General features: G+C 38.8%; 6 protein-coding genes, 3 long non-coding RNA genes and 4 pseudogenes across 23 annotated transcripts; 6 read left to right on the top strand and 7 right to left on the bottom strand.

Annotated features, from left to right (window-relative positions):
* Nucleotides 1-19,077: 19,077 nt before the first annotated feature.
* ELAVL4 (ELAV like RNA binding protein 4) lies at nucleotides 19,078-162,072 on the top strand. Of its 8 annotated transcripts, none has more exons than XM_058717432.1 (7): nucleotides 19,078-19,206; nucleotides 109,515-109,755; nucleotides 136,309-136,412; nucleotides 151,932-152,085; nucleotides 153,762-153,987; nucleotides 155,608-155,646; nucleotides 159,090-162,072. In XM_058717432.1, exons 1-7 carry the CDS (start codon nucleotides 19,189-19,191, stop codon nucleotides 159,457-159,459), a joined length of 1,152 nt encoding a protein of 383 aa, XP_058573415.1. In that variant the 5' UTR covers nucleotides 19,078-19,188; the 3' UTR covers nucleotides 159,460-162,072. The 8 variants fall into 8 exon arrangements, with proteins under 8 accessions (XP_058573415.1, XP_058573417.1, XP_058573412.1 ...); XM_058717434.1 differs by lacking the exon at nucleotides 19,078-19,206 and adding an exon at nucleotides 49,761-49,823; XM_058717429.1 differs by lacking the exon at nucleotides 19,078-19,206 and adding an exon at nucleotides 68,169-68,287.
* On the top strand, nucleotides 127,148-127,546 carry LOC131504749 (small ribosomal subunit protein eS12-like; annotated as a pseudogene).
* Nucleotides 161,717-295,637, bottom strand: LOC131504750 (uncharacterized). The gene is made up of 6 exons (XR_009258137.1): nucleotides 295,049-295,637; nucleotides 245,060-245,146; nucleotides 237,087-237,180; nucleotides 182,841-182,906; nucleotides 164,464-164,625; nucleotides 161,717-161,868 (listed from the first exon to the last, which is right to left on the bottom strand). It is a non-coding gene; the product is annotated as an uncharacterized LOC131504750 (long non-coding RNA).
* A 23,961-nt stretch (nucleotides 295,638-319,598) lies between these two features.
* Nucleotides 319,599-319,982, bottom strand: LOC131493494 (D-dopachrome decarboxylase-like; annotated as a pseudogene).
* A 50,265-nt stretch (nucleotides 319,983-370,247) lies between these two features.
* Nucleotides 370,248-376,357, bottom strand: DMRTA2 (DMRT like family A2). 2 transcript variants are annotated; one of them, XM_058717426.1, is made up of 3 exons: nucleotides 375,816-376,357; nucleotides 373,657-374,220; nucleotides 370,248-372,410 (listed from the first exon to the last, which is right to left on the bottom strand). In XM_058717426.1, exons 2-3 carry the CDS (start codon nucleotides 374,210-374,212, stop codon nucleotides 371,359-371,361), a joined length of 1,608 nt encoding a protein of 535 aa, XP_058573409.1. In that variant the 5' UTR covers nucleotides 374,213-374,220; nucleotides 375,816-376,357; the 3' UTR covers nucleotides 370,248-371,358. The 2 variants fall into 2 exon arrangements, with proteins under 2 accessions (XP_058573409.1, XP_058573408.1); XM_058717425.1 differs by having other exon boundaries at nucleotides 375,820-376,357.
* A 15-nt stretch (nucleotides 376,358-376,372) lies between these two features.
* On the top strand, nucleotides 376,373-381,569 carry LOC131504746 (uncharacterized). Of its 2 annotated transcripts, none has more exons than XR_009258136.1 (3): nucleotides 376,373-376,599; nucleotides 377,112-377,261; nucleotides 379,834-381,569. It is a non-coding gene; the product is annotated as an uncharacterized LOC131504746 (long non-coding RNA). The 2 variants fall into 2 exon arrangements; XR_009258135.1 differs by having other exon boundaries at nucleotides 376,377-376,599; nucleotides 380,217-381,569.
* Nucleotides 381,570-392,728: 11,159 nt separating this feature from the next.
* FAF1 (Fas associated factor 1) lies at nucleotides 392,729-924,881 on the bottom strand. 3 transcript variants are annotated; one of them, XR_009258134.1, is made up of 20 exons: nucleotides 924,357-924,881; nucleotides 851,424-851,492; nucleotides 766,182-766,228; nucleotides 755,555-755,760; nucleotides 708,918-709,009; nucleotides 695,245-695,336; nucleotides 668,852-668,957; nucleotides 623,772-623,858; nucleotides 569,439-569,534; nucleotides 559,976-560,102; nucleotides 558,950-559,013; nucleotides 557,956-558,037; nucleotides 542,578-542,732; nucleotides 511,414-511,550; nucleotides 505,822-505,910; nucleotides 450,836-450,916; nucleotides 449,767-449,844; nucleotides 434,973-435,188; nucleotides 415,107-416,010; nucleotides 393,284-393,351 (listed from the first exon to the last, which is right to left on the bottom strand). XR_009258134.1 is itself a non-coding variant. In XM_058717421.1 (19 exons), exons 1-19 carry the CDS (start codon nucleotides 924,399-924,401, stop codon nucleotides 393,268-393,270), a joined length of 2,028 nt encoding a protein of 675 aa, XP_058573404.1. In that variant the 5' UTR covers nucleotides 924,402-924,881; the 3' UTR covers nucleotides 392,729-393,267. The 3 variants fall into 3 exon arrangements, 2 of the variants coding, with proteins under 2 accessions (XP_058573404.1, XP_058573405.1); XM_058717421.1 differs by lacking the exon at nucleotides 415,107-416,010 and having other exon boundaries at nucleotides 392,729-393,351; nucleotides 558,950-559,088; XM_058717422.1 differs by lacking the exon at nucleotides 415,107-416,010 and having other exon boundaries at nucleotides 392,729-393,351; nucleotides 924,357-924,879.
* On the bottom strand, nucleotides 569,942-572,020 carry LOC131503644 (serine/arginine-rich splicing factor 7-like; annotated as a pseudogene).
* LOC131504744 (cytochrome b-c1 complex subunit 7-like) lies at nucleotides 715,477-717,052 on the bottom strand. Its single transcript, XM_058717423.1, has one exon. It carries the CDS (start codon nucleotides 715,835-715,837, stop codon nucleotides 715,643-715,645), a length of 195 nt encoding a protein of 64 aa, XP_058573406.1. The 5' UTR covers nucleotides 715,838-717,052; the 3' UTR covers nucleotides 715,477-715,642.
* Nucleotides 924,882-932,676: 7,795 nt separating the features above from the next.
* CDKN2C (cyclin dependent kinase inhibitor 2C) lies at nucleotides 932,677-937,598 on the top strand. 2 transcript variants are annotated; one of them, XM_058717419.1, is made up of 3 exons: nucleotides 932,677-932,809; nucleotides 933,267-933,406; nucleotides 936,844-937,598. In XM_058717419.1, exons 2-3 carry the CDS (start codon nucleotides 933,278-933,280, stop codon nucleotides 937,219-937,221), a joined length of 507 nt encoding a protein of 168 aa, XP_058573402.1. In that variant the 5' UTR covers nucleotides 932,677-932,809; nucleotides 933,267-933,277; the 3' UTR covers nucleotides 937,222-937,598. The 2 variants fall into 2 exon arrangements, with proteins under 2 accessions (XP_058573402.1, XP_058573403.1); XM_058717420.1 differs by having other exon boundaries at nucleotides 932,683-932,813.
* A 31,505-nt stretch (nucleotides 937,599-969,103) lies between these two features.
* Nucleotides 969,104-970,548, bottom strand: LOC131491197 (histone H3.3A-like; annotated as a pseudogene).
* A 108,869-nt stretch (nucleotides 970,549-1,079,417) lies between these two features.
* C2H1orf185 (chromosome 2 C1orf185 homolog) lies at nucleotides 1,079,418-1,115,834 on the top strand. 3 transcript variants are annotated; one of them, XM_058717416.1, is made up of 5 exons: nucleotides 1,079,421-1,079,484; nucleotides 1,088,842-1,088,947; nucleotides 1,101,881-1,102,016; nucleotides 1,112,523-1,112,559; nucleotides 1,115,120-1,115,834. In XM_058717416.1, exons 1-5 carry the CDS (start codon nucleotides 1,079,424-1,079,426, stop codon nucleotides 1,115,512-1,115,514), a joined length of 735 nt encoding a protein of 244 aa, XP_058573399.1. In that variant the 5' UTR covers nucleotides 1,079,421-1,079,423; the 3' UTR covers nucleotides 1,115,515-1,115,834. The 3 variants fall into 3 exon arrangements, with proteins under 3 accessions (XP_058573401.1, XP_058573399.1, XP_058573400.1); XM_058717417.1 differs by having other exon boundaries at nucleotides 1,079,458-1,079,617; XM_058717418.1 differs by lacking the exon at nucleotides 1,112,523-1,112,559 and having other exon boundaries at nucleotides 1,079,418-1,079,484; nucleotides 1,115,120-1,115,337.
* Nucleotides 1,115,835-1,126,189: 10,355 nt separating this feature from the next.
* On the top strand, nucleotides 1,126,190-1,129,138 carry LOC131493491 (uncharacterized). The gene is made up of 3 exons (XR_009252708.1): nucleotides 1,126,190-1,126,334; nucleotides 1,127,853-1,127,911; nucleotides 1,129,022-1,129,138. It is a non-coding gene; the product is annotated as an uncharacterized LOC131493491 (long non-coding RNA).
* The last annotated feature ends 24,295 nt before the right edge of the window (nucleotides 1,129,139-1,153,433 follow it).

The following is a 1,153,433-nucleotide window of genomic DNA, read 5'->3' as shown; positions in this document are numbered from 1 at the left end:
CAGAGAGGAAGTGGGGGACAGGCAGAGAGAAAGGGAAACACATAATCAGATGCAGGCTCCAGGCTCCTTCCAAGCTGTCAGCATGGAGCCCGACGGGAGGCTCAAACTCATGAACTGCGAGATCATGACCTGAGCTGAAGTCAGTTGCCCAACCGACTGAGCCACACAGGTGCCGCAAACTTACTGTTTTAAATTGAGATCTTAAACTTTGTATCATTTATGCCTTAGTTTCATCACTTAAGGTTAATTTATTATTTCTCATGTCAGAAAGTATTCTTTGAAAACATTATTTCTGTTGTTGCAAAATCTCCATCTTAGGGATGCATCATCACTAATTTAACCATCCACTTCTTGGATATTTGGGCCAATCAAGTCCTACTTTTTTTCTGTTATAAATAATGCTGCAGTGAACATCCTTATACATATATCTTTGATCATCAACTCTGATCACTTCCTTGTTTGGATTTTTAGATATCAGGTCACTGGGTCAAAGGGGATGAACTTTTCAAGTCTCTTGAAACAAACTGAAAGCAGTCCTCCCCAAAGACCTCACCCCTTTATGCTTCCAGTGGCAGAGCATGTGAGTACCTGTCACATGATACACTTGCCAACATGCTGGCTGTGATATTTATGGGGAAAAAAATGTTTTACCCAATTAGCCAGGACACATGAACTGATAGAACTTAACCATCTGCCAAGAAGAAATTTGAGAAGTTTGGTTTAAACATGGATAAGCTGATTACACTTGTCACAGATGGGTCCCCTGCAAAAAAGGGGGAAAATTGTTATCAATACTTTATTTGCATCAGGCAAGAAGAGTTGTGCACCCCAGACTCCATGCCTCTTTCAGAGAAAGGGTGCATGGTATGAACTAGTTGTGCTGAGTCCTCTGTAGTTTAAAGAGGTACAGATCAAGACCTCCAACTTTATTCATTCTCATGCCCTTAACTGGTACTTATTTATGGTGTATTTGGAAGATGAAGTAGGGTGTGGAAACCTAGTTTATTTTAATGACATGAGATTACTTGTTTAAATTTATTAAAGAAATAAAAATAAAAGACTCGAAGCTAAATGACTCTAAGCTAAAGGACTCCATTTTGGTAGGTCACCCAGTATCATTAAGATTAGTTTTTCTTACTGATGTGACAAATACCTAAACACATTGAGCCTTAAACTTTAGGAAATGAAACAAAGAAGTTGCTGACTTGTTCAAGGAAGTTAAGACATTTAGATAGAACATGAGTCCTAGAACCTCATTCTCCAGTACTCAGAGGAGTAACAAATTTTAGAATCATAGAGTCACATGGTAGAAATAGAGTGAAAGTTTCAGAAGACATTCACAGATTATACCCATGAACCTAAATATCCAGAATTTTTGTTGGAGTGCAAATTTCAGGATGTGCTCAAATTAATATACATTTCTTCTATTAGTTTTAAGAGGAAGTGATTGATATGCAAGTTACCTATGTCTAGTAAACAGTCACAGTATCCCTAAAATTGTGTATGCAAATATATAAATCTCAGAACTATCTGAAAATTTATGCCTATGTAATGAAACACTAGGCCATGATTCTTTTTAATATAATATGTGAAAAGAAAGCTGAATGTCATAAGTGATACAAGTCTGGAATTAGAATTGAGATGTTCTCTGATTTGTAAACATAACAGTTTTCAAAATAGTTTAGCCAGATAAAAACCTATATCCTCACTTAAATGATCAAAATAGGTCAGTCACTCATAGTAGACCTAAAACTGTATATTTCTTTCCTAATTAATACATATGATTAATTTTTTCCAAAACACTTTTATTACACGTTAATACATCTTTATTAGATATTTTGAACAGCTTAGACATTTCACTTCCCATCACTGTATTATAGAATGTGATATGTATAGGTAATATACTATGATAGGCACAAGCTTTGGAGTGTGACAAGTGTAGTTACAAATCTTGGCTCCATCAACCCATACAGTTCTCTCCTAGGCCTTTAACGTCCAACATGACTTTGCGGGCCAGACTTTCCAAACTCTCCTCCTACCACATTCTTCCTCGTTCACCAATGCTCTAGTCCCACAGGCTCCTTGCTGTTCTTCAAACACCTCAAGCTTGTTCCCCTTTGCATCTTCCACTGCTCCCTGTTCTCTCTGCTTGGACTTCTCTTCCCTATATTTTCACATCATTTGCTCTCTAATCATTCAGGTCTCTTTTCAAATGTCACCTTCTTAGAGAAACCTTCCCTCAGCACTCAATCAAAATAGCTCCCACCTTCAATCATGCATTATTACATTATGCTTTTTTTTCTTCACCATCTGAAATCATTTAATTATTTGCCTAATTTAATTATTTGCCTAATTATTGATTGACTATCTTCCCCACTGTAAGCTCTATGGAAGTAGGAACCTGACCTGCTTTGTGCCCTGCTGTATCTCCAGCAGCTAGAATAGCTTTTGACACAGAGTGGATGTTTAATAAGTAGTTTTGAATGAATGACTTAATAAATGAATAAACAAACAAAAGCTATTATAGGTCTGTGTACAGGTTTTGGGGGTACACAAAGAAGGTGTACCTAATCTACACTTGCAATTTAAATGGAGGAATAATCAAAGGAGATTTCCTAGAGTCAGGTAAAATGTGAACTGAGTTTTGAAGGATAAGTAGGGAAGAGGGAAGAATCCTAGGTAAAGGACCCAGTAAGAGATGTAAAGAGTAGAGGGTAAGAGAGAACACAGCTTGAATACTCAGAAAATGCAGGTAATCCGGGATGACTCCACAATGAGGTGAACAAGAGAAAAAAGGCTTCTGTGTGGTGTCAGGAGTTGAGTATAGTCTCTGATGTCATATAAATGATTTGAAGCCCAAAGGTGCTAAAAAACCTCTGTCTAAATGCCCCCAAATGTGATCAAAATAATCTAGACTTTCTTTCCAGTAGAGTTTCCAGTGATACAATAAGTTAAAAACATTTATTGGGGGAGTTATTTTCCTCAAAATTCTCTGTGTATGCCCTGTCCACCTCCCTCCCATACCCACTCTCCAACTAAGATCTGGTAGAGACCTGGGTCCACTAACCCTCAGGACATCCAACAAGATCCATAATTGTAAGCCAGCTTCTGATAGGATTAGAGACAGATTCTGTACAGTAAGTGCATCTCACATAGCTGTGTTTAAGAATATCCAATAATTACTGTTGTTGCTATACATGTCTCAGCTGACATTTTAAGTAGTAGATCCCTGCCCCCAACACCTTTCCACAATAAACTGATTGCAAAAGACACAATTTCATACATGTATATTTTCACAGCTCCTACAAATGTCAGTTTAGGAGTTACATGTCCTCTGTATTTGGAGGGAAAAAGAGTACACATTGCTTTGCAGCAGGTAAAATGGTCCAAACAAAAAACCACATCCATACCCCAAGGAGTTTGTAATCCAAAAGCAAGAGTGGGCATGCTATGGAACACTGCAGAACAATACCCACACAATACAGGCAGATGGAGTGGCATATGGCCACCACAGCTGGAATGCTTTGTAAATGATTCCCAAACCATTGTTGGTCTTTGAACACTTCCCCAGTTCAAAGTACGAACACCATCTATTAGCAGCAAACTCTGAAAATCCAAATGAGATGTTTAAAAGTAGCCTTGAGTAAAGGTCATATTCCTAAAGCGTGCAGACCTGAAAAAGAAAGCTTTGTGATGAGAAGTAAACTACTGCCCACTCTCAGTGGTAACACATTCCATATCCTTGTTGTGAGAGACAAACACAATTCATTGACTTTTCCTGGTAAGATGCTACTAACCAACACTTAAATAAAGATCTTAGATAAATGTCTTTTAAGGTCAAATAGGAAAGAGTTCAGGAATTATTCACTTGGCTTATGTTCATTAACCATTAAAACCCCAGCTCTGTTCGTGCCTACATTGTGGCTAACATTTGGGAACATTAGATAGATATGTAACTGGGATGTGGCGGAAAGACCATTCAAACTAGAGTCAGATCAGTGTTTGATTCCCAGAAAGTCACCTCATCTTTTTGAGCTCTACTCTTTTTAACTGCAAAATGGAGAAATTATTGTATCTACCTCAATAGATAGTTTAAAAATTAAATGAAATACTATATATCAAGTCATTTCCTAAGCTAGAAAGTAGTGTATAAATGTTAGAGCTTATTATGTAACATTTGTTGTGTTCTCTTCAATCCCCATGGAAGCTTTTTGGATGACCCTATAAGCATTTTTATTTGTCAGGGTTTTTTTAATCAATTTTACTTTTTAGAAGTTTTAGATTTACAGAAAAATTGACAAGATAATATAAAGGTACCATATACCCCACACCCAGTTTCCTTTATTATTGACATCTTATATTAATATGGTATATTTTACAATTAATGAACCAAAATTGATACACTATTCTTAACTAAAGTCCAGAGTTACTCAGATTTCCTTCATTTTTCCTAATGTCCATTTTCTTTTCTAAGGTAGCATGCAAAATGCCACATTACATTTAGTTGACATGTTTCCTTAGGCTACTCATGGTTATGACATGTTCTCAGACTTTCCTTGTGTTTAATGACCTTGACAATTTGGGAGAATGGTGCTCAAGTATTTTGATGGATGCCCCTTTATTGCAAATTATCTGATGTTTTTCTTATGATTAGGCTGCAGTTATGGATTTTGGGGAGGATAACCACAGAGGTAAAGTGCCATCTACATCATATCACATCAAGGGTATATACTATCAATATGATTTATGACATTGATGTTGACTTTGATCATCTGGCTGAAGTAGGGTTTGTCAGGCTTCTCCACCAAAAAGTTACACTTTATCCCTTTTCTGTACTATATTCATTGGAGGAAGTCATGATGTGCAGCTCACACTTAAGGAATGGGAGTCCTCTCTGTTTTGTTTTTACCAAATAAAAGCAGCATTTCCATGGAACAGAGCTTGGCCACTTACAGTAGAGAATGTTGGGGCTAAAATATATTTGCAAAGAGCTGGTATGAGCTCACTGTTTTTTAGAAGAAAAACTACAGTGAGAGTAATTTTCTATTCCTTTCCTTGAAAATCATAGTCAGTTCCCATTTTTCCTTCAAGACAATTTTACCTTAAAGAAAAAATCTTGTCAGATTTGACATTGAAAGCTTGAGGGGGTCTGTACTCTTCATATAGCACTGTTTTTTCCTTCCTTATTCTACTTTCTTATTTGCACCTTCTTTAAAAGGAGAGCTCATGCATTCATTTTTTTCTTTTAGATTTTTCCACTATGGTACTTCAAATATGTTGCCTGTATAATTTTCTGAGATAAAATTTGGAATCCAAGCTTCTCTCTGAGGGAACATAACCTTTGAAGTTCAGGGAAGCATCAGAATCAAAGTGAAATCTACAATTTACTTCCTTACAACAAATTCTAGGAAGATAAAACTAACAAGCTACAAAAGGAAAAATCTGTTTTAAACTGATAATAAAGATGCTGTAATGAGTAGAAATAAAGAAAACATGAGAAAGTCATGAATAAAAGTCACTTGGTTTACAACAATTGCATTTCCCTAAACTCAGCAATGTGGGCCAGCCAAAGTATCTAAATCTCAAACTTCTGATTCATTCTTTCTTGGGCAAACTTCATTTCTCAAATACTAGTCTCTGTGGTAGAATAAAAACACCATACACATACAAATACACAAAGTGAAATCTGACACAAGGAATTTATATGGATAAAACTAAGTCATTAATATTTGTTTTAAAATTTTTAATGTTTATTATTGAGAGAGAGAGACAGTGTGAGCAGGGGAGGGGCAGAGAGAGGGAGACACAGAATCTGAAGCAGGCTTCAGGCTCTGAGCTGTCAGCATAGAGCCCGATGTGGAGCTCAAGAACCATGAGATCATGGCCTGAACCAAAGTCAGATGATGCTCAACCAACTGAGCCACTGAGGCGCCCCCATTAATATCTGTTTTAAAAGCAAGCTGTCTAGAGTTAAGTAACATTTTTCTAATGACAGTCATGTGGATACACAATTCTTGCCATCTTCCCTATTAAAAATATGCACATATCTAGAAAGAAATTTAGCATTTGGCTAACATACCTAGTAAGGCAATTTGTTTTTTAACAAAAAGGTAACCAAGATTAAAGCTTTCCTGAGTTACAGACAATACAGTATAAAGGAAAGAAAACTAGTTTTGGAACTAGAAAGATCTGATATCAAATTCTAACCTCACCACTTGCTAACAATATGACCTCTCATGAATTAACTTCCCTGAATCTCAGTTTCCTCATCTATAAAATACCCACTAGGCCTAAGTTCTTAAGACAATTTCATATAATGTAGGCCTGATGCATAGCAAAAAGCCTAATTAATACATACCAGGCTCTGAATTAGAAAGAAAGAGAGAAAGAAAATACTATTCTGATCCCCACAGAGTTTATAATCTAGTGTAAGACATCGAGATTAGTCAAGGAATAACAACAACAAAAAGTAAAAATTTCAAAATAATACATTCTACAAAGTGGCTTAGAAAAGATAGGCTTCCCTAAGACAGCAATGTTTGAGCTAAAAGAAATCACTGAAAGAGCTGAAGAAACGGTAGGCATTAACTAAACCAAACCCTGAGTAAGAGCAATGGCGACAAAGGAGACAGAATGTGCAAAACTCCTGTGGTGCAGCACACGATGGTGTTTTTCAAGGGAGTGAAAGGGTTTGGGCTCCTGGGACAGTACCTGAGAGAGCAGGCAGGAGCAAGGACAAGCAGGGCCTTGTATTCCATCTTAAGGACTTTGGTCCTTGCCCTACAAATACTGAAAAACCTTTGGAAAGTGTTGAGGAGGGGCGCCAGCAAAGCAGGGACATAATCACATTTTTAGGAAGGCACCAGGCAGCTGTGAGAAGACACTGGAGGGGAAGGAAAAGGGACAAGGAAGAGCTGAGGAGGCCAAGGCAGCAGGCTGAGCAGCAGCTTACTATGTGCCAGGTCCCAGAAGAGTAAATTTAGGCACAGAGTCATTAGCAAGTCATAGAGTCAGAATTGGCAGGTCCATCTTCCTCCAAAGTTTGTGTTTTCTAACCTTCTATGTTATAATAAAATACTAAATACCTGCAATGAATGGGCATAGAAAGCAGGATGCTTGTGGTATAGCCTATTGAGTAAAAGAATCTCCGTAGCATCCAGCATTTAGATTTATTTCTAGCAACATAATTACATGGAGAAAACGGAATGCACAGAAGAGTAGAGTTCACAAGCAACTAAGAAACTAAATACATGAGGGAGAGAGAGGCAGGGTGGTGGAAAGGGCACTTGATGGAGAAACTAGAGTCCCAACTTCTAGTCCCAGCTCTATGACATCTATTTTGTCAAATAAATTACTTTTCCTCTTCAGACCATTCCCTTCTGCAATAGGACCAAATGGAATTAGCTGATCTCTAGGGTCCCTTTCAGAGCAAATGTTTTTTTTTTTTCTTTCTTTCTTTCTTTCTCTCTTTCTTTCTTTTTTTCTTTCTTTCTTTTTCAATGTTTATTTTTTTTGAGAGAGAGAGAGAGACAGCCAGAGTGCAAGCTGGGGATGGGCAGAGAGAGAAGAAGACACAGAATCCAAAGCAGGCTCCAGGCTCTGAGCCACCAGCACAGAGCCCTACGTGGGGCCTGTGTGATCATGACCAAAGCCAAAGTCGGACGAAGGCCCAACCGACTAAGCCACCCAGGCGCCCCAGGGCAAATGTCTTCTTACCATGGAAGAAACATCTATGAACAATAAGGACAGTTTAGTACAGTGGTGTAGTATGCAGGTAAGTGCTTACTATGTGCCAGGCATTCTTCTAAGTATTATATATAAACTGCCTTAATCTTCCCAACAAATCTTGTGGGTAGGAACTATTATTATTACCACCAACTTCATTTGATAGTTGAGAAAACACATGCACAGAGATGTTAAGTTACTTGCTCCAGATCTCACAATTTTTAAGAAGCAGAGACAAGATTTGAATATAGCAGCCTAACTATGACATACACATCTTCTTAAGGATGCCTGGGTTCAAATTCTGGCTCTGCAGTATGAGTCTTTCTGTGACTCAGTTTTCTCAACTATAATAATGGAATAATAATGGTTTTTACCTAAGAGTGCTTTTTTGTGTGCGTGAGGATTGAGGATACACATATAAAGTGATTAAAAGAACATTTCTTAATGCATTATATATTAACTAACTAGAATATAAATATAAAAACTTTAGAAATAAATGTAAGACCTGAAACCATAAAATTCTTACAACAAAACAAAAGCAATAAGCTCCTTGACATTGATCATAATGATATTTTTTGGAATCTGACTCCAATGCAAGGGAAACCAAAGCAAAAATAAACAAATGGGACTAAAAAGAAGAAGAACAAGAAGAAGGGCATTACCTAGGACTTAGTAAGTACTCAGTAAATGTTAGGTGTTGTTATTACTTGGTGTTATTATTACTTGGTGGCCCAAGGAAGAATGGACACATACATTTTGGGAAACACTCAGTGGCAAGAATGATTCATTCTCACCCCAAGCTTTCTTGGTGTTTCCAAGGGCAAGAAGCAAACTTTTTTTTTTCTAAATTTTTTTAATGTTTATTTATTTTTGAGAGAGAGTGACACAGAGTGCTAGCAGGGGAGGGACAGAGAGAGAGGAAGACACAGAATCTGAAACAGGCTCCAGGCTCTGAGCTGCCAACACAGAGCCCGACACAGGGCTCGAACCCGGGAATGGCAAGATCATGACCTGAGCAGAAGTAAGACGCTTAACTGACTGAGCCACCCAGGCGCCCCAAGAAGCAAACTTTAAAAACTATGAGACCCTGCAGAGGAGGCTATTGTCTGTTCTGTGCAAAGAATTTTTCCCCATATGTTTAAATTTATGTCCTCACTTAACACTTGAAATTTTTTTTAATGTGGTGATGGTAAATAAAATAACCTATGTACAAAATAAAACGTAGCTCCTATACCTAATCTGATTCAAATTAGGTCTGGAACTGCTTAGGGTCATAAATCAATGTATTGGGTCATAATAATCATTTAAAAGAAATGAAATAGGATGGTGTAGGATTGGTAGCAAACATCAGAGTGTGTTGCAGTTACTAAAGGGAAGTATTGTTTCATACAATGAGACAGGGTAGAGCATAAATTATATTTACTTTGCCCAGTTAAAAAAGTTTCAATAACACTGAGTTAGATTATTTATTCATTCAACAAACATTCACTATGTGTAATTTGTGCTAAGCATTCTGCTAAGAGCTAAGTTCACAAGATATAATTAACAGAGTTCCAGTTTCAAGAAGTTCAAAGTGAAATGGGAAAAATAGACATTAAGCAAAATCAAACTGAACTTTCTGGGGCCTAGGCCTTCTTCCCTAGGAGAGGAGTGATGTTGTGGAGGGAAGGAATGTTTGAAATTCCTAATGTATCATGGGAACCACATGGCTGGAGAAGGGGTGCTTATTCTGTCAAGGTCAATTGTAGCTTGGTAAATGTTCTTTGATTTTAAACTTACCTTGATTAAAAAATTGCAACATTTACACAGCTAGGGAACAGATAAACTGTTCTTGACATAAATCACAATTTATGTAGCTGATTTAATACATTTTCTTGCTTTTTGACAGGTTCTTTTCTTCTGGAACACTGAGAGGGACATAGGGTGGCACAGAAGACTATTAGATCCCTATCTACTTCTTCTCCTTCAGATCCTACCATTAAAATGGGTTAAAGATAGATGCTGTTGAATTGTTGGAACTGGAGATAGTTAAAACCCCACCATAATTATTGTGGGAGCCCCACGGATTGTTAATGAGGGTGTTTGAATTAGCAACTGCTCCTAGAAGGGTAGAGTGTGAGTCCATTGGCAGCCAGGCCCCCTGAGTCAGTGAGAGGAAAATGAGAATGGAAGAAGGAGTCTATGTACTGCCTTATAGATGTTTTCTGAAAGTCTCTAAATCAGTATTTTATTTTCTATGAATTTGCTGCATTCAATATGTGCAAATGATTAGGCTAGATGGCAAAGGAACATAGCCCTGGCCCACAAAAACTCAGAGGTACAAGACATTTACACAAGGGACAAAAATCCAAAGCATAAGTGGAACAACACAGTTCAGCACAAGAACACTGACCTTGGAGTGAACTGTGATCCCACCACTCTCTAGCTGTGTGACTATGGGAAGAGTCACCTAACCTTTCAGAGTTTCAGTTTCTTATGTGCAAAATCAGGATGACCAGGTATTTATAAGGCATAAAAGATAGCCATGAATGAAATGGGCAGCATATATTGAGTGAATAGTAGGTACTCAATAATTGAATTGACTGCAAAATCAAAGTGCCTGTAAAGAAATAACACGGAAATGCTTTGGAACTTCAAAGGAGGAAAGTGTCCTTTCAGGAAAAACTTCTTAGAGGTGACATCTGAGATAAACCTTATAGGATTTGTCTGATGTTAAAAGCAGGCAATGCAGTAGGGGGTAAATATTCCTAGGGAGGAATGGCATAAGCAAAGGCATGGAGGCAGGAAAAACTGAGAACTTCCAACTAGTAGACATATTTTTGATGGGAATTGTAGTTATATAGATGAATAAGTCAATCTCCAACCTCAAAAAGCTCAAAACGCTCTCCTCAAAAAGTAGGGAGACAGATATAGGAACTGAAATTGACAAAGAAGAGTGATACTAGCTGTGACAGAGGACTGTACAGATGCTTTGGGAAACCAACAGAGGCCCACTTGGAACAGCCTGGGCTAGGAGAGAAAATATGGCAGAATTCTAGAACTTAGAGGTGGAGCCATTTAATGTCATAATGAAGCCTGGGGTCAACAGTGAGGCTGAGTGGCTGAAATGAAGGGAAAATGAGTCATTAGAGATGAGGGATTGAAAGATTAGTGGGATTAAGTGATCAAAAAGATTATTATTGTCTGTTGATGACCCAGAGGGCAGAGATAGAAGGAAGGCTATGTGGAAGAAGTCAGTGAACCAGGTGTAAAAGTCACCTAGAAAGGTAGGATTATGTCCTGGAGGGCAGTAGATAATTTTGGCATTTGAAATTTGCTACCTACTTTCCATGGAGCACTTGCTTTATGCCAGGAGCTTAGATTCATTACAGTATCTCTAATTGTGTTGATTAGAATATTGGTTGGTTTGTTGCAACAGAAAAGTCCAAAATAAGTGGCCTAAAAACAAGGCAAGAGTTTGTTCCTCTGTCATGTAAAAGTCTGGCTATTGTAGTCCACGGCTGCTATGACAACATAAATAATCATCGAGATCCCAGAGTCTTTCTGTTTTGTTGTCCTGCCAACTTGTATCTCAACTCCTATCATGACATCTACATTCCTATCAGCTAGAAAGAAGGGACAATAGATAATGTGACCTAGAGTCACTAAAAGTGACCGAGACTCAAGGGGGAGGAGGATTAGAATCCCCTTTGGTGAGGGAGCAGCAAGGTCACATTGCAGAAGAACAGGTGAGTTGGGAGATACTGTTGTAGATACATTTGGAAAATACAATCTGCCACACATTACAATAAATGACCTTTAACAGAATACTGCTCAGCCTAAAGAATATGAGTAATCTGCAGAACAAATGGACACGAACAAAGTGGATTCCCTTATTTCATTCATTTTAATCCATAGAGTAACCTTTTAAGGTAGATTTAATTCATACCCTCATTTTACAGATAAGGAAAATAGGTAATTTGCCAAGATCCCCAAGACCAAGACGGTTACTTGTGGAGCTGGGATTTGACTCCCAAGCTTGTGATCCTTCCTGGCATGACACAGCCTCTCATGAAGCCTGACATCCAGTGAAAATGCAACAGAAAAGAAAGATTTCCCTGCTGTCACAAAGACTCAATAAATATTTGTCAAACTGAACTGAATTCAAACTCCTAGAGTAGAATCTTAGAAACAAAATTTGAAATATATACATAAAACTAAAGTTAGCTTTGAAAGAAATACATTAACTAGCTAATGAAACAAACTATGTGAACACCATTTCTTTATTCACTGATATCCACATAACAAATATTTACTTAAAAAAAATTTATATATTTTTTAAATTTTAATTTAATTAATTTTTTTTGAGAGAGAGAGAGAGAGAGAGAGAGAGAGAGAGAGAGCATGTACAGAGTGGGGGCAGGGGCAGAGGGAGAGGAAGAGAAAGAATTTTAAGCAGGCTCCACGCCTAGCCCAATGTGGGGCTTGATCCCACAACCCTGGGATTGTGACCTGAGCTGAAATCAAGTGTTGGCCACATAACCAACTGAGCCACTCACAAACATTTACTTTTTAAATGTGAGCCACTCACAAATGGGCACCCACAAACATTTACTTTTTAAAAGTACCTGTTCCAGGGGCATCTGGGTGGCTCAGTCGGTTAAGCACCTGACTACGGCTCAGGTCATGATCTCATGGTTTGTGAGTTCAAGCCCCACATTGGGCTCTGTGCTCAGAGCACAGAGCCTGGAGCCTGTTTCAGATTCTCTCTCTTCCCTCCCTCTCTCTCTCTGCCCTCCCTCCTTTGCTTGCATGCTCCCTCTCTATCTCAAAAATAAATAAACATTAAAATAAATAAATAAATAAATAAATAAATAAATAAATAAATAAATAAATAAAATAATAAAAGTACCTATTCCAATGGGGCACCTGGGAGGCTCAGTCAGTTAAGCCGCCGACTTGATTTCAGCTGGGGTCATGATCTCACCGTTGTGAGATGGAGCCCTGAGTGGGGTTCCGCACTAAGCGTGGAGCCTGCCTGAGATTCTGTCCCTCCCTCTTCCTCTGCTCCTCCTTCGTTTGCCCATGCACTCACGTTTGTGCTCTCTCTCTCTCTCTCTCACTCAAAAAAATAAAATAAATTTAAAAATTAAAAATTAAAAAAAAAGTATTCTTTGCTCCATTCTAAAAGGATTCAAGGCATAGGCATTAGACTAGCAATGTCAATAAATGAAATAATATTTAGAGATTCCAGTTAATCACGTCAGCACACAGTATCCAGTAAATGGTAGCCATTGCCATTGGTGACAGCAATGTGCGGAAAGCCAAGAGAACTGGGATTTGCTTCTCACCAGTTGTGTGAACTTAGGCACATCACTGAACTTCTCTGGACCTGCCTTTCCTGGTCTATGAAATGAGGAGGATGATATCAATGATCTCTAAGGTCCTTTACAACAATAAAACCTATATGAAGACTGAGTACTCTTTTTATCATTTCCTGCATGTCATGAAGGGCCAAGCCATTTTCTACTACTAAGCAATTAATTATCTAATTTATTAAGTGCAAACTGCAACAGTTAAGGAGCAACTAAGAATAGTTAATTAAAACTGTTACATCAAAGGTTCTAATAAAATGTTTCTAAACATATGCTCATGGGCTTATTTGAAAATAAAGCTTATTCATTGTTCCTAGTGAAATCTCATGTGATCAAACATTAGAGAATGCACAAATTCTGTTATATCCATAATAATATTACAATGTAGCCTTAGTCTGACAATGGAATATACAAATTATTTCACAGCTATGTAGAGCAGGTCTTTTTTTTTTTTTTAATTTTTTTTTTTTTTTTTTTTTTTTAGCGTTTATTTATTTTTGAGACAGAGAGAGACAAAGCATGAATGGGGGAGGGTCAGAGAGAGGGAGACACAGAATCTGAAACAGGCTCCAGGCTTTGAGCTGTTAGCACAGAGCCCGACACCGGGCTCGAACTCACGGACCACGAGATCATGACCTGGGCCAAAGTCGGCCGCTTAACCGACTGAGCCACCCAGGCGCCCCAAGCAGGTCTTTTTTTAAAAGGCACCTCACCTCTATCAAGCTTCAGTGTTTAGTCTTTCACCTTCTAAATCCTACCTGTTCTTCAAAACTCAGTTCTAGAATAATTTATTTTCCACGAATCTTCCCAGGTCCCTCTCCCATCTAACCCACTCTCCCCAGGCTGTTTTGGATGCCCCTATGGCACTCTCAAGATCCCTGACCCTTCTGTTTTAGCACTTGTTAACAGTGTTACATTGTATTATCACTGCCCGTCATTTCCTTGTCTACTGTCCCCTCGGGCTGTGATCTTCTGGAGGACAGAAGACAACTCCACTGTCAGTGGTTAGCAGGAGGCCTAGATCTACTGCGTGCCCAGAAGATGTTGATGATGAAAATAATAGATGCATTTTTTATCTTATGTCAAATTTCCAAATCCCTCAAATATTATCCATACCTTCACACATGCCTATTCTTCTATGGATGGGCATAGCTGGAGCCTTTTTGAATGTGTCTCCTGCAGAGGAGAAAGGGGAAAAAGAAGCAACTTGTATTAATGGCTACTGCACACACTTTTTCCATTAACATTAAAAATAATCTTCATAAAACCTATGAGGTAAGTTTATCTCTACTTATTATCTCCATTATACAGAAACTGAGGCTCAAAGGGATAATAGAATTTGCCAAAGATCACAGAGCTCCTGAAGGACAGAGGTGGGATTAGCCTGACTCCATCTAATTTCACACTGCCTCTCCAGGGAGAAGAGTGGGGTGGTGCTGGGGTTGGGTAGATGGGGGTGGAGCCTCATGTTCTGAAACCTCTCCTGTGTCTTAAAAGCAATCTATCCCACAAGTTAGCTCTTACTACCCTGAATTTTAGCCCTTTACCTGAAGGGTAAGCAGCAAATGCTCTCCCACCATAACTAATACCTGTGTTCCTCCCCAGTCATTATTTGAGCCCCGGAGGTTGTACAGATGCTATTGTTAAGTTGTTCTCATTAAGAGAGAAATAGGGCGGGACAGGGGAGGAGTGTGGCAAATCAAATCCTCAGGTCCAACCAACCAGATAAACAAAGAAACACAGGTGCCCTTATAATTAAGGTTCACAATGAGCTTGTGATGCCTTTGTGTGAAGATTCAAGACTTTTAAAGAAAAATAACATTGTCCTTAATACAGGAATTGCCTTTCAGAGGAAGAAAGTAAGTTTCCATGCTCTTACTAATTGCTTGTTACATGAAGTTGACTATCCTAGAGTCACAATATGATGTGTAATTGTAAAATTATAACAGATTCTATTTATGGTTTGTATTGGGAAGGAATGTAAATTAACACTATACTTTGGGGAATTTAAAGTAATTCCAAAACATTTGTTTTAAATAGTTAATACTAGGTTTATAAAATTAAATTTTAATATGTTGCACTTAATGAAGTGTGTGTGTGTGTGTGTGTGTGTATGTGTGTATCAGCCTGAAAGATATTTTCGGTTGATGAAAAATTGTTTTATTTTCCTGTACCATAATCCTTAATGCTATGATGATTTGTTTTTTATGAGATTTTTCATAAGTAGTATTACCTTAACATATCTGAGTATAAAATTGAAGATGTATTATTTTTTATTTATGTGTAGAATTTTTCAGTTGCTTTCAAAAGACCTCATAAATCCAGAGAATAGATCAAATCTTTGAATATAATAAACAAAATGCATGACAAAGTGAAGTTCTAAATATGCCAGATTCTTTTCTTTGAAGAATTCATGGCTGAACTGATTTTGGAAAAGTTAGACTGAAAGAATTGGTAGTTTTTTGTGTATATCGTGTCTGGGTTTGAATTCTGTTTTAGTAAATACAAGCACATGTAATGCTACATGGATTTCTTTTAAATGGGGACAGCTTCCTCCTATGAATCCTGACAGGTTGTGCATTAACCTTTTAAGTTAAATAACAGTATCTTCAGATATCAACATAAGCAATGTACTAAAATCTTTGTATCAATGTATAAAAACAACTTATAATTTATAAAATGTATAATCATTTAAAGAACTCTAAGTATACCAGGCACTGTTCTTACTGCTCTGTTAACTCTTTAATACTGAAAACAACCCCCATGAAGTCAGTCTAATATTATGCCCATTTTACAGCCAAGAAAACTGAGGAACAAAGAGGTTAAGTAACTTACCCAAGGTCACTGAGCTAGTAAGTGGTAGAGCTAGAATCCAAACCAAGGCAGGCTTTTAGAGCCAGCCCATGCTCTTACCCACCCCACTGAACAGACAAATTAGACTCACTAGAGAGGTGATCTGAGTAATAAAATGATTATAAAGAACAGACTTTGCTATAAGGGTTGTGCCTAAATTATTGAAAATGACAGTATATATACATACGCATACATATATGTATATGTATACACACACACACACACACACACACACACACACACACCTGGCAGTGTGTTAGGCTAAGTGCTTTAAGTATATCCTTGCATTTAATCCTCATAACCACACTGTGATGTATTTATCTAATTATGTAAACTAGGGCAAGTTATTTGACTTCCCTTAATTTAAGCCCCAATTTCCTCACCAGCTGATGTGGGGATGAGATTATATACAGAGTGCTTAGCATACTGCCTAGCACAAAGTAAATTATCTTTGAAAGTTAGCTATTATTATCATCACTGGTTTTAGGCTTAGAAAAAACAAGTAACTTGTTCAAGATGACATACCTTGAAGAGGGCAGAGCTATAACTTGGAAGCTAGGTCTAATTAATGACCTAACTACAGTGGCTAAAGAACATAGTCTTAGCCTTAAGTCTTAGCACAGTTTACTGTGCTAAACTGCACTGAATTCTTATCTGCTCACCTTTGCCACAATGCCTTGCTCATTGTAGGTACTTTGATAATAATCAGGGATATGGATTCATTAAAACAAAACTTGTTTTAATTCCAAAATAATAAAAATTTACTACAGAAACTTAAAAAAAAAATAGAGGTAAGCAAAAGAAGGAGAACTAAAAATCACTCAAGATCCCACCTTCCAAAATAATCAGTTACTCTTTCACAAACAGAATCATTCTAAGCATACAATTTTGTGATCTGCTTTTTCTCTCCCTTTGAAATATATTGTGAACATCTTTCCACATTGATAAATATTTACCTACTGTATCATTCTTAATGTCTGCAGACTATTACATTGTATGATCAGTCCCATTTGTTGACCCTTAAAGAGGATTTCCAATCTTTCCACATTCCAAAGAATGCTACAGTAAACAATCATAGAGCTACATATTTGAACACATTAATGATTACTTCCTTAAAATAAATTTATAGAAATGGATATATCAGATCAAAGGATACTAGTTAGCAGAATTTTGAGTTGGTATATCCCATCTTCTCAGGTACAAAACTCTTTTGTATTACATAGTCAAATGAGATTGTAGGAAAACAGCTCTTACAACAAACAGGGATTATTCAGTTTTAAGGAGGCACTAAGAATGAAATCATTTAAAACTTGGATTAAATGATATAATCCATGGAAAGTAAATATAAGTGATCAATCACTAATTGCTATTATTATATTGAAAAAACATCAAATTTGTTTCATTTGTTATTCCAAATCCTTTGTTAAAAAATGTTTATTTTTGAGAGAGAGAAAGAGAGTGCACACGCACGAGAACAAGCTCAAGTAGGGGAGGGGCAAAGAGAGAGGGAGACAGAGGATCTGAAGTGGGTTCTGCACTGACAGCAGTGAGCCCGATGCAGGGCTTGAATTCACAAACTGTGAGATCATGACTTGAACCCAAGTTGGATGCTTAACCGACTGACCCACCCAGGTGTCCCCCAAGTCCTTTTATTACCTAGGCCTCCTCTTTAGTTTATTTGAAGGTCTCAATGAATCAAGCCCTAAAACAAGAAAAAATTTGGGAATCCTGAGCATTACAAAGTAATTACTAAGTAACTTAGCAGTTTACTTAGTAATTCATATTCATACCTGTATTTCTTGTATTTTGAATCAAGGTAGATTTTCTGTAGGCAATAATGGATGTTCTCTACAACCCTATGGTCTTTGAGCTTCTGAATTCAGAACATGGAAGTTTTATAAAGATCAGGAGAGCCAAAGAAGCCACTTGCCCTATTTTTTTTTCACCTACCCATTTTTATTTTTATGTATTTATTTTTTTTAATGTTTATTTATTTATTTTGAGAGAGAGAGAGACTATGCAAGGGATGGGCAGGGAGAGGGAGAGAGAAAATCCCAAGCAGGCTCTGCACTGTTAGTGCAGAGCCCTATGTGGGTGGGGTTCAATCTTGCAATGGGTGAGATCATGACCTAAGCCAAAATCAAGACTCACTCACTTAACCGAATGAGCCCACCCCAGGAGTCCCTGACCTACCTTTTTCTTTTATGTTTAGTTTATTACTTATGTTCGAGAGAGAGACAGAGTGTGAGTGGGGGAGGAGCAGAGGGTGAGGGAGACACAGAATCTGAAGCAGGCTCCAGGCTCTGAGTTGTCAGCACAGAGCCTGAAGAGGGGTTTGAATTCATGAACCATGAGATCATGACCTGAGCCCAAGTCGGAAGCTCAACCGACTAAGCCATCCAGGTGCCCCCCACCCACATTTTTAATTATCATCACATTACCCAGCATGGAACTAACTTTGTATATTATTCAAACCTCTGGCGTGGTTTAGCAGGCCAGGCAGTAAAACTGAAGGGCTCTCCCAAATCAGGCCAACAAACAGTTTAACCTTAAATTATCATTAACACATTTATTTTAAATTATAGAGCACAAAAGTGTTGGCCATTTTGCTTGGGGTTTAGTGATGTCATTCATTGTCTCCATTTCTCACTTCTCTTTGGACATAACTTGGACAGGAGTCAACTAGCTAAACATGGCTTGAGGGACCAACTTAAAGCGCCCACACTGCCTGCCGGAGACAGGCCATTTTCCTAGTGTGTCTTCCCACAAAGGGTAAGATTTATCTTAAGGATTCCAAAGTGGGCAAGTTTGTAAACGCTCAAGGCTCAGCACAGCGTTTTGCCAATAACATTGGCCCAAATGGTGTTGGTAGACATGAACGACAAAGCAGCTACCACGCTTAAAATTTAAGAACAGGCAGCAGTATTGGAGGAAAGGGAGAAGTTTTATTCATTCACCTTTTCCAGCATAGATTCCAGGCCAAGCGCCAGGACCACAAAGGGAGCCTGCCTCACAGGGGCCAGTCCTCCGTCTCTCGCGCGGGGCGCCCCCTGGAGGCGACGGTGGGGGTGGCGGCAGCGACGGCGGCGGGGGTGGCGAAGCGGCCGCGCCGCGCTGGGCGGGCGAGCGAGCGAGCTAGCGAGCGCTGTGCGACTCAGCGGACGTACCCCCGCGCGCCGCGCGCCGCGCCCCGCGCCCAGCTCGCCGTGTCGCGCCCAGCAGCTGCCGCCTCCTGCCGGACCGCACCGCCAGGAAGATGCGCCTCAAGAATCAGGTAGCCGCGCCTCTGATCGGCCCGCGCCCCCGACGCCCCGCCCACCCGCTGTCATGGGAGCTGGCGGCCACGCGGCCACGTGGCCGGGACTCGGCTGCCCCCGGCGCCCAGTCCGGCCACCCCGATTCCCACGGAGGGAGTGGGAGCCCTTGCAGTTGGGAATCGCGCCGCGCGCCTTTGGTCGGAGGACTCCTGGAGACCCCTCCCTCGCCCATCTGGCAGCTCTGTTCCCTCTGGGCTCCGGGTCACTCCCCCGCTGGCCTCCCGAGACTCCCCTGGCCTCTGGGGAGACAACCGAAAGTTGGGTGGGCGCGCGCCTTCTCTCCCGCAACTGCGGGCAGTGCCCTCGCGGAGAAGCCGCCGCCCTGCGCCACTCCCCTCTGCGCCTTTCGAGAGCTGTCCTCGGAGTGGTTTTGCTGAACTAGCTGGTGGCGCCAAAAAGTCCGGGCGGCTTCGAGCGAGCAAGGCCCCAGGGTGCTGGGCGAGCGGGCATGGATCCTCCGGGGGCCTGTCTCTCTGTGTGACTCCCGTTAATTGTTGAGAAGCTGCACTCTCCAATGGTTTCCCCCCATTACTGGCAGCTGTGGACCTGGGTTTGGGATATTTCTGGATGAGATTGAGAGGGCGCTTCTGTTGCACTAAGCACTGCTCTCGTTTAGCGGAGGAAAAAGAAGGCTCAGGTGTTGGCTAGGGGCTATCAGTGTTTTCTGATTGTTGTTTTCTCTTTGGGCTGGGGGTTGTCAAACGTTGGGGATTCAGTAAACACACGTCCTGAAGTCTTTAATTTACGGGAGACGAATTCGTTTCTAAAAGGAAGAGAACCTCCCCTCCCCCAACATATCTTAAGGGATTTAGGTGACTACAGGGAAACCAAGGGTAAGGGCTTCTAGGAAACACCTCCAGGTTTGGGGAAAAGTGAGTCTTACTGATTCCCAAGGTGTTAGCTGGTATCGTTCAACGGTGGTAATTCTCATAAAATCTTCCTCTTGGGGATTCAAATACTGCCTCCATAACGCAGTTTGTCAAGAGCCTTGTGGGATCCTGAAAGCCTATCTGTGCCCCTTACCTAACTGCTTTATTTTATTTTATTTTTTAAAATGTTTATTTATTTTTTGAGAGAGAGAGAGAAGCCCAAGCAGGCTTAGCTCTGTCAGTGCAGAGCCTGGGGCGGGGGGGCGGGGGGGGGGGGGGAGGGGGGCTCTGTCCCCTGAACCTCAAGATCATGACTTCAGCCAAAATCAAGAGTCTCATCAAGATGCTCATTGGACTGAGCCACCCAGGCACCCCTAGCTGCTTTATTTTAGTAGTACCCCTTAAAGAGGCTGCCTCCCTTTCTGTCTTGCATTTGTGTCTAGTTTTTTATATTTTATAACACTTGCAAATTGACACTGAATAAGTTTTAACCTCAGTCATTTCAGAATAAGTTTGATGTTTTAAAGTTTTGAATGGAACTTCATTCATGAGGGAAGTAGTCTGTGTGAAGTGTTTTGTAAATGTGAGTGGGTAGAATTTTAAACTGAATAAAATTAGTGTAATGAAGAATCAAAAGGTTCAATCCAGATGTTTGCCTCCACAAATCCATAAAAAATGACAGTGCAGTGCTGCACACTGCCTTTCCTTGTGGTCCTTGGGTAAAGTGGGCTGTGGCACTGTGGTTGACTAAGAACAAGTGGATGGTTGGGTTCCTTCCATTCATTTTCTAAACCACTAACCATTCTTTGGGACTGATGGAGTTGTGACCCACCCACCTATATAGAGGATTTTCCCCCTCTCCCAACTACTTTAGAAATATGTGAGGGATTTACAAGCAGGTTTTCAGTTAAAGAATTTGCAAGTAATCCTCTTTAGTTATCATTAGTATAAGACACTGAAGCCTTTGCTTGCTTGTTAAGATGAGGTACTTGGATGTGGTGAGGCTGTGATGTAGAGCTGGTGGCCTCACTAATTCCACTATGTAGTGTGCGTTTTGAATTAACAGAGAACACCTTAGCATTTGTGTAGAGGCAATATAGTTTAACATAAGGGATTCTAACTCAGATGTTCTTGGTTCAGGTCTCATCTCACCACTCAGTAGTTATCTGACCTTGCATAATTAATTTATTGGTCCTACCATCCCTCCCTTTTTATTCCCAGTAGATCAAAGGGGATAATACCAACCTTCAACAGGGAATTAAATAGAATACTATATAAGTACTGTGCCTGGCATTAGGCACTCAGCAAATACTCCTATTGTTCACTATCATTAAGCAATAGCTATTACCATCACTATTATTATATCTACTTAAAAATACCTACCTACCTATGGTTGGATAGAGAGGTTGACTGCAAAGGGCAGGAGGGAACTGTCTGGGGTGATTAAAATATCCTATATCTTGATTGGGGTGTTGATTAGAAGGGTGTATCCATTTGTCAAAACTCATCAAAACTGAACCCTTAAGATCTGTGCATTTGGTTGTATGTGCATTACATCTCAATAAAGTTAATTAAGAAAATTAATCTCCCAATATGTTAAGTATATATCTTTATGGAGGTGGTAGCTGACATACCAACCTAATTCTGCTTAATCTAGTGATTCATTTCCAGAGGCCTCTCTGCATATGAGCATATGTTCTTCATAAGTTTATGTTGGGTCATAGAAGGCACTCTCATTTTTCAGGTTGTTGCCAGGACTGATGGTCTATGAAGAAGAATGATTGTGTGGCTTGTGCTGAGATGCTACTTAATTTGAAACTTACATATAGCATTAGTTTTTACTAAATAGCTTTTTAAAATCAGATTAAAATGTTTTATTTGATCCAGTAGTGCTTGTTTACATAATATATCCATCAAGTAGGCACAGTTCCTGAAAGGCCAGAGTCATTTTCTATCCCTTTTCTTGCTTTCAGTAAATTCTTTGTATTGTTCATACTTAAGTGAGATACCTAACATGTTTTTAGCACAGCACCAGGCATGTAGTAAATGCTAATATATGCTAGATGTTATTATTAAAACTGATAGATTCATATTCATCTTTTTTTGGAGGTCAGAAATCAACATTATGTATATTTTAATGTCAATTCACTATAAAGATGTGAAAAACAGGTGTTTTCCTGAAGCCTCTCTCCTTGGCTAGAAGATGGTTGTCTTTTTATCTTAACATGGTCTTTTCTCTGTGTGTGTATGTGCCCTAATCACATTTTCTTATAAAAACACTACTCATATTTGAATTAGGGCTCACTCGTATGACTTCATTTTACCTTAACCACTACCTCTTTAAAGGCTTTATCTCCAAATAATCATATTCTGAGGTGATAGGTGTTTAGGACTTTAACATATTAATTCTGGGAGGTTATAGGTCAGCCCACAACACATGGTATCTAGTAAAAAGCTGTGTTGGTTCTTTCAAAATAGCTCAACAATAGAATATGAAACAAGTCAGATTTTGATTCTTGTTTTAGAACAGTTCAATTTTGATCTAAATGGTGTAGTTCCCTACTGCAGTGAGAAACCCAAACATATCCATCACATACACACACACCTTTTACATGTAAGGCCAATTACAACTGAGGCAGAGTTAGGGTCATTGTCTAAGCTGAGTATTCCATGCATGGGTCCACTAAAAATCATGTCCTTCATTGATTGGGAAAGATAGCTATACAGCAGATTCCTAATCTTTCTGCCTTTTTAGCACTTTGGATAACGGAGGTAGAAGGTTTGGCTCTCTGGAAAGAAACCACTTACTCCTCTGATACCTTTATACTTAGTGCTGTCTTTTGAGCTCTTGTTTGACTTTCCAGGTATCTCTCCAACAAAATAATTATACTAATACCTTTATACATATTTTGTACATATTCAAACCATGAATTTATGGACCCAAATTTACTGCACAAACAACCTTTGTTCCTTAAATCAAAGCCTAGAGATAGTTTACTCAGAGGTACCTAAATTGCCCACTTCATGGTTTATTCCCCTTACCAGTTTGAGGTTCATCTTGGTTCTTCATGTTCACGCATCAGGATATGATATTTTATCTAAAGAAAAAAAACTAAACTTATGTTGTGCAAAAATGGCTCTCAAATGCATTCTGTGTGTTACTATCAGTTTGTGCTAATTTGCACAGCCTCTGAACAAACTGGCAAAGTGGCTAGTGTTGATGTTGCAGCTGCTGCAGTGTTCCCAGTTGCTTTAAGAATTTTTACATTTTATTTGTATAATGATAGAGTTTACAGTTATCCACAGCATGTTAATTACAGGCACTTATTATCTTTTATAGTACCAGCTTTATTCTTTATCTTACATTTCTTTTAATAGAAATGTTGCAGGTTTTATATTTAATTATAATGGGGATTAATCATCACTTATATCAGTTTTTACCTACAAGCAAAAACTTGGAACAAATCATAGTTGAGGTGAGGCTATTAGGTTTAAAATGCAATGCCAACAAAACTTTCTTTTTTTGACTTTAAAATTTTCCATTAAGAAAAAAATTGCTAATATCACTGAGCCTCATTTCACATGACTGATCGGATAATTAACTGACTCATCCATTCGGTGAATGTTTGTTGAGTGTCCAGTATGGGCAAGGCTCAGTTGTAGGTGCTTGGGATAATGCAGTGAACAAAATTCAAATATCCCTGTCAATAAGGGTGCAAGGGGAGATAGACATTAAAAGTAGCCATAATAAGCAAGTACATTATATAGCATGTTAGAAGGTTGTAAGTGCTCTGGGCTTGGAGGAAGTACAATAGGATAAAGGAGATGAGGAGCTTGGGTGGGGGATTGCAGTCTTGAATAGAGCAGGCCTTATTGAGAAGGTATTATCTGAACAAACTTGATGGCAGTAAAGAAGTTAGCCATATGTCTCCCTGGAGAATAAGCAGAGGGAACAGCCAGAGGAGAGGCCCTAAGGCAGGAGTGTACCTAGAAGGCTTCAAGGAACAGCAAGAAAGTCACTCTAGGCTAGAGAGGAGTGAACAAGAAGGAAAAAAAGATTATAAATTGGATTATAATGTTTGTATGCTGAATAAATTTTGTCATGGTTCATCATACACTGCTAAGTAGATAGATGTTTAACCTATATACTACGCACATTGTAGGGGCTCTGCAAATGCTTCCTGAATGTTTCTTTAACAAATGTATTGGTGCTTTTAAGAACTGGTTCTGAACCACAATAAAAAATGGAATCACTTCTAGAATTGTTGCTGATTCTGGCGCCAGCAAAAGTTAGAATTGGAGCTGGGAAAGGGGAAGGGCAGGAAACTAACATGGAGATGCTGATGTGCAGATGACTGAGTCTTGCCTTACTGTTGTCACACTGACCTCACTAGGGAATCAGTTTTTCACTTTGACTTAAACATTTGGTACTGAAAAATTCCTTTTCAATTTGGTTTGTGTCCTCATGACTTAAATTTTTAAGCAGAAAGTAAAAATTCCAGTGTAGGGGATACTTTTGATTGGAAAGCTTGAGATGTGTCAACCTCAGGATTCCCACACCATAGCATTTTCTTGTTTACTTCTTATTGGATGGATCCCATAATTATCATATTTGTTTACTTTATTTACAGTTTATGAAGAATTTTTTTACATATTTGTCCCTCACAACATATCTATGTGAAGGTGGGGAGCCATTATTACATTTTTGGACTGAGTGTCTTCCATTTGCTCTCTAGATCTATTCTCTACCCTTTTCCCCATCCTTTCTCTGGCTTTGGAGGCTGCCTTTCATAGATTGCATCAGTGAGGTCCATTGTCCTTTTGCTTTGGGAAGGATTCAGCCAGTGGTGTACTAGCAGGATATCTGAGGGCAGAAAGAAATTCAGTTCCATGCTAGGCTATTGGTTAATAGTAGTGTGTGAAGGCCACAACCCCTACCATCCTACAACTGTAGCTTTCTCTCTGGATTTTCTAAGGTCTAAGGGATGGCAAAGGGTCTCCACTTCTGCCAGCCTGGGGTGCTTCATCTCCCTTGATGAATTCTCTTCATTAAACCCTGCCTAATTTTACGCTTTGAGTGTGCCCTCCATTTCCTGTCTGGGACCCTGACTGAGGCACAGCTTTAAAGATGACAACCTAGAGAAGTTGGGTGACTTGCCAATGAGAGAAATCTGGTAAATGATGGAATAGGGACTTGAATCCTATTTTTGTGACTCAGAGGCACAATTAATTTTAAATATACCACAGAGGAATATATTCCAGCTGGTGGATACTATTGAAAAGCCTTTCTACTTTGGTCTCCGATTAAAAGTATATTATATGGGATATTATTTATTGGTATTTCCTTAAATGTGGAAAGGCTTTTGTGTAAAGAATAGGGCTCTTTAGAAAGAAATATTATTCACTTTCTTGCCCCCAGACAAAATCCTTAACATATCATATCTTCATAAGAAAAGCATGGAGACAACATCAGGAAGCAATTAGACTGTTTGCTTTTGGTTATTCAGGGTGATGAAAAATAAGGACAATGTGAATAATCTGTGATTTTCCTTTTTCATCTCTCTACTGGTCTACCATGAAGTCCTCTTTACACATTGTCTTACCTTCCTGTCTCTTCCCCTCCAACTGTTCCCCAGCACCATACATTGTCTCTAAGTTGTAGATCTCAACTTAGAGATCATTTCCCTGTCCCCCACTCTCCACAGGATAAAGCCCAAGCTGTTGGTTTGTCATTCTCCATCTATCCTTACCTTTATATTTAACCTCATGCCCCTTCATTTTCTCCAATTCAAATCCTCCACTTGCTACAATATTAAATTATTTGCAGTTGACCAAACATGCTTCATATTTGCTTTTGCTTATTTGCATTTGTTGTTCTCTCTGCCTACAAAATCAACTACCCTTGCCCTGAGCCCCAGTATCTGTCAGGAGAACCACTTACCCATCAGAGTTCTGTTGGAAATCATCACATGAAACGTTGTTGCCCCTGCAGGCAGAATTGCCACACTTGAGGAAAGAAGCCAAACTTCTTGAGGACAGATATGGATTAAAAAAATTTTTTTAATGTTTATTTTTCAAAGAGAGAGAGAGAGAGAGAGAAAGCACAAACTGGGGAGGGGCAGAGAGAGAGGGAGACACAGAGCTCGACACAGGCTTGAACCCACAAACTGTGAGATCATGACCTGAACTGAAGTCAGACGCTTAACTGACTGAGCCACCCAGGCACCCCAAGGACAGAAATGGATTTTATTCATCACTCTATCTCCTGAGTTCTGGGGCCCTCTACTTAGTGGACCCTCTACTGAGTTCTGGGACCCTCTACTTAGTGGACAATCAACAAATATTTATTGAGCAAATGACTTAGTATAAGGCCCTTCAACCAAAACCTTTATAAGAAAAGTTTTGAAGTTGTTTTTACTGATTTGAATTAAAATGTCAGAAAGATGAGGTGAGGGTGGTAGCAAGGAAAAGATAAAAAGCAAAAATTCGGGGTTGTCATCAACTAGAGTTTCGAATTAGGGAGTCCATGCCATAGAGTCATGTTTTTGCTGCTAGAAGCCTGAGTAGGACTCTGTACAACTCTGGCCTCTTACTCAATGTATAGACACCTGTGGTTGACCTGTATTAGCTTGCTCTGCTGCTATTATAGAAGGGATTTTTCTTTTATTTTTTCCCCCTGAAGATGAGTTGGCCATCTTTTCCCTACATCTCTGATATTAAAGATCTTTTAGTTCTCACAGCATGAATTTCTCAACAAAGGGTCATCTGGGAAGCAGCAGTTTTGAGGATCTTACTCAGGTCATTGGAGCTAGTGTTCCTGAAAGTGCCTGGTGCATAACTGTAATAATAGAAGTCAGATCCCAAGTTTGTATTACAAGTGAGTGTTTTGTACTACAAACTCTCCCTGTCCACTCATACTATCACTTGTTGAGGGGAAAATGATACTAACTGCAATACTATACTGTAATTTGAAGTCAAATTACTATGTTGTTTGGAGACATAGGGCAGAAGAAAAAATTTTAGTATACATGGGACACTCTTACTGTGTGTTGAAATAGTATTTCTCTCTCCTCTGAAGATGTGATCTATTCTTCTCAGGTGTATATTATGCAAGGTTATAATATTTTTATAGTAAAATAATTTCAAAATACAAGTGGTATCAAACATTTTTACCAAATTAAAGTAAGTTTGAATTATTTTTTCTGATTTTTGAAATGGGAGAATCACACTCTACAAGGGAGAAGTGATCGAAGTAAACAAAAATTCAGTGATCTGTCCTCTAGTTACAAAATGTTGTCATATGGCATCACAATGGACCTGCTTTTCTGCTTTTCTAGATAAGTTCTAGATCAGTTTTTTGCTTATCTGCTTTTCTAGATAAGTTCTGTTCAGTGGGACATTCTCTGATTCATAAGACAGAAGAGACGTAATAAAGTTGCCAAACGAAATTGGGATAACCTGTACTGTAAAGACTGTCATAATAGTCTTTTTTTTTTCCTATGGAAAATTTGACATATGTGGGATGGAGTGATATTCAGCATGGATGAGGACAGGATAGGACCTATAAGAAGAAAAAGCAAACCACAAAAAATTAAGGTGAGAAATGTTTGTGAGTAGCAGTGTTATTATTACCTTATGTTTGTAGAAAATTCTGTCGCTTTTCTCTTACATTTTCTGCATAAAAAGAGTAGTATAACGGCTCTGGGGTGGCTCAGTTAGTGGAGCATCTGACTCTTGATTTCAGCTCAGGTTATGATCTCTTGGTTCATGAGATGGAGCCCCTCATTGGGTTCTACACTGACAGAGTGGAGCCTGCGTGGGATTCCCTCTCTCCTTCTCCCTCTGCCCCTCCCCTGTGTGTGCACGTGCACACACACACACACACACACACACACACACACTCTCTCTCTCTCTCTCTCTCTCTCTCTCTCTCTCTCTCAAATAAACTTTAAAAAAGAGTGGTATAAAAGGAGCATTAAAACTGAAGAACAAAAGTAAAAATGGAACTCTGAACCAATGGTAAGACTTCTGAGATAATTTCTTTATTATAAGTGTTCTTGTTCTTGTGTTCATTATCCTAGTTTATGGCATCATCATTTACCCAGTGAACCTGAGCAGAAAAATGCTAAGGAGTTACTGTAGATGCATCCTTCTACTTTACTATCTACATTTAGTTACAGTCTCTGAGGCCAGATAGTCAATTTGATTTTTTTAATTAGTTGAGTGCTTAGTATGTACCTTATTCAGAGAGAATGATATAGATAAAAATTACTGCACTTGTGGAACTTACATTTTCTTAGGCATCATATATTTCTGATTTAAAGATAAGATTTCTGAAATGGAAACCCATTTTTACAATCAATGTTTGAAAAGAAAACAACTAAACTAAAACTTAGTGAGTTGTGGTGTGGTTATCATGACCTGTACATGGACGAACTTAGTGAAGCTCACAGTAGGTATCTGTTCAATCATCACCTCAGTTGCATTATTTGCATTTGGGAGTCCCATATGCAATTGAATTATAACTTAAATTTGTATCCCTGATTGTCATGTAAGTTAAAAAATAGCCAAAAAGCACATAAAAAATGTTTAACATTATTAGTCATTAGTGAAATGCAGATCAAAACCATGATGAGATATCACTTCACATCCACTAGCATGGCCATAATAAAAATAAAAATTAATAATAATAATAATGTGTTGGTGAAGAGGTGGAGAAATTAGAACCCTCATATATTGCCAGTGGGATTATAAAGTGATGCAACAACTGTGGAAAAGTTGGTCGGTTCATCAAAATGTTAAATATAGAATTACCATATGACCTCCACAGTTCCACTCCTACATGGGTACCCATAAGAATTGAAAACAGTTATTCAGGTACATGTACACACATGTTTATAGTGCACTCTTCATGATAGCCATCAGGTGGAAACAGTCAAATGTCCATCAACGGATGACTGGATAAACATTATGGTATATACATATAATGAAATATTCTTCAGCTATGAGAAGGAATGAAGTTCTGGTACAGGCTACCACATGGATGAACCTCCAAAATACACTGAAAGAAGTGAAAGAAGCCAGATAAAAAAGGTGACACATGATTGTGCTTATATGAAATATCCAGAATAGAAAAGTCCAAAGAATTTGAAGGGAGATTGGTGGTTGCCAGGGACTAGTTATGGGAGTGGGAATGGAGAGAAACTGCTAAATGAGCAAAGGGGTTTTACTCTGGAGTGATTGAAATGTTTTAGAACTAGATAGAACTAGAGAGAACAACATTGTGAATGTACTAAATGCCACTGATTGTTCACTTTAAAATGGTTAATTTCATAATATGTAAATTTCGCCTTGATAAATTATTTTTAAAAATATTATACTATGATGCAAAATTCAAATAAAGGTTATTTTGTGCCCTCAAGTTTGTCTATCATATACTACCAGTGCAGTTAAAAACAGAATAGATGGTCAAATCTCTTTATATAGATCTTAAGTCAGATGCTTAACCGACTGAGCCACCCAGGTGCCCCAAGCATTTTCCTCTTTTTATGTCTACCTGCTTTTGTAGGGATCCCATGATATTGTGACATGGGCTCCTAGTGGCAGAGTTATTTCATTATCACACACCTTTTCTTGCACTGTTAAATGTGGCTTTCAGTTAGAACCTCCCACTGTACCTGGAACCACTGATCGCATCGAGGTTTTAGGCCTACTGTACCAGCCTGTTTCCTCCTTTATGGTGGTTTTTTCCCCCACAGGATTTGTTTTTCTTCTGTTCAACCTGGAAGGTTTAAACCAAGGATGCATAGGGTGCATAAAGGAGATGAGAGATCCAGTGGAAGGAACGGCTCTATGTAAAGCCCCAGAGACCAGGAACAGCATGGGTGTGTGATAGAGCTAGGTATGCTGAGAAAATGCAAGCATCACAATGTAGCCAGTGCATTGTAGCATGGAAGGGCTTAGATGGCAAGAGGTAATCCTGGGAAGCTAAATTGTGTCAGAACAAGAAGGGCCTCTCCTGGATTCTGAGAACAGAAAAAAATAATCTGGAAATGAAACAGGTTGAGTTTTCTCAAATGCAGGTGTTTTATTGGTAGCTAATTTTTCCCTGACTCTCAAAAGCTGAAACACAAGCTGCTGACATTTTGTATGCATTATGCATGCCTTGCATTTCTTCTTGGTCCTTCTCTCCATCTTTTTTTTTTTTTTTTTTTTTTTTTTTTCAACTTTTTTTTTTTTAATTTATTTTTGGGACAGAGAGAGACAGAGCATGAACGGGGGAGGGGCAGAGAGAGAGGGAGACGCAGAATCGGAAACAGGCTCCAGGCTCCGAGCCATCAGCCCAGAGCCTGACGCGGGGCTCGAACTCACGGACCGCGAGATCGTGACCTGGCTGAAGTCGGACGCTTAACCGACTGCGCCACCCAGGCGCCCCTTTCCATCTTTTTTACTACCTAATGGGACTGGTCTAGACAATGTCTAGACTTATTGTCTGTTTTCTGAATCTGTTGATTGTCATGAGCTGGTAGTTGCTTCAAGCTTCCAGAATCCAGTTATTAACCCTTCCAAGTTTTGGATATGCTAGGACTCTCAGATGAGTATTTTTTTTAAGATTCTATTTTATCTTTAAGTAATCTCTACACCCAATGTGGAGCTTGAACTTACAACCCTAAGATAAAGAATCGCATGCTCTACTGACTAAGCCAGCCAGGCACCTCTCAGATGAGTCTTTTTTGCCCCCCTGCAAGGAATTACTCTTGTCCAAACCAACCAGATTTGAATAGTCACCATGTGGATATCTTGAAGAAGCAATCACCATGACAACCCTACGACAAAATCATATTCCTACAGCAATGGAAGACTGTGCTCCCACAGGAAACTCCCATCCTGTGCATCCGTCATGGTCCCTCCCATGTGAAGCCTTGCCAGTCCATGTTTCTCTCACTTTCCTTTGAACTCTGGAATCTGACTGCTTATTCCATTCATTTGACAGTTACTAATACTTCTTAAATTTCAGTCTTTTTGTGTACTTCAGTCTTGAATCCCCAACTGATTGTGAGTTCCTTGAAGGCAGAGAACATGGAGTTAAATGCTTTGAATCCTCCTCAGGAGCCATTTTTATGGCTGGTGCAGATAGGAAGTATTTGGTATATATTTGCTAAATGAAACAATTGGGCCACAGGGGAATGAACTGCAGGAAAGATTGAACTGCTTGGAGAACCCAGAGGTGGTTCAGAAGAGCAGCCAGGCAGCATGAGCCTGCGCTCTGGAGTTATCAGACTTGGAGTTACAGCCCTATGAGGCTGCTCACAGGCTGTGTGACTTAGGGAGGTGGATTAGTTTATCTGAGCTCCTCCCCCCCTTCGTTTTTTTTCCTCTTCTTTTTAAAACAAAGTTGATGATAGAAACTTCACAGGTTTGTTTAAGGATTAAATGAGATAATATATCAGCAAATTAAATCACTGCTGTTAAGGTTATTCTTCATAGAAATAGCTCTTTGTGTTGGAAAAATCAGAAGGACAGGGAAAGGTTAGGACAGATTATTTGTTGTAGAAAAGACTGGAAGAAAGTTACTTATTTATCTTGGATTAAGTAGAAGATCCTTTTTTGGGGCTTGAGTGCTGCTCTAGAGTTGTACTGTCTGATTTGAATTTTGGCCCCATTTTCTGCTAGCTATACAACATTGGGGAAGTCAACTTAAACTCTCTGGACCACAATTTTGTCATCTGTAAAATGGGGATAGTAATATTTACTGCATAAAGTTACTGTGAGAAAGAAATGAAACAACCCCTGTAAGATGCTTATTAGCATAGTGCTAGGCACATAGTAAGGCTCCTGATAGGTTGTTTTATTTATTGTTACTTGTATCAGTTGCCTATTACTATATAATTAACCACTCTAAAATTTAGTGGTTTAAAACAGTGAGTGTTTATAATTGCACATGGGTATACAGATCAGCTGGACAGTTCTTTTGATGTCAGTTGTGCTCATTCATACATTTGCAGTCAGGTCTAGGGCAGGAAGGTAGCTCTGTGATCTTGGCTGGGCTCTCTCACATGTGTAGGGTCAGTGGGCTACAGGCTGTTCCAGGATGGTCTTCCCAGGGATCACTGGGATGTTTTCCATAGTCTTTCTTTCTCTGGAAGGACAGTCAGGGCTTGTTCACATGACAGGTAGGCATGAATCCAATAAAGAATGAAAGTAAGCAAGAACTGACATACTGGGATTTCTACTGCATCCTGTTGGCCAAAGCACATCACAAGACCAGCCCAGATACAGGCATGGGGAAAAAAGATTACATCTCTTGATAGTAAGATCTACAAAGTCACATTGCAAAGGGCATGGATACAAGGAGGGGTGAAGATGTGGCTAGTTTCACAGTATGTCTTTATGTAGAGACATTGATACTCCAGCCTAAATCTTCTTGAATTTTGTTCTTCTTAGTGCTTGTTAACCAGCGTTTCATAGTTGTCACATGACTGCCTCAAACTCATCTTGTCCAGATGTGTAACCAGATGTGTTATCATTTTAAAATCTAATTAGGCTGATACTTCCCAGAGTGAAAATACTATGAAAATACAAATACATACAGTAATATTTTGGCCTTTCTGTGACTTTTATGTATGACTTTTAACTCCTTAAAGTTTTAGAGACACTGCAAATGGCTTTCTGTAATTAACATTCTTAGGAAAAATATCTCCTGGATAAAGGCATTTCCTATTTGGCCTTAATCTTGGGTTGGAAGGTAGGGTCCTGGATGTACACTGGGTAGTTTTTATTTAGGGTTTTAGTGGTGCTACTAAATATAGCATGTCCCATTTTTCCTTTTCCCTCAAACTGTCTCATTGATGTAACATAAAACCAAATAGAACAGTGTCGAACAGCTTGAAAGAGTGAATATCATGTGTTGAAAAGGAATATCACAGTATCACCTGATAAAAATAGCTATACCCACAGCAAGCAGAGATTGGTGCACTCTGGAAGAGTGCATGCTTTTTAAAGGTTTGATTCACTTTTTACCCCCAAGAAATTGATAGGTGTTTGCAAAAGCTGTACCAGGTAAGGGTTTGCTGGATGGGGAAAAAATAACCTTTAAACTTGGTGGTCAAGTATAGTTCTTAAAAATAAGCAGAAGAAATGTGGTTAAAAGGTCCTTAACTTTTCCATGTTACCACTCAAATTATGTTCATATTTCTGAGGATTGAGGCAGAGGTTTGACAAAGTCAAGATTAAGAAGTCTGAAGAGAAGGGGATCATATTATTTATTTATTCTACAGGTCTTAAGCAAGAGACCACATTATTTATTCAATAGCATTAATCAAGGAAACACTTTATCATGGGTATTAGAGGATACAGAGGTGAAACAGACAAACCCTCAAGGAATTTACTACCATGTAGGGAAGACATATTTATGCATATGAGTACACATATAATATTACCATGCCAAAAGGGACAGATATTGTCAGAAAGGTATCAAGTGATATAGAATTTGTATGTTCTGTGAGTACTAACTGCATCCAGGCACTGTGGTAGGTGCTGGGGACACAGCTTACATTCTAGCAGGACAGGCATATAAATAACAAGCTAATAAACTATTAAATAAAATAATACAGGTTAGGGGGGAGAGACCTAGGGGTGTTGTTTTAGGTGGTCAGGATTATGGAGAGATGAGGGTGGGAAATGGAGGTCTTCCCCCCACCCCCTTTTTTTTAAAGTAGGCTCCATGCCCAGTGCAGAGCCCAATGTGGGGCTTGAGCTTATGACCTAGTGATCAAGACCTGAGCTGAGCTCAAGAGTTGGATGCCTAACTGGCTGAGCCACCCAGGTGACCCTGAAGGTGTTTCTGAGATAAAAAAAGTAGACATGACTAGACATAGAATAAGAAATGTATTTGGGGAAGAGCATTCTAGTTGGACTGGTTTTGGGGTGGAGGAGATGGGGTAATCAGGTTCAGGGGAGTTGGTGAACCTCCATCTTTTATTTTGAAAAGGCTTTTAAGGGGGAGCAGTTAAGACTAACCTGGAACCAATGGCTGGAGGTTTTAGGGGTTAAAGTCTATGCTGTCTAGTAGTAGGTAGTAGAAGGAGTTCTGGCACCATGTTAGAACAGCATGGTTAACTGCCTGTGAACTCTGCAGGGGCACAAGAATGGTGTCTTTTTCATCAAAATATACCTGTTGCCTATCCCAGAATCTAATGCGTAGTAGGTGATCAAGAGTTGAGTTTTGAATTCCGTTTCTGAACATCACACACATGGTTGTATGAAACCCATGGATCTTCTTGCAAGTATTCAGTTGAGATGGCTATGGATTTACATGGAAGTCTACAGATAAGTTTTCCCAAAAAGGATGGCCTATTCTGTTTTGGCTCCCCTGGATGAAATGAATTAAAAGTAATCCCTTTTTCATTTCACAGACATTTTCCCTTCTAGGATCAGAGATTGGTTTTGCTGTCCATAGAGCTGTACCTGATTTAAACAGTGTATAATAATTTAATTTCTATTTACTTTGCTTATTCACAAACATTTATGTATTTCAGAAGGAATAATTTACCCAGGATTTCACAGACAATAATCACCGAGGCCTTGTGGCTCTAAGTCCATGCTCTTTCTACTACATCCTACAGTCTCATATGAAACAGATTTCATTTCATGCAAGTTCTGTTTATGTACCTCTGTGTCATATTTCAATTTCTTTAACAGCAGCATCATTTTACCAGCTAAGAAGACTGCCTGCTCTGGATGGCAACCTAATCACTGTGCTAAGGAAGATACCTCACTCTCTGTCCCCTGTTTAATGAAACCCTCTTGGATCTCTCTGGCCCCCATTATTCTCTCTTGTCTCTGGTTTCTGTAACATTTATACCCTGCCCTCACACCTTCTCATGCTTAGCTTGTTTTCCTACTGTTTCTTCTGGTTGAACCTTATCTCCCTAGATGGGTTGTCTGTTCTAACCCCAGAGCTCAATGTTTATTTATTTTTGGGAGAGAGAGAGCACAAAGGAGCAGGGGAGGGGCAGAGAGAGAGGAGGACAGAGGATCCCAATAGGCTCCGCGCTGACAGCAGAGAGCCTGATGTGGGGCTCAAACTCACGAACTGTGGAGTTCATGACCTGAGCCGAAGTCAGACACTTAACTGACTGAGCCACCCAGCATCCTCCAAAGAGCTATTTTTTAAAAGCAGAAACTCCATTTATGTTTTGTGTGACACTACACATGGATGCTTATGAACTACTTATTTGATTCAGAACCATCCATTAGTGAAAGGAAAGTTGTAGTGAATTTCTCCAGGGCATAAGTCATATTGTCCACTTCATTTATATTCCTAGCCACAAGTATTGAGCCCAGAGTAGGTGCTCAATAAATATGTTTTAGATATGTCAGCTTGGTTCCCCTGTACCCTTGTTCCTGGCATCTCTGTTTAGTAGTATTCTTCTTAGTGATGTTTTTCACCATCCTTCAGGAAGGGTCTGGGGTTTATTTATCTGTGCAATAATGGTAATAAGAATAACAGCTTGGTTTTTAGTTATTCCTATGTGCTGGGCATTACACTAAGTACTTTACATGAATTACATTATTAAACCATTACAACCACCCCCTCAACCCAGGTAGTCTTCAGAGCCCAACCTCCTAACCTTGGTACTATATTTCCTTTGTAGCCCCTCTCTACACTCAGTAACTCACAGGGGATCAGTCATCAGGAATTTCTGGAGAAGGCCGATTGAAGGCATTGCCTAACCAGTTTAAACATTTCTAAGTCCTTTTTATTTTAGTGTCAGGGCTGTTATTAATATTTTCTATGAAATTCTGTAGTTTCTTTTTCCTCTTAGCTGAATTTGGTATAAGTACAGAATTATTACAGGGAATAGCTAGCCTAAGCTGGAATTGATGTATCTGCCGCCCCTGGCTTTGCCAAGCAACAAGATTCCTTGTTTTCTGAAGCTATCTTGGCATTGTTAATGTGGTTGGACATAGAAGTATATCTGTGATATAAATAATGGTCACTAGGATGGAGAGGATAGCAGTTTGGGAATGGTATTTCTAGTTCTGGGGAGTGCAAAAGAACTGCATTGGTCAGAGAGGATTGAACACTGCATTTATTTTCCTGAGTCTTCATTGAGATTTCTACTCATTTAGCACTATTGAAGACTGGTTCCTGGTGGAGGGTGGTGTGGGAGGATTGTGGGCTCTTCTGTGGGCTCTTCTTCCCTATCATTTTCATTTTCCTCTTAACTAACCCGTGTTTTCATTTGATAGCAAGAATATAGAATATGAAACTTCCACAGCTGAATGGTGAGATTTCATAGGGGCAGAGAAGGTTGTATAATCATTTTAGAACTCAGTGTTTTCCTCTGTAAATACCATGTACTCCAAAGAATTGTTGGTAGAATAAATGAAATCCAAATTCCTAACCTTGGCCTGCAACATCCAGTATTGTATGATTTCAGCCTGCCTCTCACAACCTTCTCAGATCACCACTCCAGCCTAACTGACCCTCTTGTCTTGTTCCAGGATGCCCAACTGGCTCCTGCCTCAGTGCCTTCCTGCTCTACCCACACCTCTAGACCCTCAAGCAGCTGGCTGGTTACCTCCTTCGCTTGACCCAGGCCTCTGCTCAAATTACCTCTCCTCAGAGAGCCTTCCTATTCGTAGTCCAGAAGAACTTTCCTTCCTTCCCTGTTTTGTCTATCTCCCTTATCCAGCATTATTTCCCCTATACTGCTCACTGCTATCTTAACCTATTTTATTTTTTATTACTTGTTTGTTCTCCCTTCACTTGAATGGAAGCTCCATGAGGGCAGGGTATTTGTCTGTCTTGTTTCCTTACCTCAGCCCCTCCAGTGGTGCCTGGCACATGGTAAGTATTCAAAAAGTATTTCCTGTCAGGGATAAATATGCCTGATACTATCCATTCCTCGTGGCATGGATAGACTTCTTAATTTCAACTTTGTAGCAACTTTTTTACTGGGTAATGCATTTTCTATTTTTGCTAAGGTAACCAATAAAAGTTTATTGAACAATTTGATTAAAGAGAGTCAAGGTCAAGTTGAGTTCCACTATGGATACAGCTTCCTAAGGATTAGGTGACTAGGAATTGTTAGGTTCAGGGTTATCACTGGCAGATGATTTTTAGAGAGGCAGCTGAGGTAGGTTGGAAAGAACTGGATCCGGGTATATGAAGAGAACACCAAAGAGTTTTGTCTGAACATGATGGGGCTGGAACCAAACTGGACAGGCAAAGATTTCTAAAGGCCTTATATTTACTGATGGTGTGACTTTGTTCAAGTCCTTTGACCTCCTCTGCAGTTCAGATTCCTTGTCTGTAAAATGAGTCTCATAACTGGAGATGGGAGAAGGGAGATGAGGGAGGGACTGCTTACCCCAAAAGGGTTGTTGTAAAACTGTTGAGGGAATGTATGTGGTAATCGTTTATATCAAGTGGCACTCACATAAATTGACATAAATGCATGTAAAGTGCTTGGCACCCAGTAAGTACTCAACAAATGGCACCTATTATTTGTATTAAAATTATTAAAACACTTGGAAATTATTTGAAACACTTGTAATGATTTGGATGTCTTAATGATTAGCTTTTTTTGAATTTCAACAAACTTTAAACAAACTGTTGGATTGTCTCCTACTCCCGGTTTGCATTTAGTGAGCATGAGAGGGCCCTTGAGCATAGCAAGAATGTGGACTTTGGAATCAGACAGAAATTAGTGCAAATCCTGAAATGAATGAATAAATGAATAGGCAAATGGACTAGTGTCCAAGCCTAATCTTACTTAGCCCAGGCAAATTTCAATTTCCTTTCCCCCTCAAATTGCTGTCCATCGTGTGAAGGGAGCACTGTGGGCAAAGTACCAGAATAAAGAGAAATAAACTGTAGCCTAGATAATTCACAGATGCCTTTTGTACCACTGCATGAATGTGAACCACCCTATATTTCTTCCCTCACAGACACTGGGGCATGCTTGTCCACACAGCCCTACTGGTTCTTCCTACTGTTTTATGAGACAGATGCCAAGACTCACTGAGTATCAGCCACTCACTGTCACCATCACTGGTGGATGACAAGAGTCCTGGAAAAAAAGTCATCTTTTCCTTTAACTTACCAAGGCAGGGTACATAGATCCTCCTCTTCCTAGTAATAGGATTCCAACTTAACTTTGAAGGTCCCTCAAATCTGTGGTCTTTGCAACTTCCGGGAATAACATGAGTAATAATCTTGACACAAAGATTGATTACTTACTAATGTCAGACATTGTACTCAATCCTTTATCTGATTCCTTCCACAACTTTAGAAGGTATGGGTACTATTGTCTCATTTTTTTCAGGTGGGGAAACTGAAATTTCAAGATAGGAAATAACGTTTCCAAAGTCCCCCAGCTACAAAGAGGAGGAGTTGGGAGTTCAATCAAAGTTATCTGACTCTGGTGCCTGTGTTGGGTTGTCATTCACTAAAGTGGTCTGTCATCTCTGCCAGACTATGAAGTCTTTGGGAGGAGAGATAGATCTTACTCACCTTAATCCCCATTCATCCCCAATGCCCAGCTCAGTCAATGGTTATTAAGATGAAAATTTAAAATTCCCTCTGTGTGGATGGTGCCCTAGTCTACATACAGCTCAAGCTTCAAGATAGAAAGTGGCTACATCTGTGCATCCTGATGTAGAAATGTTGGCGTTTGGAGCCGAGGGCGAAGAAAGAATTCTTGAGACATCTTTGGTGCAAGAAGGTGGTTTTATTAAAGCACAGGGAAGGACCTGAGGGCAGAAAGAACATCACTCTGCCTATTTTAAGGACATGTCAGTGGGCTGTAAGTTGTAAGGAAATTTACTTTTTTCTTTTGCCTTTGTTTCCCATATCACATTCTACTCAGCTCTTTGCTCAGGCAATCTCCTCAAACCTCATAGCACCTGGGGAAAGGGTGGGGTTATTACTCCATCTTTACACGGGAAGAAGTATTCTCCCAATACTTTTTTGTAGGCACTGAAGTTGGGATATAAACTCAGCGTCCTTAATTTCATATTTAGTCATTCCCCTTCCTCTGTATCTTTAAACTTTTAAGAGACTTAGAAATTTTCTGGGTGGGGGCAAGGACATTTGACACAGTCTCTTATATTGTTTTTTAAAAAAGCCTACCTTAATTGTGTGGTAAAAGCTATTTTAATCTCTAATACAGGCACAAATGCTCTATTGATTTTTTTTAAAGCAAAGTCACAAAAACCCATGTCCCTCTTTTTGTGAAAAATCATTATTACTAGGTGTTGTGGTCTGCAAGATGCTAAATAAGGATTCTAGCTAAAATGCTTTTGCAAAACTATTTCAATGCAAAATCAATAATATACCTGAAAAATTTATGAAAAGATGAATTAAGGATAAAACAACTCCTTACCTTTTAGTGAGTACATACACATGTATGAAACATTAACATGCAATGTTAACTTTTGGTTGTCTTCTGGGGTTTGAGATCTAGTGGCTTTGTAGATGAGGAACATACCAAGAGTCTTGCCTGAAATACAATGGTAGCCATAACTATACTGGGCAGGCCACAAGTACCAAAGGCCTTAAGCACTTAGAAAAGCAGAAATCTAACATGGGGCCAGACTCTGGACTTCCATGTAAGACTCCTGGGCCTCCCATTGGCTTCTGGACATTTTCAGTGGACCATGTGAACAAGACTATGAGTTGGTTTTTGGCTAGTCATGGCTTTAAGGCATGCTATACAGTGTAGAGCCAGGAGGACTAGGAATAGAGAGAGATGGAGTGGACTTGAAAATTATTTAGGGGTACAATGCCTGGCTCATAACAGTTGTTTGATGTTCCCTAAATGAATGAAAGTACCATCAGCAGGACCCAGAGAGTTCCAGTGATGAAGGATAAGGAAATAAGCTATAAACTGTGCAAAGGAATTCAACCTCTAGCTTCATCTGTAAGAGGGGAAAGGTGAGAATACTTCCTATATTGGTTACTTAGTCAAGAGTTTTCCAGAGGATGTATGTACATATAGAGAGATTTATTGGAAGGAGTTGACTCATGTGGTTATGAAGGCTCACAAGTCCCAAGAGCTGCAGTCAGCAAGCCAGAGACCCAGGAGAGTCAACAGTATCATTCCATTCCGGGTCCAGAGGCCTGAGAGCCAGGAGAACTGATGGTGCAGTTCCAGTCTGAATGCTTGCAAACTCAAGACCCAGACAGAGCTGATGTTTCCATTAGAGTTGGGTGGCAGCAAAGAACTGATGCCCCAGCTCAGTGCAGTCAAGCAGGAGAAGTTGCCCTTTACTCATAGGAGGGCCAATCTTTTTGTTCTATTCTGGCCTTCAACTGATTAAATGAACCCACCCTCAGTGGGGAGAGCAATCTGCTTTACTCAGTACATTCATTCAAATGCTAATCTCATCCACAACACCTTCACAAACCCCCAGAATAATATTTGACCAAATAGCTGGGCACCCTGTGGCCCAGTCAAGTTGGCATATAAATTAACCATCCCAATTCCCATGCTTGTTGTAGAAATGTTATGAGAGTTAAAAAAAATACTGTACAAACATGAGAGTGTCACCATTTATTCAAGGGAAAAGGTATTTATTTATTCCTTAATGATAATACCATGCATTTACCTGGTGCTTCCCACATGCCAGTTAGTGCCCTGTTTTACTTGCCTTATCTCATCTAATTCTCACAATGACCTTCTCTCTCTCCTTTTACCCTCAGAGGGGTCCATGTCTATAATTGTTACTGCATACAAACTGTCTGTGACATGGTTCAGAGGACCTCAGGCTCTGGAGCCAGCCTGCCATGGTTTCAATGCCAGCTGTTTCACTGGCTGCACAACCTTAGGGGCAAGTTATTAACTTCTCTATGCCTCAATTTCCTCTTCTATGAAATGAGATAATTGTAAAGTGCTTAGAACAGAGCTTGGCATCTAATATGTAAATATATGCTATGTACGTATATATGTACAGGTAGCATGTATGTGTGTATGTATGTATGTTGCAGTGGTGGGGGTGACAGTGATCACACACAGACAAACTTACTTGCCTTCATTGGCCAGTCAGGTAACATCAGTGTGTAGGAAGCAGCGGAGAATAAGTTAGTAAGGAGTGGTAGGGTGAGTGGAGAACTAGAAAGTGTCCTCTTCACTTAAAGGCATTAAAATTGGGGAATTTACAAATCATGCAAGGAGTTGACCCCCCACACCCCAATGTGCCATATGCCAAGCTGCTGTAATGTGTGTTTTACAAAGAGTTCCCTTAGTGATCCTGCTAGCAGGATGGTCCATTTTATAGATGTCAAAAGCAAAGTTCACTCCCCAGGTAGTAAGTACCAGAGGAAATAGGGACTGAACAAAAGGCGCTCCCTATGCAGATCCCACACCTTGATCACTGTCTCTATGCCATTCTCATGCCTAACACAGGAGCCTCTGTTGGTGGCCTTGGGGGTTATGGCTATGTTTGTTTGTGTTACTCCTTTGTGAGCTTAGAAGGGTTGGGGCCTTATTCATTTTTCTATTTCCTGCCTCCCTACCACACTGGTGTCCATTGAGTAACATCTGATGGGTCTATGTTCTGGTCATTGGTCATCTCTAATCAGGTGGTGAACTTGGGCAATTAGTTTACTGTCTAAGATGTCCAGTTTCTCCATCTTCTAAATTGGGATAATAACTCCCACAGGTTGTATTCCTTGGGAAGCAGACTTTAGAGATGTGGACTAGCCTGCAGGAGATTTATTAGGGGGTACTTTGGGGATCATCACCATTGAAGGAAAGAGAAAGGGAGGGAAAGGGAGTAGAGGAGAGCAGAGGGAAGTTGGGGGGAAGGGAAGAAGTAGGATCAGAGGGACCAGTGGGGCTGGGCTACAGTCTCAATGAAGGCCTCAACCAACCCCATGAAGGAATGGAAAGCTGAGGTAGCCCTTCCAAGTGTACTTAGTCAGAGCAAGGGTTCCAGGTCTTCATACCCTATGTCAGCCAGTCACTAGATGTGGGGTGCCCCAAGAAAGGGGCATGACTTTGGGAGAGACAGCTCTCTCCGGTCAGCTGAGCACTATCTAAGGGACTAAGTTCTTCAGTCGTGAAGGAGGATCTGGGCAGCTCACCCCAGCCTCTACTGGAGAAATCTGATACATGTAAAAGCATGCTGTGAAATGCTAGACAAATATAGCATTTTTGTTGTTAACACTAATAGTAATATATTCGGGGATCAGGAAAAAAATTTAAACCGAGTTGAGTCTATTTTTTTGAATAGGTTCTCAGTAAGAACCATGAAGTTGGTATATACCCTTGTTTTTATTCCTCTCACTTCCCCAAAGACACCCTTTCTCCTCTCTCTTTTGTTATTAATCTCATCTTAAAAGTGCTTATGCCATCCTATTTTAAAACCTCTAGGATTGGTTTGATTTGATTTCCTTTCCACTAAAATGACTGTTCTGAACTCTGACCTTAATCCGGGATGGTTAGAGCAGCTGGAAGCACTTTCTTGACTATCTATCTATCTTCACACTTTATATTCCATATAGGCTCAGAAAAATTCTAAGTCCTAGTGCAGTTTTTAAACATTGCTAACATTAACTATTCCTGTTATCAGTGAGGTTAATTAAACATAATTGAATGCCAGCCCTAGCATTCCCAACTCTGTACTGACCCTGGCGTCAGTTCTGTCATAGTTCTGTCAGTTTGTAGGGCTCAGACATGAGAACAACACAGCAAAAGCCATCAACATGAAAGATGAATGTTCCAGAGATCAAGAATATTGAGCAACTCTGAGTCAATTCCAGGGACCAGCTGCTTATAGAAAGAACTATGTATGTGAGTTCAAAGGTGTAATACATTGTTCATTTCACATACACGCGCACACACACACTCACACGCACACAAACACAGCACTGATGTATTCAGGCAGTTACACTGTGAATTCCATCATATGATTTCTGTCAAACATACGTGTGTATATATTTCTAACTCACACATTTCATCATGTCACTTTTCTGCTGAAATGCAACATCTTCACCATAAAATCTAAAGTTTTAGCAAAGCTCTTTTAGTCCCTGAATATGTCAGAATCTTGTATGCTGCTGTGTCTTTGTGCATGCCCTTCCCTTCTCCCCAGAAAGCCTTCTCATTGCCTATGCATCCTTCAGGTCTCAGTTCAAATGTCGCCCCTACCAGGCAGCCTTCCCTGGCTTCCCCACAATGTCACATTGACACTTGGTGCTCTGTACTGGTTTTCCTCTCACTGAGCCACTGGATGGGAGGGAAATAAATTCATGAACCTGTTGAAGAGGTGATAGGGTCACGGTGGAGAGAGAATGGGAGAAGAAATATGCAAAAACCCTTTTACTTAAAACTTAAGTCCTGTAGAGGGGCACCTGGATGGCTCAGCCAGTTGAGCGTCTGACTCTTGCATAATCTCATGGTTCTTGAGTGCAAGCCCCAGGTTGGGCTCAGTGCAATGCAGAGCCTGCTTGGAATTCTCTGTCTCCCCCCTCTCTGCCTTTCCCTGCCCCTTCTCCAACCCCCTGCTCACACTTTTGCACGCTATCTCTCTCTCTCTCAAAATAAATAAAACATTAAAAAAACTTATGTCCTGTAGAGTCAATATTCAGTTATATCTCTAAAAGTGTAACTTAATGTATCTGATCCTTGATTTTGGTTTTGGTTTTAAGAAGAACCAAGAACCACCTTCTGACCCAAAGATTAGGAGAGCTTCTAAGGAGAGGCTTTCTGACAGAAGTAAAACTTTCCCCTGACTGCCCTCTTGTGGTAAACTTTCCCCTGACTGCCCTCTTGTGGAGGTGCTGAAAGAGCCCAGAGATGATGGATAAAAACATTAACTTTGTTCCTTAGGTTGAGAGAGTATTATATTCTGCATTGTCCATTGTTCTGTTTAATCAAGCTGCCACTTGTAGATAATTACAGATTTTTAAAGAATTAGAGTATAGCAAGTCATACCCCAAAATGAATTCAGTTTGCCTCTAATGAATCAGATGGTCCATCAAGAACATTAGAATATCCAAAAAGAAGGCTATGAACAGCACATAGAGAAAGGCCACGTGTGGTTAAGAGAGGTCTCTGGCAGATGAAGTGCTAGATGCACATGACTTTTCACTTGCATGCCTTCAGAGACTGAAGAAATCACAATTAAGAACACTTTCAGTTCTGTTTCCCTTAGATTAATGGCTCTTGTCATGCCCAAGAATCACCTGATGAGCTCTGTTAAAATACTGATTTTTGAGCCTCTCATCCAGATTCTGGTTCAGTGGGTCTGGGCTGGAGCCTAGGAATATACATTTTAATAAGCACCCTAGGGTTATTTTAATGAATATGACCCACACACATCTTGCAGTGGGGATGGGTTTTATAGAGTCATTTACACACTTTTCCATTACCAGGCAACTTTCTCTAGCAGTCATGATTTTAGATATTCTGAGCCATTGTCCCTTAATAGCACTCTTTTTAGACCTCATGCCCTGATTTTCAGCTTGCAAGACATGGTCTTCATTTCTGTACATGGGATTGCTAGTTAGAATTAGCATTTGATCTCTATGGAACAAAATTTCTCCTTTTCCTCCTCCCTCTCTTTCTTTGTACCCACCCACCTGCCTGTCTGCCTGCCTACCTACATACCTTTGTACCTACCTACTCATATTTATGAAATAGCCTACATTTTATGCTTTGTGCTTGGTAAACCAACATGAACCACAAAAGGAGCCAACCTTTTGAGACAGGGGTTACCCTAGGATTCTGGCATTCTTGATGCAGAAAGGTGAGATGTGCTGGCCAGGAAGTAACCTCCCCTGAGAATAATACCAACTATCATTTCCTGAGTGCCTACAAGGTACCAGGTATTCTGTAAGTCTTTTTAGGTACATCGTTACTAATCCAGAAAAGTAGCTCACAGGTGAGGAAGCCAGAAACTTAAAGAGATTATATAACTACTCATGTCTTCCAGAGTCTTGGAGGTTGAACTATAACTTGAATCCAGGTGTGTCTGACCCCAAAGCTCCCTGCTCCCTTTCTCTGGATGAACATATATTTCTGGCTACCCACAGGTGGGCACAAGAGCTCATCAGACTTTTCTAGAGCCACCAGTTTTGTTCTCATTAAACATAGAATTTTAGGTGAAAAGTCCATTTTCAAGAAAGTTAGCAAATCAAAAATTTTTAGATCAGCTGGATTGAAGCAAAAAGAATGTTTTCTGTGATTTTTTTTAAAGGTTTCTGAAGGTTGTTTTAGGACCAAACTGGGCATCCGTCCATGTATCTTAATTTTGTATTTTGTAGAGAACCTGCAGCATTGTTGATACTCCTAAAAGGTCAATAACAACTTGTTTGATATTTCGAGTTAATTGTGAGTCTCTGCATGTTTGCATAGCTGAACCTTTATTGCTAAAGGTCCCTTATAAATGTTGCATTGCCCTCAATGTTGGGGGCTGCCTTAAATGCCTTGTATGCCAGTGAAAATGCATTTGTTGCAGTGGAAAGGCATTTGATTTAACACAGTGTAGTTCATACACAGTGATAGTTTAGCTATCAGAACCTTTTAAAAAATAAAGTTTGTATTTTTCTGATTATGAAACATGCTTGAATGTTAAAAATTAGGAAAGTCTAAAACAGTGTAAAGAAGATAAATCACCCATAATCTTCTTATCCAAGAGCAGTGGCAGTAATAATAAAAAATGCTCTTTAAGTAAGGTATGCTTACTATGTGTCAGCTCACTGTTGTGAGGAGACCTAATTCTAATTTTATAGATTTGGTAACTAAGGCTTAGAAAGGTTAAATATCTATGCTCCTAAGTGGTAAGTTAGTGAAGCCTGGATATAACATGAATTTTTCTAGTTCCAAAGCCAGTACGCTTTTTGTGCCTCTCCCACATAACCACTGTTAACATTCTAGTATGTTTCTTCCAAGTCTTTTTTTATGCATATTTTTTCATGGCTGAGATCATACTGTGAACATAATTTGCGACCCTCCCGTTTTCACTTAACATAATGGCATAAGCATTTTCCTTATAGGATCTGGCTCTGCCTTTGCATCTGACTCCATCTCATACCACCTTCCACCTTGCATGTCACACTGCAGACACACTGGCCTTCTGTTGGTTCCAGGAACCAGCCAAGAATGCTCTTGCCTTGGGACCTTTGCACTGGCCTGGCTCAACTTCTCTTGTCTTGGTTCTCAAATGATTAGTTTTTTTCTCATCACTCAGGCCCCAGCTTCAATGTGGAGGCTTTCCCTTAATGTCTGTCTCAAGTAGATCCTGTTCTCATTCTTAGCCCCGTGTGGATTTCTTTCGTAGCACTTATTGCATCTTACCATTAGTTTATTTTATTTGCCTTTTTACTGTATCCTCATGTCTCCTTTTTACGTCTAGCCTAGCGTGGGCTTACGCATGATTCTATACTGGACATTTTCATATATAATATGCTTTCTTTATTATTTTGGTAGTTTCATAGTTGTTCACCTATGAGGTCAAACTCTAGGAACATTTTTAAGGCTTTTGCTTCATATTACTGCAAAAATTTCATCCCAGCAGCCCAAAATGTATATAACTACAAGCTCTGTGTGAGGGTGCTTCTTTCACTCTACCTTTGCCAGTGTGATCAGTTTTAAAAGTCTTAGCTAAGTATATATCTGTGAAACCATCACCTCCATAAAGTGGTTTAAAAATAAATAAATGAAGAAAAATAGACCACACACACACACACACACACACACACACACAGCCTTAGCTATTTTAATAGGTGGCTCAAATGATGCCTGCACATTGTAGGTGCCCAGGACATTTTTGTTGAAGGAATAGAGGAATAGAGGAATTTCACTTGATAAGGGGATGATATAAGGTTGCACTGAGCCAGAGTTCCAAGAACACTCAAATCCTTTTCTGGACTCCTTTTCCTGTGAGGTCACACAGAAATGTAAGTGAAGAAAACAAGCAAGAGATGCACAGATGAGCTCTGTCTTCAGTCCTTGTAATCTGGGCCGGACCTTGTGAAAAATTCCTTTTGCTGGGCCTAGACGTGGCCAGAGGCTAAAAATGGGGTTGCCCCTTGTCCCTTTTCCCCATCTGCATTGGATTGGTGAGGAAAGTCTTGTTCAGAGCAAAGGAAGACTATTTGCCCTATCGTTGCTGGTATAGACCTGTCCACATGCCATTTCAATATCATTTCCTTGACAGATGAGATACCATTTTTATTCAAATATACCAGTTCAACAAAGCCTTTAAAAATTGATAATATTTCATGCATGGCATGATTAAAACTATACCCTCTGAGATCGTGATCCAATAAAAAGCTCTTGAACCTGACTGGATTTACTCCTGCAAGCATCTTCCTTAGGTGGTCAGTGAAGGGGGAGATAGATACTGAGATCTCCCCTTATCAGTGTTGTTTTAATGTAAACATTTTTTTTTACAACTAGTTGTGAAGTTAAATATTTTCCATATTTATTAACCAGTTTTAAGTCCTCTTTTAAGTAACTGTTTGTGTGTTTTGTCTGAGTCTATACTGATAACTTTTGTGATTTATGTGAGTGCTTTAAAAAGCAGTAGTCCTTTTTTATACCTGTGGTAAATATTTTTTCAGCTCATCTTCTTTATAGTTTTTATTGTTTTAGACTTATGGACGTTTTAAATTTACATGTAATCAAGCCTATCAATATTTTTCCTTGTTAATTACTTTTAAGCTTAGAAAAGTCTAGGATTTGGATAAAGGGTTATTTTTTCTTATTTTACAGTTTGATAAGCATATCTTGTTTGAAGGTGCTTTTTAATTGTATAAAGGAACACCAAAGCTGTTTGGGTTGTAAATAACTGGTTCTGTAGTACCTTCTCGAAAACTGGCGTGAACTTTTTTCCAATTTGGCTTTGAAAAAATAGATTTCAGAATTAGGTGTAACTATATAAGCTTTAAAGATGTTTCTTTGTTTGCTTCCTTGGAATCATTCAGCTTTTTTTTTTTTTTCATCCTCTCCCTTCTATCTCCTAGAATAGTACGCAGAGGAACTCTTTAGCATACTAATATAATAAGGATGCTTTTTATGGCTTAAGAGATCTTGGGAATCCTTGGGAAATTGTTCAGTGACTCTCTGCAATGGAATTAATGTTTTCAAGCCAGAAGCCTGCATTCTATATAAGATATATTTTCAGAGCTCTTCTTGCAATGAGCTTTCCCAACCCCTCCCTCCTGCTGGCTGTCCTGGGAGTGGTGCATCTCCCCCCATAATTGGATTGTGGCCAGTGTTCCTTTGTTGTGTGCTGCTCAGGGAGGGGAGGTTGTGTATTATATTCCCAAAGGGATGGGGGCTGCTTAAGTGTGAGTGCATTGTCTCTGGGTCTCTGCAGATCCAAGGCCAGTGCTTCATTCTCGGTCCCTCAAGTCACTTCTTGGCCTTGGCTGTTCTTCAGCTAAAGGGAGGCATTCCCAAATGCTACTGATTGTTCTAATCTTTTTTCCAAAGGGAGAATGTTAGTATCAAGGAGGAGGGTGGGTATAAAGGGGCAATCAATTATCTTTTGGGCTTAAAAGTAAACAAAAGGAGAAAACTAAATGGATTAATGATATTTATTTTACCATCCACTATTTTCCTTATGTAGACCCCTTTGGAGCAGGAGATTTTTTTCCTAATCACTATACTGATTTGGATCCTCAAAACAACCACCCAGAAATGGCACTCTGAAACACAGTTTATTTTAAATTAATAATGTTTTCTTATTTATTTAAAAAAAAATTTAATGTTTATTTTTGAGAGACCAAGAGAGACAGAGCATGAGTGGGGGAGGGGCAGAAAAAGAAGGAGACACAGAATCCAAAACAGGCTCCAGGCTCTGAGCTGTCAGCACAGAGCCCGACACGGGTCTCAAACTCATGAACTGTGAGATCATGACCTGAGCTGAAGTCGACGCTTAACTGAGCCACCCAGGTGCCCTAATGTGTTTTATTATTTAAACTAGCTTGGTATAATAAGGAAACAGAAGCACAGAGAGGGCTGGCGACTTAGCCACGGTTGCACAGCTAGTTAGTTACAGGATAAAGATGTTTGATGTTCATGCCTTCCACTCCAGTACTTTCCATTGTTTCTCTTCTTACAATCTCCAGAGAAACATATTTTACAACTTTGATTATGAATAGCAAACAACATACATCTTCTGGATTGTATTTTTTTTTAATCTTAGCTATAATCCATCAAGGGAATATCTAGCTGGCTCAGTTGGTAGAACATGCCACTCTCGATCTCGGGGTTGTGAGTTCAAGCCTCATGTTGGTCATAGAGACTACTTAATTAAAAAAATTTTTTTAAATAACCCATTGAGGATAAATATATTTTTATTTTTCTGAATTTCACCTTAGTGATACGACTTAAACTATAACCACCTGAAATAGACACTGAACTTTGCATGTGAAAGTTGCTATGGCCAGAATTATGTCCCTCTAAGATCTATATGTTAAAGCTCTATCCCTCCAATGTGACACTATTTGGAGATAGAACTTTTAGGAAGCAATTAAGGCTAAATGAGCTCATAAGAAAAAAAAATGAGCTCATAAGAGTGGGGTCCTAATCCAATAGGATTGATGGCCTTATAAGAGAGAGATCTTTCTCTCTGCCATGTGAGCACACAGTCAACACGAGGCAGTCACATCTGCAAGCCAGGAAGAGCATCCTCTTCAGAACCTATGGCACCCTGATCTTGGACTTACAGCCTCCAGAACTGTGAGAAAAAAATTTTCTGTTGTTTAAACCATGCAGTCCATGGTATTTTGTTGTGGCAATACAAGCTGACTAATAGAACGGTTTTATCGCCTTATTAAATTCTGGTTTCTAGACCCAATAGACCCAGGATACCCTGGATACCTTTTGTGTGTTTGGGTTGTAAGTACTTTAGAACACTTGCTTTACTTGTAAGAAATAGCTTTTTGTTGACTGGAAATATCCTCGCTCACAAATTGAACTGGTGGATGGAAGTTGGCCTGTCTTCTGCTGAACCAGGAATAAAGTATGCATTAGCATTGTGATGTCACTGCAGCCAGAGGTCTTTGCTGGGCTGGGAACTCAGTTCTTGGCTCCTGAAATCACTTAATTAAAGGCAAACGCACATAATACCTAAACAGCACTACTGCACTGGTTTTGTTTTCCCTGCCATGCTGAGTTATTCGTTAACATTTGCGTAAAGCATCTGAATCATAGAATCTTTTTAGGAGGTCATCCAGCTCATCCTTTTCTCTGTAGACCAACTCTTCCACAAGCATCTGTAGCAAAATTCTGAGCCTCTCATCGTCCCCACTGCAGAGTTGGTGCCCTTGCCTTGATTCAGCTGATGTAAAAATTGAAAACAAATATTTAACAATGCAACCTTGGCCAAAGTATGACATCTGAAAATGCATGGCCTTATGCCTCATAAAGTTCTTAAAATAAAAGAAAACCACCTGCTGGTCTTTAGGTCTTAGCTGGGTAGTAATGCTACTTACACAATGTTAGCCACTGAATGTCCTCCACCTGTTGGGATGGTCAGGCTCCTTAGATGACTCAGGGCACTAGAAACCAGGAAACAATAAAGGGCACCCACCCACATAGCCAGCCAGTACCTCTTACATCTTCCCACAGACCCTGTTCTCCAAATGTTAGAGGGTAGAATAATCAGTTAAACCTTGGTGAGCATCAGCGATACTTCAGATCCATTCAAATGATTGTGTTTGGTTCCGACTCAGGGTTGGCAGTTACTCTGTAGAGTAGGCTGGGTGCAGGGAGAGCCGCATTTCACAGCTGATGATGCTGATCCAGAGCAAGACTTGAGGGCTCCACAGCAAAGGAATTGAGCGGCACCGCTACTACGAACCACGCTGAAAATTAACCAGCCCCACAAGGATTATCTGGCACACTGCCAGGCACTGGAATAAAGAGGAGTATCAGATATGGTCCCTGCCTGGCCTTGCAAAACTCTTAAATGTAGTGGGAAAGAAAGATCCATAAACTGGTCATGACAGTGGGAAAAGTACTGCAGTGTTGGAAAGGAAGCAGAGGAGGTTATGAGGCAGGGCAGAGGACACCTAATGCAGATTCTTAAAAGGTGGTCAACCTAAGTTAAAAAGATAAGGTATCGTTACTTTGGAAGGTTTTCCTTTTGATTCTAAGATGATCTTCATAGCTTCTAATGCGATTTAAAAAAAATTACGACTTTTGATATCCATTGGCTTTCCAGTATTTTAAGAACTTTGGTAGACATAGGGCCATACATTTTTTAAAATTTTTTTCATGTTTACTTATTTATTTAGAGGGAAAGAGACAGAGCACAAGTAGGGGAGGGGCAGACAGAGAGGGAGAGAGAGAATCCCAAGCAGGCTTTGTCAGCACAGACCCCAACATGGAGCTCAAACCCACAAACTGTGAGATCATGACCTGAGCTGAAATCAAGAGTTGGTTGCTTGACTGACTGAGCCACCCATACATTTTTAGATCTTAGACTTTGTCCAGGGTTGGGCTGTTATATATTTGTTTCCAATTTTGACATCAGCTTCATGTCAGCACAAGGGCACCAGCTCTGCAGTAGGGAAGATGAGAGGCTGAGAATTTCAAACTTTTTGGAACTTTGATTCAATTTCAACATTCCCTCGGGTGTTCGGGTGTTGGCTTTTTTCTTCTTTTTTTTGGGGGGGGGAGCATGAGTGGGGAAGGGTAAAGGGAAGAGAGAGAATCTTAAGCAGGTTCCATGACCAGCGTGGAGGCCGACACGGGGCTCAGTCTCACAACTGTGAGATCATGACCTGAGCCGAAATCAAGAGTCAGATGTTTAACCAACAGAGCCACCCAGGCTCCCCGATGGGTGTCAGCTTTTAAAAAACACCTTTATTTTTCACCCTTCCTGTAGTCAGAATGGGCTGTAGGGGCACATTTTCTCAGCAGATGCCACCAGGTATGGGAAGGATGAGGCCAGGTGCAGGAGAACATAGCAGTTTGCTAAGGCCACCTGCAGAAGAACAGCCAGATGGGGAAACCCAGTGTCCAAAGGACTCAATTGTTTAAGAGTCATGAAAACACCTGGCATTTGGAGTCCTAACATGGCAAGCATAATAACAGGGATTCTGAGGTTGGTGTTTGAGGATCAGAGAGGCAGGTGGAGGTTGTGAGGTCTGTTCACAGAAGCCAGTTGGTAGGTTCAGGTGCTGAAATCAGTGGGAAATGGCTGAGCCCAAGCATACTTGAGTTATATACATCAACTTGTGTGAGTATCTGTTTCTGCCTGTTTAAAATGGTGGTGATTCCATTTCGTAGGGTTATTGTAAGAGATAAATGAAATTTACATGCATAAGGAGACTGGTTCTTGAGAGAATGTGGCCTTCCCCACCTCTCCTTCCTTCCCATATCCTCTTCCCCTGCCTTCCTGCACTACTCCTTTTCACTTTTCAGGAGCTAATAGTACATATGTTCTATACAAAGTATAGATCATACTAATATCACTAAGGCTTCTAAGAGAGATGATGATACAGTAACTACTAAGACACTTACTTAGTCTGGTGTTGCCACTTAAAAAAACCGGATGAAAGGTCACTATGTCAGACTATGAATTATTGTAGCAAACAGCCTTCAAATCTCAGTGGCTTAATGCAGTTAAGGAACTTCTCACTCATATCTCATATCACAGTTCAGATGGGTCTGCAGGAGGCCGTGCTCTACATGGTCATTCATGGCCCTGGGCCCCCTCCATCTAGTGGCTCTGCTCTCCTTTCAGCCTCAGAGTTCAGCATTGTACCCTCTGCATCTACTCTAGTAAAGGGAGGAAACAGAAGAAGCAGCACCATACAGAAGTTGTTGGGGGACCAGGCCTGGGAGGATGCACATCACTTCCACCCACATTCCAATGGTCAGATCTCAGTTACTCAGCCACACTGTAGTCTAGCTGGGTGGCCAGGCGGAAGAGGAAACAGGATGGATACATGGTGGTCCCTGCCCTATAGTCAGAGCTAACCCCAAGTTGGGCAAATGATTATAACAGTAGTGAGCTCCCTTTCACTGAAGCTATGTAAGCAGAGTTTGATGAACCCTTTTTTGGAGTGTCCTGCGGGGTGGGGTGGGACATGTTCAAGCTAGAAGAATACAGAGGACATTTCTCTGTCTGTTCTGAGATCCTGTAATTCAGTAAAGCAGCAGAGAATTCAAGCCGAATTACCCAGCCGAATTTCCGGTGCCTTAAACTGAGTTCTTGGATTAGAAATAGAACATTGAATTTCATTTCATAAATTGTTCTTCCAGCTTGACGTATTGGAGATTTTTAGCACGCACACTCACACCTGGCTACCCGCCACCTTCTGCCATTGCAGATACGCTTACAGGAAACCGTAAGTGGATCTGCTTTTGATGCTGGCAGCATCTTACTAAAATGCTTTTGCTGGCATCATGGAACAGGAGCAGAATTCAGCTGGGACCAATAATGAGGCTATTTAGAAAGTTCTTTCCTCCACCCCCTGACAAGGCAGATGTGGTGGGGATTTTTCCACTCCCATTCTGTCGATGGTGGCCGAAATTAGTTCAAGGCCATCAAAAATGTTTAGACCTGGAGAGTTGAAGCCCCAGACCCACAAAAAGGACAAATTCTTATTCTCCTGTCTAGCAAGAGAATAAGAAACTCATCCCAGAGACTCCTAGCACAGAGGTTTGTCACCTATTTGTTGTGTTAGCAGACCTAGAAAAAGCACAGCCATGTGTCAGATTAGAAGGAAGGACGTATTGGCTTAAATTAAAAATATCTCCAGATAATATGATGTGGCTGATGCTCCCCCCCCACCGCCCACCAAAATTGAAGCAACATTTTATTGTAAGCATTTTCACTTCTTTCATCTCATTTAAAACTCCCAGTCATTTTTGCGTGAGGTAGGGATTTCATGCTTTATCCCAATTTAACAGATAAAACTAATTGAGGTCCAGAGAGATTAAGTGACTTCACTTAAGATTAAGGGACTTCAGGATCAGTACCCAAATCTCTACACTTACAAATTCCTTCACTAGACCACATGAGGTTATATAAGCTGATGCTCTTTTGTGGGGAGGGGGGCAACACACAAACTCATAACTGAGTCCATCTGTATGTTGATCCATTCATCCATCTGTCCATCCACAAACTCCATGCCAGGCATTGTGATGCCTGATACAAAGATACAAAGATGAATGAAGGTCTTTGCTTTCAACAGATTCATAACTTAGTAAGGGAGATGGACCTATAGATAAATAAATGATGGATACAATTAAGTGTATAGACAGAGTACAATGGGTATATATGTGGGGAAGGAGCAGGGTTAGACACACAGTGAAAGCATGGTCAGTTTTTCCTAGGGAGCTCAGGGATGGTATCACAAAGGGGGCCACATTTGAGCTGAATCTTTTTTTTTTTTTTTTTAATTTTTTTTTTTTTTCAACTTTTATTTATTTTTGGGACAGAGAGAGACAGAGCATGAACGGGGGAGGGACAGAGAGAGAGGGAGACACAGAACGGAAACAGGCTCCAGGCTCTGAGCCATCAGCCCAGAGCCTGACGCGGGGCTCGAACTCACGGACCGTGAGATCGTGACCTGGCTGAAGTCGGACGCTTAACCGACTGTGCCACCCAGGCGCCCCATGAATCTTAATGACCATCATATATACGAGGGGTATAGAGGCATCCCAGGTAGGGCACAAGCTTGTCCAAAAGCATAGAAGCTTAAGAGAATGTGTGTGATCCATGTAAGGATATCCTGACATATTTGGGGATGGTTTTGGAAAGTGGTGAACCCCAAGGGGGCAGCCTGGCAACATTGCTGGGCTAAAGTGAAGGTTGATGTTCTCTAATACTTGTGTTCACCCTAGTTTGTGGGGCCCTTGTTGACATGTCAATTCTCAGAACTTAGAGAATGTTTTGAGTCTGATCCACACAATCGAGTCCTTGATTATGTACTGTCTTGTTCTTGATTATGTACCGTCTTGTCTTGTTCTGTCCCTGTTGTCATCAATAAACCTGGCCTCCCAAGTCTGATTATAAATGCTCAAAGATCCTGAACCATATCACATTCTTGCCACATTGCCATCCCAGTGCTAAGAACAGTATTTTGTGGATGCCAAGAGATTGCTTGGTGTTTTTAAAATGTTCAGCAATCAAGCAGTGAGCTCAAGGGAATGTTAGTAGCTATGGCATCGTGAGAAGGAAAGCATGTGGACTTCAGTTCAGTTGGGTAACCCAGCACTGTGTCAGTCTTGGGGCATATAGACAAAGATGGGTTGTTTCTCAAAGAACTCACAGTCTTTTTTTCTTTGATTTTTTTTTAACATTTATGCATTTTTGAGTGAGAGAGAGAGAGAGAGAGCACGAGCAGAAGAGGAGAAGAGAGAGAGAGAGAACCAGGATCTGAAGCAGGCTCCAGGCTCTGAGCTGTCAGCATAGAGCCCAACGTGGGACTCAAACCCACCAACTGCAAGATCATGACCTGAGTTGGACGAAGTCGGTTACAAAATTGGACACTTAGTAACCGACTGAGCTACCTAGACGCCCCAAGAGCTCACAGTCTTGAATGGAAGGCAGCCATTGCAATTCCATGAGGAATGGAGTAATCTGGAGAACAAGTTCTATGAGAAGTCAAAAAAGAAACTACTAATTCTTTCTGAGGAAATTTGGGAAGCTTTATTGTCTGCCCTCAGTTCAGTGTAAACTCTCAAGGCAGGGGGTTTGTGTGCCTTCTTTAATGTTAATTCTTTAGTGTCTGGCACATAGTAGGTGCTTAGTAAATACTTGCTGAATGAATTGGTGGGAATTAATACTTTAACTTTATTTTGCAGGATGAGTAGGGGTTCACTAAGCAGAAGAAGAAGGGAGGTATTGTGTTCCAGACAGAGAATAGCTCATACAAAGATACCTACATAAGTGTGCACCTTTATTTACCTAAGTTATTTCCCTAAATATAATTCCAGAAGGGATTCTTGAAGAGTATGGATATCAATGGGATTTCTTGTCCTTGGACAGTGCTGGTTTATGCTTGTTGTCTTGGTGTAATTATTAATAGAGCCTCCTTGCACTCTCAAAAGTGTCTGAATTTAACCAAAAGAAGGAGAGGTCCTTTGTCTCAAGCATCAGTCAAGAAAAGTAGTTGATGTAGAAGGGCCCACTACTAGATTTCAGAGGCACTAATTCAATTCTTATTCAGCAGATATTTATTGAATGTGATTCTCTTCTGGGTACTCTAGGGACCCCTAAGGATGAACAACGCATGGTTTTGCCTTTATTTTAAAGTGATGATTGTACATATTCTTTCCTGCTAATAGATGATTGTGAAAATAGCACAGTAAACACTCTGAATGTTTGTTTAATGGTTATAATGAGTCAATGTATATTATTTAACCTCTCTCTGTCCTCATTAATTGTCTTTATCTGTCAATGTAGGGTTAACAATCACAGTACCTACTTTATAGGATTATTGTGATATTAAGTGAGTTAATACATGTAAAGAGCTAATACTAATTCCTGACATAGTAAGTGCTCAGTAGATAGTAGTTGTTATGTAAAGCCACTTTGCAAATGGAGGAAAGCTACCTATAGCTCTCTGCAGCTTAAAAAGGAGAAAAGCAACTATTTGGAAGCTTTGTTTAGGGAAAGTTTCATTTGTTAATCTATTCATCCATTATTTATTATGAATCATATATGTTCCCCACCCTTTAAGGAGTTCAAGCTTAGTAGGAGAAACAGGCATGCAAGAGAAGACTTTGAATTTATATACATTTGTGTTATGAAACAATGTCCTATCAACATGTACAGTTAGAGGTCTGCTGACACACCTTCACTGGAAATCTCAGCAGAAGAGGAATGGACTTTGATTAATATTAATCAAGGAAGCAATGTGGTTAAAATGGAATTTTAGAAAGGTCAGTGTGTCTGGCTAATGGGGTTCAGTCAAAATTGGAGGTAAGGATATGTTGATAAAAATCTAGGAGAGAGATACAGAGATTTGAATCAAGCAAATAGCAGTGGGTATAAGAAAAGTTAAAGAGATAGATCTATACAACTAAGTGGTTCTCAGGACTCTTGAGAAGCTTACAGATAACTTTTCTTGACTAGAGAGAGATATCTTGAAGGACAAGAGCAAGACACCAGGTCTATTTTCTAAGCCCGCTCTGGGTACTTGTGAAACCTGTGTTGTTAACCTTGTGTGTCCTCACTGTCACCATTGTTACACCATTGTTGAACTTTGTGTAATTGAAGAATGATTGGGAAACACATTAATTGGGGAGATTTAAGGTAGGTAGAAAGTAGGAGAGGAGTAAACACTTTTATCCTGTGTGCTTGAGAAACCCCAGAAACTGAGGCATTATGCTTGTAATCTTGGATAGCAATTACCAAATGCTTTGAATTAGATGTACTAGAGGAGGAGGCTTGGGCCTAAGGGTGGTCTCATTGGTGCTAGAACCCAGGTCTTTTGACTCCCAATTAACTTTTTTCCTACTGCACTATAGACTGGACAAGACTAGATTTAGACTAGACTATATTGGTTTAGTGGGACCCACTCTTTTCCCAACCAGGAGAGCAGTACTGTTTTATTTGTTTATATATTAGGAATTCTAATAAGCTTTTACTTAGATAAAAAGCACTTACTGGGAAAAAAACCTTGAAAGTAAATCCTCTGGAGTTACAAACCAGCTAAATAGCCTGCTACTCCTATAGTGCAGAAGTGTTGACTCTTGACTCTCCTTTTAAACTAATTATACATATATATTATATATATAAATTATATATATATATACATACATATATATGTATATATACATATATATACAAATGTATATACATACACATATCCATAATGATGTAATTTCATACATGCATACATATACATACACACATTAAATATTAACTGTTATTATTCATATAGGCAGTAACATTAAAGAATATTTAGAATACATTATTAATTCTCTCAAGCACTTGCACATCCTAGAGTTCTTCCAGAGTCCTGATTGTGTAGAGCATGGTAATGTGGGCAAATGATGAATTCACACTCCAGGCTGCAGCAGTATCCTCCTCTTTTCCATGCCTTCCACATCATCCAAGACTTATTGGAGTTCTCTGCAACTGGTACTTCTCCAGCTATGGAAGCACAGATTCAGTGTGCAAACTCTCATATTATAGCCATTAAATGAGGTTGCAGACAGAGCATTGCCATCTCTAGTAGTAAGACAGTGGTCTTTGTTGAAAGCTCATGGCTTCAGCTCGATGGATTTGTCCTGAAGAATAACTTCCGCTTTAGAGTTTCGGATTTTAGTCATTTGAGGATTTCCAGAGGGATAAAGACCTTACTTTGGTAGAGATTTCTCACATAAAAAAAAAAAAACGGTTCTCTGGAGGGGTGGATTCCAAAAGTTAAGGTTTTTTTGGAGTCCTCTTTGGTACTCATCTATTTTTTTTTCATTTTTTAAATTTTATTTAAATCCAGGTTAGTTAACATATAGTGTAACAATGATTTCAGGAATAGAATTTGGTGGTTCATCACTTACGTATAACACCCAGTGCTCATCCCAACAAGTGCCCTCCTTACTGCCCATCGCCCACTCAGCCCTACCCCCCACCCAGCACCCCTTCAGCAACCCTGTTTGTTCTCTGTATTTAAGAGTCTCTTTAATGGTTTGCCTCCCTCTCTGTTTTTATCTTACTTTTCCTTCCCTTCCCCTATGTTCATCTGTTTTGTTTCTTGAATTCAACATACGAGTGAAATCATATGATATTTATCATTCTCTGACTGACTTATTTCTAAGACAAGCCATTTCTTTTTTAATGTTTATTTTTGAGAGAGAGAATGCAAGCAGGGGAGGGGCAGAGAGAGAGGGGGACAGAGGATCTGAAGCAGGCTCTGCTGATAGCAGAAAGTCCTGTGCAAGGCTCAAACTCACGAACTCGAGAGATCATGACCCGAGCCAAAGTCCAACCCTTAACCAACTGAGCCACCCAGGCGCCCCTAAGAGAAACTCTATTTTAACCTGCCATGTGATTATGTTCATTTTACTTTAGCAGATATTTACTGAGCACAAACTACAAGGCAGCCAATGCGCTCAACTGGAGGGAAACAAAGACACATAAGAACAGCCCTTGCCCTGGAGTATCTTTTTGTTTCTTTTTTTAGTTTATTTATTTTGAGAGAGTGTGCATGTACCTGTGTGTGAGCAGGAGAGGGGCAGAGAGAAAGGGAGAGAGAATCCCAAACAGGCTCCACATTAACAGCACAGAGCCCTATGCAGGGCTCAATTCCAGGAACTGTGAGGCCATGACCTGAGCTGAAATCAAGAGTCAGAACCTTAGCTAACTGAGCCACCCAGGTGCCCCACCCTGGAGTATCTTGAAAGCAGCTCAGGGAAACAGACCCGTAAACAACTGTGATGGTGGAGGCAGGAAGAATAAGCTGCTATAAAAGCTCAAATAATGAATCAGCTCATTTTGCTTTGTGAGGTTGAAGCCTTGAAGGATGAATGTGATTTTCCAGGGAGAGAATGCATTTCACATGGAAGAAATAGGAACAAAGGCATGAGGTAGAAGGGCCAAGCAACATGGGAGAATAGACTGGCATGTCTAGAGCTGTATATATGGGAGGGAATGTCCCAAAGGACTCAGGAAACTTAAATGAAGACCAGATTGCAAAGAGCCTTGAATTCCATACTGAATAATTGGACTTGATATAAGCAGTGAGGATCATGGAAGGTGTTTTAGGCAGGAGAAGAAAATCATAGCTTGAGCGAAATAGAAGTGACAGTATTTATTCTGTTTAATCTGTGAAAACAATTTCATGTGTTTCTACCTAATACTAAAAATATTTAGCATCTTTGAGTATGTAACAGCATTTCCTATACCCTATAATAATACATGCTTTATATGTATTTTTTCACTTAAGCCTCACACCTTAGGCATTATTATTGTCCCATTTTGAACATGATGACACTAAAACTCAAAGAGAATCTTTAAACTTGATCAAGGTCCTGGTCAAAGCTTGCAAGTTGAATGATTTTAACCAACTGTCTCTAGTTCTGTATTTTATTAAAATAACTTTGGTCACCAGACTGGATATCGGAGGAACATAATACCAACCTGGCTCTTCATTTGAGACAGATTTTAAAATCCTCAAAAGCTTCACTTCCCTTTAGCCAGCATTCTTACACTTTAATGTCAGTTGAAAATCTGAGTTAACCTTACCAAAAATTTTGTTTGCTAATTAAAAACTATTTATTTATAGACTCTGACATATTAGAGCTGGCAGGGACTTCAGAAATCGCCTAGTTGCAGTTCTTATTTAATCGAGAAGATTCTGGTCCAAAGAGGAGAGTGATTTGCCCAAGGTCATAGAATTATTAGTGGTAGAGATGGAACTGGCCTTGAGGTCTTCTGGCTCCTTCTTGTATATTCCCTAGTGATTTAAAATGGATCTTACTTTCAGGAACACACGTCAAGCACCTACTGTGTATAAAGGTCATTGCTCTAGGCACGTCCTTCAGTAACACCCTGACACGTGGAAACATATAAAACTTCATGTCAGGTGAATGGTACGGTTTTGTTATCTACTGATACCAAGTAAAAATACATCTTTTCTCTGTCCACATCATGGAATTGGCACACATAGATCAATAGTGAAGATGTTCATTGTTCTAAGCCCTTGTGCATTTTGTGCCCGAGGGACCCATGTGCTAATAGACAATAAACAAATTTCAAGCAGAAGTTTATATATTATTTGAATTATGAAAACTTTAAAATTTTTTTTTAATGTTTATTTATTTTTGAGACAGAGAGAGACAGAGCATGAACAGGGGAGGGTCAGAGAGAGAGGGAGACACAGAATCCGAAACAGGCTCCGGGCTCTAAGCTGTCAGCACAGAGCCTGATGCGGGGCTCGAACCCACGGACCGCGAGATCATGACCTGGACTGAAGTCGGACGCTCAACCGCCACCCAGGCGCCCCTGAATTATGAAAACTTTAAGATGACAAAAGAGCTTCGAAATTTTTGAACAAGATAAAAGTTTTAATGATAGGCATAACATATATGACATGAACATTTTATATCCCTAAGGGTTCTTGATGGTTAGCAAAACCTTTTGCAAGCCTTCTCATTTCACTGACAATGTAAAAACAATTAAATGTGATGATTATTCGATATCCCATCATCCAGTTTATAGACAATGAAGTAAACAAAGTAAGTATTGAATAATAAAATCAGTAAGTAGCTGTTTGGGGTAAAGTTGAAATTTTCTTTTTATATTTTTCTTTAAACTGTCCATAGAATCTTAGGTTACATATAATAAATATAGTTTGTAAAACCGTGATGTAGGTTTTAAAAACTGTGATTTAAGTTGTTCACTCTTCTCAGTAGGGAGCAAACTGAATAGTGAGGTCAATATCAGTAACCCTTTTTAAAGAACTTAAGTATAATTTCTGTAATAACCTAGGATTAATGGTGACTTGATAAAATAAAAGTTATGTATTTGTGAATAATTTCAGAGTAAGACCAGGGCTTTTCCAGAGACTGAAATTTCGCAGGAGCCCAGCATCATTATGGTTACCACATAATATCATAAAGAAAAGTTAGCATGAAATAGATATTTGTAGCCTACAAGGCTTTGGGGGCTGTAATGTTAAAACATCTGTTCAAAAACCTTACATTAAAAAAAATACTCATCTTCATTAAAGATGTGATCCTTTTCAAGGAGGTATTTTGAACTTGAAGCTGCTGTTGCTAAGGGGTTGCTAAGGGAAATGAGCTACTCAGCACTAATGTGCAACTTTACTCTTCTGCTTAAAAGTAGTTAAATCATTCCCCCAGCTTCAGAGTCAGAGAAGAGAACTAAAAAGGGTCAAGTGGAGAGTTGCCTCTTTCTGACAGGTATATAGCATGCCTCTCTTGTTTTTCATGGTTTTTCTTCGTCTCCCACAGAGAATGGAAGCAACTTTCTTGGGCATAAAAAGGGTGAAAAGGTAAATAAGACTGCTGTGCAGGGCAGGGCTTATAATGAATGTAGACTGTTCCTAAGGCAGAAGGAAGTACCTGACCACTGAGAGAAATGCAGCTGCTGATGAGCAACCTCAGGAAAGGGCTTTTTATAATAACCCTGCATTAAGGGTGACTTGAAAGAGAAAGTTGTTTATTAATGAATAAAGTACCAAACAATTGTGTCCTAAGCATTTGGTTTTAAAGTTTTTCTAAAATATTTGGAACCAATTATTTCTGTTCTTTTACCGAGTGCCCACTATGTTCTAGGTACTGACGTTCTTCGTGCTGGGATGATAAGGCAAACAACATGCAATTTCTACCCTGCAAGCTCACAGTAGAGTGTGAAAATAAAAAAGAACTATAATTCATTGAATACAATCTGTAATAAAATTGTTTGAAAATTGTTGACATTTAGAATTATGCTCAGAGTTGAATTTTTGATAAAATTTGGAAAATATTTGGAGAGATTAATGTCTTGGGGCTTTAGTAGACAAGTCCATCTGAGGATCAGGCACTCTTTCCTCCACTACCAGAGATGGAGGAAGGAATAGCACACACACAAAATTATAGCAGGCAAAAACATGACCTTGGTAATTCTCATAGGACCAGGATTCTGTCATCACCTGGTGGCAGAATACTGAAATTGCCAGCATAGGTTACGTTTTTTGTTCTTGGGTTTGGTTTGGTTTTTTACTGTTATTGTTATACTGTCAGCAGATATCAATGACATTACTTTGAATGTTAGTTTCTGAATATATAATAACATAGAGAATAAGACTTAAATTTCTCTAGATCTACACTCTTCTATATAAGGTAGTATTTATAGTGAAGAGTGTGGATTGAGATTGGATATGTATAAATATGCCTCTTACTAGCTGTGTGATCTTGAGCAAATCATTTAAATTCCCTAATGTTTTGTTTCCCTATTGGAAATCTCAGAGTTATGAGATTAAATGAGATTTATAGGCAGAGTGTCTAGTGCAATGTTGGACACAGAGTAGATGTGCCGTAACTATTAATTCCTATTCTTTTTATGAAAGTACTTACTGAATAAAAGGCCTGCTCTCCCACAGTCATATCATAATATTCCTCTTTTTATAACTTTAAAAATATGGAAGAGATTGGAATAGATTTAGAGGAAATCTCAGAGGGGGTCTAGCTACAATGAGCTGGCTGCCAATATCCCCTTCCTTCCATACTCCCCCACCTTTGTTATTATATAAAATATCTGGAATTTTCCTAGACAAATCCTATCATTCTTTAAGCCTAGTATTAGTTCCAGCTTCTCCCCTGAAGGCTTTCCTCATCAGTGCAGAAGGCATCCTCACCATCAACTATTCTTCAGTATTTTATTTTGATACTATTCTTTTTATATTCCTTACACTATCAAGATTCATGTGTAAATATGAATGTTTCTTTCCCAGCCAAACTGTAAGCTTCTTGAAGGTGGGAATTATGACTTGTATTTCTTTTTATTCTTCACACTCAGAATTTAGCACTGAACTTTACCTATTGGACTAAGTTCTAATCTGCAGCAGACATTTTGGTTAGAACTGGAACAGACTATTCAGCCTTTCTTAGTTATTGTTGTCTTATTATTCTCTAAATGTTTTTGAGAGTCTTTGAATTGTATCTTCCTCAGCAAGATTGAATTATCTTATAGCGAGGTACTAATTCATACAGTTTTCCCTATTTTCCATATTAATAACAGGTACCATATAGAGTGCTGCCTCTACAAAGCCTATCTGTTTTAGTCTTGGCAACAAACCTTAAGGGAAGTATTACTGTGTTGCCATTTTACAGGTGAGGAAACTGAGACTTAGGGAGCCTAGCATATCTTTTTCCCTAAGATGGTGTTTAGTGCCTCCTAGTTGAATCACATGAAATAGGCCTTGGAATAGTTTTTGAGATGATGTTGAATGGAATCGTTGATCTTTATTCCTTCCTCATAATTGAGTGTTGCCTGGAGCCTGGCTCTGTCCTGTAAGGGGCTCAGGACATCAGAGTTCATCCAACCGATGTTTGCTGAGCAGCTACTGTATGTAAGGAATTTTGCCAAATTTGGAAGAAGTAAAGAATTAGGTCTGAATCAGGTACTCATCCTACCTGCTAAAATTTTTTGCTTTCCAGCTTTAGCTATGTCCTGTAAGGGGCTCAGGACATCAGAGTTCATCCAGCCGATGTTTGCTGAGCAGCTACTGTATGTAAGGAATTTTGCCAGATTTGGAAGAAGTAGAGAATTAGGTCTGAATCAGGTACTCATCCTACCTGCTAAAATTTTTTGCTTTCCAGCTTTAATCCTTTGTCTCACTCACTTCAGATTTATAGCCTGGTCATAATGACAGGCTAAATGAGATACATTTTGAGGACATGTTTAGTTAGAAGCACTTCACAAAGAAATCTCTTGGTCACTTTTAGATGAGAAAAAATTACATCCTTTTTCTTTCTCTTCTAGTCTGTATCCATCTTCCTCATTCATTCAACAGATATTTATTAAGCATATTCTTCTATGAAGTGATGGAGAGGAAGTCTTACTTTTAGATAAGGAAAACACCTTTCTAGAAGAATGCTTAGATATAACCGTTGTGATTCCTATGATGTTGTGTGAAATTGTGCATATCAAGTGCCTAGTGTAGTGTTCAGTATACAATAGACTGCTGGTAAAAAACAGTTTTTATTTGTACTTTATAAGTCCTATTATTTTATTTCTTCTTCTCCTCCCTCTCCTCCTCTCATCTTCGCTTCCTTCTCCTTCTCCTCCTCCTTCTTCTACAATACTTTTTTACGATACTATACATTTTTTCTTTATTTGTAGTTGCAGAATTATGAGTCCAGAATTTTTTTTGAAAAAACTCTTGTGTTGAATTATTTTCTAAACTGTATTAATCTGGTTAAACACTGAATCCTTTGATGGTATGGCTATTCCATATTTATCTGTTCAGTGGCCTTTGATTTGTAAAGATTTATATTTACATGAGGGTATTTTGTTTGTTTCTTTTTTTATTATTTTTAGTGAAGCTCATCTGAGCTGAAATGGAAAGGCCCCAAATCCTTTAATGCAGGGATCTTCAGAAATCTCTGTGTGTTTGCACATTGACCCTGTTGAGTTTTCTTAGGCTGTGATGAAGAATATAACAGTGAAAAGTCCAGACAGGGACTCCACCTAAATTAGATTTTTTTTTGATAAATGTGTATTTACCTTTTTCAGAATTTTGTAAGTAAGGCAGTTTTCCTGTCCTTTAAATTTTCTTTCCCAGAAAGACATCCTAGTGCTTTAAGGGAATGGTCAAAGGCACTTTTGAAAAAGCTTACCTTAATTCTGAAAAGAAATCTTCTGCTTTCAGCTGCTATTCTAGCATAAGGCATAGGAATGGAAAGAAAATGGGAAGATCAAGTGTGAATCAACCCAGAGGTTGGTTTACCTGCACAGGTGAACTCTAGGCAATTTAAGTGGACTAGACATCCATTTGTCACATTTTCCTACACAGGAGCATTCTTGTAGCTCTTTCCTGCAATCCATAGTAGACAAAACTACTTAGGAAAGAGAAAAGCATCATACGGTCAGGTCATATATCTCTAAGAGAACATCGACAGTGAATTCCAAGACTCCATGTCAGTCTGGTGCATTTTTCTCGCCTCTATGGTATGTTTCCATTTTCCTATAAAATTTGATTTAATGTTTTTAACAGGAAAAAGAAAGACAAAACCAGTGCCACAATTCATCAAAGGAAAATTAAGCTTTAAATTTTATCCAAAGCCCTTAAATAGAGTATACCATTGTCTGGGCATACTGATTGTATTTTCTCTAAAGGAAGAAATGCCAACAGTTTTGTGTCTATTTTTCAAGAGAAGAGGGAGAAGATAACAAGAAATAGCAAGCACTACAGGAAAATGTCAGGTCATAGTCACTGATGATGCTATTTAAATGGTGTGCCATAATCATATTAGGACAGAGCACGTGGAATTCCTGATTTCTGCATGACAGTGAAGAAGGGCCAGCAATTATCTGTGTGTGTGTGTGTGTGTGTGTGTGTGTGTGTGTGTGTGTGTGTCTGTTTGTTCTACCTTCCCACCCTATTTTGCTAATTCAATTGAGGTGCAAGAAGAGATAATCCAGATACCCAGAACAGGAGGAAAAAAGTCTGCAGCTGTGCTGGGAGGGACTGGTGTGAAGAGAGAGGCTCAGTCAGACTTGGAGTTTTGTGCTATTGCACGTGAATGCTCTGGAACTGCCCTAATCGACTGAAAATGAGCCGGCTACGGTCATATGGAACAGGTCTGTTTAGCCACATCGCTGGGTAGCATGGCAGATGGTAGACCGTCAATGGGTGGTATTGATTGGCTGGATTTGCCTTAGGGTAACAAGACTATGGTCCTTAAAACCCCGCTTCATCTTATTTTCCTTTGTGTAACTACGTACAGTTGTGGTTTACTCTTCTCACTCCCCAAGCCCCCAATATCTCCCTTTTTCTTTTTTCAAATCAAAAGCCTTTCTTGGTAATCAAAATAGAGAGGTTACCTTGAGATAAACACTCTTTAAATTATCACCAAGGCAAGAAAACTCGGGAATATTTTATTTACTAGGCTGATTACATTTTAATGTTTGAAGAAAGTGACATTTTTTAATTAGTGTTTAAGACATATGGTGAGTGTACAAATTAGCTTATTTCATACAACCAGAATTTGATGAGAGCAACTCCTTCTCATTCCCCAGTTAAAAATTGTCACTTGAAACTTAATATATGCGAGGAGGTTAAATGGTATTAAGCGAGGCAGCCTAGACTTAAACATGAAGGAGACAGTCACTATTGTATGTGGCTAAATATTGCCTGGATGGGCTGGAAAAATACTAGTATCGACATTTGTGTTTGCAAGAGGATGTGTAAGTTCTAGGGCATTAATTTTGTCCAGCCAATAAAACAAAATTCCAGGTATCTGTGTGTGTTGGTTTCTCTTTTAGATACGAGAGAACGTAAAATAGTGCATGCATGCTCTTTAATAATATCCTCCTTTAAATCAGGCCATATAACAATATAAGGGATGAGATTTATTTATGTCCAGGTGATTCTTTATCTTTGAACATCCACCCTCCATCACTTGGGGCTTTCAGCTTGGGACATTCTATTTATTCCTGGCAGAGGAGCAAATTAATTGGAATAGAATTGTACAAAGGAGACACCACGTTAGCTATACATCCAAAATAACACAGGACAGAAATGTTCCACGTTGAGGTGGATCTTAGGAAAAAAGAATAGGACTGAGGAGAGATATGATTCATTTGCTCTTGTGGTCATTTATAGCTATTGGTATGATTGTATTTTTAAAAGAGATGCTTAAGATTTTGTTTCTGTTTTTTTCCCAGTGTCTTTATGTTTAAGCTTTTGGTTATTTCCTATCATAAAAGACCCTATCAAATAACCTCATGCTTTACTCAGAAGAAAAGTTGTACCCTTAAACTCTTTCCTCTATCTTGTATGTGATTCATCCATATGCTCACTTTTGATGGGTTTTTATCACGTGAGTCAATATTTTTCTCTTTTTGCTAAAGGAAAATATTTCCAGGGAGTTTTTGGTCCCTCCCCCACGGCCCTACTCTGTGTTGATTGCATTTTCCTTGTTCATCCTTTGCTGAATGAAACAAAGCGTGTTTGTGTTTCATTCTTCACAGTTCTTATTAGAATTGGTGATGGTGTTTTGTTTCCTCCCTATAAGTCAGGAGAAGGAATTTTATTTGTTTATTTTGACAAGATACAGAGAGATACAAGACACGATGCCTATCATGTCACACTGTACACCTAAAAGGCGGGGGCGGGGGTGGGGGGGGAACACCACGATCCTTTAAGATGGTTCATTTGAATCTGTGCACTCTACCCACCTGGTGGTTATATAGTGAACTGTTACTTTAAAGAGTAGTTTAAACACCAGCCATGTTTGGGGCAGGCTGCTCTTGCAAAGAGAGCAGTACATATAACAGGAGTCTACTGTGTGTGAGATAAGGGGAAAATTCAGCTCACTGACTAGAGGTTTTAATGTGCGAACTCTAGGGAAATAATATATTGACTGTTCCGTGGCGCGCAAGAAAATTGAAGAACCCTTTGCAGACGGAGTGCTTTGCAAAGGATTCTATCTGTTTCTCTTAAAACAAAATCTGTGGCAAGATGTTTGAAATCAGCAGGACGCTTAATGCTGCTTTGTTAAATAATGAGGTAATATTTTGTCACTTTTTTTCTGGGCAGCATCTGTTTCCCTTCCCCCCCTTCATTTTCCCCCCTATGTTTATGAAGGATTCTTTTTTCTTTTTCTTTTTTTCCTCTCTTTTCTTTTTCTCTTTTTTTTTTCTTCTCATGGAAGTCAAGGAATACAATTCACGCTTCCCTTTCTGTTCCTTCCTTTTGGTGCTTTTGGAGAATTTGGTTTGTCTTTTTTATTTGCAGTTTCAGCCGGCTGCTGTTTCCTAGCCCATTGTGCCACGTAAGGCTTCTCCACTGCGCGGAGTAGGTAGTTATTAACGCTGAATTGGCTTCTGGTACAGTCCATCTGGACTCTGTGTGGGAAAGCTGGCTGCCGGCGACTGATGCTGACATATCTGCAACCTTTGGGATGTGTGCATGGTGGCAAGGGGCTGACTGATATGAGATTACTTCTTTTAAGGGAAATTGTTATTAATGAGTCAAGAAACTGCTCATTTATGGTAAGAGGGATACAGCGGCACTGGCAGCCCCACAGCTCTGGGATATCATTTTTAGGTTGCCTTAGCTGCCTGAGTGAGACAAGTTTCTTTCTGTGGTGGTGGAGGATTGTGGCAGAAAAAAAAATCATGCATGACTGGGAGACTCGCCTGCCTGATTCTTGAGATAATATATTGAGAATCTGTTGCTTTACAAATGTCACACCACTGATGGAGCGGTCAGCCCCTCACTCTGAAAGATGAATGGTACTATTGGAAATGCAATAATAAGGTTGACTTTTTCCAACAATAGGATTCTGCCTTTGTCTTTAGAGAAAAGGCCTCTGAGGACATTTGTGCATTTGTTTGAGGATTCCGTTGAAAGACTTTAGAGTGGAGGTTTTTTGGAGAAGTAATCAATATACAAAGTGCATGGATTTTTTTTAGCCTAGCACAACCAGCTAATTATTTATACTGTAATATACAGTTCCTGTTTCGGAAAAGTGGCCAGAACATCTTCTGATATACCTACTGTTGATTGATACCTAAGTGTGCTGAGATTAGTAAGGAAGGGAGAGAATGCTTTTAAGACATTCTGACTCTTATAACCTCCAGAGAGATACAAAGTAAGGATTTTGGTCTGGAGCGGAGCTCTTTTCATTTGTGTTTTTCAGCATTGTGTTCATGGTTTTCTTTTCACAATATTTTGATATTGATAGGATTGCATTCAGAGTTTCTGTTGTTGATTTGGGGCACCTGTACCTTCCCTGTGTCTGTATGTTGAGCTCTTTAGAACACTTAACCTATGAATTCGTCCCTAGAACACAGTTCAACAGATACTATAGTACTGTTGTGACTTGTAGGACTCTGTATATTTGCTGGAGAAATTATTTTAAAAGTTTACTTAGACCAGTATTGTTTCACCATAACTATTGTTACCATTTTAACATTTCTACTTTTCTCTTTCATGTATTTTTATTTCGAACAGCTGAATGTATCATAGAGTGTACCCAGCACATACCGTTTTGTGGTGTATCTGTATTTTAAAAGTGTGAATATGTACATTTGTGTGTGTGTGTGTGTGTTCATGAAATAGTAGCTGGGAAAAAAACAGTTTTAATTTTTTTTAATATAAAGGTCATTTTCTTTTCTAACAATTTTTCATGGGCCCGTCTTTTCTTGGACTTTGAAGCCCAGAGTGTAGCATGATTTTCGGCCCCTATTTCTATTCTGCCCAGTCCCGTCTTGCTGTCAACTACAGCCAAAGATTTAAAATAATGTTGAATTATTTCCTTAGTAATACTTGTTACCTCTGTGTATTCATTGAGGAACAAATTGACTAAATTGTGAATTAAATAAATAGCAGTAATTTAGCCTTTTGGATAGAAGTAAAGCAGAAACTCTTCAGGTAAGCCACTTCAAAACCCAAACCAGAACAGATTACTATCCTATTGGAAGACTGGTGTCGCAGAGGTTATGACATGTGTAACATGGGCAGACAAACTGTATACATCACCACACACTTGCTAAATAGCTCTTTGCAAGTCTTCCAAGGGGCCAAAGATAAAAGACATCTTTTGAAGGAGAGAAGCAAAATCACGTGTTCAGTTAAGCAAGATGAGCCCTCTGCACCGGTTATGAAATGATGCTGTTGTCAAAAGCATGCTTTGCCATTCTCTATAGCAGTAGTGAAAGCAGAGAAGATGTGTTTTAGTGGATTTTTAAAAATTCAGATCATGCCTCTATCCAAGTTGAGAAATATATTCATTTAAATAAATCATTCATCATTCTCTGTTTTGAAAAGCTCAGACAGAAGGCAGAAAGGTAGAGGCTGACAGCTTTCCCCCTCCCCCCCTCAGCTTTTTTTCTTTTTTTTTATTAGGAAGTAGTTTTCTGAAGCAAACTTGTATGAACCCAGTTCACAGAACAAGCACAGTCTCAAACTTGCCTTCTCTTGAAACCCTGGCCATGTTAGCTGCACAAGGAGCATTACTTACTGAAAATCAGCAATATTAGGAAATAATAAAGTTAAAACGTGGATGTATTACCACATTAAAGTGCTTTTGTTGTATCTTTAAGCCTAGAGGCAGATCATTAAATATGCATTTCGCTAGAAAGCAACTGTCCAGAAAGATAAGGTGGTTGAAAATATTCCATACTGGAAAAGCCCTCTGTCAAAGGGGTTTGATGGTGCAGCCCTCAGGACAGGGGAAAGGGAGGACACTCCCACTATTAAGGTTTGCAAGCGGCGGGTGACCTGCAGTTGTTACAGTACTTTTGAGCTGGGAGGAGAGAAAAGGTAAAAATACAAGTATGGCTGTTGTTGCTTCTGCCTGGCCTTAATTACCAGACACAAGAAGCAGTTCAGAAATCTGGTCTCTGTTGTTGTAGAGGTCACCAAATCATTAACATCGTCAATCTGGCAGTAGCTAATTTAAATAGCACCTGATGTTGCAACGCCTCCCTTCCTTTCCCCAGCCAATCAGATCCTGGCTTCGGCTGACAGATGGTCCCATAAATGGATGTAAAAAGGGGAAGCTTCGAGCCAATTTCAGCAAGGCTCTGTTCAGTTGTTCTTATCTACATCCTAGAATCGGGGGTTTCAGCTCACTGCTCCTTTTCTTTCTTTTTTTTTTTCTTTCTCTCCCCCCATCCCCTCCCCCCAAATAATTGATTTACTTTACAATCATCCACACTGTGTTTTGTGGATCTTTAAATATATATAACAATAGTAGTCATTTAAAAAATACATTCTGAAACCTTTGCAAATTTTAAGAGAAGAGTCGAAGCTCTGCGAGACCCAATATTTGCCAATAAGAATGGTTATGGTAGGTATGACTAGATTTATAATCTGTTGTTTGTGTTGCTGGAGGGAAGAAAAACATCTACACCTTGACCAGTCTTATGCTTGCACAAGAGTTTAGTTCTCTGCTGCTGTTTGGTTCCTACATTTACTATCTCTTTTGTGTAGAGAGTGCCGGTAGGTCCTTTTATTGAAAAGCAGTGGGGAAATAGATTGTCATTTTTAACAGGTCATTGTCAATTTTCCCTTCAACATAAAGGAGGGGGGTGATGTAGAGGGGAGGTGGGCCGAAATAATTGCTGATTTTTTGAAAGAGATTATATTACATGAGACCATGTTGGCAAAAAAAAAAAAAAAAAAAAGGGTTTTGTTCTGTGTTTTTTTGTGAGGGAGAGGGGGTTTGTCTATGTGCCTGGGTTTTGTGGGGCTGGAGGGGATGTAGTGGGGTTAGGAATCTCCATTTCCGTGCTGGAAATTTAAAGCTCCAGAGGCAGTTCCTGGATACTGAACGTTGAGATGGGCAGTTGTGTTTCGGGGGACTGCGCAGTCAAAACGGCAAAGAGAGTGATTTATTTGGGCGTCAGTAAATGCTGCATCTTGTATTTCAAAGAGTTTCCTGTCATGACCTCATAAAAAAGAGGAGGCGGCTTGTATGTGTAGCGGTGCCTGGCGTGTTGAGTTGTTGCTTCCTTCTCTGGGCAGCAGCTCTGTAAGAAGGAATGTCAGCTTTTACATAACGTTCCTTTCCGCTTTTGACACACTGTGTGAGGGTCCATCTTCTTCTGATCACAGATGGAGTGGAATGGCTTGAAGATGGTAAGTGAAAATTCAGAGGAAGGCAGCTTGGAGATTCCAGCCTTGTGTGTGTGTGTGCGTGTGTGTGTGTGTGTGTGTGTAAGGATGATGGACTGTGCATCGTAAATCACTGTGCAGATCGTGTCTGTGTCTGTGTGTGTGTTTATTAGTATTTCTCTTTTCTGAAACCCAGCATCCATCTCCAAGTGTAATGGCACTGCATGCACACAAGGCACACACACTGCCTCTTCCATCGAACACACATTTAGCCAAGCGAGGCTGGTGTCTTTTTTGACAATCACAATGTCACCGTAGCTGTTGGCTGGCGTGTCCACCGCCTCTGTGAGCTTTCAACAGAATTACATGACTGTTAAAGTTAAAGGCACATTTCTTTTTCAGTCTCCTGCTAGGAGTGATGGGGAAGGCTGGGTATGAGGGTATGGGAGGAGGTGAGGTTCAGTACCAGCAGATGCAATTGTGAAGCAGGACTTTTGGATGTGGAAAGGGAAGTGGAAAACCATTCTGCCAAAGTAGTAAATCTATTTTTAGCATCATCTTTTTCGGGAAAAAAAGAAGCAGGGAAACTCCTTGAGTGCCGCTCCTGTCGCCTGATGTTGACCCTGAAGATATGGCACAAAATGGCACAATCAAATGCCACGAGTGCCCACTTTGACTTTGAATTTCACCAGCAATAGCTTTCACAGGGTTTCAAAGCCGGGTATGTGGGGAAGCTGTAAATTCATATCTATCTCACTTATTTTTTGCTAGCAAAACCTGGGGAGGACTTTTCGCTCTGCATAGATGTTATAACAAAGCTGTGGTCTTTTTCCCATTCTTAGAGGATTGCCTTTGTCTGGCTGCTTGTTTTGATGGGTGTAAAACAAATAAGATTAGACCGAGCAGCCCAACTGAAAGCGATAGCTGGGAGGAAAACCCAATGAAAGGTTGCCGGGGAAACGAACAGAGGAAAAGCCGAGTAGGGAGCAGGTGGCTATCATGAGAACACACTGCAAACAGTGTAAAAAAGGGGGGGAGGACAGGACCTCGATTATCTTTGCTGTTCTTTGTGGCCGGCCCAACTTTAATTATTCTTTATAAATAGGTGTTAATTACATTTCTAACTCTGGTTTACAGTGATTTTTAGAAATCTATTTTTAAGCATCTGTTCTGTCTCTCCTGTTTTTTTTTTTTGTTTTGTTTTTTTTTTTGGTTTAAAAAATAGAGAGGGAGAGAGAAGAAGAAGAAGAGGGGGGAAGGGAGGGAAGGGAATCTTGCTTTTTTTTTTTTCCTCTCTCTCTCTTTACCCCTTTCCCCTGCTGTGAAATTGTACGTGCGAAAAATCGCAAGGAATCCTGTGAGGCCATTTGAAAAAAATGTAAATTATATTGAATGAAGTTGACAGAAGCATAATAGTGAACTCCCACAGCTGATAGGTTCTGCAAATGATTTCTTAGAAATTTCCAGCAAATATCCATTGGAGAAATATAGGTAGTATAGATCTACCCTAAAGCAATGATTTTGTGCTAGCTGATATTGGTGTTTTTACTAAATCAGATGTTGATACTACAATTCCAGGGAGTTCATTGTATCTTTCATTTTATATCCCGAGTAGAAATTACTTTTAAAAATAATCAATGAAAAGCTGCATTCTAGCCTCTTGCTTCGTTTACCTCTCCATACTTCCAACCACAAGGTCCATCAGGTGTACCCTTGCAACCACTGCAGTGCATTTGGTCCTGGGTCTAGTCTTGGCATAAACTGAGCGAAAAGCTGATTTTTTTTTTTTTAGAGTCTCTGAACGTCTAGGACCCGTGCGTGCCCTGGGTGACAGGCATCTCTCCCTTTTCCTCTGAGTGTGCTTTACTAGTAGTCTCTTTTTCTCATGATGGTGGGTACCAGAAGGACTGAAAGGTATAGTGCTTAGGCAAACAGGAGGTTGCATAAAAACCATGATCTGTTCTGGTTTCTTCCAAATTAGATACACGATCAGGTAGCTAATATTAAGCCCAAAAATGAGAGATTAAAAAATACTGAAATATGTTAAAAGGTTCGGAAATGTAATTGGCTTTACTGAAAGTGCTCTTAATTTTCTCTCTCCATTGCAAATCTCTGCACTCACCCCCACCCCCACCCCCCACCCATTCTTTTTACCTTGCAAGACGCTTCTTTTTGTTTTGTCTTCTTATTGGGGGATTTTTTTTATTTGTTTTGACTCTTGAAGTAAAAATAAATAAACTTATTTTTGTCATATGTCATATACTTGAACCTTTGCTCTCTGTCTTGAGCATATCTCTCTTAAAAATTAGAATAGGTTTTTTTTTTTATTATCTCTAACATATTTTTTTCTGAGGAATTTCTAGCATATTTTCCTTAGGGCAAAACCATTTCCATAGAACTAGCACTTTGTCTTGGGTTGTAAAAAAGACACGTGGTTCCACTGCTGACCTTTCTTGCTTCTTTGTCTTAAAAACATTAATGCCTACTACCTGCACGAGGAGGTGTGCCTTTATGGAAGCACTAGGCTAAGAGTGCATTTATTGAGAAATGAAAATCTGATCGGATATATTTCTGCAAAAAATACCTGACTACATCCCAGGCTTAATGGTCAGAATTTCTGTATACCTCATTGTAACATATTGGCTAAATCGTTTAATATTCAAATTTTTAAAAGGATAGAATGAACATAGATAGGGAAGTAGCTGAGAAACTGCTTTGAGAATCATTGACTTATAAGATAATTTTAATATCTCAGAAAAAAAGCCTAACAGACAACTTGAGCACTCATTTTTGTAATCTCAGTTCCGCTCATTTCTAACTGCCATTCACTCAGTCGTCCTCCTGGCCAGATATAGATGAGCTTGCTTCTGTTTGATAGTTTTCCAAAGCCTTCAAACTTTTTTCTCTCCCGATAGCTCTTCCTTGGTCCTTTGAACACTCAAGGATTTTGTTGTGAGGGGAAGCCCAGATTGTTATAAGCTAATAACGATCGAATATTTTTTAAAGAAAGAGAAAGAAAATGAGCTACGTGTTTGCATTTTAGTTCTTAACTCAGTCTTGAAAAAGGGTCTGAGACGTGATAGACTTCAGGTATTCTAAACTTAGCATTTCTGTTGGGGATAATCTATTTGACATTTCAAATCTAGAAATCATTGCCTGAATAGTGCTTTGTGTGTGTATTCAGGGTCTCTAGAAGAATTTGTGGGTAAATCAAGGTGTTTTTCTCAAGAATTACCATGAACAATGAAAGGGTTTCCCTCAGGGCAAGTCCTTTCTTTGGTTTGATTTCTTCCCTTTGCACTTATTTCCTTATTGTGGGTGGAATCTTTTCCTATATGTAGACCAAATACTATTTCTTCCATGAGGATATACGCTGCTTCAATTAGCCCTTGGCATCTTAATGCCTTATTTTAATTTAAAAAAGAAAAAAGAAAATTGAAACAAATTGTGTGTACCACAAATAAGGAATGGCGGTCTTGATAGAGGTCATTGTATGTGAACAGAAGTACTTTGGCCTTGACAAATTTCTTCATCAGTTCCAATGATCTGTGGCCACCAGGCACTTAATTTATATGTCTGGACACTTAATATGTACATTTGTTGGTGAGCTGGCCAGCGGATGCTAGACACATGAGTGTGCGCTGGCAAATGCTGCAATGCAGTATTTTTTCCCAATGTCATTGGGAATTTGGGGGGTATGAAGGGACATAAACATTCTCAAGCTTTTATCTTACCATCTTCCAGTAGATGGACCATGTTGCACAGAATTGGCCAATTCTCCTTTTGAAAGTGAAGTCAACCTTTTATTGCCCACTGTTCGTTCTTCCATGCGTTTGATAGATATGTGGAAATTATGTGTATGTGACAGAGGGAGACTCTGTGTGTGTGTGTGTGTGTGTGTGTGTGTGTGTGTGTGTATCTGTGTAAGCATGTGTGTGTGTTTCTGGAATCCTGCACCTGTCTTAGGTTTTCCTTATTTGGTATTACCAAATGTGTATACATACTTGCAAGTATATGTGCATCTAAAAATGGAAAGAAAACCAAACTGGGCTGGCTTCCCATAGGAAGTGGCTTCTCCTCCTCACAGACTCCAAGAGTTTTCTTATTAGAAGAAATATAAAACTCAATCAAAAAAGATATATCCGGACCCTGCAGACTTCCATTCGTAACCAAACACCTTTCTTTAGTTGCCACTTGAGAAACTATAAATGTGCAAATCCCTAACAGTGTTTGTGAGCTAGAAGCTGCTCTTTCAATCAAGGGGTTGGGTTCAAATTAAAATGTATATGTTTGTGGAAGGAGAGTTGTTTTTTCTTTAGGAACATTTGAACCTAATCTTTAACCATTGGTAAAAACAAGTAGGAGGTAGGGTGGCTGTGTTAGCAGTTTGTGCATTATTTTGTGAGTTTGTGTGTGTATGTGTGTGCTTTAGAAACATCCTTTTATTTTTAAAATCTCAGTGTATTTTAAGGATAGAGGGCCATTATAGGTCAGTGGCTTTTTAAAGGTAAAAGGAAAGGTGATCTGGGGGTGGGTGGGAATTGTCACAAGCAGTAATTGTCATAAATTACTCATCTAGAAATGGAAAGGAAAAAAAAAGGCTGGAGGACAAGAGTGGAGAGAGGTACCAACATGTGGATCCGCACTTGCCGATATAAGAGATAATGAGTGATAAATTTGAACTGGTGCAGTGCAGGATGCCCGATAATTTCTCAGAACCTTGACTTTGCAGGTTCATTACTTCCTTGCTTGCTTGTTCACACCTTTAATTATATCCAGTTTGGGATGCTAGCTAGGGGCACCAAAGATGAGCCATTTTGTTTGTTGTTTACTTCATTAAGTATTCAGGCAGTGTGCTCACAATAGCTATGGAGCATCAGTGTTAGGAATCAAGCACTTTGGAAATGGAATTGTTACAAGAGAATAAAAAATAAGAAAGCAATCAGCCAGCTAGCTTGCTTTGGCTGTTCACTGCGCTTAATGGTAATATTTATGCTGTTCCTTGTACATTCATTAAGAAATAAATTATGCAGTGTTAGAGTCCTAATTTGCTGGTGGCTCCCCTAAACCCTGTCACTCTCTCTACCTCTTTTCTGTCTCTCCCCACGCTCCACCGCCAAGCTTTTGCCTTTTACTTGACCATTTTAGGACTGACCATTTTGCTTTGGGGAAGATCGTTATTCAGTTCCTCATTGTATTTAATACCAGAGATATTTTCCCCTCAATATGGATCTTTCTGTATAAGGATCATGAAATGCTGAACACCATAAAGGAATCTTTAAATAATTTTTGTTGAGGAAGCAGTGAAAATGTTGAAGAAATAAGGTCAATGTAATTGTTGTGCTTGGGTTTTGTTTTTTGTTTTGTTTTGTTTTTGGAAAGCCTTATTTTTAACCAAAAAAAGTAAAGTGCAAAACTAGCATATGTGATTTTTTTAAAATGGAAAAAGATTACAAGTCATAGGTATCTCTTAAATAACTTACCTTGGACTCTGGTTTGAAAAATAACATTTAAACTCGAGTTTAATTTTTAAATTGTTCATGTTAAAGCTATAAAATGCTATTCATAAACATTTTTTCTATAAGAAGTTTAGTTCTATTTTCAGGATACGAGGAAGCAGAGAAACCATCCTAGCCAAGATGGCAAATTCTGAAAAACACACTACAGGGTGGAGGTTTCCCCCTCTCTGCACTTTGTGGCATTGAATCCACTCCTGCTTGTTGTATGAATCAGTTACCTGCTGTCATCTACTGTCTTGTAGCAACTAGCCCTTGAAGTTGTTTTCCCAACTGTGTTCATAGTAGAGGTTAGCTATCATTTGTTGTTGGATGAAGATGTGTTTGTTGAGGACTTGCTATGTGTATTTCTTTGGAAGGTGGAATTCAGCTTCACCGTTTTCTTTTTCTTCTGACACTGATCAAAAAACTTATAAGAGGCTAAGTCCCTGTGATTGGGGCTAACGTTGTGGTGAGGGATTTTAGAGTTGGATGTTACATAATGAGGTTTGTGTCAAGTTATGAGAAGAGATCTGTTTGAACATTCAAGTACACAAATGTTTTTCTTTTTGTATTTGTAAGAGCCTAGGCGTGACTCCAAAAGATAGATATAAAAAGGGGGGGGCGCCTGGGTGGCTCAGTTGCTTGAGTGGCCGACTTCTGCTCAGGTCATGATCTCACGGTCCGTGAGTTCAAGCCCCGTGTCAGGCTCTGTGCTGGCAGCTCGGAGCCTGGAGTCTGCTTTGGATTCTTTGTCTCCCCCTCTCTCTGCTCCTCCCCTGCTTGTGCTGTGTCTCTCTCTGTCTCTCAAAAATAAATAAATGTTAAAAAAATTTTAAAAAGAAATAAAAGGTCTTCTGGACATTTTTGTCTATAAGGTTCCATATATGCAGATGTTTGCTTTCAGGAAAAGTAAAGTTTAGGCATTTGGGAGGAACTCGTCTCTCTGTCAGCTACTGTGGAGCTTGGCTAGAGCCTGTTAATTTTACAGAAATACGAATGCCTTTCTTCCAACAGAGATGACTCTTTGAGTACCTTTCCCCATGTCACCCTCCGGGGAGGACCTGAGAAGATAGTGGCCCTCTTGGCATGTACCTGTGCAAACTGTAAGTCTGCACATAGAGCAGAAATCATAGAGTAACTTTGTGACACACACTAAATACTGCATGGTGTGTGTGTGTGTGTGTGTGTGTGTGTGTGTGTGTGTGTGGCGGGGTATGTATAGATAGACAGCCATGACCCCCAGTGTGCTCTGGATGTGCCAATAATGGCTTCTGAAGTAGCCTATGTTTTCCTAAGCTGCCAGTCTAAACCTTCAGTTTTCCTTTCTAATTTGTACATGAAAAATAATAGGCTGAATTGAACTTTTTTTTCAAGTGCCCCCTTTGAAGATGCAGCAGTAGTAAATACAGCTTTAATGATAAACTTTAGCTCTAAGTGCTATTTAAAAGTCTGTCATGGAAAGCCTGAGAACTTGCAATCTTTACTAATGAAACTTTTATTAGGAGAGTGCTCACTTAAAATGGAGTAAACGACTAAGTCCCTGTAATGTGTGATTTTGACCAGATTTGACTCATCCTTTCTTATGTTACTTTTTGTAATGCAGCCAACCACATATCTAAAATTCTGGATATTGTACTTGTCTTCAATATTAATTATCTCTGTTGATGCACTGGGTACAGACAGTACAATTCCCACAAGTCCAGATTCTTACTGTAACACCAAAACAAAAGTGATATTTATGAATAATATTGGGAAAGTTGTCCTCATAGTAACCATTCCCCAAAGGAAGCTTTACATAAATGTGCATTTATTATTCAGGATATTAAAAGGGAATCCTTAGCTTTTACATTTTAATTTGGGCTAAAATATGTAAATTGGTTTTATTTTGGAGTTGTTCTGTTTTAGGTGGCTTTGGGGGAGGATAACTTTCTAGCTTGATTATATTTTAATCGCCTCTGTAGTAGAAAAGGTTCCAATCCTGAAATCAACCTGGTTATTGTGATTAAGACCCAGAGGGCCAGTGTGCAGATGAGGCTAAATACATATCACATCGATTTGTACACATGTAGAAAAATTAGATTTGTTTCTACTAGATACCACTGTCTCCATGTCTTTATTGGCAGGGCCAGCTCAGAAGCCACGGAGCCACAAGTCTGCCTGTGGATTTACAGGACTTTCATGGTGTGCCTGTACAAGCAACCATCTGGAAATATTGCCCTTTGTCTTAAGAAACCGGGAAGGGCAAAGGACTTTAAAGTCAGGTGGATTTGGATTAGAATCCTGACTTTCCCTATTAGTAAAAGGGTGATCTTGGATGAAGTCCTTCAGCCTCTGAGCTTCAGTTTCCTCATCTTTAAGATGCAGATGATAATGCCTGACTCACAGGGTTTTTGTGAGGATCAAATGAGAAACGGTATGTGAAGGCATCAGTCATACACCTGAATATTAAAGGTGCTTAGAGGATGTTAGGTCTCCTTCAGTCTGCCCGTGCCAGATGTCCTGGGGAGAAGTGACATTGAATGATGCCCTCATAGTCTCCATCCTCTCCCCAGAACTCAAGGAAGGGGGCAGGGGTGGTGGCACAGTAATTTTTAAACACAGATAGTCCCTCAGTTCTTCCCTGGAATTGTGTGGCTTTATTAAGTTTCTCCTAGGGTTTTGTAAGGTACATTCACGATCTCCTTTGGAATTAGAATTAACTTGGGATTTAGTTGTTAAAAGAGAAAAAAGGTGAACATAAAATTAATTTTAGTTGGTGCTGTTCTTTTTATTATTATTATTTCATGATCTGTTAGGAAATTCAGAAGTCAACTGATAAAAACCAAAAAAAAAAAGAGTGAAGCTCATTAATGCAATATCATCTCTGCTGTCTAAAATATGTTATTATAACCTGTGACTTATTTGAATTTGGCCCAAACCAACTTATTTTGGAGCTATGTTTTCCCTCTTCACCACATCACCTTTTTCTTTCTGTCCTTTTTGTTTCCCCAAAAGACTGAATTTTGAAGTTCTGATTTTCAAGGAGTGGTGAAGAGGTTGAGGCAAAAAGTGGCTTAATGAGATTTTTCTAACTCGCCATCAGTTTTCTTTCTCCTGCTTGGTGAGGCAGGATGATGGATGGCTTTGGCAGTGCAAACAGTTCTAGAAGCGATTGCATTGACTGAAGAGGTGTGGGAGATGTGAGCAGAATGCTGGCCCTCAATATATTACCTTCCCATTTGTAGGAAAGAAAGAGAAAAGAGGAAGGCCTTGATGTAACTGTTGGTCACACACACTTGGGAAAGGTAGTGGTGTCAGGACTTGTGTTAAGCTGAGCCTAACTTTGTGCCTTTTTCCCAAGGCTCTGAAAGGGGGAATAAACAGGCACATTTAATAAAATTGACAACTTGCTTTAAATTGGGACCTGTTGCTGTCACAAGTGAGGACAAAGAAATAATACAAGTAGTACCTGAAGGTGCTTGAGACTTAAACTGAAAACATAACCTTTAGAACACTATTTTAATGTCATGGATTTTGGATTCCACTTTATATGGTCATGGGAAGGATGTGAAAGGGAGTAATTTTCTTTCCTTCAATTTAATCCTTAAAATCAGGGGAAGGATTATAAATTGATCTGATCCCCCAAGCACTATTTTCCAGGACTTATGCTTTTATAAAAAAAGACCCTTTACTGTGAAATAGACAATAGAATTTTTCTCTTTCCATGTGTATCTATTTCAAGGCTTCACCAAGTTCTTCTAAGGATTTTGTAAGCAGCCTCATATATGGTATGCAAGCTCTCTGGAAGAATTTAGTGGATTTTTACATTGTGTGTGTTCGGGCAGAAATACGCCAGTGGAAGAAAGGGGCTTGAATATGGAGAAGGGTAGAAGATGTTTCTGTATAGTTTAGCCTTGAAAAATCTCACACCTATTAACGAAGGACCAAAAAGAGATGATCGGGTGAATGATTTGAGCAGGTGACTAGACAGGGGAGGGGCAGGTGGATATTCTTAGGATCTCTTGGCTAGCTAAATGTTTGTATTATTTAAAAATTGACCCCTATTTAAGCCAGTACTTGAGTCTCAATTCCTTCTTGCTTTACACCACTGGCTTAAGGTTATCTGCAAGAAGAAAAGACTTTTAGCTTAGAGGAGCTTTAATAAAAACTCTTAAACAGGTCTCTAGTTGGTGTATTTTGGAGACAGGGCTTGCAGTTGCTATAATCATAACAGCACTCTTCCCGAACTACCGTTGTGTCAATTTTCTAAGAACAGCGGAGCAAGTTTGTATTTCTAGAACTTGAGCTATTCCCAGCACAGTTCTGCTGTAATGGATCTGTGACTAGGGAGATCATTTCTCATATTCACTTAACATTGTATAATTTTTGCTCTATGGTGTCAGGTTGATCTCCTTAATGTAGTTGGGGCATGTGTTATTAACCCCTTTTTATAGAAAATAAAGCTTAGCTGCCTGCCTTAGGATACATGCTTAAGAATATCAGAAGTCTTAGCTCCAAAGTATTTAGGAATACATCCAGCTTAGCCAAAGTTTACTTCTCTAGGGGAAATCAAAAACAAAAACAAAACAAGTGAAGCAATTCCTTTTCTAGATCAAGTTTTTCAGTGTGGAATTAGCAAATACAATGGCATGTCTGTGCATATAAATCACATTCTAGGTGCCTTCTGGAATGTCATAGTATTTAAAACGTATTCTAATCTAGTGGGTAAGGACAGTGACAGGCAGAATGTGAAGAATGTCTCAGCAGAGAAGGTAAAATATACAGAAGAGGAGACATTCATTGTTGTTGGAGGAAGGAGGCAGGCTTCACGGAGGAAATGTCATTTGGGTGGAACCAGGAAAGATGGATAGGCAGAGAAATTAGGGAAAGGGAGAATTCTGTGCGTAAAGAAGAATATAAGTAAAGGCACGGAGATGGACACTTGCTTAAGGAATAAGTAGTCTGGTGTAAATGCAGCATAGGATGTGTAAAGTTAAAGAACTAGTTAAAAGCTATCATTTAGGAAGGTTAAGGTGTTTTGACTTGGTTTTAACTTTATTTGAATCAGTAGCTCTGGAATGTGTTAGTTCAAAGGATTATTAGTTTCCTGATTGTTTTGCAGGGAAGTCTTGCCTTTATTGGGTCATGATTTCTCAGAAGTTGAAGTCACCCTAAAGATGCTTCTTAATTAGATATTGGTCGTTCAGAGAGAATTGACATTAAAGCACTCTTCTGGTCAGAGTGTGATGTGATGATGATGATGAGGAGGAGGAGGATGCTCACTGGTGAAGTCACGTTGAGGCTTGCTTTTAGGCTTACAGTGCCAAAAAGCACTAGGAGGAAAAATACCAACTTTATTTCAGATTGTAAAGAAATGTGCCGTTAGAGGAGCACGCTGCATTCTCTCACCAGCAGGTACCAGTGCTCATGTCATGGGAAAATGTGTGGCCAGAGATAGGATAGTGGTAGTTTGGGAAACAAACTTATTTCCCCCAGAATAGAATATACCCGCTTCAGACTTCCAAGTGCATGTACCAAGGCATGCTTGTCTTCCCTGGTAGTCTGTGAGCCCTAGAGGGCAGAGATCATGTCAAATGCTCTCTTATTTCGATGTTGGGCACACATAACTACTCAATTTAAATGTTTACTGAATTGAGTTATCCTTTTTTAAAGAGCCTGAACTACAGAGTTGGAAGACTTGTGAGTCTTGGGTCTGCCATTTAGTCTACCTTAGTCTAAGTCACCTCATCTTGCTGAGAGCTTCAGTTTCTTAATATGTAAAATAGAATCCATATCTTGATGGGAGGATCAGTTAAACCATATCCTTGATACACCCTCACAGACAGAATAGCAGTATTAGTAAATTACTAGGTTTAGTTTTGCCTCCAGTTATTTTACTGGGTCTTTTGACCAGAATTTTTTTAAGTAAAATAATAAATGAAATAGAAAAGAAAACATCAGTAGCTAGTGCTTAGGAAGGGTAAGTATTATTTCATGAATCTTTTGTTTCAGTTGCCTATGTTTTGAGTTGTGATGTGAAGTTGATGTGTGTTCAGTATGTTACTTACTTTTTTTGCTTTGTTGGATTCTGGTTGGTAAATTTTGAAAAACACTGTTCTGTTGTTTTTTTTTTTTTTTACTTTTTTTAATGTTTATTTATTTTTAAGAGAGACAGAGACAGAGACAGAGCATGAGTAGGGGAGGGGCAGAGAGAGAGGGAGACACAGAATTCAAAGCAGGCTCCAGGCTCTGAGCTGTCATTACAGAGCCTGACGCAGAGCTCTAATTCATGGACCGCCAGATCGTGACCTGAGCCAAAGTCAGATGCTTAACTGACTGAACCACCCAGGCCCTTGAAAAACACTGTTCTAGATGATCATGAGCTCCGCATTCTCCAAACAAACAAAATCCATCGTTTTTTTTTTTTCAGAGCTATGCAATGCAAGATCTCTAGTATCTTCCAAATTATTAAAGGAAGGATGGCATCTGATTATTTTACATTTAATGTGAAACTGTATCTTTAGTCTTCGAAAATTCATGCTATCTGCATGGTATATGCTACGGCTCTCTATTAGTCAAAGTATTTATTAACTAGCAAATCTTATTCCTTGGTCATGCCACCTAGCTGAACCTTCAAAGTAATAATACTAATGATAGTAGTAAGTAGTGGAGGTGATCTAAAGGTGAGACTAGAAATAATGAGATTAGCTTTCATTTCTTGAGCTCTTACTATGAGTCAGGCACTGTGCCTTACACACCATCCCTTTTAATCCTTAGAACAACCTTAAAAGGTAAATGTTAATTTTCCTATTTTATGGATGAACTAACGGAGATTTTGAAAGGTAAATTAAGGTTACACAGGCAGTAACTGATTGGGCCAGATTTGATTTGAACTCAGGTGTGTCTGATTCTAGAGTGAAATTTAAACGTTTTATTCAGTTCCATGAAAATGTATTAAGATGCCTACTCTGTGGTAGCACTGTACTTCTTTACAAATATTGGTGGGTCAGTTGGTCCCCGCTCTTTTTTTTATGTTTATTTATTTTTGAGAAAGAGAGAGAGAGAGAGAGAGAGAGAAACAGAGAGCAAGCGGGGGAGGGGCAGAGAGACAGGAAGACATGGAATCTGAAGCAGGCTCCAGGCACCAAACTCCTAGCTGTCAGCACAGAGTCCTAAGCAGGGCTCAAACCCACAAACCACCAGATTGTGACCTGAGCCAAAGTCGGATGCGTAACTGACTGAGCCAGCCAGGAGCCCGAGTTGTTCTCTGCTCTTCAGGCTTTACTGTGCGTGAAAGTGGGTGAGATGTGATTTAATCACAGGAGGGCAGCCACAGAAACTTCTGTACCAAATATTTAATTTTGGAAAGGTGCCTGCCACATAGTAATTATTCCAGATTTATTGAATTGAATTGAAATTGGATTAATAGCTGGTGATTGGGAAGGGAGTGGGAGAGTATTGGAGAACCTTTGTACTCAAGAATGTCCTTGCCTGGAAAGTGGCAGATCCATCTGCCCTAAAACCAACCTATGCCCTTTGAAACTCCTAAAACTTGCAACAGGGAAAAGCCAACTGGAGTTCAAGAATTCAAATTGTGGGGGCAGCTGGGTGGCTCAGGCAGTTAAGCATCCGACTATTGATTTTAGCTCAGGTCACGATCTCATGGTTGTGGGACTGAGCCCCGTGTCAAGCTCTATGTGGACAATGCTGAGCCTGCTTGGGATTCTCTCTCTCTCTCTCTCTCTCTCTCTCTCTCTCTCTCTCTCTCTGTCCCTTTCTCTCTCTCAAAAAGTAAATAAACGTTTTTAGAAAAAATTCAAATTATGAACTTCAAGTTTCATTCAGGCAGAGAGAACCTTCTCTATCTTAGTATGAAAAGAGAAACCATTGGCAGAAACATTTAGAGAATGAAAATAGAAGGCGGGCTTCCTTAGAATGAAAAACAATAATTATTATTGTCGTTATTGTTATTCTTTCTATACTAACCTTATACCTTGAGCAAGTCACGTTACCTCTGTGAGCCTCAGTTTCCACATTTGTAAAATAATCTATACTTCTTGGGGTTGTTGTGAGGATTAAATAGATCCATTTAATAAAACTTTGCTAAGTACTTACTGTTTAGTGGTCTCTGAGGATTTAGCATAGAGACATAGCCCCTGAGTATCTGGCAAAAGTGCAATGAGAGTGGGATTCAGCCCCACCACCTGCAAAGCCCACTGCTGAAAGAATGCACCCTTGCATTCTGCTTTGGGGTGTGTATATTATTGTCATATGTGCCTCTTTTGCATCATTGGAGGTTCACGTTCATTGAGGGTAAGGTTGTCATGATATTCATCTTTTTATCTTCTACTACCCATGGGCCCCTGCTTACCCATTGGTGCAAGGTTACCTTACACAGTTGTCACTCAATGAATCTAACCCAGTTCAGCAAATATTTACCAAGTTGCTCAAGGTGCTGTGCTGGGAAAGGAGAGTAACATTTGCTGAACAGAGTTGAGTTTAAAGTGACTTTAACATATAAAAGGGGAACAGTATCATGAGGTGGTGATAAATTCCCCTACTGCTAAAAATGCCCATGGTCTATTCAGGAAGAAAATATGGCAGTGAACCTAAAAAAAATAGTGTTTTCTTTCTTTTTCTTAGTGCTGTTTTGTTTGTATTTTTAAAATTTTTTTAACATTTTTATTTATTTTTGAGAGACAGACAGAAACAGAACATGAGCAGGGGAGGGGCAGAGAGAGAGGGAGACACAGAATCCTAAGCAGGTTCCAGGCTCCGTACTGTCAGCACAGAGCCGATGCAGGGTTCAAACCCAACAACTGTGAGATCATGATCTGAGCCGAAGTCGCATGCTCAACCGACTGAGCTGCCCAGGTGCCCCTGTTTTGTTTGTATTTTGTGGGGAACCAGTGTATTTGCTACAGGCACACAGTTGAGATGTGATCTCAAAGATGGCTACATTAGAGATTTGTGGCTCAGGATCAAGCCCAGCTGCCTTCACAACACCCAGGGGACCCTCTGTGGCCTGTCCCCACCCTCCTTTCCAGACTCCCATCCTGCAGCTCTCAGCCTTCCATTCATTCTCCACTGTGGAACTTCACCATGCTCTTCTGTACCTATGCTCAAACAGATCCCTTGGTGTCAAACATCCTTCTACTCTTCTTCACCTGGCTTCAAGAGACAAATAGGTGACTTCTCACCTAGGAAAGGTGACTCATGCTGGGACTCATGAGCACTGCCAGCATCCTTCTGTCATTGGTCTTCCCCCGTGCATTATCAGTTGTTGACTTTCCTGTTTCACTGCCACCTCAACAATCAGGACTGAGTTTATCTCTGTGCCTGTTTCCTAGTAAGTGCTCGGTAATGAATTGTTAACTGAATGATAGAGTTGGATGTTGGTTATATGTTCGTAAAGGGGTTGCCATCAGGTGCGCCATTATCCTCTAGCCTGTGAGAGGGAAGTTGGACCCAAAGCCCTCTGCCATGAAGACTGATTCTGACACTGCTGTTGCTCACCAACCGTAGTTGTGTAACTTTGGGTTGAAGATCTTGAGGATGTCTTATTTACGTGAAACTCCCTGACTACCATGACTCACCTTGTACTTCCTCATTAATTCTTCTTTCTTTCAGACTTCTTTATGTCCCTTGGTCTCTTACCACATGGTTAACAATGATACATCACAATAATAGTGACCTTTTATAGTGTATGTGTCAGGCTTTACAAACAGAACAAACTTAGGTTATGTCATTGAACCTTATAACTCTAGGAAGCAGGTATTTTTTTCTTTTAAAAAATTTTTTATTATTTCATTTTAGAGAGAGAGAGCATGTATGCTGGAGAGAGGGGCAGAGAGAGAGAGAGAGAGAGAGAGAGAGAGAGAGAAAATCTCAAACAGGGCTCATCCCACAAGCCTGGGATCATGACCTGAGCTGAAATCAAGAGTCCGTCACTTAACTGACTAAGCCATCCAGGTGCTCCTGAAGCAGGTTTGTTTTTTTTTTGTTTTGTTTTTTTTTTGGGACAGAGATAGACAGAGCATGAACGGGGGAGGGGCAGAGAGAGAGGGAGACACAGAATCGGAAACAGGCTCCAGGCTCCGAGCCACCAGCCCAGAGCCCGACGCGGGGCTCGAACTCACGGACCGCGAGATCGTGACCTGGCTGAAGTCGGACGCTTAACCGACTGCACCACCCAGGCGCCCCCTGAAGCAGGTATTTTTATTCCCATTTTTAAGAAAGAGCACCACATAGTTTATATAACTTCTACAAGGTTACATGTCTAAGAAGTATCAGACTGGGAATTACAAGCCTAGTCTGTTTGATTCCAGAGCCCATGTTCTATCTCCTATTTTATATTATTCACTTCTTAAAAGGAAGTGACTGATGATAGACATTTAGCCTAGTGGTTATTAATAAAGACTTTCAATGAAGATTGCCAGAGTTCATATCCTGGCTTTACCAATTATGACTTTGAGCAAATCACTAATCCCGCCCCCCTCCCCAATGCTTTAGTTTCTTCATCTGTAAACTAGGGTTATTTTGAGGATTTGATGGACCAATGTACTTTAAGAACTTAAAACAATAAAAATAAAGAATGTAAAACAGTGCTTAGCATATAGAGTGTTAATGATAAGCATCATTATTATTGTCATGTGAAATTAATTTGGGTCCTATTCTTCAAATATTTGTTGGATGCCTGCTATATGCCAGACACTGTTCAAGGTACTAGAGATACGGCAGTAACTAAGACAAGTCCTTGCCCTCATGGGGCTTTCATTTTAGAGGGGGAAGACAGGCAACAGAATAAGTAAGTAAGTAGAATTAGTAGATAGATTGTGTGATGTTTTATAATTCCATGTGATGAAATGCTATTTAAAACATAAAATGAGGGGCACCTGGGTGACTCAGTCTTGAGCATCTGACTCTTGAATTCGGCTCAGGTCATGATCCCAGGGCCATGGGATTGAGCCCCACATCAGGCTCTGTCGTAAGCATAGAGTCTGCTTAAAATTTTCTCTCTCTCTCTCTCACTCTCTTTCTCACGCTCTGCCCCTCTCCTCTGTGTGCACGCATGTTCTCTCTAATATAATAAGTTAAAAAATACAGTCAGATAATGGGTTGGAGAGTGGCACTAATAAGTATTTGTTTGTGAACATGTAATGAGGCCACAACAGTTCAGCCAGTGTCTTCCTTCTGCTTGGTAAGCTGGAGCAGTCATTGTCCTGTTCTGACTAGCTGCTGACTCTTGGGGTGACAGGCATACCCTACCTGCATTCAGTTTGGGGTGGTCATCCCTGGAATAGCAGGAAATTAAAAGACTGGTTTGAGGTGTCTGGGCCTCAGGAAAACCCAACATAGAGAACTCATAAAAAGACCAGAGGTCTTCAGTCTGTGAGGGAGAAGCTCCACTCTATTTCCCTATAGTTGAGACTATGAAATGGGATAAAAATCCCAAGAAGGTCAGAAAGGTTAGGCCAATCATTCAAAAAGTTCAATAGTCATTGTCATTATCGTAAGATTCTTCATTTCCATAAAAGTAATCTAGTGGTTAAGAGGATAGGCTTTGGAGTCAGAGAAATTGAGGATTTTTTTTTCCTTTCCCACTTAACTGTGGGGGGGGGGGTGGTGGTAAGGCCACTAATTTGTTCTAGCCTCAGTTTCATTGTCTATAAAATACAGTTAATAATACCTACTTCAAAGACTGGTTTATTTTTTTATTTTTAAAGTTTAATTACTTATTTTGAGAGAGAGAGAGAGAGAGAGAGAGAGAGAGAGTGCATGCAAGTGGACAAGGAGCAGAGAGAGAGGAAGAGAGAAAATCCCAGGCAGACTCTGCCCTGTTAGTGCAGAACCTGATTTGGAGCTCGATCTCACAATCTGTGAGATTATGACCTGAGCCGAAATCAAGATTCAGACACTCAACCAACTGAGCCACCCAGGCACCCCTCAAAGACTTGTTCAAAGGATTATTAGCATATGTAAAGAGCCTGGTTCAGGTCCTGGCACACAGTAGGCATTTAATAAAGGAACATTTTAAAAAATAGTTCAATCCACCTAGGGTGCTATGGTGTGTATTTTAGATATTAGTCATTTTTTGCAGGGCTCATAGGGAGAGATTTAGACTAAAATATGCAAGCTACTTCCCATTGCATAACCTTCAAAGAGGAGAACAGATAACCTCAAAATTGAGGATATATCATCCAAGAAAGGCTCGTGGATGCCAGCAGAAGATAAAAAGAGCTTGGTTAAAGAGCTCTGGAGCGTGAGATCCTGAGTTCAGTTCTTGAGTCTGCTGTCAAGTTTTTAAGTTGAAATGCTTACTTTTGAATATGTATTTTCGTAGGTCAAAAGTATTCAGGCCAATACTGCTGCATTAACTGGAATTGTAAATAAACCTACATGATGAAAGCAACCAGAAAGCATTAGTTTTAAAATATAGATATGTATATTTTATGTATTTTTATCTCCTCTCTCCATTGTGTATACTATTGCATAAAATTAGATTAAAATCTTAAGATGAAAAAAGGAGAGATACCGTTTATTCTGTTGCCAGAGCTCTTTTGTTTTCATTTGCAATGTGTAGATTTAAATTACTTAAAAAAAAAAAAAGCAAAATTCTGCATCAAACACTCTTAAGAGTAGAAGAATAACTGAACATTTGGCAGTGCACCTTTTGTGCAGAGCTCCGGGTGAAGCCCTAAATATTTTCCTCTTCTTGTGTTTAGTGGCATGTTACGATTGTGAGTCTCCCAAAATTTATTTGCCCCCCCTTAGCCACTGGTTCACATTTGTTTTGATCTTCATGCCTGTACTCATCTAAAATAAACAGCGCAGGAAGAGTGAAGAAAAGGCTTAAGGAAAGGATTTAAAAACATAGAACCACAAGTTTCTCTTATGGTTTTCTCAGCACACTGCAGAGCCTGGTGGGTTGGGAAAAAAGGAAGTCTCGTGCAATGTTCCCGTGTTCTCTCCCTCTAAACCCTCCTGGCACCCTGCACCTGCCACTGATCACTGATTCATTCAGCAGGCTTTGGTCAGATTCTTCCTGTGTACTCCATGCCTGGAGCAAGAACTCAACTAAAATTCAGGCCCTGTTCTCCAGGAGCTCCCAGTCAGTGGGGAGACAGGCAGGTAGACTGTGACCGGATGTGGAGTGTGAATGCCACAACAGCAAAGCAAAGAGAGGAGGTGCCAAGGCCATCTGGATCAGGCAGTCAGACTTCAGCTGAACTTTGCAACATGGCCCAGTTATTTAGATGGTGGTGGGAGAAGCATTTTAGTGGGAGGAGAGGAAGCACACATGTAAAGACATCGAAAAGACATACATACCACAGAAGGCAGACTATGGTACCTGCTTTGTTGCATTTTGGAATTTTGTCTATTCACAGATCTGTCCATTAACCACTGCCATCCCCCACCCCTTACAAGACTAAATTCCTCAATGGCAGGGATCTACCTGCTTTATTGCATTTTGGAATTTTGTCTATTCACAGATCTGTCCATTAACCACTGCCATCCCCCACCCCTTACAAGACTAAATTCCTCAATGGCAGGGATCAAATGCCATGGAACTCAGTCATCTAATCATAAAATACATTTAATCTTTGCCACATTCCTATAAACACTGTCAACACTGAGAAAACTTAAGACACAGAATTGTTAAGTAACATGCCCAAAATCACACAGCTGAACTTAGGCATTCAGGCTCTGGTGCCTGTGTTCCTAACCATTAGATAGATAGATATTGGATAAGTGTTTAAATTGATTTGAATTGAATGGAAGTAGAAGTAATTATATGATAGTTTATTCAATCATTTTTTTTTTAATAACACGCAAGTCATTAGCTTTGATAGATGTTACAGCAAAGTATTGAGTCTCCATTGGCTTTGGCTTCTGCCTGTGTGACTTGTAGCAACTCCTAGTTGCAAGTGTTCTGTGGGACTCTTAACCTGTAGCCCTTAGCCAGATTTAGACCCAAAGTGAAAATAAAATATGAGTTTAGGCCTGAAACAGAGGCAGTCTGAGTTGGAATGAATGAATGGTAAAGGAAAAGAGGCTATGAAGATGGCCTTCCCCAGAAAATGGCCTTAAAAATACAGTCTTTGGGGACAGTTTGAAAGAAGTTGAGGAAGACAAGCGTGATAAGTGCAATATAGCTTTAAAAGATAAAGGTGCTCTTATTTTTTTTAATGTTTTTATTTATTTTTTCGAGTTAGCACAAGAGAGGGAGGGGCAGAGAGAGGGGGACAGAGGATCTGAAGTGGGCTGTGGGCTGACAGCAGCGAGCCCGATGTGGGGCTTGAACTCACGAACCATGAGATCATGACCTGAGCCAAAGTCAGATGCTCAACCCACTAAGCCACTCAGGTGCCCCAAAAGTGCTGTTATTTTTAAATTGATTTTGAAGAGCTGAGAAAGATACAAGAGAAGTTTATGATGAGAGAGGAATGGTGGGGAACAGAGCAAGGAAAGCAGATTTTGCTATGGAGAGCAGGTGAGCACCTGGAGAGCCACCTGTTTATTCATTTATTCTGCCAACAAAACCTGGAGCTCTGCACTGGTCCCTGGGGTTACAAATGAATCAAACACAGCCCCTGTCCTCAAGGAGCTCACAGTCCAGCGATAAAGACAGGAAGATGGAGAGTCTCGAGGCTGTGTGGTAAATGTCCATGAGGGAAGCATGTGCCAAGGATAGAGGTGGGAGCTGGGGAAAGATGGGGTGTTGGGGAAGGTCTGTTAGGCCTGGTGGTGGGAGAGGACAGCTTTCCAACAGGAGTGCCTGCACAGAGTGTGGCACGGGAGAGACCACAGCATGTTCTAGTTTGTCCTTGCAGGCTGGAGAAAATGTTGCTGGGAGGGTGATTTCCAGCGTTTATGGAGGTTGTGGTGGGTAAAGGAGGAAGATGAGAGTCAGTGACAGGAAGACCCGGGGTCAGATCCCAGCTCTGTACCTTGGGAACCAGGGCTAGTCACTCTGCTTTCTGTTTGCTGCTTAGCCCCTGGTTTGCTCACCTGTAAAATACAAATGATAGGGGAGGGGGGCAAAGCCCACTCATCTCTCAGGGTCTTCATGAAGATGAAATGGGGTGCTGGGTGTGAATCTGCTTATAAAATCCCCTGAGTCTAACATGTGATTTAAAGAATTCTTTCCAGTGACTTTGTAAAGCTTCATTCCATTTTTGCAGGAAGATAACACTTTCTGTGTTATCTCTGCACTTCCCACCACACCTTTCCAACAGTGCCCTGTAAAATTCTCCTGAAGTGCATGTGGTCAACATAGCTGCTCCTTGGGGTCCACAGGAAGGAAGGAGCAGTCCAAGTGGAGGGTACACCAGGACAGACAACCTCTATGCTTCCACCCTGAGCAGGTCCATGTGGAAAGTCGGAAATGCCCTCTGCTATCCTTCCACAGAGAGCACTGTGGCAATTTCCTGAAATTTCCCATGAAAACAAGAGGGTTTTCCTCTTGGGAAATCAGAAACCTGAGTGACTGCACTTATTACATTTGAAGTATCTAACTTTAAGCCACTCACAGTAGAGGGTGTTTTAAAAAGGCAAAGTGTACCAGAAATTATGTTTGTAAGTGTTAAAAATGGTGATTTCATTACTCACTTTTTAAAGTTCACTTAATCTTTTTCCCTTTGCTCTGTATGTTCCTGACTGGTATTATTGCGAGAATTTATTAGTTAATGTTTGTGAAACATTTTGAAGATGAAGGAAATAGCTGTTGACATAGGTGATGAGTACTAACATTTTTAAGTATTTTTTTCCATTTCAGAAATTAAATTCCAAGGATAAATGTTACCAGCTCTAGTCAACTTTGCTGCCTCATTTTAATGGGAATATGTTTTTAGAATGTTATAATTTTGACAAGGGGAATGAACATGTATTGTGTCCTTACTGTGTGCCAAGTTCTGAGCCAGATGCCTTAAATTTGTTATTTTTCATCTTCACAACCACCCTGCAAGGCAGATAGAATTATGTGTATTTTTCAGATGAGTAAATTTAAATTGCAATTCAGAGTCTTAAGTGTCTAAACCACGGTCAAGGCTGGAGCCAGTTTTCAAATATAAACTCCAAACTTCATGCTCTTGCTTGTACACCGTGTGGAATTTTGAACTAAGATTTTCCTCTAGCATCCATTTATTTGACAGTTTTAATGACTTATGGTAGATATGTAGCCCAGTAGGGTTTTAATTGGATTCGATCATTTACTTTCTCCCAAGACCATTGGGGTTGCATTTTATGGTGATAGGAGCTCTTTCCTCTGACTTGGAGGTTTCAGAAGGGGCAGAGTTTGGTTTCACACTTGAGTTCAAGTTGTGGTTCTGGCCTAGTGAGAGCAGATACTGCCTCAGGCCTCACTTCTCCTTCATCCTATGTAGAGTGACTTCGCTTCTTCAAGCCTTGGTTTCCCCAACTGTAAGTAGGGGGAACGATAGTTACCTACTTTGCACAGTTGTGGGAGAATTAAGTGAAGTAACCTACCTGACTATATCTATCACTGTTTATTGTGCGCTGTTGGTAGTATTAGAAGTTCATGGTAATTGCTTGCCTAAACATTTTCCTGTGTAACCCAAAGCACTTTTTAATCAGTGTTATCACAGGATCTCCATTTATTGGGCCTTTGCTATATTCCAGGCAGGGACTTTGCTGGGCACTTTGTATATACTTCTCCATTACCACATTTATGACATTATAGAGTAATTACTTATTTACTGATTTATTTATTTCCTTGCAGGCAGGAAACCCCTTTCTCTCCTCTATCTCAGGCATTTATCATAATGGCTTCTGGCCCATTGAAGGAACTCATTGACGTTAAGGAAGTTAGCTTGACTTTTGTTCCTTTGTACTGCCTTTCCTCTTCTTTTAAGAACTAACTTCAGTTGTGGGGAAGAGCTGTTCAAATGAAGTGCAATATTGTCATTATTAAATTGTGACTTGCTGGGGCGCCTGGGTGGCTCAGTTGGTTAAGCGTCCCAACTTCGGCTAAGGTCATCTCACTGTTCATGAGTTCCAGCCGCACATCGGGCTCTGTGCTGACAACTCAGAACCTGGAGCCTGCTTCGGATTCTGTGTCCATCTCTCTCTGCCCTCCTCGACTTGCACTCTGTCTCTCTCTCTCTTTCTCAAAAATAAGTAAACATTAAAAAACTTTTTTAAAACTTTTGACTTGCTTTAAAGTATGCCTATAATTTAAAAAAATTTAGTTTGCCCTAAAATTTGTTAATTTGACAACAGCTGACTCTGAATATTGTTAGCCTTTCATTGTTTTGTTTTTTTTAAGATAAATTTCTGGGATAAAAAGAATATATCAAGAATTGGAGCAGTTTGCCAAGCAAATTTACTTTGTGATTTCAAAGGACATGGTTACCTGACTCAAAGATGTAAACTCTTCAATACCTTAGTGTGTATACATGTATCCAAATTATTCTTAGGGACTTATTAAATTAGTTCTACAAGGGTCTTATCTGAGAATTATATATAATGCAGTTTAAATTTTAGTATAAAGGTAACAATTTTGAAACTTTATCCTGTGTTTTAAAAAGTCTTACCATTTCTGAATTTTTAAAATGCCAGTTTGACTTTTGTCCAATTATATGAATTAGTGAGATTTCAGAAGCATATTTTGAAAGACAAAAGATGATTTGTGAAGACAAAAATATTAACTTGTTCTTTATTCTAATCCAAAATTCTCTGTTGTTACAAGGCAACATCATAAAAATATGTAAAAATACATCTATTTTTTTTAAAAAAAATAGAACAATGAGGAAATTGAGGTGAAGGAAAATTAAGAGAATAAAAAAAAAACAAGATAAATTCAGAGGTTAAGTTTGTGTTGAAAAAGAATCAAGGGGCCCTTGAGTGGCTCAGTCAGTTAAGCAGCCGACTTCAGCTCAGGTCATGATCTCATGGTTCATGAGTTCAAGCCCCGCATCAGGGTCTCTGCTGTCAGCACGGAGCCCGCTTTAGATCCTCTGTCTCTCTCTCTTTCTGCCCCTTGCTCTCTCTCTCAAAAATAAAACAAACATTAAAAACAAGAATCAAAAGTTTGCAGGGAGATTCTGTGCTCTTTCCTTAAACACAGAGGGCTACAAATTTGCCCCTCATTTTTCTAGCAGTATTACAAAGAGGAGACACAATGAATTACAAGATGTGTCCATAAAACTACAAGAGTCCATAAAACTAAAGGAAACCAATCATACAGAGGACAAAGAGTGTTAGTGGTTCATTGTCATAATAAAGTATTTGTCTTAAAGTAGACAAACATTCTGATACGTGGTATTTGTGATTTTTTTTTCCTCTCCACTTTGCTTTTTGTTCGTGAGATTTTTAATACATATGTATTAGGAAGATCTCTGTATGCAGGAAAGAGAGAGAGAGAAGCTTAAAAAGCATGGCATGGAATGCTGCTTGACAGTGTCATACATTCACAAGATGTCCTTGAAGATGGAGCACAGAACAGAGATCAGGGAAATTTTGGCAGCTGTGGTTGGGAAAATAAATGGCTGTTGTGTGATTGGGCAGATCCTAAAAGCAGGCTCCTGCTCAGACCATGTAATTAAGAAAAGTGGGAGCTTTTTGTCCAAGTGCAGAATGTTCATAATATCAGAGTTTGTCAGCAGGAGCTTTTAGAACGGATCAGTACTTTTCACTCCCCGATCCAGGGAATGGTTTTCTTATAAAGCATCTTCTCTCCTTGCTGTCCTCCTGAAGGTTGCTGCCAGGCGATAAGGCAGACTTAGATTGTAACCTTGCTAATACACAGTGATTTAGGTGAAGGAGAGACTGAATCACAGGCCATTTCAAGAAATGTGATTTTTATTCATTTGGGCTTCTATGTGTCCTCTAATGTAGGAGCAGAGTGTGGCCAAGGAGAGATCCCGCAGGACAGCTCTGGGAAGGAGATGGAATAATTTTTAATACTGTGACTCCAAACTGGTTTGAAGGATTTGACATTTTCTTTCATTTTTAAAAATAACTTCCTTTCAGATTATAAAAGTGCTGTATTTTCATTGTAAGACAAAAACTTGGAAAATAAAGATAGAGACGAGTGTAACAGTCACCTATAATCCCACCCTTTATTGTTAGTATTTTTACTTTTCCCTCCTACATTGTACATGTTTATGTAATCAAGATAATTTTTATTTCACTTTTTTCTACATTTATCATACATGTTTTCTTCTGTTATAAAACCCATTATAAACATAATTTTAACAGCTGCAGAATACTGTGTCATAAAACTATACAGTAACTTACTTAGTCATCCCCTCTTGTTGGGCCCTTAGGTTGTTTCTATTTTTTCACTCTTCTAAGATACACTTTTCATAATATACTTTATCATGCATACTTTTGATCTTTAGAATTTTACAATGCTTTTCTGAGCTTCAGAATGGGTCTTTGGGTCCAAGAATATGAACATAAGGTTCAGAAAGATTGTGCCAGTTTACATTTCCACCAATGTGAATGATACTATTTCACTGCACCTTAAAGCTTGACAGTTGCAGACCTTGAATTTCTATGTTCTATGTGAACAAGCTGTCCACAAATAATTCAGAGATACACTTCTCCCAGCCTAGGTCTGCATTCTTAGGAACGCTGTTAGGCTAGAGTCCCATTTTACTCACACCCATCTGCCTTCCCAGGGTGTGTCCAGGATGAATGGTAGTCCCAAATAACTCTCTGAGGTAGTGTGAGGAAAAAAGTTCCCCTATCAGGTCAAAAAGTCTTTTTTTCTAATGAATCCTTCTTATTAAAAAAAGAAAAAAAGGAGAGAGAAGGAAGGGAAGAAAGAAAGAAATTCAGAAGAGGAAGAAATTAAAAATAAAATTTCAAATGTGATAAAGTAATTTTCAAATTTAAAACTGCCCTATCAGAATGACGTTCAAGATTTTTTTCAGTAATGAACATGTAGATATAACATGAGGCTGTGTGAATTGTCCACAGGTCTAATTTACCATGGCCACTTACACATACACTGAGGTGCTGAGAACTGTCTATTTCATTTAGTATCTTTAGCTTCAGTATGCCCCCAAATAATCTTTTCTCCTTTGAATTGCACAATTGGAAGAACCATTGGCATTATACAATTCTTAACAAAAGGTTGCCCTGTATAGAATTTTCTAGATACTGACTCCCTCTACTTCCCTTCACTATCCTCCCCATTCCCACCCAGGTTTGTTAAGAAAACAAATACAAATTTTCACAATAAAAAAAAAAACATTTTATTGGTATTTCTGAAGAATTTAATCTGAGTGTGCATTAACACAAATGCAGAGGAGTGACCCCATGCTGCAGATCATGATACAGATGCAGAATAACACATTGCTTCGTTCAGCTGAATCCCGGTGAGTTTGCTTACACTCTGAGCCACCAGCCAGGCACTTTATAAGTATACAATATTTATGCCACTGGCTATTGATTATGCATTTAATCAGAAGATAAGCTTAACTTGGGGTGCCTGGGTGGTCCAGTCAGTTAAGAGTCTGACTCTTGGTGGGCTCAAGTCATGAACTCATGGTTGGTTTATGAGTTCAAGCCCCAAATAGGGCTCCAGTGGACAGTGTGGAGCCTGCTTGGGATTCTGCCTCTCTTCCTCCCTGCCCCTCCCCCACTCACGCAGGCACATGAGCGCGTGCACAGTCAGTCTCTCTTTGTTTCTCTCAAAATAAATAAATAAACTTAAAAAAAAGAAGCTCAACTTGATAATTCTGGAAGCAATTTTACAAATTATCCATTGATGTTCTTTGTATGAAGATGACGTGTCTACCATCACAACTGGTTCCTGCCCCAGAAGGTACCCATAGCTAATTATGAGGCATTTTGGTTATTTTGTCCACATTAAATATTCAGAGTTTAGAAGCTTAAGGGGTAGAATGGGAAAGGAATTGTTTTCCAATTGATTTTTTTAAGTTTTTTTTGAAGTTTTTTTTAGTGTTTGTTTATTTTTAAGAGAGGGAGAGAGAGAAAATGAGAAGGGGGGAGGGGCAGAGAGAGAAGGAGACACAGAATCTGAAGCAGGCTCCAGGCTCTGAGCTGTCAGCACAGAGCCTGACCCGGGGCTTGAGCTCACAAACTGTGAGATCATAACCTGAGCTGACATCAGACGCTTAACCGACTGAGCCACCCAGGTGCCCCTCCTGTTGATTTTTTTATTAGATCTAATATTTTTGCAGAAAGCCTGAGAGCTTGGCCATGAAATTGTATTTATATTGAAATGAAAACATTTGCGCTTTTCAAATATGTCTTTAACAAAGAAGGCTTATTGAAAGTTTGAGATGATCTTTATTTTGGAAAAGAGCACTGAATTGGGGGTTCAAGGGGTGGTGACAGAAAGGTTTCCTCATCTTTATAATGAACTGGATGGCCGGGTCATCCCTTGGCTCTGGAAGGTTTGCTGTAAAAGTCTGCTAAAACCAAGTACCCAGGGGTTTTACTAGGACTGCCCCAGGACAGGCATACCAGGAAATCATTTTAGGCCCAAACTAAAGCCCTAAAGAAACACTGTAAAATATAAAGGAGGCCAGTATTTATTTAGGAGGAGAAATGTGTGTGCTGTATCTGGGGAGGAAGATTAAAAACTTGGATTTCTGTGAATTTGAGAATAATGCCTAAGAGAAATTAAATTTTGATTATGCTTTTCATATCCACGCTGGCCCTGCTATTTTAAGTATTAATGCCTCTTGTTCTCTCCAGCGACTGCTGAGTTTTTAAAAACCCTGACTACCCCCACTGAGAATACTTTTGGCATGCCTAGTATTCCTCTCCAGTGAAGAAGATGCTGTTTCAAAGGAGTAATGCCTTAAGCTTACCTCCTTGTTACAAATAGTCATTTGTTTAGGACGTAAGCATTTAGACTGGAAACAGGACTGTCAGTACAGTATCAGAACTTGTCCATGTATATCTCATGTATGTGCTTTTTTGGGAAGGAGGGAGAGTCATTAGAGAAACTCTGGAGGCAATTGCTTAAAGAAAGGGGTATATACAACTGGTTTTAGTTAATTATTTGTTTATCTGCCCTCCCTTTCCATCCTCCTAACTTGAACACTCTAAAGGCAGGGACCAAATTAGTTTTGTTTTCTGTATTCCTAGAACAATGCCTTGGTCTATAATAGCATTCAATAAACTTGTGTTGACTTGAACACACTTGTTTTAAGGATATGCTGAGAATTTATTACCACATAACTTCCTAGAGTAAATAGGTCTTTCAGGTTATTTGTGCATCTACCCAAAGGTACTATTAAACTGTCAGCATGTTTTCCCCAGTTGGAATTAAATATTTTTTCTAGAGTTTTCTAGTTACCTTCCAGCAGAATTAGGGAAACTTGGTACAAATGTTTTTGAGGGACATGAGTGCAGTCTTCAGCCAGATTCTTCTGCTCCAGGGGTCTTTTGTGAGTCATCACTTGTAATTTGGTGGGGGGCATGGGGGTGCGGGGTGAGTATATTCCCAAGTTCCCTTTTCTTAGAGTGATCAGATCATCAATCTCAGCCCCTGCTCTTGGAACCCATTAATAACATGTATCTCCCTCCCAGTTGAATCATAACCAGGAAAGCATTGCATTTAGAAAAAAATATTAATCTGAAGGGACTTGAGTGAATTAAAGCCTCTTGAAGAGAAGGAGGGGAGAGTGTGGATTTTATGAGCGGATGGATAAAACTTTTAAAAAATATGAAATTGGGGGTTGTAAGGACATTTTTAGTATCTTTAAAGGAGCAAGAAGAGAAGTGAGGAATTATTCCTAAAAATAATATCTGTCTTCAGGAACACAGAGCCTGCTGTGTAATTTTCTAACTTTGGGGATTTGTTTTTCAGGCTTTTGAAAGGCGGGTGAGATGCAGTAGTCTGGGCTGCACCACCAGAGTCTAACATACTGCGTGTCAGGATTTTATAAGGGTTAAGTGGGAAATGCCTACAAAGAGAATTAGGACTTTTATTTTTGTTCTCATGAATAATTTAAATCTATTTCTTTAATGGTTCGATTCAGTGACTGCCCTTGGTAAACATTATTCTTCATGCTCTCGGGAGCGCTTGTTCTATTACATAAGGGTTAGCCTTTATACATAAATTTTCAAAAGTCCTTCCAACATGGTAAAAGAAAACACCTTTCAATACTCATTAAAATATTGAATAAAATACGTGTGTGCGTGTGTCTCAGATGTACACACCTGAGACATGTTTGCAATCAGTACACTCCATCTTTCTAGTTTCTGGGAATGCTGACATTTAGAGGGCATTAAAAGTAAAGGGGAGAGTATTTGGAAAAGAAGCACCGTATTCCTGTGACCTTCTTAGTTTCTTTTCTCTTGGTCTTTTTGCCCAGATTGAGCCTTGAGGCCACCCCTCCTCCGGAAAACCAGAAGTTGAGAACTGCCGTGATAGGAGTACAATGGCCCTGCACTGGGCTCTTGGATGACGAATGTCAGTCTTGCGTTTTACCATAGCACAGGTTCCTGTAACATAAAGTCATAATCCTTTATGTGTCTCATGAAGTAAATCCTGAGAGTGTAAAGTGGGTTAAGATATGTAAATGCAAGACCAAGCAGTTTATTGTGGGACTGCATTTTTATGGAAAATATTGGAGTAAGGCCACAGTATGGCAGACAGGATTGGTGAGGGGGCTGCGGTAGGGCCTCCAAGGTGGCTCTCTGGTGCCCGGGACAATAACTGTCCTTAGTTGTGAAGAGGAGGACCAGCCCTATAACTCTAGTCTTTCCCCAGATTTGAGCAGATGAAAGCCTTGTGAAGAGTGAAGGACAGAAGGAACTGTGAGGAGTCCATGAGCTGATGGAAGAAATATTAAAGGAGACTTTAAGTACATTTTTAGAATTCTACAATAGTCTGGTTTAATATACTTAAAGGACCTTCTGGCCATAAGACATGCTTGCTCTCTCCTCTGACATGTAGACCCTTTGGCAATAAATATTTGTTTGGTTAATGAATTCATGAATTCTGAGAACGATAAATTACATGAAAAGAAAGATTTGGGAAGGAAGGGAAGTTTTTGCACTTTGATTGTATTGCTATTCTTAGAATCAGCTGGAGGATTTCAATCTGGAGACAAAGGATTGCCTTTAGTGTTCGTAAAATGGTGTGTGTGTGTGTGTGTGTGTGTGTGTGTGTGTGTGTACATTTTTCTGGGGAGAATGGAAAAAGGCATTCAACAGGTTCTCAAGGGGGCTCATGTCAGCCAAAGATTCAGCCCTCCTGCTTGAACAAATGCCTCTTACAATTTGTATATGAAATAATATCTAAATGTATGCCTGGCATATAGTGGGTACTCAGTAAGTGTTCTGCCCTCTTTTGTTATATTTAAGAATGGGATGACATTAATACCTTTTTGGCTTGTACTTTACAGGGTTGTTTGAGGGATCTAGTGAACTACTGAACGTGCAAGGACTTTCATTCATTCAATAGTCCTTTATCCAGAACTTAGAATCATCAGGCGCTGTTCTACATGCAGGAGATGCTATAATAAACAAAACAGATGTGGTCTCTGAGCTATGGAGCTCAGGTCACCATTCTTTGTAAACTGTAAAGTGCTATACTCAATAAAGTATGGAGGTAGACATGTCTCCACACCTCTGTTCAAGAGCATTTTTATGATATGGCCACCTTACTCCCTCTTCCCAGAAAAGGAGAAATAAACCCTCATCTAAATGTCCATGTCTGCATTGTCACAAGAGTACACAAGTGAGGGAGTCTGTAGACCTGGGCTTAAGTCCCATTTCCTGCTCTAACTAGCAGTATCACCCAGGGCAAGTAATTTCCCCTTTCTGGTCCTAGGTTTCCTCATTGTTAACATTATGGGGTTGGGCTTTGTGGTCCTTCGTGTTCTCTGGTGTCTGTCATGCATCTCCATCAGGAACTCAATGAGGGCTATCTCTTTGTCTTTGTTGTCTCTGTATCCTCAGGGCCCAGCACAGTGCCTGGCACTCCGGGGCTCCATCTCTGTTCATCTAGCATTCTAAGATCTAGCCATAATGGAAATAAACCCCATTTTTTATGTGCATCTGACCTGACAAGTCCAGGAAACAGTGAAGCAGATACCTTTGGGGGGACAAAATAAAAGATGGGATTGAGCAGGTAATTAAGGCTATGGGGCCTAAGGACCCAGGATTGTGGCGATGGAGACACTACGATGGGCTGTTTTTTTCAGGAGCACCTTAAGAATGAGGCTGAGCCTGGCCTCTGCTTCTTACCTCCCTCCACAGAGATAAATGTCCCTGAGTGCTGATCCAGCAGCTGCATGTCTGAGGCCTTCCCTCTTGCTTTTGTTGTATATTTTTCTGAAAAAAAAAATGGTGGGAGGGGTGAGGTTAATGCGTTGAGTGTGAATAATTAGTCATTCAAATCATTGACATTTACAATGACAGGATTTGAGTGCCTGTGTTATTGTGCACTGCTCTAATAGTTTATCCCTGAAATTTTCTGCCTGTATAATGTTTCTTAAAATATATCACAGGAACATAAAAGATTTAATGCAGTGCTTTGTACAACCATTAGAGTTGAAGTCAACTGAACCTCCTCAATGCTCTATCCTGGATGCTCACTGTAATTCTGTTCTTAATTGCCATTTGTAAGAGGGAAGGAGGGCAAAAACGGTTTGGAACCTGGTCAGCTGCAAAGTTGGCCATGAGACCCACACAGACTGTTTCATGAAAATACATAGTCACACTTGAGTAACTGATATATTTATTTGCAATGAAAATTGTGCTGTTAGAATATCAAAGGCTTTAGCCTGGGGAAGGAAGTCTTCTGATCTTGTGAAGCCAGCCTCTGCACTTATTGGAGGATATACTTCCTGCTAACATACGTTTACCTCTGGTCTGTTCCCCAAGTTGAGATTACAGGTGTCCTCTCGTTAAAGACGTCATATAACCTTAAAATATTACAGTTTAATATTCTTGGGTTCCATATCTTTAGACCTTGGCAATTTCTCTTATTTTCCAAGTAATGTTTTAAAATCCTCTTGGTTCACTTGTGTGTTGGATTTGATTCTGACATTTTACATTTGTGATTCCTTTTTTTAAGCCTGTCTTGTATCCTGGGATGCATCATTAAGATGAGTGAGGGGCTTACTATGTGATGTGTGTTAAACATTTGCAAGTGTTTCTCAGCTTTAGCATTGTACTTTTTTATTGAGCAAACTCTATGTGATTGTGTGTATTTTCATCAGTTCTTTCTGAATACACAAAAGGATAATTGTAGTGTGTGTGCAGAGCAAAGAGAGCTCCATCTCCATAAGCCAAGAATGACTTGACCTAATTTATAGGTTTGGTCGGTTGAAGTAGCTCAGTACCAAATATTGCATCTCATCGATCCTTTTCAAAAGTTTGAGCCCAGTTAAGGTTGTCTGATCTACAGATGGGGCTCCAGTCCAGGAGTCAGCATAATTTAGGAAATGCACATAAGATGTAGGGGAAGATGGTTGGGGAACTGAAATGACTTTACTGCAGACTTGATGCTTCCTAGGCTTCTCTGGAGCAAGGAAACCTGTGAGATGTTTACATGGACAAGTGCTGGCTTTCACCACACATGTCTGTGAGGCGAGCATCCAGTGAACAAAAGATGAACCTGGCTGTCAGGTGACCTTTAACAGTCTTGATCCCATAGAATCTCAGCATGCTTAGGTATGATTTACATTCTTCTTCATACTCCATCATTCATGCCGAAAAGGCTGCCTCGATGCAGGATATTTTCTAGGCGTTTGTGGGAGAGCCATAAGAAGAGTAACCTGACAGGGGCACCTGGGTGGCTCAGTCAGTTAAGCGTCTGACGTCGGCTCAGTTCATGATCTCACAGTTCTTGAATTCGAACCCCGTGTCGGGGCTCTGTGCTGACAGCTCGGAGCCTGGAGCCTGCTTCAGATTCTGTCTCCCTCTCTTTCTGCCCCTCCCCCAATCTCACTCTGTCTCTCTCTGTCTCAAAAATAAATATACATTAAAAAAAATAAAAAATAAAAAGAAGGGTAACTTGACAAATATGGAGAGCAGGAAAGGTGTTCTATAGATTGTGGGACTAGCACTTTTGCCATTAAGTCAAAATGTAGCAGCTGGGTAGCTCTGTGGTTCTGCCAGCCCAGCCTTCTGAACCAGATAAATTCTGCTTTTAAGTTCCTTATCAAGTTGGCAGTGCTCCTTGTATCTGTTGCCTGGACACTTAGTGAGGCAGTGAGACGACACAGCAAATGGAGACACGGCTCAGGCCCAGGAGGCCCAACAGTTTGGCAGAGCAGAAACCTGCCTCCCAGCTAGGAGTTGTGATGATGCTCTACGACATCATCTCCATTAGCATGTACATCCCTTGGGCGCATCTCCCTCATTGTTTCCTGGACAGAGCAGCTGACTAGGCTGTGTTGGTACAGTTTCTATCAGTGCTGAGAAGAGTTTGATTTAAGATTCTTCAGATGGGGCGCCTGGGTGGCTTGGTGGATTAAGTATTCCAACTCTTGATTGCGACTCAGGTCATGATCTCGTGGTTTGTGAGTTCAAGCCCTGCATCAGGCTCTCTGCTGCTTGGAGCCTGCTTTGGGTCCTCTATGCCCCCCTCTGTCTGCCCCTCCTCCATTCTTTCTCTTTCTCTCTCAAATAAATAAATATTTAAAATAATAAGATTCTTCTCAGAAACTCTTTGTTTTCTCCTTGCTGTCTCAACCAGCCTTCCAGAATCCCACAGTTGACCTGAATCCAAGAAAAAAGTTCTGATGATGTGATAAGGGGAGCCACTTAAGTTACTTATAATGATAAAGAATCTTAGAAGCTCCTCACCTTCCTCCATCTGCCTTATTTCTCTGACTCCTCTTGAGACTTTTTTTTTCTTTTGGTTTCATTTCCCATTTATGATCATTCAGAAGAGGAAAGAATTAAAGTAACACCTATATAGGGCATGATGCAGAATATTAGTCATTATGCCTCCAGGCATTCCTTCTGAAGATAAACCTACACGAGAGGCTTTATTCCAATTTACAAAGAGGAAACTGAGGCTCAGAGTATTGATGTAACCTGCCTGAGAGCACATAGCTAACAGGTGGTGGAACTACAATTTAAATCAGCTGTTGCCTTGACTAAAAATATATTCCTTTTTTACTTTATCACTCTGCTTCAATGAGAAAATAAGCAAAAATAAAACCAAACTAAGAAAGTCTCAACGAGTATTGATAAGGGTGAGCAGCAACTGGAACTTTCATACTCTGCTGGTGGGAGTGTAAATTGGTGCAGCCATTTAAAAAAGATACTGACAGGGGCGCCTGGGTGGCGCAGTCGGTTAAGCGTCCAACTTCAACCAGGTCACGATCTCGCGGTCCGTGAGTTCGAGCCCCGCGTCGGGCTCTGGGCTGATGGCTCAGAGCCTGGAGCCTGTTTCCGATTCTGTGTCTCCCTCTCTCTCTGCCCCTCCCCCGTTCATGCTCTGTCTCTCTCTGTCCCAAAAATAAATAAAAAACGTTGAAAAAAAAATTTTTTTTTAAAATAAATAAAAAATAAAAAAGATACTGACAGTGGCTACTACAGCAGAACATAAGTATACTCTATGACCCAAAAATAGACTCCCAGGAATATTCCCAACAGAAATGTGTGTGTGTGTAAACCACAAGACAAGTACATAATGCTCATAACAGCGTTATCAAAATAGTTAAAAACTAGAAACAACCCAAATGTTTATCAACAGTAGAAGAGATAAATAAAATATGATTTAAAAAAAAAATTTTTTAATGTTTATTTATTTTTGAGACAGACAGAGTGTGAGTGGGGGAGGGGCAGAGAGAGAAGGAGACACAGTATCCAAAGCAGGCTCCAGGCTCTGAGCTGTCAGCACAGAGCCCCATACGGAGCTCAAAACTACAAACTATGAGGTCATGACCTGAGACAAAACCTGACACTTAACCAGCTAAGCCACCAAGGCACCCCAAAATGTGATCTAAAAAAATTTTTTAATGTTTATTTTTGAGGGGGGGAGGGGCAGAGAGAGACAGACACAGAATCTGAAGTAGGTTCCAGGCTCTGAGCTGTCATCACAGAGCCTGACGTGGGGCTCAAACTCACAAACTGTGAGATCATGACCTGAGCCAAAGTCAGACGCTTAACTGACTGAGCCACCCAGGTGCCCCTAATTTTTTAAATGTTTATTTATTTGAGAGAGAGAGAGAGGCAGAGAGAGAGGGAGACAGTGGATCCCAAGCAGGCTCTGCACTGACAGAGCCTATGTAGGGCTCGAACCCACAAACCGTGAGATCATGACCTGAACCAGAGTGGGATGTTTAACTGACTGAGCCACCCAGTTGCCCCCAATATTTTTATACAGTGGAATTCTCTACAGCAGTGGAGAAGAAGAACCTACCACTATATCTAACGACATGGATGACACCTAGACATAATGTGTGAAAAGACATGAAAGGGTACATATTGTGTGATTCCATGTATTTAAAGTTCAAAAACAGATAAAACAAATCTCTGGATTAGAAGTCAGTTACCTTCGGGAGGTGTGAATGATGGAGGTGGGGACACAAGAAAGACTTTTGGAATGCTAGTCATGTTCTATATCATGATCTGAAAGGTGACTACTCAGGTATGAATTGTGTTCTCTTTGTAAACATTCTTTGAGTTGTACCCTTAAGGTTTGCACACTTTACTACATGTGTATGATATAAAAGTGCTTATCCCCCAGAAATTCTCTCAATAGACAAATGGTGATGATAATGGAAGCTGCTAGTTATCAGATATCTGCTAAGCCTTGCTTTCCTTGTCTACAAGATGTGGAGAATATGAGAATATGCCTCATTGCCTTCTTGTGAGAAGTGAGACAAGTGATGTCAGACAATTGGTAGAGTGACTTTAATAAATATCAATGATGGGAGCATCTGGCTAGCTCAGTCAGTAGAGCATGCAACTCTTGATTTCGGGGTTGTAAGTTCGAGCCCAATATTGGGTATGAAGATTACTTAACAATATAATCCTTTTAAAAAATAAAAACAAATAAATATCAATGAATGTGAATTACATTCCCACTACTATTCAAGTGGTTTCTGTACATCATGTCACCACCTCGCAAGGCAGGTGTTCCCATTTTCAAATGAGGAAAACTAGGGGTGCCTGGATGGCTCAGTCACTTGGGCATCTGACTTCAGCTCAGGTCATGATCTCACGGTTTGTGGGTTTGAGCCCCGCATCGGATTCTGTGTCTCCTTCTCTCTCTGCCCCTCCCCCACTTGTGCTCTGTCTCTCTCTGTCTCTCAAAAAGAAATAAATGTAAAAAAAATTTTTTTAATTAAAACAAAAACAACAACAACAAAAAAACAAATGAGGAAAACTAAGGCTCCTAGAATTGAAGTCCCTTACTCAAAGTCACACAGCTAGTGAATGGCAGAGCATGATTCCATTTCCAGAGAATTGATCAATTTCGGAGGCAATGGAAGTCTTATCATGAAGGACTAGTAAGGGATGGTGATAGGATAGAATGGAAAAGGGGGACTGCTGGGCTGCATTCGGGGCCAGGAAAACTGTAGGCCCATTCTCTGACCCAGTTTGCAATGACACAGTTCACTGGATGTCTCTGGAATTCATCTCAAACATGAGAGTTTTGAACTAGATTTTACTAGATTTTATTTTCTTAAGTGACTTCTGGCTCTGCAGTTTTATGATTCTCCATGTTTGTCATGCCATACAGGGCCTCTTTACAACCAGGCTCCATGAGCTTAAATTCATTTTTCCCGTAGAACTTTATTCCTGCTTCATCTTCTCAGTACTTTTCCTCAATCACATCCTATAAAGCAGGGCTAATTGTTCCCCTACTACATGCCCATTGTCCTACTGTGAGCCATTTGCCGGTGTGTGTCCTCCATAGACTGTAATCTCCTTGAGGCTAGAGACTAAGATTTATTTGTCTTTTTTCCCATACATGCTGCCTGGAACAGTTCACACATTTGTGGAAATTTTTGTTTAATTAAGTATTTAAATCCACAGAAAGTCCTTTTTGAATAAAGTGTGAGAGGATAGCCTCAGGCTGTGCTGGACCTAAGGTGGATACCCAGAGAGACCTTTTCCTTTATGTTCTTTATTTTATTAAAGGTCCAGGAGAAACAGTAATGGAGTGGCTAGGGAGAAGAATCATCAGATGACTTAGCAGCTCCTTGGTGTGTGTTGATGAAATCTGAAGTTTGATCAGTGCTTAAACATCAGTGACAATCCAAACCCTTCCGATACGGAACGGCCCCCACTTAATTTAATGTCATTTTACTTTATAAGATAGTTAATAAACAGGTACTGTATTTGATCTTGTGAGCATAGACCTCTATATTTAGTTTTTCAGCTTTAATGGAACTATAATTTTAATCATGATTATTACTTTACATTTTAATTATAATTTGGTGTGGCTTAAGTATACATTTCTGAGAGTGATTGTGTAATGAAAACAGGAATTAGCTTTTCATTAACAAAATAATGGGAGCGTTCCCATTGCATTCTAGTCTGTGTTCAAAATCTATGGGCTGGCCTAAAAATAGCAAAGGGAGTTTAACATTTTGGTTAAAAACATGCTTCTAAATTGGATGTGTTCACAACCCAGTCTCTTTTGCTCCATCTTGCTTTATCTTGTTCCCTTTTCAAAGTACAAAATAAAATAAAATAAAATCTTGAAAGAGACTTTGTGTCTTTGAGATTTCAGGAGGTTTATTTTTATTATTTTTATTTTTATTTAGATAATTAGCACCATGGAGCCACAGGTGTCAAATGGCCCGACATCCAATACAAGCAATGGACCCTCCAGCAACAATAGAAACTGTCCTTCTCCCATGCAGACAGGGGCAGCCACAGATGACAGCAAAACCAACCTCATAGTCAACTATTTACCCCAGAACATGACCCAGGAGGAATTCAGGAGTCTCTTTGGGAGCATTGGTGAAATAGAATCCTGCAAACTCGTGAGAGACAAAATTACAGGTATGGTCTTCTTCAATATTCTAAGCTTAGGATCAGCAGCTATCTGTTCCGTTGAATGTGCAGACCTTAGCAGGAATGCGCGCACACACACACACACACACACACGCGCGCGCACGCACGGCGAATGGTTAATGCATCTGAGTGTCTGCATCGTGTATCCTGCCTTCAGGAATGGCGTAGGAACACAGTCGTAAGCTCCTGCAAGTGTGTACACTACATAAAACCATTCTGCAGATTGGTAGGACTTGGAAGCAGATGAGATTTTGGAGCTTCCTCAAGCTTTACTTTCTGTGAAATAACCCTTTGGTTTGATCCCCTTTTATTCTCAATCAGCCACCCTTTCCCTTTGTTCTATAGTTCTCAGTTCTGCCCTCCACCCTCCCTGTACTCCATGCTAGTTTTTATCTATTCCTTTCCTCTCAAGCATTTGGCTTGTGTGTGTCCAGTGTCTGAGACAGTGTTTTAATGGGGTGGGGGAGCCATTGTGGACGGAGATCACAACTGCCCATTGTCTCTGGGAGAAGTAGGCTGTAAGGATAGCAGATTATTCTGGAATAAAACTACTCTGCAGTAGGAGGGAGAAGCTTAATGAAGATCTGTATTTGAGGTATTTTGTTTTGTTTTGTTTTGTTTTGAGGATACTCTTTGAGAAGTCAGAGACTTTTTACTTAATAGTAACACAATACCCTTACAATTTCAATACTTGAACATTTTAGCTTCCGATGTTTTTCTAATCAACAGCCATTTGCTGAAGACCTAATGTTTGCCAGACACTGATACTGTAATTCTTTGGAGTGAAGTGTCCCCGTAATCTTTTTGGAAGTGAGAATATTTTCTTAGAAATCTACTGGGCTACGTCATGACAGAGTGCAGCTGCTCATCTCTGATGCTCCATTCCTAAAATCATTCCGCCCACCTGAGCATTTGTCATTTTTGAGTGTTGACTTTTGTTTCCTTTTCTCTGGACAGTTTAATTGACAAGCAACTGACCTATTAAGAAAAAGGAAAGTCTGTCATTAAAATAGGAAGATACATCATCTTGGTTTTAAGTCTGAGAATCCAGTGTATACGTGTGCACATAGCTGTATGTGTTCTCCAATTCTTCTAATTCACTTGTAAATTTGTCTTCTATATAAATTAAGTACCTTGCAAGATCATAAAACTAAAATAACTGTTGAAAATAAAAGTCACATAACCCTCCAAAATTAATTTCCTCATCTATAAAATTGGAAAATAATATTTATCTCAAAGGGCTTATTTTGAGAATTAAGTGAGAGACTGGATAGTGTAACGCCTATTGCATAGTGGTATCTTAGTAAATGGGAGATGTTGTTATTACAGAGGCATGTAGTATGTTACAAGGAAAGTGGCTGAACAGAGAAATTTTATCAAGGTCTCCAAATAGGACCGGAGCTTTGATGATCTTATCTGAGAGCACCATATCATCCATCCTTAACAGAATTGCCTGTCCTCTCAGACAGCCAATGTTTAGATTCCTGAATAATCTTTATATAATAGGATGATAATTCACACAAAATTAAAACCAGTTAAGCATATGATTCTTCCTCCCACTCCTGTATAGAAAATGTATTTTTGGTGTAGCCTTACCTTCTAAATAGGGACTCTGCCAGCTATATTAGTGAATATTATTAATCACCTTTTCAAAAGATTTCCCTTAGAACTGTAGTGAGATTTTTTAAAAGTACTGATTCATGGTGTTGTTCCTTGTTTTCTAAAGACACATGTTTAAACAAGCAGATTCCTTTACTGAAAGAATGCTAATTTGGTAGTTCACCGAGTAGATTTGAATAGGAGTGACAGCTTCGAAGACAGCCTTTAATTTGGTATACAAAACCAAAATTGTCAACTTTGGTTTGTTTAGCACCCTCTCCAGCACAAGCAGAGACAGTAGCATCTGAGCTTAAAGAAGAAGCTTATGGGTTGAAAGCAGAAATATAATTCAGGCATAAATTTATAATTATGCACTTTTTAAATTTCAGGCAAAAAAAATTTTTTTTTATTTGCAGGGAACTTCTGGGAATGAGGCAAGGAAATATATAAGAGAACTGAGATATTTGCCCTCATTTGGTAGCAGTGTTTAATAAAAGTAGAACTTGTGGTTGTAAAGAGTGCTTATTAAATTCTTCATTTACACTACCTAATTAATTCTAGCATTTTAAATTAACAGTGAAACTGGTCCCTGCTGTACCATTCCATAGATGCAGCATATTTCCTCCATCCACCAGTTGTTCAGGTTTAATTGACTACGCTAAAAGTCAGAGAAGGAGGGAGAGAGGGCTGTGGGGAGTTGGGGAAGGAGTGAGAATCGCTCTAATGGAAGACCCTCTGAGGCCTACATTTGGTGGGAGGTGATAACACAGGCTGGGAGAGGCGAGGTGGAACATCAGGCAAGTTGAAAGGCTGCTGCCGGTGGTTCAGAAGTCAGGGTAAATGACATCATAAGTATTTTTGTTGCCCTGATTTTTAACATCCCAGTCCCCCCTTTTCCTCCAACACCTCCTACAGATCTCAATACATCTCGATCCTGTGAAGTTTACAAGGAGTTTAAATATCTAGTGGGAGGATTGGGGGGTGGGAAGTGGCGAAGAGATAAGAATTCAAGATTAAGATTTTCCAGCCCAAACCACTCCCTAAGCGAATGGATTCCTTTAGAAGGTTCCCGCTTACCAAATTAAGAGAAAGAGAGGGGCGCCTGGGTGGCTCAGTCGGTTAAGCGGCCGACTTCGGCTCAGGTCATGATCTCATGGTCCGTGAGTTCGAGCCCCGTGTCGGGCTCTATGCTGACAGCTTGGAGCCTGGAGCCTGTTTAGGATTCTGTGTCTCCCTCTCTGTGACCCTCCCCTGTTCATGCTCTGTCTCTTCCTGTCTCAAAAATAAATAAAACGTTAAAAAAAATTAAAAAAAAAAAAAAGAGAAAGAGAGACACTCAGAGGAAGAGAAAGAGAGTGAGACTTGTTGTTGAAAGCATTGTAGGTAGGCTGGGTTGGCTCCTGGCTGTGGGTTGTGAATGAATTCTCCATTTGAAAACACATAGAGGAAATTTGGGCATGGGCTTAAGTGTTTGGTGCTGAGGACATAATTGCTATCATTTATCAGATACTTTATGCTAGGTACTTGCTAAGCACTAGACATACCGTATTTGATTTAACCCTGAGAATAACATCCATTTTCTTAGATGAGGACACTGAAACCTTGTGAGGTCAAGTAATTTCCCCCTGCAAAACAATTATTGCCAGGTGGTGGAGCTGGGGTTCACCCCCAGATTCCAAAAGCATGATTTTATGGGGAAGTATGTGCAGGATGCCCCTGCCTGTGTTAAGCGAAGATCCCCGCCTAACCCTGGCCCCATAACCCAATGAAACATTTTGATCCTCTGAGCAGTAGTTGCTGGCCACCCTCTGGAGATTCTACCTAATGCACCATGGCTTTAAACTAGACTCCTGTGTATAACAGGAGGCAAAGATAACAATATTTATCATCCTCTGGGGATACAACTCAGCCTTCAGAGTAGAACCAAATTTACTGAAAGTGCCAGGTTTAAGATTCTGTTATAGTGCTTTTGGACATCTCTGTTACTTATCTTCTCAGTGATATTAGATTTTCTTTTTCCAATTTTAAAAGGACGCTTATCAGGATAATCTAGGTACCAGAGAGAGAAAACATGTCTCCCAACTTGCTTTTGTGTGCAGCCGTGGACACGTGATGGCACAGGAAGCCATGTTCTTCATTTTTCTCTTTCATCCATCTGCAGACTCTGCTGCTGGAGAGAAAGGGACATGGTGTGTGGCCCACAAGCTTTTGTGCAACCTCAAAACTCAGGCAAAAAAACATCAAACTCCTGGTAGAAATTATATTATTCCCATGAACTGCAAAGAATTGAATTAGTTTCTCATTTTTAATTTTGTTGCCCTTTTGTTTTTTCAAGCTTTGAGACTGCATTAGAGATGCTCAGTATTTTAGGGGAGGAAACATGGCTTAGGCAGGATGCAGTTAGATGGCTCAGGGTATGTCTTAAAGCCAGCGGAACTGGGATGCTAAATTACATTTTAATAGTTGTCTACCTCGTTATCACTGCTCTCCAAAAGGAAGACAGAAAGGAGAAAAAAAGTAACAAAGAAAAATCCCCAGAAATGAATCCATGTAAAACAAACAGTTTTGATCTACTTGTCTAGCTCGTGTGATTTTTTGCATTCTAGCGATCAAAAAGAATTTTTACTTGATATTACTCTTCATGTGCCCATGCAGTGTAGTTTGTTTTTTTGTTTTTTTTTTAAATCCCAGTTCAGGCAGTTAAGAGCTCTGAAGGGAGGGTTTTGAGGACGGAGTGGTCCAAACTGAACATTATCTGTTATAAAGCTGAATATATAGAGTGTCCAGGGCATGGAACAGACTGTAAGGACTATAGATGGTTGAGAAAGGGTGAGGTTTGTGTTAGCTGGAGCTGCTGGGAGAGGTTTGAAAGATGAGGTTAGGATTTAGGTAGAGGGAAGAAAAGCAAAGGTATAGAGCTAAAATTCCAATCTAAGAACAAAAGCCTTTTTTATTCCTTTGTGTTTTGGACACACGAAGTAGAGCTAGAGTATGCCTCTTAGGACACAGTAATCTATTATGAAGCAGCATCACCAGATGAAGTTAAGCATACCAAAAAACGAAGCTGGTTAGAGTTGCACCCTGACAAAGACAGCATTTCCTAAACCTCACCTCTAGCCCATTTTTTTTTTCATTTTTTTCTTTATAACACTTGGCTTTGGCGTAATTAATGTTATTCAGTGGAAAAGGCAGAACAAGGCAAAAAAGACCCTTCACTGCTGTGGACATCAGGATGAATGCTTTGCCACCACCTTTGTATCTGGAATCACATCTCCAGTTAAAGGAACCAACTCAGTTTTGATTTCGTGCCACTGGTTAACTTCTATTCTTTCTCAGATTTGTGAAAATGCTATTAATCCTGTGTGTCCCTCTCAGTAGGTGACATGTGGGTACAGCAGCGGGGGTGGGGGGATTGTTAGGGCCCTCTAAGGTCAGGAGGCATTGCATGGAGTATGGTCTCTTGGGTTAAAAAGAGAAAGGACAGTGAGGACTGTGGACTGCTTTATGTTACCTCATATACTTTCAAGAAACTGTACTTCTAGGGCAGTATGGAAATTTGAGTGAGTTTTACTTCTGAGATAACTTTATAAACAATAAAAGGCCCTGAAAAATCCTAAAATATGAAAGTGCTTTTAATTCATTCCTAAAATGTGAATTCAGCCCTAAGGTGAGTTTATTGGCATACTTTCTTACAACACCCAGCCAAATAAATATAATAGCAGAAGTTTTTGTATGTTTCTGTGTGCCTTCTGTGTGTTTTGGGCATGGTATTCAGTGCTTTAAATAGAGTAGCTCATTTAAATAGTAAATTTGGATTTCTTGGAGACTCACAATAATAGCCAGTGTTTATTGTGCACTATGTGCTAAGCATTGTGCTGAGATGAATTGATGGAATTTCATGTAATCCTCAAGATAGTTATTTTACAGATGAAGAAACTTGGACTTAGGAACAACTGAGTAATTAGCCCAAGGTGTCTTGGCTTCCAAGTGGAGGAGCTGGGACTTGAACCCAGGACTGTCTGACTAATTGTGAGTTGTCCAATTTATAGTTTATCTTTGGCAGTTTCTCTAAAAATACTCAACTGACTTCTCCCCTTAACAAATGAACTCAGCTTATATTACCCAGGGAATGAAAACTTTCAGTTCAGGGAAAACACAATTAGAGTTCAAAATCTTTTGTTTTGGAAAAGAACATACTACACATTAAAAAAATAACAATAAGGACCAGTGGTTTTTTAATTAAGCAGGTCACCAGTTACCTGAACAAGGAAGAACAGAGTGGTTTTTTAACTTCAGGTTTTGTCTCTTCACAAAATACTCTTCACTGTGTTTTCTTTTTCTTGATTTTGCAAGCACTGTATTAAAATGGATGCTGCCTTAAATGTAAGCATAGTTAAAACCCAGTCTCAATTATGTATAATCCAAGAAAATCCCAAGATATTGATTAGCTAAATGAACTTTTCTACATGCACATCAGAGGGCTAGTGATGAGAAAGGTACAGGAAATAGTAGCATTTATCAGCACATTTTGCTGCTGACTTTGAAAATGTGTTTGGTACAGTGCAATGTGTTTCTTGAATTCAAAGGAAAATCAGGCAGATTTGCATCTGTCATTTTATTTCTCATCCCCCTGCAGTCATCTTACTTGTATTCCACAAAGAAGAACGAAAGAATTTTGACTTGTGGACTTGGGGAGGGAAAGTGATTATTGTTGGGGGTGAATGGAAAATATTCAGTTATGGAGAAGATTTGGCAGCCTAGTAGGGTTACAAAATGGAAGAATAGGGGTCTCCCTTATTAAGGGGAACTGGAAGATGTCAGAATGTTAAGTGTAAACAGTAAACCATGTAATTATTGTGCCTCTTACACACCCATGGGGCAGAGAGCTTCCATACTTTCTAATTAGGATAGGTTGGCAACTGAATGGATCAGTGAGGATTAGAACTTATACAGGTACATTCTGCTCCTTTGGATATAATTCTTTTCCCAGGGTGGCAGGAGTCAGGATTATAGAGCAGGTATGGTTTCCTTTTGCCCCCTGGCTATCTTCCCCTTCATCTTCCCTTCCATACTAGATGGTTCTGCCCCGCTTCCAAACTCAGATAACCGTAGGAAAGTATTCTCATGTCCCAAGAGAAATGTCTCAAAGGATTTTTACCTGGGATGTGAATCAGGCCTGGGTATTTTAAGGATTTTCTATTTCTGTGCTTTAGCTGACTGTTTGGTTCGTAGGACCAATTCCCTGTTCACCCAGCCTCCCCTCCTTCCCCCAGTACATACACACACACCCCCACACACACTCCTTCCCTCACTCCCTCCCCCTTCTCTGTAGAATGACCTGGTTGATTGAGACTAGGAACTAAGCAGGAAGGTAATGTCAAACTGAAATTTCCACACATTATCTAAAAATGTAATTCATCAGCTTCAGGGTAGGAGGAAAGTGCTTTCTGAAATGTGTTAATGGGAAATTCATTTTTTTTCTTGTCTTCTGGGAGGTGTGGCAGGGTGATTTCTCCTTTCAGTCTGCCTCCCCCACCCCACAACAGCCCCATTCCACATCTCCCTTATTGCTCTTAACTGATGAACTCTGTATCTGTCTTCATTCCTTGTAAGAACTAAAGATCTTTAAGTTGCCTTTTTATTTTTTCTACAGTCCCCAAATTGAGCTTTGATGGGAGAAGATATTTCTAGTTTGGAGAGAAGATAAAATTCAGATAGAGACCATATATTTGGATAAAGCTTTTACATTTGTAAAACATTTTCATTCAGCCAACAGTATTTATTTAGTGTCTGCTCTCTCAGACCAAATAAATGTTATTCCCTTTCCTTCTCTTCTCTTAAATTCTGTATCAGGGTCTGTGAAGAAGCCAGAGAGGATAAGACATAGTTCGTGCCCACACGTTGCTGCCAGCAGGGCAGTGATGGGGGAAGCCAGGACAAAGTATGGGGTCCTACGGCAGCCTGCAGGTCTGGAAGGGTCTGGAACGCATGTCTGTCCGCCTTTACTGTTTTGCGTGTGATGGTAGTGGGGGTGGGGGTGGGGGTGTTTGTTTCGTTTTTCACCAAGGTCCAAACTGACCCTTCCTGACCCTGGCTAGTAGTTTCATTAGCACAGAGGGACGCATCACAGAAGGACGGAGTTTTGATGGAATGCCTGCTATGTGTCAGCTACGTATTATATATATTATCTCATTGAAGCTTTATGTCAGTTATGTATGATCAGTGGTATTATCCCCATTTTATAGATAAGGAAGCCAAGACTTAGAACAGTTAGCTGGAGAGTGGGGTTAGATCTGTCTGACTGCAAAGTCTGTGATCTGTTACCTTGTCACTCTGGCTGTGCTAAATGAATATGAACACATCAGCTATGGGTGTTCAAAAGAGAGAAAGACGACAGTAGGCTGGGGTTCTCAGAACAAGTGTCAAATGAGCCTTGATCTTGGTAGAGAGCAGGTTGTGGGAGACCAGTCCATGAAGAGGGAAGCAGTTGAGCAAGGCTTCAGAGACATCTTCAAGGGATAGTGAATGGAACAGTCAGGACTATTCCGTGAGAAAGTGTTATTAGTGGCCCCTTTGTGTTGATGAAATAACTGAAGCTCAGAAAGGTTAAGTAATTTATCCAAGGTCATAGCTAATAAGTGGTAGGGCTAAGATTTGAACCCAAGTTTGTCAGACTCTAAAGTCTGTATTTTTTTCTACTTTCCTAATAAATAACCCAACTTAACACAGAAGGAGGTGGACAATTTGCAGACTCCCCATGGCGTCTGTGATTTGAGGATCATTGTTTATCTTGCTGAGGTCAGGCACAAGTTCTCTCCGTGACTCTCCTTGCACCTACTTCAGTTTCTTGCTGACTTACAAATTTGGTTTTCTGCTTGGCCCTTGTTTTGCAGTTGGATGTCTGGTGATATGTGAGGTCCCATTACCATTAAGTGGATACAGATAGTTCGGGTAATTACTCTAATTCCTATGGCTGATAATGGAACTTCTCACCACAAACATCTTGACTCAGATTTAATCATTTTATTGGTGGTATGAGCATAAAACGTATACTTAATAATCCCCCAAATTTCCCTTTGTGTCTGTTTTCAAAGGCTTTGACATTCAGTACTTCCTCTGACCCTATCAAAATAGCCAACATATTGAAGCCAGAGCCCCCCAAAGAAGACTTGAGTCAAGAGCACTTGGCTTCTTGTTTTCCTTGCTCTTTCTTCTTTTTTTTTCTTTTCTTTGCTTGCTGCCTGTCCTGCCTCCTCTTTTTGCCTTTTTATGTACTCACGTGCCATTTGATTAAAAGAGGATTTGAATTGGCTTTGTAAGATAATATGAAAGAGAGCTAGAATTAAAATAGCTATGGGTTTTTTAAAAAGCAAGGTAGAGCAAAATGGGCATAGAATGAATGGTAAAAGGAGAACCAGAAGGAAAATTAAATTACATGTGGCTAGGTGACTTGTCTGAGAAGTAACCAACCACTTAGCCTAAGTTTTCTTTACATGAAGGAAAAATGGGTGGTGACAACCTTGATCCCATTCTCAAGTGGTAAGCAGGATCCCAGCCCCCCCCCCACCTTCCCCCCGACACTCCCATTAGCCCACAGACCTCTGTGGAGACACTTGCCAGCTATAATACAGGATGGGATATGAAGCCTGAACTCACATACATAGAGTTTTTCTTTCTTCATCTTTCTTGCTTGAGCCCATGTTGGATTGATTGACATGTTTTTTTCTGGCCAAGGAAGTCTGTGACAGACAGAGGCTGCCTGACTGGAGTCCCTGTTTTCACTGTTTTTGTAAACAATGTGCCAAAGGAAGTGTTCTGAAGTGAGCTTCCTTGCCTGCTGCCATGAACTGAGGTATTAACTGGTCTCCAGATCTCTTCAGTCTTCCCCTCTCCCCTCAAACCCTGAGGCTGGGCACACAGGCACTTCAGTACTCTGCTACCATCTTCCTGGTAAGGGTCCCTGCAGTGAGTTCTGGCAGGTTCTGCATTGCCCAGGACTCTGAGCTGGACAGCAAGCAGGAAAATCAAATGTTACTCTCACCTTCTGGCCCTGACCCTGGAAACTGGAACTAGTTCTCAGCCACCTTTTCTCTTCCCCAGTGCCCCTTGCCAGTAAGTGGAGCTTTTTCAATGAGACAGACCACTGTCTAAGTACAAAAGAAATACAGCACTACCCCAGAGTGTTCTACCCTCCCCAACATACACACACATACCGAATGCTTCCTTCTCAGAAATACCAGACACAGTGCAGTGAACTCTAACCAGAAGTGAGACAGATATCAATAATATCTTGCATTACTCCCCAGCCCCTCTCACACACACACATAATAGGTATGTGCCTGGCCTTGCATAAGTCACTTTTTCCTTGTGGACCTCCCATTTTCTCGGCATACAATACGAAGATAGATCCTTACCCTACCTTCTTTGCATGGGACTTGGAATTCAAACAGCTGACACATGTGGAGGCACTTGTAAACTAAAGCAGCCTATAAATGGGAGGGGCCCCTTCTGTCTCTTGACTGCTTCCCTCTTCTCACCAAGTGTCCTACCCCTGGGCCAATAGATGGATAAAGACAGAGGAAAGGAAAAGTAGGTATCTATTTGTTCTTGGTTCAGTCCTCAGTTATATAATTCCAAATAGGAAATAGGAAATGCCGTATGAGAAGGCAGGAGAGTGGAATGGGACCTTACATTTATTAAGAACTGCTGGATGCCAGTTGCTTTATATTTGTTATCTCATTTAATCCTGACCACAACCCCAAGAGGTAATAGCAGCCCCATTCTTTAGATGAGGAAACCAAAGCTCACGTTGTTTGAAGTGACTGACCGAGCTGTCTGTGTACCCATGTCTGTCTGACCACATGCTGTTGCCAGTTGGAACAAGAGACTTTCACAGAGAAGGTCCCTCGCATTCTTGCTGTTTCATCCTGAGTCTTGCATGTGGCTGTGTAGGATGTATTCCAGTAAACCTCAGAAATAGCTACGGTAATAATGAATAGCAGTTTTAGTAGTTCTGGAAGATTGTAAATGAAAGCCTTCAGTTCAGTATTTGAAAATGCCAGGATGATTTCTGAGATTGTTTTTAAAACCAGGCCACCTCTATGAGTGGCAACATGATAAAATGGAAGGTTCCACCAAGTTCTCATTATAGCTATGGGACTTTCAGTGGATCAAACTGTTCTGTGCCTCAGATTGTTGTACATAAAATGGGAAAAACGACACTGGTTCTTTCCACCTTACTGTGTGTTGATGGGAGATGGGCTACTAATGTGTTGGTAAGTCGTTAAAGTGCTATACCAATTCAGGATATTACTGTGGTCACCTAGAAGATAGAACATTGTGACGAGGGGATTTGTAAGGATAAAGCAAATACTAAACCCCTTGTGATAAGCTAGTTTTACTTTCTAGTCTGTCTTCCAGATGTTTTGTTCAGTTATCTATGTACATCTCAACAAAAGCTGATTAACTGCCTCAGACATCAGTGTCTAACTGTTATTAATGCTCAAGCTGATCAAATTACAATGCCACAGATCCTACTTGTGCTGTTAATATTAGATTTCGGATTCCGGTCTATAATGAATGATTTTTCCTCCATGCATTGGAAAAATTGGTTAGCAAGGTTCATAAGAAAGTTTAATTAGCAGGCTGTTTGTGAAAATAGTGGTCGTGAGTCATCATTTATAATGTTGAATTGTTCTTCTGTTCCTTGAAGAGCCACGTAGGATCCTTGTGTTTGGGAAGCTGGTGTCTGCATGCTGCCCTCTTGAACTGCCCGTGTAACAAACTAATGACAAAAACAGCACATTTTAAATCCAAGAGAGGAAGAGGAGGTGTAGGGTATTTGTATATTTGTGTATGTGTGTCTGTGTCTTCCCGGGGAATATCATAGACCTACTATAATCTGGAACTGTGCTAGGCAGGATAGCTTTGTGATTAAGACATAGACTGCTTGTGTTAGCATCCCAGCCTCATTAGTTACTAGCTGTGTAACAGGCAAGTTTTTCCCCTCTCTGTGCCTCGGTTTTCTCATTTGTAACATAGGGATATTGATAGGATTATTGTGAGCATCAACATATAAAACACGCAGAACAGCATCTGGTAAATAGTATATAATTCTTACAGCAGTTCTGTGAGGTGTAGGTATTATTAGCCCTATTTTACAGGTAAGGAAACTGGCTCAGAAAAGTTAACTAACTTGTTCAAGGTCACACAACTTCTAAGTGTCAGAACAAAATTGAACCCATGTTTGTTTGACTCTATTTTTTAAAAATTTACTTTAGAGAGAGAGTGCGCGAGCGGGGGAGAGGGAGAGGGGGAGAGAGAGAGAGAGAGAGAGAGAGAGAGAGAGTCGGTCCCAAGCAGGGGCCACATCCAGCGTGGAGCCCGACATGGGGCTCAATCCCACAACCCAAGGATCATGACCTGAGCGGAAATCAGGAGTCAGACCTCAACCGACTGAGCCGCCCAGGCATCCTGTTTGACTCTGTTTTTATCTGCAATACTAAAGTGGCTCCCAGGGTATTGTGCCTAGTTAGTTAAGTATAGATAATGTGCAAGTGTATGGCTGTATCTGTGCACCTCTATATGTGTACTTCTGCTTTGGTGTCCATACAGCCACACACAATTATGTTTTGTCTCTCCCCTGGGTCTTTGGTTCTCTGAGTGAAACTCCTTGAGCTATTGTATGCTGATACATAGTGAGCTAGACCCAGATTTGTACAAGATGAAAATATGTCTTCAGACATCTGACCCCCTCCCCACTATGCATCTCTGTCCTGTGTCTAGATTATCCCAGAGCAAGTCTATGTGGTGTCCTCTGAGAAACAGAATCATAGACTGTTACAGTAAAAAGAGACCTTAGAACTGTTCTCTGGCTTCATTTCCTTTTTCCTGTGGGCCCCTCTGGTATCTCAGGAACTATACCTCAGAGCTGGGGCCCACACCCCCAGGCTAGGGTAATTATATCCTGAGGCAGTGTTCTGTCCTGTTTCAAAGAGTAGTGCTCATTTGGGAATCTCATCTAAAAGTCTTTCCCAAAGGTGTTTAATAGGTTATATGTTTTTTTAAAAGAGGTTCTGTGACCAAATGAGTTTGGGAAACTGAAGTGAACCAAATTAAAAAGGGTTGTTTTTTTTTAATCGCTGCTTCTTTGAGTCTGTGCTAATGCGTGTTACAAATCTTAAAAGGAATGTATAATACATCACATTGCCCTAGGAACTTTTTTTCCTCCAGCATTTTATGGACTGTCATTCTAAGCCAGGAGGAGCTCTATTAGGGATAAGTTTGTAGTAGAAGGGAAGGAGGCAGTTTGGGATAGTACCTACCTGATGACCTCCTGTTTTCTGTTAAGAAAGAGGTGGGGTTCTCTACTACACATGAGTGGGCAAGCAGAGGCCTTGGTGTCCTAGGAAAGTCTTAATGGCTCTCAGGAGAAACCGAATATGGTGCCAGATGGATCCATCCCTTCTGCACCAACACAGCCCCATCAAACATTAGGCATTTTTGTTAAAAATTACTGAGTACTAAGCATGTTCTGGGCATGATTTAAATCATGAGTTCCTTTGGTTTTCTGATTGTCAGGGTAACATTTCATTTTCCATTGCCCAAAAGAGGTGAGCCATAGAAGGTATTTATGTTTTGCAATTCTCACACACATTCCTGGGCATTCTTTCATTTTCACCTCTCCCAGGTACTTGACTCAGTGTAATGATGCTGGTCACACTTGCACAGAATAGCCATTCCCCAAGAAGCCCTTAGCTTTAAAAAAAAAAAAAAAAAATCAAAGAAGATGGCTTCCCTCCTTGCTTCTTACACTACAGACCCATTTCTGCATGAGTCCTTTTGTTCTTGGGTTTTTGTTTCTTGATGTTGTCTTATTTCTTATCTGCAAGCTGACTGGTGATGAAAAGGGAAAATGTGCTTTGATTCTTGTTTCTTTTTTTTTTTTTTTTCATGGATCTGGGAAATATCTATTTTAGCATTTGTCAGATCCTAACATGATCATGAGATTCCTGTCTGGTACTTCACTATCAGTGAACTCCTTGATGATGGGGATGGGGTACTCATCTCTGCATTTCACACCGCTGTTAGTGGTGAATCCAAGGCCAGAGATCCCCAAGCCCTGATTTCAGAAATGACACACTGACAAAGATTCTCCGACAAAGTCCTCCTCTAGCTCTGCACAGACAAGTTATTTTTCTCACCTCCTTCATCGAGAGCCATGAATTTTCTTTTACTTTGGATAAAGACAGTTTTAATAGATTTATACTCAGTTAATATTTATAAAGCATCTACCTTGTGCCAGGCCCTCTCACATAAGTTATCTCATTTAATCTAAATCCCAACATGATATCGGAAGCCTCCACACACGCCTTCTCCACAGTGTCTGATGGGAGTTTTGGAAGCCGTTGTCTTAGTGTTACACACAGCACTTCCTTTCACCCACAGACATTTCACCCACAGAATCTCATTTTGCCCAAAGGCTAATTACAGTGTATACAATTACTACTAACCTGATGACTTTTTCTACCCCTTCCTCCTTTGTTGTTGTTAGAACATCGTTTAACATCAGCTGCGTTTCTGGAATCACCTGTTGGTTTTGCATCCATTCTGGGTGGAAAGTCTTGTCTGTCTGACATCCAGACCTTTTGTTGTATGTGAGAGTAAGCCAACCAAGAATTAAGAATTCTGGTTCATTTCTCTGACTAGCTGGGAGTTTGCCAAAATCCTCCTCTTTTTGTTTCAACCCTTGTTAAAAATATGTTTAAATGTTTGACTATTCTTTCCTGTCTGTAAGAATATTCTGAACATAATTTAATTGAGTGTTGTTTCGATTAAGAATCTTTCATTGCCCCAGGGTCATCAGTCTGAACACTTGTTTTTGTGTGATAAATGCTGAAGGGTGAGGTGGTTGTCACTGAGGTTTCTATTATCCCTTGTACATTACCTATTTTTTCTCTTTCAGCTTTTTTTTTTAAACTAGCTTTTTATCTCATGAATCGCCTTTCTTCCCTGAACAGACAGAAGAAAAATAGGGTTCAGATTAGTTTCATTTTGTCATTTGTTGAGGTATATTATTGAAATACATATTTGAAGATCTGTCGTTGGAGCAACTTATTTTATAGGACAAACCAAAAGAGGTTAAAAAAAAAAAAACCTCCTTTGGGAATTTGTCGGTTGGCTTTCTTTGTGGAATATTGTAGTTTTGTAACCAGTCCTTCCTGCTCTGGGGACTGCTGGAAATCATTTTGTATACTCTGCATTTCCATGAACCTTACCCCAGTAACACAGGCTTTGTTTCACATTTACTTGAACAGTTTGGGTGATACTGCCTCTGAAATCAGGAAACTCTGTTAAAAGCCTGTTTGGACTTTGGAGCCAGATGGACTTAGGTCTTGGGATCTGAGGTCTCTGGACATCAGTCTTCTTGGTTGTAAATGGCAGTGATAATGCCTACCTTGTAGGATTGTTTCAGAGAGCAGATGAGATGAGAGAAATAACGTACTCAGCTAGAACTTAAATGTTCTCACCAAAAATATGAGTAAGTAAATAAATAAATGTTTTATCATTGCACATCATATCAAATCGTATCATATCATCATGATGTACACTTTAAATATCTTACAGTCATATTTGTTGACTATATCTCAGTAAAGCTAGAAAAAAAAAATAAAGCACTCAGTACAATAACTGGCACATGGTAAGCACTCAAAAAATAACTATTTTTGTTCCTATTTATTCATTGAGTTCATTCACTTATTGAGTTCATTCACTCATTCATTCATTAAACATAGATTTATTGGAAGCCTACTATGTGCCAGACATTGGTCATACCAAGATTAATAAGATCTATGTCCCTGCCCTTAAGGGATTTAGGGTCCATTAAGAAATACATTTAGTTCAGCAAGCTCATACTGAATGCCCACTGTGGGACAAGTGTTTTGCTCATTGCCATCTTGATGCTACATGATGAGTTCTCAGCTTCTAAGGAAACTACGTCTACTTAGGAAGCCAGAATGTAGCCTCTGGAAATAACCTAGTACTGGTTCAATGTAATTTTAAATACTTCAAGAATTTGAAATAAGGGAGACCAGGTCCTGTCTTTTTCAGTAGTGTTTGTTGTTGGCAGAAAGCAGACACACTCAGAATTTCAGATGCCTAAATGATTCTTGAATCTGTGCCAGAGGTATGGGGAGATGTCACATATACATCTGAGCCCAGATTCAACTTGGAAACAGTATTGACATTTCAGGTTGATACCAACAATCAGCGGCCTCCTGGAAGTAGTGGCTGTGAACAGAATGGCAGGTCTGTCTCCTCAAGGGATAGATGCTCATGCTTCCTCCTCCTGCTGGAATGCCCTTTTCCGTCTATTGTGTGGCTGTCTCCTATCAATCTTTTTGAATTAATCTCAGAAATCCCTCTCTCCTACTGTCATAACACTGAACCATACTCTACTATCATTATTATTCATAAGTCTGACTTTCTAGTAGACCATGAACTCCTTGCTTCTTCCTCAGTCCTCAGTTTCAGAATCTGGAGAACAGACTTGAAGATGATTGATACTAAAGTCCTTTCCAAGACTGTCATTCTGTGATATACTAGATCCAGTTTGGCAGGCACAACCAAGTTAGAAAGTGGGAATGGGATACTTGGGTGGTATATATTGAAATTAAATGAGAAGAATGAGGACTTAGAGATAGTACTAGAAAACTCAGGCTCTGTCAAAGTCTCAGACACACTGTGCCATGTCCAGCAGGTGTTTAGCATACAAATGAGCACATATTCAAGAAACCAGGGCACAGCAAAAAAAAAAATGCACAGGCTCTGGAATCAGAGGAGTCTGGCTACTATTCTGCAACCAAATAACCTTGGATATGTTACATCTACTTCCTGGGCCTCAGATTCCCCTATTGTAAGACGGGGATAGAAATGCCTGCCTCAAAGTGGTGAATCACTGGACTCTACTCCTGAAACCAGTACTACACTATATGTTAACTAACTTGAATTTAAGGGGCACCTGGGCGGCTCAGTTGGTTAAGCCTCTAACTTTAGCTCAGGTCATGATCTCACAGTTGGTGAGTTTAAGCCCCACGTTGGGCTCGCTGCTGTCAGCACAGAGACTGCTTCAGATCCTCTGTTCCCCCCTTCTGTCTGCCCCTCCCCTACTCTCCGATCCTCTGTCCCCTTCTCTCTCTGCCCCTCCCCCACTAGCGCCCTGTCAGAGTCTCTCTCTCTCTCTCTCTCTCTCTCTCTCAAAGATAAATAAACATTTAAAAAAACTAACTTGGGGCACTTGGGTGGCTCAGTCGGTTTAGGGACCAACTCTTGGTTTCGGCTCAGGTCATGATCTCATGGGTTCATGGATTTGAGCCTCATATAGGGCTCTGCATTAACAGCGCAGGGCCTACTTAGGATTCTCTCTCTCCCTCTCTCTGCACCCACCCCCTACCAATCACACTCGCTCTCAAACTTAACAAAAATTTTTTTAAGCTAACTTGAATTTAAATTAAAAAAAATAGTAGTTACATAAAAAAATGTCTGCTTTAGAAGTTGTGAAGATTTAAATAATGATATATGTAACGTGTTTTGCTTGTAGGTGCTTAGTAATTATTCTCTATCCTTTTTATTTCCTCAGTTAGAAATCAGGATAAACTGAAACACGTTGGGAGTGTTGGGTCTAAAATAAATACGATTTAGCTCTTTCCCTGCTGCCGCCCAGGAGTGCAGAGGGGGAGGCTAGGGTACGCTCAAGATTTGGCTCCACCCATAACCCACCACCATGGCCAGGGAAGGCATTGTAGCTGGAGGTATAATGGACATTAATACTGCTTTACAAGAAGTGTTGAAAGACTCATTCCACGATGACCTAGCACATGGAATTCACGAAGCTGCCAAAGCCTTAGACAAGCAAGCACCAAGCCCATCTTTGTGTGCTTGCGTCCAACTGGATGAACCTATGTATGTCAAGCTGGCAGAGGCCCTTTGTGCTGAACACCAAATCAACCAAATTAAGGTTAATGACAACAAGAAACTAGGGGAATGGGTAGGCCTCTGTAAAACTGACAGAGAAGGAAAATCCCTTGAAGTGGTTGGTTGCAGTTGTGTGGTGGTACAGGACTGTGGCAAAGAGCCTCAGGCCACGGATGTCACCAAGGAATACTGGAAATGCAAGAAATGAACAATAAAAAACTTAGCCCTTGTTCCTCAAATTAATAAATAAAATATAATTTAGAACCTTTCATCTTAGCGTTACAAGGGATCAGTCCGTCTTGCTGACTGCTGCCCCCTTCCCTGATAACAAACATTGGTCTCTGCATACTTCTAGTCATGGCACCCTTACCACCTCACAAGGCAGCCACACTCTCATCAATCATTATTAGAAAGTTCTTCCTTTTATCAAGGCAGAAATCTGCTCCCTAACTTTCTTCTCCCAGATCTTTATTCTCTCCCTTATGACAAGCCTACCCCTGCTTTCCCATGACAGCCTTTCAAATATTAGAATTGGCTCTGAGCACCTCTAGAGTCGTTTCTCCTTCGGACTGAAGACTACAGGTCTTTCAGATGTGTCTCATGGTACTGATTCTTCTGGACATGGGTAAGGCCCCGGTAAAAAAGTTTGCACCTCTTCCTGGTCCCTTTCTGTTTGGTATATGGGAAATTGAGTGGGTTAAGAGGATGTAAGTATGTATGTGAATAGATCATATTCATCTGTTCACCCAACAGGTATTTACTGACTATCCAACAATGTTATGGATCTTTTGGTAAGTCCTGGGGATACAGAGATGAGTAAAATAGCATCTTGGCCCCAAGTTGCTCCTCACCTAGTGAGGAACAGGGATACATTAAGAGATGGTTTTGAAAGGATATGTCAGTGAGATCGTTCCCCTGATCTGCAGGGCTGAGGGGAGTGGGCTGGCATGGTTTTCATATATGTCTTATTCCGCAGCATTATAGAGTCAGTTTGAAGAAACCAGGGGTGCCCCTTTCCCCTGTTTAGTCACTTAGCAAGTGCAGTGGGGGGCTGCCCTCACGTTCACTTGTGTCATTGCTCTGACATTCCAGGCATGCTCCTGCCTCAGGAGCATGTTATGGTTTGTGGGATTAAGCCCCACATCAGGCTCTGTGCTGACAGTACAGAGCCTGCTTGGGATTCTTTGTCTCCCTCTCTCTGCCCCTCTTGCTTACTCCCTCTCTTTCTCTGTCTTTCTCTCTCAAAATAAATAAATAAACCTTTAAAAAAAAAAAAAAAAAAGATTTCTTCAGTTTGGGATGCCCTGCCCTCAGAGAGAAGGGACTGACTGCCTCCTTTCCCTCAGGTCTCTGCTCTCACGTCACCTTAGCAGCGAGGCCTCACTTGACCATTCTATTAAAATATTGCAACCCCATCCCCTATACTTTTCCCTCCTCTATTTCCTCCCCAGTACTCACCATCATCTGACAACTTTTATATTTTATTTATGTTTCTTGTCTTGCTCCATCACCCTCAATCAGAATATAGATTCAGTGATGGCAGAAACCAAGTATTTTTGTTCTCTTCTAGTCTCAGTAAATGGAACTATGTCTCGCACATGACAAGTGTTCAGTAAATACCTGTGGGGTAAATTCATGCAGTGCTTGGATTCAGCCCTCAGGTTGGAAGGTCATCCCTTGGTAGGAAAATCCTATCAAAATTTTACTGTTTCTTCAAAGCTGAGCTCATGTGCCTCTACCTCCAGGAAGCCTTCTGTACTCTGCTCAGAATCAGTCTTCATCTCCTCTGTTATGTGTATACTTTTGTTATTGTTCTTGTTCTTATATATGGTTTTAAAATAAATATCTCTGGTATATTTATTATTTTTGCTGAGCTATAATTAATTCTTATATCTATTTTTCCCTTCTACATATTAAGTCTCCTGAAGTCAGGAACAATATCTTGGTCATTTTGGGGCCCACTCATGGTATCTGGCATGTTGTAGATGCCTGTTATACATGGAGTCTGTGTGCCTATAGCATATTATGTGCTCCAATATAAAAGAAAAGCATCAAAAACATTCTCTCCCTTTAAGAAGGTTGGGACCTCAATGAGAAGATAACAGTCTCATAGACAATAGTAGAAAGCAATATTTAATGGGGCATGAGAGAAGAAAGACAAGGAACCAGCATCCACTGAGCATCCGTTATATGCCAGGCACTTTGCATGCATTATCACTTTTAATCTCCCTAATAATTCCATGAAAAAGTAATCTTAAGTTCATTTTACAGGTACAGTTACTGCATCAGAAAGGAACAAAGTGGGAATGCAGAATTGGGGGATGAAAAGAAATAATGTATACAAAGAAATTCTGAGGACTTTCGCATCTGTGCTTCCCTTCCTGCTACTAAGGATTAGATGTATGGTTTTCTCAGAAACCAATGTGTAGGGACATTACTTGAACTTGGTTAGCTAAGGCCACACAGCAATAAGCTGAAGCTGCATTTCTTACATCATTACATTTCTGTATCAAGTCTCCAGATGATGCCAACAATACTGGTACAGGGACCACACTTAGAGTACAAAAACTTTAAACCATACTTAGTTTGAAGCAACTGTGTGAACTACCAAAAGAAAAGAAATTCTCTGACTAGTTGGTTCTATTAACCCTGAGCCTGCAGAAGAAAAGTGAAGACCCAGAATGCCCAACACCATGTAAAACCCACAGAGGTGGGGTGGGTGGGAACAGAGCCATGGATGCTCCAGAATCTCAAAGCATCCCCAGTCAGTGTGAAGAAGGGGAAGAGACCCCAGCGCAGAGTGTGTGCATGTCCTTGAGTGCTTACTTGATGCTGGACACTCTGCTGTGCCTTTTCACAGAAGCCATGCCCTGTGGAGAGAAAAGCTTGAGCCCAAAAGTCACACAGATCTGGGCTTATTCAGATCCTAACCATGGACCCTACTTACCGGTTACCTTTGGGCAGGTTACTTAACATGTCTTAGTCTATTGTTCTTATCAGCACAATGGGCCTGATGGTACCCATTTCACACAGGATTAAATTGGGTAACAGTAGGCCACTTAGCACAGTGCCAGGTACAAGGCAGACCCTGAATAAATGGTAGCTGCTGTTAGTCTATGTGTTAACATAGTTAACCCTCACAGTGATTCTCTGATTGTGAGGATAAGGGATTATCCCTGTTTTCCCAGATAAAGGAATATGCTGCTGAAGCTTAAATGGCTTAACCAAAGTTATACAGCAAATGAGTTTTGAAACACACACACACACACACACAGTGTGTGTGTGTGTGTGTGTGTGTGTGTGTGTGTGTGTGTGTAATAACAGCTTCAGGTCTCTCTGACCCTCCTTAGGGTGTGTTCAGGTGGATTTTGAGCCATCTGACCTCTCAGGACTGGCAGGGAGAGAGTCTTGGGATTCAGAGTTGGCTGCAGTTAACGCAGCATGCGGATTACTGCCATGCAGGTGATCTTAAGGTGACTGGGGATTTTATCATGTGCTTGGAGAACAGAATTTCATCCTGAGCTCGGGGTTCTAACATTCACAAGAATCCTTACTCAACTCAGAAGTTTTTATCAACAGCAGCTACCCATCTGGCTGCCCCCTCAGGGACTTTGCAGATGAGGGGAGTAGCAGTTAGGTTTCTGGAGAATGACGATTTTTGAAGAAAGAAAGAGCAAAGTGTGCAGGTTGGCAGTGCAAAATGCTGAGGCCCTTTCCAGCCAGCCTTGCAAAGGGATGGCTTCTCTGTTGCTGCCGTCAGCCATGAGGATGTCACATTTGGGGTCCTGCTGTCATAACCCCCAGGACCCCAAAGGCAAGGGAAAACAACTTCTATCCAGAATGACCAAGAAAATGGTACTATAATCAGCTATAAGGGTGATTCCTGGAGTCTGAATGCAATAAAAATGCTTAGCACAACTATTGAAGATAATTTTGTTTTTCTTAGATGATTCAAAAAAGCCTCAGAGGTATTTCAGGGCTTTGGAATAGTTGTCAAGGACATTTTAGTTCAAATGGAGTTAACTGTGAGTATGGCAAAGGGTACTGGATTTGGAGTCAAAAGATCTAAACCAGGGGTCAGCAAACTATGGCCAAAAGGCCAAATTGAGCCCACTGCCTGTTTTCCTAAATGTGTTTTATTGGAACACGTATTGTCTATGGCTGCTTTAATGCCACAATGGCAAGGTTGTCATGACAGAGACCAGAGGACCCACCAATCCTAAGCTACTATCTCACCTTGTATAACAAAAGTTTGCTGATCCCTGATCTAGACTAAGATCCAGCACTATTTTCTCTGATCTTCAGTTTCCACATCTATAAAATGATGATTATCTCTCCCATGGGGTTGTTGTGAGAGTCAAATGTGACAGAATGGGTGGCAAAGCTCTTTGGAAATGCAGAAGACAGGCAGCACCTGATCTGTGCTGGAGGAGAGCTTACCCAGACATCCTTTGTGCTTTCTTTTCCAATCTTTGGTGTCCACTTGTCATGTTCCCCCTTTCTCACAAATGGAAAAAGAATTCCCTAGGTATCCCACCTTCCCCCCAAACATAAAACATTCTTCTAGAAATGGAGGATTGGTACAAACATATGTATCCACTCTTTCGTCCCTCAAATATTTGTTGGGCACCTACTGTGTTCAAGGAAGCAAACTTTTATAAGCTAGTTCTTGTAGGGAGAAATGTTTGGTTTCCAAGGGGAGAAGTTGGTATACAAATTATTACAACAGAATAGAGATGTTGCCATGTCAGAGTAGGAGGACCCATCATGTGTTTGTGTGTGTGCATGTACATATGTGCAGTTTATAAAAACAGAAATATTCAGGTTCAGATTTAAGAAAAGCCTGTGAACCTCTTTAATCTAAAATACACTGAAGTGCCTTAAAGTGTAGCCATTATGTATAACTGTTTCCCTTTGGAAACTACATTCTAATTTTAAGTTTCCATCCCAAACTACCAAGAAAGCATTTCCTGCCCATGCATGGTCACTGGGGATCCCTCATCTATGCCTGCTGGACAGGACTATTAAGGAGTGGTAACACATGTCAGGGTGGTTGATCACCTGAGCATTAAGGAGTCAGGTGCTCACTGCAGTTTACAAATTTTGGAGGCAGTCTTCATTTTATAATATCATCTGTTCTTTATTGATTTTTTTATTGATGATTCAATAAACATAACTTCAATGATTTAATTGTTTTATTTGACCAACTTGCTATCAAAATAAACTCCTAAAGTGAGAACAAAAGTAAAGTTAAAAAACTTAATGTTCTAAAAATACTGTTGCTATACCTATCTGGTGAAATCTTATTATTGCTGATAAAGAAAAATATAGTTATTTGGGAAAAAATAATAAGAGGACCTTATCTATTTCTGGGAGGCAGACACGCACACACTTGGCTCTAGGCTCCAGACTGGGTCCCCTGGGCATTCCCAGCATGATGGCTCTCTTAGTCCCCATGGAAATAGTGTTGGTATTTTTTGTGAATGTGTTTCATCTACATTTTTTCATGTGCATTTAAATATAGGACTGCAAACCCAAAACTCATCAAACAATGTATGTCCATCATACATACAAGTTAAAACATAGAATTCTTCCTCATTTTACTCTCCCCCCTACTAATAATTTTTTAAAGAAATGAGGCTTGGGTTTTTATATTTTCTACCTTGGGATTTAATCCTCTCTAGAGTGTTTTATTTTTTTTTTCAACGTTTTTTTTTTTTTATTTATTTATTTTTTTTATTTTTGGGACAGAGAGAGACAGAGCATGAACGGGGGAGGGGCAGAGAGAGAGGGAGACACAGAATCGGAAACAGGCTCCAGGCTCCGAGCCATCAGCCCAGAGCCTGACGCGGGGCTCGAACTCACGGACCGCGAGATCGTGACCTGGCTGAAGTCGGACGCTTAACCGACTGCGCCACCCAGGCGCCCCTAGAGTGTTTTAAAAGAGACTGCTTAGTCTGCTTAGGGGGTGCCTGAGTGGCTCAGTCAGTTAAGAGTCCAACTCTTGATTTCGGCTCAGGTCATGATCTCACGGCTTGGATCTCAGGGTTCGTGAGATCAAGCCCCATTTCAGGCTCTGTGCTGTTAGCGGGGAACCTGCTTGGGATTCTGTCTCTTCTCTCCCTCTGCCCCTCCCCCCCATTTGCGCTTGCTTGTGCTCTCTCTCTCTCTCTCTCAAAATAAATAAATAAGCATTTTTAAAAAGAGACTGCTTAGTTCCATCGAGTATTTTTTATTAGACTTAGCTGGACTCCTCCTACGTTGGCAAGAAGCACGTGAGGAAGCCATTTGTGAACAACGTAGCACAGGTAGTTTCATTGTGATGCCAGTTTATCTCATGTCTTTCATTTCCCAGGCAATGTTCTTCACCTCCATTCCCCTCTGCTTGAATGCAGTGTTCTGTTTCAGAGTTTGTACCTCGTTATTTCATATCAAGGAGAATCTCTAGTCTTTCCCCCTCTTCCTTTCTGAAACGATGTTCATCTGGTTTTTAGTTTTTCCCAGAAGCACCTTCATTCCTGATGTTAAGTGCAGTTTCTCTCTAAACCTAGAGCAGGTGATGACAGCACAGTTGTGCTAATTGCAGTCAACCTGAGGTGATGGTGGGTTTGGGACTGATACAGGCAGGTGGGGAGGTATGACACAGCTTGCTGGACAGGAGTCCTTTCCTTCACTTGACCTTCAGAACCTTCCTAGGACCTGAAGCAAGGGTCTAAACCAAAGATAAAATATAGAATGTAAAAACATAGCTGCTGTATTTATTTTAGATTACCATAACTATATGATAATTAGAAAGAAAGATCTAGTGTATCAGGGAATGTGCATCACTGGTAGGCATGATGAATTTCTCCACATACATTCCATCAGCATGACGAATCATGAACTATTTGGGTTTAGGTTCAGTGTTTGCAGCTAAGTGGTGAGTGTTTTGTCTGTATTTTTTCATATTTCATTTTAATTTTATAAAAATTCAATTTAGCTGGATAGATTGACTGTCTGACTTGTTTCCTAGAACTAGCTAAGGTTTATCATTGAGATTATTGCTTTAAAAATGCCCTTCAAAGCATCTCAACTTGGTGCACAACTGTTTAAAATAAATAATTGTAAGAATATTTTAGTGCTGCAATTTTTAAGGCTTCTCTTATTTACAAGGAAAATAGAACTGATAAATTTGAATGATGAAAATGGATTTAATTAGGTGAATTTAGTTGGGCTTGATGAGGTGGAGCCAAATTTAGGATAATGATATTTTTAAACTAATGCCTCTTGTATTTTAGGATTTGCAAAAGTTTCTCAGAACATGTGGCAGGGTCGTGTAATTCACACACACCTCTCTCTCACACACACTTTTACTCTTCTGCACACACACATACACACACATGTAGAAGGGCCCCAGCAGCTAGAGTGTGTTTAGCATTCGCTCTTCCTCCTTCAGTTACTAATTCTGCCTATAAAGGGTATATCTGGCCAAGTTTGCTCCTGTCTTTCCTCCTGTTATTCCAAAACACAGAGGAGTTTTCTAATGGAAAGTATTGTCATTTTGGGTTTTCCATTTTGGGGACAAAAGTGGGCACTGAGCCATTACTCATGATCCTCTTTGCTTGCGTCCTATAAAGGATAACAAAGTCACCCGTTTTCTGATCCAGAACCCAACTTGTTTTCCCAGGTTCCCTCCTACAACCAACACAAACACAGACATTTACCAGCAAAACAGAAGCTGTTGGAAAGATTTTTTGGCTGCTGAAATGGGCTCCTGTCACCAGGACATGGCAGGCTTTTTGCTGTATTGTCTCCCAGCCCTGGCCCGGGTACTCCAGAAAGAGCTTTATGTAATCAGTCTTCCCTGACATGTGACGTCCTGTCATTTTCCTCCCTTTCGGCTCCACTGCCGCCTACAAATCAATAACATTGCTTGGGAAGTTCAAGCTGGTTTTTCAGCCACCCTAAGCTCTGTATTTCTTAAAGGGTATGTCAAAAAATGTAAAGTTTCCTAATGATATTTCTGGCTGATGACACATGGCAGAGCTGATGGACTATTTATAATCAGTGGCACGATCGCAAGCACATTATTTTTATTTCACTTGGGGGGAGCCCTGTCACTTGCTACCTCTCTTTGCAGACAAGTTGATGCCATCTCCACCTAAAGGAGCTAAATCCTCTTTGCAGAATGTGTTTGCACTCTCCCCTTTGTGTTAGGACCTCCCCAGTTCTTTCTAATAGAACCTCCTCTTTTTTTTAAATTGTTCTCGGGCTGGGAGGGGAGGATGATGAGGGCAACCAATGATTTGTAGCAACTGCTTTAAATTCTGGTCATGCCTTCACTATAAATGTCTCAGTCTTTGCTGCTCAGATCCTGCTACATTCCTCTGAGTGTGGGCGTGGCTGGCATGACTGAGGCAGCAGACACAGCTACCGCATTCAGCGCTCGCCCCAGTTTTACAGGACTGAGCATAGCATAGCTGTCTTTCGTTGAGCAGCTACTATATTCTAGGCAATGTACCTGGTAGGCATTTTATACACTGTGTCTCATTAACCCTTTCAAACTTGTCTCTGGCAAGTGCTGTTATTTCCAGAGAAGACATATGGGGGAAAAAAATTGGAACATCCAGTGACTTCTCTCCACAGTCACACTGCCCATAGGAAAAGCCCCATGACTCCAGTTCAGATCTAACAAAGCACACCTGCTCTCGTTCAACTACCTTCTCACCTCTGTCCAATTAAGTGGACACTTGTGTATGTATGTGGATGTGCAGGGGCACTTACCCATTCCCAACGTGGGCAGCTGCTGGGAGTTCATAGGCTGACCAAAGTGAGAGATGGAAGAATTGGAAACTTCACCTGGGGGTAAACCCTGGTGTAAAAGAAACCATATACTAGAGGAGGGTTTTGACTCACTGCAATGGGAAGTATTACTGCTATAAAGATACTGAGCTCTCTTTCTCTCTTTCTCTTTTTAAAATGTTTCCACAGGACAGAGTTTAGGGTATGGATTCGTTAACTATATTGATCCAAAGGATGCAGAGAAAGCCATCAATACTTTAAATGGACTCAGACTCCAGACCAAAACCATAAAGGTAAGAAGTGATATGCTGTCCTGATTGGGAGGCACTGGTTAAATTTTGTTCCTTTGATCTCATAAATCCAGGCTATCAGGGAGCTGGAAGTGGTGTTCTTTATTTATGCAAAGGACATTTATCATCCACAGTGCTAAGTGGAGGACACAGATCATTACAAAGAATGAGATGTAGGCTGAGTAGAGGGAAGGGACTGGAGGGCAGATGGGGTGTCAGGGCCCACCAAGAAGGCCTGTGAGCCCAAGCCTGCAAAGATGGCCAGAACTAAGCCATGGGAAGAAGCTGAGCCAGAGAAGCTGTTCCACACAGAGGGAACAGCACATGGGAAGCTGTGAAAATGAACGTAAACATTATGAGTGGGGAACAGCATATAGGATAGCATGGTCTGATTTGGGATGGGAGGTGGGCAGGAGCCTCCCTCCTGTGGCAGACTGAAACAGTTTGGCTTTACCTAAAGGGGACAAGGACCCCCCTAACTGTGCCTAGAAAAGAAAAAAAAATCTGCTATAAATAAACACTAATATAATAGGGATGGGGACTATCAAATTGTTAGGAACACAGTAAAGGAATGACAGAAAAAGTAACATTCGAGCAACTGGAAAATAATTAGAGCTGTAGATAATATCTCAGGTGGGGTTGTTTTAAGTCGAAAAAGAGAAACAGTTACCCAGAGCCTGTTTCTCCAGAGGTTTCTATGACTATGCCGTCACTCTCTCGGTTCAGATTTCCCCTTGTGGAGATCCTTCAGGAGGTGGTGCTGTTTGCTTTGAGGGCCCCCTCTGATAGCTAGTGGTGGTCTCCTGGATGGAGCCTTCTCCTCCTCCTCAGTCTCCCTTCCCCTTTTTCCCCCACCTCCAGGCAGCATCCTGCTTGGGGGCAGCTGCCAGCCCATTAATGAGTCCCATCCTTCATAGCCTATTAAACCACAGGGAGGTGTCTCCTGGGCGCTCTTATCCTCACGACAGCAGGTCTGACGCAAAGTAGGACAAAAGAGAACCTCTCCCAGAATGGAAATCTATAGATGGCACCAGCTCTCAGCGTATGAAAACACAAAAGCAGAACTTTTTAGTTCAACAGAGCCACTTTTCCAACATCAGGACTGACAGAGAGAGACTGTTGGTGTAAGATAATTTCAGCTAGGAGGTAATCAAAGCAAAACCAAAACAAAAATCTTCTTTTTTTGGAATATTATTATCCGATTGTCTTCCTTCCTTCCTTCCTTCCTTCCTTCCTTCCTTCCTTCCTTCCTTCCTTTATTTTAAGCAGCTTTACTTTTGCAATTGAGTTTAGCTTATTTCCAAAAGTGCTTGCTTTCATGATCTCATACAGTCTGTAGTACACAAAGACCCCCAAATCAGCCTGATTCAGGCTGCCTCAGTCTCATCTTACAATCAATCCCTTTGAGCTATCTAATGGAGAAATAATTAAGAGTTGTTTAATTATGGGGTAGTCCTCTGAGAGGCAGGAGGATTAATTTCTTTCAAAGGAAAAACATACCTATTTTTACACTTTACGTGAAGATGGGATGCTCACGTCCCTGATTGATGAGGCCACACCAGGTTGAGAGCTGTATTTGTGGGTTTGATTGATTTTTCTGTGCTATCCAGTTCAGCATTAGAATGTCAGACATTTACTCTTCCCTTGATGGACACCCTGACCTTGAACTGAGAAAGGTACTTATTTTTTTCCTCTACAGTTTTCTTGAAACCCAAACCTTCCCAAGAGTTTAGGATCAAATCATCAGCCATCCATTTTACTTTTTTTTTTTTTTTTTAATATTCCATGAAGCTGTTGAGTTTCCTGAAAGACTGATTGGACCTGGCTTTTCTGCTCTCAGAATGCACCCCCTGATCCATCAAGCCATCAGAAGTAGTGCTTTGTCTAAGTAGATCTTACAGACAAGGAACGTCGATTATTTTCTTTCTGCGGGAAGGCTGTCTGCCTTCTCTTCTCTACATCCGTTGCCCCACCCCCTCACCCACCCTGTGCTCACCCTGCATCAAAACGCTGCCAACACATTTGCACCCAGCAGTAACATAGGCTTCCGAGGCATTGTAGGATTCAAAATGCATGATGCCATGGCTGAATCAATAATTTCCATCCTCTACTACGAATGAAAATTTAATGTGCAAACCTGGGGATTTCAGCCCTTTCATTAAAGCAGTTTATTTGCCATACTAAAAATTAAGTTTGAGTGATAGGTTCTTTTATTAACTTTTCTTCCCTTTCCTAAAGGGACACAATGTTTAAGGTAAAAATCATATTAAAGGGGAGGAAAAAAGCAAACCCTTTTCATGTGCTGTTAATAGTCTCATCATTTATTAATTTTTTAAAATTGCTTTTCTGCCTTTCAGGCCACTGTTTACTTCTGCTTCAGTCTGCTTTGATAAGTGACATGAGATTTATCTCTTTGCTCTGACTCCCAAGAAGGAATAGATAACTTTCATATCTGAAAAAAACAAATATCTTCCTGGAAGCATGCTTTACAGAGATCTGCCCAGAACTATCTAGTACATGTTTGCAAGATATGGTCAAGTTTGTCCCTCCTTCTCACATTTCTGGAGCATTTTTGAAGTGCTTTGTGCAAAACACAATACTTTTTAAAAATTTTTTGTTTTAGTTTATTTATTTTGAGAGAGAGAGAGAGAGAGAGCAGGGGAGAGGCAGAAAGAGAAGGAGAGAAAGAACCCCAAGCGGGCTCTGCTGTGTCAGCACAGAGCCTGATGCAGGGCTCGAACTCACAAACTGAGATCATGACCTGCGCCAAAACCAAGAGTCAGATGCTTAACTGACTGAGCCACCCAGGTGCCCCAAAACACCCTATTTCAAATGTAATGTACAACATAGCTGCAGGAAAACCAAGAGTTAATTGTTGTTGTTATATTTTAATTCCTAGGTTTTAATGATTAACTGCTAGATTCAGGGATAGTTCTAGAAAGCCCTAAGGGAAGGGTGTAGACTATAGTGAGGTGGAGAGCAATAAAAATGGCAGGTACTCGTCAGCTACTACAGATTGTTTAAACCCAGATTGTTGCCAGGTCTTCCAATTATTCAATAAAAACGGAAATCTAGATATTTTTAATGCCAAATCTGTCAATTTCTAAAGGTTGGAAACCAACTTAAAATTTTTAAAGCATAGGTAGTCAGGTCAAACAAAACTTAATAGTTGACCTGTGGGCAAGCAGTGTGTGGCCTCTGAAGTCAAATTTAAGTACAAAAACACTGTTTTGCTTATTGGACGTGAATGATTCATTCACCTCCTAGTGGAAGGTGCCCCCAAATGATGGTTCCCTGTTAACAACTATTCATTGTCGCTTTAGTAAGGTGGATGTAATGTGACTATGTGCCAATATCAAAGGCATATAGAGGGCAAGGCCAGGCCTCTGTCCTCAAAGAGAATACAGTCTTGGCATAGACACAACATCAAAGCAGAGAAAGAACGTGATTCATTAATTAAGCCCCTATGAGTAGTGTGGATGACTGCAGATAACGTGCCTATCTGGATCAAACAAATATATTTTTTGGAAACATGTGTTACAGTGATCTCCTAGGAACATCTAGTACATGTTTGCAGACGTGACTACAGAGGAATTATTCTTTGAATTATAACTTGTTTAGTGGGAGAAAGTGGTCAGGCTCAGAGATGAAATGACCTGTCCAATGGCACACCAGTGACCAGCAGCTGAGCTGAGCTAGCATCTGAAGGGCCTGTGAAGGACTCTGCCACAAGAGGAGATGCTTAATATATGAGCATATGCTTGAAATAATAATAATAATTTATTATAATTATACTACTAATAATAGTAATGCTACCTTATATTGAATATTTACTGTGTACCAACAGTATTCTAACCCCTTTACATGCTTGAGAGGATTGAATTCTTGAAACATCCCTAGGGCTAGATGCTTTACACACATGAACTCTACTTCTTAAGATAGCCCTGTAAGAAGGTGCTATTCTCTCCTTTGTACAGTTGAGGAAACTGAGGCCCAAAGAGGGTAGGAGATTTACCCAGGATCACATGGTTGGTATGTGAGATTTGGAGTAAAGAAAGGTGTTTTAAAAATAACTCTAGCAGTAGGCTGTAAGTGTTGGAAGGTCACACTGTGTGTTTGCTCAGCAGCACGTGCATTCTATGAGATTGTTTGGGTCTGTATTTGGCTCTGCACACACAGATAATACTCCCTGGCATGGGAAGGAGATATAAAAAGCAAACAAATTGTGTGGTTCTTCCAGGTTCTTCATTAAGCAGGCTTGTGGTTTGGGACTTCTGCCATCAACCTGAGTACAGACCTAAGTTCAGGTCTTTTCTTCTTGAACCCCTGCTTTCCAGGCTCTGTGCTAGGTCCTGGGATTTAGGTGACCCAGAGATGGCAGTGCCCTAGACTTTCTCCCATCTACATGTGTTAGAGAGGCACAGAGCATGGACCGTGGGCTTACATGTCTAGCCTGACAGACCAGCCTGGCACTCCACTTGGGAAAGTGGGTCTTTTCTTAGGATTTCAACTCTGAACACAGTGGAGATGATTTGCTCCATTTAGAGTTTTGAGAGTGCTCTTTGTTGAGCTTTTCCTCACTTGTCTCCAACAGAGATCACGTTAGACTTTGGGATGTATTGGGTGAAATGACACTGGGTTCTGGAAAATGATTCCCGGTACTCCTTGACCCCACAGTGGATGCCTGTCCCAGTCCTGGGCCCTCTCCTTTCTCCATGGGTTCTAAAACAGCAGCTTCTGAATTCACACTGTAATTTCAGCTGCTTACTAGGAAGCACTTCATTGAATCCAGCTGTAGTGGTCCAGCTCTTTGTCGCATTAATTAGTAACAAAGAAAATTAGATGTCTGTAGTACCTTCAAAAGAGATATCTTTACAAAAAGTTTGGATTGATATTCAAGTTACACTGAGAACCTTCAGTAAAAAGTGATCCAGAGTGTAATTTGAGGGTTTGGAATCATGCCCAGTAAATCTTTCAGAATAGTGGGACACCAGTTTGGATTTTTAACCTGAGTTCGAGGAGCAGAGGAGTAAAGAAGTGTTCACTACTCTGCCTCCAGAAGCTCCTGTCTCATGGGGGGCACAAACATACAGAGAATCTTCTCTAATGCAGTGGGATGGGGCACGGATGGGGCGCTTATGGGCTGCAGGGCTGCCCGTTGGTTTGGGGTGGAGGAGTGGGGACCCGGAAGCTGTGCAAGGTTTGAGCAGGAAAGTGACTTGGTCAAAGCAAAGTTCCAAGAAGGCTCATCTGGCGAGGGTGTGTCACCTGGGGTGTTGGACGGATGAAACCAGTGGCTTGCAAGCTGTAGTGGCAGGTTTTTGTCAGCCTGGACACTGGTTTTCATTAGCTCTTTAGGAGCTGTTTTTACTCATTTTAAAAGCAAGGCATGCTTATTTATAAATAATTTGGAAAACACATTATCATATAATGTGGCAGTATCAGCCATTCCCAACTCAATACTGTTAACGTTTTTATATATTTCCTTCCTTTTCTCATTGCATTACAGGTTTACAAATGATTTTGTGTCTTGTCTTTTTCAAATAATTACATTAAGCTATTACTCATATTAAAAAAATACGACTTTAAAGAAAACATTCCCAGAGCACAGCTCTTGTGCAAACAGGAGGTGTGAGTGCTTTCAGGACTGGAGCAGGAAGGAGGGGACAAAAGGCTGCTTCTGCCACTCGGAGTGAACCCAGGAGGGTTGGCACTCAGTCAGGAGAGGGGCTGTGAGAGTTAAGAAGGAAGCTTTATCACAATGCAGCAGCCCAGCTCCAGAGGGAGCAGGACTGAGAAGGAGAAGGTGCATTGAGTAAGGACTTTTCAGAAGGAAGAAACTTCCCATCACTGGGAAGGAAAACAAACTGAGCTCCTGTCTTCAGGCCTCTCTGTACCATGATGCTGCTTAGCCATTTCTCTGTTCTCGCTTTATTCTTCTAATAGCACTAACGGTGCCTCCAGGGGATCTTTCCACACTTGAGTTTTGCAGGTTCCAGTATGCCCCTCCCACTTCTTCCTCTTGCCAGGGGTCATTGGGGCGCGAGGCCTCCCTCCCTCCCTCGCCCTGCAATCCACCTGCCTTGCTAGAGGCCTCCGTTCCGCTGAAGCATCTTTTCTTTGCACTCGGCATAAGCAATTATTTCTCCTATCACTGCTCTTAATGCTTCCCAGAGAGTTGGCAGATCATTTTTTGCTGACGGGTATCACCCCACCCAGAAATGATAGACTGCCTCCCTCAGTCTTATTAATAATAAAAAAGGCATTTTTCTCTCCTCCCCCATTACAGCTATAGTCAGAGCAGTGTGGGAGCACTTCCCCCACCAAGGTCAGCAGGGGAGGCTGGATCACTGAATCCCCAAGGACCCAAGAGAGGGCACATAGCCACAGCAGTGGAAACTGGAGACTCGTTTACCCCAGTTGTACCAGGCTGCTCTTTCTCTCCGGTGAGAGCTTCCGTTTGCCTGCTCTGCTTCCCGGTGCCCTGCTAACTTCTTCTGAATGAATGATTTCAGATACAGGTGTAGGAGTTTGAGAGAGAGAACTAGAGCTTCCCTGCTCTCTCTGCCCAGTGAGGCTGTTACAATTCCAGTATCTCTTGAAGGTTGTCCACAGTGTCCTGGGTCTGGATTACAAAAGAAAATCAGACAGGTACAGGTTAAGATGACACCTTATATTGCTACCTTATATTGGTTTCAGAAGTGTGTGGAATGGGACTTGGGGGCTTTAGTTGTCTACAAGTGTGAAAGAAGCCAACAGTAGGATGTGAGCTGCTTTAAAAAAAGCCAGTGCACCTTGGCTGTGTTAGGAGAATTGTAGATTCCAGGTCACAGGAGGTAATGCTGCTTTCTTGTGCACTCTGGTCAACTTGTCCTTGGTGTCTATGTCCCATTCTCAGCCCCACATTTTAAAGAGACCTGACATTCTAAGGGTTGTCCAGAGGCAAATGAGGAAGATGGCAAAGATGATGCCATACTCAGATTCACCCACAGTGGTTGGTTTTTGTTCTCTAAGGGAAAAGAAGTCTGCAGTGATTCTGAAACTCAATCCTATATTTCAAGAATCTAGGAAGAGACCCTGTGCAGCTATCAGGGTAGAACATTTGTCTTGGATAGTAGTGACTCTCTGTTAGAGACATTCAAATGGAGTAATCAGGGATGATGCAGAAGAGATTCCTATACCAAACTAGAGTCTGATGTAAAGGTCCCTTTGAGCTCTGAGATTCTGAATTTTTGTGTGGTTCCTGGACTTCAGCTCTTCTATCAGTATAGTAGCCACACATGGCTATTTAAATTTGAGTTTAAATTAATTAAAATTAAGTCAAGTGAAAAGTTCAGTTCCTCAGTCATACCAGGTACATTTGAAGTGCTCTGTAGTCACATGTAGTTAGTGGCCACCATATCAAGCAACACATTTTCATGATCCTAGGTTTGATTAGACAGCGCTGGCCTAGAACATCAGTGGCCGTGGGGAATAAGGAATCTCTTCTCTATGGCTATCATGAAGCCCCAGAGAAAATCAGCTCGTCTGTCAAAGATCATAGAGCCAATCCCTCTTCCCTTCCCCTTTGTTGTCCATTCAAAAGAGCTCTGAGTTAAGATGAAGAGTCAGTCAAGTCCCAGCTCTGTCAAAAACTCCCAGAATGACCTTGGGCAACTTACTTTACTTCTCTGGATGCATTTCCTCATCTGCAGAATGGTTCCTTCCAGCTGCAACAGTCTAATAAAATATTATAGTGTGATCTTGTCAGCTTGATAACTTTCCAGAGAAAGCAGCAGTTTGTGCCAAGCACACAGCTTTTATTTCACTGTCCACATTAGCCTGGTATAGCGGAAAGATCCCAGAACTTGGAGTCATATCCAGCTTTGTCTTAGTTTGGCTATGTGACCTTGGACAAGTACTTGATCTCACTGAACCAGAGTTAGTCATCTAGAAAATGGAACGAATAATATCTCATGGGTAATCATGGCTTATAGTGGGGTACTCAAGTAATGCTTCCCAGAATGATGACAAAAGTGAATAGGGTTATCCCTAAGGTGAAAATTACATGACAGGAGAAGACTTTTTCCCATCTGCATGTTTCAGAGATGTACATGCTTCAAAGATGCATAAAAAAATAAAGAAAGAGTCTGAGCCTTACTAAGCCTCAGGCAGCACATATAGAGGCTTTGTATGGTAGGAAGTATTATGGAGCTCCCAGGTGGCTACAGTAATCTTATCAATCTTTCATATAGCAAGAATCAGGATTTGCAGTTTAGTGAGAAGACTGAGTGTCTTCAGCTCTGGGTCTGAGACCAGCTCTTCCACTAACCAGGCCATGAAACCTTTAGCATATCTCTACCTTCTGGAGGCCACTAGATGGACAGAAATATCCTTGTACTAAGTAAGCTTCTTTGGAATTTAATGGACTTTGTTAAAGTTGTAGGCATATGAATATATCACCACACCATAGAAATATTTATCCTGCCTACTGTATGCCAGACAGTCTCTTGATATTCTTGGATACTCTTAAACTCCACAATGGGAGACACAGTGATAGCTGCTGCTGTTGAAATATATATCATCTATAGAGTTTAAGGAGATAGCAGTCATTTGTGCCTGGGCCTCAGAGAAGAGATAGCATTCAGACCAGGTCTGTAGGGATGAGCAGGAGTTCATTTTGACATCATGATGAACAGATAGCAAGAACAAAGATAAGGAAGTGGAAACTTTAAGTGCATATTCTGAAAACTGACCTTTTTTAAATTTGAACTGAGACATAGAGTACATGGAGAGTTAACAGGAATTGAGAAGTCGGTCCAGATCTCAGAGGGCATTGAATGCTCAAATGAGGGATTTGAACATCCATCACAAGGTGTTGGAGAACCATTGAAGGCTTTGGGCAGGGAGAAGTGGCACAATCAGAGCTCATTAGAAACATTACCATCAGGTCTTGCCCCTGATAAAAGAATATCATGTATCAGGTGACAGGTGGGGGAAGTATGAGGAGTGGGGCCACATAAGCAGACACCTGTTCTGCCTGTGGGCAGGGCTGCAGCCACAGATACAGGGAAAGCCGATCCTCACAATCAAAGCTGTTGTTTCTAGGAGCCAGCTGGCTTCTTTCTTCTCTCCCTGCTCCTGGAGGTGGGAATCAGAGGTACCTGCAAGGGTTTGCTCCTAGAAGGCCCTGGCAGCACCAGAGACTGTTCTCAGCTGCCATTCTCCTGGTCTCTTTGGAATGAATATCCCCCAGGGATCTATGTGCTCTGGGGAGTTTATGCTCACTCAGAGAGTAGGGTGTTACAACAGATTGGGGAAAATCTGCAGCTTGATCTTTTGAAATGACTGGTCTCTGTGTGTGTCTCCTCTGCTAGACTAATAGTCCTACATGTCAAGGATGGCTGTTTTCATCTCTGTACCAACCAGTGTTTCACATAAGGCCATAGCAATTATATCAGAGCTGTTTATTGAGCAGTTCCTATGTGCCAGGCATAGTGCCTAGAAATCTTATATGTATTAGCTTGTTTAATGCTCCAAGAACTCTGTTAGAAAGCTTCTAAGCTATGTTATTCAAGTGATATAACTCAGAAAGTTAAGTGACTTGCCCCAAGCTTACACAACTAGGAAGTGGTCAGGATTTAAATTCATATCTTTCTAGCCCCAAAGCCCCTTGCTCTTAACCATTTTCTCTTTTCCATTCCAGAATAGATGCTCAGTGTCAGTTAAAGTAACATAAACAAGAACTTCCTTGGAACAAAGGCCTGTCTCAAAATAAAGTTTCTTGATGCTCTAACTTGCACCTATCAGTGAGAGAAACCCACAGGATAAGAGGCAATGAGAACAGGAAGGATGTTCCTAGTGTGTGGAGCTAGAATAGAAATAGGAGGAGGATGGAAACTATAGAAGAGACAGGTTTGAACACAGTTGAAGGATGAACTTACCAATAGTCAGTGATGGCCAGTGATGGGGCAGAGCACCTCATGAAATAGTGAGCTTCCTATGTAATGTATAAGGTGGGTGGCCAGCTGTCTGAGATCTCAGCCAGAACTTTTCAGGCCACGTCCAGCACCAAGTTTCTGTGAAGCAGATTTCAAGGATAGTGCTTGCTGCTGGTATCACCAATGGCACCTGTCACCTTTATTTCCACTTACCATGAACCACAGTTGTAGAGATTAGCAGTTTTGTGAATAGAATGCCTAGCTCATGGAGACATCCAGTCAATGATAGAGATCCTTATTATGATTTGAAGGGACCTAACAAGTGATGCTCTTGTTTTCCGTATCCTGTAAAACCACTGTAAATCAGGTGAGAGATAACACAAAAGAGAAAAGCATATTGAATCCTAAGGTCATCTTTAATACAGATTATGTCCCGGATGGATTTCCTGAACACAGTGGACTTCCTAACACATAACCCCACACTTTGACAGACTGACATACCATGTTACAGGGGCTTTGGACCCCACAGGCCTCCTGCTCTCATCGAACAGATCCTGGAACAGAAAGTGTGCTTCCAGCTGGTATCTGGCTGCCAGAAGGGAAGAAGTACACAGTGGCTGAGGCTCCTGTGCCTATTGCCAGTATTGAAGCTTGTTCAGAATGGTCACTGTACTTCCCCTGGAGAAGAGAGGTGAGGGGGTACCAAGAAGCCTAGACTGCTACCCCAGGGGGCTCCCTCCACATGGAAGCTAACACTGGAAGTGGGAGATGAGTAACCCCTTGCCAGGAACAGCCCTCTGAACTGCACTCTTCATTTATCTGCTCCCTTCCTCACTGGACCTCAGAGTGCTTGAAGCACCAGGCACCCAGCACAGCTTGGCAGACAGGAAGTGTTCAGAAATGAGAGGAACGAATGAACTCACATCTTCTAATGCCAGTATTTATTAAAGGAGCACCTTTCGAAAGCAGAGAAGGATGCCTTTTCTTACCTTACCAGACTCCCAGCACCCTAAACCAAGCCTTTATCACGTTTTCCAAGTCCTCTCCCTTTTCTGTACCATGGCAGGTTAGACAAGGGGCAAGGTATTGCCAGAGGATTCAGGAAACGTTTTACCCAAGGCCATGCTGTTCCCCCATCCCTGCCCAGGCCAACCCCCATGGCTGTGAACAGGTGAAGGAACCTGCAAGGAGAGTGCTGTGTGGGAGGGGCAGCCCCCAGCCGGGGTCCTGCTGCCCCATCTGTGATGAATGATAATGCTGCTGCACCACCTTGATGAGAATCACTGACAGCAGACTTGTGAAGTCACACTGGAAATTAGGAAGTACTTTACTTTGTGGATATGGAAAGTACAGTGGAATCTGTAGAAATGTGCTAGAGGAAATTCATGGCAGTGAAGTGGTAACAGATCACCCAGACCCCACCAGGCTGACAGGAGGAAAGTGGTGCCTCTATAGGTGCTCACTGGTGGTATCCCAGATATTTGCTTGTGTGGTAAAATTGAAAGGTGTGTCCCAGTGGGTGCTAGAGTCCCACACTGCCCACAAAAGCCTGTAGTACTCACCTGTAGTAAATATAATAACATTTACTAAATATCTACTAAATTCTAGGAATGTGCTACCCCTGTTAAATCTATTATCTTAATTCTTTATAATAACCCATCAAAGGAAAATTGTCCCCCTTTATACCAGTAGAGAAACTGAGATTTATCAATATCAAATTACTTGCCCAAGGTCACATAGCTAGTGAGTTTGGGAGCCAGCTCACAGTCAGGGCTGTAAACTCCACACTGTACTGTTACTCTTGCAGTGGGTCAGGGTTACTGTAAGCCTGCAGGGATGGGGAGTTTGGAGGCACTGCAAATCTTTTATCAAGGTCATTTGTAAAGTCACCTGCCTCTGGGCCATCCTAACCCAGAGCTAGAGGAGTGGCCTCTGTATTCCCAGCTCTTTCTGAGCTCCAGAGCAAGATCAGTGCCAGCCTAGAAATGCCAGTCTTGTCTTCAAAGGTTCTGGATGAATGGAGTGATCAGGATCCTGAGGGACTGAGGCATGGGATTCTCTAGGGCACTGCCTTTAGCATTGGAAGCCCTGGGCTCTAGGCCACTAGTTTAGTGGGGTTAACACACCAGCAATGGCTGGCTGTCTGCAGGGGCTAGAAATAGATAATTTTTGAGAAATGTTTCAGCCTACAAAGGACCTGACCCCTATAGTCACTCAGTTAGGATTTCATAAATGTATGAGGACACTTGAAAAGTACAAATACCAGGAATCAGCATTTGGATATTAAATGTAGGGAGATCCTTTTTCTGTCATTTTTGCCCATACCTACTTCTACAGATTTCCTGGACGGAAGACTAAGATAACAAGAGACTTAAGTTTTTCAAATAGAGGAGAAAAAGTAAGCAAGAGTTGGGTTTGGTGAATTATCAAGGTGCTGCTGTTCACCTTTGGCACTTGTTACTGCTCTGTGGCAGAAATTCTGCCTGGGTAAGATTCTGCCTCCATCAGAATCATCCTTTGAGGAAATGGTTTTGGTTCTGTCATTTACTTTCCAATGTCCACCCCTTTTCCCCAGCAGGTATGTCCTAAGCCTGCTCCCCTCTCTACCCCAGCTCTGGCTGCCCAGACCATTGGGTATCAAGGTCATTATTATCCATTGTGCATTTATTGAGTGCCAAACAGGCATTGCACTAAGCCATTGACCTTCATCGTCTTATTTGTCCTCACACCAGAGGAGGGCTATCATTAGGCCGCCATGCCCTGACCCCACCACACACCCATCTCAGCTCTGTCTTCTTTCTGGCCCTTATAACCCTTAACTAAACCCTCCGCTTCACTGTGTTCTAGTCCCAGCTATACAACCCTAGAATAGCACACATCTTACAGCATTGTGATAATTGGTCCATATTGTGTACCCATTCTTCCATTCAACTCATGTTTATTGGGTACCTTCTGTATGTTGTATATTGTCCCCATTGGACTTGGAAATCCTTTAGGGCAAGAGACCACTCTGTGTTCTTTCTTGTTGTGCATCCCCAGCACACAGCACTGTGTCTGGTTCTTAGTAGGTCCTCGGGAAGTGTTTGCTAAGAGAAAGCCTCTACGTGGCGTCTACTTCTAGAACAGTCTTCTTTCAGTCCTTCCAACCTCAGACACTGGGAAATGGGAAACCTTCCCCTTAGCTCTTAGCTTAGTAGGGAAACACAGCTATGCTTCTGGACGCTTAACTCTTGGTGATCCCCCTAAGTAGACGAATCCAAGCTGCAGTTAACTCCAGAGTCATTAATTCCTACATCATTCATTTTGTTCTGTGGATATATTCATTTATTCTTTCACTAGATGCTTAGCATTCTGCAGGTATAAGGCTCTGTGCTGGGAGCTAGAGCCACTAAGGTGAATAAGATACACCACCCCTACACACACACACACACACACACACACACACACACACACAACCATGACCTCAAGGAGATCAGCAGTCTAGACAGAGGGATGGTAAATCAAGGTCAGAATGGGTTAAGTATCATGGGTATGGTTCACTGAAGAACACTGCTAGGGGGCTTTTTAGGAGGAGGTAAGATCAGGGAAAGCTGTCTAGAGAAGATGGCATTGGATCTGGGCCTTAAAGAAAAATAGGATCAGGGCCTGAAAAAGTAGGTGGGAAATTTTTCCTTGTAAGACATAGAAGTAGGAGGGTATGTTTTGGGGGAGCACAAATGTCATACAGGTTATTAATTTGTCAATAATTGGCAGGGATTAGACAGGGGTAACTCTCATTACCATGAACATATCACTACTTATTTTTCTTTCCTTGTCCCTACCACTCCCTCCTCATGTCTAAAACATACTTCTGCTAGATTATAATCTGGAGGACTTTGTTCTGTAAAGAATGGGGGTAGGAGAGCCTTGTGTGGAGTGATGCTCTGTCCAGTCACATGAGATTCTTGGTCCTTCAGCTCCCACTCCCCAGGGACTCCATGTAAAGGTCCCTTTGCCTGTCAGCCCTGTGCTGGAAAAGAGCCTACAGAGGCCACCCCCTGAGTTTCTAGAAGAGGTAGATACTGCAGACAGTCTGCCTTGCTCCATCAGCAGGAGGAGACCAATGAGGCAGATTAGTCACTCACATCATTTTATCTGTTGAGTCAACATCTATTTTTAGGTGTGGAACCCATAAAGGGACTCGGCATCTCTGTCATGGAAAGGGAGAGAGTGCCAAGGGCTAGGGGGTCTGCTCATCCTTCATTCCTCTTTGCTAGGTACACTGCCAGACCCTTTCTCAGAAGCAAGGTCTCCTCCACTGCTGGAGCTTTAGTTCTTGATGCCAAGGGTCCAGTTTAACATGTACAATTTCTTTTGTACGCATGCTTTTGTGTGTGTACCACACACACGCACACATGCATGCACATGCACACTCACCCCCAGAGTCTTAGCAGATCTTGTAAATTGGATATATGGATTAAATAAGACTCCCAACTGAAAAATGCTAAGGCATATAGGTCCCTTCCTGTCCAACATTGTCAGATGTGCTCTGAAATGACTGTTTTCATCATCTATTCTGAGCCATAACTGCCCCAGAAATAGCTTTAGCAGGAAAGTGCTTTTGTTAGACTAGCTGTAAATTATATTTCAAATGTCTGATGTTGTTTTCTTAAAAAATAAATAAATAAGTAAATGAAAGTCTAAAATTAATGACTGCTGGGGTTTGCTTTGCTTATGTGTACTGCTACAGATTTGGCTTCTTGCAGATGGAATTTCAGATCTGTTTACACTTCTGTGTTAGCTTTTTGGGGGAAAAAAAGCAGTTGAGAGATCTGGGAGGACAAATTTACAAAGTCGAACTTATTATAACCATCCGTGAGGCTCGCTTCCTTCTTCCACTGCCCTCTCCCTCCCTCCTTTCCCCTCTGCTCTCCTTTCCTTGATTGTAGTTTTGTCCGCTCTTCCTCCACGTTAGAAGGTACCCGGTTCTTGCAGATGTTATGACAAGGTCATGTATCCAGTTTCACAAGCAGATGTTCATGAAGCCCCATTTCATTGCACTTTGTCATTCAGCGAGAGCAGACCTTGTGGGAGCAGATTGGAACAACACAGAGGATGGGACATAAAAAATCTTGCAGAGAACCTGATCGCTTTAATGTGTTGAAGACGAAGGGCTTGGGGGTGGGGAGGGTGGCAAGGAGAGAAATCTGCAGAGCAGAATTTCATGGAGGTTTTTTTTTTTTGGTTTATTCAAAGATTATTATGTGTTAGATACAGTAAATCATCTATACACCCACATCCAGGAGGTAAATCTTCAGAGCTCCATGCGTGGGTCGTTCTGCATTTAACAGCTGCCATACAGTAGCTATTTTGTTCTGCACTTAGAGACCCTTATCTGTGCATTTGTTTTAAGTTATCGTCACCTCTCCTTTTGTTCCTCTGTTGCCATTCTCAGGATTCGTATTACGATTACAAGAGTAGCTAAGAATCTGAACTACTGAGATATTTAAACGACACCATGAGTTCGAATGATAGACAAGGGGCTGTCATCTCAGTTGTTGACTCAGTCTCTACTCAGAGGGTGTTGCCTGTAATGGATTTAGCTCCTCTTGCCTTTTCCTAGGTCTCATATGCCCGTCCGAGCTCTGCCTCAATCAGGGATGCTAACCTCTACGTTAGCGGCCTTCCCAAAACCATGACTCAGAAGGAACTGGAGCAGCTTTTCTCGCAATATGGCCGTATCATCACCTCTCGAATCCTGGTTGATCAAGTCACAGGTTAAGTGTTTCTTTGTCATTTCTTTCCTTGTGTCTCAATGCCACAGCCAGTGCCCTGTGACCCATAGGAGCAGAGAGATAATGGTTACTTAGGGTAAAGGGTATGGATCATGTGCAGACAGATTTTTGACATAAGAGAAAGATTTCTTATCAATCAAATGCCCACATTTAAAATGGGCCATCTTAGGAGGTAGATCTCCCATCATGGGAACTGTTCCAGCAGCAGCTAAACTACTTGGCAGGGCTATAAAGAGGATTCGGGCATCAGGTTGTGAGTGGGACTGAATGACCTTCAAAGTCTCTTTCAACCCTTAACCAAGTAACATTACTTTTGTATGTGAAAAGAACCTGTGTTAGAGCTCCGGCTCCAATGATATCATTATAGAGCTAGAGGGAACCGCATGCTGCCTCATTTCACACGTGAAAAAAGAGAGGTCTTAAGTGGGGGATCTGACTTCTGCCCAGCTAGTTAGTGGCAGTGCAGGGACATGAACCCAGGACCTGGTACTGTGGTACTTTGTCCATAATAAAGAAAGGCATCCACCACCTCTCAGTAAGAAATGTAAGGTACCCTGGGTTGCATTTTTATTGACAAAATGTTTTTACCTACTCTCCATTTGATCCCATTTTAAAACACCCCCTGAGAGCAGTTCAGCGTGTGTTGCTCATTCGACTCCTGCAATAGACCCTTACTGAAGCCAGCTCTGCCCCAGACACTACAGAGGGACACTGGGGGCCTGAGATGAAGGAGGCACACTTCTGTCCTTGCAGGACTCCATTATGATGAGCACTTGCTGGGGGCTGTCCAGTGTACTACGGGGGCTCAGGAGAAGGTGTGCTGTGCCTGGGCGGGGGGAGGTTGCTGTGAAGGCTACATCAAGGAGGTGACATTTGAGCAGGGTTTTGGAGGATGGATTGAGGTTATTTGGCACAAAGAGGGACAGAAAATTCTAGGTGGACATGATGTGTCCTGTAGAATAGGTGGATAGGACATGTCATAAGGCATGGAGTCAAGGAAGAACACAGCCTGTTCAAGGAATATGTGGTGGTTCAGTATGGCTGGCATGAGACTCAACAGGGGATTTGGGACCACATCATCAGGAGCACTAAATGCCATGCTAAGAAAGTCTAACTTCATCTGTATGCAACATAGAGCCATGGGAGGATTTTTTGTGGGTTTTGTTTGTTATTCCGTATGTGGAGTGGGAGGCAGTGAGGAACAGGTACCACGCACAAAGTAAAGAATTGAAAAGTTACAAAAAATGTGTAAAAGATGCTTTGAAGGGGTGTAATGTGGTCAGAGTTTGCTTGTCAAATAGATTACATGGTTGCTAGGTGCAGAGGGCACATTGCAGGACTAGAAACTGGACAGTGGGTGATGGGTTAGAGCAACTAGAAGGAGACGAGAACTGAGCAATCTGGTGTAGAGGCTGGAATGGACAGATGTGAGAGGTGCCTGTGTTCTGTGGGTGGGAAGCACCTGCCCAGAGCCATGATGGCAGAAATGCAGGCAGATGCATTTTGATGGGTGAGAGAGATTCTGGGATACTCAGCCCTGGCCCCACAAGTGGGGCCACTCCCCACTGGAGGTCCATGGGGCCCAGCCCATCTCTTCTCAGAGATATTTACCAGTGTGATTTGTTCACTCTTTATGAAGGCTCTTTCTCTTTCCCTAGGAGTGTCCAGAGGGGTGGGATTCATTCGGTTTGATAAGAGAATCGAGGCAGAAGAAGCCATCAAAGGGCTGAATGGCCAGAAGCCCAGCGGTGCTACAGAACCGATTACTGTGAAGTTTGCCAACAACCCCAGCCAGAAGTCCAGCCAGGCCCTGCTCTCCCAGCTCTACCAGTCTCCCAATCGGCGCTACCCTGGCCCGCTTCACCACCAGGCCCAGAGATTCAGGTAGGCACACCCATGGGGGAAAGAACGCTGCTCCACATGTACAGAGCTGAGTGGGGGCCAGGGAAACCCACATCCCAGAAAGATGGGACAAGCATAAGAACCTCTGTCCCCAGGAATCACTGTGTGAAGCTCCCTACTGAACCTCAGTTTCCACTACTGTTAAATGGGATGGTCCGACCAGATGCTCTTCCAAGCCCCCTTTCAACTTACGACTGTGGCTGTGGTTAAACTTCAGATTCTTGGATTAAAACAAAATGTCTACATTTCATCAAACAAGAAGGTGTTCTGTTTCAACAAGTTAAATCACAAATAAGTGACCACATTCAGTAGCTTAGACTTAAGGCAGAGGGAGTAGCTTTTAACAAAGTCAAAGAAAAGTGTAGGCCAGGAGACAGATGATGGGTTGTTTGGCCTGTCCTCCTCTTTCTTCTACAGGTAACTCTGTTGGGTTGGGGAAGGGACAGGTACTCTCTTTTGTGTTAACTGCACTCTGACTGTTAAGTCAGTAGGTTCTGGGACAAGAAGGAAGATTTTGTCTAAGACTTATTAGTGTTTCCTTGAGGTACCAAACCCTCCCAGTGCAATGGGGGCACTTCCCTTCTCCTGGGACATTTCTGAAAGGCAGGTTTCACTCCATGAAGGCAGTCTTACCTTGACTGCCTTTATTGTGCAAGAGTTAAGAATATTCTTGACCTACTCGTAATAATTCTAAATAATGATTTTATTCCACCCATGCCCCAACTTCCTTTTAATGAAAGGGTTTTTCTCCTTTTCACACATCACATGGGAAGGTAGTAGGCCCTTCCATCTGGCCATGATGAGGAGAAAATCAGCCTTAGCAGTGTCCTCCCATGCCCTGGGAATTTGAAATGGTTAATGATTTCATGAGGAGTCCAAGTCATCTAATTTTTATTTTGTGTGAGAGCACATGCAGTATTTATGTAAAAAGCCTTTCCAGCAGGCTTCTAATGGTGGAAACTATGGTTACTACTGCCCCATGGTGTGAATAGCTTGTCCCCAAGTAAAATACTGACCATGACGGAGATTGTAACATAATGGCAGTTTGCTGGGAGGAGCTTTCAGGTTGCAAACAGCTCATTGTAAAAAATCTTAACCCCAAGCTCCTCCTTCCCCCTCAAAAAAATGTGTGTGGTAAGAAGATTTAGTTAATGTAGCTAGATTAAGAGAAAAGATCTATTCTGATAATGCCTTGTGCATGCACGTGTATTCCTTTTATTCACAAGTTTAATTGCAGTAAAAGGTGAATTGTAATAAAAGGTGAACAACTTAAGAAGCTGCCCCCTTTTAACGGTCTCACACACAATATAAAATGAAATCCACACAAATGTTCTGAGAGGAGGGGTGAGTGGGATTAATTCAGACCTTGAAAGAAAGGGAGCTTCATTAGACACTTGCTTTAAACTCCAGCATTGACCTGAACGTGGATTACTCATAGTTGGAGGCAGAAAAGGGGGAAACGACCAGTGGATAGACTTCTAAGCATTGGGGAAAGTTGTCAAGCTTTTCTTCTTTGAAAATGGAGCATTCTTATTAATAGTTCCATTGAGCGATCTTGCCATCTGTGAGGCATTAACCCAGAGACCCTCCTTCTCTTTGCAGGCTGGACAATTTGCTTAATATGGCCTATGGCGTAAAGAGGTAATTAAAACTCCACAGATTGCCAGATGTCCGTGTTGGCACAGACTGGGGCTAGAAATTTTTTTTTTAATTCACTAACTTTACTTTTTTTTTTTTTTAATTCTTCCTTTTTCCTCCACCAGCATGTCAAATTCTTAATTTTAATTTCAGACTTCAGTTGGTTTTGTTTCTTTTAGGGCACACAAAGCGTGTTTGTGTGTTTCACTTTTTCTTTTATTTGCAGGTGGGCTTCTCCTATGGTTCAGGTGCCACAGCTACCAAGCCCTTGATAATCTGGTTCTCTAGACGGCTCCCCCAAGGGAGAAGGCTCCTAGTCTTTGCCAGCTGACTTTGCAAACTTGCAGAGCAACTGTTTTGCATTAGCAATGCCAAGATTCAGTTAAGAGGGCAGATTCCAGCAAATCAAAATTAGAACACTTTGCTAATCACGGTTGACAATCTTATGATTGTCAGTGGAAAAATTAGATTTTGGACTACCAGCCCTGGCCAAAGCATGAATAAACTTGTGGAGGACCTGCTGACTCCCACCCCCAGCTCAGTGTGCATTTCAGGGTACAGCCTGAGAATGAAGTGTATCTGTGTGCACCTCAACCAGGAGTTTCTTTTGTTACAGGTTTTAACAGTTATTATAAATCCTCCCTTGGTTTTATACATGTATATATGTTTTACACTTGCAGTTTCTTTCATTTAAAGCCTTTCTGTGGGGTTGGGGGTTCAAATAGAATCGAGGTTTGTGGGGGCTCTCTGAATGCAGTCACAAGAGTGATCCAGACCTAGTCTGAAAGCTGAATCTCAGGAAGTTGAGTGCGTTATGTCACTGTGTCCATGAGATTCCCATATGTGCTTTTGATAAGCTCCACTGAGCTGCTAGGGACATAGCATCTTCATCATCCTGCTCAGTAGAGCTGCACACTTTAATTCCCCTTCCCACAGTCAGGGAAAGCAATGTGGTCTTTAGTAGTCCCAGTCACATCCCCCATATGAGGCAGCTCTTTCACCACTTGGCCATGCGTGGTAAGTACCCTGACTCTGGAAACTGCACACAGTAAAGGGAATAACTTGACTGCAGACTTCACTTCGAGAGCGCCAGCCTCTTGAATCTCAGTCCTGGCACCAGTGAGGATAACTGAATTACTTCCACGTGTCTAGCACACTGCTTGCCTGTTCCCACTCTCACTTTTGCATTTTTCCCACTCTGCCCTTTGCTCCCCTCTGACTTGAGTGAGGCGGCACCAGTTACAAAAAGAGGAATGCTCGTGCACGGACGAGGCCAGGGAAGGCACACAGTTGCAGCGTGCATGCCGCCACCCCCTCTGCTTCCCCACTCAGAGCACACGTCACTAGTGGATAAGAGCACTCTCCTTTCCTATTAAGCCCAGGCTTGGATCCAGGCTCCTCCCTACCAAAGTGCTCCAGGTAGCCATTCCCAACTAGAATTGAGACTCTCCTTGAAACCCCTTTGCTGGCTCCTGACTTTGGCCTTAAAACAATCACTTATAGCTGTTCTCTACCTTTAAACTGAGAGGAGTCAATTCACTCAGTTGGAGGAGAGAAGGTTGAGAAGACAGTCTTCAGAAATAATGCAAATAATAGACATGCATTTGCCCTTCTAAGAATTCTTACCGGATGATTTTTGGTTTTGTCTTGTTACTTGTTTTTTTTTAATGTGTATTTATTTATTTTGAGAGAGAGAGCAGGGGAGGGGAAGAGAGAGAGGGAGACAGAGAATCCCAAGCAGGCTGCACACTGCCAGCACAGCACCTATGTAGGGCTCAAACTCACAAACCATGAGATCATGACCTGAACCAAATCAAGAGTCAGAGTCTTAACTGACTGAGCCACCCAGGTGCCCCTTGTTATTTGTTTTTTAGCAAGAGGGAAGATTGACTTAGTGAATAATGCCAAAATTAATACCTATTGAGTTATGTTTAGCATATCTACAGCAGCCACTTGATTACCTAAATTCTAGTTACGTGCAGAACTATTCTTCCATAGGACTTTCCAATCTCCAAGAACATTTGCTTATTTTTTTTTTTTAATTTTTTTTTTAACGTTTATTTATTTTTGAGACAGAGAGAGACAGAACATGAACGGGGGAGGGTCAGAGAAAGAGGGAGACACAGAATCCGAAACGGGCTCCAGGCTCTGAGCTGTTAGCACAGAGCCCGACGCGGGGCTCGAACTCACGGACCGCAAGATCGTGACCTGAGCCGAAGTCGGCCGCTCAACCGACTGAGCCACCCAGGCGCCCCAACATTTGCTTATTTTTAAAACATCCTAAGTAACACTTTACCCCATTCTTGTCCCCAGTTTTTGCTTCCTTTCCTCCTCCTATCCTCCTTTTCAGAAAACAAAAACAAAACCAAAAAAACCCAACCACATGAAAACGAAGACACTAGTCAGTGGATATGGACAAAATCCCTGTATATGTTTGGTATAAAACAAAAAGTTAGCAAATATTTTTCTGCTGTAGGCACTGGTAACATAATCTGATGCATCCATTATGAATCACACGGGATATATTTTATCAGACGGTGAATAAAATCTGAAGGGTTGTTTTTCTTTTCATGATAGCATGAAAACTATCTTTTCATGATAGCCTATTTCAAAGGCTAATACAAAAGAAGTTATAATAGGCAAGTAACAGTTTCCTGCTTTTCTAATTCAAGTTATATAAATGCACAAACCACTTGAAATCTTACTCCTGTGATGCTTAGAAATTAATTCCAGATAATACAGCATCAAGGAGTGATCTGTCATTAATATTATTGGTTGGGCTTTTTTTTTTTTGAACTCTTTTAAATAAATGCTAAATGAAACATGAGCCACCCATGTGGTTAATAACAAGGCATGTCTGTTCATTGTCACATATCTCTGTCCTCAAAATATCAGGAGATCTTTGACAACCATAAGTCAGGGGACTGCAAAGATGGTAGACTTGAAAACTCCTCGGGCCATCCCCTAATCTGCCTTAAAAATTAAAAAAAAAATTTCCCAAGCTTTGATATCCACCAGTGTTATTCACTTATGCAGTCAATAAGTATTGATTATTTTCTATGTGTCACTATGTCTGTGATAGTCCCACATGTGCCTCAGTGAATAAGTAGAGCAACAGAATGAATGAAATAGAGCCCCTCCCTCAAGAGCTGTCTACTGTGGGGAGGGAGGATAAGGGTCAGAGTGGGATACCCTATGACCATATACTGTGGTAGAAGTACGGTAGAGCCTTGCTCTAGGAGTTTCTTATGGTTATTAGGAATTGACCTAGCTTTTCTCTTGGCATTTATGTCCCTTAGCCAGTTTAGCCATTCCATTCAGAAGAAATGCCACAGACATTAGTTGTTGCATTTTGGTTTTTAAACCTTGAAGACTCTCCTGCAAACACTCACTCAGCCCTCTGCCCCATGTCTGTGTCTGTGCATCTGTGTGTTATCCATGGTCAGACTGATGTCTGGACCAGTCCCCCCTTCTGCCTGTCCCCCCAGGTTCTCCCCAATCACCATTGACGGAATGACAAGCCTTGTGGGAATGAACATCCCTGGTCACACAGGAACAGGCTGGTGCATCTTTGTCTACAACCTGTCCCCTGATTCCGACGAGAGTGTCCTCTGGCAGCTCTTCGGCCCCTTTGGCGCAGTGAACAACGTTAAGGTCATCCGCGACTTCAACACCAATAAGTGCAAGGGATTCGGCTTTGTCACCATGACCAACTATGATGAGGCAGCCATGGCCATTGCCAGCCTCAACGGGTACCGCCTAGGAGACCGAGTGTTGCAAGTTTCCTTTAAAACCAACAAAGCCCACAAGTCCTGAATTTCCCATCCTTATTAAAATATATATATAAATATATACGAACAACACACACACACATACACACACACACACACACACACACACACAAAAGAGAGAGAAACAAACTTTTCGAGGCTTATATTCAACCATGGACTTTATAAGCCAGTGTTGCCTAAGTATTAAAACATTGGATTATCCTGAGGTGTACCAGGAAAGGATTTTATAATGCTTAGAAAAAAAAAGAAAAAAAAAACAAAAAAATACCTTTGATGCATTGAATGTTCTTTCATAGCTGTCGTTGTTGAATATAATATACATAGATAGCGATGTGCAGGGATTTTAACCCAGCCAGCTAACTTTACTACCTTCCTTGAAGGTGGGTCTTTTTAAGATGACCATTCGCTCATTTGAAGAAGAAAAACAAAAAACAAAAAAAAAAAATAAAAATAAAACAATTTTTACAAAGTAATGGGATTCAAAGAAAGAAAAAAAAGATTTTTTTTTTTGTCAAAAAGTTGATCCAATCAGATTGGTAAAAACCCCCCACACAAATTAAAGAGGAATAATAAAAATTGCAAAAATGAAAAAAAAACTTTTGCAAATTTTTTTATTTTTCCTTTTTTCTTTTATATCATGTGAACTAAAAACAGTCTTCTGTTAGGGGATGGGGGCAAGGGGGATACCTGATGACATTAACAATTTAATAACATTAACATTGTTGCCAAAGAGGTGGTCTCTTTGCTGAAAATGGGTTTCAAGAAAAATCTATTTTTATAAAATATAAAGAATTTTTACAAGAGAATCTGGATTTGAGAAAAAAATATTTTGACTGGCTAATTTAGGGGAAATTGACAACTTTGTCGCGTTCATACTGCACTGGTAACTTTTTAGAGATCAAGATGTGTGTTTTAAACTGGATTCGTAGACTGTTTTTTGAAGGATGGGCTATAAACAGATGATCTTCATATCTTTTCATAGCATGTAATAATAATAAAAAAACAATTATTAATTACTAGGGGAAAGGAGTGTTCGTTCTACCCAGGGTACCACAGTTCCCCACAGTCAAAACCCAAAAGCAAGGAGATGAGTTGAAAGACAGTTTTTCTTTAAGTCATCAGTATGGGATGTCAGCAGAACAAAAATTAAAAAGATTAATTTTCCTTTTGATCTAAAACTTCCTTAGTTTGAGCAGTAGGTGCTACGAAATTATTTACATATCTTAGTATCATAGTTAAATGTAATGTGTTTAGGAGAGGAAAACAAAAGATACATTTGCTTTAAATTCATTAAGGAATTTTCAAATTCACTTTGTAGCCCATGCTGGTAGAATTGGGCTGTGTTGGTACATTTGAAACACTGTTTATGTTGCTTGAAACACTTATTTATTTAATCGCCGATGTGATGATGCCTATGGCCGAGATCAAATATAGCTAGATTGGCTAGACTACTTATTTGTTTACTTAAACTATGGGAAGAAGCATATTATTGTGTCATTCTGTTGTGTGTGTATGTGTATATACAATATAAATATATATATATAAAGTTATTTTTTCTTTGGGTTAATTTATTATAAGTTGTAACACTTGGCTAGTTTTGTTTGTATATGTCTTAAAATGTTTTCTTATGATATTTAAGTGACAGTTAAAGAGGTATCAAGGTAAATTGTGTAGAACTATTGTTTGATATATTGTCATGTTTGTTGTGAATATTTTTTCTTACTGCACAGTAGAAAAATAAAAACAACTGGGTCTTTATTTTAATGTAATTCAGATTGGGGAAAAAAAAACAGAGCTAAGGGAACAAAATGACTGAGGGAGCATTCTCCCACGTCCAGTGCACTGATCATTTTAGTATGTTTGTGCTTTGTACGGTTATATATTTAAAACAAAAACAAAACAAAAAAATACAAGGGTTCATGCTCTTCCCTGGGTAATAGAAACAGTTACTCGCTATGCATAATCTAGTTGATAGTTAAATTTGCTATTGCTTTTCTTGTCTTGTTATATAAAATCTTTTCAATACAAGTTTAGTCTTAATGGTAATAAAACGTTATGGTTATTTATAACTTGTGCTTATTTTGTGCGTTTTTTCCCATGCTGAACCCACTAAGTGCATGTAGACAGAACTGTTGTTTTCACACTGAAGAGGCAAACTGTAGTAGTAGTCGTAGTGGTAGACAGATAACGAAAACCAAGGCTGCATCATAGACTCCTCCTTTAAATTTTTTTTCTGTTTTTTTTCCTCTTTTCGGTTTTGAAAAAAAAAAAAAAACACCAGATTTCAGTTCAGAGAACACTCGTTCAACATTCAGGGAAAACTTTTTACATCACCTGCTATGAATGAACGCAGTTTGCTGGCAAAGTTTTGATGCATTTGCTAAGCATTAGTGGGAAAGGCGTGCCAAAATCTCTTCTCTATAATGTGTTCACTCTTGGGGGAAAAAAAAAGGAAAAAAAATCTTAGGACCAGGCAGTTGTATACTTTAGTTATAATGAATGACTTCATGTTAATCTTGCTAGTTTAGATGATTTCTGAGGGAAAGTATTGTAAATGTTTTTTTTTTCATAATCTTGTTGTGTTTGAATTATTTGTACTTTATCTGTCCAGACAATAAATGAAAGTGTGTAGAATGGATTTGAGCTTCCCAGATTTTTAAATGTGTTCATTCAAACTTTTTTTGTAGCATCTTCAAATTTCCCCAGTAATTTTATCATTAAACACACACACAAAAAAAAAAAAAAGGTAGAGTAAAATTGTGTTTTGCAACTTAGCCGAGTCTCTCAAAGTCAATTCGGTATTCAAAAGTCATTGCCCTAGTTCCATATGAGTAAAAGTGTGGGCTCCTGCCGGCAGTATCCACATCATCTGGGAGCTTGTTAAAATGCAGAATCTCGGGCTGAATGCAAATCTATATTTAACCAGATCCCCAGGTGAATCACTGGTACTTTAAAGTGAGGAACACTGCACTGATTGATAACAAGCTGGTACATTTGGCATTATGTTTGGCATTGTGATACATTTAGTGTCGGTTATTCATTTATAAGCATATTTGTGACTTGTTCAGAAGAAAGGAAGTCACTGCTTGCAGAGCATCTCCTGTCAGGCTGTGTGCTGTCCTCTACATTCTCTCACTTTGTCCTCCAGCAATCTGGGAGAGGCGGATAGCACTGTCCTCATTTCACTGATGGTAAGACTGAGGCTCAATGACATTAAGTAACTTTAAACAGCTGGCAAGTCTCCAGCTGGGGCTTGACTCCAAGTCTGAGTCGACTGCACAGCCCCTCAGCTTTGAGACTGCAGAGCTGGAGCAGTCTTTAGGAAACAGACCATTTACATTGGAAGTGGTAGCAAAACAAGAAAGGTTACCTTGTTATGTTAGCATTCATTTTTGCTTAGAAGTAGCAAATATTTGACTTTCTTACTTCCAGTAGAAACCTAAACAAGGACTTAACTTATACAGTGTATAAAAAACATGGTTTTTAAGCTCAACCTCAAGGGGGGTACTAAATGTCTAAGGTATCATGAAGTCATATTAAAATGTTCCCTTAAATTTACAGATGAGCTTTTTAGTGATTTCCCGATACGACCACTCATTGACGATCTACTGTCTTTCGTTTTCATTTTCTCACTAATTGAAAATTCATAATACCTCATAAAACATCACCATCCATAAACTGACACTAGCAGAAGAAATGCCTCTAAGTGAGCCAGATGAAGAAATAGTCAGATTCTCTTCCATTTCTCATTACCCTTCCCCTTTTTTATTATTATATTAAATTACCACAGTAGTTGGGATAATTAAATTCAGGGCAAAGAATGGGATTTAATTAACCAAGCTAAATATTAAAACGAAGTCAGCCTGAACTTTACATAGATGAACTTGAGGGTTCTTATTTCAGTTTTATTTAAAGACAAGTCCCTAAGTTTCTTTTCTGAAGAAAAATGCACAAATAGCTGCCCCCAGGGAAAACGGCTTCACAAACGCGTGTATAGGGTCTAAAAATGTTACTGCTAAACCTAAGATAGTTACTACCAATCATTACCATCTCTGATCCTTAAAAGTGTCATTTTAGTGTACTTTAAATGAATAGATACATTATTTTGGAATATTGGAAGTTGGTGGAATCTTACCAGTTCATGTAGTTCACTCCCCAGCCTGCAACAGACCTATCTTGACAGTTTCACAAAGATCTGTACGTGTTTAAATAGGTCTTTAAAATATCCATGGAAGGCCATTCTATATACACTCTCTTGGTAGCACTTCCCAACATCAGCGTAACATGTCTGCCTAACAACTAATAAAAAATTCATTTTGCTGTGAGTGTAAGCCTGTACCTTAAATCTCCAGACAAACGTTACATAGTTTCTTGTAGGTGTTTGTGGGAAAGTTTTAGCAAATCACAAGAAAGCAGAGGTTATTACATTTTTTTTTAGGTCCTAGGTACGTTATGTTTTACTTGGATGAAAAATTGCATGTCAGGGAAGGCTGAAGGCATTTACTTAGTGTTATTTTTCTCAGACTGATAGGAAGAGTGCAAAAAACATGTGCTTGTGTCTGTAACCATCCTACATCATCACCACCAGCATCAAAACTACTTACATCTGACCAAAAGGATCAAAGAGTGACCAAATGTTAGTTACAGTCAGAACAGTTTATCAACTTGGGTCCTGTTTAAATTTCGTTCATCAAGATCAGTCATTATTTGTTCACTTATAAATGAAACATTTAAATCCCAAAGAACAACACTTAAAAGTACATTTGAAACTCACAAAGTCTCATAGGGCTCCTGTGCAGTCAGTATTTGTGTCTGACTACCTTAACCTTGTCAAAATTTGGCACTTAATCACCTTTCACCATAGGCAATTCAGGAAACTCAGTTCCAATTGTTTTGCCCTTACTTTCTGTAAGCACTATGCATTTGTTCTTCAACAGACATATACATGCAAATACACAGAGGCAAGCATTTGTACAACTGAATAGGAAATGGGGTGTTTTACTTTCACTTGCAAATTCAAAAATCATACCTGACAAGGCAGCATTAATGGAAAGAGTGTGTCTTCTAAATGGAAGAGTCATTAAAATCTTAATTTGAGGTCATCCTGCCAGGATCCATTCCACAGCCTTAACACATGCTCATGGAGCACAGCTGTGTAATATCCCTACACCCTTCACTGCCTTTGTTCTACCTGGAAAAGAGAATAATAAAAGGAAATTACATTTTATTTCCATGAGCTACAATCAAGTTTTAATATTGTCCAAAAATGACTCGTAGCATTCCTTTATCTTATTAGCTTTTTGGCATATTAAGTAATAAGATAATTTCTCATGGTACAGTATTTATGTAAGAATCATATTTCTCTCTGTGCAGATCACTTACAGAAGTGTCTGTTAACAGGAGAGAATGATGCGTAATCGGCACTTAAGATTAAAATAGACCTGAGAACATAAAAGTGTTCCTTCAATTAAAGGAATAGCATTTCTTCAGTCTCTTTTTTTTTTTTTTTTTTTTTTTTTTTGTTTCTGCAGCAGAATGAAAACTGGCTTAAAATCACCCAACCCCAGGTTAATTACAGGAAGGTTTCCCTATGCAAGTCCAGCTTAATCTACTAGTGGTTCAAATGCAAAGTAGACTCACATGCCACTCCAGGATACCATGTAATTATTTTAAACAGTTTCCACCAAAGTCCTTGAGGTTTAAGAGATTATTTCTAGAAAGAGCACAAGCGTTTATTATCTTTCCAATATGCCAGGCACTATACATTTAGCATTTGGTCCTTCTGCCAATTCAGGAGTATCATCCTGCTTTTACATAGAGCAAAAAGAGATTCGGAAGAGATTTGTTATCTCTGCCTGACCTCAAAGCCCCCAGTTATACCACCCTGGCTATGAGCCAATTCTGTCATAATCAGAGCCAAAACAATTACCAAATGGTCCTTACTTCAATTAAAGGTGGAGATGAGTCCTGTTATGTAAGGAACAAGGGAAATAACATTAATACATTGTGCCTGGGGTAATCCCCAACTCTTTAATGGAAAAACAGATCCAATAACGTTGATTTACAAGCAAATTGACAAGGAAAAACTAAAAATGAGAGTTTTTAAATACTGATGAGCAACAGTGTTTAAAAATGAAAATTTCGTTGACAAGTCTATTTAAACCACCAAAAGTCAATGAGGTGGAAAGGGGTTGAGGATAGGACCGACCATAGGATAAAAAATGTTTACAAGCTAACTCAGCCACACTTGGAGCTGACCCTTCAAGTCTCCCTCAGAGAGAAAGTCATCATGTGAACAATATCACCATGATGAGAGCTCCTTTTGCTATCTGCATTGCCTCCAAATCCTCAGAACATTCGTAGGAGGCACTATAATCCTTATTTTACACCTGACAAAAGAGGCTCAGAGATGTTGTGCAGCTTGCCCAACGTTTTACAGCATGTCGCAGAATTGGAATTTACACCCGTTGTCTGGCTCCAAGGCAAGGTCTTTCCACTAAACCACACTGAGGGCCTTTCAGTGTGATACCACACTTGTTGCACCCCCACCTACCGTGATGTAAGGTAGGCTGGGGGTGGGAGAATCAACCTAAGCCTTGTCTACATTAGAACCTCTGCTCTGGACATCTGCCACAGGCCAGGCACTGAGGTAGGGCACACAGCAATAAACAAACATATTCAGCACTTTTTTTCTCCCACCTATTTTGTACATGGCACTGTGCAATGGGTTATGGCAGGAAACAAGAAAAGAAAGGAAATTTAGAGTTTTGTTATAAAGAAAAGCCATATGAAACAATTATTTAGCCATGCCAGGTAGCTTCTGTGCTGGAAGGAGAATTACAAGAAATTCTGAAAATCTGTGGGGAGTGAAACAGTATTTTGGTACCCAGAGAGGAAAGAGAGTATGGCCTGGTAGAAGGAGGACAAGCACTATTGAAAGAAAGTTCTAAGTTTGGATCCCAGGGCAAGTTGTTTAATGTCTCTGAGAGTCCTGATCAGAGACGGCCAGATTAGAAATAAAATATGTCAAGTTCCTGGCACTCGATGAAGAGTACAGTTGACTATTAAACAACACTGGACCTAGGGACATTGACCTCCACATAGTCAAGAATCCATATATAACTTTGACTCCCCCAAAACTTAAGTACTAATAGCCTGCTGTTGACCAGAAGCTCTACCAATAACACACAGTTGATTAACACATATTTTGTATGTTACATGTGTTATATATGCTATTCTTACAATAAAATAAGCTTGAGAAAAGAAAATATTATTCTTTTAATTTTTTAATGTTTATTTTTGAGAGAGAGAGAGACAGAATATGAGTGGAGGAGGGGCAGAAAGAGGAAGACACAGAATCTGAAGCAGGCTCCAGGCTCTGAGCTGTCAGCCCAGAGCCCAACACGAGGCTTAAACTCACAAACCATGAGATCATGACCTGGACCAAAGTCAGATGCTTAACTGACTGAGCTACCCAGGTGCCCTGAGAAAAGAAAATATTATTAACAAAAACATAAGGAAGAGAAAATACATCTACAGTGCCGTAAAAATAAATCCATACGTAAGTGGATTCTCACAGTTCAAACTTGTGTTGTTCAAGGGTCAACAGTGGTAGGGATTAAGCAGTAGCCAGAAAGATCCCCAGAGGCAAGGAGCTTGGGCCGGACCATTTGGCAGGGGAAGGGGGTTTGGTGGGTGCCTGTGGATGTAAAGAACAAGGAAAAAGCCTCAAGGAGGGAGGAAATAGTAGGATGCATATGAAAACAAGCACTTGGAAATTTCACTCAGCCTTGTAGAATTTGAGCTGCTTTTGAAATACAACAATACAACAGGGACCACAGACCCTGTCAGTCCCTCCTCTGGTGCCTGGCCACTACAGTGATTCTGCCATTCCACCTCCTCCCTGGGACTCTTCAGTGATGCTCCCTTTACCAGCAGTCCAATTCTCTCTAAATAAACTGTTCAAATTCTAGAGAGAGGAACCTGAATGCCTTGGTTCATTGGCATTCACAGGCTGCTGGCACAATTAATTCCCTTTCTCATAGACCAAACTGGTCCTGAAGCCAGAGCTGAAGTCACATGCTACACAACATGGCCTGCTGGCAAAGAATGGCTTGGGGGAGTTGCCCTGAGCAGGGGCTTGTGGCAGGACAGGCAGCTTGGACAGCCTGTGCAGTACAGTGGGAAGCGGCTGGGCAAGATGGAGTGGAGACAGGCCTTCCAGGGATTGGTGAGGGGATGGCGACAGGTGCTAAGGAACATAGGTAGACAGCAGTGGGAGGATAGCAGAGGAATACTGATATCCCCAAGCCCTGCTTGTCTTTGCTTTAGGCACAAGAAAGACTCATATGTTCTGTCTCAAGATGACAAACAGATCCAATTAGACTATTTGTAAAGGGCAGCCCTCCCCCACTTGTCACACAGTCAGCCTGGTCTTTGCCTGCTTAGTTAGCTATGGAAAGCCCTTGGAAGTCAGTTCAATCTCCTCATTTGAATCCTTGGGAGAAAAAAGGGCTTTGGGTTGCCCAATCCTACCCTAGGTGACTAGCTCCTTATCCCATCCTACAAACATTAGGATTCCTCTCCTTAGAATGCCCTTTCTGAACCACTGCTCCACCCCCAACCAGGCTCCATTTCACTCAACACACACACACACACACACACACACACACACACACACACACACATCATCATCCACATGACTGATCCTACATGTTCAGCTCACAATTCAGTCCCTCCTGAGAACCTTTCATACCCCTCAGGCTGGGTTAGGGATTCCTGGACAATCCCATATCCCTCTCCTTTCCTGTCTCACAGCACACTTTGACACCCCACATTTGTACCACTGTATGCATGCCTCCTTGGGGATGGAGGAATCAAATGCAGTGCCTACCTTGGAAGAGCTCAAACGCAGGCAGAGCACTGAAGAACGAGAACAAAACCAGAGGTTGTTTGGGGAGCACAGAGAAAAAAAACAGTCAAGTATAACTTTGGTAGGGAAGGGTGAGACTGAAGTGTAATAAGAAAGGCATCCTTAGACATGTGTAGGAATCAGCTTTACCTTGAAGGATGAATCAGACTTGGACAGGCAGGCATTGGGGCAAGGTCAGGAGCATCACAATGGGAACCATGCAAGTGACCCAGGACCAGGAGTCAGAATCCTCAGCCCCCTGACTTACTGTGTGATATCACTGTACCTCACTGGGCCTCAGTTTCCCAGAAGTTAAGGGAAGGTGTTAGGGACTAGATGGTCTCTGATGGTCTTGCTCCTACTTTCTCCTAGATTTTCATTTTCCCTTATGTTTTTCATTGATTCAGCAAATATTTATTAATTACTTACTGTATGGTACTGAGGATACAATGAGGGGACAAAAGAGATGTTTGTATACAGTTGGGGACGAATGCTGTTAAAGTCAAGTACAGGCTGCTCTGAAAGTAACAAGGACACCTGCCCATCAGAGGACAAGGAATGCCCTGCTACTGTGGCATTTGAACTGAGGTCTGAAGGACGAGATGGGCATCCCTCATCCTAGGCAGAGGGGAAGAGCATGGACAAAGAGCCAGAGGTGGAGAGGAGGCTCAGCGGGAAGGAGCATAGTGACTCAGCAGTGGAGGTGGGACTGGGGCTGGGCTGGGAGTGGTAGCAGGACCTGATAACCCCTGCAAGCCACAGAGAGGACTTTGACCTTTACCTTAAAAGTAGTGGGAAGGACCTACATTCCAGCCAAAGGATCATCTTCTCTCAGCCTCAATTAACTCATATATAAAATAGGGATGATAAAGCACCCACTTTATATGGTACTGGAAGAATCAAATGAATTAATATGTGTTAAGTGCTTAAAACACAACCTGGAAAATAGCAATAACAATAAAAATGTTTGCTATCACCATCATCATCATTAGCAACATCATCACCATCATCTCATCATTATTCATCTGGCTAATTCTCACACATTCCTCAAAATTCAGCATGGATGCATCTCTTCTGGAGCTCCTTCCCTGACTTCCCAGTCAGATTATGTACCACTCCCCTGGGCTCCCAAAGTCCCTGTGCTTCCATCTCTCAGCCTGCAGAGTAATTTGCTGTTTACATCTCTGCCTTCACCACTAAACTGTAAGCTCATCAAGGGGAAAGGTCGGTGACCTACTTGTCAGCACAAGATTGGGCACAAAAAGAATGTCAGTGAAGGTGCTCAATTGTGGTAGGCTTTATAACGCCCCCCAAGATGTTCACACCCTAACCCTTGAACCTTGAGAATATGTTACCTTATGTGATAAATGTGACTTTGCAAATGTGTGCAAAAGTTAAGGATCCTGAGATGGGGAGATTATCCTGAATTATCTAGGTGAGCCCAATATGATCATAAGGGCAGCAAGAAGGCAGCAGGGAGATCAATCAGTAGTAGGAGATGTGATGACAGAAGGAAAAGATTGGGCCCATGAGCCAAGGAATGCAGGTGGTTCTTACAAGCTGAAAAAGGTAAGGACCTCCAGAACTGTAAGAGAATAAACTGACGTTTTAAGGTTACTCCGTTTGTGGTAATTTATTACAGCAGCAAAAGGAAATTAATGTGCCAGCCAAACATGAAGCAGGGATTAGAGAAAGAATAATTGTGGGAGAAGCGAATGCTCAGACCAAGCACTCTCTGACCCCATCACATCAGTGAAAGCTGGGGTGATGTTTATGGTGGCCCCTCTGCCCACTCTGTCAGAATACCCTCATCAAACTGGGCCCCCCAGAAGCAGATGCCACTGCCATTTTAACTTCATCCCTGGTCTTTCAACTTGGTAGACCGAGAAAGGGGGGAAAGAATCAGTGTGTCCAAGGAGATGAGTGCACTGTTTCTCCAGGCTCCAGAGGATAGAGGCTAGAGTATCAAGTGCAGTAATGGAAGGAACACTGGCTCAGGAGACCTGGGTTCAATTTCCAGCCCTACCACCAATTTCTTGTGTGATTTTGAACAAATATTACATTCCAGACAAGCTCTTTCTCTTCTGTTCCACATCCCAATCAATGGTGGGAAACCCGGGAATATTTTTAAACTCTACCCCTTTCCCTCAACCATCCAATCAATTACCAAATCCTGTGAATTTTACCTCCTGAAAATTTCCCAAATTCGTCCCCTCCTCCCCCTCTTCATGGCTGCTATCCTAGTTTAAGTCTCATCTGCTCATCAGAGACAACTGGACATCTTCTATGTACATGGATTCTGGCACTGACCTCACAGGAGACCTCCCTTCCTTAACATCTGTACCCCTCCTATCCCCTCAGTCAGAATGAGCTGCCTAAAATATCCACCTGACCAAATGCCTTCCCTGCCTAAATCCCCTGAGGAGAGTCCCGAACAGGTGACAGTCCAGATGTCTGAGCATGACTTCAAGGCCCTGCATTATCTAGGCTCTGACTGCTTAACTAGCCTCATCCTCTCCCCTTCCTGCCTCATGATTTATATTAAACCATGCAAAACTACCTATATTAATTCTCTTCTTCCTTTCTAACAGAACCTAATTTTATTAAGGCAACAAAGCGCCTAGCTTCAAAACATTTTTCAGTTTTTCTTACAGTTAGAGGTGGCCACATCACACAGCTATGGCCAATGAGATGTAACAAGTCCCTGGTGAGGTTTCCAGGAAAGATCTAAAAGAGAGCAAACTCAGCTGACATTCTACTTTCCCTTTGTCATTGTCCTCCCCACCTCTTCTTTCTTCCCCCCTGGAATGCTGATGTGATATCTGGAGCTGCAGGTGCCATGTTGCAACTATGAAGGCAACAGCCAATAACCATGAATGACAGAATTGAAACACATGAGGCACCATGGTCCTCAGTAGCATCTCTCAGCTGCTACAGCAGCCTGGATTGTCTTCCCTGTCCTTCTCATTACATGAGAAAAAAATACATTCCTTACTGCAGAGTTTCCCAGCCAGTGAACACATTCTTATTGATGTTCTCATTCTATTTCCTTGACATTCTGAGCAGCTGGGTGATGCTCTGGGCTGTCAGAGTCCCCAAGCCATTTATTTCTGACCCCAAACAGCCTGTCCCTCTACCCTTTTGGGACAAAAAAATATTATTGTATGTATGACACTATGTGAAAAAGGTTAGACAACTTTGCCTCACTGATTTAAGTTTGATTATTACCCTGTCCCACTTGGCCATTACCTATGCCTCCCAGTCTGACCACATTGAAGAGACTCACATTGGTCTTCAGACCCACCCAGATGTCCAATGCCCCTACAAATGCCTGCTATCCCCACCTCTAGGAGTTCCATCCCCACCTGCCTCCATATCTCCATTGCCTTATTGCTGCCTGCATCAGTCTTCCATGCATCTAAGGACTCCCCATTCAGCAGCACTGACCTATTTCTGACCTCTGATGCTCCTTGGGGATTCAATTCCTGCCATCCCACTGACTGGAAGATCTCAGTGTCTTTGCTTACCTCCAGATCTACAGGGCTCATTTTTCTCTCTCTTGCTCATTCTCTCACTCTTGCTCATCATTAGGGATGTACCCTCCCTTTCTCTTATCCCACTTGGCTAGGGAAGGAACAGTCCTACCATTGAGTTGCTTAGACCCCTGGTGACTTAGTAAAATCATTTTTTGGATATGCAGGGGTGGAGGTAGGTCAGAGTGCGCTAAGAAGTGCCTTTCGTCTAGTCCCTTTCATCCTCGAGCCTGTTTGCTAGTCTGGACCTCTGTGCCAGATGCTTTCCTCACTTACAGTGATGTTTTCTCTTGGGACCCTGTTGTTCTTATTGTAATCTGGCTGCTAACGCCCCTATCCCCATGACCTCAGTGCCCATCAGTTACGCTTATATATGTCTGAGCCTTAAATACGAACCATCCAAGTTCTCATTCATGAAGTCTATGTCAACCCGGGGATGTAGCTAGACACTGGAAGGGCATGGAATATATGTAGAGTCCTGAGCCTCCTGCTACAGAATAAATGATTAAATTCTCTAGGCCTCAGTGTCCCTATCTGTAAATGCAGAACCAGGTCTATGTGAATTCAGCTACACCATGCTGACACTAGAAGGAACCCCAGGGGAAGGCTCGAGGCCCAAGAATACATAGAACCAGTCTAGGAAGAAGGGGAGGGGGAGAAATGAGGGGGAGAGGAAGTTTTCATCAGGTGCTGAGCTTTCACTGCCAAAAAATTTCTCACAAACAAACCCACCCCAGCAAAGGAAGCTACTGTCGGCTGGCACACTGCAGAAAAGAAGGCGGGCACGAGGCCTCATTAATCCAGCAACTGTGGGATCAGTTGCAGATACCCCCAGCCCACCCACTTCTCACCATCTGCTGCTGCTGCCGCGGAGCCGGAGGCGTGCAGCTCTGGTGGGCGTCCAGCCGGCAGCCGGCAGAGGGCCTGGACCCTAAACTGTGGGGCAGCCTCAGCACGGGGACCCGCGCATTCCCTTGAGCCAGCTTGGGCCCCAAGGGTGTCTCCCACCCTCCGTTGCCACCCACCAAGCCACGCCACGACCCTCCATGAAGTTCTGCTTTGAAAGCAGCTGAGGGAGAAGCCTCAGTGCCCCGAACAAATACTAAGCAAATAAAAGACTAAATGACATTGATTGAGAACCCACTGTGTGCTGGGCACATACCTCATCTCCCACACTCCCCCCAAACCACACTAAGACTCCGAAACTAGTTCATCATAAGCCTTAATGATTTCAATACGCATATGGATGATGCCTCCAATATCCTGGCTTCTCAATTCCTCAGCCTTTGCTTCTCCTTCCACCTCATTACTCCCTTCCTGCTCAGACCTCAGATCTGAACACCCTAATGTTAGTTTCAAGTGTCTCTGTCAGTGCCTATGTCCTCTCCCACTTCCTCTGGGAAACTGACTCAATCCCACTGGGACTTTCAATTTGCCTTGTACTGTCCCTTTCCCCCTCCCCCACCCCCACTGTCCTCATTCCCTTCCTAGCCAGTGTAAATTCCAAGATCAAACATCTAACCCTGCCTTGCATGCATTCTCGATATCCTGGCCAGCCCTCATTCCACTGCACCTGCTAGCTCTCCAGCTACTCTTCTCCTGCACCTTCACAGCTGCACATGACAAGAGGAAAATACATGCTAATGCCCCTCAGTCTCCCTTTAAATTAGGGACCACTAGCCTCACAGGGCCCCAAGACTACTTGCAGTAGCACTGTTTCTCTAATTCATTTTCTCTCCCTCCCTCTTGGATGGTGCTTTCCTGCTTTCTCCTCACTTTTCAAATTTCCAATTCCCCCTCCCCCATCTTCATTCTCAAGCAAAGACCCTGCTTCCTACCCTACTTTTCTGGCCATCTCTCAGTTTCTTCTTCATTTCTTTGACCTCTAAATGTTGAAGGCTGGTTTCTTGGGCCTTTTCTCTAACTACATTCACTCCCCAGGATCACTCATCCAGGGTCATGGCTTTTAGTATAATTAATGTTCAGATGATTCTCATGTGCATTTCCAGCCCAGATCTCTGCCCTGAACTCTGGAGCCAAATACACAATTGCCAAGTTGACATCTCCACCTGACTGTCTTAAGGACATCTTATACTTAACGAAAAAAGAATAGCTTTTTACCCTCCTGTCCACCCAACCTGCTCTCTTCACCGTTTCAGCAAATGGCAGCACCATCCTACCAGTCGCTCAAGCCAAAACACTTGGGGTGACACTAACTCCATTTGCTTTTCTTCTATCCTTTAGAAAATTTCCCCTTCATGTAGAGATTGGTACCTATTTTGTTCACTATTATGACCTCAGCTCCTGAAAGAATGGCACTTAGTAGGTGCTTAATAAATATTTGCTAAATAAATGAATAATTAAATTAATAGCGATGAATGTCTTGGGCACCAAGTTATTCATCCATATGCTCATTAATAAATAATTACAGATTGGATAAAGGCTGAGAAGGAAGGTGCTGTGGGAGAAAATAACAGAGGGGTTCTACTTAGGGTAGAGGTCTTCTCCCTCAGAAAACGACTTTGAAATGGAACCTGAAGGATGAGAAGGAGTCATTGTGGAAGAGCCAAGCAAAGAACATCAGTGCAAAGGCCTGGAGGTGGGGAGAGTTTGAGGGGATCTGGGAAAGAAACGAATGGACAAAAGGGGCAGAAGAACAGTGAGGGAAGAAACAGAGGTGCCAGCAGACTCTGGACTGCTAAGCAGGGCCAGATCATGCAGGCTTTTGCAGACCTTAGTTAGGAATGTGGATTTTACTCTTATGTGGATCCTGAGACACTTAACAGAAGACCATGGGGGAGGGGAAGGGGAAAAAAAAGTTAGAGAGGGAGGGAGCCAAACCATAAGAGACTCTTAAAAACTAAGAATAAACTGAGGGTTGATGGGGGGTGGGAAGGTGGGGAGGGTGGGTGATGGGCATTGAGGAGGGCACCTGTTGGGATGAGCACTGGGTGTTGTATGGAAACCAATTTGACAATAAATTTCATATTAAATAAATAAAGTCCTCAAAAAAAAATGTGGATTTTATTCCAAGGTCACTGAGTTCATTTGTCTTGTCAACTTTCAAAATAAAAAATGTGGAGTAATGTTAAGACCTGAGGAGCTGGCTCCCTGTTCTGCTAGGCTTACACTATGTGACCTCTAGCAAGTATCTCTCCCTCTCTGAACTCCACATCTATAATCTAGGGATAACCACTTCTGATCTGTTTACCTTGTACCATTGTCTTTAGATTCACATGAGGTTAGCCAGGGACCTTCAGAGGTGTCACTGCCAGAGCTTAGGGGGCATTTTAACCAGATTGTTAAAGACTTGGACTAAGCAAAAGGGAAAGCTAGGAATGGTTTGCACTTAAAGAGGATAAATATGGTTAAAATCAGCACAGGCTGTTTTGCTATGGTATAAATTAAAAAGTATTTCCTAGCGTTGCCTGAGGCTTTCCAGCCAAGATTCCAGCCAAGTTCCTGGCATTCGAGAAGACCCGTTGAGAAGTGACCTGCTGACAGAAGAGTACCTGGAGATGGAAATTCTGTCCTGTCAGGGCCCTCAAGTGAGGGCTCACTTTGCGTATCCCCACTCCTGCCCTGGCCATTAACTCTCCCCCTCCTTCTCCCTCTGCTAAGGCTTGCCACACCCCATCTCTCTGCTCAGGGAGAGCTAAATATAAAATGAAAGCAACTGTAGCCACTGCTGTCTTGAGGTCAGGACACCCCCGAGAAGAATTACAAAAGGAGTAAGACATCTGAATCAGGCTGACCGGTCCCATGTGCCTTGGTGACTTAAGAGAGCCAGGCTGGCGTTCCAGGTCATCACCAGCTGGGCAGGGTGGTGGCTACAGGCAGCACCTCCTCCTCTACTTTCAGACAGTTGCCTAGGGCTGCTCAAGGGAAGCTGAAGCAGGTCAGGGAAAAGAATAGACTCCACATGCTAATATGGCCAGGCCTGGCCCAGGGATGCGGTCTGGGAGCTCAGAGCAGAGATAATAAAAATGGCTGCTTTTTTGTGAGTACAGACCAGGAGCCAGAGGCTTGAATACATTCTCTGTAATCCTCCTAACACCTCTTTGAAGCACACAGTATTTTCCCATTTTACAGGTAACAAATCAGAGGTGCGGAGTTGTCAGATGCAATTTTCCAGCATCGTCAGCTTGGCCGCAGGGAAGGTGGGATTCTAGTCCAGTCTGTCTGACTCCAAAACTTATAAACTCTTTCTGCTAAGTCTCACTACCTCCTCCAGGGATATTTGCCTCATCTGACACAGCTAGAGGGAGGGGACCTCTAAGGCACATTTGCCCCTACAGGTAGAAATTTAAGAATAGTTACCTTATCAGACTGTTGAAAGGATTCAATGATTTAGCACTTGGGGGAGCACATAGTGAGTGTCTAGTGCATGTTGGTCCTGGTCACGATTATGGAATTTGAGCCAGCTTCCATTTGTACCTTCATCATTCCTAATGATTTCTGATGTGCCGTGTGACTGCCCTTCTCCTGCTCTACTCCCTATACGCACACCAGATCTCTAAAGCAAGACACAGCCACTGTGGAAAGAGCATGGATTTGGGGTCAGACCAAAGTTCAAATTCCCACTGTACCACTTACTGATCTAACAACAGTTAGTTTCCTTTTCTAATAAAATGTAAATAAAAGTATCAACTTCAATGGGTTTCTGTGAGGGCTAAATGAAAAAATATACGTAAATCACACCTGATAAATAAAGAAAGCTCTTTGTGATGATCGTAAGGCCTGTGTCAAATCTTCCCTACTAGATGAAAAGGTCCTTGTGGCAAAGATTTGGCTTCTTATGAACACAGATTCCCTGGTCCCAGCATCTAGGACAATGTCTGGAACTTAGTAAATGCTTAAGAAATGTTTGTCAATGAATATAGAGTTTTGTCAATAATAATTTTTTTTAAGACCCTGAGATACAAGGCAGGTAGCACAGACATACCAAAGCAGATTTGACCCTTCCTCTCTGAAGCTGACATCCAGTTGTCATCATCCTCATACACATTAAGAATTGGACACATTATTAAAATCTCTCAAAGTGACTTCCCTCTCAACTATCCTTCAGGCTGCAATGAGATAACAGAGATCTGACATCTTCATCACACAATTACTAAAACACCCTTTTTTGAGTTACCATTTTAAAATATTTGCCTAGGGACGCCTGGGTGGCTCAGTCGGTTAGGCATCCGACTTCAGCTCAGGTCATGATCTCGCAGTTTGTGAGTTTGAGTCCCCGTCGGGCTCTGTGCTGACAGCTTGGAGCCTGGAGCCTGCTTTGGATTCTGTGTCTCCCTGTCTCTCTGCCCCTCCCATGCTCATGCTCTATCTCTGTCTCTCAATAACAAATAAACATTAAAAAAATTTTTTTTTAATAAATAAATAAAAATAAAATAAAATATTTGCCTAATTTAGCTGGAGTTTGGGTTTAATTACAGGAAGAATGTGGGCTTGGGTTAGGTTGAGTTGAATTTAGGGAAGGGGGAGCAGATAACTGGATTTCTTTCACGTGCTGAAGGACTTCTGCTGGTTACAGAACTCCCAAATAACTCTGGGCCAATCCAAATAAAGCAAGCAACACCAAAGAAACTTGGAAAGCTCTTTGGAAAGAAAGAGAAGGTCATGGAGCAGGAGACTGAGAAGGCCTCAATCCAGTTAAAAATATTTCTGTGTCTCTCTAGGGCCTTAGAACACAGGTCAAGATGCTTGGCCTGACTGGCATTCAAGACTTCTATGATCTGGCCACACCTCTGATCTCTGCAACCTTGTCCCATACGCACAGCTCTCAATGACCATGGACCCCATTGACTTTAAGGACCTCAGGGCTCTTTCAACTTCTTTCCCTTGACCAAGGCCCAGTTTTATATCTTTTTCCTATACAGTGGCCTAAACTGGGCTGGTCTAGTTTATCAACCAATAAATACACATCAGGGTCTTATTATGCACCTAAATTGGCTCTAGAAGCTGGGGAGAAAGCAGTTAACAGAACAAGTAAAATTCCCTGCCTTCAAGGATGGAACAGACAATAAATGACCACATAAATAAACAATATAGTCTTTTAAATGCTATGATAATTGCTTACCATATTAGTTCCTTTTCTCTTTTTGCTAGAACTGGTAAGGGAAGGGACAAAACAAAATCTGTGCTTGATTCAAGGTGTAGTTTTTGGGGGTGCCTGGGTGGCTCAGTCGGTTAAGTGTCCGGCTGGGTTTTGACTCAGGTCATGATCTCTAGGGTCATGGTATCGAGACCTGTGTCAGGCTCCACACCGACAGTGCAGAGCCTGCTTAAGATTCTCTCTCTCCCCCTCTCTCTGCCCCTCATCTCTCTCTCTCTCTGTCAAAAAAAAAAATAAAAATGTAGTTTTGGAAACACCTTTGATGTTCTTTTTTTTTTTTTAATTTTTTAAAAAGTTATTTTAGTTTTGAGACACCGAGAGAGAAACAGAGCACGACGGGCAGAGGGGAGGGGCAGAGAGAGAGGGAGACACAGAATCCCAAGCAGGCTCCAGGCTCTGAGCTGTCAGCACAGAGCCTGATGCAGGGCTTGAACCCACGAGCTATGAGATCATGACCTGAGCTGAAGTTGGACACTTAACTGACTGAGCCACCCAGGTACCCTAACACCTTTGATGTTCTAAATACTCATGGAAACACCCTGTACCTTCCCCTACCATTGCACTGAGACCTATTAACTGATGTTAACAGCGCATTATATTGTCCTTTGGACTAGATGAGGAGCTGCTTGAGGGCAGGGATGGAATTCTGTTCTCACAAAGGCACTAGAGACTATCTGCTGAATGAATGAGAGGAAGATTGTGCCAACACTGAACTGTCTGTCCTCTGACCCCTAGTCATAAACCTTCAATTCATTTATACAGACATTCTGCCACTCTTGCAGTGAATTGCCCTAAGCTCTAAAGTGGTCTACTGAGGACCTTTGAGCTGGGATCCCTGATGACATTAAAGCATCCAGGAAATAAGCATTTTCCAGCCCAACTCCATGAAAATAATGATTGAAAACATCATTATCTAGTGAGCACCTTCTATTGCCAGGTGCCATGCTAGTTCCTTGACATAGAACATCTTTTTAATAACTAAAAAGTTCTCCTTGATAATCCTCCCAGTGCCAATAACTGTGAGAAATACATGGAAATTACTAGCTGCTATCAATATTACTGTGTCTAAAACTACCGTTTTCCCCTGCATTAGAACAATCTGAACATTGTTAGGCAAAGACATCTAAGCAATTTTAAAATTATTTGAGTCATGACAGAGAGACTCACAACTGAAATATTTACCTTTCAATTTCAGGTGAGGATGTTCCCAGAGATGGAAGATGTGACAAGTTCCCACATCATGTGAGTATCAGAGAAAAGTTCCCCTGACAAGTCACGTGCAGAGGTGGGAACCGCTGATTAAGGAGAGGATTAATTTTATCTTCCAAGTATTTCTGCCAGGGAAATACTCTTAAATTTGTAGAATGGTGAGGCCGGAAGGGTCCTTTGAGGTCTCCTGCTCTAACCCAGTGTCTTATGAATGGGGAAACAGAAGTGCATCCTAATTGTTCAGACTGCTTCCTTACATTTCCTGCTTCAATCCCTCCACTGCATGAGAATTTATTGAATGAACAAATGAATACAAATGAGGGAGTATTTGGATCTTGTTTCATCCATTCATTTACTCAACAAATACTGAGTATTTACCGTTTTCCAGACACTGTTCTAGGGACTGGGGATACAGCAGTAGACAAAGCAGAAAAAAAATCTCTGCCCTCATGGAGTTTACATTCTAGAGACAGGAGGTGAACACTAAAACTATATGCATACATACATGTTAAATGGTCATAAAAGCTAGAGAGAAGAATACAGCAACAAAGAGATAAGGAGTGGGGGAGGAGAGTGGAAACTTAATTAGGATGGTCAGAGAAGGCCCCTCTTAGAAAGAGATAGAAGCAAGGAAGGGAGCCATGTGGATATCTAGTGGTTAAAATCCAGATGGAAGGAATAGCAAATGTAGAGGGCTGGAGTATCCAAAGAATCCTGAGGAGGCCAATGTGGCTGGAGTAGAGTGAGCAAAGTGTGAGATTTCCAACATGATTCCAGAGACCAGAGACATGATAGGAGACTGAGGAGGGGTGCACCATATTGTAAAGGTCCTGTGCCATCAATGGCTGGTTTCCTCTCATATCATTCTTCTCTGTACTTTTCCCTTGCCCTCTGGCTTCTGGTTACATTTGGCCAATGGGAGGCACTAGCAGATTAGAGAGGGAGGGAATAAAAGCTAAGTATATCTCTCACTCTCTCTATTTCAAGTGGTATATCTAGCAGGGGCTACTGCCCCCCCATGGCTCCAGCTCCCACCAGACAAGCCTACCAAGGTTCAGGCTCTGGTGGAACAGCTCCAGTCCTTGGGCCCCTCCCTTTATTCCTGCATCCCTAGGGAAAGTAGCAGCCCCTTCATTTGCTAATCTCACAGTTGCCTCACCTCCTTGGTTGCTCTTTTAGCTCTTCTAATACCTCTGTAACTAACTCCCTGCATTAAGTGATCTCTACTAGATTACCTGGTGTGAGTTGTGTTTTGCCAGCTGGACCCTGACTAATCCAGGCTCCATACAACCTTGTTAAGACTTGAGCTTTTACTCTAAGTGAAATGGGAAGCCATTGGAGGGCTCAAGCAGAGGTAGATGAAGGACCTTGAAAGCCTGAATGAGGCATTTATTTTTCCATAAGCACTTCTTGAATTGAAAACACTTAACCAAAGTCACACAAAATATGTGATGAACAGACTTCTGGTGCCTGCTCTTCTGCTCTCCACTCAGTGCTCAATAAATGGCATTGAGAATCCAGAAATTTCAAAGACAAGAAAAATAATTTGCATATTCTTAAGCAGTTTTGCTCAGGACTCTAACTCTTTGAAGACCTTTGCGGGTCAGGAGGGGAGATGACACTGTCCAGAGGAAGACTTTTATCTGTTTGATTTCCCAGGAGTGCCAGCAGAGATGGAGAAGAAAGGCTAACCCTTAGGAAGCCCTTGCAACATCCTAGGCACCCTGCCAGGCAATTTCATATCTAATGGCTCATTTAATCCTACAAGGACACTACTCAGTGGATATTATTATCTTTATTTTGCAAACAGAGCTTCTGAGTTTCAGAGTGGTTAGGTAACTAGTCTAAGGTGACACATCCTCCTTTTCCATTGACAAGTGGACAAAGGGTCAGTACAACCCTCCAAGGTGGCCATCAAAGCAGTTGAATGAGGAGTCTTTGGACAAAGTCATTGGACAAGAGACCAGGTCTTCGAACTAAAATTCATTTTCCCTCTCTGAATCTCAATTTCCTCATCTATAAAGTAGCAATAGTATCAATGAAATCCATTTCAAAGGATGGCTTTGAGGGTTAAAAGAAGCTACTGCATGATAAGAGCACATTTTAAAGCTCTATATCAAAAGTTCTTAACTTGAGGTTCATGCCTGAGCTTTGAGGTCCATGAACCCCTTAAAGATGATGCTAAAATTTGTATGTAAAGGCACAAATATGCTGGTCCTGCAAAAAATGTGACTTTCTTCATGCCTCTTTTATAGGTAAACATCTTGCTGTGTGGATGGTGATTCCATTTTATAAAGAAAAGCTTTTCTATACTACATGGCTTCCAAATGTAAACCAACTAACTGCTGTGGAGACTATGTGCTCCGGACTTTAGGGGAAATTCAAAGGATTTTCAAGAATAATTTCCATTACATGTGATTTTTGCCTCACAGACCATCTTTAGAATTTAACCTCTGCATAAGATGTGACTCCTCTGTGCTTTTGTGGCAGGAGGGTCTGTGACTCCCAGCAACAGATTCTCAAAGGAGGTGACCCAAAGTTGGTCGGAAGCACCATTCTAGACAAATTTTGCAAGTGTTACCATGTTTTTTTTTTAATTTTTTAAAAATGTTTATTTACTTCTGAGACAGAGAGAGACAGAGCATGAATGGGGGAGGGTCAGAGAGAGGGAGACACAGAATCTGAAGCAGACTCTAGGTAGGCTCTGAGCTGTCAGCACAGAGCCCGATGCGGGGCTTGAACTCACAAACCATGAGATCATGACCTGAGCCGAAGTCGGTCGCTCAACCAACTGAGCCACCCAGGAGCCCAAGTGTTACCATGTTAATAGTGAACATACTACGGTTATTGTCATTACATATACATTTATTGAGCACTTATTATGTGTTAGATATAGTTCAAGAAATCCACGTCCACAAGGCTCATAGTGCTGTGGGGATAACAAACCATATGCAGCTGGCAGGTTTTTTGGAGGAGATGAGATATGAGCTGGATCCTAAAGGATGCTAGGAACCTTAACAGGTGAAGATGATAGAAGAGTTTGCCAAGTGGGAGGGACATCTTGAGCAAAGACATGGGGTGGAGAAGGTGGCAGGGTCAGCTTAGAGAACTCCTAGTTGTGACTGGAGTACAGGTCAAGATGTGGGATGTGCAGGGAGGAGGCAGAAGTACTTTTGGAGACAGAAGTAGGGCTTGGCTATGGAGACCTTCAGTTTCAGCCAGGCTACAAATTCTCTTATCTGTCCCAATATCCACAACTAACTCAGCCCTTTAACTCCCCCAGCACCCATTCCAGGGCTCAATACCTATGGATGCTATGGGAGAAGGAGACCCTTAACCTAGGTAAGAGCAAGACAGACCTGGAGTCTAGTCCTGATTCATCCACCATCCAGTTGTGTGACCTTAGACAAGACTCTTCCCTTCTTTGAACCTCAGCCTCTTCATCTATAAAATAGGATGTGTACTATCTCTCCTGCCAATAGTACCCAGTAGGGTATTTGGCACTTTGTGGGAGCTCACCTCATGTTAGTTGAACTGGGCTCTTGGAGGCCATCTAATGAGACAGTGAATAGTCAAGTGATTAGGAAGAAAGACCAAAGACAGCCTTAAAGTCCTGTGTTATTGTGGTCACTGACCTTGAGAAGCTCTCACTCCATCCAGAGGCAGCAGACTCAGCCCTCTCCCCTCACGCCAAGCTCCCTCTACAACAAAGGAGACAGGAGGGAAAGTCATCCGTTGCCTAGGCTGACCCAGACGTTGGAAATCTCCCAATGCATGCTAATGCCATCGACCCTCACCGAGCTGTGCTACGTTTTCAAACAAGCTTATTTGACTCTGATTCACCTCTGGAGAAAAGAAAGGTTACATTATTGATATGAAAAAATACCAGGAACAAAGTCACCCAAACAACAATTCTCCCCAGCCTTCAACTTTCACAACTTCTACTTAAGTTTAGGTGACAGGCCCTTCTCAGAGAGGCCATCATGCCATCATCTCCTCACTTGATTACCTAACAGATACTCACTTTGAGCAGAACTTGAGCCAGACCCTGGGAGCACCAAGAGAACACAAAGCAGACCCTGTGTTAAAGAAGCTCTCGATCCAGGGGCAAGAAAGGAGCAAAACTATGGACCCAGAAAGCTGCAAACATTAAGATGTGATTGATCACAGGGCAGGATAGTCCAGAGTTCTGTGGGAGCCAGAGTAGGGAGCACTCACTAGCTTGGGATAGGCAAGGCCATAGAGATTTTGAAGACACCCAGCCCTATACAGGCTAGGGCCAGCTGCAACCCCAGCACTCCCTTTCACCACACCTGCTCGCACCAACTGCACCACCATGCCAATAACTCGCAGCTTTTCGTATGTACCAGGCCATTTCATGCATTCACACCAGTGATAAGGTACATAAAAATAAGACTTGGGAAGCAATAATAAGGCCCCTTCATGGAAGACAGTTCAGACAAGATCTCACAGGGAGATGCTAGAATGAGTAGGAATTCACTCGAGATGTCCAGAGACATTGTGTGCCATGTGGGTAGAAAGGAAAGCATATGCAAGGGATGGTATGGAGTGACTATAGCATAAAGTGAGTGTGGGGGAATTTGTGAGTTGATGCTGGGGGCAGGGGCAAGTAGCCAAGGGCCTAGGATGCCAGTCTAAGGAGTTGATGGGGAGCCCTTCACGGGTTGTAAGCAGGGCAGTGACTTGGTCAACCACCATGACTCTGGGGTGCTTGAAGTAAGTTCAGAGGAGGCTGGGCTTCTATAAATTGGTGGAAAGAAAGCTGAAATCTAACCCAAAAGCAAGAAAGTGCATCCCAGGTCCCAACAGACCCTCAGCCAATGAGCAATCCCTCCCCCTCCTAACGCACAAGGACCCAAGGACTTCCCAAGGTCACCCTAATGGCCTTTGATGTCTAGCATTTCTCTACCACCATCCTAAACCATCTTCTTCCGGCAGGTTCTGCACCAAGGACAGATTTGATGGTGAGCAAATGGCTCACTGGAGAAATAAAATGTTTGTGTTTCTTCAGCAGGGAAAGCTGTTGGGGTTTTTTGTTATCATTATTATTATTTTTCTCTGAGCCAAACAAGTGACAGAACATAATAATATCATTTATTCTAACTTGCTCTTGCAAATCAGAACTTTTTAATATTTTCCTTTCAAATGAAAATGCCATTTATCATTATCAAATGAAGTGCTAATGAAAACAACATGTCTAAGAAACACATTCACACAGCAGAGCATGATGGAGCACCTTGTCAGCGGTCCATAGTCTCGCCGTTAATTTGATTTCTGCCAAAAATCACTTAAGTGAGACTTGGGTTTTTTTTTCCCCTCAATGCTCCAGGCCCTTCTACCGAGGCCTGTTTATTCCCCTCTCCTGAGAAGGCTCTGAAATCTCAAGCCAGTTTTAATCTGCCTTTTAATGGAATTCCCGTTGATTGCATGAGGGATGTGTGTGCACGTCAGGGAGCATGGGGGGCTATGCTTGCCTGCCTGCGTGTTACTGCTCATTTCTTCCACCCAAAACATATGTGGCTGCGATGTGTCCTTGTTTAGGTATGTGTGTGTGTGTATGTACTTCAGTTTGGGTGTGCCTCTGTAGATGATTATGTGTTCGTGTCCTTAAGCCATGGGGACAGTAATTATGTCTATTTGTTCCCCACTGTAGGCCCAGCATCTGGCCTATTGCCTGACACGTGGTAAGCACTCAATAAATATTTGCTAAGTGAATGTTAAGTGAATATGTCTGTATGTCTTCATGAGGCATGTATTTTTGTCTGCATGGGTTCATATCTGTGTTTCTATTTACATGTATGGGTCCTTCAGGGCAGGAATTATCCCTGAATCTCTAGTGCTTTGTACAGTGCCTGGCACATGGGAGGCATTCAGTAAATGTTTGTGGAATGAATATGTCTATGGGCTTCCATACATTTTTTAAAAATTGAGGTAAAATTGACATAACATAAAATTAACCATTTTAACTGTACAGTTCAGTGGCACTTAGTATATTCACAGTGTTGTGCAACTATCACATCCATCTAGTTCCAAAACATCTTCATCACCCCAAAGGGAAACCTTGTACCCATTAAGCAGTCACTCCACACTCCCTCTCCCTCCAGTCCCTGGCAACCACTAATCTACTTTCTGTTTCTATGGATTTACCTCTTTTGGATATTTCATGTAAATGGGAATCATACAATGTGTGACCTTGTGTGTCTTGCTCCTTTCACTTAGGATAATATTTTTAAGGCTTTCAATATATGTTTTGACATTTGTGTGTATTTAAGTCTATAGGTGTGTATTTATGTGTGGGGTAGTTGGCACCAGTGCTGTGTCCTTAGGACATGGGAAAAGGCCTGACAGCTGAGCAATGAGGAAAACTTCTTTTGCTGTGCTTCCACCCCCCTTCCCTGCCTGCCACCTCTGAGCCTCTGCGTAGGCTGTTCCTCAGCCCAGATCACCTTTCCTCATCCTGACCTTTGCCCTTGCTGGGAGAGCTCTGAATGATTCGTTGGTGATTTTTCCAAGGGCTACCTATTCCAGCCTTTGCCTACCCCATTCTGGGTTATGAAACCCTTCTCTGAACTCCCACTGCCCTGTGCTTTCTTTTGTCACTGCCTTGCTCCACTATGTGGTCAGTGTTTGTCAACTTATCTCTCTCCCTATGATCATGGGCTCCTAAGGGCAGGGGCTGTATTGTCTTCACCTTTGCAGTGCCAGTGCTTAGCATGATATTTAGCTTATAGTGAATGTCCCAGAAGTATTGCTTCAAAGAATGAATGAATGTCTAATAAAACACATTCCATGTAGAGAGAACAAAGTGTGCAAAAGCCCTGAGGCATGAAAGAGTACATTCATTTTTAAAAACTATACCAATTTGGTATGAAGTGGAGCCTAATGTGTGTGAATGAGTAGGAAAGTGAGAGTTTAAATAGAAAGCAAGAAGTAGAAATGGGCCCATCACAAACCACCCCAAAGAAAATGGGAAGCCCCAGCAGGGTTTACAAGGGTGTGTCATGGCCCAATTTATGGGCTGCAATGCTTCCTCTAGCTACTTGGTGCAGAATGATTGGAGACAACCAGGATGTGATAAGGGTGAACCATCTAGAAGACTACTGCAGAAGTCTAGGCAAGTGGTAAGTGGCTTAGTCTAGAGTGGTGGCAGTGGAATTGGAGTCAGAGACTTGAGCAGTGCTCAACAAAGCATGGGTTGTGAACTGGGGCTAATCCATGAACTATTACCAGTCCACAATGAGAGAAGTACATCAAGAAAAGGTGAGAGCAAGGACTTAGAAACCTTTAGAGCAATTTGACATTGCTGAGACATTTTTATTGTATTTTACAAAAGTATTGGTCCAGAACATATTGGAAATGGAAAAATAAAAGGTCCTTCACAAGGTAGTTTAGAGGACATACTAATGAATGGGGTATGCTGGGGACAGGGAGAGATTGGAAGCAGGAGTGCTCCCGGCAAGACTGTCAATGACAGGGACCATGTCTGAAGTATCTCTGTGTCCTCAGGAACCCTTTAGGAGAAAAGGCTTAGAAATCCCAGGGTTCATCAGGAGCTGAGGGTCCTGAACGATGTCAAGACTCCCACAGGATTCCAGGAAGGGTATCTTAGTCCACTCAGGCTGCTATAACAAAGTACCATCCACTGCATGGCTTAAACAACTGAACAAAAGTTATTTCTCATAGTTCTGGAGGCTGTAAGCCCAAGATCCAGGCACCAGCAGATTTGGTGTCTGGCAAAGACCTGCTTCCTGGTGCATAGACAGCCATCTCTTTGCTGTGTCCTCACATGGAGGAAAGGGATGGAGACATCTCTGTGCTCTCTTTAAAAAGGGCACTAATCCGGGGTGCCTGGGTGGCTCAGTCGGTTAAGCGGCCGACTTCGGCTCAGGTCATGATCTCACCGTCTGTGAGTTCGAGCCCCGTGTCAGGCTCTGTGCTGACAGCTCAGAGCCTGGAGCCTGTTTCCGATTCTGTGTCTCCCTCTCCCTGACCCTCCCCCGTTCATGCTTTGTCTCTCTCTGTCTCAAAAATAAATAAACGTTAAAAAAAAAATTTTTTTTTAAAAAAGGGCACTAATCCCCATCATGAGGGCAGAACCCTCCCAAAGGCCCCACCACCAAATATCATCACATTGTCGTTAGTTTTTAACATATGAGGATATAAACATTCAATCTATAGTAAAAAGTGAGGACAAAAAGCTGGGTCCAAAAAGAAGGGATCTGGTCACGAGCCACAGGATTCAGGCTATGCTTTCTGTGCTTTCCTCCAGCTCTGCCTTGCTCTGCTGAGTGTGAGCTTCTGTGAAAACTGAGAGTCTTCCCTGCCCTTCACACCCTATGCTTAATCAGCCACTGAGCACAGGAACCTCAAGAGCAGTATAATGTGGGATTGAGAGCTTGAACTCTGGAGCCAGACTGCCCAAGACTGAATCCTGACTCCACTACTTACTAGGTATATAATCTCTAATCCTTAAATATGATACATACCCTTTCAGTTATGTTTCTTTGGGTTGTTGTGAAAACTAAATCAGTTACATGTCAAGCATTTAGACTGGTGCTTGGCACATGGCGACAGTTCTATATGTTTGCTTATTATGATTACTGTTATTATGTTGGTTGTTTCTGTTTCCTAAGTATCTCCTGAACAAATCTGCCCCTCTCTCCATTCCTTGTACCACTGCCCAGTCTAGGCCACAGACACAGCAACAACCTCCTCCTCAGTGGCCTGTCTTGCTTTGGGTCATTCCTCACTGCACTCTGGCCACAGAATGCTATTTCTGAACCATGAATCTGGCCATGTCACTTCCTGCTTAAAACCCAGCAGTGGCTGTCCATTGTCCCCAGGATGAGGTTCATGCTCACAGACATAATTCACAAGGCCCTCCGTGATTCAACTCTTTCTGGCCTCTCATAGACTCAGCCTTTGCCACCAGGGCCTTCGCCCTCCATGTGTCAGCCACATGAGCCTCTCTCAGCTCCCCAGATGGCCTTTGCATTTTCTGCTCCCTCTGCCTGGGTCAGCACCCCCAACTCCTTCATCAAACCAGCTCCTCTGCCTCCTTCAAGGCTCAGCTCAATAGCCATTCTTTCTGAGATGCCATCCCTTATTCCCCAGGCAGAACTAGGAACCCATGTTCTCTGTTCCCATAGGCTCTGTGCTTCATTGACATAGCACTGACCACACAGTGTTGCCTTTACTGTTACATATCTACCTCCCCCAACCGTAAGCTTCCCTAGGTCAGACCCTGGGCGTGACCCATCTGTGTAGATGCTCAATAAACCCATATGAGATGGGATTGAGTTGGAACCAGCCCAATATTGCATTTTAAGTGCCAGAAAGCAGAATAAAGTGGCTGGATCCAACTTCTCTAGGAGAGGCTCATGCGTGGGCAAAGGGAGCATGAGATGTTCTTTTCTCACACCGTCCTCTTCCTGCTGCCAACCCCCTCCTAGCCGCGTGAGTCTCGTGAGTTGACTCCAGATGGGATGGGCTTGGCAGTGGCTGCCTGGCTGTGTGCCCACCACTCGTGGGCGCCCAGGAAACACTTGCTCAAAGGAGCTGAGCATCACCAAGCAGTCCAGCCCTGCAATTCCTACGTGGGGCCTCGGAGAGAAGAGTAGGTGGGAAGCAGGAGGTGTAGTACCTGAATCTATAATATCTCTGGGCCTCAGTCTTCCCCTCTGTGAAATAGAGTCAAAAATCCCTATCTTAATGGTTGTCATGGGAATCAAGGAGATCAAAGATGCAGGCATATAGTGAGACTTTCTACTCCTGCTTGATTCCTGTTAAGTTTCTTGACATTACCAGGGAAATTGGGGTGAAGAGAGTGAGGAAAAGCACAGTTTTGGGTAGGGTACCACTTTTGTACAGCATAGACAGGAAGGTTCTCTGCAAATGTACAATATCTTCCAAGGACCTGGCTCATTTTTAAAAGCACTCATGGGGCGCCTGGGTGGCTCAGTCGGTTAAGCATCCGACTTCGGCTCAGGTCATGATCTCGCGGTCCGTGAGTTCAAGTCAGGCTCTGTGCTGACAACTCAGAGCCTGGAGCCTGTTTCAAATTCTGTGTCTACCTCTCTCTCTGACCCTCCCCCATTCATGCTGTCTCTCCCTGTCTCAAAAATAAATAAACATTAAAAAAAAATTAAAAAAAAATAAAAGCACTCATGGATGGTGAACGTGGATACTGATTTGTAATGGTAAGGAAGTAGAGATAAGAAGGAGTTCAAGAAACACAGGATTGTGTGTATATGAAAGAGAAGTAAACTGAAATACCCTACTGCCAACAACAACTAACATTTATAGAGAGTACTTAGTATGGACAGAGACTGTATTAAGTGCTGTATATGTGTAAATCTTATTTAAGCCTCACAATAACCCTATGAGGAAGGTATAATTACTATTATTCCCACTTTACAGATGAGGAAACTAAGTCAGGGGAAGTTAGGTAAATTGCCCAAGAACCCATTAACACAGAGCCAGGATATGAACCCAAAACCATCTGATTCCCAAACCCTTGCTCTTTCCATCCTGTCCTGGATATTGTCATTGGTCTTCAGCTCTATACCTGCTGTTCTAAACTCTTCTGGGCACCTGTAGAGCGGGAAACCTATAACTACACTTCTAAGATTCCTGTGCCCGCTGGGATCCAGTCTGATTCTACAACTGGAAGGCACACGTGTGTGATAAGAAGGCCAGAAGAAATTGATGTCATTTTCGGCTTCTGTTATCCACAGGAGTGTGAACTCTTGGGTTGTAGGAGCTGTGCCGATACCAGTTCCAGGAATGTCATGGGGGTGAAGCCTCCACTCCTCCCCCTTTTCCTTTTCTAGACCAAGAGCAGTGATGGCTTCCTTTTGGTACTGATTTCTGGGGAGTGCCCCCTTTATTTCCTCTTTTGTTTTCCAACCCCTCCAATAGCTTTATAACAAAGTCTCTTTCTTTGAAATACCTAGAGGGGTTTACTTCTCAACCAGACACTGGCTGACACAGTATTGCTTTCTACTCCTTCAATCAAAGGGAATAGCCAGTTATAGGATCCGTGTGTCTGCCAAACAGACTGAGGGCAAGGCTGAGGACTCTGTTGGATAGTGGAGGTCTATCAGGGAAACTGAGGCAAGCATCCACTGGGCCAACACCAACAAAGGAAGATGTGGGAGAGTGTTGCCAGCTGGTATCCAACATACCAGGCTTGGGCCTTGGGCCTAATTCCAGAATCCACCCACTCTTGAGGTTGAGCCCCAAAGTCATCCCACCAACATCAAGATTGCTCAGGACTTGGGTAATGCAAGAGAACCTTGGGGCTGGCAGGTGAACAGGCCAGGAGATGCAAGGGTAACAGGATATCTTCTGCCTGCTTCCACTACCCCTAGTAACCTATCTACTTTGTATTGTCTGTTCTCTTCATTTGGGAGCCTGACTGAGAATAAACTTTGGAAATTTGACAAACCTGGGTCCCCATTCTTTACCAGGTAGTTCTGTTAGTCACTTAGCCCCTCCACCCAACCCGTGATCTCCTTGTTTATAAAAGGGAGGGGGGCTGTCATGCCCACTGAACAAGTGTGAGGATTGAGTGAAATAATGTGTGTAAAGTACCTAGCCCAGCTCCTGGCCCATTGCAGATGCTTATGTGCATCCCTGCTCTTGTCCCCCTTCTGAATCATAAGCTCCCTTATTTAGTTATTTAACAGATCCTGTATGTGTGTCTCTCAAGCTCCATTATAAGGTCTGGGATAGTAAAGATCATGTCATAGCTTTCTTTGCCTTACTCAGAGCACCTAGTTCATTTAAAAATAATAATATGCTTTTAATAATAAATAAACCTTCACATTCATAAAAAATAAAAAGAAGAAGATGGGAAAATAGAAATGAGGCTTCTCCATTCGGCATGAATATGGGGCATTGAGACAGGCTGCAACTTTAGAATCTGCATAATTTATTTTAGTATAATTCATTCTCCCTACCTTTCTCCTTCCTTCCCTCCCTTCCCTTTTTTCCCTTAAAGATTTATTTTCCAACCCTGGAAATGAATATAAATAGGTATAGCCCTTACCCTAAGAAGTCCAGATTCTAAGGTGGGAAACATCATGTAAACAGGTGCATATATGGGGCATCAACACATCCGCACAGCAGAGAACAGTGCCATGATGAAGGGAAGCACATTGGTGTAGAGACCACAGTGGATGCTCCCTGGAAGAATACTGTTCTGTGCTAGTCATAATGGCAAAGTGGAAAGTATGACATGCAAGGGAAGGATGGGAAGACACAACAAAGGAGTCAGGCCAACTGCAGTTGAGAGCCCTCTCAGCTGTGTGGCCCAGGATAGCTCGTGCTTCCTGTATGAAGCTCAGTTTCCTCTTCTGTAAGAGGAATAATAATATTTGCTGGGCAAGGTTGTCATGGGTTTGATGGTGATACAGAAAGGATTTGGCATGAATTACGTGTCGGTGGATAGCAGGTCCCTTCCACCATTACTGCGACAATGGCTTTTCCTGAAGGAGAAAGGAGACTAAAGTTGGAAGTGTGTGGGGCCAAGATACCTCTTAAAGACACTTTGCTGGCTTCTGCATGTGGAATGCTTCCCCACATTCCCCAGTGGGTCTCCTTCTGAGGAGTGCTTATTGTTAATTATAAAACATAAGACCCTGGGCTGGGGTGCCTGAGTGGCTCAGTCAGTTAAGCATCTGACTCTTGACTTTGGCTCAGGTCATGATCTCATGGTTTGTGAGTTCGAGCCCTGCATTAGGCTCTGTGCTGACAGTGTCGAGCCTGCTTGGGTTCTCTCTCTCTCTCTCTCTCTCTCTCTCTCTCTCTCTCTCTCTCTCTCCCTCTCTCTCCCTTTCTCTCTCTGCCCCTCCCCTGCCGTCTCTCTCTCTCTCTCTCTCTCTCTCTCTCTCTCTCCCTTTCTCTCTCTGCCCCTCCCCTGCCGCCTCTCTCTCTCTCTCTCTCTCTCAAAATAAATAAATAAACTTAAAAAAGTAAAACATAAAACACTGAATAATGAAGAATCCAATCCCTGCCCCCACTCCAACACACACATCCCTAAGGTTACAACCATCCAGAACATAGTCAGGCCAAGCGACTTACTGGATTTCAGCAAGCCCCTCTCAGCTCATACCTCCACTGCTTTTTAAGATTTTGGACATCACAACACAAGAAGAAACCAACCCTGACTTTTTCTCTCCCTTTTCAAACTAAACAAGTTCCTGAACTTGTCAAACATAAATGCAAAATTATGAAAAACAATCATAAGTGAAAATTCCAGTTATTAAAATGTATGGGGACTAATTATTGATCTGATGATATTCTGAATAAAAAGAAAAAGACACGCTTGGATAAACGGAAATCTTTTAAAGTCATTAATATACATGTGTTTATTTTTCCTCGTCCACACTGGAAGCTGTAGCAGGGCTGTATTGTCTAACAAATTAGAGGGGGTGACAATGCCATGTTCAGCCTGATGTGTGATGTCTCTCCACTCAGACTTATTAGTTTCTGCCAAATTAAAACAAGGGATCCCTCCCCACCGCAGGCCACAGGAATGTGTAATGCAAATATGAATGCTATTAGGAAGACTTTAACCAGGGAACCTGCACAATGTTGTTTTTGTACCAACAGAACACTGCCGGCCTGAAACTGGGCCCTGTCAGCAGGGAAGCTCTGCCAGGAGGGGGGCACTTGGTTCTGTTCCTGGAAGGCTGCCCCCCCTTGCTTTCCCCAGCACCTGTCCTTGCATCCTCCACATGGCACCACTGCCCTGCAACTCCCTTCCAAAATGATCGCTGCTCCTCTGATCCTTGGTTTTCCCATCTGCAAACTGGATCTCCTGGTGCCAGAGAGCAGAATGATGATGAAGAGCTGACAATCCAAAGTCAGGCAGATGCAATGTTCTAACTGTGATCCCGAGTTGTGTAACTTCTCTGAGCCTCTGTTTTGTCAGTTAAACAAGGAAACAACTCTCATATAAACCCCAGTGGACTGTCTGAGGATCAAATCAGATAATACATGAAAAGCACTTAGTCAGAGCTTGGCTACTGACTAAGTGATAGTAGTAGTAGTAGATCTATCAGTAGTAGACTGATAGTAGATCGTCAATAATTTGTCAGCTATTGTTATTACTGTCTTTCTCACAGTTAAATAAAATCACATAAAGTATGCAAAAACAATAGACACAATGTCTCCTCAAAATATTTTCTCAACTAAAAAGAAACTGGCTCTGAAGTCACTCCCAGCATTTTTGGCTGAGCCAGGTGCCCTCTGACGGTTCTCTCTTTCTCTCTGTCTGTCTGTCTCTCCCTCTTCAGACTCCTGCAGGAAACTTGGGTTCAGGGCCTTCACATCAGGGTGTGTTTGCAACAGGCTTAAGTATCTCTGTTCATGTATGCAGTTCTCACCATGTGAGGCCACATGGCAAATCCTGCCCGTCTCCAGGTGTGGATCTCTCTAGGAAGCCTTTGGAGAGGCCCCTACAGTATCCCCTCTGGTACCTTGAGTTTTGGCTGTTCCTGCAGGTGTCCATCTCCCCCACTGGAAAGTGAAGGCCTGAAGGGCAGCTCCTGAGTCTTTCCCAGCTCTGGGCTCCAGGGACGGCCAAGCACAAGGGCTAGTCTGGGAAAATGAACAGAGTAACTAACATCTATCAGGCATTTGCTCTGAGCCTGGCTCTGGGCTAACCAATTCACAAACACAATCTCACTGAACAGCACAGTACTTTATAAAGTAAGAAGAAGCATCACACAATTTTACATAGGCTCAAGGAAGTCAAGTCCCTTGCCCAAAGTCACACCTCCTGTGAGTAGTGCATCCCGATCACACTGTGCATCTGTCTCCTCCAGGGCTTTAACCACTCCAGAGCCACTCTGCTGAGAGGGGAGGCAGGAGGAAAGAGGAGGAATTGCTTCACCTCCCTCTCTCAGCTTTAACTGGGGTAGGGACATTGGTTGGGAAGCCAGTCATAGCATATGCAAATGAAAGGTGACAAGAGTCTCAACAGGGTGTGCTGAGAATGGAGAGGTGCTTAGGGAAGGGCAGGTCAGGATCCCTTCACTTGCTGAGTGAGAGAGTGCTGAGGGAGATAGCGATGGGTAGATAGTGGTGCTGTGGTCAGAAACGTGGACTGTGAGCCATCACGTTCATCATCGGCATCGCCATAGGTGGATGTAATTTCATGCCAGGCATTGTACTAAGAGCTCCACATATGTGATCCCACTCAGGCCTCACAGAAACCTTGTGAGAAGGTATTATTGTCCCCATTTTATAGATGAGAATATGGAGGCTTTCAAGCAATAACTTATCGGGACAATTTACATTGAAAATGACTCAAATCTCATAAAATAAACATTTTATGATCCATTTAAGCTATGAAGTATGTGCCCTGGCTACTCGGTCCTTCCCCCTGACATATAGAGGTTGGGGTGTCTTGTGTCCCCACTTTTGCCTCTAAGTCACAATCTCAGCATCCTGCGACTCTCAGTCTAAAGCATTCCCCCAGCACCTCTCCCAGCAAGTTTACCAACTAGAAGTTGAAGGCATCCAAAAATTCTCAAAGGGGGCAGGCAAATCAGCACCCCCCTCACTCGTGTACCCAAATTTCTGATGTCCTCCTGAGGTCCACAGTCCAGTGCTCCTGAATACCTGGCTTTTCTGCTGCACCGGCTGCAGGACTCACTCTGGCAGCCCGGGTGTCAGGCTCACCCGGTGCCCCAGCCCCTGGAGTGCTATCAGAATTGGGTAAATGCAGCTGTTCTTTTGAAGGAGTAAGTTGAGGGTACTTATCAAATCAACTTCCTAATGAATCTTTTCAGGTCTGGATGGAAGCTGTTCTGTTACTATGGAACTTGGCTTGATTTGGAAATTAATGTGGTAATTTACAGCCACTCTGCCAGGCAAGAAAATTAAAAGAGAGTGAGAGAGAGAGAGTGAGGGGAGGGAGACCTGCAGGGGCAGAGCCTTAAGCACCAGCCTGGGGTGTGTCTAGAGAGCTGGACCACATGTACTGGTAGAGCGGGCATTTGGGACTCAGGTAGAGAAAGGCACTCCTCAAAGCAGACCTAAAAGTCAACACTCCACACCCTCTTCTCTTTAGGGATGGTAGAAAGATGATAGATTAGATAGATAAATGATGATGATGATGATGATGGGAGATATATATCAGAGAGAGAGAGAGATCATAGACAGACATTTACTGCTTCTAAGATTTTCTTAGTATTCCAGGATTTACTTCCCATTATTATTACTTTTGTCATGTCCACATGTCACCAATACCATTATTCATTTTCTATTTTTCTTTAGATTTATTCACTTTTATCTTAAATAAGTTTTATACCACTATCATAAGTGGAAAACCAATATTACATACCAGGAAGGGAAAATAAATGTAAAATTAATTACATTGAAAACAAAAGTTTAAGTATTAAATTCTGGAGAGGTCTTTGCCTGCCCAAGGTTCTCAGTCTGAAGCCTCACCCCATTTGGGAAAAAGCAAGTTTTAGAAAGATGCTCAAGACATATTAGTACAAAGTCAAGGTGTACACACCTCTTGGAATCCACTTTCTCACTGTATGAACCAGTGCTATTTAATGCGATGACCTTTGCAGTTTATTTAACAAACATTTACATAGCATATCTTATGAGTCAGAGCCCATTCTAAAAGTTCTTTTAAAAATTAACTCCTGGGGGCCTGGGTGGCTCAGTCAGTTAAGCATCTGACTTCTGCTCAGGTCGTGATTTCACAGTTTGTGGGTTTGAGCCCCATGTCAGGCTCTGTGCTGACAGCTCAGAGCCTGGAGCCCACTTTGAATTCTGTGTCTCCCTTTCTCTCTGTTCCTCCCCTGCTCACACTCTGTCTCTTTCTCTCCTTCAAAAATAATAAACATTCCAAAAAAAATTAAAAATTAACTCCTTCTCTATTTAATTTGTATAATAACCTTGTGTGGTACAGCACTATTCCCATTTTAGAGAGAGGAAACTGAGGCACAGAAGAGGTTCAGTAACTTGCTAATGGTCACCTCAAAACATCTTACTATTGGGGCGCCTGGGTGGCTCAGTCGGTTAAGCGCCCGACTTTGGCTCAGGTCATGATCTCGCGGTCCGTGAGTTCGAGCCCCGCGTCGGGCTCTGTGCTGACAGCTCAGAGCCTGGAACCTGTTTCAGATTCTGTGTCTCCCTCTCTCTGACCGTCCCCTGTTCATGCTCTGTCTCTCCCTGTCTCAAAAATAAATAAACGTTAAAAAAAAAACAACCTCTTACTATCATCTGAAGTCATGTGCACTTTGGTGAGTCAGAGCATCGCAGAGCTTCTCCAGCCACTGTCCTGGCCAGAGCTGCAGGAATGCGGCAAGAGATGCTGTTCAAACACAAGTTTCAGGTAGCTGCAGACCGATTCCTCACAGCTCAGCCCCACCAGTGGTGACATCTGTAAGTGGCCCCCATCGGGCCTCCGTGCCCTCCATCTGACTTTGAGTCTGGGTTCTATGGCTGGTGGGTGACAGAGAGTTGGATGTTGATCCAGAGAAGGTTCTCCAGAAGGAAAGAAGAGAGTGGGGTATTTTTTATTTTTATTTTTATTTTTTGTATTTAACAAAGAATTTTTTTTCCAGCACCACTGGAGCTGCTGCTTTTCTTTTGAAAGAAATCTCTGAACAGAACAATGCTCTGAGAACCAGACCAGGGCTGCCGTTGGAGATCAGGTGGCTGGATCTGAGCGGGCAGCAGGTTCCCTTGGCACAGGGAGCAGCGATGGGTGCAGATGGGGCCTGTGTAGAGATGAGGGGCCGTCTGGTGAGGGCTTCTGTGACCAGCTGCTTCTGCAACTGCAGCCAGGTGCCCTCAAGGGGCCCACTGCAGTCGTTCCACCCTGGACAGCCCATACCTTGTTTGGCCTGGGGGTGTAAGATCGGCTGCAATCCTAACCACAGCCTGGAGTGGATGACAGGAGCCCTACATCATTCATATAATAATAAAAGGGTAGCAGAGGCAATATTTTGGAAATTGTTAATGCATTATACACTTTTGCTTCTCCAAGTACATGAGCCTTGCCCAGTCTGACTAATGTGAAGTTGAGAATCTTCCAGAAGGAATTCCAAGAGAAAGATGAGGTAATATGTAGACACTGACACTTAAAAAAAAAAAAAACACAGAATTTTATCCTGGCTGGAACTAAAAACTATATTTTCCCCCTTAGCAGTGGGGAGAGAGATGGGAGGCTCAAAAGTGAGGTTAGATCATCAATTGAAAACATAACGCAATCTTACTACAGATTTGAGTTAGACTATGAGTTAAATCGGAGACCCTACTATGATAATTAACATTGGCTGAGCATTTCCTTTGTGTCAGTTCATTCGTTTGCCAAGTGTTATACATGCACAGCCTCATGTAATCTTCTGAATAATCACGAGGTTGATGCTGTTATTAACCCTATTTTATGGAGGAGGAAAAGGAGGAAAGTTAAATAACTTGGCAAAGCTCAGATATCCAGGAGACAGAGTAGAGATTTGAAGCCTTGGTGCATTTCTCTAGACTGCAACATTTGTCCCTAAGGAGCTACCAGTCCTTTTAGCCACCACTACTCACCGCCCCCGCCCCCCCCCCCCCCAGGAGCAAGCAGAACACGCCATAAGAGAGTCTATCACCAAGACCAACATTCTTGGGCTCATCTCGGTCAAGGACTCACCATGGGACACTCCAGGTAAGAATCTCTGTCCAGCTCCTCACAGATACCAGAGCCTATAAAGATTGTAAAGGCAATTGAAAATGCATAGCCCCCACACAGGGGATTGTGGATTTAGAAGCATCTGCCTCCTCTGGTAACTCCTCAGATCTTTAACAGACCAGGTGCCTGCTCCCACATCCAGATTCCAGATCTGTAAGTAATACAGATCACACATCCTCATGAGGAGCCAATGCTTGGCTCATTTACTTGTCAGTTCAGTGAGCCCCTCAACTGTCAGAGGCTCCAAGCCCATGAGAGCCACCACTTCCCTCTCCCCACGGTGCAGCTCAAAGGTCAAGCAGGACCTGGCTTTCCCTCTAACTCCTTAGATATTGGAGAAGGCCCACTTCACCTCTTCACTTTTACCCTGCCTTGTGCCCTCCAGAAACAGCCCCAGCATAGAGGGCTGAGGCCATTTTCTTCGGCAGGCCCTATGCCTGGCATACCTAGAGCTTTCCCTGCCCCTCAGCTTTGGGCCTGGAGGCCAGCCACACTCTGCTACTGCTTGCTACATAGCCCTCAACAGAGAAGTTACTCTCTTTGCAGCTCCGTGTCTTCATCTGCTAAACAGAGAGCTAGATAAAGCCTCTGTGGTTTACCACCTACTCTTCCCTCTGTCTGAAAATCCTTCCTCTTCTTGATCTTACTCCTAGACTTGATCTAACTTTCTAGACTCAACTCATGTTATTAGATCCCTCTGGAGGTCTTCCCCCACCTTCCATCTTCTGACTCTTTTCCCAAGCTGGATTGCCTTCCTTCATAATAATAATAATAATAATAATAATAATAACAATAATATATTATATATTTATAATAATATAAATATAAGAATTATGTTATATATTTATAATAATTATAATAATTATTATTATTATTATCATTATTTTATCAAGCACTTACCACATGCCAGGTACTGTGTTAAGCATGTCACATATATTTATTTAGTCCTTCACAACAATTCCATTAGGTGGATGCTATTATTGTCCTTATTTTACAGAGAAGAAAACTGAGAAATAGAGACAAAATGAATTATCCCAGGTCACTTGGCAAATAAGTGTCAGAGCTGGGATTTGAACCCCTGCCTGGTTCTCATGAGTGATGAAAAAGTGTGATGAGGCATGAGAAGACCTGCCTTGCCCAGCTTCCATTTTGATACATGATCCCGTTCAGGGAGGCCCATGCAAAGTTTTTAGCCAAATTACATCTTTTTTTCCAAGCGGTTTTATTCCTCAGTGATGACCCCAAATCCATCCTTCTGGACTGAATTCCTGACATTGTAATTCTATCTGTTGCCATTGTTGCAATTACCCACAATTCACCCCAGAGCAAAAGTCCTATGTGTGGAGGCCCGAGGGCATGGTGGAGCTGTCAGAAAACTTGGGGTCAACATCTGACACTATGTATGACTTTGGACAAGTTCCTGCTACAATCTGAGCAAATTCCTCACCTGAAAAATAGAGATACAATACCTATATCAGAGATTTAGGGAGGGTCAGATAAAATAGTGGGCTTTAAAGCCCTGGACAAGCAAGAAGAACTCGTCAACAATTGCTCAGCAAGTACTTACCTGTGCCTGGCACTGTTACTGTCAAGCAGGACAAAAAAAAGGACCTGTCCTCTCAGAGTTTATATTTGGAGGTGACAGGTGACATTTTTGCCCTGGAGTTATTTTCCAGACCAGCTCTTCCTGAAGGAGTCTCCTGTTTATGAAACCACCACATTCCCTATCATGTCAGAACCTCCAGATCCTCACTGACAGGTACCCACCTACTCACTGCTGTCCCGTCTCCTCTCTCCTCTGCCCCACCTAGGTCAAGGGTGTCCCCTGTCATTTCACTCTTTCTTTGGCCCTGACTCCTCCTCTCTAATTTAAGGAGCTGAGGTCACATGGATTTCCAGTCCCTTGCAGGTGGCCATCAATGATTGTACGGTCTGTTACTCCTTCATTGAGTGGAACTCTCCCCTGTATGGTGAAGTCAGAGGTGGGCAGGAAGATGAGCCCACAAGTCCAGTATGACCTTTGGAGTTTACCAGGCATGTCTTCACTGGGACTGAAACACCAAGTTTCACTCCCTGGCCACATCAAACACCTCCAAGTTCCCTTCACCTCCAGCTGAAATTACACCTTCCTTTGGCTGGGAGCTCCCCTCCATTCCTTGCTTTCCGGCCAGTCCCTATATTACCTTTAAAACTCAGAGTAGAAGCCGCCTCCTCCCTAACGCTGTCTATTTTTGCAGTCAATGCACTAGGATATAATTTATTGATTTGAACATCTGTTCTCTCGCCACACTGAGAGCTCCTCAAGGGCAGGGACTTTATTTTATAATACTGTTTCTCTAGGCCTTAGGTCAGCATGAGGTTCATAGCAAGTGCTCAGTTGCTGTTGGATAGATTGAATTGAGTATGATTTAAAGTCACCTGCTGAGGTTTCCAGTATCAGGAAATAACAGGGCTAGGACTGGAACCCAGACCTGAGTATGCAGAGTCCAGCACACCCCACCTCCCTGCAGTGACCAGAAGTGGCACAGAGGAGAGCTGCTGAGAGAAGAGGGGTGTCCAGATAGCTGTTTTCGCCATCCTTCCACCTGAGCAGGGGAAGGCCTGGAGCAGAGATGGTCTCCAGGAGCCTGACTGTCTGAAAAGGATCCACAGGATGTCCTGAGCCTCTATAGCTACCCATCTTTTTTCCCTCCCTTTTCCCCTCTCAGCCCCCACCTGCCCAGCCCCTGGTTTTCTGGGAGCTGAAGTCAAGCCACCTTTTTCCCCTTACACTCCCTTTCCCCAGACCTCTGTAAATATGTTGGGAACCTGGCTTTTTAAATGAGGTGGGAGGAGACAGAGAGAGCCACCCACCCCCCAATGCCTGTCGAGTGCCCAGTTCATATTCCTGCTGTGACTGTATCTAAATTTGCAAATCGTCACCCCGCGCCCCACCATCATGTGTCATCTTTTATGCATGGCCACCTCTGCCGTACTGCTCGGCCAGTTGCTACGCAACCGACAACGGCGCCGCAGGGGCCTGACATTAGTGAAAGCAAATTGACCAGAGGAGCCCTCATCCTGCATGCAAAGCAGCCAGAGCCTTCCCAAGCCACCCTTTTTCTATCTGGGGCCAGACCCTTGGACCACAGCCCCCCTCAGCCTAAGCTGCAGACACTGGCACTCCTACTCCTCCAGAAAAAGCTGAACCCTGGCCAGTGACAAGAGCCACCTCCAAAGGGAAAGCAGGGGCCAATGAACCTCCAGTGGAATGGTCATTTGTTGCTGCAGGAAGGGAAAAGAGGATTCCTACTCATTGAGCACTTACTATTTGGTAGGCACTGTGAAAACAGTACAATACAAAAAGCTCTAACTTCCTAGATTCCAGCCCAGCTCCACCATTTCTCATCTGTGTGTTGTGCATATAAATCACTTATTAGGACTGAGACCCAACCACTGAAGGAGGCTATCTTCAGACATCTTAGAGGACAATAAAAGGCTAGATAACTGGCTGGAGCAGGAAGGCCAGTAGAACATCAGGTGTGAGTAGATGAAGGAAAGGAAGGAGAATAGCAGACTGCCTTGCACACCTAGTATGGAAGGCCTCTGAGCCTCCTGTTGGGAGGAACAGAGGAAATTAGAAGCTGGATGTTGTGGTCTCCCCTTCTGCTCAGTCTCTCATGGCTCCCACCCCCAGGAACTTGACCTCACAATTTGCCATTTAAATATATATATATATATATATATATATAATTTTGCACTGGCAGGGGTGGGAGGGGTGCAGCAAGTTGTGCTGGAAAGAGTAAGGGTGTTAGAATTGATTAGAACTGACCTTAAATTCTCAAATCTCGGCTCTCACCTTTCCAAACTATGCAACTGCAGCAAGTGACTTCTGATGTTTAATTTTTTAATCTATAAAATGCACATGATGATACCTACCTCACAAGGTTAAATGGCTGACATATGTACAGCTCCTAACAGAAAATCAATAAATGCCACTCTTCTCCCCCAAACTCTTCTATGGCTCTGAATTGTCAGAGGAGTTGGCTTCCTTAGGACCACCTGGCCCCCACCCCCCTCCCTGGTTGTCACCTCCCTGCACCTCTGCACATTTGCTCAGAATGCTGATTCTTCCTAGCAAACCCTTCCTTTGGCTGTTTTCTTTTGGAAATCTGGTCTACCTCTCAAGACCCAGAAAAAAATACAATAAAATTCCAATTTTAAAGGCTCCAACAGGCAAGGCTGCCCCATCAGACCATCCCCAAATCCATTGAAATTTCCTAGTGGAAGAAAGAGCAGGAAACCAAGGAGTGATCTTCCCTTCTTCAGTGCAGTATCTGAGAAGCTTTCTCAAACTTTATGACAAGATGTCTCAAAGCTCACTTATCTGTTGAGGAATGCTGTTCTGTGGCTCCTGAAAGCTCACTGCTACATTTCACCCCGAGAATGGGCATGGGAACACCTCAGAAGGCATAGCTCAGCGACTTACAGGGTGCCAAGAATGGTTCTAGATGTTGTAACAACATCTTGGTCTTGACCAGTGTTTAAAACTTCACAGTCATTAATTAAAATAATTCACAACTTCTTATTAACATACTAATATACTAACAACATCCTTCATTTTCATACAAATCAGTGAGGTAGATATTACCCCCACTTGCTGAAGAGGAAACAGAGTCTCAGAAAAGACGAGTGACAAGCACAAGATCACACAGTGGATTGACGATGGTAAAACTGGAGCAGGTATGCAATTCTACATGAAAATGGGCTATGAGGCTGTAATGTAGACTTTGTCTATATCATCAATCAACTTAATACTTCAGAGTGATTTTCCCATTTAAAAAAAAAACCTCACAAGTTACTGGGGAAAGCCATTTATCTGTTCCTTGTAAGGGCAGAGCCTTTACCACATTCAGAAAGAGGCAGCATGGAGGTTGCAGAGAGCACAAGCTCAGCTATGTGGCCCTGGGCAAATTAGTTCATTCCTTCAAGCCTGAATTTCCTCTCTCTGAAATGGAAGGTGAGGTTACCTATCCCTCTCCTGCTTCTATTCCAAAGGGTAAAATGATACAGACACCAAAGTGCTAAACTAAGAGGTCTTGGTAGGTGTTAGTATCCCCCTTAGGAGTGGCATTTCTCAGAACCAGGGGTATACAACCTATGTCTGATGTATGCATTTCTCTAATTATTCAATGTTGAGAACTTTGTTGTCATTGTTGTTTAAAAGGAGACGTGTCAATTGTATTGCCTTTGTGTTGTACTGAAAAGCATTTCTTCATCATTTGGACTAATTTCCAAACAAATTAAAAACTGTTGTAGCAGTCAAGCTCCGACTGCTTCATCTATTAGATTCAGAAGATGGCAAATTTCTTAAAACACAGATATAAACAATTCTGGTAACACGATCTGATTTATAATTAATTTTCTGCCTGGGAAGGCAAAAGTTCTCCTTCTCACTTCCTTTGCCCTCAAGTTCCTGACTGTTCTCCCACTTCTGGCAGACTCTTGATTAAGGAAAAGCAGATTCTGTTACCTGGGACTGTGCTGCATATAAAAAAAGATACCTTTTCTCAAATGTCCTTTGATCACAGAGATGGCCAGGGTACAAGAAGTAGAGTTCCTTTATGATCTGACTATATTGGTTCCTGTTCCTCCCATGGTGCAGTCACAGTGCATCTTTATCAAGGCATGGTCACTCAGTGAACCCATTCTCATTAGCAGCCTTTAGAGGCCTCCCCTGTGCCAGCCTGTGGGATAGACATGCCCTAGGGGTGCTCAAGATCTAATAGCGTTACAAGGCTGAGATATAGGTGAAATAGGATGGACAAACATGTATGCAAGGAGGTTTTTTTAAGTTTCTATTTATTTGAGAGAGAGAGAGAGAGAGACAGAGAGACAGAGAGAGAGAGAGAGAGAGAGAGAGAGAAAGAAAATCCCAAGCAGGCTCCACACTGACAGCATGGAGTCTGATGTGGGGCTTAAACTCACAAACCACAAGATCATAACCTGAGCTGAAATCCAAAGTGAGATGTTTAACCAACTAAGCCACCCAGGTAGCCTGCAAGGAGTCATTTAAACAGCAAGAGGGTTGGCTGGGCTGAGCCCCTTGTGAAATGACAGGTATATTAGATGGAGCCAGGGTCTAGTTGAGGACCAAGATCATGACTCAGTCTGGAGCCAGGTTTATGGTTCAATATATGGCCAAGATCCAAACTCAGGCTGGAACCAACATCAGGGCTCAGGTTGTGACCAAGATCAAGGTTCAGACTATAACTAGGATTAGGGCTCAGTCTGTGGCCAAGATTAGGGCTCAATTGGGACCTGAGTTCCATGACTAGTCTCTGCCCAGGGCCAGGCTAAATTGTGGTCAGGATCATGGCTTAGTGTGTAACATGGCAATGGGATTCATAAGTGATTAGGCCCAGTTTCTGCTCATGGATTTCATAGTCTAGTTTGGGAGACAAGTAAACTGAAATTCCTCTACCAACTATTAAAAGTTGTAACAGAGGGTAACATGAAACAATAAGAACACAAGAAAGGACCAGATTGTCCCATCTGGGTCCCAGGGAACACCTTCTAGAGAAGGTGATGCTTGAACTGTGTCCAGGAGAACCTGAGCAGCTTCATTTCTTTTTTTTTTTTTTAATTTTTTTTTTCAACGCTTTTTATTTATTTTTGGGACAGAGAGAGACAGAGCATGAACGGGGGAGGGGCAGAGAGAGAGGGAGACACAGAATCGGAAACAGGCTCCAGGCTCCGAGCCATCAGCCCAGAGCCTGACGCGGGGCTCGAACTCACGGACCGCGAGATCGTGACCTGGCTGAAGTCGGACGCTTAACCGACTGCGCCACCCAGGCGCCCCGGAGCAGCTTCATTTCAATGTATTTTTTTAATATTGTTTTCAACATGTGGCCTCATTTGCTTTGCCATTCCCCAATTTCCCCCAGCATTCTGTGCTGTATGCAATGTTTGTTTTGAGGGATACTTTTACTCTTCCTTTGGCCATCAAGGTCCTGAAGAACACATAGTTTTCTTCAACTTCAGTACTTTCCATTATTTCCTGTTCACCATTCAGGTGCTCTATCTGACCCTGACACTAACTCCCAGACACCTTTGCTTCTCTGGTTTGGTTTGATGCACTGGATTACTGTGTAGGAATCCATTTACTCCCTTGTACTATGCATCTCCATCTTGTAGCACAAAGGTGTGAAACTTTTCCCTAGGTCTAGATCCAGTAGCCCCAGAGGAACAGAATGAAGACAGGCAATGAAATCTAGGAAACCAGATGAGCTCGGTGGCCTCAGGCAAATCACCCAGTCACTCTGAGCTTCCTTGTCTGTTAAATGAGGCTGAAGCATGCTTTGCCCATATTGCAAGACATTTTGGATGCCCAGTAAAATAACAGCTCTAAAAATATTCTGGAAATGGTAAATATTACAATAAATCTCTCATGAATGAAGGAAACAGAAGTTCATTTCAGCTTCATGGGATTGGTTGATCCTCACTAGGGTCCTAAAAGGTAGGATCCGTGGTTTCTTGTATCTGTTCATCACCCAGGTATGTGGGGAGGGGATAATATGTGTTTCTGAGCTATTGCTTTGGGGTATGAGCACAATTTGTATGCCCATTTTATATTAATGTATGTACCCATGTATGTGTCTTAGATTGGCTTCTTCAGAGCAGATTCTGTGATGGACATTTATGTACAAGTGATTAAGGAAATGCTTCCTGAAGAAACCAGTAATGGAGTAGGAAAAGCAGGAGGATAAGGAAAGGAGATAAACAAGGTAAAAGTCCTGCAGAGAGTAGATTTTAGCCGGATTCTGCAGGGGAACTCCTAAGTGTAAGTCGTCCCAACTCAAGAGTGGGGCTGGGCTTTCATTCTCTCCCTGCCAATAACCCAACAGTCATTGGTCAACTCCCAGACACATCTAGCTGTCTGTGATAGTAGGCTAGTTCTAGTCTAATAGCCTGAGGGCAGTCCCACTGAAGAAAAGCTACAGGTGCTATTAAAAGCACATGAAGTGAGGGGTGAGGATCGAAGGAGACTGGGGTAGAATACTATTATATACTAGAAGGTTTCCATTTGTGTTGGTTTCCCCAGTCCTGTGTATTGGTTTCCCAGCCTCTCTGGCTATCTCTTCTCATTTTCCTATAAGAGCTCCACTTTCTTTATTCCTTAAGTGATAACATTTCATTTGCTTAACCCATCCCTGGCTCTTGACTGCTTGCAGGATAAAGTCCAAGTCTCCAAATGACTAAGAAGCTCCTTCATGATCTGTCCTCTGCTGACCATCCCTAAGGCTTATTACTCACATGGCCTCGTTACTCTACCCCACCCAAGAACTTTCTGGGTATGGGGATCATAATGGGGTTCTGGGAAGCCCTTACTCTCCTTGTAGCCCGAAGGGAAGACAGTAATATGACAAGAAAATTAAGGAGTTTGTGGAACAGAAATAAATACATAACTCAGCCTGTGTTCAATGAAGACTTCCCGGGGGGATGAATGTGAAGGATATAGGTGGGAAAGTGGAGAAAAGTGAGCTTGATAGGAATTGCAGCATAAGTAGAAGGTGGGAAGATGTGCAGGAGATTTGGCAGAGAGTGATCACAAATTAAATATTTGTGGAATAAATAAATGATTAAATGATAATACAGGCATTACACAGCCTGGGCTTTAGAATTCAACAGCCTCTCCTCTGCTTACTCACTGAGAAATCTCCAACAAGTCATTTAACTACACTAAGCCTCAGTTTCTTCATTTAGAAAATGGGGCTCTGGCGCCTAGGTGGCTCAGTTGGTTAAGCACCTGACTCTTGATTTCGTCTCAGATCATGATCTCATGGTTCCTGGGACCAACCCTGCATCAGCCTCTGTGCTGGCAGAGCTGAGCCTGCTTGGGATTCTCTCTCTGCCCCTCCCCCATTCATGTACATACACATGCACATGCACTCACACTCTCTCACACACAATAAATAAATAAACTTTAAAAGAAAAAGAAAATGGGGCTAATGAGAGTATCTGGGACAATGGTTTCTCTGCAAGCTGGAAAACCCTGTTCAAATATTAGTGTTCATTCATTCAAAGAATATTTTTTAGTTGCTACACTAGAAATCAACCTACACAAATAGGAATTAGATGGAGACTCTACTTGGCAGGTAAGGAGGAGACAAGTTTAGGGGAAGAGATGAGGAGACAAAGAAAGAAAAGTTTAGCTCATAATGAGACAAGGTGCTATAATTAAGATCTGGGGGCTCAGAGACAGCTTGACCAATTGTCATCTAATGAGGAAGTTTTCCCCCAAAAGGTAAATTTGTATAATTTTTCCCTGAAGGATAAGTGGGGTTCTGCCAGATGAAGAAGAGGTCATGGTAGAGGGAACATATATGAAGACATAAGCATGAAAGAGAAGTGTGTTTAGACCATCAGGGCTGGTCTGGATGGCATAGTGTATGTGGTATGGTGTTGAGACATGAAAGGGAAAGGGGACATCCTTAAAGGTCAAGTAATATAGGGAGAATTTGAATACTTCCCTGACAAGAGAGTTGTGGCGGCATTAAGATGAGAGGAATAAGTGAGCAAAGCCTATCTAGGTCCCAGGAAGAATAATTGTGGGAACCCATAACTTAAGAAATTGAGAAACTTCTGGATTTTTATAATCATTACCACCAACTCCCAACCACTCCACCACCACCACCACCACCACCACCACCACCACCACCACCACCACCACCAAGCTCCAGCAATCTCTCCTTAGACAGGTATCCATTACAGAAATATCTGCTTAGTATGGTTCTTCTTGAAAATGTTGCTCCTGGGGCGCCTGTATGGCTCAGTCAGTTAAGCGTCCAACTTCAGCTCAGGTCATGATCTCACGGTTTGTGAGTTTGAGCCCCACATCGGGCTCTGTGCTGACAGCTCGGAACCTGGAGCCTGCTTCAGATTCCGTGTCTCCTTCTATCTCTGCCCCTCCCCAACTTGTGCTCTGTCTCTGTCTCTCAAAAATAAATAAATGTAAAAAAAAAATTAAAAAAAATGTTGCTCCTACATCATGAGAGTAATTACATACTATCTATCTCCTGATGAGATTTGTTTGGTTATTTTAATTGTGTTTCTATTGGCAGGGTATAGGATGAAACACCTTCTAATTAGTCTTCAATATCCCCCTGAAGAGGTCTTTACCGGTTATCTATTGCTACATAACAAACCATCCAAAACCTAGTGTCTTAACACAACCATTTATTTAGTTCATGATCCTGTAGGTTGGCAATTTAGGCTATCCTCAGGTGGGCGATTCTCCTGCTGGTCTTGACTGGGCTCATTCATTTTTCTGTGTATAGCTGTGGAAGAGCTAGGAAGGTCTGTTTCTGGGGGTTAGATGGCTGTCAGCTGAGGGTTAATGGGGTCAATTGAACCACATGTTTTTCATCATCTAGCAGGCTTGCCTGGGTTTGGTCACATTGGTGGTAGTCTCAGTGTTTTAAGAATACCAAGAGAGGGAGAGTTCCGGAAGATGGCGGCGTAGGAGGACGCTGGGCTCACCGCGCGTCCTGCTGATCACTTAGATTCCACCTACACCTGCCTAAAGAACCCAGAAAACCGCCAGAGGATTAGCAGAACGGAGTCTCCGGAGCCAAGCGCAGACGAGAGGCCCACGGAAGAGGGTAGGAAGGGCGGCGAGGCGGTGTGCGCTCCACGGACTGGCGGGAGGGAGCCGGGGCGGAGGGGCGGCTCGCCGGCCAAGCAGAGCCCCCGAGTCGGGCTGGCAAAAGCGGAGGGGCCGGACGGACTGTGTTCCGACAGCAAGCGCGACTTAGCGTCTGGGAGGTCAGAAGTTAACAGCTCTGCTCAGAAAGCGGGAAGGCTGGAGGACAAAGGGAGGGAGAGCTGCTGAGCCCCCGGACGGCAGAGCTCAGCTTGGCGGGGAACAAAGGCGCTCGCCAGCGCCATCTCCCCCACCCATCCCCCAGCCAAAATCCCAAAGAGAACCAGTTCCTGCCAGGGAACTTGCTCGCTCCGCGCAAACACCCAACTCTGTGCTTCTGCGGAGCCAAACCTCCGGCAGCGGATCTGACTCCCTCCCGCTGCCACAGGGCCCCTCCTGAAGTGGATCACCTAAGGAGAAGCGAGCTAAGCCTGCCCCTCCTGCCCCCGTGCACCTTGCCTACCCACCCCAGCTAATACGCCAGCTCCCCAGCACCACAAGCCTGGCAGTGTGCAAGTAGACCAGACGGGCCCCACCACCCCACAGTGAATCCCGCCCCTAGGAGAGGGGAAGAGAAGGCACACACCAGTCTGACTGTGGCCCCAGCGGTGGGCTGGGGGCAGACATCAGGTCGGACTGCGGCCCCGCCCACCAACTCCAGTTATACACCACAGCACGGGGGAAGTGCCCTGCGGGTCCTCACCACTCCAGGGACTGTCCAAAATGACCAAACGGAAGAATTCCCCTCAGAAGAATCTCCAGGAAATAACAACAGCTAATGAACTGATCAAAAAGGATTTAAATAATATAACAGAAAGTGAATTTAGAATAATAGTCATAAAATTAATCGCTGGGCTTGAAAACAGTATACAGGACAGCAGAGAATCTCTTGCCACAGAGATCAAGGGACTAAGGAACAGTCACGAGGAGCTGAAAAACGCTTTAAATGAAATGCAAAACAAAATGGAAACCACGACGGCTCGGATCGAAGAGGCAGAGGAGAGAATAGGTGAACTAGAAGATAAAGTTATGGAGAAAGAGGAAGCTGAAAGAAAGAGAGATAAAAAAATCCAGGAGTATGAGGGGAAAATTAGAGAACTAAGTGATACACTAAAAAGAAATAATATACGCATAATTGGTATTCCAGAGGAGGAAGAGAGAGGGAAAGGTGCTGAAGGGGTACTTGAAGAAATTATAGCTGAGAACTTCCCTGAACTGGGGAAGGAAAAAGGCATTGAAATCCAAGAGGCACAGAGAACTCCCTTCAGACGTAACTTGAATCGATCTTCTGCACGACATATCATAGTGAAACTGGCAAAATACAAGGATAAAGAGAAAATTCTGAAAGCAGCAAGGGATAAACATGCCCTCACATATAAAGGGAGACCTATAAGACTCGTGACTGATCTCTCCTTTGAAACTTGGCAGGCCAGAAAGGCTTGGCACGATATCTTCAGTGTGCTAAACAGAAAAAATATGCAGCCGAGAATCCTTTATCCAGCAAGTCTGTCATTTAGAATAGAAGGAGAGATAAAGGTCTTCCCAAACAAACAAAAACTGAAGGAATTTGTCACCACGAAACCAGCCCTACAAGAGATCCTAAGGGGGATCCTGTGAGACAAAGTACCAGAGACATCGCTACAAGCATAAAACATACAGACATCACAATGACTCTAAACCCGTATCTTTCTATAATAACACTGAATGTAAATGGATTAAATGCGCCAACCAAAAGACATAGGGTATCAGAATGGATAAAAAAACAAGACCCATCTATTTGCTGTCTACAAGAGACTCATTTTAGGTCTGAGGACACCTTTAGATTGAGAGTGAGGGGATGGAGAACTATTTATCATGCTACTGGAAGCCAAAAGAAAGCTGGAGTAGCCATACTTATATCAGACAAACTAGACTTTAAATTAAAGGCTGTAACAAGAGATGAAGAAGGGCATTATATAATAATTACAGGGTCTATCCATCAGGAAGAGCTAACAATTATAAATGTCTATGCGCCAAATACCGGAGCCCCCAGATATATAAAACAGTTACTCATAAACATAAGCAACCTTATTGATAAGAATGTGGTCATTGCAGGGGACTTTAACACACCACTTACAGAAATGGATAGATCATCTAGACACACAGTCAATAAAGAAACAAGGGCCCTGAATGATACATTGGATCAGATGGACTTGACAGATATATTTAGAACTCTGCATCCCAAAGCAACAGAATATACTTTCTTCTCGAGTGCACATGGAACATTCTCCAAGATAGATCATATACTGGGTCACAAAACAGCCCTTCATAAGTTTACAAGAATTGAAATTATACCATGCATACTTTCAGACCACAATGCTATGAAGCTTGAAATCAACCACAGGAAAAAGTCTGGAAAACCTCCAAAAGCATGGAGGTTAAAGAACACCCTACTAACGAATGAGTGGGTCAACCAGGCAATTAGAGAAGAAATTAAAAAATATATGGAAACAAACGAAAATGAAAATACAACAATCCAAATGCTTTGGGACGCAGCGAAGGCAGTCCTGAGAGGAAAATACATTGCAATCCAGGCCTATCTCAAGAAACAAGAAAAATCCCAAATACAAAATCTAACAGCACACCTAAAGGAAATAGAGGCAGAACAGCAAAGGCAGCCTAAACCCAGCAGAAGAAGAGAAATCATAAAGATCAGAGCAGAAATAAACAATATAGAATCTAAAAAAACTGTAGAGCAGATCAACGAAACCAAGAGTTGGTTTTTTGAAAAAATAAACAAAATTGACAAACCTCTAGCCAGGCTTCTCAAAAAGAAAAGGGAGATGACCCAAATAGATAAAATCATGAATGAAAATGGAATTATTACAACCAATCCCTCAGAGATACAAACAATTATCAGGGAATACTATGAAAAATTATATGCCAACAAATTGGACAACCTGGAAGAAATGGACAAATTCCTAAACACCCACACTCTTCCAAAACTCAATCAGGAGGAAATAGAAAGCTTGAACAGACCTATAACCAGCGAAGAAATTGAATCGGTTATCAAAAATCTCCCAACAAATAAGAGTCCAGGACCAGATGGCTTCCCAGGGGAGTTCTACCAGACGTTTAAAGCAGAGATAATACCTATCCTTCTCAAGCTATTCCAAGAAATAGAGAGGGAAGGAAAACTTCCAGACTCATTCTATGAAGCCAGTATTACTTTGATTCCTAAACCAGACAGAGACCCAGTAAAAAAAGAGAACTACAGGCCAATATCCCTGATGAATATGGATGCAAAAATTCTCAATAAGATACTAGCAAATCGAATTCAACAGCATATAAAAAGAATTATTCACCATGATCAAGTGGGATTCATTCCTGGGATGCAGGGCTGGTTCAACATTCGCAAATCGATCAACGTGATACATCACATTAACAAAAAAAAAGAAAAGAACCATATGATCCTGTCAATCGATGCAGAAAAGGCCTTTGACAAAATCCAGCACCCTTTCTTAATAAAAACCCTTGAGAAAGTCGGGATAGAAGGAACATACTTAAAGATCATAAAAGCCATTTATGAAAAGCCCACAGCTAACATCATCCTCAATGGGGAAAAACTGAGAGCTTTTTCCCTGAGATCAGGAACACGACAGGGATGCCCACTCTCACCGCTGCTGTTTAATATAGTGCTGGAAGTTCTAGCATCAGCAATCAGACAACAAAAGGAAATCAAAGGCATCCAAATTGGCAAAGATGAAGTCAAGCTTTCGCTTTTTGCAGATGACATGATATTATACATGGAAAACCCGATAGACTCCACCAAAAGTCTGCTAGAACTGATACATGAATTCAGCAAAGTTGCCGGATACAAAATCAATGTACAGAAATCAGTTGCATTCTTATACACTAACAATGAAGCAACAGAAAGACAAATAAAGAAACTGATCCCATTCACAATTGCACCAAGAAGCATAAAATACCTAGGAATAAATCTAACCAAAGATGTAAAAGATCTGTATGCTGAAAACTATAGAAAGCTTATGCAGGTAATTGAAGAAGATATAAAGAAATGGAAAGACATTCCCTGCTCATGGATTGGAAGAATAAATATTGTCAAAATGTCAATACTACCCAAAGCTATCTACACATTCAATGCAATCCCAATCAAAATTGCACCAGCATTCTTCTCGAAACTAGAACAAGCAATCCTAAAATTCATATGGAACCACAAAAGGCCCCGAATAGCCAAAGTAATTTTGAAGAAGAAGACCAAAGCAGGAGGCATCACAATCCCAGACTTTAGCCTCTACTACAAAGCTGTCATCATCAAGACAGCATGGTATTGGCATAAAAACAGACACATAGACCAATGGAATCGAATAGAAACCCCAGAACTAGACCCACAAACGTATGGCCAACTCATTTTTGACAAAGCAGGAAAGAACATCCAATGGAAAAAAGACAGTCTCTTTAACAAATGGTGCTGGGAGAACTGGACAGCAACATGCAGAAGGTTGAAACTAGACCACTTTCTCACACCATTCACAAAAATAAACTCAAAATGGATAAAGGACCTGAATGTGAGACAGGAAACCATCAAAACCTTAGAGGAGAAAGCAGGAAAAGACCTCTCTGACCTCAGCCGTAGCAATCTCTTACTCGGCACATCCCCAAAGGCAAGGGAATTAAAAGCAAAAGTGAATTACTGGGACCTTATGAAGATAAAAAGCTTCTGCACAGCAAAGGAAACAACCAACAAAACTAAAAGGCAACCAACGGAATGGGAAAAGATATTTGCAAATGACACATCGGACAAAGGGCTAGTATCCAAAATCTATAAAGAGCTCATCAAACTCCACACCCGAAAAACAAATAACCCAGTGAAGAAATGGGCAGAAAACATGAATAGACACTTCTCTAAAGAAGACATCCGGATGGCCAACAGGCACATGAAAAGATGTTCAACGTCGCTCCTCATCAGGGAAATACAAATCAAAACCACACTCAGATACCACCTCACGCCAGTCAGAGTGGCCAAAATGAAGAAATCAGGAGACTATAGATGCTGGAGAGGATGTGGAGAGACGGGAACCCTCTTGCACTGTTGGTGGGAATGCAAATTGGTGCAGCCGCTCTGGAAAGCAGTGTGGAGGTTCCTCAAAAAATTAAAAATAGACCTACCCTATGACCCAGCAATAGCACTGCTAGGAATTTATCCAAGGGATACAGGAGTACTGATGCATAGGGGCACTTGTACCCCAATGTTTATAGCAGCACTCTCAACAATCGCCAAATTATGGAAAGAGCCTAAATGTCCATCAACTGATGAATGGATAAAGAAATTGTGGTTTATATACACAATGGAATACTACGTGGCAATGAGAAAGAATGAAATATGGCCTTTTGTAGCAACGTGGATGGAACTGGAGAGTGTGATGCTAAGTGAAATAAGCCATACAGAGAAAGACAGATACCATATGGTTTCACTCTTATGTGGATCCTGAGAAACGTAACAGAAACCCATGGGGGAGGGGAAGGGAAAAAAAAAAAAAAAAGAGGTTAGAGTGGGAGAGAGCCAAAGCATAAGAGACTGTTAAAAACTGAGAACAAACTGAGGGTTGATGGGGGGTGGGAGGGAGGGCAGGGTGGGTGATGGGTATTGAGGAGGGCACCTTTTGGGATGAGCACTGGGTGTTGTATGGAAACCAATTTGACAGTAAATTTCATATATTAAAAAATAAAAAAAAAATAAAAAAAAAATAAAAAAAGAAAAAAAAAAATAAAAAAAAATAAAAAAAATAAAAAAGAAAAAAAAAAAAAAAAAAAAAAAGAATACCAAGAGAGGAAGCTGCCAAGGCCTCCTGAAGCCTAGACTTATAACTTACCCAATATTACTTATTCTACTGACCAAAGCAAGATGCAAGCCAGCCTGAAATGCTCTCCACGTCTGGATGGGAGAATTTACAAAGAATTGTGGCTATTTTTGCAATCTTCCCTAAGGTTTATGAACTTACTTTGTTTCTATAATCCTGGCATATGCAAGAAAGAAAGAATGAGCATTCTAAGGTTTTTGGGGTTTTTTGTTAATTAAATTATTCCCTGTAACCATAATATATACTAAACACATGGTGAACTCCCAGTTATTTATTATTATGTATTATTATTATAGATCTCCCCCACATCCGAAAGTAGATCTGTCCTATGAAAACTTTTATAAGCCAAAATGATACAAGGTGAAACAGCAATTACCATTAATTTATATGGAAAAATTTTATCATTCTCAGACCCCCCAAAAAATAACCTCTCTTTGGCCTGACACCTTAATATATCTTGCTCAAGGATGCAGAAAATAAATTGAGATACAGCACAGATGCTCACAAAGTTCAAAGCTATGGCAGCGAGTTGCTGAGTATAGTCCCCAGGAAGGAACTGACTGCATTGCCACTCTGACTGCTCCATGCATACTGCCTCTATAATGGCTCACTGCAAAACAAGTGCTGAAAACTATTTTCGCTTTTATTTATGAAAGCAAAAATCCTCTCCAGATATTTTTTGGTTACCCAAAACAGGTACTAATGTAAGTCTTTCATAAAAGCAAAGTGGCCTAATGCAAACTCTTGAAAAGTTGGGGGATACCTGCATTATTTGAGTACCTGCTATGCACCAGAGACTAGTCAAAAAAACAGTGGAAAAGGTATACACAGCACTTGATCCCATGGAGTTCACAGTCCATTATGGAAAATACCTTAAGCAAGTAATTATAATAGTTACATAATATTATGTCTAAAAGTTTTATAGCTTTATTAATCTTTTTCTTTATGATTTTTGTTCTTGGAGTCTTGACTTTTAAAGCCTTCCATGATCCACAAATTAACATTCACCTGTCCAAATGGGTTTTTGAAAGAAGGAAGTTGTACCCCTGCCTGGAGGCCCTCTTAACTTGGGTCTCCAATGAGCAAACCTGGGCCCAGCCAAAAGGCTAAGACCAAAATGGGGAGAAACCCCCGTTCATCTCCAGACCCAGGCCTTGGCCCATCCTGGAAGAGGCTGGTGCTATCCTCCCTTAGCATTGTGTTACCTCCCCAGGTGGAAACCATTAGAGGGAGATTAGAGGCCCTACTTCAGTCAGCCTAGAGTTGATGTCCACTGAGCTCCCTATTACCAGATCGCCTGTTGGGCCCCTCTCAGAGGTGTTTTAATGCACACTCTGACTGATAACTGGATCCCTCGGAAGCATTTTACTGGATTTCATTCAAGTGTATATATACACACCTACATACCTACACTAACTACAGATGATAGTTTCATATCTCTTTTCCTTTTGTTTTTCACTTAACAATGTTTCAAGTTTTCATTTAAAAAATTTTTAGTTAAGATATAGCATAATATTGGTTTCAGGAGTAGAATTTAGAAATCCATCACTTACATATATCACCCAGTGCTTATCACAAGTGCCCTCCTTAATACTCATAACCCATTTAGCCCATCCCCCACCCACCCCCTCTCCAAAAATGCTCAGTTTATTCTCTATAGTTAATAATTTCTTATGATTTGCTCCCCTCTCTTCTTTTTTCCCCCTTCCCCCATGTTCATCTGTTTTGTTTCTTCCACATATGAATGAAATCATATGGTATTTGTCTTTCCCTGACTTGTTTCACTTAGCATAATACATTCTAGCTCCATTCGTGTCATTGCAAATGGCAAGATTTCATCATTTTTATGGCTGAATAATATTCCTTTGTATACAGAAAACACATCTTCTTTATCGATTTATCAGTCGAGGGACATGTGGGCTCTTTCCATAATTCGGCTATTGTTGATAGTGCTGCTATAAACATCAGGGTGCAGGTGCCCCATTGAATCAGTATTTTTGTATCCTTTGGGTAAACACCTAGTAGTGCAATTGTTGGATCATAGGATAGTCCTGTTTTTAACTTTTTGAGGAAACTCCATACAGTTTTCCAGAGTGACTGCATCAGTTTGCATTCCCACCAATAGTGCAAGAGGGTTCCCCTTTCTCCTCATCCTTGTCAACATCTGTTGTTTCCTGTGTTGTTAATTTTAGCCATTCTGACAGGTGTGAGGTGGTAGCTCATCGTGGTTTTCATTTGTATTTCCCAGATGATGAGTGATGTTGAGGAATTTTTCATGTGTCTATTAGCCATCTGGATGTCTTCTTTAGCAAAATATCTACTCAGGTCTTCTGCCCATTTCTTCACTGGATTATTTGTTTTTTGGAGTTCAATAAGTTCTTCATAGATTTTGGATACTAACCCAAAATCTAACCCATAGATTTTGGATACATACCCTATTAGATATGTCATTTGCAAATATTTTCTCCCATTCTGTTGGTTGCCTTTTAGTTTTGCTGATTGTTTCCTTTGCTGTGCAGAAGCTTTTATCTTGATGAAGCCCCAATAGTTCATGTTTGCTTTTGTTTCCCTTGTCTCCGGAAATGTGTCTAGTAAGAAGCTGCTACAGCTGATGTCAAAGAGGTTGCTGCCTGTTTTCTCCTATAGGATTTTGATGGTTTTGTGTCTCACATTTAGGTCTTTCATCCATTTTGAATTTATTTTTGTGTATGGTATAAGAAAGTGGTCCAGTCTGATTCTTCTGAATGTTGCTGTCCAGTTTCCCCAACACCATTTGTTGAAGAGACTGTCTTTTTTCTGTTGCATATTCTTTCCTGTTTTTTGAAGATTAGTCAACCATATAGTTACTTTTCTATTTAATTTTTTTTAATCTTTATTTTTGAGAGAGAGAGAGACAGAGTGTGAGTGGGGGAGGGGCAGAGAGAGAGGAAGACACAGAATCAGAAGCAGGCTCCAGGCTCCAAGCTGTCTGCACAGAGTCTGACGCGGGGCTCGAACTCACAAACTGCGAGATCATGACCTGAGCCAAAGTCAGACGCTTAACCAACTGAGCCACCCAGGCACCTCGTTACTTTTCCATTAAATAATGTATTAAGAAAACTGTCTTACACTGTTAAAAAAAAAAACTCTACCCTGAGAGATATAGAATGAATAAATAAATATGTTCATGAAACTTCATAGCATTTCATGGAATGCTATAAGGAGGCCCACTTCATCCATGTATCTGTTCAATAAATATTGTCTCCTATGTGCTAGGCCCTCTTCTAGATGACCATTTCTGTATCCTAGGGTATGTGTCCATCTGGCCACCTTACAATGGACTTTCTTTTCTTTACAGATTAAGGATTTGTTGATGTTTTTTCCATTATTTCCCACCTACAAAATCTTTTTAAACATTTTTTTCTCTTAATTACCACCCCCATAAATTTTAATACCAGTTATATTATGTATTTGCTTTTATACTGTTTATTTCTGTGTTTTATATGTTTTTTAAAAAGTAAGCTTTTTTCCAACCCCCAAGAACCACTTTTCACCCTCTTGTGGGCGATATCACCCTCTTTGAGAAACCTTTTCATTTCACAGTTGAAGAAACTGATGCCAGAGAAGGGAAAGGATTGCCTCAAGGTCATTTAGTTCAGACCCCTGGAGTCCAAAGCAGATCTCAGGGCTGCTGGTCCTTCACTCTACACTGCCTCAAACATATCCATGGAGGCCACTGTTACCCCTCCCTCACCATCACTCCTGCCTTTGCTTCCCCAACTCAGGGCTCCCTCCAAACTCAGGCCCTCAACTTTCTAAGAGTGAGATTATCTATACCTAAGTATCCAGGTGCCTCCTAGACTCAGCCATGGACCAGTCCATTAGGAAACCCAAAGGCCCAGTTGGGGCTTCCCTCACAGAGGCCAGCATTAAGGGACAAGCACTGCTCAGCTCAGGTCTTCGCTATGGGCCAGCAGATCACACCGCAGCTTCCTGGGAGGTTCAGCTCCATCACCTTTTCCAAATGCAAGACAAGCATAAAACTACTGCAGCAATGAACAACAAAAAAAATCAACTTGGAAATAATTAAACAGTGAGGCAGCCACCCATAATGATATTCTGCAGCACACTTTGGGGACAGTTTGCTGCAAAAGCGCCCGAGCACTCCGGTTGTTTAATTAACATTGAAACGGCAGTTCCACAAGAACTAAAAACCCTGTTAATTTATGTGTCTCTTAATGATGCTCATTTAAATACTGTCAACTTTCCCTCGGTTTAATATTCATGATTTTGAGTCATTAAAACACCATGATCAGCTGGGGAGGGGGGATGTCTCTCTCATATACCCAGAAACACAAACTGTCTGAAGACAACAATTTCCAAATTCCTACCTTTTTACCCCTCCCCCCAAATGTTCAGCCTCTAGGAGAAGCTACAAACCAGTTGGAGCATTTTCAGAACTGCAGGCAGTACAGGGGGCTGAGTGTAGTTTATCATTTACTGCCCATTTCCCTTCAGAACCAACAGGCCCTCTCACATTTTCAGCAGTCACATAGCTGGGGAGCTCAGCTGGCAAATACAGGCTCTTGATATGCACCAAGAGGCCAGTCTCCAAACCCCACAGTGCTGAACTATTTCAAACAAGACTAGGAGACACGAGTTACCCTGAAATGTATTTCTAGAAGAAAGGGACATTTGGGTCAGAATACGATGCTGATGAGGTGAGAAGGCATACATAGGGTTTAGAAGGGGCTGTGGACACCCTTGTAGGAAACACACAGAGTCAATGCAAGGCCCCACTTGGGAGCTACACACACATAATGGAAGCTATGGGTTAGCCATTACAAAAACCCAGGCTCAACATGCACAAATACTCACTGAGACACATGCAAATTCTATGAAAGCATGTGGAAATCAATAAGGAAAATTCAAATCAATCCAATTCAGGATTACCAAACTCTGATAATAGCCCACATGCTATACCTAATTTTCTAAACTGATTGAGTAAGGAAGACAGAGATAGAAAAATGAATGCGTAGTGACCAAGAGTCATTCACCATGATAAGAAGAGCCAATGTAGATGTGGATGGGAGGGTTTTAGGAGCCCAGAGAAAGGGGCACATGGGTAGAAAGTGGGTCTGGCACCAGAACACTAGGCTGACACTCAGGAGGTACTTCCTAAATGCTAGTTCCCATCTTTTCACAAGATTTCTCTCTGTAAGACCCCTTCACAACACTGGATTCTACTTTCAATAAACTAAAAACAAGGTATGGGAGTAAGTCAAATCTACCAGCATTTCTTTTTTTTATATATCCTCAAGACAGATAAGTGGTAAGTGTCATGGGAGCTGACTGGAGCAGGAGACAAAACACTGACTTCAATGCTACCCAGAACAGGTTTCCTTTTAGGAACCTGGGTAAAGTCAGTTAATAAATAAATATAAATCTAGTTCCTCATCTGCAAAGCAAAGACAATAGTCCCCAATATCATTTTTTTAAGTATCTGTTAATAGGTGTGTCTTCCCACTAGAATGTGAGCTATCTGAAGGCAGGAACAATGTCTGATTTCTCTCTGTATTTTTAGAGTATGGCACATAGTAAGGACTAGATAGCTGTTGAACTGAACTGAACTATTAACTTCACAGGGATGTTGTAATGAATAAATGAAATAAATATGTAAAGAGAAATCAGTCATGCTCAATAAATTACTTGGGACCAACCATAGGATCAAGGAAGACTTCAAGAGTTTGAATTTAAAATGGACCTCAAAGGGTGGTGTAAAGTGGACCAAAAAGAAAAGTGTCTTCAGTTGAAAGAGCAGAATGCATAAAGAGCCAGGCCACAAAAGCCCAGCCCTGCCTGTCTCCTTCTCCCCTAGTTCCACCCACAGACCTCCCTGCACATATCATGCTCTTTCACAACCCCCTTTCCATCCTCATAATAATCTGTTCTCCTTCAATCAGCCAGCTAACTCCTACCTAGGCTTCAAGAACTGGTTCTGCAGTCTCCTTTTCCAGAAAGCCTCCCCTGATTGCCAACTTCCTTCTGGTGCCCTCTCTGGAGTCCTGCAACCCCTCTAATCCAGCTGCATTACACCATATGGTCATCACTATTTATATGCCTGTCTTCTCACTTGGAGGGAAAGGACTGCTTCTGAGTGGTCACTACATACCCAGTGCCCAGCCCCAAGGCTGACACAGAAAAGTTTTTGCCTAGTGGATGGGATGGCAAGCAGCCTGAGTAGGAATGGTGATTAGAGAATAAGGCCCTCAAATCCACTGTGCACAGACAAGTGTCAATAGTGGCCACCAGGGCCAAGCCACCAAGCCCTGGGCCAAGCCAGCTTTTTCCTCTCCCTCCCTCCACCCACCATCCAATAATCATCCATAAAGGAGCCCTTTTGTCTAATAGGAAGGGTTATGTTCCATCCCTCTACCCTCTCTGCCACCTCTATCCCCATCCCACTGCCCTGCCTCAGGCCCCACCACCTCTCCCTGCCTCAGGCTGCTGCTCCCAGCAATCCTTGTAAGTCTATTCTCTATGCATAGCCAGAGAAAGTGAGCTAACAACCAGACTTCTGCAAAAGGAAATCTGACTGTTCTGCCTGACCCAAAGACCCTGTGGGATATGAGCACTGCCAGCCCCTGCTCTTCCCCTCATCATTTCTCAAATCTGCTGGCTCCACCCATTCTCTCCCTCCCCTCCAGGCCTTTCACCCACTGCTTTCTCTGCCCAGAAAATGCCTTCTCCTCCTCACCTCCTCTTTTCCCAGATAACATCTCTTCACCTGTCAATTCTCAGCTTCCATGTCACCTCCTCTAGGAAGCCTTTTCTGGTCCCCCTCAGGCTGGGCCAGGCCTTCTCCTGTCTTCCCTGGATGTCTCTCCTAGGACTCTCAGTGTGTGTCAGTTGAAAGGGAAGGTACTCAGGTGGTCACATTATGGGAATGGAAAGAGTCCTCTGTGGATCCTGCTCTTTTTCAGTTTATTTCACTCCCAGGGCCACCTCTGAGTAGACCCCCACCCCAGTACTGAGTGGGCTTTGCCAGGGGGAGGGGAGCTGCCCGAGCAACAACGCCTTCCTCCTGACCTTCTGCCTCTGCAGGTTCCCGTGACTCACTGATGGAAAACATCCACCCCTTCTGGGCCTCTTCCTTATTTCATCACTTTAATAAATTAAGAACAGATTGAAAAGCAGGAAACATTGTCTCCTGGGCCCCAGCACCCACATTCCAACTCAATTACAGGATTTGTTTTTCGGGTCTGGCCAGAGGCAGCTGGGATGTGGCAGAAAGAGGGAGAGAAAGAGTTTGAACCAAGAGGCCAGAGATGGCAATTCAGATCCCATCTCAGTTGCTGACCAAGGGCCTCAGGCCCATCCATTCACCCCTCTGAGGTTCCTCATTCATGTCTGGAAAATGGGAGATAACAATGACACATCCCTCACAGGGTGGGGGCAGCATGTCAAATGAGACTGGGAGCGTAAAAATGCTTTGTAAACAGTCAAGTCCTAGACCATGTGAGAAATAGATTACTGCCAATTCTCTTGGTTAAAGCTAATGTGGCATCAGACCCCCTCCTGCCTAATAACTTGGCTCTAGGACTTTGAACTGAAACTCCTGAATTCCTTGAGCAAGGGTCCCCTTCATTCTCCCACTCCTTGAAATCAGCACCAGGAAGAGGGACTCAGTGGATCTTTAGTCATATATTCAACTGTTCTTGCTGTTTTCAGTTGACATCCAGAGTGCTGTGTTGGAAAATAAAATGGGAGTGGGGAGGGGGTCCTCAGTGGAAACTAGCAGACATAGCTTTTCTCCTGACTGCACTACTTGATTTCTTGCCAATTGTGTCAGTTTTGTGGTTTGCAGTTTCGGTTTCTCCATGTATAAAATGAGGGCGAGGGGGAATGAGTTAATAATCCTTGTCTTGATAACCTCACAGGGTGGCGATTAAGATCAAATTAGACCTTTTACAATCTGTAAAGCTCTATACAAATGTAAACTGCTGTTAAAAGGATATTAATAATTCAATTATTATAATAGTGACTAAGTAGTGATGAAGAAGGAGAATATTCCAGCTAGATGATAATATCTCTTTCAGCAAAGAGAATTGCATGGCTTTTCTTGATCACCTCTCCTGAGTTTCTTACAGGAAACTCTCTTGAGTTTCTATGATAGTGAAGTTCTTCCTTCTCTAATCCAATTATCTCATGCTTTAGGTTAAGCCATTCTCATTTTCTTCTCTCACTTGGAAAGGAGAATAAGGTCACCACATCCTTTCCAAAAACTTCTACCTGAGGGGCGCCTGGGTGGCGCAGTCGGTTAAGCGTCCGACTTCAGCCAGGTCACGATCTCGCGCTCCGTGAGTTCGAGCCCCGCGTCAGGCTCTGGGCTGATGGCTCGGAGCCTGGAGCCTGTTTCCGATTCTGTGTCTCCCTCTCTCTCTGCCCCTCCCCCGTTCATGCTCTGTCTCTCTCTGTCCCAAAAATAAATAAAAAACGTTGAAAAAAAATTTTAAAAAAAACAAAAACTTCTACCCAGTTTAAGACCATTCATAAGACACACTTCTTCCTTCTAACATGTCATCTGAAAAGAGCACATTGGAGGAAAGTGGTAAATTCTGTTTTGGAAAGGTGGGTCAGAGGTGCATGTAGATCTTTCAACTGAGATGCACAATAGGCTAGCTGGAAATAAAGTCTGGAGGTTCAACAGAGTGCTCTGTGCTGAAAATAGTGGTTTAGGAGACCTCAGGATAAAAGTGGCAGCTGTATAGCTTCAATCTTATTAAACTACTCTCAATTTTACTGGGCCAGCCATCCACTCTCATGCCTCTCTACCTTTGCTCTTGCTGTTTTTTCTGTCTAAAATGACATATTCCCTTTATCTGCCTGTGAGATACTATGCCTCACCTCCAGAGAAGCCCTAACATTGCTAGAGATTTCACTTACCCTTCAACAAAGTGTTGCAATCTAGCTTTTTATGTTGCAGGCACTGCACAAGATGCTTTGCTAACTCCATCCTATTTAGTTCTCACAACATCGCTGTAAGTTCATTATCTTCACTTTACATATGAAAAACTAACCTGTCCAAACCTGTGCAGATGGCTTCTGGTATAACTATGATTCAAACCCAGATCTTTGGATAACAGTTCTAGAGATATTGCCACCAGATTCTGCCAACAACTACGATAGCAAGAGATGTAAGGCAGGGGTGCACTAGCTTCCAATTCTGAGACTGACACTCAGATTCAGACAGCAGCCTGGCCTGAATTTAACAGTTACTCTGTTTGGGGGTTGAATAGGCCAGGCAAAATCAGCTGGTCATATGCCAGGGCTCTCTTATGCTTCAAGAGGTCTTTCCAGAAGTTGGCCTCCCTTGTAGCTCTCCATGGTACTGACATGACTTACATCTGCCAGCCCTAAAAGCATGACACATTCTCCCCATAGGCACTATTTCCCCAAGTGTGTCCCCCATCTCCAACTTCGAATTTTGTTTTTCCCTATGCCAGATACTCCTCTCTCACATACCTAGTGAGTTTCTCATCATTCTTCAATACTTGGCTCCCATTGGCTTTCCAAGGTGAAGATGCCACATTAGCTTTTTAGAAAGAGTTCTTGGATACCTTCTATGTATCAGGCACTGTGGTGATGACTTTCAGAGGCAATACCTCTTATTACATACTAACATATTCTATGGCTTACTTACACATTATACTTATTATTTATTGTCTGTCTTCCACCACAAGGCCCACAAGGGCAAGGATTATTGTCTGTCCGCTGATTTATTCTTAGTAACTAGAAAAGTGCCTGGCATATGGTAGTTGGGCAATCAATAACTGCTGAATGATTAAATAATTACTAAGGTATAGACAAACAACAAAAAATATTTAAAAAGCATTATGATTGCATTTCATGTATAAGGGCTTGGGCAAAATGTCTTCTCCTTGGTGTTTCTTGTCCCCTTCCAGGTCCAAACTCACAGTGGGCACTGAGAGAACTGAAATGTCAGAGCCAACCTGGATAGAGATCAGAGCTTTTTACAAGGGATTGGTAGAATGAGGAGCCATTGTTCACCTACACAAGTAAATCTCAGAAGAATATATAGTCTTCAGTTGAGGCCATTGAGATGCTCAACTTCTATTTATTTTTTAAATGTGTATTTATTTTTGAGAAAGAGAGAGACAGAGTGCAAGCAGGGGGGTAGAGGTAGGGCAAAGAGAGAGGGAGACACAGAATCGGAGGCAGGTTCCAGGCTCCAAGCTATCAGCACAGAGTCCAATGCAGGGCCCACACCATGAACCACAAGACCATGACCTGAGCAGAAGTTGGTCATGAGCCACCCAGATGCCCCAAGACTCTCAGCTTTTAAAAAGGAGAACTGAGACCAAGAGAAAGTTGTTAGTCACAAAATCTTTAAAGGAGTTTACTATGGTGGAAATAGGATGTATTGAATGAGCTCTACTCTTATTTATGTGACTCAGTGCATCCTGGCCTCAGAGTTTAACCTGAAATCACAGTTAGAGCTCAGTGTCTGCACAGAGACATCTCAGTCTGATAACAGGGTTCAGGTTTGTGTATGGGATCAGAGTTTAGTGAGTGGGTCCAAATCAATTAAGCCATTAAATCAAATAATATACACAAAATACTTGTACCAAAACTCGATCCCATTTGGTGAAATCCTTAATAAATCAGTCCCTCTTCCCCCAAATTAAATGGAATTCTACACAATTTTAAATGTTCCCTTATTAACCTTCTTCTTTCCTGGGCTCCTTTCTCTTCTTTAAGGAGCCCTTCTGGAGGTGCCTACATTAGGAAGGATCTGGAACATTATGATAGTAATTTTGGATTTCGTTTTAAAGATTATGAGAGTTAAAAGAGCCAGGGATAGATTCCAGGAATCCTGACCTCTTCATCACTGTCCTCCACTCTGTCTACCAACCCTGCAAATTCCATAGCCCAAGGCCTGGAGCTAGACACACATTTTCTTAAAAATGTCCCTATTTACTGCCTCCCTGGGAACTTCCACTTGTAGGCAAGGTGGAGTAAGATAAGGGTTAAGTAAGATAGGGTTTATCTTATTACCTGAAACAACAACAACAACAACAACAACAACAACAACAACATCCAGACAAAGATATGAAACAATGGTTTTCAAGACAGTTAATGACAAGCAACAAAAGACAAAGACCCCCTGAGAATAAGACACAAGCAAGGCAGACCTTACAACTTCCCCAGCTTACTGCACTGAGAGAGATTCTAGGCTTCAGAACAGGGAGGGAGAACCCAAGGAGAATCTGATGGACTCCCTGATTTGGGAAGTCAGAGCTGACAGTCCAAGGATAGCAAGACAGTGAGAGTTCATAAGACAGAGCACTCGAGAGAGAGAGCACTGCACAGAGAGAAATACAGAGATCTATAGAGGTTTCACCTCAAGTATTGAGTGCATATGTGTGAGGAAACTACACGAGGCACAGGAAAGATCCATTAGTTCCCACCATTCACACAGCATCAGAAATAATACCTGTTCTCCCCAAGAAACTTGAAGAAAAAAACAATTATAATTCACAGAGCATGGGTAGAACATTCAGAAGGGTCTTACCTCAATAATGGGTATTAATTAGCTCTAGACTAGAAGATGCTCTGGACCTGCCTTAAAAACCTTCAAATCAAAACCCAAAAGGATCAACTGTTTACAAGTATCTTAACTGCATCCCAGAACAAAGTTCAAGAATATTTTACAAAACGCAAAAAATATCCAGCCCCCAACAAGGTAAAATTCAGTGTCTAGAACCCAAAGATCACCAGGCATGCAAAGAAGCAAGAGAATATGACCCACACTGAGGAGAAACATCAATCAGAACTGACACAGATATTAGAATTAGGAAACAAAGACATAAAACAGACACACAATTATATTCCTTATGTTTAAAAAGTTTAAATAAAGTCATGGAAGATACAAACAAAAGGCTCAAATTTTAAACTTCTAAAGGTGAAAACTGTGAGGTCTGAGATAAAAAATACATTGGATTGAAGGCAGATTAAACCCTACAGAAAAATCTGTTAGTGAACTTGAAGAACTAGAAATAGAAGCTATTTAAGGTGAAACACAGAAAAAATAACAGGCAATTTTAAAATGAGAAGATCATCAATAACCTGCGGGACAACTTCGTTCAACCTAATATATGTACAATTAAAGCCCATAAAGGAGGGGAGAAGACAGAAAAATTATTTGAAGAAACAATGCCTGAAACTTTTTCCAAATTTGATGAAGACTGTAAACTCACAGATCTACGAAGCCCAATGAACCCCAAACACAAGAAAAATGAAGAAAACTATATCAAGACACACCATAATCAAATTTTTCAAAACTAGTAATAAAAGAAAATATTAAAAGCAATCGTAGGCAAAGGAAACATCATATACAGAGGAATAAAGATGAAGTGAAAACAGATTTCTCATCAGAAACGATGCAAACCAAAAGACACTGAAGTATCATCTTTAAAGTATAGAAAGCAAGCTGTCAACCTATAAGAATACGTAGTGAAAATATCTTTCAAAGGAGAAAGTAAAAGAAAATTTTTTTCAGACACACAGAATCTGAAAGAATTCATCACCAACAAAACAGCACTATAAGAAATGTTGTAGGAAATACTTTAGTTGGAAAGAAAATGAAACCAGATAGAAATAGAAATCTCCAAAATGGAATGAAAAATATGAGAAATGGCCACTACATGGGTAAATGTACAAGATTTCTAAATTATTGTTTAAATCCCTTTAAAAAAATAATTGACTTTAGGGGGTATAGAGTTTTAGCTTTATAAGATGAAATGAGTTATGGAGAAGGATGGTGATGGTTGCACAGCATTATGAATGTGTTTAATGCCACTGAACTATACACTTATAATTGTTAAGATGGCTAATTTTAGGTTATGTGTATTTTAACTACAATAAGAACTAAATTTTACTACAATAAGAATTAAAAAATCATTGTTTAAACAAAAATAATAACAATGTATTGTGGGATTTATAAGTAAAATGTATGACAAAGTCAGCCTAAATGTCAGGAGAAATGGAAGAAGGAGAAGAAATGGAACTATATGCTATTTTAAGAGTCCCAGACTCTATCTAAAGTGCTACAATCTCACTTGAAGGTAATGCAATGTTGAAGATATATACTATAAACCCTAAAGCAGCCACTACAATACATACCAAAGAGTTAATAAGCCAACAAAAGAGAAGAAATGGAGCCATGAAAAAATGCTGTCCATCCAAAAGATGATAGGTGTAAACCTACCCCACTCTGCATCAATAATTACATGAAATGTAAATGGCTCCCTGCCTCCCTGGGCCTGTTGAAATGACCATATGAAGAGCACTCATCTCTCATAGCTGGATTCAATCCTCAAAGCCATCTCTGAAATAGATCACAGTTATTGTCTCCTACCACAGATTAGGAAACTGAGACCTCCTCTGGGAAAGTAACTTGCTCAGGTCAACAGCAAGTTAGCAAATGAATCACCACCCTCCTTCTTCCCAAATCAAAGCTGCTTCAACCCAACCCTAAAACAGACTCCTCCCTTCAGAAACTCATTTATTCCTGTCTACCCCCACCTCTTCTCTCTCTCTCTCTCTCCCTCAAAAGAAGAAATACAATTTGACATGAATTAATGATGAGCCTGCCTGGCCAATTACCAGGGCTAAGTGCCCTCCTGCTGGGAGCGGCTCCCACAAAGCACTAAGTGATGTGGGCCAAGCTGAGCCCCCCCTCCTCCAGCCAGTCCCAGCGCCCTCCTGGGTCCAGGCTTAGAGGAAGCAGCTTTCCAATTAGCTCTTGCCAGACAGACTGGCTTCTCTACGCAGCAAATTGGGTTACAGAGCTCTCCTCCAGCTGGCCTCGTTGTCTGGTCCCACTCGCCCCAGCAGAGAGGAAGCTAATCAACTGTGAGGCCAAGCCTGCAGGTTTCGGGCATCCATGAAGGGAGGTCCATGCAGACCTCAGCCCTGTCCCACTAAGGTGGCATTCCATAGCCGAGTAGATTTCCCCTATAATGGACAGATAATGGCCTCAGAGCCCTGGAATCCAGGCTTCTGAGCTAAACAGAGCAAACAGTGCTCAAGGGAAAGAACCCCGGTGTCCTATACTTTCACCCATCTCATAGCCACTTCCAGGAATAATGTAGGAGGTTGCTGGGCTTTTTTCTTTCTTACTTTTCTAGCACGTCAACGATAGCCCAGATGTCACTTGAATTTGAAGGGAAACGTGAGGAAAGGGGAGCCTGGGACCTCATGGCGATGTCTTAGACTCCGTGTTCCCTCTTTCTGGACCAGCCACGGAGCTCTGAGGAGGGCCTGTCCTGCTGCTCAGCTGCTCCCTCTAGTGGGCATTGCCACATCACAGTGCTGAGCACCACTTCCCTCCACCGACCCCCCCCACCCCCCCCACCCCCCCACCCCCCCCACCCCCCCACCCCCCCCCCACCCCCGAGCGAAAATACAGGCTCAGCACTTAACAGTTTAAGCAGTAATTTCAGAGACACTGTCACACAAGTCCTCACAATCACTCTGTAAAGTAGCTGAGCAAGGGTTGTGGTTCCCATTTTAGAGATCAGGAAGCACGTTTGGACAGATAGGAGAAAGCTCAGAGTCAGTGTGAAGCAGGGCTGGTCCTAAAGCCCAGGTCTCTCTCCAAACCAGGGCTGTACTGGGAATGCTCTCAGCCGCCTTTCACTGACAGTGTGTTTTACTTACCCTGCAGGCCTGAGGGTTGGGTGTGCCCTCTTATAGACTGTAACCCTCACCCTTACACAATATGCACATTGCAGTTAGACTGAGCAACAGGGAAGGGTCCTAGCACCACATACCCCCTAACCATCATACCAGTTAGCCAGCCAACACATACTTGTGAGCATCTAGCATGATCCAGGTGCTAGGGACTCCAAAGTGAATTAGACCAACTCCCTGTCCTCAGGGACCCCACAGGCCTATTGAGAAAATAAACAGGTAATGGCAATGTTGTATGAACAGTGCAACAATGGGGGTGACACAGAGCCTGGGAGGTATACAGGACAGGTTCTTGGCCCAGAGGAGAGGTGACACCTGACCTAACCAGAAGAGCCAGTAGGAATCCACTGGCAAAGATGGAGGGCTGAGCAGGTAGAGAATATTCCAGGCAGAAGAAATCGTTTTTAAAAAGAGAAGTCACAGGATGTCTTCAGAAAACTTTTCAGTCTGGCTGTAGCCTAGAGCATGAGGGTACAGAGAGGCATGGCATGGGACTGAGATGCAGCAGGGTCAGACCATGAGACTCCCTGCATGTCCAGCTGCACAGGTCAAGGCTTTGTCAGAGTCAGCTCCCTATGAAGTGGTGGCTGCAATCCCATAGCTAGGTAGGTTTATGGCCAAATGTTATTATACCCATCAGGGAGCTGAGCAGAGACAGGGCCTCTGGGGAGTGAGCAGCTGGTGATGCTGAAAAGCGTCTGCCAGGAGAATTCAGCTGCGAACACTTCCCATTCCCAAGAGGTCAAGAGGCCCTGTTGTTCCTCCCTAGTGGAGGCCCTGAGATCACACTGTCATCCATAATTCAGTCAACAAACACTCACTGGGCCTCCTGTCTGTGCCAGGCTCTGAGCTAAGCTCCAGAGGCACAGAAATAAAAAGACATGGTTCTTGCCCTTGAGAGAGATGTACAGTCCTGGGGGAAAGGGAGCCAGAGGGGAACAGACTGGGAATTTATCACAGTGTAGTGGGATGGAAGATGGATACAGAGGAGGAACAGCAAATCTTATATGGGAGCCAAAGGTGTGAGGGGATTTGAGCTAGGCTTTAGAGTACAGGTAGCATTTGCCATGCAGGAAAAGGAATTGTAGGAACCAGGAATGGTACATAAAGCATAAAGTCATGAAGGGACATTGAGGAACAGGGAGAAGCAGACAGTGGCTGTGTGATGAGCTGCCTGGTCAGACCATGGGAAACTAGACTTGCCAAGCCAAAAAGCTGGGATGCTCGCCTAGTCAGGTTTCAGTTTTATAAAGGTGACTCTGGCAGAGACCAAGTGGCTGAAGCAGAGGGCTAGAGTGGAAGGATTGGATCCAAAAGGCAGTACCAAGGCAGAATTGACAGGGCCAGGGGCCAGACGGACTGACTGTCTATAGGAGGAAACATTCATTTGTATTTTGCTCTTTTAATTGCCAAGCTCTGCTAAGCAAGGCTCTTCTGCAGCGCACATGTGAATATTCGATAAGCTAGGGTAAGTGAAAATCCCTAGTACGCACACCCCCACCCCCACCCCCAGTAAACATGAAGTCAACACTCAGTGAGGATCTACTGTAGCTGACTCCCTCTACATGATTCAAGGAGTGAGTAGATGAATGAGTAATAAGCAAACAAATGGATGAAGGAATTGGTGACCTGTGGACCCCCAGCAGGCAGCATCAGAGCCACACAAGTCTCTATGCCAAAAGTCCTGGGGAGATGCTATACAGGAAACTAGCTTGGTAGTATGTGTTGCTTAGGGAGGCTGGGGGTGGGGGTGGGGGGGTGTGGGGGTGGTGGAAGCACGGGGAGTAAATTTCAGAGTTTGCCTTGGGGCTTGGGGTCTGGTTGACCCTCTCTAGCCTTCATTCTTTTGGCTTGTATCAGGCAATGGAGGGTTGACATGTCTACACCTGACCTAAGGAGACTCCATCTCTGGAATACAGGTTTGGATGTGGCTGTCCCACCCTCACTGTGGCAAACCTCAATAAGTCAGAAGATAACCTGTGAGAAATGGAAGAAACCTCAGGGGAGTAATTGACATCACTTAGTCCTATGATGCATAGGCACTGTGCAAGGTACATTATACCTACTATCTCATTAAATATAGCAGTCCTGAAAAGAAGGGAGTCTTATTGACATTTTACTGATTAGGAAACTGAGGCATGGAAAGGCCTAACCTTTCTTAGGCCATCAAATAATATCCTGGACCAAGTCCACCAACTTATCCATAATTAAAGCATTAGGGCATCTGGGTGGCTCAGTCTGTTAAGAGTCCAACTTTGGCTCAGGTCATGATCTCACAGTTCATGGGTTTGAGCCCCGCATCGGGCCCTCTGCTTATGGCACAGAGCCCGCTTTGGATCCTCTGTCCCCCTCCCCCACTCGTGTGCATGCTCTCTCTCTCAAAAATAAACATTTAAAAAAACAATATAAGATTAAATAGCATTATAGAAAGTTGGAAAAACAGAGAAAAAGTGCTTACAATTTTATCATCCTAACATAGCAGCTGTTCTTTCACATAGCTCCGACATACTTGGTACATACTTGAGGTTTTATTATTCGTGAAATTTTGTCTTACTTTTTTCCTTATTTAACACTGTAACATAAGTATTTTTCCAGACTACTATGTCACCTTCAGAACCACTATTTTTGATGGCTTCAGACTGTCAAATCAGGTGTAAACACCAGATTTTATTTAACCATTTCCCATAGTTGGGTACTTAAATTGCTTCCAATCATTTGATATTATAATCAATCTTTTCTTTTATTAGAATTGCCTTTTTGTAGCAGTATTATTTCCTTAGGGCAGATTCCCAGAAACAGAAATACCAAGTCAGAGGGTTTGAACATTTTTAAGGCTTTTGATACCTGCTGCAGATAACTTTCTCATGGGATCTTTCTACTTCATTCCCCATATCTGGATGCCTTCTTTAACTCTCTTTCAAGCCCCCTTTCCCTAACACAGCACCTCTGTCACCCTCAGTCCCTCCTTATCCGTGAGGTGGAGCTAATGACCCTCCCCTACTAACCTCATGAGCTGTAGATAAAATGATTTGGAGACCCTCGTAAAGAATAGCAGGTTATACAGCATAGTGATTATATAGCACAACTTTTGGCACCAGACTACACAGCTCTGAAGCCCGTATCTGCCACTCCGAAGCTGTGTGACCTTGGGCAAGTTAATTAACCTCTCTGTACTTCAGTGTCCTCATCTGCAAAGCAAGAGTGATGAAAATAATAGCAACCCCTTTGGGTTGTAGATGAAGCTTTAAGGAGTTATTTTGTGCAGAAAGCACAGTGAAAGCCATGGTTGTAATAAGGTGATGTATGATGTGGGAGGCAGCCATAGCAGAAAAGGCTTCAGCATTCCTTGCTATAGGGGCTGCCCAGAGGGCAGGGGCCAGTAGCCAGGTGTCTGACAAAAGTACTTTCTGTGGTAACAACTCATCTAGCTCCATGGCAGTGACCATTACTCCCTCCCTGAAGCCTGCATAGTGCAAGTCTGGGTCTCTCTTACTCCCCCCTCCACTCCACCCTCTGGCTGCTGTGGCCTGATCTTATCCCTTTTTCATCAGGCTGCCTAACTGACCGGAAAATGCAAATGCATCCCTAAATGCGTGCAACTGCCCCCTCCCTCAGCCCTCTCCCCCTTCCGGGAAACCAGCCCCAGCGCCAGCCTGACGAGCAGCACTTAATTCTTTATTGAAAACCATTAACTGGAGTTCAGTTCTCTGAGACCCAGTTTCAAATTACCCACAGGAAACGCCAGGCCGAGAGAGTGGCTTTCAAGGGCAGAGCCATCTCCTCTAAGAGACTGGCTCCAAGACCCTGACTGTGGGGACTCTTTTGAGAGACAATGACAACAACCACAACAGCAACAACAGCCATCAGTTTAATTCCTAGAAGCACAAGAACTGATGAAGCACCCTGCTCTTCTTCCTCTTCCTCTCCCTCTTCAGTAATAGCCCAGCGCAGTAGGCCTGGAAAGAAATATTATTGCCCCATAATGGATGAGAAAGCTGACAGCCATGGGATCGCAGGCAAGCAGGGTTGAACTGAGAACTTCAGATCTCCCCAACTGAGCCCTATCACCCTCCAGTCAACACCTCATGGGCTACCCACAGTAGGGAGACAGATGAAGAAGATGGGACTGAGCCCTTGATGAGCTAAAGTCCTGATTGGGAGGGGAGACATGAAAAATGCCTAAACTAGAGCCTCAGAGACCCTAGTGCTACCTCTGGGCCTGCCACTAACTACCTGGCACATTGTGCGGTTAGTTATTATTCTGGGAATATGGACAGGAGTGGGGAAACTGAAGATTTGAAAATGTGTCCTCAGTCTTCTTTATCAAGATTTCTAACCAACCAGAAACTTCATTCATTCATTCATTCATTCATTCATTCATTCTGAATTGTTTACTGTCATCTATGTGCCTAGGCACTGAGCAAAGTAATTTGCAAATAGTACTCCTTGACTCCTCCAAACAGTCTTTGGAGGTAGGTAATATCACCATCCTCACTGCCCAATGAGGAAAGTGAGGCTCGTGGAGGAAAATGAGACTCATTCATGATTGTACATCAGTGGTAAGATCTGAACCCAAGTCAACCTGACTCCCTGATTCTTGCTGCTTTTTGTTACTATTACAGTTACAGTTCTACAAAAAGTACACTATGTCCCCACAAGAGCACAGAGAGAATAAAGACCTGTGTGGGTCTCCAGGAAGGTTTTCCAGAAGTGGTGGCATCTGAGTTGAAGGATCAGTAAGACTTGGCCAAATGGGAAAGGCAGGGAAGAAGGTTCTGCAAAGGCACAAGAGCACAGGCCAGGGCTAGTAACCATCCAAGGATATGGCACATTAAGACAAGTCAGGAATTGCTAAGCCATTGGAACTGAGCACAGAGGGTACAAAGGAACAATGCCCTCTGGGAATGCACAGTCCACGAGAGAGACAGAAATGTATAAAATGACTTGGTATTTGAGGCAAACTGGGTAATTTTTATCTAAGAACAAAGAGCTATCTGCTTCTGTGTCTCACCTCCTGCTCACAGTAGCCCAAGAAGCCACTGAACAAGAGGGCCTGGGGCTGGGGGGCAGGTAAGAAGTTTTGACTTCAGAGACCAGGAGCCTGCTTCCCAGAGGTTGTGCAACTTACCACCTCTCTGAACCTCAGAAGGGGAACTTCTCTACAAAGCAGTCACCAATACCTGCTTCCCAGCACTGCACGTTACTATACCTGATCCTAGTTAGAAAATAATAAAAAGATTGGATTTTATTCTAACTTACCTAATTATACAAATGTAGATGCTGAGGCTCAGAGGCATTAATAACTTGCCTATGGACACACCAGAAAATGCTTGATCTGAAATTTGATCTCATATCTGGTAGATTCCTCTGCCTACTGTCACTTCCACCCACAGATCCTAGTTTAGCCCTCTGGTGCCCAATGTAATAAGCCTGCTCCTCTGCCCACAATGCCCCTTTGGATGGATGAAGACAACAGCTGTGTCCCAAAATCTCTACTTCCAAGCCAAAAACTCCCAGATTTTCACAATATGATTTCAGCCCTCAACAGGGTTTAGCTGCCCTTGAGAAAGAAGCAGGGAAGAATAAACAACAGAAGGAGCTCCTTAGTGCCCTGACCAGATGTGAAATATCCCCTGCCTCAGGACCAGCAGCCAGAATCACACAAACTCCTCATGGAAAACAATAGTAACAGCCTGTTTGCTTTCCCCAGTCCATAAACTGTCACAGCCAAGCTGGACACCAGCTTTGAAACCCAAGGGACCTGTCTCCACCTAAACCTTGTCTCTTCTCTGCCCCAGATGGTCCTTATTTGAGCTGGATCCATTTTCTTGGCCACCTTGCTGAATGCGGTATACACTCATTCTAGAAAATGCTGACCTCTGCTCCAGGCCGCCTTGTCGGCAGTTTCCCAGACATGGCTCGACTGTTTATTTATTTATTTTTGTGTTAGCAAAGAGGAGAAAATCACATCGGCCTAAAATGAATACTAATGAAATGCCTTCGTTAGCTTCCTTTGTGATGAGAATGAAAAATCGGATTTCCGCGGAATTGCAAGCCATATATTTCTTTCCCCCAACCTTTTTTTTTTTTTGCCCTTTCCTCTGATAGGAAGATTACGGACAGCCAAGAAGGAGAGTAAAGTCATTTCATAAAAAATATCTGCATTTTTAAGGGCGCCTTTGTTGCAGAGGGACGTGGCAGTGCAATTTCTCCAAACCCACTTTTCCCAGCCTGTAAAGCAAATGTACCTATTTGTCCTCTGCTGCAACAATGCCAGCTGCATTCAATCAACTGAGAAGCTGCAAGCCATAAACCTTCTTCCCCAGCTAGGGGGGTGAGGTGGGGGGAGGGAGCAAGCAAGAGAGGAGGCATGCCATAAAAATTCATCAGAATAATGTAGGGATGAGACGCGCTCCGATCGCCGGCAAGCAATCAACCAATCACTCATTCTGTGGCATTTACAGCACGTCTCATTCCCCTGTTCCTTAAGGACAATTGATTTTTCCTGATTCCATTAGCATAACGGCGTGGAAAATGTCTGCAGTGCAATATTTCTGGAAAGTTCCAACAAGTAGGCTGGGCACTGGAGTGTGACCATCTCCATAAAGCTTCCTCAGGCTCTGCAGCAGACATCACCACAGCCGCAGCAAAGTGCCCAGAGAGAATGATACAGCCTCCAAAACTTGGGGGCCAAGGGCACCTGAGGGGTGTCAGAGCAGGTAATTGGCACCAATATGAAACCCCTCAATTTCTCATTCCTGGACACAGAAGCACTCTTTTCTGCAAGACGGGGTACTATGGGATGGTAAGGAACAAGCAAAATGCACCCAGCCCAGGAGGGGCTGAGTCACAGATCCTATGTCTACTTGCAGCCTTCCAAGTCTTCTGGGTTTAGGAACTGAGAAAACAATACTTAATATGATTATTCCTTTGTGTGTGAACAGGAGGCTGCAGTAGTGGGTGCCCAGAAGCCGTTATTCTGCTCCTCTGTCAGCTGGGTCCCCACCAAAACAGCATGTGCATGAAGAGGGAATGTGAGGAGTTTGGGGACATGCAGATCTGAATTCAAATTCTGGCTCTCCCTTTTATTTTGTGTGTGGCCATAGGCCACAGTTAATTGGCATCTCTGATCCTCTTCCATAAAGTTTCTTTTTATGGAAACTGGGGACCTCATTACTTCACAAGTTGTTGGGAGAATTAAATGAGAATATGTGAAAAGCACCTAGCATGGTGCTGATGCATAGTGACTGTTCAGCAAATCAAATTCTCCTTCCTCTCTCTATCCCCAAATTTCAATTCCCTCCTTTCCACCAGCAACACAGTTCTCTCACAGTGTCAGCTTCAGCTGGCAAGGTGGTAAATCTTTCAGTGCCAAAAGGAAACATGTAAAACCCAGGATATTTCCATCTACTGTTGCAAGTGAGATGAAAACCTGGCTGTGCCTTTTAGAATGAGCTTGGGGGGACTCCTTCCTCTTGCTCAGTCTCCTGAGTCAGCCCCTGCCTCTCTCTCACCCCCTCCTTTATTCTCACAATGCACCAGAGGGACCTTTCTAAAACACACATGTGATGTTTTCAAGCCCCTGCTTAAAACTACCCAGTAACTCCTCACTGCCATCTGGTCTCTCCAAGATTCAGCTCAGGCTGGGCCTCCTCCAGGAACCCTTCTTTGATCCCACAACCTTTGTGCATATCTCACACTCTGTTGTGATTATCTGTGTCCACGTTTTCTCCATCCTAGATGGTAGGTTCCCTAAGGTCAGTTTTCCAGTTCTGAGTCTCTGGCACCTCTCACAGCACCTGATACTTAATAGATGTTTGGTTTATGTTTGTTGAGAAAACCAACTTACAAAGGCAGTGCTGATCTCTTTGGCTAAGACTCTAAGCTTATTTCAGAATTTGTAGGCTGCTTCGGTGCTGGCCATGGTCCTGAATCCTTCAGTACTGAGGAGAGAAGGAAGAAGTAATAAAGAAACCCTGAGTATGGTGAAAACAATACACATTCATTCAGATAACCTCTAAACAAACAGTGTTTGCAGAGCATAAGGAGGGCGGGGATTCTGGGGGAATTAAGTTCCAGTCCTGGGTGTGCTGTGAATACTCTGCTCAAGACACACAACCTTGCTGGGTCTCCATTTTTCTCATCTGTCAAATGTGAATTTGACCTTCCCGTGTCACAAGATTGTTCTAAGGATTACAAAGATGATGTCTGTGAATCTATTTGTAACCTTTCTCTTGTTAAAAAATGTTTATTTATTTTTATTTTGAGATAAAGAGAGACAGAAAGAGTATGAGTGAGGGAGGAGCAGAGAGAGAGGGGAGAGAGAGAATCCCAAGCAGGCTCCATGCTGTCAGCACAGAGTCCAATGCAGGGCTTGATCTCACAAACCTGAGATGACGACCTGAGCTGAAATCAAGAGTCAGATGCTCAATGGACTGAGCAACTCAGGAGCCTCACTTTGTGACCTTTCTTAAAGTGCTTTCCATGAAAGACCTCTGAAGTTCCTTCCAGCTCATTCAGTGCTCACTGATTGAGAGTTACCTACATTGACCATCTCCACTTCTTTACCTCCAATTTAAATTTAGCCCACTCCTGTGTGGCTTTTGGACCTATGACTCTAACAAAACAGCCCTCAGTAATGACCTTATGCTGCTAAATCTATTGATATTTTTCAGTCCTTACTATACCTGCTCTCCTAGAACCATGCCTCTTGTTTTTGAGCACTTATCTTAGGCTGTAATTATACATTCATTTGTTGACCATTTTATTAAGGCTCACTCCCCAACTAGACTGTAAACTCCATGAGGATAGAAACTGCATCTATTTTTGCTTAACACTGCATCCCCGGGTCCTGACATGATGTTTACAGGGAGCACCCTCCCCAGTGAAATAGGAGGAAGGCAGGCAATGCTCAGAGCAGACATGGCCATTCCAGCACTGACAGACACCAATAGATGACCTGAAACCTCTCTGTAAGTCCTGAGTCAACAACCTAATACCAGAGCTTCTCTGCCTGATGAGACCTGGAGCTCTGAGGAGGCCCCTCTTGAGAAATATTGAGGGTATTATGATGACTGGCATTGTGCCCAGCAGCATGAGTACAGAGGCATCAATACTTACTTACAGAGTTAAATATTGTGGGATAAGATCTGGGGGGATCATTGACCCCAGATACCTTGCTGTACAGAGAATGAAAATCAAGGTCAGAGAATAAATGTGATATGTCTAAGATCTCACAATGAGTCAATGTACTCCACAGTCCAGAAAGAGCAAGAGGCAGAAAGTGTGATCTCTCAGATCCCCTGGGCCCTCTGCTCTGGGCCACCACAACACCTAGGCTTTCCTCTACCATAACATATATCTCCATAGGCTTTCATTATCTGTTCACATATCTGCCTCCCCCTAGAGGATAAAGATGGTGTCTGGTTAATCTTTGTATTTTCAGGACCTAGTTCAATGCAAGATATATAGGAGTCACTGGATGGTGAAAAGATTGGAAGAGTGGATGTTGAGGTATAAGAAGGGTGACTGGGAACCTGTACAGATCCCCACACAGCCTCAGAATCCCACCCAGCTGAAGATCCCAGGAACAAGGGATGGTCAGTCTCAGGCCTGGATGTCCCCCAAATCCAGACTTGGGTTCCATGGTGAAATCTCTGACATAGATCTGCAACTGAGTTCCTGCTGAATTTCCCACCTGGCCATCCAAGAAAGCCAGAGTCATCCCATAATCTCCTGAGAATGACAGAACTTCAGAGTTTACGATTCATCTTTACAGGTAACACAAAGTACAAAATAACTATCAGCATTTGAAATTGAAGTTATTTTATCCATTCCATAGGATATAGAAGCAGGGGCTTTGCAGTCAGAACCCCCAAGTATAAATTCCAACTTCTCCACTTACATCTGTACACCCAGGTCTATAATGTGGATTTATAAGTATATAGAAAATATGCACTTTGCCTTCAAGGAGCTTATAATCTAGTAATAGGAAAAAGACATGTCTACAAGAATTCTAATGCCAGGTAGGATGTGACTAAAATCTCTCAAAGAGATGATAGGGGAGGCTCACAGCCAGCTGAGAAGAAAGCTTTATGGAGAAAATAGCCTCTCATCCGAGTCTTGAAAGATACATGGGATTTTTTTTTAATTTTTAAAGTTTATTTATTTTGAGAGAGAGAGAGCACAAGCTGGAGAGGGGCAGAGAGAAGGAGAGACAGAGCCCCAAGCAGTCTCCACACCATTAGCACAAAGTCAGATGCAGTGCTCAAATTCACATACTATGAGATCATGACCTGAACTGAGATCAAGAGTCAGATGCTTAACCAACTGCACCATGCAGATGCCCCATTTTGCATGGGATTTTAAGGCAAAGAAAGAGCATTCCTAGTGAAGGAGGAAGGAGGAAAGAATGGAGCATGTTCCTGGAATGGGAAGTAAGCATGTTTGACTGAAGGGTTTAGGTAATCTATGGAATATAAGCAGAAGCTGGAGCTATAAAAGGAAGTTAAGCCAAAGTAGAGACTTGAATGACATTCAAGAAGTTTAAAAAATTTGTGCAAGGACACATAAAGTCAGTGGGGGAATCTATGATTGGACTTCAATTCTCTCCTCCTTAACCACTTTGCCTTCATCTTCAACATGAGTAATGGCACAGCAATTGGCATGGGAAGAGGACTGTCCCATTATAAAAGTACATGAAAAATAAATAATCAGAATTAGTGTGACTGGCTGTGGGGCAGAGGCTCAGAGTCTCTGACAAATAAAAGTGTGAATTACAGGATGAAAGCAAGGAAATATGTTCTTCCCCCACATCTCTACAAGTGGCATATTCTACTGCCCATCAAAACCATGCTTAGAATAGCTAACTCTTATGAATGAATATAAATCTTTGCCATGGGCACATAATGTTGATACATGTAGTGTCAATTAAACATCCAAATAGCAGGGCTTTTTTCTTCAAAAATATGTACCTCTGCTGAGACTTTTCATGGCAAAGGCAAAGGTAAATTTCAGGCCAGCTCACAAATTCTGAATTATCACAAATTGAAAATTTGTTAGTAGAAAGAAGGTAAGATTGAAGCCAGGTTGATTGTTGAGATATTCAGCAACTTTAGAATCTTCTATCCAAATGTTCTAGCATCTCCAAGGCTTTAACAAATTGATTTATTAGAATGGTACCATGGGCTCAGCCAGTCCCAGGTCCAAGGATCTGCTCAAACATTACCTGACTGTGTGACCCTGAGAACTTTGCTCCACCTATCCAATATTGTGGGCCTATCTAATATTGTGAGGACAAAATAAATCAGATAATAAAATACAAGAGTTTCACTGGGAGAAACTAAAGAATACCCAGAGTTCATATAGTTGGGACAGGAGCTCCAGCTCAGGAATTCAAAAGCAAAGTGGGGATGGGGGTGGGGCAGTGCTGGTCCCAGGCTCTCAGCTACTTTCTCTTCCCACCAGAATGGGGTGAGACTCAAGGTGTGGCTGAGGATGGGGATAGAGGCTGAGCATATCTAGCTTTGGAGGAGTCTGAGTTAGGGGAAGAAGTTGAAAGTGTGGCAGAGTCTGATGCTCATTCTCTATGAAGGCACACACCTAGTCAAGGAAGAGCAGTACCCAACTTTTCTGCATCCTTCAAAACCCTGTTTAGATTACATTGGCTCTGAGATGCTTTCCATGACCTGTTCCCTAGATTTGATTAATCCCTCCCTCTGCCTTTCTGTTGTGACATCTTCCTCACCATATAAATCACTGTCAGTTTACATGCCCATCTCTTCTTCAAGAGTGAGAGTTTTCCCTGGAGGCACAGACTCACATCTGAGGCATCCTTGGGTCTCCAGGGCCTGCTCAAGAGTTCCACTCAAGTACAACTCAAGAACTGTTTGCTGAACTGAAAGAGAGTACACATCCAAAAGGAACTTCAGGGACTTGAGAAGAGCAGTGATTTATATCTAGAAGAGATGATTCTTGGAGGAGGAACATGAGGAAAAGAAAGCCTTGTTCAGGGGTTCAGAGAGAGGAAGAGGACAGACCCTGTCCCTGCTCTTTGAGGGAGGCAGAGGTCATTTCTAGGACTGAGCTGAGCCTCTTGCCTGTACCAAAGAATGTTCAAAGAATGTTCAGATGCCTTCACAGTCTCTAGGCTAAGCCTTTCATAATGAGGTCCATCAGCAATTATAGTGTTTTTCTAATGAAATTCAACTATTTAAAACCAACCTTAAGCTGATGAACACCTTTGGAACCTTACAGGAAAAATGCAGATGAACACCCCACTTTTTGCAGACGGTCCTCAAATATTAAATTGAGACTACTGTCTGGGCAGAGTGTTCCTTATGGCCATCTGAGGGATCTTTCCTAAACCTGTCCATATCACAGCCAAAGTAAAAGTCAAACTAGCCCAGCAATACTCCTCTCCTCACACTTCACCAAACACAATTCATATCTCTGTGCCTTTGCAGATGCTGTTCCCTCTGCCAGGAATTCTCTCCTCATTTTCCCAACTCTACTTCACCTGTCTACTCAGCCCCAAACATAAGATCTGATACACATTAGAAACTACCTTTGGGTAGTTTGGGTTTCCTCAGAAACAGATTCTAAAACAAGGATTAAACTGCAGGTAGTGTATTTGGAAAGTGGTTTCAGGAAACTCTAGAATGATTATTGGGAAGTGAGCTAAGGAAAGGAAGGCACCAATAGAGGGTGTATTTTTAAGCAAGTTACCTCTACGAGTTGGTGGAACGTAACTGCAGGAACCAGTGTAGAATTTCTGTCTCGGAATATCCCACCTGAGGGGTGAGAGAGCTGGGGTATGTATCCACCAGCTGCCATTACTTATTGGCTGAAAGCTGCTCTGTATGCTAACACCCTGGTACTTCTGGCCTGCCCATTATGCTCAGAAATGGTAAATTCTGGGGGCATATGTGTGGGTACTGACAGCATCTGCTTCAGACACCTATAAATTTTGCTGAATGAATGACACACAAACAACTCAATAATGATAATAATAATTAATATTTGTAATAAATAATAATTACTAATATTTTTGCTATATGTCAGACAGAGTATAAGTACTTTATACATACTTTTTCAATCTCCCAACAACCCTGCTAGGTAAGTTATTAGTATGTCTATTTTACAGATAAGAAAATAGAGGCACAAAGAGCTAAGTAACTTGCCCAAGGTCATGCAGCTAATAAATGACAGAACCAGGAGTGGATCTTGACAGCCTGGCATGTAGGTGACCCATTCACTCTACCTACACACTCTGGAGATGCTCCACTTTGGAACCCTGGGGCTGCCATTTCATGGCAATGTAACCTTGGACAAGTTGCTTGTCTCCTAAGTCTTAATTTCCTGATCTGTGAAGTGGGGATCATGTCACATGATTCCTGCACACACAGCAGAAGCTAACATATCAGGGCTGGGCTAGACCTTGGTCTCCATTTGTATAAGGAACTATAAAGCCTCTCCCAGCTCTAATGCTCTGTAGTTTTAAAACTCAAACAACATCTGCCATCCTCCTGTGACAACCTCATTCAGGCACACAGTCCTTTAAGAACCTCATTTGTCTGTTCCATGAAAGTAGAAGTGAGCCCAGAGTAATAAGGTGGAGAGGAGCCCGTCTTTGTGCCTACCACTCCTCCCACTGAGCTAAGGATCTTGACATACTGGCTACAGGAAATTCCAACCCAGAGCCTGGGCTAGGGATCAGGTTCAAATCTCAGCCTTCACTATGTGGCCTTTAGCAAGTCACTTCACTCATTCAAGTGTCAATTTCCTCATCTGGAATGTGGTGATCACAATTCCTACCCCAGAGGATTGTGATGAGTGTGATGGAAAGCCCCAGAACACAGTAGGTGCTCAAGGACAGGCAGCTACACATTCTTTGTTATGAAGAAGTATGCTATATATTTCCATTAGGGTAGAAAAAAAATCTCAATGTGCACTTTAATTCTAAGCCCCGGAGGCCTTTAGCAGGGCTGACAACTTCGTCTGGAGGATGGTAAATATTTGTCTATTTCAGAGGCAGCATTTATCTTCTAAGGCGCTCGTGCCAGTCCCTGTGCTGACAAGCAACTTGTTTATTTATTACCCTAATAACAAATAGATTGTCAGGCCTGGAGGCTCCACATGCACATGGAGTTCAGGCCTGCTTCAAGCCCCAGCCGCCCAGGCCCTGGTCAGCTCTGCAGGGTCTGGGGAGCTGGGGCGGTGGGGGGGCACCAGAGACCTGGCTCCTTCCATGTCCTGCCTTTTGTTTTTCTATTTGTTCTATCCAAAAACTCCCTTATAGAGCCTACACTGTGAAGCCTTGCCCTGGGCTGGCTCTGGGCTGCAGGGAAGAACCACACACAGCCATTGTCCTCAAAGGGCTTGAAGTCTAGAGAGAGGGAGATGATGATTATAAAAGTAATAATAGTGATACTAGTAGTAGCAGCAAATACTCTGTACCAGGTGCTATGCAAAGTACTTTACATATACTAACTCATCTGATCTAACCAACAAGTGGATACTATTATTATCCCCATTTTACTGATGAGGAAACTGAGGTACAGAGAGGTTAAGGGACTTGCCCAAGATCACCTCTACAAAAATCATTGCAGTACAGAGCAGAGGTAGATACTAAAAATTTATATAATAACTATATAACAATAATACTTATACAATATTGGTGATAACTGCATGGCCTCCCAGCTATTCCTCCCATGTGCCATGCACAGCCTACTTTAGGGCCGCTTGCTGTTTCCTCTTCCTAGAACAGTCTTCCCCCAGATATCCACCTCACTCACCTCCTTCAAATCTTTGTTCAAATATAACCTCAATGAGGCCCCCACATTTACAATTGCAGCTCTCCACTTCAACCCTCCCTAGCCACCCCCCATCCTTTGCTTAATTAGCCTCCAGAACACTTAACCACCACCTGTCCTGCTACATATTTTACTTTGGTTTATGTCCACCTCTCTCCACTAGAATGTACCTCCATGGTCAGAGGTTTTCTATCTCACTTCCTACTGCATTCATAGCATAAAGAACAGAGCCTGGCAGATAGGAAGTGATCAGTCTGTTGAATGAATGACTTATACCTGACAGTTTGAAGATATCATCCATGTGGCCTGCCCCTGAACTGCTAGCCTCCCTCAGGGTCCACTCTCTGGTTCTCCTTCATGGTGTCATTGGCACCTTCTCTTTAGGGAATTTTACCCCCTCCCATGGCTTCACATTCTTCCCTCCTCTGAGGACTCTTGGATCTTTATTTCTAGACCAAAGCCCACTCTTGAGCTCACCTGTGTAGGTAACAATCCAGGGCACATTGGCACCTGAGCCCCACCTGAGTCACCGTCCAAAATAGATAGATCTCACTACTTTATAAAGTACCCAAATGTATCCCTTCTCCTGGCACCAGCCCCAAGTCATCCAAGCCAGGAGCCTGAGCCAGGGGCCAACTCCTCCTGCCTTTACCCCACAATCAGCAGTCTCAAGTCCTTAGAAGCATTTCTTGGCTGCCCCCTTCTCTTTCACCATGTTAATTTAAGCTATCATTGTATAAGAACTATGGCACAGCCTCCCTCCTGGCTGCCCCACCGCCAGTCCATTCCTAGGAAACCATGCTCTATGGTATGTCTAAAACACCAATACGTCCATGCAATTCCACTATGCCATATTCTTCAGTGACTCCCTATTGCCCAATGACTGAAGGCAAAGGTCATATCCTCTATTTACCTTCCCAGCCTCATCATTGACCCTGACTCTCCTCATTCCCCAAACACATCATACTATTTCACACTCCCATGTCTGTGCTTGGGAAGCTCTCTCTACCTGAAAGGTTTGTGCTCCTCTCCTCTGCATGAAAAACTCCTCACCCTTCACAATCCAACTTAGATGTCACCTCCTCCATGCAGGTTCCTGTGAGAGAAGAGGAGGGAGCATTGTGAGGACACGGATGCAAGAAAGGGTGAGGCCAGCTTGGGCAACAATGACTCTTGCAGGTTTGGGAATCCTCTGTTAGACCTGGGCTCCTGGAGCTCTTGTAGGTTGTGATGTTATGCTGGCTTCAAGGGTGGGAGTGGGGGGGGGGATGCGATTGCCCATGGCTAAACCCTCATTGTGAGCTCCAACAGATACATGTAGCACCTGGGATCTCAAGGAGCTTGTGTCAAAACGTGCCTGAGACTGTGGGGACTACAAACCACATGATACATTCCAGAAGAAAAGACCACCTCGTGTTCTCACCACAGAGATGAGGACCCCAGCTGTGATATTTGGAGATGGTTTGAGGTAGAGTGGTATGGTGGCTAAAATACCTCTATGCTAGAACTAGGCTGCCTAGCTGCTCTGCCACATTCTCCCTCCACAACTTCGGACAAATTACAAAAATATTCTTTGCCTCAGTTTCCCCATCTATAAAACAGGAACATTTATTGCAGCTGCTTCATAGGATCACTGTGAGGATTAAATGGGTTATTATATATAAAGCACTTATACATGGTAAGCACAATTTAAGTTTTTTTAATGTTTATTTATTTTGAGAGAGAGAAGAAGAGAGGAACAGGGAGGGAGAGAGGAGAGAGAGAATGCTAAGCAGTCTCTGCACTGTCAGCACAGAGCCCAATGCAGGGCTCCATGTCACAACCATGAGATCATGACCTGAGCTGAGATCAAGAGTCAGACACTTAACCAACTGAGCCACTCAGGCACCCCTAAGTTTTGATTATTGTTGTTGTCACACTGTGGTTTGGCAGGAGAAGACCAGCAATGACAGAGACAGAGCAATGACTGGGCATTGCTGCTCTAGGAGGGTAGTGGTCCGGAAGGGGTGACCCTGGGCTCAGAGAAAGACTCCTCTGTGCAGTCCTTCAGAACTCAGGTCCAGCTGGCCTTCTCTATTCTCCAAGTGGCCCTCCCTGACTCTGGACCTCTCAAGGCCCCATCGCACACCCACCTCTATCATGACCCCATGCTGTCATTGTTTGTTTACATGCCTGTCTCCCCATACAGGCTGTGAACTCCAAAAGGTCTACCCTGATGTAGCTCTAGAGGCCCAGTGCCTCACTTGGTGCCAGGCATGCAGTATGGGTTCTATAACTGAGCGGAACTATCAAGCCCTCCACAACCTTTGGTCCTGAAATCTCAAGCTGTTAATACCTGCCTCCATGTTAGGCCACCAGAGAAGGGCCACACTTTCCCATGCTCTCAGACCTGGGCATCTTGAAGGGAAGGCTTCTGTTACTTTCCAGTGAGCAGGGGCTCCCAAGCCACTGCTCGAGACTCTTCATAAAGCCAAGACCTTGGAGGAACCTGGGGTGTTCATCTGGTAGAGAAGAACGAAATGGGTCCCATTCCTTGTGAAAGGTTTTTCGTGGTGAAATTAGAAATGTAACAGCCAGCTTGACCAAGTGGGAGCCCTCAGCTATGCCCAGTATTAAGTCTTTACTTGCTGGACCACAGGAAGGCTAAGGGTCCTGGGGGAAAGGCCCGGATAGCTATTGCCAAATAGTACAAAAATATTTCCATATTTTGGCAATCAGCTGGGCTCAGTTTGACAAACAACCCAGCCATTACACCTAGACACACCATGCCTTGTCTTCCAGGAATCTAGTGCCCAGTGGGGAACTAAGAAGCCAAGCAAAGAGGTCAACATCAGTTACCACCCAATGAGACAAGAGCAAAGCATGCTAGGAGTCCCATGCAGAAGGACCTGAGCAGTTAAGGGAAGGGAAAGTATTTTTGTTAGGGCTTGGAGTTTGGACCAGGCAGCTGAAGGGAGCCAGTAGTGCAGGCAGTGAGAACAAGGACCTGAAAATGTGTGGGGCCTGTTGAGGGATTGGGGCCAGCACGAATGTGGGAAATGATGCAGGAGGGACCAGGAGGCTTCTTTTTATTAATGTTTATTTATTTTGAGAGAGAGAGAGAGAGCATGAGCATGGGAGGGGTAGAGAAAGAGGGGCACAGAGGATCCAAAGTGGGCTCTGACAGCAGCTAGCCCAATACAGGGCTCAGACTCATGAACCATGAGATCATGACCTGGGTTGAAGTTGGATGATCAACCAACTGAGCCACCCAGGAAGTCCCTTAAAGTGTTTCTTAAACAGGCAAGTGATGGCAAGAAATCTAATTCTGGCTTCAGTGTAGATAGTGGGCTAAAGAGCCAATGGGGGAGGCAGTGAGGCCAAGTAGAGGCTGTAGCAGGCTTCAGGTCAGGGAAGATGATGGCTGGTCAGGGAGGTGAATGACCAGTGAGATGGAGTATGGAAGCCGGGGGATGTGAGTGGGCAGCACTATCTCAGAAGAACATCAGCCACGTAAGACCAGACTTGGCCAACAGGAATATTTCAGCTTCTAGAACAAGGCAACCTTTAACCTTGAAGACATCTAAGAGTCAAGGGGAATGTGATAGGTGAGGAGTTTTATCTTCATGCATTTAGCCAACAAATGAGAAAATTACTGATGGGTCCTCACAGTACAGCTCCCAGACCGTTGCTATTTATTGGAGTCACCCATTGTGACCCCCCAGACCTTGACAAACAAAGGGAGAAGTAGTTCCAACTCACTGCAGAAGGTTCACTCACTATTTATCTTTCAACAAAGGATGTGGGCCAGAGTAATTCTTAGGGGCCCCTGGATCATCATTCAACCCATCAGAGAAGAGCTGAAAAGTATAGAATCCAAAGGCTGTTATTTGAGGCTGAGCTGTGGAAAGATCTCTGGGCCAGGAGTCCTGCTGCCACCACTAACTGGCCGTGTGACCTTGGGAAAGTAAATCGCCTGCCCCCTAGACTGTTTCCTCACCTTTAAAGGAGGACTGTGCTGCACCTCACCTGAGGATAGCTCTTCTGTTCTCAACCCACCTTCTGTTCTGTGGTATTAAGCCAGCTATCCAACCCCTCAGCTGTCACACAAGAGCAACCATTTATTACGTACCTACTGTGTTCCAGACTCTCTAAAGGACAACACACACACACGCGTGCGCGCGCGTGCATACACACGCGCGCACACACACACACCTACCTAAAATGCAGACAGACTGTAGTATCACCACTTTAGAAATAAGAAAATAAGACTCAGTCTCATTCAAGATCAAGGGCAAATCTGGGATTTACACATGAGTATTTCAAATGCTAACATGCACAAGTTTTCTGCAAGGTGATATAGGCTCCTGAGTGCAAGAATGCAAGTGGGACTCAGAAGGATTCAATATTCCTTGTCACAGTCAGCAAAGTGGAGGGCCTTCCATTTCCTCAGTGCTTGCTCTCCCTCTCTAAAATATACACAAACCACCTGAAATGACATACTAACCATATGCCTTCCCATTCTTTAAAATGAGTCCTTCCTTCATCACATCAATAAAAGAAAGGACGGGGCGCCTGGGTGGCGCAGTCGGTTAAGCGTCCGACTTCAGCCAGGTCACGGTCTCGCGGTCCGTGGGTTCGAGCCCCGCGTCAGGCTCTGGGCTGATGGCTCGGAGCCTGGAGCCTGTTTCCGATTCTGTGTCTCCCTCTCTCTCTGCCCCTCCCCCGTTCATGCTCTGTCTCTCTCTGTCCCAAAAATAAATAAAAAACGTTGGAAAAAGATTTAAAAAAAAAAAAAAATAAAATAAAATAAAAGAAAAGAAAGGACAAGAACCATATGATCCTCTCAATAGTTGCAGAGAAAGCATTTGACAAAATACAGCATCCTTTCTTGATAAAAAAAAAAAAAAACCCTCGAGAAAGTAGGGATAGAAGGAGCATACCTCGAGATCATAAAAGCCATATGTGAATGAGCCAACACTAATATCATCCTCAATGGGGAAAAACTGAGAGCGTTCCCCCTAAGGTTAGGAAGAAGACAAGGATGTCCACTCCCACCACTGTTATTCAACATAATATTGGAGGGCTTAGCCTCTGCAATCAGACAACATGAAGAAATAAAAAGCATCCCAATCAGCCAGGAGGAGGTCAACCTTTAACTCTTCCCAGATATGATCCTCTATATAGAAAACCCAAAGATTCCACAAAAAAAAACTGCTAGAACTGATCCATGAATTCAGCAAAGTTTCAGGATATAAAATCAATGCACAGAAATTGGTTGCATTCCTATACACCAACAATGAAGCAACAGAAAGAGAAATCAAGGAATCGATCCCATTTATAATTGCACCAAAACCCATAAAATACCTAGGAATAAATCTAACCAAAGAGGTGAAAAATCTATACACTGAAAACTATAGGAATCTTATGAAAGAAATTAAAGATGACACAAAAAAATGGAAGAATATTTTATGTTCCTGGATAGGAAGAACAAGTATTGTTAAAATGTTGATACTACCCAAAGCAATCTACATATTCAATGCAATCCCTATCAAAATAACACCAGCATTCTTCACAGAGCTAGAACAAATAATCCTAAAGTTTGTATGGAACCAGAAAAGACCCCGAATAGCCAAAGCAATCTTGAAAAAGAAAACCAAAGCAGGAGGCATCACAATCCCAGGCTTCAAGCTATACTACAAAGCTGTAATCATCAAGACAGTATGGTACTGGCACAAGAACAGACACTCAGATCAATGGAACAGATAGAGAACCCAGAAATGGACCCACAAACGTATGGCCAACTAATCTTTGACAAAGCAGGAAAGAATACCCAATGGAATAAAGACAGTTTCTTCAGCAAGTGGTGCTGGGAAAACTAGACAGCAACATGCAGAAAAATGAACCTGGACCACTTTCTTATACTATACACAAAAATAAACTCAAAATGGATGAAAGACCTAAATGTAAGACAGGAAGCCATTAAAATCCTCGAGGAGAAAGCAGGCAAAAACCTCTTTGATCTTGCCCACAGCAACTTCTTACTCAACACATCTCTGGAGGCAAGGGAAACAAAAGCAAAAATGAACTACTGGGACCTCTAAAAAGCTTCTGCACAGCGAAGGAAACAATCAGCAAAACTAAAAGGCAACTGACAGAAAGGGAGAAGATATTTGTAAACAACATATCAGGTAAAGGGTTAGTATCCAAAATCTATAAAGAACTTATCAAACTCAACACCCAAAAAACAAATAATTCAGTGAAGAAATGGGCAAAAGACATGAATAGACACTTCTCCAAGGAAGGACATACAGATGGCCAACTGACACATGAAAAAATGCTCAACATCACTCATCATCAGGGAAATATACATCAAAACCACAATGAGATACCACCTTCACCTGTCAGAATGGCTAAGATTAACAATTCAGGCAACAACAGATGTTGGCGATGATGTGGAGAAAGAGGATCTCTTTTGCATTGTTGGTGACAATGCAAGCTGGTGCAGCCACTTTGGGAAAAAGTATGGAGGTTCCTCGAAAAACTAAAAATAGAACTACCCTATGACCCAGCAATTGCACTACTAGGCATTTATCCATGGGATACAGATGTGCTGTTTTGAAGGGACACATGCACCCCCATGTTTATAGCAGCACTGTCAACAATAGCCAAAGTATGGAAAGAGCCAAAATGTCCTTCGATGGATGAATGGATAAAGAAGATGTGGTATATATATACAATGGAGTATTATTTGGCAATCAAAAAGAATGAAATCTTGCTGTTTGCAACTACGTGGATGGAACTAGAGGGTATTATGCTAAGTGAAATTAGTCAGAGAAAGACGAAAATCATATGACTTCACTCATATGAGGACTTTATGAGACAAAACAGATGAAATAACAGAAGGGAAACAAAAATAATATAAAAACAGGGAGGGGGACAAAACAGAAGAGACTCATAAATATGGAGAACAAACTGAGGGTTACTGGAGGGGTTGTGGGAGGCAGGATGAGCTAAATGGGTAAGGGCCACTAAGGAATCTACCCCTGAAATCATTGTTGCACTATATACTAATTTGGATGTAAATTTTAAAAAATTAAAAAAATAAATTAAAAGAAAACATTTAAAAAAATAAATAAATAATAAAAAAATAAAATGAATCCTTCTTCTTCCCTGTGGAAATGAAAATACAATCTCACTGTTCTTAGAGTTTAGACTTTGGTCTCATTCAGACCTGTCACTTAATAGCTGTGTGACCTTGGACAGGTTGTTTAACACCTCTGAGCCTGGAGCACCTTATATGTAAAGTAAGGACAATGACAATTATCTACTCCTCATAGATTTGTAGTTAATCCATATGGAGCATTTAGCTCTGAGTCCGACCCACAATACTACTCAATAATAATATAGTCCACAGCAGAGATTTCTGGAGCCAGACTGGCTGGATTCCAGTTCTGGCTACACCATTGAGTGGCCTTGGACAAGTTACTTAACCTTTCTGTAGTTCAGTTTTCTCATCTGTAAAATCGGATTCTTACAGAACTTACCTCATAAATGGTTGTGAAGATTAAATGAGTTAATATGTATAAAATGTTTGGAAAAACACATTATCAGCACTCAGTAAGTTTTGCCTATTGTTATAGATAACTCTCACCATCTATTGTAAGATAAAGAACAGAAAACCCTTTATAAGATACACTGAATATTATACAAATATCTGGCACCCTATAGGAAATAATTAGAACAAGGGAAATTGGTGGGGAAAGGAAAGAAGAAAAGGGGTTCCACTGAGATCATCAGGGTTAAAGGGCCAGGCAGATATTGGAAGATTGAAAAGGAATTCATGGCAAAGTGCTGGCTAAGACAGAAGGAGCAATCTCTCTTTTCTCTCTCTCTCTCTCTCTCTCTCTCTCTCTCTCTCTCTCTCTCTCCCTCCCTCCCTCCCTCCCTCCCTCCCTCCCTCCCTCCCTCAATTGTTGTAAGAATAAAACAGAATGATGACACATGACAGAGACTTCCTAGCTCTTTACCAAACCCATGTCTTCTTCTCCTGGGCACATCACTAGACTAAACTTCCCAGTCTCCTGTCATTAGGAGAAACCACATGACTGAATTCCAGCAAATGGAACATGAGTAGAAGTGATGTGTGCCACTTCCTGACCTGGTACACAAAAACCTCAATCCTCTGTGCTCTTTCCTCCTTCTGCCACTGGGCGTAGATGAGATGAACCTGACAGACCCACAATATGTAAGCAGCCGGGGTCTCTGACTCACCAGCTGGAGGAGAGCTTCCTATCAATCAGGAACACCCATCCTGGACTTGACCTGAGAATGAAATAAATTTTCATAGTGTTTGAACCATATGCTTTCATGGGTTTTTTGTTACAGCAGCTAGTGCTAACGTTTGAGAAGAGTTTAATGCAGTACCTGGAACATAGCGAGCACTCAGTTTATGGTAGCCAAGAATGCAGGAGATCAGAAAGCCCGACAGTGTTGCAGAACATAAAATATCAAGGCTTATATGGGTTCCAGAAAGCAAGTCTTTTGTTCTCTGTCGTTTCTAAATCAAAGGCACAGAGGGGCACATTTCTGGATCCCTGTAAAATAAGATAGATAATCCTCATCTGCCATGGTGACCCTGAAGAATAAAGGAAATAATTATAACTACCATTTTGTCAAGATACTGTGCATCAGCCTTTTGGGATGAGCACTGGGTGTTGTATGGAAACCAATTTGACAGTAAAGTTCATATATTAAAAAATAAAAAAAATAATAATAATAAAAAAAGATACTGTGCATCAGGCATTTAACTAATGGCTTTATTTACCTACATGATCTTATTTTTTTCTCTCAAGTATACTAAGAATTCTTATTTTACAGATGAAGAAACTGAGGCTAGGAAGTTAATAGCATGTCTGAGCCACACAGATAGTAAAATAGGCAACCAAGCCAGGTCTGACTGACTGCAGAGAATCCTTAACCACTGGCCTTCCCTAAGTGAAGTGATGCCCTTCAGGGCTCATCTCAGGCCAATTGGCTCCACACAAGGAATTCAGCCAACAAGGGAGGACAGTTAGGTCTGAGGTCACAAGGGCTGATAAATTGAGTCTCAGTGTAGGATGTGTAGGATTTGGGGTCTTGCTGGCTCAATCCATCTCTCCAGGTCAGCCCCATCCTCAGCCTGGGACCATCCTCAGCCAGCTGATGCCAGACCAGCATTGGTGCAACATGTAAAATGCTGAAAAGAAAATGGAGGAAAATAGTTCAGCAGTAGGGAGGAGGGAACTTGTCACCCCATCTCCGTCCATCCCATGCCCAGGCTCCCAGGAGGCAGCTAGAGGTTGGACCCTGGCTCTCTCCCAAGGTCACCTTCACAACAGTTCCACCAGGGCTCCGGCTGGCAGCACCCGCCAACGCCAGGCCGTGATGGATTACTGCTCGCTCTGGCTACTGTTCACTGCACAATCCAATCTAGGAGACACACATATTTCTCAATTCAGGGACTTCTTTTATTTTATGAAAAATCAGCCAGCTGCTCAGGCATGAGTGGCCGGGTTTGGCAAGCGCTTGGATTTTGTTAGACTTCTCCAGCCCTGTTGCCTTCCTAAATTCTCTTCCCTCTACCCTAGTCTACCCATTACCCACTCTTGGCCCTATGGAGGGTGGAAGAAAGAGCACAGATTTGGGAGTCAGACAGCCCTGGGTTAATGCCCCACTTCTGCCACTTGTTCTTTGTGAACCTCAGCTTCCTTGTGCATAAGGTGATGATGATACAACCCACACTTCAGAGTTATTATGCAGAATAAATTAGTCATCAGTTTGGAGTTCCTGGCACAATAAATACCTCACCTGTACCTCCTATGCACAGGAACTTATTCAGTTTCCTCTTCTCCATCTCCATTCTTACTCACTTGCTTCTCATTCTCTCTGTCCTTTGCTGTCTGTCCCTCCTTCTCCCTTCTTCTCTCTTCTCTGTTCAGGTCAACCTTTATACTTTCAGAGGATGTCCCAGACTGCTGTTTTAAAAGGCAGAGCAGCGGCGCCTGGGTGGCGCAGTCGGTTAAGCGTCCGACTTCAGCCAGGTCGCGATCTCGCGGTCCGTGAGTTCGAGCCCCGCGTCAGGCTCTGGGCTGATGGCTCGGAGCCTGGAGCCTGTTTCCGATTCTGTGTCTCCCTCTCTCTCTGCCCCTCCCCCGTTCATGCTCTGTCTCTCTCTGTCCCAAAAATAAATAAAAAACGTTGAAAAAAAAAATTTAAAAAAAATAAAATAAAATAAAAAATAAAAGGCAGAGCAATTACTACCACAGGTCTCACTGAACTATACTTGTTCTTTATTTTCTACCTTTACCTGGACAACCATGGTCTGTCTTGTGTTGTCATTAGGACATAATTCTTATGACTCAGACAACAGTGATTCTGAGTCCGACTTCTGAAGAGGCTGATTCCAATGCACGCTTAAGATCCCTTGTCATTATCCTGGGGTGGCTGGGTGGTTCAGTGAGTTAACTGTCTGACTCTTGGTTTCAGCTTAGGTCATGACCTTGCAGCTTTGTGAATTTGAGCCCTGCATTGGGCTCTGCTCTGGTAGTGTGGAGTCTGCTTGGGATTCTCTCTCTTTGCCCCTACCCCACTCACACTGTCTGTCTCTCTCAAAATAAATAAGCTTAAAAAAATATCCTTTGTCATTATCCTTTTAAATTCTAGTGAATCATTTTTTCCCAGTTCTTTACCTCCTCTTTATACTTAACCTTTCTGATTTGAATAGGATACCCCCACTGGCTCAAAGAGGGGGGAAAGTATTCTCTTGTTGGAAGTGACCAGAAGATTACATTCATGGAACTGGGTAAAAGAAAATAGCAGCCCAATCTATGCCATGAGTTCAAGTTCCTCACCACTTCATGCATCATTTGAGTCATCTCAATGATAACCTTCTAAATGGGCAGAAAATCAAGAAGGGTTACATTTAAAAATCAAAGCTGAATTGGTGCTCCAAGAGAAGATAAAAATTGAGCACATCCTTATAAGAAACCCCTTATAAGGGTCTCCTTGTGACGATGCCGGCTTAAAGGTTGGAAGACATTGGTCTTTCAACCTAAGGGAGACCAGAGACCCTGGTCCAGAGCAGTCACATTCCAAGCACTGGCACCAGCAGCTAGAATGGAGTCAGTGGATTTGGGTGCCTGACTCGTCTGTCATACTTGTCAACACCAGAACACAGCATCTTCCCAAACATCCTTGACTTCTCTAGTGGACCTTCCTCACTCAGAAACCCAGCTATTCTTCAAGCACTACTGAATCCATGTTCCTTTCTTCATCCACAATGCTTCTGCCTTAATCCAGGGCATAATCTTTCACCTGAGTCCTGCACAAGCCTTCTTCCTGCACCTTCAGACACCTCCCAACCCCCATCCTCACTACACAGCAATGGTGATCTTTTCAAAATGCAAATCTGACCCATGTCCCTCTACTCCTTGAAATTCTCCAATGCCTGCCACTGTTCTCAGGCTGGTATTACTAGTTAGAACAGCAAACATTTTCTATAAAGGGCCAGGTAGTAAATATTTTAGGCTTTGTGGGATATCTATACTCTGTTGCGACCACTCAGCTGGGCCATTGTAGCAAAAGCAACCATTGACAATAAGTAAGCAAATGGGTGTGGAATGTTTCAATAAAATTCTGTTTATAAAAATAGGCAGGGAGCCAGATTTGGCCAGCAAGCCATAGGGTGCCAACCCCTGAGATTTAGACCAATACCTGAGTGACTTGGCCACTGCCTCAGAGAGGTTAGCCCCATCACTCACCATGCAATTTTTGCTTTATAGTTCAGCCACACAGTACAATTCATTTTCTCCAAGCAGGCTGTGTTCTATCAAGCCATCATGCCTCTACTCATGCTGCTCATTATGCTCAGGCCTTAACCTTACTAGTTCCTACTTATATTAGAAGGCTTAGCTCAGTCTTTGAAGGGAAATTTGGTCATGTGCATCAAACTTTGAAACACATGTTTCTGTTTGACTCACCAATTCAGCTTCTGGGAATTTATCCCACAGACAACTAACTCACCAAAAGCTTTCAAATATATACCTATAAAGGTGTTTGTGGCAGTACTGTTTAGAGTGTTAAGATAAATTGGAAACAACCTAAATGTTCATCAATGGGGGAGTAATTAAATTATGGTACACACATATAATATGAATAGTGTGCTAGTATTGAAAATAATGAAGTAGATCCCCAGATGTTCTGATATAAAGTTATTTTCAAGATATACTAAGAAAACAAGATGCAAAAGATTGTGTATAACATAATCCGATGTGTGTAAAGAAAGGATACACACTCACAAATGCTTGGTATGTGTAAAGCATCTAAAATGATACACAAGAAATGTAACAGTGCTACCTCTGGGGAATGGAACTTCAGCTTAGGGATTGGAGCAGGGCTGCCAGATATGGTTGTAAAGCCTGTGCACTATACAAGCCCAGGTGGAGCCACGTGTCTAGACCACAGTGGCAATGGCCTGCCTGGAGTTGTGCAGTATAGCAGCAGCTCTGGTTTTGGAGAAGATAAACCTTTTGTTAGCTACCCTTTTATACTATTTGAATTTTTATGACACCAAAGCCTGAAGCTTGAGAGTCAACCCTGGATTTGAAGACTGTGCTGTAGCTGTTTGCTTGCTTGCTAAGCTGTAAGTCTTTTGAGAGGAAAATGCCTGCCTTATTCACAGCACAGTGTGAATGATAACATCAAAGACAGGAGCTCAAGATACAGAGAGAGCACAGATTAACCTAATGTGGAGCTGGATCTTGCCAGAGAAAAAAGCAAGGAAGGGTACTTAAGCCAAGGGAAGAGCAAATGCAAAAGCATCAATGGCTGAAAAAAGTTGCTCATTCATGTGTTCAGAGTGATATAGAGAAATAGACTGCATGTGTATAGATGGGTATTAGATTTAACACAGTTCCTCAGACCTACTGTGTGCTAGAAAGTCAAGGCCAGCTGTCCAGAACTGGACATGTCATGGTCTTCTGTGATTCCAGTGCTCTTGAACAGGAAAAGGAGAACAAGTTCAAATTCCCTTAATATAAGGTAAGATGTTGTTGGCATCCTGTAGGTCAGAGGCAAAAGACAACTGCTGATAGAGACTATAAGAAAAACTTCATGAAGAAGCTAGTATATGACATGAGGAGGATTTTAACAGGCAGAGATGGAACATAGTAGGGCAGAAGGGAGCAGCATTTTAAGCAAAGGAAAGGAAATAAGAGAGCCCAGGACATGCTCAGGTTGCTGGAGCATAGAGCCACATGAGAGAAGGTTATAGATGAAGCGAGTAGGATTGGTTGGCTAAATGGAGAGGGCTTTGAACATGAGGCCAAGGATGCTGGCCTGTTTCCACACTGTTGGTAGAGTCTGGATTTCCAGCTGACATTCTCAGAAGCCGAGGGTTATTATCCAGGACATTAAGTGGCTAATGGGCCCATCCCAGTGCCCTGCGCAGCCTGGAGCACAAATGTTTTCCAAATGCTGTTTTTATCTCTTGGCAACAGTGAGGCCAAGCCCTCTGAGCTAAAAGCCCTGTATTTGCTGTGGTCCATTCTCCTTTCTACTGCCCATGGCCTAAAGCCGTGAGAATTGTCTCTTCATCATCACCACCCCACCCCAGCGACAGCCCAACCTAGCCCTTCCCCGGAAACAAAGCCAAGCCCACACCTGCTCTCTCTGACCTCATTTCTTCCCCACTAATTGATCAGAGCACAATAATAGCAGGCAGCAGGAGGACTAGTCCCTGATGGACGCAAAGCTCAGGAGAGAGCCTCAATTATTAATCCTGCACCAGCTGCTGGAGGCAACAGGCCTCCTGAGTACCCAGAAGAGTAGCCTGGTCCCAGGTGGGGACGGGGTCAGAGGTGGGGAGGGTGGCTGAGTAATACCCGGCAGCTTCTAGGCCACATCTGGAGCCCCTGGGGCAACAGGATCCGATGCCTGGCCTGAATGGATAGATCTGCTAGCCATCTTGGCGACGCTTAGGGGTGGGCCATTTGGAAGGTCCTGAAGACAGGGTCACTTCCCTTCTGCTCATCTGTGGATAATGCCCTTCCTGCTGCCTCCCCTTCCCAAAGAGTTCCTCTGGACAGAATCAGAGGGAGAACAGCAGCGAGTTCTTCCAGCCATCCTAGCCAGGTCCAAGCCTAATGTCTCACAAGTGTTCTCTCCATGGTTCAAGTCTTCTTCCCATAGTTCAGATCATAGTCTTCCTAGGGAGCTGGGAGTGGAGACACAAATATAACTCCCCCACCTCTGCCTATCCCAACTGTACCCAACTTCTGTGTCTAACCTACCCAGCCTCACCTCCTCCAGGAAATCTTTCCTGACTGCTTCTGCCATTCCTGGCTCAGTTCTCCTCTGAATTCCTTTTATTCTGAGCCACCTCTTGGAGTCTACATGACTATAAGCTGTTTTTCAGTGTTCTTTTTTTTTAAGTTTATTTATTTATTTTGAGAGAGAGAGAGAAAGAGACAGAGAGAGAGAGAGAGAGAGAGAGAGAACGATTGGGGAAGGGGCAGAGAGGAGAGACAATTCCAAGCAGGGTCCTCGCTATCAGCCCAGAGCCCAACGTAGGGCTCAAACTCACAAACCATGAGATCATGACCTGAGCCGAGATCAAGAGTTGGACACCTAACTGACTACACCACCCAAGCACCCCTTCAGTGCTCTTTAAAGGCTATGAGCCATTTGCTGTATCCCTGTAAACTTTTCAAGGGTGGGACTCTGTCCTCTCTTTGCTTGTGGGAAAAAGGAAAAGACATGGCATTGAGAGCCAGAAGAACAGAGTTCAAGCTTGATCTCTACCCACTAACAAGCTGTGTGCCCTCAAGGAGGCTGCCCAACCCCTATAAACCTCAGGTTCTCAATCTGCAAAATGGAGAAGATAATAATCCCAGCCTCCCAGGTAAATTGTGACAGGCCATTGGGGTTGTTCTTTCCATATCTCAATACAGAGCCTGCTTTGGATCTTCTCTCTCTCTCTCTCTCTCTCTCTCTCTCTCTCTCTCTCTCTCCCCTCCCCCACTCATGCTTGCTCGCTTTCACTAAGCTACAAGCAAGGACTGAGGGATTTGAGAATCAATGCAGTCATCCAGAAGTAGCCCAAGTCCTGGAGTCATCAGACATGGATTCAAATCCTACCTCTTATTTGAAAGCTGTCATTTCCTCTCTGAATTTAGCCTTCCCCATGTGGGGATAATTCTAACTTGAAGGAGTAGTAAAAAGAAGGGGCGCAATCTCTGTAAAATGCCTGGCAAATTGTGAAGACTCAATGAACAGTATCTATGGGGTTTGGTTTTTGAGAGGTTCCTTTGGTCAGCTTTCTTGAGGTATAATTTACACAGCATAAATGTCACCAATTTTACATGTATAATTCAATGATTTTTTGACAAATGTATCCACTCACATATCACCACCACAATCATGGCACAGATAATTTCCATCACCCTTTCCATAATACTTTGCTCAAGCCCCCTTTCAATAAATACCCCCTCCCACTCATAGCCCCTAGCAACCACCGATCTGATTTCTGTCCTTATAGTTTTTCTTTTCTATAATTTCATGTCAATAGCATAACATATTATGCCATCTTTTGTGTCTTTTTTCATTTAGCATAATACATTTGAGATTCATCAAATGTATTTGATAAATTTATCAAATATATCAATAGTTCAGTCCTTTTTATTAATGAGTAGTTTTCCATGATATGAGTATACCACAATTTGCTCATCCTTTCACTAGTTTGATGGATGTTTGGGTTGTCTCCATACTTTGGCTATTAAGGATAAAGGTGGAGAGTGCCTGGGTGGTTCAGTCAGTTAAGCATCTGACTCTTGGATTCGGCTCAGGTCATGATCTCACGGTTTGTGAGTTCAAACCCCGCATCAGGCTCTGTGCTAACACCATGGAGCCTGCTTGGGATTCTCTCTCCCTCCTTCTCTCTCTGCCCCTCCCCTGCTTGCTCTCTCTTAAAATAAATAAATAAACTTTTTTTAAAAAAGAATGAATATGCTATAAACATCAGCTACAAAAGCCATCATTATCATTTATTCTGGAATCACAGAAAATCAGAGCTGGACAGGTCCTCAGAGGTCACCAAATCTAGCATCTTCATCCTGAAGATCAAGAAGATGAGTCGCAGAGGGGAAGTTTATAGTTTAGCTCCTTGCTGCTCCAAGTGTGGTCAATGAGTCAACAGCATTACTGTCACCTGAGAGCTCATTCAAAATGCAGAATCCCAGGCCCCACCCCAGGCTTTTTTTTTTTTAATGTTTATTTATTTTTGAGAGAGAGAAAGCATGCGCACAAGCAGGGGAGGGGCAGAGAGAGAGGGAAACAGAGAATCTGAAGCAAGCTCCAGGCTCTGAGCTCTCAGCACAGAGCCCAATGTGGGTCTCAAACCTATGAACCATGAGATCATGACCTGAGCCAAAGCCGGACACTTAACTAACTGAGCCACCCAGGCACCCCACCCCCACCCCAGACTTTATGAGACAGAATCTGCTTATTAGCAACACCCCCAAGTGCTTCATAGGCACATTCAGGTTTGAGGAGCACTGTTCTAATAGGCAAGAGATGAATATGGAACTACTACCAAGACATCTGACTCCCAGGCCAGAGGGACATTCTCCAAGTCACACTGATTGGCAGTGGAGGTGGTGGGCAATAAGGGTCCAAGGCTTCAGTCTCTGGAGAGCCCTTTGACACTGGGATGGGTCTGGCTGGTCTAGCTAAGGACAGACTGCAGCTGCCTCTGTAGCCTTTTGCGGCTGTGGGGCCTCTTGGTATCTGGGTCAGCTTGGACCAATTGCATAAGGTCCTGGGCTCCTTAATTGAAAAGCATAATAATATATTTAGGTAACAAAGCTGTTAGCATGCAGAATTAATGACAGCTATATGGCTTAGGTTGGGGGAGGCAGAAGAAGAGGGCAAAGGAGTCCTGGGTGATTTCAGAGCCCAGAAGTACTCAATAGACTCATCTCCTGCAGACACACCTTAATAGTGTAATTATGTCTATTAAACAGATACGCATGAGCATAATAAGCACACTTTCCCTTAAATAGCTAAGGGAAATAATAATCACTATAATTATTGAATTATATAATAATATTTTATAATATTATTAAATAACAACTAAAAATTGTTTATAGTTTTAACAAATTTTAAAAGTCTTTTGTTCTCATTAATGGGTGATAATTTCAGGATAGGTTTAGAAGTGAAAATAATATTGCTAGTCATGAAATTTTCTTTTATTTTGTAATTGGCTATTACATTGTATTTTCCAGCTAGGACAGAAACAATAAACTTGATTCCCCCCAAGATGGACAACCAATTAGCAAGTCTAGGACCCAATACTCTAAAGGAAGTGTGATCATATCAGATCATATCTTCAGATATTTTTTGAATGTCTACGGTGTTCTGCTAACTGAAAGCAGGGGGTGGGCAAACTTGAATGAATCATTTCCTTCCAGGAACATATAGTCTAATGGGGGGAGCAGGATAAAGCTAAGACACAAATAAATAACCATACCTGGCAGTCTGTCCATGATGAGTGAGTGGTACCAAGTGTCAGTGCTTCTGTAGCTCAGAGGAAAACAGAATCTCTGGCTGGAGTAATTATGCAATACTTCCAGGAAGAAGTAAGACTGAGAAAGAGAATAATGGAAAGAAAAGGGGAGAAAGTTCTCCATCAGGAAAGGAGGACGGCTGCAATAGAAGAGTGGAGGTTGGGGGTGCCTGGGTGGCTCTGTTGGTTGAACATCCAGCTTCAGCTCAGGTCATGATCTCATGGTTTGTGAGTTCGAGCCCCACATCAGGCTCTGTGCTGACAGCTAAGAGCCTGGAGCCTGCTTCAGACTCTGTGTCTTCTTCTCTCTCTCTGTCCCTCCCCTGCCTCTCTCTCTCAAAAATAAATAACATTTAAAAAAATTAAAAAGAAAAAGAGTGGAGGTGGGAAAGATATGCTGCAAACAGTTCTTGTATGACTGGAGAATGTAGTGGAAGAGAACAATGGTGTGAGATGAGTGCAGTGCGAAGTTAGGGCCAGCACTCAAGCCAGGCTGGGAAAGCAAGACTTAATCCTAAAAACAACAGGAGTCAGTGAAGAGTTTTAAACAAGGGCCTGATATGGTCAGATTTGTAACTTAACCTTGAGAAAATTACAGGCCCATAACATATTAAATCCAGGAAGACTTTGTTCACATGGTCACAATCACATGGTTGTTTTGGAAGCACAGGTGCCTAGGCCCCATTCCTGGCCCAAGTAATTAAAGTCTCTGAAGTGGAAATCTGCTTTAGTTTAAGAATGCTGATTTTAGTTTTATTTAAGAACATTGATTTTAAGCCTCTCACTTTTCCAGAAGAGGAAGCTGAGGTTTTAATAGCAAATGAATTTCCCAAAGATCATAGAACCAGTAACTGGCAGAGCCAAGACTTCCAGACTCTAAAGTCTGTTCTAGGACTCCTCCATTGGAGATGTATTGTATTGTGTTGTGTTGTGTTGTATTATTTTACTCTATTTTACAAAGACCTATGTAGTTCCAGATTCTCTTTTAGACATATACAGTAGGACTGTCTTACCCAAAGCCTCCCCAAGAGGAAGCATTCTTATACTTTCTGCTTCCCTTCTCCACTGGCTGCCCTCCAACCTCCCCTCCCACCCAGGTCACCCAACACAGACCAGCAAAGGCCAGTTTGGATCAGTCTTCAGAAGGCCTTCCTGTTGCTATATAGAACACTAATGATTTTCAGCATCTTCTGGACCCAAGTGATGGGTATCATTGAGCAGATTAAGTGTAAAGAAAGGAGGAGTCAGTTTAATTGCATTTCATGTCACAGAAGACAGGGGCTTCATTAGGGGTCAAATTTTGCAAAAACAGCAATAACTTCTCTTGTGCAATCTTCCTCAGCCTACCCTGCCTTCCAGCCCCAGTCACTTGGAACTCACTCCCACAGCTAAACTGGTGGCAAGGAGGGTGTGGGTGGGGGACAGGGCATGGAATCATACTTCCTAATAAGAAGAGATCCAAAATGCAGAATCAAGATTTAAGTAATAATATCCAACTCTTATACAGTACTTACTCTATGCTAGACACTATTTAAAATGCTTTATATTTTTGACCCTTATAACAACTCTCTGAGGTATTTACCATTATTATTCCCACTTCATAGTTGAGGAAATAAAGACCCAAAGAACTTAAATGACTGGCCCTGGGTCTTCACGCTAATGAGGGGTCAAGCTGGGAATGAAATACAGGCAGTCTGGCTCCAGAGCCCATGCTTCTAACTATAATGCTAAACCCACTGTGTGCCTAGCCTTGTGTTAGGAACTGAATACAAAGATGAGTTACAGCCAGCATTAGGGAAGCTCCCAATCTAGTGGTGGGAGGTAATTACTAACACAGACAATAATAGCACAGTGTGATAAAGGCTGAGACAGAGAGAAGCCCAGGGATCTGGAAGCCCAGAGAAGAGCCCTTCCCTCCCACCCCCGCAACCCAGCCTGGAGATCAGGGAAGCATCCTGAATAAGGGGTGCCTGAGCTGCCCAAGGAAGATAATCATCTGCCAATAATTGTTCCCCAGGAGGCTGGCATTAGCATGTCCTGTGCCTGGACCAACTCTGGTCCTGATAATCCCTTCCCCTCCTAATTGGATCTGTATGCTTCACACCCAGATTCTGCCCCAGATGAGAGAAGATTCAGCCAAGCCCCACTTCCTGGATTCTGTATATTCAGCTCCCACTGGAAGGCTCCAGTTTAACAGTCTCCCAAACTTCCATGGCCACAGTGTGGAAGAGATTCTTTGCAGTAAATTTTCTAAAAACCGCAATTCAATTATGTCCTCAAACCCCAAAATAGAGTGATTTTCTTATTCTCTCTTCTTTAGTATCTTTATGGGGAAGGGAACATGCATGGGGACTGGTGTAATCCAGCCACTGGAGGGTTTCAGCAAAGGAGGGACATGAGCAGAGTAGACAATAACTCCTAAGGTCCTGCCTGCATAATGGGGAAGACAGTCCTCAACTGAGATCAGGAACAAAGGAGAGCATGTCTTGGCTGAGACAGCTCGAGCAACTGAAGGCATCCTAAGGAGTGTTCCAGCTGTTCCGGTGTTGCATCTGGCATCCTTTGAACAAAGAAAAATTTACAGATGGCTCTGTTTATTAGTTTGCAGGGGCATCCCATGCAGGTGAGGCCTCCAACACATTTCCGGGAAAAAGATGTTATCAAGCACTCCCAGGGATAAGTACTGAATGAACAGGGGGAAAAGACCAGTACTGCTCCTCAAGGCAAGAGGGAAGTCCAAGAGAGCATGACTTTGGCCTGTCTTCCAAACTGACTTGCATGAAGACAGAGTTCTGAGCACTAGGAAACTAGGCGATGGCTGGAAAGGAAGAAGGGGAGATGACCCTGAGGCCATACTGAAATTTAGCCTCTGAGCTCATCACTTTCTGGAGTCTCAGTTTTCTCATCTGTGAGATGTGGCTAATCATCTGTGATAGGCTCATCCCTATAGGCTCATCTCACAGAGCTGTTGAGGGAATTGGATGGGATAATAGCTGTGAATGTGCTTTGTAAATGGATTCAAGGTACAAATGTGAGTTTACAGTAACAATACCCAGTTTGCCTTCTACTCAATCACTGATTCCCCTCCAGGAATACAGTCACACTTTTTGTTTGTTTATACCTATCATTTTATTATTATGGGTATTATTCACTTTATACCATTTCCATTTTTTAAATTTATTTATTTAAATTCAAGCTAGTTAATATACAGTCGTGTATTTGTTTCAGGAGAAGAATCCAAGGATTCATTGCTTACATATAACACCCAGTGCTCATCCCAAGTGCCCTTCTTAATGCCCATCACCCATTTAGCCCATCCCCCCACCCAACACCCCTCCAGCAATCCTCAATTTGTTTTCGGTATTTAAGAGTCTCTTATTGTTTGCCTTCCTCTCTGTTTTTATCTTATTTTTCCTTCCCTTCCCCTATGTTCATCTGTTGTTGTGTTTCTTAAATTCCACATATGAGTGGAATTATACATTTGTCTTTCTCTGATGGACTTATTTCACTTAGCATAACATACTCTAGTTCCATCCATGTTGTTGCAAGTGGCAAGAATTCATTCTTTTTGATCACCAAGTAGTATTCCACTGTGTGTGTGTGTGTGTGTGTGTGTGTGTGTGTGTGTGTACTGCATCTTCTTTATCCATTCATCATTTGATGGACATGTGGACTATTTCCACAAATGGGCTTGTTGATATGCTACTACAAACATTGAGGTGCATGTTTATATAATTTTTGTATCCTTTGGATAAATACCTAGTAGTGCAATTGCTGGGTCGTAGGGTAGTTCTATTTTTAACTTTTTAAAGAACTTGTATACCATTTTCCAGAGTGACTACACCAGTTTGCATTCCCACCAACAGTGCAAAAGAGTTCCCCTTTCTCCACATCATCACCAATATCTATTGTTTCCTGAGTTGTTAATTTTAGCCATTCTGACAGGCATGAGGTGGTATCTCTGTGGTTTTGATTTGTATTTCTCTGATGATGAGTGATGTTTGAGCATCACTGATGATTGAGCATCTTTTCATGTGTCTGCTAACCATCTGGATGTCTTCTTTGGAAAAATGTCCATTCATGTCTTCTGCCCATTTCTTCACTGGATTATTTCATTTTTGGGTGTTGAATTTGATAAGTTCTTTATAGGTTTTGGATACCAACCCTTTATCTGATATGTCATTTGCAAATATCTTCTCCCATTCCAAAGGCTGCCTTTTAGTTTTGTTGATTGTTTTCTTCACTGTGCAGAAACTTTTTACCTTGATGAGGTCCCAATTGTTCATTTTTGCTTTTATTTCCCTTGCCTCTGAAGTTGTCTAGTAAGACATTGCTGTGGCAAAGGTCAAAGAGGTTGCTGCCTCTTTTCTCCTGTAGGATTTTGATGGTTTCCTGTCTCACATTAGGTCTTTCATCCATTTTGAATTTATTTTTAATGGTGTAAGAAAGTGGTCCAGTTTCATTCTTCTGCATGTCGCTGTCCAGTTTTCCCAGAACCATTTGCTAAAGAAACTGTCTTTTTTCCATTGGATACTCTTTCCTGCTTTGTCAAAGATTAGATGGACACACATCTGTGGGTCCATTTCTAGGTTCTCTATTCTGTTCCATTGATTTATGTGTATGTTTTGTTACTTTAAACCATTTCTGTAAGACAGATGAGACTAGTATCATCTCATTCCATAAACAAGAAAGCAGGGTCCCAGAGAGGTGACTCAGCTATAATCCCAGACTTTTTCTTCTATACTAGAGGAATAATAACAATTAAAATATATACTGCTTTATCACTTTATAATTAACTAAGCATTTATACTTAGATGTTTCTTCTAATCACCCCCACAACCTTAAAAAAGGGCAAAGTAGCCCCTCCCTCCTTTTTATAATGAAACTGATACTCCTTGCACTGAGAATAGCAGGTCAATGCCACATAGCCAGAAAGAGACAGAACTAGAGCTGGAACCCAGCCTTCCAGATTCCAGAGTCCATGCCTGCTTCTCTCTATTGTTACAGCTCCTTCCTTCTAGTCATTGGTTTCAGAGTTAGAGAAAAGAATTTTGACATATGGTGCCTGACCTTGATTGATCTTGACCACTTCAAATACAGTCTTTTGAACTTTGAATCTGTTACTGTATAAAATGAGTGCACCTCCTTTGCAACTACATGAGGCCCCACATAAATTCTATCACTATGACACTTGAATGCACCTACTCATTTCCATGTTCCTCCTTCTACTAGCTTGGGAAATTTCTGAGGGCAGGGACCCTGTCCTACCTGCCCTGTGTCCCCAGTGACTACATATAAAAGTCTGCCACAAGTGGCTTTATAATATTGAACAAATCCCTCACTTCTCTTCATTTCAGTTTTACTATCCATAAAATGAAGGAGTGGGCCACCTGGGTGGCTCAGTCAGTTAAGCGTCTGACTGCAGCTCATGTCATGATTTCATGGCTGGTGAGTTTAAGCCCAGTGTCAGGCTCTGTGCTGACAGCTCAGAGCCTGAAGCCTGCTTCAGATTCTGTGTCTCCATCTCTCTCTGCCCCTCCCCTGCTCATACTCTCTCTCAAAAATAAATACATATTTTAAAAAATTTATAAAATGGAGGAGATGTTCACTTCTAAGTTTCTTCCAGCATTAAAATGCTTTGATTTCATAAGAATGCTGTTTTCTCTACCTATAAAAATCACACCTTCCAGTGCCAGTTTGGCTACCAGGACTTCTCTAATCTCCCACAAGCCTCTGGGACTCCTTTCTCTCCTGAAATGCTAGAGTAGTCACTATCTGTGCCACCCACCTGTCCTTAATCCATGCTATCTCATCCATTACATGTTTCTAAGTACCTGTACCTTGTTTCCACACATTAGGATTGCAGTTTGTGAGCAAGGGTAACTTAATACCCTTGTGTTTTTGTCCCCTCATGTGCTAAGTGCAGCCATGGGTTCATGGCTAGGCATCAGGAGAGCTGGATCTTATTCCCAGCTTCTTCACTGACTCTCCTTGTGACCTTGGACAAACCACTAGACCCCTGAGCCTCAGTTTCCTATGACAGAATATGGTACTAACATTAAAGCTTCCAGAACTATTTTGATACTCAAGTTAGATAACAGACAAAAAGCACTCTGTTAACTATAAAATCCTATAAATGCAAAAGATTACATTAGTGCAATTGGCATTATGATATGATTACTATTGAATATATTTGACTATGGAGGAATATAAAGATTATGCATGTATTCATTTGTTCAAAAATTTTTCCAGACAATAAGATGGATTCCAGAAGAAAATGAAGGTAAACAAGACCAGTCCCTGCCCTCAAAGGCTTCTCTGACTACAAGAACATCTTAGCAAAAAGAGCACTGAATTTAGAGTCAGAGACTTGGGCTTGAAAAGTCTGATTTATGTTCTTGTGTAGCCTTGGGCCAAGCCATTTGAATACTTTGAAGATCAATTTCCTTTATTTATAATGAAGAAGCCATATCAGGCCATGCTTCCCAGCCATGAGAGTTTAGGATTCCATAAATATAAGAAAATTCATGGCATCTTTTCAAACTCTAGTGGATCTGTGGGGATGGGGAGAATACATGGTTAACTTCTAAGGGGCTGCTGTCAAGCATAGGAATAGAAAAGTGCACCCTGCCTAGAACGGAAGATGCTGTCCTCAAATAGCGTATTTCCTAAGCACCACTGGGCCCTGGCCTGCCTGTGTCCTTTATTGCGGCCGTGAGGCAGAGGCTGTTTCAGCACCATGGATAGCTCCACCGTGGTGCTGCCTCCATGGCCTGGAGCCTAAACAGGCCTTTCCACCACCAACCAGATGTTCCTGCTTTCTCAGCCAGCTTAAGGCTAAAACAAACCTTTTCAACCAGGGTTTATCAGAGTTTCTAAATTACATACTGGGAAGAAATTTAATTGGTTTAATTAAGAAAGTTTATTTCATGGTAATTCAGTTTTGTTATGCTGCAAGACTTAATGTGTCCTCTGGTGGGAGCGTCTGTTATAAATATTCATTGCCTCACTCAAATACCCTCTCCTGGCCCTAATCTCCCTCCCTTACCCCATAGAGTTTGAAAATGTGTCTGAAGAATATTGAGGAAAGTGAGGCCTTCCTGAGCAAGGACACCAGGCCAGGACAAGGTCAACTGAATTTAGAGAGGAAGGCACAGAAGATCAGAACTAAAAGAGACCTTTATAAATATAGTGTGCCACTCCTCCTGCGTTTTACAAATAGGGAAGATTGAGGTCTGGAGGAGAAAGGGCAGGTCATACACCTAGCTAGTGGTAGAGATGGAACTAGGGACCAAGTCTCCTGATTTCCAATCCACTGCTCTTATCTCCCAAATTCTAAATTCAGGCTATCTCCAAGCTAACTCTGGACATCATCTGGTCAACTTTCTTACTACAGAGGAGGAAACTAAGGCCCAGACAGGGGCCTATTGCCCTAAGCCATATACTGACCCATCTGCCTCCCTCCCACTTCAGGATTCCCCAAGAGAATCATGCAACTTCTGCTGGATCCTCTCTAGTTAAAAGCAGCTCAGTATTATATTTTTACAACTATGCTAGTTGTAGGGAGGGGATAAAATGGATATTTGACATTGCCCTTCCTTGAAGAAGCGTGCCGTCCAGTTGGGCAAAGGAGATAAAATGAAAGCAGGAGAGAAAATGGCAGTAACGAGTACCCCTCATGCATTGTTCAAACACACTCCTCACAATTACCCTAATGTGTCCCAGTATTTCATGCTTTTGTGCCTTTGTAGTTAGATATCCTTCACCAATGCAACTACCTAGTCAACTCCCACTCATTCTTCAAGACCCCCCAAATCATTCCAATCCACCCCCTGACACACAGAACCATAACTGAGTTCCTCTCTCCTCCATACCCCAATGTACTCTACCATCTTATCACATAAATCCTATCTCACAGCATTTACTTGTCTGTTTCCTCACCAGGGTAAACTCCTTGGACTCACTAGTGCCAAGAACATTGTCTGGCAAAGACTAGAAGCTCAGAAAATAGTAGCTAAATGGATGAATATGAAACTGATTTACTGTGGGGTTTCAGTTCATTGGGGTATAAACCTGAAATAGTTTTATTTTTCCAATAACTGCTACCAACTGTGCTCTGTTGAACCCTCTCTTTTCCTGCTGGGTAGCAGGCTGCCCTACAAACTCTCAGTCTGAAGCCATAACTTTTGAGTCACTTTTAGTTATTAGAACAGTCTCACTTGAGTTCTTTAGGATTCAATCCTATTTACTTATTTTTTCCTTATTCTTATATTTTATTCAAATCTCTTGCTACCCCACCACTGTCATTCCCTGCCTTATACCCCACCACCTCTAACCCAGTTAAAGCATCTGGCTCTTGTTATGAGAGGCGGAGTATGCTCTCACCACATCCTCCTCCCTCTTCCACTGCTCTGGTATGGGGGTGCAAGGAGGGAAGCAGGAGGTAGTGGATTCCTAATGTGACAGCTCATGGTGAGGTAGTCCTCTCCTAATTGTGCCTTAGCTGTAGCCACTGACCTGGTTTATTGTCTGTGCAATCCTTATGGTGATGCGGAGTCTCCCCTAAACTCTGCAGAGGAAGGCCCTCCCCAAGAAGCTCTTCTATGCACTGTTCCCCCCTGAGATTTGCCTCATCATTGGCTGACACACCCTATCATGGTCTCACAACTCAATCCCCTGATGCCTCTCAATGATGAGGTCCCTAATCTCATCTAATCTCTGTGGACCTCCACTCAGAGGCCTGTGAACACATTCGAGAACTGAAAGGTGTAGGGGGCTTGTCCTTGCATTTTATGCCCGGCCAAACGACCACCTAGCTCTTCTCTGCTCTTCTACTGCCAGGCCAGTTAGTTAAGTGGAGAAGCAAAATGGCAGTCTATTCTTTCCTTGGGGTCTTGTCTCAGGGAGGGGAAATCCTTTGTCTCTTCCAGGGCAATGGGGTGGGAGGTAACAGCTTTTCCCTTTCCCATTCCTCCTTTTCTAGTGAGGAAGAGGTCAGAGTGGGGCTTGTTTTCTAAACCAGGAGTCTCAGCCAGCAGTGGCCCTGATACCCCATCAGTCTCTGTAAAACGTGGGGACTTAGGGGCACTTGGGTGGCTAAGTCAATTAAGTGTCTGACTCTTGATTTCAGCTCAGGTCATGATCTCACGGTTTGTGGGATCAAGCCCCTCATCAGGTGCAGAACCTGCTTGGGATTCTCTCTCTCTCTCTCTCTCTCTCTCTCTCTCTCTCTCTCTCTGCCCCTCCCCTACTCATTCATTCTCTCTCTCTCTCTCTCTCTCTCTCAAAATAAATAAATAAACATTTAAAAATAAAATAGGGGCACCTGGATGGCTCAGTCAGTTAAGCAGCCAGCTTCAGCTCAGGTCATGATCCTGTGGTTCACGAGTTTGAGCCTCACATCAGGCTCTGTGCTGACAGCTTAGAGCCTGGAGACCGCTTCAGATTCTGTGTCTCCCTCCCTCTCGCCCCCCCCCCACCACTTACATTCTGTCTTTCTCTCTCTCTCTCAAAAAAAGTAAACATTAAAAAATGTTTAATAAAATAAAATGCGGGGACTTGGTATTTTTTTTCTAAGTCATGAATTTCAGTTGTCAATTCCTGGACCAAAAAAAGGATCCACTCTGCACCTTACTCTCTCCTGCACATAATTTCCTGGAATTGAAGCTAGTGCAAGAGAGGTTCAGAAAAGAGTGACTTCCAGGGGTAATCAGGGGAAACTTCCTGAAGGGAACAGTCTGAAGCTGAACTTTAAGGACCAGACAGAATTAGAATTTCTGTGGAAATAAAGGTAGTCTAGGCATGCAGAAGAGGAAAAGGAATGGTTATGACATTTTACAGGAGATAGTACAGTGCTCAGCATTTAATGGACCCTTAATAAATAATATGAGTTAAACTGATCCATTCATAGCTAGGAGTTTTCTCTGGAAAAAAAATTAAATTTCAGGAACTTTGCAGCTATACTGACTGAATTCAGATCACTACCCTCCCTTTAATCTGGCATCTTTATTTTGTAAGTCCTCCGACCTCTCTGAGTCTCTATTTCTTCATCTAGAAAAAAAGTGGGGGATGATAAAACAATTTAGAGGACTGTTATGAGGATTAACAAGGTGCATGGTACCCTGTAGCTGAGAAAATGCCATGTATCCACCAAATAGGTTTATTTCCTCCTGTGCTCAGAGCTTGACTTCATTTCCCAGTTCCCATGAGGAACCATGAGACCGAACTCTGACCAATGGAATGTGGATAAAAGAGAAGAATATACCTTCAACCTTGGCCCTAAATCCACCATGCATCTTCCAGGTTTCTCTCACCCCTATCAGTGAGGCCCAAAGGGAACACTCCAAGAAAATAAATTTAGGAAAGAGCTCCTCTTGAGAGCCACCTGGCCAACCTCTGATTATGGCAGGTAAGAATAAACTTTTGTTGCTTAATCCACTGAGATTTGAAGGTCGTGTGTTTCAGCAGCAAGCATTAATACCTCAACTAGCACACACATAGAAAGTGCTTGATAAATGCTGGCCATTATTACTAATAATATGTTTATATCACTCTTCAGATTACAAGCACTTTTTATTTCTTCATGTAATTTGTCCACAGTGCCTTTGTGAATGGGGTATGGAGAAAAAAAAGTATTGCTCCATTTTATAAGTGAGGAATCAAACCAAGACCTACTGGTGAATGGAGGTCACATGACCAAGACCAAAACAATTATACTTGACTCAAGCCCCTCTTAACCTGCTTGACCCTGAACACTTGCTCTGCTGGGTCCCATAACCAGCATCAGCCCCCCTGGGATCTGTCCAGACCAGAGGGTAACAGTAATCTTAGAGTCACTAGTAGGACACAAAAAGTTAATAATTCCTGACAAGACTTGTGCATGGGCAGGCAGGCCAGATACCAGATACTAAAGTGAGATGTGGTGACATCATCATTGGCTCAGAAAACCACATGCCACCATGGAAAGAACTAGAAGATGTAGATTCTAGCTCTGGCTCTGCCACCATCTTGCTGAGTGACTTTGGGCAAGTCACTGTGCATCTCAGGACCATAGTTGTGCATCAAAATCTACAAGGTAGCATCAGAACTTAGGGGTTAGCCTTATCCGAGAGGTCAAGGACCCCATGATTGCAGGGTAGGCTGAGTGTCCCCCACCTCCAGGAGACTTTGGGAATCTCCTCAGAGGCCAGCTGAGAATGGGCCAGCTCCATCTCCCACCTCCACCCCAAGCAGCTGCACATGCTTCAAAACCCCAGTCAAAAGGCATCTGTCACCAAAACAAGTGGGCCACCATTCCAGCAGGGAGCAAAAGCTGGGAACAAATGGTGTTTTGTCTAAACAATTGTTTCCAATAGCAATTCCCTTTCCAGAGTGGCTTTATTATTATTATTATGTTTGTTCACTAATTAGGTTGAGACACATAAATATTTCCAATGTACAGATAACAAATACCTATATGAGGGAATCAACTGCCCTCAGACTGCCATCCCCGGTGAATCACCATCTGCCAGGGCTGGGGGGACCTTAGAACCAGAAACTGCAACATGAAATCCCAAGAGGGGAGGCACTTGAAAAAGATCACATGTAGATCAGAGGCAGCGCCAAGATGATTCAAGTTATCTTGTTCCTGAGAGCAGTGTCTAACTAGTTACTAATATGAATATTGTCATATTGTCATTACCATTGTTATTTTAGAATATATCTAGGTTTGAACCCTGACTCTCCATTCATTAGCTGTGTACTCCTCTTCAAGTCTCAATTTTCTTTGCAAAATGGGTAAATAATTGCCATCATCTCAGGAAGATCAAATGAAAAAATATATATGTTAAGTGCCTGGCATTTAGTAAGCAACTGATCCTTCTTAATCAACATTTAAAAATAAGTGGGGATGGGGTGCCTGGGGGGCACAGTTGGTTAAGCGTCTAACTCTTGATCTCAGCTCAGGTCATCATCTCACAGTTTGTGAGTTCGAGCCCCGCATTCAGCTCTGCACTGATGGTGCAGAACCTGTTTGGGATTCTGTCTTTCCTTCTCTCTGCCCTTCTCTTGCTTGTTCTCTCTCTCTCTCTCAAAAACAAATAAAGAAAATTTTACAAAAATAAGTGGGAAACGCCCCAGAAGAAAAAACAGCCGTGTAGTTAAGAGAACAGATATACAGGGGAATTGTGAGGGTTTGAACTTGGCTCTACTATTTATTAGCTGCATGCCCTTAGGCAAGCTTCTAAGTGCTAGCGACTCTTCTTTCCAATTTTGCCTCACTCCTGTTCAGCTTTTAAAGAATTTTCACATCAACTCTCATTGTGGACTGGACGGTGTTTGGGGGTTGGGAGCAAAACTTATTTTACCCATTTCACAGAGGAGACAGAGAGGCCTAGATGCTTGCTCAGGTCACCCAGTCAGGAGGCGGCAGAGCTAGGATTTGAACTCAGGGTTCAGCTATGAGTCCTAAGCCCTTCCCTGTCTTCTAACAACAGCTGGCCCAAGCCATAGAACAGAGCAAAGACTGAGGCTCAGCCCCATCCCAGTTCTGTAATTCTGTGCCAATCACCCCCATCGGTGACAGTGGGTTGAGGGGAGCATGATCCGAGGAGGTGAATGAGAACAGATAATGCCGCACCGCTAGCTTCTAAAGTGAGCAGGTGAAGGAGAGGGCAGTAATTTTAACTGGATTGATTTCACCTGTAGGGCCATTAACTTAATGTCTCCCACTTGGTTAGGAGCAAAGCCAAGACTGGTTTCGGGTTCTTGCAGCCTGCTGCCTCTGCTGCTGGGGAGGGTAAAGAGAAGAGAGGAGTCACCCTCAGATGTGGCCAGACTGGCTGGGGCAAGGGTGAGACAAGAAAGGAGGCACTCATGCTCAGGATTGTGAGCATGACTCTCTCAACTTTGTACTCTAGGCACCTCACTGCTGAGAAAAGTCCACAGACTGAGGATCAGGAGCCTTGAGTTCAAGTCCTGACTCTGCCACTTACCAGACAATTAAATTAAGCAAATGGTTTTACCACTCCCCAGAACTAGGGGTGTGCATCCCTATGTTGAAGGGTTGAAGGGTGACCGAAAGGTGCTGAGCTGAGTGGATGGCAGCCCTTAGTGACCACCTACTCTGCAAACAGGGAGACCTGCTCTCCACTCCAAGGTCAAGGCAGGCTGAGCTCACCATCCTCCCCTTTACCCACCCCCTTCCATAGCCCAGCCTGTGTTTTACACTTAGTGCAGCCTCCGAACAAAAAGGGAGGCTCCACCCGCCTAGCCTTCACTGTAGGTCACTAAAACCCTCCCCTTCTCACCCTTGACTATTCCCATCTTCTGCCTCTACTTCTCTAACCACCAAGCTCCTCCTTGCACCTCCACAGGACACACATGGCACCATCTTGCCACTAAACAATTTTCTGCCTGTTAGCCTTGGATCTCCAGCAATAAGAGTATTATAGACTGAATTATGTTCCTCTACAATGTATATGCTGAAGCCCCAGGCCCCAGTGTGACTGTATTTGGAGACAGGACCTTTGAGGAGGTAATTGGGTTAAATGAGATCCTAAGGGTGGGACCTTAATCTAAAAGGACAGGTGTCCTTACAGAAGAAGAGATACCAGGAGTGTTCAAGCACACAGAAAAGGTCACATGAGGACACAGCAAGAAGCAGGCCATCTGCAAGCCAGGAAACGAGGCCTCACCAGAAACCAACACTGCTGGCACCTTGGCCTTGGACTTGCAGCCTCCAGAACTGTGAGAAAATAAATGTCTGTTGTTTAAGTCATCCACTCTTTGTATTTTGTGGCAGCTCCTACAGACTAATATAGAGGGTCTGTGTCACATTTCATTTGTGACCTTGGGTGGTCACTTCCTTTCTCCAAGACTATTTCTACAGCTGATAAAAGGAGTCAGGTCTACTGAGAGAATCTCAGGAATGTCCTTGTAGAGACGGTGATGGCCAAAATTGAGTAGATGCTGGCAGGAGACACGAAATCCAGCATAGGGAGGGTGCCCAGCAATGTCAAAGAGGCTTGAAACAGCCCATCCTGAACTTCCAGGATCTGAAGGAGTCATGTGTGATCAAGCTGAAGTGGGCAGAGCAGGACATGGAGTCTCTGCTAAGCCACACAAAGGGCTGTGTCCTTTCTGCTGAGGGCAGAAGGAAGCCACTGAAGAGTCTTGAGCAGGACAGTGGCATGAGTTGCATCTTAGAAGGATTGCTCAGATGGTATGTGGAACCTGCTTTGGAAATGTCGGAAGGAGACTGATGTCAACTCCCTGACATAGGGTGATGGTCTCAAACAGTACAGCAGGAGAAGGGTCAGTGTGGGTGATAGCAGAAGAACAGATGGACCAGATGTGGTGCTTGTCTGGATGCAGGGGGAGGGAGAAGAATGCTGCACCCATTCTCCACTTGGCAGCTACTGCACGGGTCTGGCCAAGGGTGGAGAGGAGCCTGTGGATATGGAGGTGCTTTTCCACATTGTAGGAGGGGCTGTTGTCCACCCCAGTAACCAGCAAAATGCTAGGTACATGACGTGTGTTCAGTAAATACTAACTCAATAAATAAATGTAAAGAAACAAAATGGTTATCATTTTGGCCACACCCTTGGTCTAAAATGGCAATCATAACTCCCCGTCGTGAAACTGGCAATCCCCCAAATTACCTCTTTGACCCCCCTGGACAGCCACATCCTATTAGGACCAGAACCAGAACTCAGATTTTCCTAGTTAGGGATCATGAACTATGAGACAGCTATGCTGTCACACTCCAAATTTCACTTAATCCCTGCAATGACCATTGTAGGTGGAAAGATCAGCCCCATTTTAGAGATGAAGAAACTGGGACTCAGTGGGATTCAGCAAATGGCCCAAAACCACCTGAGCCAGACTCCCTCAGTCCATCCTACAGCTTCTTGTTTCCCTGAAGGCTCTGAACTCTTCACCTTTGATCGAGAACAAGAACAAATTCCTGGAAATCATCTGCTACATCGTTTGGCTGGAAAATATTTCTTTGAAAAAATATCCTGTCATCTTCTCCTTTTTTCTTCATATTTCAGAGTCTTGGGCCACAGCTTTTAACTTAATCTGCTGGAAAATATGGCCTGGCCATGTACCCTGTCACTCTGATCTGAGGTACAGATCCCAACCACAAATGATTTCCGCTTCTCGTTAAGAACATTCATTCATCACATCCCATCCAGGGCCTAGTTGCTCCTCCCTGAGACATGTAATTAGAATAAAATTAGAAATTCAGAGTATCAGAATTTCCCATGGACTGCTTCCAAAGCCAAGGCCCAGAGAGGGGAAAGGACTGGCCCAGAATCACACAGCCACATAGTGGCAGAGCTGGATCTCAAACCTCTGTCTCCCAGCTCTGCATTCAGTTTTCTTCCCTCAGCTCTTGCACATGCTAAATGAAGTCAGAAACCAGCAGGTCCCTGTGGGTCAATTAGCTGTCTCCTTTGAGATGAATTTTTGTGGTGTGATTACTGAGGTTCTGAGCTGCCCACTGAATTCCCCTTCTACTCACTTGCTTTTGAAAACAAGAACTATGTAGCAGAGCCACATGCTGATACCATCATATAAAAAGCTTGAAGAACAAGAAAAGGTGAGCTTAAAGGGAGTTGGGACAGTTGAAAAAAAAAGAGAAGAGACAAAGATTAAAGAAGCAAATGAACCCACATTTTGAAACATCTATCCTTGCCGGGCACTGTGCTAGATGAGGTGCATTCATTTCCTCACTTAATCCCCACATCAACCCTAACGGGGTAGAGACAATTAATATTCCCATTTTTTAAATAAGCAAATTGAGGCTGAGGGAGGCTAAAGTAACTTGTCCAAGGTCATGGTGCTGCCAATGGTAGAAGGGATCACAGTCTGACCTCAAGTACAGCACTAGATCTATTATGCCTGGCTCTCCTCATGCACAGGCTGTGTGCCCTTGAGTGGGTCTTATCTCTCTGTGGGCCTCAGTGGCCCCCTGTGTAAAATGAAACAAGTGTAGCTCCACCATTGGAGAGATCTATGGAAAAATAGGACAATAAGAGGAACAACCAGAAGAAGGCAAGGGAGCACAGAGCCACTCTGCCCACTGAGGCCATCAACAGAAAACTCTGTTAATCAGAGCAGAGGCAGGATTTGCACATTGTCATTACCATTCCCCATTCCACCTTCCACTTTAATCTGACTCAGATCTTCGTATATCGCTCTTTGGCTCCTTGGAATGTCCCCCCCACTGTGGGTGGGGCTTCTGATGGGCTTTGGAGGCCCTCACTGCCAGCCCAACAATGGATTCACACCCTCCTTTTCTGCCAGGGAGGCCAGGAAAGAGAAGGGAAGGGGCTGGGAAGCCTGAGTCTCTCCCACATGCCCTGTGAACAGGGCCAAGTCACCACCATGCCACGTAATACAATTTTAGTCATTCAAGTGTCTGTCCTGTGCGAGGCCCTGTACAGGGACAGAGAAATACAAAGGTACAAAGAACATTAACCTAATTGAGCCTCAGTTTCCTCATCTGGAAAGTAGGGACAAACCTCTTCATTTAATCCACATACAACCCTATGAAATAAATATAATTGTTTATCCTATGGAAGTTCTGCTCAGTTCATAAAAAATACTCAGTAGACATAACTATTATATTACACAAAAACATAGTCCTGCCCTCAGAGATCTCCCAGCACAGTGAGGAAGGCAGGTCTACATACCCAAGTAATAATATGTGCTACCATTCATTGAACAACTTCTCTTTTCCAAGCATTGCATCTATAGTATTTCTAACTTTCACAAAATCCTACAAGTCCTAGAATCCTTGCTTTTGGCACCCAAGGAGACCGAGGCTCCCAAAAAGGATAGGCAATTTGCTTCAAACCACCCCCTTAGGAATTTTACCCCAAGATTCCAACTGTCTCTTCTTGGCTCACTCTGTTTCAAAGCAGGCTTCAGTAAGCTCTGGAGTTGAGGTCTAGGCCAGGATCTGTATCATCCAGCACTAGCCCTTTTGGAGTACAGATATTAACAGCTGGAAGAAACCAAGCCAGAAGAAATCCCCAGGCCGCCCATTGGCAACTGACCCAGAATGCCTGGGCAACAGAGTACAAAGGTACAACATGCCAGGTACAAAGAGGGGGTGGGGGCGCCCAGAGAGAGTGCCCATGGAACCTTGTGGAGTTTTGAGAAGGAGCCATTTTAAGGGCCAGTCTTCCTCCCTGCATGACCTATGAGAGGAACTGGCAAGACCCAGAAGGAGGCTGGGGCTACAGCCCAGGTGGCAGAGGATGAAGCCTCACCTGATGGCTGTGGAGATGGAGAGGAGGGGATGCCCCATCAGCAGGCATCCACAGGACACCATCTGCATCCCCAACCCTGTGGGGAATACAAAAAATCCCTGCCCTCCTGGGGGCTTCACTTCCTCCGCAGGAGGAAGCCTAACCATGGGAGACAAAATTGAATTCTTCGTAACAACTCCATGAGGCAGAAGTTATCATCAACCCTGACTGTCAGATGAGGAAACAAGGCTCAGAGAGGGGATGCAATTTTCCCAGGTCAGTCTGTCCCTGCCCTGAGGCCTTCTAGTTCTTACTACTCTGAGTCATGTCCCTTGGCCCCTCCTTGTCCAGCTCCTCTAGCTTTCAGAGGAGGAGAGGGACACAGGGGCCTCCCTCACAGAGGCCTAGAGACAGGCTGTATGACATACACTTCTGAAGCTTTTTAAAAATTCTGATCCCCAGGGGCGCCTGGGTGGCTCAGTCGGTTACGCGTCCGACTTCAGCTCAGGTCATGATCTCGCAGTCCGTGAGTTCGAGCCCCGCGTCGGGCTCTGTGCTGACAGCTCAGAGCCTGGAGCCTGTTTCAGATTCTGTGTCTCCCTCTCTCTGACCCTCCCCTGTTCATGCTCTGTCTCTCTCTGTCTCAAAAATAAATAAACGTTAAAAAATTAAAAAAAAAAAATTCTGATCCCCAGATCCTGTCCCTAAAGATTCTGATTTGGATGGTTTGGGCAGGGCCCAGGAATCTGAGTTTTAAAATAAATGCCAACTGCTTCCAATTTGCAGTGGTGGCTAAAAATGAGAGGACTTCCTTGAAATGTTCTTTGATCTCTATCCCAAGGCCCAGTGAGGAGTGTAGAAAAGTCACCACCACAGTATGAGCTGAGAGGGCTTCATATCTGTCACACAGGGTTTTTGCTAAAGTTGGTGAGAATTCAGATTTAATCATCATCTGGGTCACTAACTCCAAGAGATCGAGATTCTATTATACTGAGATTTTGCCCTGAGGTCCGGCAAAGCAAGGGATAGTGGTGGACTCTGCAGTTTCCTGCTAAGGAGTGAAGACGAGGCAGGCAGAACAGGCCTGGGGTAGTGAAAACAGCCTTTGTAATCTGTTACAACATTTGGCTAGCATCTAGCTCAGTGGCTAGCACAGCATAGATGTTCAATAAATACTTGTTAAGTGATAATGTATTTGTCAAGGTTACAGGTGTAAGAAACCCAATTGAAACTTGCCCAGGTAAGGACACTAGAGTATCTCTCATTTCTGAGGCACAACTGGGCCTTGGGAACCACAGGAGCCATGGGCTCAAATGCCACTGACCTCTCTCTGCATATCAGCATCATCCCATCCAACAAAGACCTGGCTTTCCCCCATATGGCATGAAATGTGATGACCTCCTCCTCCCAAACCTCACATCCCATAACTCCCAGTATCAGACAGGATCTAGGATTTTCCTTTGAAAAATCCTCAGGAAGCCCTCTGACTGGCCCAGCTGAGTTAGGGGTGCACCTCTTGTCAGGCGGGTGGAGTGACATAGCACTGACACTATTCCTTGAGCAGAAGGAATTGTTATGAGTCTGGTACTTACTCCTACTGGTGTCTATTGCCAAAAAAATTATATGAGTGCTTTCCACTGTACAGCATAGTCAATTGTTCATCTTCACGTTATGTTGTTTGGTCCTCAGAATAACCATGATTGGGGGCAATAGGAGAGAGACCTTCTCAAACAGGTTAAGAGGGGGCCCAAGGACACACAGCTAGGTTCCAGGGTGAGGGACTAGACCCCATGTATTCTGACTCCTATGTCACATATTTTTTAAAATAAAATAACAACCAAGGCGCCTGAGTGGCTCAGTAAGTTAAGCGTCAGACTCTTGAATTCAGCTCAGGTCATGATCTCATAGTTTGTGAGCTTGAGCCCCACATTGGGCTCTGCACTGACAATGTAGAGCCTTTTTGGGATTCTCTCTACCACCCCCTCTTCCCCTCACCTGCTCACACACTCCCTCTCTCTCTCAAAATAAATGAATTAACATTTAAAAAACAATAACAGGGGTGCGTGGGTGGCTCAGTCAATTAAGGGTCCAACTTTGGCTCAGGTCATGATCTCACAGTTACTGAGTTTGAGCCCTGCATCGGGCTCTGTGCTGACAGCTCGGAGCCTGGAGCCTGCTTCAGATTCTGTGTCTCCCTCTCTCTCTGTCCCTCCCCTGTTTTTTCTCTCTCTCAAAAATAAATAAACATTTAAAAAAATTTTTTTAAAATGCCACCACCACCAATAATAGCTGTCATATATTAAGTGCCAGTTCCTTTACATAAATTATTACATTTAACTCCAACTACCCTGCAGGTATTATTTTCACTCCCATTTTATGGATGAGGAACTTGAAACCCAGAGTTCTTATGTGGTTTGCTCAAAATTGGCTTAGAAAGGACAAAGCCAGGATTGGATTCATGATGTCTCCAATTGGAAAATCTAAGCCCTTCTTCTTCCACATGCTGCTGAAAAGCCATAATACCAGCACCATGTAATTTGGGAAATGCCAAAAAGTTCCTCAGCTCTACTCCTCCCCCACTTGCCAGTTATAAGTGAATGGCATTCCTTTCAATTGACACTATAATTCTTGGAGCACTATAATTCTTGGATGTTCAAGTGCATCCATACCAGGGATAGAGATAACCACTCTAAGCCAGTGGTTTTCTAAGTGTGGTTGGTCCCTGAACAAGCATCACCTGGGAACTTATTAAAAATGCACATTCTAAGGCTCCACCCCAGACCTACAGTTATGGGTTGAATTGTGTCCCCCTCAAATTCGTATGTTGAAGTCCTAACTCCCAGTACTCAAAATGTGACTATATTCAGAAACAGGGTCTTTAAAGAGGTAATTAAGCTTAACTGAGGTCATTGAAGTAGGCCCTAATCTAATATGACTAGTGTCCTTAGAAGAAGAAAAGATTAGGATACAGACACACACAGAGCAAAGACCATGTTAAGCCACCAGAAGATAGTCATCTATAATCCAAGGAGAGAGGCCCTTAGAAGAAACCTACCAACCCTACAAATACCTTGATCTCAGACTTCTGGTCTCTAGGAGTGTAAGAAAATAAATTTCTGTGTCTAAGCCACCCCAGTCTGTAGTACTTTGTTATGCAGCCCTTGCAAGCTAATACACCTACTAAATCAGAAAGTTGGGGACCCAGCAGTCGTGTTCTAACAAGCCCACAAGGTGATTCTGAGTACACTAAAGTGTGACAACCACTGCTCTAAGCCATTGTCAGACATTGATACCTCTTTGTTGCTGGAATGTGTGAATATAAGCCTGACCTGGCTTCAGCTATAATTCTAGCCTAGTGGGACCAACCTGCTTGAGAGACTGCAGTCAAATACAGTGGGAAGCAAAGATGAAACATGGCGTGAAAGAACAGACTGAGAGTGACAGCAAGCAGAGATGGGATGACATAGATGACAGTGTTCAAGTCCATAGAAGGCTACTCTAGGATAACCCAGGCCAGCTTACTCCCAAGTTTTGACAATTGAAAGTTACCTTTGTCAGTCTCGTGTCTGTAAATACAGTGTATACTCCCAACAGATTAGACATGGTTCGTTGCCTGTACGTGCTCCAGGGCACTGGGCACCAGGATCATGGAATACAGGTGTCTTCTCATGGGGAAGCCACCCCTCCTCCCCATCCTCATGACCGTGGCTAAGTGCTGGCCTCATCAACTCTTGTCTAGATCCCTGCAACAGCCCTAACTGGTCTTTTACACCTAACCTCTCCTCCTCTCCCTCCTACATCCCTCCACCTGACTTGTTTGGGGGCCTCAAAAGAGCCTTTGACTCATCCTCCTGTCCAATCCCATTCACCCTTCAGTCCAGCTCCAGTTTCCCCTCTTTCCCAGTGACTTTCTTTGTTCCCTGTGTCCCACACCCCAGACTCAGTGGACCTCTCCTCCCTCTGCACTGTTAGAGAGGTAACAATACTGAGTATTCACTATGTGCCAGGCTCTGTGTAAGACTGTACAATCACTACCTCTTTGAAACTTACAACCATGGATGCTACCATGGATGAAACACAGAAGGCTAAGTGACTTGCCCAAGGCCACACAAAGTGGCAAAGTTAGAATTTCAACCCACAAAGACTGGCTCCAGAGTCGTCACTCTTAATTGTGCCACAACACTGCCTCCACATGCTCTCATTTCTGTCTTTATACCAGGTAAGAATTTCTCCTATGGTAAGCTTTTTAAGTGTAAATTCAATATGATGTGATCTTTTAATTAGAGAGTGCAACTTGCACTGGGCAGATCAGATTGGAGAGAAAGAGTCTGCTACAGGGGAACTAGTGAAGGGGATGGTGGGGACTGGAGTTGGCAGTGTCCAATGTCTTTAGGATGCTTTAGCAGGGCTTGGCCCTTGGTTCTCCAGCAGTGTATGGTCAAGATGAATGGAAGGTGAGAGAAGTCTGCCCTAGTGACAGTGCTAGGGGGACAGAAAAAGAAAAGATGTTCCTCTTGAGCAAAAGCGTGCGGATGTCTAAGGCTGGATTTGCTCTCTGATGTTCAGGTTTTACAGCCATACACTTAGAGCTATAAAAGCACCTTTATTATTGCCATTCCTGAAGGAAAAATAACTTTGTTATGGCTAGCCTGAAACTATCCAGCCCTTAACCTCTTTTGCCCCATTGAAGCAATTGTCTCCATAATTCCATTTCTTATAACACAAGATTTTTTTAGGAATGCAACTTCTGCATCCTAATAGAACATAGCACACGACTGGTGTCTGGTAGGATGTCTGTGCCCCTTGACTGAGCACCCTGAGGGTGAGATCAGGTCAGCTCCATTGCCAGACTTCAGAGCACAGAGCAGGTGCCCAATAGCTGTCTGCTGTGTGCTGCCTCTGCCAATACCCACCATCCCACCACCCTGTATTTCTCTTCTCTGTCACTTCTTTTGGCAAATGTAATATCACCAGCTGGTCTGACCCACCCTGCCCTGTCTCCTTGCAAATGGCTTAGCTCATTTGCAAACCAGCATTGCCCAGAGCCCATATTCACATGAAACCACAACACACACACTCACACGCTGCCATCATTACCATTACAAAATTCTTAGCAGCCCAAAAAGACCTGGGTTCAAACTCCAGCTCTACTACTCCCCAGCTCAGAGATCTTGGGCAAGTTACACAGCTTCTCCAAGCCTCAGTTTTCTCATCTGCAAAATGGAGATAATAAAATACCTCATGCACATGGTTGTCATGAAGATTAAATGAGATAAGGTATAAAGACTGGCATAGGACCTGACATATAGGCATTAAATGGATGAAGGTTGTTGTTTAGCACTGTTTCTTCCTCACAGAAGTTCTGGGAAAGCAGCAGAGATGGTCCTGGTATTAGTTTACAGAAGAAGAAATTGAGGCATAGGAAGCCTAGGTGTCACCTAAGCCTGTGAACTCTGGACCACACAGACCCCTCTAGCTCCCTTCCTGCTTCCATACCCAGTGGGCTCCAAAAGCCTACTAGAGGAAGCAAACAGTTCCCTGAGGGGAGGGCAAGTGGCTTTTGTGGTGGCCTAGAGTTTAGATGAGCCAGCTAAGTCTGAAGACTTTGGCCCTGGGAACTGAATCTACACTTGACCTCAACTTCTCTCACAAAGCCCAAGACCACATTAGCCATGGGATGCTGACCCCCTGCTCTGGCTACTCACGGTCCTGCACCAAGATGTGTGAGCACTGGGCTCTCTCTTCCACTCTACAGATCAGCAGGTATGTGACTTTGGGAAAGTCACTTTCCCTCTCTGAGCCTCCATTTCCTCACTCGTCTGTCTCCACAGATAATAACACCTGATCTGTAAAGTCATTCAAGGATCCAATAAACTATTGCATATGAAGTACCTAACCCAGGACACAAGACCTGGTCCACATGGTATGCTCAGTAAACAGAAGCTGTTTGACGATGATGATAATGGTGATGCTGGTGGTGATGATATAAAATCTCTCCTCAGCAGAATGGGACCAAGAACCCAGTGAGATTAAAGGCCCACTTGGATAAGCACTGGGCATGTTTATCCTGATGGGTCAGGGGACACTACTGATATTAGGGTGAATCCAAGCGCCACTGAATATTATTGTGCCCAAACCCTGTCCTGCCCTTACCTCTCTTCTTCAAGTCCCTGAGAGGAGAAAGAATGCAAACAATAATTAAAAAGAATGACTCAGTGGGGTGCCTGGGTGGCTCAGTCGGTTAAGCATCTGACTTCGGCTCAGGTCATGATCTCACAGTTTGTGGGTTCAAGCCCTGTGTCGGGCTCTGTGCTGACAGCTCAGAGCCTGGAGCCTGCTTCAGATTCTGTGTCTCCTTCTCTCTGTCCCTCCCCTACTTGTGCTCTCTCTCTGTCTTTCAAAAATAAATAAAATAGGGGCGCCTGGGTGGCGCAGTCGGTTGGGCGTCCGACTTCAGCCAGGGCACGATCTCACGGTCCGTGAGTTCGAGCCCCGCGTCAGGCTCTGGGCTGATGGCTCAGAGCCTGGAGCCTGTTTCCGATTCTGTGTCTCCCTCTCTCTCTGCCCCTCCCCCATTCATGCTCTGTCTCTCTCTGTCCCAAAAATAAATAAATGTTGAAAAAAAAATTAAAAAAAATAAAATAAAATAAAAAAGAATGACTCAGTTACACTGATTTTTAAATGCGGCTAAGGCCCCAAACCCAATGCTGAGAACTAGGCTGGGCCATGGGGAGCGGTCCTTCAGCTGCATGAGCTGGAACCCCCTAGTCAGAACTGAAGCAGGCCACTGATTATTTCAGACTATGACCAAACCCAAGTCTCAGTGTGTAGTCCAGGGACCCTGAGACTTTCACGGAATCCATGAGGTCAAAACTATTTTTGTAATATATTTGAAAGGCTTTATATGATTTTTTCACTCTCATCTCACAAGTACACAGTGGAGTTTTTCAGAGCACATGATGTGAGATATCATAACAGACTGAACCCAGAAGCAGGTATGAGAACTTAGCTGCCTTCTTTGAGGCCAGACATTAAAGAGATTTGCAAAAATGTAAACCATATCATTCTGGGGCACCTGAGGGGCTCAGTAGTTGAGTATCCGACTTTGGCTCAGGTCAGGATCTCACAGTTCGTGGGTTTAAGCCCTGCATCAGGCTCTGTGCTAACAGCTCAGAGCCTGGAGCCTGCTTCAGATTCTGTGGCTCCCTCTCGCTCTGCCCCTCCCCTGTTTCCTCTTTGTCTATCTCTGTCTCTGTCTCTCTCTCAAAAATAAATTGACATTTAAAAAAAAGTTTTTAAAATTAACCATATCATTCTTCTCACTTAATTTGTCCCAGAAATTACAGTTATTTTTCATTTAAACGATATGATTTATGTGAAGATATAATGAGTTTGTTATGGCATTTGAAAATGAATTAATATATAAAATGGTTATTTAAAAACATTTTAATATAGTAAATATCTATAGCTATAACTCACATAAACAAAAGTTCCTTGGAATCTTGAAACTAAAATGTTTGATAACCACTGCCCTAGACAAACTTTTGCACACATGCACCAGGGACGTGATTATCTTTAGCAGAATATCTGTAATAGCAAAAACTGGAGGAACTCAAATGTCCACAAACAGGAGAATGGATACAATAAATTATGATATAGTCACACAATGCAATATTACATATCATTGGAAATAAATGAATTATAACCTTAAAAAACAGAGGATAAAGGGACGCCTGAGTGGCTTAGTCGGTTAAATATCCAGCTTCGGCTCAGGTCACGATCTGACGGTTTGTGAGTTCGAGCCCCACGTCAGGCTAACAGCTCAGAGCCTGGAGCCTGCTTTGGATTCTGTGTCTCCCTTTCTCTCTGCCCCTCCCCTGCTCATGCTCTGTCTCTCTTTCTCTCTCAAAAATAAATAAACATTTTAAAAAAATTTTAAAAAGGATATTTCTAAGATTTATTTTTATTTATATTTAGTAAAATCAAGGCAAGTCACAGAACAACATACTTTATGACATCACTCTTATAAAGCTCAAAAACAAACTATAAACACATATTTAAGGACACATGCATATGTGATAAAACTTCTTTTTAAGCAAGAGAATGATAAATACACAATCCACCCCCTTAGACAGAGGCTGAGGGCTGAGATAAAGGAGGGACACGTACAAGATGAACTGTTGTTGATTATATTCTAATTCTTAAGATGGGTGGTGGCTGATGGGTAGCCATTTTGTATAATACTTCATAAATATATATATGGTACACACTCTTTATATGTATCAAATGTAACATTAAAGACAGTGTAACCCCTAGTACTCACACTGTCCCTCCAAATACCATTTCCCATTAGAAAGAAAAGGAGGCAATAGACAAGTTGCATTTTAAACTAGGAACCTACTGAAACCCCCTTTCACTCCAAGCTCTTGAAGAAATGGCTGATTGTAGGTCTGGGACAGGAAACGTAAGAAATGGAACACCTTGTTATCTGAGAAAGCAAGGAAGCTAGCAGAAACTACTGAGGTCACAATCAAAAGGACTCAGGAGCCAAGTTGAAGAGGTTCCCACTAACCAAAGATGGGATGGGATCATTTGAGCATCAGTAAAGATAAAAACTGAAATGGGTTGAAACAGGTCACACTGATTTAGACTCATGAGTTCATAATGATACAAAATCATCTCACTGGTCACCTTTGGGTAATGCTGAGGAACTAACTCATTATTTAAAAAGCTAAATATAAACAGAAAGAATCAAGTTCTTAGCCTGCTTTTGCTGTATGAATTGTATCTTGGCATATCCAAAGAGTTAATGAGAGGATGTTACACTATATAGAAGTTCAGCTAAAGAGCAAATAAAACGTGATGGAACTAGAATACCACTATTGTGCAAACTCTGAAGAAGTAGTTGATCTAGGCAATGATGCTGAATGGCTGCTAACAACAAAAAGAGACACGATGATTAGACACTTTTGTGCCTCATGGTAAAAGTTCATCCCACCACCTCTGAGGTGTCTCGCTCACAAATAAAAGCTGATGAGGGCTCTAGATTTAACTACTGATATCCAGGAAACACAAGAGCCAGACGAACATATCAAATATCACTAGGATGCAAGTAGCAAAGTCCAGATGTGGGTTATAGGATGAACAACCACTTTCTTCAACAAATATACAGCTGGGGAAAAATAAGAGGAGGGGCTATCCTACAGATCAAAAGAGATTTAAAAGACACTATCAGATGATTGCAGCATATGGAATTTGTTTAGATTTGGAGTCAAAGTGTAAAAGAAATTACATTATGAATAACCTAGGAAATTTAAACACTAAGTATTTGCTGATATTAAGGAATTTTTGTTGTGTTTTTAGGTATGGTAATGACATTGTAGTTACGATCTTTTCCCAATTTTTTATCGTTGTGATATACACATAACATAAAATTTACCATCGTAACCTTTTTTTTTTTTAATGTTAGAGCATGAGCAGGGGAGAGGGGCAGAAGGGAAAAGAGACAGAATCTTAAGTAGGCTCCACACTCAGCACAGAGCCCAACGTGGGGCTTGATCCCACGACCCTGGGATCATGACCTGAGCTGAAATCAAGAGTCAGATGCTCAACTGACTGAATCACCCAGGTGCCCCCTATCTTAACTATTTTTAACATAGTGGTATTAAATACATTCATAATGGGGTGCCTGGGTGGCTCTGTTGGTTGGCCATCTGACTCTTGATTTTGGCTCAGGTCATGATCTCATAGTTTCATGAGTTCAAGCCCCCAACTGGGCTCTGCACTTGCAGCACAGAGTCTGCTTAAGATTTTGCCTTTCTCTCAGTCCCTACCCTACTCATGTGCAGTCTCTCTCAAAATAAATAAACAAATTTTAAATAAATAAATAATGTTGAGCGACCATCACCACCATCCATCTCCATAACTCCTTCTATCTTGTAATACTGAAACTCCCTACCTATTAAACAATTAATTCCCCATTCTCCTCTCCCTCCAGCCCCTGGAAACCCACCATTCTACTTTCTGTCTCTATGATTTTGACTAAGTATTTCATAGCAATGGAATCACACAGTAGTTTTTGTGACTGGCTTATTTCTATAATTATGTATTTTAATGCATCCTTAAATTTATACACATGGTGACATGCTGTCTAGACTTTGCTTTAAAACAATACGGGGGCATGATAGGGTGGAGAGAGTGGGCAGGAGTAGATGAAACAAGATAGGCCATGGGTTGACAACCTTTGAAGCTGGGTGATAGGTACATGGGAGTTCATTATTCTCACATATATTATTCTACTTTTGTGTGAGTTTGAATTTACTATAATAAAACTTCTTGCAAAGAGCAAAGGCAAAATAAAGATCTTTCCAAGCAGCAGCAACAAGAGAAAGATAATGAAGAAGCAGGAGGTGGTCACGATCATTCAGGTGCAGGATAGGGATACCATTAAGAGAATATGAGAAACAGTTTGGGAGGAACAGTGCTGAGTCAAATTTTGCACACTTGACTTTGAGATGCCGTACTTCCTCATTTAAACATCCATCCAAAATCAGTGCATCTTGGAAAAAACATCACTGGATCACTTCGGAAAAACTTCAAAACTAAGCAAACAATTTCCAGCACTGCCATGGAGAGCTCCATCCTTTGTTCTTCCTATCCAGGAAAGCATGTTTTCCCTGTGCTTCCTGGCTGTAAGTCAGTTCCATATCTGTGACAGCTTCCCTAGTCTCATCGCGACTCAAACGTGACACAGCATTTGGTAACTCGAACACCATCAGAGAAGGGAGGAGACCTTGGCAGGGGGACCAGGAGGGCTTCTCAGAGTACACAATTCCCCTCACCTGACAGAGGGAAAACTGAGCTCAGAGAGCCGACGTAGCCCATCATGCACAGAGCTGATTCACGGTACAGCCACCAGCAGAACTCAGGGCTGAAGGTTCTCAGCTGAGAGGGACTGGGCCAAGGAATCAAAAGATAAGTAGCATTTTAAACTAGGAACCCACTGAAGCCCTTTTTCACCACAAACCCTCTGGTCACTCTATGGAAAATCTGTAGCTCCTAGCAATACTGAATAATACAAGTCTATGGGGATTCAGACCTGCTGGAGATCAGCATTTGCAACTCTCTCTACCTTCCATCCCTTCCCCTCAGCACCTACAAAATGGAGCCCCTCCTCCTGACCTCATATCAGGAAGCCCCTACCATCTCTCCAGGCACCTAACCTGATGCCATGTCCCAATCCTCTACACCTCAAAAGGATCCATCCATTATTTACTGAGCACCTGCCATGTGCCAGGCACTCTTCTATTGTTGAAAACATGTCGGTGAACAAAACAGACGAAAACCCCTGCCCCCTTGTGGAGCTTACATTGTAGTGGAGGGAGACCAACAATAACCATCACAAGTAAGTTAATGATGTGGCACATTAGGAAGTACAGAGAAAGAGCAGGTAGTAGGATTTGGGGTGCTGGGTGGGAAGCGGTCAGTCACTAAGTACCATCTCTGCATCCTCACTGTCCTGGTCCAGGCCTTTATCTTCTCTCTCCTGGATCACTATAGCAGCCTCCTCACTGCCCTCTGTGCTCTCACACCGCCCCCTCCTATCCATCCTGGAGTCGAGTTCATCTTACTCAGTCCCAGATCTGGCCATCACTCCTTGTGTAAAACCCTCTTATGACTCCCCACTGACTGCAAATCCCTCCAGGACCTGCTCAGTCTCCTCACCCACCACACACCCCTCTGCCCTCCAACCACACCAGGGAATGCACCATTCCTGCCCTTCCTGTAGAAACATCAGCCCCCCTGGTTCCTGAGTTCTACAACAACCATCCTCAGCCCTGTTTTCCATGTGCTGATGAATCATGCCCCAAGATAGCCTGGGAGCTCTGGGTCTCCCACTACCTAGAAGATCAAGAACCACAGCATCTGCCTTACATCGGGCTTCCAGAAATAGGCTCTGAAGTGAGAAGTTGTGTGCAGAAGGCTTACTGGGGAGTGCTCCCTGGTGCCACACCTGTAACAGGGCAGAGGGACAAGCTGACCCACAATGAATTGCAACTGATCCCACAGACAGCTTTGAAGCTGGGATGGCCCCTCAGAATTTTCCAAACTGAGGAAAGCAGGTTGAACTTTTATATCCCTCCATCAGCCAGTCATTGGCCAGAGCAATCACCAAGATGAAGCATGCACTAGGATGAGGCAGTTTCTACAGCCAAGGGCAATTTCTAGTGAGCCACTAGCAACCAATATTCCCAGCAGCAAGGGGATTGTGTGTCAGCCAAAGAGATGGGATCTGTGCATAGCACCACAGTATCCACTACAGCCTCTAACAGACCTGAGTTTGAAACTTGCTTCTGTCAGTTGCTTCTGTCAGTTGTAACCTTTGTGGAGATAATAATAGGCTCTGCTGCTCCCTGGAGGTTGAGATTCTTAAATAAGAGAACTGTCTGGATAAAAATGGCAGTTTGAACTTTAATGCTTATCTTTTCTCCCTCTCTATACCTTCTCCCCTGAAAATGACAGTAAGGAAAAGAGAAGATATAAACACAGAGAACAGGAAGAAAGGAAGAAGAGTCATTAATGGATGCGAAGTTTCAACAAATCTCTTTAAGATGGAAAGGGGAAGGAGGAGTGAGTGGTACTTATTTGGAAGAATGATGGAGCCCACAACACAACCTAAGCTCTTGTGCTCCACCACCACCCAGTGAGGACACTCAGGACAGCCACACTCAGGGCACCTGGGTGGCTCAGTCGGTTAAGCGTCCAACTTCGGCTCAGGTCATGATCTCGCGGTCCGTGGGTTTAAGCCCCGCATCGGGCCCTGTGCTGACAGCTCAGAACCTGGAGCCTGTTTCAGATTCTGTGTCTCCCTCTTTCTCTGACCCTCCCCTGTTCATGCTCTCTGTCTCAAAAATAAATAAATGTTTAAAAAATTAAAAAAAAAAAAATAGAACAGCCACACTCACCATTCTCTGTACAAGCTTTATGGGCTGGATACCCTTGTCTGGTAGGATGTTCCTGCAAATGCTCATGTATATCCCCTCTAGTTAATCTGTCTGCTTTCCCAGAAACAATTGCTTACTCCCAAACCTGTTTATGCCAGTTATACTTGCTTTTATAATTATGTGATTCAATTTAATATTAATAAACCAATAAAATATGATTGCAAAAAGGGAGTTGTTTTATGAAAACTAAGTTGAATGCCTTCAAATACTCAGTGAAGGCAGACTGCTATTAAAAAAATGTTCAGATGAGTTACAGACAAGCAGTTGTAACAGATTGGGAGGAAATGATATAAATCTAGAAGGAATTTGTATTCAGATCATTCCATAAGTTCCTTTAAGTGCTAGCTGCATTATAAAGAAGCTGAACCAGGAAACGATAGACAATGCTTTATGCACTGAGGTTTATTCAACAAAAACCTTACAGAATTCCAGTTAACAGACCCACACTCAAAGAAAAGGGAGTAGGCATCTATAGATTTTAAGTTAAAATAAAATGTTTACAACAGGTTTCATTTTTAAATTATTTCTGGCTTGAAATAATTTTTTCAACAAACTAAAGTTGCACTATTTTCTACTGACCTAGATAAGACCTGCAGAAGGTGTACCAATGACATGGGAAGATGGGGTAGGGGTCGTAGGAGGTGAGATTTTGAGGCTGGAAAAGGCTGAAAATCTGCCCTCACTAATCTGCCCTGAAAATCTGCCTAGGGAACAGGTAGACTCCACAAATCTCTTCCCTACTCCATAGAGAATGTGGCTATAGATAGTGACCCCAGACCCATCACTATGTTCCAGGCTAAGAGCTTTAGGTATATGAACTCAACAACACATAGGGTAATATTCTTATAGGTCTAATTTACATATAGGAAACTGAGGCACAGAGAGATTAAGTGACTTGTCCAAGATCATACAGTTACTAAGGGCAGAGCTAGGATTCAAACCCAGGTAGTATTCAAATCCAGGTAGGATTCAAAGCCAGGTAGTATGGCTCCAAAATCCACCCTCTTAACCATATCCACCCTCCTAACCACATCCTTCCTATCTTACTGCAGAAACAGGGCAGTGCCAGAGAACTCCCCTTGTTAATAATTATGTGTCCCCCAACCAAAAGACCAGGCCCTGCCTAGCCCACCTAAAAAGAAACTGGCCCACCTGCCTCCACAGCACACCCAATGCCAGTCAACTTCTTGGATCCTTGTTCTTAACTATGGACAAAGCCTAGGACCTCAACATCAGAGAAACCTTGGCAGTGAGAAAGGATACAGAGCCAAAGACAGACCACAAAAAACTAGCCAAACAGAGAAACTGGAGGAGACAGAGATAAGTGAGGGCACAGGAGGGAAAAATCACTAAGTAATATCCTCAGAGAGATAAATAAAGAGGCTGTATCTATGTTGGGGTGGGGTGAGGGGGAGACAGAGAACAAATAAGAACTCTTAGAAATTAAAAAATATGATATCTGAAATAAAAAATTTCATAGGAGAATTGAGACATAAATTCAAGGAAATAATCTAGAGAGTAGAATAGAAAGATAAAGAACAAGGGAAAAAGAGAAAAGAGATCTGGAAGATCAATCCTGGAGGTTGGGGATCCAAATCATAGGAGTTCCAGAGAGGACACAGAGAGAAGCAGATTATTAAAGAAAAAAATTTTTAATTTCATGGCACTGAAGGACACAAGTCTCCACTTTGAAGGGCCCAGCACAATGAATGACAAAAGTCACCAACATGTCACATGGATTGTGAAATTCCCGAATTCCAAGGATAAAGAGAAAATCCTAAAATACCGAAAAAGAGAGAGAGAGAGCAGTTACATATAAACAGAAATCACAAGGCATGAAGCTTCTGAACAGTAACTGTAGTTGGGCAGAGCATGGACATTCTAAAGGAAAATGATTTCCAACCCATAACTCTATGCCTAGCTGAATTATTGACCAAATACAAGGGTAGAATATAGATTAAGTCCACATATATGAAAATTTCTCACCTCTGCCCAATTTCTTAGGAAGCAACTGGAGTTTCCAAAGGCAGAGAGTAAGCTAACAAAGACAGAGGACCAAAAAACAGGGACATGGGAGAAAACCCTGGAGAAGAGTTCCTGCAAACAACTGAGCAATACAGTATGGGAGGGGACACCCCTGGGAAAAGGAAGCCCAAAACAGAACACAGAAGGTGACAGAACTTTAGTGGGGAAGAGAGGTGGATGGCAGTTCTGATAGAGCTTTTGGGGAAATAAAGAGTCACATTTTCTTAATAGGAATGCTGATTACTGAGTTACCTAAAAATAGTGCTCCAGATATGCTGGGCAGGAGGATGGGACCAGAACACAGCTAATTCCTTTATTCCAACAGGAAGACAATAGATGTCTGAAGTTGGTAAATTAAGAAATAGCAGTATAAGCATATTACTTTTAATTATGCAGATAAACAGCAGAAAACACAAGTTAAAAAAGCTAAACTGGTTGCTACCAGGGTGCAGAGCTGGGAGATGAATTAAGTAAGCACGGTATGGCTATTTTTCAATAAAAGCTTTCAATTTGAGGGTAGCCTGGGCTTCAGATTTTATAAAGCATTTTCGGCTTCTTCGAGAAACTCCCTTGCAGAGACAGGAAACCGAGGCCCAGACAGGGACAGTGACCTCTCAAGGTCGCACAGCGAGGCCTGACCTCCCAACGCTCCTCACTGAAACGCCCCCCAGCCCAGTCCCCATTCACACACGGTGCACCAGAAACTCGCTAAAGGCCAGCAGGGTGCCAGTGACTCGCACCCACCCCCGCAGCCGAAGATCGTGTCTCTGAACACGGCCACGCAACGGTAATGTGGGCGCTGGCGGACTCAGCCAGCCACAGCCTCTGTACCACCCGTTGCCGTGTCCACACTGTCCTTGGGAGGACACGCGCGGAAACCGCGCGCGGTGCAGCAGCGCCCCCTGCTGGCCACTGGGTGCTATGCTTCGGCCTGCCCCCCACCCCCACGCCGTCCTCTGGGAAGGGTTGGGACCTCGCCCGCGTGGCTCTCAGGACTTACTCTGACCCCGGGGCTGGCCGACTCTGTACAGCCTATGGCCGGGCAGCACTGTAATAACAGAGGGACCCTCTCTAAAATCACAGGACGCGCCGGTCTCCCGGGCCTCCTCCTTGGACGGACGTTAGGGCTAGAGAAGGTGACGACTTACCCAAGGTCACACAGCACGTCTGGTACAACCGGGACAGGCACCCAGACCTCCTGTGGAACCTTCTAGGGCCCAAACCTGGTTTTTAGAGCCCCTCAAACTGGCCTCTTGGACTTTGGGAAAGAGCCAGGGACAAAGAGAATTCGGGTCCCGCCCCGCTAGCACGGACCCCTGGGCAACCTTGGGCGGGACCTCCTCCCCACCCCGGGGCCTGGGTCGGGCCTCAGGGCGTATGACCTCCAAGGGTCCTTCGGGCGCCAAATCTGGGGCTGCGTTCCGCGCTTCTCAGCGGCTCACTGGAGGCGCCAACAGCGGCTGCGGCTGACCCCTGCTGGCCGAAGGAAGAGTCGCTGCGCCGGGACCGACCGAGACCCCACACTGGCCGCGCCCGTTGGGCCTGGGTGAGCCCCTCCCGCCCAGCGTGCAGTATCAGCCCCAAGGAGCGCCTTGCGCCGCGCTCACACCTCACACCGTGAAAACAGGCTCAGACGGGGGCCGGATCCGCATAAGAGGCCTAAATACCCTTCGCAGTTTCGGGTTTCAGATGAGGAGAGACCTCTACTGTGCTTCCAGAGGGAGCCAGGACTCCAGAGTTTGGTTTAAGTCATACCTTTGTCTCTTCTCAGCTGTGTGACCTTGGATATGTTACCAAAACTCTCTGTGTTTCAATTTTTGCCACCAAAATGGGGATCATACCTAATATATAGACACTTTATGTATGTGAACTCATATTGGAACCCTATTATGAGATAGGTACAGTTATCCCCATTTCACAATGAAGCACAGAAAGGTTAAGTAACTTAACCAAGATCATACAGAAAATAAGTGATGGAGTTAGGACAAAAATCCAGGTAATCTAGCTTTAGAATCATTGCTCTTAATTGCCATACTACACTGGGATGATAACAGTACCCACATTATAGTATCATTGTGAGTATTTTATGAGCTGATATATGTAAAGTGCTCAGAATGGTGCCTGGCACATAGTAAGCCCAGGTCATTGTTAACATGATTGTTCACTGAGCACCTACTATGTGCCAGGCACAGTACTAGATATGTTGGCTACAGCAGTGAGTAGGCTGACCCAGCCACTGCCCTCGTAAAGCTGCCAGAATGGGGGCAAAGACATTGAACAAGCCTGTTCAATGGAACAGGAGGGTACTGAGAGTCAGGTTCCCAGGCCAGAGGGTGGCCCAAACCCAAACAGCCACTCACCTGGAGCTGACAGAGAAAAGTGCTAAACGGCAGGCAAGAGTCCAGTACACAGAGATCCCAGACAGGAAACAAATACCTCAAGCTGAGGAAGGCAGTTGGGCTGAGCCTGAGAGGTGAGTTATTTGCCAGGCACAGGTGAGATGGGGTAAGGGTTCCCCTATGGCAGCTGGGGCCTGCATACCTGCCTGCAAGTCCTCAAGTCTCCCATCTAAGTCCAGGAATCACCTGAAGGTTGGTTTTGATTCACAAGACAAGTCATCTTGGTTTAAAGTACACTCCCACAGCCCAGAGGAAATATTTGCTCTGTGAGAACCGGGGTTCTGGTGTGAGGCCTCAGGGAGGTGAATTCTAAGTGGGCTACCTCAGGAGGCAGAGGACTGAACTGCTTCAGAGGTTGCAGGGAGCTCGGCCAGCGTTCCCCGTGCAGGGAGAGTGGTGGGACAGGCCATCTTTTCTGCTTCCTCCCACTGAGCAGATTGCTCTTTCAGAATGTCCTTGTTGATGCCTCGTGGAGAGCTAAATGGATACCACTTTCCCCTGTTGCCAACCAGTTTAGTCAGAATGCTTTCTTACTGGCTCCTGATTGCAGCCAGAGCTTGTGGAAGCGGAATTTTAATCAGGTTAGGAGTGATTCTAGGACTTCGGGGCCCTTTTAGGGAGAACAGGCGGGAGAACTTTCAAGAGAAGGAAAAGGAGCAACATTTGTTGAGCCCCTCGTTTGTGTCAGACCTTAGCAGGTGCTTTACCTCTAGGGTTGTTCTACTTTTAATCCTCAGAGCAGCTTTGCCAGGTAAAGGTAGTATTTGTTATTCCCCATTTCATATGTGATGGAACCAAGACTCCAGGCATAACATACCCACGGTCACAGGGCTGACCAACAGCAGAGGTGAGTTTTGAAGCTAAGTCAGGGTGACATTGGAAGGGGAATCTTGCCCACCACACTCCAGTGCTTCCTTAGAGAGACCCAAGTGGGAGGGAGGGTGTGGCAATAAGGATGGCAGGGCACTGGAAGGGAAGAAAGGCTGGAGGAAGGATTTTTGCCAGGCCAGAAAAGGCAGAGAAATGCAGGTGAGCAGTCAATGTCTTCACCAAGGTCTTCGTTTTCTCCACAGGCCACACAAAATCAGCATGGCTGGAGCATCCCGCCTCTGCAGGGTATTTTTAAAACCACCCACCTCTAAACTCCTCTGTTCCTGTGCTTTAAAGTTCTTCTGAAAAGTTAGAATAAATTTGCCTGTCTTTTCTCCGAGACAAATGCAGAGGAGGAAAACAAAAAGAACACGTATTTTATGAGCACAAATTTGGGACAGTGACACCTCCAATCATCATTTTATGGCACGATGATATACAGTAATTAGGTGTCAGGAGTAATCTATGGCCATGAGAATAGAGTCATCTCTGGGGGGAAAAAAATAAACGCTTTCTTCCCAGAAGGAAATCTGAGTAACTGGGAGAGAGAGGAGCAGGAACCTTGGCCTGCAGAAAGCACTGCCTACGAGGCCCTGGGCTGAGTCAGGCCAGGGCACCCCGGGTGTCCATAAGGGAGAGACCAGAGGGTAACAAGGAAGACTGGATTGGAATCTCTACCTAGCACTTTTCTCTGTCAGCCCCAGGTTAATGGCAGCATTTGGGTCTGGGCCACTCTCTGGCCTGGGATCCTGATGTCAGAGCACACTGCATGCTCCTCAGGCTTGTTCACTGTCTGTCCTTCTGGTTCTGACACTCCTTAGTGGCTGAGTGACCTGGACAAAGCTCTTTCACTCTCTGGAAGGCATGTCCTGGCTATGCCAGGGCTTGGAGTCCTCCTGGCAGGTTTCATGAGGAGTGGAGCTGGACCTAGGCCCTGAGGGATGGGAGGGTATGGATGGGCACAGAGAAGCAGGAAAGACATTCCAGACTGAGAAGCTGGCCCAGGCAAAAGTGTAGAAGGGGGAAATCTGCCTTAAAGACCTTCTTAGGGGAGAATTGTTTTTGAGGCTGCATCATTCAGAAGCATTGCCAGTTGAATCCTTTATTTCTATAAGCTAAAATGTCAGGCTTTTACTTTTATTTTCCTCATGAAAACACTACCCAGAGGGCACTTTGTGTCTGATGACCAGGGTTCAATTTGTCTCTACTACTTACTCAAGCAAGTGACCTCTTAGTGTCAACTATGCTCATCTACGGAAGGGGATAATTATATCTGAGGCTATTGTGAGGATTACATGAAATAATATAACCAAGTCCTAAGCCAAGGGCCTGGAATTATCTTCCCCCAGACCTTCACAGGGCTGTCTTCTCCTTATTACCCTTCATATCTCAGATGCAACCTCCTCAGGGTGGCCTTCCCTGACCACCCAACCTAGGGATGGTGTTCCAGTCCCTTCCAAGGTGAAACCACAGTCTGAAATCACCCTACTTATCTCTTCACTTGCCTGTTGTCTGTCTTTCCCATAAGAATGTAAACTCCTAAGGACCCTCTTCTGTCTTATTTGCAATTAGACTGCCTCCTAGCACATGATAGGTACTCAGTTAAATTCCTGTTGAGTAAATGAATGAATACTAAACACAGCAGATCTTAATAAATGTTAGCTTTTTCCTTCCCCTCTTCACCCTGCTTTTCTTGCCTCTCTCCTTTGGCCAGTAATGACACAAATAGTGAAGCAGAGAAGCCCAGTCCACAGGGGATAGCTTGCACATCCTAAGGCTTGACCTCCCCAGCCATTTCAGGTTAACCTGAGGCATCCAGAGAGAGTCAGTATCTTGCCCAATGTTACAGTTATAAATGACAAAGCCAGGACTGACCCCAGGAACTCCAGCTATGGACATTAAGCTTTCAACCACTACACGGTATGCCTCTTTTAACTAATGTTTTTGAGCCAAGAACAGTTCTGGGTAATTCACATGTACTATATATTTTTTCTCAATCTTTTGAAGGTTTTTTTTTTAGCGTTATTAAGGTATAGTTGAAAAATAAAATTGTAATATATTTAATGTGTACAATGTGATGATTTGATATGCATGTACATTATGAAAGGATTAACTCTAAGTTAATTAACTCATACTCATATGTTTACCTTTTGGTGGTGGGATGGTAGTGAAAACACACAATGAGATATCACTTTACACCCATCAGGATGGTTATCATCAAAAAGACAAGAGATGGGGGCACCTGGGTGCCTCAGTCAGTTGAGTCTCTGACTCCTAATTTTGGCTCAGGTCATGACCCCACCATTTAGGGGTTCAAACCCCAGGGGCTCTGTGCTGACAGCAAGAAGCCTGCTTGGGATTCTCTCTCTCCCTCTCTCTGTCCTTCCCCTGATTGTGCTCTCACTCTCTCTCTCTCTCTCTCTCTCTCTCTCAAAAATAAATAAATATATTTTTTTTAAAAAGACAAGAGATAAATGCTGGTGAAGATGAGAAAAGGGAACACTTGTACACTCTTGGTGGGAATATAAACTGGTACAGCCACTATGGAAAACAAGAAAACAAGATTCCTCAAGGAATTAATAACAGAACTTCCATATGATCCAGCAATTCTACTTCTGGGTATATATCCATAAAGGATGAAAGTTCATTATCTCTAAGAGATATTCTGTTCCATTGATTTATGTGTCTGTTTCCATGCTGATACCATATTGTTTTGATTACTATAGCCTTGTAATTTAGTTTGAAATCAGGAAGTGGGATGCCTTCAGCTTTGTTCTTTCTCAAGATGGCTTTGGCTATTTAGGGGTTTTTTTTTTTGTGGTTGCATATGAATTTTAGCATTATTTTCTATTTCTGGGGAAAAATGGCATTGGAATTTTGATAGGGATTGCATTAAATCTATAGATCACTTTGAGTAGTGTGGACATTTTAAAAATATTAATTCTTCCTATCCATTAACACAAAATATCTTTCCCTTTATTGTGTCTTCTTCAATTTCTTTGATCAATGTTTTATATTTTTCAGTATATACATCTTTCACTTCCTTGTTTAAATTTATTCCTAAGTTTTTCAATCTTTTTGATGCTATTGTAAATTGGATTGTTTTCTTAATTGCTCTTTCTGAAGGTTCATTTTTAGTGTATAGAAACACAACCAATTTTTTGATATTAGTTTTGTATCCTGGGACTTTACTGAATTTATTAGTTTTAACAGTTTTTTGGTGCAGTTTCGGTATATAGTGTCATGTCATCTGTAAACAGAGATAATGTTTCTTTCTTTCTGATTTGGGTGACTTTTTTTTTTTTTCCTAACTAAATGTTCTGGCCAGGACTTCTAGTATTATGTTGAATAAAAGTGTCAAGGGAGCACATCCTTGTCTTGTTCCTGATCTTAGAGAAAAAGCCTTCAGCTTTTCACCATTGAGTATGTTGTTAGCTGTGGGCTTGCCAAATATGGTTTTTATTATGTTAAGGTACATTCCACCTATATCTAATTTGTTGAGAGTTTTTATCAGATGATCATATGATTTTATCTTTCATTTTGTTAATGTGGTATATCACATTTATTGATTTCCATATGTCAACCCATCCTTGAATCCCTGGAATATATCCCACTTGATTATGGTGTATGATCCTTTTAACGTACTGTCAAATTCAGTTCATTAACATTTCATTGGAGATTTTTGCCTCTGTGTTAATCAAAGATACTGGCCTATAATTTTCTTTTCTGGTAGTGTCCTCTCTTTGGAATCAGGGTAATTCTGGTCTCATAAAATGAGTTTGGACATGTTCTCTCCTATTCTTTCTTTTGGAAAATTTGAAAAGGATTGGTACATATTCTTCTTTCTTGCTAGATATTGCCAGTGAAGCTATCCAGTTCTGAATTTTTCTTTGTTGGGCTATTTTTGATTACTCATTCAGTCTTCTTACTAGTAATTGATCTGTTCAGATTTTCCATTTATTCATAACTGAGTCTTGGTAGGTTGAATGTTTCTAGGAATTTATCCACTTCTCCTAGGTGATCTAATTTGTTAGTGTATAGTTTCTTGTAATCTTTAGTATTTCTGTGTTATCAGTTGTATTATAATTTGTGATTCTCTAATAATATATGAGATTTAGCATCTTTTCATATATTTATTTGGCCTCTGTATATCTTCTTCGGTGAGGTACTTGTTCAGGTCTTTTGCCCATTTTTAAATTGGGTTGTTCATTTTTCCTATTGTTAAGAGTCCTTTGTATATTTTGGGTAACAGTCCTTTATCAGCTGTGACTTTTGCAAATATTTTCTCTCAGTCTGTGACTTGTCTTCTCATTCTCTTGAAGGTGCCATTACTGACAGAAGCTTTTAATTTTAACGAAGTCCAGTTTATCAATTATTTATTTCATGGATTGTGCCTTTGGGGTTTTATCTAAAAAGTCATCACCATACCCAAAATCATCTAGATTTTCTCCTTGGTTCCTTCTAAGGGTTTTATAGCTTTGTATTTCACATTTAGGTCTATTATCCATTTTGAGTTAATTTTTGTGAAAGACTTAAGGTCTGTGTCTAGATCATTTTTTTAATGTGGATATCAAGTTGTTCCAGCACCATTTATTGAAGAGATGATCTTTTCTCCACTATACTGCCTTTGCTGTTTTGTGAAAGACCAATTGACCATATTTAAGTGGATCTATTTCTTGGCTTTATATTCTGTTCCATTGATCTATTCATTTGTCAGTACATCATTAGATACTGTAGCTTTATAGTAAGTGTTGAATTTGGGTAGTGTCAGTCACCCGACTTGGTACTTCTCCTTCAATATTTTGTTGGATATTCTGAATCTTCTGCCTTTCCATATAAAAGTTACAATCAGTTTGTTGACATATGCAAAATAACTTGTATTTTGGGGGGGATTGTGTTGAATCTATAGATCAAGTTAGGAATAATTGAAATATTGAGCCTTCCTATTCATAACCATGGAATATCTCTCCATTTATTTAGTTCTTCTTTGATCTCTTTCATCAGAGGTTTAGAGTTTTCCTCATCTAGATCTTATACATATTTTTAGATGTATATGTAAGTATTTCATGAGGGGGTTGCTAATGTAAATGATAATGTGTTTTTTATTTTAAACATCACTTGTTGGCTACTGGTATATAGGAAAGTGATTGACTTTTGTATATTTAACCTTATATCCTGCAACCTTGCTATAATTTCTTATTAGTTCCAGGAGCTTTTTGTAGATTCTTTCAGATTTTCTACATAGATGATCATGTCATCTGTTTTTATGTCTTCCTTGTAGGTATGTATACTTTTATTTCCTTTCTTGTCTTACTGCATTAGCTAAGACTTCCACTGTGATGTTGAAAAGGAGTGGTAAGGGGCGCCTGGGTGGCGCAGTCGGCTGAGCGTCCGACTTCAGCCAGGTCACGATCTCGCGGTCCGTGAGTTCGAGCCCCGCGTCGGGCTCTGGGCTGATGGCTCGGAGCCTGGAGCCTGCTTCCGATTCTGTGTCTCCCTCTCTCTCTGCCCCTCCTCCGTTCATGCTCTGTCTCTCTCTGTCCCAAAATAAATAAAAAACGTTGAAAAAAAAATTAAAAGAAAAAAAAGAAAAGGAGTGGTAAGAGGGGATATCGTTGCCTTTTTCCTGATCTTACCAGAAAAGTTTCTAGTCTCACCATTAAGTGTGATGTTAGCTGTAGGCTTTTGTAGATATCCTTTACTGAGTTGAAGAAGTTTCCATCTAGTCCTAGTTTGCTGAGAGTTTTTGTCATGAATGAGTGTTGAATCTTGTCACATTCTTTTTCTACATCTGTTGATATGATCATTTGATTTTTATACTTTGATGTGTTATTATGGATTCGTTAATTGATTTTTTGAATGTTGAACCAGCCTTGCATACCTAGAATAAATCCCACCTGGTCATGGTGTATACAAAATTCTCAGTATATTTAAAACATTTTTATTATGAAAAAAATGTAAATATACAAAAGTAAGGAGTATAGTGAAACTGCATGTACCTGTCTCCCAGCTTCATCAGTTATTAACCTCTGGCCAGTCTAGATTCATCTACATTCCTACCCATTCACCTCTCCCCAAACCTTGGTGTTTTTTAATAAAATTCTTTTCATTTCATCCCTAAATATTTCAACATGTAGCTAAAAAATAAGAATTCTTTCTTTATTTTAAACAAATAACCTTAACATATCTTACAGTTTTAACAATTTATTAGTATCATTAAAAATGTAATCAGTGCACACAAATATTTTTAACTAAACTTTTTTACTGATGTATAACAGACATATAGAAAGTGCACTAATCGTAAGCATACATGAATTTTCACAAATTTTCACAAAGCCTCTGTGTAACCAGCTCTGAGATCAAAATGTAGAACATGAAAACACCCAAAAGTCTCCCTTACCACAGAGAAATTCCCCTGTTCTTCAAATACTTAGGTTTTCAGGGACACAGTCAAGCAAGAGTAGATGATTCTATGATTCTATAACCTGAGCACTCAAAACAATGATTTCAGATGGAAGCAACACAACTAATACCTCAACTACTTCTCCCATTAGTTCAGTTCTTTAAGTAGTCCTTGTGTCATTTAGTCCTCACCTTGACCTTGTGAGGTAGGCACAAGAGGCAGTTCTCCCATTTTATTGAGAAACTGAAGTTTGGAGAAATGGTATGGTATGGCCAGAGTCACACAAGTAGTTAATACTCAGTAGAGAAAAAGAAAGGAACTTGTACTTTGCCAGGTACTTTGTACAATTTATATCATGCAAACCTCACAACAGCGCTTCTAAGGGAAGCTGAGGCCTGGAGATACTGTCCTGGAGATAATTTGTCCAGGTAACACCGCTAATGAGTGGCAGAAGCTGGGATCTGAATACAGGTCAGCTGGAGTCTAAAATCAGGCACCACCCATCCCTCCCTGGAGCCATGCCTTCTCTAGAGTCTTGGGGCTGAGCCTCACCCACAGTCACTGACCACACCCCAGCCCCTTCCAATGAGTGTCCATTCAGTTCACTTCAATGCAGTGACAACTGCATTGTTGTTACTGCTCAGACCCACATGAGTTGATTCCTAGTGTCCATCCCCAGGCCTTTTCCTGGCACTTTTGTGGACCTGAAGGAAAATCCCTATCTACTAAACCCCCAGAGGCATACAGAGAGGCATGCAGAAGATTCTCCAGAGCACCATCCATCTGACACCCTCATTCCACCTCCAAGTTCCTCCTCCTCCTTTCCCCTCCCTTCTTCTTCCCCTCTCCCCCCTCACATTCCATCCTTACTTCTCCCCTCCCTTCCATCCCACAGCCACCCCAACCCACCACCTCTATTGACAAACTTCCTGATCTGCAGTGTCTTCAACAAGTTGGGGTGGGGGGAGGAATGTAATTTTTTTTTCTTGAAGAGATATCTATTTTTTTAATTTTTTTTCAATATATGAAGTTTATTGTCAAATTGGTTTCCATACAACACCCAGTGCTCATCCCAAAAGGTGCCCTCCTCAATACCCATCACCCACCCTCCCCTCCCTCCCACCCCCCATCAACCGGGAGGGATGTAATTTAAAGTTGAGGCTCAGAAGAGAAAAACAAAGGAGGAAGGCAGAAATTAAAGTAACTCCTACACCAGGGAGTTGGTGCTGTCTTCCAGATCAGTGCCGGTAGGCAAGCCACTCTGGATACTGTCATTCCCTTATCACCAGCGACCTGTGATGAGCCCTAAAAACCAGCAGGGAGGAAAAAGGAAGAAACAGGAAGAAAAACAGGTGTGGGAGTGGGCCCGAGTGTGTGAGTAACAGTACTTAGTAACAGTACTTAGTTTTAGCCACCTCTAATTTTTCATCTTGTCATCACATGCAATTTCTTCTTCCCTCCCCTCCTCATCCCCAGCTGAACAATGATTTCCACACTAGTGGCTCATTCTGGCCTTTTCATGTAATAGATCTGTGGTCTGTACACTTCTCTCATGGGAGACCTCAAATAAGGCAGTGCACTGAAATGAAGCAAAGGGAAATACAGGGTACTTGTTCTAAAGTTGTTAGCTATGTGACCCTCAGTAAGTTATTAAGCCTCTGTGGGCATCAGTTTCCTCATCTCTAAAGTGGAGTTAGATAGATAGCTGCTACCTCATAAGCTTGACAGAGATTAAAGAAGTTAATATGTGTAGAACACCTATAGTGCCAGGCAAACATGAAGTGCTTAATAAATGCTAATATTACGATGAGCACCATCCCCCACTGCCACTTGGTGGCAGCAGGACTCTGTCTTACCTGGAGCATCAGCTGCCCCTGGGATTGCAGAGCTGCTGGGTTTCACTTGGGTTATAATTGCAACTCACCTTGCACACCTCTGGGCTTTACAGGTGCTACTTTCCCACCTCACTCTTTTCTTTCTCCTTTGGGAGAACTCTTTTTTTTTTTTTTTTTCAACGTTTTTAATTTATTTTTGGGACAGAGAGAGACAGAGCATGAACGGGGGAGGGGCAGAGAGAGAGGGAGACACAGAATCGGAAACAGGCTCCAGGCTCCGAGCCATCAGCCCAGAGCCTGACGCGGGGCTCGAACTCACGGACCGCGAGATCGTGACCTGGCTGAAGTCGGACGCTTAACCGACTGCGCCACCCAGGCGCCCCTGGGAGAACTCTTTTGCATCTTCAAGACCAGTTCAAATGTCACTTCCTCTGTAAAGGTTTCCTGACTTCTCAGACCATTCGGCCCTCTTGGCTCAGTGTAGCCCCAGCATGTGGTGCTTGAAGAAACGGAAGGACTGAGTCCAACAGGTTTTCAATACCTGCTCATCCCCTTTCAGGGGCAGGTGGTCCCTACGTGTTTCCTGTGTGGAGCTTAAATAGGAGGCCTCTGGAGGACAGGCACTGGTTGATGATTCATCAGCTAACATTCCAGCACAGATGATTACTAAGAGCCTACTGTGAGCCAAGGATAAAGGACTGAGTCTTTTACATCTTAATCTATAGCTGAAGTATTACTTATGTCAGGGAACAGTCTGTACCACAACATTCCAAACCTAAAGTCAGATGTTCAGTAGGAAACAGGACTCACAATATCCTTGCCCCCAGAGTCTTTGTTCTACTTAGCCCAACTTCTAAGTCAGTGGGCACAGAGAGACAGAAAGAAAATACAGAAATACGGTACACCTAAGATTAAACCCAGCTGTCACCAGAGGGGGTAAAACCAGCATTTATGGAGCACTCATTGCTTGTTGGAACTTTACATTCCTTATTTCATATCATTCCTTTAAGGCAGGGACTATTATTTACCCCCAATAAAAAACCTGATGCTCAGAGCAGTGAAATGACTTTCCCAGTCTCACAGTCACCAGTGGCAAATCTGACATGGAAGCCCAGTTGTGTCTCAGGGAACAACGTGTGCCTTTCTCTCCACAGGGATGCCTCCAATCAGGTGACCAGAGGCCATCCCATAATCTCCCATCACTTGGGTTGACTCAGAGGCTCCCTGACTTTCCTTCCCTGTTCTCAGGACACATTCCTGTCCCAAGCTTATTCATGAGCTCACCATTAATCAGAGATCAGCTGCCCACATATCTTCTGACTTTGCAGCATCCACAAGAAAAGAAAAAAACAAAAGCTCTATTCAAAGCTTTGTGTCACTTAGACTGCCTCTAATACACAGGTGTTGGAGCAAATTGCCACAGACAGGCTCATCAGGGACCAGTGAGACTCCAGGTACAGCCATAAGGTTGACAACATATAGTGGAAGATAGATGCTAAATTTCATCCTTATAAAATTCAGGTTAAAAAGGTGACATCAATATATAAGCTTTTTATCTCGGGCTCTGCCATTAAAGAATCACCCTCTTTCAACCTCTTTCCATTTTTTGAGATTGTATCAACCTAAAAAAAACCTCTCTATAACATCCACATCCACTCAGATCTCTAAGGCCTTCCTTCATGTTCTAAAAATAACGGCACATAAAGCTCCCCCTCCGCCCAGCTCGCAGCACCTCCCGGGCCACCCACCTGAAACAGGAAAGATTTTATGCAGCTGCAAAGATGTTTGCTGTTTAGATGACAACTCAGGTAGAATCCATTAGTACCTAAACATCTTTCAGTGGGAAGCCTCCTGCTCCAAAGGACAGCAGAACTGCATGGTGGCAGAGCTTGCCTTTTTATTTTGTTATTTACATAAAGCAAATGTGCAGCGTACATGGCCCTTGCAAACAAGCACTTATCCGCAGGGAGCAGGTATCCGTGTGATGTTGCTGGCTTCCCTTTCATGCCAGCTGGAGGAGAAGGCTGTCCCAGGGACAGGGAATGATGAATCCAAAAGACCCCAGCCTCTTCTCTTGGCCCCTAGGGAGGCTCATGATTTCTGTTCAGTGGCATCCAGAGCTTTCCAGCTGCCCACACCAGCTGTGCTAACTGCGAGGCTGCTCTGGGGCCCTCCATCCATACAGCTGCTGCCCTCACTCATGTGGGCCCTGGACCAGACCAAGGAAAAGACCTGGAGACTGCAATTCCAATCCTGGCTCTGCCAGTTGATGGCTGTGTGACCTTGGAGAAGTAACTTACACTCCCTGAACTTGAATTTCTTTAGGTGTAAACTGTCTGGCCTCCAAATTGCCCTAGTTCTCATTTATGGGTTTCTACCAAGCACAAGTGCCATTCTCTTTAGGAACCCAGGATGAGTGTTTGCTGGAGGGCTAGTTCAGAAGACTAGAAGACTATTTCAGGTCCCTGCTCAGAAGTACTTCCCTCCACTGAAGACAGATGACTGAGCCCAGGTACTGCCCCTCATGGACACCCTTCCCAGAGTCCAGCTGCAGCATTTGTCCCCCCTTTTTCAAGTCCTAATATTGGTCTCCTGAAGCTAGTTTTCTTCACTGGTCTTTTTCCCAGCATGTCAGTGCATCGCCATGAAGACTGGAATCTCAGTGAGGCATCCTAACACCAACACCTACACCCACCCCAACATTACACCCAGCTAATAGAACTGGGTGCTCACTAGGACCAGGCCCCGGTCTGCTCATGTTATATGTAGCATCTCATTCAAACTTTAGTGTACCCCAAGAAAAGGCATCTGCCTTTTACACATAAGAAAATGGGCCTAGAGGAAGGACCAGCTAACTCTGTATGGGAGAATGAAGGCAGGCAGCCTGGAGGAGATGGCTTGGGAGCTCCAGCTTTCCAGATAGAGAAGCAGTGGGTCTTCCATGTGCCCCTCTCCCCTGACTGCCACTACCTTTGTAGCCTAGCAGCTGAAGTTAGGAGGTTGTTTTTAAAATTCAGATCCCAGATTGTGAGCCAAACCTTGGCAGAAGCAAAGGCTCTTATTTTTTTTTTAATGTTTATTTATTTTTGCAGAGAAAGGGGGAGACACAGAACTCAAAACAGGCTCCAGGCTCTGCGCTGTCAGCACAGAGCCTGATGCAAGGCTCGAACTCACAGACTCACAGACCATGAGATCATGACCTGAGCCGAAGTCAGCCACCCAACCAACTGAGCCACCCAGGCACCCCACAAGCAAAGGCTCTTAACTATGTGCCCATGTATTTATCAAGCTAGCACAAGCTGAACATACAATCTCTCACAGTGAAATGTAAGCATAAATTACAGAAAGTTGCCTTTGACAAGGAACAGACTATGCTCCTAATTCTACTGAAGCAAAATCTGCCCTCTCCTGAGGGTGCCCGGGGTCAACAGGCCACATTCTGGCTGAGCTGGGGGCCATGTTATTGGACAGGGAGAGGCAGCCTGCCCCACCAGGGAGCACACTGAGAGGAAAGGGAGAGGGTGGCATAGGTGTAGACAAGTGAGGACAGAGGTGAGAGCATAAGCAAAGACCCACTTCCTGCCCGCCCAGGGAAAGAGCTGGGCCCTGCTCATTGCAACAGAAAAAGGAGGTGGGGCTGGCCCGAGAGGCCTGGGCCTGCCCATAGGATGGGTTCCTCAGCCCCATTCAGAGCAATGACACCAGCCCCAGCCGGGATTCCCATGCTTGCTGCAGGGCAAGGAGGGGCCGGGACAACAGGGGTGTGATCACCACAGCATACAGTCTTGTGCCCTTCCTGCTAACATCTGAATTGGGGCTGCTGATGGGCAGTCTTGGACCTGCATGCTGTGGACACTGTGACCCAGGGGTAGGGCTGGAGAAGGCGGTGAAAAAGAACTGATGCGGACAGCAGATAAGAAGGAAAGGATGGGAAGAAGGTTCCATCAGGAAGGTTCTCACCTGCCTCCTCATCTGCCCCAAACTGCCAGCTGCCAAGTTAGATAAAAGCCGATTAGCTCAGTGGCTTACACGATAGGAGATGTGTTCCTGCTCATACTCCTGATTGGACCACCTTTCACGTGCTCATTCAGGGACTTGGGCTCCTTCCACATGGTGGCTCTGCCCACGGTTGGCAGTAGGCCGTGGCATTGTGTCCATTGGGTCAGGACTGGGAGAAAGAAGACGTGGGGTATTCCGTGGGAGGTTTCACAGCCAGACCTGGCAGGGCCCACGTCACTTCCACCCACCTCCCTCAGCCGGAACTTGGCCCCGTGGCCACACCTAACAACAGGCAGGCTGCAAAAACAGTCTGTGTGCCCAGGAGGAGAGGAAAACAGGACTGGTGAACAAGTCAGTTTGTCACCTCAGATCACCTCTCTGCACTTAGCGTCGCAGAACCTTACAATCATTAAAACCCCCGTTGGATGTTAGGACCATGAATTCAGAGAATCTTATAAGTATGAAGTCATAGAACTTGCAAGATCCACAATCATGGAAGCTTTGAAATAATCATGGAAGCTCCTAGATCTGAGGAATTGGTTGTAGATATGTCCATTTCCCCTATCAGATTATAAGTTACCAGAGGGACAAAGTACTTCCTCAGCACCCACAACACTGGCTGTGATGATCGTAGTGCTAGCAGTGGTGGAAGAAAGGGACGTGGTGCCTGTGATGTGCCAGGTGCTGTTCTAAGCACTCTGGATATTTAAATTCATTTGCCTCTCACAACACCCTTGAGGTAAGACTATTATTATCCCCAATTAACAGATGAGAAAACCAAGGCAGAGAGGTAAAGGAATACCCCTGGGGCCAGGCAGCTAGTGCGCATTCAATAAGTATCTGTTGATCTGGAAGTACTGAACTAGTGTGAACCACTGTCCACCACAAACTGTCTTCATTTTCTCTCTCACTTATAAAGGAAGAAGATGGAAAGCTTTCGGGACATAATTGAAATATTAAAGAGACCCACAGATAGAGGACAACTCACTTTGTTGTTTGCCCCCCAAACTTCTGAAATGAATTCCCCATTACAATGGGAAAATTGGTGGCCTCATTAATTTCTGGGAGGGGGTTTGAAGTCAGTCTGAAGCAGGTGTGGGGGAAGGGCTTATCCCCATGCTCACTTAGGAGGCCTTGCCTGTTCCATCTAATTAACAATAAACTAGACACCCCAACACAATCTGCTTCTACATCTATAACACGCTGACAATCTAAAAATGCCAGCCTCCTCCTTGTGTGTCAACGAAATGTCACTGGCGACATTTGATGCAATTCAGAGATGAAAGCAAATCCAATATTATTGCTGACTAAATAACAACAGGCCCAATCAGGGGCCCCCAAGCCCCAGAGCAGGATAGGGCAAGGAGGCAGTGCAGCATGAAGACAGAGGAAACAGCTCCTTCCGAGATGAGCCAACCCCTAGCTGCCCATGGATTGGAAACTCCAACTTGCTGGCCCACTCTGCTGGGGAGAGGCAGGACTTACAACCCCCAAAGCCAGCTGGGTGGGCCAGAGGAAGCTGTCTTCCCTCTCTGAGCCACAATTTCTTCTCCTGTGAGCAGCTCTGTGTGACAGGCAAGGGTCTAGACACTGAGGACACAGCAATCTTTTCTTTTCTATTTATTTGTTTATTTATTTTTACAGTGTCCATCCTCTCCACTAGACTGTGAGCCACATGAAGGTAAACACCAGCTCTCTCTTGCTCACCCTTGTATCCTAGCCCCACCCACATAGGTGCTCAATCAATACTTGTGAAATGCATGCATGCATGAGTGAGTCACCTTGTTTGGCTTCCCACTAGCCTGGGAGCTTCCTGGGAGGCTATGTGGGCTGCATACCACGTATGAGGTATCACTTATCTCCTGGTGCCCAGTTCCCAACAGAGCAATGACAACCTTGATGCAAACTACACCAGTTCTCACCACACGGAACCCTTCTTGGTGGCACCCAGTATCAAAAACACCTCGACTGGGGGATCAAAATGAACATCACCAGTGACAGGTAGACAGACATCAAATGCTTCCTGATGTGTCCCTGAGAAGGACACAACATCATTTATGCAGTGTTATAGCCACTGGTGCAGCAGCTGAATCTAATTACAAAGGAACATCAGACAAACCCAAAATGAGAAGCATTCTACTAAAGAAGGAGCAGGGAGCAGGGGACAGGGACAGACTGTGTCTTCAAAAATGCCATTTTCATAAAAGATAAAGAAACTCTGAGAAACTATTCCAAGTTATAGAAGACCAAAGAGATGGGGCATTTGGGTGGTAGGTTGAGTGCTCAACTCTTGATTTCAGCTCAGGTCAAGATCTCATGGTTCATGGGATCAAGCCCTGCATCAGGCTCTGTACTGACAGTGAGTAGCCTGCTTGGGATTCTCAGTCTCCATCTCTCTCTGCCCCTTCCTCACCCCTCTCTGTCTCAAAATATATAAATAAACATTAAAAAAAGAAGACTAAAGAGATATGACAATTAAATAGAATGCGTGATCATCTACTGGAGAGACAAAATGCCATAAAGAATATTACTGGTCGGGGGGAAAAGCCAAAATGGCAGAACAGCATGGTAGGTTTTTTTGCATCTTGCATCCAGGAAATACAGCTAGACCAACACTAACCATTCTACACACCTAGAAAACTGATTTGAGGACTAACACAACAATCTGCACAACCTGAACCACAGAATTCAGCAGGTACGGAGTGCAGAGAGGTGAGCTGGGGGAGAAAGAAGCCACAGAGAGCAGGGAGCTGTTTTTGCTTGAGGAGAGAGGACAGAACGGGGTGGTGGGGAGGGGAGTATGGGAAAAGCACCCCCCCAAAAGCAGCTGGAGAGAAAGTGGAAAAGTGGAAATAGCCACAGGGACTGAACTAAAAAGGGAGAAAGGAGAGGGTTTAAATTCCATTAAGACTGTAAACAAGAGGAGTGCAGAGTCTGCAACTCCACAGCTCGATACCTGGTGGTGCTCTGGTGGGAAGGGCGAATCCCCAGGAGCAGAGTGAAGTCCAGGGAGTCTTTGGGCTACATGGAGAGAGGCGGTTCCCCTGCTGGAAGGACACTGGGTTCAGGCTGTGCGGCCACCTGGTCCAAGCAGACTTCAGAGAACAATCACATTCACGGGTGCTGGAACAAGGTCGTTAAGGGCTAAGCCTTGTGCCAGAGGTATGTTGTGATTTTCCATGATCCCTGAAACGCTCTGGCTACATGATTGCGTGAACTTTTTCTGGAGCGGGCTAGCACGCAGCCGCAGTCTCGGGCATCGGCAGCAGCAGGGTCCCACAAACGTTCCTGGGTGCAGCCGGCCCCGGCCATTGTTCGGTGAGACCCTCCCAAAGAGCGGCAGAACGAGTCAAAGCCGCAGTCCCTCAGAAGCGAGGGGTCGGTAAACACAGCCGATCCGCCATAAAGCTCAGAAGGGAGGTGGAACCTGGCAACCTGACAGCTTGGTCACAGACAGCGTAAAAGCAGGGAGTGGACAGAAGCTGGAGACAAAGGATAGGCACGCAGTTGCCGATCAGAACAGCGCCCCAATACTAGAGTCTGGGTAGATCCGTGACGCCATTTTCACCCTCCGCCCCACCCCGCACATGCGCATATACATACACACCTGCAAGCTCCACAACAATCTACCCCAGTAGGCTAAGCAGCGCCATTTAGTGGGGAACGGAGCCATTACACTAAGCCCCGCCCAACTGGGCCAACTTTGCTCTTTAGGAACACAAGTCTCTGCCTGCTTAGTTTACTGACTATAAAGAGCTTCATACATTGACTTCTAGGAGAAAACGATGTAATTTCAATCATATTTCAGTCTGTTCACTGGTCCATCTATTCAATTTATTTTCTTCTTTTTTGTTTCTTTTTCTTGAATACAGAAAGAGAAAAAAATTATTATTTTCAATTTTTATTAAAAATATTTTTCTTTGGGGCGCCTGGGTGGCGCAGTCGGTTAAGCGTCCGACTTCAGCCAGGTCACGATCTCGCGGTCCGTGAGTTCGAGCCCCGCATCAGGCTCTGGGCTGATGGCTCAGAGCCTGGAGCCTGTTTCCGATTCTGTGTCTCCCTCTCTCTCTGCCCCTCCCCCGTTCATGCTCTGTCTCTCTCTGTCCCAAAAATAAAAATAAAAAACGTTGAAAAAAAAAATTAAAAAAATATTTTTCTTTAATTTTTTATACTATATTTTTTATTTTTTGTAAATTTTTAAAATTCCATTTTACTTCCATCATTTCATTTTATTCCACTTCAGTGTATTCATTTTTTCAAATTTTCAAACATTTTCCTTTTTCCCCCCTTGTTTCTTTAATCTATCAAGCTCCTTTCAACAACCAGATCAAAACACACCTAGGATCTAACATCATTTATTTGATTTGTGTGTGTGTGTGTGTGTGTGTGTGTGTGTGTGTTGTTTTTAATTTTTTAATTTTAATTTTTTTACCTTATTAATTCCTTTTCTTCCTTCAAAATGACTAAATGAAGGAATTCACCCCAAAAGAAAGAGCAGGAAGAAACAATAGCCAGGGACTTAACACAGATACAAGCAAGATGTCAGTATTTAGAATCACAATAATAAGAATACTAGCTGGAGTCAAAAATACATTAGAATCCCTTTCTGCAGAGATAAAAGAAGTAAAAAATAGCCAGAATGTAATTAAAAATGCTATAACTGAGCTGCAATCATGGATGGATGTAGCAGCGGCAAGGATGGACGAAGCAGAACAGAGAATCAGCGATATAGAGGACAAACTTGTAGAGAATAATGAAGCAGAAAAAAAGAGGGAGATTAAGGCAAAAGAGCACAATTTAAGAATTAGAGAAATCAGTGACTCATTAAAAAGGAACAACATCACAATCATAGGGGTCCCAGAAGAGGAAGAGAGAGAAATAGGGGTAGAAGGGTTATGTGAGCAAATCATAGTGGAAAACTTTCTTAACCTGGGGAAAAACAGAGACATCAAAATCCAGGAAGCACAGAGGACCCCCATTAGATTCAACAAAAACTGACCACCAACAAGGCATATCATAGTCAAATTCACAAAATACTCAGGCAAGAAGAGAATCATGAAAGCAGCAAGGGAAAAAAAGTCCTTAACCTACAAGGGAAGACAGATCAGGTTTGCAGCAGACCTATCCACAGAAACTTGACAGGCCAGAAAGGAGTGGTGGGATATATTCAGTGTGCTGAATCAGAAAAATATGTAGCCAAGAATTCTTTATCCAGCAAGGCTGTCGTTCAAAATAGAAGGAGAGATAAGAAATTTCCCAGACAAACAAAAAATAAAGGAGTTTGTGACCACTAAACCAGCCCTGCAAGAAATTTTAAGGGGGACTTTCTCAGGGGAGAAAAGATGAAAAAAAAAAAAAAATATATATATATATATATATATATATATGTAAATAAATACCAAAAGCAACAAAAGATTAGAAAGGCCCAGAGAACACCACCAGAAACTCCAACTCGACAGCATCATAATGGCAATCAATTCATATCTTTCAGTACTCACTCTAAACATCAATGGACTAAACACTCCAATCAAAAGACATAGGGTAACAGAATGGATAAGAAAACAAGATCCATCTATATGCTGTTTACAAGAGACCCACTTTAGACCTAAAGACACCTTCAGTTTGAAAGTAAGGGGATGGAGAACCATCTATCATGCTAATGGTCAACAAAAGAAAGCCAGAGTAGCCATACTTATATCAGACAATTTAGACTTTAAAATAAAGACTGTAGGGGCGCCTGGGTGGCGCAGTCGGTTAAGCGTCCGACTTCAGCCAGGTCACGATCTCGCGGTCCGTGAGTTCGAGCCCCGCGTCAGGCTCTGGGCTGATGGCTCGGAGCCTGGAGCCTGTTTCCGATTCTGTGTCTCCCTCTCTCTCTGCCCCTGCCCCGTTCATGCTTTGTCTCTCTCTGTCCCAAAAATAAATAAAAAACGTTGAAAAAAAAATTTTTTTAAATAAAAAATAAAAAATAAAGACTGTATCAAGAGATGCAGAAGGGCATTATAACATAATTAAGGGGTCTATCCACCAAGAAGACCTAACAATTGTAAACATTTATGCGGCAAATGTGTGAGCACCCAAATATATAAATCAATTAATCACGAACATAAAGAAACTCATCGATAGTAATACCATAATGATAGGAGACTTCAACACCCCACTCACAGCAATGGACAGATCATCTAATCAAAAAATCAACAAGGAAGCAATGGCTTTGAAAGACACACTGGACCAGATGGACTTAACAGATATTTTCAGAACATTTCAGCCTAAAGCAGCAGAATATACATTCTTCTCCAGTGCACATGGAACGTTCTCCAGAATAGACCATATACTGGGACACAAATCAGCCCTAAGTAAGTACAAAAAGATCGAGATCATACCGTGCATATTTTCAGACCACAATGCTATAAAACTCGAAATCAACCACAAGAAAAAATTTGGAAAGGTAACAAATACTTGGAGACTGAAGAACATCCTACTAAAGAATGAATGGGCTAACCAAGCAGTTAGAGGACATTAAAAAGTATATGGAAGCCAATGAAAATGATAACACCACAACCCAAAACCTCTGGGATGCAGCAAAGGCGGTCATAAGAGGAAAGTATATAGCAATCCAGGCCTTCCTAAAGAAGGAAGAAAGATCTCAGATACACAACCTAACCTTATGCCTTAAGGAGCTGGAAAAAGAACAGCAAATGAAACCCAAAACTAGCAGAAGAGAGGAAATAATAAAGATTAGAGCAGAAATTAATGCTATCGAAACCAAAAACACAGAACAGATCAATGAAACCAGAAGCTGGTTCTTTGAAAGAATTAACAAAATTGATAAACCCCTAGCCAGTTTGATCAAAAAGAAAAAGGAAAGGACCCAAATAAATAAAATCAAGAATCAAAGAGGAGAGATCACAGCCAACACAACAGAAATAAAAACAATAATAAGAGAATACTCTCAGCATTTATATGCCAATAAATGGGTAATCTGAAAGAAATGGAAAAATTCCTAGAAATATATACACTACCAAAACTGAAACAGAAAGAAATAGAAAATTTGAACAGACCCATAGCCAGTAAGGAAATCGAATTACCAATCAAAAATCTGCCAAAAACAAGAGTCCAGGGCCAGATGGCTTTCCAGGGGGAATTCTACCAAACATTTAAGGAAAAGGTAACACCTATTCTCTTGAAACAGTTCCAAAAAATAGAAATGGAAGGAAAGCTTCCAAACTCTTTCTGTGAAGCCAGCATTACCTTGATTCCAAAACCAGACAGAGACCCCACTAAAAGGGGAACTATAGACCAATTTCCCTGGTGAACAGGGATGCAAAAATCCTCAACAAGATATTAGCCAACTGAATCCAACAATACATTAAAAAAATTACTCAGCACGTCCAAGTGGGATTTATACCTGGGATGTAGGGCTGGTTCAATATCTGCAAAACAATTAACGTGATTCATCATGTCAATAAAAGAAAGGACAAGAACCACATGATCCTCTCAATAGTTGCAGAGAAAGCATTTGACAAAATACAGCATCCTTTCTTGATAAAAACCCTCGAGAAAGTAGGGATAGAAGGAGCATACCTCGAGATCATAAAAGCCATATATGAATGAGCCAACACTAATATCATCCTCAATGGGGAAAAACTGAGAGCATTCCCCCTAAGGTCAGGAAGAAAACAAGGATGTCCACTCTCACCACTGTTATTCAACATAATATTGGAGGGCTTAACCTCTGCAATCAGACAACACAAACAAATAAAAGGCATCCCAATCGGCCAGGAGGAGGTCAACCTTTCACTCTTCCCAGATATGATCCTCTATATGGAAAACCCAAAGATTCCACAAAAAAAAACTGCTAGAACTGATCCATGAATTCAGCAAAGTTGCAGGATATAAAATCAATGCACAGAAATTGGTTGCATTCCTATACACCAACAATGAAGCAACAGAAAGAGAAATCAAGGAATCAATTCCATTTATAATTGCACCAAAACCCATAAAATACCTAGGAATAAATCTAACCAAAGAGGTGAAAAATCTATACACTGAAAACTATAGAAAGCTTATGAAAGAAATTGAAGAAGACACAAAAAAATGGAAGAATATTCTATGTTCCTGGATAGGAAGAACAAATATTGTTAAAATGTCGATACTACCCAAAGCAACCTACATATTCAATGCAATTCCTGTCAAAGTAACACCAAGGTTCTTCACAGAGCTAGAACAAATAATCCTAAAATTTGTATGGAAACAAAAAAGATCCCAAATAGCCAGAGCAATCTCGAAAAAGAAAACCAAAGCAGGAGGCATCACAATCCCAGACTTCAAGCTATACTACAAAGCTAATCATCAAGACAATATGGTACTGGCACAAGAACAGACACTCAGATCAATGGAACAGATAGAGAACCCAGAAATGGACCCACAAATGTATGGCCAACTAATCTTTGACAAAGCAGGAAAGAATATCCAATGGAATAAAGACAGTCTCTTCAGCAAGTGGTGCTGGGAAAACTGGACCACCACATGCAGAAGAATGAATCTGGACCTATCTTACACCATATACAGAAATAAACTCAAAATGGATGAAAGACCTAAATGTAAGACAGGAAGCCATCAAAATCCTCGAGGAGAAAGCAGGCAAAAATCTCTTTGACCTCAGCCACAGCAACTTCTTACTCAACACGTCCCCGGAGGCAAGGGAAACAAAAGCAAAAATGAACTACTGGGACCTCCTCAACATAAAAAGCTTCTGCACAGAGAAGGAAACAATCAGCAAAACTAAAAGGCAACTGACAGAATGGGAGAAGATATTTACAAATGGCATATCAGATAAAGGGTTAGTATCCAAAATCTATAAAGAACTTATCAAACTCAACACTCAAAAAACAAATAATCCAGTGAAGAAATGGGCAAAAGACATGAATAGACACTTCTCCAAAGAAGACATCCAGATGGCCAACCAACACATGAAAAAATGCTCAACATCACTCATCATCAGGGAAATACAAATCAGAACCACAATGAGATACCACCTTACACCTGTCAGAATGGCTAACATGAACAACTCAGGCAACAACAGATGTTGGCGAGGATGTGGAGAAAGAGGATATCTTTTGCACTGCTGGTGGGAATGCAAACTGGTGCAGCCACTCTGGAAAACAGTATGAAGGTTCCTCAAAAAATTAAAAATAGAACTACCCTACAACCCAGTAATTGCACTACTAGGTATTTATCCAAGGGATACAGGTGTGCTGTTTCGAAGGGACACATGCACCCAATGTTTATAGCAGCACTATCAACAATAGCCAATGTATGGAAAGAGCCCATTGTCCATCGATGAATGTGTGGATAAAGATGTGGTATATATATACAATGGAGTGTTACTCGGCAATCCAAAAGAATGAAATCTTGCCATTTGCAACTACGTGGATGGAACTAGAGGGTATTATGCTAAGCAAAATTAGTCAGTCAGAGAAAGATAAATATCATACAACTTCACTTATATGAGGACTTTAAGATACAAAACAGATGAACATAAGGGAAGGGAAGCAAAAATAATATAAAAACATGGAGGGAGACAAAAACATAAGAGAATCTTAAATAAAGAGAACAGAAGGTTGCTGGAGGGATTGTGGGAGGGAGGATGGGCTAAATGGGTAAGGGGGTAAGGAATCTACTCCTGAAATCATTGTTTCACTATATGCTAACTAACTTGGATGTAAATTTTAAAAAGTAAATTAAAAAAAAAGAGTATTACTGGGTCAATTGACAAAATGGGAATACAGTCAGAACTGATGAAACTATTAGTGTTAATTTTCTATTGCTGCTGTAACAAATAATCACAAATTTAATGGCTTAAAACAACCCAAATTTATTTAGGATGTGGACATCTTTGGGGGGCCATTATTCCTGCTGACATAGTCATAATTGATACAAGCATCTTACCAATGACAAAATTACTAAAGTTGTTAACTGTCCTGTGCTTATGTAAGAAAATATTCTTACCCTTCAAAAGTATACACTGAAGTATTTATTTGTTTATGGAAAACAAAGCTTTCTTCATTTATTTGACATGCAGGTGAGAAGAGGACTGTAATGTCACTGGCACATCTGCATGAAGGGTTTCAGAAGCTGGTATCCACCAGGCCCTTCCTCTACCAGGAGGACCCTCTGCAAGGGGCAGGCAGCTCACAGATGCCCTCCGTGCCAATCATAGAAAAGTCATGACTGTCCCTTTCTTGCCAATCTGCCAGGGTTCCAGGGGGGAAAAGCAGATAATTATCAGATCCTGGCCCAGGTCCAGCTCCTTGGTGAGGGACTTGAAAAATTGGGCTTTGTGACCACAGTTCTCCCCTGCAGTGTCCTCCACACGTGATGGAAGAGATGAGCAGTTGCACGCAGGGCTCAGTGGAGCTGTTCACCACCAAGGCCAGACCTGGTCACACCATCATGCTCACATAGTCTTCAGGTTGGCCCAGGATGGCTGCACTGGCCGTGCCGAGTCGCTCTACCAGTCCTGTGGGCACGCCGCTGTTTCGGGTAAGTTCATGTCCAGCTCAACAACTGGCATGTCTGGCAAGAAGGAACTGGAGTGGCCACAGCAGCGGAGAAAGAACAAGCAGAGTCTACACTCAAGTATTTAGAGGCAAAGGGTCACGGTGTATGCAACCTACTCTCATATGGAACGGAAATAACAATATACAAAGAGAGAATGGGAGGGGGGAAATGATAAAGCAAACTGACAATTTACAATAGGCACTTCTGGATAAGAAGTATATATAGTAGCCTTCCTACTATATTTGCAACTCTTCCATAATTTGAAGTAATTTCCAAATGAAGTACGTGTGTATGGCTGTGTGTGTGTGTGTGCACATGCGTGTGTGTGTGTGTGTATTTGCAATAAGTAAGAGTGCCAAGGAGCTGAGACAAGAGGTTTGCTGTGTCTTAGTTTCATCTCACCAAGTAGATTGAAGAACACCTCAGGCGCTCTCCGTTGTCGACAGAACACCCTATGTCCTCAACATGACATTCAGGCTTTTTCATGACCTTCAGCCTCCTCTGGCAATCACATCTTCCATCTCCCATCTATTCTTTTATCCACATCTGATTACTTACCATTCCTCAAAACTACATCATAAAAGTTTCTCCACTTATTAAGCATCTAGTGTATACTGGCTCTACCCCCTTGTCATTTCATTCAATCCTCGCAACAGAACTTCAAGTTAGATACCAGTGTTCCCTCTTACAAATAGTGAATCAAAGGCTCAGAGAGGTTACTTGATTTGCTTAAGGTCACACAGCTAGAGCTAGACTTTAAATCATGTCTAAAACCAGGTTCTTTTCCATATACTGCATTGCCCCACCCTCTAAGTACTGATTCAATAAACATTTCCTAAGCACTCACTCAGTGCTGGGCTCTATGCCAGGCACTGGGAGTACAAACGTAATCAATCCCACTTCAACCTCCCAGAGTGTATGATTTAGCCACAGAGATAGGGACAGGGCTGAGGAGAGCAAGGGGTTAAGGGTCAGGGTCAGCCGGGTTTCCAGAGTCTGGCTCCATGATCCTAGAAGCTGAGCCAGGAACCTAGGTGGTGGTGCAAGTAAAGAGGGAAACCTCCCCGCCCTCAGATGGTGGGGAGTCCTGGGTGAAGGTTCCGGGAACATTTTTCTTTTTAGTCAGGTCTCTGCTGCCCTCTAGTGGGAGATGCAGAGATAACAGGAGGAGAAGTTTCACCCAGAAGTGGCGCGTGGGGGTGGGGAGCCACATTAACTCTGAGCCTCTTCTTAGCCTTGGGATCTGTGACATGGTTCCCTGACTTGTAAATGTAGAGGTCTGGATTTGAAACTGCAGTTTTGCAGGGGTCAGTCTGCTTCACCAGGAGAGATACTCAACTTTTCTCAGGTCATATACTGAGCCCCAAAATTAACCCCAGACAGAGCCCTTCAAAGACTGAGCTATGATGAAGGTCACAGACTGAATTCTGACCTTGATTAGAGACTAAACCCACCCTAACACCCTACCAGACTTCTGCCACCCCCTCGCCTGCTCCCCAGTTGCTAAACACCACCATTACTAGAAATTAAATTATATCCATTCACAATTAAATAAGCTGTAAAGAAAAACAAAGATGATACATACTCAACATGTATTACTTCCTAATTATTTTATTACATTCTGCTGCTGGCTATACTCTTGAGGTGATTTAAATCTACAGTGTCTGCATGGCACAAATGCTATATAATGGCATGCAAATTCACATCACTCCCCAAGTCCCCAGCATATTCAGGGATAGCTTGAAATTAGCCATGCTGAGAGTATTTACACCACAGAAATTGGCAAACATTACAGCATCAGGCTTGAATTATTGTTTTGTTAATTGTCTAGACCAGGAATCACCAAACCACAGCCAACATGCTGTTTTTGTATGGTGACTTAAGAATGATTTTTACATTTTAAAAATGTTGAAAAAGATATAACAAAGGAGAATATGCAACAGAGACCATATGAGTCTCACAAAGCCTAAAACATTTACTATCTGGCCCTTTCCAGAAGGAGTTGGCTGATCTCTGGTCTAGACATAAGAACGTGTGGGGAAAATGTTAATAATGCAGATTATAAACATGTCAGATCTATAGCTGCTACCACATTATAAATCACACAGATTATTGAGGGAATATTTTTCCAGCATTTGAAAACTATTATCTAATGCAGTAAAAAAAGTCATTCACATCATTGACAAAGAGGTGAAATTCCATGCAAGCTGGTGCAGCCACTCTGGAAAACAGTATGGAGTTTCCTCCAAAAGTTAAAAATAGAACTACCCTACAACCCAGCAATTGGACTACTAGGTATTTATCCAAAAGATACAAAAATACAGATTCAGAGGGGCACATGCACCCCAATGTCTATAGCAGCACTATCAACAATAGCCAAATTATGGAAGGAGCTCAAATGTACATCAATTGATGAATGGATAAAGAAGATATGGTACAGGGGAGTTCCGGAAGATGGCGGCGTAGGAGGACGCTGGGCTCACCGCGCGTCCTGCTGATCACTTAGATTCCACCTATACCTGCCTAAATAACCCAGAAAACCGCCAGAGGATTAGCAGAACGGAGTCTCCGGAGCCAAGCGCAGACGAGAGGCCCACGGAAGAGGGTAGGAAGGGCGGCGAGGCGGTGCGCGCTCCACGGACTGGCGGGAGGGAGCCGGGGCGGAGGGGCGGCTCGCCAGCCAAGCAGAGCCCCCGAGTCGGGCTGGCAAAAGCGGAGGGGCCGGACGGACTGTGTTCCGACAGCAAGCTCGACTTAGCGTCTGGGAGGTCAGAAGTTAACAGCTCTGCTCAGAAAGCAGGAAGGCTGGAGGACAAAGGGAGGGAGAGCTGCTGAGCCCCCGGACGGCAGAGCTCAGCTTGGCGGGGAACAAAGGCGCTCGCCAGCACCATCTCCCCCGCCCATCCCCCAGCCAAAATCCCAAAGAGAACCAGTTCCTGCCAGGGAACTTGCTCGCTCCGCGCAAACACCCAACTCTGTGCTTCTGCGGAGCCAAACCTCCGGCAGTGGATCTGACTCCCTCCCGCTGCCACAGGGCGCCTCCTGAAGTGGATCACCTAAGGAGAAGTGAGCTAAGCCTGCCCCTCCCGCCCCCGTGCACCTTGCCTAACCACCCCAGCTAATACGCCAGCTCCCCAGCACCACAAGCCTGGCAGTGTGCAAGTAGACCAAACGGGCCACACCACCCCACAGTGAATCCCGCCCCTAGGAGAGGGGAAGAGAAGGCACACACCAGTCTGACTGTGGCCCCAGCGGTGGGCTGGGGGCAGACATCAGGTCGGACTGCGGCCCCGCCCACCAACTCCAGTTATACACCACAGCACGGGGGAAGTGCCCTGCAGGTCCTCACCGCTCCAGGGACTATCCAAAATGACCAAACGGAAGAATTCCCCTCAGAAGAATCTCCAGGAAATAACAACAGCTAATGAACTGATCAAAAAGGATTTAAATAATATAACAGAAAGTGAATTTAGAATAATAGTCATAAAATTAATCGCTGGGCTTGAAAACAGTATACAGGACAGCAGAGAATCTCTTGCTACAGAGATCAAGGGACTAAGGCACAGTCACGAGGAGCTGAAAAACGCTTTAAACGAAATGCAAAACAAAATGGAAACCACGACGGCTCGGATTGAAGAGGCAGAGGAGAGAATAGGTGAACTAGAAGATAAAGTTATGGAGAAAGAGGAAGCTGAAAGAAAGAGAGATAAAAAAATCCAGGAGTATGAGGGGAAAATTAGAGAACTAAGTGATACACTAAAAAGAAATAATATACGCATAATTGGTATCCCAGAGGAGGAAGAGAGAGGGAAAGGTGCTGAAGGGGTACTTGAAGAAATTATAGCTGAGAACTTCCCTGAACTGGGGAAGGAAAAAGGCATTGAAATCCAAGAGGCACAGAGAACTCCCTTCAGACGTAACTTGAATCGATCTTCTGCACGACATATCATAGTGAAACTGGCAAAATACAAGGATAAAGAGAAAATTCTGAAAGCAGCAAGGGATAAACGTGCCCTCACATATAAAGGGAGACCTATAAGACTCGTGACTGATCTCTCCTTTGAAACTTGGCAGGCCAGAAAGGCTTGGCACGATATCTTCACTATGCTAAACAGAAAAAATATGCAGCCGAGAATCCTTTATCCAGCAAGTCTGTCATTTAGAATAGAAGGAGAGATAAAGGTCTTCCCAAACAAACAAAAACTGAAGGAATTTGTCACCACGAAACCAGCCCTACAAGAGATCCTAAGGGGGATCCTGTGAGACAAAGTACCAGAGACATCACTACAAGCATAAAACATACAGACATCACAATGACTCTAAACCCGTATCTTTCTATAATAACACTGAATGTAAATGGATTAAATGCACCAACCAAAAGACATAGGGTATCAGAATGGATAAAAAAACAAGACCCATCTATTTGCTGTCTACAAGAGACTCATTTGAGATCTGAGGACACCTTTAGATTGAGAGTGAGGGGATGGAGAACTATTTATCATGCTACTGGAAGCCAAAAGAAAGCTGGAGTAGCCATACTTATATCAGACAAACTAGACTTTAAATTAAAGGCTGTAACAAGAGATGAAGAAGGGCATTATATAATAATTACAGGGTCTATCCATCAGGAAGAGCTAACAATTATAAATGTCTATGCGCCAAATACCGGAGCCCCCAGATATATAAAACAGTTACTCATAAACATAAGCAACCTTATTGATAAGAATGTGGTCATTGCAGGGGACTTTAACACCCCACTTACAGAAATGGATAGATCATCTAGACACACAGTCAATAAAGAAACAAGGGCCCTGAATGATACATTGGATCAGATGGACTTGACAGATATATTTAGAACTCTGCATCCCAAAGCAACAGAATATACTTTCTTCTCGAGTGCACATGGAACATTCTCCAAGATAGATCATATACTGGGTCACAAAACAGCCCTTCATAAGTTTACAAGAATTGAAATTATACCATGCATACTTTCAGACCACAATGCTATGAAGCTTGAAATCAACCACAGGAAAAAGTCTGGAAAACCTCCAAAAGCATGGAGGTTAAAGAACACCCTACTAACGAATGAGTGGGTCAACCAGGCAATTAGAGAAGAAATTAAAAAATATATGGAAACAAACGAAAATGAAAATACAACAATCCAAACGCTTTGGGATGCAGCGAAGGCAGTCCTGAGAGGAAAATACATTGCAATCCAGGCCTATCTCAAGAAACAAGAAAAATCCCAAATACAAAATCTAACAGCACACCTAAAGGAAATAGAAGCAGAACAGCAAAGGCAGCCTAAACCCAGCAGAAGAAGAGAAATCATAAAGATCAGAGCAGAAATAAATAATATAGAATCTAAAAAAACTGTAGAGCAGATCAACGAAACCAAGAGTTGGTTTTTTGAAAAAATAAACAAAATTGACAAACCTCTAGCCAGGCTTCTCAAAAAGAAAAGGGAGATGACCCAAATAGATAAAATCATGAATGAAAATGGAAATATTACAACCAATCCCTCAGAGATACAAACAATTATCAGGGAATACTATGAAAAATTATATGCCAACAAATTGGACAACCTTGAAGAAATGGACAAATTCCTAAACACCCACACTCTTCCAAAACTCAATCAGGAGGAAATAGAAAGCTTGAACAGACCCATAACCAGCGAAGAAATTGAATCGGTTATCAAAAATCTCCCAACAAATAAGAGTCCAGGACCAGATGGCTTCCCAGGGGAGTTCTACCAGACATTTAAAGCAGAGATAATACCTATCCTTCTCAAGCTATTCCAAGAAATAGAAAGGGAAGGAAAACTTCCAGACTCATTCTATGAAGCCAGTATTACTTTGATTCCTAAACCAGACAGAGACCCAGTAAAAAAAGAGAACTACAGGCCAATATCCCTGATGAATATGGATGCAAAAATTCTCAATAAGATACTAGCAAATCGAATTCAACAGCATATAAAAAGGATTATTCACCATGATCAAGTGGGATTCATTCCTGGGATGCAGGGCTGGTTCAACATTCGCAAATCGATCAACGTGATACATCACATTAACAAAAAAAAAGAGAAGAACCATATGATCCTGTCAATCGATGCAGAAAAGGCCTTTGACAAAATCCAGCACCCTTTCTTAATAAAAACCCTTGAGAAAGTCGGGATAGAAGGAACATACTTAAAGATCATAAAAGCCATTTATGAAAAGCCCACAGCTAACATCATCCTCAATGGGGAAAAACTGAGAGCTTTTTCCCTGAGATCAGGAACACGACAGGGATGCCCACTCTCACCGCTGTTGTTTAATATAGTGCTGGAAGTTCTAGCATCAGCAATCAGACAACAAAAGGAAATCAAAGGCATCCAAATTGGCAAAGATGAAGTCAAGCTTTCGCTTTTTGCAGATGACATGATATTATACATGGAAAATCCGATAGACTCCACCAAAAGTCTGCTAGAACTGATACATGAATTCAGCAAAGTTGCAGGATACAAAATCAATGTACAGAAATCAGTTGCATTCTTATACACTAACAATGAAGCCACAGAAAGACAAATAAAGAAACTAATCCCATTCACAATTGCACAAAGAAGCATAAAATACCTAGGAATAAATCTAACCAAAGATGTAAAAGATCTGTATGCTGAAAACTATAGAAAGCTTATGCAGGTAATTGAAGAAGATATAAAGAAATGGAAAGACATTCCCTGCTCATGGATTGGAAGAATAAATATTGTCAAAATGTCAATACTACCCAAAGCTATCTACACATTCAATGCAATCCCAATCAAAATTGCACCAGCATTCTTCTTGAAACTAGAACAAGCCATCCTAAAATTCATATGGAACCACAAAAGGCCCCGAATAGCCAAAGTAATTTTGAAGAAGAAGACCAAAGCAGGAGGCATCACAATCCCAGACTTTAGCCTCTACTACAAAGCTGTCATCATCAAGACAGCATGGTATTGGCATAAAAACAGACACATAGACCAATGGAATCAAATAGAAACCCCAGAACTAGACCCACAAACGTATGGCCAACTCATTTTTGACAAAGCAGGAAAGAACATCCAATGGAAAAAAGACAGTCTCTTTAACAAATGGTGCTGGGAGAACTGGACAGCAACATGCAGAAGGTTGAAACTAGACCACTTTCTCACACCATTCACAAAAATAAACTCAAAATGGATAAAGGACCTGAATGTGAGACAGGAAACCATCAAAACCTTAGAGGAGAAAGCAGGAAAAGACCTCTCTGACCTCAGCCGTAGCAATCTCTTACTCGGCACATCCCCAAAGGCAAGGGAATTAAAAGCAAAAGTGAATTACTGGGACCTTATGAAGATAAAAAGCTTCTGCACAGCAAAGGAAACAACCAACAAAACTAAAAGGCAACCAACGGAATGGGAAAAGATATTTGCAAATGACACATCGGACAAAGGGCTAGTATCCAAAATCTATAAAGAGCTCATCAAACTCCACACCCGAAAAACAAATAACCCAGTGAAGAAATGGGCAGAAAACATGAATAGACACTTCTCTAAAGAAGACATCCGGATGGCCAACAGGCACATGAAAAGATGTTCAACGTCGCTCCTCATCAGGGAAATACAAATCAAAACCACACTCAGATACCACCTCACGCCAGTCAGAGTGGCCAAAATGAAGAAATCAGGAGACTATAGATGCTGGAGAGGATGTGGAGAAATGGGAACCCTCTTGCACTGTTGGTGGGAATGCAAATTGGTGCAGCCGCTCTGGAAAGCAGTGTGGAGGTTCCTCAGAAAATTAAAAATAGACCTACCCTATGACCCAGCAATAGCACTGCTAGGAATTTATCCAAGGGATACAGGAGTACTGATGCATAGGGGCACTTGTACCCCAATGTTTATAGCAGCACTCTCAACAATAGCCAAATTATGGAAAGAGCCTAAATGTCCATCAACTGATGAATGGATAAAGAAATTGTGGTTTATATACACAATGGAATACTACGTGGCAATGAGAAAAAATGAAATATGGCCTTTTGTAGCAACGTGGATGGAACTGGAGAGTGTGATGCTAAGTGAAATAAGCCATACAGAGAAAGACAGATACCATATGGTTTCACTCTTATGTGGATCCTGAGAAACGTAACAGAAACCCATGGGGGAGGGGAAGGGAAAAAAAAAAAAAAGAGGTTAGAGTGGGAGAGAGCCAAAGCATAAGAGACTGTTAAAAACTGAGAACAAACTGAGGGTTGATGGGGGGTGGGAGGGAGGGCAGGGTGGGTGATGGGTATTGAGGAGGGCACCTTTTGGGATGAGCACTGGGTGTTGTATGGAAACCAATTTGACAGTAAATTTCATATATTAAAAAAAATAAATAAATAAATAAATAAAAAAGACAAAAAAAAATGGCATCAAAAAAAAAAATAAAAAAAAAAAAAAGAAGATATGGTACACACACACACACACACACACACACACACTGGAATATTACTCAGCCATCAAAAAGAATGAAATCTTGCCATTTGCAGTGACATGGATGGAACTAGAGTGTATTATGCTAAGTGAAACAAGTCAGTCAGATAAAGACAAATACTATATGATTTCACTCATATGTGGAATTTAAGAAACAAAACAGATGAACATAGGGGGAAAGAGAGAGGGGCAAATCATGAAATAGACTCTTAACAATAGAGAACAAACTGAAGGTTACTGGAGGAGAGGTGGGCAGGAATGGGTTAAATAGGTAACGGTATTAAGAAGGGCACATGTTGGGGGGCCTGGGTGGCTCAGTCGGTTAAGCGGTTAAGCGTCCCACTTCGGCTCAGGTCATGATCTCACGGCTCGTGAGTTTGAGCCCCGCGTTGGGCTCTGTGCTGACAGCTCAGAGCCTGGAGCCTGTTTCAGATTCTGTGTCTCCCTCTCTCTCTCTCTGACCCTCCCCCGTTCATCCTCTGTCTCTCTCTGTCTCAAAAGTAAATAAACATTAAAAAAAAAATTTAAAAAGAAGGGCACATGTTGTGATGAGCAGTGGGTGTTGTATGTAAGTGATTAATCACTAAATTCTACTCCTGAAACTAATATTACACCACATGTTTAACTAAATAGAATTTAAATAAAAATTTGAAATTAAAAAAAAAAGAGGTGAAATTTCAAAATATGTAGTGGTGAAGCTGAAGAGGTTTAAATTTAATGACTATAATTTATATGAGTTTTGAGAAACAGTTTTACAGAAGAACATGTATCAGATCTAATGACAATAAATTTATATGAAAAAAAAGCACATTGGAATGCAACTCCATTTGTCAAATTATGGTTGAATCTCAACTATCAGTTACAGATATAAGAGTTTGGCAAAAGTCAGTGGAAGTACTCTACGAGAATCAATTAGCTAGATAGAATTTATGATAAAGAATATTGTAGAAACTTAACAGAAACCCATGGGGGAGGGGAAGGAAAAAAAAAAAAAAAAAGAGGTTAGAGTGGGAGAGAGCCAAAACATAAGAGACTCTTAAAAACTGAGAACAAACTGAGGGTTGATGGGGGGTGGGAGGGAGAGGAGGGTGGGTGATGGGTATTGAAGAGGGCATCTTTTGGGATGAGCACTGGGTGTTGTATGGAAACCAATTTGACAATAAATTTCATATATTAAAAAAATAATAAATACATAAATGAATAACTTAAAAAAAGAATATTGTATATGTCATCACCATAAATTTTGTTACTCATATTAGTAAAATGTATAATGAACTTATGGATGCAGGCATATGCACACATTTTTGGAGAGCTGGTTGTTAAAAATTTGCCAGCATACTGCTGCTCAACAGCCTTCACATACCCAAAGCAACAGCTATATCCCTAGTTCTAAAAAGGCAGAGATTGCCAACATCTACCAACAGCCACCCACTCTTACCATGGACCTTTTTCTAAGACTCCCACCTTTCAGAGTTTGGACCCTGGTATATATTTGCTCTTGTTTTCCATCTCTGTCTTTTTGCCTCACCTTTCAAAGTATCTCTTCAGATTTGTCTCATACCTCCTCAACTGATTTTTTCATTTATGCTCTCTGATATTTAACATCCAAGACTTTTTCTTCCTGATCATTCTTTTCATGGCATTCTCTTCTCTAGTGGATTCAATAACTTCTCTTGATTCTCTGAAAATATTCATGATAGAGTGCTGGATTTTTTTTTTAGAGTGTTTACCTCCCCATCTAGTCTCTTTCTGCCACATAGCTTTTATCTTTTTGTTTGTTCATTTGTTTTATTTTGTTTTGTCTCTGTCTTTTCTAGTAGATGCTCTCCTTGGCTCTCTGAGGGTCTTTGCTGTCTCTACGTGAGGCATTAGGAAAAGAACAAGCCTCCTTGATGAAATGGCTGATTCCCAAACTAGGGCAGAGAAAGTAGTAGATGAGTCCAGAATATCCCCTTATGCAAGAAAGTGCCAGAAAGTCCATCTTACAATGGACGTAAGGGGCAGCAGAAAGGGGCTCCCTGTGGATAAATCTAGAATGAACTGAGCATAATATGCACATACAGCATAATATATTGAGCATAATATTTCATAATATACATATATATAGTAAGACTATATAACTCATTGATCGAAATAAAATCCATGAGATGACATTAATACAACTTCATAAATAAATACATAAATAAATAGCAAGAGGGGGAAAGCTCTTCATTGTACCAGGAAAATAACTAATAAATATAAAAGGCAATGGTGGCATTAGAAAATTATCTCCAGATAACATCCGTATAATAATTGATTCAGGCAAGAATAATCGATGATTTGAAAACTGGTGGATAATGAATATTTATTAATTACAAAGGAAAAAACAATAACTTTACACTGAAGATATTTGGCAGACACCTCGTTTAAGCAGGTGATTAAAGTTAACATCACTGGCAAAGGGATAAATGAGCGTCATGTGCCTCCTGACATGTGAACTAACACAACATCATTTGTGTGATATTGCTGTCAACGGTTCCCTCAGGAGGAAACATCAGACAAACTGAAACTAAAGGACATTCTGCAAAATACCTGTCCTGTACTCTTGAAAAAATGTCAATGTGGCAAAGAAAGACTGAGGAATTGCTTCAGATTAAAGGAGCCTAAAGAGACATGACAACTAAATGCAGCACATGATCTGGGATTTTCTGCTCTAAAGGACATTATTGGCACAGTTGGCTAAATCTGAATAAGGTCTGTAGATATAATAGCCCTGAATCAATGTTAATTTCAATGTTAAAAAGAATGTCCTCAGTTTTGAGAAACACACTGAATTATTCAGGGGCAAAGGGGCATCATGTTCAGTGAAAAAATAATATGTTGATATTAGGGGAATTTGGTGAAGAGTAGACAGGAATTCTTGCAATTTTTCTCTAAGTCTGAAATTAGGCCAAAAAAAAAAAAAAAAACCACTCCACACAGTTAAGAAAAATTCTAAAGCTGACTGGGAGCTGTGTGCGTATAGGTCGGGGGTGTGGACAATGGACCTGGGGGAGGGGGCCTGCTGGGGCCACTTCATTAGGCGCCACCCCTCTTCCCAGTTTCATCTTCCATTCTCCTGCCTAGAGGTGTCTGCCTGGTTGCCAGGTGCCAGGAGTTGAATGGGGCAGGGAAAGTGGTGTTGTGCTGGGGACTCAACATTCACTTAATCTCCTGTTTTCCCACCCTCAAGTCCCCTCCTCCCAGGCCAGAGACCCTCTCCAAAGAATAAACCTCCAGTCCTCTGCCCAGGTTGGAGGAGGGGGTAATCTGGGCTCAGGGAGAAGAAACCAGGGGGTCTAACTGCTCTCGGCTTTCAGCCCCACCGACTTCTGGAAGTGCCTGAGCCTTTTCGGAGTTCCCAAGGTAAAATCTGGCTGCTTGTAAATCTAGCAAACCCACTGCGGTTTAAGATGCACCTTTCCAAGTCTGTCGAGCTAAATGTCTGAGCTCCACTCCCAGCTTCCAAAAGCTGCTGTCATCTTGTCTCCTGTTCCCTTTGTCCTTGTGGCTTTAAATATTTTAATAAAACCATCCGCTGTCATTTTCCTGGAGTTTCAGGAAAGAGCATGTGTATCCAACCTGTCATCTTTAATTGGAAGTCCTTTGTTATGTTCTCTAATCTTTCTACAATGGCCATATATTTCTTGTGCAATTTTAAAATATATTTAAGCACATGAAAGAGTTAAATGTTGTGAAACCATGTAAAACAATTTAAGAATGGGATATTTATCAGGTTTCTGACGGGAAGATAACTAAGCTCTGAGAAGGAGCTGGGCGGTGTAAGAAAAGTAATAGGAGATGCTGCTCATTGGCAATGTGCCATGAACGCGAAAGCATTCCTCTCCGAACACGTTTTTAACCTTCCAACAGCGACTATTAAAGATGGAGAGCACCTGGTGTGTATTGGAAGGGTCCGCAGGGCGAAAAAAGCTAGCAAAAGACTATGACAGTTCTGGAGCTCAAATTTCACCAAATCCTAGAGGCGGCAGGTACGCGCACAGCACGAAGGCCAAGGCCCTCCTTGGGGCTGAAGATTTGAAAGAGGCTACTCCTGGGGCGCCTGGGTGGCGCAGTCGGTTAAGCGTCCGACTTCAGCCAGGTCACGATCTCGCGGTCCGTGAGTTCGAGCCCCGCGTCAGGCTCTGGGCTGATGGCTCGGAGCCTGGAGCCTGTTTCCGATTCTGTGTCTCCCTCTCTCTCTGCCCCTCCCCCGTTCATGCTCTGTCTCTCTCTGTCCCAAAAATAAAATCAAAAACGTTGAAAAAAAAAATTAAAAAAAAAAAAAAGAAAGAAAGAAAGAGGCTACTCCCGGAGGGGCTCGCTCAGATCCCAGGTTAGAAGCAGGCATCTGTCCCCCGCACCAACACGAGGTCAGGATAGATCCAGGGGTGAGTCAAGTCTAAGGCTCGGTGCCAAACCCAGACCCTCTGCCAGTCGGATGCAGAGAGCGAGTCCCCAGCGCGAGCACCGCATCTGGATGCACCCGCGCTCACCTCCAGCTGCGTCCTCAGCTGCGCCGCGACCCGGAAGGGGTGGCGCCGCGAGGAGCGGCCTTTCCAGCTCTAGCCACACAGGGGCAGCAGAGGACAGGCGGAGAAAACCTAGAGGGACTTGGGGATGGGGGTGGGAGAGGGTAGGAGACTGGGAGAAAGACCTAGAGAGGGATACAAAGTACACAAAAAAGAGGTGGCAGAAAAATGGAGAGAGGGGCGAGGAAACTGACAGCCTGGCACTCAGGGAGAGCCTGGAGGCCCCAGAACTATAAAGGAAGGAAGCACTACTCACAGTGAGAGAATTCCTCACTTGTGCAGCGTGCCGCTGGCTCACCTTGTGATGTAAGTATAATGAACCCATTTCAGAGATGAAGAAACTCAGGATGACAAATTACACGGTCAGCGAAGTCACAGAATTGGCCCTAGATCGTTTACTGGCTGGGGAATTTAACTTCTCTGTGCCTTGTTTTCCTTCCCTGCCTCACAGGGTTGTTGTAAGGGTTAAATGAGATGACAGGCAAAGTGCTAGACTAGCTCAAGGCACATAGTAAACACTCAACAAATGCCAAGGGTTATTATTTATCTTTGTTGTTGAATCCTCACAACATGGAGAGGCGCCCTTGGATTCCAGGTTTGCGGAGTGCTTCTGAGAACTACTCCCCCCATGTTAGAGTTGGGGAAACAGGCTGGGAAAGATTGCATGACTTAGCATCCAGGTCTACAGCCAGGGTATAGCAGAGCCAAAATTCAAAATCAGGTGGCTTGTCTCTTTCTTCTACCATGCCAGCTGCCTCAGCAGGGGGCAGAAAGTGCGTGCTCAGCCCAAGTTGCTAAAGTTTGGTTCGGCCCTTTCCCACTGAGCACAGCCTGCTGCCAGGCCCTGGGCTGGAGAGGCAGCCCGGGGGAGTCAGCAGCATGTTTTCATGGCCAAGCAGCTCACTGAGGGAATGACTGACCAGAGCTGGACAGGGGTGGGAGTTCTGTTGGGCATGCTCTCTGTTCCTGTCAGGGACAAAGAGAAGAGATCCTGGTTCCGCTCACATACCCACAGTTTCCAGCCTTCAGTGACAAACATCTGGACAATGAGCACACCAAACGGATGGCATGGGAGAGGCACACATTGGCATGGGAAAGGGGCTGTACCTAGTCTTTGAAAGCCTAGTCTCTGATTACTCCTGGGTCCCCCTGGATGAGATACGTAACCTCCCTCTCCTTCCTACCCTCTTCATCTGCAAAATGAGGGTAACAGCAATCCTTTCTTCCTCAATGAGGTGGGGAGGAGCAGGTAGGAGGATGAAATGAGGTGACCAGTGCACAGGACCAGCCCGGCACACAGGATGTTCCAAGCAAGGAGCTCTGTTATTATTTTAAAAGAGGAATGATAATGCTCTCACAGAATTACTTCGAAGAGTAAAAGAAATAAGGCATGTTCCAGTGCCTCCAACACAGCTGATACTCAGGAAATGAGACTTAAATCAAATCTACTGCCAGGCTTTGTAGAGTTGAAGGGGGACACACACACCCTGATACAGCTGGTCTTTCAGGCAACAATAACTTGGGGACAAAGCCCCTCCCACCCCCAACCACGCACCTCAAGAAGAATGTGTTCATGGGACGGTGACGCCTTTGTAGGAAAGTGAGCTTTGGGGCCTCCTGGTCAGCCCCTGCTGTGCCCACTGATAGTGAATGTGCACCACCTGTGTACCACCCTCACCCCTTTGCCTCACTCTCAGCAGGTGGCCCCAGACTCTGCATCAGTCCGCTGTGACCCCCAGCTTCCCCTTTTACCAGTTGCCAACATCCTCCACCATCCTTGCCCTTGCCCTTCTGTCCCTCTAAAAAGCAGGATCCATCCTCCTGCCCAAAACCACCTCCACCCCCTCAGCCATGCACCTCCTCATCTGTCAGCTCCTCTCCTTCCTGGCCCCTTCCCACCAGCACGTGAACTTGCCCCTCACACCAGCAGGCTGCCCTCCCACAGTCTTCCTTCCTCCCATATTTCCAAATAAGGTCACATTTTGAGGTTCCTGATGAACATGAATTTGGGGAGGATAATATGCAACCCAGTACATTTAAACTCAGGAGATTTCACATAAATATCTAAATCACCACTTCTCTTTTCTTTTTTTCTTTAAGTTTATTTATTTATTTTGAGAGGGGGGAGGGGCAGAGAGAGGGAGAGAGGGAATCCCATGCAGGCTCCATGCTGTCAACTGTGGTGGCACACAGCACGAGGTAGGGCTCGGTCTCATTAACTGTGAGTTGGGCGCTTAACTAACTGAACCACCCAGGCACCTCACCACTTCTCTTTTAAGAAAACCAGATGTGACCCCACATCACCCTGCACCCCAGATCCCTGCATGGTGATGAGTGGCTGGAGCTGAGAGGTGGGGAGCACTACCGCAGTCTCTTCTGAAGGCGTCAGACGACTGCAGGAGCACGCCAAGATTAAAGACAGCCAGCACACTCATCTTCCTTAAAACTAGTGGCAACCTTCTGTCAGAGGAAGAGAGGAAGCAGCAAAGTGGTGTGCGTGCAACTTTTAAAGAGGCAACTGCTCTCAACCCAAGTATTTCTGTCAGTCACATTGCCTACCTGGTCCTGGTCAGGATTTTCATCTGGAGGCTGGCTAGATAGTAATGCCATGCTTATGTGACTGTCACTCACTGGGTGCAGCAGTCACTCTCCATACCCACAGCCCTCGTTCTTACCATTCCTGCCCACCTTCCAACTGCCAGCACATGCACTGCTTTACCTAAGGGCCTCCTCTGGCTACTGGAGCCCATTTCTCACCTCCGCAGCGCCCCCTCCCCAGACACACGTGCCAGCCTTCAAACACTGGCCAACAGAAGTGGGGGTGTGAACACCCCAGCTCCCTCACCCTGTGGGCAGGATGACTCTAAAGCTCATGTTCCCCACTGAAGTTCCCAGATGGCTGTACAACGAAGCTCCAGCCGCTCACTGTAGTAACATGTTCAGTGACACTCCCTCAGGTGGCCCACTGCCTGCCTGTCTCACTTCCCATCTCTCCTGGGAAGTGCTTTATGGGGTCACCTGTCAGATAAAGTGTTTGCACAAGAGCACTTATGTTAGGGCGGGCTCCTGGAGGAACCTAGGTTTGAGAACAGAGACATGGTCTGCTTGCCTTGTTTGTCTTTCCATCCACAGCACAGAGCACAGTGGATGAGTACATCATAAAGAGTACTTATTATTCATTCATTTATTCTGCAGTATGTAATCTAGCTCCACTCTAGGCCTGGCCTGGGTTAGGTGCTGGGATACAATGATGAGAGGATCCACTGTGTTTCCTGCCCTCCTAAAGCTTCCAATCCAGGGAAGACTGACTTTTTGTTTTTAATGTTTATTTACTTTTTTTTTTTTTTAATTTTTTTTTTCAACATTTTTAATTTATTTTTGGGACAGAGAGAGACAGAGCATGAACGGGGGAGGGGCAGAGAGAGAGGGAGACACAGAATCGGAAACAGGCTCCAGGCTCCGAGCCATCAGCCCAGAGCCTGACGCGGGGCTCGAACTCACGGACCGCGAGATCGTGACCTGGCTGAAGTCGGACGCTTAACCGACTGCGCCACCCAGGCGCCCCAATGTTTATTTACTTTTGAGAGGGAGAGAGAGAGAGCACATGCAAGCTGGGGTGGGGCAGAGAGCAAGGGAGACAGAGAACCCAAGCAGGCTCTGTTCAGTCAGTACAGAGCCTGATGTAGGGATCAAACTCACGAACCATGAGATCGGTACCTGAGCTGAAGTCAGACATTTAACCATCTGAGCCACCCAGGTGGCTCCAGGGAAGACTGACCTTTAAGGAAACAGAGATTTCTGCCCTCCTAGAAGCCTACAGCTTGGCCCTTGAAAACTTAAGATCATAAAAAAGTGGAAACAGCACAAGCTGGCAAAGAGTGAGAACAGCACAAGCTGGCAAAATGAGTGGGGTGATCTTTCATTCACTAGGCAAATATCCACTGAGCATTTCTTCAGGCTCTCCTGAAGGCAGGGGTACAAACATGTCAACAGCCAGAAAGAACACCAAGAGGTCAAACAGAGACTATGGCAGCACCAAGGAAGGACTAACTCAGCCTAGCAGGTCCAGGAGGACTCCCTGGAGGAGGTGTCACTTGAGCTGAATTTTGAAGTATAGGAAGGCTTTTGCAAAATCTGGAAAGGAAAGAGCATTCTACACAAAGAAACTGCATGTAGAAAGGTAGGGAGGTGTGATGATGGGGAACGAGTGGCTTGATGTGGGTGGGACAAAGGAGAGGGCTCAGAAAGGAGGAGCAGGCAGGGGCAGGAATATGAAGTTGCTCCTGTGCTAGTCTCAGGCATTCACACCTCATTAGGACTCAGTTTTCTCCTCAGTAGGATGAAAATGTTGAGGCTCTTGTAAAGATAAAATCTATTAATGCAAGAGAAGATCTGGCATTTATACAACACCTGGCATTTCACTGGCCCTCAGGGAACAGTAGCTACTTTATCCTGAGAATGAATCCCAGGAAGTCACTGCAGGATTTAAAACCACACAGTGGCATGGTCAGCCTGGAGCTTTGGGAGATGCCAGTGAGGAGGTTGCTGTGGTCAGAAGAGGTCACCTGCATGGTTTCCAGGCATACCGATAGTTTCCTATGTCTTTCTGCCAGAGAGCTTTCTCTAGTATTGGAGAGAATCACGTGCAGGGCAGGCCAGAAATGCAAAGGAGTTAATACTCCAGGGGCAACCCTCTCCCAAGAAGGGTTGGGAATCAGTGGATAAGACCTTCCACTTCCTGTGGTAACATGTTCAGTGACACTGCCCACTGTGGGACAGTTCACTGCCTCTCAGACGGTCCCCAGTTGGATTGAGCTCCAGGTGATGCCAGAGGTAACCCACTCATTAGTATATCTTTTATTAGCTTCTCTCCATTTCCTATCTCACTACTGTACTCTCTCACTATGCCTCATAGGACCACCTCCAAAATAAACTACTTATACCCAAATTCATGTCTCAAGATCTACTTTTGGGGAAACCCAAACCAAACAGGTGACAACAGAAATGATCCTAGAAAGCAGGCGTCAGGAGGAGATTCTAGAATTAGATTACTAGGCAGCTAGATGGCCAAAAAAAAGAAAAAAAATCCTGTTTCTGCTGGGAAGTGAGATGCTTTTGTAGCAGCACAGTTACTGACTGACTCTAGCCTGTGATAGACTGGGCAGATATAGAAGTGGAAAGAAAACCAACCACCATGCCATAGCTCCAGCCCTTGAAAGCAACGGAAGTAATGGTAATTATAAGGATTGTGGAGTTGATTAGGTTGTGTTACCTTGAAGAAAGATGATCTGTCAGGCTGTTAAGTCCACCATCGACTCAGGGCACATTTGAAAACTAAAAGGTCTCCATGGCACAATTTAAAGAGACATTCATCTCCTGCAGCAGGAGAGCAGACTGTGCTGAAAATCAGCCCAAGACTTGATTGGAACCATGACTAAGTTACAAAAGAGACCGAATCCACAGCTCCAGTAAGTCCTGAAACAAAGTCTAAGTCCCAGTAGAGCGGCAGAAGTAGGACGCTAAGACTTGGTATTTGGACTTGAGAACCTTAGGCCCCACATCTTCCTGAGCCCTGTAGGTTGGCACAAATACTTCCTCTCCCCGCATAGAGGGGGGTAGCCTCTCATTGCCAGGAGACCATGCGAAGTCCTCCTAAAGGCAATTGTCTTCCAAGGTAATAATTGTTTTCCTGCCTCCTTCCACCCCACCCCACCACCCATGACATGTAGGCCAAAATCTAGGTCTGATCTCAGCATGGTTTGATGGAGAAGTACTGTCCCTTACATGGCAGGTAATAGATTATTCACCATCAGAGCTGCAGGAACTAACTAATATATACCAGGAGGAACTAGAAGATTATATATGAAAGCATATCTTGAGGGTGCTGGGCCATGGTAGAGGAAGAATATTAAGCTGGATAGGAAGTAGTTTATCGAAGTAGGTGCTCCTCTCACTCAGGACTTCACATCCTGGCAAAGATGTTCAAAGCCAGTCATAACACATTGCTAGGGTGGTTTCTTGAAGCTTGGAGATGGAATTGGCTTACAGTAAATGAAGCAGAAATACCATAACTGCCTTGGCAGAGTATTATGGAAGAAGTCAGAAAGTTCAGAGAAGTGGGCACGCTCAAATGGATTTATGATGCAAGACCAGACAGCCACCGACGAAGTTCTGTAAGAGGGCTAGAGAACACTCCCTTTACTATGCACTATGGAACAACAGGGAATGCACTATTAAAAACTCAGTGTTGGCTTTCCTCTATAAGCCAGGTTGATGGTAAAGATGCGGCTATGGAACGGGGCTACCTGGTGTCAATTGGAAGAAGGAATTCTAGACTATCAAAAGTCAGATAGTGGCACTTAAACATCAGAAACAAGGTGGGTGTTAAATGGGCAACAAAACTGGAATGGTAACCAAAGACCCTGACCCACAGGGTTATGTGGTGAAGGCTAATAGTGTTTCCAGAGGAGACATATGGGCAGCCATCTAGAGTGTTGACTTACTTATAAACCAAAAAAATATAAAGAGCATGGAAGCAGAAAACTGATAATCAGTTGCCACAATGGAAAATCATGATCCTTTGCCTAGTTTCTAGAGTTGAACCAATTCTCAGATCCAGAGTCCATTAATTGAAGGAGAAGCCAGGTCCCCTTGAGGAAAGACCAAGAAATCCCATAGCAAACATATACAATACATATTACCCCTGTCCCCAAAAGCCCTATAACCAGTTACCAGACAATCCATACTGAAGAAAGGGGAACACCCACGGCTATTGAATAAAACTTCTAAACTTCTAGCCAGGAAACTCAACATGCCATCATAGCTCCCTTGTTGGATTGTGGTTATATAAAGGGCAGAAGATATATGGAGTCTTGGCCCAAGTGCATCTCACATGGAATCCATCCTGTGAGGAAAGGTCTTAGTGAGAGCTCCTAAAACTGCCCCCTGCACAGGACAAGAATTGGAATCAGAAGCAGTGCTACAGCATGAGTAGAATGGCAGAAATTAGCGCCAGCATCAATGAATTAAAGAATGCAGGGTTGGTGATTTTTAGCATATCCCTCTCTAGTTTACCATTATATTCCCTGAAAAAAAAAAAAAGATCATTGTGGACAATAGTGACTACCAGAAACTTAACCAAGTGACAGATCCAGTCACAGCTGTTATGCCAGAAATGTATCTCCACTAGAATCAGTCAACACTTGGCATAGAGCTATTGGTGCAGCAAACATATTTTCAATCCCCATCAAAAAAGAAGATCAAAAGCAATTTAGAGTTCTCATTTCACATTCCCCTAGGATGAGTAGCAAACACGTTGACCTTGTTGCCCCAGGGCTATGATTATCCTTCTTGCTGTCTCCATGTAACCAAAGGAACATTGGTCATTTTGACATTTCCACAGAACATCATCATACTGGTCCAATATACTAAAGACATCATATTAATCAGATCTCATGAGCAGAAGTACTCTGTATACCTTGGAAAGAAACATGTGTACTAGAAAGTAGGAGATTAATCCTACAAATATTAAGGGGTCTGCCACATCAATAACAACTTCTGGTGCTCTAATGGCATAGGGCATCCTAGGACATCCCACTGCCCCAAAGTAAAGGCTAAGTTATTGCACCTTTTATTTACTATAACTAAGAAAAAGTCACAGCCCTTGATAGGCCCTTTGGGTTTTAAATACAGCCCACATTTACTTATACTGTTATAATCCAATTTTGGGGTGACTGAGAAGTTTACCTATTTTGAGAGGGCTCTACAGCTGGTTTAGGTTGCTGTAGAAGCTGACCAATAAATTCAGTGGTGTTAGAGGTATCCATGGTAGATAGGAGGCTGTGAGGAATCTCTGACAAGCACCCAAATCAGAGTTTCAGTATAGACTTCTAGGATTCTGGACGAATGCTATTCATATTTCTGCAGCAGAGAAGCTTTTGCCATTCAAAGACAGGCTGCTGGCATGCTATTGGGCCTTAGGAGAGATTGTGAACCTGACCTAAAACATTAAATGACTATGAAACCAGAGATGCTTATCAAGAGCTGGATATTATCACAACCACAAAACAATTCTATCATACAATATAAATGGTACATTTGGTACTAGGGTTGAGAAGGTCCGGAAGGTCCAAATAGGGAACCCAAATTCAGTGTCTCCTACCTCCATTGCATTGTAGTCTCTCCATAAGTTTCACCTAGGACTTCGTGGTTTTTTTTTTAAGTTTATTTTTTAATTTTGTGAGAGAGAGAGACCATGAGTGAAGGAGGGGCAGAGAGAGAATCCCAAGCAGACTTCATGCTGTCAGAGCAGAGCCCAATGGAGGGATTGATCTTACAAACTGTGAGATCATGACCTGAACTGAAATCAAGAGTTGGACCCTTAACCTACTGAGCCACCCAGGCACCACATTTTCACTTATGGCTTCTTAGGAGATTTGCAACAAGTGGCTGATAAGAAGGAGAAAAACCTGGGACTAGTTCATGGATGAGTAGACTCAATATGTTCGCACAAGTAGAAAATGGACTTCTACACTACAACTTGTTTGTGGGTGACTCCAAGACATGGGATCTCCTCCACCATCAGGGAGAACTTCAAGCAGTACATGTAGTCATCGATTTTGTGTGGTAAGGACAAAGGTAAAGATGTATATAGATTCCTGGGAAGTGGTAAAATGTTTGTATGCATAGTCAGGGTCCTGGAGGAAAGAAAATTGGAAGGTCAGAAACAAAGAGGCTTGACAAAGAGTCATTTAGATCAACCCACAGGAGTGAGCATGAAGTGTAAAGGTATTTGTGTCACATGCAATGCTCCTCAGAGATCCACCAGAGGAGGCATTGAATAACTAGGTCAATAGAATGACTCACTTAATGGATGTTAGTCAAACTCTATCTTTGGCCAACCCAGTGATCATACAATAGGCCCATTAACAATCTTGTCAGAGTGGCAAAGATGGATACTATATATGGCTCAATGTCATGGGCTCTATCTTACCAAGGCTGCTCTAGCTGTGACCACTCTTGAATAGAAATTTTGAATTTCTACAGGTACTGTATCCCACAAGTCACAATACATTGGCCCAGGAGCCAAGTGCTGAAAGTAAAATTGGTTCCTTTACCACCAATGTTAGGACTCACTTGAGAATTCTGTACTTCTGCCCTCAGAACTTTAGTGTCTTTATGGTTAGAAGTTCTGAGGTTCAGGGATGAAATGTTTTTACTAAGGGACACCATAAAGTGTTCCAGTGAACCTAAAGCTAGGACTGTCTTTTGGTCATTTTGGATCCTTCATTCTGGTAAACCTCCAAGCAAAGAAAGGAATCATATTGGCAGGAGTAACTAACCCTGATTATCATAAGGAAATGGAAGTGCTGCTGTATAATGGGGTCAGGAAGGAGTTTGTCTGGAATTTGGTGCTTCCATGATAGATGATAATAACAACAACAACAAAAATGGCAATTGCAGCAATCATGGACTTACAAGAACAAGGTAACTAGGAGCTTAGATCCTTGAAAGTCTGGGTCATCCCCCTGGGCAAGCAATCTAGACTGGCAGAAGTTCTAGATGAGGCTGAGCATAAGGGAAATCCTGAATGGATGAAAGACAATAAATTATAATTACAGCTTCAGATTCACCTACAGTAGTGAGCACTGTAGTTTGTCCCACTGATCCTCCTATTGTAAATCTTTTTTTTAGGTATCATGAATGACTGTACGTTGGGGAATCAAAGTGGACTTAATGTGGTGACAGGCCAGGTCTTAGCAGTGCAAAGGGAAATTGTAGCAAATTCTGTACATGCCTCACCTGGTAGTACCCTTCTACCTGGTCAGCCTGGTTCCATTCTTGCATTCTGCATCCATTTGCAATTCAAGTAATAAGAACTTTCTTTGAATATACAACTCCTAATATCTCTTTCTAGTGCTTAAAATCTTCCAGTTTCTGAATGTACTTTAAATCCTCAACATGGTGGGGGCGCCTGGGTAGTTCAGTTGGTTAAGCATCTGACTTTGGCTCAGATCGTGATCTCACGGTTTGTGAGCTTGAGCCCTGCATCAAGATCTGTACTTTCAGCCTAGAGCCTGCTTCAGGTCCTCTGTCTCCCTCTCTCCGCCCCTTCCTTGCTTGCTGTCTCTCAAAAAAAATAAATAAGCTTAAAAAAAAAACTTTAAAAGCATCCCTTCTAAAGAGCATATGACCATAGTCTTTCAATCCAATCTGATAATTTCTACCTTTAACTAATGGGTTTAGTCCATTACATTTTTGTGATTTCTGGTATGTTTGAATTTATTTTTAACATCTTAATTTAGAACTTCCTATATTTATTGCTTTACTAATGCTTCTGTTTTCTCTGTTGCCTTCTAACAGATTGACTAGTTTTTTATTCCTTCTTCTCTAATTGTTTCAAATCATACAATTTATTTCCATACTTAGAGTTACTTTCAAAATTTTAATACATATATTTGACCTAATAAGGTCTAAAGTTAAAGAATACTTTTTTTTAAGTTAAAGAATATCTTTACCCGTGCTTATATAAAACAATGACTTAGAACTTTATCTCTAATCACTCCCTATGTTATCATTTTATAGTATTTTGTTCCACCTTCTATTAGACTGCTGAAAATTAGCTTTTATTATCACTTCATATAATCAAATGTTATTCAGCAAATCCACATATTTATATTTTTATTATTATTGTGTTGTACATTCACTCCTGAGTTAGATTTCCTTCTTCTAGAAGTACATCCTCTAGTTGTTCTTTCAACAAAGGTCAGTTACTGGTAAGTATTTCAGTTTTTTTCTGAAAATATCTTATCTTGCCCTTACTCTTGAATGCTGGCTTACCTGTGGATAAAATTTCAGTAGATACTTATTTTCTCTAGGCACTTTGACAGCATAACACCACTGTCCACCGTCTTCTCTTGTTGCTGTTGATAAGTCTAAAATTATTCTAATTGTCACCCTCTGTGGTTAATCTCTTTATTGTGTTATTTTTAAGATGTTATCTTTGATTTTAGGGTTCCTCAGTTTCATTTCAATGTTTATGCACAGATTTATTTTCATTTATCCTGCTTGAGATATTTAGGTTTCCTATACCTGAAGACTTCTGTCTTTGATAAATTCTGGAAAATTCTTATTCAAAATTGCTTTACAGATTATCTCTGTCTTCATTCTCTCTATTTTCATCTTCTGAAACTTTTATTAGATGAATGTTGAACTCTTTTATCCTCCATGTTTCTTAACCTGTCTTTCATATTTTCCATTTCTGTGTCTATGTTTGTATCCAATTTACTTGCATCTATCTACCAGTTCACCAATTCTCTCTTCAACTGTGTCTAATCTGATATTTGGTCTGCTCATTGAGATTTTAATTTCAATGATATGTTTTTCATTTCTCTAAATTCTATCTGGCTCTTTTTCAAGACTGCTTCTTTCTATTTCATAGTATCTTGTTCTTTTCTTTATAATGCTAAGCCAATGTGGGGGTATTACCAAGTTATATCTGGGCCTAGTCTGCCTAATTCAGTATGCCTATTTGCATGGTTATTGTATTTCTCCCTACCAGATAATATGCACCATGAGGGCAGAGCCATATCTGTGCTTTAATTAATTATAGTCAATATTAATTTTTATGCACACATTATTTCTTTTCTTGGCCAGGAGAAGCCCCTGCCAACTTTTGTTTTTTTGACATAGCCTCGCTTACTTTAGATGGCCTACTTTACAGTACAAGAAAGTGTCCCAGGCTCAACTACATTCCCAGCCTATGATCTGGAACTGGCCATTTTCCTGAAGAGCCATAGTTCTCCACAGTACCATGAAGTGAAGAAATAATATTTAGAGACCAAATTTTGGATGATAGGAGTGCTCTTTGCTCCAGATGGTCATTCATTGGCTCCAGGTCTTTTCATTGGACAGAATGAATAAATTTGAATTTTTTAAAAAATTCATGAGTTTATACTAACATTTCGAATTTAAATTACCATTGGAGTTTTACTTAACTCATTTGATTTCTTAATTATGGATGCATAATTTACATACAATAAAATTAACTCATTTGGGGACACAATTGTGTAACATCCAGCACCCATATTCCCTCATGCCCCTTTACAGTTGATCCCCTCTCCTGACCTTCAACCCCCAACAACTACTAACCTGCTTTCTGTTACTTCAGTTTTGCTTTTTCTAGAATTTTATATATCATATGACATATAGTTTTTTGTGTTTGACCTCTTAGCATATTTTTGAGATACATCCATATTTTTGCAATATTAGTATGACATTCATTTTTGTTACTGAATTAGTATTACAACATATGGATATACCACTATCTGTTTATCCCTTCACCAGTTGATGGACATTTGTTTTGTTTTTGTTTTTTTCAACTTTTGGCTATTATGAATGAAGCTGCTATAAACATTTCAGTAGAAGTCTTTTTAAAAATTTTTTAACGTCTATTTTTGAGAGAGAAAGAGACAGAATGCAAGCAAGGGAGGGGCAGAGAGAGAGAGAGAGAGGGAGGGAGACACAGAATCCGAAACAGGCTCTGGGCTCTTAGATGTTAGCACAGAGCCCGACGCGGAGCAAGCTCGGGCTTGCAGAGCAAGCTCGGGCTCACGAACCGAGATCATGACCTGAGCTGAAGTCAGATGCTTAACCAACTGAGCCACCCAGGCACCCCTTCAGAAGAAGTCTTTATGTGGACATATGCTTTTATTTCTCTTGAATAAATACCTAAGAGTAGGATTCAGGGAAATATGATGCATGTGTGTTTGACTTTATTAGATACTGCCAAACTGTATCTAAGAAGTAGTTGAACTATTTTCATTACCACCAGCAATGAAAACTCTAATTACTCCACAAGTTTGCCAGTACTTAATGTTATCACTCTGTTTTGCTTTAGTCATTCTAGTGGTGGATATTGGCATCCCATTGTAGATTTCATTTGCATTTCCCTAATGATAGTACTATTGAGCATCTTTTCATGTACAGATCTTCTGATTTTATAATTTTCTCTTGCACTGAAATCTTGGCTGTTAACAACTATTTGTATTGATGGATTTGTTTCTATCTTTTCTATCATTATAAGTTGCTGGCGGTTAAATTCAGTAATTCATGGGAAGAAGAAAAGTGGGAAACTGAGGGTTTTGGAGTTTGGCAGCCAAATGGAGACCCTGAACCATTACTTTCATAATGAATAGTCTTGGGCAAGCCCATTAGAGTCCCCAAGCCTCAGTCTCCAATTTTTTAAATGGGGATTGCCATCATCAACAAACAGTAATTATTATTATTAGCTATGACTTATTAAGCACTTTCTATGTGCCAGGCTTTATGCTAAGTGTCTTATTATATACTAAGTGTGTTTATATCATGAAAGTTCTTAGAACAATGCCTAGAACACAATAAGTCTATATTAGTATTAGTATAGTTTTTATTACAGTAAGGTATACATAAATTTTACTATTTTGATTATTTCAAGTGGCATTAAGTTCATTAAGTGGATACTAAGTTCAGTGGCATTAAGTACATTCACATTGTTGTGCAAATATCACCACTATCCATCTCCAGAAATTTTTCATCATCCCATACTGAAATTCTGTACCCATTAAACACTAACTCCCTAACTCCCCATTCCTCACTCCCCTGAGCTCCTGGAAACCACTGTTCTACTTTATGTCTCTATGAATTTGACCATTCTAGGTACCTCATATCAGTGGAATCATATGTTTCGTGAGCCCGAGTGGAATGTTTATCCTTTTGTATCTGACTTATTTCACTTAGTATAATGTTTCTAAGATTCATCCATGTTGTAGCATATATCAGAACTTCATTTCTACTTAAGACTTTCTTATTTTCTATCTAGTTGTTCTATCTATCATTGAAAGTTAAGTATTATAGTTTCCAGTTACTACTGCAGAACTGTTTCACTCTAATATCCTGTCAATTTTGCTACGTATATTTTGAGGATGTGTTATTAGGTACATAAATATATTTATCATCATTTAATCCTCACAGCACACTATGAGGTAAGACCATTATTATTCGCTTTGCTCAGATGAGGAAAATAAGGCTTAGAGAAATTATGTATCTTGACTGAGATCAACACATATAATAATATTTTGTAACAATTCATTTATCACTATTAGAGATAACATTGTACCAATCCCTAACTGTGAGTATTGACAATTAACGAAAATAATTAAGCATTTTCCCTGCCTTTCCTATTCAAACTGTATGGCAAATTGCATGTAACCAAACAACCTTGGTTGATAAGGAAGAGGGTTTTGGTTTTGTCTTTGTTTTGTGTGTGTGTGTGTGTGTGTGTGTGTGTGTGTTTTACGAAAGAATTTCAACTAGAAAATGTTGATGGAATAATGAAACTAGAATAAAACACTTTTTTGCAGCCCCTCATGGAATAATGTTCTAACTGATGAACAATGGATGCAAATCACATTTGATAAAAGTTTAATATGTATATTCATTTTCTATAGCTACTGTAACAAATTACTACAAATATAGTGACTTGAAACAACATAAATTTATTACCTTACAGTTCTAGAGGTCAGAAGTCCAAAATGAATACCAATGGGCTAAAAACAGGGATGTCATGAGGACTGTGTTCCTGTGTTCCTTGTTCACCAGGAAAGAATCCAGTTCCTAGCTATCCTGGGTTCTAGAGGCTGCCTGCGTTCCTTGGCTAGTTGTCTCTTTCTCACTTTTCAAAGCCAGCAGGGTAACATCTCCAAATCTCTTTCTGACTCTGAACTCTCCTACGCCTCCTTCTTCTACTTTAAACGATCCTTGTGATTACATTGGGCCCACCTGGATAATCCAAGATTATCTCTTTATTTTAAGGTCATCTGATTACCCTAATTCCATCTACAACCTTTATTCCCTCTTGCCGTGTAATATAACATATTCACAATTTCTAGAGTTTAGGACACAGACATCTTTAGGGGAAGAGCACTAACTTGCCCACTACAATGGAGAACTAGATATTTGCCAGGTATCAAATTATCAACACACAGGTTATTTAGAGGTCATAAGGGGGAAAATACACCTCAACAATAAAGGAGTCAGATTGTCACCACCTGAACCCACTGATCAATTTTAACATCATTATTGGTGGATGGTCTACATTCTTGTGTTATGTAATATGAAATAAACAGAATTACCAACGAAAAATTCTTAACAAGAATGTTTTACATGACTTTAAGCAACCTTTTGGGTCTAACTTCCAGTTTACCAGAAATACAGGGGGTAGAGGAAAAAAGTTAAATGACACCTTGAAGAAGCAATCAGATTCTTAAGATAGGTAATTCTAGAGGACAATTGCCTTGGTTTCTTTAGTAAACCACTGGCATTAAAAAAAAAAAAAAGATGAAGGGCTGTTCTATGTCAAATGATAAGGTTTCCCCAGAAACAGACTCTGAAACATGGATTTGAGTTTCTGTGGGAAGCCCTGAAGAACCCATAGGGCAGCAATGAAACAATACAGGGAAGGAAAGGAGCTAATGCAGGGTGTTTTGTTACACCAGGACTGCAGTGGGTAACTGGACCTCAGTCTCATGAGGAAACTCTGGGAAATGGCATAAAACACAAGACTCAGAATTATCACACCTGAAGAGCAAAAGAGCTGGAATGGTTATACACCAATTCTCAAAATCATTTGTAGAGGACTGGTCCCTGGGAGTGTTAATTCCCTGGCATGTGGCCAGCAGGTAAAGCAGACTTTTACCCATGGTATACCTAATATATTTGACACTGCAATGGATCACAGTTTAACAGCCCCTTTCTCTATATGAAAAAAAATATTCATTTTTTAAAGTTTATCTATTTTTATTATTTTGAGAGAGAGAGAGCACAAGTGGGGGGAGGGGCAGAGAGCTGGAGAGAGCATCCCAAGCAGGTTCTGCACTGTCAGCACAGCTCCCAACGTGGGGCTCAAACTCACAAACTGCAAGATCATGACCTGAGCCAAAGCTGGAGGCTTAACTGACTGCGCCACCCAGGCGCTCCCCAAAAAATATTTTCAATAATTAGTATGAAATAAAATGGAAAATAATCATGAACAGAAAAGAAATACAATGAGAATTTTCTTTTGTTGAAATTTATATGTATAATCATGCCATTAAGTTTTTTAATTTTAAATTAAAAAAATATTTTTAATGCTTATTTATTTTTGAAAGAGAGATAGAGCACAAGTGGGGGAAGGGGTAGAGAGAGACAGACACAGACTCTGAAGCAGGCTCCAGGCTCTGAGCTGTCAGCACAAAGCCCAACCTGGGGCTCAAAACCACAAACTGTGAGATCAGGACCTGAGCTGAAGTCGAATGCTTAACCAACCAAGCCACCCAGGCGCCCCTAAATTAAAAAAAATTTTTTTTTAATGTTTATTTATTTTTGAGAAAGAGAAGCAGAGAGTGAACAGGAGAGGGCAGAGATCGAGGGAGACACAGAATCCGAAGCAGGCTCTAGGCTCTGAGCTGTCAGCACAGGGCCCTATGTGGGGCTCAAACTCACAAACCACAAGATCATGACCTAAGCTGGAGTCAGATGCTTAACCGACTAAGCTATCCAGGTGCCCCACCAATTTTTAACGTTAAATAAACAAGGGACACCTGGGTGGCTCAGTTGGTTGGGTGTCTGCCTCTTGATTTCAGCTGGGGTCATGATCTCACAGTAGTGGGATTGAGCCCCACATGGGGATTATATATCTGATTTTTTACTTGAACTCGCCATGCTTACCAAACAAAAATATTTTGCCTCAAATTTCACACTTTGTTTTACTGTTTAAAATTTTTTTATTTTTTTTAACGTTTATTTATTTTTGAGACAGAGAGAGACAGAGCATGAACAGGGGAGAGGCAGAGAGAGAGGGAGACACAGAATCTGAAACAGGCTCCAGGCTCTGAGCTGTCAGCACAGAGCCCGATGCGGGGCTTGAACTTATGGACTGTGAGATCATGACCTGAGCCGAAGTCGGATGCTTAACCGACTGAGCCACCCAGGCGCCCTGTTTTAAATTTTATTTTATTTTTTTTAATATGAAATTTATTGTCAAATTGGTTTCCATACAACACCCAGTGCTCATCCCAACAGGTGCCTTCCTCAATGCCTATCACCCACTTTCCCCTCCCTCCCACCCCCCATCAACCCTCAGTTTATTCTCAGTCTTTAAGAGTCTCTTATGGTTTGCCTCCCTCCCCACCATGTACCCTCTCACTCTGATTCACTGGCTGGGCAGTAGAAGTTTCCATGGGTCTACTCAGTGGGTTGTGGCTCTTCTGGTCCCATGATCAGTGCTGGGGTGATACAGTGAGCAAAAGCGTGCTTAGAGGGACTCTGGACATCACCTCCTTTGACATTCATATCACAGCCTTTTCTTCTTGGTCAACATTACTTGGCATAGTTGGCAGGATCCAAAGCTCCTAACCTTTGTCCTGAGCATCACCATAGATTCAAGCAAGGTACCTACAAGGGCCTGTTATGCTCTGACATCACCCTGGTGGTTTCAGGTCCCAGTGGAAACCAAATGGGAATCAGTGGTTGAGTGAATGGCCCCAGAACAAAACATAGAGGACATGGAAAAATCTTGAGCTTTTCATGCAAGATCTCACAAGTCCTTTTTGATCAGCAAGTACAAAATTCACTTTCAAGTATGAAAATTTCTGCTGAGGAAAATACTCACTAGCATACAGTTTGTAACTGCTATTGTCATTTTTAAAATACCCTTTTATATGTATCAGTTGGTGATACACTGTTACTTGAAACTGCACTGAGATAATTGTATATATCATCTGGGATGTCCGTGTTCAGAATTTCATACCGTAAGTCTATTGAAAAAGAAAAAACTTGGTTCTGTCTTAGACAAACATGTTTACCTTGGAGAGGTTTGGGGCTCCTTCCTCTGCCTTCAAACTGGGAAGATCTTCCAACAGACCCTCAGTGGGAACTAGGAAGATACATAGCAACTCTCAGGGTGCACGTGGGGTTGCTCAGCAACTTGTCAGTGAGCTTTGCTAGATGTGGACACGATGTGGGAGTGTGCATGTGGGTGGTTAGTAAGTATGGACTGAGCTGCTGCTGGGCCATCCTCCTTGGTGGACAAAGGAAGGCAGAGTAGAGGAGTAGGAAAGAAATGAGAAACAAAGCCTTTGGCCTTCTAGCTAAGGGGAACATATTCAATGTGAAAGAGTCGACCTAAAAAAGGGTAAACCCTAAAGTGCGTGGTATGTTGTAATGATAGAGTCCCATGACCTCTCCTGCTTGTTTGAGATTCAGCCAAATTGCTACTATCATCTTAGAAAACCAGCTCTTCCCCAGGATGCCCATAGGCTGCTACTGCAGTGATTGCATCTTCTACAAGATTTTGTACTTTATTGGAAGACTGAAATCAATCTTAGGCAACTATCCTATTGTATTTATTCACTAATCAATCATTATACAGAAAATTAAATATAGAAGATTTAAAATACTGACATCCTACCATTTAGAAACTGTCCATCATGTGGTACTTTCTTTCCAGTCTTCCTTTCCTATGTAGTGTGAGTGTGTCCGAATCAGTGGCTGCTTATACTGGCACAGGCCATCCAAAAAGTGGGAAGTTCATTATGGAGAGGAGGCATGGAGTGAGCGCTGACACTCTCTAACCCGCCATACAAGATATTTGCAACAAGGGTGTTGGGCACCAAGCTAACAACTAAGTTTTACATTGAGTTTCTGTTTTTCACTGTCCCTTGGGTGTGTGCTTACAGAATTTGAGCACTTCTAAGGCTTATGATAATATTTTCAAATACACTAAAATATATTGCTGATTCTTACCTGCTTTAGTCATTTACAAGCAATGACCCCAGCACTGACATATGTTACCTGTACTGTCTTACATGGGGCCCCACACCTCTCAGAATCTGTGGGCTGACCAGGAGCATGTGGGCTTTCTAGGCACATTTCACACCAATGATATGCCCAAATTGGCTCTTTTTTTTTAACGTTTATTTATTTTTGAGACAGAGAGAGACAGAGCATGAACAGGGGAGGGGCAGAGAGAGAGGGAGACACAGAATTTGAAACAGGCTCCGGGCTCTGAGCTGTCAGCACAGAGCCCGACGCGGGGCTCAAACTCATGGACTGTGAGATCATGACCTGAGCCGAAGTCGGACGCTTAACCGACTGAGCCTCCCAGGCACCCCCCAAATTGGCTCTTAAATGCACCTATAGCTGCTGCTTTACATGACCACTGAGGCCACCTTATAATGTTGGGCAGTGTGTAGGACCTCTGTAACTCTGGTACTTCCAGTCATGCAAATTGATGTTGGTAACTCCCTTGTTCTCTAATGATCCTGTGGCTGAGTGGTAAGTCAGGTCAGTAGCCCAGAACATTATCAGGACCCAGGCCTGGGTTCACACTGTGACTTTTCCACATAGGAGGTCAAGAGCTTGGGCCATTCATCTCTGCTCCATCTCTGTTGAGGAAAGGGAATATTGAAGAATTCTCCAGATACAACTGTAGTGAAGGAGGAATGAGTTAATGTAGGCAAAGTGTGCAGTGTGTGTCTTTTTTTTTTTTTTTAAGAACTCTGACACTTGCATTGGGCTGTTTATCTTTTTAATGTTTATTTATTTTTGAGAGAGGGAGACAGAGTATGAGCCAATGAGGGGCAGAGAGAGAGGGAGACACAGAAACCAAAGCAGTCCCCAGGCTCTGAGCTGTCAGCACAGAGACTGATGCGGGCCTTTAACTAGTGAGCTGTGAGATCATGACCTGAGCCGAAGTCTGACGCTTAACTGACTGGGCCACCCAGCTGTGCCACATTCTGCTATTTAAATGGGAAATAGCTCCTGAAGAAATACATAAACCCACACATATTCACATTCACAATCACAACACATAGACTCACACATAGACACCCTCCAATTCTTTCACACACAAACTACACCACCTAAATGCCCTACTTGCTTCCAGAGTCTGTAAAACATGGTCATAGTTCCTCAAAGGACAATTTCTGACACTATACCCCTAACCCCCATTCCCAGCAGGAACCTGGAATAAGAGTGACTCTCCAAAGCAGTCAAGGAAGGCCCACCTTCTTAATCACTTAGATTTTGCCTCAAAAAAGGACTGAATCTAGAATACGTACAGTTTTCATTTCCTCCAGCATCCACTTATGATTAGAGAAAATAAAACACTATGAGGATCACACCATCCTATACATTGTTTTCTTGATGACTTCAGAAAGCCAGATGGATACAGTGGTTGAGTCAAATTAAAGAGGACATCTATGAAAAAGGCTTAGGCTTTGCATGGAAGATTTCTTAAGTCCATTCTGATCAGCAAATACAAAATTCTTCCTCACAGAGGAAAATTTTCTATTAATGAAAATGCTCACTACCATACATGTTGTAGCTGATGCTATATATATATATATATATATATATATATATATATTAGAAAGAGAGCATGCAAGTAGGTGAGGGGCAGAGGGAAAGAGAGAGAGAGAAAGAGAGAGAGAGAATTTTAAGCAGGCTGCACGCTCAGTGTTGAACACAAAGTGGGGCTTGATCTCATGACCATAAGATCATGACCTGAGCTAAAATCAAGAGTAGCACACTTAACCAACTGAGCCACCCAGACACCCCCTATGTTTTCATTTTTATTACCCATTTGCATCAGCTGTCAGCTGGTAATGTACTTAACATTCCCCTAATCAAGGAAATGGCATATACCATCACTATTATACATTGTCAGATTTTCCTATCTACATAAGATTGAAAACAAAAGAAAGAAAGCAAGCAACATTTCTACCTCAAAGAAAGAAAGGTGAGCTTAGCTTGGGGAGAGATGGGGCTCCTTTCTTTGTCCTGTCACTGGAAAGGTCCTCAAACAGGCCCTCTGGGGGAGGTGGGGGACACAGAGTAACTGTCAGGAATTCCTCAGAGAGCTTTGCTTAATGTGGACATGGAAATACAATGCATGGGTGTGATTGGTTAACAAGCAAGAACTGAGCCACTGCTGGGCCAACCTCCTTAAGGCATGGATGAAGGAAGGCAAAGGAGAGAAGCAGGAAGGAAATGAGCAAAAGCCTTTGGCTTTTTAGCTAAGAGGATCAAATCAGTGTGAAATAATCAATCTAAAGAAAGGAAAACATTAAATGCATGTCATGTTTCAATGACAGAGTCTCATAATGGGTCTTGCCCAGTGTAAATGCCCACTTCTTCACATATTAAAGGACCATTTCAGCTTTCATGTCTTCATATATGTGGCTTCTGTATTCATCATGTAGTCTAGTGGATTTTTTCACTTTTTATTTGTGATGAAATATACATAACATTTAAAATATTTATGGATAAAATATTTAAAGAATAAAATATTTATCCTAATAATTTGTAAGCATAACTCAGTGGCATTAATTACAGTCACAATTCTTTGTACCCATTGCTATGATTTACACCCCAAACTCACTAGATTGAAAATAACCTCTGTACCCATGAAGAAATAACTCCACCTTCCCCTCTGCCTTTAACCCTTGGTAATCTCTCCTTTCTGTCTCTATGAATTTGCATATTCTAGATATGTCCTATAAATGGTATCATATGATATATGTCTTTCTCTGCCCACCTAATTTCATGGGTTGCCTGAGTAACTCAGTCCATTAAGCATCTACTCTTGATTTTAGCTCAGATCATGATCTCATGGTTTGTGCAGAGCCCCGTGTCAGGCTCTGCACTGCCCATCTCCTGCTCTCTCTTTCTCTCTCTCTCTAAATAAATAAATAAATAAATAAACTTAAAAAAAAGATGCCTTGTCTTGCCATTCCATTCAACATTTTGTTGGAGATTCTAGCCATGGAAATGAAGCAAAAAAGTGAAATAAAAGGCATCCAGATTAGAAATGAAGAAATATTGGGACCTCATCAAGATAAAAAGCTTCTGCACAGCGAAGGAAACAATCAGCAAAACTAAAAGGCAACCGATGGAATGGGAGAAGATATTTGCAAATGACATATCAGATAAAGGGTTACTATCCAAAATCTACAAAGAACTTATCAAACTCAACACCCAAAAAACAAATAATCCAGTGAAGAAATGGGCAAAAGACATGAATAGACACTTCTCCAAAGAAGACATCTGGATGGCTAAACAACACATGAAAAAATGTTCAACATCACTCATCATCAGGGAAATACAAATAAGAACCACAATGAGATACTGCCTCACACCTGTCAGAATGGCTAACATTAACAACTCAGGCAACAACAGATGTTGGTGAGGATGTGGAGAAAGAGGATCTTTTTCGCATTGCTGGTGGGAATGCAAACTGGTGCAGCCACTCTGGAAAACAGTATGGAGTTTCCTCAAAAAATTAAAAATAGAACTACCCTACAACCCAGCAATTGCACTACTAGGTATTTATCCAAAGGATACATACAGGTATGCTGTTTCGAAGGGGCACATGCACCCCCATGTTTATAGCAGCACTATCAACAATAGCCAAAGTATGGAAAGAGCTCGGAGCTCAAATGTCTACGATGGATGAATGGATAAAGAAGATGTGGTATATATACATGTATATATATAATAGAATATTACTCGGCAATCAAAAAGAATGGAATCTTGCCATTTGCAACTACGTGGATGGAACTAGAGGGTATTATGCTAAGCGAAATTAATCAGTCAGAGAAAGACAAATATCATATGATTTCACTCATATAAGGACTTTAAGACACAGAACAGATGAACACAAGGGAAGGGAAGCAAAAACACTATAAAAACAGGGAGGGGGACAAAACATAAGAGACTCTTAAATATGGAGAACAAACAGAGGGTTAATGGAGGGGTTGTGGGAGGCAGGATGGACTAAATAGGTAAGGGGCATTAAGGAATCTACTTTTGAAATCATTGTTGCACTATATGCTAACTAACTTGGGTGTAAATTTTAAAAAAAGAAAAAGAAAAAAAAGAAATGAAGAAGTAAAACTATCTCTGTTTACAGATGACAAAGTCTTGTACAACATACACTAAGAGACCCAGTAAGAAAACTACTAAAACTAATACATGAGTTCAGCAAGGGTGCAAGATATAAAATCAATACACAAAAATTAACTATGTTTCTATATACTTACAAAGAACAATTCAAAATGAAATTTTTAAAAATTCCATTTACAATAACATCAATAAGAATAAAATACTTGGTAATGAATTTATCAAGTACAAAATTTATACTTAGGAAACTACAAAACATTGCTGAAAGAAATTAAAGAAGACCCAAAGCAATAGAAAGACATCCCTTGTTCATGGATCAGAAGATTTAATATTGTTATGATGGGAATACTTTGCAAATTAATCTATGGATTCAACACAAGCCTGCATCAATTTTCTAACTGACATCGCTACAGAAATTGACAAGATAATCCTAAAATTCATATGGAAATTCAAGGAGCACAGTCAAAACAATCTTGAAAAAGATAAACCAAGTTGAAAGACTCACACTTTGCTATTTCAAAACTTACTACAGGGACTTTGGCTCAGGTCATGATCTTGCGGTTTGTGAGTTCCAGCCCTGTGTCGGTCTCTGTGCTGACAGCTCAGAGCCTGGAGCCTGCTTCAGATTCTGTGTCTCGCGCTCTCTCTGCCTCTCCCATGCTCATGCTCTGTCTCTCTCTGTCTCAAACATAAATTTTAAGGGGCACCTGGGTGGCTCAGTCGGTTGAGCGGCTGACTTCAGCTCAGGTCATGATCTCGCGGTCAGTGAGTTCAAGCCCCGCGTCGGGCTCTGTGCTGACAGCTCAGAGCCTGGAGCCTGTTTCAGATTCTGTGTCTCCCTCTCTCTGACCCTCCCCCGTTCATGCTCTGTCTCTCTCTGTCTCAAAAATAAACATTAAAAAAAATTTTTTTAAATAAAAATAATAAATTTTAAAAAACATTAAAAAATATTTTTTATAAAAAACTTACTACAAAGCTACACTAATCAAGACAGAGTGATACTAGCATGGATCAATAAAATAGAACTGAGAGTCCAGAAATAAGCCTTCACATTTATGGTTGAGTTTTGACAAGGATGCTAAGACAATTCAATGAGAAAGAATAGTCTTTTCAACAAATCATTCTGGGACAATTGGATATCCACATGCAAAAGAATGAATTAGGACCATTACTTCACACATATACAAAAATTAATTCAAAATGGATCAAACACTCAATATAAGAGCTAAAACTATAAAACTCTTTGAAAAAGGGCTCCTGGGTGGCACAGTCGGTTAAGCATCTGATTTCAGATCAGATCATAATCTCATGGTTTGTGAGTTCAAGTCCCTCATCCAATGAGCTCAAGTCCCACATTGAGTGAGCATAAGCCCCACTTTGGGTGAGCATGAGCCCTGCTTTTCTCTCTCTCTCTCTCTCTGCCTCTCACTCACTTGTACCCTCTCTCTCTTTCTCTCTTTCTCAAAAAAAAAAAAATCTCTTTGAAGAAAATATAAGTGGAAATCTTCATGACCTTAGTTTAGGCAGTGGTTCTTAACTGTAATATTAAAGATACAAACATCAAAGGAAAAAACAGATAAATTATATTTCATTAAAACTAAAAACTTGTGCAGCAAAAGACACCACCAAGAAATGGACAAGACAACCATAGAATGGGAAAAAATACTTGCAAATCATCAAGCTAACAAGGAGCTTGTATCAAGAATATAGAAAGAATTTTACAACTGAATAGCAAGGGGTGCCTGGTTGGTTCAGTCAGAGGAGGGTGCAATTCTTGATCTTAGGGTTGTGAGTTTGAGCCCCATTTTGGGTGCAGAGATTACTTAAATGAATAAAAACTTAAAAAAAAACCTCAATAGCAAAAAGACAATCTAGTTTTTTCAGTGGGCAAGGGACTTGAATAAACATTTGTACAAAGAAGACCTACAAATGAGCAAAAAGCACATGAAACAATGCTCAATATCATTAACTATCAGGGATATGCAAATCAAATCCACATTGATATACCACTTTACAACCACTAGGATGGCTGGAATCAAAAAGACAGATAACAACAAGTGTTGGCAAGCCTGTTACACGGTTGGTAGGATTGTAAAATGGTGCAGCTGCTGTGGAAAAGAGTTTGGCAGTTCCTCAAAAGGTTAAACATAGAGATGTAATGTGATCCAGCAATGTCACTGCTAGGTGTATACTCAAAGGAAATGTATATGCACACAAAAACTTATACACAGATATTCATAGCAACATTTTTCACAATAGTTACAAAATGGAAATAATTCAAATGTTTGCCAACAGATGAGTGGATAAAGAAAATGTGGTGTAGGGGGCGCCTGGGTGGCGCAGTCGGTTAAGCCTCCGACTTCAGCCAGGTCACGATCTCACGGTCTGTGAGTTCGAGCCCCGCGTCAGGCTCTGGGCTGATGGCTCAGAGCCTGGAGCCTATTTCCGATTCTGTGTCTCCCTCTCTCTCTGCCCCTCCCCCGTTCATGCTCTGTCTCTCTCTGTCCCCCAAAAAAAAAAAAAAAAAAAAAACGTTGAAAAAAAAATTAAGAAAATGTGGTGTATCTATTCAGTGGAATATTATTTAGCAATAAAAAAGAATGAAGCACTGATCCATGCTACAACATGGATGAACCTTGAAAATAGCATGCTAAGTGAAAAAAGCCAGACACAAAAAAACACATGTTATATGATTTTGTTTATATGAATTTTGCAAGACAGACAAATTTAGAGACAGAGAAAATAAATCAGTGGCTATGTCAGGTTGGGGAGTTTAGGGCAAATGAGTAGTGACTGCTAATGGGCACAGAATTTCTTTTGGAGGTGATGAAAATGTTCTAAAATTGATTATGGTGATGGTTATGCAACTGTGGGAATACACTAAAATTCACAGAATTGTACAATTGAGATATGTGAATTATATGGTATATGAATTATATCTCAGTAAAGCTATTATTTGAAAATCCTCAACTGTAGGAAAACAAACAACCCAATTTTTCAAAATATTTGAACCAACACTTCAGCAAAGATATATGGATGGAAAACAGATACATGAAAAGATGCTTAAGATCATTAGTCATTAGAGAAATGCAAATCAAAACCACAACAAGACACCACACCATTAGTATTAAAATGACTTTTAAAAAGAAAGAGCTAGACAACCAGTGTGCTGATGTGGCAACTCTCATATGTGGCTGGTGACAATGAAAAATGGTATAGACCCCCTGGAAAACAGATAGGCAATGTCTTCTCTTTTTTTTAATGTTTATTTTATTTTTGAGAGAGAGTGGCTGGGGAAGGGGCCGAAAGGGACAGAGGATCCAAAGCAAGCTCCCCCCCTGACAGCAGTGAGGCCAAAGCAGGGCTTGAACTTAGAAACTGCAAGATCATGACCTCAGCAGAAGTCGGCCACTCAACCCACTGAGCCACCCAGGTATCCCAATAAGCAATACCTTCTAAAATTGAACATACAATTACCATATGACCTGGCAATCATACCCCTGTGTATTTTACCCTGGATAAATGAAAACTTATGATCACACAAAAGCCTATTCATGGATGTTGATAGCAGCCCCATTCATAATCACCCAAAGCCAAAACAACCCAATGTCTTTCAATAGTGAATGAATTAACAAACTGTGGTGCCTCTGTACAGTTGAATACTATGCAGCAATAAATAAGAATGAACTATTGACACATGCAACAGCTTGAATGAATCTCAAAGGCATGCTGAGGAAAGAAGCCAGTTGTAAAAGGCTACATACTATAGGATTCCATTTATGTAGCCTTCTGGAAAAGAAGAAATTAAAGACAGAGAGCAGATCAGTGGTTGCCAGGGGTTAAGAGTTGGGAAGAAAACTGATTATAAAAGAGCAACACAAGGAAGTTTTCTGGGGTGATAGAAATGTTCTGAATCTTGATTGTGATGGCAATTAACAAATCTATACATGTATTCCAACTTTTAGAGATCTACTATGGAAAAGTCAATTTTACTATATATAAACAAAAAATTATAAAGTAAACATCTGTGATATATATCTAAATACATTTTATATATGTGTGTGCATATCTGCACACACACTGCACATGCACACATAATGTAAACTCAACAATCACTGTGGATTGTTCAGAACTTTGACCACCAATGAAAGTTTTTGAGGTGAGTAATATTTTATCTCTGAGATTATTTAGAATTGCTAGGCTATGGTGATCATTTAAAAATCCAACCAGCTTGTAGTCAGTATTATTATTGTTTTAAATTCTCTGCCAACAATGCATCCTCTCATTGCTTCCTCAGAAAAGGGTGGCTTCCACCACCCCAACTCTGGTATTCCTCTCTCTTCTGTGGTTCTGGTATAAAAACCCTTAGACATAGAGAAATGGATCCTGAAATTAGGAAATTAGGAACTCTGCCAGTGTCTGCTAGAGATGACCAAATTCTGGTATGAACAAATCAACTGTGTGTGTGTGTGTGTGTGTGTGTGTGTAAATAAGTAAGTCAGTCCCCAAATGGGGGCAACTGGGTAAATCTTAATATGTATTGGGTATTAGATGATATAAAGGAATTATTTTTAATTTTTAATGTTTATTTATTTGAGAGAGAGAAAGAGAGAGAGGGAGGGGCAGAGAGAGAGGGAGACACAGAATCCAAAGCAGGTTCCAGGCCCTGGGCTGTCAGCACAGAGCTGACACGGGGCTCAAACCCATGAACCATGAGATCATGACCTAAGCCAAAGTTGGATGTTTAACCAACTAAGCCACCCAGGTGCCTCTAAAGGAATTATTTTTAATATTGAGAGTATATGTGGAGGTTTTGTAAAAACATGTCTCATATTTTAGAGATGCATACTGAAGTATTTCACAATGTCTGTAATTTACTTTTAATTCTTCAAAGAAAAATGTGAATTATTAAAGTTATGTGATAAATATGAGAATATATTATACTCATCTCTCTACTTATATGCTTGAAATTGTTCATAATAAATCGTCTTCAAAATTTTTAAAATTCATAAAAAAAATCCCAGATATATTGAATTTTTAGTGCTAGAGCCAGTGAACCCTTAATCCAGTAAGATCCCACAGCCCTATCCTGTACCTCCTGAGAAGATTTTAAATCAAAAAAAGCTTGGTGCATCTCAGTGTCCCTAGGAAAAGAAAACGGAAAAGCAAGTAAAATGATTTATAAATAAAGCTTCTACCTTAAAATGCCAAAACAAAGACTATTTAGGGCTGCAATGGGCAAACATTCAGCTATGCTGAAAGTTTGGTTTTCCAGCAGGCAGGCCTTATTCTCTACAAAAGTCTCTGCAGAGAGACTTCCCTCTTTTTAAATCAAAGTGACTTCAGTGTCAGTCACTTGCAAATAGAAGAATCTTGTCACAGTCTTGACCTATGGGGCAAGGTCATAAAAGGCCATGTAACCTTTCACTTTGTTCACTGGAACATCTGCTCTTGGAGTCTTGAGTTAACATGCAAGAGTCTGCTACCCTTAGGCCACCATGACTGAAGGACTACAGATAGGTCTCCAGTCAGTGGTCCTGTTAAGCCTAACTTTCCAGCCATCTAGATAGAACAAGGTAATGTCTTTTTTCCATTAGATACTTTTTCCATTGGATACTCTTTCCTTTTAGTTGGGTAATATCGACATTTTAACGATATTTGTTCTTCCAATCCATGCGCATGGAATGTTTTTCCATTTCTTTGTGTCTTCAATTTATTTCATATGCTCTCTATAGGTTTCAGCATACAGATCTTTTACCTCTTTAGTTCAGTTTATTCCTAGGTATTTTATCATTTTTGGTGCAATTGTAAATGGAATCAATTCCTTGATTTCTCTTTCTGTTGCTTCATTATTGGTGTATAGAAATGCAACTGATTTTTGTACATTGGTTTTACATCCTGCGACTTTGCCTAATTCCTGTATCAGCTCTAGCAGTTTTTTGGTGGAGTCTTTCAGGTTTTCCATGTAGAGTATCATGTCATCTGCGAAGAGTGAAAGTTTGACTTCTTTTTGCCAATTTAGATGCCTTTTATTTTTTTTCTTGTTGTTGTTGTTGTTGTTGTTGTTGTCTTATTGCTGATGTTAGGACTTCCAGTACTATGTTGAACAACAATGGTGAGAGTGGATGTATCTGTCATGTTCTTGACCTCGGGGGGAAAGCTCTCAGTTTTTCCCCATTGAGGATGATATTAGCTGTGGACCTTTCATATATGGCTTTTATGACATTAAGATATGTTCTTTCTATCTCAACTTTCTTGAGGGTTTTTATTAAGAAACGATGCCTTATTTTGCAAATGCTTTTTCAGCATCTATTGAAAGGATCATATGATTCTTATCCTTTCTTTTATTAATGTAGTGTATCACATTGATTTATTTGTGAATATTGAACCAGCCCTGCAGCCCAGGAATAAATCCCATTTGATCATGGTGAATAATTCTTTTAATATACTGTTGAATTTGATTTGCTAGTATCTTGCTGAAAATTTTTGCATCCAGGTTCATCAGGGATACTGTGTCTATTGAAATAATCATATGGTTCTTAGCCTTTCTCTTACTGATGTGGTGTATCACGTTGATTGATTTGCAAATATGGAACCACCCTTGTATCCCAGAAATAAATCCCACTTGATTGTCGTGAGTTTTTAATGTATTGTTTGATTTGGTGTGCTAATATTCTGTTGAGGACTCCTGCATTTATCTTCATTGGAAATATTGGCCTATAGTTCGCTTTTTTAATGGTGTCTTTAACTGCTTTTGGTATCAAGGTAATGCTAGCCTCATGGAATTAATTTGGAAGTTTTCCTTCCTTTTCTATTTTTTTTTTTTAAATGTTTTTTTTTTCAACGTTTTTTATTTATTTTTGGGACAGAGAGAGACAGAGCATGAACGGGGGAGGGGCAGAGAGAGAGGGAGACGCAGAATCGGAAACAGGCTCCAGGCTCCGAGCCATCAGCCCAGAGCCTGACGCGGGACTCGAACTCACGGACCGCGAGATCGTGACCTGGCTGAAGTCGGAGGCTTAACCGACTGCGCCACCCAGGCGCCCTCTATTTTTTTTAATAATTTAAGGAGAATAGGTATTAACTCTTTTTAGGTGTTTCGCGAAATTTGTCTGGGAAGCCATCTGTCCTGGACTTTTGTTTGTTAGGAGATTTTTGATTATTGATTCAATTTCTTTGCTGATAATCAGTCTGTTCATTTTCTATTTCTTCCTGTTTTAGTTTTGGTGGTTTACATGTTTCTAGGAATTTATCCATTTTTTCTAGGTTGTCCAATTTGTTGGCATATAGTTTTTAAAAATCTTTTATTATTTATATTTCTGTGGTATTTCATTATTTCTCCACTCTCATTTGTGATTTTATTTATTGGGTATTTCTCTTTTTTTCTTGATGAATCTGGCTAAAGGTCTAACAATTTTATCAAATTTTTCTAAGAATCAGCTCCTAGATTCATTGATCTCTTCTGTTGTTTTTTTAGTTTTGATATCATTCATTTCTGCTTTAATCTTCATTATTTCCTTCCTTCTGCTGTTTTAGGCTTTGTTTGTTGTTCTTTTTTAGCTCCTTCAGGTGTAAGATTAGGTTGTTTATTTGATATTTTTCTTGCTTCTTGAGATAGGCCTGTATTGATGAACCACTTTTGCTGCATCCTAAAGGTTTTGAACCATTATGTTTTCACGTACTTTTTTACGTCTCCTTTTATTTCCTGGTTGACCCTTTCATTGTTTAGTAGCATGTTATTTAACCTCCATGTATTCGTGGTCTTCCCTGATTTTTTCTTGTGGTTGATTCCTAGTTTCATAGTGTTGTGGTCAGGAAAGATGTATGGTATAACTTCAATCTTTCTCCATTTTTTGAAGCCTGTTTCATGGCCTAATATATAACCTATGCTGGAGAATATTCCATGTGCACTTGAAAAGAATGTATCTGCTATTTTAGGATGAAATGTTCTGAATATATCTGTTAAATCCCTCTGGTCCAATATGTCATTCAAAGCCATTGTTTCCTTGTTGATATTCTGTTTAGATGATCCATCCACTGATGTAAGTGGGGTGTTAAAGTCCCCTACTATTATTGCATTTTTATCAATTAGTTCCTTTATGTTTGCTATTAACTGTTTTATGTATTTGAGTACATAAATATTTATAGTTGTTATATTTTTTTTCATATTGTCTCCCTTATTATTATATAGTGTCCTCCTTTATCTCCTGTTACAGTGTTTGTTTTTAAGGTTATTTTGTCTGATATATGTATTACTATTCCAGCTTTCTTTTGACATCCATTTGCATGATAAGTGTTTCTCATTCCCTCCCATACAATCTGCTGGTGTCTTTAGGTCTAAAATGAGTTTCTTATAAGCAGCATATAGATGGGTCTTTTTTTTTACCCATTCTGTCACCCTGTCTTTTGATTGGAGTGTTTAGTCCATTTACATTCAAAGTAATTATTGATAGATATTTATTTATTGTCACTTTGTTACTTGTTTAGTGGTTATTTTTGAAGATTTTCTCTGATCCTTTTATTTTGTGAGTTCTTTGAATTTTTCAGAAATATTCATTTTTACTGCTTTTGTGTTTCTTACTTTCATACTGTCATTTTTGGTCTCTTCTTTCCACTCAAAGAGTCCTCTTAAATATTTCTTGTAGGGCTGGTTTAGTGCTCAGGAACTCCTTTAGTTTTAGTTTGTCTGGGAAACTCTTTGTCCTACTCTGAATGATAGTATTGCTGGATAGAATGTTCTTAGCTGCAGGTTTTTCTCATTCAACACTTCAAATATATTATGCCTCTCCTTACTGGTTTGGAAAGTTTCTGATGAAAAATCTGCTGATAACTTTATGGGGTTTCCTTTGTATGCAACTGTCTTCTTTTGTTTTGGTGCGTTTAATATTTTTTCTGTGTCACTATATTTTCTATTTTAATTACAATATGTCCTGGCATGGATCTGTTTTTGTTGATTTTGTTGGTAGTTCTCCATGCCTCCTGGATCTGGATATCTGTTTCCTTCCTCAGGCTAGGGAAGTTTTCAGCTATTATTTCTTCAAATAAATTCTCTACCCCCCCCCCCTTTCTCTCATCTTCTTCTTCTGGAACTCCTATAATACAAATATTATTATGTTTGATGGAGTCACTGGGTTTCCTAAGTCTACTCTCAGTTTGCATGATTTTTTTCTCTCTTTTCTTCAACTTGATTACTTTACATTACTCTGTCTTCTAGGTCATTAATTCAGTCCTCTGCTTCTTTCAGGCTGCTATTTCATCAAGGGTGTTTCTCATTTTGTTTACTGAGCCTTTATCTCTGCTATGTTATCCCTTATTTCTGTGTTGTGATGTTCTCCACTCTTTTCTCAAGTCCAGTGAGTATCCTTACAACCATTGCTTTAAATTCTCCATCAGGAGAGCACCTGGTTGACTCAGGCAATGGAGCATGTGACTCTTGATCTCAGGGTTGTAAATTCAAGCCCCTGTTGGGCTAGAGATTATTTAAAAATAAAACCTAAAAAAATTAAATAAAAAAAAAAAGAAATCCTCGTCAGGTATGTTACTTATATTTGTTTTGCCTAGTTCTCCAGGTGTGGCCTTGTCCTATTCTTTCATTTGGGGCAAATTCCTCTGTCTTCTCATTTTGTCTAAGTCTCTGTACTTGCTTCTCTGTGTTAGGAAAGTCAGCTACATCTCTTGTTCTTGAGGTTAGTGGCCTTATGGGAAGAAGAGGTCCTGTAGTGCTCTGCAGTGTAGTGTCCCCCTGTTCCATAGGGCCTCCAATATGTGTTGTGTGCTGCACTCTGCTCTTGTGTCCTAGCCACTTTATACTTCAGGCCAGTGGTGTGCCGAGGCTTTCTTTGCCTGTTGTGCACAATGTTTGGTTGCTGGCCTGGATGTGGCACATTTTCACTAGTGTGTTCTGGTCTGCTTGTGAAATGAGACCTGTTGCCACCACCACCAGAATGGAGGCCTCACAAAACTCTGAGGTCAAGAGACCTGGTGTTGGTAGGGGTTTAGGACAGTCTTCTGGGTGAGGGGGGCCTGCCATGCTAGGACTGAGGCAAGTGTGACTGGGAAAGGTGGTTCTTCTGGAGCACAGAGTGTGGAGCTTGGTGTAAGCAAGTTAGGTAGGGAGTGTTGGCACTGCTCTGTGTTTATGCTGATGGGCAGAGGAAAGAAATGGCACCAGTTAGTTCATTGTTCCCAGAAGGGTCTCTCTGTGAATGCTGCCTCTTTGGGACATGCTCTGAGATGAGAAACTCACCTCCCCACTGTGTGCCCCAAGCACTCTTGAGATCACTATTTCCAAGCTGTATGTCCAAGGGCTGTTTGCCCTGCCTTTTCTCCAAGAGCAGCCCCAATGTCCTCCAAGCTTTCCCAGAGCCAAGCACACTGACCTTTAAAACTCCAGGCTTTAAGCCCTGCTGGTTGCAGGAACTCATGAAATTCAGGCCCTGTTACTTTCCAAGCCAATTGCTATGGGGATTTGTTTTCTCCCTGTGCTCCCCTGTGTGCTAACTTGTCTCTCACTCTTCCTTGTGACCACAGCTCCCTCCTCATGGAAGCGGCCATGATCCCTTTCTCTCCCCAGCTGTGTCTCCTCATTTCCTACCTTATTTGATGTGGGCTCTTCTCCACCTTTAGTTGTGGAGTTTGTTCTGCCAGTCTTCAGGAAGATTTCTGGGTATGTAGGATAGTTATCTTGTTGTATTCATGGGATGAGATGAGCCTAGGGTCCTCCTCCTCCACCACCATCTTCTCCTCCAAGTGAGGATCTTGAACTTTAAATTCCAACGGTGTCACTGGGACTTGGCGAAAGTGAGGACAATCCTCAAAGTAGGAGAATAAGAAAGGCTTTCCAGGCAGAGGGACTTGCATGGGCAAAGATTCAGGAAAGTTCATGGTCTGTTAGGTGACTCTGAGGAGCTCAGTGTGGCCAGAGTGCAAGATATAGGGAGGTGGGGATGGACATGTGGGGAAAGGGCAAAAACCCACTAAAGCTAAAGTCTCAGGGAGTAGAGAGCAGGGAAAGTTTGAAAAGGATCTGTATAGGTGGGGACACCTGACATTTAAGCTTCATTGGTGTCACAACAAAACCAGGCATAGGCTCCCCAGGGTCCTGCTCTGGGACAATAAACTTCACAGGGTACAAAATTTTAAGAGAATGATTTTCAGAGGCCATCATTTTTGGAATGAACAGAAAAGATGAAAGACAGAATTTCAATGCCTGGGTTCTCAACATCCTCCACCCAGGCCCATGGTTTCCGCTAAGGGAGTCCTTTGTCCAATGGGATAAAGGGCTGGGCCACTTCATCCTTCCCAAGGCCCTGCTACCACCCACATGCTGACTCTTGACCATTTGGTGTCCACACCTAGAGGCCCCATAAGTTCTGCAAATTCTGTATGTTGAATATTGAAATATTTTCTTCATCTTCCAATCTTGTCTCTGCTCCAGGGGCCCACCACCCTGCAAAGGGTCAAGTGGTCCAGACACCTGGGAATTATCTGTGAACTCTCCTCTTGGCTTACTCCCCTCACTCCCACCCCCACTGGATCATGAGTGGTGAGTCTGGTTCCTGATAGTTCTTTAAAAATTTTTTTTTGTGTTTATTTATTTTTGACAGAGAGAGAGAGAGAGAGAGAGAGAGAGCGTGAGAGGGGGAGGGGCAGAGAAAGAGGGAGACACAGAATCTGAAACAGGCTCCAGGCTCTGAGCTGTCAGCACAGAACCCGATGTGGGGCTCCAACTCACAGACCACGAGATCATGACCTGAGCTGAAGCTGGACACTCAACTGACTGAGCCACCCAGGCGCCCCTGGTTCCTGATAGTTCTTGAAGTCAACCTTTTCTCTCCCTGTCCCTGCTTCCCCTGGCCATTTTTTGGTGCTATCATCCTACACGACTTCTACTCAGGAGACCTGGTACACAGTAGACACTCAATAGTGTGTAGCTAGCTGCTGTTGTTATGAAGAAGAGAAGCCGGGGCAGGGGGCGAGGGAGATAATGTTGAAATGACCACTACAACAATCTGAGCTCTCCCATGGTAATCCAGACCCAGATCCTCGGTCCTCCCATGCCAGGGGTAGCTGCAGCAGACTTAGGGGAAAGTTTGGGAATAATATGGATGGTAGAGGTCAAGATGGAAACTCCCATGCCACCTTCCTCTCCCCACAAAGAAAAGGTGATTCTAAAGCCTTCCACAAGATCTCCCAGGAGATCTCAGCAGCGCTCAGGCCCCAGCTCCCTCCCACCTGCTGCAGAAGATCCTCCAAACCAAGGCAGGTACTGCCTCAGTCCCCACTCCCACCACTGCCACTTAACAAACTGGCTTGAGCATCCTGGTTTCTGATTCTGACTCCCTAGAACCTGAATGTGCAGCCCTGGGCGGGTCACTGTCAGTCTCTGAGCCTCAGTGCTCCTGACTCTGCAGTTGGAATTCGCCGAAGTGTCAAAGCTGTGACTGCCTACCCCGGGTTTCCATCACTGCATCTGGGCCACCAAGACTCAAGGCCAGGGAGGAAAGGAGCCTGGGAACCTCACTACCCCGCCCTCTCAAAGTTTCACCGCTCATGAATCATTCTAAGATCAACCCAAACTGCTGGCAGCCGGGAGCTGAGGCAAACTGTTTCCCTTCTCCGAGCAGCAGGGGTACACATGAGGGGCAGTTCCTCAGAGCCCCCACCATTGGCCAGGAGAGACTGCTTCAGGAGAGGAGAAGAAGGAGAAGGTCCACTGTGGCAGTGCAGAGGAAAGGAGGTCCAGAGTCCTGGGATGGTGGACAAGTCTACAAACCACTCCGGACCTCAGTTTCTTTCTTCCCTTGTAAAACGAAGCCAATAATAAACAACTCACTGAATTATTCCGAGTTTGCTGTGAGGATGAACTAAAATCCTAATCTTGAAATCGACGAAACTCCAATCCGGTTGTTCCTCAGAGTGGGAATGCTGGTTGCCAGGCCAACCCTTGGGGTCTGGCTTGAGCACCCGCAGGAACCAAGGAGCTCCTGGAGACTCCATGTAGGTCTCTCCTGAAACTAAGAGACCCAGAGTGATCTTAAGTTCACCTTGGATGGGGATGAAGGCAGAGGCCAGGAAGGGGGCAGCTGGAATCTATGCTGGAAGAGGACCAGAGGCCTCCAAAAAACTGGAAAAGGAGGGTGAGAAGGCTTGAGGGAGCAGCATGAAGGGCAAGAAAGTTCACCCTTCTAAAAGTGCGTGCTTTCTCTAGCTTTCCTCTCTTTTTCTAGTAACTCTTCCCTCCTCTTTCTCCTCTCTCCCTCTTCTTTCCTTCCTATCTTCCTTCCCTTTCTCGTTCTGTTGCCCCCATCTTTCTTCTCTCGCTCCTTCTTGCACCACTTTCAGCTCATCGTCACCCTCGCACTTTATAACCAAACAGCCAAACCCCTTTCCAATTAAAGTGGAATTAGGCAACTCAATCAAATTAGTTCCCTATTAAAGCCCTTCTTTATTAAACCGTTTTTCTTGTCCTGCTATTAAGTTTCACCGCCTGGCGGAACTCGAGCCGGCCCCAGAAGTTTACCTTGGGATGACGCCGGGCCCAGACTAGGGGAGGGAGCACCCTGTTTCCCGGAGAGAGGGAGTCATCCTGCAGGGAGCCGAGCAGGTGGGAGGAGGGGGTCGGCGGGGGAGCCACTATTGTGCTCAGCCCCGCTGCAGGAGGGAAAGCCACTGGGGTGCTAAGAGAGATCTGGCCGGACGGCTCGTCCTCAAAGTCCCTTTCGGATTACACTGCCGCGGACGAGGGCAGCGCCCCCTCCCCCCCTCCGACCTCCATCACCCCAGAATAACTCCCGGGCCACGAGCCTCTGTGGAAGAATGGTCGCAGCCTTCCTTCCCCAGCCGCCTCCGTTGCTTTGGTTCCAAACCTCTTTGAGAAGGGAAGCACGCGGTGTGCGACCGGTGCTGTGCCCAAATCTGCGGCCCGGGAGAACCGGAACCCGGCCTCCAGCCTCTCAGAATTCCGTAGGAGGCTTTGCCAGCGATCCGAGGATCCAGGGCACTGGCAAGACGACCCGCCGCTCCCGCGCGCCCAAAACAGGAGTGGGAAGGACGCAGGGTCCCCGACGCGTAGCGGGCGCCGCTCCTCGCGGGGTTCTGAGTCGCGCGTCACTCCCATCGGCGGGGCCTTTCCCTGCGCCACGGAAAGTTTTCCGGCTCCGCACCCCCCGGGGGCGGACACCAGCCAGCCTTAAGTCTTGCTGGCACTGCGGGGCCCGAGCGGGAAATCAAGACCTTTTCAATGTGGCCGCCCGAGGAGCGGGACGGGATTCGGTGCTGTTTTCTTAGAAAATAACATTTATTTCTAGCTCATGTCTATGCAAAGCACAAAGTGAGCCATTCTCTGCAGCAGCGTTTCCCGCTGCTGTCCCTTCGGTCGGGCTTTTGGCGAGTCCCGGGAGGCGGGGATGCGCCCTCGGGCGGGCGGTTCTGGCTCAGTCACTAGTCGCTCTGTTCCTGCTTCAGTGCGCACCTTGACCACTCCTTAGGGAGAGATCGGCCGCAAGCAAGAGGGGCGGGTGGGCAGGATTTGTCCCGAGTTCACAATATATTTAATCTATAAAACCTGATAAGTACAATGCGCGCATAGTCTACTTCTTTCCATTTTGTCCTTTTTTTGCTTGTTTCTGAATATTTTTCACGTTAATACCGAGGTCACCTACAGATTACAATTAATAACTTAGAATTCCATTTTATAACATTATACACTGGCTTGTATATATATATGTATAGATTATATATAGATTTATACATATATAAAAACTCACACTGCACCAAGGAAACCCATGCTTATCGGCATAAGCAACAAAGAGAGCGACAAATACCGCAACGAGGAAAGTGCACCTTAGAACTTGTTTCCTTTTTTTTTTTTTACAATTGATATCGATATATATGTGTGTGTCCCAAAGACTCGACTCAGTGCCAAGAGATTTATACATCCTAAATTTATATTTGTTAGAGCGAATATTTTTTTAAAAATTTAATAAGGAGAGGGAGACACAGAAGACAGACTCTCGGACTATCCTGCCATCCACTGGAGAGCGGGCGGGCGGGACGAGCACAGCAAAAAGGAGAGGCAGGAGCGTGTGTGGCGGCCTCAGCCTCTGAACTCTCAAGAATTCCCCGCCTTTCTTAGAGCTGATAGAGCCTTGAGGAGGGGTTTAGAGGACGAGGGTCAGGGCCACGCACCCCCTCGGAGAACACCTGTATCTGTAGTTGCTCCCTATTGCTCAGCTCTCCACCCTTCCAAAACAAAACTGAAAATCACCTTTGAGCGAGAGGACCCGAGCCGGGGCGCAGAAGGCGCAACGGGTGAAGAGGGACCCGCGGCCCGCGGGATCAAGGCTGGGGTCCCCGTTTGGGGGCCGCCCGGATGCCGGACCCCCGGCCTACTGCTTCTCTGGGGCGCCGTTGACCATAGGCCCGTACAGGCCGCCGCCGTAGGTGGGTTCCTTGTGCACCGCAGCGGCGGCGGCCGAGCGGTCGCGCATGAGGTCGCTGAAGGCGTAGTCCATGGGCGGGCGGAAGCCGAGTGTGGGTACTAGACCCGCGGTCGAGTAGGGAGCCATGAAGGCCAGGCCACGGCTGTGCGCCGCTGCCGCCGAATAGGCCAGGCGCAGGGGGCTGAGGCCGAGCGGCGCGCCCAGTGGGTAGGCGCCGGCGTCGGCGCCGAAGTGACTAGCGTTGGGCTGCAGTGGCGAGAAGGCCGAGCGGCTGCTCAGCGAGCCCAGCGCCCCAGGCGCCATGGCGCCGGCCAGCAAAGGTCTATGGTGCGGAGGGGCAGCGGGGCCGGCCTGCAGCGGCGCGGGCAGCCCCGGCCCCCCGGCAGCGGCGGCATCAACGCGGCCCGGCCACGCGTCTTCCGCAGCTGCTACCGCACCCACCGCGGCCTTATCAGGCGGCGCGGCGGGGCCAAGGCCGGCCGCCAGACCCCCGCGGTGGTGGTTCAGCACCTGCTCGATGGCCTGCACCACGTCGCCGCCGCAACCCTGCAACACCAGCTCCAGGACACCTCGCCGGTGGCCCGGGAAGACGCGCGTCAAGATGTCCAGCGGCGTCCGCTGCCGTGGACCCGGGCCCCCGCCCAGCCCTGGGGCGGGAGCGGCCTCTGCCTCTTCTTTGTCGGCCTCGGAACCAGATTCGGAGCCCAAAGGGCTGGCGGAGCCCGGGCTGTCCTCCTCGCCACCGCCTCCCGGGCCTGCGCTGCCCGGGCAGCTCCCACCTGCCTCCTTGGAGGCCCGGGCCAGGGGTGACCCGGAAAAGGACTCCCCGTCGCCGTTCTCAGAGCCCGAGCCCGGCCGCACCTCCGGAGAAGATGTCCCGGGACCCGAGTCTGCGCCGTCGGGTGATAAGGGCTTCCCCGGTGGCGGCTGCGGGCTGCCTGGGCGGCCGGTCTGAAGTAGCGTCTTGGGGAACAGGTCAAACTTCTGCAACTTGGCCTCTAGGAAGGGAGAAAAGGGTATATGAGGAGTGATTAGGAGCCGGGAGGCAACGGCACCCTCAGTACATTATCCCTTTGGACCCAGTTTCCTCTCTCTCTGAACCCGACGACCTTCATTCACTGGGCTCCAGTGCCTCTTTCTTTTTTCTCCAGTATTCCTTAATCTCTGAGCCCCTACAGTTTTGTCTCACTTCCCCTACCCCTAGGGTGCACTCTTTTGTATGTACCCAGGACCCTAACCACTTGGGCCCTGTAAATTCAATGTTCAGTTCCCCTTTCCACATCTGTGCCCCAACACTTCCACCTTTATTCTCCTTCCTATCTTTGCCTTGACCTGGAGAAGTGGCCTGGCCCAGGAGACAATATAACTTCCACCTATATAATCTACTGTATAGAGACCCCACTCCACATCCATCGTTCCAAGAGCAAACTCTGCCCTGGGTGCCCTCTGGCCTTGGGCAACATAGCTTGTAATGGAAGGCACCTTGGGTATCTAAGAGATCTCAAGCCTTTCTACAGGTAAAAATAGAGCCCCTATTTCTAATCCACCCTTTCCAAAATTAAAACCTAAGAACTTCTTCACTGCCAAGCTGGGGTCTCAGAAGGCCCCCAATGGCCCCAGACTTAATTCCTCCCTCCCTAGAAAAAGGCGAGATGTTCTTGAAGAAGAGGGTGGGGCCAGAGTAGTGGGGGGGGGGGGGAAGAGTGGGGATCCAGGGAAGCGAGAGAGTTCCTGCTCGAAGGAAACCAGGACAGGTGGGGAAAGAAGCTAGAAAGAAGGAGCAGGCGCAGGATGCGGTTGTCCGGGGAGCATTAGGAACTTGAGAAAAGGAATCAGAGGGGGAAAAGGAAGGGGGTGTCTTCAATACCTAGAGAAAGCCGTTCGGGAAGAAGGAGGAAGACTGGGAGAGGGCCAGATTTCTGAAGAAAGTTGGGAAGGAGCAGAGGAACCACGGCGCGTGAAGAGCAGAACCAAGGTTAAATATGAGACGCGCGGATTTCCGCGCGGATTTCCGAGCAAAGTGAGCAAGGAAACTGGGACCTGGCTGCATTTGGGTAGAGAAGATAAGATCACAGGGTCTACATTTGGCCCCGCAGTGGAAAAAAAGAGCCTGGGTGCGCGGTGAACTCTAGCAGTCGGGCATTTAGAAAAGGGGATTCCATACCAAGACAAGTAAGTCTCTGGGCCACGTCCCCTGGGGCCCCGTCCCTGCTTCCCTTCCTCCCCACCCTGCCGCGCGCTCACCTGAGCTCCCCGAGCCCGCAGTGCCGCCTCCGGTCCCTGCGGGCGCTCCTGCTCCCGGCCCCCCGCCGTCGGCAGCGCACACGGAGCCGAAGACCTCGTAGGCAGGTCGCGGCGGGATAATGCCGTTGGCGGCGGCGAGCGCTAGGCCCTCGGCAGTGCCGTAGAGCAGCTGTAGCTCGCGCGCCTCGTTCTCTTCCTGCGCCTGTTGCCTGCGCAGCGCCACCTGCGCCGCCATGACGCGCTGGCGCTCCGCGATGAGCGTGCACTTGGCGCACAGGCAGTCCTTCCAGCGGCAGTAGCGCTTGTGGCCCTTGAGCGCCGACACCACGCCGTGGTTGCGGCAGCGCGCGCACTTGGGGGTCCGCGGGTACTTCTCCGCCGCCCGCAACAACAGCGGCGGCGCTCGTAGCAAGCCGCCCGCCACGCTCACCGGTAGCGACGCGGCCGCAGCCGCCGCCGCTGCCACCGACGCCACAGACGCCACGGGCGGCCCCGTCGCTGTCGCCGCCGCCGTCGCTGCGCCGGGCACGCTAGGCAGCTCAGAGCGCAGCTCCATGGCAGGACCTGGCGTAGAAGACCGTGGGAAGAAGGAAGAGACTTGTGGTGAGGAGCGCACGATGTGCTAAGGTACAGCGTACCCACGAAGAAATCAGGCTTAGGGAGGAAAATTTCGGTCGCGGAAGTTTGGCTAGTAGTGCCAAATTGCCGGGAGGAGGTGCCTTCTGATCCCCCTTGTAAGGCTGAGTTCCCCCACCCCACCCCCACCAAGGCTCTTCTTATATCTGATTTATGCGCTGGGTCTAAGATTTCGTTTGACTCAGTGATTCCGCTGGAAAATAAAAATAAAAAGACACAAAGTTTGAAAAGTTATTGGTTCAGGTGCATATAACGAGGGTATGAAAAGTAAAATATTATTTCCCAAAGTTTAGCTTAATTGGAGTGAGACAGGTAGAGAGAAATATTTGATGGGACTCGGACTAGAGAGAAAATTTTTGATCCAACAGTTAGACCGATACCAAGAGCAAAACAGGAAAACCGAGGCGAAATGCACAGTTTTGTGGAAAGGTGAAAAAGAGACAGCTATCAGAGCATACAAAACATGGAGTTCAGCTGGCTGGGTCTGAAGGTTTTGGTGAGAGCAGGAGAGTTAGAAAAATCAGGAACAGAAAGAACGGCTCGAGGAAATAGAGTGAAGGCTAGCAAAACAAATATTTTAAAAGCAAAGTTAGGCGCGGGGGGAGGGGCAGGGACCCGTGGAAATGTGGGGGCTACAAGTTTCATGAAGCGGGGCCTCCAGGGAGTGGGAGAGAAAAATGAGTGTGGAAATGAATTTGGGAGGCGTGGGGGGGGGGTGGCTAAAGAGAAAATTAAGACGAAGAAACTTAAACTTTGGAAAAGCAAACCCAGCATCAAGGTTAGCTTGAGGGGTGAGGAAAACAACACCAAAACAACAGCTGATACGGGTGTCTGGGTCCCAGGGTTCACTCAGGAGAGAAAGATGTGCATGAGAGGGAAAAACAAACAAACCCTTCAGGTAAAAGTTGTGGGTGGGGGTGGAGTAAAACCTGTGGCACAATTTTTAGTCTTGTAGCCTGGGAGAGTAGTCGAGAAGAAAAAAGTATCTTGCGAAAAGTTAGGTATTACAGGAGGGTGATCTTTTCTCTGACCATCTCACACTGCCTTCAAGATCCTCTCCTCCAGTTTAGGGACAGAATCGTCAGACACATACTCCCCATCCTGGGATCTCTGCGGGACCCTACTCGAGTGCAGATTCTCGAGAGCTCTGGTCTCAGAATTGGGATCCTGGGACTTGGATAGCCCAGGAGACAGCACCGAGGCAGAGGAGTCGCCTCTGGAACTGGCTATAGGCTAACAACGGAGTCTCACCTGAGCTTCGGACCTAGAAGGCCTAAGCAGGCCCAGCCCCGAGCTTCTTCCCTGTCTCTTCTGGGTCCCCGTATTCCCGGGTCCCCGCCAAAGCCCGGAACCGAATCCTCCTGTTCCCGCCCCAGTATCCTAGATCCCTTCCCTATCTGAGCGGCCTCTTCCCTCAGGCCCCTGGGGCCGCTAAGTCCCTAAGGCCGGCGTGGCCCGGGCCTTGTCAACAAGGCCGGTAGACCAGGCCGCCTCCCCCTGCCCTCCCTGAGCCCCTCAACTACCTGCCTTGGGCTCGGGGATCCTCCTCCTCCGCTGGCGCTTCTCACACCTCGCAGCTCCGCTCGCGATGCAGGCGCTCTTGGCCTCTTCCCCTTGCCCCCTGGTCCCTTATCTGACCACGTCACCCTCCTTCGGTCACCATGTCCGAACTTCCGGACCCCCTCGAAACGCTGCGCAGTCCAACGCTTCCGTCGGAAATCCGAGCCGGGGGACTGGTTAGGGACCGGCTGGCTGGAACCCGCGACCCGGCCTTCGCCGCGCGGCGTCCCCTCGCGGAGCGCGCGGGACGCTGCGCACAGCCGCGCCCCAGTTGCCCGGCGCTGCCAGACTCTCAATGAGCCGCTCGCCCGCTCTATTGTTGCTCCTTAGGGCTCCATTAGACAGAATTGGACAACAATGTGGCGCCTGCCATTGGCCAGGGGAGGCAGACAGCGCTCTGATTGGCCGGGCCCGCGCCCGGGGAGCCCCGCATTCTACAGTGTCCGAAAGATTCGAAACTCCAAAAGCTCCACAGAGTGCCTCCGGGAGGGGAGGGGCGCGCCGGGGAAGGAGTGGAAAAAAGTAGGCTAGGAGGAGCGTTGAAAATATCGTGACAAGTAGTTTCCGTGCGCCCGAGAGCGTGTGAATTGCGCCTAATTGCCGTGTCCGGTGCGCCTCTACGTAGCCGTGTGTAACCCCTCGGCTTCTAGGACGCGGGCTCCGCTGCGCGGCTCTCAGAGGCCCCGGGCGCTTGGCAAGGCCGAGTTTCCCAAGTGGCCCTGGTGGCCGGGGGCGGGATAGGGGCAGGTGACAATTCAATTACCGCGGTCGGGGTGGGGTGGAACGGGGACGCAGGGGTGGGGAAGGGAGAGGGCATATAGCATAAATGCCAAGACGATTTTTCCTGCCTCCTTCCGGCTCTGTTCTACCAAGTCCAATGCGTTTGGGGTAGTTGGGAGCTGTTTTGTATTTTTCTCTTGCCGCCTTTAAAACACAGATCCGTTATTTTAAAATTCCTGATACGATAGGCATCAAAAAAGGGTAAGTATGGTTTATGAGGATTTCTGTTGTTAAAGAGGAGACGGGAGAGAATTGAGATGACGCTTCCCGTCGGAGCCTTCCAGTTCCCTTGCGCTTCCTTTCCCAACCCTTAATTCCATTCCTCTTCCTCCTCTTGTTCTTTCCTTTCCTCACTTCTGCAGCATCTTGATTTCCTTTAGGTGGTGGTGGGATTCTTTTTGTCACTTTTGTTTCAAATTAACAAAAAGTTTAATTTCTTTTTTAAACGAAAGTAAAACGTGCCCTCTCTGTCTCCCTAGATCCTCTTGAACGCAGGACGCGCATCGGTCAGTCCGTCCTTCCCGGCCTGAGACAAGGTCGCCACGGACCCCCATGAGTAGTTTTAACTTTCACCTTCCACTCCCGTACTGACGTCATGGCCCTGAGGAACAGCTCGATCTGCAGAGGAGGTAACAGGTTTTGGATTTTGTTTCCCTTTTGAATGGCAACATCTGGAATTAATACCGCGGTTTTCGGGCAGGATCACCTTGGGTTTCTCTGTGATTCTCTGTGCCCTTTCTTTCTGTCTTTTCCTCGGTCCAGTGTTCTCTCTCATTTTTACTCTCCACTTTTCTCTTTCCTTCAGAGTAAAGAAAATTTGTTTAATTAATAGAAAAAAACGAGCTTTCACGTTGTTCTCCCTCCACTCCTGATCATGCGTTTCTGTGATGCTCTTTAGAACTTCCAGGGCCACGGGGTTCTGGCCCGCGCAGCCTGGGTCGGGGAGGTCCTGGGCGCGCGTAGACTCAGTGTCCCACCCCCGGCCTAGGAACACACCCCTTTCCACCTGGCACAACTCGTGGGTGGCGACCCGCCAGCCCAACCTCTCTGATGCTAGGGGCATGCGACTGGGGGAGGAAGGCAAGAAAAGTGGGGCCCCACCCCAGTTCACCGAGCCTCGCAGGGAGGTTCCTAGGATGCTGTCCGGGATGGCCAGGCTGAGGGAGGAAGAGGGAGAGGGAAGAAGGTGGTGTGTGGAAGAGCCAGGCAGAGAGCTTCCAGAAAGCTGACCAGGCCCTCGGGCAAGTGCCCTCCCACCCTGACAGAGTCTGTGATGGTAACATAAACCAGACCCTTTGCTCCTAACAAATTCCACTAGCTGGAGCCTGAGAATATGTTTGGGAGAGAGCAAGGGGTCAGCTCCACCTCGTGTCCTGCATGGAGTCAGGTAAGGGAATGAATCTGGGATACTATATCCTGGCAGGAGTGGAAGACCCAGACCCCACCTTAGAACACCTTGACATTACAAGGTTAAGGAAATCTCTCTGTTAGCTGCACTCTGGCAGGAGGACATGTGGGAGAGGGGGAGGACTGCGACTGAATCCCGCACCAGGGTGTCTGGTGTCTTCTCCCAGAGCTACCTTGGACAAAGTTTTTCAGAAATTATTTTAAACCCTAAATGAATTGAACTATAGGAATAAGCCTAGCTTTTGGAGAGCGGTGGCCCAGATACTCCTCTTTTCGCTTGAGGCCAGGCCACTGTGTCCTCAACTTCAGTTCAGTGAACCTGGGGGCGCCAAGGGTCCAGCCACAAGGACTTGGGAACCCCACATTCTTCCACTAGAGTGTGAGGAACCTCATTTCCTTAGGAGGCAGAGTCCACATCCTGGAACCCCGCCCAGAGGGGGAATCTGCTCACCCCTAGAGCAGGCTCCTCTTTCCTTGCCTTCATCACTCAACAGGTCTGGGACCTACAGCCTTTCTTCTGATACACCTGAGATTGGGGTGCTCATGGGAGTGAATGTGTCATGAATGGAGGGAGGCAGAGTCACCCTAGGCAGAGGTCATTGCACTCATACCTCTACAGGCCATCCTGGGGTTAGTCCTGATTTGGACTGATCCCCAAGGGAGCAGCCCTGAGGGCTGTGGCTGTGCTAGCTACCAGTGGTGCCCAAATTGAGGCAGCAGGGACTACCTTCTACACACACCAGAGGGTGGCTTCACACCTGGACATACATCCTGCACGTGGAACCTCATTCTGTGAAAGTCTTGGATACACCCTCACATCTGCTTGCAGTGACCACCCACAGGGTGCACTCATCTCTGAAGCTGCCTTCTCACCCAGAGGACCCCTTCAGAAAGTCTGATTGAATTCACAGCGATCATAATCATGCCCTCATCCTAGGATATCCATTTTGTACTTGACCTCATACCCAGATGCCCACAGACTCCCTGGTCAGTGACTGAACACCTAGATAGAAGCATATGCTCACAGACATGTGCCCTCGCTAGTCCATGGACCCAACCCTGTTCCAGGGCCCTGAAGTTGGACCCTGCACGGAGAAAGCCAGACCACTGGGACGAATGAGGCGGCTCAGGGCAGAAAGCTCATCCTCACACAATCAGGCACAAACACACTCCCTCAAGCACCTCCTCTTAGTTCAGAATCATTTGCTGCGCCGGCGTCTGGGGTTCCCGGGTGAGTTCTCCCAGCCAGGAAAATCCACCTCCACCCGTGTTCGCTGCTGGCCCCATCCCCCAGGACCCCGCCCGCAAAGGGGTGGGGTTCAAAGGGATGGCCCTAGTGGCGACCCAGGGTGAGGCTGGAGTTGGGGTTGAGGGTGTGGAGGGGGCTGGAGGTGCGGCGTGGTGGCGCTGAGTAGGAGCAGGGCCGGGGGCGCTGATGGGGGACCCGGGAGGCATTGACTTTTGCGCTGTTTGCCCGCGGCCTCGGAGCAAGCAGACGCCATCTGTTTGCCGGCTGCGGCACGTCCCTTTTAATTACCCTCCCGGCAGCCTAATAGAGATGATATTAAACTAAATCTTTCTGACATTAAAAGTAATTATCCCCAAACCGGTGGCTCCGGGACGGAATCGCCCCTCCCGTCCCCAGCCCTCCCCTGGCCGCTCCAGATTCCGTTAGTTTGGCTGAAACTCTTTACCGGGAAAGGGGCGCGGAGAAAAGGGGGGAAGGAAGGTACCTTTGGGAGAAGGAATCTACGCGGGCTGCCCCATACACGCTATTTTCCCGCACAACCACAGACGCACGAACACGCGTGTGGATACACTCACATCTGTACACACACAGACCACGACAACATTTTCCTCCGGATCAACTCTCGCCGTGTTAATTAAGAGTCTCAGCCGCGTGCACCCCTGCGTGGACAGAGAAGTGCAGCCTGGTTTGCTGTCCCCGCCCCCGAGCCCGCTACAATGGCCCTTTTACGGGGTCAAAGCCACGGATCCGGCCTAAACCGGGGCCAGGGACCCAGGCACAGTTCTGCAACCAGAAAGAACCTCTTTCATCGTGGCCCTTGACTTCTCGGGCGCTCTTCCTGTGAGGGGCCCTGCGCCTCGCGATTCCCCTCCAGGCCCTTAAGTCCCGCCAGAGTCTGCGAGGCAAGTTCTATTATTCCACTTGACAGGTGAGAGCACAGACCCAGGGAGGTGAGGTGACGGGTCCCCCATCTCAGAAGCAGTACGGGACAGAAAAGAATTCGAACTCAGGAGACCAGAGGAGACCCCTACCCAAGGCCCAAGTTGTGCACGGTTCCAGGCACGGCGTCAGGCTGGGCGCGGCAGATGGAATTCAGGCCCGAGGCCCTTCTCAGCACCTCGCCCTCTGGGGTCCGCGGGACCCTCTGGTGCTCCGCCTCTCCCCGGGCCTTCGACCCCCTTCAGCAGAGGAGCGGTCCAGGGAGCCACCTGAGGGCGAAGCAGCGGTGGCACCGAGTTGAGAGCGCGGCGAGAATCCCCAGCGCAGAGCCCCTGAGCCCAGCCGGCCGCAGCCCTTCTTTGGATCAAGCCCGGGCGTCTGCAGGGTGCGTGCGGAAGCGGCGGCCGCCCAGTGTCGCCAGGCTTCCTGTCTCCACAGCTTTCTGGCTGGGCGCAGCTGAGCCTGGGACAAACGCGCGGAGAGTACTGTTCATTGCCCAACTATTTGCTTGTATTTTTGAGCGCCTAATGTGTACCGCTACCCTGATAAACTCTTGATGTTGCGCTGTGCTGCTTGGTACCCAGTCCTTGGGGGGAGGTGTGACGTTCCACGTTTTAGAGACAAGACCGCCGATGTTCAGCAAGGCCCGGAATTCAACTTGCCCGGGGTTACAGTGCGGCTGAGCGTCGAGGAAGATGGGAACCTAGATCCCATTCCCACTCAGGTTCTTTTCTTCTTACCTTCAGTTCCAGTTGGACAGGGTCAGACCTAGGGGCTTTCGTTCGGTTCGATTCCATTCAGTTGAGAGATGATTCACAGAAACTCGAGAGAACGGGTCTTTAATTTCATTCATTTTGAGCACCTAGTAAATGCCTTGGGGCTCGAGGATAAATCAGTTGTGATGGACCCTTAAAGTGTTCATGGACCAACTAGGGACACAGTCACCCATCAGTGACCTCACGATGAGAAACAGGGTTGAGGTGGGAGTGAGGAAAGGAGGGTTAAGGGAGACTTCCTGAAGAAAGGGATCCCTGAAGTGAAACGTTCAATTTCCCAAATCGAAACATTATTATTGTTTGTTCTGATAAAACATTACAAAACATTTTAGACAATATAGTAAATTTGGAATTCCTTGTCTGTCTATTTACCGTTACAAAAATATACTTTTTGTTACTTGTTTTATTTACAAATGTGATAAACATTTTTTCATATTAATATATCTACATAACCTTAAAAATTGCTTAATATTTCAGTGTGTGGATGTACTTTAATTTAGCCAATTTCCTCTTGAGGTATTTTGTTTGTTTCCAATTTTTGCTACAATAAACATTACTACAATGAACATTCTTTGTGAATTTGCCTAATTATTTCCTTAGGATAAATTCTTAGAAATAAGATTGATTGGCCAGAGGCTTTTTTTTTTTTTTTTTTTAAGGCTTTTGATAGCTACTTGTCAAATAGCCCCCAGGAAAGGTTGTGTCAAAGAACACACTCAACAGTAATGTATCTTGCTGATCTTTTAAATCTTTGCCAATTCAGGCAGGAAAAAAAGAATCTTTTGTCATTGTAATTTGCATTTCCTTAGTTATTTCTTAGTTTTTCTTTACGTGTTAGTCACTCGTGTTTTTTTTTTTTTAACTGTGTATATTCTTTGCTTATTTTTCTCTCATTGAGTTTCTCCTTTCCTTAATTTGTAATGGCTGTTTATATATTAAAGACAGTAGCATCCACTTATCTGTAACATATGCTGCATTTCTCCCTTTTTGCTGTTTTATCCAGTTTTGCTGTTACACTGAAGTTTAATTTTATGTAGCCAAATCTGTCATTTTTTCTTTATAGATGCTTCTTTCTTTATAGATGCTTAAACAAGGATTTTTCAAATCCAACTTTCTGAAAGCATTCACCTATATTTTGTTTTAGCCCCTTTTCATATAAATGATTTACATTTATATCTTTAGTTCATTTGAAATTAAATTTGGTGGAAGCTGTGAAGTAGGTTTGTAACTTAATTCCCCCCCTCCAATGTTAGCCAGTTATCACAGCTTGTATCTAATGGTCCACCCTTTCCCCCTCTGCACTGATCATATATTATATACTGAATTCTCAGATGGCCTTAGGTCATTTCAGCACTTTTCTCTCTATGGAGCTATTTACTTTTGCACCAGCCTCACTAAAAAATTATTGTAGTTCTGTAAAGTTTGGGAGGGCAAGCATCTTTCTGATTCCTGATTCTTCTTTTTCAAATACTCTTGCCAATTTTGGAAAGATAGTCACCTGAATAAATATTTTAGAATTTTTAAAGCTGGCTCCAAAGTGAAAGTAAAATTTTAAAAACCTTTGGAAATTTTATTTAACTGCCTTTAGAAATTAATTTGAGGGAGATTTATCCTATACATCTTCACAATATGGGATATTTCCATCTCGGACACAGTGTGACTTTCTTATTCACAACTTTTATGTCCCCTTGTAAATTTTGTCGTTTTGTTCCTTGAGTTGTTTTTTAAGCACATTCTTTAGTATTTTATGTATCTATCGTGAACACATTGTTTCACCTATTGATTGCAATGTCTAACTGGTTATGACAGGAGCATAAGAGAGTTACCGATCATAGTATATTTAGAGACCGGCCTCCTTGCTGACGCACTTTAAATGAGTTCTCACAGTTTCCCGGCGCTGAGTTTGGAAGGACCTGGAACTAAGCTGAGGGAGGGAAGGGCGATTCTACACAGAGGAAATGGTGCGAAGGGCCAGGGATTTGTGCACGGAGTGCACCCACAGGGTGGTCTTTTTTGGACCTTCCTTCTCGTGGTCTCCTTCTTGCAAGAGGGCCTTTGGAAACAGCGATTCCAGGAATCAGCCCTGTGTGACCGTGGGCAAGTCGCCTCCCTGTTGGAATCGGATTGTTTGGAGAACAGCAGCCTCCAGGCCATCGCATGTGGGGAGAGAAGAATGCGAAGATGAAGGGCATCAGGGCTCTAGGCTCTTGGGCTGGATCAGCCGGGGTTTGAGTGCTGATTGCTCCTCGGAAGTGCGTGGGGTGTCCGCAGCCGCATACTCGCAGCCTGTAACCCTCAGGTCACCGACCAAAATGAACATATGGGGGAGGGGGAGGGGGCTAGAAGGGAGAGACCTAATCCATCTGCCCGGGCCACACACTCACACATACACTAACCCACGCACCTTTGGCATCTTTCCCTCAAAGAGTTCTACTCAGACTTCCACCCTCCCCTCGCCCTCCTACCCCCACCCCCCACCCCGTCCCATTTCCTGCTGGGACTGCGCAGTCTCGTGTATGGTGGGTGAGTTCCAAGCTGCATGACTGGCTCAGGGCCCGATACTGGTTGGGCCAGAGCCCAACATGTTAACTCTCTTTCCTGGCGGGGCCCTGTGTCAGGGTGGGGAAGTTGGCTGACAAGTAGGTGGCTTCCTGCCCCCCCTCTCCCCCAGCAATGGGTTGAGACTCCAGGCTTGCAGTGACACGGATGCACAGATGCCTTCTCCAGGTGCTCAGGCCCAGGCCACACAGTTACCTGGAACACTTTTGTTCACTGTTTAGGACCCAGCACTCAGGTTGCCCCACTGTCTCTTGTTAGAGGCACAGTAGACACAGACCAACCCTGCAAGCTTAGTGCCTCTGCATTTTGCCCTCTCTGAAGCCTCACAGCTACCCATCTTCATCCCCAATTCATGTCAGAGGAAACTGAGGCATGAAGAGGAAGTAACTTCCCAGAGTGATACAGCTCGGTGGGGGAGGGATGAGAACTGTTCTTTGCATCTGTGGAAGAGACAGGTGAGTCTAGGAGGTAGAGTTGAGGCCACTTCCCCTCAACCCCCACCCTGTTCAGTTCTCAGAACTGACCCCCTAGGAATAGGTGTAGGAGGGGTGGATGAAGGCACCCTTTCCTTTGGTGTTGGGAGCCTCTTTTCTTGGGGTTTTCTTCACTCCCTTTGGAGCATGTACACCCCCTCTCACCCCTCAGGACTGACCACACTCTGCTTTCACTTCTGGTGAAGAGTCTGGCAGCACCTTAACACCTTTGGGCATAGCCTGGCTGAACATGGGTGCTAGTATGGCACATTCCCTCCTGTGTAAGATGGAAGCTTTCATGGGTCACTGTGAGGATTCAATGACACAATTCATGGAAATTCCTTCTCGGTGTCTGACATGTAGAAAACACTCGGGGTATATTGGGTATTGTTATTTGTTAGTTGCTGAATGAACGATTCTTCTCTTTGCCTTCCCTCCAGAGGGGAAAACTGTTCCCTTCTCAGTACCCTTTTGCTTCCATTAGAAAAAGGACTGGGGAGCTGGGAGCTGATGACAGGTGACTTCTGCTCTTGAACAATAATCTGAAAACTCCCTCCAGAATCAGAATTCTGATGGGGTGTCATGGATTAGAGACGTTCTGGCAGGCCTGGGGTGCTCAAGGTCCCAGAGGGACTCTGGGCCATCTCCTTCCCTATGTCACCTCATCTCCCCTACCCACCACTCTCTCCAGGGGCTCCATTAACCAGAACATGTTTGCTATAAAGCACAAAGTGATACTGCACCAGTAAGAAAGGAGCAGCACAGCCCAGAGCCCACCCCCAGCCTCTGGAAGCGGCCCCGTTTGTCTCTTCTCAGGGCCTCCACTATTTTGGGCACAACATAGCCCTGCTGGTTCCTTGTGGGGCTCTGCAAAGGCAGGGGCTGGGTTCTTTTCCCCATGGCACAGTACCACTTTTATGCCAGAGAACATGGTCTTTCCCTTTGTGTCCATGACCTCCCATAGCATGTAAAAAATTCATAAAATGCACCTTGGTTTTTATATCAAGAACCTGAGGCATGTAGGTGATACTGCACAAGCTAGTTCCTCACTGATGCTTGATGTAGTTGAAGGCATGCCAGAATGGAGTCTTGCTCATTTCACTATTCTGGGCCTTAGTTTCTCCATCTGCAGAATAAGGAAAGGTAGACCTGCTGTATATGGAAATGCTCTGAAATGAGAAAAGGACTATGCAGACCCAGGTAGGAAGATGATGATTGCTATGTGGGATGCTCCATCCAGCTGAGACCTTGGCACTCTCCTTTAGAAATATAGTGAAGTTCCTGGCCTCCACACCTGATTTTCTTAACTTGTGTTTCCACTAGACTCCTCAAAACACAGAGAAAAGTTTCAGTAAGACTCTCCTTGTTGCCAACTCTTCAGAAAAATATCATGCAAATGTTACCAATGTGTGCCCAAGTAAGGCAGGGGACATTTCCAGGGGCCTGGACTCCTGAGCCCAGAGGAGCAGTCTCCATTTTGATCCTGTAGGATGCCTACATTTTGTAACTCTGGGATCTCAGATTGTCAGGCTAGGGCAGTGCCATTTATTACAGAATGGACTGGCCACAGCTCCTAGGTGGGGTTCATCTCTCCCAGAAGCCTATCCAACTATCCAATCAGGGAGCCTCCTCTGGGTTCCAATGGTTCCTGGAACTTCTCTAGCATTGGCCACACTGCCCTGAAATTTGTGGCCTCATCCCAGCCTGGAAATTCTGAGCTGAGGGTAGAGGCTGAGAATCCAGTGTTTACCAAAAAACCTAAATGATGAATAGATGAGTGAAAACTGACCCCATCTCCATAAGGCAAAGAGCACTTAAGTAATACTTCAATTAAATGCAGGTCTAATGAAAATGCATGATGGAAAAAAAAAAAAGATTTGCTTTGGTGATAGACAGGGTTATGTTATATAGTAGTTATGAGACTTTGGGCAAATGATTTAACCTAAGCTTCAGTTTATCAATGTTTGAAACAGGGATAGTATGATCCATCTCACAGGGTAGTTTTGTAGTTCATTCATTCATATAACATTTACTGTCTGTGCCCTGTGCCAGGTCCAGTGGGGCAGACCAGTCATGGTCTATAAGGGAGACTTCTGTGCAAATAATCATAATAATATGATAAGTGCTCTGCTAGGGGCAAACACAGGGATTAGAGAGGCTCCTAACTTGTCCTGGTGATTCCATGAGGCTTTCTGGAGGAAAAGGAGTAGAATGGAGTAATAGCCTCAACTCTGGAGCCAAACCACCTGTGTTTGAATCCTGGCTCCTTGGTTTACTAGCTGTATGACCTTGAACAAATTACCTAATCTTTTGTTCCTCAGTTTGCTCACCAATAAAGTGGGGATATTAATAGCTCCTACTTCATAGGGTTGTTGTGAGTGAAGCATTTAGTGCCTGACATTCAATAAACATATCAATGTTCAATATATTATCAACAGCTATTTACCAAGCATCTATACAGTGCCAGCTCTGTGTGGAGTGATAAAACAACAGATCAGACTGACACAGACCTTACCCTTGTGGAATTTATACCTTAGGCAAAATCTGAGCTGAGTTTCAAAGTACAAATTGCCTCCTATCTAAGGAGAGTTTGCAAAGAGCAAAGGGCAGAGGAAGGAATTCAGGGGCTGCTGACATTTCACAGGCAAGCAGAGCAGAAAAACTCTGCACAGGAGACAGAGGGGTTGGAGGAAACTAGTGGCAGGCAGTATCCTAGAAGGCAAGGGGGAAAGTGTGTGTGGGAATTTTTATATTCTATCACCTGTGGCTTAGAAGTTACAGCTACTAAAGCAGCTCAAGGATGGGGTGGGGGGCTTACTGATGAGGGGAAACAGAGCAGGTATGGGCTTTGGGCTCAGATCCAGAGTGGAATTTCAGCTCCTCTCTACTAGCTGTATGCCTCTGGACAGTGACATAATTTCTCTGAGCCTCAGTTCCCCTAACTGTAAAATAAGGATACTAGTAGAGTGACTTGGCAGATACTTCTGAAGATGGCATGGGGTGACACTGTGCAGGGCTTACCTGGGTATTCAACACCAACTCCTTTACCCTTTGTTTCTTCTCAGCAGCTCCTGTTGGTTTTGTTCCAGCTCCAATTAATTAACTGCTTCAGTAACCACTGGGTGCATGACTGCTATGTGCCAGACCCTGGGCTGGCTCTGGAAATAGATGATTATGACCTGTTCTCTGCCCTTACAATGTTCCCAGATGAGCAAGGTGTTAGAGATGCAAGTGACCACCTGTACACAGACGTCATTTCTTTGTTGAAACTCAGTTACTGAGTCAAAATTTACCGTGTGCTTACTATGTACTAGTCATTTTGCCAGGCCTTGAGGATAAGAAGTGACTCAGACCTTTTGAAGGGTTCAGGAGTCTGAGGTGGGGGCAGGAAGGACATGTGAGCTGAGAGTAACCATTCAGAGTGATCCACGCTACGAGAAGGGTAGCACAGAGCCGAAGATTCACAGCACAGGCACCTAACTTGGAGGGTGTGCAGAAGGTGTAGCAATGGTCAGTGAAACCATTTTGGAGGAAATGAAGTCTAAACTGAAAGCGAAGGATAGAGGGGTGGTAGGAGTCTGGTGGTGATGGGAGAGCACTCAGGACAGAGGGGACAGTGTCCAAGGCCAGAGGTGATATGGAGCTGATGCTTTCAGGAAACTGCAGGTGACTCAGGAAGTGTGAGAGGGCATGGCTGGAGGTAGATGGGAAGGGAGGTGGGGGCCAGATGAGAGGAGTTTTAAATCCAAGCCAAGAGTTTGGATTTTATCTGGAGGGCAATGGGAAGCCTCTGAGGGTATGAAAACAGGAGTGTGGCATGGTGAGGCAGGTGTTTTAGAAAGCTCTTTCTGGCAGCTGTGTGGTGACTGGTCTAGAAGAGAGGGACTGGAGAAAGGGAGCTCAACTAGGATGTGGTTTTATGATGCAGGTGGGAGACAACAAAGGTCTAGGGAAGAAATGCCCATGGGAGAACAGACAAAGGAGCAGGGGATGGACTTCGGAGATGTCAAAGATGTAGAAGCTACAGGATGCTTCTTAAATCACTGCATGTACTTAAAAACAAAGGCATTGCTTAAAACTTGGCCCCTGACACATTGGGGAAGGAGTCATTTTGGAGAGTTAAATTTTCTATAGAAGTAAGGCTTTACCCATTTTTGTATCCATCAACATTTAAAAAATGTTATGATTGTGACTATGTGAAACGCTTGGTAATATGTCATATTTTCCTTGAACGTGGCACTGCATTGCCATAAACACAGTGGGAGCTTTGGAGTCAAAGGTCTGGGTCCCAAACTCTGTTCTGCTCTTTTATAAGCTGTGGAACTCAGGCTAGTTAGACTTTACCTCTTAGAGCTTGTTTCTTCTTCAAAATAAGGTCAAGATCACCCAGTCGACAGGGTTGTTGTGGGGTTACATGAGGTAATGTATGTACTGCTCTGAGCACATTACTGAGTACATCCTAAATGCTCAGCACGTTAGTCTCCTCTTCCCTCCTTCCCATGATGCCCCAGGATTAGCCTCTGGACACCAGTAACAGTGACACTTTGTGCAGGGGTCTTTACTCTTCCCTGTAGGGTCACAGAGCAGTTCTCTTGGAATTCTTCTGCTTCTCATATTTTCTGTGTCCTCCCCCATAAATGGCCACTTGTCACTGCTATCATCATTCCCACTCTTTTCCTTAATCCCCCCCCCCCCCCACCATGTGAGTCTGTAGACCAGGTAATCGCTAACTGCTCTACATGTTAACTAATTGCTAAATGTTAGTTCATTTAATCTTCAGAATCTTATCAACTAGGTACTGTTGTTACCTCCTTTTTTTTTAAGCTAAAAAGTGAGGCACAAGAAGGTGAAGTGACTTCCAAAGGGCACACTTCTAGTAAGTGCAGGAGTGGCTTGGATCCAGGCAATATGGCTCTAGAGGCTATGCTCTTAGCCACACATTGTATCACCTCTCACAACTGAGAACAACTAATAATGTGCAAATTGAGAGTTAACAGAATGAAGACTGGAGAGCAAGTCTCTTTTATTGGTATTTCCTTTCAGACCACACTTTCAAAATACAGCAGGGAGGAGCTATAAGGCCAGTTGGGGTTGTTAGAGGTCACCTTCCAAAGCAGATTATTTGAGACAAGAGAGAAGCACTAAATGCAGAGGGAGGTTCAAGTCAAGAAAGCCCAACTGTTGTATCTCACCCCCTTTGGGGGGTGTAGCTTTCTTTTAGATGAAAATGTGGCTTGATGAAAAGAAATGAACTTCCCAAATAGTCTGATGGTATCTGCATAAATGGTGGTTCTGAATTTTCTGGCATCAATATTACCCAGTGAGAATCTGATGAATACAGATTTCCTCTTCCAGAAAACTACACATTTAACTTTTTATACACAATTTAGGGGATGCCAAGCTCCATTCTTGGACATAAAATTTAGAGATTTGTTATAAAGAGCTGTGAAACTGAAAATCAGAACCTCAGGCTCGAGTGTGGACTCTTCTATTGACATCCTGTGTGACTTCAGGCAAGCACTGCCCTTTGAGCCCCACATGCAAAAATGGAATAATCATCTCTGCCCTGCTTCTCTCACTGCAGTGGGCCATGGTGATGTGTGTGGAAGGGGTGGGAAACTGCAAAATGCTATCTGAATGCATCAGGACATGGAGGTTCAGAGATGTTACTCACCTTAAGGTCACACAGTTATTAAGTGGCAAGACTAAGGTTCAAACTGGAAGACCCTAAAATCTCATATGTGTGTGTGTGTGAAAGAGACAGAGACAGAGACAGAGACAGAGAGACAGAGAGTGAGGAGAGAGGGAGAGGAGGTGGGAGAGCAAAAGACAGAGAGAGAGAGAGAGAGAGAGAGAGAGATAGCTCCCTCTAAGAATTTTTAAAAGGATCAAATGAGATAATGCATATGAAAGGGTCACATACGTTGTGAAGTGTGATGTTTAAGTGATTACTCGTGGACTGAATTTAGGATTCCATGTTCCAGCCACCTATGGGATCTGGGACTGGGACTGGATGGATGAGGGGCTGAGAGGGATGGTAGAAATGTGCCAGTGATCCTGCTCATGGGGACAATTAAGACGCTCTCCCCCTATCCAAATGAACAACTTGTGTGCTTTTGGGAAAATCTGCCAGAGCTGTGCAACATCTTTAAACCCACTGACCAGCATACTCAGGTCAGCATGTGTAGCTTTGGGAGTAGCGATTTTAATACAACCACAAACTTATTTTATGTTTATAATGTCACCAAATAAAACTTATAAAAGCCCAAATCCTATTCTCCTACATTAAAAAAGAAAGATTCCATAAAAGTCTCATCCAACTCAAGACTTTGGATGCTTACAATTCAGAGATGAACACCTGTGTGTCCCATAAAACTAGTGGTGCCAGAGCATGGCAACATTGCAAGCCAGAAACCTCCCCAAACGGCACCTTCTTAGAGACTGTGGAATATTGTCAATACTTGCTTAAAACTTCAAACTAATGCTGCAAACATACAGCTGATAATCTGAGAAACACTAAGGAATGAACTGGAGCAGGAGTGAGGATGACAAGGAGCCCTGGAACTTCACTATTTTTTTTTTTTTTTAAATTTTTTTTTTTTTCAACATTTTTTATTTATTTTTGGGACAGAGAGAGACAGAGCATGAACGGGGGAGGGGCAGAGAGAGAGGGAGACACAGAATCGGAAACAGGCTCCAGGCTCCGAGCCATCGGCCCAGAGCCCGACGCGGGGCTCGAACTCACGGACCGCGAGATCGTGACCTGGCTGAAGTCGGACACTTAACCGACTGCGCCACCCAGGCGCCCCATGGAACTTCACTATTAACAGCTGGGCATAAGAACACTGAGCACTTGTTCTGACTGACTCACTGCATCTGGAGGCTGGGATGCAAAGCGCAAGGGAGTTTAAAGGTATGAGGAAGAATTGCCAAAAGACAGCTCCTCTTGTGATAGCAAGTTGCTTAATGTTTTTCTTAGAACCTAACTTTATGCAAATTGTTTTAATGTTGTACTCGTTGGAAAAAGCCTAAAACTGCTTTGGTCTCCTGTTCTGGAGTTCGACAGAACAGAATGGCATCAGTCAACAGTGACAATTAGCTGAGGCCTTTCGGGGCAATGAGGGCCTATAGGATAGGATTTCATGAGACCTGAGTAAGGAGAATCTCTCAAGTCAGGGTCGAAAAAGGAAGCACTTAATAACTTCTATGAAATCAGTTTCAGAATAAAGTCTGTACCACTGGAATACAGAAGTGAAGATGACAGGGCAGAACAATATGATGAAGTCAAACCTAAATCCGACAGAACAGGTTAAACATGAAAGTGAATTCAGAGTCCTGTCTCTCCACCCCCACCCACACTCTTGCTGCTGTTCCTAAGTATGGTCTGCATTCAGGGCTATAGCTTCTGCATGGCAGCTACAGAACAAGGTCTCCCTGGAAAAAGAAGACCTGGTACCCTAGTGCATCTGTAGCATTGGAGATGACTATCTTGTGGGACCACCAGGTAGGAAGGTAGGTGTGGACCGCCCCCACCCCCCCAAAAAAGGGAGGTAGGAGTGGAGCCGGAGAGGAAGTGCTCCCCCCACAATGGGTCTCTTTTCCTTTCAGTCTCCCTGGGAGACCTCTGGGGCCAGAGAAGGCCTGCACCTAAGTAGATGGAGCACTGGTCTGTTAGGAACACATCTCTTTCTTGTAAGAAAGTGTTCAGGGGAGGTCCCTGTTTGGAGCATCAGAGAAAAGACACAAGGTGGAATTTTCCTGGCCAATATCCACTTCCAGGCAAAGGGAAAATGACTAAACATATCTTAGGCTTCAGTTGGAGTGTTCTAAGGAAACCTTGACTTGGGCCAGGGGAAAAAACCAGCACTTAGACTATACTTTGGACAAATAGAGAATGTCAGAATCAGAATCCTAACCCCTGGGATAGAGACCACAGGTGACATAAAAACAGATGTGGAGAAACATTCCAAGACCAAAAAGAAATCACTGGCTGTGAAGGCATAAATAGTGCTTCCGTGAACTAAACTTCAAACCCCAAATCCACAGATTAACAAAAACCCACAGTTACTAAACTGTCCCCAAATTATTATATGTAGATTCAGGCAACACAGGTCTTCTGAGCTGAGCCCCCAAGTTTGCTCTCTTAAATACATGTAGTCAGAATTTTCAGCCATAGGATGGCATCCCTTTCATTTGAGAAGGGGACCCAATATCTAATACTAAAACATTAAAAGAGTGAAATAGTGGAGCAAGGTTTTATAGAGGCTCAGAGTCCATGGGGTGACTGATCAGAGTTTGGTGATAGACAAGGTGCTTAAAATACGAAATAACAAGGTCCAAACGTATGGTGGAGTGGAGGGAGGGAAAAGCAGGAGAGAACTGTGTTCAGTGTACACTGAAGGATCAGCAACATGGGAGCTGGTATCTGCCCAAATGCAAACCTAACAGCAGTTCCCTGCAGCTGGGCGAGATACCAAAGTCCTGGTACTGGTCCTCTTCACACTATCTCTATATTCACATAATGTGCTTAAACAGTTTCCCCTGTTGCATGGGAACAGCAAATACCTCCTAGGTGGAACCCAGAGACCCGAGGGAGCAGCAGTAAATAAGTATCTTGCATATATGTCGAATGCAGTCCTCAAACACATCTTACATCTTAGTAAAGAAGTCAGAAAGTACCAACAAAGATGATATGCTTTTTATCCTACAACAATGTTTAATCTCCATGCTGAGAAGTCCCATTTAACTTATTTCCCCCATGCCTTTTAAAATTAGGTGACAGAGTAGAAATCCAGTCATGAAAATAAAAAGGCAGAGGTGGATGAGCCCTGGCTCAATGAGACATATCAAATACATAGCATCCTGGTGTCACAGGGCAGACAGAACTGTCCTAGACAGTGTGGGGAAAAGATGGGCACTCGAGAGGTAAAAATTCTACTTCGTGATCACTCACACTTGAACGGTGCATTAGTTATTGAACAAGGGCGAGGTGAAGGGGATAAGGGAGGGTGGTAGAGTTGTAATTCTCTATGAGGGGTGGGAACATATACTCATGGATGGGAACTTTTAAGTAGCTATGTTTATTATTACTTTTTTCCAGCAATCTTGCAAGAGGCAGAGTGTGACACTGAATTGAGTGAGACGAGCGTGTAGGTGGGTTGGCGAGGAGCCCTTCTCTTGACGCAGGCCTCTGGCTTGTCAAGGAATGGCTGGTTCCACTGCTGGGCTGTGTTTACTCTTTTGCTTCAAGGAAAAGGGTTTCTTGAGGGAACAACTTTACCTCCAATAGTGATTTATTTGGGTCCAGCTGGGTTACCTAAAAAGAAAGAAAATATATTCAAAAGACTGGCACAAGCACTGTTTTCTCCACATGGCATTCAGATCTTGTCTGTGCAACCTGACTCTCAGTCTGCTAAGCAGCGGCATGAACATTTCCAAACCTGTTCTCTTATTTGATCCTCACAATAAACCTATGACGTAGGTAGAGTTATTACCATCTTATAACAGAGGAAACCAGGCTCATAGAGGTCGAATCTCATAGTTGAGTGGACAAACTAGCATTTGACCACAGGGCAGGCATAGCTTCTGGAGACTGGACCTCTTCCTGGGCAAGTGGAAGGTCCTTGCCTCCTACATAGCTCAGCTTGGCTGACAGGAGCCCCTAAGGAAAGGGTGTTGGCTGAACAGCTGGTTGGCACTCCTGGGAACTTTTGCTTGATTAACTCCCCACAGCATGGAAGGACTTTTCTGCTTGGTGGGAAAAGAGCTAAGCCTTTGGGGCTGATATGGCTAAACCTCCCTGTAGTAAACTGGACAATGTGTATTCTGCCATGCCCAAAGATCAATATCCTCCACTGAGGACACTCTCCCTAGGAAGGGATATCAACAATCTCCTTGGTGGGGTGGGAGGATTTTTAGTTTGAAAAAATGAGTCAATGCCACAATAAGACTTTATATTTTAGAAATAAAAAAAATCATTATTTTATAATATGAACTGTTGGGAGTAAAGCTAGACAAAATCTTGGCTCAGTTGGGATAGGCTAATCATACAGGAACCCTATATTAGGTTTATGACCCCTTAGGCCAGGGCAGGGGTGGAGGATTTATGAATCTGAGAGTGAGAGAAAGAAACAAAGTTTTCTTATTTATCAGAAGGGAATATAAATTTTAAAAAGTTAAGAAATAGTAGTGTAGTGGAAGGGACAGTGGGACTCTGGAACCAGAAAGATTCTGGTTTCAATCACAGCTGTGTTGGCTATTAGCTTTGTGGCTTTGAAGTTAATATGAACCTTGCATGACTGATGTGTGGATTAAATGAGAAAAAAAATATATAATTAGCACAGTGTGTGGCACAGAGTAGGTGTTCAGTGAAGGCTCCTGTGTATGTGAGTAACCGTAAGAATGGACAGACAGATCAATGGATAGTTCTGAGTGTGTGTGATGGGAGGCCAGGTAGTCTGCTATGTGAGAGACAGGGGCTCTGGGCCAGCAGTCTGCAGAGTGTACAGCATTTGAAGCCAGCAATCTTGTCCTCTGCTCAACTCAAGCCACACCTAATGAGATGGCTCTGCTTGTTTTCTCCTAGCCGAGGGGGATGGGGTCCCTGAGAGGCTTGGTGTCACAAGCAGGCTGGCGAGCTGAAGGAGGAACACGATCTTTGACTGTATCCAGATGGAAACCTGGTATGCCCAGGAGGGTCATTAAGGAGACACAACCACCTCCAGAATCCTCTCTGCTTATACAGACCCCAGAGCAAAGGGGCTCTACTGGTATCTCTTGGGTTCTGGGCAGATGGGCAGGCAAGACGGTGGGGAGGGCCCAGCCTGCTGTCTGTCTTCCAATGCACGGGGGGCAAGCTGCTGGCAAATGTTTACCCACTTCCCCAATTAACATACAATATTGTGCTGTCTTTTGTCAACAGAGCCTCTGCTTCAGACTCGTTGGTATTTTTTGCCCAGCTGCTTTGTCTATTGTTCTTAATTAACATGCCAGAGCTCTTCCGGCATCTTCTACTTTGTTATTTGTAGTTTGTAAATATGATGTTTGTTGGGAGAAACCATAATCATAATAGTGCCAGAACTATGCAGACTGGCAGAAAAATTATGCTATAAAGCAAAACAGGCTGGGAGGCTGCCTGTTCCCTGCTCCCTCCTTGCACCCTGCTTAAGTTGTCAACATGCAAGGTCAGAGGTTCAGAAAACATACCCAGTTTTCTTAGACTCAGTGTCCAAGAAAAGTTAAGGGATTTTCTCTGTTTTTTGGGGTGAGATGGTTGAGGCTCAAAAAGGAGGAAAATAAAGTTTCTCAAATCCTGTTACATGCCAGGGACTTTATATTATCTCATTTAATTCCTGTAACAACCATGCAAGGTGGGTGGAGATAACAAAACTGAGACTCAAAGTTGTAGCCACTTGTTTAAGGCCACATGGTAAGGGTCTATACAGCATAATGGTTAAAAAGGCTGAAGCAAACTTAGATTCAAATCCTTGCTGTCACTTTACTAGCTATGGGCCTTGAAGAAATTATAGAACCAGAGAGCCTAGGTTTTCCCATCTTTAAGATGAGAATAATCAGTTTCGCATTCATAGGTTGGTGTGATGGTTAAATGGAATATTAGTAAAGTGTCTGGTACACTGCCCAAGCCAGTACTTGCTCAGTTGGTGGTAGCCATTACTGGCTGGAATGTTGCCTTGGGGAGGGGTCCTGGTCTAACCTCAGAGCTGGAGCTTTCCCCTGAGGCCTCTTGGGGCCCAGTCTGCACCAGGCTGCCTTCTTATTTCTGCCCTGCTGCCCTTGGGTAATGCCTCAGTATCTGGAGACCCCCTTTGATAGCCTCAGTGGGGCTGTGCTGAATGAACTACTTCACAGCAAACATGGCTATTTGGGGGCTGCTCCTTCTGGTACCCCAGATCAGAAGCACTATTTTTTTCTTTGAAGATCATTTTAGACAGGAATTTTCAAAATGAACAAGGACAACCTCTGCTTCCATTTTTATTTGACTGTCTTGGACAAAAAGACTGTGGGGAACCTAGGGGGATGAGGTGTTCCCCTGCAAGATAGATGGCCCAGTGTTCTGGGTCCCACTTAAGAAGGATGTGGGGGCACCTGGCTGGGTCAGTTGTTGAGTGTCCCCGACTTCGGCTCAGGTCATGATCTCATGATTCTTGAGTTCGAGCCCCACATCGGGCTCACTGCTGTCAGTGCAGACCCTGCTTCAGATCCTTTGTCTCCCACTCTCTGCCCCTCCCCCCTCTTGCACTCTCTCTCAAAAAAAAAAAGAAAACATTAAAAGAAGAAGGAGAAGGAGGAGGAGGAGGAGGAGGAGGAGGAGGAGGAGGAGGAGGAGGAGGGGAAGGGGAAGGGGAAGGGGAAGGGGAAGGGGAAGGGGAAGGGGAAGGGGAAGGGGAAGGGGAAGGGGAAGGGGAAGGGGAAGGGGAAGGGGAAGGGGAAGGGGAAGGGGAAGGGGAAGGGGAAGGGGAAGGGGAAGGGGAAGGGGAAGGGGAAGGGGAAGGGGAAGGGGAAGGGGAAGGGGAAGGAGAAGGGGAAGAAGAAGAAGAAGAAGAAGAAGAAGAAGAAGAATGTAGAGCATGCCAGAAGGGACCTCCAGGCAGGGAAGAGCCTAAAAACCACATTCTCTGAGAAATGGCTGAAGAGTGGGAGAGAGAGGAACTGAGACGTGGTGGTGGTGGTTGCTGCTACAGGGGAAGGGCTACCCGAAGGACTACCAAGTAGATCAGATGTGTTATTCATGTTATTCACTGTGCCAATGGGCAGAGCTTGGACTGGTGGGCTAAAATCGCAGGGGAAGCAGGATTCAGGTGGTCAGAAAGAACTTTTTAACAGAGCAGCAGCTGCTGGTGTGCTACTGTGCTACTTTCTTCTTCCTCCTTCTGTTGTTTTCTTCTTGTTCTTCATAACCATCTTCATAGCAGCAACTAGCATTTACTGAGTACCTACAATGTAGCTAGAACCGTGCTAAGTGCTTTATATAGAGTACCTTAACCATTCCTCAAAAAGTCAAATGAAGTAGGTATTATTATTCCCATTTTATAGTTGAAGATACCATGGGTTATCCTGCTCAAGGTACAGATAGAATAAGATCTCACACTCAAGTCTGTCTGACTCCAAAGCTCATAACCAGAATGCTTCTGACTAACATGTCAATAGGCTGCCTTGTGGAAGTGGAGAAGTAGGGAGGGGAGGGGAGAATGAGTACATTCTCTGTTGACCCTCAAAGCACTCAAATAAGGGTATATTTGAGAAGATCATGAAGATAATAATGGCTAACATTTATTTTTTTTAAAGTTTTTTTTTTTTCAACGTTTATTTTATTTTTTGGGACAGAGAGAGACAGAGCATGAACGGGGGAGGGACAGAGAGAGAGGGAGACACAGAATCAGAAACAGGCTCCAGGCTCTGAGCCATCAGCCCAGAGCCTGACGGGGGGCTCGAACTCACGGACCGTGAGATCGTGACCTGGCTGAAGTCGGACGCTTAACCGACTGCGCCACCCAGGCGCCCCAATGGCTAACATTTATTAAGCATTCATTTTGTAACGGGCATATTCCAAGCATTTTACACTTATAAGATAACTTAATTCTCATACTAATCTTCTGAAGTAGGTATAATTATTATTCCCATTATACAGATGAGAAAACTGATCCATGGAACACATTAAGTAACTCACCCAAAGTCTCAACGCTATTCAGGAAAGAGCCAGAATGTGAATCTAGCTTTGGAATCCATATGTAGAACCACTAGAATATTCAGCCCGAGGTGTGGCTACGAGTAGGATCCACCCAGACAAAAAAGTTGGATGAGATGGCCCTGAGGTTGTTTCTAACCAAGCTTCCAAGAGAGAAGATCTTCACTTTAAGAATGGCAAAAGATCAAGGGTCAGGAAAAAAAAAACCCTGAAATGTTTATAAAATACGAATACAAAAACCCAAACTGAGCTTGTGTTCTGCCATTTACTTGGGACTTTACTGAATTATTGACTCTCTAAATCAACAGAGAAACCCACCCTTTGGGACTCCTTGGGAGAAGAGGCGCATTCTCAGATAAGAGATATGGCCTGACTTTGTCTGTTAGAAAAGGAAAGTCAGTCATTTTGACATTTTATTCATTATACTTAGGAAAAGGGAATAATATATATTCTTATTAAATTAATATTTTAGCAATTCATCTTTGTGAAACTTATGTTAGCAAAAATGGAACAAAGCTATTCTTTCCTAGATCAATTTTCTCAGCAGTTTGAACTTTCATATACATCTTATTTCTATTACTTCCCTGGGCCTCAGTTCCTTTTTAAAAAAAGTCTAACATTGCTATTGAGAAAAATGTGAATCAATGTGACAGAATCTCATCCAGGCCACACCAAGTGAGTCCCAGAATGTAAGGGGGAGAAAGTTCCTTAAGTGCCAAAAGTCCAACCCCTTCATTTTCCACAGGTTGCCCACCTGAAGCTCAGAGAGGTCAAGTGACTTGGCCCAGGTCACACAGTTGATAAGAAGCAGAAGTAGTATTCTACCCTAGAATTTCTGACTTCTATTTTGGGGTTCTTTCTAGCCACAACATTCTGCCTCTCACTTAAAAAAAAAACGAGCATAAATATACTACTACTACTACATTGGGGGCTACCTCAGAGCAGGAGCTGAGTGATAATAAAATAATAATAGTGGCAATATATGCATAGTACTTTATAGTTTACAACATATTTACACAAACATTGACTCACAATCATATAAGATAGATATTATTATCAGTTCTTGTTATTTTACTTAGTTTTGTTAACAAAATTAATGCTTTTATTTTGAAACTGAATGAAGATAAATTTGAATCTAATATTTTCACATTTAGGAAAAAACGCTAGCTTCAACAAATGTTGCTGGAACAACTGAACACTGACAGGCAAAAAGACTGGATCTAGATGCAGACCTTACATCTTTCCCAAAAAATTAACTCAAAATGGATTATAGACTTAAAGGTAAAACACAACACTAGAAGATATTCCTAGAAGATAACATAGGACAAAACCTAGATGACCTTGGCAATGGCTTTGATTTTTGAGATACATCACCAAAGGCACAATCCACAAAAGAAATAATTGATAAGCTGGACTTCATTAAAATTAAAAACTTCCGTGAAACACACTGTCAAGAGAATAAGAAGACAAACCATAGACTGAGGAAAAATATTTGCAAAAGACACATCTGATAAAGAATGATTATCCAAAATATACAAAGAATTTTTAAAACTCAACAATAAGATGAACCACCCAATTAAAAAATGGGCCAAAGAGCTTAAAGACACCTCATCAAAGAAGATCTACTACAGATGGCAAATATGAAAACATGCTCCACCACATCATATGCTATCAGAGAAATTCAAATTAAGATAAAAAGGAGATACCACGACATGCCTATTAGAATCGCCAAAATCCAGAATATTGACAACACTAAATGCTGGTGAGGATGTGGAGCAACAGGAACTCTCATTCATTGCTGGTGGGAATGGAAAATGGCATAGCACTTTGGGAGACATGTGGTTTCTTACAAAACTGACCATATTCTTACTATATAATCCAGTAATTGTACTCCTTGGTATTTACCCAAAAGGAGCTGAAAACATGTCCACACGACAATCTACAAAAGTCTGTACACAGATGTTTATAGCACCTTTATTCACAATTGCCAAAACCTTGGAAGCATCTAAGATATCCTTCAGTAGGTGAACAGATAAATAAATTGTGATACATCCAGACAATGGAATATTATTCAACACTAGAAAAATGAGCTATTAAGCCATGAATAGACATGGAGGAAATCTTAAATGCTAAATCAAAGAAGCCAATCAAAAAGGCTACATAGTATATGATTCCAACTATATGACATTCTGGAAGAAGCAAAACTATGGAGACAGTAGAAAGATCACTAGTTGCCAGAGGTTGGGATGGGTAGAGGGGATGAATAGGCAGACCACAGAGGATTTTTAGGACAGTAAAAATACTCTGTATGATGCTATAATGATGGTTATAGGTCATTATACATTTGTCCAAACCAATAGAATGTATAACACCAAGAGTAAACTCTATATAAACTATATACCTCTGAGTGATAATGATGTGTTAATGTAGGCTCATCAGTTGTAACAAATGTACTACTCTGGTAGGGGATGTTGATAACAGAGAATGTTGATAATGGATAATGGGGGAGGATATACATGTAAGGGAGTATATGGGAACTCTCTGTACTTTCTGCTCAGTTTTGTTGTGAACATAAAACTGCTCTAAAATATAAAGTCTTAAAAAAACATGCTAGGTTGCATTTTGTTGAAAGCTCCCAATGTATTTTAATAGCTCATGAGGGAAATGCACTGCAGTAGTACTTGAAAACCATGCATTGGGAATTAGCCACATTCTGTAGATTAGGAAATGAGATCCAGACATTGTGTTTGCCTATGATCGCACAGCATAAATGGTAGAGGCAGAACCAGAACCCAAGCCTTCTGACCTGTTTGTTTCCTTATAATTTCCATTATAACTATTCCCCCACCTCCTTCATGTGGTATAACTGTGTTCTCACTCTGTGAGTTACAGGCTTAAGGTTCAGTGTGTGGAATGGGGAAACAATAAACCACCAGTGGTTTCTATAATTTATTCTTGCTTTTAGAGTAAAATTTGCATTTCTGAAACTTCCGGCATCTTCAAGGGGAGAAAAGCTCTGTTCTCATATTTTCTGTAGTATTTGGCTGCTCTCCTCTGGGAGACCAATACCACCACTTTCTAGACTGTGTGCTGGCAGCACTGTGTGCAGAGGAGCCTTGCGCAGCCTGATCCCCAGGAGCAGTCCCTTTGCTACACTGGCAGAAAGTTCACAGTCTTTCTGTAGCCCACACAGACAGCAAACAGTAGAATCTCATCCATACCCCTTCTTCCTTCTCCTCCCTCCCACAGATGTGAAAGACAACCAAGTACCATCCTCTACGTCTCTGCAAGCACTCATCACACAGTCTCTGCAAGCACTCACTCACCTTTCAGCCCTCAGCAAGCTCTCTCTCCTCCACATTCCTCTGTACTGACCGCCATGGCTGTATATTTATAATGGTGTCAGGATGTAATGGGCCAGGATGTATAGGTTCCAGTTCTGGCTCTAGTGGTGGGACTTTGGACAAATCACTTTTCTTCTCTAAGTTTTAATTTTTGCATCTAAAAAAAAATGTGGGGGGGCAGTGTAATGATTCACTGAGGTCAACTGGGCTGCAGTTGAGCTTTGGAAACAAACACATGGGTTCAAATTCCAGCTCTTGGCCATGCTCTAAGATGCTTAGAGATCCAGTTTTCTTCTCTATTGGGTGAAAGCATTGTTGTAGGGATTAAAATAACTATCATAGAGCCTCACACATGGAAGCAACTATAATTCAATGTCTTCTTTATATCTTAGTAGATGTCATTTGTGTGGTGCGAGCTCCCCAATGATCTAGGGAGGGAGACTTGGGTTGGATTCCTTTGCTAAAACCTCCTAACTCTCTGATGACCATCGATAAGTTACTTAATTTTCTGGTTCATTGTTTATTTATAATAGTGAGACATTTTTGCCACCCAGCATTGTTGTGAAGATTATAAGATGAAGCTTACAATCATGAAGAATTTATTTCATACTCCTGCTTCCACACAGAGGGACTCTGGGATGCTCTCCCCATTTCTCACACAGGGTGAGAGGAGATCTACCTGTTTGGTGAATATGGTAGAAGAATCTAAACTCAGCCCCTTCCTTTCCCTTTTCTGGAGCCAAACCTGCTCTTCTGTTACAAGGGGCCCGCACTGACCAGTTGTATACCCAGGACTGTGTGGGCAAGTCTGTCTCATTTAGGGACAAAGAATGTATCAGTAAGACCCCTGGCTGCAGATCCCAAGCCACAATCTCTGATCAACATGTTCAGTAACAAAGGTGATATTTGTATTCCCCCCGAGTCCTACTCTTTCTGTTGGTCTTATGTCTTTCAATTAGTCTTGGACAAGTGAAGTGAAGGGATATTATTTAAATGTCACTTAAAACCCCAAATGCCCCCACAACACTGAACAGGGGCTTAACAGTTATGATTGATGTAACTTGATGTAAGGGTCATAACTCTTTTTTTCTCAAAGTCTATTCTGCTTTGGTTAGAAGATGAGAGCAACCTAGTCAGGGCATTAATCAATTCTAAATTGCCACAAAAAAAGCCTATTCTTAAAGACATGCTTTTTTTTTTTAATTAAAAGTTTATTTATTATTTTGAGAGAGAGAGCACCCCCACAAGTTGGGGAGGGGCAGAGAGAGAATCCAAGCAGACTTTGACCTCTCAGCAAGGAGTCTGACACGGGGTTTGGGGCTCTATCTCATGAACTATGAAATCATGACCTGAGCTGAAATCAAGAGTTGGACGCTTAATTGACTGAGCCACCCAGGTGCCCCAAAGACATGCTTCTTAAAACAAGTTATCTGAGGGGCGCTTGGGTGGCTCAGTTGGTTAAGTGTCTGACTTCAGCTCAGGTCATGATCTCGCGGTCTGTGAGTTCGAGCCCCGTGTCAGGCTCTGTGCTCACAGCTCAGCTCAGAGTCTGGAGCCTGCTTCAGATTCTGTGTCTCCCTCTTTCTGCTCCTTACCTGCTCTCTCTCTCTCTCTCTCTCTCTCTCTCTCTCTCTCAAAAATAAATAAACATTAAAGAAAATTAAAAAAAACCAAACAAGTTATCTGACAACACAAAATGAATGTGCTGACAAACTTCCTTCTGAAGAATGTGTACATAACACACTTCAAATCCTGAGCTCTTTCTGCTCTAGGAGGCAGCACAAAGACTGCTTACGTAAGTTTCCAAATTAAAGTGAAGCTGAATATATATATATGCTTTTGGTTCTGTTCAAAATTAGCATTTACTTTGAACATGAGAGAACAACTAATCTTTTGGTATAAGTAATCTATTCTGTTAGTTACTCCATTAAAAAATGCACATTAAATACTACAAGTTTAAAAAATAATTACTAACATCATCAATAGTTACCATTTATTTGGCATTTTATAAGTGCCACATGCTATACTAGTTGCTCTATATATTATCTAATTAAATTGTCATAATAATCCTAAGAGGTAAGTACTCCTATTATTCCCATTTTATAGATGAATTCTTTGAGGTCAAAAATGGTTAGGGGATTTGCCAAGGATTACACAGGTAGAAAAGATAAGGCTAGAATTTGCACCCAGTTTTGTGAACTTCCAGCTTATATCAGATGCATCCCCCTTCATCATGTCTGATCCTACTTCTAAACAGGGAACAGGTAATGTGACTAACTGGCTTTCCTTTGAGCATAAAGAAAGCAGGCACTCTGCAACTTCATCACAGCCCATTTTTCCTGTTGTGGTATGAGCTTTGTTCTTCCCCACAGGAACACAGGCTGTTTTTTGTTACTGTCAATGTGGTCTTAATAGCTAATTGTCCATTTTCTTTAACTACCTTCTGATGAGTTGGGAATCCCTAAAAAGAAAGGCTAGTTGGGGCGCCTGGGTGGCGCAGTCGGTTAAGCGGCCGACTTCAGCCAGGTCACGATCTCGCGGTCCGTGAGTTCGAGCCCCGCGTCGGGCTCTGTGCTGACAGCTCGGAGCCTGGAGCCTGTTTCCGATTCTGTGTCTCCCTCTCTCTCTACCCCTCCCCCGTTCATGCTCTGTCTCTCTCTGTCCCAAAAATAAATAAAAAACGTTGAAAAAAAATTAAAAAAAAAAAAAAAAAAAAAGGCTAGTTATACCCACAAAGTATCAGAGGGAGAACTTAAGACCTGATCTACTGGTCATATGCTGATCAGGGTGTGAAAAGACTTTGGTAACTGTAAAGTCTTTTGCAAACATAAGGGATTACCCATCATCATCATCATCATCACCAAGCAGGACAATGCCAGTTTTCACTCATAGCAACTTCTCTTCTATATTTGCTGAAGGTGGTAATGCAACCCTAAAAGGAAAATTCAGTCTGGAAGGGTGCCACTATGGGACTACTCTATAGCTTATTTCCATCTCAGCTTCCTGTGTAGTTTCTAGACCAACATGTCATCTTCTTGCATCACAGGTAAGAAGTAGCACTGGAACAAGACTTTCCAGAAAACAATGACAGATCTCCTCTTTCCATTATTAAACTGTGGTAGAATAACTGGTGTGCTACAGAGTGAGGTTGGGTGGGCTTCTGCAGCTGCAAAGAATAGGGTCCTACAAGACATTTTATTTCCTTGACTTTTTTTTTTTAAGATGGGAAGAAGGGAGAATGAAAGAAAAGGTAAAGGAACAACAAAGGGAGAGAAGACTAAAGTGGCAAAGGGATAAAAATTGTATCTTATAGGCTGCCCTATCTGTTCTTTGTTTTATCACATTATAATAATGGTAACAGTTAACCATTTATTGGGAGCTCACTAGGTGCTAACTGTTCTAAATGGTTTACACTATACAACCCTGTGAGGGAGGTGCTATTACTTCCACTTTAAAAATGAGAAATAGAAGCTCAGACAATTATATAACCTGCCTAAGACTGAACAGGCAGGAAGAGGCAGAATAAGGATCTAAAACTAGGTCTGGCTCCAAAGTCTGTGTTCTTAACCATCACACCAGATAGTATTAGTATTGCAGTCATACACTAGACTATTTATTTCTAAGTCTCGTACTTAGAAGGACCATCCTTTTCATGTAACTGAAGCACGTATCTCCCCAAAACAGAGTGTACTACTATGTCAGGCAATGGGAAAATATCACTATCAAGCTCCTCAATTATCACAAACCCAGTGATTGTTAGATCTGGAAGGGATTCTTAAGTTTATTTATTTACTGAGAGAGAGAAAGAGAGAGAGACAGACAGACAGACAGACAGAGAATCCTAAGTAGGTTCTATGCTGTCAGTGCAAAGACCGATGTGGGGTTCAATCTCATGAACTGTGAGATCATGACCTAAGCTGAAATCAGGAGTCGGACACTTAACTGACTGAGCCACCCAGGTGCCCCTGGAAGTTTAAAAAAACATTTTTTTAAAATGTTTATTTATTTTTGAGAAAGACAGAGACAGAATGCAAGTGGGTAGGAACAGAGAGAGAGGGAGACACAGAAGCAGAAGCAGGCTCCAGGCTCTGAGCTGTCAGCACAGAGCCTGACATGGGGCTCGAACTCACAAGCTGTGAGGTCATGACCTTAGCCAAAGTCAGATGCTCCACCGACTGAGCCACCCAGGCGCCCCTGGAGGGGGTTTTTATCTCTGTAACAGATGAGGACAGACAAGTCCAGTGAGGGAAAAGAATTTACCCTAGATTACTTAGCATTCATGGCAGATGTGGGACCAAATCTAGATTCTTCATTCCCACTCTGTGCTTTCAGACAGGCTGTTAATGAGGACACGGCTCTAAAGTGTTGCTAATGTCAAAATGGCCTCAAACTTGGCGCATTGTCAGGGAGACCCTGAACACCAAATGAAAGATGTGACCCTCTCCTTGCACTGGTATCCCTGGTGGTGGCTCTCGTCACTATACTATTAAACAACGATGTTAGTTTAATATCATCTAGTGGGGAAAACCCAGAGGGAATAGAGGGGCTTCTATCAAGATGGGTAGGGTGGGGGTGGGAAGGAAAGCCTCTTTAGTCTAGAAACAGAAGATCCTAGTGTACAGAGTGAACATAAAAAGCAAAACAATAATAAAATAGTAGAGAACATAAAGAGAATGAGAACAGGCATGTGTCCTCATTCTGGGAAGACAGTTCCCAAGATTAGTCCCTCTTGGGCTCCAGAAGACATGATTTCAAGTAAATAAAAGAAGACCTACTTTATAGAATGGTTTGCAAGCTCACTGTCCCTGAAAGCCTAATAAATAGGGCATAGGCAAATTCACAAATGAGGATTCTATAGTGTGGCAAGAGAAATAAAGTGCAGATCAGCCCCAGTGCTGTGGCAGGTTATAGGTGTGCCAGGATACTAGCCTTCTCATCCCTTAGGGCAACCAGAATCCTCAGGGCTGGGTTGCCTTCTAACCCTGAGCAACTTAGTGTGGTTACCCTAAAGAGGCATACAAACGTTTTCAATGTGTGCAATGATTTGTAAAAGGCTAGAAGCACTGGTCTAGGGGACATGCCTCACTTTCAGAGGCTGATATCATGGAAGGCAGCCAGGTCCTTATATAAAAGGTTCCTAGGAGGCCTCTGATAAAAGATTGGTCTACAAAGCAACCACTATGCTTGTAGAGAAACCTGTTCAGAACTGTTCAGAACCAGGTTCAGAACTGTTACCTCAGCTTAAAAACCTGAGAAACCCTGATTATTATCTGCCCTATAGTTTCACCACTAGGCATGGACTAAGTGCTAATTAGGGAGGCAGTAAGAATTCTAGTTCTGCATGTATGCTCTTGACCAAGTCATTGAACCTCCAGAAGACCCAAATTTCTCATCTGTGAGCTGGTGACAACATCACTCAACACCTAATAGGTTCTAACAGACCATTTCCCTCCGCGTCTTTATTTCACACTGTCACTTGAGAGAGTTGAACAAAATGTCTGATCCTGCCTCTCTTAAATTTCTTACATGATTCCTTACTACAACAGGATAGTCCCCTTTTGCTTTGGCCACATTTTCCCAATTTCCCAATGGGTGGTGTTTCTGGCAAGGCTCATAGCATATCCATAATGGAAGAGATATGATTGGAAAGACAGTTTGGAGATAGATCATGAAGGGTTTGAATGTCTTATTAGGTTTAAACTTTTGAAAAAAAACTTTTCTCCCTGGCTTCAGAGGGATCTGGAGGGGCATGCTCGATGTGCTCTTCAGGCAGAGTGGCTAGGGAGAAAGTGAACATTTTGAATGCATTTTAGTACTCAAGCAGGGCCATGCGAGCTGGTGTGTGCGTAAGTCTGCACGCAAACACCGCTCAAGAGCTGGAGCTTTGAACAGGAGTTAAAAGAGTTGAGTCCCTAACGACATACAAAAGACTTGCCGGTGTGATTTATTCTGATGTATTTACTTATCCAATTACCAAAACAGCAGGAGATCATTAAATTTTCTAGTTACCAGATGCAGCACGTTCAATATCTTAAATGTTACCAAGGCTCTCTCTGAGCTATTTTGATATTACATTTCATCTGCCCAAAAGCTTATGAAACTGGAAGGCAAGAATCATGAACAGAACAGGTGTTTTCTTTGAAGGTTGGTCCAGCAGGCACCTGTACAATACCAAACTTATACCAGAAACTCCCAAACTCTCTCCTGGACTTAAGGAAAAGTACCATGATGGGAAACAAAAGTATTTAGGAAAGAAGATGCTAAGGAAATAGTACTTGAAGGTGGCTGCAGATATGCATTTTACCTACTCTGGTTTTCTTCATGCTCATTACCTGTCAGTTCAGTCCTTATGTCCACAGAAGGTCAGGGTTCAGAGTAGAGGAGAACAGAAGGTACCAAGCATGCTTTGAGAGACTGCAAACCTGGCTCCTAACTCTAGCACACTGCTTCTAACTACCTGTGTGATCTTGGGCAAGTCACTGTTCCTCCTCTGAGTTTCCTTCTGTTAAATAAGGATGTTGCATCTGATGCACCACTTCTACACCTGCTGTGAGCATCTACACAGCTTGTTTTCCACTGTACTTTACACAAATGTCTCCTGGATAAGATTGAGCAACTTAAAGACAGGAACTGTGTGTTTCCATTTTCTGTATTTCCAGCTTCCTGCAAAGAACCTGGTATATTATATGTTCTCAATAAATGATCAAACCAAAGAGGTACATCATGGAACACTGAAAAACACAGATAGCAAGCCTTTATTAACAACATTTGTAAAGTTAAGTGGCAAAATAGATGTTTATTCTATTTTATTTTGAAAAAAAATGCATCAAATAAGTGGTATCTGGGCTTAAATGTTATGAAAGGGTGGTGGTGGCTTGGCCTTAACATTCTTTCTCTAAATACTGTCCTCTCACAGACCTTATGCTTTAGCCAATTAGAGCAGTTTGTTATTCCCTAAATATATCTGGTGCTAAATATATCTGGTTCTCCTCTCTGAACCTTTGCTTGTGTTGTTTCCTCTATGTTATTTCCTATACTGGAATGTCCTTCCTCCCCAGTTCCATCTGTTGAAAACTTATATACATCCTTCAAGGTTCATCTTAAATGCTACTTTATCTATAAAACCAGGCCCTAGTGACAGAGCCTAAATTAATCTCATTCTCTAGTTCCTTGTAACAGAGTTAATCATAAGTGGCATCTTCTCCCATTCACTAGGCCATGGCTTCTGGAACACAGGGACCACATATGTTCATTGTGGTCTCTCCCTCAAGTACCTATTCTGCACATGTAGCCCACGTTTGCTACACTAATACCTCTGTTTCAGCTCATGCTCCTCAGACAAGGTGGTTGCCAATGTCTGTTGGCAGACTTAAGGGGAGTGTTTAAACTGAAATGTAGACACTGGCAATGCCAACCTTGTCCTTTGCTAAACCAGCCTTTGACCAGGCAAAGCTACCCATTTATGGAGGCTCTAGCTCAAAGGATCAGCTACAGTCTCACACTGAGTTATCTGTCTTTTGTGCCTCTCAGGTTTGTCTAGGAGTCTATGTCTCCAGTTGGGTTGAATTCTGAGGGCTTAAATGAGGTCTCACTGGCTGTCTATCCTCAGGGCCTAGTGTATTGCTGGAAACAGTGTGAGTTCAATAAATGTTTGTTGAAAGACTGACCTATTGAATGACTGAATAGAGGCTCCCCACTCTTCCCTGGAGTCTCCACCAATCCAAAGAAAGGGAGTCAAGAGGAGCTGTATTCCCAGGTCCCTTCTGTACCTTCCTAGCCTCACTCTGACAGCAGGCAGAGCTTGTCAGTAATACCATTAACAGATCATCCTAGCAGGCCCCCTGGCTGTGGACTCTCTCTGGCCCTTGCTTCAGTCCTGCTGCACAGACATAGAGACTGACAGTAAGTTTGCATCAGTTGCCCTTTCGGAAGGGATAGATTTTTCCTTGTCTATTTAAAATGCTGTTGGAATTGGCTAATTAGAAGGATTTAAAAAATCTTAATACTCTAAACAGAGAAAACTCGTTCTGAATTATTAAGCAACATTTTCAGTGCATCTGAATAACCTTAAGTGACTTAGCTGCCACCTGATCCTAAGCTCTGGCTCAGATAAATAAATGTGAAATATTGTCAAAGCTCCAGCTTATAGAACCCTCCAGCTACAGTAAATAAAAGCTTAAGTCCCCATAAACTGCCTGGGACAGAGACATTCTCATATAAAAGGAGAGAAGATGATCTTAAATAAAGCTAAAACGATCAGAAAGCCAATGGTTTTGTTCTAGTTTTTAGAATAGAGTTGTCAACAGGGCAGGTATTATCTATATCTGGGTCATTTAATCAGAGAATCACACAGTATCAGAGCTGAAAGATTAAGAAAGCACTTACTTTAATCTCTTCATATTTCAGATGAAGAAAGTAAGACCCAGAGAAGTACATACCTTGCTTGAAATCACAACAAATGGCTGAAAGAACTAAAATTCTGTCCCGGACATCTGGCTCCCAGCTTAGTTCCCCTTCCTAGTCTATCATACTCTTCTGAGAACATACTGTCAAAATGAGAGGCTGACAACTGGCTGTTAAAAAAACACCTGAAAATTTTAACCAGAGGGGTGACTTCTAGAGCTTAAATTCTAGAGTCTCCATGGTTTCCCCCTAAAGACTTTGGAGTTCTCTTCCATGACTATGCAGGGGGAGGGGGGAGAGACATGGAATGAGGAAGGGAAGGAGGGAAACCCTAATTAAGTGAGGGTGAATGTGACTATATTGTGGTCCTCTCTTGCTTATCCTCAAGCTGTGAGGATATCCTGAGTTTCTGCCTGGTGAAGATGGAAAATACTAAAGCAAAAACCAAATAAAAACAGTGGATGCGTGAATGGGCAGGAATACTTTATTTCTTTTCATTTATTTACTAAACAAATATTTCCTGAATGTTTACTACAATGTCAGAATCCACGCTAGGCACTGGGATACAACAGTGAACAAGACACTATTTCTGTCCTCAGGGAATGTAGAATCTAGGACAGGATGCAGACAAGAAATTAGCCCACTACAATTCAGAACAGTAAAGGGCTATGACAGGGAAGAGGCTCAGCAGGGGAGCACGAGGAAGGTAAACCTCAGTCCTAGGGTGTCAGTTTATTTCTCTTTCCTCCTTGATGCATTCTAATATGCACACCTGTTTCCTCCAAGCGAATGAACCATTTTTCTGACTTATACTTTCATATACAATGAATCAGTATTAACTACTATGTGCCAAGCACAGTACTAGGGAATATTCAGATAAATTAGACATAATCCCAAATAACTTGATGTGTATAATTCTTTTTTTGTTTAAAAAACATACATCTTAACCTTCATTTTGTGACTGTGTAAACCAGGGCCAAGCATTTCTGCTTTTGGTATCTTTTGGTTTTCCTAGGCCTTGATCAAGTTACTTTCCTTCTCTGTATCTTGGTTGTTTCATCTATAAAATAGGGGTCTTTTCTAGTTCTCAAGGTCTAAAATACATGCATGAGGAAGGCCTGTTCACACAAGGCTCTTACATGAAAGCCAACTAGAGGAAGGAAAGTGAAATAAATTTGGAAATGCCAAAAGAATCTTCAGGTTTGGGATTCAGCCATAGACATTAAACCTGAAGCCTTGAGGTCCTGTTTCCAGGTAAGGAGCAGGGTGTGGTCAGGGTGCAGTAGGCTGGGGCTGGGCTGGGTCTGGGTCTGGGTGTGAGCCTGGGCCTGGGCCTGGGGCTGGGGCTGGGGCTGGAGCTGGAGCTGGAGCTGGAGCTGGAGCTGGCAATGCAGTGAGGCCCCGGGGGGGATTTGGCATGTTGATGCAAGTGCTAATGCACTCTGGAACTCCAGCACTGGCTTTGAAAATTACAAGGAGTGTCTAGAAAAGGTTAATCTGCGCATATACACGTTTGCAGTTGTTTGTATTTACAATGGGGTTATTATACAGACTTTAAGTGAGTAAAGCATGTCTGCAGAAGCACCTGGAATATTGAGCACAGAACTAATGATTTTTTATTTATGGCCAGAAGGAGTCAGATTGGATTGTATGTAAAGCCTTTAAAAGTTTATTTGATTTCTGATATAGCAATTTTGAATGGTATAATGCTTTATAAACCCCTTATAAAATTAACTTCTGGGACAAAGTAAATAATTTTGTAAAGGTTTAAATACATCAACATACCTATACATAATCAGTAACAGTCACTCCATTTCATGTTTGCATGGTATTGGGAAGGGGCCTGAATTTTGGAAATTTAATACTGGTATTGACATTTATTGTGCAACCTTAAAAAATTTAAGAACTCTAAGCTTCCATGTCCTCATCTGTAAAATGGGAATAATATCTATCTTTCACAGAACTAATATACTTGATTATGCATATAATGGCACAAAAATAAATGGCTTTCATTCATTGTCCTCATTCCCTACCATTCCAAGTCCTTTGTAAATGAGTAGAAAGGGCAGAGACAGTTTGTGAAGGCTCTGAATTCCATTCAGCTTCCATGAAATGGCTATAATTGCCTCAAACATTATTTAAAACTCCTCTGTGTTTTCCTTTAATCTGGTCAGGAACATAAGTGATGGGTTTTCTTATAAATATCACTGGTCCTCTCAATACCTCTGTGGGTTAGCAAAATCCTTGCCTTTTCTTGCCATCAGCTTCATCATAATAGCTTAGATATAGACTTACTACATGCTGGTGCTTTAGAAGTATCAGTTCATTTCATTTTTACAACAAACCTGTGAGGTAGGTACTATCATCCTTATTGTATAGGTGAGGAAACTGAGCTATATAGAGGTTAAGTAATTTGCCCAAGATCAAAGAGCTAGGAAATGGCAGAGTTGAGATTCACCCTGGGATGTTAGACTCTGATCTTTTAACCACCACCCTGTACTGTCTCTCCATCATTCATCTCCTTCAAATCCACTCTAGTCACTGCCAGGGGCATTTTCTGGTTTAGAGCCAGTGTCATAGTTTAAATCCTCTGATAGAAAGCACCACCTAGATTTTCTCCTGGTACCCCAGACTCAACAAATCTGTCTCAAGTGAAATTTGCCTCCTTAGCAGTCTTCTTTGATTTCTGTACATGGTAGAAACCATCTTTCTCATCATTCACAACTCCTTTCTACCCACCCCCCACCACTGACTAGTTTGACAATCACCAAATCCCACTGATTATTCCTTTCTCCTGATTCTGCCATTTCTTCATCTCTATTTTTTTTTAAAGTAGACTTCATGCCCAGCATGGAGCCCAATGCAGAGCTTGAACTCATGACTCTGAGAACAAGACATCAGCTGAGATCAAGAGTTGGTTGCTTAACTGAGCCACACAGGTGCCCCATTCTTCATCCCTGTTGATGCCCTCTTAGTTCATACTTCCACAGCTTACTGTCTTGTCTACTGCAATAGTTCTATCTGGTCTCATTTTTCCAGGTTCTCCCTACTCTAATTCCTCTTAATAAACACCCACAAGCTTTAGACGATAAGAAAAAGGCAAAAATATGGAATCAAAAGACCTAAGTGGAGCCACTGCTCTGCAACTTACTAGCTATGTCAATTTGTGTTAGCCACATGGCAGCTGTAAGCCTAAATATTTCATCTTTATTACAAGGGTTAACACCTACCTTAACTAGTTCAAATTTCCAGTGGGGTTGTTTTTTGTGAGGGCAAGAACATTGTCTAGCCTATTCACTATCATATCTCTAATGTCTTGTGCATAAGAGGTGCTCAAATAATATTTGCTAGATTAATACATAGAAGACTCTTCAGTATTTTTCCATCTCTTATCTCAATTCTTTCTGTGCCCAACTTCATATCCTAAATTCTATCACAGAAAACTGTGTGCAGTTCCCCAACATATACTGGCTTATATTCCTATGGTTTTGTTCATGCTTCTGCTTGGCAAATGTCCATTTATTTTTTTAACTTTTTATTTTGAAAAACTTATAAACTCACAGGATGTCAAAAAAATAGTAGAGTCCTTTGTACCCTTGACTCAGCCTTCACCCAATGGTACCATATTATATAACTATAGTGTGATAAAAAACAGGAAACTGACACTGGTATCATGCTATTAACTAGACTACAGGCCTTATTCACATTTTATCAGTTCTTTTTTTTTTTTTTTTAATGTTTTTATTTATTTTTGAGACAGAGAGAGACAGAGCATGAGCAGGGGAGGGGCAGAGAGAGGGGGAGATACAGAATCTGAAGCAGGCTCCAGGCTCTGAGCTGTCAGCACAGAGCCTGATGCGGGGCTCAAACTCACAGAGTATGAGATCATGACCTGAGCTGAAGTCGGAGGCTCAACCGACTGAGCCACCCAGGTGCCCCCACATTTTATCAGTTCTTATGTGTATTCATCTGAGGGTGTGTATGTGAATGGTTATGTACAATTTCATCTCATGTGCAGATCCGGGTAACCACCACTATGATTAAGATACAGAATTAAACTATGAAATTTATAGTCACACCTATCCCCTACAACCACACCCTCTATCCTTATTCCCTGGCAATCACTAATTTGTTTCCCATCCTTATAATTTTGTCAATTCGAGAATGTTATATAAATGGAGTCATACAGTATGTACACCCTTTTGAGATTACCTTTTTCTACTCAGCATAATGCCCTTGAGATCCATCCAAGTTGTTTCACGTATCAAGAGTATACTCTTTTTATTGCTGTTCCTTTTTAAAAACACTTGTTCAAATCCTGTTTCTTCTGTGAAGCTCTACTGACCTTCAAGTAGAACTAAACCCTCTACTGTTCCTTGGGTTCCCACTATAGCCAGTATAGACTATCACAACATTTTTGACCTTTGAATATCTTTATTTGGTCATTCATCTATAAGGTCTTTTGGTCACATCTTTGTATCTTTAGTACCTAGCAAGTACTTGGTAAAACTAGGCATATGTTAAATGTTTATCAAATTAATGAATGTAGACTAACTTTAAGTTATGGGTAGAAGTATTTTTTTTTTAATTTTTTTTTTTTTTACACTTATTTATTTTTGAGAAACAGAGGGAGACAAAGCATGAGCAGGGAAGGGGCAGAGAGAGAAGAAGACACAGAATCGGAAGCAGGCTCCAGGCTCTGAGCAAGTGGTCAGCACAGAGCCTGAGGCAGGGCTTGAACCCACAAACTGTGAGATCATGACCTGAGCTGAAGTTGGACTGAGCCACCCAGGCGCCCCTGAGTAGAAGTATTTTTGAAAATAGTATGCAAGTGTTCCTAAAAGGCTACACAGCTCATATTATAGTTGGTCTTCATTATTCCAGATCCTACAATTTGTAAATTAATCTACTTGTTAACATTTATTTGTAACTCCAAAATCAACATGTGCAGTACTTTCATAGTCATTTGAGAACACATGCAGAGTGGTGAACATTTTGAGTTGCCTGATACACATGTTCCCAACCAAGGTCAAACAAGGCAATATTCTGTTTTATTGTTTCAGCTCTGATAGTGTAAACAAATGTCCTTCTTGTGGTAGATTTAGTCACATGTTTTTTTTTTTAATTTTTGTGCTTTTTGGGGGTGATTTTGCAGTTTCAAATGGCCCCCAAGCATATTGCTGAAGTGCAGTCTAGTATTCCTAAGTTTAAGAAGACTGTGATATGCTTTATGGAGAAAATGTGTGTGCCAGATAAACTTCAGGCATGGGCTATGGTATTGCTGGCCATGATTCATTGTTAAAAACACTATATATTAAATAAGATGTCTTTGAACAGAAACACACATAAAACAAAGTTACATACTGATTGGTTGATGAAAACTTATAACCAGAGGCTCATAGGAACTTAACCCTGTATTTACCTTAGGAACAATGTTGAGTATTTGGTAACTCAGTGTTTGTGGCAACTTTATACAACATAACTACTGTGAAAAATGAAAACTGTACTTCTCAGTTCTAAAACCAACAGCTCCCTATAGCCCACAGAATGAAATAAGAATACAGTAATTTCTTAACCTCAGATACATTGCTCACCACAATCTGTACTACTGACAAAGACCTTTCTGTTCAGCCAAAGCAATGTATTCTTCTTCATGTTGTGCCTAGCTTGGCAAGATGTGTCCCATGCCTGCTATGGTGATTTCCCGCCTTATGTCCTCTACCAGACTTGGCCTTATAGGTCAAGACCATGTCATAATCATCATCACACCCACCATAGTGTGCCATCCATACATCCTTCTGTCTATCCTATAGTCAGATCTTGGTGGGTCCTTACTCTGTGGTAGGCCTGTGCAAGCTCAGTGCCAGAAAATGGAGGTGCAAAGGCAAATAAGATGCAGTACAGATACTGCCCAAGTGAACTTACACAGAGCAGACCCTGGAGAACTCTGACATAAATTAGGTAAAAATCTCAAGGAGGAAATAAGCCTGTCTCTTACCCTAGGAAAAACACCATAAACTAATTTAGAAATGTTTCCAACTATGAAAGAAATCTGCTGGTTTGGTAAAACAGAAGGCAGATATTAAACTCTAGATACTCCTAGTTGAACACCACTCTTAAACTTTTATTATTAGGCCTGTAAGGCACACTGTTTGATATCTTTACTTGAAAGCTGGTAGTTTCCAAACAGTTAATATTGGACCGAGATCCTGTCCCCTTGAAACCAAAACATAAAAGAAAAAATAAGGATAGGAAAGAAGAGGTGGGCAGAGAAATAATAACCATTAGCACCATACCAGTTACTATTATTAGAGTCTAACTATATGCTATATGTATTAAATATTTTACATTTGTCTTCCTTTTAATGCTCACAAAAATCCTTTAAAGTAGGTATTGACACTCCCATTTTTACTAAGAGACTAAGTAACCTAAGATCACTCAATGGAAAGCTGATCCAGAATTCAAGGCCAGGTCCATTTGACTCCACAGCCTGTGTATGCTCTTGTTTCAGGATACAATGCTTCTGAAATGTGATTGAAAAGAAGAGGTAGTGTTGAATAAATCATCTTTACAGTGTTGATTTATATTTGCTTATAAAACAAGCAAGGAAAAATAAATACCAACAACTTCTCCTTTATTTTAAGTAGCCAGTTTGAAGAAAGTATTCTCTCTGGGAGGGAAAGTGGCTGAACCCTGAAAGACAACTGCAGAGGCTCTTAGCAGACTACTGCAGATTTTGGGGCAAGTTTATATTGAGTATGTTGGCACTCTAGAATTAGGAGATGCCAATCTCCAGGGATTGTGCTTTTCTCAGGTTCTGTTGAAAATCTCCTTTGACAATACAGGGTTAACTGGTGCTTATTAGTACAGTTGATCCTTGAACAAAATGGTTTGAACTGAGCAGGTTCACTTACATGTAGATTTTTTTTGGATAAATATAGCACTGTACTATTAGTGTATTTTCTCCTTAATAACCTTTTCTTTTCTCTAGCTTACTTAAATTGCAAGAATACAACATATATTACATATAACATACAAAATATGTGTTAAATTACTGTTGATGTTATTGGTAAGGCTTCCTGTCAACAGTAGGCTATTAGTACATAAGTTTTTGGGGAGTCAAAAGTTATACGTGGATTTCTGACTGCACAGGGGGTTGGCACCCCTAACACACCTATGGTGTTCAAGGATCAACTGTATTCTTTGGAGGCTACTTTGACCCTTCACTACAGGACTAAGTTCTGTTACAAGTGAAGGTAAGAGGCAAAGTCAAATGCTTAGAAGTTTCCCAGTTTACAGAGTTCCACCTACATATCCACTAGTAATCCCCAGAAATGAATCTGAGATGTGAATATATTAAAAAAATAAAATTATAAAAAAATTTATAAAATTATGTTCAGAGAAGGGTTAACATAGCAGACCTGACAGTTATTCTTTCGGAAGTCTTGCTTACAATGTTGGCCGTTGGCTGGCATTTAGGAACTTGGGTTTGGAGAAGCTTCCCACTATTCCCAGAACTGGTAAGAGTGTCTCACTATGCCCAAACTGTTTGTGGAAACAATATAATCTTTGCTGAACACCTGCTTTCCTTCTGGGATTCTGGAATTTTGGGACATGCCACTGCAGAGGGTACATACATGATCAGTCCTCAACTAAAAATCCTGGGTACTGAGTCCCTAATAAGCTTCCTTGCTTCGGAAATTAAATATGTCCTATGTGACTCTACTGCAGGTGGACCCTTGGAAGCTTGTGCCTGGTTTCTGTTGGACTTTGCCCCGTGTGCCTTTTCTCTTTGCTGATTTTGCTTTGTATCTTTTTGCTGCCATAAATCATAGCCATAAATATGACTGGATGCTCAGTCCTATGAGTTCTGCTAAGGAATTATCAAACCTTGGAATAGTCACAGTGTCAGCTGCTGTCAGAAGTGGGATTTTGGTGAAATATGGTGAAAGCATTGTTTGGATAAAGAAAGTTGGAAGGGATAAGGAATGGTCAACCTTTGGTGCCTGAGTGGATATGAAGTCATTCATCCATGGTATGAAACATGTGCTATCTGTTGTGAGAGGTAAAAGTTACCTATGGTATTTTAAAATGATAGATCTAATCTAGGAGAGTTGGCTTCATGGTTCCCTTAACAAGTTTTGGTTATGCTAACTAAAGTGAAGGAAAAAGGTGCAACCTTGTAAGGCCTTTGGCTTTGCTCTCTCTTTTAGGTGACGAGAGAAAGAATAACAAAATTTCCAAAAGTGAGCCTTGCATAGGCCAGAAATGCAAAGTTTTTATTGTTCTCTCCTTCAGGTGGGAGGAAGAAAAGAGTTAAATTGGTTCTCGGGGCTGGAGCATAATTTTAGATAAACCAGAGGGGGAAAAGGGAGAAAAACACTCCAGCCATTTCTGCAGCTTAGCTGTTGTTAGGTCTGTTGCTGCAACAGCCAAGAACTGCTCTCTTCCCCACTTCCCTTGCATTCCAGCAGGGGTCTTCCCCAGCAGCTTAATATTAACCCTGTAAATGCTAAATATACTGCTAGGTGAATAAATTTTCTATGAGAAAGAGGTGGGGGGGGGGAGGGGGGAAGAGGAGGATTAAAAAAATGGTTTTGTGGCTACTGTATTTGGATATATGGTAAAAAATGGATATAAAACATTATATGCTTCTAACTTCATAAATGCTAGAGGTATCATCCCAATGAAAGCTGCAAATTGTTAGTAGAACACTACTTCCTTGATTTTGCCACTGGCGAGTGGGTTAGCATTTAAACTCTGAGTACTGGAAACAGAACAAATCTCCAGAACTAAGGATTTTTGCTAATTGAAGCCTCTAGAAAAAGGAAGATAACATTGGAAAGAAAAGCAATTTCCAGATAGAGATACACCTTGGGAATTAAAAAAAAAAAATATTTTTGGGGCCCCTGGGTGCCCAGTTGGTTAAGTGCCAGACTTCAGCTCAGGTCATGATCTCACAGTCTGTGGGTTTGAGCCCCAAATCAGGCTCTGTGCTGACAGCTCAGAGCCTGGAGCCTGCTTCAGTTTCTGTGTCTCCCTTTCTGCCCCTCCCCTGCTCACACGCTGTCTCTCTCAAAAATAAATATTGAAAAGAATTTAAAAAAACCCCACTTTTAGTTTGCTAATGAGCTTGTATACAATTAGGTCTCTGATCTTTGGAGGCTGGTGATTTTCTAGTGTGGTGTGCATATTTTTGAGTACGTAAATTTGGACAATACCAAAAGGGCTTAGGAAAGCCTTGCTTGTTACTTGAACTTAGAACACTGCTGCCTGGTCCTGCATCATCTTGTCTTTGCTGCTGCTGAAGAAAAGTTGCTGGCTTCTTTTGGGACTCCTAAGTCCACAGATTCTAATTGTCTAGACTTGACTTTAAATAAAAACCTGACACTGTCTGTTGTGAGCTGTTTTGGCATCAGAATGTGCAGTGGTGAAATGAAAGCAAGCAGAGGCTCAATGAACAGGACTTTGACTCTGTGACTGTTGTAAATTTAGGATACCCCTTTTAGGGACCTGAAATTTTGAAAATATCATGAGTATTATCTGTATCATCTGGGTCACATACAAATGCCCATAGGAAAGGGTTTGTTTTTTGATAGGACCATCTAAAATCAAGCTGCTGATTGGCTTATATTTGGTATAGAGAATGACTGCATTCCTAATTTGTGATTCCTGACAAAAGCTGCAAATTGGGGTAGGGCACACCATGAGGGGTGTGACTCCTCTGCCCATTACTGACAGATCAGACTCGACTTCCTTTGGGGGATGTCTTACTATGGTTGACTTGTGTTCAACTTCCCAGATTAGTTGCAGTTTGCAACAACAGACTAATAAATAGCTTGACTCTATTTTTTAACCTTTCCTCTGGTGCATACCTTAGAAAGACAATCTGGATTTTTAAATGCTGCTGTGCTCAAAAAGGGATTGATTTTTTCTAGGCTGCTCACCAGATAAATGAACAGGACAAAAGGGGTGGGAGGTTATGTAAACTCATTTAGAAAATTTTTTGTAATTCAGGATTTTGACCTGACCAATTCCTAAACATGATGGGTCTTTCTGGTGAAGTTGTATAAACATGATTTTCTATAGGGGTGCCTGGGTGGCTCAGGTGGTTAAGTGTCCTACTTCGGCTCAAGTCATGATCTTGTGGCTTGTGAGTTTGAGCCCGATATCAGGCTCTGTGCTGACAGCTCAGAGCCTGGAGCCTGCTTCAGATTCTGTGTCTCCCTTTCTCTGCCCTTCCCATGCTTGCACTCTGTCTCTCTCAAAAATAAATAAACATTAAAAATAAAAAATAAATAAAATTATGATCGCTAAATATAGGATATACTGATTTTGTAACAAAGGAGAAAACACAAAACAAAACCCTGGCACCTGGGGAGGTGTAGGGGAGGGAGGAAGGCATTAAAATGTTTGCTTTTCAAAACTATTCCTGGAAACTTTCCTCTCTTCCTGAAGGAAAACTCTCCATGCTGGCTTTCCAGGCTGTTGCAAGTGCTTTTAATTCAAACTCAATGTTGAGTCTACAATCACAAATGACAGTGGTGACTAAGAGACAGAAGGCAGTAGCCCCACCACCATCACTTTCACACAAAACACCTTCAGAAGTCATGTACACTCATGAGGCAGATAAACTGGTATCATGGACAAGCAAATTTATTTGAGACTGCCTGCTTTAGGCAGTCCCTCTGAAACCAAGGACCGAACTAAATTGTTTGGACTGACTGAGAACCCAAGTGGGGGGCAGGTACCACACTGGGCCTAATGCATGTCCTGCTCGGGGTGCTCTAACAATTAATTATAGATTTTGTTTCCAGGGGTATCATGTATGCTCTCTGGGATTGTACTTCTTGGGTGTACCCTGATATTAAGACACTGCTTCAACCCTGGAAGGTGTTCAGGTCAGCTTCAACTTAGAATTGTGCTATCCCTGAATTGATGCCTTGGGCCAGGTTTTAAAAAAAAAGGTTAATATAGAAACTTAAGGAGGAAGCCACCTTACTTTCTAAGATGGACTTTAATGATTAATAGGATTTGTTTTTTTAATTCAATGTTATTTTTTTAAACATTTATTTATTTTTGAGAGACAGAGACAGAGTGTGAGTGGGTGAGGGGCAGAGAGAGAGAGGGAGACACAGAATCCAAAGAAGGCTCCAGGCTCTGAGCTGTTGGCACAGAGCCCCATGCGGTGCTCAAACTCATGAACTGTGAGATCATGACCTGAGCCGAAGTAAGACGCTTAACTGACTGAGCCCCCCAGGTGCCCCGGATTTGTTTTAACTGGTGGAGTCCAGGACCTCTAAAAAGCATAACTGGGACCCATACTGCAAGTTGCTCTTACTTTTCTGTAAAAATGTCTTGGTCAAGAGTAAAGGGGGTGATATATGTAGAAAAGACTGATATTCTTTGAAAGCCTTGCTTTTAAGGTTGGCCTTTGGCTGGTGTCCAGGAACTTGGTTTTCAGGAGGGTTCCCAACATTCCCAGAACTGGTGTGGTTCAATAAGTCTACACTGTGCAAACTACATAGCTTGTGTTGAATACCTACTTTTCTTCTGGAATTCTCGTACCTCAGTGGAGGGTACCTGCCTTTGTGATCAGGTCTCAGTTGAAAACCTTGGGTACAAAGTCCCTAATAAGCTTCTTTGCCTGACAACACTTCACATGTGTTGTCTCAAATCACTGCTGGAGGAAATAAGCTCATTCTGTATGACTGTCCTGGGAAAGGACCCTTGGAAACTTGTGCCTGGTTTCCCCTGGACTTCTCCCCATGTGCCTTTCCTCTTTGTTGATTTTGGTTTGTATCACAGCCATGAGTATGACTACATGCTTAGTCTTGTGAGTCCTCTTAGGAAATCATCAGACCTAGAGGTGGTCTTGGGAACCCCTGACACATTGTATGAAAAAGCATACACTTTGGATGTTTCATTCGCAATTATGTCAGTTATTATGTATGTGATCTTGGAAATATTGCTTAACATCTCTTAGCCACAGCTGTTCTATTTGTAAAATGGGGCTACTATCTATGCCTTAGGGTTTGTATAAAGATTAAATGAGAGAATACTTTCTGAAGTGTCTGGCACAGGTTCTGGCACAGAGTAGGATATTAATAATTATTTATTCCCCTGTCTGACTGAGAGGTAGAAAAGGCTGTAAGAACTGAAGAGGTCACCAAATCAGCCACAAAAATTTCAAAGAAAACTTTCACATCAGAGATTCACCCACTTTTGGAAGGCTCAGACCCAATTCCTCTTGAAGGTAAGCAGGAAATTGTGCCAGTACATTTCACTGCAAACCTCTTTGGTGTTTAGTTATGTTTCCATGTAATCTCAGGACGATTCTGCTTTCTGGCAACAGTAACATGAAGGAAGGAAGAGAGAATATGCTCACTTAAAGGAAAGTATGCTGAAAGCGAGATGGTGTGGTTTCATCCTGCACACAGTGCCTTGCCAAGGTCATGTCCAGCTGGTGAGTGGTGTTATTTGTTGCGATCACAAGGTCTATACATCTTAAAGGATCATATGTCCTGAGTACCTACCATGTGTTATGTCCTTGCCTTCAAATCACCTCTCTTAATTCTACATCACCTCATATGTGGCTATCATTGTCTGTCTTTTACAGGTGAAGAAACAAGTTTAGAGAGGCTATGTGCCTCGCCCAAGGTCTACCTAATAACTGGTTCTTTATATCATCATGCTGTCTCCCTGTCATGATTGTCAATACTCAGAACACATTTTTTCCTGCACTAGAGGGGCTGTAATAAATAATGGACTTCCTTCCAAGGAAGAGACAAGTCACAAGATGCAGGTCACCCTCATATTAGGAATGAGGAATGTGTGTAAAAACTTATTTTTTAAAGGTTAGAGACAGGGCAAAAGCAGTGACTTGCTGGAAATGGATAAAAGGAACTCAGCATTACCAAATCAAGCAGCATGGACCTCTGCCCTTTACCAGGTGTTTTCATTATCACTTTTGATCTTATTATCACAATATATTAGTGAGGACACATGACATTATCCTCACTTGAAAGATGAAGTAACTGAAATATAGCAAAGAGAAATAATGTACTTAATGTACCTCAGCAAATAGATGCAAGCGCCAGCATTAGAACCAACATCTCTCTGACCCCAAGTAAAGATGACATAGGAGAAACTATCAAACCATTTATCAAAATACTTAGTCCAGGTGTTAGGAGACTATGTTTAAGCATCTCTCTAATCTCCCCCTGCTTGGCTGCATTTTTATCAATCTCATTTTAAGTACTGCAGCATCCCTTGACTATTCTTCTGGCTTTAGTCTTTCTTTATGTCAATTCATTTTTCCAGGCTTCCAGTGAGATAGAATGGAAAGAATCAGTACCTTGATATTTAATTTCTACTTCCTGGCTATGTGATCTTGGTCGAAACACTTAACTTACAAGTTTCAGTTCCTGTATCTGTAAATGGGAATATTTGCTTGGTATAATAGATTTCGGACATGGGTTTGAAATCTGCTTTTTGTGCCTTTAATTTTTTCAACTATAAAGTTAATACCAATTTCATAAGCTGGTTGTAAGGATTCAATTAGAGGATACCTGTAAAGTGCATAGCATAGTTACTGATAGACAGTGGGAACTCAATAACTGGTAGATAGCCTAACGGTTGTCATTTAGAAAGAGAGGGGTTGCTGGGGCGCCTGGGTGGTGCAGTCGGTTTAGCGTCCGACTTCAGCCAGGTCACGATCTCGTGGTCCGTGAGTTCGAGCCCCGCGTCAGGCTCTGGGCTGATGGCTCGGAGCCTGGAGCCTGTTTCCGATTCTGCGTCTCCCTCTCTCTCTGCCCCTCCCCCGTTCATGCTCTGTCTCTCTCTGTCCCAAAAATAAATTAAAAACGTTGAAAAAAAAAATTAAAAAAAAAAAAAAAGAAAGAGAGGGGTTGCTGAAAGGAGGGAAGGAAAGCTGTTGTTTTATATGGGTTGGTCAGAAAGGGCCTCAATGAAAAGGCATCATTTGAGTAGGGACTTGAAGGACATAAGGGCATGAGCAATATATATTTCTAGAGGAAGAAAGTGTAAGTGCAAGGCCCTGAAGTGAGAAAATGTTTTGTTGTGTTTCACAAATAGTAAGGATGCCAAGACGACTTGAAAAAATTGAGTGGGGTCAGAGAAATATACCAGGGAGTCACATCAGGGAGGGCCTTTCAAAAATTCAGAACTAGATGGGGAACTATTACAGGGTTGGAGAAAAGAAGTGATGTGGTTTGCCTTATATATTTTTTAAAAAGTCTCTTGGTTTTTCAGAAAAAGAAAATGAAGGGGTAGGGTGGGTGGTGCATGGGTTGAGGCAGAGCAGCCAGTTAAGACATTACTGCAATAATATGGACAAGGGATTATAGTGGCTTGGCCTAGGGTTAGTTGTAGAGTCAATGAGAAGTAGATTCTGATATATTTTGAAGATAAAACCAACAGAATTTGCTTGTGAGTTGGATGGAGGAATGAGAGAAAGAAGAGTCAAGCAGGACTCCAAGATTTCTGGCCTGAAAAAAAAAGGGGGGAATGAAGTTGCCATTTAATGAGACGAGGAAGACTATGACAGGAGCAGATTTGGGTGAGGGGAGGGATCAGGAGTTTAGTTTTGACTATGTTTAATTTGAAATGTCAACCAGACATGAAGTGGAGGTGCTGAGTAGGCAGTTGTATGTATAAATATCTGGAGTTCAGGAGAGAGCCTGGGCTGGAGATATACACCTTTGGAGTTGTAACTGTATATATGACATTTAAAGCTACAAGACTGAGATCACCTAGATAATGAGGGCAGATAGAGAAGAGATTAGAGGACTGACATTTATTGAGCACCTACAATGTGCCAGGCAATGTGAATTTACAAATTATGGAGTAATGTACAGGTAATTATTCTTACTTTGATGATACCATGATGACCATGTCACTACCTTGCTCAGCAAATTTACATGAAATAAAGCCAAGTTCTCTTGCCTGGTATTCTGGGTTTAATACAATTCCCCTTTAGCCTTTTCCTAGAACTTGACTATATACAAACCCCATTTTTCAACTAATCTAGTTTGCACGCCACTATCTAGCCATGCCTTGTGCTTTCCAACATTAGCTTCTTTCTTCAAGCTGTCCTGGCTGCTGGAGAATGTTCTCCTCTTACCAGTCCACCAAAAACCCTATCCATCTCAAAAGTTTTGTTTATCTGCTATACAAAGCCTTTCCTGATCACCCAGGTCAGCATGCATCTCGGTCAACTTTGACTTCTGTTGCCCTTTTTGTCTAACTACTCTTAGAATGAACTCACTGCATGAACTGCATTATGGGGATTATTTTTGTATGAGAAACCCAGGTATTCTCAAAGGCAAGGACCATGCCTTATTCCTTGGCACTTAACAGTGTCTAGAAAAATAAAAGTTTTCTGGTAAACAGAGTGTGAAATACAACTAAGTATATACTTTACCTACATCTGGCTGTGACTTTGGAATAGGAATTACAAAGACAATATGAAAAATCAGAGATGATGAAATCTTTTCAAATGTGTAAAACTGAGTTTCATTTACACATTTAAAGTATTTTTTTAGATGACAAACTACTTCCTTGGAATAAATCAGGAGGCATGATAGCATAGGGATTAGGAGCAGACTCTAGAGTCACACACTTAGGTTTGTTTCTGGTTCTGATATTTACTATGACATTGGGCAAGTTACTTAACCTCTTTTGTGCCTGAATTTCCCCATCTCAGTGAGGACAGGATGAATGTTTACCTTCAGAATAGTTTTTAGGATTAAATGAGATAATGCATATAGGGTACTTAGATTAGTGCCTAGTATAGTAAAACCTCAATAAATACTATTATTTAAAAAAAATTATGCTGAACATTTGGCTATTGGATAATCATCATGATCATTATCACTTTTAATATTTCATATCTCACAGTTTATAAAACACTTTTATATACATTGCCTTATTTGAGCCATGATATGGTCCTGGGAGAAGCAGAATTTATTGCTTCTGTTTCAAGACAACTGAGCTTTAGAAAGGGGGTGTGCCTTGTTCAAGGTTGTACAGCTAATAAATGATCTTTTGATTCCAAGCCCAATGTTCCTTCCTCTATATCATTGCCTTTCTCTATTCCATCTCCTTAATTATTCCAACAATCAAGCACAGACACCTAAGAACTATGAGTTTTCAGACAGAGTCAGTGTGTAAGGCATTGTTAAGGCATAGGATGCTTCATCTCATTACTTAAAAACAAAACTTATAATTTAGAAAATAATACATTTCAAAAAAAAAGAAAATAATACATTTCTTAAACAAAATGACTAACCTGAAGAAATATAAACCACTCTTGCTAGAAATAGTATTTTCTCCCTTTAATTAGACTGCTAATATACCAGATTAGTTTCACATATAGACCTATTTAGAAGTAACTATATTATTCTTTTAAATATTTTGTTATTTAGTTTTTTTTCTGTAAATATTATATGAACAGTTTAGCAGATGACTTCAACCTATAAATTCAAGCGTCCTGTGGTCAAAATATGCCACAAGCATCTTTCCTTACAACATCACTTTTGGAAATAAAGCAACTGAGAGGCCTTGTCTCTAGTCCTCAGTGGTCATGAACTGGATGTATGCTCTCAAGCAAGCCATTGTACCTGAGGCCCCCACTTTCTCTAACTGGCACTAACAATGACTGCCTTGCTGCCTCCCAAAGCTGACGAGAAAAGGGATAAGGTAGCTCTGTGAGTGCATTTTGCACCTGAGTGACACCTGTTGGTTTCTCTCAGGCAAGCAGTTTTTTGTGGCTTAAGGATGAGATGAATGTGGTAGGGAAGTAACTGTACGGGAGGTGGGGAGCAGGGGAGGAGAGCTGAGCAGGAAGAGGAGATGGTGTGAGATTGTGTATGCTTCGGTAAGGAGTTTGGACTTTCTCTGCTAGGCCATTAAAACCACTGGAGGGTTAAAAAAAATTTTTTTAATGTTTATTTATTTTTGAGAGAGAGGGATAGACAGATAAGGCTCAAAAAGGGGAGGGGTAGTGCACAAAAAAACATAAAATACCTACGAATAAATCTAATCAAAGAGGTGAAAAATCTATACACTGAAAACTATAGAAAGCATATGAAAGAAACTGAAGAAGAAACAAAAAAATGGAAAAAGATTCCATGCTCCTGGATAGGAAGAACAAATAGTTAAAATGTCGATACTACCCAAAGCAATCTACATATTCAATGCAATCCCTATCAAAATAACACCAGCATTCTTCACAGAGCTAGAACAAATAATCCTAAAATTTGTATGGAAACAGAAAAGACCCCAAATAGCCAAAGCGGTTTTGAAAAAGAAAACCAAAGCAGGAGGCATCACAATCCTGGACCTCAAGCTGTACTACAAAGCTGTAATCATCAAGACAGTATGGTACTGGCACAAGAACAGACACTCAGATCAATGGAACAGATAGAGAACCCAGAAATGGACCCACAAACGTATGGCTAACTAATCTTTGACAAAGCAGGAAAGAATATCCAATGGAATAAAGACAGTCTCTTCAGCAAGTGGTGCTGGGAAAACTGGACAGCGACATGCAGAAGAATGAACCTGGACCACTTTCTTACACCATACACACAAAAAAACCTCAAAATGGATGAAAGACCTAAATGTAAGACAGGAAGCCATCAAAATCCTTGAGGAGAAAGCAGGCAAAAACCTCTTTGACCTTGGCTGCAGCAACTTCTTACTCAACATGTCTCCGGAGGCAAGGGCAACAAAAGCAAAAATGAACTATTGGGATCTCATCAAAATAAAAAGCTTCTGCACAGAGAAGGAAACAATCAGCAAAACTAAAAGGCAACTGACAGAATGGGAGAAGATATTTGCAAATGACATATCAGATAAAGGGTTAGTATCCAAAATCTATAAAGAACTTATCAAACTCAACACCCAAAAAACAAATAATCCAGTGAAGAAATGGGCAAAAGACATGAATAGACACTTCTCCAAAGAAGACATCCAGATGGCCAACCGACACATGAAAAAATGCTCAACGTCACTCATCATCAGGGAAATACACATTAAAACCACAATGAGATACCACCTTACACCTGTCAGAATGGCTAACATTAACAACTCAGGCAACAACAGATGTTGGCGAGGATGCGGAGAAAGAGGATCTCTTTTGCATTGTTGGTGGCAATGCAAGCTGGTACAACCACTCTGGAAAACAGTATGGAGGTTCCTCAAAAAACTCAAAATAGAACTACCCTATGACCCAGCAATTGCACTACTAGGCATTTATCCACGGGATACAGGTGTGCTGTTTCGAAGGGACACATGCACCCCCATGTTTATAGCAGCACTATCAACAATAGCCAAAGTATGGAAAGAGCCCAAATGTCCACTGATGGATGAATGGATAAAGAAGATGTGGTATATATATACAATGGAGTGTTACTCGGCAATCAAAAAGAATGAAATCTTGCCATTTGCAACTATGTGGATGGAACTGGAGGGTATTATGCTAAGTGAAATTAGAGAAAGACAAAAATCTATGACTTCACTCATATGAGAACTTTAAGTGACAAAACAGATGAACATAAGGGAAAGGAAACAAAAATAATATAAAAACAGGGAGGGGGACAAAACAGAAGACTCATAAATATGGAGAACAAACTGAGGGTTACGGGAGGGGTTGTGGGAGGAGCGATGGGATAAATGGGTAAGGGGCACTAAGGAATCTACTCCTGAAATCATTGTTGCACTATATGCTAACTAATTTGGATGTAAACTTAAAAAAATAAAAAATAAAATTAAAAAAAAAAGAAGGGGAGGGGCAGAGAGAGAGGGAGACACAGAATCTGAAGCAGGCTGCAGGCTCTGAGCTGTCAGCACAGAGCCTGATGTGGGGCTTGAACTCATGTACCATAAGATCATGACCTGAGCCGAAGGTGGAAGCTCAACTACCTGAGCCACCCAGGTGCTCCAAGAAGCCAGTGATCTTAAAAAGCAATGGCCATAAGAAAACTTGGGTTTTAGTGTTGGCTCTGCTTTTATAATTGATCATGTGACATAAGTAAAGTGCATCATTTTATTATGCTTTGATTCTTCCATCTGTAACATGACAGCATTGCTTTGATATCTCTGAGATCCTTTTCAAATATAGTAATGATTCCAATGTAATGTAATGATACATTATTTTGTCTGGTTTAGAGCATTTGGGTATTTTTAACATAAGTATCCATCATTGCTCTAAAGAAAGAATTCATTGCTACCATGCTTTCTTTAGCTGTAAGCCTTTCCTACCTCTTCTGCTTCTCTCCACTTAAGGTAATTACAGCAGATACTATTTACTATGTGGTAGGGACAGTTTACATTCTTGTATTTAATTCTTTCCACAACTCTCTGAGATAGATGTTATTATTTTTCTTTCAAAGAAAGAAAGGTGAAGAAATAAACATTCAGCATGGTCAAGTAAGTTGCTCAGTGTCACACAGCAGGTATCTGATGGAGTGGGATTCAGATACAGGTCGAACTGCAACCAAAACTTTTATTTTTAACTATGCTCTGTTTCTACTCAGCCAACATATCTCTCTGCAAGACTCAGTTCAAATTTATTTCCTTTCTAATGCCTTCCCTTACCACTGCAGGGTGAAATTACCTGTCTTTCCAACTGTAGGTATAATTTGTAATGCAATTTGCTTTATGTGTGTTTTCACTAGAATATGAACTCTTCAAGGTCAGTAACAATTTTTTATTTCTGTATCATTAGCATCTGGTATGGAGGTTGGCAGAGTAGCTGCTCAGCAAATGTTTTGTCATATGGAAGAACAAATACATGAACGAAATACAAATTAAACTACTTCTATTTCCTTATGTTGGCAAAAAGGATATCCTTGTGTTATCGATAAAGTCAAACATCATCCAGCAGTAGTTTGTGGATACAGACTGTAAGTTCTACAAGGGCAAGAATTATGTCATTATTTTCCTCCTGTGTTTCCAGCACTGAGCTTAATGCTTAATGTAATAAAGGTGGATGGGTAACAGAGGAAGGAATCTGCATACCCTAAATTTGTAAGGTGTTCCCCCCACAAAGTTAATTTAAACAAACCTTTACTAACTAAGGGCCTACTCCACTAGAAGCTTGTTTATATTCACTGTCTTGTTCCTTTAAACATTAGAAAGAGAAAGAAAAAAAATTATAAGTTATACTTATGGATGGGGAAAAACTAGAAAGCAGGAGAAAAATACAAATACATTCATTACTTTGTTTTAGAATATAAAATGTCTGATACTATATTTCTGAATGTATCCATGTTTGTCTGTTTGGGGAGTTCATATCTATAGGTCTGGAGGAAGAAATGCTCTCAGAGCAAGAATGAGGGCTGTGTGATTACATAGGTGACAAGGAACACAGGGCACCAGTCCTGAAGCCAATCTGCCATTACCATCCTCCTTTCCTAGTATTCTCCAGTCATATTATAAACAGAAAGACCACACTTTCCAGTTGCAGCTGGAGCTTCTCTGAGTTGGCAAAAGAAGGAAAACAGAGGAGACAGTAATGGGAAAGAGTTATGGTATAAAAAGAAAAGGAGGCGGGAAGAGTGGAAAGAAGGGAGGAGAATAAAAAGAGTAAAATGGGATTAGAAAGAGCAGGAGGGGTGGGAAAGAAGGAGAGAAAAGGAAAGAGGAAGGTTGGGGGATATTGACAACCTCACACTGAGTGGCACTGGGCCAGTACCCAGTAGGTCCAGAGGGGAACTGAGAAGATGGCAGGGGCCCCTTACTGACTCTGAGGCAGGGGGAGTAGTAAGTAGTAGGGGTTAGATCATTCCTTAACTTTAGGACTCAACTATGTCACTACCAACTAGCTTGCAATGCCCAAGTAAGCAAATGGGCCACTGATGTTCACATGGCTCTAACACATCCAAGAGGTATGGCTTAATGACCAAAGCTCTGGTAGTGAATACTTCTTCTCTTGGTAACTGTTATGAGCAAAACAGAAAGCAAAACAACAACAAAAATCAAATAACTCAATGTTCCCAGCACCTTGACAATCAGCTTTGCTGGGAAAGGCCTGTGTCTGCTGCTATTTTGCTTGTCCCACAGTGCTTAATTCAGTGGCATACCCACCAGACATTTAGTAAATAGTTGGACAGCTGGGAAATCTTAACATGAAGTATTGTTTTGATTGGAGGGTGGGGGCACAGAAGAACGTTTACCATCCTATGGTGAGAAATCAGTCTCTGCTTTGTGGAGAAAAGGTTGAAGACACAATAAGACTCCTGGAGTTAAGTCTTATGTTATTTGTTATTAAAGAGGTGAGGTCTTAAGATGTGCTTTTTAACAGTCTTTAGTTTGGTTGTAATTTAAGATGACTTTTACAAATTAGATCCTAATCCTTGCAGACACAGATGGCTGTTACAGAATAGCCTTGCAAAAACACTAGTCATTTGACTTGAAAGAGCATTTAGAAAAGGATGAAGGGCTATTAACTCTCACCCTACCCCTGGCTCTAGGAGGTCTAGTGAGTCCTGGGTGGGCTTTCTGGGTTTAGGTCTGGGTCTGGAATCTGGGTGGGCCTATGGCATCTGTTCTTATTTGGAACAGCTTCTCTAGTTCACTCTGGAATCAGAGATTTAGGAACAGACCGAGATCATTAACATTTCACAACAGCAAGTAAATGGTTATGTGTGAGGTACCATTCTGGGAACTTCAGGGGAGACAGACATGAACATGATATGGACAGCCTTTGTAAGAAATCATAGAACAACAGGAAAAGTGATATGAGAGAGGGATGTACAAACTGCAATGGGTACAGAGCTGAGGAGCCTGGGAGAAGGGGAGGGCTTCTGAGAGAGCATCGATGACATTTGAGCTGGGCATTAAAAGATGACCTCAAACAAGCCAGGAAAAGTGGGGAGAGTGGATATTCAAAGAAAAGAGAACAGAGTATACAGAAGCAGAGAAACAAGAGAGTCTCGTGTCTTTTGTGAATAGTGAGCATCTCATTATCTCCTGGTGATGGAAATAAGTAATGAAAGGCAAAGCTTAAGGTGGGAATGGTAGGTATGGGTCAGATTGTGGAGAGTTTTTGAAAACATTCTAATGGGTCTATCCTTATCCTAGGTCCATAAGGAGCTATTAATGAGGTTTTCTGTTTGTTTGTTTGTTTGTTTGTTTGTTTGTTTTAAACAAGAAAGGGAATGATCAGAATAGGGTTTTAAAAATCCTCTTACAGAAGCAAGCCTCTGGTTAAACTTTTCCTCTGGGGAGCTGGGCCCAACTTGATCTAAACTGGCCTTGGGATAGGGTTTGAGATAGAAATGGGGTTAGGTATGAAAGGAACATTAGAAGAGCCTGTTAACGAGATTGAATAGCATTCTTCAGCAGTGTAAAGAGTGAATGCTTGAGATCTAAATGAAGAGCAAATTTTCTTGGGGAGCTTGGGTGGCTCAGTCAGTTGAGCATCTGACTCTTAATTTTGGCTCAGGTCATGATCTCACAGTTGTGAGATCGAGCCCTGTGTTGGGTCGAGCTCTGCACTGGGCATAGAACCTGCTTGGGATTCTCTCTCTCCCTCTCTCTCTGTCCCTACCCTTTGCACTCTCCCCCCCCCCTCAAAATAAATAAATAAACATTAAAAAAAGAGTAAATTTTCTCTAAAACTAGGTGACCAACCCTCGATTTAGGGCAAATCCATAGTTAACATAGTCTGTACTGAAAAGGCTGAGTGTTCAGTCAGTAGAGCTCAAGGTGGGCAGATAGCAGGCCCAAAAACCTCTGCATTTCACTTCACAGTTCCCTTGCTTATTTACAACAGCAACTTTGTACATTTCTACCATATAGTCATTAATACTAACCATAAAACTCAGCCTTTTTAGAAATTGTTCCTCTCTCTCTTTCTCAAAAATAACTAAAAAAAACCATTAAAATAAAAAGGGGTGCCTGGGTGGCTCAGTTGGTTAAGCGTCCAACTTCGGCTCAGGTCATGATCTCATGGTTTGTGGGTTTGAGCCTCGCGTTGGGCTCTGTGGTGACAGCTCAGAGCCTGGAGCCTGCTTCGGATTCTGTGTCTCCCTCTCTCTCTGCCCCTCCCCTGCTCCTATGTCTGTCTGTCTCTCTCAAAAATAAATTAAAAAATTAAAAAAAATTTTTTTAGAGATTGTTCCCCCCACGCTACTCCCAGTAATTGGGTTTAAAAATTAATTTGGAAAAAAAAAAAAAGTTTAATTTTAAAAGCCAGCAGCTCCTTAGACTTTCTCTCCTTTAGTACTTTCACTTTCAGATGAAAGGCCCAGAAGAGGAGTGCCTTAAAACCAAGGGTTGGGATTTTAGAAGTCCTCATCACAAGGGAAAAAAAAATTGTAACTATGTGTGATGATGGATATTAGCTAAACCTACTGTGGCTATCATTTCGCAATGTTCACAAATATTGAATCATTATATTGTACACTTGAAACTGATATAAGGTTATATGTTAATTATACTTAAATTTAAACAAGCAAACAAACAAACAAGAGCTGGGAGGGACTAAGTTAGTTCCTAAGTTTTATAAGTTCTTTAAGAGAGATGTTCATCACAGAACATAAGTATGAGAACCAGGCTGATCTTGAACCCCTTGATAGGGGTTCTTTCCTAAGTGTTCACACACTTAGAATTTAACTTCAGTGTCAGAATTAAAGTAGTTTTTTACTTGGCCATGCAGTCTACAGAGCACGTACATGCATGTGTTCCCTGGGACATGTTTGTGTGTGTTATATATAACAAAGAGGAAGAGATTGGAGCAGTAGGTGGGGCTAGTGAGAGAGGAACCAATGGCTAGCACCTGGAGTCCATTCCAGTGTCCTTGGCTGAGATATAAGTAGTAGGATCCTCATCCCACCTAGGGATTTTGTGGCTGAGTGGTAGAGCTAAACATATACCACTGGTTTCTGTCTCTACTCTGCAAATCTGACAGCCACTGTGAGGGACTAAGATGAACCTTAATTAAATTCTTGCTTTTGTGTTTTAGATGAAGTCTAAGTTATTAGAGTTTACATTATTGGATCAAAATGGAATCAAAGAATATTAAGATTTACTATGTATCCTAGAGGTAAGCTAGTCTAAGCCCTATCCCAGTTAAAGTAGGAACATCAGGAATGAATCCTTCCCCATGTATGTCCAGTAATGCTGGAAAGGGATCATTCAGTAATGCATGGTTATCTCCAATGACAGGAAAATCACTACTTCATGACCCAAGATATTCCCTTCTTAGAAAATACTTCCCTATATGGGGCCAAATTCATCTCCTGTAACTTTGAAATCACTGGTCCCAGTAACGTCTTTGGAGCCTTACAAAGTAAGATCTCTCTTTTTCATGGCAGCCCTTCAAGTAACTGAAGACAACAATCATGTCTCCCATAGCCTTTCCATCTCCAGAGGAAATGTTCCTCAAATGACAGGATTTCCAGTTCCCTCATCTTCCGATCAGCTCTGCTCTAGACATGCTCTTTTTTCTTCAGGCTTCAGCATGGAGTCTAAGGACTGTTTTAGGGGGAGTTTATTTTGTACACAGCTGAACAGGACCATTAAATTATCTTCTTGTTGGGATTATACCTCTAAAAATGCATCTAGCATTTTGTTAGCAGCCACAACACATTAATGCTTATTCAGCTCAATTCAACAATAACTTCTGCTAAGGCATGGTCTTTCCAGCCCAAACATGAGTAATTAATTTTCTAAATCTAATGTGGGAATCTATCTCTAAATATTTCTGTAAAATTTCTATAGGTTTATTTTTGTCTATTGTTTTAGTATTTTAAGGTTTTTTTTAAATCTTGTTTTTCATAATCTATAAATCTGATAAAGTCTTAAAAGCATGGTGAGTAATAAAGGATTGAATATAGAACTTCCTGGTCTACTCTAGGTGTCACTTTCTGGACACCACCATTTAGTCAGCAATGAGACTACCTAAGTATAGAGTTACATCTCTCTATTTTGCCCCAGAATACATTAGAGACTATCAAATACTTTGCTGAAATACAGATACATAATGAGTATAAGTCATTCTCTGTGACTTTCCAGGATAGCAAAAACTGTCAAATCACAAAAAACTCTTGGTTTAGCATGACTTGTTCTAGTGAACCTATAATCGTTGACCCTGATCAAACTGTTAAGCTGATAAGCACACAATTCTCAGATCTACTCTGAGGTATATAGAGATGAGATCTTGGGAAAGATCTTGAGTCTGCATACAGATGCTTGAATAGGGGAAATAGCTTGGAAGGAAGAAAGATTTAGTACCTAATTTCTCACATAGGCTCCTGGGACATGTCTGTTGGCTTGGGAAGACATACCTCCTCCAAAGGCTGAGAAGAGAATGGTGTGTGCAACAAAGTACTCCTAGGCATGTGGTCTTGTAGTAGGCTGTACCATTGGACTTTTCTTGGACTACTTTGTCCAACCCTAATGATGGGATATCTCCCACTGGACATATTTCCTAAAATAGGCATGTGAACTTACGTCTCTCCTTGGAAAGGTACTCAGTAACTTGAACTCGCCCCATGGAAATCCTTTGGAAGCTACAAAATCAAAGACAATCTGGAGCTTATTGCTGGCCAGGAACCGCCGCTCAAGGAACTCGCCACTGGGGGTCCGGATCCGCAGTTTGCTCACAGGTTCAGCATTTTCTTCCTTTGGCTCTGGAGGCAGGGCCTGCTCTAAGGAGAGTCGAATGGCCTAAAGAGGGAAAAAATCAGGTGTCAAAGTGTGTAACAGAAAGGACTGTGGAGAGTGGGGCAGGGAGAGACTAGAAAGAAGCTGCTGCTTTCTAGAAACTCATCAAAAAGTTATTGCCCTTTATTAACCAAGCCTGATGCTTGAACAATAGAATCACATATTTTTCATTTTCTTAATATTAGCCCAATAAGCAATTAATTAAAAGAAATCCCACCTTAATGACATATTAGTAAATTGATAGGTAACCACATAGAAAAGAAATGTAATTTGTTTTTTACTGAAGGGCTCATGGGTATCAAATACCCAAATTGCCTCCTTTGTAGGTTATGAATTAAGGCTATTAGAAGCATTTACAAAAGACATACAAGTAAATAATATATTTGAAAAGCATACATTTTCCAAGTCAAAATGACTGAAGAGTTTGTAGAATACTAGATATTATATGAACATGAAAATGGACTGGAAAGATTCGCTTGAGGTGATGAACAACTTTGGAAATAGTGGTGATGGCTGCACAACATTGTGAATATAATTAATGCCACTGAATTGTACACTTAGAAATGGTTACAAAGGCAAATTTCTGTTGTATATATTTTACTACAATAAAAACAAAGTGGAATGGAATGAAAAGAAATTCAAATGTTAGCTTTATTGGAGGCAGAAGACCGTAGACCTATTTTCAGCCTTGTCACTAACTTGCTGTGGGACTTGGCCAAGTTCCAATTTCTGGACCTAGAGATGGCCAAAATTCTTTACTTCACAGGTAAAAATACAGACTTAAACAGATGGAGTAAACTGTTGAGATCTGATGGCTAGAGTTGGGCTGAACCTAGGTTTCCAGGTTCACAACCTACAGTATTGCATTGTTTCATATTCATGATACTCCATTGGAAGGAAATTAGAAGGTCTCTGATATAGGAATCTATGGCAGAAATTCACTAAAACCTTTTTGTCTCTGGTACTCGGGAGGCATCTTATAAGTAAGCCTGCCATTAGTATGCTCAGCCTTATATTTATATTCTTGCCTGGTTACTTTGACATTTCCATGTTCCCAATTTGTCATCAATAGAAAAACAAAATATTCCTTCAATTTATCTGTGACTATTATAACCAAGTAACATGAATGAGAGAAATTGAAATTTATATTCTCTAAATCCTCAACAGCAATTTTCATTTTTTAATAAAAATTTATTTGATAGAGGGAAAGAGAGAGAGTGAGCACAAGCTGGGGAGGGGCAGAGAGAGAGGGGGAGAGAGACAGAATCCTAAGCAGGCTCCACATTGTCAGCACAGAACTGAACTATAAATAATAAAGGGGAACTATAAATAAAAGATACAGAATATCTAGAAAACAATGATTGTTGAAATCCATCATGTTGGAATTAATGGGACTCATCCAAGGCAGTGCTCAGAGGAAATTCATAGCCTTAAAATTCTTCTATTATCAGAAAAGAAAGAACAAAAATAAGCTCCGTTGGTAGGGCATGCAATCCTTGATCTTGGGGTTTGTAAGTTCAAGCCCCATGTTGGGTGTAGAGCTTACTTTAAAAAAAAAAAAAAAGACTAGGGGGAAACACTAGGGGGAAAAAGCCAATAAAGTAAGTGGGAAAAAAGCTTAGAAGAAAATAATAATAAAGCTAAAGCATACAGGAATGCATTAGAAAAAAATATATAGTTAACCAATAAATAAGCTGGTTCTTTGGAGAAAATCAATAAGCTTCTACAAATAAAAAGAAACGCATAAAAATGTTAACCTATAGAGGGTGGGGAAAACAGGGTGGAAGAAAAAATGTGTTTAAAATAACCAGCAAAGAAACAAAGTTTGTTCAGACACCAATATAGATAAGAAACTAATTTTGTGTCATTCAGGATAATTTGGTTGGTTCTAATACTGGTTTTCAAAAAAACATTAAGAATTTCTGTAGCGTAGGGGCGCCTGGGTGGCTCAGTCGGTTGAGCGTCTGACTTCGGCTTAGGTCATGATCTCGCAGTCTGTGAGTTCAGGCCCTGAGTCGGGCTCTATGCTGACAGCTCAGAGCCTGGAGTATGCTTTGAATTCTGGGTCTCCCTCTCTCTCTTCCCCTCCCCCACTCATGCTCTGTCTCTCTCTCTGTCAAAAATAAATAAACATTAAAAAAAAAAAAAGAATTTCTGTAGTGTATAGTGAAAGCTATTTTTCTCTATGACTCTGAAGTCATTTTCTTTCTTGAGGCATTGGATAATACCATCTACCTTAAAGGGGATAATAAAAGATGGGAATTACAAACACGATATATGTGAAGTTCCTAGTGTGGTGTTGGATACATAGTAGGCTTTAGTGAATGGTTGCTTGGGTTGCACTGGTTAAATAGTCCTATATTCTTGTTTTTTATATGGGGGAACTGATAACCCAGAAATGGAGACATAAGAAATATAATTCAAAAATCAGAATAATAGGAAGTTAAACCAGTTACTCTTGCCTTTTCTCCTTTCCTTTCTTTCCTTCTTTGGCTAGCATGAGGGAATTTACTTAATATTGGTGTTCTGATCAGCAACCAGTTTCAGCTGAACATTTTCAAATATTAAGTTATTTTAGTAATATTGTCATATATTAATAACCCAATGAATAGATAAACCTGTGTATATCAAAATTAAATTCCAGTTGTACTATGTCTATTACAGCATTCCCCATACTGTACCATAGTTATTTGTTTAATGTCTGGTTTCTCACTAGCTTACAAGTTCCTTAAGAGTATGGAAAATGTCTTACTGCTTATTGCAAGAGTAGCATATAGCACAAAATATATGCTCAATATGTATTTGATAAGAGAAGGAATAAACTAACATGTTAACTGAAATGATACATGCGAAAGTACTTAGTATGGTGATAAGTACACAGCATGTGCTAAATAAATGCTAAAAGAATCTGAATCTCAGGGGCTCTACTCCTAGTAACCAAGAACTCATCACTCCTTTCTCTGAGGTATGACTCCCTCCGGCATCAACTTCCAGACTAATTTTCAACATACATGTTCCTTAAGGGCTACCCAAAAGTTGCTTGTAGGAATAAACCACCTCTGTGGATTAGAGTTATATATATTTTCTAAACTGTTAAATGGGATCATTTGACTATTTCTAACACTGTGATTCTTTAAAACTATGTCTTTGATGGCCGATGTTCATCACCACTTGCCATCAGGGAAATGCAAATCAAAACTACAATGAGATATCACCGCACACTGGTCAAGAATGGCTAAAATCAACAGTACAAGAAACAACAGGTGTTGGCGAGGATGTGGAAAAAAAGGAACCCTCTTTCACTGTTAGTGGGAATGCAAACTGGTGTGGCCACCTGCAAAACAATATGGAGGTTCCTAAAAAGTTAAAAATAGCACTACCCTATAATCCAGCAATTGCACTGTTGGGTATTTACCCAAAGAATACAAAAACACTAATTCAAAGGGATACATGCACCCCTATGTTTATACAGGAGCATTATTTACAATAGCCAAGATATGGAAGCAGCATACATGTCCATCAACTGATGAATGGATAAAGAAGATCTGGTGTATATATACAATGGAATATTATTCAGCCATAAAAAGAATGAAATCCTGCCATTTGCAATGACATGGATGGAGCTAGATGGCATAATGCTAAGTGGAATAAGTCAGTCAGAGAAAGACAAGTACCATATGATTTCACATATATGTGGAATTTAAGAAACAAATGAGTGAATGGAAAAAAATGAGAGGGAGAAAGAGGCACACCAAGAAACAGACTCTTAATTACAGAGAACAAACTGATGGTTACCAGAGGGGAGGTAGGTGGGGCGACGGGCTGAACAGGTGATGGGGATTAAGGAGTACACTTGTGATGAGCACCAGGTGATGCATGGAATTGCTGAATGACTATATTGTATATCTGAAAATAATATAACACTGTGTGTTAAGTAATTGGAATTAAAATAAAAACTTAAAACTATGTCTTTGAGTTAAAAAAATATTTTTCCTGATTATAAAAGTAATATGTAACCTTTGGAAAAAGAAAAATATTACAATTAATTTCCAGATTCACCATCCAGAGATAGCCACTGCTACCATTTGATTTTTTAAACCATTAATTTTTTAAACCATTTTTTAAGTGTATAATTTAGTGGCATTAAGTATATTTACGTGTTGTATTACCATCACCACCATTTATTTCTAAAACTTTTTCATCATCCCACTCTCCATCAATTTTCCATGCATAGTTTTATATAAATATATATTTAAATCTTTTTTAAACAAAATTTTAATCAGTGATATACTGTATAAAACTTTGTTTTGTTCAAAGCCATATGTTCTGTCATTTTAAAGTTTTTTATTGAAATATGCTATGAAAAGGTACAATGTATATAGATAGTGTGCAACAGTATACAACTTGATAAATTTTCAAAAAGTGAACATACCCATATAACTGGCCATCAAAAGTCCTTTTGCCCCTTCCTGAAAATTATCTTTCTCAAAGTTAATCACTATCCTGACTGCTAACACTGCAGTTTAAAAAACTTTAACAATTAAATGCTATGTATGGTTAGGAAACAGGCTTTGGGTATGACAGACAGAGGTTCAAATCTTGACTCATAGGCATATAACAGTCTTTATGAACTTCAGTTACCCCATATAATAAATAGGGCCAATAATACCTTCCTCACAATTTTTTTTTGTATAACATGTAGTAATGTTTGTAAAACATCTAGCAAGTGCTGACACATGGCCAGCACTCAATAAGTGCCTAGCATTGAACCTCCCGCTGTAATACGGTGCTCAACAGATGACAGTTGTTGTTGTTGTTATCATTATCGTTATTATAATCCCTCTGCACCTACTTTAAATCAGAACTTAATGTGATATTTCCTGGTTTCTCCTCCTGTTCTTCCCTTTAATCCACCTGTATGCTTGCCTTCTATTTTGACATTTCCCTGCACACTATAACAACAGATGCTACATTATTGTCTGAACTCAACCAATTATACTACAGAAGAATAAACAACAGTAGCTCATTACCCCACTCATTGTGCAGACAATATCTGCTTCCTCAATGCACCTAGTCTCCAGGGCTTTTCCCCAGAATGAAAACAGACCTCAGATATCCCACACCAGTGGTCCCAATGTGGAAAACAATGAAGAGATATTAGGTAAGTTGGCAACCTTGGGATGTGAATACCCAAGTTTTACTGGCAAAAAAGAACAAACATACATCAGTAGCTAAGTTTCAAATATACTGGCTAAAAACAAAGGCCTCATATAAGTAAACACTGTTGTAAAACAATGACATAAAGGACACCTACACTTGAATAGCAGTCATAAACACCATTGTTAAACTTCAATTTGATTTGCTCAACAAATATAATTTTTTATTTGTATTATTTTAGGTTTGTAACAAAACAAGGAAACCTAGTATAAGTTGGAAATATAAATTGATCTTGGACTTTTTGTTTGACTAAAAAATATGAATACTCAAAGCATTCACATTTGAAGGATGAGAAATGGGGACTTCTTTGAAGTGAAATTAGGAACTATAGATAGATACCCAGAAAAGACAGTTTCTATGCACTTACATTTTTTTTTTTTTAATTTTTTTTTCAACTCTTTTTTATTTATTTTTGGGACAGAGAGAGACAGAGCATGAACGGGGGAGGGGCAGAGAGAGAGGGAGACACAGAATCGGAAACAGGCTCCAGGCTCCGAGCCATCAGCCCAGAGCCTGACGCGGGGCTCGAACTCACGGACCGCGAGATCGTGACCTGGCTGAAGTCGGACGCTTAACCGACTGCGCCACCCAGGCGCCCCTGCACTTACATTTTTTAAACAGGAAAAATAATATATTCTTATACCAATCTCTTACAGTAGGAATCAAAGACTGACTTAATTTACATACACAACATGCATACATAAATACATGCATATGCACATTATTTTCTGGGCTTCTGAGTACCCGTCATACTCACATATACAACAGTTTATAGCTAGTTGAAACAGAGTTTGAAATAGGCTAAAGCGAACAGTCATTAATTCCGTAAATTCTTACTGAGCACCTTCTATATGCCAGGCATTGTTCTAAATGATAGGAAAATAGCAGTGAACAAAATAGATGAAAAAAATTCTGCTTATGTGGAAACTATATTTTAGTAGGGTGGAAGAAAGACAACAAATACACACATAAGAAAATGTATAGTTTGTCACAAAGTGATGAATGCTATGGAGAGAGTACAGGGAGGCTGGTAGGAGGGAGGGGTACAACTGTAAACTCTGTAAGCCTCAATAAGTAAAAACTGTAGGCCAGTAAGCAAAGGCCTAAAAGAGAGAGGGAGTCACATGGACATTTAGGTCAGAGAGAAGCATCGCAGGCAGTAATCACAGTAACTGTCAAGCCCTGGCGCCTGGCCTGACTGCAGAATAGCAAGGCAGCCAATGTGGCAGGAGCAGAAAGATCAGGGGGAGAAGGGGATGGAGTTGATTAGAGAGGAATCAAAGGAGAAGGGTGAGTAAGTCATACATGGCTTTGAGTAGCCCATGTAATAATTTTTTTCCTAATTTTAAAATTGGGGTATAATTGATATACAGTAAAAACCTGTCCCTCTAAGTGTATAATTTTGTGAGTTTTGGTAAATGCATATATTTATATAACCATCATCATCAATCAAGATAAAGAACAGTTCTATCACCCCAACCCCCCCCCCCCAACACAGTTCCCCCATTCCTAGTCCCTGGCAACTTCTATTTTGTCTCCAGTTTTGTCTTTTCTAGAATGTTACATAAATATAGTCATAAATATCATATAAATGGCTTTCTTCATTCAGTGTAATGCATTTGAAATTCATTCATGTTGTTGACTATATTGTAGTTCATTCTTTTATTGCTGAGTGGTATTCCATCAAATATACCAGTGTGATTACTCCTTCTTCAGTTGGTTGACACTTAGCTAACTTCCAGTTTTTGGTGACTAAAATACAGCTACTATAAACATTAACTACAGATTTTTCTGTGAACATAAATTTTACTGTTACTTGTATTTCACCTGTGTAAATACCTAGGCGTCTGACTGTTGGGTCATATGGTATGTGTATCTTTAACTTTATTTTATTTTAGTGTTTATTTACTTTTGAGACAGAGACGAAGCATAAGCGGGGGAGGGGCAGAGAGAGAGAGAGGAAGACACAGAATCAGAAGCAGGCTCCAGGCTCTGAGCTGTCAGCACAGGGCCCGACACGGGGCTCGAACTCATGGACCATGAGATCATGACCTGAGCTGAAGTCGGAGGCTCAACCGACTGAGCCACCCAGGCACCAGGTTAAGTATCTCTTTAAATATTTTGTCCATTTTATTATTGAATGTTGAGAATTCATTATGCATTCTGGACAGTAGATATATGATTTTCTTTTAGTCTGTGGCTTGTCTTTTCAACAGTGTCTTTTGAACGGTGTAAGTTTTTTTTTTTTTTAAATTAATGTTTGCTTATTTATTTTGAGGGAGAGAGCAAGAGAGTGAGTGCAGGGTGGTGGCGGTGGGGGGGGGCGGGGCAGAGAGAGAGAGAATCCCAAGCAGGCTCCACATTGTCAGCACTAACTCCAATGAGAGGCTGGATACCATGCACCAGGAGACCACAACCTGAGCCGCAATCAAGAGTCACATGCTTAACCAAGTGGGCCACCAAGGTGCCCTGTGATCAGCAGAGGTTCTTAATTTTGATTTGGTATAATTTAGATACTTGTTATTTTACGGATTGTGCCTTTGGTGTCAGATCTAAGAAATCTTGGCTTAACTCAAGATCATGAGATTTTTCTCCAATGTTTTCTTTGAGGACTTTAACAGTGTTAGGTCTATGACTTGTTTTTTGTGTATGATGCAAGAAATGGACTGGGAGGGTTTTTTTTTTTTTATTGTTTGGTGTTTTTACATTTTTTTGCATATGCATACTCAACTGTCACAGCATTATTTGTTGAAAAGATTATTATTTTTTTCATTGAATTGTCTTTGCACCTTTGTCAAAATCAATTGATCATATGTGTGAATCTATTTCTGGACTATTCTGTTTCACTGAACTGTGGGTCTATCCTTCTGCCAGTTCCCACAATGTCTTGAATATGCTGTCTTGAACTCTGGTAGAGTCAATCTTCCAACTTTGTTTGTTCTTCTTTTTCAAAATTGTTTTGGCTTTTCCAGTTCGATTGCCTTTTCATAGAAATTTTAGAATCACTTTATCAATTTCTTTTTTAAAAATCCTGCATACGCTTAGAATCACTGTAAAGATTGAACTTGTATTTTGAGATATGAAGCCATCTGGGTCTTGAAGTGACATGATGTACCAATTGTGTTTAAAAGTACTTATTAAAAGACATATAGGGAAGGCAAAAATGGAGGCATCAAGTCAGGTTGGAAGGTTACTAAAGTAACCCAGGTAACAGATAATGGTGGCTTGCATGAGAATGGTAGTGGTGGTATAGGTACGTAGCATTGGAGTTGTGCATATATTTTGAAGGTAAAGCCAAAAGGATTTGCTCATTAAATACGGCATGAAAGAGACACGTCAAGGATAATTCTAAGGTTTTTGGTTCAAACAACTAGCAGATTTTCCACTTATTAAGATAGGGAAGACTGCAGGAGGAGTAAGTTTGGGTGGGGAGGATAAGATCAGTTGTTCCACTTAAGATATATTGTTTGTGATGTTATTAGACATCTTTGTGGAGATGATGGGCTAGTAATTAGATATTCAAGTCTGGAGTTCAGGGAAAGGGAGGACCTGGAGTTTAAATTTGGATGCCAAGTGTACAGACAGTATTTAAAGTCATGATACTGATGTGATCAAAGGAACAGAACGGATCCTGTATGAGAACAATTGGTCTGACCCAATTCTGCAACCATTCTCTGTTCTGGCAACCAATCATCCATCTAGAGAGTATCGATTGCTTATAACAAATATAGTCTTACTGCTGGATAAAGTAAATCGAGGCAAACAGTCATGACCAAAATTGAGATATATGAATTTTGGGCTGCTTTTGGGATATGAGGAACAGTCTGTAGGTTGGTAATTGGATACTGTGAAACTAGAATTTCTAGTCTATTTTAATGGTTCATGAAGACAATGGCAGAATACTTCAAATTGAAACTAATAAATTGTGGTCTCTATAGTTATAATAAGGTGAATTCATGTATTGGCACCTACCTTATTAAGTTGTTAACAGAGATTCAATAAGATCATGTCTGTAAAGTGCTAAGCACAGGGTTTAGCACTTATTAATTGCTTAATAGCTACTGATGATGATGATAGTAGGGATGATTACCTTTGTGGCTCATGTAGTGGTATTACTTTTGTGGGACAAGAAGCAACTTACATAAGATAAAAATACAAATTATAAGGAACAGTTTGACTTTAATAGTCTACTCATGTTCCCACTTTCATTCTTCCAATGTAGTATAACAGGTAGCAAGTATACCAGTAGGAGCTCTGGTTCTGCTTTTACCAGGCAAATGTTTGCTAAGAATTTTAAAATAGGCTTTTTAGGGGTGTCTGGGTGGCTCAGTTGGTTGAGCATCTGACTCTTGATCAGCTCAGGTCATGATCTCATGGTTCATGGGATCGAGCCCTGTGTTGGGATCTGTGCTGAGTGTGCAGCCTGCCTAAGATTCTCATTCTCTCTTCCCCCCCACCCTGCCCCTCTCCCCTGCTCATGCTCTCTTTCTGAAATACAAATAAATAAGTAAATAAAATGGGCTTTTTAATCCTGCTATGATCTGATTTCTTCATCTGTAAGATGGTAATGATACTCAAGTGAGTTTTGTAGGATGGTTATAAAGAGCAGATCAGAAAACTAAAGGGAAGTACCAAGGCTTCTAATTCCATGTTCTTCTGTTCTCTCATTTAATGGTCTTTTAAGATTAGAGTAGGCACCAAGATGTAAAAGAAAACAACTTTGGGGGCGCCTGGCTGACTCAGTCAGTAGAGCATGAAACTCCTGATCTTAGAGTTGTGAGTTCAAACTCCACGTTGGGTACAGAGATTACTTAAATAAACTCAAAAACAAAACAAAACAAAAAACCCCACCAAAACCAGAAAACAGCTTTGGGCAGATAGGCAAAACTTAACCAGCAGCAAAAGGGAATAGCTTTGTGCCTATTCTCTCTCACCCATGATTCTCCAAAACTTGGCTCTTTTAACCTTATCTAATTATTAGACAGTGTTCTGAATTTGTTCATTTACTGTTCTCTGAAGACGCCCTGTGTCTTTCTCTCTTTATTCATATTACCTAGCCCATGCCCTACCCTTTCCCATACATTCACCATCCACCTATTCATGACTCCATCCAAAATGCTCCTCCACTTCATCTTTAACCATAAAGCCATGTTCCCTCTGTGAAATCTTTTTTATTGCTTTCCTAGTCAGAAATCATCCTCTTCTAAATATTTTTAATACTCTGTGCTATTTTAATGATTTTTATAATGTATAGTATCTTTTCCTATAATTATTTTGTATTCATCTACCCTCCTGTATTAGTGAGCTCCCTGAGGGCAGGGGCTAGGTCTCATACATGCCGCAGCACCCGATTTAGTGATTTGCACAAAGGAGATTAACAAATATTTGCTGAATACTGACTGACTAAAAGACCTGAGAGTCAAAAATCTTAGCTGAAACCTTTTCTACTAACCAAAAACTTGGTGGCAAAATTCAATATTTAGGAAAGATTTCTTAAAGAATATGTAGCTCATACATTTCTCTAGTAACTATAAAATCTGTCCTTTAAGCTGGACCACCAAAAAATATATTATTTGGGCCCTGCAGAGATGCTTTTAGTAAACTGTGCTTTGGCCTTATGCTTTCAAATTATATAAAGCTGTAAGAAGCTGTTATATAGGACTTGCTTTTGCTATTATAGCTGTAGCTACAGTATTCACCATATTGCAGTTCCCCCCTTCCCCCCTTTTTTTCTTTTTTGAGAGAGAGAGACAGGGTACAAGCAAGTGAGTGGCAGAGGGGGAGAGAGGGACAGAAAGAGAGAGGGAGAGAAAAGCAGAGCTTATCCGAAGTGGGGCTCGTGCTCACCTGATGCAGGACTTGAGCTTACCCAATGCAGGGCTTGAGCTCACCCAAAGTGGGGCTTGAGCTCACCCAAAGTGAGGTTGGAGCTCACCTGAAGCAGGACTGGAGCTCACCCGATGTGGGACTTGAACCATGAATGGTGAGATCGTGACCTGAGCCGGTCAGATGCTTAATGACTGAACCACCCAGGTGCCCCTCTTCTTTTTTTTAAAAACATTTTTTTAAGTTTATTTATTTTTGAGGTGGGGGGAGGGGCAGGGAGAGATGGGGAGAGAATCCGAAGCAGGCTCTGTGCTATCAGCACACAGCCAAATGTGGGGCTCAATCCCACGAACCGTGAGACCATGACCTGAGCCAAAATCAAGAGTTGGATGCTTAACTGACAGAGCCACCCAGGTGTCCCTGCACAGTTTCCTCTTGAAGGAAATCATAAGAAGCATTGCTCTAAGGTCTTAGTGCTTGAAAAATCTGGGCATCTTTTGATAAACTGGTCTTTACCTGATGTAATAGATTAAGTGAAACTTGTAAACAATCATTTTAGCCCAAGAAAAGCACCGAATAAATTTTGTGGTTCATCCTGAGCAGGTGGGTATGCTGGATTGTCTGTTGTCAAAATGTTAATCTTACTTTTGGCTTTATTTTCCTTTGTCCTGATTATTGTATCTTTTCTTTCTTCCTTAATCCATTTGAATTGCACATATTTATGTAAAATACTTGAAACTCATTTTGGAAGGAACACGTAAAATATATAAATTGGTAAAATATGGGAGTTTTTTTTTTGTCCTTTGAGAATAGCTTTAGAGCCTTTCTCCTTATCATGGTCAAAGGCCAGATAAGAATGTCTTCCTAGATTTTGCTGATTTCACTACAACAGGTACCACACAGCAAAATGAGACCAACTACTAAGGAATTTCACTGTAACCAAGGTGATTTGACTATTTAATACTTCATCTTTCCAAAAGATTTTGAAATACTAGAGATAATTAAAATAATAAAACCATTCTTGTTTCTCAATACAATTATACAGGTTAGGATTTCTGGTTAGAAGGAGAGGCAGTATTACTGTAAAAAGTCAGGTGACTGGGCTTCTAGTCCAGATTATGTGTCCAACCAGTTTGGTGACCATAGGGAAACTGTATAATCTTCCTGGGTCTCAGTTTCTTTAGAGGTTGCACAATAAAACCACCTTTCCCAAGGAGTTGTTTGCTGTACATGAGTGTGCTGAAATATGTTAATTGGTGCTCCATGAAAAAAAAGGGTCAAATAAATTTGGATAAGACTTAAGTAAATTAAGATACACAGAAGATAAAGAGTTCTTTAATGGTGGGGTTTATAAGAGCCTTTAACTGTGACTCTCTGGGGAGGGTGGGTAAAGTATGGAGTATTACCCGAACTTGGTTTTTTGGGAGTACACTCATGGATAAGTGCAATAATGACTAGTTGCAAAATAGAGTGTTCCATCCTCTCACATACTTGTAGCCAGAACATAGATATTGAAGTATGTAAAGGATGTTTATGGGGTCTTCTGTGAGAGGACAGGCTTTATCTACATTGGGAGAGAGAACAGATTTTAGCGTGGGGTAAATAAAATAAATCATCAGAAGAAAGTAAATGTACTACTAAGCTCTAGATCCAGAACATGTGTACACCTGACCTTTAGCAAGTATATGGTTTTAAGATATACTATTGTGAGAGTGTGTGCACTGTGAAAGAGCATCAAAAATGAGAGTACTAAATTTTCAAACTATGTTTCTTGAAATAGCCTAAAAGCATAGTGACAAATCTGTTTCTTAACTTCTGTGAAACATTGCAAACATGATTCCTATAGACACATGCAATGATGTATGACTTTGTATTGGAATGAAGTAAGTGAAACAGCATGAGCTTTGGAGTCATAAAGACTTGGTGAGAATCTCAGCTATATTTCAATTTCTTTTTTTTTTTAATGCACGAACAGGAAAGGGGCAGAGAGAGAGGGAGAGAGAGAATCCCAAGCAGGCTTTGCTCTGTCAGCACAGAGCCTGGTGCAGGGCTTGAACTTCTGAACCGTGAGATCATGACCTAAGCTGAAATCAAGAGTCAGACGCTTAACTGACTGAGCCACCCAGGCATTGCAGCTTTTCCATTTCTTTGTGTGACTTCTCAAAGAGCTTTAGTTTTCTCATTTGTAAAGAAAAATCTCTAAGCTTGCAGCTTATTTTAATGGTCAATGAGTAAGCATATGTAAGGCTGCTAGAAAAGTATTTGATACACAGAAGATGCTCAATAAATCTACCTTCCATTATTGAGAGTTTTCAGTGTACACAGACTAGGGTTTGGCAGACATCGTATTTTGCATGTATGTGATAGGCACTCAATAATGTGTTTGAATATGAATAAACTTTGATTTCCAAACAGTGAAAGATTACACATCTTTTAAGACGTGGCTTGAATATCACTTCTTCTATAGTGTAGTCTGATTCTCAAAGCTGTGAAAGATTTTACTTTGCTAATGAACTCTCTAAGTATACTTCTATGTTATTTAGCATGGTTTTCCCTTGATTTGCTGTTCCTTGTAGACATGTCGTATCTTCCCTACCAGATGCAATTTCTTGTAGAAACTGTTTTATTATCTTTTGTTTCTCTTTCAGTGCTTAGCATAATTCTTGTTCAAAAAACATTTATTGAATAAGTATGAAATGACATCCTCTGACCAGGAATGATGACTAATGGAGTTTTCCTTAGCCCAAGTTAGAGCCTTCCAGCCCTTTCCATCACTTGTTAGATGACTTCTTTTTATAAGTAAATCTTGTTGTTAATCCCATGTCTAGAAAAAGTTTCAAAAGTCCTTCTTTGTGAACCCATCCTAGGAAATCATTTGATATCCCTTCCCTCTCTTTGTTCCCACTGCACTCTAGGCACATCTCTATTATAGCTTTTACACATAGTTTTGTAATTCTATTTTTACAAGACTATGAGCTCCTGGTGGGGATGACCCATGTCTCTATCCCTAGTCCTGATCAGATTTTTGGCATGTACTAAGTATTCAAAAAATATTTGCAAGATGAGTAAGTGAAAAATTCTCTATATTGTTATGCATATGACAGGAACTTGGGGAGAGGGGAATAAGCCATGCTAAATGGATTTCCCATATTTAGGGGCCCAATGAAGATATCACAGAAGTAACTCACAGTGTCTTTTGGTGGGGAAAGTGAAGACTGGGAAGGGGGCCGAAAATACAGTTTTGTATTCTTGGGGTGAGACAATATCCAGGAAGGATGGGAGCATTTGTCATGTAAAAAAAGGAAAAGGAATTTCTTGAAAAGAACAGAAAAGCATGAAACTAGTATAAGGTCAAGTTTTCTAAGAGTTCCATACAATAGAGTAGGAATGATTCTTTCAAGGAAAGGTTAGGTCTTCCATACTGAAATGGGTCTGGGGAAAGTGGAAAGACGTTATAAGAAATATTAATAGCTTCAATATCAAATGCAGTGAAAATAAACCTAGCTTTTGAATAACTTTACTTGAAATTATCCCCTACCTCACGTTCCTCTTCTTGTTCTTTGCGAATCTGCTCCAAACGAAACTGTTCTGCCATCTCTCTCTCATGAGCTTCCCTCTGTCAATAAAAGAGAAAGGGAGCCAGCACTCAATAAACACTAGTTTACTTAAAAAGGCGGGGGATGGAGGGGGAAGAGAGCTCACGCCCAGCACCGTCATAATAGAAGTGTTTCTCTCTGGAACAAGAGTGGAAATGGAAGGAACAATAAAGTATAGCTCTCTGATCATGTTGAGTACCCATATAAACACCTGTTCATCTCTGGGAGTGTGGCATTCAAGATTCTTCGGAAGACCTTTCTCTGGTCTTCTTTTCTGGTCTTTTCTGCTATCTCTCCTATACCCAAATATCAGGCTCTATCTGCATTAGCTTCTATCACGCACCCATGCTTTCTGGCTCCTTGCTGCTAGCATATACCACCTCTTGTCTCCTACCCTTTTTCTCTATTCAGTTCACATTTTTAACCTCTTCCATGAAACTCTCCCTAAGCAGATTTCTACTTATTAGCTCTCCAAAAAAAGCTAGAAAAAAACTTTCCACTGAAACTCTTGTTCCCTAATCTCTCACAGAACTCAGTGCTTCCTTTATGACTTTTATGATCCTTGCCTAAGTATTATAGCTAACTATGTTCTTGAGTTAATCTATTCTACACCACATTGTGAGTCTTTTGAGGGTAGAAATTGTGGCTTATTTTCTTTTCCCTCCTTCAATAGTCAGTACAGAAGCAGGTACTCAAGAAGTATTAAATAAATCAGTGGTTTAAACATTGCTGAGTTTTTACTACAGACTGGTTAAAAAACAAGTAAAATAAATATTAGGCCTATTTTTGTTTTCATTTTTCATGAGTGTTAAAAAACTTTGTGTTGTCAAAATGAATCATGCTTCAAAAGCCACGGGTAGAATTATATTCTGTTAACTGAATCTAGCTTTCTCCATTGCAAATCTAACATTCTTATGTATTAAGATGATAAAAGGGCTGGCACTTAAATAAATAATAAAAGACTATTTAGGATTGAATTCTTTGTCTCAGAAGCCCCTTGACCAAACCTACCTTGGCTCTGTCAGCCTCAAGTGAAAGGCGATAGGCTTCATCTTGCTCTCTTTTCACATTTTCTCTGGCTTCACGTTCATCCTTAAAAGAAAGGAAAAGACTTAAATGTCTTTTACCATATTCCTTTTTTTTTTATAGAAGAAAACAATGATGATCATCTTGTCTTAGTCCTGTGTAAATTTATTAGAATTAAATAAGGCACTTTAAAGTGTATAGGATAGAAATAAGCAAACAAGAAGAATAGCACAGTAGATGGTGAAATAAGAATGTTTGAAGCCTAGCTCTACCACTTATAAACTGTGTGACCTTGAGCAAGTTATTTAACCTCTCTGGATCTCAGTTTCTTCAATTATAAAATAGAAAGAGCATTTGTTTCATAGGGTTGTTGTGAGACTCAAATATAATAACATATAAACGGTCTTGCAAAGCACTTGACATTTCATTTTCACAATGATTAGTTCCCTTCCCCTTTTCTCCTGATTTTTTAAAGATAAACTTGGAGTTGTCACCACTGAGGCTAAGGACTGGGAGAGAGTAAAGGACTAGAAAGTAATCCTCTGGTCAGCATGAGAAGAAGCTGAAAGCAAAATACCCTGGTTAACTACAGTCCACACTACACCACTAAAGCTTGGTTATCGAACTCAGTGCTTCCAACAACATTCACACTCATCAAGTGTGGATGACTTAAGCAGTTATCCAAGTTGAAGATCCTTTAAAACATTTTTAGCTTCTGAAGTGATTGTGCATCTGCCTACATTTAAATTACTTCATATGAAATTAAAAGTTAATTCAACTACCAGAATTTCTACATGTACTTAAATTTAATAAATACCCACACCTGTTGACATTAGAATATAGGTTCCCTTTTTGGCCATTTTGTGTCATAGCTGAATGAATCATATAAAGTCACCAATATCTGAATGTTTTTGACCTCTGAAAATGGAAATCTCATATGGTTGAACTTAATACTTTCTAATGTTTTGTCTTCCCAATTCAATATATACTTAGGTGCTCTCACTGATACCCATTTAAGACTGGCCTTCTCTCTGAAGCCTCAATCTCCTTTTAGTTTCAATGATTCAGCTAATTCCAAAATCTCTGATATAAATAGTAACATTTCACTGATTCCCAATCTTTTAAATAAAAAATTTGAAATAATTGTAAGTTGCTGGCTAAAGCTAATTGCTATACTATCTATGATGAAAGGGTATGCTAGGTGATTTATATCAGGAACAATATTTAACCTGAGAGATCACTCAGGCTGTGAAGCATTCAGGGATAATTTACATGTCATATAATATTACACATGAATAAAAATGGGTTTTAAACACTTCCACTTGGAGACTTGTACTAAGCAATTAGTATTCATACTTTAGAGAAACAGCATACATCTTTAAATATATTTTCACTAATTCCAGCTGGGTATTTCCCACTTTGGTATATATACTAGGTTTTACTACGACCAGATACAATCAGCCTGATAATTATATTTTGCGCATTTCTGTTTATATTAGCATTTCCCTAATTCATTACTCTGTGAACTCCTCCTCCACTCCATATCCAAGTTTGTACACAGTGGCCACTTAATAGTTCATTTAGCCAAGATCTATATTTGATATATAATGTCTTTATTTTATAAGTCACTGAGGAGAGGTAATGGGAAGATTAGCAGATCTGTATTCAAATCCAATCCTGGCCAGTAGCAAGCTATGTGTTTTTGCTTCTGTCTCCCTTTCCCGTTATTTATTATATTAAAAGACTGAATTTCTAAGGCTTTTATGCCTCTGTGGACAAGTCTACCTTTCAGAAATCCCCAATATACTTAATATAACCTATGGGAGTAACTTATCTTTCTATATTTCAAATAGGGAAATACTTAAGATGTTTAAATTTTTAATTTTACATTACTTTCTTGATCCCACTCCTCTAGTTTAGGTTTCTCTTGTAACATTCTGTACTGTCCCTTTAAAACCTTTATCACAATGACAATTAATTATCATATAATCATTTTCTTAATGTGAGATCCCCCCCATGGCACTGTAAGCATCATAAAGGCAGGGTCCTTATTTATATTACACAACTCTATATTCCAAGTGTTTCACACATTGTGTAGTTTTTGGGAGGTGTTTAATAAGCATCTGTTGAATAAAAAAACTATCTTTCCAGGCACAAAATATTTATTGTCTGCAGTAAAAATTAAGGAGGAAGAGAATAGCTTAACAAAAATGCAACCCTACCTGACTCAATGAAATCAACTGGCTGGGCAGAAATGACCTATTATGACACTATGTACAGACAACAAAGGGACCTTCTAAAAGCTACCACAGCTGGAAGCCCTTTGAGCACAAATATAGTTGGTAATAAAAGCATTCTAAGTAAACAGCTCTGTTTTAAAACAGACTGTTGCAGATATGAAAGGCCATTAAATATAGGGATCTCTGCCACAAAATGTGGCACCTGTTATGAGAGGACTTCCTGCACCAGCTAACTTGCTTCCTTCTCTTCCCTGTACCCTCCTTTTCGTATTAGGCATCACATCAGCACTGAGGATGCAGACGCAGGCCATAGTTTAATAGGGGAAGACACAGATAATCTTGCTTGCTTGGATCACCTTCATCATTTTTTTGTGAAGAGTTCGGTGTTCAAGTTTTGCATTATTTTACTTTTATTCCTTAAATAATGTCACTCTCTTTCTACCTGGAATAGTTCTGCTCCATTAGCTCTATCATTAAAAATCCTACCAGCTTTTTATAGAAATATAAGAGGGCGCCTGGGTGGCTCAGTTGGTTAAGTGTCTGACTTCAGCTCAGATCATGATCTTACGGTTTGTGAGTTTGAGCCCAGCATCAGGCTTTGTGCTGACAGCTCAGAGCCTGCAACCTGCTTTGGATCCTGTGTTTCCCTTTCTCTCTGTGCCCCCTCCCCTGCTTGTGCTCTGTCTCTCTCTGTTTCTTTAAAATGAATAAACATTAAAAAAATTACAAAAAAAAAAAAGAAATATAAGAGAACAACATGTACAAAAGAGCCACTATATAGATGGAGAAACTAAAATCACATGAGGATAGAGGATTCATACAAGACTACCCATTAAGTCAGTGGCAGAACTTAGACTTGAATCCAGGTCTCCTGACAGCTTTTTCTCTCCTGTCTGCTACAAACCAATGCTCTTTTCCTTGCTCACAGCCCTCCTGGACTATCAGACAGAAAGGCCAGATCAGGCATGTGGCTCAGCATGAATTTTTCTAAACTTATCATGGTCAGAACTTCTTACGTGTTTGGTAGTTGCTTGTGAATGGCTATCATTTCTTCTTTTCTGTCTTATGGATTTTATACTTGCTTCTCTAACTGCCCTGTTCACTATCATCTCCAATTTGGAGGTTTAAAGAACACTGCTTAGGCATCTCCCCCATATTATTCTATATGATTAGATTTTTTTAAAGGAAAATTCCAGGTGTGATTAACATTTCATGCACTAATTTGTTCTCATATCTATACATGCGCCTCCTGGAACTTCTCCTCTACCCTACAAATATAGTCCTTGCGGAGACTCCCTGTGCTAAATCTGAGTGGGCACATTGCACAAAGTGACGAGAAATACATGTATATTGTGTGGAAGTAGAACAGCTGGTTCAGGAACTGGTTTCAGGTGCTGCTTGGGCTAGAGCTTGGGCTACTGGGTATTAAAATACTCTTTATCACACCAAAATGTGAAGTGGAATTGCTCAGAACTAAGTGATAGCCTCCACTGAAGCCTTTCATCTACAGCATACTTGTCAGTGCTCTCATACTGCTTTGTGCTACACTCATTTGTATGTTTTTTTACTGTTTCCTACCTCAGCTGTTAAGCTCCCAGAGGGAAAAGACTCCATTTGATATGTCTTTGTATTTCCTATGGCATCTAGCGTACTATCTTACATACGGCAAGCATTAAATACACATTTGTTAGATGAATGAATGGAATTACCAGTGCTCAAACAGTTCTACACCTCAAGTTCTGGAGTCTCTAAGTATTCTTCAAACTAGTAATTTTTATTTACATGTATTTTTTTTATTCTGAGTAATAGGGTGACTTGTTAAGAAGTACAAGAGTTAGAATTTAAACCTATGTTTAAAAGATTTAGAAACCTTTCTCACCCCAAAGCCTATGTTTTTTTCTCACTGTGTCAGACTAGGTGGCTTGGTATAGTTCTCTGAGACAGTAGCCATTGAGTCAGACTTCCCTATAAACCATTAAAAATAATGAAAACATTCCGAGCTGTCAAATGGTTCCTAAATGAGCTACTTAACCCGAAATGGAATTTAGATGTAACTTGTTACTCCTCTGTAGTGTTTAAAATTGGTAATCATCAAAAAAAAAAAAAAAAAAAAAAAAAAAAAAGAGGTTAGAGTGGGAGAGAGCCAAAGCATAAGAGACTGTTAAAAACTGAGAACAAACTGAGGGTTGAGGGGGGTGGGAGGGAGGGCAGGGTGGGTGATGGGTATTGAGGAGGGCACCTTTTGGGATGAGCACTGGGTGTTGTATGGAAACCAATTTGACAGTAAATTTCATATATTAAAAAAATAAATAAATAAATTAAAAAAAAAAAATAAAATAAAATAAAATTGGTAATCATCAGTTAATCCCCAAAGGCTAATGCAAAGTTCTGAATTATCAAATTGAAGTAGGCTATAGTGGTTAGGCTTGTTTCAAATACTTACCAAATACATACACAAATATGTACATACATATATTATTTATCTCTTCTTCTGAATGCCCAGGTCAGAACATATACCTTGCTCTTTGCTCTGTTGAGTAAAACCTTGTAAACAGGGAGATGGCTCTGGTATGTATCCCTGAAGAGATATGGACCAAGATACCTTGAAATTCTCTCAATATAAATACTTAAAGACGATAGAGAAAATGTAACAAAATTTTTAAAAAGTATTACTCAGCATGTGAGAAAGAAAGAAACAAAGAAAGAGAAATACCTGGGTACCAGAAATAAAAAACTGAAAAATTAGAGCTGTAAATGATGAGGTAGCATGGAACCTGACAAGTTAGATTATCCATTTTGGTAACCTAGAGTCCCAGAAGATTTTATTTTGGACCCAAGTGAGGTAGGGAAATGGAAAGTCATCTATGGGATAACTTTTGGCAGTATGGTGTAAGTATAATTTGAGTCTGGGAGTAGGGTGCAGGGGTGGGGGGAGAAAGCTTATTTTAGGAAATGATGGCCAAAAGTTTTCTGAATTTGATAAAGACTATAAAGCCACAGATCTAAGAATCTACATGAATACCAGGTGAAAAAAAAAACACAAAGGAAGCTACACCCAGGGACATCATAACCAAATTGCACAAAATTAACAATAAAAAGAAAAATCTTAAAAGAAATCAAAGACATAATATGTACTGGGGAACAAATTAAGAATGAAAGCAGTTGTCTCAGAAACAGTGCAAGTGATAAGATAGTGAAGCAACATCTTTTAAAGCACTGAAAAAAAAACAACATGTCAACCAAAAGTTTTATCAAAGGTAAAATTACCTTTCAATTGGAGATGAAATAAAGACTTTTTCAGATATACAAAGGGTGAAAGAATTAATCACCAGCATGTGTATCAAGGAAAAGCTAAAGGAAGTCCTTTAGGGAGAAGTACCTACAGTACCAACCAGATGGAAATCTGGATCTACACAAAGGAGAACTGGAAATGGGAGCTCCGTGGGTAAATTAACAGACATTTTTTTCTTATTATTTAAATCTCTTTAAGAAACAACTGAGTGCATACCAATGACATTTTTTAAAGAAACAATCCATTCTAAACAATTAGAACAATCCATTCTAAAATTCATATGGAAACTCAAAGGACCCCAAATAGCCAAAACAGCAGCCAAAGCAATCTTGAAAAATAACAAAGTCAGAGGACTGACATTTCCTGATTTCCAAACTTACTACAAAGCTATAGTAATCAAAACACTGTAGTACTTTACCTCTTCTTATAAACAATGGAATATTACTCAGCCATACAAAAGAATGTTACCTTGCCATCTACATCAATATGGATGGACCTAGATGGTATAATGCTAAGTGAAATAAGTTAGAGAAAGGACAAATACCATATGGTTTCATTCATATGTGGAATCTAAGGAACAAAACAAACCAACAAAGGAAAGACCAAAAAACAGATTTATTTACAGAGAACAAATTGGTGGTTGCTAGGGGAGATGGCTGAAATAGATAAAGGGGATTAAGAGTAATACTTACTGTGATGAACACTGAGTAATGTATAGAATTACTGAATCATTATATTGTATACCTGAAACTAATATAACACTGCATGCTAATTATACTTCAAATGATGATGATGATGATGATGATGATGATGATGATGATAAAATAAAAACCATTGTAGTACTAGCAGAGGATACTTATCTGGACCCATGCAACAGAGTAGAGAGCTCAGAAATAAACTCTCACATATAAGATAAATTGATTTTTGACAAGAGTGTCAAGATCATCCAAAGGAGAAAGGACAGTCTTTTCAATGAATGGTGCTGGGAAAGCTACAAAAGAATGAAGTTGGGCTCTCACTTTATACTATATAAAAAATCAAGTCAAAATGGATCAAAGACCTAAAACTAAAGAATTAAAGCTATGAAATTTTATAAGAAAATATAGGTGAGCAATCCCTATCAAAACAACACCAGCATTCTTCACAGAGCTAGAACAAACAATCCTAAAATTTGTATGGAACCAGATGAGACACTGAATAGCCAAAGTAACCTTGAAAAAGAAAACGAAAGCCGAAGGCATCACAATCCTGGAATTCAAGCTGTACTACAAAGCTGTAATCATCAAGACAGTATGGTACTGGCACAAAAACAGATATTCAGATCAATGGAACAGAACAGAGAACCCAGAAATGGACCCACAAAAGTTTGGCCAACTAATCTTTGACAATGCAGGAAAGAATATCCAGTGGAATAAAGACAGTCTCTTCAGCAAGTGGTGCTGGGAAAACTGGACAGAGACATGCAGAAGAATGAACTTGGACCACTTTCTTATACCATACACAAAAATAAACTCAAAATGGATGAAAGACCTAGATGTAAGAAAGGAAGCCATCAAAATCCTCAGGGAGAAAGCAGGCAAAAATCTCTTTGACCTCGGCCACAGCAACTTCTTACTCAACACGTCTCCAGAGTCAAGGGGAAACAAAAGCAAAAACGTACTATTGGGACCTCATCAAAATAAAACCTTCTGCACAGCAAAGGAAACAATCAGCAAAACTAAAAGGCAACCAACAGAATGGGATAAGATATGTGCAAACGACATATTAGATAAAGGGTTAGGGTACAATATCTATAAAGAACTTATCAAACTCAACACCCAAAAAACAAATAATCCAGTGAAGAAATGGGTAAAAGAAATGAATACACACTTCTCCAGAGAAGACATCCAGATGGCCAACCAACACATGAAAAAATGCTCAACATCACTCATCACCAGGGAAATACAAATCAAAACCACAATGAGATACCACCTCACACCTGTCAGAATGGCTAACATTAACAACTCAGGCAACAATAGATGTTGGCAAGGATGTGGAGAAAGAGGATCTCTTTTGCACTGCTGGTGGGAATGCAAGCTGGTGCAGCCACTCTGGAAAACAGTGTGGAGGTTTCTCAAAAAGTTGAAAATAGAACTACCCTAGGAACCAGCAATTGCACTACTAGGTATTTATTCAAGGGATACAGGTGCTGTTTCCAAGGGGCACATGCACCCCAATGTTTATAAGCAGTGCTATCAACAATAGCCAAAGTATGGAAAGAGCCCATCGATGGATGAATGGATAAAGAAGATGCGGTATATACCATGGAGTATTACTCAGCAATCAAAAAGAATGAAATGTTGGGGCGCCTGGGTGGCTCAGTCAGTTAACTGAACAACTTCAGCTCAGGTCATGATCTCGCAGTCCATGAGTTTGAGCCCCACGTTGGGCTCTGTGCTGACAGCTCAGAGCCTGGAGCCTGCTTCAGATTCTGTGTCTCCCTCTCTCTCTGCCCCTCCCCTGCTCATGCTCTGTCTCAAAAATTAAAAAAAAAATTTAAAAAAATTAAAAAAATAAAACAATGAAATATTGCCATTTGCAACTGCATGGATGGAACTAGAGGGTATTATGGTAAGCAAAATTAGTCAGAAAAAGACAAGTATCATATGACTTCACTCATATGAGGAATTTAAGATACAAAACAGATGAACATAAGGGAAAGGAAGCAAAAACAATATAAAAACAGGGAGGGGGACAAAACATAAGAGATTCTTAAATATAGAGAACAAACAGAGGGTTGCTGGAGGGGTTGTGGGTGGGGGGGATGGGCTAAATGGGTAAGGGGCATTAAGGAATCTACTCCTGAAATTATTGTTGCACTATATGCTAACTTGGATATAAATTTAAAAACATATATAAAATAAATAAATTAATTAATTAAAAAATACATGAGTGAAAATTTTCATGACCTTGGATTAGGCAGTGATTTCTTCAGTATGACAAAGCATAGGCATTAAAAAGAAAAAAAAATAGATAAGTTAGGCACCAGCAAAATTAAAAACTTTTGTGCATCAAAAGACACTATTATTTTTATTTATTTATTTTTTTAAACTTTTTTTTTTTTAATTTTTTTTTTCAACATTTTTTATTTATTTTTGGGACAGAGAGAGACAGAGCATGAACGGGGTAGGGGCAGAGAGAGAGGGAGACACAGAATCGGAAACAGGCTCCAGGCTCCGAGCCATCAGCCCAGAGCCTGACGCAGGGCTCGAACCCACCGACCGCGAGATCGTGACCTGGCTGAAGTCGGACGCTTAACCGACTGCGCCACCCAGGCGCCCAAAAGACACTATTTAGAGTGAAAAGACAATTCACAGAATGGAAGAAAAATATTTGCAAAGATATATCTGGTAACAATTTAATATCCAGAACTACTATAAGTCAACAACAATAAAAATGAACAATCCAATTAAAACATGGGCAAAGGACTTGAAAATACAATTCTCTAAAGATATATAAATGGTCAATAAGTACATGTTCATAGCAGCACTATTCACAATAGCCATAAGGTGGAAACAATGCAAATGTTTATCAACAGATGAATGGATACACAAAATGTGGTATACAGATACAACAGAATATTATTCAGCCATAAAAGGAAGGAAGCTCTGATACATACTACAACATGGATAAACCTTAAAGACACTATACTAAGTAAAAGAAGCCTGAAAGAAAAGGACAGATATTGTATATTTCCACTTACATGAGGTACCTAGAGTAGGTAGAGTCATAGAACTAGAAAATAAATCAGAGATAACCAGGGACTGAGGGAAGGAAGAATGGAGAGTTACTGCTTATTAGTCTGGCTAGATCTCTAATTCAATGGTTAACAAAGTGATATGAACAGACATCCCAGCCTTTTTCCTGATAAAAAAAACAAAAACAAAAACAAAAACATTCAATCTTTCACCACTCAGTAAAATGTTAGCTCATAGGTTTTTTTTTAAATAGATGTCTTTTCAGGTTCTACTCTGTTCCTACTTTACTGCAAGTTTCTATCAGGAATGCATTAGCTTTTGCCTAATGCATTTTCTACATCCATTGAGATAATCATATGGTGAATCACACGGATTGATTTTCAAATTTAAGGCAAGAAAAGGAAATAAAAGACATCTAGAGTGAAAAGGTAGGTACAACTCTTTATCACACATAAAATTATCAGAGATATGGAAAATTATATGGATTCTGCCAAAAAGCTATTTGAACTAATAAGGGATTTTGTAAGGTTGTGAGATATAAAATTGATATACAACTAGCAACTGCATTTCTATTCACTAGCAACAAACAATTAGAACCTATAATTTAAAAAATACCACTTTGGGGGGCGCCTGGGTGGCGCAGTCGGTTAAGCGTCCGACTTCAGCCAGGTCACGATCTCGCGGTCCGTGAGTTCGAGCCCCGCGTCAGGCTCTGGGCTGATGGCTTGGAGCCTGGAGCCTGTTTCCGATTCTGTGTCTCCCTCTCTCTCTGCCCCTCCCCCGTTCATGCTCTGTCTCTCTCTGTCCCAAAAATAAAAATAAAAAACGTTGAAAAAAAAAATTAAAAAAAAATACCACTTATAATAGCATAAAATATGTGAAATACTTAGGGATAAATCTGACAGAAAGATGTACACTGAAAACTACAAAATACTGCTGAAATTAAAGACCTAAATAAATGGAGAAATACAACATTTTCATGGGTTAGAAGAGGCAATATTTTTATATGACAATTCTCTTCAAATGATGTACATATTCAATGCAATTCTAATAAAAATATTGGCCGTATTTCGTTTTCTTGTACAAATTGACAAACCTATTATAAAATTCATACAGCAATGCAAAGGACCTAGAGTAAGCTAACACAATTATGAAGAGAGAAGACTTACACTACTTGATTTCTTTTTTTTTAATATGAAATTTATTGTCAAATTGGTTTCCATACAACACCCAGTGCTCATCCCAACAGGTGCCCTCCTCAATACCCATTACCCACCCTCCCCTCCCTCCCACTCCCCATCAACCCTCAGTTTGTTCTCAGATTTTAACAATCTCATAGTTTGGCTCCCTCCCTCTCTAACTTTTTCCTTTTTCCTTCCCCTCCCCCATGGTCTTCTGTTAAGTTTCTCAAGATCCACATAAGAGTGAAAACATATGGTATCTGTCTTTCTCTGTAGGACTTATTTCACTCAGCATAACAACTCTCCAGTTGCATCCACCTTGCTACAAAAGGCCATATTTCATTCCTTCTCATTGCCATGTAGTATTCCATTGTGTATATAAACCACAATTTCTTTATCCATTCATCAGTTGATGGACATTTAGGCTCTTTCCATCATTTGGCTATTGTTGAAAGTGCTGCTATAAACATTGAGGTACAAGTGCCCCTATGCATCAGTACTCCTGTATCCCTTAGGTAAATTCCTAGCAGTGCTATTGGCTGGGTCATGGGGTAGATCTATTTTTAATTTTTTGAGGAACCTCCACACTGTTTTCCAGAGCGGCTGCACCAGTTTACATTCCCACCAACAGTGCAAGAGGGTTCCTGTTTCTCCACATCCTCGCCAGTATCTAGAGCCTCCTGATTTGTTCATTTTAGTCACTTTGACCGGCATGAGGTGGTGTCTCAGTCTGGTTTTGATTTGTATTTCCCTGATGAGGAGTGACGTTGAACATCTTTTCATGTGCCTCTTGGCCATCTGGATGTCTTCTTTAGAGAAGTGTCTATTCAAGTTTTCTGCCCATTTCTTCACTGGATTCTTTGTTTTTCGGGTGTGGAGTTTGGTGAGTTCTTTATAGGTTTTGGATACTTGCCCTTTGTCCGATATGTCATTTGCAGATATCTTTTCCCATTCCCTTGGTTGCCTTTTAGTTTTGATTTTTTTCCTTTGCAGTGCAGAAACTTTTTATCTTCATGAGGTCCCAATAGTTCATTTTTGCTTTTAACTCCCTTGCCTTTGGGGATGTGTCAAGAAAGAAACTGCTGCGGCTGAGGTCAGAGAGGTTTTTTCCTGCTTTCTCCTCTAGGGTTTTGATGGTTTCCTGTCTCATATTCAGGTCCTTTATCCATTTTGAGGTGGGTTTTTTTTTTTTTTTGAATGGTGTAAGAAAGTGGTCTAGTTTCATTCTTCTGCATGTTGCTGTCCAGTTCTCCCAGCACCATTTGTTAAAGAGACTGTCTTTTTTCCATTGGATATTCTTTCCTGCTTTGTCAAAGATTAGTTGGCCATCCTTTTGTGGGTCTAGTTCTGGGGTTTCTATTCTATTCCATTGGCCTATGTGTCTGTTCTTGTGCCAATACCATGCTGTCTTTTTTTTTTTTTCAACGTTTTTTAATTTATTTTTGGGACAGAGAGAGACAGAGCATGAACGGGGGAGGGGCAGAGAGAGAGGGAGACACAGAATCGGAAACAGGCTCCAGGCTCTGAGCCATCAGCCCAGAGCCTGACGCGGGGCTCGAACTCACGGACCGCGAGATCGTGACCTGGCTGAAGTCGGACGCTTAACCGACTGCGCCACTCAGGCGCCCCAATACCATGCTGTCTTAATGATTACAACTTTGTAGTATAGCTTGAAGTCTGGGATTGTGATGCCTCCCGCTTTGGTCTTCTTCTTCAAAATTACTTTGGCTATTTGGAGTCTTTTGTGGTTCCATACAAATTTTAGGATTGCTTGTTCTAGCTTCAAGAAGAATGCTGGTGCAATTTTGATTGGGATTGCATTGAATGTGTAGATAGCTTTGGGTAGTATTGACATTTTAGCAAAATTTATTCTTCCCATCCATGAACACAGAATGTTTTTCCATTTCTTTATACCTTCTTCAATTTCCTTCATAAGCTTTCTATAGTTTTCAGCATACAGACCTTTTACATCTTTGGTTAGGTTTATTCCTAGGTATTTTATGATTCTTGGTGCAATTGTGAATGGGATCAGTTTCTTTATTTGTCTTTCTGTTGCTTCATTATTAGTGTATAAGAATGCAACTGGGGCGCCTGGGTGGCTCAGTCGCTTGAGTGGCCGACTTTGGCTCAGGTCATGATCTCACAGTCTGTGGGTTTGAGCCCCACATCAGGCTCTGTGCTGACAGCTCAGAGCCTGGACCTGTTTCGGATTCTGTGTCTCCCTCTCTCTCTGCCCCTCCCCTGTTCACACTCTGTCTCTCTCTGTCTCAAAAATAAGTAAATGTTAAAAAAAAATTTAAAAAAAACGCAACCAATTTCTGTACATTGATTTTGTATCCTGCGACTTTGCTGAATTCATGTATCAGTTCTAGCAGACTTTTGGTGGAGTCTATCGGGTTTTCCATGTGTAATATCATGTCATCTGCAAAAAGTGAAAGCTTGACTTCATCTTTGCCAATTTTGATGCCTCTGATTTCCTTTTGTTGTCTGATTGCTGATGCTAGAGCCTCCAACACTATGTTAAACAACAGCCGTGAGAGTGGACATCCCTGTCGTGTTCCTGGTCTCAGGGGGAAAGCTCTCAGTTTTTCCCCATTGAGGATGATGTTAGCTGTGGGCTTTTCATAAATGGCTTTTATGATCTTTAAGTATGTTCCTTCTATCCCAACTTTCTCGAGGGTTTTTATTAAGAAAGGATGCTGAATTTTGTCAAATGCTTTTTCTGCATCGATTGACAGGATCATATGGTTCTTTTCTTTTCTTTTATTAATGTGATGTATCACATTGATTGATTTGTGAATGTTGAACCAGCCTTGCAGCCCAGGAATGAATCCCACTTGATCATGGTGAATAATTCTTTTTATATGCTGTTGAATTCGATTGGCTAGTATCTTATTGGGAATTTTTGCATCCCTATTTCTCAGGGAAATTGGCCTGTAGTTCTCTTTTTTTACTGGGTCTCTGTCTGATTTAGGAATCAAAGTAATGCTAGCTTCATTACTTTGAAGGTTTTCCTTCCCTTTCAATTTTTTGGAAAAGCATGAGAAGGGTAGGTATTATCTCTGCTCTAAATGTCTGGCAGAATTCCCCAGGGAGGCCATCTGGTACTGGACTCTTATTTTTTGGGAGATTTTTGATAACTGATTCAATTTCTTTGCTGGTTATGGGTCTGTTCAAGTTTTCTATTTCTTCCTGTTTGAGTTTTGGAAGTGTGTGGGTGCTTAGGAATTTGCCCATTTCTTCCAGGTTGTCCAGTTTGGTGGCATATAATTTTTTATAGTATTCCCTGATAACTACTTGTATTTCTGAGGCATTGGTTGTAATAATTCCATTTTCATTCATGATTTTATCTATTTGGGTCCTCTCCCTTTTCTTTTTGAGAAGCCTGGTAGAGGTTTACCAATTTTGTTTATTTTTTCAAAAAACGAACTCTTGGTTTCATTGATCTGGTTTACTGTTTTTGTTTTTTTGTTTTGTTTTTGTTTTTGTTTTTTTTAGATTCTATATTGTTTATTTCTGCTCTGATCTTTATTATTTCTCCTCTTCTGCTGGGCTTGGGGTGTCTTTGCTGTTCTGCTTCTATTTCCCTTAGGTATGCTGTTAGATTTTGTATTTGGGATTTTTCTTGTTTCTTGAGATAGGCCCGGATTGCAATGTATTTTCCTCTCAGGAATGCCTTGGCTGCATCCCAAAGCATTTGGATTGTTGTATTTTCATTTTCATTTGTTTCTATATATTTTTTAATTTCTTCTCGAATTGCCTGGTTGACCCTTTCATTCTTTAGTAGGGTCTTCTTTAACCTCCATACTTTTGGAGGTTTTCCAGACTTTTTCCTGTGGTTGATTTCAAGTTTCATAGCATTGTGGTCTGAAAGTGTGCATGGTATGATCTCAATTCTTTTATACTTATGAAGGGCTGTTTTATGACCCAGTATATGATCTATTTTGGAGAATGTTCCATGTGCACTCGAGAAGAAAGTATATTCTGTTGCTTTGGGATGCAGAGTTCTAAATATATCTGTCAAGTCCATCTGATCCAATGTATCATTCAGGGCCCTTGTTTATTGATTCTGTGTCTAGATGATCTATCCATTGTTGTAAGTGGAGTATTAAAGCCCCCTGCAATTACCACATTCTTATCAATAAGGTTGCTTATGCTTGTGATTAATTGTTTTATATATTTGGGGGCCCCTGTATTTGGCGCATAGACATTTATAATTGCTAGCTCTTTCTCATGGATAGACCCTGTAATTATTATATAATGCCCTTCTTCATCTCTTGTTACAGCCTTTAAAGTCTAGTTTGTCTGATATAAGTATGGCTACTCCAACTTTCTTTTGGCTTCCAATAGCATGAGAGATAGTTCTCTATCCCCTCACTTTCAATCAGAAGGTGTCCCCAGGTCTAAAATGAGTCTCTTGTAGACAGCAAATAGATGGGTCTTGTTTTTTTTATCCATCCTGATACCCTATGTCTTTTGGTTGGAGCATTTAGTCCATTTACATTCAGTGTTATTATAGAAAGATATGGGTTTACAGTCATTGTGAGGTCTGTAGGTTTCATGCTTGTAGTGATGTCTCTGGTACTTTGTGGTCCTTGCAACACTTCACTCACAGAATCCCCCTTAGGATCTCCTTAGGGCTTGTTTAGTGGTGATGAATTCCTTCAGTTTTTGTTTGTTTGGGAAGACCTTTATATCTCCTTCTATTCTGTTTTTTTTTTAATATATGAAATTTATTGTCAAATTGGTTTCCATACAACACCCAGTGCTCATCCCAAAAGGTGCCCTCCTCAATACCCATCACCCACCCTCCCCTCCCTCCCACCCCCCATCAACCCTCAGTTTCTTCTCAGTTTTTAACAGTCTCTTATGCTTTGGCTCTCTCCCACTCTAACCTCTTTTTTTTTCTTTTTTTCCTTCCCCTCCCCCATAGGTTTCTGTTAAGTTTCTCAGGATCCACATAAGAGTGAATCCATATGGTATCTGTCTTTCTCTGTATGGCTTATTTCACTTAGCATCACATTCTCCAGTTCCATCCACATTGCTACAAAAGGCCATATTTCATTCTTTCTCATTGCCACGTAGCATTCCATTGTGTATATAAACCACAATTTCTTTATCCATTCATCAGTTGATGGACATTTAGGCTCTTTCCATCATTTGGCTATTGTTGAGAGTGCTGCTATAAACATTGGGGTACAAGTGCCCCTATGCATCAGTACTCCTGTATCCCTTGGGTAAATTCCTAGCAGTGCTATTGCTGGGTCATAGGGTAGATCTATTTTTAATTTTTTGAGGAACCTCCACACTGCTTTCCAGAGTGGCTGCACCAATTTGCATTCCCACCAACAGTGCAAGAGGGTTCCCATTTCTCCACATCCTCTCCAGCATCTATAGTCTCCTGATTTGTTCATTTTGGCCACTCTGACTGGCGTGAGGTGATATCTGAGTGTGGTTTTGATTTGTATTTCCCTGATGAGGAGCGACGTTGAACATCTTTTCACGTGCCTGTTGGCCATCTGGATGTCTTCTTTAGAGAAGTGTTTATTCATGTTTTCTGCCCATTTCTTCACTGGGTTATTTGTTTTTCGGGTGTGGAGTTTGGTGAGCTCTTTATAGATTTTGGATACTAGCCCTTTGTCCGATATGTCATTTGCAAATATCTTTTCCCATTCTGTTGGTTGCCTTTTAGTTTTGTTGGTTGTTTCCTTTGCTGTGCAGAAGCTTTTTATCTTCATAAGGTCCCAGTAATTCATTTTTGCTTTTAATTCCCTTGCCTTTGGGGATGTGTCGAGTAAGAGATTGCTACGGCTGAGGTCAGAGAGGTCTTTTCCTGCTTTTCTTCTAGGGTTTTGATGGTTTCCTGTCTCACATTCAGGTCCTTTATCCATTTTGAGTTTATTTTTGTGAATGGTGTGAGAAAGTGGTCTAGTTTCAACCTTCTGCATGTTGCTGTCCAGTTCTCCCAGCACCATTTGTTAAAGAGACTGTCTTTGGGGCGCCTGGGTGGCGCAGTCGGTTAAGCATCCGACTTCAGCCAGGTCACGATCTCGCGGTCCGTGAGTTCGAGCCCCGCGTCAGGCTCTGGGCTGATGGCTCGGAGCCTGGAGCCTGTTTCTGATTCTGTGTCTCCCTCTCTCTCTGCCCCTCCCCCGTTCATGCTCTGTCTCTCTCTGTCCCAAAAATAAATAAAAAATGTTGAAAAAAAAAATTAAAAAAAAAAAAAATTAAAAAAAAAAATAAATAAATAAAATAAAATAAAGAGACTGTCTTTTTCCCATTGGATGTTCTTTCCTGCTTTGTCAAAGATGAGTTGGCCATACGTTAGTGGGTCTAGTTCTGGGGTTTCTATTCTATTCCATTGGTCTATGTGTCTGTTTTTGTGCCAATACCATGCTGTCTTGATGATTACAGCTTTGTAGTAGAGGCTAAAGTCTGGGATTGTGATGCCTCCTGCTTTGGTCTTCTTCTTCAAAATTACTTTGGCTATTTGGGGCCTTTTGTGGTTCCATATGAATTTAGGATTGCTTGTTCTAGTTTGGAGAAGAATGCTGGTGCAATTTTGATTGGGATTGCATTGAATGTGTAGATAGCTTTGGGTCGTATTGACATTTTGACAATATATATTCTTCCAATCCATGAGCAGGGAATGTCTTTCCATTTCTTTAAATCTTCTTCAATTACCTTCATAAGCTTTCTATAGTTTTCAGCATACAGATCTTTTACATCTTTGGTTAGGTTTATTCCTAGGTATTTTATGATTCTTGGTGCAATGGTGAATGGGATCAGTTTCTTTATTTATCTTTCTGTTGCTTCATTGTTAGTGTATAAGAATGCAACTGATTTCTGTACATTGATTTTGTATCCTGCAACTTTGCTGAATTCATGTATCAGTTCTAGCAGACTTTTGGTGGAGTCTGTCGGATTTTCCATGTATAATATCATGTCATCTGCAAAAAGCGAAAGCTTGACTTCATCTTTGCCAATTTTGATGCCTTTGATTTCCTTTTGTTGTCTGATTGCTGATGCTAGAACTTCCAGCACTATGTTAAACAACAGCGGTGAGAGTGGGCATCCCTGTCGTGTTCCTGATCTCAGGGAAAAAGCTCTCAGTTTTTCCCCGTTGAGGATGATGTTAGCTGTGGGCTTTTCATAAATGGCTTTTATGATCTTTAAGTATGTTCCTTCTATCCCGACTTTCTCAAGGGTTTTTATTAAGAACGGGTGCTGGATTTTGTCAAAGGCCTTTTCTGCATCGATTGACAGGATCATATGGTTCTTCTCTTTTTTTTTTGTTAATGTGATGTATCACGTTGATTGATTTGCGAATGTTGAACCAGCCCTGCATCCCAGGAATGAATCCCACTTGATCATGGTGAATAATTCTTTTTATATGCCGTTGAATTCGATTTGCTAGTATCTTATTGAGAATTTTTGCATCCATATTCATCAGGGATATTGGCCTGTAGTTCCCTTTTTTTACTGGGTCTCTGTTGGTTTAGGAATCAAAGTAATACTGGCTTCATAGAATGAGTCTGGAAGTGTTCCTTCCCTTTCTATTTCTTGAAATAGCTTGAGAAGGATAGGTATTATCTCTGCTTTAAACGTCTGGTAGAACTCCCCTGGGAAGCCATCTGGTCCTGGACTCTTATTTGTTGGGAGATTTTTGATAACCGATTCAATTTCTTCGCTGGTTATGGGTCTGTTCAAGCTTTCTATTTCCTCCTGGTTGAGTTTTGGAAGAGTGTGGGTGTTTAGGAATTTGTCCATTTCTTCCAGGTTGTCCAATTTGTTGGCATATAATTTTTCATAGTATTCCCTGATAATTGTTTGTATCTCTGAGGGATTGGTTGTAATAATTCCATTTTCATTCATGATTTTATCTATTTGGGTCATCTCCCTTTTCTTTTTGAGAAGCCTGGCTAGAGGTTTGTCAATTCTGTTTATTTTTTCAAAAACCAACTCTTGGTTTCGTTGATCTGCTCTACAGTTTTTTTAGATTCTATATTGTTTATTTCTGCTCTGATCTTTATGATTTCTCTTCTTCTGCTGGGTTTAGGCTGCCTTTGCTGTTCTGCTTCTAGTTCCTTTAGGTGTGCTGTTAGATTTTGTATTTGGGATTTTTCTTGTTTCTTGAGATAGGCCTGGATTGCAATGTATTTTCCTCTCAGGACTGCCTTCACTGCGTCCCAAAGCGTTTGGATTGTTGTATTTTCATTTTCATTTGTTTCCATATATTTTTAAATTTCTTCTCTAATTGCCTGGTTGACCCACTCATTCGTTAGTAGGGTGTTCTTTAACCTCCATGCTTTTGGAGGTTTTCCAGACTTTTTCCTGTGGTTGATTTCAAGCTTCATAGCATTGTGGTCTGAAAGTATGCATGGTATAATTTCAATTCTTGTAAACTTATGAAGGGCTGTTTTGTGACCCAGTATATGATCTATTTTGGAGAATGTTCCATGTGCACTCGAGAAGAAAGTATATTCTGTTGCTTTGGGATGCAGAGTTCTAAATATATCTGTCAAGTCCATCTGATCCAATGTATCATTCAGGGCCCTTGTTTCTTTATTGACCGTGTGTCTAGATGATCTATCCATTTTTGTAAGTGGGGTGTGAAAGTTCCCTGCAATTACCACATTCTTATCAATAAGGTTGCTTATGTTTATGAGTAATTGTTTTATATATTTGGGGGCTCCGGTATTCGGCGCATAGACATTTATAATTGTTAGCTCTTCCTGACAGATAGACCCTGTAATTATTATATAATGCCCTTCTTCATCTCTTGTTACAGCCTTTAATTTAAAGTCTAGTTTGTCTGATATAAGTATGGCTACTCCAGCTTTCTTTTGGCTTCCAGTAGCATGATAAATAGTTCTCCATCCCCTCACTCTCAATCTAAAGGTGTCCTCAGATCTAAAATGAGTCTCTTGTAGACAGCAAATAGATGGGTCTTGTTTTTTTATCCATTCTGATAGCCTATGTCTTTTGGTTGGCGCATTTAATCCATTTACATTCAGTGTTATTATAGAAAGATACGGGTTTAGAGTCATTGTGATGTCTGTATGTTTTATGCTTGTAGTGATGTCTCTGGTACTTTGTCTCACAGGATCCCCCTTAGGATCTCTTGTAGGGCTGGTTTAGTGGTGACAAATTCCTTCAGTTTTTGTTTGTTTGGGAAGACCTTTATCTCTCCTTCTATTCTAAATGACAGACTTGCTGGATAAAGGATTCTCGGCTGCATATTTTTTCTGTTTAGCACACTGAAGATATCGTGCCAATCCTTTCTGGCCTGCCAAGTTTCAAAAGAGAGATCAATCACGAGTCTTATAGGTCTCCCTTTATATGTGAGGGCACGTTTATCCCTTGCTGCTTTCAGAATTTTCTCTTTATCCTTGTATTTTGCCAGTTTCACTATGATATGTCGTGCAGAAGATCGATTCAAGTTACGTCTGAAGGGAGTTCTCTGTGCCTCTTGGATTTCAATGCCTTTTTCCTTCCCCAGTTCAGGGAAGTTCTCAGCTATAATTTCTTCAAGTACCCCTTCAGCACCTTTCCCTCTCTCTTCCTCCTCTGGGATACCAATTATGCGTATATTATTTCTTTTTAGTGTATTACTTAGTTCTCTAATTTTCCCCTCATACTCCTGGATTTTTTTATCTCTCTTTCTTTCAGCTTCCTCTTTCTCCATAACTTTATCTTCTAGTTCACCTATTCTCTCCTCTGCCTCTTCAATCCGAGCCGTCGTGGTTTCCATTTTGTTTTGCATTTCGTTTAAAGCGTTTTTCAGCTCCTCGTGACTGTTCCTTAGTCCCTTGATCTCTGTCGCAAGAGATTCTCTGCTGTCCTGTATACTGTTTTCAAGCCCAGCGATTAATTTTATGACTATTATTCTAAATTCACTTTCTGTTATATTATTTAAATCCTTTTTGATCAGTTCATTAGCTGTTGTTATTTCCTGGAGATTCTTCTGAGGGGAATTCTTCCGTTTGGTCATTTTGGATAGTCCCTGGAGCGGTGAGGACCTGCAGGGCACTTCCCCCGTGCTGTGGTGTATAACTGGAGTTGGTGGGCGGGGCCGCAGTCCGACCTGATGTCTGCCCCCAGCCCACCGCTGGGGCCACAGTCAGACTGGTGTGTGCCTTCTCTTCCCCTCTCCTAGGGGCGGGATTCACTGTGGGGTGGTGTGGCCCGTCTGGTCTACTTGCACACTGCCAGGCTTGTGGTGCTGGGGATCTGGCGTATTAGCTGGGGTGGGTAGGCAAGGTGCACGGGGGCGGGAGGGGCAGGCTTAGCTCGCTTCTCCTTAGGTGATCCACTTCAGGAGGGGCCCTGTGGCAGCGGGAGGGAGTCAGATCCGCTGCGGGAGGTTTGGCTCCGCAGAAGCACAGAGTTGGGTGTTTGCGCGGAGCGAGCAAGTTCCCTGGCAGGAACTGGTTCTCTTTGGGATTTTGGCTGGGGGATGGGCGAGGGAGATGGCGCTGGCGAGCGCCTTTGTTCCCCGCCAAGCTGAGCTCTGCCGTCCGGGGGCTCAGCAGCTCTCCCTCCCTTTGTCCTCCAGCCTTCCCGCTTTCTGAGCAGAGCTGTTAACTTATGACCTCCCAGACGCTAAGTCGCGCTTGCTGTGGGAACACAGTCCGTCCGGCCCCTCCGCTTTTGCCAGCCAGACTCGGGGGCTCAGCTTGGCCGGCGAGCCGCCCTTCCGCCCCGGCTCCCTCCCGCCAGTCCGTGGAGCGCGCACCGCCTCGCCGCCCTTCCTACCCTCTTCCGTGGGCCTCTCGTCTGCGCTTGGCTCCGGAGACTCCGTTCTGCTAATCCTCTGGCGGTTTTCTGGGTTATTTAGGCAGGTGTAGGTGGGATCTAAGTGATCAGCAGGACGCACGGTGAGCCCAGCGTCCTCCTACGCCACCATCTTTCCTCTCTCTCCTTCTATTCTGAATGACAGACTTGATGGATAAAGTATTCTCTGCTGCATATTTTTTATGTTCATCACATTGAAGATTTCCTGCTATTCCTTTCTGGCCTGCCAAGTTTCAGTAGATAGGTCTGCCACTAGTCTTATGGATCTTCCTTTATAAGTTAGAGCCTGTTTATCCCTAGCTGCTTTCAGAATTTTCTCTTTATCCTTGTATTTTGCCAGTTTTACTATGATATGTCGTGCAGAAGATCAATTCAAGTTACGTCTGAAGGGAGTTCTCTGTGCCTCTTGGATTTCAATGCCTTTTTCCTTCCCCAGATCAGGGAAGTTCTCAGCTATGATTTGTTCAAGTACACCTTAGCCCCTTTCTCTCTCTCTTCCTCTTCTGGAATTCCTGTTATACGGATATTGTTTCATTTGATTGCATCACTTAGTTCTCTAATTCTCCCCTCATACTCCTGGATTTTTTAATCTCTCTTTTTCTCAGCTTCCTTTTTTTCCATTCTCTCCTCTGCCTCTTCAATCCATGCTATGGCCGCCTCCATTTTATTTTGCACCTCATTTATAGCATTTTTTAGCTCCTCATGCCTATTTCTTAGTCCCTTGATCTCTGTAGCAATAGATTCTCTGCTGTCCTGTATGCTTTTTTCAAGCCCAGTGACTAATTTTATGACTACTATTCTAAATTCATGGTCCGTTATATTGCTTAAATCGTTTTTGATCAATTCGTTAGCTGTCACTACTTCCTGGAGTTTCTTCTGTGGAGAGTTCTTCCATTTTGCCATTTTGGGTAGTCCCTGGGGTGGCTCCAAACTGCAGGGCACTTCCCCTGTGCTGTATGGAGTAACTTGTGTTGGTTGGCAGTGCCACAGTCAGACCAGATATCTGTCCCCAGCCCACCGCTGGGGCCACAGTCAGACTGGTGTGTACCTTATCTTCCCTTCTCCCAGGGGCAGGACTCACTGTGGAGTGGTGTGGCCCCTCTCTGGGCTACATGCACACTGCCAGGCTTGCGGTGCTGCTTCAATGGGATCTGGCGTATTAGCCAGGGTGGATCCACAGGTGCACAGGGGCGGGAGGGGCACGCTTAGCTAGCTTTGCAGTCGGTGGTTGCTTGTGGGAGGGGTCCTGCAGCACTGGGAGGGAGGCAGATCCGTGGGAGGAATGGATCCATAGAAGCACATTGTTGGGTGTTTGCACAGTGCAATCAAGTTTGGTGACAGGAACTGGTCCCCTTTGGGATTTCGGCTGGGGGATGGGCGAGGGAGAGGGCACTGGCCAGAGCCTTTGTTCCCCACCGAGCTGAGCTCTGTCTTCTGAGGCTCAACACCTCTCCCTCCTGGTGTCCTCTCACCCTCCCGCTCTTCCAGCAGAGCTGTTGACTTATAACATTCCAGATGTTAAGTCCTGCTGGCTGTCAGAACCTACGCAGTCCGGCCCCTCTGCTTTTGCAACTCAGACTTGGGGGATCTGCCTTGCTGGGTGGCTGCCGCTCCACCTCCCCGGCTCCCTCCCGCCAGTTCGTGTAGTGCACACTGCCTCTCTGCCCTTCCTACCCTCTTCCATGGGCCTCTTGTCTACGCTTGCCTCTGGAGAATCTGTTCTGCTAGTCTTCTGGTGGTTTTCTACGTTATTTAGGCAGATGTGGGTGGAATCTAAGTGATCAGCAGGACGAGGTGAGCCCAATGTCCTCCTATGCTGCCATCTTCCGTATCTCCTCCACACTACTTGATTTCAAGACTTATTATAAAGCTTAAGTAATTGTGTGTGATATTTGTATTAAGATGGGCAAAAAACCACTGGAACAGAATGGAGTTCAGATAGAGATCTGCACATATATATCAACAAAGATGCAAAGTTCAATGCAAAGGACAGTGTTTGGAACAAACAGTGCAGGAACTACTGGGTATCCATGTCTCCCTCTCTACTCTCCCTCCCCCAAAAGAACTTCAATCCATACTTCATACTACATATAAGACTTAACTCAAATGGATCATGGACCTCAGTATAAAACCTAGTTATAGTTATAATACTTTCAGAAGAAATATAGGAAAAAATAGTGACCTGGAGTTAGGCAAATATTTCTTAGATATGACCCAAAAGCATGACACATAAAAGAAAATATAAATTGGACTTCATCAAAATTAAAAACTTCTTCTGTTCTCCTAAAGAGAATTGAAAATGATATTAGGCCACAAACTAGGAGAAAAATCTTTGCAAATTACTTATCAAATAAAGAACGTGTATCTGGAACATATAAAGAACTCAAAATGCAAAAATAAAAAAGAATCCAATTTAAAAAGTGGGCAAAAATTTGTAGACTATCAAAAGACGTATGGACATCAAGAAAGCACATGAAAAGAAGCTCAATCTCATTAGTCGTTAGGAAAATTAAAGCCACTATGAGACACCACTATATACTTGTTAGTATGTCTGTAATTTAAAAAGATTAACCTCACCTAGGGTTAACAAGGAGGTAGAGCCACTAGAACTCTCATACACTCCTGATTGGAATAGAAAATGGTGCAACTACTCTGGAAAACATTTCGGCACTTTCTTAAAAAACTGAGCACATATATACCTACTATATAATCTAGTCATTCTAGACCTAGGTAGTTACCTAAGACCAATGAGAAAATATAAAAAACTTGTATACAACTGTTCATAGTAGCTTTATTTGTAATAGTCCCAAACTAGGAAATAATCCAAATGTATGTCAACAGGTCAATGGACAAAAAATATGAGAAAATACAGTTTTGAAAGCAGCAGTAGGTGCTTTCCTCAAACCATTGCTTGTTCAGGGCAGACAGGTATTGGAACCTCTGTCATACTGTAACAATTCCCCTTCATAGGATTTCAGAGTGAGAGTGGTAAGCCAATTATCAGTGGCTTTTCTGCCAATTTTAAGCCAATCATGACTAGTCTGGAGAAATGAGTTCTGTAATAGAGACCAAATCTCAGAAACTCAAAAGAAGAGGTACGCTTAGAACTGAGTGACTTAAGGTTAGTTTACTGAGGGCAGCCAGCACAAAGTGGATTCCTCTCAGGAATACAGCACTGAAATGCAAGGTTAAATGAGACTGCTCAGCTTTCTTCTCAAAACAGTAAAAACAGAGGAAACAGATTCAGTGAGCACTGAAATACCCATTCTCAGCTTTGTCTACCTAATTTTACTAAATGAAAATGATGACGATGGTATAGTGGTCATGTAGAAGGTTGAATCAAAGTGGAGGCTGACAGTCTTTCCACTGGGGACTAGGGGCACATTAGTGTTTAGAGTAAATCAAGTAAAATTTGCAGTGTTTGTTTCAGATACTGACAGGAACTAAACTCAGTCAGTTACCATATAAGTACAAATAGCCATCATATTGTTCAGTGGCTACTGGAGGGAAGACTTATCCTATATATTAGTAGCCTATTTTAGGATCCAGAATAGCTAACAATGAATGAAGCATTTGGATCTGCTGGAATACTGTGTGTGTGTGTGTGTGTGTGTGTGTGTGTGTGTGTGTGAGAGAGAGAGAGAGAGAGAGAGAGAGAGAGAGAGAGAGAGAAGCTAATCAGAAAGAAAAATACAGTGTAATGTGAGCTATTTTGCTATTTAAAAGCTTCCCTTAAAAAAGGCATTTATGCAAAATTTTAGATGCAACTGTTAAATTATTCTTAAAGGTATCATTAATATTGTTAGATGGTGGTTGTACAACATTGTGAATATACAGAATGCCACTGAGTGACACATGTTACAGTGATTACCTGAATGTTATGTTAATTCCACCTCTATTAAAAAATTATTAGAACTAAAAAAATAGTAAAATTTCTGTATATAGTGGAACACTACTAAATAATTAAATGGAATGAATTATTGACACAGGCAACAACATAGATGAATCTCAAATAATTATGCTGAGTGAAAGAAGCCACACTAAAGAATATATACTGTATGATGTAATTTTTTAAAATAAAACTTGAGGGGCGCCTGGGTGGCGCAGTCGGTTAAGCGTCCGACTTCGGCCAGGTCACGATCTCGCGGTCCGTGAGTTCGAGCCCCGCGTCAGGCTCTGGGCTGGGCTGATGGCCCAGAGCCTGGAGCTCGTTTCCGATTCTGTGTCTCCCTCTCTGACCCTTCCCCGTTCATGCTATGTCTCTCTCTGTCCCAAAAATAAATTAAAAAGTTGAAAAAAAAAATTAAAAAAAAAAAATAAATAAAATAAAACTTGAGAAGATGAAAGATCATTTGGGGCATGGGACCTGGAAGGTTGGCATGCAGATGCAGGAGGAAGGAATTATAAAGGTCTATGAAGAAACGTTTGAGAGTGATGGACATGAATATGCTCACTATTTTGATTGTAGTCAGAGTTTCATGACATATATGTATGTCAGAAATTTTCAAATTGCGCAGTGCCTGGGTGGTTCAGTTGGTTAAGCCTCTGACTTCTGCTCAGGTCATGATCTCATGGTTCATGAGTTCAAGCCCTGCACAGGCTACTTCAGATCCTCTGTTTCCCTTCTCTCTCTGCGCCCCACAGCTCACATTCTCTCTCTCAAAAAGCAATAAACATTAAAAAAAAAATTTCAAGTTGTATACTTTTTATAGGTTAGGTTTATTGTGGATCAATTATACTTCAATATAGCTTTAGAAAATAAATGATTAAAGCATAAAAGACTCTTAAAAACTGAGAACAAACTGAGGGTTGATGGGGGGTGGGTGGGAGGGGAGGGTGGGTGATGCGTATTGAGAAGGGCACCTTTTGGGATGAGCACTGGGTGTTGTATGATAACCAATCTGACAATAAATTTCATATATTGAAAAAAAAATAAAAATAAAATAAAATAAATTAAAAAATAAATGATTAATAGTACTAAAAAATTAATGGATGGATTAAGCAGCAGCTTGGACACAGGTGAAAAGAGAATTAATGAAAAAAAAAGAGAATTAATGAAGTAGAAGTAATGTGAGAAAATCACCTAAACTGTAACACAGAGAGATATAGAGAAATAAAATATGATAGAGGAGTTAAGAGACATGGAGGATATAATCAAGAGTATTTAATATATATCTTCTAGGAATTCTAGAAAAGAACAATACTCAAAGAGATAATTGTTTTGAATTTTCTAGTATGAGATAATATTAAGTGAGTAAGGACCATTTCAAATGATAACCTCTAGTTCTATAGAAACTACTGAACTGCATAAACGTTATCAATTGGTTGAAGTCACCATAGTCAAGGAGTAGAGCTTTGAATGCCACCTCACATGAAGAACACCAGTTCTGATTCTCAATTCTGCTAATCTAATGATAAGACCTTGAATGACTGGGCTGTAGTAATAAAAGTAGTAGTTAAAACCTTGGCAATCAAAGTAATTCAACAAGCAACACTGAAAACAATTGGAAGCTCATCAGAAATGCAGAATCTTGGGCCCCATCCCAGATTGGATGAAAGCAGAACATAAATTTTAATAAGATTTCCAGGTGATTCCTATGCACATTTAATTTTGAAAAGCACTATTTAAGAAGACTGTATAAGTCTGAGCAGAGAATCTTACGGAAAGCTAGAATCTCTTTGCTTAGAAGTAATATATCTATATTGCTTAATTACAAGTGCTTGGGATGGTTTTTGCTTGCAGTAAAATTATAAATGGGGGAAATTCATACACACTGGTACACACTGGTACAGAAGAATGGTTCAGTACTATTGGATGAGGACTTAATCTGTTAGTGTAGAGGCAGCAGTTTGGGAGACAAGACCTGTGCTATTGTGTGTGTGTGTGTGTGTGTGTGTGTGTGTGTGTGTGTGTGTGTTTAATGTTTATTCATGTTTGAGACAGAGAGAGAGAGAGAGAGAGAGAGAGCGAGGGAGCGAGTGCATGAATAGGGGAGGTGTAGAAAGAGAGGGAGACACAGAATCCAAAGCAGCAGTCACTCAGACTGCTCATATAGGAACATGTCCATTGAGAGCATACACTCTGAGAAAGTTAAGAGAAAGACAGTTATATTTCCTCTCCCATATGGCAGCCCTATTACATGGAAAGTCCAGTTAAATGCTCTGGAGATTTTGGGGTGTGTGTGTGTGTGTGTGTGTGTGTGTGTGTGTGTAACAGAAATGATGTAATGGTCTCTGATAACATCTACATTTGGTTGCCACTTCTCTAGTTGGGATTCCTTCCTGAAAGTAAATAAATAAGACAGGAAGAGAAAGCTTGTTTTCTATCATAGGTGAGCAAACTATGGTTTTAGGGCCAAGGCTGGCCTGTGGCCTGGTTTTCAAAACAAGTTTTACTGGAGTATAGTCATGATCCTTTGTTCACATATTATGTATGACTCCTTTTGTGCTACAACAGCACAGCTGAGTAGCTGTAACAGAGAGAATATGGCCCCCAAAGTTAAAAATATTTACTACCTGACCCATCACAGAGAAAGTTTGCTGACCCTTTTAAATCATTATAAATGCTGATTACAGCCTTTTTAACTTTTAGTAAGCAGGGAATAAAACTCTAATGAGTTCATGGGAATCTAGGGAGTACTTCAGGAAAAGGAAAGGTCAGATGGAAAGAGTAACTAATTTGTTCAGTACAAAAAACCAGAAGCCATAACCTAGCTCTGACATTAGTGTTAAAGATTTAAAATCAGGGGCGCCTGGGTGGCGCAGTCGGTTGGGCGTCCGACTTCAGCCAGGTCACGATCTCGCGGTCCGTGAGTTCGAGCCCCGCGTCAGGCTCTGGGCTGATGGCTCGGAGCCTGGAGCCTGTTTCCGATTCTGTGTCTCCCTCTCTCTCTGCCCCTCCCCCGTTCATGCTCTGTCTTTCTCTGTCCCAAAAATAAATTAAAAACGTTGAAAAAAAAAAAAAAGATTTAAAATCAAGGGGCGCCTGGGTAGCTCAGTCAGTTAAGCATCCAACTCTTGGTTTTGGCTCAGGTCATGCATGATCTCAGGTCCATGAGTTCGAACCCTACATCGGGCTCTCTGCTGTCAGCACAGAGCCCACTTCAGATCCTCTGTCTCCCTCTCTCTCTGCTCCTCCCCTGCTTATGTATGCGCGTGCTCTCTCTCTCTCTCAAAAATAAACATTAAAAAATATTTAAACTCAAAGGTCTCGTAGCCACATATTTCAAAATTTTCATAGGCTAATAATAGAAGGTCTTGAAAGTGATTTCGAACTACAGATAAAAATAATTCGATTAGGCATAAGCATGCAAGAGAATTATATACTTAGGTTACTAGAAGACGTGGAGGAATACTTTTTTTAAAAAATTTTATTTATATTGAGAGAGAGTGAGCAGGGGAGAGGCAGAGAGAGAGAGAGAGAGAGGGAGAGAAAGAGAGAATCTCTCCATGATGTCAGGCTCCGTGATGTCAGCACAAAGCCTGACATGGGGCTTGATCCCATGAACTGTGAGATCATGAGGAGAGCCGAAATCAAGAGTTGGACATTTAACCGACTGAGTCACCCAGGAACCCCCGAAGAATACTTTCTAACTCTAGACACATTTGAACAAATCACCTGTCTTGGAGGCTTAGGTATAGAATTTTTTTTTGTTTTTCACTTGGTATCTTGGCTTAGTTTCAGGCAATGGCTCTGTTGAATACCTACTGTAAATAATACACTGAGCCAGGTACTGTGGGAAAGAGAAAGAACCAGGTACACTAGTCCTTATGTTAAAGAGTGTTTTTAATTTCATCTAGGAGAAAGGGACAAAGGATTTTTGCTTTTATTTTTATGGAGATTTTGTAGTTATATATTGCTGTTATCAAATTTCTATTGTTGAAAATATAGTGTCAGTAAAAGCATTACCTTTCTACAATAAAAATCACATTACAACACTCTTCTGCCAGTGATTTCCCCACACCTTCAGGATAAAGTCTAAATCTTAACACAGCTGCCCTCACATCCTTAATCAGCTTCATTGGCCACTTCCCCCGTCCACATATCCTATGTAGGCATATAGAGCCCTGGACAGACCAAGCTTTTGCAAGCCTCCCTGCCTTTATACATCCTTTATCCTTGGCCTGGAATACTCTTCTCCTTTGGGCAAAATCACACTTGTCTTTTAGGCCCACCTTAAGTGTACATGTATTCACAAGTACTCTTCTGGTAGAATGGCTTCACTTCTATGTTCTATTCACATTGTAGTGTTATAGTTATGAATTTACTTATTTGTCTCTCCTACTAGACTATGCATTTAGAGGGCAAGGATACTGTTTTATTAATCTCTGAATTTCCAGCATACCTTAACATCACTAAGTGCCAACTTAACATAACAGTAGTTAATGTTTAGTGAATGCTTACTATATGCCAGGCACTTTTCTGATTAGTTTGTGTATTATGATTTGATTTAATCTTCATGTATATTGAGGGAAGGAGGAAAGAAAAGAGGTGATTATGTATATAAGAAAGAAAGGGAAAGGGCGCTAAGGTACCTGCTCTAGAAACTATTATGGATCCCAGAAGTGTGAACAGCCTTTCCAAGCGAAATGCTCTTCTTTTACTTTCCTCTTTTTACCATTACTGCTATTACTTCTATCTTGGGTTCTGAGACTTAAAAGATGGCTAGAAGCCTTCGGAGAAATGATAATAGGTAGGGATGGGTGTTAAGAAAACAGCTCTACTGAGGAAATAATCCTTTTGTGTAGATTGCTAGATTATTCCAGGACTACTCTCTGTGACATATTCTGCATGAACGACAAGTTTCTTTTCAGGGGACTCTTCATGCTGATTACTGGGCACAATGTTTGGCACAGAGGAGTTATTCAACAAGTGTGGACTGAATTGAACTGGATAGACAATTAACTGACTCCTTCTGAGTCACTAAAATAGACAAGCCAGTCCCTGGCAATTTTGTAGAGTCAGTGATCTCAAAAAGAAAAAAGTAAGATAATTCAAGTATATAATAATTTAAAGCCAAGTTTTAAAGCCATAACCTGCCTCCAAAGCCAGTGATCATTTTATTTTCTAAGTAAGTACCTGGTTGGTATGAGAACAAAGGAAGCAGAATTTAGTAATTAAATTATTTGTAAGGGGACTAATTGATTAGGCACCAGAAAAAATGTAAGAATGTGCCTTAATTTCTTCTTCAATGTTTGGGAGATGAAAGCCTTGTTTTTGTTTTTGTTTTTAAATTTCCATTTTATGATCTAATTGGAATAGAGCTGGAGCTTAGATATTTAAGATCTTATTTCTGAAAATTTCTTAGGCCATAGGATATTCTAATAATTTTGTTTACAAAACAAGATATTAAAACAGTATTTATTTTTAAAGTATCAGAATTAGACATTTCTCCGAAGAATATATACAAGTGGCCAGAAACATATGAAAAGATGCTCAACTTCATTAGTCATTAGGGAAATGTAAATCAAACCACAGTGAGATACCACCTCATATCCACTAGGATGGCTAATATTTAAAATATGGGGTGGGGGGACAACAAGTGTTGGCAATTAGAAACCCTTGCACATTGCTGGTTGGAATGTAAATAATGCAGACAACTGTGGAAACAGCTTGGTGGTTCCTTGAAAAACTAAATGGAATTACCACAAGATTCAGCAATTCACTTCTAAGTATATATTCCCAAAACTGGAAACAAGGACTCATACAGATACTTGCACACTATTATTATTCACAACAGCCAAAAGGTGGAAAAAAATCCAAATGTTCATCAACAGATGAATGGATAAATAAAATGTGGTATGTCCCTACAATGAAACATTATTCAGCTATTAAAAAAACCTGAAGTACTGACATATGCTACAGTGTGGAGGAACCTAAGGGAAAGAAGCCAGACAAAAAAAATCACATACTATATAATTCCACTTGTATAAAGAATCTAGAATAGGCAAATCATAGAGACAGAAAGTAAAATGGTGGTTGCCAGGGGCTTTTGGAGGAAGGGCAAAGGGGTTGTAGGAGTGACTGCTTAATGGATATGGGAGTAATGAAAATGTTTTGGACCTAGATAGAGGTAATAGTTGCACAACATTGTGAATGTAAAAAATGCCACTGAATTGTACACTTTGAAATGTTAATTTTATGTTATGTGAATTTTGCCTAACCACTCACCCAGTATCAAAATTACAGAGGTAAGTAATATGAGCTGCTGTCTTGATAGCTACAGAGCCAAGAACTAAATAACAACAAAGCTCTCTTAACAACAAAGCTCTCTAACAACAAAGTTCCTCTAAAGAGAGAGGAATATATTTTTTCTGCACTTGCAGTATAAATTATGAAAGCACTGCTTGAAAAGATGCGTTAAATTGGCATTCCAAAGAAGCGCTGCCAGGTAGCATTGGCTTCATGGTGTACTGCAGCCAAAACATTCACTTTCCAACCAAATAACTTGGATTATAGTCCTCATTCCATTCTGATGTCAGAACAGTACAAGGAAAATGTCATAGGCTTAATACACAGACTTGGTTTGAATTCTAGGTTTTGGTGTCCTTGGGTGAGTTCCTTGATCTCCTTCAACACTGATCAATTATACCTCCAAAATGGGAGAAATACCTCCTGGCTAGATTACTGAAAGGATGAAATGAAATGATGAATACATATCACCCAGTATAGTATCTGGAACTACAATAGGCATTTGATAAATGTTATCTTAATCATCATCATCACCATCATCTCCCTAATAATATCAATCCCTTTCCTTCTAATAACTAGGTGTGTTATCTCAGCCCAAACAGTTGAATTTCTCCACTTTCTTTTAAGGACTGCCTGGGGAGGGCCTGGGGCAAATCACCATTCATTAACAGCATCATTTTTTATGGGTAGATTGGCAATGGTAGAGGAGGGAAAGCAGGGAAAGCTTCATGAACAATGATATGAACACAATCCTCGGGTCTCTGAAGCATTTTTCCATTCTTCCCTGGCTGACTGCTATACCTCATCCAAGTCACTGCCTAGGTACCAGGGCTGTGATAAGTATCCCAGTGCCAAAAATATGAACATTAGTGGTCCTAAGCATAACTGATACACCATATGTAATTTAGGAAACAAGCTTATACTAAACTGTAAAATAAGTTTAACAAATTTGACAAAATTCTGATTTTTCTGAAATGCCAAATTTCAAAAAGGTAGCTCTCTCTCTGTTTTTTTTCTGTTTATTTGGTGAACCTTCTCTGCTTATTCCGTAAGTGCTTAGTCTGCCTTTAGGTATTGACATTCTAAGTTAAAGGTTGTAGGGGCTGATAGTGGAGGGAGGCTCTTTAACCTAAGGGCCCATGGTAAGCCCCTAAATTTGCTGTTTTTGGGTGACCCAGGTTTTGAGTATTAAACAGAGGAACACATGGTGAGGCATCGTTCTGAAATGTACAAAGATTCCAGACTGAAAGGGATTATCATTTTGTTAATGGAATCAGAATGACTTAAGAAGGCCTGATCCACTCCATGATAAGAATGAATTCCTTAAAAAAAAAAAAAAAAAAAAAAGAAGGAAAGAAGGAAAGAAAGAACAAACGAATTAATTAATTCCTTGGTCCTAGGCCTAATCTATCACTGTGGTTTCCATTCTGTAAAAACCTCTCATTTCCTTGTTCAAATCAAAGCTACCCTTAATTATTTGCAAAGGAAAATGTAGTATTAATGAATATCTCCCACCAATATTTTTACCTACGACTTTTAATCCTTTAAAGTCTTATATTCCAAAGTTTAAAAAGCACTTTCACATGTGATACTCCCAATAATTAGGTTATCCAGGAAGGAGCTTTTATATATATTCCCATTTAGAGATGAGGAAACAGAGACTAAGAAAGTTTAAGTGATTTTCCCAGGGTCACACAGCTTATTAGAATGCAGGCCACCTGGTACCTCATCTTTAGCTCTTTCTGCCATTTCATTTCTCTTCAACCTATATGCTTAATGTGTTTCTCCTCTCTAAATTTTCTTCCTTCCAAATATTGTAAATATAGTCCTTCAATCAGTGTAAGAGATAGTCATGGAATGATTTTCCTGGGAATAAACTGTTTACCCTTGCTGAATGAACTGAATAATAGGAAAAACAAATACAGGTTTAATTTATTGTATTATCAATGGATTCTACAGAGACGAGCAAGAGAGTAAGAAATGGATATGTACCTCCAGCCTTATGCTGCAGAGTTGTCATCATCTACTCACATGTCTATTTTTCTCTTCAGATCCTAAGCAAATTGAAGAGACTTTTCCTTGTTTATTTCTGTATCCCTAGTCACAAACAGTGCCTGGGACTTCATAGATTCTTAAAAGTTGAACAATGAAATGAACATTTGGCTCTACAGACATCTGTATTATAAGTTGGTTTGTTAAACTGATTTGCCTGTAAAATCATTAATGAACTGCTAGTGCTCAAAAACAGTGAAATAAGGATTATGGCAAACCTGATACTCAACATTCTTTCAGCTTACATACTTGAAAGAATAAGTTTGGTACCTATTATATAAAAGACTGAGTCTAAATGTTAGACTAACAAGTTATTTTTTAAACTTTAATTCTCCAAAGTTTTAAACAGAGAAATCTTAAGATAGTCCATTGTAAGACCATGAAAACAGAGAGATGAATTCATAAGTAGCAAGTAACTTCCAAGCCCTAACTGAGACAGTCTTGCTTTGGTAGAATATAAGTCTCTGGAATTTCCGGTGGAGATGTTTAGAAAAGATTCTTTTTCATCTGGATAGAAGTGGTATGTGGGAGTGAGTTGAAAAGCTGGATTTAAGACTGGTTTGCTAATTTCTTTAGTGGCAGGATTTCAAACGATGGACTGCCTTGACTGCCGTCTCAATGTCTGTTTTGGAGGAAGTGGGCTAACTTGTGAGAGTTTATATGTTAAGGCTAAACCAGTCCAGAGAGAATCTACATATCTGCTTGGTAATCTAGGATGAAATCTGCACATTTTTCAAGCATGATGTCTCAGTTCAGAACCCTGTCATCTCTTGCTTACACTATGGCATTGGTCTCTTTATAGGTCTCCCAACTTCTAGTTTCTCCCTATAAAATTCATCACTCATTCATCCACTTACACATTTATAAAACATTTATGCATACCTTCTATATGCCGGGTTTTGTGTTAGGAACTGGAAACAAGCAGATGAGTAAGACAGTTTTTTTTTTTCTCTTACTAGATGTAGGAGATAGAAGTATAAGCTTGGAAAGGAAGGCAGTATACATGGGGGCCTATTGTGAGTTAGTCATTTTACATATGCTGTTTCTTTTCACCCCAACAATGGGGTATTATTATTTACACTTAGCATATGGGGAAACTGAGACTCAAACTGGCTACATAATCTGCCAATGGTATAGAGTTTGTAAGAGATTCAATCAGGCTTTATACTTAGGTCTATCTGTTCTAAAGGCTGTGTTCTTTTCACTAAACCAAGGGTTCTCAAATTTTAAGATATACAAAAGTCACTTGCCATTTTAGGAAACTTGTGAAAACACAGATTCTCTGGCCCATCTGCAGAGATTCTGATTCAGTAGGTATAGCATAGATGCTCAAAAATCTAGTTGTAACAAATATCTACTCAATAGACCACACTTTGAAAAGCACTATACCTCAAAAAGAAGGTTTTCTTTCAAAAAGAAAACAAAATAACAGATAAATTATAAAATCAAGATAAGTACTATCATAAAGATACCAACAAAGTGATGAGCAAATAGCACAGTCATCAGAATTAGTTTCCTAAATTACAAATCTAATTATGTCAACTTCCTGCTTAAAAGAAATGACAAATACTCCACTGCCCAGTTTAAGATCCAAATTCTATAGCAGAGTGCCTTCAACATGTGGCCCTAATGGCCATTTTCAGACTCTTATCTCCTCCCTTCCGTCTACCAACCCCTCCTTCTTGCTTTATTAAATTACTTCTCATTTTCCACATGTCCTGTATATCACACCTACAAGTTGTATCACATTTCCACATTTTTAAATGTACTTCCTTAGTCCAAATGATTACTTCCTACTCATTATTCCAAACTCAGTTTATATTATACAGAAAGTATTTCATAAGTACTTAGTAGATGCCAGGTACTAATCTAAGCACTTTACAGATATCAATGGGTTTAATCCTATCAAATAACTACTAACTGAGGAAACTGAGGCACAGAGAGATTAAGAGATTATTCTCAAGGTTATGTAGCTGCTAAGTGGCAGAATTAGGATTTGAATTCAGGCACTATGGCACCATAAACTCTTCATGACTAATTTATAGTTGCCTCTCATGAGACAGTGAGCTATTCTCAGGCAAGGACTTTCTTCTAGTTACCGAGGGCCTAATTCAAACCACATCTCTCTTCAGATTCCTTTAATTTATTCTTTTCTCTTAATCTTCCAAACAACTTCTTTCCATTCCACTTGTGTGTCTCCCTGTTTTGAACCTAATTATTCTCTAATTGCTTCATGTACTGAGGTTTCCTTTTTAGAGATAAGTGGCAAGCTCTCTGAGGGTAGAAACTGTGTCTCCCAGTGCATCTTGGTACATGGCAGGTACTGAAAGAATTTTTGTTGTACTAAAATGCAGAGCAAGTATTTTACCAGCTAACCTATGTTCAGTGATTAAAGAGAAAGTATATGAATAGGGAATGGGTAGTTCCTCCAGCTTGGAATGAGGGAGCAAGGGGGTAGGTATGTGTTAGTTACTTTTTTGACAGAAGGCTGTCATTTTGAGGAGCAAATATGAAAGGGCTCTTAGGCATATAAAGACTGTTCTCCATGGTTGACTGGTTCTGACTTTCAAAGAGAAATCCTGTAGTTCAGTCTCCTAGTAAATAGTAATTAGATAGCTATAGCTATATATTTAAATTGATATTTGGATTAAAAAGTTGTATAGAAACTTTCACCCCTTTCCCAGATAAGAGATGTTCACAAACACTTTAGGTTACTTGCAAAGCTGACTTTTTCTATTGCTTTGCATGAATAAACTAGTTTAGGACTACAAAGTACATGTTCTTTGTCTCAGTTACATCTGGAATATACACAGTGAATAGATTCCATGGGCTCTATTCTTTGCATTTTACATAGTTATTCTAGTTCATATTTTCCTAAGGATAAACCTTTTTACAACTGTTAAGGTAGTATAATCAAATATATACAAATGTTTATAAGAGCTTTATGAAAAAGAATTTAAGGAATTATTTTTTCTAGGATAAATCTATTTAAAAAGGCAAATGTGTAAATTGGTGCAGCTACTATGGAAAACAGTATGGAGGTTCCCCCAAAAAATTAAAGTAGAACTACCATATGATCCAGCAATTCCACTTATGGGTATTCATCTGAAGAAAACAAAAATACTAACTCAAAAACACGTATGTACCCTCATGTTCACTGCAGCATTATTTACAATAGCCAAGATATAGAAACAACCCAAATATCCACCAATGGATGAATAGATAAAGAAAGTGGAGTATAAATATGCAACGGAACACTACTCAGCCATAAAAAAGAACGAAATCTTGCCATTTGTGACAACATGGATGGACCTTGAGGGCAATATGCTAAGTGAAATAAGTCAGACAGAAAAAGACAAATACTGTGTGATCTCACTTATATGTGGAATCCAAACAAGCAAACCAAAAAACCAAGCTCATACATAACAAAGAAAAGACTGGTGGTTGCCAGAGGTGGGGTTGGCCGAAATGGATAAAGGTGGTCAAAAGACACAAATTTCCAGTTATAAGATAGATAAGCCATGGAGATGTACCATACAGAACAGCTACTATAGTTAATAATACTGTACTGCATTTTTGAAACTTACAAAAATCCATGGGGTGCCTGGGTGGCTCAGTCGGTTAAGCGTCCGACTTCAGCTCAGGTCACGATCTCACAGTCCGTGAGTTCGAGCCCCATGTCAGGCTCTGGGCTGATGGCTCAGAGCCTGGAGCCTGCTTCCGATTCTGTGTCTCCCTCTCTCTCTGCCCCTCCCCCATTCATGCTCTGTCTCTCTCTGTCTCAAAAATAAATAAACGTTAAAAAAAAAATTTAAAAAAAAAAGAAACTTACAAAAATCCTAAAAGTTATCATTACTCACAAAAAATTCTATTACCATGTATGGTAAAGGATGTTAAGAAGACTTATTGTGCTGATCATTTGACAACATATACATATATTGAATCGTTATGTTCTACAACTAAAAGTAATATAATGTTGTATGTCAATTATACCTCAACTAAAAAAAAGGAGAATGTTACTTAAAAACAAAAGGCTGTAATTTGAAAGCATCTGAAAATCTTTCTCCCAACTCCTATACACCTACTGGATTTCCTATTATAAGAGAAATATTTAATTTCAATTAAGAGAAAATAACATTAAAAGGAGAAAAAATAACAACAAAAGGCCTGATTCTGTAAGTGATTTTGGGCAAACAACTTATATAACTCTCAATTTCCTCAACTGTAGTATTAAATTAAGATTAAATGATATCTAAAGTTCCTTTCAGCTCAGCCTAGAATAAAAATAACAGCAATAGATAATATTTATTTATATACCTTTTAGTAAATACTAGGTACTAGTACCTATTTTACACATATTATCTTATTTAATCTTCCAAACATGCCCATCAGGGTAAGTATAATTATCATCCCATTTTATACAAGAAGAGACTGAAAACCAGAAACATGCATTTTAAGAGACTCCTCCGGTAATAGTGATGTTAGCAGCCACTGTACCATACTTTTTGAGAACTGCCACTCCAATAGATGCAGTCTATACTGGTAAAGTTAGTGCAATCCCAACTGCTATGTATAAAATAAGATTCCCCCGACCCCCAATTTGTATCTGGCTTGGGAAAGTCATTTAATGCTGTGTGCCAGTTTCCTTTTCTGTACAATGGGTATAATAATACCTATCTTAAAGAATTTATACGAGGAATGCAAATGGCCTGGTCCCTAAGAGTAGGGACTCAATAAATGTTGTTATTATCACAGGCAACAAATAACATTAGTAATACAATAAAAAAGAACAATAAAAGAACTGTAAATTTTTGCTGAAGCCCATTTTATAGTTACTTCTATGGGCTGTTAATTTTCTTTGCTTTTGATCTTATTTTTTAAGCAAACATACTACAACATGGATTATTTTTGGTATATAGTTCTATAAGTTTCAACACACGTATAGATTCATGTAACCATCACCAAAATATGATACAGAAAACTTCCGTTGTCCCCCCCAAAAATCCCTGGTGCTATTCCTTTGTAGTCATATTCTCTCCTGAGTCCTAACTCCTCTAACAACCACTGATTGGTTCCCCATGCCTATAGTTTTATCTTTTCAAAACTATCATATAATGGAACTATATAGTATGTAACCTTTAAAGACTGACTTCTTCTACTAAGCAAATGCCTTTTTAATATATCCAAGTTGTTGTAAATATCAATAGTTTGTTCCTTTTTATTGCAGAGTAGTATTCCATTGTATGGATAGAACATGGTATAATTTATCCATTTATCCACTGAAGGTGAACTGAAAGATAATGAAGGACATTTGAATTGTTTCCAGCTTTGGAAATTATGAACAGAGCTTTTATGAACATTCATGTACAGGTTTTGGTGTGAACATTAGTTTTCACATTTTTAGAGTTAATATCTAGGCTGTGCGTTAAGCGTATGGTCAAACTTTCTGAGGAAAGGTCAAGCTTTTTCTGAGTGGCTGAAACATTGTGTATTCCCATGAGCAAATGAGTAAGAGTTCAAGTTGTTCTCCACTAGGCATATTAGTGTTCTCTCTTCTAATTCAAGGGTAATAAACATTCCTAGTCCAAGACTCCAAAGGTGTGCAAAGCTGTGATGAATATTTTAGTATATAAGCAGTGAATTACTTCAATAAAACAATGCCGTGCAGCCAAGAATTCCAAAAGCAAATCCTCTATTAAAATAGTTTTCTATAGTCTGCCAAAATTTTCTCTAGGATATTTTCCTATATATGTCCAGACATTAAAACACACAAACATAAACACACATACATACACCTCTAACAGTAACAAAACTTTAGAAGTGTGGAGTGTAGGGAATCTTTTTTTTTTTTTTTTGCTTTGACTAACTTTGGTATGCTTTATGGTAAAAATGGTCTGCAAAGATAAGTATTAATAGGAAATGGGGTGTATATATACTTATTGTTGAACTGAAATATCTAATCTGAAATTAGAATCTTTCTGCTAATTAATCAGGTAGTCCCCACTTAATTATAAAATGGGTCTTTCAGTCTTCCAATCTAGCTATCTATTAGAAAAGTATCTTTGTTTTTTCTAGAAGACACTTCTTCACAAGTCTACCTACTACAATGTTGCCTTTTTTTTTTTTTTTTTTTAAGCTTAATAGAATTCTCCCTGGTGAGGTCTTTCTAACTCTGATAGGCAGATTTAACACCCTACATATGTCTCTATCATGGGAATTATATCATTATACTGGAATCCTTTGTTTGCATGTCACTTAACATCTAAGGACTGTATCATCTTGTACATTAGTGCTTAGCACAATGTGGGCATATAGCAAGTCCTTAATAAAAATGTGTTGGTTTAGGGGTCAAAGAAATGAATTAATGGTGGTTTACCTGGTAAACATCTATATATCATCCTTTAAGACTTAAATGTTTCCTCCTCTAAGAAGTCTTCTTTGGGTCATCTCTGTTCCTTGTATTTATTGCCATTGCTCTGTTTTCATACTATAGTGCAACTACCTGTTTGCTGGCATGATAGCTAATTAGATATACTGCCTAGTGGGAGAGAAATATTCACAAAGAATATTTGTTTCTAAAGATAAGGATTTAGGTAGTGTCATATTTAAGACACGAAAAGTTTCTTCTGCCTCTTTTTAAAGGATTTGCCTTAAGAGAGTTTCAGTTAACATTTTTTTTGGATGCCTGTCAGGTTTATTACATTGGGAAGGTCTCAACAGCCACTTGAGAACACTTTAGAAGAAGTAGGTTTTAATTTTTATTTGGAGCTACTTTTAAAACAATGGTACACAAAATAAAATATAATAACTAGATATATTACCCCCCCAAGCTAGGTAATATAGCATAATTAAGATAATAAACATATTTTGTTAGACTGTACTTTTACTAAAACCAAAAAGTGGACAGGTTGGGCAAGTTGTTTAACAATGATTGCTTCTACAGTAATACATGTTGACAGCCCAAATCAAAAAAGAATGCATTACTGAGATATCATCAATTGTGTTCTGTCATTACAAGGCAGCTCCACCCAGTCTAAGCTTGTCAAAAAGTGTTACTGTAATCCATGAAGAAGCCTCTACACCTCAGGCAAAGGAAGGAAAAAATGTGAAGGGCTGGCTCAACAGGCGTGTTGAATTGTAATGCCAATATTGAGTCATAAATCCCTTTACATTAGTTTCATATATAACAAATATTAACTTCACTCTGAAGTGTCAAGCATGGCTGGACGGATCCATCAGCAGGCACTTTAAGAGCAACAAATGTAAATAAACAGGGCGTGGATATAACTTTTTAACAGTGAGCATTATTCCATGCATAAGAGTAGACAGTATGACAAATTTTCTTATTCTACTCAAGTGAATATGGTATTTGGGAATCTAGGAATGTCTGACCTACCTTTCAGGTCAGCCCACTCTGATTCTACCTAATCTTGATAAGAACATTGCTTTCAGTTCATGCTTCAAATCTTTAATGTAAATGTAACTCAGCTTTACAGGGGATCATGATATACAAAAAGGACAGAAGTATGTATTCTGGTTTTGACACAGTTGTGTGACTTTGGGCAAACTTTTATAAGTATTATATGTGTCTGCTTTCTCTTCAATAAAATGGGGATAATAACTATTTCACAAGGTTATGATGAAAACTAGAAGTGATTATTTTCAGGAAGAGTCTAACAGTGCTCAGCACTAGCAGATATTCAACACATTTACTTTCTTTTTTAAGGTACTTCAACTGACACCCTTGCTTCCCTAAGGTATGAAAGTTTGGAATTTAATACAGACTAATAAACTGCTCAGGATTAAAGCCCATGAAAGCAGGGCTGGAATCTTTTCCATTCTATGTCAGTTCCCAGTAGTTTCCAGCAAGTACTGACCTCAACAATCAAGAACTTCTCATGTTGCCAGTCCACAGCAATCTCTCACTTCTCAGCACTCAAAACCACTGAACATGGATTTTGTTAGTGGGTTATTTTTTTATTATGCTAAAATACACATAATATAAAATTTACTATTTTAAGTGGCATTAACTACATTCACAGTGTTGTGCAAACCATTACACTATTTCCATAACATTTTCATCACATCAAACAGAAACTCTATACCCATTAAGCAGTAACTCCCCAACCTGCCTCATACCTCCAGTCTGGAGTAAGCTCTACTCTACTTGCTGTTCTTATAAATTTGTCTGTTCAAGATATACAAGTAGAATGATACAATATTTGGCCTTTTGCATCTGGCATCTTTCATTTCAGGGTCTTCAAGACTCATCCATGTTGCAGCATGTATCAGTACCTCAACCTGTATTATAGTTGAATAACATTCTTGGTATGGATATAACAGTTTTTAATCCATTCATATGCCGATGGACATTTGGACTGTTTCCACTTTTTGGTTATTGTAAATAATGCTGCAATGAAAATTTATGAACAAGTATCTGAGTTCTCGTTTTTAATTCTTTTGGGTATTCATACCTGAAAGTGGATTATCAAGTAATGCAGTAATTCTATATTTAACTTTTTGAGGAACTTCCAAACTGTTTTCCACAGCACATGCACCACTTTACATTCCAATCAGCAATGTACAAGGCTTTTACTTTCTCCAAATTCTTGTGTTAATTTCTATTCTTTTTGATTTTAGCCATTCTACTGGATATGAAGTGGCATCTCCTTGTGGTTTTGATTTGTATTTCCTTAATGACTGATGATGTTGAGCACCTTTTCTTGTGCTTGTTAGCCATTTGAGAATCTTCTTCAGAGAAATGTCTATTCAATCTTTGCCCAATTTTGAATTGTGCTGCTTGGCTTCTGTTGTTCAGTTGTGGGTGTTCATTATATATTCTGGATATTAAACCCTTTTTATATATGATTTGCAAGTATTTTCTTCCATTCCGTGGGTTATCTTTTCACTCTCAATAGTGTCCTTTGAAGCATAAAAGTTTTTAATTTTTTCCTAAAAGTGTTTATTTAAATTCCAGCCAGTTAACAAACAGTGCAATATTAGTTTCAGGTGTAGAATTTAGTGATTCATCACTTACAACACTTGGTGCTCATCCCAAGTGCCCACCTTAAGACCCATCATCTATTTAACCCATCTCCCCTCCAGTAACCCATCAGTTTGTTCTCTTTAAGAGTCTCTTAAGAGTCTGTTTCATGGTCTGCCTCTCTCCCTCCCTTTCTCTCTTTTTTTTTTTTTTTTTTGCCCCTATGTTCACTTGTTTTGTAAAACGTATGGTTAAATTATATGGTATTTGTCTTTCTCTGACTTACTTACCTTAGCATAATACTCTCTAGCTCCACCCATGTTACCGCAACTATTAAGATTTCATTCATTTTTATGACTGAGTAATATTCCATTGTATCTATATACCACATCTTTAGCCATTCATCAGTCAATGGACATTTGGGATCTTTCCATAATTTGGCTATTATTGAAAATAACAGAAGAGAAATAACAACCAACACCACAGACACAATTAAAAGACAATATTATGAAAAATTATATGGCAAGAAATTGGATAACCTAGAAAAAAATGGATAAATTCTTAGAAACATAAACTACCAAAACTGAAATCAGAAGAAATAGAAAGTTTGATAGACTGATAACCAGCAAAGAAGTTAAATCTGTAATAAAAAATCTCCCAACAAAGTCCAGGGCCAGATGGCTTCACAGGGGAATTCTACCAAACATTTAAAGAAGAGTTAATACCTACACTTCTCAAACTATTCCAAAATACAGAAATGGAAGGAAAACTTCCAAATTCATTTTATGAGGTCAGCATTACTGTGATACCAAAAGTCTTTGGAGACAAAGACTCCACTACAAAAGACAACTACAGGCCAATAGTCTCAATGAACATGGATGCAAAAATTCTCAATAAAATACTAGCAAACTGAATCCACAGTACATTAAAATAATCCCACCATGATCAAGTGGGATTTATTCCTGGGCTTCAAGAGTGGTGGTTCACTATTCACAAATTAATCAACAAGATATACCACACTAACAAAAGAAAGGATAAGAATCATATGATCCTCTCAAAAGATGCAAAAAAAACCCCCCACATTTGACAAAGTACAACATCCATTCATGATAAAAACCTTCAACAAAGTACGGTTAGAGGGAACATACCTCAACATAATAAAGGGCATATAGGAAAAACCCATAGCTAGTATCATCCTCAATTGAGAGCTTTACCTCTATGATCAGGAACAAGACAGGGATGTCCACTCTCACCACTTCTGTTTAGCATAGTGCTGGAAGTCCTAGCCACAGCAATCAGACAACAAAAAGTATCCAAATTGGCAAGGAATAAGTGAAACTTACACTATTTGCTGATGACATGATACTCTACACAGAAAACCTGAAGGACTCCACCAAAAAGCTGCTAGGACTGACACACATGTTCAGTAAAGTCACAGAATACAAAATCAGTGTACAGAAACGTTTGTTGCATTTCTATACAGCAGTAAGTTTTTAATTTTTATGAAGCCCAACTTACCTGTTTTTTCCTTATGTTATCTGTGCTTTTGGTGTCATATTTAAGACAAAATCATGAAGATTTTTATCTGTATTATGTTCTAAGAGTTTTATAGTTTTAGGTCTTCGATCCATTTTGAGTTAATGTTTGTATATGGTGCTAGATTTGGGTTCAACTTCACTCTTTCCTATCTGGGTATCTAGTTTTCCCAAACCATTTATTGAAGAGACTGTTCCTTCCTCATGAATAGTCTTGGGGCCTTTGTTGAAAACCAACCGACCATACCTATGAGTACATTTCTGGGCTCTCTTTTCTATTCCATCAGTCTTTATGTCTATCTTTTATGCTAGTACCACACTGTTTTGAAACTATAGGTTTTTGATAAGTTTTGAAATTGTGAAATGTGATTCCTCCAACTTTGTTCTTCTTTTTCAAGATTGTTTTGGCTATTCGGGGTTCCACATGAATTTTAAGATGGGTTTTTCTATTTCTGCAAAAAAATGTCTCTGGGATTTTGACTAAGACTGCATTGCATTATGGATAGCTTTAGATAATGTTGTCATCTAAACATTATTAAGTCTTCCAATCCTGTGAACAGGGGAGGTATTTCCATTTATTCGGGTCTTCCTAATTTCTTTCAGCAGTATTTTGTAGTTTTCAGTATATAAGGCTTGGGTCTCCTTGGTTAATTTATTTCTAAGTATTTTATTATTCTTGATGCAGTTGTAAATGAAATTTGTTTTCTAAATTTCCTTTCCAAATTCTTCACAGCTAGTGTATATAAATACAACTGATTTTTAAATTTGGTATCCTGTAACTTTGCCAAATATACTCTAACAGTCTATTTGTGTAGAATCTTTAGGGTTTTCAAAATATAAGATCATATTATTTTTGAATAGAGATAATTTTACTTCTTCCTTTCCAATGTGGATGCCTTTTATTTTGCTTGCCCAATTGTGTGTTTTTTTTTTTTTTTTGGTGACTTATTTCACTTGGCATAATGTTTTTCTTTTTTTTTAATATGAAATTTATTGTCAAATTGGTTTCCATACAATACTCAGTGCTCATCCCAACAGGTGCCCTCCTCAATACCCATCACCACCCACCTCTCCCTCCCACCCCCCATCAACCCTCAGATTGTTCTCAGTTTTTAAGAGTCTCTTATGGTTTGGCTCCCTCCCTCTCCAACCTCTTTTTTTTTTTCCTTCCCCTCCCCCATGGTATTCTGTTAAGTTTCTCAAGATCCACATAAGAGTGAAAACATATGGTATCTGTCTTTCTCTGTATGACTTATTTCACTTAGCATCACACTCTCCAGTTCCATCCACGTTGCTACAAAAGGCCATATTTCATTCTTTCTCATTGCCACGTAGCATTCCATTGTGTATATAAACCACAATTTCTTTATCCATTCATCAGTTGATGGACATTTAGGCTCTTTCCATCATTTGGCTATTGTTGAGAGTGCTGCTATAAACATTGGGGTACAAGTGCCCCTATGCATCAGCACTCCTGTATCCCTTGGGTAAATTCCTAGCAGTGCTATTGCTGGGTCATAGGATAGGTCTATTTTTAATTTTTTGAGGAACCTCCACACTGTTTTCCAGAGTAGCTGCACCAGTTTGCATTCCCACCAACAGTGCAAGAGGGTTCCCGTTTCTCCACATCCTCACCAGCATCTATAGTCTCCTGATTTGTTCATTTTAGCCACTCTGACTGGTGTGAGGTGGTATCTGAGTGTGGGTTTGATCTGTATTTCCCTGATGAGGAGTGATGTGAGCATCTTTTCATGTGCCTGTTGGCCATCCGGATGTCTTCTTTAGAGAAGTGTCTATTCATGTTTTCTGCCCATTTCTTCACTGGATTCTTTGTTTTTTGGGTGTGGAGTTTGGTGAGTTCTTTATAGGTTTTGAATACTAGCCCTTTGTCCGATATGTCATTTGCAAATATCTTTTCCCATTCCCTTGGTTGCCTTTTAGTTTTGTTGATTGTTTTCTTTGCAGTACAGAAGCTTTTTATCTTCATGCAGTCCCAATAGTTCATTTTTGCTTTTAATTCCCTTGCTTTTGGGGATGTGTCAAGTAAGAAATTGCTGCGGCTGACGTCAGAGAGGTTTTTTCCTTTCTCCTCTAGGGTTTTGATGGTTTCCTGTCTCACATTCAGGTCCTTTATCCATTTTGAGGTGGGTTTTTTTTTGAATGGTGTAAGAAAGTGGTCTAGTTTCATTCTTCTGCATGTTGCTGTCCAGTTCTCCCAGCACCATTTGTTAAAGAGACTGTCTTTTCCATTGGATGTTCTTTCCTGCTTTGTCAAAGATGAGTTGGCTATCCTTTTGTGGGTCTAATTCTGGAGTCTCTATTCTATTCCATTGGTCTATGTGTTTGTCTTGTGCCAATACCATGCTGTCTTGATGATTACAGCTTTGTAGTATAGCTTGAAGTCTGGGATTGTGATGCCTCCCGCTTTGGTCTTCTTCAAAATTACTTTGGCTATTTGGAGTCTTTTGAGGTTCCGTACAAGTTTTAGGATTGCTTGTTCTAGCTTCGAGAAGAATGCTGGTGCAATTTTGATTGGGATTGCATTGAATGTGTAGATAGCTTTGGGCAGTATTGACATTTCAACAATATTTATTCTTCCAATCCATGAGCATGGAATGTTTTTCCATTTCTTTATACCTTCTTCAATTTCCTTCATAAGCTTTCTATAGTTTTCAGCATACAGATCTTTTACATCTTTGGTTAGGTTTATTCCTAGGTATTTTATGATTCTTGGTGCAATGGTGAATGGGATCAGTTTCTTTATTTGTCTTTCTGTTGCTTCATTGTTAGTGTATAAGAATGCAACCAATTTCTGTACATTGATTTTGTATCCTGCAACTTTGCTGAATTCATGTATCAGTTCTAGCAGACTTTTGGTGGAGTCTATCGGGTTTTCCATGTGTAATATCATGTCATCTGCAAAAAGTGAAAGCTTGACTTCATCTTTGCCAATTTTGATGCCTCTGATTTCCTTTTGTTGTCTGATTGCTGATGATAGAGCCTCCAACACTATGTCAAACAATAGTGGTGAGAGTGGACATCCCTGTCATGTTCCTGGTCTCAGGGGGAAAGCTCTCAGTTTTTCCCCATTGAGGATGATGTCAGCTGTGGGCTTTTCATAAATGGCTTTTATGATGTTTAAGTATGTTCCTTCTATCCCGACTTTCTCGAGGGTTTTTATTAAGAAAGGATGCTGAATTTTGTCAAATGCTTTTTCTGCATCGATTGACAGGATCATATGGTTCTTTTCTTTTCTTAATGTGATGTATCACAGTGATTGATTTGTGAATGTTGAACCAGCCCTGCAGCCCAGGAATGAATCCCACTTGATCATGGTGAATAATTCTTTTTATATGCTGTTGAATTCGATTGGCTAGTATCTTGAGATACTAGTATATTGAGAATTTTTGCATCCATATTTCTCAGGGAAATTGGCCTGTAGTTCTCTTTTTTTGCTGGGTCTCTGTCTGGTTTAGGAATCAAAGTAATGCTGGCTTCATTACTTTGAAAGTTTTCCTTCCCTTTCAATTTTTTGGAAAAGCTTGAGAAGGTTAGGTATTATCTCTGCTCTAAATTTCTGGTAGAATTCCCCAGGGAAGCCATCTGGTCCTGGACTCTTATTTTTTGGGAGATTTTTGATAACTGATTCAATTTCTTTGCTGGTTATGGGTCTGTTCAAGTTTTCTATTTCTTCCTGTTTGAGTTTGGAAGTGTGTGGGTGCTTAGGAATTTGTCCATTTCTTCCAGGTTGTCCAGTTTGGTGGCATATAATTTTGTATAGTATTCCCTGATAACTGCTTGTATATCTGAGGGATTGGTTGTAATAATTCCATTTTCATTCATGATTTTATCTAGTGGGTCATCTCCCTTTTCTTTTTGAGAATTGGCATAATGTTTTCAAGATTTATCTGATATTGTAGCCTCTACCAGAATTCATTTTTAAGGCTGAATAGTATTCCATTGTATGCATATGCCACTTTTTTTGTTGTTGTTATTTTTTACCCTTGTCCCTTTATGGACACTCGTGTTGTTTCTACCTCTTGGCTATTACGAATAATGTTGCTATAAACCATGCACAGATTTTTAAAAAGAGTTTTCATTTAAATTCCACTTAGTTAACTTATAGTGTAATATTAGTTTCAGGTGTACAATATGGTGATTCAACGCTTTCATATAATACCTGGTGCTCATCACAACACATGTACTCCTTAATATCCATCACCCATCACCTATTTAACCCATATCCCTGCCTACCTCCCCTCGGGTAACCATCAGTTTGTTCTCTATAGTTTAGAGTCTGTTTCTTGGTCTGCCTCTCTTTTTTTACCCCTTTGCTCCTTTGTTTCATTTCTTAAATTCCACATGAGTGAAATCCTATGGTATTTGTTTTTCTGTGAGTTATTTTGCTTAGCATAATATTCTCTAGCTCCATCCACATTTTGCAAATGACAAGATTTCATTTTTTTTGATGGCTGAGGAATATTTTGTTGTACGTGTGTGTGTGTGTGTGTGTGTGTGTGCATATATACACATCACATCTTCTTTACCCATTCATCAATCGATGGACATGTGGGCTGTTTCCATAGTTTGGCGGTTGTAGGTACTGCTGTTATAAACATCGGGGGGCACATATCCTTTTGAATTTTTGTATCCTTTGGGTAAATATCTCATAGTACAATTACTGCATTGTAGGGTAGTTCAGCCACGGTCAATTTTGGGGAATTAAGAAGATAATATAACTGATTTAAGCAAGGAAAAATGAATATAAGTTTAACAATAACATGTGAATGACATAATAGTTCAGAAGCCAAAGTAAACTGCCCCAGTTAAATGAATTTGTCTCAATAAAACAACCAATGCAATCCTTGTTGTATATGAGCAGCCTATAAAACAGATATGATGAATGAAATGCGATTTATTTTACATTTCAAAATGTGAAATACATGTTAACAAAATTGATTACATTGCTTATTCATACCAAACTGCCTGGAGTCCTTGGTGGATAGCTAAGTATTCTGGTAGTCTAGGAATTACACTGAGAAATACCTATAGTTGGCATGTGGCAGGAACCTGAAGAGTAGCTATTATTATTATCTTCATTCTCACCTGTTATACCTGCCTCATAGCTTACAATGGAGAATGCAAGAGCCCTTCTCTGTCCTCCATGTCAAGTTGCCTACACAGCATGTCTAGCTCACTCTGGCTAGGTGCTCCCAGGGCTCTATCTTCCTGATTACTTCCTGAGTTGTAAGTCCAGTGGCCCTATCTTGCTCACAGCTGTGGTACTGGTGCTTTACATAGTGTCTAGTACATAGGAAAAGATCAATAAATATTTATGAAATGAATATACAAATCAAGATGAAAGAAATTATTATCTTCTGTGATCTGGGATTAACTATGGAGAAAAAACATTGGATAAAGAATCCTTTTTAAAATATTTATGCACCCAACATAGAAGTACCTAAATATAGAAAACAAATATTAACAGACCTAAAAGGGAGAAAGAGGCAGCAATACAATAATAGTAGGGGACTTTAATACCCCAATTTCATCAATGGATATATCATCCAGACAGAAAGTCAATAAGGAAATACTGGAATAAAATGATAGGTTAGATAAGATGGACTTAAGAAATATATACAGAACATTTTATCCCAAAGGGATCAGAATACACATTCGTCTCAAGCACACATGGAATGCTGTCCAGGATAAATCATATGTTAGGGACACAAAAAATCTTGATAAAAACTGAAATCATATCAAGCATGTTTTCCAACTGAAATGGTATGAAACTAGAAATCAATTACAAGAAGAAAACTGGAATATTCACAAATATGTGGAGCTTAAACAACATGCTGAACAACCAGTGGGTCAATGAAGAAATCAAAGAAAAAATAAAAAAATACCTTGAGACAAATGAAGATGGAAATACAACCTATCAAAACTTATGGGACACTGCAAATGCAGTTATAAGAGATAAGCTCATGGTAATAAATGCCTATATCAAAAAACAAGAAAAATCTCAAATAAACAATCTAACTTTACTCTCAAGGAACTAGAAAAAGAAGGACAAAGTCCAAAGTTCGCAGAGGGGAAAAAATGGTAAGGATCAGAGGAGAAAGAAATGGAGACTAAAAGACAATAGAAAAGATCAGTGTAACTATATTTATCATGGTGAGCACTGAATAATGTATAGAAGTATTGAATTAATATGTTGTATACCTGAAACCATTTTATATCAATTAAATTTCAATAAATAAAATATACCGTTTTATGTCAATTAAATTTCAATAATAAATAAGAGTTCAGTGAAACTAAGAGCTGAGTTTTTGAAAAGATAAACAAAATTGACAAGCCTTTAGACAGACTCACCAAGAAAAACAGAGGGCTCAAATAAATAAAATCAGAAATGAAAGAGGAGATGTTACAATTGATAGCACAATATTACAAAAAGGATCATAAGAGACTACTACGAACAATTACATTCCAGTATACAAATAAATTAGATCATTTAGAAGAAATGGATAAATTCCTTGCAGGGTACCTGGGTGGTTCCATCAGGTAAGTGTCGTCCAACTCTTGGTTTCAGCTCAGGTCATGATCTCACAGTTTGCAGGATCGAGCCCTGCACTGGGCTCTGTGCCGATAGCACAGAGCCTGCTTGGGATTCTCTCTCCCTTTCTTTCTGTCCCTCCCCCTCCTCTCTTTCTCTCTCTCTCTCTCAAAATAAATAAACTAAAAAAAATATTCCTTTCAACATACAACCTACCAACACTGAATCAGGAAGAAATAGAAAAATCTGGAAAGAAGTAATCCCTGCACCTATGACACTGAGGATTCCAAATACATTGTTGAATGGATGAACAAAGAAATGAATGAAATAATAAACAGACCAGGAACTAAGTATCATAAACTCTTTATAATCAGAGGTTTCTGGATTACTACTGGCTAAAGAAAATAGGGCATATGAAAATAATTGAATCTATTTACATGTTAGAAAGTATCTATTGTTTGGAACCAGGCTGTAAGTAAAAACAGATTTTAGATGTGGCTACTATCATGTAGTGATATTTACTCTCCTCCTCATCCCTTCATTGTCAATAAGCCTACATTGCAGCAAAGTACCTCTCTGTCCCCAGGACTGACCCCGGAGCTATATACTTGATAGATGCTCAGTAAACACTTAAAAAACCAAACTAAACCATTACTGAAAGTGTCTGTGAATAAAACTATAGGCCGTTCTACCAAAACAAGAGGCTTATATAATGTATGCTTCTTGATTATATACAATGGAATATTCCTCAGCCATCAAAAAGAACAAAATCTTGCCATTTGTGACAACGTGGGTGGAGCTAGAGTATCTTCTGGTATCTAAGTCAGAGATACTCTGATAAAATAAGATACTTAGATAAAATAAGATACTTAGATAAAATAAGTCAGTCAGAGAAAGACAATATCATATGATTTCACTCATATATGGAATTTAAGAAAGAAAACATATGAATATAGGAGAAGGGAAGAAAAAATAAAATATAAACAGAGAGGGAGGCAAACCATAAAAGACTCTTAAATATAGAGAATAGACTGAGGGTTGCTGGAAGGGAGGTCAGTGGGGGGATGGGCTAAATGGGTAATGGGCATTAGGAGGTCACTTGTTGTGGTGAGTACTGGGTGTTGTATGTAAGTGATGAATCACTAAATTCTACTCTTGAAACCAATACTACACTATATATTAATAACTAACTTAAATTTAAATAAAATCTTGGAAGAAAAAGAAAAGAAAATAGAACAATTAGTGATACAAAGGTTAGTGCATTCTGGGCCATTAAAGAATAATTCAGAGAATGAATATGTTTGGGCTTGGTTTTATTTAATAAAAGCTTTGTATAGTATAGGCATCTCTGGTTGCAAGAATACAATGGAATCAGGGAAGTAATGGATACAACTGAACCAAAGTTAAGTTTACATAAATTCAGGCCTAGGAAGCTGTGCCCCAACCCTGTCTATGAATTTGATTATAATTGCAAGCTTAAGATAAAACCTTACTTGAAATTTTTTGAAGAGTAAAAGCAAATTCGCCATTATAAGGGACAGTGTTTCTTGTCACGTACACAGCAGATACCAAATCATTTATGATCTATGCATAGTCCAAAACAAGTCGTTGAACCTAGAAAAGCTTGTCTTAGGAACTCTACTTATGAACTGAATAATAACTTCCATGAAGACACTAAAAACAAAGAGAAATCCTTACCTCTTACAGTTAAATTTCAATAAAAATTTCAATTATATGGAGCCTTGGATTTTTCCTGTAACCCTGATATTAAAATTTGTGCTCAGTATTAAAGGAATTAAAGTCAATTTCTTTACCAATGAATTATGAGGAACACAAATTAAGACGAAAGAATGAACTGGGAATATGCATGCAAATATAGTGCATTCATATTATTATACAGCATAATCTGTAAATCTAGGACTAATGAGACTCAAGATTTAAATGGCTGAAGAATGTGTTTAGTGAATTATTGTCAATCAATGCCTCTATTCCAGGATAAATGTAATCATGAACAGCAACACACCTATTATTACAAATTCCTAAGTAAGTACAGTACTTCATTATTTCAAAATGTCATTGTCAATTTATAGAGTAACAGATAAACATCTTTCCACCATATACCTGATTACCTTTTCTTTAGAGTAAATGAAACATTGGCTATTAAGGAAATTACAAACATCATTTTTCCAGCAATGAAAGAAACCTAATGTGTATTAAAACTCTAAACTAGTTACAGCACTCCCAAGTTTCGTATTTGTTAATTAGTGCTAACTTGTTAATCAGATTTTATACCACTATAATGAAGAATTCTTTTTTTCAACTAACATTCTTTCTTTTATTTTTAATGTTTAGTTTTGAGAGAGAGAGAGAGAGAGAGCGAGCGAGCAGGGGAGGGACACAGAGAGAGGGAGAGAGAGTCAGAAGCAGGCTCCAGGCTCCAAGTTGTCAGCACAGAGCCCGATGTGGGGCTTGAACTCATGAACTGTGAGATCATGACCTGAGCTGAAGTTGAATACTTAATCAACTGAGCCACCCAGGTGCCCCATCAACTAACATTATTTCATATGAATTCTGCCAAGTATTCATTTAGTCAATCATTTAGCAAACATTTGTTGAGTGCTTACTTCATCCTAGGTATACTGTTAGGGGATACAGTTATAAATGTGAATATGACCCAACTCTTGTTCTTTTTTTTTTTTTTTTTTTTTAAATTTTTTTTTTTTCAACGTTTTTTATTTATTTTTGGGACAGAGAGAGACAGAGCATGAACGGGGGAGGGGCAGAGAGAGGGAGACACAGAATTGGAAACAGGCTCCAGGCTCCGAGCTGTCAGCACAGAGCCCGACGCGGGGCTCGAACTCACGGACCGCGAGATCGTGACCTGGCTGAAGTCGGCCGCTTAACCGACTGCGCCACCCAGGCGCCCCAGACCCAACTCTTGTTCTTAAACTCAGTCTAATAGAAGAGACAAGCAAATAAAGTAAAAAATACATGTTTTCCATTTGTAATAGCTAATGGGTATTGTATTGAAAGTACTCCCTATAGCTGGAAACTTTTCATCATTACTCAGAAATCAAACTTTCTCTATTTGTCTATGAGAAAAATTTTTTCAATTAAAAATATTAGGAGGGATAATTTAATAAGTACCTGTGAAATAAGCATCTCAAACGAACAAATGCTAGCATGTGTTTCATAATTTTTAGGCTGCTTTCCAAACCCAGAAATTTTTTGACTGATATAGCAGTAATGATTACTTGAGATTATTATAGGTCCTACTAGCCATGTGATCTTGGGCAAATGAACTTAACCCTTTCGATCTTCAGCATTCTCATCTGAAAAGTGAAGATAATAGTACCAATCTGTATTAGATTATCTCTCATTTGGTCCTCAGTATCCACACTTCACCTAGCTTTTTGCCCAGGGTGGTTCTCTTGATTTTCAGCTTCTGGTTGGGTTAGGTCAGTAGGAGGTACTAGTAGGAGATCAGAGCTTGGAAGTAAAGTAAAGCTATTTCCGGGTTTCCTCTCTACCAGGACACCAATGGCTATATCCCTCTACTAGATACAGTCCTCTCCATATACCACCTTCTCTAACGCATTTAGGCCTAGGGGTAGTTAACGGCTCCTCTTTGCCCTAGAGTTTGTACTAACTATTGCTGATTTCCATAAACCCTGACCTTACCTTTATAAACAGTTCTTTTATTAAACTGTTCTCAAATAACCAAGTTTGAAAGTGCCATGTGTTTTCTGCCAGAACTCTGTGGCAGAGTTTCTGTGACTCATATACAACCTCATGGGGTTGTTTTGAGATCACTTCTTAGCTCAGTGCTTAGCACATTATAAATATTCAGTAAATGTTGACTACTACTGTCATTATCAATATTGCTGTTATTATTATTTTATTTGAGGTTCCATGCTCATGCCATCTATACCAACTGAATATACTAAAGAGACTGAGAAATTCAGAATTCTGGAGATCTTTTACTAAGCCTCCCAGTATTTCAAAAATATGTTCAAATGTAAAATCTGTTCACTCCTAATCAATCTCAATATTTAAAAAGAGTAAGAGGATCTTGAAAGTGAGTGAAAAAACCACATAGTACACAGGATTTCCTGGACTCTTGTTTCTTTTGTAAATATGCTTCGGAATTCATTTCTTGCAAATTGACCTCCTGTCACCACTCCAAATCTAGCAAAGTATAAATGTCCATAAATTTAAACAAATTGTTGGGTCTTAGGGTCATGAAAAGAAAGGACTGAAAGGTAAACTCAATGGTATAAAAGTCCTTGGTTCATCTGGAAATGCATCTTCATTATCCTTATTCATCATCATGACATAGGCAAGCATCTCCATTTGACAAATTATCCCATCAAAATCCTATTAAAAGTCTACTTAACCTTTCATCTTACCTCATCCTTTATATCTTCCTGTTGTTGGGCTGTGAAGATCTCCATTGCAGCCATGAGTCTCATCATTAGCTCATCCACTGTTGTGTTACCTAGCAACACACGGAGATTGCCAAATTTCACATTATTAAAGTTATAATAAAATGGAAAGCCATTCTAGAATTAATCAGTAAGGAGTAACTAAAGTCTAATAAAAATCGCAGACTACTATGCTAATATCTAGTTAAAACACTTTCACATTTTCATTGAAAAGTTTCATATGTTCAATGTGAAAGAGTAAAGCAGTATACAGGCAGTTGAAATTTCAAATACAGTAGATTTGAGGGAACCATCTCTCAAGGAGAAAGATTTTTCAGCACTATGAAGAAGAATGGTTAAGTCATGAGGATCAGAAGTTCTTTCAAGGTAGAAAAATGCATGTACTTAAAGATACTATCAACAACTACCATTTGTTTATATGCCAATAATTAGGCTAAATACTATATATAGATATATATATATATCTCTCTCTCTATATATCTATATATATATCTATCTATCTCAGTTGGGCAAAAAATATAAGTATATATATAGTATTTAGATTATATATTTATTTAGAGTATATGTTACATATTTATTATATTTTATATTATATATTTATATATAAATAATATATTTACATTTTATATATTATTATAATATATATTTATATATTATATACAGTATAGTACATATTATATATTTATTATTATATACAAATATAGATATATTACTTATATATATTATATAGTATAGTATATAGTATATATTTATTTATATCTATAGAATTTAGATTTAGATTATATATATAATCTCGGGGCGCCTGGGTGGCGCAGTCGGTTAAGCGTCCGACTTCAGCCAGGTCACGATCTCGCGGTCCGTGAGTTCGAGCCCCGCGTCAGGCTCTGGGCTGATGGCTCGGAGCCTGGAGCCTGTTTCCGATTCTGTGTCTCCCTCTCTCTCTGCCCCTCCCCCGTTCATGCTCTGTCTCTCTCTGTCCCAAAAATAAATAAAAAACGTTGAAAAAAAAATTTATAATCTCATTTAACCTGTACAACAATGCTTTGAAAGTATCATTATGATTTTGACTTTGAGAGCTCAAGTAACCTGTGCAATCAAGATCAAGCTGATTAAGTGGTGGGGCCAGGGTTTGAAATCAAATGAGTCTGACTCAAAAAGCCTGTTCTCTTTGCCATCTCAGTACACTATTTATTTAGAATTATCTCTTATCACTAAAAACTCTGGTGACGCAAACAGCAATTCATTTTCTGAAAAAAAAAAAAAAAAAAAAAAAAAAGAGTTCTTTTTTTGCCCAACTGATATTTTTCCCTTTCAGCTGCTTTTAAATGACTATACTATAAACTTTATGAGAGTACTTATTTATTTTATTTTATTTTATTTTATTTTATTTTATTTTAATCTTTTAAAGTTTTAATTTTAATTCCAGTTAGTTAATATACAATGTTATATTAGTTTTGTAAGAGAGTATTTAAATATTTGATTTCCTTTTGGGGTGCTTGGGTTGCTCAGTCAGTTGAGCGTCAGACTTTGGCTAAGGTCAGGATCTCACGGTTCATGGGTTTGAGCCCCATGTCAGGCTTTGTGCTGATAGCACACAGCCTGCTTCAGATTCTCTGTCTCCCTCTCTGCCCCAACTCTGCTTGCGCACTCTCTCTCTCAAAAATAAATAGTAAAAAAATAAAAAATCAAAACAAATAAATGCTTGATTTTCCTTAATGCTATTTTATTCTCTGCCCAATGCCATGACAAAAGTATAGCACATAAAGCACATATACACCATTTCTTGAATGCATTGTCCTGTTACTTGCTTTGGATACATCTACAAGAGAGAAATCCATAAGGATACATAAAGATTTGGCAATTCTTCTTTTCTTTCAAAACTACATGCAAAAGTGCCCATCTTTCTCCACGGCCTGAGAGGAGGTCTTCTTGTCCCATTGATGAAACGGGACAACAAATAGCAAGCATCCTTGCTGGTGTTATTCTAGAGTAGGGCTGGACTAACATGACCTTTCAACGGTCCTTTTCTCTATTTTCCTTATGACCACTGGCAGCAGGTTAGGGAGCATCTGTGGTCCTTAGTAAAAGAAACAATCTAAATAAATCAGTCACATCAGCACTAGTCTCTGAACAAATGAGCTAGAGAACAAATATTATCTTGGTGTGATACCATGGTAGTGAGAAAGCAGAGTTGGTTTTATAGCCACAGTTCTAACCTAACTCCACAACTTAAAAACTATATGTTCTAGTGCCTAGAAACTGCCTAGCACATGACAAGAGCTTAATTAACTTTTCACTTAGTAAGCGAATAACTAAGTGAATGAGTGACTGACTATAGCTCTCTAAGGATCAATTTCCTTATCACAGAATACACAATCACTGGTAGTTATTAATTGGTATGACAAATGGAAAGAGTTTTGGAGAAACTTCAATGCAGATTTTGATACTGGGCAAATCTTTGAGTTTCCCTTTCTTATTTGCAAACTGTAGTGACTAAGACTCAATGCATGGGATATGAATTCTTATGTTGTTTATTTATTTTGAATGAGAGAGGGAGAGAGAATACCCCAAGCAGGTTTCTGTGATGTCAGTGCAAAGCGTGATGCAGGCTCAATCCCACAAACTGTGTGTGACCTGAGTTGAAATCAAGAATCAGACGCTTAACTGACTAAGCCACCCAAGTGCCTAGGAATAGGACTTCTTTATGGAGGGTACTGGCCATTCACTTTCAGGCTTAAGCCTGCTTATCAACTGTGCTTCAAACCTAACTGTAAGGATTCACTGCCAAACTGGACAAGACAGAGAAAAGGGACCAATTAATGCAGTTCTGGACAAGTTTTTTCTTTATAGCCTCTTGCGGTAGTTTTAAAACTTTTGTTTTCAGAACTCATTTACACCCTTAACAACTTTTGAGATCCCCAAATAATTTTTATGTGGGTTATTGTTATCAACATTTATTGTGTTAGAAATTAAAGTTGAAATACTTAAAGCATATTTATCAATTCGTTTAAAAGTAACAATAATAAACCCATTACATGTTAGTATAAATACCACATTTTTATGAAAAATGGCTCTATGTTCCAAATGAAAAAGTTTAGCAAGAAGAATGGTATTGTTTTAACATTTTGCAAATGTCGTTAATGTCCGGCTTAATAGACCATAACTGGATTCTCATATTTACTTGTATATTAAACCAGTTACAATATGTTGTTTTATGTCTTAGTTAATATTTATGAAGCAAATCTGGTCTCACATAGATATGTAGGTGAAAAAGAGAGGAGTATTTTAATAGATAATTGTAAATATTCTTTGATACACCTAAGCTGACAAGTAGAAGTTTCTTCAAGTATGTGAAGAACTTGAAACCATTGATGAACTGTTTGTATTTTGTAATATTAAGATCCACTGACCTATCTTGCTCTTTGAATGGATCTTTAACCTATGCATGATTTTATAACATCATGCATTGGTCATGCTGAAAATATTGGTTCACTGACTTATGCATTTCTCCTCAATATTGACATACCTAATTATATGATATCAAAAAATCACATTTGTTAATCTTACAACTGATGTCATCAGAAAATTATTTAAGCTGTCAATTTTATGGTGGATGACAATGTTTTGCTTAAAAGCTCAAGTTTTATCAGTGGCAACAAGTACTATCAGTAATACCTAGGCTATTTAAGCATAGTTTGTCTCTCAGTATTTTCAAGTAAAAATGATGTTCTGTAAGAAAAAAATGACTAGTTCAGCTCAAGCAACCATACAAGTGTTTTTCTTTGAGACTACCTTTGTACTCTGAAATGCAGCAGAAATGTGTTATCCATACCTCTCGTGTGTCACACAAACTATAAAAAGGGTGAAATTTAATAAAATAATTTTAAAATTGCACATAATAGAGGTAAAGAATATGCTACTGGTATAGTTTTGGTCATGACCTTGATTTGTGTGAAGGTGCCAGTAGTTTTACACAAATTTGATTTTGTGCCACCAATGCAAATGTTAGCACAGTAATAAAAAAAAAAAAAAAGAGGCAAAAAAGAAAAGTCTTATCACTATCATGAAAACAATTTGATGTCACGGATCCAATGAAAGGGTCCAGAGGACCTCCAGGATCCATGGAATACATTTTAAGAACCACTGACTATTATAATACTGCCTTTGACAGGGAAAACAGGAATGAAATATCCTTCATTATCCATTTACCCTATGTAATTCATTCCCCTAGAAGATCTTCTTTAGCATTGTTTATGAAACTCAATGCTTTAGTTACAGAGCAAACATAAAATACCAGAGGTTTTATTTTGAATTTTAAAGGCACTAGAATTCACACCATGCCCCGACATCACATTATCCACTATAGAAATTTTAACTGAAATACAGGTAGAAATAAAGTATCTCAGGGCCACCTGGGTGGCTCAGTCAGTTAAGTGACCGACTCTTGGTTTCAGCTCAGGTCATAACCTCATGGTTAGTGAGTTCAAGCCCTACATTGGACTCTGCACTGACAGCCCAGAGCCTGCCTGAGATTCTCTCTCTCCCACTCTCTCTGTCTCTCCTCCACTAGTGCTCTCTCCCTCTCAAAATAAACTTAAAAAAAAAAAAGAAAGAAAGTATCTCAGACACAAGCTTTAGCTTGGGGCATGCGAAACATCTTTTCACTATGGCATAGGAAAGATATACTGTTTTCAATTTAAGCTATGTTCTAAATAATAATTTTATAATAATCCTTGGGGTATATCAGTAACGGTTTTATAAAAAATCAGTCACTGTTTTTGTTTGTAAAGAGTATGCTATGTGATTAAACTTACAGGCATCCTATAGCTTCATGCCTTAGCACTGTATCCTAACACGGATTCACACAAATAAGGGGTACCAGCAACCACTGTGTGAATAATTGATTTATAATACCCAGTCACTGGCTTTTCTAGATAACTAAAGATCAGCATTTCTTTCAATTAATCAACATTACAGCAAGAAATCAATATATGTATAAAAAATGTCATGTTTGACAAGTGATTATGACTTAATTGTTGGAGAATTTAGCAGTTCTGAACAATTAACATGATTATGCTATGTCCCAAGGGTTGTGCAATTTTATTAAGAAATTTCTGTTGGTGGGGCGCCTGGGTGGCTCAGTTGGTTCAGTGTCTGACTTCAGCTCAGGTCATGATCTCACAGTTCATGAGTTTGAGCCCCACATCGGGCTCTGTGCTGACAGCTCGGAGCCTGGAGCCTGCTTCAGATTCTGTGTCTCCCTCTCTCTCTCCCCCTCCCCTGCTGGCACTCTGTCTCTCTCAAAAATAAATAAACATTAAAAAAATGTTTTTAAATAAAAAAAAAAAAGAAATTTCTGTTGGAATTTAATGCAGCGTATTTCATTTTTCATAGAACCTGTACTTTTTGAAGATGTTCTTTTTTAGGATATTCTATGTTTTAAAATACAAAGATGTTCACCAATATAGAGAATTACTTTCAACTTTGATGGTAAATATTATAAGGTTATCTCATACACAAGAAGACACTCTACTCCCTTTGTGACAGGTACTTTACCTTGTATCACATTTAACACTTCATTAGATGAACGCTTTCCCATAATAATCAGAAAAAGTGGAAACTGATCTGTTTTTTGAGTCCGAATGGTTTGTGCCACAACACTGCCAAAATGTCTATTGCACATTGTCAGAAATCTAAAATGAGACAAAAGTCAAAGTCAATTTCATTTCGGAGTTTAATAAACTTACTAGTTCCCCAACAAAAAACTCACTGTTTTACTAATTATGTTACAAATAGCCTGTCTGTTATCAGTACATACAGTCCTGCTATACAGAGTTTTCAACAATACCTTAAATGATACAGAAATAATTATCATACAGGAAAGCAGGCAGCAAGCCCTAAATGCTGGCTGGAGGCTGAGAGAATAGGATTCTTAGTCTTAAACATTGCAAGCTATACTGCCCCAAACAATGAGAAAAACAAACAAAATGAATTTTAAGAGGAAAGAATTTCTTAAATAGGACAAATACCGTGTGGTACAAAGTTAAATTGACTGGCAGCATCCTAGACTAAACAGGATTTAGCAACATTTTCACAAGTCTTTAGAATCAAGAATTGTACTTTAGAATTGTGTTTTTTCCAGTAGTAGTGGGCCTTCTAGTTTCATACTTACCATGAGATAAAAATAATAATTCTAAGCTTTTGACCAAAAAAGCTCAGAGATATTAGCATACTGAAGTCTAGCATTAGTATTCTTAACACGATCTGGAATAAATGAAAAAACTGATAAAGCTTTTCTCTTCTATTAGAGGACTGTTTGAAATTAGCATTTCTTTCAAGAGAAAAGGGTAGCTTATGATATGTTTTCAGATCTGATGGTAAAAAGTAAATGTCATAATAATAATGAATTATGAAAGACCAAATGCAAATATAGAATGCTTTAATAAGATCCAATTTAATAAAGTCTGTAAAAATAATGGACTTTTAATAACACAGGTCACAAAAGGCAAAACAGTGGAAATTCTGGGGACTAGCCACTGGTACTGGCTTATTAATTCTTAATTATGTTCATGAAAGGCAACTTAAATCGTGTGTTTTCTTATGCCTTATGATAATATTTTAGGTAACAACTCCTCTGAAATGTATGTTCTAGCTGATGAGCAAAATCCTGTTGTCACATGCATTAGAAGGTAAATCTATTTGAAAAGACAAATGGCATTAAAATGTCATGTGCTCAGATTCATTTGATATCCAAATTCAAAACAGAATCAAACCTCTTAATTTTTAAAGCCCATATATCTCTTGTCTATAGAAATTCATTCCAGAAATTTAGGCTGAATCCTCCACAAAACCTGTGCTGTGACTACAGGAAGTAGACCATGTTAAGGGCCACGAGAGCTGTCAGCAAGAGTGTCAAGGCAAGTTAGCACCACAGCAATAAGTTCACTGGGAGGCAGTTTCATATATATATATATTTAGAGCAGCAATAACCAGATCTCATGGCAATTTGAAATGACAAGGCCCTAAGAAATCAATTGTTGGCCATGAAATATCAGTGCTCCCATGAAAATTCAGATCTTCACATTCCAGAACTATTATACAATAAAAGGTGCTCAAGCAGCCTAAGCCTCCAGTACAAAATTTCACACTCATATAGTTTTAATTCATCAATGGAGATGTGTAGATCAAGACACTAGAACGTTAGGATGTCATTTTTCTTTCTGTTGTTACTAAAATATTTGAGGTCAATCTTGACCCTGATTTGATCGTTGGCAACCTCTGAATTTAAAAATGTCAAAAAACAGCTGGAATGTCATTCCTTACAAAAGGGAGAAAATAAGTCCTTGTTGCTTTCACACCAATGGATTAAGTGGATATCACAGTAGATGCCCATCATAGCACTAGCCTCACAAGTGTATTAAATACTACCTAAACAGGATACCCCCAAAAAAGGAAGGGAAGAAAGAAGCCAGGAAGGAAGGAAGGAGAAAAGAGAGAAAGCAGGCAGACACGCTGGTTAGCTTAGTGGTTTAAAGTATTCAATTTCAAGACAATTTGCCTGGAAATTGTGTACTTCCCAAATTGTCTTTTTATGAAAACGAGCTAGAAGGGAAAATAATTATGAAAATAGAGGTAACTTCTTGAGTTTAAATTAATACACAACACACATTTCAAAACTTCACAAAGTGTATTCAAGAGAAATACAGCCTTCAAAGGCACATTAGCTGTTCAATTAACTATAAAAAACAACAAAGTGATCAGTTTTCTAGCAGGTATTGGCAAATCATTCTAATGTTTTGGAAGTCGTGGAGAAATACACAGGAATCCTGCAGCCAGTTGATGCTTTCTAGTGGCCTTAACTAACAATTTGTTCTAATCAAAGAGAGACTTTGTTAAATTTTTAATTAATCTAATTAATCTTCCTAAGATCTGAATCATGTTTACTTTGAGATTTTCAAATTACAATCAATGAGAGCATATAGGGCCAATGGACAGCCAAGTCCCAAATTACAAAATTCCTGCTTGTCAGTTCCTTCTATTACAATTTACAAGAACTTTGCCACACAGATATCACATCCTTCTCATGGCTAGGAGACTCCATTTCTTCCTCTCAACATCTATTCACAGCACAAAGTTACCATTCATAGCATACTACCAACAGCAAAAATCCATTTCAGAACATTAGCACAAAAACAGACAAGGGAAAAACAAATTGTTTCAAGAAAAAAAATGTGGTTTTCAGAATTGTGTGGCATTTTCTTCCCTTTTAAAGAGCTAAAAGTGTGCCAGTGCATCTAATGGCAGCACCAAACTTGTCAGCCTAACTGCATACGGTGTTCAAGAGAGTCAGGTGTCACAAAGGGATAAATGGTTTCCACAACAATTGGATTCCTACAATCTCAAACCCAGAAGGGGAAGCAATGGCAACTGTTCCCTGGCAAGGAGAAATGGCTTTGTTTTTTAATTATAAAAGCTTTAAATAAATGAAACAATTTACTCCTCATATATCTAATTAAGAGGAATCAACCCCCCAAAACAAAAAGCTAAAGTGACAAATTTAAAAGACAAAGAATGAAGGTGGGAGGAAGGGAGGTAAGGAGGAAGGGGAAAAAGAAGGAAAGGTTGAGAAAATGAATGAAGAGAAAACAGTTAATCACAAATCAAGTATAATAAAGCAATTCATTGGTGGGGGCTGGGTGATGGTAGTGGTGGGGGAAGTGAGTGGGAAGTCTCAAACTTTGGCCTTGCTGATGAAACAAAATATAATTAGTAGCTCATATTCACCAGTTCTTGCTCTTAGAAATCTAAAATTAGATACAATCTTATCTTTTAATCTAAAGTTTGGGAAGAAAAAAAGCAGAACATCTAATGGCTAGCATATATTAATCATTAGTAAAATTTTCAGTCTCTGAAGCATAGTACTTTTCTATGTTGCTAATGGAAACCAGGATTACTAATAAATCAGATATGGGAAAAAGTAATCTCATTTTAATTCAAAACAGGATATAGTTTAGTTTCTCTCAATCAAATTCATAATTAAATGACTCACTGACTTTTACTAAGTTGTACTCCAGTATAAGATACATAATAGAAGAAACACAGCAATTTAGGAATGGTGAGATTCCACAAACATTTACTATCTACTGTATACCAGATAATACGAAAGGATGCACATCTGATAAAAAATGGAGGCTAAAAACTGCTAATGACTCTGTGAGGCTTCCTGATTATTACATTTCAATATGTAATATTGAGGTTCCCAAGGAACCTCAGATGTAAAATGGGAGTAATACTTACATTTAAAACATTTATATTATTGTAAGATACAAAAAGCATCAGAATTATGTTCAATATATGGTATCCCTTCAAATTGGTAGCTATTTTATTACTAATTGCATAATGATATTTAACATTTTTATCATAACTATACTTTCAGGATTAAAATAAAAGCTTTTGGGGTGCCTAGGTGGCTCAGTTGGCTAAGCATCTGACTTTAGTTCAGGTCATGGTCTCATGGTTTGTGAGTTTGAGCCCTGTGTTGGGCTCTGTGCTGACAGCTTGGAGCCTGGAGCCTGCTTCAGATTTGGTGTCATCCTCTCTTTCTCTTTCCTTCCCCCGCTTGTGCTCTGTCTCTGTCTGTCTCTTTCTGTCGTTCAAAATAAGTAAACATTTAAAAATTTAAAAAAGAATCAAAAAACAAAAAAAAAATCAAATGATAGCTTATACCTAGGGGCTAACACTGAAAGATTTAAAAAAAAATATATATATATTTTTTAACGTTTATTTATTTTTGAGACAGAGAGAGACAGAGCATGAATGGGGGAGGGTCAGAGAGAGAGGGAGACACAGAATCGGAAACAGGCTCCAGGCTCCGAGCTGTCAGCACAGAGCCCAACGCGGGGCTTGAACTCACGGACCGCGAGATCATGACCTGAGCTGAAGTCAGACGTTCAACCGACTGAGCCACCCAGGCGCCCCAGAAAGATTTTTTGCATAGTAAGAATTGTTGACTAAAACCCAAAATAGTCACTGGTTTTATTTTCATTTAGAGAATGAAAGGGGAAGTATTAATATTTGGAAAATAAGAAAAGACATGATGCTACAGCTGTGTAATACTACAAAACCTTACACATTTAAAAGTGGATATGATAGGCACAACACAATTATGTAGCTAAATGCAATCAGAGTCTGTTTTCCCAAACTTACTCATCTCTAATAAAAAAAAAATGAAGTAAAACAAAAAGGAAACAGAACTATAATCATTATTAAAAAATGTATTTACTGGGGCGCGTGGGTGGCTCAGTCAGTTAAGCATCCGATTTTGGCTCAGGTCGTGATCTCACATTCGTGAGTTCGAGCCCTGTGTCAGGCTCTGTGCTGACAGCTCAGGGCCTGAAGCCTGCTTCTGATTCTGTGTCTCCCATCCCTCAGCTCCTCCCATGCTCACACTGTCTCTCTCTCAAAATAAAGATTAAAAAAAATTTTTTTTAAATGTATTTATGTTTAGCAGTGTTAACTGATTTAAAACCAAGAATCAGTATTAAAATTTCTGGCCGCTTACCCTTGAGCCATTAAACTAACATTAATTGTCTTTCTGATAAAGTGTGAACCATTTCTTCAAAATGAGAGGTTACTAAGCAGAAGATATTCATGTTCAACAGTGCTATGGGACTTCTCCAATATTACCAAATAGTTTAAGGCAGAATCTATGTATACATTTTCTTAGCTATAGCTGCTAATTTTATACTACTTCTTAAGTTACTTTGGTTTAAGGTTCTTCTCTTTATTTATAAAAAAAATTTTAATGCTTATTTATTTTTGAGAGAGAGAGAGAGAGGCAGAGAAAGAGGGGAACAGAGGACCTGAAGCAGGCTCCATGCTGATAGCAGAGAGCCCAATGTGGGGCTCAAACTCACAAACCATGAGATCATGACCTGAGCTGAAATCATGAGTTGGACACTTAACAAACTGACTCACCCAGGCACTCCAAAGTCTCTTCCCTTTAAAACAGACCAAACAAGCTGTTTTTGCTAGAGTAATAATCCTCATTACTCACACATGTGCATACATGTGGGTTTGTTTAACCACATTTATGCATATCAGTAGAAAAACCAGAACATAAAGGAAAGAACCCTTGAGATCATCTGCCTATCTAGCCATTCTTTCTTCTGCTTTTCCCTTTAATAAGAAAATTAAAGCCAAGGTCCTTTAATGTGTGAAGTGAGACTTATCAAGTTACTAGCACTGCCAAGCATACCAAAATCAGGCCAAAGAGTTTTGTTTCCTACTGTAACACCATTTCCACGTCTGCATTCCTATCCCATTGTTTAGCTCAGTTCTGGAGTTTGTATTGGGAATGATCTTCAGCACCTCTGGTACACCCTTTGTCCTTTGAGGGTAGTTTTGATTTTTGGAAATAGTCAAGTATGATTCAAACTGAGTGAGGAAAAGGTATGTGACTAAGCTGGGGGACACTGACTATACAGGCCGTGATCTTTAAGCTTTAATGGCTTAGGAATCACCTAGGGAGTTTGTTTATTTTGGAGAGAGAGTGAGAGGGAGCGAGAGAATCTTAAGTCCTGACATGGGGCTTGATCCCACAACCTTAGGATCATGACCTGGGCCGAAATCGAGCCGGATGCTCAACTGACTGAGCCCCATTTTAAAAGGCAGGTTCCTCAGCCCCATTCCCCAGAGATTCTGATTCAGTAGATCTGGGGAAAGGCCCAGGAAACTGCCCATTTTAATAAGCTGCCAACCCACATCAGGTGATTTTTATATTAGGGGTTAATGGACTACACTGAGAAACACATTTTCAGGGCACAGGACTGCTTTCCTTGTAAAGCTTTAAGCTGTCTCTGAATGAAGTTCTTAAGGAAGTTGTCCCCAAAATGTTTTGGACAATGGCAGCTTCAGTGGACCATGTGTCTAGTCTCCTGAGGTGATGACCATGCTGAAGATGTTAATTCTCACTTGTTTGTGTGAGCTGCAATGTCTCTATGAGACAACTAAAAATACTCTTAAAGCCTGTGAGCTACAGGTGATAAAGGAAAAACAAAGCAGGGAAAGGGAGCCTGCAATACAAAATAGTCTCACTGAAAAGTTGGTATTTGGTCAAAGACTCAAAAGAGGTGAAGGAGGAAGTGAAACACGTATCTCTGGGAAGAGAATTTCAGGCAGAAAGAACAGCAAATACCAACACCTCGATAGCATATTTTAAAGGTAAAAATAAGGTTAGTATAGCTGGAGCAGAGTGAAGCATAAAAAACAAAACTGATAGTTTTGACTATTTCTATATGGTAAAAAATAGCTTAACAAGGCCAAAAGATAAATGATGAACAGGGGAAAAAATTCTGAATTTCAAACCACAGAAAAAGGGCAAAGTTCCCTAATATACAGAACTCTTATAAAACAATAAGGAAAAGATCAACAAACAATATATAAAGACAGCTCCCAGAAATGGAAATAGCAGTGGCTCATAAACATGTGAAAAGACACTCAAAATAACTCAAAATGAGTTAACTTCTAATTAAAGCTACACTAAGAGGGGTGCCTGGCTGGCTCAGTGGGTGGAGCATGTGACTCTTGATCTAGGGATCATGAGTTTGAGCCCCATGTTGGTTGTGGAGATTACTTAAATAAATAAATAAACTTAAAAAAATAAAGCTACACTAAGAAACTATTTTTCATCTGTCAGCTTAATAAAGCAAGTATTGTACACTGTTAGACGGAGTGAAATTTGTGCCAACTCCCTTGTGGGCAATTTGCCAGTATCTATGAAAATTAAAAATACACACATACTCTTTTTTTTCTTCCAAGTTTTAATTTAAATTCCAGTTAGTTAACATACAGTGTAATATTATTTTCAGGTGTAGGATTTAGTGAGTCATCACTTACATACAACACCCAGTGCTCATCACATGTGCTCTGCTTAATCCCCATCACCTATTTAACCCATCTCCCCCGCCCACCTCCCCTGCAGCAACCCTCAGTGTTCTCTATAGTTAAAAGTCTGTTTTATGGTTTGCCTCTCTCTTTTCCCCTATGTTCATCTGTTAAAAAATACACACATACTCTTAACCTAGCACTCCTACATTTGGGAATTTAGTTTAGATATGTTTTTATGTAGGAAATCACCTATGTGTACTCTTACTACAGAACTGTAATACTGGATGCCCTTCAGTAGGATCTCATTAAATAAATTATAGTATCTTTGGAAATTTAAAGGGATATTTACCCATAAAGCAGAAAGAGTTCTTTACGAACTGATATGGAATATCTTTAACATATAATGTTAGAGAGGATCCTGGGAAGATGGCGGCATAGGAGGACACTGGGCTCACCGTGCGTCCTGCTGATCACTTAGATTCCACCTACACCTGCCTAAATAACCCAGAAAACCGCCAGAACACTAGCAGAATGGAGTCTCCGGAGCCAAGTGCAGACGAGAGGCCCAGGGAAGAGGGTAGGAAGGGTAGAGAGGCAGTGTGCGCTCTACGGACTGGTGGGAGGGAGCCGGGGTGGAGGGGCGGCCCGCCGGCCAAGCAGAGCCCCTGAGTCTGGCTTGCAAAAGCGGAGGGGCCAGACGGAGTGTGTTCCGACAGCAAGTGGGACTTGACATCTGGAAGGTTATAAGCTAACAGCTCTGCTTGGAGAACGGGAGGGCTGGAGGACAACGGGAGGGAGAGTTGTTGAGCCCTGGATGACAGAGCTCAGCTTGGTGGGGAACAAAGGCCCTCGCCAGCGCCATCTCCCTCGCCCATCCCCCAGCCAAAATCCCAAAGGGAACTGGTTCCTGCCAGGGAACTTGCTTGCACCACGCAAACACCCAACGCTGTGCTTCTGCGGATCCATCCCTCTGGCGGGTCTGACTCCCTCCTGGTGCCGCAGGGCCCCTCCCGAAGCGGATCTCCGAAGGAAAAGCAAGCTGAGCCTGCCCCTCCTGCCCCTGTGCACCTTGCCGATCCACCCCAGCTAATACGCCAGATCCCCAGCACCACAAGCCTGGCAGTGTGCAAGTAGCCCAGACGGGCCATGCCACCCCACAGTGAATCCCGCCCCTAGGAGAGGGGAAGAGAAGGCACACACCAGTCTGACTGTGGCCCCAGCGGTGGGCTGGGGGCAGACATCAGGTCTGACTGCGGCCCCGTCCACCAACGCAATTTATTCAAGACAGCACAGGGGAACTGCCCTGCAGTCCTGCACCACTCCAGGGACTATCCAAAATGACGAAACGGAAGAATTCCCTTCAGAAAAATGTCCAGGAAATAACAACAGCTAACGAACTGATCAAAAATGATTTAAACAATATAACAGAAAGTAAATTTAGAATAATAGTCATAAAATTAATTGCTGGGCTTGAAAACAGTATAAAGGACAGCAGAGAATCTATTGCTACAGAGATCAAGGGACTAAGGAACAGCCAGGAGGAGCTAAAAAATGCTATCAACGAGCTGAAAAATAAAATGGAGACAACTACGGCTCGGATTGAAGAGGCAGAGGAGAGAATAGGTGAACTAGAAGATAAAATTACGGAAAAAGAAGAAGCTGAGAAAAAGATAAGAAAATCCAGGAGTATGAGGGGAAAATTAGAGAACTAAGTGATGCACTAAAGAGAAATAATCTATGCATAATTGGGATTCCAGAGGAGGAAGAGAGAGGGAAAGGTGCTGAAGGGGTACTTGAAGAAATTATAGCTGAGAACTTCCCTAAACTGGGGAAGGAAAAAGGCATTGAAATCCAAGAGGCACAGAGAACTCCCTTCAGACGTAACTTGAATCAATCTTCTGCACGACATATCATAGTGAAACTGGCAAAATACAAGGATAAAGAGAAAATTCTGAAAGCAGCTAGGGATAAACGTACTCTAACATATAAAGGGAGACCAATAAGACTCGTGACAGATCTCTCTACTGAAACTTGGCAGGCCAGAAAGGAATGGCAGGAGATCTTCAATGTGATGAACAGAAAAAATATGCAGCCGAGAATCCTTTATCCAGCAAGTCTGTCATTTAGAATAGAAGGAGAGATAAAGGTCTTCCCAAACGAACAAAAACTGAAGGAATTCGTCACCACTGAACCAGCCCTACAAGAGATCCTAAGGGGAAGCCTGTGAGATAAAGTACCAGAGACATCGCTACAAGCATGAAACCTACGGACATCACAATGACTCTAAACCCATATCTTTCTATAATAACACTGAATGTAAATGGACTAAATGCTCCAACCAAAAGACATAGGGTATCAGAATGGATAAAAAAACAAGACCCATCATTTGCTGTCTACAAGAGACTCATTTTAGACCTGAGGACACCTTCAGATTGAGAGTGAGGGGATGGAGAACTATTTATCATGCCACTGGAAGTCAAAAGAAAGCTGGAGTAGCCATACTTATATCAGACAAACTAGACTTTAAATTAAAGGCTGTAACAAGAGATGAAGAAGGGCATTATATAATAATCACAGGGTCTATCCATCAGGAAGAGCTAACAATTATAAATGTATATGCGCCGAATACGGGAGCTCCCAAATATATAAAACAATTACTCACAAACATAAGCAACCTTATTGATAAGAATGTGGTATTTGCAGGGGACTTTAACACTCCACTTACAGAAATGGAGAGATCATCTAGACACATGGTCAATAAAGAAACAAGGGCCCTGAATGATACATTGGATCAGATGGACTTGACAGATATATTTAGAACTCTGCATCCCAAAGCAACAGAATATACTTTCTTCTCGAGTGCACATGGAACATTCTCCAAGATAGATCAAATATTGGGTCACAAAACAGCGCTTCATAAGTACACAAGAATTGAAATCATACCATGCATACTTTCAGACAACAATACTATGAAGCTTGAAATCAACCACAGGAAAAAGTCTGGAAAACCTGCAAAAGCATGGAGGTTAAAGAACACCCTACTAAAGAATGAATGGGTCAACCAGGCAATTAGAGAAGAAATTAAAAAATAGATGGAAACAAATGAAAATGAAAATACAACAATCCAAACACTTTGGGATGCAGCGAAGGCAGTCCTCAGAGGAAAATACATTGCAATCCAGGCCTATGTCAAGAAACAAGAAAAGTCCCAAATACAAAATCTAATAGCACACCTAAAGGAAATAGAAGCAGAACAGCAAAGACAGCCTAAATCCAGCAGCAGAAGAGAAATAAAATAAACAATATAGAATCTAAAAAAACTGTAGAGCAGATCAACGAAACCAAGAGTTGGTTTTTTGAAAAAATGAACAAAATTGATAAACCTCTAGGCAGGTTTCTCAAAAAGAAAAGGGAGATGACCCAAATAGATAAAATCATGAATGAAAATGGAATTATTACAACCAATCCCTCAGAGATACAAGCAAGTATCAGGGAATACTATGAAAAATTATATGCCAACAAACTGGACAACCTGGAAGAAATGGACAAATTCCTAAACACCCACACACTTCCAAAACTCAAACAGGAGGAAATAGAAAGCTTGAACAGACCCATAACCAGCGAAGAAATTGAATCAGTCATCAAAAATCTCCCAACAAATAAGAGTCCAGGACCAGATGGCTTCCTAGGGGAGTTCTACCAGACATTTAAAGCAGAGATAATACCTATTCTTCTCAAGCTATTCCAAAAAATAGAAAGGGAAGGAACACTTCCAGACTCATTCTATGAAGCCACTATTACTTTGATTCCTAAACCAGACAGAGACCCAGTAAAAAAAGAGAACTACAGGCCAATATCCCTGATGAATATGGATGCAAAAATTCTCAATAATAATACTAGAAAATTGAATTCAACAGCATATAAAAAGAATTATTCACCATGATCAAGTGGGATTCACTTGATGAACCAGGGCTGGTTCAACATTCGCAAATCAATGTGACACATCACATTAAGAAAAGAAAAGAACCATATGATCCTGTCAAGTGATGCAGAAAAGGCCTTTGACAAAATTCAGCACCCTTTCTTAATAAAAACCCTTGAGAAAGTCGGGATAGAAGGAACATACTTAAAGATCATAAAAGCCATTTATGAAAAGCCCACAGCTAATATCATCCTCAATGATGGGGAGGATCAATGGGGAAAACTGAGAGCTTTTTCCCTGAGATCAGGAACACGACAGGGATGTCCACTCTCACCGCTGTTGTTTAACATAGTGTTGGAAGTGCTAGCATCAGCAATCAGACAACAAAAGGAAATCAAAGGCATCAAAATTGGCAAAGATGAAGTCAAGCTTTCGCTTTTTGCAGATGACATGATATTATACATGGAAAATCCGATAGATTCTACCAGAAGTCTGCTAGAACTGATACATGAATTTTGCAAAGTTGCAGGATACAAAATCAACGTACAGAAATCAGTTGCTTTCTTATACACTAATAATGAAGCAACAGAAAGATAAATAAAGAAACTGATCCCATTCACAATTGCACCAAGAAGCATAAAATACCTAGGAATAAATCTAACCAAAGATGTACAAGATCTGTATGCTGAAAACTATAGAAAGCTTATGAAGGAAATTGAAGAAGATATAAAGAAATGGAAAAACATTCCATGCTCATGGATTGGAAGAATAAATATTATCAAAATGTCAATACTACCCAAAGCTATCTACACATTCAATGCAATCCCAATCAAAATTGCACCAGCATTCTTCTCCAAACTAGAACAAGCAATCCTAAAATTCATATGGAACCACAAAAGGCCCCAAATAGCCAAAGCAATTTTGAGAAAGACCAAAGCAGGAGGCATCACAATCCCATACTTTAGCCTCTACTACAAAGCTGTAATCATCAAGACACCATGGTTTTGGCACAAAAACAGACACATAGACCAATGGAATAGAATAGAAACCCCAGAACTAGACCCACAAAAGGATGGCCAACTAATCTTTGACAAAGCAGGAAAGAATATCCAATGGAAAAAAGACAGTCTCTTTAACAAATGGTGCTGGGAGAACTGGACAGCAACATGCAGAAGGTTGAAACTAGACCACTTTCTCACACCATTCACAAAAATAAACTCAAAATGGATAAAGAGCCTGAATGTGAGACAGGAAACCATCAAAACCCTAGAGGAGAAAGCAGGAAAAGACCTCTCTGACCTCAGCTGCAGCAATTTCTTACTTGACACATCCCCAAAGGCAAGGGAATGAAAAGCAAAAATGAACTATTGGGACCTTATGAAGATAAAAAGCTTCTGCACAGCAAAGGAAACAACCAACAAAACTAAAAGGCAACCAATGGAATGGGAAAAGATATCTGCAAATGACATATCAGACAAAGGGCTAGTATCCAAAATCTATAAAGAGCTCACCAAACTCCACACCCGAAAAACAAATAACCCAGTGAAGAAATGGGCAGAAAACATGAATAGACACTTCTCTAAAGAAGACATCCGGATGGCCAACAGGCACATGAAAAGATGCTCAACATCACTCCTCATCAGGGAAATACAAATCAAAACCACGCTCAGATACCACCTCACACCAGTCAGAGTGGCTAAAATGAACAAATCAGGAGACTATAGATGCTGGAGAGGATGTGGAGAAACGGGAACCCTCTTGCACTGTTGGTGGGAATGCAAACTGGTGCAGCCGCTCTGGAAAACAGTGTGGAGGTTCCTCAAAAAATTAAAAATAGACCTATCCTATGACCCAGCAATAGCACGGCTAGGAATTTACCCAAGGGATACAGGAGTACTGATGCATAGGGGCACTTGTACCCCATGTTTATAGCAGCACTCTCAACAATAGCCAAATGATGGAAAGAGCCTAAATGTCCATCAACTGATGAATGGATAAAGAAATTGTGGTTTATATACACAATGGAGTACTACGTGGCAATGAGAAAGAATGAAATATGGCCCTTTGTAGCAACGTGGATGGAACTGGAGAGTGTTATGCTGAGTGAAATAAGTCCTACAGAGAAAGACAGATACCATATGTTTTCACTCTTATGTGGATCCTGAGAAACTTAACAGAAACCCATGGGGGAGGGGAAGGAAAAAAAAAAAGAGGTTAGAGTGGAAGAGAGCCAAAGCATAAGAGACTGTTAAAAACTGAGAACAAACTGAGGGTTGATGGGGGGTGAGAGGGAGGGGAGGGTGGGTGATGGGTATTGAGGAGGGCACCTTTTGGGATGAGCACTGGGTGTTGTATGGAAACCAATTTGACAATGAACTTCATATACTGAAAAAAAAAACATATAATGTTAGTGGAAAAAGCAAGGTGTTGAATGGTGTTTACCAGTTCTACCATGGTATAAAACAGGTGAAAAGTAAGTACATATTAGCTTTGGCTTGTTTATATATAAAATAGTCTCTGGATGGATAAATGAGAAACTTACAACAGTGCTTCTAGGAGGGTAACTAACAGGGGTAAGTATGAGACTTTTCATTTCATACCTTTTTATGCCTTTTGAGTTTTGCTTAATGTCAATATATTAGCTAATCATGAAATAAATATCAAATTTGAAAGACAGTAAGTCCATTACAAAAATAAAGAAAAATTACATGTAATATAAATTCCATAAACTTTTAACACAATGCTAATAACATCTGTCTACTTCTTATCAGTGTTTCATTCAAATATACCTTTTCCTTTTTGTGGTAATCACTATATGAGTGAATACCATTTTTAAGCCTTTTACGCCATAGTAATGAACTGGCATGTTACTTAAGTGTTTGAATAATATTCCATTGATTAGATGTATATATTGTCACATTCACAAATGTTCACCTATAGCTAGATTTTTCTTTCTAGTTTTTATTATTATGAATAATACTGGGATAATTTAACATGAAGTATTTCCTATGAAGTGAAGTGAAAGTCTGTGAAGTGAAAACATAGGGTAAAAGGATAGAATCATTTAATGACTACTGATCCACATTAGTAATATGGATCAGTCACTTTTTAAAAATTATTTTGAGAGAGAGAGCAAGAAAGAGCATGGGGGAAGGGCAGAGAGAGAGAGAGAATCCCAAGCAGGCTCTGTGCTGTCAGTGTGAAGCTCTACATGAGGCTTGATTTCATAAATTGAGATCATGACCTGAGCTGAAATCAGGAGTTGACAGTTAACCAACTGAGCCATCCAGGAGTCCCTATACCAATTGTTTTGTAAAAGTATGGTATAATGTTTCTCCATGAAAATGCAATACTATACGCATGTTAGAACACAGCCAAACTAAAGGCAAATTAAAAAAAAAACCACAGGTGAGATTTTGGGAAGATTTAATCTAAAAAACATCCCTGGTCTTTTTGAAGCTTATTAGACTTCTTAGTAACAGTAAACTGTTAAATGTCTCAATAGATAAGGAGTCAGAATTTATTCTATTTTTGAGACAGAGAGAGAGAGTGAGCTGGGCAGGGACAGAAAGAGAGGGAGACACAGAATCGGAAGCAGGTTGCAGGCTCCAAGTTCCAAGCTGTCAGCATAGAGCCTGACTCAGGGCTTAAACCCACGAACTGTAAAATCATGACCTGAGCCAAAGTTGGCTGCTTAACCGACTGAGCCACCCAGGTGCCCCAGGAGTCAGAGTTTAAAAAAACGAAATAACTTTTTTTAAAAGTTTATTTATTTATTTGAGAGCTAGAGAGAGAGAGAGAGAGTGAGTACAAGTGGGGGGTGGGGAGGAGCATAGAGAAAGGGGCGAGAGAGAATCCCAAGCACTGAGCTATCAGTGCAGAGCCTGATGCAGGGCCCAAACTCATGAAGTGTGAGATCATGACCTGAGCTGAAATCAAGAGTCTGATTCTTAACCGACTGAGCTACCCAGGTACCCCAAAACCAAGTAACTTAATTTATCTCCTTATTGTTACCCATAAATCACTCAAGTGAAAAGGCATTGAGGCACTGACAGTTCACACATTTTTTTGGGATGGGCAATAATCATAAATAGATAATTGGCTGTCTTATTCTCACCACTAGTAAGAAATAAACAGTTATTTTAAGTACCTCATACAAATCTTAGTTGGGAGGAATAACAGAGAATATCTAATCCAATTTCTTATAAAATGGAAAAATTCCTTCTCTAGAAATGTAAAGAGAAGATTCATTTTCAGGGGCCATATAAGAGAGCAAATTATGTTAAATCAAAAAAAATATTTCTTCTGTGTTCTGCCTTTTATCAATCAGTCAATATTTAGAAGGACCTACTAAACATATGACAAGGTAAGACATGGTTTGTGTCCTTAATAAGGATATTTGGCTTTGATAAATCAAGGCCCCTAAACAGGAAACATAATCTGGCATCTAACTGGGGCCTGAATTTTAGTGGTTCAGATTAAGTACTGGAGAGAATGAGAGAAGGGAAAGGGGGCCCAGAAGTCAGGGAGAACTTTGTGTTCCATAATGGTACTCTTGGACAGCCAATAGGAGAGAAATCATCTCTTATTCACCTCTGCATTCCTAGCACCTACTGACTAATTATATTTGTTGCATGAATAAGCCAATTTATGCTTCAGTAACCTTTATCTCCACTACGATAATGTTGACCATACAACTTTTCTTTTCCTCTCCCAACTACTTCTGAAATCAGTTTAATTAAGACAGTTGGGGGGCGCCTGGGTGGTTCAGTCGGTTAAGCCTCTGACTTGGGCTCAGGTCATGATCTCACAGTTAGTGAGTTTAAGTCCCGCATCAGGCTCTGTGCTGACAGCGCGGAGCCTGGAGCCTGCTTTGGATTCTGTCTTCCTCTCTCTCTGCCCCTCCCCTGCTCATGCTCTGTTTCTCCCTCTCTCTCAAAAATAAATAAACTAAAAAAAAAGACAGTTGAATTATAATGGTCTCCAAGGCCTCTTTCAATGTGCTTCTACCATCATAAGTCATTTGGACCCTCAAAATAAGCAGGTATTGGTCCACAAGTTCATGATTCTAAGCTTCCCTCATCATTTTTAGCATACTGCAGTTTTTACATAATTTCATCCTGTCACCACCCACTGACTGAAAATGTGATTTAGAAGAGGTGTAAAATACTCAAATATTAACATATTAAAGAAAGTAGGAATTATTGCAAGCAGCATAATACTGTAGGGAAGAACACGCTTAGGAGTCAAATGAACCTGATTTTGTCACTTACTAGTTGTTTCTTTAGATAACTTAATTGTTCTGAGCGTTAGTTAGCTTTCTCACATATAAAATGAAGATAATGATACCTTTTGAACTGGTCAGCAGATTAATTAATATTACTTTATTTTCTCCCTTTTATGTGCTTCAGAGTCAAAATTAGTTTTTCCTTTATCCACCCCGCCCCCCATTAAGGATAAGGCAAAATGTTTCCTAAAATAAATTATAACAGCAATATCAGACTCACATCAGTCACATAACAAGGTGTTACGATTAGCACCATGCTTGGCACTGTATTATACTGCTGTATAACTTCTACAGTGTACCTCATTATCATTGTAGCATAAGATCATGTACTATTCTAAGGTACAGATTTGAAGTAAAGATATATATTCTTTCATACTGTCATGTTCCCTGATTTTTTCCTATCTGCAAAATTTGGAGATGTGATTTTATTATTATATTAAAAATTTTCAGCATCATTTATTTCAGAGTTGGTTGGCTTCTGTTGGAATGCTGACATTTATATGTAATTTATTTACATATTTGACTTTTTAAAAAGTTTTTATTTAAATTCCAGTTATTTAACATACAGTGTAATATGAGTTTCAGGTGTACAATGTAGTGATTCAGCACTTCCATACAACACCTGTTGCTCATCACAAATGCACTCCTTTTTATTTTCATTTTACTTTATTTTATTTTAAGAGAGAGTACTAATGGGGGAGAAGGGTAGGTGGGGGGAGAGAGAAAAAGAGAGAGAGAGAGAGAGAGAGAGAGAGAGAGAGAGAGAGAGAGAGAGAGAATCCCAAATAGGCTCCACGTTCAGTGCGAAGCCTGATGTGGGCTCAATCCCATGACCCTAGGATCATAGCTGAGCTGACATCAAGAGTTGGATGCTCAACCAACTGAGCCACTCAGGCACCCCACCAAGTCACTCCTTAATCCCCATTACCTATTTAATCCATCTCCCCACCTACCTCCATTCTAATGGATAAGAAAATGTGGGAGAGCATCAGCAGAAATCTCATACATAGGAGGAAAATCTTCAAAAGATAAAAGCAACAGTTCAGTATATTAGCATCTTAGTCGCTCATTAAAGCTTTCATGTAAAGCACTTGACAAATGCTCACTTGAGACAGTTGCTGTTTGATAAAGAGCACTGAATGGACAGGTTGACTCTATAGGCTTTTCCTTTATGCTCTATACCAGTTATGAATTAGATCATCAAAAAGGAATACTTAAGGACCATATCACCTAAGATCCCTAAAAAAATTACCATTACTACAAAATATTTAATACAAAGGCCTCTTCTTTTACAGAAGGTTGATATAAGAAACATCTATTTTAATTTAAAATCTGTCATATGCAAAACAGTAGAAAATAACTGTCTACTTTATTTCTTAATGACTCTTGAATAGATAATCATGCAAAAAAAATTCTCTCTTGAATTCAGTGCCAGAAAATCTTGAGATGAGCTGTTAAAAAATTTTATGGGGCGCTTGGGTGGCGCAGTCGGTTAAGCGTCCGACTTCAGCCAGGTCACGATCTCGCGGTCCGTGAGTTCGAGCCCCGCGTCAGGCTCTGGGCTGATGGCTCGGAGCCTGGAGCCTGTTTCTGATTCTGTGTCTCCCTCTCTCTGACCCTCCCCCGTTCATGCTCTGTCTCTCTCTGTCCCAAAAATAAATAAAAAAACGTTGAAAAAAAAAAAATTTAAAATTTTTTTTATCAGTCAATGAGATCTATAAATGATAAACTGTAAACTCTAGGGCATAGTACCTGACACATACTAGAAACTCAAAAAATATATATTAGATGGATAGATGAATAAATGAGAAACATTTTCTGTTTCTCCTAAGCTGCCAGAATTACAGAGCTAAATTCAGTGTTTATGTACAAAACTTGAGTCAACCCAAGTGTTTATAAATGTTTAATGGATACTTTACTGGACAAAGAAATGCCTCGATAGTAGAATGGGACAGTAAAAAGCTAGAATAAATGATGATAAAAATGACTACCATCTGAATCTCTAAAAACAAGTTAATACTGTGAGTTTCAAAAAGTACAGATCAGTAAACTGGATCTCAGTCCTCTACAAAAGCTAGAAAAGTCACTTAGACAAATGGCTTCTGAACACTTAGAATACAATAGTGATGACTAGGAGACAACATGGGTTATTAAGAATACAATAAGCCTAACTAGGCTGAATTACTAGGCTGAGAACTCATGAGCATTCCATGAGCTTTGAGTATCTGGAGTTCAGTAAGAAGTGATGAGGTATCTTGAAATATCCTTCAGGATAAGATTCAGAAATGCAGGCTAAGTTGGATAAATTCCTTGTCACTGAGAAATTGAACCTGTAGAGTGTTACCAAACTGAAAGTGGTCTCAAATAGCTTACCACTTGGTTTTGTTCTGTCAACATTTTTATAAATGTCTGACATAAACCAAAAATACCTTACAGATACAATGCACTGAGCATTTACTCTGTGCCAGACTTTTTCAAAAATCAATTATCCCAGTTAAGTCCAATAACAACTCTAAGGGATGTGGTTTTTAATCTCCATTTTTCAATACAGAAACTGCAACTTAGAGGGGTCAAGCAACTTGCTCAAGGTCCCTATGGTGACCTACAGGCACAGATAGAATTCCAATCCTAGTGTGATTAAATCTAAATTAATTTATACTCAACCATTATGCTGTTCTGCATTTTTATATCATCCAACAAGTAATTATTAGTATTCAAGTAAGAAACACAAGTGAAGAAGATTGATGTAATCCTTGCCCTTAGGAATCTTACATTCTAGTGGAAGAATTAGAAAACAAAATTTTAGTAAACAAAAGCAATGGCTTATTATGAAAAGTTTTAAGAGAGTACTATGAAAAAGAATGATGGTGAAGAAGCTTTCTCTAAAAAGGTTCAACAGGTCTTTTTCAAGAGGAGACATTTACAGTGAGACCTGAAGAAAGAAAATTAAAAGTCATTTCTATCTGATGACTTCTGTTTTCTCAGTCCACTTGTGAGGGCAGCTGGGAAAGGGAGCAGAGAGGGAGGGACAGGAGATGTTTAATGAATGAGGAGTAGTATGAAACAGACATCTTACCAAGGGAACAAAAGCTAACTAGAGAATCATAGTAGGCTTGGTCAGCATTATTGTGTACTTGCTTGAAGTTTGTGTTTGTTTAGAAAAAAAATTAGTGTGACTATCTCCAGCAGTGTTTAAGTGCAAGGGCACAGATATAAAGAAGGAGAATAGCTGGGTTCAGCAAATTGAGTGCAATGGATGGAGACACTGGTAAGGGAATTTAAGATATTACAAGGAAGTCATAATGATGGGCCTTGATATCTAAATAGGACAAAAAGGGATATGAAGATTAGAGACACAAAAGGGCAGATGAAGTAAAGTGGTGGGCTCAATAGATTGCAGGGCATAATGAGATAAAAAAACTTTAGCACTTGAGCAAGTTAAGATAGGGATAGGAAGTGTTGGTCAGAGCCAGCGCTTGAAATAAAAATATATGAGGTGATAAAGCTTTTCTTGATGGCTACGTCTAAGTGTGGTAAATAAGGAGAAGAAAAAAAAATTCTGGAGTTAGGTATAGCTAGGAATGGAAAGGATTATCAAGAATGACAGCAAGAGAAATGATAGGAGTTACAATATCATTTATGAATGATAACTCTTGGGAGAGTTAACAGAATCTGAACTTCAAAAGATCTTGTCAGTCAACTGCATTAGTAGAGAATGGCAAAGATCTAGTTTAATGACAACCCAGACCCCCAAAATTATTTAAACAAATAATAACAACCCAGGCCCAGCCCATCAGGGTAGCACCATATTTGAAAAACTGGTAGGGGGATTTAGTTGACTACCTCAGTTCAACAGGAGCCAACAATATAATTCCAGAATAGAACTGAGCACAGCGTGAGATAAACCTGCTCTAGAGCACTATGCTTGATTTGGGGCACCTTTAGAATGGGCTGGATCTAGACACCCTAGCATATAAGGAGCAATGGAAATAAACATACTTTGTAAAAAAAAAAAAAAGGCAAGAAAATTAGGGCAAACAAGATAGCTCTGGTTAAACTGACTGTAAGGCAGAACTAAAGTCAGGCTTATTAATCCCCAAGTTAGGCTTATTAATTCAAAACTAGAACCAAAAGGGAGAAAGTTGCAGAAGCCCTCTCTATGAAGAAGTACTGTAGCAAACACCTTTTCTAGCTTTTAGAGTAGCTCAAAAATGTACTACCTTCTGAAGCTTTAATTTCTCTGTCCCTAGAAGTATCCAGGTAGCAACTGTAGTAATAACAGTTAAGCACATTATGGGGAAACATACCTGCATGGCTGTAAATTAGATGTTGAGAACACCTCTAATCTCCAACTCTAAGATTTGGTGAATCCCATGTTTATTTGTTCCTTGAGCAAAAGGTCTAGGTCTTATATTCCCCTTACAACCTTCATAAGGCTTTGCATAGTTATTCAGTACATTTTTGTTGTTGAATAATCCAGCCTGACAAGGTCATGGGACAAGAAACATTATGAAGCAGAAAAGCACAGGTTGATTTGGAATTTATATCTGGTACAACCATTTGCATGACCTTGGGTAAATTATAGAACCTCTCTGAGCCAAAAATAATTTCCACATATGTGACATTGGACCTTGGCTATTTACCTTGCAGAATTGTAGTCAAATGACCTAATATATACACAGTGAGGATTAAATAAACTCATACATCTATTTATATCTATATCTGTATCTACAATTAGTATGGCACATAGTAGGTGCTTTAATGGTTGCAGTTATTATGTGTTTTGGTTTTTTTTTTAAAGCAGTAACGATAGTCTTATTCTTAGCTATTGAAACTCTCAGTAGAAGCCCCTCTCATAAATGGCATGAGCTTGGAGAACAATTCTAAGGGTAAAGAAGCTGTCTTTATTGGTGAAAGAGGCAGAAAATGATTGTGGCGTCCTTAGCTACACTCCACTAAGGTCACTCTAAGTTATCACAAACTGGTAAGGGCAGTAATCTACTTAAAAACTTTACTAACATTTATTTTGAAAATGAAATCTTGCTTACTTCTCATTTTTCTATTGAAAATAGTTGTGTCCAAGTCATCAGAAAGAGAATTTTAGAGATAAAGGTCAAAGGTCTCAGGTCAAGTAGGTCAGCTGTCAGCATCCTCTTCCCCAATTTTCATAGTTAAAAAAAAAAAAAAGATCTGGAAATGTTATACCATTTGCCTAATATTTCCTTGTTCTTCATATTCCCAGACCAACTGAGTCCAACTTCCTAACTGCTCTACATTTTATGAATGATATCTGCATAAACAGTGGGAAAATAGTTTATCATAGTCTTTTAAGAACAGCAACTGACATATTTAAATGTGCATAGATTTTGCTTTAAGAACTAATAAAAAGTTAATACTTACATAGCTTTCATAATGACCAAATAAATTTTTGTTGCTGTGGTACTGAGTAACTTATTTGGGAGCTACTCAGAGCCTCCAATACCTTATTTGATACTGGGTTGGCAACATAATTTTTCAGATTGAGATATAGCAATCAAAGCTTCTTTATTGTTCATGTTAACTTGCTTCATTCTTTCCTTAGTTGAGATGTGTAGAAAGGTATGTTAAAGAGGACTTTCTTGGTGCTGATCATGCATTGAGGAAAAGAAAGATACATACATACAGAAAGATACATACATATCTTAAATTGTTGCTGTGCCTACAGACTGAGTCAGCCAACAGCAGATAAACTATAAAAATCCCTACATTTAACTTTTAATTCATTAATAATATAAAAATATTTTGTCACTTTTCTCTATTACTGTAATGCAGTCAAGTTCAAAGACACAAACATGCTTGAGGAAAGGACACAAAATCTACTTCCTAATGAATTACCCAAATACGTTAGGAAACAGGATTCCACCTGACTCTATAATTCCAGACTGACAGTTTTTGGTGGTATATTTAGCAGATGAGATCACTAAGGTAATTGGGCACTAAAACCTCTTTGAGTATCTATCTAGATTGAGAGGCAAATACTAGAAAAATGTCAGAGGAACCAGTTTCCAATAGGTGGTGACTGAACGAACACATTCCCTTTATAAGTTTTCTGAGTGTTTTACTATCAGTATTTATGGAAGAGGAGAACTGTGCTACTGATTTAAGTGGCATAGTTGATACATGATCAGTAAAAGTTCTTCAGAAACAATCATGAATATAAAAATTATTAACACTAACAAAGCAGTTCATAAAGTAAATAAATCTCTTGAGATCTTTCCAATTTCAGGCAAGGAGAAAAGCAAAAGACATGATGGGGTATATTACTTTAACAAAGATATTTCATTTTGGAGATGTCTAATTTTTAGAATTTGTTTCATTAGATAACTCATGTTTTGTATTTTATATAAACACTGGAGCAAGTACCTCTGGCAGTCATATTTATCTGAATTTGTATATTCTAAAATTCTAGGTAACTAGCTATTGGGAGGGAATATTTGCATACAACTGCACACAAATTTAGAAAGTCACAAAACAGGAAAGAATCTGGCTACAGAGCACAGAAGGGCAAAAGCTTGGCATTTAGCTGAAGCTCTGTGTATCTTCAAAAGATATAATGATTCTTTTTATTCTGTAACTCTTACAAATCAAGTACTTAGAATATTCAAAATACAAAGGGTTTAGCAGAAAGACCAAGGAGAACACCAACAGAGTAACAAGAAAGGTCTAGTGCATGAGAAAAATAAGATTTGCTAAAAACATATAATGTTCTCTTGGACTGTATTGTCAACAGTTCTCACCTTTGATTGTTCTTTTCTAAAATAGTCTTCATATAGACTGTGAAAACACATAGAAAACTGTATCTGAGTTAAATGCCTGTTTTCTAAATAGCATTAATTAGATTAATATCAAGGGAAAAATATATAGCTTGATTCAGATATAATGCATGCACCAGCAGGCAGTTATGATTGCAGTACTAGGTAGTAGTGTAGGAAGTATCCAAATCACAGTAAAAAGGCTTGTAAACCAGTAATTTAAAATTACCTAAAAGAACATTTTTTAAAGGATAATCTTCTATTTTAAAAAGAGTAAAGAATTATAAACAGTTTAGCCATCATCTATATACAGACTGGCTTGTTCTCAATCATAAGAGGCCATCATCTTTTATCCTGTCCCTCTTTTCCTTCCTTTCAGTACTATTAGTAAACTATTCACAACTGCACCCTTGGACAATGCTGAGCAGTAATTATGACTTGCTGACAAAGAGATATGAACAATTACTGAGCCCATTTTGAAACCCTACACTAATAAAGTCATTAGATGCTGCCCTTGCCATGATCCTTCTAAAAGCTTCTGAAGTTACAAGAACACACGGCATTGTTTGCAGGGACAATTGCTGCTGGCAGAACGCAAACCTTGAGTTAAACCATGCTGCAAATTGATCTTGACATTCTGTTAAGACCGCCACTAAAAATCAAAAGCAGAGGAGAAAAGGAGAAAATGAGTGGGTAGGATGTAATCATGGAACAGGAGGGGTTCCTCCTCACCTTCTCTCCTCCCTCTTCACAAAACAAACCAGGGAGAAAATGACAAACTCTCCTGGTGTTTTGGAACCTTTATTTTAAAGCATTAATTAAGCCCTTGACCTGGGATGTTTAGGATGGCAATACATTTCCTTTAAAAGTACTGGAAGGAAAACGTAGCACAAAGGAAATAAAGAAGTTTGGGGAAAATTATATGGAAATCTGGCATGAAGGCTCTCTGGAAGTCTTGGTTCCCTGACCACAACATGTCCATCTGTTTTATCAGCTACTTCTGCAGAATCCATATCTCCTTCTAGGGTAGCAGCTGGGAATTAACACTCCTTGTGTCTCCCATGCAGACCTCACACCTGGGCAATATTTGCTGGATCAAATGGAGGTGGAGGGTTAGAGTAACATGGTCATCTAGGCTTCAGCCAGGCATGAAGCATGGACTAATTTGGAATTAAGGGTATGCCACTGTGAATATTGCTAATTGCTCAAATGGAAAGTGCAGGTGAAGACAGCCTACTGATAATAAGAGCTTTAAGTCAATTAACTCTTGCCAAAGATTAAGTAATGTGGAAAACTATCACTTGAATATTAAGGCTAAAAAGTACCTGTCAGCATAGCAGCAGAAGTTTCCAGTGATCTGAAATACTGCACTCAAGGACATTAAGTTCAAAAGCTAATATTAACAGGCAACAGAATTCTGTGAATACTGGTACTGTGTAGGCAAAATTTAATGCAACATTATGTATATATATTTCATGCAACCTGTGTAATTCAGGCACTGTCAGCAATTCCTAGGTAACTATTTGCAGCTACTATGAACACCGCTTAGAAATAGTGCACAATGGCTGATTTAACACTTCGTAGCATGTACACTGATGTGCTAAATATTTCCACCTCAGGAACTTACATATAAACACCTCATAGCTGGCTGATTACCCAGTTGGCATTATCCTAGTCAAATTCAAGTTTTCTAGAATTAAATAATCTAAACCAGTACTTATACTAGATAGACTGAGACATTTGCCTTGTGGGCCCTCATGGTCAGAACAAGAGATACCCATTAATCCATTTACTACTGGTTAATATTGGTGGTTTACTGTGCCACATAGGTTATGTAACTTTCCTTGATGAAGCAACTACAGCCAAAAACTCATAGCTTAACATCAAGGGCGTTCCTGTGCCAATGTTCCCATGCAACTAATAGATGTCCAAATAACTCTAATAGAGGGAAGCAAATTAATGCTTATTGTGCTAGTGCTTTATATACTACTATCTATATTTAATTCAAATGATGCCCAAATGGAATTTGCTTGACTCCTTGGCATACCTCATCGTGTAGCCAGTTTAGCACTCTGGTCCTATGAACATGTTTACTTTAATCAATGCCATCACCATTGCAGAAGGCTCAGAGTACCATCCCCGAATAGCCCGATCTGAGGGGGCCAGTTGTTTCAGGGCTATCAGACTTGGTGAGTCTGGGGAAGAAACTCTGGAACCACAGGATGAACTCATCTGGGCTGGAATTCAAGTCTCTTTCCAGAGGGTGTGCGGGTGCCTGGTGCACAGAAGACAGACAACAATATTCTAAAGTGCTACAGGGCCAGCAGAAGACAAGGTACCTGGTCTGGACATTTGTAATTAATTCAGCAAGGAAAATGAAGGTTTTTGCTTTATTAGACCTACTAATGGCTATGGAAGAAGATCACACAATTAAAGTAGTATAACAGCATTTCCAATACTCTTTCCACTGACATTTATTATTCAATAAGACTATTAGAGATTATTTATCAATATAACACTGACTTTTTCAAAGGCACTGTGTAACACATTGAGACTATAGATATAGCTCTCTTGGGGGGGGTGACAACATAATAGGGAGACAGACAATAACCATACAATGTTAATGAATTCCATCATTACAGGTTAGTATATGGATATTATGGGAACATAAAGAATGTGTATTTTAGACTGAGAGGCAAGAGAGGATGGACAATGGCAAGGCTTCCTAAAGGTGATAACTGTCCTGAATTTTAAGAAATTATTCTTTTACAGCACAAGAATTTGTTCACTAACAATATATTGTCCTTAAATATATTTTATTGTAGTAGTTAAATCCATGATGATTTTCTACATGTTTCCACATCCAAAAGAGTATCTGATCTCTGCCCCACTGTCTGCCTGTAAGCATATGCCAATATTGGGGTGAATCATTAATAAAACAACTTCTTGGGATCTGTCCATCCCTGCTAGTTGACCTTAAACCTTAATCTCGTTCAGACCATATATGATTACACTAGCTGGGCAGGTCCTTCTATTTTTTCTCTCCTCCACAATTATATAAACCACTGATTCTTCGTTTCTGATACTTAATTATGAGGTTTAAAATACTAATATTCCTTTATAAAAATAGCAGATATCTCCAACCTAATAAACTAGGAATGCTGCTAATATAAAAAGAGTAAAATCCTAATTTCATTTTTCCATGTGTCATTTCTTTGAAGTTCTTCCTTGGCCCACTCAGGTAGAGTACCTCTCTATGAAGTTCATCTATACTCCCAAAGCACCGTGGGCATACTTCATACTACATATTAGCTCTCTGTCTGTCTTCCTACTAAAGAGTAGGAATTTTGAGCATTATACACTGTATCTTTTTCACCTTCTCATCCTCAGTGCAAAGTACCATTCCTGGTTCCTATTAAATATGCAGTAATGTTTACTCAATGAATAAACATGAAGAAAATATACCTTTCTTAAGATATTTTTTAGCTACTTTCAGAAATGATCTGCAGGATCTCCTTATTTACTGTTACCTGTTTCTTCAGCTCTTTCAGTTACAGGTATATCCTACTCTTTCTTTCAGGATTATTGTTCAGATGGATACTTAGGAAATTATACTCTCCAGGACTTCTTAAGACTAACAAGGGCGGGTGGGAGGGAGGGCAGGGTGGGTGATGGGTATTGAGGAGGGCACCTTTTGGGATGAGCACTGGGTGTTGTATGGAAACCAATTTGACAGTAAATTTCATATATTTAAAAAAAAAAAAAAGACTAACAAGGGCTTATTGCCTACTGCTTTAAGAAAGAATGGCCCTGAATTGCAACTAGACATGACAGCCAAGACTGTACAGAGTTTTCCAGGAAAGAAACCTCCATTTAGATATATAATACTGAAATTATAAGCACATTCTTAGGTGGAAATGGATGCATACATTCATTGGCCAAATGCTTACTGAATTTCTTTCTCCTACAGTTTTGTAAATTTAAAGTACCTTGTTTACAGGGCACCTGGGTTGCTTGGTTAAATGACTGACTCTTGGTTTCAGCTCAGGTCATGACCTCACTGTTTCAGGAGTTTGAGCCTCGCATTGGGCTTTGCACTGACAGTGTGCAGCCTGCTTGGTATTCTCTGTCTTCCTCTCTCTGCCCCTTCCCATGCTTGCTCTCTCTCTCTCTCTCTCTCTCTCTCTCTCTCAATAAATAAATAAATAAATAAATAAATAAATAAATGTGCCTTGTTTAATTAGACAAATAAAATGAATAAGACTTTCTGGGAGATCACAATCTAGTGAGGGAGAAGATAGTTATATTACCATTACTGCTAAACTCTGATGTCTCAATTCATATTTGGAACGTTCCAAGATCAATCCAGAAATTATTCTAATCTATTTCATACAGGTTTAGGTTGGTCAAATTAAGTATTCAACTTAGAAAGAAAGTTATTAGAATCATTTTGGAGGTGGGAAATCCAAATCATCAACATCACAGGGGTGTATAATAGTGACATTCTATAGATATCTGTTTCTTTTTTACTCTAATTTGTTAGTGAAATTAAGAAATTTAACTTATAACCTCAAGTGACATTCATATTCTGGTAACTTTACCAAATCATTCACTTAGTACAGTATTCTTCTCTTATCTTCTACACATGAGAGATTCACAGTAAACTGACTAATGTTTCTGTAGGTTTAGCAGAGTATTTCTTCCATTATTTTTTTTTAAAGATTTAATTTTTTTTAAGTAATCTCCACACCCAACATGGGGCTTGAACTCACAACCCCGAGATCAAGAGTCGCATGCTCTACTGACTAGGCCAGCCAGGTGCCCCTTAGCAGAGTATTTCTTTTCTTTTTCTTTTTAATGTTTGTTTATGGGGGGGGGGGGGAGGGGGGAAAGAGGGCAACAGAATCTGAAGCAGGCTCCAGGCTTTGAGCTGTCAGCACAGAGCCCCACATGGGGCTCGAACTCACAAACTGCGAGATCATGACCTGAGCCAAGGTCAGATGCTTAACGGACTGAGCCACCCAGGCGCCCCATTATTTCTTAAGCAAAAGTAAATTTGCTTGGCAAGTCCAACCCCATCTTAGGCACCAATGTCCCCAGTTATCACGTCAGGGGGCAGTCCCAGAAAACTACTAAGGAGTCACCCAGACTAAATAGCATATAGGCTCAGGATTTAAAAAAATTTGTGTGATCAGTTTGAACTAGGAAAGCCAGATAATGGGATGAAACAAGCCATCCACCAGGAATTTATTTCCACACTTTTTACATTTGTCATACGAAAATCACAGCAATCTTGTTTGTGATGTGTAGAAATCTCTTCTACATTTTCACATATTAATCTGTCATATTTTAGCTTTCTGGTAATATGCAAATGATGGCACAGCAACTTTTGAAATACAGCTCACTGATCAATAAATATTAGTTCAGTGGTCTTCTACTGAACTGGGTGTGAAACTTTGAGGTTTTGTTATTCAGTGTTAATAGTGTCAAATGGATAATTCAATAAATGTTTATGACAAACACCTCTGGACAAAATGTGGTACTAAAAATACAAGTAAGATCATAGAGATGGAAATGCAACTAGACAATTTTATTTAGATGATGGCTGGTAAGAAAATTGTTGCTAAGCTAATCTTTTCCTGTGATAATAAATAATTCTAATTAATTAAAATATTTTTGCAGTTCAATATATCAAGGGAAATCTACTTTTACTCCATTTTAGGAATATGTCATTCCAATGAAATTTCGTCCTGGGTATGTAAAATATGTATTTTCCATTTGCCTTGACAATAATAATATGGAGATGTACATGAAAAGCATCTACATGATTCTGTTGCTTTATAGAGAGAAATATAATACCTTAACTTAAAATACTTTTTAATTTGTAATATGGATAGAATTTAATTTTGAGTAAGGATGCCGAGTAACTTAAATCCCAGAAATGGTTAATTCTCTTTTGTCCCATTGGCCCTGTTTCTTGTTTGTATAAATATTTACTAAAGCAAATTCCTAGATGTTTCTATTTTCAGTCTTTAATATTACTTCTTTTCATTTTCATGAATGTAATAATAATAATGAGATGCCATATTTTTAAAAATGTAGATTGAAATATCTTATCATACCTCACAGTTGGTCCTGCAATTCATTGAGAAATAACTCTAAAGCCTTAAACAAGGCCTTTATTTTGTGTTTTAAAAAAAGTGTCATAAGGAGTTAATAGGACACAGCTGTACTGGCTCTTTCTAATAAGCAGCTTCTGTCGCTTTGGTCACCACAGGTGTCTCTGTAACCTGCAAACTCTTATTACTAGTGTATCAAAGTTGTGCTACTTAACAGACTTCTTTGGTAAAACATAACAAAGCAATTACATGGCTGTTGATTGCCAGTCATAAAAAAAAAACCCTCAAACACTGTTTTTCAAAAGAAACTACACTGCAATTTTTTGTCATTGTAAAATAAAAGGAACTAAGGAATTAAATGGAGGATAGAACAAAATAACAGCAGGTAGCCTGCTGAACTTAGCCATTACAGATGGTTTAGAAATAGTGTTTCCTTCTCCATCAAGTTGTGGATAAAAGGAAAGGAGGAGATTCCTTACTGCCAGTGAATGGCAAAAGATTTAGCCAAGTCTCCAGTCTATGTATTTTGCCTCATGAAAGACCTTCGATGCTGCATTTTTATCTGTTTTTGGCACTGCTTTTCATCACCTTTAACTGAGTGTGAATAATAACCTGATTTAATTTAAACAAATACAGGTGCTAAAGGTTCTTTATTTATGTATAACAGGGAACATTTCCAATGCAGACCGAAGTCATCCTGTGAAATTTCCTAACCATTTGCTTAAAGAAATGAAGTACTAGATGAAGAAATTGCTTCAACATTCTTTTGCTTCACATTTCAGGGAAGAATCATTCTTCTTTTCAGGTTTAGATTACATAAAACAAAGTCTAAATGATGAGCAAAAACTCAGTGAGCTATAAAATAATAAAAAAACAAATCAGATGATTTCTAATTGTTCTATAATCATTTAAATTAGGTAACTACAGTAGGCTTGCCTTGAAATGAACTTAATCTCCCTGTTCATAAACCAATACCCTGTGATTATGATTGTGTTAAACACACCCAAAGTAGCATCACTGACTGTTATGGCCACATGTGTAATTAAACATGATGAAATATATTTCAGATGGGAAACTCAAACAGGCAAAATATGAAGACTTATTCATCATTTATAGATATTATGATTAACAAATTAAGTAAATTTATCCTGACAGCTAGGAAAGGGATTTTTTTCCTACTGAGAATATGGATGTGTGCAAAAGAATGTGTGCAATAAAGCGATTACATCAATTAGTATATGCTAGAGTTAAGCTATTACCAACTCCATGGACTAGCCCAGAATGTCTTGCCTTCTTCACTGGAATTATTAAAAAATAAACTTACTACTAAGATTTTATGTTAGACTTGCTCTGCTTTTTCTCAACATTATTAAAAATAGATTTTCTCTCAATATTCAACAACATATGAGAACCTAAGAATATCCAGTAGGTGGAAATGTACTGTACCAGTTTTACTGCAAAACGATGAAAAACAATTTGGTATTTTGGTTTTGGTTTTCAGGTTGCTCTTGTATTTAAAAACCTTTTATAAATTGAGGTATATTTTCACAATTGTAAATAACTGCATACATTAGCTACAACAAATACCTTTTATCTAATTAAATGTAATGGTAGAGGATTTAATGCTGAGGATGAAAATGTTTATGATGATAAGAAACCAAATACAGTAACTTTTTTAAAAAATAGAAGCCCCACTTGTAACAACAGTATTACCTTGCTCTGTTGGCGTCCTTTGTCAGATCCCAAGCCCAGGTTATAAAGTTTTGACTCAGATAAGAGACAATAGATTCAGCACAAAGCATTTGTGAGCAGAACACGTTGGTTAATACACTTTCATCATGGTGGAGGTAGATAGCAAGAAGCTTTCTCTGAAAAGAGGAGAAAAGACAGATGAATTAAAATATTCACTAACATAAGATTTCTTGAATTTTGGAAAGGCATAATCTGTCAATATAAACAGCAAAGACAAAAATTAAATGCTACTACCTAAAAGAGCACCTGACACTTAAGAGTTCCTAAAGCATTCACTAATATGAATAAATTTTGCTTCCTTATACTCCAAAGAGGCTAGGATGATTATATTGTTTTATAGACTGTCACAGACCCCTGTTAACATGTGCAAGCCTATCTGTAGCAGAATATGCAACAGAATTGCATTTTCTTTAAATAAAACGGATTTACAATTCTTCATATTAAAACATGCTTTATAAAAGGAAAATTAATTTTGAACTATCCAACTATGTACAGAGAAAAAATATGGATTAAGATTGATTCCCAAAGTCTCTTACGTATTTTTTTGTTTTTAATCTTAACTCTGAGAAGTCTCTTCTACTTGAAGGGAAAAGGTCTGAAATGAAGTTATGTTTTACTTCCACAAGTAATTTCAAAGCCCTTAATGTGTTCTCATATTAAAGTCTTTATGTAAGAGCATGTAACATCTAATTGTCCCTGGAAAGATGGTAGAAAGTAGTTCACATGAATTCTCTCTAGTCTATATTTCAGAAAATGTCCGCTGTGGTTTCTCATATGGTGAATTATTCTTTCCCCTTTGCTTGATAAAACTTGCTATCAAGAAATGACATTTGTTCTCTTAAAAGCGTCCTCTGTCATAGATGGATAGTTAATAAAATAACTGAAACTAAAAACTGAAATTGAGCAACATAATTTGCAACATGTCAGCTTTAACAACATCCCCCTGCGATGATGATTAAAGAGCCTAAATTGTTATTGACTAATTCTTGGTGCTACATTGTAGAAGAGCTGAGTTTAAAAACAGTCACTTGCCATGATATGGAAAAAAAAAATTGTGGTAAACACAATGTGCAAACCAATCTGTGAAATTCTGGCAAAGGAAAATTTTAAGGAAGCTTAGGGTCTTCTCCCTTCATATTAAATAAGGATGTGATGATAAAAAAGAAAAACTTGCTGTGTGGGATAGGACATTTACAGAGAAATGTAAGGCTCATATTGATGAAAGGATATTGATATTTGAAGCTTGGAATTATCCTATTCAATAATCCAAATGATGATAATAACAATAACAATAATAATAATAATAATAATAATAATAATGTAATTATTAAAATATTTCCTCCAAAGCTAAATTTTGTACTAGATGAGGGTAACCAGAGGTACATAGATAGATTAAGGTTCCAAAAGCATCTACTATGAATAGGAGGCACTATTAGTTACACACCCTTTACCTACTTTAATCCCCAGAATATACCTGTAAAATAGTATTAAGTTTATTAGCAGATAAGAAAACTGAGGTTTAGAAAGAAGACTTGTCCTAAATTCTACCACAACTAGTAAGTAAGTAGTACATCTGGGACTGGAAGCCAAATTGATGGGACTCTAAGCCTAGTATTCTTTCTTTGGCACTACAGCAGTAGCAGGAAAATCAACCACACTGTAGTCAAGGCTTGGAGTGCTCATAGAATATGAAGATGCCAGATTGGCCCTTGCTCATACCTCAGTGCTTCCTGGGCCTCAGAGACAATGTGTAATGGGAATAAGGACAGAATTCCTGAGTATAAGTAGCTCAGTTACTCCAATAGTAGCTGTTTCCATGGGTCAACTCATTTAATCATTCACTCAACAAGCATTTGTTGAAATACTGTGTCAGGACTAGTAGGAAGCAGTGGTGATAAAATGGTCAACAAGACAGACTCTGGGTTTCTTCATCCATGTTGGTGTCTGCAGGTAACAGTAGCTGGTTTCTAGGAAGTTTGTAATCAGATTCACAGTTGGGAGAGATACTTATCTGGTAAATTCCTACTCATCCTTTAAGGCTCAAAGCAAATGCCTCTATGAAACCTTCCCTGATTCCCTCAGGCAGAGCTAACAGCTTCCTTTTCTGGGCCTCTATCTCTTCCCATTAGTATTATCATTGTTTACCAGTTTCCCCTCTAGACAAAGTCTCTCAAGGGTGAGGACTGGGTCTCTTTCAGTCTTTGCATCCCTACAGCTAGCATGGGTCTCAGCATGTTTGATGAAAGAAACTTGAATGCTGATTATCAAACCCCTGGCAAAAAAAGATACCAAATGGCAGCAGCAATGCCAAACCACTTTCAGCAAAAGAATCTAGAAATCTGCTTTAGGAAAAGGAACATGAACCTGGCAGCACTAACAAATTCAGAACTCCTCTTCTTAGGAGCTCTCTAGCTGAATAGACAGAGGGATGTCAACCTCTAATTCTGCTTGATCGTATCTCAGCAACTACATTTAATGAGACACTGGGAACAAGAGAGCTGTCCACTTTTAAATCAGCATATTTCTAACCAAACAATGGCAATGGCTAAATCTTTAAAACGCCCATTTCTCTCAAGAATGCTGCAATGGAACATTTAGACTTTGAGAAAGAGATTAGCGATTTACATTGCTATCTCACTGATTTAATTTAAATGCTCTTCCAAACCAAACACACATGTGCCGAAGAGGCTACTAAGAAACCCAACATGCAGAGTTCCCTATAAGTGCAGCCGACAGTGTTTACTGAAACTAAACTTGGAAATCCAGGGCACTAATGCACAATATCAAGCAATAAAACAGCATCTCTTTGGCAATATTTAATTTAAAAAAGAAGAAAGAGGCAGGCGAAGATCAGGCACTGTCTGTTTTGGAGGACCAACCACTCTGCATTTCAAAGCATTGGTCCCTGCAATATCCAGGTTACTGTGCTAGAATCTCGACTATTATATCGCAGTTGTGAGAGGGAGGGCAAAGATGTGTTTACTCAGTGATTAGGCCCTTAGAATAAGCCTCTAGCTCCTAGAGAGACAGCTCACTACTTATTCATTTGGGCCAATTCACAAAGCCTAGGAAGATTAAACATCCATGCTGAGAAGACAAGCGAATGCAGACGGTGAAAAAGAAATAAAAATTCTTTAAAAACTCTGAGATGACTTCATTATTTTTCCACAAGGAAACTTTAGGAAAGTGTTTAGTTAGAGAAAAACCCACATTGACCTCTCTCTAAACCCTTAATCTTTCCTTTGTGGTGGCATTGCTTTGTGGTAAGCGACTGGCTCGCCTCGCCCCTCTTTTCACTGGAAGCTGAGAGAAAAAAGGCTCTGGAGAAACAGTTTTCGTTCCAGGGACACAAACCCCTGACACTGTTAAACATGAGATGCCAGGAAAACACACTTAAAAAAAAATTCTCACTTTAAGCTCTAAACTGTGAGAAAGGAGATGATAAAAAGAGTAATCAGAAGAGAATCTTCAGGCTGGGGGTGGGGGGGGGAGTGGAACGCCTATAGTAGCTTTGAAAAGGGAAACTGAATAATCTTAAAATGATCTTTCTAACATAATATGCTTTCAACAAAAATTTTTTCTTCTGCTATTTTGACAGAAATACTTAGTAAAATAGAAAACTCTTAATAATATGCAAATGCTACTGAATATGGACTACATAAATCTTTGATTAAACTATAGGCACAGCTAAATAAGCCCCAGACACAGATTTCTGATTATTTTATTGAGCTCAATTAAACACAGGTCCAAACAGTGAGAACTGGGTTCAGCATATCAGAAAACTGCTTTTGTGAAGAAAGGGCATCTAGTACATTGAAAAAGCATGAGAAAATGTTTTGTTTTCCATAACTATAACCATTTTTCCCTTTGGTCCATTAATAATTCAGTTCAATAACATTTACGGAGTGCCTATGTGTTAGGCATTGAGAATATAAAGATGAATAAAACAAAGTTCCCTTGTCTTCAAAGAGTTGGGGGGGGGTGGTTGTCAGTGTATAGGGAAGCAAAAATTTAATTGCAGTACCATAAGATAAGTGATAAGAATGGGACATTAAAGAAACTACATTTTATTTGTATTTCTAATTTGGCACAGAGGGTGTAAGTCTGGGCGACAAAGGCAAGCAGACCAGCTACACTCTCCTCAGACTCCCTCTTTGTGATCTAGGTTTTGGTAACATAGTGTAAAGGTAAAAAAGCTCTGTGCTAAATCCAATTTTGCACTTACCATCTGTGTGACCATGGAGCAAGATGGGTGTTTATTCCAAGGACTGTGGATAAAGTGGGTATAGTACCTATTCACAACATCTGGCCCAAAGTAAGTGCTGAATGAAATGTAGGTGTTAAGATGAAGATTCCAGAATTATCCAAGTAAAATAAAGGATTTGAAAGCAATTTCAAAAGAAATGATAGCCAAGAAAATGTATTAAAGATTATGAAGCTCCTCTATTTCTCCTACTAGCAATAGTGTTTATATGCTAAATTGTGTCCCTGCCTTCAGGGCCTCACTAATCTTCACATTAAAATCCAAGAGCTGGGGTGCCTGGGTGGCTCAGTCAGTTAAGCGGCCGACTTCAGCTCAGATCATGATCTCGCAGTCTGTGGGTTCGAGCCCCACATCAGGCTCTGTGCTGACAGCTCAGAGCCTGGGGCTGTTTCAGATTCTGTGTGTGTGTCTCTCTCTCTGCTCCTCCCCCACTTGCTCTCTGTCTCTCAAAAATGAATAAACGTTTAAAAAAATAAAATAAAGTAAAATCCAAGAGCTAAGGTACTAAGTTGATGCTTAGGAAAATGCCAGGCTGACAGCAACCAATGTGATGTGGCCTTGAGTTACAGGAACTATTGTATTTAGACACTTAGCATTACAGAACCATAGAACATTAGACCTGGAAGAAATGAGCTGGCTATGTCTCAAAATAAGCCAGGCATAGAGCAGACACTCAGAAAATATTTGCTGATGGACTCAAAGGGAAGTTTTCTAGTTTCTTTTTGAGTACCAGAAAGTCCAGTCTGTGTATTTAGTAATTTTAAAGTTGCTATCATTTTTATAAATGGTAGTTCATAGATTTTTCAGTGTAAGAATTAAAACACATTAAAAATAAAATAATTTCCTTTATGTATATTGGGACCTGACTTTGTTTCCTTCTTTTCTATCATGATTTTCATCACCATTAAGAATCACCATCACTGTTACTTTTTTTGGTTTTAAGTCTGGGAATGGTTTATTGATACAAAGACCTGACACAACAATAAACACTAATCCTTCACTTAGATTTATCAATTATTAACATTTTGCCATATTTGCTCTATCATTCATTGTATGCTTCCTTCCCTGAAACATTCAAAGTTGCTGTTTAGTAAACTATACTGTTTAGCTACACACATCTTGACACATCCACCCTAAATACTTCAGTGTCTGTCTCCTGAGAAACAAGGTCACTCCCTTACATGACCATATTTTTATCACACTCTAGACATTTAATATTGTTACAATTTCATCGAGTATATAGTGTCCATATTCAAATTTCCCCGACAACCTCAAAATGTCCTTTGTAGCTGTTTTATTTACTGTTTTAAATCTAGGCTCCAATTAGGATTGTTCCAGTCACTGCCTACTTCTATAATCCTATCCCTGTATATGAATGTTCGTAGATCCAGCCCAGCATCCAACTGAAACTCAAGATAAGTACAGGTGAGAACAGAGGCCAGACAGCATGAAGTCATGCCATTTGGTTCAAATTCCTGCTTTGTCACCTCCCGGTTATGTGACCTTGGGAAAGCTACTTCACTTTTTTGTGCTTTGGGTGCCATATAGCTCTGGAGGTCAGAAGTTCAACACTCTGTCTAGATGGGAGTGGTACTATGAGTCCTATAACAGAGGCAGTCCTAGGGTTTAAGCATAAACTTTGATTGGCTACTTCGTTATAAAGGGAATACCTGAGCTAAATTTGAAATTTGGGTGGTAATAAGGAAAATAAGAATAAAAAGAAGAAAAAGCAAAGAGAAAAGTTTGGTAAAAGGCCCAGTAATGTTAGTAGCCTGATATGTTCAAAGAACTCCAAGCTAATAACTTTTAAAGAGTGAAGAATCAGTGTAGATTGATTTGTGGAAAAAGTCATGACACTTTGTATTTTTGTTTTCCAAAGCTGAGTTCGGGGACCAACAATCAGCAACCAATTGGAGAGGTTCCAAAAGGAAACAGCCAGATATTGAAGGTGAGGTGATGCCAAGATGGTGTCTTTTTACTCTCACTTCCTGAAGCAGATGTTGGGATAGCACTCTGAAATCTTGAGAACATAAATGTATTTGAGCTTCATGCAGGGAGAATTCTCATATGAAAGTCACAGTTAAACCAAGAAAAAAGCCTAAAGTAAAATCAAACTCTCTTCATAAAAAAGCTGACCAGCGTTAACTGGGACAAAGCTTTATCAGTTTTCATTGTTCAGAGTGTAATATTCAAGTCATAAAGTATTTTTGAGGAAGGCCACCATGTGACTAAAGTTTTTACAAATAAGGAAATTAGAAGCTCAAGTGATTGGCTATTATCACAAACTGTAGAGAGGCAGGTGAGTTCTTTCGGGAGGTTGTGAGAGGGAGCATGGAGGCAAGAAAAGTAGGCAGTTGCAGGCCAGAGCAAAGATCTCATCTCACTGGTTTTCCAGGTGAACACCTAGGAGCAGTACCAACGACTGGAAAAGCACCCTCATAAAAGTGCAGGCAGGATTTTATCATCTTCTCTTCTGAGAGGAATAACACTACCCCTAGTTAACCTGTGGTCTGTTAAGCAGGCAGAATAATACGAATGTGAATGAATGTGAAGTACACAGTTTGAAAGGCAATGGTACACAAATACTTCTTTTCCCACTTTTAGACCACTGAGAAGAAGAACCCATAGCTTATCCATCACATCATTTCCACATTCCAGGGGGTGGGGGAACCACAGCATAAAGAATTAAAGATAAATTAACAGTACTTTTTAAAGTATATTGATAATAATGCATTCTTGCTGAAAAATCACAGGAATTCTAATGATTTGTGAGTAAACATGTTCAGTAACTTTTTACTACTGTCAAGTACTATCTGGCAGATTTCACAGTAGAACAATGTAAATTATAAAAATAAGCTAAGGCTAAGCATATGGTAATTCTTTTTTTTAAATTTGATTTATTTTGTGAGAGAGAGAGAGAGAGAGAGCCAGAGAGTGAACGTGTGAGTGGGGGGAGGGGCAGAGAGGGTGACAGAAAATCCCAAGCAGGCTCCACACTGATCTAAAGACAAGATATCCATTTATGGATTAGTTTGTGGCCCATCAGAAAGACTCTCATAGACTCCAGTGGGCCCTGAATTATACTTTAAGGGACTGTAACTAACACTGGCCTAATGTGAATGACCTAACTGGTCCTTTAGAAAGCTCCATCTTGTACACCTGGTTAGTGAGAAGAGAGGAGAGGACCCTGTTTTCAGAAGGCCAAGTAGGCATGAAGGCAAAAGAAGACATGGAGGTTGTTAGTCTAGCCTTCATGCAAAGGTCAGGGAGAGCCTTCACTATTAGCTTGTAGTCCAGTCTATTTAACCCAGAGAGGATAGCCTACTGGGATTTGTAGTACTGAAATGTACATCTATCTGAAATGCCAGGTGTGCCATATTACATATATTTGAGACCCAGGATGGTTAAAGTCATAGTAGGGGGTTGGTGTGTATGTGTGTGTGTTTTAATAGTCTATCTATGTACACACATAATCTTTATAGCACAAAAGGAGATATACTACACAGTTATGCATCTCACTTTTTCCCCTTTACAAAGTATCTTGAACATCATTCCACATCAATATATATAAAGTGACTTCACTGTTTTTAATGGTCACATAGTATTCCACTGTATGAATGAAATTTAAGATATTTCGAATTATTTGCTATTATAAACAATGCTGTAATAAATATCCTTGTATTTATCTTATTTCTCTATGCTTAGGTATATATGCAGAAAAAATTTTGCTATTATGATATGTGAAAATGATGTATTAGTGTAGTTTTAATCTGTATTTCTTATATTATGGAAGATATTTAGTGGAAACATCTAATTACAGAACAGCGTATTTAGTATGGTTTCATTTATGTAAAACATATCAACATGTTTTCTGATATACATATTTGGAGATTTAAAAAAAATCACATTTAAGGGGCGCCAGGGTGGCTGAATTGGTTGAACATCTGACTCTTGGTTTCAGCTCAGGTAATGATCCCAAGGTTGTGGGATCAAGCCCTGACTCAGGCTACTCACTAAGCGTGGAGACTGCTTAAGATCTCTCCCTCTCCCTCTGTCCCTCTCTCCAGCTTTTGTTCTCTCTTTCAAAAAAAAAACAAACAAACCCAACAACCACACATTTAATAGTAAAATAACATTTAATAGTAATTATTTTCAGGTTTGGAATTATGTGGTTACTTGTTTTCTACTTTAAATGTACCTGTATTATTTTCTTTCTTTTTTTTCTTTACAACAATGAAAACATACGTAGCAAAGTTATATTAGCATCATAGTTTTTATCTCACACATGTGCAGGATGCTGTCATAGCTGTCATAGAAAATTACTCTAAAGATAATGCCTGACTTTAAGGAATTTAAATTGAAATGAAAACAAAGACAAAATGAAGAGACTGAGCATATTTTCTAAACCACAAATAAGTTTGTTTGCCTATTTTTTCTGGATAATGGAGGGATAGAAACTCACCAACTACGGCTGTAGCTTCAGATTTGTGAAGAAGTTATTTTTCAAGAAAAATATTGATCAGTGATGGTATTTACATTTTTAAACATGAAGTGGAAACAGTATTACTTTAAAATAGGCTGATTTTTTTTAAAGTAAAGTAATAAATCTTGATAACAAACATTGTTAAAGCAAAGCAGTTATTTTAGTGCTGTAAACACTTATATAGGGGTTCTCAAAATTCCTTTCTGGAATTATTCTTAGAATTAGTTCATAAATTGTATGAATAAATCAGTTTTGTTATTTTACAAACATTTCAAATTTGTCCCAAATTGCTTCACACCACTTTAGCCATAGTGCTGGGTGCATTTAAGGATAGCATCCTATTTAATCCTCAAAAAAACTGTATCATCATCTCCCTTTTGGTTTTCTTCCCCAGATAAGAAACAAGCTGATTACTTGTTTAGGGCCACAGAATTACTAAGTGGGAAATTAAGAATTGAGCATTGGTTTCCTTAAATTATGTGTAATATTTGGAAACAGCACTGGGTCTGAAGTCAAGATCTAAGGAGGTGTAACAGGATTACTGATATCAAAGCCCAGTCTCCCAAGGGGATGCTAGGAAATGAACAACGCTTCATGTGGGAAATAAACCGTGGCACTGAGATTTTTAGTGCTGTTGGTTTTTAGTTATTACAAATGTTTAATCACTCTCTAGGGCACTTTTTTTTTTGTACAGAATTCAGAGGTAGCAGGAATAAGAGGTAGGGAGGCAATAAGGAGAAAAAGAACCATCTTTAGGAAACTCCTAGGGAGGGGCGCTTGGGTGGCTCAGTCAGTTAAGCATCTGACTCTTGATTTTGGATCAGGGTATGATCTCCTGGTTCAAGAGTTCGAGCCCTTTGTTGTGCTCTGTGCTGATAGCTCAGAGCCTGGAGCCTGCTTCGGATTCTGTGTCTCCCTCTCTTTCTGCCCCTTCCCTGCTTGCACTCTGTCTCTCTGTCTCTCTCTCTCAAAAAAAGATAAACATTGTGTATATAAACCACAGTTTCTCCATTCATCAGTTGATGGACATTTAGGCTCTTTCCATAATTTGGGTATTGTTGAAAGTGGCCTTTTGTAGCAACGTGGATGGAACTGGAGAGTGTTATGCTAAGTGAACTAAGTCATACAGAGAAAGACAGATACCATATGTTTTCACTCTTACGTGGATCCTGAGAAACTTAATAGAAGACCATTAGGGAGGGGAAGAAAAAAAAAAGGTTAGAGAGGGAGGGAGGCAAAACATAAGAGACCCTTAAAAACTGAAAACAAACTGAGGGTTGATGGGGGGTGGGAGGGAGGGGAGGGTGGGTGATGGGTATTGAGGAGGGCACTTGTTGGGATGAGCACTGGGTGTTGTAGGGAAACCAATTTGACAATAAATTTCGTATTAAAAAAAATCTTCATTAAATAGAAAAAAAAATCTTAAGCAGCTGACACACAACTGGTGCTGCTATTACAATTCTTGATACGACAGCTTTTGTGAAGGCTTTGTAAAAATTAAAAAAAGATAAATATTAAAAAAAAGAAAAAAACTCCTAGGAAATTGTGGTGTGGCCAGTGGTAACTCTTCTGCAACCTTAATTAAGGTGATTAACCATTGGCTCTCACTTATCTAAAGATAATATAAGCTTTATTCAATAAATATCTTTTAAATGCCAGGTAATAACAAGGAATCACAGCCCCTTCCATGCCATGGCCCCTGCTGATCTTCCCAGCCCTGTAATCCAACTGTCTTGCATTTTTTTCTCCTGGTCTTAATTTTTTGGTTGTAATTCTCTAATTTTAATCTTCTTGCCTTTGCTTTTGACCTTTTATTCTGTTTAGAATTTTGTTATTTGGCTAAGTATTGCTTATCTTATAAGATTCAGGTCAGATGTACCTCAAGAAATCTCCCTAAACTTTCTAAGGTAGATGAAATACCTCTCCTCTTTGCTTCTATAGCATATTATACTATATGGATGTTTATATTATCCTCCCCATTAAACTGTGAGCATCTCAAGGGCAGGAAAGCTCTATAGTCCAGGTCCTTAGTAGGCATGTGATAAATATTTATGGCCCTCAAGTGCATGAACATCTCTAACAGTTAAGGGCATAGGAGGAGGTCATAAAACTGATGAACCTGTTGCCAGAAGTCTGTCTCTGTCACAACATACTTAAACACAAGAACTTACAATACCTATTTTACTAAAGTTGGAGCTCTGCTTTGGACGGTGTTTTAAATTTCTCATGAAAAAGGCAGAAAGAACCATGGGCACTCTCTTCATCAAGTACTCTCAAATGAAATCAGTTTGAGCAGTTTTCATTAAGATGGATTGAATGTGGCATCGTGAGAAACACTTTATCAAATGTAGTGTTTTACTTAGTGATTAACTATATACCAGTTGATGAAGCTCCCCAAATCCTTTGTAATCCCACCACTCCAATAAACATTTAATGAGTATATAAGTTCAAAAAGCCTAGCAGAGGATTTAAACCTTCAATCTTGTTTTTATTTACTCTTGGAACTCAATTTCTCACTTCAAGTAAAGAATGCTGGTGCTTGAGGCTCATCTGTTGCCCTGGTAAAATTAATGTGCCTCCCACAGTTTAAATTAAACATGTGATATTTAAGATGAAAGAAATTTAGTAAGAATGCCACAGTATCTGTCACACTTGCTTTTAAAATATGTGAACATCGGCCAACTGTTTTCTTAAAAATGTTTCATTCACAAGTTTTATAAAATAATATTGAAAAAGATGTGTTTTAAGTCTCAAATGTGAAATCTGAAAAGGAGAGATGAACTTTGAAATACAGTGGTATGGTGTAAATCACACTTACCTGTGTTGGAACCTGAGCTCTTATTTGGCCTCCAGTACCTACTACTGATGGGCTTTGGTTAAACTGTATTGTGTTTCTGAGCCTGCTCATCTTTACAATGGGAATGTTGACATTATATGCCCCTATCTCACTGGTTTGTTGTGGGGTTCAAATGAGATATGTATAGGAAAGATGTTCTATAAATCATACAGCACCATATAAATCTATAGTAACAGTATTATTTCTATGTGGACCCTGTTCTCTTTAATTAAAAGTAGATATATATAACTTGGCTGATGACTATAATAAATGTATCTGCTTAGATTTAATTCTGAATAAATTATCCATTATGTGGATAAATTTTACGTAAGTTTATAGTAATGTAGTAACAATGTGTAAACAGTTGTTCTTTAACTTGTAAAAGAGAAATGAGGACAGAAAATGTTGGATGAGGGGGAAAAGATAAAGACAGTTTAGGAGTCCAAAGAGGTCAGTGGATTTTGGTATGAATCTAATATGAGGCAAAACATTTAATTTCACGAATGTGAAATTTGCTTTAACAAATGAAAATCATCCCAATGATTTTCATTTGTTAAAACACCGACACTAGTCAAAAGCAAACAATCAATAGTTTCACTAGATATATCCAGAAGTTAATAAGCAAGAGTTGTGTTCCCCTGGATAATCAGTCTGAATAAATCCAAATGCCAGTTTATTATATAAGACATTTAGAACAAGTTCTTTTGTCTATTTTGTACTGTATATTTATGGCTATTTGGGGAGCTATAGTTTAAGTTACAAAAGGCCCTAACATTTTCCAGTTACTTCAACTACTTTCAACCATATTTAGGTCCAATAATAAGTGATTGTTTAAATACAATAACATGGCTATACAACGAGAGACTCTATAACCTATTAGATTCCTGTTTTAATAAAGTATTCAGCATTACTTACAAAGCATTCTTGCAAGAAAAGTTTGATCTGAATCTGACAAAGCTTTTAGACCTGATATCCATTTCTCAGGAAATACAGGGATAGAGGAACAAGTTAAATAATATCACAAGGAAGCAATTATACAAATCCAGAATTTGGAACAGTCTGTAAGTCATCTAGCATGATTTCTTCACAAAGCAAATGTTATTGAGGGGAGGGAGGGGGAGGAAACAGGACTGGGGAGGAGAGGGTGCTTGTTTAAAAGGAATTTAAGAAATCCAACAACAAAATATATTTTGTGATCCTTGAGTAGATTGTGATTAAAAAAAAAAAAGTTAAAAAGACATTTTGGGAACAGCTAGTGAAGTCCGAATGTTCACTGGATATTAGATGATATTAGGAAATTACTGTTAATTGTTATATGTGATAATGGTATTGTGATTATATAGGAGAATATAATTATTTTTTGGAAAATATATATAGATTTTTTAGGCATAAGATATGATATCTGTAATGTACTTTAAAATGGTTTAACCAAAATAATGAATATACAAGGGTATCACGCAGTTTAAGTTTTAATTATTTCAAAAATGTAACTGCCACAAACTTAAAAAAAAATCATATGAAAGTTCAAATTCTTTATATTTGTTTGTTTTTGTATATTTTGAATAATAAATTTTACATTTATTTTCTGTTCTAATCAATGCTTGCCATTTTCAGAGAAGAACTGAAACAAAAATTTATCATAAAAATTTATCAAAATCACAAAACTAAACAAGTATAAAAATGTGAATGATTACATTTCAAATGCTGCTCTTTTATAAATGTTTGGCAGTTAAACTTTTGAAGTTATTAAGGCTGGGGCGCCTGGGTGGCTCAGTTGGTTGAGCATCCAACTTTGGCTCAGGTCATGATCTCACTGTTTGTGGGTCTGAGCCCTGAGTCAGGCTCTGTGCTGACAGCTTAGAGCCTGGAGCCTGCTTCAGATTCTGTGTCTCCCTCTCTCTCTGCCCCTCCCCTGCTCGCACTCTGTCTCTCTTTGTCTCTCTGTCTCTCTCAAAGATAAACATTAAAAAAAGAATGAAGTTTACTAAGGCTTATATCTGCATTGAAACTTTGGGATGTCTATATATGGAAGAAGCAAATATGGCAACATTTGTTAATTATTAAATCTAAGTATAAGAGATTTGGATGTTTATTGTACTATTCTTTTTACTTTTTCTGTATTAAGAATTATTTTAGTAACGAGTTAAAATACTATAAAATAATTAAGCAAATGATCATGTTGTTAAAAGGTGAAAATAAGCTATTTTAACAGGATTATAACACGACACAATAATATTAAATACACGCAAAATGACTCATTAAAATATATTAAAAAATGGAAAGAATATGAATCGTAAAACTGTTAATCTATGTTAGAATATTTCCTTTTTGCTTTTCAGTATTTTCCATAAATCTGTATTTATGGAAACAATAAACACGTAAATATTACAAATATATTAATACTACTGTAATTATTATTACAAATATATTTTATTGTAAATATTTATTTCTTCAAAATAACATCCATTTAATATAAATGTAATGGTTAAAAAACAGATGTTTAAAAAAGCCTTTATAATGGGCTAGTCCACTATTCTTAGTTTAGGTAAAGAACAGTTTCTGTTTCTTAATCCACTTCATTCAACTATCATTGATTGCTCTAAGTTTGATCACTAATTATTGTCCATTTAAAAAATTTGTTTAAGATGAAATTTTCCTTAGGTCAGAACAGGAATTTCAGGAATTTCGGAGGAATTCTTACACTTTAGTCTCAACACTTCTTGCCCTCTTTAATTCTAGTAACTTTTCTTCCACTCTACACTATTTCTTCCTTCCATTCTCTTTTTTTCCTTCATTCAGTAAATATATAAAGTATTTACTATGTATAGGGATGTAGGTACACAGTCACTGCCAAAGAAAATCAAGTCTTTTGAGAAGACATATACAGAGAATACTTGTAAGCAATGTGTTAAATGTAACAATAAAAAGAGCAGAGGGTTTCCTTACAAAGTACTAAAGGAGGAGGTGGAATAATGACAACAGTGGAAGAGTCAGGAACAACTAAGTCTTAGAGGAAGAGTAGGAGTCAACCAGGTAAAGGCAGAATGAAGGCATTCCTTACAGCAGAGAAGCATGAACAAAGAGCAAGATTATGGGGAAACACAAATGGAACATTATTACTAAATTTATTAATTGTAAGGCAGGGAACAGGAAGAGTTGAAGCCGTGCAGATAGGTAGGAGCCAGATTACTGAGGTCTTCACTGCTGTATCAACATATAGAGTGTATAGAATATTCTTGTTGCACTGTACTTTCTGAATTCTTGTCATAAGTGTCAGTCTACCTGATTTCAACATCACAAAGCCCATTTCTATATTTTTGTGTCTAAAGTGACTTTTGAGAAAAAAATATTGCAGTTATTAGATATGTTTTATTAGATGGTCATTTTGGGAAATGACTGAAAGAAACCTCTTTTAGCAAGAACCTGTCAATCATGTAACTGAAAAGAACATACACAGGTAGCCTGGTCCCTTCTAAGCATGTCCACCGCCCCCTGACCCTCCCCCACCCTCCCCCCCTAAAAAACCTCCTGTTTCAGAGCTTGACAAAGCCATCTACATGAGGCAGCAATACCCTATTATACTATTGCCCCTCTGAAATGGGCATCTTGGTGATGACTAGGATGGTAGATGAACCACAAACAAAATCAAGTCTTCAATCTGAAAAACACAGAAAACATTAAGCATTGCCTGAGGCCTGGTGGTAAACCTATAGGAGATGCACTTTTTAATCAGAAAACGTTTAAGATTGCACTTACATCTCGGGCTTTCACATAGAAGGCCTCTTGAAAAGCAGCTTCTAATGAGCCAATAAAAAATACAGGATGGCAGTCACCATATCTATAGGAAAAATTATGTCTATTAATGAAAATACATTTCAAATTTACCTCAAAGTTTCACAAGTCTAATCAGCATCTTCTAAGTAAATGTTGGGACTAGTATCTCTTAAGTACAGATCAAACATTAAAACATTTCTTTAAAGGCTTCACTAGTTCTTAGAAATTTTTTGGCCTATACTGATTATATCAGAATACTGGAATTTTAACTACATCTAGCAAATGGATTTAATAAATGCTACAAAACCATGGTATTTATAAGTAGTGATTCTTGGTTATCCACTTTCATAAGATTTCCCTTACAGAAGCCTTAACTTTCCATTTTAGTTAACTTATTCCGGAAGTCCAACAGAGAGGGAAAAAAATTGTATCTTGCAAATTTTCCAAATTATATTACATTGGAAAACAGAACTAGAGAGAAACATCATTTAAACAAAAGTTAGGGTTAAATATTCAAATCTTCTTTACTTAAACACCTTACAAGAATCTCAAATGCATATAAAACATTTTATAGTAGACTCTTAAAAGAAGAAATGTTAAACAGTCCCAAAACAAAATTAAAAGAAAAATTCACTTATATTTAAAATTTTAAAATTATTTTTAAATTTAATACTATTTTAAAGGATATTTTTATTTATCCTATGATATACTAAAAATTAGTATTCTATAACATAGTCCTTTTGGGAATATAGTCAATATATTAATTTGATCCACATTTTGTAATCCACTTATTTTGCTTCTATATAGAGATAACATGAATGCATCTCTGAAGTGGCATAAGTGGCTTACTAGTGAAACACATACTTTGAATACTTCACAGAAAAATTAAAGACAATCTGTGATTAAAATTGCTCCAGAAAAATCACAGTAGCATTAAAAAAACATCAATTTTATATATTTAATGTCCTAACCCTACCTTGAAGAAAACTCTGCTGTAAATTGTAATAAGGCATCTCCTTCATTTTCTGCGTTTTCTGGCACTAAAAAACAAACAAAAGAAAAAACAAAAACCAAAAAACAAAACAAATAGACACAAAAAACAAACCACATAACATCTAATCCCACATATAAGAAATATATTTAATCAATAAAGAGGAAATAAAATTAAATTTTAGCTTTTGTGATATATCTGAGGAGACATTTTAACTGGACACACATTAGAAGATTTCATCAAACCTTAAAAAAATTCCAAGCTCATAAATTTTGGAAAACCAACTGACACGATCTTAAGTATTTCAAATATGTGCCAGCCATCATTAGGATTTTAATGTTGTCTTAAAATGGTATCTTGTAATTAAATGATATAAAAAGGATCTCGAGTTTCTTAAAAATCTTATTTATAAGGAAGACGGTCAATTTTAAGTAAATATCACATCTATTTCTGCTCAAGGGAGTTACCTAATTTCACTGAGTAAATGAGCCATTTAAGGATTTATTTTAATGGTAATTTTGCATATAGTATCACTTGTGATTCTATAGTATATATTTTGCGGAGTGAAAGAAAAGGAGATGTCCCATTTAGTTTACTTTTCTTTCCTTCGAAAGGTGATACCGGTGAATGGAAAAGCAATACTACTCTTAAAACTGATACCTCCAATAAGATGCGGGGAAACAAGTCAAGTCACAGAAGTATAGCTATTTGTTTATCAGGCTCTAGATTTAAAGTGAAGAGACAGACTCATAACTAATTATACACATGAAACAAATCTATACATTCCTTCACATTTTTAATGAATTTTACTGAAGCATTGGGAAATGTTGAGGTTAATAAAATAAAAATTCAAGAGGCTCTGGTTCTAATGAATAATGTGCCTACTTGCTAAATTTTCTCCCTGTAAACCTGGAAAGTCAGTAAGAGATTTTTAAGTTCATTGTTCTTCCTAAGTTTCTGCAGTAGAGAGTAGAATTATAACGTTGGACCCAAAGAGCTATTAATACTCACTCATTGGAGATTTTCTCAGGGCAGATGATGCCATGCCGAATACTTCTCCATCATCCACCCCAAATTCGGAAGCATCTTCAAAGTCATCTCCATCACTATCACTAACCATATGAACATCGGTGCTTTGCTATTTGAGAAAAGTCCTGATTAGCTTTAAATTGACTTTAGGAAATAAAATTCCAAAACATAAGTTATATAACTACAATAGAACATTAGTATTATAATAGTTTTATTAAATAAGAAGCCATTTGCTAGAGGAAATCTTAATATTTTTCATTTTAAGGCTTACATATTTCTAAACTTGCTGTGATACCCCTATACTAAAGGTTGGAACCTGAGGGAAAATGAAGGATGCTTACAAACTGAATGAAGACAGGGATTTTTGTCTGTTTTATCCCCAGCACATAGTACACAAGTAAGTGCTCAATAAATATTTGCTCAATAAATGAGGAGATGGGTACAGAGAGGTCAGACACAAAGCAAGCTATATGAGTCTTTTAAAAAGCTCACAGTAATCTCTATTTCAAACTGCCACTTCCTTACTGCAGTGGTTCTCAAATTTCTCATTAGTGAAAAATGGCACACTTTCCTCAGTGTTATTAGAGATAACATGAAATAACACTATATATGAAAGCTTTTTGTAAAGTATAGGCTATTAAATATGAGATGTATGATTCAGTAAATGTTCATTTACTACATGTTGGGCACCAATAAATATGCTGTTTATTTTGTTTTCAGCAACATCCGTTGAGATTTAAAGTATTACAGTTAAAAACATCAGGTTCAAAAAAATGCACTAGGCTGCTAATCTCTAGGTAAGAACAGAATTTCAAAAATACTGAGATCTAAAACACCCAAACTGTGAATACTGACAAATATTTATGCCTTGAATGAGAAGAGGGTCTCAGCAAGGTATCTGGCTAAATGCCTGTGTATACTAGGTTCAGTAAATAGAATCTATAAAGACTATTTAATAAATGAAATTTCTATCTTTTTAAAATACGGTACTATGCACTTAAACTATGAAAATGGGGAAACTAGTTGATTCTGGTCTATGCAGAAGAGCCTAACTTAGAAATAAATATTTGCCAGGAAAACATCAAGGGAAACTAAGAATCAAAGACTCATAAAACTTGTCTAGAGGGATGTTAGAGTTTAGACAGTTATAAAATCATAGATTTTAAAGCTAGAAGAGATTTTAAAGATCTTTCTTATCAATGTTTTACCTCTTTCCCCTGGCCCCATGGCAAAATATTATGTAAAATTACAATGCATACCATATACAAAAGTAAGGCCACTCTGGCTGATGCAGGGGAGAAGGCAATGGGGGAGCCTAAGGCTCCTGGCTTTGGCCTTTTCTTTCTCATATCCCTTTGATAGCTGGGGTACCTCCAAAGGATCTCAGAACACTATGAAACAATTTTTTAAAATAACTGATCCAGCAAGTCTAACAGCTCCAAATAAGAAAGCCAAGATATTTACATTTGACTCAGCTTAGCATTTCCTTCTTGGGCATAACCAAGCATTGATGCCCAGAATTGTAACATTTTTCCCTCTTATCTGAACGACAGACTTCCCAATGGCCTGAATAGAGAAGATAATGAACAAATACTTACTGCATGAGTAAAAATGAATGGTCCTTATCCTAAGCAGTCTATCTGCTATTTTGACCAAATTACTATTTCTCACAGACACCTTGGTTCTACTTAGGATTCTAATCCTACTTGAGTGTTTTGCTTTGTAGGGCCAAGATCTCCTCCGGATTTCAGCAATTCAATAGCCTCAAAATTCAAAAACCCCTTCTCATTTCAAAGTGGTGAGAGAGCATCCTTTACAAAACAACACATTTACTAGGACCATTACTGTGTCTGAATTCCCCCGCTATGTTTCAGTCTGGCAAATATCTGGAGCACGAAGTTCCCTGAACTTTGAGGCTCAGTCTTAAACAAGTAAAGGCTCAGGATCTAAAAGGTACACTACAGTTCCATCAGGATAGACTAGTGGAAAGAAACAAACATCTAGTATGACAAACCACACATTCTCTATCAGCTAAGCTCTCACCTTAGCTGTCACTTAGTCTTGCCTAACATTCATCTTTCCTTTTAAGAGGCATCAGGTTAAGAAGAAGTGTTGCAGGACACAGAGAGTAAAGAGAAAAGGATTGTTCTACATACCATTTTTTTCCTTACTCCTTTTACCTTACTCACTCTCCTACATCTAAACTTCTTCTCCTAATCCAGTTTTCAAATAATAGCCCCTTTCCCTAACAACAGGACTTTACATCATACTAAGATAGTGATTTTAATTTTGTGCCTATGTAACTAACCCATTATTCATTTTGTCTTCATAAAGTGTAGAATTCCCAAATCTCTTAAGACCCAGAAAGCAGAATCCTACAACGACAACATCTTCAAAGGGAGTTATCTAAAAAGCCAATTTTGTTGAAAAAAGTATATTTCAAATATGAATTATTGAAGTATGTGCAAGAATGAGCTACTTAATTATGTATAAGGAACTCCCAATCTCTTCACATTTTCTTATCAGTCATCTAACAGGTTAGGAAAAGCTTTTTCTAAAAATGAGATAAACAATCTTTTTTTCATTAATGTTTGCTGATGAGAATACATAATCTCTTGGTTTAGTCATGGCAGACTTAAAATTCTTTGAATCCAGAGAAGTTATTTATTCAGAATTTGAAAAGCAGCTAAAAAAAATTTGTGATTCTATTTTGCCTGTTTATTGGCATTCATTTATTCCCATTATTATTTAAAAACATTTACAAAGCCCTAGTAAATGCCACACTGCCTGAACCTGTATGGAAGGTAGTCTATATTCTCTTATGGAACACTATATAATATATACAGATAATTATAATATCTAATGATAAGCGTTATGACAGGTAAAGTTCAGAGGAGAGCATTTAATACACTGGTAATGAGAAAAATCAGAGCAAACTTCCTAGAGGAGAAAGAACCAAACTTTGAGACAAAATTTAGACTTATATATACTTGGCACTAAGGCAAGCTTATAACTGAAGCAGATGTTCCTTTCAGCAACTACTTGTACAAAGGTATAATTTAGTTGCAGATGTGTCCTTTTCAGTGTGATAAGAGATATAATAAAAGTACAAGCAAAGGCTGTGGCTAATAAAAGAGTTACTCTAGCACCAGTGAAGAAGACTGTGCAAGGCTTCACACAAGTGGTAATTTTAACCCATACTTTTATTTTTTTTTTCAACATATGAAGTTTATTGTCAAATTGGTTTCCATACAACACCCAGTGCTCATCCCAAAAGGTGCCCTCCTCAATACCCATCACCCACCCTCCCCTCCCTCCCACCCCCCATCAACCCTCAGTTTGTTCTCAGTTTTTAAGAGTCTCTTATGCTTTGGCTCTCTTCCACTCTAACCTCTTTTTTTTTTTTTCCCCTTCCCCTCCCCCATGGGTTTCTGTTAAGTTTCTCAGGATTAACCCATACTTTTAAAAGAGGTATCAATGTTGTACACAGTATGTGATGGAAGACTGGTAGGGAGGAAGTTGTACTCTAGGCAGAGAAAAAATTCAAGCAAGGAATTGGATATTTAGAAAATCAATAAAGAATTCAGGAAAGCAAACTGAATCATCAACCCCACATATGGGAGAAGAATATGAACTAGCACTAAGGCCAAAAATTTTCAGTGGAACTACGTTGCAGCAGTCCTTAAACTGGCATTGGTATTTAGACTTACTTTGTTGGCAACAGAAGAACTACAAAAGGTTTTTAGGCAGAGGACTGCTCAAGGGAACACCTCTGATGGCTCTGTGTGTGTGTGCACGTGTGTTTAGGGCAGTATGTTGGCATATGGCAGCTTTGATTTGGAGATGTGAGAAGAAAAACTTATTTCAAAGTTCCAAGTGAGAGGACCTGAGAGCTTATACTTGAGCAGTAGCAGTGGGAACTGTGCTGACAGCTCGAGCTTGGAACCTGCTTCAGATTCTGAGTCTCCCTCTTTCTCTGCCCCTCCCCTACTTGCACTCTGTCTCCCTCTCTCTCAAAAATAAATAAAACATTAAAAAATTAAATATATATGTATATTTATAGATATATATAAAATTATGATATATAAATATGTAAACATATATATACATATTTCAATTGGTGAAGAAGGAAAAACAGTACAAGAGATGAAGAGATTAGCTGTCAAAAATTAGAAAGTTAGATAATAGCCAAATTATGGAAAGAGCCTAAATGTCCAACAACTGATGAATGGATAAAGAAATTGTGGTTTATATACACAATGGAATACTATGTGGCAATGAGAAAGAATGAAATATGGCCTTTTGTAGCAACGTGGATGGAACTGGAGAGTGTTATGCTAAGCGAAATAAGTCATACAGAGAGAGACAGATATCCTATGTTTTCACTCTTATGTGGATCCTGAGAAACTTAACAGAAGACCATGGGGGAGGGGAAGAAAAAAAAAAAAAGGTTAGAGAGGGAGGGAGCCAAAACATAAGAGACCTAAAAACTGAGACCAAACTGAAGGTTGATGGGGGGTGGGAGGGAGGGGAGTGTGGGTGATGGGTACTGAGGAGGGCACCTGTTGGGATGAGCACTGGGTGTTGTATGGAAACCAATTTGACAATAAATTTTATATTAAAAAATATAGAAAGTGAGAGAGAAATCTTAGAAGCAAGGTCTGAGAAAATTTCAATGCAGACAAGAACTATAAACAGGTTCAGTAGGATGAAAATCAAGGAAGAGAGAGTTATTAGGTAGTTATTAGTTAGGTATTATGACAAAAAACCACATGAAAGAAACCTGAATTTATAACTGAAAGACCTAGCTCTACTATTTTCTGTATGACACTGGGCAAGTGTCTTTGCACCCCCACTATAGAATGTGACTAATACTGACCCAGAAAGGCTGCTCTGAAAATGAAAAGAGATGGCATAGCATCTTATAAAAATGAGTATCTGACTCATAAATTCAATTTAAATCACCTGGTAGAAAAAAGCCCAAACTGTAGTCAGTTAAGTGAATAGAAGGTGAAGAAATAGTCGTCCAGTGTAGATTAAAGCCCGAAGGAATATTTTTTTTTAGGGAAGACCTGAACATGTTTTTAGGATAAAAAGAAGGAACCAATAGAGGGAGAGGATAAAAATGAAATAGAGACCCCTTGCTCCTCCCTTGTTGTGGGAAAGGGTAGTAAGGGTAAAATCAAGATAATGGGTAGAACATAAACTCTGATAGCAAGAAATTTCTCAACTAATAAATTACGGTAATAAATTTGATGCTGACATAAAAATATCCCTATTTGAATAGTCAAAAGGAAAGGGTCATAAAAATCATGAGGTATCAGTTCATTTGGTGCAGTTTCAAAGAATAGCAGGTCTCTCAGTGACTGGAATGAACAGTTTTTGGCTGGGGTTGACAATGATTATTATTAATATGGGTGAGGAGATAGGTTTCTGGGGAGATATGGTAAGTTCAATTTCGTACAGAGTGAATCTGCAGTGGGCACTCAGATGGAAATGTTCAGAAGGAACCAGACTACTATTTAGCTTGTCTGCCTGTGGTGCAATGCCACATACTATTGACTCCTCCAGCAATACATGGCACTGACCCTAGCAGTATGTGGCATTGCACCACAGGCAGACAAGCTAAATACTTGTCTCACCAAGTTTTAAAAACTGAAATACAGATTTTTGGCAATTATCTGTGTTCAATTTCATTTTGTTAGGTATAAGCTCCTTAATGGAAAGACTGTGCTTTGTTCAATGCTATATTCCTGGCACTTAGACCAGTACCAGGCATAAAGAGGCATGTAACCAGAATTTATTGGATGAATACTGAATGAATCTTTTCCATCACTTAAACCAAAAAACCTAGGTATCATTCTTATCTCTTCCTTTTCTCTTCTCCCACAGATCCTATCAGTCACCGGTCCTACTGATTTTCCCTCCACAACACTTCCTGAATCCATATCCTTCTCTATTTTTACCAATGATATTCTAGTTTGGGATCTCATTATCCTTTAACTGTGCTGGTAAAATAGATTCATACTTATTTCTCTGCCTCCAGTCCTGCTTCCCTTACATCTAGCTTCTGCACAGCAGCCAAAGTGCTCTTCTCTAAAATGTGTATGTTAAAAAATACTTAAAAGTCTTCTGTGGCTGCCTAGATTTCAAGTTCCCAACTTGACCTATAAGTCCTATTCACCTTCACCTCATCTCTTATCTTTGTCTTCCACTTTATTTTGCACAGACACCAAACTGCACTCATCTCTGTGCATATACTGCATCAGACCATGTTGTTTCCTTTGAATGAAATTCTATTTCTATGTTTCTTCATTTGGGTGACTGTTCTTTATTCTTTATAATTTGATTTGGATATAAATTCTTCTAGTCTTTCTTCCTCCTCCTCCTCCCCTCCCAACTTGTTCCTTTTCCTCTTCCTCCTACCCCTCCCTCTCTCCTTCTTTTAAAAAAAATATTCACTCACCAATATTTATTTTGTGGCTGGTACAGGCCAGGTACTACACTAGGTGTTAGGGCTACAGAGGTGAATAAAGCAGACACAGCTTTTGCTTGAAAATATTCTTGAACATTGTGCCTCCCACCCCCATATTTGTGCTCCCCTAGTATCTTGTGCTTGCCTCAATTTTCTCGTTAATTATATAACATGAAATTACCAGGTTATATTCATCTGACTAGCTCATAGTGAGCATTCAATAGATGTTTCCCTAACTGAAGTTATTAACTAATTAACTAGTCAACTACATTTGAAGTTTATTTTTTTATTCTTGGGGTACCCCTCCCTCTCTATCAACTGAGAATTGGGTAATTCTCCAGAAGACTGGGTCCATGGGTCTCTACCCTGTCTCACCTAAGCACCTGGGAAAAGGAGAGGGAGATATTTAGCTAGGTACCCAGAGGTATGGAAAGATCATTAAAAGGTGGTCAGGGGCAGGGAAGGCTGGGAAGGAAATTAAAATGGTGAATAATCATAAAAAAATATAGGTATAGGACCAGAAGGAGGATATGAGAAACAAAATTCCCCCAGCTAGAGGACAAATAACTATAATCCATAATATTCAAAACTTAAATTTAACTACTGATCTCAAGTATCTGCTTCCTAACTCCAGGCTTAAGACAGTCAATAGAAAAATGGTAATTGTCCTGAAACATGAAATCATTTAGGAAAAGGGTTAAAACCATAAAAAAAGCAGAACCACTGGATGGAGGCTGCAGGGACACAGGTTCCAGTTTAATATAAGGAAGATTTCAACAGACAGAGTTGCTCAACAATGGAACTGGTTTGCCTCATGAAACAGAATTTTGTTACTGGAGATAAAACACAGGTATATTTTGAAGGTATATTCTGAGTGAACTCTTTCAGCATACAGACTATGGTCCTAATGTTTAGCACCTAGAAAACATTAAATAAATGTTTAGATGAATGAGGGATGAATGGAGAGAAGACTGGAAATCAAATTTAAAAATCCCTTTCAGTTGTATAATTCTAGGACAGCATAAAAGCCCAAGTCACATTTGTCCGTCCATTTCTCACCAGCCACCTGAAAGGGTGATATTTACAATTAGCCAGAGAAGGAAAAGTAATAGTTTCATCCCAAATAATCACATTTTTAGATACTCCCAAGACTGTGACTCTTTAGTTTAGCAAAGCCTCCTAACTCCACTCTACTTCTTCTCTAACCTAGAGTGTGCCAGCCTCATCAACACTCCTTTTACTATATGGCACTGACTTCTTTTTTGCTGAAGGGTCTGGCCAAATAACACATATTTGTGAGAGTGAGAGAAGGAAATAAAATGAAGTGAAACAGGCTATCTGTCACCTTCCAGAGCACAGAATAATGGGGTGGAGCTAAATGGCCACATTTTAATGTAGTGGATTTACCCATTAAAGAGTTGGAGCATAACCTGCTTTAGCACTAAAAACATACTCAAGCACTAGAAAGAAATATTTCTTTTTTAAAAATGTTTATTTATTTATTTTTGAAAGAGAGACAGAAAGCACAAGAGGGAGAGGGGCAGACAGAGAATCCCAAGCAGGCTACACACTGTCAGCACAGAGCCTGATGTGGGGCTTGAATGCACAAACTGAGCTGAAATCAAGAGTTGGACGCTTAACTGACTGAATCACCCAGGCGCCTCAAGAAAGAAATATTTCAATAAATTATTTCTGGCAATTTCTGCCAAACAGTGAAACTCAATATTATGTTTTCTTTCATGAGGATTAGGGAGATAAAATGCTGAATAAAATAGTGTGGCCTCTTTAAAGGAAATTAACATTTTTAGAGGCCCAAGAAAACAGTGCAGTAGTATTTGTAGCAGAGGAAAACCCTTTCTTTCTTGTGGATTTCTAAAAAATGTTAAAAACCGGAGCCGCAAATTATCATTTTCACAGGATGAGCAGGGACTACAATATAATTTCTCCTTCACATATTTAAGTGATATAAATACATATTCAGAAGATGGCTGGAAAGGTCCTGTGGCAGCTTCCACAATAAGTATTCAAAATATATAGTCAGTTTAAATAAAAATTTGCAACTATATTTTGTATAGAATGTAAATGGAAAAAGGTTTGACTGGACTAGTCCATCTGTTGAATACTTGGATCATATGTTAGCCTGAAACACTGAAATAAGTAACATTTTTTTTGTATTATTAGCTATGACCTCTATCACATACACTTTTTTAAGTCATGGTGATGATTTTTCTTAGCACATAGTGGGAGCTCAATAAAAAAAGCTCAATAAAAACTTTTTAAAAAGCTAAACTGTAATGTACAATCTATCTTTCCCCATTCCCTTGTATCCAAAGTCATAGCTGGACACAGAGTGCTATTTGTAACCATGGAAAAGATATTGTCTTTTAACACTGTTCAGACCCATAAAGACACACATCCCATACACAAACACGCTGAATCTTATCTGCCCCTCTTCTCTTTTTATAACTCCCTATATGCTATCACTGCTTTTATTACATTATGCCATTATTATTAATTTGCTAATTTACCATGTTTGACTCTGAGCACCTTGGTATAGAAACAGTGTTATTCATTTTTGTTACCTAGTATTGAGCACAACATCTGGCTCATAGAAAGTGCTCTAACTCCAGGAGTTAAAGGACCTTCAGGATCAGTCCTAATAACTGTATTCTACTATATAGTTAGCAGCAAAGAAAACCCTTTAGTCAACCTGTCAATTCTAAGTAAAATTCATTTCAACCAATTCACCTGAATTCTGTCTGTTGAAACATGAAACTTATACACCAAGAAGGAGCACATTAGCAATAAACTCGCATGAAAAGTTTCTGTCTTCAAGAATTTACTGAGACTTTATTCACGCTACATTAACTTTATCTATTCATTTGTGTGGCAGATAAAAAAGAATAGGAAGTGGGCAGGTAGGTGAAAGACAGGCCTCCTATTCACCGAAAAGCTGGCAAACAGGCTTACCTCTTCGGACTGCTCCCGGGTCTGCGCAGGTGAAGATCTCCTCCCCACTGTAAGTCGATGGCAGGGATAAGATAGCCCTGATTCAGCAAGACACATCTGTAAAAAGAAGAATCCATCATTTGCAAACAAAATGAGGCCATGTTTCATGAAAGGACTTTACTTTTGATGTTTTCTATTATTTTTGAAGTTAGACTAGAAAGCTCACTCTAGTAGTCCATGCATTATATTACCAGGAAGGCTTTGAAAATTTGAAATTTTTCCATATATGGGATGTTACAATAGTCAAGGCCTCTTTTTTGTTGGCTTAAACAACATAAATCTATTTTCTCACAGTCCTGGAGGTTGAAAGTCTGAGAAGAAGATGTTGGTTGGCAGGGTTGGTTTCTTTTTTTTCCTTTACTCTATTTATTTTTTTTTCTTTTATTATATTTTCTTTTTATTTTTTCTAGTTAGAAACATTTTATTAAAATGTACCAGATTAAAACCCACATTTTCAGACCACAGGATGTTAATACATTCAACAAAAATTTGTATTATCCTACTGCTGTGAATTTATAGAGTAATAACCCAAATCCATTTTATTCAGATAACTGAAATACCCTTCCTAGGTTACACTTTATAGACATCACAAATCCCTTATAATAATGTAAACAAAATGACCCTTCCCTAAAAGGTGAACTTGAGAACTTCAGTCCACTCTTTCAGGACTTGCACTTCTTTGTGTACTTCCTGATGGGGAGTGGCTTCTTTTGGAAATGGAGATCTGGACTTTGGCTGATTCTTTTTTTTTTTTTTTAACGTTTATTTTTTTATTTTTGAGACAGAGAGAGACAGAGCATGAACGGGGGAGGGTCAGAGAGAGGGAGACACAGAATCTGAAACAGGCTCCAGGCTCTGAGCGGTCAGCACATAGCCCGACGCGGGGCTCGAACTCACGGACCGCGAGATCATGACCTGAGCCGAAGTCGGCCGCTTAACCGACTGAGCCACGCAGGCGCCCCATGGCTGATTCTTGATAGTGAAACAGAACTGATTCTTATCTTGACCTTGATGGGGATCTTGATGTTTTTATGGAACCAGACGTAGACCTCTGTGTGAAGCTGATCTCGATCTACAGAGAAACACAGATCTTGATCGCTGAGGAGATGGTGATCTTGACCTCCTTTCCCTGCTCCTGCTATGTGAACAAGAGTATCATCTACCTCTGGATCTTAAATGTGATCTAGACTGTGACCTGCTTCTCCTCCACCAGCTGTCAAGATGACATTCATAAACATAATGTCCCTTTTTGCCACATTCATAGCATTTATCATTGGGATCAAAGGAATGTTGGGCAGGTGGTTGGTCTATCAAAATCAGAGCTCCGAGGCATATTTGTTGATAATTCAACTCTCACTTGGGAACCACAAATCACCTCCCTGCCCAGGCCTCGCATTGCATCTTCTGCATATCTAGGATCTTCAAATTCCACAAAGGTAAATCTTGGAGGATTTCTCATAATCCACACAGTTCTTAAGATACTGTAATAACCAAAAGCCCTTTCTAACTCTCCTCTGCTGACACTGGTTCCCAGACTACCAACATATACTTTGGTTTTCTCCTCCACACCACCCACAAGGTGACATGATGCCTGGCTGTTCTCAATGCCCAGGGAGCAATCAGTACAAAAGATGCAGCACTGACTCAGTTGCCAATGGTATTGGCAGCCTTAAGTTTTTATTTTAATTCCAGCAGAGTTAACATATACAGTGTTACATTAGTTTCAGGTATAAATATATTGATTCAACAATTCCACACATCACCCAGTGCTCATCACAGTAAGTGCACTCTTTAATCCTCATCATGTATTTCACCCATTTGCCCATATACCTTCCCTTTGGTAACCATCAGTTTGTTCTCTATAGTTAGGAGTATGTTTCTTGGTTTGTTGCTCTCTTTTTTCCCTTTGCTCATTTGTTTTGTTTAAATTCCACATATGAGTGAATCATATGGTATTTGTCTTTCTGACTATTTTGCTTAGCATTATACTCTGTAGATCCATTCACATTGCTGCAAATGTTAATAGGTTTCATTCTTTTATAGGGCTGAATAATATTTATATATATGTCTATATACACACATATATATGTGAGTGTGTATATATATATAATCTATATACAATGTGTATATATGATCTATATACAATGTGTATATAATCTATATACAATGTATATAATATATATACACAGTGTATGCATAATATATATATATACTATATATATGTACATGTGTATATATAATATGTACATTATATATACATAAAATATATCTCACCTCTTCTTTATCCATTCATTGACAGATGGACACAGGCTGCTTCCATAACTTGGCTATTGTAAATAATACTCCTGTAAACATTGGGGGTGCATGTATCCATTTGTATTAGTACTTTTGTATTCTTTGGGTAAATACCCAGTAGTGGGATTGCCGGATCATAGGGTAGTTCTATTTTTAACTTTTTGAGAAATCTCTATACTGTTTTCCACAGTGGCTGTACCAGTTTGCATGTCCACGAACAATGCAAGGGAGTTCCCTTTTCTCCACATCGTTGCCAACACTTGTTGTTTCTTGTGTTTTTGATTTTAGCCATTCTGACAGGTGTGAGGTGGTATCTCATTGTGGTTTCCATTTGTATGTCTGATGATGAGTGATCTTTTGAGCATCTTTTCATGTGTCTGTTGGCCATCTGTATGTCTTCTTTGGAGAAATGTCTGTTCATGTCTTCTGCCCATTTTTTTATTGGATTATTTGTTTTGGGGGTGTGAGTTGTATTAAGTTCTTTATATATTTTGTATAGTAATGCTTTATCAGATATGTCATTTGCAAATATCTTCTCCCAGTCAGTATGTTGCCTCTTAATTTTGTGGATTATTTCCTTTGCTGTGCAGAAGCTTTTTATTTTGATGCAGTACCAATAGTTTATTTTTAGTCAAGGCTATTTTTCATAAGACAATAGACTGGTGCTCCAGGAAACTGTAATAAGTCTAAAATAAAGCTAATCATATATAACCTCCACATCACCACCCACTACTAGTATGTCTGTTACTTTTCCAAATAGAATAATACTTCAGTTTACTAATTCCCAGGGCTGTGCTCTATAAATCTTTTTTGGAAGGTGCTTGGAATAGTGTTTGTTGAAGGCACTAAAAAGAAAAATTTCCACAGATATTAACAATGTCATTTATTATTTAATCATATTAATCCACAATATCAAATTATTATAGCTTATGAATCTATAATATATGTAAAGCACCTAGCACAGTACCTGGCACACAAACATTCAGTTAATTTTTATTACCATTATGATCCAAGATGTTACCCAAAGAATCTGCCTAGTTTAGCCAACATAATTAAAGCCACATATATTTACTTCTATTGAAGTTTTTAGTGGGTCAGATATTAAATAATTAATTTGAGGTTTAAATTAAATTTGGGAAAATGTGAGCACATATGAGTACATGTCATTTTTGTCTACATAGAATTAAAACAATATTAAGTAGCCAAAAGAGGGTGTTTTCTCTAATGTTCATGAAATGACACATTGGTGTATTTAATATAATGATGATAAAAAGTTTCTTTTATTATTATTAGAAATAAGATAGGGTCTCCATTAGCACACTGAAAACATCCATTGGTAACTTTTTGGGTGTGAATTAAACTGATATCTAAGGAAACCTAAATATCTGCAAATTCATAAAAACCAACCAAAGACACAATAGTGGGTTGGTCATGAGTACAATTCAAACGTGTTACAAATAAGCTAATTATCTGAAGACAAGTACTGGAATGAAAACTACAAATGTCACATAACTATACAGGTATTTTCAATCATGTGAGGTATGTGCTGTCATATATATTATACTGATAAAAATCATTTGTATTTGATTCTTATTTTTCCTTTAGTCTGGTTAGAGGTTTTTTTAAATTATTATTATTTTTTTTTTTTAATTTTTTTTTTCAACGTTTTTTATTTATTTTTGGGACAGAGAGAGACAGAGCATGAACGGGGGAGGGGCAGAGAGAGAGGGAGACACAGAATCGGAAACAGGCTCCAGGCTCCGAGCCATCAGCCCAGAGCCCGACGCGGGGCTCGAACTCACGGACCGCGAGATCGTGACCTGGCTGAAGTCGGATGCTTAACCGACTGCGCCACCCAGGCGCCCCTAAATTATTTTTTTTTTATTGGAGTAAAGTACACCTAACCTTTGCCATTTTAACCATTTCATTTTACTTATTTTTAAAGTAACTCTATGGCCAACGTGGGGCTCAAACTCACGACTTTCCAATCAAGAATCCCATGCTCTCCCAACTGAGGCAGCCAGGTGCCCCATGGTTAGAGATTTTTGTTAGTTTGTTTTGGCATTTATATATTCTGGCCCTGTACCTTACAAATGCTAGAAAACCTGATTAATAATAATTACAGAAAGCAAACTGCATCCTTCCTGTCATTCTATTCATCATTTATCATAATTAGCTCAATTTATTTTATTTCAGTACCAAGAAAAGCAAAGCTAATTTGGATAAGAAGCACAGGCTAAATTTAAGTCACGTTAACTTTCACAATAGTTTTCATTTAAAAAAAGTTCTCCTCCCCCATCCTGAAATCCTCTGGTAATGAAACAATAATGATGGTAAATGTCACTGACAATTAGAAGCAGTGTAGCATAATGGAAAGAAATTTGGACCAGGAGCCAGAAAAATCTTGAGTCAAGTACTTCCCAGCCTCCGGAACTTGTGAAAGTCTCTATGCTAAGCCAGAGTTTTCCATTTATTGAGGTAAGTAATCCCTGACTTAACTACGTCAATGGACTTTTGAAAGGGTTAAATTAAGGTAAGTAAAAGCTGATTTTGAAAGTATACGGACTAGGCAGAAGACCTATTATCAGTCCAATGATCATTATTTTTAGGACCTGGAGAGAGAAATGGTGATTAGATACTACTGTGACTACCTTTGCATAGCAGCCTAATCATGTGTAAGTTATAAGAGGACATATTTTAGAAGTTGGAGGAAAGTACTCGTTAAAAGTACATAGTACTACAAATGGGCTGGTTCCTCAATGTGCTGGTGTCTATAGTTATTAACATTAACCTTTCCCATAGCTACTAGTAATTCCTGAAGAGGAGTGGCCAGCACTTTCTCCTTAGCCTACAGCTGACCAAGTGGGCCTCTGCATCACTCTATTTCAGACACCAATCACAATCCACTGAGGAAACTACAGGGTCAGGAATTTCTGAGTTACTATGTGCCCAGTGTAAGTCTGTCCTAAGGGAACATATATACCAGGTGGAGAGACAAAAGATGCATATAAGAATAGGCACAAAAAAAAGGAATAAAAGTGAGTAAAGATGGGGCTATATCTCCTCCAGGCAGTTTCTATAGGGCTAGCAACCCCTTGGAAGGGACAATGGTTACTCAGAGAGTGATTTCAAGAATTTAGGGCTAAAGTAAATGTTTGCTGGGACTCATAACCTAAATTTATATAAAAGATGTGTAGTCAGAAGGCTGAGATTCTCGACTGGCTAAATCATTCAACTGCCCAATGACTATGGGAAAATCATTTAGAATTTCTGTATTTCAGTTTTCTTAGAAAGAGAATAGATTAATAAACCTGTCCTTAAATATAAAAATAGGGTAATACAATCTGTTCTCCCTCACAGAGTTGATATGAAGATCCAATGAGATAATGTATGTGAAACCAAATGGTTATATAATTATAAAGGATCGATACTATTATCGTTGGGGCATTTATTTTGCAAGAAATTGGAAAAAAGGATTAGGGCTGCAGGTTTGCTTGATTTTATAGTTGAAGAGGGTTGCCTTAAAAAATTTAGATTTGCATACATTATATTAGTTAATTAACCTATAAAAAAATGGTAATCTCAATCACAAGACTGCTTTACCCTAATATAATGAAGGACTGTGACTCATTTGCAAAATCTATTTCAAGGCTTTATTCAGGTTTTTTTTTTTTTCTGGCCATGTTAGACTATAATTCTCTGACTTTCCATCATCACAGATTCAGAGATTCAAAATAGGCTCACAAATTCAAAAAGAAATCAAAAGAAATCAAGTCAAAATCCCTTTATTATTTAATTCTATACCTTTAAATAAATACAACACATCTGAGGGTATAATCTTCTGAATGCTTAGGGATAGGTTGGGGTAAAAGAATTTCATGCCTAAAAATCTCACTGGCTATTATATACATTAAATGGGTCATGGATTTAATTAAATCAAACTATTATATACATAAAATGGGTTATTTGTTGAATGGCATGAGAGTTATATGTATATTTACATATAAAGACTTTATTTTCTTTAAAGAGTAATTGTAGGTTTACAATAAAATTGAGAAGAAAGTACAGAGGTTTCTCCAATACCCCCTGCCATATGCCCCCAATAGGCATAGTCTCTCCCATCATCAACATCATTTACCAGAATGGGTTTTTTTTTTAACCAACGATAAACCTATACTGACACATCGTAATTACTCTGCATTAGGGTTCACTCTTTGTGTTGTACACTTTATATGTTTGGAAAAAGGTATAATGGTATTTATGCACCATTATAATATCATACACAGTATTTTCACTGCCTTAAAAATCCTCTGTGCTCTGACTATTCATCTCTATTTCCCCTCACCACACCTGGAAACCACCAATCTTTTTCCTGTCACCATAGTTTTGCCTTTTCCAGAATGTCATTCCAAATTGGTCTCTTTCAATTAGTAATATGCATTTTAAAGTTCATCCATGTCTTTTCATGGTTTAAAATCTCATTTCCTTTTAGTATTGAATGATATTCTATTGTCTGGGTGAACCAGTTTGTTTAGCCATTCACCTACTAAAAGATGTCTTGGCTGCTTCCAGATTATGGCAATTATGAATAAAGCTGCTATCAACATCTGTGAGTAGGTTTTTGTGTGAAGCTGTTTTCAACGCCTCTAGGTAAATGCCAAGAAACTCAGTTGCTAGATCATATGGTAAGAGTATGTTTAGTTTTCTAAGAAACTGCTAAACCATATTCCAAAGTGGCTGTAACATTTTACATCCCTACCAACAGTGAATGAGAGTTCCTATTGCTTCACATCCTCACCAGCATTTGCTGTTGTCAGTGGTCTGGATTTTGGTCATTTAATAGGTGTTTTTTAATTTGCATTTCTCTGATGACATATGATGTGGAGCATCTTTTCATATGCTTATTTGCCATCTGTATATCTTCTTTGGTAAGATGTCTATTAAGGTCTTTGGCTCATTTTTTAATTGGGTTGTTCATTTTCTGGTTGAGTTTTAAGAGTTTCTTGTATTTTAGATAAAAACCCTTTATTAGACGTAACTTTTGTAGATACCTTCTACCAGTTTTTGGCTTATTTTCTGATTTTCTTGAAAGCAAGACTTCTAAAGTCTGAGTGTCTTGAGTTCAAATTCACTTCTGGTAGTTATTATTCTATTATTTACTCCAATCAATATTTCATATCTTAAACCTCAGTTTCTTCTACAACAATGGATAATATTACCTTTCCTAACAGGCTTTCTGTAAGATGGCTTAAAGGAAAATAGATTTGCCACATACTAGGTATTCCATCAGTTAGTGAATACTCTTAAGATTTAGTATTTTCTTAGGAACATATTAACTATGCCAATGATTCTCAAAATGCAGTTTATAGACAGGGTTCTTGAGATCCTTTTAGGGGGTCCACAACATCAAAATAATTTTCATAATAACACTTAGATGGTATTTGACTTTTTCAATGTGTTTTTACACTGACAATGAAAAAACAATGGTGGGCAAAACTGCTGGTACCTTAGCACAAATCAAGGGAGTGACACCAAACTGTGTGAAAGTCTCCAGTGCCATGTACTCACTATAAAAATGTCCAGTAAAGAATGTCCCTGCTGAATCAGTAAAAAATACTACTTTTAATTAAACATGACTCTTGAGTACATACACCTCTTTTATTTATTTATTTAAAAAAGAATTTTTTTAACGTTTATTTATTTTTGAGACAGAGAGAGACAGAGCATGAACAGGGGAGGGGCAGAGAGAGAGGGAGACACAGAATCCGAAACAGGCTCCAGGCTCTGAGCTGTCAGCACAGAGCCCGACGCGGGGCTCGAACTCACAGACCACGAGATCATGACCTGAGCCGAAGTCGGACGCTTAACCGACTGAGCCACCCAGGCGTCCCATGTACACCTCTTTTAAAACTCTCTGTGTGAGCAAATGGGAAGTCTGCAAAAAGCACTCCTGCTGCATATGGCAAAGTATGATGGTTTTGCTGAGGAAAAAGCACTTGCGTAATTGTTTGCCTTGTGTGCTGAACCAACAATTTTTTCAATGGAACACTGTTATTACTTAAATGACTGGCACACAAATAATGGCTATTTTGGATTTAGGCGTCTGACAGAATTTTCTTCAAAAACGAATGAAGCAAGCCTGTTACTTCAAGGAACAGGTCTGAGTGTTATCAGTTACCCATGAAAAAATTTGAGTTTTCAAATAAAAATTAAAATTTTGAAAAACGTATTAGCCACCATGAGTTCAACAGCTTCCTAAAGCTTAAAAACTTTCTTTTCTTTCTTTCTTTTTTTAAAATAAGATTTTATTTTTAAGTAATCTCGACACCCACAGTGGGGCTCAAACTCACAACCTTGAGATTAAGAGTCGCATGATCCACCGACCGGGCCAGCCATGTGCTCCCTTAAAGACTTTTCCAATGAGATTGGTAGTGATATTAACAGGTGATCATTTTTTTTTTACATCAAATAATGGAATATGTCAACATTAGAAAATCTGCGATACTCTCTGGATGAACAATGAATGCATGATATTATAAAATTATGCACTGGAAAAGGATCTATTTAAAGTGCAAGACAGATCAATGGATCTTACTGTAACAAAGTTACAAAATGTATATTTAAATGGCTGTAGATTCCATATCAAAACTAACATTTAGAGGGGCACCTGGGTGTCTCAGTCGGTTAAGTGTCTGACTTCAGCTCAGGTCATGATCTCTCAGTTTGTGAGTTTGAACCCCATATCAAGCTCTCTGCTGTCAGTGCAGAGCCTGCTTCTGATCATCTGTCTCCCTTTCTCTCTGCCCCCTCTCCTGCTCATGCTCTCGCCTTCTCTGTCAAAAATAAACATTAAAAATAATCTTTTAAAACTAACATTTAGCTATCACTTATTGAGTTCCGATCTAGTATCAGAGAAGAATATTCACAATTATCTGAAAAGACTATTAAAATACTCCTTCTTTCTCCAGGAGAAGCCAGGATGTAGGCTTGGATTTTCTTCCTATACTTCCACCAAAATGATATATTCACAACAGGTGAATGCAGAAGATATGAGAAACTACTTGTCTTCTATTAAGCCAGACATTAAGGAGATTTGTAAAAGCGTAACACATCACTCACTAATTTTATTTTTTGTAAAATACAATTACTTTTAATTAAAAGGTGTTATTGATATCAACGTGTAATGGACTTATTATTATCTTAAGTAAACATTTAATTTTTTCTTGGGACACTTGGGTGGCTCAGTTGGTTAAGTGTCTGACTCTTGGTTTCAGCTCAGGTCATGATCTCGTGATTCTTGAGTTCAGGCCCCACCTCGGGCTCTGTGCTGACAGCACAGAGGGAGCCTCCTTGGGATTCTCTCTCCCCTTCTCTCTGCCCCTCCCCACCTCTCTCTCTCAAAATAAACTTATAAATAAGCAAAAAATAAAAAAACTTAATTTTTCTCAATATTAATTTTGAATATGGCAAATGTTATTAGATATAATCCTTGTAGACAAAAGCTCTTTGGGGTCTTTGATGATTTTTAAAGAGTACAGAAGGATCCTGAGACTAAAAGGTTGTAAATTATGCAAAGTATACAGATAAAACTAATTTTCATAAATAATGGCAATTATTTGAAACAACTGAGAAACTCTCAAAGTGCTTTCTTTTGTGAAGTTTTAGAATCTTCTCAATGTTTCCCCTTACATAATTAAGAAAGCATATAGTGTTTCCTCATAAACAAATTAAAATGAAATATTACAGCAATGTGCAAATGACAACTCCTATAAACCATCATAATTGATCACAGGCCACCTCTAACAAGCCATTGACACAGTACTATTATTTTAAGCTTAGTTGTTAGAATGTTTATAGGGCCCTTCTTAAATAACACTTTCTTTAAAAATATGAATTAGTTCTTCAAAGTATTTTTTGTTCTGTAGCTAACTTTTAGCCCTTTCCCCCACATTGCAGCTTGTCTTTTTTCCTCACTGTTAAATCACTGAGACTAAGACATTTTAAGAGTTCTGAATTGGAGACCAAGTTATGGGACTTAGGGCTAGTCATCAGGAGCCTTAATAGTCTCTTTTGTAAAATATGAGAGCAACCCACATGAAAGACCTCTCAGACCCTTTCCAGCTCTTATGAACTGTCATCTTAATACATCACTAAGAACATTCAGTTCAGTCACCTGAAGGATCCTTGTCCTGAATGTGACACACTTAATAATAAAACCTAAGTATTATAAAACTATAGCTTTACTATTTGTATCTTTTAAAAATTAGTTTGTAAAATACAATGCTCTTGTATTTAAAAAATATTAATAAAAGAAAAAAATTTTAAACACAAGAGCATTGTATTTTACAAACTAATTTTTAAAAGATACAAATAGTAAAGCTATAGTTTTACAATACTTAGGTTTTATTATTAAATGTTTATTTATTTTGAGAGAGCGAGCGAGCATGTGCATACAAGCAGGTGAGGGGCAGAGAAAGGGAGAGAGAAGAACCCCAAGCAGGTTCCACGCTGTCAGCATAGAGCCCAACTTGGGGCTTGATCTCATGAACCCATGAGATCATGACCTGAGCCGAAATCAAGAGTTGGATGCTTAACTGACTGAGCCACCCAGGTACCCCAATATAAGAAAAGAAAAAAAAAAACATTCAAAGCTTGTCACCATCCTGACAAGGCAGCAGCATAGAATACAATCATTGTAGTACAAAGAAGATATACACACACATCATTGAGTATTGCTTTATCGAGGTATAAGTGACCTACAATAAACCATACAGGTTTTAAAATATATAATTTGATAAGGTTTGAAATATATATACAAATACCCATGAAATTACTCAGTAGTTTTAAAAATATTTTAGTAATAATTGCTATTATTGAGAGCTTGACATATTATGTGTGTGCTTTATATGCATTACTCCACTTAACTGTCACAATAACTCTGCTTGGTAAGTATTACTGTAATCCCCATTTTAAAGAGAAGGATACTGAACCTTACATAGACTAAGGAGCTTGCCCAAGGTCACAGAGCTACTAAGTAGTGAGCCAAAACTCAAACTCAGGAAGTTTTATCTCAGAAGCATTTAGAAATAATTCAATCCTCTCTCTCTCTCCCTCTGCCCCTCTCCCCTGCTTCCTTTCTCTCTCTCTCTCTCTCTCTCTCTCAAAAAACAAAGACAAAAACAAAAACAAAAATGGTGGGTAGGGGGGTATGCTTGGGTGGCTCAGTCAGTTAAGCAACTGATTCTCGATTTCAGCTCAGGTCATGATCTCACAGTTGTGAGATCCAACCCCGAGCTGGGATCCTCTCTGGGCTCCTTGCTGGGTATGGGGCCTGCTTAAGTTTCTCTCTCCCTCTCCATCTGTCCCTCCTGCAAAAGCATGCGCATGCGCATGCTTGCTCCCTCCCTCAAATAAAATAAAATAAAATAAAATAAAATAAAATAAAATAAAATAAAATAAAACAATTAAGGCCCTACCATATGTTGTCTGATGGACTGATAAACAATAATTACTTTCTTTGACTTAAGCAAACAGCTGCTCCTGGATATCATCAATTTGTCAGGTACAATATTTTAAATGCTTAACATAATATATGTCTACTATATATGACAATCCTGCAAATTAAAAATAAACATGATTGCACAGATCACAAAATGGCCTCAGAGGGGTAGAATAACTTGTCTAAGATCACTGAACTACTAAGTGGCAAACCAGATTTTATTCCAAAAGCCATGGAGTTTTCAACTACATCACCTATCTGACCAATCCAAAGCTTTTTATGAATAAGAATCCCTGAAGATGACTGCTGGATCACCCCTTTAAAACTTTCAGATGCTCACTGTTCAGCTAGACAGATTAAGACAGTTATAAGCCAAACTGAATCATGAGGCTGAAGTTTCATTTACTGCCAACCAGAGTACAAATCAAAAAGCTTATTTATTCACAATCTGAGCTTTTTTTTTTTTTTTTAAATCACTTATGTGCTAGAAAAGTCACAGAGCTTTAATTTGTGGCAGGTTGAAGCAAGCTTATTAAGAATGTTAGTTACCAAGTGCACATCCACTTGTCTGGACTAGCCCATTGCCACATTCTTGTAGCAGGGTTAAATAGCAGTTTAGTCACCTCATAAAAAAAAAAAAAAAGCACACTGTTAAAAAGGAAGTGACTAATAACAATCTGGAACCAATGGAATCTTATAAGAGATGTGCAGGTCAAGATCAATTACCTACAAAACTCCTGTGTAAAGAGCTCAAAAACTGTGTTCTCTTCCTGGCCTTGCTCTATTATATAGTCCTCAATTGATTTGGCAAGGTTGGTAAGGTTTCATGAAATAAACACCAACAGTAACAAATTCTGAGGCTTTCTGTCATGTACAAAAACACGAATGTTATCTTGCAAGCAAGTAGAGTTGGAAGAAACAAGGATGGCTGTTATAGATATGGCTTCATTTTAGACTCAGAAGATATTCAAGTTGGAAGGGTCTTTGAATTCATCAACTGCTGATATCCCAACAAGGAGACCACAGATCTTTAAGTCTCAGCTGAGTTCAGTGCTGCTGCCATACTATCCCCATCAAGCATCCCTTGCTCCATTCAAAGCTAGTAATGTGACTCTCCTGAGAGTTTATCAGCAGCCACTCTTAAGCATGTTCTATCAGTAGCCCCATCATCCCCAGTAGACTCCAAATGAAAAGTAGTTCCTTCTTACAAGAGGATCTAGTCAAATAGTACTATTTAAGGGGAGAAACTGAGATGTAGAGAGGTAATGTTTTACCAAGTCAAACAGCTGCTTAATGATAGCACAAGCATGTTCTCTTGACTCTTAACCTGTTCTTCAAAGATGTTATAGCCAGTTGCCAAATACTATGTTTTGGTTTAATTATCCCAAATTTCTAAAAAAAGACAAAAACTTAGGAAATATATATAAATAAACTGTTCCTGACTTGTTTTTCTGTTTATTTTAATCTACCAGACACTGAAAAGATGTTTAACATGATTAATCATCAGAGAAATGCAAATCAAAACCATAATGAGATGTCATCTCACACCAGTCAGGTTAGTATCAAAAAGACAAAAAAACAAACAAACAAAAAACAAGTATTGACAAGGAAGTGGAGAAAAGGGCACTGTTGGTGGGAATGTAAATTGGTATAGTTACTGTGGAAAACAATGCAGTTTCCTCAAAAACAAAAGCAACAAAAGAAATACCATATGATTCAGTGATTCCACTTCTGGGTATTTACTTGAAAAAAATGAAAACACTAATTTGAAAAGATATATGTACCCAATGTTTACTGCAGCAATATTTACAATAGCCAAGATATAGAAACAACCCAAGTGTCCATAGATAGATGAATGGATAAAGGAGGTGCAGTAAATATACATACAATGGAATATTAGTCATAAAATAGAATGAAACTTTGCCATTCGTGACAACATGAATGGACCTAGAGGGTATTATACTAAGTGAAATAAATCAGAGAAAGATAAATACCATCAAATACCATATGATTTCACTTATATGTGGAAATCTAAAAAACAAAAAAACCAACAACAAAGAATAACTGACTCACAGAGAACAAACTAGTGGTTGTCAGCGGGGAAGGGAATAGGGAGATGGCTAAAATAGGTGAAGGGGATTAAACAGTACAAACCTACAGTTATGAAATAAGTAAATCATAGGGATGAAAAGTACAGCATAGGGAATATAGTCAATACTGTAATAACTTTGTATGGTGACAGTAACTATACTTATCATGGTGGGCATTTTGTAATGTATATAATTGTCAAATCACTATGTTTTACACCTGAAACTAATATAATATTAAATGTCAACTATATTTCAATTAAAAATTAAAAAAAAAACAAAAAAGAGAAAGAAGGGATTTCAAATCAATAATGACTTGAGACTGATCTTTGAGGAAATGACTGTCAAAATAAATAGCATTTCCTAATGCATTTATGCATTTCCTAATGCATTAGTATGCAGAAATGCCTTAGTGAAGCTACTAATTTGTGGCATTCTTCGATAACCACACTCTAAACTATAAGCTGTATAAGCTGGCCATCTTCTTGGGTCCTCAGTGAACATCTGCAGAGGACAAATTTCAATTAAAATTGCATTACAATATTTTTTTATTTTGGTTCTATTTAACCCATAGTTAGTGTCATAAATTACATGTAAATATTCCCAAGATGTGAACTGTAGATTTGACAAGTTGTAAATTCCACATGACACACTTAATTTAAACTGTCTTTTTAATAAAGAATAAATTTATTAAAATTTTTGAAAATATTTAAAAAAACATGTTGGGATTCTTGAAAACAGAATCAACTGATGCTACTTTTTCACATTATAATTGTCCACCTTCACGCTTCCCTGAACTGGCTCCACATTATCCAGAGTTCTATCAAAGAGAGGTTGCTCGACACAAAAGCTTTAGTTTTTAAGTCTTCTATTGCATCCTATCTCCTAAAACCAGACTGCACCATAAGGAGATAAAGATTTGACCATTGTAATAGAATTAGCAAAATTTCCAAAAAGATGTACTTTTATAAACTAAATAACAACATTCTTGCATTTTATTATTTGATTCTAGTGAGTACATTAGAAGAGCTTCTGAAGTACTTCAGAATACTAGAGTACTTATGAAAAGCATTAGATTGTATAAGAATGTAGCCTATTAGACCAGCCTAATGTAGCCTAGTACATAATTTCTCTCATACCTATTTAGTTAAGAATGGTCAGGTTTACGTCTATAAAGATACTAGCTCACACAGACAGACAAGTTACTATTTGCAAGGCAACTTTAAGCAAAAGAAGCTATTTCAGTTGAATCAAGACTTCTGTTTTAAGAAAGTCACCTATTTTGCACAGGGGCAATAATCCATGCTGTGAATGAAAATGGCACTAGTTTCTTAGTTCCTATTTCTACGCTTGGTCATTTAATTGCTTATGAGCACCCTCTGGTGGAGGGCAGAAGAGAGAAAAGAACCTATTAAAAAACATTGCTTCTAACCCACGGGATGGTGGCGGGGGCGAATAATCTGAAACGTGCAGAATTCTCTTGAACTTGCCCTTCTTCCCCATAATTATTTCAAAATTTAGAACTAGTTATTGAGTAAGTTATATGAACCATATAGTTACCCAGAGTCTATAACTTAATTATTCGATAAACATTTATGAAGTTCCCATTATGTCAGGTACTCAGATACAGATAACCTGGCCTTGGATCCTGACTTTGATATTTTATACCATTTCCCAGGAAAGTTGCTTGATCTCATAAAAACCCACTTTTCTAATCTGAGTAATGGGAATAATATCTTTGTTGACAACATTAAAAAGATGATAAGTGAAAAAGTGCCAAGCCTAGTAGACTTAATTTTGCAACTAAAACAAAAACAAAAAGCACACACATTTGATATTTGGCTCTTTGTCAGAAAAAAGGATTATCTAATAGGTGTTTTCAGATGCAACGCCCAATTATTTCTGTCTTTAAAAATTTAAGACTAGATGACAGTATTGGTATCAGATAGTTTAATAACACCTTATGTCACCTACATTTAACTTAATTGATATGTGTTCTGAACATACACAGAACAACCCAATGTATTAAACTTTTCCATACCAAAGGTATTCAGAAGATGTTGACTAATATTTAATAAAATAAAATACTTTCTTCCTAGGTAAACCAAGCTTATTTAGGGGTTTCTTATCTATTCTCAACAGCTAGTATGTCATTCTTCTAAGTATCGCCCAGTGAAGAGTATGTTTGTTTAGATATATTTTAGCTCTGAGTACATCTAAGAGCCCATCTCTGACATTCACTACCTGCTTATGATGGAAATTTTTATGAGGATATTTTACAAGTGATGTCCAAAAGTGGAAACTCACTTCAGGTTTCCCATTTAATTCCTGTAAGATGAACTGAACCAAGACTGAAGGAGAGGAAAACAGCCTGCGGGAGGATGGCGGAGGGGGAGAGGAAAGAAGTGTTGCTATCTGCTGCAGTGACTTTGGGAGACTAAGCCTACTAAGGACTCAGCTTAAATACATTTAACCAGCCTGTAAGCTACTTCTCTTCTATCACCACCATTAAAGCAAATCAAGTACTATTGTTCTTTTATGTCTTAAGGCTGCATGGTGCTCTTTTATGACTTTCTCCCATCAATGCTGCCTATGATAGGATTCCACGTGTATAAAAATATTGGAGGGCTAATACATTGAAAGAACACTGTATATAGATAAAAGGATGTGGATTAAAATCCCAACTCTGCGACTTTATTGTGACTTTGATCAACTCTCTTCTCTCGGTTTTATCACCTGTAAAACGAAAAAACATGGACTAGGTGATTTCTAAGTTCCTTTAGCTCACTCTGAACAAAATTTTCAAGGCCATTTCTGGCCCATTTTTCACGCTATTATCTCCATTCTTTTTTTATACTGTATACATATTTGCTCACTGAACCAAAAATATGCCTTGCACTTGGCTACTCCTAGATTTTGCTCATGCCATGACTTTTGCCTGGGTTTCCATCCCCATTCTCTTCTACCTGTCTCATAGGTATGCTTGGATCATAAGAGAAAAAGTAAGTGAAAGCACTTTGTCAACTCTCAGTTCAATCTCCTCCTGAAAGCCCTTACTATAACCTCCTAATTTCAAAATTTTCTGTTCTCTAAAACACCTGGTATCTCTAAAAAAAAAATTTTTTTTTAAGTAAGCTCTACGCCCAACATGGGACTTGAACCCAAGATGTCAAGATTAAAAGGCATACACTCCACTGAATGAGCCAGCCAGGTGCCCCATAAAACACCTGGTATCTTTTGTAATCAATCATACCTAGTAAAACTTTGACAACTCTTCCAGAAATAAACATTTTTAGTCAGCTAGTTCCTGAGGGGAGGAGTACAATCCCAGGTGAGAGCTGAGTAGGAGGAGGCAGTGGGGATTTTAGCAACAGAGGTCTCACATGGGTAGGTCAGGGTCTGGGTTAAAGAGGTGAAAGCTTGGCCCAGGAATTGGACCTGACTGAAGGAAGGGCCAAATATCTAGAAATCAAAACTCTGTTATCCTACATTTATGGAAGTTTGTCCAGGCCTTAGCCCTGTATGACATTTCTGTATTGGGGAAGAGGTAGCCCTAAGAAAGTTATCAACGCCACTTCAATGGATGCAATGGATTGGTGAGCCTGCTGTTCTAGGAGGCAAAAGGGAGAGGAAGTGTCTCAATGAATTAAAAAGGAATTCCGCCCCCCTCCCCCCAAATGTATTCCCAAGTCTCCTAAATCATTTACACCTGTGACAGGGAAGTTTCTGAGGAAACCTGTATCACTGTAAGATCATTTCTTTGGTAGTCATTGTTATTATGCTTCCTTGGAGAAGTATAAAAGCAGAGTATGAACTTGGACTCCAAAGTCACACTGCCAGTGTTTGAAATCCTATGTCTGCTGGCTAATAGCTGTATGACTTTAGACAACTCCCCCATCTTCTCAGTTCCTCAATTCCCTCCTCTGTAAAGTTTCTAACTTATAAGGTTGTTGTGAGGATTAAAGAGTGGGGTGTGTGTGTGTGTGTGTGTCCATATATACATATGGTAGGGATTTTGCTATATACCTCTGGGGAGTAGCAAACAGATAATACTAAATTTGTCTTAAGTAGAGTGCACAATATGACATTATTCATTCACTTAACTAATAGTGAGCATCCATGAGGAAATCAGCTGAGTGCTAGGGATACAGCCAATGGTGAACAGTTTCCGTTTTGATGAAGTTAATAACCACTGGTTTGTGAATAAAGTATGCACCATGTTAGCTGTATTTTATCCTGCTATATCTAATCTTTGTTACTGCCTTAGTGAATGTACCTGGCATAGTTTACCAAGTCCTATTCAGAAAAAAAAAGGTTCTTATTTTTCACTCAAGTTCACAAACCTAATAAATAACAGCAGAGTCAGGACTAAGATGTTCATTCTTAGCTTTTTTTTAAAATGACATCACCTCCACTGTAAATGTGAACTAACCTGGCTAGCTTGTTAAACTTCTAATTTATTGGGTGTGGGAACATGGTAAAGTTAAATTATGAAAAAATTTCCAAAGTCTCTAGATGTCATTAGATTACCTGAAATCATAACTATATTTAATATATTTCAAGGTGTAGAAAGGCAATGAAAGAAATAAAGAGAGCAGTATATATTGTAATATTTCATCTGTTTTTTGCATGGCTAGTTTCTATAGCCTGGACATTTGTAGAGAAAAATTACACTTGAAATCCTCTATACTTCCCAGGTTAGGCAAACATAATCATTAGGTCATTTGAATTATTTTGTAAGTAAGTTAAAGTATACTTAAAAAAAAATACTACTGTTAAAGAAAACGGTTGGTGCTTGGAGAAAAGACTGGAAAATGCTTATCAAATCTCTCACTCAAGAAATACAGGACTTTTGCACCTCTCCAAGGACATGCATATAGCACTGTGGCTATGGTGACCTGCAGTTCACTCAGGTCCTTCACATGTTGTCTTGCTTCATACGGGCCAGTCCAATACTCTGAACATTTTTTAAAGTAACTGAAAACCAAACTTTCAAACATTTTTCTAACTGTCAAAGTATCTTTTCCCAGAAGATAATGTAATTCTCTATACAATATTTGAGATTTCACACTATAATGGCTTTACTGAAACAAAAAGCATGAAAAAAACTTTTGTTACCAAAACTACTTAAATACCAAAAAGAAACCACATGTTAAAATAAAAACAAATGCATGTCTTCCAACAATTTATATTTTGTGATAATTGTTGTTATTGAGTAATTAGGCTTATGAAAAGATCTCTTGAAAGGTATTTAACAGTTTATGTTAAATGGGTAAAAAAAAAAAATCTATCTTGGGTGCAGTGTGTTCAGGTTATAAAAGCACAAGTGCTTATTTTATCTCCCCACAAAGTGTTGCTGAGATAATTACTGCTGACAGCTTTATTCAAGGTTCATTTCACTTCTTCTGCTATTTTTCTCTGGTTAGAAGTTCAACAGAGCCCATGGGAAGCCACACCCCTCACACCTGTTAGGCTTCTTCATGTTACGGAGGGCCAGTATGGACATGTCACTTCAAATTAGCATTGTACCAGGGCACTAACTGTGACAATTACTTATCACAGGTTTAACTAAAAAAAAAAAAAAAAAGTTTCTAATTCAACCACAAAAACAGTGTCACAGAATGTAATCTAAACCTGTAAAAGCAGGTTGCATAAAGAACATTCAGAAAGCTGAAGAAAAGGTTCCCAGGGTCGAGCTTTGTGCTATATCTGAATTATTCAGGAATGCTCTGCAACTGAACATTTCCCTTTAAAACAAAACAAAACCAAAAAAGGTAAACAAGGAAGAGCCAGCAATTATACTTTAACAGTAGGCCTCTCTAAATTTTCTTCATAGTCCTCTCCCAAGCTTGAATATGTGATTCATTTTGTTAATTGTTTTGTCATATAACAAATTCGATAATGAAATTTCCAGCTAAAGCAAAGCAGCTACTTCCAGATTTACCAAAGACAAAGCTTTATAACCAGGTAGGAAGGAGGTATTCTTCTCTCCTAATATTTGTTTTTTTTCCCCCATTTTTAAAGCAGAAAATTCTAACTAGAGAGGGCAGACATTAACAAAAAACGAAAAAAGAAAAAGGAAAAACCTCATTCTTAAGTGTGTTTTAGGCTAGTTATTATAAGCCTCTCTGTTTCAAGTGCAAAATAATCTCAGAATTATGCCACCTCTGAAAGACCTGGGATGGTTGGCGGTGGTTTATATGGACTGCTGTGAGGCTAATTGTGGATCTTGAGTTAATTACTCTCTCTTAATAGGGGATTTAAAAAATAAATAAAATGAGCTTTTCCTCCATTTTTACTTCAGTTTGTATTCAAGGAAACACTGAATGATGATGGCTAAACTCTGAATACTTCATTATTTGCTGCTGTTATTTTGATAAAGATCTACAAAGTCCAGGAAATAAATATGTCCACACCATAATCAATGCTGATATACACTAACAAAACAAAAATGAATGGATCTATATTTGCCACAACATGCTCAACTTGCCCAGTGTCCATTACCTGGTCAAAGTTAAAAGTTCAATGTTGTTTCACAAACACAAACACACATACACACCAACAACCTGGCTGAAAGATATAAGCCAGAGCCTGTGGAAACTAGCTTTGAAACAGAATCTAGAAGTATTAAACACTCATGAAAAGCAAAGGACAAAATAATGACTCTGAGCAGGAATTCAGCAGGAGAAAGTTAATTGCTTGTTTATTGGAAATCACATCCATTGAAGAATCCTTTGGAATTTTGGCATGGCAACACAATTTCAGTATCTTAATAGTTCCACAAAAATTTAAAACCATCATACACATGGATAGTGCATTAGAAATGCAAAATTTTTCTCAAGCCAAAATACAGAAGGGGTAACTTATGAAAAAACAAAAACCCTCAAGATACTTTTATTCATCTTCTCTAACATTTAGAAAGTTATTTATTAACAAAGGCATATAAAGTCAACACGAAATATTGATGATAATCCTTTGCTTTATAATCACAACATATTCACAGAGAATCAAGATAAAATCTTTGGTTAGAAGGAGTTTTTACTTCAAGCTGGCTCCTCATTTTAAATTTGATAAAGAGGTTCTGCTGGTGGAAAAACCTCATTATTTTCGAGAGCTACAGTATTAATCAGTGGTGACTTCAGCTCATTATAATGACAGAATCTTCAGATATGCAGGGATACATCTCAGGCCTGCTTTGTATGCATAAAGAGTACCAAGAAGCCATTTGGCACATGTCTAGTCAATAGTGGGATGCCATTTACTCCACAACACTGTGGAACTCTTTGGATAGCAAACATAGGAGCTGTGGATATTTTTCCAGCAGCATCTAATTCCTTGGCAAAACTCAGGCAGTTATGCTAACAGCTTTGGAAATAGTGCTGCTGTGCATCTTGTCGTGGCTTTTCCTCCTGGGAAAAATAGTGTCTAAATTAACTATATGAAGTTAGGCAGAGCACCATAAATGCTACCTAGAAACCAGAAAAAAAAAAAAAAAAAAAAGAGAGAGAGGGAGAGAATTTTACCTTGCTGGTTAATCCATGCTTGGCCTTTTCCAGCCATGTGATTCTTCTTCTGCTCAACTCCCATGCCCTTATTTTGAACTTGGAGAATTCTTGGTTTGTGTTTCTTTCAACTTTACCTATGTCTCTGTTTAGGTATTTGATCCTAAGGCCCTTAAGGATTCAGCCTGAATCTTATATTCTCAGTTTTAGCCTCCATAGGGCTTAGAAGGTTTCTTTGATAGGTCAGTCATGTAATAAATGTCTATTACTTTAATTTAAATGAGTACTTTGCCTACTTTCCTTGCCAAGGTAAAATATGAAAGATTGTTGTAATTTTTAGAGAAATACAAAATCTGCCTAGGGGAAAAAAATGCCTGGGAACCACTCCAAAGTGAGATAAGAAATACTAAACACTATCATCAGAGTGCCGATTGACCTCTGGGTCTGAGTGAAAAGTATAAGGCCCAAAAGGATTCTGACCTAAGATAGCAGGTTAAATTTGATTCAGTAGTAACTGATAACCTAAAACCACCAGTCAAAATAAGCAAAATATAAACCACTCAAATTCAACATCAACATAATTTGAACTTAAACATTTTTATTTTTTGATAAAATATACTAGTTTCTTTCATATTTAATGTTTCTGTGTAATTATTTTTGCATTTTAATACATTTCATCTCTGTGGATTTCATGGGAATTAGAGTATTCAAATGTCATTTGCACTCCCAATTTGTAAAATATGATGACTCAAATTTATGAGGATGCATAATGTAGCTAGTAAGAATGTTTTCAGATTGGTATAAAACCTATCTAGTAATGTATACCACATATAAAGATACTCTATTACACTGTAAATTACATCTCACATAGGAATAAAAATAAATCAGCATTATTTTACTATCATAGTTTTTAAAAAGGACTCACACTCTGATAAACACAAGAACTGGTAAGTTCTCTAGATCTCTCTAGATACATGTGCATATATTTAGTTACTGGTTCACTGGGTTCTTGTATACACCAAAGAATAATCTTTTGAAAAAAAAAAAAAAAAAGAATAATCTTTTGTATTAAACGGGAAAATCCTCAAATCCAATAATCTTTCGAAAACATTTTGACACATGATAAAATAATGCCTTATTCCTAAGTCAAGCATGTTTTTGTGGCCAAATAAATAAGTGGGCAGCACTTATTTATGTTAATGCCAAAAACCAGCATAAAATGAAAGCTATGCTAAAGTGTTAACTCTGTAAGAAGTAATCATTTTTGTGTGCTAATATTAAGTCTTATTTTCCAAAAATTAATCAACCTGTAACTTTGAGCTGAATAAATTTACTGAAAAGTAGTCCATTAAAGAAAAAACAAAAGAAAGAAAGAACCATTAATGTCAGCATAGCAAAACTTTTTAGTGAATTTTTTTTCCAGAAGCTAGGAATAGATCATTTTATACATTATTTTAATCAACATATAGTAATGTCAAAAATATTCCTTCAAAGCAAAACAAATTTTCTAGAGATCTCTCAGCAAAGCGGAAGCAAGAAATAAGGAAAGCTTTATTTTTTGAAGGACACTAGTAAGGTTGACATTCATAAGTTGTATATTATTTGAAATTTACTTATTTTCAGTTGATCCATTTCATTTGCTAAAGACTTACGCATCAGAATTGTATAGAATCAAATAATTTGAGAGTTGGGGGTGGGAAAGATGATGGAGAGAAAGGGAGAGGATTCCAATATTTGTAAGGCATCTACTGTGCATCACTTTAAATTCTTCCCCCCAACTTTCCATTAACATAGGGTTCTTTTTAAAAAATTCTTTATTTAGAGAGAGAGAGAGAAGCCAAGTGGGGGAGAGGAGCAGAGGGATAGAAAGAGAGAGAGAATCTTAAGCGGGTTCCACACTCAGCATGGAGCCAGACATGGGGCTCGACGCCACGACCCTGGGATCATGACCTGAGCTGAAAAATCAAGAGTCAGATGCTCAATGGACTAAGCCACACAGGCGCCACTAACATAGGGTTCTATGAGGTAGGTACTATTACCCTGTTTCAGGAAACAGAAGTCCTGACAGACTATTTGCTCTTGGTGGGGTTGAGATTTCATTCTAATTCAAGTTGTTCTGATTCTAGAACATATATCTGTTCACCCATATGAAAAAACTAACTTTTATTTAGCCAGACAACCCATATTCACTAACTCATTCTATCCTAAAGCTGCTAATATTCCCACATAGCAGATGAGGAAACACAGACTTCGTAAAATTAGTAAATCTGTCGAAAGCTACTTCAAAATCTAATTACATGGTCATATGTATATTTTCTAATATAATTCATTTGTCTGCTAAGTAAACCAAAGTCCAGAGGACTTATGTGACTTGCCCAAGGTTAAACTGGTGGCAAGTTCAGAGCAGAGACTATGAGCTGGGCCCGTGCCCTTCAATATATCATATTCTTCTTTTCATACTTTGTCATTCAAGACACTCCCACATCTCATCACCACCTAATCCAAGAGCTTCCTAAATGATGTCATATGAAACGTTCCCCAGCTAAAATGATATTGAAACTTATTTGACAGAATAAAAATAACATCATTCAAACTTAACTTTTTACAATTTCCTAACACTAAAACTTTTACTTACTTATGCCTTGGGAGAAAGGCTATAGGCTTTGGCTATAGCCAGTCCTGGGTAAAGTCCACTTAGGAAAGGAGGATAATGAAAGCATCCTCTTGTTTTGCTAACCTGGGAAGCATTGACTAAGGTTGGTTCTTAGGGGCTTGAGAACCAGTAGGCTGCCATTTAGGACACATAAAGACAGCTAAGGAGTAAGTGACAGTGATTAATTCTCTACCAGGGTGGGATGCCCTTGGGGATACTGTAAGAAGAGAATATGGCTCCTCTGGGCAACCTTTGATAGTGTAGCTACGTGTATCTGGAAGGAGTGGTAGTCACATTTGGGCCCAAATGGGAGACAGCCTCAATTTTCTTGTAGACTCTATCCTTTCCCCCCAAATCCTCTTCTAGGACCTCATCATCTTAGACTCAGTAACTCCATATTGTACCCTACTCTACACCTTAGGCTTATTAATATCATCTTCTCCCACATCATGACCGTACTGCTCTTACCACCTCCCAACTACACTGAGTCTATATTGTGTTAATTCCCTCAGAGCCTAAAGCCTCAACTAGCTCAATAGATATACGAAGTCTGAACCAACCCCTACGAAGTAAAGAGCAGTTGAAGACTCTGCTAAATTATATTCTTTTATTTTTATTGTAGTATTTGAGGGAAAATGTTCCTTTTTGACTGTATTTGGGAAATTTTCAGAAATTTTGGCCCAGGTTGAAAAACTTCTCACAGATAGGAAGATAAATGGCCAAACAGAAAGGCCATGTGGTTCCATGGGAGGCATTCTGGTAGACAAGTCAGCAGAATGGGATTCTAGTCCAAACTCTACAACTTTATCACTTTCAAGTGTTCTTGACAAAGTCATTTACCTCTCTGAATCTCAGTTTCTTTATTTGTAAGAGAAAAACAGTAACTCTTGCCTGATTAAAAGATTATGAAAGAAAAATGAGTTAGTCTATGTGAAATGAGTTTAAAACCAAAAAACAGATGAATGGTTTATTCCTTTGACATTTACTAGGCTCATTCTATGCACCATCTGACTCAGCGTTATTTCAACTTTAACTTTTCATATGTATTCACCTTGATTCCCTTATAGGATCTCAAAGTAAAACTCAAGTGCCATACAGTAAGCAGATATGTAATAAAAAATCTGACTATTAAGCTGATGTTGATGATACAAAAAGAACCCTAATTAGTCAAAGTCAAATGCATTGTAACTCATCCCTGTACATAGCACCAAGATCCTAGAGCTGGCCTTAGTCTTAACAACAATAATAGAAGGAATCCACTACAATGCATGAATTTGACCCCACACATCTTTTTACTTTAAAGTCTGACCATTCCTCATTTCTCCTAGTCACTCTTCTTTAGTTACCTTGTCACTAAATATCAAGTATGTATCTATAGACAGATAAAGAGAAGAGTATTGCTGCTTTTGAGGGATCCACAAACAAGTAGTTAAATGCATTTACACCTAAGTGTAAGTAACTAATTTTATTACCAAAATGGTTAAGTCCCTTCATAGGAGAATAAGAGGAGGAAATGCCTAACTTTGTCTGAAGACTTCAAGGGAAAATGTCAGAAAGAAGTGCCGTTGAATCTTAAAAGGATAATTTGATTACGGACTAGGCCACAAGGAATGCAAGCACCTTAGAAGAAGAAAGGAAATGATATAAACAATGGCAAAATGGCAAGAAAGAAGGCAACACATTTAAGAAACAAGTAACTTAATGTTATTGGAGGACAGGTAAGGTACAAAATAGTCAGAAATACAGGTAGAAGGGGGAATGAATAAGTCAGATCATGAAGGGTTATATATGCCCCATATAAGCTCCCATTAGACATTATCCTATAGGCAATGGGAAACCACAGAGAGATTTGAAGCAAGGGAATAATATGATGCAAATGCATTTAACAAAAAAAATTATACTACAGAAGGAAAGACAGACTAGGGGATGCAAGAAAAGGAGAACTGAAATAGAGAAACCAGGAAAAAAAATGATAAGAGCCTTAAATAAACTATGGCAGGAATGTTAGAATGACAGGGGGGACAGATCAACAGAACAAAAGAATGAAAACTAAAACCACAATAATTCTTGCCATTTGTTTACATAATTCCAGTAACCCAGCAAAATTTAATAATTATTAAATTATTGATCACTGTCACTTGCCCCTTGGCCGTCTTTATGTGTCCTAAATGGCAGCCTACTGGTTCTCAAGCCAGCCGCTAGGAACCAACTTTAGTGAATGCCTCCTGGGTTGGCAAAACAAGAGGATGCTTTCATTATCCTCCTTTCCTAAGCAGACTTCACCCAAAGGCTCAAAGATGATACATTAGAAGAACTCAAAGAAGACCAATGTAGCTAAAAAACAAGAGGTATTATAATGTAACACAACACTAAAGTAGTAAGCAGATATCAGAATATGCAGGGCCTGGTGGGTTATGTAATGATTATGGTCTTTATTTGGGAAGATTAAACAGAGAGATAATTTTGAGCAGACATATATACTTTTTAAAAAGAAATTATCCTGATGTAGTATGAAGTGCAGACTGAAGGGAAGTGAGAGTAGATATGAAGGCCCAGTCTGTAGCCTTTTGCAATAGTCCAGATTCAAGAAGTTGGTATCTTGTAACAGGGTGGTGGCAGTGGAAATGGATAGAAGTGAATGAGTAAGAGATATATAGGTGCTAAAATTAACAGGAATTGAATATATGGATAAAGTCAGCAAGGGAGACAGAGGTATCAAGAATAACTTCTATCTGATTTGTGAAACTGGATAGACAGTGATGCCATTTATGGAATCAGGGAACTTTAGAGGGGGACCAAGTATGGTCAGGAAAAAATAAAAATTCAATTTTGGATACAATGAATTTAAGGTATATGGGACCTCTAAATGGAGATGTTAAGAAGGCTTTTCTGGAACTGACATGGGAGGACTGGGCTAGAAATATAAATTTGTTGACCATCATCACATGAATGACAATTTAATTTACAGGTATGATAAGAATGCCTAGGGAGAACTTATGAGACAGAATGAGTACACAGAACTATGCCCTAATGACCTCAAATATTTAGTAATTGGGTAGAGAGGATGAACATCCAAAGGCGACATTAAATGAAGGAGCAGAGACAAGGAAAAGCCAGGAGAGTATGGTATCCTGGGAGGCAGAGGAAGAGTATTACAGGAAGGAGGAGTTTTCAGTAGAATCTAATGCTGCTGAGAAGTAGCATTGAAAATAGCTCAGCAGTGGAAATTACCCAAATGCTTGTTCCATCAATATTAAAACAGATGAATAATGTGGAACATCCACATAATGGGATATTATAAACCAATGAAAATGAATCAAGTATAGCTACATATAAGAATACAGATCAGGCAACCGACAGAATGGGAGAAGATATTTGCAAATGATGTATCAGATAAAGGGTTAGTATCCAAAATCTATAAAGAACTTACTAAACTCAATACCCAAAAAACAAATAATCCAGTGAAGAAATGGGCAAAAGACATGAATAGACACTTCTCCAAAGAAGACATCCAGATGGCCAATTGTCACATGAAAAAAATGCTCAACATCACTCATCATCAGGGAAATACAAATCAAAACCACAATGAGATACCACCTTACACCTGTCAGAATGGCTAACATTAACAACTCAGGCAACAACAGATGTTGGCAAGGATGCAGAGAAAGAGGATCTCTTTTGCATTGTTGGTGGCAATGCAAGCTGGTGCAGCCACTCTGGAAAGTAGCATGGAGGTTCCTCAAAAAACTCAAAATAGAACTACCGTACGACCCAGCAATTGCACTACTAGGCATTTATCCACGGGATACAGGTGTGCTGTTTCGAAGGGACACATGCACCCCCATGTTTATAGCAGCACTATCAACAACAGCCAAAGTATGAAAGAGCTCAAATGTCCATCGATGGATGAATGGATAAAGAAAATGTGGTATACATATATACAATGGAGTATTACTCGACCATCAAAAAGAATGAGATCTTGCCATTTGCAACTACATGGATAGAACTGGAGGGTATTATGCTAAGTGAAATCAGTCAGAGAAAGACAAATATCATATGACTTCACTCATATGAGGACTTTAAGAGACAAAACCGATGAACATAAGGGAAGGGAAATAAAAATAATATAAAAACAGGGAGGGGTAGCAAAAAGAAGAGACTCATAAATATGGTGAACAAACTGAGGGTTACTAGAGGGGTTGTGGGAGGGGGGATGGGCTAAATGGATAAGGGGCATTAAGGAATCTACTCCTGAAATCATTGTTGCACTATATGCTAACTAATTTGGAGGTAAATTAAAAAAAAAAAAAAAAAAGAATATGGATCAATCTCATAAACATATGGTTGAAAAAAAAGAAAGGGGAAAGCAAGGAATGAATAAAGGAGACAAACAGTATATACTATATGATTCCATTTATATATGTTGAAAACCAGACAAAACTGATTTAGGGTCTTATTTTTGGATGAAGGGGACCTGAGAGGGCCTTCTGGAATACTGCAAATGTTCTCTTCCTGCTTATGTGAAGGTACTTTATGAAAATTCATCAAGCTGTACATTTATCATTATACACCTTTCTGAATGAATGTATTTCAATTCAAAGGTTTTTTTCTCCAATACTCTTAAGAAGTCAAGTATAGCTACAATGAGAATTTGGAGGCCTACTTGGTTTGACAATATGGCAGTCAATGGTACCTTGAGGAAAGCTATTCCAGGGGAGAAATGGGTTGAAAGCCAGAGTAGAGTGAGGTGAGAAATCAGTGGAAGAGAAAAAAATATAGATGATAATTACAGATAACTCTTTGAATTTTGGCCACAAAGACTAGGAAAGTAGTAAAGTCTGAGAGAATTTGTTTTTGTATGTTTACATAGATTTGTTTTATGGTGTGTATATGTGTGTTTGATGAGAGGCTTTTTGTGTTTAAACATGGATAGAATATCCAGCACAATGTGATTCATTAAAATACTAAAGAAGAGATCATTGATAATGTATAGTTGTGAGAAGACAGATGGGAATGGGGAACAGAGCACAGGTAAAGAGATGATCTTATACTCAGCTTGGACTAGAAACAAGGTTTTCTGACTTCCAAACCCAGTGCTCTTTTTCTATACAGTTACCAGATTTGAAAGTGTGGGATTAGGCTAGTGGCAATATTCTAATGTTCAGTTGTAAAGGAGCTTCCAGGTTTTAATCCTGTCTCTGTAGACTTGGACAAGTTTTTAAATAACTACCCATAGTATCTTTCATGTTAAAAATGAGAATGTGAACATTTAATATCACTTCTGGAGTTTTAGGGATGAATTGGTAAATCCTCAGCTAGTAGCATTAAAAGATGCAAAAGGCTAGAATGAGGATACCTTCTCCTTGAATGTTAAAAGCTTGTGAGTAAAGTTGCTAATTATCTATAAATCAACGAATCTAAATGAAAAAGAATTGGCAGATATGATACACATGGTGGTCACGTTTCACAGTAAATTATAGAAAGACCTAGTTTCCATTCCACCTCATATTCCATAGAAGTATAATTATTGCCACAATGAATGTAGCATGCTCATCCATAAGCTGCTACACAGTGAACATTGTATCATGGTGAAGAACATAAATGACAGATAGGCTTTTACAGATGTCCTGTATTTCATCCACCTGTGCTATTATGAGAGGTATACAATGTGATAAGGCCATGAACTCTATTCTATTCTACTTGGGCTCAAATACCACTGCCACTGACTACTTATGAGATCAAATGAGTATGTCTCAGTTTGCTCATGTTTACAATGGGGTAAACAATAATTACACCATTGGATTGTTAGAAAGATTGAACTATATTTTTATATATATTACTAACACTAATATCTTGTGTATAGTACTTTTAAAGTACTATCTAATGTTATCATTATTCCCAGAAAGAGGTCTAAGATGAGCTGAAGGCAAAGGGACTAATCTTATGGGGACAAAACAGATTCTTTAAGGAAAATATCTGAATGCTTATAACAGGTGAGGTTGGAGAACTACTATGTAGGGAAGGAAAAATAAGAACTTGAGATTTAGGGAATCCCTTATGGTACAGTGGAAAGAGGTTGTAGTGTCAAACCTGGACCAGGATCCCCTTTCTACCAGTTCTTCTGTGTGTTGTTGCACAAGTTCCTAAACCACTCTGAGCCTCAGTTCCTTCATGGAAAGAGCTGTGTAAATAAAGGAATAATAACATCTACCTTTAAGAATTGATTAATGGGCATTTTAGGGATAAAACATATAAAGCCCCAGCAAAATGCTTAGAAGAAAGTAGGATAGATGAATATTGTTCCAGTTGTTACTATTTTTATTAATAACAACAAGAATAATAATTAGAGAGGTGAAGAGAAATGGTTATTTTCATCTAGACTTTTCTTTCTTTCTTTTTTTTACTTCCTGGGGTCATGTCATAAATGTATTCTACTTTTAGCTATAACTTTTTTTTTTTTTTTTTTAATTAAGTAACCCCCCACAGGGCACCTGGATGGCTCAGTTGGTTGAACGGCCGACTTTGGCTCAGGTCAGCCCCACGTCAGGCTCTGTGCGGACAGCTTGGAGCCTGAAGCCTGCTTCGCATTCTGTGCCTCCCTCTCTCTCTCTCTCTGCTCCAACCCACTCACATTCTGTCTCTGTCTCTCTCAAAAATAAATAAACATTAAATTAAGTAACCCCTATGCCCAACGTGGGGCTCGAACTCAAAACTCCGAGATCATGAGTCACATGCTCTACCAACCGAGCCAGCCAGGTGCCTCAATTGTAACATATCTTGTATCAAAATAACTAAACATCAATTTTTGAAAGTTAATTTAGTTCTCACTGAAAAACTGATGTCACACTGCAAAAGGCTAATTTTCATTAAATTATTTTTGAGTTTATAATCATCAGAAAATATATAAACATCATAATGAAATTTTTGTTTCTGAATTCAGGGAACAAGTGATCCTGTTAGTAAAAAGAAACAATTCCCTGAATAATCATTTTTAAACATGGAATCTTTACATTTTTCAAGAGACTGTTATACCCTTTCCCCCTATCCTAAAGGTTTCATTTTTCTGGTTTGTTTTGGTTTTTCTTTTAGTAACAATTATCAGCTGATATTTATCAGTTCTAAAACAGTGGATAACTAAATTTTGAGAGAGATTCCTAAATGGATAACCACAGAACAGAAAAGTTTATGATAGCACTGGGGTGGCTCAGTTGGTTGAGTGTCCGTCTCTTGGTTTCAACCTAGGTCATGGTCTCATAGTTTGTGGATTCAAGCCCTACGTGGGGCTCCATGCTGACAGAGTGGAGCCTGCTTGCGATTCTTTCTCTCTCCCTTTCTCTGTCCTTCCCCTGCTTGCACGTGTGCTTTCTCTCTCTCTCTCTCAAAATAAGTAAACTTAAAAAAAAGAAAAGTGTATCATAAATAATACAACTCTTACAAATCTCTCTTCTTTTACTTAATTTACTGAAGCAGATGATTAAGATAACTGTAGAAGAAATGCAATGAACACCATGGGGTAACACACTGTTAATAAAGGTCTATTAAATATCATTTGAAAATGTCATATTTATTTGTCACTAGTCTGAAGGTTACCCTTTTTTGTCTGAATTACAAATATTTGAATTTTATGACAGATGAGTTTACATCTGCTCTAAATGAGACTGAAAGGTTAGAAACAAGTAACACAAATCAGATCTGCAGCTTTTCAATTGCACAACTAATCCAAGATAACCAATGAGATGATTTAGGTCAAATTTCTCTTCTGAGTCCTCATTCATGTGTTATCCATATGCTTGTTCACCTAGAATGATTCACTAGCATTTTACAAATCAGGGAATACATCTGTTCTTTTTCATCTCTTCAGATTCTCCAGTTACCTCTCTATTCAGCTCATTCTGCTTGCTTCCTGTTTAACTGTGAAATTACATTTAAATTTTAGGGGTAAGATATTTAAGTACTTCATACTTTCCTTCAGATTTGCATGGTTTAATTTGGGTTACTGTTCTTCCTTCTTCTTGGTGTTTTTTGTTTGTTTGTTTTTGCCTCTTTTCAGTAGTATCAACTACACAGATGGTGGTTTCCAGCTCTCACGGTTCTTCATACTTACCCACTGTTACAGGAGTTCTTCCAGAATTAAGACTACTAACTCTCCTAGCTTCTGGAGTCTAGGGGAAAAAGATGGCTTCTTAGGATGCCTATGCTTTCTCCAGATAAGATTCTATTTTCTCCAGTTATTTCTTGAAATGCCCATCCTTCTCCCATACCACAATGCTCTACTATCAGTGTTTTCTTATGAATTTGAAGCACTTTATATAAGCTGGTATTTATAAAACATTCATTTTTAATTATTCCACTGCTGAGAATACTGAAAAGAAATTAAAATGACCCTAAGAAAGTGTTCAAATACAGCTATTTGCCTTTAAACAGCAAGATGTTGAAGTAATGGTTTCAAATGAGAAAATGATACACAAATAAAAGATAACTTCTGAATTTTGAGATGGAACAGCTAGCATGGTTCACCAGCAATTTACAAGTCAGGTGCATTTACTTATTAAGCAAATGTCTAACTATATAATCAAAATAGCTTAAAATATCCAAATTAATTTGTTACATAAACTTGGAGAACATGTATTGGTTTTTTTAAGTTTTATTTGTAGTATCAGTCCTGTATTTTCTAACCTGTCATAATTAATTCAGTCCTCTTGCACTTTGAAATCTCCACAATAATAAGAACTTTATCAGGCTGGTGTTGGTATGAAGTGGCACAGCAAACTGAAATCCCACCGGGAGCAGTCCACAGACTTCTCTTCTAAGCAGCAGAAAGCTGTTATCATTTTCTGAATTACAGGAACTATAAAAGGACACTCTACTCAAGCTGCCGCTGAATGTCACCTGAAAAGCAATCACAAAAGGGCTCTGTCTTGGCTTATCTCTGAGCTCTGTCACTACGGCAACCAGCAGGGAATAAGTATCTGTGGGTCTATGAATTTCAGAATCCCATAAAAGCCAGGGCTAAAAAGGCATGTGCAGCCTCTCAGAGATTGACTGCATTAATACATTAGCAAATACTGTGAAACACTGGATAAATGTCAGCAATTATGGAAAAAGCGTCTAATAACGATATTCGTTGCCTGTCAAACCCCCGTGAGGTTTGATATGTAACTGCCACTCAAAGCTGTCTGTAATTTTATCTCTTTTATACATCTGAATCCACAGCATTCAAATTTGTACTTTGAAAGTAATAAACTGTAAAGCAGTTCATTCCGTGTTGATCACAGCTGTCAACAAACATACAACAAAAGAACAAAAAGACTTTCATTGGCTGTGGGAACAATCACTACCAACAATCTCTTGTAGATGATTACCAAAAAAACCCTTACATACTATACATGTAGAATAGTAAACAATGTCATGATGTGGAATAGCAATTGATAGGACTATTGATTAAGTCACCTTGAGCTCAAAAAGCTACTTACCATGCAGAAATTTTCATTTTAAGCCTTCTCTTTCCGTTGGAAAATTTATAAGAATGTAGCCAATTGAACACAGTTGCAAACATCCCTTTTCTTTACACATCAAAAAATGACATGGAATCTCTGTTAGCTCCAAAACAGGTTACAACGCTATCCTCACCACTTTTCTCAGAGAATTATAGGCAATTGATTACATCTAAAACCCAAGAGTCTAAAGGCACAACTTAACAAACTGGGAACACTATTCTTCAGATTCATATTTCTATTGCTCAAGAAAATGACTTATTAAGAAATCTTATCACATATGTTACAGCTGTTCAAATACAATAGACAGCATGTTAACTTGCAAACACAAATGCCGGAGATTAAGTAGTGCACATATGTATTCTAAACAACCTTCATTTCTCAGTTATAGAATAGGGTCAGGTACAAGAGTTCTAATAAGACCTTTCTCAGTTACAGAGGAAAAGAGGTTGGTTTCTTGAAAAAGAGCAGCGGAGCCTCTGAAGAAAGCAGTAATATGTACTGGAGTACTTGGCTATCAGTTATTTATTGCAATTTAGAGCCAATCACTTGACTTTTCAGAGTTACATTTAATATAAATACAAGAAACATTTACTGTTTATTTTGTGCTAGGGACTCTACTAGGTACTTAAGACACAGAGATGAGTAAGATCTGCCTCTTGTCCTCAAAGAGTTCATAGTCTTATAGAGAGAAAAGTATATGTAAACAAATAAGTTATTACAACTACTCTTTATAAGAGCCAGTTAGAAGAAAGAAGTGGTTTGAAATAGCACTGAGGAAAATTTACAATAATATCAACTGTATTCCACTGTGTACTATTTTTATCAAAAATTATTTACTTATAATCTGCTACTTGGCTCAAATGAGATCATATATATGAAATGTTTGTAAACTAAAAATCACTATATGAATGTCTCTTAATGTCCTCAACTACCAGCATATGGCTACTATTCAAGAACACACATATATGCAAACCAAAGTGCTACAATGAAAATCTAAAATTCACTTACTTTCAAAAACACATAAATGCTACCCAAATAAAGGAAAATGAAGACAAATTTTCTCTGTTTCTGCTTTTTATGGAATAAGTGTTAAGCTTCAAACCAGTATGAGTACAATTCTGGAAAAAATCTGACTGGATATTTAAAAATTGAAATTATCTGGAGAAACATGGAACACGGAAGAAATAGCATGGTACAAAAGAAGGTACATGGCATCAGGGAGGGAGCAGATTTGGAGTTGAATACTGATTCTGCATTTTGCCTTCTCATCTATCAATTATGGTTTTAAATCAACATATTCATCATCATCTATTTCTTTAAGTTTTTTAATGTTTTATTTATTTTTGAGACAAAGAGAGGCAGAGCATGTGCGGGGGAGGCGCAGAGAGAGAGGGAGACACAGAATCCAAAGCAGGCTCCAGGCTCTGAGCTGTCAGCACAGAGCCCAACGTGGGCTCGAACTCACAAACTGTGAGATCATGACCTAAGCCAAAGTCAGACGCTTAACCAACTGAGCCACCCAGGCACCCCTCATCATAATCTACTATTAAAAATAAAACTTAATGAGGCCCAGTCACCTATAATAAAATGCACCCGTTTTTTAAAGTATTTTTTAAAGTTTATTTTGAGAGAGAGTGTAAGTGTGAGTGGGGGAGGGGCAGAGAGAGAATTCTGCACTGACAGCATGGAGCCCCACTTGGGGCTCGAACCCACAAACCACGAGATCATGACCCCAAAACAAAGAATCAGACACTCAACCGACTGAGCCACCCAGGCACCCCAAAATGCACCCATTTTAAAGTGTACAGTTTAAGGAGTTTTGATACATATATATTTGTAACCACCACCGCCATAATCAAAATATCAAAAATTTCTATCACCCCCCCCCAATTTCCTAGTATTATTTAGTTAAGACTTTTTTTTTTTTAATGTTTATGCATTTTTGAGAGAGAAAGACAGCATGAGCGGGGAGGGGCAGAGAGAGAGGGAGACGCAGAATCTGAAGCAGGCTCCAGGCTCTGAGCTGTCAGCACAGAGCCTGATGCGGGACTCGAACCCACAAACCACGAGATCATGACCTCAGCTGAAGTCAGACACTTAACCGACTGAACCACCCAGGCACCCCAAGACTTCTTTATATAATCTGGATATAAGGTCTCTGCCAAATATATGTTTTCCACATATTTCATCCAAGTCTGTGGTTGCCCTTCCTTTTTTCCCTGAATGGTGTCTACTGAAGAGCAAAAGTTACAATCTATGATGAAGCCAAATGTACTTTTTTTTTTTCTTTTATGGTGAGGGCTTTTAGTGTCCTAAGAAATTTTTTTCTACTCTCAAGTCTTAGAAGATTTTCTCCTATATTTTCTTCTACCAGTTTTACAGCTGTAGCTTTTGCATTTAGGTCTATGATCCATTTCAAGATAATTCTTGTGTATGACATAAAGGTTCAAGTTGTCCTTACTGACAACACTATTTGTTAAAAAAAAAAAAAAAAGGACCATCCTTTCTCCATTGAACTATTTTGATATCTTTGTACAAAACCAATTGACATATATATATATATTTATATATATATATATATATATAGAGAGAGAGAGAGAGAGAGAGAGAGAGAGTTAATGTATGTTTATATGTGTATACACACACACACAATCTATTTCTGAATGCTGTATTTTATCCATTGATCTATATGCCTGTCTTTACACATATCACATTGGCTTGAATACTGTATTCTTTTTTGAAATCAGGCAGTATAGTCCACCAACTTTGTTCTTTTTCAAAACTGCTTTGGGAATTCTACATCCTTTATATTTCTATATAAATTTTAGAAGTAACTTATCAATTTCTACCCCAAATAATCTATTGAGATTTCGATTGGGAATGCAGTAAATCCACAGATTAGTGTGGGGAGAAATAAAACCTTGAAAATATTGAAGTTCCAATCCATGACCATGATATACCTCTCCATTAAAAAAGTTTTTTTTAATGTTTATATTTGAAAGAGAGATAGAGAGATATGTACACAGTGTGAGTTGGGGAGGGGCAGAGAGAGACAGAAGCAGCCTCCAGGCTCTGAGCTATCAACACAGAGCCTGACTCAGGGCTTGAATCATGAGCTGAGAGATCATGACCTGAGGTGAAGCCAGATGCTTAACCAACTGAGCCACCCAGATGCCCCTATACCTCTCCACTTTTAAGGACTTTATAGGTACACCTCATTTTATCGTGCTTCACTTTGTTGCACTTAACAGATACTGTGTGGTTTTTTTATTTTGTTTTGTTTTGTTTTACGAATTGAAGGTTTATGGTAATTCTTTATGGAACAAGTCTATCAGTGCCAATTTTTCCAACAGTATTTTTTCACTTTTTGTCTTTGTGCTGCATTTGGGTAATTCTTATAGTATTTCCAACTTTTCCATTATTATTATATTTGTTACAGTTACATGCGATCACTGTCTTTGAAGTTACTATTGTAATTGTTTTAGGAGACCATGAACCACACCCATATAAGGCAGCAAACTTAATCAATAAATGTTATGTATGTTCTGATTGCTCTAAAACCAGCTTTTCCCCATCACTCTCTCTCTCCTCAGGCCTCCCTATTCTCTGAGACACAACATTATTGAAATTACACCAGTTAATAATCCTACAATGGCCCCTGAGTGTTTAAGTGAAATGAAGAGTCGCAGGTGTCGGGTGCCTGGGTGGCTCAGTCGGTTGAGCATCTGACTTCGGCTCAGGTCATGATCTCATGGTTTGTGGGTTCGAGCCCCACACTGGGCTCTGTGCTGACAGCTCAGAGCCTGGAGCCCTACTTCGGTTTCTGTGTCTCCCTCTCTCTCTGCCCCTCCTCTGCTCATGCTCTGTCTCTCTCAGTCTCTCAAAAATCAATAAACATTAAAAAAAAAAAGAGTTGCAGGTCTCTCACTTTATATTAAAAGCTACAAATGATCAAGCTTACTGAGGAAGACATGTAGAAAGACTGAGAGCTAGGCCTCTTGCACTAGTTAGCCAAGTCATGAAGGCAAAGGGACAGTTCTTGAAGGAAACTAAAAGTGCTACTCCAGTGAATATATGAATAAGAAAGCGAAATAGCTTTACTGCTGATATGGATAAAGTCTGAGTGGTCTGGATGGAAGATCAAACTAGCCACAACATTCACTTAAGCCAAAACCTAACCCAGAGCAAGGCCCTAACGCTCTTCAATTCTGTGATGGCTGAGAGAGGGGAGGAAGCTGCAGAAGAAAAGTACGAAGCTAGCAGGGGTGTGTTCACAGGATTTAAGGAAAGAAGCCATCTCTATAAGATGAAACTACAAGGTGAAGCAGCAGGTGCTGATGTAGAAGCTGCAGCAGGTTATCTGGAAGCTCCAGCTAAGATAATTAATGAAGGTGGCTACACTAAACAACAGAATCTCAATGTGGACAGAACAGCCTTATATGGAAAAGGATGCCATTTAAGACTTTCATTGCTAGAGAGAAGTTAATGCCTGGCTTTAAAGCTTCAAAGGACAGGCTGACTCTTGTAAGGGACTAATGCAGCTGGTGGCTTTAAGTTGAAGCCCATGCTTCTTTACCATTCTGAAAATCCTAGGGCCCTTAGGAATTACACTAAATCTACTCTGCCTGTGTTATTCATTCACTCATTCATTCATTTAGACAGCAAGTGGGGGAGAAGGGCAGAAGAAGAGAGAATCTCAAGCTCAACATGGGGCTCAATCTCACAACTCTGGGATCATGACCTGAGCTGAAATCAGGTCATGACTCCCCATGTGCCCCAACTCTTCCTGTGCTCTTTAAATCAAACAAAGCTTAGATGACAGCAAATCTGTTTACAGCATGGTTTACCAAATATTTTAAGTCCACTGTTGAGACCTGCTCAGAAAAAAAGATTCCTTTCAAAATACTACTGCTTATTGACAATATTCCTGGCCACCCAAGAGCTCTGATGGAAACATACAAAGAGATGAATGTTGTTTTCATGCCTGCTAACACAGCATCCATTCTGCAGCCCATGGATCAAGAAGTCATTTTGACTTTCAAGTCTGATCATTTAAGAAATCCATTTTGTAAGGCTATTGCTGTCATAGATAGTGATTCATCTGATGGATCTAGACCAAACGGATTGAAACGTTCCGGAAAGGATTCACCCTTCTAGATGCCATTAAGAACATTTCTTGATTCATGGGAAGAAGCCAAAATATCAGCATGAACAGCAGTTTGGGAAAAGTTGATTCCAACTCTCATGGATGACTTTGAGGAGTTCAACACTTCAGTTAAGGAAGTAACTGCAGATGGGGTAGAAAGAGCAGGAGAACTAGAATTAAAAGTGGAGTTTGAAGATGTGAATGAATGACTGCAATCTCATGATAAAATGTGAACAGATGATGAGCTTTTTACAGATGAACAAAGAAAATGGCATCTTTAGATGGAATCAACTCCTGGTGAAGATACTATGAAGACTGTTGAAATGACAACAGAAGATTTAGAATACTACATAAACTTAGTGGATAAAGCAGCAGCAAGATTTGAGAGGAGTGACTCCAGTTTTGAAAGAAGTTCTACTGTGGGTAAAATGCTATCAAACAACATCACGTGCTACAGAGAAATTGTGCATGAAAGGAAGAGTCAATCAGTACAGCAGATTTTATTTTTGTCCTATTTTAAGAAATTGCCACAGCTACCCCAAACTTGTGCAGCCACCATCCTGATTAGTCAGCTGTCATCAACATCAAGATAAGACCCTCCACCAGCAAAAAGATTACAAGTCACTAAAAGCTTAGATGACAGTTTGCATATTGAGCAATAAAGTGTTTTTAAATTAAGGTATGTATATTGTTCTTTTTAGACATAATGCTGTTGCACACTTCACAGACTACAGTATAATGTAAACATAACTTTCATACGCACTAGGAGAAAAATATTTGTTTGACTCGCTTTATTGTGGTATTTGCTTTATAGCTGTGGTCTGGAAGCAAATCTTTGATATCTCCAAGGTATGCCCATATTTCTTTATGCAATAAATTGTAGTTTTCAGTGTACAGATCTTACACATATTTTGTTAGATTTATCCTTAAATATTTCATGTTTTGGGGTGAATCGTGAATAGTATACTATTTCAAAAACTCCATTTTCTGGAATTATTACAACCAATCCCTCAGAAATACAAGCAATTATCAGGGAATACTATGAAAAATTATATGCCAACAAACTGGACAACCTGGAAGAAATGGACAAATTCCTAAACACCTGCACACTTCTAAAACTCAAACAGGAGGAAATAGAAAGCTTGAACAGACCCATAACCAGCAAAGAAACTGAATCAGTTATCAAAAATCTCCCAACAAATAAGAGTACAGGACCAGATGGCTTCCCTGGGGAATTCTACCAGACATTTAAAGCAGAGATAATACCTATCCTTCTCAAGCTATTCCAAAAAATTGAAAGGGAAGGAACACTTCCAGATTCATTACTTTGATTCCTAAACCAGACAGAGACCCAGTAAAAAAAGAGAACTACAGGCCAATATCCCTGATGAACATGGATGCAAAAATTCTCAATAAGACGCTAGCAAATCGAATTCAACAGCATATAAAAAGAATTATTCACCATGATCAAAGTGGGATTCATTCCTGCGATGCAGGGCTGGTTCAACATTCGCAAATCAATCAACGTGATACACCACATTAATAAAAGAAAAGATAAGAACCATATGATCCTGTCAATTAATGCAGAAAAAGCATTTGACAAAATTCAGCATCCTTTCTTAATAAAAACTCTTGAGAAAGTCGGGATACAAGAAACATACTTAAACATCATAAAAGCCATTTATGAAAAGCCCACAGCTAATATCATTCTCAATGAGGAAAAACTGAGAGCTTTCCTCCTGAGATGAGGGAGACGACAGGGATGTCCACTCTCACCGCTGTTGTTTAACATAGTGTTGGAAGTGCTAGCATCAGCAATCAGACAACAAAAGGAAATCAGAGGTATCAAAATTGGCAAAGATGAAGTCAAGCTTTCACTTTTTGCAGATGACATGATACTATACATGGAAAATCCGACAGAGTCCACCAAAAGTCTGCTAGAACTGATACATGAATTCAGCAAAGTCGCAGGATACAAAATCAATGTACAGTTGCATTCTTATACACTAATAATGAAGCAACAGAAAGACAAATAAAGAAACTAATCCCATTCACAACTGCACCAAGAAGCATAAATACCTAGGAATAAATCTAAAGATGTACAAGATCTGTCTGCTGAAAACTATAGAAAGCTTACGAAGGAAATTGAAGAAGGTATAAAGAAATGGAAAAACATTTCATGCTCATGGGTTGGAAGAATAAATATTGTCAAAATATCAATACTACCCAAAGCTATCTACACATTCAATGCAATCCCAATCAAAATTGCACCAGCATTCTTCTCGAAGCTAGACAAGCAATCCTAAAATTCATATTGAACCACAAAAGGCCCCGAATAGCCAAAGTAATTTTGAAGAAGACCAAAGCAGGAGGCATCACAATCCCAGACTTTAGCCTCTACTACAAAGCTGTAATCATCAAGACAGCATGATATTGGCACAAACACAGACACATAGACCAATGGAATAGAATAGAAACCCCAGAACTAGACCCACAAAAGTATGGCCAACTAATCTTTGACAAAGCAGGAAAGAATATCCAATGGAAAAAAGACAGTCCCTTTAACAAATGGTGCTGGGAGAACTGGACAGCAACATGCAGAAGAATGAAACTAGACCACTTTCTTACACCATTCACAAAAATAAACTCAAAATGGATAAAGGACCTGATCGTGAGACAGGAAACCATCAAAACCCTAGAGGAGAAAGCAGGAAAAGACCTCTCTGACCTCAGTCACAGCAATTTCTTACTTGACACATCCCCAAAGGCAAGGGAATTAAAAGCAAAAATGAACTATTGGGACCTCATGAAGATAAAAAGCTTCTGCACAGCAAAGGAAACAACCAACCAAACTAAAAGGCAACCAACGGAATGGGAAAAGATATCTGCAAATGACATATCGGACAAAGGGCTAGTATCCAAAATCTATGAAGAGCTCACCAAACTCCACACCCGAAAAACAAATAATCCAGTGAAGAAATGGGCAGAAAACATGAATAGACACTTCTCTAAAGAAGACATCCAGATGGCCAACAGGCACATGAAAAGATGCTCAACCTCACTCCTCATCAGGGAAATACAAATCAAAACCACACTCAGATATCACCTCACGTCAGTCAGGGTGGCCAAAATGAACAAATCAGGAGACTATAGATGCTGGAGAGGATGTGGAGAAACGGGAACCCTCTTGCACTGTTGGGAATGCAAACTGGTGCAGCCACTCTGGAAAACAGTGTGGAGGTTCCTCAAAAAATTAAAAATAGACCTACCCAGGGGCGCCTGGGTGGCGCAGTCGGTTAAGCGTCCGACTTCAGCCAGGTCACGATCTCGCGGTCCGTGAGTTCGAGCCCCGCGTCAGGCTCTGGGCTGATGGCTCGGAGCCTGGAGCCTGTTTCCGATTCTGTGTCTCCCTCTCTCTCTGCCCCTCCCCCATTCATGCTCTGTCTCTCTGTCCCAAAAATAAATAAAAAATGTTGAAAAAAATTAAAAAAAAAAAAAAATAGACCTACCCTATGACCCAGCAGTAGCACTGCTAGGAATTTATCCAAGGGATACAGGAGTACTGATGCATAGGGGCACTTGTACCCCAATGTTTATAGCAGCACTCTCAACAACAGACAAATTGTGGAAAGAGCCTAAATGTTCATCAACTGATGAATGGATAAAAAAATTGTGGTTTATATACACAATAGAGTACTATGTGGCAACGAGAAAGAATGAAATATGGCCCTTCGTAGCAACGTGGATGGAACTGGAGAGTGTGATGCTAAGTGAAATAAGCCATACAGAGAAAGACAGATACCGTGTTTTCACTCTTATGTGGATCCTGAGAAACTTAACAGGAACCCATGGGGGAGGGGAAGGAAAAAAAAAAGAGAGAGAGAGGTTAGAGAGGGAGAGAGCCAAAGCATACGAGACTCTTAAAAACTGAGAACAAACTGAAGGCTGATGGGGGGGTAGAAGGGAGGGGAGGTTGGGTGATGGGTACTGAAGAGGGCATCTTTTGGGATGAGCACTGGGTGTTGTATGGAAACCAATTTGACAATAAATTTCCTATATGGAAAAAAAACTCCATTTTCAAAATTTTCTTTGGTGCTATATAGTAACTTTTATTTTTTTGCTGTATTAATCTTGCAGCTTGTGCCTGTGTTAATTTCACTTGTCACTTTTAGTAGTTTTTCCTTTGATTATATTGGACATGCAAACTACTAAACAAAGTGTATAAGAATAAAGATAACATGTAAATTACAAATTACATAAATTACAAAAATTTGTAATTTAATTTTGTTTTGGTCAGATATTGACTTTTTTGCAGTCCTCTAAAATGTACCAAAACTTTATTTATGGTCCAGGCTGTGGTCTATTTTGGTGAATGAACCATTGTTACACTCGAAAAGAAAGTGTACTCTGCTATTGCTGAGTAATGTGTCTATAAATTTCAATTAGGTCAAGTTAGTTAAGAGTGTTGCTCAAGTCTTCTATATCCTTATCTGTTATTTTCTGGCAACTGCTGATACAGGAATGAAATCAGTAGTTATAATTGTAAACTTGTCTATTCTTTTGGTCTTGTCAGGTTTTATTTTATGTATTTTGAAACTGCTTTTAGGTGCATATATATTTAAGACTGTTATGTCTTCTTTATGAACTGTCCTTTCAATCATATGAAATGTCTCCTTTTAATATTCTTTGTTTTGTACTTTGATGTTAACATAGTCATTATAGCTTTCTTATAGGCATTATACTTAAAGTAAGTTTCTGATAGGCAGCATATAGCTGAGTCTTGTTTTTTAAAATTCATTTTGACAATCTTTGCCCTTTAATAGACCATTTACATTTACTGTAATTATAATGCAGTTGGATTTAAATCTTTCATCTTGCTATTTGTTTTGTACATATCCCAATTTTTCTTTTTTCCTGCCTTATTCTGGATAATTTTTAAAATAATTCCATTTTATCCTTCTTAACAGCTTATTAGCTATGTTTTTTGTCTTTTTTATTTTAGTGGTTGCTCTAAGGTTTACAATATGCATCTTTAATATAACAGACTATCTTCAATTAATATTATACTACTTCATGTAGTGTTATTTTCCTTTGGCTTAAAGAAATTTCTTTATCATTTCTTGCACTGCAGGTTTGCTGACACCAAATTCAATTTTTGTTTAGAGAAGTATTTTTCATTCAGTTTTGAAAGAACATTTTCATCTGATATAGAATTCTAGGTTGTCATTTTTTTTTAACTTTTAGTACTTTAAAAATGGCATTCTACTGCTTTTTAGCTGCATTGTTTCTGATGAGAAATCTAAAGAATCTACATTTGTTCCCCTATGTAATCAATGTTGTTGTTTTTTAACTCTTTCTGCTTTGAAATTTCTTCTCTTTATCACTTGTTTTCACCTTTGATAATGATACTCCTCAGTGTAGAAATCTTTGTGTTTACCTTTCATGGAGTTTATTGAGTTTCTTGGATCTGTAAGTGTTATGGTTTTTATCAAATATGTAAAAATTTCAGAGATTATCTCTTCAAATATTTTTTGTCTTGACCTCCTTCCCCTACCTTTTCTCTCCCTTTAGGATCCAATTACATGTATGTTAGACTGCTTGATTTTGTCCTAGGGGTCATTGACACTTTGTTCATTTATTCTTGTCTTTTCTTCTCTCTGTGCTTCAATTTAGATAGTTTCTATTGCTACATATTAAAGTTCACTGGTCTTTTCTTTGGCACTTTCTAATCTGCTATTAAGCCATCCAGTAAAATAGTCATTTCAGATATAATATTGTTTATCTCTAGAATGATACATTATTCCATTTTATATATTCTAGTCTCCCCTCATTAACTACATGTTTTTAAATACTTGAACATGTTCATAATATTTATAAAGCTCAAATCCCTATGTGCTAATTTAATTATCTAAGTCACTTTAAAAAAAAAATTTTTTTTTTTTTTTTTTTTTTGAAAGAGACACAGAGCGTGAGCAGGGTAGGCACAGAGAGAGAGGAACACAAAGAATCTGAAACAGGCTCCGGGCTCTGAGCTGTCAGCAGAACCCTCTGCAGGGCCCAAACTCAAGAACTGCGAGGTCATGACCTTAGCTGGAGTCAGATGCTTAACCGACTGAGCCAACTAGGCACCCCAATCTAAGTAATTTCTATGTATATTTCTTTTGACTAATTTCTCTCCTGATTGTGAGTTAGGTTTCTCTGCTGTTCGTTATGTATAGTAATTTTTGACTGGATGCTGGACTCTGTTTTCTAGAGGCAGTTATTTGTTAATCAGCTTGTTCCTTTTGAAGATTGTTTTTAAGCATGTAAAAAGGCAGTCCTAGAGTAGGTTCACCCTAAGCCTTGCTTATTCTCTCCATTAAGATGTGACTCTTCTGGTGGATATCCTTTGAATGCCCCATGTAGTCACTGAGGTGTCTCCACAATGGCCAGTGGGAACTCAAACTATTCCCAGTTCTATGAGCTCTGAGAATTGTTTGCCTTACAGATCCTAGTTAATTGTTCTTTCTCCTGGCAGTTGTTCTTTACCCAGCCTCCTGGAATTTCACCATCTGCATGCACAGATTGGTATTCAACTAAACACCAGGGGAACACTATGTAGATTTCTAGAGGTTTTTCCTCTGCTAGTACTTTGCCTTCCAAAGTCTAGCTGCCTTGACTTCCCTAAACACTTTCTTTTCAAACTCAATAAAATAACCAGTTCCTGCTTTGTTTTCCTCTCTGTACTCTGGAATCCAGAAATTCCTCCAGGCAGAATGTAAGACTACCATAGGGCTCGTATGTCTCCTTCAGAGTCCTACATTATCTGTTGTCTAATATCTGAAAATAGTTATTTCACATATTTTATCCAGTCTTCCACTAGTTTATAGAGGGAAGAAAATTTCCATAGCAGTTAACTATTCATGGACAGAAACAGTAGTCTACAGGCTTAGGATTTTAATAAACCCCTTGTAAAATCAAGATTCACAGCATTAGGTCAAAATGCTTGTAAATATCGTGTTGGGGGCTGCCTTGCTTCCATGTGTTTGCCCTCATATTTACTGAGTAAATACGTCCCTTGAATGCTTCATCCACCCTCCCAAATTTCTCTCTCTGTTCAGGGTATAGTCCATTTCACAACTTTTCATTCCTTTAAAAATAAAACTTCCCTCTGCTTTCAAAGCTGTTCTTTCTGTTTAGTCTTTGCCTGTGTTATTTGTAAAAGACTCTATATGTTGACAAGGGCAACGGACGCTCTGAAGCAATGGAGTCTCACTACCATCAGAAGCAACATTATCTATAACCTTGCCAAACAAAGAGCCAGTGAAGACATCCAAAGATTGCCTAAATTTGTCTGACCTAGGATGGGCCAACAAAGTAATTTAAATAGCATAGGATGACCCTGAAGTTACTCAAAGAATGCTTCTGATTCTGCATGTGTATGTGATATACAGAAGGTGCTCACTCAAGGGAAAAGGAGCTAATGTTTGTTGAATGGCCTACTAAATGCCAGATGTTAGTTACACCAGGGGTTGGCAAACTTTTTTTTGTAAAGGTTCAAACAGCAGATATTTTAGGCTTTGTGGGCATGTCGTTTGTTGCAACCACACATCCCTGTTGTTAGTTATACTGTAAAAGAAGCTGTTTACAATACATATACAAATGGGTGTGACTGTGTTCCAATAAAACATTATTTACAAAAATAAATGTTGAGTGGGATTTGGGCTGACAGTTATAATTGCCAAACCCTACATTATATTATGTGTATTATCTACTTGGTAAAACCATATGAAGTTGTTAATATTCAACCATTGTGTCCATAAAAAGTGGTAATTTCATGTTTCAACCTATTATGTTAATCCATTTAATCTTCACAATAGACTTTCAAAGGTGTCATCCTCACTTTGCAGATGAGGAAACTGAAATTCATATCATAACTAACTTACCCAAATAATAGCAATATTGGGATTCAATGAACTTGGATTGCCCTGCTCTCTCACAAACACACATACACACGTACAAATCAGCGTGGTGTTGCCCTGCTCCCCCACAACTATGTTGTTCTACTTGCCACTAAAGAAATACTGAGTTTTGATAATTTAATTTTTATTGGAAAGAAATTTGTATTAGAAAGATAATTTAATTTTTATTAGAAACTTGAATCTCAGTTTATCAAGTTACTAAAATCATACAAATTCATTGTTTAGTTGTTTATTATCATAGATGTCAATTTAGCAAAACTTTGAACAATTCAAATGAGTGAATGTATAAAACACTATGTTTGATCCTTACGGAGCATACGAAGATGAGAAGACAGTGCTTACTCCTAATTTTTAGAATTTACAAAAGAGAGGAACACAAAAATATGAATTAAAATGTAATCAAATGTCGCTTTCTTGGGAAGTCATTTTCTTACCACTCCCATCTGTCAGCAAAATTGGTTGCTCCCTCTTCTGTGATCTCTCTGCATTTACGTAGACTGCAATTATCCTTGTTTATGTATCTGTCTCACACTATACTTTGCAATCCCTAAGGAATTGGACCTGAAGAACAAACCTTATCCTTGCAACTTTAAGGGCAAGCATGGTTACTGGCCTATAAGAGTTGTTCTACAGATGTCTAGTGAATGAACAGATAGATGGATTAAAAACAGTAATAGCCAAAGGTTAACTACATTAGACACTATCTAGCACTACTTTAGTCTTTGAAATAAACTCAGGGGTAACTGTATTTATAAATACTGACTCTTTCAGTCTTCATAATACCTCTAGGAGTGATTATCTCTGTTCTATAGTTATAGAGACTGACACCCAGAAAGGTTCATTGTTTGTGGTTATTGAGATGGTAAGTAATGGAGCCAGGTGAGAGGAACTAAGGAAGGAAAGAACAAAATAAATAATTTTAAAAGTTTAAATGGAACAGAAATATAAACTAATTTCTAAGAGAGCTGGTAAAGGTGGCATGGGAAGAGGGATAAAGGTAAAGTTTCTTAAAGAAGGGTCTTGAGGAAGGAAATAATTGCTGTAGGTATTCCAGGCAGAAGGAATAGTATGATTAACTGACACAGAGCAGAAGGGAGCACCAGGTATATTTAAGGAATGGTAAAATGAGTAGTTACCTAAGCTGAGATATATATGTTATCATATTCAACCATTTATTCAAGAAACATTTATTGATGATTTATTCTGGGCCTATGGGAAAATAAACCTACAAGAGACATTTCAGACCAAAGAATGAAGGGTTTTGAGTGCCAGCATAAAGATCTGTACATAAATCAGCAAGTGCTGGGTTGCCATTGAAGATAAGTAAGCAAGGATGAATGTAATTCATTCTGCACCTCAGAAATATTAACCTTGCCACAATGGATGGAATGACTACAGTAGAGGCTTATGAGTTTACTTAATAGAGAACTACTGTTTTCTAAGTATGTGGTAATTGTGACAGTCTCTTCAGACAGCAGCTCCTATAAAGTGGTGGGCAGGGAACCAGTGGCAAGGGAATGTCCATAATTTGACACCTGACAAACACATGCATCAGAGAGAAGTTACAGAAGAAAATGGTCCCCATTAGAAGGATCAAAGTAGATAACATTCCTATGTTCACAAATTCTTTTTATTTAAAAATACAAAAAGGCAGGAGGGATGTGTGTGGTTTTTGTTTTATTTTTATTTTATAGAAAAGTCACTGTGTAATGATTCTACTTGTAAATGATCTCATTTTCAATGTGAAATATATAAGCAGCTTTCTAATTCCTAACACATGCCAAAAGACCTGAATCAAAAATTCCTATTTTCTCAAATTCTGAGTTCACATTCCTCTAGCCAATGATGGAACCCTGGCAGACCATTAGTAATCTCAAAAGAAAAAAAAAAGGCACACAATATAAAAGTACTAAAAAAAGAAGAATTAAATTGTGCTTGCAGCGCTGCTGCACCGCCTCTAACTTGCCCAGCTCCAGCCAAAGGAGAAGGGGGGTAAGTAAGAGTTCTCTACACCATGGTTCCTAAAAAGCAGACTGCCAGCAAATCCAACACTTCTAAAGCACAGAGGAAGCAACCTGATACAAAAGCTGCTGACAAGAGTGCACCCCCTACTGGAAGGGTGAAGAAACCTCATTGTTATAGGCCTGGTACTGTGGCACTCTGAAATTAGATGTCATCAGAAGTCCACTGACCTTCTGATTCTCACTTCTTTCCAGTGGCTGGTGCAAGAAATTGCTCAGGATATAAAAATATATTTGTGCTTCCAGAGTGCAGCTATTGGTGCTTTGCAGGAGGCAAGCGAGGCTTATCTGGTAGGCCTTTTTGAAGAACCAGTGTGTGTGCTATCCATGCCAAACGTGTAACATTTATGCCAAAAGACATCCAGCTAGCATGCCTCATACATGGAGGACATACTTAAGAATCCACTATGGAGGCGCCTGGGTGGCTCAGTCGGTTAAGCGTCCGACTTCGGCTCAGGTCATGATCTCACAGTTTGTGAGTTTGAGCCCCGCATCGGGCTCTGTGCTGACAGCTCAGAGCCTGGAGCCTGCTTCACATTCTGTGTCTCCCTCTCTCTTTGCCCCTTCCCTGCTCATGCTCTGTCTCTCTCTGTCTCAAAAATAAATAAACATTAAAAAAAATTAAAAAAAAAGAATCCACTATGATGGAAAACATTTCATTCTTTAAAAAGAAATTCTCCTCTACAAGTTATTTGTAGTTCTGAACTTTTTTTTTCCCAGAGGGTCAAAATACATATAAGTATATGATTATAAGTGAAAAAATAGGGGACAGAAATTAGGTACTGACAGTTTTTCCACTTTCATTTGTGTGTCAATTTTTAATATAAATATGGGGACATAAGGCATTAATGCGAGTCAAAATGTTTCAGTGGACAAGTTTTGCAGTTCAACTTTATAACAATAGTAAATAAACCTGTTAAATTTTTCGGGACAATGCCAGCATTTGGATTTTTAAAAAACAAGTAAATTTCTTGGGGCACCTGGGTGGCTCAGTCAGCTGAGCATCTGACTTCGGCTCAGGTCATGATCTCACAGCTCATGAGTTCGAGCCCCACACTGGGCTCTGTGCTGATGGCTCAGAGCCTGGAGTCTGCTTCGGATTCTGTGTCTCCCTCTCTCTCTGCCCCTAAACCACTCGCATTCTGTCTCTGTCTCTCTCAAAAATAAATAAACATTCAAAAAATTTTTTAAAAACAAGTAAATTTCTTACTGACGGCAACTAAATGGTGTTTGTAGCATTTTTATCATACAGTAGATTCTAACCATTCACTATACTTTTCTGAGTTGTCCTACATGCAAGTACATGTTTTTAATGTTGTCTGTCTTCTGTGCTGTTCTTGTAAGTTTCCTATTAAAATACATTAAACTATAAAATATTGTTTTTAATAAAATAATCCTGAAGGATTTTTCTTTCTTTGTACAAGCATTATTAAAACTTGGAATTTTTAAAACTATGTATATTCAAATTATCTGCATTATAATAAATAAGGTGTCTAGACATAATTCAGAGTGTTAAAATTATTTCTACTCTCTGGAATCCAAGAGCGTCCTTGTTAAAGTGTAAAATGAGATTTCGCCTACTTGCAACTCCTTGTTCTCACAGCTGAACTGTCACAGCATGAAAACATTCCCCTACTGGTGCAGCTTTAGATACCTATTTCCCTGGTGAAAGAGTGCAAAAGGAACTGAAAGAGTTATTGACAATTCATACAGTATCCCATACCCCATTAGAGTACAACTACAAGCAAAGAAAATATTTTAACTCTGAAGGGAGATGGAACAACAATGTTTTAAATGATTGTTGACTTCACTGAGTAGCACTGAAAATGTCAAAAAAGTGTAGTCTATCAGATTGGTAAGAGACTTAAGATTATACAAGAATCTAATTATAAGGAGTCTATTTCTTTGTCCTGTTTGCTAAGTCAAAGGTTAATGAGAAGTACGCTAAAGAAAACATCTTCTGTGTTATTGCAAAAAATTTCTCATACAACATAAAAATGTAAATGAAAAAAGTATTTTAATCTAGTTCTCCATTAACTTTTATAAAAAATAGCTTGTGAGGTATAATTTACATGCTATAAAATTTACTCATTTTTAAATGTTCAATTAAATGATTTTTAGTAAATTTATAGATTTGTGCAACCTGGCCATGATCTAATTTTAGAACATTTGCATCATCTCAAACCCATTCACTTCTTGATCTAAGATGTTTCCATAAATTCATGGAAGCCACTGTTTATCTAAAGCTACTATATATTCAAAGCCACACAAATATCTGCAATTGAGCAGGAAAAGCGCAAACTAACCTCACTTTTAATGACCTTTATAATCAATCCTCTACTCTGGCACTGGGAAGAAAATGTTCAGGTGCTTTCTCTGAAAGTTAAACCATTCTAAGTATTAAGTTATGGCACACTGTGTTGGAAAGAAATTAATTATATTTTTGTTGGTAACACATTTCAGGCTGTTTACACAGCTGACATTTCTCAGCTGTACCCAATTCATGCCCTAAGCTGTGAGGACGATCTTGTTTTGTAGCAGATGCCTCCACTTGAGTGATTTAAATAAGTATAAAAACACCATCACCTGCAACAATATAGATTACAAGCACCAGCTTTATGAGTTTTCATAATCCTAATGAAAGAAAGGTTTCACAACATTTATTTGCCTGGAATCTCCTTAGAAGACTACAGTTATAAGCTATTTTTGCCAAAATTTAAGTACTGGAGCTAGTGGATCTGCTATGGCACCAGTTAAAAGCAGCCTGGCCCTGAACATCTTTGTTGTATCAAATCATACAGCTCAAGGCAACATCCTGCCAATGTGGCAACATTTGCTCTGGGGAGGTGTGGGCAGGCATCACTTCACAGGTTCTGGGACAAGGTGCAAATATGAATAATGAGGCAAAAAAAAAAAATCAAGTCTCTTAATGGAGATTCCCTCTTGTGTTAGCTGTGACTTAGATACAGCATGAGGTAGTATTATAGTCTTGAACGATGAGTTTAAGCTGCTTTCTATATTCTCCTATAGGAATGAAATTGTATTAGAACTCTTTGGTAAAAAATTAAATGTTATAACAATCATTAAAACATGGGCCTCATAAAAGACTGTGTCAATTTTCTTCAATTATTTAACACCTAAGATGTATAAGGCATGATGCTATAGAGCAATTCACTACTATAATACTAACAATTTTTCACTAAATTTTCCACTAAATTTGCCTATCACTCTTAGAACTTGCATCTGAAAAGTCTATTTCAGTCTGGTTTCCACAAAAATGGCACCTCAGGGCATTTGGCTTTTCAAATCCTATGAAGTCCCACATTTCTGGACTTTATTACTTTGTGTTCCTGCTCTTCAATCAGACAATTATTTTTACTTTAAATTTTATATTACAGAAATTTCCAAATGTATATAAAAGTTGAGAAAACAGTATGAAAAACTGAATGTACACATCATCCAGCTTCAACAATGATCTATAGGTAGCTAATTTAGATTTACCTATATCTCCACTTACTCTCCCAACCCCACAAGTTATTTTGAAGCAAATCTCAAATACCATTTCATTTATATAACCCAGCAAATTCTTACATGTGATACTTTTCTGAGTTAATATTAATTGTAATAGTGACTCATTTATTGAGTGTCTACTTTGAGCCAGGTACTGTATATATATTATCACTAATCCTTCTTATAATAAAACTGCAAATTAGTGAGGCAACTAAAGCTCAAAGAATTTAAGTGACATACTCAGATCTTAATTATTTTCTTTTATTAATGTTATGATTTCTTGTGGTTATAAAACAATGCTGAGAACATTTCTGGTTTCTCCATGTCTCCTCAGGTGAACAGAAGGCTATCTTTTATGAACATTACTCTCTTATTTTTGTTAAAAATAAACATGGCACATTTTCTGTCAGATGTGTCAAATTTTCACCAACAGGGAAAAAAACAATCCAAACTAAAACCAGCAACCACATCCCTACCCCTTAGCCATGGAAAACCAGCCAATAATTCTAATGATTTACTATATCAACATTAAAATCAGTTGCTTAGAAATAAATGTGCCTAGGGGCGCCTGGGTGGCTTAGTCAGTTAAGCAGCGGACTTTGGCTCAGGTCATGATCTCACGTTTTGTGAGTTCAAGTCCTGCGTCGGGCTCTGTGCTGACAGCTGAGAGTCTGGAGCCTGCTTTAGATTCTGTGTCTCCCTCTCTCTGCCTCTCCCCTACTCACACTTTGTCTCGCTCATTCTCTCAAAACTAAATAAACATTAAAAAATTCTTTAAAAAAAAAAGGAAAGAAATGTGCCTATATGTAAACAATTTTTTTCTGGAAGGATTCACTTAAAAATTTTTTTCTCTATTTTCCGATTACTTAAAATATTTTTTTAATACTTATTTTTGAGAGAGACACACACTGTGAGAGGGAGAGGGGCAGAGAGAGAGGGAGACACAGAATCTGAAGCAGGCTCCAGGCTCTGAGCTGTCAGCACAGAGCCCGATGTGAGGCTCAAACCCACAAACTGTGAGATCATGACCTGAGCTGAACTCGGATGCCTAACCAACTGAGCCACCCAGGCGCCCCTATTTTCTGATTATTTTTAAAGTTTCATAATCTATAAAGCATTTTCCAAAGGCACAGTGTTTAAACTATGGAATAATTTAGACTCAAGTGGCATCTACATAAATTATTTAAAAATATTTCTATCTTCCACAAAATGTATGATGTTGGTGCTGAGAGAGAAGGAGTAATTATTATCCAGATGGAAATGTAATATTTACTAGATAATACAATATTATTATTTGGGTATTTATTATTGTAAGATGTTTACAAGGTCTCAATTTCTTTGCAGTCTGATTTATTATACACGTTAGAGTTAACGTCAAAATTCTTGAAACATTCTCATTTTTCACTTTTTTTTTTTTTAAAGGGTGTCTGGTTAGAACAGCCAAGAACATGGGAAAGAGTGGCCAAAATGTAATTACAATTGGCCTCCTTAGACAATAAAATTTACTCTCTTGGAAAAGAATGATCACTGCAAACAGTATAGATAAGAAAGGTTTCAAAATTAACAATAGGATAATCATTGTAAATAGATATAATAATAGGTAAAAATAATAAACTAAATCTTTTCCTCCGGCTTGTTATGCTGGTGAAAATTATGGGTATGTTTAAGAATAGAGTGCCATCAATATTACTATACAAATTAACTTTTTTAAAAAGTATCAATCTACTATGGGAAATGTACTTTTAAAACTAAATATGATTAGGTTGATTTTGAGACATCTGTAATTTAGGAAAAACTATTTTGTGTTTGGGATATTTCATTAGGAATGTCTAAATACATTCTTTTTATCAAGGAAAAAATTAAGTCAAATCAAGCAGCATCAAATTCCTGATACTGATACTGTAACATTACCAAAAGAATGTTGACGTTACTTGGTTTATGATATGTGTTCTGCAAGTGACCTCAAATTATTAGAACTCATTTTCACATTATTTGATTTCTAAAGTTCTTTCAGTGGAATATTCAAAGCATTTGATTCTGCTTTGTGATAATCACAGCCAATTAGACTGAAAATGGCAAAAGAGAGAAGAGAATAAAAAAATGACAACTCAATGGTCACTTACTGAGTCATCTGTGGCAGAAGCTGGCCAGCCCTCCCATAACTGATGGCGAACGGGGATACTTGTAAGGTCATACACATTTCTCTTTACCTATACAAAGAAAGAGACATCACAATTAAAATAAGGTTTCCATATGACTTATGATTGTTGCCACTTACATGATATACATTGTATTTCCTTTTTCTTCTGGATTTGAAACAGAATTTGAAACTAGGAAAACAAGAGTCAGAAAAATTTTGTAAAAATAATCTAAACCAAATTTAAAAGTAGATCCTCAATGAAAGCTAGATGAAATAGTAGTTCAAGAAACATCTCCCTCTGCAGTTGTTTTTATATTCCTGAATGGCTTCAAGTTTCTATTCAGTCAAGAAGCTTCAGGTACACAGTTTTCACCTCTCATGGACCATAATTATAAATGTTAATAATATATTAAATTTTTAAATGACTCATGATGTGTAATAAAAAAAAGATATACTTTAAGTTTCTATGTGGGAGAAAGAAGAGAGTAGTTTTTGTTTGTTTTGTTTTTTGGAGAGGCCAGGAAGAAAAACCTGAAGGTTTTGACTGTTTGATAGAAGTTTCACAGATATAAAACCACAGTGGGGTGGGGAGTGGGGGTGCCTAGGTGGCTCAGTAGATTAAATGTCTGACTTCGGCTCAGTGTTACGACTTCGTCATGCTCTCACAGTTTGTGGGTTCAAGTCCTATGTTGGGCTCTGTGCTGACAGCTCAGAGCCTAGAGCCCGCTTCAAATTCTATGTCTCTCTCTCTCTCTGCCCCTCCCCCGCTTGTGCTTTTGGTCTCTGTCTCAAAAACAAACATTAAATTTTTTTTAAAAGATATGAAAAGACAGATTATTTCTTTGATCTCACCCCAAATTAAAAACTACTTCAACAGCATATTTATTAACTGAGAGCCATCCATTAACATACTATTTAGGGTCTTCCTGAAAATTGCCTCTCAATGATTCTTTTTAAATACTGTTAAAGATGAAAAACTATTTTTCTCAACATGCAACATTATGCCTTTTCATTTTAAAAGGACAGGAGGTAAGTAACTTATCAGAATAAAGTGTTGGAAGGTTAAACTCTATGTTACCCAGTAATTAAGACTTGTCATACTGGTCTTCAGCTTTTCTTCTAAACCGGTTACAGAAATTCTGTTTTATTCTCAATGTACAAATTTAAAAAAATGACAAATCCTAAGAATGGAGAGATCATCCATCTTCATTAACTCTTCAAAGTTAGTTATGGGATTACCCGACTGTAACAAATGAAGCTAGTATTGAACATAATCTGTTCAATAATACCACTTCAATATAGAAAACAAGCAGCATTCGTTCATGTTTTAAAAATGCAGAAACCTAAAGTATCATGTTGTCTAATTACAGCATCTTGTATCACATTACTGTTTATTATACACAAACACATCTAAGTTATCCTTCCAGTGAAACAGAGATATATATTCACCAAGGAAAAGAAAAAAACAAAACAAAAAACATGGAACTCAATCTATTTTTATCTCTAATGTACACCTGTGAAAAAGACTATGTAAGTGAGAACTGAGGAGCTTGGGGGCATGGTTTGGTCCCCACTCAATTCAAACAAACAGCTTTTTTCAGAGGTTCTTAGCAATGGCCTTTCTACCATGCAGTATTTTGTTTATGGTCAGTCACATTAAGTTTGGAAATTTTTGTTAGTTATTATCAACCCAACAATACAACCAAATGCAACTGGATAAACTTCTGACCACTTCCACTAGCTAAGATTATTTTGTCATGCTTAAGGAGAAAGGTGTTCCATAAATACCTATCTATTATTATATTATCTATTATATTAATAAAAGAGAGGGAAAGGACAGAAGAGGTAGTATGAAACTTTATGCCTTAACACAAAATTCCTTTCTTAAAGTTGTTTTTGAATTATGTTGTCTAGATACACTAAGTTTCATCAGCTATTTTTGGGGGGGAAAGGCAAGACAAGTATTTACATCTGTTGGAAAGGTGGCAAGTCTATCCCAGCTTTGGAGAGTATACACAAATACTACGGAATGAGTATATAAACAAATAACTCTGGAGTGGGATTCTTTAAATTCCACCTTAATTCCAAATCACAACAATATGGTATTATGAAATAAACAGTATTTTTCTTCTTCTATTAACTCATCTGTAGCTGCACTGAAATGAATAACATTCCTTTGCTATTCTAAGCCTGAAAAGCATGTTCTGGCTATAGTGTTATGTTGGTATAAAGCACAACGCCAGACTGATGTGCTGAACAAAAGTGATCAAAGTTAGAGTAATGTTAGACATTGCACAAGTATTTGGCTTCATTGTTCTTCCCAGAATGACATCTGTTAAGCAACTTGTCATAGAATAAACTGGTTAATGCAGACAGACCTTGGCTGAGATGGTACAACATAAAGCATATTAGGCTAATGTTTGACTGTTCCAATAAAAAAGCTAAATTGACAGTTTCTGAGATTTAGTGAAAAGAATCATGTACTAAACCACAACCACTAAGCAACAATTTAAGAGAAAACAAACTAATTTTCCAAAAATAATTCTGTATTTTATCAAAGCTGTAACTATAGACAAATTTTACCATTATATGAAAGAAAGATAAGTGATATGATAGCAAAAGTACAAAATGAGTGATGCTTTTACTAATGTAGATACTGAAATTCTAGTATCTTCATTGATAGTTTTATGGAATTAAAATTTTACACCACAATCTTGCAGAGAAGGAAAAAATCCCAAACGTACACAAAAGTTAAAAATTATTCTTTTAAGAGATTAGTATTCTAGGAAACCTGAATAACAAAATATAGCTGTGTATAAAATGATGCAGATGAATTTAAGGTCATCACAAATCAAATGAAGAACACAGAGTTCTCTCAGAGAGGGAAGGAGGACAGAAAAACAGAGGAAGGAGAGCAAGAGATTGTGGGGACAAAGGCAGGACTACAGGGAAGGTGGAAAAGGGACAGGGAGGAACAGAGAAATTGAGAGTGACTAATTTGAGAGATTGGACAGCACTCAAGAGAGGCAGTAAGAGCACACACAGGTTAGGCTGCTGTAGCTGGCATCCCCAGCTGCCATTATTGTGCTACTTCTGATGGAGTTTCATCTTTAGAGATTTGTGTTAAATTCCAGTTAAGGACAAGTGGCACTTCACAGGGTAACATTTCCTAAGGGCCTTTTTGTCTTACACATTTTCTTTGATCAGCATTGGCTCAATATTTTGCTGAACCTTCATAATCTTTTCAATTCTGGTTCTACATTAAGCTCTAAATCTATGAGATTTCAGGCTGCTAAACTATGCAAATGTTTCAATTAGTTCTGAAGAAATTTAATAATTGCTTTGATTACCAGACGAATATTAAAGCTATGTTGCAAACTATACTGTATATGGATCAAGTATTCTAGATTGACAATAGACTTTCCAGAGTTTGGAGATTTCTAGATTTCCTAAAAGGATAGTTTCATTTCTTCCCATTGCTTCAGATAAAATAGTTGTGACTAAGAAAAAAGATCAGATAAATTTGAAATAGTACAGAATATACTACTGATTTGTTTACTTGCTTTTCATTATTAATATCTGTTTATTATACTATAATTAATGTAAAAAGCTAAGCAGTGATCTTGACTTCAAACTTCACTATTTCCTCAATGTGGAAATTTCAGTGATAAACACAGCACTGGGGAAAGATCACTTTATTATGAACGCATTTAATATAAAATTAAACATGATAATCATCTCCCACAAAGTTTTCTTTTGAGTTCCAAAAATTTTCAAACAATTTTATTTTTTAGTTAAATTTTATCAGAATTTCTTAGAAAAGAATTCTTAGGAAATTATTCTGCTTAAAGGCTAAATTGTGAGTCTCTAAGATTAGCCTCAAATGAGCTGTTTGTAGGTATTCAAATTGAAATATAAAAAACTTAGTAGATAACTTGTCAGCCTTAATAAAATCATTCTTTGTGTGTTAAATGTTGATCAAACTACTGAAAAACATTTCAGAGAATTTTAAATGTCATTCCGGTATTATCCAAGTGAAAGAAGATTCTGATAGAAAAGTCACAAGGTTTGAGGTATTATGGCATAATGAGAAGAGAGAACTAGATTTCTAGTCCTAATGTCGCTCAGCTGTTATTGTGGGCAAGTTGGTGAAATCTTTCTGAGACTTAGTTTATTCAATATCAGAAGAGAATAAAACAAGATCACTTCTAATTTTCAAAGTTCTAAAATCCTCTGATTTTGTGACAGTATTGGAGTTAATCCTAGGAACAGGAAGAGCTAAACATATGTAAGACAAGCAAGTAATGAGGGAAAGTTTAAAATCATTCAATGCTAGAATACGGAAGAAAAATAGTAAAAAGTCAATAGATCAAAAAGGAAAACTGTAGATAACTTCAGGTAAAAAACACAAATATTATATATAATAAGCATATTAGGTGAATTTTTTCCTTAGATGAGAAAAGTCTGAGCTTTTGCTTTTATCACACTAAAAAGTCTACATTTTTTTAAAAGGCCACATAACATTTTCCTCTCGTGAGATTCATTTAAAAATTAAGCCTGTCATGTTGGTTTCCCATATAACTACTCCATGAACCAAATGTTATCATTCAGGCTATGGATTTGCCAGACTACTACTAACTAAAACAGTTGTAAAGTGCTATTAACTTATGTCAACATCTTTAAAATTTTGAAATCTGGCCCAAGATTCTTAACATATCAAACATTTTAATAAAAATAGAAACAAAATAATTGCCATGGGATTAGAACAGCTACCAATTTATGAGCATTCTACTTCTCACATTTTTTGAATTAAGAATACTATGGCAGATTACAACTCTTACCAAAAGGCACCCTGAAACTACAATCATTCTCTTACCAATATTAGAAAGCCTTTGGTCATATTAGAATGTGAATTTATCCAAATTTTAAATATATCAAACTTTGAACTCCAAGTATTTCACACTATCAAATGATGCTCTGGTTAAGAGTTTGCTAAATAATAACTGCACTGAACAAATAAGAATTTGTGTGTGGGTGTTTAAATCAAAATAAAGCATACAGACTAGGCTTACTTCCAGTTTCCTAGCAATCTTTGGTGCTCTGAAAGGCTTATACTTAAAAAACCAAATCATTCCTGATCCAGACTGGGTTTTGTACACATACTTCATATCTAAGGACTTTTCTTTTTCTTCTTCTTTTCTTAACATATTATATACTCATCCCAGTTGCAGATGGATTTGTTTTACTAAGATGCAAGTTAAAACCCTCCTAAAAACCCTTCCTGAACAAAAACACTTGAAACCGGATGGTGCAAGGGGAATGAGAAGGTGGCATCAGTAATCAAATGTTAATTAGCAAGCTTTTTCCCCCCTTCCCTCAGGGCTGGCCTGTGTTGGAGAATTCAAATCAGAAATCAATGCTCCAAGTGTTTAACTATTACTTCTTCTCATTAACCATTTAAAAGACTCAGCAATTCTCTCCTCATAAAAACAGTAACTGGAGACATTTCTTTTTCTCAAATACCATCTTTCCAGAAAACAATGAAGATGTTGTTTGAAGAAAACTATAAAATTGAAGTTGCTTTCAATTAGGCTTTGAACTAACTGTATTCCGCTCTTTAAAACATCTTTTGGCTCTAACTGAATTCTTCGTTCTAACAACTGTAACTAAGTTTTGCTTTGTATACCATACTTAAAAACTTATTCCACTTCTTACCTGTCAGTAAGGAAGTTTGACAACTGGCATTTTAAAAGATTACTGGGAATGATGACAATCAAACCAATCAAATATGGAAATGCATTTGAATGCATTTACTCGGAAATGGATTTTAGCCATCCTGCAAAATTACCAAGGATAAGATTTAACACTTACATTAGAAAAATGGTTATATTCATAATTCCCTTTCCTAAAATTTTGGTGTGGGTGAAAATGATGTAATAATTGCAAAGTTAGGCCATATTTTTTTTTCAATATATGAAATTTATTGTCAAATTGGTTTCCATACAACACCCAGTGCTCATCCCCAAAGATGCCCTCCTCAATACCCATCACCCACCCTTCCCTCCCTCCCACCCCCCATCAACCCTCAGTTTGTTCTGTTTTTAAGAGTCTCTTATGCTTTGGCTCTCTTCCACTCTAACCTCTTTTTTTTTTTTTTCCCTTCCCCTCCCCCATGGGTTTCTGTTAAGTTTCTCAAGATCCACATAAGAGTGAACACATATGGTATCTGTCTTTCTCTGTATGGCTTATTTCACTTAGCATCACACTCTCCAGTTCCACCCACGTTGCTACAAAGGCCATATTTCATTCTTTCTCATTGCCACATAGTATTCCATTGTGTATATGAACCACAATTTCTTTATCCATTCATCAGTTGATGGACATTTAGGCTTTTTCCATCATTTGGCTATTGTTGACAGTGCTGCTATAAACATTGGGGTACAAGTGCCCCTATGCATCAGCACTCCTGTATCCCTTGGGTAAATTCCTAGCAGTGCTACTGCTGGGTCATAGGGTAGGTCTATTTTTAATTTTTTTGAGGAACCTCCACACTGTTTTCCAGAGTGGCTGCACCAGTTTGCATTCCCACCAACAGTGCAAGAGGGTTCCCGTTTCTCCACATCCTCACCAGCATCTATAGTCTCCTGATTTGTTCATTTTAGCCACTCTGACGGGCGTGAGGTGATATCTGAGTGTGGTTTCGATTTGTATTTCGTTAGGCCATATTTAAAGTGACTGAACTAGCCTGCTTGGGATTCTCTCTCCCTCTCTCTCTGTCCCTCCCTACTCACTCTCTCTCAAAATAAATAAACTTAATTTAAAAAAATAATAAAAATAAAGTGACTGGACTAATGATAATAAGTTTATTAAAATAAATTTGTGGGGCACCTGGGTGGCTCAGTCAGTTAAGCGTCTGGCTCTCCATCTCAGCTCAGGTCATGATCTCACAGTTTGTGAGTTTGAGCCCCTGCAAAAAGCAGGCAAAAAGCCTGCTTGAGATTCTCTTTTTCCCTCTCTCTCTGCCCCTCCCCTGCTTGCTGGCACGCAGGTGCTCTCTCTCTCTCTAAATAAATACATTAAAAAAAATAGTTTGAAATAAGTTCGTATCTTAAGCTAAAGGTTAAACCTGAATTTTAAAAGAGAATTCCTAAGGTACTAAGATGAGCAAGGCTGAGAATGTTTCTCAAATAGGAAAGATGCTAACTTTTAAGAGCTTTCTGGAAAAACAAAAACGAGAAATTGTGAAGTTGCAGAAGTTGAAATCATAAACAATAAATACAATAAATACAACTCTGTATAAATTAAAACTCTGTGTTTTAATGAGCCCTCAAGGTAATTCTTACTAAGCCAAGTTTAAGAAGCACTGTTTTAAGATGTATGAGTTATAGGCTTTCCCAGATAACCATACCTCTCTAGTATACTCATTCTAAAGTCTCTCTGAATTTGTGCCTAATGTAGCCAGTCCTTTTTGAGAACAATTATGGTTAACAATGATTTGTTGCAAAAATTCTAGACAGGCTATAATTTTATTTGAATGATAAAGCGATCATTGTTAGTCTAAGAAACTAATGACACCCTACTACCTCTTTACCACAGACTTTATAGCACTGAAATAATTGATAATGTCTTCACCATTGAGAATCTGTGCTTTTCTTCAGTTTTTCTACCTTAAACTAAGTGATTGCTTTCTGGCTATAATATGTTTTTGGACATTGTAGTAAAACTGCAAATCCACAATAAATGATCTACTGGTCACACTAAATAAACTTGGAAGACACCTATATACATCAGCTGAATTAAGAAATGTTCTTAAACATCAGAAAACTATATTTGGGGGCACCTGGATGGCTCAGTCGGTTGAACATCTGACTTTGGTTCAGGTCATGATCTCACAGTTGAGATCGATGCCCACATCGGACTCACTGCTGTCAGCCTGGAATCCACTTTGGATCCTCTATCCCCCTCTCCCTGCTGCTCCCCTGCTTGTGCTCTCTCTCTTAAAAATACATAAACATTTGGGATGCCTGGGTGGTTCAGTCAGTTAGGCAACTGACTTTGGCTCAGGTCATGATGTCACAGTTCCTGAGTTTGAGCCCCATGTCAGGCTTTGTGCTGACAGCTCAGAGCCTGGAGCCTGCTTCAGATTCTGTTTCCCTTTCTCTCTGCCCCTCCCCTACTTGTACTCTGTCTCTCTCTCTCTCTCAAAAGTAAATAAACATTAAAAAAATTTTTAATACATAAACATTAAAAAAAAATAAAGGAAACTATGTTAGAAGCAAATGAAAAGTTTGTTTGTTTTTTGTCTCCCTCATAGGCTAGCTGAAACAAGACCCAAAGGAAAAATAACAGAAGGTTAACCTCCTATGAGTCAGTCAAGACCTTGTCTTACAGGGCAATATCTCCTCTCTATACTTTATGGAAACAGTAAGAGAGTGCAGTTTTTCCAACTATTTAATGGCCCAATAGAAACAAATACTTTTTTAATGCCTGCAATGAATGTATCAGTCATTCAATAAATGCTCTTAAAATTTCCCTTTATTATTTTTTTTGAAAGAATTTATAAAAAGTTTATTTTTGTATTAGCCAGCACACATCAAACATTTTTTTAAATTTTATTTTTAAGTAAACTCTACACCCAACATGGGGCTTGAACTCATGACCCCGAGATCAAGAGTAATATGCTCTACTGACTGAGTTGGCCAGGCACCCCAAACTATCATAACTTTTAAAGCTAACTTTGTTGGTGCCTCTGGCAAACTCAGTCAGTAGAGAATCGACTCTTGATCTCCCCCTTTTAAAATCAGGTAAATTAAGGCACCTGGGTGGCTCAGTCAGTTAAGCAACCAACGCCTGGTTTTGGCTCAGGTCATGATCTCACGGTTTGTGAGTTCGAGCCCTGTGTTAGGCTCCACAGGTGACAGTGTAGAGTCTGCTTGGGATTCTCTCTCTCTGCCCCTCCCCTGACTGCACAGTCTCTTTCTCTCTCAAAATTAATAAATAAATTAAAAAAAAAACAAATCAAGTAAATGAGTCAATCAATTTATAACTCCTTCCACAATGGAAAACACCAATTAAGTCAAAAGTCAATCCTAGAAATAACTAGAGCAATTATAAGAACATTTTTAGAAGTTTTACTTTAACTTAAAACCATTTTATAAAGTTCAATTTTATGTACTACTTCAAAGATTGATTATGTAAACCAAGAAATACTTGTATATCCAAAATGTTTTGATTTTTAAGTCTGAATTTTAGCAGACAATTTGATATAATGTCAGATGCAGTGTACATGTTAATCTTAAGGATATAATTATGTATAAAACCAAATTTATAAACCAATTTATCCCTATAGCTATAGGGATATTCAATGCACCTAGTATATCATCAGACACATGCAAAACTGGCACCATTCTTAATATCCAAAAATAGGATAATTAAATAAATAAGTAAAATATCATGCATCCACTAAAATGGTGATGTAGAACCAGGGTCAGTCAAGTACAGCCCAGAGGCCAAATTTGGTCTGCTATATTTGTAAATAAAGTTGTACTGGAATACCACCACTTCCATTTTTATATATTGTCTGCGGCTGCTTCTGAATTACCATGATGGCAGAGCTGAGTAGATGTAACAGAGGCTATATGGCCTGCAAAGCCTAAAATATTTACTATTTAGCCCTTTACAGAAGAAGTTTGCTGACCCTGATGTAGAAGAATATTTACTAACATTAAAAGTTGTTACATATTAGAAAAACAAGGCTATAAAATTATGTACATTTCTGCTTATTATATATATATATATGCATACTATATGTACAGAAAATAAGATACATAATAAATGCACAGAAAAAAAGATACATAATAAAGGTAAAATTTGTTCTCTCAGTATCATGGGATTATGAGTTAATTTTATTTCATTTTTATCTTTTTGAAGTTTCTATTACTTCTGTAACAAGAATTTTGTTTTGTTTGTTTTTATTCAGAGTAAAGACATGCCCTTGGAGACAGACAACCTGGTTTTCATTTCAGCTATGCTACTAATTATAAGTAACCCTGAACAAAGGAAAGGGGAAGGAAAGAGACACAAATGAACATTTGTTCAGTATCTTCTACAAACCAGGAACTTGGTTTTAACATATCATTTTCACAATAACCTTTACATATACTACTATCTTCATTTTACAAATGAGCAAACTGAAGCTCAGAGACAACAAATAAGTTATTCCAGTTAATAAATGGTGAGATTAGGGTTTAATTTAGTTTTCTGAGATTCTGAAGTCTAGATTCTTTCACCACTATAGCATATCTTCTCTTAGCCTAAATTTCCTCTTCTGTAAAATAAAGGGTTATAATAAATTATTTTTAAAATTCTTTTCTACCTGACACTTTTATAATTGTAGTGTGTAAGAATTTTCTATGAGACCTTTTACACTTACTCTAAATGATGGGCATTAAGTGGTAACAAGTAAGAGTGACCAACTATGAATAAAACCTCTGTCATGAGACCAAGAGAGCCTTTTCAGACCTGTTGTGCTGTAATAGGCAATAAAGAGCAAGTTACAGGCTACAGATTTTTGTACTTTTAAGTGCTATAGAGGAATGACAACTGCCAGATCAAATAGAAACTTGTTATTGTTTCAACAATTGAATGCGGCCTTCACAGTAAGAGGGCAGTTCCTGGTGTCACACACAGCTGGGAAAGAAATAGCAAGATAAAAAATTTTCAAGGAAAATAAATCAAGGCAAGAGAAGAACAGTTAAAACAGTAAACTTCATAAAGTGAGGGGTAGCAAAAACTCTTTCTCATATAAGCTTTTGCCCAAAGCCTTGAGTTTCCAGCCCATGCTAATGTAAGAGTTTTGTCTGGAATAAAAGAATATGAAGACATTTACACTTTGGGCCTGCTGATATTCTACTTTGCCAAAATACAGTAAATCAATTATGCCCTACCTCATTATTCTAGTTTTCCTTCTCTCAGCAGTTGGGCACTCTTAACCAATCCCTCTTCTATGCTTTTGATTTGGACAAGTGAAACTCTGGTCAAGTATTTGTTTTATTTGCAACCTCTACATGTTCTAATGTAAAATTGTGGGGCAATGGCATTGATCTACCCTACCAATTTGTTTTCTTATAGAATTGCATTTCCTTTTAAATTTTTTATACACACAAATACAGAAATTAAACTACTTGCCCAAATGTCATTCAGTTAGTTAACATCTAGGTCTGGATGATAATGCAGATTTTTAAAATTCTTAATCCATTTCTTCTTTCCTGTTAATTTTTTTTTTTTTTTTAAATAAGAAAAGACCATTGCTTCTCTAGCAACTTCAAGTTTTTAAAAGTGCTGCCAATCCTACTGTTTGGGGCAAAGATCGTCTTTATATTTTGATGAAAACTGCGTACCCTTTCCCATTCTGGTAGCACTACACTGATGCTCAGACATGATGTTTATGTTTGCTTTGCTGCTTTCTGTTGCCCATCCAGGCCTTTGCCTTTCTCTGAGATGCTGAAAAAAGTGGTGGGAACCATCAGCAATGGAAGCTCAGTCTATAATCAGGTCTCTTATAATTTTATCTTTTCTTGTTAACAAAAAAATGCAAAAAACAAAGACAACAAAGGGACTTAGTGTTGGGGTCTGAATACTAAAGTGGCCTGGGGGTGTGGCTCATCAAGTGAAAATAAACCATTCAAGTCATCCACATCAAGGAGAAAGTTTGGGAACAACTAGGCCAGTGTTTGCATTTGGGGCCCTGGAGTCAGGAGAGTTACACTTCCCTTCACTCTGCTTAACCAAGGCACCAGAGACAACCTATTTAACCTCTCCTTTCGGACATATTAAGTAATCTCTTCCAAAGAACAACGCTGAGAGATATTGAAGTATACCTGGTTAGGTTTTCTGATTTTAACTTGCTAGTTTCCAAGATCAGCTTTCAGTATTACTCTCTCCAAGAGATATGTGGGTGGGAAGGCAGGGAGGATATATTAAGGAAAGTAGCTGCCATGGCTAAGAGCAAGGTTGTAATAAGACAATAGGCACCAAAATCACATACCTAGTTAATTTTAGGTGAATGAGATAGAGTTGGATGCTGGTTCCAAGGGACAATTTAATTAAAGCTTATCAAAGTGAATTGACACTATGAACTAAAGTCTAATACTGCACACCAAATCCAAACTAAGGACTGATACTGCCAATGCTCAGAAGCTCCATACAACTGGCTTTTAATTAAGGCAGTTACAATCCGATCCCAAGGATTTCGGTCTTAGGGCTGGCTCTGAAATGTAAATATAGCTATTTTAGAAAGAAAATAACAGGAATACCCTAGCATTCCACTTAATGTATAACTAAGATCAGAGAATTTCTTTTTTAAATCACGATTCATTAAATAAGCAGTCCTTCTAAATAAACTGTCTGAAGTCTCCTGTTAAAAAAAAATTACTCCTATTTATTCATTAACAAAGCTATTCCTTAGCTCATCCCTGCCATAACCTACTCTATTCAAAACCATATGGGAAAGGACATTAAAAAACCGCCACAAACCATGGACTTCTGGTATTAGTGCTACACACTGCATACCCCTATTCATTATTCTACCTCCCTTGTTTAATCTATCATTAAGATTCAGTGACCCTACACTAAATTTAAAGCAGATCCTTCCTTCCTCCCATGCCTAAATTCACATACTTTTCTAGTTGGGGATGCCCTCATGTATTAACAACTCTACGGGGTTTCTCTAATCTCAGCTCTGAACTATGTCATGCTATAGAACCAAGAAATTGCTGTTTTACATCTCTAACTATGGAGGCTTCCATATAAAAGGACCATATAATTTACTTAATAAGATAAAGGGGGAAAAATCACCATTTAATAAGTATTTTTTTCATTGTATATGGTAAAAGAGGCGCATGGAGACACTGTCATATGCTATGTTGTTTTACAAGTTAATATTACCTACAGGCATTACTTCAACTGTATTTATCACAGAACTCAGAGTTTTAAGTAATGGTGAAAATGTCAGGTGTTGACTATCTTAATAAATGGATAAACAAATGAAAAAAGAACATGCTGATTTAAATATATAGTTGATAAAACAATCATTTTGGGGAAAAGAGATTTCAAGAAATTAGCAACGTAATGTTTCTAGAAAATATTAAACTTCATTTTCAAATTAGAAACAAAAAAATCTAATGTACAATGTGGCAAAATAAAGAGTAAGGAGTCACGTGTATGACGGTCTATCAGTGCTAACAGTGATACAGTGATGTCAGATATGTTCTATATCTGTGTTGTCCAATAAGGTGGCCACTAGTCCCAATGCGACTGCTAAGCATTAAAACCTAGCTAGCTAGTGTAGTTGAGTAAGGAATATAATTTAAACTTAAATTGCCACATGCGAATAGTACCTATCCTACTGAACAGTCTATTAAGATTACTTAAGAAAGTGAAGAATACAGAGCAACATAAAAACATACCACTGATAAAACTATATACTTACATACTTCATCTCATTCTTATTTCTTTATAGTCAATACACAAAGGTAGAAATATTGTGCTAAATTAATTTTTCACATGTATACTTTTGTTGTTCTTAATGATGTTATTTTAAAGTAGCCTAATAAGTATAAATAAGAATTATATGCTTTAGTATTCTGAAATTGAAGGAACTGTGATAGCATACACATAAATGAAACCTTACTTGAAAAAAAAGAGCAATAATGGGCTATAATATAATCATTAAATATCCAAGAGAGTCAAATATTCTTTATTTTAAAATGTTACGTTTGATTTACATAGCTGCCACATTATGTAGGTCTAATTATTCATCACTTCATTCATTCACAAAATGGTTACCTGGGAACAATTACAATGATTCAGATGCTACTACAACAAATCATGTTAACTGTACACCTGGCAGCAGCATCTGATTTAAGAGAGTGATGATTCAAAATTAATTCCTTCTTTTTGGGCCAAGATTCCTAAAGCATTCATAGAAGCAAAGCTGGGAAGGGGCATCTGGGTGGCTCAGTTGGTTAGGCATCCGATTCTTGATTTCAGCTCAGGTCATGATCTTGAGGTTTGTGAGACAGAGCCCTGCTTTTGACAGTGCGGAGCCTGCTTGGCATTCTCTGTCTGCCCCCTCCCTCTGTGCACACATGCTTTTTCTCTCTCAAAATAAACTGAAGAATTTTTTTTTTTAAAAAAACAGAGCTGGAAAGAGACAGATATAATGGATGCTATAACTACTACCAGCCTTAAACCCAGTTCCTTATTGATTCAGTAAGTTCTTACGTCAGTGATTACAATACAGCAAAGAAAGTGCTGGGTGAACATGTCTATACTCCCTTAAGGAACTACATCTAGTTGGTAAGAAAATATGTGAGAATAGCTTATTTACAGTACAAATATACTTGTTACAGGTTTTTTTTTTTTTAAGGTAAATAAAATGACTGAATAAATAGAAAAAAATGCAGATGGGACCAGAGAAAAGAGTTAAGAATTAAATATAAAACATTTCTCCTCCTTTAAAAAGTAGATCATTTTTTATTAATGCTAAAAATTAGGGTGACATTATAAAAATACTTTTAAGGAAAGTACATAATTCACTACTAATAAAGTACTAGGAGAATTTCTCACTGGATTTCATAAGCAACAGATAAACCTGTTCTAAGTTTAACAAGTACATTCATTGAGTGCTAATAACTCATGAGCATTCATATGGTCGTCCAGCCAGTCAAAAAATATCTGAGTGGCTACAATGAGGATGCTACTATTTTGTAGTAGTTACTAAGAGACAAAGTCTCTGCCTTCATGGAATTTAAATTCATTCTAAAGTATGTGTATGGCAGGTGGGGGTGGGCAGTAAGGAAGGAGACAGAAAATAAGTAAATACATAACAAGATAATTTCAGATTAGGTAAATTCTATGAAGGGTGATATTAGATTCCTACCAGTCATTCTCTACTTTAGGTGAGTTGAATCCTGAATGAGAAGGTACTTATCCCAGAAAGAGTGTTCCAGACAGAGAAACATGAAATGCAAAGGTACTGACAGGTGCTTTATATACATGTATATACTCTCTAATTCTTGCTATCAAGTTTCACCTAGCTTTTATTTACTTATTTTAACAGAAAAAGCATCTGAGGACTTAAACTCTCCAAGTAAGCAGAAACAGGATTCAAAAAGGAATCTATGGGACTCTGAAGCACTTTTTCTTTTTCACCTCACTATGATACTTCCTCCAAAACTCAAACTACAAAAGTCTGTTCTTCGAGAGCCTGAGTGGCTCAGTCGGTTATGCATCTGACTTTGGCTCAGGTCATGGTCTTGCGGTTTGTGGGTTCAAGCCCCACTTCAGGCTTTGTGCTGACAGGTCAGAGCCTGGAGCCTGCTTCAGATTCTGTGTCTCCCTCTTCTCTCTGTCCCTCCCCCACTTACAATTTGTTTCTCTCTCTCTCTCAAAAATAAATAAACATTTAAAAAAACTTCAAAAAAGAAAAGTCTGTGTGTTTTCAGATTATTACTGCCCCCTCTATATTGCCAAAAAATGTTACCCATACTGATCACTTACTTGCCTAACTCTTCCTTCATAGATTGGGTCATGCATTAGTTCAACTAAATAATCATAAATCCCAAATTACTGTCAGCTACAAATTAATAAAGTTTATTATACTAATAGCTAACTCAAAGGGATATTTCAGAGATTCTGATCAAAGATACCCTGTCTTCAAACACAGCTGGGTGTTGTTTGTATGTTTTAGCTCAAGTGAATAGATATTGTCATGTATTCCAAAATAAATGGCAAGTGCATTTGATCATATTTTATCTTTTGTCATGTTTCACTGCATTATGCTGGTACTGAATAAATTTGAGGGTATCTACTCTTGAAAATTGTGGCAGCCTGGCAATCACATCCAAGGAAAGCCAGTTATTTGAGAGCAACATTCTCTGACACCCCAATATTACCACACCTTCTTCATGCTCTAAATCAAAAAAGAGGACAGGAATAGCTATTGCTAAAGCACAGCTAGACCCCTATTACCTTGTACATTTAAAAGTAAATCTGGTAAACTTTCTATACTTGTATATGTTTATGGCTCTTTAATTCATCTATTCAACGAACATTTGTTGGGCACTTCTGAAGTTCTGTCTCTGACAGGCATTAGAGTAGCCTTCTCAAATGCAAGTGTACAGAGCAGCTAGAGACGTAACATAAATGGGTGAAATGTGATGGGAAAATGGCATTTAGTTTTAGTTTTGAGGAAGCAAAATTGGGGTGCTGGGGACTACAGTAAACTGGAGAGCATGCCTCATCTACTGAGGCACCTACTACTCTATTAACAGCTGATTGCTATGGAAAATCTGGGATTTGATGTTGCCAGAATTTTCTCATTCGTTGAGAGAGGCCAGAAGCCAGAAATTCTGTTTTATTTTGTTGTTGTTGTTGTTGTTTTACATGAGATGTGTCCAAACTTTTAAGTGTTGGCAACCAGTTCAAATATAAAACACTCTTGAACCAAAACTCGTAGCCAAACAAAACAGTCATTGCAGTTGCCAGTTTGCAACCTCTGCAAGAGAGATACAGGGTAGATAAAGACACAATATTCTTGCCTTAAGGGAAGTCACAGCCCTGTGAGGGTTACATTCAGAAACAAACATTCATGGTACAATATGATAACTATTATGATAAAGATATCAATAAAGCATTAGGAGTGCATAAAGAAGACTTAGCATAATGTCTTCTAGCTTTATCCATGTTGTTGCAAATGGCAAGATTTCCGTTTTTTAAGGCTGAACAATATTCCATTGTGTGTATAAATCATATTATCTTTATCCATTCATCTGGAGATGAGGCATCTGAGGCACAGAGAAGATATGTAACTTAACCAAGTTCATATAATGATAGTAAATGCCTCCATTTCATTCCAATTGTAACATACATGATAAGACAATAAATTATACACTACAATATATACTTTTTCTATAGTAAAACTAACAATGTGAATCAAGTGTTTCAGCGTTGTTAAAGTTCAACCATTACTATATGCACATTAATCACTCTGTAATTCAATAAATACCAAAGTAACTTGGTTTGGAAACTGTAGGGGCGCCTGGGTGGCTCAGTCAGTTGAGCGTCCAACTTTGGCTCAGGTCGTGATCTCACAGTCCGTGAGTTCGAGCCCCGCGTCAGGCTCTGTGCTGACAGCTCAGAGCCTGGAGCCTGCTTCGGATTCTGTGTCTCCCTCTCTCTCTGACCCTCCCCCCATTCATGCTCTGTCTCTTTCTGTCTCAAAAATAAATAAACGTTGAAAAAAAATTTTTTAATTAAAAAAAAGAAAAAAAAGAAACTAATATCACCAAGATAAACTAATACATACAGAAAAATGCTTAATTTCACTAGTAATTAAGAAAATGCAAATTAAGAAATACCATTCACACCTTTCAAATGGGTAACAACTAAAAATATTGACATAATCCATTGTTGATGTAACATGCATGCTCACATAGCTGGTAGGTAAAGAAGAAAGCAAAGCTTTTTTTGAGTAGGGACAATTTGGCAACATCTATCAAAATAAAATGAATGTAACCTTCAACCCAGCCATTCCATTTCTAAGCTGCTATCTTAGAGAAATCCATACAACTCATGAAGAGGAAGTTATCAAATTTTTTTTAGGCTTCTGAGTCATTTACAATGAAAATATTATTTATGTACTTTCTGAGTAATTAAAAAGACAATGACTAACACTATGATGGAAAAATTGTTATGCTTTTCAATGTCAACCTGAATGTGCACAATAATTTCATTTTATTTCATATTACAAAGTTTAGAAAATTTTGAACTATGAAGCACATCTAGGCCATGTATGTAAACTACAAAAGTAAAATAATTTGGTTTTGGGGATGATTTAAGACTATTTGAGATAGCCACTACCCATTCAAAATTAACGCTTGATGTCAGGCCCTTTCCCTGCTCCAGGCAGCTTTAACCAACCCTACCGATCTCACCCTTAAGATACCCCACAGTACAAAATCTAAAAACTGCATCAGGAATTTCCCCTATCTCTCATAAATACAAATAGCATTAGCCTCATAGGCAAGTGAGCATCTAGGCAACTATACACTATTGAAACCACAGTGTCATTTTTTTATCTAACTCATGGGTTAGGCAGGCAATGTCAAGCATATATCTGAGGGCAAGTTCGTTAGTGTTTGACTAGGATACTTCAGGGAATCCTTTTTTCCTCTGTCTTACACATTTCACAAAACACTATTTTTATGAGTAAAAACACAAGGAAGAAGGCAAGAACTGGATAATCTGATAAAGTTAAATTAGTTGCTTTCTAAAAAATATATTTTCCTATGCCAGATTCTTCATCTACCAAACATGATAATCAACACACAGTACATTGTTCTATAACTGCTAAATAAGACAACAAAATTACTGAGGGAAAGAAAGCCAGTTTCTTAAAAAAAAGTGTAGTTTTGAATTTCAACTTCATTCATTTTGAATTTTGAAATCATTCACCTGAATTCATTCATTTTGAATTTCAACTTCATTCACTCCTTCATTCAACTATTAAGTGCCGCATGCTTTATACCTGAACATATCCCTCAGTATCCCTACTAAATAGATGGCATTATTTCCACTTTACAGAGACAAATGACACCTAACAATTTGCCCAACTGATATACTTGCTTCTCTATGCAGATGTTTAACAATGAGAATGTAACATAGCCAAAACTAAATTATCCTCATATCTAGTCCTATTTTAATAAATGGCACTACCATTCAGTTACTCAACTCAAAAATTTAGGAATCATCTTTCATTTTCCCCTTATTCTCACCATTCATTCCTTTTAATCCATAACCAAAACAAGACTGCCACTGTCTCTCAGCTAGACTAGTACAAGAACTACCTCAAAATTCTAAGTGTTTTCACTTTTGCCTTCTGCAATCCATTCTACACAAAGCAGCAAAAACAGTATTTTAAAAAACATAACTAGATCATGTAATTTTTCTCTTTAAAACTTCTAAAAGCATCCAATTGCACTTAGAATGACTTGGTCTCACTTACTTTTCCTAATTAAGAACTAACTATTAACCTCTCAGCTAACAAGTTATTTGTTTAAATAATGTGACCCAAGCTGAGTATCAGGAATTCTGCTGTTAACTATGAGAGAGGCAAATTTCATTAAAGTCACAAAACTGGCAGAATAAACTCAGGGCTTTATATAGTAGCCCTGGTATCAGCACTTGGGAAGATACTGACTGAAAATAAAGATAGTTCAAAAGAAAGTGGAAGCAAAAGATGGATACAGAGAATAGTTTATGCTGGCTTGTGCTAGACACAACACTTGTGCTTATTCATTATTCAAACATTAAAAACTTACTATATGTCAAGTACTATACTGGATAGACCTTGACAGGACTTGAAAATACAAGAAACTTTTTTTCTAGATGTATCAGAAAAATGATGTTTCTTAAAACTCAGTTACTTTCATGCTTCCGTGCTTTTCCTCTTGTCCACTTGGAAATTTCTTACCCATTTTTACACAGCCACCTCAAATATTACCTCCTGAGAAGGCCTTCTTCAGCCCCCATAAGTAAAGTTAATCCCAATACCTTCTGTTACAGCACTTACTAAATCATCTTTAATAGGTATGGGTTTATCTCCTTAGAAGTCCACAAACAAATTATCCTTGTGCAGTAGGCTATTAGCATGGTGCTTTGCAAATGGTAACAGCATCACAAATATTTGTTATGTGTAGAAGTCCACATTTCTTTTACATAGGCAGATCTTATACAAATGACTCAAATGTAAGATATTACATTACAAGGTATCTGAAAAGTCATAAAGAACTCAGCAAAAAAAGTCATTTTATCTCCATGAAAGATTAAAGAAATCTTTACAAAGGTGGCATCTTTGAGCACAGAACTTAAAAACTTTCTGGATATGGACATGGAAGGTAAAAGTGGTCAGAGGAGAAGAGAAAATGAACAAGGAAAAGTACAAAAAGCTAAGGGGTGTGTGTCTAAGAATTCAGAGCAGCTCTGAGTGGTTGGAGCTTCTGGTAACCAGGGGGAATAAAATGAGGTTATTTGTTTTTAGTTCATAGCAACACTCAGACATGAAGAGAGCAATTTTTATTATTCTGTAGATACTTAGGATATAGAATTAAATATCTAATGAGTGTTAAAATAGACCTGAATTTGCTACAGAACACTGTATGATATACATTAATATGGACAAATAAGTAAAACATACACCTACTACTCTCCTCCTGAAGCTTACAACAAAAAAGAGAGCAATGGACACAATGATAAACTATTTTCATGCAATCTAGACCATAATAAATATTAAAAAATATTAAAAACCTATATTCAATGCTTATTAAGTATTAAACATTGTGTTAAGAGCTTTAAATGCAGTAATAAAGTTAATCTTCATAACAAAACCCTAAGGGATGTCATCTTCACAGAGACGAAGGAATTAAGGCATAGAGAAGCTAAATAACTTGCCGAGGTCAGATTTAGTAAGTGGTGGATCTAGCATAAAGTGCCTCTTCAAAAGATGAAGAGAGTGAGTTTGAATAGATAAGTTTCTTAGAGGCAGCAAAAATTTTTTGTAGTTGTTGAACTAGGTGCTTGGGTTATGCCAGGGAATAAGACAGACATGGTTTACTTCCATAAAACATATAGTCTAATGGGAAAGACAAGTAACCAAACACATAATTACAACTTGTGATCAGTCCACGAAGCAAATAAACGGAGTTTAATGATGGAAACTCACAAAGTAGTGAAGACCTAGTTATATAGGAAGATGGTGGCAGAGAAGGTCTTTCTAGGATGATATTTAAACTGAGACCTGAATGGGGCGCCTGGGTGGCTCAGTCGGTTAAGCGTCCGACTTCAGCTCAGGTCACGATCTCGCTGTCCATGAGTTCGAGCCCCGCGTCGGGCTCTGGGCTGATGGCTCGGAGCCTGGAGCCTGCTTCCAATTCTGTGTCTCCCTCTCTCTCTGCCCCTCCCCTGTTCATGCTCTGTCTCTCTCTCTCTCTCTCTCAAAAATAAATAAACATTAAAAAAACAAATAAATAAACTGAGACCTGAAGAATGAGGAGCCAATCATGCAAAAGATGTTCCAGATAGAAGGCTAAGTAAGAGGTAGGCAAGACCCTTATACATATATGTAAAGGAGGCAGTAATTCTCAATTCTTAGTGAATACTTTCTCAGTAAATTCTTTCTTATTTCTATCAGTTGCATTTCAATTTAGTATTATTAAAAACACATTTTTACTGATTAATAAAATCATAACACTGTGTAGTTAAAATGTTAAGCACATAGTAGGTAAACAAAAATAAAATATTGGTAAGTGCTATGTATTTCCACATGTATTTGTATGTCACAGATATTCTAAATGCAAACACTAAAAAATAAAAGTTTCTATACATGTATTTTTGTAGAGTCTGAATCACACATCTTGGCCATTAACACATCTAATAACAACACCATACAGATTGACAATATATTCCATTTCTGGATAATGACCTAACCATGAATAAATCCCGGAGCCTAAAATTTATACCTTTGCTTCACAATAAGTAGTATTTTGCCTTGAGATAAAATCCAGCTTTTTAGCAAAACCACTTTCACTATGCTATATCTAGTAGATATAGTAGGTGTTCACCAAAATAAGTCATTTTTGTTTCATATTTTAATTATGATTCAGAATTAGGTGATCTTAATTAAAAGATTAAAATAATGTTTTCCAAGCTGAATAAATGTTAAGCTCTGATAGTGTGTAGCAGACTGATAACAGCAACATCTAATTAATGTTTTGTAAAACTAGCGTTCGAGTGTCACTGACAATTAGTTTTATCACTAAATATTAATTATAATTTTTTAAAGTTTGTTTCTTCTTATTCTTTAGATAAAATTCATTTTATAAAAGGATATCTTCATACAGAAGTTATAATGCTCTATCATATTATTAAGGAAACACTTTGAAAATCTATCACAGATTCTAAAACTTTAGAGGCAAAAGTAACCTATGGGATCATCTGATCAAGACAACTACTCAATGCAGTATTCTCCATAACAAGAATCAGAATTTTGAGAGAATTTCTATCACTCTCCAAGATGCTCAGATCAACTTAAAAAGTACTTGTGATTTGACCATTCTTATAGTTAGAACACTTAAGCACAGAATTTATATGAACCAATTATCTGCAGAGTCCACTGAAAGCTATTCTGTATTGTAACCTGAACAGTTGCTTCTACAAATATAAACAGTTTATTATAATATAGATCACAGACACTATATTCAGAATTCTAATCATTTTTATAAAATACCAGAAAGAAGAAAACTTAGTTGCATGCTTCATTTCTACCATAATTTGTGATGACCTTAACGTCTGAAAAATAAAAGTAGTTATTTATTTTATGTTGTGATTTACTGTAAATTTCAAAACCCTATTAGTCCCTGTAAATGATCCATTAGTATTCTCGAACACACACACACACACACACACACACACACACACACACACACTGGAAAACAAATACTAGCATTCTACAAATCTTTAACCCAAACAGGAATCTCCCATTTTTCTGAATTGCTTCTATCTCTTAACTTTTCCACAGAATAAGCAAGGTTGTATTAAAATGTCACCACTCCATTATCATTATTCTTGAATCAAACATCTTCAGTATCTGCAGTGCACTAATTCCATACAGGATGGAATTCCAACATGCAACTGAGTAGCTGATCCTGAAAGATGTACCTCTAGAGACAGAGTGCACTTGCACCTAATTAAAACTGTCTGAAATTTTTCGCACTTCCAATAGAACCAACAAATATGCATGTTGTGTAATGTCATTTTCTGTCTGTCTTGATTTTACCAACAAAATTAACCTATTGTGTAAAGTGAGAACAGAACTTCAAAAATGAAAAATTTATGTTGGTGATTTATTTACCTCCTTGGTTACAAAAAAGAACATGCTACTTATTCAATACATACTGGTACATCTCACCCTTCTTTTTTTATTTTTTAAAGTAAACTCTGTGTCCAATGTGAGGCCTGAACTCACGACTCCAAGATCAAGAGTCGCATACTCTACTGACTGAGACAGCCAGGTGCCCTCATTTCAGCCTTTTTGAAAGGGATTTAAAGTATTGTAAGTAACATAAATATTATTGATAGAACATAAACTGACAACTTCAGAAAGATGCTATTTCTATTCTTTTAATACTTAAGGTTGAGATCTGAATATAGTGTTTACTTCAAAATTTTAAAGAAATTAAAAATGGTTTTGAGCTTAGATGGCAATAGATGGCATATGGAATGGTCAGAAAGCACAGCATTTTTTTTTTTTTTTGGAAACTTACATGTATCATGGTTATGGAAAATGTTTTAGAAAAAATAAAAAAATCCAAATGACTCTTAACATCTTTAAATACCATTTTATATAAATGTCATTTTTTATAAAACTGACAATTTTAATAGAAAAATAATAGAAAAAATAATGTAAGTTGTTTAAATATAGCAATTTTAGTAATATTTTAAGTCTAAGACATTATATTTTAATTTGTCGGTATTTGTATCATCTATGACTAGAGAGAATTAATCAGTTAGTTACCTCTTATAATGTGAAAGGAAATCTTTCAGCTAATTTGAGGTGGTTCACACTATTGGCTTCCAACTTGGAAATTGAAAGGTGAGTCAGTCAGTTAAGCAAGGATGCCAAAAACTTAGTAGGCAGCAAAGTCATAGCAGGAGTAGTTTAACAAGGTGATAATGGACAGAAATGCCATCCTTACTGTGCTATTGAAACATCTGTGTTTAATAGTCTTGATTTCCAATAGACTTTTTTTTTTAGGTCAAACTCTGAAGGAGAAAGAAAACTGCAGCCCATGACAATGGGCCATTTTTCATCTTGGTCTCAAAAAATACACTTGACTCTGAAATTCAGTCTCTGCCAGCAGGAAATTAGACAGTAGGGGAATAAGGCAGCTGATAAAGTCAGTCACTTATTTATGCATGAATTCTACAAAGAGTATTCCTATCATAGGCTAGGCACTGAAGCAGAAATCAAACTGAAGGAATTCAGAATCTATTCTGGGCTAGAGACACACAACTAGCAATGGCTGGTAAAATGGTTCTCCCAAACAAACCGAACAAAAAGCCACAATTTGTAGAGTTAGCCAATTTACATGGTATAAATACTCTCAAGTCTGGCCAATTTCAAACTATCAACAGTTTACCAGGTTCACAAAATTCCAGGGTATCTAGCAATCAGCTTTTTTGCACTGACGGGAGTTAGCTACAGAATTATACAACTAATGACTTCAATCATATTTTTGCAAGGTAACACCAGTTAAGTGCTAAAACAGATACATATGTTAAGTGTGATTAGAACAGTGGAATGGAATTCCATTTCAACATATGCTTTTTCTTCTTCTATATTCTCTACCCCCCCCAACTAATCTTAAAGCATTCTATTCAGTTCTGTAGAGAACATAAAGATCAGTAGGACATAGCTCCCCTCTCCTCAAAGACCTGAACAATGATCAATGACAAGAATATAAATTGTGCATGAAGCACAATATTACGTTGTGGCATATAAGGGCAAAATCAAGAAGTAAGGAGAGCCTACATTTATAACTGGACAGAAGATTACAGAAGACTTCCTAAAAGATGTATCACCTGAGGATGGTCTTCCTGAAATATTTACTGGGGAGGGATCTTTGAACAGTGTAAGGAGAAGGGGTCAAGCAGAAGGAGAAGAGTTAAAGAAACTCTTTTAAAAACAGTGAGGCATGTTTAGAGACAAGTAATATCATTTAGTAAAATCTGAGATACATGGAAAAAAGAGTAACTCCTATAAAAAGTATTTTAGAGTTAATAAAGTTATATTCACCTATACCATCTCACTTTTATTCTCATAATTAAATAATACCTGTGGCAAGTAATATTACCACTGCTAATTTTACAGATGAGCAAAGAGTCTATATAGTGAGATAGGAGGAGGATGAGGTAGGCGAGGCTTCTCAGTATAGACCATGTTAATGGATTAAAGGTTTAGTAAATGATATAAATGAAGGCACTACAAATCATACAATGGGAAAAAACAATGTCTTCATTGGGGACTCTTATACCACTTACCTATAATCTTCATCAGTACATCTATCTATCTATCTATCTATCCATCCATCTACCTATTTTTAAAAGATTTTATTTTTTTAAGTAATCTTTACACCCAATGGGGGCTCGAACCCATAACCCCAAGGTCAAGAGTGACATGTTCCATCAACTAAGCCAGCCAGGGGCCCCAATATCTCTATTTGTATAGCAGTAAAGGTGACTACATTCATTGAGTCTTACATTCACAACCTCATCAAGACCACTGTATTTCAGAATTTCAGAAGGTGCCATTTTCGACTTGCACAGCAATATGCAGCAAGTCTGACACCAGCAGATGCTATAAGAATCAAATGCATTAAGGTAAGGGAGAGGAAGTTGTAAAGTATAAAACACCAACATAATGTGAGGCTTCCTCCTCATTTCCCCTCAATGTAGTTATCAACAACTAGAATATTACTGACTGGAAGAATCTCCATAGAAATTCATTCAAATTTCTGAAATAAAAATCACTCCTTCTTTTAGTGGATCTCCACTAAATTATAAGTACATGATAATTTCCTCACAGAGAACATGTTTTCCTAACACACTAATATCTTTATTCTCCATACAAAATATTTATTCCATGCTCAAATATTCTTCTACTACATTCACATTAACAGAACAAACTAATGGAAGCACTCTGCAAAAAAGCACTAGTCAAAGAAACTCTGTATGATATAATCAGTACCCTTTAACAGTACTTGTGTCCATGTTATCACTGTGCAGAAAAGTTGGTATTAATCCATTTGGGATGTTATGCTACTTGTGCAATACACTTATAATCAATTAGTCAAAAGCAAAGTAAGGATCTGTCCCCTTTTAAATATTTAACAGAGGGGTGCCTGCGTGGTTCAAGTCAGTTAAGTGTCTGACTTTGGCTCAGGTCATAATCTCAGGGTTGATGAGTTCAAGCCCCGCACTGGAGTCTCTGCTGTCAGCACAGAGCCCACTTGGGATCCTCTATCTCCCTCTCTCTTTGCCCCTCTTGTGTTTGCACTCTCTCTTTCTCAAAAATAATAAACAAACACTTAAAAATAACTAAATATTGGCACAAAAACAGACACTCAGATTAATGGAACAGAATTGTGAACCCAGAAATGGACCCACAAACATATGGCCAACTAATCTTTGACAATGCAGGAAAGAATAACCAATGGAATAAAGACAGTCTCTTCAGCAAACGTACAGCAACATGCAGAAAAATGAACCTGGACCACTTTCTTATACCATACACAAAAATAAGCTCAAAATGGATGAAAGACCTAAATGTAAGACAGGAAGCATCAAAATCCTCGAGGAGAAAGCAGGTAAAAACCTCTTGGATCTTGCCCGCAGCAACTTCTTACTCAACACATCTTCGGAAGCAAGGGAAACCAAAGCAAAAATTAACTATTGGGACCTCATCAAAATAAAAAGCTTCTGCAGAGTGAAGCTGTGAAAGAATCAGCAAAACTAAAAGGCAACTGACAGAATGGGAGAAGGTATTTGTAAACAACATATCAGATAAAGTGTTAGTATCCCAAATCTATAAAGAACTTATCACACTCAACACCCAAAAAACAAATAATCCAGTGAAGAAATGGGCAAAAGGCATGAATAGGCACTTCTCCAAAGAAGACAGCCAGATGGCCAACCATCACATGAAAATATGCTCAACATCACCCATCATCATGGAAATACAAATCAAAACCACACTGACATACCACCTTACACCTGTCAGAATGGTTAACATTAACAACTCAAGCAACAACAGATGTTGGCGAGGATGTGGAGAAAGAGGATTTCTTTTGCACTGCTGGTGGGAATGCAAACTGGTGCAGTCACTCTGGAAGACAGTATGGAGGTTCCTCAAGAAATTAAAAATAGAACTACCCTAGGAACCAGCAATTGCACTACTAGGTATTTATCCAAGGGATACAGCTGTGCTGTTTTGAAGGGACACATGTAGCCCAATGTTTATAGCAGCACTATCAACAGTAGCCAAAGTATGGAAAGAGCCCAAATGTCCATCGATGGATGGATGGATAAAGAAGACTCAGCAATCAAAAAGAATTAAATCTTGCCATTTGCAACTATGTGGATGGAACTAGAGGGTATTATGCTAAGTGAAATTAGGCAGAGAAAGACAAATATCATATGACTTCACTCATACAAGGACTTCAAGATAAAAAACAGATGAACATAAGGGAAGGGAAGCAAAAATAATATAAAAACAGGGAGAGGGACAAAACATAAGACACTCTTAAATATAGAGAGCAGGCAGAGGGTTGCTGGAGGGATTGTGGAGGGGGGTAGGCTAAATGGGTAAGGGGCTTAAGGAATCTACTCTTGAAATCATTGTTGCACCATGTGCTAACTAACTTAGATGTAAATTATAAAAAATAAATGAATTCTAGGAAAAAAAAGAGTACAAGTAGACACATACAAAAAAAATAAATATTTAACAGAAATGCTTATAAAATTTGACTTCATAAAACTCTCCAAAGCTTAATAACATCAAACCCAAAAAAAATACCTCCAACATTACAAGGTCCATTTTCTCTTGGCTTAACTTAAATAGAGAGAGATTTAGTTACTATCTCAAAAAGAGTTCTTTAAATTCTTGGTAAACATTGGTAAATTGAAACTGGGTGTTTTTATATAATTTATCCTTGTAGCACCATCCCTGATTCTTTAATTTTCCTTTTTGGTACAATTATTCAACTTGTAGTTGTAGTTCTCTTATAAGCTCTCAGTTCTCCATATCCACTTTTGGTTTTGTTTATTTTTTATTCCTTTTAAGTGTATGATTCAGTGGTTTTTAGCACATTTACAAACTTGTGCAACCATCATAACAAATTCCAGAATGTTTTCATCACTCCATAAAGAATATCCTCCTAAATGGGCACAGGACTTGAGTGGATATTTCTATAAAGATATACAATGACCAATAAGCACATGAAATGATGCTTCCTCAACAAACAATACTAGCAATTAGGAAAATGCAAACTAAAACCACAATGAAATACCATTTCACATCCAAATGGATATTATCAAAATGACAGAAAAAAACAAATGTTAGTGAGGATGTGGAGAAATTGAAATCCTTATACACTGCTGGTGGGAAAGTGAAATGTTGCAGCCACTGTGGAAACCAGTATGATGGTTCCTCAAAAACTTAAACACAGGATTACCATATGATCCAGCTTTACTTGTGGGTATAATTTGAAAAGAATTGAAAGCATGGGCTTGATAAGGTGATTGTACACTTCTGTTCAATATTCAAAATAGCCAAAAGGTGTAACCAACCCAAATGTCCCATCATGAATGGATAAACAAAATATGGCATATACATACAATGAAATATTATTCAGCCTTAAAAAGTAAATTCTGAAAAATGTTATGACATGAGTGAACCTTGAAAACATTATGCTAAGTGAAATAGGCCAGTTACAAAAGGACAAATACTAATCCACTTATATGACTAGTCAAATTCATAGAGACAGAAAGTAAAATGGTAGTTGCCAGGGCTAGAGGGGAAAGAGGAATTGGGGAGTTACTGTCTAATGGGTATGGAGTCACAATTTGGGAAGATGAAAAAAATTCTGGGAATGAATAGTGGTGATGGTTGTACAACACTGTGAATATATCTGATTCCACTAAACTGTACACTCAAAAATGGTCACAAGGGTCAATTTTATGTTATGTAAAGTTTACAATGAAAAACACAGAAAAATCATACCTATGGCAAATTCAGATATTTATTGCAAAGCCAAGTATGCTCTTAGTTATATTATCTTAGAATTCTGAAAATGAGGGGCGCCTGGGTGGGTCAGTCAGTTGTGTTGGACTTGGTTTCAGCTCAGGTCATGATCTCACAGTTCGTAAGTGGTGTTACCTTGCAAAATTATGATTGAATTAGTTGTATTAGTTGTATAGTTAGGATTCTCTCTCTTCCCCTCCCGCCTGCCCCTCCCTTCCTCCCTCTCTCTCTGTCTCTCAAAATAAACAAATAAACTTTAAAAAAATTTAAAAAAAGAATTCTGAAAATGAGTTTAAGTAGGGAGAGATGTGCACAAAAACAAATTTGTACACACATAAACATGAAGATTTAAATTGACTTTCCTAATTATTAAACTCTGAATCCACATGTGAAGATCACTGTGTTTAAATTACATTATATTTCTCATTAGGTACAACTTTATTTATAAAATATGTAAATAAACAATTATTTAAAGATATTTAATATTTTAAATGCATTTGTGTTGTGTAACTGGTGGGTTATTATTAATGAAATGTAAAAAAACAAAACAAAAAAACAAAGCAAAACAACAAATATAACCCTGTACTCATCAGCAGCTACTACTCATTCCCCTTTCTGTCTCAGCCATGTGTTCCTGGCAAACACTAACCTACTTCTTAATTTTTTAAAGAGACTTTTTTTTTTTTAGAGTAGTTTTAGGTTCATAGTAAAATTCAGCAGAAGGTTCAGAGATTTCTCACATATCCTCTGCCCCAACAAATGCATGCCTTCCCCATCAGCAACGTCCCCCACCAAAGTAGTATATTTATTACCAATGATGGATCTACATTGACTGACACACCATTATCACCCAAAGTCCATACTTTACATTAGGGTTCACTCTCGGTGTTGTACATTCTGTATGTTTGGATAAATTTATAAAGACATGTATCCACCATTATGGTGCAGAGTAGTTTCACTGCCCTACTAATCTACCTTTTGCCTATATAAATTGCCCATTCTAGGCATTTCATATAAACGGAATCATATAATGTGTGGCCTTTCGTGTCAGGCTTCTTTCACTTAGCATAATTTTTTTTTTTTTTTAAAGATTCACCTGTGTTGCAGCATATCAGTACTGCATTCCTTTCATATGACTGAATAATATTCCACTTATGGACATACCATATTTTATTTATTCATACATCAAATATGTTGATGGACATTTGGACTGTTTCTATGTTTTGGCTATTAAGAATAATGCTGCAGTCAATATTCATGCACACGTTTTTGTGTGAACATGTTTTCAATACTTTTGGTATATGTCTAGGAGTGGAATTACTGGGTCATATGGTAACTCTTCATTTAACTTTTTGAGGAACTGCCAAACTGTCTTCCAAAGCTACTGCATCAGCAATATCTGATTTCTCAACATCTTATCAACACTTGTTATTGTCATCTTTTTTATCCTAGCCATTCCTAGTGGTATGAAATGGTATCTCATTCTGGTTTTGGTTTACAATTCCCTAATGACTAAAGACGTTGAACAACTTTTCATGTACATACTGACTGTGTATCTTCTCTTGAGAAATATCCATTCAAATCTTTTATCCATTTTTAAATTAGGTTGTCTTTTTATTGTTGAATTATAAGAGTTCTTTATACAGGTTTCTTATCAATACATGATTTGAAAATATGTTCCTCCACTGTGTGAGTATTCTTTTAACTTCACTGATCGTGCTCTTTGAGAGACAGAAGAGTTTTTAATTTTGATTAAGTCCAATAATCTATTTTTCCTTTTGTTCCTTGTCTTTTTGATGTCATATCTAGAGAAACCATCATCTAACCCAAGGTCACAAAGACTTATTCCTATATTTTCTTCTAAAAGTTTTATAGTTTTAGCTTTTATATTTAGGTCTTCGATTCAAATGATTTTTACATATGATGTGAAAGAGTAGTCCAATTTAATTTGTTTGCATGTAGATATCCAGTTGTCCCAGTACATGTTGAAAACACTATTCTTTCCATGTTTGTCATGGCAAACTTGCTGAAAATTAATTGACCTTGAGTGTTAAGGGATTTATTTCTTGACTTCTAATTCTATTCTACTGATCTATAGGTGTATCCTTATGTTGGTATCCTTAGAGTCTGGATATTCTCACAGAATTTTAATTCACTTACCACAAGTGAAACTAAAGATGTTAAATTAAAATACCATTTACTTTTATGCATCTCAATTATTAAAAATTCTTCTTATATATTAGAAAAACTTGTTATGTTTATGCAATTCACCTTTAAAGTCTCATCACATCATATGTATTCAAGGATAGGGGCACCTGGGTGGCTCAGTTGGTTAAGCGTCCACCTCTTGATTTGGGGTCGGGTCATGATCTCATGGTTCTTGAGATCAAGCCCCGCATCGCGTTCTGCACTGACAGCACAGAGACTACTTAGGATTCTCTGTCTTCTTCTCTCTCTGTTCCTCCCCCACTCTCTCTCTCTGTCTCTCTGTCTCTCAAAATAAACATTAAAAAAAAAAAGGTTAAACTGTACTTTAAGATAAAAATACAATTCTTTATTATTCAGAAAGAATTCTCAATTATAGAACTTCAAACACCATGGCAACAGAGGCCTCTATTTCAACCTTGAATCTCTTAAATAACACCTTAAGGATTAAAGGGATATTTACATTCCACAGTGACAAATATGCATGTTTATACACACAGTGACTACCTATTGACCAGTTTTCTCTCTCCTCCATCCCCACCTCACACACAAGGTTCAGTTGAAGCATATATGAAGTCGCTAAATTCACACATCATGACCAAATTTTAGAAGCAGGAAACTCCTTTGAAACCATTTCCTAATTTTCATAAATGACTCAGATTCACAGCAGTAGTTAAATGGCTTGCCTAAATTCATACATCTATAATGCAAAATATCAGATATTAGAATCCAGGTTTCCCAATTTCTTTTCAACCACTGAATGGTGACTCATGTAAATGTGTGCTCATTCAATAATCATTTATAAGGTGCTAGATACTACACTTAGTACTATAAATATGAAGATTAAATGACTGAGATCCTACCTTCAAGAAGCCTACCATGAGAAGGAAAAACACAAAACAAAAGGATAGAAGTGCTGCAATACAAGTATACACCAGGTTCAATGGGACAAAGGGACTTTATGCCTAAAGTTCCAAGACATTTTATATTTTCACTAGCAAAAACTTTGAGTTTCTGCTGCTCTATATTATGAAAAAGTCAAACAAAGGAAAAATAAATACCAAGCTACTCAGGGCTAGATGAGCACGCAGCTGGTTAGTAGCAGGAAGATTAGAACTCAGATTTCCCCATACCCTAGTGTAATGATCTTTCCACTTATCACAAACTACTTAACTGTCAATTGAGAAATACTGTTAGTTTTATTAAAATCTGTTTCACTGCATTCCCTAGACTCAGAAAAGTTTTTTTTTTTTTTTTAATTTTTTTTTCAACGTTTTTTATTTATTTTTGGGACAGAGAGAGACAGAGCATGAACGGGGGAGGGGCAGAGAGAGAGGGAGACACAGAATCGGAAACAGGCTCCAGGCTCCGAGCCATCAGCCCAGAGCCTGACGCGGGGCTCGAACTCACGGACCGCGAGATCGTGACCTGGCTGAAGTCGGACGCTTAACCGACTGCGCCACCCAGGCGCCCCCAGAAAAGTTTTTAAAAACCAGCTATAACCTCATTTACAAAGAAAGCACCAAGAAGTGACCTGGCAGGTATTACAAATTAAGGATGATATAAATCTATGTTATTGTTAGAATTTTATTTTGCACTTTTTGTGCAAACTATCTATTCTCGGTCTCATTTTTAACAAGTAAGTGAGAACTTATATAGCCAAATCAGAGATCCTCTCATAATAACCCTCTTAAGGAAGCACCTATTTATATCAAGATTAATTCTTGAAATGCTTGAGGGGTGCCTGGGTGGCTCGGTAGGTTGAGTCTGACTTCGGCTCAGGTCATGATCTCACAGTCCGTGAATTCGAGCCCCACGTCGGGCTCTATGCTGACAGCTGAGCCTGGAGCCTGTTTCAGATTCTGTGTCTCCCTCTCTCTCTGCCCCTCCCCTGTTCATGCTCTGTCTCTCTCTGTCTCAAAAATAAATAAACGTTTAAAAAAATTTAAAGAAAAAAAAAGAAATGCTTGAAATACCAGAAACATTACTTGAATGACTTCACTTTTGCAAATGCCTTCAGGTGCAAACAAGCTCACTGAGTTACAGATTGCTCTCTTTAAATTCAGTCATTCATTAAGCATACAGACTCTGTAACAAATTCAGTGGAAGGTCCACAAATAAAGAGATGAATTTGATAGTTTTCCTGGTCTTAGTCTAACGGGGAAAAAATAATAGATAACTGCAAACGAGTGTGATAAATGCTAAAACAGAATATATATTCACAAGGAGACAAGAAGCTCGGGAAAGAGAGAATAACCAAAAATTTGACCACCCAGATTGAATACCACCTGCCTCACAACATTTTGTTTCCAATAACTTTTGGCAGTTGCAACAAATCAATTTCTCCCCATCATAGAAGAAAGACTGGCCATAAGTGAGCCCATTCAAAAAGAAAAGTTAAAAAAAAAAAAAAATCATAGTCTCTTAAACTAGTTCCTGGAAATCTAAAAACACTTTTGAGCAACAGAGGATATGTATATCAATAACACAGATGTTTAATTTGAAGGCATCAACATTCATTTAAATTGATGAAATGTATGCATGTTAATGTATCAATCACTTTTAGAGTCATACTTTACATGTTGCTCCAGTCATTATATACAAAAACTAGCTACAATTGTTTGAAATTCCAATTACCAATAGAAATTACAACTTGTAAGACATTTTATTATATTTCTGAAATTTCCAATTCCAAGCAAAGTGATCCATGTACATACCTGTTATCAGCAACAAAAATTTTATCCATAAAAAAACAGCAGCCTTGCTTTAAAAATACCTTATTAAAATTCCCTTCTTTACAATGAGAAGGGTAGGGGAAGTATTTCCCAATTCAACAGAAATGAACTAATATTCTTTTGTTTTTTAATTTATTAATTTGGGAGAGAGAACGTGTGCACAGGGCACAGGGAAGGGGCAAAGAGAGAGGTAAAGAATCTCAAGCAGGCTCCACACTATCAGCACAGAGTCTGATATGGGCTCAAACCCAGAAACTGTGAGACCATGACCTGAGCTGAAATCAAGAATCGGATGCTTAATCGACTGAGCTACCCAGGCACCCTAAACTGATATTCTATTATAATAATTATTATTAGACATTACAAATATACCTCTTAGCAGGAAATACTTCACATTTTCATCAGGCAAAGGCAGGCATGTAAATAAATGTATACTGCTTTTGATAACAGAATACCAAAAGCACTAGAAACAAATGGCAACAGCATATTTTGAACTTAACATATATAATCTATAACTTAAATGTTTTTGAAATGTAATTTTTATAAAATTATTAACAAGAGAATCAGGAATGTCACTATCTCACTTGTAACTGAGTTTATTTAAATATGATTTGTTTTTTTTCCTTTGTAATGATTATAGGATCTCTTCAACATTAACGTCACTACCATAACATGGTAACAATATACTTACAAAAGAATTATGACAAGTATTAAATCAATGAAATAGGAAAAAATGGGAAAACAGAAGGAAAGAGGCTGAGAAAGTCAACTGATTTCAATTACTCTGAAATAAAGCTGTAGCTTGATATATAAATCTTTAACTTTCCTATATACATTAGGAATTTCCACTTTGGATAGATCTTCACTGTACTAACATTTAGAACAGGTTTAGCTCTGGGGCGCCTGGGTGGCGCAGTCGGTTAAGCGTCCGACTTCAGCCAGGTCACGATCTCGCGGTCCGTGAGTTCGAGCCCCGCGTCAGGCTCTGGGCCGATGGCTCGGAGCCTGGAGCCTGTTTCCGATTCTGTGTCTCCCTCTCTCTCTGCCCCTCCCCCGTTCATGCTCTGTCTCTCTCTGTCCCAAAAATAAATAAAAAATGTTAAAAAAAAAAAAAATTTAAGAACAGGTTTAGCTCTATCAGAGAAAAGAGGATTACATAAATGGGTAGAAATTAATGCTCCAGAAAGATGACATATTCGAGAGAGGTCCAGCAGGTATGTAAAAACTCTAGAGCTGCTTATCTTTAAAATCTGTAAAATGGAAGGTTCAGTCTCTTACAATATGGTTTCTCTCTTTCTAGCTATCTGCTTTTTAAATTTTAACTACCTACTTGCAAAGCAAGGAAAACTTTATCAATATTATTAAATTTTGTCTTCATGGACAACTTGAAAACAATTCAGTCTGTATCAATCAAATAAGTCATGGCACCTTGATCTCTAACAATGAAAGAGAAATCACATATACATGATAGAGTCTTATTTAGAACCTTTTCTTGTTCTCTCCCTCCATTGGCTAATCCTGGACTCTCTCTGGAGTGTATTTTATGATGCTCTCCAAAAATACATCAATAAGACTTATACTTTTCCAAATGGGGGTTATTTAATCCTAAGTATGTGCCCCCACACAAATATGAGCATCACTGTCTTTTGTACAGTCTTTGTTTTAGAGGGAAAAAATATTTTCTTGGATGCCCATTGTCATTTCTAAAGCTTAACCTGGGAGGTTCCTCTCTCACCTTCTGGAATTGGCCAAATCACATTTATTTCTTCACTGTTTGTTTTGTTTTGTTTTGTTTTTTTAAGTCTCTAAATCAACCCCAACAAACCTCTGGCTTTTATTCTTATGCCTTCAATTACACTCAATTTGTGGGGATTTGGCTTTTCTAACATAAAGATTTTAAGAAATTATCCATAATCAATGTATGGAATAGCTATAGCCAAAAAGGAAAAGATTCCTTCCTTGACTTCATCTGCATGGATACCATACCTCTGGAGACCACAGGCTGAAACTGGTGGCATTTTAAAAATCCTATTTTGTACTCTTAAGTGCAAATCCAGTTTGTTTTCCACTGTTACGCATAGGACTTTCCCAGCATTACTGTTTTCCAAAGTACCTTCTTCCCTTATTTCCTTCATCCCTTTCCATTAAGTATTCATGTTCAGTATTATTTCTCCCCCTGCTCTCCCTCCACCCCCCATGCATAAGCTGTAAAATAGATGTAAAGCTTGGTGTAAGTCCAAAAATTTTATGATCAAAATACATACTTAGCAAATTGTTTGGCTAAATCTTTCATGTATGATGAAAGATTATTACCACAATTCATTAGCAAATTATAGACTTTGAAATGTAGGCAGACAAATATTTGGCCCTGTATCAATCAATTTGGACCAGCTGGGTAGAAATTCACACAATCCCAGGAAACCCGGGAAGTGAGGTGCTCTTTCATTTTTCATTCACTTGAAACATTAAAGAAAAATTATCATTCTATAAAAATGTCCACTTCTCAAGATTTTAGCAGAGCCATTTTAGATTGAGTTTTATTTTCAGTCAATTACTACCTTAGTGACCAATAAACTGATCATTTTTCTTGCAATCCATTGTGGAAGAATAATGCCTGGTGTTATATAGGCACCTTAATATTGGACCATTATAGCCCACCTTAAGATCTAAATATTTAATAATGGTCCTATTGCCCTAAAATGGGGAAGGGTATACTTCTACATACACTAAATCAGCTTGGAAACTAATTTTGCAGTTCTTCACAATAAATATCATTAACATTCTTTCTCTGAGCCTCTCTAGCCTAGTAAGGTGACCCTGTACAAAGATTCTGATTGATCCTATGTCTGTCTGTTTTGGTTAAGCTACTAGGCCATATATGGGGACAGCTGCACTTTGGGAGCAACTTAAAACAAATTTCATCTTAGTGGCATCTAATCCAGTGCTTGGTAAGGACGCATGGAGAAGTCAGTGTCAAAATTAAACAATGCCGGCTTTGCAATGAGCAGATGCTTTTGCCTTGCAGCTGTAAAAACCTTAAAACAATCCAGTACTCTACTGTCTGGTCACGCAATGACCACAAAGCAAGGAATACATTTTGTCATTTATAAAAAATGTTTGCTACAAGCTTTTAAAGTCTTTTTTCTTTTAAAAATATGTTTAAAAAAAGGAACATATTGAGGGTTATAATAAGGTTAATATAGCTCTAAACTGAGCTATAGGATTTTTGTTTAAGTTTTATTTTCCATACTAAATATGTCTGAAGAAGAACTCCTTGACTAGGTAGCATTAAGTCATACACAAGACACATCAGACAAAAGAAAAATGATCATGAACAGATGTTGTAAGGGGTTTATGGCCAAATAATCTTTGGTATATAAGGATAAACATGTAAATAATTTTCAACATGTAGGCCTTAATATACCTTGACTTGATCTAGGTTATGTTTATGAGCACTTTACATTCACTTACCCAACCTCTGATTTACTTCTGTCTCTCTCTCTCTCTCTCTCTTTTTTTTTTTTTTTTTTTGCTGGTGTTGGGTAGGGAGAAGAATGAGGAAGTTATTATTCTTATTTAATGGCTGGAGAATACTTAAATGTTAAAATATTTCTCAGCTTAAGTAACCCAGTACCTACCAAGGTCTGTTAAAAATTTCAGCCTCTTCCAGACCTTAGAAAAAGGTTTCTTTCTCTTTTTCCCTTCCCTTAGAGGACAGAAGCTTGTCTCTGGCATCAGGAATCTAGGGGTTAATATTTTAATGCTGAAATAAACTCTTCTTCATGAAGAGAAAGGCTCAAACTACTATGCGTATGAAACCAAAGAATCAGCCCCACCTAAAGTAAGTGATTGCATGGTCAATCCACGTCTGCTAACTGAAGTCCTAGATTTAAAGATAGCTTTGTATGGTACCTACAAGAAAGAGAATCTAGTAGTCTTACCTTCGATTTAAACTGAAAAGAAAAAAAAAAAAAAAATTTTTTTTTTTCAGTAAGCATTTCCTAGTCATTCATATTTTTTCTAGAAATCCTTATCTCCCTAAGGATATCAATTTATTTACACCTCATTGCTTATAAATTTCATTATGTTTTGTTGGTTGAAGGTTTGAGGACTCCCCTTATATTCTTCCCCATCTCAAAACTTATATTTCAATGAACAAAGTCCCAAAGTAATGACATTAATAGGAAATAAATCAAATTTTATTTTAAATATCAAAGAAAGCATGTTACCCTCTATTAAAAGTCTTTGAAAAATAAAAATTAAAATGTTTTTGTGGTTGTTTTTACATTTCTACATTTTATTTCCTAAGACTGTAATTAAGACATATTAATATATAAAGCGTTATTGGTGTCTTATGCCTTTTAAAGTATAAATGCTAAACATTCATTTAAAGAGACAGGCCAAACTTAAGAAATAATCTTCTCTATGAATTATTTACAATTATCATTAACTTACATATTACTGGCATGATTTTGTTGTATTCTTTGCTAATAACTATAATTAAAATGAACTTGAATTATGTCAGTATGCCATCAAATAAAAGTATAACATGTGACAATATATCACAAGAGAATTAAACTTAAAAGTATAAAAACATACAAAATAATTGACATGTCCTAGATGTGATCTCCTGTATCTTCACACACATAACTTAGAAGAATTCATTATTTTACAGTGTCAGTATTCCAAATTACAAGTATTGTACACAAATAGCTTTAAGGATAAGAATAACTATAAATTTGCACAAACTGGGCTTGCTATATCTTCTTGTTATGTCATAATAACTTTGGCTAATTATTAGTATTATGCTAAGAAGAACCACGTGAAAATATGTTTGGAACTGCATTCCAATTTATGATAATTAATTCTACAATTCCAATTCACATTTAATGGACTTTAATATACTACATATTTTTACAGGACCACGTAAAAATTTGCAAAAACAGTTGGCTCAAATAAACGTTCTCTATTAAGTGCAATTTATCGCTTTGGGTTCACTCAATAACCGCAATATATTTTTGAAGTATATATTTTACTCAAAAAATACATAAGTAAGTCACAAACCAAAAGCTAACAGATGTGTGACTTCTAATTAGTTATAATAATCTCTGCTTCAATGCCATTAGAATGAGCCTTTCTTTTCTTTTGAAAACTAAAAAAGCTTTCCTTTGAATTTTAAACTGTCAGGGTGCTTCAAAGTCAATGTACGAAATCTGCTTTGATTAAAATTTTAGACATCTACAGTGATAACTTTATGAAAGGAAAATATTAAATTATAATTATCCTAAACAGACACAGTCTTGTGAAACTAACCCTACATTCATGTTAAAACACAAAGAGTTGAATATAATGAATTTGATTCATCCTTGGACACAAAGCTTCACCACAGTAAACTCAGTCAACTGTTGCTCTTGCGCCTATATTCATGGTGCTTAAATAGCGCACTTTAAAACAAAAAAAACTCCAATTGGCTTTTCATATATCCACCCTCCCCAAAAATAACGCACTTGAAAAACTCAAATGATATGAAAGGCTTCAAGGCCTCTTTTCTCCCTTTCATAGCCCTTTTTTTTATTTCTGTTTGCAGTAATCTGCCTTTCTCTTTCTCTTTCTCATTGCTACAGAGCAAGCGAGGAGGCTCAGAGCTTTGAAAAGGGGGCTCAGTGTGTAATGGGTCCACTAGAATTAATTTACTTGCACCAAATCCATTGAGCACAGAGGGTTTTTTTTTCCCCCTCTCTCTCTCTCTCTCTCCGTCTCTCTCTCTCTTCTCAAATCATTTGGAGTCGAACGCAGCCCCCAGCCTTTGTAATTCTAGTAAAGCACTTAAAGTGCACAGTAGGTGTTCATGAGGACCATCTGGTCAAAAGCAAAACAAGCTGCTGATTTTGCCTTTGAATAGAATGAAGCAAGTGTGAATTAGTCTCTTCAATTAGCACTATTACAACCTGTCAAGTGCATATTGTAAAACAGGATTATTACAGTATTGGTCACCAGTGCAATTATTTACTCTCTGCCTTTTCTTGCATATAAAAATGTCTTATGTTTATTAGTTTCTGATAACTGAACATAATTTCTCCCAACCCAGACATTTCGAAACTACCTACACACAAATCAGAGATTATGAAACATGGTCAGCTAAGAAGATGTTAGGATACACATATTTTAAGTAACAAAGGACTAAAGCATTGTCCTTAAATCTTAACAAAATTTCATTGTTCCTATCCTCTTGAAAGTAGGTGAAGGAATACTTAAATACTTAATTTCCCATAGAGATTATTCTAAAATGTTTTTGGAGAGAGAAGAGAGAAAAAGACTTGTCAGTTTCAAATGGCCACATTGTAAATTTTACTTAAACTTATTTCCTACGGGGATGATTCATTAAGAATCACAGGTAACCTCAATATTTATAAAATGATTATTAGCAATTTGTTCGCTTTAAGTGGTATGACTTCAACAGATTATAACATGTAACTTGAAACTAATAATATACATGCATATTTAAAAGAAACTCATAATCTCCTTTTCTGAAAGCTGAATAAAGGCTTGAATTCATTGCCCAGTTGCTTAAGAAATTATGTCTTTCATTCTTGCTAAGATGTCACCTTGTGATTTCAAATTTTAAAAAATCAAACTATGATATATGCTAATTAAAATGGGTTCATTCTAATTGAGTTTATATATGCCATTTATTTTGAAGTAAATTTATAAATCACTTAAACTTTTAATTAAACAAGCACACAATTTAATTTACTGTCTTGCATATGCACATTCTCAGCTACTCTATTCTTCAGTTCTGTGCCAGCACCCCCGCCCTCTCCACACTAGAAAACAAACAAACAAAAAAACAAACAAACAAAAACACCTATACTTAAAACATTTAGAGAAAGGGCATGTTAGTTAAACAGTTATAGTCAACCCAATACCAGAAAATTGCTTATTAGTACAATCTGTAAAAAACTACATGTTTAATTGTTGTTAATGATCTCCAGCATCAGAGGAGACTAGTTTGAAATATACGTTAGTCAAGCAAGTTGAGAAAGTAGCAAGTAGGAAAATAGACATAAAACCCAACACGTTTCAAATTTGCAGAATCAGACTAGCCTCATGATTTCACAATTATTTAGTCAAGATTATTTTTAAGGACTGGTATGATTTATGTATTTAGTTCACTTCTCATTGCTAATTCAAACCACTGGCTTCATTTGACAATCACTAGTATTAGTAGTGAAATGTTTTACTCTTCTAAGCAAGATATATCTTTATAGGTTGTCAATTTTTCCATTTCATTTCCCTTAAGAACTAAATCAACATTAATAAGAACAGTGAGAATTCTAGGGTAAAGTGAAACTTGGAAGAGGATTTAAATAATTCTAAAAGCTATTCATCATGCTTCTTGCTGTAACAGATAATACTCCATGATTCCATACCAAAAATACTTAGGTTTCTTATCACTGTTATTCTGGGTCATGTGTGTATTCCTTAAGTTTGTATGACATCTGCAAAGAAAAGTGGATATTTTGCCTAATAGAAGCTTTTGCAATAGTAATATGGACAACAAAGAATTAGTTTCCAAGAAAAGTTGGCTTGATTTCAGGGACTTCATATCCTTTTCCACACCTGGGTTTAGGATTTGCAGTAGGCAAATTGATCTTTTTCCTTTAATTTAACCAATCCCAAGTGCATTTGTAATCACAGATTTTAACAGTATTAGAAAGTAGTATTACTACAATCAATATAATGAACTGTTTAAAAATCTGAATTCTCAGTGAAGAAAATGCATTAAAATTAGGTAAGCTCGTTTGAATCTTCAAAGAAATTCACTGTTTTAAAGTGTGACAAGTAGCCACTTCAGGACCCAAAAAGGTGGAAAGAAAGACTGTCACAAAGTTACTGTCATATTATCTGATAATTTGTTAAATAGAAAAAAGAGAAAGGATTTTTAGGCTTACAACTACTTCCAACTTTCCAGTCTGACCGTTTTATGCTATCAATGTCTTTTCCTCAAGTAGAAGGATAATGTAAATGGAATGATTTGTAAAGAGATTAAAAAAAAAAAAACCCAATATCTAACTAGCCTAAATTAAAATCTAGAGCACCCGAAGGACATAAGTCATGCATTGTGAAGCAAGAGAACACAGAGCCAGAATGAACAAACACTTGCACAACTATCGGTTTATCACCACTAAGTTGCATGAACATATGGTCACTGAAGAGTTTATTTGAAATTCAAACTACATCTAAGTTCTATTTTCTAATTCAGTATTTTAAAAAATGTATTTTGTCTAATTAAAAGTTGAATTCATAGGACCTTTTCAACCCTATTTCATTTAATAGAAATTTCTCTCTGGGACAAAAATATTACAAAAGCTTTCTCTTGTATATGCAAGGTTTTCAAAATTTAAAAATATCAAAAAAAATGGGCTTTTTTCCCCCCACCTATAGCAAAAATAAAATACTCCTACACTGGAAAAAAAATCAGGTGGTTTTTCTTCCTTTCCCTCACATATTGGTCAAAATTCATTCTAGGAAATATTAAACAACACTGAAAAGAAACTGATGACAGAAATTAATTTATAATTTAGGATGTATGGCATCACTAAGCTTCTACATTCATAGCAAAAATTCTAACATTTCTAGTACTACAAAAATTCTAACATTTCTAGTATGACAAAATCATACTGACATTATATTTTTATTGTGTTGCAAACTGACTTTTAATCATACAACAAAAAAAGCCACATACTTAAGTGTCACTCTGGGTTGCATGGCTGTAGCATAAAAGCATCTATTCTTTCCCAACTACCTCCCTGCCCCCCAAGTATTCCACAAGTTGAAGAAGAAAAGTCTTAGGACTAGACCTACAGAGTGTAATCCCAGGCCTAGAGAGTGTTATCCATATTCATTTTCTAAGTTGTACAGAATAAAAGAGCCTACATGTACCTGTCTACTCATAAAAAGCAACTGATATTAGAAACTTCATTTATTTTGTCCTGGCACCTAGCATTTCAAAATCTTATTTTAAATAAACTTAAAAAAAGAAAAAAGAAAAAGAGGAAACCAAACTCTTACAAAGAAATACGTTAAGAATATCTGTCTTTGCAAAAATATTTCTAGGACATTTTTCATTTAGAAAATGGTATGAAAAGGTTTACTGTTTTCAAGTCCTTGAGGCTTAAAATATATTTGACAATCTAAATTGCAGGCAATGGAGAACAGTTTCAGCCAACTGTGGCGCACAATGGCACATTTACAGAATTTTAAATATTTCTTTTAATAATTGATGTAGTCATTTTGAATCATTCTGCATAGGATATCAGGTGTGAGCAGATTGCATTAACGCTGCTTAAACATTTCAACTTGTCAGTATGGCCAACTCGATTTCGGAAATATTTGCAGTATTTTCCCATCGAAACAGTAATAAAGGCAAAATAAATATATGCCACTACTTTATAATCACCGAACATTAATGAATATTTTATGTCTTTTTAAATCTCCCTGTTTAATTTAAAAGGGTGAAATTAAGTCTCCTCCTTGCAATATGCCAATTATCTGTAAATCAAACAATAACTTGGCCATTATGCTCCTTTTTGTTAATATAAGAGAAGCTAATTTGAAAACACTGAATGGCATTTTTAGACTATCAGTTTAATAGTCCTTTCTGCCCTCTTGTGGGAGAAAATTGAAACACACTCAAACTATAGAAACTGGAAATGTTTAAAAAAAAAAGTTAAAATTTTGGCTATAAAAATTTCAGTCAGAAAGGAAAATAAAGAAGTGTATATTTATCCATCATGCATTATACTAGTCTTCAATTTAAAAAAGTAAATCAGAATGAAATTTACTTCATATTATTTTTGCTTTTCTTGATTAAAATGGAGTTACTTGTTAGAAACTAAATTTCCTTATTTAATTACATCCAATATATAACTTAAATTTTACCACCATAAAGTTACCAGAATAAATTCTGCAATATAGCCATAGTTAAACATTATTTTTAATGTAAAAGCAACAATGATTCTCCAAGGAATTAAAACTTTCAATTTAGAAACTAGAACACCCATTGTAGAGGTTAAGAATGAAATGGCAATTAATATTTTTAAACCCTGGGGAAAAAATCAAATTCAAGCTTATGATTCAAAGTATGGGCTGAGAAAAATTTACTAGTCAACCAACTATTCAAGTGATAAACAAAGAAAATAAACTTCAAACAGTGATTTATTTACGGCAAATTCAGAAGTTGAAATTCATTGACAAAACATCAAAAAAGGAAACCATTAATAGTCTAACCACTGCTAAAACAATTCATATATGTCTGAAAAATGACTAGGTGAAAACAACTCATTCTTTCATTATGACATTAGTAATTATTTTAACCAATGTAGTCCAAGAAAAAAATTATGAAATAATCCAAGATTAAACATAATTCTCTTTATAAAAATATTAGTAGACAAATGATTGTTGTCTTAACAACTAACAAGAGGTAATGTGTTATAACTGTCATTTCAATGTTTCTAAACACAAGTCCTGTCAAACCCTTGAATATTTTCCCCCCATGGAGATAAATTACTGGGTTTTAAGTGGGTGGGGCCACAGGCAAGAAGGTACCTTTTCTCTCTTGGGGGCGGTTCTTTTTTGAAACAGTGGCCCTGGTTGGCCACATTGAAGAAAATATTAACACTATAAATAGACTCTTCTCAGATATTCTGAGCTAAATGACTGACAGTCTCCAACGGCATTTCACGAATACTGTCCAACGTTGGGATTGAGCTACTTAAGCAAAGCTTTCTCAAATTCCTTTTGGAAAAAGCCATGTTGTAAATAATGTATTTGAAAGCAACCTTTCAAATAAAGTACAAGCATGTTCAAAAATGCATGTTGTCCACAATTTCCAAATTAATATTTTAAATCATTACTATAAAACCATAAAATGCATTATGTAATAACAATGAGTTATTTCTAAGCAAGGTTTTAAGTTGACTATTTTAAGAGTTATCAAGAGCTCTCATTTATAACATCTATCTTTCTAGGTCAAGTCATTTAATATATCTACAGTAATCATTGATGCTCCAGTTAATTAAAATTAAGAACCCAATAATGAAACATAAAGAGAGTTTCCAACTAGAACAGATAAGCCCTCTTTAACAGGGTCAACATTAGCTATAATGAGCTACCTTTATTCCTTAGCTGTGAGACATAACTCACCTCTTGAATAGTACTGCTTCCTGAGAAGTTCAGGTTGTACTCCCGCTGGACTTCTCGGTGGGTGATGATCAGCATGAAGTTTTGATTTAATGACTCCTGCAGGGCACTGAAAGGGTTGAAAGAAAAACAAGGAACTCTGAGATGAACATGTTCTAGCTTGCTTTACAGCTAGCTGCAAAAACCCCAGGAGTACCATAACCTCCACACAGGCATGTCCGGGCCCAATGTTATCATCTCTTCAGCTCCTAAAGGCAAGAGAGCATGCTGAGAACAACCAAGGGGAGCTAACCTGTTAACTCCTTCTCTACCAAGGTGTTTTTAAACTTCAATTCTAAACACTTTGCATACATAAGAATTTTCTAGAAGTCATAGGCTATTGTCTACATATGTATTTCCTCCAAGAGAACCAAATTTTTCAATTATATCAAATTCCAAATATAATACTAAAATGTATACTCAAATGCTCTGGTTCAAATCCAAGTGAAACAGCTGTTTTAGAAGAACAGAAATATAAAATACTATTTATACTCATGAATGTTGTGTAAGAATAGAAATATGGTTTCAGTCAAAATTCAGAAGATACTGACTGAAAACTACAGAATTTTAATTGTTATCCCCAGATTCCTTCAAAATATCTGTGATTTCACTCAGGACTCAGAAATATACAGAATTTAGACACTGGGAGAATTCAGAGCAACATTAACCAAAATGTTAGAAATGTATCAGAACTATGAAGAGTAAATGAAATTAACCACCTAAGACAAGAAATATAAGTCATAGTTCTATTTGTTTATGACAATTTTAAGAAGCACTGTTAACACTCCAGAAAATAAAAATCTGTCACCATTATGTATGAATAATCTATACTGGCAGCCTCAGGTATAACTGTGCCAGACTGGTGGAGGTGGGAAGACAATTTGGGTGTGCTACACAGTTCTGGCCTTTATTATTCTTTCTTTGCTAATCTGTAACTATATGATAAACATACATTCAACAGAAGATTAGGGTTAGGCAGTTAATCTCTGTCCCACTGTCTCCCATAGAGTTCCCAGGTTAATTATAGACTAAAAATACCTAGGAAACACCAATATATAGCATAAAATATTACTGATGAAAATCAAAGGAAATAATACCTAACTAAAATAGAGTTTCTTTAGGCAGGAACCTTTGTCACTGTATCCTTAGCACTTAAGCATAATGCCTGTCACACTATAAATATGTAGTAAATAATGAATAAATGGTGAATTTCCAGAAGGCAAGAGTCTTATTCATCTTTGTATCTCACAAAGCAATGTTACTTTCTTGAAAACTACTATAGATATTAAGATTTTGATTAATTTATTTATCAACATTAACTCAATGTCTTACATTATTCCATGTGCTAAGAATATCAACCCAAATAATACATAGGTCCTGTCCATAAAAGACTTCACAATCTAAGAAGGCAGACAAATATATAAACAGCCAGAGTATAATGCAATAGGTACAACTGAGAAATTGAAAAAAGTATAATGAAAACATGGAAGGAAGTGCTCAATTCTGTCTCTGAAAGAGGGAAATGGTTAAGGAAAGCTTTAGAGGAGAAGAAAAATATAAGTTGAAATATGCTGGATAAGTAGGACCTTTGTGTTTATCATTTGGAAGACAAGAAATTTTTGCTTCATCTGGGAAAGACAGAAGGGTGGCATTTTTTAGACAAGGAAATAACAAGTGGCAGAACGTAGTAAGTTCATTCACTCAGTTAACAAATATTTATTGAGTACCTACCTATGTTTATGACATTGTTCTAGATGCTAGGGGTTCAGCAGTGAACAACAACAACAAAAAAAACAAACATGATCCCTGCTTTCATGAGACTTACATTCCAGTAAAGGATACAAACAATAAATAAATGAGTAAGCAATTTTAGAGAATACTAAGTGCCATGAAGTAATAAAATAGGATTACAATTAAAAAGGTAACAAAGGAACAGCGTGAAGGGAATTATTTTCAACAGAACAGTTGGGGAAGGCATCTCTGAGGAAGTGCCATTTAAGTTGAAGCTGTTATGATAAGAAAGAGATAGCAGTAGTCTGATCATGTAGGTCCTTGCAGACCATAGTAAAGAACTTGATATTTATAGTAATTGCACGGGAAAACCACTGGAGGTTTTAAACAGGGAAATAGTTAAGAGCTGACTTACATTTACATGTATACAATATTATTCTGGCTGTTCAGGCTACAGTGAGGAAACAGTAAGGCAGGGAGAGCTAGAAGAGTTAGGAGGCTAGCCCTGGTAAGAAGTGGTGGTGACTTGGACTAGGGCAGTAGAGGCAAAGATGGTAAAGAGTTGTCAGGTTCAGATATCTTTCAGAGGTAGAAGCCAGACAAATTACTGATGGAATGAGAGAAAAACATAACCTCAAATTTCTGGCCTAAGCAAATGGAAGGACAGAATTGGATTTAACAAGGAAAACTGGGGTGGGAACATATTGGTTGGGGAAATTGAGAATGAAGTTTTGGACATGTTAAGATGCCTATTAGACATCCAAAAAGAGATATCATGTACAGCTATACAGAGGTGAAGGTCAAGGAAGACAGCTCAGAGCAGGACAGTTGACAGCGTACAGACAGTATTTAGATTTTGTGGGCAAAAGAAATAATCTAGAGAAATAGTTTGCTTAGAAAAGGAGAGAGGCCAGGATGGAGCACCAGGCATCCCAATCATTTGAAATCAAGCATAGGAGGAGGAGTCAGAGTAAAGGAGATTGATAAGTGGTCAGTGAGATAAGAGAAAGACCAAGAAAGTCTAGCATAAGGGAGTCAAAAAAAGTGTTTCAGTTAGGAAGGGCATGAGCAATTACACCAACTGATGCTGAGATGTTAAGTACAATAAGGTCAGAAAAAGGACAACATTCAGGAAAAAGCTCATTATGACCACAGCGAACGGTGTGTGAAAGGCATGCAATGTGGCTCAAACAGAGGCTGGGTTAATTGTTCAATTATCTGCATGCTAAATGAATTTGGGGTCAAAAGTGGCAAGTAATGAAAAGCCTATTTGGAGTTCAAGGCCTTTCATAGGTAGACTGACTTCACAACTATTCTTCAAAATTTGGCTTTTGCTCTAGAGATTAGCTAACTTCTCATGTCAGAAACATCACACCATACTCAATTCAATCTCTGTTCATGTTATTCTCATCCTCCTTCACAACCACCCTACCAATACTGCAGCTTTCAGACCACCTTATGACATACCATTTTTATTTATTATTGACCTCCTTTTCTCCCAATTCCTTTATCATATACTGTATTTAATAATTATAGCATATTTTGTACAGTTTGATTTGTTTCATGTGTGGAAGTCCTCAATTCAAAACTACAAGTCTTTTAAAGATAGATATCTTATTACTCATCAGTATTTCCCTTGGCAACTAGCATAATAAAAAGTGATTCAACTGAATCCTATAAACATTTAAGGAGTAGCTCGTGCTGCATATTCTGAACTGCATATAAAGAACTACTAACTGTCATTTTTTTTTTTTTGAGACATTCACTCAGATAGTCATTCACAGATTGCCATTCACTATCTATGAAGTGCCATTTTATTCACAAAATTGTGGTTCAAAAAGGTCAAGTAATTGCCCAAGGTCATGCAGATACAAAAAGATGAAACCCAGTTTCTAAATTATATTTAATTCTATGTCCTTTACACATCAGTATCCTATCTCCCAAATGGCTAGGCTGCTTTGGGGATACAAAGATGATTAAGACTCCTGCCTGCTAGGAGTTCACAATTCATTCATTCCTTCTATAATTATTTGATTCCTATTATTTTCATTTATTCATTCAGAGAGAGTGTGAGTGAGGAGGGAGGGAGGGTAGGGGAAAAAGAGAGAGAGAGAGAGAGAGAGAGAGAGAGAGAGAGAGAGAGAGAGAGAATCTTAAGTGGGCTCCACACTAAGCATGGAGCCTGATATGGAGTTCAATCTCACCACTGTGAGACCATATCCTGAGTGGAAATCAAGAGCTGGAAGCTCAACTGACTGAGCCACCCACTTGTCCCCTTATTATTGGTTATAGTCAAGATAGACTACTCATAGAATTTAAAACAGATGCGAGGATTGTGAAGAAAGGAAACGGTACTTTGAAGTAACACAAAGAAGAATGGATAGTAATTGGACACGTAGATATGGAGGGTGACTATAGGCTAGTTTGAGCAGAGATGGAGATTGGAGAATATAGGGAAAAGTGCAGAAAGCAATAAGGAAGAAGTATAAGGAGATGTGATGAAGGGTTTGTGAAAAAGAAAACTTCAAAAAATTAAACACGACCATTATGGAGGTTTCAAATGCCAGGCTAAGGAGCTCAGAATTCCAGAAGTCTTGATTATTGTATAGATCCTCCTTTATCTTTACATATGGATCTACACATGTCTAATACTTTTAGTGCTTGCCTTTATGCAATTCTTTAGATGTCTCTTGATCTTGACTGGCAGACCTGTGCAGTAATTTTGCAAAAGGTTTGTTAGGACCAGCACTGACTCAGACTACTTTAGAAGAACATCACTTTAGTGTAGTTCTACAATTCCTGGATAGTCCCGGGGCAAGGTAACTAGGCAAGAAAAAATATTTATAGGTTTAAACTGCTCAAGAGTCACAGAGATAGATTTGAATCCTTGGCTCCACTACTTGCTAGTTGTTTGACTTTGAAATGTCAATCATACATTCTTTCAATGTATTTGCTGAATGTCCACCACATACAAGGCCCTATTTTAGACACCTAATTACTCTGTAAATTCTGTTTCCTCTTCAGGAAAAGGAGAATAATCCTTCATAGAACTGTGAATATTAAATTTTAGAAAGCCAAGTGGAAATTTTTATGGCATATAAGCTTTAAGGTGCCCTGTTATATAACTTAGTGGAATCAGACCACTTTTTTTTTTTAGCTGTTTTATTTTTATTTTGAGAGAGTAAGCAGATTCATGGGAGGGAAGTAGCAGGGGAGGGACAGAGAAAGAGGGAGAGAGAGAAGCCCAAGCAGGCTCCAAGCTGTCAGCACAGAACCCAATGCGGGGCTTCATCTCAGGAACTGTGAGATCATGACCTGAGGCAAAACTAACAGTTGGCCCCTTAACCAACTGAGCCACCCAGGCATCCTGAAAACGGAACACTTTTGAGGGGTATTCATACTCTGAAATCTTACAATGACAGTGAAACATTAATAAAAGGATCTATGGTGTTTTTTAGTAGCATGTTTTAGTTCCATTCCTCTGCAGGAGCTCATGGAGGATAAAACTTTTTTTGATGCATTGAATGTAATTTTATACTAGGCCTAATGTTATCTAGACTCCCTCACAGTGTTCTTTTTTTACACAGGTCTTATTTGGTGTTGATATACCACATTCATATTCCTTGTGAGAATGGTTTGTCTGGAGGAGTAAGCTAAAGATATTATTTGTGACCTCAGACTCCAGCCTCACTCATTCACTTAGCCATTAACAATGATAGCTAGCCTTTAATGAGTGCTACTAGGCATCAGGCATTAAGAAATTCATGTCAACTTTATGACGTTATGATTATCATTTTCCATTTCACAGATGGCAAAACTGATGTTAAGTTACTTGCTTAAAGACACACACAAAATAAGAAGCAGCCACCCAGGTCTAACCCTTAGGATTTGTTTTCCAGGTACTGAGAAAGGGAACCCAGTAAGATCACAGGTCTACCTTCACTGAGTTTATTGAGAGATGGGAAGATAAGTAAACTTACAATTCCATATGGTACTGTTTGCTAAGAATGCTAATACCACTTCTCCTAAGGTGCTATGGAAATAAGGAGGAAGAATACCTAAATTTAACCACAGAGGCTTTCCACAGAATCTGGCATGTGAACTGAGTAAATTTTGTTTCTTGGTTTTCTGAGGTTTTTTTTTTTTTGGGGGGGGGGGCGGGGGTGAATTGAAATGGGGGTGAAAGCTGTAAAGAATTTACTGTGGTGACTGGTATAATTGGCAAAGACTTTATTGCTACAATATTATCTAGACACAGATTCTAGCTGCTACTTAGCAGAATGATATGAGTCCTCATAGCTATTGCATCTAGGAGCAATTTTTTAACAGTGCCTTCTAATGGTTGATTAGGATAGCTAGCCTCAGTTAATCTACCTTCAGGCAGTCTTTTACCTTCAAAATGCAGTCATTCATGCTATGTAACTTTTAACCTTTATAATAACTCTAAGGACTACTGCCAACCAAAGTGGGTGGGTGAGAAATAACATGAAATGATTTTTTTAATGGCATGTTTTCACTTCAATTAGAGGGAGAAGGAAAGGTATAAGCAAATGTACAACCTTCAATTTTAACCCAAAGCAAGAAATGGTTTCGATAGAATATATATTCTATTCTCACTGTAAGGTATTTAATTTTTGATTCTTCATCATGATTTTCCTTTCAGTTAGAATATTTGCATTTACCAACAAAAAGATTTTTTTTCTACAAAAGATAAGAGCTGTTAAAACTTGCCACTGCTCTACCCTCAGAGAGTGAAATTAATGTTTAAATTGTAATAAGAATCACATACATTATTCCCAAGCTTTAAGCTAGTGACTATTTGTAAAAAATACACTACAATATAATACAATGAACATTCACATTTTTAGGCAATTAATAGACCAAGTGCTACATATTTTCATATATACCATCTCATAATTCTCCTAGCTAGTTTCTTCATTTTAAAATTGGGGCAACAGGGGGTGGCACCTGGGTGGCTCAGTTGGTTAAGCAGCCAACTTCAGCTCAGGTCATGATCTCATAGTTCATGGAGCCCCATGTCAGGTTCTGTGCTGACAGCTCAGGGCCTGGAGCCTGCTTCGGATTCTGTACATGTCTCTCTCTGTGTCCCTTCCCTACTTGCCACTCCCTCTCTCTCTCTCTCTCTCTCTCAAAAATAAATAAACATTAAAAAAAATAAAATAAAATAAAATAAAATAAAATAAAATAAAATAAAATAAAATAAAATTGAGGGGGGAATGATACAAGAGAGGGAATGGAAGGAAGGAAGGAAGGAAGGGAACAAACTACTCCCTTAAAATTCTCAATGTTATAGCTAAGCATCAATATTGAAGCCATCAACACAATTCCAGCAATAGTTCCAGTAGAACATCCCACTCTGCTTTCTTTTTTGTCCACAAGTTTTACACTTATAGTGCCATTTCATTAGTAGAATGTCCACCTCTGCCTGGGGAGATCCTATTCCAATTTAACTATGAACATTTATCAGAAATCAAGAGGCCATCTATAAAATATCTGCCTTCTAGTAGGTACCAATTTCCCTTTAATTCACTGGCTTAATTTAATACATTTTATATTGCCCTCCAGTTTTAAGTTTGTTTATTTTTTGAGAGAGAGAGGGTGCACGTGCGAGCGGGGGAAAGGGCAGAGAGGAGAGAGAATAATCCCAAGCAGGCTCCATGCTTTCAGTGCAGACCCCAAGCCAGGGGCTCAAACCACAAACCATGAGATCATGACCTGAGCTGAAATCAAGAGTCAGACACTTAACTGACTGAGCCACCCGGGCACCCTCTCCAGTTTTTTAATAAGGAGAAAATAATGTATAGCAAATCTTAACACAAAAGCCCCAGTAAGTAAATTTGAAACTACATACATTTTTATACATGTGGGCATAAAAAACCATCAATTATTAGCCTCTATGGATCAAGTACTGATAAAAGCAACAGCATTAAGAAATAAATGTAACGGGTGCCTAGGTGGCTCAGTTGGTTATGCGTCTGACTTCGGCTCGGGTCATGATCTCATGGCTCATGAGTTTGAGCCCCACGTCGGGCTCTGTGCTCACAGCACAGAGCCTGGAGCCTGCTTCGGATTCTGTGTCTCCCTCTCTCTCTACCCCTCCCTCACTCACTGTCTCTCTCTCTCTCTCTCTCTCTCTCTCTCTCAAAAATAAACATTAAAAGAAATTTTTTTAAAAAAGAAATAAATGTTAACAGTCTACTGTCTTGACTGAGTTCATTTCACACTGAAAGAGCACTTTAGAGATCCTCTTTCTGCAGAAAGCACATGGCTATTTAATATGTATAATGCAGTGATTTTTCAAGGTTAGCTTAACACTGCATTATGGTAGTGAAACAATCATTTGATCATCATGTAGCTATATACCTGTTGTTAATTCCTGATTAATAAGAAGAGGAATGGCTGGGGTGCCTGGGTAGCTCAGTAGGTCAAGCGTCAACTCTTGATTTCTGCTCGGGTCATGATCTCATGGTTCTTGTGGGTTTGAGAACTGCATGGGAGATCTGCACTGTCAGTGCCTGGGATTCTCTGTCTCCCTCTCTCTCTCTCTGCCCTCCCCGGCTTGTGCACACACTCTCTCTCACAAAATAAATAAACATTTAAATAGAAGAAGAGGTATGGCTTTCTTCCTGCCAAATAGCAGCAGGCCTATTTTATAGGGTAGCGCAGTAGCAGGCAGGGTATCTTGCATCCAGAATATGACAGTAATTTAAGAATTTCCTTTCCAGCAATTTCTTAAATCAAGAATTCCCTCTTAAAGTCTTCAGTGGGCAGATTTGGGCAGCCTATACCCTAGCCTTCCTATTAAAATAGTTAACAGTTCTAAGAGAAACATTGTTATAAAGTATACATCCATCAAGATTAAACAAGCAAACTAGGAAACACAACAAATTCAGATTTAGGTTTCAGGGCTCTTATGGGCTGAATGTTTGCGTCCCTTTGGAATTCACAAGCTGAACGACTAATCCCCAATGTGCTGGTATTTGGAGGTAGGGCCTTTAGAAGGTTAAATTTAGCTAAATCATGAAGGCGGCGCCCATTATGGGATTAGTGTCCTTAACAGAAGAGGAAGAGAGACCAGAGCTTTTTCTCTCTCTGCCATGTGAGGACACAGCAAGAAGGCAACCATTTGGAAGCCAAGAAGAGGGCTTTCACCAGGAACCAAATCTACCAGTACCTTCCTTGATCTTGAACTTCCCAGCCTTCAGAACTGTGAGAAATAAATGTCTGTTGTGTAAGCCACCCACTCTATGGTATTTTATTATAGCATCCTAATCCTAATACTAATACTAATACTTATTACATTAACTAATGTAATAAAGGTTTTTAGAACTTTTGTATTCACCGCACCATGTAAACAGCTGCTATCAGTTGAACACAAGCTTCTAAATGTATAAATATATAAATATATACACCTCCAAATTAAAACCTCACTCATTGAAATCCATGGTAGAAAACAATATGCTTTAGTCAAAACTCCTATAACTGGGAGAAACTTAAGAATTGTACATTTTTGGCTGAGGTATGGGCAAAATGGGTGAAAGGGAGTAGGAGATAAAGGCTTCCAGGTATGGAATGAATAAGTCACAGAAATAAAAAGCACAATATAAGGAATATAGTCAATGATATTGTAATAGCATTGTACGGTGACAGATCATAGCTACACTTGTGGTGAATACAGCATAACGTATAAACTTGTGGAATCACTATGTTGTACACTTGAAACTAATGTAACATTGTGTGTCAACTACACTCAAAAAAATTTAATTGTAAATAAATAAATTTGCAAAAAACAATTGTATGTTATTGTATATAAATTTGATCTCTATAGAAAAATGTAAACCATATAAATAAACTCTTGAACAATCTGATAGCTACCATTTTGCAATTGGATGGGCCCCTTATTTTTATCTTCACAAATACAACAGACCTTTTAATCAATGTAAATGGAAACCATGGATTTGTTGACACATCATGTTCACTGACACATATAGCTTGTTGACAGTGAAATCATACTTCTCAAAATAATGCTGTATATGTAGTTACAATAAGTAAAGTATTAACACCAATATAAAGATTAAAATATTTCCTGTTTCATTCCTGCTGTGTATATATGCTGTTTATTTTCTTGTAGTGGTTTTTTAAACAAAACTATCAGTATAAAGTACAGACTTAGAGGGCTCATTTCCAGCAGATTTTACTTTTTAAATATGACCTGAATCTGAAGCAAAAACAGTAATTTTTTTCAAATTACTTTATTAGAAAAAATGTAGATAATATACTTCAAATGTGCTACTGAATTTTTCATTAATACTTCATAATTTATATCTCCCCAAAAGGCCCTACAAAATGTTCTCTTTTTTGTTTCTGGGAATATTTTATGATCTACAGCGATCTTTTTATCCTTTCAGATACATCAAGATTTTAAATTAAAAAGCATCACACATGGCAATTTAAATTTCCATTCTAAACTTACAGAGTCATATGAGCTCTTGTCAACAAAAGACCAAATTTACTATAATTATGGATTATTTACACTAAAACAAAATAAGAAATCAATATGTAAATGTAATGTTTGTTGTAGCTAATGCAGCCAGCAATGACAGATTAGGTTCAAATAGCAATCAGTTTGAAAATCTGGCACATATGTAAATGAGCTAGGGACTTGATGTTTACATTTGACTGTATTTTATTCAGGATTTTTAAATTGTCTCAGGAAGAGCATAAAAATAAAATGTTAATCTTTCCACTATAAATACAACTTGAGCCCTTATCATAACTGAAACTAGGTTTTGCTCCTGTCCAGCTAAACTAACATATGATACTAATAATTCTGAGCTGCAGATTACATCATTCTTAATTAACACTCTGCTACAGTTGTTAACATCCTCCAAGACACCATGTTATCATCACCACAAGTTCTGTAACAATCTTAAAACCACGTTTAACGAAGGTTGGCCTCTTACCCTGCAGCTACTTTTAATTGCTTTCTTTGCTGGCAATTAAATATGTCTAGATAAACAAACATTTGGTTTCACATAATTCTTAATAACATTTTTCATGATAATTTCAAGTTCAGGTGTCTTTATAATTACTGTTTATCAATATAGTGATATATTGGATTCAGCAAAATGTATTAACCAAAGTACGTAAGATGAATCAAAATGTGGTAATTAGTGGTGATAGTGATATACTGTGATCCATCAAGTAGTTTATAGCAAAACTGTCAAAAAATAATTCCATCCATGTAGACAAAATGTGAAGAAAACAAAAAAAAATTACATTTACAGACATATTGATTTTTGTTTCATGAATTATGACCAAGTTTCTGACTGTTCATTAAATCAACTATAGAGAATACCTGCAATTCTTTTTCAAAGTGTGATGTTAACAAGCTAATATCTGTGGTCACTGACCTATCAATAGGCAGTAAACTGAATAAATGGGTTTGGTACATCAATCCAATTAGATGTGTTGTGAACTCCATCAATGCTTTAATTGGAGAAAAGTTTCTTCTTTCATCCAGAATGCATAACTTCAGGGAAATGTCCTTTTATTAAAATAAGCTACTTTTTAGTAACCCCCTTATTAAATTTTGAAACATTTACTAACCCAATACTTTCTAATGTCACTTTTACAAATTCTAATACTCACTAGAATTAAATTTAAGTTGAACAGCAGTCACAATAATGTACCTGAAGCACCGCTTATATCCACTAATTCTTGAGAAATAATGACCTACTTTAAAAATGATATATCAAAGTGTTATCAAATATCATAATGATTATGACACTGGTAAAGTATTCCCAAAGGTGACTATCCTTTGTAAAAACAACAAAAAGTTATTTTGTAAAGCATTTTGGAAAAAAAGTTACTTGATCCATTCAGAGTATTTACTTCCATATACAAAGTTTTCACAAAATTGTCATGTATAGGCCAGTTAAGATCTCTCTTCTACGCTGCTAACATCTCACAAATATTGATCAATAAAAAGTCACCATGAAGAAGACACACTCATAGAACAACCATTTCAAATAACATGTCAGAAAATTATTTAGACATTAAAACCTACTGTGTGGGGTTTTTTTTTCGGGTTTGAAAATAAAAATACTTAGACAAAAAAAGCCCCCCATTGGAAGTTGTTCACCTCTTCCTAAAGGAGCTGCATCACTTTGTCCATCTTCATTTAAAGGATATTATGAGCATCTACTTTACACATGAACCAGGCTGAAGTGAGACGTTATATTGAGGACCATATTCACTCTGACCTTTTGAGCATGCTCAGAGGCACTATAATGAGTGGTTTAGAGTTAGTTAAGAGTTCCCTGACAGCCAAGTCCTCACTCATCCATTAACTAGCTCTGTGACCTGCACAGTGCTCACATGAGCTATCTTATTTAATCACAATGCCCCTCCCCAAAGTCCCAGGAGGCAGAAATTATCAACCTGATCACTCTCGATGAAAAAGCTAAGGCCTAACAGACTAACTTCTCCTTTCTGTACCTTAGTTCTTCCAGTCATAAAATAGGACTAGATTAGATGGTTGCTTTAAGTCCTTCCAAAGACGATACCCTTAGAATGAGAGCTTTCTTCTCATTCTAAGTCAGAACCCTGTGGGTGTGACTCTTCTTGCATAAGGAAGTATACCTTAGCAGGAAACACACAAAAGAGTGAAAAATATTACAAGAATTAACATTTGTGCAGAGATTGTGAGGTTTTGGGGAAATAGAAGAAGGATAGAGTCTGGAGGCATCTTCAGAATGTCCTTCAAATAACTGAATCCCACAAAATTACATGGTGCTTCTCAGTTATCTTTCTTCGTTGGGGTTAGGGGGAAAGATGAGAGTCAAGTAGAGTTTCAGTACAGGGTGGAAGAGACAAGAATGAGAAAGAAAAAGAAAAAGGCATACTACGTTTATATGAATATCAATACACCTCAGCTAGAACCAAGGCTAGGAGCACAGGTGGATACTTACTACCACAACTGCTGGATAGTTATAAGAAGCTAAGGACAGAGGAGGAATACTTCAGTCTTTCCCTTTTTATATATACCATGCTTAATGGGTATAGTGAAACACATATGAAATGTGGAGAGTTAGAGACCTCAAGGATCCTGAGAAGAATGGTGTTTCATCTGCTTTTCTTCACTTCTGCCTCTGCTCATAGGGAGTATACTATTTCTGCCCAAGCTGCTTCTCCCCACAAAGGAAGTTTTAATGAGAACACTTAGAGTATTTTTCCCCACTCTAGACCTGTTTCTCCCAGAGGAAGAAAAGAAGAGACTATTGCAATTATTCACAAGGTCACATTGTACTAGGTTAGGAGTCACAGAAGGCAAGGACTAAACCAGCAGCTTCCTCTTTCACTTCCTATGCCCTAGTGCAATGAATTCTCTCCCACTTCTTACCCTCTGTGGTAGATACACCTGGACAAAGCTTGCCATGAACTCCCTAAGCTGTCTTTCCTACTGTGACTAGGTTGGTGAAGCAGGCCTATTGCACCAGCCCATCAGGCTCTAAAGACCCAGTCATAACTCTTTCTATTAGGCTATCTGAGTATGTGGGTCTTAAGATTTAGATCTGGAATAAGAGGTAAAAGACTCCACTTAGGATTCAAGTCTAAACCACATACTCCATTGGGTGCTTGTTTAGCCATTAAAATAGTTTTGTCACACAATAATTCTGTGGCAGAGCTGGGGTTACAACTAAGATACCTTTGACTCATTACTCCTCGATTCCTTCCACAGCACCCATTGGAAAATATAACACCCTACTCTTGCTTAATTCAAGACTACTGTCACCTGCTTTCCCACACCAATGGTTTTCCAAGGACCAAAAAAAAAGTCATATATTTTAACACTAGTGGTTTACTCAACTATCACAAGAGTCCCAATTAGCACCCTGAATTTAACCCTGCTTATACAATAGCAATGAACTCAAAGTCATAGTTAACAGCAACTTCACAATTCAGAGGCCACACGAGGACCATATGCTTGACTGCGTGACAGAGCTCAAAAACAAACTCATGGAAGTCATTAAAATATTAACTGGAACCATCCTCTGAGTATAAAAAGGTCAAAGTTCAAAGACTCAGTTACTACTTATAAAAGGGACAACTACACAGGGATACCTTATTTTCTGTCACCTTTCCATAAAATGAAAAAAACCTATATAACTAAAATGGAACTGGACATTTTTATCACCTATTAAAACAAGGCCAAAGCAAGGTGAAAAGACTGCCCAAGACTCTACCGAGACATCCTCTCAGTCCTTTTCTAGCAAGTTATCATTAGTAATACCCAATCCAAAATGTTCAACCTCCAACTAATATTTACATATGACTTGAAAGCTTCAGCACTATTCCCCACACCTAAAATACTTTTTCTTCTGCTCTTCACTTTAATGGCTCCTCCACCATTCATGTCTCAACTTAAACAGTGTATCTTTGGAGAGGCCTTTCCTGAGCATACAACCTATAGTAGCCACCCAATTCTTATCATATCACTCTATTTTGGTTTTCTAGAAAGCACTTACTATCATCTATTTTTTTTTATAGTTTCTTGCCTGTCCCCCCACCTCTACACATACTATACTGTAAACTGCATGAAAGCAAGCACCTTGTCAGCTTGTTTCTCATTATATCTCTAGCACCTAGAACAATAACTTAACATAAGATGGCACTCAATCTATATCTGGTAAATGAGTGAAAAATTGACATCCTGCATAAATAACATGATAGATAGGACTCTCAACTTATCTGAAAAACACCTTATGATGAATTTGACAACTAGCAAAACAGCCAATGGAGAGAGTACGGATGCAAGAACCAAAAGTGACATTCTTCAATTAGTCATGAAACTTCTCACATTCATTACAACAAATGTTTGTTATTAAGGGCCTTTTACATACATGACACTTTCATAAGTTGAGGAAGATGCTCATTAAGAATGTTCTTGCTTTTCTTTTTTAAAAAAAAGTTTTTTTTAACATTTATTCATTTTTTGAGAGACAGAGAGAGAGTGCACAAGCAGGGGAGGGACAGAGAGAGGGGGAGACAGAATCGGAAGCAGGCTTCAGGCTCTGAGCTGTCAGCACAGAGCCTGACACAGGGCTCAAACTCATGGACTGAGAGATCATGACCTAAGCTGAAGTTGGATGCTCAACTGACTGAGCCACCCAGGTGCCCCTTGCTTTTCAAAGCTCAGGATCTGATTGGAGAAGATAGCCGTACATGAAATAATACTAAGGAAACTAAGACTTATAGAGGAAAAATGTTGCCTTAGGCCAAAAGGCCAGTGTCAGGCAAATACAGGACTGAACAGTCTATGTGTTCTATGAAGCCAGAGCTCCTTCCATTACTACATATTTTGATGGGGAAAACCTTAAGGAACAGTAGACAAAAATAAAGGTTAACCTCATGCCAAGAAGTGAAGGCTGCCTAGCTCATTACATTTATGGGACACTTTTAAGATCTTCTGTTATTATTTACGTATAATTTTGTTTTAAAATTTACTAATTTCTTACTTGCTTTAGTATTATTTAATAGTTACCTTATTATGAAAACTTTTATGAATCTGTAGTTAAGTTCCCTTTTTCATTTCTGATATTTTTATTTGTGCTTGCCTCTTACTTTTTCCTGTCTTGACTTTCCAAACAGAGTTAATTTGATGTTGATTACCTCTATCAATAACTTCTGCTTTTTAATCTTTCTTTCCTTCTATTTACTTTTGGTTAACTCTGTTGTTATTTCTCTATTTTTTTAAGTTGAACATACAATGCAAGTGTTTTCTATCTTTCTTGTCTTTTAATTAGTGGACTTAAGATTACGTATGTCCCTCTAAGTACCACTTTGGTTATATTCTAAGTTTTAGTATCTAGCACTCTCAGTTATGTTCATTTCTAAATATCCAGTGATTGCTACTATGATTTCATTTTAACCTATAATTTTGAAATAAATTATCTGTAGTATCCAAAAGTATGGAGGATCTCAGAAATATCTTTTATTATAACTTCACTTGTAATTTTGTTGCATGATGGCCAGAGAAAGAAGTCAGTATGATAGCAATTTTTTGATACTAGCTTTGTGTTCTAGTACATGGCCAATTTTCATTAGTATTGCACTTGTGTTTAATTCAGCTATTCAAATCTTCTACAGCTGGCAAGAATACAATTGTTTAATTCATTAGTTTTTGAAAGATGTTTGTATATGATTGTGGTTAATCTATTTCTTCCGGTGATTTTGTCAATTTTGCTGATTTGTACACACAAGTTCACAACTTGTGTTGTGAAAAGAATGCTATACATTCTTTTAATTAATATTGGCTAGAATATCATTTTCTGTCCCTTTATTTTCCCTTTTCTATGCCATTTCTTCAAAAAATGTTTCTCTGGTAAAGAACATATAGTGGACTATTTTTAAAACTCCTATATGAGAGCTTTTAATAGCAGAGTTTAATATTTTACTGAGATTTCAATATACCTGATTTCTTTCTTTTTTTGCTACCATATTTTGTTTTTCTTCTACTTTCCTTGTTTCCTGTGCTCCTTTTTTCATATTATTGTTTGCTGATGCACTAAGTTTTACCATTCTCTTTCTTATTCTAGAAGTATGCAGGTTATTCTTTAACATTATCCCATTTAGTTATAACATTTATACCTATGTGTATGTTTTTTCTAATACAGACTAAAGTTAATTAGGCTATCTAGCCTTCTTCAAACAAGAACCTAAATGAACTCCCAATTCTCACCACCTCACCACTACCCCTAACTCAGTTTCCCCATCTACAAAATTTGGTTAATAATATTTCTGATTTATTGTGAAGATTTAATATCATATATATATATATATATATATATATATATATATATATATATATGACTTGGCAAAAAAACCTGTCTTTATAAATGGTAAATGTTGTGTCACTGTCACCTACCAAGCACTTTAACTTCATACTTAACATTTTTATTCTTGTAACTATTACTTATCTTCTATCTCAGTCATTATCTATAATTTGTACTTTGTCACTAACTTTTACTACAATAGCTCTAAAAATCCAGAACCCAGAAACATTCTCCATTTGCTTCAATCTATTATTCTCCTATCTTTCCTACTGTCACTAAACCTGCTAGCTAACTTCATTTCCATACTTAAACGCTGTACTCCACTCTGCATCCCTGCTGTGGACTAAAATGCATTTCCCCTCTCCCCAACCAGAATTCTTATGTTGAATCCCTAACCCCCAATATGACTATTTGGAGACAGTCTTTAAGCGGTAATCAAGATTAAATGAGGTCTTAAGAGTGGGGCCCTAATCCGATAGAATTGGTGTCTTTATAAGAAGAGGAAGAGAGACCAAAATATCCTTGCTCAGTCACACATACCTGCTATCTGTGTTTTCTCTCTCTCGATCATGGGAGCTTAGCTCATGGGAGCTAAGCCACTCCCATGCCCTCTTTGGCAACAGCCCTATTTTTGGTTTTATATTTTCAAATTTTTCTTATCTGCTGTGTCTTTCTCCTCTTCTAATTCTCTAGTCTCTTGATGCTACTCATCCTTCAACTTCTCTGCATAGTTGACTTTTCTGAAATAACAGTAACTCCAATTCCTCACTTCTCTCTTATCTCTTAAAATCTACTATAATCTGGTTCTCATTTTTTCTATCAGAAATAATCTCAAAAAAGTCATCAATTACTTATATGCCAAACTCAATGACCTGTTAAATAATTATCATCCTAATAGAACTACACTGCAGTATTTTGAACCATTGTACTTTAAGATAAAAAAAATATATAGTAGTACACATTTCTCAGTTCTAAACATGACTTTGAATTGCATATGGACACACACCAGTGAAAAGCTCCATTGGCAACTAGGACATGTGGGTTTATAAATAGGTATTTGTGTCATCTATACATATTTGGAAAGTGAAGGACTGAGAGTAGGTATCAGGGAGACGTTACAGTAGGAGGAACTGCTGAGAAAAGAACTCCCAGGAACACCAACCTTTAGAGTAGATGGAAAGAGGAGCTTACTGAATGAATCAACCTGAGTGGCAGAACACTAAGAGTGAGTTATATCTAAGCAAAGTTTCTGTAAAGAGATGAATTAAAAAACAAGCCTAATACTTTTAATGAAGAGTATATAAGCTCATTGAAAACAGAACTTATTTTTAAAAAAGAGGTTAGAGTGGGAGACAGCCAAAGCATGAGACTCTTAAAAACTGAGAACAAACTGAGGGTTGATGGGGGGTGGGAGGGAGGGGAGGGTAGGTGATTGGCATTGAAGAGGGCATCTTTTGGGATGAGCACTGGGTGTTGTATGGAAACCAATTTGACAATAAATTTCATATATTAAAAAAAATTAAAAGGAAAACAGAACTTATTTTTATTCACTATGTAACCAATAAATCTTGGATAGACTAAAATTTTTCCTATAATATGAAACCTGTATAATTAACCGGTTTTTTTCCCCCTTGCTAATTTTACTATCACTGATAGTATAGTCTGAAGTTTTGCCATTGAGGTACTATTTCACCTATTAATTAGTGAAATCTGACTTATTAAAAAGTGTTTTTAAATGATTTTCAACTGTTATAAAGGTTATGATTAAAGAGTTTGCTCTTAAATTTTCAGAAAGCTTGATATTCTATTTTCTGAAAAATATAATTTACATTCAAATATAATTCTAAATGTAATTATAGATCTATATATAATTTTCTGCTCTTAATGTTTTCTTTTTTCAGAAATTGTAAATACGTAAAAGACTCAATTACCAGGCACCCCCTAGTGGTAGTAAAATCAAGAAAAAAATTCTTATAGGACATGGTTTAGAATGTACTGTTCTCTATATGTACAGTTCTTGGGGTGCCTGGATGGCTCAGTTGGTTGAGCATCCGATTTCGGTTCAGGTCACAATCTTGCCATTCAAGCCCCACGTTGGGCTCTGTGCTGGCCAGGCAGAGCCTGGAGCCCACTTCAAGTTCTGTGTCTTTCTCTCTGTCTCTTCCCCACTCATCATCTGTCTCTGTCTCTGTCTCTCTCTCAAAAATAAACAAACATTAAAACAATTTTTATCTACAGTTCTCATCAAACCTTGAAAATAAAATGGTTTATAAGTAAATAATTTAAGAGCATGTTATTTTATATCTACATTTTAATAAATGATTAAGGATACATTGGAAAAAAAAAAAGGGAATCACACACTGAAATTTCATGAATATTCCTGAGAAGAACTACAATGAGTGAACTAATGTAATGCCCTTCAAAGAGTATATAACAATTACAAGGGAAAAAAAATCTCAATCTAAACAACTGCCTCCAAAAGAAAAGGCATATTTACCTTTTTAATGTTTATTTATTTATTTTGAGAGAGAGTGCAAGCACAAGTGAGGGACAGGGAGAAAAAGAGGGGGAGAGAGAGAATCCCAAGCAGGCCCCACACTCAGCACAGAGTCCGACGCAGGGCTCAATCTCACGACCATGAGATCATGACCTGAGTCAAACTTCAGAGTTGGATGTTTAACTGACTGAGCCATCCAGGCGCCCCAAGAGAAGACATCTTTAAAGTCTTATACATTTGTGTCAAGAATCCGAAAGCCATATTAGATGCAGAGTCACAGAGACTTCAGAGTGAGAAGTATTTACTATTCACCTTGAACAATCCAAAAGTCTTCTAAATACCTCAATTTCCTCATTTATAAAATAGATGAATCAAAATCACGCTGCATACTAGCAGGGTTATTTTAATATTTAATAAATTACTAATGGTAATTACTAATTACTAATGGTATTTATCAGCATAAATAAATCATTTTATTTATTGTGCTTTGTAATTTATGCATTTACATATAATGTACCACTGCTGCTTAATGAATTTTTACAACCACACTGATAACTAAAAACAATGCTTCCCATTTTATAAATGAAAAATCTGGGGCCGCAGCTAAACTGGGAGAGTAATCTAGGATTTTTCTCATTATACCTTAGTGTCCTTTGTCTGGAGAAATAGATTACAATCATAATACTTTCCTGACTTGGTTATAATAAACTTTGTCTAGGAGTGACACTATAATACCATATTGCCTGGTCCGATTATAGAAGACTGATACTTTATAAAGAATGAACCTAAAGTTTGCCATTTCACTGGAACTGCAATGGTAAAATCTAGCAGCAGGACCTCATCATAGTCCTCCACTGCAATTAACAAGCAGGTTATTATCCATCTCTTCTCCATCTTCTAATATACATTGACTCATCTCAGAGAAAAAAATAATAATAAAACCAATTAAACATCAAATGAACCACCTAAATAAAATAAACTATTTTTTTTCAAAATTCCCAAATTTGAGATGAAGAAAGGAATGGGGACATTATATATATAAATTCTCCTATTTACAACAACCAATTCCAGAGTTCCTCTATTCACTTGCCAATTCTCAAATAACATTAAGAATCAGAATTACCCCTTATTTTATCCTGTTTAGATTATAAATTAGGTAACAAATTACAAACTTCATCTACCAGATTAGATAATATATGTTATATAACTCAATAGGAAATTTGTTTTTAGAGTCTACTATATAGTTACAATGTTGAAAACATATTTTTAATGTTTTATTTATTTTTGAGACAGAGAGAAAGCATGAGCAGGAGAGGGGCAGAGAGAGAGGGAAACAAAAGATTGGAAGCAGGCTCCATGCTGACAGCAGTGAGCTCCATGTGAGACTCAAACTCATGAACCATGAGATCTTCAACAGAGCCAAAGCTGGACACTCAACCAACTGGGCCACCCAGGTGCCCCTGAAAACTTATTTTTATTTGGTAGAATAAAAAATTAAAATCACAAGTTAAAAATAATTATAACCATGGGGCGCCTGGGTGGCGCAGTCGGTTAAGCGTCCGACTTCAGCCAGGTCACGATCTCGCGGTCCGTGAGTTCGAGCCCCGCGTCAGGCTCTGGGCTGACGGCTCAGAGCCTGGAGCCTGTTTCCGATTCTGTGTCTCCCTCTCTCTCTCTGCCCCTCCCCCGTTCATGCTCTGTCTCTCTCTGTCCCAAAAATAAAAAACGTTGAAAAAAAAAAAAATAATTATAACCATTAGCTTTTAAGGTTCTAAATGAATTTTTTTAATGGTCTCCCATGAAATCAAAATTCAGATATATATCACCAAAAAAAGGGAAAATAATCTCTAGTTTTACTGAAAGATACATTAGATTAACACACTAAGAGAAAAACAACTTGGATTTTAGTTAGACTTGAATAAAATATGCATTGATATGATTTTTCATTACAAGGAGCCTCTACATGTCCTTCCTCCCCCCAGATAGTTTGTGCTTCTGTATCTTCTGTTTGGCTTTGAATTCTTCTGTCTTACTGTTCCAACAAAGGAAACAGCATCAGTATAACTTGGTAAAAATCCATAAAGCCAAGCTGGAAGATGGCAGCAGAGTATGAGAACCTGAAGTTTGCCTTGTCCCAGAAATACAGCTAGATAATTATCAAATCATCCTAAATACCCTAGAAATCCACCTAAAGACTGGCAGAACAGACTCCACAATGAAAGGCAGAGAAGAGGCCAATCAAAGAAGGTAAGACATGTGGAGACATGGTTTGGGAGAAAACTGGATTTGTGGCTGCCATGGTGAGAAGGGATCCCTGGTCTCGAATAAAGGTGAGAGACAGACCAGCACAGAGGGGAGCACATAGGGAAAACGAATTCCCATAGCAATTGGCTAGGAAAGCAAAAAGGGCCAAATTTCCTACAATTAGTAGATCTTAAGGCCTGGAAGTTTTGTTTGTTTGTTTGTTTGTTTGTTTGTTTGTTTGTTTGTTTAAGTAGGCTTCATGCCCAGCATGAAGCCCAACATGGGGCTTGAACTCACAACCGTGAGATCAAGACATGAGCTAAGATTGAGTTGGATGCTTAACTGACTGAGCCACCCAGGCAACCCAAGCCTGAAGTTTTAAAGGTCATCCAGCTTGGGGGAATAGAGCCCAAAGGGCACTGCAATGCTCTTGGAGAGAAGGCAGTCAAATAATCCAGGGACACATAGAATGGAAACAGTGATCTGAAAACCACCTGGGGCACACAGTAGGCAGGCTATTTGCTCATTTCAGAGCACATCCCAGAGAGGCAGCATTCACAAAGACACCACTATAGGAACAAAGGAACAGACCAACACCATTTCACTCACTTCCCCTCAGCATGAGCAGGGTCACGGACCACCTACAGGGACCAGTGCAGCACGGACACTCATGACCTAACTTGCTTACACCAAGCCCCACCCCCATGCTCCAAAAGAACCACCCTTCCCAGTCATGCTTGTATAAGAGTTCAGTGTGACAGCCTCTGGCTCCAAAAGATCAGCCCAAACCTGTGCTCACACCTTATCTCCAAACACGGGAGTTTTGTGGAGCTTCAAGTTCCACAGTGGTAGCAACAGGTCTCATTTCACAGATACACCAGAGCACACCTAGTTAAAAGGTGTCACATTCAGGCAAAAGGCCAAACACTGCCCACAACAGGCAAAGAGAACCTCTACAGATGACTGACCTGGGGATAAAGCAGCCAGAACAAAACAACAGAGTGCACATAAAACACACTGTAGACACTCCTGGAATCACCAGACCCTGGGGGAGAGGGAATAATACACAACAGGGCACTACAGGATCTCTTCTTCAGAATGCTATTATACTCAAGAACAGCATACATAGCTGACCTACCACACAGAAATAGGGATAGAAATTAAGACAGAATGAAAAGATAGAAAAACGTATCAAAAATCAAAGAACAGGACAAGGCCATAACCAGAATTCTAGGTGAAACAGATATAAGTAACATGCCTGATAGAGAATTTAAAGTAATGATCATGAGAATTACTCACTGCACTTGAGAAAAGAGTAGAAGGCATGAATGAGACCCTTAACACAGAGGTAAGGAATAACAGCAAAGATAAAGAGCTTGATAAATGAAATAAACATACTTGATGGAATGAACAGCAGGCTGGAAGAAGCAAAGGAATGAATTAATGACCTAGAAGACAGAGTAATGGAAAATAATCAAGCTGAACAAAAGAGAGAAAAAAGAATTATTCAAAATGAGAAGACTGATGGAATTCAGTGACTCCATCAAACATAGTAACATTAGCATTATAGGAGTCCCAGAAGAAAAAGAAGGAAAGGGGGTAAGAGAATTTATTTGAAGAAATAATAGCTGAAAACTTCCCAAATCTGAGGAAGGAAACAGATATTCGGAGCCAGGATAGGCACAAAGAACCCCATCAAAATCAACAAAAGCAGATTCACAACAACACATATTATAATTAAAATGCCAAATACAACGATAAAGAAAAAAAATTAAAAGCAGCAAGAAAAAGAAGACAGTCATTTATATGGGAAAACCAAAAGGGCTGGCAGGGGATACTTCCTTCAGCTGAAACTTTCTAAACCAGAAAGGAATGGCATGATAAGTTCTAATGCTAAATGGGGAAAATGTGCAGCCAAGGAGACTTTATCCAGGAAGGCTATCATTCAAAATAAAAGGACAGATAAAGAGTTTCCCAAACAAACAAAAACTAAAGAAGTTCATGACCACTAAACCAGCCCTGCAAGAAATATTGAGAGACTCTTTGAGTGGAGAGGCAAAAGTGACATTATAAAGGTAGGAAACACAAAAATAGCAAAAATAAATATATCTGTAACAACCAGCCAAGGAAGTCACAATATAAAAAGATGTAACATATGACATCATATTTCTCAAACCTGGGAGAAGAGGAATAAAGAATTGGTTCAAACTTGAAAGGCCATCAACTTAATATAGACTGCTATATGCAGAAGGTGTCATATACAAACCTAATGGTAACCACAAATCAAAAACTACTAATACATATGCAAAGAATAAAGAGAAAGAAATACAAATATATCACTAAAGAAAACCAGCAAACCATGAAAGATAGAAAGACAGGAAAGGATCAGAGAAAATCTTCAGAAACAAACACAAAACAAGTAATAAAATGACAATACATAGATGGACAAAATAATCCAACCTAAAGACACCAGCACATTGAAAGTGAGGTGATAGAGAAATATTTATCATGCAAATTGTCAAAAGAAAGCCATATTAGTAATACTTTTATCAGACAAAATAAAGTTTAAAACAAAGACTATAACAAAAGACAAAGGAAGAGACTATATATATAATAATAAAAAGGACAATCCAACAAAATATAACAATTATAAATTTTATACACCTATAATGGATAGACCCAAATAGTTACTAGATAGACCTAAAATAGTTACTAACAAACATAAAGGAACTAATCAAGGAAAATACAATACTAGGAAGAGACTTTAACACCCCCCTTACATCAATGGATAGATAATCTAAACAGAATATCAACAAAGAAACAATGGCTTTGACTGACACAATAGACCAGAGAGATTTACCAGATATATTCAGAACATCTTATCCTAAAATAGCAGAATACATATTCTTCTCAAGTTCCCATGGAACATTCTCCAGAAGAGATCCACAAAACAGGTCTTGACAAATTTAAAATGATCAAAGTCATACCATGCATGTTTTCTGACCAGAAAGCTATGAAACTAGAAACCAATCACATGAAAAAAAAGTCTGGGAAGCACAGAAATACATAGAGATTACATAACATGCTATGAAACAATGAATGAATCAACAAAGAAATAAAAGAAGACATTAAAAGGTACATGGAAACAAATGAAAATGAAAATACAATGGTTCAAAACACTTGGGATGCAGCAAAAATGGTTCTAAGAGGGAAGTTTACAGCAAAACAGGCTTACCTCAAAAGCAAGAAAATGTCAAATAAACAACCTAACCTTATACCTAAAGCTACAAAAAGAACAAACAAAACCTAAAACCAGTCAAAGGAAGGGAATAATAAAGATTAGAGAATAAATAAATGATAAAGAAACTTAAAAAAACAACAGAACACATCAATGAAACCAGGATCTGGTTCTTCGGGAAAAAAAAAAAAAAATCAGTAAAATTGATAATCCTCTAGCCAGATTTATCAAGAAAAAAAAAAAGGGACCCAAATAAAATCACAAAGGAAAGAGGAGAAGTAACAACAAACACCACAGGAGCACAATTATAAGAGAATGTTATGAAAGACTCTGTGCCAACAAATTGGACAACCCAGAAGAAATAGGTAAGTTTCTAAAAACATAACCTACCCAAACTGAAACATGAATAGAATGTTTGAACAGACCACTTACCAGCAAAGAAATTGAATCAGTAATCAAAACACTCCCAAAAACAAAAGCCCAGGACCTGATGGCTTCATAGGTGAAGCCTACCAAATATTTAAAGAAGAACTATTACCTATTCTTCTCAAACTATTCCAAAAAATAGAAAAGGAAGGAATATTTCCAAATATTGAACTTGTGTCTAATGTGGGGACAATTTTAGAGGACTAAGCCCCGAACCTATGGGATTTTATGCTGTCTTCAGGTAGATAATATCAGAATTAAATTAAAATTGTAGAACTGGCATTGAAAAATTGCCTGGTGTGGGAGGGAAAGAACACCACACATTTCATAGCCAGAAGTATTCTGTGAATAGTGTATGAGAGAAAAAGAGTAATTTTTTCCTTCTAATACATAATAATAAAGATATTTCATAGGTGGGAGGGGAAAAGGTTGACAATATTCATAGTTTAAGCACACAGGTCTGTACCACACAAAATCACCAAATTGTATTAAGAAAGAAAGAAACATGTATAAAAATTGTGAAAATCTAAAAACAAATGTAGTTCTGGAGTGATACTGTACTCACAAACATTATTACTCTATTACTGGCATAATCATTTACTTTGGATCAGTTTGCTTTAGCTAGCATTAACAATGTAATATATAATTTAATATTAAAATACTTTAATCATTCTATAAATGTCTTGAGTTTCAAGAATAATGAAAAAAGGATAAGATTCTTTATTTCAAATAGAAAAGCTTAACAAAAATGTATCAGTGCTTTTCAAACCCTATTCTGCAGGACCTGATGAACTTCCCTCAAAAGTATGCCTTCTTTAGCCACGGGGAAAGCTAGAGTTCCATTTACTCAATCTCTTCCTTCTAATACTAGTCCCTCCCCTTCAAACAGAGCAGCACTTTTTTTTTTTTTTTTTTTTTTTTTTTTTTTTTTTTTTATTTTAGAGAGGGAGATGGAACAAGCTGGGGAGGGGCAGAGAATGAAAATGTTAATGAGGTTCAGTGCTCAGCACAGAGCCTGACATGGGGCTCAATCTCAGGACTCTGAGATCATGACCTCAGCCAAATTGAGTCAGACGTTTAACCAAGTGAGCCACCCAGACACCCCAGAGCAGTACCATTTTTGACTATTTTTTCCATAATGGAGTTTTGCTAAAGATTTTCTTTGGAAAAAAATTCCACCACTAAAATCAAACAAACCATCCAGACCAAAATAGTTTGAAATTTTATATAGTTAATAGTTGGTGCTAAGTTTATGCTTCAACAAGATTTTGATTTGATTTCATTTTGATATTTACATACAGCTTAAAGCAATGTAACAATCAAGCTTTCCATTTCAGACTCCCAGGAAAAGTAAACACCTTACCCAGCATGACTAGATGATGAAGGTGGTGGCAAGTCTGGTGTAAGGACATAAAGACTGTTGTTTTTTGGCAAATGTAGCGATTTTAAGACCGTCTGGAAAAGAAAAATTAAAAACAAAACAAAAAAAATGACTGTTGATTGTACATTATTCATTTTTTCCCTAAAGTTCTTGAAAATTTTTCAATATTATAGCTTACCTTTTCATCTTTTGATAATTTCCTAAATATGATAAAGCAGAATGACTGAATCCAAATAATTTGTTTCTCCCATATACAAGTGAGCATATAAGTATGAACATTAAAGATAAAACGCAAATTCTTTAGCTCATAATGAAATACAACTAGATAAGAACACAGCTAAGAGTCATTAATTTCTTCATTAAAGAAGTATATCCTTGAAACTAATACGCACTTCTTCCAGGATCATTAACAAAAATTAGCATAATGTAGGTTTTCAGAGATCACAAGACCTAGAAAAGATTATAAGCAAGCACCTCAACCCAAAGACTTTAAAGATAAGGAACTGCAGCCCGAGAAGTAAACTGACTTGGGTAAGAGATCTAGTAAGTGTTACCTGGGTACCTTAACTCTTACTCCAGAGAATTTTTTTGTTAAAATATTCCATCTAGGGTGAATAAACTACTCTTGTGATACATCTGAACTATATCTTGAAAGCCACACAAAACTTTAGTACAATTTTTTGCCATAAAAACCCTACATACCTTTTGCACTCCTAACTTGATGGTAAAAACTTACTAACATACTTCAAACTTTTTTTTTTTGACAGAAAAACATACTAAGAAACACATTTTACATCTTTACATCGTAACCCAGGGCATACATATTTATTAAACAGATACTTACTGAGCTACCTACTCTGTGACAGGAAAATTGTAAACACTGAGGGTATAGTGGTGAACAGAACAGTCTAAATCCCCTGATGGTATAGAGTTTTACAGTTTAGTAGGAACAAATAAAGTTAGCAACCTATATAGTTGAATATTAAAACTTGATAATTCTTTGGAATAAACATAAATCAGGAAAGGGAGGGTGAAGAATATGGGGGTGTGAGTTATGTAATTTTACACTGGGTGGTGAGGGTGGTTCTCACGTGGGGAATATGGCTTTTGAGCAAAGACTTAAAGAGGTGAGGAAGTAAACCATGAGAATATACAGAAAAAGAATATTTCAGGCGAAGAAAACAACCAGCACAAAATACTTAATGAACAACAAGGAGTCTAATGTAACTGAAGTCAAATGAGCACTGACTGAGATGGGTCACAGAAAGAACAGTGATGGTAAGGACAGGAAATATGTTGAGGTATTTAGGCTAATGTAAGGGCTTTGACTTTTACTCTGAATGAAATGGGAAACTACTGAAGTGACAGGATACTTAAATGATTCACGTTAAAATGAATCATTTAAATAATACATACACACATAAATTTGTTAGCTGTGTTGAAAACACTTGGGAAGGGGTTGGCAGAGAAGGACAGAAGCACAGAAGAGACTAATGGAATATACTAAGATAAGGATGATAATGGTTTATGCCAGTGTGATAGAAGTGATGTAAAATAGCTGGATTCTGGATATATTTTGAAAATAGTATCAAAGAGATTTCCCGACACATTGGATACAGTTTCTAACAGAAAGGAGTCAGTAATGATCCTAAAGATTTTAGACTGAGTAACTGGAAAGATGAAGTTGGTATCAATTCAAAGGCAAGACTGAAGATGAGGACTTCCATTTTGGGCAGGTAAGTTTGAAATGTGTATCAAGCATTTAAATGGAGAAGATAAGCAAGTGGATATATCAATCTGGAAAGCCGGGAACAGGTCTGGAGTGGAAATATAAACTAAAGATATAAAACTGTGCATATAGATGCACTTAAAAGTCATTACACTGGACAAGATTACCACTGAATTTAGTCACGTGGTCACTTCACTGGTGACTTTGACAGAAGCACTAGCAATTCTTTGCTTAGATTGGGCTAAGGAGAAATGGGGATAAATAAATTAGAGACAAGAAATATAAACAACTCTCTGGGGAAAGTTTTGTTATCAAGGGGACTAGAGGAATGCAGTGATTATTAGAAGGGGAAGAAAAATAGAAGACATAACATTATGTTTGTGGTTATGCTCTACTAGAGGTAATGGTCTATTAGAGAAAAATACCAATGATGCAGGAAACACAGGGAAGAATTAGGTCAAATCCTTGAATAGGCCAGAGGGGATAAAGAATGCAATCCAAAGCAAACATGGAGGCCTGGTCTTCAATAGGAGACTGGACAAGCCATCTAGAGTAACAAAAGGAGAATACTTTTGTAAAATGCAGGTAAGTAAACAGAGACCAAGCTGGGAATTTGTAGAATTTTGCTTATATTGCCTTTATTTTGTCAGTGAAACAAAACAGGAAAGAAAGGCATCAGTTGAGAGTGAGAATAAGGGAAAGGTGCTTTAAAGGCCTGAGGAGAGGACAAATACAAAATAACCATTTAGGAGTGTAGATAAACCAGGTAAATATACTGTGACTGCCTAGCAACATTAAGGGGCTCTCTAAAGACCATGGTCATGAATTTAAAGGTACACCAACACCATGATTTTATTTGTCTGCAGCCACTTTTAGCTGTAAGGCACAGAATAGATGGAGTTGGATTTATCAAAAGTAAGGATTTTTGTCATGCAGGATCTTTAAAGAAAGAGTTGGGATTATACACAAGAAAGTGATTATAATGATTAACCGTGGGATTTAACCCACTGTAAGGAAGGAAGAAAAAACACGAAAGAGGTAATCATCTTGAGCAGATGGTAGAAACAATGGATTAGAGGCCTAAGTAGTGTTGAAGAACTGCTGGAGTTAGGACACCAAAGGAAATGAGCTAGAAAGATGAGATATGGTAAGCAGAAAATCAAAGCCTCAAATTAAGATTTGAGAATTATAATTAAATGATAGGAGAATGGGAGATATAGCTGATACAGGTTGGAGAAAAAAAGACCTCTGTAGGAAAGAAATTCAAGAAACTAAGAGTCCGAGGTACTGGAAGAACCATTTACAAAGATATTTAAATTACCAAGAATTAGGATAGAGAAAGGTGAATCCCCTGGAACACGAGGTCTGAGAGGTCTGAGGGCCATAGGAGGAGAAGTGGTTCTCCTCCTACGAGAGCATTTGGTAGAGGCTGTACAGTCTCCCCACAAGCAAAGGTCCCAACAGACCCTGGAGAACAGCCACATTCACTCATATTGGAACAAAGACACCATGGTGTGATGAAACCTGGCACTGGCTGTATGTTGTGTTCTGCCATAAGCCCTGAACCTCTGCTGCTATGCAATTACCCAAACTTTTTCTGCGGCAGGCAGGCACCTGTCTACAATCTCTGAACTTCTGCAACAGCATAGCCACATGCATGTTCCCAAGGGGCAAGCGGGCACCTGGCCATTGCCCAGCGAGACCCTCCCCCATAGGGTCAGAGGGGGTCCAAGCCACAGGTTTCTCAAAAGTGAGGGATTTGGAAACACAGCCCCATATGAGATATAATTCAGGAGGGAGCTTCCGCCTGACAGGCTGACAGCATGGACACAGACAGTGTAGAAGTAGGGAGTGAATGGAAGCCAAAGACAAAGGTGGGGTGCTTGACTGCTGGTCTGTGAGAGCACAGAGTTCCAGAGCCAGAGACTGGGAAGATGGGTGACCCCATTTTCACCTCTCCCATTCATTCGCATAGACATGCATGCCTGCCAACCAATCCACCCCAGTAAGCTAAACAGTGCCAATTAGTGGAGAAGAGAGCCCTTGCACCAGGCTCCAACCAACTGCGCCAACCAAGCTCAGGCCCTAGGAGACCAACACAAGTCTCTCTCTCTGCTTAGTGTAAGGACTATAAAGTGCTTCACATTTAGACTTCTAGGGGAAACCGGATGTAATTTCATTCAGATTTTCTTCTGTTTCCTCATCCATCTATTTGGTGTTTTTCCCCCCCTTTTCTTTTTCTCTTATTCTTGGATACAGAAAGAATTTATTTTTATTTCCCATTTTTACAAAAATTTTTTACTATATTCTCTTGTAAATTTTTTTATTCTATTTTACTTTCTTCAATTCATTCTATTCTATTTTATTGTATAATTTTTTATTTTAAATGTTTTACCTTTTTTTTCTTTTCTTCCCCTTTTTTCTCTATTCTATAAGCTTCTTTCAAAAACCAGACCAGAGCACACCTAGCATCTAGCTCCCTTTATTTGATTTTTTCTGTTGGTTTTAATTTTGAAACTTTTATTTTTTTATTTCACTAATACTTTTCCTTCCTCCAAAATGACAAAATGAAGGAATTCACCTCAAAAGAAAGTACAGGAAGAAAGGACAGCCAGGGACTTAATCAACACAGATATAAGCAAGATGTCTGAACTAAAATTTAGAATCATAATAATAAGAATATTAGCTGGAGTTGAAAAAAGCATAGAATCCTTTTCTGCAGAGATAAAAGAAGTAAAATCTAGTCAGGACAAAATTAAAAATGCTATATGTGACATGCAATCTCGAATGGATGCCACAGCAGTAAGGGTGGATGAATCAGAGCAGCGAATCAGTGATATAGAAGACAAAATTATGGAGAATAATGATGCAGGAAAAAAAGAGGGAAAGTAAGGCAAAAAAGCACGATACAAGACATAGAGAACTCAGTGACTCATTAAAAAAGAAAGGCATCTGAAACAAAGGAGTCCCAGAAGATGAAGAGAAAGACAGAAGGGGTGGGAGGTTTATGTGAGCAAATCATAGCAGAAAACTTTCCTAAACTGCGGAAAGACACAGACATGAAAATCCAACAAGTACAGAGAACTCCCATTAGAGTCAACAAAAAACGACCATCAACAAGGCATATCATAGTCAAATGCACAAAATACACAGACAAGGAAAGAACTATGAAAGTAGCAAGGGAAAAAAAATCCTTAACCTATAAGGGAAGAGAGATCAGGTTCACAGCAGACCTATACACAGAAACTTGGCAGGCCAGAAAGGAGTGGCAGGATATATTCAATGTGATGAACCATAAAAACATGCAGCCAAAGTTGCACTTTTTTTATCCTATCCTCCCTCTCCCTAACCGAAAACACTGTAACTTGCACAATTATATGTATAAAAATATGGCCTGTTGCTAAATGTTATCCTCTTTATTTTACAGATTCACACTTATAAGAATATTTAGTGTGAATCTATACCTTAGAAAGCCTATGCAGCTTAGCTAGTGTTCAATTACTTTATCAAAGAGTGAGTGACTTAAACTTAGTATGGTGCCTTAGGTATAAATAATCCGATTTTTGGAAGACAAAATGGAGATTGTTATATAAATAAATAAATGATCTTTTATGTAAAAAAAAAAAAAAAAAATGCAGCCAAGAATTCGTTACCCAGCAAGGCTGCCATTCAAAATAAAAGGAGAGATAAAGAGTTTCCCAAACAAAAACTAAAGGAATTCATGACCACTAAACCAGTCCTGCAAGAAATTTTAAGGGGGACTCTTTGAGGGGAGAAAAGATGAAAAAACAAAACAAAACAAAAAACAAAACCAAAAATAGACCAAAGGCGACAAAGACAACAAAGGACCAGAGAACACCATCAGAAACTTCAATTCTACAGGCAACAAAATGGCAATAAATTCATATCTTTCAGTACTCACTCTAATGTCAATGGGCTAAAGGCTCCAATCAAAAGACACAGGGTATCGCATGGATAAGAAAAAAAAGATCCTTCTATATGCTGTTTACAAGACCCATTTTATCTCTAAGGACATCTTCATATTGAAAGTAAGGGTATGGAGAACCATCTATCATGCTAATGGTTGCCAAAAGAAAGCCAGAGTAGCCACACTTATATCAGACAATGTAGATTTTAAAATAAAGACTATAGGGGCACCTGGGTAGCTCAGTCAGTTAAGTGTCCAACTTTGGCTCAGGTCATGATCTCACAGCTTGTGGGTTCAAGCCCCAGTTGGGCTCTGTACTGACAGCTCAGAGCCTGGAGGTGCTTCAGATTCTGCGTCTCCATCTTTCTCTGGCCCTCTCCTGCTCGTGTTCGTTCGTCCTTTCCTCCTTTCTTTCTTCCTTCCTTTCTTTCTTTCTCTCCCTCTCTCTCAAAAATAAATAAACGTTAAAAAAAAATTTTTAAAGAATGTAACAAGAGATGAAGAAGGGCATTATATCATAATTAAGGGGTCTATCCATCAAGACCTAACAATTGTAAACAGTTATGCCCCAACGTGAAACACCCAAATATATAAACCAATTAATCACAAACATGAAGAAACTCATTGATAATAATGCTATTATAGTAGGGGAATTCAACACCCCACTTACAACAATGGACAGATCATCTAGGCAGAAAATCAACAAGGAAACAATGGCTTTGAATGACATCTTGGACCAGACGGACTTAACAGATATTCAGAATATTTCATTCTAAAGCAGTGGAATATGCATTCTTCTCAAGTACACATGGAACATTCTCCAGAATAGATCATATACTGGGACACAAATCAGCCCTCAACAAGTACAAAAAAATCAAGATCATACCATGCATATTTTCAGACCACAACACTATGAAACTTGAAATCAACTACAGGAAAAAATTTGGAAAGACCATGAATACTTGGAGATTAAAGAACATTCTATTAAATAATGAACAGGTTAACCAAGAAGTTAAAGGGGAGTTTAAAAAGTACATTGAAGCAAATGAAAATGATAACAAGATTGATCAAAACCACTGGCATGTAGCAAAGGTGGTCACAACAGGGAAGTATATAGTAATCCAGGCCTTCCTAAAGAAGGAAAAAAGATCTCAGATATACAACCTAACCTTAAACCTTAAAGAGCTGAAAAAAAGAACAGCAAAAAGAACTCAAAACCAGCAGAAGATGGGAAATAATAAAGATTAGAGCAGAAATCAATGCTATCTGAAAAAAATAAATAAATTGTAAAAAAATAAAAAATAAATAAATAAATAAAGTAGAAAAGATCAATGAAACAAGGAGTTGGTTCTTTGAAAGAATTAACAAAATTATAAATCCCTAGCCAGTTTGATCAAAAAGAAAAAGGACCCAAGTAAATCAAATCAAGAATGAAAGAGGAGAAATCATAACTAACACAGCAGAAATACAAACAATAATAAGAGAATATTATGATCAATTATATACCAATAAATTGGGCAATCTGTAAGTAATGGACAAATTCCTAGAAACATATAAATTATCTAAACTGAAACAGGAAGAAATAGAAAGTTTGAACAGATCCATAACCAGTAAAGAAATTTAAATAGTAATAAAAAACCTCCCCCAAAACAAGAGTCCAGGGCCAGATGGCTTTGCAGGTGAATTCCACCAAACATTTAAAGAAGAGTTAACACTTATTCTTTTGAAGCTGTTCCAAAAACAGAAATGGAAGGAAAACTTCCAAACTCATGCTACAAGGCCAGCATCACCTTGATTCAGAAACCAAAGACCCCATTAAAAAGGAGAACTATGGACTAATTTCCTTGATGAACATAGATGCAAAAATCCTCAACAAGATACTAGCCAACTGGAGTCAACAATACATTAAAAGGATTATTCATTGTGATCAAGTGGCATTTATACCTGGGAGGCAGGGCTGGTTCAATATCTGCAAATCAATCAATGTGACACATCACCTTAACAAAAGAAAGAATAAGAACCACATGATCCTTTCATTAGATGCAGAGAAAGCATTTGACAAAATACAGCATCCTTTCTTGATAAAAACCCTCAAGAAAGTAGGGATACAAGGATCATACCTCAAGATCATAAAAGCCATATTTGAACGACCCAACGCTAATCTCATCCTCAATGGGGAAAAAACTGAGCGCTTTCTCTCTAAGGTCAGGAACATGACAGGGAAGTACACTCTCACCACTGTTATTCAACACACTATTGGAAGTCTTAGCCTCAGCATCAGACAACAAAAGGAAATAAAAGGCATCCAGATTGGCAAGGAGAGTGTCAAACTTTCACTCTTCACAGACCATATGATATTCTATGTGGAAAACCCAAAAGATTCCACCAAAAACTTGCCAGAACTGACCCATGAAATCAGCAAAGTTGCAAGATATAAAATCAATGCAAAGAAATCGGTTGCATTTCTATCCACCAATAATGAAACAACAGAAAGAGAAATTAAGGGAAAAATCCCATTTACAATTGCACCCAAAACCATAAAACATTTGGGAATAAACCTAACCAAAGAAGTGAAAAATCTATACACTGAAAACTGTAGAACGCTTATGAGAGAAATTGAAGAAGACACAAAAAAATGGAAAAATATTCCATGCTTATGGATTGGAAGAACAAATATTGTTAAAATGTTGATACTACCTAAAGCAATATACATATTCAATAAAATCCCTATCAAAAAAAACACCAGCATTCTTCAGAGCTGGAACAAACAATCCTAAAATGTGTATGGAACCAGAAAAGACCCCGAGGAGCCAAAACAATCCTGAAAAAGAAAACCAAAGCTGGAGGCATCACAATTCCGGATGTATTACAAAGCTGTAGTCATCAAGACAGTATAGTACTGGCTCAAAAACAGACACTTAGACCAGTCAAACAGAATAGAGAACCCAGAAATGGACCCACAAATGTATGACCAACTAATCTTTGACAAGCAGGAACAAATATCCAATGGAATAAAGACAGTCTCTTCAGCAAATGATGCTGGGAAGACTGGACAGCAACGTGAAGAATGAACCTGGACCACTTTCTTACACCACACACAAAAACAAACTCAAAATGGATGAAAGACCTAAACATAAGACAGGAAGCCATCAAAATCCTCAAGGAGAAAGCAGGCAAAAACCTCTTTGACCTTGGCTGCAGCAACTTCTTAACACATCTCCAGAAGCAAGGGAAATAAAAGCAAAAATAAACTATTGGGAACTCATAAAAATAAAAAGCTTCTGCATGATGAAGGAAACAATCAGCAAAACTAAAAGGCAACCAAAGGAATGGGAGAAGATATTTGCAAATGACAGATAAAGGGTTGGTATCCAAAATCTATAAAGAATTTATCAAACTCAATACTCAAAAAACAAATAATCTAGTGAAGAAATGGGCAAAAGACATGAATAGGCACTTTTCCAAAGAAGACATCCAGATGGCTATCAGACACATGAAAAAATGCCGAACACCACTCATCATCAAGGAAATGTAATTAAAAAAAAAGGGGGGGAAATACAAATCAAAACCACAATAAGATACCACCTCACACCTGTCAGAATGACTAAAATTAACAATGCAGGCAATGACAGATGTTGGCAAGGATGTAGAGAAAGATCTCTTTTGCACTGATAGTGGGAATGCGAACTGGTGTAGCCACTGTGGAAAACGGTATGAAGTTCCTCAAAAAATTAATAATAGAACTACCCTACATCCCAACAATTGCACTACTAAGTATTTATTCAAAGGATACAGGTGTGCTGTTTCGAAGGGTCACATCCACCCCAATGTTTATAGCAGTGCTATCAATAATGGCCATTGTTGGCTAAGAGAACAAGTGGGAAAGAGCCCACTGTGTGTTGTGTGTGTGTGTGTGTGTATACACAAAATGGAGTATTACTTGACAATCAAAAAAGAATGAAATCCTGCCATGTGCATCAACGTGGATGGAAGCAAAGTGCATTATGCTAAGCAAAATTAGTCAGAGAAAGACAAATATCATATAATTTCACTCGTGTGGAATTTAAGATACAAAACAGATGAACATAAGGGAAGGGAAGAAAAATAATATAAAAACAAGGAGGGGGACAAAACATAAGAGACTCAAATATAGAGAAAGAACTGAGGGTTGCTGGAGGGGTTGTGGGTGGGGGGAAGGGCTAAGTGGGCAAGGGGCATTAAGGAAGATACTTGTTGGGATGAGCACTAGGTGTTATATGTAGGGGATAAATCACAGGATTCTACTCTTATAATCATTATTGCACTACATGCTAACTAACTTGGATGTAAATTTAAAAAAATACATACATACTGCATGACATTAAAAAAAAAGAAGACAGAGAGCAATTCTAGACCAATCAGGAAATGAGGGGAAACACCTCAATAAGTAGGTGATGATCTTTTGACATCAAATTCAAAGCTGAAGATTTTTAGAGAAGGACTGATAAAGGTCCAGAAGTGGAAATGAGGAGCAATAAGGACACATATTTTACCAGTTAGTCCACTGTTATGATGGCTGCTAAGGAAAAGCAATGAACACGGAGAAGGCTACAAAGAAACAATGTCCTCAGGAAGGCAGATTTCAGTCAGAGGAAGATGGTGGAGGGAATGTGCAGGGAAGAGGTTGACAACAGAAGGAATTTTGCTAATAATAAAATTAGTTCCACAGGGAATAACACAGGGTCCCAGGCATTGTAGAGGAAAAGGCTAGAGACAGATGTGAGCTATGGAAATTTTAGTGAGGGATGATATGAGAATCTTAAACTCCTTGTAGTGACCAGCATAAACAGCAGGAAGAGATGTAATGAAATTAGTTGTGGTACAATCAAATAATAATGTCCAGGCTGAAAGTGTTGGAAAGCAAGGTGGGGTGCGATGTCTGGGAATCTCTCTTAACCCTACAGATGAAAGTAGAGACACATAGGGAGGCTGATCTTACCCAAGTATAGAATTCATTCTTGATCCCACTCCAAGAAGGTCCATCTTACTATAAGTATACAAGGACACTGGGATTTACTGTTGACTCATATTAGCTATCTGTTAAATAAATAAAAATACTTACCCTTACTGTTTGCAAAATACTCTGACATCTTCTATTCTATTTGGTTTTTTAATGTGGGCTATAACCCACTCATGTCACTTTACAACCCATTAATGGTTTGTAATGCATGGTCTGCAAAAATATTATGTTAGGCAATTACTCATAAGTTTACAATCTGTACAGAAACCTTTATGTTCTGAATCTTTAAAATATGTGTAAGCCCTTTTGAAATTGATGTGTGACCTTTACAGAGCTAACATGCAAGCAAAACACATGCATACACAGGAAAGTTATTTTTACCTTTTCATCTTTCATTTTTTTACTTGGTGGATTACTGTAAATACTCTTATCATTTGGATGGTAACTACTACCTTTTGCTATGCTATCATCCATAGATTTTCCACTGAATCTTCCCTCTCAAACCACACATGGCATAATTAAATAAATGGATACTTTTATTCATTCATTCCTTCATTCATTCCACAAACATTTGCTCAAGGTACTATGATGGAGAATGCTGGGATGGGAACCTAGTTTTATACAGAGGCCTGTTAGAGAAACTAATGTTTAAACTGAGACTTGAAGGATGAAATAGAGGTACTCATATGAAGAATTGGGGATAAAGCATTCCAAGCAGTTAAAGGGACAGGTAAAGACATAAAGGGCTTGGGCCTATTAGAAGAATTAAAAGGAGGTTTCTATGGCTGCATCATGTAAAGTGAGGGTAAAAGGAAGGCTAAAGGTTGTAGAGGTGAACAGTGGGTAAATAATACAATGCCTTTTGAACCACGGCGAGTTTTATTTAAAGTGCAATGAAAAACTATGTTTTAACAGCAGAGTTATATAATTCAATTTATGTTTTTAAAAGATCACTCTGGCTGCTATGTGGAGAATGTAAGGAAGAACTCAAGAAAAATGCTGGGAAAACAATGATGAAGCTATTGCATTGATCCAGGCATGAGATGCTAATGGCTTGGATTAGGCAGTGGAATAAAAATACTGAAATGTGACCACAGTTGAGGTATATTTTGGAGACAGATGTTATAGCACTTACCAAAGGATTAGGTGTTATTTGAAATGGGAAAAGACTGGATGCCCATATTTTTGTATTCATTAGTGGCTATACAGTGCTGCCATTTATTGGAGGGAAACTGATAGAGAAATGGCATGGGAAGAAAAACCAAGAGCCCCATTTTAAACATGTTAACTTAAAGATGTTAATAAGGTATGCAAGTACAAAAGTGAATTACCAATTTGGATAAATGAATTCACAACAGTATAACCTGGAAATATACATTCGGGAGCAATCAGAAAATTAATGGCATAGGAATATCAGAAATCATCTTGGGAAAAGAGTATACAGAAACTGAAAATATTGTTGGTAACAAAAGACTATGTTCAAATATTAGAACAGATAGCTTTAAGAACATTTTCAAAATAATTGTCTTTCTCTTTACAAACTACTGAAAACGCCATGTACAACTGATTCATATCCATAGGCTTCTCAGTAAATGAACAGATAAATGATACAGCTATATAAACTAATGCATTTTCGTGTTTTATTTCTGCCAAGGTTGTTGATTTACTCAGGCAGCACTTCTTTTTATTTTTTTAACCTATGTTTCAATTACAACAGCCATATAGCACCCACCAGGGGTCAGCAAACTATGCCTATGGGACAAATCTAGGTCATTGCCTCTTTATATATGGCCTGTAAGTTAAGAATAATTTTTACATTTTTAAATGGTTGAAAATTTTAAAAAAGCATTTCGTAGTATGTGAAATTATATAAAATTAAAATTTCTGCATCCATAAAGATTTATTGGAACACAGTAGCGTTTCACATTTTCACATATGGCCTGTGGCTCCTTTCACACTATGACACAGAATTGAGTAGCTGCAAGGGAGACTATATTGCCCACAAAGCCTAAAAGATTTACAACCTGTTTCTGTATAGAAAAAGGTTGCTGACCCCTAGAACAGTACATCACTAACTTAAACCTAAACCTATAAATACCTTGCTAATGTGAAATTCATGTAAATATCTTATTTAAATACTCAGAACATCTCCATATACCAAATGAACTCACATATAGATATTTACAAGCACAATGTCTACCAGAAGTCACTGACAAAGAACTGAACCAAAAATTGAAGATTCTATGTTTATGCCTAGATACTGAAATATCAAGTTAATAACTAGTATGAAAAGATTTGATAATTATTTCTACCTCAAACATCTAAAACTTTAGAGTTAATTCATTTCCTTTCCATCTGTCCCCACTTTCTCTGTCAAAGAAAAAGTGTATGAAATTTAATACCTGAGGCTGCTGCTGGGTCCTTAAGAATAGTAACTACTGCCTTATAATGGCAACACTTTATGAAAATTCTTAAAATACAATTCATTCCATGCACTTCCCACTATCCAAGTAAACAATGATTCTCACCATTTAAATTTTCCAAATTTAAAAAATTTGCTATTATTATCTCTGTTCTATTATCAATATTTGGCATATATATATATACATTGTATGTGACTTCCTTCAGGTCAATAAGTAATTGTTTAGTACATTATTGTTCCAGGGTACTTAATGACACCCTATGAGGTTTGAGAAAAAAGTAAAGGCTCTCAAAAAGAATGCCAAACTAACTCCTATATAACAGTTAGAAATATGAAAAATATGCTATATACCGTTTTCAATTACATACCTAACTCATTCAAAACTACTGCTAGTTTATCATGAAAATGTTTTCACTTGAAAAACACTGTTTGCTGATTCTTTAAACTAAGTTACTATTTTACCAAAATCTACTTCTGTCATATGTAATAAAAACTAATAAAAACCATTTTTTTAATACATCATTTAGTCAATTGTATAACTTCATATTCTTTTATTTTAGGCAATTAAGAAACTCACACTGTCTTCCACATCTCCGGTCTTCCAGCCTTTTAACAGCATTTTAGACACAGGTATCTGAAGTTCATTTTCTAGAATCTGTTTAATCTCTCCTGTATAAATAAGAAAAGACTGAATATTACTAACAAAATAATGCGATCATCACTTGTCTATATCCAGGGCTAGCTTTAATAGTAAGCATATGGTGCACAGTCAGTGACATTTCTCTGATGAATAAATAAGAAAAATTTCCATAGTCCAAACTTCAAATCTTGATCAAATAAAATGTCCCTTTGAGAACTTAGGCTTCAAGATTAATTCTGATAAAAGACTCTACAATTAATTAACTAGTTAATTAACTGCATATCTTTTTAAAAGAAATAGTTATCAGTGATTGGGGGTAAATAATCTGTTTTAAACCAATCAACTGACAATACCACTAAATGCTCAGCATGTGGTAGGAATAGCAGGTAAAGTATAAAACTTGAGGTATTATAGAAGGAAAGCAGATTTTGGAATGAAGATTTGGATTAAAGTCTTATCTTGAAAAAAATAAAATATCCATTCTTAGGTTTTGCATCATAAAATGGGGAATAATATTGCTATTCTTAACTATTTCCAGGGCCCAAAGATAAAAAGAGATAACATCCACAAAAGCAACTGAAAAAATAAAGCTAATGTACATAATCTAGAAGAAAACTTACATTGTTTTAAAGAGAAAGGCAACAGAATTTCAAAAAAGAAAAAAAAATATGTTGGATAAATAGAGAAGGCTTTAATGAGAGAGAGAAAACTTAAACTCAGCCTGAAGGAGAGTTGGTTTATGAAAGAGAGCCAAACCAAAGGTTACTCTATTCAGTGAAGACAAAAGACTTAAAGATAAAAAGCAAAAATGAACATGATGCTAATGAAAAACAGTGAGGAATCAAAGTTTTCCCAGTGCCCCACAAATCATTTTTCAGGAATCAAGTCTACATGTAAATCAATCAGCTAATTTCTGGAACTATAGATTGTTGAATCAGAATGTACAAAGATTACAAGTATTTAACTTTTATTATGTTGGTGCTAGTCTATACTTTTAGGTTCAATCCCATTTGTAATAAGTGAATGAATACTGAAAGAACTGATTATGTCATATATTAAAAGAGGAAAAATAATTCCATGCTGATAAAGGAAAAAATGGTGGCCGGTGGGGGGTGGGGAGAGGAAGCTTATGCTACCCAAGTACTATAGAAACACAGTTGCCAAAGTAAGCAATGCTACAATCAAAAACTTCATGGCCTTCGTGACATGGTTTTACTTCCCCAAAGAAAATTCCTATCTGGGCACTTTTGATTAGTGATTAAACATCACAATATATTTTACAAGCACAAACTTTATCAACCTTGGCCTTCGAAAACGTCACTGCTGATAAAATATTGTTCCGTTTATGGAAATAGTAGAAAAATGAGCCATACTTTTTATATCAAATACATATAAACATTGTATTTTCGCTTGTGGTTAAGGTTGGTATTTCTAGAACAGTACTTGTCTGGAACTGGGCTTATGCTCTTATAAGTCTGCCCAGTGCTTTCCTCTTAGAAACCGATCTTCACCTGACACCTTCCACTTAGACTCTTGGAGACACTCAGCATTCATAACCTAAAAGAAGTTTCTTAAAGGAAAAACAAAAAGAGATTTTAAGTTGAAGACCCAGTTACTCTTTGCAGCAAGCTTAGGTAACACATAAATAATTCCTGGTAGAAAGGAACAGAAAACAAAACCAGAATCTTGACAACAAACTGAGTTCCTCATATTTTAAAAATTTATTCTCTGTTGGTCTCAATTTCTTCTGTGACATGGGGATAATTATACTATCAACCCTTCATTGGGGTCAAATCACGTAAAGGCATGGGAAATGTTTTGTATCAGTATGTACCCAATATACACAAGGGACTATAAAAATGTTAGTTATTTTGATTGTATTAACTAAGGTAATACACACATAAATGTTTAGCATAGTGCCTGGCCAGTATAGGTTGCCAATAGACAGTAGTTATTGTTTCAGGGATATCTGAAATAATTCAGGTCAATGAAGCACTAGAATGCAGCAAGTTTCAGAGGCAGTATTCATATCTGGGTCTACCTGATACCAAAGATCTTAACACAACATAGCACTGACACTATAGCACCCTGGTATGTTACCTGAAAAATGTGAAGATAATATAGATGTCATCAAGAACAGTCCACTGAATTTGCAAACTGATAGGAGTTACTACCCAAAATATATAAAGAGCTCACAATACAACAGCAACACACACAATTAAAAATGGGCCAAGGTCCTGAATAGATATTTTTCTAAAAAAGATATACAAATGGTCTATAGGTACACAAAAAAGTGCCCAACATCACAAATTATTAGGGAAACACAAGTCAAAACCACAGTGAGATATCACCTCATGTCTATTAGAATGGCTGTTATCAAATGCCAGCAAAAATGTGGAGAAAAGGACACCGTTGGTAGGACTATAAATTAGTACAACCACTATAGAAAACAGCATGGAGGGTCCTCAAAAAATTAAAAATAGAACTATCATATGATCCAACAATATATCCAAAGGAAATAAAAACACTATGTCAAAGAGATATCTGCACCCTTATGTTCATAGCAGCATTATCTACAATGCTTCCAAAATATGGAATATCTTCCATATGGAATATCCAATATCTTCCAAAATATGGAAGCAACCTAAGTGTCCACTGACGGATCAATGGATAAAGAGGTTGTTATGCATATATACATTTCAATATTATTCAATCATTAAAAAAAGGAAGGAAATTCTGCCATTTTTGACAACATGGGACCTTGAAGGCATTATGCTAAGTCAAAGAAGTCAGACATAGAAAGACTAATAATACTGTATAACTCAACTACATGGGGAATCCAAAAAAAAAAGAAAAAGAAAAGAAAAGAAACTCAAAGGAAAAAGACCAGATTATAGTAACCAGAAGTAGGGAGTTGGGGAATGGGACAAAAGTGGTCAATGGTAGAACTTCCAGTTATTATACAAATAAGCACTAGGGATGTAATATATAACATGATGACTATAGTTAACATTACTGTATGCTACATTCTGAAGTTGTTAAGAGAGTAAATCCTAAGAATTCCTATCACAAAGAGAAAAAGCTTTTTTTTTTTTGTATTTACATGAGATGATGGATGTTAACTAAGCTCATAATGGTAATCATTTTGCAATATATGTAAGTCATTATGATGTACACCTTAAACTTATACAGTGTTGCTTATCAATTATATCTCAATAAAACTAGAAAAAGTTTTTTTTTAAAAAAGCCGTTGAATTCAATAGCATACTTTTCAAAATCCCAACTTAGATTATGATTTACATATAATAAAACTCACTCATGAGTTTTGATAAATATATACACCAGTGCAACCACTGCCACAATTAAGATAAAGAACATTTCCTATGTCACAAAAAGGTACTCATACCTCTTTGAAACAAAAACCTAACCCTACCCAACCATGGATCTTCTTCCTTCTTACTCTAAAGATGAGTTTTGTCTGTTATCTTTTATGTCTGGGTTCTTTTGCTCTGCATAATGTTTTTGATCTTCACCTATATTTCTGTGTGTACCAATAAAGTTCTTTTTCATTGTTTAGTAGTATTCTATTATATTGTAAGATAGGCAGCTTCTGAAATGGCTTTCAATGCTCTCCACCTCATGGTATTCATGTCCTTTGTAATTCCCTGCCTGTGAGCATGGGCTGTACCAAGTTACTTCTAATGAAGACAATATAATAATGGTGATGGGATGTGGACTTCTGAGATAGGTTACAAAACTACAGTTTCCATCTTCTTAGCACACTCTCTCTTGCCCTTTACTTGTTCACTCTGATGAAACCAACTGTCTTGTTTTGAATTGGTATATGGAGAGACAAACATAATAAGGAAGGGAGAGAAGCCTCCAACCAAGAGTGAGTGAAGAGCTGAGTCTCTCAGTTCAACAGCCCACATGGAAATAAATCCTGTCAGCAACCACATTAGTAATCGCAAAAGTGTATACACTTCCCTAATTGAGCCTTGAGGTAACATACTAATTGCAGCCTTTGTTACACAGCAGCAAAGAAAATACATATGGACAGAGCACAATGTTTATACATTCACCAGCTGATGACCATCTGGGTTGTTTCTGTTTTTTTTCCTTACTGCAAAAAAAAGCTACTATGAACTTATTGTGAAAACTCTTTTGTAAATATGTGTTGATTTTTCTTGAATAAATACCTAAGAATGGAATGTTAGATTGTATGATCAACTTTATAAAAAACTGCCAAACTTTTCCAAAGTGATTATACCATCATGCACTCCACCAAAGTTCCCGTTGCCACATATTACTATGAATAAGAACTTTCTTTTTGTATTTTAGCCTTTCCAGTGGGCGTGGTTTTGAACTGTGGCTTTAATTTATATTCCCTGAAGATTAATAATAACTAACACTGGACACCTTTTTGTGTGCTTACTGGCTATTTGCATGTCTTCTACAAAGCGCTGAATAGATGTTTTAGAGTGGACCTTGCATTGTTCTTGATCTTAGGAGTCAAGAATTTAGCCTTTAATTATGAAGTATTACATTAGTTATATGTTCTTCATCAATGTGCTTTATGAGGTTGACAAAGTTTCTTTCTATTCTTACTAGTTGTGAGTTTAGTTGTTTTGTTTTTTTAACAACATGAATGGGTATTAAATGCTTTCTCCTCCACCTACTGTAATGATCAGATAAATTTTCTCATTTATTATTCTAATATGGTGGATTACAAGAATAAATTATAAGCTGTTAAATAAGATTTGCTTTCCTGGCTAAACTTACTTGACCATGAGGTATATTATATACGTATGTGTATATTTTATTACATTTTACTGAATTCAACTTGCAAATACTTTGTAAAGGATTTCTCCCTCTATAATTGTGAGAAATATTGGTCTGTAGCTTTCTTTTACAATAATGCCTTTGTCTGGTTTTGGTATTAGAATAATGCTGATTTCACAAAATGAATTAGACAATATTTCATCCTTGATTTATGAATGATTGCTAGTATTTCTTCCTTAAATATTAGATAGACTTTACCAGTGAAGCCATCTAATACCAGATTTTCTTTGTGGGAAGACTTTGATTGTCAATTCAATTTAAATAACTGATGTACATCTATTCAGATTTTATAATATTCTTCTGTCAACTATAATTTGTACCTTTAATATAATTTTTATAGCTTCTTAAAGTCTGCCAAACATTAATTTACTGGCATAAATTTGTTCTTCATGTTGCCTTACAACCTATTTAATGTCTACAGGTTCCTTTCATTTCCAATATGAATAAGTTTGTGGGTCTTTTGTTCTTATTCGCAGTATCAAGTAAATTATCAATTTTATTCATCGCTCAAAAAAAAAACAGCTTGAAGTTTTATTTTTTGTTCATTCTTCTTCTATTTTCTGCTTTGTTAATTTCTGTGTGTGTGTATACACATATATAATTTGTTTCCTTCTATACTTACTTTGGATTTTATTTGCTCTTTAAAAAAAAACTTTAACAGCTTTATTATGATTGACATAAAATAAACTGCATATATTTAAAATCTACAATCTCACAAGTTTTGACAAATATATTCAAAAAGTAAAACTACCATCATAATCAAGATTGTAAATTTATCCATGACCCCTGCAAAGTTTTCTTATGCCACTTGGTAACTCATCTACACTATCCTAACTTCATCCCCAGAGAATTGAGGATTTTGATTTCTGTAACAATGGTTTATTGAGAATTATCTAGAATTTTACATAAATGAAATTGCAGAATATATAATTTTGAAATCTGGCTTCTTTCAAAGTAGTCTGAGCTTCTCTCACATTGTTGTGTGTAACAATAGTGCATTTCTTTTATTACTAAGCATAGGTATACCACAGTGTTTACCCATCCACTGGCTTACGAGCATATGAGGTTTTCTACAGTTTGGTGCTTTTAGAAATAAATTGCCATGAACAATAATGTACATGTCTTGAAGGACATATGCTTTTTTTTCTCTTGGGTAAATACCTAAATGAAGAATGGTCAGTATATTTTTAAGTTTGTAGGAAACTGCCAAACTCCTTTCCAAATTGGTTTGTAATATGATGCCCTCAAATTTATTAATCTTTTCTTCTTGAATGTCTAATCTGTTAATGCCATCTGGTAAATTTTTCATCTCAGACATCATGGTCTTCATCTCCAGATACTCAATTTGGATCATTTTTAACATTTCCAATGACTTATGATTTGAAATCTTTCGTATCTTTTTATTTTTATAATTACAATAGACATTTAAAGTAATACATTTGTAGCTCAAATGGTTCTAATTGTATGCTTCATGTTTATCCAACTTCTTAAAAAATATTTGTAAGACAGAGGCACCTGGGTGGCTTAGTCGGGTGAGCGTGTGACTTTGGTTCAGGTCATGATCTCATGGTTCACGGGTTCGAGCCCTGTGTCAGTGTCTGTGCTGACGACTCAGAGCCTGGAGCCTGCATTGGATTCTGTGTCTTCATCTCTCTCTGCCCCCACTCCTCCCCGTCCCCGCCCCCAACTAATGCTCTGTATCTCTCTCAAGAATAAACAAACATTAAAAAATTATATTTGGAAGACAGTTACAACCACAGATATCAACTCCATGATTATTTCCTTGCCCATTCTTCTCTCTCTTTTCTTTCCCAAATAACTCATTTCAGATACGGTTCAAGGTAGAATTTATACTCTTCACATTTTGTCCAATGCTCTTTAGGCACAATCTGCTGCTTCATGGTCAGGTCCAATGCTCTCTTAATGTGAAACATCCTGTTGTTGTAAAAGTTCTCAGGAAGCCGTCTTATGGTCTCTTTCATATCATCATTCCCATATATTATGCCATCTTGCATTAGCCCCAGTTTATTGAACGCTGCCACAGGCTTGATGCTGCAATCACAGGCCTGCTGACAATTTTGAATTTTGTGGATTTTACCTTAATGGGTGCTGAATATTTTTGTTCCTATAAATATTCTTAGGCTTTGTCTAGGATGCAGATAAGTTACTTAGAAACAGCTCTTGGGTCTTGATATTAAGATGTCAGTAGGTTTCATGTGAACAGTATATAATCTAAAGCTAATTATTCCCCATTACTGATGCAAAAACCTTGAAGCCTTGAATACTCTATCCAAGCCTCGTAAATTATGAGATTTTCCAATATAGCTTGTGAGCAGACACTATTCCTGATAGTACTCCTTCTAAGCCTTTTGGGTGGTTTATTTAGCTGTTTTAGGAGTGAATGTAAATTCTATTCCTGTAAGTAGAAGGAGGGGAGAGAACACTTCTTGGTGCAAATGGAACTAGTGGAACACTATTTCTTAGTTGAAATAGGTCATTGTTTTTAGAACTCTTTTGTAATTAAGCAATTGAACCATGAATTTCCCTCTCAATACCACTTTGTCAGCATCTAACAATTGTTGACATGCCATTTTCCATATTAATTTAGTTCAAAATATTTTCTAATTTCCTTTGTGATTCTTTCTTTGACCCATGATTTAAAAATATGTTGTTTAACTTCCAAATATATCAGGATTTTCTAGACTTTTGATTTCTATTTTCATTCCACTGTTTTCGGAGAACACAGTTCACATGGTCTTTAAACTTTCAGTGATTTGTTTTATGGCTAAGTATATTTTCTGCCTTAATGAATGTACCAACTGCACATGAAAGAATATGTATTCTGCTATAATTATGAGGAATTTACACACTTCAAATAGGTCAAACTGGTTGATATGTTGTTCATATTTGCCATCTGTTGTTCTGAACATTAGTATGAGAAAGGACTGCTATCATCTCCAACTATGAATGTGGATTTGTCCATTTCTCATTTCAGTTCTATCAGGTTTTGTTTCATATGCTTTCAAACTCTGTTATTAGACATGTCCACATTTATGATACTTTGGTCTTTGTGATGAGTTCCCATTTTCATCATGAAATGTCTCCATTTGGCCCTCATATTTCTTGCCCAGAAGTCTACTTCATTTAATATTAATTTAGTAACAATGTTATTAATAACATAATACTGATTACTGTTTTTACATATATATATTGTTTTCATATATATACTGTTTTCATATATTTATATTTCATGTTTATATTTATATTCATATTCATATTTATACTGTTTTCATATATATATTTCAATATTATGCTTTATATTTAAAGTGGGTTTTGGGGTGCGTGGGTGACTCAATCAGTTAAGCATCTGACTTTTGATTTCAGCTCAAGTACTGATTTTGCAGTCATGAGACAGAGCCCTGCATCAGGCTCCAAGCTGAGCCTGGAGCATGCTTGGGATTCTCTATCTCTCCTTTTCAAAATAAATGAATAAAAACTTTAAAAAATATATTAAGTGGTTTACTTGTACATATATCATTGGTTTTCCTTTTTTATCCAGTCTCACAATCTCTACCTTCTAATAAGAATGTAAGCTAATTTATATTAATTGTAATTACTATACAGTCTTGTTTTCTATTCATCCTATTTTTTATCATCTATTTCTATCTTCATTTGAATTTATTCAGTATTTTTAGATATTCCATTCTATTTTAACCCTTGGCTTGATAACTATTATCTGTATTTCATTGTTTTAGTGAATGATCTAGGGTTTATAATATGCATTTTTAATTTAATACAGTCTGCCTTCAAATAATATAGGACTTGTCTTACAACAGTATACTTATATTTCCACACACCTTTACTTCTACATAATTCATAAACCCCACAATATATTTTTAATCATTTAAAAAAATTAAAAATTAAAAAATTTTCATATGTACCCACATATTTACAATTTCTGGTGTTCTTCATTTATTTGTATTAATCTAATTTTCTGTTATAATTTTCTTTCAGCCTAAGGAACTTCCATTAACATTTCTTGCAGCTTTTGTTTGTGAAAAATATATTTATTTTGTCTTCATTTTAGAAAGATATTTTTGTTGGATGTAGTATTCTAAGTTAACATTTTATTCCTTCAACACTTAAAAATATCACTGATTGTCTCCTGGCTTGCATTGCTTCTGATAATAAGTCTGTAGTCATTATTTTTAAATCTCTTTCCTATATACAATGTGTCTTTTTTTCCTCACCTCTGATTAATATTTTTTGCAGTTTTATGCTTTTATTAACACAAATATGATGTGCACAAAAGCCGCTTATTCATTTTCTTCACTGTGCAGCCTGGCATTGGGATTGGTGACTCTGATAGACAGCTGGGCTACTCTTCCCAAAATGGCTTTGCAGTTCTTGGAGGAGACATTATGAGCAATCTCTGCACAGTAAGATTTGTTGCACATCAGCAGCACTTCAAGCTCCTTGACGTTGTGGATTAGGAATTTCCAGAAGCTGCTGGGCAGCATGTGCTTTGTTTTCTTGTTGCTCTCGTAACCATTGCAGGGCATCAAGACTAGCCCTTGAATCTTGTGCACCCCTATTGTCAATGCTTCTAGGTTTCCACCAGTTGCACTTAATTTTGACAGACCAGTCTGACTGTTGCTGGATGAACTTCTTGTACTACTGATTTTCAGCAATTTTATTATGATCTGTCTTGATATGGCTTCCTGTGAGTTACTCCTACTTGGAGTTACTAAGTTTCTTACACTTGTCTGTGAGTTTACATTTTTCATGAAATTTGGGTAGTTTTGTGTTACTATTCTTTTAACATTTTTCCCTTTCTACTAGTCCCTCTAGTTCAGGAACTCTAATCATACATACATTAGAGCACTCAATTTGTCCCCACTCAGGCTGCATTCTACCACCTCACTCCTGTAGTTTTGCTGTGTGTACTTCATTTTGCATTGCTTTTATTGTTATGTCTTCAAATTAATCGATCTTTTCTTCAACAGCATCTACCTCTTAATTCTTTTGAGTAAATTCTTTCTTAGTAGATCTTATCCTTTAGAATCTCCATTTAGTCAATTTTCAGTATTTTTCATTTCTTTCCTCATTGCATTCTCGATTTCCTTTAAACTCTTAAGAATAGTTAAAACAGCTGTTTTTAAAATCTTCATCTGTTAATTCTATTATTTTTGCCATTTAAGGATTTTTATTTTCAAATTTTTCTCCAAGTTATGAGTCAAACGTGGATACTTCTCATGTCTACTATTTTTGACTAAATGCCGTTCATTATGAAAATTACATTAATGAGTATCTACATTTACTGGTTTGCCTTTAAAGAGCGTGGAAGTTTATTCTGACAGGCCCTTAATTTTCATGCATATCAGACTGATCCTCTTTAGACTCCTTCACAACACTTTTTAGGGTGGATCTAAAGCAGCGATTCTCAAAAGTATAGTTCACAGATGCCTAGGACTGCTTGAGACTGATTGTACAAAAGTAATGCTAAGTAATATTCCTGCTACTTTATCACAAATCGAAGTAGTGTTAAGCTAAACTACTAGTCCTTATATCCTTTTTTAAATTTAATTTTTTTTAATGTTTATTTATTTTTGAGACAGAGAGAGACAGAGCATGAACGGGGGAGGGTCAGAGAGAGGGAGACACAGAATCCGAAACAGGCTCCAGGCTCTGAGCTGTCAGCACAGAGCCCGACACGGGGCTCGTACTCACAGACCGTGAGATCATGACCTGAGCCGAAGTCGGCCGCTTAACTGACTGAGCCACCCAGGCGCCCCTAGTCCTTATATCCTTAACCACCAAATACTTGCATTTAAAAAAAAAGCCATGAAGTAACAAAAATGGTTACCTTTATTAAATCTCAGTGCATTTAATATTATGTGTGATGAAACCGGAAGTACCCATAAAGCACTTCTGTTACATATTAAAGTATAATCATTGTTCTGAGGAAAAGGACTTGTTTATAATGTGAGATGAACTGTGTTTCTCACAGAACACTATTTTTACTTGAATAAATGATATTACATTATGTTATTCAGACTTGACATTTTCTTAAAAAGGAACAAAGTAAGCCTGTCAACCCAAGGGAAAAATCTGACATTTTTTGGTCAATGATAAAATTTGAGGCTTCAAACTAAATCCCAAATTTTTAAAAACTTTGTATATGTTATTATGAGCTTGATAACTTCCCCATACTTAAAATACTTTTCTGTGAGATTAGTGATGGTATTAACAAATTATTGGGGCACCTGGGTTGCTCAGTGGTTAAGCAACCAACTCTTACTCATCTCAGGTCATAATCTCAGTTTGTGAGTTCTAACCCTGCACCAGGCTCCATGCTGACAGTGTGGATGGAGCCTGCTTGAGATTCTCTCCCTCTCTCTCTCTCTGTGCCCCTCTTGTGCATACTCACTTTCTCTCCCAAAATAAATAAACTTTAAAAAAAAAGTGATTTACTGATATCATATAATGCAATTTGTCAATATTTCATTTATTTATATAACTAAGTGAACCAATATTTTCCAAATGACTATTTCATGGTATTAGAAAATCATGCAGTGAAAGTTAAGATATTCCAGTGAATTTTCATATAACAGAATACCACAATTTCGCTGATGTGGTTTCAGATTTTACATTGCAACTAGCCTTTAAGAAATGATCATTTACCAGTTTTGGTTGTAGTATCAAATGAGAATATCAAATAAAACTATAAGAATATAGGGAAGAGTTAAGATGGCAGCGTAGTAAGGGGATCCTAGGTTTGTCTTGTACCTGGAACACAGCTAGATCAACATCAAACCATTTTGAACAACTAGGAAATTGATCTGAGGATTAACAGAACAATCTGCATAATTTAAGGGAGAGAATGCGGCAGGTACACCTGTCTGCAGAGGTGAACTGGGGGAGAGAAGAGCCACAGAATGAAAGAGAGAAGGGATCCATTTTTTCAAAGAAGAGAAAGAGGGGGAGACTGAGCAGAGCCTCCATTCGCACAACAAAAACACTCCCCCTCAAAGTACCTAGAGAAAAAGAGTGCAAACATGTGCAGGGGACTGCACAATAAAACTGTTCCCCAAAACAACTGATGGAGGTGGGGAGAAGCAGAGGGTTTCAATACTGCCAGTTTTTTATAAACAGCAGAACAAAGAGTCTGGTTTCCGAGGCTAGCGCCTAGTAGCACTCTGGCAAGAAAGCAGGGAGGAGGCCCGGGAGTGGGCAGCACAGACTAAGGATCCCCTGGGTCTGGCAGGGAGAAGTGGTTACCCTGCTTGGAGCACATATTGTAGAGGCAATACAGATCTCCACAGGCAAGACCCGGTAGGTGCCATAGAGCTACCCACTCACCTATAATAGAAACAAAGGCGCTGGCTGTGTGTTGGGATTTACCTTAAACTCTGAGCCACTGCTGCTACATGGTCATGCAAACATTTTCTGGGACAAGCCAGTACCAGCCACAGCAAAGCGAGACCCTTCCCCAGAGGATCACCACAGGCTGAGCTATAGGGGTCTCTGAAGTGTTGGGTTGTGAAACACAGTTGCCTCTGGAGATAAAACTCTGGAGAGAGGTGCTGCCTGGCAGGCAGACAGCTCGAGCATGGATGGGGGAAGGCAGGGAGCTGATGGAACTAGAGACACAGGAGGGGTGAATGATCACTAGACTATGAGTCCAGAAACTTCCCTATCGGGGAGACTAAGAGAACAGGGTGAAGCCACTTTCACCATTAGCATAACACTGATCAACCCCAGTGAGCTAACCAGAGCCACCAAGTGGAGAATGGAGCAGTTACCCTGCTCCTAGCACTCCACTAGGGCAAGTAAACCTGAGAATCAGAGCAAAAGACCTCCCCCAGAAGACCAGCACAAATCCCTTCCAGGCACTTAGTCTACTGATCATAAAGTGCTACAAGTTTCAGCTCTAGGGAAAACCTGATTCATTTAGGGTTTTTGTTTTTTTTTTTGTATGTTCATTCGTTCTTTGGGGTTTTTTTTTTTTCTTCTATTTTGCTTGTTGTTTTTTTCTTGGATACAGAAAGAGAACTTATTTACTTATTTATTTACTTAAATTTTTTTTTCTTTTCTCTTGTCTGTTTTATCTATCAAGCTACCCTTAACAAGCAGACCAAAACACACCTAGGATCTAGCTTCCTTTATTTGATTTTTTCTAATTTTTTAAACTTTTATTTCATTTTATTACATTTTTTCCTTCCTCCAAAATGACACGATGGATGAATTCACCTCAAGAAAGAAAGAAAGAAAGAAAGAAAGAAAGAAAGAAAGAAAGAAAGAAAGAAAGAAAGAAAGAAAGAAAGAAAGAAAGAAAGAAAGAAATTAGGAAGAAATGATGGCTAGGGATTTAATCAATACATATATAACTAAGAGTCTGAACTAGAATTTAAAACAATGATTATAAGGATACTAACTGGGCTTTAAAAAAAGCATAGAAGACACCAGAGAATTCTTTTCTGCAAAGATAAAAGAACCAAAATCTAGTCAGGCCAAAATTAAAAAAAGCTGTAAGTGAGATGCAAACCCAAATGGAGGTCACAAAAACCTCCAATGGATGAGGAAAAACCTCATCCAATATGGATGAGGCAGAGGAGCAAATTAGGGACATAAAAGATAAAATTATAGAAAGTAATGAAGCTGAAAAGAAGAGGGAAATAAAATAGATCACAAAGGTAAACTCAGGGACCTCAGCAACTTACTAAAATGTTATAACATTTGTATGATAGGAATCCCCAGAAGATGAAGAAACAGAAAAGGGGGCAGAAAGCTTATGTGAACAAATTATAGCTGAAAACTTCCCTAATCTGAGGAAAGACACAGAGATCAAAATCCAAAAAGCAGAGAGAATTCTCATTAAATTCAACAAAAGCTGGCCATTGCCAAGACATATCATTGTCAAATTCACAAAATACACCAACAAGGAAAGAATCTTGAAAGCACCAAGGAAAAAAACTCCTTACTATAAGGGAAGACAAATCAGGTTTGCAGCAGATCTGTCCATAGAAAATTGGCAGGCCAGAAATGAGTGGCAGGATATATTCACCATGTTAAATTGGAAAAGTATGCAGCCAAGAATAGTCTATCCAGCAACACTGTCATTCAGAATAGAAGGACAAAGAGTTTCACAGAAAAACAAAAACTACAGCAGTCTGTGACTACTAACCCAGCCCTGCAAGAAATTTTAAGGGGGACACTTTGAGTGGAAAAAAAACAAAAAACAAAAAACAAAAAAACAAGAAAACAAAAATCATGACCAAAAGCAGAAAAACTAGAAAGGACCAGAGAGCATCACCAGAAACACCAACTCTATAGGTAACACAATGGCACTAAATTCATAACTTTCAATAATCACTCTGAATATAAATGAACTAAGTGCTCCAATCAAAAGATGTAGGGTATAAGAATGGATTTTTAAAAAAATAACAAGAGGGGCGCCTGGGTGGCTCAGTTGGTTAAGCGTCCGACTTCAGCTCAGGTCACAATTTCGCGGTCCGTGGGTTCGAGCCCCGCGTCGGGCTCTGGGCTGATGGCTCGGAGCCTGGAGCCTGCTTCCGATTCTGTGTCTCCCTCTCTCTCTGCCCCTCCCCCGTTCATGCTCTGTCTCTCTCTGTCTCAAAAATAAATAAACGTTAAAAAAATTAAAAAAAAAAAATAACAAGATCCATCTATAAGCTGCCTAGGAGAGACTCATTTTAGACCTAAAGACAGCTGCAGATTGAATGGACATCAAAAGAAAACCAGAGTAGCCATACTTAGACAAACTAGATTTTAAAACAAAGACTGTAACAAAAGATGCATACAGACATTATATCACAATTAAGGTGTTAGAATCAAGACGATTCTAACAATTATGAATATTTATGGCCCCAACTTGGCAGAACCCAAATGTATAAATGAATTAATAACAAACATAAAGAAACTCATTGATAATAATATCATAATAGTAGGGGACTTTAACACCCCACTTACAACAATGGACAGATCATCTAAGCAGAAAACCCTCAACAAGGAAACAATGGTGTTGAATGACACACTGGACTGGATAGATTTAACATATATTCAGAACATTCAATTCTAAAGCAGCAGAATACATTCTTTTCAAGAGCACATAGAACATTCTCCAGAATAGATCATCTACTGGGTCACAAATCAGTCCTCAGCTAGTACTAAAAGATCAATTATCATACCATGCATGTTTTCAGATCACAATGCTATAAAACTTCAAGTCAACCACAAGAAAAAATTTAGAAAGCCCTCAAATACATGGAGGTTAAAGAATAGCCTACTAAAGAATGAATGGATTAAGCAGGAAATTAAAGAAGAAATTAAAAAATAAATGGAAGCAAATGAAAATGAAAACACAATAGTCCAGACCTTTGGGGTGCAGCAAAGGCAGTGCTGAGAAGGAAGTATATTGCAATTCAGGCCTATTTCAAAAAGCAAGAAAGGTCCCAAATACTCAATCTAACCTTATACTAAACGAGCTAATAAAGTAACAGCAAATAAACCCTAAAGCCAGCAGAAAAAGGGAAATTATAGAGCAGATATAAACAATTTAGAAACAAAACTAATAGCTGGTTCTTTCAAAGAATTAACAAACCCCTAGTCAGCCTTATCATAAAGAGATCACAACCAATACCAGAGAAATACAATTGTAAGACAATACTATGAAAAATTATATGCCAACAAACTGGGCAATTTGGAAGAAATGGACAAATTCCTAGAAACTCACACACTACCAAAACTGAAACAGGAAGAAATAGAAAATTTAAACAGGTCCATAACCAGCAAAGAAATTGAATCAGTAATCAAAAATCACCCAGCAAACAAGAGTCCTGGGCCAGACGGTTTCTACCAGGGGAATTCTACCAGACATTTAAAGAGTTAATACCTATTCTTCCCAAACTGTTCCAAAAAATAGAAACAGAAGGAAAACTTCAAAACTCATTCTACAAAGCCAGCATTACCCTGATTCCAATATCAGGCAAAGACCCCACTAAAAAGGAGAATTACAAACCAACATCCCTAATGAACATGGATGCAAATATTCTCAATAAAATACTAGCAAATTGAATTCAACAAAATACTAGCAAACTGAATTCAACAGTACATTAAAAGAACTATCCATCATGATCAAATGGGATTTATTCCTGGGATGTAGAGCTGGTTCAATATTCACAAATCATTCAATGTGATACACATTAATAAAAGAAAGGATAAGAACCATATGATCCTGTCCACAGATGCAGAAAAAGCATTTGACAAAACACAGCATCCATTTTTGATAAAAACCCTCAACAAAGTAGGGATAGATGGAATATACTTCAACATCACAAAGGCAATATATGAAAGACCCATAGCTAATTATCATCCCCAATGGGGAAAAACTGAGAACATTTCCCCTACAGTCAGGAACAAGACAAGGATGTCCGCTCTCACCCCTGGTGTTCAACACAATCTGAAAGTCCTAGACTCAGCAATCAGACAACAAAATAAATAAAGGGTATATAAATTAGCAAGGAAGAAGTCAAACTTTATATGCAAATGGCATGATACCATGTGTAGAAAACCTGAAAGACTCCACAAAAAAATTGCCAGAACTAATACAGGAGTTCAAAGTCATAGGATATAAAATCATTGTGCAGAAATCTGTTTTATTTCTATACACCCATAACGAAGTAGCAGAGAAAGAAATTACCCCATTTGCAATTGCACCAAAAACAGTAAGATACCTAGAAATAAATGTAACTGAAGAGATAAAAGATCTGTACTCTGAAAAGTATAGAACACTTATGAAAGAAATTGAAGAGGACACAAAGAAATGGAAAAGCATTCCATTCTCATGGATTGGAAGAACAAACATTGTTAAAATGTCTATACTAATATAGAAAATATTCCTCTGGAGACTCTACTAACTGTATGTTCAACAGAGTCTCTTTCCTCTGGCAGGAAGGAATTTAATAGTCTCCTAACCCCAGGAATTGTTCAACTCAGCCTGTGATATTCAGATTACTATTAAGCCAAATGATAGCCTATCTCAGTAGAAACAATAAGGAAATCAAACCTATAATCTAGAAGAAACAAAATGTATAATAAGTATCGCATGGATTTTTCCCCCAAGTACAATCCTCAAAACTGAATTTTCCCCCCTTTGTCCCATTAACATTTTTGCAAGTCAGAAATACTTTAGTGCTCCCAATCATTTCCTTATTTCGAATATTATAGCCTACCAGTCCCTACAAATACTTGTTTTAACTATGACAGCTATTCTTTTGAGAAAAACCAGATTAAGATTCTGTATCAGAAGAAGTATATTAGACTTTTAAGGTTGGAAAGAACCCATCTCAGAGGCTGTGTAAAACCACTCTGAAGTATGACTTTATCCAAGAACAAGTAAGACTTTAACAGCAAAGACTACAAGGCAATGCTGCATTGTTTCTCCCTCTACACCACAGATTCTGACCTCACAGGTTCAAAGGTGCAGCTCTTGCATAACCTGCTGCTCAAACATATAAATTTAAACAAAAAGATCACTAACATAACACCTATAGTTATCAAAAGAATCATAAATATATGGATATTTAGAGGTTCTGAGACAAAAGGATTCCAGAAAATACTACTCATTTTTACATGGTTATTTACAGTGTGTCACTGGGTCCTACAAGAACTTGAGATTACACCCAACAATGCATACATACACTCTATCAGACTACTCTAAAAGCTAATATTTGTGTCTGTGAAATTAAAAGTCTTAAGTCATTTTTTTCCCCAAACATCAATGTTCCCCTGAAAGTTGAAAGAAACCTAAAGATTATAATTAATAGGTAAGAAAGTATTGAAAATAACTTTTTAGGGGGGAGCGCCTGGGTGGCTCAGTTGGTGGAACATCCAACTTGAGTTCAGGTCACAATCTCATGGTTCATGAGTTCGAGCCCTGCATCAACTCGCTGCTGTCAGCGCAGAGCCCACTTCAGATCCTCTATCCCCATCTCTCTCTGCCCCTCCCCTGCTCATGCTCTCTCTCTCTCTCTCTCTCTCTCTCTCTCTCTCTCAAAAATGAGTAACATTTAAAAAAATAAACAAAATAACTTTTTAGGGAGCAAAGGTTCGGGTCATTTATGAAGCATACTGGTCAATAAAGATTATCAAATAATTTTCATTAGTGGCTATTTTCTATTTACCTCTTTGCTTCTTGCATTGTAGGTCCTTGGCCCAAATAAAAACACTCTGTGCTTGCCATTCATATAACAAAATTGTTTTAAGATCTAAAATCTCATATCAATGTCACATCTACTCTGTGTAAAGCATTAAGTTTAGCACTCTGAAGAATACAAAAACTGAATATTAAGTCAGGATGGAAAGGGCTTCCCAATTACAAACATAAAGGGAAAAACTATGAAAAAAAAGTCCAATACATATTGTCAAAATAAAAATCTTCCTTATCCCCAAAAGCACAATAAAATAAAAATGTAAATTGGGAAACTATCTTCAAAACAGATAATGAATAAAAGGAAAATCTCATTTATATAAAAAGTTCTTATAAATTAAAGTTTTTAAGTAAATAGAAACATAATCTCACATATAAGAGAACCACTAAACCTAGTGAAGTATTAACTCATTAGTTAGAGTGAAAGAAAAGTGAATTGAAAACAAAAGATATCATTTATTGCCAAACTGGCAAAGCACTTTCTTTTTTTTACTGTGGAAATATATTCATACCATAAAATGCACCACTCTAACCATTTTAAGGTGTGCAGTTCAATGGCATTAAGTACTTTCACATTGTGTAACCATCATTCCTATCCATCTCCAGAACTTACTCATCACCCCACACTGTAACTCTGTACCCATTAAACAATACCTCCTTATTCCCACCTCCCCCAGCTCCTGGTAACCACTAATCTACATGCTACAATTTGACTATCATCAGTACCTTCTATAAGGGGAATCATACATATTTGTCCTTTTGTGTCTGGCTTATTTCATTTAGCATAATGTCTTCAACTGTCATCCATGTTGTAGCATACTGCAGAATTTCATTCCTTTTTCAGGCTGAATAATATTCTATTGTGTGTATATATACATGTGTGTGTGTGTGTGTGTGTGTGTGTGTGTGTGTGTGTGTGTGTATACACCACATTTTGCTTATCCATTTTCAGCTGATAGCTTCTTGGAATGTTTCTACTTTTTGTTCTATTTTTCTGTAAATGTACTTACTTTCAATACTTTTGGGTATATACTCAAGAAGTGGGATTGGTGGATTACATGATAATTCTAGGTTTAATTTTTCAAGGAGCGCCACATTGTTTCCCCAGTAGCTGCACAATTTTATACCCCTACCAGCAATGAACAAGTGTTCCAATTTCTCCAGATCCTCACCAAATCTTAACACTTCCTGTTGTTTAGATGATAGTAATCTTGATGGGTGCAAAGTGGTATCTCATTTTGGTTTTGATTTGCATTTTCCTCATAATTCATGATGTTCATATTTTCATGTGCTTGGCCATCTATGTATTTTTTTGGGAGAAATATCTACTCAAGTCCTCTGCCCAATTTTTAAACAACTTATTTTTTATTGAGATATAATTGATATATAACATTGTATAATTTTAAGGTGTATGTATATATGTTGATTTGACACACTTATATATTGCAATTTGATTACCGTTGTAACAACTCTATCACGTCACAATTATTTCTTTTTTGTGGCGGGAACAATTTTAATTGGATTCTTTGGATTTTTTTTTGTGGGGAAGTTGCAGGAGTTTTTTATATATTCTGGATACTAATCCCTTATCAGATATATGATTTGCAGGTATTTTCTACCAGTCTGTAGGTTGCCTTTTTATTCTGTGAATAGAATCTTTGATGCACAAAAGTTTTTAATTTTGATGAAGTCCAGTTCACTTACTTTTTTTCTTTTGTTCCTATGCTTTTGGTACCATATACAAGAAATCATTGCCAAACCCAATGACATGAAGCTTTTCCCTTATATTTTGTTATAAGATTTTTCAAGTTTGAGCTCTTATGTTTAGGTCTTTGAGGTTTTTCTGGTTTTTGTTTTTTTAAATATCACAAACTGTTGGCAAGAGTATAAATTAGTATACTATTAATGGCAATTTAAACTAATAAGACTTCACTGAAGAGTAATTTGGTAGAATATGCCAAAAACTAAAAAAATGGGTGTGCCCTCTCATGCAGAATTACACCACTAGGCATCTATATTAAGAAAAATAATCATTGAGGTTCAACAAAGTTCACTGCAGAATATTATAGTGAAAGATCAAGAAGGGAGGGGAGCTCAAAATAACCAGCAAAAGGGAAATGATCCACTAAATCATAGTATGGATTTTAAAAACTATGTATTTCAAGAGTATTTTCTTTTTGAGAGAGTGAATGTGCACAATCAGGGGAGAGGGAGAGAGGAAGAGAGGGAGAGAATCTTAAGCAGGCTCCATGCCCAGCATAGAGCCTGACATGGGGGCTCAATCCCAGGACCATGAGATCATAACCTGAGTCAAAATCAAGAGTCAGATGCTTAACTGACTGAGTCACCTAGGTGCCCCAAATATTTTAAAATACAGAAAATGATCATGATATAATACAAGTGAAAAAAACAGATTATGGGGTGCCTGAGTGGCATGGTTGGTTGAGGTCCAACTTCAGCTCAGGTCATGATCTCGAGCCCCACATCCGGCTCGCTGCTGTCACCCTGTCAGCACACAGCCCGCTTTGGATCCTCTGCCCCCATCTCTCTGCCCCTCCCCTGCTTGTGCTCTCACAGAAAATATTTTTTTAAGTAAAAAAGCAAATTATAAAGCATTAAATAGAGTCTATCTCAAGTCTGCAAAATATAAATTTATACAACAGACGTAGAATGAAAATGGAAATAAATGCAGCAAAATGTTAACTGCAGTTAAAAGTAGAACAGCTGACCATTTTACTTTTTTCATATTTTGTCTACTTCATATATTTTCTACAGTGAATACTGGAACAGGAATGGACTGGACATGAGATATTTATAAACAGAGGGAGGCAATTTCTATGCCAGGGCTCAAGAAAGAAAGTGTGGAGGCACCTGGAGGGCTGAGTTGGTTAAGTTCAGTAACTGAACCTTCAGTTCAGGGCATGATCTGACAGTTCGTGAGTTTGAGCCCTGTATTAGGCTCTCTGCTGACAACACAGAACTTACTTCAGATACACTGTCTCTCTTTCTCTTTCTCTTTCTCTTTCTCTTTCTCTTTCTCCTCTTTCTCTTTCTCTTTCTCTCTCTCTCTCTCTCCCTCCCTCCCTCTCCATTTCCCTCTCCCTCTCCCCCTCTTGGCCTCTTCCCTACTCTCTCCTAAAAATAAATAATCAGTAAATTTAAAAAAGAAAGAAAGGGTAAACAAAGCAATTAATATCTATTGAAAGGCTTTCTTCTAAGTACCAAGATGGTAACCATGTATATTGAGTACCAAGGGGAACTTGTTACAGATTTTAAGCAAGAAAATCTAGCAAAGAATTGAATGGCAAACAGAAAAGATGAAAACCTATTGGCACAGGATATTAAAATAACAAGAAATAGTAAAATGAAAGTATACACTGCCTATGCTGAAAATGGAAAAGGTGATGCATAAAACAGTAATCTGTGAAATAGACTCTGTTTTTCAAGATGTAGTTCTTGAATCAATTTCATCAGAATCACCTATGTTGTTTGTTTTTTTAAAATGCAGATTTGCGGTCTCTACTCCATTACAGAATTAGAATCTAAATCTATGGGATTCAGCCCAGGACTTAAATTTAATTAGCCCCCCAACTCACTCTGTAGGTGACTTTTATGCACACAAAATTAGAAAGACTCCTTTGAAGTTCAGCAACTTGTAGAGTCTGAGAATGAGAGGGATGGAGGAATAGAAGAAATGGCTTAGTTTTCAAGCATGTTGGTAACCAGTTCCATGTTGCTATGGGCTCTCCATGTTTTGTGGCAAACAACATGGATACTTCATTCTAGTTTAACTTAAAGACTTTTGCCTAAAGGTACCTTTCTGTCATACTACCCAACTGCTTAATTTGTCCTCTTGAGACTGTATTTTATTAATCTCTGAAGCTGCTTACATTAAGAGCTTAAAACATTTTAATTCCACACCTATCCTTAAGAGACTAGAAGAGCATACATAGTAGGCAACCAATGAAATGAGAAATGGGTGCTTCTAAGGGAAAGAAAGCTGTAGGGCTAGAGAGGTAGGATAAGATCAGAGAGAAAAGGGTGTACATATATGCTAAACCAACGAGCTTGAACTTATCCTAAAAGGGTGCAGTTTGAGGAAATGAGATTTGGCAAATGTATACTCTTGTGAAACAACCACTTCAATCAAAATAAAGAACTTTTCCATGACCATGAAAGTTCACCCATATTTCCCCCATTTGTGGTCATTGCCTCCCCTATCCCTAACTCCTGGCAACCCCTGATCTGATTTCATTCACTAGTTTTGCCTTTCCAGGACATTATATAAATGAAATTATATAGATTCCTTTTGGCCTGGTTCCTTTCACTTAGCATAATATTTTGAAATTCATTCACTGTTCCCTGCATTGGTAGTTTGTCACTAGTTATTGCTAGGAAGTATTTTTTTTTTAATATAATTTATTGTCAAATTGGCTAACATACAGTGTGTACAGTGTGCTCTTGGTTTTGGGGGTAGATTCCTGTGATTCATTACTTACATACAACAGCCAGTGCTCATCCCAATAAGTGTCCTCCTTAATGCCATTACCCATTTTCCCCCTCTCTCCCGCCCTCCCCCAATCAACCCTCAGTTTGTTCTCTGTATTTTAGAGTCTTTCATGGTTTGCCTCCCTCCCTCTCTTTTGTAACTATTTTTTTCTGCTTCCTTCCCCCATGGTCTTCTGTTAAGTTTCTCAACTTCAACATATGAGTGAAAACATGATACCTGTCTTTCTCTGACTTATTTCACTTAGCTTAATACCTTCCAGTTCCATCCACATTGCTGCCAATGGCAGGATTTCATTTTTTCTCATTGCCAAGTAGTATTCCATTGTATATATAAATCGTATCTTCTTTATCCATTCATCAGTTGATGGACATTTAGGCTCTTTCCATCATTTGGCTACTGTTGAAAGTGCTGCTATAAACATTGGGGTGCAAGTGCCCCTATGAATCAGCACTCCTGTATCCTTTGGATAAATTCCTAGTAGTGTTATTGCTGGGTCCTAGGATAGTTCCATTTTTAGTTCTTTGATGAACCTCCACAGTTTTCCAAAGTGGCTGTACCAGTTTGCATTCCCACCAACAGTGCAAAGGGGTTCCTGTTTCTCCACATCCTTGCCAGCATCTGTTGTGTCCTAATTTGTTTCTTTTTAGCCCCTCTGACTGGTGTGAGGTGGTATCTGTGTGGATTTTGATTTGTATTTCTCTGATGATGATGTTGAGCATCTTTTCATGTCTGTTGGCCATCTGGATGTCTTCTTTGGAAAAATGTCTATTCATGTCTTCTGCCCATTTCTTCACTGGATTATTTGTTTCTTGGGTGTTGAGTTTGGTAAGTTCATTACAGATTTTGGATACTAACCCTTTATCAGATATGTCATTTGCAAATATCTTTTCCCATCCTGTCAGTTGCCTTTCAGTTTTGTTGACTGTTTCCTTTGCAGTGGAGAAGCTTCTTATCTTGACGAGGTCCCAATAGTTCATTTTTGCTTTTAATTCCCTTGTCTTTGGGGATGTGTCGAGCAAGAAATTGCTGCAGCTGAGGTCAAAGAGGCTGTTGCCTGCTTTCTCCTCTAGGGTTTTGATGGTTTCCTGTCTCACATTAAGCTTTCATCCATTTTGAGTTTATTTTTGTGTATGGTATAGGAAAGTGGTCTAGTTTCATCCTTCTGCATGTTGCTGTCCAGTTCTCCCAGCACCATTTGCAAAGAGACGGTCTTTTTTTCCATTGGATATTCTTTCCTGCTTTGTCAAAGATTAGTTGGCCATACATTTGTGGGTCCAATTCTGTGTTCTCTATTCTATTCCATTGGTCTATGTGTCTGTTGTTGTGCCAGTACCATACTGTCTTGATGATTACAGCTTTGTAGTAGAGGCTAAAGTCTGGGATTGTGAGGCCTCCCACTTTTGTTTTCTTTTTCAATATTACTTTGGCTATTCAGGGTCTTTTGTAGTTCCATACAAATTTTAGGATTGTTTGTTCTAGCTTTGAGAAGAATGCCAGTGCAATTTTGATTGGGACTGCACTGAATGTGTAGATTGCTTTGGGTAGTATTGACATTTTAACAATATTTATTCTTTCAACCCACAAGCATGTAATGTTTTTCCATTTCTTTGTGTCTTATTCAATTTCCTTCATAAGTTTTCTATAGTTTCAGCATACAGATCTTTTACATCTTTGGTTGGGTTTATTCCTAGGTATTTTATGGTTCTTGGTGGCTAAGAAGTATTTCATTACATGGTTGTACCACAGTTGTTTATCCACTCATATTTCAATTTTTCTTTTATAGTTTTAAAGTCACTTTTTGTTTCCTATTTGGGGAAGAAATGGACAAACTCTGCCTAACCCAAACTCAAAATTTTCTTTTTCAAATTCTATAGTTTCAGCTCTTACACTTAGCTTTGTGAATTATTTGGGGCTAATTTTAGTAGATGGTGTAAGGGCTACGTTGCTGCTGTTTTACTGTTGCTTCCTCCTCCTCCTGTTGTTGTTGTTGTTGTTTTTGTTGTTTTGGCATTTTGGATATCCAACAGTGCCAACTGCATTTGTTGAGAAGATTTACAGAGTTGAATTAACTTGGCAAGTTGTAAAATACTGAGCAGGTAAACGTGAGGTCTATTTCTGGACTCTCTATTCTATCCCGATGACCTATTTGTCTTTCTTTGCTGATACTACTTTGTCACATTTACTATCTTAAAATCAGTCTTAAAATGATGTGGCATGGAGCCATCCAAGTTTCTTCTTTTTCAAAATTCTTTTAACCATTTACACCATTTGCATTTTAATATAAATATTAGAATTAACTCATCAATATCTTTTTTATAAAAAAAACTGGAATTTTTATTGTAATTACACAGATTTTACAGATCAATGTGAGGAAAATGACATTTTAACAATTTGAGTCTTATAATTCATGAATATGATATTTATAATTCGTGAACATGATATATCTCTCCATTTATTTAGTTCTTTTTCTCAGCAATATTTTATGCTTTTCAGTGTAAGGCCTTGAGTATATTTTGCTAAATTTATCCCTTTTTAAAAATGGTATTGTAAAAAGTACTTTTAAAAATTTTACTTTCCAAATTCTTCACTGCAGTGTAAAGAAATATAATTGATTTTTGTATATGTGTATCAACACATATGTATCATGTATCTGTGTCATGTGACTATGCTAAATTCAATTATTATTTCTAGTAGCTTTTTTTTTTTTTTTTTTTCAACGTTCTTTATTTATTTTTGGGACAGAGAGAGACAGAGCATGAATGGGGGAAGGGCAGAGAGAGAGGGAGACACAGAATCGGAAACAGGCTCCAGGCTCCGAGCCATCAGCCCAGAGCCCGACGCGGGGCTCGAACTCACAGACCGCAAGATCGTGACCTGGCTGAAGTCGGACGCTTAACCGACTGCGCCACCCAGGCGCCCCATCTAGTAGCTTTTTTTGTAGATTCTTGGGGGCTACTTGATTATCATGTCATTTTTGAATGACAACGAGGCTTTGAATGACAATGTTGAACAGAAGTGGTACGAGTGAACATCCCTGCCTTATTTTCAACTTTAGGGTGAAAAGATTCAATCTGTCATCATTAAGTATGTTAGGTGTAGGATTTAAATAAATGTCCTTTAACAGGTTGAGGAATCTACTTTTATTTCTAATTTTGGAGTTTTTTTTTTTAAATGGACATTGAATTTTGTTAAATGTTTTTTCTGTATCTGTTGATATGATCATATGGATTTTTATGAAATTTTTTCTTTTTTTTATACTTATTTATTTTTGAGAGAGAGAGAAAGAGAGAGAGCACGAGGGAGGGAGGGGCAGAGAGAGAAGGAGACACAGAATCTAAAGCAGGCTCCAGGCTCTGAGCTGTCTGCACACAGCCCAATGTGGGGCTTGAACTCACAAAGATCATGACCTAAGCCAAAGCTGGATGCTTAACCAACTTAGCCACCCAGGCACCCCGAAATTTTTTTCCATCACAGGAGTGGCATGATTGTATTTATACATTTTTTGAGAGATCACTCATCATTAAGTTGCAAATTATTCCTTATAAATTAGTTACATCTATATAGATTACTAGACTATAAGTGCTTTTGTTGTTGTTGAGAGAGAGAAAGAGAGAGAGAGAGATAGCAAGTACAAGTAGGAGAGGAGCAGAGGAAGACAGAGAGAGAATTCTGTGTTGTTAGCACAGAACCTGACGTGGTGCTCAATCCCACAACTGTGAGATCATGACCCAATCTGAGGGTCAGCCAGGCACCCCTAGACTGTAAGTTCTATGAAGACAAATACCATGCCTGTTTTCTTCTCCATTCTATATCTAGGCTTGAATACAGTGCCTGAATTAGAGTAGAAAATATTTACTGAGGGAATAAACAAATGCAAATAGAACAAGAAGAACTATGAAGAATCAGCTAAAATTGAAAAAGACTAGAGGAAGAGAAAATAATTATTAGGAGGCTATCTGATTGAGGGTTGGTATTCCACAACAGAACACTTAAGGGGCAAAAGATTAGGAATTTTCCAATTAGGAAAAACAAACAGACAAAACTTTCAAGTTTTCTACATGCCTAAGAATCCTGGAGAATTTCTTGTTGATGCTAGTCTATATAGGGTTTGAATTATTGTAATGACCAAGCCAAGAAATGAAAGCTATGCAATTTGCTCTGTTTTTCTAGGGTTATCACATATCCTTGGATTAACCTAAATCTTTGTATTTGTGGACAAAGAGTTAAATAAACTATGGCTGTCTCTTTGGACCTCACCAAACTAGAACCTATTTACCAAGTGTATAAAGGACTTTCCAAACCAAACCTGTTAATAGGATAGTCTAATATCCTCTAATGGCATAGATGACTAAAGGGGAGGGAGGGTTGGGAGAGCAGTAGAGGGAAGAGGATGAGCTCAAAAGTACAAAAATCCTAAAATACCAAAATGCACTAAGTTTTTACAAGAGATTAGTTGGTTGACAGAGAGGTAATAACTAGCAATGCTATAAATCTTCCTATTGCTTTCTCTTCTCTAAACTTCAGACTACTAAGATGGCAAACAAGTTGGTCTTAGAAATGGTCTGAACTAATCAGAAAGTCAAGCTGTATAGGAACTGGGACTGTAGAAAAGGAAGTTTTTTGCAAGAAAATACTGCAACTAAAAGAAAAGAAGAGGGACAGGGCAAGATATTTTTAACCTAAAAGTTTTAGTATTAGGCCAGTGCTCATCCCCTTATTCCACATTCAACAAATATTTAATTAATGCTTACTATTGCCAAACAGCAAGTACAATATAAAAACAAGAAGAAATCATGCCTGTCTTTAAAGAACTCACAGTTTAACAGAAAGACAGACCTGTTGAGAAACTGTGAAATAAATGGTTTACAAAAATAGAGAGAATAAGCAGAGGGTAGGAAGTAATACCAATCAACACCTCACTGTGAGACTCTGATGAAACATCATTAAAAAGTGGTTCCAGAAATTAATACAGATTACACTAACAGGAATGACATGGCTCAATCAAGGAAGAGGAAAGATCAACTGTGATCTCTCAACCCAAAGTGGACACTAATTTGAGTGTCACATTGTACAAGCAAAATGACCTCCTAAAACTAACCATGCTTCTAAAATGGAAAAGTATCTGAAAGTGAGGCCTCAGAAAATATGACTAACAACAACTATCATCTATAGTATGCATTTTTCAGTTTTATTATGATATAATTGATATATTAGCTGAAGGTATGTAACATAGTGATTTGTTATTATGTATACTGCAAAATGATTAGCACAATAAGTTTAATTAACATCACTTACCTCACATAGTCTTTTTCTTGTGATGACAACTTTTTAAGAGCTACTCTCTTGGCAAATTTCAAATATAAATACAGCATTGTTAACTATAGTCCCCATACTTTATACATTATCCCCATACAGTATGTATTTTAATTTCCATACAACTTTGTGCAATGGTTAAATGAACTAAAGATGTTTAGCCTGAAAAAATGGAGTAAAAACAGTACTGTTTTTAATAGCTGAAGAATTATTAAGGGAGAAAATACATTTACCTTGTAAGCTCCGTCTGTAAAAGGAAAGTGAGGTCAAAGGAATGCTTCTGAAAGCAATACTACATTATATGTTAACTAACTTAAATTTAAATAAAATCTTGTAGTGGGGGTGCACCTGGGTGGCTCAGTTGGTTAAGGGTGTGATGCTTGATTTTGGCTCAGGTCATGATCTCACAGTTGGTAAATTCAAGTACCGCATCAGCATCTTTGCTAATACAGCAGAGCCAGCTTGGGAGTCTCCCTTTCTCTCTGCCCCTCCCCTGCTCATGATCTCTCTCTCTGTCTCTCTCTCAAGAATAAATAAATATTAAAAATAATTAAATTTTGAAAAGATAAGTAAATAGAAAAAAGAAAAAAGGAATGCAGCTTATAGGTGGCAACTCAAAATAAGGAAAAAGAAACACATGCAACTGATACCTCTTTTTTTGCATGTGGTTGGTATATAAAATGTTTATATTTATAAAACTTTAGACAGAGTTACTGAACAAATGAATTAATGCCTTAAAATTAACAAGCATTTCCATTGCTAAAAGTATTTAAACACACAGTAGGTGACCCTAAGACAAAAATGTGGAAAAGACTGCTTAATTTGTGGCCATACAGACTAGACAATTTTTACAGATCCCTCCACACTCATTAATCTCCATAAACCAGTAAGTTGCTTTTTCTCTTTTCTCAGTTCTCACATCTATAAAATGGGGATACAGGTTCTGGCTGTCTCAAGGTAATGTGAAAATAAGTAAGTCAAGGAGTATAAAAGGACAGAGGCAGGGACTAAGGTAGGATCAGGGGAGGGAAGGGCAGCATAAATTTGTCACTGGTGGAAAGGGAGCGAGGTTCTCCTGAAGTGAACTGTTCAACTAACTGAAGACCACAACCCCAACTCTATGCTAAAGACCGCATATTCCTCATTATTCCTCCAGACACATTATCATTCCTGCTTCTGTACTTTCCTTGCCTAGAATAAACTTACTTCCCCCGCCTAATGTGTCCACATAACAAATTTTGATTCATATTTCTTAATTCAGTCCTTCTCTGAAATCTTTCCTGACCACCCTCACAACCCTATCTATTCTCTTCCCATACCTCCAAGACACCAGCTAAAACTGAATCTTCCTTTTCAATATCCTCATAGCACAATCTACATTCATAATAGAAATTACTTTATTGGGAAGATCATGAGTTCTAGATTCAGTCTAAGATTGAATTCATGACTTAGGAATTCTCTGATCTTCAGTTTATTCATCTTTGAAACAGGGATAACAATGACTGCTTCACAGTACTGTTCAACTGTTGTATAGGAACCAAGTACACTAAGCATAGTGGCTGTTGTACAATAGGTAATGTGAGCATATGTACATGTGTGTGTGTGTGAATAAATGAATGAGTGAATGAATGGATAGATGCCCTTTATTTCCATGTCTACTTCACCCTCTTTATAGATATATAACATGGAGTCCTCTGGGATAATGACTCCCTTATTTTATGCACAGTCTGAAAACAGCATAACATTAAGTAAGCCCAAAGTAATCAACAAAAATTTATAATAAAATGATCCATTCTGATTAAACAAAAATCTTTTGGAATTTATGTCCTAATATTCAGCACTAATTGTTAAATATGAGACCTTAAGAAAGTAAAGTGCTATTTACTATTACAGCCATTACTGTGTGTTTTATTCCTTTAAACAGGAAAAAAAGTCATCTTAGAGTCTTTCAAAGGAAGATGATACAGAATTATCAGAGGGAGAAGAGACTGAAAGATAAATGGCACAAAATAAGATGCTAGAAAACATAAGTCTATGCTTCTTATCTTCATTGCTTTGCTTTGAACAAAATATGACATGAGTGATAAAAGTAGTTGAAGGAAAAATAATTTTAAATAAAGCTTAAAGACGCTTTATAAAATGGCAACTTTAAACTCTATACCAAACTGCTAACAGCAGGGACATAAGAATGAGAGAGAGGAAAAATATTCATTTCTTTTTTATATACTTCTCTATTAAAATATTTTTTTTACTGAATAGAAGTTTTAGAAATGTGAAACTAGGTAAAAGAAACATTTCTAATGCATAAATGAAAATAACCCATGTACACGATGGCCCAGTCTGAGATGCTGCTTATTTATATATTAAAATAATTTTATAATTTGGGGAGTGTACAATTGTTGGCATAGAGGCAATAAATATCAGTTTGAAGACAGACCAAAGAACAGTGAGATTAATGTACGAAATTTGCAGACACCTCCCTCCCCCAAAGTACAAACTATGATTAGTCCTCATCATTTCATGCTCACAACATTTGTGTAAGACAAATATGATTGCTACTTTCTTTCCACATGCATTAATAACAATAAAAAATAACCACTTATACAGTGTTTATTATTCATAAAGAGTGTCTGAGCATACAAGGTAAAGGCATATGCCAAAAATTACATGGTTAATCTGAGTTACAGAGTCAAGACTGGAAACTAAATTCACAGATTCAAGAAAAAAACTGGTTTGAAATATCCTAAACTACTTTTTCAAGCTCAAAATGCACTTGCTAAACGTTTTAACTCTTTACATACTCAATCTTATTCATTTCAACTCAAATGTTATCCAACATAATAAAAGTAGTTTCAGGAAAGTAGATTAAAAACAGAAAAGAAAATGAGGCAAATGGTTAAACTAATTACAGACCTATTTTTCTATTTTCCATTCCAGAAATGAAACTAAGGCTCTGCTGAATAGGCCCAGCAAAAGTAAATTTTCTGGGAGCACTGATTCAACAAACTTTACTGAACAAATACCTGTATGTTAGGTTAAATCCTGTACTAATCTTCTATACATAAAACGAGACAATAATTCCCACCCTCAAGATCACACCATTTCACACTAAATAGTATTTTATAGAAGAACCAATGCTTTAAAATAATTCTTTAAATTTATTCAAAATAAGAAAACCCAGAAAGATTTTGTAACAAAACAAAACTGTAGAAACAAATAAATAAATAACACACTAAAAAATATTAACAAACTGATACAATTACCACTAGGTGTCACTCTGATATAAAGTTGTCAGCTGCCTTTAGGCTTGCTTTTATACATTGTTGAGTCTTCCTGGTAATAACCTGGAAAACTGCATCTTATTTACCATTTCTTTGCATTTTAACATTTATGCATACACAGAAAATTAGGATTTATACAATTGCTTAATAACAGTAAGTTGGTCCATATTTTTAAGTTTTCCTGTGGTATTTTAATATACATACAAATACATACATATGCTCATATATTGAGCCATTTATTTTCTCAACAGACTACCCTGTGCTAACCATTGTGCTTGGAGAATTTAGAGAAGAATAAGACCTAGTCTCTGAATAGTTTGAGAAGTTAATAGTCACAAGGGAAACTTGAAAAGAATAAGATATTTTAAAATCCATTTTGCAAGTACATATATTTTATGGGATCATACAAGAGGAATCAACTACTATGTCCACGCAAATTAGGAAAGGCTTCATAAAGAAGAGATATTTACATGGAATATTAAAAGATGAGTATGAGTTTCCTGGAAAAACTAAAACAAGGAAGGGCAAATGAAACAGAATATAGGAAATAAGAAACCACTGAAAGATGTATAAGAAGATTTATATTCTAGAAAAATCATTATAGGGCAACTATGTAAAATATAGACTAGAGGAATAAAGATAACAGAGATGATAAAAATAAAGGAAGGATTCAAGTGATATCACTGTAAAACTAATACAACTTAATCAGTCAAATGCAATGAAAGAAGAAAAAAATCTTCCATCAAGTTCCAAACATCCCTGCATACAACTTCCACAGTGATGCACATCAACAAACTTAATGAACATAGAGAAGATGTGCGACATGATTCTTTGACTGGCATGCAATTCATAATAAAAGAATAACCATAATCCAAAACAAATTTTAAAAACTGGAATAGTTAGGAGAAGCAGGAGGTGTGTATTGCACAATAACAACATGTGATATATAATTTATTTTGAGTCATATTTTATTTACAATATATTTGTAACTATCTTAATTTTATTTCTGTTTAAACAGAATGATTATTTGACTGTTTCCACTCTACCATACTTGGTCACAAGTCCGTTTTTTTTTTTTTCAACGTTGTTTTTTTTTTTTTTTTTTTTTTAATTTATTTTGGGGACAGAGAGAGACAGAGCATGAACGGGGGAGGGGCAGAGAGAGAGGGAGACACAGAATCGGAAACAGGCTCCAGGCTCCGAGCCATGACCCCAGAGCCTGACGCGGGGCTCGAACTCACGGACCGCGAGATCGTGACCTGGCTGAAGTCGGATGCTTAACCGACTGCGCCACCCAGGCGCCCCTACAAGTCCGTTTTTAAAAGTGAATTATAGGGGCGCCTACAAGTCCGTTTTTAAAAGTGAATTATAGGGGCGCCTGGGTGGCGCAGTCGGTTAAGCGTCCAACTTCAGCCAGGTCACGATCTCACGGTCCGTGAGTTCGAGCCCCGCGTCAGGCTCTGGGCTGATGGCTCAGAGCCTGGAGCCTGTTTCCGACTCTGTGTCTCCCTCTCTCTCTGCCCCTCCCCCGTTCATGCTCTGTCTCTCTCTGTCCCAAAAATAAACGTTAAAAAAAAATTTAAAAAAAAAAAAAAAGTGAATTATAAAGCCAACAGTTTTAACAAATGTGATCTCTGGAAATTCTATCATATGTTTTTGTAACAAAACTTTAACACAGTTTCATAGATTATTCTCCAAATTAAGATAGAATTAAAGTGTAACATTAACATATCCAGACAAGATCCAGACAAGCCAGCATTTCTGATCACCATCTTTGAAATAAGTAGGGATGTCACTCCCACTGAGAGAACCAATGAAAAGGGTGGTTCAAGTGATCAAAATATCCTTTTACTTCCAACATATACCAAATATTCCATCAACCAAACAAAATCAGGTCATTTTCAAATGAAGAGTGTTAACTACTCAGCCACATGCTACATAATAGCGGTTAAAATTTATTTAATAAAGGACTTCTTTATAGTTTTTTTTAACAGATAAAACACAGATAATTTTAAGTAAAAGTGTGATATGGTACTGAGTTCTTTCCCCTATAATAAATACATTTATCACTAAACTAAGTAAAAGCCTAGTAAAAAACCCTACATAAGGAGTTTCCTACTAATACACCATGGATACCTTACCAATATTACTGAAAATCTATAGGAACAATAAGGAGGGTCAATTCTGACAAATTTCTATGTAAAAATAAATAAAACTATTTTGCAAATATCAATAAATGGGCCTTTGGCATTTTAAAACTACAAATTCATTTTAAATATCAAAAACCTAGAAGCTTACTCCAAAAAAAAAAAAAAAAAGAACCAAACAGACACCTGGGTAGCTCTGTAATTGAACATCTGACTCTTAGTTTCAGTTCAGGTCATGATCTCACAGTCGTGAGATCAAGTCCCATGTCAGATTCTCTTTCTTCCTCTCTCTCTGTCCCACTCCCTGCTCGTGCATGCATATGTGCACAAACTCTCTCAAAATAAATAAATAAGCTTTTTAAAAAACATATTTTGGAGCTGAAGAATATCATAACTGAATTGAAAAAGTCATTAAAAGGGCACAATAGACATGATCAACCAGAAAAAAAAAAAATATGTGAACTTGAAGACAAGTCATTTGAAATTATTCAGTCAGAAGAGAAACAAGAAAAATTAAAAGAGAAAGAATGAAAAAAGCCTAGACAACTTATGGGAAACCATTAAAGGAGCAACACAGGCATTTATGGGAGTTGTAGAAAATAAGACAAAGGGTCAGAAGGCTTATTTGAAGAAATAATGGCTGAACAATTCCCAAATCTGGGGAAGGAAACAGACTTGCAGATTCATGAAGCACAAAGGATCCAAAAAATAATAAATCCTAAAAAGTCCATACCAAAAAACATTAAAATCAAATTGTCAAATTAAAGGACAAAAAAATCTGAAGGCAGCAAGTGAAAAAAGCTCATCACATAAAGGGAGCTGCCCCCAGTATCAACAGATTTCTCAACTGAAACTTTGCAGGACAGACAGAAGGGAAGAGAATAATATATTAAAAGTGTTGAAAGAAAAAAACTGCCAAAAAAGAATACTGTATTTCCAGTAAAACTGTTCTTCATATATTAAAGAGAAATAATGACTTTTCCCAGCTAAAAGCTGAGAAAGTTCAACAGTAGACCTGCCTTATAAGAAATGCTAAAGAGAGTACTCCAGTTGTAACAAAAGTATACCAGATAGCAACACAGGAGTATAAAGCTCACTGTTAATGGTAAATATATAGACACTACAAAACACTCTACACAAGTACAGAATATTGTAATAATGGTGATTAATAACTTATTCTGGTATAGAAGTTAAAAGAAAAAAGTATACAAAATATAACTATAAAATGTTAATGGTACTTAACATGCAAAGATATAATTTGTGACATCGATAACAAAGGGAGGGAATAAAGAATAGGTTTATGTATGACTTAAATTACCAGGTTAAAATAGATAATCAAAAATAGAAGATGTCTTATGTAAGCTCCATGATAACCACAAAGAAAACAACTACAGAAGATGCAAAGAAAACAGCTACAGAAGATACACAAAAGAAAATGGGGACAGGATCAAAGCATGATACTACAAAAAAAAAATCGGGGCGCCTGGGTGGCTCAGTCGGTTAAGCGTCCGACTTCGGCTCAGGTCATGATCTCGCGGTCTGTGAGTTCGAGCCCCGCGTCGGGCTCTGTGCTGACAGCTCAGAGCCTGGAGCCTGTTTCAGATTCTGTGTCTCCCTCTCTCTCTGGTCCTCCCCCGTTCATGCTCAGTCTCTCTCTGTCTCAAAAATAAATAAACGTTAAAAAAAAAATCAACAAACAAAAAGGAAGACAGCAAGAGAGGGAAAGACAGAACAAAAGCTACAAGACAGAAACGATATAATCAACAAAATGGCAACAGTTAAGTCCTCCCCTATCAGTAATTAGTTTAAATGTAAACAACCAAAAGACATAGGCTAGTTGGATTAAAAAAACAAAATTCAACTACATGGTATCTATAAGAGACTCACTTGAGATTCATGGACACAGAGAATGAGCGTGAAAGGATGGAAAAAAATTCTATGCAAATGGTAACCAAAAAGGAGCATTGTGACCACACTTACATCAGACTAAATAGACTTTAAGTCAAAAACTGTCACAAGAGAGAGATAAGACATTATATAATGATAAAAGAGTCAATTCACATACAGTAAGATGTAACAATTATACACATATGCTCTCAACATCAAAGCACCCGAAATATACGAAACAAACAATGACAGAGCTGAGGGGAGAAATACACAACCACAATAATAGTAGGGGATTTCAATAATGGATAAAATTTCTACACACAAGGTCAATAAGGAAACACAGGGCTTCAACGCTAGACCAAATGGACCTAACAGACGTATACAAAACATTACACTGAACAGCAGCAAAATTCCAAACACACGTGGAGCATTCTTCAGGGTAGGTGACATGTCAGGTTATAAACGAATCTTAATAAATGTAAGAAGAAAGAAGCAGAAGGAAAACTGCTATTGATTTTTAGTTTCATTATACTGTGATAGGAAAACATTCTTGGTATGATTTCAATCTTCTTATATCTGTTAAGACTTGTTTGTGACCTAACAGCCTATCTATCCTGGAAAATTCACAGATGTATAGAAATAACTTAGGCCTGAACAACCAAAAGAGCAAAGAAAAAAATCATAAGAGAAATTAGAAAATATCTTGAGACAAATGAAAACAAAAACACGACATACCAAAACTTTAGGGATGCAGGAAATGCCTACATTAAAAAAGAACAAAGATCTAATACACAACTTAATTTTACACCTCAAGTAACTATAAAAACAGAAACAAGCTAAGCCCAAAGTTAGAAGAAGGGAGGAAATAATAAAGATTAGAGCAAAAATGAAAAGAGAATAGAAAAACAATTTTAAAAAATCAGCAAAACTAAGAGTTGAGGCTTGAAAAGATCAAGAAAAAAATGGACAAACTTTTACCCTAAACTAAGAAAAAAAAGAAAGACTCAAGTAAAACCAGAAAGGAAAAAGTAGACATTACAACTGATGCTGCAGAGATAAATACAGAGACTACTATAAATAATTATAGGCCAACAAATGGGATAGCCTAGTAAAATGGGTAAATTCATAGAAACATATAAACTACAAAGACTAAATCACAAAGAAATAGAAAATGCAAACAAATCTATAACTAGTAAAGAGTAATCAGTAATTTAAAAAATCAGTAACTAGTAAAGAGTAATCAAAAAAAAAAAAAAATCAAAATCAGGGCACCTGGGTGGTTCAGTCAGTTAAGCGTCCTACTTCAGCTCAGGTCATGATCCACAGCTTGGGGGTTGAAGCTCCACGTTGGACTCTGTGCTGACAGCTCAGAGCCTGGACCCTGCTTCAGATTCTGTGTCTCCGTCTGTCTCTGCCCCTCCCCTAATTTCTCTTTCTCTCTCTCTCTTTCTCTTTCTCTCTCTCTCTCTCTCCCCCTCTCTCCCTTCCTCCCTCCCTCCCTCTCTTTGCCCCTCTCCTGCTTGCTCTCTCTCTCTCTCTCTCTCAAAAATAAACATTAAGGCGGAGGCAGGAGACGGGGGCCACACAGGACACAGAAAGAACACTCAAGAAATCCCGGGACAGAGAAAAACCGCCAGAGGATTAGCAGAACGGAGTCTCCGGAGCCAAGCGCAGACGAGAGGCCCACGGAAGAGGGTAGGAAGGGCGGCGAGGCGGTGCGCGCTCCACGGACTGGCGGGAGGGAGCCGGGGTGGAGGGGCGGCTCGCCAGCCAAGCAGAGCCCCCGAGTCGGGCTGGCAAAAGCGGAGGGGCCGGACGGACTGTGTTCCGACAGCAAGCGCGACTTAGCGTCTGGGAGGTCAGAAGTTAACAGCTCTGCTCAGAAAGCGGGAAGGCTGGAGGATAAAGGGAGGGAGAGCTGCTGAGCCCCCGGACGGCAGAGCTCAGCTTGGCAGGGAACAAAGGCGCTCGCCAGCGCCATCTCCCCCGCCCATCCCCCCGCCAAAATCCCAAAGAGAACCAGTTCCTGCCGGGGAACTTGCTCGCTCCGCGCAAACACCCAACTCTGTGCTTCTGCGGAGCCAAACCTCCGGCAGTGGATCTGACTCCCTCCCACTGCCACAGGGCCCCTCCTGAAGTGGATCACCTAAGGAGAAGCGAGCTAAGCCTGCCCCTCCTGCCCCCAGGCACCTTGCCTACCCACCCCAGCTAATACGCCAGCTCCCCAGCACCACAAGCCTGGCAGTGTGCAAGTAGCCCAGACGGGCCACGCCACCCCACAGTGAATCCCGCCCCTAGGAGAGGGGAAGAGAAGGCACACACCAGTCTGACTGTGGCCCCAGCGGTGGGCTGGGGGCAGACATCAGGTCGGACTGCGGCCCCGCCCACCAACTCCAGTTATACACCACAGCACGGGGGAAGTGCCCTGCAGGTCCTCACCGCTCCAGGGACTATCCAAAATGACCAAACGGAAGAATTCCCCTCAGAAGAATCTCCAGGAAATAACAACAGCTAATGAACTGATCAAAAAGGATTTAAATAATATAACAGAAAGTGAATTTAGAATAATAGTCATAAAATTAATCGCTGGGCTTGAAAACAGTATACAGGACAGCAGAGAATCTCTTGCTACAGAGATCAAGGGACTAAGGAACAGTCACGAGGAGCTGAAAAACACTTTAAACGAAATGCAAAACAAAATGGAAACCACGACGGCTCGGATTGAAGAGGCAGAGGAGAGAATAGGTGAACTAGAAGATAAAGTTATGGAGAAAGAGGAAGCTGAAAGAAAGAGAGATAAAAAAATCCAGGAGTATGAGGGGAAAATTAGAGAACTAAATGATACACTAAAAAGAAATAATATACGCATAATTGGTATCCCAGAGGAGGAAGAGAGAGGGAAAGGTGCTGAAGGGGTACTTGAAGAAATTATAGCTGAGAACTTCCCTGAACTGGGGAAGGAAAAAGGCATTGAAATCCAAGAGGCACAGAGAACTCCCTTCAGACGTAACTTGAATCGATCTTCTGCACGACATATCATAGTGAAACTGGCAAAATACAAGGAGAAAGAGAAAATTCTGAAAGCAGCAAGGGATAAACGTGCCCTCACATATAAAGGGAGACCTATAAGACTCGTGACTGATCTCTCCTTTGAAACTTGGCAGGCCAGAAAGGCTTGGCACGATATCTTCAGTGTGCTAAACAGAAAAAATATGCAGCCGAGAATCCTTTATCCAGCAAGTCTGTCATTTAGAATAGAAGGAGAGATAAAGGTCTTCCCAAACGAACAAAAACTGAAGGAATTCGTCACCACTGAACCAGCCCTACAAGAGATCCTAAGGGGAAGCCTGTGAGATAAAGTACCAGAGACATCGCTACAAGCATGAAACCTACGGACATCACAATGACTCTAAACCCATATCTTTCTATAATAACACTGAATGTAAATGGACTAAATGCTCCAACCAAAAGACATAGGGTATCAGAATGGATAAAAAAACAAGACCCATCATTTGCTGTCTACAAGAGACTCATTTTAGACCTGAGGACACCTTCAGATTGAGAGTGAGGGGATGGAGAACTATTTATCATGCCACTGGAAGTCAAAAGAAAGCTGGAGTAGCCATACTTATATCAGACAAACTAGACTTTAAATTAAAGGCTGTAACAAGAGATGAAGAAGGGCATTATATAATAATTACAGGGTCTATCCATCAGGAAGAGCTAACAATTATAAATGTCTATGCGCCAAATACCGGAGCCCCCAGATATATAAAACAGTTACTCATAAACATAAGCAACCTTATTGATAAGAATGTGGTCATTGCAGGGGACTTTAACACCCCACTTACAGAAATGGATAGATCATCTAGACACACAGTCAATAAAGAAACAAGGGCCCTGATTGATACATTGGATCAGATGGACTTGACAGATATATTTAGAACTCTGCATCCCAAAGCAACAGAATATACTTTCTTCTCGAGTGCACATGGAACATTCTCCAAGATAGATCATATACTGGGTCACAAAACAGCCCTTCATAAGTTTACAAGAATTGAGATCATACCATGCATACTTTCAGACCACAATGCTATGAAGCTTGAAATCAACCACAGGAAAAAGTCTGGAAAACCTCCAAAAGCATGGAGGTTAAAGAACACCCTACTAACGAATGAGTGGGTCAACCAGGCAATTAGAGAAGAAATTAAAAAATATATGGAAACAAACGAAAATGAAAATACAACAATCCAAACGCTTTGGGACACAGCGAAGGCAGTCCTGAGAGGAAAATACATCGCAATCCAGGCCTATCTCAAGAAACAAGAAAAATCCCAAATACAAAATCTAACAGCACACCTAAAGGAACTAGAAGCAGAACCGCAAAGGCAGCCTAAACCCAGCAGAAGAAGAGAAATCATAAAGATCAGAGCAGAAATAAACAATATAGAATCTAAAAAAACTGTAGAGCAGATCAACGAAACCAAGAGTTGGTTTTTTGAAAAAATAAACAAAATTGACAAACCTCTAGCCAGGCTTCTCAAAAAGAAAAGGGAGATGACCCAAATAGATAAAATCATGAATGAAAATGGAATTATTACAACCAATCCCTCAGAGATACAAACAATTATCAGGGAATACTATGAAAAATTATATGCCAACAAATTGGACAACCTGGAAGAAATGGACAAATTCCTAAACACCCACACTCTTCCAAAACTCAATCAGGAGGAAATAGAAAGCTTGAACAGACCCATAACCAGCGAAGAAATTGAATCGGTTATCAAAAATCTCCCAACAAATAAGAGTCCAGGACCAGATGGCTTCCCAGGGGAGTTCTACCAGACGTTTAAAGCAGAGATAATACCTATCCTTCTCAAGCTATTCCAAGAAATAGAAAGGGAAGGAAAACTTCCAGACTCATTCTATGAAGCCAGTATTACTTTGATTCCTAAACCAGACAGAGACCCAGTAAAAAAAGAGAACTACAGGCCAATATCCCTGATGAATATGGATGCAAAAATTCTCAATAAGATACTAGCAAATCGAATTCAACAGCATATAAAAAGAATTATTCACCATGATCAAGTGGGATTCATTCCTGGGATGCAGGGCTGGTTCAACATTCGCAAATCGATCAACGTGATACATCACATTAACAAAAAAAAAGAGAAGAACCATATGATCCTGTCAATCGATGCAGAAAAGGCCTTTGACAAAATCCAGCACCCTTTCTTAATAAAAACCCTTGAGAAAGTCGGGATAGAAGGAACATACTTAAAGATCATAAAAGCCATTTATGAAAAGCCCACAGCTAACATCATCCTCAATGGGGAAAAACTGAGAGCTTTTTCCCTGAGATCAGGAACACGACAGGGATGCCCACTCTCACCGCTGTTGTTTAATATAGTGCTGGAAGTTCTAGCATCAGCAATCAGACAACAAAAGGAAATCAAAGGCATCCAAATTGGCAAAGATGAAGTCAAGCTTTCGCTTTTTGCAGATGACATGATATTATACATGGAAAATCCGATAGACTCCACCAAAAGTCTGCTAGAACTGATACATGAATTCAGCAAAGTTGCAGGATACAAAATCAATGTACAGAAATCAGTTGCATTCTTATACACTAACAATGAAGCAACAGAAAGACAAATAAAGAAACTGATCCCATTCACAATTGCACCAAGAAGCATAAAATACCTAGGAATAAATCTAACCAAAGATGTAAAAGATCTGTATGCTGAAAACTATAGAAAGCTTATGCAGGTAATTGAAGAAGATATAAAGAAATGGAAAGACATTCCCTGCTCATGGATTGGAAGAATAAATATTGTCAAAATGTCAATACTACCCAAAGCTATCTACACATTCAATGCAATCCCAATCAAAATTGCACCAGCATTCTTCTTGAAACTAGAACAAGCAATCCTAAAATTCATATGGAACCACAAAAGGCCCCAAATAGCCAAAGTAATTTTGAAGAAGAAGACCAAAGCAGGAGGCATCACAATCCCAGACTTTAGCCTCTACTACAAAGCTGTCATCATCAAGACAGCATGGTATTGGCATAAAAACAGACACATAGACCAATGGAATCGAATAGAAACCCCAGAACTAGACCCACAAACGTATGGCCAACTCATTTTTGACAAAGCAGGAAAGAACATCCAATGGAAAAAAGACAGTCTCTTTAACAAATGGTGCTGGGAGAACTGGACAGCAACATGCAGAAGGTTGAAACTAGACCACTTTCTCACACCATTCACAAAAATAAACTCAAAATGGATAAAGGACCTGAATGTGAGACAGGAAACCATCAAAACCTTAGAGGAGAAAGCAGGAAAAGACCTCTCTGACCTCAGCCGTAGCAATCTCTTACTCGGCACATCCCCAAAGGCAAGGGAATTAAAAGCAAAAGTGAATTACTGGGACCTTATGAAGATAAAAAGCTTCTGCACAGCAAAGGAAACAACCAACAAAACTAAAAGGCAACCAACAGAATGGGAAAAGATATTTGCAAATGTCACATCGGACAAAGGGCTAGTATCCAAAATCTATAAAGAGCTCATCAAACTCCACACCCGAAAAACAAATAACGCAGTGAAGAAATGGGCAGAAAACATGAATAGACACTTCTCTAAAGAAGACATCCGGATGGCCAACAGGCACATGAAAAGATGTTCAACGTCGCTCCTCATCAGGGAAATACAAATCAAAACCACACTCAGATACCACCTCACGCCAGTCAGAGTGGCCAAAATGAAGAAATCAGGAGACTATAGATGCTGGAGAGGATGTGGAGAGACGGGAACCCTCTTGCACTGTTGGTGGGAATGCAAATTGGTGCAGCCGCTCTGGAAAGCAGTGTGGAGGTTCCTCAGAAAATTAAAAATAGACCTACCCTATGACCCAGCAATAGCACTGCTAGGAATTTATCCAAGGGATACAGGAGTACTGATGCATAGGGGCACTTGTACCCCAATGTTTATAGCAGCACTCTCAACAATAGCCAAATTATGGAAAGAGCCTAAATGTCCATCAACTGATGAATGGATAAAGAAATTGTGGTTTATATACACAATGGAATACTACGTGGCAATGAGAAAAAATGAAATATGGCCTTTTGTAGCAACGTGGATGGAACTGGAGAGTGTGATGCTAAGTGAAATAAGCCATACAGAGAAAGACAGATACCATATGGTTTCACTCTTATGTGGATCCTGAGAAACGTAACAGAAACCCATGGGGGAGGGGAAGGGAAAAAAAAAAAAAAAAAAGAGGTTAGAGTGGGAGAGAGCCAAAGATAAGAGACTGTTAAAAACTGAGAACAAACTGAGGGTTGATGGGGGGTGGGAGGGAGGGCAGGGTGGGTGATGGGTATTGAGGAGGGCACCTTTTGGGATGAGCACTGGGTGTTGTATGGAAACCAATTTGACAGTAAATTTCATATATTAAAAAATAAATAAAATAAATAAATAAATAAAAAATAAAATAAACAAAAAAAAAATAAATAAATAAACATTAAAAGAAAAAAAATTAATCAAAATCAGTAATCAAAAACCAACAAAGAAAAATTCAGCACCAGATGGTTTCATTGGAGAATTCTACCAAACATCTGAAGAAAAATTAACCTCACTCTTTTCAAACTGATCCCAAAAATTAAGGCAGAGAGAACGCTTCTGAATTCATTTTATGAAGCCAACATTACCCTGATGCCAAAGCCAGACAAAGACACTACAAAAACAAGAACAAAAACTATTACCCAATATCCCTGATGAATATAGATGCAAAAATCCTCTACAAAATATTAGAAAACCAAATTCAACAGCACATTAGAAAGATCATACACCATAACCAAATGAAATTTATGCATGTGATACAAGGATGGTTCGACATATGGAAATCAATGTGATATATACCATATTAATGAAATGAAGAGAAAAATATTACACAATCATCTTAAAATATGCAGAAAAAGCATTTGACAAAATTCTCCAACATTTCATGATAAAAATACTCAAACTAGAAACAGAAGAAAATTATTGCAACATAATAAAGGCCATATATGAAACATCCACAGCTAATATCATACTGAATGGTGAAAACTAAAAACTTTTCCTCTAAAGATCAGGAACAATTCAAGAATGCCTACTGTTGCCACTTCTATACCACACAGGATCTGAAGTCCTAGCCAGAATGATTAGACAATAAAAAGAAATAAAAGGGATCCAAATCAGAAAGCAAGAAATAGAATTATCTATGTTTCCAGATGATATTATATGTAGAACACCCTAAAGATCCTATTAAAAAAAAAAAAAAAAACCTGCTAGACCTAATAAACAAATTTGGCAATGTTGCAGGTATACAAAATTTACATACAAAAACTAGTTATATTTCATACACTAACAACAAATAATCTAATAAGGAAACTAATAAAACTATCTCATTTACAGTAGCATGAAAAAGAATAACATACACAGGAATAAATTTAGCCAAAGAGACAAAAAAGACTTGCACAATGAAAACTACAAAACAATGCTAAAAGAAAGTAAAGATGAAACAAATGAAAAGACATCACATGTTCATGGATTGAAAGACTTATTAATATTGTTAAAATAACCGTACTACTCATAGCAACCTACAGATTCAATGTGATCCCTAACAAAATCCCAATGGCATTTTTAGACATTTTTGCAGAAAACAATGTTAAAATTCATATGGAACCACAAAGGACCCTATGTAGCCAAAACAATCTTGAGAAAGAAGAATAAAGCTGGGGGCCTTACATTTCCTGACTTCAAAACATTTTACAAAGTAATCAAGACAGTGTGGTACTGGCCTAGAGAAAAACATATTGACCAATGGAACAGGTAGCAACCCCAGAAATTAATCTATACATATATGTCAAATGATTTGACAAGAGTGCCAAGTCTACACAATCGGGAAAGGATAGTCTCTTTAACAAACAGTGTAGGGAAAACTGGATATCCATGTGTGAAAGAGTGAAATTGGACCTTTATCTTATTCCATGCACAAAAACTAACTCAAAATGGGGAGGTAGGCAGGCATGGGCTAATGGGTGATGAGTATTAAGGAGGGCACACGTTGTGTTGAGCATTCGCTATTATATGTAAATGATGAACCACTAAATTCTACTCCTGAAACCAATATTACACTAGATGTTAACTAACTAGAATTTAAATAAAATTTTGAAAAAAAAAAAAAAACATAGACTTAAACATAAGATCTGAAACTATAAGACTCATAGAAGAAAATATAAAGCAAAAGCTTCATTAACATTGGTCTTGGCAATGATTTCATGGATATAACACAGAAGCATAGACAACAAAAGTAAAAATAGACAAGTGGGACTAGATTAAACAAAAAACTGTGCAGCAAAGGAAACAATGGGTATAAAGGCAACCTACAAAATTGGAGAAAATATTTCTAAAGCATATATCTGATAAGGGGTTAATATTCAAAATATATAAAGAAATCCTACAATCCAACAGCAAAAAAGTAATAACCTGATTTAAAGATGGGCAAAGGCCTTGAATAGGTATTTCTCCAAAGAAAACATACAAATTAGCAACAGGTATATGAGAAGATGTTCAACATCACTAATCACCATGGAAATCCAAACCCAAACCACAATGAGATATCACTTCATAACTGTTAAGATGGCCATTATAAAACAAAAACAAAGCAGAAAATAGCAAGTGTTGACAAGGACATGGAGAAATTGGAACCCTTGTTCATTATGGGAGTGTAAAATGGTGTGGCCATTATGAAAAAAGTAACAATGGTGGAGCCATTATGATAAAAGTATGAACATTCCTCAGAAAATTAAAAATAGAACCACACATCATCCAGCAATCCCACTTTTGGGTATTTACCCAAAAGAATTAAAAGCAAAATCTTGAGAGATATTTGCAATCTCTTGTAGCATTATTCACAATATCCAAGAGGCGAAAACAACCTAAATGTCCACAGATGGGCAAATGGATAAAGAAAATGTGGAATATACATACAATGGAATATTCTTCATCATTAAAAAAAGAAGAAAATCCTGTAATTTGCTACAATATAGACGAAACTTGAGGATATCATACTAAGTGAAATGAGCCAGACACAGAAAGACAAATACTGTATGATTCCACTTCTAGAATAGATTTAAAGTATTCAAAGTAATCTAAGCAGAAAGTTGAATGATGGTTACCAGGAGCTGGTAGAAGGGGGAAATGGGGAGTTGCTAGTCAATGGATACAAAGTTTCAATTATACAAGATGAAAAAGTTCTGCTTTCTCAAGATATGCTGTACAACAATGTACATATAGTTAACAAAACTATATTGTACATTTAAAAATTTAAGAGGATAGATATATTATGCACTTTCCTTTACCACAATTTGGGAGCAGGGGAAGGAATCTATAGGAGAATATTGGGGGCATGGGAATGAGTATGGGAAGAAATAGATGGACTAGGAAAGAAATCTGGGCAGAAGAAGGTATGTGTACAAAGGATCTAATAACCTATTCAAGGAACTGAAACAAGTCCATAAGAACTTAGGCATGGTGAGCAAGGACAAAAGTGGTAACAGATGAAAACTAGAAATGGAACAGGGGCCTGATCAAGCAGAGACTTAACAGGCCATGGTAAAAAGACTTTAATTTTATCCTAAACCAATGGGAAGTCTCTAAATGGCTTTAAGTAAGGGAATAACAATCTGATTAGTGTTTGAGAATGATCAATCTTTTAACAGTTTAGCTTTTTCTCTGTAGTGTACTTCAATTAATAAAATTAAATACAATTAGGAAAGATCTCCCTAAAAAAGAACAAAGGCAAAATTTCAGAAAGATTTGGAATTTAGATTTTAGGCAAAACTACAGTAATGGGTCAAATAATCTGAATCAAACGTGAATTCAACACAGTTTCTCTGTAGAAATTTGGCAAAATCTGTCCAACAATGGCACACATACACTTTAAGTTTCCTTTGAAAAGCTGGCAGGGAGAAGGGTATTATGTCTTATTTCTGATTTCTCATTAACCATAACATGAAAAATGAATGGATTTCAGCTATAAAGTCCAATACACAATATACTTAAAGTTTGATTTGCATCTGCCCTAAAAGAACATCTTACACTATTTCATATAAGTGGAACAAAAAAATTATTCTCAAACTTGCCTCAATATCAACACAGTGTTTTAAAAATGCAGCATAATTATCTGTATGGAAAATATCAGTTTCAGTTTGCTCTCTCCCCCTTCTTATTGGCAGTCAACTCAAAAGAAAAGGATATAAAATGAAATATTTACCTAAGAAATTATTTATGAAGGCTTTATGTTAGGAAAAACCTTACCAACAGTACAGCTGTCTTCAAGTACCACATCAACATTTCTGTCTCTGTACTCAACCCTGAAGTCCAGCATCCGAGGTTGCCTTTCTACAATTTGCCTAGATGGCATTACAGGTCGAAATGCTGAAGACGAAGAGGGAGTGGGAGCTGAAGCTGGGTGACTTGTTGGATCAAATGCAGGTCCTGGTATGGTCTCACCTCCATAGTCACTGAAATATTGACATAAAAAGGATTATCATCAACCAAATCATTACAAATTACCACTAAGGATCCATTTCCATTCCTGGCTAGTGTTGATCTTCCTATCTTATGTTGTACTTCCTCCATAAAATCTTTCCTAGCGACTGAAGGCCACATTATTCTCCCTCCCATCCTTGCCTTTCTATGTCTATTAACAGTATCATACATATCATTTAGCATTTAATCAGGTTTTTGCCTCGTTGTTAATGTTAGTAAAACATTATTTTAGTTTCTATGAATTAAGAACACTGTCTTCATTCACTTTCATTTACTCACTGAAGCACATTATTTAATTCATTAACTCTACTTTCCACAAAACTATTTCATAACTTTACCATCCTTAAACTTCCATTCTCCCTATCACACTCCTCAGTCTTTTTAAACTTTTTTTTAAGTTTATTTATTTATTTTGAGAGAGAGACAGCACGAGTTGGGAAGGCAGTGACAGAGAAGGAGAAAGAGAAACCCAGGCAGGCTCTGTGCTGCCAGAGCAGAGACCAACGCAGGGCTCAAACTCACAAAACCGTGAGATCAGGACCTAAGCCAAAACCAAGAGACAGACATTTAACGAACTGAGGCACCCAGGTGCCCTGCACTCCTCACTCTTAAAAGATGGTTTTTTTCCTACTGTGCAGAGAAAACGGATGCATGCCATCAAGAGGAAATTCCTTTACCTTTCTGATATCAAATCCACAAACTACCCATCATATGTACTCTTTTTTTTCTATAAAACAGAGGAGACATCATTCTATCTATACAAAATCTAAAACCATCTTCTAATAGCTTTGCATTATGGATTATGCTTTTCCTTTCTAGTATCTTCAACATCTCCTTCTCTTCTGGATTCTTCTCAATAACATTTAAACACGTTCAAGTCTTAAAAATAAAATCTTTGCTCTGCCTACTTAATAGTTATCTCATTTGTAAAATGGGAAAATTAATTATATTTGCAGGGATTAAATCAGATAAACATATGAAAAGCTTAGCACAATGCCTGGTGTCTAGTAAGATCTCAAACCTCAAACTCCATATATCCAAAGTTTAACTCTTTAATGTCTCCCCAAGCCTGATCCTCCTTCCATTATTCCTCACATTAGCCACCCAACCAGAAACTCCTGGCATTATCCTTGACACCATCTTAAGTCATAAGTCATCCACCTTTCCCCTCTGAAGCTGACACCCCAGGGCAAGTTACAAGCACCTCATGTATGGTTTGATGCAAAAGCCTAATGTCTATGTACCCCTTGCTCCCCTGCATGTCATTCCAGATCACCACTAAAATGAAATTAAAGACAGAAATGTCTTAATATCATTTTTCTTCGATACTCCCCTCTGGTCTTTATACAGAGCTAAAGAGGCATATAAGTCCCTGTATGATCCATATCCTATCTACCTTCCCATCCTTAGCTTGCTATGCTATCTCCATCTCTCTATGCTAATAGCCACAACAGCCTTTCATTTCTTCCATCTTACCTTGATCCTTCCCATTTCATGGGGGAACACAGACTATTCCTTCTAAGAATGTTCTTCCCATCTCATCCTATATTCCATCTTTCTTCTAGTTAATTATATTCATACATATCTCAGATTGAACATTTTTCAACTCAGAGCATGTTTCACTACCTTAGACTGGTTCTAATTCCTCACCACCAACAATTATAATTGGTATTAATCATTTGACATTTAAGACCCCCGTAGAATATAAGTTCCACAAGGGCAAAGTTCTCATTTGTGTTTTTAATGGCCATATTTTCTGCCTAGAGCTCAAGAATTCACAGAGAAGGTACTTAAATATTTAACAAATAAGAAATAATTATTAAATAATTTGGTTTTTCTCTCACTTAATTTATCATATATAGCCCCTTTTTCCCCCATTGCTGGGAGGAATAGGAAAGAAGGGAATATAAGGAATGCTTCCATTGATACATTATTGTATATATGTTCCACCACTAAAACTACAAGCTCACAAGCTCTATTCTAAAACATCTTTTTTCTCACCCTAAATTTGAGGAAAAACAATGGACTGGCAACCTGAACAGGACCAAGAATGACTAAAAACACACAAATAAGCAGTATTCATTCAAGTCAGGAAAAAAAAAATTACATTTACTTCACACTATTGCTTTGATTAGTGTTAACCAAATTTATATTACAAAATTGATTTAGTGAGTTGTGTGATCAGTCTTTTAAAGAACAGGATAGGAAACAAATTATCAGCATGTGGCACTTAACAGTTAGGACCAAGTATTGGTTCCTAAACTTTTTGATTCTGATACATATTTGCATATGTGTGTTTTGGATTCCAAGCATTCCTCATTGTAGGTCCTGGCCAAAAAAGTGTGAAAATGACTAGCTTAGATCTCAGAGTTAAGATACTCTAGTAATCACTGATGCAAATACAAAACCCAAAACTCCCAGCTGTTAAGCTCAAGGAAAGTAATCTTAGAAGGAAGACATGGAAAAGAAAATGACCAAAGCAGGAAAGACTATAACTGTTGGAATTCAAATTGAGCTCCTAAATATCTATGAACAGAATGTTGTGTAAGGTTACTTAGTATCTCTAAATTTTGTCACAACTTCTCAGAACCTCGGAAAAATAGCTGAAGTTAATAGGCTGGTCACTGACTTACTGTTTGCTTAACTCCAAATTCATTCTTCTTTTAAATATTTTTTTTAATGTTTATTTTTGACAGAGAAAGAGAGTGCGAGCAGGGGAGGGACAGAGACAGAGGGAGACAAAGAATTCAAAGCAGGCTCCAACATGGGGCTCAAACCCCAACATGGAGCTCAAACCCACAAACCATGAGATCACTATCTGAGCTGAAACCAAGAGTTGGGAAGCTGATTGAGCTACCCAGGCACCCCCAAATTCATTCTTCTATAGCCTATACTGTGATGCTGGTGCTAGCATTCTCCAAAATTCTATTTATTTCGGCATATGTTTCCCTAATAGATTCTGCATATAGGGGATACTAGCTAGGGATTATTTGTGAGGAGAGGAGGAAAGACTTCCTTCTTCCTGTTTGCATATATTTCTATCAGTACCATCCTGTAGCTTTCAGTCTCCTGCTTTTTTCAGCATTCATATAACCAGTTTCTTGACATCTCCTCAGATACCAGTAGCAGCTAAACAGTATGCATTCCACAGTGGCCTAATCCTCACTCAGGTCCAAGGGGCTCCTCGGGGCTTCAAAGTTCTGTTAATCCCTTTGACCTAGACCTAAGAGTGCTGACTTCCTGAAGCAGTTATTATATCAAAGTTTTTTCAGTTTACTTTTTTACTGTTCCACACCTGTGTAACCAATCCTACATTAAATTCCCTTTGTTGAAATACCCATTTCTTTTTTGATAATGGAGGCATCACAGGAAACAAAATTCAGGAATTGGCTTGATTATGTCCTTGACCTCCAATACACTGCTGAGCTCCTTGCCAATGGAAAATGAGATGCTAGTGATCCAAGTCATGCACTGGCATAATGATTAATTACATTATCACTTACAGTTCATTATGATCACATGCCTATTAAAACAAGTGCCTAAGGGGACCAAATGGCTATTGCACTTGGCCATTATGATAGTAATGACAATAAAGACTAGGAGCTGGCTGCTTCTGAATCTAATGGAAAGCTTAACAGAAGAAAATGACACACTTAGGGTTATTAACTTTCAGTTCAAGCCATGAGAAGAAAGCTATAGAACTTCTGAAGTAGCACTTTATTTCCTATAACCACAGGTATGATCCTGCTGAGAATCACACACAAAATTTAATTTTGCAGCTTGCATAATTATAGTGAAAGTTGAATATATATACTTCCTAAATCTCTTCTGTGAAAATTACAGCACAGTTTTCAAAGGAGTGGGATCCTAAAATATGGAATGGGGATACCCAAATGGGTTCAGATGAAGGTTACAATCTTGAATCCATGGTGTCCTTCTGAACCTCTTCTGTAAGCAGAAACATGACTAAAGTTAGCCTCCTCTTGTTGAAAACTAGTAATGATCTTACTTGAGACCATTGCCTTGAAAAGGGATGCCTATTCTCAAAACCTACCCCCACCATTCCTTCTTGCCTCTAAAATCAAATTGAGGTAGGCTCCAAGAAAGTAAGTACAATGTTTTAACTGAGCAAGGGCTTAAATCCAAAAATAATTATAAAATTTTGATAAATTGTATCAGTAAAAACCTAGGGAACAGGCAAGGAAATCAATTGGAAGCGAATTTGACCAAAAGAGTTTGGGTAGGGCCAAATATAACATGTTTGCTTAAGCAGCTCTAAGTACCTCTAATAGTTTGCTTGTTGACTGAAACTTAAGTCCCAAAGGAGTCTACATTTAATAAGGATGAAATGCCCAAACTTTCCTGGCAAAATGTAGAAGAAATTCAGATGCTTAGAAAAATAAAGCTTAAGTGGATTACCATGTACAATCTGAACATACATATATCTTCCTAGTACATCACCCATGAGGTCCCAGAGGACATTGCACTAAAGCATTCAGAAATACATTTATTTGTAAAAGCGTCTGCCTTCTTAAAAAAAACTGTAGAAGCTGTCTTCTGTGGATTGGGAATGACATGGGGAGATGAAACCACTGAATAAGCCTCCCTAATGGGCATGATGAGATGCCAGAGTGTTGAGGTCAAATGGCAGAATTTAGTAAGAAGAAGGTGGGAACAATTATGTTAACAGACAACAGAGACAAAATGCAGCAATCAGAAGATTTCAACATCCAGAGATCTTTAGAAGTATTTAACTGAACATGATTATATCTAAGGAACAAAATTAAAAGTCAGCCAACTAAAATATTACTTGATCTAAAAACATGAGAAATCCTAGACCTGGTAGCCTAAAACCTGAGGTCCATAACCACAAAGGAGAGTCATAGTCACTCTCAGTTTCCAAACACAAGTTGTTTCACAAAGCCCCTGATCCCCACAAAGACAATGCAACAGGACCACACATATATATTGTAAATTTTCCTCTAAGACTTCACCTAAGAGACCTGCAGCCTTTAACTAGAGTGCCTGTGTACCAATAAAAGGAAAATATCTAAATCTTTAGGGGATTACTAGATGCTAACTCTAAACTGATACTAATTCCTAGGGATATAAAAGTGGAAGATTATGATGGTAAATCAAGTTTTGGCCCATGTCCACTCATACTATATTCAAACAATCTGTCAACCTACCATGCAATTTCTTCTCCAGATTCTGAATGTATAATTCAAAGAGACACCTTCAGTAACTGGCAGACATCCCATATTGGCTTCCTGATCCATGGAGTTAGGGTTACTACATAGGAAGGGATAACAGGAGGAAACTGATCTTTTTCTCTATATTAATTTGCAATTACCAAGACAAGCATTTTATTTTTACCCAGAAGGGTAAACAATATACCTTCACTGCCTTTTCTAAAAGATTATGTAAACTCTCTCTAGCATAATAATCTAGTCTAGGGAGATCTTGATCACCAAGCATTCCACAAAACAACATTACTTTGATAACAATGTGAAGAACAATAGTAGCAAGCACTGAGATGCTTTATCTTATCAAATTAGAAGATACATGCCTCAAAAATGCAGGATCTCACCACCTTGGTGAAGTTTCTGGGGTTCAGTGGTCATAAACAAGTCAGGGTAAAAGGCAGTTGCTGTACCTTGCACTTCCCATCAATAATAAGAGATAACTACGTTAACAGAGGAAGGAAAGATTTAGACTGGGAAAAGAAAAGATGGTTGTGTATACATGCTCACACCAACCAAAAACAAACTGCTGAAGCGTAACAGCCTCCAAACAAAGATATCCCAAAAAGATAGCAGTAAAAGAAAAGCCTCCCTGTGGGGAGAACTTGATATTGTACCACAGGTTGACCTTTTCATTTAGAAAGAGAGATTGCCTGAGGTACAAATCTATACTGAATCACAAGCAATAGCTTATAGGTTGGCCAGCTGATCAGGACTTGGAAAGAATAAAAGAAAATTAGGTGACAAGGAAGTCTGGGGGAAATTTATGAAAATGGATCTTTTAGAATGGACAGAATGTGAATATATGTTTTAGGGGAATGCTGCCTATAGGCTATCCGCTGGGGAAAAAAGGCTCTCAGTGTGGCATAAGATAACAATGTTCTATTGTTGTGAGTCAGCTTTTTTCCCTTACTACCCTAGGACTGTTCAATACATTAATGTATAATGTAGTCATGCCAAAAGGAGGGAGGTTAGGTAGAGCACAATATCAACTTCCCCTTACCAAGTCTGAATCTGGCTACGGAAACTACTGAGTGTCTAAACTGCTACCAACAGAGACTAATACTGAGCCCCTAATATGGCATCATTCCTTAGGGATCTGGTAATGCATCATTTCTATCATGGAGGAGGAAACAATCTGTTCTCACTTAAAAAGACACTTTTCTGGATATGAAATTGACTTCCCTGATGTAATGATTCTGCCAGTAGCAACATTCATGTATTGAGGAAATGCTTATTGATATATGGCTTCCCCTTGTTCTAAACAAGGAACTCATTTCACAGCAAAAGAGGTATAGTGCTGGTATCATTCATATATCCTGTTACCCTGAAGCACCTAGCTTGTCAAAACAGTGGAATGTCCTGCTGAAGACAGTTATGGCACAGGTTGGGAGACAACATACTCAAAGCTTGAGGCTCCACATTAAAGGATGTGGTGTATGCTTTATATCAGTGACCAAAACTATGATGTTTCTCATACTACCAGAAAACATGGGTATGAGAATTAAGCAGTGGTAGTGGTTCCTTTTATTATGCCTAACAACTTAACAGAATTTTTGTTTCCTGCTACTTTAGGCTCTGGTGGTTCAGAGATCACAGTTCCCAAAAAATGTAATGTTTCCACAATACTTTCGCAGAATTAGAACCTGAGAATGCCACTTGGCAGTTCTGTACTCCTCAGACTATTGAATCAACTAGCAAATGAAGGGATACTAAGTGAGATGAAAGGTCCTGATTACCAAACTGGATTGCTGCTCTACAATGGACTATTTTCTGGTCTTCTCTAGGTTCCCTCAATGAGTTAAATAATAGACAAAGAAACATACAATATATCTGCCTGGGTCAAAAAATAAATATGAGTTGATAAACACCATCCTTAGTCAATGAGGAAAATTACACTACTGGTTCATAAAATTTTTAGGAAACAGGGGCGCCTGGGTGGCTCAGTTGGTTAAGCATCCGACTTCAGCTCAGGTTATGATCTTGCAGTCTGTGAGTTTGAGCCCATGTCCACCTCTGTGTTGACAGCTCAGAGCCTGAGGACTGCTTCAGATTCTGTTTCTCCCTCTCTCTCTGCCCGTCCCCTGGTCACACTCTGTCTCCCTCTCTCTCAAAAATAAATAAACATTAAAAAAAACTTTTTTTTAATTTTTAGAAGACATATTATGTGCTGTCTACTAACATGAGTAATTCATTAGCTCTTCCTTCTAACAATAACTGCCTGCAAAAATAATGTTTAAAAAGGTTCTGGACAATATGCTAAATAAATATTATACCAAGATGTAGTAAATAAACATGCACACATTTGATGTTTTATGATTAAATTGTTTACGTTTATGACAGCATAAGTTACACAGTTTATAAACATATGGTATTAGTAGTATACTGTCTAGTGAAATAAGCCTTGGAGGATGAGGCAGAAGACTTGCTTATATTCCTGACTCTATCAACATCATGCAATATCATCTGGGCCAAGTCATTTCATGCCTTAACCTACCTATAAAATGAGGGATAGTAACATCTTTGCTTTGCTTACGACTAAAATAGTCGTAATTGCCTTTGCTTGCTTACAACTAAAATAGTAACTGTAAAAACAAAGCTGTGGGATAAAGACCTTACACACGTGTATAAATTCCAACTTTTTTACCCAAAGGAAAAAATCTTAAAACAAAAGTGTGACATTGTCTAGTTTACTGAGTAAATTTACTTGAGTAAATTTATGTCAACTCTCTACCCTTTAGTTTCCTCATCTATGAAATATGAACACTTACCTCTTGAGGGTTATAATAAGTATTAAATGATGAAATATATGTCAATTACCTGACACAGTGCCTTAAGCATTAGGAAAATGTTAATTTCTTTGCTTTGAACTTTATGGGTACATTAAAAACCATATTCCCACTTTTGAATTCATACAAATATCTGATTTCAAGAAAAGCTATAAAGCACAGGGATTGGGCTGTTCTCCTTCCAAAAGTAATTCATATTAAAAAAATATTTTTGGTAGCTCTTTCCTCTGTTGAGGTATGAACTGACAAGTTAAGAGTCAGCTGTATTCACAGACTATATTCAATTTTACTACAAAAGTCAAATAAACAAAAATCCTTTTAACTACCTGCATATACCATTCCTACTACTGTGTCTTTCACTTTCGGTGTTAAGTAAATGAGAAATTAACATTTTCTTTTCCTTTGGTCAGTAGATCTACAAAAGGAATTTTCAGTTATGTCAAGTCCACACTGATTTCAAAGCTGAAGAAAAAGGTTAGGAAGGGAAAGAGTTGAAGACTATTACTAGATACAACTGATTTTCTTCTGTGCACATAAGTCATTGCTTTAACAAGCAAACAAAACAAACAAAACCCACTCTGATGAAAGTTAAACCTCAAATATTATAGTAACCTCATTAGAAGTCAATTTAGTGCTGTATCTCTACTTATATTAAGCAAAAACTATCATCTTTGACAGGAGAGGTGGAATGTTTCCAGGGATGAAGGAATTTCTACAGTTCACCCATAGCATAATACTGTTAATGTTAAGATATATCCAATATGTACTCAGAACCCAGCAGCTGAATCCACAAGGGATTAGCAAGAAAATTTTGGCACAAAAAGTGGAATAACATTTACTCAAGAATAAAACTGGAGCCATATTTAGCAGTCTAAACCTTTTTAAACCAAGGCGGGGGAAAAAAAAAGATCATGAAGGAAGTTCCTGTAATCACCTGGTTTGCTTTCTAGACAAGAGTTTCAATAAAACTAAATGCTTTTGAACCAAAAAAGAAAAAAGGAAAAAAGAAAAAAAAAAAGAAGAAAAGAGTAAACAAAAAAATTTTGGTACAGACTCTGGAAATCAGCCACATTTACTCTGGATGGAAAGTCTTTCTCACAGTTTTTTTGTTTTTTTGTTTTTGTTTTTGTTTCTTTTAGGGAACAGGTCTGTTAATCACTAAGGGTAGTATTGGTACCAAACAAAATTTGCTTCCTTTCTAAATATAGACAATTTCCTATAAAGTACAGCACATTTTGCAATTCATGGTGAATTTTTTGACAGTTTTGCAACAGCACTTTTCTTTCTCTTCAAAACAACCTCATTCCTAGTCTGCTGTTTCTGTTTGCCTCATCTGCACTTAGCAGATCATGCTTCAGTGACTTAGAAATCCCAGCCACCAAAATTCAAGCCAAAGTTTGAATGGGGGATGGGGGGAATCAAGTAATTAAACTACACTTGGAAGGGAGAATGGTTTTACCTCCTATGACTTTATAAGTGTCCTCTTTTAATCCAAACCAGAGTCTCCAATTTTAAGGAAAGAAAACTTAAGAAAAGTTACTTCTAATTTAAGGAATTATTATTTTGTAACTTAGAGTTCTCTTGGCATCATCTTCCAATTTTACCTTCCGGCAATGACACAAAACCATGAAGACCATTCCATATGTTAACAATGGATTCTTCAGATGAAATAGTTCAATGCTCTAGGAAGTTTCATCAATTAAGAACTTACTGAAATTGTTGCAAGTTATCATATACTTAATTTAGAAAACAAAAGTGAGTGGGAAAAAGAATGTAGTAAACTGGTTGGAGACAAGGCTGAATTGGTAGGTGATAACCATGTTTTAGAGCTGCTGAGATTCAGTTCTTTCCACTTTATGAATTAGAATATGACCTTGAAAAGCCGCCTTTCTTCCTTTCTTTTTTATTTTAGAGACAGAAAAAGACAGTGTGCAGGCAAGCATGGGAGAGGTGCAGAGGGAAAGAGTGAGAGGATCTCAAGCAGGCTCCACACTCAGTGCAGAACTTGACACGTGGCTCAATCCCACAACCTTGGGATCATGACCTGAGCTGAAATCAATAGTCAGACACTCAACCGAATGAGCCACCCAGGCACCCGAAAAGCTTTCCTAAAAATAAAATAAAACCAGCTTTAAAAATAGTACTACCCATTCTGAAATAACATAATACAGTTAAAAGCTAGAGACTTTAGGAAATTGATATAATAAAAATGTATGTAAGAACAGTAACAATATTAATGAGCTTCTACACCAAAGAATGCTGTATCAAATGCTCTATCAAAAAGCGAAACAAAAAGATTAACAATTGTCTCTTTTTGCTTTGCTAAATTCTCAACCTATCATTAAGCACCTTATAACATACCTTTGTAGAATGCCATTTTCCTGGGGTATTACACCATTGATAGCTGCCTGCAAACAAAAAACAGAGAAGCCCATTTAACAAAAAAAAAAAAAAAAAAACAAAAAAAAAAAAACAAAAAAAAAAAAACCAAACCAAACAAAAAAAAGAACAAAAACAAAAAAACAGAAAAACAAAAAACAAAAACAAAAACAGAAAAATGCTCAGAGATGGGGTGGGGTGGAGAAGACTATACAGGAAAATAAGTGTAATTTTGGAAAATAAACTGTAAACAAATACTAAATGTTTCCCTAGTAATACAAAATATTCTCTAAAATGTTTCTCTACTTGCTATAATAAAACCGTATTTTAAGAAAAAAATGCATTTGGCATATAATATACCCAAATCTTGAGTCATAAAAAGCTTAGTTCCAGTCTTCATTCAAGCAAAACACCCACAAAAACCAATGTTTAAGAATGTCAGAACAAGTAAAATCAATACCATAAAGTAGTATTTTTAACATTATATCCTTCTTCAGATTAAGATATAAAATCACAAATGAAAAATTCCAATAAGAATTTTAGAATTAGCTCAGAAATTAAATTCACTCTTTCATGTTATAATTATAAATCTTCATAAAAAGACCATCTAGAAGGAAAAAACGTAGAGGCATAAATTCTTTGATAAACACAATACCACAATTGTACCAGGTTACAAAAGGAGGCAGGAGCATCACTGGGAAGTTTCCATAAAACATTCCTGAAGTTGGTCTCTATGCTAACAAGTCACCAATTACTCAGAACATAGCACAGAGGTGACATGATATGGACGTTTTTGCAGACTACTAAGCAAACAGGCTGCTACATCCTGGATTGTCACTACAGGTAATAGAGAAGATTCACTGGAGGAAAAACTTTGCATTTTCAACGCTGCCTCTGCATCATAACAACTTCTTCCCTCTCCATGCCCATCCAACTCCACATCAAAATGAAAAAACAAACAAACAAAAAACCTAACACTTCAATGCTTTATCAGCTGCCTGAAAATCATCTCCCAAAAGGAGTTTGTGTATTTGGTGAAACATTAATCTAAATATTTGCCAGAAGTGGGTCAAGTTTAAAATGTTATTCTGTAGAATGGAAACAGAGTAGAGTGTAAGGTACTTCCTATAAATTTTGAGAGTTGTAATGCTCCACTGGCAAGAAAGAAAAAGAAAGAAAGAAAGAAAGAAAGAAAGAAAGAAAGAAAGAAAGAAAGAAAGAAAGAAAGAAAGAAAGAAGGAAGGAAGGAAGGAAGGAAGGAAGGAAGGAAGGAAGGAAGGAAGGAAAGAAAGAAAGAAAGAAAGAAAGAAAGAAAGAAAGAAAGAAAGAGAAAGAAAAATTCACAGATTAATACAGAGAGTGGATTCCATAGAACCCTGACAACTCTGGAGGCTCATAAATCCTTTGAGCCAAACATGCTAACATGGGTTTTCAAAGCCACAAATGCAATGGAAGCATCTCTGTCTACAGCCAGGTCAATTATCTCTTTTCTCTTGACAGCAATGGTTCCACATACAAATATCTTCTTTGCTAAAAATTAGGAAAACAGTAAGAGAATTTTCTGTGCTGTTGGAAAAGAAACAAAATACCAGAGTTTGGAAAGACTGTGTTCAAATTTTCACTCAGGAATGCCAAGGTGTAATGGAAAGAATATTAAGGATTTATAAAGTCCAAAATTTGAATCTAGACTTTCCCACTTATTAATTTTATGATATTAATATGTTCTATAATCACTGAATCTCTTTCAGCCTGTTTCCTCATCTCTATAATGAACTATACCCTCAGCCAAACTGGGCCTTTTTGTTCCTCAACAGCATCAAGTTCCTCTTGTTCTTATGTCTTTTGAAGATATTATGTCTGTTTGAAATGCCCTTTCCTCATTTCTTGTCTGGCTAAATCTTAATGATAACCAAAATTTCTGTCAGATACACTTTTTCAAATAATACTTCTTTGGTCAACCCCCATCTATATATGTTTATGCTCACATAGAACCCTGTGCTTTTCCTTCATAGTAATTAATAATTACTTATTTGGTGGTTGTTATTTATGTCTGTCTTTCTCAATAGGGTGTAAGCTCTGTGACAGACAAGACAATAACAATTTTGTTCACTACTTTATCCCCATTGCCTAGCACAGTGCAGGAACTAAACAGCACTCAATACTTATTTGTTAAATTAAGGATGATAGGGAGTACAAAAATGAAAAACAAAACAAAACAAAACAAGTCACACAGCCAAGTGACCAAAGGTCAAAAAGCTTCCTAGATGAAATAATGTCTCAACCAAGACTGAAGGATAAGTGAAAACTAGCAAGAAGGGGTAGGACACAACACTGTTCAGGAACAGTAACATACCTCCACTTTCTTTTTCTAAGATCTTGGATGTTTTAAATAATGTATTTCATTTTGGATAGGAAGTTAAGTTTCTGACCTCAACCTTATGTACATAATAAATTCTGTACATAAATATGTAAAATGCAATCCAGAATGAAGGTACAATAAAAGTATAATTTGCTAAAGGAATATAGAATAGGGAAAGAGATTTTTATGAGGATTAAGAAAAGTTTCAGAAAAGAGATGGCATTCAATCTGGACACTGAATAATGAGTGGATACAGAAGCAAAGGAAAATTTCAGAAGAGTTCAATTTTGAACATGTTAACTTTGAAGTGACAGTAGGATATCATTTGTTTAGTTAACAAGTATGTTATTAATTGCCAACTACATACCAAGCTCTGTGCTAGGCAATGGAGATATACTAATAAATATAACATAGCTTGCATTCTAGCAGGGACAAAAATATATTCAATAATTAATTTTACTATAAGCAGTTCAGGTAATATCCAAATGGAGACAAAAGTAATTTAAAAATTCAGAGGTAGATTAATTAAAGCTATATATGTTTAAAGGCAAATAAAAGAAGCCCTAAAAATATTTTAATTCTCCCTCCCTATAGCTTTCTTCTTTGGTGAAAAGAAGAGAGACAGAGTATTGGGGAATTCATACATGTAAGAAAAAGACAAGAGAAATCTAATGACAAAAATTAATATAGAAGGGTTAGATATAAGGGCAAAAACCATGAATATGTCACAGAGGGAGCAAAGAAGGTACTGTAGGGAAGGATTAGACAAAACTGAAAAATGTGAAAATAGTCTAATATTATGAGGCCTAAGAAGAGATTATTAAACATATTTTTTAAGTTTTATTAAAAATTAGATTATAAAAGGCTAAAAAAATACATGGGAAATAAAGTATAACTCTTGAAACAGTGTTTAAAGTATAAAAATAGGATTATCAGTATAATACTCATTATTCTCAGTATATACACATTAGTTACTAACAAACCACCATTTTTCCAGGCTTCAATGATTACATCATCATAGCATTATCATCAGCTCTATTCTTTTAAATTTTTTTTTTTAACATTGTTACTTATTTTTGAGACAGAGCATGAATGGGGGGAGGGCCAGAGAGAGAGGGAGACACAGAATCGGAAGCAGGCTCCAGGCTCTGAGCTGTCAGCACAGAGCCTGATGCGGGGCTCAAACTCACGGACTGTGAGATCGTGACCCGAGCGAAGTCGGACGCTCAACCGACTGAGCCACCCAGGTGCCCCTCATCAGCTCTATTCTTATCAGCAGCCTCCTCAGCTGGTTAATCTCCAAATTACTGATTGCAGATAAGTAAAAATAAATATTTAATACATTTAAGTTACAAGAATTTATAAATAGAAAAAAACATTTAAAAGTTTATGATAATAGAATAAACACATTTTCATTATACATATACATATATATAATCGTATATATTATTAGTTGACAGAATTAAGAATATAGGCAACTCTACATATTCCACATGTTTGGAAAGCCTGTGAACTAGAATAATAATTATTGTTGTTAACACTGGCTTTGTTGTGTCCATTATCCATTTTTCCATCTCCTGAACATACTTAATATATAGAAAAATACTTTCTAAAATTAGTATACTTTTGTTAAATTTGAAATTACTACTCTATGGTATGTCAGATTCAAAATATTTTCAAAATAACTAAAAAATAAACATTGGGTCCACAAAGTACAGTACTAGTATTTTAGCATTCACAACTCTGATCTTGCCATCAAGTGAATTCTTCAAACAAATACAGACTTTCTCTCCTCCAATCATACTGATCCTTTACAGAATATCCTCTTTTCCACCAGTTCAAATTCCTTCATTCTTTTATTCACTGAGCACAGTGCTGGAGAAAATATAAAAATGATGAGACACGTTCCTCCCAGGACAGGCAGTTATAGAAACAACTAATTGTAAAGCAATGTGAAAGGCAATATGGGATCATGAAGGAAGGAATGCCTATTGTTGCCTAATGGAGTTGAAGACCCAGATGTGAACCATTTTCTTCAAGAAAATTTAACTGACTCACACTACCTTTTTCTCAATGATTTTTCTTCCTTTATTTATTTATTTTTTTTAAGTTTTTACTTAAATTCTAGCTAACATACAGGGTCATATTAGCTTTAGGTGTACAATTAAGTGATTCAACACCGGTGCTCATCACAAGGGCACTCCTTAATCCCCATCACCTATTTAACCCATCCTCCCACCCACCTCTCCTCTGGTAACCATCAGTTTGTTCTCTATAGTTGAAGTCTGTTTCTTGGTTTGCCTTAAAAGTCTCAATGATTCTTCCACTGTGTTGTACTTACATAGCACTCATGAATCTTATTCATTCATTTGATATTTCATTCACTCATTCCAACATTAACCCATCCCACAAATATTTAATTAATCATCTGGAACTATTCTGAGTATTGAGAAAACAAAAGAAGATATAAATGTCCACACTAAATTGATAAAATCATCCTCCTCTCATGATTTCACCCTGAGTAGAGCCAATCAGAAGAATTGTAAGAGCCCATCATTCTACAGCTATGAATTGTGGAATTTTCACCTTTAATCTTGTATTGGGGGGAGATGGAGGGACACTGTGTGTCTCCTCTACTCTCAATACTCCACTACAAACAATACTACTTCACCTGACACCAGATGTGTGGGTTTTCTATACATCAAGCAATTCTGCAACACCAGCTAAGTGTTCTACAATTTAACTCAATTCTGACACTATCTACCTGGAGATAGCAGCATCAGATCCCACCAGTTAAGGGCTCAGGACCATAAAACTACTCCCCACCTCCCCCTCTTCAGATGCTCATCACAAAGTCCAGACTATTACCTGTGCTTCTGACCCACCTGCCATACATCAGAGATTCCCACAACCCTCTCTTCAATTAATTTGCTAGAGCGGCTCAAAGAATTCAGGAAAACATTTTACTTCTTAATTTACTGACTTATTATAAAAGGATACAATTCAGGAAAAACCAGGTGGAAGAGATGCCTACAGAAAGGTATGTGGGAAGGCATGCGGAGTTTCCATGCTTTCTCTAGGCACACTCTCCCTCCACATATACTACTCCCCAACCTGGAAGCTTCCCAACCTGCATTATTGGGATTTTTATGGAAGCTTCAATTACGTAAGCATGATCAATCACTAATTCAATTTCCAGTCCTTCTCCCCTTCCTGGAGGATGGAGCAGGACTGATAGTTTGAAGCTTCTAATCATGGTTTGGTCTTTCTGGTGACCAGCCCCCATCCTGAAACTATCCAGGAACCCAAAAGTCTCCTCGTTAGAACAAAAGACACTTGTATCACCCAGGAAATTCCAAGGGATTTAGGAGCTCTATGGTCAAGAACTAGGATCAAAGGGGCGTCTGGGTGGCTCAGTTGGTTAAGCGTCCGACTTCAGCTCAGGTCATGATGTCACGGTTCATGAGCTCGAGCCCCGCGTCGGGCTCCATGCTGACAGCTCAGAGCCTGGAGCCTGCTTCGGGTTATGTGTCTCCCTCTCTCTCTCTGCCCCTACCCCTGCTCATGCTCTGTCTCTTTCTCAAAAATAAATAAATGTTAAAAAAAAAAAACAAAAAACAAACCTAGGGTCAAAAATGAAATAGTAGAACAAAAGATGCCACTAGTATTATTCTTATCACTTAAGAAATTATAAGGGTTGTAGAAGCTCTGTGTCAGAAACTGAGGGACAGAGACCAATATATTTTTTTCTATTATTTCACAAACCTTATTAGTATTCTGTTAATCAAAGGAGCTATAAGAAAAGGATCCATTTTGGGATGAAAACTTTCCCAGCTACAAAAGCGACAGGCCAAAGAAACAAAAGTAGATATAAATGTCCACACTAAATTGTAGAGTTCTAGAGAAAGAATATGAGATAATGGTGGGAAACCAATGAGGCCTCAAAAAAGATGCTCTACACCATTTTCTCCCTCTTTCTTTCTGGGCAGAAAGGAAAGTTTTTTCCACAAATGATTATTTAATTTTCTGTAAATATCTGTAACAGACTGTTTCCAACAATCTACTATATTTATCCTCTTCTAAATGTTCTTTCAAATTCCTACTTTCCAAACATGTTCATCACTATGATAACCCTTCTTCAAGTACTCTATTGATAACTCTTCCTTCCACTGATCATAAACTTCAATAGAGGAATATATAAGATACTAAATGAAGGCAAAGGCAAAACAGTGGAAGTAATTTGAATGCCAGGAAAAAGCTGGGAAGAAGGGGTGATGTTTGAACCAAATGTTAAAGCAGAGCTCTTCTAGGGGGGAAAAGCTGAGTAAGAGCATTCAGGGGAAAAAAATCTTTTTTTTTCTGTAAGTCCATTCAAGAAGTGGAAACTAGTTTTGTGTGGCTTCAGCAAAGGTTTGGGTGAGGAAGCAGTGAGGAGCCAGTTGGAAAGGTAAGCAAGAGGTAGATTATGAGAAGCAGTACAAATACAAGCATTAAAAGTTTTACTTAACCTGAAGATAATGGGCAGGCAACTGCTGCAACTGAAATTTGCCCTTCAGGAACATCATTTGGTCAGCACTGTGAAACACGAATTGAAAAGAGAAAATTGTTGAGAATGATGCCCAGGCTTCTGGCTTGGGTAACTGAGTAGACTATTCCTGCTCCAGTCCTCCCAATCATCACAACTGGCAAGCAATTCTAAAGATTCCGTCACTCAAGTCAAAAATATATAGTCATCCTCAATTCCTTTCTCTCACATTCCACATCTGACCTATGAAAAATTCTACTTGCAAAATGTAGAATCTCCTCGATTACCACCCTATCTAAACCATCACCTTTCCTCTGGATTTCAGCAGTTTCCAAACTGGTCTCCCTGCTACTGTCTTTGCCTCACTTGCTTACTGCTTGTTCACACAGAAGCCACCATGATGCTTATAATTGTCAAGTCAAATAAAACCCTTTCCATACTCTAATGCCTTCCCATACCAGCAGAGTAAAACTCAATGACTGTATTCTGACATTGTAAGAAGACTGTATTAGCTGGCTCCAGCTCCTTCACTGACATCATCTTCTTACAATATCCCTGAGGTTCACTTCCTCTAGTTGCTCTGATTTCCTTGCAATTTCTTGAACAAGTGAAATATGCTCCCACATCAAACCCCTTATATTTATTTTTCCTTCTGCCTACAATGCTCTTTAGATATCCACATATCTCACTCCCTCACTTCAGTAAGGTTTCTACTCAAAGGTCATCTCAGAGAGACTTTCCCTAACCATTCTATCTAAAAGAGAACCTCTTAGCCATAACACTCTACCTAACAAATTGTTTGTCTTTTTGTGTTATCTAACCTCATCCTTATTGTGAGATCCAAATGACCTTATTTTGTTCACTGATGTGTCCTCAACACCAAAAACAATGCCTGGTCCCTAGGTGTTGTGAGTTAACATATACTGAATACATGAATGAATATGTATTCATGAACCCAAGAACATGAGCAAAGTGACAGGCTGGTGAGGATAGGGAGATTTGAGGCTTTCGGTTATAGGCATGTTGATTTTGAAGTACACTTGGAACATTCATATAGAAATGTCTTGGGGCGCCTGGGTGGCTCAGTTGGTTGAGTGCCCAACTTCGGCTCAGGTCATGATCTCACAGTTTGTGAGGTTGAGCCCCGTATTGGGCTCTGTGCTGACAGCTCAGAGCCTGGAGCCTGCTTCAGGTCTGTGACTCCCTCTCTCTCTGCTCCTCCCCTGCTCACACCCTGTCTGTCTGTCTCTCTCTCAAAAATAAACATTAAAAAAAATTTTTTTTAAAAAGACATGTCCAAGAGATCAAGAATGTAAAATGTGTGAGTTCAATATTCTGACTTTGGAGTCATGGGTCATCTACTTGAAAAGTATTTGGAAAAAATAGAACTACCAAATGATCCAGCAATCTCACTTCTGGGGATATATCTGAATTATTTGGAAGCAGGGTCTCAAAGAGATACTTGTATACTGATGTTCACAGCAGCACTATTCACAATAGCCAAGAGGTGGAAGCAACCCAAATGCCCATCAATAGTAATGAATAAAGAAAACAGGGACACCTGGGTAACTCAGTCAGTTAAGCATCTGACTCTTGATCTCAGTTCAGGTCTTAACCTCAAGGTCAAGATTATTATTTATATATATATAATTATATATATATAATAATTATGTATATAATGTATACATAATTAAAAATTATATATAAATAAATAAATATATATTATATATAAGAGAAAATGTGGTATACTCATACAATGGAATACTATTCAGCTTTAAAAAAAGGAAATACTGTCACAGACAATAACATGGATAAACCTTGAGTGCATTATGTTAAGTGAAATAAGCCAAAAAATGTCAAATGTCAAAAAAATGACAACTACTGTATGATTCTATTCATATGAAATACTTAGAACAGTGAAATTCATAGAAACAGAAAGTAGAATGGGAGGAGGGAAAAAGGTAAAGTTGTAGATTAATAGGTACAGAGTTTCAGTTTAGCAAGATGAAAACATTCTGGAGATCTGTTTCACAACAATGTGAATATACTTAACACTATTAATTTACTCAAAAAAGAATAAGATGGTACACTTTATGTTTTATGTTATAAAACCAACTTTTTAAAAAGTCTTTGCAAAAGTCTTATGAATGTATTAAGTTTATCCAAAATGAAGGGTAATGTGAACAAAGAAATGGCTCATGATGGAATCTATGGAATGTCAGTATTTAAGGAGTATGTACGAAAAACAAAATCAGAGAATATATTAAAAAGAAGTTATCAGAGAAGTAGGAGGAGATACATATGTGCTCATCTGAGCCTCAACATAAATCTGTTACAGTTACATATATGCATTAACCAAATTTTTAATGGTGCAATTGGCCCCAGGGAATTTACCAAATATGATGACCTACTGTCATTAATAGAAAATGGATAAAAAAGAGACGGCATACAAACAGTAATTTTTATACTTTCTTTTTATATTTTCTTTTTTAAACAAACAAAAAAAACTACAGTAATAATTCGTATTCAATATTTCTCTGGTCTATAATCCACTATTATAGGATGGAATCAATTGTAGGATGTTCTATGTTCTGTAGTCTGACAGATCTGTTTTCAAATCCTTGTTCTATCATGTGTTTATTACCTGTTTGACTTTGGCCATGTTAAATTGGCCAAAAGATTTAGTTTCCTTATCTACAAAATGGAGTAATACCAACTTAATTCACAAGGTTGTTATAAGAATTAAATGAGATAATACAAGAAAGTACTCTATAAATGTTAGCCACTGTAATTATTCATCCTTATATGTTTTTTGTTTTAGTCTATTTTGCTATATGCTATGTACCACTGGTGCATAAATGTCTGCCTCATGCTGGGCTAAAAATACAGATATACTGAAGTCCTGAACCCCGTGATTCAAATTCAGGTAGTATGGAATGGGGCCCAGAAATTTGTTTTTTCCCCTCACAAACTCCTCCAGAGATTCTTAGCACGGCCAAGTTTGGGAACAAGTACAGATTGTCTACAGCATAAATTTTAGAGACCTATATAAAATCCTTTATTCTGACATTACATATACAATCTATTAATTCCCCCTAAACCATTTATTATTTTCGAATTTACTTAATGTCTAAAAGCATAGATCCTTCAGAAGCTCATATGTAGAATGAGTATATTATTAAATATGCTCAAAGTGAGGAGTGAAGGCTCTTACAACAGAATGCCAGTTTTTCCTAGCTCCATCATTTACTAGTTATGTAATTTTAAGAAAGTTACTTACATTGTCTCAGTTCTCTCATCAGTAAAATGAGAGTGATAACAGTACTTGTTCATTGGGATTTGATGAAACTTATTAACACATACTAAATGCTTGAATGGTATTTGATAAATAGTAAAATACTCAGTAAAGATGAGCTGCTTTTATTGTAACATTTGACATACCAAGATTTTTTTCCTTTGTTTTAAATTCCAGTATAATTAATGCACAGTGTTATATTCATTCCAAGTGTACAATATGGTGATTCAACAATTCTATACATTATTCAGTGCTCATCACAGTAAGTGTAATCTTAATCCCCCTACCCCTCCCTCTGGTACTACCAGTTTATTTCTCTATATTTAAGAGTATGCTTTTTTGTCTTTTTCTTTCTTTTTGTTTCTTAAATTCCATAATAAGTGAAATCATATGGGTGTTTATCTTTCTTTGACTGACTGATTTCACTTAGCATTATATCCTCTAGATCCATCCATGTGTGCCATACCAAGATTTATTCCTGTTTAAAATCACAAATAGTTATTCATCACAAAATGTTGAAAGCAAGGAATGGACACTATTTTAAAAAAAGAAGATTTTCAACATTTACCTATTGCAGACAACTTACTTCTGGAGATTTTTCTTTTCTTCACTACTTAAATAATGGTTACATCATCTAAATACTCTATCACTTACAAATAAGATGATGAAACCATAGTTGAAGAATAGTGAATAGTTTAACAGCCCCACAAGTCTAAATTTAAATTTATTTAATGTGTTGGTTTTTTAAATTTTTTTACCAATCTATTGCTGTTTACCTTTGTACTAAAAAAGAATTACAATTGGCAACCCTAAAACAGCTCCTAACAGCCAAATATTTCATTTTAATAAGGTCTAATTTGATTTTTTTTTCCTTTAGGGAAAGAAACCAGAAAGCAGAACAATTTAGGAAATGTAACCATTCCACAATCTGTTTTTAGTCAAATGCAAAAAATGTTCACTGAATCCTTCCAAGTAGGTATCACTATCAAAATAGCTCAACATGCAGCATCAGCAATGGTGTAGACCAAATTAAAGTCAAAGAAATAGAAGACAGATCCTAAGATTAATAATGGTACCTGAGAGACTCACCCTTGTCAAATAAATATCTAAGGATGAAAAACCAAATAGCAAATTGGGAAAACCATATAGCTGGGATCAAAAGGAACTGGCAACCAAGATCTCATTTACTAAAAGCAAAAATTAGAAAAGGTGGTTTCAGTGACAGTCACTTCCCTTCCCCAGGTTCTTTGCCTCTCCTGAGGAAACTTCATGGTACTTAGACTTTGGTCAGCATCACATAAAGACCTAGTCACCCCTCTCTCTTCTGCTTAGTATAAAATAACTGCCTTCTACATCCGGATGGCCAACAGGCACATGAAAAGATGCTCAACATCGCTCCTCATCAGGGAAATACAAATCAAAACCACATGCAGATATCACCTCACACCAGTCAGAGTGGCTAAAATGAACAAATCAGGAGACTATAGATGCTGGAGAGGATGTGGAGAAACGGGAACCCTCTTGCATTGTTGGTGGGAATGCAAATTGGTGCAGCCACTCTGGAAAACAGTGTGGAGGTTCCTCAGAAAATTAAAAATAGACCTACCCTATGACCCAGCAGTAGTACTGCTAGGAATTTACCCAAGGGATACAGGAGTACTGATGCATAGGGGCACTTGTACCCCAATGTTTATAGCAGCACTCTCAACAATAGCCAAATGATGGAAAGAACCTAAATGTCCATCAACTGACGAATGGATAAAGAAATTGTGGTTTATATACACAATGGAGTACTACGTGGCAATGAGAAAGAATGAAATATGGCCCTTTGTAGCAACGTGGATGGAACTGGAGAGTGTGATGCTAAGTGAAATAAGCCATACAGAGAAAGACAGATACCATATGGTTTCACTCTTATGTGGATCCTGAGAAACTTAACAGAAACCCATGCGGGAGGGGAAGGAAAAAAAAAAAAAAAAAGAGGTTAGAGTGGAAGAGAGCCAAAGCATAAGAGACTCTTAAAAACTGAGAACAAACTGAGGGTTGATGGGGGGTGGGTGATGGGTATTGAGGAGGGTACCTTTTGGGATGAGCACTGGGTGTTGTATGGAAACCAATTTGACAATTAACTTCATATATTGAAAAAAAAGAAAAAAAATAAAATAACTGCCTTCTATTTAAAAAAAAAAAAAGTTTTTAATGTTTACTTACTTTTGAGAAAGAGAGAGACAGTGCAAGCAGGGGAGGGGCAGAGAGAGAGGGAGACAAGAATCCAAAGCAGGCTCCAGGCTCTGAGCTGTCAGCACAGAGCCTGATGAGGGGCTCGAACCCACAGACCATGAGATCATGACGTGAGCAAAAGTCAAACACTTAAACGACTGAGCCACCCAGACACCGCAACTTCCTTCTGCTTTATTCAATGAATGTAAAAAGAGAAAGGGGAGAATGTCAACTAATCTGCCTTTTCTAAGATTCAGATTTTAAGCTAAAACATGGAAAAGAGAAATGTCAGAAGATTAGCAGTTTAAAGAATTTATGAAGGCAGACATCCTACAGGATTAAAGGGAAGGCTTTGGATGGTTGAGCAAAGCCAACAAGCCAGATGTACTTTATGTTATAAGCAACAACATAAGGAAAACACTCTTCCTTGGTATTTAGCAGCCCTAAATATAGTTGTCTCCATTTTGAGGTTGATGAACATCCAAAATAAATTTAATTTAGGAAAGTAGGTTGCAATTACTCTGCACTAGGTTAAAACAACCAAACAAAAAGAACTGTGCTAGGTATTATGGATAACACATGGACAAGACAGCCCGAAACCTTGGGAAGCCAGGAGGAAAAATAAGAATACATAAAGCAGAATATAAAAGTGTCTCTATCTCAATAAGTGACAGTTGGTCCACTCAAAAACCTTGGTGTACCCTTGACTCCCTCATTCCCATTCACTGGCAAATTCTGATAGCTGAAATGTTAAAACACATTCAGAATTTGATCACATTGCACTGCTACCACTCTAAGCCTCCATATTCTCCCTCCTCTATTATTGCAACAGCATCCTAACTGATTTCCTTGCTTTCCCCTGGCTCATCTACAGTGTATTATCAGAGTGGCCACAGTGAAGCTATTAAAATGTATGTCAGACCATGTCAACCCTCTACTCAAAATCTTCCACTGACTTTTACTCAGAGATAAAAACATCCTTAATATGGCTTATTTCTCCCTCACTCCTGTAATCTCTTCAGATGTAATCACTTCACCTCCTCCTCCTTTCCTGAGCCACATTATCTTCTTGATGTTCCTAGAAAATGGAGGCCTGATTTTCCACTTAAGGGTATTTGTGGTTACTACTCCCCCTTCCTGAGATGTTCTTGCCCCCAGATACATGGCTCATTCACTAATTCCATTCCTCCAGGTCTTTATTCAATTGTCACCTGCCCACTTTTTTCAGAAAACTGCAGACCCCCCCCCACCTACTTTATTTATATCTTTCTTCCCTGTTTTATTTTTTTGCTTAGAAATGATCACTTTCTGACACATTATATAACTTACTTGTATCACTTATTGTCTGTCTCCTCCTATGACAATGTAAGTGCCACGATGACAGTCTTACTTGTTTTGGTTCACTGCTATATATCCACCACTGAGAAGAAAGCTTTGCATATAGTAAATGCTGAATAAATGCCCTCTGACAAATTTATGAATGGAAGTGTTAAGTGAATTAATCTTCATTAGATGTCTTTTTGGACTTAGAGGAATAAAGGGAGAAGGAACATCTGTCATGTGCAAGACACTATGTAAAGTAATTACACATTATTACATGTCTCATTTAATCCTCACTCTACAAAGCAAGCATGTTATAGATGAGGAAAATAACATTCTGAGAGATTAAATGGTTTATCCAAGATCATACAGAATATGCCACTCAAATTCAGGCCCCTCTGATTCCCAGAAATCCTGATCTTTTCACCACAAAGCAATTTGAGAGGTCTGTTCCTTGACAACAACAAAGAGGAAAGAGTGCACTTTGTGTTTCAAATGAACACAGTATAAATCTCTGAACTATACCAACAATACTAATATTTACTAAAATCCTCATATTCTTGGATCACTAACTCTATTTTAGAAACTGAGAAATCAATGCATCTCTGATCTGTGACTGTATGGGTGAAGGAAATGTGTTGGCTCAGGTGAGGGGTTGTGGCTGAGGGGAGAGGTTTGACTACTACCATAAATATGATCATTCCTAGAAATGAACTACATTAAATTCCTGAGGCTACAGAACATCTTCCAGCCTTCCAGACTACAACTACCCAACAGAACTTTCTGCAATGATGGAAACGTTTTATATCTGCACTGTATAATACCCTAGCCACCAGCCCCACTGATCATTTAAGATATAGCCAGAGTAACCAACAAATTGAATTATAATTATTAACAATTATTAAATTAATCATTTAATTTAAATTCAAATACCTACATAAGAGTAGTTGCATCTATATTGGATGGCACTGTTCTGAACTCTCCATTCTACTTCAGCTTTCTTCTTCACATCACTCACTAGTTCACTTATAACACTTTGATTCATTTTAGATGATGACACTGCATACAGGGCAAAGTTCTTCTCTCAAAATCATCCCAAAGGAAAAAGGAAATTACTCTATAGTTGAGTCCTTACAAATATTTTATTTTTGAAGAAAAAATATTTAAAAAAGACATAGGGTCTAAAACAACTTCAGGCAATACTAGTTTTGGATACTAAACACAGGTTCCCTGATGGAATCAGTTTAAAGAGATGGCAAAGAACTGGGTGGCTCAGTCAGTTGAGCATCTGACTCTTGATATTGGCTCAGGTCATGATCCCAGGGTCATGGGATCGAGCCTTGCATAGGGCTCCACACTGAGCATGAAGTCTGCTTAAGATTCTCTCTCTCTCCCTTTGCCCCTCTCCACACACACACACACACACACACACACACACACACACACACCAAATAAAAAATTTAAAAAAGAAAAAAGAAGAGAAAGAAGTTCAACACAGATTTCCTAGTTGGGAGGGGGGAGTAATAATTTCACAATTAAAACTTTAGATGCCATTATAAATAAGCCTGTTAGAGGCGCCTGGGTAGCTCAGTCAGTTAAGCATCTGACTCTTGATCTCTTGGCTCAGGTCATGATCTCATGGTTTGTGAGATGGAGCCCTGTGTCAAGTTCCGAGATAGCACAGAGCCTGCTTGGGATTCTCTTTCTCTCTCCCTTTCTCTCTCTCTCTCTCTCTCTCTCTCTCTCTCTCTCTCTCTCTCTCTGCACCTCTCCCCCGTCCTTCTCTCACGTGTAAGTTCTCTCCCACTCTCTCAAAATAAATAAATATATAAACTTAAAAAAAAATAAAATAAAATACACCTGTTAAAGATTGGGTTTGAAAAGGTTTCATTGTAAAGCTCACGAATAGCAAATGAGTTCTTGTGACTTGAGATTAAAATTCCCAGGAAAGTACCATATCCAATTTTTTAAAAATAACTCTATCTCAAGCCACTTAAACAAAAATTAAGATTATGTGCTCTGAAAAACTGAGAAACTAACTCTGGTAATGAGGAAGAAACTAACGTTTAAAATGCATGTGAAGGGTTTGAATAATGTTCTTCATGAAACAAATATAAAAAAGGTAATAAGGCAGTATTTTATATTATATAATTTTAAATCTGTATGCATAACTTATTAAGCTGAACTTAAAGGCTATTTCTTCTACAAGCTTAAAAAAGTTTATATATTCAGGCTGACCAAAATATTTTCATTATCTTGTCATTGTGAAAATAAGAATCACCTTATATTCAGACATGTACAATAAATTCTTACATTTATTTTAAAAGCAGCTAGACTCATCTACTACAGCCAGTAGTCACAAGGCCCAATTAAAGTCTCTCCTCCATCCCCTGAGCATTTTCAATCATTCTCACACTCTCTCAATTTTTACTGCTTAACCCTATTTGAAGACATTTAAATTTACACATATTATGTCCTATGTTTATGCTTCTTTTCCCACCTATGTGTTTTTTGTCTTCAAATAGAGTCTAAGCTCATGAAGGCAAGAACCATACTTCTTTGCATTCACCATAGCACTCAGAGCTAAGTGCTTTCTAGAAGACAGAAGGAAAGCTATGGATCTGATACTCCAAATATACTAAGGAGCAACAAAACAAATGCCTTCAATCTACTATACAATACATTTGCAGGACAATTACCTCAGGCTCAGTAAATCCGAGCAATTTGTACAAGGTTAGCACTACTATAATCCAGGTTCTTTCCAATTCTGAATTGTTAATGCTCTACTGACTGATTACCATCTGATTTGCACACTGTTTAAAAACTCTTAACACTTTCCCCATACCACTACCAACACCCTCCCCCGCTCCTCCCACAGCTACCACAGGAAGGTATGAAAAGCAGCAGAGAGGAAGATAAAGGAAAGACAGTAATAGTAATTGGAAGCAGAGGATATACATGTGTCCAGGGCACACAATTTCATGGTAAATTAATCAGTGTCCACTTTGGAAATGTCTTGGGTACTAATAATCTGGTAATAGCACTGACCTTTCCACTCAGAAAAGAATCACAAATAACAGAAGATAAGGAATCACAAATAATTAAGACCTAAAAGTAAGCAGTATGAATCATTTATCATCCTGCCAAACCAATGAAGGGAAAAGACTCTCGGCTGATGAGAGTCAAAAGTTGGAAGGGGCGCCTGGGTGGCTCAGTTGGTTGAGCGCCGACTTCGGCTCAGGTCACGATCTCGCAGTCCGTGAGTTCGAGCCCCGCATCGGGCCCCTGTGCTGACAGCTCAGAGCCCGGAGCCTGTTTCAGATTCTGTGTCTCCCTCTCTCTGACCCTCCCCCATTCATGCTCTGTCTCTCTCTGTCTCAAAAATAAATAAAAACGTTAAAAAAAAAAAAAAAAGTTGGGTAAACACGGGGCACCTGGGAAGATCAGTCAGTTAAGCGTCTGACTGGGGTTCAGGTCATGATCTCAGAGTTCGTGGGTTCGAGGCTGAGTCGAGGAGTGAGGCTCAGCTCAGAGCCTGGAGCCTGCTTCAGGTTCTGTGTCTCCTTTTCTCTCTTTGCCCCTCCCTTGCTTGTGCATGCTCACTTGCTTGGTCGCGCGAGTGCTCTCTCTCACTCCAAAATAAATAAATATTTTGAGCACTCTCACTTGGTGCTCTCTCTCACTCCAAAATAAATAAATAAATAAATAAATAAACATTAAAATAAAGAGAAGCTGGGTAAACAAATCTTTTCTTTAGTGCTTAGTATCATCAGGGGACAGGAATAAAAGAAATATATACAGAGAATGCAGTATTGTAATCGATAATTCCAGTTCTAGAGTTAGACATCTAAGTTCAGACAAGGTCTATCATTGATAAAATGTGTCATTTTAGGCAAGTCCATATAAAAGTGGAATGTGATAGGGGCACCTGGGTGGCTCAGGCAATTAAGTGTCCAACTGTTGGTTTCAGCTCAGGTCATGATCTCATGTTTCGTGGGTTAGAGCCCCACATCCAGCTCTGCACTGACAGCGCGAAGCCTGCTTGGGATTCTCTCTCTCCCTCTCTCTCTGCCCCTCCCCCACTCACATTCTCTCTCAAAATAAGTAAACATTAAAAAAATTTTTTAGAAGTGGAAAGTGATAATAATACTTATTTCCTAGGGCAGCTGTGAGAATTAATAAGAAAAATGGATACAAACTACTCAGGATAAGATCTAATATATGGAAAGTAGCCAATATGCTTATTTCTTCTTTGAAGTAGGAGAGGGTGAGCTTCTCCATTTGGTTTTGATGTTTTGGGCAAAGCAATTTCAGGTAATAAGAGTGTTAGATTGGAAGTGAGGCGACTTGGGTTCATGCCCTGACTTTCTCAGTAACTTGTTCTTTGACCTTGGCCAGTTCTTCTTCTCTTTGAGCCTTTATGCTACCAAATCTGTAAAAATAAAGGCACTGGGTTAAATAATTTTGCATTATTCAACATTCTTCAGAGGAACAGAACAGGATATGTATATGTGTAACTGGAGAGGGAGAGGGTCAGGGACAAGGAGAGGGAGTAAGGGATTTATTTTAAGGAATTGGCTCATCTAATTATGGAGGCAGGTTAAATCCAAAATCTACACGGTGGGCAAGCAGGCTGAAAACCTAGGGAAAAGCCAATGTTGCAGTTCAGATATGAAGGCCATCTACTACAGAATTCCCCCTTGCTCAGGAAAGGTCAATCTTTTGTTCTATTAGGCCTTCAACTTATTGGCCTTCAACTCCACCCACATTTGGAGGGCAATTTGCTTTACTCAAAATTCATTGTATCAGGGAATGGGTCAGGGTATTAGAAATGAAAGAATGAACAAAAAAGAGGCATGGTCACCAGAACTATAAACCTCCTATGGAGGGGAGCCTGGGTGGCTCAGCCAAATTCGGCTCAGGTCATGATCTCACGGTTCATAAGTTCAAGCCCCGCACTGGGCTTGCTGCTGTCAGTCTGTCAGCACGGAGCTTGCTTCAGATCCTCTGTCTTCCTCTCTCTCTCTCTCTCTCTCTCTCTCTCTCTGTCCTTCCCCACTCACACATTCTCTCTCTCAAAAAATAAATATAAAACCTTTAACATTTTTTTAAAATTCCTTAAAAATTAAAACTTCTAGGGGTGTCTGGGTGGCTCAGTTGATTGAGAGACTGACTTTGGCTCAGGTCATGATCTCACGGTTTGTGAGTTCCAGCCCCACATTGGGCTCTGTGCTGACAGCTCAGAGCCTGGAGCCTGCTTCTGGTTCTGTGTCTCCCTCTCTCTCTGCCCCTCCCTCACTCATGCTCTGTCTCTCTCTCTCTCAGAAATAAATAAACATTAAAAAAAAAATTTTTTTTACTTAAAACTTCTAGGGGAAAACACAGAGAAAAAGCTTCAGGAAATTGGATCTAGCAATGACTTTTTAGCTATCATACCAAAAACATGGGCAACAATGTTGGGGGGAAGATACATGAAACTAAAATTTCTGTGTATCAAAGTACCACAATCAACAGAGTAAAAAGACAATCGATAAAATGGGAGAAAACATTTTCAAATCATACTTCTGATGCTACAACTCAGTAAAAATGATCAGATAAATCAATTTAAAAATGGGCAACGGGGGCGCCTGGGTGGCTCAGTCGGTTGAGCGTCCGACTTCAGCTCAGGTCACGATCTTGCGGTCCATGAGTTTGAGCCCCGCGTCGGGCTCTGGGCTGATGGCTCAGAGCCTGGAGCCTGCTTCCGATTCTGTGTCTCCCTCTCTCTCTGCCCCTCCCCCGTTCATGCTCTGTCTCTCTCTGTCTCAAAAATAAATAAATGTTAAAAAAAAAAAATTAAAAAAAATAAAAATGGGCAATGGACTTGAACAGACACTCAACATCACTAATCATCAGAGAAATGCAAATCAAAACTGTCATTAGGATGGCTACCTCAAAAATTTAACCCTTAAAAAGTGTTTGCAAGGATTTGGAGTTTGGAGCCCTTATGCCCCTTATGCACTGTTGATGGGATTATAAAATGATATAACCACTATGAGAAACAATAAGGAGGGTCCTCAAAAATTCAAAATTTGATCCAGTAATTCCAATTCTGGGTATATATCCAAAAGGGTTTAAAGCAGGGTCCCAAAAAAATATTTGCACACTCATGTCCAAGAGATGGAGTCAACCCAAACGACCACAGATGAAATGAATGAATAAATAGAATATTATTCAGTCTCAGAAAGGAAAAAAAAAATACTGTTACAGGCTACAACATGAATATAACCTGGAGAATATTATCCTAAGTGACATAAATAAATCACACACACAAAAAAACAAATACCATATGATTCCACTTATATGAGGTATCTAAAGTAGTCAAATTCATAGAAACAGAAAGAATGGTGGTTACCAGGCAGGGTCAGGGTGGTAGAGGTGGTGGAGGGTGACGTAATTGTTGTTTAATCAGTACAAAGTTCCACTTTTGCAAGATGAAAAATTGCTGGAGATGTGTTTCACAACAATGTGAATATATTTAACACTGTTGAACTATACACTGAAAAATGGGTTAAGATGATAAATCTTATGTCACATGTGTTTTACCACAATAAAACAAAATGCATTAAAAAAAAAAAAGATTTCTGGGTGCCTGGGTGACTCAGTCCTTAAGCATCTAACTTCAGCCCAGGTCATGATCTCACAGTTCTTGAGTTCAAGTCCCACATCGGGTGAGCCTGAGTACCACACCACACTGGGTGAGCTCAACCCCCGCTTCAGATGAGCACAAGTCAGGCTTCAGGTGAGCTCGAACCCCACCCTGGATGAGCTCAAGCTTCGGGTAAAACATGAGCCCCGCTTCTCTCTCGCTACCCTTCTTCCCACCCCCCCCCCATCTCCTGAGATTCTCTCTCTCTGCCCCTCGTTCACTTGAGCCTTTCTCTCTCTCCAAAAAAAAAAAAAAGTAAAAAGTAAAAAAACCAATTTCTGCCAAGAAAGAAAAAAAGTGAAGGAGGATTAAAATAAATATTCTCTGAGAGTAGCTTCCTCCCTGAAATGTCAACAATATATAAATTTTAAAAACACTTATATTAGCAGATTCTTATATTAATTAATTGACAGTCTACATTTGTTACCACAGGGTTGTTGTCAAAAGCAGGTAAAAACAATTAGTAATGTATACATGATAGATCAATTTACTATAAAGGTTTAATCAATCTTCAATTTGAATAAAGTCTAATAATCCTTCTGTGATCTCTAATATTCCTCAGTACTCTATTAAAATTTCTCTCATACCAAACAAACATCAGACCTGGTTTCTGTCCTCATGAAGCTTAGAATATATGAAATGTTATAGGTAATAAATAAGCAATAAACATATAAGTAAATATTTCATTAGTTTCCAACAAGGAAAAGGAACCTACACCAGATAGATCAATACAGGGACCTCAATAAGGAAAACTACTTTTAAGATTAATGGAAGAATTAAGAGGGTTGAAAACTCATTATGCTAAGTGAAAGAAGACTGACACAAAAAGTTACATATTATGTAATTCCTTTTATATAATATATCCACAACAGGAAAATCCAGAGAGACTGAAAATATATTAAAGGTTACCAGTGAGTAGGGAAAGGGGGTAAAAGGGAATGAGGAAGAATTACTTCATGAGTCTGGGTATTTTTATGGGATGATGAAAAAGTTTTGAAACTAGAGCAAGCTGGTGGTTGTACCACACTGGGAATACATTAAAGGCCACTGAATTGTACGCTTTTTTTTTTTTAACGTTTTATTTATTTTTGAGACAGGGAGAGACAGAGCATGAACAGGGGAGGGTCAGAGAGAGAGAGACACAGAATCTGAAACAGGCTCCAGGCTCTGAGCTGTCAGCACAGAGCCTGACGCGGGGCTCGAACTCATGGACTGTGAGATCATGACCTGAGCCGAAGTTGGCCGCTTAACCAACTGAGCCACCCAGGCACCCCTGAATTGTACGCTTTTATATGGTTCAACATATATTATGTGAATTTCACTTCAATTAAAAAAAAAAAAAGGTCTATGTGAGTCAACCTAGCAATAAGCAACAACAGGAAATCCCTACTACCCCAACAAGGGTGTGGATACAAAGGAAGAAAGTGTATTAATAGAGTCCATAAACCAAGACTACCCAGTAGTAATGGGAGTCATGGAGGAGAGGCTGTCCAGAGAGAGATGGAACTCTGGAAGGAACTAGAGACATACAAGAAATGGGATCACTACAGGACACTCCACAGAAGCAGGAAGAGAAGAGTAGCAATGGCCTAGTATCTCCCTCTGCAATGTCTTCACACTGCCTGTAATAAGATGATGGCTAAAAGCCAGATGGCAAGGGAGCTTGGGTAATGTAGCTTAAGTGGATCAGCCCTATAACTCAGAACATAGCAGGAGACAGTTGGGAAATTGGCAAATGATGAGCATGAAAGTACACCAAACTAAGCAATACAGAGGAAAAGAACATAGTGCTATGACAGAAATACCTGTGATCAAGAAAAACCCTCTGAAGAGGTAAAATATTTGTTAAGATCTAACAAGATGAGCAGAAGTCAGTTATTTTAAAAACTGGGGAAGGAACACTTGAGGTAGAGGAAACTACATGTGCAAATGTTGTAAAGGTAGGAAAAAATTAGTGCATTTGAGAAACTAAAGAGAGAAAAACAGTGACAGGAGAAAAACTTCCTTCCAACCAAAGTTAAAAGTGAAATGGTCAATGTCTAAAGATATTAGCTAGATTTATGACCAGTATTTGAGTTTCTGTAAATCCTTAGACATACTGGGCCAAGACCACTTGAAGATTAGTATGACTCAAACACCTAGAGTTTGTCATTGAAATGTCCCCCATTTAGAAAAAGCCATCAATAAAACATGATATCCATGCATCACAGTTAGTTGAACTGAACTCTTGAAGTGTGCATATCACTGTATGTAAATTACTATATTCAAAAATTTTTAATTATAAACATTTAAAAAAATTTTTAATTATAAAACAAGCCAGAGAAAAGGGCAGATTATAATCACAGAAATGACAGTGAGAATGGCAAGTAACTTCCCATCAGGAACAAAAAAGTCCAGAAGATAATGGAAAGATAATGGAATGATATCTTCAACTGACGTAATGAAAGAAAATAACAATCAACCTATAATTCTATATCCAGGGAAAATATTTGTCAAGAATAAAGGAAAAGGGAAAAATAGATGTGTCAGACAAACTAAACCTGGAAGAGTTTGCCCCCATCAGATCTGCACTAATGCAAACTCTATATAATACAGCAGAAGGAAAATGATCCCAAACTGAAGGCAAAGATGCAAAAAAGAGCAAAGAAAATGGGGGTAACTGCAGGTAAATCTAAATGAACACCAACTGTGTAATTTGTGAGGTTTAAAAATTTTCCACAAAACTAAAGTACCTAGTGAAATAATAGTGTATAAGTTGAGAGGAATGGAAATGGAAAATAAACAGTTCTAAGATCCTTACAATGTATTTACATTAGAATTTGAGAAGTCAAATATCCATTGTCTGGTTTCCAAGGAAATTTGCCAGAAGATTTTTAAAGAGTATATAATTAACAAATGGGAAGAGGAAGGGGACATGACAGAGTAACAAAATAATCAATGTTTGCTCAACATCACTGATGATCAGGAACTACAAATAAAAACCACGATGAGATTCCACTTCATACCTGTCAGAATAGCTAAAATTATCAACACAGGAAACAAAAGATGTTGGTGAGGACGAAGAGAAAGGGGAATCCTCTTATACTCTCGGTGAGAATGCAAACTGGTGCAACCACTCTGGAAAATAGTACGGAGGTTCCTCAAAAAGGTAAAAATTAAACAATTGCACTATTAGGTATTTACCCAAAAGATACAAAAATACTGATTTGAAGAGGCACATGCACCCCAATATTTATACCAGCATTATCAACAACAACCAAACTATGGAAAGAGCCCAAATGTCCATCGACTGATGAATGGCTACAAGAGAATATTATTCAGCCATCAAAAAGAATGAAACCTTGCCATTTGCAACGATGTGGATGGCGCTACAGTGTATTATGCTAAGTAAAGTAAGTCAAAGACAACGTATGCTTTCACTCATAAGTAAATTTAAAAAGCAAAACAGATGAACATAGGGGAAGGGAAAGAAAGAGAGAGAGAGGGGAGCAAACCATAAGAGACTCTTACCTCTAGAGAACAAACTGAAGGGTTGAAGGAGGGAGATGGGCAGGGAATGGGCTAAATGGGTAATGGGTGCTAGGGAAGGCACTTGTTGTGATGAGCACTGGGTATTATATGTAAGTGATGAATCACTAAATTCTACACTTGAAACAATTTTTACCACATTTTAACTAACCAAAATTTAAATAAAAACTTGAAATAAAAAATAATAATGTAACAGAAGAGGGAAAACAGAACAGTTAACAGGTGGAATGACTACAACACACATAGTATCATAGATTTCACCCCAAATATATGAGTAATTACATTAAATCTGGATGTTGAATGTCCCTCATCATCAGGGAAATACAAATAAAAGCCACAATGAGATACCACCTCACACCGGTCAGAGTGGCTAAAATGAACAAATCAGGAAACAACAAATGCTGGCGAGGCTATAGAGAAACAGGAACCTTCTTGCACTGTTGGTGAGACTGCAAACTGATCCAGCTGCTCTGGAAAACAGTGTGGAGGCTCCTCAAAAAATTCAAAGTAGAACTACCCTATGACCCAGCAATAGAACTACTAGGAATTTACCCAAGGGATACAGGAGTGCTGATGCATAGGGGCACATGTACCCCAATGTTTATAGCAGCACTCTCAACAATAGCCAAATTATGGAAAGAGCCTAAATGTCCATCAACTGATGAATGGATAAAGAAGATATAGTTTATATATACAATGGAATACTACCTGGCAATGAGAAAGAATGAAATACCATTGGCAGCAACATGGATGGAAGTGGAAGGTGTTATGCTGAGTGAAATAAATCAGAGAAGGACAAGTATCATATGTTTTCATTCATATGTGGATCTTGAGAAACTTAACAGAAGTTCATGGGGGGAGGGAATGGGAAAAAATAATTACAGAGAGGGAGGGAAGCAAACCACAAGAGATTCTTAAATACAGAGAGCAAACTGAGGGTGGGGGCGGGTAGTGGGACAGAGGGGAAAATGGGTGATGGGCATTGAGGAGGGCACTTGTTGGGATGAGCACTGGGTGTTGTATGTAAGCCAATCTGACAATAAATTAAATAAATGTCTGTATGTCTGTATGTCTGTATGTCTGTATATATGTATGTATGTAATAAAGGGGTGCCTGGGTGGCTCAGTCGGTTAAGCCTCCAACTTCAGCTCAGGTCATGATCTCACAGTTCATGAGTTCAAGCCCCACATCAGGCTCTGTGCCAACAGCTCAGAGGTTGGAGCCTGCTTCAGTTTCTGTGTCTCCCCCTCTCTCTCTGCCTCTCCCCAACTCACGCGCGCACATGCTCTCTCTCTCAAAAATAAACATTAAAAAATTTTTAAAAGTAAATAATAAAGATTGGGGGAAAAATTAAAAAATAAATCTGGATGTAGCAAATGATAAAATTGAAAAGCAAAGATTAAATGGGTTAAAGATGACTCATCAACCAGCTGTATGTTATCATGGACACATTAACAATATAATGACACAGAAAGGTGAACAATAAAGAGTAAAAAGAGATATACCAAGAAAACACTACCCAGAAGAAAACTGGTGTACCTGTATTAATATTAAAGAAACAGAATGCAAAGCCAAAAGTGTTCCTAAAGAGAATAACTTAATAAGACAAAATTTCAGCCTGCTAAGAAGTTATAATGATTCTGTATGTGTGGGGTGCCTGGATGGCTCAATCAGTTGAGCATCTGACTCTTGATTTCAGCTAAGGTCATGGTCTCATGATTTGTGAGATTGAGCCTCATGTTGGACTCCGTGCTGGCAGCACAGAGCCTGTTTGGATTCTCTCTCCCCCTCTCTCTCTGCGCCACTCCTGCTTGCATGTGTGCTCTATCTCCCTCTCTCTTAAAATAAATAAATAAACTTTTAAAAAATAATAATTCTATATTTGCATGTATCTAATAATATAGCCTCGAATGAACAGCATTACCCATAAAAATCAACAAATCCACAATCACTGCAGGAGATTTTAATATACCATGTTTAGTAATTTATAGAACAAGCAAACAAAATTAAGATTTAGAAGACCTAAACTTAAAATATTTGATCCAATCGACATATATAAAAAATATTATTCCCAGCAACTGCAAACATATTTCTAAAAACATAGAAAACAGTAAACAAACTGGATCATAAATTGGGTCATTAAGTATTAGTTATCTACTGTGTAACAAATTACCATAAACTAAGCAGTTTAAAACAATAAATACTGATTATCTCAGGTTAGCACCCTAGGTATGTGTGCATGGCTTAGCTGGAATCTCTGCTTCAGGGTCTCTCACAGGGCTGCAACTGGTGTGTCTGCCTGCCAGAGTTAGGATCTCATGTATAGGCTCAACGGGGTAAGGATTTCCCCATTTCCAAGCTCATTTATATGGTTTGGGGGCATGTTTCCATTCCTTTTGGGCTATTGGGAGTTCCTTGCCACTATTCCTCACCAACATGGTAACTTGCTTCATCAAAGCCAACAGGAGAGAATCTCTAGCAAGACAGAAGTTAAATCCTATGTAACTTAATCACAGAAATGATATCACTTTGTTATACGGACAGTCCCCAACTTAAGATGATTCAACTTAAGTTGCTTTGATTTCATGATGATGCAGAAACAATACACATTCAGTAAAAATCATATGTCAAATTTTGAATGTTGATCTTTTTCTGAGTTAGTGATATGCAGTAAAACACTAGTGTGAAGCTAGGCAGCAGCAACAACCACAGTTCTCAGTCATCTACACAACCACAATATTGTGATTACACTTACAACCACTCTGTACACATACAACCATTCTGGGTTTTTGTAATGTTTATTTTTGAAAGAGGGAGAGACAAAGCGTGAATAGGGGAGGGGCAGAGAGAGAGAGGGAGACACAGAATCTGAAGCGGGCTCCAGGCTCTGAGCTGTCAGCACAGAGCCCGACGCGGGGCTTTAACTCCAGAACGGTGAGATCATGACCTGGGCTAAATCAGATGTTTAACGGACTGAGCCACCCAGGTGCCCCCATTCTGTTTTTCTACAGCACGGTATTCAATAAATTACATGAGATGTTCAACATTTTAGTATAAAACAGGCTTGTGTTAGATGATTTTGCCCAACTGAAGGCTAATGTAAGTTTCTGAGAGTGTTCAAGGTAGACTAGGCTAAGCTAAGCTGTTTGGCAGATTAGGTGTATTAAATGCATTTTCAACTTATGGTGAGTTTTTGGGGACATAACTCCATCTTAAGTCAAGGAAGATCTGTATGAGCCATCTTAGAGTCAGTCTGTCACAGAAAATACCAATAAACTGCAAAGGACTGAAATGATACAAAGTGTACTCCGCCAAATTAACATAACACTGCATGTTACCTACACTGAATTAAACAAATTTTTTTAAGCGTACCCTCACATACTGCTGTAATTATGGCAATAAAAAACATTAACAATGACTACTTTTTAAACAATCACATTTGAAATTTTATACATATACTTCTAAATATATCCTTTTGAATTCTAAACAAATATATCCACACAAATTCAAAATCAATCCACTTGAATTTGATTGCTTCCATTCCTCTGATTACACTCTCCATTGTGGCATATAACAACATATTTCTAAAAACTTCTTGACTGATAACTGAAATATCTGATCTCCTATGGATCTGTTTCTATTGTCTGTTTCTCTAGGTTTTCAGTAAAATTTTTACTTAAGGTAAGCCTTAATTTTCATTGAGTAGATCAGGTAAAATACACTGAGAGATCTATTTAAAGTTCAACTGGGTTTTGTCCCTGGAAGACATCTAGGCAAAAAGATGAATCATCTTATTGTAGTCAAGGATGGAGATGATTCAAAATTGAGCCTCATTTATTCTGAGGACTGGTCTATATTTTCAGTTTACCCTCATTCCTTAGTATTCCTTCAAGGTCCCAAATGAAATTATCTGATAGAGTGTTCACCAGGGCTCTCTGACAGGACCTAATCTACACTCTCTCTCATCTCTCTTACCTCCTACCCTGTGAAATTATGAAAAAAAAAAAAAAAAAAGAGGATAAGTGAAATCAGGAGCTTTGTAGATGGATTTAACATCAGATTAGACTTAAAGGAATAATAAATGAATAGAAGATAAATCAGAGGAAAATTATCCAAGTGAAACATGGAGAGACAGAAGAATGGAATTAAATAATGATTAAAATACATATGAGGTACACAGTGAAAGATATTACACATACGTAATTAAATTCTAGACTTAGAGAGATAAAACAGAAGCTTTGTAAAAGAGACAGTACTAATATTTCCTAAAATTGTTGGACATCAAGAGGCATAGTAAAGAAATCCTAAGAACTCCAGGAAAGATAAATAAAAAGAAAGCCACACCTTGATACATATTAAATTGCTGAAAAAAATATGTATGGGGAGAGAGAGAGAAAGAGAGAGAGAAGGAGAGAGCAACCAAAGAGGAAAAGGTTTACTGTCTAGAAGCCTAGGAGCAAAATTAAATTCAATAGCTGCTTTCTTCCCAGAAACAATGGAAGTCAAAAGAAAATAAAATGATTTCAAAGTAATGAAAATAATAAACTTTCTTCATTTAAAATTCTATTTCCAGGGGCACCTGGGTGGCTCAGTCATTTAAGCATCCGACTTCGGCTCAGGTCATGATCTCATGGTTCGTGAGTTCAAGCCCTACGTCGGGCTCTGTGCAGACAGCTCAGAGCCTGGAGCCTACTTCAGATTCTGTGTCTCCTTCTCTCTCTGCCCTCCCCCACTCATACTCTGTCTCTCCCTCTCTCTCAAAAATAAACATTAAAAAAATTTTTAATAAATAAAATTCTATTTCCAGTAAAAAAAAAAATACTCTTCAAAAATGAAGTTAGAAAAAAAAATAAGGTGAGATTTTTTGTTAATACACTCACAATAAAGCAAAAACCAGAATATGTTCTTCAAGGAGAAGAAAAACGGCATGAGAAGGAAGGAAATGCAGAAAGGAATAAAAAGCAACAGAGTAAACAGAATTAAATCTAAATGCATATTGACAGTATAAAACAATAATGATGTCTTATAGGACTTAAAATGTATGCAGAATTAAAACAGAACAAAATACCTGAAACAAAAAATACATGGAGGTTCAGTGTTCTTTGAATGTCCTTGCTTTGTCTGAAAAGTAGTAAAACCCTTCGTTTATATTAGGCTTTAAAAAATCAAGGGTACGTGTTTAACCTCTATCATAATCACATTAAGAATGATAGAATATATAATAAACAAAGATTATATATCCTTGTAGGATAAAATGTTAAGACATTAAAGTTACTCACTTTCGTATATACCAGCAATGAACAATTTGAATTTGAAAAAAAAACACAGTAACATTTACATGAGAACCCCCAAAATTAAATATTTAGGTCTAAATCTAAAAAATTCCAGGTACAGACAGCTTCATTGATGAATTCTACCAAATATTTAAGGAAGAAAACACAAATCTTACATAAACTCTTCCAGAAAAAAACAGATATAACATTTCTGAACTTGACCTATTAGTGACATTGCCAGATAAAATACAGGATGCTGAAATAAACAAACAAACAAACATTTTTAGTATAAGCCTGCATGAGATTTTTATATGCTAAACTTAGCAACACTTTATGAAGCCAGTACTAAAATACATTAACATTATGGGAAAAAAATATCCTATGCCAGTTTCTCTCACAAACACAAAGGCAAAGTTCCTAAATAAAAAATTACTAAAAGTACATCCAGAATTAAATGAAAAATAATAATGCAAAACATTCAAATATCAACCAGTGCTAAGAAGAAATTTTCTGTGGCCATTTCAAAGTATGCAAGGAAAATACTTACTAAACCTCAGTATCAATTATAATTGCTAAAAGATAATAAGAAAAAAATAGTAGGAAAACATCTCCTTAACTTGATAAAGGGTTGCTACAAAAAACCTACAAGTAACATCACTTTTAGCTTCAACATTGAAATCTCTGTCTGGAATAATTCAAGGATGCCCACTAGTACCACTCCTTTGAATGCTGTACACAAGATATGAACCAGGAAATAAGCCAGAAAAAGAAATTCAAAATATTTTTAAAAATTAATGAAAACTTAAAAGCACACCATTTATAACAGTTCACAAATTTTAAGTACCTAGAGAATATCCAATGAAAAAAGTACAAGACTACAACAAAGACAACTAGAAAAGAGTACTAAGAGACAATAAAGACAAGTTAAAAAAAAAAAAATGGAGTGATACTCTATGTTCAAGGATTTGAAGACTTTATGCTATAAATATGTTCATTCTCTTTCAAATTCATCCTCAAACTCAGTATAATCTCAATTACAATTCTGGCAGATTATAGGAAGTGATAACTGGATTATAAATATATATGAATATGCAAAGATCAAGAATCATCAAGACAATCTTGGAAAAAACAAAGCTTAAAAATCTACACCCCATCTCGGGGCGCCTGGATGGCTCAATCAGTTAAGCGTTTGAATCTTGGTTTGGGCTCAGGTCATAAGCTCACGGTTTGTGGGTTCAAGCCCCGCGTGGGGCTCTGAACTGTTACACAGAGCCTGCTTGGGATTCTCTCTCTCTCCTTGTGTCTCTCTCTGTGTCTCTCTGCCCCTCCCCTGCTCATGCTGTCTCTGCTGCTCTCAAAATAATAAACTTAAAAAAAAAAAAAATCCTCAGCCCACCAGATTATCAAGATTTTTAAAAAATCTGACAGTCAATAAAACAGGGTAGTACCAAAGCAAGGAAAGACAAATAGAGCAATAGAACTTTAATAACTGAGAAATGGATCCACACATATATGAATATTTGATTTATGATAAGTATGGCACTGTAGAGAAATAGGGAAAGAATGGTCTTTTCAGTAAATGATAGTAAGTCAAATAGATATCTGTGAGAAAAACAAAAAACAAAAAAACTTGACCTATTCTCATACACGTAAAAACAAAAATCAACTCCAAATAAATTACAACTCTAAACGTAAAAGGCAAAAACAGTAAAGCTTCTAAGGAAAAGATCTAAAAGAACAACATCTTCATGATCTTGGAGCAGGCAGAGATTTCTTTAAACACAGGAACCATAAAAACAAATTCAATAAAGGAAAAGGTTAATAAATGAAGCTACATTAAAATTAGTCTTTCCTGCTTGATTCTAGAAGATGGCAGCTAAGAAGGACGCTGGGCTCACCACGTCCTGCTGATCGCTTAGATTCCACCCACATCTGCCTAATTTACCCCAATAACCACCAGAAGACTAGCAGGATGGACTCTCTGGAGCCAAGCATAGACGAGAGGCCCTCCGTAGGAAGGGCGGAGAGGTGGTGCCCGCTACACGGACTGGCGGGAGGGAGCCGGGGCGGTGGAGGGGCAGCCAGCCAACCCGGCAAGACAGAGTCCCCGAGTCTGGCTTGCAAAAGCGGAGGGGCCAGACACAGCATGTTCTGACAGCCAGTGGGACTTAACATCTGGAATGTTTTATGTCAACAGCTCTATTCGGAGAGGGGGAGGGAGAGTTGTTGAGCCCCAGAGGACAGAGCTCAGCTTGGTGGGAAACAAAGGCGATGGGAAGCGCCATCTCCCTCACCCATCCCCCAGCCAAAATCCCAAAGAGAGTCACTTCCCCTCACGGAACTTGTTTGCACCGAGCAAACACAAAACGCTGTGCTTCTGCGGATCCATGCCTCCAACGGGTCAGCCTCCATCCCAGTGCCGCAGGGCCCCTCCCGAAGTGGACCACCGAAGGCAAAGCCAACTTAGCCTGGCCCTCCGGCCCCTGTGCACCTTGCAGATCCACCCCGCCTAATACGCCAGATCCCATCGAAGCAGCACCACAAGCCTGGCAGTGTGCAAGCAGCCCAGACAGAGGCCACACCACTCCACAGTGAGTCCTGCCCTTGGGAGAGGGGAAGATAAGGTACACACCAGTCTGACTGTGGCCCCAGCAGCGGGCTGGGGGCAGACATCAGGTCTGACTGCGGCCCCGCCCACCAACGCAAGTTACTCCAGACAGCACAGAGGAAGAGCCCTGCAGTTCCCCGCCACGCCAGGAACTATCCAAAATGACGAAATGGAGGAATTCTCCTCAAAAGAAACTCCAGGAAGTAGCGACAGCTAACGATCTGATCAAAAACGATTTAAGCAATATAGCAGAAAATGAATTTAAACTAATAGTCAGAAAATTAATCGCTGGGCTTGAAAAAAGTACAGAGGACAGCAGAGAATCTATTACTACAGAGATCAAGGGACTAAGAAACAGTCAGGAGGAGCTAAAAAATGCTATAAATGAGCTGCAAAATAAAATGGAGGTGACCACAGCTCGGATTGAAGAGGCAGAGGAGAGAATAGGTGAATTAGAAGATAAAATTATGGAAAAAGAAGAAGCTGAGAAAAAGAGATATAAAAAAATCCAGGAGGATGAGGGGAGACTTAGACAACTAAGTGACATAATTAAACGAAATAATGTACATAATTGGATAATTGTACATAATTGGGATTCCAGAGGAGGAGGAGAGAGGGAAAGCTGCTGAAGGTGTACTGGAAGAAATCATAGCTGAGAACTTCCCTAAACTGGGGAAGGAAAAAGGCACTGAAATCCAAGAGGCACAGAGAACTCCCTTCAGACGTAACTTGAATCGATCTTCTGCACGACATATCATAGTAAAACTGGCAAAATACAAGGATAAAGAGAGAATTCTAAAGCAGCTAGGGATAAACATGCTCTAACATATAAAGGGAGACTGATAAGACTAGTGACGGATCTGTCTACTGAAACTTGGCAGGCTAGAAAGGAATGGCAGGAAATCTTCAATGTGATGAACAGAAAAATATGCAGCCGAGAATCCTTTATCCAGCAAGTCTGTCATTTAGAATAGAAGGAGAGTAAAGGTCTCCCCAAACAAAGATAATACCTATCCTTCTCAAGCTTTTCCAAAAAATTGAAAGGGAAGGAAAACTTCCAGACTCATTCTATGAAGCCAGCATTGCTTTGATTCCTAAACCAGACAGAGACCCAGTAAAAAAAGAGAACTGCAGGCCAATATCCCGGATGAATATGAATGCAAAAATTCTCAATAAGATACTAGCAAATCGAATTCAACAGCATATAAAAAGAATTATTCACCATGATCAAGTGGGATTCATTCCTGGGATGCAGGGCTGGTTCAACATTCGCAAATCAATCAATGTGATACATCACATTAATAAAAGAAAAGGTAAGAACCATATGATCCTGTCAAGCGATGCAGAAAAAGCATTTGACAAAATTCAGCATCCTTTCTTAATAAAAACCCTCGAGAAAGTCGGGATAGAAGGAACATACTTAAACATCATAAAAGCCATTTATGAAAAGCCCACAGTTAACATCATCCTCAATGATGGGGAGGATCAATGGGGAAAAACTGAGAGCTTTTTCCCTGAGATCAGGAACACGACAGGGATGTCCACTCTCACCGCTCTTGTTTAACATAGTGTTGGAGGTTCTAGCATCAGCAATGAGACAACAAAAGGAAATCAAAGGCACTGATATTGGCAAAGATGAAGTTAAGCTTTCACTTTTTACAGATGACATGATATTATACATGGAACACCTGACAGACTCCACCAAAAGTCTGCTAGAACTGATACATGAATTCAGCAAAGTCGCAGGATACAAAATCAATGTACAGAAATCAGTTGCATTCTTATACACTAATAGTGAAGCAACAGAAAGGCATATAAAGAAACTGATCCCATTCACAATTGTACCAAGAATCATAAAATTCCTAGGAATAAACCTGACCAAAGATGTAAAAGATCTGTATGCTGAAAACTATAGAAAGCTTATGAAGGAAATTGAAGAAGATATAAAGAAATGGAAAAACATTCCATGCTCATGGATTGGAAGAATAAATATTGTCAAAATGTCAATACTACCCAAAGCTATCTACACATTCAATGCAATCCCAGTCAAAATTGCACCAGCATTCTTCTCGAAGCTAGAACAATCAATCCTAAAATTTGTATGGAACCACAAAAGGCCCTGAATAGCCAAAGTAATTTTGAAGAAGAAGACCAACGCAGGAGGCATCACAATCCCAGACTTTAGCCTCTACTACAAAGCTGTAATCATCAAGACAGCATGGTATTGGCACAAACACAGACACATAGACCAGTGGAATAGAATAGAAATCCCAGAACTAGACCCACAAACGTATGGCCAACTAATCTTTGACAAAGCAGGAAAGAATACACAATGGAAAAAAGTCTCTTTAACAAATGGTGCTGGGAGAACTGGACAGCAACATGCAGAAGGATGAAACTCGACCACTTTCTTACACCATTCACAAAAATAAACTCAAAATGGATAAAGGACCTGAATGTGAGACAGGAAACCATCAAAATCCTAGAGGAGAGAGAAGGGAAAAACCTCTCTGACCTCAGCCGCAGCAATTTCTTACTTGACACATCCCTAAAGGCAAGGGAATGAAAGCAAAAATGAACTATTGGGACCTCATGAAGATAAAAAGCTTCTGCACAGCCAAGGAAACAATCAACAAAACTAAAAGGCAACCAACGGAATGGGAAACGGTATTTGCAAATGACATATCGGACAAAGGGCTAGTATCCAAAATCCATAACGAGCTCACCAAACTCCACACCCGAAAAACAAATAACCCAGTGAAGAAATGGGCAGAAAACATGAATAGACACTTCTCTAAAGAAGACATCCGGATGGCCAACAGGCACATGAAAAGATGCTCAATGTCGCTCCTCATCAGGGAAATACAAATCAAAACCACACTCAGATATCACCTCACGCCAATCAGAGTGGCTAAAATGAACAAAACAGGAGACTATAGATGCTGGAGAGGATGTGGAGAAACAGGAACCCTCTTGCACTGTTGGTGGGAATGCAAACTGGTGCAGCCACTCTGGAAAACAGTGTGGAGGTTCCTCAAAAAATTAAAAATAGACCTACCCTATGACCCAGCAGTAGCACTGCTAGGAATTTACCCAAGGGATACAGGAGTACTGGTGCATAGGGGCACTTGTACCCCAATGTTTATAGCAGCACTCTCAACAATAGCCAAATGATAGAAAGAGCCTAAATGTCCATCAACTGACGAATGGATAAAGACATTGTGTTTTATATACACAATGGAATACTACGTGGCAATGAGAAAGAATGAAAGATGGCCTTTTGTAGTAACATGGATGGAACTGGAGAGTGTTATGCTAAGTGAAATAAGTCATACAGAGAAGGACAGATTCCATATGTTTTCATTCCTATTTGGATCCTGAGAAACTTAACAGAAGACAATGGGGGAGGGGAAGAAAAAAAATGGTTAGAGAGGGAGGGAGCCAAAGCATAAGAGACTCTTAAAAACTGAGAACAAACTGATGGTTTATGGGGGCTGGGAGGGAGGAGTGGGTGGGTGATGGGTATTGAGGGCACCTGTTGGGATGAGCACTGGGTGTTGTATGGAAACCAATTTGACAATAAATTTTATAATAAAAAAAATTAGTCTTTCCTCCTCATTAAGGACCCCATTAAAAGAACACAAGGCAAGCAACAGAACAGAAGATCTTTACAACACATATAACAAAGAGCTCCCAGTCAGAAAACATCTAGAACTCCTACAAACCAACAGGGAAAAAAAACCATATTCCAATAGAAAAATAAACAAGAGATTTAAATGGATACTCAGAAGGGAGCATACCCAAATAACCATTAGCAATCAGGGAAGTACAAATTAAAACCACAATGAAATGCCTCTACCTGTTTAAGAGAAAGGATAAAATAAAAAGTTGACAATACCAAGTACTGGCAAGGATGTAGAGCAACTGGAACTCTTATACTCTGCCCACAGTAATATAAATTGTGTAATCACTTCTGTGAAAGAGGTAGTGTGATACAGGCAGTCATAATGTGGAAGAGCGGTGGAGTAGCGAGGTGCATTATTGCATGGAGCTGTACTCTAACATGAAGGCGAAAAGTGGAACCAGACCAGTCAGAAAGGTCTGTTGTTTAGTGGGACAGAGTACACAAAAAGGTACTATCCTTTAACTACTTATTCAGTAAAGTCTCACAATTTGGCTTTCACAGTGTAACCCACTGTGAAATACTAACATTGTTTGCTGTAAACTATAAACTGATTCACCCTCAAATAAGTGACCTCTCATTGCAGCCTAACCTCAACAGTGCTGACACCCACTTGACGTGTTCCCCAACACATTCCATAAGAGGAAAACAGGCATATGTGCCAGGGTCAGTAGGAAACTGAGACTGCTGCTCAGGATTAAGGGCAGTTAAAGGTAACACCCCTTCCCAAAAGTCCATTCCTCTTTCAGAGTATTTTGTACTACTGAGTGGAAACATCAGGAAACCAAGGAACTACCCACACACCCTTCTCTTTTTCCTATTCCACTTGTTTCTTCTAAATCTGGGCAGCTACACTGCATCCCATAACTGAGCTGCCAATTATTGACAAACCAAAGCCCAGCATTTCAGTTGTTTAAACCTCATGACCCAAACTGCTCTTTCAAGTGAGTAAAATTTAAAAATATTTCATTTTAAATAAAAAAGCATTATTAGTAGCTTGAAAAGAATTGCGAGGTTATATAAGTAACAATAGTTTGGTCATTAGAATTTGGCATGCATGCACTACCAAAACCTTGGCACCTTACTATGTCCCTTTTAAGGTCAGGTAGGCTGATGGAAGGTATCTGCATCCACAGCACAGAAATTTAGACTAAACACAGACTGTTTAACTCTCTCCTCATGATCCTGAAGGTGTCATTTAAGACACAGAGACATCTGGTTGTTCTTATAAATTTTCTGTGGTAATCATTAGATCAATTCAGACTGACCACTAGATCAATTCAGATTTAACACTTCAGCAACCAGTACATCTTGTATAAAACATTTCCAAGTTTTACCAACCTACATTTTATAATCTGAACAAAATTTGTTACTAGTTTATCACATAGATAAGCTATTCTGTACTGTAGCTTCCTCTCAGGCTCAGTCTTATTTATCAACTCCAGTGGCTTCTCATCTCACTTTTAAAAAAAAAGCATCTAAATCTTTACTAAAGAAAATTAAAAGAAAATATGAAGAAATGGTAAGTCATCCCTGAATGGAAAGATTATTGGAATGATGCCAATTCCTCCTACATTACCTTATAAGAATAAAGAAATTATAACAGTAATATCAACATTTTGTTTTTGTAACCTAAACAAAATAATTTTAAAATCCACCTAGAAGAAAGACAGTTGAAACAAGGCAAAACATTTTTGTAAAAGAAGTGTAATGAAAAAATACTTGTCTGTCATATGCAATAAGTATGTATTATAAAGTTACCTTAAGGAAAACCACTTGAAGCTAGTTCAAGAAAAGACTTCAAAAATCAAATGGACCAAAAGAAACCTAGTATACAGAAAAATTCAACATAAGCTAAAAAAGAAATTTCAAGTCAAAGAAAACACAGTTGTAAATATATATATGTATAATACTCATTAACTGAAATTAATAAATGATTAGCTGAAAAAAGATTGCTATTTACACAATAACAGATCCTATGTGAATTAAAGAGTTAAAAGTTAAAAAAATGAAAAAAAACAAACAGTGCTAGGAGAAATATATGTGTATGTTTAATCTGATCTTGTAGTAAACAAGTCCTACATAAGCATACAAACGAAGGAAAAAAAAGAAGTTGACGGATTTGGCCATATGAAAATAAAAATTGTGACATTCAAGAATGCACATGTAAATTTAAATGACAAATGACAAAATAGGGGGGAAAAAAACCCACCATGGGTGCATGTATATGATCATTTATCAAAAAACAAAAACCCTACATATTTTGAACAGACAGAATTATAGAACTAAAAAAAAGTTTTAGTACTTGAAAAAATGGACAATGGATACACAGGAAATAATACAAATGACCAACGCAACATATGGGGGGACAAAATATCAACCAAAGAAATAAAAATTAGAACAAAATAACACACTTATCAGGCTGCCAAATGCTCACATACATGTACAGAAAAATATCTAGTGTTGCTAAGAATCAATGAAAATGCTTTCTCATATTTGCAAGCAGATAACAGCCTTTCTGGAGGTTAATTTGATGTCAAAAACATTAAAAAAGGGGGGCACCTAAGTAGCTCAGTCGGTAAGCAACCGACTTCGGCTCAAGTCATGATCTCACGGTTTGTGGGTTCGAGCCCCGCGTCAGGCTCTGTGCTGACAACTCAGAGCCTGGAGCCTGCTTCTGATTCTGTGTCTTCCTCTCTCTGCCCCTCCCTCTGTTTGCAGTCTGCCTCTCTCTCTCAAAAATAAATAAACATTAAAAAAATTTTTTTAAAGTCAAGAAGAGAGATTGCTTTAAACCAACAACTCTATCCTTAGGTATGTGGTCTACGGAAATAATAAAGGGATTTTTTTACATGATTTTTCTACAAGGATTTCTCTGTGGTGTTTATATCATAAAAAATTAGAGCCAAATGAATAACTGGAGGCTGGTTAAGTACTACAGTCCATAATACGATATGGTGAGGCCATTCAAACTCATGCTTTGTAAAAATATTTAATGACATTTAAAAAGCAACAATAATTTATAAAAGAATAATTTGGGGGAGAGTCTTTTTAAGCCAAGTTATTAACAGTATTTATTTACAACCAGATGGAGAGATGGCTGCTCTATACTATTATAATTTTTATAAAATGAATTCATAGGACTAATATCATTGTAAAAAATGGGGAGGTTAAGTTTGAAATATTAATTACATCTGAAATATATTTTCAATTTAAAATGTAAATTTTTATTTATTTTTTAATTTTTTTAATCTTTACTTATTTTTGAGAGAGAGACAGAGTGTGAGCAGGGGAGGCACAGAGAGAAAGGGAGACACAGAATCTGAAGCAGGCTCCAGGCCCCGAGCTGTCAGCACAGAGCCCAATGCGGGGCTCAAACCTACGAATCGTGAGATCATGACCTGAGCCGAAGTCGGACACTCAACTGACTGAGCCACCCAGGTGCCCCTGTAAATTTTTATTTTTAATTTAGAGGGATATTTAAAAGGAGTTTTAAAAAACTATATGTCTGGATAGGATAAGCTATGCTGCAGTAACAACTAATCCCCAATTCTGGTGGTTTAACAAATCAGAAAGTTTATTTCTCACTCATGCAAAACCTGCTGAACATACGGGCAACTCTCCAGGAGAGCTGTCTTTCATGTGGCCACTCCAATAGTATAACTCTACCTTAAGAACACAGTTTCCATCATTGTCCACAGCATAGGAGGAAGGGAGGAGGGAAGGAGGTAGGGAAGGAGGGAAAAAAGGAAGGAAGGAAGAAGGAATGTCCCCATCTAACTTCAGAAGGGCTAGAAAAATCAACTTTTCTGTTTGCCCAGGAAGGAATAATATGAAAGGGATTTAGAAATTTATTATAGTATTGTCTTTGCCACAGTGTTCATAAGATTACTGAAATCCAGGTTCAGGATGTCAATGTTGTAAGATAACAGAAGCTTGTTATTCATTCTCATTCCTCCAAATACATTCTATGATGCAGTAGCACTTTAGAACCTGCAGTTTCCTAAGCCACTCTTTTTCAATCCATAGTACCTTTACACCTGATACTCCCTTTGTCTTAGAATCTTCCTTCAGAATTCAAATGTCAACTCTTTTGTTAAGTCTTTCCTGACTCTTTTCTTATCCCTCCTGGGTCCCTCCACAACAAATACAAGATGAGTATATAGGCGTATTCAGCACTGAATGTAAGTCTCTATTACCCTGCTTATCATACTATATTGTAGACACCAAGGTTTGTATCTGCCTTCCAACTACATTGGGGTCTCCTCTTAAGAGTAAATAATCTGATCCATCTTTCTTTAAACTTATCCCTGGTATTACATGGGCTTACTAAATGTTTATTGAGCAAATGAATGAGTATGATCAGAAGAAAACAAGGTCTCCACCGGTAAGAGTTATCTCAAATTGTCAGCACTTTTCTGCAGTGGGTTGAATAGCATGCCAATAAAATTCATGTCAACCTATAACTTTAAAATGTAACTTATTTGGAAATAGAGTCCTCGTAGATATAAGGTAAGGACTGATATAATACTGGAAAAAGGTGAGCCGTAAATTCAATGAGTGTATCCTTATCAGAGACAAAAAGTATACACAGAAAAGAAGGCCATGTGAAACTGAAGGCAGAGATTGAAGTTATGCTTACACAAACCAAAGACCACAAGAAGCCATCAGAAGCTACAATAGCCAAGAAAAAAAGGATTCTTCCCTAGATCCTTCAGAGGGAATGTGGCCCTGCCAACACCTTAATTTTGGATTTCTGGCCTCGTGAATTGTAAGAGAATAAACTTCTGTTTTAAAACACCAAGTTTGTGGTAAATTTTTACAACAGCCCTAGGAAGCTAAAACACTTGCTTTTAGAAAGATGAATGTGCAGTGTGGCTGGGAAAATACGAAGGGCAAAATGGGGAAAACCAACATTTCCTCACAACATAGTTGCAAATCCAGTGGAAGCATTATTTAAAGCTTTTAGAGTGGTAGTGGCATTACCAACAGCTGCCTCAACAGTTGTTTTATTGTCCTATACTAGCAGAGAATACAGTTGTAGTGACAGGAACAAAAGTGATCATCCATGGCACTTCTCAGACTAGTATCAATTTTGATACCAGAGTTTTCTGTATTTCTTGACTATCTGGGGTAATAAGCATCCATAGCATCCTTACAGTAAAGTAGAGATATTTTCTATTTTTTTTTTTTAATTTTTTTTTCAACGTTTTTTATTTATTTTTGGACAGAGAGAGACAGAGCATGAACAGGGGAGGGGCAGAGAGAGAGGGAGACACAGAATCGGAAACAGGCTCCAGGCTCCGAGCCATCAGCCCAGAGCCTGACGCGGGGCTCGAACTCACGGACCGCGAGATCGTGACCTGGCTGAAGTCGGACGCTTAACCGACTGCGCCACCCAGGCGCCCCAAGTAGAGATATTTTCTAAAACTTCCTGCTGAACAAGTTCGAAAGCTTAACAAATTTAACAATGCTAAATTTAAGTGTGCAACTGCAATAATACTAATAAGGAGACCTTCTCCACAGTGGATGTTCCAGGGAGGAAAATCTCAAAACCAAAACTTCACAGCCTATGAACTTGATGAGCATGTTTAGATATCTGAGGGTTTTTTTTTTCCCCTGGTTGTTTTTTTCAAACCATGGTTTTCCAACCTCTTTTTCCTGACTTCATGCTTCTTCTGAATGATAACCTTCTTTCTATGTTTTTTGTGAGTGGTTTCCTCAAATGGAAAAATAACACATTTTCTATGTAAATCTGGAAATAGCTATGTCTCTGGTTATGTGGTTCCATCTTTCATTCTCTTTTGAAGTTAAGGTAGGAATTAGTGAGAAATTTAAGCTATTTACTCCTATAGTTTCATTTCTCTCAAAATAGAAAATCTAGTTCCTTATAGAAGCCAATACAAGCTTTGAATCTTGGAATCCATTTGAGGGGAAGGACTGAGCAGAAGACAACCCACTCTTCCCTCACCATTTCAAATTGTAAAGCTTCCCTCATAATTATTTCTCCTTTCCCAAATAGTGATCCTGTATGAAATGCTCATCAAACCACATCAATCTTTTAACTGGTTTTTCTGTACCCATCCAGTCTATACCCTTCCAATCCAACCTACACATTCTGTCAAAGTGGAACTCTTGTAACATTGCTGTCAATGTGTCACATCTTTGCTCAAAAACTTCTCAGATGAAATCATAAAATCAAAGTCATTAGGAAAGATGGGTGGGTGTCAGAAAACACTTTATTCAACTTGTCATTAACTGGATAAAATAACTGAGCCTAGAAAGTTACACTGAATTGACTGAGAGTATACCAAATAAGGGGCAGAGCCAAAACTAGGAATCAGGTTCCCCAATTACCATTCCAATACTGGGGATGAAATAAATAAATAAATAAATAAATAAATAAATAAGTAAGTAAGTAAGTAAGTAAGTAAGTAAGTAAATAAATAAAGTCGCAAAAACTCTATGCCAGCTTTCCTAAGGAAAAGTATTTTCATAGTGTTGGGATTAGATGAAAGTTCATTAACATTCACTGACCATCTAATATGTGTGACCTATGACCCTCAAGGAGTTCACAATTTTATAGTAAAAGGCATGAAAACAATTAAAATGTAGATTTATAACATAAATATGTATAGGGCAAAGAAAAAACACCTAATTCAGCCAGTAAAGGTGTTAAGAAGACTTCCAGCAGGAACTTATACTTTCAAATCTTGAATAACAAGTATAACAGACAATGTGGCAAAGGGTGAAAGAGCTAGAGTAATAACAAATATGAGCGCATGCAACCATGACAGACTATAGCAACTGCAATTCAGTTTTTCAGTGGCATTGGACAGTAGGATAGACGTGAAGAGACACGTAAAGATGAGGAAAGAGAAAAAGGTAGGGTCTAGATCATACAAAATGCTTTACTGTTTTCATCCTAACCAATGAAAAGAAATATGGTTAGATTTGCTTTTTAGAAAATTCACTCTGTCAACAGCATGGAGGTTCTAAAGGAAATGAAGTAGAGAGCAGAAAGACAGATTAACTAGACTCTTGCAATAATCCAAGCTGAGATTTAAGCAATGGGAGTGTCATAAACCACAAGAAAAAGATTTAAGAGAAATTTCTTTAGGATCACTGGAAAGAATGCAAACTTTAGAAACCAGAAAACCTAAATTCACTCCTTACAAGCTCTATAACTTAGGTCAAATCATTTAACTTCTTTGAACCTATTTCCCAGTCTCTACTATTAAACTGAAACTCTGAAAATGAAGACACCATCTAAACACAGTGGTTGTTCAAAGAATATTAGCAAACATATACAAGGTATTGAATAAGTACATGAAAAATATTAGTTCTCTTTCCCCATTTCTTTGCCTCCTTGAGCTAATTAGATAGGAGGATAGGAATTGTAGGATGAAGAAAAAAATAAATAAATAAAGGAACTGTAGGACAATAACTCAGTGCTTGACTGGTCTATCTACTGAGGCATCATTAACCACAGAATATAAAAATTGCAGTTAAGATACCTGTGGGACATCTGGATGGAAGTGTGTAATAAATGATTAGATAGAGGACTGCAACATTTAGGAGAAAAGTCTGGGCACAATGGTAGTTGGCTATGACCTTGTGTGTGTTTCTCAAAACCCCACATTGTTCATTTCTAAAATTAAAAAAACGCCACCGATCTCATCTATTTTACAAAATGGGAACAGAATGTATATAATACTCTTTATGTGTTCTTTAAACCATAAAACAGTCTAAAATCATGGTATGGCATTATTAAAATGAAAAACCCAATTAATAAATAATTACTGAGCATATAACATATTCAGAAACCTCTTGCAAAAGACAGAATTAGAGATAAAAATCAAACCAAAATAAAGTAAATGCCATCCTAATGTTAAAGTTTACTCTGTGTGGAGATTTTGTCCCCAACATTTTTGTTTTGAAAGTTTTCAAAGTAGGGAAAAGCTGAAAGAAAACACAATGAACACCAATACACCTTTCGCATAGATTCAATAATTTTTAACACTTACCAAATTAATTTCATTCTCTCTGGCCATACGCACATACCTTTTCTTTTTGAAACATCTGAAAGTAAACTATAGGCATTATGAAACTCTACCACAGCATTTAATCTGAAGAACAAGTACATTCTCTTACGCAACCATAATATTATTATGACATTAAAAATTTTTAATACTGACATTAGGGGCATCTGAGTGGCTCAGTCAGTTAAGCGTCCAATTTCGTTCAGCTCAGGTCATATCTCACGGTTTGTGAGTTCAAGCCCCGCACAGGGCTCTGTGCTGACAGCTCAGAGCCTGGAGCCTGCCTCTGATTCTGTGTCTCCCTCTCTCTCTCTGCCCCTCCCCTGCTTGAGCTCTCTCTCTCAAAAATAAATAAACATTAAAAAAAAATTTTAACTGACATTATATTGCATCTAGGATATAGTGCATATTTTAATTTCTCCAACTATCTAAACTATTCCTTTATAATTGTGTGTTGTTCTGGTTGTTTTGTTGTTTTTGTTTTGGATCAAGACCCTGATAAGAGTCATACACTGCATTTAACTATCTGTTGCTTGGTCTCCTTTAATCTACAACAGGTTCCCTAACTTTTTTCCTTTTCTCCTTCATGTGTGTGTATGTGAGTGTGTGTGTGTGTGTGTGTGTGTGTGTGTGTGTGTGTTGTTTTATATGTCATTAAAAATGCTAAACCAGGTATTTTATACAATAACACACCGTTGTATTTGTCTGATTATTTCCTCATGATTAGGCTCATTTAAATATTTTGGCAAGAATACTACAAAGGTGATGTTTTTCTTTATGAAATTTATAACATATTACATGTACTGATTTTAATGTGGAACCTATGTGTTCTAAAAAACTACTCAAATAACTTCCATTATGTAAGTTCAAAGACAACATCTGAAGCATAATTCTATGATCCAACACTTATCAATAACAATTCGTCTCTAATACATACCCAATCCATAAACTCAATTCAACCATCATCTTTATGAAAATAGTAGAAAACACAGTTTTCTTTATACTAAGTGCCCTTTAAAACCATGAAGGCTCAGTCGCTTAAGCAACCGACTCTTGGTTTTGGGTCAGGTCATCATCTCACGGCTTCGTGGGTTTGAGCCCCACAATGGGGCTCTGCGCTTGGGATTCTCTCTCTTCTCTCAATCAACTCGCACTGTCTCTCTCTCAAAATAAATAAATAAACTTAAAAAAAGATTTTTTTATGGGCCCCTGGGTGGCTCAGTTAAGTGTCTGACTCTCGGTTTCGGCTCAGTATATGATCTCATGGTTTTGTGGGTTTAGCCCCACATCAAGCTCTGTGCTGACAGTGCAGAGCCTATTTGGGATTCTCTCTCTTCTCCCTGTCTCTCTGCCCCTCCCCTGTTCATATTGTCTATGTCTCTAAGAAAATAAATAACATTTAAAAAAAATTTTATAATAAATAAAACCATAAAGTACCTCCCACCACCACACCCAAAAAATCAAATTATAACATGCTCAACTCTGCAAACATTCTTTTTTTTTTCCTCCTGCAAACATTCTTTGGTGTAGTACAACAGGATGATTTTACAGACTGAACCACAGGGCTAAACCATGCAAACAGCATCAGATGGGAGATGTTTCCTTTTTTTTTTTTGTTTCCCAAAAAAAGGGAAAAATCTGTAACTAACATTCAACAACTGATATCTTTCAAAGCTCTCAATTGGTAAGAAAATTTTATGCTGAAAAGCCCATGTAACCACAGAAAGCTATAGTATAAACGTGTAAATTGGCATGTGTAGGGTGGTAACTAGAAATAAAAATTATTTTGGAATGTCTCCAAAAAATATATGTGACAATCAATTGCTACCATAAATGCTACCGGTTTTGCAAATATAAACATTCTGAAAATCATAATTTTTTCTCAGAGTGATATATACAAAGGATTTCATTTCATTTTGAAAATTCCTTAAATGTGATAACTATAAATAATATATCACTATTACTATTAATTAATAATAATTTTCAAAGTCATAACAATAAAAGTACCTAAATCAAACTTAAAACACAAACCAATCTTTCAGATAGTAAAGTTGGAAGCTGAAGATAAGTTCTCAGTATTCACCATTAAGGTATAAACCACTGAAATAAATGTTCATTATTAAAATACTAGGGGGAATATATTTAACTAACTTAGCTCTACTAATAGGTACTCCTAAGACCTCAGTTCCTTTCTTGATGTGCTCAGAGCACAAAGAACTCTCTATAGCAAGGAGCTGAAAGGTTTGTTTGTTTGTTCACAAAATGGAATATACATTTATTAGCCTGTTCCTTGCTCACTGACTGCACAATTTTTGTTGGCACTATGCAAGAAAAACAGGAAGAAGGGAGTTCATTTCTGTGGTACCTAAATTTCTATTATTATTTTATAAACAAAAACAATAAAAATCAAGTGGCTGTGTATTTATAAAACACATTTGCTTACATAAGTTTATATTGGTGAAACCAACACCAAGCAAATGGCCACTACAGGACAGCCAGCCACATACTCCAAGTTCACATACTCGCAAACATTCAATATACACAAAACTTTCTGGTATACAGGAAGTCTGGTATTTATAGACTTGAGTCTTGTTTCATATTTATACAAATTACTTTATCTCTAGGTGTTTTATTCAACCAGAATTTTATAAGGCCTTTATCACTAAAAGAGGTCAGCAAATACGTATAAGCAATGGAGAAATGGCCTAAATATCGTTGATCTGATTTTGATAATCCCAGCATCTTATGCTTTCACAGAAAGGAAGAGTGGGGTGTCCTAAGGATGCTAATTACCTGTCAAGTCCTTCTGACAACTACTTCCAGATGGCTACTAACCTGTTTATTCCTCAATACCAGTAGATAATTTGACAAAACCAGCAGTTTTAAAAAGAGGGTGCGGGGGGGTATCCGAACATGTTCTGCTGAAAACAAGTACATTACAAATCAGATTCTATGACAGCCATCCCAACATATTGAAAACAGGCAAAAAAAAAAAAAAAAAAAAACCCAAAAAAAACAAAAAAACCACGTAATTTTTAAATGAAAGCTTATCATGTCAAAATTAATCTACCTGAAGACATAAAAAGCCTAGATCCTGATTCCCTATACTTCAGCACTATGAACCCATTCCTCAAAGCCAGAATAGAACACTTCTGTAAGTTTAATTCATTTTCAATAAGAGTGATAAGGTAATTTAATGAGGAAGGAATAATCTTTTCAAAAATGATAATGGAAGAACTGGATATCCACTTGGCAAAAAAAAATAAAAAGAATTTCAAATCTAAACTCACACCATACACCAAAATTTCCTCAAAATGTTAACATAAAAGCTAAAACACAGAAGAAAAATCTATGTGATCTGTGTAAGGCAAGAATTTCCTAGACAGGACATAAGAGCATGAACAACAGGGGCGCCTGGGTGGCGCAGTCGGTTAAGCGTCCGACTTCAGCCAGGTCACGATCTCGCGGTCTGTGAGTTCGAGCCCCGCGTCAGGCTCTGGGCTGATGGCTCGGAGCCTGGAGCCTGTTTCCGATTCTGTGTCTCCCTCTCTCTCTGCCCCTCCCCCATTCATGCTCTGTCTCTCTCTGTCCCAAAAATAAATAAAAAACGTTGAAAAAAAATTTAAAAAAAAAAAAAAAAGAGCATGAACAATAGTTCATAAACTGAACATCAAAATTAAAGTCCTCTGTTTTTCAAAAGACCATTAAGAATATGAAGTGGTGAGCAATATACTGGAAGAAAATATCTACGGTAAATGTATCTGACAAAGGACTAGTATATTTATACATGTAATGAATACATAAAGAACTCATAATTCAGTAAAATAATCAATCCAAATATAACACAAAAGACCTGAATAGATATATCATTGAAGAATATAAATAAATGGCCTATAAACACATAAAGAAGATTAAAAAGGAATCTTTTTGTGATAATGGGAATATTCTATATACTGAGGCAGGTATTAGTTATATAGGTGTATAGAATTGCCAAAATTCTTCAGACTATATGTTTAAGATCTGTACATTTCACTTTATAAAAAGTATAGCTAATAAAGATATTCCATAATACCTAGTGTTAGCAAAGATAAACTTTGTTATCTCTAAATTGATACATTTCTCAAGTGCAACCAGGCAATTCATATCAAATTTGAGCAATTTTACTTATAGGAATATTTTCCAAGCAAACTGTCAGACAGTAAATAGAAAGGTATTTACTGCATCGCTATTTTGTTTACAACAAAGAAAAATTAAGAAAGGCCTAAATGTATTCCAATAGAGAATTAATCAAATTATGGTACATCCTATAATGTAATACTACTCAGTCAATAAGAAATTATAACAGGGGTGCCTGGGTGGCTCAGTCAGTTAAGCATCCAGCTTTGGCTCGGGTCATGATCTCGAGGTTCATGAGTTCGAGCCCCACGTTGGGCTCTGTGCTGACAACTCAGAACCTGGAGCCTGCTACGGATTCTGTCTCCCTTTCTCTCTGCCCATCCCCCCACCCTCGCACTCTGTCTCTGTCTCTCAAAAATGAATAAATGTTTTTAAAAAAAATTTTTTAAGAAATTATAACATGGGCTATTGATGTAAATTGGTACTGATACTATGTATTACTGAAACTAAAAATCCCTCCAGACCCAGCCCCTTGGTGCATGGGATGTCATACTTTGACAAAAATAATTGTGAACATGAACTATGAGAGTGATAACTATAACCTTACATCTAAACTACAACAGTAGCATAGCCCAAAGATCTGAGGCAGCAATGGCTCCACTGCAGATCTAAAAGAATAAGCCTCAAAACAACACATGATAATAAATGACAAAGACCTGTGATAATAGACTGAATCCAGAATCCCCCTGAAAATATATGTAAAATATTATCTTTAACTTTTATGCATTTTTCTCTCATCTATAGATTTCAAAAGATTTGAAGGCATTTGTGATGCAAAATAGCTTTAAAAAATTATATATATGCACACGTGCTTATACATAAGCATAGAAGAAAGGAAAAAAAAAGACTACACAAAAATATACGAAAATATCAACAAAAGTTGTAGTGTAAGATTATAAGTGACCTTGTAACATGCTTTTATGTAGTTTTCTCCCTTGTAACATGCTTTTATGTAGTTTCTCCCTTGTAACATGCTTTTATGTAGTTTTCAATTTTTTCAATAATATCAATGTACTGTTCATGAATCAAAACATAATTATATTTTTAAAATAAAATTAATCACAAGAAACAGGCTAAACCTAGCTATGTTTTATATTTGTTTGTCTTTAAAGTTTTATTAAAATGTAAGATAATAAGTACTCTAGGTCTTTGACTAACAAAGAAAGAGAAAAAGATATGAAGTTAATGGAAAAGCAGCATTTTGAATTAGCCAATCAATATGATAAGAGACAGAAATAGTTGGAGAGAATGTCAGATAGTAAAATATTTTTTAAAAAGAAGTTATTAAGGTCAAAAGAAAAACCCAGCTATACAACATAACATTTTAAGGAGATCAATCAAAAGTGTGGGTTGAGGGGCGCCTGGGTGTCTCAGTCGGTTTGCTCCGGCATGTTTCTTGAGTTCGAGCCCCACATCGGGCTCTGTGCTGACAGCTCGGAGCCTGGAGCCTGCTTTGGATTCTGTGTCTCCCTCTCTCTCTGCCCCTCCTATGCTCATGCTCTGTCTCTGTCTCTCAAAAATAAATAAAAAGATTTAAAAAAAAATTTTTTTAAGTGTGGGTTGAATGAATTAATGATTTCAAAACATTTTGGCCATTAGTTTGTTTCCTGCATTCCATCAAACTTTCATACCAATTGTTAAGCAATATCTAAGTTATGGACTACTATACATTCTGACTAACTAGAATGCTGGATCATTACATTTCCAGACTAAGTAAGAGATTTGGACTCTGTTTTACTTCCTGACTGACTGGGAATGCAAAGGCCTCATTATACTTTCTAACTTACTTGGAATTTTGGACTTAATTTTATTTATAGACCAAAAGATCCTGTTATACTTGATGTAAGTGTATCAAGTCTTGTCCTGTCCACTAGATAGTAGTACTGAGTCCAGATACACTAACTGCAAAAATCTCATTATACGCATTCAGAGTATTTAATTCCTTCCCACTGACCAGAACCAATAATTTCATTCTGATGTAAAACTCTAGATTTTGAGCTCCTAGATCAAGACAGTCCAAATGGTGAAAGACACAAAAAGAACTGAAGGTCTGGGTAATGATTTCTTCAGAACAGCAATGAGCTTTTACAGAGCTTGTCATTAGAGGTCTACTGTAAGAGAACACTACTTTGTAACCCAAACCAATATAATTTTACATCACTCTTAAGCATGTATTTAAATGTTTCATACACTGAGAAAATCATTTTTGGATTTTGAGTTACCAAAGTGAAATGTTCTTAATACACCCAAAATACTCACCCACGGGGTCCTATAAAATCAGGTCCTTATCTCTTGATCTGACTTATAGCATTCTCTCTCTTTTGCTCACGGTACTCTGACCACATCAGACTTTGTTTCTCTCTTCAAACACATGATGACCCTCACCTCAGGGCCTTCACACTTGCTCTCTTCTCTGTCTGTATGCTTTTTCCTCAAATCTTTCCTGGTTGGCTCCTCATTCGAATTAAGAAGTGAAGGAGATACATTCATTTTGGAATTATATATTAGCATTATAGAATACTATGGCAAGTGCTGGAAACAGAGATGTTACCACTGCCCGTGATCTCTGTCTAAAACCAAAAATCTATATTTGCTACTTAAACATACTAGTGATCACAACTCATTTTACTTTTTTATACAAATTATACTTTATTTTTTCAATATATGAAATTTATTGTCAAATTGATTTCCATACAACACCCAGTGCCATCCCAAAAGATACCCTCCTCAATACCCATCACCCATCACCCACCCTCCCCTCCCTCCCAACCCCCATCAACCCTCAGTTTGTTCTCAGTTTTTATGAGTCTCTTATGCTTTGGCTCTCTCCCACTCTAACCTCTTTTTTGTTGTTGTTTTTTCCTTCCCCTCCCCATGGGTTTCTGTTAAGTTTCTCAGGATCCACATAAGAGTGAAACCATATGGTATCTGTCTTTCTCTGTATGGCTTATTTCACTTAGCATCACACTATCCAGCTCCATCCATGTTGCTACAAAAGGCCATCTTTCATTCTTTCTCATTGCCACGTAGTATTCCATTGTGTATATAAAACACAATGTCTTTATCCATTCGTCAGTTGATGGACATTTAGGCTCTTTCCATCATTTGCCTATTGTTGAGAGTGCTGCTATAAACATTGGGGTACAAGTGCCCCTATGCATCAGCACTCCTGTCTCCCTTGGGTAAATTCCTAGCAGTACTACTGCTGGGTCATAGGGTAGGTCTATTTTTAATTTTTTGAGGAACCTCCACACTGTTTTCCAGAGCGGCTGCACCAGTTTGCATTCCCACCAACAGTGCAAGAGGGTTCCCGTTTCTCCACATCTTCTCCAGCATCTATAGTCTCCTGATTTGTTCATTTTGGCCACTCTGACTGGCGTCAGGTGATATCTGAGTGTGGCTTTGATTTGTATTTCCCTGATGAGGAGCAACGTTGAGCATCTTTTCATGTGCCTGTTGGCCATCCGGATGTCTTCTTTAGAGAAGTGTCTGTTCATGTTTTCTGCCCATTTCTTCACTAGGTTATTTGTTTTTCGGGTGTGGAGTTTGGTGAGCTCGTTATGGATTTTGGATACTAGCCCTCTGTCCGATATGTCATCTGCAAATACCGTTTCCCATTCCGTTGGTTGCCTTTTAGTTTTGTTGATTGTTTCCTTTGCTGTGCAGAAGCTTTTTATCTTTATAAGGTCCCAGTAGTTCATTTTTGCTTTCATTCCCTTGCCTTTAGGGATGTGTCAAATAAGAAATTGCTACGGCTTAGGTCAGAGAGGTCTTTTCCTGCTTTCTCCTCTAGGGTTTTGATGGTTTCCTATCTCGCATTCAGGTCCTTTATCCATTTTGAGTTTATTTTTGTGAATGGTGTGAGAAAATGGTCTAGTTTCAATCTTCTGCATGTTGCTGTCCAGTTCTCCCAGCACCATTTGTTAAAGAGACTGTCTTTTTTCCATTGGATGTTCTTTCCTGCTTTGTCAAAGATTAGTTGGCCATAAGTTTGTGGGTCTAGTTCTGGGGTTTCTATTCTATTCCATTGGTCTATGTGTCTGTTTTTGTGCCAATACCATGCTGTCTTGATGATTACAGCTTTGTAGTAGAGGCTAAAGTATGGGATTGTGATGCCTCCTGCGTTGGTCTTCTTCTTCAAAATTACTTTGGCTATTCGGGGCCTTTTGTGGTTCCATATGAATTTTAGGGTTGATTGTTCTAGCTTCGAGAAGAATGCTGGTGCAATTTTGATTGGGATTGCATTGAATGTGTAGATAGCTTTGGGTCGTATTGACATTTTGACAATATTTATTCTTCCAATCCATGAGCATAGAATGTTTTTCCATTTCTTTATATCTTCTTCAATTTCCTGCATAAGCTTTCTATAGTTTTCAGCATACAGATCTTTTACATCTTTGGTTAGATTTATCCCTATGTATTTTATGCTTCTTGGTGCAATTGTGAATGGAATGAGTTTCTTTGTCTTTCTGTTGCTTCATTATTAGTGTATAAGAATGCAACTGATTTCTGTACATTGATTTTGTATCCTGCGACTTTGTTGAATTCATGTACCAGTTCTAGCAGACTTTTGGTGGAGTCTACCGGATTTTCCATGTATAATATCATATCATCTGCAAAAACTGAAAGCTTAACTTCATCTTTGCCAATTTTGATGCCTTTGATTTCCTTTTGTTTTCTGATTCCTGATGCTAGAACTTCCAACACTATGTTAAACAACAGCGGTGAGAGTGGACATCCCTGTTGTGTTCCTGATCTCAGGGAAAAAGCTCTCAGTTTTTCCCCATTGAGGATGATGTTATCAAAACCCTAGAGGAGAAAGCAGGGAAAGACCTCTCTGACCTAAGCCGTAGCAATTTCTTACTTGACACATCCCCAAAGGCAAAGGAATTAAAAGCAAAAATGAACTACTGGGACCTTATAAAGATAAAAAGCTTCTGCACAGCAAAGGAAACAATCAACAAAACTAAAAGGCAACCAACGGAATGGGAAACGATATTTGCAGATGACATATCAGACAAAGGGCTAGTATCCAAAATCCATAACGAGCTCACCAAACTCCACACGTGAAAAACAAATAACCCAGTGAAGAAATGGGCAGAAAACATGAACAGACACTTCTCTAAAGAAGACATCCGGATGGCCAACAGGCACATGAAAAGATGCTCAACGTTGCTCCTCATCAGGGAAATACAAATCAAAGCCACACTCAGACATCACCTGACGCCAGTCAGAGTGGCCAAAATGAACAAATCAGGAGACTATAGATGCTGGAGAAGATGTGGAGAAACGGGAACCCTCTTGCACTGTTGGTGGGAATGCAAACTGGTGCAGCCACTCTGGAAAACAGTGTGGAGGTTCCTCAAAAAATTAAAAATAGACCTACCCTATGACCCAGAAGTAGTACTGCTAGGAATTTACCCAAGGGAGACAGGAGTACTGATTCATAGGGGCACTTGTACCCCAATGTTTATAGCAGCAATCTCAACAATAGCCAAATGATGGAAAGAGCCTAAATGTCCATCAACTGACGAATGGATAAAGAAATTGTGGTTTATATACACAATGGAATACTACATGGCAATGAGAAAGAATGAAAAATGGCCCTTTGTAGCAACGTGGATGGAACTGGAGAGTGTGATGCTAAGTGAAATAAGCCATACAGAGAAAGACAGATACCATATGGTTTCACTCTTATGTGGATCCTGAGAAACTTAACAGAAACCCATGGGGGAGGGGAAGGAAAAAACTACAACAAAAAAGAGGTTAGAGTGGGAGAGAGCCAAAGCATAAGAGACTCTTAAAAACTGAGAACAAACTGAGGGTTGATGGGGGTTGGGAGGGAGGGGAGGGTGGGTGATGGGTATTGAGGAGGGCACCTTTTGGGATGAGCACTGGGTGTTGTATGGAAACCAATATGACAATAAACTTCATATATTGAAAAAAATAAAATAAATAAAAAATAAAAAAAATTTTTAAAAAAGAGGATGATGTTAGCTCACAACTCATTTTAAAGACACACTGAAATAAATTTGGCTACAATGAGACATATATGTCTATTGTAGATATTCAGAAGCAATTATATCACTTTTTTCTGCTAAATCTAAACATGATCCTATCAACATTAACACACTTTTTGAGGTATACATTATCAATTGCCTTTGCACACAGTGAAAAAAAAAAGTTGGCTTACATCTTAAAATAGTTTGCCATCTTTAATATAGTGGAATATGAATCTAGAGTCAGGAAGTCTGGACTTCAAGTTTTGGCCCCGCAGTATTGTCAATGTAATGATGGAAAAACAACAACAACAACAACAACAACAACAACAACAACAAAGAAATTAGGAAAAGTGGATACAAAGGATCTGAAAGCCAGAGTAAAGGTGGCAGGACCCATGAATTTATAGATCCTATGTGCTTGAAGGATTGTGCAAGTCAGGTTGTTAAAGGATAGGAAGAGGAATACTTGAAATTAAGATTATGAGAGAGGTGGCAGTGACTGGTAATGAAAAGGCTAAGGTCACGCACCTGGGTGGCTCAGTTGGTTGAGTACCTGACTCTTGATTTTGGCTCAAGCCATGATGAGCATGGAGCCTGCTTAAGATTCTCATTCTCTCTCTCTCCCTCTCTCCCTCTCCCCTCCCTTCCCCTCTCCCCAGCTCTCTCACTCTCTAAAAGAGAAAGAAAGAAAGAAAGAAAGAAAGAAAGAAAGAAAGAAAGAAAGAAAGAAAGAAAGAAAGAAAGAAAGAGAGAAAGAGAGAGAGAAAGAGAAGAAGAAAAGAAAAAAGGCTAAGATTAAGATTTTAACAGAGGGTGCCTGAGGCAGATAAATGTTTAACAGGCTGAAAGATTTGAAATGCCAAGGGATGGCATTCCAAATGAAGAATTTAATAAGAAAAAAAGATACAGTTATATAAAATTTGATGGAATTCTGGACTTCATTTTATTTACTGACCAAAAGATCCTGTTATACTTTGTGTAAGTGTATCAAGTCTTGTCCCCCAAATAGGAGTACTGGGTCCAGTCAACAGTGGGTGCCTAACTATCTGCCATCCAATATTTCCATCTGTGTTATTTATCAATTTATTGACTCTCAGGTCTGAATGCACACTTTAATTATGACAAAAGAAAAAAAAAAAAAAGAATTCCTTAACGTCTCTCTTTAAAGTGAGCACAATGTCTTCTCAGTAGAGAGGATACTGGAAGGACACTGCAGAGGAAAAAGTCTCTCTCCTGTAGGTTCCAGCTGCAGCACAGATGCTGGCAATGTGGGTGGGAAGTGAGGATACTCAATGGAGTTCTACCTCAGTCATGGGCCCAGAACATAGTCCATCTACAACTATGCGGTCTTGGGTTAGTGATAATCTTTTCATGGTCTTCTCCATGGGAAAACTCTCCAAAGGTTTTCTGCCCTCTAACTAGTGCCCTGACTCCTTCTTGCAAGCCGCTCTGCACAGCCACCTGTGGCCAGAGGGTTCACACCACGTTGCTGCTCCTTCTACAAGTCCCCCATCCTCTATACTCAGCTTGCCTGTGCCCAGAGGATTCCCAACTCTGAGCAAGCACACTGCACACCCACACTACTGATTGTTGATTTACTCCCCCATCTGCCACCAGAGGGTGCCAATTACTTACCCAATGACTACAAACCAGTTCAGGTCTAGCCAGTGAACTTCTCTCCAGTTCAATGAGCTGAACTGCTTCTCCAAAAAGGTATGAATACGTCCTAAGTTTGTCCTTTCTTAGGTACTCTCTATTAGCCCTAGGGTACAGTATAGATTTTTCTCATATTTTATACTTACTCCTTTATCATAGTTAATAATTCACTGCATTAAATGTCACTTCTTTAACCCACTGTGGGGTTTTCTGTATCCTGATTGAAGCTAAACTGTTGCACCATCCAAAACAATACTAAACAACAAAGGGGATCTAAAGCAAAACAAAAATCATGACTTCATCATGACTTCCAGAAAGAGAATACTGAAACCTCAAGATAATTGAATAAAAAGAGGAAAATTACCAATTCCCAGAGCATGGTCTCTCATATTCCTGGTCCCGCTGCTCCCCCACAACACAGTCTCACAAAACTGAGGGGAATACAGAAGAGGGAAGCTAGAGAAGTAGACTACAAACTGCTCTTAAACTACTGCCTAAGACCATAAGTTCTGTCTGAAAACATTAAAAAGGTACAAACAGATAAGCACAAAGATTACAGGAAAGGAACTTATAAAGGTACAATTTATAAGGGCAGGCATGATTACAAGGCAGTCTAAGAAACACATAGCTACTGTGGAGAAAAAGCGAAAGGAAAGTGAAAGGCTCCCTTTGACAGTCAAGTGGTAAAGGTGAAAAGAAGCAAAATGGGAAAAGTTTGTGTTTTACAAGACAAAAGAGAGCCATGAAATCAAAGCACTCATTACTATTTACTACCCTTCAACTCCCCCCACACACTGAAACAGACCAACCAAAAAAAAAAAAAAAAAAAAAAAACTGGCTTAAGGTATCTGAATTTTGCTAAATTGACAGAAGAGGGCGCCATTAAATAAAAATATTGTGATCCACACCATTACCATGAAAATGAACATGAATATACACAGACAAATCAACAAATATTTAAGAGCTATTGCAAAAAACATCAGGAAATGAAATTCCATACATATCTACTGAGGGAACTCCCTTACAAAAAACAACCATTAAGCAGGAAAAAGCTATAAATCAATACTCCAAACAATATATTTAAATGTACTTAAATAAGCATTTGGGGAAAAACCACCTTGAATCAGAAAAATTGAAAAACTATGAACAACAACCACAAGATCAGGGAGAAAGGAAAGTTGATGGTACTCAGGAAAAGGAAAAGAAAAAAAAAAAAAACACAAGATATTCTCACAAATAAAGAATAAGTCACAAGGTACCCAGAGGAAAACAGATTCTAACAAAATTTAATGACGGGCATTGAAGAAAGGCAGGAAAACAACCAAGAGAATGAAAATAACATAATGAAAAAAAAAAAGAGATCAGAGAGAAAATAGTGAAAGTAGAAGAGAGATAAAGTAATAACAGTCATATTGCCTAGTTCCTATAACAGAAAACAATGGAACAGAACTAAAATTTAAAACTATATCATATTGCCTTGTTCCTGTAACAGAAAACAATGGAACAGAACTAAAATTTAAAACTATAATCTAAGAAAGTTTTCTAGAAATACAAAAAGACATGACTGTGTATATGCTGAATAAGTTCACTGGAGACCTGGGGAACACTAACTCAGAATGACCAACTCGGAGACATATCTTACTAAAACTACTAAATTTCAAATATAAAGAAAAATCCTCACAGCCTCCAGGCAAATATCAATAACTTACAAAGGCAAAAGAGTAAGACTACCATCAGTTTCAAAACCAATATATAAAGCAAGACAGTGAAGCAGCAGGTTTTTATAAATGCAAAGAACATATGAACCAAAGATTTTATACGCAGCCAAACTTCAAATATAGGATAACAGAAAAAACAAAAAATTCAACATATAAGAACTTAGGGAATTCTGCAGTATTTAGCCCTTCTTGAGAAATATACTAGACAAAGATCTTCATCCAACCAACTGATGACTAAGAAAAATTTAGTGCAAGGATCAATGATAAATATTTTAAGAATATATAAATATAATAGGGAACCTGGGTGGCTCAGTTGGTTAAGTGTCGGATTTCGGCTCCAGTCATGATTTTGTGGTTTCTGAGTTCAAGTCCCACATCAGGCTCTCTGCTATCAGTGCGGAGCCTGCTTCAGATCCTCTGTCTCTTTTTCTTCTCCTCCCTGCTTGTGCTCTCTCTCTCAAAAATAAACATTTTTTTAAAAGAATATATAAATATACACCACTACACACTGTATCGGAAATGAAATCGGGAAGATGGCAGCATAGGAGGACGCTGGGCTTTACCACATCCTGCTGATCCTTAGATTCCACCCACATCTGCCTAATTTACCCTGACAACCACCAGAAATCTAGCAGAACGGACTCTCTGGAGCCAAGCTTGGAGGAGAAACCCATGGAGGAGGGTAGGAAGGGCGGAGAGGTGGTGCCCGCTACACGGACTGGCGGGAGGGAGCCGGGGCGGTGGAGGGGCAGCCAGCCAACCCGGCAAGACAGAGTCCCCGAGTCTGGCTTGCAAAAGCGGAGGGGCCAGACACAGCATGTTCTGACAGCCAGTGGGACTTAACATCTGGAATGTTTTATGTCAACAGCTCTATTCGGAGAGCGGGAGGGAGAGTTGTTGAGCCCCAGAGGACAGAGCTCAGCTTGGTGGGAAACAAAGGCGATGGGAAGCGCCATCTCCCTCACCATCCCCCAGCCAAAATCCCAAAGAGAGTCACTTCCCCTCACGGAACTTGTTTGCACCGAGCAAACACAAAACGCTGTGCTTCTGCGGATCCATGCCTCCAACGGGTCAGCCTCCATCCCAGTGCCGCAGGGCCCCTCCCGAAGTGGACCACCGAAGGCAAAGCCAACTTAGCCTGGCCCTCCGGCCCCTGTGCACCTTGCAGATCCACCCCGCCTAATACGCCAGATCCCATCGAAGCAGCACCACAAGCCTGGCAGTGTGCAAGCAGCCCAGACAGAGGCCACACCACTCCACAGTGAGTCCTGCCCTTGGGAGAGGGGAAGATAAGGTACACACCAGTCTGACTGTGGCCCCAGCAGCGGGCTGGGGGCAGACATCAGGTCTGACTGCGGCCCCGCCCACCAACGCAAGTTACTCCAGACAGCACAGAGGAAGAGCCCTGCAGTTCCCCGCCACGCCAGGGACTATCCAAAATGACGAAATGGAGGAATTCTCCTCAAAAGAAACTCCAGGAAGTAGCGACAGCTAACGATCTGATCAAAAACGATTTAAGCAATATAGCAGAAAATGAATTTAAACTAATAGTCAGAAAATTAATCACTGGGCTTGAAAAAAGTATAGAGGACAGCAGAGAATCTATTACTACAGAGATCAAGGGACTAAGAAACAGTCAGGAGGAGCTAAAAAATGCTATAAATGAGCTGCAAAATAAAATGGAGGTGACCACAGCTCGGATTGAAGAGGCAGAGGAGAGAATAGGTGAATTAGAAGATAAAATTATGGAAAAAGAAGAAGCTGAGAAAAAGAGATATAAAAAAATCCAGGAGGATGAGGGGAGACTTAGACAACTAAGTGACATAATTAAACGAAATAATGTACATAATTGGATAATTGTACATAACTGGGATTCCAGAGGAGGAGGAGAGAGGGAAAGCTGCTGAAGGTGTACTGGAAGAAATCATAGCTGAGAACTTCCCTAAACTGGGGAAGGAAAAAGGCACTGAAATCCAAGAGGCACAGAGAACTCCCTTCAGACGTAACTTGAATCGATCTTCTGCACGACATATCATAGTAAAACTGGCAAAATACAAGGATAAAGAGAGAATTCTAAAGCAGCTAGGGATAAACATGCTCTAACATATAAAGGGAGACTGATAAGACTAGTGACGGATCTGTCTACTGAAACTTGGCAGGCTAGAAAGGAATGGCAGGAAATCTTCAATGTGATGAACAGAAAAAATATGCAGCCGAGAATCCTTTATCCAGCAAGTCTGTCACTTAGAATAGAAGGAGAGATAAAGGTCTTCCCAAACAAAACAAAAACTAAAGGAATTCATCATCACTAAACCAGCCCTACAAGAGATCCTAAGGGGGATCCTGTGAGACAAAGGACCAGAGATATCACTGCAAGCATGAAACCTACACACATCACAATGACTGTAAACCCCTATCTTTCTATGATAACACTGAATGTAAATGGACTAAATGCGCCAACCAAAAGACATAGGGTATCAGAATGAATAAAAAAACAAGACCCATCTATTTGCGGTCTACAAGAGACTCATTTTAGACCTGAGGACACCTTCAGATTGAAAGTGAGGGGATGGAGAACTATTTATCATGCTACTCGAAGTCAAAAGAAAGCTGGAATAGCCATACTTATATCAGACAAACTAGACTTCAAATTAAAATCTGTAACAAGTGATGAAGAGGGGCATTATATAATCATTACAGGGTCTATCCATCAGGAAGAGCTAACAGTTATAAATGTCTATGCACCAAATACGGGAGTCCCCAAATATATAAAACAATTACAAACATAAGCAACCTTATTGATAAGAATGTGGTAATTGCGGGGGACTTTAATACTCCACTTTCAACATTGGACAGATCTTCCAGACATAGGATCAATAAAGAAACAAGGGCCCTGAATGATACACTGGATCAGATGGACTCGATAGATATATTTAGAACTCTGCATCCCAAAGCAACAGAATATACTTTCTTCTCGAGTGCACATGGAACATTCTCCAAGACAGATCACATACTGGGTCACAAAACAGCCCTTCATAAGTATACAAGAATTGAGATCATACCATGCATACTTTCAGACCACAATCTGATGAAACTTCAAATCAACCACAAGAAAAAGTCTGGAAAACCTCCAAAAGCATGGAGGTTAAAGAACACCCTACTAAAGAATGAATGGGCCAACCAGGCAATTAGAGAAGAAATTTAAAAATATACGGAAATAAATGAAAATGAAAATACAACAATCCAAACGCTTTGGGATGCAGCAAAGGCAGTCCTGAGAGGAAAATACATTGCAATCCAGGCTTATCTCAAGAAACAAGACAAATCCCAAATACAAAATCTAACAGCACACCCAAAGGAAATAGAAGCAGAACAGCAGAGACACCCCATATCCAGCAGAAGAAGAGAAACAAAGATCAGAGCAGAAATAAACAACATAGAATCTAAAAAAACTGCAGAGCAGATCAATGAAACAAAGAGTTCGTTTTCTAAAAAAATAAACAAAATTGATAAACCTCTAGCCAGGCTTCTCAAAAAGAAAAGGGAGATGACCCAAATAGATAAAATCATGAATGAAAATGGAATTATTACAACCAATCCCTCAGAGATACAAACAATTATCAGGGAATACTATGAAAAATTATATGCCAACGAACTGGACAACCTGGAAGAAAGGGACAAATTCCTAAGCACTCATACACTTCCAAAACTCAAACAGGAAGAAATAAAAAGCTTGAACAGACCCATAACCAGCGAAGAAACTGAATCAGTTATTAAAAATCTCCCAACATATAAGAGTCCAGGACCATATGGCTTCCCAGGGAAATTCTACCAGACATTTAAAGCAGAGATAATACCTATCCTTCTCAAGCTATTCCAAAAAAATGAAAGGGAAGGAACACTTCCAGACTCATTCTATGAAGCCAGTATTACTTTGATTCCTAAACCAGACAGAGACCCAGTAAAAAAAGAGAACTGCAGGCCAATATCCCTGATGAACATGGATGCAAAAATTCTCAGTAAGATACTAGAGAATCGAATTCAGCAGCATATAAAAAGAATTATTCACCATGATCAAGTGGGATTCATTCCTGGGCTGCAGGGCTGGTTCAACATTCGCAAATCAATCAACGTGATACATCACAATAAAAGAAAAGATAAGAAGCATATGATCCTGTCAAGCAATGCAGAAAAAGCACTTGACAAAATTCAGCAAACTTTCTTAATAAAAACCCTCGAGAAAGTCGGGATAGAAGGAACATACTTAAACATCATAAAAGCCACTTATGAAAAGCCCACAGCTAATATCATCCTCAATGGGGAAAAACTGACAGCTTTCCCTGAGATCAGGAACACAACAGGGATGTCCACTCTCACCGCTGTTGTTTAACATAGCGTTGGAGGTTCTAGCATCAGCAATCAGACAACAAAAGGAAATCAAAGGCATCAAAATGGCAAAGATGAAGTTAAGCTTTCACTTTTCACAGGTGACATATTATACATGGAAAACCCGACAGACTCCACCAAAAGTCTGCTAGAACTGATACATGAATTCAGCAAAGTTGCAGGATACAAAATCAATGTACAGAAATCAGTTGCATTCTTATACACTAATAGTAAAGCAACAGAAAGGCAAATAAAGAAACTGATCCCATTCCCAATTGTACCAAGAATCATAAAATTCCTAGTAATAAACCTGACCGAAGATGTAAAAGATCTGTATGCTGAAAACTATAGAAAGCTTATGCAGGTAATTGAAGAAGATATAAAGAAATGGAAAGACATTCCCTGCTCATGGATTGGAAGAATAAATATTGTCAAAATGTCAATACTACCCAAAGCTATCTACACATTCAATGCAATCCCAATCAAAATTGCACCAGCATTCTTCTTGAAGCTAGAACAATCAATCCTAAAATTTGTATAGAACCACTAAAGGCCCCGAATCGCCAAAGTAATTTTGAAGAAGAAGACCAACGCAGGAGGCATCACAATCCCATACTTTAGCCTCTACTACAAAGCTGTAATCATCAAGACAGCATGGTATTGGCACAAAAACAGACACATAGACCAATGGAATAGAATAGAAACCCCAGAACTAGACCTACCAACGTATGGCCAACTAATCTTTGACAAAGCAGGAAAGAATATCCAATGGAAAAAGGACAGTCTCTTTAACAAATGGTGCTGGGAGAACTGGACAGCAACATGCAGAAGGATGAAACTAGACCACTTTCTTACACCATTCACAAAAACAAACTCAAAATGGATAAAGGACCTGAATGTGAGACAGGAAACCATCAAAATCCTAGAGAAGAAAGCAGGGAAAAACCTCTCTGACCTCAGCCGCAGCAATTTCTTACTTGACACATCCCTAAAGGCAAGGGAATGAAAAGCAAAAATGAACTACTGGGACCTCATGAAGATAAAAAGCTTCTGCACAGCAAAGGAAACAATCAACAAAACTAAAACGCAACCAACGGAATGGGAAAAGATATCTGCAAATGACATATCGGACAAAGGGCTAGTATCCAAAATCCATAACGAGCTCACCAAACTCCACACCCGAAAAACAAATAACCTAGTGAAGAAATGGGCAGAAAACATGAATAGACACTTCTCTAAAGAAGACATCCGGATGGCCAACAGGCACATGCAAAGATGCTCAATGTCGCTCCTCATCAGGGAAATACAAATCAAAACCACACTCAGATATCACCTCACGCCAATCAGAGTGGCTAAAATGAACAAAACAGGAGACTATAGATGCTGGAGAAGATGTGGAGAAACGGGAACCCTCTTGCACTGTTGGTGGGAATGCAAACTGGTGCAGCCACTCTGGAAAACAGTGTGGAGGTTCCTCAAAAAATTAAAAATAGACCTACCCTATGACCCAGCAGTAGTACTGCTAGGAATTTACCCAAAGGATACAGGAGTGCTGATGCATAGGGGCACTTGTACCCCAATGCTTATAGCAGCACCTCAACAAGAGCCAATGATGGAAAGAGTCTCAATGTCCATCAACTGACAAATGGATAAAGAAATTGTGGTTTATATACACAATGGAATACTACTTGACAATGAGAAAGAATGAAATATGGCCTTTTGTAGCAACGTGGATGGAACGGGAGAGTATTATGCTAAGTGAAATAAGTCATACAGAGAAGGACAGATTCCATATGTTTTCACTCCTATGTGGATCCTGAGAAACTTAACAGAAGACCATGGGGGAGGGGAAGAAAAAATAATGGTTAGAGAGGCAGGGAGCCAAAACATAAAGAGATTCTTAAAAACTAAGAACAAACTGAGGGTTTATGGGGGGTGGGCAGGAGGTGTGGTTGGGTGATGGGTGTTGAGCAGGGAACCTGTTGGGATGAGCACTGGGTGTTGTAAGGAAACCCATTTGACAATAAATTTCATAATAAAAATATAAATAAATAAATAAATAAACAAACAAACAAACAAACACCACTAAAACAAAGATGGGACACAAAGTAAAAGACAAATGGACAAATGTAAGTGTTCTGAAAAAGTACAAATAACATAATTTTTTAAATACAAGAAGGAAAAGAGGAAAATAGAATAAGCCTATAGCAAAAGGTAAACTTAAGTAATACTTAAAAATTGATAAATCACATAGTAACAGACTGAAGAGAAAACATGAGACTAAAAGCATTAAAAAAAGTTCAAGTATTGGGCTGCCTGGTTGCCTCAGTCAGTTAAACATCCTACTTCAGCTCAGGTCATGATGTTGCAGTTCTGACTTCGAGCACCGCATTGGGCTTTCTGCTGTCAGCACAAAGCCTGCTTTGGATCCTCTGTCCCCCTCGCTTTCTGCCTCTCCCCTGCTTGCACACATAGTCTTTATCTCTCAAAATAAACAAACATTAAAAAAAAAAGTTCAAGTAAAAAAGTAAACACAAGAACAAACAAATAAGCCTTCTTAAATACCAATAATTTAAGAAAAATAGCTGTAAATAAAAGGAATGAAAATACACCTCACAGAAAGCAAAGCAAGTACAACAAAGTATGCATAATTATAAAATATACGACATTACTGAGATGAAACACATCAATCATATTAGTGAATATGAACTGACATAACTGTTTAAAAAAACATTTTCTTTTTTTTTTTTTTTTTAATTTTTTTTTAACGTTTATTTACTTTTGAGACAGAGAGAGACAGAGGATGAACGGGGGAGGGTCAGAGAGAGAGAGGGAGACACAGAATCTGAAACAGGCTCCAGGCTCTGGGCTGTCAGCACAGAGCCCGACGCGGGGCTCGAACTCACAAGCCGTGAGATCATGACCTGAGCCGAAGTCAGACGCTTAACCGACTGAGCCACCCAGACGCCCCTAAAAAAACATTTTCAATTTGGCCCATGAAAGAGGTCTCAACTGTATGTTATACATAAGACATTCATCCAAGATACAGTAACTCAAAATGACTAAAAATAAAATTTAAAAATCAAGCTAATGAAGACAAAAAGAGTAGTATATATATAGTAAATATGACAAGGTCACTTTTCTTTACAAAGGTCACTTTATAATGCTAAAAGCCACAATTCACAATGAAGATATTACTCTTAGGAATATGCATGTGTGAAATAACATAGCAGCCAACTTCATGAAAGAAAAACTAAAAGATATTTAAAAAGACAGAAATACACTAATAGGAGACTAAATATAGCACTCTCAATACAAGACAGATCAAGTGGACAAAACATAAGAAAGGAGGTAGAAGATTTTATGGATATATATTAAATTCTACATTCTGATAGTAAAGAACACACCTTCTCTCAAGAGCCATGACAAACACAGAAATCAATCATAGGTTATAAAGACACATAATTTTCATGAAGTAGAAATGTTTAAGAACAACACTCTCTAAATCCAATACAATGGAATTAGAACTAACAAAAACAAAAAAACCAGGAAGGACCTTACATCCAGAAATTTAAAAACCACCTACCAAACATTTATTAGAGAAAGAAAAACTCAAAACAGTGGTTTTTCAAAATAACGGCATTCGATCATTAGAGAACTAGAAAAGAGTATTACTTCCAACCTTATAATGGAAGGAGAGAGCCCCCAAGTTCATAACTTTTCTGGAACTCCTTCACAGGGCAAACAACTGGCCTAAAATCTAAGAAAGGAACATGCAGAGAGAGACAAGGTGTCAGCACTGGCTTACTAGGTAGGGTAAGAGTTACTCAAGAATGACCGACAAATTGGTAAAGACTAACAGTGTACTGGTGAGAGAAGTTAAGGCCAATACAGGGGGTTTGCAAGTTCTTACAGGCTGTTTTCTCCATGACCACCACCCACCAAGTGCTCACAGGAAAAAAAAAAAGGCAGAATCCTGAGAATCAAGAGTCTACTAAGGTACAAAACAAAGAGAATAGCAGCAGACACTGTGTGAGGGGCACAAAATTCTTTCAGGACCCTTCCATCTCCTTTGTAAAACAAAAGCCTTAGTTTGAGAGGACAGGGCAACAAACGTTGTCACCTTAGGGCACAGCTCATGTCCATGGTGACCAGAAGAGAAAACAAGAGGAAAACCCTCTACCTCAAGAAGAGGGACAGGAAAACATGCTGGGCTCAGAATTATAGCTGGAAAGAGACAGAAGCTTGGAGAAGGCCACAAACCCAAGACACAGGGATTTAATGCCTACAGAAGACTGAAGTATTGTCAGAACAACAGAGAATGACATCCGGTCTCCATGACCAGTCTAGCTAGCAGACTGTTACTACAGACTGTAGATTGTTACTATAAGTAACTTGCAAGAGACACCCTCTCTGAAGCACAGCTCAAAGGAAAAACCAAAAGCTGAGGGTGCAGTGAACATTAAAACAACAAAAAAACAAAGAAACTCCAGCAAACCAGTCAATACCCTAAACACAAGGTATCACAAAAGGAATTTGAAGGCTTTGATGTACTGAGCAAAGCCAAAGGAGAAATAAATCTCAAATCCAACACAACACAAAATGAGACCAACTCAAACACCTGCACATTAATATGGTCAAACTATATGTAATATTTATTTAGTCTCAATAAAAAAAGAAAAAGGACATTTAAAACAACAGATCCAAGTACACCAACCATAACTACAGAAGCTACACGCACGCACACACACACACACACACACACACACACAGCCTCAGACAGATAATATTCAAAAAAAAGAAAATCTTGAGTACAGCCAGAGGGGAGGAAAAAGATATTATAGAGGAACAAATATAAGAAAATCAACAGACTTCTCTCCAGAAACCATGCCAGCTAGAAGCTAATAGAGTGACACAGAACTTTTAAGTGCTAAAGGGAAAAGAAAAAAACCTTTCAGCCCAGAATTCCATACCCATTGAAAGCATCTTTCAAAAATGAAGAATAAAACTTTCTCAGAAAAACAAAAAACTGTGACAATTTATTGCCACCAAATCTACTCTACAAGAAATATTAAAGGAAGGGGGCACCTGGGTGGCTCAGTTGGTTAGGCATCTAACTTTTAATTTCAGCTCAGGTCATGATCTTGTGGTTCGTGGGTTCAAGCTCCATGTTGGGCTCTGCACTGACAATGTAGAATCTGTTTGGGAGTCTCTCTCTCTCCCTCTTTCTCCACCCTTCCTCTGCTCTTGCACTCTCTCAAAATAAACATACATACATAAATACATACATGAAGGAAGGAAGGAAGGAAGGAAGGAAGGAAGGAAGGAAGGAAGGAAGGAAGGAAGGAAGGAAGGAAGGAATTAATTCAGGCAGAAGGAATATACCAGACAAAAGCTTAAATCTACACAAAGAAAGGACACAAATGTTAAGTAAAATAAAATTATTTTCTCCATACATTTTATTGTTCTAAAAGAAAACTGTTTGAAGCAAAACCTGTCACAACATATTGTATTTATAGCACATGCAAAACTAAAACAACATGAGAACAAAAATACAAAAGATGGGAGAGAAGAATTAGAAACAAAGTGTTATATGGCCATCACACCACACATTAAGCAGTATATTACTATTTAAATGTAGATTCTGATTGTTTAAAGATTATTTTGCAAAACTAGGAAAACTACTAAAAATAGTTTTTAAGAATAATGTTTATAAGAATAATGACAAATCAATAGAAGACAGAAAATCAGTGGGCAAAATTTTAACAGGATATTTATATAGTCTCAGAATATCTGCACATAAGACATTTACAAATTACCAAGAGGAAAACAGTAACTTTACAGTGAAGAAACCTGGGAGACATCATCTTAACCAAGTGTCAAAGTTAACATCACCAGTAATAAGACATACTGACATTAGACATCTCCTGGTACAATGAGAAAGGCACAAAATCACATCTGTGATATTCTTACCAAGAACGCATATGTTCAGTCTATTATGAGAAAACACCAGACAGCTCCAAACTCAGGAATATGCTATGAAATACCTGATCAATACTCTCCAAAGGTGTCATGGACATGAAACAAAGAACTAAGGAATTATCACAGATTACAGAAGGCTACAAAAACACGAAAACTAAATGCACTGTGGATTCTAGCTTGAATCTTGAACCAAAATAAGTACACTAGTAAAATATCTAGTGATATTCAAATAAGGTCTATAGTTCAGTTAATAATATTGTACCAACAGTAAAATAGTACTATTGTGATAGTATGGTACTAAAATTACCAATAGTACTGTACCAGTTGTATTAATTGTTACCACACCAACTATACTGTGCTGTGTTACCAACTATACTGTAAGATGTCAATGTGAACAGAAGTTGGATACAGGATATCAAGAACCCTGAAGTATTCTGCAACTCTTCTATAATTTCTTAACATTTTAAAATATCCTCATATTCTACACATACTGTTATCAGTCATTATATGTTTTAAAAATATTCATCCTCTATGCATTAGATCAACCACTAAGAAAAAAAATAATAAATCACAAATTCAAGCCAGGTACTTATGAGAGTGCTATTAGACTTGCCATATCCCTAAAATACAGACCTCTGCCTATAGAGACTACTGACCTGACCTTTAGAAATATACCTCAATTTTGACATTCAGAAAAAGATAATAAACTTCCTGGTTAAAAAAAAAAAAAAGCCAACATGTTAGCAATAATGTGGTAATACATTAGGACTACTCAACTATCTTCAAAGATTTCTTCTACATAGCTGTTAGCCATAGATTAAAGGTATAGCATAATGATTTTCCAAGCCATATCCATGAATCAACATGTACACTTAGCCATAAAGTACATCCTTGCACACTCTAGGTGAAAGTCATCCTAATTCTTTCAACAATATTACCCATTCTCTTTAAACCTGTACATGTATATGCACACTGTTTGGGTAAAGGGAAGAGGAACAATGTAGCAAAAGCACAATAACGGATACAAAGCTTCAGAGACAAGTGTCCTAAGAGAAGAGGCTTCTAGATAATAGAAAGGATCAGACCTCAAGTGAGCCTCAAAGGAAGGATAAGGGGTATGCCTGGGTGGCTCAGTCGGTTAAGTATTCAACTCTTGGTTTCAGCTCAAGTCACAATCTCATGGTTCATGAGTTTGAGACCCACATCATGTTCTGTGCTGACAGTGCAGAGCTTGCTTGGAATTCTCTCTCTCCCTCTTTCTGCCCCTCCCCTGCTCACTCTGTGTGTGTCCCTCTCTCAAATAAATAAATAAATAAATAAATAAATAAATTTCTTTTAAGAAAAAGGGAAGAGAAAATCTGAATGATCAATAAGGAAAAGGAAAAGCATAAGCTTAGCAAAAGGAATGCTTAAGGCATGTTGGAGATTATAGGCTAATTTGGCTGTATGAAGTCATACATGCTCTAGACTTATGGAAGCTCATCATAATGAATAGGGAGGGTTAAATGGGAGAGGGCTCTCAAGATTAAGCTACAAAAGATCACCCAAATTCTGTGACAGAGGTATTCAAAGAACAACTCCACTGTTCAGTTTCCTGTAACTAAACTAGATATAGACAAAACATAGTTTACCTTAGAATACCTTGGTATCTGAAGAACTATGGAACTATGTTTTTAAGACATAGAGCAAGTATGTTTTGTACAGAAACCCATGCATAAGAGAGAAAGAAGTATTAGATGATTACATCAAAATTACCAAAACATCAAGCTAAACAAAATACAAACCAAACAAAAAAATCCAACAATGGATTATTAAAAGAAAATTAAGTTGCTGAAAGTAGGTCTTAAGCATTCTTATTGCAAAAAAAAATTTTTAATAAATTAATGAGAATGAAGAAAATGAGAAGCTACGGGGCTATAAAAGGAAATATAAATTTTTGTGTGAACATATTATTTTAACTGCCTCTTCCTTAAATACAGAAGTATAACTAAAATTTTTAAGAAGTTATATTATTGCCAAGTAGCAAAATTTTTAAAAACTGTCAGTATAAATATGAAAACAGGAATTCTAAGTGCCATATTTTTCTTTCCTAAGCACACACTGATTTATGTCAGCTGATCCTAGAAACCAGCAAGAGGAACTGCAAGTCATCACACTTACAGGTGTGCTAACCAAGGACACTGCTGCAATAATATTTTGTTTAAAACAATTCAAGTAACAGAAATAAATTAGTTAAGTACCATATAAGAAGGTAACTTGTGGAAAATATACCCATTTTTTAAAATCAAGCTAACCTGTAGGTTAGCAAGCTTTATAAAATATCAAGATCAGGGGCACCTGGGCAGCTCAGTCAAGTTAAGCATCTGACTTCGGCTCAGGTCATGACCTCACAGTTCATGGGTTCGAGCCCCGGGGCAGGCTCTGTGCTGACATCTTGGAGCCTGGAGCGTGTTTCAGCTTCTGTGACTCCCCCTCTATCTGCCCCTCCCCTACTCACATTCTGTCTGTCTCTTTCTCTCTCTCTCTCTCTCTCTCTCTCTCTCTCTCTCAAAAGTAAATAAAAAATTTTTTTAAAAACCATCAAAATCAAAATGCATCTGAGAGAACTGAACAATTTTAAAAACAAAACCATTTAAATTTTTATTTTCTTTTAAATGTTCAAGCCTTAATTAAGTAGCATATACTACTTCTTTCATAACTAGCATAAAGCTTTTAGCTTAGTTTCACAGCAGTGAGCTGACTCCTCATGATTTCAATTAGTTTAACTGCATGTTCTAAAACATAGGTTAAACGAGTATACTAGAAATCAAAAAACAATAAATATTAGCCAGAGTTTCAAATTTCATTCAACAAAACATTCACACAACAAAATGTGGGCACATTATTAATTAACCATAAATTAACACACCACTTTTTTACTAGGTCTTAAAGTCTCTAAACTTTTACCTAACATAGGTTTTACAAAAGAGATGTTTGGGTCATGCAAGGAAGTAACTCTAGAATAAGATTATATTTAAAACAAAAGTAGTACAACATGGAGCAAAATCTAATGAAAAGATAAGTAGAAAGTCAAGTTGCAGTCAGGGGTAAAAATGTAGACCTCAAACAGTTATGTTTTGATAATGTGAACCACTGCTGAGGTTAGTAAACTGACAATTTCATGTTTGTAAAAATTTAAGTATTCTTCTAAAAGGTAGAATTCTTTCACATCCACTTAATCACACTTTAAATAGCAGTAGTCCTTCACTGTACTTAAGCTGTCTCCTGAGATGGAGAACTGGTGAAAAACTTCAGACAGGCTGGGTCATGTGAAGAGCTTTCTTTATGGTAGCACAACCAGATTAGCACAACCAGAAATAAACAGAAGGAGAAAAAGACAGAAAGGATTTGTTTTCAGACATATTACTTAAAAAGCTGCAACAGAAGACCATCTAAATGTTATTAGAGAGATAATTAAATCAGCCCAATCATATTCCTTGGTATCTGAGTTATCCTCCCTCTTTCCTCAAACTTTATATTTGCCAGGTAAGGAAGAGTACTAGCAATAAGTCTTTTAACAGCAAGTACTTGTCAAATATGCAAAAGATGGGGATAGAAAATAGACTTAAAAATTAAAGTGTGGGGGCACCTGGGTGGCTCATTCGGTTTAGCATTCAACTTTGGCTCAGGTCATGATCTCATGGTTCGTGAGTTCAAGCCCCACATCAGGCTCTGACAGCTTGGAGTCTCTAGCCTGCTTCAGATTCTGTGTCCCCCTCTTTCTCGGCCCTTCCCCTGCTCACACTCTGCCTCACTCTCTCTCTCTCTCTCTCTCAAAAATAAATAAACATTAAAAAAATTTAAAAAAAAATTAAAGTGTGCTAGTAAGAAAAGCAGTCAAATAAGCATTTATTAAACAAATATCATGTGCCAAGACAAAATTAATAAGAAACACAATCCTGGGGCACCTGGTGGCTCTTGGTTAAGTGTCCAAATTCAGCTCAGGTCATGATCTCATGGTTCTTAAGTTTGAGCTCCACATCAGCCTCTCTGCTGTCAGTGCAGAGCCTATTTCAGATCCTCTGTACCTTCTCTCTCTGCCCCTCCCCCCACCTCTGCCCATTCCCCACTCACATGCATGTGCTTTCCCTCTCTCTCTCTCAAAAATAAACATTAAAAAAAAAAATGCAAGCACTTTCTTCCAGAATCTTAGAATCTATTTGAAAAAAATGCATAAATATATTTAAAGTACCACTAGGTAACCAAAGCAAAAGTTCTTTCACTTGACAATATGAAATTAGTTGTGAATGCCGGAAAGGAAAATATAGCAGTAAAGAGGAGATAGATACACACACGCTGCTATGGAAAATTTAATACCATGACTTTAAAGGCACGAACATTTTTATGGATTGACAGACAAGAGTTCAGAATCACAGCTTTACTTCTTATCAGATGCACAAGCATGTTCAGTTTACTTTATTGGGCCTCAGTTTCTCATCTATTAAAAAAACCTAATACCTACCTGTCCACCTTTTGGAACTGCTCTGAAGATTAAATGAAATAATGTAGGTAAACCACTTGACATAATACCTAGCACAAAGTAAACCCTCAATAAAAGGGCAGATGGTAGAGATGGAATGATGGTCAAATTACAAACTGAAAAAGTGAAAACTTCTGTAGAACAATGGGCTTATGGTCCCTCAAAAAGAAGGAAAACAAAGAAGGCTATAGCAGAGGAGAAATTAATATGAGATATTCCTTCACAATAACTTCTCTTTTGTCATAGCAAGGATCTGTGCAAGTATAAGCCAGTGTCTAATGGCCATTGATGAAGGGCAGCACTCAATGCTTGGCTGCTTTCTGATGACAACAGAGACTCATTATATCACTGGCTAAACTAGTTCATTCATAAAACTGCAGGTGTTCAAAACACTGTATAAAGTAGAAAAGCAGTACACACTCAAGGAACTCTACAGCCACATCCTGAGTAGGGTAGCAAAAGAAATTTTCCTAAGGAATTTTAGGGTAATCATTAAGATACATTTCTTCAAAAGTGAAAACTGGTGTAATAGAAAGATCTCAAAGCACCTCAATGAATCTGAAAATGAGACAAATTATGTGCATGATAATTTTCCTTACGTTTGACTCTTCAGTGTTTACCACTACATACAAGCTTCTATTAATACAAATCTACCAATGAAGACTAGTAATTTAATAATGATCCAAAAATAAATAGGAAGATTTGTTTCATTTTTGCATTAATTTGAAACATGTAAAGATAAATACAAGCACTCTGAATAGAGTCTTTCTTCAGCAAAACAGCTATGTCAGCACAGGCAGAAAACTAGAGCAGAATTATGGTGCAAAGTTCAAAAATCATTCCCTAAGAGCATAGAGTACTTAATATGTAGTATGGCCAGGTTTACTTTTACTTTTTTTTTACTTTTACTTTTCATGTGGCACTGGGTTATTAAGTATATGTCAAATATCTTTCCCTAGATCTCCTTGAGCTTATTAGAAATTTTACTTTAGGGGCGCCTGGGTGGCGCAGTCGGTTAAGCGTCCGACTTCAGCCAGGTCACGATCTCGCGGTCTGTGAGTTCGAGCCCCGCGTCAGGCTCTGGGCTGATGGCTCGGAGCCTGGAGCCTGTTTCCGATTCTGTGTCTCCCTCTCTCTCTGCCCCTCCCCCGTTCATGCTCTGTCTCTCTCTGTCCCAAAAATAAATTAAAAACGTTGAAAAAAAAAATTTAAAAAAAAAAGAAATTTTACTTTATTGAAGGAGTTTCATATATAAAGACCTGTGAAACAACTGGCATAGCATCTTGTCCTGCCATTATCTACATTACAAAGTTGTTAAAAAGATTAAACAAAATGGTATGTATACAAGTATTCCAAACACTGATGAAGTTCTACTAAAATTTTTGCTTATATTACTATTCATATTTGATTTTTACAGAATCTTAATAGGAATTAGAACATAAATCAATTTTTCATAAACATTTCATGTATCAAGGGATCTTGAATGTAATTTAATCCAAACCCCTTATTAGATGTAAAAAAAAGTTCAGAAAGAAGTAACTCAGCTTAGACCATACTCAATAAAAGAATGACAAGAGATTTGAAAAGCCAGCCTCCTGATTCAAGATGAATACAATGGGTTTTCACTATAGTTAACTGTCTCACATTTTGGTTACTCACAATTAACACAAACTATATAGATTTCTATTCTCCACTGGCACAAATTCTTCTGTACTGAAAACAAAAAAATGAACACTGGGTCAAATCTGGAGCCTACATTAAAATTTATAGTGATTACATAGCATGCTTCCATGCAATCTTTGTAAGAGATTCTAATTCATTGGCAGTAATTCTTCCTTATGTGCTCATCTTTCTGGATATAAACTGAAAATACTCATCTGCAAGGAAGGAAATTAACCATAACAACGTTAATCTCTTAAATGTAAGTGAAAACACGGTGAAAACTCAGTCTGAGGTAGATGGAGGCAGGCAGAGTAAAACTACAGTCTTCGTTTCAAGTAAAACAGTAGCTCGAGATACTGCCCAACAGAATTAAAGTTCATGTGGGGTGCCTGGGTGGCTCAGTTGGTTAAATGTCTGACTTTGGCTCAGGTCATAATCTCATGGTTTGTGGAATCGAGCCCCTTGTCGGATTCTGTGCTAACAGCTCAGAGCCTGGAGCCTGCTTCAGATTCTGTGTCTGCTCCTCTCTCTGCCCCTCCCATGCTCATGCTCTGTCTCTCAATAATAAATAAAGGTTAAAAAAAGAAGAATTAAACTTCATGTTATTTTGTTTTCAGAATTTTTGCATATATAACCTACAGTTACCCCAAAATAGAGTCAACTGGGGAGTACTTAGAAAAGGGTTTGGAAGCACTAGTTTGTGAATAGCAATATAATGAAAATAATGTACAAGATCGGGGTAAGTGACTAATAACTAAAATTCCTGGGACTCAGTGATATTTTCATACAGAATATGTAATTTGTGTCTACATCTATAAAATACCAAAAATACTTGCAATCATTATTTTTCAAGAAGTTATTCCCATTTGAGTATAATATACATGTATAAGAAACCAGATGTCTTACCAAATTTTCAGTACACTTATCAAAGTCAGCTACCATATATTGTTACTTTATTTAAGATCCTACTCTATCTAGCATAAATCTGGATAAACTGTAAACACTAAGTACTGATGTAATGGGCTTTCTTAAAATCATCACAATCCCAAACTGTGGTACCTAACTCACATTTCTCTACCCTTCTCTAGCAAAATGGGCACAAAAACACGGGAGAAGTTGAACTGATGTATACAGGAAATCTTAAATATAGATATGTCCAAGGTTTAAAACTCAAATTATGCAAACTGTTCCATAAGGCCCATAAAATATACAGCAGTGATAATCATAATTTAGAAAGATAAAATACACTGCACAGGCAAAATACATAAAACACCATATAAAAAGTGCCATGATACCAATGAAAAGTTTGAACTAGTAGTAAGTTATTCAAAATGTTCAAGTTTCATTTTTTAAAAGCATAAACCTTGTATAAAAATAGGACAATGAGAGAATGTATAGAATATAGTTACACAGCACAGCAAATTTTTACTGTGGATACAAGTGGATTATTTGCAGAGAAAAGCCAGTTAGGACATATATTTCAAAAGAAACCCAAAGATTAAGGTTGTGAGAGAGATCCTGATGCTTTTGTGTGGGCCCGAACAAGCGTGAAATTACATTTCTCCAGAAATTTAACACCAGTGTTTTTAAGTCAAGTGCTATTACAATATTTTCCAAAATCAAATAACTGAGAAATAGTTGAAGAAGAGTACTTGTGCCACGCAATTATTTAACGCTACCTAGGAAAATTGTCCTTTACAATATTCTAGATAGAATGGACTGAGAAAAAGGCAGAATCAATTAATGTTTTACCCTTCAAAGCTAAAGAACATGGACCAACAGAAAGGACATTAGGAAAGAGTTTACATTCATTTCCTGCCCCCTCCCCTTGACACCACAACTGGTAATTTTCAGATGAAAGACTTGTACTCCATTACTCTAAGCCCACAACCTCACTTAACTCTATCCCATACTCCTTTCATCAATACCACACAAGATTAGCTTGGTGGGATTTTTAATCTCAAACAACAATTTATATCAACCTCTCCAAAAGATACCCTAAAAATACACAAACTAAATAATGCACGTGAGATTGCAAAAAAAAAAACTTCAAGACAAGAAACCTGCAGACATTATTCTGAATAAGTTCCTGACACTTTCCATCTCCATAGAAATCATGGACATGTCATCTATACAGTGCTTTGATAAAAATATAGCACAACAGATTAGGAAGATACGGTGGCAGAGTAGGAGGACCCTAGGCTTGCCTCATCCCACAAATACAACTAGATAACTATCAAATCAACCAAAATGCACCAGAAATTTATCTGAAGACTGGCAAAACAAACTCCACAACTAAAGGAAGAAAAGAGGCCACCTCGAAGAAGGTACAAAATGCAGAGATGCAATTTGAGAGACAAACAGATCATGGCTGCTGTGGTGGGGAGAGCCCCAGTTGCAGACAAGGGTGAGAGAGCAGGATACAGGAGAACACATGGAAAAACGAATCCCCACAGCAATTGGCTTGGAAAGCGTCAGGGCCCAAATTTCAGGAGTTCTTGCAACCAGCAGGGGTTTAAGCCTAGAGTATTAAAGGTCAACATTCTTTGCTCTGAGAGAGCTCAAAGGACACTGTGGCTGCTCTTGAAGAGAAAGCAGGACAAACAGCCTATGGACATACAGCATGGAAACTGTTCTGAAGAGAACCTGAGGCAGTGGGGGGGATTATTTGCTCATCTTGGAACATGTCCCAGAGAGGCAGCATTCACAGAGAGACCCTGCTGGAAACAATGGAACTGGCAGATACCACTTCCCCCCACCCACCCCTCAGCATAAGCACAGGGCCACCAGCAGGAACAAGCACAGTGCCGACACTTGCTACCTAACTTGCTTAAACCAAGCCCCACCTCCCCATATTTCAGAAGAACCACCTTCCCAATCACAATTGCCTCACTCCCAGTGGGGTGGCCTCTCCCCAAGAAGACCCACCCAAAACCCCCGCCAACACCATGACGCCCACCCAGGAGTTTTGCAAGGCCTTTCTTCCAGTGGTGGCAACTACAGGTCTCATTTCATAAGCAGACCAGAACATACCTAGTTAAAACATGCCATATTCAGGGGCACCCAGGTGGCTCAGTCAGTTAAGCATCTGACTTCAGCTCAGGTCATGATCTCATGGTTCGTGAGTTCGAGCCCCATGTCGGGCTCTGTATTGACAGCTCAGAGCCTGGAGCCTGCTTCAGATTCTGTGTCTCCCCTCTCTCTGCCCCTTCCCCGCTTATGCTCTGTCTCTCAAAAATAAATAAATGTTAAAAAAAAAAAAAATGCCACCTTCAGGCCAAGGACCAAACACTGCCCAACCCAGGCAAAGAGAGCCTCTGTAGACAACTGGCCTGAAGGATAAAGTGGTCAGGACAAAACAACAGAGCACATGCAGCACTCATGGGGACATTTCTGGAAGCACCAGGCCCTAGGCAAATAGAATAAACTACACTGCAGGGCACTAGAGGACTTCTTCATAAAACCATTACCCTCAAAAAAAGGAAATGTTGATGACTTTCCTAACACAGAGAAAAGGGAACAGAGACTTAGGAAAAATAAGAAGACAGGAATTTGTCCCAAATGAAAGAATAGAATCAGACCACAGCTGCAGATCTAAGTGAAACAGATATAAGTAACATGGTTGATGGAGAATTTAAAGCTACTTACTGAAATGGAGAAAAAAGTGGTAGACATCAGTGAGACAATTTTAACCCAGATAAGGTATAACATAGCAGAGATAAAGAGCTAAATAATCAAAATGAAAAATACACTTGATGTAATGAACAACAGGATGAAAGAAGCAGAGAAATGAATTACTGACCTAGAAGACAGAATAATGTATAGTTACCTAGCTGAACAAAAGAGGAAACAGAATTATGCAATACTGGCATAGACTTAAGAAATTCAGTGACTCCATCAAACATAATGATGTTCATTTTATAGGAGCCTAGAAAGAAGAGAGAAAAGGGGGGAAGAGAATTTATTTGATGAAATAGCTAAAAACTTCCCTAATCTGGGGAAGGAAACAGACATCCAGATCCAGGAGGCATGGAGAACCCCCGTCAAAATCAAAAAAAGAAGACCCACAAGACATACTGTAATTAAAATGACAAAATATACCAATAAAGAAAATACTAAAAGCAGTCAGATAAAAAAAGGTACATACAAAGGAAACCGCATAAAGCTATCAGCAGATTTCTCAGCAGAACCTTCCAAGCCAGAAAGGAGTGGCATGATATATTCAGAGTGCTTAAGGGGAAAAACCTGCAGCCAAGAATACTCTGTACAGCAAGGCTATCATTCACAATAGAAAGAGAGATAAATAATTTCCCAAACAATAACTAAAGGAGTTTATGATCACTAAACCAGCCCTGCAAGAAATATCAAAAGGGACTCTGAGTGGAAAGGAAAGAGAAAAAAAAAAAAAGACAGTATAAAGGTAGGAAACACAAAAGTAGTCAAAGTGAGTATTCTTGTAAAAAAAAAAAAAAATCAGTCAAGGAACTTACAATATAAAAGTATGTAGCATATGATACCATATACCTAAAATAGGGGGAGGAAAGGAGTAAAGAATGGGTTCAAATTTAAACAACCATAAATTTAATATGGACTGCTATATGCAGAAGATGTTATATACAAACCTAATGGTAACAACAAATCAAAAACTACTAATACACATACAAAGAATAAAAACAAAGAAATCCAAATGTATGACTAAAGAAAACAAGGAACCCATGAAAGAAAGACAAGAAAGGATCAGGGAAAATTTTCAGAAACAACCACAATACAAGCGATAAAAAGGCAATAAATACATTTCTATCAATACCTACTTTGAATATAAATGGACTAAATGCTCCAATCAAAAGACATGAGGTGACAGAATGAATTAAACAAACAAACAATGGCCCATGTGTAGGTTGCCTACAAGACTCATTTTAGACCTAGAGACACCTGCAGATAAAAAGTGAGAGGATGAAGATGCCAAAAGAAAGCCAGAGTAGCAATACTTATATCAGACAAAATAGACTAAAACAAAGTCTGGGGGCACCTGGGTGGCTCACTAGGTTAAGCATATAACTCTTGATTTCAGCTCAGGTCATGATCTCACAGTTTATGAGACCAGGCCCCATGTCAGGCTCTGTGCTGACAGTGCAGAGCCTGCTTGGGATTCTCTTTCTCCCTCTGTCTCTGCCCCTCCCCCATTCGTGCTGTTTCTGTCTCTCTCAAACTAAATAAATAAACTTGAAAAAGTTTGGCTAAAAATAAAAAATGAAAGGAATAAGCATAAATAAGTAAAGTTTAAAAACAAAACAAAGTCTATAAAAAGACAAAGAAGGACAACATATAATAAGAAAGGGGACAATCCAACAAGATATTATAATTGTAAATATTTATGTACCCAACATGAAAGCACCCAAATGCATAAAACAGTTAATAACAAACATAATTGATAAATAATAATAATAATAATAACAATAATAATAGTAGTAGGGGACATTAATATCCCACCGACATCAAATAGGTCATTTAAACAGAAAATCAACAAAGAAACAACGGCTTTGAATGAAACACTGGGCCAGATGGATTTAACAGATATATTCAGAACATTCAATCCTAAAAACAAATACACATTCTTTTCAAGTACACAAGGAACATTCTCCAAAATACATCACATATTAGGCCACAAAACAGGCCTCATCAAACTTACAAAGAGTGAAGTCATACCATGCATCTTTTCTGACCACAAAGCTATGAAACTAGAAACCAACCACAAGAAAAAAATCTGGAAAGAGCAGAAATACAGAGAGGTTACATAACATGCTACTTAATAGTGAATGGGTCAACAAATAAATAAAAGAAGAAATTAAAAAGTACATGGAAACAAATGAAAACACAATTCAAAACCTTGGGAGGCAGCAAATGTGGTTCTAAGAGAGAAGTTTATAACAATACAGGCTTACCTCAAGAACCAAGAAAAATCTCAAATAAATAACCTAATGATGCACCTAAAGAAGCCAGAAAAAGAACAAAACCTAAAACGAGCAAAAGGCAGGAAATAATAAAGATTAGAGTGGAAATAAATGATGTAGAAACTTAAAAAATAATAAATCAATGAAACTAGGAGTTGGTTCTTTGAAAAAAAAAATCAATAAAAGTGATAGACCTCTAGCCAGATTTAACAACAAAAAAAAGGAAAGGACCCAAATAAATAAAATCACAAATAAGAGAGGACAAATAACAATAGATATCACAGAAATACAATTATAAGAGAACATTATGAAAAACAATATACCAACAAATTGGACAACCTAGAAGAAATGAATAAACAGAAACAAAATGGAAACAAAAAAACATAGAAATTTGAACAGACTAATTACCAGCAAAAACACTGAATCAGAAATCAAAAAACTCCCAACAGGGATGCCTGGGTAGCTCAATTAGTGGAGCATCCAACTCTTAATTTTGGCTCATGTCATGATCTAGGGTTGTGGGATCAAGCCCCACATCAAGCTCTACACTGAGCATGGAGCCTGCTTAAGATTCTTTCTCTCCCTTTGCCCCTCTCTCCCCTGCTCTCGCATGCGTGCTCTCTCTCTCTCCCTCTCTCTCTAGAATAAAAAAATAAATAAAAACATTTAAAAAAATTTTTAAACTCCCAACAAAGGTTAAGACCAAATGGCTTCACAGGCAAATTCTACCAAACATTTAAAGAAGAATTAATACCTATTCTTCACAAACTATTCCAAAAGATAGAAAAGGAAGGAAAACTTCATTCATTCTATGAAGCCAATATTACTGATACCAAAACCAAAGACACCACAAGAAAAGAGACCTAGAGGCCATTATCTCTGAAAAACACAGATGCAGAAATCCTCAACAAAATATTAGCAAATAGAATCCTACAATACATTAAAAATATCATTCACCATAATCAAGTGGGATTTACTCCTGGGATGCAAGGATGGTTCAATGGCTAAACAATCAATGTGATACATCGTGTTAGTAAGAGAAAAAATAAAAACTACGATCATCTCAATAGATGCAGAAAAAGCATTTGACAAAGTACAACATCCATTCATGATAAAAACCCTTAACAAAGTAGGTTTAGAGGGAACATACATCAACATAATAAAGGTCATATATGACAAACCCACAGTTAACATCATCCTTAATGGAGAAAAACTGAGAGCCTTTCCCTTCAGGTCAGGAGCAACACAAGGATGTCCACTCTCACCACTTTCATTCAATATAGTACTGGAAGTCCTAGACACAGCAATCTCACAACAAAAAGAAATAAAAGGTATTCAAATAGGTAAGGAAGAAATAAAACTCTCATTATTTGCAGATGACATGATACTGTACACAGAAAACCCTCAAGACTCCACCAAAAAAAAACCACTAGAACTGATACACTCATTCAGTGAAGTCACCGGGATACAAAATCAATCTACAGAAATCTGTTGCATTTCCATACAACAATAATGAAGCAGCAGAAAGAGAAATTAAGAAAACAATCCCACTTACAATTGCACCAAAAATAATAAGATAACTAGGAATAAACCTAACCAAAGAGGTAAAAGACCTGTACTCTGAAAACTATAAAACACTGATGAAAGAAACTGAAGATGACATAAACAAAGGGAAAGACTAGAAGAACTAATACTGTTAAAATGTCTACACCCAAAGCAATCTACATATTTAGTGCAATCCTTATCAAAATACTACAAGCACTTTTCACAGAACTGCAACAAACAATCCTAAAATTAATATGGAACCACAAAATACCCCAAATAGAGCAATTCTGAAAACAAAAGGCAAGCTGCATCCCAGTTCCAGACTTCAACTTATATTACAAAGCTGTAGTAATCAAAACAGTATGGTACTGGCACAAAAATAGAAACGTAGATCAATGGAACAGAATAAAAGTCCAGAAATAAACCCACAATTATACGGTCAATTGATTTTTGACAAAGCAGAAGAGAATATCCAATGGGAAAAAGTCTCTTCAACAAATTATGTTGAGAAAACTGGACAGCTACATGCAAAAAGCATAAAACTGGACCACTTTCTTTCACCATACACAAAAATAAATTCAAAATGGATTAAAGCCCTAAATGTAAGACCTGAAACTATAAAAATCATAGAATTTTTTCTAGACAGATTCCTTGAGGCAAAGGGAAACAAAAGCAAAATTAAACTACTGGGCTTTCATCAAAATAAAAAGCCTCTGCACAGCAAAGGAAACAATTGATAAAACTAAAGGCAACCTATGGAATGGGAGAATATATTTGCAAATGACATATCTGATAAGAGTTAGTATCCATAATACATAAAAAATTGATACAATTCCATGCCCAAGAAACAAATAATCCAATCTAAAAATGGGCAGAAAACATGAACAAACATTTCTCCAGAGAAGACATCCAGATGGTCAACAGACACATGAAAAGATGCACAACATCACTCAATTCAGGGAAATGCAAATCAAAACTACAACCAGATATCACCTCATGCCTGTAATAATGGCTAAAATTAACAAAACAGGAAACAACAGGTGTTGGCAAGGATGCCAAGAAAGGGAACCCTCTTGCATTGATGGTAGGAATGCAAACTGGTACAGCCACTCTGGAAAACAGCATGGAGGTTTCTCAACAAGTTAAAAGTAGAGGGGCACCTGGGTGGCTCAGTCATTGAGCGTCAGATTTCGGCTCAGGTCTTGATCTTGCTTCCGGCTTGTGAGTTTGAGCCCCACATGGGGCTCTTTGCTGACAGCTCAGAGGCTGGTGCTTGCTTTGGATTCTGAGTCTCTCTCTCTCTCTTTCTCTCTCTCTCCCTCTCTGCCCCTCCCCCACTCAAGCTTGCTCTCTCTTTCAAAATAAATAAACATTTAAAAAATTTTTAAGTTAAAAATAGAACTACCCTATAATCAATCTAGCAATGGCACAACTGTTTAACCAAAGGATACAAAAACACTAATTCAAAGGGATATATACACTCCAATATTTACAGCAGCATTACTTACAATAGCCAAATTATGGAAGCAGCCTAACTGTCCATTGACTGATGAATGGATAAAGCAGACATGGTATATATATACAATGAAATATTATTCAGCTATAAAAAAGAATAAAATCTTACCATTTGCAATGACACGGATGGAGCTACAGAGTATAATGCCAAGAGTAATAAGTCAGTCAGAAAAAAACAAATACCATATGATTTCACTCATATGTGGAATTTAAGAAACAAAACAAATAAGCAAAGGGGGGGGGGGGGGGGTGGAGAAACACACCAAGAAACAGATTCTTAATCATAGAGAACAAACTAATAAGGGTCATCAGAAGGGAGGTGAGCAGGGAGGAAGTGTGAAATATGTGATGGAGATTAAGGAGTGCATGTGTTATGATGAGCAGAGGGTGATTAACAGAAAAACTTAAAAGAAAAGAAGAAGGAAAGAATAAAAATACGTTTAAAAGAAGATTGTATCATTGTAAAAGCATGGATTTCAAGTCAGACCATAATTTCAAGCATTTGTAAACTTTGACAAGTACCAAAGGTGTTCTTTGAACATTTTTCTTATATGAAAAATAAGGAAACTCTGGTTTAATGAAATAGACAATCTCAAAAATGTACATATTAATGCAACCATCCTGGAAGGCAACTGACTATAAATATCCAAAAACTTAAATATATATATAATTTGACCCAGAAATTCACTTATGATTTGAATTTATTCAATATCTTCTAGGAAAATAATAGGTTACACACACCACGATGTTCAACAATATTCTCTACAGTAATGTGTATATTAGCAAAACACTGCAAAAATCCTAAATGTCTAACAGCATAGGACTGATTGGTAAAATTATGCTACAACCATCCTTTGAAATACCATGCAAACATTAAAAGAACATTAAAAAGAATAAGCAGTCACATTTATTTAGATAAAGACATTCGTGATACGCTGTTGTGAAAAATGCAGATTACAAAACAGGAGGACTACAACTAACTCATCTGTATTTAGAAAAATTTAATCACACAATTAAAAGAAAACACCCTTGCATAATATACTAGAAAATGTTAAACAATTAGTTGTACAAGCTGAAAATAAAGATTTTTCATATTTTGAGTATAAAAATTAAAAGTAGTAAATCTTCACAAAACACATAGATAATTAATGGTTGATTATATAAATGCATGCATGGACTTGAACATAGCTGGATATCTAATCTCAGCCCTCTAAGCCCACATCTCAAGTTTTTACCTCTGAAAATTAACACTTCTTCAAAATTGTAATTTGGACTTTTTTAGCATTTCAAAGGCACTGAGGGACACCTGTGTCATCCCAACACAACCAGTATTATTCCAATACTGTTAAACAATTCATGTTTATGAGGCACTTGGGTGGTTCAATTGGTTAAGCATCTGACTTCGGCTCAGGTCATAATCTCACAGTTGATGGGTTCAAGTCCCACATCGGGCTTTGTGCTGACAGCTCAGAGCCTGGAGCCTGCTTTGGATTCTGGGTCTCCCTCTCTCTTTGCCCCTCCCCCACTCATGCTCTGTCTCCGTCTCTCAAAAATCAACGTTAAAAAAAATTTTTTTTAAACAACTCATGTATAGTTTGCTTCACAATTGTAAATAAATTACAATTCTGTAGTGCTGTGTCCAGACTTGATTTATGAGTTACTGCCTCCCACCATTCAAAACATTAAACCACTTCTATAATAAATTGTCTGAAGTTCACTAAAAAAAAATTTTTTAACCACACAAGAATGTCACTTCTTTAATAGCTTTAGAAAGGGGTGATCAATAGTGAGAGCTCCAGGAAGTGAGGAGGAAACATCAAATAGAATTATTCTGACATTTAGACATGTCTGACTTTTCTCTCCTACCAAGCACCTCAATCAAAATATTACAGGGGAAGAGGAACCTTAATACACAGTGAGAAGAGAACAACTTTAAGAACCATATAATTATCTAAGAATTCATAATAATTTAGTAATTTAATACTGAACTAAATATGAACTTCATATTAAAGATAAGACATTTAGATTTTGTGCACTGAGATTAAAATTATTAATGGCTATGGTATGCTGAACCATCTATAAGGAATGTTAAGGACACTGAAAAATTAATAAAATTTGATTACTGGTCAGGGAAAGAAAAAATTCTTGAAATAATTCTGAGGAATCAAATACTGTATGATCTCACTTTTATGTGGAATCTAAAAGAAAATGGAATTCACAGAAAGAGATTAGATTGGTGGTTATCAGGGGTAGGGCAGAATGAAGGTGGTCAAAAAATACAAATTTCCAGGTATAAAATGAATAAATGGGGATCTAATGTACAGCAAGGCAATTAGAGTTAACAAAACTACACTGTATACTTCAAAATTGCTAAAAGAGTAAATCTTAAAAGTTTTTATCACACACAGAAAAGTAACTGTGAGATGACAGATATGTTAACTAGCCTTATTGTGTTGATCATGTCACAATATATATGTATATCAAATCATCAGGTTATACACCTTAAATTTATATGCCATATGCCAATTATATCTCAACAAAGCTGCAAAAAAGAAAAAAAAGAAGTACTTACCACTAAGTCCCAATTATTTTGTTCAAGCAATGTAATAGCTTCATCAATGTTTTCAATGCCAGTACATGCCTGGAAACAAAGTAAGAATTTTAGATATGAGTTTGCGAATGGGGAGGTTAATCTTAAAAAGGTAAAGAGCATAATGTGTAATTTAAGTTTGAAAAGGTATGTGAATAAAGCCAAGACACTAAATGCCTAACACATCTTAGCATTTTACAAATATGGTTTGAAAATTAATTACAAAGTAAATTTACACTGCACTGAAATAAAAGACAATGAAGCAGTAACAGAAAGTTATGTTTAAATCTTGAGCTTTAGAGCCTAGAATAATCTCTAGATTTCTAACTGCCCAGAGCTTTTATTAAAACATTTCTGATGACAACCATGTAAAAAGAACTTCAACCCATACCTATACAAAATGTAACTCGAAATAAATAACAGATTTAAAGTAAAACCTAAAACTATTAAAACTTCTAGATCTGTGCTTTCTGATATCGTAGCCACTAGCCATACATGGATAGGGAGTCCCTGAAATGTGCCTCAACTGAGTTAAGATATGCTGTGTGAAATACACGTGAGGGTGGGAGTTAGAACAAAAATTAAAACATAAATTCTTTATTTTTAAGGGGCGCCTGGGTGGCTCAGTCAGTTAAGGGCCCAACTTTGGCTCAGGCTGTAATTTCGCAGTTCGTGAGTTCAAGGCCCACTAGGCCCACATCAGGTTCTACACTGACAGTGCAAAGCCTACTTGGGATTCTCTCTCTCCCTCTCTATTCCTCCCCAACTGCGCACACAGGCCCTCACTCTCTCTCTAAAAAATAAAGAAGCTTTTTAAAAAATTATCAAAAGAATTAATAATAATTTTTCAGAGTGCTTGGCTGGCTCAGTTGGTAAAGCATGCAACTCTTCATCTCAGGGTTGTAAGTTCGAGCCCCACAGTGGGTGTAAAGAGACTACTTAAAATCAAAACCTTTAAAAATAATAATTTTTCTATTAAATGTGTGTTGAGATGACCATTTTGAACATACTGGCTTAATTAAAACACAATTTTTTTAGGTTTATTTATTTGGGAGAGAGCTTGCACAGCATGGAGCAGAGAAGGAGACAGAGAATCCCAAACAGGCTCCACAATGTCAGCACAGAGCCCAATGTGGAGCTTGAACTCACGAACCATGAGAGCATGACTTAAACCAAAATCAAGAGTAAGACACTTAACCAACTGAGCCAACCAGGTGCCCCATTTTACTTTCTTAATACTAAAGAAAGGATACTAAAACCTTTCTAGTTACATTTATTAATTCCATTCTAATTTTAGTGCTGAAAACATATGAAGAATCTAAGAAATCTTCAGGAGCTTTAGACACAACAGCTAAAGTAAAGCCCAAAAATACTGATAAAATGGACTTCATTAAAATTAAGAATGACTGCACTTTGAAAGACACTGTTAAGGTTATGAAAAGCCAGACCACACACTGGGAGAAAATATCGGCAAAACACACCTAATAAAAGATTAATAACCAAAATATAAGAAGAAGTCTCAAAACTCAATTAAAATAAATAATAAAGAGGCACCTGGTGGCTCAGTCGGCTGAGCAACCGACTCTTGATTTCAGTTCAGGTCATGATTTTAGGGTTTGGGGGTTCAAGCCCCACACTGGGCTCTGTGCTGACACTGCAGAGCCAGCTTGGGATGGTCTCTCCCTCTCTGTCTGCCCCTCTCCTGCTCATGCTCTGTCTCTCTCTCTCCAAATAAATAAACATAATTAATAAACAAATGGATGGATGGATGGCAAAAGATTTCAACAGAAACTTCCCCAAAGAAGATACACAAATAAATACACATGAAAAAATGTTCAACAGCATTAGTTAATAGGAATATGTAAAACAAACAGAGATGCCACTTCGATACATTAGAGTGTCTAAAATCCAAAACACTAACATCAAGTGATGGTAAGGATGCAGAAGAACCAGAACTCTCATACACTGATATATGTATTACATAAGAATCTCAAAATTATATGGCCACTTTGCAAAGTTAGTTAGCAATTTTCTTAGAAAGTTATGATATAGTAATCCCACTTCTTAGGTATTATTTATCTAAGAAATTAAAACTTATGTTCACGTGAAAATTACACATGAATGTTTATAACAGCTTTATTCATCATCACTAAAAACAGAAGACATCCCAAATTTCCTTCAACTGTACATTCATGCAATAGAAAATTACTCAGCAACAAAAATGAACACATTACTGATGACTCAAAACAACGGCAATAAATCTTCAAATGTATTATGCTATTGTACATATGTACAATTGTACAATGTACAGTTGTACATATGTACAATGTGCTATTGTACATTACTATGCAATGTGTTTTGAGCCAGGCTCAAAAGCTTACACCCTGTATAATTCCAATTACATAACATTTTAGAAAATGCAAAGTTATAAGAACAGAAAACATATTAATTATCAGAGGCTTAGGATAGGAAGAAGGGTTGACTACAAGGACCAAAGGGGAAATTTGCAGGGAACACCTGGGTGACTCAGTCGGTTAAGCATTCCAGTTGGCTCAGGTCATGATCTCACAGTTTGTAGGTTCGAGCCCCACACAGGGCTCTGTGCTGACAGCTCAGAGCCTAGAGGCTGCTTCAGATTCTCCCTCCCTGCCTCTCTCTCTCTCAAAAATAAATAAACATTAAAAAAAATTGGGGTGGGGGGGGTATCTGGGTGGCTCAGTTGGTTAAGCATCTGGCTTCAGCTCAGGTCATGAACTCACAGTCTGTGAGTTCAAGCACCACATAGGGCCCTGTGCTGACAGCTCAGAGTCTGGAGCCTACTTCTGAGTCTGTGTCTCTCACTCTCTCTGCCCCTCCCCTACTCATACTCTCTCCCACTCTCAAAAATGAATAAATGTTTAAAAAAAAATGAAAATAAATAAAATGAAAAAAAAATTTTAAAGAGGGAAATCTGGGGAGTAAGGGAATAATTTGATTCCTGGACACCATAAAAATGTAACAAAGGAAACAAGTAAAAAAGGCAATCTTCATTTTAAGCTGAATGAAAAACCAGGGATAATCCAAAGGCTCCAAAATAGTAACAAAAGCAGCTAAGAACAGTTAAGATAGGGCAGAAGCTGCACAGGAAGAAGTGGAGAGAAAAACTGTAAGAGGTACATAGTGAGCCCAACAGCAACAAACATCGGAAAGCACAAGCAAAATACACTTCCTCAAAGACATCATCCTTTTTTCCACATGTAGGTGGTAGTTCCAAGAGCCAATCCCTCCACAGAAACACAAAAAAATTGAACAAAAACCATCAGAATCAAATTTCTCAGAACTCTGGAAATTGGTCAAAGGTTTGTACAAACCAAACAAATGCTGAAACATGAAAAAGGTGACTTCAAAACAGTGTGAAAGCTTTGCAATGTTTTTATTTCCCTTTCTCCACTCTTGGCTCTGTGAAAGTCTTGAATATACTAACCCACATTCCTACAGTTGAACCCTAGTCCCTGGTTCTAGAGAGCAGAGCAGACACTGTTCTCAAAGAATTTGTCTGCTGTGACCTGTGCAAGGCTACCTGAAGGACTGACTCAAGGCTCTCGCCTTTGTTTTACCAACTCAAAATTCTCCTAGTACAGAAAGAGCAGCTATACTCTGAAGAGGACATTCTTCATAAAAATTTTAAGGCAAATGAAAAACTCACTGCCACTTGGGACAAAATATTCCAATGGAGGCAAATAACAGGCAAGCCAAAAACCTGGAAGAAAAAGATGGCAAGACAATTTCTTTGGGAAAGTACGGCACTAAAAAATACTGGGAGTTTAGAAAGCCATGCACATGTCCAAGGCAAGACACCTACTCAGAGAAAACCTGAAAAAACTACCGACTCATCTCTAGGCTCAGCACAAAAAAAAGAGAGAGTTGTAAACAGCCTAAGTGTTAGAGTGCTCCAGTACAGAGACAGCCTGCGTTCTTTCTTCTTTTTTTTTTTCTCTTTTCTTTTTATTTTCTTTTTTACTCCAGATATTTAAAAAAATCTCTCTCATACCATTAGCAGATCACAAGTAAAGAAAAGATTTCAGAGACTGTTATGTACCAAATGTTTGTACCCCACTCCCACTGCCCACCAAATTCAGATGTTGAAGTCCTAAGCGCCACTGTGATGGCACTCAGTAATGGGGGGGCATACGGGAAATTATCAGGTTTAGATGAGATCATGAAGGTGGGGCACTCTAATGGAATTAACGTCTCTTATAAGAAGACACACCAGAGAGTGCTTGGTGTGTGTGTGTGTGTGTGTGTATGTGTGTGTGTGTGTGTCCCTGCCATATGAGAACCAAGAAAGTGGCCATCTGCAAGTCAGGAAGAGTTCTCACCAAAAACTAACCACACTGGCACCACTGATCTGAGACTTTCAGTCTTCAGAACTATGAGAAAATATCTCTGTTCTATGGTATTTTGTCACTGTAGCCCAAGCATATTAAGACAGAGACAACTCATCACCAAAAAAATTATAAAAAGTGTTTAGAAAAGTCAGTGAACAAATAACAACCCACAGAAAGCAACAGAAATGAACCATAAGGAGAGGTAAAAACTTGGATTCCAGAGTTATCACATTATATATTTAAAATAATCACTTGTGAAAAAAGAAATTGTGATATATACAGAGCAACAGGAAAGTATGACCCATTCAAAGGAGAAACTAACAGAAATGGTCTGTGAGGGAGAAGAGACATCAGATTTACTGCACAAAGATTTTCAATCATCATATTAAACATCCTCAAAAAGCTCAAAGAATCCATAAACAAAGAGCTAATGGGAACCAAAATGACAATGTGTCAACAAACAGAGACTATCAATAAAGACATACAAATCACTTTAAAAACAACCCAAGGAAAAAAAATCTTGGGCTGAAAAGCACAATAACTGAAATGAAAAATTAACTACAGCGTTTTGATAGCAACTCTTGAGGAGGCAGAAGAAAGAATAGAGAACTGGAAGGTAGTTCAAATGAAATTATCCAATCTGGGAAGCACGAAGAAAAATGAACAGAGCTGAAGAGGGAAGTGAGACCCACCAAATACACCAACACATGCATAACAGGGAGTTCCAGAAGGAGAAGAAATAAAGAGGCAGAAAGAATATTTTAATAATGGCTAAAAACTTAATTAAATTTGGTAAAAGACTTAATAAACTACACATTCAAAATGTTCAAGAGATTCCTAAAAGGATAAACGCAAAGACATCCATACCAAAACACATTACAATCAAGCTATCAAAACTCAAAAAGAGGGGTACCTGGGTGGCTTAGTCGGTTGAGCATCTGACTTCGGCTCAGATCATGATCTCATGGTTCATGGGTTCAAGCCCCGCACCAGGCTCTGTGCTGACAGCTCAGAGGCTGGAGCCTGTTTCAGACTCTGTGTCTGCCTCGCTCTCTGCCCCTCCCCCACTCGCACTCTGTCTCCCTCTGTCTCAAAAATAAACATTAAAAAAATTAAAAAAAAAAAACTCAAAAAGAATGATGAAAGGAGAGAGAACTTCATCTACAAGGGACCCCCAATAAGATCAACAGCTAATTTCTCAACAGAAATTATAAATGCCAAAAAGCAGTAGGATGACTTATTTAAAGCAAAACAAAAACAAAAACAAGAAAAAACCATCCTTTAACACTAAACGAAAGGGGCACCTCGTGTGGCTCAGTCAGTTAAGAGGACGACTTCGGCTCAGGTCATGATCTCACAGTTCGTGAGTTACAACTCCACATCGGGCTCTGTGCTAACAGCTCAGAGCCTGGAGCCTAATTTGGATTCTGTGTCTCCCTCGCTCTCTGTCCCTCCCCACTTATGCTCCTGTCTCTCTCTCTCAAAAATGAATAAACATTTAAAAAATTTAATATAAATAAATAAATAATAAATGTAATTATATAGTCAAACACAAAAGCCAGTATTATTATATTTTTGGTTTATAACTTTTTTCTACATTACTTAAGAAACAAATGCATAAAACAAGATTATAAATTGACATTAATGAACACAAAATGTATAAATTGACACTAATGAGCACAGAATGTATAAAGATGTAAGGTGTAATAACAACATGAAGAGGGAGCGATGGAGCTGTATAGGAGCAGAGTTTTTGTATGCTACTGAAGTTAAGCTGGTATTAATTCAAAACAGATTGTTATAATATGGAGAGGCTATTTATAATCCCTAGAGTAACCACTAAGAAAATAAGTAAAAAACACACAGAAAAAGGGATGAGAAAGGAAACAAAACAGTACAGTACCAAAAAGTCAAGTAACCAAAAAGGAGACAATAATGAAGGAATTGAGGAAACTGAGAAAAAAAGAATGACACACAGAAAACAAACAGCAAACTAGCCAAACTAAATGCACCCTTATCAGTAATTATTGATTAAACTCTCCAATTAGAAGTCAGAGATAGGCAGAATGGATAAAAAAGACATGATCCAACTATAGGCTATCTATAAAAGACTCACTTCAAAATCCAAAGACATAAAAAGGTGAAAAGTGAAAGGACAGAAAAATATGTGTGCAATTAGTAACCAAAAGAAAGGCTGACTCACGATACTAATATCAGATAAAGCAGACTTTAAGTCAAAAATTTTCATAAAAGAACTGATAAAAGAACAATACATCAAGAAGATATAAAAATAAGAAATACATACATACCTAATAACCGAGTCTCCAAAATACATGAAGAAAAAATTGACAAAATTGAAAGGAGAAATACAATTCTACAGAAACACTTGGAGATATCAATACCATACTTTCAATAAAGGACAGAATTAAACAGAACATCAATAAGGAAATAGAGGAATTGAAATATAGTTATTAAGTGACTAGATTTAACATTTATAGGACACTGTACCCAAAACAACACAAATACATATTTTCTTAAGTGCAAATGGAACATTCTCTAGGAAAGAATATATAAAAACAAGTTTCAATGAATTCTGGAAGATAGAAACCATAAAAAGTATCTTTCTATGACCAAAAGGGAACTTACACCTGTAAATATCTTATTAAAAAGAAGATTAAAATAAATAACTTAACCTCACACCTTAAGGAACAGAAAAAAACAAACTAAACCCAAAGCCTCTAAAAGGAAGAAAGTAATAAAAATATGAGACTAATAGCAGAAAAAACAATAAGGAAAATCAACAAAATCAAAGACTGTTCAAAAAGATTAACAAAATTGACAAATGTTTAGACTGGCCAAGAAAAAAAAGAGAGAAGACTCAAATTACTAAAACCAGAAGTGAAAGCAGGGATGTTACTACTGACCTTACAAAAGTATGAAAATAATACTATGAATAATTATATGTCACCAAATTAGATAACCTACATGAAATGAAATTCCTAGAAACATACTATCTACCAAAACTGACTCAAGAAAAAACAGAATTCAAATGGACTTATAACAAATAAAGAGATTGTATCAGTAATCAAAAGTCTCCTATAAAGAAAAGCCAAGGACCTGATGGCTTCACTGCTAGATTCTACCAATTATATAAAAAAGAATTAACACCAATCCTATAAATCATCCCCAAAGGGGCACCTGGGTGGCTCAGTCGGTTGGGCGTCCGACTTTAGCTTAGGTCATGATCTCACAGTTTGTGAGTTCCAGCCCCACGTCGGGCTCTGTGCTGACAGCTCGGAGCCTGGAGCCTGCTTCAGATTCTGTGTCTCCCTCTCTCTCTGCCCCTCCCTCACTTCTGCTCTGTCTCTCTGTCTCCCCAAAATGAGTAAATGTTAAAAAAAACATTTTTTTTAAATCATCCCCCAAAATCCAAACAGGGGACACTTCCTAAGTCATTCTGTGAGGTCAGAAGCATCCTAATAATGACGTCAGATAAACAGAGCACTAAAAAAGAAAAACACAGACCAACATCCATTGTGGATATAAATGAAAAAAATTCTCAACAAAATAACAGCAAACCAGAACCAGCTACATATTAAGAGAGGATTTATCCCAGGATTGCAAAAGTGATTCAACACAGAGGAATCATTATACCACATATATAGACTGAAGGAAGAGCAAAACAAAACAAAACAAAAATATCAGCTCAAATGATGCAGGAAAAGTATTTGAAAAATCCAACAACCTTTTCATGATAAAAACACATAAATTATGAACTTTTGGGGAACTTTTTTTTTTTTAAGTTTATTTATTTTTTGAGAGAGAGAGCACGCAACACAGAATCTGAAGCAGGCTCCATCCAGGCTGTGAGCTATCAACACACAGCCTGACACAGGACTCGAACCCATGAGGTGTAAGATCAGGACCTGAGCCGAAGTTGAACGCTTAACCGAATGAGCCACCCAGCACCTCTTGAGGGGAACTTCTTTAACATAAAATATATTTATGCAGAACCCAAAACTAACAGCATACTCAATGATGAAACACTAAAAACCTTTACCCTAAGGTTAAGAACAGGATAAGAAAGCCCACTTTTGCCACTTCTATGTAACATTATATTTGAAATCCTAGCCAGATTAGGCAAGAAAAATAATAAAACACATCAGAACTGGAACAGAAGAAGTGAAACTATCCCTATTCCCAAATAATATGATCTTAAACATAGAAAATCCTCAGGGCTTCATACACACACACACACACACACACACACACACACACACACACACAAAGTTGTAGGATAAAAAATCAACACACAAAACTTAGTTGTATTTCTATACACTAGCAATGAATAATTGGGAAAGGATATTAAGAAAATAATTCCATTTGTGATATAGACTAAATGAATAAAATATATAGAAATAAATTTAACGAAGGAAACACTGAAAACTGCTCAAAGAAATTTTAAAATACCTAAATCAGTGAAAAGACATCCAATATTCATGGATTGGAAGACTTACTATCATTAAGAGGACCATACTACCTAAAGAAATGTACAGATTCAATGCAATCTCTATCAAAATTCCAACAGCCTTTTTTGTAAAACGGAAAAGCTGATCCTCAATTTCAAAGAGAACTGCAAGGGACCAATAAGAGTGAAAACAATCTTGGGGGGAGGGAGGGGGGAATCAAAGTCAAAAGACAATTTCTGATTTCAAAGCTTACTATAAAGCTACAGTATCCATTGTGATACTGATATAAGACAGGCATACAGAACAATATAATGTAACTGAGAGTCCAGAAATAAACCTATATACATATATAGCCAATTGATTTTTTTTTTAATGTTTATTTATTTTTGAGAAAGAGAGAGTACAAGCAAGGAAGGGGCAGAGTGAGAGAGGGACACACAGAATCTGAAGCAAGTTCCAGGCTCTGAGCTGTCAGCACAGACAGCTTCAGACGGAGCTTCAACTCATGAACGTGAGATCATGACCTAAGGTGAAGCTGGACATTTAACTGACTGAGCCACCCAGGCACCCCTATAGCCACCTGATTTTTGAAAAGGGTGCCAAAACAATTCAATAGGAAAAGAACACTCTATTCATCAAACAGTGCTGAGACAGGATGCCTGGGTGGCTCAACTGGTTGAGCATCCAACTCTTGACTTTGGCTCAGATAGTGATCTCAGGGTTGTGGGATCAAGCTTCACACTGGGCTCTGCACTGAACATGGAGCCTGCTTAAGATTCTTCCTCTCTCTCTCTCTGTCTTTCTCTCTCTTCTCTCTCTCTCTCTTTCTCTATCTGACCCTCTCCCCCACTCATGCTTTCTCTCTAAAATTAAAAAATATATATGTTTCTTCTAAAAAACAAAAAACAGTGTTGAGACAACTGGATACCCACATGCAAAATAATAAATTTGGACCTCTGCTTCACACCATATATACAACAATGAACTCAAAATTGATTAAATTACTCAAAATAGAAGAGTTAAATTTTAAGTCTTAGAAAAAACTGTAAGGGTAAATATCCATGACCTTGTGTTTGGTAATGGATTCTTAGATGTGACATCAAAAGCATGAGCAACAAGAGGAAACGCATACACTGCATTTCATCAAAATTAAAAATATGTGTGCATCAAAGGGCATTGCTGAGGGAAAAAAAAGCAATCTACATAATGGGAGGGAATATCTGCAAATCGTAGGTCTAATAAGGGGTTTAGTTATCCAGATTATATAAAGAACACTTAACAACTCAAACACAAGAACACAATTTGATCTTAAAATGGGCTAAGAACTTAACATATTTCTCCAAAGGTACACAGATAACCAACAAGCACAAAAAAAGATGCTCAATATCACCAACCATTAGGGAAACTGAAATCAAAAGCGCAATGAGTACCACTTCACACCTCCCAACATGGTTGTAATTAAAAATAAATAAATATAGGGGCACCTGGGTGGCTCAATCAGTTAAGCGTTGAACTTTGGCTCTGGACATGATCTCACAGCACAAAGGCTCATGAGTTCAAGCCCGACATCAGGCTCTGTGCTGACAGCTCAGAGCCTGGAGCCTGCTTCGGATTCTGTGTTCCGCCCTCGCTCTGCCCCTCCCCCGCTCATGCTCTATGTGTATGTCTCTCTCTCTCAGGAATAAATAAATGTTACAAAAATTAAAATAAATAAATAAATAAAAATTTAAAAACAGAAAATAACAAATGTTTGGAAAGACATGGAAAAACTGGACCCCTCACACACTGCTAATGACACAGTAAAATGGTTCAGCTGCTGCAGAGAAGAGTTTGGTGGCTCCTTAGAAACTTAAACAAAGGAGGAGCCAAGATGGCGGAACAGCATGGAAGCTTTTTATGTGTCTTGCATCCATGAAACACAGCCACCAACACTAAACCATTCTACACACCTAAAAAACTGATTGGAGGATTAACACAACAATCTGCAAAACGTGAACCACAGAATTCAGCAAGTACGTGGCGTGGAGAGGTGAATTTGGGGGGCAAGAAGCCGTGAAAAGTAGGGAACCACTTTTGAGGGTGGAGAGAGGATGGAGACTGGGGGGGAGCATACTGGAAAAGCACCCTCCCCAAAAGGGGTCCTTTTCCAGTATGCTCCCCCCCTCACCAAAAGCAGTTGAAGATAAAGTGAAAAATTGGAAATAGCCACAGGGACTAAACTACAAAGGGAGAAATGAGAAAGGAGAGGGCTTAAATTCCATTAAGACTGTCAACAAGGGGAGCGCAAAGGCTGCAACTCCGCAGATCGATACCTGGTGGTGCTCTGGTGGGAAAGGCGAATCCTCAGGAACAGAGTGGGGTCCGGGAGGTTCTTGGAACACACAGGGAAAAGAGGTTCCACTGCTGGAAGGACATTTGGTAGAGACTGTTGAAGCCACCTGGTCCCAGTAGACCCCAGAAGGCGGCCACATTCACTGGTGCTGGGGCAAGGTCATTCAGGGCAAAGCCTGGTGCCAGATGTGTGTTGTGATTTTCCATAATCCCTGAAACGCTGCTGCTACACTGTCTCGTGAACTTTTTCTGGGGTGGGCTGGCACCTGGCCGCAGTCTCAGGGCACCAGTAACAGCAGGGTCCAGCGGGTGTTCCTGGGTGCAGCCGACATTCGGCCATTCCTCATTCGGCCATTGCTTGGTGAGACCCTCCCGCAGAGGGGCGGAACGTATCAAAGCCACAGCCCTACAGAAGTAAGGGGCCAGGGAAAACAGCCTCATCAGAGACAAAACTCGGGAGAGACGTACTGCCTGGGGCCTGGTCACAGAGAGTGAAAAAGCAGGGAGTGGACGAGAGCTAAAGACAGAGGACGGGTGCGCGATTGCTGATCCAGGAGAACAGACTGAGTAGCTGGGTGGACCATTTTCACCACTCCTGCACATGCACATACGCACCTACAAGCACCCCAACATTCCACTCAGTAGGCTAGCAACTCCATCTAGTGGAGAGTGGAGCTGTTGCACTGAGCCCCACCCAACTGGGCCAACCACGCTCTTCAAGAACACAAGTCTCACCACTGGCTTAATTTATGGACTATAAAGAGCTACACAGACTGACTTCTAGGGGAAAACGAGACAATTTCCATCCTACTTCAATCTGTTAGCGGGTTCATCTATTCAATTTTCTTTCTTTTTTTCTTTCATTTTCCTTTTTCTCTTTTACAATTCTTTTTCTTGAATACAGAAACAAAAAAATTCATTTTTTAAAAATTTTTATTAAAATAACTTTCTCTATTTTTATTACTATATTTTTTACTTTTGTGTAAATTTTTTCAAATTCTACTTTACTTCCATCATTGTTTTAGTCTACGTCAGTGTACTCACCTTCTCAAATTTTCAAACAATTTCTCCTTTTCTTTTTCTTTCTTGTTTCTTTCCTTTTTCTCAAATGCAGAAAGAGAAAAACTTCATTTTTACTTTCAACTTCTATACAAAATATTTTTATTTAAGTTTTATTACTATATTTTTTGCTTCTATGTAAATTTTTTCAAAATTTATTTTACTTCCATCATTTTATTCTAGTCTACTACAGTATACTCAGTTTCTCAAATTATCAAACGATTTTTTCTTTTTTTCGTTTTTTAATCTTTTTTTCTCTTTTTCATTTCTTTTCCGTTTCTTATACAGAAAATGAAAAAATTCATGTTTATCTTTAATTTTTATTCAAAATATTTTTCTTTAATTTTTTTTCTACTATATTCTTTACTTTTGTGAATATGTTTTTAAATTCTATTTTCAAATTCTATTTTACCCCCATCATCTCACACTAGTCTACTTCAGTGTATTCATTTTTTCAAATTCACAAACGATTTCCTTTTTTTCTCTCCCCCTACTTTTTTTTCTCTAATTTGTCAAACCACTTTCAACTCCCAGACCAAAACATACCTAGGACCTAGTATCATCTATTCGATTTTTGTGTATCTTTTTAATTTTTAATTTTAATATTTTATTTTTTCTTAATTTCAATTTTTCTACCTCATTAGTTCCTTTTCTCCCTTCAAAATGACAAAATGAAGGAATTCACCCCAAAAGAAAACGCATGAATAAATGACAGCCAGGGACTTAATCAACACAGATACAAGCAAGATGTCTGAACCAGAATTTAGAATCACGATAGTGAGAATACTAGCTGGAGTCGAAAATAGATTAGAATCCGTTTCTACAGAGATAAAAGAGGTAAAAACTAGTCGGAATGAAATAAAAAATGTTATAACTGAGCTGCAATCATGGATGGATGCAGTGGCGGCAAGGATGGATGAGGCAGAACAGAGAATCAGCGATATAGAGGACAAACTTATAGAGAATAACAAAGCAGAAAAAAAGAGGGAGATTAAGGCAAAAGAGCACAATTTAAGAATTAGAGAAATCAGTGACTCATTAAAAAGGAACAACATCAGAATCATAGGGGTCCCAGAGGAGGAAGAGAGAGAAATTGGGGTAGAAGGGTTATGTGAGAAAACCATAGCAGAAAACTTTCTTAACCTGGGGAAAAACAGAGACATCAAAATCCAGGAAGCACAGAGGACCCCCATAGATTCAACAAAAACCAACCATCAACAAGGCATATCATAATCAAATTCACAAAATACTCAGGCAAGGAGAGAATCATGAGCAGCAAGGGAAAAAAAGGTCCCTAACCTACAAGGGAAGACAGATCAGGTTTGCAGCAGAACTATCCACAGAAACTTGGTAGGCCAGAAAGGAGTGGCGGGATATATTCAATGTGCTGAATCAGAAAAACATGCAGCCAAGAATTCTTTATCCAGCAAGGCTGTCATTCAAAATGGAAGGAGAGATTAAAAGTTTTCCAGACAAACCAAAATTAAAGAAGTTTGTGACCACTAAACCAGCCCTGCATGAAATTTTAAGGGGGACTCTCTGAGGGGAGAAAAGATGAAAAAATATATACAAAATAAATGAATACCAACAGCAACAAGAATTAGAAAGGACCAGACAACACCACCATGAACTCCAACTCGACAAGCATCATAATGGCAATCAATTCATATCTTTCAGTACTCACTCTAAACGTCAATGGACTCAATGCTCCAATCAAAAGACATAAGGTAACAGAATGGATAAGAAAACAAGATCCATCTATATGCTGTTTACAAGACACCCACTTTAGACCTAAAGACACCTTCAGATTGAAAGTAAGGGGATGGAGAACCATCGATCATGCTAATGGTCAACAAAAGAAGCCAGAGTAGCCATACTTCTATCAGACATCCAGACTTTAAAATAAAGACTGTATCGAGAGATGCAGAAGGGCATTATATCATAATCAAGGGGTCTATAGACCAAGAAGACCTAACAATTGTAAACATTTATGCGCCAAATGTGGTAACACCCAAATATATAAACCAATTAATCACAAACATAAAGAAACTCATCGACAGTAATACCATAATAGTAGGAGACTTCAACACCCCACTCACAGCAACAGACAGATCATCTAATCAAAACATCAACAAGGAAACAATGGCTTTGAACGACACACTGGACCAGATGGACTTAACAGATATATTCAAAACATTTCATCCTAAAGCAGCAGAATATACATTCTTCTCCAGTGCACATGGAACGTTCTCCAGAAGAGACCATATACTGGGACACAAATCGGCCCTCAGCAAGTACAAAAAGATCAAGATCATATCCTGCATATTTTCAGACCACAACACTATGAAACTCGAAATCAACCACAAGAAAAAAATTGGAAGGTAACAAATACTTGGTGACTGAAGAACATCCTACTAAAGAATGAATGGGCTAACTAAGCAGTTAAAGAGGACACTAAAAAGTATATGGAGGCCAATGAAAATGGTAACACCACAACCCAAAACCTGTGGGACGCAGCAAATGCGGTCATAAGAGGAAAGTATATAGCAATCCAGGCCTTCCTAAAGAAGGAAGAAAGATCTCAGATACACAACCTAACCTTATGCCTTAAGGAGCTGGAAAAAGAACAGCAAATAAAACACAAAACCAGCAGAAGACAGGAAATAATAAAGATGACAGCAGAAATTAATGCTATCAAAACCAAAACACAGAACAGATCAATGAAACCAGAAGCTGGTTCTTTGAAAGAATTAACAAAATTGATAAACCCCTAGCCAGTTTGATCAAAAAGAAAAGGGAAAGGACCCAAATAAATAAAATCAAGAATGAAAGAGGAGAGATCAAAAACAACGCAACAGAAATAAAAAAAATAATAAGAGAATACTATGAACAATGATATGTCAATAAAATAGGTAATCTGAAAGAAATGGACAAACTCCTAGAAACATACATACTACAAAACTGACACAGGAGGAAAGAGAAAATGTGAACAGACCAACAACCAGTAAGGAAATCCAATTAGCAATAAAAAATCTGCCAAAAAACAAGAGTCCAGGGCCAGATGGCTTTCCAGGGGAATTCTATCCAAACATTTAAAGAAGAGTTAACACCTATTCTCTTGAAACTGTTCCAAAAAATAGAAATGGAAGGAAAACTTCCAAACTCTTTCTATGAAGCCAGCATTACCTTGATTCCAAAACGAGACAGAGACCCCACTAAAAAGGAGAACTACAGACCAATTTCCCTGACGAACAGGGATGCAAAAATCCTCGACAATGTATTAGCCAACCGGCTCCAACAATACATTAAAAAAATTATTCACCACGAGCAAGTGGTGTTTATACCTGGGATGCAGGGCTCGTTCAATATCTGCAAAACAATTAACGTGATTCATCACATCAATAAAAGAAAGGACAAGAACCATATGATCCTCTCAATAGATGCAGAAAAAGCATTTGACAAAATACAGCATCCTTTCTTGATAAAAACTCTCAAGAAAGTAGGGATAGAAGGAGCATACCTCAAGATCATAAAAGCCATATAAACGACCCAATGTTAATATCATCCTCAATGGGGAAAAACTGAGAGCTTTCCCCCTAAGGTCAGGAACAAGGCAGGGATGCCCACCCTCACCACTGTTATTCAACATAGTATTGGAGGTCTTAGCCTGTGCAATCAAACAACACAAAGAAATAAAAGGCATCCAAATCGGCCACAAGGAGGGCAAACTTTCATTCTTCGCAGATGACATGATACTCGATATGGAAAACCCAAAAGATTCCACCAAAAAACTGCTAGAACTGATCCATGAATTCTGCAAAGTTGCAGGATATAAAATCAATGCACAGAAATTGGTTGCATTCCTATACACCAACAATGAAGCAACAGAAAGAGAAATCAAGGAATCGATCCCATTTACAGTTGCACAAAAAACCATAAAATACCTAGGAATACATCTAACCAAAGAGGTGAAAAATCTATACACTGAAAACTATAGGAAGCTTATGAAAATAATTGAAGAAGACACAAAAAATGGAAAAAGATTCCATGTACCTGGATAGGAAGAACAAGTATTGTTAAAATGTTGATACTACCCAAAGCAATCTACACATTCAATGCAATCCCTATCAAAGTAACACCAGCATTCTTCACAGAGCTAGAACAAATAATCCTTAACTTTGTATGGAACCAGAAATACCCCAAATAGCCAAAGCAATCTTGAAAAAGAAAACCAAAGCAGAAGGCATCACAATCCCAGACTTCAAGCTATACTACAAAGCTGTAATCATCAAGACAGTATGGTACTGGCACAAGAACAGACATTCAAATCAGTGGAACAGAATAGAGAACCCAGAAATGGACCCACAAACGTATGGCCAACTAATCTTTTACAAAGCAGGAAAAAATATCCAATGGAATAAAGACAGTCTCTTCAGCAAGTGGTGCTGGGAAAACAGGACAGTGATATGCAGAAAAATGAACCTGGATCACTTTCTTACACCATACACAAAAATAAACTCAAAACGGATGAAAGACCTAAATGTAAGACAGGAAGCCATCAAAATCCTCGAGGAGAAAGCAGGCAAAGACCTCTTTGATCTTGGCCGCAGCAACTTCTTACTCAACACGTCTCCAGAGGCAAGGGAAACAAAAGCAAATATGAACTCTGGAACCTCCTCAAACTAAAAAGCTTCTGCACAGCAAAGGAAACAATCAACAAAACTAAAGGGCAACTCACAGAATGGGAGAAGATATTTGCAAATGACATATCAGATAAAGGGTTAGTATCCAAAATCTATAAAGAACTTATCACACTCAACACCCAAAAAACAAATAATCCAGTGAAGAAATGGGCAAAAGACATGAATAGACACTTTTCCAAGGAAGGACATACAGATGGCCAACCGACACATGAAAAAATGCTCAACATCACTCATCATCAGAGAAATACACATCAAAACCGCAATGAGATACCACCTTACACCTGTCAGAATGGCTAACATTAACAACTCAGGCAACAACAGATGTTGGCAAGGATCCAGAGAAAGAGGATCTCTTTTGCATTGTTGGTGGCAATGCAATGGTGCAGCCACTCTGGAAAACAGTATGGAGGTTCCTTAAAAAATTAAAAATAGAACTACCCTATGACCCAGCAATTGCACTACTAGGCATTTATCCAAGGGATACAGGTGTGCTGTTTCTAAGTATGGAAAGAGCCCAAATGTCCATCGATGGATGAATGGATAAAAAAGATGTGGGGGGGGTGTGTGTATGTATGTATATATATATATATATATACACGTATATATATATATACGTGTATATATATATATACGTGTATATATATATATACGTGTATATATATATATACGTGTATATATATATATACGTGTATATATATATATACGTGTATATATATATGTATAATGGAGTCTTACTCGGCAATCAAAAAGAATGAAATCTTGCCATTTGCAACTATGTGGATGGAACTGGAGGGTATTATGCTAAGTGAAATTAGTCAGAGAGACAAAAATCATATGATTTCACTCATATGAGGACTTTAAGAGACAAAACAGATGAACATATGGGAAGGGAAACAAAAATAATATAAAAACAGAGAGGAGGACAAAACAGAAGAGACTCATAAATATAGAGAACAAACTGAGGGTTGCTGGAGGTTTTGTGGGAGGGGGGATGGGCTAATTGGGTAGGGGGCATTAAGGAATCTACTCCTGAAATCACTGCTTCACTATATACTAATTTAGATGTAAATTTTAAAAAATAAAAAATTAAGCTAAATTACAAAAAAAAAAAAAAAAAGGAATAACACATGCTACAACATACATAAACCAGGAAAATATTATGTGAGGATCAGCCAGACACAAAGGGAAATATACTGTATGATTCCACTTGTATGAGGTAGTCAGAATAGGTAAATTCACAGAGCCAGGAAATAGAACAAACATTTCTAGGGACTAGGGGGAGAAAAGTAGACATGGTTGTTTAATGGGTACAGTATTTCTGTTTGCAATGATAAAAAAAATTCTAGAATTAAATACTGGTGATGGCCAATACTGTGAATGTACTAAATGCCCCCTGAATTGTACATTCAAGATTAGCTAAAGTGGTAAATTTTATGTAATGTATAATTTGCCACAATTTAAAAAAGAGAAAGAAAAAAGAGAAAGCTCTTTCCTCCTTGAATTACTTTAATAACTTTATTGCAACTCAATTACATGTGTGAATCCATTTATGGACTCTATTGTGTTATATTCATCTAAATGTCTAATCTTCTGCCAATAAGGATACTATATTTACATTAAATCTTTAAAAAGGATAGTATAAGTACTTCACCTTTGCTGTTTTTTTGGTTCAGTTTTTTTGTTTTGTTTTGTTTTTGACTATTTTAGGGCTCTTCTTCTCCATATAAATTTAGGATCAGTTTGTCAATTGCTGCCCAAAAAGTCATGTAGGATTTTGACTAGGATTGCAGAAACTCTATAATTAATTTGAGGAGACCAGGTATCTTAACAATACAGAGACTTCTGATGCATAAAAATCTATCCATTTAAAAAAAATTTTAAGTTTATGTATTTATTTTGAGAGAGAGAGAGAACATGCACAGTAGGGGGCAGTGAGAAAGAGAGGGAGAATCCCAAGCAGGATCCACATTGTCAGCACACAGCCCAATTTGGGGCTCAATCCCACAAACCATGAGATCATGACCTGAGCCGATTGAGCCACCCAGGTACCCCACATCTATCCATTTAATTTAGGTTTTATTTTCTCAGAACTACTTACCTCATACATGTCTTAATTTATTTCTAATGTTTTTTTAATGCTACTCTAAGTGGTGTTTTTAGTTTTTTAAAAATTCTTTTATAAAGCATGTATTGATTTACTTTAAGTAGTTTTTCCTGTAGATTTCTTTTTATTTTAACTGCACGAAACCATGTCATATAATAAAGATACTTCTTCCTTTTCAGTTTAAAACTTGAAGCCTTTCACTTCTTTTCTTTGACTTATTGCACTGGACAGAATTTCCAGTCAAATGCTGAGTAAACATGATTAGCGCAAACATTCTTGCCCTTGTCTTGGGAGAAAGCATTCAATCTAACTATGATATTAGCTGTTGATTTTACGTATACTCTTCATCAGGTTGAGATTCCCTTCTATTCACAGTTTCCTAAGAATTTTTACCATTACTCGGTGCTGTATTTTGCCAAATATCTTCCTGTATTTATTGAGGTGATCATATGAATTTCTGCCTTAAACCTATTAATATGGTGAATTCCACTGACTGACTTTAAAATGATAAATCAATCTTATATTTTTCAGATAAGCCCCATTCAGTCAGGATATATTATCTTCTTTCTATGTCCCTGGATTCAACAGCTAATATTTTAAAGATTGTCACCTCTATGTTCATGAGGATTTTGGTCTATAATTTTCTTTTCCTATGTCTTGGATTTGAGTACAAGGGTAACACTGTTCTCATCTATTTTCTGAAATAGAATTGGTATTTTTTCAGAGCACCTGGGTGGCTTAGTTGGTTAAGTGACTGACTCTTGATTTCAGCTCAGGTCATGATCTCACAGTTCGTAAGTTTGAGATGCACATCAGGTTCCACGCTGACAGCATAGAACCTTCTTGGGATTCTTTCTCTCCTGCTCTCTGCCCCTCCCTGTTTATGCTCTTTTTCTTTCTCAAAATAAATAAACAAAACTAAAAAAAAAAAATGGTATTTTTTCATCCTTAAACTGTTTGACAAAATCCACCAGTGATTTGTGCCTAAAGTTTTCTCAAGGAAAGTTTTTAATAATCAATTTACTTTTAAAAATTGTTGTAAGGGCACCTGGGTGGCTCAGTCGGTTAAGCTTCTGACTCTTGATTTGACTCAGGTCATGATCTCACGGTTCAAGGGATTGAGCCCCACAAAGGGCTCTGTGCTTCAGTGCAGAGCCTGCTTGGGATTCTCTCTCCCCACATCTCTTTTTTCCCCTTCCCCACTCACTCTCTCTCTCTCTCTCTCAAAATAAATACTTAAAAAAAAAACCTTTTAGTTGTTATAAAATATTCAAGTGTATTTCTTAATATTGGTAGTATGTATCTTCCTAGTTATTGAATGTAGCAAAAGCTATTCATAATTCTCTCCTAATGTGCTTTTAAGTCTGGAGGATCTATAGTAATTACCTCTCCTTCATTCTTGTTGGAGAATAAAAGAATTATTCATGAAGATGAACAATTATCCCATTACTGATCATTTCTGTATATCAGTCATCATACAATCAAAACATCATACAATCAAAACTTCTTTAATAACCCAGCCAATGGTGTGTATTGCTAAATGTTTCATATGCACTAAAATAAAATCTGTACTCTTCCATTGTTGTGGAGTACTTCATGAATTTATAAATTGAGATTATTATCAGTTCTCAATTAAACCAATTATGTCTAGTTGTTGATAGTTTTCTTCAAATCTTTTCTATCTTCACTGATCCTACTTGTTCTATTAATCATTAAGAGAAGACTGTAGAAATCTCCAGTTATAATTTTGAATTTGTCTATTTCTGCCTTCAGTTCTCATTTTTGCTTGATATATTTTTAATGTATACAAATTTGGAGTATTATCTTCTGGAAGAATTGATTCTCTTATCATTGTAATATGTTCCTTTTATCTTTGGTAATATCCCTTGTCCCAATGTCTAGTTTGATATTCAAACAGCCACTTAAGCTTTTCAATGATAATTTCATAACATAGTTTTTACCACACTTTTAACATAAATGTTGCTTTATTTAGACAGTGCATTTCTCTTAGCCTAGTGTGGCCTTTTTCACAGTCTGACAATCTCTGGCCTTTTAAATGGTGTATTTAAAACATTTTTTTCACAGTCTGACAATCACTGGCCTTTTAAATGGTGTATTTAAAACATTTATGTTTAATAAAATATGACTGGGCCTAAGTCTACTACCTTCCTATTTGTTTTCTAATTGCTCCAGTCTGGTAGCTTTTAGCAGTTATTTTTGACTTTGCTATTCAGGCATAGTGTTTGACTGTCGGGGGTATTTTTAGAAGTCTGGGACATCCCCCACTTATGAATGTTATCTTTCCCACATAATCTATTCTCCGCTTTTTTTCCTATTTGTCATGTAGCTGCATCTCATTCTAGCCTCTATGTCACATTTTCAATGCTCTCTCTATATTGTGATGATATGCTCCCATTATCTATTTCATTTTTTTAACTATGTAGCTTTCTAATTTACTCATCCATTCATTTTTTTTAATGACTTTCTTTCAGATTTCTTTTAGAATGGATTTTAAAATCCATTCTATGCTATTTGTCACTATAATCCGTTCCCGTCTTAGTTCTATTCTCTGTTGCTTTACATATTTTAAACACATGTATTTTAAAATTTGAGATTGTCATCAATTCTCAAGTTGTTAGTTCTTCAGTTTTAGCATCTGCTGACTATAACTGTGGCTTCTCTGTGGCATATAACTTCTGACATTAAGTTCATCTTCAGCAAGATTTTCACACTTTGGGTTCAGCTGTGTCCTTATAAAGTGTTTCTTACATTTACCTTGGCTGAAACGTCAGGCATTTCAATACTTCTGGACCAGTTCTTATTCATCTTATTCTGATTTCTTATTTAAATTCAGAGTCTCAATCTTTTGATACAATCTTGTAGTTCAGTTTTTTGAGGATAATGCCTTTTCTACCTATATTCCTATGTGAATGCTCACTTTGTTTACCATGGCCCTGAACTAATGGGTAGAATTTTACCAGGTATTATTTTGGAGATAGGCACCAGGCTTTTAGAGCTCCTTACTTATACAGGCCTAATGTCTTATCCTTCATCCCCAGGCATAAGATCAGTGTCTAGCAACATCATATCTATATGCAGTTTAAAAGGGCATTTTTGCCCTCAGCAACTGGCCATTCCAATAGCAGTGATTTCCTTTTTGAGTTCTAGCATCTGAGAACTCTCCTTTCTTGATTTCTAGTTTGAAAACATTTAATTTTTTTGTTGTTACTGTTTTATTTTGTTGGCTGATTTTATTTAGCATTAACAGAGGGTCTTTAGCCCAGTCTTCCACACTTTGAAAATCTATCATTCACTATTTTTCTTTCCTTTTTATAATAAAATTTCTTAAACATACCCTGGTATAACCCCCACCCTTATTTAACAATTTTATTATTTGTCATGTATCTCAAATCCATTTTTTATGTGAGAAAAATTTACAGATAGTTTAAGTCCCTAATCCTTCTCTATTTGATATCCTTTCCTTCTTCCCTCCTGAAGAATCTGAGAGTTACAGCAGGTTTCATATTTTTACATTACACATACGAATTCAGACATAAAAGAATATTGTTTTGTGTTTTTAAGGTCTTAGATAAATCTTACCAATCCGAATCAATTCTTTAGTACATTTTATAAAACCAATAGTATGTTTTCTGGTACACATTTTGAATATATGGCTTAACGAGTTTATAAGATATTCACATCTTCAATTTTTCCTGATTTATCAGATTTTACTTCCAAATCTTCATATTAATTTATATGTCTATCAGATTTCAATGAGAATGTAACCTCAACTGGTCCACATGGTACCCTAGCACATAGATGTTAAATAAATGAATAAATTAATGAAGAGAAGAAAACCTGACTACTGTATGGCTACATGAAATATCACCTTTTTGGTTTCATACATCTTTTCAGTGCATGTACTGTCATTATAACTATACCATTACTTTAGGTCTGATTTGACACATGAGGTCTATTTCAGAAAATACACGTATAAAATGAGTACACCCTTGCATTTTAAATTTTGAAATATTGATTTTTTAGTTTTTAAAGTTCTAAGTTTGCAAATGCACTTGCCTTACTGCCTTTCAATTGCTTTCCTGTCTTTCCATTAAGTGGGTGAGAGCAAAATCTTCAAATTTTATATAGCTCTAAGCTTTCAGAAAATTAAAGTCAATTAAAAAAAAGTGCTATGGAGAGATTTTAAACATTATTAACTAAGATATATTTCTATTTAATCTCAAGGGTTAATTTTTCTTGTGAAGAAATAATGTCAAACGAAGGTCAAAAGTTTTCTTAGCAACCAGCTAGAGATAAATTCCTAACACAACATATTGAAACAGACTGCGTTAAGATATTGAAACAACTCTCTCCCCATATTTTTCTCTCATCTTAATGTATTTTATATTAAAATTATAGTTTTAATTACCTTGTTCATATGAGTGCTTTGAGGAGCTCACAAAGGAGGTGATGGCTTACATCAAGAAGATTATGATTCTGAGACTATGGCCTTTGTGACCACCTCAGGCTGGCACAGGGACAATATGCTGACCAGCAACACCAAGACACATGGGTTCAAAGACTGGAAGACCACTAGGAAAAAAGGGAATGTGGCAAGCATGACACTGCTAGATGTGCTGGATTCCATTACCTCTTCCTTCTACCCCTCAAGCCTGCCCTACCAACAAGCCCTTCAAGGTCATCTACAAGATTGGGGGCATCAGCCCCAAGCCCATGGGCTGAGTGGAATAAGCCTTTGTCAGGCACAGATTAGTAGTGACCTTTGCCCCCTACGACATCACCACACAGGTCAAGTCTCTAGAGATGCATGCAACACAAGGCCCTGCCCAACTACAGTATGGGCATTAATATGAAAAACATGTCAGTGAAGGACATCAGGTGAGACAACAGGCAAAAAGAACAGCCTGCTTTCAGAGGCGATTAGCTTTGTCTCTCAGATAATCACTCTCAACACTCCTGTCAAATCCCAACCAGCTAGTCACCAGTACGGCCATATGGCCCATATCACCTACAAGTTTGCTGAGCTATAGAAGACAACTAACTGCAGTTCAGGCAAGAAGGCTGAAGACAACTCAAAGCTTTGAAGTCCAGGGGCACCTGGGTGGTTCAGTTGGGTGAGCGTCTGACTTTAGCGTAGGTAGTGATCTTGTGGCTTGTGAGTTCAAGACCCACTTCAGGCTCTGTGCTGACAGCTCAGAGCCTGGTGCCTGCCTCGGATTCTGTGTCTCCCTCTCTCTGCCCCTCCCCTGCTCATGCTCTGTCTCTCTCTCTCTCTCAAAAATAAACATTTTTTTAAAAATTAAGAAAAAAAAAAGCTTTGAAGTCCAGGGACTCAGATGGAAAGCTTCTCAAAGTACCTGTCCCTTAGTCACTTTGCTGTGCACGACATGAGGCAAACAATAACTATAGGATCATCAAGGCCATGGAAAAATGATACCTAATAGCTAACAAAGTCACCAACTTGGCCATGAAATCAGCCAAAAAGTGAGTGTAACAACTATCTCAAGCCCTTCAAGACTTGGAGCCTATAGCTAGGTATTGTTTACAAAGCAATGAGTGCCCACTCTCAAGGACAAGCACCACCACTACATGCAAGCTTTCAGAAGCACACTTTAGCACTGTGGTAAAGAATGTTGACTAAACTATAGTTATGGCAGGCTGAAAAAAAAATGGCCTCAAACCATAGATATTACTTTATAGAGCAAAAGATGTGATTAAATTAAGGGTCTTGAGAGAAGTTTATCCTGGACTATCTAAGTGGACCCAAGATGTGATTCTTACAAGACAGAGGCAGAAGGAGTTTTTGAGATAAACACACTTACAAAAGAAGATATGAATACCAATGCAGAGATTAGAGAGTTATGTGCCTATAAACAAAGAAATGCTGACAGAGAGAGTATGACCTTAGTGACATCATAATTTGGACTGCAGGTATCAGAAACAATGAGAGAAAAAAAATCTGTTGTTTTAAGTCATTAAATTTATGGCAATTTGTTACAGCAGCAATAGGATCTAATACAGTAGGCATATAGTTAGACAAATATTGAGCGAGACTGAGCTATCTATAGAAGGTCACACAAAGTTAGAATTCCTAACCCAAAACTTTAGTTTACAAGGAAATACTATTTAAAAAAATTTTTTTTCAACGTTTTTTATTTATTTTTGGGACAGAGAGAGACAGAGCATGAACGGGGGAGGGGCAGAGAGAGAGGGAGACACAGAATCGGAAACAGGCTCCAGGCTCCGAGCCATCAGCCCAGAGCCTGACGCGGGGCTCGAACTCACGGACCGCGAGATCGTGACCTGGCTGAAGTCGGACGCTTAACCGACTGCGCCACCCAGGCGCCCCAAGGAAATACTATTTAAATATGGTAGGGATTCTTCAGAGAAATTCAAAATGTGAAACCTAGACTCCCTGATTTTCCAACAATGTTGCAAATACCACAAAGAGGTAAAAATTCAAACCAATATTTAATAAGCACTATTTGCCAAGAACACAAGTAACAGGAATATAAACAACTCTGTACATTTTTTAGAAGTAACTAAACAGCAGAAGTTTAACAAGATGTCAAAGTGAACAACATATATAAACACATAAAGTATACACTGTCATGTACACATATTTCTGTTTATTTAATTCATTATCTCCCACTCAACCAAATTCTTTAACAACAGCACCCATCCCTGGTTAGCATTAACCACAGCTTTAAACAAAAAATGATAGGGGCACCCAGGAGGCTCAGACAGTTAAGTGTCTGACTTTGGGTCAGGTCATGATCTCACAATTCGTGAGTTTGAAGTCCCACATCAAGCTCTCTGCTGTCAGCACAGAGCCCACTTCGGATCCTCTGTCCCCTTCTCTATCTGCCCCACTCACACTCTCTTCTCTCAAAAATAAATAAGCATTAAAAAAAATATTTTTGAGATTAAAGTAAGTCCTCTTTAGAGAAAGGCAGTCACATGAGTTGTCATGAAAAATCCTCTAGATTCACAGTTAATTCTAGGTAAGGACCAAAAAAATAAAATAAAATCAATCCTTTTTTGCAGCAAAAGATAAAACCTTGAGCAGACTGAAGACATGAAGTTTGCCATGGCCTCCAAGTGAGCTCTTACAAATCACTGACTTCAGAACTGCAAATAGTTAAGATCACAGGCAGAGGTTGTAAGCTATACCTACAATCACCTACTTCCTGAAAGCAAAGGCCTTCCTTCTCTAATCCAGCCAAAGATTTCATTAGCATCTAATTCTCTGTATGAAACCCCTTCCAGGTTAAAATGTCTAGAGGTCTATTATCTTTGGTTTTTTTTTTTTTAACATTGTTACCATTTTTTTTTATTTAGGAATTTTATTTTTATTTTATTTTTATTTTCATAAAACTGATCAGACAGTTCTTCTAAACCATATTTTTATTTTTATTTTTTATTTATTTAAATCCAAGTTAGTTAACATATAGTGTAATAATGATTTCATGAATAGAATTTAGTGATTCATCACTTACATTTAACACCCAGTGCCCACCCCAACAAGCGCCCTTCTTAACGCCCATCACCCATTTAGTCCATCCCCGCCCCCCACCTAACACCCTGCCAGCAAACCTTAGTTTGTTCTCTGTATTTAAGAGTCCCTTATGGTTTGCCTCCCTGTTTTTAATCTTATTTTTCCTTCCCTTCTCCTATGTTCATCTGTTATATTTCTTAAATTCCACATATGAGTGAAATCATGTAAGTGTCTTTTCTCTGGCTTATTTCACTTAGCATAATACAGTCCAGTTCCATCCACATTGTTGCAAATGGCAAGATTTTGTTCTTTTTGAACACCAAGTAATACTTCATTGTGTATATATATACATATATATACACCACATCTTCTTTATCCATTCATCAGTCGACAGACGTCTGGGCTCTTTTCTTACTTTGGCTATTGTCAACAGTGCTGCTTCTGATTGATACAAAATGGTCTTCCTTTTCAAATGACCTCCATTGAGTGATAGTTGTATGAAAAACAAGATATTAAGTACAGTGGTAGATCAGTCTTTCAGACCCTAGTTTTGGTAAAACCATTCACCCAAATCTCCCTTTAACTATCACTACCACTACTTCTTTTCCTCTCAAAAGCAAATGTTTTTCTTTTGTTTTGTACGACTTTTTTACACAAATGAGAATGCCCCAACCACTGCTGTGAAGAAGCCCAATGTCCGGCAGGGCAAATACATATGTAAACGAACAAAACTATAACATGATATACAATCCAGCAATCACTCTACTAGGTATTTACCCGAAGAATACAAAAATACTAATTCAAAGGGATACATGCACTTCAATGTTTATAGCAGCAATATCTACAATAGCCAAACTATGGAAACAGCCCCAAGTGTCCATCAACTGAAGAATGGATACAGAAGATGTGGCATATATATACAATGGAGTATTACTCAGCCATTAAAAAAAAAATGGAATCTAAGCCATTTGCAATGACACAGATGGAGCTAGACAGTACAATACTAAGCAAAATAAGTCCGTCAGAGAAAGACAAATACCATATGATTTTACTCATATGTGGAATTTAGGAAACAAAACAAATGAGCAAAGGGAAAAAAGAGAGACAAACCAAGAACCAGAAGAGAGGCAGTTGAGAAGATGAGTTAAATAGGGGATTAAGGAGTGCACTTATTATGATGAGCACTAGTGTTGTATAGAAGTGTTGAATCACTATATTGTATATCTGAAACTAACAGTACACTGTATGTTAACCAACTGGAATTTAAATAAAAATATTTAAAAAAAACTATAACAGGATATGTGCTATAATGCAAGATATATAAAAGAATTTTCAAAAAAGAGTGATTCAGAGAGAATTAAAGAACTACTTTCCACAGAAAGTAGTCCTTGAACAGACTTTTGAAAGATGAAATGAAGTTTCCAGGCAGAAAAAAAATGGTGGAGAATATTCTGTACAGAGAAAGCAACATGGCCAAAGACAATGATGCATGAAATTATGGTATGTTTGGAGCAAGTAAAAGTAGGTCAAAATCAAGAACACCTGGCACCCACATCTTAGTTTCTAATACTATTCTCCTATAAAACGAACGAGGGTTCCTTGGAGGACTCTAGGATTAGGACGGACAATATAGATTAGCCTGGAACACCTCATAGTGCCAGAAAGCACGTGAAGTGTTCAAATACAAAACACACACACACACACACACACACACACACACAAAATGATAGGGATATGTCAGAAGGATGCAGTATCTCATTAAAAGACCTCCCTCAAAACTGGAGCATTTGAGCAACAAAATAAATTAAGTCTTAATGGATTATAACCCAAAGTATAAAATAAATATCTCTGAGTACTGACTAACACACACACACACACCACACACAAACAAATAAGAGGCAAACCTCCCATGCAGAATTCCAAATAATTTGCGTATATACTCAGCCTTCACAAAGGTAGAGTATAATTCCTTACATGTGGGATGACTTCCTTTCAAACAGTACAGTATATAAATGGGAAGGGTGCTCTATCTCAGCCAGGTGACCAAGGTCAAGGTCAGTATCAACAATGCTAAGTCATACATTGTGATGAAAATGGTAATTTACTTCTGTGGTTTTCCTCCCAAAAAACCATTACCTCACTCTAATCAACACCAGACAAATCCCACCTGAAGGACAAACCTGACAGGTAATCTTGAAAACTGTCAAAATCATCAAAACAAGGAATGCTTGAGAAAGTATCACAGTAAGAAGAGCCTGAGAAGACAACTAAATGTATTGCAGCATCATTTATAGAACAGAAAAGAACATCACTTAAAATACTATATATTACAAAATATCTATGTAATAAATGTTCTAGTTACACTGTTACCTCTTTATATCGATATGTAACAGTTGGGCTTTGAAAGCACCCTCCTGGACTGGAAGAAATGCTTCCTCATTTTATTTTATTTTATTTTTTTTAATTTTTTTTTCAACGTTTTTTATTTATTTTTGGGACAGAGAGAGACAGAGCATGAACGGGGGAGGGGCAGAGAGAGAGGGAGACACAGAATCGGAAACAGGCTCCAGGCTCCGAGCCATCAGCCCAGAGCCTGACGCGGGGCTCGAACTCACAGACCGCGAGATCGTGACCTGGCTGAAGTCGGACGCTTAACCGACTGCGCCACCCAGGCGCCCCAGCTTCCTCATTTTAATTAGCTGTTTCCCCCCTTCAATTTATTAATGACTAACAAAAATGGCTGTGCTCTTTAGACAAAATGAACTTAATAAATCAAGTATGAAAGTTGTTTTGATGAGTTATAAATGTTATAAAATTAATAATCAAAGTTATCTGCTTCCCTAAGTATTATTCAGGGAATTAATTATTTCTCAAAGCTACGATTCTAGTCAAATTATTCATAGCCTTTTGAGTCAGACATAGAGGTATCTGCTCTAGGTGGTTTCTTCTCTTTCACCCTAAGACCCAGAGATAAGACATGAAAATTAACTGTCAGAACTCAGCAACTAACACTCAACTGATATAATTCTCAAACTAGGGGAATGAAGCCAATGGAGAACACTCAAAATCAATTTGGCATTCCCAGCATAAAACTCTTACCCATTTGGAGCTAACAAGTTATTTATTGTAAGCCAAGCAATTTACATTCTCATTAAATCTTCCCAACAACCCTAAAAAGTGGGTACCATTATGCCCATTTTAACAATGAGAAACAAGTTTCAAGGACGTTAGGATAGTAAATTTCATGTTTTGTGTTCTTTATCACAATTTTTTTTAGATTACGGGGGTGGGGGGAGGAATGGTGGCAGTGGTGAATAAGTCAGAATTGAAAAACAGTTGTATTTACATTTACACAAATTGAATACAATATTTTTGAGACACTAAGATTTTCAGAATGTGCTGTCCATGGGTTAGAAATGTGGGTCTAGAATTTTATTTTTGGTAGTCATCAGCATATGGGTAAATAATTGAAGCCACTGGCGTGGGTGACATTACCCAAGGAGAGCAAGTAGAGGGCTGAGAATGGAACTGTATTTATTTCCTACTATTACTGCTGTTAACAAATTATTATAAAACTTAGTGGCTTAATATAACACAAATTTATTACCCTACAATACTGGAGGTCAGATGTCCTAAAACAGGCTTCTCTACTTCTGGAGGCTTTGAGAAAAAAAATGTTTACTTGTCTCTGGAAGCTACAGGCTTCTGGAGGTTGTCCTCAATCTTTGGCACCTAGCCTTGCATTCCATACCCTTCGACTCCCTGCTTCTGTCAAGTCACCTTCTCTAAATTGACCCTCTTGCCAAACTCGTAAAAGGACCCCTGTGATTATATTGGGCCCATCTGGATAATGCAGCATTTCTCCACCTAAATACCCTTAATTTCATCATATTCAAACCAGCTTTTGTCATGTAAGGAAACATATTCATAAATTCTTGAAATTAGGATATAAACATCTTTAGGAGGCCATTATTCTTCCTATCACAAGAACCCTGAGGAAAACTGAAGATAAAAGACATTTTAAAGGCCTCTTTGTTTATATTATTAAAACAATCATTCTCTCACTCTTTCAGATACAAACTTCAATCACCTTTGAATCACTTCTTACATAACATCCACTTCCTTTCCTATTCAATCACATAATTTCAATCACTCTTTCTTAGTGATGTATTTGAAATTCACATCCATTTCATTCCATATCACTATACTTGTTTAGATTCCCAGTACCTAGTATTTGAAATATAATAGTGTTATAGTATTCTCTGTTTTGTATTTTCCTCTTTTGGTCCACCAGTATCAGATTAATCTTTGTAAAATTCTGCTTTGACCACTTCACCTCTTCTATTTAAAAATCTTCCATGGTAGGGGTGCCTGGCTGCCTCAGTACAGCAATGTGACTCTTAATCTTGGGGTTGTGAGTTCAAGCCCCATGTTGGATGTAGAGATTACTAACAAAATTAAAAGTTTTAAAAAAAATTTCCACTGTATTCAAAGCCCTCTATAGTCTGGCTTCTGCAAACCTATTCCACTTGACTACAGTTAACTTTGTCTCCCAACACATGACATATATATGAACCCTATGATATCCGTTTTGATTTTCCTATCTGTATTCTTGTCTATCCCTTCCTTCTTTAACCTTATCTTTAAAACTGAGCTACCATTTGTCCATCATTATGTAGCTCTCTTCCTAACTTCTACAGTATTTAGAATATACATGACACTTAATATAATGTATATGCAATAGGATGTACATGCAACATTATAAACTTTATTTCTATGTATATAGCATGGTGGTTTCAGATGCTATTTTCTCAAATTAAATTTTCCCAACCAATTCCCTTTCCCCTTTAAATTACCAATTGAGTTATCTTGTTTGAATATTACTAAGCTACTCAATAGGCAGAGATCATGATTTACCCCCAAGGGGTGATACAGCTAAAGAATGGAGGAAGAAGCAGAAAAAAGATGGTGGATCTGAAAAAGAGTACAAGGTAGTCTGAATCCACATTCTTTAACAAGCAAGAAAATGTGATTTTTATATTTGTTGCATGACCAGCTCTATGGATAGCTGGGGCTTCATCACCATACTGAAATCCCCTTCCTAGAGGACTGCCCACTGAACAGGAGTACTCATAGCTTCAAGAAGCTTCATGATGCAGTGCTAGTAATGGGATGTGGGCTATAAAAAGATGTAGATAATATATGAGGACACTGTCCTACTTCTGAGGAAAATCCCAAGGGATGAGATTATAGCCATAGCTACTACTCAGAGAAAAAAGTAGGGCACATCTTAGAGCCTATGTCACCAAAGAGAGGGAGCACCTCGTGAGTTAATTTGGTTTTGACAAGACAATGGAAGTAAAAGGCTTATACAAGTATAATCATATTTTGTCCATTCTTTCATATATTGTTTTTCTATTATTGCTGCTGTTGTTAAGGTGCTGGTAATTATACTAAACCAATGATAATCAAAAGGAACTTAATATTTCTCAGTCATACAGAAATGAGGCTATTACATTTGCCACATGATGTGCTGTGGAAAGAATGTGACAAGGAGAGAAGCCTATAAAGTTAGTCTTTATTTACCTAGTGATTTAGAATTAGGAAATAATGGTGCCTGCCACTTGTGAATGGAGCTCTTTTTGGTTTTTCCTACTACTGATGAGTGTCGAAGACCAAAAAAAAAAAAAAATTATTACACATTTGTAACCAAGTAATTTATCCTAGAAAATGTTCCATGGTCCACTTGAAAAGAATGTATATTTTGTTGCTTTTGGATGGAATGTTCTGTACTTGTCTCTTAGGTCCATCTAGTCTAACGTATTAAGGCCAATGTTTCTTAATTGATTTTGTCTAGTCTATCCACTGATGAAGTAGAATATTAAAATCCCCTACTATTGCTGTATTGCTATTTCTCCCATTAAATCTGTTAATCTTTGCTTTATGTCTTTATATTTTTATATTTACATATTTATACTTATATCTTTGTTCCTATTGGACTGATGCTTTTATCGTTATATAATGACCTTCTTTGTGTCTTATTAAAGTCTTTGCCTTAGAGTCTACCTTATCTAAGTATAGCAACCCTGGCTTTCTGTCTCCACTTGCATGCAATATCTTTTCCTATCCCTTCACTTTCAGTCTGTGTCCCTAAAGCTGAATAAGTCTCCTGTAGGCAGCATATAGTTGGATCTTGTTTTTGCATCCATTCAGTGACTCTATGTCTTTTGATTGGAGAATTTAGTCTATTTACATTTAAAGTAATTATTCAGGTACAGACTTACTGCCATTTGGTTGTTTTCTGGCTATTTTGTAATTCTTTTGTTTCTTTCTTCTTCTATTGCTCTCTTCCTTTATGATTTGACTATCTTCTCAAGTGGTATGCTTAGATACCTATTTCTTTGTATCTACTTCAGGTTTTTGCTTTCTGTTTACCAGGAGGCTTTCATAAAACATATTTGTAACAGTCTATTTTAAGTTGATAATAACTTAAGTCTGAATGCATTATAAAGCTCTACATTTTTACTCTTTCCCCCTCCCACATTTTATGTTTCTAATGTCACAATTTATATCTTTTCATTTTGTATTTCCATTAAAAAACTACTGTAGGTATAGTTCCTTTTTACTATTTTTATCTTTTAATCTTCATGCGAGATTTATAAATGATTAACCCTCTACCATTACATTAGCCTGAATTTAACCATCTATTTACCTTCACCAGTGAGATTTATACTTTAGTATGTTTTCCTGTTACTAACTGGCTGTCTTTTCACTTAAAGAAGTTCCTTTAACATTTCTTGAAAGGCCTATCTACTGCTGAAGAATTCCTCCAACTCTTGTGGTCTGAGAAACTCTTTTATCTCTACAATTCTGAAGAACGGCTGTGCCAGGGAGTGTTTTACTAGCTGGCAGTTTTTCTTTCACCACTTTGACTACATCATGCCACTCCCTTTTGGACTACAAAGTGCTGAAAAATCTGCTTACAGTCCAATGGGGAATGTATATAACAAGTTGTTTTTCTCCTTTTACTTTTCTCTCCTTACCTTTAACTTTGTGTTAAATAATTATGTGTCTTGGTGTAAGTCTCTTTGGATGATCTTACTTAAAACTCTCTGGAATTACTGCATCTGGATGCCTGATTGCTTTCCCATAAGTTTTCTGCTTCTTTGTCTCCCTCTCTTCTCTTTCTGAGACCCTCATAATGTAAATATTGATTTTATGTTGTCCCTTAAGTTTCTTAAGTTATCATCACTCTTTTTCATTCTTTATTCTTTTTGACCCTCTGACTGGATGAATCCACCACCGTGTCTTCAAATTTGCTGCTTGCTTTCTTCCACTTCATGTATTTCTGAATCCCTCTATCGAATTTTTCATTCCGTTGTTGTATTCTTCAGCTCTTTGATTTCTCTTTGGTACTTCCTTTTATTTTCTCTTTGTTGAAATCCCCCCTTTGTCATGTGCTGTTTTCCTGACCTCAGTAAGCATCTCTATGACCATTATTTTGAATTCTTTATCAGGTAAAGCACTTATCTTTGTTTCATTAAGATCTGTTCCTGAGATTATATCCTTTTCTTTCACTTGGAATATACTCTTTGGTTCATTTTCCTTGCCTCTCTGGATTGGTTTCTGTGCATTAAATGAAACAGTCACCCTTTCCAGTCTTGATATAGTGGTCTCACATAGAAGATAAGCTTTATGTTTCAATCCTGCCCTAGCTCTTGGTTGTCTCTCAAACCCTTAGGATCATCTAAGGAAACTTCTTTGTTCTTAGTGGCTCCCAGTAGCTGAAGGTTTGTGAAGAACTGTCAGTATCCCAAAGGGGAGGATCTCAGCAGCCACATGGAGGCTGATTAGAAACCAGATCCTCAGGCAGCAGCTGTTAAATATATCCCCTTCAGGATATATAAACATACCCAGTAAATATATCTCTTTTAGGAAAAGACTAGAGGATAGGTATATGTGTCTGCACTGGGGTGATACCCAGTTAAGAACTGTTTCTTTGCTACCATCCCACGTGACCCATGAACACAAGCTCTGCTGGCCACCAGAGCCAGGCTATCATCATAGGTGTCTCTGGACAACAGCCACAAAAGCTGGGTGCCAGATGAGCACACAAGCTCCTTTCATGGATCCACCAGTGATCTGGTACAAGGCAGAGGGGTAAGCATGAAGATGGCACTCACTGGCTTCCCCATTCTCTAAAGAGTAATGCAGTTGGCTCCTTGATGTGTGTTAAAATAAAAGCCTGCCCCTCAGGCTGTAGTATTATGTATGATAAGCAAATAGGTCTCCTTCACAGAAAGTCTAGGCATTTCTATCTGCTGCCTCAGCACTGTGACCTGGAGGAATGCTGGTTGAAAACTGTTTTTGTTTGTTACTGTCTGATGTGACTCATGAATGCAAGCCATGCTGGCTACGAGAGCCAGGCAATCAAGGGGCATCCCCTGATTTGCAGCTGCAAAAACCATGGTGCCAGATGTGTGCATGAGCTCCTTTCTAAAACACCAAGGACCTGGAGTGGGGCAGAGGAAGAGCAGGAAGATGGTGCCTGCTAGCCTCTGTGGTCTCTGGAGAGACCCCTAGGGAGGCAGTTAGTCCCTAGATAGGTCTTAAATTAGAAACCTACCCCTCAGACTGAAGCTTCTAAGATAAGGAAATGGGGCTCTTTCGTGGAAGGCCTGAGTATGTTTCAGTCTGCTACCTGTGTTTTTGGCCCTGGGGGGTTAGCCACAGTGAGTCAACAAAAGCCCTTCAAAAACTGTCTCTGAGTTCACTATAGCCTTGTGGGTCTCATGGACACAAACCCATTTTCTCAAAGCAGGATGTTTTAGGGGCACATCCCTCAGGTGGAAGTCTTAAAAACTGAGGCACCAGATATGGGCTCCAAAACCCTTTTCTTGTCAGGGAAAAGCTGGGACTTCTTCGTCCCCCCCCCCCCCCTCCCCAAGGTGTGTTGCTAACCAAGGGCAGGTTTTATGGTTAGATTGTGTCTCAGGCTCTCCTAACCTTTTTGATGAATTGTATCTCATTTGCCCAATGAGTAGGAGTCACTCAGTTCATTTATGGATTTCTTTCAAAGGAAATTTTTCCATATGTGGCTGTAGATTTGGTGTGTCCATGAGAATAGATGATTTGAGCTTCCTATGACACCGTCTCACTGGCAAACTACATACCAATGCTAATCTTCATGAAGTAGATAAATATTGCACAGAGGGGAAAACTCCATCTATAGTTCTATCCAAGATATTGAGAAGATATATATATATATTCCCCCCATCCCTAGTTCGGAGAATGGTTGTCAGAGAACAAGATTGCTTTAACACTTAGAACATTTTTCCAACCTTGACCTAATTCCTCATTCTTTCTCCCTACCACAGTGCCTCTTAGAAAGAACACTTACAGGGGTGCCTGGGTGGCTCAGTCGGTTGGGCGTCCGACTTCGGCTCAGGTCATGATCTCGCAGTCCGTGGGTTCGAGCCCCGCGTCGGGCTCTGTGCTGACAGCTCAGAGCCTGGAGCCTGTTTCAGATTCTGTGTCTCCCTCTCTCTGACCCTCCCCCGTTCATGCTCTGTCTCTCTCTGTCTCAAAAATAAATAAACGTTAAAAAAAAAAAAAAAAGAAAGAACACTTACAAGTCAACAAACTTTCAAACAAACAAAAAAATAAAATAAAATAAAATAAAATAAAACACTTTAACTAGTAAGTTTCATACACTATTGGGGGAATTTTAAAATGGTAAACCACTTTGAATAACCACTGGGGACTTTCCTAAATAGGTAATATGTTACCTTATGACCTAGAAATGCCACTTTTTTTTTTAATCTTTATTTATTTTTGAGAGAGACAGAGTGCAAGTGGGGTAGGAACAGAGAGAGGAAGACACAGAATCTGAAGCAGGTTCCAGGCTCCAAGCTGTCAGCACAGAGCCCGACACGGAGCTCGAACTCACAAACTGCAAGATCATGACCTGAGCCGAAGTTGGACGCTTAACCTGACTGAGCCACCCAGGCGCCCCCTAGCAATGCCACTCCTAAATATTTATTCAAGAGAAGTAAAAATTTTCATAAATTATGAATGTTAATATCAGCTTTATCCACAAGAGTCAAAAAGTAACCAACCCAAATATCCATCAACAAATGAATAAATGAATGGTGATACATTTGTACAACAGAATACTACCTCAGTAGTAAAAAGGAATGTATTTCTGATTCATGCATCAACATGGATAAATCTCATAAACGCTATGTTGAGTACAAAAAAGAAATAAGAAAATATATGCTATATGATTCCATATACATGATATTCAAAAGCAGAAAAAACTAATCTATGGTGACAGAAATGAAAACAGCAGTTGCTTCTCTAGAGGTTGGAGAAATGACAGGAAAAGACATGAGGAAAATTTTAGGGTGATAGGAATGTTCTGTATCTTTTTTCTTTTTAGAGAGAGAGAGAGGGTGAGCAAGCAGGGGACAGAGGCAGGGGAAGAGAGAGAGAGAGAGAGAGAGAGAGAGAGAGAGAGAGAGAGAGAATGAATCTCTCTCTTGGGCTTAATCCCACGACACTGGGATCATGACCTGAGCCAAAATCAAGAGTTGGACACTCAACCAACTGAGCCACCCAGGTGCCCCAGGAATGTTCTCTATCTTAATTGGAGTTATGATTTCATGAATATACTTTTGTTGAAATTTTTAAAACTGTACTCTTAAAATCTGTGCATTTTATTTTATAAAAAGTATACCTCAACAACAACAAAAACAGGTATGTAAAAACATTAACGAGTGACAGGTCTCCCCAACCTTATTTCACTTCATGCCTCCATTTATTCATTCAACAAATATTTATTGAGCATCAACTGTGTTCTTGATCCAAGAGACACAGTGAATAAAAATACAGAAAACTCTGCTCTCATTACACATGCATTGTAAAAGGGCAATACAAACAACAAACAAGGTAAGTATTTTAAATACACATATTTAAAGACTGTGATAAATTAAGGACTAAAGCAGGGAAGGGGGATATGAAATGTTGGGAACATTCTATGAAGCCAGCATTACCTTGATTCTAAAACCAGACAAAGACCCCACTAAAAAGGAGAATTATAGGATAAATAAAATAAAAAGCACTGAGAAATAAAATCTAGGGAGAGAAAATTGCAGATAATGGAAAACAACTGGGGAGAGAAGAGAGATGTTGTTCAACATAGTACTAGAAGTCCTAGTCTCAGCAATAAGACAATAATGACAAAAAAAAGGCATCCAAACTGGCAAAGAAGTCAAACTTACACTCTTTGCAGATGACATGATACTCTACACGGAAAACTCCAAAGCCTCCACCAAAAGACTGCCATTGCTGATACATGAACTCAGCAAAGTAGGAGGATATAAAATCAATGTACAGAAATCAGTTGCATTTCTATACACCAATCATGAAACAACAGAAAACAATATCAAGGAATCGATCCCATTTACAACTGCATCAAAAAACATAAAATATCTAGGAATAAACCTAGCCAAAGATGTAAAATATCTGTATGCTGAAAATTATAGAAACCTTAAGAAAGACACTGAACAACATACAAAGAAATAGAAAAACATTCCATGCTCATATCAAAAGAACAAATATTATTAAAATGTCAATACTACCCAAAGCAATCTACATGTTCAAGGAAATCCCAATCAAAATAACGCCAGCATTCTTCACAGAGCTAGAACAATCCTAAAATTTGTATGGAACCACAAAAGACCCCAAATAGCCAAAGGAATGTTGAAAAAGAAAACCAAAGTTGGAGGCATCATAATCCCAGACTTCTGCCCGTATTACAAAGCTGTAATCATCAAAACAGTACAGTCTTGGCACAAAAACAGACACACAGATCAATGGAATAGTATAGAGAATCCAGAAATGGACCCACAAATATATGGCCAACTAATCTTCGACAAAGCAGGAAAGAGCATCCAGTAGAAAAAAGATCTCTTTAGCAAATGGTGCTGGGAGAACTGGACAGCAACATGCGGAAGAATGAACCTGGACCACTTTCTTACACCATAAAAAAAATAAACTCAAAATGGAGGAAAGACCTAAATATGAGACAGGAAACCATGAAAATCCTACAGGAGAATGCAGGCAGAAACCTCTTTGACCTCGGCCACAGCAACTTCTTACTAGACATGTCTCCAGCGGCAAGGGAAATAAAAGCAAAAATGAACTATTGGGACCTCATCAAGATAAAAAGCTTCTGTACATTGAAGGAAACAGCAAAACTAAAAGGTAACTGATGGAATGGGAAAAGATATTTACAAATGACATGTCTAATAAAGGGTTAGAATCCAAAATCTATAAAAAATTTAAAAAAAAAAACTTACTAAGCTCAACTCCCAAAAAACAGATAATCTAGTGAAGAAATGGGCAGAAGACATGAATAGACACTTTCTCAAATAAGATATTCAGACAGCTAACAGACACATGAAAAAACGTTCAACACTGCTCATCATCAGGGAAATACAAATCAAAACCACAATGAGATACCCACCTTACACCTGTCAGAAAGGCTAAAATTAACAACTCAGACAACAAGAAATGTTGGCAAGGATGTGGAGAAAGGAGAACCCTCTTGCACTGTTGGTGGGAATGCAAACTGGTGCAGCCGCTATGGAAAACAATGTGGAGGTTCCTCAAAAAATTAAAAATAGAACTACCCTAGGAACCAGCAACTGCACTACTTTCAATTTATCCAAAGGATACAAAAATGCTGATTCAAAGGGGTACATGCACCCCAATGTTTATAACAACGCTATCAACAATAGCCAAATTATGGAAAGAGCCCAAATGTCCATCAACTGATGAATGGATTAAGAAGGTATGGCATATAAATACAATGGAATATTACTTGGTGATCAAAAAGAATGAAATCTTGCCATTTGCAATAACGTCATGGAACTGGAGGGTATTAAGCTAAGCAAAATTAAGTCAGTCAGAGAAAGATAAATATCACATGATTTCATTCATATGTGTAATCTGAGGAACTTAAGAGATGATCATAGGGGAAGGGTAGGAAAAATAAGATAAAAACAGAGAAGGGGGCAAACCATAAAAGACTCTTAAATACAGAGAACAAACTGAGAGTTGATGGGGGTGGAGAAAATGGGCATTAAGAAGGGTACCTGTTGGGGGCGCCTAGGTGGCTCAGTCAATTAACCATCCGACTTCAGCTCAGGTCATGATCTCGTGGTTTATAAATTCGAGCCCCACATGGGCTCTGTGCTGACAGCTCAGAGTCTGGAGCCTGCTTCAGATTCTGTGTCTCCCTCTCTCTCTCTGCTCCTCCCTCGTGCTCTCTCTCTCTCAAAAATAAACATTAAAAAAATTTTTTTAATTAAAAAAGGGGGGCACTTGTTGGAATGAGCCCTGGGTGTTATATGTAAGTGATGAATCACTGGATTCTACTCCTGAAGCCAAGACTACACTGTATAATTAAGACTACACTATCATTTAAGACTGAAAAGAATACAGGGACACTCAGGTGGCTCAGTCGGTTGAGTGTCCAACTTTGGCTTAGGTCATGATCTTGCAGTTGGTGAGTTCAAGCCCCACACTGGGCTCACTGCTGTCAGCACAAAGCCAGTTTTAAATCTTCTGTCCCTCTCTTTCTGCCCCTCCCCTGCTCACATGCTCTCAAAAATAAATTTTAAAAAAAGTTTTTAATTAAAAAAAAGCCTGATAATATAAAAACATAAACATATTCACTTTTATTTTTTCAATGGAAAAATAGAGGACTTTTTTAATGTTTAAAAAAAGGGAGAGGGGCGCCTGGGTGGCGCAGTCGGTTAAGCGTCCGACTTCAGCCAGGTCACGATCTCGCGGTCCGTGAGTTCGAGCCCCGCGTCAGGCTCTGGGCTGATGGCTCGGAGCCTGGAGCCTGTTTCCGATTCTGTGTCTCCCTCTCTCTCTGCCCCTCCCCCGTTCATGCTCTGTCTCTCTCTGTCCCAAAAATAAATAAAAAACGTTGAAAAAAAAAAATTTAAAAAAAAAAAAAAAAAAAAGGGAGAGAAAGACAAAAGGGAAAAGTAAATAAGCTAGAATGCTTTGAATATACTTTGATGCATAGATTTCAGTGTAACCATGTAAATATCTTACATTATTATTTAACTACAATGACAAAAGATGTTTAAAGGATTCTCAAAGATTGAGTAACAGTGACTGGACTTATCCTCTTGTCTGATGAAACAAATTTAAAAATCAGACAAAATATGTGACACAGAGATCCAGTCAACTCAGGTATCCAAGTAAACTAAACTTTGGCAATTATTTCTGATACTTTAGGTCCTTCTCTCTCCACTTTCCAATGAAATCTGGGCATCTATTAGACTATATAGAATGATTATATAATCATTTGTTTATAAATCTCTCTTCTATCCTACTAGATTTCTGATATATAGGAACCATGTCTTAGACATCTTTTTAGCCCAAGCACACAGCCAAATAATATTTGCTCATATCTAATGCATTTTCTAACTACTCCCACCTTTTATTCAAGTTAGTTCCTATGTTTAAAGTGCCTTTCACATCTTTTCTATTACTCAAGACACCTCATTCTGTAAAGCTTTCCCTTCCCTAACCATCCTTAGCCTTAACCCCTAAAAAAATTCCTTACGTTTTCTTAGAACTGTATGTGTACCTCAAAATTCCTGAGATATATATACATATATAATAATTAGCATACCATATCCTAATCATTTGCTTATATATTGTCTTCTCAAAGATATGAGTAAACATTTGCTCATTTTTGTAGCTCTAGTCCCTGTAACTAACTCTAGTATAATTCGTCATAATAAATGCCTTTCAAAGGAATTAAATAACACATCTTTTGCATATTCGGGAATTGTATCACTGTACATGCACTAGCAAAAATTCTGGTCTTGTAAGAAAAAATTGTTGGAATATTTGGATACCTAATAGAAATTACAGTAAACAAACAAACAAATAAATAAATAAAAATTGCAGGGGTGCCTGGGTGGCTCAGTCTGTTAAGCTCTCGACTTCAGCTCAGGTCATGATCTCACAGTTACTGAGTTTGAACCCACGTCGGGCTCTGTGCTGGCTGACAGCTCGGAGCCTGGAACCTGTTTCGGATTCTGTGTCTTCCCCCCTCTCTCTCTCTACCACTCCCATACTCATGCTCTGTCTCAAAAAACAAATAAATACTAAAAGTTTTTAAAAGAAAAAAGAAATTGCAATAAGTAGAGAACTATAGGTGTAACAGAGCATTTAAAGGGAGGAGGGGATAGAATAGGAAGGACTCCATTTGTCAAACAACCATGTTAGTTATGTGGTAATATATCTCTACTGATAAATCCAGTAGCAGCAACAGATACTAACTACTACAGAGTTTAAGTCTCCCTGGCTTTCTAGAACAACGAAAGACAAAGGAATAGTCTCCACTTCATTCTATATAGTCTGGCTTGGCTTCCAGCTTGCTCTCTTAAAAAACTGTAGATATAGGCTATTTCCTGCAACTTTCTCCCCTGGAACCTCACAAAATTAGTTGTATAAATGAAAACTGTGTAAAATTTCTGTTTAAGTATGGAAGTCCTCAAAAAATCAGACACAGGGGCGCCTGGGTGGCGCAGTCGGTTAAGCGTCCGACTTCAGCCAGGTCACAATCTCGCGGTCCGTGAGTTCGAGCCCCGCGTCAGGCTCTGGGCTGATGGCTCGGAGCCTGGAGCCTGTTTCCGATTCTGTGTCTCCCTCTGTCTCTGCCCCTCCCCCATTCATGCTCTGTCTCTCTCTGTCCCAAAAATAAATTAAAAACGTTGAAAAAAAAAAAAAAATCAGACACAGACTTACCATTTGATCCTGCAATTCTAATTCTGGGTGTATACCCAAAGGACTGAAAGCAGAAACTCAAACAGATCTTCATACATTCATTTCCATACCACCATTATTCACAATAACCAAGACATGGAAGTAACCTAAGTATCCACTGACAGATGAACAAATGGAGTATATACATATAACAGAACATATTCAGCCCTGGAAGAGATGGAAACTGTACCACATGCTACAACATGGATGAACTCAAGACATTATGCTAAGTAAAATAAGTCAGACACAAAAGGAAAAATATCGTATGATTCCATTTATAAGAGGTACCTAGAGTAGGCAAATTCATAGAGACAAAAAGTAGAATGGTTATTACCAGAGGCTGGGGAAATGAGGGAGTGAGGAGCTATTATTTAATAGGTACAGGGTTTCAGTTTGGGAAGATTAAAAAGTTCTGGAGATGAATGGTATGATGGTTACACAGCAATGTCAATGTACTTAATGCCACAGCACTGTAAATCTAAACGTGGTGAAATGAAAAATTTAATGGTATGTATATCTTATTACAGCTTTTAAAAACTTACTTAGTTAAGGGGCACCTGGGTGGCTCGGTCAGTTAAGCATCCAACTCTTGATTTAGGCTGAAGTCATGATCTCACAGTTTGTGGGATTGAGCCCCATTGTACTGTTAGCACAGAGCCTGCTTGGGATTTTCTTTCTCCCTCTCTCTCTGCCCCTCCCCCCCAAAATAAATAAACATGTGAAAAAACTCATTTAATTAAGTTCTTTGTAATGCTTAGTTGTGTTGAGAGTTTCCTACCAATCTCCATTAAGTCAAATTTTCAAATCTAGTGGATTTCATTGTAGAGTCTACCATCCCACTTACATTACAAATAGTCCTAGTAGTCTATATTTCACTTTTCCCTATTTGAGCAAAGATGAACAGCCAGTTTCCAAACACCTACTGATAATAATATACCCACCAACCAACTAGAAAATTACATCATTATTAGTATCTTTGAAGCTTTCAGAGGGCTACTTCCTAATTGCCTTCCTTTTTCCACTAAGTTGACTCTTACCCTGAATTTTGCCTTATTATCTTGTTTTTAAGAAAAATGTCTTTCCATGAATGGGTACAATGGCCATGAAACTTATGTATGACTAATAGTATTTAGAAAATACAAGACTCATTATTCACTTATTCATTACATTAATTGGGCACCGATTCTATTCTAGGCTTAAGAAGCTCATAGTTTGGTAAAAGAAACATAATAGCGGTGATGGGAGGAAGGAATAGGTAGAGAAGAAAACGTGGAAAGAAAAGATAAAGACAAAGAGCAGTCACATTAGGAAACTAAATATAATTCATTTTTATTAAAACATACATATATGTCAGAGAAAAAATTTTAAATTAAGAATTGTCAAAAATGAAAGAAAAGAGTAATACATGAGTCATCTTCCATACTATGAGAAAATTCAGAAATATCCAAGGTATACTCAAAAGCAGAATGCTTAGAGGACTAGAGCACAACACAGAATAGACTATTATTGTCAGTACTACAAATGTAAGAACAGTATCATTTCCAGAAGGTCTCTTCAGAAAGAAAAGAGAAGGGCTTGAGCAGCAACATGACAAGTCACTATCACAGACAGCATAGGAGGCAGCATGGTAGACTAAACAGTTGTTTACAGTATGGCCCTTATTCTTCCTGCATCAGGTTTACTTGGGATGCTTATTAAAAATACAGGTTTTTAGGGGCGCCTGGATGGCTCAGTCGGTTAAGTGTGTGACTTCGGCTCAGGTCATGATCTCGTGGCTCATGAGTTTGAGCCCTCCATCAGGCTTTCTGCTGACAGCTGAGAGCCTGTAGCCTGCTTCAGAATCTGTGTCTCCCTCTCTCTACCCCTCCCCTGCTTGCACACACTCTCTCTCTCGCCCGCTCTCTCTCTCAAATAAACATTAAAAAAGAAATTTAAAGATACAGGTTTTTAGATCCTGCCTCATACTGAATCAAACTTTCTGGAAGTAGGGCTCTAGTTTACCAACCATCCCAGGTGATTCTTACACTTACTAAAGTGTATTCAGAACCACCAATACAATGGTAAGAGAGCTTTGCCCACCTCCTAACTCCCTGCTGGATATTTTCAGGTAAACCACTTTAATTCTGCAAAAGTTTTACTGTTGTTAGAAAGAACTACTGGGGCACCTGGCTGGCTCAGTTGATAGAACATGCAACTCTTGATCTCAGGGTTGTGAGTTTAAGCCCCACATTGGGCACAGAGGATTGCTTACTTACTTACATATACACATACACACACAAATAAATAAAAACAAAAATCAGGGCTACTGAATTATATACTATTTTAAATTTTAGACATCATTAGTCTATTCTAACAACCTACATAGATGCTTTTATTGACAATATGTGTGTACTAAGAAAAATACAGCATGTCTCTACCAGTTCCCAAAATAAGCTGCCTATAATTCTGTACTGATGTAATCTACTCACAAGTTGGTAAATGCAAATAAATGCCAAACAGTCCCACAGTGCAGATGTGTACACATTTTGCCAAACAGCAGTTTGCTATTGGGAAATACTATCAATCATCAACCCAGTTTGTTTTCTGGTTTTTTTGTTTCTTGTTTTTAAGTAGACTCCATGCCAAACGTGGGGCTTGAACTCTTGAATTCAGGTCAGGTCACGATATCATGGTTGGTGAGATCAAGCCTGCCCCATGTTGGCTTAGAGCTCAGCCCAAGAGCCTGCTTGGGAATCTTTCTCTCTGCCACTCCCCTCCCACCCCCACCCGAGTGAGCTCTCTCCTCCTCTCAAAATATTAAAAAAAAAAAAAAAAAGAGTAAACTATCAGCAGCAAAAGATAAGTATCAATCAAGCTTATCACATTAGTATAACTTAAATTTCTAACAGAAGGGTACACCAAATGTAGGGAAAAGAATCAAATTTACTGTTAACAGTAAAAAGTTTTTCATGCTGAAGGGAAGTGATACCAGATAGAACCTTTAATGTATAGAGTGCCAAAAATGGTATGTGGGTAAATACAAGACACTTCTTGTTTCTTATGTTCTTTAAAAACAATTAATTCTTTAAAGCTAACTAAAACAAGAGCAATGAATTATGAGGTTTATAACATGTAGAAGTAAAATACGTGACAAGAATAAAAGACTAGGACAGAATAAATGGGAGTATACCCTTATAAAGTTTTTATACTACTATACATAAAGTGGTAGAATTCAAGACAGACTGTGCTAAGTAAGCCAAATATATTATAATCCCTAGAACAACAAGAAAAAAAGAATATAGAAAGTATGGCCAAGATGACTCAGATTTACCTAAGCTGAAACTACATTTCTGAAAATTTCTTCCCTGAAGGGTTTCAGGTCAAGAGTGGCCATAAGAAAAAAAAAGAAGGCAGATGAAAAGCAGCAGGAATTATTGCCTTCAAAAAGTCTAAGTATGGCACAAGGTGCTATTGTAGCTCATATACATTGTCACTGATCTGCTGACTCACCTCACTGACATGGAAAAGATAGGTCCACAATTTCTCCAGATCTGAACTAATTTTCCTCATAAATATGGATGCAAAAGTCCTTAACAAAATCAAGTCCAGGAATATATGTTTATATGTGCATGTGTGTTTGTGTGTATGTATACACACATATATATACACATATATACATATTATAAAAAAGATAACACATCATGACCAAGTGAGGTTTTTTCCATCAATGGTGATTTAACATCAAGAAATCAGTGTAGGGGCGCCTGGGTGGCGCAGTCGGTTAAGCGTCCGACTTCAGCCAGGTCACGATCTCGCGGTCCGTGAGTTCGAGCCCCGCGTCAGGCTCTGGGCTGATGGCTCGGAGCCTGGAGCCTGTTTCCGATTCTGTGTCTCCCTCTCTCTCTGACCCTCCCCCGTTCATGCTCTGTCTCTCTCTGTCCCCAAAATAAATAAAAAACGTTGAAAAAAAAATTAAAAAAAAAAAAAAAAAAAATCAGTGTAATTTACCATAACAACAAAATAATGGAGAGAATCTATATGATCATCTCACTTAAATAAAAAACATATCTGATGGGGTGCCTGGCTGGCTCAGTTGAAAAGCATAGAACTCTTGATCTCAGGATTCTAAGTTCAAGCCCCACATTTGTTGTAGACATTACTAAAAAAATAAATAAATAAATAAATAAATAAATAAACAAACAAACAAACTTCAAAACAAAGTATCTGAGGCACCTTGGTGGCTCAATCAGTTAAGCAGCCGACTCTTGATCTCAGCTCAGGTCACAATCTCACAGTTCGTGAGATCTGTTCACGTTGGACTCTGCGTTGACAGTACAGAGCCTCCTTGGGATTCTCTCCCTCCCTCTCTCTCTATGCCCCTCACCCAGTCACTCATGCACACTCTCTCTCAAAAAAAATAAACATTTAAAAAAAAGTAGCTGACAGGGGCGCCTGGGTGGCTCAGTCGGTTGGGCGTCCAACTTCGGCTCAGGTCACGATCTCGCGGTCCGTGGGTTCGAGCCCCGCGTCAGGCTCTGTGCTGACTGCTCAGAGCCTGGAGCCTGTTTCGGATTCTGTGTCTCCCTCTCTTTCTGACCCTCCCCCGTTCATGCTCTGTCTCTCTCTGTCTCAAAAATAAAAATAAAACGTTAAAAAAAAAAAAGTAGCTGACAATATTTAACACCTGTGACAAAACAAAATTTTACCACACTAGGAAAAAAGAAAATTCCATAACTTGATGAAAGAAATCTATTTAAAAAACCTACACTAACACTACACTTAATAGTGAAAGAGCAAGTACTTTCTTCCTAAGATTGAGAACAAAGCAAAAATGTTTGTTATCACCAGTTCTATTCAACACTGCATGGGAGATCCTAGCCAATGTGAGAAAGCAAGAAAAAAGTCCTAAGTTAGTAGGTAAGATATCTTTTATCACAGACAAATGGCCGTATATAGAAAATCCTCTCCATTCTTTAAAAAGAAAAACCTCCTACAGTGGTAAGGAAATTTATAAGGTCACAAAATACATATGACAAAAGCCTACCACATCCTCAAAAAATTAAAATTGCTATTTGATCCAGCAATTGTACTTTTGGATGTATACCCAAAAGAACTGAAAGCAGGAACTTGAACAGACATTTGTATATTCATGTTCACAGCTACACCATTCACAACAGCCAAAAGGTGGAAACAACCCAAATGTCCACTGACAGATAAAGAAACAAAAGATGGTATATGCAAACAACAATTTATTCAGTCTTAAGACGGCAGGAAATTCTGACACACACTATAACATGGATAAACCTTGAAGTCATCATGCTAATATAAACCAGACACAAAGGGACTAATTATTATAGGATTCTACTTATATGAGGTAGCTAGAACAGTCAAATCCACAGAGATAGAAAGTAGAATGATGGTTGCCAAGGACTGGAGGAAGAGGGGTATGAAGAGTTAATGTTTAATTGGTAGGGAGTTTTAGTTCAAGAAAATGAAAAAATTCTAGAGATAGATGGCAGTGATGGTGCACAATGTGAATGTACTTAATGCCACTGAGTTCTACACTTACAAATGGCTAAAAAAAATAAATCTTATGTTATATATATTTAACCACAATTTTTTTTGAAAGCCTACCAAGGGCGCCTGGGTGGCTCAGTTGGTTAAGCATCCAACTTCAGCTCAGGTCATATCACAGTTCTGGGCTCAAGCCCATGTTGGGCTGCTCACTGAGCAGAGCCAGCTTTGGATCCTCTGTCTCCCTCTCTCTCTACCCCTCCCCCACACGTGTACACACTCTCTCAAAAATAAACATCTTTTTTAAAGCCTACTGTATGGTTTCCTGCACGTAATGTTTAAAAACAGGCAAAAATATAGGTTAGATTCAAAGTACTGGGTTATTCTAGAGCATGAGGAGATAATAACTAGAAGAAGGCTACTGAAGTTATATTGTTTTCTTAACCTGACTGTTGGTTTAATAGGTGTATTCATTATGTGCAAGTTCATGAACTTTTATGATTTGTGTTCTTTGCTCTATGAATATTATACCACAACATTTTGTTATTTGTTTGCTTGCTTTAATTAATGACAGACACATTGTGATTTTGGTGAGGTGAGGATCTGGATCATGCTTACAGCTAGACTGGTTTCAGGAGCAAGTCACCTGTCTAGTAAGCGAGCCCTACTGAGTCCAACATCCACATTACAGTGCACATTTATTGCATGCTATTTGTCTTTGACACATAGAGTATAATTCTTCTGCAATGGTGAAAATATTGTTTCTATTCCAAAACTAGTCTCAAAATGAAAGTCAACTTCTATTAATGACAGAAGTATACAGAAAATGGAGAGGTCTAACAAAATAATTTGAAGCTCTCTAAGCATACAGAGAAAAGAACATGAAGGATATATATACATGTGTGTTAAAAAGATTTTTCTACACACTAAAGCATTCATAAGGCCCAACTGCTCATAGTCTCAGTTGTATTAATTATTTAGAATAAAAATAGTATGCTTTAAAAAAAAAAAACAAAAAACTAGAGGCACCTAGGTGGCTCAGTCAGTTGAGTGTCCGACATCGGCTCAGGTCATGATCTCACAGTTCATGAGTTCGAGCCCCACATCAGGCTCTGTGCTGACCGCTTGCTCAGAGCCTGGAGCCTGCTTCGGATTCTGTGTCTCCTACTCTCTCTGCCCCTCCCCCATTCACGCTGTGTCTCACTCTGTTTCTCAAAAATAAATAAAAATGTAAAAAAAAAAAACAAAACTAGACAGATGTTCTGAATTTAAAAGCTGTGAAGGCGGGGTGCCTAGGTGACTCAGTTGAAGTGTCTGACTCTTCATTTTGGATCAGGTCATGATCCCAGGGTCTGGTATCAAGCCCTACATCAGGTTTCTCACTGAACATGGAGCCTGCTTGGGATTCTCTCTCTCTCTCCCTCTGCCTGTCTTCCCTGCTCACACTCTCCAAAATAAAATAAAATAAAATAAAATAAAATAAAATAAAATAAAATAAAATAAAATAAAATAAAATAAAATAAAATCTGTGAAGACAAAATTAGGCTTTTGTTTTTACTTTGATCAAAACAAAGAATGTTTAACACCATTAGGAAAAAATACTGTCAGTAGTACCCTCATACATAACTAAAACTAATAGAGTTTTAGAACTAAAACAGAAAGGGGCGCCTGGGTGGCTCAGTCGGTTGAGCGGCCGACTTCAGCTCAGGTCATGATCTCGCGGTCAGTGAGTTCAAGCCCCGCGTCGGGCTCTGTGCTGACAGCTCAGAGCCTGGAGCCTGTTTCAGATTCTGTGTCTCCCTCTCTCTGACCCTCCCCCGTTCATGCTCTGTCTCTGTCTCAAAAATAAACGTTAAAAAAAAAAAAAAAAAAACTAAAACAGAAAAAAGTTATTTCATCATTCATGTAATTTATATGAGGGAAAGCAGAAAGGGTATGCTCAAAAAGTGCTCTTAAGTTCTGACTTAATAATATATAAACTTTATCCTGGACATTAAAACATTATACTTCTTGAGCATGAATTCTGCATGTTTTATGAGTGTATGTGCACTAAAAAAACTTTATGGGCTGACAAAGGTATATGGATTACTATCTCTCCAAAAGGACAAAAATATTGATAAATTTTATACCCTATTTACAGTACATCTTTAAATAAAAAAACCCAAAAAACTAGAGAATAGATTCATTGTAAGAGCTTACATTCTCCTTTATAGCCACAAGAGGGAGCAAACATCTAACACATCTTTATGGGAATTTCATTACATACTAATTTTTACATAACTTTTAGGAGACAATAATTGGAAAAAAACAACTACCAAAAAGTATTTGACTGTTTACATGGGCTAAATAGTGTCTGGAAATACTGTGGGTAATATAGCTCCTGTTCCCAGGCTTCATACTACTTCACACAACAAAGTACATCTAGAGTTTTGTACGATTCTTTAATAAACGTGAATATTTGGCTTTTTTATAGCATTACTATAAACTGTAATTTGTAAGTATTCAGTCTGACTAGAAACTACAAATATGATGGAAAAAGACTACACAAATATCACTAATTTATATTCTACAACTCTAAGAGGCAAATAACATGCATTATGCAGTCAGTTTATTATATAAAGAGTTCACAGTAGGCTCTACAATACCAGTATCTTTTTCTGAATGGACTCCAGTAATCTAAGCCACTTCATCTTTTTGCATTTAGCTTAATCAAAATGTAAGTAAGCTAACACTGATTTAGGGTAATTTGAGGCCATAGTTTTAACAAAGCATTTTAGGAGAGGGGCATCTTTAAAATGTACAATGAAGGGCACCTGGGTAGCTCAGTCATTTAAGTATCCAACTGCAGCTCAGGTCATGATCTCGCAGTTTGTGGGTTTGAGCCCCATGTTGGGCTCCATGCTGACAGGTCAGAGCTCAGAACCTGGAGCTTGCTTGCACGCACGCGCTCTCTCTCTCAAAAATAAACGTTAAAAATTTTTTAAATAAATAACCAAACGAACAAATAAACAAAATGTACAATGAGGGCACCTGGCTGGCTCAGTAGGTAGAGCATGCAACTCTTGATCTCAGGGTTGTAGGTTTGTGCCCCATGTTGGGTGTAGAGATTACTTAAAAATAAAATCTACTGGGGCACTGGGTGACTCAGTTAGTTGATCGTCTGACTTCAGCTGATCTCATGGTTTGTGAGTTTGAGCCCCGCATCGGGCTCACTGCTGTCAGCACAGAGCCTGCTTCGTATCCTCTGTCCCCTCCTCTCTCTGCCCTCCTGCACTCACGCTCTGTCTCAAAACTGAATAAACATTTTTTTTTAAATGCACTGATGAACAATAAAATCATAATGCCAACACTGAAAATTCTCAATAACAATCTATTAATAACATTTGAATAAAGCTATTTTTATATGATTTAAAGAAGAATGGATTTCAAAAGGGCATGATGAATAGATAGGTGACCTGAGGAGAGCTCTGCTGATTAGTATTATCTTTATAGACATAAATCTTTATAGAAGCAAAGTATTGGGGATATTCCTTCACAGGAAGGCATGTTGACAGAAAACAATGTGTAGTTTAAAAAAAAAAAAAAAAAGTCTGAATTAAAGCTGAACTGGCTTCAAATCTGAGCTTTGCCAACTATTAGCCCTGCAACTTTAGGAAGAATAGTAATCATCTTACAAGGCTATTACAAGGATTGATAATTACACAGGTAAAATAACTAACATAAGAGTTTAAATATTAACTGCAATTTATAGATGAGAAAACAGAACAAGGCCACATGATTTACCCAGGATTAGAAAGTAGAAAACTAGTAAGCCAGAACTTCTTTATTTCTAGTAATACTCCTTAAAGTTTACTTGGCCTGATGTTGTTAATCACAATAGCTTTGTTATGATTAGTACCTACATGGTATAGGTTTTCTCACCTTAACATTTCCAACCTAACTGGATCTTTATGCTTCAAATGCCCCTCTTGTAAACAATATAGATCAGTTTTTCTTTCTTATCCAATCTGTCTCCACTTTTTTTTTTTTTTTTTTTTTTTGCCTTTCCTTAAACAATTTTAATTACAAATGGGAGGGAGGGTGAAAGGGGTAAGGGAGGCAGGTAAAGAGAGTACAGGCTGGCTTCTAGAAAGTGGCAGCTGAGTTCATGCCACTCTCTTGAAAATATCAGTGGGTGAGGTGGGGGTGGGTTCCGGAACCTTTGGTAGTAACAGTCTCTACCTTCTGATTACTGCTTTGTCTGTTTACATTTAACGTAATCATTAATATGACGAGTTTGTCTACCATTTTTTTTGTCATCTGTGCCAATTGTATTTACCTACATTCTTTAAGGTTGAACCTACTTGTTAGTATTCTATTTTATCTCCTCTATTGGTGCTTTTTTTTAATGTTTGTTTTTGAGATAGATAGAGCATGCTGACAGCAGCAAGCCCAATGCAGGACTCAAACCAACAGAACCGTGAGATCACGACCCAAGCCAAAGTCAGTCACTCAATCAACTGAGCCACCTAGGCGGCCCTCAGGTACTGTGTGTGTGTGTGTGTGTATGAGAGAGAGAGAGAGAGAGAGAGAGAGAGAGAGAGAGAGAGAGATTATAGCAGAGCCTTGGCATTTCCAGGGGATGGATTCTGAAAGTATGTTGACATGGATACAGAGTCATCCTTTGATGAAAGGGCAATAGTGACATACATAGTTGGCCCTGGGACTCAGTTCTACATGCATTCCTCCTGAGTTTTTGGGAGACCTTCATGAAGATAGCTGCAAGGAATTCCCTGCTGGCTAGGACACATCTCACAGTTGCAGATGCTGCATGTTACCCATGGGGCAAGTCTGAAATTGTAGTCATGGATCTTGATTGGTTTTCTATCATTGCTTTAGTAATCCCAAATAGGATGCTCTGGATTTGTTCGACAAGGCATTTACTCAGAAGTACCTCTCTTCCGGTTGCTGTTGTAGTCAGATTAAGATAAAAGAGATGGGAATATCATGAATTTGGGTGGTATTAGTGATAGTGCTTGATAAATGAACAGCATCTTTAATTCTTAGTGCTGTAAATCTGTAAGTATGTTACTGAGGGTATACCAGACATTCATTTGTTCAACACATACTTGAATGATTCCACATGTATTGTGATGTGAGGATGTTAGAAAGAGAAATATGTATTACCTGACAGTCTTGATTCATGTTTTCTTTTTTCTTTGATTCATATTTTCACTCACTTGACAAAAATTTACTGAATACCTGCTCTGTGCCAGGCATTATACTAGGTAATTGGCATTATACTAGGTAATTATATTAGTGATTGCTACTTCTTAAGTCAGTTAAAATAGCTAATAAAAGTTTATCTCTTTATAGCTTATTTACTCTAGACCTGTACAAAATTTCTTTTCCTGTCACATAAAGACAACTATGTTATCATTAACTCCTACTATCTGGGTCCTAATTTTCTAGTTCTTTCCACTATTCTTTATCACTTGCTTGCTTTCCTCTGGATGTTTTTATTTATTAATGGCACACTTCAATGAAGAAGCTTGGGGGTGAATACAATATTCCAAAAAGGAGTAGGAGTAGAGCAGAATGGCCTCTCCCTTAATTTGTATATTACATTACTATTACTGCAGTCACCTACCTTACAGCTTTGATACATTTTTAATGGCTAGAAACTTAAAATGCTACATGAATAGGTAAGACATATCTCCCTCATCCTAAATTTAATCATTTGCATTTCTCAAGCCTCACTCCTAACTTCTCTTGAACTCCATAGTCATTTGCTTATATAGGATGAAGGTCAAGTTCATTGGCATGCTAACAAAGCTCTTTGTTTTTTGTCCTTTTGTAGACTATACTTTTCCCGTTGCCTTGTTCTGTAGTGACACTTTGATGCTTGTAATTTTCTTGAATTTATTTCATGTCTCTTTGCCTTTGCAGTTCTCCCAATGCCTACCTCCCAGTCTTCTATTTACCTCTTTTAGTTCTGCATAGGCATTATTTCCTGTGAATCCTTCTCTAACAGTACCTATTCCCTCTATATTTTTCATTCTTATGCATGCATCTGTTATTGCAGCTATCACCTTACTATGTAAATATTTACTTGTCTTCCTTAGTAATGTGTGAGTTCCTTACAGCCAGGAACTATATCTTATTCATTTTAGTATTCCTAGTGCCTAGCACACATTCTGGCACATAGTGTGTTCTCACTGAATAGTAAACTACTGAAATAAGATGAACATGAAAAGGATATGACTGAGTTTTTGGATCCTGATTTTGTCATCAGAATACTAGTTGTTTTAGCTTTGTATCATTTGCATATGTAAAGGAACATCATTCCATTAACCCTGAGTGTCCCAAGGCTTGGAATTATGTCATATTCATCTCTGTATTGCTAGTATCTAACTGCCTGCCAAATATCAGGTTACCAGTGTTTATTGAACTGAAGCAAATTAAATTGAAATTAGATGAGGGCATTCATGCTGCAAGATACTATATGACTAGTAGCATTCATCTTTATTTCTGTATGTTATCTTTAAGAATAAATAAAAAAAAGTTTTGTCAGTTGCCTTATTGAAATCCAGATTTAGGGATATATTTTAAATTACTGACATGTATGTCAAATTATTAAAAAAAATCTTTGGGCATCATTTACTATAATGACCATACACTCCTTTCTAAGGATTTATAAGGCAGCAGCAACTCTTCAGGATTTGTTTTAAAATTTGGCATGAATTGATGGCAAGGTAATAGTGGTAATTGTCTTAATGTTTCTATCTTTTTTCCTCTTTTGAAGTGCTCCTAGCATTCCTTCTATTAAACAAAAAATGTCCCCAAAGATGTCCTGTTGTTTGTGTGGATATCATTGGCAAGATTTTTCAGTACCTTAGCAGGCATGAGACATAAATTTACAGATTCAAGAAGCTCTGTGGGACACCAAAGAGGATTAATACTAAGGAAGCCATACAAAGGCACACCCTAGTAGTCACATTGCTGAAAACCAAAGATAAAAAGAAAAGTCTTAAAACACATCCCATGAAGAGAACAATGACAAGAATGGTAATTAACTTCCCATTAGAAAAAATGGAATAAATACAGGGGACAACGGAATAATATCTTTCAGTGCTGAAAGAAAAATTATCAAACTAGAATTTTATATGTAGCAAAATTATCCTTCAAAAGTGAGAATGAAGACATTTTCAGAAAAGAAAACATGAGAGAGTTTGTTGCCAAAAGACCTGCACATTATAAGAAATGCTAATGGCAGTTCTTTAGGCTGAAGAAAAGTGACACCAGACGGAAATATGGATCTATGGAAGAAGTGAAGAGCACTGCATATGGAATATATATGTGAGTAAACATAAACAACTATGCTTGCCTTTTTATTAATTTTTAATGTTCTCATTTATATTTGAGAGAGAGAGAGAGAGAGAGAGAAAGAGACAGAGCTTGAGTGGGGGAGGGTCAGAGAGACAGAGACAGAATCTGAAGCACGCTCCAGGCTCTGAGCTGTCAGCACAGAGTCCGATGAGGGGCTCAAACCCACAAGCAGCAGGATCATGACCCAAGCTGAAGTCGAACACTCAACGAACTGAGCCACCCAGGTGCCCCGCCTTTTTATTATTTCTTAAAGAATATTCTACTAGCACAAAAATATACTGTGGAGTTTTATATTTCATGTAGAAGTAAAATATATGACAACAGTAGTGAAAGAAAATAAGTAAATGGACTTTCTTATAAGGTTCTTATATAGAAGGTAGTAATAATATTAACTCAAGGTAGACTAAGAAGTTATAGATGCATATTATAATTTGTAGAACAACCACTAATAAATAGAAGAATCATAGTTAAAAAGCCAACAGAGAGGGGCACTTGAGTGGCTCAGTCGGTTAAGCGTCCAACTTTGGCTTAGGTCATGAACTCGCCCACTTTGGATCCTCTGTCTCCTTCTGTCTCTCTCCCACTCGCATGCATGAAACCATGTGGCTGTTTCCTGGTATATCAATATTTTTATCTTGGCATATTAAATTACTCCCAGATTATTCGTTAGGATTTATGATATAAGAAAATCTCTAATCTTGGGGCACCTGGGTGGCTCAGTCAGTTAAGCATCCAACTTCTAAGCATCTGACTTGGCTCAAGTTATGATCTCACAGTTCGTGGGTTCGAGCCCCGCAATGGGCTCTGTGCTGACAGCTCAGAGCCTGGGGCCTGCTTTCAGATTCTGTTTCCCTGTCTCTCTGCCCCTCCCCCGCTTGTTCTTTCTCTCTCTCTCTCTCAAAAATAAATTTTTTTTTAAATCTGTAATCTTAACAATAAGAACATACTTCACTTTGGCATAATCCACATTGTAACTTTACATACTCTTCATGCATGTGTAAGTGGAAAGACTAATAACTTAGGCAGTATTTCTCTGTTCCACTCCGTTTTGGCAGAATATTTACTACTTTATTCCAAAGTAATCACTAAATAATGCTTTCCTCTTCTAAAATACAATGTACTTTATTTTTTGTTTATTGAAGTCCAAGTTAGTCAACAAAAATGTAGTATAAAACAAAGTTCTTGATTATGTATACTGGAATTTAAAATAAAAAATAATAAAATAAAAAGATAAAACAAAGTTCTTGTGTTTCAACCTGGAGCCAGCCTGCCCTGGCTGGAATCAATTCTATTATTTTTGCCTCAACATCATTATCTTTGTTTCAAGTCCCACTACTGGAACCTTAGGAAATACCCATAACTGATAGTACTCCCAGAAAAGTGAAGCCAAAATATATTTTTACATTTTTATTATGTATACTATGCATTTTATATATAGACAGCACAAATACAGACACATACCAACACAATACAGACACTGGTAAATGTAAAAGTGAAGTTTACAAGAAAAAAAAAGAAAAAAAGCAGAAAAAGGATAATCTCTTGCTAAAGTAATCATAACAGCAACCTAACAGCAATCCTAATAGTACCTAAATAATCCTAATAGCAACTACTGCCACATACAGCTTCAAAATAGAAGTCAATTAAATTAAATCCAGTTTTTTATCTTTTGATCACTCTATTAGTCTCAGTAAATCCAGGGACAGCAGAAAAACTTTATTTTCTTTTTGTGTTTCACAAAGCTACAAAAGGATGAAGGAATCAAAAAATAACTGGATGCAGCTTTGTTTGTTTTTTTTTTAAGGCAAGCTTGTAAAGTGCAGCACTTACTAATTTTTTCCACTGTTGTAGTCACAATGATAGAGGAAAGGAAACACGGGAGAGGAGGAGACAACCCAAAGAAAAACAAGTCACATCCTTACAATTTCTTTGAAATTTCATTTTCAATTTAAAATTCGTGCAAATTTCATATTTACTTCATAGTAAATTTCATATTTACTTCATAGTAACTGTTTTTAATTTTTAAAAAACACATATTTATAAATTATTCTAGTAAATTGGTCCTACAAGAAGACATTGATATTTATTCTGTAGCTTTGAGTACTTCCTAGCATACCCATTTGAGAAATGTGCATATACAAATCACAGACTTGACTTTGGAGTAGAACAAACCTGAGTCCCAAACACAGCCTTGTTATGACTACCTGTCATTAGATAATTACTTAACTTCCTTACGCCTCCACTTTCTCATCTTTAAAATGGGAATAGTAATGACGGCTATCACAAATTGAAAGGTATATACCAATTAGATTGGATAATGCAGATAAAACACTTATCACATCGGCCAAAGTAATGCTGAGTAAACGTTAGTAGTAGTTATTATAATTACCATCTCTAAAAATCAATCTGTACAATGAAGGACTGCCTAGTTTACAGGGTGGTAAGAACGGTGAAGGATCTAATATTTTACTCACTTGCAAACCAACAATTTAGCATGTTACAATTTCAAAGACGCTAGAGGAAGACACAAGACTCCTAGATCAAGAATAAAGTACTTTATTACTCACAATAATAACAGTAGCCAGAGTATCAGCATTTTCTTACATGGGTTCCCAAGTCCCATTTCTCACATGGTGATACAGAGTGGGCCAGGTGACAACTGCACATGCAGTAGAGGAGAGGAACCCTGAGCTTAGGGAATCTTTTATAATAGACAGAGAGCATGGACACCTTTGCTTTGGAGGGAGAAGGTATCTTTATCTCCCAAGCTGTAAGCAAACCTGCCCTTTGGTCCAGAAGGAGACATTATCTAAGCTGGTCACAATACAATACCCCTGAAAAGACAGTTTGGAATAATCTGTCTCTATTCATAAGACGTGCCGAAATATGAGGCACAGAGACTTGTCTCTCTCACTTCTAACTATCTTGGCTGCTGACAAAGTTTCTCATGAGTATATGATTCTAACAGCTACTCTGATTATTCTGACTGACAAAGGGCTGGGACTAAATCCATTCAATCTGTTTCATACAGCATTTAATTAAAGTAGCTATCAACAGGCAGCAGGGTAAGATTAACCTTCAGAATTGATTTCAACCATGTTTCTCCGAGTCCTAAATAAGGACTCTGAGAATAAGTTGAAGAAATCCCATAAAACATCAGGGTCTACCTCAGAAAGTCTGGCAGTTCTGTCCCCAAAGGTCTGTATGAACTTTTCCACTTGGCCCAAGGCATTAATCCAGGAACAAGAGAATGTATTAACAATTATACAGACTCTGTTTCAGCCTACAAGGAAGAAGTCTAGGGCAATTTTATCATCCATAACAATGCTGGTGAGTTGAGGCTAATCTGAATGCTTTCCAGGGCCAGGGTATGTCACTGATTATGTCAGCTAAAAAGTCAGAAACAAATTCTGAACCACCAATTCTAATTAAATTCCCTCATAGAGATAACTGTCTACAGGATGTGCATAAATAACAAATTGGTTATGACTCTGGGAAGCTTCCCCAAGAAAATAAGGATAGTGTCATTTTAGAGAGATCTCCATAGTTAACTGAAGGCTATAAGATCTACTGGTGGTATTCTGTTAAACACTCAAAGGTGCAAGAGTCCATATTTTTAGGAGGGAGGTATGTTAATGCCTGGCTTCCACACAAGAAATAAGATCCTGAGGGCAGATATAGTACACCTAGAAAACGTGGGTTGTTTACAATTATTGGGTCCTTCCAAATGGGACCTACATTAGTCTGCGAGACACAGTCAACCTGTGTCCCAACATGGCCTCCCAGCCAGGTGTCAGGCCTAGAGTTCCCAAATTCAGTTTGAACAACTGAGTCTAGTCCTTGTTTTTGAAAGGACTGAATAAGAGCAGTCAATCCAAACTGTCCCAATTATCCAGGCCACCAGTAATCTGCCCCATAGAATCTCTGAGAGAAGGCTATGGAATGGGAGTGGGTAGACATGAGGTGGTACCGACAGGTGTTGTGCATGGAAGGTATAGGAGCTGGGGCAACCCTTGCTTTTTCCAATAGATTTTTCAGTAAGATTAAAGAGAATGGCCATCAAATGGTGATCAGAGCTGAGCAGTCTAATGGAGGATGGCACACTCAGCAGTCAATTAAATTTAATGTGCCTGCAAAAGTTTGGAAGAGCTGCACCAGGACATTTTCCTTCATAAGGAAAGCTTTAAGTGTGGTTCTGAAGGTGTCTCCCTTCCCCAAAGCTTCTGGAGTCTAAGGTGTTCCTTCCCTGGGTGTCAAGATTGTTGTTTTCCCTCCACTGCCACAAAATCAGTATGTTCCACTCCAGTAGCTATAATTTCATCTTTTTTCCAATTATCTCCTACTCATACTCAGGCCTTCCCCCTAGAAATGTCAGGTATGAAACAGTCAAGGGAATTTTTATTAAACCTACAGAAACCCATTTACGGTCTCTACTGACCCACATGGACCACTGTAGGGGAACTCAACAAGCAGTGTACTCAACCAGTAGTCATTATCCTTATGATCTAGGACCATGTCAACCAGCATGGGTTGCATGGGTTCCATGTCAACCCAACATGAAAATCCAGGTGGTGAACAAGAATTAAGTTTGAATCCCTCAGGACACCACCTTTTGGCAAGCTGCCATATAAAAGGTATACCGACAAGCTGGCACTGCACTGCAGCTAGGAGAAAAAAAGAAGCTCCTTGCCCAGAAATAGGATAGAATGTGAATTTTCAAAACAGGACTATATAACCTCTCACCCCTTCCACCCTGATCATTACCCATGAAGTGACCCAAGTTGAGATGATCCCTTTCTGGGCATAGCTGTATTCACTGGCCTAACTGACTTAGTAAGTAAAAAGATGTTTCAGTCTTCAACATTTATCCACATACCAGATGCCTGTGGATGGTAGGGAGCATGAAAGGTCCCTCAAATATCCTGACTATCAAGCTCACTGTTGAGGGGCTTCTGAGATAAAAAGTACACCACTGTCAACTGCAAATGGCCCAGAAAGCCCAAAAGCATAACACAGATTAGTTTCACAAGCCAAAATTGTGTGGCCAGTCAGCCAACTGGACTAGAACAACAACACCGTAACCAGAAAAAGTATCAACAGCAGTGAAGCAGCACTGATACTTCTGAGTGGGAGGTCAAAGTTCTAATGTATTAAATCTGCCAAAAACAAGCAGGAGCCACATTCCATGAAATGTGGCTTCTTTTATTATGTGATAAGTAGGTCAATTTTTGGCAGAAGTCACAAGTATAGTATGCAATGCTACTCTCTGCATCAGAAATACACAGTCCTTAAGTCTACACCCAGTTTATGATAGCTGATGCGTTATCACATCTAATATGATGGGTGGATCCAGACAACAATGATGGCTCTGGGCAGTGCAGTCTCAATCAGAAGCTTGATTCCAGTGGGCTTCATTACAGAACAGGCCCTTATTGTGGGCATCTACATGAGTGATCCAGACAGTTTGATCAGCAGCTATAATTTGTTTCCATAGTTCACAGCTTCAAAGAGAGCTGTCTTTAATCTGCCAGTCTATAGTTTCCAAGTGGCAGACCAAATAGCTAGACCATTGGCAATAGGCCAAAGGGGCAGGAGAAATACAAGTTTCATGAAGAAAAGTACTGGCCAGAGCTATAAAAACAGCCTTGGGGCACCTGGGTGGCTCAATCAGTTGAGCATCTTGGTTTCGCTCAGGTTATGATCCCCGCATCAGACTCCACACTGAGCATGCAGCCTGCTTAAGATTTTCTCTCTCTCTCTCTCTCTCTCTCTCTCTCTCTCTCTCTGTGTGTGTGTGTGTGTGTGTCCCTCTCCCCAACTCATGCTCTCTAAAATTAAAAAATTAAAATTAAAAAAAAGAACAGCCTTGAGGGGCGCCTAGGTGGCGCAGTCGGTTAAGCGTCCGACTTCAGCCAGGTCACGATCTCGCGGTCCGTGAGTTCGAGCCCCGCGTCAGGCTCTGGGCTGATGGCTCGGAGCCTGGAGCCTGTTTCCGATTCTGTGTCTCCCTCTCTCTCTGCCCCTCCCCCGTTCATGCTCTGTCTCTCTCTGTCCCAAAAATAAATAAAAAATGTTAAAAAAAAAAAAAAAAAAAAAAAGAACAGCCTTGAGCTCTATCCACTGAACAATCACATCCACTATCAATCTGCATAGCTGGTACAGAGGCTGAGCAGCCCCAGGAAACAAGCAGACACAACGAGTTTCAGCTTGGCTGAACCACTGGTAAACTAGGCCTAGGTTTAAGGAAACCTCTATGAATTGAGGACCCCACTGAGGCGGTGGCTTTGCCTTAGACAGTGAAGTGGGGAATAAAGATTCCTCCAAAGGAAAGGCTGAGCCATAAGACATTATGCACCCCCATCCTCTCATCTCTCAAACAAACCAGTGAAAATTCTAACAACTTTGCTTTGTGCCCATAGAAGTTGCAAATTTGTCTCCTTTCACATTCAAGTGTAGGTGTACACAGGTCTATAAATGTTGTCTAAAAGGAGACAGAAACTTCTGCCCAGCCAGGACAAATCTTAGTACTAGTGGTTACATTGTGGGGAGTGGGAGGAGTCTGACTCTGAATCTAATAGACTAGTGAAAAAAATTCCCTCCACCAAAGAAGATACCTGAGGGTGGTTAAGAGTTAGCAACAACCAGAATGTTCAGACAGCTGTCTTTGATCCTACTTCCTGGTGCTCAGCCTGCAACCACCTCCCTAATTCTTCCTCATTAACAGGCAATAAAGTAGAGAACCACTTAACAATTTGGACAACATGTTCAACACCAATTCCCATAGACTTCTCTCAAATTCTGTTAACCAGCCCATGAGGCCCTCACCCTTCCTCTTCCAGAAAGCCATGTGTCTGTCGATATACCATCCTTGTTGCCAAAACTGTCAGAACAGTGAAAGATCTGGTATTTTTTACCCTACTTGCAAGCTAACAAGTTAGCCTGACAATTTCATTGATGCGGGCAGAAGACCTAGACTCCTGGGTTGGAGACAATGAACTTTATGACTCATGACAATATTCATAGCCAGAATATCACCATTTTCTTAGGCAGTCCCAGGCCCATTTCCCACAGTGCAACACAAAGTAGGCCAAGTCATACCTGCACACGCAACAGATTGCACTAGAGGAGGAACTCAGAGCCTAGACAACCCAAACCTTTCAAAATGCAAAGGGTATACATGCCTACCCTTCACTCCAGAGGGAGACACTATCTCTATCTTCCAAGGTAGCTCACTATACAAACATCCTTGAAAAGAGCAGAAACAAAAGCAGTCAATGTCTCTGATCACAAGACATACAGAAATCATGGAGAATTGTATCAGTGGATCCCAAAAAGGCCACCGTAGAGTTTAGCTATTAAGAGCCTAGCACAGTATCTGATACATACAAAGCAACAAACAGCTAGATACTAATGTTCTTATTCCTCCCCCATTAAACCTAAAATAAGAATGTTCAATTGTGTCTCCACTTCACTTTTATTACATGCCAAAGGATATAACTAAGATTTTATCTATATACATATGTGTGTATATATACGTATATATGTATGTGTACATATATATGTATGTGTATATATATGTAAATTACAAATTTATAATAAAATAAACTAAATTAAAAATAATTTTTTTTAAGTATGCTCCACACCCAACATGGGGCTCAAACTCCTGAGGTCAAGAGTCACATGCTCTACTGACCAATCCAGTCAGGCCTCCTCCTAAAATTATATATAAAAACACAAGTTCAGGGCACCTGGGTGGATGGCTCAGCTGGCTAAGCATCTGACTTCAACTCAAGTCATGATCTCACAGTTGCTGAGTTCAAGCCCCTCATTGGGGTCTGTGCTGACAGCTCAGAGCCTGGAACCTGCTTTGGATTCTGTGTCTCCCTCTCTCTCTCTGCCCCTCCCCCATTCATGCTCTCTCAAAAATAAATAAACATTTAAAATTTTTAAAAACTAATAAAAAATTTAAAAAAAACATAAGTTCAACCACTATTTTTCCCTTGGGAGAAAGAAGGCAGGGAGCCAGAAGGGCACAAGAAACAAAGCTTTCCTCTCATTAACATTATACTACTACTACAGCTCAATCATTAAAGAGTCCAGAGAACCAGGGTAACTATAGACGGAAAAAAAACAGGTGGCTGAAACCTAACTCTAAAACCATTAAGGTGCACAAAACCTGAAAAAAAATTTCTGCTTTTCTTTACCACAACTTGACATCTCATCCTTCCTACCTCAATTATTCCTCTATAACCACAAATAAGACAGGTACAATTATTCTGTTAATGTCATCAAACTGCTTCTTGAAATTATCTCAAACTCACCTTAAAGCCAATGACTAATGATTTAAAGGGGTCAACAATTTTGATTTGAAATTTAAATCTCTGCCTTAAAAAACAGTTTGAAAGTGAAACCATAATGAAGAAGAGTGATTGGGGCACCTGGCTGGCTCAGTCGGTGGAGCATGCAACTCTTGATCTCCAGGCCATGAGTTCAAGCCCCACACTGGGTATAGAAATTACTTAAAAAGAAAAAAAAAAAAAAAAATCTTTAAAAAAAAAAAAAAAAAAAGTGACTGACACATAATTCAATAACAGCATTCAAATTTCCAGAAGTTATTGACCTCAAGCCCTCTATTTTGCCACATTACCTTACTGAGCCCTCTATAAAAAGGAGAAAGCACCAGAAGGGAGGTGCTTTGTATTTCTCTATAAATGGGTCACTTTAAAGTTATAATCCTCAATTCGATAAAATAGGCTGATTTTCATTCTCTCAATGACAAATTTTATTATTCAAAATCATGTCAATAAATGGTAGATACTTAAAAATACAGCTGACCCTTGAAAACCACGTGTTTTAACTATATGGGTCCACTTATACCAGGATTTTTTTTTTCAATCCAGTACAGTACTGTGTATTTTCTCTTCCTTATGATTTTCCTAATAACATCTTCTCTAGCTTGCTTTATCGTAAAAATACAACATATAATACATAGAACATATAAAATGTGTTAACCGTTTATATTATCAATAAGGCTTCCAGTTTAAAGGCTATTAGCAATTAAATTTGGGGGGAGTCAAAATTACACGTGGATTTTCAACTGCATGGCAGGTTGGTGCCCCAAACCCCTGCATTGTTCAAGGGTCAACTATACATACAAACTTACAATTCTACTCTATTTGTACCATAACACCTAACATTCATAATATTCCGTCAAAATATATTCACTGAGTGCCTCTTATAGATATTGTAGGAAAAGAGACCAAGGCGGTTGTTCAAAGAGCTGACAGTCGCAGAAAAAAACAAATGATTACCAACAATCTGGCATAAGACTCAAAAGAAGAGAAACATACAAAAGATATACAACATATGTAAGACAAAATGATTAACCCTAAAACTGGGCAGAGGGTACTGATGTTATAAGCACAAGGCAGCCAATAGGTTTTAAGAGATAAATAGAAGTTTTCCAAAGGGCCACAAAAAATAAGGGTATAAAGGCACGGAGCCTTGGGGCACCTGGCTCAGTTGGTGGAGCATGCAACTCTTAATCTCAGGGTCATGAGATCATCCCCACAGTGGATGTAGAGTTCACTTGTGGGTCGTGGGTGGGGAGGATATGAAGCCATAAAACACATTCTACTGTGAGCATCAAATATATATAAAATACTCAATTTTCCTATGCCATAAAAATGCAACAGTACTTAAGACAACAAAATCAAAAAAGTCCCAAGAATGGATGTAACTTCTAAAGTCATCTAGATCAGTTGTTCCCAAGTGTAGATCTTGGATCATCAACATAACCTGGGAACCTGACTGAAACACAAATTTTCAAGCCCTACCTAGAATGCACTCAATCAGAAACTTGGGGTGGGATCCAACAACCTAAGGTTTAACAAGCCTTCCAGGTTATTCTTATGCAAATTCAAAGTCTGAGAATCAATGATTTAGATCAGGGTTTTTCAGCACCAAAGACATTTTAAGGTGGATAATTCTTCATTGTGAAGGGATGTCTTGTGCAGAATGTTTAGCAGCATTCCTGGCCTCTACCCACTAAATGCCAGGAGCACCCCCTAGATGTGACAATCAGAAATGTCTCTAGACATAGCCTAGTGTCCCCTGTGGGGAAATTATCCACAACTGAACACCACTAATCTAGATAAGGATCAGCAAACTTTCCTGTAAGGGGCAGGGTTAATATTTTAGGCTTTGCAGGCCAAGCAATCAACTACTCAACTTTGCTATTGAGGGCAAAAGTGGCCAGAGACAATATGTACACAGATATGCATGACAGCCTTTCAATAAAACTTTATTGACAAAATCAGGTGGTAGCTTGGCACTCAGGATGTAGTTTGCTGATCCCTAATCCAGATCAATTACCTAAATTATAACTGAATGTCTTCAACCCCAGCTGCTGGCAACTGATTGTCCTGACTCTATATGAATACCTAATCTAGTCCAGTCCTGTTTTCAGGTAGATATTGCTCTAGACAAATCTTCATTTCATAGACTGAGTAACTCAAACCGAGAAAGGATAAATGACTTGCTCAGAGAATCAGAGCCCAAACAACAACAAATGACAACAACAACAAAATAAACAGCAATAAACTAGAGCTCTAGTCTGCCTAAGTGCAATGTTCTAACAAATGCTTCCTACAGAGGTATATAACCATATAATGCTGTTTGTGAAGCATTCAAATATTCTAGCACTTTGCAGTTACTAAAACCTGGCAAGAATAGTATTGGTTTCACGTGGGAGGAGGGGAGTGAAATAACTTTATCTTAAAGGTCCGAATAGTAAATATTTTAGGCCTGTGGGCCATAATGTCTGACTCAACTAGTCACCTCTGTCACTGCAGCAAGAAAGCAGTCACAAACAATAAGTAAATAGCTATGGCTGTATTCCAATAAATCTTTATGTATAAAAACAGGCAGCCAACTTACAGGCTATAGTTTCCTGACCCCTGATCTACAAAGTTCATAAACCCAGTCTGGAAAACAACAGGCATCAACCCAACCCCGCTCAACAAATCTAAAGGCTTTTTATTCCATGCCTTCTGACCACCTGTAAACTTAGAGGCATGGCACTAGACTGGAATGAGTGCTAGTCTAGGAACAACCAAAGTGCCAGACCCACCCTCACTTCCGCCCTTCTGGCATGTCTATTATATGCCAGATACTATTAATTCATTTTGTATGTAAATTTTATCATTTGGAGAAATTTCTGAATGGTGGGTCTTGTTTTCCTCTAGAACTTCAAGCCATGTGACACATTAAGCTAGAAAATAAACACTCTAATGTGCACCTGGACAAAATCTTTATTTCAAACCAACCCATGAACTTGGACAAGTCACTTCCTTTTTCTGATCTCAATTTCCACAAAAGGAAAAATGAGACGCTGGAAATAGATGATCTCTGAAGTCTTCTGCAGACAACAAGCATATACTTTAAAATTGTCAAAAATGAAAATAACAAGGCACTTGGGTGTCTCAGTCAGTTAAGCATCCGACTCTTGATTTCAGCTCAGGTCGCGATCTCACAGTTGTGAGATCAAGCCCTGCTTTGGACTCAATGCCCGTGGAGCCTGCCTGAGATTCTCTCTCCCCTCTCTCTGCTCCTCCCCCATGCATGCTCTTTCTTCTCTCTCTCTCAAAATAAATAAATAAAAATTTAAAAATAAAATGAAAGTAACAACTAAAACTTAATGAACTCTTTCTACACTAGACATCTATTCTAATCACTTTACAAGCATTAACTCAGTTTTCATATGAGGAAACTGAGGCAGAAGTGTGAAGTGATTAGTCAAAGATCACAAGATAAGTGAGTTGCAGAGCTGTGATTTAAATCCAAACAATCTGACTTCAGAGTCCATGCTCTTAACTACTAAACTTTATTCTACATGCCAAAACCTTATTTTCCCAATGACCAACAATCCAAACACAAACACAACATGCTTTGTCTCTCTAATGAATAAAGAGGATAGTGGAGAAAAGAAAGGACAATAACAAGACTACTTTCTGCCACAGTACTCAATCTCCTGCCTAAGGCAACCTCCCAGGAAATACATATGATGTTCCACCGATACATAGTTTGGTCCCTAATCCACAACATCACAAAGGACACCTATCCATGTGGATTAATACCATTTCTACTTGCACAGTCTGGCATCTCCTTTTGTAGAAGATTCACAGCTTCATTTAAAAGGAAAAAGCATTATGAAGGGGCAGGAACTAATTTCAAGTGACTTACTGATAGTGTCATGGAAGAGTTCATGCTACCAAGAGAAGCTGACAGACAAATAAAAATTTAAAAGTCCATAGTGACAGTCCAGTATGAAAATGCATAAAGCAATTTAGGCAGCAAAGGTTTCACTAGTTTGAAAGACCAGAGAGGAAAATAAAAGCACAACTATGTCATCCAGGAAACAATTGAAAGTAACATCAAAATCAAAGCCAAATTAGAGAAGAAACAGACTCACTCTGTGACCACTGGAACTAGGTTCAGAAAACATATTTTCTTAGCATGGCAGATAAGGTTTTGCTTTCTTTTTTATGTTTATTTATTTTGAGAGGGAGCATCAGCATGCATAAGTGGAGGGAGGGGGGGAAGGGAGGAGAATCCCAAGCAGGCTCTATGCTATCAGTGCAGAGCCCCATGTGGGACCCAATCTCACAAACTGTGAGATCATGACCTGAGCAGAAATCAAGAATCAGACACTTAATGGACTAAGCCACCCAGGCATCCTGATAAGATTTGTTTCCTTAAAAAAATATATTACTATTATGAAAGTTGTTCCTTTTTTTTTCCTTGACTTGAGTGAAGCTATAATCTGCATCTCTATATTAGACAGTAACAGAAAAATATAAGTAGAAAAATATATGAAATCAACATGTGACACTAACCTAAGTAGCTATAGCACCCGTTTTGTTCCCCCCCCCAAAATTGTTATAAAAATGTATCTTAGAGGAAAAAGAAATTAGCACTGCATTAATTAAAAGGTTAAGCGGGAAAGGGAAAATTTTTTTTGTTCAGATAGACCTAAAATAAAACATAACTAACATTACTAAAATTATTTGATAGCAACAGCAATTCTATTTGGATAGCTCTTTTCACATCTGCAAGTAAACCAAATATATCTCAAAAGTCTGTTTGAGCAAATGATATTTGCTCTACACCTCAACCTTTAAAAAAAAAAAAAGGCAAAGAATTCTACAATTACAAAAAGAACAAGATCTGGAATTTTCACCTGAATGCATCTCTTTGTTATAAAAAAGACATTAAGGAAAAAAAGAAAACTGTCCTCATTTATTAATGCTGCCTGTTTTTAAACCCAGGAAATTCCTCTACATCTCCTCCTAGCTCTAGCCAGCCAAAACTGTAGGTGTACTACTCTATTCATTCCTTTACCAGTATCATACCATGCTAACACTATTTACATTTAAAATTGATTTTTTTTTTTTTGGACTATTCCAAATTCTAAACTCACTTGCCCAGAGTTGAATTTACAAATAATTCATTAAACATGATACTGCCATTCTCTCCATTCAAGCTTTTGGTGGTGAGCCACTATGGATAACAGTACGGCAGTTCCTCAAAAAAAATTAGAAATAGAAATGCCATATGATCCAGTAATTCTACTTCTGGATATATACCTATAGGAATCGAAAGGAAGGAGTCAAACAAATAATTGTACACCCATGTTCACAACAGCACTAATGATTCACAATAGTCAAAACATGGGGGAAAAAGTGTCCATTGACAAATAAATGGGTAAACAAAATATGGTTCAGCAGTCCCCCATAATCCACAAGGGTTATGTCCCAAGGACTCCCAATGGATGAATGAAACCAAAGACAGTACTAAACCCTATGTTTTTCCTATACATACATACCTATGAGAAAGTTTAATTTATAAATTCAGCATAGTAAGAGATTAATAACTATAACAGAATAATCTTAGCAATACTGTATACTGTAATGAAAGTTATCTGAATGTGGTCTCTCAAAATCTTACTGTACTCACCCTTCTTGATGATGTGATATGAAAAAATGCCTACATGATGAGATAAAGTGAGGTAAATGACCCAGGCATTGTGTGTAGTATTAGGCTACTACTGACCTTCTGATTACACATCAGGAGGATCATCTACTTCCAGACAACAGCTGACCAAGGGTAAGTGAAACCATGGAAAGCAAAACCACAGATGATGGAGGACTATTGTATATACATACAGTGGAACAGTAGTCAGCCTTTTTAAAAATGAAGGGAATTCTGACACTTACTACTAACTGGATGAACACTGGAAACCTCATGCTAAGTAAAATAAACCAGCTGCAAAAGGATAAATAGTGCAAGATTCCACTTATTAGGTACCTAGAAAACTCACATTCATAGACAGAAAATAGAATGGTGGTTGCCAGGGGATGGAGTTCAAAAAAAATGGGAAGTTACTGTTTAATGGTTAATGTCACAGTTTTGCAAGATAAAAAGATTTCTGGAGATGGATGGTGGTGATGGTTGCACAACAATGTGAATATATTTGATGCCACTGAACTGGACACTTAAAGTGGCAAATTAAGATGGCAAATTTTATGTTATGTGTATTTCACCACAATTTTTAAAAAATTTTAATTGAGGGGTACCTGGGTGGCTCAGTTGGTTGAGTGTCCAAATCTTGGTCTCAGCTGAGATCATGATCCCACGGTCATGGGATCAAACCTCCCCCTACTTGAGATTCTCCTCTCTCTCTCTCTCTCTCTCTCTCTCTCTCTCCCTCTGCCCCTCTCCCCTGCTCTCTCTAAAATAAAATAAATGTTAAAAAGTAAATGAAAATCCCGTACCTTTCTCAAAAAAGGAGAAAAAGGGGGGCAAACCAATTAGAAGACATTGAACTATAGAAAACAGGCTGATGGTTGCCAGTAAGGAAGATGGGTTAAATAGGTAATGGGGATTAAGGAGTACACCTGAGGGGCACCTGGGTGGCTCAGTCCATTAAGTGCCCGACTCTTGATTTTGGAGCTAATGGTTCTAGGATCGAGCCATGTTAGGCTCTGCGCTGACAGCGTTAGAGACTGCTTGACATTCTTTCTCTCCCTCTCTCTCATGTTCCAGACACTCAGGTACATGTGCTGCTCTCTAAATAAACAAACATTTTTTTAAAAAATCATGTCCCTTTCTACAAAGGCAGCATTGAGCTAAGTTACTATTAATTTCATGGTCATATGTTCACTTTTGGGTGGAGAAATTGATTTGCACAGTTACAGAAGAATCCAGCATCTTCCAAATGTCTACACTCCAAGACTTGAACTGCAATCTTTAAAATTACCCAGTTTCTGATAACTGGATCAATGCTAATTTTTTAAAGTTAATCCTATGAAAAGTTTATGTAATATAAAAAAAAAAAGGAAGAATAATTGATCTTAAAGCTAAGTCCACAAGAGCAAACTGATCTGGAATCATCATTTGTGAGAAGAATATGAGGTTCCTAAAAACGCAAAAGGCTAATGTGCTCAATATATATATAGTTTCTAAGTAATTTTTTATTCTACCAATAATGTTCCTACCTACTTGACAATTTAAAAGAAACCTTCATCATTTGGCAAACATGAGAATGCCATAGCTTTTTCCCATTTTGTAAACAACTGTTCACATCAGTGCCACTGGTTTGAAGAGAAAAACTTAGTAGAATATACTAATGTGATCAAAATTAAACCCCAAACGCTTGTCAGAAAATCTTACTCTGAGTACAAGAATCCTAAATTTCCTATTTTGGGCCAATATAAGGTTCATAGTAAGCACAATAACTGTCATAAATAATGAGAGAACAAGCAGCTACAAGTTGTCACAGGAAGTATAAAAAGTTTGGTGAAATCTCAACAAAGTTACACTTACCTTAAAGCTTTTAATGAGGTACACTACTCTAAATTGTCTAAATCCATTCCTACCAGAATATGCCAATTTTATTTTTTTAATGTTTATTTATTTATTCTGAGGCAGGGGGCAGGGAGAGGGGACGAGGAGAGCCAGCAGAGGGGCAGAGAGAGAGGGAGACAGAGAATCCCAAGCAGGCTCCAAGCTGTCAACACAGAGGCCACACGGGGGTTGATCTTATGAAGCATAAGATCGTGACCTGAGCCGAAATCAAGAGTCGGATGCCTAATCCACTGGGCCACCAAGGCACCCCAGAACATAACAATTTTATAACAGGATAAACTACTCCTAGAAATAGAGTCCTTTTTCATACAACCATATTCCACATTAGATAAAAGACTAGAGAATGAAAAAAAGAATTAAGAAAATAAAAGACTTAGGCAAAAAAAAAAAAAAAAAAAAAAAATCCTAGGCCATGCTAATCATACAAAACACCAAAATCTTGTGGTCAACTTTTATTTTCAGAACACTTCTTTCTGAGTTTGGAAGTTACAGTATAATCAAATACAGATACATCCATATTCCCAAAAAATCTGGTAACCGGGTAAGATAAAGAACAAACTCTGGAAATGACTATCACAATATTAAGTTGTAAAAATAAGGAAATTTTAAAAAATCAGAGAAAGAGGGAGAAGAGAAACCCAACAAAATCTCATTAAGAAAAAAATGCCACCTGCTGTGCTAGTGTTAAACCATGGTGTGCGATGACAGTATTATAAAATGAAAAGTCTATACATAACAGTAGTTTCTAAATTAATCCCAAAATGATTGGTTAAAAATATCTCACTACAATAATTTTTTCATCATACATCAAAAGGCAAAGATGGCGTTCACAGGATATTAGCTCTAAATCCAAGTCTTTCATGAGGTACAACTCTACTTTCAAAGGGCCTCCCTAAGATACTTATATATTAGTGTAACTACAGTTGGGCTAAGTAAAGGAATAACCTTTGCTTATCCTTTAAATTATTCCTGGAATTAAGACACCAACCAAACAATTCAAATCTGGAGGAGAGGGGAATCCGCAAATATGAATTGGTAATTTATTAAGCTTATGAATTCACTGCAAAGATACTATGGTATATGCTATTTGCCTCCTCCTTATCTTCATACCCTCCAAAGATTCCAACATGGCATCAAAGTCTCAAATGTTTATTTCTCCTTGAAAAAGACCATACCCTCACCATTACCTTCACCACCACCCCCTCCTCCTTTTTCTTACTCTCCTCAATACACCACACCCACACCACCACGCTCTCCACGCCCACACTCCGTACAGCACGCTCTCAAGTAACAACCCAAAACTCCTGACCCAAAATACCCCATACTTAAAAGCCCCACAGTGAATACTCCCAAATTCTACCTGTTCTCTACATAATACAGAAAACATTACACACAGTCCACACACATACTCTAAACTATTATTAACACCCCTCACCCTACAAATCCGTATATAACACCCAACCCAGCATATGAATTGCACGTTCCCGGATGGTTCACCTCCCCCCACCCCGACACGTTCCCGGATGGTACCACACACACACACACACACACACACACACACACACACGCCACACGCGCGCGCGCCACGTACCATACAAAAGCCCAAACCACACACCACTGCAGTGCTCAAACAAACCCTGAGAAGAGGCAACCCTTCTGGCACCAGGAACCCACGAAGTTGGAGGTGGAAGAGGAACAGGGCCAGATACTTCACCTGAAAATCCGCCAGGATCATCTCCCGGTCCATGTTGGACGCCATGGCGGCCGCCGAGTTCCGCGGCTCCGGGAGCGAAGCGCGCACCTGGCAGGGAAACGGCGCCTCCTGCGGCCGTCGCCGCCGCCGCCGCCGCCGCCGCCGGGCGCCGAGGGGCTGGCAGGCGAGCCGGCGGGCGGGCCGGCGAGCCGGCGGGCGGGGCAGCGCGGGAGGCTAGGCGCTCATGCACTCAGTAACCTTCAGGCGCCCGGGCCGCCAGCCTGAGCCCCTTGGAGCCCGCGCCGCAGTTGTCCTGACAGGGAGGCTGGTCTAGATGTCGGTCTGGTCTTCCTGTCGCTGGCCAGGATGAGGACAGGTTACGACAGCGCGCACCCGGCTCTCTTCAGCGGCCGTGAAACCGGCGGGGGCGGGGAAACCAGGCGAACGAGCAGGCGGGCGAACCCCACGGCCGCCTCCACCTCCTCCGCTTCCTCCCTGGCCGCCGCCTCCGCCCCTGGTTGGCCGGCGCCACAGCTGTCGCACATTTTGCCTGTCATCGAGGTCGCAAAGCACTGCTTTGCGGCTGCCACGTGACTGCTTTCCTGTCAAGCTCTGGGCGCGCGACTACCAGGCGGGGATCCGCGCGCCGCAGGCGGCGACGCCAACTAGCAACTGCGGGAGATTGAAGTCCCGCAACAGGTTATTCCGGTTTGGAATTAAGCAAAGGCCTCGGATACTGCCCCCCGCTGGCTGGGGCGGGGATGAGATTCTGAGCCTTACGAGGTTACATAGTTAAATAAATACACATCAAGCCCCACAAACCAATTCGACACTCTCACAACCCGTTTTACAAACAGCATTTCATAAATTTCATTTTCTCTAACAAAGTCTCACCAAAATACAATTTCATATACAGTCTTTTAGGCTCAACCTCACTGTCAAAACCTGCTTACACACTGTCACACTCAAACCCAAGTCCCCTGACACCTGCATCCTCAGATTCTCAGTAACACAGAAGTAACCAGACTCCCAAGATAGATATGGGGGAAACATGGAAGCTGAGAAAGGTGAGACTATCGACCCCAAGAAAAAGATGAGCATTTTTGTTAGTTATGAGAAATAAAACCTTTTCTATTCCTACAGCATAACATTTATTTTTTGGACCTGAGGCAACATCTTACAAATGGGGAAACCTTGAGTCCAGCTTTGAATAGTCAATTTAAAATAATTCCGTAAGTGAAGAACTTATATTAAAATACTTACCGATTACTAAAAGTTTCAGTTTATGGTCAGAAGTTGACAGGCTTTGAGACAAGAATACTCAAAGGCTATGTAATGAAGTGTGACCATTTGTAATTGTCATCATGGCTGTAGGAAAAGTGACAGTGGGATATGTTTGACTTGAGTAAATATCATCTTCTAGACTATGGTAGAGCATGACTTGCCTTGGAAAGTGCATAAAACCCTGAAAGAGTGAAGTAAGATTGCTGATTCTGTGCTGTAAAGTAGATACTAGTGAAATCACCATTTAGAACAAGGCCTAGCTCTTTGTATTCCCTGAACACAAAGAAGAGCACTATGGTGTTCTAAAGATCTAGGTTTATTCTGTGTTTCCCTTAAGTGAAAATAGTCTGGCCTACAACTCTCATGCAATAATCTGTATTTAGACCAGAATTAGCTAGATAAGGAATAGAACCCTCCATAGTCACATGAATTGAAACATCTTGTTTAATTGCCATCCCATTGGAAGTAATTTCAAAATAAAGCACAAATGTGAATCATGAGGTGAAACACAGAACCAGCAATTTAAGTGTGGCAATTCAGTTGTCCCATTCATATACCTCATTCTCAGCACAGGGTAGGTAAATAATTGTCTCTAGTTACATGGCCAAGAATAATGCAGCCCTGAAAAGTCGGAGGTTTTTCCTCTGTGATGGCATGTGTATATACTGCAGAACCCATTCAAATCCAGTGCTCGTCCCTTTCTCCCTCCCTTTTCTCCATCTGGGAATTAAAATGATGTGGTAGGGGCGCCTGGGTGGCGCAGTCGGTTAAGCGTCCGACTTCAGCCAGGTCACGATCTCGCGGTCCGTGAGTTCGAGCCCCGCGTCAGGCTCTGGGCTGATGGCTCGGAGCCTGGAGCCTGTTTCCGATTCTGTGTCTCCCTCTCTCTCTGCCCCTCCCCCGTTCATGCTCTGTCTCTCTCTGTCCCAAAAATAAATTTTAAAAATGTTGAAAAAATAAATAAATAAATAAATAAATAAATAAAATGATGTGGTAATGTAGAAAGATGGAAAGAATACCCTACACATTCAGGTATATGGGTTCTAGTACTGCCTTCCCAGCTAATTAGCTGGGAGAACTTGGATGGGTCACTTAGACTCTCTGACTTAATTTTCTGACATGACTGTTGCATGTGATAAGAAAACAATCATGAGAATGAATGGAAAATAAAATATTTTTACAAAATGAGCATAGATTTCACAGCATTACTAGGCTTCAGATCTAATTCTTCCCCTTAACAACAACAAAAAAAAATTCTCCAAGTCTCCATGTCTTTATGTCTAAAATGAGGCTTATAAAACTTATAGAGTAATTGTGGATATTGAGTGATATAATGCTTGTGAAAACTTTTCAGAAATTGTAAAGCTCTCCAAACATATTAGATGCTATTACTCTGTATACCAATTCCTAAATGTTTTTCTGAAGCCCACCTCTTTCATAAAACAGGCCAACAAGAATTCTTCTGCTTTCTAATCACTGCTTTTACTGTCTTTACAACAGAATTTAATGGTCTGGTAAATTCTGTAACTTTTTTCTCTAATTGTTTCATATATTAATGTTTTAATCTCTCCCCAGAGGCTGAAAGTTCCTTGAGATTACAAGCCATTTCATCCAGTGTGTCTTTATATCTACCATAATTCATATATAGCAAAGTATTGAGTACATAATAACAACCAGTACTTTTGAATTGAATGTCTAGTATGTACACATATTTTACACATCTGATCTCATTTAATTCTCACAACAACCATTTTACAGAATAAAAAACTGCTCTGAGAAGTTAAGAATTTGCCCAAAGTCATGCTACAAAGTGACATACTTAGTATTCAAGGCTAGGTCAAAACTAGTGCTCTTTCCACTTAACCTGGTTACAGCCCTGCAATTCACCCTCCATGTTGCAAAGTTTGTACATTTCCCTATGACCTACCTATTCATGATTTAGTACATAGCATCCAGAGTAATTGTCCACTGCAGAAAACAAAATGAAAGAAAAATATTGAATTAAAAATAGTTCATTTTTTATTTCTCCAGAATTCTTTTCTTAGAAACAATTTCATTTCACTGTCACAAACTGAGGGAATAAAAATATATAGTGATTGTATGTAAGCATGAGCAAAGGAAAATAATTTTAATCTATCCATTCTCAGAGTTGATCTGCATTAACTCATGGAGCGGCCTAATTCAAATATAGATCTTTTTCTAGAATCTCCATGTTCTTTGATCTTACCATTACTTTTTTAAAAGGAATTTTTATTTTATCTTCCTTTCAAATATATGTGATAAAGGTTATTTGTAGTTATTTTGCTGAATTTTCATTTGAAATAATTTTAGATTTATATTTATTTACCTTCCTTACCTTATTACCAGCTTCCTCTAATGTTACCACCTTACATAATCATGGTACAGCTATCAAAACTAAGAAATTAACATTGGTATAATACTATTAATCAAATTCTAGAGGCTCTTTGGATTTTTACATTAATGTCCTTTTTCTGTTTCAGGGTCCAATCCAGACTACATTATATATAGCCATTTATTTCCATAATAAATTTATTTCCTAAGTTTCTTTAGCCACTTCCAATCTGATAGTTTCTCAATCTTGACTTTTGAAGAGTAGTGATCAGGAATTTTAGAATCCCACAAATTGGGTTTGTCTAAAATTTTGTCAGAATTATACTGTTTATGGATTTGGGAGGAAGAATACCACAGAAGTGATATGCCCTCATCAAGTATTACCAGGGCACATGATATCAACATAACTTATTACTGGTGGTGTTAACCTTAACTCTTTGGCTAAGTTAATCAAGCTTTTTAACCATACTACTCACTTCTAATGTAATTCATAAGAAGATTACTACAGAGTTAGATCCACAGTTGAGTAATCAAAAATATATTTCATCTAATGATTTGATGTTCTTTAGGAGGCTAGTGTCTGATCCTGGACTCTTAACTAACAGGAAAGGCGTAAGATTTGGGCTCAAGATCTGAGTCCAAATCCTATATCCCACTACTTACTGGCTTTATTTTTTTTTTTTTTTAATTTATTTTTTTTTTAACGTTTATTTATTTTTGAGACAGAGAGAGAGAGACAGAGCATGAACGGGGGAGGAGCAGAGAGAGAGGGAGACAGAGAATCGGAAGCAGGCTCCAGGCTCTGGGCCATCAGCCCAGAGCCCGACGCGGGGCTCGAACTCACGGACCGCGAGATCGTGACCTGGCTGAAGTCGGACGCTTAACCGACTGCGCCACCCAGGCGCCCCTACTTACTGGCTTTAAGTCACAAACTCTAACAAGCCTCAATTCCTTCACCTGCAAAATGGGGATAATTATCATATTTAACTCAGAAAAAAATGGGGATAATTACCATATTTAATTAAGAGTTGTGAAGATTAAATAATCTGTGCATCATATATCATAACCATGAAACAATATACATATATTAATTATTGCTATTATATTTAAGCTTTTGAGTTGCTTACTGGGCATTTATTTTCTTACTTTACAAATTGACTTTCATAAGTGGGTTGGAGTACCCATATAAGAAAGCCTACTGAAACTCAGAAATAAAATGGCAAAGTCCCAATTATGAAATGATAAAAAGATCCCTGAGGGTAGCAGTCTGTTTTCCACCTCTGTTGGGTCTATGAACACAACAAAGACTTTGATACTAGTAAAGAAATTATAGATACCACATACACATTTCCATAAGCTAATCATTCAGAAACCACATAATTGAGTCAATGAGGAAAAGAACAAAATAATTTGATAAATTATATTTCTATAAGCTCTAAAATGAGTATGAACTGCTGGGGAAAAAGATTTCCATAACTGTTAGTATTTAATATCCAACTATAAAGCCTCTTTTCCAGTATTTGAAAGACATGTCATTATTATGCTAAAAGTGAAACCACTGGTTTCAATATAATAGATGCTTAACTGTGGATCTTTCTCATATACCATGTTAGAATGTCAAATTATTAAAGGCAGAGATACTCACCTTTCTATATACTTCAATGAACTAGCACTTAATAAAAACTAGATTCTCATTGGAGTTACTTTGTAGTGCTTACCTATGCTCTCTGAACTAAGGCTGGAACCTCTGTGATGCCAGTTGTGGTTTATACAATAAGCAGACTGAGTATATGCTTTAGGACACCAGCAAAGCCAGAGTAAAAAAAAAACAAAGACTTCCTTAAAGACTTTAGTATTTCAGCAAAAGCACTGAAATAGTCATCATGGAAAAAATCAGAATTTCATTGGACTTCTTTACTCTTATTTTTTGGCTTTGTTTTTATTTACATATGAGGTGGGGGGTGATGGGACATCAAAATCTTTCCAGTGCTTACGACCCCCAAAAATCTTAATCCAACTCTGTATGCATCTTAAATTATCATAAATTTTATTTACTGTTATTAAGCCAAAAGTATTTCACAGAAATAACACATATATATCTATACATAATGAGTGCACTTTAAGATTCTTCCTCATTGCAATATCTTTTCTTAGCAAGAAACCAAAATAAATACTAAAAGGCAACTATAAATTTGAAATATCTAAATGTACGTAAGAAATGAGAGGAGTTAATTTCTGGTGTTGTAGTTCATACTTGACTCACAATTCAAGTTTAGTTGCCTAAGAAAAGAGCTGTAGTTATTTTTTTTTCTCAACAATTCTGTTAAAGAAAAGACTGCTAATCTACGTCCTAGCCAGTCTCTTGCTAGAGATCACACAGATGTTTCTGGTGTGTTTTGTTGCTAATACTCTCATTATTCTTCAAGGAACTGGGTACAGATGTTGCTTGAGGATATGCTTGCTAGAGGCCGGCTGTAATTAGACCACTTGTCATTTTTTGCTTGGTTTCATTTTGACCACTGGGTGCACCATGTAACCGTGTTGCATGTTTTTAAGGGCAAAAAATATATATAGAAACCAGTAGTAAATTAATCTTACATAGCTTAAAGAGGAAGTTAAAAGTAAAGACAACTGGTGTCTCACATGACTGAAATAAACCATTGGGGAAGAGACTATTTACTCCTTTACATTCAGACACCCTAACCACCCCCCCCAAAAAACCCCAAGCCCCCATCTAAGTAGTAAAAGAGAACCTAGGCAATAAAGAAATGGCCTTGATAGAAAACCCTTCCAAGAATTAGTGTAAATTTGCCTTTAAAATTAATTGTTTTTCTCCCTTTCCCCGAAGAAATGGAATATTTCATTGGTTCTCTTCCCTTGGAACATTAAGTCCTCCGAGTTCGTCATGATTTCCTCCTTACACCATGTCTTCAGTTTTCGTAAAAAGCAGTGTGTGAAGACTTTTGGTTTTTCTCAACACTGTTCTCGCTGTCAGTCTGGGTCTCTTCCTCCACTCCCCCCCCCCACGGACACCTCTGCCCACCAGGACCCCGGGAGTTGGTCTGGCAGGTGCGAGACCAAGGCCCGGTACTGAGAAGGCTGCGGAGTTTACACCGTGCGCGCCTCAGAGGAGGCGGCGGCAGCCCTGGGCCTGGCCGCCCGAACTTCGAGAGCCTAGCGGGGGAGCACGAAGGCGAGCCGGCCTGCCCCGCCAGGGCCGGGAAAGACTTGGTTCGCGCCAGCTCGCTCTCCGCCTTCCAGCAGCCAGCACCGCCGAGCCTCTAAGGCCCTGCGGCTCTCTGCAGCCGTCTTAATTAACAAGCCTCTCCCCCCTCACCCGCCCCCGCCGGGTCCCGGGAGTCCGAGGTTTAGTGTCGCAGACTCCATCCCGCCCGCCAGCGGGAGGAGGCCAAACCCGGCTACACCAAGCAGAACTCCTTTCCAGCTGGGGACTGGCCGCGGGGCTGGCGGGTGGGAACCAGCGCAGGAGACGCTGGGAGGGAGGTGGGGAGCAAGGAGGCTGGAGGAAGGGCGCGGGTTGGGGGCGGAGCCAGGCGAGCTGCTAGCTCGAGCGCCTCCTGGGCAGTGGGCGGGGAGTGGGCGGTGCCCGGCCTTCCCGCTCCCGCGGCGCAGCAACTCCGCGGAGCCTCCTTAAAACTCTGCCGTTAAAATGGGGGCGGGTTTTTCAACTCAAAAAGCGCTCAATTTTTTTCTTTTCAAAAAAAGCTGATGAGATCGGAAAAAAGAGAGAAGAAACCGGCACCGTCTCTGCAGCGGCAACAGAAGCAGCAATTGTTTGAGCGAAAAAAGAAGCCAGGGAGGGAGGAAAGGAAAAGAGCTGAAAAGGGGGACAACGCTCAAGTGTCTCTAGGGGTGAAGAGAGCAGGGACCGGCGATTTGGGGGGGACCAGCTACAAAAGAAACTGTCACTGGGAGCGCTGCGGCTCAGGAGGAAGCAGAGCTCCCCGGCTCGGCTCCAGGGCACAGCTAGCTGGCGGCTGCTGCCCTGTCGGCGGCACGGACTGGGGGCACAGGCCAGGGCGAAGTGGCACCGGGTGTCGGAGCCGCTGGGCTCTCGCCGACACGGCGGCAAGACTGGCTGTCCTCTAGCATTGTGGCGACTCCCCATACTCAGACCTTGGCCTGCGCTTCTCTGGACGCTCCCAATCTCCGGAGACCCCCCCAGAAAACTGGGAAAGGAAGAAGAAGACGACGGCGGCAGCTCAATGAGCCTCTACAGTGGGAAGTCTGAGCTGGTTCGGTCGTAGGCGGGAAGTTACCGGTGGGCTGCCCTGTGCAGTCGCGATGCTGCAGCGCGCTGCCCTAGCAGCCCGAGCCCCATAGAAGCTTCCCGCAACGCTAGCTCCCTTCCTCACGCTGCTGGGAGTCCCGGGACCTGGTGGGGCCGGCATGACCGACTTGCCCGGGGCCCGCCGCGCGCCCGGCCGCCTCCGGAGACGCGCTCCGAGCCTGGCTCCCACGGCCTCTGAGGCTCCGCGGGGCTGCGGCAGCTCGGCGGGCGGGCTACGAAGCATTCCCACACGGCGTTAGCTTGCAGTTCGGCGCGAACGCGAATAAGGGATCCTCCTGAGAAGCCGAGGCCACTGACGAGTCATTACGACCTGTAACTTGAGGGCCACGGAACTGCTACTCCCGTTTGCCTTTGGCGATCGTCTTTAACCCTCCGGAGCACGTCAGCATCCAGCCGCCGCGGCGCTCTCCCTGCAGAGGAGGACTCAGGACTACCCCTTGCGTGAGACGGATGGAGACCGAGCCCCTCCGAGGACTTGCCCCAGCGGTTCTGGCTCGCGCGGCTCAAGTCACCACCGTGAACAAGGGTGGGTTAGTGCCTTTTCTTTCCCCCGAAATGTCTTTTCTTCCGCGGTGTTTTTTGCCCTGATCTAGTCCCTTAAGTCTCCGCACACATTTCTCCCAGAGATCTGTAGTGTAGGTACGTGACAGATCTGCTTACATTTTACGTCCAGAGTAATTTGCCAGGAATATATGTGTGTCTATGTGTCTTTCTGTTGAGTCACCAGAATTCTTCACAGGGGTTAAGCTAAAAAGCAAGGAGCGGAGCCCCTCTCCAATGGCTCAGTTTTGCTGAATAATCACGTGTGAATCGAGGGGCGGGCTTTTGGCAGGCAGATCTTACTAGTATTTACTACCAAGCTCTACTCCAGATTAACCATCCCAGTCCTTCTGTCAGTCTCCGATGCCATCATGCAGCCTGGTTAGGAGCAAAGGAAAGGGGAAAAAAGAAAAACAACTAATTCATCTTTTCCCGATCGTCAGGACCCTAAAGAATGGCCGAGCCTTGGGGGAACGAGTTGGCGTCCGCAGCTGCCAGGGGGGACCTAGAGCAACTTACTAGTTTGTTGCAAAATAATGTAAACGTCAATGCACAAAATGGATTTGGAAGGACTGCGCTGCAGGTTGGTATCAAGAGAGGTGGGGAAAACAGGTCAACAATGTTGCCTACGTGACCCGGGTTTCTGGAATAACGGCTTTAAAGCTTTCGGGGGTACAAAATTTCACTGTTTTTAAGCCTAGTTGGTTGCCATATTTTATATCTTTAAGTGGATCCAACTCTCCAAAATGACGTACTTTGAACGAACTCGTCAAATTCAATAACATCCTCGATATCAAGTGGGTTCTAGGTTTGGTCTTAATTTTTGGAATGTTTTTGTGACGGTAAGGATTTAAAAGGAGTCCCAGAAGCGCCGAGGTGTGTGTGTGTGTGTGTGTGTGTGTGTGTGTGTGTAAGACAGCTCTGTAAACACACTATTATGATTATTATTTGAAGTAAATACACTGCTATTAGTGGTTTCCGTACTTTGCTCCAATAATTGACTTTAACGTTAATTTTCTTGACTACTGGTGAGGGTGTTTTTCCTTCAAATGCTTCAAGTTTTGACAAACGACCTTTCCTCGTTTGGACTAGGTGGCCTGGACACGGGGACAGGATGTACATTTCATAGTTAATGTAATACCATCCACCCATTCAGGATTAAGGAGGAATAAAAAGTTGAATTTTCTAATCAGAGCTCAGTTTGTAGTATTTTTGTCTCTGCGGTCATGCGGTGGTATGTTCTAATTTTCAGTTAATTAGGTTACAAGCAAGAAATGAAATATGTCCAGCTACCAAGTATTGTACCTGATAATTTTTTCCTCCTATGGACGTTAGTTATCATGTAACTTAGTTGGAATGGTTAGAAACAGAAAAATGGCAAAGTAGTCTTAAATAGTTGCTTTATCAGACTTCTGATGGTACTCTTCTGAACTATGCTTGTTTGGAAATGCAACATTTGAAGCTGTTTTTGAAAATCCTTTGGGGAGAAGGTTTTAGAGTGCTTTGTTTTAGTTACAAGAATTAGAAATTTAAGTGGCAGGAGATACACTATTAACAGACGAAGTTCAGTCTGTACATTTTAAATCAGAATATACTGACCTTGCAAAAATGTCAGTATTAAAGAGGCTTATGCATAGATACTAAATTATTTATCTTGTTATTTCAGGTAGATTCTGTGAGATAAGGATTTTTTTTCTTTGTCCACCTAGTAGTTTTTAATAGGTTTGATGATGACAGCAATGCTACGAATTTAATATATTGAAAAGTTTCCTATTGAAAAATCCAAGATTTTATAAATCTCACAAGGAATGAGCAACTTAACCCATGTTCAGAATAAGATCTTACAGGACTTTTGACGAACAGGAAGGCTGAGAGATTAATACTGACCAAAAAAAAGTTTTGACATTTTTAATACAACTTTGCAATCTTGTTTATATTAAGTACACTTATCAAGATACTAACACCCACTTATTGTGGCTTAATCCTAGTACATATAATGAAACACACACAAACAGGAGTCTCAAGGTTTATTTTCAGTATGTATAATCCTGACTCTGAAGTTGTGTCATAACTCAAGAAAGAACTTTCTTTCAAAACAATTTCCAATGTTACTATTATTTTCTGTAAAAGATGGCAAGTTTTCTTCTACAGTTATGTTCACTTAACTCCATTGCAAAAGCTTCCCCCCCCCCCCCCAAAGGGTGTAAGCTTTTCAATCAGGGTAATATCAAAGGCCTTAATCGCACATTTGCTTTACAAAGATCCAAGGTATCTGCCCTTATTCTTCCCAGTGCAGGTCCTTAAATGTGACTAAATCTTTAGAGGTAGTTGTGGCAAAAATTAGATTGTGCTAATATTTAACCAAAAGTATATATTTTTGAAATTCTCAAAAAAAAATTATGTATAATTTTTACCATTACCCCAAAGGAAGGGCTAAGTCAGCAGGGTTTTATCAACAGGGAAGTTTAATATCTTGGCCATCTATATAGCTTGCATTTATAAAATATTATTCATTCTAAATATATTTTATTACTTAATTTGTAATTATTTTTCAAACACACAATTTAAAGAGGTGGATCATCTTTGTATGTATCTCCCAGTGTATTATATTTAATTTCACAAACATTTCAGTGTCTACTATGTAATCTATTTATTATAAATTAGATTATTATGAATATACCTAAATATAAATGAAACCAGTTAAAATGCTGAACTATTTTCTGGCATGTTAATGAGACTATACTTTTTTTCACAACTAAATTATATGTGTTGTATAATTGCATGCTGCTCTACAAGACATTTTATAATTATGAGAGCCTAACAGAGATCCCTATTAGGGTGAAATGTATTCAAACAACAGTAGATAAGTCTTTATCATGTGAATTATTTGTATGTTGATAGCAAATTTTAATACCACATTCTGACTTTTAAAATGTTGGCAGTTTACAAATAGCTAGTCCTAAATATCTGATAATCACTGCAAAAGGAAATGAGGTGGCATCACCAGTTGATTATTAAATGCATCCAAACCCAAGACAAAATTGTCTGTCCCAAAATACACATTAAATATCTTATTTTCTCCTTTCTTGCTCACTTGAAAATCACTAGTCAGAACTTTAAGAAAAAGTAAGTAATATAGTAGGATGACCGTTTTATTCTTTTTAAGAACAGTTGTCATATAGTCATCTCCTATCTAATGCATGGTGTATCATGAACTTAGTTTTAGATAAATCAGCATCACAAGCAATGTAGAAAACCGTTGCTTATTTAACACCTTAATAATCAGGAACATTTGAAAATTTTGAGTGAAGGATTCTAAGCACTGAATACACCTACTAGCCAATATGAAATAACTTGCAAAGAAAAAAAATTAAAAAAAAACACTTGGAAATTTGAGCTATATCTATTTGGAGAGAACTTGTGAAAATTAATAATTTAAGAAAATATCAGATCTGGTATTTTAATAGATCATTTTTATACTGGGTTATAGAGTCTAGTGTGTAGAAACACTTCTGTGGGGATTTTAAGAATCTCATTCTCATTTCTTTTGGGTAGCTATTTAGAAAATAAATTTTACCTACATTTGATTTTTCATAACTAATACCCCAGGTTTTGTATTTTATGAGCATAAGCAAGCAAACAGAAGACTCCCAAATTCCATTTCTTTTCTTTTCATAAATTCATGGAATTACACAGTTCTTTATGGGAGATAGAAAACTGAGTTGTGGGTGAATTTTACACAAGATGGACTGGTTCTATTTTATTGATCAATTTATCCTATTTTTGGACCTGTTTAAGATATTACATCATAGAAGCCCAATTTTTAGAAGCCCTCTTTTACTTTTACCTACTAGTACCTTCCTTCCTGAAATTGAGCCCTTCAAACCCCATCATGTGGGTCTTCCCCAAGCACTCTTTCACCTAAAATAAATACTTACATAAATAGAAAGAAAGATGGCTATTTTAAAATATTCCTGTAGGAGCACTTGAAGGATTCTCCCATTTTCTCTTCTCTCCTAGGTTATGAAACTTGGAAATCCCGAGATTGCCAGGAGACTACTACTTAGAGGTGCTAATCCCGATTTGAAAGACCGAACTGGTTTCGCTGTCATTCACGATGCAGCCAGAGCAGGTTTCCTGGACACTTTACAGACTTTGCTGGAGTTTCAAGCTGATGTTAACATCGAGGATAATGAAGGGAACCTGCCCTTGCACTTGGCTGCCAAAGAAGGCCACCTCCCTGTGGTGGAGTTCCTTGTGAAGCACACGGCCACCAAAGTGGGGCATCGGAACCATAAGGGGGACACCGCCTGTGACTTGGCCAGGCTCTACCGGAGGAACGAGGTCGTTAGCCTGATGGAGGGAAACCAGGCAGAGGGAGCTTCGAATTTGCAATGAATATGGGGAGGGCTCTCCCACAGTGCCTTCTATTTTGTCAGTTAACTGGTTGGCTGTCCTATTTTACTATCACTTGTTAAAATTCAGTTTTGTTATACTTTAAGCAACTAGTTAAATCTTCTCAAACTGCTAAGTGGAAATCTTATTACAGGTTTATGAATATATTTAAGCAACATCTTTTTCACCTGCAAAATCCTGAGTTCTAACATGTAATTGCAAATAGCTTTGGTTTTCTCCTGAATATGTTATCTTTCCTTGACTTTTTCCTTGCTTCTCCCTTTGCCAGTCTCAAAACCCAACTTAAGAGACTTTGTTTTTAAAATGGTTTGTCCTGACTCTTCTTTTGCCTAATTAAACACTTTTTCAAAACAGGACAATGTTTTTCTGTTATTTCCTCTATTACTCCCACACAGTTTGCCACTCGCTAAGGAGAAGTGTACTGAAAGATCACGATGCATTAAATCTTGACATTGGAGAAAATAGACCAATTGAAAAACTAGACGTATTCCATTGATGATTCAGTTATTCTTTTCTTTCTTTCTTCATGCCTCCCCTCCAAAGATATTACTTGGTGACTAGTATTTCTGCTATACAACAAAATAAGGACAACATTTTTTGAAGACCATACCTGAAGTTATTTCATTATGAATTTATCCTAATGTTCAATCTTCCTCTTTTCTCAAAGTCAAGTTAAATAGTTGAAAAACAGGTTTCAGAGGTAGCGATCTGAAAACAAATATATGTTAACTTTAAAAGTCTTTTTTAAAAGAAAATGCCACCCTGAAAGTGCTTTCCACTAGTTTGATTTTTTTAAATCACGAAGTCAAACAATTGGCTAAATAATATACTTCTCAAAATTTATACTATAAGTACACTGTCAAGCTTTTTCTCCCTGAATGTCAGAAATGTAAAATTACAAAATGTGAAGTCCTAAAATATAATGCAAATACAAATTTTTAGGGGATAAAAAATACAACAAGAAAAAAATATATAAATTATGTAAGGGTCATAACTAATTATGTATACATGTAAGGGTCTTAACTGCAGTATAATAAACATAGAAACTTTTACAATAAGTAAGTAGGCCACTTCTATATATGGTACTTGATTCCCACAAAATTTTTTAGTAAAGGCTCATAAAATCTTTTTAAGAATACATCTAGCTAAAAATTAAAAATTTTGAATGAAATAGAAATATAAAATTTCAAAGATAATTGTTCAGTATCTACTACTTACTCTAATTTTAATTAAAGATTTCGCCAAAGGATTTCAATGCAGTTACCATTTATAAATTTATAAATACATTATTCATCATCTCCAACATGAACAAAGATGTTTTATGTGAAAGCTCCCCCCTCTGCTTTATAAGCTCCCTGCCCTGGCTCCAAAAAGAACAAAATACTTCAAGGTTTATTGAAGGACATGTTTCTGATGCCTGCCCTAACAAGGATTGGAATAGTCGCAGGCAAGTGGTTTTCAATAATTTATTTTCTATGATATAAAAGAATATAGGAGAAAATGTTTAATCCCTTTAGCACTGAAGTTCACCTTCCTTAAGTGCAGTAAGACTTCAACTTCTGCCCCCTCTAACCACAAATTACTGAATGAATATATTTTTGACACCAACATGATATTAAACTTCAAACACTTATTTTAAAGTTTTTTTTTAAGTAGAAATTGAGATGTTTTGAAGAAAAAAGTGTTGTGTTTTGGATTTTAAAACCAGAATCAGCATACAAAATACACTGCTTAGGAAAGCTGAATACTTTCAAAACAAAAGGCTATTCCTAAAAAAAATAAAAACACTTCTTATAAGTTTCAACTGTAAAGATGGACGTTTCTGAATTTAAAGTGGAGTTTCATAAACTTGCAAGACCCAGCATTAAAATTGCTCTTTAGAAATTTCAAATATAAAGGCATAGGGTGTCTATTAAGCTAAACAGAAGTACTTCTACAGTTGCTTTGTTCTTAGGTGGTTGGAGCACAGTAAGGGGAGCGGGAGCGTCCTCTCTCTCTTCATTAGCCTAAATTTACTAAGCATTAAAACATCACCATATCTCTCTGGCTCTTCGCAGGAAATAGCTTTACTAATCTAAGTATTTTAGAAATGAGTTTTGTGGTCCTCTCTAGGAAATATGAAAAACCATTATTCAATCTCTCAAAAACCTCGACAATAGTCATCAAGACTTTGGACATGCGAATTGTATAGGATGGGAAGAAAAGGTGCTGCGGAGTTTAATGGGACCTAATTTACATCAAACTGAGGTGGAGAAGGGTCTGAACTTAATTCATATGCGGAGTGGAGAGAGAAGCGCAAATTGATAGGATGATCAGACCCCCAAGAGACAACGCAATATAAAGGATGGAGGGTACTTCAGCAGGGGTGCGCCCTCAGATTCAGTTCTTCACTGTGCCCGCATCCACTTTTGGAAACTTGGGCTCAGCCTTTGCTCAGAAAAGCTGAATTCAGGCTTACACCTGGGAGAAGAGGGGACACTAGCCAGATCTCAGGCCACGTTCTAGTCCTTGAGCCACTGAGCAAACTGCATTTTGCCATATTTCGGTAGAGAATCAATACTTTTCTGATCAACATTGCACATTTCACAATGGTGTGATGAGCTCCTCCTGCACACGCATTACACTGGTTGACTAATAATAGACAAAAGTATTCCATCCCGGGAAAACAATTCAATTGGTAATATTACAAAATTTCCTATCCTGTTGATCAAACGAACGCTGTGGAATCCGTAGCCCAGGACTGGTTTCGAAATCTCAGTTCCCAAAAAGGTGCTTTCGGCTTTTGCCGGGGGCAGAAGTAAGAGTCCAGAAGCGCTGGAAGATCAGTGTTGGAGAGAGAAAGGGTCGTACTCGCAGCCTTCCACACTGCCCTAAGCTACCTTCATCAAAAGGCTCCGGGGGGTGGGAGGGTCGGAGGGGGGGGGTAAAGCTCCGGTCTTGCTATCTCGAGACTGTTTTGATTTTACACGGCAGATCCCCCCGCCCCACCCGCCAAAAAAAAAAAAAAAAAAAAAAAAAAGCAGATCCACGGAGGGTCCTACCGAGAGGCAGGAGACAATCTTCCAGCCTGAGACCCAGGGTAAAGCTATGCCCATTGCCAACCTAACCCAAGCCGTCTATGCAGTGGCTGCGAAGACATCCTTTCTGTCCTTTACAAACTCTCCAGACTCCAAACGGCAGCTCCCGGCTCCCCAGTGAGGAAGCTGGAGCCCAGAGCTCCCTCAGGGCGCGCAGAAAAGCCCGGCGTGGGGGTGGGGGAGTTTCAAAACCGTTAGCTGGCGTTGTTTTTTTTTTTTTTTTCCCCTCCCTCGCTAAGGTTTCTTTTCTTTTCTCTTCCTGTCCAAATATTTCAAATTTCCGCGCCTTAAATAACAGTCTCCTTTTATTTAGTTAGTTTCCTCGGCAGGTTTGGCCACCCTCTTGTCTCTGCCCCCCAGCGGTCCCGGGGCGTCTCAGGCGCCTCGGTGCTGCCTCAACCCCCTGCGCGCTGCCCCCGGCCCAGGCTGCGTGGCCCAGAGCGCGCCCGCCGGAGCCACAGCCCCCTCTTGCCGCGACCTCGTTTGACCCGGCTCTTTGGGCACCCACAGCCAACTAAGGCCGCCCCCCACCCGGACGCCTGTCTACCTCCCAGCTCGACTTCCCTCCCCGGACTTTGGAGCCTTTTCTGCTTCGGGATTTGGATCCCGGTCGCCCTGGAGCGGCGGAAGGGCCGCAGGAATAGGAAAGCAGCGGAGGAGGCCAGTGGCCGGAGCCTGCCCCAGCCCCCACCCCGCGGGTAACCTTGGAGGCGCCCTCGGAGTGAGTGTGTGCGTTGCTGCGCCAGCCGGCTGGGGCGAGCGGGCGCACCGCGCAGCGGGCTGGAGGCGGGAGCTGGGGGAGGGGAGGGGGAGCGGGCTCCGGCGCCTGCCGGCCGCTGCCACAGCGCCCCGGGAGCTGCGGGCTACCGGGACGGCTAGGGTCCCCGGCCCTGGCCTTCAGGCAGCGGTCCCCGCGGAGGAGGCGGCCATCCCACTGGATGGTTCCAGCGACCTATGCCTGAGGACTGGGGCCGGAGGGCGACGTGGGAGCAGGGGCAAGCTGGCCGGTGAGTGCCTAGCTCTCCGCAGAGGTGAGCTGGCAGCGGGACGCGGCGCGGCGGCTGGAGCAGCTCCACGCCCAATGCCAATGCCAGCACTCCCTCCTCCCCCCGTGACAGCTGAGGACAGCCGGGCTCAGAGCCTCGCGTCCAACTGCGAGGAGGCAAATGCACCTCAGGCTTCTCAGCCCCTTAGACTATTCGGGAAGTTGCCCTATGGTGTTACCTTCCCCCTATAAACTGCTAGTAGTCCGGGACTGAAAATGCACTTTCAATTGGAAAGACCCTCGGCGTGAAATACAAAGATTGCAGGCCCGCCGGCCCTTTGGGTGGGACCGCGGCGTGCAGAAGCACCTAGAAGGGGTCTTTTTGTTTTGTTTTGCTTTGTTTTTACCCGGAATAGATAAAAAAAATCGATTATGGATCTTCAGCGGTGTCTCAAAAGAATAAAAACTCTCCAGATCTGGATATTGACTTGGTAAATTAAGGTTCCAGTGAAATGTTTTGCCATCTGCTCATAGAAACATTGTGCAAGCTTCAGGTGTTAGGATGTGGATTTGGAATTTTCTGTACTGTCTTTAATTCTCAAAGACATTAAGTAACAGGACGGTAACACACCGGCAAGTGAGCAAAGGTTATCCTTGCCACCACAACACCTGCAAAAGCACAAGTGGAAACTCATATTTTGCTTCCTGAGTTCTAAAATGGCTTCTGAACGGTCCAGAGGTACCAGCACATACAAGGAGGGGGACGGGGTGGGGGGGGGGGACGAGAAAAGGGTTTGTACACTAAAAAAAAAAAAAAACTACACAGACATTATTACCCTTCAATTAATCCACCTCACCTCTCTTTCTCCCAGCCCCCATCCTCTTTGGTCAAGGGACAATTTTAGTGTAGGCCTATTCTATAATTCTATATACAGCCTTTTTCTCTGCTCTCAGCCTCCCCCCTCCACACAAAAGTCGGCCAAAAACCTCAGCTCTTTTGCGGAGGAAGTAAAAAAACCACCAATCCTTATCCAAACTACCCGTTATTTCTTTTGAGTACTAAGAAGAAATCCTACATATAACCAATACTATGAAAGAAGAAATAATTTACTAGGACCTTAAACGCACTTAATTGGTATAAAGTGATATTAATGGTCTTCACATAAAATAATGAGACAGTTTCTGCACTTGATAAGTGAAAAGCTTAAAAAAATCTCCACCAACATGTTTGGAGACGTAAGCTTCTGCTCTTCTTTATATTTAATCATTACAGTAGTTACTTAGAAAAAAATAGATCCTTTATCTTGACCATATAAAGCAGTATCATGCTGACTAATTTTATTTTATATGCCTTAGTTTCTCAGATTAGTTATATACAGTGAAAGTTCACATATAAAGCAAAACTGACATCTTTTAATGCTAAATTTTTAACTTGGAAATGCAACTAAATTATCACAATCACATTAAAATACACTCTTCTCCCCTATTTCTTCTAAGTGTGCAATGTGCACAACTTGCTGGTGAAGAAGTCTGCCCTGACTTTAAAATCTATACCTTGGAAACATGATTTCCTAAAATAAAAAATAACTCACTGGTCTTTAAAAATAACTATTCAATAATTTAGCTATTCTGTGCACAGCTAATGTAACAGCATCTCCTTGTCTTACATTTTGGAACTATTGTAAAAGCCATTATGGCCCAAATAATTCTTGTTCCATAGTTTTCTCCTTCAGATATTTTTACTAAAAAGTGTCCTCAATGATGCAGCAGCATTCTGATGTCCATTCTGCTAACCAAAAACCTCAGACCAAACCTATACAGACCATTTTAAAAGGAACGTGCATTTCTTCTTATGTCAAAGTTTAGAACAGATAAGATTGAATGTTAACATTTGAAAATCCTAGAATAACTAATTTGCAAATCCATCACCATAGTGTGGTGATGATTCAAGATGAAATTTTTAAAACTTCATTTATTAGAAGAATAAGTGGGATCAAATTATTAAATTAAGCAGCATTTGATGATGATTAATAGTACAGTATCCCCTATCTCAGTATTCAAATAAGCAATAATGTGTATTCTGGTATGATTTTTAACTGTGAAGAAAATAATATATAATAATCATTAGATATAGAAGTAATTGATTGCTCCAAAGTCTCTTTTCCATCATCACCTATTTTTTGGCTGCCCCCCCTTTTTTTCTTTTTTTTTTACTTTTTGTATTTTTGTGCCTCCACGTTTTAGGTGATGAACAACAGTAGCATGTAGAAAGAGGTTTCCAGTTCTCCTTTATTCCTGTTTCCTCAGCCATCTATTCCTCTACTCATAAACATTACTTCAACTTTAAAAATCATATATTGTGGTACTAAAAAGTAACTCTTATTCCCATTAATTTAAGTTAATCATAGGCCTATCAATCTGTATTTTATTTAAAATAAAGTTAGCAAAAAAAAGTGTGGACATTAGGTTGTAGCAAGTGTATATTTATGTTTTGAATGTAAATTTGCTGGAATCTTAAAACCTATTTAATATTTTGGCACATGCTAAGACTTTTAGTGTAGGATCAAGATCTAAAAAATCTTGAAGTTCTAGTCTTCAAAAAATAATTTAACATATTTTAATTTGCCGTATTAAGATAAGGCCAATTGTTTTAACTAATAAAAAGTTAAAATGTTGATACAGAAAAATATGAAGGGAGGACTATGATATCAAATCTAATGCAATGACCTTTTAAAATAAATTATTCTTACTGGTAAATTGTACATTTTATTTATAGTGATTATTATTTTACAGTTAAATTTTGCACTTGGCACATGGATCAGAGTTTTCTATGTTTATCTAAAAGCATGTAGTTGTTCTCATGCAGGTATTCAAAATTACACTTCGTGGCCCTGTCCTATATTGGTATTTTTATGTACATGTGTGCATGTTTAGGTATTTTTTACTGAAGTTCACTACTGAGCAAGTAGATATTTTGAACAAATACCATCAATTCACTTCATATTACTATTTTTAAGATGTAAAATCATGATCTGCTATGGAAATGTAAGCTGATAATTTTTTAGATATAGGTGAGATCATTTTCATTAATGATCCAGATGATATAAATTAAAATCTGAGAACTGAAAACACTGATGCAGGTCCTAGTTCTACCTAACTTACTGTTTCAAATTCTTGTCATGAGGCAAATACACATGTATGAAAGGAACTTAACATCCACAATCAATATAATTAAATTTGAAATAATAGAAATACAATTGTGACAAGAGGAAGAACGGACATTTAAAATGTTTTAGATGGCTATGGTTGTAGGTTAATTTAATTTCAATTATATGATGGGCAATTTGCTAAATAATCCAAAAGCAAGGATAAAACAAGACCAGAAAAAGATGTATCTGCCCAGGAATTCAAAAGCAGGGCAAACAAGACCAAAAAAATTTTTTTTTTCATTATACCACCATAGGAAACAGAAACAAGTGGTATGAATAATTTTACAGTTTCTAGTAAGTTTTCTATCATCTCACTTGGATAATGCTTTTAAAACATATTAGCTAGAAGTTACCATTTGCTATTTATGGTTGTATTTTAGAATTAGATATATATATATATATATATATATATATATATATATATATATATGTATATATGTTTTACTTAAATATGACAGACACATATTCTGTTCCAAAAGAGCAAGTTCAGCACCATTCTAAAAGGGCAAGTGGATGTAGTTGGACATCTGGACTAGACGGAGGGACTGTTTAATGTGAAGTCCGAGTAGAGCCACATGCAAGAGAGCATTGAATTGACTGAATGCTGCCTAATTTGCTTAAGAGTAATCAAAATGGCTCTGAGCTGGGTTACATTGTCTATAGTTGCTTAAATACACAATATACCTATTGGGAAAGCAAATAACTTTATATAAAGCACTTAAAGGAAGGAATATATAGATTTTGCATCCAGAAGGACATCACAGACGTCACAGGGAAGATATTAATGTAGCAACATAAAATAAAACTGTACATAGTAATATCAGCTAAAGATAAATGATTGGTTTCAGTTTCTTAAAAAAGGCTTATCTTTTAAAGATTTAAAATGTTCTTCAAACATATAACTACTATCTATAAAATACACAACACAAGCTTATTGATATTCTAATTTTTTAAATTTCCACAAAAAAGGACTCCGAAGTACCTTTGAGTTCATCAGATCCTATTGAAATATCATGCACTATCCCTAAGATCAGGAAGTAAATTTTGTGGCTTATCAATGTAAAATAGTTTTAAATAACAGTACTTTCTAAGGAAAATGTTGTCCTGAGTTGTTAGGATGATATGGGAATTTTTAGTAGCACATTTTGTCTTATACAAAAAAAAACCCATATTATACTTACGATCAATGTAAGATTAATTTGACATTTCTAGAACAAAGTAATATTTTATATCATTGTTTTAAGTTTAAATATGTAGAACTTAAACAGTAGGACTCTGTATGGCCATTGTGAGATTTTTTTATTCAGCAACAGAATAAAGAGAAATCAGATCAAAATATAAAATTCAGACATAAAATTCAAGTTACAGAACAACAATGATATTAAACCAACTAAGACAGAAATTGTCTCATGTGATAATCTTCTGTTAATTTGGAGAAAGGAATGTAAAAAACATTTAAATCCCTTTTCATTAGATTAAAAGATTGCTGCCTTCTTACCCAATATTGTAGGGACTAAAATCCTAAATATTTATAAAAGAAATATGAGCATCCTAAAAAACAAATGCCTCTCTGCTTAGGAAGTGTAATAGTAATTGATCTGAGAGTGTTCTCTGAAGTTATTTTAATGTAGTAATGAATATATTAGCATATAAAAGTACTGAATTATATTGAATTTTGTCATTTAGTAAGCTATTGTATGTATACAAAGAAAATAGGAGATAGTTTAATAAATGTCTTTTCTTTTTGGAACTTCTTAATTTATACATATACTAATTCAATTTACATTTCAGTAAAAGGAGAGAGAGAAGGAACAAAATCAAGCAAGATAATAAATCAATATTTATTATTTGTATCTGTATTACCTAATTTAATATTCATAACCCTCCTCATAGATTGGGCTTTATTCTCACATTTTACAAATTAGGAAACTCAGATTTAGTGATGCTGAGTAACTTGCCCATAATCATAGGCTAGTAATTTATAGCATAATGATACATAACTTCATTATGGACAGATGAAAGATCTTTCAGGAGAATTATCACATATCAGTCGATTCAACAACCACATATTAAGTACTCATCATTATAGTCATTTAATAGATTTACGACCTTGGGACTAATTATATCAGAGGCTTCTCACATCTGTAAAATGGGGTAATAATACCTAATTTGCCATGTTATTGTAAATAATAAATGGAATGTGTGTAAATCTCCTGGTACTCAGTAAGCCTTTAATAAATGGCAATTATCATTATGAGGAATACAAAGCAACAGAAAATTGACCTTGGGGGACTTAAAAGCTATTTGGGTACATAAAGTTTACATATGGCATACATGTAACAACTGGAAAGTAAACAAGGTCTAAGTAAGTGCATGGGAGTATGTGGTGTAGATTTCACACACAAAAAGCAGTTTTATTAGGGAAAATCTTATTAGAAGACTTATGATATAGATTTAAATATCCTATAGTGGGCAACTTCCCTTACTGAGAAGAAAAAGGGAAAGCCACCTCAAAATAATTGACTGTTGTCCCGTTTTGCACTCTCTGAGGGTGTCTACATCTAACAAATACATCAGGTGAATAACAGAAAGCAACTGCAAAGACATAAAATGTATTATTAAAAGCATAAATAAGTAGGTATTTTGAAAGGTATCTTTCATTACTTTGGACTAAGTGACTATGATACTCTGATTCAAATGGGAATAGAAAAATACCTAGGAGTTTCATGATCATTATATAATAAGTGGTCAGTGTAGGCTAGTGAGTGAATGGTTTTAGAGCCAAATAAACTATTTATAACTCTGGTACATGATATGTATCTCATCGTGGAATAGGCAGTGATCCTTTCTGATTCTCACATCCACATTTGTAAAATGGTATAATTTTATTTACATTACAGTGTTGTAACAATTAAGAATAATATTTATTAATAAGTCATTTTGTAGTCTAATATAGGAAACTTTCTTTGACATAAACCAGCAGACTTCCTGAGACTTATATTTAGTTATATTAATCAAAATGAAAAGAAAATCCCTCTTAGGTGACCATAACCTCAAATATCGCAGGTATTTGTGGACTAAGAATAAAAACTTTGAATTAAGACTTAAAGTCCTTGTTCCAAGCAACTATACACATCTATGCCTGTGATCAATATGCACATATGTTCCATTTAATAACCAGTTATTTTTTTATTTTTTTATTTTTTTATGTAAGTAATCTCTGCCCCCAAAGTGGGACTTGAACTCATGACCCCAAGACCAAGTCGCATGCTCTTCAGACTGAGCCAGCCAGGCACCCCAGTAACCACTTATTAAATACCTATTATATGTGAGCTATTTTTCTATATGCTGAGTATACAAAGGTGAGTAGCAATTTAGTGAGAAAAACAAATACCATATACAGAGTATAATAGGATATTAGGCATAATGAAATCTAAAAGAAATAATAAATTAAACTTGGAAAGTAATAAAGTACCTGAGAGAAACCAAACTCCATTTTCAGAAAGTTACTCTAGAAGAGTCAAGTAGACTTTCATTTCCAACAAAATGAAGACTAGATTTTCTAAAAATAAAGATCCCAAAACAAAACAAATAAATTGCTGGATAAAATATTTTTTAAAACATATTTTGGAATGCAGAGTGCACTGGCAAGAAAGTAAGGGAAATCTACAGAGACAAAAAATGAGGGAAAGTGAGTCCTGATGCCAGCTGCTCTGGGGGCATTCACTAATCTCTAATAGTTAGTTTCCTGAGGCTGCCATAACAAAGTACCACTAACTGGGTGGCTAAAACAACAGAAATATATTGTCTCATATTTCTAAAGGTTATAAGTCTAAAATCACGTTGATTCCTTCTGGGGGCTGAAGAAGAATCTTTTCTATTCCTTTCTCCTAGCTTCTGGGAACTTCAGGCATTTCTTGACTCATAGATGGTGTTCTCCCTGGGTCTGGCACTGTTGTCCTTCTATGTGTGTCCAATTTCCCCCTATTTATAAGAACACCAGTCGTGATCAATTAGGGCCCACCCTAATAACCTCATCTTGATCATCTGCTCAGACTATTGCCAAATAAGATAATATTCACAGGTGCTGGGGGTTAGAACTTAAGTATCTTTTGGGAGAGACCCATTCAGCCCATAACACCTGGTAACCTAAAATTTTGATTTTAAAGAGGCTCAAGGAGAGGATAAAATACAATGGTTAGGGCAATCATGAAATAGGAAGACTGACAGAAAGCCCCTTTATAAAGCTAGAACCCCCACCCCAAATGATAATATGCTTATGCTCAAGGAAAAGTTAAACTGTCTATACAAATATTTTGCCCATTTTTATTGTTTCTTGTTTGTTTATTTTCTTATTGAGTTTTGAGAGTCCTTTGTGTATTCTGGATACAAGATCTTTATCAGTATGTGTTTGTAAATATTGTCTCAGTCTGTGGTTTGTCTTTTCATTTAATCTTGTCTTTTGAAGAGAAGATTTAATTTACTGAAGTACAATTTATCATTTTTAAAATTTTCTGGTTCATGCTTTGTGTGATCCAAGAAATCTTTGCCTAAGCCAGGGGAAAAAGTTTTTCTCCTAGAAACTTCATAGTTTTGTAATTTAATTTTAGATCTATGATACATTTCAAATAATTTTTTATATATAGTGTGGGGTAAGGGTTGAAGGGTTTTTTTCATTGCATATGTGTACCTATGTTGCATAGGTACCTATGTTGTTCTAGGATCATTTATTGAAAACACTATCCTTAACCATTGAATTATCTTGACATCTTTGTGGAAAAATCAATTGACCACATATATGTAGGTTTAATTATGACTTTCTGTACCATTGATCTACATGTATATCATTATGCAGATGTAACACTGTCTTGATTGCCATACCTTTATAATAAATCTTGAAATCAAGTAGCCTTGAAATCAATCCAACTGTATTTATTTAAATTTAATTTTGATATTCCAGGTCCTTTGATTTCTGTATACATTTTCAGATTTTAGAATTAGCATGTAATATCCTCAAAAAATGGCTGAAATTATGTTGAATGTATAAATCAATTTGGGGAGAACTGACATGTCAACAACTTTGAGTCTTTTAACCATGAATGTCTCTCTACTTATTCAGGTTTAAAATTTTCTTTTTCTTTCATTAATATTTTGCCACTTTCAATATACAGATCTTGCATAAAATCTGTCAAACTTGCTCCTAAACATTTCATATTTTAAGCTATTTTCATTTTAATTTGCAGTTCATTGCCAGTATACAGAAATACAGTGACTTTTAAAATTCCAGTATAGTTAACATACAGTGTTACTTTCCTTACAGGTATACAATACAGTGATTCAACAATTCTGTACACCACCCAGTGCTCATCATGACAAGTACACTCTTTAATTGCCATCACCTATTTCACCATACCCCACCCACCTCCACTGGATAACCATCAATTTCTCTATAGTTTAAAGAGTCTCTTTCTTGGTTTGTCTCTTTCCTTTTTTTTTTTTTTTTTTGCTTTGTTCATTTGTTTTATATCTTAAATTCCACATATGAGTGAAACCTTATGGTGTTTGTCTTTCTCTGACTGACTTATTTCACTTGGCATTATACTCTCAAGCTCCATTCATGTTATTGCAAATGGCAAGATTGCATTCTTTTTTATGGCTGAATAATATTCCATTGTCTATTATACCACATCTTCTTTATCCATTCATCCATGGATGGACACTTCGGCTGCTTCTATAATTTGCCTATTGTAAATAATGCTGCTATAAACATAGCGGTGAATGTATCCCTTTGAATTAGTATTTTTTATTCTTTGGGTAAATACCCAGTGGTACAATTACTGGATTGTAGGGATAAATATAGTGACTTTTAATTTTTTTTAATGTTTATTTATTTTTGAGACAGAGACAGAGTGTGAGCAGGGGCAGGGCAGAGAGAGAGGGAGACACAGAATCCAAAACAGGCTCCAGGCTCTGAGCTGTCAGCACAGAGCCCGACGTGGGGCTCCAACCCACAAACTGTGAGATCATGACCTGAGCCAAAGTCAGACGCTTAACCAACTGAGCCAGCCACCCAGGAGCCCTGACAGTGACTTTTATATACGGGCCTTATATCCTGCAACCTTACTAAACTTACTAATTATTCTAGATTTGGTGTGGGGTTTTTTTGTTTTTTGTTTGTTTGTTTGTTTGGAGATTTTCATGGACAGCCATATTGTCTATAAGTAAAGACAGTTTTGTGTTTTTTTTTCTTTCCAATTTGTATGCCTTTTATTTCTTTTTCTTGCCTTACTGCACTGGCTATCACCTCCAATACAATGTTTAATAGAAGTGATAAGAGTGGACATCCTTGCTTTATTTCTGATGTTAGGGGTAAAGCATTTAATCTTTCACCATGTTAGCTCTAGATTTTTCATAGATGCCCTTTATTAGGTTAAGGAAGTTTCTTTCTATTCCTAGTATGCTTACATTTTTTTATTTTAAAATCATAAATGGATGTGGAATTTCTTAATTTTTTTTTCTGCTTCTATTGAGGTGATTATTTGTTGTCGTTTTTTTTAGCCTGTTAAGAGGGTTATGTTGATTTTCAAATATTGAATTACCTTTGTGTTCCCAGGAGAAACCTCACTTTGTTTTGATGTATCATACTTCTTACACATTGCTGGGTTTGATATGCTAATATGTTGTTAAAGACTTTTATGAGTATGTTCATGAGTGGTATTGATTTATAGCTTTCTTTCCTATTAATATCTTGCTATAGATGGAATATTTGTATCTCCTTAAAATTCTTATGTTGAGGGGCGCCTGGGTGGCGCAGTCGGTTAAGCGTCCGACTTCAGCCAGGTCACGATCTCGCGGTCCGTGAGTTCGAGCCCCGCGTCAGGCTCTGGGCTGATGGCTCGGAGCCTGGAGCCTGTTTCCGATTCTGTGTCTCCCTCTCTCTCTGCCCCTCCCCCGTTCATGCTCTGTCTCTCTCTGTCCCAAAAATAAATAAAAAACGTTGAAAAAAAAAAATTAAAAAAAAAAAAAATTCTTATGTTGAAACCTAATGCTCAATGTGATGGAATGAGTAGATGTGGGAGCTACTTAGGTCATGAGGGTGGACCCCTCTTGAATGGGATTAGTGTTCTTATAAAAAAGATCCCACAGAGTTCCCTAGCCCCTTCCACCTGTGAACAAGAAAGCAGGCCTTTACCAGACACTGAATCTTTCAGAGCCTTGATCTTGGACTTCTCAGCTTCCAGAACTGTGAGAAGTAAATTTCTGTTGTTTATAAGTCACCCAGTATATGGTACTTTGTTAAAGCAGCCCAAATGGAATAAAACACATCTTTTTCTTGTTTTTTTGGTACTAGAGTAATGCTGACCTCATGAATTGGGAAGTGCTCTCTTTTCTTCTATTTTCAGAAAGAGTTTATATAGAATTGATGTTATAACTTCCTTTTTTAAAAATTTTTAATGTTTATTCATTTTTGAAAGACAGACAGAGCATGAGTGGGGGAGGGACAGACAGAATCCAAAGCAGACTCCAGGCTCTGAACTGTCAGCACAGAACCTGATGTGGAGCTCTAACTCATAGACCAAGATCATGACCTGAGTGAAGTCAGATGCTTAATCAACTGAGCCACTTGGGCGCCCCAATATTATAACTTCCTTAAGTGTTTGGTGGAATTCACCAGTGAAGCCCTCTGGAATTAGAGTCTTCTTCATGGCAAAGTTTTTATCTACACATTCAAATTAAAAAATATATATAGGGTTATTCAGGCAATCTATTTTATTTAGTAAACTTTGGTAGTTTGTGTCTTTCAAGGAATTTGTCCATTTTATTTTTATAGTCAAATTTTTTGAAAATAAGTTTGTCATAATGTTGCCTTATTTTTTAAATGTCTGTAGTATATGTAGTTATGTCTCCCTTACATTCTTAATATTGGCAATTAATATCTTCTCTCTCTCTCTCTTATTTATTTATTTTGATCAGTTGAATATATAAATTGTATTGAACTTTCCAAGGAACCATCTTTTGGCTTCACTGATTTTGTCTATTTTTTCTCTGTTTTCACTAGTTTCTGTTCTTACCTTTATTATTTCTTTCTGCTTGCTTGCTTTCAGTTTAATTAGCTCCTTTTTTTTCTTAAAGTGAAAGCTTAGATTACTGATTCAAGACATTTATTGTTTTCTAAAAGAAATAGTCCCTCAAATATTCCTGCATCCCACAAATTTTGATATGTTATGTTTTCATTTTCAGTCAATTAAAAATATTTCTAACTTCCCTTGTTACTTCCTGGACTATTTCTGCTGTCTGTGGTCACAAAAATATACTTTGTATTATTTCAGTTGAGATCAAATACATAGGTCATATCAACAAATGTAAATGGATTTGATTCACCTATTAAAAGAAAAAGATTCACATTTCAGGAGAAAACAAAAGTCAACCTATGCTTTACTTAAGAGACATACCTAAAGTTAAGTGAACGACAAATCCAAAAAAAAATGGAATAAACAAAGATATACCAGGTAAATACAAAAAATAAAAAAAGCAAGGCTTATGATCCCAATATCAGATAAGGTAGAATTCATGCCAAAAAAAGCATTAAGTGAAACAAAGAAGGATACTTTATATTACTAAAAATTACAATTCCTGGAAAGAGCCCAAATGTCCATTGATGGATGAATGGATAAAGAAGATGTGGTATATATATACAATGGAGTGTTACTCAGCAATCAAAAAGAATGAAATCTTGCCATTTGCAACTCCATGGATGGAACTGGAGGGTATTATGCTAGGTGAAATTAGTCAGAGAAAGACAAAAATCATATAACTTCACTTATATGAGGACTTTAAGAGACAAAACAGATGAACATAAGGGAAGGGAAGCAAAAATAATATAAAAACAGGGAGGGGGACAAAACAGAAGAGACTCATAAATATAGAGAACAAACTGAGGGTTGCTGGAGGGTTTGTGGAAGGGGGGTGGGCTAAATGGGTAAGGGGCATTAAGGAATCTACTCCTGAAATCATTGTTGCACTATATGCTAACTAATTTGGATGTACATTTTAAAAAATAAAAAATAAAATTAAAAAAATTACAATTCACAATGATGATATAAAAGTTAGAATTATATGAACCAAATAACACAGCAACTTCATAAATAATACACCTTTTTGAATTAGTACCTATATGAGGCACAAGGAGAAGGGTGGCTGCTGGCTCAGTCAGTGGAGCATGCAACCCTGATCTTGGGGTCATGGGGGGTTCCAGCCCCATGTTGGGCCTAGAGCTTACTTAAAAAAAAAAGAGAGAGGTATGAGGAGAAATAGAAACATACAAATTGTATGAATGTATAATATGTGATTCTTTTTTTTTTTTTTTTTTAATTTTTTTTTCAACGTTTTTTATTTATTTTTGGGACAGAGAGAGACAGAGCATGAACGGGGGAGGGTCAGAGAGAGGGAGACACAGAATCGGAAACAGGCTCCAGGCTCCGAGCCATCAGCCCAGAGCCTGACGCGGGGCTCGAACTCACGGACCGCGAGATCGTGACCTGGCTGAAGTCGGACGCTTAACCGACTGCGCCACCCAGGCGCCCCAATATGTGATTCTTAATGTATAATATGTGAATCTTAATTTTACTTTTTATTTTAAGAGTAACAGTTTTTTTAAAAATTTTCTCCCAGCTACAAATTAAAAAACTCTCTAGCAAATAACTCTTGGCTGAAAAGAGAAAAACAAATGAAAAGTGCAGAGAGAGAGGGGGCTCTCCTATTCCTTTCCATAAAAAGGAATGAAGTACTAATAAATGGTACCACATGGGTGAAAATTATACTAAGAGAAATAAGCCTGACACAAAAGACTACATATTGTATAATTCAATTTATATAAAATGTCCAGAATAGGCTGCAGAGACAGAAAGTAGATTAAGTGTTGCAAGGGGTTCCTGGAAGGTGGAAATAGGGAATGACTGCTAATGGGTACAAAGTTCCTTTTAGGGGTGATAAAAATGTTCTGGAACTAGAAAGTGGTGATCACTGCATGATTTTGTAAAGATACTAAAAAAAATCACTGAATTGTACACCTTATTGAAAGAGTAAATTTTGTAGTGTATAAATTATCTATCAGGTTTTTTTAAAGAGGAAGAGAGAGGCAAAAACAACAAAAGAACCCAGACTTGTGTCTATTGCCCTGCTCAATACAAAGATGATGACCTCTAAAAGTAGGACTTATTCTTTCTAGCATGTTACCTGGCATATGATTGACACCCAGTAAATAAGTGTTGATTGAAAAAGAAAAGTAGAGGGGCACATGGGTGGCTCAGTAGGTTAAGTATCCAACTCTTGATTTCAGTTCAGGTCAATATCTCATGGTTCGTAAGATCAAGTCTCTTGTCAGGCTCATGTGTACTCACAGCTCAGAGCTTGTTTGGGATTCTCCCTCCCTCTTTCTCTGCCCCTCTACTGCTCTCTCTCTCTCTCTCTCTGCCTCAAAATAAATAAATAAATATTTTGTTAAAATCTTAAAAAAAGAAAAGTAGAATGAATGATAGAGTTAAGAAATCCTATCTTGTAATTACCAGTGCAATACTTAGAAATTATTGTATGAAAGTTTGATAGGTAGGAAGATATTCACATGATCTCAAAGTATCAACCCCTAAGATTATTTAATCACAAAAGGAAAGGTATTGTTACAATGGAGAGATGTTTTGGACACTACTTTAATCAAGTTATCAAACTTAGCATGACCATAAGGGAATTAACTGACATTATGTACTTCCTGATGTGATACAGATGGGAGCACACAACACTATATATGAAATTTCTTACCAAGATTATTTAACCTGAATCTAATTTTGAAGAGGCAATCAGACAAAAATTGTGAGACATCTATGAGACAACTGTCTAGGTTGTTTAAAAATATGAGTATTAATCGGGGCACCTGGATGGCTCAGTTGGTTAAGCAACTGACTCTTGATTTCATTCAGCTCAGGTCATGATCTCACAGTTTATGAGATTGAGCCCCATGTTGGGCTCTGCACTCACAGGGTGGAGCCTGCTTGGAATTCTCTCTCTCTGCCTCTCTGCCCCTCTTCAGCTCACATGCGCTCTCTCCCTCAAAATAAATATCTAAAGAAAATCAATATTATCGAAGAAAAAAAAGCAGAGTGATATCTAATCGTGGCTTTAATTTGCATTTCCCTGATAACTAGTGATGGATTGTTTCTTGACCATCTGTATGTCTTCTTTGCAAAAATGTCTATTCAGGTCCTCTGTCCATTTTTAGTAGGATTGTTTGTTTTTTGGTGTTGAGTTGTATAATTCTTTATATATTTTGGATATTAACCGCATATCAGATATATCACTTGCATATATTTCCTCTCATTCAGTAGGCTGTCTTTTGGTCTTGCTGATTTGCTCTGCAGAGCTTTTTAATTGTTTATTATTTTTAAAAGCTAATTAATAAAATTTTTTTTGATAGAGCATGCAAGTGGAGGAGGGGCAGAGGGAGAGAGAGCGAGAAAGAGAGAGAATCTTAAGTGCAGAGAATCAGTGCAGAGCCCAAAACAGGGCTTGATTCCACAACTATGAGATCATGACCTGAGCTGAAATGAAGAGTCTGACGCTCAACTGACTGAGTCACCCAGGTACCCCAGAAGCTTTTTATTTTGGTTCCAATAGTTTTATTTTAATAAATATAATAACTTAATTTTGCTTTTTTTTTCCATAGCCAGAGGAGACATATCTAGAAAAATGTTTCTATGTCTGATGTCAAAGAAATTACTGCCTATGTTTTCTTCTAGGAGTTTTAGTTTTTTCAGGTTTCACATTTAGATCTTTAATTCATTTTGAATTAATTTTTGTGTCCAGTGGTCCAGTTTCATTCTTTTGCATGGAGCTGTCCTGTTTCCCCAATACCATTTGTTGAAGAGAGAATCTTTTCCCCATGGTATATCCTTGCCTCCTTTGTCATAGATTAATTGACCATAAAAGCATGAGTTTATTTCTGGACTCCATTCTGTTTCATTAATCTATGTGTCTGTTTTTGTGCCAGTACCATACTGTTTTGATTACTACAGCTTTTGGAACTCTTGTGCACTGTTGGTGGGAATACAAATTGCTACATCCACTGAAGGAAACAGTACAAAACAGTACAAAGTTTCCTCAGAAAGTTAAAAATTGAATTGCCATTTGATCCAGTAATTCCAACACTGGGTATTTACCCCAGCAAACCAAAACACTAATTTGAAAAGATGTATGCACCCCTATGTTTATTGCAGCATTATTTACAATAGCCAAGATATGGAAGCAACACAAGTGACCATTGATAGATGAACTGATAAAGAAGATGTGGCATATTTATTCATATTATGAAATATTATTCAGCCATAAAAAAGGATGAAATCTTGTCATTTACAACAACGTGGATGGACCTAGAGGGCATAATGCTAAGTAAAATAAGTCAGACAAAGACAAATGCCATATGATTTCACTCATTTGTGTAAGTTAAGAAACAAAACAAATGAACAAGGGTAAAAAGAGTGAAACAAAAAAATAGACTCAAATATAGGGAACAAACAGGTGGTTGCCAGAGGGAAGGTGGGTGGGTGGATGGGTGAAATACGTGAATGGGATTAAGAGTACACTTATCATGATGAGCAATGAGTAATGTATAGAATTGTTGAATCACTATATTGTACATTTGAAATGAATAGAACACTGTATGTTAATTATACTGGAATTTTAAAAAATCATTACTAAAAAAAAAAACTAAAGACAACCCAATTTAAAAATGAGTGTAAAATTTGAATAGATATTTCTCTAAAGGAGATATACTGATGGTTAATAAGCATATGAAAAGATGCTCAATATCATTAGCAAATCAAACCCAGAAGGAGATACCACTGAGACCCAGTAGTATAGCTGTAATCTAAAAGACTATATATAGTAAGTGTTGACAAGGATGTGGAGAAATTGAAATCCTCATTCACTGCCAGTGAGAATATTAAATAGTAGAGCCACCTCAGAAAACAGTGTGGAATTCCTCAAATCGTTATACAAAGTTACCATATGGTCCAGAATTCTCAGTGTATATATCAAAGAAAAATGAAAACATATTCCATAAAAATTGCACACAAATGTTCATATTAGCATTATTCATAATAGCCAAAAAAAGTGAATACAACTCAAATTTCCATTAAATGATAAATGAATAAACAAAATGTGGTATATCCATACAATAAGCATGTTTTAAATTTTGATGAAGCCCAGGTGCCTTGTTAGTGCACTGAGTAGCACATCGGTCTCTTAAATTTTGATGAAGCCCATTTTGTCAGTCTTTCCTTCTGGGTTTTCTGGGTCTTGTCTGCAAAAACTCTGCCTAATTCCAGATCATGAAGATATTCTCTATTTTTTCTTCTAATAGCTTTAACTTTTACATTTAGATCTGTTACCCAACCTATCAGTTGTTGACAGATGGGTATTTAAGCCTCCAACTACAATTGTGGATTTGTCTATTTATTCTTTCAGTTCTATCAGTTTTTACTTCACATGTTTTGCAGACCTATTGTTTAGTGCATATGTATTTAGGATTGCTATATCTTCTTGGTGGATTCATCACTCATTATATAATGTATTCCTCTGTTTCTGGTTATTTTCTTTGCTCTGAGGTATACTTTAAAAAGTAAATAGCCATTACTATTTACTTTTATAAAAAAATTTAAAAGGCTTATTTATAATTATTACAGAGTTGAAATATTGAAACTTGTTCACTGATTCATTTTGACTTACGTTAATGTCTTCACATTTATATTAAAAATTCACATACAAATGAAAATGAAAAAACTGCCAGTACCTGATTTCTGTCCCCTATTTTTCCACTTGCAGTCATATACTTAGGTACCTTTTGATGCTATTGAAAAATAAACCTAATGTTTAGAACTACCAATAACAGGAAGAAGAGAATTTTTTTAAATTTTTCTTTTAATTTTAATTTTAGTCAGTTAACATATCAATATTGGTTTTAGGAGTAGAATTCAGTGATTCGACACTTACATGCACCTAGTGCTCATCACAAGTATTCTCCTTAGCTCCCATCACCCATCTAGCCCATCTCATTAACCTTCAGTTTGTTCTCTATTGTTAAGAGTCTCTTGTGGTTTGTTTACCTTTCTTTTCTACCCACCTTCCCTTCTATTCATCTGTTTGTTTTTTTAAATTTTTTTTTCAACGTTTTTTATTTATTTTTGGGACAGAGAGAGACCGAGCATGAACGGGGGAGGGGCAGAGAGAGAGGGAGACACAGAATCGGAAACAGGCTCCAGGCTCCGAGCCATCAGCCCAGAGCCCGACGCGGGGCTCGAACTCACGGACCGGACCACGAGATCGTGACCTGGCTGAAGTCGGACGCTTAAACGACTGCGCCACCCAGGCGCCCCTCATCTGTTTTGTTTTTTAAATTCCACATGTGAGTGAAATCATGTGGTATTTGTTTTTCTCTGATTGACTTATTTTACTTAGTATAATACATTCTAACTCTGCTGCATCATTGTAAATGGAAAGATTTCATTATCTTTTTAAAAAAATATTTATTTTTGGGGCGCCTGGGTGGCGCAGTCGGTTAAGCGTCCTACTTCAGCCAGGTCACGATCTCGTGGTCCAGTCCGTGAGTTCGAGCCCCGCGTCGGGCTCTGGGCTGATGGCTTGGAGCCTGGAGCCTGTTTCCGATTCTGTGTCTCCCTCTCTCTCTGCCCCTCCCCCGTTCATGCTCTGTCTCTGTCCCAAAAATAAATAAAAAACGTTGAAAAAAAAATTTTTTTTTTTTTAAAAATATATTTATTTTTGAGAGAGAGGGTGTGAGTGGGGAGGGGCGGACAGACAGGGAGACAGAGGATCCAAAGTGGGCTCTGCATTGACAGCAGCAAGCCCAATGCAGGGCTCAAACTTACAAACCATGAGTTCTTCTTGCCATTCATCCATTGATGGACATTTGTGGGGTTTTTTAAATGTTTATTTTTGAGAGAGAGAGAGAGAGAGAACTAGCAGGGGAGGGGCAGAGGGAGATCGGGGACAGAGGATCCAAAGTGGGCTCCATGTTGACAGTAGAGAGCCTGATGCGGGCTCAAACTCATGAACTATGAGATCATGACCTGAGCTAAAGTCACACACTTAACTGACAGACACCCAGGTACCCCAGGCTCTCTTTATAGTTTGGCTATTGTTGATAATGCTGCTATAAACATTGAGGTGCATATACCCCTTTGAATCTGTATTTTTGTATCCTTTGGGTAAATACCTAATACTGCAATTGCTCGATGGTAGGGTAGTTCTATTTTTAGTTCTTTGAGGGAACTTCCACACTGTTCTCCAGAGTAGTTGCACCAGTTTGCATTCCCACCAACAGTGCAAGAGGGTTCCCCTTTCTCCACATCCTTGCCAACACCTGTTGTTTCTTGGGTTTTAAATTTAGCCATTCTGGGGCGCCTGGGTGGCGCAGTCGGTTAAGCGTCCGACTTCAGCCAGGTCACGATCTCACGGTCCGTGAGTTCGAGCCCCGCGTCAGGCTCTGAGCCATGAGGCTCAGAGCCTGGAGCCTGTTTCCGATTCTGTGTCTCCCTCTCTCTCTGCCCCTCCCCCGTTCATGCTATGTCTCTCTCTGTCCCAAAAATAAGTTAAAAAAATAAAAAATAAAATAAATAAAATAAAATAAAAAATAAATTTAGCCATTCTGACAGGTGTGAGGTGGTATCTCCTCATGGTTTTGATTTGTATTTCCCTGATGATGAGTGATGTTGAGCATCTTTTCATGTCTGTTAGCCATCTGGATGTCTTCGTTGGAACATGTCTATTCATGTCTTCTGCCCTTATCTTAACTGGGTTTAATGGTTTTGGGGATGTTGTGTTTTATAAATTCTTTATCAATTTTGGATACTAACCCTTTATTAGATATGTCATTTGCAAATATCTTCTCCCATTCCGTAAGCTGCCTTTTAGTTTTGTTAATTGTTTCCTCTGCTGTGCAGAAGCTTTTTATTTTGATGAGGTCTCAATAGTTCATGTTTGCTTTTGTTTCCCTTGCCTTTAGCAACACGTTTAATTAAGAAATTCCTCAGGCTTAGGTCAAAGAAGTTGTTGCCTGTATTCTCCTCTAGGATTTTTATGGTTTCTTTTCTCACATTTAGGGCTTTCATCCATTTTGAATTTATTTTTGTGTATGGTTTAAGAAAGTGGTCCATTTTCATTCTTTTGCATGTTGCCATCCAGTTTTCTCAACACCATTTGTTGAAAAGACTGTCTTTTTCCATTAGATACTCTTTTCTGCTTTGAATATTAGTTGACCAGAGAATTTTTTTTTAAAGATTGAAATGTTTCCCATTATGGTGGATTCTTTTTTATTTTTTTCAAAATATTTTTTACTTTTGTTATTTTAGACAAAGAGCGAGGATGGGTGGGGGAGAGGGGCAGAGGGAGAGAGAGAGAGAAAGACTCTTTTTAAAAAATTGTTTATTTTGAGAGAGAGAGAAGAAGAGCAAGAGAGGGACAGAGAGAGGGAGAAAGAGAATCTTAAACAGGTTCCACGCTCAGCACAGAGCCCTATGCAGAGCTCGATTCCACAACTCTGGGATCATGACCTGAGCCAAAATCAAGAGTCCCACACTCAACTGGCTGAGCCATTCAGGCGACCCCATCATAGTGGATTCTTTTTTTTTTTTAACGGGGGGGTTCTGTTAATTTTTCTTTTTGTTTCTTTTTCATTTATTTTTTTAATTTTATTTTTAATTTTTTAAAATTTACATCCAATTTAGTTAGCATATAGTGCAACAACGATTTCAGGAGTAGATTCCTTAATGCCCCTTACCCATTTAGCCCATCCCACCCCCACAACCCTTCCAGTAACCCTCAGTTTGTTCTCCATATTTATGAGTCTCTTCTGTTTTGTCCCCCTCCCTGTTTTTATATTATTTTTGTTTCCCTTCCCTTATGTTCATCTGTTTTTCTCTTAAAGTCTTCATAGGAGTGAAATCATATGATTTTTGTCTTTCTCTGACTGACTAATTTCACTTAGTATAATACTCTCCAGTTCCACCCACGTAGTTGTAAATGGCAAGATTTCATTCTTTTTGATTGTTGAGTAATACTCCTATATATATATATATATATATATATATATATATATATATATATATGTGGTATATATATATACCACATCTTCTTTATCCATTCATCCATCAGTAGACATTTGGGCTCTTTCCATACTTTGGCTATTGTTGATAGTGCTGCTATAAACATGGGGGTGCGTGTGTCCCTTCGAAACAGCACACCTGTATCCCATGGATAAATGCCTAGTACTGTAATTGCTGGGTCATGGGGTAGTTCTATTTTGAGTCTTTTGAGGAACCACCATACTGTTTTCCAAAGTGGCTGCACTAGCTTGCATTGCCACCAACAGTGCAAAAGAGATCCTCTTTCTCCACATCCTCGCCAACATCTGTTGTTCCCTGAGTTGTTAATGTTAGCCATTCTGACAGGTGAAGGTGGTATCTCATTGTGGTTTTGATGTGTATTTCCCTGATGATGAGTGATGTTGAGCATTTTTTCATGTGTTGGTTGGCCATCTGGATGTCTTTCTTGGTGAAGTGTCTATTCATGTCTCTTGCCCATTTCTTCACTGGATTATTTGTTTTTTGGGTGTTGAGTTTAATAAGTTCTTTATAGATTTTGGATAGTAACCCTTTATCTGATATGTCATTTGCAAATATCTTCTCCCATTCTGTCAGTTGCCTTTTAGTTTTGCTGATTGTTTCCTCTGCTGTGCAGAAGCTTTTCATTTTGATGAGGTCCCAATAGTTCATTTTTGCTTTTGTTTCCCTTGCCTCCAGAGACTTCTTGAGTAAGAAGTTGCTGCGGGAAAGATCAAAGAGGTTTTTACCTGCTTTCTCCTCGAGGATTTTGATGGCTTCCTGTCTTACATTGAGGTCTTTCATCCATTTTGAGCTTATTTTTGTGTATGGTGTAAGAAAGTGATCCAGGTTCATTCTTCTGCATGTCACTGTCCAGTTTTCCCAGCACTACTTGCTGAAGAGACTGTCTTTATTCCACTGGATATTCTTTCCTGCGTTGTCAAAGATTATTTGGCCATATGTTTGTGGGTCCATATCTGGATTCTCTATTCTGTTCCATTGATCTGAGTGTCTGTTCTTGTGCCGGTACCATACTGTCTTGATGATTACAGCTTTGTACTATAGTTTGAAGTCTGGGATTGTGATGCCTCCTGCTTTGGTTTTCTTTTTCAAGATTGCTTTGGCTATTTGGGATCTTTTCTGGTTCCACACAAAGTTTAGGATTATTTGTTCTAGCTCTGTGAAGAATGCTGGTGTTGCTTTGATAGGGATTGCATTGAATGTGTAGATTTCTTTGGGTAGTATAGACATTTTAACAATATTTGTTCTTCCTATCCAGGAGCATGGAATCTTTTTCCATTTTTTGTGTCTTCTTCAATTTCTTTCATAAGCTTTCTATAGTTTTCAGTGCATAGATTTTTCACCTTTTTGGTTAGATGTATTCCTAGGTATTTTATGGTTTTTTGTGCAACTGTAAATGGGATCGATTCCTTGATTTCTCTTTCTGTTGCTTCATTGTTGGTGTATAGGAATGCAACCGATTTCTGTGCATTAATTTTATATCCTGCAACTTTGCAGAATTCATGGATCAGTTCTAGCAGTTTTTTGGTGGAATCTTTGGGTCTTCCGTATAGAGTATCATATCTGCAAAAAGTGAAAGTTTGACCTCCTCGTGGCTGATTTGGATGCTGTTTATTTCTTTGTGTTGTCTGATTGCAGAGGCTAAGACTTCAAATATTGTGTTGAATAACAGTGGTGAGAGTGGACATCCCTGTCTTCTTCCTGACCTTAGGGGGAAAGCTCTCAGTTTTTCCCCATTGTGGATGATATTAGCATTGGCTCATTAATATATGGCTTATATGATCTCGAGGTATGCTCCTTCTATCCCTACTTTCTTGAGGGTTTTTATCAAGAAAGGATGCTGTATTTTGTCAAATGCTTTCTCTGCATCTATTGAGAGGGTCATGTGGTTCTTGTCCTTTCTTTTATTGACGTGCTGAATCACGTTAATTGTTTTGTGGATATTGAACCAGCCCTGCATCCCAGGTATAAATCCCACTTGGTCATGTGAATAATTTTTTTAATGTATTGTTGGATCTGGTTGGCTAATACCTTGTTGAGGATTTTTGCATACACGTTCATTCAGGGAAATTGGTCTATAGTTCTCCTTTTTAGTGGGGTCTCTGTCCGGTTTTGGAATCAAGGTAATGCTGGCTTCATAGAAAGAGTTTGGAAGTTTTCCTTCCATTTCTATTTTTTGGAACACCTTCAAGAGAATAGGTGTTAACTCTTCTTTAAATGTTTGGTAGAATTCCCCTGGAAAGCCATCTGGCCCTGGGCTCTTGTTTTTTGGCAGATTTTTGATTACTAATTCATTTTCCTTACTGGTTGTTGGTCTGTTCAAATTTTCTATTTCTTCCTGTGTCAGTTTTTGTAGTGTGTATGTTTCTAGGAATTTGTCCATTTCTTTCAGATTACCCATTTTATTGGCATATAATTGTTCATAGTATTCTCTTATTATTGTTTTTATTTCTGTTGTGTTGTTGTGATCTCTCCTCTTTCATTCTTGATTTTATTTTTTGGGTCCTTTCCTTTTTCTTTTTGATCAAACTCACTAGTGGTTTATCAATTTTGTTAATTCTTTCAAAGAACCAGCTTCTGGTTTTATTGATCTGTTCTACTGTGTTTTTGGTTTCGATAGCATTAATTTCTGCTCTCATCTTTATTATTTCCTGTCTTCTGCTGGTTTTGGGTTTTATTTGCTGTTCTTTTTCCAGCTCCTTAAGGCGTCAGTTTAGGTTGTGTATCTGAGATCTTTCTTCCTTCTTTAGGAAGGCCTGGATTGCTATATACTTTCCTCTTATGACCGCATTTGCTGCGTCCCAGAGGTTTTGGGTTGTGGTGTTATCATTTTCATTAGCTTCCATATACTTTTTAATGTCCTCTTTAAATGCTTGGTTAGCCCATTCATTCTTTAGTAGGATGTTCTTCAGTCTCCAAGTATTTGTTACCTTTCCAATTTTTTTCCTGTGGTTGATTTCGAGTTTCATAGTGTTGTGGTCTGAAAATATGCAGGATATGATCTTGATCTTTTTGTACTTGCTAAGAGCCGATTTGTGTCCCAGTATATGGTCTCTTCTGGAGAACGTTCCATGTGCACTGGAGAAGAATGTATATTCTGCTGCTTTAGGCTGAAATGTTCTGAATATATCTGTTAAGTCCATCTGGTCCAGTGTGTCGTTCAAAGCCATTGTTTCCTTGTTGATGTTTTGATTAGATGATCTGTCCGTTGCTGTGAATGGGGTGTTGAAGTCTCCTACTATTATGGTATTACTATTGATAAGTTTCTTTTTTTTTTTTAATTTTTTTTAAAGTTTATTTATTTTTGAGACAGAGAGAGACAGAGCATGAACGGGGGAGGGGCAGAGAGAGAGGGTGACAGAGAATCAGAAGCAGGCTCCAGGTTCTGAGCCATCAGCCCAGAGCCCGACGTGGGGCTCGAACCCACGGACCGTGAGATCGTGACCTGAGCTAAAGTCGGACGCTAAACGACTGAGCCACCCAGGTGCCCCCGATGAGTTTCTTTATGTTTGTGATTAATTGATTTATATATTTGGGTGCTGCCACAATTGGCGCATAAATGTTTACTACAATTGTTAGGTCTTCTTGGTATAGACCCCTTGATTATGATATAATGCCCTTCTGCATGTCCTGATACAGTCTTTATTTTAACGTCTAGATTGTCTGATATAAGTATGGCTACTCTGGCTTTCTTTCGTTGACCATTAGCATGATAGGTGGTTCTCCATCCCCTTACTTTCAATATGAAGGTGTCTTTAGGTCTAAAGTGGGTGTCTTGTAAACAGCATATAGATGGATCTTGTTTTCTTATCCATTCTGTTACCCTATGTCTTTTGATTGGAGCATTGAGTCCATTGACGTTTAGAGTGAGTACTGAAAGATATGAATTGATGGCCATTATGATGCTTGTCAAGTTGGAGTTTCTGGTGGTGTTCTCTGGTCCTTTCTAATCTTTGTTTCTTTTAGTATTCATTTATTTTATATATATATTTTCATCTTTTCTCCCCTCAGAGAGTCCCCCTTAAAAGTTCATGCAGGGATGGTTTAATGGTCACAAACTCCTTTAATTTTGGTTTGTCTGGGAAACTTTTAATCTCTCCTTCCATTTTTTTTTTTTTTTTTATTTTTTTTTATTTTTGGGACAGAGAGAGACAGAGCATGAACGGGGGAGGGGCAGAGAGAGAGGGAGACACAGAATCGGAAACAGGCTCCAGGCTCCGAGCCATCAGCCCAGAGCCTGACGCAGGGCTCGAACTCACGGACCGCGAGATCGCGACCTGGCTGAAGTCGGACGCTTAACCGACTGCGCCACCCAGGCGCCCCTCTCCTTCCATTTTGAATGACAGCCTTGCTGGATAAAGAATTCTTGGCTGCTTATTTTTCTGATTCAGCACATTGAATATATCCCACCACTCCTTTCTGGCCTGCCAAGTGTCTGTGGATAGTTCTGCTGCAAACCTGGTCTGTCTTCCCTTGTATGTTAGGGACTTTTTTTCCCTTGCTGTTTTCATGATTCTCTCCTTGCCTGAGTAGTTTGTGAATTTGACTATGATATGCCTTGTTGATGGTCAGTTTGTGTTGAATCTACTGGCAGTCCTCTGTGCTTCTTGGATTTTGATGTCTCTGTCTTTCCCCAGGTTAGGAAAGTTTTCTGCTATGATTTGCTCACATAACCCTTCTACCCCTATTTCTCTCTCTTCCCCCTTGGGACCCCTATGATTCTGTTGTTTTTCCTTTTTAATGAGTCACTGATTTCTCTAATTCTTAAGTCATGCTCTTTTGCCTTAATCTCCCCCTTTTTTTCTGCTTCATTATCTCTATAAGTTTGTCCTCTATCACTGATTCTCTGTTCTGCCTCATCCATCCTTGTCGCTGCTGCATCCATCTGTGATTGCAGCTCAGTTATAGCATTTTTTATTTCATTCTGACTAGTTTTTACTTCTTTTATCTCTGTAGAAAGGGATTCTAATCTATTTTCAACTCCAGCTAGTATTCTTATTATCATGCTTCTAAATTCTGGTTCAGACATCTTGCTTGTATCTGTGTTGATTAAATCCCTGGCTGTCATTTCTTTGTGCTCTTTCTTTTGGGGTGAATTCCTTCGTTTTGTCATTTTGAATGGAGAAAATGAATTAATGAAGTAGAAAAATTGAAATTAAAAAAATTAAAATTAAAAAATATTAAAATTAAAAATTAAGCACACACACACACAAATCAAATAGATGATGCTAGATCCTAGGTGTATTTTGGTCTGGGTGTTGAAAGTGGTTTGAAAGATTAGAGAAGAAATAAAGGGGGCGGGGCATGAGAAAAAAAAAGGAAATCGTTTGAGAATTTGAAATAATGAATACACTGAAGTAGACTAGTGTGAGATGATGGGGGTAAAATAGAATTTGAAAAAATATACACAAAAGTAAAGAATATAGTAAGAAAAAATTAAATAAAAATATTTTTAATAATTAAAAAGAACATGATTTTTTTCTTTTTCTGTATTAAGAAAAAAGAAAATAAACGAAAAGGAGAAAAAGATAAAAGTGGAAAAAAAAAGAAATCATTCAAAAATTTGAAAAAGTGAATACACTGTAGTAGACTAAAATAAAATGATGGAAGTAAAATAGAATTTGAAAAAATTTATATAAAAATAAAAAATAGTAATAAAAATTAAATTAAAATATTCTTAATAGAAATTGAAAGTAAAAATGAAGTTTTTATCTTTCTGCATTCAAGAAAAAGAAAAGAAACAAAAAAGAGTAAAAGAGAAAGAAAGAAAAAGGAAATTGTTTGAAAATTTGAAACGTTGAATACACTGAAGTAGACTGAAATAAAATGATGGAAGTAAAGTAGAATTTGAAAAAATTTGCACAAAAGTAAAAAATATAGTAATAAAAATTAAAGAAAAATATTTTTAGTAAAAATTTAAAATAAAAATGATTTTTTTCTCTTTCTGAATTTAAGAAAAATAGAATTGTAAAAGAGGAAAAGATAAAAAGAAAGAAAAGAAAAATCAAGAAAGAGAATTGTATAGATGAACCTGCTAACAGATTAAAGTTGGACTGAAATTGCTTCATTTTCCCCTAGAAGTCAGTCTATGTAGCTCTTTATACTCCATAAATTAAGCCGGTGGTGAGACTTGTGTTCTTGAAGAGCAAAGTTGGCCCAGTTGGGCTGGGCTCAGTGTAACAGCTCTGCTCTCCACTAGATGGTGCTGCTGGCCTACTGGGGTGGATTGTTGCAGTGCATGTAGGTGCATATGCGCATGCGCGGGAGCATTTACATGGCCTCACCCAGGTACCCAGTTTGTTCTCCAGGATCAGCAACTGCGCACCCGTCCCGTCTTCGACTCTCATCCACTCCCTGCTTTTTCACTCTCCGTGACCAGGCCCCAGGCAGTACCTCTCTCGCAAGTTTTGTCTCAGATGCGGCTGTTTTCCCTGGCCCCTTACTTCCGAAGGACTGCGGCTTTGATCCGTTCTGCAAACGGATCTCACTGAGGGTCTCACCGAGCAATGGCCGAATGAGCAATGGCCGAATGTCGGCTGCATCCAGGAACGTCCTCTGGACCCTGCTGCTGGTGGTGTCTGGAGACTATGGCTAGGTGCCAGCCCGCCCCAGAAAAAGTTCACGAGGTAGTGTAGCAGCAGCGTTTCAGGGATTATGGAAAATCACAACACACATCTGGCACCAGGCTTCACCCTCAACGAACTTGCCCCAGCACCAGAGAATGTGGCTGCCTTCTGGGGTCTGCTGGGACCAGGTGACTTCAACAGTCTCTACCAAATGTCCTTCCATCAGTGGAACCTCATTTCCCCATGTGGCCCAAGAACCTCCCGGACCCCACTCTGTTCCTGAGGATTCGCCTTTCCCACCAGAGCACCACCAGGTATCGGGCTGCAGAGTTGCAGCCTTTGTGCTCTCTTTGTTTACAGTCTTAATGGAATTTAAATCCTCTCCTTTCTCCTTTCTCATTTCTCCCTTTTTAGTTTAGTCCCTGTGGCTGTTTCCAGTTTTCTACTTTCTCGCCAGCTGCTTTTGGGGAGTGGGGGAGCATACTGGAAAAGCACCCCTCCCCAAAAGGGGTGCTTTTCCAGTATGCTCCCCCTGTCCTCCGTCTCCATCCTCTCTCCACCCTCAAAAGCGGTTCCCTACTTTTCATGGCTTCTTGCTCCCCAAATTCACCTCTCCGTGGCGCGTACCTGCTGAATTCTGTGGTTCAGGTTGTGCAGATTGTTGTGTTAATCCTCCAATCAGTGTTGTAGGTGTGTAGGATGGTTTTGTGTTGGTCCGGCTGTATTTCATGGTCTCGAGACACACAAGAAACTTCCATGCTGTTCCGCCATCTTGGCTCTTCCTCTCTATCATAGTGGATTCTTAAGCATGTTCTGCACTTATGCTATGTGCTAGCTGGATTTATTGTGGTATGATTGTTACTTGTTTGGCATGGATAGTACAAATGGTGGTTTCTTCAAAATGGCCCACCAGATAGGCGTCACTTGCCTCCTGAAATGCACCAATAGCTGCATTCTGGAAACACGTATCTGTTTTGAAGTCCTGAGCAATTTCTTGTACTAACCGCTGGAAAGGACGTTTGGTTATCAGAAGTGTTCAGTAGACTTCTGATAATGGCTAATTTCACAGAGTGCCACAGTACCAGGCCTGTAACAGGTTTCTTCACTTCTCCAGTAGAGGGCCCACTCTTGAGAGCAGCTTTTGTATCCAGTTGCTTCCTCGGTACTTTACCACTAGTGGATTTGCAGTTGGCTTTGTAGGAGTCATGGTGTAGAGACCTCCTTACTTACCCCTCTTAGGCTGGAGCTCAGCAAACTATAGGTGGCACTGGTGTGAGCAAGTCACTGTGGCCACTGTAGTGGCTGAGAACCCTACTACTTACTACTTTTAATTGATGTTTGTATGATGTCTTTTTCCCCTGTTCTTTTACTGTCAACCTGACTATATCATTATATTTGAAGTGAGTTTCTTATAGAATAGTTGGGTTGTGTTTTTAATTCACTCTGACCATTTATATCTATTAAAAAAAATTTTAATGTTTATTCATTTTTGAGAGACACAGAGACAAAGCACGAGCGTGGGAGGGGCACAGAGAGAAAGGGAGACCCAGGCAGGTTCCAGGCTCTGAGCTGTTAGCACAGAGTCCGGTATAGGGCTCAAACTCACAAACTGTGAGATCATGACCTGAGCCGAAGATGGACGTTTAACTGACTGAGCCACCCAGGTGCCTGTGACCATTTCTGTCTATTGATTTGTATTTAGACCATTTACATTTAAGGTAATTATTGATATTTTAGAGTGTAAGTTGTCGTTTTATTTTTTATTTTCTGTTTGTCCTGTTTTTTGTCTTTGTATTTTCCTTTCCTGCCTTCCTATGGATTGCTTGAATATTTTTAGAATTCCATTTTTATTTATTTATCATGCATCTCTTTGTGTAGTTTTTTTAGGGATTGTTCGAAGTATTACATCATACATACATAACTTATCACAGTCTACTGATGTCAATTTATTAGTTTGAAGGGAGTATAGAAACCATATTGTCCTTTGTTTTCCTTTACACTCCCCCCTTTATAATGTCTTAAATATTTCTTGTACATACATGTATAACCACGTCACTGTTAAACATTTTGCTTCAGTTGTCAAGCATGTTTTAGAAACCTCAAAAAAAGAAGAAAAGCTAATTAATTTTATTTTTCTTTACCGTATTTCTTCATCCTTTTTAATGCTCCAAGCTTGCTTTTTTTAGTCCCTTCCTTTCTGTTTAGAGAACTCTTTTAACCATTCTTACAGTTGGTGACAACTTCTTCGTTTTCCTGTATCTGAGGATATCTTGATTTTCCCTTCATTCCTAAAGGGTATTTTTACCAGATATATAATTCTGGGTTCAGAGTTTGTTTCTTTTAGTATTTTAAAAGTGGTGTGTCACTACTTTCTGACTCCCATGACTTTCAATGAGAAATCCATTGTCATTTGAATTGTTTTTCTCTGATAGGCAAGGTACTGTTTCTCTCCCCCTGTTTTCAAGATTTTTAATTTGTCTTTAGTTTCCAAAAGTTTAACTCTATGTTTTGGTTTAGATGTCTTTGGGTTTATCCTTTCTGTGGTTCACTCAGATTATTGAATATGTAGGTATGTGTCTTTTCCCATGTTTAAAAGGTTTTCAGCCATTATTTCTTCAAGTACTTTTTTAACCACTCCCTCTTTCTCTTCTTCTTGGATTCTGCTGACATAAACATTAGATCTTTTGTTATGATTCCACAGATTCCTAAGGCTCTGTTCTTTTTTTTTTTCTTTTTGGTCTATTTTCTCTTTGTTGTTCAGATAGAGTAATTTCTATTGTTCTATCTTGCAGTTCATTAGTTCTTTCCTCTGATCCCTCTGTTCTGCTGTTGAGCCCATCCACTGAGTTTTTATTTTGGTTATTATATTTTTCATATCTAAAATTCTCATTTAGTCCATCTTTACATTTTCTATTTTTTTGCCAAGAATTTTTATTTTTCTATGATTCAAACATGGTTTTACATTTGCTCATTTTACATTTGCTCAAAGTATTTTTTTTTATGATGGCTACTTTAAACTTTGTCGGATAGATCTAATATCTCTATCATCTCAGGTTGTAATTTAGTTTGAAATTTTCCTGGTTCCAGGTGGGGTGTATGATTTTTTATTGAAATTTTGATATTTGGGGGTTTTGTGTTATAAGACTATGGATATGATTTAAATCTCCTGTTTTAGCTAGCTTTCCCTGACATTTATATGGCAGGGGAAAGGAAATGCCCACCACCTCATCACTGACAAGTTGGGGTAGAAGTCAGGGTACAAGTCCAGATTTCCAGTTTGGACTCTGTTTACATGCAAGGTGGGGGCTATTCATTACTGCTGTGCAGGAATGGAATTTCTGACTCCCCACTAGTGCTTCAAATGATACCATTCTGCCTGGGAAAGACAGGAGTGCCTCATTTATGCCCATTATTGCTGGGCAGTGGTGAATATCCTAGCTCTCCACTAGACCTCCTCTGACCAACCTCCCCCTCCCCCCATTTTCCTTCTTTTTAAAAATAATGTATTTAATTTTAAGGTTATGTAATTTAATTTTTTAAATGGATATCTGTAACAATTGGCTCAAAAAATTCTTGAAAATTTAACAATCAACTCTTATGAGCCAGCAGAAGCTAGCTCCAGCACAACTCAGTAAAAACGCACATAACCTTTGATACAACAACTCTACTGCTAGGAATCTACCCTAAGGAATTCTAAATTTATCTTAAATTCATCTGTGCAACTGTTTGCTGGGCATGTCTTATACCCATGTATGTCTAATAAGACATCTCAAATTTATTATGTTCAGAATTAAACCTTTAATTTTTATTCTATTAAAACTTTTTTCTCCTGTGTTTCCCATCTCAGTATGTGGCTACCATCACCCAAATGCTCAAGTTAATCAGTCTTGACTCTTCTCTTTCTTTTATACCATCTAAACTATTTGCAAATCCTGCTGACTGCATCATCAAAATATGTTATGAATCTGATGAATTCTTACCTTGTTTGTCATTGAGCCTCATTGGTTCTAAGTAACCAGTTTCTGAAGTAATCACTGTGGCTTTGTCTGGCCAAACCTAAGTTTACCTATCTCTGAGAGTATTGAGCCAGTCCCACCTAAGCACTTGCATAAATGGATTCTGGCAAAAAAGACAATTTTGGTTCTAATGTTGCAACATGGTCATTTAGTTGCTTATGTTCTCTGTTATAAACATCACATAATTCTATATATATATAGTAGATTAAGTAGGAAAAAAGAAAAGAAAAATAAATACCGAATTTAGTGCTTATAATCCATTATGTTTTCAGTAGCATGTTTTTGAATGTTAATTAACTCACATGACCTAAACAAATCCTTTCTTTTTTAAAGTGCTTCTTCTTTTGGGGTGCCTGGGTGGCTTAGTCGGTTAAGCGTCCAACTTTGGCTTGGGTCATTATCTCGCAGTTTTTGAGTTCAAGCCCCTCATCGGGCTCTCTGCTGAGAGCTCAGACCCTGGAGCCTGCTTCAGATTCTGTGTCTCCCCCTCTCTCTGCCCCTCCCCTGCTCACGTTCTGTGTCTCTCTGTCTCTCAATCATAAATAAACATTTAAAAATTTAATAAAAATATAAAGTGCTTCTTCTTTTGGGGTGTTTATTTATTTAGAGAGAAAGCATGAGCAGAGGAGGGGCAGAGAGAGAGGAGAGAGAGAGAATCCCAAGCAGGCTCCACACTGTCCGCTCAGAGCCTCACACGGGGCTCGAACTCATGAATTGCGAGATTATGACCTGAGCTGAAGTCAGATGCTTAACTGACTGAGCCACCCAGACACCCCCCAGAATCCTGTTTTTAAACAGATATTTAAAATTACCTAGAGCCATTTTGTTCTTTTAAAAAGGTCAATGTTTAATCTTTTTCCACGTAGAATGGAATAATGTGATTATATATGAAAATTCATGGCAAATTCCTCTATATGGAAAACATAGTTTTCTAAGGTGCTCTTTAATTGACTGCTCACACACTTAAAAGTAAACATGAAAGAAAACCTGTTTTGCACCTTTGGGCCAGGACCCTTTTAAACCTCTGTTCAGCTTATTGCTGATTTCTCTGGTTTCTTCACTGGACCCACAAGAAAATAATTTTCTTCATTTGAAGTATATAATTGCCAAATAGAACATAGTTTTAAATTTGAAATGTTATGACTCTTATAAAAGTTACCCTGGCTTTTTAACTGCAGTTACTACTTTGTATTCAAATTTTCAAAACAATCATTAACTCATATGATTATCGCTATTCAAGAAATTTGCATCTGTTAGGTGCAATTTTTGTGTGTGTCGGGGGGGGGTAGAATTTAATAAAGGGAATATATTTACAAAGGCATAAGCAGAATTTAAGGAAACCAACAAGGGATGAGGCAGTATTTGAGGGTTAATAACAGTGAGAAAATTAGTAAAAGAGGACATTGTTTACCAGTATTTTCAACTGTTGGCTTTGCCTTCCCCAGCTCATGCTTACTTGATACTTTTAGTACTTGGGCAGACAGATAAGTACTTTTGCAGTGCATCCTTGCCGCTGGTAGCTACTAATCTATATGACTATTTGATGGTTCGTAGGAAACCATGTGTGAAAGACTGAGCTGGATGCAATCTGTATGTTCAATACACATTTGAGTGCCATTGCATGTGAGGATTGTGATTAAGGCAGTCAAGAAGACAAATTTGATTTTTGTCTAAATGGAATCACAGTTTTGGCCTATTTATATAGATGATGTTTGTATTACTTGCATATGACCTAGATGCTTAATATAATTTTTTTTCAGTCAACCCCCAAAGCCTTGCTCCCACTAACTTCCTTGTTTTTCAGGTCTAACGGTGCTAATGACTTCTGGCTGTCTTTGGTTCTTGAGATCCTCTTCTTTCCTTGTTTCTTCCTTTAAACTTGTCCTTATTTCTATAGATAGTTCCTTTATGAAATTCTTTTAATTTAAGTTCTTTTGAGCATGCTATCCATTTAATGCAAGTACTTAAATTAATATAACCTATTTCAACATGCGTTCTGACTGAAAGCCGATGTTAGAAATATTCAGGGGTGCCTGGGTGGCTCAGTCGGTTAAGCGGCCAACCCTTGATTTCAGCTCAGGTCCTGATCTCACACTTTATGGGTTCAAGCCCCACATAGGGCTCTGCGCTGACAGTGCGGAGCTTGCTTGGGATCCTCTGTCTCCCTCTCTCTCTCTGCCCCAACTCTGCTCTCTCTCTTAATAAATAAATAAATAAATAAATAAATAAATAAATATCTTTAAAAAAGAAATATTCAAGTTCTGGTTAACTATTGACTTGTTTGAGTAAATGCTTTAAAGAGCTAACTGTTTGGGAGCACTTGGGTGGCTCATTCGAGATCGAGCCCCATGTTGGGTTCCATCCTGAGCATGGATCCTGCTTAAGAGTCTCACTCTCCCTCTGCCCCTCCCCTGTGCGCTCTCTCTCTCTCTCTCTCTTAAATTAAAAAAAAAAAAAAGTATTTTAGTATCTAGCTACTTATCTTCAAAAGTACCATTGCCATCACCTCTTTTATGCTTCATCTCGATATTGTTTGTTTCCCTAACTCTTATCGAAAATTTTACTTTTTACTTGCTTATTTATAATCTTTTCTATTAGAGTGTAAGTTGCCTAGACAGCATGTTTGTTTTTTCATAATATTCCTTGTGACTGACATACAGTAGATGCTCAATAAATATTTGTTCATTCATTTGACAAATATTGAGTAACTACTATGTGCCAAGCCCTGTTTCAGATTTTGAAAATAGAAGAAGTAAACCAAGTCCCCTCGCTTGTGAAATGAAGAAGCAATTGTGTTCCAAATATAAGGGAGATATAGACATAGACATAGATATAGATATAGGTATAGATATACATATATATATACATATACATATACATATACATATACATATACATATACATATACGGGATGTTAATAGCCTTTACATGAAAACAGCATTCTATAGACAAAGGGAAACAGTGATTCAAAAGTTGAACTGATTTTTTGTTGCAGGTTTTCTCAACTGCCTTAATAGGCAAGTGTGAATTTACAAAAGGGGATTGATAGATGCAGTGTTTCCCACGCTCTTTTATCTCAGAGTTCCATTTTCAAGAACAAGTCAAAATTAATATTTCAAAATAGGCCATAATTGGGGGGCATGGTTGTTGTTTTGGATTTTTTAAATTGTTTATTTATTTTTGAGAAAGAAAGAGAGACAGAGTGTGAGCAGGGGAGGGGTAGAGAGTGAGGGAGAGACAGAATCCGAAGCAGACTCCAGGCTCTGAGCTGTCAGCACAGATCCTGACATGGGGCTAGAACTCATGAACCGTAAGATCATGACCTGAACTGAAGTCAGACACTTAACCTACTGAGCCACCCAGGCACCCTGCTGTTTTGGGTTTTTTAAGTGGGTCAGGAAAAATATGACTAGAGGTGCAATTTCCCTATCTAATTCATTACTATTTATTATTCTTCAATCAATTGACTTAAAATATACAACATAAAATGATCTTTATGATTTAAGAACAAGTTATGCCTCTTTTAGAAGATATAAAACAAATTTGAAGTTTTACAGTTGACTCACAGGGTGATGTACAATTAACAACAGATCTTCAATGTAATAGTTTGGTCCTCAAAGATGTGCACACAACATTGAAACAACTGGTATAATGTCAAATTCGTCTATGTTTAATTCTGGACCATATCAACATAGCTTAAATGCATTTTACCAATTCATCAGAATGGTCTACTACACAAACCACATACCTTTTAATTTTTTGCCTTAAATATTATTTTTCTCCCAGAAGAAGTTTGGTTTCCACCTCTTAATTACTGTGTCTTTGAAAAAATGTATTATCTCTGAGCCTCAGTTTCCTCAACTATTAAATGACATACTAATTCCTAGCTCACAGGATTAACTAAGATCACGTATATATAATTCTTCTCATGAGTGGGAGGTTACAGACAAGCCAGGGGAACAGGATAGACAGAATAAAAAATGTGGTAATGTATTAAAGTTGGAGACATCAGTAAGAATGCGTGTTTAGCCACCTGGGTGGCTCAGTCAGTTAAGCATTCACTTTAGCTCAGGTCATGATTCCCTGGTTTGTGGGTTTGAGCCCCATGTCAGGCTCTGTGCTGACAGCTCACAGACTGGAGGCTGCTTCAGATTCTCTATCTCCCTCCCCCACTCACAATCTGTCTCTCTCAAAAATAAATAAACTTAAAAAAAAAGAATTCACATTTAATTCATAGGTACAGATGGTTAAATATAGAAATATTTATAGATATGTGTATACAGATGGGTTAGTATGTGCACACATACTTCTTCATTCTGTCCACTCAGCTTAGAAGAAATGACACCCCAAACATAATAAACACACTTAGGGCCTAGATCTTGGCTTCTAATACCGTTATCCATGAAACAGAACCAGGGTTCCTTGGAAAATGGCTGATTCTGGACTTGGGCAGGCATTTACAAAATGAACCTGGATCATCTTGTGGTGTCAGAAAGTAAGGGATTGTTCAACACACACACACACACACACACACACACACACACACACTGGGGGGCTATGTCAGAGAGGCATAAGCCAGCCGAAAGAACTCTCAATTCCAAAAATGGAATAAGTTGAGCAACACAATAAAAGTGGCATAGGGGACCTGGGTGGCTCAGTCGGTTGAGCGTCCAACTTCGGCTCAGGTCATGATCTCGTGGCTCGTGAGTTTGAACCCCACATCAGGCTTGCTGCTATCAGCCTGTCAGTGCAGAGCCCACTTTGGGGCCTCTGTCCACCTCTGTCTGTCCCTCCCCCTCTTGTGCGCTCCCCAAAATAAATAAATATTGAAAGAAAGAAAGAAAGAAAGAAAGAAAGAAAGAAAGAATAAAAGTAGCATCAAATTGTAACCAAAAATATAAAATAAATATCCATGAGTCTATAATGGTATAAATAAATGACTAAATTAATTAATTAATGGGTGAGAATAGGCAAATTTCCTATGCATAAAATTTCTAAATACAGTATATAGATACTCAAACCTAAAAGAAGGGGAGCATAAGTTTCTACTCCTTAAATGTAGGCTGCCTTCCTTCCTAAAAGTACAATACGGAAAGTTGTGGGTGAGGAAAATCTTCATAGTAGAAAAGCAGAGCAAATGCTACTTCAGTCAGGAGATCAACATCAACAGTCCTATGTCATGTTGGTGGTATGTAACCTTGATATCATATGATGAAAATGGCACTTTACCTTTATAATCTTCCTCCAAAAAACCAGTAATTCATACCATTACACACCTATTCAAATGGCTAAACTCTAGATCATTGACAATATCAAATTTGCTTAATAATGAAGGTCAACAGGGACTCTCATTCATTGCTGGTGTGAATGCAAAATGGTACAGCCACCTTGGAATTTTGGCAGTTTCTTACAAAACTAAACATGCTCTTACCATTTAATCCAGTGACTGCATCCCTTGGTATTTACACAAAGGAGCTGAAAAGTAATGTTTACTGAAAAACCTTCACACAGATATTTGTAGCACCTCTATTCATAATTGCTGGAGCTTAGAAGCAACCAAGATACCCTTCAGTAGGTGAATGGATAAACTGTGGTACATCCAGATAAGGGAATATTATTTAGCGCTAAAACAAAGTGAGCTATAAAGCCATGAAAAGACATAGAGGAAACTTAAATGTATGTAACTAAGTAAAAGAAGCCAGTCTGAAACAGCTACATATTGTATGATTCCAACTGTATGACATGGAAAAGGCAAAACTCTGGAAAGAGTAAAACCATCAGTGGTTACCAGAGGTTGAGCATTTGGAGGGATGAATAGGCCCAGAAAATTTTTAGGCCAGGGAAATACTCTGTATGACACTATAATGAGGGATACATACCATTATATATTTGCCCAAATCCATGGAATGTACAAGACCAAGAGTTAACCCTAAGGTAAAGTATGGATTTGGGAGTGATTAAGGTGTGTCAGTTTAGGTTCAACAATTGTAACAAATGTACCAATTGGATGGGAGATATTGATAATGGGATAATGAGACCATGCATGTGGGGGATAGGGACTATATGGGAAATCTCTGTACTTTCCTCTCAATTTTACCGTGAACCTAAAATTAACATAATAAGCAATAACAAATAACAAAATACTAATATGTACATACCTCACTTAGCATATTTTTAATCATCTTAAAAATCATGTATCATTGGGGCACCTGGGTGGGTTGGTCAGTTAAGCATCCAACTCTTGATCTCAGCTCAGGTCTTGATCTCAGGGTCATGAGTTCAAGCCCTGTATTGGGCTCCATGCTGGGGGTGGAGACTACTTTACAAAAATTATTTGTCATTTATTATTATTTTTTATCACTGAAACATTGTATGCTACATGGACATCAATTTGGAATCAGCATCCAACACACTCAAACTCGGCTACATATTTGTTGTAGAGTAAGTTCATAATGGTTCAGAATTGCTTGCGTTCACTACAGATGCTGTTCTTGTCTTCAGCCCCTGTGCTATTATATATTTCTGCATTTAAAGAGTAAATTTGATATAAAAATGATGACACAGAGATTGTAAAGATGAAGAAACAAAACTTCAGTTCCTTTAATTCTGTCATTTTACATAACTATATGGAGTTCTTGTTTGTGTTTAAAATTTTGAATTTAAAATGTAGACATTTGAAAGCGGTTAAAATCAATACTAAAGAGGGGCGCCTGGGTGGCTCAGTCGGTTAAGCGGCCGACTTCGGCTCAGGTCATGATCTCACTGTCCGTGAGTTCAAGCCCTGAGTCGGGCTCTGTGCTGACAGCTCGGAGCCTGGAGCCTGTTTCAGATTCTGTGTCTCCCTCTCTGTGCTGACAGCTCGGAGCCTGGAGCCTGTTTCAGATTCTGTGTCTCCCTCTCTCTGACCCTCCCCCGTTCATGCTCTGTCTCTCTGTGTCTCAAAAAATAAATAAACGTTAAAAAATAAAATCAATACTAAAGAAACAAAGACATGTAATTTTTAAAATTTATTGTGAAATGGGATTTTGCCATTTCACAATATCTCTGCCAAACTTACCCTTTTTGCTTAAGACTTTTCTTATTTGTAGATATGTTGCTTCATTTGAAATAAACTTTTCAAAATGAAAGTCAATAAAAAGTTTTTCAATCAACAGTGAGTAAAGAGATTGACAAATCTGGCTATATTCTCTATTAAATATGAATATATGAAGAAGGCAGGTTTTGATGAAGTCATTGACAAATATGCAAAAGGTAAGGCTCAAAGGCAAAATGGTACTCATTACCACAACAATTTATAAATATAAGTTTCTTTCCCTTTTAAAAAATCAATTATTTAAAAATTATTATTTTTAAATGTTTACTTATTTTTGAGACAGAGAGAGACAGAGCATGAGTGGGGGAAGAGCAGAGAGAGAGGGAGACACAGAATTTGAAGCAGGCTCCAGGCTCCGAGCTGTCAGCACAGAGCCCGACACGGGGCTCAAACTCAAAAACCGTGAAATCATGACCTGAGCCAAAGTCAGGTGCTTAACCAACTGACCTACCCAGCTGCCCCAAATTAATTAAAAATTATTAAGGGGTGCCTGGGTGGTTCAGTTGGTTAAGAGTCCAACTCTTGGTTTTGGCTCAGGTCATGATCTCACAGTTTGTGAAATTGAGCCCCACGTCAAGCTATACACAGACAACATGGAGCTTGCTTGGGATTCTCTCATTCTCTCTCTCTGCCCCTCCCCTGCTCTCCCTCTCTCTCAAAATAAATAAGTAAACATTAAACATTTATTAATCCTTTGTTTTTTAATTTTTCTGTACCGTAATTATTATTTAATTTTTTTTGCTGTTTTTAATTTTTATCAAGATATAATTGACAAAATATTTGTAAGTTTTAGGTGTATAACACTTTGGTTTTATTTTTAATTATTTTTTAAGTTTTTATTTAAATTCCAGTTAGTTAATATATAGTATAATATTAGTTTCAGGTGTACAACATAGTGATTCAACGCTTCCATACAACACCTGGTACTCATCACAACAAGTGCACCCCTTAATCCCCATCACCTATTTGACCCAGCCCTCCATCCACCTCCCCTCTGGTAACCATCGGTTGTTCTCTATAGTTAAGAATCTGTTTCTTGGTGTGTGTCTCTCTTTTTTCCCTTTGCTCATTTGTTTTGTTTCTTAAATTCCACATATGGGTGAAATCATAAGTCATTTATCTTTCTCTGATTTATTCAACTTAGGATAATACTCTCTAGCTCCATCCACAGTTGTTGCAAATGGCAAGATTTCATTCTTTTTGATGGCTGAGTAATATTCCATTGTGTATATATACCACATCTTCTTTATCCATTTATCAGTTGGTGGACACTTGGTCTATTTCTGTAATTTTACTATTGTAGATAATGCTGTTATAAACATTGGGGGGCATATATCCCTTGGAATTAGTAATTTCGTATTCTTTGGGTAAATACCTAGTAGTGCAATTGCTGGATCATAGAATAGTTCTGTTTTTAACTTTTTGAGGAATCTCCATACTGTTTTTCAGAGTGGCTGCACCAGTTTGCATTCCTACCAACAGTGCAAGAGGGTTCCCCTTTCTCCACATCCTCACAAACACCTGTTGTTACTTGTATTGTTGATTTTGGCCATTCTGACAGGTGTGAGATGATGTCTCATTGTGGTTTTGATTTGCATTTCCCTAATGATCAGTGATGTTGAACATCTTTTCATGTGTCTGTATGTCATCTTTGGAAAAATGTCTATTCATGGGTTCTGCCCATTTTTTTTAAATTTTATTTTTTTAATTTACATCCAAATTAGTTAGCATATAGTGCAACAATGATTTCAGGAGTAGATTCCCCAGTGGCCCTTACCCATTTAGCCCATCCCCCCTCCCACAAACCCTCCAGTAACCCTCTGTTTGCTCTTCATATTTAAGAGCCCCTTATGTTTTGTCTCCCTCCCTGTTTTTATATTATTTTTGCTTCTCTTCCCTTATGTTCATCTGTTCTGTGTCTTAAAGTCATCATATGAGTGAAGTCATAGGATATTTGTCTTTCTCTGACTAATTTTGCGTAGCATAATACCCTCTAGTTCCATCCACGTAGTTGTAAATGGCAAGATTTCATTCTTTTTGATTGTTGAGTAATACTCCATTTTGTATATATACCACATATTCTTTATCCGTTCATCTGTGGATGGACATTTGGGCTCTTTCCATACTTTGGCTATTGTTGATAGTGCTGCTAGTTTTAAACATTGGGGTGCATGTGCCCCTTCGAAACAGCATACCTGTATCCTTTGGATAAATACCTAGTAGTGCAATTCCTGGGTCGTAGGGTGGTTCTATTTTTAGTTTTTTAAGAACCTCCATACTGTTTTCCAGAATGGCTTCACCAGCTTGCATTCCCACCATCAATGCAAAAGAGATCCTCTTTCTCCACATCCTTGCCAACATCTGTTGTTCCCTGAGTTGTTAATGTTAACCATTCTGGCAGGTGTGAGGTTTTGATTTGTATTTGCCTGATGATGAGTGATGTTGAGCATTTTTTCATGTGTCGGTTGGCCATCTGGATGTCTTCCTTGGAGAAGTGTCTATTCATGACTTTTGCCCATTTCTTCACTGGATTATTTGTTTTTTGGGTGTTGAGTTTAATAAGTTCTCTATAGATTTTGGATAGTAACCCTTTATCTGATATGTCATTTGCAAATATCTTCTCCCATTCTGTCAGTTGCCTTTTAGTTTTGCTGATTGTTTCCTTTGCTTTGCAGACTTTTTATTTTGAGGGGGTCCCAGTAATTCATTTTTGCTTTTGTTTCCCTTGCCTCCAGAGACAACAGTGTTGAGTAAGAAGTTGCTGCAGCCAAGATCAAAGAGGTTTTTTTCTGCTTTCTCCTTGAGGATTTTGATGGCCTCCTGTCTTACATTGAGGTCTTTCATCCATTTTGAGCTTATTTTTGTGTATGGTGTAAGAAAGTGATCCAGGTTCATTCTTCTGCATGTCACTGTCCAGTTTTCCCAGCACTACTTGCTGAAGAGACTGTCTTTATTCCATTGGATATTCTTTCCTGCTTTGTCAAAGATTAGTTGGCCATACATTTGTGGGTCCATTTCTGGATTCTCTATTCTGTTCCATTGATCTGAGTGTCTGTTCTTGTGCCGGTACCATACTGTCTTGATGATTACAGCTTTGTAGTAAGCTTAAAATCCGGGATTGTGATGCCTCCTGCTTTGGTTTTCTTTTCAAGATTGCTTTGGCTGTTCAGGATATTTCTGCTTCCATACAAAGTTTAGGATTATTTGTTCTAGCTCTGTGAAGAGTGCTGGTGTTGCTTTGATAGGGATTGCATTGAATGTGTAGATTGCTTTGGGTAGTATCGACATTTTAACAATAGTTGTTCTTCCTACCCAGGTACATGGAATCTTTTTCCATTTTTTTGTGTCTTCTTCAATTTCTTTCATAAGCTTCCTATAGTTTTCAGTGTATAGATTTTTCACCTCTTTGGTTAGATGTATTCCTAGGTATTTTATGGTTTTTTGTGCAACTGTAAGTGGGATCAATTCCTTGATTTCTCTTTCTGTTGCTTCATTGTTGGTATATAGGAATGCAACCGATTTCTGTGCATTGATTTTATATCCTGCAACTTTGCAGAATTCATGGATCAGTTCTAGCAGTTTTTTGGTGGAATCTTTGGGTTTTCCATATAGAGGATCATATCTGCGAAGAGTGAAAGGTTGACCTCCTCCTGGCCAATTTGGATGCCTTTTATTTCTTTGTGTTGTCTGATTGCAGAGGCTAAGTCCTCCAATATTATGTTGAATAACAGTGGTGAGAGTGGACATCCTTGTCTTCTTCCTGACCTTAGGGGGAAAGCTCTCAGTTTTTCCCCATTGAGGATGATATTAGTGTTGGCTCATTCATATATGGCTTATATGATCTCGAGGTATGCTCCTTCTATCCCTACTTTCTTGAGGGTTTTTATCAAGAAAGGATGCTGTATTTTGTCAAATGCTTTCTCTGCATCTATTGAGAGGGTCATGTGGTTCTTGTCCTTTCTTTTATTGACATGATGAATCACATTAATTGTTTTGTGGATATTGAACCAGCCCTGCATCCCAGGTATAAATCCCACTTGGTCATGTGAATAATTTTTTTAATGTATTGTTGGAGCCAGTTGCCTAATACCTTGTTGAGGATTTTTGCATACATGTTCATTCAGGGAAATTGGTCTATAGTTCCCCTCTTTAGTGGGGTCTCTGTCCGGTTTTGGAATCAGGGTAATGCTGGCTTCATAGAAAGAATTTGGAAGTGTTCCTTCCATTTCTATTTTTGGAACACCTTCAAGAGAATAGGTGTTAACTCTTCTTTAAATGTTTGGTAGAATTCCCCTGGAAAGCCATCTGGCCCTGGGCTCTTGTTTTTTGGCAGATTTTTGATTACTAATTCATTTTCCTTACTGGTTGTTGGTCTGTTCAAATTTTCTATTTCTTCCTGTGTCAGTTTTTGTAGTGTGTATGTTTCTAGGAATTTGTCCATTTCTTTCAGATTACCCATTTTATTGGCATATAATTGTTCATAGTATTCTCTTATTATTGTTTTTATTTCTGTTGTGTTGTTGTGATCTCTCCTCTTTCATTCTTGATTTTATTTTTTGGGTCCTTTCCTTTTTCTTTTTGATCAAACTCACTAGTGGTTTATCAATTTTGTTAATTCTTTCAAAGAACCAGCTTCTGGTTTTATTGATCTGTTCTACTGTGTTTTTGGTTTCGATAGCATTAATTTCTGCTCTCATCTTTATTATTTCCTGTCTTCTGCTGGTTTTGGGTTTTATTTGCTGTTCTTTTTCAAGCTCCTTAAGGCGTCAGTTTAGGTTGTGTATCTGAGATCTTTCTTCCTTCTTTAGGAAGGCCTGGATTGCTATATACTTTCCTCTTATGACCACATTTGCTGCGTCCCACAGGTTTTGGGTTGTGGTGTTATCATTTTCATTAGCTTCCATATACTTTTTAATGTCCTCTTTAACTGCTTGGTTAGCCCATTCATTCTTTAGTAGGATGTTCTTCAGTCTCCAAGTATTTGTTACCTTTCCAATTTTTTTCCTGTGGTTGATTTCGAGTTTCATAGTGTTGTGGTCTGAAAATATGCAGGATATGATCTTGATCTTTTTGTACTTGCTGAGGGCCGATTTGTGTCCCAGTATATGGTCTCTTCTGTTCCATGTGCACTGGAGAAGAATGTATATTCTGCTGCTTTAGGATGAAATGTTCTGAATATACCTGTTAAGTCCATCTGGTCCAGTGTGTCATTCAAAGCCATTGTTTCCTTGTTGATGTTTTGATTAGATGATCTGTCCATTGCTGTGAGTGGGGTGTTGAAGTCTCCTACTATTATGGTATTACTATCAATGAGTTTCTTTATGTTTGTGATTAATTGATTTATATATTTGGGTGCTGCCACATTTGGCGCATAAATGTTTACAATTGTTAGGTCTTCTTGGTCTATAGACCCTTTGATTATGATATAATGCCCTTCTGCATCTCTTGATACAGTCTTTATTTTAAAGTCTGGATTGTCTGATATAAGTATGGCTACTCTGGCTTCTTTTGTTGGCCATTAGCATGATAGATGGTTCTCCATCCCCTTACTTTCAATATGAAGGTGTCTTTAGGTCTAAAGTGGGTGTCTTGTAAACAGCATATAGATGGATCTTGTTTTCTTATCCATTCTGTTACCCTATGTCTTTTGATTGGAACATTGAGTCCATTGACATTTAGAGTGAGTACTGAAAGATATGAATTGATTGCCATTATGATGCTTGTCGAGTTGGAGTTTCTGGTGGTGTTCTCTGGTCCGTTCTAATCCTTGTTGCTGTTGGTACTCATTTATTTTGTATACATTTTTTATTCTTTTCTCCCCTCAGAGAGTCCCCCTTAAAATTTCATGCAGGGATGGTTTAGTGGTTACAAACTCCTTTAATTTTGGTTTGTCTGGGAACCTTTTAATCTCTCCTTCCATTTTGAATGACAGCCTTGCTGGATAAAGAATTCTTGGCTGCGTATTTTTCTGATTCACCACCTTGAATATGTCTTACCCCTCCTTTCTGGTCTGCCAAATTTCTTGGATAGGTCTGCTACAAACCTGATCTCTCTTCCCTTGTATGTTAGGGACTTTTTTCCCCTTGCTGTTTTCATGATTCTCTCCTTGCCTGAGTAGTTTGTGAATTTGACTATGATATGCCTTGTTGATGGTCGGTTTGTAGTGAATCTACTGGCGGTCCTCTGTGCTTCCTGGATTTTGATGTCTCTGTCTTTCCCCAGGTTAGGAAAGTTTTCCACTATGATTTGCTCACATAACCCTTCTACCCCTATTTCTCTCTCTTCCTCTTCTGGGACCCCTATGATTCTGATGTTGTTCCTTTTTAATGAGTTACTGATTTCTCTAATTTCTAAATCGTGGTCTTTTGCCTTAATCTCCCTCTTTTTTTTCTGCTTCATTATTCTTTATAAGTTTGTCCTCTATATCACTGATTCTCTGTTCTGCCTCATCCATCCTTGTCGCTGCTGCATCCATCCGTGATTGCAGCTCAGTTATAGCATTTTTTTATTTCATTCTGACTAGTTTTTACTTCTTTTATCTCTGTAGAAAGGGATTCTAATCTATTTTCAACTCCAGCTACTATTTATTATCATGCTTCTAAATTCTGGTTCAGACATCTTGCTTGTATCTGTGTTGGTTAAATCCCTGGCTGTCGTTTCTTCGTGCTCTTTCTTTTGGGGTGAGTTCCTTCTTTTGTCATTTTGAATGGAGAAAAGGAATTAATGAAGTAGAAAAAATAAAATTAAAATAAACTAAAATTAAGAAAATATTGAAATTAAAAAAATTAACCACACAGACCCACAAATCAAATAGATGATGCTAGATACTAGGTGTATTTTGGTCTGGGTGTTGAAAGAGGTTTGACAGATTGGAGGAAAAAAGGTGGGGGGGAAGGAAATTGCTTGAAGATTTGAAAAAGTGAATACACTGTAGTAGTCTAAAATAAAATGATGGAAGTAAAATAGAATTTGAAACAATTAACATAAATGTGAAAAACGTAGTAAAAAAGAATTAAAGAAAAATATTTTTAACATAAATTGAAAGTAAAAATGAGGTTTTTCTCTTTCTGCGTTCAAGAAAAAGAAAAGAAGTGAAAAAGAAGAAAAAAATAAAGAAAATTGAATAGATGGATCTTCTAACAGATTGAAATAGGACTGAAATTATGTTTTCCCCTAGAAGTCCTACTATGAAGCACTTTATAGTCCATAAACTAAGCAGGCGGTTAGACTTGTGTTCTTGAAGAGCAAGGTTGGCCCAGTTGGGCAGGGCTCAGTGTAATGGCTCAATTCTCCACTAGATGGCACTGCTAGCTTACTGGGGTGGAGTGTTGTGGTGCTCCTAGTCTCGTATACGCATGTGTGGGTGTGGTGAAAATGGTATCACCCAGGTACCCAGTCTCTAGTATGGGAACTCTGTTGTACCCGATCAGCAATCATGCATCCATCCTCTGCCTTCAGTTTTCATCCACTTCCCACTTTTTCACTGTCCATGACCAAGCCCCAGGCAGTACCTCTCTCCCTAGTTTTGTCTCAGATACGGCTGTTTTCTCAGGCCCCTTACTTCCGAAGGACTGTAGCTTTGACTTGTTCCACCCCTCTGTGGAAGGGTCTCACTGAGCAATGGCTGAATGTCGGCTGCACCCAGGAATGCTTGCTGGACCCTGCTGTTGCCAGTGCCCCGAGACTGCGGCCAGGTGCCAGTCCACCCCAGAAAAAGTTTGCAAGATAGTGCAGCAGTAGCTTTTCAGGGATTATGGAAAATCACAACACATATCTGGCACCAGGCTTCACCCCTAATGACCTTGTCTTAGCACCAGCGAATGTAGCCACCTTCTGGGGTCTGCTGGGACCAGGTAGCTTCAACAGTCTCTACCAAATATCCTTCCAGCAGTGGAACCGCTTTTCCCCATGTGGCCCAAGAACCTCCCGGACCCCACTCTGCTCCTGGGGATTCACCCTTCTCACCAGAGCACCACCAGGTATCGATCTGCGGAGTTGAGGACTTTGCCCTCCCCTTGTGTACAGTTTTAATGGAATTTAAACCCTCTCCTTTCTCATTTCTCCCTTTTTAGTTTAGTCCCTGTGGCTGTTTCCAATTTTCTACTTTCTTTCCAGCTGTTTTTGGGGAGAGGTGCTTCTTTTCCCATATTCTCCCCCCGTCTCCATCCTCTCTCCGCCTGCAAAACACCTCCCTTCTCGCTCCCCAAGTTCACATCTCTGCACCATGTACCTGATGAATTCTTTGCTTCATGTTGTGCAGATTGTTGTGTTAGTCCTCTAATCAGTTTTGTAGGTGTGCAGGATGGTTTAGTGTTGGTCTGGCTGTATTTCATGGTCTTGAGACACACAAGAAACTTCCATGCTGTTCTGCCATCTTGGCTCCTCCCTCCTGAATATGTTTAAAAGAGAGATTCAGTAGGAGTTGCCTCCAAGGTTTTAAGTTTGAACAAATAGAATTGAGATTGGAAAAACTGTAGGAGAAACAGGTTGGGGGGATAGACATCAAATATGAGAGGTCTATTGTATATCCAAATGGAAATGATGAGTAGGCAGTTGAATATACAGAATTTTGGAGTTCAGAGAAGACAACTTAACTTAACTGGAGATATAAATTTGGAAATTATCAGCACATAGATTATTTTTAAGGCCATTAGACTGAATGAGATCTGAAAGTGTAAGGTTAGATGGAAAAAAAGAGGAAGTAAAAGGTTTGAGCCTTGGGACTTTCCAATATTTACAGGTCAGAGCAGTGAAGAGAAACCAACAAAGGGGACTGAGAAGATATTGCCACAGAGAAACCAGGAGACTGTGGAGGGAGCTATGGAAGTTCTCTTCTGATTGCTTCAATTGTTAAAGTAAAATAGGAAGTAAAGTTATTAACTGAAAGTGTTGAAGCAGGAGGAGGAGTATGAGATCTAAGGAAGCAGAAGGTACAAATCGTTTTCTAGGAGAGTGGAAGAGTAAAAACTGTAGGGCAATACAGCATGATTTCTGAGTACCATTAAGGTTATTGATTTCTGATTGTGAATTTAAAATAATAGTTAGAATTTTATATAATTTTTTTAACGTTTATTTATTTTTGAGACAGAGAGAGACAGAGCATGAACAGGGGAGGGTCAGAGAGAGGGAGACACAGAATATGAAGCAGACTACGGGCTCCAAGCTGTCAGCATAGAGCCTGATGCGGGGCTCGAACTCACAGACCGTGAGATCATGACCTGAGCTGAAGTCAGACGCTCAACTGACTGAGCCACCCAGGTGCCCCAATAGTTAGAACTTAAAATAAGAATAGTCAGTATAATTGTATATTTTTCTCTAGTCACATTTAGCCTTATGAGAGTAATGAAAGGGTATGAAGACAGTTCAATTTAACAAGTTTTGCCATAGGAATATGACAAAGTGAGAGAGAAGCAAATGGGTTGTGGAAGGGAAAAATTATAATCATTGGCCATGGAGTTTAAATTTGATAAGAAAGTGTGAGGTCATAAGTGGGATGAAGGACAATTAAAAGTTCATAGGAGTAATAGGTTATAAGTCTCAGGAGAATTTGAGACTTACTAGAGTTAGAATCTTAGAGAGAGTGAGTGGAAAGTTAAATGATGGTTGGAGAATAGGACACTTGAAATTGAAATGATAGGAAGATTGTAGTTACAGGTAAGACAAGATCTAGAGTGCTGTTATAGTAGTAAGTGGCAAAGGTAGGTTGGAAAAGGAGTCAGGTAATGAAATATACATGGTCCAATGGAAATTACAGTCTCAGGTATGAGAGATGACCTATGAGATCTAGGTTCTTTGTAGCAATTGATATAAACAGGGACAAATAGCATCACCAGATTGTTTTATCATCCAAAGGAAGATGTTTGTGGTAAAGTAGTGAATATTGCAAAAAAGAAAAAAATCTTGCCAAAAGCTGAGAGTTTTGTGCCACACATTAAATTCTGGTAGAGGTATTAAAGTATTCAGAGGTCTCTGAATAACAAAATTTAACAATTATTGAATGTCAAAACACTGAACTCAGAATAAATGTAAGAAAATCTTGTGGTCAACTCACTAAAGTCTGGCTTCAATCCCTACCACTGTTCTGAAGAATGTCAGTGACCCTGATTGGGTTTTCTTGAGGAGGACTCTATACAAGACTGCTTGGAGGGTGAGGTGACCTCGATAGATGGGTGAACTTCCAGAAACTAAGTTTGAGGGGAGTTGTAATCAATAAGCTGGGAGAGTCATTGGGTACTGCAGTAAGATTCCTTAGGAATTGAAAAAAGTGGTCTTTGAAAAAGCCCACAAAAGTACTCTATGAAAAAAGAGTCACTAATTGTGCCACTGCCATAAAGAAGACCCTTCAGGGAAATTATATCTATATCAGTTAAGTGAGATTTTTCTGCCTCTTATCTCTCCTCCCTCTCCCTTGTTCCAATCCAAAATGGGGAAGGAGGAGTGAAAGAACAAGGTGGTAAAGTAGAACAGAAATTAATTACATTACTCTCCCCAACACAGGGTTTTACATCTGCCACACATAGGAGACTCACGTTTTTTAGTCTCAAATAAAAGACTTTATTTATTTGACTGGGAGGATTTTTTTTTAATTTTTAAAAATTTTTATTTATTTTTGAGAGAGACACAGAGAGAGCATGAGTGGGGGAGGGGCAGAGAGAGAGGGAGACATAGAATCTGAAGCAGGCCCCAGGCTCTGAGCTTGTCAGCATAGAGCCTGACGCAGGGCTCGAACTCATAAACTGTGAGGTCATGACCTGAGCCAAAGTCAGACACTTAACTGACTGAGCCACCCAGGCGCCCTTGACTAGGAGGATTTTTTAAAAATTACTAAAAGTAGGGGTGCCTGGGTGGCTCTGTCGGTTACACATCTGACTTCAGCTCAGGTCATGATCTCACAGCTCATGAGCTCGAGCCCCACGTCCGGCTCTGTGCTGACAGGTTGGAGCCTGTACCCTGGTTCAGATTCTCTGTCTCCCTCTCTCCCTGCCCCTCCCCCACTTGTGTGTGGGCTCTCTCTCTCTCTCTCAAAAATAAACATTAAAAAAATTACTAAGAGTAACCCACAAATCTATGGAACCTCCTTAGACATCATCCAAGGATGGAAAATGAAAAGTTGAGAGCAGTCTTGAAGGAATCACTGGAAAGTAATAAAGTAACTTTCTGGTAGCAGTGCCAGGTCCAGGTTGTTAGTAAAGAGGCTATAACTATAAATTAGAACATAATAAGTAACATAGGAAAAGAAGAAACATTCTTTGAGAGTTGAGTGAAAAAAAGAACCCAGGAAGTAAAATGGAAGCGGCAGCATTTGAGTTGGACTTCAAAATAACATTGGATACTTCAGAGTGGATAGAATTTAAAGGTGAGAAGAAAAGACTACTAACTAACAAGTCATATTATCCTGAGTTTTCTGGAAAACAAATCCTGAAGCAAAGCTGAAGTATTAATGTAAGAGTGAGGAAGAAGGGCAGTGCAAATGCAATGTGATGGATTGCTAAACTGGCCATTATTTCTCAAAGTTAGACAGCCAGAAATATACCAAACAGGACATCTCCAGGCAGGTTATACAGAAACACCAGACCCAGTAAAGTCTATTTGAGAAGAATGAAAAGATAATCTATTGGTTGGCCACTCCTGTGTCCTCTCCCCATTGTCAAAGTTTGCCCTTACAGAGTTAATTACCTTATACTTTCCAGTCATTTGGCCTCTGCTATACTTTCTGGATAAGCAAAATCGCATACTCTATGGCATGATCCTTCACTTGAGCCTGGAATTGGTGGGTAGAGCCTGAGACTTCAAGATTCAGTTGTGAAACAACTTGGATCCATTGCAGTCTGTATAATTGGCCAAGGAGGCAGTAGCTGGGCTTGAGCAAGCAGCTGAGGTCCAGGAAAACTAGTGGAAAAACTGAGGCAATGCATAGAAAATGTCAAATATAGTCCCAAATCTGTAACTATGGCTTACATATTCCCACTTGGTTTGTCCACAGGCATTTCAGTCTCAAAATATCTAAAATATGCTCAAACCTTTTTTATTATGATATATTACATATCCACAGAAAACTGAAAAAAAGGTCACAGAAGGGGAGAATATATTTGCAATACATAAAACTTACAAAGGACTCATTCTAGAAGAATATGTAAAAATATCTTTTAAATCATGAAAAAGTAGACAACTCAGTAGAAAAAAAGAGGCAAAAGATGCAACATAAATTTCACAAAAAGGAAAATCCAATGCCCATAAATACATGAAAACATCTCATCTTAATTAGTAATCTGGAAAATTCTCTTTAAATCATGATAATTCCATTTGTGGATAGGATACAGTGGGAAGGATAAACCAATGTTCTACTGTAACAGATAAATGGATAAATTCCAAAAATATTTTTAAATACATCAGTGTTGGGGCGCCTGGGTGGCTCAGTTGGTTGAGCATCTGACTTCGGCTCAGGTCTGATCTCACCTTTGGTGAGTCTGAGCCCCACATTGGGCTCTGTGCTGACAGCTCAGAGCTTGGAGCCTGCTTCCAATTCTGTGTCTCCCTCTCTCTCTCTGACCCTTCCCCACTCACACTCTGTGTCTCTCTCAAAAATAAATAAACATTTAAAAAATGTTTTAAAATAAATAAACACATCAGTGTTCATTTAGATGAATTAAACTTTCAATGAGAAAAGCCCTCTCCAGGTAAGTTGACAACAGTCAACAGTTTCCTTTCCTCATTATATTTGCTAATTCTAGGCACTGAGGAATTGAGCTGGCCTAGTCAGAGGGACTTCGTTGGGAGAAAAAGGAAACAAAAAAGCATTTGACAGCCAAATTGCCTGGCATAATGGGCTGGAATTTAGAGGTACCCCCAATAAGCAGCCACTTAATCACATGGGATATTTTCTGACTGAGTGGCGCAGGAAGCTGAAGGGCCTGGGTCAGGGAGGTAGAGTGAAATTGCATAGTGCTTAGGAGACAAAGAATCTTGCTAAAGTAAATGAGCCTGTAAAAAACACACAGCAGGTCTCCCTCCCAGTAAATTCTCCAGATGTTATATCTGCATGAGAAGAGATGCAAAAGAATTAAGTTTAAAACTTAAACGTTTTCAAAGAAATTTCAGAGCTGAGGAGACAAGAGACTCATCAAGCTTTCAATCAAAAACCTGGGATAGTCACACTGAAGGATGGGGCTGGACTGAAAAAGTAGAATGAAATCTCCTGTGGTTTCATAGTGTTCAAACATGTGAATGAATGTCCAATAATGTTTTAGTCTTCTCCCACAGTAGGTCAGTACTGTAGACTTACCAAAATTCCAATTAAAAGCTTGGAAGGGCCACTTCTAAGGAACAGGGACAAATCAGAGGTGGACTGAGTCTCACTAAAACTGTAATTCAACTTTGGACTAGTTCAGATTCCAGATTGTACTGAGGTGATCTTTACCTTATTTCATTTATTTAACAGAGAAAACTATAAACTGTGGGGGAAAATAACGTCACCAATACTCTCTGTGGTCATATCATACACAATGTCTGCATATAATTAAAAATTACAATACAGATAAAGAGGAAAAATGACACCAATAATCAAGATAAAAAACAGAGCCACAGATGATACATATGTTGGAAATAGCAGACAAGGAGTTTAAAATCCCTATTATCAAATACGGTTTTAAAACTTAAGAAGGTTTTTTATTTTATTTTATTTTATTTTATTTTATTTTATTTATTTTATTTTTAAGTTTTTATTTTGGGGATACCTGGGTGGCTCAGTTGGTTGACTCTTGATTTCAGCTCAGGTCATGACCCCAGGGTTGTGGGATCAAGCCCTGAGTCAGGCTCTGTGCTGAGCGTGGGTACTGCTTGGGATTCTCTCTCTCTCCCTCTGCCCCTCTCCCCTGCTTGCATGTTCGCTCTCTCAAATAAAAAAATATACAGATTGTATTTTTAAGTAAACTCTACGCCCAATGTGGGACTCAAACTTACAACTCCAAGATTAAGAGTGGCATGTTCTTGGATCAATGAAACAAAATAGAAAACCCAGAAATGAACCCACAACTATATGGTCAACTAATCTTCAACAAAGCAGGAAAGAATATCCAATGGAAAAAAGGTAGTCTTTTCAACAAATAGTGTTGGGAAAACTGAAGAGCAACATGCAAAAGACTGAAACTGGACCATTTTCTTATACCATACACAAAAATAAATTCAAAATGAATGAAAGACCTAAATGTGGGACATGAATCCATAAAAATCCTAGAGAAGAACACAGGCAGTAGCCTCTTTGACATTGGCCATAGCAACTTCTTACTAATTATGTCTCCTAAGGCAAGGGAAACAAAAGCAAAAATAAACTATTGGGACTTCATCAAAATAAAAAACTTCTGTACACTGAGAGAAACAATTAGCAAAACTAAAAGGCAACCTGCAGAATGGGAGAAAATATTGCAAATGACATATCTAATAAAGGGTTAGTATCCAAAATATGTAAAGAACTTATAAAGTTCAACACCCAGGAGTGCCTGGGTGGCTCAGTTGGTTGTGTCTGACTCTTGATTTTTGCTTAGGTCATGATCTCCATGGTTCATGAAATCGAGCCCTGTATCAGGCTCTGCACTGCACAGTGTGGAGACTGCTTGGGATTTTCTTTTTCCCTCTCTCCCTCTCTCTATGACCCTCCCCCACTTGTAGACGCTCTTTCTCTCAAAATAAATAAGTAAACATTTTTAAAAAGAAAGATCAATTAATTTACCATATAACAGAATAAGAAGGAAATAATCATTTCAATAGCTATAGCAAAAACATTTAATGAAGTTCAACATGAATTCATGATAAAAAGGAAGAAAAAGAACTTTAAAATCTGATAAAAGTTATCTACACAAAACCTACACCTAGGTTATCTCCTCTAAATTTGGGAAGATGACATCAATGTTTACTACCATATATTCAGCATTACACTAGAGATCTTAGGCAGTGCAGTGAGGAAAAAATTGGCAACGTTTGAAGATTGGAAAGAAAGTAAAAGTTGTATTTACAGATAATATGATTATGTATATAGTAAACCCAAGACAATCTACAAAACAAATAGTGATTTCAGCAAGGTAGCTAGATGCAAAGTTATTATATAATAATTAATTGTATTTCTATATGTCAGGTACAAATAATGGAAAGTAAAATTTATAAAGCTACACCATTGACAATAACATGAACAAAGTAAGTACAGGTACCTAGGAATATATCTAACAAAAGATGTGAAAGACCTCTACGCTGATAATTATAAAACATTGCTTAGAGAAATTAAAGCCCTTCATATAGACAGATAATTCATGTTCACAGAGAAAAAACCTTCAATGTCATTAAGATGTCAATTCCTCACAATTTTATTTATATATGAAATACAGTTCCAATCAAAATCCCAGAAGGTTTGAGTTTTGTGGTAATTGACAAGCTGATTCTAAAATTTATATGGAGGGGTGCCTGGGTGGCTCAGTCAGTTGAGCATCCAACTTTTTTTTTCTAGTGTTTCTGAGACAGAGAGAGACAGAGCATGAGTGAGGGAGGGGCAGAGAGAGGCACAGACAGAGTCAGAAGCAGGCTCCAGGCTTTGAACGGTCAGCACAGAGCCTGACGCAGGGCTTGAACTCACAAACCGTGAGGTCATGACCTGAGCCAAAGTTGGTCGCTCAACCGACTGAGCCACCCAGGCGCCCCAGCATCCAACTCTTCATCTCAGCTCAGTCCTGATCTCAGGGTTGTAAGTTCGAGGCCCATGTCGGGCTCCACACTGGGAGTGGAGCCTACTTAATAAATAAACAAACGAATGAAATAAAATAAAGTTTATATGGAAATGCAAAGGACTTAGGATAGCAAACATAATCCTGAATAAGAACAAGTTTTGAAGATTTACTATAAAGGTACAGATAATAGACTGTGGTATTGGCAAAAGAATAGACATTTGTGTCCTCCCCCCATTCATATGTTAAAATTCTAACTTCCAATATGATAATATTAGGAGGTAGGGCCTTTAGAATATAATTAGGTCTTGAATGGAGCCAACATAAATGGGATTTGTGCCCTTATAAGAAGAGACAGGATAGCTTGCTCCTGTCTATTGCTCCTATCTATTTTTCTGCTCTTTACCATGTAAGGATACAAGAAGATGGCCATCTACAAACCAGGAGGCAGGCTGTCACCAGAAGCTGGATCTGTAGGCATCTTAATCTTGGACTTCACAGCCTCCAGAACTGTGGGAAACAAATGTTTGTTGTTTACACCAACCAGTCTATGGTAATTTGTTATAGCAGTTTGAACTAAGACAATAGATATAGACCAATACTGGTACAGAATAGAGTTCAGAAATAGATTCACACATATATAGTCATTTGACTTACAATGAAGCTGAAACTTCAATTAAGTGGGGGAAGGACTTTTTTAAAAAATATTTTGTTTTTAATATTTATTTTTGAGAAAGAGAGACAGAGACAAAGTGTGAGTGGGGAAAGAGCAGAAAGAGAGGGGAACAGAATCTGAAGCATGCTCCAGGCTCTGGGCTGTCAGCACAGAGCCCCATGCAAGGCTGGAACCCATGAATCATAAGATCATGACCTGAACCAAAGTCGGAAATATCACCCAGTCACCCAGGCGCCCCAGGATTTTTTTTTTAAATAGCACTAGATAAAGTGGACACCTGTTTGAGAAACAATGAAACTTAACCCCTATTCATACCATCTGTTAAGAATTAGTTGAGATGAATCATGATGCTAAATGTGAAGGCTAAAACAATTAAGTTTAGAGAGGCAAACATAGGAGACCATTTTTATGATCTTGTGGTAGGCAAGGATTTAAACAGGACACAAACACTAACTCTAAAATAAAAATCAATAAACTTAATTAAGAACTTCGGTTCACCAAAAATACCAGTAAAGCAGTGCAAAGGAAGGCTGTAGTCCAGAGAATATATTCACAATACAGACATCTAACACAGGACTTGTATCCTGAGTTTACAAAGATTTCCTACAAATAAGATAGGAAAAAAAATAATTTACAAAATAACAAAAGAATTGAACAAGTACTTCTGAAAGAAGATGTACAAATGACCAATAAAAATCAACATCACTATCATCAGGGAAACACAATTTAAAATTACAATGAAATACCAGTTTGCTGACACCAGAATATCTAGTAATGAAAAAAAAACTATCAGATATTGATGAAGATATGGATCAAATAAAATTCTTATACATTGCTGGTTAGTGTGTAAATTGGCATAACCAGTTTATAAAACTTTTTGGCAGTAACTATTAAACCTATACATCCAATTTCACTCAAAGAGAATCCACCCAATAAATCTGACAAAGAATGCAAACAACATATCAACATATCTGAAGAATGTTTATAGTTTTATTGTAACAAAAAATTAGAAACGATGCAATATTAGTTCACAGTAGAATGGATACACAGTTGTGATAAAATCATATGAGAGACTGCATAGCAATAAGAAAAAAAACACTATCTTGATGAAGTCCCAGTAGTTCATTTTTACTTTTGTTTCCCATGCCTCTGGACATGTGCCTAGTAAGAAGTTGCTAGGGCGAGGTCAAAGAGATTGCTGCCTGTAGGATTCTGGATTCTCTAGGATTTTCATGGTTTCCTGTCAAATGACATATCTGATAAAGGGTTAGTATACAAAATCTATAAAGAACTTCTCAAACTCAACACCCAAAAAACAATCCAGTCAAGAAATGAGCAGAAGACATGAATACACATTTTCCCAAAGAAGACATCCAGATGGCCAACAGTCACATGAAAAGATACTCAGCACCACTCATCGTCAGGGAAATACAACCACAATGAGATACCATCTCACTCCTGACAGAATGGCTAAATTTAACAACACAGAAAAACAGATGTTGGCAAGAAGGTAGAGAAAGGGAAACCATCGCACAGTGCTAGGAATGCAAACTCGTGCAGTCACTCTGGGAAACAGTATGGTGTTTCCTCAAAAAGTTAAAAATAGAACTACCCTATGGCTCAGCAATAGCACTATTAGGTATTTACCCAAAGGATACAAAAATACTGATTTGAAGGGACACATGCACCCTTATGTTTGTAGGGACATTATCAGCAATAGCCAAATTATTTCTTAATGTATTTTTTAACGCGTATTTATTTTTGAGAGATGGAGCATGAGCATGAGAGGGGAGACACAGAGAGAGAGGGAGACACAGAATCTGAAACAGGCTCCAGGCTCTGAGCTGTCAGCACAAAGCCCTTTGAGGGACTTGAACCCACGAACTGTGAGATCATGACCTGAGCTGAAGTTGGACACTCAATTGACTGAGCCACCCAGGCACCCCACCCCACAATAGCCAAATTATTGAAAGAGCCCAAATCAAATGCCCATTGTCAGATGAATGGATAAAGATGTAGTGTGTGTATATACATATATGTATATACACATGCAATATATATATATACAATGGAATATTACTCAGCCATCAAAAAGAATGAAATCTTGCCATTTGCAATGACATGGATGGAGCTAGAGTGTATTATGTTAAGCAAAATAAGTCAGTCAGAGAAAGACAAATACCATATGATTTTACTCATATGTGGAATTTAAAACAATATAACAGATGAACATAGGAGAAGGGGTAAAAAAGAAAGAGAGGGAAACAAACCATAAAAGTCTCTTAAGTATAGAGAACAACTGAGGGTTGATAGAGTGGAAACGGGTGTGGGATGGGTGATGGGTATTAAGCTTGTGATGAGCACTGGGTGTTATATGCAAGTGATGAATTACTAGATTCTGCTTCTGAAACCAATATTCTGTATGTTAACTAATACATTTAATTAAAATTTGAAATAACAAAAGAATAAAAAATATACTACTACTCCATGCATTAATGTGGGTGAATCTCACAAATCTTGTGTTGCATGAAAGAAAAGAGTCTTAAAAAAGTACAAGAACAGGCAAAACTAATCCATGGTAATATAAGTTAGAATAGTGGTTACCTGGGTGATGGGTGATTATAGATAGGGAAGGGATATGAGAAAATCTGGAGTGTGGGAAATGTTGTATATCTCAATCTGGGTGATAGTTAAAAAGGTGTTTATATGTTAAAACCCTAAGGATTCTATCAAAAAGACTACTAGAACTGATAAAAGAATTCAGTAAAGTCGCAGCATACAAAATTAATATACAGAAATCTGTTGCATTTCTATACACTGATAATAAAGTAGCAGAAAGAGAAATTAAGAAAACAATCCCATTTACAGTTGCACCAAAAGAATACAATATCTAGGAATAAACTTAAATAAGGAGGTAAAAGATCTATACTCTGAAAACTATAAATCACTGATGAAATAAATTGACACAAAGAAATGGAAAAATAGTCCATAATCATGGATTGGAAGAACCAATATTGTTAAAATGTCCATACTACCCAAAGCAACCTACAAATTTGGTGCAATCCCTATCAGAATGCTAACAACATTTAAAAAAATTTTTTTTTAACGTTTATTTATTTTTGAGACAGAGAGAGACAGAGCATGAATGGGGGATGGTCAGAGAGAGAGGGAGACACAGAATCCGAAACAGGCTCCAGGCTCTGAGCTGTCAGCACAGAGCCCGACGCGGGGCTTGAACTCACGGACCGAGAGATCATGACCTGAGCCGAAGTCGGATGCCTAACCGACTGAGCCACCCAAGCACCCCAACTAACAACATTTTTAATAGAACCATAACAAATAATACTAAAATTTGTATGGAACCACAAAAGAATCCAAATAGCCAAAGCAATTTTTGGAAAGAACAAAGCTGGAGATATAACAATCCCAAATTTCAAGATATACTACAAAACTATAGTAACTAAAATGGTATGGTCCTAGCACAAGAACAGACAGAAAAATCAACAGAACAGAATAGAGACCCTGAGGTAAACCCACAATTATATCATCAATTGATCTATGACAAAAGAGGCAAGAATATACAAGAGGGAAAAGACAGTATCTTCAACAAATGATGCTGGGAAAATGGTACAGCTATAGGCCAAAGAATAAAACTGGGCCACTTTCTTATACCATACACAAAAATAAATTCAAACTGGACGTAATGTGAGACTTGAAACCATAAAACTCCTAGAAGAAAACATAATAATTTCTTTGACATTAGCCATAGAAACATGTTTCTAGATATGCCTCCTCAGGAGAGGGAAACAAAAACAAAAATAAACTATAGGGACTTCACAATAAAAAGCTTTTGCACAGTGAAGGAAATCATCAACAAAATGACAAGGGAATCTACTGAATAGGTGAAGATATTTGCAAATGATATATCTAATAAAGTGTTAATATCCAAAATATATAAATAACTTGCACAACTCAACACAAAAAGATAATCCTATTAAAAATGGGCAGAAGACCTGAATAGATATTTTTCCAAAGAAGACATACAAATGGGCAAAAGACATATAAAAAGATGCTCAACATCACTCATTATCAGGGACATGAAAATCAAAACTATGAGATATTACCTCACACCTGTTAGAATGGCTAGAATCAAAGACAGAAATAACAAGAGTTGGTGATGATGTGGAGAAAAGGGAAGGCTTGTGCACTATTAGAATGGAAATTAGTGCAGCCACTGTGGAAAACAGTATGGAGACTTTAAAAAATTAAAAATAGAACTTCCATATGATCCAGTAATTCCACTACTAGGTATTCACCCAAAGAAAACAAAAACAGAAATTCAAAAAATACATATACCCAAAGAACATAAACATACTAATTCAAAGGGATACATCCACTCCTATGTTTACTGCAGCATTATTTTCAATAGCCATTATATGGAAACAGCCCAAGTGTCCATTGACAGATGAATGGATAAAGAAGATGTGGCATATATATATATATGGAATATTATTCATATATATGTATGGCCAACTAATCTTTGACAAAGCAAGAAAAGAGTATCCAATGGAAAACAGTCTCCTTAGCAAATGGTGCTAGGAGAACTGGACAGCAACATGCAGAAGAATGAAACTAGACCGCTTTCTTACACCATTCACAAAAATAAACTCAAAATGGATGAAAGACCTAAATGTGAGACAGGAAACCTTTAAAACCTTAGAGGAGGAAACAGGCAGCAATCTCTTTGACCTCAGCCGCAGCAATTTCTTGCTCAACACATCTCCAAAGGAAAGGGAACTAAAAGCAAAAATAAACTATTGGGACCTTATCAAGATAAAAAGCTTCTGCACTGCAAAGGAAACAATCAACAAAACTAAAAGGCAAACAACGGAATGGGAAAAGATATTTGCAAATGACACATCAGATAAAGGGTTAGTATCCACAATCTATAAAAACTTACCAAACTCAACACCCGAAAAATAAATAATCCAATGAAGAAATGGGCAGAAGACATGAACAGACACTTTTCCAGAGAAGACATCCAGATGGCCAACAGACACATGAAAAGGTGTTCAACATTACTCATCATCAGGGAAATACAAATCAAAACCACACTCAGATACCACCTCACACTAGTGAGAGTGGCTAAAATGAACAACTCAGGAAACAGCAGATATCAGTGAGGATGTGAAGAAATGGAAACCCTCTTGCACTGTTGGTGAGAATGCAAATTGGTGCAGCCGCTCTGGAAAACAGTATGGAAGTTCCTCAAAAAATTAAAAATAGGGGGCGCCTGGGTGGCTCAGTCGGTTAGACGTCCGACTTCGGCCCAGGTCACGATCTCACGGTCCGTGAGTTCGAGCCCCGCGTCAGGCTCTGGGCTGATGGCTCAGAGCCTGGAGCCTGCTTCTGATTCTGTGTCTCCCTCTCTCTCTGCCCCTCCCCCGTTCATGCTCTGTCTCTCTCTGTCTCAAAAATAAAATAAAAACGTTAAAAAAAAAAAATTTAAAAAAAAAAATTAAAAATAGAACAACCCTATGACCCAGCAGTAGCACTACTAGGAATTTATCTAAAGGATACATGAGTGCTGATTCACAGGGGCACATGTACCCCAATGTTTATACCAGAACTCTCAACAATAGCCAAATTATGGAAAGAGCCTACATGTCCATCAACTGATGAATGGATAAAGAAGATATGATTTATATATACAATGGAATACTACTTGGCAATGAGAAAGAATGAAATCCTGCCATTTGCAGCAACGTGGATGGAACTGGAGGGTATTGTGCTAAATGAAATAAGTCAGTCAGAGAAAGGCAGATATCATATGTTTTCACTCATGTGTGGAACTTGAGAAATTTAACAGAAGACCATGGGGGAAGGAAAGGGGAAAAAATAGTTACAAACAGATACAAATATAGTTACAAATATTTTCCTAAAATATTACATACAGAGTATATAGGATTAATTATCTTGTGCCAAAATTATGGGCATTTGATTGACAATCTGTGCAGGTGTACCTCAAATTCAGCCTGTCTGTATTACTGTAGTATAATACACTCTTTATCTTTAAACCAACAAAAAAATGCTTGCAGTATCACATCAAAGCTTATTAAAACCATGTGTTTGGTTATTATATTATTTTTAAGGTAGATTTGTAAAACATTAACTTAGCAAAGGTATAGTGAAATGTGTTTTCAAGACATAATTATTGCACTTATTTCATTATAAGTTTTTTTTAATTGGAAATTGAAGTTAAAGCCTCTTAAAAATCAATGTAACTGATCACATGTTAAAATATATAGAGTTGCTTATTTTGGTGTAAATTATATTTGAGATTGCCTCATCCATTACATTCTTACTGTTTTATTTACGTTTTTGTTTTAATTCCAGTTAGTTAACATACAGTGTTATATTAGTTTCAGGTGTACAATATAGTAATTTAGTGCTTCCATATATCACCCTGTGCTCATCACAAGTGCACTCCTTAATCCCCATCACCTATTTAACCCATCTCCCCCCCTCCCCCGCCACACCATTGTATTGGTTTTGACAATACAATGTATCTGATGTAATTAATTAATTAATTTATTTATTTATTACCAGACTTGAACATATTCTAAAATCTAGTACAGTTTAGTATAAATAACTTATGATGTTTTAATAGCAGGAAATCCTGTTGCTGAATTTGTTAATATCATCTACTTCTACTAGGATTTTAATGGTAATTTTGCTTTTGTAAACATAAGGTCAAAGTGTTATTTGGGAATGTGTATGCAAAACCAAATTTGGAAGTAAATCAACTTCAGTAAACTTTTAACAGAAATTCAACTTGAGGATTTATAAATTTATCATTTTAATGACACAAGAAATAAGTATTTCTCCTAAGAAGCCACCTGTCACACATTAAGTATAAATCATAGTTTCTCAAGTGCTGTTTTGGGACATTTATGCTGCAATTCCAGATACATAAGTTGATTAAGCAAGGGTATTGTTGCATTTGGGTGAGCAAAAAAAAGTGATGAAAGACAGGCCTTAAAATAATTTGGGGGATAAATACTTCGGAATTTACACTTGATATAGAGTAAAATGCGGGGGAAAATAAAGTAATTAAGAATTGATTGTATTATCTCCATAGCAGAGGATCATTAATTTACTGGTATCACTAGATTATTTTATAATTGTGAACAGATTCCCTTTTATTTAAAAACATAACAAAACACAGGCGCTGAGTGGCTCTGTTGGTTAAGCGTTCTACTCTTGATTTTGGCTCAAGTCATCATGTCATGGTTTGTGCGTTTGAGCCCTGCATCAGGTTCTGTGTTGACAATGCAGAGCCTACTTGGGAATCTCTCTCCCTCCTTTTCTGCCCCTCCACCATTACTCTCTCTCTCTCTCTCTCTCTCTCTCTCTCCCTCAAAATAAGTAAATATTGAAAAAACAAAAACAAAAATGTAACAAAACAGCACCAAAAGTTGTAAACTAGAAGAAAAATTATATATTTAAACATTTAAATGCACCATATGAAATACAGAGTTCAGCCTTAACCTTAGATCCCCTTAAAACTTACTAAAAATATTAATTATTTTTTAGCATTTATAATGCTTACAAAATATCAGTTACTGTTCTAAGCATTTTATAAATATGAAATCATTAAATGATTATATATATGAGTTTATAATAAACTCATGAGGTAGGTACTATTATTCTCATTTTACAAATGAGGAAATAAATTGCTTTTGCCTGGATAAAACCTACAACACATTGAAGTTAAGTAACTTGCCCAAGGTCACAAAGTTAATAAGTAGCATGACTGGACTTGAACCTAGACAGTCGCTCCAAAGACTATGATTTTATTCACTATATGCTGTGCTGCTTCTCCAAAGCCTACTATTTAGTCTTCAGAAGATTAACTAGTATCAGGTATAGAACTAAACTAAGTGGAGTCAGTTATATCAAGGGCAAAATGGAAAGGGTCAATGCAGGTGCATAAAGGAAACAACCTAACTTTATAGGAATTTATAGCTCCTCTTGGAGATCAGCAGAGGATACCAGTCAATACCTAACTCCAAATCTGTTTATGCCATCTCTGGACTTCCTAGTTCCCCTGACTCAGCTAGCCTGATCCAAGTAAGAAAACCACTAGGCAACCAATCAACTGAAAAAGCCAAATAAGTTCTGCATTTATCTCATAAAAAAAATCCCTTAGTCTATGAGCAACTTTGAATTCATTGCTTCTGTATCATTGAGTTCCAGGCTTGCAATGAACTCATCTTTCTGCTTTGCTTTATTCAGTATGCAGAGTTTGGCTTTTGACACAGGAAATAATAATGTATTTTGAAACTTTTTCATTGAACAAAATGTCAAAGAATATAAAAGCTAAGGGCATTTCATTCTACTAAAACTCCCCATAAACATTTGAATTCCTTGAGAAGATCTTCAACAAAGTACCATAGAGATTTTACATGAACACCTCCAATGAGAGGGAACTCATATTGAGGTAGACAATTTTATTTTCATAAATTAATTTTTTTCCTGAACTCTGCTTCCTTCAAGCTTTTACCTTCTATCTTATCTTCTAAAGTCACATAAAATTAACCTTATTGTTCTTGTACTACTGCTCTTCAAATATGTGAAGAAACAGACTGTGTTCTAAAATGTGTTCCTCATTTCTACTTTTTCTGCTCTGGATCTGCTCCAATCTGTCATGTATCTTTTAAAGTGTACCAGTCCTAAACTGAATTCCATATTCAAGGAGTATTTTGACTATAATATAGTAGCAACATTACCATTCGTTCTAAATACTATTGATGTAGATGAATATTTGCTTTTTTTAAAAGTAAGTTTCAGGGCACCTGGGTGGCTCAGGTCATGATGTTGCAGTTTGTGAGTTCCAGCCCGGCGTCCAGCGCTGTGCTGACAGCTCAGAGCCTGGAGCCTGCTTTGGATTCTGTGTCTTTCTCCCTCTCTGCCCCTCCCCTGCTCACGCTCTGTCTCTCCCTCTCTCTCAAAAATAAATAAACATAAAAATTTTTTTAAGTGAGTTTCATGCCCAGAGGGAAGCCCAATATGGAGCCCAATGTGGTCCTTGAACTCCCAACCCTGAGATCAAGACCTGAGCTGAGATGAAGAGTCAGAGGCTTAACCAACTGAGTCACCCAGGCACCTCTTGATTTTTTTAGACAGCAAAAACTTACAGACTTGCATCAAGTTTATCATAAAAGCCTCTAAGATTTTTACATACATATGTTGCAGCTAGCAAACATAATGTACTCATGCAATTGATTTTTGAACATAAATTCAAATTTAACCTTATGAAATTGAATTTTAGTGTATATCAGCCTATCATTCCAGTCTATTGAGATCTTTTAAAATCCCAGTAGTCTTATTTAACAAATTAGCATCACCTCTCGTTTTGCACCATCAAACTTGATTGGGACACTGTCAATATTTATCCAAGGTAGTCATTTAAATACAAAACATGAAAGAAACAAAGCCCTACTACTAACTTTTAAAAAAGTTTGGCTCAGGTCATGATCTCGTGGTTACCGAGTTCTGTGCTGAGAGCTTAGAGCCTGGAGCCTGTTTAGGATTCTGTGTCTCCCTCTCCCTCTCCCCCAGCCCCTCCCCCGCTGGAGCACTCGCGCACGCGCGCACGCTCTCTCTCTCTCTCTCAAAAATAAATAAACATTAAAAAAAATTTTTAATGTATTTATTAAGGGCATCTGGGTGGCTCGGTCAGTTGAGCTTCAGACTTGATTTCGGCTCAAGTCATGATCTCACAGTTTGTTTCATGAGATTGAACCTGGAATCCAGCTCTGTGCTGACAGTGTGGAGTCTGCTTGGGATTCTCCGTCTCCCTCCCTCTCTGCCCCTCCTCCACTTACGTTCTCTATCTCTCTTTCAAAAATAAAATAATTTATTTATTAAATTAACTGTTTACTTTGTAACAGTTGGAGAGGTATGGAGTTATTACAAAGATAGTATAGAGACATATATCACATAGCCAGTTTTCCTATTATTAACATCTTACATTGTTAGCATGGGATATTGTCAAAATTAATGAAACAATATTGTTACATTACTATTAAGTAAAGTCCATAGTTTATTAAGTTTTCCCCAATTTCCCCCTGATGTACTCTTTCTGTTTCAGGATCTCATCCAGGAAACTACATTATATTTAGTACTCATATCTCCTTAGGCTACTCTTGGCCACGACAGTTTCTCAGACATTGCTTGTTTTTTATGACCTTGATAGTTTTGAAGAATACTGGCCAGGCATTCTTGTGAAATTTACCCACTGTTTTTCTCATGAACAGACTGAGGTTATGGGTTTGGGGGAGGAAGACCACAGAGGTAAAATACTGTTCTCATCAAATCTTATCAATATGACTGCTATCAATACTATTGAGATGACTTATGACTGCTGATGCTAGCCTTGGTCACCTGGCTTGAGAGAGTGTTTGCAGGATTTTCCACTATAAAATCACATTCTTTTCTTTTTTTTAATTCTCTTTTGGGGCACCTGGGTGGCTCAGTTGGTTGAGCATCTGACTTGATCTCAGCTCAGGTTACATTCTCACAGTTTGTGGGTTCGAGTGTCATGTGAGGCTCTGCTCTGACGGTGTTAAGCCTACTTGATTCTCTTCTCTCCATCTCTCTCTCTCCACCTCTGCTCCTCCCTGACTCTTTCTCTCTCTTGACTAAAAACCTTAAAAAAAAAAACAACACTCTTTCCATAATCTATTTTTTGAAAGAAAGTCACTATGTGCAATTCACACTTGTGAAGTGAGGGTTTATGCTTTATTTATTTATTTATTTATTTTATTGTTTATTTATTTATTTGGACAGAGAGAGGAGAGAGAGAGAGAGAGAGAGAGATGAGCAGGGGAGGAACAGAGAGAAAAAAGACAAAGAACCCCAAGCAGGCTCCGCACTGTCAGTGCAGAGCCCAATGTGGGGTTTGAACTCATGAACCATGGGATCATGACCTGAGCCGAAATCAAGAGTTGGACACTTAACCAACTGAGCCACCCCAGGCACCCCTATGATTCGTCTCTTTAACGGTATATTAACTATGTAAGCTATTTGGAATTCTGCATGTAATACTTGTCTATTCTCTCCTATGAATTCATTTATTTAATCATTTGTTATTATTATTATTATTATATTAGTATGGGCTGGCTTATGGATATTTATTTTAGACTTTGAGTTATAATCTAATGGTACTTTATTTAAGTTAGAGACAAATTTCATATAATTTAACTCATGTGTGGAATTTAAGAAACAAAACAAATGAGCATAGGAAAAAGAGAGAGAAAGACAAACCAAGAAACAGTCTTAACTACAGAGGACAACATGATGGTTACCAGAGGGCAGGTGTGTGGGGGGGATGGGTTAAATAGGTGATGGGGATTAATGAGTATACTTGATGTGATAAGCACTGGGTGATGTATAGAACTGTTGAATCACTATATTGTACACCTGAAACTAATAAAACACTGTATGTTAATTATATTGGAATTGAAATAAAAGTTTTTAAAAAATTTTTAAAAAGGCTTACACATATAAAATCATATTTTAATGGTACAAGACGAAATATTTTCTCCTAATATCAGGATCAAGTCAAAGAAGTCCTCTCTCACCACTTTCTATTTAACATTTACACCAAATTCTAGCCAGTGCAATATGACAAGAAAAAAATTAAAGGTCTAAAGATTTACAATTTATTTCCTTATTCCTAGTTAATGTTTATACTGATCACATTTATTGAAATACAATTTTATGTCTGTTGAATCTAAAATAAGAAATCTGACTTGCTTGTATGTCTTTAAAAAACTATTGCATGTTTTAAAGTGATGCATTTTTATTTTTTCAAAAGTATTATTATTGGATAGCTTGGAATTAAAAAAAAAACAAAAAACAAAAAACCCTGATCATTCCCTACAGGGAATTTGAAAAGTGCTGCTCTAGACTAGTTTGCTGTCCAGGATCTCTACCTTTGTAGAGAGTCTGGAAACACTTCTGCAGATTCTAAAGTTTCTATTCAACAGATAGAGCCAGTACTATAAAATAAAGCCTATAAAATCAGCCAGCCCCAGCCACTACTTTTTAAATGTATTAATCCAAAAGAAGAAAATTAGAAAAGGGGGTTGTTCATCCAAGAGCATAGAAAAGAATAAATGAAAGCACAAATATTAGCAGTGCCCATCTAAGCAATGTCCAAGGGTAAGGGTAGGTGGCCACATTATTTATTTCTATCATATGTGCAAAGCCATGCTTATTAAGACAGATTGATAGAAGGAGCTGTTGCCAAAGGAATTGAAATATTCTCATTCTTTTAGTATTATCCTTCTTTCTATTGACTCATAACAATGGTATTAACCATTACATTCAAACTCTGGATTAGTGATTTCATACAGGTTGGTGAACTAGCAGTAGTTACTGGCTGTCTCAGTTAATTATGTTGCTGTTCCTGAGCTCCAAATCCACCATTCTATACTCTGCTTTGTGAGGCTATTGCTTGGACCCTGCAAACTTTGGGTAGCTGATATATTTCAGGACAATTCTCAGCAACTAGCACAGAGAGAAGCTGTGAGAAAATTTCTAGGAGATTGAAAATGGCTTTGCCAAAAGGTGGCAATTGAGAGACACTACAAGGCTTGAGAAGAAAGAAGAAACTTGCTCTTTTCTGTTTGTTCCATTTGGGCTTGTGTCGGCTTCCTATCTATTTGCAGTTCCTATAAGTGGCCTCCCAACAATTCTTCACCATGGCAAGAGTTCCTTCCTATCACTTCAAGTAAATCCAGCATGCAGTTATTCCAATACTTGTTCCCAGCTTCATTGTTCCCTGTTCCCTCCAAAGGTACTAGCTTCAGCTTGGGTACCTGCTCCTAATGAGTTAGTCCCAGGCCCAGGCCCACAACCTCTATTCAAACTTAGTGCCACCAGTAACAGTTGAGCAACACAGCCTACTGAAATGTCTGAGTTTCATCTCTGTCATCCCTTAAGTTTCCAAATTTTAGTAATTCCAATATCTTCACCTCTTCTCAGCCATAGGGGTTTTAGCTGCCTTCTGCAGTTGCTATTTCTGGGGTACCTTCCAGTTCTCTGTTTACCCTTTCAGTTATCCAGGTAAAAATGTTTATATCAAATTCTTTATATACACATAATTAGTATGGTTGCTGCTCCATGACAGACTCTGATCCACTGGCTCCCTCCACTGAATGCTTTACTGGAGATACCACAGGAAGGGGGAGTTCAGATCTCAGATCCATTCTCATCAACTAATTCAAGAACTGTGATAAAACTTTAGGGAGATTGAGGGTTTCTGGGACAAAGTTTAGGATAAAGAGTGTCCTGGACCCAGAGAGGGTTAGGAACCACAGATGGAGAGAGATTTCTAATTGCACTCTTTTCTCTTTACTATATTGCATCATACAAGTCTGATAACAATAACAAAAGTGTGATCTAAGTTGGGAAGATTGGTTTTATACTGTATGGTGACTCCTATTGCTTTACTACAATGAAAACACAAATAAAATAGCACACCCAGGGAGAGCTGATCAAGAGAAAAAAGAGAGATCAATAAAATAGGGGTGGGGGGAGGGAGAGAGGGAGAGGGAGGGAGAGAGGAAGAGGGAGGGAGAGAGAGAGAGAAACAAAGGGAGAGAGAAAAATATAGACTTAAAATCAGAAAACAATCACAGATATATCCAAGATTTCAAACTAATGTAAGAAATGATGAAAAACTATATGCCAAAATATCTGAAAACTTAGGTACATAGACAAATTCCTGGGAAGATTGTTTTAAAAGGAGAAAATAGCACAACATCCAGTAGACTTTCAGAAAGAAACAACATTAAAGAAGATAAAATGGGGATCAATTACCTCTTCCCTTCCCTATTTCTCCTTTCCAAATGCTAGTGTCAAGCAGTAGAGTTCTAAGAAATTTTCATAGAACATAGAAAAAGAAGTAGCACTAATTCTATTTATGAGACAAGAATAATCTTAACAGAGCATCCACATAAAGATAATACAAGAAAATTACAAACCAATTCCACTTATGATGGGGCGCCTGGGTGGCGTAGTCGGTTAAGCGTCCGACTTCAGCCAGGTCACGATCTCGCGGTCCGTGAGTTCGAGCCCCGCGTCAGGCTCTGGGCTGATGGCTCGGAGCCTGGAGCCTGTTTCCGATTCTGTGTCTCCCTCTCTCTCTGCCCCTCCCCCGTTCATGCTCTGTCTCTCTCTGTCCCAAAAATAAATAAAAAACGTTGAAAAAAAAATTTAAAAAAAAAAAAAAGAAAAGAAAATACATGTAAAAATCCTGAATATTATCTAATTGAATCCAACAGTGTACTTAAAAATTGCAACATGATCAAATGGGATTTAGCATAGTAATGTGAAGAAACATTGAAATTAGTCATGTTAATGGGCTATAGTAGATATTTTGGATAGTTTTCTCAATCTCCATTTCTCCAAATATTTGAAGAGGTTGCAAAACTTAAAAAAATATATCTTTCTAGACCTTTGCAGCTAGGGTTCTGGATAAGAATCAGGTTCTACCAACAGAATACACACAAGTGAGATTTAGAAGGTGAAAATGAGTTGGATGGTGTTCAGCTGTAGTTATGGTCTATTGCTGCTAGCAAGCAAGTTTTGTAAACATGCAGCTTTCTGCAAAGGTATTCCACTGTCCAAAGGTAAGGATAACCAGCCACATTCTTTGTTTATTGCAATCATATTTGGAAACTGATGCCTATTAAGACAGTTTGATACAAGGAGCTGTTGCCAAAGAAGCTGAAATAGTCTCAGTTTCCTGTGAGTAAAGAAACAATGGTCATGGCAGTGCTTCTTCATCTGAATTCATGCTTTGTAATCTCCTGTTTGCTGTGTTAGATACTCATTTGCTATCTTTGGTGTAAAAAACTGTTGTGGCAGAAGCTTCTAGATTTTAAAGTTTTTATTTAAATTCCAGTTAACATACAGGGTAATATTATTTTCAGGTGTACAATATAGTGATTCAACACTTCCATACATCACCCTGTTCTCATCACAAGTGCACTGTCATAATTCTCATCACCTATTTAACCCATCCCCCACCCACCTGCTTTCTGGTAACCATCAGTTTGTTTTCTATAGTTAAGAGTCTGTTAAGATTATGCATTATGTGCGCATAAAATTATGCATATGAGAATGCATATTTGAGATTATCCAGTCTGAGAAAAAAAGAATAAGCAAAAATGAACATGGTCTCCAAAACCTGTGAAACACTTTCAAACATATTGACACATGCATAAGGTGAGTCCCAGAAGAAAGGGGAGAGAAAGGTCAGAAAGACTATTTGAAGAAATAATGGCCAAAATCTTTCCAAATTTGATTTAAAAAAACCATATCAATATGCAAGTAGCATAATAGAATCCAGAAGAAGGGAAATAATACAGATTAGAGCAGAAATCAATGATACAGAAACAAACAAACAAACAAACCCAGTAAAACAATCAATGAAACTATAGATGGTTTTTTGAAAAAATAAACAAAATTGATAACCCCCTAGCCAGACTTCTCAAAAAGAAAAGAGAGAGGACCCAAATAGATAAAATGACAAGCGAATGAGTAGAGATCACAACCAACACCACAGAAATACAAACAATTATAACAGAATACTATGAAATATTAAATACCAACAAACTGGACAGTCTGGAAGAAATGGACAAATTCTTAGACACTCACACATTACTAAAACTCAAACAGGAAGAAATAGAAAATTTGAACGGTCCATAACCAGCAAAGAAATTAAATCTGTTATCAAACCTTTCCCAACAAATAAGAGTCTTGGGCCAGATGGCTTCTCAGGTGAATTCTATCAGATATTTAAAGGATAGTTAATACTTATTCTTCTCAAACTGTTCCAAAAAATAGAAAAGAAAAGAAAGCTCCCAAACTTATTATATGAAACCAGCATTACCTTGATTCCCAAACCAGACAAAAACCCCACTAAAAAGGAGAATTACAGGCCAATGTCTTTGATGAACATGGATGCAAAAATTCTCAACAAGATACTAGTAAATAAAATCCAACAGTACATTAAAGGAATTATTCACCATGATCAAGTGGTATTTATTCCTGGGCTACAGGGCTGGTTTAATATCCACAAATCAATCAACATATATACCACATTAATAATAATAATAATAAAAAAAGGATAGAGATACTTGGGTGGCTCAGTTGGTTAAGTGTCCGACTTTGGCTTAGGTCATGATCTCACGGTTCATGAGTTTGAGTCTTGCGTCACACTCTGTGCTGACAGCTCACAGCCTGGAGCCTGCTTCAGATTCTGTGTTTCCTTCTCTGTCTGCCCCTCACCTGCTCCCACTCTATCTCTTTCTCTCTCGAAGATGAATAAACATTAGAAAAAAAACCTTAAAGGATAAGAACCATACGAGCCTTGTAATAGATGCAGATAAAGCATCTGACAAAATACAGCATCCTTTCTTGATAAAAACCCTCAAGAAAGTAGGTATAGAAGGAACATACTTCAACACCATAAAAGCCATATATGAAAGGCCCCCAGCTAATATCATCCTCAATGGGGAAAAACTGAGAGCTTTCCCCCTAAGGTCAGGAACACTACAGATACGTCCACTCTCACTACTGTTGTCCACCATAGTACTAGAAGGCCTAGCCTCAGCGATAAGACAACAATGATAAAAAAAAAAATAAAAGGCATCCAAATTGGTAAAGAAGAAGTCAAACTTTCACTCTTCGCAGATGACACGATACTATACGTGGAAAACACAAAAGACTCCACCAAAAAACTGCCAAAGCTGATACATGGATTCAGCAAAGTTGCAGGATATAAAATCAACATACAGAAATCAGTTGTATTTCTATACAACAATAATGAAGCAGCAGAAAGAGAAATCAAGGAATCCACCCCATCTACAAGTACACCAAAAACCATAAAATACCTCGGAATAAACCTAACTAAAGATATCAAAGATCTATGGAGAGCTTATGAAAGAAATTGAAGACACAAAGAAATGGAAAAACGTTCCATGCTCATGGATTGGAAGAACAAATATTGTTAAAATGTCAATACTACCCAAAGCAATCTACACATTCAATGCAATCCCTATCAAAACAACACCAGCATGCTTCACAGAGCTAGAACAAACAATCCTAAAATTTTTATGGAACCACAAAAGACCCCAAATAGCCAAAGTAATGTTGAAAAAGAAAACCAAAGCTGGAATGATTGCAATTCTAGACTTTAATCCATATTACAAAGCTGTAAACATCAAAATAGTATGGTATTAGCACAAAAAACAGACACATAGATCAATGGAACAAAATAGAGAACCCAGAAATGGACCCACAAACGTATGGCAAACTAATCTTTGACAAAGCAGGAAAGAATATCCAATGGTATAAAAATAGTCTCTTCAAGTGGTGCTGGGAAAACTGGACAGTGACATGCAGAAGAATGAACCTGGACCACTTTCTTACACCATACACAAAAATAAACTCAAAATGGATGGAAGACCTAAAGGTAAGTCTGGAAACCATCAAAATCCTGCAGGAGAAAACAAACAGCAAGTTCTTTGACCTTGACCATAGCAGCTTCTTATTAGCCATGTCTCCAGAGGCAAGGGAAATAAAAGCAAAAATGAACTATTGGGAACTCATCACGATAAAAAGCTTCTGCTTTTTTATCTGCTACTATGCAACTGACGGAATGGGAGAAGATATTTGCAAATGACATCAGATAAAGGATTAGTATCCAAAATCTATAAAGAACTTATCACACTCAACACACAAAAAGCAAATAATCCAGTGAAGTAATGGGCAGGAAACATGAATAGACCCTTTTCCAAAGAAGACATCCAGATGGCTAACAGACCCACGAAAGGATGCTCAACATCATTCATCATCAGAGAAATACAAATCAAAACCACAAGGAGATACCACTTCACACTTGTCAGAATGGCTAACATTAACAACTCAGGAAACAACAGATGTTGGCAAGGATGTGGAGAAAGGAGAAGACTTTTGCACTGTTGGTAGGATGAAAACTGATGCAGCCACTCTGGAGAACAGTATGGAGATTCCTCAAAAAATTAAAAACAGAGCTACCCTACGAGCCAGCAATTGCACTACTAGGTATTTATCCAAAGGATACAAAAATGCTGATTCGAAGGGGCACATGCACCCTAATGTTTATAGAGGCATTATTAACAATAGCTCAATTATGAAAAGACCCCAAATGTTCATCAGCTGATGAATGGATTAAGAAGATGTGGTATATATATACAATGGAATACTACTTGGCAATCAAAAAGAATGAAATCTTGCCATTTGCAGCAATGTGGATGGACCCAACTGTATTATGTTAAGTGAATTAAGTCAGAGAAAGAAAAATATCATATGATTTCACTCATATGTGGAATTTAAGAAACACAACAGTAGAAGGGAAGGAAAAATAAGATAAAAACAGAAAGGGAGGCAAATCGTAAGAGACTCTTAAATACAGAGAATAAATTGAGGGTTGCTGGAGGGTATTTGGGTGGGAAGATGGGCTAACCAGGTCCTGGACATTAAGGAGGGTACTTGTTGGGATGAGCACTGGGTGTTATATGTAAGTGATGAATCACAGGGTTCTACTCCTGAAACCAGTACTACACTGTATGTTAATTAACTTGAATTTAAATTAAAAAAATTTTTTTTTAATTTTTGAGAGACAAAGAGCAACAGAGAATGAGCAGGGGAGGGGCAGAGAGAGAGGGAGACACAGAATCTGAAGCAGGCTCCAGGCTCTGAGCTGTCAGCACAGAGCCCCACGTGGGCTCAAACCCATGAACTGTGAGATCATGACCTGAGTGGAAGTCGGATGCTTAACTGACTGAGCCACCCAGGCGCCCCTAATTAACTTGAACTTAAATAAATATATTTTACACTTGGTCTTAGCCAAAAGGCCAAGAAGTGATAAATAAATAAATATTTTTGAAATAGAAAAAAAATGACTTTAGATGTTTTTAGGAAAACCAATCAGAGACATTTTCCACAGCTAGGTTTTCACTTCACTTTTACCCATTTCTGGCTTCCTTCTGCAGCCGCTTTTTAAAAATGTTTATTTATTTTTGAGAGACAGAGACAGGGACAGAGCACGAGCCGGGGAGGGGCAGAGAGAGAGGCAGACGCAGAATCCGAAACAGCTCCAGGCTCTGAGCTGTCAGCACAGAGCCCGATGAGGAGCTCGAACTCACAAACCGTGAGATCACGACCAAAGCCGAAGTTGGAAGCTCAGCCAATTGAGCCACTCAGGTACCCCTTTGTCTGCTTTCTTAAATTTCAATACATTCCTGCTGTACATCTTTGGCTGTTTTTGGAAATTCTCCCCACCCACTCATCAAATTTTCTTCTAAATGTTTCCTTTAGAATACTCCTTTAAATTGATTATATTAGATGTTTCATCAGTGTAACCATTATTACTACAGCTATGGTGAACTCAAATTGCAACAGCCTTAAATATTATTAACGATCATATATAGTTAACTATAAATAATAATTGTTATTAACTATACCAATTTCCATCTACCATGCAAAAGGCTTATTTTTAAATAATTTTTTCCTGCAATTTTGGTCATTTTCTTTATGTTAAAGACTATCACAATTTGTTCAGGCTGCTATAACAAAGTACCAGATACAAGTGGGTTAAACAACAGACATTTCTTTTCCCAGAATTCTAAAGCCTGGAAGTCCAAAATCAGGATGTTAGTGGAAAACTCTTCCTGGAGTGCAGAAAACCATCTGGCTGTGTCCTTACATGGTAGAGAGATAAAGAGCAAGCTCTCTGATGTTTCTGCCCCCTCCCATCATGAGGGCCCCATATCATGGTATCATCTAAATTAATTACCCTCCAAAAGCACCATCTCTAAATACCTTCACACTGGAACTAAGATTTTTAACATATGAATTGGAGGGGGGTGGACACAATTCAGTTCATAGCAAAAAACCTGGCCTTTATATAAGTTTAACTTATGCTAGTTAATGGGATGCCACTAGGATGTTATTCTTAATCCTGGCAGTAAAGATGGAGGAAGAGATCATTAAAAAACATATCCATTAAGTTGTAACGTATAAAAGATCAAATTAATGTCCCTGTTACCAACTTTGAATATCATTTCATTATTGAATATTCTCTTTGAAAATATATGTTTACAAAAAATAAAAAACTTGATACTAAAATGTAATAATTTGAACACTTGAAGTGCACAATTAGTATTATCATAACGAATGAAAATTTGACAGTAATTTTGTCATATACAATGACATGTCAAACACTTCTTTCTAGTTCTCAAATGCCCACGTTAACATGTTAACCATGGCACCATCTTGTGGATATTTTATCAAATAGCTGTGCAAACATTTAAATGGAAACACTGAAAATGAGTGCATCTAAAAAGAAAAAATAGGAAGTTTTAAAACTAAGTTAGTAAAGTAAAATGTTGGCATTTCCTCAGTCTCTTTTCTTTCAAAGGGCTTTAATATATAAGTGAACTCTTGTACCAACTCCAGCATGGTTATTTTTTCTTTTTAAGGCATTTTCTACACTAACTGCTTATATTGAGTTTCAAACTGGCCAATTGCTTCTGAATACATGATATAGATTGTGCTTTAGTGTTTATGGTGTATGTGTATACATTTGTTTACATATATAAATATAGGGGGACCTAGCTAGCTCAAGTTAGAGGGGCATGTACTCATTCTGGAGTTGTGGGTTCAAGCCCCACATTGGGTATAGAGATTACTTGATAAACTTAAAAAAAAGTGTGTGTGTGTGTGTGTGTGTGTGTGTGTGTGTGTGTATGCTACTGTAATTTTATGCTGATCTAGTTTCAGGTTATGTTAAAAGATGGGAATTGACAGAATAGGTTTTAAAAAAGGAAAAATGTTTGGGGTGCTTGGGTGGCTCTGTCAGCTGAGCCTCTGACTCTTAATTTCAGTTTAGTTCATGATCCCAGGATGGTGGGATTGAATCCTGCATTGGACTCTGCACTAAGCGTGGAACCTGCTTGGGATTCTCTCTCTCTTTTTTCCTCTCTTTCTCTCTCTCTCTCCCTCTGCCCCCGTCCCCTGCTAATGCTCTCTCTCAAATAAATTTTTAAAAAATGTTTTTAAAAAGGAAAAAAATGTTTACGAAATTAAAGTTTAATCACTTATGAACTACTATTTTGAATCTAATTTTATGAGGTAGTATGAAACATACTGACAATTAGCAAATATTAAAGATTTACCAAAACACATCAAATTCTGACATCAAAACTATATATTATTTTAATGTGAAGGATTTAAATATGTATTGACTATGATAGGGAAGTATACTAAAAATATTTTACTTAGAAAAGTATTAACCACATAACATTTTGATGACTTCATCACAGAGTATGTGGAAAAATCATTGGTGTAACTGATGTGATTTTCCAAAAAAAATTGTTGAAAGTGGTTTTCTGTAACAATTTCATTGTAAAGTTTCAGAATTTAGGGTTTACAATCACATTTAAAACTTTTCATTACTATATTTACACAAAATAGAATAGCCTCTCTTGTAAACCCTACTATATGTCAAGCATTTAGATACATTATCCAATACAATCCTTCCAAAAACCTTTTGAGTTGGTATAATTATTTCTATTTTTCAGTTGAGGAAAATCGAGACTCTGAATAGTTATATAACTCATCAAGGTCATATATCTAGTAAGAAGTCATAATTATAACTTAAGTCTTCAAAGCCCAAATTCTTGTCACAACACAACCCTGCTTCCTTAGAAGTTCAGAAAGATATCAGAGACTTTAGTCCAAATTAAAATAGAATTTAAAAAGATATTTACTCAAAGGCCTATATTTATGCCAAATTAAAGTTGTTTAATTTTTCATATGCAAAATTTTAAATGTATGAAACCTAATATTATTGCATTTTGAGACAAAACTCTTCCAATAATACCACACTATGAAAGTATAGGAATGCCAGTTATATTATTATAACATTCTAGATAGCTATAAATAAGAATAAAACATAAATAGCAAATTTTCTTTTTTTTAAGATTTTATTTTTAAGTAATCTCTACACCTAACATGGGACTCGAACCCACAACCCCGAGATCAGGAGGCACATGTTCCACTGATTGAGCTAGCCAGGCACCCTGAGAGCAAATTTTTTTTTTAAATAAATAGCATAGCTTTATTTTATTTTATTTTTTCCAATATATGAAATTTATTGTCAAATTGGTTTCCATACAACACCCAGTGCTCATCCCAAAAGGTGCCCTCCTTAATACCCATCACCCACCTTCCCCTCCCTCCCACCCCCCATCAACCCCCAGCTTGTTCTCAGTTTTTTTTCATCTGACACTTGCTTTTATTTTTTTGTTGTTGTTTTTTTTCAATATATGAAATTTACTGTTAAATTGGTTTCCATACAACACCCAGTGCTCATCCCAAAAGGTGCCCTCCTCAATACCCATCACCCACCCTCCCCTCCCTCCAACCCCCCATCGACCCTCAGTTTGTTCTCAGTTTTTAACAGTCTCTTATGCTTTGGCTCTCTCCCACTCTAACATCTTTTTTTTTTCCTTCCCCTCCCCCATGGGTTTCTGTTAAGTTTCTCAGGATCCACATAAGAGTGAAAACATATGGTGTCTGTCTTTCTCTGTATGACTTATTTCACTTAGCATAACACTCTCCAGTTCCATCCACGTTGCTACAAAGGGCCATATTTCATTCTTTCTCATTGCCACGTAGTACTCCATTGTGTATATAAACCACAATTTCTTTATCCATTCGTCAGTTGATGGACATTTAGGCTCTTTGGCTGTTGTTGAGAGTGCTGCTATAAACATTGGGGTACAAGTGTCCCTATGCATCAGTACTCCTGTATCCCTTGGGTAAATTCCTAGCAGTGCTATTGCTGGGTCATAGGGTAGGTCTATTTTTAATTTTTTGAGGAACCTCCACACTGTTTTCCAGAGCGGCTGCACCAATTTGCATTCCCACCAACAGTGCAAGAGGGTTCCTGTTTCTCCACATCCTCTCCAGCATCTATAGTCTCCTGATTTGCTCATTTTGGCCACTCTGACTGGCGTGAGGTGACATCTGAGCGTGGTTTTGATTTGTATTTCCCTGGTGAGGAGCGACATTGAGCATCTTTTCATGTGCCTGTTGGCCATCCGGATGTCTTCTTTAGAGAAGTGTCTATTCATGTTTTCTGCCCATTTCTTCACTGGGTTATTTGTTTTTTGGGTGTGGAGTTTGGTGGGCTCTTTATAGATTTTGGATACTAGCCCTTTGTCTGATATGTCATTTGCAAATATCTTTTCCCATTCCGTTGGTTGCCTTTTAGTTTTGTTGATTGTTTCCTTTGCTGTGCAGAAGCTTTTTATCTTCATAAGGTCCCAGTAGTTCATTTTTGCTTTTCATTCCCTTGCCTTTGTGGATGTGTCAAGTAAGAAATTGCTGAGGCTGAGGTCAAAGAGGTTTTTCCCTGCTTTCTCCTCTGTGGGAGGCCGGGCCCCGGCGCCAGGCTGAGACCGGGTCGAGCAACGTTCCCTGTTGACTTAGCCAACCCGGTGGTTCCCCCTCCCATTCCCCCACTTTCAAGGGCATACGAAAGCCTTGTCAAGGCTGAGAAAGTTAATTCCTGAAGCCTGTGGTCTGCAGGTGTTGGCAGTAATGCTACCTCCCTTTTTCTACCCCGAGTCAGATAGAAACAAACATGGGAATTGTGTTTTGCTAACAATCTTATCAACAACGTCTTGTTGTGACCCGTCTAGAAAATGCACAAGAAACACAGAACTAAATGTTTTGGTTGGCAGCGATTATGTGAAACCTGTTTATTCTTAGAATGGCCTGACCCATAAGAGTCTGGATATAAAAGATTGTGTACAGCAACAATAAAGCCGTCACTTGGGCCATCAGCCCAGGGGACCCTCCTGTTCTCAAACTTTCTCTTCTCTCTTTTTTCTTGCATTCCCCTACCCTCAGGACCCTGACTTCGGTGTTTGTCGCGCCGGTCGCGACACTCCTCTAGGGTTTTGATGGTTTCCTGTCTCACATTCAGGTCCTTTATCCATTTTGAGTTTACTTTTGTGAATGGTGTGAGAAAGTGGTCTAGTTTCAATCTTCTGCATGCTGCTGTCCAGTTCTCCCAGCACCATTTGTTAAAGATACTGTCTTTTTTCCATTGGATGTTCTTTCCTGCTTTGTCAAAGGTTAGTTGGCCATACATTTGTGGGTCTAGTTCTGGGATTTCTATTCTATTCCATTGGTCTATGTGTCTGTTTTTGTGCCAATACTATGCTGTTTTGATGATTACAGCTTTGTAGTAGAGGCTAAAGTCTGGGATTGTGATGCCTCCTGCTTTGGTCTTCTTCTTCAAAATTACTTTGGCTATTCGGGGCCTTTTGTGGTTCCATATGAATTTTAGGATTGCTTGTTCTAGTTTCGAGAAGAATGCTGGTGCAGTTTTGATTGGGATTGCATTGAATGTGTAGATAGCTTTGGGTAGTATTGACATTTTGACAATATTTATTCTTCCAATCCATGAGCATGGAATGTTTTTCCATTTCTTTATATCTTCTTCAATTTCCTTCATAAGCTTTCTATAGTTTTCAGCATACAGATCTTGTACATCTTTGGTTAGATTTATCCCTATGTATTTTATGCTTCTTGGTGCAATTGTGAATGGGATCAGTTTCTTTGTCTTTCTGTTGCTTCATTATTAGTGTATAAGAATGCAATTAATTTCTGTACATTGATTTTGTATCCTGCAACTTTGCTGAATTCATGTATCAGTTCTAGCAGACTTTTGGTGGAGTCTGTCAGGTTTTCCATGTATAATATCATGTCGTCTGCAAAAAGTGAAAGCTTAACTTCATCTTTGCCAATTTCGATGCCTTTGATTTCCTTTTGTTGTCTGATTACTGATGCTAGCACTTCCAACACTATGTTAAACAACAGCGGTGAGTGAACATCCCTGTCGTGTTCCTGATCTCAGGGAAAAAGCTCTCAGTTTTTCCCCATTGAGGATGATGTTAGCTGTGGGCTTTTCATAAATGGCTTTTATGATCTTTAAGTATGTTCCTTCTATCCCGACTTTCTCGAGGGTTTTTATTAAGAAATATTGCTGTATTTTGTCAAATGCCTTTTCTGCATTGACAGGATCATATGGTTCTTATCTTTTCTTTTATTAATGTGATGTATCACGTTGATTGATTTGCCAATGTTGAACCAGCCCTGCAGCCCAGGAATGAATCCCACTTGATCATGGTGAATACTTCTTTTTATATGCTGTTGAATTCGATTTGCTAATATCTTATTGAGAATTTTTGCATCCATATTCATCAGGGATATTGGCCTGTAGTTCTCTTTTTTTACTGGGTGTCTGTCTGGTTTAGGAATCAAAGTAATGCTGGCTTCATAGAATGAGTCTGGAAGTGTTCCTTCCCTTTCTATTTTTTGGAATAGCTTGAGAAGTATAGGTATTATCTCTGCTTTAAACGTCTGGCAGAACTCCCCTGGGAAGCCATCTGGTCCTGGACTCTTATTTGTTGGGAGATTTTTGATAACTAATTTAATGTCTTCACTGGTTATGGGTCTGTTCAAGCTTTCTATTTCCTCCTGATTGAATTTTGGAAGCATGTGGGTGCTTGGGAATTTGTCCATTTCTTCCAGGTTGTCCAGTTTGTTTGCATATAATTTTTCATAGTATTCCCTGATCATTGCTTGTATTTCTGAGGGATTGGTTGTAATAATTCCATTTTCATTCATGATTTTATTTGGGTCATCTTCCTTTTCTTTTTGAGAAGCCTGCCTAGAGGTTTATCAATTTTGTTTATTTTTTCAAAAAACCAATTCTTGGTTTCATTGACCTGCTCTACAGTTTTTTTAGATTCTATATTGTTTATTTCTGCTCTAATGTTTATTATTTCTCTTCTTCTGCTGGGGTTAGGCTGTCTTTGCTGTTCTGCTTCTATTTCCTTTGGGTGTGCTGTTAGATTTTGTATTTGGGATTTTTCTTGTTTCTTGAGATAGGCCTGGATTGCAATGTATTTTCCTCTCAGGACTGCCTTCGCTGCATCCCAAAGTGTTTGGATTGTTGTATTTTCATTTTCGTTTGTTTCCATATATTTTTTAATTTCTTCTCTAATTGCCTGGTTGACCCACTCATTCTTTAGTAGGGTGTTCTTTAACCTCCATGCTTTTGGAGGTTTTTCAGACTTTTTCCTGTGGTTGATTTCAAGCTTCATAGCATTGTGGTCTGAAAGTATGCATGGTATGATTTCAATTCTTGTATACTTATGAAGGGCTGTTTTGTGACCCAGTATGTGATCTATCTTGGAAGATGTTCCATGTGCACTCGAGAAGAAAGTATATTCTGTTGCTTTGGGATGCAGAGTTCTAAATATATCTGTCAAGTCCATCTGATCCAATGTATCATTCAGGGCCCTTGTTTCTTTATTGACCGTGTGTCTAGATGATCTCTCCATTTCTGTAAGTGGAGTGTTAAAGTCCCCTGCAATGACCACATTCTTATCAATAAGGTTGCTTATGTTTGTGAGTAATTGTTTTATATATTTGGGGGCTCCCGTATTTGGCACATAGACATTTATAATTGTTAGCTCTTCCTGATGGATAGACCCTGTAATGATTATATAATGCCCTTCTTCATCTCTTGTTACAGCCTTTAATTTAAAGTCTAGTTTGTCTGATATAAGTATGGCTACTCCAGCTTTCTTTTGACTTCCAGTAGCATGATAAATAGTTCTCCATCCCCTCACTCTCAATCTGAAGGTGTCCTCAGGTCTAAAAGGAGTCTCTTGGAGACAGCGAATAGATGAGTCTTATTTTTTTATTCATTCTGATACCCTGTGTCTTTTTGTTGGCACATTTAGTCCATTTACATTCAGTGTTATTATAGAAAGATATGGGTTTCGAGTCATTGTGATGTCTGTAGGTTTCATGCTTGTAGCGATGTCTCTGGTACTTTGTCTCACAGGCTTCCCCTTAGGATCTCTTGTAGGGCTGGTTTAGTGGTGACAAATTCCTTCAGTTTTTGTTTGTTTGGGAAGACCTTTATCTCTCCTTCTATTCTAAATGACAGATTTGCTGGATAAAGGATTCTTGGCTGCAAATTTTTTCTGTTCATCACATGGAAGATTTCCTGCCATTCCTTTCTGGCCTGCCAAGTTTCAGTAGAGAGACTGGTCACGAGTCTTATAGGTCTCCCTTTATATGTTAGAGCATGTTTATCCCTTGCTGCTTTCAGAATTTTCTCTTTATCCTTGTATTTTGCCAGTTTCACTATGATATGTCATGCAGAAGGTCAATTCAAGTTACGTCTGAAGGGAGTTCTCTGTGCCTCTTGGATTTCAATGCCTTTTTCCTTCCCCAGATCAGGGAAGTTCTCAGCTATTATTTCTTCAAGTACACCTTCAGCACCTTTCCCTCTCTCTTCCTCCTCTGGAATCCCAATTATGCGTAGATTATTTCTCTTTAGTGCATCACTTAGTTCTCTAATTTTCCCCTCATACTCCTGGATTTTTTTAATCTCTCTTTTTCTCAGCTTCCTCTTTTTCCATAATTTTATCTTCTAGTTCACCTATTCTCTCCTCTGCCTCTTCAATCTGAGCTGTGGTCATTTCCATTTTATTTTGCAGCTCGTTTATAGCATTTTTAGCTCCTCCTGACTGTTCCTTAGTCCCTTGATCTCTGTAGCAATAGATTCTCTGCTGTCCTCTATACTGTTTTCAAGTCCAGCGATTAATTTTATGACTATTATTCTAAATTTACTTTCTGTTATATTGTTTAAATCTTTTTGATCAGTTCATTAGCTGTTGTTATTTCCTGGAGATTCTTTTGAGGGGAATTCTTCCATTTCATCATTTTGGATAGTCCCTGCAGTGGTGCAGAACTGCAGGGCACTTCCCCTGTGTTGTCTTGAATAACTTGCGTTGGTGGGAGGGGCCACAGTCAGACCTGATGTCTGCCCCCAGCCCACCAGTGGGGCCACAGTTAGACTGGTGTGTACTTTCTCTTCCCCTCTTCAAGGGGCGGGATTCGCTGTGGGGTGGTGTGGCCCATCTGGGCTACTTGCACACTGCCAGGCTTGTGGTGCTGGGGATCTGGCGTATTAGCTGGGGTGGATCGGCAAGGTGCACAGGGGCAGGAGGGGCAGGCTCAGCTCGCTTTTCCTTCGGAGATCCGCTTTGGGAGGGGCCCTGCGGCACCAGGAGGGAGTCAGACCCACCAGAGGGATGGATCCGCAGAAGCACAGCGTTGGATGTTTGCGTGGTGCAAGCAAGTTCCCTGGCAGGAACCAGTTCCCTTTGGGATTTTGGCTGGGGGATGGGCGAGGGAGATGGAGCTGGCGAGAGCCTTTGTTCCCCACCAAGCTGAGTTCTGTCATCCAGGGCTCAACAACTCTCCCTCCCGTTGTCCTCCAGCTCTCCTGTTCTCCAAGCAGAGCTGTTAGCTTATAACCTTCCAGATGTCAAGTCCTGCTTGCTGTCGGAACACACTCTGTCCGGCCCCTCCGCTTTTGCAAGCCAGACTCGGGGGCTCTGCTTGGCCGGTAGGCCGCCCCTCCACCCCGGCTCCCTCCCACCAGTCCATGGAGCGCGCACCGCCTCACCGCTCTTCCTACCCTCTTCCGTGGGCCTCTTGTCTGCGCTTGGCTCCAGAGACTCCGTTCTGCTAGTGTTCTGGCGGTTTTCTGGGTTATTTAGGCAGGTGTAGGTGGAATCTAAGTGATCAGCAGGACGCGGTGAGCCCAACGTCCTCCTATGCTGCCATCTTCCCCTAATGAATCGAGAGAAAATTTTCTTAATGGTAACTCTTAAGCATCAATATCCTTTTAACCATTATTTTCTTTTATTACATACTATAGCTTAAAATTCTTTATAAATCTTTTAAAATTATTATGCTAAGAACACTTAAGATCTACCTGCTTAAAAAAATCTTTTCATTCCCAAGTTAGTTAATTAACATATTGTGTAGTCTTGGCTTTAGGAGTAGAACCCAGTGATTCATCTCTTACGTATGACACCTAATGCTCATCCTGAAAAGTGCCTGTCATCCATTTAACCTACATCCCCATCAACCCTCAGTTTGTTCTTTGTATTTAAGAGTTTCTTATGGTTTACCTCCCTTTCTTTTTTATCTTGTTTTTCCTTCTCTTCCCCTATGTTCATCTGTTGTGTTTCTTTTATTCCACAATGAGTGAAATCACATATGAATGAAATCCACATTCATGCGTGAAACTAAGATCAGATATCTTAGTTGTGAGTAGCAGGCCAATATTTAGTACAGTGTGTGGCTTATCATAAATACTCAGTAAACACTTGTTGAACTGGGAATACCAGTAGATCTTCTGACTTATAGATTGGTAGTCTTTCCACTATATCACATCACTTTCTAGAATTCAAACGTTTGCAAAGAAAGTGTTAGATTTTCAGGCAAAACATTTTAGAACTACCAGTTCAATAATTGTTCATTTTTATAGAATTTCAGTTCTTTTCTTGGAAACCTAGTTTCAAATACAGTAAAGTCCAATGATAATGAGCCCCACAATAAGGTGAATTTGAATATAACACAACTGGCAGTTGGCTCTGGTCTTAACACAGCCACTTTCTCAAACATGGATGAGCTGAAGTTCTTATCTTTGTGTATGTGTGGGAGGGGTGGTGGGGGAGAAAGAAGAAAGGAATACAGAAAAAGGCAGAAGCCATACAAGGAAACAACATTCAACACCATCAAAGAGATCAGTAGGGCAGAGAGTGGACCCCCATAGCTCCATATTCCCCCAGTCCCGGTCTCCCTAGATCAGCCAACAAATTGGGTGCTACTACAAAGGAGATTCCTGAAATCACTGCAGCTCTCCAGAAGTCCCAACTTAACACAAAACCCAGAATCATTTCTGTCAATGTTTCAGCCAAAGTAAACAACTGCCAGCACTACAGCTAGTATTTGAATGGATTTGAACAGTGTAAGCAGACTCATATGTACAGGCCACTAGCTGCACAGACTTACCTCCATTTCACTTCCTAAATCTCACAATATTATGACCTTGTATTTTATGTAATTAAAAATTTTGAAACCTATTTGTTTCACATCAAAATAGTCTTATTATAAGACCATCCAGAAATTTTATCACTTATCCCATGTAGTTATTTGTCCCATGTGGTCACAAATGTGTGGTATTTTTTTTTCCTTCTGACATATTCATCAGAGTAGCAGGCAAATACCAAAAAGAGCTCCATTGACCAGTAGCACTATTGTCTCCCAATTTTTAATCTCAAACTAAATAAAGACTAACTTTATAGACTCCTTAGATTGTCTGATTCTTCTCATGATACATCATGTGGCAAATATGACATCTTCATTTCTAAATGAGTGACAAATGCTAAGACTCTGTTGACAATGATTGGTTCAGTGTAATTACCAACAACTCTAACAACAATAACAGAAAATGTATAGAAAAGAAAAAAGCGATACACTTCTCATGATGAGCATTTCATAATGTTTGTAATTGTCAAATCACTATGTTGTACACTTGAAACTAAAATAATATTATATGTCAACCTTACTTCAATTAAAAACTTCAAAAAATTTAAAAATAGGGGTGCCTGGGTGGCTCAGTCAGTTAAATGTTGGACTTCAGCTCAGGTCATGATCTCGCGGTCTGTGGGTTCGAGCCCCACTTTGGGCTCTGTGCTGACAGCTCAGAGCCTGGAGCTTGCTTCAGATTCTGTGTCTCCCTCTCTCTGCCCTCCCCTCGCTCACACCTCTGTCTCTTTCTCTCAAAAAAAAGTAAATAAACATCAAAAATTTTTTTTAAAAATAAAAATTTTAAAAATGAATAGGCAATGGGACGCTTGGGTGGTTCAATCGGTTGAGTGTCCCACTTTGGCTCAGGTCATGAACTCGCGGTTTGTGAGTTTGAACCCCACATCAGGCTTACTGCTGTCAGACTGTCAGTGCAGAGCCCTCTTCAGATCCTCTGTCCCCTTCTCTGCTCCCCTCCCCCACTTGTGCTCTCCCAAAAATAAATAAATATTTTTAAAAAAATGAATAGGCCAAATATGATTACATTTTTACAAGTCTTTTAGTTTGGAGTCTCCTTGTCAAAACCAAATTAACACCCTAGGTGCTTCCTCTTTTTGGTGTCAAAGGCCCTAAGATGCACAACTTTCTTCACTTCTAAATAGGAGCTATGACCACAATATCGTTTCTTAGAATTTTCCTCAATAGTAGCATAGTGTCCTCAGTTAATTTATATATTATCCATTTCTTTTTATACCCATAGGCTCCATTATCAGCACTCCAACCTGAAACCTCTTGAGACTAGAGTACTCCTATTCAATGGGTAGCCCTCAAGGAAGGGGGTTTCAGCAGAGTGATTGAAGCCTCAGCTATCTACAGATACATTCAACATACATGAAAATTGCATTTCTTTATCATACTAAATAGTGTGGTACAGACTACCCTGATGTTCTTTTTCAGATCCACCATCGTTCTCTTGGTCCTTTCTCCACTTCTTAGCTTCACCAGGCTGTGGGACAATCAAGATCTCAACTACTTGAGTGGTTCAGCAATTTTCAAACAAGATAATCTCCAGCTCCCAAGTTAAAGGTGGGAGGGAAACACAGTTTGGGCAAACTTAATTCAGAAAAATGGCATCTCACACCACCAAGTAAAATACATAGAAATCAAGTTTATAATATAATGTGTATACTAAGTGTCAAGTAGTGGCATGTATATTCTAAATGGTATAGAAGTTCAGAAGACAGCTGCATAATGATGGATTGTGATTATGAGGGAAAACAGCTCAGTTTTAAAGGTAAGTTTAAAAAGCAAGGAGAGATAGACAAGAGTATAAATAGGAAAATCAAGATGGGATGTGCATATGCACATCATGTGTTGGGAGACAAATTTAACTGAAGTCAAGTTGAATGTTTGTAGAGGCCAGACAACAGAGGGCTTTGAATATTATGGAATATTTTTTAATGTTTATTTAGTTTTGAGAGAGAGGGGGAGAGAGAGAGCATGCACACAAGTGGGAGAGGGGCAGAGAGAGGGAGACACAGAATCTGAAGCAGGCTCCAGACTCTGACATCAGCACAGAGCCTGACACGGGGCTAAATTTCACAAACCATGAGATCATGACCTGAGCTGAAGTTGGACACTTAACTGACTGAGCCACCCAAGCACCCCTATTATGGAATATTTTTAAGGTTAAATGGCCAAAGAAGTATTTCATGAAAATTAATCTGATATTGGTGGTTAGAATGAATCAAAAGGGGGAAAAGAAAAAACACACATAGAACAATAACACTTCACAGTATTTTAGACATAAGGTGCTGAGGATCTGAACAAGTAAGCATAGTGACATTTAGAATGCAAAAGGAGTGGACTCCAAATACATCAGTAAGAAATAATGAAAAAAAAATGAATGAACTAGAAGATAAGTTGAAGAATAGAGTAAAAAATGACTAAGATTTATATCTAGCTAATTGTTAGAATTAATACAAAGAAGATTTTGTGCGTTCCTTTAAGTTTTCCTCAGAGTTCTTATGATATACAGGGAAATGGCCACCCCCAAATGTTAATGTGCTAATCCCTAGAACCTATTAATATGTTATTGACCTTGGATGGCAAAGGGACTTTGAAAACATGATTAAGTTAAGGATATTGCAATGGAGACATTATGCTGGATTATTCAGGTGGGCCCAATGTAACCACAAAGGCCTGTATAAGAGTGAAGCAAGAGGGGAAGGTCAGAGAAATTACAATGAGATGACAAAAGCAGAGGGACACAAGGCTATGTAATGCAAGTCCAGGAGCCAAACAATAATGGTAGCCCTTGGAAACTAAAAGCTTCTGGAAGCAAGGAAACAAATTCTTTTCTAGAGTCTAAAAGTAACCACAGATTCATTCCTGGGCTGCAGGGCTGGTTCAACATTCGCAAATCAATCAATGTGATACATCACATTAATAAAAGAAAAGATAAGAACCATATGATCCTGTCAATCGATGCAGAAAAAGCATTTCACAAAATTCAGTGTCCTTTCTTAATAAAAACCCTCAAGAAAGTCGGGATAGAAGGAACATACTTAAACATCATAAAAGCCATTTATGAAAAGCCCACAGCTAACATCATCCTCAATGGGGAAAAACTGACAGCTTTCCCCCTGAGATCAGGAAGACGACAGGGATGTCCACTCTCACTGCTGTTGTTTAACATAGTGTTGGAAGTTCTAGCATCAGCAATCAGACAACCAAAGAAATCAAAGACACCAAGATTGGCAAAGATGAAGTCAAGCTTTCACTTTGTGCAGATGACATGATATTATACATGGAAAACCCGATAGACTCCACCAAAAGTCTGCTAGAACTGATACATGAATTCAGCAAGGTTGTAGGTACAAAATCAATGTACAGAAATTAATTGCATTCTTATACACTAATAATGAAGCAACAGAAAGACAAATAAAGAAACTGATCCCATTCACAATTGCACCAAGAAGCATAAAATACATAGGGATAAATCTAACCAAAGATGTACAAGATCTGTATGCTGAAAGCTATAGAAAGCTTATGAAGGAAATTGAAGAAGATATAAAAAAATGGAAAAACATTCCATGCTCATGGATTGGAAGAATAAATACTGTTAAAATGTCAATACTACCCAAAGCTATCTACACATTCAATGCAATCCCAATCAAAATTGCACCAGCATTCTTCTCGAAGCTAAAACAAGCAATCCTAAAATTTGTATGGAACCACAAAAGACTCTGAAGAGCCAAAGTAATTTTGAAGAAGAAGACCAAAGCGGGAGGCATCACAATCCCAGACTTCAAGCTATACTACAAAGCTGTAATCATCAAGACAGCATGGTATTGGCACAAAAACAGACACATAGACCAATGGAATAGAATAGAGACTCCAGAATTAGACCCAGAAAACTATGGCCAACTCATCTTTGACAAAGTAGGAAAGAATATCCAATGGAAAAAAAAAAGTCTCTTTAGCAAACGGTGCTGGGAGAACTGGACAGCTGCATGCAGAAAATGAAACTAGACTGCTTTCTTACACCATTCACAAAAAAAGAAAGAAAGAAAGAAAGAAAGAAATAGAGAAAAAGAAAAACTCAAAATGGATAAAGGACCTGAATGTGAGACAGGAAACCATCAAAACCCTAGAGGAGAAAGCAGGGAAAAACCTCTCTGACCTCAGCCTCAGCAATTTCTTACTTGACACATCCCCAAAGGCAAGGGAATGAAAAGCAAAAATGAACTATTAGGACCTCATGAAGATAAAAAGCTTCTGCACTGCAAAGGAAACAATCAACAAAACTAAAAGGCAACCAACAGAATGGGAAAAGATATTTGCAAATGACATATCAGACAAAGGGCTAGTATCCAAAATCTATAAAGAGCTCACCAAACTCCACACCCGAAAAACAAAGAATCCAGTGAAGAAATGGGGAAAACTTGAATAAACACTTCTCTAAAGAAGTTATCCAGATGGCCAACAGGCACATGAAAAGATGTTCAACGTCACTCCTCATCAGGGAAATACAAATCAAAACCACACTCAGATACCACCTCACGCCAGTCAGGGTGGCCAAAATGAACAAATCAGGAGACTATAGATGCTGGTGAGGATGTGGAGAAACGGGAACCCTCTTGCACTGTTGGTGGGAATGCAAACTGGTGCAGCCGCTCTGGAAAACAGTGTGGAGGTTCCTCAAAAAATTAAAAATAGATCTACCCTATGACCCAGCAGTAGCACTGCTAGGAATTTACCCAAGGGATACAGGAGTGCTGATGCATAGGGGCACTTGTACCCCAATGTTTATAGCAGCACTCTCAACAATAGCCAAATGATGGAAAGAGCCTAAATGTCCATCAACTGATGAATGGATAAAGAAATTGTGGTTTATATACACAATGGAGTACTACATGGCAATGAGAAAGAACGAAATATGACCCTTTGTAGCAACGTGGATGGAACTGGAGAGTGTGATGCTAGGTGAAATAAGCCATACAGAGAAAGACAGATACCATATGTTTTCACTCTTACGTGGATCCTGAGAAACTTAACAGAAACCCATGGGGGAGGGGAAGGAAAAAAAAAAGATGTTAGAGTGGGAGAGAGCCAAAGCATAAGAGACTGTTAAAAACTGAGAACAAACTGAGGGTTGATGGGGGGTGGGAGGGAGGGGAGGGTGGGTGATGGGTATTGAGGAGGGCACCTTTTGGGATGGGCACTGGGTGTTGTATGGAAACCAATTTGACAATAAATTTCATATATTGAAAAAAAAATAAAAAATAAAAAAATAAAAAAAAAATAAAAATAAAAAGAAGGTAAAAAGAGAGAGAGAGAGAGAGAGAGAGAGAGAGAGCAAGAGAACCTATGGAAGGGTCAGAGAGGGAGACAGAGAATAATAATAATATTATTATTATTCCCAAGTTAGTTAACATACAGTGTAGTCTTGGCTTCAGGAATAGAACTCAGTGATGCATCTCTTACATATGACACCCAGTGCTCATCCCGAAAAGTGCCCTGTTTAATGCCCATCACCCATTTCACCCACCCCTTGAACTCCCAAACCTCATCGACTCTCAGTTTGTTCTCTGTATTTAACAGTCTCTTACGGTTTGCCTCCCTCTTTGTTTTTCTTATTTTTCCTTCCCTTCCCCTATGTTCATCTGTTAAGTTTCTCACATTCCACATATGGATGAAATCGTATATCAGTCTTTCTCTGAGTGACTTATTTCACTTAGCATAATACCCTCCAGTTCTATCCATGTTGTTGCAACTTGCAAGACTTCATTCTTTGTGATTGCTGAATAATATTCATATATATATACCAAATCTTACTTAATCCATTCATTAGTTGATGGACATTTGGGCTCTTTTCATAATTTAGCTACTGTTGATAATGCCTCTATAAACATTAGGGTGCATGTGCCCCTTCAAATCAGCATTTTTGTATCCTTTGGATAAATTCCTAGTAGTGCAATTGCTGGTTCGTAGGGTAGCCCTATTTTTCATTTTTTGAGGAACCTCCATACTGTTCTCCAGAGTGGCTGCACCAGTTTGCATTCCCACCAGCAGTGCAAGAGGTTTCCCCTTTCTCCACATCATCACTGACATCTGTTGTTTCCTGAGTTGTTCATTTTAGCCACTCTGACCAGTGTGAGGTGATATCTCATTGTGGTTTTGATTTGTATTTAACTGACGATGAGTGATGTTGAGCATCTTTTCATGTGTCTGTTGGCCATCTGGATGTCTTCCTTGGAAAAGTGTCTATTCATGTCTTCTGCCCATTTCTTCACTGGATTATTTGTTTTTTGGGTGTGGAGTTTGCTAAGTTCTTTATAGATTTTGGATAGTAACCCTTTATCTGATATGTCATTTGCAAATATCTTCTCTCATTCCATCAGTTGCCTTTTAGTTTTGTTGATTGTTTCCTTCTCTGTGCAGATTTTTATCTTGATGAGGTCCTAATAGTTTATTTTTGTTTTTATTTCCCTTGCCTTCAGAGACATGTCTAGTAAGAAGTTGCTTTGACCGAGGCTAAAGAGGTTGCTGCCTGTTTACTCCTCTAGGATTTTGATGGTTTCCTGTCTCACATTTAGGTCTTTCATCCATTTTGAACTTATTTTTGTGTATGGTGTAAGAAACTGGTCCAGTTTCATTTTTCTGCATGTCACTCTCTAGTTCTTCCAGGACCATTTGCTGAAGAGACTGTCTTTTTTCCATTGGATACTGTTTTCCTGCTTTGTCGAAGATTAGTTGGCCAATATTTGTGGGTCCATTTCTGGGTTCTCTATTCTATTCCATTGATCTATGTGTCTATTTTTAAGCACGTTTTCAGATAAAAACACTCAAGAAAGTAGGGATAGAAAGAACATACCTTATCATAAAGGCCATATATGGAAGGTCCACAGTTATATCATCCTCAATGGGGAAAAACTGAGAGCTTTCCCCCTAAGGTCAGGAACACAACAGGGATGTCCACTCTCACCATTGTTGTTCAACATAGTACTGGAAGTCCTAACCTCAGCAATCAGACAACAAAAGGAAATAAAAGGCATCCAAATTGGCAAGGAAGAAGTCAAACTTTCACTCTTTACAGACGACATGATACTCTACATGGAAAACCCAAAAGACTACCAAAAAACTGCTAGAACTGATATGTGAATTCAGCAAAGTTGCAGGATATAAAATCAATGTACAGAAATCAGTTACATTTCTATATATCAATAACGAAGTAGCATTCATTCAATAATGAAGAGAAATCAAGGAATCGATCCCATTTATAATTGCACCAAAACCTACAAAATCCCTAGAAATAAACCTAACCAAAGAGGTCAAAGATCTGTACATTGAAAACTAGAGAAAGCTAACGAAATGAATTGAAGAACACAAAGAAATGGAAAAACGTTCCATACTCATTGACTGAAAGAGCAAATATTGTTGAAATGTCGATACTACCTGGGCGCCTGTGTGGCTCAGTCAGTTAAGCGTCCAACTTTGGCTCAGGTCATGATCTCTTGCTTCATGAGTTCGAGCCCCACGTCGGGCTCTGTGCTGATGTCTCAGAGCCTGAAGCCTGCTTCAGATTCTGTGTGTCTCTTTCTCTGCCCCTCCTCTGCTCGTGCTCTGTCTGTCTCAAAAATAAATAAACATTTAAAAAACTTTAAAAAAATTACGATACTACCCAAAGCAATGTATACATTCAATGCAATCCCTATCAAATTAATACCTGCATTCTTCACAGAGATAGAACAAACAATCTTAAAATTTCTGGTTTTTTTTTTTTTTTTTATAAACTACTCAGTCTGTGATATTTTGTTATAGCAGCCTGAACAGACTAATATATGAATCAATTTTCTAAGTTTTCCTCAGGAACTTGGTGGAACTATGAATTCAACTGACAGTGGAATTCAACAATATATGCAATTAAATTTTATATTTTCTTTCTAGCACTATCAGTTCTGTGACCATAAGACATAAGACATTATGATTGTCAAGGCCACTCTTTCGTTCTTAGGTCATGACTTTAGCTGAGAGAAAAAGATTTGAACTTGTCATTTACTTTCTGTAAATACTCAATTCACTCAGTAGAATACATTCCATACTAATTCTTTTAGTCATCATTGTCATAATGTTCAAATGCAGTAGTCACTTGGGCTCACAAGTGAGTCGTTTCAGTTGTTACTTGTTGCCAATTAACTGCAGGTAATAGCATGATTATTTGTGGTGATATATCATGACATGAGCTACTAGCATCCCACTTCCTATTGGCAAGGATCTCAGCACTGCATTCAAGCCCAAGAGCATGATTAAACAAAGTCCCAAATTCAGTCTTTTCTGGTCTATCTTTTGGGACCACTCCCTGTACTAAATCTGGATTAATTAGGGTCCACTTAGCAGAAATAAACTACACAATAATTTGAACAGACGAAGTTAAGTATAAAGGATCACAAATTGTAACAAAGAATTATTATTTTTTAATTTAATTTTTTATTTTTTAACACTTACATCCAATTTAGTTAGCATATAGTGCAACAATGATTTCAGGAGTAGATTTCTTAGTACCCCTTACCCATTTAACCCATCCCCCTCCCACAAACCCTCTAGTAACCCTCTGTTTGCTCCCCATATTTAAGAGTTTCTTATGTTTTGTTTCACTCCCTGTTTTTATATTATTTTTGCTTCCCCTCCCTTATATTCATTTGTTCTGTGTGTTAAAGTCCTCATATGAGTGAAGTCATATATTTGTTTTTCTCTGACTGACTAATTTCGCTTAGCATAATACCCTCCAGTTCCATCCACGTAGTTGTAAATGGCAAGATTTCATTCTTTTTGGTTGCCGAGTAATACTTCATTGTGTGTGTGTGTGTGTGTGTGTGTGTATATATATATATATATATATATATATATATATATATATACACCACATCTTTATCCATTCATCCATCGATGGACATTTGGGCTCTTTCCATAGTTTGGTTATTGTTGATAGTGCTGCTATAATCATGGGGATGCATGTGTCCCTTCGAAACAGCACACCTGTATCTCTTGGATAAATGCCTAGTAGTGCAATTTCTGGGTGGTAGGGTAGTTCTATTTTGAGTTTTTTGAGGAATCTCCGTACTGTTTTCCAGAGTGGCTACACCAGGTTGCATTCCCACCAACAATGCAAAAGATATCCTCTTTCTCTGCATCCTCGCCAACATCTTTGTTGCCTGAGTTGTTAATGTTAGCCATTCTGTCAGGTGTGAGGTGGTATCTCATCGTGGTTTTGATTTGTATTTCCCTGATGAGGAGTGATGTTGAGCATTTTTTCATATGTCGGTTGGCCATCTGGATGTCTTCCTTGGAAAAGTGTCTATTCATGTCTTTTGCCCATTCCTTCACTGGATTATTTGGTTTTTGGGGGCGGAGTTTGCTAAGTTCTTTATAGATTTTGGATAGTAACCCTTTATCTGATATGTCATTTGCAAATATCTTCTCCCATTCTGTTGCTTGCCTTTTAATTTTGTTGATTGTTTCCTTCACTGTGCAAAAGCTTTTTATTTTGAGGAGGTCCCAGTAGTTCATTTTTGCTTTTGTTTCCCTTCCCTCCGGAGACATGTTGAGTAAGAAGTTGCTGTGGGCAAGATCAAAGAGGTTTTTGCCTGCTTTCTCCTTGAGGATTTTGATGGCTTCTTGTCTTACATTAGGTATTTCATCCATTTTGAGCTTATTTTTGTGTATGGTGTAAGAAAGTGGTCCAGGTTCATTCTTCTGCAAGTCGCTGTCCAGTTTTCCCTGCACCACTTGCTGAAAAGACTGTCTTTATTCCATCGGATATTCTTTCCTGCTTTGTCAAAGATTAGTTGGCCATACGTTTGTGGGTCCATTTCTGGGTTCTCTATTCTGTTCCATTGATCTGAGTGTCTGTTCTTGTGCCAGTACCATACTGTCTTGATGATTACAGCTTTGTAGTAGAGCTTGAAGTCCGGGATTGTGATGCCTCCTGCTTTGGTTTTCTTTTTCAAGATTGCTTTGGCTATTTGGGGTCTTTTCTGGTTCCATACAAAGTTTAGGATTATTTGTTCTAGCTCTGTGAAGAATGCTGGTGTTGCTTTGATAGGGATTGCATTGAATATGTAGATTGTTTTGGGTAGTATCGACATTTTAACACTATTTGTTCTTCCTATCCAGGTGCATGGAATCTTTTTCCATTTTTTTGTGTCTTCTTCAATTTCTTTCATAAGCTTCCTATAGTTTTCAGTGTATAGATTTTTCACCTCTTTGGTTAAATGTATTCTCAGGTACTTTATGGTTTTTGGTGCAATTGTGAATGGGATCGATTCCTTGATTTCTCTTTCTGTTGCTTCATTGTTGGTGTACAGGAATGAAACCGATTTCTGTGCATCGATTTTATATCCTGCAACTTTGCAGAATTCATGGATCAGTTCTAGCAGTTTTTTGGTGGAATCTTTGGGTTTTCCATATAGAGGATCATATCTGCGAAGAGTGAAAGGTTGACCTCCTCCTGGCCAATTTGGATGCCTTTTACTTCTTTGTGTTGTCTGATTGCAGAGGCTAAACCCTCCAATACTATGTGGAATAACAGTGGCGAGAGTGGACATCCCTGTCTTGTTCCTCACCTCAGAGGGAAAGCTCTCAGTTTTTCTCCATTGTGGATGATATTAGCGTTGACTCATTCATATATGGCTTATATGATCTCGAGGTATGCTCCTTCTATCCCTACTTTCTTGAGGGTTTTTATCAAGAAAGGATGCTGTAGTCTGTCAAATGCTTTCTCTGCATCTATTGATATGATCATATGGTCCTTGTCCTTTCTTTTATTGATGTGATGAATCATGTTAATTGTTTTGCAGATATTGAACCAGACCTGCATCCCAGGTATAAATCCCACTTGGTCATGTGAATAATTTTTTAATGTATTGTTGGATCTGGTTGGCTAATACCTTGTTGAGGATTTTTGCATCCCTGTTCATCAGGGAAATTGGTCTATAGTTCCCCTTTTAGTGGGGTCTCTGTCTGGTTTTGGAATCAAGGTAATGCTGGCTTCATAGAAAGAGTTTGGAAGTTTTCCTTCCATTTCTGTTTTTTGGAACAGTTTCAAGAGAATAAGTGTTAACTCTTCTTTAAATGTTTGGTAGAATTCCCCTGGAAAGCCATCTGGCCCTGGGCTCTTGTTTTTGGCAGAGTTTTGGTTACTAATTCAATTTCTTTACTGGTTATTGGTCTGTTCAAATTTTCTATTTCTTCCTGTTTCAGTTTTTGTAGTATGTATGTTTCTAGGAATTTGTCCATTTCTTTCAGTTTACTCATTTTATTGGCATATAATTGCTCATAATATTCTCTTATTATTGTTTTTATTTTTTGTTGTGTTGGTTGTGAGCTCTCCTCTTTGATTCTTGCTTTTATTTATTTGGGTCCTTTCCTTTTTCTTCTTGATGAAACTGGCTAGGGGTTTATCAATTTTGTTAATTCTTTCAAAGAACCAGCTTCTGGTTTCATTGATCTGTTCTACTGTGTTTTTGGTTTCGATGGCATTAATTTCTGCTCTGATCTTTATTATTTCCTGTCTTCTGCTGGTCTTGGGTTTTATTTGTTCTTTTTCCAGCTCCTTATGGCATAAGTTTAGGTTGTGTATCTGAGATCTTTCTTCCTTCTTTAGGAAGGCCTGAATTGCTATATACTTTCCTCTTATGACCGCATTTGCTGCGTCCCAGATGTCTTGGGTTGTGGTGTTATCATTTTCATTGGCTTCCATATACTTTTTAATTTCCTCTTTAACTGCTTCGTTAGCCCATTCACTCTTTAGTAGGATGTTCTTCAGTCTCCAAGTATTTGTTACCTATCCAATTTTTTTCTTGTGGTTGATTTCGAGCTTCATAGCATTGTGGTCTGAAAATAAGCACAATATGATCTTGATCTTTTTGTACTTACTTAGGGTTGATTTGTGTCCCAGTATATGGTCTCTTCTGGAGAACGTTCCATGTGCACTGGAGAAGAATGTATATTCTGCTGCTTTAGGCTGAAATGTTCTGAATATGTCTGTTAAGTCCATCTGGTCCAGTGTGTCATTCAAAGCCATTGTTTCCTTGTTTCCTTGTTTTGATTTTTTGATTAGATGATCTGTCCATTGCTGTGAGTGGGGTGTTGAAGTCTCCTACTATTATGGTATTACTATCAATGAGTTTCTTTATGTTTGTGATTAATTGATTTATATATTTGGGTGCTGCCACATTTGGCGCATAAATGTTTACAATTGTTAGGTCTTCTTGGTCTATAGACCCCTTGATTATGATATAATGCCCTTCTGCATGTCCTGATACAGTCTTTATTTTAAAGTCTGAATTGTCTGATATAAGTACGGCTACTCCAGCTTTCTTTCGTTGACCATTAGCATGATAGGTCGTTCTCCATTCCCTTACTTTCAATATGAAGGTGTCTTTAGGTCTAAAGTGGGTGTCTTGTAAACAGCATATAGATGGATCTTGTTTTCTTATCCATTCTGTTACCCTATGTCTTTTGATTGGAGCATTGAGTCCATTGACGTTTAGAGTGAGTATTGAAAGATATGAATTGATGGCCATTATGATGGTTATTGAGTTGGAGTTTCTGGTGGTATTCTCTGGTCCTTTCTAATCCTTGTTGTTGTTGGTATTCATTTATTTTGTATATATATTTTCATCTTTTCTCTCCTCAGAGAGTCCCCCTTAAAATTTCATGCAGAGCTGGTTTAGTGGTCACAAACTCCTTTAATTTTGGTTTGTCTAGGAATCTTTTAATCTCTCCTTCCATTTTGAATGACAGCCTTGCTGGATAAAGAATTCTTGGCTGCATGTTTTTCTGATTCAGCACATTGAATATATCCCGCCACTCCTTTCTGGCCTGCCAAGTTTCTGTGGATAGGTCTGCTACAAACCTGATCTCTCTTCCCTTGTATGTTAGGGACTTTTTTTCCCTTGCTGCTTTCATGATTCTCTCCTTGCCTGAGTAGTTTGTGAATTTGACTATGATATGCCTTGTTGATAGTTGGTTTTTGTTGAATCTATGGGGGTCCTCTGTACTTCCTGGATTTTGATGTCTGTGTCTTTCCCCAGGTTAGGAAAGTTTCCCGCTATAATTTGCTCATGTAACCCTTGTACCCCTATTTCTCTCTCTTCCTCTTCTGGGACCCCTATGATTCTGATGTTGTTCCTTTTTAATGAGTCATTGATTTCTCTAATTCTTAAATTGTGCTCTTTTGCCTTAATCTCCCTCTTTTTTTCTGCTTCATTATTCTCTACAAGTTTGTCCTCTATATCGCTGATTCTCTGTTCTGCTTCATCCATCCTTGCCGCTGCTACATCCATCCATGATTGCAGCTCAGTTATAGCATTTTTAATTACATTCTGGCTATTTTTTACTTCTTTTATCTCTGCAGAAAGGGATTCTAATCTATTTTCGACTCCAGCTAGTATTCTTATTATCATGATTCTAAATTCTGGTTCAAACATCTTGCTTGTATCTGTGTTAGTTAAATCCCTGGCTGTCGTTTCTTTGTGCTTTTTCTTTTGGGGTGAATTCCTTCGTTTTGTTATTTTGAAGGGAGAAAAGGAATTAATGAAGTAGAAAAATTAAAGTTAAAAAACTTAAAATTAAAAGAAATATTAAAATTAAAAATTAAAAACACACAGACGCACACACACAAATCTAATAGTGATGCCAAATCCTAGTTGTGTTTTGGTCTGGGTGTTGAAAGCAGTTTGACAGATTATAGGGACAAAAAGGAGAAGGGAGGGAAAAAAAGGAAATCAATTGACAACATGAAAAATGAATATAGTGAAGTAGACCAAAATGAGATGATGGGGGTAAAATAGAATTTGAAAACATATACCCAAAAGCAAATAATATAGTAGAAAAAAATTTAAAGGAAAATACTTTTAATGAAAATTAAAAATAAATATGATTTTTTTCTTTTTCTGTATTTAAGAAAAAAGGAAAGAAACAAAGAGAGAAAAACGATAAAAAAGGAAAAAGAGAAATCGTTTGAAAATTTGAAAAAGTGAATACACTATAGTAGACAAAAATAAAATGATGGAAGTAAAATAGAATGAAAAAAATTTACATAAAAGAAAAAATATAGTAATTAAAAATTAAATAAAAATATTTTTAATAGAAATTGAAAGTAAAAATGAAGTTTTTCTCTTTCTGCATTCAAGAAAAAGAAAAGAAATGAAAAAGAGAAAAGAAAGGAAATTGTTTGAAAATTTGAAAAGGTGAATACACTGAAGACTAAAATAAAATGATGGAAGTAAGTAGAATTTGAAAAAATTTACACAAAAGTAAAAAATATAGTAATAAAAATTAAGGAAAAATATTTTTAATAAAAATTTAAAATAAAAATGAATTTTTTTCTCTTTCTGTATTCAAGAAAAAGAGAAGAATTGTAAAAGAGAAAAACAAAAAAGAAGAAAATTGAATAGATGAACCTGCTAACTGATTGAAGTAGGACTGAAATTGCTTCGTTTTCCCCTAGAAGTCAGTCTATATAGCTCTTTATAGTCCATAAATTAACCGGTGGTGAGACTTGTGTTCTTGAAGAATGAAGTTAGTCCAGTTGGGTGGGGCTCAGTGCAACAGCTTCGGTCTCCACTAGATGGCGCTGCTAGCCTACTGGGGTGGATTGTTGTGGCGCTCGTAGGTGCATATGTGCATGTGCGGGAGCATTTAAATGGTCTCACCCAGCTACCCAGTTTGTTCTCCAGGATCAGCAACCGCGCACCCATCCTCTGTCTTCAGCTCTCGTCCACTCCCTGCTTTTTCACTCTCTGTGACCAGGCCCCAGGCAGTACCTCTCTCGCAAGTTTTGTCTCAGATGCGGCTGTTTTGCCTGGCCCCTTACTTCCAAAGGACTGCGGCTTTGACCCATTCTGTGCCTCTGCAGGAGGGTCTCACTGAGCTATGGATGAATGAGCAATGGCCAAATGTTGGCTGTACCCAGGAACGTCCGCTGGGCCCTGCTGCTCCCAGTGCCCGGAGACTGTGGCGAGGTGCCAGCCCGCCCCAGAAAAAGTTTGTGAGACAGTGTGGCAGCACCGTTTCAGGGGTTATGGAAAATCACAACACACTTCTGGCACCCGGCTTCACCCTTAATGACCTTGCCTCAGCACCAGCAAATGTGGCTGCCTTCTGGGGTCTGCTGGGACCAGGTGGCTTCAATAGCCTCTACCAAATGTCCTTCCAGCAGTGGAACTTCTTTTCCCCATGTGGCCCAAGAGCCTCCCGGACCCCACTCTGTTCCTAGGGATTTGCCCTTCCCACCAGAGCACTGCCAGGTATTGAGCTGCGGAGTTGCAGCCTTTGCGCTCCCTTTGTTGACAGTCTTAATGGAATTTAAACCTTCCCTTTCTCATTTCTCCCTTTTTAGTTTTGTCCCTGTGGCTGTTTCCAATTTTCCACTTTCCCTCCAGCTGCTTTTGGGGAAGGGTGCTTTTCCCGTATTCTCCTCCCCTCCCCAGTCTCCATCCTCTCTCCACCCTCAAAAGTGGTTCCCTACCTTTCGCAGCTTCTCGCTCCCCAAATTCACCTCTCTGAGCCGCGTACCTGCTGAATTCTGTGGTTCAGGTTGTGCAGATTGTTGTGTTAATCCTCCAATCAGTTTTCTAGGTGTGTAGGATGGTTTAGTGTTGGTCTGGCTGTATTTCATGGACATGAGACACACAAAAAGCTTCCATGCTGTTCCACCATCTTGGCTCCTCCTAACAAGGAATTAATTAACAAAAGCAAAACAGAACTCTAAAGATTACTAGAATAGTAGATACAGGGAGCAGAACTACCTCCAGGACTAAGCAGAAGGAGCAAATCTGAAAAAGCTCTCCATCCATGCTCTGATCTAGCCCTCATTGGAAAGGGTGCAGCTGTGGCCCACTGAGGTACCAGGGGGAGTCATTTAGGAAAGTGCCTCAGTGGTAGAACTCACACTGTGCAGAAAGTTGCCTTCTAGGGGGCAAAGGGAAGCCATTAATGGTAAGATATCAAATGCTGATGGTCACTACATGCAGTGGCTACCACACACTGCAGAAGCTACTTACTACAGAAGACTGCTGAGGAAAGCATACTAAAACCAGGAAGAAAAACCAGTTTTTTTTTTCTTTAGTGTCCTCCAGCACCCTGTCCTGACAAAGATTAACATTGTATCATCAGGCAAAAGAGAAATGTTTACAGGCTCAAGTTCCATCTTACAGAGTAGGTAATGAAATGTGGACCTGAAGCTGAAAGGTACTCAAAACATCTCTGAACAAACTACTTATTAATCATAATGGTGAAAAACATGATCCCTAATTCAAATGATATTAGTTACCGTCACCAATAATGGAACAAACCAGCATTGCGTACTACCTAATGGGAGGTAATTTAAAAATCCAAGAATGATTTTTTTATGTTCCTGCCAAAAATGCATAACCCGAATCTAATTATAAAGAAATCTCATTATAAAGAAACATCAGGAACATGTAAAAAGACATTCTACAAAATAAGTCTCCTGCAATGTTCAAAACTGTTGAGATCCTGAAAGTAAAGAAGGACTAAGGAACTCTTCTATATTGAAAGAGAATAAAAGAAATCTGACCACAAGAATCCTTTTGCTATAAAAGATATTACTGGGACAGTCAGTAAAGCTTTAGTGGGATTTCTAGGAGTTCTTTGTACTGTGCTTGCAGTCTTTTTGTAAGTTAATATTATTTCAAAGCAAAATACAAGAATAAGTTAAATAAATAAGGCATTCCCATCTGTTACTACTGCTGCATGTCTCACCAAAGTAAATACACATTCCTTGGAATGCCTTCAAAGAATTCTCATGGATAAAATTCAAAAATGTATAACCTTATCATAAAAAAACAAACAAACATAAAACACCCAAGGAAACAAAATATCATTTATAAGAGCCAGCATAAAAACAGGTAGCAGAATCAGATCCACAGACTTCAGAATCATTACAAACATAACATAAAACATCCATGCTCAATATATTTTTTAAAAAGAAGGAATCAAGAAAATAGTTGAGAAAGAGGTTATTTTTTTAAAACAACAAACATAATATGGAAAAAACCTGAATTCCTAGAAATGGAAATGTTATACTCAAAATGAAGATTAGAAAGATGAATTTCAGGGAATTATTTTACACTTACTACAGGAAAAAATGATAGTGATTAGACACATGGAGGATAGATTAGAAAAGGACTAATTAGTGTCAGAAGGAGAGGATAGAGTGAGTGGAGAAGCAGCAATATTTTAAAAAATAATGCCTTAGAATTATTCAGAACTTATAAAAGACACGAACCTACCAGTTCAGGAATCCCAACACACACCAAGTACTATCAATAGAAAATCTTTACTTTCATATCTTATAGTGAAATAGAACATAAGACCAAGAAAATCTTAAAAATTAGCCAGAGAGAAAAAAACATATGCCTATGAAAAGAATGCTATTAGACTGATAGCTGACTTATTAACGCTAGCAATAAAAGCTGAATGAGAATACAGAGAGTAAGCTTCAACCAAAATTGCCATTTTGTTGAAAATATCACTTAAGAACAAATATGAACTAAAGATAATTTTAAACATACAATAATTGAAAGAATTTGTTACAAACAGATCTCCAGTAAAAAAAAAATTCTGAAAGAAAATTTTCAAGTAGGAAAGATAGAAGTTCTTCACAGATAGAAGTTCTGTGAAATGTGAGATGAATATGCAAGGGATAAATAATCCTAAACCTAAAAAGAATAATAAGCAATTCTTATCCAAAAAGGTAATTCTAGCCAAATATTGATTTTTTATTCTTTCCAAGTTTTTAGTTAACATGCAATGTAATGTTAGTTTCAGGTGTAGAATTTAGTAACTCATCACTTACAAATAACATCCAGTGCTCATCACAAGGGCCCTCCTTAATACCCATCACCTATTTAACCCATCCCCCTCTCCCACCTGCCTCCCCTCCAGTAACCCTCAGTGTGTTCTCTATAGTTGAGTCTATTTCTTGGTTTTGCTCTCTTTCCCCCCACTATGTCCATTTGTTTTGTTTCTTAAATTCCAGGAGTGAAATCATGGTATTTGTCTTTGTTTGAATAACTTATTTTGCTTTGCATAATATTCTCCAACTCCAACCATGTCACTGCAAATGGCAAGATTTCATTCTTTTTGATGGCTGAGTAATATTCCATTGTATTTATATACATCTTCTTTATCCACTCATCAGTCGATGGACATTTGGACTTTTTCCATAATTTGACTATTGTTGAAAATGCTGCTACAAACATTGGGGTGCACTATCCCTTCGAATTAGTATTTTTGTATCCTTTGGGTAAATACCTAGCAGTGTAATTGCTGGGTCATAGGGTAGTTCTATTTTTAACTGTTTTCCAGAGTGGCTGTACCAGTTTGCATTTCCACCAACAGTATAAGAGGGTTCCCCTTCTTCTGTATCCTTGCCAATCCTGTCATTTCCTGTGTTGTTAATTTTAGCCATTTTGACAGGTGTGAGGTAATAGCTCATTGTAGTTTTGATTTATATTTCCCTGATAATGAGTGGTGCTGAGCATCTTTTCATGTGTTTGTTGGCCATGTGGATGTCTTCTTTGGAGAAATGTTTGTTCATATCTTCTGCCCATTTTTTAACAGGATTGTTTGTTTTTGGGTATTGAGTTTTAAGTTATTTGTATATTTTGGATACTAACCCTTTATCAGATACGTTATTTCAGATTTCTTCTCTCATTCCAAAGGTTGCCTTTTAGTTTTGTTGATTGTTTCTTTTGCTGTACAAAAGCATTTTATCTTGATGAAGTCCCAATAAAATTATTTTTTAAAATAAAATTATTTTTTAAAATAAAATTATTTTAAAAAAAATTATTTTTGCTTTTGTTTCCCTTGCCTTAGGAGACATCTCTAGTAGGAAGTTGCTATGGCCAATGTCAAAGAGGTTACTGCCTATATTCTCCTCCTGGATTTTAATGGTTTCCTGTCTCACATTTAGGTTGTTAATCCATTGTGAATTTATTTTTGTATATGGTGTAAGAAAGTGGTCCAATTTCATTTTTTTGCATGCTGCTGTTCAGTTATATTATAAAGCTGTGGTGATCAAGACAGCAGGATACTGGCACAAAAACAGATACATGGATCAATGAAACAAATTAGAAAACAGAAATGAACCCACAAGTATATGGGCAATTAATCTTCAACAAAGCAGGAAAGAAAATTTAATGAAAAAAAAGACAGTCTCTTTGACAAATGGTGTTGGCAAACATTTTTAACAATAATAACAATATCATGAGGGTTTAAAAAAGCAGAAGTACATGAAAAAATAACATTAAGTCAGGAAGGTTTGATCTAAATTATTGTACTGACTCAGTTGTTCCAAAAAAGCTCGTTTGTATTTTGTCTTTATGTTTGTATTACTAATGGAATAAAATCAAATGTCTTTCACTCAAATATTTAGATTAAATAATGATAAGAGCAAAAATAATTAATTAATTGAAGTATTCAGACTCTCTATGTTATTTGGAAAAGGATAAACATATTAAATCATTTTCATCTTTTTTTAAAGTTTATTTATTTATTTTGAGAGAGAGAAAGAGAGCATGAGCAGAGAAGGGGCAGAGAGAGAGAGAGAATCTCAGTCAGGCTCCATGCTGTCAGCACAGAGCTCCACGCAAGGCTCGATCTCAGAAAATGAGAGATCATGACCTGAGCCAAAATCAAGTGTTCAATGCTTAACCAACTGAGCCACCCAGGAGCTCCTAATTTTCATCTTTGATATGTTAAGTATAAACATAAAAATATAAAAGGTAACTACTAATACATTAGAGATACTTTCTGAAATAGTAGTGGGTAAAAAAGTAAAATGAAAAAAATTCAGAAGTTGCAAAGAAAACAGAAAAAACGGAATAAGAGATAACATAAAGTAAGATAATAAGACAAATCCAAGTATATCAATAATTGGAGTACATTAAAGTATATAAAAGCTCAGGTAGAAGACAGACACTGATACACTGGGTGAAAAAAAATCTAGCAATATCTGGTTTACTAGAGACAAATGTAAAACCAAAGAATAGAGTAAGATTAAAACTAAATAGATGATCAAAGATATACCAGGAAAATATTAACCACAAGAAAGTTAGTATCATTATACTAATACAAATATAGGTTTCAAGGGAAAATATATTTTTTAAAGGTTATTTATTTTGAAAGAGAGAAAGAGAGGAAAGTGGGGAGAGAGGCTGAGAAAGAGGAGAGAGAATCCCAAGCTGACAGCACGGACCTCAACACAGGGCTCAATCTCACAAACTGATCACAACCTGAGCTGAAATCAAGAGTTGGATGCTTAACCTACTGAGCCACCCAGGTGCCCCTCAAGGAAAAAAATATTAACAACATAGAGGATAACAACATAATTTACCAAAAGTTAAAAGTTTAATAATTCTAAATAATTGTTGCATGTACCTAAAAAACTGTCATACATATAAACATAAATTCATATATGAATTGTCATACATATAAATATAATTTCTCACCATTTATATATATATGGCATGCATTTATACATGACAAAAATAGAACTACAAAAAAAATAAGCAATTCCCAAGCTTGGTGGGAGGTTTTTATTCTTTTTTTATTGTAAAATAAAACACTGATTAAGAGTAATACATGAGGAGCGCCTGGGTGGCTCAGTTGGTTAAGTGTTCTACCATTGATTTCGGCTCAGGTCATGATCTCACAGTTCATGGAATTAAGCCCCACATCTAGCTCTGTGCTGGCAGCATGGAGTCTACTTGAGATTCTCTCTCTCCCTCTCTCTCTGCCAGCCCCCCACCACGTGTGTGTGTGTGTGTGTGTGTGTGTGTGCATGCGTACTCTCTCTTTCTCAAAATAAACATTTTTTAAAAAGAGTAATACATGAACATATAGTTTATGAATTATAAAGTGAATATTCTTGAAACCAGGAACAATTCATTGTGTTCCTCTGATTCCTGTTATTTCCTACAAGTTGATAGTCAGATCCAGTGGCTAGAACAGATTCGGGTTCATTCACATTTGCAAGACCATAGGAAATGTTGTGGTTGTTTGTTAAGAGGCATATCATGTCTAGTTGTGATTTAACAACCATTGCTCTCAAATGCTTACAGCTATTAATTTACTGAGACTTCCAAAATGCTGATATTCTAATGCTGAGCTTTATTTTTTATTAGATGAAATACTTCATTAAAGTGATATTTCTCTTTGTCTATTATTTGAGTACCAAATGATATAGTTCATGTAGAAAAGACAGGATAAATTCTTGACACTTTCCTTGGTCAGACTTCAAGTAACAAATTTGTTTCTTATCAATTTCTGAATGTGATCAATTTTTTTTTTGTCACTTTGAACTCATGGATTCTATGAGTTTCAATCTATTATAATTATTATTCTTCTTGAAATTCAATTTGTTCCATATGTGGCCAGTGGGAACTTCTTCAAGTTTAATAATGTGTCCTTTTGATTTGATCCTAGTAGTCTTTGATAGCTTCCTTGCTATATAGTATGACAAGATGTTCTAGGCTCATCTTGCATATTTCCTGGACTAAGCCATTTTTCTAAGAAGCTCTAATGGAAAATGTTCATTCTAGACTACAATCTGGGAATATAGGTGCTAAGATTGCTGGGTTAGTCATTTTTCTATTCTTTTTTAGTGGACACACTAACTCATACACATATATATGTACATGTACACATGCATACACACATCTGTATGATACCTCACACATTCATACTAACACTCCCGATTCAAATTTAATACTACAGTGTTTGCATATGATCTCTTCTGTCTTCTTTATTACTTTATTTCCCCTCTTCCATACTGAGAATCTTGGCTTTCAAAGACATAGAATATGACAGTAATAATGACAGATTTTAACATACATCTGTCAGTAACTGATATATCATATAGATTTTCAAAAAATAGTAATATAGAATATGTGGACATTAATTCACAAGCTTGATTAATTAGAACTAAAGACATTGAATCTCAAACTGAAGAATTCATGTACCAGTTAGGGTCTCAACAGTAAACACAAGGCACATTTGAAAAAGGATAATTAAGTGAAGGTTTATTTACAAAGGAATATTTGTAAGATATAGGTACAAGGAAACCATGAGGGATAGTTCATTAACCCTGAATTTAATAGTAGCCAGGCTATCACTATCCCAAAGAGAAAAAGGAAGTTATAGTTTCGAAGGAAAGAGTGGCACTGAATTAGGTATCTTAAAAAGAACAATAGCTATTAGGCAACAGATACAGCCAAGTGACCTTGAAGGAAGTAATCACCTTACAGGGGAATAATTACCCTGACCTTTGTCTTATTCTTCCTTCCAATCTCCTGTTGGGGAATATTTCACCTAGATTACTTACTGAAACAACTTCATAAACTGTTCAATGCTTCCTCCCTTGCTCTCCTTCAGTATATCCTCAGCACAGCAGCCAAAATGATCCTGTTAAAACATAATAGAGAATTTGGGGAAGATGGCAGAGTAGGAAGCACCATGAATCTGTCTCCCCACATAGACAACAATTGCACCGTCAGAATCTGTCTGATGTAACTAATTTTGAAACTCTGGAGTCTGTTGAAGGTTTCCAACTTGCAGTATAAGGTCTGGACAGGTAAATTGTAGTTAATTTTAGTCAATTTCAGCTCTTAGCACAGTAGCAGCTATCTTCCCCCAACCCCCAGACACGTGGCAGGCAGCTGTACACGTGTTCCTGGAGCAGCTTGCGCAGCTTGTGGGAGCTAGGGTGGGTAAAAAGGACGCTGTCCTACAAATATTGGTGATTTGTGCTCTGAGTATTGATTGCTGCATCTGATCACAACCGTACAAAGAGCCTGGCAGCCATTGTTGTTACATCTCCTCCAAGAGTTGAAAGCCCCTCCCCCTCCAGCTGAAGTGACTTGCAGGAGATTAAATTAGGGCTAGTGCCCTTTTTTCCCACCCTCATGTTTTCCTTTTCTCCTTTCAGTAGCCAGACATTAAAGACAAGTACATCCAAAAATAATTGAATATATGGAGAAAAATCACAAAGCGACTGTGCATGCCCCGAAAAAACTTAAGAAGACATTAAGCTTACTTTGTCAGGCTGATCTTCAGCACAGACAAAAATAATCAAAAAAGTAGAAATATTATTTTTAAAATAATAAAAAACAGCAAACCCTGGGGAAAGGAGAGAATCTGATTGCCAGAATTACCACATTATTCAGTTCAATGTCCAATGTTCAATAACAATAAAAAAACCCCACAAGGTGTACAAAGAAATAGAAAAGTATAGCCTATTAAAGGGAAAAAGGTAAATTAACAGAATCTGTCCCTGAAAGACTTAATAGCAAATATATTAGACAAAGATGTGAAAACTCTTATCTTAAAGATGCTTAAAGAACTAAAGGAACATGTGTAGAGTCAAAAAAGTGATGGATGAACAAAATGGAAATATCAGTAACGAGATTAAAAAACTGAAATGAAACTAAAATTACAAAGCTGAAAGACCAGTAATTGAAATGAAAAGTTCACTAGAGGGATTCAAAGGAAGATTTGATTGAGCAGACAGAAGAAACAATCAGTGAACTTGAAAACAGGACAATAGAAATTGTCAAGGCTGAGGAACAGAAAGAAAAAAGATTGAAAATAAATGAACAGAGCCTCAGGGAACCTGTGGGACACTGATACTCATTGTGGAAGTCCGGAAGGATAAGACAGAGACAAAGGGGCAGAGAGAATATTGAAATAAATAATGGCTGAAAACTTCCCAAATTTGAGGAAAGACATGAATATAAATAGTCAAGAATCTCAACAAACTCCAAGATGAACTCAAAGGAACCCATTACACATTATAATCAAACTTTCAAAAGCCAAACCCAAAGAGTGAAACTTGAAAACAGCAAGAGATAGGCAAATCATCACATACAAGGGATCCTCAATGAAATTATTAGCAAATTTCTCATTAGAAACTTTGGAGACCAGAAGGCAGTGGACCAATACATTCAAAGTGCTAGGGGTGCCTGGGTTTCTTAGTTAGTTAAGTAGCCAACTCTTGATTTTGGCTCAGGTTGTGATCTCATGATTTGTGAGATTGAGTCCCAAATCTGGCTCTGTGCTGACAGTGGGGAGCCTACTTGGGATTCTCTCTCTCTCTTTCTCTCTCTCTCTCTCTCTGCCCCCCCATTCTCTCATTCAAAATAAATAAATAAATTCTTTGAAAAAAGAAGCAAAGTGCTAAAAGGAAAAAAAGTCAACCAATAATCCTATATCTGACAAAACTGTCCTTCAAAAGTGAGGGAGAAATCAAGACACTCCCAGATAAAAGTTGAGAGAGTTCATAACCACTAGACCTGCCTTGCAAGAAATGCTCAAGGTAATCCTGCAAGGTAAAATGAAAGGACACTAGTCAGTAACTTGAAGCTATAAGGAGAAATAAAGATCTCAATAAAGGTAAACACATGGATAAGTATAAAATCTACTGTTATTGTAACAATGGCATATAACTTTTTGTTTTCTACATAATTTAAGAGACTAATGCATTTAAAGATAAAAAAAAAATATTCACAGAAGGGTCCCTGGGTGGCTCAGTTAGTTAAGCATCTGACTCTTGGTTTTGGCTCAGGTCATGATCTCATGGTTCATGAGTTTGAGCCCTGCATCAGGCTCTGTACTGACAGTGCGGAGCCTGCTTGGATTCTCTCTCTCTCCCCCTCTCTCTGCCCCTCCCCTGCTTGCTCGCTCTCTCTCAAAATAAATAAACTTTAAAAATTAAAAAAAAAATTGGGGCGCCTGGGTGGCTGTCAGTTAAGCGTCCGACTTTGGCTCAGGTCATGATCTCACAGTCTGTGAGTTCGAGCCCCGCGTCGGGCTCTGTGCTGACAGCTCAGAGCCTGGAGCCTGCTTTGGATTCTGTCTCCCTCTCTCTCTGCCCCTCCCCTGCTCATGCTCTGTCTCTCTGTCAAAAATAAACATTAAAAAAAATTTTTAAAATTAAAACTATTCATGTAAAAGCTACTATTACTGTAAATTTGGTTTGTATCTCTAATCTAGTTTTCTGTATAATTAAGAAGACCAATGCATTAAAAAATTGTTTATGTTTTAGGCACACAATGTATAAAGATGAAATTTTGAGACACAATAACCAAAAGGGACGGAAATGGAAATGTAAAGGAGCAGAGTTTTTGTTTGTTATTTAAGTTAAGCAGCTATAAATTAATTTAAACTGTTATAATTTTAGAATGTTAAATATAATCCCCATGGTAACCACAAATAGCCATAGATTATACACAAAAAGAAATTAAGAATTTTAACTCTACATTGCAAAAAATCAACTACACAAAAAAAGAAGACAGGAATGCAGGAAATGAGGGACAAAGACACTATATGGCATGTAGAAAAAAAGAATGAAATGACAGAAGCAAATCCCTCCTTATCAGCAGTTAGTTTAAATGTAAATGGTTAAACTCCCAGTCAAAAGACAGAGATTGTCAAAATGTATTAAAAACATAGGACCTTGGGGCACTGGGTGGCTCAATCAGCTAAGCTGCTCCCGACTCTTGATTTCCATTCAGGTCATGATCTCATGATCATGAGATGGAACCCTGCATTGGGCTCCATGCTAAGTGTAGAGCCTATTTGGGATTCCCTCTCTCCTTCTCTTTCTGCTTCTCCCCCACTCTTTCTCTCTCTCCTTCTCAAAAATAAATAAAATAAAAACAAAACAAAACACATGACCTAATTATATGCTATTTTCAAGAGACTCGCTTGATATCTCAAGACACAAACTGGTTGAAAGTGAAAGTATAGAAAAAAATACTAACCAAAAGAAAGAAGAAGTGGCTATACTAATATCAGACTAAATACACTTTATTTACTTACTTATTTATTTATTTATTTATTTATTATTTTATTATTATTATTTTTAATTCACATCCAAGTTAGTTAACATATAGTGTAATAATGGTTTCAGGAATAGAATTTAGTGATTCATCACTTACACATAACACCCAGTGCTCATCCCAACAAGTGTCCTCCTTAATGCCCCTTACCCATTTAGCCTATCCCCTTCCCCCAAAACCCTCCAGCAATCCTCAGTTTCTTCTTTGTATTTAAGAGTCTCTTATGGTTTGTCTCCTTCCCTGTTTTTATATTATTTGTGCTGTCTCTAAATAAATAAATAAACTGTAAGGCTTAAAAAAAAGAAAGAAATTAGAATAAGAACAAACTAAACCCAAAGCTAGCAGAAGGAAATCGTAAAGATGACAACAGAGTGAAACAAAATAGAGAATAGAAAAGCAATAGAAAAATCAAAGAAACCAAAAGTTGGTTCTTCAAAAAAATCAACAAAGTTGAAAACCTTCAGGTAGATAGACTATGAAAAAAGAGAGACAACTCGAATTACTAAAATCTGAAATTAAAGTGAGGGCATTATTACTGATTTTACAGAAATGAGAGTATTATGTATAAATGCCAAAAATTCGGATAACCTAAGATGAAATAAAATCAGCATCTCAAAGAGATAACTATACACTCTTGTTCATGGCAGCATTATTCACAATAGCCAAGATTTAGAAACAACCTAAATGTCTATCAACAAATGAATAAGGAAAATGTGGTATATACATACAATAGACTATTATTCAGCCTTAAAAAGGAAGGAATTTCTGTAATATGTTGTAACATGGATGAACCTTGGAGACATTATAGTAAGTGAAATAAGCCAGTCACAAAAAGAGAAATATTGTATGATTCCACTTATATGAGGTAATTAATCAAAATTATAAAGATAGAAAGTATAATGGTGGTTTCCAGGGCCTTGGGGGAGGGGAGAACGGGGAGTCAGTGTTTAATAGCCATAGAGTTTCAGTTCTATAAGATGAAAACAGTTATGGAGATGGATCATGGTGATAGCTGCACAGCAATGTGAATGTATTTAATACTAATGAACTGTATACTTAAAAATGGTTAAGATAATAAATTTTATATTATGTATGTTTCATCATAATTAAAAAAATGTGGATCAGGTTATTCATTGGTTCAGTATCCTTCAACAATTTCCATCTTATTCAGAATAAAAATCAAAGTCTTTATTATGACCCATAAGACCCTACATGATCTGATTTCCCTCTCTATATCACTCTGACCTCATCTTAATATCTATCTTTTCTATATTCTTTTCCTATCACACTGGCCTCAAGGCCTCTGCATTTAATATTCCATCTATTGGAATGCACTCTCCACAGATATTGACTTGGCTCTTTTCTCTTTTTTCCTTCAGGTAAAGTCCTCCTTGGCCATCCTGCCTAAAACTGCAAAAATCACCTCCACACACTTCCTATCCCCAATCTTTGATTCACCTTTCTGTTCAACGTTTATCATTCAAATGTGCAACATATTTCACTGATTTATATTTATCTTGTTTACTGTCTTAATCTCCAACCAGAATGTAAGTCCTTGAAGACAGGGACTTTTGTCTGATTAAGCCTGTTTCACACAGGTAAGAGATCAACAAATACCTGTTGGATTAATGAATGAAAGAATATGGTTTAAGAAGTAATAAAGGTAATCTACATTTTACATACATTAAAAAATGATTAATGTATTTTTACGAGCCTAATGTTTTCCTGAATTGCTCACAGTTACTAAATGCTAGTCTGGGTTTGCTTAATGATCACTTAGAGCTCTGCCTATTTCACTAGATGCTCTCTTCTTTTCCTCCTCTCCATAGATGCGGCTAAATGAACTTGGAGGCAAAGGCCAAAAATATGTAGAAGTACACAGGCATAGGCTTTGGAATCAGATAAACCTGGATTTACATCCCAGACACTACATCTGATAGTGTAGGGTTTTTAACCTCTACATGCCTTCCTTGTTGCAAAGACAGTATGAAATAGTAGAAAAAGTATATTGGCTTCAGAATCTAAGAGTCTTGGATTCCAATGTAGTTGTGGCTTTGGGCAGTTATTTAATATATAACTCAATTTTCTCATCTATAGAGTGAAGATAATATCTCCTTCATAGGGTTCGTGTAAAAATATACGCTAAAGCACCTGACACAGAAGGTAACCAGTAAATGTTCATTTCTGTTGCTAATATAGGATAGTCGTTAATTTTCTGCCCAAGACAATTTTGTTCACTAGTAAGAAGGCATCTACCTTGGAGGATTTTTTTGTTTTGTTTTGTTTTTTAATGACTGCTACCTTCCAAATGAGTCTAGGGTGATTGTGTTTCAATATTACTATTAACCCATATCACTAGAGATTAAAACCAGAAGCACATTCCTATTAGCAAGATTTTACCCACAAATGTACATTTTGAAGGGAATGGAAGGCAGTAGCAAGCACTGCCAGCTTACAACATTCCTTTTGCATCCACTTTCTGTTTTCTATTACAGGTGGAATCTCATTTTAATGAATACCATTTTAAACATCTGTTTTTTACACACTGGGGCTATTTTTGTGTTCTAGCAGATGGGCCACAGGAACTGTGCTTTGTTGACTTGGCTAAAACAAATTCTAAAAAAAATGAAAATTCTTTCTTTACAAGTACTGTTTGTGCAGAATAAGTATTTTAATAAGAGGTAATTATCATTTGTAAGTGATATACCCTGGCCAAGGCTACTTCCAAGAAAACAGAACTGGGTTGTGGGTGGGTGGGAGGCAAAATGGACTAGAAAGCAAGAGAAAATTAGAGAAAAACAAAGAAACCTCAAGTTAGTTCTGTTGGAAAATACAAACCTTAAGTCAGAACTCTACTTGTAAACATAACCTCTCTTCTTCCAGGGCTTACTACACATGTTGTTCCTCTACAAAGACTTCTATTCTTTCTATTCCTTCTATTCCCTTGTCCTGAATCTTTTGTGGTAGCATTTACCAGGGTTCATCTTACACCTTTAAATATAATTGTTTGGTGTTCTGTCCCTTCCCTCCAGCAAGACGGTGAGCTCAGATCTGTAGGCCAAAGCTGATTCAACTTGCTATGACCAATACCTAGCACAGAGCTTAATCTACAAAAATGTTTAATAAATTCTCATTGAATTTAATATAATGAAGAAGTATTGAAATGCTTGAATTAAGTATTTTTACCTATCTTGGATGCTCCATGATAGCAAAAATATTTCATTTCCACAGGATTTGACACACAAATGCTCAGTGCCACGTGTTGGTTGAAAAAATTACTGAAATCAATATACTAAAGTTGGTAAAAAACAAAATCAGACTTTTAACATTTAATTTCTCTCAGGACTTTGATGCACAAATAAATCTACTATTCGCTGCTGAATTAAACCTGATAGCAAGTGACTAGAATATACCGTGAGCCTTGGGGAGACCCAGCTTAAGGCTCTTCATTCTCACCACCAGGAGAGGGGGCAGGGCAAAGGAGAAGCTCCGGGGACAGGGACATGGAAGGGCTTGGCACACCACTGGGTGGACTGCATTAGCGGGTTACCTCAAAAGAACCAGAGGACAAAATGGGGACTGCGAGAATTGATTCGAAAGAGCCCACTGGGACCACACTGGAAGGCTTGCTCCTCTTTCCTCAGATTACATCAACTCAGGAGTTGGAGCTAACTTCAGCCAACCATTCAGAGTGAGGCTACAGCTTCTGGACCCCCTGCCCCAGGTTTACCACCCTCCAGGGTTTAGCTTCACACCACACTTCTGCCTGTGAGGTTCCAGCTTCTCGTGGTGGGACTCCAGCTTCCTCGAAAGGCACCTTCCAGTCCAGAAAAGGCTGAGTGGGCACCTCGCCTCCAGGATGTAGGAAGAGCAGCGACCTAAGTGGCAGTTGGTCTTGGTCGTGCTGCTTCTCACTTGCTCAGCCTTGTCTTGTTACTCTCCCTAGCTGACCCCAACAAGCTTCAAAACCGCTGAAAAAATGCCTCTGCTCCTCTCACTCCTGTGAAGATTGGCTTCAGTGGAGTCTCTACTGCAGACCTGAGAAGTGGCACCCATTTTAGCCCTCAAGTTTCTTTTGCTCCATTTCTTTGGCATCCACTGGGCTTTGGAGTTTTGGAGTTTTGGAGTTGATGACCATTTCCTGACCTAGAGTTCCTGGAAGACCCTATTTTAGTTAAATCCTCTGGCTTGCCATGAGGAGCCCTTTGCCCTGTTTGTAAGGGAAAGGTCTGAATCTTCTTAAAAGGATGATGCAAGTGCAAAATCTAAACTAAAAATGTTGCCCTATTCTGGCCCTTCCACAATGATCTTTGGAATAATGAGATAACCCGGTTTACCCTTCCTTACATCTGAATACTTTCTGGAAAGAAACCAACTTTCCTACCACATGCAAATTAAGGTAAAATTCAAGAGCTTCTCCTTCATGTATGAGCTTACTTTTGCAGGGGCTGTAATGCTAACAAAGTGTAAGCACTTTCACTGTACACAGTAGTATCTATGGCTAACTTATTCAATAATTAAGATTTGCTAAACCTTATGAACAAATAAAGTATAGAACATGAAAAAGTAACCATTTATACTTGAATATATTTTCCATTATTATAGTCCATCAAATATGTTTTTCCAAATGCAATTTATTTTCCTCACTGTCAAGAATGTATACTCAAAGTTCATACTTGACTCTTGAACCTTTATGTTACCACTTCTCTCTGAGTTTATGCCACACATAAATTTAATTGTGGGCCTACCTAATGTGCCTAGTGAATGGGAAAAAGAAAGTTAAAAACAAGTTAGAAGTTGGTATAAATATAGAATGTAGGTTATGTAAAATCAGATGGACCTAAGCTCACTATTTATTAGCTATTTATGACTTTAAACAACTTCTTTTTTTTAAATGTATGTTTATATGGGGGGGGGGGGAGGTGAGCATGTGTGAGAGCAGGGAAGGGGCAGAGGGAGAGAGAAAATCCCAAGCAGGCTCTGTGCTGACAGGCATGGAGATCAGTCACACCAACTGTGAGATCAAGACCTGAATGGAAATCAAGAACCAAATGCTTAACTGACGGAGCCACCCAGGTGCCCCTTTAAGCAACTTCTTTATCTTAAATTGGGTTTCCCCACAACAAGACTCTGAGACAAGGATTGGGATTCAAAGAACTTTCAGAAGCCTGATGAGGAAGTGACACAAGGAAGAAAGGAAAGCCAACAAAGTGTGTAAATGAGCAGGTTACCACTGAGGGAAATTGGAACTCAATTCTACTGGTGATCCTCTGAGAGACTATAGAATAAAACCCAGAATTGTTTCACTGAGAGACAAGAAAACTGAGACATTTATCTACTAATTCCCCTCCCTCAGTGGTTAAGGGTTATTCTTGGGAGTGTTAACTCTCTGGTACTTCCCTTAAGTAGCATGCTCCTATTGCTAGAGAAAACCTTCAGGCAGAAAGACAGATGGTTGAGATAGGAAGCCATTGGCATATCATTAATGGTAATTGCCATTGAAGCTGGAGGTAGCCTCCATGGTGGGCCAGGGGGATATGGGCATGCCACTGAGGATGTCTGATACATTCAATTAAGCTTTAGCTTATTTCTCTGTAAGCTGGAGATAATAATTAGAGATTATAGCTAGAGTGATATTAAGTTCCTAGCCCATAAAAAAACTAAAAAATCCTCATATATGTAATAATGTTGTATAATAATAGTTAAGAACCTCTTTATTTTTTTTTATTGAAGTGTAGTTAACATACTATGTTACATTAGCTTCAGGTGTACAATATAGTGATTCTATAACTCTATACATTATGCTATGTTCACAAGTGTAGCTACCATTTATAACCATACAATGCTATTACAATACCATTGAGTATATTCCCTTGCTGTACCTTTCATCCCCATGACTTATTCATTCCATAACTGGAATCCTGTACCTCTCACTCCCCTTCACCCATTTTGCTCATCCCTCACCCCTCACTCAGCCACCCACCAGTTCTCTTTAAAAAATTTTTAGGATACATTGATATTTAATTATGGTTCCACTTTGTTTGTAGAACACATTTCTGTTTCCTCTAATCTATTTATATTCACTTATTTGGGTACTTAGCTGTCACATTATCTAGAAGAGTTCCTAAACCTGATTCTTTAATACCCTGCTCCTTCCCCTAGAATTATTTATGTCTCCCCACTAGACCATAATGAGAACAAATACAGTGTAATTTATCCTTCAACAAAAAAATGTATGAAGCATTGTGACAAATGGGGGGATCATAAATATTAAAAAAGAAAGCTCCATTCTCAGGATTTTCCAGTTTAGGCTGGATATAAACCAAAACTTAAACAACTAAAATATATTATGATACTCTGATAATGGTAAATCAAAAGTTTTATAGCAGCAAATGTGAGGAGTTAACTCCAGAATTTAGTCTGGAAGGATACAAACCAGACTGTTAATAGCAGTTATCTGTGGAGAGAAAAGTGTATGTGTGTATATGTTGACATTTGGCAGAGAGAGATCGGATAAAGGAATAGTTAACTTTTTACTCTGTTGTGTGAATCCTTTAAAAAGAATGTGTACTTATCACTTCCTTGTATAAAGAAAAAAAAAGTGTAATGAAGAGGTTGAAGGGATACCAAAGAGAGGAAACAGCAAAGGCACAGACACTTTAGCTCAGAAGAATGCATTATATTCAGGAAGGTACATGTAGCATAGTATGGCTGATCCATAATAAGCCTAAAGACAAGTGTCATGAAATCAAATTAGAGAGTTGGATTTGGGCCAACTCAATTCTGTAGGCTATTACAGTAGGCAAGACAAAAGCATGAGAGCATTAGCCAGCAAAGCTGAAGGAGGGAGGCATGGAGGATACCAGAGACAAGAGGCAAAAGCTACTAACTTGGCGCATAGATATAGAAGGTAAATGAGCACATGTATCAACTGAGTTCTGCAAAATAATTAAACCCTAGTGCCCTAAAGCATCTATTATATGTAATGGATTATTTTCCTATGTATCTGGAATAGTATTGTGCACTGATTCTTGGAAAAATTGAGTAATAATGATTTTTTTGTGTTCAAATATAGGTCCTGGATTGAGAAAGGCCTTGGTAATTCTGTGGAATATGGTTGTTTATTATTGGCTAAAACATGTCCTATATGTGTAGAAGCAAATTGAGTTTAGTTCTCAGTATATTGAATTTGAGGTATTTATGGGACATATAGGAGGAGAGATGGGATAGCTAGTTGAATAAAGGATTATGGAGCTTATACTGGAGATCTATACTGGAAATAAAGTTTAATGAGTCATCAGCATATAGGTGTTGTAATTAAAGACATATATTTAGATGGATCAACCAACTTCTGTAAGGAAAAAAAAACCCAAAGATTTAAAATAGAGTCTGAGGGAACTATGACATTAGGAATGGGCATTAGATGATGAGCCTCATAAGAAGTCTAAAGCAAGAAATGGAAACCTGGAGAAACTTATGGCATAGTGGGCAAGGAAGAAAAGAATTACAAGAATGAAGGAGGGATCAACTGTGTCATTACCATAGAAAGGTGTCCATTGGCCATGGTAATATGGAGATCAATGTGCGATCTTAGTAATATGGGATCTTAGTGAGAGCAGCTTTGGAAGAATATGGGCAAAAGGAATATTAGAGTGAGTTGAAAAGTGAAAAGGAGGTGAGAAAGTAGAGATAGTGAGAGTAAACAACTGTTCCAAGAGGCTTGACCATGAGGAATAATAAAGGGTTTATTTGTCTTGAGGAAGGAAGAGGCTTTTGAATGTTTAAATGTGAAGGGAAAAGGTCAATAGGGAGAGAGGAGGAATAAGTAGTACAGAAGGAAGAGAGAAGTGATAATGGTTTCTGAGCTCAAGTGTAACATTAAGCCTTAGGCAGAAAGGAGATTCTTCAGAAAAATATGCAGCCAAGAATTCTTTATCCAGCAAGGCTGTCATTCAAAATAGAAGGAGAGATTAAAAGTTTCCCAGACAAACAAAAATTAAAGGAGTGTAACCACTAAACCAGCCCTGCAAGAAATGTTAAGGGGGAACTCTCTGAGGGGAGAACAGATGAAAAAAACACACAAATAAATAAAGACTAAAAGCAACAAAGACTAGAAAGGACCATAGAACACCACCAGAAACTCCAACTCTACAAGCAACATAATGGCAATCAATTCATATCTTTCAGTACTCACTCTAAACTCAATGGACTAAATGCTCCAATCAAAAGACATAGGGTAACAGAATGGATAAGAAAACAAGATCCATCTATGTGCTGTTTACAAGAGACCCACTTTAGACCTAAAGACACCTTCAGATTGAAAGTAAGGGGATGGAGAACCATCTATCATGCTAATGGTCAACAAAAGAAAGCCAGAGTAGCCATACTTATATCATACAATCTAGACTTTAAAATAGAGACTGTATCAAGAGATGAAGAAGGCCATTATATCATAATTAAGGGGTCTATCCACCAAGAAAACCTAACAATTGTAAACATTTATGCGCCAAATGTGTGAGCACCCAAATATATAAATCAATTAATCACAAACATAAAGAAACTCATCGGTAGTAATACCATAATAGTAGGGGACTTCAACATTCCACTTACAGCAATGGACAGATCATCTAAACAGAAAGAAAAACAAGGAAACAATGTCTTTGAATGACACACTGGACCAGATGGACTTAACAGATATATTCAAACATTTCATCCTAAAGCAGCAGAATATACATTCTTCTCCAGTGCACATGGAACATTCTCCAGAATAGACCACATACAGAGACACAAATCAGCCCTCAACAAGTATGAAAAGATCAAGATCATACTGTGCACATTTTGAGACCACAATGCTAGGAAACTCAAAATCAACCACAAGAAAAAATTTGGAAAGTAACAAATACTTGGAGACTAAATAACATTCTAAAGAATGAATGGGCTAAGCAAGAAGTTAAAGAGGAAATTAAAAAGTACATGGAAGCCAATGAAAATGATAACACCACAACCCAAAATCTCTGGGACGCAGGAAAGGTGGTCATAAGAGGAAAGTATATAGCAATCCAGGCCTTCCTAAAGAAGGAAGAAAGATCTCAGGTACACAACATACCCTTACACCTTAAGGGACTAGAAAAAGAACAGCAAATAAAACCCAAAACCAGCAGAGGACAGAAAATAATAAAGATTAGAGCAGAAATCAATGCTATTGAAGCCAAAAAACAAAAAAAAAAAAAAAAAAAAAAACCAAAAAACAAAATCCAACCAACCAAACAAACAAAAAACAGTAGAACAGATCAATGAAACCAGAAGCTTGTTCTTTGAAAGAATTAACAAAATTGATAAACCACTAGCCATTTTAATCAAAAATAAAAATCCAAATAAATAAAATCAAGAACGAAAGAGGAGAGATCACAACCAACACAGCAGAAATGAAAACAATAAGAGAATATTATGAGCAATTATACACCAATAAAATAGGCAACCTGGAAGACATGGACAGATTCCTGCAAACATATAAACTACCAAAACTGAAACAGGAAGAAATAGAAAATTTGAACAGACCCATAACCAGTAAAGAAATTGAATTAGTAATCAAAAATCTCCCCCAAAACAAGAATCCAGGGCCAGATGGCTTTCCAGGGGGAATTCTACCAAACATTTAAAGAAGAGTTAACACCTATTCTCTTGAAGCTGTTCCAAAAAATAGAAATGGAAGGAAAACTTCCAAACTCTTTCTATGAAGCCAGCATTACCTTGATTCCAAAACCAGACAGAGACCCCACTAAAAAGGAGAACTATAGACCAATTTCCCTGATGAACAGGGATGCAAAAATCCTCAACAAGGTATTAGCCAACCAGATCCAACAATACATTAAAAAAATTATTCACCAGGACCAGGTGGGATTTATACCTGGGATGCAGGGCTGGTTCAATGTCTACAAAATAATCACTGTGACTCATCACATCAATGAAAAAAAGGACAAGAACCACATGATCCTCTCAACAGATGCAGGGAAAGCATTTGACAAAATAAAGCATCTTTTCTTGATAAAAACCCTCAAGAAAGTAGGGATAGAAGGATCATACCTTGAGATCATAAAACCCATATATGAAAGACCCAATGTTAACATTATCCTCAATGGGGAAAAATTGAGAGCTTTTCCCCTAAGGTGAGGAACAAGACAGGGATGTCCACTCTTGCCACTGTTATTCAACATAGTATTGGAAGTCTTAGCAGCAGCAATCAGACAACACAAAGAAGTAAAAGTATCCAAATCGGCCAGGAGGAGGTCAAACTTTCACTCTTTGCAGATGACATGTTACTCTATGTGGAAAAACCAAAAGATTCCACCAAAAACTGCTAGAACTGATCCGTGAATTCAGCAAAGTTGCAGGATATAAAATCAATGCACGGAAATCGGTTGCATTCCTATACACCAATATGAAGCAACAGAAAGAGCAATCAGGGAATCAATCCCATTCACAATTGCACCAAAAGCCATACAATACCTAGGAATAGATCTACCCAAAGAGGTGAAAAATCTATACACTGAAAACTATAGGAAGCTTATGAAAGAAATTGATGAAGACACAAAAAAATGGAAAAAGATTCCATGCTCCTGGATAGGAAGAACAAATATTGTTAAAATGTCGATACTACCCAAAGCAATCTACATATTCAATGCAATCCCTATCAAAATAACACCAGCATTCTTCACAGAGTTAGAACGAACAATCCTAAAATTTGTATGGAACCAGAAAAGACCCTGAATAGCTAAAGCAATCTTGAAAAAGAAAACCAAAGCTGGAGGCGTCACAATCCTAGACTTCAAGATTTTACAACGCTGTAATCATCAAGACAGTATGGTACTGGCACAAAAGCAGACACTCAGATCAATGGAACAGAATAGAGAACCCAGAAATGGACCCACAAATGTATGGCCAACTAATCTCTGACAAAGCAGGAAAGAATATCCAATGGAATAAAGACAGTCTCTTCAGCAAGTGGTGCTGGGAAAACTGGACAGTGACATGCAGAAAAATGAACCTAGACCACTTTCTTACAACATACACAAAAATAAGCAAAATGGATGAAAGACCCAAGTTAAGACAGGAAGCTATCAAAATCCTCAAGGAGAAAGCAGGCAAGAACCTCTTTGACTTTGGCCACAGCAACTTCTTACTCAACATGTCTCCGGAGGCAAGGGAAACAAAAGCAAAAATGAACTGTTGGGACCTCATCAAAATAAAAATGTTCTGCACAGCGAAGGAAATAATAAAACTGAAAGGCAACTGACGGAATGAGAGAAGATATTTGTAAACGACATATCAGATAAAAGGTTAGTATCCAAAATCTATAGAAAACTTATCAAACTCAACACCCAAAAAACAAATAATCCAGTGAAGAAATGGACAAAAGACATGAATAGACACTTCTCCAAAGAAGTGATCCAGATGGCCAATCAACACATGAAAAATGCTCAACATCACTCCTCATCAGGGAAATACAAATCAAAACCACAATGAGATACCACCTCACACCTGTCAGAATGGCTAACACAGGCAATAATAGATGTTGTGGAGGAGGTGGAGATAAGGATCTCTTTTGCACTGCTGTTGGGAATGAAAACTGGTGCAGCCATTCTGGAAAACAGTATGGAGTTTCCTCAAAAAATTAAAAATAGAACTAGCTTACAACCCAGCAATTGCACTAGTAGGTATTTATCCAAGGGATACAGGTACGCTGTCAAAGGGACACATGCACCCCAAAGTTTATAGCAGCAGTATCAACAATAGCCAAAGTATGGAAAGAGCCCAAATGTCCATCGATGGATGAATGGTTAAGGAAGTTGTGGTATATATACACAGTGGAGTATTACTCAGCAATCAAAAAGAATGAAATCTTGCCATTTGCAATTACGTGGATGGAATTAAAGTGCATTATGCTGAGCGAAATTAGTCAGAGAAAGACAAATATCATATACTTCACTCATTGAGGAATTTAAGACACAAAACAAATGAACATAAGGGAAAGGAAGCAAAATTATATAAACGCAGGGAGGGGAAAAACATAAAAGACTCTTAAATATGGAGAGCAAACAAAGGGTTACTTGAGGGTTTGTGGGAGGGGGGATGGGCTAAATGGGTAAGCGGCATTAAGGAATCTACTCCTGAAATCATTGTTGCACTATATGCTAACTAACTTGGAGGTAAATTAAAAATATATATATTAAATTTAAAAAGATGAAATTTTGTAATAGTTGCTGAAGGGAATGAGAGGAAGACAAAGAAACTAAGATTTACTTAAAGTCTAACATATAATAGCTTGTATGGTAAAAGCTTGATATACACTATTGCATTTAATTCTAACAATCATCATTTTCTCTCTCTGTCTCTGTCTCTGTGTATGTGTGTGTGTGTATATATATATATGTATATATATATATGTGTGTGTGTGTGTGTGTGTGTAAAAAGATAAATATCTTGCTTATTTCTCACAGCTAGTAAGTAACAGCCAGAATTTGAACCCAGAGTTTTTCTGGCTTCAGATCCTATGACTGACACAACTTTATGTTTAACAAACCCAAGGGAGTAAAATTAAATTTGTGGACTATGAGGTTTTGTGATGGATAGGGAAAAAAGTAGGGCTGGAAGTAAAGCCAGAGAATAATAATAAATTGGGGGGAAATAGGAGGGTCAAGGGTTTAGAAACATCAAGGAGGTAAAATTAAAATTATGGTAGGATTAAGGTAATAAAGCTGGAATAATGATCAGAGAGAAGCATATTATGGTAAAGAATAGAATATAGGAGTTAAAATTTTAGAGTTGAAGCAGATTGGGACTGAGGTGGGGTCAGGGTAGGAGAGGGCATGAAAAGTGGGGGAGAGTGATTATGGCTAGTATTTTTTAAGCTTTTAGAGTACTAGATACTATACTAAGCACTTTATATGCATTATGTCATTTAATCCTCACAATCCTTAATAAGGTAGATACTATCAGTATTTACATTTGCTAGTGGTTTTGGCTGTTACTTTCCTAAATTAAACTAATGGAATCAGATTTTCATAAGGCAGCTTCATTTTATGGTTAATTTTCTTACTACATTCTTCCCCCCACCTTCTCTCTGGTAACCATTAGTTTATTCTCTGTAGTTAAGAATCTGTTTCTTGTTTGGTCTCTCTCTTTTCTTCCTTTCCTTGTTTGTTTTATTTCTTAAAATCTATATATGAATGAGATCACATGGTATTTGTCATTCTCTGACTTTGTTTAGCATTATACTCTCTATCTCCATCCACTTTGTTGCAGATGGCAAGATTTCATTCTTTTTTATGGCTGTATAATATTCCTGTGTGTGTGTGTGTGTGTGTGTGTGTGTGTGTGTGTGTGTGTGTACGTACACCACCTCTTTATCCATTTATCAGTCTGTGGACATTTGGGCTGCTTCCACACTTTGGCTACTGTAAATAATACTGCAATAAACATAGGGGTGATGCATCCCTCTGAATTAGTGTTTTTGTCTTTTAGGAGTAAATACCCAGTAGTGCAATTACTGGATCATACAGTAGTTCTATTTTTAACTTTTTGAGGAACGGCCATACTGTTTTCCACAGTGGTTGCACAAGTTTGCATTCCCATCAACAGTGCAAGAGGGTTCCTTTTTCTCCACATCCTTGCCAACACCTTTTGTTTCTTGTGTTTTTTATTTTAGCCATTCTGACAGGTGTGAGGTGATATCTCATTGTGATTTTGATTTGTATTTCCTTGATGATGAGTGGTGTTGAGGATCCTTTCATGTGTCTCTTGGCCATCTGGATGTCTTCTTTGGAGAAATGTCTGTTCATGTCTTCTGCCCATTTTTAATTGTATTATTTGGTTTTGAGGTGTTGAATTGTATGAATTCTCTATATATTTTGGATACTAACCCTTTATCAGATATGTCATTTACAAATATCTTCTCCTATTCAGTAGGTTGCCATTTAGTTTTGTTGATTATTTCCTTTGCTGTGCAGAAGCTTTTTATTTTGATGTAGTCTCAATAGTTTTTTGTTTTGTTTTGTTTTGTTTAATTTCCCTTGCCTCGGGACACATATCTAGAAAAATGTTGCTACAGCCAGTGTCAGAGAAATTACTGCTTGTACTCTTTCTAGGATTTTTATGGTTTCAGGTCTCACATTTAGGTCTTTAATCTTTTGAGTTTATTTTTGTGTATGGTGAAGGAAAGTAGTCCAGCTTCATTCTTTTGCATGTGGCTGTCCTGTTTTCCCACCATTTTTTTAAAGACTTTTTCCCACTGTAAATTCATTTGTCCTTTGTTGAAGATTAATTTACCAAGTAATTGTGGGTCTATTTCTGTTTTTTTTTTTTCTATTCCATTGATCAATGTATCTATTTTTATGCCAGTACCATACTGTTTTAATTACTACCACTTGTAATATAACTTGAAATCTGGAATTGTGACACCCCTACTTATTTTTTCTCTTACTACATTCTTTAGCAGATTTTTTTCCAATGGCATTTTTGACTAATTCTTAGAATTTTATGAAATAACTTTAATCATAGTAATTAATGATTTAATATTGAATAACAAAGTGATTTAAAACATCTACTTTATTTTGTTGTGATTATATTTTATTATGCTTTTCAATCAAATAAAAGAGAATCAATATTAGTGCTGAACAAAACTACTTATATTAGGCAGCTACCACCTTTAATTCAGAGCAGGCCACATTTCAAAGAATTTAATTTATTAAAGTGTTGGGGAAAAAATGATTTTAAATAAAGGCAAGAATTTGCAAAACCTTTTATCTGGAAATATTTTAAGAATCATTTTATAAAGTAAACAAAAAGTATACTAGTGAAATCATAAAAACATCTATTTTAAAAAGACAAACAAGAAAAAAGAAACTCAGCTCTACTTAAACAGCAAAAACAATATTGTAAATTTGTAGAAACACAAAGGTATAAGGTTACATATTATAAAGGAATTTTAAATAACTTTAAGAAAGAAGGCAATTGAAAAGAATAGTAATTTGACATACTTTCATAAATCTTAACAATATGATCTGACACATGATTGGTACATGCATTGAGCAGAACACATGGGAATAAAAAAGACTTAGTAAGCTTCTCAGTATTCAATTTAACCAATGCACTTCCGGGTGACAAAAACAATCATTTCAAACTAAAATTGAAACAGATATTATGTTTTTAGTACATTGCTAACATCTCTTAACTCAAAGTTAATTTATCAGAGTTTCAGAACATAGAAACCATATGGTTTGTTTAAATCAATGCATTTTTAAAATGTTTATGTGTTAAACAGAAAAATAAAGGGAAAAAAGAACCACAGTGTTTTATTTAAAGCATGTCATGGAGGATTATAATTTTTAAGTAGTTTCATAAATGGTAGAAACACTTGGCAAGTGTTCTCAGAAAAATCATTTACCAAAATTTGCTCAAAAGGGAAAGTAAAAGTCCTTGATCCTTCCTAACCTCTATAAAACAAAAATCAACCAAAGTTCAAAAGAGTCACCAAGTACAGAAAATGTATATTTGACTGTAATAGAATAAGCATTCAAAAGGTAACTCAAGAAAGTTTTGGGATATAGTGAATAACAGATTTGGGATAGTTACTGATTTTATTTTAAAAAACAAAAATAGAACAGCAGCTTTAGAATTTATTCAAGAAAAGCTAAAATTCCTATGTTCATTTAAATTGCAAAAAATATGATATTTAAATATGATCTTTCAGAACATCTTGAAAAAATTTCCCTCAGATTTTCAAAATAATAAGTTTCTAAGGCCAAATGGAAGATGTCACAAAAGAATCAAAACTTGTATATGATGTATTTAAATTAGTAAGTGGCAGAAATGAATCACAAAAGAGACAGGTATCTAAAGTAAAAAATATTTTGAAGAAGAAGCAAAATATAAATATAGAAATGTGATCTATAGTCATCATCACATATAAGTTATAAATCATACTCAAATAATGCAAATATATCAAAAAGAGTAACCACTACATTTATTGGGAAATTCATGACAGTCTCCTAACAAATTGAATATATTATTAAAAGCTAGAAAAACTATAGTCTTCTTATAAATATATCTTTTTTTTAACTACAGAAATGAAGCATCAGAGGGAAGCACAGGAACATTTTTCACAAATGTAAGTTTTATTCTGATGGATTTAAAACTTGAAAGCCAAAGAGTCATACCAGATAAACAAGATGAGAAAACTAGTAGTTAATTTTATATACTCTTTAATGAATGGAATGAATTTTATATACTCAAAAAATTTTTTTAAGTTTATTTATTTACTTTGTGAGAGACAAAGAAAGCAGGCAGGGGAGGGGCAGAGAGAGAGGGAGAGAGAGAGAATCCCAAGCAGGCTCCTTGCTGTCAGCGCAAAACCTGAAGTGGGGCTCAAACTCATGAACCGTGAGATCATGACCTGAGCCAAAACCAAGAGTCTGACATTTAAGCAACTGAGCCACCCAGGTGCCCCACAATTGAGCTTTTATAAGCATGCTCCTTTGAGCACCTTAAGTAAAAGGAAGAAGTACTCCACAGATGATGAAACTGTCACAATAACTGTTGGTAAGCTTTAGATCACGATGTTGTTAGTATTTTATTATGTTATTTATTAATATTCTAAGGTTTGAACAAGTAGTCTATAGGCTATATATTTGTCCAGAAATTTCATAGGCTATACTTTTGATAGTTAAGCAGTTCTACAATTTTCATTATTTAGGCTTATGTCATTGCATTGAAATATACCCCAGGTTGTTAGAGAAAAGTTTCTGAAGACACAATTTCTCTGGTAGTAATATAAAAGAATTGTCATAAGGAATATGGACACCTTAGACTTCCATACATATCTTGAGTGAGAAATGAAGGATCATAGTACTTTTCCTCTATCCCCAAAACTTCTGTCAATTTTATGTGTGATGGTACTGCGCATAACAGGGACCTCTTTATTATTTTTTAAATTATTTTTTTATTTTAGAGAGAAAGATGCAAGTTGGGGAGAGGGACAGAGGGAGAGAAAGAGAGAATCCCAGGTGGGCTTGGCAGTGAGCGTGGGGGCTTCCTCCCATGACCCTGGGATCATGACCTGAGCTGAAACCAAAAGTTAGATGCTCAACTGACTGAGCCACCTAGGTGTCCCAACTGGGACCTCTTTAAATAAGAAGGTTAAACAGAGTTTAAGGGTATATTGTAGTGAAGTTGTAACAAGCCTTCTTTCTAACAACAAATTATTTCTCTCTTGAAAAAATATTTGAAATAATTTTGAAATGCTTATGACCATTTCTCTTTCATTACACTAAGCATAATATAGTTCCCACCACAAATAAGCTGACAATCCCCTCCTTACCCGTGTACATTTGACAGAATGGAAGATTAAGTAGTTCTGTTTAGCAGGCCAGATGAGTTACAGGAGAGATTTTCTTTTTTTCCCTGTCACCTACTCTAAAGGTGCCTTACACTGATTGGAAAAGGGAATGAAAATGCTCCCCTTTCTTCTGATTGAACATATAAGGAAGCCCAAATAAGGTTCAATTAGTTCTGTGCTCCAGTTTTACAATGATAAAATTCAAATCACACAGAATATACATGTGAAAAATGAAAAGTTGAGCATGGTATCCCTAAATCCAGCTTCCCTTCCACAAAGTATGTGTCTAGAGCAGCATTGCTTCTCTTGGACCTTCCTTCTACTTTTGAAAAAATATCCCATAAAGATCTTTCTTTTCTGCATTCAAGGAGAGAGGATTATGCAGGACATGTATACCAGGGGAAAGCAATCATATTCATATTCTTACTAGCATAATTTTTAGGTATTTTTATGGTAAAAGAGCATCTGTCTCTACTGACCTTAAAATATGTTTTAAAGCCTTGTTCTGTTAACTTTGCCTTTGGAGGCGCCATGCCCAGTTGCTTCTTTCTTATTCTTGTGGGGTTTTATTATTTTTCCTTGAGTGCAGCAAATAGGGAGTGAAGTAAGGACATTCTGCACCTAGCTCTAAAAGAGTTTACAATCTAGTGGAAGAGATGATTTCCAAGCAATGGGAGCTCCTTAAAGAAAAAGGAAAGGAGCTTAAGAATTGGCATCTCAGGGGCACCTGGGTGGTTCAGTTGGTTAAGTGTCTGACTCTTAGCTCAGGTCATGATCTCACGGTTCATGTGATTAAGCCCCGTGTTGGGCTCTGTGCTAGTGGCATGGAGCCTGCTTGGGATTCTCCCTCTCTCCCTCTCTCTCTCTCTCTGTCCCTTCCCTGCATGCACTTTCTCTAACTCTCTCTAAATAAATAAATGAACATTAAAAAGAACAGGCATTCTGATTGGAAGTGAGCCATTCTGACTGGAAGTGAGATTTAAAATATCAAATGGACAGAGGTCATCTGAAATTGAGGATAGTGGTAAATGGAGTTGAAAAGCTGAGCAAAATTGAGAAAGATCAGAATATCTTCAGTGGAGAATAAACAACTAAAAATCTACATAATTCACTGATTTAGTTTACTTCAATAACAAATAGGTGAAGCAGAAGTCATGAGAGAAATAATTGTTTCTAAAGCCTCTGACTACTCACATAAGCTATTTGATTGTAGAACCTCCGTTATTTTTATTTATCATTGAGAATAAAAATATATATTATTAATGGTAGTTATGTTCTATAAAGTTGCTGTGAACACTGAATTAACAAATACTCAACTATTGCTCTTAAGGAAAAATATAGGGTTAGGTCCCTGCAACTTCTGATTACAACATTTTTGTTAACCAGTCAATATAGTTTTGTTTTATGTGTGCTTTTATGTAAAGACACTTTATATGGTATAGTTAGTTGATTCATTAACATTGAACTCAGTTGACAGCAGCACTATAACTCAAAGCTGAGTGAAGCTTATCTACCACACACTTTTTCTCTGTAAGGCACATCACAGCCTTCTTGCACTTAGGAACACTAGATGGTGTTTTACATTATGTTTGGGGGCCATTTTAAACAGTGAAATCACCAACAAAAAGTACAAAGCTGCAAAAACCGTAACACTAAATAGATCACAAAAACGATAATTACTGGGGCACCTGGGTGGCCCAGTTGGTTGAGTGTCCCACTTTGGCTCAGGTCATGATCTTTTGGTTGGTGAGTTTGAGCCCCACTTTGGGCTTGCTATTCTCAACACATAGCACACTTCAGATCTTCTGTCCCTGTCTCTCTGTCCCTCCCCCACTGGCACTCTTTTTTTTCAAAAATAAATAAAACATTTTTTAAAAAACTTAGAAAAGGATAATTGCCTACAGTATGAGATCTACAATAAGAAGACAGAACGTCGCCTTCTTTGACCTCAGCTAAAAACATGTACATGGATGGGAATGCAAGCTGGTGCAGCCACTCTGGAAAACAGTATGGAGGCTCCTCAAAAACTCAAAATAGAACTACCCTACGACCCTGAAATTGCACTACTAGGCATTTATCCACGGGATACAGGTGTGCTGTTTCGAAGGGACACATGAACCCCTATGTTTATAGCAGCACTAAACAATAGCTAAAGTATGGAAAGAGCCCAAATGTCCATTGATGAATGAATTGATAAAGAAGATGTGATATATATATATATATATATATATATATATATATATATATATATACATACATACAACGGAGTATTACTCGGCAATCAAAAAGAATGAAATCTTGCCATTTGCAACTACGTGGCTGGAACTGGAAGGTATTATGTTAAGTGAAATTAGTCAGAGAAAGACAAAAATCATATAACTTCACTCATATGAGGACTTTAAGAGACAAAACAGATGAACATAAGGGAAGGGAAACAAAAATAATATAAAAATAGGGAGGGGGACAAAACAGAAGAGACTCATAAATATAGAGAACAAACTGAGGGTTCCTGCAAGGGTTGTGGGAGGGGAGATGGGCTAAATGGGTAAGGGGCACTAAGGAATCTACTCCTGAAATCATTGTTGCACTATATGCTAACTAATTTGGATGTAAATTTTTAAAAATAAAAAAGAAAGTTAAAGAAAAGAAAAAAAGAAAAAAAACATGTACATTGACTAAAATTTTTTACCGCTCTGCCCATACATATGTCTGTAAATAACTATAAAAGCACTGTGAGTATTGATTTTGAGGTTACAAATACATTTCACTGAGTAAATGAATTCACAAATATGGAATCCACAAATAATGAGGATTAACCAAAATTACTTTAGCAAGGTTTCAGATCCATCTTTCATTGCAAGATTTAAATGATTCTGAAAACAAACAAACAAAAAAAATCTCCCAGACTCTTTTATATAATTTATTTATTTTTTAATATATAGTGTTTAATTTCATTTTCATTGTGTTCATATTTTTCTTTTCCATGTCTTCTTTTAAAATATTATAATTTAAAATTTTTTACTTTGAAAAACTGCTTTATTGAAGAATAATTGAATACATATTTATGACATTTTGAACAAAGTTTTGACATGCGCACGCATATACATCACCATACTCAAGATAATGTATTATTTATTACCCCCAAAAGGTTTTTTTTTAATGTTTATTTTTGAGAGAGAGAGAGAGAGAGAGAGAGAGCGAGAGAGAGAGAGAGAGACAGAGCATGAGCAGGATAAGGGCAGAGAGAGAGAGGGAGACACAGAATCTGAAGTATGCTCCAGGCTCTGAGCTGTCAGCACAGAGTCTGATGTGGGGCTAGGACCCACGGACTGCGAGATCATGGCCTGAGCTGAAGTCAGAAGTTCAACCAACTGAGCTCCAGGCACCCCATTCCCCAAAAGGTTTTGTATACCCTTTTGTAATTCCTCCTTCCCATCCTTCCCTGTCTCTCATCTCTAAGCAACCATTAGTTTGCTTTCTGTCACTGTAGATTAGTTTGCATATTCTAGAGTTTTATATAAATGAGATCATATATATAGTCTACATTTTTTGGCTTCTTTCACCCAGCAGAATTATTTTAAAATTTATCCCTATTGTTGTGTATGGCAATAGTTTATTTCTCTTTATTGCGAAGAGTATGAATAGACTACAATTTGTTTATCTGTTTATCTGTTGATGGGCACTTGAGTTCTTTCCAGTTTGTTGTAGTTTTCTCTTGCTGATTAACAAATTACTACTATCTTTTGTAGTAGCTACATAGAATAACACCCATGTGTTGGTTTTTAGTTATGTAGAACAGAAGTCTAGGTACAGTATGGCCAGATTTCTCTGCTTCTGGTATTATAAGTCTTGAAGTCAAGGCATCAACCAGGCTGTATTCCTTCTTGGTGGTTCTGGAGGGAAAAATCTCCTTCCGAGTTCATTCAGGTTGTTAAATGAATTTTGTTCCTTGTAGTTGTAGGGCTGAGGTTCTCATTTTCTTGCTGGGCTTCTCTCAGCTGCTAGAGGATACCCTCATTCCTTGCCAAATGGCTCCCTCTATCTTCAAGCTAATAATAGAGAACTTACCATATACAAATCCCCCTGAAGCTTCAAATCTCTGACTTTCCCAGTGTCTGACCTCTAGGCCCAGATTTTTCTCATGTTTCAAGTATTTATTATTTATTTATTCATTTATTTATTTTATTTGTTTTCATGTTTCAAGTTTTTATTTAAATTCTAGTTAGTTAACATATAGTGTAGTATTGGTTTCAGGAGTAGGATTTAGTGATTCATCATTTACATTTAACACCCAGTGCTCATCGCAACAAGTGCCCTCCTTAATACCCATCACCCATTTACCCCATCCCCGCACCCACCTCCTGTCCAGCAGCACTCAGTTTGTTCTGTTTTTTTTTTTTAATATTCTGTTTATTTATTTATTTTTTGAGAGGGAGAGAGAGAGAGAGAGCAAGCTGGGGAGGGGCAGAGAGAGAGAAGGAGAGAAAAATCCTGAGAAGGTTCTGCCCTGTCAGTGAGGAGCCTGACGCGGGGCTAGAACTCACAAACTGTGAGATCATGATCTGAGTTGAAACCAAGAGTCAGACTCAGCCACCCAGGCACCCCAACCCTCAATTTGTTCTTTATACTTAAGAGTTGCTTATGGTTTCTCTCTCTCTCTCTCTCTCTCTCTCTCTCTCTCTCTCTCTCTCTCTCTCTCTTTTTTCTTTCCCCTATGTTCATCTGTTTTGTTTCTTTTTTTTTAAGGTTATTTATTTTGAGAGAGAGAGAGTGCAAGTGGTGAAGGGGCAGAGAGAGAAAGGCGTGGGGGGAGAGAATCCCAAGCAGGTTCTGCAGCACCAGTGCAGAGCCTAATGTGGGGCTCGAATTCACAAACCATGAGATCATGACCTGAGCTGAAGTCAGACTCTTAACCAACTCAGCCACCCAGGTGCCCCATCTGTTTTGTTTCTTAAATTCCACACATGGGTGAAATCGTATGGTATTTGTCTTTCTCTGACTGACTTATTTCACTTAGTATAATACATTCTAGCTCCATCCACATCATTGCAAATGGCAAGATTTCATTCTTTTGATGGCTGAGTAACATTCCAATATAAAATATAAAAATTTTATAGACATATATTTTCTTTTTTATTGGATAAATACATAGGAATAGAATGGCTGAATCACATGGTGGGTATATGTTTAATGTTTCATGAAACTATCAAACTATTTCCAAAGTGATTGTAACATTGTACATTCCCACCAGCATAGTAAAAGAATTCCATTTCTTCCCCTTTCTTGCCAATCTTTGGTATGTTTAATCTCATTTTAACCTTCCTAATGGATGTGAAATGGTTTTTCAATATGATTTTAATTTGCCTTTCTCTAATGCATAATGATGTGGAGAATCTTTTCATATGCTTATTTGCCATTTGTTTGTCTTGTTTGGTGAAGGATCTGTTCATATCATTTGCTCACTTTTAATTGGGCAGTTTGTTTTCTTATTGGTGAGTCTGAGAGCTCTGCATATATTCTGGATGCAAGTCCTTAATCAGACATGTGCTTTATTAATATTTTCTCCCAGTCTGTGACTTGCCTTTTCATTTTCTGAGTAGTGTCTTTCGAAGAGCAAAAGTTTTTTTTAATGTTTATTTATTGTTGAGAGAGAGTGGGTGGGTGAGTTGGTGGGTGGATGAGTGGGTGGGTGGGTGAGTTGATGGGTGAGACATTCCCACCAACAGTGCACAAGGGTCCCTTTTTCTCCACATGCTTGCCAGCATTCATTTCTTGTCTTCTTGATTTTAGCCATTCTAACAGGTGTGAGGTGGTATCTCATTATAGTTTTGACTATCAAAACTATAATGAGATACCACCTCACACCTGTTAGAATCAGATGCATCAGATGCATCAGATGCATTTCCCTGATGGTGAGTGACGTTGAGCATTTTTTCATGTGTCTATTGGTATACCAAATCTTCTTCATCCATGCATCTATTGATGAAAACATGGGCTGTTTCCATAGTTTGGCTACTGTAAATAATGTTGCAATAAACATAGGGGTGATATATCCCTCTGAACTAGTGTTTTTGTCTTTTAGGAGTAAATACCCAGTAGTGCAATTACTGGGTCATAGGGTAGTTCTATTTTTACCTTTTTGAGGAACTGCCACACTGTTTTCCACAGTGGTTGCACCAGTTTGCATTCCCACCAACAGTGCAAGAGGGTTCCTTTTTCTCCACATCCTCACAAACACTTGTTGTTTCTTGTGTTTTTGATTTTAGCCATTATGACAAGTGTGAGGTGATATCTCATTTCCCTGATGAGTGGTGTTGAGGATCTTTTCATGTATCTCTTGGCTATCTGGGTGTCTTCTTTGAAGAAATGTCTGTTCATGTCTTCTGACCATTTTTAATCAGGTTATTTGGGTTTGAGGTGTTGAGTTGTTATAAGTACGTTATATACTTTAGATACTTACCCTTTATCATTTGCAAATATCTTCTATTCAGTAGGTTGCCTTTTAGTTTTGTTGATTGCTTCCTTTGCAATCAAAAGAAAAAGTTTTTTATTTTTGTATAATCCCAATAGTTTATTTTTGCTTCTATTTCCCTTGCCTCAGGAGACATATATAGAAAAATGTTGCTATGGCCAATGTCAGAGAGATTGCTGCCTGTTCTCTCTCCTAGAAATTTTATGGTTTCAGGTTTCACATTTGGGTCTTTAATCCATTTTGAATTTATTTTTGTGTATGGTGAAAGAAAGTGGTCTAGTTTCATTCTTTTGCAAGTGGCTATCTAGTTTCCCCAACATCATTTTTTTTAAAAGACTATCTTTAACCCACTGTATACTCATTCCTTCTTTGTTGAAGATTAATTGACCATAAAGTTGTGAACTTATTTCTGGGTTTTCCAGTCTGTTCTATTGATCCATGTGCCTGTTTTTATGCCAGTACCATACTGTTTTTATCACCATAGCTTTATAATATAACTGGAAATCCAGAATTGTGATGCCTCCAGCTTTAATTATTTTTTAAAATTTATTTATTTATTTTGAGGGACAGAGAAAGCATGTATGTAAGTGGGGAGAGGCAGAGAGAGAGAGACAGAGAGGAAGAGAGAGAATACCAAGCAGGCCCTATGCTGTCAGCGTGGAGTCTGACACTGGGCTTGATCTCACAAACCATGAGACCATGACTTGAGTCGAAACCAAGAGTTGGACACTTAACTGAATGAGCCACCCATGCATCCCAGCTTTGCTTTTCTTTTTCAAAAATTCTTTGGCTATTTGAGATCTTCTGTGGCTCCATACAAATTTAGGACTGTTTATTCTAGCCGTGTGAAAAATGCTATTGGTATTTTGATAGGAATTTCATTAAATGTGTTCAAAAGTATACATGCACCTCGATATTTATAGCAGCATTATCTACAATAGCCAAATTATGGAAAGAGCCCAAGTGCCCATAAACTAATGAATGGATACAGAAGATGTGGTGTGTGTGTGTGTGTGTGTGTGTGTGTGTGTGATGGAATAATACTTAGTCATGAAAAAGAATGAAATCTTGCCATTTGCAACAACATGGATGGAGCTAGAGAGTATTATACTAAGTGAAATAAGGCAATTAGAGAAAGACAAATACAATATGATTTCACATATATGTGGAATTTAAGGAACAAAGCAAATGAGCCAAGGGAAAAAAGAAAGAGAGAGCGGCAAACCAAGAAAAAGAGTGTAGCCATAAAGAACAAAGTGATGGTTACCAGAATGGAGGGTGGGTGGAGGGATGGTTTAAATGGGTGATGGGGATTAAGGAGTGAATTTGTTGTGATGAGGTCGTGTGTTGTATGGAAGTGCTGAATCACTATATTTTACACCTGAAACTAATTTTACACTGTATGTTAACTAATATAAATAAAATAAATATAAATAAAAACTTAAAAAAAAAGAAATGACCTTATGTTTTTATCCTTTCTCTTATTCATGTGACATATCACATTGTTTTGTCAATATTGAACCATCCTTGCATCTCCAGAATGAATTCCACTTGATCATTCCACAGAATGATTTTTTTAATGCATTATTGGATTCAGTTTGCTCATTTTGTTGATATTTTTTTCATTTATGTCAGAGATATTAGCCTGTAGTCCTCTCTCTCTCTCTTTTTTCCTTTTTTTTTGGGTGTCTTTTTCTGGTTTTGGTATCAGGATAATGCTGGTCTCATAGAAAGAATTTGTAAGTTTTCCTTCCTCTTTTATTTTTTGGAATAGTTTGAGAATAGGTATTAGCTCCTCTTTAAATGTTTGGTAGAATTCACCTGTGAAGCTGTCTGATCCTGGACCTTTATCTTTTGGGAATTTTTTGATTACTGATTTAATTTCATTGATCTGTTCAAATTTTCTGTTTCTTCATATTTTAGTTTTGGTAGGTTATATGTTTCTAGGAATTTATCCATTTCATCTAAGTTCAATTTGTTGGCATACAGGTTTTCATAATATTCTGTTACAATTGTTTGTCTTTCTGTGGTTTTGGTTGTTATTTCTCCTCTTTCATTAGTGATTTTGTTTATTTGAGTTCTTTCTCTCTCTCTCTCTCTCTCTCTCTCTCTCTCTCTCTCTCTTTTATGGGTCTGGCTAAAGGTTTATTGATTTTGTTGATCTTCTCAAAGAGCCAGTTATTGATTTCATTGATCTGTTCTATTGATGTTTTAGTTACTATATCATTTATTTTTGCTCTAATATTATGTCTTTCCTTTTGCTGTGTTTGGGTTTTGTTTGTTCTTGTTTTTCTAGCTCCTTTAGGTACAAGGTTAGGTTGTTTATTTGATATTTTTCTTTCCTCTTGAGGTAGACCTGTGTTGCTCTAAACTTCCCTCTTAGAACTGCTTTTGCTGCATCCCAAAGATTTTGGATTGTTGTGTTTTCACTTTCATTTGTTTCCATGTAACTTTTTATTTCTTCTTTTATTTTGTGATTGGCCCATTCATTATTTAGTAGCATGTTATTTAACATCCATGTATTCGTGGTCTTTCCAGATTTTTCGTGTGGTTGATTTTTGGTTTCATAGCATTGTGGTCAGAAAAGATGCATGGTATAACTTTGATTTTTTGAATTTTGAGACATTTTGTGTCTTAATAAGTGATCTATTCTGGAGAATGTTCCACGTGAACTTGAAAAGTTCATGTGTATTCTGTTGCTGTAGGATGGAATGTTCTGAAAATATCTGTTAAATCTATCTGGTCTAGTGTGTCATTCAAAGCCACTGTTTCCTTGTTTATTTTCTGTTGGATAATCTGTCCATCTATGTAAGTGGGGTATTAAAGCCCCCTACCATTACTGTATTACTATAAATTTTTTCCTTTATGTTTGTTATTAACTGTTTTTATGTATTTGGGTGTTTTCATGTTGGATGGGTAAATATTTATAGTTGTTATATCTTCTTGTTGGGTTGTTCCATTTATTATTATATAGTGTCTTTCTTTGTCTCTTGTTATATTCTTTGTTTTAAGGTCTATTTTGTCCAATATGGGTATTGCTACTCTGGCTTTCTTTTGACATCCATTTGCATGATGACTGTTTCTCCACCCCCTCACTTTCAATTTTCAGGTGTCTTCCTGTCTGAAATGAGTCTTGTACGCAGCCTGTAGATGGGTCTTGTTTTTTTTTTATACACTCTTTCACCCTATGTCTTTTGATTGGACCATTTAAATTTTTGGTAGATATGTATTTATTGCCATTTTGTTTTTTGTTTTATGATTGTTTCTATACATTTCCTTTATCTTTTCTTCTCTTGCTATCTTCCATGTTTTGTTGGCTTTCTTTAGTGATATGCTTAGATTCCTTTCTCTCTCTCTCCCCCTCCTTCTCTCTCTCCCTCTCTCTTTTGCATATCTATTACTAGCTTTTGATCTTGGGTTACCATCTGTATTGTTTTCTGTTTTCTATTTCATTGGTTTTCACTTTAGTTTTTAATATTTTTTCTTCTGTTCACATTAGGCTTAATAAACTCTACTTTAGTTTTTAAGTTTTTTCACACATTTTTTTTAAAATTGCAGTTTTTTGGTGTAAATTTTTCCCTAAGTTCTTTTTTCGTGGCATCCCCCAAATCCTGATATGTTGTGTTTTTATTTTATTTGTGTTGAGTGTCCTATAAATGTTAATTAGATCCATGGTAACACATGGCTTCAAAGTTTCCTGGGGATAATCTCCATCCCAGTCAAGCCTAAAAGGAGAAGGAGTATGGAGAAAGGTGCTTGAGAGGTTTTTATGACATCACTTCCATTCAAATTCCATTGGTTAGAACTCCATCATATGGCTTCACCTAATGGTATGGGAAGCTAGGACACATAGTCTAGCTTTTTGCCTGGGAAGAAGAGGAAAATGTATTTGGACAAACAACCAGCAATCTCTTTCTATTTTCTGGAAGAGCTTGTATAAGATAAGAAATACTTGAATCATGGGTATACAGTAGAAATTGTAAAGTTATTGGGGCCTGCTGTTTTCTTTGGGGGAAATTTTGTAACTGCTGATTCAGTTTAATGGATACATGTTCATTTAGGTTTTCTATTACTTCTTGAGTCACTTTTTGTAAATCACTTTTAGGTATATATAATTTTTATAAGTTTAAAAATAATTTGTTGAAAGTATTTTCTTATTTTAATCTCAACTATACTTATAATTATGTTCTTTATTCATTTTAAATATTGTTTACTTATGCCTTTTTATTTGGTTATTAATCTAGCTAGAGATTCATCAATCTTATTAATCTTTACCAAAAATCTTAATTTTTATTTCATTAATTTTGTTTCTTTATTTATTTCCTTCCTCTATGTTATTTGGGCTTATTTTGCTGGTCTTTTTCAACTTGTAATTTGAGGAATAAGCTCATTATTTTTCAGCTTTCTTTTCTAATATATGCATTTAGGGCCATACGTTTCCCTTGAATTTGGTTCTAGCTTTGTTGCTACAAGTATTTGTACATATCATTATTAGTTATTTGTATTTATTTTCAAACTTCCACTGATTTCTTTTTTAATGCATAAATTATTTACAGTGTGATTTTAAGTTTCCAGAAGTATGGGAGCTTTTCTCAGGGTATATATTAGGTTATTAATTTCAAAATTAGTTGCATTATTTTCAGAGAATGTGGTATATGTAATAATGATTCTATAAAACTTGTTGAGTCTTGCTTCATGGCCTGGTGTATGCATGTGAAGCTTGAGATGTCTTCCTGTTTTTTATGTTATTAATTCCTTGCAACATTATCTCATTTACTTCTAATTCTAGTCATGTGAGATAGATAGTATGACTCCCATTTTTCAGATAAGAACATTAAAAGCCAATCAGCAAAATGAGTAATTTTTCCATATTCACAGACAGGTCTGGTTAGTTTTCTAACCACTCAGAGCAGACACCAACTAACAAAGTCAGTATGGTCAGTTTTTTATACTGGTTGCATATGAGCCTTGCTTATATCTTATTATAGATTTTTAAAATTTCAGGGCAAGGATTCATTCTTATTTAAATGACTTTTTATCCCTCACTTGGTGTATGAAACAGTATTCTACATATAAATGGTGTTCAAAAGAGACTGAAAGCTGGCAAAACCCTAAAAGAGTATAATAAACAGGTAATTTGGGAATAACTCAAAAAATAAAACAGGATTTTTAGTTCTGGAATAATTGCAAAAAGTAATCTGAAAACACTCCTGGTACAAATACCTAGTAGTTTTGGGAAAAGATATAGATATAAGTATATATAGGTAACATCTATATCTATCTATATCCCTTAAATACCTCAAGACAGAATCTAAATCTAAATAGATATGTTAAAGGATATATATATATATATATATGCACATATATATATATGCAGTTAAAGGATATACATATATATATACAGATTTATAGACATATAAAGATATATCCTTTATATCAATATATTTAGATGTATTTAGATATAGATAGATATGTTAAAGGATAGATGGGCTAAAGAAGAGAGACCTATAAAGGCAATAAAGATTTAGACACATAAAGGGGAGGAAAACCAAGTGGATTTACTTTACTGATGCCAAGGCAAAAGAGAGAAAATGGCCACTAGTGGCCTTTTGATTTTTTGTGTTAATGGAGTTATTAATGCCTTGGAAATAGATGTGAAGAAATAGAAATTCTCATTTTAAGAGTTTAGGCTGCAAATGGTAAGGAAAGGATCAATTGTATGCTGGAGGGTCTGCTGGGAGAGAGTTTTATTTATTTTAAGATAGAAGAATCATAACCTGATTTAAGACTTAATGTTCTTGGGGCGCCTGGGTGGCGCAGTCGGTTAAGCGTCCGACTTCAGCCAGGTCACGATCTCGCGGTCCGTGAGTTCGAGCCCCGCGTCAGGCTCTGGGCTGATGGCTCGGAGCCTGGAGCCTGTTTCCGATTCTGTGTCTCCCTCTCTCTCTGCCCCTCCCCCGTTCATGCTTTGTTTCTCTCTGTCCCAAAAATAAATAAGAAAAAAAAAAAGACTTAATGTTCTTGCCTAGCTATCTCTTACTTGTTCAGTAAGATTCAGCTCAGGTGTTATCTCTAGAACAGTTTCTGCACTTGGTCAAACCGCTTCTGTTGTCTTAGCACTACCAAAACATCATTATCATAGCACTTGGAATATTGTAATGAACATACCCATTTAAACATCTTGTCTCCTCCAGATTATAAACTCCATTATCATGTGTTATTTATCTTTGAATTACCAATTCTTGGCAAAGGTTTGGCAATAGAAAGTTCTCAAGTAATGTTTAACTAAACTCCGGAGCTTTTTAAAATTTACCCTACCTTTTTATAAATCTACCTGCATCCACATTTTGTACTTATTTCTTCTATTACAATGCCTAGATAGTTTTTAATTGCAAGTATTCCTTTTCACATGTATGGTCTTCCTACTAAACAACATACTTATTTTATCCATTTTTGTAATACTAGCATTTAGCACAGTGACTTTCATTCATTCATTGAATATTCAATCATTTCTGAGTAACCAGTCATTATTCTAAATTCTAAGAATACCATAGTAAGAAAGACTTATCTTCTGGTAGAGGAAGAGAGACAATAGAGGATAAACCAGTAAGTAAAGAAAATTATTTATAATAGTTATTATTAAAGATAAACAAGGTGATGCGATACAGTAACTGCTGAAAGTGAGGATTCCTTACTTTAGACAGGATACTTAAGAGCAGAATCAAGAAAGTAAAAATACTATGTTTGTATATAATGTTTCTTTAAAATATATATTGATTAAAACTTTAAAGTGAGAAGGAGATCTTACCGATCACAGAGTCCAGTCTTTTTGTTTTACGGATGGATTTAGAGAGAAAGTGTGACTTGTTGAAGGTATTAACAAATATGTAATGTGTCTTTCTCTTGGTAAAGTGGCTTGGAAACTTTCGGATTCTTTATACCTCATTGGGATTTCCCTGAGATGTAAATGACCTGTTTAAATTAGGGAGTATGATGGTGTACCAATCACACCTATTTTCTTCCCTAATGGAGATTTGGGGTGGGGGAGTGGAGTAAAGAAGAGGGCAGAGATCTGCAAGAGGAGACAGTTAACTATCTCCTCTGACAGTTGGGCTATCATCACAGTGATAACAATAGAGAAGGTTCTACAAGGAGACGTGTAATATCAGGAATTACATAGGTGTCAAGAATTACATAGGAAGCTTCAAATTATTTTTCCTGATTTTTCTAAGATACTCATGGTAGAAAATATACACACACAGGTCTAGAGTGGAAAATAAAACTATAAGCCCTTACTCCAGGGATAACCAATGTTGATTGTTTTCCTTTTTTTTTACAAAATTGAGACTGCATATATGTATGTGTATTTTATATATATATATATATATATATAATTATAAATATATAACTAATTATAATTATACACACACACACACACACACACCAGGAAAGTGAAAAGAAAAAGGAAAAGGACAAGGGATGACAAGCACCCATGTAATCTACTCAATGCATATTTTTTTGGTCATATAAGCTTCAGATATTTCATTTTTTAAAGAAATAAAACATTACGTTCCATCCACAGTCCCATTCCCCTCATTCCCTCTCCAGAAACAGTAAATATCATGAATTTAATGTATTTTAATACTTCTATTATATTAATGTGCTTTAAAAATAGCATTATTTTATGTTTTCTTTTAATGTGCGTACATGGAATCAGTACATAACTGGAATAATTGAATCCAAATTTATGGAAATTGCTTTTTCATTGAACATTATGTTTTTCAGTTCTATTCATGCTGATACATATATATCTAATTTATTCAAAGTTATTAGTGTTAGCCTTGATGAATTTTCACTGAACACACCTATATGACCAGCACCCAGCTCAAGAAACAGAATATTATTAGCATTCTTGAACTCCTCAGATAACTGTGTTTGAATTTTATGTTGGTCTTCTTTTGCCCAACATTATTTATGAAATTTATCTACTTTGTTGTGCATAGTAGTAGTTTTTTCTTTCCCACTGTTATAGAATATTAGCATCCATACTTAACTGGGTTTTTTTTCTGACAAAATCTGAAGATATTCCATGTCTCTTCTCCACCTGATCTAGATAAGGAAGGACCTTAGCAATTTTTAAATTACTATTGTTCCCTCGCTTAGCGGTTGTGTGCATTTAAGCAAGTCCCTTAAACTTATTTTGCCTCATCTGCTTCCTCATCCATAAAACGAAGAAATAACTATACTTAATTCAGAGTTGTTTGTGAGAATTAAATGAATTTAAATATATAATACATTGAACAATGCCTGGCATGTAGTATTTACTATATGAATATTAGATATTACTATTGTTGTTGTTATTGACAAAAGGATAGACAACATACATCAAGGGGAGAGAATAGAGAGTCTTAAAATTGACACTAATATAGCTATTTGATTTTTGACAATGGTACAAAGACAACTCAGTGAAAAAAGGATAGTCTTTTCAATAAACATATCTGGGTGGGGGGGAAGAAATTGACATATACTTTATGCAAAAAGTAATTCAAAATGAAGAATAAATTAAATGTAAAACATAAAACTATAACTCCTTTATAGGAAAATATAGGAGAAAATCTTTGTGGCCTCTTAGGCAAAGAGCTCTTAGATAGGACCCATAGTATAAGCCACACAAGCAAAAAGTTAATAAATTAGACATCACCAAAATGTAAAAGTTTTGCTCTGAGAAAGACACTCTTAAAATAATTGAAAAGATAAGCCATAGACTTGGAGAAAATATTTCCAAATCACATATCTGACCAAGGACTTGAAGAATTGTAAAAAATCAGCAAAGATTTGAGTCAATTATTCACTAAGGAAGTTATATGGATGACAAATAAATGTGTGCAAAGATGCTCAACATCATTATTCACTAAGGAAATGCAAATTAAAACCACAGGGAGATACCACTGCACATCTATTAGAATACTTGAAATAAAACTAACACCAAGTGGTGGCAATGAATCAGAGCAAGTAGAACTGTCATATAATGCTGTTGGGGAAGCAAGATGGTACCGACACTTTGGACAGCAGTTTGGCAGTTTTTTATACATTTAAATATATGGATTTATATATTTTTTAAAATGTTATTTTTGAGAAAGAGAGACAGGCAGGCAGAGTGTGAGCAGGGTAGGGGCAGAGAGAGGGAGACAGAATCTGAAGCAGCCTCCAGACTCCGAGCCGTCAGCATAGAACCTGACACTGGGCTCAAACTCACAAACTGTGAGATCATGACCTGAGTGGAAGTTGGACACTTAACCGACTGAGCCCCTCAAGGGACCCCAATACATTTAAATATATACATGCTACATGACCCTACTGAAATAAAAACTTATGTTCAAACAAACACTTTTATGCAAATGTATAGTAGCTTTAATCTAACAACACCAAACTGGAAACAACCACTGTCTCAGCTGGGGAATAAACAAACCTGGTACATCTGTAAAATGGGATGTTACTCAACAATAAAAAGAAATGAACTATTGATACATGCAGCAATGTGGGTGAATCTCAGATGCATTATGCTAAATGAAAAAAGCCAGACTCAAAAGGCCACATGCTGTATGATTCCATTTATATGAAATTCTGGAAAAGGCAAAAGTATAAGGATAGAGAATGGGGATTGAAAATAAACAATGGTTGCCAGCAATTGGTGCTTGACCACTAAGAGGCAGTATGAGGAAATTTGGGGAGGTGATGAAAGTGTCATGTAACTTGGTTATGGTGATGTGATTGAACACTCTTTGTATTTGTCAAAACGTATGGAACCACACACACACACCAATTAATTTTATTATGTATAAATTTAAAAAAATTTTAAAGTAAAATCCTTCTTAGGTTGTTGCTCCAGATACCTCTTCTCTGCTACTCTTCTATTCTATTTTTTTTTTTTTGGAACCCATATTACTTTTAAATATACACTCCTAATCTTTTCCAAGTCTCATGATTTCTTTATATTTTTTGTTTCTTTATGTAACTTGGCAAGTTTCTCAGTCTTATCTTTCATTTTATTAAGTGTGTTCAAAGAAGACTTTATCATGAAATTTTTTAATTTTTCATTTTCCAAGATTCCTTCTTGGTCTTTTAAAAAAATTTTTAATGTTTATTTATTTCTGAGAGAGAGGGAGCAAGCGCGCTCGGGGGGTTAGGGGCAGAGAGAGAGGGAGACACAGAATCCGAAGTAGGCTCCAGGTTCCATGCTGTCAGCTCAGAGCCCAATGTGAGCTCCAACTCATGAATCGCCAGATCATGACCTAAGCCAAAGTCAGAAGCTTAACTGACTGAACCACCCAGGCACCCCCTTCTCAGGTCTTTTATTGGTGGTTCAGGACTCCATTCCCACAGAGATTTTGTTACTATAGGGTCATTCACAGTACCAAAGGATGGTTTGATCTAGGTCTTGTCTCAATGATTTTCTCTGTTTCTTCTAGCTAATTCTTGCTTCCAGATCTCAGTGCTTCACATGCTTGTGGTTTTAGCCTCTACTTATGTCTCTGTGTTGCTTTTCTTTCTTTCTTTTTTTTTTTTTGTCTATAGAAATTTTTTTCAAAGTTTTATTTCTTTAAGTAATCGCTACACCCCTCATAGGGCTCAAATTCATGACCCAGAAATAAAGAGTTGCATGCTCTTCCAACTGACCCAGCCAGGCACCTCTAGAAATCTTTATCTTATATTTGAGTACAACTATTTCTTTTTCAATTTTTAAAAAATATGCATTTTATCTGTCTTGCTTTTATCATTGAATGCTATCTGATATTTCCTCATACCACTGTGCCAATGATTCTCAACTGGGGGCAGTTTTGCCCCCAGAATACATTTGCCTGGAGACATCTTTAGTACAATGCACAGGACAATCCTTACAACACATTATCTGGTCCAAAAGATAATTAGTATTGAAGTTGAGAAACCCTGCACTAAATAATTAAGGAATATGATATTTTTTATACGTAACATCATCATAACATATTTAAGTGACTTCCTAATGTGCACTTAAAAGGGTTTTTTTTTTTGTATTATAAGTATCACTTTTTGGTATAACTTTTTGGTACCATTAATTCCCAAATTTAGACATTTTTTGAACCCAAAGAAAACTAAGACTTGAGAGGCACCATCTTGGAAACTGGAAATTACTTAGGAAATAACAAAAGTATGGGAACAACAAAGTCTTTATCATGTCATATTTTTAGTGGAATTTATGATATGTTCTCATATAAAGATCTTCATAAGTTTTATTTTACTTTTTAAAATTTTTATTTAAATTCCAGTTAGTTAACATACAGTGTAATATTAGTTTCAGGCATATAATTTAGTGATTCAAAACTTTCATCCAACACCCAGTGCTCATCACAAGTGCACTCCTTAATCCCCATCACCTATTTAACCCATCACCCTACTCACCTCTCTTCTGGTAACCATCAGTTTGTATTCTATAGTTTTACATTTTTAAAGCCTTTTTTCCCAGGTAACATGCAGTCAACCTTTGAGCAACATGGGTTGAACTGTGCAGGTCCACTTATAAGTTGATGATTTTTGATATAGTATAGGACTATCAGTGTATTTTCTCCTCATGATTTTCTTATTATTTTCTTTTCTCTAGCTTATTTATTGTAAGACTACAGTATGTAATACAACATACAAAATATGTGTTAATTGACTATACATTGGTAAGGCTTCCTGTCAATAGTAAGCTATTGTTTATATATTTATATATGTAAGTAGTTAAGTTTTGAGGGAGTCAAAAGTTATATATGGATTTGTGTTATGCAGAGGTTGGTGCCCCTGACCCTCATGTAGTTCAAGGGTCAACTTTACTTTTAAATTATTTTAAGGCCCTTCATGTTGTATACAGCTTTCTGTGAAAGTTTCCCACAACTTGCTTTATTTTTAGGTATCAGATACCAGAATCTTAATAAATACTTGACCAACTTGACTATAATTACATCATGTATTCTTTAGTTTTAATTCTTTTCAATATATACCAGTATCAAGATGATTGGTAGTAGGGATAATAGGAAAAAACAAAATAAAAACAAAAACAGAGGATTGGCTTTAATCTGCTGCCTAATCTCAATTCAGGTCCTTCTCTTACGTGGACCTCAATTTTATCATCTGTAAAATGAAAGAGTTATACCATATAATTCCAATAGGCTTTTCCAATTATAAACTTGCAAGTTTGTCTCCTGACCTCCTGATTAATGTCTTAACACTACACTGTGTACTATCTTTTGAAATACTATGTCATTTAATTTTACGTGGAGAATGAAGATATAGGCATGAAATAATCTTTTATAATTTATTTGTATAGGTTTTTTAAACCCCTTAACCTATTTGTTATTTTATTGTTATTATTTTATATTGTTTTTTATATATTGATTTACATTGCTATTATTTTATATTGCTTTTATTTAACTTTTGGCCATCATCTTTTATTGTTCCTAGGATAAAATGGAGATAAGACAAAGATTTCTAAAATAATTTGAAGTTTCTCACATTTGTTCTTTATTACCCCCATCTACTTTCTTGTAGTGATTGATAATACAAATTTTATTTTATTTTTTTATTTGAGAGAGAGTGTGTGTGTGTGAGCAGGGGGGAGGGGCAGAGGGAGAGAGAGAAAGCATCTCAAGCAGTCTCCATGCTCAGAATGGAGCCTGACACAGGGCTTAATCCCACAACCCTGGGATCATGACCTGAGCCGAATCCGAGTTGGGTGCTCAACCTACTGAGCCACCCAGGTGCCCCAGATAATACAAATTTTAAAATGAGAAGTGTCTTATTTAGAGGACTGCAAAGAATGATACTGAAAAGATAACAAAAGATTCACAACTGGACTGGGAAAGGAAAAAGCTAGATAAGAAAAAAAGAGGTGATGGCTGTACAAAAACAAACAAAATTTAGGTATCAAATCCAAGCAGAGTCAAAGACATGTGCCCTGACCCTAATCATCATGAGGCCCTGTGTAAATCTCAAATTCAGAGTCTTGAAATTTGTTAGAATTGCACAGGACCCTAAAATTCAAGTCTCCCAACTTCCTGGTTAATGTCTTAATACTACACTATGTAATATCTTTTGAAATACTTTGTTACATAATTTTACCTGGAGAATGAAGATATATGTATGAAATAATCTTTTATCATTTATTTGTATAGGTTTTTTAAATCCCTTAACCTATTTTCTGGCTGCTGGTGCTGTTACTTTGGGAATTGGTTTCTTTGCTTTGGCATCAGCTTTGTGGTTCCTGATTTGCAAACGAAGGTAAGGTTTATTAAATATTTAACTTCTTTCCCCTTAAAAATCCAATGAAAGACTTTTTCAAATGGTACTAAATAACTATAATAGTATAGATTCTATAATTTGAGCTTTGGTTACAGACTCTTTGATTGGGGAGGAAAATCTTTACATGTTTAAAATAGCCTGGAAAGAGAAGTCCTACTAGAATAATAGTATAAGTACTATCATAGCAGTCTTCATGCATTAAAATTTTAAGGAATAATGAGATATATTTTATTCTTTGGAAGACATGGGTTCAAATTATAAGGCTTGACACTAAAAAATTTTTTGATTTCTAATTTAGAAACATTTAACATTTCTAATGTTAAAAACATTACCAACATGGAAAAAATCTCTTTCTTTAGGAGATATTTAAGATAAGAGCTGACAGAATGCCTTGGTATAGTCTAAATATAGTCTTTTTCCAGAGACAGAAAACCCTAAAATTTGGTGGTTTTGAATATTTAGTTCAGTATTTGCTTTGTTTGATGCTTAAAAATGTAAATTTTAACATGTTCTTGCACATACTCTTCCAATATTCCCTATTTCAGCAAATTAATGCATATTATCTGTTCACTTGCACAGGTCAGAAAACTAGAACATCTTCACTTATTCATTCTTTTAACAAATATTTATTGGGTGCCTGCCATTGTTCTAGGGACTGAGGATACAACTGTGAACAAGTCAGACAGGATTCCTGTTTCATAGACTAGCAGTGCCATTGGGAGGAGACAGATAATGAAAAATAAAGCGGTCAAGGAATGTCTCTTCAAGTGAGTGGTATTTAATCTGAGATCTGAGTCAAAAGAAAGAGCCAGACATTTGAAGACTTTGTCAGAGAGCTTCTAAGCTGAAGGGATAGCAAGTACACAAACCCCAAATGGTAATGTTCTTGGTATTGTTCAGTAAAGGGAAAGAAGGCTAGTGTGAATAGACTGTACTGAGTGAGGGAAATAATGATGAGATTGAAGATGTAGATAAGGGCCAGATCAAATAGGATGTTGTAGGCTAGAAATGGAGTTTGATTTTATTTATTGTGCCATCATAAGGTTTTAAGCAGGGGAATAATATTATCAGCATAATAATGGCTAACACTGAGTGCTTACTACATACTAGGCACTGTTCTAAGTGCTTTGTATGTGATCTCATTTAGACTTCATAACCACCCCATGAGGTAGCAGTAATATCATCCCCCTTTTAAGGACACTATAATGTCACCTATAGATGATTTACATTTTTGTAACACTCTTTAAAATTTTAGATATAATTTACATAAAATAAAGTACATAGATTTTAAATGTATGATGATGAATTTCAGCAAATATATTCCCATGTATTTACAGCCTCAGTCAAAATATACAAATTTCCATCACCCTGTAAATTTCCCTCATGCTCCTTTCCAGGCATCACTCCCCACCTCCCACCCAAAAGCAATCATTATCCTGATTTTTATTACCATAGATTAATTGTGTCTAGTCTTGAATTTCATTCAAATAGAATCATAGAATAATATGGACTTTTTTATGTCTACTTTTTTTTCATTTAACATATTTTTGAGATTCATGCATGTTGTTGTATTTATGTGTATTCCATTCTTTTTACTAATGAGTAGTATTTCAGTGTATAAATATACCTCAGTTTACTTATTCTGTTAATGGACATTTGGGTCATTTCCAGTTTTTAGTTATTAGGAATAAGGCTGCTATGAACATTCTTGTATAAATATTTTTGTACATGTGTTTTCACTTCTCTTGGGTAAATACCTAAGAGTGGAATTGCTGGATCATATAGTTAACTTTATAGCAAATTGCTAAAGAGTTTTCCAAAGTGGGTACTTACTCCAACCAGCAATGTATGAGAGTTCTGATTCATATTTTTAAAAGATTTTTCTTACTTCTCTGCGAAGCCTAAATTTTAATTGAGCAAGAGTGAAAGCAGAGAGCTTTAGGAGGCTATTTCATAGTTCAGGTCAGAGATGATAGTGTCTTGGACTAATATGGAAGTAAAGGATATGGAAAGAAGGGGTTGGATTGGGGATGTGTTTTGCAGGTAAAGTTAGCAGGGCTTGCTGATAGGTTGGATGAGGTAAGGAAAGATAAGTGAAATGACAGAATTAATGCTAACATCTACGTTTTTACCATGAGGAACTGAGTAATTGATCATGTCATTTACTGAAATGAAAAGATGATTAGAAAGAGGAGCAGGCTGAGGTGCTCCTAGTGATAAACTAGGAATTAATCCAAATTATATCTTGGATATAAGTTTGAAAGTCTATTGGACATCCATTAGAAATGTCAAATCCTCAGATATACATGTAGGAACTTTTAGGAGAGAAGTCAAGCCTGAATATATAGGGTATCAATTAATAGAGGGTATCTAAGTTTATAGAACTGGGTGAGACTAACCAGGGAGTGATTGCTGGAAGGGAAGAGAAGAACTTCGGACTGTGCCCTTCAGCCCACCAACATTTAGAAATCTAGCAAAACAATAGAAGAGTCAATATTTAACCGGAAAAACAGAAAGGTACACTGTCAAGGAAGTCAAAATTAGGAAATGTTTCAAGGGTGCTGGGAAGATGGCAGAGTAGGAAGATCCTAAGCATACCCCCATCCCATATTTACAGCTAGATATCACTCATATCTAAGTCAATAAACCAGAAAGAGATCCAGAGACTGGCAGAACAACCTCCCCAACTAAATGTGGAGAAGCTGTATCAGAGAAACTAGGAAATGCAGAAACTGTGGTCAAGAGTTGCCCACAGGAGGGAGAGACCTGTGGTCATGGAGAGGGGAAAATACCAGGAAGCCCACACAGGGAAAGCAAATCCCCATAAGTCTGGCTTTGAAAACCAACAGGGCTGAATTCTGTGAGATTGTATAACCAGCACAACTTGGAGCCTGGAGTTTTCAACGTCAGAGGGCAAGTGATAGCTGGGTGTCTGCCCTCAAAGCAACAACAGCCTGAGGAGAGGCAACATAGAAGCAACAGCTTGAAGAATGGGAGGGAGATCTGTTTCTACTGATTTCAGAGCTTATTGGGGGATTTCTCTGGGAACAAAGGGGTTGGCAGGTGCCATTTTCCTCCCCTGCCCCCAAACATAAACACAGAGCCATCTGGGAGGGGTGGCACTGCACAGGCACTTGCTACCTAACCTGCTAGTACTGTGCCCTGCCCAAAAATTCTTCTGAGGACTCACCAACTCCAAGCTTGCTGTCTCAGCTCTGGACCCAGTGCAGCTTTTGTTAATGCTATGCACACTGCACCCACCCACTGCCTGTACATGCTGTGCTCCTGCAACCACCACACGTTGGAGGGTCCAACTTAGGACTAGTAGCTCAGTGCAAATTTTGCTAACATCACATGTGCCCCACCCAGCTGCCAAGCACCCCCCACCCCCGCTTTGGCTGCCACCACTACACCCTCCCACTAGGCTGTGGGAGGTTCAGCCTAGGACTAAAGGTTGGGTACAAATTTTGCTAACACCACCGCCCTGCCCTCACGTCCTTCTGCTGTCACACCCCCAGAGCTGGCCTACCTGGACCTCACTAACATTGCAGAGAGCAAGCACAGACCACAATAGGCAAAAAGTCAGGGCAGACATCTGGACTGAAATGAAAAGCGACTCAGACACAATAGCAGGATGCAGGCAACACACATAGGAGACTCCTCTGAAGAGCCAGGTTCTGGTGAACAGGGAATACTGCACTGTGGGACACTACAGGACCTCTTCTTCATAAAGCCACTACTTTCAAGAGCAGAAGACACAGCTGACTCCTAACACATAAGAAACAGACACAGAAGGTTAGACAAAATGAGGAGACAGAGAAATATGTCTCAAATGAAAAAAAAAAACAAAATCACAGCAGGAAGTTTAAGTGAAAGAGAAATAAATCATATGCCTGATACAAAATTTAAAGTAATGAACTTAAGATAGTCACTGGACTTCAGAAAATGGTGGAAGACACCAGTAAAAACCTTGAAAAAAGGATAAAAAATAATATATCAGAGATGAAGAACAGAATAAATGAAATTAAAAATACAATAGATGGAATAAATAGTAGGCTACAGGAAGCAGAGGAACATATCAGTGATGTGGAGGATAGAATAAAGGAAAGTAATCAAGCTGAATAGGTGAGAGACAAATACTGCATGATGAGAATAGACATTGCCTCCCAGCCTTTGGGCTAAGATAAAGTGAAGAACAGACTTATATAACTCAGTGGCTCCATCAAGCATAATTACATTCATATTAGAAGGATCCCAGAAGAAGAAAGAGAAAGGGGGGGGGGGGACAAAAAATGTATTTGAAGAAATAATATCTGAAAACTTCCTAAATCTGGGGAGGGAAACAGAGATCCAAATACAGGAGGCACAGAGATCCCCTAACAAATTCAACCCAAGAAGGTCCACACCAAGACACATAGTAATTAAAATGTCAAAAAAAAAGTGATAAAGAATGTTAAAGTTGCAAGAGAAAAGAAGATAGCTACTTACAAAGGAAACCCCATTAAGCTATAAGCTGATTTTTCAGCAGAAACTTTGCAGGCCAGAAGGGATTGACATGATGTATTCAAAGTGCTCAAAAGGAAAAATTTGCAGCCAAGAATACTCTATCCAGCATGGCTATCACTCAGAATAGAAGGAGAGATAGTTTCCCAGACAAACAAAAGTCAAAAGAACTCATGATCACTATACCAGCCCTACAAGAAATGTTAAAAGAATGGAAAAGCGAAAAGCATAAGTAAGAATAAGAAACACAGGAATCACAAAATAAAAGGATGTAAAAATGATACCAAATATCTGAAGCATGGAGGGGAGAGGAGTAAAGAATGAGTTAAAAAATAAGTGAAAATCAGTTAAATATGGACTGCTATATGCAAAAGATGTTATATATAAATCTAATGGTAACCAAAAGTCAAAAAACAGTAATAGAAACACAATGAATGAAGAGTAAGGAACCTAAGTATATCACTAAAAAAAGCCCAGCAAACCATGAAGGAGAGAAAAAAAAAAGAAAGGATCAGATAAAAACTACAAAACAACCACAAAACAAGTAACAAAATGGCAATAAATACATATCTATCAGTGATTACTTTGAATATAAAACTTCCAATCAAAATACATATGGTGGTGTGGGGCGCCTGGGTGGCTCAGTCGGTTGAGCGTCCGACTTCGGCTCAGGTCACGATCTCGCGGTCCGTGAGTTCGAGCCCCGCGTCAGGCTCTGGGCTGATGGCTCAGAGCCTGGAGCCTGCTTCCGATTCTGTGTCTCCCTCTCTCTCTGCCCCTCCCCCGTTCATGCTCTGTCTCTCTCTGTCTCAAAAATAAATAAATGTTAAAAAAAATTAAAAAAAAATACATATGGTGAAAGAATGGATAAAAAAACAAGACCCATCTATAGGCTGCCTACCAAGACTCATTTCAGACTGAAAGACACCTGAAGATTGAAAGTGAGGGGATGGAGAAACAGTCATCATGCAAATGGATGTCAAAAGAAAGCCAGAGTAGCAATACTTATATCAGACAAAATGACTTTAAAACAAAGTCTGCAATAAGAAACAAAAAAAGACACTATATACTAAGAGAGGGAAAATCCAACAAGAAGGTAGAACAATTGTAAATATTTACGCACCCAACATGGAAACATCCAAATACATAAAACAGTTAATAACAAACATAAAGGAAATGATCAATAGTAATATAATAATATTAGGAGACTTTGACACATGACTTTCATCAATGGACAGATCATCCAAACAGAAAATCAATAAGGAAACTGACAGAATGATACACTGGACCAGTTGGATTTAACAGGTATATTCAGAACATTCCATCCTAAAACAGCAGAATACACATTCTTTTTAAGTGCACATGGAACATTCTCTAGAATAGATCAAATATTAAGACATAAAACAAGCCTCAACAAATTCAAAAAGATTGAAGTCACACCATGCATCTTTTCTGACCACAACACTATGAAATTAGAAATAAACCACAAAGAAAAAAGTCTGGAAAGACCACAAATACGTGGAGATTAAATAACATGCTACTAAACAATGAATGGGTCAACAAATCAAAGAAATAAAAAGTACACAGAAACAAATGAAAATGAAAACACAGAATTCCTAGATCTTTGGGATGCAGCAAAAGTGATTGTAAGAGGGAAGTTTAGAGCAATATAGCCCTACATTATGAGGCAAGAAAAATCCCAAATAAACAACCTAACCCACACGTAAAAGGCTAGAAAAAGAACAACAAACAAAACTAAAACCAATAGAAGGAAGGAAATAATAATAAAGATTAGAACAAAGATAAATGATATAGAAACTAAAAAAACAAACAAAAAAACAGAACAATAGAACAGATCAATGAAACGTGGAGCTGGTTCTTTGAAAAGTTCAATAAAATTGATGAACCCTTAGTGAGACTCATCTAAAAAATAAAGAAATAAAAGAGAGAAAGAAAGGACTCAAAATCACCAATGAAAGAGGAGAAATAATAACCAACACCCCAGAAACACAAATAATTTTAAGAGAGTATTGGGGCACCTGGGTGGCTCAGTTGGTTAAGTGTCTTACTTTGGCTCAGGTCATGATCTTGCAGTTTGTGGGTTTGAGCTCTGCGTTGGGCTCTGTGCTGACAGCTCAGAGCCTGAAACCTACTTTGGATTCTGTGTGTCCCTCTCTCTACCCCTCCCCCGCTCACGCTCTGTCTCTCTCTCTCTCTCTCTCAAAAATAAAATATACATTTAAAAATTTTTTAAATTCTGAGAATATTATGAAAAACCATATGCCAACAAATTAGACAACCTAGAAGAAATGGATAAATTCCTAGAAACATAACCCACCAAAACTGAAGCACAAAGAAACAGAAAATTTGAACAGACCTATTACCAGTAAGGTGATTGAATCAGTAATCAAAAAACTCCCAAAAACAATAGTCCAGGACCAGACTAGTTCACAGGTGAATTCTACCAAACACTGAAAGAAGAGTTAATAACCTGTTCTACTCAAACTATTCTAAAACATAGAAGAAGGAAAACTTCCACATTCATTCTATGAAGCCAGCATTATCCTAATACCAAAACCAAATAAAGACACCACCAAAAAAAAAAAAAAAGGAGAACTACAGGCCAATCTCCCTAATGAACATAAATGTAAAAATCCTCAACAAACAGAATCCAACAATACATTAAAACAGTCATTCACACCACGACCAAGTGGGATTTATTCCTGGGATGCAAATGTTGTTCAATATTTGCAAAATAATCAACACGATACATCCCATCAACAAAAGAAAGGATAAAAACTGTGTGATCATCTCAATAGACACAGAAAAAGCACTTGACAAACAACATGATAAAAACCCTCAAAAAAATATGTTTAGAGGGAACATACCTCAACCTAATAAAGACCATATATGAAAAATACACAGCTAACATCATCCTCAATGGGGGAAAACAGAGCTTTCCTTCTAAGATCAGGAACAAGATAAGGATTCCATTCTCATCTCTTTTATTCAACATGGTATTGGAAGTCCTCGCCTTGGAAATTAGACAACGAAAAGAAATAAAAGGCATCCAGATTGGTAAGAAAGAAGTAAAACTGTAAGTATTTTCAGATGACACGATACTATATATAGAAAACCCTAAAGACTTTGCAAAAAACAACTACAAAAACTGATAAATGAATTTAGTAAAGTCACAGGATACAAAATCAATGTACAGAAATCTGTTGCATTTTTTAAATGTTTATTTTTGGGAGACAGAACGCGCAAGTGGGGGAGAGGCTGAGAGACAGGGGGACAGAGGATCTGAAGTGGGCTCTGCACTGAGAGCAGAGAGCCCAATGCGGGGTTGAACTCATGAACTATGAGATCATGACCTGAGCCGAAGTTGGATGCTTAACCAATTGAGCCATCCAGGCGCCCCTGTTGCATTTTTATACACTAGGAATGAAGCAGCAGAAAGTCAAATTAAGAAAACAATCCTGTTTATCATTACATCAAAAATCATAAGATACCTAGGGGTGCCTGGGTGGCTCAGTTAGTTAAGTGTCCAACTTTGGCACAGGCCATGATCTCACAGTTTGTGAGCTTGAGCCCGCATCAGGCTCTGTGCTAACAGCTCGGAGCCTGGAGCCTACTTTGGATTCTGTGTCTCCCTCTTCTCTCCCCACTAGCACTCTGTCCCTCTCTCAAAAATAAATAAACATTAAAAAAAGATACCTAGGAATAAACTTAACCAAGGAAGTGAAACACTTGTACTCTGAAAACTATAAATCATTGATGGAATTAAAGATTAAATTAAAGATGACAAAGGGGCACTTGGGTGGCTCAGTAAGTTAAGTGTCTAACTCCAGCTCAGGTTGTGATCTCATGGTTCCTGAGTTTGAGCCCTGCATCAGGCTCTGTGCTGACAGCGTGGAGCCTAGAGCCTACTTTGGATTCTGTGTCTCCCTCTCTTCCTGTCCCTCCCCCGCTAGCACTCTATCTCTTAAAAATAAAGAAACATTTAGAAAAATAAAAAAAAATTAAAGATGACACAAAAAATGGAAAGACATTCCATGCTCATCAATTGGAAGAACAATTATTGTTAAAATGCCAATACTACTACCCAAAGCAATCTACAGATTTAATTCAATTCCTATCAAAATACCAACAACATTTTTCACAGAACTAGAACAAAAAATCATAAAATTTATATGGAACCATGAAAGACCCTGAATAGCCAAAGCAATTTTGAAAAAGAAAAGCAAAGCTGGAGGTATCACAATTCTAGAATTCAACTTATATTACCAAAATGCATTAATCAAAACAGTATGGTATTAGCACAAAAATAGACGCATAGATTAATGGAACAGAATAGAAAACACAGAAATAAACCTGCAATTTTGTGGTCAGTTAATCTCCGACAAAGCAGTAAAGAATATCCAATGGGAACAAGACAGTCTGTTCAATAAATTGTGTTGGGGGGGCGCCTGGGTGGCTCAGTTGGTTGAGCGGCCGACTTCGGCTCAGGTCATGATCTCATGGTCCGTGAGTTCGAGCCCCGCGTCGGGCTCTGTGCTAACAGCTCAGAGCCTGGAGCCTGTTTTGGATTCTGTCTCCCTCTCTTTGACACTCCCCCATTCATGCTCTGTCTCTCTCTGTCTCAAAAATAAGTAAACCTTAAAAAAATCATTAAAAAAAAATAAATTGTGTTGGGAAAACTGGACAGCCACATGAAAAAGAATGAAACTAGACCACTTTGTGATACCATACACCAAAATAAATTCAAAATGGATTAAAGACATAAATGTGAGACTTTAAACCATAAAAATCCTAGGAGAGAGAGGACAAACAGTGATTTCTCTGACATTGGCCATAGCAACATTTTTCTAGATATGTCTCCTGAGGCAAGGAAAATAAAAGAAAAAATAAGCTATTGGGACTACCTCAAAATGAAAAGCTTCTGCACAGCAAAGGAAATAATCAACAAAACTAAATGGCAACCTACCAAATGGGAGATGATATTGCAAATGACATATCTGATGAAGGGTTGGTATCCAAAATATATAAAGAAGTTATACAACTAGACACCCCAAAACCAAATAATCCAATTAAAAATGGGCAGAAGACACGAACAGACATTTCTCCAAAGAAGACATCCAGATGGCCAAGAGACACATGGAAGGATCCTCAACACCACTCATCATCAAGGAAATACAAATCAAAACCACAATGAGATATCATTTCACACCTGTCAGAATGGCTAAAATCAAAAACAAGAAACAAAAGGTGTTGGCAAGGATGTGAAGAAAAAGGAACCCTCCTGCACTGTTGGTGGGAATGCAAACTGGTACAACCACTGTGGAAAACAGTATGGCAGTTCCTCAAAAAGTTAAAAATAGAACTACTCTATGATCCAGTAATTGCACTACTGGGTATTTACTCCCAAAAGACAAAAACACTAGTTCAGAGGGATATATCACCCCTATGTTTATTGCAGCATTATTTACAGTAGCCAAATTATGGAAGCAGCCCACCTATCCATCAATCAATGAATGGACAAAGAAGATGTGGTATACTGGGGAACCTGGGTGGCTCAGTCACTTAAGCATCTGACTCTTGGTTTCAGCTCAGGTCATGATCTCTCAGTTTGTGAGTTCTAGCCCTGCATTGATTAGATATGTATTTGGAAAATGTGTTGACAGTGTGGAGCCTGCTTGGGATTCTCCCTCTCTCAACCTCTCAACCTCTCTTCTCTCCTGTGCCCTGCTCATGCTGTCTTTCTCTCAAGATAAATAAATAAACTTAAAAAAAAGATGTGGTATATATACACAATGGAATATTATTTGGCCAAGAAAAAGAATAAAATTTTGCCACTTGTAATGATACGGATGGAGCTAGGAGTATAATGCTAACTGCAATAAGTCAGTCAGAGAAAGACAAATGTCATATTATTTCACTCATATGTGGAATTAGGGAACAATAAAAAAAAATGAGCAAAGGGGAAAAAGAGAGAGAGAGGGAAACCAAGAAATAGACTCTTAACCATAGAAAGCAAACTGATGGTTACCGGAAAGGAAGTAAGGGGGGATGGTAAAATAAATCATGTGGATTAAGCAGTGCACTTGTTGTGATGAGCACTGGTGATGTATGGAATTGTTGAATCACTGTATTTATATCTGAAACTAAGATAACACTATATTAACTATACTGGGATTTAAAATTAAAGAAAGAAATAGAAGAAAAAATTAGAAAATGTTTCGGGAAGGAGGAGATGACGATATTGAGAAGATATTGCTTATGAAGTTGAGAAAGATGAGGATAGAGAACTAATTTTTGGATTTGGCAACATGTAAGTTATTGATGACCTTTAACAATTTTGTGGAGGGATGGGTTCAGAAGCTTATGTTTGAATAAGACACAGGAGGTAAGAAAATTGAAACAAGCATGGACCTCTCTTTAAGGAAGGTTTTTGTTTTGTTTTGTTTTGTTTTGTTTTGTTTTGTGTTTTTGGTGAGGAGGGAGTTAATAAATGGGCCAGTAGCTGGAAGAGAATGTGAGGTGAGGGAAGGGTTGTTTTTTCTCTCTCTGAAGATTGAAAATATGCTTGGTATCTTCCTCTTTTTCACACCTCCCCCATATTTGAACCATCACCAGGTTCTATTTATTTTACCTCATAAATCACTAAAATCTATTTATTTCTTTCAATTACCACTGCCAACTTTTTATTTAAGTTATCCTTATCCCTCACCCCTCACAGAGATTACTGCAGTAGGAATTATGACTGACCCATTACCTTCAGTATTATCCCCATTAAATCTCTTCTCCATGCTTCAGCCAGACATTTTCCAAATACATATCTAATCAAGTCACTCAACCATTCCATCACATCCCCACTATATTATAAAAGACTTCCCATTGCTTTTGGGATAAAGACAAACAACACAACATTTAAGACCCTACATAGTTTGCCCATGCATACTCCCCCAGTTTGTCTCCCACTTTCCCTCTTGCTTTCACTGCTTCTGATACAGTGTCCTAATCTGGTCCCTAGGTCTTTACACTTGCTTTTCTTTCTGAAAAAAGACTATTCTTTTTTCTTAGGCTATTCTTTCTTCTACATCTTTCTTCCTCCGTCACACCTACCTAATATCTTACTATTTCTTCAGATACCCAATTCAATCATCTCTCCCTCAGAAAAGCCTTCCCTGACCTCTCTAACCAGATTAATTCCCTTTGTTATGTATTTACATGGTACACCGGGTACCTTTCCTTGATAACACTTTCCAAAGTTGTAATTTTTCATTTTCTTATCAGTATTTTATTAATGTCTGTCTTCCTTAATAGTGTTTAAGCTCCATAAGAGCAATAACAGTTCTATGAAGCTAGTGGCTGTGCTTTTTTTTCCCTTGCTGCAACACCCAGCATAATGCCTGACATATAGTAAGTATTCAATAAATATTTAAGGGAATTGAATTCAATGAATGAATGAATCCTAATTGCCTATACCTCATTAAGTAACATAATGCAATCTCTCGAATTAATTTAGGAATTTTCTAGTACCTCTGTAAGAACAAATGGAAATCAGCATCATTTTTTAAATTGCTACATTTAGAATGACTGTTAGAAACTACATTTCCTCATACTTAACTATCTTTGATCAGTTGGAGTTTTACTTGCTGATTGATTATTTTTAACAGTCTCTCAAAATTATTTGTGTTGCATGGATAAAGATCACAACTACTCTTGCATTGTAAGTATGAGTTTCAATTCAGTTTCCTTCCTCTTACTTTTGCCAGGTATATTATTAAATATAAAGCTGATGAATGAGTTTCATTTAATTTCATTTCCTTTGCCATTGAAAGCAAATTTGTGAAAAGACTAACATTAAAGTAGATTGATTATCTCACAACCAGAAAGAAGGATATAAAAAAAAATCATGGTTAATTTCAAACTGGAAATATTAACCCTGCATAAGAAGTAGCATAATTTACATACTACAAATAAAATAGGTGTAATGAAATCAGTAATAGATGAGAAGAAACTATATATATTGATTTGTGTTTTAAAAATTAATATATATTGGGGCGCCTGGGTGGCGCAGTCGGTTAAGCGTCCGACTTCAGCCAGGTCACGATCTCGCGGTCCGTGAGTTTGAGCCCCGCGTCAGGCTCTGGGCCGATGGCTCGGAGCCTGGAGCCTGTTTCCGACTCTGTGTCTCCCTCTCTCTCTGCCCCTCCCCCGTTCATGCTCTGTCTCTCTCTGTCCCAAAAATAAATTAAAAACGTTGAAAAAAAAAATTAAAAAAAAAAATTAATATATAATAATATGTTCTGATTTTTAAACCTTTATGTATAACTATTGGAAACAATTTAATTGGTTTATAATGGAACATATGTTTAATAATATTTTCTATAAAATATTTTTCAGAGAAATATTTCAAAATTCCAAATTTAAAGCAACTGATGAGAGATGCAGGCAAAGATCATCAAAGGCAAAGATTAAATCTCATTCTCAGTGTGTTTTTATTTCTCGAAACTTTCATACTGGAGGATACCAATTACAGGTAATGTATAATATTTTATATAAATATTTTCAAATAATTTATTTGATACCATGTCATTAGCATTGTTGTCTTTAAATTTGAAAGAGTATCCATTGTTATTTTTAAATTTGAGAGACAATAACCTGGACCTAAATTTAAATTACCCAAACTGGTTAGTTTTTATGAGAAATTGAAAACTAAACGAAAATGTCTGCTTTTATAGTTGCTTCTCTATATTTCTTTTTTTTTTTAATTTTTTTGAAGCTTATTTATTTTTGAGAGAGAAACAGAGTGCAAGCGGGGAGGAACAGAGAGAAAGGGAGACACACAAAATCTGAAGCAGACCCCAGGCTCTGAGCCATCAGCACAGAGCCCTTTGCTGGAACTCACCAACTGTGAGATCATGACCTGAGCAGATGTTGGATGCTTAATGAACTGAGCCACCCAGGCACCCAGCTTCTCTGTATTTCTAACCTGAGAGCCTATACTCCTCATAGTGGGATTGTTATTGAAGATACATGGAATAAGAAAAAGCAAAATTGCCAGGCCTGTCAGAAGAAAGCGATTTAGAAATAAGAGGATACTTGGGTAACCAAATAATCTAACAAAACTAATTGAAATTAAGTACAATTAACAAGAATCTATTAAGACTTCATTGTACTCTGGGGCACCTGGGAAGCATCCGACTTCAGCTCAGGTCATAATCTTATGGTCTGTGAGTTCAAGCCCCATGTGGGCCTCTGTGCTGACCGCTCAGAACCTGGAGCCTGCTTTTGATTCTGTGTCTCCCACTCTCTCTGTCCCTCCCCCACCATGCTCTGTCTCTCTCACTTTCAAAAATGAATAAATGTTAAAAAATTTTTTAAAAGACTTCATTGTATTCTAAGCTCTGGGAGCCCCCTATTAAGGATGGTTAAGATATGAATCTTACCTTAGAGATGCTAGTGTAGTACAAGTGGGAAAAACAGACACATAGTTAACTTTCTGTTACGTGATATCAAAAACAGTGTTATATGCACAAAGTAAAACAAGGGAGATACCAGTAGAAGTTTAAATCTATGATATAACTAAACAAAATAAGTATTAGTGGTTGATAACATTATTATTATAGCAATAAATAAATAGCGACAAATTGGTAGGATATCAAAGTTTCATTTTACATATTGAATATTGAACTCAAGTTAAACTCAATTTTCATTTGTTTAACAAATATTTTTTTGACAACAGTAGTTTTGGCACTGAGGCTACATAAACAAATAAGATATGAGTTCAGACCTAGTTAGTAGCCCCAAGTTAGTAGCAAAGAAAATCATATAAACTAAAATTATTACAACATAACATGGTAAGAGCCACAAAATTGACGAAATGCAGGCAAAGGAGCATAAATTGAGGAAGGCTTCACAGAGAAGAAATTTTTAGCTGGATTTGGAGAAATAATTTGCCAGACGGAAAGAGAACAAAAGATATTCTATGTTTAAAAGCTTACAGGTATGAAAGTAAGTAACATGTTCAGTAAAAATGCTATAATATTTAAAGCCTAGGGTTCATAGGAGGAAGTGGTAGGAAAAGATCCTGGAGACGAGGCTGTGAGGATCATTTGCAGTCTAAGCATTTTGGATTTTGCCCCATAGGCTTCACAGATCCACTGGAGGCATTATGGGATTATGGTCAAGGGCATAGACTGTAGAGCCAGTTGATGCAGTTTGGAATCCTGGCTCTTCCACTACTAGCTGTGTAATCTTAGGCAAATTACTTAACTTCTGTGTGTCTGTTTCCTCTTCTGCAAAATGAGGATGATTTCATCTCCATAGAATTGTTATGGGAAGTAAATGAATCAGTATGTAAAAAGCACTCAGAATCATGCCTGGCCACATAGTGAGCAACATATAAGTATACCATTATGATTACTGGAGGGTTTTAAGCAGGTGGGTTTAATGATCAAGTTAATTCTAAAGATTAATAGCTCTGACTTTCAAATGAAAGATGGTTTGAAACTGAGATTGCATTGCAGAGAAAAAAAATGTTTCTATGTATACATTTAATATTAATTGAATTTACTCAATACCCATCACATGCTAGGCATTTTGCTAGGTTCTATTGGTATAATGATGTCTTCATACCTAATGATGGATACAGACAGACAGTTACAAAAATATCTTGAGTGTTGTAATGGAAGAAATACATATATAGTAGCCCTGAATTTTAACTGTTTATTGTTCATTCAACAAATATCTAATAAAGGCTTATATGCCAGGCACTGTTCTAGGCAACTGAAAATTTGGTAGTGAACAAGGAAAATAAGAGTCCCTGCTCCCCTGACATTTATAACCTAGTGGGAGAGATAAATAATGCACAAGTAAATATAAAATATTATTTTGGACTCTTGATAGTCAGTGATAGGAACCTAATTTAGAAGAAAAGTAGTATAACACATAGAATAAAAACATGGTATGAAAAGAATAAGGTAGTGCTGACCTCAGCCATAATCACTTTCAGTACAAAAGGATTCTTTTTCTTATTGTACCTCTTTTTCTCATCTCAATTTCTACCTGTGTATTGGCCCCTTCCTCACCTACTAGAGACAGGCAGGCAGGAGGGTGAAAGTTATAACAAAAGATATGGCTTAATATATAGAACTAGAGCTTGGTTTATTTAAAAAAAAGCTTTTATTGTGAAATACAGCATATATACAAAAGAGTACCCACAAACAATTTAAAGACTAGTAAGTGTAATTATTTATGCCTATCACCCAGAATAAGAAATAGAATATTACCAGTAACTTTGAGGTGTCCTGAGTCTTCATTTATCTCTTACAATCTAATCCTCACCCTCCTGTGGACCCATTATCCTGTAATTGCAGTTAACCATTTATTTGCTTTTCTTTATGGTTTTACCACAAATACTATAGATCCTTGAGCAATCTACTGTTAAATTTTATATGTTTTTAGACTTCATATCTAATACATTCTTACCTTTTTATGCAACATTATGTTTCTGAGATTCATCCAGGTTGGTGCATATACTCATAGCTCATTATGGGCTGTTATACAGTATTCCATTTTATGAATAGATCAAATTTTAAGTTTTGAAAATAATTCTAAAATTAAAAGACCTTGAATAGCCAAAGCAATCTTGAGAAAGAAGAAAAAAACTGGAGTTATCACAATCCTAGATTTCAAGATAAACTACAAAGCCGTAGTAATCAAAACAGTCTGGTACTGACACAAAAACAGATACACAGATCAATGGAACAGAATAGAAAACATGGAAATGGTCCCACAGCAATATGGTCAACTAATCTTTGAGAAAGCAGGAGAGAATATCCAATGGGGAAAAAGACAGTCTCTTCAACAAATGGTGTTGGGAAAACTGGACAACAATATGCAAAAGAATGAAACTGAAACACTTTCTTACACCATACACAAAAATAAATTCAAAATAGATGAAAGACAAATGTAAGACAGGAAACCAGCAAAATCCTAGAACACAGGCAGCAACCTCTTTAACATCGGCTGTAGCCCAGAGACAAGGGAAACAAAAGCAAAAATTAACTATTGGGACCTCATCAAGATAAAAGCTTTAGTGTCATATCTAAAACTTTTCTCCAACTGAAGGTGGTAAAGATTTATGTGTATGTTTTCTTCTAAGAGTTTTAGCAGTCTTAGCTTTTATATTTAAGTGTTGGATCTATTTTGAGTGAGTTTTCATATGTGGTTTGAGGTATGGGCCCAATTTCACTCATTTGCATGTAGATATCTGGTTGTCCCAACACCATTTGTTGAAAAACTATTATTTTCCCATTGATTGTCTTGGCACACTTGTTGAAAGTCAGTTAGTTGACTACAAATGTGAGCATTTATTTCTGGAATCTCAATTGTATTCCATTGATCTATATATTTATCCCTTACATCATACCACATTAAAAAAAATTTTTTTAATGTTTATTTATTTTTGAGAGAGAAACAGACAGAGCCAGCGTGCAAGTGGAGGAGGGGCAAAGGGAGAGGGAGACACAGAATTTGAAGCGGGCTCCAGGCTCTGGAACTGTCAGCACAGAGCTTAAAGTGGGACTCGAACTCACAAACCATGAAATCGTGACCTGAGCCAAAGTTGAAGGCTTAACCAACTGAGCCACCCAGGCACCCCTATCAGTATCACATTTTAATTATTATAGCTTTGAAGTAAGTTTTAATATCAGGAAGTTTTCCAACTTTGTTCTTCTTTTTCAAGATTATTTTTGGTATGAAGTTTTACATTCTATATTTCTATCTTTGATCTGCTTTTAATTTTTTAATAAGGTGTGAGGTTTAGATCAATGCTCATTTTGGGGGCTACTGATGTCTATTTATTGGAAAGGTATCCTTTCTACACTGTTGCTTTTGCAACTTTTGTCAAAAATCTATTGGGCATATATGTGTGGGTCTATTTCTGGATTCTTTATCTGTACTATTCACCTGTGTGTCTGTTGCTACCAATACCACACTCTAGCTACGTAGTAAGTCATAAAATTGAGCAGTTTGGTTCCTCCAATTTCATTCTTCTTTTCAACTTTTTTAAAGCTTTTGCCCGTTTATAAAATTTTAAGATAAACTTATCTCTAGCTACAAAATATCTTGTTAAGATTGTTGTGATGGGAATTGCATTTAGTTTACAAATTAGTCTATAGTAAATTGCCATCTTTACTGCGATTGATATTTATATTGACCTGTGCTCTGTGACGTTTGTAAATAAATTTATTTATTACTTCGAGTAATGTTTGTTGTAGAATCCATAGGGTTTTCTTCAATACAGTCACATCATTTGTGAAAAACATCAATTTTACTTCTTTTCCAATCTTTATGCTTTTATTTTATTTTCTCATCTTATTGTACTGGGTAAGACCTCCAGTATAATGATGAATAGAAGTGAGAACAGTTATCCTTTTTATATTCCTGATCTTAAAATGCATAATACATTCAACTCTTCACCAGTAAGTGGGAGGTTAGTTATGGAATTTACAGATGCATATTGTCAGGTCAAGGAAATTCCCTTCTATTCTTAGTCTACTGAGAGTTGCTTTTTTTTTTTTTAGTCATGAAGTTTGCTGAATTTTGCCAAATAGTTTTTCTGCGTCTTTTGACATAATTCACATGGATTTTCTCTTTTGTTAATGTGAATTACATTTAATTTCAAATATTACACCAACCTTGTATTCCTAGAATAAACCCCCCTGGATTTGATTTACTAATATATTTTAAATCATTTTGGCATCTATGTTCATATGAGGTATTATTCTTGTAATATCTTTGTTAGATTTTAATATCACAGTTATTCTGGTCACAAAACAATTGTGAAATGTTTCCTGCTCTTCTACTTTTTGAAAAATACTGCTTTCTCAAAGTTTTTCTAGAATTTACCAATGAAGTAATCTACATCTGGAGTTTTCTTCAAGAGAAAGTTTTGCCTATAAATGTAGTAACTAATAGATATGGGGCTATTTAAATGTTCTATTTTGTATGCTTTAGAAATTTATGTTTTTTCAATGAATTTGTCCATTTTATATAAGTTGTTATTTATTGGCATAAAGTTTTTAATAGTATCCATTTATTATCCTTCTAATATCTGTAGAATCTTTAGTGGTGGCACTCTTTTTATTCCTGATTATATTTCTCTTTTCTAAATCAGTCTTGCTAGGAAGTTTCAATTTTATTATTCTTAGACTTCCCTCCCTTTATAATATAAACATTTAATGTTTATATTTTCCTCTAAGCACTCCTTTTGCTGCATCCCACAAATTTTTATGTTTTCTTTTCATCATTATTCAGTTCAATATATTTTAGAATGCTCTTTCATTGTCTTTCCTGATATTGACATTTTGAAGAATACAAGCCAGTTATTTTATAGATCATAGATTCAGTTTGACTTTCCTTATGATCAGATTCATTTTATCAGCTCTGAAGACATTCAATATTTGTCTACTTTTCACTAGTGATTTTAGTTGATCACACAATCAGGATGGTGTCTGTTCTTCACCTACTGTATTATTCCAGTTTTTGCCCTAGCAATTAAATAATTTGTGTGATGACATTTTGTGATCATGTAAATATCCTTCCTCAAACTCTACTTACTAGCTATATAAATTATTCTTGCCTGAGCCAATCTTTACGAAACTGTATCAAAATGATGTTTTTCTAATTCTACCACTTCCATCTATATTTGTCATGTGGCTTTCTACTGTAAGAAAAAAGGTCCCGTCTTTATTACTTTATGTATTTATTTATTATCTGTATAGACTAATGGGTTTCTGTGTTATTCAGCAGATGATAATCCATTACTATAATTATTCTGATTGTCAGATTTTTCAAAATTTGGCCAGTGGGAACCCCTTCAAGGTTGTTTCTCTGTCTTTTTTGATATGTCCTCATCATTTTTTGATTCCTTACTTCTGATACTATAGCATCATTTTTAATAGTTGGAAGAATATCCATTTTATTAATATTTATGTATCATAATGCATTTATTTTTATTTTATTTTATTTTATTTTATTTTTTATTATATGAAATTTACTGTCAAATTAGTTTCCATACAACACCCAGTGCTCATCCCAAAAGATGCCCTCTTCAATGCCCATCACCTACCCTACCCTCCCTCCCACCCCCCATCAACCCTCAGTTTGTTCTCAGTTTTTAACAGTCTCTTATGCTTTGGCTCTCTCCCACTCTAACCTCTTTTTTTTTCTTTTTTTTTTCCTTCCCCTCCCCCATGGGTTTCTGTTAAGTTTCTCAGGATCCACATAAGAGTGAAAACATATGGTGTCTGTCTTTCTCTGTATGACTTATTTCACTTAGCATCACACTCTCCAGTTTCATCCACGTTGCTACAAAGGGCCATATTTCATTCTTTCTCATTGCCACGTAGTACTCCATTGTGTATATAAACCACAATTTCTTTATCCATTCATCAGTTGATGGACATTTAGGCTTTTTCCACAATTTGGCTATTGTTGAGAGTGCTGCTATAAACATTGGGGTACAAGTGCCCCTATGCATCAGCACTCCTGTAGCCCTTGGGTAAATTCCTAGCAGTGCTACTGCTGGGTCATAGGGTAGGTCTATTTTTAATTTTTTGAGGAACCTCCACACTGTTTTCCAGAGCAGCTGCACCAGTTTGCATTCCCACCAACAGTGCAAGAGGGTTCCCATTTCTCCACATCCTCGCCAGCATCTATAGTCTCCTGATTTGTTCATTTTGGCCACCCTGACTGGCGTGAGGTGATATCTGAGTGTGGTTTTGATTTGTATTTCCCTGATGAGGAGCGACGTTGAGCATCTTTTCATGTGCCTGTTGGCCATCCGGATGTCTTCTTTAGAGAAGTGTCTATTCATGTTTTCTGCCCATTTCTTCACTGGATTATTTGGTTTTTTGGGTGTGGAGTTTGGTGAGCTCTTTATAGATTTTGGATACTAGCCCTTTGTCCAATATGTCATTTGCAAATATCTTTTCCCATTCTGTTGGTTGCCTTTAAGTTTTGTTGATTGTTTCCTTTTCTGTGCAGAAGCTTTTTATCTTCACGAGGTCCCAATAGTTCATTTTTGCTTTTAATTCCCTTGCCTTTGGGCATGTGTCAAGTAAGAAATTGCTGCGGCTGAGGTCAGAGAGGTCTTTTCCTGCTTTCTCCTCTAGTGTTTTGATGGTTTCCTGTCTCACATTCAAGTCCTTTATCCATTTTTGAGTTAATTTTTGTGAATGGTGTAAGAAAGTGGTCTAGTTTCATTCTTCTGCATGTTGCGGTCCAGTTCTCCCAGCACCATTTGTTAAAGAGACTGTCTTTTTTCCATTGGATATTCTTTCCTGCTTTGTCAAAGATTACTTGGCCATAGGTTTGTGGGTCTAGTTCTGGGGTTTCTATTCTATTCCATTGGTCTATGTGTCTGTTTTTGTGCCAATACCATGCTGTCTTGATGATTACAGCTTTGTAGTAGAGGCTAAAGTCTGGGATTGTGATGCCTCCTGCTTTGGTCTTCTTCTTCAAAATTACTTTGGCTATTCGGGGCCTTTTGTGGTTCCATATGAATTTTAGGATTGCTTGTTCTAGATTTGAGAAGAATGCTGGTGCAATTTTGATTGGGATTGCATTGAATGTGTAGATAGCTTTGGGTAGTATTGACATTTTAACAATATTTATTCTTCCAACCCATGAGCACGGAATGCTTTTCCATTTCTTTATATCTTCTTCAATTTCCTTCATAAGTTTTCTATTGTTTTCAGCATACAGATCTTTTACATCTTTGGTTAGATTTATCCCTAGGTATTTTATGCTTCTTGGTGCAATTGTGAATGGGATCAGTTTCTTTATTTGTCTTTCTGTTGCTTCACTATTAGTGTATAAGAATGCAACTGATTTCTGTACATTGATTTTGTATCCTGCAACTCTGCTGAATTCATGTATCAGTTCTAGCAGATTTTTCATGGAGTCTATCAGATTTTCCATGTGTAATATCATGTCATTTGCAAAAAGTGAAAGCTTGACTTCATCTTTGCCAATTTTGATGCCTTTGATTTCCTTTTGTCGTCTGATTGCTGATGCTAGCACTTACAACACTATGTTAAACAACAGCAGTGAGAGTGGACATCCCTGTTGTGTTCCTGATCTCAGGGGGAAAGCTGCCAGTTTTTCCCCATTGAGGATGATGTTAGCTATGGGCTTTTCATAAATGGCTTTTATGATATTTAAGTATGTTCCTTCTACCTCACTTTCTCGAGGGTTTTTATTAATAAAGGATGCTGAATTTTGTCAAATGCTTTTTCTGCATCAATTGATAGGATCATATGGTTCTTATCTTTTCTTTTATTAATATGATGTATCACATTGATTGATTTGTGAATGTTGAACCAGCCCTGCATCCCAGGAATGAATCCCACTTGATCATGGTGAATAATTCTTTTTATGTGCTGTTGAATTCGATTTGCTAGTATCTTGTTGAGAATTTTTGCATCCATATTCATCAGGGATATTGGCCTGTAGTTCTCTTTTTTTTACTGGCTCTCTGTCTGGTTATTATAATACATTTAAGTATTTCTTTACTTTTAGAAATTTAGAGTTTTAAAAATGCTTAACAGTATTGTAAAGAACATTCTGCTAACTGTATATTTACACAAATCCAAAATTATTAACTTGGAAAAAATACATTTCTAAAAGTAGATTTGTTATATTGCCCTCCATAAAAATTCTACCTAATTATAGTCAGCAATGTGTAAGAATGTTCATTTTGTTATTCCCTTAGTTTGGGTGGAATTTCAATCATTCTAGGGCCTTATTCTGTGGTCCCCAGACCAGCAATATCGTCATTACCTGGGAGTGTCTATTAGAATTGCAGAATCTCAGACCACCCCCCTTCTGCCCCCAGACCTACTGGATCATAATCTGCATTTGAACAAACTCCCAGGTAAGACATAGGCACATGAAACTCTGAGAGGCAGCATTCTAATATAATTTATACAGGAGTCACAAATTGAATTGGTCTTAAATCCGGCAAGGTAAATCAGGAGCCTATACTGGCATTTATCTTAATAAAAGGTAAAAGTGACAAATAAGTAAAGTGACAAATAAAAAAAGTGACTAATAAAAGGTAAAAGTGACAAATAAGTAAAAGATTGTGAAAAAAGGGCTTAATGTTATCCTATATGTATGTATAAGACTTATATATATACACACACACATACACACACACATATCGTATATATATGTACGGTGTATCCTAAGCAAACCATTTTGGGGGACAGGACAATGCAGATCAGAACAGAGTACTAACACAGTTCCCCCAAAACACAAGAAACAGTGTTATTATCTCTCCAGCCAATCCCAAACACCCTATGTACTAGCCGATTATTTGTCTTGTGGTCTAAGGAAAACCTGAATCAGAACCACTTGCAGAACGTGTTAGAATGCATACTCCCAAACACCTCCCAGAGAATGTTTTAGTAGGGTCTGATATTATGCCCAAGTATTAGAATTTTAATAAGCACAACAAGTGATTCTGATGCCCTGGAGTTCAACAACTACTATCCCATGACACTTCACAGAACACATCTGGAATGTATTGTTTGAGTAACTGTTTTATTTGCTTCAAAACAATAGACACATTTTTATAAAATTCATTTTTTTGTTGTTGTTGGTTAGTGAAGTGAGTAAGTCTAGGAATTCTAATTACTTTTTTAGCCCTCTCTAGTTCTAACCAAGTGACTCTGAGTTAGTGAGGAGGGAGAGAAATAATTCTGATGAACTCTATTTCACCCTTTCATTCCCTATCCTGAGACTGCCTTCTTGAACCAATTCATATTCTTTCCAGATGATACCCCAACACTTTTTCTTTTCTGACAACATATTTTTGATAAAATAAATTCATATCATAGAAAAAGAACATTCCATAGTACATTAATTATGAAGTTAAAATGTATTATTCTTATATAAATATATGTTAAATATATTTTAAAAATCACATAGAAACCATTCAGTTTTTTAAATACAAATAACCTTTTTTTTACAGGAGGAACAAAGAAAAAAGGAAACAGCATGTATAAAAGGTAATTTTTCTCAACAATTTATTAAAAGAAATCATAACCAACTTATAACAATTCACATCTTAAAGAATCAAGAAGCTGACCTAAATGATACCTATTGTTTTGAAAACCATGGAAATTCAAGGGAAATGTTAATGGATTAGTATATGAGCAGGCATATATTTCTTAGAAAACGAAACTTGCAATGTCATATCTTAAATTAAAATGTGTAATTTAAATTTTTGTTCCTTATTTATATCTAAAGGTATCATAGCTAGTGTCATATAGTAATCCTGGAGGGTCAAAAGACATGAGTGTTTTATAATCCTTTAGATTATGCGTATTGCATAGTCCCTAGTACCTCAAAATGTTATCCTCCTATGTAATTTAAGAAATGTTGGAAATAAGGGTGCCTGGGTGGATCAGTCAGTTAAGTGTCCAACTCTTGGTTTCAGCTCAAGTCTTGATCTCAGGGTGGTGAGTTCAAGCCCTGCCTTGGGCTCCACACTGAGCATGAAGCCTACTTTAAAAAAAAAAAAAAAAGGAAAATAAAAGAAAAGTTGGATATACAAAATGTAATAAAGTATCTAAAACAGCTTTAAAAATTAATGTTATAGGGGTGCCTGGGTGGCTCAGTCAGTTAAGCGCCCGACTTCTGCTCAGGTCATGATCTCATGGCTTGTGAGTTCCAGCCCTGCACTGGGCTCTGTGCAGGCAGCTCAGAGCCTGGAGACTGCCTCAGATTCTGTGTCCCTCTCTCTCTCTGCCTCACCCCCGCTCACACACTGTCTGTCTCTCTCAAAAAAAAACATTTAAAAAATTAAAAAAATAAATAATTAATGTTGTACATTAATATCAAAAGCCAATATGTAAAAATATTATAACATATGCTTAGGATATTATATCATATGATATTTTCTAAAACTTAAATTTTAAAATACCAACTGTGCAGCATAAATAATGTAATGGGAAATTATGGAAAGAGCCTAAATGTCCATCAATTGATGAATGGATAAAGAAATTGTGGTTTATATACACAATGGAATACTACATGGCAATGAGAAAAAATGAAATATGGCCTTTTGTAGCAATGTGGATGGAACTGGAGAGTGTGATGCTAAGTGAAATAAGCCATACAGAGAAAGACAGATACCATATGGTTTCACTCTTATGTGGATCCTGAGAAACATAACAGAAACCCATGGGGGAGGGGAAGGAAAGAAAAAAAAAAAAAGAGGTTAGAGTGGGAGAGAGCCAAAGCATAAGAGACTGTTAAAAACTGAGAACAAACTGAGGGTTGATGGGGGGTGGGAGGGAGGGCAGGGTGGGTGATGGGTATTGAGGAGGGCACCTTTTGGGATGAGCACTGGGTGTTGTATGGAAACCAATTTGACAGTAAATTTCATATATTAAAAAATAAAAAAAAATTGGTTAACTAAAAAAAAAAATAAAAAAAAATAATGTAATGGGAGAAGCATTAGTCTTAGAGTACTAGAAGTCCAGATGAAGTCTAGATTTGTGGTGAGTCTTCAGTCTCTAAACATGTCTTTTCCTTTGTGAAGTGGTGCTAATAGTAACTACCTTGAAAAATTATTGATAAATGAGATATGTAAGTATATCAAATCGCTTTGCACATTGTAAGGCACTCTAGGAATGGTAGATGTTACTTTAATTGGTGTAAAACCAGCCCATAGGCCCTTCCCACTGTGGACCAAACATTTTGTAATCTTACAGAAGCATGTTTTTTTACTGTTTTATTTTTTAATGTTTATTTATTTTTGGGAGAGGCAGAGCATGAGCGGGGCAGGGGGAGAGAGAGAGGGAGACACAGAATCTGAAGAAGCAGGCTCCAGACTCTGAGCTGTCAGGCAGAGCTGGATGTCAGGCATGAACTCACGGACCATGAGATCATGACCTGAGCCAAAGTCAGGCGCTTAACCAACTGAACCACCCAGGCACCCCCAGAAGCATGCATTTTTAAAATTTATTTTAAAAAATCAGGCCTTACTTAGCTATAAATACTGAAGAAACTATCTACATTTTCTGATTTAAGGGACATTCCAGAACTGAGCTTTCTAGCCTGTTTAGAATCTTCTCCTGTGAAAACAGGTTGATTTTATCTAGAATAGCCTTTTCTATTCTTGATTATCATGAAATTGTTAATTCCTAATTACATATTCAACATTGTACAGATGGTGATAGCAACTTAGAATTTCACTATTTCATCCTACTGTCCATTATAACCCTTAAAAGAGTCTGAATTTTATTAAATTTTTTTTTCAACGTTTTTTATTTATTTTTGGGACAGAGAGAGACAGAGCATGAACGGGGGAGGGGCAGAGAGAGAGAGGGAGACACAGAATCGGAAACAGGCTCCAGGCTCCGAGCCATCAGCCCAGAGCCTGACGCGGGGCTCGAACTCACGGACCGCGAGATCGTGACCTGGCTGAAGTCGGACGCTTAACCGACTGCGCCACCCAGGCGCCCCAAGAGTCTGAATTTTAAAAAGAAACATTGTCTTTATAAGTAAGATTTGGCTCATGAATTATGTAATATTAATAGTAAGTCTAATTTTCTTTTACAGCAAATAGAGATCACTCTAAAGATGAATTCTGCCTTGCAACAAAAAAGATCATTTGTGACCCTTCAGAGACTAGCTCGACAACACATCCCAGCAGTGTTACTTTAAGCTTATCGACACTACAATCTGATTCTCATTACAGCCAAAGTATAGACGCAGCTGATGACTGGTTTTCTGACGATACTCTAGCAAAAAAGAGCTCTCCAATGCCTTTTCTCAGAGAACCTCTAATGGAAAAAGTATTTCCATACCTGTCAACAATTTCATTAGAAGAATGTACTGAAAATGTACTGAATATGACACTTTATGATGATCAGAAAGATGACAGCATTAAGGAAATATTTTCACGAAGAAATGCAGAAGTTGAAATACAAAAATTTCAACATAATATTGAATGACTTTTTTCTTTTGAAACTTTGTGTACACTGAAATCATGGAAAGTTAAAACCAAATTACCAGCTTCTGAGTCTCTCAGAATGTCCATACTAATATTACTTTTCTTATTCCTTGCCATATAGTGGTCCTACTTCCCTTGCTGATTCTTATTTCTAGAAATAATTACAGGAAGAATTAGAGTGACATCATGAACATTAAGCTTAACTCCTTGTATCTCATCAAAAGATATAACAAATAATACAAATGTATTTCAACATGCAGGAAAATAAGAAATCTTCAGCACAAATAGAGTTTTGAATAAAACATTCACAACATTCCCTTATACTTTTGACATTTTTAATTTTATTTCAATGTGGGTAGGGCTGGGCAGAATACTTTCATCAGCTTTTCTGAATTTTAAATGCATCAATCACCTACAATTCAACTTTTATTTTGTCACGATTTTGGTAAACAATATACTCAATATCTGTTGCTCTTCTAGGGGAGCCTGGAACACTGTGAAGAATCCAGAATATAATTTTTCTTTGCCCTCTCCTATGTCTGCTTCTCAGAATGGTTTCCTAATCCTTACCCCACTGTGATGAAAATGTGGGCATCTATGTTCTTAAGCCTCTGATTCAAGCTAGATGAATCAGAGGTCCTCTCTAATCAGAGACCCTTGGTCAGAGTTCTGTGTTTGGTCCTGAGGGATTTCTGACACCCACTCTGTAATTAATCTTTTTTTTTCCTCTTTATCCTAAATACTGTCCATGTACTTAGTCCCCTTTTTCTTTCTTTGGGGAAAAATTGCTAAATATAATATTAGCTTTTGTGCTTAATTTACTCATACCAACACTTGTGCATATCTTCCCAAGAGATAAATCATACCTATTACAGTAAATGAAAATAAACTTGTCTCAGTTAAGATAGTAGCATTACCCAGGCTGTCCCATTACCCCTTTCTGTCCCAGGGGAAATAGTAAAAAGGATTAAAACACCTCTGTCTTCTAAAGCACCTTGTCATTTCTACAAGTTATCGGTTGTGAGACATCTATCTAATATCCACCCCTACATCTAAATAAGCTATTTCAGCTCAATGTCTGTAAGGAATAGCATATATATAAATTGTTCTCTGTCCCTTGGTGTCCTACCAATTCATATCTTACTGCCTATCCCAGAAAAGTCCTCTCTAATTTTGGTGAGATGCTATAACTTTCCTATGAATTTGGGGTTGGAGATAAAAGATTCTAGCTTTGATCTCATTAGTCTTTGGAATAGAGGAAACAAACTGGGGAGCTGTGGGCTGCCATGTCCTACCTTGTGGTTTGGGAAGAAAAAAACAGTAAATCTGCTGTGAGAGAGCACTGAAGCACTTGCAAAGTGAAAAGCAGACATGAGGGGTCAGGAGAATGTAATTCCTGGCTTTCTAACAGTCCTCCATTTCCTCGTTCCAGCCTTTCATGAAGCCTGCCCTTGGCTTGGTATGGCACACGTTATCCTAATAATAAATTTACCTATTTTCTTAAGCTAGCAAGATCTGACATTTATTAGTGTCCTGTTTTTAACTATTGTTCTGGGCTTTGGCAAAGTACCTTGTAATTTTATAATAAATTATTGTTTTTGCATAAAGCAGAAAGAGCTTTGTTTCTGTTACTATGACCAAAGCATCCTAACCAAATTCCTGTCATTATAAGTGAAAAATAACTATATGTATGCATATACAGTAATTGTTATATTATGATAGAATAGATTGAATTTTGTTTCTCAAAACCTAACACATTTACATGTTGATTAAAATGTTATTCTATATCATAGGTATATACATTTTTCTCTTTGAAAAGACTAATGAACGGTACATATGAAATTACAATGGTCTAAAATAATATTTTCAAGAATTGTGAAGATCTGAGATTTCACCATTGATGCCCTCTGACAAGTTAGCCTTCAATAATTTCATGTCTCATGGGTCAGTGACGAAGGACAGTTTGTTATTCATAGCAATAGCAAGGGTGGCTTTTAAAAGAGGCTGACATCCATGAAATGGATCATTTTGTCCACTTAATTATTAACATTTCTTCTGATATTGCTCTTTGGGGAGCAATTACTTGAGACTCATTTATATTCCTATTCTGTGTCCATTCAGAGAAACTTACTGACATCTATTTTTCTTAGACTCCTTATCACTAATTTTCCAATTGTACTCTTTACAAGTCCCCAACCATTCAGCCAAACCATTAAGTACCCACTTCCAGTAAATCAGCACAAATATATAACTCTGAAAATTTATCTTTAGAGGCTATACAACTAGGTCACTGCTCAGTTATGCCTACTTAAATTTTCACCAAGGCCATACATAAGTGGTACTCTGGTATTCCAGCTGTGAACTTTGAGATGATGCTAGCATATCATGCAGAACTGTTTGATAAATCAGGATCAAGTATCTTCTTCCTCAGTGAACTGACAATAAGGAACTCTACTTGATACAATAGGTTATGTGGTGAGAGAGAGAAGACCAGGTAGCAGGTATAAGAGCCATGGGCATCTTAACCATCTCCTCATGCAATTTCTTTGTGCCTTCAGAATCCGCTCACATCCAGTTTTATACGTCCTAATGCCATTTGTAATTGAGTGCAGATCTACATGCCTAACTTTATGTCTTAGCAAATCATAAAACACCAGTTCATGGTGAACAGATCAACTCAAAGGTAAATTGGTGTCCATGGTCACATGTTAAGTCCCTACATCTAATAGTAAGCCAGAGAATACTTCCAAAAGAATAATTATTGGCAGGTGATAACATAGCTTTCTTTAGAATCCCACAGACTCTCATTAACCTAGAGTTGCCTGCTAAAGTCTCCATAGAGTATCTCTATTTGCTACAAACCCTTCACATAGCATGAATCTACTGGGCCATAAACCCCAAGTGGCATAACAACTAACTTAGCTTCCTGGATCTGTCGCAGAGATTTCTATTCTTCCATGCTCTAAACTAGAACCTCTTTCATATTACTCAATAAGTAGGTCAGAGTAGCACATCCAAATGGAGTATATGTTACCTCCAATATTCAAAGGAGACCACTATGCATTGTGCCTCTTTCTTAGGGGTTGCAGGTATCAGATGCAGCAACTAGTCTTTCACCTTGAAAGGGATATCTGGACATGCTCCAGACCACTGGATGCTTAGTAATTTCACTGAGGCAACAGGCCCTGGAATTTTGTGGAATTTGTCTCCACCCTCTGGCATGCATATATTTTACCCAATTATCTAGGGTAGTTACTAATTCTTGCTCACCTTGTCAGTCAGCATGATATCATAAATGTCCTGTGCTGTCCATTTGTGTTGAATGAAGATTAAGGCCCATTTAGACTAGATTATGACAGAGTTAGGGAGATAATATAACTCTGCAGTAAAACAGTGAAGGTGTTGATGGGAATGTAAATTATTACAGCCATCATGGAAAATATTATGGAGTTTCCTTAAAAGATGAACAGAACTACCATACTGTCCAGCAATTCTACTTCTGGATATATATCTGAAGGAAACAGTATCTTCAGTATCTTGAAGAGGTATCTATACCCCTGTGTTCCTTGCAGCATTATTTACAATAGCTAAGATATGGGAACAACCTAAATATCCATCAATGAATGAGTGGATAAAGAAAATAATACACGCACACACACACACAATGGAATGTCATTCAGCCACAAAAAAGAAACCCTGCCATTTGTGACAACATGGATGAACCTGAAAGGCATTATGCTAAGTGAGATAAGCCAAACAGAGAAAGACAAATACTATGTGGTATTATTTATATGTGAAATCTAAAAAAAAAAATTGCATTTACTTGGGACATATTCCTCTGTCTCCTCATTTTGTCTAACTCTTGTGTCTGTTTCTGTGTGTTAGGAAAGTCAGGTGCATCTCCTGCTGTTGAAAGTAATGGTCTTATGAAGAAGAGGTCCTGTAGCATCCTGCAGTGCAGTGTTCCCTGTTCACCATAACCTGGATCTTCAGGGTGTTTTCTATGTGTGTTCCATGTGCCCTGTTGTTGAGTCTTGGCCACTTTTTCCTTCAGGCCATTCATCTGCAGAGGCTCTCTTTGCCGGTTGTAGGAAGTGTTTGGTGCCCAGCTGGGGAGGAGTGTGCCATTTTAACACGGTGCACTCAGGTCTGCTTTTGAAATGAGACTTTCTGCAGCCCATGGGATCAGGACAGTGTTGTCAGGGCACACAATTTTACAAAGGTGTTCCTTAGTCTTCCACAGGGCCCACCAACCTGGGAACCACAGCCTTAGCAAAGTTTCTTCCAATCTTCTGGGGGAGGTGACCTGTAGCACCTGAAACAAATGTGACTGGGAAGGGCAGTCCACCATAGCATGGAGGGGCAGGTGGGAGTTTGTTGTAAGCAAGTTAGGTAGTGAATGTTGGCATTTTGCTGGTCTCTGCAGGTGGCTGTGTGTTTATGCTGGGGGCTGGAGAAGGGATATGGTGCCTGTTCCTGAGGAAGTCCCTCTGGAGCCCTGCTCCTCAAGCTGAGCTCTGAGATGTGTCAATAGCTCTCCCTTCCATGTACACCATGTGTTGTATCTGTTTCTATGTTGTATCTCCAAGGGCTATATGTCATACTATCTCTTTAAGAGCAGAGACTTGGCTTCCTATCACTCTCTGGGTTATCCTAGAGCCAAGCCCTCTGATTTTTAAAATTCCAGGCTTTAACACTCCCTGGTTGTAAGAGCTTATGGAATTAGACCCCTCTACTTTTCAAAGCCAAATGCTTTGGGGGTCTGTCTTCCCCTCTTCTCAGTGTGATAATGTGTTTCTCTTCCTTCTCCATGTTTACAGCTCCCTGCCAACTGTGGGTCCATTTTGCTCTCCATCCATTTCATTACTGAGTTTCTGCCCTTCTTACCCTCTTTGATATGGCTTCTTCACTCTCTTTAGTTGTGGAGTTTGTTCTGCCAGTCTTCAGGTTATTTTCTGGGCTATTTCCACTGACATGAGTGCTATCTAGTTGTATCCATGGGACAAGGTGAGTTTAGGTTCCTCATACTCAGCCATCATGGCCTCCCTCCTCTCTGATTTAGCATTTTAAATATTTATTTATTTTTGAGAGAGAGAGATAGAGAGAGCATGAGCAGGGGAGGGACAGAGACAGAGAAGGACAGAGGATCTGAAGTGGGATCTGCACTGAAAGCACTGAGCCTGATGTAGGTCTGGAACTCACGAACTGCCAGCTCATCACCTGAAGTGAAGTTGGATGCTCAACCAACAGAGCCACCCAGGCACCCTTTAATTTAGCATTTTATTTTACTAATAATTTATTTATTTTAAAATTTACATCCATGTTAGTTGGCATATAGTGCAACAATGATTTCAGGAGTAGATTCCTTAATGCCCCTTACCCATTTAGCCCATACCCCCACACATAACCCCTCCAGCAACCCCAGTTTGTTCTCTGTATTTAAGGTTCTCTAATGTTTTGTCCCCCTCCCTGTTTTTATATTATTTTTGCTTCCCTTCCCTGATGTTCGTCTGTTTTGTATCTTAAAGTCCTCATATGAGTGAAGTCATATATTTGTCTTTCTCTGACTGACAAATTTCGCTTAGCATAATACCCTCCAGTTCCATCCATGTAGTTGCAAATGGCAAGATTTCATTCTTTTTGATTGTTGAGTAATACTCCATTGTATAGATATACTACATCTTCTTTATCCATTCATCCATCGATGAACATTTAGGCTCTTTCCATACTTTGGCTATTGTTGATAGTGCTGCTATAAACATGGGGGTGCACATGTCCCTTTGAAACAGCATACCTGTATCCCTTGGATAAATACCTAGTAGTGCAATTTCTGGGTCATAGGGTAGTTCTACTTTTAATTTTTTGAAGAACTTCCATACTGTTTTCCAGAGTAGCTGCACCAGTTTGCATTCCCAACAGCAGTGCAAAAGAGATCCTCTTTCTCCACATCCTTGCCAACGTCTGTTGTTGCCTGAGTTCTTAATGTTAACCATTCTGACAGGTGTGAAGTGGTATCTCATTATGGTTTTGATTTATATTTCCCTAATGATGAGTGATGAGCATTTTTTCATGTGTTGGTTGGCCATCTGGATGTTTTCCTTGGAAAAGTGTCTATTCATGTCTTTTGCCCATTTCTTCACTGGATTATTTGTTTTTTGGGTGTTGAGTTTAATAAGTTCTTTACAGATTTTGGATACTAACCCTTTATCTGATATGTCATTTGCATACATCTTCTCACATTCTGTCAGTTGCCTTTTAGCTTTGTTGATTGTTTCTTTCACTGTGCAGAGATTTTTACTTTGATGATGTCCCAGTAGTTCATTTTTGCTTTTGTTTCCCTTGCCTCCAGAGACGTGTTGAGTAAGAAGTTGCTGCAGCTAAAGTCAAAGAGGTTTTTGCCTGCTTTCTCCTTGAGGATTTTGATGGCTTCTTGTCTTACATTTAGGTCTTTCATCCATTTTGAGTTTATTGTTGTGTATGGTGTAAGAAAGTGATCCAGGTTCATTCTTCTGCATGTCACTGTCCAGTTTTCCCAGCACCATTCGTTGAAGAGACTGTCTTTATTCCATTGGATAGTCTTTCCTTCTTTGTCAAAGATTAGTTGGCCATACGTTTGTGGGTCCATTTCTGGGTTCTCTATTCTGTTCCATTGATCTGAGTGTCTGTTCTTGTGGCAGTACCATACTGTCTTGATGATTATAGCTTTGTAATACAGCTTGAAGTCCGGGATTGTGATGCCTCCTGCTTTGGTTTTCTTTTTCAAGATTGCTTTGGCTATTTGGGGTCTTTTGTGGTTCCATACAAATTTTAGGATTGTTTTTTCTAGCTCTGTGAAGAATGCTGGTGTTATTTTGATAGGGATTGCATTGAATATGTAGATTGCTTTGGGTAGTATTGATATTTTAACAATATTTGTTCTTCCTATCCAGGAGCATGGAATATTTTTTACATTTTTTGTGTGTGTGTCTTCAATTTCTTTCATAAATGTTCTATACTTTTCAGTATATAGATTTTTTCACCTCTTTGGTTAGGATTTCCTGGGTATTTTATGGGTTTTGGTGCAATTGTAAATGGGATGGATTCCTTGATTGCTCTTTCTGTTGCTTCATTATTGGTGTATAGGAAGGCAACCAATTTCTGTGCATTGATTTAATATTCTGCAACTTTGTGGAATTCATGGATCAGTTATAGCAGGGTTTTTTGGTGGAATCTTTGGGTTTTCCATATAGAGTATCATGTCATCTGCAAAGAATGAATGTTTGATCTCCTTCTGACCAAGTTGGATGTCTTTTATTTGTTTGTGTTGTCTGATTGCAGAGGCTAAGACTTCCAATTCTATGTTGAATAACAGTGGCAAGAGTGAGCATTCTGTCTTGTTCCTGACCTTGGGGGGAAAGCTCTCAGTTTTACCCATTGAGGATGATATTAAAATTGGGTCTGTCATATATGGCTTTTATGATCTCGAGGTATGATCCTTCTATCCCTACTTTCTGGAGGGTTTTTATCAAGAAAGGATGCTGTAGTCTGTCAAATGCTTTCTCTGCATCTATTGATATGATCATATGGTTCTTGTCCTTTCTTTTATTGATGTGATGAATCACATTGATTGATTTGTGGATATTGAACCAGCCCTGCATCCCAGGTATAAATCCCACTTGGTCGTGGTGAATTATTTTATTAATGTATTGTTGGATCTGGTTAGCTGGTTCTTGTTGAGTATTCTTTCATCCATGTGCATCAGGGAAGTTGGTCTATCATTCTCCTTTTTAGTGGGTTCTTTGGTTTTGGAATCAAGGTAATGCTGGCTTCATAGCAAGCGTTTTGAAGTTTTCCTTCCATTTCTGTTTTTTGGAACAGCTTCAAGAGAATAGGTATTAACTCTTCTTTAAATGTTTGGTAGAATTCTCCCGGAAAGCCATCTGGCCCTGGACTCTTGTCTTTTGGCAGATTTTTGATTACTAATTCAATTTCTTTACTGGTTATGGGTCTGTTCAAATTGTCTATTTCTTCCTATTTCAGTTTTGGTGTTTATATGTTTTTAGGAATTTGTCCATTTCTGTCAGATTGCCCATTTTATTGATGTATAATTGCTCATAATATTCTCTGGTTATTGTTTGTGCTTCTACTCTGTTGGTTGTGATTTCTCCTCTTTCATTCTTGATTTTATTTATTTGGGTCCTTTCCTTTTTCTTTTTAATCAAACTGGCTAGGGATTTACCAATTTTGTTAATTCTTTCAAAGAACCAGCTTCTGGTTTCATTGATCTGTTCCACTGGTTTGTTTTTTGTTTGTTTGTTTGTTTTTGTTTTTGATAGCATTGATTTCTGCTCTAATCTTTATTATTTCCTGTATTCTGCTGGTTTTGGGTTTTATTTGCTGTTCTTTTCACAGCTCCTTAAGGTGTAAGGTTAGGTTGTGTATCTGAGACCTTTCTTCCTTAGGAAGGCCTAGATTGCTATATACTTCCCTCTTATGATCGCCTTTGCTGCGTCCCAGAGGTTTGGGACTGTAGTATTATCACTTTTACTGGCTGCAATGTACTTTTCAATTTCCTCTTTAACTTCTTGGTTAGCCCATTCATTCTTTAGTAGGATGTTCTTTAGTCTCCAAGTGTTTGTTATCGGTCCACATTTTTTTTGGGTGGTTGATTTCAAGTTTCATAGTGTGTGGTCTGAAAATATGCACGTTATGATCTCAATCTTCTTGTACTTGTTGAGGGCTTTTTTTGGTCCCTGTATGTGATTTCTTCTGGAGAACGTTCCATGTGCACTGGAGAAGAATGTATATTCCGCTGCTTTGGGATGAAATGTTCTATCTGTTAAGTCCATCCAGTCCAGTGTGTCATTCAGAACCATTGTTTCCTTGTTTATTTTCTGTTTAGATGATCTGTCCATTGTTGTAAGTGGGGTGTTGAAGTTCCCTACTATTATGGTATTATTATCAATGACTTTCTTTATGTTTGTGATTAGTTGGGTTCTCCCAACTAATATATATTTGGGTTCTCCCATATTTGGAGCATAAATGTTTACAACTGTTAGGCCTTCTTGGTGGATAGACCCCTTAATTATGATATAATGCCTTTTTTCATCTCTTGTTATAGTCCTTATTTTAAAGTGTAGATTGTCTGATGTAAGTATGCCTACTTCAGCTTTCTTTTGACAACCATTAGCATGATAGATGGTTCTCCATCCCCTTACTTCCAATCTGAAGGTGTCTTTAGGTCTAAAATTGGTCTCTTGTAAACAGCATCTATAGATGGGTCTTGTTTTCTTATCCATTCTGTTAACCTATGTCTTTAGATTGGAGCATTTAGTCCATTGATGTTTACAGTGAATACTGAAAGATATGACTTTATTGCCATTATGTTGCCTGTAGAGTTGGAGTTTCTGGTGGTATTCTCTGGTCTTTCTAGTCCCTGTTCCTTTTGGTCTCTTTTTTTTTCTTGTCTTCTCTCCACTCAGACAGGGCCCTTAAAATGTCTTAGTGGTCACGAACTCCTTTAATTTTTGTTTTTCTGGGAAACTCTCTCTTTCTCCTTCTCTTTTGAATGACAGCCTTGCTGGATAAAGAATCCTTGACTGCGTATTTTTCTTATTCAGCACATTGAATATATCCTGCCACTCCTTTCTGGCCTGCCAAGTTTCCGTGGATAGGTCTGCTGCAAACCTGATGTGTCTTCCCTTGTAGGTTAGGGACTTTTTTCCCTTGCTGCTTTCATGATTTTCTCCTTGCCTGAGTATTTTGTGAATTTGACTATGATATGTCTTGTTAATGGTCAGTTTTTGTTGAATCGAATGGGAGTCCTCTGTACTTCCTGGATTTTGATGTCTGTGTCTTTCCCCAGGTCAGGCAAGTTTTCTGCTATGATTTGCTCACATAAACCTTCTACCCCTCGTTCTCTCTCTTCCTCTTCTGGGAACCCTATGATTGTAATGTTGTTCCTTTTTAATGAGTCACTGATTTCTCTAATTCTTAAATCGTGCTCTTTTACCTTAGTGTCCTTTTACCTAAGTTTGTCTTCTATATCGCTGATTTGCTGCTCTGCCTCATCCATTCTTGCCACCATGCCATCGATTCGAGATTGCAGCTGAGTTATAGCATTTTTTATTTCATCCTGACTCGCTTTACTTCTTTTATCTCCGCAGAAGTGATTCTAATCTATTTTCAACCCTAGCTAGTATTCTTATTATCGTGATTCTAAATTCTGCTTCAGACATCTTGCTTGTATCTGTGTTGATTAAGTCCCTGGCTGTCATTTGTTCCTGTTCTTTTTTGGGGGTGAATTCCTTCATTTTGCCATTTTGAAGGAAGAAAAGGAATTAATAAGGTAAAAAACATTAAAATTTAAAAATTGAAAACAACACACAGACACAAATCAAATAAACGATGCTATATCCTAGTTGTGTTTTGGTCTGGTTGTTGAAAGGAGCTTGATAGATTAGAGAAAAAAAGGAAAGATAAGAAAAAAAAAGAGAGAAAAGAGGGGAAAAAAGGAAAATGTTTGAAAATTTGAAAAAATGAATACAATGAAATAGAATAAAATGAAATGATGGAGGTAAAATAGAATTTTGAAAATTTACAGAAAATTTAAAAATACAGTGGAAAAAACTAAAGAAAAATATTTTTAATAAAAATCAAAAATAATAACAAAATTTTCTCTTTCTGTATTCAAGAATAAGAAAAGAAAAGAAAAAGAAAAAAGAAAAAGAATTGGACCAGCAAACAGCTGAAGTACGATTGAAATTACATTGGTTCCCCTTCAAACTGTGAAGCACTTTATAGTCCATAAACTAAGCATGCAGAGACTTCCTGAAGATCGAGGTGGGCCCAGTTGGGCGGGGCTTAGTGTAATGGCTCTATTCCCCCCTACATGGCGCTGCTTGGCTTACTGGGGTAGATTGTTGTGGCACTTGTAGGGGTGTGTGCGCATGTGTGGGAGGGGTGAAAATAGCGTCACCCAGCTACCCTGTCTATAGTATGAGAACTCTGTTCTCCCTGATCAGCAATTGCACACCCATCCTTTGTCTCCAGCTTTTGTCCACTCCTCGCTTTTACACTGTCAGTGACCAAGCCATCAGGTTGTGAGGCAGCACCTCCCTCCTGGGTTTTATCTCAGATGTGGCTGTGTTTCAACTCCTCACTTCTGAGGGACTGCAGCTTTCACCCATTCTAACCCTCTGAGGGAGAGTCTCACCAAGCAATGTACAGGTGCCTGCCTGCTCCCAGGAACATTTGTGAGACTGTGCTGTTGCCATCCCCAGAGACTGCGGCTGGGTGCCAGCCTGCTCCAGGAAAAGTTCACCTGATTGTGTAGCAACAGCGTTTCAGGGATTATGGAAGTCACAACACATATCTGGCACCAGGCTTCTCACTTAATGTCCTTGTTCCATCACCAGTGAATGTGGTTGTTCTCCAGGGTCTGCTGGAACCTTTGTCTGTGGGTGGCCACACAGCCTCTACCAAATGTCCTCCCAGCAAGGGAACTGCCTCTCCCCATGTGGCCTGAGGACCCCTTGGACCTTGCTAACTATTCCTAGGAATTCGCCCTTCCCACCAGAGGACTGCCAGGTATCGAGCTGTAGAGTTTCAGACTCTGTGCTCTCCCTATTTATAGAGTCTTCAGAGTCTGAAACTCCACAGCTTGATATCTGGAATGGAATTTAAATCCTCTCCTTTCTCCTTTCTCTTTTTTTGTTCAGTCCCTTGCATACTCTTTCTTTTCTCATCAGCTGCTTTCAGGTGTCACGGGTGGGGGGAAGCTTTCCCTTACTCTCCCCACCTCCATCTCCATCCTCTCTCTGCAAGCAAAAACAGCTCCCCGCCTTTTGCAATTTCTGTCTTTCCCAGTTCACCTCTCCGCACCATGTACCTGTTGAGTTCTGTGGTTCAGGTTGTGCAGATTGTTGTGTTAATCCTCAAATCAGGTTTTTTTTTTTTGTTTGTTTGTTTGTTTTTTGTATGCAGGATGGTTTAGTGTTGATCTGGTTGTATTTCAGGGACAAGAGATGCAAAAAAACCTCCATGCTGTTCTGCCATCTTGGCCCCTCCTAATTTTAGCATTTTAAAGGGTAATTTTTAGTACATCCAATTTTTGGCTTAGAACTTCCTTTAAATACAATTATTCCCTCTCCCCAACCACCATTAAGATACAATTCAATTGTATCTTTACTTCTTCTTTCCTAAGAGTTTTCATTTAATGTGTTAATATGTTTTTGGTAAAATATTTATTTCCTAAGGCATTATTTTTTAAAGAGAAATTGCAGTATTCATTTATTAAAGCAAAAGCAGTATTATGTAAAGTGCTTGTCGGTTGGAACTGGAAATGTATTTATTTTTTAGATGCTCATTGGGTTGACTTGGCATGACTCTGGTGGGATGTAGATGAAGTCTTCATTCAGGTAAATATAAATAATAATGAACAAATGAATGTTTGTTAAAATAATACTCAATTAATACACATCAAATAATACACACCAAAGTGCTTCCAGATGAAAGAATATGAGACATGATTGCAATACCTAAGAGACATAGAAATAATATTTATAGGGGCGCCTGGGTGGCGCAGTCGGTTAAGTGTCCGACTTCAGCCAGGTCACGATCTCGCGGTCCATGAGTTCGAGCCCCACGTCAGGCTCTGGGCTGATGGCTCGGAGCCTGGAGCCTGTTTCCGATTCTGTGTCTCCCTCTCTCTCTGCCCCTCCCCCGTTCATGCTCTGTCTCTCTCTGTCCCAAAAATAAATAAAAAAGCATTGAAAAAAAATTAAAAAAAAAAAAAAAAGAAATAATATTTATAATGATTGTGCACAGGCAAATATACTTCTCAAAAGAAAGCACTATTTTGTTGAGGTTGCTATCAAGGGGAAAAAGTACAACACTTTCTATATTCCTCAGGATTATCCTTCTACAAACACAGCATATAAAAATTTGGAGGGAATAGGAAGACAAGGAAAATACTTGTTGAGTTAGGATTTGGGAATTATTTTCATTTTAATAAAATTTTAGAGTTTAATTAGATGTAAACATTATTAAAGTCTATTTTTAAGACAGGTCAAAAATTGTTCTTTATTTTGCCATATTAAAGAGAGGAAGACTCTAAAACTTTTAAGAATGTTGAAAATAACAGAAAAAAATCTTAAAAGTATTCTTTAAAAAGCACTTCAAACTGTTCTTTTAACCAAGGAAACTGTCGATCTTCCTCAGCAGTGGGAAGGAAACAAAGGATGTAGATGAAAGCACTGTGATTTGTCCAAAAAGGATTTAGCTATTTGAAAATTCCATATGTTTTTTTAACCTTTTGATTTATTTAGTCTTATGCTTTTTGGCATAATTGAAACTTCCATAGCTGGTCTTCATGAGAGGTGTGTGTCTACATTAATAAAAGAAAGGCACGTTTGTTAGAGAACTGCAGCATTAATTTTATATTTTGAATACTTTTAAAGAAGGATAATAATCCTTTTTTCTTTATTCAACAACTTTTGAGAGAAATTTTGCAATTTTTTATTTTTCAGAAGGTTAAAACAGTGTCTTCGATGGGAAGTTTGAATTATGTAACAAACAATGTCAGGTTTTCAGAATCTTCTGCATAAACCTGCTGCTGTGACCCTGAGAAGAAAGGGACACTCAAACACAGAGAAGAATCAGCTCCTGTTGAATTTCCAGAAAGTCAGTCACTGTCCTCCATCACAAAGACTGAAGGAGGTGCTCCTTTCATTTTGTAATTCTCCTTTGCCTCAGGTAAGAACTTCCAGGACTATCCCTGCTGTGCATTTGGGAAGGAGAGGAGGGCAGGAGTTCTGCAGGGGTTGGGAAATGAAGAAGACTTGGATTGTACCGTTCTAGTTTCTCCTGTTCTACTGCTGCAGGGGGGACTTACCTGGAAAGGGAGATGAAAAATTCCCCTGCTCAAATGAGAAGAAATGCAGATATAGTAAATGTATTTCTACGTGACTGCCAAGACCTTTGCCCTTTCTTTGAAGTCACCATCCCCCCAGCTTCAACTCTTGCTGTAGGGATTAGGTGTCCATGACTGTACTAGGTGACCCCACTCTCAGCACCCTTTTGACTATAGCAGAATGGATCAGAGTTCACACCTAGTCCAAGTTGAGTCAAAATCTTTTTTTTTTTCTTAGAAATTTCTAATTGGTATCCAAAGTTGATAGAATTCAACTGGGGAAACCAGAGGCTGTCTGAATCAACTCCAAAACTGGGGGGTTGCTGGGCTTTTTCAGGATGTTTGTATGAAGGTGAGGGCAGGCCAGAGCCATTTATGGCCAGGCATTCTGAGTTTGAATTCCACCTCTGCCATTTATTCTGTGTGTAACATTGGGCACATTAATCTTCCCCAAGGTTGTTTCCAAGTAAGAAAGATTCAGTTAAGAGTGCTTACCTTGCAGCACTGATGGGAAGATTAAATGAGGTAAATGATGTGAAATCAATATGGTTGGTTGGTTGGTTGTGGGCAATTTTTTTGTAATGAAATTGAATAAAATAGAAAATATCAGGCTATGATATGACACATGGGTGGGACACATAGTAAGGATTAGTATTATTTTATGAAAGTTTGTTTCAGATATGTATGTATCTAAATGTGTATGTAAACTGGGTCATGATGGAAAATGCATTTCTTACATGTTAGTGGTGGTAATTTTTTTCTTATATTTAAAACTAGTATTGCTCAACATATAGTCCAGAGATACCTATATTACAATCATCTGATCCTGTTAAAAAAAAAACAGATTCTTTAATTCCACTGCCCAGAATCAGAATTTCTGAAGGCAGAGTCCAAGAATCTACATTTCAGCTTCTTTCCCAGATATGTCTTACACACACTGAAATTTGAGAACCAGAGCTTTACGCCTTCAGAAAGTGTTAAAATCCTAGCTATTATTTATATAATTAAGCTCATTCCTTTGTCCAAACTCTATTTATGGAACACAACTGTACTAGGAACTCTGTGAGGGGCATAGAGGAGAAAGCACTTTATTTTGAGTTATGTAGCATATGTCAACATAGGTGTCTGGTATTTTGGTTGGTCTAACATATATTGTTGCGTTTGACTTCTTGTTTACAAAAGACAACTAACTCTGAGGCAGGAACTCCCAACCATTACATTTTTAAGAGTTTACAATTTTCCCAAGGTATCAATCCCCCTCAGCACTCAGAAGGGTGAATTATGAGAAGTTTCCTATATTTCCCTAATGTGTCATTTTGGGAAACACTACCAAAGGCACAATATTGTTTTAAAAAATTGTAACTGATAGTCAAATGTGGATTAGAATTCATGTACACTAAAGCCCACTACCTAAAATGTGGTCCACAGACCAGAAGCACTGGCATCATCTGGAAGTTTGTTAGAAATGCAGAATCACAGGCCCAGCCCAGAACTACATTAATGTTGAGAAGCTCTGTTAAAGGAAACATGTGATCAGTTAGCTAGCTTTTATTTAAAAAAAAAATTTTTTTTAACGTTTATTTATTTTTGAGACAGAGAGAGACAGAGTATGAACGGGGGAGGGTCACAGAGAGAAGGAGACACAGAATCCGAAACAGGCTCCAGGCTCTGAGCTGTCAGCACAGAGCCCGACGCGGGGCTCGAACCCATGAACTGTGAGATCATGACCTGAGCCGAAGTCGGACGCTTAACCGACTGAGCCACCCAGGCGCCCCTAGCTAGCTTTTATTAACAACTTCATGCAAAGGTAACAATATCCTGAAAAATAATTATTTAAAGTATACCCACTACCACATCAGCACAAACATTGGTGTTTCATAGGTATTGTTTACTAAGTATAAAATCATACAATAATTGTAGACATTTTTGGAAATTCATAAAATGGGAGAATTTACTGATAAAAAATGTTTTCATAATTCCATTCCCTTTTCTTCAATAAAACATAAAAATATACATATTTTACAAAATTGGAATTATACCGTACAAGTAGATTTATATTTTACTCTTCATTTGATTTATCATGAGTATTTTCAGTAGTACTTTTTAAAAAAATTTAAGGGGTGAAGGGGAGTGGGGAGTATAGGCTTCTAGTTATAGAATGAATAAGCCACAGGGATGAAAGGTACAGTGTCCAGAATATAGTCAATGGTATTGTAATGCATTGTATGGTGACAGAAGGTAGCTACATTTGTGGATAACATAGCATAACAAATAGAGTTGTCAAACCACTAAGTTGTTCACCTGAAATGAATGTAACATTGTGTATCAACTATATTTCAATTTAAAAATTCATTTAAATTAAAACCATTAGGGTAGGTGGCTCAGTCAGGTCACCATTGGACTTTCAATTTGGGCTCAGGTCATAATCCCAGGGTTGTGGGATCAAGACCTGTGACAGGCTCCGTGCTGAGTGTGGAGCCTGCTTAAGATTCTCTCTCTCTCTCTCTCTCTCTCTGCCCCTTTCCCCCACTCTCACACACACACACTCTCTCTCTCTAAAATAAAAATAAAAAATAAAAAAGCAATTAAAACACAAACAGGTAGTACTTAGTTAAAATTCCTTTAGTATAGATAAGATAAAATATGAATGTAGGCAAGACATAAATGTGACATCCAATTCTAAAATATCAAGTTTAAAAGGGCCTTAGATATTATTTTGTTTAAACTTTTTAGTTAATAGTTGGAGAAATTTAAACCCGTGAAGCAAAAGTGATCATTTTCCTAGGCAAACAAATTTATTGATTGAATTATTATTATGTGTCAGGATCTGTGGGAGGGTGACATGGAACTTTTTTTGCTAACACTGGAACAGTGCCAGGCCAAGCTGGATGGTTGGTCACCTGATTACTAGGCATTAGAGACAGAACAATTTACGGGATCTGGCCTCTGCTATCAACTTGGAGAGACACCTTTGTGAACATATCACTACAATATTGTGTGATAAATACCAGAAGAGCACCCAGACAGTGAAAGACAAGACTTCTGGGATCCTGAAGCCTCTGGTACAAGAAAGGAGTTAGTCAGATGAGAGTAGTAGGAAGGGGGTAGTTTGGAAAGCATTCTAGTCTGAAGGATCACTGTAATAAAAGACATGATAGTGAAAAATAATACTAAGAATTTACTGACAATTCACTGTGCCAGGCACTACGCTATTGATTATCTGCTTTAATACAACCCCAATAAGATTGGATTTGTTGCATAAGTGATGAAGATACCACTGGAGGGTTCTAAGCAGGAGAGTGATAGAACTGTGTACTTTAAAGATCACGGCTCATTCTGGCAGTATGTAAAGTGTGTTCAAAAATTTATATATCCACTATGCGTATGCTATTTTGAAATACCCTTAACTTAATATCATCCCCCAAACTCAGTTTCATAAGAGGGATTGCAGATTCTTAGTATCATTTAAAACCAAATTTGTCCAATACCTTAACTCTTCTATTCTACTTCTTCTATTTCTTTCTATTTCTTCTATTGGCTTTCTACCAATGTACAAAGTCCAGTAAGGAAATTTTATTACGTTTTGTAACGTGGGCTCCCTCTGTTGACTGAGCAGCAATAAAACAGCAACCATTTGAAATCAAGCAGAAACAAATGCTTTTGATCTTTACAGTAATTCTTTTTTGTTTCTAGGATAATCAGAGGTGTTTGCCCCTAAGTTACAGTGATTTATAAAGTATTTAAGTGCATATATGACCCAGTTTTTGAGTCATTTAAGTTTTAACCAAAGAAAATATTTTTATAATTGCAGTCACCATTTTCATTGATATATTCCATTTCTTCATCAAACAGCCATTTACATTCATTAAGCTGGACAGCTGTTTGAATTTCATAATAGAATTATCCAGGCTTTCATTTCCTATCATACCCACAGTCATACAAATGAACTTTATTATTATCACTTATCAGTAATAATCACTCATTAGGAATGTCATTTCTGTATGATTACCAGATCACCTAAATCCATGTCAGGTTGGCTCCCATCCACTCCAATTGAATGCCTGGCAGAAGCTACAGAGAGAGCTGCACCATGTGGGCTTGCCCTTTTAGGACTATAGACAGAGTCATTCTCTCATTCACCAAATACCTACTGGCACTTGCTCTGAACCAGGTCTGTGCTTGGGAGGCAAACTAGTAACATAGACCTTGCTTCCAAGAACGCTTTGGTCTAGTGAGAGGGATATTTGACATCTGAAGCAATACCTCTAACTTGAAGCAGACCATAAGTGTAATTACAGTAGTACATACAACACGCCATAAAGCAAAAGGATATATTAAATACAATTGAGAGAATTCAGGCAGACATTGTGGAGAGGATACTGTTTGGCCTGAAAAGAACCTAAGCTCTGTGATGGCAAGAATTTTTCCTGTTTTATTCACTGCTATACCCTAAGTTCCTGTGTGACTGGCACATAATAAATAGCTATTGAATAAACCAGTAGATTACAAAGCAAATAAGAATTTTACTGAAAGAAAAAGACAGGGAAAAAAACCTTCTTTTTTGAAAAGACTTATCCTCAAAACCATGGAAATTATTACCTTTTGTTTGTTTAACCTGCCTAAACCCTTCTCCTGGATCTCCATTATCTTTAGGATAAAATATTGTCCCCTGTCTGCTTCTCTTGAGTTTTATCTATGTATCCCACCCCAAGCCTTTAGAGCAGACAGATGTCTGGTGTGGAACCAGACATTCTGTATGTCACCTATCAGTCCAAGAAAGTAAAGATAAAGAATATTATGTTATGGTGTGAATTGCTCATATACCAGCTAATATAAACTATAATATAGGTTACTAATGAACATACTGATCCTCTGTGTATGTGTTTCAAATTGGGACCATCCAGTTTCAAGTAACAGAAAATCGAATTTAAATGGGCTTAACTAATGAAAGGTTTTATTGGCAAATATAACTGAAAATAAGTAATTGGGCAGACTTCAGTGCAGTTCAACCAGGGCTTCTCCTCAATTGCTCTTCAGTAGTCTCATTTCTGACCTCCTATATATGTAGCTTGTAATCCTTGGACTAGCTTCCCCTATGGACACAAATTAGCAGCTAGAAAGACTATATGCTTTTTTGTTTGTTTGTTTACATGCAGTGGGAGAGAGCATCATTTCTTAAAACCAGTGAATAAGAGTCCCAAACTTGACTAAACTATCCCTGAAATATCTTCTGTAGTCAGAGGACTGCCAAATTTGATTGATTTGCACTTCATTTACCAGAACAAATCATCATGTCAAGGGGCATAAGATGATTCTACTTGGTTTCTGTCAGTCAGAGGCCACCTCTAGAGCTGGGTTTAGAGTCAATTACACAGAGAAGGAGTAGCTCCAAAAGGAAAATATGGGAATGGTTAGAAAGGCAGAGGGAAAGTAAATGCTGGATAGGCAACTAATGAACCTCTGACATATGTAACTTTTTTGATTGACAAACATACATCAAGAGTTAGTATTTCTTGCTAGCTGTAAAGCTACAAAGTTTTGAATTTCTTTTACCATTGTCCCATCACATATTCAGCTCTCTCTCCCCAGGACCCCCCTTTTGCCTAACGAATGCTTATTGACTTTTAAGGAATACTCTTACCAGGTTGTCTGGGTGGCTCAGTCAGTTAAGCATCTGACTTCGGCTCAGGTCATGGATCTCATGGTTTGTGGGTTTGAGCCCCGTGTTGGGCTCTGTGCTGACAGTTCAGAGCCTGAGCCTGCTTTGGAGTCTGTGTTGTGTCTCCCTCTTTCTCTGTCCCTCCCTAACTCGGTCTCTCTCTCTTTCTCTCTCAAAAATAAATAAACATTAAAAAAAATTTTAATTAAAAAAAAAAAAAAAGGAATACTCTTACCTGGAAAGGTTTCCCTGACTCTCAGTCTAGTTAAGCACCTACACAAGGATCTCACAGCCCCCTGGTTTTCCTCCAGGGCAGCATGTGACATACTGAAATGTGTTAATCTGTTTCCATGGTGGCTTTCCCATAGGCAAGGGGCTCCTCAAGGATAGTGTTATCAGACGCTTTCATTAAGAGTAACAGAAACCTAAGACAAATGGACTTAAACAATAGATAATGTATCATTTCTCAAAATAGGAATATTGTTCTATGAGTAAGGCAATCTCCAGGATTGGTTGATACAGCGGTTCAACAGTGTCATCAAGAGCCCACGCTCTTTCCATCTCTCTGCCATCATCAGTGTTAGCTTTATCCTCAGGCTGCTAACAGGGTGGCTACAAAAGTTTCAGGCATCACATAATCCAGAGGAAGAAGAGGAAGTATCCCATTCTTTGGAATAAGAAAACCTTTTCCCGAAGCTCCCCTGCAGACTTTCGTTCATCTTTTTGGCCATCTCTAAATTGGTCAGTGGCAAGGGGAATAATATTACCACACAGAGTTTTAGGATAATCATCCAAGGGAGGGTGGAAATTGCTAATTGTTTATGTTGGTTACTACAATAAGGTTTTGTTACTCTTCATCCCCTGGATTCTGACACTCTGCAGCTCTGTGCATCTCTATGGTTATGTGCATCTGTCTTTTTGACTCCATTTCCCACCCCACCCTGAAGCTCACTACCACAGTCATACTCTATACCCTATCCTTACCCTGCACCCCCCCCCCCATATTTCCATCCCACTGTCTTTAGTACTCCAACAATCCTTCAGTCCCACAGGGATTTATATTCCACTGATGATGCTACCACCTTTTTACTGTCCCTTGTCCCCTTCATGTCCTCACTTGACTTCCTACCCAACTTAAATATCATGGTCAATCATTATAATCACTCCATTGTTTATTTTCAACTCCATTGCCTCCCTTCGTTTCATGATACTCTTTGGTAAGAATGCAAACCTGCTCACATCCAACTCTGAGCTTATTCTGTGCACCAAGACCCCTGCATATGACTGGAGAAAAACAAACAGCAATGTTAATTAGTCTTATTCTACTCTTATTGGGTCTTTACCACTGGATAGAAAAGCTGCTCAGCAATCACAATACATTTCAGTAGCCCAGCTGGTGAATTCTAGTCCAACCAGTCCATTCTCCTAGATGATCTCCATCAGATCTCCCATCTCTTAAAACTTCCAGCACCTCCTTTCATGTGCTTGCCTTTGGCTGCTTACTCTGCTTCTTATTTTGCTGAGAATTCTTTTCTTTTTTTTTTTTTAATTTTTTTTTCAACGTTTATTTATTTATTTTTGGGACAGAGAGAGACAGAGCATGAACAGGGGAGGGACAGAGAGAGACAGAGCATGAACAGGGGAGGGACAGAGAGAGAGGGAGACACAGAATCGGAAACAGGCTCCGAGCCATCAGCCCAGAGCCTGACGCGGGGCTCGAACTCACGGACCGCAAGATCGTGACCTGGCTGAAGTCGGACGCTTAACCGACTGCGCCACCCAGGCGCCCCTGAGAATTCTTTTCTCAGCAACTAGAAGAGAACTTCCTTAGGTACCTACCGACACATCTAGCCACGTAGCTGCATCCATGCCCATACCCTTTGCTTTCTCTGTTAATGTAGATTCACAGCCCATGAAACTAGCAGACCAATCCCTCTTCTTGGACAGTAGATCCCATCTCTTTTCACTAACTCAAAGATATTGCCCTAGCAATTCTCCCACTCTCTATGCTGCATCACCATATTCTTCTTTTCTACTAAATCAGTGGTTCTCAGTTATAGGTGATTTTGCCCGCTCCCCTCCTTCTACCTTCTAGGGAACATTTAGCATGTCTAGAGACCCTTATGGCTACCACAACTGGGGAGGTGGGTGGGGGCATTACTATTCATTTAGTCGATAGAACACCAGGGATGTTTCTAAACATCTTACAATGCAAAGGATGGCCCTCCACAACAAAACATTATTCTGCCAAAAATATCAGTAGTGCCAAAGTTGAGAAACACTGAACTAGAACATTTCTTATAAGCACACACACAAATGCTAGTATTTCTCCTATCTTAAAAATTACCCTCTCCTGATTTCATATTCCCTTCCAACTTCAACTCTTATTTCCTGCTACTTTTTACTGTAAATGTCTCCAGAAACATTTCCTTCATTTGATTCCTAGAATGAAACTACATTCTTCTGGTTTTCTTTATAATTTTAATAATTCCTTCTAGTCTCCTTTTCTAATTTCTCATGTCCTGACCTCTAAATGTTGGAGTGCCCAGACCTCAGTCCTTGGATTTTTTCTTCTGTATACTCACTTCCTTCGTTGCCTCATATGGCTTCAAATAACATCTACATGTTGATGAATCCCAAATTTTTATCTCTAGCCTGGACCCCTCCCCTGAACTCCAGGTCCATATATCCAATTGCTTATTCACCTTCTCCACCTGAATATTTAATATGTATATAAAGCTTGGCATGTCTGAACTGAGCTCCAGATCTTTCCCTTAAAACCTGCTTCTTACTCAGTCTTATTCATCAAAGTAAACTACAATTCTATTTTTCAATTTCCTTAGTGTAAAACCTTGGTGTCATCCTTGACTCCACTCTTTCACAGTTCAATTTGATCCATCAAACTTACCAAGTATACCTTTAAAATATAGTATATCCAGAATCAGACCACTTACTACCTCTATTGCTATCTTCCTGATCCTAGCCACCATCACTCTCCCCTGGATTATTGTAATAGCCTCCTAGCTTATCTCCACTTTGATCCTCCTTCAGTGTATTATCAACACTGCAACCAGAATGAAAATATGAAATAATAAAGTAGATCATATCACTTCTTGATTCAAAAACTGTCCAATGGCTACTCATCTTTCTCAGAATAAAAGTGAAAATTTTTATAATTTTTACTCTGCCCCAGTTACATTGGCCTCTTTGCTGTACCTAGATCATATCAAGCAACACTCCAGCCTCACAGCCTTTGCACTTGCTCTTCTATGTACCTAGAATGTTCTCCTTTTTGTGAAAATGCAAGGTATTTGTTCAAAATCATCTTCCTAGATGTGCCTTTCCTGACCTGTCCATCTCATTGATACTTCCTGTCCCTCTTCCCTGCTTTATATTTCTTCCTGGGCTCTTACCACTATCTAAAATATTATATATTTTACATATTTATTTGTTTGTCTCTCCCTAACAGAATGTAAGTTCCATGAAGGCACGTCTCTTTTGTTTACTCTTGTATCCACAGTGCCTAGAACAATGCGTCACACATAGTAGGTTCTCCATACTTATTTGTGTTTCCACAAATATGAATGAGCCAACCACAATGGCCAAGGATAGTCTGTGTCTGACTATCTGAATCCTTGGGTGCCCAACAGAGGCACAGAATAAGAACTAGTAAAATAAATGAATCTTCATTGTTGTCTTGAATAGTTGTGACTGTCAAGTGTCTCAGGGCTTTCTTGATTCAGATGGATAAAAGTTTCTTCTCTTTCCTCATCCCTCAAATATTTCTGTGGGGAGACAATGATCTCCCTGGGCACTCTTCCTAAGTTACTTAGTGTCTAGGGTCTCTCTATTCCCTTTCTCCTTTTCCTGGAACTTTTACCCTGAAACCCTGTACCCCAGCCAAGCCCTGGGTATATATGACACCATCACTCCTGTGGGCTCCATTTCTGGAACACCTGTTCTTTCCACCTAATTTTAGGTGCCTGACACCCTTATCAGACTGGTTTCTCTTTCATGGAAAGGATGATATTCGACTTTTCTGTGTGCTTCTACTTGGTATAGGGCCCAGAATATCATAGACACTTTACAAATGGTACTTGGACTAAACTTCTGCCTATTTATTTTCTGTCATTTTGTAGTCCTTATTCTCTCCACACTTCTATGTAGCTACCATAATATCTTAGTAAATTTATTAGTAGCATGTCCCTATGGTGTTGTGATTAAGAGCATTAGGCTTTGGAATTCAAAAGACTGAGTCCTGGCTCCGTATCTTACAGGTTATGTAAATTTGGGCAAGATACTTAATCTCTCTAGCCTCTCTTTCACTATGGATAAAATGGAAATAATAAGACTACAGAAGTTATGGTGAAGATGAAATTCAATAGTGTATACTAAGCCCTATCACTCTAGCTCATAATAGCTCAATGAATGATAACAATAATATTCTCTAGTCAAGAACAACAACAACAATAATACCACAATGAATTTCTTGAGAATCAGGGACTGTGATTCTAGCATCTAGAGAATATGAGCCTTGTGAGGGAGGAAAATGATGAGATGTGGGGCTGGTGAAGCAGCTGCAGCCTCATTAGGAAAGGTTAAGGAGGTTAACCTTTATTCTTTAGATTTAATGAGGAATAGTAAACACCTAATACAAAGAGCAAGCTAATGATGATATTTGTGAGTACCAAAAGGGGAAGACCAAGAGAACTGTGTGGGACTGTGTTAACAACTCATTGAACTTTATGGTGACTGACATCAGTAATACATTCAGGCCATAGTTACATGATGTCAGCTTTTCAGATGAAAACAGAAAACTTCAGTCAAACATCTGGTTGTTTAGTCTACCCAACATCAAAGACCTGGCTGTTCTGAAACTTTCAGAGGTTTGGCCCAATGGTTTAGTTTTCATCTTCATCTAAGAGGTCTGGTAGACACAATCACTATGATTTTTGTCAGCTTTAGGTTTGAGGTTTAGGTTTTTTTTCAATTATGAAAACATTCTTATGACAGCATAAAAGGAATTTTTTAAAAATAAAAACAAAACTTCCATAATTCTACTTTTCTTTTTTTTTTTTTCTTCAACCTTTTTTTTTTTTTTTTTAATTTATTTTTGGGACAGAGAGAGACAGAGCATGAACGGGGGAGGGGCAGAGAGAGAGGGAGACACAGAATTGGAAACAGGCTCCAGGCTCCGAGCCATCAGCCCAGAGCCTGACGCGGGGCTCGAACTCACGGACCGCGAGATCGTGACCTGGCTGAAGTCGGACGCTTAACCGACTGCGCCACCCAGGCGCCCCATAATTCTACTTTTCTAAAACAACTGGTTTTATTCTTGCATATTCCCTTTATAACATAAAGTTTATATTGCTCACCCACAGTGGACATATGTTTGTGTCCTTTTCTTCACACTTAGTGTTATATGGTAATTTTTAAATTTTAGCATAAGTCATATTTGAAAATAATTACTATATAATATTATCAAGTGGATGTGTTAGGCATGTACTAAACTTTAGCATCCTGAGACTGTTGGAAATTTTTATTGCCTCTAACTTTTCATTAAAATGAATAACTTCTTTGTTGCTTGATTTTTTTCCCCCTGTAAATAATTGCATAGGATAGCCGGTTAAAGGTTAAAGTGTTTTTATGACTCATTGTAGGTTTCGATATTCTAAAAAAACTATATTAATTCATACTGATAACAACAATGCATGAGCTCCTTATTTCACCACAATCTTATCAACATTGATGTTATAATTTCAGTGTTTTTATTTTAGTCAATTGAACCAGTTCTAGCATAATAACATATATAATATGTTATATATTATATATAACATGTTTTATATATAATATAATATAATATAATATAATATAATATAATATATATTATAATCTACATATGTGCTTATCTTTCCTCCTCTCCAAAAACATCAGTAAAATGAGAACAAATGATTGTTTAATGCTGTCAACTCAGGAGGAAAGAGAATGCAGGAGAAGTTGTCAGTAGACACATTTTTAGAAGACGAAAAAGTGAATAGGGTTGAGGAAGCTGAAGTGTATGCTGAGGGAAGATTCCAGTGGGAAGCTATGGAAACAAATAAGGATAAGAATAATATTGTATTATTATATATCTTAGTTGATATCAGGCATTGTTCTAAGCATTTTACATATATAAACTCATTTAATCCTCACAATATCCTTTGAGGTAGGTACTATTATTTTCACCAGTTTACAAATGAGGAAACTGAAGCATGAGGTCAAATAACTTGTCCAAGTTCACATAGCCAAATTTCAAGCCCAGACTATCTAGGTTCAAAGTCTATTTCCTTACCCACTACATTGTACTGCCATTTGAGAAAGGCTCAGTAATTTGAGGCATGGAATATTGTGGAAGGCAGGAATGAGAAATTGGCTGAATGATGTCTATATAGAGAGAACTTAGACTTGCAGAGTTCTTCCCCCAATTCATCTAATCAGGCTAGATCTCCCTATCCTGGCAGCAGATCAAATCCATAGATTTGATCTATGGAAAATTTGCACCTCTGAAGCCAAGGCCCAGAGAAATTAGGCACTTAGCATGGGGAGAGAAGGGACAACAGAAAATGGGGGAATTAAGTGAATGTCCACTTACTGAATGGTGAGGCCTCTAGTCCCCTTGTCCTACTTAGCTTAGAGTACTTGGATAGCCAGGCAGCAATACCTGTCTCTGCTATCCAAGGGAAGAGTCTGGAGAAACTGACCAGCTTAATAAAAAAAAGAACTACAAATATTGATATTTTGAGGTCCACAGCAAAATGGTCAGGTAACTCCCCTATTAATCTATAGTGAAGCCACCAGTTGACAATCCCATTACTCACACAGAGCTTCCAATTGACATTTTAGTACCTCACCACTAAATATGAAGGGCTGCAAAATTTCACCAAATATTTGAAGAAAGTTGACAAAATGGGAGAAGCCAAAAGAAATAGAAAAATGGAACTCAAAGAAAACAGACAAACTAGGGAGTAGAAGAAAAATTTTAATTGATCATCAATGTACTTAGAGAGTAAGAATAGTTAATGCATTCATGACACAAGAGGAGGATGCTTTCTTTAAAAGAAAGAAAGAAAGAAAGAAAGAAAGAAAGCAAGCAGGGGGCCTGCGTGTCTCAGTTAGTTGGGCATCCAACTTCTGCTCAGGTCATGATCTCAGGGATTGTGAGTTCAAGCCCCGCATTGGGCTCTATGCTGACAGCTCAGAGCCTGGAGCCTGCTTTGTATTCTCTCTCTCTCTCTTTCTCTCTCTCTCTCAAAAACAAATAGACATTAAAAAAAATTTTTTTAAAGAATAAAAAGAGAATAAGAACTCATAAAAATTAAAAACATGAAAGTGGAAAACTTAAAAAATCAATAGAAGAATTGGAAATTAAAATGGAACAAAAAGTCAAAGAGTTAAACAAATGAAGAGATAAGAAAACTGGAAGATCAATTCAGCAGATCCCAAATCCAAACAATATAAGTTTCAAAAAGAGAAAGCAAAGAGACAAAGATAAATAAATTATTAAAGGAAGAACATGAGAAAAAATTTCTAGAATAGAAGACACATATTTTCAGTTTGAAAGATGTACTAAAGTCTGTGCCAAATAAATTTTTAAAGATGTGTCAAGGTAAATCCTTAAGAAATTTCTGGACACTAGGAGATAAAGAAAATATGCTTAAAATTCCAGGGGAATATAATGGTATAATACAAAGTATAGAGAGAGAACTGAAAGAATATTAAATGTCTCAACAACAAAAAATAGACACTAGAAAAGAAAGTAGCAATGCCTTAAAAGTTCTGTGTCAAGGGGCACCTGGGTGGCTCAGCCAGTGTCTGGCTGAGTGTCTGACTTCAGGTTAGGTCATGATCTATGTTTTGTGAGTTCAAGCCACGCATAGGGCTTGCTGCTGTCAGCTCAGAGCCCTCTTCAGATCCTCTGTCTCCTTCCCTCTCCGCCCTTCCCCTGCTCACACTCTCTCTGTCAAAAATGAATAAACACTTATTTTTAAAAAGTTCTGTGTAAAAATTATTTCCAAGCTAGGATTCTATACCTAGAGAACTGCCAGTCAAGTGGAAAGGTAAAATTAAGGCATAAAAAGACTTTCAAAGTCCCTATATATATATATATATATATATATATATATATATATTTCTATGTATATATATACATACATGTGTATGTATATATATATATATATATATATATATATACATACATACATACATATACATATATTCAAGAAGCTATTGATGGTATATGTGCCACCAGAATGAGGGAGAAAAAGAGAGTGAAACATGGAATTGGTAAAACAAAAAACAAAAAAAACCCCAAATAAAGTACATATAATGCAGGGGAGAGGCAAAGAGAGTTCCCCAAGATGATAATAAAGGAGAATGTGAGGATTACAGTTGTTTAGCATATTTGAAGATTGGAACACGAGAATGGAATAAGTTCCAGGACTTATATCTTCAGAAAAATAAATGAAATGGATAAATTATCTGATATATTTGATAATGTAGAAAATAGTGATATAGAGAACAAAACAAAGGAAAAGATAAAATTATTAATATCTCCAGTAAGAAAAGTACACAAGAAAAGAAATATAACTATAATCCAGTGCTTAGCTTACAGTGAACAGTACTTATAATGATTCAAAGAATGAATTTTGGTTTAGTAAAAAATTATATTTTAACTACATTTGGGAGAGGACAATATAGGCCTGGAGTGATGGCAGAGGGCTGAACCCTGTTTCCACAATAGGAATTCAAAAGATGATGTTTAAAGTTGATAAAGCAAAAAGAGTCATTATAAGCATATTATCTTTTAATGGAGGGAAATACCAGAAGAAATAGCTAAGAGAGTTTGGTTAGGGGGGTTGAGGTTAAGGATGGGAGGAGGTGGAGATTACAGTTTTCCATCAGAAGTCTGATAGTATTTTTTGACTTTATAAACAATGTGAATGTATTATTTTGATGACTTTTTAAGTTTTAAAATATTTTTGACGGTATTTCATCTGCATTTGAATTCCTTTAACTGAAGATTTTATCATGTGTTTATGTGCTGACTGCGTTACTTAGCAAACATTTATGTGTTAGGCATCTTGCCTGACCCTGGAGATAAATAAATGAGCAAAATTAAATCTGTACTCTTAAATAGCTCACAGTACAGGTGAGAGAGAAAGATAAGTAATCAAATAGTTGTTAAACAGATGACAAGTGCTGTAATAGAGAAATCTGGAGTGTGCTAGAGGAGGAGGAAGGAGTGCTTTTCTGGCTTTGCCTTAGGAGAGGTGGGTCTGAGCTGCATCACAGAGCAGGGTGGTGGAAGGGAGGGTTTTCCAGGCAAATGGAATTGATGTAAAAAGAGTTGGAGGTGTCAGCAAGTTTTCTTTGTCAGGTTTGTTAAGGCAGGATGTGCAGAATGCAGGATTTGCCTCAGCCTTTGTTCAGTTTTATTTGGGTCGGGTCAAGTTTTGTGGCCTTCTGTGGGCATTTTAAAATCTCAGAAATGTGCCTGTTTAAATGCCTCTGGGGTCCTGTCTTTGAGGTAGAAAAAATGCAAAGGCCAAGAAAAGACTAAAGTATTCAAACTCTTTTTATATGTGTGTTCTTTAATGGCCTCAGTGTGTTTGATTTACCTGCCCTATGTGGAGGACCACTGAACTGTAGGCAGAGTTTCTGATTTTCTAAATTATGAAAATAAGCTTTTTATCCAAGCCTCTCCAAGCAAAAAACAGGTCACATTTAATCAACTTTCAAAATCATGCCCAGTAGAAACTAGCTATTAGCTATGAAAACAAGCACTAGCCCACTCACTGTTTGTTTCCCTTTCCCCTATCCCCACCACCACTGTCCTAGCTCAGGCCTCCCTGTCAGACATTACAAAGAAGCCCTGACTACTTTCTCTATGCTTCCCATATCCTCCATTCAATCCATTTCCCCTTGCAACCAGATTATTGTTTCTAATAATACAGAACTAATTGTGGCATTCATTTGATTAAAAGAAAGAAGGAAAAGGAAAACAACTTCAAAGCCTCCTCATAGCCCAGAGGATCAAGTGCTTTGTGTAGCATTCCAGGCCTTCCATTACCCGGTCCCAAAGTATATTGCCAGCACCTTCACCTACCATTCTTTTCTCATCCTCCCTCCACTTCCTACTACTACTACTACTACTACTACACACACACACACAAATGTTCTTTCTCTAAATTTCAGCTTCCCTGAAATGTTATTCTTAGGACACAGGGAACTTTCTTGCCATCAAACATTTGCATCAACTATTTATGTTGTTTTTCCCTCTTAAATGCTCTTTGGCCCACAAATCTCTCTATCTTAAGACCCAGTTTAAATTTTCCTGCTGATGATTAAAAAGCATGATTCTGGTCCACCAAGATCCAATCCAGGCTTACAAAATGTGTGACTTGAGCAAGTCACCTAAACTCTCCTTACTTTAGAAATATTAGTAGGGGATCCAGCGTGGCTCAGTCGGTTAAGCGTCCAGTGTCCAGCTTCAGCTCAGGTCACGATCTCGCAGTGTCCAGCTTCAGCTCAGGTCACGATCTCGCAGTTCATGAGTTCAAACCCTTTGTCAGGCTCTGTGCTGACAGCTCAGAGCCTGGAACCTGCTTCGGTTTCCTATCTCCCTTTCTCTCTGCCCCTCCCCCACTTGTACATGCGCGCACTCCCTCTTTCTCTCTCTCCCTCAAAAATTAATAAATAAACATTAAATAAAAGAAATAATAGTAGAAAATAACAGTACCTACTTCACAGGGCTGTTGTGAGGCATAAATAACACTTAGAACAATGCCAGGCATGTAGTTTGAGCTCAATGAATGTTACCTATGCTTTAAAATAACAATAAAAGAATGAATAAATAAATAAATAAATAAGATGTCCTCTTTTCTGGGAGGCTTTACTCATTTCCCCAAGGAAAATTAATCATAAACAATTCACATTGCTCTCATACTTCATACAACAAAGAATATGTTCAAAATGGTCTTTTAAATAAAGTTATAGCCTCCAGAACTGTAAGAGAATAAATCTCTGTTGATTTAAAATAAATAAATAAATAAATAAATAAATAAATAAATAAAAATTATATTCACTTCTGAAGTCTTTGATTTTATTGTTTTTTTTTTCTTTTCAATTTTTTATTTAAATTCTAGTCAGTTAACATACAGTGCAATATTGGTTACAGGAATAGAATTCAGTGATTCGTCACTTACATACAACACCCAATGCTCAGCATAAGAAGTGCCCTCCTGAATACTCATCACCCATCTGCCTCCCCACTTCTCTTCATCAACCCTCAGTTTGTTCTTTATCATTAAGAGTCTCTTGTGGTTTGTTTCCCTCTCTCTTCCCCCCCCCCACCATACGTTCATCTGTTTTGTTTCTTAAATTCCACATATGAGTGAAATCATATGGTATTTATCTTTCTCTGACTGACTTATTTTGCTTAGCATAATGCACTCTAGCTCCATCCATGTCCTTGTAAATGGCAAGACTTCATTCTTTTTGATGGCGGAATAATATATATAATGGAATATTAATCCGCCATCAAAAGAATGAAATCTTGCCATTTGCAAGGACATGGATGGAGCTAGAGTAAGAAGATGTGAGATATATATATATATATATATATATATATACACACACACATACACACACACACATATACATATCTTCTTCATCCATTCATCAGTTGATGGACATTTGGACTCTGCATAGCTTGGCTATTTTTGATAATGTTGCTATAAACATCAGGGTTCATGTACCCCTTTGGATCTATTTTTGTATCCTTTGGGTAAATACCTAGTAGTGCAATTGCTGGATAATAGGGTAGTTCTGCTTTTAACTTTTTGAGGAACCTCTACACTGTTTTCCAGAGTGGCTGCACCAGTTTGCATTTCCACCAACAACAGTGCAAGAGAGTTCCCCTTTCTCCACATCCTTGCCAACACCTGTTGTTTCTTGTGTTGTTAATTTTAGCCTTTCTGACAGGTGTGAGGTGGTATCTCACTGTGGTTTTGATTTGTATTTCTCTGATGATGAGTGATGTTGAGCATCTTTTCATGTGTATGTTAGCAATCTGGATGTCTTCTTTGGAAAAGTGTCTATTCATGTCTTCTGCCCTTCACTTCTGAAGCCTTTGAAAATGTAGTTTCAGAGCTATTAGACATGGATTCCAATCCTGGATCAGCCACCCACTAATTATGATCTTGGGCAGGTAACAAAACCTTGGTTTCCATATGTATGAAAAGATAGATAATCTCATTTATCTTACAAAGGATTCAGTGATAATTTTCCTTTCAAGGTGTTCCAGGGTCTGCAGATAAAGCCTACAGGCATTTGTCCAGGCCAGTAAGTCTCTTTAGCATCCAGCCCTGTTCATCTTTCCAGTTTCATCTCCCCCATTCTCCCTTGTACTTGAAACTTCAACAATTCTGAAATTCTTGCAATTTCCTAAACTGTTCAGGTTTTTGAGTTTTTGCACATGCTGTTCATTCTGTCTGAAGTGTCCTTCCCTTCACTTCTACATGAGCAGTTCTTTTTCATCCTTCAAAACTCATTTAAATACTTATTGAGTACCTAGTTATATATCGTCTATATTCCACTGATTATTCAACAAGTGTCTAAATGCCATTTGGAATAGAACTGAAAATCAGAACTGTTAAGGCCCTTTGAGCTCACCTAACCTAGCCTGACACTGCCCAAGCTGAAGAAATAGTTCTAGAGAGAAAAGACTTGACCCAAAGTCATGGAGATCTCAGTTATCTACTGTTGGGTAACAAACTATCCCAAAGTTAGGTGGCTTGGATCAACAACCATTTTATTATTTCTCACAATTTTTGAATCAGGAATCCAGTCATGACTAAGTTAGTTGCTTCTCCTACTCCACATAGAGTCAACTGAGATCACTCAAAGATATTCATTTGGCTTCATTTACATGCCTTGAGGCTTGGTGGGAATGGCTAGAAAGTTGGTTTCATTTGGGTCCCCTTCACCCTACTGAGGGTCTCAGTGTGATCTTTCCAGCAGGGTACATGGTGGCTTACGGCTCAAAGAGACAATGTTCCCTAGAGACAGGAAGTAGAAAGTTACCATCATTTAAGACTTGAGCTTGGAAGCTAGCACAGTGTCACTTCTACAATATATATTTTTCAAATTTTTATAATGTTTATTTATTTTTGAGAGAGAGAGAGAGAACGTGAGCAGGGGAGGGGCAGAGAGAGAGAGGGAGACACAGAATCCAAAGCAGGTTCCAGGCTCCAGGCTGTCAGCACAGAGCCCAAGGTGGGGCTCAAACCCACCAACTGGAAGATCATGACCTGAGCTGAAGTCAGATGCTCAACCAACTGAACCACCCAGGCACTCCCACTTCTACAATATTCTATTGCTCAAAACAATGATAGAGCTCACCCTGACTCTAGAGGAGGAGATACACCACTTGACAATGGTAAAGGATCAAAGAATTTACAGCCATCTTTAATCTGTGACCATCTGCCCGCGGACCATAAATTATTTTACATTCTTCTTCCTACATGTAAAATTCACTCACTTCCTCAAAGAATCTACCCCGCCAGAAGAACCAATTACAGCATCAGACTCAGGAATAAGGTCCATGATCTCATCATCTGAATGAGTTCCAGATGTAGATGAGGTGCCTCAGATGTAGTTCCTAAGCTGTAGCTTCTTGAGCATTATTCCTTTCAACTGAAGATCTCTGAACTAAAGAGGAAAATTATCTTCCCTTACACACCCAACTACAATGGCAAAAGGTATAAAATAACTGCAATGGCACTTCAGTTCAAAAGACGGCTGTAGTGGTGGTAGGTTGGGGGAATGGAAGCACATTGCAGTCACTGGTGCATAGAAATTCTGAAACCTAGCTAGGCACGTGTTGCTAGTTCCTTAATTAAGGCCTATCTTTGCTCCCTGGGAATGAGAGTCTCTATGATTTTTGGGACTGCCCTCTGAATTATCCCCCTTTTTTCCATAATAAACAGCCCATTTTTGTAGCTGAGGAGTGTCCTCAGCCTACTCTCTCCCCAAAGCAGAATGGGAGTCCAAAGACCTCTTTTAATCTTGTATTGTCTCTGACAGTTTCAGGCCAAGCTAATATAATCCTTTTACAATTTGGGGAGTTTCCTTTGTATTATATTATACTCTACTCCATTATCCAAAAAACAAACCCACAAATCTCTTTCAGAGAACCTTTCTTGACCCTAGGTCCCCTGTGAAGCTGCTGTAGAATGACACCCTTAAGACTCTTAGAAAACCTATTTTTCAACATTGATGGTCAATGAAGCACAGCATTAAGATTCTTAGAATTTTCCCCTTAGGAATAACTTATAAAAGATCTATGAGACACAGCCTTAAATCTCTCTGAGGTCTCAGCCAAAGGTTTTATAGTTGTACCCTTGATTTGTTTTTACCCTGTAACCTTATTTTACTGGCAACACCTTAGATTTGACTTTTACCAAGAGGCCATTTATTCCTTTGAGATCCTTGTGCTGGCTAGAAATGCTATCCTGGGCCTTCTTTAGTTTACCAGTCTCTTCTCTTATTTTATCATAGATAGCTACAAAAAGCAAGTTGATACTTTATACTTTCTGCCTGGAAAGTCCCCACACAGATCCTCAAGTTCATTAGGTACCTTTCTGTTTTCTAATGTTACCATAAGTGACCATGTTGCCAACCTTCCTCCAGCTTCCAATAACAATTTCTTGACTATTCTGTAAGTCTTCAGACTGGCTTCTCCAGGCCATTACCAATTTCATTAATAGACTCCTCAAGGCTCTTCAAGTCATCAACCATTGCCTAGTCTCAAAGTCAATGTCAAATGTCTTGGGTTTTGTGTCACAGAAGTGCCCCATTTCTAGGTATCAACTTATGTTCTGGTTATCAGTCATTGCCTAACAAACTATCCCCAAACTTAGCCTTTTTTAAAAAAATATCTTAATTTTGTAGGGTATATACATTATATATATATATATATATATACATATATATATATATATATTTTATATATCTTAATTTTGTAGGGTAATATTTGGCATATGCTTGGATGAAGCAGAAGATTGATTCTTCTGCTTCACATGGACTGAAATGAGCTCAGTTTACGGTGTTCAGCTGGCAATTTGACTGGTCTGCAGGATCCTAGATAGCTTCACTCACATGACTGAAACATTGGTAAGGCTGGATTTGGCTAACCTCATCTCACATAGAAGCTGGGCTCAGTCAGGCCCTTCTCTCTGCACGTAGTCTCAAAGCCCGTCCACGAGGTCTCTCCGGAAGGTTGCCAAACATCTTACCTATCATCCAATGGCTTCAAAAGGCAATGTTCTAAGGGATAGGAAATGAATGCTTCCATTTTTTTAAGCCCAAGTCTTGGAAATTGGCAGTGTCATTGTTGCCATATTTTATTAAAGCACTAACAGAGTCTCTACTCAGATTTAGGTGGAAAGGACATAGACACCATTTCTTAATAAGGAAAGCATCAAAGTATTTGTGGCCCTATTTAATCTGCCACATAAAGAAAGTTAACAGTGAAGCCAAGAGTTGAACCCATATCTCCTGCATCAGATGCATGCATGTGTCATTATAGCATTCATTCATTCATTCATTCATGATTCAACAAACATTTCTGGACTACCCCATTCCACTAGGCATCCTATTAGATGCTAGGACTAGATATAAACATTAAAAATATATAAACTCTATTCTGAGTTAGCCCACAGTTTAACAAAGTCAGCAGATATGTTTACAGATCATGCTATATGCTAATAGAGAAGTGTGCCAAATGCTGGGGGAACACAGAAGAGGGAGGAAATATCTGCAGTGGGGAAGAGAGTGTATCAGGAGGGCTTCCCAGTGAAATGATCTTAGAGTGAGTTTTAAAAGCTGAAGAGAATTTGTTGAGGAAACAATGAAAGACTTTCTATGCATAGGCCAAGGGGAGGCAGGGTGAAAGAGCACGGTATGTTTGAATTCATTGAATTCACATGGTTGCTACAGAGGATGTGAGAAACACAAACCACTAAGAAACTATTAAATGTCTTTTCCTAAGGCAATTAGAGAGATATAAGGAGAAAGTTATTGGAGACTTCAACTCAATATTTTTCTACTTGATGAGTCCAAGAGTTGGGATTCCAAAGCTTTTCTTTCTGTGTTCCCATATGCAACCCTCCCACCCCCACTTCTTCATTAAATCATGGCAGGAGGATTAGAAGAAAATAGGTCATTTAGTGTTCTATATTTGCATCCAGCATATAAACTTGTCTTTCAGCAAGTATACAAGTCTGGTACGACTATATGTGAGAAATATTAATCATGTCTTTTCACATGGTTATTTGAAAACTACACATTGAGCCTGGCCCCATTACTTGCTGGAGTAGAGATTGATGTGGTACAACTAAGACGTTATTTTACTTGGCATCAGACTCCAGCACACTAAGTCAGTGGTCCATTCCACTAACTATCCTCTATGATGCCTTTGTGAAAATTAGAAAAAGCTACCCCTTCTGGGCAGATATAGCTCTACACCAGGTTTCAGTGACTCAGAAAGTAGAGTAAGGTCTGAATTTTAGTTGCCACTTGTTTCCTGGCTTGAGCACCTTTGTGACATATACAAGATGTGAAATTCTATGTTCTGGCCTTGCCTGATTATTGGTATTGCATTGTTAAATTCAGAATAAAGCCTGTGGACACAGACCAGAGAAGCTAGTTTCTGTTCCCTTATCTCCACATCCCTTGATTCTAATGTATCATGTGACTTACTGTTCAAACACTAAGCAATCATCCTCCTCCTCTGTGCTTAATTTCCTCTCTGAAAGCTCCAAGGACTATTCCTTCCCACCCTGGAATACATAGCCTCATTTATCAGGAATGTTTGGCAAGCATAATATTCTATCCATGCTTTCACCTGCCTCAGGAAAATAGCTTTTAAAGGTTTTTTTTTTTTCATAGCACAAACCACTTTGAAACATTAATACCAAGAATAAAGGGAAAGAGAGAGAGAGAAAAAACACTGCCTATAACCTTGTCTCCTATCAGAAAAATCATTTCCATTTCTCCACATTACCTTGGTGACCATTATCTCCAAGTTTCTAGGTTCCAAACTCCATCAACATGTATGCCATTTCTTTTCATTGTTTTAATGAGAGAAAACATTTCATTTTCTGTATTTTTTACTAAGTGGTATTTCCCAGGAACTTTTCATGTTTCACTTATGCATATATTCAACAAATATTTAGGTAGTTCCTAGAATTTGCCAGACTCTAGCAAATTTTAGATGCTGAGAATTCAGTAGTGAAAATGACAAAGCCCTTACCCTATGGACTTAATTATAGTGAGAGAGACATACAATGAACAATACACACATAGTAAAATATCAGGTTCTATAAAGAAAAACAAAGTAAGGCAAGGGACTAGAGAATAATGTTGTAGAGAATGCTGGTTTTAGAAAATACCTCTTGAAGTGAATATATGATTATTTAATCAATTTCCTTTAATCAAATATTTGGATCATTATTTCCAAGATTTTCCTTCAGTAAATATATATATTATCTCCTGGTTTTTAATGTAAGGATATTGTGATCACCATAAGTTATTTTTTAGAGGGCAAAATGTTACCAAGAGAGGATTCTGGAAAGATGGCAAAGTAGGAAATGCCAAGATTCAGCACTAGCAGAATCTGCCTCATATAACTATGTATTTGAAACTCTGGAGTCTACTGATGCCTTGCTTACAACTTCCAGGGGAATACTGGGAAGATAAATTTGTGGTGAATTTCAATCAATTTCAACTCTTAGAACAGTAACAGCTATCTATCCTTCACCCCCAGTGTCAGGCAGCTATGCACAGCTTCCTGAAGCAGCTTTAACACAGCTCATGGGAGTCAGGGTGAGCATAAAGGACCCTGTCCTCCAAATATTGGGAATCTGTGCTCTGATTGGTGATTGCTGCTTCAAATCACAGAGGTACAGACAAAGAGGTGGCAGCCATTGTTGTTGTGGAACCTTCCCGTTGTTGCAAGCCCCTCCCCCTCCAGCTAGTGACTTCCAGGGAATTTAAAGGACTAGTGCCCCTTTTTTGCTCCCTTCATTGTTCTCTTTTCCCACTAACAGAATTGAAGAGAAAAATAGGCAATTCTACAACATAGTTGGAGATGTCAATACCCTGCTCACAACAATGGATAGGACAACCATTCCAGAAGATGATAAGTAAGGAAATAAAGGACTTAGCACAATAAACCAACTCCATCTAACAAACATACACAGAATACTCTACCCAACAACAACAGCATACACATTCTTCTTAAGTGCCTATAGGACATTTTTTAGGGTAG

The sequence above is a fragment of the Neofelis nebulosa genome, chromosome 2, assembly GCF_028018385.1.
Source record: "Neofelis nebulosa isolate mNeoNeb1 chromosome 2, mNeoNeb1.pri, whole genome shotgun sequence".
Lineage (NCBI taxonomy): Eukaryota > Metazoa > Chordata > Mammalia > Carnivora > Felidae > Neofelis > Neofelis nebulosa.
This window is presented reverse-complemented; position numbering and strand designations above follow the sequence as displayed.

Bases quoted from the DNA above. Each gene is read 5' to 3' on its own strand.
- DMRTA2 (XM_058717426.1), bottom strand. From the start codon at position 374,212: ATGGAGCTGCGCTCTGAGCTGCCTAGCGTGCCCGGCGCAGCGACGGCG. The intron at 372,411-373,656 runs GTGAGCGCGCGG...CTCCCTTCCTAG, and splicing joins TGCGGGCTCGGGGAGCTCAG to AGGCCAAGTTGCAGAAGTTT.
- C2H1orf185 (XM_058717416.1), top strand. From the start codon at position 1,079,424: ATGACATCACTTCCATTCAAATTCCATTGGTTAGAACTCCATCATATG. The intron at 1,102,017-1,112,522 runs GTAATGTATAAT...TTTTTTTTACAG, and splicing joins CTGGAGGATACCAATTACAG to GAGGAACAAAGAAAAAAGGA. The intron at 1,112,560-1,115,119 runs GTAATTTTTCTC...TTTCTTTTACAG, and splicing joins GGAAACAGCATGTATAAAAG to CAAATAGAGATCACTCTAAA.
- FAF1 (XM_058717421.1), bottom strand. From the start codon at position 924,401: ATGGCGTCCAACATGGACCGGGAGATGATCCTGGCGGATTTTCAG. The intron at 709,010-755,554 runs GTAAGGTTTTTC...TTATTTATACAG, and splicing joins TGAAGACAGCTGTACTGTTG to GAGAGATTAAACAGATTCTA. The intron at 449,845-450,835 runs GTAGGTTTGGTC...TTTTATTGACAG, and splicing joins TTGAGGCTGACAGAGCCAAG to AGGGAAGCTCATGAGAGAGA.
- LOC131504744 (XM_058717423.1), bottom strand. From the start codon at position 715,837: ATGCAAGATGGCATAATATATGGGAATGATGATATGAAAGAGACCATA.
- CDKN2C (XM_058717419.1), top strand. From the start codon at position 933,278: ATGGCCGAGCCTTGGGGGAACGAGTTGGCGTCCGCAGCTGCCAGGGGG. The intron at 933,407-936,843 runs GTTGGTATCAAG...CTTCTCTCCTAG, and splicing joins TTGGAAGGACTGCGCTGCAG to GTTATGAAACTTGGAAATCC.
- ELAVL4 (XM_058717427.1), top strand. From the start codon at position 68,656: ATGCTGACATATCTGCAACCTTTGGGATGTGTGCATGGTGGCAAGGGG. The intron at 109,756-136,308 runs GTATGGTCTTCT...ATGTTTCCACAG, and splicing joins CGTGAGAGACAAAATTACAG to GACAGAGTTTAGGGTATGGA. The intron at 155,647-159,089 runs GTAATTAAAACT...ATCCATGGTCAG, and splicing joins ATGGCCTATGGCGTAAAGAG to ACTGATGTCTGGACCAGTCC.